General features: G+C 47.1%; 1 protein-coding gene across 2 annotated transcripts; it reads left to right on the forward strand.

The window, feature by feature from the left end:
• Positions 1–125488: 125488 nt before the first annotated feature.
• Positions 125489–959932, forward strand: EZH1 (enhancer of zeste 1 polycomb repressive complex 2 subunit). Of its 2 annotated transcripts, XM_069634417.1 has the most exons (23): positions 125489–125586; positions 244212–244332; positions 335435–335563; positions 336415–336534; positions 337681–337801; positions 370430–370540; positions 468385–468549; positions 591041–591139; positions 595120–595222; positions 648301–648464; positions 650075–650166; positions 777116–777296; positions 779363–779559; positions 784310–784401; positions 795552–795592; positions 810561–810668; positions 822213–822338; positions 836486–836664; positions 907815–907910; positions 930160–930241; positions 931285–931365; positions 936448–936532; positions 948246–959932. In XM_069634417.1, the coding sequence occupies exons 1-23, from the start codon at positions 125528–125530 to the stop codon at positions 948304–948306; spliced, it is 2613 nt and encodes an 870-aa protein (XP_069490518.1). In that variant the 5' UTR covers positions 125489–125527; the 3' UTR covers positions 948307–959932. The 2 variants fall into 2 exon arrangements, with proteins under 2 accessions (XP_069490518.1, XP_069490519.1); XM_069634418.1 differs by lacking the exon at positions 810561–810668.
• The last annotated feature ends 77159 nt before the right edge of the window (positions 959933–1037091 follow it).

Below are 1037091 nucleotides of genomic sequence, written 5' to 3' on the forward strand. Positions count from 1 at the left end.
GACACATTTTCTGGGCCACCAACTTTTTCTGGACTTTAGGGTGTCTAGGCTATTTTTAAACCCCTTTTTTGGGCCTCCAAAGTTTTCTAGATTTTTGGAGGCCTAAGATGTGTTTTAAAGCTCTTTTTGGCCTGGCAACATTTCTGTACCTCAGGGGTGTAGGATGCATTTTTTGGGCCAAAAATGTTTTTGGGAATTTCAGGAGTCTAGGATGCGGATTAAGGCCCTTTACATGCTGCTGATATTTTTGGGACATTCAGAGCTCTGTGACACATTTTTACGGACCACCAACTTGTTCTGGACTTGAGGGGGTCTAGGCTATTTGTAACCCCCTTTTTTGGGCCTCCAAAGTTTTCTCGATTTTTGGAGGCCTAAGTTGTGTTTTAAGGCTCTTTTTGGTCTGTCAACATTTGACCCTGGATCTCAGGGTTCTAGGACGTATTTATTGGGCAAAAATGTTTTTGGGAATTTCAGGGGTCTAGGATATGGATTACGGCCCTTTATAGGCTGATGATATTTTTGGGACATTCGGAGCTCTGTGACACATTTTTTTGGCCTCCAATGTTTTCTAGATTTTTGGAGGCTTAAGGTGTGTTTTAAGGCTCTTTTTGGCCTGCCAAAATTTTCGAGACCTCAGGGGTGTAGGGCATTTTTCAGTCCAAAAATGTTTTGGGGAATTTTAGGGGTGTAGGATGCGGATTAAGGCCCTGTAGAGGGAGCCGATATTTTTGGGACATTCAGAGCTCTGTGACACATTTTTCGTACCACCAACATTTTCTGGACTTTAGGGGGTCTATGCTATCTGTAAACCTCTTTTTCGGGCCTTCAAAATTTCTAGATTTTTGGAGGCCCAAGATGTGTTTTAAGGCTCTTTTTGGCCTGCTAACATTTCCTGGACCTCAGGGGTGTAGGATACATTTTTTGGGCCAAAAATGTTTTTGGGAATTTCAGGAATCTAGGATGTGGATTAAGGCCCTTTACAGGCTGATGATATTTGTGGGACATTCGGAGCTCTGTGACACATTTTCTGGGTCACCAACATTTTCTGGACTTTAGGGTATCTAGGCTGTTTGTAATCCCCTTTATTAGGCCTCCAAAGTTTTCTAGATTTTTCGAGGCCTAGGATGTGTTTTAAGGCTCTTTTTGGCCTGCCAACATTTTCTGGACCTCAGGGTTGTAGGATGCATTTTTTGGGCCAAAAATGTTTTTGGGAATTTCAGGGATCTAGGATGCAGATTAAGGCCCTTTACAGGCTGGCAATATTTTTGGGACATTCAGAGATATTGACACATTTTCTGGGCCACCAACTATTTCTGGACTTTAGGGGGTCTAAGCTATTTGTAAACCCTTTTTTCAGGCCTCCCAAGTTTTCGAGATTTTTGGAGGGCTAAGATGTGTTTTAAGGCTCTTTTTGGCCTGCCACCACTTTCTGGACCTCAGGGGTATACGATGTACTTTTTGGGCAAAAATGTTTTTGGGAATTTCAGGGGTCTAGGATGCGGATCAAGGCTCTTTACAGGCTGATGATATTTTTGGGAAATTCAGAGCTCTGTGACACATTTTCTGGGCCACCAACGTTTTCTAGACTTTAGGGTGTATAGGCTATTTATAAACCCTTTTTCGGTCCTCCAACATTTCTAGATTTTTGGCTCTTTTGGCCTGCCAACATTTTCTGGACCTCAGGGGTGTAGGGCATTTTTCAGTCCAAAATTTTTTGGGGAATTTTAGGGGTGTAGGATGCGGATTAAGGCCCTGTAGAGGGAGCCGATATTTTTGGGACATTCAGAGCTCTGTGACACATTTTTCGTACCACCAACTTTTTCTGGACTTTAGGGGGTCTATGCTATCTGTAAACCTCTTTTTCGGGCCTTCAAAATTTCTACATTTTTGGAGGCCCAAGATGTGTTTTAAGGCTCTTTTTGGCCTGCCAACATTTTCTGGACCTCAGGGGTGTAGGATACATTTTTTGGGACAAAAATGTTTTTAAGAATTTCAGGGGTCTAGGCTGCGGATTAAGGCCCTTTACAGGCTTGCAATATTTTTGGGACATTCGGAGCTCTCAGACACATTTTTCGGACCACCAACCTTTTCTGGACTTTAGGGGGTCTAGGCTATTTTGAAACCCCTTTTTCGGGCCTCCAACATTTCTAGATTTTTGGATGCCTAAGATGTGTTTTAAGGCTCTTTTGGCCTGCAAACATTTTCTAGACCTCAGGGGTGTAGGATGTATTTTTTGGGCAAACATTTTTTGGGGAATTTCAGGAGTCTAGGATTCGGATTAAGGCACTTTTACAGGCTGTGATACTTTTGGGACATTCAGAGCTCTGTGGCACATTTTCTGGGCCACCAACTTTTTCTGGACTTTAGGGTGTATAGGCTATTTGTACCCCCTTTTTCGGTCCTCCAAAGTTGTCTACATTTTTGGAGGCCTATGATGTGTTTTAAGGCTCTTTTTTGCCTGCCAAAATATTCTGGACCTCAGGGGTGTAGGCGTTTTTCAGGCCCAAAATTCTTTGGGGAATTTCAGGGGTCTAGGATGCGGATTAAGGCCCTTTACAGGCTGGTGATATTTTTAGGACATTCAGAGCTCTGTGACACATTTTTTGGACCACCAACCTTTTCTGTACTCTAGGGTGTCTAGGCTATTTCGAAACCCCTTTTTCAGGCCTCCAACAGTTCTAGATTTTTGGAGGCCTAAGATGTGTTTTAAGGCTCTTTTGGCCTGCCAACATTTTCTGGACTGCAGGAGTGTAGGATGCATTTTTTGGGCCAAAAAAGTTTTGGGGAATTTCAGGGGTCTAGGATGGGGATTAAGGCCCTTTACAGGCTGATGATATTTTTGGGACATTCATGGCTCTGTGACACATTTTCTGGGCCACCAACTTTTTCTGGGCTTTAGGGGGTCTAGGCTATTTGTAAACCCCTCTTTTGGGCCTCCAAAGTGTTTGAGATTTTTAGAGGCAAAATAAGTGTTTTAAGGCCCTTTTGGCCTGCCAACATTATAAGGACCTCAGGGGTGTAGGATGCATTTTTTGGGCCAAAAATGTTTTTGGGGAATTTCAGGGTCTAGGATGCGGATTAAGGCGCTTTACATGCTGCTGATATTTTTGGTACATTCAGAGCTCTGTGACACATTTTTTCAGACCACCAAACTTTTCTGGACTTTAGGGGGTCTAGGCTATTTGTAAACCCCTTTTTCGGGCCTCCAACATTTCTATATTTTTCGAGGCCTAAGATGTGTTTTAAGGTTCTTTTGGCCTGCCAACATTTTCTGGACCTCAGGGGTGTAGGGCATTTTTCAGGCCAAAAATGTTATTTGGAATTTCAGGGGTCTGGGATGCGGATTAAGGCCCTTTACACGCTGGCGATATTTTTTGGGACATTCAGAGCTCTATGACACATTTTTCGGACAACCAACCTTTTTTGGAGGGTCTAGGCTGTTTGTAAACCACTTTCTTGGGCCTCCAACATTTCTAGATTTTTGGAGGCCTAAGATGTGTTTTAAGGCTCTTTTGGCCTGCCAACATTTTCTGGACATCAGGGGTCTAGGATGTGGATTAAGCTGCCAATATTTTTGGGACATTTGAAGCTACGTGACACATTCTTTGGACCATCAAATGTTTCTGGACTTTAGGGGGTCTAAGATTTATGTAACCCCTTTTCAGGCCTCCAAAGTTTTCTAGATTTCTGTAGGCCGAACATGTGTTTCAAGGCCCTTTTTGGCCTGCCAACACTATCTGGATCTTCAGGGGTGTAGAATACATTTTTCGGGCCAAAAATACTTTTGAGAATTTTAGGGGTCTAGGATGCGGATTAAGGCTCTTTACAGGCTGCTGATATTTTTGGGACATTTGGAGCTCTGTGACACATTCTTTGGGCCACCAACCTTTTCTGGACTTTAGGGTTTCTGGGATGCATATAATCCCCTTTTCAGGTCTCCAAAGTTTTAAAGATTTTTGAAGTCCTAAAATGTGTCTTAGGGCCCTTTTAGGCGTGCCAACATTTTCTGGATCTTCAGGGGTGTAGGATGCATTTTTACGGGCCAAAAATATTTGTTGTAATTTCAGGGGTCTAGGATGTGGATTAAGGCTCTTTACAGGTTGCTGATATTTTTGGGACACTTGGAGCTCTGTGACACATTTTTCGGTCCCCCAACCTTTTCTGGACTTTATGGGTTCTAGGATTTATGTGAACCCCTTTTTCGGGCCTCCAAAGTTTTCTAGATTTTTTGAGTCCTAGGATGTGTTTTAAGGCCCTTTTTGGTCTGCCAACATTTTCTGGACCTTCAGGGGTGTAGGATGCATTTTTCGGGCCAAAAATACTTTTGAGTATTTCAGGAGTCTAAGATGCGGCGCCCCCCCCGTAAGCGAGGAGGGGGAGGAGGTTGGCTGGGCAATCCCCACTAAGGGGCGGCACCCGCCATGCCTCCTACGTCGGTGCGTTCGTCCGCCATAGCGTGGGCATCCCATTGCCGCGTCTCCCCTCCTCCCTTCCCCCGTCCGGCCTGCCCTGCTCGGGCCGGCCTCCCCCCCTCCCAACCCTGCCACTGCCGGCCTGCATCAGCCAGTGATTCGAAAAACCTGAAATAACACTCCAGACAATTTTGTAAAGGTTGGACGTGTTAATGCCACAGCAGCTTTATTTGTATAAAGTCTTGGAGTTATCTTACAGGCGATCCGTCAATTCACCACACCACAGGTTCTTCTACGCTGTGTGAGGCTACCTAGGTATGCATCCCTTGTCCACCCCCCCCCAACGTTCGCGTCCGGTGGACGCCTCGGGTTGAGCCCGGCCCTTGCTACCAACCTCTCTCTACCCATGGGCATTCGAAATGTTGCCTTGTATCGCATTTCTTGACATTTTCCCCCCTTTGCCCTAAGGTACCTGTTAGTAACCACCCCGACACTCTTCACCATGTCCTATGTCTGGTTCTAGCTAAAACAGGCAGCCACTCGGTGCCTCACTATTACGTAGGTTCCTATACAGACACCACTGTTCAGTGCCCCAAAACATCACTTACCCCACATCACATATTCATTCTATGCTGACACCACCTTTCGGTGCCGACTAACACGTTACTACCTGCCTATACAGTCATCACTTTGCGATGTCCCACTATCCTAGCGCACCTTTCTACTCTGCTCTGGCCTCCCGTCCCCAACAGTGCCGCTTCTACTCTAAACCCCAACCCTAATGTATCAGGCCCCAGGTGTCCCCATTCCGCCTTGCGGTCCCCAGGGCAGGGCTTTGCCGTGTTTCCCACACTCCCTGTGCCCTCTCCCCCAGGCCTTCCTCCGAGATCTTGCCCAGCGCCCCCACCCCGTCAAGTTCCATGGTCCCTAGCCCTAACCATCCCTTTCTCCGGCTTGCTCCTCCCCTCTCCTGGTGCCAGGTTCCTTTGCGTCAGGCCAACCCCCCCGACTTTCTTCCCCTGCAGATCCTTAGGCTCCCTTCTACCCCAAAGACAGACTCCCCAGCCCTGTTCTCTCGTACCCCCATCTCTTACCCCCCAGCCTTGGTCATTGCCCCCCCTTCTTTGCTTCCTTGGACCTTGTGTCCCCCCCCCTGTTCCCTCTTGTCGCCTTCCAGCCCTGTCTTAGGCTCCCCACCTCCCCCTCTGTGTCTCCCTCCTTCCGTAAAGACTTCCCCCTGCTGTTTTGTTTGACAATGTTACCTGAGCCCCCGTACTCTCCTCTTGCTCCCCCCGACTTCCCTTGAAGACCATTGTTGTGAGTTTGTGTTTTATTCTCTTCCCCCCACATCCCACAATTTTGGGTTTGAAATGGCTTCCAAGTGCCCTAAATCCCTCCCCTCTTTCCCCAGGGCCTCCCCTGTGTCTGGTACTCTTGGAGCGCCGTAAGATCTAATCTGTTGGCTGAGCATTCCCCTATGGGCCTGCCAGTGCTTTGCTAAAGGGATGGACCTGTGACTCCTCGAAGACTCTCTGCTGGCTGCCGGTGGTGGAGAGTTCCCCCCAGCCTGCGCAGGTCGCTCCCTTTCCAGCACTTCTATTCGCTGCTTGTCTTCCGGTCCTCCACTCCTGGTGCGTGGGGGAGGATGGGGGGTGGGGTGATGGGGGGGCGGAGTCCCCTCCGGCCCGCAGTACCCCCAGCGGGTCCTTATGTGCAACCTGCATTTTTTAGGGCCTCCCTCCATTCCAAGGACATGAGTGCGGTGCCCACCTTGGACAGGTGCGTTCTGTCCCCCCCGAAATAACCGGGTACCTTTAACGTGATGAGTGGGTGGCGGACCCATACCATTCCTCTGCTTTTCAAGAAACCCCTCATCCTGGAATTGGTCTTTCTCCTTGCCTCCTCTATTGCCCCGTGGTGTAGCGCCCCTCTCCACTCTTGCCTTGGTATTATTTCAGAACACATGACCTCGGAGCCCTGGGAACCCCCCCCAATCCTCGTGAGGAGCGATCTCAGGAGCTCCGTCAAATCCCTTCTGCCTTTTGCTACCAAGTCGTTGCCCCCAATGTGTAGCAGCAAAATGTCGGGTGAAGGGTGTTGCTGCGCTGCTTGTTCCAATGTGGCCCATCGTTGGTTGCTTTGCAGGCCCGCCTTAGCAATCCACCTAATCTGTGTGTTTTGGAGGCCCAGGTTGCCGTCCCTAAATGCCGTCCTTGCTCTTACTGCTGCCTTGGACACGTAGGAATGTCCCACGAGCCATACCTGGGTGGTTTCTGTGGAGACATGAGAGGTCGATTTAGCATTAGGCAAGGTAGTGCCAAGGGTACCGCTGCAACCCACCGTCCCACCCCCGACGAGACCCGCATCGTCCGATTTAACGAACGTAAAGTTAAAATTTGTCCGAGTCCCATCTCCCAATCTTTTTGACCATGTCCTCTCCTAAACCCTCCCTGCTCGCCGTTGTTGCTGCGGCTATACGGAATGAATGAGTGGAATATTGTGCCGGGTTGACGCTTGATCTTGCCAGGGTTGCGGCTAAGACCCTTCTGAATTGGAACTGCGTGAACAGGTAGCCCGGTCCCCCGCCCCTAGCCACTAGGTACGCTGCCATGTTTCACACTGGGCAGAAAGCTTCCTGCCCCAGTTTGGCCAAAGCCAGTTCGCAGCCCTTTGCCCCCTGGTCTGTCTTGGATAGCCTTACTGTGACGTATAGCGTCTCGTCCGTTAATGATACATCAGCAACTAGCAGGGCCCTGTGGTCGTGGTCTCCTTTCGCTTTAGCCACCAGTTCGCTGACCCGTAGTGCCCCGAAGAAGGCCAAAGCAAAGCATGCTTTGAAAATGGTGCTTTCGTGCCATGAGTAGCAGACCCCTGCAATTGCAGTCATGACTTTCTTTAGTAGTTCAAAATCGATGGGTCTCCTCTCTGTCGTTGGTTGTGGTGACCCCCTGTCCCAACCTTTCAGTGCTGCCCTCACCAGGAAACCTTTGGTTGGATGGTGACAACCTGCTAATTGGCTGTGAAATGCCACCGCACTGAGGTGGGCGGCAAGCCATGACCTTGATTTGCCCGCCCCTTTGGCCCAAAGCACAAAACAGTCCACCTTCTTTTCCTCGCTAGCTTCCCCAATGCATTTAGTGTTCTCTAAGAAAGTGTTGAAGTTGGCCCTGTATCAGGCTCTTGTGCTTCCGGCCAGTGACCTTGTGGCTAGCTGTCGCATTCCTACACCCAACTCACTAGCTGCCACAGTTGGTTGTTGAACAGAGTTTTGGTGGGCAGTGCTTGAGGATGTGGTTTCCGGAACCGTGTCATCTGCGAACGAGAAAGTGTGTCGCCCGCTGTGTTAACAACCCCGGGTATGTGGCGTACTTTCACAGCTGCATTCAGGGTGGCGGGGCATCGTGCTGAATTGGTGTTTACCGCCTGTACTACTGCCATGTTGTCTGACCAAACCACCAGGCATTTGTTAGTTAATTTGCACGTCCAAATATGCAGTGCTGCGACCACCGAGAATAATTCGAGCACAGTGATGGTCTTGCTCAAGCCATTCCTGTTCCATGCATTTGGCCAATCACCCCTGCACCACTCCCTACCCAAGATGGCCCCAAAGCCCACCCGGCCTGCAGCGTCGGTGAACAGCTGTAGCTGTGCACACGCCGTCCATGGTGACAGCCATAAGTATACCCCGTTGAACTCCCTCAAAAATGTGCGCCAAACCTTTAGATCCTCCTTCAAGCCTGTCTCCATGCGTATTTTGTGCTAGCCCTTTGCAGCCAGCCGCCTTGCGAAAACTCTCCCTGCCAGGATGACCCTGAGGCAAAGTTGAATTTACCTACCAGGGATTGGATGGTCTTTACGGTGGTTCTGTCGCTTGATAATGCCGTATTGATGTCAGCAATTAATTCCTCTATCTTATTGCTGGGTAAGCGGCATGCCCCCTCCTCCGTATTTATTTCGATCCCTAGGTAAGTTAGTTTTATGCATGGCCCTTGCATCTTATCGCCTGCTAGCGGTACCCCCAGTTCCTCCGCTAGAGTGATAAACATTTTTAACAGTGAGGCGCATGCGTTTGCGTTGCACCTACCCACAAACAAGAAGTCATCTAGATAGTGAGTTTTGCCCCCCGCTCTCCAGTTCGTTTAGTGCCGATTCCAGAAAGGAGCTGAAAGCTTCAAAGTATGCGCAGGAAATATAACACCCCATCGGCATGCATTTGTCTACGTACGCCTGCCCCTGCAATTGGAAACCCAGTAGGAAAAAACTATCCGGATGCACAGGTAGCAGCCTGAAAGCTGCCTCTATGTCCACTTTTGGTAGCAGGGCCCCCTTTTCCCGCTATTCGGGCCTGGCTGACCGATTGGTCAAAAGATGCGTATGACACTGAACAATCCGCCTCGTCCAACGAGTCGTTGACTGACCACCCTTTTGGGTGTGATAGGTTGTGGATGAGGCGGAATTTGCCCCTTTCCTTTTTTCGTACGATCCCTAATGGGGAAATAATAAGATTGTTCAATGGAGCTGCTTGGTAAGGGCCCGCTATCCTGCCCAATTCCAGTTCTTTAGTGATCTTTTCCCTGGCCACATCAGGCCACTCAGTGATTGATTTTAAGTTGTTCTCTGTTCTGGCTCCTATGGGCCCTTTGTGGGAGATGTGAAACCCCATCGTAAAACCCCCAGCCAGGACGTCTCTTCCTTGAGACAAAGGATATAGCCTTTCAACCTTGATATGGGAAAAGCCTTTGCTGTCCAGTCCATTGGCTACCCCCGTGTTCCCGCCCTGCTCACGCCCCCCGGCAGACCTTCATTACCATTGTTTGCTCCAGCCGGTGTGAGTGCCCTTGCCCATTCGCTTCTTGAAGTACCAAATAAATAGTCACCTTGAAGAAATAAATGTTTATTTTAGTGTACAGCATGCTTATTCGGACATTGGCATTAAATGTAAATGACAGCGTTATGGAGCCTGGGGCCTTGTGCCCCCTGCTGAAAAAGTCTTAATGCGCCGGCTACGTTTGTTCATTTGCCACCGCCCGACCCCTGCAAATTCTTGCTGGGTGACCTTGTGCCCCACACAGGGAGCATGAGTGCCTGAACTTGCAGCTTGAGCCCCAATTGCATAGCCCGTAATTGTAGAATCTGCAATAGAGCGGGACCCTCCCACTGGAATGATTCGCCAGCCCGCCGCCCCCCGCCCTTGAAGTCCCTTGTGTAGGTGCCGTCAATGCTGATCCCATGACTGACTGGCCCTGTTGTGGCATGATGTTCCCGTTTCCCCATGAGGCTGGCTCGCCCTTTCCTTCCCTTGATGCTCCTGGTTTGGTGGCTATGGGTACCATGGTAAGTCCAGTCCTCACTAGCGAGAATCCCTCACCTAAGTCTGCGCGCTGGTTGGCGCACCCTCCTGCTAGAATGATTGTGCCATCTGCCTGTTCAGTGGTCCCTCTGGTGGACCCCAGCCAGTCCTCCACGGATTTGTGGTTCCATTTGAGGTCAGGGTCATGTTCCATCCAGAGGCAGAAGCGCTGGTCCCTCAGGAACCATTCATTGCCGCCTAGTTGGTTATGCTCGTGTATGACACACGCCCTGTACCCCATCAGTGCCGGCCCTAGGGTTGGGTCTTTTTGATAGATTGTTTGGGCCAGTATTTTGAATGCGGCCAGCCAGTTTGCCAGAGTTTCTGCTGGTCTCACTCTCTTCCTGGCCTTTACTGTCTCCCTCCCACCTGTTTCTTGCAATGTGTCCTGGCCTTTCATCTCATGCTCGAAGAGGGATAATAAATCTATGAATTTCCCCGCCCATAACTGGTTCTTTACCCATCAGTGAGGAGCCAGGAAGAGTAATCGTCCTCTGTTGTGGCTGGTAGTATGGTGAGGTTCCTCGGGCCTGCCCCCCCTTTTCTTGGTTCACCTGGGTACCTGCCCCGCTCCCTACCGCTGCGCTGGTGGCTGGCCTGCTGTTGCTTGCCCCTTGTTCCTTCCTTCGCCACACATTGCTTGCTCCCGAGGTGACTGGCCCCATGTTGTTGGCAATTGTGGGGGCTGGTAAGGCCTTTGCCTCTTGTAGTGGTAACACTGCCCTTGAAATCTTATGTATTAATTCCGACTCACCATCTCTGTTCGAGGGCACGTTGTTCAAGACAGCCCCCACCTCCCTATCTGGGGGAGTGACCAGTTTGGGCAAAGTCTTGGGCACGAGATTATGCGGTTGTGGCCTGGGCAACAGGGCTTTGGGGGCGCTGGGGGGGCCCGCGGGCGGCGCCCCAAAGCGTGCCTTCAATGCAGCTAACTCCTCCTCCAGATCCCTTTTTGTTTTCTTTTGGTGTGGGCCCCCGCTTGTCTTTGCCGTTCTTTTACGAGAGGGGCAAGCCTCCTGACCGCCACTCGGTGGTCGGCCCCATTGGTGCTTTTATTGCGTGCAAGGTCTTTGGCCTCAATGACAGTTTTATCTGCCTCCGGGTTGGACCCAGGGATTGTGTTCGTATTGGTCAGTGACAGGCCGCCCATCCTGGCGATAGCTGCCTGCCACCCTATGACCTCCGCGGGATTGTGTTCGTATTGGTCAGTGACGGGCCGCCCATCCTGGCGATAGCTGCCTGCCACCCTATGACCTCCACGAGGGCAGCGTATTCTGCCCATGATTGGGCATCCATAAAACGCCTTGCCGACGACGATCCCGCTACTTCCTCCTCAGTATGCCCGTCCTCCAATAACACGAGTTCTACTACGTCGAGCCCCGTGTTAACTGCGTTTCGGTGAACCGACATGCTGACCTATTTGGAAACAAAATGAGTTGTGTCACTATAGTCATGCTGCTGCATTCGTTCGGCATCAGTGGTTGGTAACTACATGTGGGTTGGCTGGTTTACCCAAACTGCCCCCCACCCCCCTGGCATGGATAGGGTGGCAGCGTTGGCGTTTTGGTCTACGCCTCCCCCTGACCCCGGACTGGCATGCAAACGAAAGTTACAGCAGGGGAAGCTAGGCAAAGTTGCTTGGACCTATCCTGCCCCCTAAGTGAATAAATGCTCCACCTGATGACGCCCCCTGATTGTGAAACATGATTCCCACCCCACTTCAAACGTGGTGTGGCGACCCTCCCCATGGGGGCAACATGCTATGCTGTACCACCTGCTGCCATAAGGCCACCCCAAATGCTAATACATGTCCCCCTTGCTTTAGCCATAGCACCCCATATTGATGCAGCTGCTGGTACTGGTACAATTATCATGGCGCTATCATGCACATGCAAACAATCAAGCAGTGCAAATCAACTTCCAAACCTGTCTTTAAAGTTGTAAATCGCTGCAACTACGGGACATTGGGTTGCAAAAGGCCCAACAATATACCTGCGCCTACCCTTTCTCCCCCCTCACACGAGCCAGTGCGCTCCACCTGGGAACCATTGCTGCCAAGTATTGAAATGCACGTGGCGCGCTGCGGCCATTTTGTTGCTAACTAGCTGTTCTACCGTGCTGCGGCCCCCCTATTTGTAAACCTTGCTGCAATCGATCGTGGCGCGGCAGCCACCGTCTATTTCCGTCAACCCACACGACTCACTCACACAGTGCATTCCACTTATGAATGCTGCTGCCCATGTTACAGTAAAAACTTGTTGTGGCGCCTCTTGCCTCGCAGAAACGTGGAGCGACGGACACATGGTGCGTGGCGGGAAAGATCTAAGACCCTTGGGCTACCCGGCTGCTAAAACATGCATTAATAGACTGCTGCTGCGCGGCGGCCACCCCTAACTGCTGATGAATATTCCACGTACTCAGCCTAAATGCACCCAACTTGTGAGAAGATGCTGCCAATAATTCGGTGATGTGGCGCGGTGGCCACCGTTCTACAAAAGCATGCGGTAAATGGACAACCTGTGATGCGGCCGCGCCCCCAACATGCTACTAAATGTCCCACATGCACCACCCATCGCACTCTGACTTGATACATTTGTTGCACAATAGTCAAATACACGTGACGCGCCCAGGCCATCAATTAGAGGAACTTGCTTCAAATTGAACAAAGCTAATGAATGTACCACTTGTTCGAATCATTACACCCCACTTGGTAAATTTGCTGCCATCGGTCGCATAAAAGTAGCGCGGCCTGTCCATCATATAGAGAAATTGCTTCAAATTGAACAAGGCTATAAATGTCCCACATTCTTTTAATCATTGCACCCAACTTGGTGACATGCTGGCAATAGCCCGGTAAACATGGAAATAGTACAATGGACATGGCGCGCCACAGCCATCGTTTTGAGGAATTCGCATTAAGTGTCCATGCATGGCTCTGCGTGCCCCTAATGTAAAACCTTGCAGCTAAAATGTCCCCCTTAGATAACTCCTTGCACCGAAATTGATGATGATGCTAGCAGTCGTGCAGTACAAGGCGCGCCCCGGTCATCATTTTGAGAAGATTCTTGGTGCAGTTCTCTCCAAAGAGAACTGCACCAACGTAGCCAGAGCCATCACCGGCTCTAGGCTAGACTACTGTAACGTACTCTTTCTAGGAACCTCCAATAAAAACTTAGAGAGATTACAAGTAATACAGAACAATGCTCTCCGGGCAGCCCAAGGCATTGCTAAAAGAGAACACATCTCTGAGGCCAGAAAACTAGCCCACTGGCTCCCAATAAAGGAAAGGATCGTATTCAAAGCCCTAACACTGACCCACAAGTGCATTCACCTCACTGCTCCTGCATACCTCTCACAAAGGATCCACCCCGTCACTACCAGGCCAACTAGATCACCGTACACCAACATGCTCTCTGTGCCACTAGTAAAAAGAGTAAAAGCGGGCGGCTCCATCTTCCCTTATCTCGCGCCCACTCACTGGAATGCCCTACCACCCACTATCCGAGGTGAGGCCTCCCTCACCACCTTCCGCAAAACGCTGAAAACTACCCTCTTCACATAAGGCCAGACACATCAGCATGAATACTTTTCATGTATGTTGTATTATATGACCAAATGCAATATCTGTAACAACAGTATGATATCTTGTTGTACTCATAATGTGTCAACAATCGCTACCATGCCTGTACCATGTAACTAAGTTATTGCAAGTAACAATGCCTCAATGACCCTGGGCTGCTTGCGCGCTATATAAATATAAATAAATAAAATAAATAAAATAAATAAAATAAATAAATTACATGGCCGCACGCCATGCTAATGTGAAACCTTGTTGTGAAAGGGCCACCCCAAAGTGCTAATAACTGTCCCACTTGCTCAAACCATTGGGCCCCAACTTGATTGAACTGCTGGCAATCGTTAAATGCACATGGCGCGCCAAGGCCATCATAGGAGAGAATTGCATTAAAGTGACAGGCTGATAAATATCCCACTTGTTTGAAACATTGCACCCAACTTGATAAATGCTGGCGATAGTACGGTAAACATGGCGCGCCACTCCCCACCCATCATACTTCCCACTTCACACACAGCTTGTTCAAACCTAGCATCCAGCCCCCGAAAATTCGCTGCCCCTATACGTTGAACGTGGCGCTGCGGCCACCCCAAAATGCTAAACATTTTCCCCCTTACGCGAGCCATTGCGCCCAACTTGAATTCGATTGCCGCCCAATAGTGCAATGCACATGGCGCACCGCGGCCATCATGTCGAGGGAATATTTCATTAATTTGACATACGCAGCACTGAGGCCCCCAATGTTTAACAAGCAAGCCATTTCCGCAAAAGTAAGGCAAATCAGCTTGAGCTGGCAATTCGACCAGCGACAGGCACCCCCGAACGCCCGCCCCCCCTTGGGCACCGAAGCACCCTCCATGCTTGACCATTCCTCCGATGCGAAGCAACCATTTGTAAACCAACTTGAATCCCCCCATCGCCATTGCCCACAAGGCTTGTAGCCTATTCCCCGCATAACACAATTCTCCCTCTGTTCAAACATATGATCGATCTCGGGTCCGCGCCTATAGACCGTCGGGCATGCAGTGATATCATTTGACTCCCTTACTCGCATCTTCATATTCCTCAGCATATTCTGCTGCCCGCAACCTGTTGTTGTGGTCCCTGTGCCTACCGACTGCGCAATCTACCTCCCTAATCCCGCACACCGGACCCTGACCGCCTCGCATCGCAAAGCATTCATATCTCCGCCATCACAGATCCCACTGTACCATATGCAACTAATTCAAAGCTTGTATCCAGGCCCGGCAAAATTCGTTGCCCATATGACGTTAGATGTGGCGCTGCGGCCATCACGATGAAAAAACCTGCAGTGGGGACACGCGCTGCTCGGCGGCCGCCCCATAAAACTAAACCATGTCCCTCTTTTGCACGAGCCATAGTACCCAATTTGTAAACCCGTGCCGCCGAAAGTACAATGCGTGTTGCTGCCCCCCAATGTTTATAACGCAAAACAGCTCATGCTGGCATCTGACCAGCGAGCCGGCCCCCGCCCAACGCCCGCCCCCCTCGTGCACCAGAGCTTCCTCCACGCTACACAAAACCGAAATAAGGCGCGGTGACCACATGGCACGGCTGGCCAGGATCTGCCCATAATCTCAACTGCAGCCTCCTTGTGCCCTACCACCTCCCCAAGTTTCATTTTTCAACGTAGATAAATGCAAACGTTGCTGGGATTACACCGCACGTATCAAGGCGGCCATCAAATTCGAGAAATACACACTGCGTATACATGAAATAAACAAAACGTAGCACGGCGGCCATCATGAGGAAAACATTCTGTGATTGAATGGAAACAAACCGAAATAGAAAACCAAATCCGTTCTCGGGTGGGGGCAAGTGCCGAGGGAGAGAGGGTGAGTTGCCTGTACGCCAGACCCTTTATAGGGCCTCCCTCTCCCTCGGTTCCCTGCCCCGCCTTTCTTCCGGCGACATTCCCTACCTCTTCCGGGGGCGGGCTTTCCCCCAGTTTATGAACTCCATAACCGAGGAGGGGGAGGAGGTTGGCTGGGCAATCCCCACTAAGGGGCGGCGCCCGCCATGCCTCCTACGTCGGCACGTTCGCCCGATTTATGTAAACCCCACTTTTCAGGCCTCCAAAGTTTTCTAGATTTTTGGAGGCCTACAATGTGTTTTAAGGCACTTTTTGGCCTGCCCACATTTTCTGGACCTTCAGGGGTGTAGCATGCATTTTTCGGCCCAAATATATTTGTGGGAATTTCAGGGGTCTAGAATGTAGATTACAGCTCATTACAGGCTGCCAATATTTTTGGATATTTGGAGCTCTGTGACACATTCTTTGGGCCAACAACTTTTTCTGGACTTTAGAGGGTTTAGGCTATTTGTAAACCCCTTTTTCGGGCCTCCAAAGTTTTCTAGATTTTTGGAGGCCTAAGATGTTTTTTAAGGCTTTTTTGGCCTGCCAACATTTTCTGGACCTCAGGGTTGTAGGATGTATTTTTTGGCCAAAAATGTTATTGGGAATTTCAGGGGTTAATGATGTGGATTAAGGCCCTTTACAGGCTGATGATATTTTTGGGACATTCGGAGCTCTGTGACACATTTTCTGGGCCACCAACCTTCTCTGGACTTTAGGGGTCCATGCTATTTGTAAACCCCTTTTCAGGCCTCCAAAGTTTTGAAGATTTTTGAAGTCCTAAGATGTGTACTAAGGTCCTTTTTGGTCTGCCAACATTTTCTGGACCTTCAGGGGTGTAGGATACATTTGTCGGGCCAAAGATATTTGTGGGAATTTCAGGGGTCTAGGATGCGGTTAAGGCTCTTTACAGGCTGGCAAAATTATTGGGACATTCGGAGCTCTGTGACACATTTTCTGGGCCACCACATTTTCTGGACTTTAGGGCGTATAGGCTATTTGTAAACCCTTTTTTCGGGCCTCCAAAGTTTCCTAGATTTTTGGAGGCCTAAGATGTGTTTTAAAGCTCTTTTTGACCTGCCAACATTTTCTGGACCTCTGGGTTGTAGGATATAATTTTTGGCCAAATTGTTATTGGGAATTTCAGGGGTTAAGGATGTGGATTAAGGCCCTTTACAGGCTGATGATATTTTTGGGACATTCGGAGCTCTGTGACACATTTTCTGGGCCACCAACCTTTTCTGGACTTTAGAGGGTTTAGGCTATGTGTAAACCCCTTTTTCTGGCCTCCAAAGTTTTCTAGATTTTTAGAGGCCAAATATGTGTTTTAAGGCTCGTTTGGCCTGCCAACATTTTCTGGACATCAGGGGTGTAGGATAAATTTTTTGGGCCAAAAATGTTTTTGGGAATGTCAGGGGTCTATGGTGCGGATTAAGGCCCTTTACAGGCTGGCAATATTTTTGGGACATTCGGAGCTCTGTGACACATTTTCTGGGCCACCAACTTTTTCTGGACTTTAGGGGGTCTTGGCTATTTCTAAACCCCTTTCTCTGGCCTCCATAGTTTTCTAGATTTTGGAGGCCTAAGATGTGTTTTAAGGCTCTTTTTCACCTGCCAACATTTTCTGGACCTCATGGGTGTAGGATGCATTTTTTGGGCAAAAATGTTTTTGGTAATTTCAGGGGTCTAGGATGTGGATAAAATGCACTTTACAGGCTGATGATATTTTTGGAAACATCGGAGCTCTGTGACACATTTTCTGGGCCACCAACTTTTTCTGGACTTTAGGGAGTCTAGGCTATTTGAAAACCCCTTTTTTGGGCCTCCAAATTTTTCTAGATTTTTGGAGGGCTAACGTGTTTTAAGGCTCTTTTTGGCCTGACAACATTTTCTGTACCTCAAGGGTGTAGGATGCATTTTACGGGCCAACAATGTTTTCGGGAATTTCAGGGGTCTAGGATGTGAATTAAGGCCCTTTTCAGGCTGACAATATTTTTGGGACATTCTGAGCTCTGTGACACATTTTCTGGGCCACCAACTTTTTCTAGACTTTAGGGGGTCTAGGCTATTTGTAAACCCCTTTATCGGGCCTCCGAAGTTTTCTAGATTTTTGGAGGGCTAAATGTGTTTTAATGATGTTTTTGGCCTGCCAATATTTTCTGGACCTCAAGGGTGTAGGATGCATTTTACGGGCCAAAAATGTTTTCCGGAATTTCAGGGGTCTAGGATGGGGATTAAGGCCCTTTAGAGGCTGACGATATTTTTGGGACATTCGGAGCTCTGTGGCACATTTTCTGGGCCACCAACTTTTTCTGGACTTTAGGGGGTCTAGGCTATATGTAACCCCCTTTTTTGGGCCTCCAAAGTTTTCTAGATTTTTGGAGGACTAAGATGTGTTTTAAGGCTCTTTTTCGGCTGCCAACATTTTCTGGACCTCATGGGTGTAGGATGGATTTTCATGCCAAAAATGTTTTTGGGTATTTCAGGGGTCTAGGATGCGGATTAAGGCCCTTTTCAGGCTGATGATATTTTTCGGACATTCAGAGCTCTATGACACATTTTCTGGGCCACCAACTTTTTCTGGACTTTAGGGGGTCTAGGCTATTTGTAAACAACTTTTTCAGTCCTCCAAAGTTTTCTAGATTTTTGGAGGCCTAAGATTTGTTTTAAGACCCTTTTTGGCCTGCTAACATTTTCTAGACCTTCAGGGGTGTAGGATGCATTTTTCCGGCAAAACATATTTTTGGGGATTTCAGGGGTCTAAGATGCGGATTAAGGCTCTTTACAGGCTGCCGGTATTTTTGGGACATTTGGAGCGCCGTGAAAGACCTTTTGCGGCACCAACTTTTTCTGCACTTTAGGGGGTATAGATGCATATAAACCCCTTTTTCGGGCCTCCAAAGTTTTCAAGATTTTTTGAGTCCTAAGATGTGTTTTAATACCCTTTTTGGCCTGCCAATATTTTCTGGACCTTCAGGGGTATAGGAGGCATTTTTCAGGTCAAAAATAATTTTGGGCATTTCACCAGTCTAGGATGCGGATTAAGGCTCTTTTACGGCTACCTATATTTTTGGGACATTTGGAGCTATGTGACACATTTTTTGGGCCACCAACTTTTTCTGGAATTTAGGGGGTCTAGGATTTATGTAAACCCCTTTTTCAGGCCTCCAAAAAATGTGTCACATAGCTCCAAATGTCCCAAAAATGTTGGCCTAAGGTGTCTTTTAAGGCCCTTTTTGGCCTGCCAACATTTTCTGGATCTTCAGGGGTGTAGGATGCATTTTTCGGGCCAAACATATTTTTGGGAATTTCAGGGGTCTAGGATGTGGATTAAAACCCATCACCGGCTGCCAATATTTTTGGGACATTTGGAGCTCTGTGACACATTTTTTAGGCCACCAAATTTTATTTTTCTGGACTTTAGGGGGTCTCGCATTTATGTAAACCTCTTTTTTGGGCCTGGATTTCAAGATTTTTTCAGTCCTAAAATGTGGTTTAAGACCCTTTTTGGCCTGTCAACATTTTCTGGACCTTCAGGGGTGTAGGATGCATTTTTCAGGCAAAACATATTTTGGGGAATTTCAGGAGTCTAAGATGCAGATTAAGGCTCTTTACAGGCTGCCGGTATTTTTGGGACACTTGGAGCTCTGTGAAAGATTTTTTGCGCCACCAACTTTTTCTGCACTTTAGGGGGTCTAGATACATGTAAACCCCTTATTCGGGCCTCCAAAGTTTTCAAGGTTTTTTGAGTCCTAAAATGTGTTTTAAGACCCTTTTTAGCCAGCCAAGATTTTCTGGATCTTCAGGGGTGTGGGATGCATTTTTCGGGCTATCCATTTTTTTGGGAATTTCAGGGGTCTAGGATGAGGATTAAGGCTCTTTACAGGCTGTCGATATTTTTGGGACATTTGGAGCTCTGTTACACATTTTTTGGGTCACCAATATTTCTGGACTTTAGGAGGTCTAGGATTTATGTAAACCTCTTCTTCGGGCCTCCAAAATTTTCTAGATTTTTTTAGGCCTAAAATGTGTTTAAGGCTCTTTACAAGCTGTCGGTAGTTTTGGGACATTTGGAGCTCTGTGACACATTTTATGGGCCACCAAATTTTAATGTCATCTTGTACCGCAGAACCTCTGCTCCCTGTATCTAACTGGGCCTAGAGGGTTTTCCCTTCCAGTACTGCAGGGACACAATAACTATTCTTTTCTCATGTACAATGCACTATATCAGGTTTTTCAACAGCAATAGCTCTTGTAGACTGTAAAGACATGGTACTTTCGCTAGGATAGGTATACAACATGTTGGCATAAGAAAACGCAGTATTTGATTTTCCTTTTTCTTCGAATTTCTGTTTTGAGGAAAAATTAGAACCTCCCAGTTCATTAGATGGACAACGCTTTGTGGAATGACCCATTTTCCCACAGGAGAAACACTCCTGTTCTGGGAGTTGATATCTAACAGGGAACCCAAATTCCTGCAATGAGGATCAAGTTCTTCTTCACTTTCCTCTTCTGAAAAAGGTGTCTCTCACCACGTCACACACAACTGAGTCCTCCTGTTCCCCTAGGGTCCTTCTCCTCCCAAGTGATCATCCCTTATAATACCACCCCCAGGGTTAGGATCAGGAAGCATCTTCCTTTCCGTGGCCACCTGGGAGGAGACTTTAGGTAGGGACTCTGTAGGATTCATCACACAACACTCCTGTCTATAGTGTGAGGTGGTACATCACCCTGTGTTACCTGTACTGTGGCATTTGCGTACCACCCAATACACCTCTCATAGTAGCATCCATTCTCTGAAAAATACAAATTATTGACACAGTATGAGAACATGTGAGTAACATATGATGGTTTAGGCCACCTCAACTCATCCTGGACAGAAACAGTTTGATCAATTTTGAAAGCTAGTGTTTAGGGTTCATCAGTGGCAGCTAGTTCCTTAGTGTACTTATGAGCCATCTAGGTTGAGTGTGTCAGAGTGTGTCAGTGAGAGATAACCTGACCGACCGCACACTCTTCTGCAGAAGGGATAAACCCCTATATGAAGTTTACCCCACATTGCCAAGACCCATCATAGGTACAGTTTACCCCTTGACAAGCTATGACCTAGAGTTTCTGCCACCAAGGCCAGCGATCTACATCAGCAGTAGTAACCACATTTCTCAAGTTAATCTTGGTGATTCTACAGATTAAGTGTTTCAGTTGTGTTTGTTTCCCATTGTTGCAAATCATTATTCAGAGTCAAAAAATAGAGGTGTCCTACCGGAGAGCTAACAAGGACCAACCTAGATATGCTAAGAGTAGTTAGCATTGCTGAACAAACAGCAATTTAAAATGCAGTACACCATTCATATAAGGATCTGTTTTGATAGTTGGGAAATTCATTTTAGTCAGACAATAGTCAAAGCTTTCTTTAGAGAACAAGCCACCGAAATATCCATCAGAGATGCTGAATATCTTCCTCTGTATTAAAGGCATTGACTAAATCATGCATTGCATTACCAGCATTTAAATACATTCTGAATATGAGTTGGGATATTAACACAAAACATGAATACCATGAATCTTTTTGAAAATGTTTTCGTAGTCTTCTTTATGTCACTTGTAATATAAATGATCCCAAAAATCTTGTAGGCGACCAAACTTTTTCTTTCCACTACATGTACTATGACAATTCCCCAGATGTCGTCACTTCTTGTAACGCTCACCTGATTCCCGTAGAGGCGCCGGTCTTGACTGGGCGTATACCATATCTTCAAAGGTGATGTGTAACCCACGGCTGGCTCTTTGGGCTGGACCTCTGTGCACTGTATGTCTGTCTCGAAAGGTAAGATGTCTTAGGTAAGTGAACGCCGTGCTCTCCATTTGCCTCGAGGCAGGGTGCTGTAACCAGTTTCTTCACTGGATAAGGGGAGCAGGCCTCTTGACTTCAGAGGACTGCTGTCTGTCGTTTACTGCACGAACGGTAAGTTTCGAGTAATTCTAATGTCTTTAAAGTCTTTAGTAATGATGTCTCTTGTTTTGCAGGGTTCCGGCGATGGCGGATGGCGAGTTGAAGATGGAGCCTGTGTGATGAATAGAAGCGCCTGGAAGCACCTAAGTAAGCGCTTGTTGCCTGCTTCACGATGCGCTCTAACTGTCTTTTTATTTTGCAGGTACAAGTTCGGGGCGGCTGCAGGGTGCCGGAATACCCACTGGGTTAGATGTGGAAAGGAGTAATGGCACGTGAGTATTAAAGTTCCCCAATGTCTTTAAACGCACCTTGTTTTGTCCTTCAGATGCGGGATGCAGTGTGAAGACCTCCGGAGCGCACGAAGAGTAGGTAAGCCTTTGTCTTTCAGATGCCGGAATGCAGCGCGAGGCGTTGGTGACAGCCGATGGACCAGGTAAGTGAAGAGCTGTCCCTGAAGACCGTAATGCTAACCTGTTCTTTCTTGTCTTTATAGGTGTTGCTGAAGACTGGATTCAGGATGGTAAGCCTTTTTCCTTAGGCCCAGGATCAGATGCAGAAGACACGATGAGCGTTCTGCTGCTGAGGATGCAGAATAACGCAAAGCAAGATTCATCCATCGGGTGTGGTTTAAATAGCCTCCTGTAGTGCTTAGGTGTCTCCTTCCACAGCCACGCCTAGGTAAGAAAAGAGTTCCTGCTTTCCAGAAGAGTTCCAGTGTTCTGAATCTAGGGAGTGGCTCCTGTCCCACCCAACAGGAAAAGTAGTTCCAAACAGAAGAGGATCAGAGACTCAACTGGCAGGCAAGTAAGCAGCATGGTCTGCTGCAGGTAAGTCCACCCAAGCATTATGAGCCCGGCGCTTCCAGCACTGGGACTGGGCATATTTATGAGCCTGGTGCCACTGGCGCCAGGACTGGGTCCAAAAGGTCCCAATTGGGACTGGTTGGCACTCGGAACCTGGGTTATGGATCTGCTTCCAAGGGAGTTGGGAAAACCCTGACCTTTTGGAAGCAGAGATCATGACAGTACCCCCCCTCAAGGCCCCTCCCAAACCGGGCTTCTCCGGGGGTTTTGGCCTGTCAGAAAATGTTCGGTGAAATCTTTTGATTAGGCGAGGAGCGTGGACATATTCAGCAGGTTCCCAGGATCTCTCTTGGGGGCCGTAGCCTTTCCAGTCAATTAGGTAGAATAGTTTAGATTTGGAGATCTTGGAGTCCAGAATGCTTTTGACTTCAAACTCGAGTTCTCCATCAACTAGGATAGGTTTTGGAGATTTGGTTAGTCGGGTTTGAGGTTGCACGGGTTTTAATAGAGAGACGTGGAAGACCGGATGTATCTTCATGTGCGGGGGCAAGTCCAACTTGACCGCTACTGGGTTTACTATGGTAGTGATGGAATAGGGATCAAGGTATCTTGGGTTGAATGTGCGTGGCCCTTTTAGAGGTAGATATTTGGTGGATAACCAGACTTGATCCCCTACTTGATATTGAGGGGCTTCCTTCCGATGTTGATCTGCTCCTTTCTTGTATTGTTCTTTAGCCCTTTGAAGGTGAGAAACAGCTTCCTTAAAGGCTTGGGTGATTGTAGAATGCAGGTAGTCTACTGCTGGTGTTTCAAGATCTTGGAGGGGATCCAACTCCGAGGTTCGAGGGTGACTGCCGTACAAAAGAAAAAACGGGGTTTTCCCAGTTCCCGAATGGACAGAGTTATTGTAGGCCTATTCGGCTATCCAAAGGATGTCTTTCCAAGTTTTTTCAGTTTGTTGCAGCATGCAGCGTAAATACTGTTCCAGAGTTTGATTAGTCCTCTCGGTTTGTCCGTCGGTCTGAGGGTGGTTACTGGTCGATAGTCTCACATCAATTTGAGCCGACCGACAGCAACTTCGCCAAAAATGAGAAATAAATTGACTACCTCGATCCGAAATTAGAACCGAAGGAAAACCGTGCAGTCGGACGATGTTTTCGAGAAATTCTCGGGCCAGAGTTGCTGCTGTTGGCAAGCCTTTGAGCGGAATGAAATGCGCCATCTTGGAGAATAAGTCCACGATTACAAGAATCGTATTATATCCGGAGCATGGAGGTAGATCGGTGATGAAGTCCATAGAAAGCGTATGCCAAGGGCGAGGTGGGATGTCAATAGGGCGTAAGAGGCCTGCTGGTCTTTCCTTTTGACTCTTGTTTTGGGCGCATACTCCACAGGACATTATAAAGTCTCTGATATCTTTTTTCCAAGACGGCCACCAGAAGTAGCGCTTGATCTTTTCTGAGGTCTTGGCCATACCGGGATGTCCTTCCATTAAAGAATCGTGATAACAAGAGATTACTTTTTTCTGTAAATCTGTGCTGGGTAGGTATAATCGTTCTTGGAAATACAATAAGTTGTCCTTTACTGCAAAGTCCTTTCCCTGCAGATGCCAATTCTGTATGTCTGCTGGAGTTACAAGTTGCCTGGCTTTGTCCTTAACTTCCTCTATGGATTCTGTGGCGATTACACCCAGAATTCTTTGTTCGGGAATGATTGGTACAGGTTTAGGGTTGATCAAGTGTTCTTCCACTCCAATCCGAGAAAGGGCATCAGCTTTACCGTTTTTTGTACCAGGTCGATAGGTAATTATGAAGTCAAACTCGGCAAAGAATAATGCCCAACGGAGTTGTCTAGAGGATTGGGCTTTTGCGGTTTTCAAATATTGCAGGTTTCGGTGATCCGTAATCGCAGTAACGGTGTGTCGGGCCCCCAGCAGATAATGCCGCCAAGCCTTAAAGGCAGACTTGATAGCCAGAAGTTCCTTGTCAGTAATCGTGTAATTGATTTCAGGAGGCGAGAATTTGCGGGACCAAAATGCCACGGGATGCAACTGATTGGTTACCGGGTCCTTTTGTGATAGAACTGCCCCCATGGCAAGGCCTGAAGCATCAGTTTCCACGATGTAGGGGAGTTCGGGGCGAGGGTGTTTTAAGATTGGTGCAGAGATAAATTTAGTCTTCAAATCCTGGAAAGCTTGTTCCGCCTCGGTAGACCATTCAAAACGTTTGTTTTTCTTTAACAAGGCAGTGATGGGCTGGACTATTCGAGAGAATTCGGGGATAAACCTGCGGTAAAAGTTAGCGAAACCTAACATGCTTTGCACACCTTTTACGGAGGATGGTGATGGCCATTTGAGAACTGCATCGACCTTCTTTGAATCCATACGCACTCTGCCAGGTGATAATATGAATCCCAAGAATTCAACTTCAGTCACGTTGAAAACACATTTTTCCAACTTAGCGAAAAGTTTGTGTTGGCGCAATCTTTCGAGGACCATTTTCACGTGTTTCCGATGTTCAGATTCCGATGAAGAATAAACGAGGATGTCGTCAATGTAAACAACAACACACACATCTATGAGCTCTCTGAGGACATCGTTCATAAAATATTGAAAGGCGGCCGGGGCATTACAAAGTCCGAAGGGCATGACCTGATATTCAAATAGCTCATACTTGGTGCGGAAGGCCGTCTTCCATTCATCGCCCTCTTTTACTCGTACCAAGTGGTAAGCTCCTCTAAGATCCAGCTTTGTATATATGCATGCTTTTCTGACTTGGTCCAGGAGTTCAGGGATCAAAGGTAACGGATATCTATTCTTAACGGTGATCTGGTTCAGGGAGCGATAATCTATACAAGTTCTAAGGTCTCCTTCCTTTTTTGGAACGAAGAACAAAGCTGAAGAAGCAGGGGACTTGGAAGGACGAATAAACCCATTTGCCAGGTATTGATCCAGGTATTGTCGAAGGTGAAGGTTCTCAGGCTCGGTGAGGGCATAAATTCTACTACAAGGAGGAGTAGATCCAGGTATCAGGTCGATCTGGCAGTCATAAGACCTATGAGGAGGTAGAGAGTTAGCCTGATCCTTCCGGAAAACATCTTGGTATTCTAGGTATTCGGGAGGTAACTGGGGAGTCTCTGAAGAAATTGCTGCCAGTGCAACACCAGGTGGAGGGTGACAAGTAGAGACACATTCTGGAAACTGGACCGTTCTTGCTCGCCAATCGATCAGAGGATTGTGTTTCTCTAACCAAGGTATTCCTAGAATAATCTGAAACTGAGGGGCCTTGATCACATCGAACACGATCTTCTCATGGTGTCCATCTTGACTTACTAGCATCACTTCTTGAGTGGTATGCGTTACTGGCCCGGAGGCTATCTCCGTACCATCCACCGTAGTAATGACGTCCTTTACAGCCTTGGGACAAAGAGTTAGATTCATCCTCAAAACCATTTCATGATCCACATAATTGCCGATGGCACCGCTGTCGACATAAGCTTCAATTGCATGTAATCGATCCGGATTATCAGGGCTAATGAGGACCATAGGTATCACGAAATGCGAGGTCACGGAACTGGTTTTCACGCTCGGCAAGAGGACCTCTATTCTTGTCGGGCGAGGTCGTTTCCCTGCTCAGAGTTTGTAACTTTGGTAACTGCAGCTCCTACTGCCTTCTTGGCAGGTTTCACCGGACAGTCTCGAAGAAAGTGCCCTGAGTTTCCGCAATAGAGGCATAATTGCAACAGTTTTCTCCTTTCCCGCTCCTTTTGTGTTAGAGGACCTTTCAGACACCCTATTTGCATGGGTTCCACGGAGTCTACTCCTTTGGAAGGAGTTGGCGGTTTGGAAAATACTCGAGCATCAAACTTGGAACGATCGGCCTTCCTGTTCTGCAGTCTGTGATCTATTTGAACGACTAAGTCTATATAGTCCGAACAATCTTGTGGGGGATTCACTACTTGGGCTAACACATCTTTGAGCTCTCCGCGTAGACCTCTATAAAACAGCGTAATCCTTTTGTCCTCAGGCCAGTGAGTTTCCACTATCAGTCTGTTGAAAGACGCAATGTAAGCCAAAAGGTCTTGATTACCTTGTCGCAACGAAAGAAGCTCATTGTCCAAGGCCTGCCCCTGTGAATGTCTTGCGAACAGTTTTTCCATACTGAGCTGAAAAGCTTGAAAATCATGGAGGACCGGATCATCTTGATTTACTAGAGGGATCGACCAGTCTGCCGCATTGCCACTAAGGTACGAAAGCACGAAAGCTACTTTAGCTTGATCAGTTGGAAAGGCTGCTGGCCGGCATAAGAAATGCAACCGGCACTGATTGATAAATACTGCAAACCTCTTTGGGTCACCAGAAAATCGTTCAGGCGGAGCCAGAGGTACATTCCCAGGTAGGTTGATCTGCACTGGATTCATAGAGGATGTAGAAGGAAGATTTCCCCCAGATGCGGGTAACGGGGTCTGTCCGGCTTGTGACTGTAGCAATTGTCTAGCGAGATCATCTGTTCGCTCCTTGGAAATAATCAGTTCCCTTCTTAGAGCGTTCGTTTCCTGACGGGCTGCATGCACTTCTGCCCTTAGTTCCCCAAGTAACTGGGCTAGCTGGTCGGTATCCGAGGTTTCCATAGCGCCTGGACGGGAGTTTTGTGGTAGGCTTTGCGTTCTGTAACGCTCACCTGATTCCCGAAGAGGCGCCGGTCTTGACTGGGCGTATACCGTATCTTCAAAGGTGATGTGTAACCCACGGCTGGCTCTTTGGGCTGGACCTCTGTGCACTGTATGTCTGGCTCGAAGGGTAAGATGTCTTAGGTAAGTGAACGCCGTGCTCTCCATCTGCCTCGAGGCAGGGTGCTGTAACCAGTTTCTTCACTGGATAAGGGGAGCAGGCCTCTTGACTTCAGAGGACTGCTGTCCGTCGTTTACTGCACGAACGGTAAGTTTCGAGTAATTCTAATGTCTTTAAAGTCTTTAGTAATGATGTCTCTTCTTTTGCAGGGTTCCGGCGATGGCGGATGGCGGGCTGAAGTGAGTTGAAGAGGGAGCCCGTGTGATGAATAGAAGCGCCTGGAAGCACGTAAGTAAGCGCTTGTTGCCTGCTTCACGATGCGCTCTAACTGTCTTTTTATTTTGCAGGTACAAGTCGGGGCGGCTGCAGGGTGCCGGAATACCCACTGGGTTAGATGTGGAAAGGAGTAATGGCACGTGAGTATTAAAGTTCCCCAATGTCTTTAAACGCACCTTGTTTTGTCTTTCAGATGCGGGATGCAGCGCCGAAGGCCTCCGGAGCGTGCGAAGAGTTGGTAAGCTTTTGTCTTTCAGATGCCGGAATGCAGTGTGAAGACCTCCGGAGCGCACGAAGAGTAGGTAAGCCTTTGTCTTTCAGATGCCGGAATGCAGCGCGAGGCGTTGGTGACAGCCGATGGACCAGGTAAGTGAAGAGCTGTCACTGAAGACCGTAATGCTAACCTGTTCTTTCTTGTCTTTATAGGTGTTGCTGAAGACTGGATTCAGGATGGTAAGCCTTTTTCCTTAGGCCCAGGATCAGATGCAGAAGACACGATGAGCGTTCTGCTGCTGAGGATGCAGAATAACGCAAAGCAAGATTCATCCATCGGGTGTGGTTTAAATAGCCTCCTGTAGTGCTTAGGTGTCTCCTTCCACAGCCACGCCTAGGTAAGAAAAGAGTTCCTGCTTTCCAGAAGAGTTCCAGTGTTCTGAATCTAGGGAGTGGCTCCTGCCCCACCCAACAGGAAAAGTAGTTCCAAACAGAAGAGGATCAGAGACTCAACTGGCAGGCAAGTAAGCAGCATGGTCTGCTGCAGGTAAGTCCACCCAAGCATTATGAGCCCGGCGCTTCCAGCGCTGGGACTGGGCATATTTATGAGCCTGGTGCCACTGGCGCCAGGACTGGGTCCAAAAGGTCCCAATTGGGACTGGTTGGCACTCGGAACCTGGGTTATGGATCTGCTTCCAAGGGAGTTGGGAAAACCCTGACCTTTTGGAAGCAGAGATCATGACACTTCTCCCCTATGGGAATCCCCTTCCCATGAGGCCAGGGAGGTGAGGCTGCTATGCGATATTCCCCCTAGGAGTGGTACTTATCAGGTGGATCCCATGGGGAGGGAAACCCCCTATGGGATGAGTGACCACCTGCGGATAACATGATATTCCCAACACACACACACACCCCTCTATCCCATCTCCTTCCGTACCATCCTCTAATCAAGTATCCTCTCCTATGTATGTTTGTAAGATCAGTGAAAACCCCATTACTATGAAATATACTGAGATGAGGAGGAGGCACGGAGCCAGCATGAATCATCAGAATTGGATTGAACCTTCTAGCTTTCGAATGCCCAGTAGCTTAAAGATAGAGGAAAGACTGACACAGTTGTCAGACCCTCTTTGCCGGCACCAAGAGTGCAGTACCCATACCAGAAACGAACAAGCTGAAGGTGCTGTCTGGGACGCATGCAGAGGAACTACAGCGTCTCTCTCTGTTCTGCAGTGCATCGGTAGACCGAGAACAGAAGAAGAAAGCCCAGATGTGAGAGCCCGCTGAACTACACAGTAAAAAAGAGACATGCAGCCCGTGTCCAGTGAAGTCCTGCAGGGCCGCAGGACGCAGTGTGAGGACCCCAGAACCAGAGTGGAAGCCGTTGGAAGTCTCGGGGAAGACCGAAACAGATCATAAAGAGGACCAGGAGATCCTGATGAAGGTACCAGGGCTGCCCGGGTCCACAGAGAGAACACAAGAAACCATTTTCAAAGGGTCTGGGAACCAGAACTAAGATATATGACGGTTTGGGTAAAGTATTATACCTGGCAGGATAGTGAACCTGGTACAGTAGACGTCGAACAGAGTGAAAGAGACTGGGTCAGGCGTCAGTAGGTGAATGAGGAATTCCTCAACTGTCTACTGTGAAACCTAAATGAGATCAGGGGAAGGAGGCCATACCCCTTGGTGTTGTGTATCGTAAAGCCAAGAGAGATCATGGGAAGAACGACATACCCCATGGTGTTGTGTACCGTGAAACCAAGAAGAAAGCCTGGAGAAGGGAGTCATTGCCCTGGAATGGCAAAAGTATTGAGAGCAAGATACCTGGACTAGGCAGACATTCTACAGGAAACCAATAGTGAGAAAAACTATGGGCAATAAGGAATGACGTTTGTGTTTTGAACTGAGAACTTTACATCATCTCAAGCTGCAACTTTATTTTATATCCTGGAAAGGAACTGAGACCTGGAGAAAGGAGTCATTCTCTCAAGCACAGTTCCCACCTGCTAATTGGAACTATAATCCAGTGTCCAGAAGAAGGGAGTCATTCTTCTGGACGAAGAAGACCCAGTTTCTCTTTAGTTTTCTTAATAGTGTAATGGATAAAAGTAGGTATTTTGTCCCACGATGGTGGACTCTTTTTCATTTACTTGGACATGCTGACATATTCCTTAGTTCCTTATTTGAAGCAAGGAGACCCCTCTTAGAGTTAGGGAGGGACAGGTTTCTTGTTTATTTTTGAATAAAATAAAAAGGCTGTGTCAAGAATCATGCCCCCTGTGTGTCAGTCTCCTCCTTCTACACTTTTGGTCCAGTTTTGGATGTGTCCCTAGTCCAGAGAAATTGTCAAGGTGTGATAACCACACAGAATACACCTCAAACCCATTACTTGTATGTCCAGCAATTAGCCATGAAGACCTCACAAATGTTTCTAAAGTTCACCTAATGTTCGCTTGTCAAAAGGACTTACCAGCATAATTGTAATCCTCCTTCATTTTGCTAACACAATGTTTGCTTAAAATCATGTCTCCAAATCCTGAAGTTGCATGACTTTCCACATTTATCTAAATGTGTTGTGGTTTGGACTTGTGCCTTTAGTTCCATTGCTGAAAACCTGCGTGCTCTCAACTATGTTCTGCTTGAATAAGAACGACAACAAACTTCTTCCGTGATTTATGATATTAAATGCCATGATTGAATTGTGCGACCATCATGTAGAAGGCCTAAAAACTGGTTAAGACCTCTATATATATCTCTATGGAAGTAAAATGAATTTATAGAATTTACAAAACCATCATTGATGCTGTGACCCTTGTACATCCTAAGTGACTTCAAAAGACAGACTGCTACTGTTTGAACATTGGCACTGAAGCTAGACAGGGATATATGATATTAACAGTTTGTGAACATTAACATCAAACACAAGATTTTCTCCCTATAATCAAGGATCTGCCAATCATAAATGTTTCTATTTCTTTATAGAAAACATCATAAACGCTAGTCGTCGTTCATACTATTAGGGAAAAAGCTTTGTCCTTTATGAATACAGAAAGCTTCTCTTTGTAGGCGAGAATTCTTCCGTTGACCACCTTGTTTTGGTGATCAATTTCAATTATTTGAAATTTAAGTACAGTGACTTGCTCGTTAGCCTCAAAGAAATGTCTTACTACTGACAATTTAGTATTTTTGTTTTCAAAGTACCTTTTGTGTTCACCAATTCTATCCTCTGAGGTTTCCACAACATATGTTTTTCTACAAGAGAATTTTAAACTGTACACAGCATCTTCGGTTAAACATGTAGAATAGCATCTTAATTAAATATATTTTTCAATCAAAGGATGGAATTCTGTGCCACAAATAACTATTGTGATGTGAATGTTTTAAACACGGACATGTACCTATTTTGGGATTTTTCTAAAAATTCTGATCATTTCATGATTTAAGCCTTCACCAAATGATCTCTCAAATGTCTTTGTCTCTTCATGCACGTTTTTCATAAATCCTGTTCCATGTGTCAAATTGGCCAATATGTTTTCATAAGATTGACCACTTTTTTAGATGCTGATCCACATGTAGTACAAAACACCAGGTACTTGTTTAATAAATGTGATGGTAGGGTGCATGGTGGTCATGAATGTAAAAATAAATCTAAATCATTTGCTGTACCAGACATCAGAAAAAAACATGGTCAATGTACCTGAACTAGAGCACTCATCCAGCTTGCCATTCCATCTATGTTTGGTAAACCTCTGTGAGATCTATCAATTGTAGACCATGATTCAAATATGAGTTGGGCATAATTACCTTTTTGAAGAACAGAGTGCAATTGGTCTTCCCTAAAGCATTTGCTAAATCTAGCTATTTCTTTTCATGTTATTAAACCACCTCTGTTGGAGAGGTTTCATATGTTTCTTCTAGGCGAGTTGACGAATCTTCGAAGATCGTATTAATTTTAAGGGTCCATATTTAACTTTAGCCAGGTTTGTGGATTAAATGGTGTCTAGAGATATTGCTCCCTAAATGTATGGGACATTAGTTAACAAACTTATTTCCCAGTTTCGACATTGGTGAATATGTAAATAAGCACCACTTCTAGAGAGCATCGTTAACGTCTCAGATGAAAATACATTGGTTGTTATATGTTAAAGCTATTTTAGGCAACATTTGATTGTGGTGTGTGATTTAATACCACTTCTCTCCTATTATTATCTCCCAACTCGCCTCCCATTTTTACTGTTTCTTGAAAGCAGAAAGTCAAGAGAGCACACTACATGAAAAAAATTGTTAGCTCTATTGAGAGGTATTTGCTCTAGGTGAGCTATCCTGCAGCCAGGAAATGGCTGACATGCTTCAGATTGAATCTTTTACCCATTGAACCCCATTTACCCATGTATAGCAACCATAGGGCTGTTCCAGATGTAAACCACACAGAAATGTAAGGTCATCCTCAACAAAGCTCTGATCTTACTCCATATGAGTTGTAAGTGCAACTTCTTTAAGAAAACATGTTCAAATTTTTCCAGAGCTGTGGCCTTTTCCATTCCCCAGTGGTCACCCCATGTCTTCCAATATCACATCATATTGCTGGTTATAGGCACAGTAGGGAGCCAAATGGTGGTGCCCCCAGTGGATTTGTAAATTGTTTAATGGCACCCTTTGCCTCAGACTGGGTTTACTATGTACAGCTGTTGATTGTTTCTTAATATGTGCAAGCCCATTTAACTTCTGTAGGGGAGGCATGGTATCACAAGTATGACACTGACACAAAAGATACAATTTGTAAAACCTGTATTAACTTTGCAGGGTTTGGAAAAACTCCTACTTTGCCCTATAACTAGGATGGGTGTTGTCTCGAACATCAAATAATAAAGAAAACTGTTTTAGTCGTGTCTGTCAAATCAAAATGGCATATGCTAACAAAACCTAATGCCTGCCCTATCTCTTGTACAAGAAAATGTGTAAAGGAGTTAAGTATATGAAAGGAAAATCAGTGCTTGACAAAGAATAAATGTAGCTCAATCAGCTCTGCTCCCCACATTTAGACAGCACAGAATAAGGCAGTCTCGGTAGGCAGGGTGACACACTCTGCCTTTCACACTGAAACAGTTTGGAACGTGGATCGAGACCTGCCTTGCCTTCCACGTTAAAGGGCTCTTGCTCCAGTTTTTCCCAAACAATAAAACAAAAAGTTCACACCGGTCCCCCTCTGTCAGGCTCATACATTTCACAGTGCAATGCTAGTCCCCCTCTGCTGGCTCAGACCTTTCACAGTTCAACAATTTCTGGGGCACCCTTCCCCAAACCTTTTACACTTTGGGTATCCCTCAGTCGGGCTCAGATCGCTTTTCGGATGTCAAAGACTTTTGAATGTGCGTGGCTTTCTTTACAGACCACCGCTGGACCACTTCGACTCAGAATTGTTCTGCTTTTCCTCTCCCCTTTTCTCAGGGTTAACTTTGTTCACTTCAATTTTACAGTTCATTCACTTTTATCACTACAAACAATGTACCTTTCACAAACACTTTTGAGTGGGCTACTTCCATTCACCGGACCACTCGGTTACTCAGTATGGCTGTTTGCACAGCTGTCCTTACTTCAAAGTTCATTCACAGGTCTGCCTTTCTTCGTCTCGTATACACGTATGCAGCCTTCACTTGCGATATACTGTTAGAAACTTTAATCTTTCTTAGCACACACCAGTCTCTAAGGTCGATTGCCAACTCACCAGCTGTGTGCGGTTCTTTCTTGCTTTTTCGATTTCCAATTCATGAGTCAAGGTTAGTACCACAGGCTTGGCCTCGCCTCCCCAACTCTGTCCTTCACCCGGGAGGGTTGCTGGTGTCCTTGAAACACAATGCAGTCTTCTATATTGGCATCTGGCCTTCTCCATGACCTTTTGGAAGCAATGACCTCTTGTAGAGAACTCTAGGGGTTTTCAACACGCTGCTCCCGTCCCTTGGTCCGTCGCTCTGCTCCAGTAGGTTTGCCTTTGCCCCGTAGGATCTGCTCGTACTCGTGTTCCACCTTGCTCAGAGTGTATCTTTAGGTTCTGCCTTTTATCCGTGTGAGGTGAGCTAATTTGAATCAGGTCTATGCACTTAAAGTCAAGTGCCTGACTTGATTAGCAGGACATGTCCAGTAGGATGTATAAGAGTTAGTCTTGTTACTCTCAGTCGCCCTCTTCCTCAGCCTAGTGTTTGTGCAGAAAGGGGTTGGGGGTAGTTGGAATATCAGATCCTAAAAATAGGAGGGGTTGGTTGTACAATAAATGGGGGAATACCGCGTATCACCATCGGCTGCCACACCCCCACTCCCCGAAGACCCCTCACCCCGGTGATCCTCCTGCACTGGTCCAGCCCCAAGATTTGGATCCAAAGGTGATGGCTGGGCTCTAGCCACCTGAAAGAGACATCCCCGGGGACTAGCGGGTGAGACACCCACTTGTTTCTCACATACCCTTCCCCTATGCAATGTAGCCGCATCTGTTTCACAGGGAAACCGTGAAAGGAAATTGACGTTCCCCTGTTGTTTACCTTTTCAGTTTTCCACAGAAAAACATGAGAGTTGCAGGTTGTTAAGGATTTCAATCGGGCGACACACCTTGGTCTTAACCTAGCATGTAGCGCACAATTGGAATGCTTTCTCTTTATATTCTACGAATTCAATTTGAGATGGTACACAACCCGTCTCACACCCGCTTTTTCAAATACCCCGGGTCACAATGGACCAGGAACCAGGCCGGTTGGTGAAAATGCAATATATATTTATTTTTAAATTTCAAAGAAAATCATACAAATTTTAATATTGGGCTGCACTCACCAATGGGGTGATAATTACAATGAAAACTGAAGCAATACACTGGGTTAACCTTCTATAAGAACATATACAAAGCACAAATTAATATGAGCACTTTTCTCTTTGGGTAGATAGCACCTGAATTAAGATTTCCCCCTGCAATGCTCTCCCAAACCCCTATGAATCGAAATTGGAATGGACAGAAAGAATCAGGAGGGAGTCAGGGATGTTGTGCAGCAACAGAATCAAAATCTGACCTTCCCTCATAAAATAAGAGGCAAAAACAGTTCTCAACAAAAGGCATACAGTTCAAAAACAAGATGAAAGTAAGAACATGATGCAGCCGAAATCACACGTTGGAAAATTGCATTTTTTTTTCTCAATTGCCGTTTTAAATGACACAAGCAGTTTCTATGAAAAACTGGTGAAATACTCAGATTGGGAATGCTGTTTTTGGGCGGGGGATAGATGCACATCACAAGGACAATATAGGAATGAAAGGATGGTTGTAGCTGAAGATAAGGAAGAGATTTACAAGATAAAAAGAGGTTCGATTTTGGTAAAAAGAAGCCGTGAAAGAGAGAAAATCGGCTGAGAAAAAGAACAGATTTTACTTAAACTAGATTATTAAGACTATATTGCTAAAGAAAGACACAGTAGGATCCCAGCTTAATTTGCAATTTAACCCTTTCACCCCGCATTCAGATCTGTATGGGAATTAATTTCAATTATTCCAAATATCGTTAAGGAGTTACAAGATGGGGTGAATGAAAGAATGGCGCTAACACTAGGAAATCACAGACAAGATGCACAAAGAATTCTGACAGTTGGACAAATGACCGAGGCATGGATAGGGTTGCTTAAAGAGTGGAACAAAGACAAAGGGTCAACATGAGGTAAGCTAGGTGTTCTATGGGATAGGGAAAATACTCACAGTCCACGCTTGAATTTGGGATTTTGGAACAGTCAACCGGGTCTGGTCACTGCACAGCTCGGGTCACCAGGTAGCGCACAACTGGGCAATTCTGGTCACTGGATAGCAGTACAGCTGGATGACAGAGGTACAGCGGGCATGCAGCTAGCGGACAGCAAGCCGGTCTGGTCTCAGGATGCCCCCCCCTAAAAAGGGTACCACAGTTTTTCACCTGGTTAATGGGATTTTAGTTGGATTTTCTGAATCTAGGCTTTGCTGGGATAGGGTCAGCTTTGCTTTGGCCTTGCAGTAGAATCTGGAATCTGGCAAGATGGATGTAGAAGATTAGGAACGCAGGTGCTGGAAATTCAGGAGAGAGTCTGTCTAGAGTCCTGTCAGCCACCCTTTATATAAAGCATGGTGACATCAAAGAATGATATGGTAGGGCAGGCTTAGCTGCGTATGCCCCTAAACAACTGAATTGGTCAGGGGTGATTGTTTCTGCCTTCTTGTTAACTGATTGGACTCTTAGAAACATGACATCAGCTTTATGATGTGGGTTTACTATGTACAGAACCTCCCACATTTAATTTTGCCACAACCCAGTTTTGACATAAATGGCACATTTTGACAGTTGTGGCATCTTAACAAATCACATAGGATGGGCAGATTATATATTTTATGTAGAGCATGGCAGTCCAATTCTCACAGTTGTAGGACCTTGTTTCGTCCGTTTAACAATTTATCGTCGTTTTCAGTGAGTACTATTCGGCCTACAATTCTATAACTGTATATAGATTATTATTAGCCATATCAGTATTGAATTTCACAATGACATCATGTACACTTTCCTCAGAATGTCCACTTCTCTGCCATTTCTGTTACCAACTTGGCAGTGAAAGCTACAATGTCTTAAACTAAAACCCACAAAATTACACTGTTAACTTTTTACATTTTTGTGAAGTCCTGTTACAAAGATTAAAGTCCTAACATTTTATTAATAACATAGACTTTGGAAACGAACGGGGCCGGCCTTTGTCCTTCAATTGGCCCATTTTTATCTCAGCTACCACCAACTGTCATTTCAGCCCAGGGTGGGGATGGGGGATGTTTATTGCCACTTCTCCACTTCACAGTTTGCTGTCCCAGAATTTCTATTGTAAGAGACCTCAGCCCAGACAAAAGTCAGCCAAGGTAGTAATTATCACCCATGTGTGCCCTAGAATCTACTGTGAGGGGCCTTCTGTTGCTAGCAATCCCCAAGCAGAAACCTGTTTGGGGCTGATTTCCCCCATGTAGCAAATGCAATTTAAATCCTTTGTTTATTTATTTTTGTTCTCAATCAGAAGAAAGCCTGTTGAATAAAACCTCCCATATATGTTTCACAGCACAAACCCCTTTACATTGCTAGATAGGGGCAGGGACTTATCCAACATACACTTTTAAACAGGTATTTTTCTTATTTGCAAAGTACATTTAAACATGTGGTGACTGCTGGAATTTTCCTTTCAAATTCGGTTTTTCTCTACCATCTGAATTCACACATTGTTCTGTAGACATAGTTAGTTTCTTGTATGCAGCAATTTGTTTGAAACACAGATGCACTGAAATTGACATAGGCCCAGAGAACTGGGGTTTCTTTGAAGCATTGATCTTTTTGTCATTTTGTGACTCAAATGTCAAGTATTTTCTGCCGCTGAAAATTAAGTTTCTTTTGATTTTCTTTTTTTCAGATTTGGCTGGCACAGCCTGTCATGCAGGGATAAAGCTCTCTTCTGCCTGAGCACAAACTGCATATGGATGGGTATGGCAGAGCCTTATGGAGAAAAGCAATGTGATGTGGAATAGATGAAAATAGCATCAAGTGTGGCGCTGTGGAGCAGCCCAAGATGGCTGCCTAGCCTTTCTGCTCCGTGCGGCTCAGGCATCGATCCAACAACATCTGCGGTCTTCCCCGATACATGGCATCATCGCTTTGCTGAGACATTACCTACACCTTGGGGCATGTACTGTGCAAGTTTGGACCCGCTTCGCCCTTCAGGGACCCAGCTACGACTCCCTTGTGCTGCTGGCCGTGTGCGAACCAAGGCGGGCGTTCGCCTGACATCCGGCCTCCCCCTGCCGGGCTCCCCTTCCTGAGGCCGCGCCAAGATAACTGTGGAGGCGGCCCCGGCCCCCTCCCTCCGTGCATCGCCGAGGAGCCCTGAGTGAGCTGCGGGGGCCTGACACCGCTGACTGCGGGGGCTTTGTGAGGGGCGAGCTGTGGCGTGATGGAGCCGCTGGTGGGGTCTGTGCTGGAGCGCGGTCACCCCCTACTCCCCAGCTCTGGGTGCCCACGCTCTTGCTGCCCGCAGCGCTGAACTTGCGGCCACAGACTGTTCCCGCCCGGAACGGGGAGCCCGGGGACCCACACCGCCCGCGCGGAGGTTCAGGTGAGGAGCGGGGGGGTGGTGAGCACAGTGTTTCGCCCCTGCTGTTCCCCATTGCTGCGTGTGCCCGTGTGCACCGCCGGCCCCACGGACCCGGCGGCACCTTCACTTCTGTATGCGGAGCCCCCTTGGGACCTGATCTGCTGACTCCGGTGCCTCCCCATGTGAGCCGCCTGGGATCAGAGCGCAAGTTCACCCAGGCTCGTCTAACCGGCGCTTAATACACTGCCTGTGTGTCTACTGAAGCCTGCTCCCCGCTACGGCCCCCACCTCACCATGTCCTTTCATTATTTGACTTTCACACACTGTATGTGAGTGGCTCCGCTCCCCCCTTCTGTCCCGGATACTTCAAGTGCGGCTGCCTGCAAACCCTGCCTGACCAGACGCAGGCAGTTGGGGCACATGAAGATACCACGCACTCCTGCCATCACAGTCCCGCCGCTCCGACAGTTTCATCTCACAATCCGCAGCGGCCCCGGCTGCCCAGGGGCAACCCGCACGTAAAGCCATATTGCAGCTCTGACTGACTGCCTCTGCTGCGACCTGCACACTTTGCTGATGCTGTGACATTGGTGGGAGGCCCCCGGTCCCATTGAGACTTACACCCCCCCACATCAACATCCCCTCCACCAGTGGGCCCTCACCATACTCGGGCCTACTCTAGCTGCAATGCCTAGCAGATCCAAGGGCGCTGCCCAGGGGGGCACCATGGACAAGTTCACTAAAGTGGTCCCCCGTGCTGAGCTGGCCCGTGCATCATCTTCACAGGACGAACCGGACCTGGACCCTCACCATGGGGTCGTAATGCCTGATCTCACCACGCTAATGGAATCCATGGCAAAAAATGTCACCTCCTTCCGTGAAAAACTAGATGACATCAACGCAAATGTTGCCTTGCTAAAACCTCGAATGGACCCGGCGGGATCTAGGATCACTGAGGCCGAAAATAGAATCTCGGCCAATGAGGATGGAATTCATGCGCTTCAAGACACTGTGGCCTCCCTATCGCGTGACATGAAAATGTGACGATTTGGAGTCTCACTCCCGCAGAAACAACCTGCGCATTATCGGAGTCCCCGAGAATGCCCTCAAGGGGCGGTTGGAAGGAGCAGTGGAAAAACTACTTAAAGTCCTGCTGTTTAATCCTGACCTCTCACCATATTTTACAGTGGAGACAAGCTCACCGGGCCCTATCACCACGCCCTAGACCAGGTGACATCCCCAGGCCCATCATCACTAAGATACTCAATTATACTCAATTATCGTGACAGAGACCTCATGCTCGGCCTGTCGCGGGAGAAGGGAGACCTACGATTTGAGGCCCACACTATAAGAATCTTCCCAGACTTTTCATTGGTGGTGCAGCAGGAGAGGCGTCAATTCCTTGGCGTTAAGAACCTCGTCAGGGAGCGCAACATCCCCTATGCCATTCTGTTCCCGGCGCGACTAAAAATCACTCACAATGGCAAGCTATATTTCTTCACTGTCCCAGACGATGCGGTGAAGTTCATCGAGTTACAAATACCGCTTCATGGGCCGAGAAACGACCACGCCAATGACAACTAATCACAAACAGCACGGCCCATACATCATGCCTACTGATCCTTGACTTATGATGAGTCGACTATGTCCACTCCGCAAATACGGCCTCCTATCACATGCACTTGGTCGCAGGCTGGCTCCTAGATGATATATACTGCTTTCTCCCCCTCTTGGTGCCTGGAGCTAGCCTTGTGTCCCACCCTCTCCAGCAATGTGGACCAGCCAGAATGCGTTCTCTGGCTCCAGAGGCCGTTCGCAAGATCCGTTTTCCGCAGAAACATATCCGGGACAGCACTTGCTGCCTCACATCATGCTTAAAATGCCGGCCGCACGGCACCAGCGCTCTCCACTGCAGTTGCAATGTTTGATTTCATTTGGTTATTTCTAATGTTTGGCCCCTGTTGGGCGGGGAGGTGGGCCTATCCACGTTGGATCCAGCCCTCCGATGGCGGCACTTGTGTTTTGGGGTGGGGGGACTGCACTGCATGTTGGGGTTGGGCTGTGAGGGTGGGGGGAGGCACAGTTGGGGTTGAATTAAAAGTAAAAGACATGGCAGAGAGTTACACAACTTCAACTCAATATATCTTTATAAATGGCAAATGCAATCCGTGGAATGGTAATGAATACTACTGCAGGGATGTCCCATAATGCGCCACTATGGCCCTTAATATTATGACATGAAATATTCGTGGTCTGAGCAACTTCATTAAAGCCCGCAGGATAACTGCCTATGCCCAGAGGCATGGCATTAAAATTCTCTTTCTTCAAGAAAATCATGCCCTGGGGCGCCTAGCGACATACCTCGCCCTGACATGGGGCAACAACAGATACTATACGAAGTACTCAACCCAGTCCAGGGGGGTACTAACTTTAATCCATAAATCAGTCCAATTATCATTGCGCACCAGTCACATCGACCCCGAGGGTTGGTATGTAATACTTCACTGCTCACTCGCCAATATGGAATGCCTCCTTGTGAATACATATGCCCCTAACTTTGATGCTCCAGATTTTTTCCACGCCATCACCACCACGCTTCTGAAGTACATTGGTATTCCTATCATATGGGGCAGAGACCTGAACTTTATTCTGGACAACGAGCTGGACAGATCCGGGACCGCCCGTAGAGCTTCATCATGTGCAGCTCATAGATTACATGCACACATGGACACACTGGGTCTCAAAGATGTATGGAGAGCTCTCAACCAACAGGCTAGAGAGTACACCTTTTACTCATCGGTACATGTTAGCCTTTCCAGGATAGACCTGTTTCTCATTTCAGGCTGCATGGTGGGCAGGGCCACAAAGACTAAGATATTGCCGCACACACTATCGGATCACTCACCGGTAACACTTTGCATAACACTAGGACACGACCACCCTCCCCGCTCCTCCTGGAAATTCAAGTCAGAGGCACTCCAAGATATAGTTTTCAGAGCTGATTTCCTAGCTGACATCAACACCTTCTTTGACTGCAACAACAGGCGGGATACCTCCGATGGGGTGCGCTGGGAGGCATTTAAGGTCTTCATCAGGGGGATGTGCATCTCTAGAGAAGCCGGGGTCCTCAAAGTTATTAAAAATAGCTTACAGCAGTCGGAAGCAAAGCTAAAAGAACTCGAGAGGGAGTATGCCTCTGCCCCATCCCCGACCACACTGGCACAGATCAGAGCGGAATTGGAAACGTTCGAGACCCATGCCCAGAGGGAGGTCCAGTACTATGCCCGCCCCGTATCAGAAAGGAAATATGGTGAGGGGGACAGACCTGGGAGGACACTGTCCAGACTGGTCCGCGCAGAGGGGGGCAGGACTTGCATTGACTGTGTCAAAGACACAGGCAGCGCCCTGTGCTGGTCCGACCAAGACATCCTCGAGACATTCACTGCGTTCTACACAACCCTATACGGCCCCCAGCAAGAACACAGCCCACAAGACACGGACATCCTGCTAGACCAAATCCCCATGACCCTCCTCTCCCACGCGACTAGCGACCAACTTGAGGCTCCATTCACCCTCGACGAGATAACCACAGTCATCTTGAACTGTCCTAAGGGCAAGGGCAAGGCACCAGGCCCGGACGGCCTCACTTCCGGGTTTTATCGGAAACATGTAGCTGTCCTGGCACCCAGACTCCTGGAGGTGTGGAACGAGTCACTCAGGTTGAACACCCTACCCCAATCCATGCACAAAGCGCTTATAACTGTTCTACCCAAGCCGGGCAAACCGCTGGATGAATGCAGCTCTTATAGACCCCTCTCTCTGATCAACACCGACACAAAAATATTTGCTAAGATCATTGCAAATAGATTCCTCCTTATTATGACCCACTTAGTTCACCCGGACCAGAGTGGTTTCGTACCCGGCAGATCCACAGCCCTCAATATCTGCCGCTTATTTAATGTCTTGTCCAGAATCGATCCCAACGCAAACACTGTAGCGGTCACCCTCGATGCCCAGAAGGCATTCGACATGGTGTCGTGGCAATATATGTGGGCAGTACTCCATAAAATGGGAATTGGCCCACACATGATATCGTATATCAAACTGCTCTACACAAGCCCCGTAGCCAGAGTCCTAGTCAACTCCAGGACCTCGGCTCCCTTGGCTCTCCATAGAGGTACCCGCCAAGGCTGTCCGTTCTCATGGATACTTTTTGCGCTTGCTATCGAGCCCATGGCGGACAGCGTCAGAGACAAACACACACATAAAGGTATACGTCTACGCGATACCCCGGAGTTCATCTCACTATACGCAGATGATGTGCTTCTCTATATATGAGACCCGGCTGCCCACCTGGACCGGATCATACGGGACATAACAAAAATTGGCACTTTTTCGGGCTTCTCCATAAATTATACTAAATCTGAAATCTTTCAGCTCACACCTACCACTACACAGCTGACATGTGAATTCCCCCTCCGCTGGTCACCTAGGGGCATCAGATACCTCGGGGTGCAGGTATCCCTCACTAAAGCTTCACTATTGGCCGACAACTACGTGGCTGTGGCGCAGCTTGCAAGGCCCAAATGTTGAAATGGCGCAACCTCCCGCTCTCCTTGCCGGGCAGGCTGTCTCTAATCAAAATGATAACTGTCCCTAAACTGCTCTACGTCTTCGTTAATGTGCCGATCTGGCCCGGAAAGCGATACTTCAGGAATCTGCACTCTGCATGCGCTCAATTTCTGTGGCATTCCGGCGCGGTTCGTAAGAAATGGCAGCATATGACTCTTCCATATAAGAACGGGGGCTTCACCGCCCCCGACTTCGCTAAATACTGGGCAGCCGCACAGGCCCAACACGCCACATACTGGTACACGTTCACTGATCCTCCCCCACATGTGAAGCTCGAGAAGCTAGCAAGTGAAGGAGTTAACACCCTCTCTCTCATACTCCACCACACATGTCATACCAATGCCCCGGCCGACCCCGTAGTGGCTACAACCATGGCTTGGAAACGGATACTACATGCACAACCCAGCCACCACCCGTACTACAAATGGCTGCCCATTTGGCAGTTCCCAGGCCTCAGCCCTACACACGATAAACTCCTAATGAAACACTGGTATGACTTGGGTTATTGGGCCCCGACCGACCTATAACCTGAAGGGAAGTTTATCACCCCGCAGACATGGCGTCCCGGTCATTCCGGCAGCGCACTGGAACTACTACAATACTTCAGGTTGAGAGCAGTGATTCGAGCTTGGTGGCCCTCATACCCCGATGAGCCCCCAGACTCGCTGGAGATTCACTATATAACCAACTCGGCCGGGGCTAGAGGGATAGTGTCCTCGCTGTACAAAATGCTGATGGCCAACCCTACAGATGAGCCACATACGGCACGGGATATATGGAGCGATGAGCTGGATCTCCCCATCACTGACACAATGTGGAAGAAAATGTGCATACACACCCGTACCACCTCTTTAAATGCCAGATATACGTGTATCCAATATAAGCTCCTAAATCGATTATACTACACACCGCACAGATTGGACGAGTTCGCACACACCCAGGTTCACACCTGCCCTAGATGTAAATCTTCAGATGTGGATCATACACACATGTTTTGGTCCTGTGATGCACTGGGCCCATACTGGAAAGCCATAGTAGACGCTCTCTCAGAAATTACAGCGTCCCACATCTCTCCAGAACCATTAGCTTTACTGTTCGGCCTGTGGGATAACCCCGAGTTGAGAAAAGTGTCCAGGTTTCTGAATGTTGCCACCATGGTTGCCAAAAAATGCATATTACAATGTTGGAAGCGCCGCTCCCCCCCTTCATTTGAGATGTGGCTGAAGGCCCTCACCTGGACTCAAATGTGCGAGGAGGACTACATTAGCACCCTCCCGCTGACCTCTCATCCCAAGAATGTATGGACGGAATTCTGTACCTATTTGAACAGCAAGGATGACTTAGCTCTACTGTCTTCCCCTCCTCCTGATGTAGGGAACTAGTCCATTACTGAGCCTCACAGATTTGTAAAACTGTATATCTACCCTTGCTTGTATTTCCCATGTACTGTATAATCACTGATGTACCTGCTACCATATATATCGTGTGCACTGTGTTGATTGTCTGTTCTCTCGCCATGCCAATAAAGAAAAGTAAAAATAAAAAAAAAAGAAAATAGCATCAAGGTAGTATCCTTTTCAGTGTCAAATATTCCCTTTGATGGGAACAATATTCTGCTTTGATTCACTTCTTTTGGGTGCACCCAAGAACACACTGGCACCTTTCTCGGTGTGCCCCCTGTTCCAAGTCGCCCAATAGGGGTTTGGCAAGATGGTGCAGCCATCCTTTTGCCTCTGTAAAACACAGTTTTGATGCAATGGTGCTCCAAGCAGCCAGCGCAGCCATTTTACTGTTGACTGCAAAAGCGCAGCTTGGTCATAAATGGGAATTCTGCTGAGTGGGTCAATGTAGCCCACGAATCCCCCCCACCGACTCTTCTGAGATTCCTTGTTGAGGGAGAGTAGGGCAAAGTGGGGTTCATTAGGTAGGAGTCCTTCTTCCATCAGTGAGCGTTACGCCACGATCCTCCCGCTGTCTCTCATTGAAGCGTGGAACGACACACACAGCTTTCCCTGAGGTCTTCCTTTGTGGTGTTGAGTGACACCCCCAGCTTTTTCTTCAATCCTTCCTTTCCAGGTCCCCGGCAATGTTCTCCTTGGACTATGAAGGGTGCAACCAGCATGAATCTACTGAAATAGATAAGAACCGGTTACTACATTTTCCCACTGACTGCCCTCCAGGAAGGGTGCTAGCAGTGGGACACACATGAATTGCAATAATGACAGTATTCAGACAACAAGACAAATGCACACTCACAAGACACAGATAACTATGGATTTGGCTAGAGGTTTTGGGAATCTCTTTCGTCCTGATAATGAAGAAAAATACTCCCTGTTAAATAATTATACCTATACACCTATCTGATCCCTTCTAGTTCTTCTTTTGCTTGTTCCTATTCTCCAGATGTCTCCTCTATTTGATTTTCTCTGGGCTCCTCATTTTGCTGCAAAGTGTGCCAAGGGTAACAACTGTTTAGCTGATTAATATGGATCCATTTCTCTTCTGTCAGTTCTCCTTAGGGGATGAGGATTCTATAGGCGACAGGTGAAATTTGATCTACAATTTCAAAAGGTCTGCGCCAGCTCGATAAAAATGTCAGCTCATTGGTCTGGTTCCTTTGGAAATTGTACAAGTAGACCCTGTCTCCTACTTGATATTCCTTTTTGGTTGTTTTTAAGTAATATTGAGTCTTCATCCCCCCTGCAGATCTTTCCAGATTCAGCTGAGCGTACGCAAAAGCATGTTGAAGGTGTTTTCTTAGATTCTCAACATACTCATGAGTTGTGGAGTCATTTATCAGTGTCTGATCTTGTGTTCTGTAGAGCAGATGCTGAGGTAGCGCCATCCTTCGTCCAGTCATTAGCTCAAATGGAGACATCTTGTTTCAGAAGAAGGTGTAGATCTGATGGCCATCAGGACAAGCAGTAATCGGATGTCCCAACTTGCCCCAGAATCTGACACAAATGTTTTTAGAATGCTCACAATGGTTTTATTGTACCTCTCAACTCCCCCACTAGAATACACCGGTATGCAATGTGAAGTTTCCTTTTTACCTCAAGTATCTCCCACATCTTTGTCATCACTTCGCTGGTGAAATGACTACCCCGTTCTGACTCAATCCTTTGGGGTAGGCCAAACGCGAGAAGATGTGGTTGATCATCAGGGCAGCTGCTGTTTCTGCCTTACAATTTGGGGCCGGGAGACATTCCACCCATTTGGTAAACAAGCATGTTACTGTTAACATGTACTTGTTCCCCCTAAAGGAGCGAATCATGGGCCCGATGATATCTACTTGTAAATATGACCAAGGCAGTGTCATCCCCCTCTTCTGGAGGGGAGCTCGGTGTGTGACTGATGTTGGGTGAAATTGTGCACACACAAGACACCCATTCAAGTACTGGTTGAGGTCCTGCCCCATGTGTGGCCAGTATGCAGCTCTCCTAAGATTTCTAAAGTAGTGTGAAACCCCCGATAACCGGCTGTGGGCGCATCATGGACGTGACTAAGCATCAGGCTTCGGAATGATGTAGGTATCACCCACTGGTCACAGCCAGCGATGGATCTCCTTACCAACAATTTGTCTTGGATTCAGAACATTTTTTGGACACTTCATCAACACTCTGAGGTCCTCTTTCCCAATGTAATCGGTATCCGTCAGAGGAAAGTTCTCTGCGTCCTCAATGTGTTGATAACATTTCCCAATAATCAGATCCCCTTTTTGTGCCGTGATTAAATCAGCATCTGTGGTCTCCTTATTCCACTGGGCAGTTGAGAGTTCATTGTGAGCATTTGTCTGGGACCTAGTGATAGCAGTGACCTGGATTTCCCCCAACAGGGACTTGATCTCAAGGAGGTCCCCCTGGGTGGCTCTGCTTTTGGCCAACTGGTCAGCTAGGTCATTTCCAGTTTTGCTTGGCTCCTCTATTCTGGAATGACCCTTGATATTCTTCCAATAGATGGTCATCCCACTAGAGGTGACCAGATCATCAATATTTTGGATTAGCTTGCCATGTTTAAGTGGTTTGTTATTAGCACATAGCATGCCTCTGGTTTTCCAATTAACAAGGTGCTCCACAAACCCGTTCCGGGCATAATCTGAATCAGTGATTATGACCAGTTCGTGGAGTTGGTGTTGGACGGCAGTGAGGATGGCCTGGTGAACTGCCATCAACTCCGCCACCTGACTACTGCAGGGACCGATTTTGTACCCAGTGCAGGGTGGCAGGGCATCATTCACCCAGGCATTCGCAACGCCGCCCACCAGTTCCCTTTCCCTGTTATTGTCAACATGGTAGGAACACCCATCCACATAAACTGTGGGCCTTCCCCCGCACTTGTCTTCTTCATAGACTTTGTGCGGGGAATTCAGGTACACCTCCATGTTATCCTGGGTTTTAAAACTTTCGTCATCGAGACAGTTTTCTCTGGCACAATAATGCAAGTCAGCCAGACCTTGCGCGAGGGGACTCTTTTTGTTTTGGCCATATCTGACCTTCACAGGAAAGCCTTGCATTGACAGAATCCAGGAAATACTTCTGGAATTACTCACATTTCCGGCCCGGATTCTGTCACTTTGTAGGTATTGCAAAGGCTGGCGTGGAGTCTCCACTATGATGTGCTCCCCCTGGATTTTTTTATACTCACACCGTTGGCAGGAGTTCCTTCTCACAATTTTTGAATTTCTTCTCCACAGAGGGTAAAGTCTTGCTTGCATAGGAGATTACTTTATTGACCTTGTCATGCTTTTGATATAATACTGCTGTTAAGCATGTATTCGAGAACCGTGTCTCCAAGAAGAACTCCTTGTTTTTGACAGGAGTAAGCTAGACAAGGCGCTTGTGAGAGGCTTCTTTTGAGTTGCTTTACTGCCTCGGCTTGTTCTGGCCCCCACTCCCACTTGCCCCCCCTTCCAACAGATGGATCAGGGGTCTTGTGACCTCTGCGTAATCCTCAATGAACTTCCTACGGTAATCAGTCAGTCCAAGGAGGCTTCTTAGCTCACACAGAGTTGTGGGGTCTTTCAGTTTTAGGAGTACTTCCACTTGCTTTTCTTGGGGACAGAAACCCTCAGTAGTAATCTCATGCCCCAAGAGGTTCACACGGGTCCTGCACCACTGTGCCTTTTGAAAGGATAGTTTTGCTCCGGCAACCCTCAACTGGGTCAGAACATAACGGATTTCCGCTACATGTTCCTCCACATTTGAGCTTTTTATCAGGACATCATCCAGATAGGCCAGGTTACCCCTTTTACCCAAGTCGGGCATGGCCTTATGTAGGAACATGTTGAATTAATTGCCGGAGTTGATGTGTCCGGTGGGAGTCCGGATCCACGTGTACTGCTGCCCCCCCGAAGGTAAAAGCCAGCTTGTATTGGTCCTTCCTACCTTTGACCCCTGGATCTAGGCCAGTCCTTGGTCAATGTACGGGAGAGGCCATCGGGACATGTGGACCCATTTATTTAGCCCCCTAAGGTCTCCACTGGCCGTTTGGTTTTAAAATCCCCAGCACCAGATTATTAAAAGTGCTGTGGACTGGACGAATTATCCCACGTGACTCAAGGTTTTTGATGATTTCCGTCAGGGACTCCATCGATGCGAGAGGCAAGCAATGTTGCTTTACAAACACAGGAGTCATTCCAGATCCATGGGAATTGTTGTAGTATGGATTTCGGTGCGACCACAGTCGTACGAGTCCACCGCAAAGAGATCTTGAAAATCTAAGAACACCTGTTTCAACTTTTGCTTTTGCTTTTGCTCCGGAGTCTCACAGGATGATAGGTTGACTCGCTCTTCAACCATTTGCCTGAATCCTGGAAAGACTTCCAGATTTGCTATCCCAGCGGCCTCCTCAAGCTGGGTGGAGAGGTCTCTGGTTAGAGTGTTGACCTGGACAGAGGGTTTCAGGTAGGAGAGGCAGTCATTGTGGACCTGGAATATCACCTCATCCTGCCTGATGTCACAGGTCACCTCTTCCTCATCGTAATGGCAGGAAGAGTACACCAGGAAATTCCCCCCTTGCCGGGTGAAGATCCTGTCTGGTGGTAAGTCATTGTCACTGTCATTATCAAAACAGTCATTGGGGATTGGTCCTATAAATTCATTTCCTAGATCCATGGAAAAATGCCGATCATCAACCGCCATTCCAATGATGGTGTCTCCGCCCAGAGTGATACTCCTGAGGTCGCGGTTATCCACCACTATTGGAATGTTGTTGCGTTTTACATTGAATAATGGGGTTGGGTTTAACCTCAACCCCTGCTGTTGGAAAAGGGCATTGAAGGTTACATATGCGTCAGGATTTTGCAGTTTCTGTCCTCTTTTAATTTTTAATTCCAGTGGGAATTGTCAGGTCCGTCCTGGGATGGAGACCTCCTCTCCAATTTGAACTTCAACTGCATACAGCATCAATTGGGCTGACCAAAATGCTTTTTCTGAATCATGGAAGTCCATGGGATTGCCCCCTAGTCGGGACCAGGCTTTGTAATTTATCAGGTCCAAATCAATGGCAAATCAATTGAGAATGTCACTGCCTAAATAGAATGCAGCAGGGACATCTCGCACAACCCAACAATTATGTTCTATGCTTTTGTTTCCTATAGACATTTTGAGCATAAACCTGCTAGGCAGGAGATGTTTGGAATTGGGAGTTTCCAGCCCCATTTCGCACTTATCGAACAATTTAAATGTGGAAATGGCTGGATCTTTTGGGAGCTTTTGGAACATGGCTTCGCTGATGAAGCTCTTTCCGTTGTTCACGCACATTCGGGCGAGAACAGACTCCTTCCCCTCATGCAACTGAATAGGGATGAACATTAACAAATATGATTTCTCACAATAGCAGGAATATATAAACACTGGCAATCACAAGGCAAGTTCTCAACAAAAGGCATACAGTTCAAAAACAAGTTGAAAGAAAGAACATGATGCAGCCGAAATCACACGTTGGAAAGTTGCATTTTTTTCTCAATTGCTGTTTTAAATGACACAAACAGTTTCTATGAAAAACGGGTGAAATACTCAGATTTGGAATGCGGTTTTTGGGCTGGGGATAGATGCACATCACAAGGACAAAATAGGAATGAAAGGATGGTTGTAGCTGAAGATTTGGAAGAGATTTGCAAGATAAAAAGAGGTTCGATTTTGGTAAAATGAAGCCATGAAAGAGAGAAAATCAGCTGAGAAAAAGAACAGATTTTACTTAAACTAGATTATTAAGACTATATTGTTAAAGAAAGACACGATAGGATCCTGGGTTAATTTGCAACATAACCCTTTCACCCCGCGTTCAGATCTATATGGGAATTAATTTCAATTATTCCAAATATCGCTAAGAAGTTACAAGATGGGGTGAATGAAAGAATGGCGCTAACACTAGGAAATCACAGACAGGATGCATAAAGAATTCTGACAGTTGGACAAATTACCAAGGCATGGACAGGGTTGCTTAAAGAGTGGAACAAAGACAAAGGGACAAGATGAGGTAGGCTAGGTTTTCTATGGGTTGGGGGAAATACTCACAGTCCAGGCTTGAATTTGGGATTTTGGAACAGTCATCCGGGTTCTGGCCACTGCACAGCTCGGGTCACCAGGTAGCGAACAGCTGGGCAATTCTGGTCATTGGATAGCAGTACAGCTGGATGACAGAGGTACAGCGGGCATGCAGCTAGCGGGCAACAAGCCAGTCTGGTCTCAGGGTACCCCCCAAAAATGGTACCACAGTTTTTCCCCTGGTTAATGGGATTTTAGTGGGATTTTCTGAATCTAGGCCTTGCTGGGATAGGGTCATCTTTGCTTTGGCCTTGCAGTGGAATGTGGAATCTGGCAAGATGTATGTAGAAGATCAGGAATGTAGGCGCTGGAAATTCAGGAGAGAGTCTGTCTAGAGTCATGTCAGCCACCCTTTATATAAAGCATGGTGGCATCACAGAATTATATGGTAGGGCAGGCTTAGCGGAGTATGCCCCTAAACAACTGGATTGGTCAGGGGTGATTGTTACCGCCTTCTTGTTAACTGATTGGACTCTTAGAGACATGACATCAGCTTTATGATGTAGGTTTACTATGTACAGAACCTCCCACAGTTAATTTTGCCACAACCCAGTTTTGAAATAAATGGCACATTTTTACAGATGTGGCATTTTAACAAATCACACGGGCAGATTACATATTTTATGAAGAGCATGGCAGTCCAATTCTCACATTTGTAGGACCTTGTTTCGTCCGTTTAACAATTTTTTGACGTTTTCATTGAGAACTTTTCGGCCTAAAATTCTATAACTCTATACATGTGTATAGATTATTATTAGGCATATCAGTATTGAATTTCACAAAGGCATCATGTACACTTTTCTCAGAATGTCCACTTCTCTGCCATTTGTGTTCCCGACATGGCAGTAAAGCTACCACGTCTTAAACTAAAAACCACAAAATTACATTTACACTGTTAACTTTTTACATTTTTGCAAAGCCCTGTCCCAAAGATAAAAGTCTTAACATTTTATTAATAACATTGTCTTTGGAAACAAATGGGGCAGGCCTTTGCCCTTCACTTGGCACATTTTTTTCTCAGCTACCACCAACTGTCATTTCAGCCCAGGGTGGGGATGGGGGTTTCCCAGTTTGATTGAACGTTTATTGCTGCTCCTCCACTTCACAGGTTGGTGTCCCAGAATTTCTATTGTAAGAGACCTCAGCCCAGACAAAAGTCTGCCAAGGTAGCAATTATCACCCATGTGTGCCCTAGAATCTACTGTGAGGGGCCTTCTGTTGCTAGCAACCCCCAAGCAGAAACCTGTTTGGGGCTGATTTCCCCCATGTAGCCAATGCAATTTAAATCCTTATTTTATTTATGTTTGTTCTGAATCAGAAGAAAGCCTGTTGAATAAAACCTCCCATATATGTTTCACAGCACAAACCCCTTTACATTACAAGATAAGGGCAGGACCTTATCCAACATACACTTTTAAACAGGTATTTTTCTTATTTGCAAATGTACATTTAAACATGTAGTGACTGCTGGCATTTTCCTTTCAAATTCGGTTTTTCTCTACCATCTGAATTCCCACATTGTTCTGTAGCCATAGTTAGTTTCTTGTATGCAACAATTGGTTGAAACACAGATGTACTGAAATTGACATAGGCCCAGAGAACTGGGGTTTCTTTGAAGCATTGATTTTTTTGACATTTTGTGATTCAAATGTCAAGCATTTTCTGTGGCTGAAAATGAAGTTTTTTTTATTTTTTTTTCCAGATTTGGCTGGCACAACCTGTCATGCAGGGATAAAGCTCTCTTCTGCTAGAGCACAATCTGGATATGGATGGGCATGGCAGGACCCTATGGATAAAAGCAATGTGATGTGGAATAGATGAAAATAGCATCAAGGCAACATCCTTTTCAGTGTCAAATATTCCCTTTTCAATGGGAACTTTTTGCAAGCAGCAGTGCAGCGCTCCTTTGATTCGCTTCTTTTGGGTGCACCCAAGAACACACTGGAACCTTTCTCAGTGTGCCCCCTGTTCCAACTCGCCCAATAGGGGTTTGGCAAGATGGTGCAGCCTCCTTTTGTCGCTGTAAAACACAGTTTTTATGCAATGGTGCTCCAAGGAGCTAGCGCAGCCATTTTGCTGTTGACTGCAAAAGCGCAGCTTGGTCCTAAATGGGAGTCTGTCAATGTAGCCCACAAGGTCTAAGAACCATCGCAGGGTTAGAGTCCTTCCGTTGACTTATCCATACTAAAGGTGACTGGTCGGTGACAAGTGTGAACCTTGTCCCTAGAAGGTAGTATCTTAGATGGACGATTGCCCTTTTCATGGCAAGGGCCTCTAATTCCAATACAGAGTAGTTCTTCTCACGTGGGAATATTTTACGACTAGTTAATAGGATGGAGTGTTCTAATCCATCATATATTTGTGATAAAACTGCTCCTAACCCTGTGAGAGAGGCATCAGTTTGTAACACAAATTCTTCTGAAAAGTCTACTACTTTTAGGATTGGGTTCTAACACACGGTTTGTTTTAGGTTGTTGTTACATGCATCGTCCTCATAATTCCGAAGAATCTTCTGAGGTTCAGCATAACTTAGTTTGTCTGTTAATCTGGCTGTTCTATCTGAAGAATTTGGAGTAAACCTACGGTAATAACCAATCAATTCTAAGAATGCCTGAGGTCTCTCTTGGTCTTGGGTGTGGGGGTGTCTTGGACAGCTTTCACTTTTTCTTGCTGGGGCTGGACACTGTCATTCCCTTCAAAAAAGCCTAGGTATTTCACGGCTGATTGAGCCAGCTTACATTTGGATGGATTGGCAGTTAAGCCTACCTCTCTGAGGGTCTCATAATAGTAGAAAGATGAAAAAGATGGTCTTTCTAAGTTTTACTATAAATATCTATGTCATCAATATATGCCCCACAGAAATCAGAGTAAGGCTGTAATATCCTGCCCTTGAGTCGTTGGAAAGTGGCTGGGGTCCCATGCAGGTCAAAATGATAATGATAATGAGGACTTTGAACTGGAATAGTCCCAGGGGTATTGAAAAGCTGTCTTTTCCTTATCAGGTCCATGTACTGGGACCTGCCAATATCCCTTGGTTAAATCTAGGGTTGATAGGAATGTGGCATTTCCAAATGTATCTATTAACTTATCAATGTGTGGCATAGAATATGCATCGAAGGAGGAGATGGCGTTAACCTGCCTGAAGTCTATGCAAAACCTTCAAGAATGATCAGGTTTAGTTACCAACACAATAGGGCACGATAATCTTTACCTTCAGTATTTCTTTCACTTCCTCAATCACTATTTGTTTTCGTGCTTCTGGGAGTCTATATGGTTTCAAATGGACCACTTTTCCCTTTGGTGTTCTGAGATAATGATAAGTATGATGTACTCTCCCTGGTTTCTCGCAGAATACATCAGGGAATGCTATAATAAGGTTGTTCAAATCTTCTTATTTCTGTTTAGGTATTTCTTGGTGAATAAGTCCAGAGTTAGCTATCTCCTAGGGCACCAAACAAGACAATATTGAGGAGGTGGAAGTCTTTTTTTCCACACCTTGACGAGATTTACATGGTAGAGGTGGATATTTTGCTTTCTATCAGGTTGAGCTATTTTATAGATACAGCTTCCTGTTTGCACTAGCACCTCATATGGCCTATGCCACTTTGAAACAAGTTTAATTTCAGAGGTAGGTAAGAGGACTCATAGCTTCTGTCCTACTGAAAATGATCTTAAATTCACTTTCTTGTCATGTGTGGATTTCTGTTGGGTGTGAGCTGTCTCCATGTGAGTGTGGACTAGATTCTGGACGAATTTCATATGCTCTCCCAATTGGGTAGCTGTCTGTGAGAGGGGAATAGGTGCCTCTTCTCTCTCATCCTAGGTCTCCCGGAGCATGTCTAAGACATGTCTTTATTCTCTACCATGAAGTGATTCAAAAGTGGATAATCCAGTGGATGCCTGAGGGGTCTTTCTTACTGCAAATAGGGCCCAGGGGATCATGCGATCCCAGTCCATCCCATCCTCATCTACCAATTTTCTCAAAATCATTTTAAGGGTTTTGTTAAATCTCTCTATCAATCCGTCTGTTTGGGGGTGGTAAACTGAGGTTCCTAAGGTGGTAATGTATAGTAATTCCTTGACTTCACCCATAGAAATTGGATCCCTGATCCATCAGAATTTTCTTGGGAAAACCAACCATAGAAAAGAATGGTAGTAGGTGTTTTAAAATATGCTGGGTTGTGTTGTTCCACATGGGGAAAGCCTCTGGGTACTGGGTGGCATAATCAACGATTACAAGAACATATTTATTACCCAGTCTAGAACTTTCCAATGGTCCAATGATATCATCCCAATTCCGGAGAAAAGGACTTCTATTATCGGTAATGGGTTTAGTGGGGCAGGTAAAGGAATATGTGTGCTGGTTTTCTGGTATATTTCACATGTCTGAATTAATTTCTTTATGTCAGCATGGGTACCTGGCCAGTACATTTTTCCACTGATGTGAGCTTGGGTTTTAGACTGTCCTAAATGTCCCCCTGTAAAATGAGAACATGCAGTCTCTAGCACAATCTTGCGAAGGGTTTTGGGTATTACTAATTGAATTTTACTTAGACCTTCTCTGGAGGTTTCCTTTCTATATAGTAATCACTGTTTCAGGAAGAAAAAGAGGCTCTCCTTTTCTTGCCCTTCTCCCTCAGGAATCACTTGTAAAAAAGCCTCTGCGAGTGCTGTATAATTTCTCTGGGCGAAGGCTAGATGGTAGGTTATTCTTCCCTTTTTGCCTCAGTGATATGTATTTCATCGGCCTCTCCAAAGCCTAAGCTACGGCTCTCAGTTTCCTCTGGTTCAATGTGTTCCTTAAAACAAGGAAATAGAGCCTTCTCAAGAATTCCCTGTGCAATTTTGTCCCCACAGTGTATTTCAAATGGGGTTACACCATGGTTCTGTAGGAGAACCTTTATGACTCCCCAAAAGTCTGGGTCTTTGATGCCTGGAATGACATCTGGGACAAACCTCCAGGCCAGGCCAGATTTTTGGGGCCAATCTTATATAACAACCCACAGGGGGTATTAGGACTAAGTCTGTGGGAATCATTCCTCTTTTCCCTGGAGGGATAGTGGCTTCTCTTCTGCTACACATATCAAAGCCTATGGATTATTTTGTGGTAGTAAAGTGGTCTGAGGCTCTGTGACTAAGTTTCTGGAATTACAGAGTCCCCCAATTTGTACCAATTGAGTCATATCCCACTACTGACACCATATGTAGGAGATGCATTGTATCACAGTTATGACACTGACACAAAAGATACAATTTGTAAAACCTTTATTAACTTTGCTGGTTTGGAAAACTTCTACTTTGCCCAATAGCTAGGGTGGAAGTTGTCTCAACCATCAAATAATAAAGAAAACAGTATAAGACTTGTCTGTCAAATCAAAATGACCTATGCTAACAAACACTAATGCCTGCCGTATCTCTTGTACAAAAAAGTGTGTAAAGGAGGTAAGTATATAAAAGGAAAATCAGTGTTTGACAAAGAATAAATGTAGCCTAACCAGCTCTCCTCCCCACGTTTAGACAGCACGGAATAAGGCAGTCTCAGAAGGCAGGATTACACACTCTGGCTTGGGCTTTCATACTGAAACAGTTCGGAACGTGAATCGAGGCCCGCCTGACCTTCCACGTCAAAGGCCTCTTACTCCAATCTTTCCCAAACAACGAAATAGAAAGTTCACATCGGTCCCCCTGTCGGGCTCAGACCTATTAAAAAAAACTAATGTGCAAGGTTGGTCCATCTCTGTCGGGCTCAGACTTTTCACAGTTCAACAACACTTTCCGGTGTGCCCTTCAGTAAGCGTTTTATACTTTGGGTCTCCCTCAGTCGGGCTCACACTGCTTTTTCGGATGTCAAAGACTTTTGATTGTGCGCGGCTTTCTTTACAGACCACCGCAGGAACACTTCAACTCAGAATTCAATGTTCTGCTTTTCCTCTCCCCTTTTCTCAGGGTTAACTTGGTTCACTTTCATTTTTACAGTTCATTCACTTGTATCGCTACAATGTACAATGTACCTTTCACAGAGACTTTCAAATTGGCTACTTCCTTTCGCCAGACCACTCCATTACTCAGTATCGCTGATTCCACAGCTGTCCTTACTTCAAAGTTCATTCAGAGGACTGCCTTTCTTCACATCTCACCTACACACATGCAGACTTCACTTGTGATATACTGTTGCCAACTTCAATCTTTCTTAGCACACATCGGTCTCTCAGGGCGCTTGCTAACTCACCGGCTGTGTGCGGTTCTTTCTTGCTTTTTTGATTTCTAATTCACAAGTCACGGTTAGAGCCACAGGCTTGGCCTCACCCCCCCCCCCCCAACTCTGCTATTCACCCGGGAGGGTTGCTGGAGTCCTGAAACACAATGCAGTATTCTATATTGGGATCTTGCCTTCTCCAAGTGTCTTTCGCGGCCTTGTGGAGGTAATAATCTCTGGTAGGGAACTCTTGGAGTTTTTGACCTGCTGCTCTTGTGCCTTGGTATCGCTACAATGTACAATGTACCTTTCACAGAGACTTTCAAATTGGCTACTTCCTTTCGCCAGACCACTCCATTACTCAGTATCGCTGATTCCACAGCTGTCCTTACTTCAAAGTTCATTCAGAGGACTGCCTTTCTTCACATCTCACCTACACACATGCAGACTTCACTTGTGATATACTGTTGCCAACTTCAATCTTTCTTAGCACACATCGGTTTCTCAGGGCGCTTGCTAACTCACCGGCTGTGTGCGGTTCTTTCTTGCTTTTTTGATTTCTAATTCACAAGTCACGGTTAGAGCCACAGGCTTGGCCTCGCCCCCCCCCCAACTCTGCTATTCACCCGGGAGGGTTGCTGGAGTCCTGAAACACAATGCAGTATTCTATATTGGGATCTTGCCTTCTCCAAGTGCCTTTCGCGGCCTTGTGGAGGTAATAATCTCTGGTAGGGAACTCTTGGAGTTTTTGACCTGCTGCTCTTGTGCCTTGGTCCGTCACTCTGCTCCAGTAGGTTTGCTTTCGCCCCGGAAAGTTCTGCGCGTACTCGTGTTCCACCTTGCTCAGAGTGTGTCTTTAGGTTCTGGCTTTTATCTGTGTACGGAGAGCTAATTGGAATCAGGTGTATGCACTTAAAAGTCAAGTGCCTGACCCGATTATCGGGACATGTCCAGTATGATGTATAAGAGTTAGTCTTGTTATTCTCAATTGCCCTCTTCCTCTGCCTAGCATTTGTGCAGAAGGGGGGGGGAGTTGGGACAACAGATCCTAAAAAATAGGAGGGGTTGTATGTACAAAAAAGGGAGAATACTGCATCTCACCCTCGGCTGCCTCACCCCCACACTCCAAAGACCGCTCACCCAGGTGATCCTACTGCACTTGTCCACCCCAGTGTCTGGATCCAAAGGCGATGGCCGGGCCCTGGCTATAGGAGAGAGAGATTGCTGGGGACAAGTGGGTGAGACACTGTCTGGTTTCTCATACTTCTTAAAGAAAATAATGCCAAAATATGCAATTTCTCCACTCTCTCAACCTTCTTTCCAGACTGAAAAGGTGATACTTTGCCACCCACAATCAAGATTTTACTTTTTCCAAAATTAACTGACAGCTATATTTCTGATATAAATGTGCATATGTTGGGAAGGAGCCTAGTGCTTTCCTTCATTTCCAAACTTTCCAAGCGCTTTAGAATTAGGCAAGACTTCTGTTAACTATTTTCTAAGCACAAGAATTCTGGGGGGAGGAGGGTCACTAAATAAAGATAGTAAGGATAGAAATATAAAGGTGCAAATAACTATTTAGATGGATATATTTGTAAAACTGTTAAATTGTTGTTAGCTTTGCTCAAAGCACACTGTGAATTCAGCATGTGCTAGAAATAGACTATAGGCAGGCTGGCAGAGAGCACGAGGTAACTCAGCAGCTGTTCCGGTTCATCAATAGCCCATGCATACTAAGAATAGGAGTGTACAGAGTCAATGCACGACATACAGAATTATGAAATTAGGTTTAAAAGAGATTGTAGGACCACATAAAAATATGAGTAAGATGTGTGAAGTATGAATGAAAATTAGTTATAAAAATGTTTATTTTTTACTGGGTGCTAGGCCTCAAAGTTTGTAAAAATCTGCAGGGCTGCAGTGTGTTTCTATGTAAGGTATTCATATGTTAAGTAGCATGGCTGCCAGGAATTGCTGATGATGAAGAAAGGAAGACTTTGTAGAATCCTCGGTATGGCAAGAAGAAAAATTTTGGATGAGCTCTGCCGGTATCCAGTAACCAAGTCAAGAGTATTTAAGCTCCAGGCCCAGTACCATTCTTCAGGACCTGTGAGCCAGCCACGAACGACAGAATGCTTGTCGGAAATAGAAGAGTCCTCTGCCATTCCCCCAATCCTCATGTTCTGTAAAGATTAAAATGTGTTATCTCTTACAAAATAGACTCATGACCTTAATTCCCTAGAGGGGTGCATTTACTCTGGTTTTAGCGTGATCAGGGGTACCCCAATATATTTAAGGGGTGCTCCTGTAAGTTGGGGTTCACTTTCACGTATTTATCGATGAGATTTTGGAGGGCACAAGGAGTCTGAGCTAATCAGACTGTCTCATTCACGTATGTTTATGAAGTAACTGAAACCCCTTTGCATAGTGCACATTAAGTTTCTCAGACAGCATGCCATCTTGTCTTCTTTCAAGGTTCCCAGATTATCTCCTTCTTCCTGCCTCTTCTCTTGATTCCTCCTGTGTACATCTTGTTTGCCTGTCTGTCTGTCCCTAAGTGTCCACTTAATGTACCAAACTCTGATCTTGGCTACGTCCCTCTTAGCTAAACCTGTAATTCTGCTGGATACTTACACAGGTAAAGCAAAGGTCTTTGACACAAGGGTGCCTTGAACTTCACAATTTCAAATCCTTTGGCGGGGCTAATTAGCCTTGCATTCTTCCAAGGTTGACAAATCATGTAGCATTCAGAAAATGGGCTGATAACACCAGTTATTACAGTGCTTTGAGGCTGGAGAATGGTATGAAGCTATATAAGTACACACTATTATTTACTGGTTGGATAGTTTATCCAGAAGTCCAACTTCAGCTTATTCCAAAATCACAAACCAGCCTATCCTGGCTTCTTAATGTTCAGATCACTATCACTGCTGACTGATTCCCAATTGGCCACTTTGTTTGAATCATGGGCTTGCGGGATTTAGTGAATGCACTTTTCATGCATAAATGAGGACAGGCTGTAGAGGCAGAGAAAGGCCCCAGCAGCATGCTGAGAGGGTAAGGAGTGGGTGGGGTTTGGGGAGAGGTCAGCAGTGAGGGAAATAATTGCCAGAGAGAGGAATGAGGCTGTGGGAGGGAGGAGGGGGTGGCAGAGTAAGCAGACCAGGCTGGAGACCAGGAGTTGTGGGGTGTGTCCACTGCATGAGGAGGGATTTCGGTTGGGGAAAGTGGACAGCAAGACTCAGGGGCTGGAGGTGTGGGTCTCACATGAGGGAAAAGAAGGGAGGTTAAGGCACAGTGAGGTTTTCAACACTACGTGGAAGCCTTAATCGGTCTGTATGGAAACCTCATAGACCCTTATTTATAGGGTGTTCATATTTTTTTCTTAAATATTATATAGATTTAGTTTCCTATGCAATGATGTCCCCTGCCACGGTTGCAAGTGTGGGTGTGACTCAGGGGGCCAACCTCTACATTTTGTGAGGCCCAGGGATGGTAGAAGAATGCCCTGGACCCTGGCAACCACTGCAGTGTGGGATGGACCAGCCGGGGATCTTCATATTGATAACACTGCATGTTCTGTAAAAGCTATTTTTCACACTACTGCTTTTGCGCCACATTTCTGTAACAATGTATGTATTGTCAGGCTAGTTTATATGTAATTTGTGTACTTTTCAAGGTAAGCTAAAAAAACAAAGTATCATTAACGCTGATGAAACCCAAGTCTTACCTGATATTTATATGGGCGTAAGGTGGGAGAATAAGTGGTCAAGTGCTTAAATCGTAGGCTGGGCCCAAACGTGCTGCTTCGTTCCTTAACCAAAGCATGTGATCGTAGGTACATTCTTAAATCTATGTGTGTTTTATGTGAGCACCTGGAAGCACCCATTAATGTTTAACTTGACAAAAGAGTTGCTTCATATTAAATCATATTGATCATTCATATATTGCCCACCACAAGATTTGTCTCTTGGTTTACTCGTGACAACTTCTTTTAATGTAATTTGAATGTCATTTTTCATGATGCCCTTGAGTTACAGACTGATGACACTCCTTGTAATGAATGTCCTTTGCTGTGACATAACTTCTCATGACATCAATACATAAGCATATTACGAGGTTTACATGTCTTTTGCTACATATTGCCTCAGATATCCCAGAACCGGTACTGGAGTGAAAGCTGAAAACAGGTTGATGTCGTGTATGCTTAATGGTCCAACAGTTATTAGACTTTTTATATGTTGTGTATGTCATAAAATCCTATTTGCCACTAATATTGCTAAAAATACGGAAACAGGGAATAGAGAAGCTGATGCCGCCTTATGGAACCACATGCACCACTGACAGCCTCTAATGCACTTTGTGACATGGTCAGGGATCTGACACTGCCAAGAGGGGATACGTATGGGGACACCTTTCAACCTAGGGTAGGAGGCCTACTAGGGTTTTTACCAAAGCCAGTCCTGAACCAGAGGTGGGGTGTGATATTTGGGAGAGCCTCAGTCTTAGTCTCTTCTAATTGTACCTGTTTGCATGAAATTAATTCCACTGTTTCTTACCCCATGCCTGTTGTGCACAATGCTGGCCAGTCTCTTTCTTATATGGTTCCCAGGAGTCCTGGCCATGAAGAAGAAAATATACAGCCCCACAGAGAGAGAGCCAGAAAGGAACTACCGGACAGTGGTGTTACACCCAGAGAAAACCGACAGTCCAAACCCTCCATGCGTCACGAACATATGCCAGGGAATTAATGTCACCTTCAGCGAAACAGAGAAGTGGGCCACAGAGCAAACCAGTAATGCCAGCAATATACGCGATACTGACAGAGACATTTCTCTTACTTGCAGCAGGGACGGTGAGTGGTACCCATGTCAAACAGGTATACCAGAAGCACTAGCCATCTCTAATATGACCTGGGGCAATTACTGTAGTTTAAGCGGTCTGCCATTTCCAATTGCCGGGCGACCCACATACAAGAAGGGGGTGGGGATTAAACCCCATCTTGGGAAAGGAAAGCCAGCGGTTAGCCCGGTGGAACCCCCTAAGGGAGAGGACAAATGGACAGAGAATGGGAGGATAAAAAGGGTCACAGTAAACAGGAAGGTGTAGTTTGTTCGAGTGAGGTCAAGGGAGAAGGAGGAGGACCAAAAGACCAACCGGAGGTAGGACGGTGCAGAAGAACGGACAGAAGGATTGCTAAATGAGTCTGCAAGTCGAGGTATTGGTTGATGGGAGAAAGCAGTATTTGGGTGTGAAAGAGGTGTGAGTATAACCGAGTGAGAGAAGGGGGTGAGAGTGACTGGAAAGGTGCATGAGAGAGTGAAAGAAGTTTGAGTGAGGGGTCAGGTGTGGGATGACTATAGTGTACAGTAGTCTCTATAGGGAGGAGAGAGTAGTAGTGCGAAGAGTAGGAGTAAGGTAGTGAGGAGACAGGGAAAATGAAAGTGTGGAGGGGGAGAGTAGTAGCATAAAGCGGAGGAGAGTAGGAGTTAGGAGAACATCAGAGGGAAAGAGTGAGTGAGGGAGAGACAAAGGACAGTGAGACGAATAAAGGGGACAAAGTAGAAGGGAGAGGAAGAATAGAACATCAGGGAGAGGAATGCAAGAACATGCAAAACCAGTACTGAGTGAGACCTGAGGGTTTGTAGGGCACCTCACTGTGTACTAATTGTATTGTGGGACCTACGTTAGGATTCACATAGAGAGAGAAACAGCATGTTCCCTTAGGCCATCATGACTAGGTAGTCAGATATTAGACAATAGGGGTTACCAATCTCTAGAAGCAATCCTCGGGTTGAGGGACACCTAGGCTATAGGGCGGAAGAGGAAAGAGATTGATGGCCCCAAGTGAGCTACCTCTCAATTCCTTTAATAAAAACACTTGAACTGTCTTTGAGAATTGTTGTTTTCTTGAGACAATCTGTGACAACCTCCCAGTCTAAAGTTTGCTGAAAAACCATTTTGTAAAGGTAGCCATCCAACCTTGGAATTCGGTACAAGACATGCATCCTGGGACCTCAGAGATAGATTGTTTTGGGTGATGAATCAACTGAAGGATGCCACCCACTCTCATGCCCATTGGACCCTGCTGTAAGTACCCTGCATTTCAGCTGGAAACCTCCATCAGCTGACTGAAGTGCTGCAGATGGTTGCAGGTCACCCCTTTGTGAACTAACCAAACTACCAAACTCAAGCTTCACCCTGACAACACCAGATCATCTTCTCAGCTGGATTGATTAGGTAGCTGCACATGGCTTAGACATATGTGCTGTCACCCTTTTCTCCATTTCCCTTCAGGGTAGGAAATGGTGTCACTGCATGAATGCCAGGGCTTCCTCTCCACTGACAACACCTTTTTTCGCGTGAAGGCCGCCCTCCGCTTCTAACACGAATTGCAGTTTCAGTGAGTTCATTGGTCAGCCAATAAAAAGGCTGTGATCATTACATTTCCTGACTGGCAGTCCCTAGCTCCCATGTCCACTAGATAAAAAAGGAACTGTGCCCCCACAACCCACTTGATCGTTAACTCAGCTGCTGCTTTTACAAAGGACATGCACTACGAGAAGCTGGAGGGAGGGCACTGACGAGTGCATCAATTGTGATACGGTGATCAATACAACCAACATCTAGACCAGTAAAAAGAAACAAGCCAGGTTCCAAAGGCACCATTGGCGGGCATCTTGGATGTAGTGAAATTGCTACTTTACATGTCAAATAGACAGCAAGGTAGTATAACGTCACCAAGCTCTGTATAAATGGCAGACCCTCCTGGAAACAATCCCAGAAGCATCTCGCCCCACCGCATTTATCCTCAAATGTCACCCAAGGGTTTCTCAACTAGTATCTCATGCCAGATCCTCCTGAGCATAGAACATAGCGTACTAACATTACCAAGACCAGGAGTGAGAAACGTAAGGATAGGGGCCCTTTTGATGAAGCTAAATGGATCCTAACAAACAGAACAGAAACAGAATGGATGAAACCTTTTAAATCCAAACCTAGAGACTCCACATGCAGAGTACCACAAGGATCATCCTTCTCCCCGCTTCTATTCAACATCTACATGTACCTATTAATCAAACTCATCAAAAAACACGGGCTCACATGCTACAACTACGCCGACGATACTCAAATAATCTTCAACATATAAGACACCCGAGAAGAAAACACCACACTAGAGAATTGCCTTTGTGACATATTCAACTGGATGAACCTCAAGCATCTCAAAATCAACCCAGGCAAAACAGAGATAATGATTGTTTCAAAAAAGGGAGGAGACATCAACTACATCCCCTGGCCAAGAGAGCTCGGCACCACACCAGAACCATCATCAACTGTAAAAAACCTAGGGGTCCTGATGGATAACAACCTCACTCTAGAGCCACAAGTAAACTTGGTAATCAAGAAATGTTTCTTCCTCCTGCGAGCAGCAAAAAGGATCCTACCGTTCCTGTCGTTCGTCAACAAAACACTTACCATCATCGCTCTGATCATGTCCAGAGTAGACTATGCCAATAGACTATACCTGGGCATGCCCGAACGACTTCTAAAAAAACTGCAACGCATATAAAATGCAGCAGCGAGACTCCTCCTCAAGCTACCCAGAAGAGAACACTTCACACCCGTGCTAAAAATACTACACTGGCTACCACTAAAACAGCAAATAAAGTTCAAGTCCATGTGCATCACGCACAGAGCAATACACAAACAAGGCGCAGAATTCCTAAGCGATACACTACGCCTACATCAACCGACTAGAACACTAGGATCAAGCACCGACATACGCCTGGAACCAAAACCCTATAACAGAAAAAATCCTCTTTCTCTCACCAGGCACCCAAAACCTGGAATGACCTACCCAAGAATATACGCAACACAAAAAACCACATAGCATTCAGGAAACTCCTCAAATCATGGCTCTTCACAGCGTAACCACAACAGAGACGCACTAGAATGCCCAGACATTAAAACACTGATGAAAATAACTCCAACCTCGGCCACTCTCAAATTGGACAAACACTCAACCCAAAGAACCAACCACTTGACAGAGCATAAGATATCATGGAAAATAGCCACGCATGGAAGGCTCCAGAGACTGATCACATACTTAGACCCAGACGAAAGCCCTCAAGTGACTCATCCACTCGTACATACCGGACGCACCTTATCCAGACCGGCAGACACATTTGGATGGAATTGTGAATGTTGGCATGACCGCACCTAGAAAGAAATGTGAATGTAAGCCTGCGTCACATCCAGATAGGACTTTGAATGTTGGTATGCCCGCACCTGGATGGAATTGTGAATGTTGCCATGTCCTCACTTGGATAGAGTTGTGAGTGTTGGCCTGCGTCGCATCTGGATGGGGTTTTAAGTGTTGGCATGCCCGCACTTGGGTGAAACCTGAATGTCGACATGCCCACACTTAGATGGAGTTGTGAATGTTGGCCTGCGTCGCATCTGGATGGGACTTTGAATGTTGGCATGCCCGCACCTATGCGTAACCTGGAGACTAGCATGTGCCACACTTAGAATTGTGAATATTGGCCTGTGTCGCATCTAGATAGGATTGCCTGAAGGATGGCATGCCCGCGCCTGGATGAAGCTTGAATGTTGGCATGCCCACACCTAGATGGAATGCTAGACATTGGACCGCGCGGCATCTGGATGGGATTGTGAAGGCCAACAAGTGCCACACTTGGACAAACTGTGAATGTTAGCATGCTAAGGGTCAGGTAACCCACTAACCAATATAAGCTCAAACTCTGCATACTTATCGCACTCAAAAAACTCACACAACCATCTCTCGCACAACAAGCCGCACACACTTCACAACACTGCAACAACACATAAGCCGGAGCAACAGCACACGCGGACTGACACCGATCGAATACCCGCACCAAAGCTCAGCACCCGGTGCATACCGAGTTGAAGCTGCCAACAGAACACTACTCCTCTCACTATCCTACTCCCTCTTCACCTTACTAACCCATCCCACCTTATCGTTTACAGATCCGCCAGAGCGCCTGGGGACCAATTCCGTTGGTGACGGTGCGCGGTACAAATACCTTTAACATTTAACATTTAAAGAAGATCTGCAACATTCCAGCTAATACACTTCATACTGGGTGAGGAAGACCCCCATTGAAGTTAACGATTTTTAAAAAATGTGGGTCTAAAAATAGACCCTCTGAGCTCAGCAAAGATACTGGACTCACCAAGACGGTGAAATCATCCTGCTTTAGGTGCAGAGGGAAAAGAGGCTGAAAGGCATGGGCTCTGTTGAGCCTTGACAAAATCAAATCACCCTAGCTCCCAAAGTACTAAAATTACACACAATCTGAATCTCCATTGGCAGAGGGGTCCTTTCAAGCAACTGCAGGAAGGAAGTCCAACTACAAAGAGTGGGTCTGGAAAGTGTTTTCTTTGCTTATCCAGGCACCATGACTTTCAAGAAAGCAAAGAAAAGATTCAAGAAATCTACAATAAAAAGTTTTTTAAAATTCTTAGGCAAACCATTCTGCAGATATGTACTGGAGCCTCGAGACAGGCACAACCACTATGGACCTTATATTTTTCATTCATTGCCCTGCAGCCTGGCAGGCAACATATATAACAAACCTTACCATATCAAACATATTGGAAATTCAAAATGGTTATAAACTAGAGGTACCTCCAAAAACCATTGAAAATGTACAATGTTTATTCCAACTGCACATTTATGGTGCAGAAAAATAAAAGGAACCTCAGGTCATTTGAAGACTTTTTCAGTCAACTCAAAAGAACAAAGGGGACGACCCAAAATCTACTCACCCCCATCCCATCTCTTAGTTCAAGACCATCACACACTGATCCCCAGTGTCCAGCATCCATCTGCAAAGAGGTTGCGACTAGTGCGTGGGTTGCTTGCCCAGAGAGGAAGGTGCCCAGCCAGGGTTGCTGAATGCGCCAAGTACAGCCATATTACATTTCGATAAAGTGTGCAAGTCAGGCACATTTATACCACAATCTATGATGTCCTGATAATAGCATGCTGCCAATGTAAGCAACGAAAGCCCAAAAACGAGATGATTCAGAAGATGACCATGACATTTTCATGATCTCTGCCCTAGGTCACAGACCAAGCAAGAGGAAACAATCTTGATGTTGCATCCTCGTTACGAGAGACACCATGCCCACTCTAATTGACACTGGAGGCTCTGTTAATGTGAGGAGTATTACACAATTTGAACTCCTGAGAACCTGTCATATCCTGAGAAACACAAGTTTGCATTTTTCTGTATGGATGATACACATCCATTACACTGCAGGGAGTCGCACAAGTGACATTTCAACACAACAATGTCACCACAAAAGGGAAAATGCATGTCACAGATGCTGACATAGCAACTCTATTGAGCTGCGACACAGCTATAAAGTTGGAACTGGCCAAGTTTGCATATGGAATCCATGCTGAGGATATTGAGGACATGCTGGTGGAATTCAAGAAGGTTTTCGAAGGCATAGGACGTTTGCATACATGCGAAGTTTGTCTCCACATTGACCAACAAGTTGCCCTCAAGCACAGGCGTATCCAGTTCACCTGTGTCCCAACATCGAAGAATTACACAAATTAGAGGCCGCATGGATTATCAAAAAGCCTTGCGGCCCTACCCCTTGGGTGTCGGAGATAGTCGTGGCAATACAACCAAAGTACCAGCAGGAAGTCTGTATCTACATCGATACGCGACTTTGCAAAAAGGTTGTGAAGAGAGGGTGACACCCCCAACTCCAACCATTGACGACCTGCTGGCGGGCATCCAAGGTTCTAGATTCTTCTCCAAACTTGATCTGAGAGCCGGGTACAACCAAATCCCACTGGAGCTACATGAGGAGTTGAGATACATCACAACTTTTTATTGGCATGTTGCTCTACACTGATAAGTATTTGTGCTTTGGCGTGTCGTCAGCGGCTGAAATTTTTTAGAACACTATAAGAGGGGTAATAGCCGGTGTCCCTTGAGCTGTGAATGTCAGTGATGGTATTCTAATATCTGCTAATTCATATGAAGAACACATCTCTCGCCTAAGATCCGTGCTGAAAAAGATCGAGGACCATGGCCTCATGCTAAATAGGGAAAAGTGAATTTCTGAAACATCGCCTAGTTGTTATGGCAAACTACTGCAGCAGGTTTATTCCACACCATGCGTCCATATAGGAACCTTTAAGGTAACTTAAAAAGGCAGATGAGCCTAGAGATCGGGCCAGCTTCAGCAAGAGGCATTTGAGGATGCTGCGCTGACATATGATGCAATGGTATCGCATCTTTACCCAAGGAAACCAACCGAGCTTGTCGTTGACACAAGTCCTCATGGGCTGGGAGTGGTCCTGATACAATACTCAAGGGATGGTAAGATTCTACCAATCACATTTGCAAGTCGTTATTTGACACCCCAGGAATCTATAAACTTGCAGATTGAGAAGAAGGGGATTGCTGTGTTGTGGGGCTGTCGGCACTTCCATCTACACCTATATGGAAGAGCATTTAAATCACAAGCCTCTCATCTCAATATTCAATTGGTCATCACTGCTGCCACCTCCAAGGATCGAGAAGTGTATTCTTCAAATCCAAGAGTTTGATTTAACAATAGACCATCATCCAGGTGCAGGCAATCTGGCAGACTTCCTCTCACATCAGCCCAGAGCCACAACACCTGGGGAATCTAGTTGTGCTGTCGGGTTACAACAAGTAAACATGGTGACGGAGGACCATGTCACAGATGCGCTCACCCTCTCAGAGATATAAGGGGCTTCCAACCCTTTTTTTTTAAACTTCTTTATTGTTTTTTAAACATTCAACATGAACAGCAAAACTATAAAAAAAAACAATAACATAACATACAGATGGCACTGCTTGCGGGGAGTCTCTCACGATAGGGCTTTCCTCTCTATCTGTCGGTTTTATGACCCCGCTATCCGGCCCATCTGGGTCCTCAATGTATTTATCGTCTCTGGGTCCTAGCATATCCTGTAGGAGTGTGTAACTTGTCGCTATTTTCTACTGACCCTCTCTGTACTGCACTGGTCCATACAACTGTCTCTGCCAATGCCCAACGATTTAAGTCGGCCCACCATGCTTGTATTTTGGGCCCTGTGTTGGTCTTCCACAACATAGCAATCCAGCGTTTCGCCAAGATGCACATCCAGTCCTTCATCTTGGCTATATGTGTCCTTTGTTTGCCACCCCTTGGAATAGTCCCAACAAGTAGCTTTCTGGTGTCCACTGTTGCATTTGCACTCTGCCCCTTGACGCCCTTGCTTTGATGTCTTCCCAAAATGTTTGTATAACTGGGCAGCCCCCAGAACATGTGGATGTCTGCATTTTCCTCGGCAGATCTGGGGCAGGTGTGAGTGTCTTTGTTCCCCATTTTGCATAGCCTTTTTGGGGTGATATACGCTCTGTTGGTGACATAGAGCTGCGTCTGCTTGAATCTTGCATTTCTTTAGACTGTTTTTGTATATCGCAGGAACCTCGACCATTCTTGATCCGTAAAGGGCTTCTGGAGTTCGGACTCCCATTGGCCCCTCACTTGCAACATCTTGCTGTTTTTGCCTTTTGCTAGAAAGTCACATCTTGCTGTTTTTGCTTTTTGCTAGAAAGTCAAATCTTGCTGTTTTTGCTAACAAAGTCAAATCTTGCTGTTTTTCCCTTTTGCTAGAAAGTCACATCTTGCTGCTTTTGCTTTTTACTAGAAAGTCAAATCTTGCTGTTTTTGCCTTTTTACTAGAAAGTCAAAATTTGCTGTTTTTGCATTTTGCTAAGAAAGTCAAATCTTGCTGTTTTTGCTTTTTGAAAGAAAGTTAAATCTTGCTGCCCATTGCTAAATTCTCAGCATTTTGCTTGTATACTGTTGCCTCTCTGTAACTTGCCAGCCCAGTGACCTCACCACTCTCTTTTGTCCCACACCTACCTGCCTTAGCCCCCCCAGTTTCTCCATCCTCTCCTCGCTTCCACCCCATGGAGCTTTATTTTTCTCCTATCTTTTCCAACGGATTCTTCATTGACTATCCTTCCCTTCTCACTAGGTCTGGTAGGAAGAAGTTCAAAAAGGATCTCTTGGCCTCTAACCCTGCTCTTCCTAACGCTGACAGCTACTCCAATACTTCCTCCAGACAGACCCTCACCGACATCCTCTTTGTCGTTCCTTCGCCAGATCTATGGACTCTTCATATGATCTCTGTGCTCTGTCCTATCTCCTCCTCTCCCATTAATGGTGGCACTCGCTGGAACGTTCTTAAGGCTTCCTTCGACTCCTCTAAAGTAATCATTAATGTCTACCTTAATGTCACTGTCATGGTCTAAGGCCCTCAGGCCAATCTCCTCCTCTTTGATAGGTGCTTCCCTCGCCTCATCAATTTCCTCTCATCTTCTGCTATCCCCTACTGTGCCCTCTTGGCTATCTTGCCCTGTCTCTCCTCTGACCCTCCTAGGGCTCTTTCTCCTCCGCAGGGCATACATCTGATCTGTACCCCTCCCTGGAAGGTGTTAAACGCTGGCAACCATCTTCATATTGCCACTCTCAACTCTCGCTCAGCTGTCAAACACTCCTCTGACATCTGCCACCTCCTTGAAGAACTAGACCTTGATGTCCTTGGTCTTACTGAGACATGGTTCATGGCCAGCTCTGTCACAAGCTTTGACACTCTCCTCCATGATGGCTACAAGATCCTCTCCGCAACCAGATCCTCCCGGTCTGGTGGGGGTAGCCCTGATATTTTCTGAGTGGATTCCTGCCTCTATCATTCCGACTCAGACCTACTCCTCTTTGTAATGTCTGGTCTTTAGGCTCTCTCTCTCTCTCTCTCCTACCCATTCTCTTACTGTGGCTTCCATCTACTGTCCTCCTCGTCAAATCAGCTAATTTCTCTCTGAGTGGGAGGTCCTCTCCTCCTCCCTCCTGGCCTCTACCACTCATCTCCTCCTCCTCGATGACCTCAATATCCATTTAGACTCTCCTTGTTACTCCTTTGTACTCTTCCGTGACCTCTGCGATTCCCTCTCCCTGTCCATCCTCCCCTCTGGCCGGACTCTGCATGGCACACACTTGATGTCTTGATCTCATCTAACCTGCCCCTCTCCATCCCTCTGACCACTCCTCTCTCCTTGAGGGATCATTCCCTCCTCCCCTTTCATCTCTCTCTCAATTCCCCCCAAACCAGGCCTACCCTAACACTGCCACCTACCTTCTTGGCCATCCAGCCCATGTCAGTTAAGGCTTTTGCTGCCACCTTCTCTCCCCCCCCCTCCACCTCTGGCTGTCGCACATACTAACACAGCCCTGTCTCTGCTCTACTCTTCAATTTCTCATACTCGTGATGCTCTTGCCCCTGTCCTGAGGATCCGTTTGAAGTCCAAATCCAATTTTAATTCCTGGTATGACTCCGGCCTAGCTACACTTAAACGTAAGTGTAGGGTGTAGGGCGGCTGAGAGGAAATGGAGAGGTTCTTGTTCATCCTCTGACAAACTGGCCTGTCGTCTGCTCCAAAGGCAATACCGACTGTCTGTCCTCATCAAGAAGAGAGTCCACATTCAAGCTTGTGTCTCTGCGGCATCTAACAACTCGGCCAAACTCATTAAAATCTGCAAGGAGCTGGCCAACCCTGCTGCAGTCTCTACCCCTCTTGTTGCCTCCCAGGCTCTTTGCAATGCCCTTGCCTTTCACTTTATCTCAAAAAACCAGGGCATCCTGTCCACCCTCTCCACCCCTCCCCCTCTTCTCCCCTCTCTGTCTGTGCTTGCTGACCCTCCTTCAGCCACCCCCCACCCTCCTTCTCGTCCTTTCCTCTTTTCTCCCCTGATGAGGTCGCTAGACAAGTCCGATCTATGAAAGCCTTGTCAAAATGTAACGCTCACCTGACTCCCACGGAGGCGCTGCCCTGGTTCGCGCTGCTGTGACCTCTTCTAAGGTGATGCGCAGGGTTCGGAAGACGGACTGGACCGGGCCCCCAAATCTGGCTTGTCTGGCTCGCAGAAGTATCCTTCTGTAGGCGAAAATAGGGGATTAACTGTCTGCGGGGTAATGCAATCAGCCTCCCACTTTCCCCTCTCACCCTCCTCGAAACCCTTCTGTGATTCCTCGTAGCGTCTCACCTTAGGGTCTGGAAGGACAAGCTCTCCATCTTGCTTCTGATGCAGGGGCGCGTTGGTATCCAGTTACTTCACTGGATTTTTGGATTGGTGAGAACCAAACTTGCTTGGCTTCCAGGTAAGTTTTTTGATAAGAGGTTCCCCTTGTGTCCATGCATTAATGTACTAATGCTAGTGTCTTTTTCCCCATAGGGGCCGGGGTACGGAATGCCGGGGAACAGGCACCGACCCGAGATGAGAGGTGAAATCCTTGTAGAGGTAAGTCTTTAATGAGCGTTTTTTGGTAATGTCTTTTCATTCGCTCATTAACGCTGATGTCTTTTTTCCCCCTTAGGGGCCGGGGTCTGGAAATGCCAGGATGCGGCGCGGACCCGAAATGAAGAGGGAATGAACTAACAGGTAAGTCTTAACATGGAGATTTAGCTTTCCTTATTCCCTTCTCTCTCTCACCTTTTGTTCTGGTCTTTTTCTCCCTAGGCGCTGGGGCATGAATGCGAATACGGATGATCGCTGCTGAACATGGAGGCTCCCTGTAAAGGTGAGTGGAATGCGGCGCTGCAGCGATCGACGCGATGAGCTTTTAAATAAAAGTCTTCCTTTTCAGGATTGTCGGCAAGATGTCTCCGGGATGCGGATTTAGCAGGTAAGGACTTTTCCTTCTTCTGTTCTCTTCTTCTCTTCCTTTGCAGGTGATCCAGGATGCTGGCAGGCGTGGCAGAAGTCAGGATGCAGGAGCTGACACGGTGAGCGTCCAGCTGCTAGATGCAGAACAACGCGAAGCATGTGTGGCTTTTCGGGTGGGGTTTAAATAGCCTTGGAAGAAGTTCAAGGTATGTATTCTTCCTCCAATCAGGTATGTATCCTTCCCCGACCACACCCCGATGGTAAATTAGTCCCACAGGTAAAGTAGTTCCTTTCAGGCCTCAAGGAGGCCGGGATCCTGCAGCATGGTCTGCATCAGGTAAGTGCACCCAAGCACTTCCATAATGAGCCTGGCGCCTATGGTGCCAGGACTGATGTCTTTTATGAGCCTGGCACCATAGGCGCCAGGACACTGTCCAAAGGGCCCCTATATGGGGTTGCTGGGTCCTTCCTTGGGGACTGGATGTCCGCTTTCGGGGACGCAGGGCTTGAACCGGCTCCCCGGGAGCGGGCATCATGACAGCACTCCCCCCCAAGGCCCCTCCCAAGGTTGTTCCCTCCGGGGGTTTTGGTTTGTCTGGGAAGAGTCGGTGGAATTTCCTGACTAATCAAGGTGCATGCACATGGTCGCTGGGTTCCCACGAACCTCTCCTGAGGTCCGTACCCCTTCCAATCAATTAGGTAGAACAGTTTTGACCTAAACATTTTTGAGTCTAAAATGTTCTTCACTTCGAATTCGGGCTCCCCATCTATTAGAATAGGTTCTGGAGGTTTGAGTAGTCGGGTTCCGGGTACCACTGGTTTCAGAAGTGACACATGAAAAACAGGGTGAATTTGCATACTAGCTGGTAAATCAAGTTTAACAGCCACTGGGTTAATTATTGCCGTAATAGAATAAGGTCCCAGATATTTTGGGTTAAAAGTTCGAGGCACTTTGAGTGGTAAATGTCTGGTAGCTAAACACATTTGATCCCCAATCTGATACGGAGGTGCTTCACTCCGATGTAGATCAGCATTCTCCTTGTACTTTCTCTTGGCTTGTTGTAAATGCGTAGTTGCCTCTTTGAAGGCTTGGGTAATTGTAGAATGCAGATGTTCTACTGCAGGCATTCCGAGGTTCTGAGGTGAGTCAAGGTTTGAGGTTCGAGGATGATGCCCAAACAAAGTATAAAAAGGACTGTGGCCAGTTCCAGAGTGTAACAAATTATTATATGCGTATTAGGCTATCCAAAGAATATCTTTCCAGTTGCTTTCAGATTGCTGTAACATACACCGTAAGTATTGCTCAAGGGTCTGATTTGTCCTCTCGGTCTGACCATCGGTCTGAGGGTGGTGACTGGTCGATAATCTTACGTCGATCTGCGCCATTTGACAACATTTGCGCCAGAAGTGGGAAATGAATTGGCTTCCCCGGTCAGAGATTAGTATAGATGGGAATCCATGTAGCCGAACAATATTTTCGAGGAATTCTTTGGCTAGGACAGAAGCTGATGGTAAACCTTTCAAAGGAATAAAGTGGGCCATTTTGGAAAACAAATCCACAATTACCAGAATAGTATTGTACCCCGAACAAGGAGGCAGGTCCGTAATAAAATCCATTGATAGGGTGTGCCAGGGTGCTGGCGGTATGTCTAGAGGTTGAAGGAGACCGGCTGGTCTTTTCTTTTGACTTTTATTTTGGGCGCAAACACCACAGGACATCACAAAAGATTTAACATCTTTTCGCCAAGAGGGCCACCAAAATTGTCGTTTCACCTTTTCCTCTGTCTTGGCAATACCGGGGTGTCCCTCTATTAATGTATCATGATAACCGGAAATAACTAGTTCGTGTAATTCCTTATGTGGCAGGAATAAGCGTCCTTGGAAACAAGGTAAACTATTATCTATGGTAAAGTCTGATCCCTTTTGTATCCAATCCTGTAAGGTTGTAGGGTCCAGGAGTTGTTTCACTCTGGCTTGAATATCTTCAAGCGTCTTTAATGAAGTCATGCCTAGAATCCTCTGTTCGGGAATTATTGGTACTGGTTCTGAGTTTGTATCAGATTCTCCCATTCCAATTCGGGATAAGGCTTCTGCTTTGCCATTCTTGCAGCCAGGTCGATAGGTAATCACGAAATCAAATTCAGCGAAAAACAAAGCCCATCGGAGCTGCCGTGATGACTGAGCCTTGGCGGTTTTCAAATACTGTAAATTCCGGTGATCAGTGATCACTGTAATGGTATGTCAAGCGCCAAGCAGATAATGCCGCCAGGCTTTAAAAGCGGACTTAATGGCTAACAGTTCTTTGTCCGTGATTGCATAATTAACCTCGGGTGCCGAGAATTTTCTGGACCAAAATGCTACGGGATGCAGTTGGTTGGTTTTGGGATCTCTTTGGGACAGGACAGCTCCCATGGCTAGGCTGGATGCGTCAGTCTCGACGACATAAGGGAGATCTGGACGCGGGTGTTTCAATATAGGTGCAGAGGTAAACTTAGCTTTTAAATCCTGAAAGGCCTGCTCGGGTTCTTCAGACCATTCAAAACGTTTATTTTTCCTCAAGAGTGCAGTAATGGGTTGTACCACACGTGAAAATTCCGGGATAAACCTGCGATAGAAATTGGCAAAGCCGAGCATGCTTTGAACCCCTTTTACAGAGCTAGGTGATGGCCATTTGAGGATGGCATCCACTTTTCTTGAGTCCATTCGGACTCCTTTTGGTGTCAGGATGAAACCTAGAAACTCGACTTCTGTGGTATGGAAAACACATTTCTCCAATTTAGCAAATAGTTTCTGTTGGCGCAGTTTTTCAAGTACTGCCCTGACGTGTTTTCTGTGAACAGATTCCGAAGAGGAGTACACCAGAATGTCATCGATATATACGACAACACAAACATCAATGAGTTCCCGAAGGCCATCATTCATGAAGTATTGGAAGGCAGCCGGCGCGTTACACAATCCGAAAGGCATCACCTGGTACTCGAATAATCTGTATTTAGTACGGAAGGCAGTTTTCCATTCGTCGCCTTCTTTAACTCGTACCAGATGATAAGCCCCCGGGAGATCTAACTTGGTGTATATGCAAGCGTCCTTCACCTTGTCAAGGAGTTCAGGGATCAGAGGATAACGGTTTTTAACCGTTATCTGGTTCAATGCGCGGTAATCGATACAAGTTCTAAGGTCGCCTTCTTTTTTGGGCACGAAGAACAAACCCCAGGATGCCGGGGACTTTGACGGGCGAATAAAACCATTAGCTAGGTATTGATCCAAATGTTGTCTCAAATGCAGATTCTCAGGTTCGGTAAGGGCATAAATCCTGCTACAAGGGGGTTGTGCACCGGGCACCAGATCGATTTGGCAATCGTACGATCTGTGAGGAGGTAACGTGTTGGCCTGTTCCTTTTGGAAGACGTCCTGAAAGTCTTGGTATTCCGGAGGTAGTTGCATGGAGGCAGAGGTTACAGATGCTAGATTAATCTTTAGGTTTTCTGGGTAGCAGGTTTGTGTACAATCCGGGAAGGTTATTCTCTTAGCTCGCCAATCAATTCGAGGATTATGTGTCTCTAACCAAGGGATTCCAAGAATAACCTGAAACTGTGGAGCCTTGATTACATCAAACACAACACCCTCCCGATGGCCGTCGGGACCAATAAGAGTCACCTCAGTAGTGGAATGTGTTACCGTTCCAGAGGCAATTTCAGTTCCATCGACTGTGGTGATGACATCTTTGCTGGTTTTAGGACGGAGAGGGAGGTTAATCCTAGAGACCAATTCACGATCCACATAGTTTCCAATAGCCCCACTATCGATGTATGCCTTTATTGCATGCAACCGCTTAGGCTGTTCTGGATCTACGAGAACCATTGGCACAATGAAATGCGAGGTCTGAGAGTTAGTTTTCAAGCTCGGCAAGCGGACCCCTACACTTGTCGGGCGGAGTCGTTTCCCGAAACAGAGTCTTCATGGTTTTTATCAGCGGCTCCTACCGCCTTTCGGGGCGGTTTTGCCGGGCAATCTCGTAGAAAGTGTCCAGAATTCCCACAATAAAGACATAATTTTAACTGCCGCCTCCTTTCACGTACCTTTTGAGTTAAGGGTCCTTTAACCCCTCCAATTTGCATAGGCTCAGAGACATCAACTCCCTTGGGATTAGCATGGGTCTTGAACAACATCCGGGTCTCAAACCTGGACCGATCTGCTTTTCTGTTTTGAAGTCTGTGATCCAATTGGACCACTAAGTCTATATACTCTGTGCATTCTTGGGGCGGATTTACAACTTGGGCCAAGACATCTTTAAGTTCTCTGCGTAGGCCTCGATAAAACAACGTGACTCTTTTATCCTCTGGCCATCCCGTTTCCACAATTAGTCTATTAAAGGTTGCAATATAGGATAGGAGGTCCTGATTGCCCTGTCGCAGGGATAGAAGTTCGTCATCCAGAGCCTGCCCCTGAGAGTGTCGAGCAAATAACCTTTCCATGCTTACTTGAAACCTTTGAAAATCACGGAGAATCGGGTCATCTTGAGTAACCAGTGGAACTGACCAATCGGCAGCGCAGCCGCTGAGATATGACAATACAAAGGCTACCTTGGTCTGATCATTAGGGAAGGCCCCAGGTCTGCATAGGAAGTGCAAATGACACTGATTCATGAATACGGCGAATCGTTTGGGGTCCCCAGCAAAGCGTTCGGGTGGGGCCAGCAGCATGTTTCCAGGTAGATTAATCTGCACAGGGTTACTGGAAACCAGGAGCGGGGTTCCCTCCGGAACCGGGTAGAGGAGTTTGCCCAGCTTGTCCTTGCAAAAGCTGTCTGGCCAGGTCATCAGTTCTTTCCTTTGATATTATTAATTCCCTCCTGAGGGCATTAGTCTCTTGATGAGCGGCATGTACTTCGGCCCGTAATTCCCCCAGTAATTGGGCCAACTGATCAGTCTCAGAACTTTCCATAGCGCCTGGGTGGGAATTTGTAGGAAGGCTTCGCGTTCTGCAATGCTCACCTGACTCCCACGGAGGCGCTGGCCTGGTTCGCGCTGCTGTGACCTCTTCTAAGGTGATGCGCAGGGTTCGGTAGACGGACTGGACCGGGCCCCCAAATCTGACTTGTCTGGCTCGCAGAAGTATCCTTCTGTAGGCGAAAATAGGGGATTAACTGTCTGCAGGGTAATGCAATCAGCCTCCCACTTTCCCCTCTCACCCTCCTCGAAACCCTTCTGTGATTCCTCGTAGCGTCTCACCTTAGGGTCTGGAAGGACGAGCTCTCCATCCTGCTTCTGATGCAGGGGCGCGTTGGTATCCAGTTACTTCACTGTATTTTCGGATTGGTGAGAACCAAACTTGCTTGGCTTCCAGGTAAGTTTTTTGGTAAGAGGTTCCCCTTGTGACCATGCATTAATGTACTAATGCTAGTGTCTTTTTCCCCATAGGGGCCAGGGTACGGAATGCCGGGGAACAGGCACCGACCGAAGATGAGAGGTGAAATCCTTGTAGAGGTAAGTCTTTAATGAGCGTTTTTTGGTAATGTCTTTTCATTCGCTCATTAACGCTGATGTCTTTTTTTCCCCTTAGGGGCCGGGGTCCGGAAATGCCAGGATGCGGCGCGGACCCGAAATGAAGAGGGAATGAATCAACAGGTAAGTCTTAACATGGAGATTTAGCTTTCCTTATTCCCTTCTCTCTCTCACCTTTTGTTCTGGTCTTTTTCTCCCTAGGCGCTGGGGCGTGACTGCGAATCCGGATGATCGCTGCTGAACATGGAGGCGCCCTGTAAAGGTGAGTGGAATGCGGCGCTGCAGCGATCGACGCGATGAGCTTTTAAATAAAAGTCTTCCTTTTCAGGATTGTCGGCGAGATGTCTCCGGGATGCGGATTTAGCAGGTAAGGACTTTTCCTTCTTCTGTTCTCTTCTTCTCTTCCTTTGCAGGTGATCCCGGATGCTGGCAGGCGTGGCAGAAGTCAGGATGCAGGAGCTGACACGGTGAGCGTCCAGCTGCTAGATGCAGAACAACGCGAAGCACGTGTGACTGTTTGGGTGGGGTTTAAATAGCCTTGGAAGAAGTTCCAGGTATGTATCCTTCCTCCAATCAGGTATGTATCCTTCCCCGACCACGCCCGGATGGTAAATTAGTCCCACAGGTAAAGTAGTTAATTTCAGGCCTCAAGGAGGCCGGGATCCTGCAGCATGGTCTGCATCAGGTAAGTGCACCCAAGCACTTCCATAATGAGCCTGGCGCCTATGGCGCCAGTACTGATGTCTTTTATGAGCCTGGCGCCATAGGCGCCAGGACACTGTCCAAAGGGCCCCTATATGGGGTTGCTGGGTCCTTCCTTGGGGACTGGATGTCCGCTTTCGGGACGCAGGGCTTGAACCGGCTCCCCGGGAGCGGGCATCATGACACAAAACATGTTTATTCCTGTTCCTCTAAACCATCAAGGACCACATTGACACCCTCGCTCCGGCCCATGCCGATTTTTGCAACCACTCCTTTGTCTCATGATCGTTCCCCTGCCCTCTGAAGCACTCCCTTGTACATCCTCTTCTCAATAAACCCACAGCTGAGCCTTCTTGTCCGACTACTTATCGCCCAATTTCCATTACTCCCTTTCTGGGCAAACTCCTGGAAAAGCTGGCCATCTCTCAGCTTAACTGTCATTCCAATTCTGTTGGCTGCCTCCATGACCACCAGTCTGGCTTCAGAGCTGCTAGAAGCACAGAAACTGCTCTCCTGGACATCTGTGAAGATCTGCTCTCCAACCTTGCATTCCCTCTGTTCTCATCCTCCTCGATCTCTCTTCTGCCTTCGACACGGTCAACCATATCATCCTGCTCAACCGTCTCTGTGATAAACTGGGTACCACTGATCAGGCTCTGGCCTGGCTGACCTCTTTCCTCTCTGATAGACCCTCCCAGGTCCAACTTGGGTTCTTCCTATCATCTATCTTCTTCTCTAACTGTGGTGTTCTCCAGGGGTCTAACCTCTCGCTGTGGCTTTTCAACCAATACCTGGCAACTCTCGCCCACTGCATTGCCATTTTCTGCTCAAATTTCCAGTGCTACGCTGATGACACTCAACTCATTTTCAGGCTGCCCTCCGCCACTTCCTCTCCCTCTCTCATCTCTGATTGCCTAACTGCCATTCAAGATTGGTGTGCCGCCAATGATCTTTGTCTGAATGCCAGCACGATGGAGATCCTCCTCCTCGGCACGCCTTCACCATCCTTTCCCCTCACTCTCTAGCCAGCCTCCCTGTGCCCTCCTCCTACCCCCACCTGCGAGGCTAAGAACCTCGGTGTCATCGTGACTCCACATTTTCCTTCTCTGCCCATATCTCTGATGTCTCTAAAAAGTCAAACTTCCTACGGCACCTCCTCAGAGGTACTCTGCCTTTCCTCTTCTTCCCCCAGAAGCTCATGGTCTCTCAAGCTCTATTTCTCTCTGGGTTGGACTATTGTAACAACCTCTTTCTAAATCTGCCTGCCTCTACTCTCTACTCTCCACCCTCTGCAACTAATCCAGAACAGGACTGTAAGACTTGTCCTTGGCCTCAAGCCCTGGGATTGTATCTCTCCAACTCTGGAATCTCTCCATTGTCTCGCAGTGGATGCAAGGATTAAATTCAAAATATTCGACATTGCCCACAACGCTTTCTGGGGCCTGGGTTCAAAATAACTTCAGGTATCCCTCTGCAAACACCTCCCCTTTCGAGCTCTTCGCTCCTCTACCTCTAACTCCCTCAGGGTCAGTTGTTTTTCAAAGACAAGAGCTGGGGTAGATCTCTGTCTTTGGCTGGGGCCACCCTCTGGAACAGCCTCCCTGCCATTCTAAAACTTGAGGAGAACCATCTCTGGTTCCGGAAGCATCTGTTACGCTCACCTGGTATCCACAGGGATGCCACCCAGACCTGGTTGGATGATTTGCACCCTCGAACCCTCTCCCGGTACCTTGGTAAGGCCTCTGGTAAAAGATGGGTCGGCAATATAGGTGAGCTGGATTCAATACCAGATTGTCTTTATGTTTTCCCACCTCCCTTGGCCTCAACTCCTTCCTCCCCCTTGGGCCTTCTCCTCACCTTAATATTGTAAAAGGTGGATTCTCTGTCCTGCTCCTCATGGCAAGGGCGCGTAGATGTGGGGGTGAGCTGCGGCCAAGTTACTTCACTGGTGCAGGCCCCCCTGTGGAAATCCAGGCCTGCTGCGACTCCGTAGGTTTTGCTGCTTTACAGTCTTTATATGCAGTTCTTATGTTCCTCTTAGTTCGAATAATAATGTCTTGTTTCTTTCCTTTTAGGTATGGAAAGGTATTTTGGTGTTGTCATGCAGTTTGAAGATGAGCATGGGCCGGTAGGTGAAAGCGCGGTGTGTGCGATGCTGGCCGGTGATTAATACGCGATGCTCAGCGCTGTTTCGCCTTTTATATTGCTAACCTGTGTCTTTTCTCTCCTTGCAGGTCACAATGTTCCTCGCCGAGCGCTGTAATATTCCAGCGATGATACTGACCAGGAGATGACTACCCAGGTAAGATATATTTTTTTTAAATTCAATTTTTATTGATTTTTAGAAAACAACAGCATAGGTACACAAATCACAAGATTTGGGCAATCGCCCTCAACAAATCAAACTATAGGCCATTATTCCCTGCGTTTATTGTACCCCCCGCCCCCTCCCACCCACCCCATACAGTATCTCAAGCGATGCAGTCTGCTTATAGAAGTGATGCGGCATAGGGCAGCGTCGATCCGGGTTTTCTCCGCCAGTGGTCGACCGGCTTTCCAAGTTCTAGGACCATTCGTTCCATGTCAGGGCTTGTTTTTGGGCCAGGCTAAGGACGCTTGACGGTCTCAGGACGTGGCCTCTGTATTGCCAAACACCTCTTGAAATTGCAGCCAGTCTGTCTCTATTTGGGTGCTTGAACCATGTAAGGCCGCTGTAAGTCTTTCCATAAGGAATATGTCTTTGGCTATCATCACCCATTCTTTCTTCGTGGGGAGGGCGGGCCTCTTCCATGTTCTAGCGCGAGCCGCTCTGGCTGCCAACAGTAGGGAGTGTGAGAGGTCCGGTAATTTTTTCCAGTGGTCATCCCTATGCTGCAGGCCAAACAGTATCAACATCGGATCCAGTAGGAGCACACCTTCTCCCGCCTCTTTCAGCCATCTGAGGACTTCGGTCCAATAAGTTTGGACCTTCCCACATGTCCACCACATGTGCCAATAGTTTGCCCTTTCCCCACACCCGTGCCAGCAAAGGGGGATTACATCTGGGAACATCCTAGAAAGTGTGGTCGGGTCATACTGCCATCTGTGCAAGAGTTTAACAGCATGGGTTTTGTATTGGCAGGAAATCGAGGTCTTAAATGATCTACTACAGAGTCGCCCCCAGAGACCGTCTCCGATCCTACAACCCAAGTCTCTTTCCCCAATTCCCTCTGAGGCTTTTGGTGGTTCCCTCCCGGGGGGTTAAAAGGGCAGAGTAAAGGAGTGAGATGAGGCCTTTCATTACTACATGGGTGTCTAAGATTTTCTCAACTGGGGTGAGTTTTCTTTGTAATTTGGGCTTTAGTTTTGGTTTCATTAGGATTCCCTTAAGTCTCAGGTAGAGGAGTGGGGAGAGCCTGCCTATTCCCAAGGATTCTTCAAGCTCCTGGATACTTATAAAGGACTCCTCCCTGACCAACTGACCCACTCTGCATAGGCCCGCGTCAAACCAGGGCTGATAGTGTTCGTGGCCTGGGATTTCCTCTAGAATTGGTGTGGACCAGATGTGACTCATGGGGGAGGGCCAAGTGGTCACCTTCTCACTGTGTCCCTTACTCTCCAGCGCCTTCCACATTGTTACTAATATTGGGTGTTCCCTAATTCTCCTTGGGAGCTTTTTCATCGGGACCCATAACAACTCACCCACTGTGACAGGGATAAGGAGGGAGTTTTCAAGAAAGACCCATTGTTTGTTGGGGTCCTCTCTGAGGTGGGGGGCCAGGGTTCTGAGCTGGGCTGCTCTATGGTAAGTTTGTAAGTCTGGGAGGCCGACCCCCCCTCTATCCTTGGGGAGGGTGAGTGTTTCATAACCTATTCTGGGTTTCTGGCCTTGCCATACGAATTTCGTTATAAGTTTTTTGGCTTCTTTAAGGAGTGCTTCTGGGGCTTCTAAAGGGAGCATCTGGAAAACGTACAGGACCCTGGGGAGGTTCATCTTTACGGCGTTTATCCTTCCCATCCACAAGATTTGCCCTCTAGCCCATGTCTCCATATCTTTGAATAAGTTGTCGAACAGCGGGGGGTAATTTGCCTGGCTTAGATCTTCGTGGGGCCGGACGATGTTGATCCCCAGGTATTTGATCCCTTCGGTACAAATTTGAAAACCCAAGGGGGACAGTTCCGTCAGGTCCCTGTCTGCATCTGGGGCAAAGGGGAAGATCATAGACTTCCCTATGTTTATCTTGAAGCCTGAGAATTGGCCAAACCGTTCAAAAACCCGGACGGCAGCCGGGACAGAACTAGTAGGTTCCCTCAGGTGGAGCAGTATGTCATCTGCATAGAGGCCGAGCTTGAAGGTCCGACCTCCAACGTCAATACCGCGGACCATCGGGGCACATCTGATGTACTCCGTGAGTATTTCCATGGTCATGGCAAACAGGATTGGGGATTGCCTCGTCCCCCTTTGAAGGCTGAATGTTCGTGACAGGCGACCATTTACCGTGACTCTAGCAGAGGGGTCTGTGTATTGGGCCTTAATGGCTCACCTGATTCCCTCGCCGAAGCCCAGTTTGACAAGGACTCCGTGTAGAAACTCCCAATCCACCCTGTCGAACACCTTTTCGGCGTCGATGGCCACCAGAACGGGGTTGTCTCCCTTCTGAGCCACTTCCCTCATGAGGTGCAGGGTTTTTCAGAGGGTGTCCGCCCCCTGTCTGCCCTGTATGAAGCCCACCTGGGTCGGAATGGATGAGTACCGGCATATGGCTGTCTAGTCTCGTGGCTATGATCCTGGTGAACACTTTAGCGTCCACATTCAGGAGGGAAATTGGTCTATATGACCGGCAGTCTGCTGGATCTTTGCCCTCCTTCGGGATCACTGTTATCAGTGCTTTGCCAAAAGACGGAGGTTTACTCCCGGTCCTCATGATATTTGTGAATAGGCCCGCCAAGAACCCCGCTAGTAGGCCTCCAAAGGCCTTATAGAAGCCTGCGGTGAATCCGTCCTCCCCGGGGGGCCCTGCCCAGCTTAAAACCCGATATTGCCTTGAGTACCTCCTTGCTCGTTATTGTGGCGTCTAAAGCTAATGCCTCTGGGGGTCCATCACAGTTAGTGTTACTCCTCCGAGGTATGCTCCCAGTGCCTCCACCTCCACTTCTCCTTCCCTCCCGTAGAGAGTCTCATAAAACCCTGCAAATTCCTCCACTATTCCCTCGGGATCCGTTTTTGCCCCCTCATCCCTGCTTGGGATCCTTGACACCCATCTATCTCTCCGTTGGCCCCGGAGTTTGGCCGCCAACATGGCGTTGGCCTTATCTCTTTTTTCGTAGTACCTTTGACGCAGGTGTTGGAGGCCCGGTACAATTTTCCCCATCTCCAATGCTCTCAGCTCTTGCCTTTGCTCTCTTGCATCCCCCAAGTCCCTGGTCCTCTCCTCTCCACTCTTCCCTTTAGATCCCTCCAATGCTATTATTTCCGCCCGTAGCCTAAGAGCCAGGAGGGTCCTGGTCCTTTTTTTGGAGGCCCCCTCTCTAATCAGAACACCCCTCCAGGTCGCCTTTGCTGCCTCCCAAACTGTCTCTATGTTGACTTTGCCCGTGTTGTTCAATTCGAAATATTCATTGATCGCCTTCTCCATCTCCTCCTTAAAAACCACATCCCTTAGTAGGAGGTCATTGCATTTCCACAGGGATTCTCTGGGCTTCAGACCCGATACACTAATATCTGCCCAGACCATATCATGGTCCGACCAGCTAACCGGGCGGATGATGCAGGACTCCACTCGGCTCATGTTCTGGTGCCCCATGAAAAGGTAATCTATTCTCGTTCTGGTGCCATGGACCGCTGAGTAAAAGGTGTATCCCTTTCCCTCCAGATGGAATTCCCTCCATGTGTCCACGAGCCCATAGCCCCACATCAGCTCACGGAATTTCCCCTGGGGTCTACCCCCTCGGCTGCCTAGCGGGATGGCCCCTCCACTATGATCTAATTCCCGATTTGCCCACATGTTAAAGTCTCCACCCAGTATAAGGAGCCCCTCTGCCCTGGCCATTATCTCTCCCATTGCCTTTTTGAGAAATTCAACCTGGCCCACATTAGGACAATAGATAGCTGCAAGGGAGACGCTGGAGTTGTGCAAGTCATCCGATGTAATCATGGCTCTACCGTCCTCCCTCCCCCACCTGGTTACCTCTGTGAGTCTCTGGTTTCTGTGCAGGATGATCCCGACTCCACTCCGTTTCGTGGGAGCGGATGCCCGGAAGGTCTGACCCACGTGTGCTCCCGGGATGGCCCTCTCCTCTCCCGTGCCTGTTCTAGTTTCCTGGACGAAGAGGACATCTATTTTGGCATTCTTCATTTCCCTCCCCAAGAGGGAGCGCTTTGCTGGGGAGTTCAGACCCTTTACATTGAGTGAGCCAATTCTCAGTGACTCAGCCCGGCCTCTGTTCTCATTGTCTGCCATTGGGTCCTTGTCTTGTGTGTATCGTCCTCCCGGATCAGTGCTTGCTGCCGCCTTCCAAAGTGGTTTTGAGACTGTGTGGGTCTCGCAAATCCCCAACCGCACCCCCCTCCCTTCCCTCCTCCTCCTCCCCCTCTTTATCACGACGCCTGCCAACGGGCAAGCCACCAGGGTGAATGCAAGTCCATCCACCGCAGTCCCCTTGTTAAGCTCAGCGTCCCCGGCCGGGGCTGTTTAATTCAATCTCTCGGATTCTCTAATAGTGAGCCTCTGACCACTTAGTCCCCTTCAGCTTCAGTTGTGGGGGTGTTTAGTTTCGTGAATTTCCTTCGGCCCTTTATCTTCTTCTTTGTGGACCAGGGGCCTTCTGGCTCCCTCCTGGCGCCCCGAGGCTCCTGCACCTCCATCCCCTTTCCTTCCTCTGGGGTATCCCCTTTGAGTACCTGCAGCACTTGGGATGCCTCCTTGCCGCTGGTCACTCTAAAGTCCACTCCTGAGCGCTCGAAAGACAAGGCGAATGGGAAGGACCACCTGTATCTTTTGTCCTGACTGGTGAACCACTGGGTGAGTGGCCGGCACTCTCCTCTGCGAGTAAGAGTGAAACCCGAGAGGTCCTGGAAAATCCTCACTGTGTCTCCTTCGAACAAGAAACTCTCCAGCCTTCTCGCTTTCTCGAGGACCTCCATTATTTCTCTGTAGCGGGGGAAGCGCACAACTATGGACCTTGTGCCGCCCCTCGCTCCACCTCCTCCTCGGTGGGCTCTTTCCAGCTGGACTTCCTTGCCCCCCTCAAGTGTGAAGAGTTGGTTGATGAGGCCCTGAACCTTTCTCCCCACGTCTGTGGCAGTCTCGCCTCTCTGTTGAGTCACACCCAAAATGCGCAGGTTGTTTCGGCGTTCTCTGTTCTCTAGGTCGTCTATTTTCAGGGCTATGTCCTCCTCTCTGATTTCCAGGTCCGTTAGCCTCGCTTCGTATTTCATGTCTAACAGGTCCATTTGGAGGTGGTTGTTTTCCATTCCCTCCATTTTTTCCTCGAGCGTCTCCACTCTCCCCCTGAGATCAACTATAGAGGCTTGTATGTCCGTTCGAATCACTTTTATCTCCTGGAGGATGTCCTTGAGGTTGTCCTTCGTTAGCACTGCGGGGGGGGGGTCGGCACTCGAAGGCATGGTGACTCTGTGTGGTTCGCCGAGGGGTGCGTTGGACCGGCGGAAGCGCTGGAGGGAGCGGATTGCGCGCGTGGGCTCGGTCGGTTACAGGGCTCCGGTCTCTGGGTGCACTTTGGAGTGTGGGTGAGGGCGGGGGCGCCTCTCACCCTGCCTTAATGCCTTGAAGTTTCCTCTGGTTGTCGTGGGCCCTCCCCACTTCCGCGGTGGCAAGCTCGCATGTGGGGGGGACCCCGGCGATGGCTCAGGTCCTCACGAGGGTGGCTTAGATTGTAATTGGGGCCTGTTTCGCCAGATGCGTCATGGCTGAAATGTTCCAGGGGGACCCCTGTACTCCAGGGGGGAAGGTCCGTGCCCGGAGGGTGCCGGAGGGGGGGCCAAACACAGTCCGCCGAGTCTCAGGTATCAGTTCTCCCCCCTGCGCTCCTCACCTTCTTCGGGCCGTCGGGGGCCGCCACCCGTCCATTGTGGGCTCGGACCCCTTCACTGGAGGCCCCTTTTCGAGTAGGCCTCCGTGCGCGGGGGATGGGTCGGGAAGCTCCCGGAGTCCAGATTTGCTGCTGGTGGTGATTTCCCGGGGAGGCCCCGCACAGGAGCGGTTCTTGGTGGTGGGGGGCTCCCACCAGGATGCTCCACTCGCCCCCGGCCCCGCACAATGTCCACACAACACCGGGGCAGAGCTCCAGGGCCCGCTCGGCGTCCGCGCACGGTGGGGGGCGTGCTCTGGCGTCCTCCTCTCGATGTTATGGGTGCGGGCCGCAGAGGCGACGACCGGCGGCTCCGGGCTCCGCTGCGGGTCCGGCCGAGGCCTGAGGCAACGCGGGATGTGACGCCCCCAGTGGCTCCGCTGCACAGCGTCCGAAAAGGTGTCCTCTCTGTCGCTCAGCGAGCGGGGCCTCAAATCGGGGCCAGGCTGTGTCCACTTTCGGAGGAGCGCTCGATTCGTTGGGCCGCTGCCGTGGGGGCGCACATTCCTGTCGGGGTTACTCCAAACTCCCGGCCGGGGATTGGCTCAGAGTGCTAGGCCCTGCGGTGGTGGAGGAGCGCTGGTCTCACACGTCCAGCATGCTCCGCGCCCCCGGGCGGTCTCCCCAGGTAAGAATTTTGTGGCTTTCTTCGTTCAGGAGGAAACGTGAGTAAACGCTTATTAATGCTGTCTTTCTTTCTCCTCTTTCCGGTTATGGTATTCCAGGATGCATGCGGTGCCGGATGATGGAGTTTGTACCTTCAGGTGAGTGGAACTGAAGTCGCCAATGGATTGTAGACAGGATACTCTTCCAGGTAAGTTTCGTAGTGTTCTTTCTCACTCTGCAGGTCCTTGGTTTCAGGTAAGCTGGCATCAAAGAATTGGACACAGTGAGCGTTACGCAGCCTACAGCAGAATAACGTGAAGCATGTTCTGCTGTTTGGGTGCGGTTTAAATAGTATTAGGTAAAGTAGTCCAGGTAAAATAGTCAGAGGCCTGCCACACCCAAAGTAGTCCAGGTAAAGTAGTCCCAGGCCTGCCACACCCAAAAGACTAGACCGCATAGCTCAGTTCCTTGTAACTGAGCTATGTGTTTGCCTCCATGTTGGCTGAACCCTCCAAGTTAAATAGTCCCAAGTAAATAGTCCCATTGTAATGTTGGTCTTCATGATGGTTATGAGCCTGGCGCCAAAGGCGCCAGGACTGACTCCAAGAGGGTCTTGGATGAGGTTTTAAGGCCTTTGACCTGGCCCTAACTGGAAGGCTGACTTGCCAGTGAGGGCCAGGGGTAAGGGTCATGACAGCACTCCCCCCCCAAGGCCCCTCTCACGGTGGCGCTTCTGCCTGGTCCTGGTTTGGCTGGGTAATTCTGATGGAACCTTTTAATTAAGCGAGGTGCATGGATGTATTCACTAGGTTCCCATGATCTGTCCTGAGGGCCGTATCCCTTCCAATCAACTAAGTAGTATAGTTTGGATCTGGTGTATTTTGAGTCTAGGATATCCTTTACTTCAAACTCTGGTTCTCCGTCAACTAATACTGGTTTTGGTGGTGTTGTAACCCGAGTACCAGGTTGTACTCGTTTCAGGAGTGATACGTGAAACACAGGATGAATCTGCATAGTGGGTGGTAGGGCTAATTTAACTGCCACTGGATTTATTATGGATTCAATAGAATAAGGTCCCAGATATCGGAGACGAAAGGTCCGAGTCCCTTTTATGGGCACATATTTTGATGTTAACCAGACCTTGGGGGTCATTACGAGGTTGGAGGTAAGGGATAAACGATGCCAGTAAAGGATTACCGGCATCGTTTACCGCTCTGGGCCATTGCGACCCACCAACCAGCTATTAGCAGAACCGTAACTAACGGTGCCTCAAATAGCGGCATGGGCGCCGGCACGCAACCCTTCATGCCGGATATACCGGCATGGTGTAAACAGGAGGCCATCACAAGGCAGGCGGACATGCAAATAACGGCCTACTGAAGCCGGAAAAGTACCTTACCGGCATGGAGTAAATACCGGCATCGCGGACCACCCGTAAACGGCCATGTGCAGTGTTCCCAACTGCCACAGGTGCACACAATCAGCACAGGTGAAGGTAATATAGACTGGGCCAGCACAAAAGGAGCACACCCCACCCCTTCTCACACCCAGTCACACACCAAAATGATTCCAATACTACTAGCAATGCTGGGGCTGGAGGACATGATTGCAGTGGAACTGCTGCAACAACAACAACAACAAAAGGCAGCACAGAGGAGACGCAGGAGGAGAAGGAGGGTGAGGCAGGCTCAGCATGCCCCACCAGTGCAGCCAGTGGTACCACTCAGGCATCCCCCAATCCCTCGCAACCGGGTCAGTCCATTCAACCTAACCCCTGAGTAGATCCACACCCTGTACCGTCTGGACCGGGACACCATCACCACCATTGTGGACATGATACATGACGACATCGTCAGCCTGATTGAAATACGCACCGCCATCCCACCTCTACTGAAGGTAGTGTCTGTGCTCCACTTCCTGGCCACAGGCACCTACCAGCACACAGTGGGGCACATGCATGGCATATCACAACCATTATTCTCATGTACGCTCAACCAAGTGCTCGATGCCCTCCTGAAGCACACAGGCAACCACATTTACCTACCACGGACAGCCCAGGAGATCTCCAACACCAAAGTTGGTTTCCATTCACTGGCCGGCATCCCTGGTTGCATTGGTGCCATCGACTGCACCCATGTCGAATTGGTGGTCCCACATGCCATGGAGGTAGTGTACCGCAACCGTAAGTTATACCACTCCATCAACGTGCAAATGGTATGTGACTCAATGAAGATAATCACACATTGTTGTGCCCGATTTCCCGGATCAACCCATGATTCAATGGTCTTGTGGAATTCCACGATACCACGCTACATGGAGCGACATGCAGGGCAGAGATCCTGGCTTCTCGGTGAGTTGAATGTCAGGCTCATGGTAATGCGATGGGGGTAGGTGATTGGGGGGAGGGATGCATACGTCACCTGGCTGAGATGGGGGGGAGATGCATACGTCACCTGGCTGAGAGTACCTGAGAGGATGTACCATGCTCATACCCCAAAGCAGGCCAGACTTTACCGGACACCGGACCACATAATGCAAGATGTAAGCTGCACTACCATGAAAATTATGCAGTGCAACAACCATTACATAGCCATCAACATGTACACTGCACATAATCAGACCGTAGCCCCCACAACACAATGCAGCGACAAACAATTAGGATGGCCAATGCACAGCACCAAATACCATCATCAAAAAGGACAGGACTCCATTACTGCGTACAAAGGAGCCACATGAGGGCAAAATACATGAACACACCCCTACACCAACACAGAGGTCCACCAAAACAGCATGTCACCATTTGTCGTGCATAGTGAGATCATCATGACGCTGCCATCAACGTTGACAGGATGGTAGCATACATATCACTGCACATCACCCAGATCATGGGTACAACCATCGTGGACGACCACAGTGCATGAGCACTCACAAGGAATTGGCCCCCTTGCGCCCACTAGACGATGGCACACACACCTGTCTGTAAGAGGAATACACACATAGCAGTCACATCATGTGTCCCTATTCATGCATGGATCTGTGGGTGCATACAGGAAATGAATGCATGCTATGGTGTCATTGATACAGGTCCCATATGATGTGAGGACTTACACATAATCATTGTTACCCACATGCAGGTGATGCAGGCTATCCATTGAAGAGGTGGCTCCTTACCCCAGTCCGGAACCCACAGAACAGGCACGAGGGGGACTACAATCATGCGCATACACGTACCCATGTGGTGATTGAGCAGACATTTGTCCTCTTGAAGGCACGGTTTCGCTGCCTCAGCAGGTCTGGTGGGGCACTCCTGTACGGCCATGAGAAGGTGGGCAAGATCGTCATGGCATGTGTCATGCTACACGATATGTGCATCAGACGGAATGTGCCTCTGACCCCTGACGCTGAACTGCAAACACCGGACGATGAGGATGAGGAGGGTGGAGATGGGGCTGCACTTCAGGGAGGCAGTGATGCACAGGAGGGACGTGCCATGCGTCAGACTCTGATTGACCAATGTTTCTAGCACACATGGATGGGGAGGGTGACATGGAGGTGGAACTCAGGGCACTGGGTGTGTCAGGGACATGGACACTGTAGACTGTTCACCAATAAAGCACACGTACACAATAAGCAATGTCCGTACATGTGAATTCAGATTTCACAACAGGTGTATTCCGATTATGTAACAAATCAAGTGCACAAGCCCTCCACCACACTCACCCACTCCCCCCTTCCCCCTCAACTTCCCCACACACCCTCTCCCCCCTCCCCCCTCATCTTCCCCACACACTCCATCCCCCTCCCCCCCTCAACTTACCCACACCCCCTCTCCCCCCTCCCCCCTCAACTTCCCCACACACTCTCTCCCCCCTCCCCCTCCTCCCTCAACTTCCCCACACATGTCGTGCACTGGCATGCACCATAAGTCCACATGTGACCAGAATGCCTGGCTGAACCTACAGCCCTTCTCCTCTTCCGGCAGCAGGTGGACCCCTGTCTGACCTGCGCAGGTTCCGCCCAGACCTACACAGGGGGCTGGACTTAGTGGAGCTTGCATTGGAGGATGTCCCAGGTTGTTCTGCCACCTGTCCCGGACGCATGGCCTCCATTGCTGCCATCATTTGGGAGAGGACCTGCTGTACTGCTGCCAATTCACTGCATATGTCTTTTGGGGAGGTCCCAATTGCAGATTTGAGGTATGAAGCACATTCCCTTATCTCATCCCTTGCCTGGCCACATTCCGTGATATGCTGTGTCAACAGCCCTGTCAACTCCTCCTGCCGCTTCTGGATAGCCCTGATCCCCTCTTGGCTGTTTGGGACACTGGTGGATGTATGGGGTGCTACCAACATGGTTGGTTCATCATGCACGGTTGGCGTGAGGCTGAAATTACCGGGCCATGACTCCCCAGGAGACAGCTCATGGCTGTTGCTGTTGTGTATGCTGGATGGGGAGAGGTGTGGTGAATGCGGGGGGCCTGTAACGGTGGTTGTGCCATGTATCAGAACATCTGCCTCGTCATCGGACACAGCTGCTGTGGCAGCTGTCTCCCCCACAGTACTGCTGGCAGCCGATGCAGTGCCTTCTGCCACTAGCTCCAGTGTGTTGGTGGCTGGTGTGGTTGCTGTGGTGGGGGCTGTAGTGCACATTGGTGCTGTGGGTTCTCAGGTTGTCTTGCCCTTCCGCGTTAGTCCAGGTTGCCCTCTTCCCCTTGATCTAGAGGGGCGGTTTTCTCCCTCCATGCCCCTGGCCTTCTTGTGTGGTGTTGCAGCATCCTCCCTGGGGTCCTGGTCATCGCTGTCTGATGGCGTGCCTGTGGGGGACCAAGAGAGGGAGAGGATTAGTGATGGGTCTACATGCATCAGGCATGCATTGGGGTAGCTGCATTGAGATGGAATGGCAGTTGATTGGCATTGGAGTAGTGACATACGGGTTGCTTGGCTTTTGGGAGAGTGATGCAGGGATGCGTCTGGGATGAGACATATATGGGGTGCATCATGCATGTGGACAAGATGGTGCTGTGCACTGCCTGTAGGCAGTCTTGCAAATATGTGTCTGGTGGACCCTGCTTTCCATCATTGCACTGTCAGTTCAGGGGACATCATCGTGTTGGTCTTTGCAGTGTTTCATTTGGGACACCTACCTGCATCGGCCGATGACGGGGCTTCTCGCTCCATGTCCCCCACTCCCTCAATGGCCTCCATCCCAATGGTGCTTGCGCAGATCTCCTCCCAGGGTTGCATCTTAATGGGGGAGTCCGCACCTCCACCTGTTGCCATCGCCTGCTTGCGGTTGGCCGAGAGGATGTTCCGCACGTGTAAGCGCAGGTCGTCCCAGCCGCTTCCGGACATCTTTAGGGGTGCGGGGGGTGGTGCCAACAGCACTCACCTTCTGCGCCACCTCCGCCCATATCTCCTTCTTCCGCCGCACTGCAGGTCGAGACAAGTTGGTGGAGAATACGACATCCGCATGTTCTTGCAGTGTCTCAGCCAGCATATTCAGTTCATCTGGTGAGAAGCGCTCCTTGCGCAAGCGCTCTGCACTTTTTTTGAGTGCTTTGGGCATGGTGAGATGCTGCAGGTAGTGGTAGAGGTGTGGTAGAGGTGTGGTGGTGAGATGACTCCTGGTTACAGAGGATGGCAATGGATTGTGTTTTTAAAGATGGCCGCCGTGCTCTTTCCCGTTCCTGTGCGATGACGCTACTTCCGGTTCCACTTATTAGCCTCCAATTTGATAGTCGGGGGCATTACTACAATGTTGGTCAGCAAATTTCTTTTGTCTGTTCTTGGCTTGGAGTAAATGTTCTGCTGCTTCTTTGAAGGCCTGGGAAATAGTCGTATGTAGGGTTTTAACTGCTGGCATTTCCAAAGTATGTGGATGCCTACCATATATAGTGTAGAAAGGGGTTTGTCCAGTGCTAGTGTGTGATGAATTATTATAGGCATATTCAGCTATCCATAACAAATCCTTCCAATTTCTTTCCACTTGATGTAACATGCAACGTAAGTATTGCTCGAGGGTTTGGTTTGTTCTTTCTGTTTGAGGATGGTGACTTGTGGATAGTCGAATGTCAATTTGGGCCATTGAACAGCATTTCCTCCAGATGTTGGATACGAACTGACTACCTCGATCTGAGATCAATTCCGATGGAAACCCATGTAGCCGTACGATTTCCTCCAGGAATACTTTTGCTAAACTGGATGCACTTGGAAGACCCTTAAAAGGAATAAAGTGTGCCACTTTAGAGAACAAGTCTATAATTACTAAAATGGTGTTGAATCCTTGACTCGGAGGTAGATCTGTAATGAAATCAAGGGACAGTGTGTGCCATGGTGCGGGAGGAATTTCCAATGGTTGGAGAAGACCAGCTGGTTTCTGCTTTTGGGACTTGTTTTGTGCACACACACCGCAAGATTGGATACATTGGATGATGTCTTTACGCCATGTGGGCCACCAATAGTTTTGTTTTACTTTAGCTAGAGTTTTGGCAATTCCAGGATGACCTTCAATCAGGGAGTCGTGATAACCCGAAATAACCTGCTCTTGTAAATCTTTACTTGGCAGGCATAGACGGTTCCTAAAATATGGTAACTGGTCTTTAATGGTGTAATGTTCTCCTTGAGTACACCACTCTTGTGAGAGAGTGGGATCCATTAAGAGTTGGATCTTGTTTTGGAGTTCACCCTGTGTCAATGTTGTCGTAAAACCCAGGAGTTGTCTTCTGGAATGGTGGCTACTGGATCTGGAGTTATGTATACCTTTTCATCAACACCCATGCAGGACAAGGTGTCTGCCTTTCCGTTTCGGACTCCTGGCCGGTAAGTGATCACATAGTCATATTCAGCGACGAAAAGAGCCAACCGCAGTTGACGGGATGATTGAGCCTTTGCTGTTTTTAGGTATTGCAGGTTTCGATAATCAGTTGTGACCGTGACAGTATGTCTAGCACCAAGGAGATAGTGTCGCCATGCCTTGAAAGCTGATTTTATAGCCAAGAGTTCTTTGTCTGTGATAGCATAGTTGAGTTCGGAGATGAGAATTTTCGTGACCAGGAGGCCACAGGGTATAAATGGCCAGTTCCTGGGTCCCTTTGTGAGAGAATAGCTCCCATAGCCATGCTAGAAGCATCTGTTTCAACTATTTAAGGGAGGTCTGGGCGAGGACGCTGTAGAACTGGAACAGAAGTGAATTTTTTCTTAATTTCTTGAAAGGCCTTCTCTGCTTCTTCGGTCCAATTGAACTTTTTATTGTTTTTTCTCAATAGTGATGTAATTTGATGGACTATTTGGGAAAAATCTGGGATGAATCAGCGGTAAAAGTTTGCAAAGACCAACATACTCTGGATTCCTTTAAATGAAGTTGGTGACGGCCAGTTAAGAATGACATCTACCTTGTGTCTATCCTTTCTGATACCTTTTGGTGTGAGGATAAAACCGAGCAACTCCACTTCGGTGACATGAAAAGAGCATTTTTCGAGTTTAGCATACAGTTTATGTTGGCGGAGTTTAGTAAGGACGGAGGGGACATGCCTGACATGGTCTTCTTTTGTAGCAGAATATACTAAGATGTCATCGATGTAAACCAGAGCGCAAACGTCGATTACTCCCGCAAAACATTATTCATAAAGTACTGGAATGCAGCGGGAGCATTGCAAAGTCCAAAAGGCATTACCTGCTATTCATACAAGCCCTATTTGGTACATCTTTGACTTGATCCAATAATTCGGGAATAAGGGGCAGTGGATAACGGTTTTTTACTGTGATCTGGTTTAATGCGCGATAGTCGATGCAAGTCCTCAAATCTCCTTCCTTCTTAGGTACGAAGAATAAGGGACTGACTGCCGATGATTTAGACAGGTGGATAAATCCATTTGCCAGGTACTCATCAAGATAAGATTTCAAATGGAGGTTTTCTGGTTTCTGGTTACAATTTGCGCACCAGGAATGAGGTCGATCTGACAATCGTAGGGCCTGTGCAGTGGTAGAGTATTGCCTTGTTCTGTCACAAGCCTCTCCCCTTCTCACCTGTTTTTTCCTTGCTTACGACCTTCTTGGATGATTTCTTTTGCACCGTCTGGGATTTGTACAGGCCCATGTGCAGGTCTTCGGATTCCAGCGTGAGGATAGCAGTCCTACACCAAGTACCGTTCAGATATCCAGGACCGGGAACCAGGAAGGAAACAATGTCCGAGCTCGGAGGCATGGAACAACATGACCCGAGCACAGGAGAAATATAGGAAGAAGCTTGATAGGGTAAGTTCGAGGAAGGGGATAGAAAAGGAAGTGAATTCAAGGAATCGGAAAACAGGACTCGGAAGGAAGCCCAAAGCAAACTCCGGGGACACACGCCTGACTACACAGTGCGGTAGTGTTGAGACGCTCAGAGCCGCTGGGGCGTGACTGTTTTGTAGGAAGTTCAACGTAGTGCGTAAATGCTGGCAAGCTGTGCTCCGCACCAAATGGCCATGTTGGAAGGATCACGGAATTCAGTGCTCTATGGATCAGGGACCACGATGTCCAGAATGGACGCAATCGGCGGTTCATGACAGCATGCCTCCTCTGAAGCCCGGCTCCTCCGGGTTTGACTGGATCGATGAGGTGATATCTTTGTATCAGTCAGGGGGCATTCATGTTTGAGACGGGTTCCCAAGTGCGCTCACTGGGAGGATACCCTTTCCACTCGACCAAATATTGCAGTTGACCACGTCGGTACCTAGAGTCACAAATTCTGGAGACCTCATATTCGAGTTGGTTATCGACAATCACTGGGGTAGATCTTGGAGCAGTTCGAGAGGGCTGCACATATGGTTTTAACAGAGAAGTGTGGAAGACTGGATGGATCCTTTTCCATGACTCTGGTATTCGGAGTTGAAAGGCCATGGGATTAAAAATGTCTTTTATAAAAAAAAGGTCCGTAATACCTGAGAGCCAATTTATTTGGTCGTAGGTGACGACGAAGGAGTTTTGAGGATAACCAGACTTTATCGCATATTGAATAGGAAGGGCCAGGCCTTCTTTTGGAGTCTGCATATTGTTTAACGTCTCTTTGGACCTTTTCTAGGTGTTTCTTTGTGCACATTGATTAGTGTTTCAATCCAGGAATCAACCGCAGGAACTGGGGTAGGATGTGGGAGAACGAAAGGTAGGACTGAAGGATGAAATCCTTCACTACAGAAGAAAGGACTGGTCTTGATAGCAGAATGATCTGAATTGTTGTATGCGAATTCGGCCACAGGTATCAAGAGTGACCAATCATCCTGGACTTTGCTGGCGAAGCAGCGAAGATACTGTTCCAGGGTTTGGTTTACTTGTTCGGTAGCTCCATTGGTATGTGGATGATAGCCCGAAGACAATGCACGTTGAATTCCCAATATACGACATAGCTGTTTCAAAAACTGGGATATGTACTGGGGTCCTCTGTCGGAAATGATTTTGGAAGGTAGTCCATGAAGCCGGAAAATGTGTTCTAGGAAAATCCCAGCAAGTTCAGATGAGGATGGTATTTTGTATAGAGGCGTAAAATGAGCCATATGTGTGAACAAATCAATGGTAACCATTATAGTTGTGTAGCCTCTGGAAGAAGGTAGTTCCATGATAAAATCCGTGGCAATGATTTCCCAGGGTCTTGTTGGTAGTGCTGGTTGGTGTAGGAGACCTGCTGGTCTTTTATTGTCATGTTTGTTCTGATTGCAGACTGCACAAGTCTGGACATAGGTCTTGATGTCATCCTTCATCCTTTGCCGCCAAAATTGTCTTTGTATAAAACGGAGGGTGTTGGTGATGCCACGGTGTCCTGAATGGAGAGTATCATGGCATAAGTTTGTGATCTTTTGTCTCAACCCAGGAGTGGGAATGACCAGCCGATTATCCTTGAATAGGTATCCGTCTTTTATTTGGAGATCCCACCGATTGTTTCTCTTAAACTCCTTCCAGGGTTTGGAGGACTGAGTTTGGACTTGAATATCCTCCAGGAGAGTAACTGCTTGAGCTACAAATATTGTGTTAGGAAACATCTTGGGAAAGGTTCGGTCCTCAAGGGGTTCATAATCAGGACATCTGGATAAGGCATCGGCTATAATGTTATGTGTTCCAGGACAATGTTGGATTTGAAATTGGTATTGAGCAAAAAATAAGGCCAGACGGGCTTGGCGACTGTTTCTGCACTCCAGGGATTGTAGCGCCGCTGCCGCGGGGGCGCAACTTTCCTGTCGGGGTTACTCCAAACTCCCGGCCGGGGATTGGCTCAGAGTGCTAGGCCCTGCGGTGGTGGAGGAGCGCTGGTCTCACACGTCCAGCATGCTCCGCGCCCCCTGGCGGTCTCCCCAGGTAAGAATTTTGTGGCTTTCTTCGTTCAGGAGGAAACGTGAGTAAACGCTTATTAATGCTGTCTTTCTTTCTCCTCTTTCCGGTTATGGTATTCCAGGATGCATGCGGTGCTGGATGATGGAGTTTGTACCTTCAGGTGAGTGGAACTGAAGTCGCCAATGGATTGTAGACAGGATACTGTTCCAGGTAAGTTTCGTAGTGTTCTTTCTCACTCTGCAGGTCCTTGGTTTCAGGTAAGCTGGCATCAAAGAACTGGACACGGTGAGCGTTACGCAGCCCACAGCAGAATAACGTGAAGCATGTTCTGCTGTTTGGGTGCGGTTTAATTAGTATTAGGTAAAGTAGTCCAGGTAAAATAGTCAGAGGCCTGCCACACCCAAAGTAGTCCAGGTAAAGTAGTCCCAGGCCTGCCACACCCAAAAGACTAGACCGCATAGCTCAGTTCCTTGTAACTGAGCTATGTGTTTGCCTCCATGTTGGCTGAACCCCCCAAGTTAAATAGTCCCAAGTAAATAGTCCCATTGTAATGTTGGTCTTCATGATGGTTATGAGCCTGGCGCCAAAGGCGCCAGGACTGACTCCAAGAGGGTCTTGGATGAGGTTTTAAGGCCTTTGACCTGGCCCTAACTGGAAGGCTGACTTGCCAGTGAGGGCCAGGGGTAAGGGTCATGACAGCACTCCCCCCCCAAGGCCCCTCTCACGGTGGCGCTTCTGCCTGGTCCTGGTTTGGCTGGGTAATTCTGATGGAACCTTTTAATTAAGCGAGGTGCATGGATGTATTCACTAGGTTCCCATGATCTGTCCTGAGGGCCGTATCCCTTCCAATCAACTAAGTAGTATAGTTTGGATCTGGTGTATTTTGAGTCTAGGATATCCTTTACTTCAAACTCTGGTTCTCCGTCAACTAATACTGGTTTTGGTGGTGTTGTAACCCGAGTACCAGGTTGTACCGGTTTCAGGAGTGATACGTGAAACACAGGATGAATCTGCATAGTGGGTGGTAGGGCTAATTTAACTGCCACTGGATTTATTATGGATTCAATAGAATAAGGTCCCAGATATCGGGGACGAAAGGTCTGAGTCCCTTTTATGGGCACATATTTTGATGTTAACCAGACCTTGGGGGTCATTACGAGGTTGGAGGTAAGGGATAAACGATGCCAGTAAAGGATTACCGGCATCGTTTACCGCTCTGGGCCATTGCGACCCACCAACCAGCTATTAGCGGAACCGTAACTAACGGTGCCTCAAATAGCGGCATGGGCGCCGGCACGCAACCCTTCATGCCGGATATACCGGCATGGTGTAAACAGGAGGCCATCACAAGGCAGGCGGACATGTAAATAACGGCCTACTGAAGCCGGAAAAGTACCTTACCGGCATGGAGTAAATACCGGCATCGCGGACCACCCGTAAACGGCCATGTGCAGTGTTCCCAACTGCCACAGGTGCACACAATCAGCACAGGTGAAGGTAATATAGACTGGGCCAGCACAAAAGGAGCACACCCCACCCCTTCTCACACCCAGTCACACACCAAAATGATTCCAATACTACTAGCAATGCTGGGGCTGGAGGACATGATTGCAGTGGAACTGCTGCAACAACAACAACAACAAAAGGCAGCACAGAGGAGACGCAGGAGGAGAAGGAGGGTGAGGCAGGCTCAGCATGCCCCACCAGTGCAGCCAGTGGTACCACTCAGGCATCCCCCAATCCCTCGCAACCGGGTCAGTCCATTCAACCTAACCCCTGAGTAGATCCACACCCTGTACCGTCTGGACCGGGACACCATCACCACCATTGTGGACATGATACATGACGACATCGTCAGCCTGATTGAAATACGCACCGCCATCCCACCTCTACTGAAGGTAGTGTCTGTGCTCCACTTCCTGGCCACAGGCACCTACCAGCACACAGTGGGGCACATGCATGGCATATCACAACCATTATTCTCACGTACGCTCAACCAAGTGCTTGATGCCCTCCTGAAGCACACAGGCAACCACATTTACCTACCACGGACAGCCCAGGAGATCTCCAACACCAAAGTTGGTTTCCATTCACTGGCCAGCATCCTTGGTTGCATTGGTGCCATCGACTGCACCCATGTCGAATTGGTGGTCCCACATGCCATGGAGGTAGTGTACCGCAACCGTAAGTTATACCACTCCATCAACGTGCAAATGGTATGTGACTCAATGAAGATAATCACACATTGTTGTGCCCGATTTCCCAGATCAACCCATGATTCAATGGTCTTGTGGAATTCCACGATACCACGCTACATGGAGCGACATGCAGGGCAGAGATCCTGGCTTCTCGGTGAGTTGAATGTCAGGCTCATGGTAATGCGATGTGGGTAGGTGATTGGGGGGAGGGATGCATACGTCACCTGGCTGAGATGGGGGGGGAGATGCATACGTCACCTGGCTGAGAGTACCTGAGAGGATGTACCATGCTCATACCCCAAAGCAGGCCAGACTTTACCGGACACCGGACCACATAATGCAAGATGTAAGCTGCACTACCATGAAAATTATGCAGTGCAACAACCATTACATAGCCATCAACATGTACACTGCACATAATCAGACCGTAGCCCCCACAACACAATGCAGCGACAAACAATTAGGATGGCCAATGCACAGCACCAAATACCATCATCAAAAAGGACAGGACTCCATTACTGCGTACAAAGGAGCCACATGAGGGCAAAATACATGAACACACCCCTACACCAACACAGAGGTCCACCAAAACAGCATGTCACCATTTGTCGTGCATAGTGAGATTATCATGACGCTGCCATCAACGTTGACAGGATGGTAGCATACATATCACTGCACATCACCCAGATCATGGGTACAACCATCGTGGACGACCACAGTGCATGAGCACTCACAAGGAATTGGCCCCCTTGCGCCCACTAGACGATGGCACACACACCTGTCTGTAAGAGGAATACACACATAGCAGTCACATCATGTATCCCTATTCATGCATGGATCTGTGGGTGCATACAGGAAATGAATGCATGCTATGGTGTCATTGATACAGGTCCCATATGATGTGAGGACTTACACATAATTATTGTTACCCACATGCAGGTGATGCAGGCTATCCATTGAAGAGGTGGCTCCTTACCCCAGTCCGGAACCCACAGAACAGGCACGAGGGGGACTACAATCGTGCGCATACACGTACCCGTGTGGTGATTGAGCAGACATTTGTCCTCTTGAAGGCACGGTTTCGCTGCCTCAGCAGGTCTGGTGGGGCACTCCTGTACGGCCATGAGAAGGTGGGCAAGATCGTCATGGCATGTGTCATGCTACACGATATGTGGATCAGACGGAATGTGCCTCTGACCCCTGACGCTGAACTGCAAACACCGGACGATGAGGATGAGGAGGGTGGAGATGGGGCTGCACTTCAGGGAGGTAGTGATGCACAGGAGGGACGTGCCATGCGTCAGACTCTGATTGACCAATGTTTCTAGCACACATGGATGGGGAGTGTGACATGGAGGTGGAACTCAGGGCACTGGGTGTGTCAGGGACATGGACACTGTAGACTGTTCACCAATAAAGCACACGTACACAATAAGCAATGTCCGCACATGTGAATTCAGATTTCACAACAGGTGTATTCCGATTATGTAACAAATCAAGAGCACAGGCCCTCCACCCAACTCACCCACTCCCCCCTTCCCCCTCAACTTCCCCACACACCCTCTCCCCCCTCCCCCTCCCCCCTCAACTTCCCCACACACTCCATCCCCCCTCCCCCCCTCAACTTACCCACACACCCTCGCCCCCCTCCCCCCTCAACTTCCCCACACACTCTCTCCCCCCTCCCCCTCCTCCCTCAACTTCCCCACACATGTCGTGCACTGGCATGCACCATAAGTCCACATGTGACCAGAATGCCTGGCTGAACCTACAGCCCTTCTCCTCTTCCGGCAGCAGGTGGACCCCTGTCTGACCTGCGCAGGTTCCGCCCAGACCTACACAGGGGGCTGGACTTAGTGGAGCTTGCATTGGAGGATGTCCCAGGTTGTTCTGCCACCTGTGCCGGACGCATGGCCTCCATTGCTGCCATCATTTGGGAGAGGACCTGCTGTACTGCTGCCAATTCACTGCATATGTCTTTTGGGGAGGTCCCAATTGCAGATTTGAGGTATGAAGCACATTCCCTTATCTCATCCCTTGCCTGGCCACATTCCGTGATATGCTGTGTCAACAGCCCTGTCAACTCCTCCTGCCGCTTCTGGATAGCCCTGATCCCCTCTTGGCTGTTTGGGACACTGGTGGATGTATGGGGTGCTACCAACATGGTTGGTTCATCATGCACGGTTGGCGTGAGGCTGAAATTACCGGGCCATGACTCCCCAGGAGACAGCTCATGGCTGTTGCTGTTGTGTATGCTGGATGGGGAGAGGTGTGGTGAATGCGGGGGGCCTGTAACGGTGGTTGTGCCATGTATCAGAACACCTGCCTCGTCATCGGACACAGCTGCTGTGGCAGCTGTCTCCCCCACAGTACTGCTGGCAGCCGATGCAGTGCCTTCTGCCACTAGCTCCAGTGTGTTGGTGGCTGGTGTGGTTGCTGTGGTGGGGGCTGTAGTGCACATTGGTGCTGTGGGTTCTCAGGTTGTCTTGCCCTTCCGCGTTAGTCCAGGTTGCCCTCTTCCCCTTGATCTAGAGGGGCGGTTTTCTCCCTCCATGCCCCTGGCCTTCTTGTGTGGTGTTGCAGCATCCTCCCTGGGGTCCTGGTCATCGCTGTCTGATGGCGTGCCTGTGGGGGACCAAGAGAGGGAGAGGATTAGTGATGGGTCTACATGCATCAGGCATGCATTGGGGTAGCTGCATTGAGATGGAATGGCAGTTGATTGGCATTGGAGTAGTGACATACGGGTTGCTTGGCTTTTGGGAGGGTGATGCAGGGATGCGTCTGGGATGAGACATATATGGGGTGCATCATGCATGTGGACAAGATGGTGCTGTGCACTGCCTGTAGGCAGTCTTGCAAATATGTGTCTGGTGGACCCTGCTTTCCATCATTGCACTGTCAGTTCAGGGGGACATCATCGTGTTGGTCTTTGCAGTGTTTCATTTGGGACACCTACCTGCATCGGCCGATGACGGGGCTTCTCGCTCCATGTCCCCCACTCCCTCAATGGCCTCCATCCCAATGGTGCTTGCGCAGATCTCCTCCCAGGGTTGCATCTTAATGGGGGAGTCCGCACCTCCACCTGTTGCCATCGCCTGCTTGCGGTTGGCCGAGAGGATGTTCCGCACGTGTAAGCGCAGGTCGTCCCAGCCGCTTCCGGACATCTTTAGGGGTGCGGGGGGTGGTGCCAACAGCACTCACCTTCTGCGCCACCTCCGCCCATATCTCCTTCTTCCGCCGCACTGCAGGTCGAGACAAGTTGGTGGAGAATACGACATCCGCATGTTCTTGCAGTGTCTCAGCTAGCATATTCAGCTCCTCTGCTGAGAAGCGATCCTTGCGCAAGCACTCTGCACTTTTTTTGAGTGCTTTGGGCATGGTGAGATGCTGCAGGTAGCGGTAGAGGTGTGGTAGAGGTGTGGTGGTGAGATGGCTCCTGGTTACAGAGGATGGCAATGGATTGTGTTTTTAAAGATGGCCGCCGTGCTCTTTCCCGTTCCTGTGCGATGACGCTACTTCCGGTTCCACTTATTAGCCTCCAATTTGATAGTCGGGGGCTTTACTACAATGTTGGTCAGCAAATTTCTTTTGTCTGTTCTTGGCTTGGAGTAAATGTTCTGCTGCTTCTTTGAAGGCCTGGGAAATAGTCGTATGTAGGGTTTTAACTGCTGGCATTTCCAAAGTATGTGGATGCCTACCATATATAGTGTAGAAAGGGGTTTGTCCAGTGCTGGTGTGTGATGAATTATTATAGGCATATTCAGCTATCCATAACAAATCCTTCCAATTTCTTTCCACTTGATGTAACATGCAACGTAAGTATTGCTCGAGGGTTTGGTTTGTTCTTTCTGTTTGAGGATGGTGACTTGTGGATAGTCGAATGTCAATTTGGGCCATTGAACAGCATTTCCTCCAGAAGTTGGATACGAACTGACTACCTCGATCTGAGATCAAGTCCGATGGAAACCCATGTAGCCGTACGATTTCCTCCAGGAATACTTTTGCTAAACTGGATGCACTTGGAAGACCCTTAAAAGGAATAAAGTGTGCCACTTTAGAGAACAAGTCTATAATTACTAAAATGGTGTTGAATCCTTGACTCGGAGGTAGATCTGTAATGAAATCAAGGGACAGTGTGTGCCATGGTGCGGGAGGAATTTCCAATGGTTGGAGAAGACCAGCTGGTTTCTGCTTTTGGGACTTGTTTTGTGCACACACACCGCAAGATTGGATACATTGGATGATGTCTTTACGCCATGTGGGCCACCAATAGTTTTGTTTTACTTTAGCTAGAGTTTTGGCAATTCCAGGATGACCTTCAATCAGGGAGTCGTGATAACCCGAAATAACCTGCTCTTGTAAATCTTTACTTGGCAGGCATAGACGGTTCCTAAAATATGGTAACTGGTCTTTAATGGTGTAATGTTCTCCTTGAGTACACCACTCTTGTGAGAGAGTGGGATCCATTAAGAGTTGGATCTTGTTTTGGAGTTCACCCTGTGTCAATGTTGTCGTAAAACCCAGGAGTTGTCTTCTGGAATGGTGGCTACTGGATCTGGAGTTATGTATACCTTTTCATCAACACCCATGCAGGACAAGGTGTCTGCCTTTCCGTTTCGGACTCCTGGCCGGTAAGTGATCACATAGTCATATTCAGCGACGAAAAGAGCCAACCGCAGTTGACGGGATGATTGAGCCTTTGCTGTTTTTAGGTATTGCAGGTTTCGATAATCAGTTATGACCGTGACAGTATGTCTAGCACCAAGGAGATAGTGTCGCCATGCCTTGAAAGCTGATTTTATAGCCAAGAGTTCTTTGTCTGTGATAGCATAGTTGAGTTCGGAGATGAGAATTTTCGTGACCAGGAGGCCACAGGGTATAAATGGCCAGTTCCTGGGTCCCTTTGTGAGAGAATAGCTCCCATAGCCATGCTAGAGGCATCTGTTTCAACTATTTAAGGGAGGTCTGGGCGAGGATGCCGTAGAACTGGGGCAGAAGTGAATTTTTTCTTAATTTCTTGAAAGGCCTTCTCTGCTTCTTCGGTCCAATGGAACTTTTTATTGTTTTTTCTCAATAGTGATGTAATTGGATGAACTATTTGGGAAAAATCTGGGATGAATCAGCGGTAAAAGTTTGCAAAGACCAACATACTCTGGATTCCTTTAAATGAAGTTGGTGACGGCCAGTTAAGAATGACATCTACCTTGTGTCTATCCTTTCTGATACCTTTTGGTGTGAGGATAAAACCGAGCAACTCCACTTCGGTGACATGAAAAGAGCATTTTTCGAGTTTAGCATACAGTTTATGTTGGCGGAGTTTAGTAAGGACGGAGCGGACATGCCTGACATGGTCTTCTTTTGTAGCAGAATATACTAAGATGTCATCGATGTAAACCAGAGCGCAAACGTCGATTACTCCCGCAAAACATCATTCATAAAGTACTGGAATGCAGCGGGAGCATTGCAAAGTCCAAAAGGCATTACCTGCTATTCATACAAGCCCTATTTGGTACATCTTTGACTTGATCCAATAATTCGGGAATAAGGGGCAGTGGATAACGGTTTTTTACTGTGATCTGGTTTAATGCGCGATAGTCGATGCAAGTCCTCAAATCTCCTTCCTTCTTAGGTACGAAGAATAAGGGACTGACTGCCGATGATTTAGACAGGTGGATAAATCCATTTGCCAGGTACTCATCAAGATAAGATTTCAAATGGAGGTTTTCTGGTTTCTGGTTACAATTTGCGCACCAGGAATGAGGTTGATCTGACAATCGTAGGGCCTGTGCAGTGGTAGAGTATTGCCTTGTTCTGTCACAAGCCTCTCCCCTTCTCACCTGTTTTTTCCTTGCTTACGACCTTCTTGGATGATTTCTTTTGCACGGTCTGGGATTTGTACAGGCCCATGTGCAGGTCTTCGGATTCCAGCGTGAGGATAGCAGTCCTACACCAAGTACCGTTCAGATATCCAGGACCGGGAACCAGGAAGGAAACAATGTCCGAGCTCGGAGGCACGGAACAACATGACCCGAGCACAGGAGAAATATAGGAAGAAGCTTGATAGGGTAAGTTCGAGGAAGGGGATAGAAAAGGAAGTGAATTCAAGGAATCGGAAAACAGGACTCGGAAGGAAGCCCAAAGCGAACTCCGGGGACACACGCCTGACTACACAGAGCAGTAGTGTTGAGACGCTCAGAGCCGCTGGGGCGTGACTGTTTTGTAGATAGTTCAACGTAGTGCGTAAAGGCTGGCAAGCTGTGCTCCACACCAAATGGCCATGTTGGAAGGATCACGGAATTCAGTGCTCTATGGATCAGGGACCACGATGTCCAGAATGGACGCAATCGGCGGTTCATGACAGCATGCCTCCTCTGAAGCCCGGCTCCTCCGGGTTTGACTGGATCGATGAGGTGATATCTTTGTATCAGTCAGGGGGCATTCATGTTTGAGACGGGTTCCCAAGTGCGCTCACTGGGAGGATACCCTTTCCACTCGACCAAATATTGCAGTTGACCACGTCGGTACCTAGAGTCACAAATTCTGGAGACCTCATATTCGAGTTGGTTATCGACAATCACTGGGGTAGATCTTGGAGCATTTCGAGAGGGCTGCACATATGGTTTTAACAGAGAAGTGTGGAAGACTGGATGGATCCTTTTCCATGACTCTGGTAGTCGGAGTTGAAAGGCCATGGGATTAAAAATGTCTTTTATAAAAAAAGGTCCGTAATACCTGAGAGCCAATTTATTTGGTCGTAGGTGACGACGAAGGAGTTTTGAGGATAACCAGACTTTATCGCATATTGAATAGGAAGGGCCAGGCCTTCTTTTGGAGTCTGCATATTGTTTAACGTCTCTTTGGACCTTTTCTAGGTGTTTCTTTGTGCACATTGATTAGTGTTTCAATCCAGGAATCAACCGCAGGAACTGGGGTAGGATGTGGGAGAACGAATGGTAGGACTGAAGGATGAAATCCTTCACTACAGAAGAAAGGACTGGTCTTGATAGCAGAATGATCTGAATTGTTGTATGCGAATTCGGCCACAGGTATCAAGAGTGACCAATCATCCTGGACTTTGCTGGCGAAGCAGCGAAGATACTGTTCCAGAGTTTGGTTTACTTGTTCGGTAGCTCCATTGGTATGTGGATGATAGCCCGAAGACAATGCACGTTGAATTCCCAATATACGACATAGCTGTTTCAAAAACTGGGATATGTACTGGGGTCCTCTGTCGGAAATGATTTTGGAAGGTAGTCCATGAAGCCGGAAAATGTGTTCTAGGAAAATCCCAGCAAGTTCAGATGAGGATGGTATTTTGTATAGAGGCGTAAAATGAGCCATATGTGTGAACAAATCAATGGTAACCATTATAGTTGTGTAGCCTCTGGAAGAAGGTAGTTCCACGATAAAATCCGTGGCAATGATTTCCCAGGGTCTTGTTGGTAGTGCTGGTTGGTGTAGGAGACCTGCTGGTCTTTTATTGTCATGTTTGTTCTGATTGCAGACTGCACAAGTCTGGACATAGGTCTCGATGTCATCCTTCATCCTTTGCCGCCAAAATTGTCTTTGTATAAAACGGAGGGTGTTGGTGATGCCACGGTGTCCTGAATGGAGAGTATCATGGCATAAGTTTGTGATCTTTTGTCTCAACCCAGGAGTGGGAATGACCAGCCGATTATCCTTGACTAGGTATCCGTCTTTTATTTGGAGATCCCACCGATTGTTTCTCTTAAACTCCTTCCAGGGTTTGGAGGACTGAGTTTGGACTTGAATATCCTCCAGGAGAGTAACTGCTTGAGCTACAAATATTGTGTTAGGAAACATCTTGGGAAAGGTTCGGTCCTCAAGGGGTTCATAATCAAGACATCTGGATAAGGCATCGGCTATAATGTTATGTGTTCCAGGACAATGTTGGATTTGAAATTGGTATTGAGCAAAAAATAAGGCCAGACGGGCTTGGCGACTGTTTCTGCACTCCAGGGATTGTAGGACTTGTAGATTCCGATGGTCCGTACGGACTTGTACCGGGTGTTTGGCTCCCAGAAGGAGATGACGCCAATCAGTGAAAGCTTGACGAATGGCTAGCATTTCCTTCTCCAGGACAGAATAATGAGTTTCACTGGGAGTCAATGTGCGGGAGAGATAGGCGATGGGGTGTTCTAACTTGTCGCCAAGTTCCTGTTTCAGGACTGCCCCAATGGCATAGTTGGAAGCATCAGTCTCAACAAGGAAGGGTCGGTCAGTGTCGGGTTGGGCTAGGATGGGAGCTTGTGTGAACTCCGACTTCAACCGTTGAAATGCCGAGTCTTGGGCTGAGGTCCACTGAAAGGAGGTATCTTTCTGATTAGTGTGACAATGGGATGCACAATCTCATAGAATGCAGGTATACATTTTCTGTAGAAGTTAGCAAGCCCTAGCAAGGATTGAATTTGTTTTACAGTGGTTGGAACAGACCAAGATAGAATGGAGTCAACCTCAGAAGAATCCATTCCGATCCCCTTTGGGCTAAGAACGAATCCGAGATAGTGAACAGTTGATACATGGAAAAGACATTTCTCAGGTTTGGCCAGGAGCTTATGTTCTTGTAAACGTTGTAAAACTGCCCTTACGTGTTCTTCGTGTTTCCGATGGTCCTTGGAGTAAATCAGTATGTCGTCTAGGTATACAATGACGAAGAGGAACAACATTTCAGAAAAGACCCGATCCATGAAACTTTGGAAAATTGCAGGGGCATTAGCAAGTCCAAAGGGCATGACCAAGTATTCAAAATGGCCAAAGGGTGTTCTAAAGGCTGTTTTCCATTCATTACCTTCTTTTATACGAATAAGATGGTAGGCACCCCTGAGATCTAGTTTTGTGAAGATGACTGCACCTCTCACAGCTTCCAGGATGTCCGAGATGAGAGGCAATAAGTAACGGTCCTTGATAGTGCATTGGTTAAGGTCACGGTAATCCAAACATGGCTTACGCTCCTTGGAATCCTTCTTAGGGACGAAGAAAAGGGAAGCTCCCGCTGGGGACTTGGATGGTCGAATAGTTCCATTTTCCAAGTTGGTGTCCAGGTATTCCCGGAGGGCCCTTTTTTCAGGTTCGGATAGAATAAACATTCTTCCAAAGGGAATCACGGCTGAAGGCTCAGTGTCAATGGCACAATCCTCAGGTCTGTGGGGTGGTAGAGTTTGAACAATTGCTTGCTGTTGAGAATACATCTGAGTATGCCTGGTAGGCCTGAGGAATCCGGATAACGTTAGAGACTGTGACCGGAATTTGCTGAGTTTCTTGGGAGTCTTCAAAGGAACTTGGTAAAGTGGTTGGGGACAAACAATGGGACAATGTTCTGAACCAAGAAATAAGGAGGATGCTGTCCAGTTGATGTAGGGGTTGTGCTTCTGTAGCCAGGGCATGCCTAGAACCATAGGATAGTGGGCAGATTTTATGATATCAAATTTAATCCTCTCTTGGTGGTGGTTTATAGAAAGAAGAATCTCTTTGGTTTGAAGGGTTATGGGTCCTGAAGATAAGGGTCTTCCATCAATAGCTTCAACAGGTTGCATAGTCTCTCGTGTTTCGTGGGGGATGTTGTGACTAGTGACCCAATTATGATCTATGAATATGCCCATGGCTCCGCAGTCCACTAATGCCAGGATGGGGTAGGATTCTTTCTTAGAAGGCTATAGGAATGCCTGTAGAATCACAAGATTGTTTTGTCCAGGAGAGTTCAAGGAAGGAATTGATGAGGATCAGATACCTTTCTCCCGAAACTGTGCCCCATCTAGGATCGGGAGCTGGTGTTAACCGAACGCTGTGGTGACGCGATAGGGCACTCTCTCACAAGGTGTTTATCGGAGGCGCAGTACATGCACAGTCCAGTATGAATCCGACGCATCCTTTCTTGTGGGGTAATGGGTCCACGGAAGGCCCCTAGTTGCATGGGTTCTGGGTCCGAGGTTGGAGATACAGCGGGCTCTGGTTTGTATGGGTGGTCTGTGGCAGCCTTTTGGGATGTTGACTTAGACTTTCTTTTCTCTGCCTTTCTTTCCTGGATCTTAAAGTGGATTTGTAGGAAGAGGTCCATGAGGGCTTGGAAGGAGCTTGGGCGAGCTACCCTGGCTAACTCGTCCTTTATTTCTTCATTTAGGCCACTTCGAAAGAGGGTGAAGCTGGCTTCTTGGGACCATTCAGCCTCTTTTACTAGTTGTTTAAAGCGGGTCACATAAGTAAGCATATCCTGGGATCCTTGTTGAAATTCAAGTTGTCTTTTTTGAGCGCTGTAAACAAGCTCTGGGCGATCAAACATGGCTTTTAGGGCTTCCATGAACCCATCATAATCATCCAGGAGTGCGTCGCCCAAATTGACTAGGGGGGTTGTCCAGGTCAGGGCGTTACCAGTGAGGTGTGAGATCATAAACCCCACCTTTGCTTTTGGGGTGGAAAAGTAGTAGGGCTTGAAGGTAAAATGTACCAAACATGAATCAAGGAAGGCACGGAGGGTCTTTGAAGAGCCATCGTATTTGTCCACTACTCCTCCCAACAAGACACTTTCTTTGGCTGCAGAGTCACGAGATAAGACTAGCTGCTTTAAAGCAGCGTTCTCTGCCTTAAGGTTCTGGACTTCAGTGGTTAATTCCTGCATACCTCACATGAGGTCTTGAACCGCGGCTTCCATCTCTGTATTTGTATCGTTTTTTAGGCGTTCCAATCAGTCACAAGTCTCTCCACTTCTCACCTGTTTTTTCCTTGCTTGCGACCTTCTTGGATGATTTCTTTCGCACGGTCCGGGATTTGTACAGGCCTGTGTGCAGGTCATTCGGATTCCAGCATGAGGATAGCAATCCTACACCAAGTAGAGTTTGGATATCCAGGACCGGGAACCAGGAAGGAAACAATGTCCAAGCTCGGAGGCACGGAATGCTGTGACCCGAGCACAGGAGAAATCCAGGAAGAAGCTTGATAGGGTAAGTTCCAGGAAGGGGATAGAAAAGTAAGTGAATTCAAGAAATCGGAAAACAGGACTCGGAAGGAAGCCCCGAGCGAACTCCGGCGACACACGTCTGACTACACAGAGCGGTAGCGTTGAGACACACAGAGCCGCGGGGGCGTGACTGTTTTGTAGGAAGTTGAACGTAGCGCGTAAAGGCCGGCAAGCTGCGTTCTGCACCAAACGCCCATGTTGGAAGGATCACGGAATTCAGTCCTCTATGGGTCAGGGACCACGATGTCCAGAATGGACGCAATCGGTGGTTCATGACATGTTCTTTCTGGAACACGTCTTGAAAATCTTGGTATTCGTTTGGTAGAGTACTAGTCACACCTAGTACAATCGCCGCTGTATTTGGAGTAGCAGATGTACATAAGTCTGTTTTCCCCTTTTCTTGGTAATAACAGGTGCAAGCACAATCATCGGAAAAGGCCAACTTCTTGGCACGCCAATCTATTAGAGGGTTGTGAGCTACCAACCATGAGATCCCTAAGATTAGTCGAAACTGAGGCGCTTTGATGAGATCTAATGCAATAGATTCTCGATGTCCAGCCTGGCACAGTAGGGTTAGTGCTTCTGTACATTGGGTTACTGGTCCGGAAGCTATTTCTGTCCCATCAACAGTAGTAACATTTTCAGTAGTCGACTTAGCGCATAAGGGAAGCCCCATCTCTGCTGCCAGATCTTGGTCTGCATAATTCCCAACTGCTCTGCTGTCTATGTATGCTTCGACAGCATGCATCTGAGGCGGTTGTTGGTGATTGATCAAAATTACTGGTAATGCAAAGTGTGAGGTCTGTGGCTCATCCTTCTCACTCGACAAGCGGACCTCTATGCTTGCCGGGCTTGGTAGTTTTCTGACTCCTTGTTATTATCTTCCTTCTCTGTGACTCCAACAGTTCTCCTTGGAGGTTTCACTGGACATTCTTTGAGGAAGTGGCCTTATTTTCCACAGTATAAGCATAATTGCTGTTGCCTTCTCTTGTCTCTTTCAGTTTTAGTTAAAGGAGGCCATACACCTCTGATTTGCATGGGTTCTACCGTGTTTTCCAATGTACGTGGAACATTATCCTTTGACCGGACATACACAGCTCGAGTGTCTAACCTTATCTGGTCCACTTTTTGGTCTTGTAATCTATGATCTAATTGCACCACAAGGTTGATGAATTCTGCACAGTCTTTAGGTGAGTTAACCACTTGAGCAAGGACATCCTTGAGTTCCCCTCGTAGACCCCGATGAAATAGTGTAGTCCTTTTTTCCTCAGGCCACCCAGCTTCAACGACTAGTCTGTTAAATGTTGCTATATATGTAAGCAAGTCTTGACTTCCTTGACGGAATGACAAAAGTTTGTTGTCTAATGCTTGGCCTTGGGTATGATGAGCAAAGAGTTTTTCCATTTCCATCCGGAAACCCCCAAAGTCATGTAACAACGGGTCATCCTGACTTACCAATGGTACCGACCAATCCGCAGCACTGCTGCTCAGATATGACAAAACAAAAGCAACCCGCGCTTGGTCGTTAGGAAAAGCCCCAAGTCTGCAAAGGAAATGAAGAAGACACTGGTTCATGAACATTGCGTACTTCTTGGGGTCCCCTGTAAATCGTTCAGGTGGATCTAAAGGAACTGCCCCAGGAAGGGTTATTTGTACTGGATTGATAGAAGAAGTTGGTACAGGTGCTGACTGAATGTTACCAGGCAATGGGGTCTGCCCTGCCTGTGATTGGAGCAATTGTCTACTTATTTAGTCGGTACGATCCTTAATAACAATCAAATGCCTCCTAATAGCATTGGTTTCTTGCTTCACTGAATGTAATTCAGCACGTAACTGCCCCAACAACTGAGCTAGCTGGTCAATCTCTGAAGTTTCCATGACGCCCAGGTGGATAATATGATTGAGGCTTTGCGTTCTGTTACGCTCACCTGGTATCCACGGGACGCCACCCAGCCCTGGTTGGATGATTTACACCCTCGAACGGTCTCCCGGTCCCTTGGTAAGGCCTCTAGTTAAAGATGGGTCTTCAATATAGGAGAGCTGGATTCAATACCAGATTGTCTTTATGTTTTCCCACCTCCCTTGGCCACAACTCCTTCCTCCCACTTGGGCCTTCTCCTCACCATAATATTGTAAAAGGTGGATTCTCCGTCCTGCTCCTCGTGGCAGGGGCGCGTAGATGTGGGGGGCGAGCAGCGATCAAGTTACTTCACTGGTGCAAGCCCCCCTGTGGAAATCCAGGCCTGCTGCGACTCGGTAGGTTTTGCTGCTTTACAGGCTTTATATGCAGTTCTTATGTTCCTTTTAGTTCGAATAATAATGTCTTGCTTCTTTCCTTTTAGGTATGGAAAGGTATTTTGGTGTTGTCATGCAGTTTGAAGATGAGCATGGGCAGGTAGGCAAAAACGCAGTGTGCGCGATGCTGTCCGGTGAGTAATGCGCGATGCACATCGCTGTTTCGCCTTTTATATTGCTAACCTGTGTCTTTTCTCTCCTTGCAGGTCATGATGTTCCTCGCCGAGCGCCGTAATGTTCCAGCGATGATACTGACCAGGAGATGACTACCCAGGTAAGAATTGTGTGGCTTTCTTCTTTCAGGAGGAAACGTGAGTAAACGCTTACTAATGCTGTCTTTCTTTCTCCTCTTTCCAGGTTATGGTATTCCAGGATGCATGCGGTGCCGGATGATGGAGTTCGTACCTTCAGGTGAGTGGAACTGAAGTCAGTGATGGATTGAAGACAGGATACCGTTCAAGGTAAGTTTCATAGTGTTCTTTCTCACTCTGCAGGTCCTTGGTTTCAGGTAAGCTGGCATCAAAGAACTGGACACGGTGAGCGTTACGCTGCCCACAGCAGAATAACGCGAAGCATGTTCTGCTGTTTGGGTGCGGTTTAAATAGTCTTAGGTAAAGTAGTCCAGGTAAAAGAGTCCCTGGCCTGCCACACCCAAAGTAGTACAGGTAAAGTAGTCCCAGGCCTGCCACACCCAAAAGACTAGACTGCATAGCTCAGTTCCTTGTAACTGAGCTATGTGTGTGTCTCCATGTTGGCTGAACCCCACAAGTTAAATAGTCCCAAGTAAATAGTCCCATTCTAATGTTGGTCTTCATGATGGTTATGAGCCTGGCGCCAAAGGCGCCAGGACTGACTCCAAGAGACTCTTGGATGAGGTTTTAAGGCCTTTGACCTGGCCCTAACTGGAAGGCTGACTTGCCAGTGAGGGCCAGGGGTAAGGGATATGACAGCACCTCAAAACCTTCCTCTTTGCTTCTGCCTTCGCTCTCCCTCTCCCCTGTTGATCTGTTCTCTCTTGGCACTGTGCACCTGGCCACCCTCTGTCCTGCGGGCCCAGGTACCTGCTCACCCTGCCACCCTCCCGCACTGCATCCGGGCCACCCCTTGCACTGGGGTCTGTATCTGTACTCATCCAGCCCCCCCCTTTTTCTTCCTGCACTTATCAGATCTACCCTGTCTGCTGCCTTAAACCCAGCACTTGCCACTTGCTGGCTCCACTACCACTGTTTGTTGCCTTTATTATTTATTTATTTATTATTATTTATGTTTCTCCTTTGCTCCGCTCTTTCCACCTCTCCCCCCTTCCATGCACTTTTCCCCTCCCCCTCTCCCATGCACTTGCGTGTTCTCAATGTCACTGGGCCTAGTAAGATTGTTTTTTTGTTCTCCCCTGTTCCCCTCCCTTGCCTTGTCACGCTCTGAAACACCTGTGTACAAGCGCGATAGAAGTAAAATATCAATATCAATATCTTGGTGTTATTAATTTTCATGAGCTGTTCGTACAGCCTTGATGTCGTATGTCCTCCTTCTGAGATGTCATACCACGTATCTAGGTCTCCTTGATGTTCCCCTGCCTCGGTAAGGTCCGGCCACCTCCTCTTGATAGTTTGGACCATACTATTGTGTAGCATGAACTGTCCTTTGTGAATATCACTTTCTTCTGCAAACGTGTTAAAATCTACCCATTTCCCTTCCTTCCATAGGTCTCCGACCTGAGCCACTCCCTTAACTTCCAAGTGTGTCCTGTATGCAGTCAGGGCTTCCAGTCTGGTGTCCGCAAGTCCCGCCAGGGGATCTGCAGGGAGCATGAGTCTTGGGTCCCCAGAATCTTCCACCCCCTTTTCCATAGCGCTAGCCCCAATCTGAGCAGGGTTGGGAGGCCCTTGGCCCAAGTTCTGCAATGCCGGCTGGAATAGTAGCAAATCTATGGATTCTTCACCCCCTAGCCATCTGACCACAAATTGCAGCTGCCCTGCTAGATAATCTCTCTCGTAGTACGGCACATTGATTCCCCCGGACAGGTAGTCTCTTTGTAGAGCATGTAGAGCTAGTCTATTCCTCCCTCCACCCAACAGGAATTGTCGCACTATCGTGTTCAATTTCTTAAAAAATATCCCAGGTATGTTGTAGGGTATGTTTGTGAAATAATATAACAGACGAGGTAGGACCATCATTTTTAAGAGGCCGGTCTCCCTATCATCCCCAAAGGCAATGTCCTCCATAACAGCATGGATTTCATTGTTTTTTCCAGTGGCGTTTTTGTATTGGCAGTATGAGTGTGTGCAGGGTCGTGATGTATGTCTATACCCAAATATCAAAAGGCGCGTGGTGCCCACGTGAGACCCAGGTGTGGTAACTGCTCTATGGGAGCCTGTCTTAGTTCCGCGATGGGGTATATGATGGATTTTGCTTTGTTAATGGAAATGCCTGATACTTTGGCGTAGGCATCTATTGCCTCCAGGAGGTCAGGAAGGTTTACGCAAGGGTTAATGACGAACAAAAGCATATCATCAGTGTATAATGACAGGAGGTGTTGACATTGTCTATGAGTATCCCTGTGTTTGCATATGTTGCTGGCAGGAAGACCGCTAATGGTTCTAAAGCTAATTTATAAAGCATTGGGGACAGCGGGCAGCCTTGTTTCGTGCCCTTGTATATCCTCCATGCTTCCGAGAAATGCCTCCCTTCTTGATTCTAGCCTAGGGTCTCTGTACAGTAAGCTGATCCATGTAAGGAAGCTCTCGTCCACACCAAAGTGGGACAGCACCCTGAGCAGTCAATTCCAATTCACAGAATTGAAGGCCTTAACAGCGTCTAAAGACGATATCGCGATTTTGCCCTGTTGATCGTTGGTTTGATCCACCACGTGGTGTAGCCTTTGCAAGTTCCACATGGTGTTACGCCCCGGGACATAGCCCGTTTGGTCCGGGTGCACTAGTGTGTGTATTACCCTTTTGAGCCTGTTGGCTAGAGCCGCCGTTAGGATTTTGCAGTCCTGATTTATCAATGAGATAGGCCTATAAGAGCCTGCATCTAGGGGGGCTTTACCCGGTTTCAAGATGGGTATTATTAGGGTTTCTCGCATGCTGTCTAGCAACTGGCCCAATTCATATGCTTCCTGATACACCTACAGTAATTTGGCAGCTAATGTGGTCTTATATGTCTTGTCGAACTCTCCAGGTAGCCCGTCGGGTCCCGGGGTCTTGATCGTCGGGAGGCTGTCTATCACTGCTTCCAATTCCTCTGCCGTTAAGGGGGCCTCAAGCATCTGTGCATGTTCTACTTCTAACTTTGGGAGGTCAATCTGGTCTAGGGCGACCGCAATATCCGAGTTATCTGCTTCATGAGTGCTGGAGTATAGGGACTCGTAAAATTATGAGAAAACTTGGTTTATTCCCTCCTGGGTCCTCACCTCATCCCCTGCCTTATTTTTGACCACGTTGATCGGGACTTACTTAACCTCTTGTTTGGTTAGCCATGCCAAGAGCCTCCCCGGTTTATCCTGTATAGCGTGTAGTCTTTGCATGTATTTCGCGTAATTTAGATTCCCCAGTTTCTCTCAGATTGCCTTGCACTGTATTGATTGATCGATTGATTGTTTATTTGTATAGCGCCTATACACAATGTGTTTCAAAGCGCTTCAAGGAGGGAGGGAAACAAGGGAAAATACAGTTACATTCTTACAGGTCCTTGAAGCAAATCAGAATGTGAGAAATAACTATCATATCATAACAGATAGTACAAGTGCATGGAACAAATAATGGAGGAGAGGGAGGAAAAAAGGAGACAATACAAGCAGTGGCATTACTATGCCTGCCCGCAATTGTTGCAGTGCAATAATGACAAAAGGAGGGGGAGGAGGGGAGGAAAGTGGGGGAGAGGAGGGAATGGGAGGGGAGAGGAACAAACGGGTGACTATCTTAAGGGTCAATGAACAATCAAGGTAGTGCTAGGGGGAGAGGAGGAGAAGACACGAAGGAGGAGGGGGAAACAGACAGGCTCTTTATCAGAGGTCAAGGATAGTGATAAGAGTAAGTGCTTATAAAATAGAAGGAAAAAAGGGGGGAGGAAGGGAGGATGGAAGCAGAAGGCAGGCACTACAATTACTATGCCTGATGGCAATTGGGGTAGTGCCGGGGAATAGACAGAAGGGGGAAGGAGGGGAAGGAAGGAAGGGTGGGATGAGGGGAGAGGGAGAAGGAGGAAGCAGAGGCAAGGATGAAAGAGCAGGAGGAAGAAAGGGGACTCCTAAGGGATACCAGTTCAGGTGGTTCCACCCCCAGTGAACCCGCCTGTGATTCCATCCTCTCTATTTCCTGTTCGATCTCCCCAATTTCTGTCAGGACCCTCCCCTTGAGTACCGCTGTCTTCCCAATCGCTGCTCCTCTGGCTACTACCTTAAAGGTGTCCCACTCCGTTGCCGAGCTGTCTATGCTACCTGTGTTGAGTTGAAAGTAATCATCTATCGTATCTTGCAGATACCCTTGGACCTCCCCCTCTAGCAGTGTCTCAGCCCTCAATCTCCAAGTCGGTATTGGGGCCTTCCTGTGCGTGTATGCCCATATTGCTGTGACCGGGGTATGGTCTGAGAGTGTTCTCGCTCTGTGATGCACGCTAGTGAATTCTCCCAGTGTCTCACTCCCAGTAATGAGGTAGTCTATGGGCCTCATTATGAGTCAGGCGTTAAGGGGTTAACGGCACCGTAAACGGCGTCGACCCTTAACGCCTGATTACAAGGTCCCTTAGCGCCATGGTGATTTTAACACCTGCTTTTTGCAGGCGTTAAAATCCATGGCGCTAAGGGACCATGGTGCTAATTACGCCACCGTAATTTACGGTGGCGTAATTAGCGCCTTCCCCACTCCCATTATGCCCTATGGGTAAAAATGGGAATGGGGAAGGGTAAAATGGGAAATGGGGATTTACCGCCCCACTCACCTTGGAATGGGGCGGTAAATCCGCCATCCACCATGGTGTAAACATAGTTTACACCATGGTGGTAAGGGTACGACCCAGGCGGTAACTTACCGCCTGGATCGTAATGAGGCCCTATGTGTGTAAACGTACCGTGTGGGGCGCTATAGTAAGAGTATCCCCTCTTGTCTGCATGTAGGTCCCTCCAGATATCCTCCAATTTCTGTTGCTCCAGAATCTTCCAGAGTGCTTTCGCCGGCGGGGGTCGCCCTCTTGTATTTATTGACTGAATAATCTAGGAGCGGGTCCAATGCACAGTTGAAATCCCCTGCCCAAATGAATGCTGCCTCCCTGTATGGGGCCAGTTGTGGTGCCAATTTCTGGAAAAACGCTGCGTCCTGGTTTGGGGCGTGAATTTTGACCAAGCACACCTGCTTGTTTTCCAACATCCCGTGCACCAGCACCCACCTGCCCTCTCTGTCTTCTTCTTGCATTAGCAGCTGGAAAGGGACCCTTGTGGCTATCCATGTTGACACCCCTCTGGCAGAGGTGGAATAGGTCAAGCTAAACATTTGTCCTCCCCACTTGGCCACTATCTTGGACTGCTTATGTCTCGTCAAGTGGGTTTCCTGCAGCATCGCTATGTTAACTTTTGATTTGTTGAGCCAGGTGAGCACTCTCAGCCTTTTTACATAGGCATTCAGTCCCCGGACGTTCCAGGTTGCTATTGTGAGTTCCTCTGAGTTCATATCACTGTGTGTCGACTGGGCCCTTCGATTCCCATGGGCCTGTTCTGTCTCCCGTGTCTGTATCCTGGTCCCTGTTATTTGCGCTTAGAGTCTCTATTGCCGCTAAGGTTGACCTCCATAGTGTCCATATTCTGTAGAATCTGCTCCCCTGGGTGGCACGACGCACAGCCTTCGTCTCCTTACCCTTGTGCTCTTTTTGTTTCTTGCGCCATCATAACGTCTCATCCCCATAACGTGCGCTCCCCTTCTTGTGCCTCTTACAGAACAAAAAACATGAACCACGAACAAACGCCCAGCCACCCTCCCCATTTGGGCCCCCCTTCCAAGGTGGGGCAGGCCCGCCGCAGCGTGATGCCTTAGAACTCGCATCTCAACTTATGGAACTTTGTGGGGTTTCGTGTCCTGCAGTCTTCTGCGGCAGAACCAAAGCTTGTGGCTCCTAAGTTATATATCATCTGACTAGCGCTATATCAATGGTGTTTTGACGTTCTTTTGTGGTGTTAGATCTGCGACTGTTGTCACTGGGGGAGGTTCTCATGATTGTTGCCGTTTCTGGGTCGCTGTTGAGGAGTGCCCTGTTGGTCCATCCATGCATCGGCCTCCTCCGTCGTATCAAAGAAGTGAAATCTACCTTCCCATATCACCTTCAGTTTGGCGGGGTACAGTAGCATGTAGCGTATGTTCGCTACCCTGAGGCGTTCTTTGGTTGGGCCAAAGCACGCCCGTTGTCTCTGGACCAGGGCCGTATAGTCCTGGTAAATCGTTATTCTAGAGGTGTTCCTGGTTATCACCCCCCTTCCCTTGAGAATTGCAGTATTTTCTCGCAGTCTTTGTAGTTCATGATCTTAGTGATCATTGGTCTTGGAGAGGCTCCCGGCTGAGGTTTCGTGGTCAAGGCCCTGTGCGCTCTCTCCACCGCAAAACCTTGGGACAGAGCCCCTGCTCCGATCTCCTGGAATAGTAGACTTTCAACATAGTTTGTGGGGTCTCTGTCTTCCTACCGCTCCGGTAATCCAACAATCCGGACATTATTTCTTCGACCCCTCCCCTCTACATCTTCTGACATGTGCTCGAGGATCTTCACCCGTTGTAATACATCTGCCATTTGGGACTGGGTGGTGACTATGTCAGTGGTATTGTTCTGTACCTGCTGTTCCGCCGTGCTCACTCTATCTGCCAGAGTTCTTACATCCTGCCGAAGGAGGCCCATATCCACCATCACTGTGTCTAGTTTGTTTTCCAGGGATGCCTTCAGGGCGGCTATAGCCTCCAGTATGGGGCCATCGCCTCGGCCTCCTTCTTGCGATTCAAATCTAGTCGCAGCCATTTTTGTGTCCGCGGAGGTGGGTTGGCTTTTGTCGTGCTTCTTGGCAAAAGATTCCTTACTGGTTTGTTTGCCTCTTCCGCTTTTGATTTGTCTGCCATTCTCCTCCCCTTGGCGCTATGCAAGACTCGGTCAGCGCCTGGGGCGCAGTCTGGCACCACAGTTGGTGTTATCACTTGGCCGTCCGAGGGTGTCTCTCCACAGCTATACGGTTTTCTGCAAAGGTCTTTTGCGTGAGTTCTATGCTGCCGGCCCAAACGGGATGACTTCTCCCCCTTTACTTCTTCTCAGACTCAGAGGCCTAGTTCTTGTGCCCTTGTGCAGTTTTCCTGCCCCCACCAAGATCTCCTGGGGGTTCCCCTTGTGTTCTAATTGCTGCGCGTAACTGAGTGACTCACGTCAGAGGTGCACTGCACCGGACAGGGCGGTGTCCCTTCACACGCTTGTCGTGGCCTAGTACCGCCACCTCACAAGGGGTGCACTCTAGCGGGGTACACCTGTTTCGCATCTGCCTGGCCCAGCTGTGCGGGTGGAGTCCGGTCTGCTCTAGGAGACACCATGGGTTGTGCTCTCCCACGTGTCAGCCTAGTGTGTGCACTCTTTCCTGTTGTTTACATCAAGTAAATGTCGGAGGCCTCTAACTTCCCTCTGTGTTTTCCAGGTCCTACAATGGCCTAGTGTCATGCTCCTTAGCCGTTGTATGGGCTGTGTTCTTGGGATCATGTGCACAAAGGATTTCCTTGACCTCAATCTGCTGTGCTGGGCAGTTGATTGGACAATGGATTGCGCCCTCCCACGTATCAAGCGTATTGTTTCCTTACTTGTCTCGGTTGCTTATTTCGGGTGTTATTCAGAGGTGAGCTGCCTCCCTTGTCTTCAGGCAGGATCCCCTGCAGCCTCAGCAGTGAGCGCCTCAACCGTATGGTGGTCTGTGGTGATGTGTGTCGCCCTCTAAGCGGAATTACCTCCACTTTCTCTGCTGCTGTGTCATGGGGGGTCAGGGTGTTTGCCTTATTTCCGGTGTTCTCATCTTCACTTCGGGGTGCCCGTGCTATAATTGCACCTTCTGGTTAGTGGGCTTATCAAGCGCCCTCGTTGCATAAATTCGGCCCCTTGTGCCCGGGTCGGGGAGCGTTGTGCTACTCCAGTGGTCTGACCTGGCCCAATCCGGTGGATCTAAGTTTGTGTTTGGACAGCATCTGCGCCGGTGCAATGAAGCAACAAATTATGCCTCCCTCCCGGTTGCAGAGTGTACCTGAAATCTTCCAGGTAACATGTACAACTTGTGGCAGGCCGAAAGCCTGCGCCGCCCTCCAGTGTCTATATCTTGCTGTACCGCTCACCTTCCCTTCGATCTGGGCGGCTTATTCAGGTCTCTCCGGCTCTTCTTCCTGCTCTTCAGGCGCTGTGTTAGCCCAGGGAAGCGGAGCTGCAGTGCTCCCTCAGGCTGGAGCTGCGGGCGTTTTTGCTGTCACAGTGAAAGCCGCCCTGATCCTGTCGCGGCTTCTGGTGGTCTTCGGGCCCGACCGCTCCTGGTGGGTGATGTGCACGTGGGTGCTATGTTGCCCTTGTGCTGTTGGCCCAGCGGACAGTGTTTTGCTCTCTCCACCGGGGAGGGGGCTGGTGTCGTCTGCCATTGGGGTCGGTCTGGATCTTGTTGGCCCCCATTGGGGGGAGGGACCTCGGGTCTCCGGGTCCCCTCTGTTACACCTCCGCCGCACCTCTGGCCCTGGGACTGCCCCGGCTGGATCCGCTTCGTTGCGTACTTGCTTACTCCTCCTGTGGTCCGAGGTCGCTGCCGAGCTGGCACTCAGCCCCAGGACTTTCTTGCCTGGGGTACCTGTGACCTGTGCGCAGCTCCTCAGCCGGCGGTTCTCTGACGCGTGAAGCTGTTTGCCCTCACTGTCTGCTCGACCTGGGCGGCTCGGGTACCTCCCGGTCTACCGAGGTCCCGTCAGCAGTTCTTTGCCCCTGGCGTGTTTCTCAGAGTCTTCATGTGGCGCGGCTGTCTCACTGGTCTTGCCGCCATGTGTCTCTCGTTCCTGGCAGGTCTGCTGTTGGCTTGCTCACTGCGAGGGTCCTCCTTGGCGAGCCGCGCAGCATGCGCCTGCCATCTTGGATTTGGCAGGGAAAATCTTCAATGTGCTTAATTTGCTTGTTTCTTCCTCTGATTTTCAATGGAAGCTCCCCAGCTGTTACCTGGATATTCTGCCACCAGTTTGTTGAGTTTTGGCTGTATTATGTGGCGAATCTGGCCGGTTTTAGTCCTTTTTCTTTCAGGATAGTCTCAGAAGCTCCTGAGCATCACAGTCTATCACATGGCCGCCAAGCCACGCCCCCCTTCCAACCTTGAAGAATATTTCCAAGTAATCAAAATGACCCTAGCGGCGAGACGATGGAAGAATGTTAGGAATGACCACTGCCGCATGACAGAATCCCCACGATGCCGCCTCATCAGTCTCTTCCACAGAAAGGCAGAGCTTTCAGTAACTCTTAACGGTTGTTTGCTACTAGGATTACGCATCATAAAGCCCCCAGACCTCATCCAATCTTTGCCATGTGGAGGAAAACTCTGGGAGCGAGTGTGGATTTTGGATCCCTGCCCAATGGGTAATACAGTTTGGTGGTGATCGATCAGTTTTCACATTACCCTGCAGTGGAAATTGTTAAATGATGTCTAGTGGCATGAAGCGGCGGTGCTGTGCCAGTGCACGCTGTGTGCACACACGCACACATACATGTGGTGACGCAGAGAAGCATCACAGCGGATATAAAGGACAGGACCCCACTGCTAAGGACTGGATCAAGAAACTTGCTACGATTACTGCAAATCCTTTTGACCGCTACCTGTGGCCCGTCACAGCGCCGACCCTGTGAAACCATCTCTACTGTGACAAGAACACAGATCAAAAAGCGTTTCAAACTGAGACTAAACTCTCAACCAGAGAAATTGGAGTAATGAGGCCCGGGCTCAGTATCCAACATCCCTCACTGACAGATCACAACTGTCAGCAAGATGAAGTTCTCTCCTCCCCCCACCCCTCCAACCCCCACAACCTCATTAGCGGTGGAGCAGCTGGTCCTGATTGAGTGTGAGAGTTTATACCAGAGACCTTTGAAGAAGATATTTCTCTCTTACTCACTACCAACCTGAAACCTAAATCTCAAATCATCATTATGGGCGACTTCAACTTGGGACTTAATGACCCCAATGACAATCAGGCCACCTCCATTAATGACACCATTACTCATCTAGGTCTCACCCAACACATTAATAAACCTACACATACAAAAGGAAGATCCTTGGACTGGCTTGCAGATGCCAACTGCAACCTCTCACTGACCGACATCACTCCTTGTGCTTGGACTGACCACCACCTTATTACCTTCTCTCTACCCAGACCCAAACCATCTACCACACTACCCACTAGGTTACCTCAAATAATCTCCAGAAATAACCGCAACATCACTATAGAGAACCTTAGACCTCTTCTCGTGCCTATCAGTAAAACTAATCTACCTATGCAAAATGACAACCCATCAGCCATTGTAGACCTATACAACAATACCCTAGAACTAGCTCTCAACCAGATAGCTCCTCTTAAACAACGAAAAGCCAAACCCATTGCCCACTCCAACAAATGGTTCTCAGCAGAATTAAAGGCTCTCTGCAATATCAAAAGAACTGCAGAAACTAGCTGGAGAAAAGCCCCTTCTCTTTCCACTAAAGATAAGTTCGCCTCAGCAGCCTCCACCTACAAATCCGCCATCTTAAATGCTAAAAAAGAGATCTATAACATGAGAATACAAACGCTAAATCTGCCACTAAATAACTATTCTCTATACTAAGGGAACTCGAATCACCACTGCCTCCTTCAGAGGACTGCATTAAAGACAAGGCCTGGTGCAATAATATCCAGCTGGCCTTCGCTAATAAAATTGCCCTCCTACAAACTAAGATAGAAGCAAAAAAAGGGAACCTTGCCTTCAAACAGAATCCCATCAGCATAATAAACCACACCTCCCCCAATTGCCCTTCCTTCCACTTCTCACCAGTCACAGAAGAGGTAGTAATCAAGATAATCGCCAGTCTCAAACCATCCAACGGCAAAGGTGACATTTGTCCCGCCTCCATCATCAAAGACGGGGCTAATGAGTTAGCCCCTCTCATCACCTCCTTGATCAATACTTCCTTCAAAAACTCAGTGGTCCCCAATAACCTTAAAGAAGCGTGGGTCCTACCCCTGCTCAAAAAACCCAACCCAGACCCCAACGTCCCCACAAATTACAGGCCCATCACCACCGTCCCATTTCGCCTCAAAATCTTAGACAGGGTAGCCTACCTCCAAATACAACAACATTTGGAAGACAACAACCTCCGAGGCCTGCGACAATCCAGCTTTAGACCAAGGCACAGGACTGAAACTGCCCTCTTGGATCTAAATATCCAAATGGATGATGCCAAAGATACGGGCAAACTGGCCATTTTGCTCTTGTTGGATCTATCTGCTGCCTTCGATCTGGTTGACCACCAGATCCTCACTCAACACCTCTCCTTGGCTGCTGCATTCTCTCAAAATGCTACTAAGTGGATCCAGTCATTTTTGTCTGACAGATCGACTAGGGTCTTCGCCCCCACCTTGGCTGCGGACCCTATCCCAATCACATGCGGAGTGCCCCAAGGCTCCTGCATTTCTCCAACACTTTACAATATCTTCACAAAGCTCCTCTTTGACCGTCTTGACGATCTGGGTGTCAGCTACACTAATTATGCAGACGACACCCAGGTCCTCATCACTCTCACTGGCAGCTATGAAGAGGATGCTGCAAAGCTTAATGAAATCTACTTAGAAATCCAAGCCTGGATGGCCACACACAGTCTTTGCCTCGACGACGATAAGACATAACTGCTTATCGTAGGCTCCCAGGCTCGCCTCAACAAACTAGACCAAAGGTTTCAATCCTTTACCATTGACGGCAACATCATAAAAGTCTCCAAAGCGGTCAAAACACTAGGTGTGTACCTCGACTCCACCTTGTCACTAAAAAAACAAATAAACTCCACCATCTCAGCCAACACCTACACCAATAAATTGATCAATGCCTGTAGGCCTTTTCTCTCCACCTCGAGTTGCCTCACCTTATAACGAGCGTTGATATTGTCTAAATTAGACTATTGCAACACACTTTACCTAGGCACTACCACAAAAAACTTGAACAGGCTCCAGATCCTGCAAAATAATGCACTAAGATGTGCCCTTAACCTCCCGCGCAAGGCTCACATATCCACGGCCAGCAAAGAAGTCCACTGGCTCCCGATCCGCGACAGAATCAAGCTAAGAACCCTGGTCATCACCCATAGGTGCCTGTCACGCACCGCCCCTCGCTACCTCTCAGACAAATTCGCTAGACATTGCTCCACTAGACCCACCAGAACCCCTTACCTGCACCAACTAAAGATCCCCAACTATAACCTAAAAACAGCAGGAGGTTCAAGCTTCCCAGTGCTTGCAGCACAATGCTGGAATACCCTCCCTCTTGCAAGTAGATCGGAAGCCGCATTCTGGCCATTCAGAGCCATGGTGAAATCATGGTTACTAGCCTAAACATCCAATCTCTCAATGACACGTTCAGCCAGCCGCCGTTCACCAGCATGTAGTAATGTTCACCCTGGCTTTATCCGATTCAGGACCACCCTGTAACCCGGTCCTCACTCTCCACTGTAACGTGTACACTGTTCTCTGTATACTTTATTCGTGTATGTAACTACTCAGAGCCTGGACTAATGTATGCTCTGACTGGTGTATTAAGGTGTTTGTGTAACGATATGTAACTCTGCTGTGCACATGATTATGCGCCCAGCTACCTGAGGGTTCGGACGCGCTTTATAAATAAACAAACTAAACTAAACTAAACCATCCTGGGTTCTGCCAGATTATATAAAATTACCCCAGTGGAGGTTTCTGGCAGGCATGATTGCTGGGCTTGATCAGAACATGTAGGATACAACAGGGTTCATCATATCACCACCTGCACCAGGAATTACTGCACTGGGCAAACTCACTGTAGCCTATTGTAGGAGTCACCATGCCCACTGCCACAGGAACGCATACACACGTAGGGGTCAGATGGGCCTACTGCCACATATCAATGAGGTTGTTCTGTAATGATATCCTGTGTGATCCTACCTTGCCCGGTTCCCCAGAGGCATTTCTCTGTATAGCACACCTCGTGCCGAGGCTCGTTTGCTCTCCTGCTGCCTACATCCCGCTGCGCTGCACCGGCCCACCACTGGGGGAGACGCACTACAGCTCCCAGAGTTCAGCGCCACACAGGAAGGCCTCCCCCCACCCCACCCTCCTCGCTCCTCGTGCCCTCTTAAACCTCCTGGAAGTGATGTCAGAGGCTTCAATTGCCAAGGACTTCGATTGGGCGGACATGCTGAGGACAGTGGGGTAAGTGAGGGACTGGGAATGTGTTATGCGCACCCGGAGCTGCCAACGTCGAGCTGCTAGCACTGCTCCCTGTCGGCGCCCGCCGGGGTGGGCACCGTCATGGGAGGGGCGGCCGCCCGCCCGCCCGAGAGGACGTGCCGTGGCGCACATTCCTGCTGCGTATGCTTCCCCTCATCGCTCACTGTTTACATCGAAATGTGCACGCACATGACAGGGCTTGTGCCTGCGCGTCGCCCCTGGCACCAACATCTCTTTAAAGGACCGCAGGGAGCGTGCGTTTTGCGCTCTAGTACCATGGGAAGTGTGTACGTTTTCTTGGCCGAATACACCCAATATTGGGCGTGCGATGTGCAGACGATCACGTGGAATACATAGTTAACGATCTAACAGTAACATTATCAATGGCGTGAGCGTAGGGAGAAACAATCACGTAAATGTGTATTTTCTGCTGCGACACATATGAATATTGTGCTCTAAGTGTCACACGAAGTATGGATTTTTCTGACCTAAACCACCCCTCTCCCCCATTATTATGGGGTGGAATGCGAACGCGTGGTGTGCATGTTACCACCCGAAGTGTATATTTGCTGCGTCAAATGCCCCAGCAAAGGTTGAAGTGTTGCGTAGGCGTCACATCGGCGGATGGATACCTCACGGTCCCTCCCCTGACAGGGTGTGGGGTTAAATACATCGGTGTATTGCTGTCAAGGCACAGGTAGCCCCAGTGAATGAATGCTGGTTTCCAACTGTGAACACACATATAGACTGAGGTGGTTGATATGGGCCTCCAGCTTGTGTTATGTTGTGGTTGTATGCAGTACGAGAACCTTGGAAAAGCACAACCGAGCATAGGTGAATGGGGGAGGGGAATGGGGGCTTCTAGACCCAGAATTAAGGGGTGTGGGCAGGAGGGGTTGGTTGGGTGGGTCAGAGTTTAGGATTTGCGATAATAATTTTGCAATCATTTTTGTTTCCATTCTTCTGAAAATACCGGCGCAGACTTTTCTATGCCCCTAGCCCTCCACACCACCCAACACCTGCACCTCCAGTATATATCGTCGGTGGCCGCCCGATTTCGTCACTGTTATTGCTCAGTACCAGTCGTGCAATGCCAGCCTGGTCATGAAAGGGTGTGCCAGTCAGGAGGAAGCAGCGCTGCGGATAACACGATGCAAGGAATCAGTGTGCGCCGCGGGCAGCAGCACTTGTAAACATCTATCCTGCAAGAAGCGGTGGAGGTGGTGAGAGGGTACCTCAACTGTAACATTCATGTTTTAACCGAATAACGCTTGTGGTGTTGTATGAGGGGTGGTGGTGCCATGCTGTCAGCGCCGCCTTCGGATCAACAGTACTGCCCTGATTTGTGCCTATTAAGCGTACACTAGTAGGACCTCAATTCATTTATCAGCAGATCAAGTGGGTACCAATCACCAAGACTGGCCATAAGAGAAGTTGCGAATGGCCACATCCTATCAGAGGACTCGTGCTGGCCAAACAGTGTGTCTCCCCATCCCTATAGAATGGGGTGCACTGGCCATCTACGGTATTGTCCTGGTATGGGAATCACCGTGCTGGGCACTTTTATAAACCATCGGATGTAAGTAGTGCTGCTAAGCCTGTACCTACCTGTATTTGGAGTCATATGACTGCTCAACTCCTGCACCAGCCTGCCACAGGAATTACAGGGCTGGTTGCATTTTTGGCGAGCCTGCAATAGGAGTCAAAGTGCCGGGCACACAATCTGCTTGGTGTGCACAAACACACTGACCTGTCTGGTACGAGGGTCACTACGCTGGACATATCCGATTTAGGATCCCAGAGCTAGGCAGTAGCTCTACACGTCTCTAGATAGGGATTGCTGCAGAATATACTCTTAAATCCCCAGGTGTACAATGTAACTTGTTGGGTACATGCAATGCCATCTAGCTACCGAGTATTGAGCAAAGCTCGAAGCATGCTAGGAACGCCAGTAATATAATTAATTGGTTCTAGTACCTGTAATCAACTAGCATAGAGATAAGTGTGCTGGGCCCACACTATGCCACCATGCAGGAGTTGCTGACACAAGCTATTCCAGCCTGGTATAAAGGTCATTGTGTCTGGTACACACTGTTCTTATCTGATTTGGAAACCACTATACGGAGTACGTGCTGCGCCCACCTGGTGTAAGAATAACTAAATGAGCTACAGGCTTTTTTCCTCATGTACATTATCAGCCAAGACTCGCCTGCTGTAGCAATTCCTGCTTGGGACACTAAGCCCACCTGGTATAGGAGTCACTTTGTTGTGTGGTTTAGGAGCCACTGTGATGGACACCAACTTTTCTAATCATGCAAGATAAAGTATTACTGTCTGGTGTGGCTTTTTGGCACTGGAGCCCATGGGCTGTGATCTGCTGCCGTGGGAGTCTGTGTCCTCTGATATACACACTAGGAACCTGTTTCTTTGTTGTGATATACTGACGTGGGAGCCTCTGTGCTGTAATGTACTGGTTCAAGAGTCATTGTACTGCGACACAGTGGCACGGAAGCCACTGCTGTGATATACTGGAACAGGAACATCTGTGCTGTAATAAACTGGCACAGGCGCCTTTGTGTTGGGATAAAGCAGCATAGGGTTCTTTGGTCTCTGGTTTACTGACATAGACCCTCTTTGCTATGATATATATTGGCCTAATAGCCTCTACTGTCTGGTGCGCTAAACTGCTCATCCAATTTGGTGTTCAGTGGGCAATAATACCAACAGAGGATCCCTTATGCCGCGATTTACTGGTGTAAGAGGCAGGGTTACTTTTTGGTGTGATATACTGTCATAGGATTCTCTGTGTGGTCAGGTGGGCTACACAGATATAGAAGCAAGGCAATCGGTTCTGGTGTCTTATACTGGCGTGCGGTCACCCAGGAGCCTGTTCGCTATATAGTGTGGTGTACCGGAATAGGCGCCTTTGTGTTTCTGCTCTGACATATTGGCCTATTACCTCTGTGCTTTTCTGTGTGGTGTACGCACAGCCGACTCTGCTGTTTAATGTTGGAGTACCTGTAGTGGGCAACCCCCTGTCCCTTTTGTAGCCATTGACCACATTTTGAGCCCACATCACATATTAGTTACTCTGTTTTTGTAGTGTAATAATAGCAGTCTTGGGCCTTCCCTCTGCCTACTTGCCATACGAGTTACTGCAGGCACAAGTGGGAGCGCCTCGCATAGGATGCACTTTGCGTACACTTGTCTGTCTCATAGATCAGTCATTGGCAGGCTTAGCATATGCACAGTGAATGCCCAGCAGCTTATACTTTTAAAGCAAAGCATCTCTGCACAGTGATGCTTACAATAGACAGGCTTAGCATATACATAGTGTGCATGGAGTGTGTTAGCACAACATGTGCTAATCACTTGGTGACTAATCTATGATGTACTACCCTCTAACATATATATATATATATATATATATATATATATATATATATATATATATATATATATGTGTATTCAAGGAAAAAACGTTTGTTGCAGGGACGTTAAGGTGATAACTTAACGCAACAAAACCCCTGAAATTCGGCTACAGCCACCTTAACTTCGCACCTCCTGTTGCGCAGCCTATGACCACAATGATGACATCACAGATCGCATCACTCATGTCATCACTGGTAACAACACTAATTACATTGTATATAACCGAGTACATCAATAATAGCATTAGACATAACATAATTAATAAGTTAGTGCATAAAAACTTTGATCTTAATGACACGAAAGATAAGCCACTGAATAAACTCGGGGATATCATATCAATTGCACCTTGAAACACTTGTGTATAGGCGGATTACAAATGCCATATCATATCATATCAATGTATATTTTGACCAAACAGAGTCTAGCCATGGGATGGAAAGATACGAGAGAACCGAGTGTGAGCAGATGGTGGAAAGAGCTGGAAAAGGGTGCTTAGAAGGCAAAGTGTAGAGCCTGGAATGGACATACAAAGGTGGATAGCGCTGACGGTAACACTATTAGCAAACAAGGGGGAAGAGGTAAACGAATAGCAATTGGAGGATGTAGATGCAATAAATGTGATTGATTAAAGAGCTAACATGCAGGCTGAGGGGGAGTGGTAGGGGTGGACGTTGGGTAGATGGACGGGTAGATGTGTTGTTGTGAAATTGTGCATTGTGTTAGAGCCTGTTGCTCTGTGGTTGTTATTGTTATATTATGCAAATTTAATAAAAAATCTAAAAATAAAAAATAGCATAATTTAACATTCATAGTTTTGTGGCTACTGTCATCATACCTGAAAGGTAGCCCAATGTACAAGGGTACCCCTTAAGTATATGTGTGCACCTAATCACGCTCACACCAGATTACAGTTCACCCCTCTAGGGAATTAAGGCCAAGAGTCTTTATCTCGCAAGGATAACACGTTTAATCTGTACAGAAATGAGGATGGGGCGGGCAAAGAACTCTGCTCCCCGACCGGCATTCTGCCCCTCTTCCGTGGCTGGCTCCTGCAGACTGGTGCCAAGGAGGAGCCTTATATACTAACTTGGATACTGGATACTGACATGGCTCATCCAAAACTGTCCTTCTACCCTTACCAGGGATGCTGCAGTCTTCCTTCCTGCATGGCCGAGTTTCCATTTAAGACAAACTACTTTATATTTTATCTGATCCAGTAATTCCCCTTAAAAACTTATTTTCACATGCATTGTGTGCATGAGCATGTACACTTCCCTATTCTTAGTCTGCATGGGCATTTGATGGAGAGGAAACAGCGGCACAGGCACTTAGTGTGTTCTGCCAGAGTTAGCCGGGCACCACGGCAATGCCTGTAGTTTATTTTGAGCACAGGCTGCATTCCTTTTGGCACAGAGCCTAATGCTCTTTACCGTGCTTTGAGAAAAACTAAATACAATTTAACATTTTACAAATGTGTTCAGCTAATGGTTATTTGCACGTTATATTTAAATACGATCTTCATTTAGTGGCTGGCCACGTCTGTATGTGATTATTTTTGTATGAAAAAAGCTTTCTCAGTGCTTAGAGAATTGTAAAGCGCTTGGTGGGTGCAGGAAGACATTAGCTCCTCCCCAACATACCCGCAGCTACCATAAAGGCTAAATGCTGCTAAAATAAAAACATAAATGTGTGCTTTTTTTAACACACTTTATTAAAAGGATCAATTAAGGATTATTGATGCATTTATATACATTTGTCTACTTTTATAACTGAAAACTTGGCCCTGAAAGGGGCCATTTTAGGAGAGAGGTGAGGATGAGCATGGAACTGGGAAGGGGATCACATTAGGAATCACACATGTAAGAAAGGGTAAAACAAGGAACATTTATTTTTCTATGTGTTTTAAAATTTTGTGAGTTTTTTTTGGGCTTTTTTAAAAAAAAAAAAGGGGTAAAAAAATATGCTATTCCCAGTGGCGGCAATTGGCCTGGTGTTCTAAAATGGCACTTCTCCAACCACATAGGGTGGCATCTCCCAGCACGATCCAGTTGTGACATCTCAAACATATTACCTGGCTGTCCTGTAGATCAGGTGCAGGCAGGATGGGATGTGGTTGCTGGTGTTGGTGGATGAAACAAAGAAAGGAACAGAAGTGGAAGCCAGTAGCACAGAGGTGCTTTTGGCTGGCTGATGCCAGTGTGTAGATTGTGAACCAGGGCCTCTCACTCTATAGGGTTCCTCCACACTGTCCCAAAGGACACGGACCAGGTGCTGAATCAAAGTAGAGGTTCCCAAACTCTGTGATGGTTTGTTTGAAGGTCCTCTCCACAACACCTTCCCACAGAAAACACACTGAACTTCCTCAACCTCCTTCTTACTGTGTTGCTCCTGTACACAAAAATACTGCCAGCTATCAGTGACTGTTTCCTGGTCACACTGCTTCCGTGTGGCAGTACACACCACATCTTCATCACTGCTGGTCCCAGACATATTAAAAACTTGGGACTGGGTAGGAAAAAACAGAACTGTAAAAAAACACACCACAAAAAGGACTCGGCCACTTAAAATGTAAAAAGTTAAACAAATAAATAAGCTAAAATAAAAAAAACATAAACTGCAAATGACTGGACAAAGGAGAACGGTATAGGAGCAAGAGTGGTGAAAGTGGATACTGGGCTTTACAAGCTCCTGGAGGTTCAAAGGCAAGTTTACCCACCAAGAGAGAAAAAGCAATGAGAAAAAAAGAGGTGTCTTTGGGTGCGATGAATAGCCGCGGCTATACCAACAATCCAATAGGACCGTGACTTTCATGTACGCGGCTTTGACCAGGCGCTTGTTGTAGTCGCACCTAAACCATAACCTAATCCGCAGCCCGCTTATGTGCATTTGCATACTCGTAGCTGCTTCAACGAGAATGACCAACCAGACGGCGTGGTTCGTTAACGCGGCTATGCCCTTCCACGCCGACCAATTTGATTGGGCCCTTTCGTTGATGCAGCTATAGAGGTGTGCAGGCAGGCAGCGAGGTTCCTTCTGGTGGCTACGTGCATTTGCACCTAAACAATCGACCAAATAGATTTTGCACACCGCTTACGCACCTACACATGACCCGTAATGCATCAACGAGAGGGCTCAATCAGGCGGCACAGTTCCTTAACGTGGTTACGCGCATTCGCACCTAGACCATCAACCAATCCGATTTTGCGCTGTGCTTACGCGCCTATATATGACTCGTAGCCCCATCTGAAGTATCAACCAATTATGTGTCGAGTTCCTTAAGAGCAGCTATGACGATAGCCCGTGCATTTGGAATTGACGAATCGGAATGCGCGCTGCAGTGACACGACTCATAGCCGCGCGTGATGAATCAACTCCCTGCGCAACAGTAGTCCAGGGATGAATATCGGTTTCTAAACCTTCAATCCGCCCCACACCTCTAGTACACTAGAAGGGATCTGAACAGATTAGAAACACAAGCAAATTATAAACCTATTTGTCAAATTTTGGTAACATGGACGGAACGGGAGACTTCTCTCCGAAAGGTTGTGGATTGTTGGTTAGTTGCGCACAGCGAAAATATAATTGTTACCCAGTGATAAAAGGGACTGTCCATTCAAGGTTGTATACAAATATCTACTTTGTTATCACAACATACAGTTCTAGCAGACTACAAAATGCAACACACCCTGTAAAGGAATGCAAAGGACAGACAGTTTCAAAGAAGGAAAAGGGTTGCACTCTGGATACTGACAGGAGGGTACTCGGTATAGTAATTAATCGCAATAGTTCAAGGATGCTTGGGAAGCACCAGGGGGACAGAACCACAATGTACCTTGTGCTGTAGGAGTTCTTGGTGCTTGACAGGGTCGAGTCAGTTACAGGGCGCTTTGCAGCTTATGCGATAGAGTTCAAGACGGGAGACAGCTGCAGGTATGATATGATATGGCATTTATAACGCGCTTATACACAAGTGTTTCAAAGTGCGACAAGCAGTTTGGTGAGCGAAGCTGGACGGACGGCAGCAGTTTGGCTTTGACAGTGGCTCAGGGTCAGGAATCATTCTTTGTGCTGGTCGGCAGTTCTGTAGCACTGGTCGTGTCATCTCGGATGGCTTTAGGGACTGCATCGTAAAAACAATCAGCGGTGCAGTCGGTTGCAACTCGAGGAGCTCATCTGCTTCAAAAATGTCCTTTTAAGCCAGATGTCGGTAGATGCTTGTTGGTGCACTCCTAGCTTTTTCACTGGGCTTGTGTCATCCTTTAAGGTGGACGACCCAACGCTGAGGTGTGTTGCAGGCAGTTGCCTTGTCCTTGGTTTGGTTCAGAGACTCTCTGGCACTACCTATTGTAAGGAAGGCTAGTCATCAGAGTAAGACAGTCACAAGTTATCACAGTTCAAGGGTTTTTATGAAACTGTAAAATTGGTGAGATAAATTCCTAAGCTAAACCTAACTCTAAAATGGGAGCAAGCTAGGAGCATCAAATAATAATAATACAGTCCTAGTGGAGTCTAGTCAAATAAAAAGGGCCTATACTAAAAAACAAGTATTGCCAATCCTTACCGCTATGCTACAAAAGAGTGTGGGATAATGTTCACAGGAAAAGAAACAAGTGTTCACAAAGAATGTCAGGATGTTATGGCTGGGGTCTCCCTTCCCGATGTTTTAGCACGGGACAAAGCGGGACACTGTGATAAACCTGAATGTTTCTCCCTAGCTAGTCCCCGGGGATCTGTCATCCAGGTGGCCAGGACATGGCCATCACTATTGGATCCAGTTCCGGGAGGTGGAATGGTGAGGGAGGATCACCTGGATGCGGAGGTCCTCGGGGAGTGGGACACTGACATATAAGACGCGGAATCGCCCTTCCTTCAATACCTCTTCGCCATCCTATCACGTAGGACGTTCGAAAACACTGCCCCCTTTCCTAACATGAACACCCTCTCACAACGGACTAACACCAGAGTCGTTTACCTGATTGTCCCATACAAGGGTCAGGCAAAGTCAGGCAATTGACAAGAACTACGCACACCTGACAGCCCTTTCCCATCCCCACAGGGATAAAAGGTGGAGCAAGAACACACAGTATGAGCAAGGCAGACCGCTATCCAGACCCTGCAGTTCAAGAGGAAGAGAAAGGCGGCAAATAGAGAGGCTGACGAGGAGAGACACAACCTTGCCCTTTTTGAAAAATCCCTACAAACCCTCAGCTGAAAGAAACTTAAGACCAAGGACAATAGCCGAAGTGTGCTGCAACAAATGTCAATGGTACACGCAGCATATTGATGCCGATAAGCCAGAGTGTGGGAGTATCCTGCTTCCGTGATAACGGCCTTGACTCCAGTAAAGAGGAACGCCAAGCGTTTCATCACAGCCAGTGAGTCGAGGGTAGAGCTGATGAGAACTGGGCTGTGGTGAATGAAAGTGGCAAAGTGAGAACTGTAACATTGTAAAGGGGAGACCAGCTGCAGAAGGGGACCGGCACCACATGGGTGCTGCTCCGAGAAACTCTGGTCGATCCCCATCTAAGTCACACTACAGATACCAGAAGGTCGTAGAAGAGCTGCCAAGATAGGTCAAAGTGGTCATACAGGAGGTCGAGCAAAATCCACGTACAGTTGACCTAAGAACTATAAAGAAAGCAAGGGAAGTGAATCCTGTGAACATTGAAAGTATAAATGAATGTGAAGTTGGCAAGTCTAAAGTCCCAAGAAACAGTGTGTTGACAAGAATGAACCCGACAGAGGGATGTCCACTGGAACTGTTTAAAAATACATTAAGGAGGGGGATTGGCTACAGAGCCATGCGATAGGAAGTGATTCTACAGTGCTCCTGCTGATCCTGAATGTTCCGGCCAAGAAGATATGATTTGAATCGGCTATTTTGTGTGATGGTGGAGTTATCAACGCATGAATATCCAAGGAAAAATATGCTCACACATAATCAGTAAAGCGGAGTGCTGATCAAGAGTTACGAGCAAAAGGAAAGTGGCAGTGTCCTATCTGCGAAGCAATAAGATGGCGGCTGGCCTGGGACAAAAGATTGTATCGGCGAGCCAGGGGGAAGAATGAACGTTGCTGAAATACAGAGGAGGCGCCATAAAACCCCAGTCTGCAAACACACAGAATCGGAACAAGAAGAAGCAAGCGGGCTGCTTTTCACTGTGCCGAGGAGTACAGAACCACTGCTGAGATAAGGGTCAGAACGGCAAACTGGACCTAAAGTGGGGAAGCGCAGGCAGACGGCCCGGGGGGTATACCCTGCACCGGAGCTATTGTTACCAAGTGGCCGGCATCAAGCAGCATAAGATAAGAGCCCGGTAATCGCAACGGGCCACTCGGATTGAAAAAGTACGAGGAGGAGTGGATGTATGGCTGCCAGTAAATCAACGCTGAGTACAAATCAGTAACAGAGGACGTTGGGAAGCTGGAAGGTGGTCCACCGTGGAAAGTGGATAAGGGTAGACTGCAAAGGGCTACGTTTCGGAATACTACATGGAAAGGCGGCATGGACACATTGGGCACTCCGAAATGGTAACAGTTGCAAGTACAAGAAGGCGCAGCAGGCCGAAAACTGTGAACTCATTGGAGCGCAGTGAAATCCTGCATGCACTGGAAGCAGGGTAAACCTACAACACCAGACGAGTTCGCTTGAACAAAGGCGATGGTCATGAGAGGCGAAAACATAATACACATATGCTCGTACGATAAACTATTCCTCTGTCCCAGCTGAATGCACGAGCAGTCACCACAAAGGCGAGGAGCTGTAGGAGGAGGTACGGCAGCCTGGCCCAACTACAAACGACTGTGGAACACGTGTAAAGGGCCGTGCACGGGTTCATGATGGGGACCTATACACGACAACTGTAAGGTGCCACTGAGCACTTAGAAAAGAAAATCATAAAAAGGCTCCGCCAAAGGTGGCAGCAAAACAAAATGGTACAGAGGGAAATAGACAACAAGTGCACAGAACCCACCGGTGACATTGCAAATACATACCACTGCGAGGGACTGCCGTACTTAACAGAAAGCCAAGCAGGATATGGAAACACTATTTGGAGGGCAATGTCAGTAGCAGCTGGGAAGCAGTAATACGCCTGCACACAGAGAAGGCACATTGCCTGTCAAGGAGTCCCCCCCCCCTTCTCACCTGAGTCCGTTCTTTACTGGTGTCCTTGGTCGATGCCTTCTTGCGGATGGACTGGGTCTTGAAGAAGGCTGCCTGAGTCTCTTCCGAATCCAGAATGCGTTCAGTTTCCGGGACGCCGAATCCAGGAATCCAGGAGGCAGTGGAAGCACGCTAGCCATTAATCCAGGAGGTAAGTAGAAGGGGGAGGACAAGGAAGGGATAGCAGAATTGGAAAAAGGAGAAGAACCGCGAGCTACGGAGCACACGTCTGGTCGCTACTTCGCAATAGCATTGAGACACGCAGAGCCGCGGAAGGCGTGGTCTATTAGTAGAAAAGGCTATGTCCAGCGCATGGAGTGAGAAGGGATTACGCTGGACGGCCATGTTGGGAGTATTAATGAGTGTAAGCCCGCTGTGACAGGGACCAAGAAGCCCAAAAGGGGCGCACTCTGTGATTCATGACAGCATGCCTCCTCCGAAGTCCTTTCCCTCCAGGTTTGCCCGGGTGAATGAGATTAAATCTTCTGAGCAGCCGAGGGGCCTTGATGTTTGATATAGGCTCCCAGGTTCTTTCACTAGGGGGATCTCCTTTCCATTCAACCAGATATTGAAGCTGGTCCCTTCTATACCTGGAATCACAAATCCGGGACACCTCGTATTCCAATTGGTTGTCGACCAGTATAGGAGGAAGTTTGCAGGGTTTCCGGGAGGATGGATAGTAGGGTTTCAGCAAAGATGTGTGAAAGACTGGGCGTATTTTCTTCCAGGAGTCTGGCATTTTGATCCGATAAGAAACATGATTTATAGCTTCTTTGGTGGGAAAGGGACCATAGTATCGAGGGGCCAATTTACTAGGCCGTAGGTGTCGGGGTAGTAATGTTGAGGACAACTAGACCAGGTCACCGATTGCATAAGAAGGGCCTGGTCTTCTTTTGGAATCTGCATATTTCTTGGTCTGTTTTCTGGCCTTCTCCAAAAATTCCTTGGCTTCCTTATGTATATTGACAAGGGTGTCGATCCAGGAGTCAACTGTAGGTACTGGTGTAGGTTGAGGAAGAACAGAAGGCAGGACCGATGGATGGAAACCTTGACTGCAATAAAAGGGGCTGGTCTTAAGTGCCGAATGGTCGGAATTGTTGTAGGCAAATTCAGCCACGGGTATCAGGAGGGACCAGTCATCCTGAACCTTGGTGGCAAAGCATTGAAGATACTGTTCCAGGGTTTGATTGACACGTTCTGTGGCTCTGTTGGTTTGAGGGTGATATCCTGAAGAAAGGGCACGTTGGATTCCTAAGCATTGACAGAGACATTTCCAGAATTGTGAGATGTATTGAGGTCCACGATCCGATATGATCTTGGAAGGGAATCCATGCAAACGGAATATGTGTTCCAGGAAGATTCCTGCTAGTTCAGAGGAGGATGGCAGTTTATGCAGGGGTGTAAAATGAGCCATATGAGTAAACAAGTCTATGGTAACATAATGGTAGTGTATCCACGGGAAGGTGGTAGTTCCACAATGAAGTCCGTAGCGATAATCTCCCATGGCCTGGTTGGCAGTGTAGGTTCCAGTAGAAGGCCCTGCCGGTCTCTTGTTGTCATGTTTATTTTGACTGCAAACAATACAGGATTGAATGTACTGCCGTACGTCGAATCTCATCCTAGGCCACCAGAATTGCCTTTGTATAAGATGGAGGGTATTGGCGATGCCACGATGTCCAGAGTGTAGGGTATCATGACAGAGATTTATTCTTTTTTTGTAGCCTTTTTGTAGGGATGCCCAATACACTGTCCTTGAACAGATACCCTTCCCGGACCCTTAGATTCCATTGATTTTTCTTGGATATATCCTTCCACAGATCAGAGGATTGGGTCTGAGCTTGGATTTCTTCAAGGAGGTTGACTGCTTGGGCTACAAAGATCTTGGGGGGGGGGGGGAAACATCTGAGGATATGCCTTGTCTTCAATGGGCTCGTAGTCTGGTCGTCGAGATAAGGCGTCAGCAGTTAGGTTTTGTGATCCTGGAACATGAGTGATGTGGAACTGGTACTGGGCAAAGAAGTAGGCCCATCACGCCTGACTATTCCTACACTCCAAAGACTGTAGAATCTGGAGGTTCCGGTGGTCCGTACGGACCTGAACTGGATGTTTAGCTCCCAGAAGTAAATGTCGCCACTCAGTGAAGGTTTGACAATGGCTAACAATTCCTTTTCCAGGACTGAATAGTGTGTTTCACTAGGAGTCAGGGTTCGTGAAAGATAAGCAATTGGGTGTTCCAGTGTATCTCCTAATTCTTGCTTCAGGACCGCACCTATGGCGTAATTAGAGGTGTCCGTTTCTACTAGGAAGGGTCGACTAGTATCGGGTTGGGCCAAGATAGGAGCTTGTGTAAACTGTCTTCAGACGCTGGAACGCCGTTTCTTGTAGTGTAGACCAGAGGAAGGGAGTGTCTTTCTTCAGGAGAGCAACAATTGGTTGTACTATCTCGGAGAAATTAGATATGAACTTGCAGTAGAAATTGGCAAGGCCCAGGAATGATTGAACTTGTTTCACGGAAGTAGGAGCAGGCCAGGTCAGTATGGCCTTTACCTTTGAAGGATCCATACCGATTCCTTCTGGGCTAAGGATAAATCCTAGGTAATGAACGGAGGTTACATGAAACAAACATTTTTCGGGTTTGGCTAAGAGTTTGTGTTCTCTAAGTCGCTGCAAGACTGCCTTCACGTGCTCTTCATGTTGTATAGGGTCCTTGGAGAAGATCAATATGTCATCCAGATATACAATGACGAAGAGAAACAACATGTCAGAAAACACCCTGTCCATAAAGCGTTGGAAAATTGCCGGGGCATTAGCTAGTCCAAAGGGCATGACTAGATATTCATAATGGCCAAAGGGTGTTCTGAAGGCGGTTTTCCATTCGTCCCCTTCCCGGACACGAATCAAATGATAGGCGCCCCTGAGATCCTACTTGGTGAATATTACCGCGCCTCTCACGGCTTCCAGGATGTCCGAAATCAAGGTTAACGGGTACCGGTCCTTGAGGGTGCATTGATTTAGGCCGCGATAATCGAGGCAGGGTCTAAGTTCCTTGGTATCCTTCTTGGGAACAAAGAATAGGGAAGCACCTGCAGGAGATTTTGAAGGTCTTATGGTGCCATTTTCAAGGTTGGTATCCAGGTATTCTCTTAGGGCCTTTTTCTCGGGTTCGGAAAGGATGAACATCCTGCCGAAGGGAATCACTGCCGAGGGTTCTGTATCTATTGCGCAGCCTTCATGTCTGTGTGGGGGTAAGGCCTGGACTATGCCAGTCGAAATCACATCAGCATATCCTTGATAGGCCTCAGGAACGTGTATGACATTAGACACCATGAGTGATGTCTGTTGTTCCCTTGTTGGTTCCTTTGGGTGTGTTAACGGAGGTTCCAGGGATAGGCAGTGAGACATGCAAAACTCTGAGCCTAGGAATAGAGAACCCGCTGTCCAGTTGATATATGGATTGTGTTTCTGTTGCCAGTGCATACCCGAAACCATGGGGTAATGAGCTGACTTAATGATGTCAAACATCAGCTCCTGATGGTGATTTATTGAAAGCTGGATCTCTTTGGTCTGCAGGCTTATGGGCCCTGATGCGAGGGGTTTTCCGTCAATAGCTTCCACAGGTTGCATGGTGCCTCGTGTCTCGTACGGAATTCGATGTTTAGTAACCCATTCTTGATTGATAAATAGCCCCATAGCTCCGCAGTCTACCAGGGCCAAAATGGAATAGGTCTTATTCTTGGAGGGTTATAAGAAGGCCTGTAATATCACCAAATTGTTTCGTCCAGGAGAGTTCAAGGATGGAATTGATGTGGAGCAAACATCTCTCTCCCGAAGCTCTGCTCCATCTAGGATCGGGAGCTGGCTTTTCCCGAATGTCGAGGGGGTGCTAGAGACCATTCCTTAACCAAATGCTTATCTGAGGCACAATACATGCACAAGCCTGTATGAATCCTTCTCATTCTCTCTTGCGGAGATATGGGTCCACGAAAAGCCCCAATCTGTATGGGCTCTGGTTCCGTGACTGGGCTTGGGTTGGTGTCCGTTCTGACGGTACTCTCATATGATACCTTGGGAGGAATTCCCTTGGTTTTTTTTCTTTTCTGTCTTCCTTTCCTGGATGAGGAAGTCAATTTGCATGGCAAGATCCATTAGTGCCTGGAACGAGCTTGGTCGTGCCACTCTGGCCAGCTCATCCTTAATCTCTTCGTTCAATCCTCTCCTGAACAGGGTAAAGCTCGCCTCAGCGGACCAGTCAGCTTCCTTAGCCAATTGTTTAAATCGGGTCACATACGTAAGCATATCCTGGGAACCTTGCTGAAAGTCTAACAGGCGTTCCTGGGCGCTGTAAACCTGCTCAGGGCGGTCAAACATGTTTTTAAGGGCCTGTATAAACCCATCATAGTCGTCCAAGAGGGTATCACTAGTGTTAACGAGGGGAGTAGCCCAAGTTAAGGCATTCCCGGAAAGGTGAGAGATTATAAAACCCACCTTGGCCCTGGGGGTCGAAAAGTAATAGGGCTTGAAGGTAAAGTGGACCAAGCACGAATCCAGGAATGCACAAAGGGTCTTTGCTGAGCCGTCATATTTGTCCACGATGCCACCCTTTAAGACACTTTCTTTTGTAGCAGAATCCCGGGATAGGACCAACTGTTTGAGAGCGGCGTTCTCCGCCTTTAAATTCTGTACCTCGGTTGATAATTCCTGCATACTACGCATCAGGTCCTGCACGGCAGCCTCCATATCAATATCAAGTTCCCCCTTCTCACCTGAGTCCTTTCTTTAATGGTGTCCGTGGTCGATGCCTTCTTGCGGATGGACCGGGTTTTGAAGAAGGCTGCCCGAGTCTCTTCCGAATCCAGAATGCGTTCAGTTTCTGGGACGCCGAATCCAGGAGGCAGTGGAAGCACGCTAGCCACGGTTCCAGGAGGTAAGTAGAAGGGGGAGGACAAGGAAGGGATAGCGGAATCGGAAAAAGGAGAAGAACCGCGAGCTATGGAGCACACTTCTGGTCGCTACTTCGCAATAGCATTGAGACGCGCGGAGCCACGGAAGACGTGGTCTATTAGTAGAAAAGGCTACGTCCAGCACATGGAGCAAGAAGGGATTTCGCTGGACGGCCATGTTGGGAGTATTAATGAGTGCAAGCCCGCTGTGACAGGGACCAAGAAGCCCAAAAGGGGCGCACTCTGTGATTCATGACATTCCCAGGGGAGCAGGAATCAATGTGCACGGTCCTGTATAGAGAATAGCACTGTGGTCATACTCGGCAGTAATCCTGGGGAGACGCATGGCAACCCAGCCCATACAAAGAGAGAAGGCCTAATGGGAGCAGGCCATGGAGCCGCAGCAACACAGCTTGTATATGAAGAGACGAGTGACTAAGAGAGAGAACCGGCAGAGAAGAGGGGCAGGCGGACGCTGGTAGATCAGACTAGCACCAGCCGTAGACCAGAGACCTCAGCTATTGCAAACTGCAGCAGAACAAAAGGCAGTCGGATAAAGGTGATTGAGGACTTCTAGAGGAGACAAGTGGCACAAAGACTCTTAAGAAAAGTACTAGGCCCACGAAGGAAGGTAGGGTACTGAAGGCAAACTGCAAAACGCAGCCCCCCCCAAGCAAGCCAGTCCAGATCCGGGGGGAGCAGATACCAGGCAGTGCTAAGACGCAGAGGGCCAACTTCACACAGTGACAAACACGAAGAGGAAATGTCTGCAGAAACATTGTGCGACTCCTGGCAATTGCAGAACAGTATGGAAGTAGGATAGCCGAGCCACAGGTGCGAGGAGGCGCTACAAAGGCATCGAAAGCGAATAAGAACAAAGGGAAGCAGTCGTCGATAGAGGCATTCGCCAAAACTGCTCGGATGACTGACAGCGCGAAAATGACAACGCAGGATGCACGTGAAGGTGAAGCAGCGGGGCGAATGGACCAGCAAATACTAGAGGCTATAGCCGAGCTGAAGGCAACGTTGGAATTCAAAATCGACGCAATGAGCATCGATATGACCCTCTTGAGACAGGATGTTAAAGCACTGACAGAACGCACAGTGGTGTTGGAGTAGGAAGTGAAGGCTAACACAGGCAGTTGCAACGAAAACTCCCAGGAAGTCTCTTTGCCGAAGCAACAGGTGCAGAATCTTGAAAACAGAGCTGAAGAGGGGGAGGGATGCGCACGGAGGAATAGCGTACAGATAACTGGGCTCCTGGAAGGGGAGCAAGGTCAGAACCCGACCAACTATATAGAAGATCTGCTTTTGCAGGAAATGGGAGCCGGATCACTCACCCAAGGTTTTACAGTGGAAAGGGCGCACAGAGCCCTAACAAGGAGACTGCCGCCTGGAGCCACGGACGATAATTGCCAAGATATTAAACTACAATGACAGCGAGAGAATTCTAGAACACTTCCGCAAAGGAGGAACTATTAGCCGTGCATCGGCATCCATCACAGCATACCCGGATTATACTTTTTTGGTGTAAAAACAAAGGATGAGCTATGGAGCTGTTAAAAAGAGGTTACACGCCACCAATCTCAAGTATATGTTGATGAACCCAGTGAAGATGAAGGTCCTGCAGAAAGATTGTGCTGTGACACCGGAAGATGTGAGCAAATGGATGGACTTGCAAAATATGCCGATGGAGAAAGACCAGATGGGAGAAGGAAGTGATAAGTGAAGCTGCAATGTGTGATAAATGTACTCTTGCGTGACATGTTGGCCAACACCTAATGAGTCGACAGATATTTATGTTGAAAATGTATGCGTTTTTTATTGTTGCTAAATGCAGGAGGCACATGTGCTGCTTAGCCACAAGCTGTGCTGAAAATCACACCATTACCCTCATTAGGTTAGGTTAGTTGGGATACTAATAGTTCAGTATCCTCCTGCTGCACTCCGAGTACCGGCAATCGGCCAGAAAAAGAACGGGAGGCGGGGATGCCTGAGATTCAGTTATGGAGCTGGGGAAATGTTGGTAACAGTTGGTGGGGCGGGAGGGGAGTTGTGGTAGTTAAAGGGAAGTTGGCCTACGGGAATGCACTGGGAAATAATAGAGGCGGTGTAAGGGGAGGGACGAAAGTGGTAGAGACTGGAGAATATGGGTGAACTTAAAATAACAACCTGGAATGTGAGAGGCTTGAACAACTATATCAAAAGGAACCGAGTTACGACATATTTGAGACGCCAGAAAATAGATATAGCACTCCTGCAAGGAACCTACCTGACCAGAGAGAAACAAGACATAATAGCATGAAAGTGGAGCGGAGTGACTATGGGCTCAACATACTCGGCATATGCTAGAGGGGTCCTGATTTGGGTAGCACCAACGGTCCCATTCATGATCCTCCAGACCTTTCTAGATAAAGATGGTAGGATGTTGATAATGCGGGGATTGGTTGAAAGTAAAGAAATATGTGTCATTAATATGTATGCCCCGAACCAGGACACAGCAGCTTACTTTAGAGCTTTATATCCTAAGATTAGTCCTTATAGAGATGGAGCGGTGATATGTGGTGGAGATTTTAATTGCACTTTGGACCCGACAAGGGGTAGATCAGACAACAAGTTTGCTTACCCAACCCCTTTGGCCAAAGCTTAGAACACGCTGTTGCATACATTTAAGTTAGTCGATGTATGGAGAACAATGTATCCACAAGACCGAGTATACTCGCACTATACTGCCCATGATGAACCTATACACAAGGTTAGACTACGTGTTCGTGGGGGAGGAAATGCTGAGTGAGTTCAAACAAGTTGAGAATAAAGCTAGGGGCCTGTTGGATCATGCCCCCCTGGTTGTTACGTGGCAGGTTCTCTCCCCTCCCCCACTTCAGCCCCCCCGTTGCCGAAATTCTGACCTGGAGGCTTAGAATTGAAGCCCTGAAAAACACGAGGTTCCGAGAACACTTGAGAGCTGAGGTGAGAGATTATTTTGAGAACAATACTGGCAGTATAAACTCAGCCGCTATGCTGTGGGAGGCCTTTAAAGTGGTGGTTAGAGGGGCAGCTATAGCCAAGTCGAAAGGGATGCAAGATGTCATAACGTGGGATCTACAAAAGGGGGAGAGGAAATTAGAAACCATATTGCAGGCAGGAAATAGATCCCTGGAAGAACCCAGGGAAGTGTCCAGCCTACAACAGGAGTGTATGGGATAGGCAAACAAAGTTATGAGAGATACATTGAGAGACAACACACAGAGGGGGACAAACTGGGCAGATTATTAGCATGGCTGTATAAGAGTGAGACCACACGGCAAACAATTAGAGCAGTGAAGGGGATGGGCGGGAAGATGCGGGAGACCCAAAGAGAAGTGAATACATGTTTTTAAGACTATTATAGGCACCTCTAGAACGAACCCGCGAGAGATGAGGAGATGAATATACAAAATGCATTGGTTGAGTTCAATCTTCCCAAACTAAATAAGGAGGAGTGCGACAGCCTAGAAGTCCCTATCACGTTAGAAGAGCTAGAGAGTGTGATAAAGGAACTAGTAAGGTCCCAGGAGCAGATGGGCTCCCCGGAGAATTTGATAAAGAATATATAGTCAAAATACTTTCCCCATTATTGGCAATGCTAAACGAGGCACTACACACGGGTAAATCGCCAGGGTGCCTGCGGGAGTTGATGATAATCCCACTCCACAAACCAAATAAGACTGATACAGAATGTGGCTCATACAGGCCCCATTCGCTGCTGAATCAAGATGGGAAGATTCTTACAGCAGTCATGGCAAAGAGGCTTAAACCGCTCATAAGTAAACTCATACACCCAGACTAGACCTGATAGGTCCCACACAGAAATATCACCAACAACTTGCGGAGATTACACCACATAATAGATTATACCCTGAGGGATACACAGGAAGCGGCAGTAGTGGTACTTGATGCAATGAAGGCATTTGACTCAGGTGGCCTTGACTGATGGCGGTCCTGAAAGAATTCGGTTTTGGGCCCACATAGATTGAATGGGTAGGGCTGCTGTACAATGAGCCGATAGCAAGAGTCAAGATGGGCTCTACGGTCTCTGTGCAATGTCAACTAAGTATGGGCACAAGACAAGGATGCCTAGGGTCTCAGATGCTCTTCATTTTAGCGCTGGGACCACTAGCGGTTTATTTACGGCAGGAATACAGAGAGGTGGGTATAAGCACTTCAGGGGAGAGGCACCTGATATCGTTGTATGCAGATGATATGCTCCTATAGCTGCAGTACCCAGAGGAGAATTTACAATATATCCTAGATGTGATGGAACTGTATGCAGCACTGTCAGGCATAAGTATCAACTCCCAGACGTCGAGTCTGTACCCCCTGGGAGTGTATGTGGGGAAGCCTATACACACACTGCCGGTGCTACTGAATAAGTGGGAGATAGTGACGTTTAGATACTTGAGAGTCGATTTATATCATGACCCGCAGCTAGAACATGTACATAACACTGAAGGCGGTGACCAAGATTGAGAACTGCATGGCATTTTGGACTAGGCTACCATTGTCCATGATGGGGCGCGCATCATTATTGAAGATGGTGGTGCTGCCGAGACTCCTGCATTGCTTTGCAAATGTCCCATTTCGAATACCTAAGAAGTTATGCAGGGGCTCCTTATGGCACAATTCTAGGTGTAGAGTGGCACTTTTTGAATGTATTTTATTTATTTGTTACACGTCCAAACACTGGGGTATCACAGAGTGGTTGCAGACAGCTTAGGCATTGGTCATACATTTAAACAGTGTACAGAGGCTATTAACAGACAATAAATCATACAATACGTTCATGAACAGTATATACAGGTTCAGCAGGCGGGTTTATGCTAACATAGCTTCGTGAAACAGAAAGCTAGTATTGGTTAAATAACCATGTTTTTAGCCGTTTGTTAAAGCCGTGGAGAGAGGTCTCTTTTTCGATATTGAGGGGGAGGGTGTTCCAGTGTTTAGGGGCTAGATCAAGAAAGCTGCTGCCCCCTTCTCTGGCAGTTTTGTACCGTGGGGGCACTAACAGCAGGTTATCATTGGATCTCGATGTTCTGGTAGATTCTTTTTTCTGTAGGGAATTATTGAGGTATATTGGGGCTTTTTTGGCAAGACATTTGTGGGCAATGCAGAGTGTTTTAAAGATAATTCTAGCTTTGATTGGTAGCAAGTGGGCATCCTTCCTAGTCTTGTAGATGTGATCAAACTTTTTTATCCCTAATGCTGCCCTTAAGACTTTATTTTGCAAGAGCTGCAGTTTAGTGAGGTTGGAATTAGAGGTCCCTAGCAATAGCACATTGCAGTATAATACCAATGCCCTGGCCAGGGTGAGGCAGTTGGAGGGGGTCAGAAATTGTCGACTTGGTGCAATACGTTTGGGGTATAGGCCGTAGAGGATGAGAGCGTGCTAATGTTTGGCCATAGTGAGATTAGCGTCTAGGTAGACGCCTAATGTTTTCACTTGCTTCGGTACTGGGATCAGAGTACCATCAATATTGATGGCAGAGTAGTCTGCGTGGAGGGCAGATATTTTAGGTGGGGATCCCACAATGAGAATTTCAGTCTTCTCATCGTTGAGACAGAGTATTCAATGCCATCCAGTTATGGATGATGGCATATATTTTATTAATGGTGTCGGTGTCCTTGACGTAGTTGCCTGAGATGGGTATGAGGATCTGGGTGTCATCAGCAAAATTGGTATAGATGACACCCATATTGTCTAATGCCGAAAAGAGGAGCTTTGTGTTGGCATTTTAGAGTGTAGGAGAGAGGCATGATCCTTGGGGTACTCCAATGGGGACTGGGATGGGATAAGATGCTTTTTTTACCTATGGCGACTCTAGAAGTGCGTTCGGCTAGAAAAGATTTCACCCACATAGTGGAATCATTGGAGAAGTTGAAATCCTTGGCAAGTGAAGTGCACAGTTTATCATGGTCTATGAGGTCAAATGCCGCTGGGAGGTCTAATAGCATGAGTATGCATAGCTTACCTGAATCTCTAATAGCGTCCATCTGGATTTTAAGATCCAGGAGGGCTGTTTCCGTGCTATGATTGGGCCTAAAACCTGATTGTCTAGTTCTGAGAAGTTGGTTATGTTCAAGGTGAGCTTGGATTTGACTGTATGCTATTTGGTCTGAGTTTAAGTAGGAATGGGACCGTAGTTATTAGTCTGTAATTAGTTGGTATGGTGGGGTCTAATGTTGGTTTTTCTAGAAGTGGGGTGACCCAGGCTTCTTTGATACTGGCTGGGACAGTGTTAGAGTTGAAGGAGGAATTGACAAATTTGGGAATAGTTGGGGTAAGGGTGGATGCACATGCTTTGACAAGTTTTGCAGGGACGCTGTCCCCTTTGCAGTTGGAGGCTTTTAACTTGGAGATCGTGTCGAGCACTAGTTATTGAGTGACTGGGGTGAAGAAGAATAGGGAGTTAGCATTGTCAGAAGCGGTGGGGAGTGGGTTGGAGGTTAGGGCATTTTTATCTGCTAATACCAATCTTTTGGTAGTTATTTTGTTTTGTAGCAGATCGATTTTGGAGGCAAGAGCATCTTGTATGGTGGTGCACCATTCTTTACTAGAGTTGGCGCAGGCCACTGTAGGTATGGGATTTTCTAATTCTCTGAGAATAGAGAAGAGTTCTTTAGAGTCCGAGACTGCATTGCCGATGCGCGTGCTGTAGGAATTAGCTTTATGTGAGACGATGGCTGTTTTATATATTTTATTGGCGTCCTTGAAGGATTTGGCAGAGACGGGGTGGGGTTTTTGTTGTAGATGTGTTGAAGAGAGCGTTTGTTCCGTCTTAGGGATGCTAGTTCTTCATTGAACCAGAAATTAGACTTTTTTTTGCATGTCGTGTTTTAGTAGTGATGGGTGCTACTTCGTGAATAGTAAGGATAAGGCATTTATGGTAATACTCAGCAACGATCCTAATGTCATCGCCAACGACTACGTTGGTTTCTAGTGTTTTGTTGAGGATAGGGGTAGAAGTCTCTACGGTGAGCTTACGGGGGTTTCTGGCTTCTAATGTTTCAATATCTTTGGCCTTAGGAGGACAGGGTTCATCGCTCAAGAGGGTGAATTCTAAGCAAAAATGGTCCGTCCAGCTGAGGGGGGTAATTGAGTCTATGGAGAGTCTGGTGTTAAGAGAGAGAATCCAATCAAGGGTTCTACCCTTGGTGGGGTCTTTAACCAGTTGGATGAAGTTCATATCTTTAAGCGCTCAGGATACGGTTGTGGCTTTAAGGTCTTGGTCAGCATTGAAGCCTAGGTTCAGGTCTCCGAGGATTATGCATTTGGTGTTGGGTTTAATGATGGGTGCAAGTAATAGTGGGATGTGGGGGTTCTGTAGATCACCACAATGTTAATTGTGGTTTTCTCGTTCATAGCAAGTTTATCTAGCAGTAGTTCATACCATGCAATGTCTTCGAGAGCTTGATCTGATTTGTAGATTGCTCTTAGCTATGATGGCTATGCCACCTCCTGTATAATTTGTTCTGTTAGCTCTGAGGATGGTGTAGTCTGGTGGGATAGTCTGGTGGGATAGCTAGGGCTAGTAGTGGGCCTGAGGCTTGGTGGAGCCAAGATTCTGTAATAACTAATAGATCCAGGTTTTGTTCAATGATTAGGTCATGGATTTCGATAGCATGGGCTCCTAGGGATCGGGCGTTGATGAGGGCGCTTTTGAAGCTAGTCAGTGGCTTGGATTCAGCTATTGGGGCGGGCTTGGGCATCTGAGGAGAAACAGCATTGATGGTCCTTTTGGTGGTCGATGCAGTACATGTGTTATGTTTTTTATTTTGCCAGGAGTCGATGGACTTGGGGAGATTGGGTGTCGCAAAAGTGGGGGTGAGGCTACGGTGGAGAAGTTTAGTGCGAGATCTTAGGCAAAGCGTCCTATAGTTCCCTATGATGGGGTAGGTTTTGAGACTTGATGTGGATTTGGGGGAGGGCGGGTGGTCAGCGGTAGGATCTGTGGGAGACGGCACTCTACCAGAGGTCATCGAGGTGATACTAGGACAATAGGCATAGTTAGTAATAATTGGGAATGGTGAAATGGGAGGTAGGAATGGCGTTGGGCAAGGTATAGGGAAGTGTCTGGGGCAAGCTATTCTAGTGAGGCCATTTCTGAAGCCAAGTAAATGGTTGCCTGTGCATGGTGTGCTATCTTGGACGAGGCAGAATGGGAACATAATGATAAGTAACCAGACTAGCATAGCTATTTTTGAGATGGGGTGTGGCTGGAGGGGAGGGTGTGCAGAGCTATATAAGATAAGCGTAGGGCTCAGTACAATATGTGATGCACCATGTGAGGCAGGTGTAGATACACAATTTGGTGCCAGAGGGCCAGGGTGGGTTGGATGCGACCAGCTACCAAGAGTACAGTATGGCCTGCCGGGTTAACTGCGCCATGCTAGCAAAGGGCACCATGTATCATAATAGTCTAGAAGTGACATGCAGCCAAAGGCACACACATGGTATTATAGCACTATCGCAAGAATAAGCTGGATGCACCATACAAGCAAATCACAATATGGTGTAATCACACTATGGCAAGAATAAGCTGGATGCACCATACAAACAAATCAAAATATGGTGTAGTCACACTATGACAAGAATAAGCTCGATGCACCATACAATCAGAATCACTATATGGTGTGATCACAGGGTAGGCAAATCGGATCGATACACCATATTGATCGTATCCAAATGGGGAGGGGTGGGCTGTCGGCAGTTAGCGACTAGTAAGCAATATGGTAGGGAACAGTGGAGCAGTGACTCGGGGTGGCGGAGTGCTAGATGCACAAGTTTATTACACTCTTTGGTACACAGCAATAATCTACACAGTAAATGGGACAACAATGAGACGTAGTACCATTGCAGGAGACCTGAGTCATAGTGTAATTTCCCTTGGGAGGGGCTGTGGAGGCTCCAGAATTCATACGGGCATGGAGGTATGAAATTGCCTACGTTTGAGGTATATTTTATGGCTAGTCAGCTGCAATTTGTGGCCAAATGGCTGGCAGATGGACAGACACCTGAATCAAGGTTGCTACGAGCAGAGAGCGCTCTGTTCTTTTTCAATGAAGTGATATGGTTACCGAATTCTCGCACGATCAGCGAGAATATACTGTTGCGTTTGGGAAGCACGATATGGTACAGAGCATGTCGATTGATGGGTAATGCAACACTGTATGGCACTGGAAGGGGTAGATGAACAAGTCGGGCTAAATGTGAGGAGGTGGTGGGAACCCATGGAGGTAGCAACAGTGGGAGATATAATTAAAGAAGGGAGGCCCAAGGATTTTGAGGAGCTGATGAGTGACACGGGTGCACCGGGGACAACGCATCACGTATTCCTGACTCCCGAGGAGCCTCATGTGTTGGTGGCCAGAGACCGAGTTGTCCCTATAGACATTCTATGATGTGTCGGAAGGGTGGACATGAAGTCTCAGGTATATATGGACTATTGATGTCTAAGGTTGGGGAAGAAATAGGACACACAAGGCAGAATTTGGAGGCAGAATTAAGGGAGCCAATGTCGGATGAGGTGTGGAGCAGAGCTATGAAGCATCACAAAAAGATGTCGAAGAATGCACGATTGGAACAGATCCAGCTATACGTTACCCATATCTGACCCTGAACAAAATAGCCAATTTTAATCAAGCAAATGTACAGACATACCCGAATTGCGAGGAGGTAAATGTTCTGGGCATGCGCAGAGATCGGCAGATTTTGGTAAGAGGTAGCCCAAACAATGGCAAAAGCAGAGATTACCCTGGATGTGAGATCCCCCATGGCTTGTCTGTTAGGAGGCTTCCCGAGACCTAAAAGGGCTAAGCATGTGAGCAAACTCAGGGACTTATCAAATATACTAGCAAAACGCAGAATAGCGATGGGATGGAAGGCACAAACAAGGCCGGCAGTTGGAGTATGGTGGAGGCATTTGTTAATATGGGCCAATGGAGAGTCTGTGTTGTGGCAGGAAGCGAGAGGTAGGAATATGGAACAAGAGGAGGGAGGATTGGAGGCTTGGAGGCAATTAGCTGAACTGGCTGTCTCGGAACAGGGTGCTCAGGACCTGAAATAGACCCTTAGACATGATGAAACGGTAGCATCTAGAGTCGCTATTGGAAAAGACGATGTAGAAGGGGGGTGAAAACAGGCATATAATCGGATGTGTAATGTTTGTAATGATCCATTATTTGTAAGTTTGTATGGTTATGTGTAAAAAACCAATACAAATGTTTAAAAAAATATAAAAATAAGACATTAAGATTTGTGAAAGAAGGAAAAGCCATAGTGAACCCAGTGGAGGGAGACTTGAAGTTAAGGAGGGTCTGCACCCGGAAGAGGGACACCCAGGGGTGAAGAATCCTCACCCTGTGAAATCAAGAATCGAACTTTCATTTTGTTGAAGGAACTTTTGTTTTGTCATTTGAACACATCAGGCCTTCGAAGGCAAGAGACTTTCTAGGGAAACAAGACTTGGCCATCAAGGCTACTGATAATCTGGAATAGAACTGCAGACTTGTGCCGAGGAAGCTTGAGTGTGTGTTGTGCTCCAAGATCCCACCTTAACCCATGCTCAAAACGTGGTGAAGGGAGACCCAAGCTTCTGCATCATGACATATTGTTTGTGAAGACTTCTTTCTTTTCTAGAAAACTATCCCACACCCCTTTTTGTGTCAGTTGTAAGGTTTGGCTATAGGGTTCTTAGTATAGGCCCTTTTTTATTTGACACAACGCCACTAGGACTGCCTTATTTTCATTTGCTAGTCAACGCTTCCTCCCATCTTAGATTTAAGCTTAGTATAGGCGTTTTTCCATCCTGCAAATATTGTTCAATAAACACCCTTGAACTGTGATCACTTGTGTCTGTCTTTGAAATTGTAGGGTTCCCCAATTAGTTACAATAGAGTCAGATCCCTCTCTGACACCATATGTAAGAAAGGCATGGCATCAAAGTAAGGCAGACACAAGGTTTCATAGTTCAAGGGTCTTTATTAAACTATAAAATGGGTGAGATAAACGCCTAAGCTAAACCTAACTCTAAAATGGGAGCAAGCTGCGACCATCAAATAATAATAATATAGTCCTAGTGGAGTCTAGTCAAATAAAAAGGGACTATACTGAAAAAAAGCTATTGCCAATCCTTACCGCTACGCTACAGAAGTGTGGGATAATGTTCACAAAAAAATAATGAAGTGTTCACAAAATAAGTCAGGATGTTATGGCCAGGGTCTCTTGCTTCAGGGGGTCTGATAAACCAAAACAACAAAAGTTCCTTCTGTTAAACTTTACGTCGGGTGATTACACTTTGCCCTTGGCTCCCCCTCAGCCAGGCTTCGATCCTTCTCCCAGCCTCCCTCAGTCGGGCTCAGACCAACCAGAGCACGTTCCGATTTAAACATAGACTTCCGAAGGGCAATCTTGTCTCGCTGGGTCACTCTGTTCGCCTAAGGCAAGCGCAGGCTTCATACCATCGCAGTTTGCACGGCATTCCCCTCAGCCGGGCAGAAATACCTGTTTTACAATAACAAAACTTCTGCAGTGTGTCAAGGATTTTCGATTATACAAGGGATTTGGCTCGACCCTTGCATGGCCACCTTAACACCTTATACCGGCCTTACCTATGGCCTCTTGGTACTTGTAGTTTCTTTACTTACAATGTTCAACACAGTCTCTTTGTTTAGGAGAGGGGTACCAGCCAGAGACCTTCGACTGAGCACCCACATGGCGCAGGACCACTCTATCTCTGGTACCAAGTTTGTTCACAAAAGACCTCTTGTCTATTTATCTTCATAACATTGCTACTGCAACCTTGAGCCTAACGCAGTCCAGTCGACTATCGGGTCTTTCCAACTCACTGGCTGTGCTGAACTCGTTGCTGGTACCTTTGCTGCTGGAGTCAAGGACGGTACCACAATGGCAACCACATCTCCCTGCCCTGGCTATCAGTAGAGGAGGGTGCCGTGTACCCGTGACATAAACCACCTGCCAGCTGCGATTACCGTTTCTTTCATCAGTAGCTTTTTGCGGATCTGGGTTGAAAAGGGCAAGGGCAAGTCCCTACTTGACGTCCTTTCTGGTCTCGCCACCTTTGTCCTCCGTTTGAACTGCCGTCCTGGAATGGCTGCTTCCTCGTCCGTTCGGTCTTCCTCGGAGTGTGCTCTTGTGCTAAACCTTTTATCACTATGGGGAAGGGAAATGGTAGTCCGGTGTTTATAGTTGTCAGTAATTGCCTGACTCTGCCTGACTCTTGTGTTGGGACATGTCAGGTTAACGGCTCAGGTATTAGTCCATTGTCGTTCACGCTGTCAGAAAGTGTTGGGTTGGAAAAAAGAGGGGTAGAGTTTCTAAGTATCCTACTGGGCAGGATGGGGAAAAGGTGTCCCAAGGAAGGGGATACAAATTCTCACCCTTTGGTGTCCCACTGCCACTTCCTGAGGACCCCCCCATCCATGAGATCCTCCCACAATGGTCTACCCCCAGGAACTGGAACCAATAGCGATGGCCATGTCCTAGCCATGTAGATGACAGATCCCAAAGGACTAGCAGGTGAGACACCTTCAGGTTTCTCACACTACCTAGGAAGCTTGCGGCGTAGCCTAGCAGGACATGCTGTGTGCTTGCTGGGTACCAGTTCTGGAGCTGCTGGAGGGTCCTCTGGATTTGATATCTCCCTCTGTTACACGGGAGATGTTTAGGAGAGGGATCTTGCTTCCCTCTTGGAAGTCCTGGCCTACCTTCACTGGCGAAAGATGTAAGAAAGACTGTACCTTCAGCCAGGGTCAAATGCTGAGTTCTTCCTTCTGCTTCCGGTGAAGCCTTCAGGCGATCTGCCAAAAGAGGGGCTCAGCCCTCTTTTAAAGCCAAATGGACCACAGGAATTGTTGTAGGCTAAGCCTACCTTAATTAGCCAATCCTGGGTCCACACCATCAATCTACTGTATGAGTTAGGTCATAACCAGAGTGCTTTGCAACAGAAAAGGTAAAGGGGTGAAACATGTACTAAGTCCCACCCATCTTCCTGTCTGTTGTGGATTAAAGGGTCTCTCTGTTTAATGTAGCTCTCTGTGGTTCCTGATTAAAGCGGCAGGTCTCCCTTGAAGCTGTGGGAAGACCAGACTTTCTGGCTCCGTCAAACCACATACTCGTACCTTCTGAATGGAGTCCCCTTGCGGGGATGAGTATTGTAAACACGCAGTCCCAGACATGACATTTCACTTTCAATCGATACTGAGGGCGGGAGCTGGCCTCAGGTTGACACAGTTGCTTATGAAAGGTTATTGGGATTTCCTGTCTCCTTTGTTAGCCTCTGCATCCAGGCCGCATGTGGGCCTGTTGGAATTAAACTATGATTAGTGTATGAATGCTGCCAGCAGCTACAGGATTCAACAAAAGGGCACGGCGGATGCATGGAGCCATTGTTAGTTAATTAAGCTGCCCATGGCAGTGGGAAGGTTTCCCCCCTTCTGGAGATGCATTGTGTACTTCACCTGTCAGAACCCAACTAAATATGACAGGGGGGACTGCGCCTGTAGGCTGTGTCCACCCAGAGTACACAGGTTTATACATATGTTGTGCGGTGAGCAAAGGAAATTGTGTGCGGATAAGCCCCATACAAATTCCAGAGGTTGATCTACCATCATTCAATTTCATTTAAAATATTAAAAAAGCCCAGGTGAGCGCACACCCACCATGTGGATGGTCAAATTCCTCACATGCCCCCCAGCCTCAACATGTGAACCAGCACCCTACTGAGGCTCTGGTTCATCATCAATGCGAAGTACCAGCTGAGGTCATCTACTTTTCCATGCTGGGAGCCTGGCTTGTGCTGGATGGCCATGTCTAATCCGTGTAGGGATATGACCCAACACAAAAGCTTAAGGTTCTCCCCTTGAATGGCCATTAACCATTGAAGAGGCCGTTGGTCTGAATCGTAAAGTGTGACCCAAAGATGTAGAGTTTCAGCTTCTTGGTGGCCCACACCACCGCGTAACCCTCTTATGCAGCGATGGCCCATTTCATTTCCCTTTGTCAGTCGCCTGCTAATGTAGGCGACGGGTTGTTCTACCCCTTGAGAGTTTAGCTGAGATAACACTGCTCCAATCCTTTAATCACAGGCGTCTGTCTGGATAAAGAACTCCTGACCATAGTCTGGCACTTTCAGAACTGGCGCCCTGCACAATCCATCCTTTAAATCCTGAAAGGAGTTTTGACAGACGGGGTCCAAGTTACCTTCTTGAGGATTTTCTTAGAAGTTTATTTATTTAATTGTTTTTTTATAAGGTGCCTAATACCGTACCGGAGTGCGGTTTCTAAGCGCAGATCCGGGATTCAAACCTTTGTTGCTCTGCGTGGTCTTGCAATTGTCCCATACACCTTGATGAATGACAAGTAGTACTCGGTGGGACCTAGAAAGGCTTTCACTTGCGTCTGAGTTCTCACTTTGAACAATATGCATATGTGAGCGGTGTGAAAGAACTGACAGATTTCTAACGGATTACATCTTGATGTGTCCCTGTGTGCGCGGGGCCTGGTAGGAGGGGATCACCCGGCCCACAATAGGGTTGAGACTTGGTGTCTGATATCGCACTTGTGCATGGTCAAACTAAATAAGCAGACTTAAGAAGATTTAAGCTATTTATGTAATTTCACTGCTAGATGTCTGCGAGAAGCTAAACCCTAGCCAGACCAGTTGGAAATGCAAACCCACCAGCTCTCAAAGGCCGCAGGTAAATCTGTGGAGACTGCCTTGGAAACAGCAAGTGGGGAAATGACCGCCTCCATCTCGGCAGCACGCAATGGCCTTGTCAGTCTAAATGGGTGTATTGTGGAAATCAAGAGGATTAGCCTGAATCAGGGGGAAAACGGCATGTTAGCGGAGTCGACCTTGGTAGGTTGTGGAAGAGAAGGGAGTGCCAGTCCTAACGTGAGAGAGGCAGCGATTTTGGTCAATGAGATTTTGACCAAGAACATTGTCAATGATAAGGAGTCCGCCCCAGGGTTTAAACTTTTTTTTAGCAGTGGAGAACTCGATCAGGCAAGATGTGGAGCCTGAGCTACTGATAAGGGAGTGCCAGTTGGAGATTCTGGGCCCCTTGAAGCCCCGCAAAAACTCCGATATTGCAGTTCAATTGTCAAGGGATCTCTCTGAGTTAACGGATAGAATCTCTACCCAAAAAGGATGAGTCTGGCGTCTATCCAGAATATGCTTTCAGGTATTGAGGCCAATAGGTCCCATGAGGATTTGAATTTAACGTATGCCCAGCCAGCTGAGTAGTCCGGTGTTGGGAGAGCTAACTGACCTTCTAGAGAGTGGGGATCCAGTATTCCCATCGCTACCCCCAGGCCAACAGATCCGAGACCTACCGCCTCATGCTGCCCATAGAAAATCTTCTGTTAATGACTCAACGGATTCCTCCGACTTGGATGACTTGGTCTGGTGTAGTCCGAGTGCAGTGGGTCAAACTCAGCCAATGAATATTGATCTATTGGAGCTTCAAAGATTAATTTTGGCCTCCCTTTCGATTTCCCTGACACCATTTACTAAACTATATGAGTCTATTAATGACTCTGAGAGATCAGGGAACTTTGATAGCAATGCTCCAGCTAAAACTTTGCGCACTAGAAGGTTTGGCAACAAAACCGGAAGCCCGACAAAGAGGCAGAATTGTCTACCCAATGGCAAAATGGCCTGTGTGCCCTAGCAAGAAGGGAGTCGACTGACAAGTCCACGTTAATGGAGGCCATCCTCGAAGACTGCAAGTGGATGCGCGCTACCTGGAAAACTGAGCAGAGAATGGCTAGTCCTGCAACAGCCAACGGGATTCCCTAAAACTAAGCTATGGTATTAGAACAACTGCCACAGGCCAAATTACTGCCGTCCAAGGAAAATAATCAAATATCTTATCTATTTTCTCAGGAAAAGATACAGCGGGGGAAGAAATCTGGTAAAGAAAAACAGCTAATCAAAGAAAATTTAATTTAAGAACTCCCACCCTCCTCCACCCCCCCCCCCCCCCCCCGACTGTCACGAAGCCAATTTTCTAAAAGATGAAGAAAGGAACTGGCACTGCCCCTTGGGGTGGTAGCAAAAATGAATGAGTTAGCTGTGACATCAAAGACGAACAAAGGTTTGTGGGAGGAGAACAATGAAACTGGGAATGACACATGCCTCAGTGACTTGGTTGAGATAATTGAACAAGATATAGAGGATGAAGGAATAATCTCTCCAACTCAGATGGGACGAAATTGAAGTATTGGCCACCCAGGCTGAGGCTGCCCAAGGGAAACGGTCAAGGGAAAATAACAGAACTGTGCCCAAGAAATCAAACATTGCTCTGTGGGACAAAACGTTCCTTACTATGGAACAGAAACATATGACGTCGAGCCATCCTGGAAGCTCTAGACAGATGAGTACGCAACCAAACTTAGAAAGGAACCTTGTCAAGATTAAAGACTTGAAAATGGAAGTCTTTAAAATTCATCTGGGGCAAATTGTGAGTGGACCCAAAGCCCCTATTCTAAATCGGAGCAATGTTATGAAACTTTTTCAATACATTCCAGGCCTCAGATTTGTGTCTTCAAATGATATCAGAGTGGTGGAATTTGTCGTCAAACAAAAGATGGACTGGGTGCTTCTCCACTTTGTATCGATGGAGATTAAAACTTTAATGCTTGCGCAAAGTAGGAAAATGCTGCCACTTGGTTATGATATTAGAGACTTCCAAGGGTTGAAGTGCCCTTCTTCAGCTGTCCCACAAAGCCATAACATAAGGGAGAAGACAGGGGGAAAACAAACTGATACAGCTGAGGGAAGAGAGGCGGACAGACCAAGGCGAGGGTTGAATTGGGTCTCTAAAGCTGGTAAGATCCCTGACTCCAACAAGGAACCTAACTTCCCAGTGGTAACTTCATGGGAGCTGAACAAACTAAAGTGGATATTGGCTCCAAAGTTTTGAAATCCATCTTTGGAAGAAAGCCAGAAAATTGGTACTGGCTGGCGAATGCACTGGCCAGCAGTAGCAAGAAATAGATTGTTCCCAAGGAGGAAGGCACCCTTACTTGGATCGGTTCATGGAATATGAGAGGGTTTAAATCATTGTTTACAGAAAATCTGAAGGCCCTCTGTAAATATGACATTATTTGCCTGCAGGAGACATGGCTTTGGACAGTCCCCTCGTGTGATGGATATGAGCCTTTTTTTAATCTGGCGGGAAAGGGGGTAATGAGGAGACTCTAACTACTGACTTTGTTGAAAGTAGACTCTGGATAGTGGTGATTAGCCATGAAACCCATAATCCATATGTCCAAGTATTAAAACTGTCTAGGACAGTATTGGGTAAGCAGGACCATTGTCTTTTGAATGTCTATTGGCGGGTAAATTCGTGTAAAGAAGTCAACTTTGTTCAATCAGTCACAAAAGTGGTGGACCAGGTTTTGGCTGAATGGGAGATTGCCACCATGATTTTGTGTGGGGACTTAAATATACACTTGTTGGATGAGAAGGGCTTCCCTCGAAAAGAAAAGTAGTTAGAAGGAAGGGCCTTGGAGTGGTTTCTTGAAGAAGGCTCCAGGGATTTACACATGCTAAATGCGCAGACAGCGGGGGACCTCCCAGGAAGGTGTACATGGGGCAACGGGCAGAAGACTTTCTGCCTAGACTATTGCTTTGTTTCCGGTAATGTGATTGATCGCAGTGGAGTAACTTTACTGAAAATGTTGGGGGGGACATGACATCGGAAAATAAAGTGCCCCAGTTCAATAAATGGGGACACAATGGTGTGCCATGAAAGTTGGGGGGGGGACAAACACCTCTGCCCCCCTAAAATGATGCCCATGATTGATAGAGTGAGAAGATCTGAAATAGTAGAGCAACTCGTGAGTGATCACAACCTGGGAGCTATTGCATTGGAAACCAGGGAAAAATGTAAAACCAGGGAAATAATGAACCAGGTGGAAATAACCTGGGCCAGAAATAAACTAAGGGTGGGAAAGAGGGAGATTATCTCAATCTGTGGGTAATTTGAGGCGGTAGTGGAAGGTGATAATACCTGTGTTGAATATAATTGGGAAGAGAGGCAAAAAGGCAGAGCTACTTCCTATACATGCTTACGATCCACTTGTTAGAAGGGCTAAGAAAGAATTCTGTGCAACCCTGAGGAGAATCAAAGCGGAAAAGGCAACATAATCCGCTGAATTGATCCAGCTTCGTAAGCAGAAGTTAAGGAATTGGCTCATAGCTATTTGAAGTCAGTGCTTGCAGTCTGAGGCTGAGCTGATGTTAAAGGTGGTCTGTAAGAAAAACTCTAGGGACCTATGCGAACCGCTGAACAACAGGGGGTCCTTTAGAGACGGCCTTATTATGCTGGGCCAAGTGAGCCAGTCAAGTTGGTTTTCTCACTACTCCGGATTGTTTTCGATTCCGGATGATCTAGTGAGGATGGAGCTGAGAGAGAGTGGTCCTAAGTGGATGATTTGAAATTGAAAGGGAAGACCTGGAGGTGAGGATAAAGGGGCTCAGATCTTCAAGAGCTGCGGGCCCCCATTGGTATTTCTAACCAGCTCCTCAAAGAAAATCCAGAGAAGTGGTGCTGACTGGTTGTGCTGGTCTTTGATCAGATTCTCGGTACGAAACAGATCCCGGATACCTGGCGAGAGGCGATAATTGTCCCTATTTTCAAGAAGGGCGACCGGGCTGATCCTCGGAATTATCGGCCAATCGCCCTTCTTGATTCTATGGGAAAACTCTTCGCCTCAATTCTATTACGTGACTTGACAGATTGGGCTAGGAAGACTGGAAGGCTGGACCCCCTTGAAACAGTATTTGTAAAATGTGTGGGAACCTCCCTGAATCTCTTTGTAATTGGAACTTTAAAACAGGAGTACCGGAATCGGGGGGCCTGTATCCATATGGCCTTTATGGACCCAGTACAGATCTTCGATTGCATGAATAGGGTAAAGTTGTGGGCAACACAAAAAAACTGGAATTGCCTGGCGGATTTATTGGAGGCTATCCACGCACTTTACTCGAACACATCGGTGCAAGTTAGACTTGCAGCCACAGGGCTTTTCTCTGGTAAGACCATGAGTCATCGGGGCATGAAGCAGGGTTGTTTAGTGTGTATGTCTCAGACCTGGGAGAATCACAGGCTGTAGTGAGAGCCTTTCCACCAAAAATAAATGGAAACGCTATATCTTGGGTCCTCTATGCGGACGATTTAGTGTTCATGGATCTAACCCCAGTTGGTTTGCAGAGGCGAATCAAGAGCTTTGCGCAGTATCTTAGAACAAATGATATGAAAATCAGTGTTTGCAAATCAAAGATCCTGAGCTTGTCGTCCGCATGTAGGAGGCAGAGAACAGACCATGTTTGGTGGGTGGAAAGTGAGAGAATGTAAGTGGTTGATACTATGGTCTATCTGGGGGTGGTCATTAACAAGAACAGCTATGATGGAGCCCCATTACCTCTCACTTCGCACAGAGACTAAAAGACTGGCGGCCCATCTTATGAGAATTCTTTGCATATATGGTCAATTTTCCTTCTCCCCTCTGTCATTCTATCACCAAGAGGTAGTGCCCATTCTTACCTATGGCTCTGAGGGAATGTTGAACATGTCCTGGAAGACTTGGGCTCTATTAGAGGGCCTGTTCTGGAGAATGTCTGTTAAGCTAGCCGGCTCACTGCCGATGCCTATTATAAAACATGAATTTGCGACTGCAGTCCTTGGAGTCAATCGCCCTCTGGAAATCTATTATGTTTTGCCGAAAATGCAGGGTAGCTGAAAGTGGAACACCCTTTGAAATGTTCAACTTAATGGAAAAATCTTCTGATCCATCTCTTTGGAGATGGTGGGAGAAGATTAAGGGAATCCTTGCTGAGAGTGAGATGGAAAGGGGCGAGTTAATTGCTAACACTATGAAAATTATAAAAAAACTGCAAGAGCAAGATTGGGTGTTTGGAAAGGGGAAAAAAGGGTTTGGATCAGCCCCCATAATATCTATTAAAATTCCCTTCCTCACATGATAGGGATTTGTTGTTAGGGTGAGATTGAACATACTGACTACGAGAGAGGTGGAACTGGAAAGGAAACCAATATCACACGAAGCTTCGCATTGTAGATATTGTGGATCCCAGGGGTCGTTGCAACTCTTTGCCATTGGGTGAATTCTTGCTCGGCTCTTATGGATTTGCGTTCAAATTTCTTGCAAGGCCACCAGGGCTTTAGGCTGACAATATTGGATCAACAGTGGTGGGAATGGATACTGATGGGGGAGAGAACAAGCTTATGCCTGGAAGTTTTGCAATTCGTAGAAGCCGTGCTAAAGCCTTCAAAGGCGGTGGTCTGTGGGTAGAGCTTGTTTGAAATGAGTAGGAGGGCGAGGATCCCCTTAGAGCTGTGATGTATCTGGCCATCGACTATTAAGAACTTATATTGTTGCCCTGTGATAGAGATGGCTGGAAATCACAACGGTAAATGATGTCTTAAAAGGGAGTAATGGTATGCAAAAGGGTGTTGATGAAAATACTGGTTGGATTTTAAGTGAAGATGGAAATAGAGGAGGAATGCTGAAACCTTAAACATCTTCTTTTATGTTTTTCTTTCTGCCTGTTATAATGTGGAAGGAGGTGATTTAATGTAAATGGTTAAATGACTTATTGGGCCTCATTCCGAGTATGGTGGTAGTCATGGCGCTATTTACGCCATGACTACCTCCCATACCGGTCCCGACTCCGGTGTGGTGAAAGGGGGACTTACCGGTTCAGTCCGACCTTGGCGGGACCGGTAAGTCCCCATTCACCAAACCATTCCCCATTCCCATTTGAGCACCCATAGGGCTAATGGGAATTGGGAAATAGCTAATAACGGTACCGCAATTTGCGGTTCCGTTATTAGCTCCGTCCCTTAACGGGTCCCGTCCTTAACACCTGGTCAGACCAGGCGTTAAGGAAGGGACCCGGTAAGGGACCTCGGAATAGGGCGCTAAGGGATTACCGGCATCGATGTCCTTAACAGTGCCCAGTATCCCTTTGCGCCCTACTCGGAATGAGGCCCATTGTCTAATAAGTTCAACCAATAAACATTTAATAAAAAAAGAAAAGAATGTCTGTCAGTTGCTGTTCTGAGAGGTCCATTGAAAGGTTGACACCTCCAACTAGCCCATCTGTGGCTTCAGTGTGCATGAGGTTTGGGAGTGGTTTGGTCTCCTCCTCAGTCTCTGTCTGTCATTAATGCCATGAACAAGTCATCCTAGCTATAATAGGGTTTTAGCCGGCTGACATGAAAGACCCTGCACATCTGTTTAGTCCCTTTCACGTCAATGAGTGATTCACCTCACTGACTTTTTTAAGCACACAGTAAGGCCCCGTCCACTTGTCCTGAAGGGCACTAGGTTTGGCAGGCTCCATAATCGAATCTGTCATCACTGCGCCGCCTGTAACTGCGCCGACGAAAATGTCAATGATGGCACAGTGCAGTGATCAGATAGAACCCCCACCACCCCACTCACCTTTACTGCGGCGCAATTCTGTGTGCGCCAACGACTCCCTTGTACCCCTGCAGTGTCAGTTCCTCCAACTTACGTGGGGCGGTGCTGACGCCGCTGGGTCCTTTTTTGAATTTATTTTTTATTTTTCCTGTCCCCTGCTTACCGTAATGGGAAGTGGTGTCACCCCCGGAACCGACAATTCCCCTTATTGTGATCAAGGAGAGCGGGGGACACCCCCGCTCCACTTGGGTGCAGTAATGGGAGTCGGCATTCTCTAAAATGCTGACAGCCTAGTAAAAGCACAGTCAGCATTTTAGAGTCGCAGTTATAGTACGATTCCCCATTATCCACACCCACTGGCTTGTAGAATAAACTGTCAGTGGCTTTCTGGTCGTGCCAGTACTTCATCAGCTCCTGACTGGCCTTTAGGTTTTTCATCGACTGTTCCATGTACTTTGCCATTTTAGACCGAAGGCCAAGTGCATAGTTCACCGCATCTCGTGTAGGGGATGAGGGGTTGCCCTCCCATCCCTCTTTCACTAGACTGAGGGGACCTCGTACAGGATGTCCAAAAAGCAGCTCAGCTGGGCTAAACCCTTCTTCCTTCTGTGGCTTCTCCCTGTAGGCGAACAGAAGGCATGGCAGGAGAATATGCCATTTTCTCCTCTGGTGCTCTTCCAAGGTTTATAGTGACTTTTCGAATTTAATAATTTTGAATGCATTAATTTCGAATCAAAAATGTCAAACAAATGTTGAAATGATTATTTCATTTTTTTTTAATGGGGGGGGGTTCCCCCAACCATCCTTTTTTTTAAATAACCCTTTTTTTTACTAGCCAAACCCCCAAAAAACATATAAAATAAAAAAAAATATTTGGAAAAATAATTCGACTTTTTTATCGAAATGAATGCATTTGAAATTATTCATTCGACATTTTAACTGGGCACCCTATTCCAAGCCACCTATCTTGGTGATCCGCTCAACAAGCCCATTTGTTTGTGGATGGAAGGATGAAGAGAACCGGTAGGTGACTCCACACTCTTTCCACACAGCCTTGTGGATATGAAGATATGAAGTTTGATACCTTGGGGAAGCCAACACAGGAGAATATCCCAATCAGAGCCTTACCAACCACTGCGTCTTTGATGCGCCTCAGATGCACAGCCTCAGGGTACCTCGTGGCATGGTCTACCACCACCAAGACCTATCTGTTCCCTGAGCTGGTTTGAGGATCAAAAGGACCCACAATATCCATGCTTATTCTCTCGAAAGGCTTCCCAACCACAGGTTGTGGAATTAAGGGAGCCTTTGTGGCACCACCTGACTTGCCAGAAGCCTGACAATTCGGGCAGGACTGGACACATTCCTTAACTTCGGCCCCAAACTCCGGCCAGTGAAAGTGCTCAGACAACCTCTCCAATGTCTTAGTCATTCCCAAGTGACCCGCTAAAGGAATTTGGTGAGCCAAATCCAATAGGAACTTTCTGTGGCACTGGGGAATCCCTAACCCTCGGGTGCCCTCACCCTCAGAGTCTTATTGCTCACAGTAGAGGAGTCCATCCTCCCAGTACACTTTGAAAAGTCCAGGGGCCTCACCCTTAGCCTGTTCCTCTGCCTGCTTCTGCAGACCAACCTGAGTGGGACAATATTTTCTGGGCTTTGAAGAAGTCGGTCTGATCTGGGGCTCCCAGCTGATGCAAACCTATCCAGCTTGGGCATACTCTTCAGATCTGCGCTCACCTGGTCCTCCACCTTAGGTGTCTGCACTGCACCAGGCAACTCTGAAATCACTGAGTCCCCTACTACCAAAGTAGAGTCCTCAGTGGCTATTGGCCCCTCTCCCGCAGGAGTAACCGACTCTGCCGTCTGTGGAACTGGACCAGGGACTACCTGCCACGCCGGTCCCTCCAACAAGCCCTCCAGAAGCACTTCCTGCCCTAAGGCTCTGGAGTGTTGAATCTGGCGACTTCTTTGGCCCCCGATCAGGTTGCTGCTGTGACTATCTCAAGATCAGGAAGATCATTACCCAAACAGGCATTGGACATGGATGGAGTCTTTCCCCGCTACATGGCGCTGGGTCGTTTTTCCCTCGCCAGCTGAACTCTTCTATTGCCAAGGGGCACTTACTCTTTCTGTCAAACCGGCTGATGCTACAATCGGGCCCATCGATATACTGGCCTGTGTGTGCCCATTGCCGGGTGACAGCACTGAGTCTAGCCGCAGTGTCTCGGACTTCAAGATTTATTTGTCAGTTGATATACACATTTTCTAAATAGAGTTGAGTATTATTGAGAACTGGGATCTCTTCAGAGGACCCAGTAACATTTCCACTCAGTGTAACCAATTCACATTTGGCCACTCCCTGGCCTAGTGGGAAGCCCTCCTCTAGGAGCCCCACACTAATGATGGCCTCTTCCAAGAGTCCAACATTTACTATGGCTTGCTTGGGTAAGCCCTTGCAAGCAGGATCCCCTTTCCTATGGCCCAGCTCCTTACACACAATACAACCTTTGGGTGGTAGAACGTACCAGTGTTTGGGTTGCCCCGGGTCTTCTTTTCAGTGTGTATGGCTGAACTAATGTTTTGGGATTTCCCTTAATACTTTTGGGGATCTGACTTCGAAGAGGATTGGGTTGGACCTTTGTCTTTTCCATTTTTTTTTTGTCTGAAGATTTCTCTTCCGGTTTGGGTGTGCTCGCCTGATCCTTTTTCTGGACTTGAGTACTCACAAACCTGTCGGCAGCCTTTGCAAGCTCCCTAGGGTCTGTGATAGTCTTGTCCACATGATGCTGGTGTCGGCCAACCTCACAATTCTTCAATACGTGCTCACACGCAATCAAATTGTACATCCCTTTAAATGGGCCAACTTTGTTAACTGCCACCCACCTGCTCAAATATTTCAACGACAAGTGTGTGAATGCTTCAAATATCTGTCCACTTTTCTTTCTGAGCTCTCTGAAGCTCGTGAGATACATTTCAGGTTTTTTTTCAGAACTTCCTGAGGAGGACCGCCTTCATGATCTCATAAACAGGCCTTTCCTCTGGAGTGAACTGAAGAATTACATCAGCCCTAGTGTTGGTAAGCGACTCATCAAGGCTGCACCCCACAGTACCTCTATCTACCTCCTGTAGCTGAAAAGCAAGCTTGAGTGCTTCATACCAGTCAAAAATATCCTTCCCCACTTCTTAAGCCTGCACTAAGTCTTTGGGGATGTGTCACCAGGGCTTATCCCGGGCACCCTGTTTTGAACCACCACTAATGCTGCTTTAGCTAGAGGTAGATCTGTTGGCCTCCTTTTGGTCGAGTGCCAGTCTGCGCAGCTCTATGGCAGCCCTGTCCCACTCAGTTGTGACCTTGTCCCACTGTTTTTGTTCCTCCAGTGCTAGTCTCCTCTCCTCCAACAGGAGCTTCCTAGCCGCTACTTCGTTAACAGCCAGAACAATTACTGGGCCTCTTGGAGACTGTACCAAAGCCTGGGACCTGCAGGATGCCTCACTAGCCCCTGACCTCCGTGACACTCAACAGTATTGAGAAACCACACTTGCCCCCCGGTAGGAGGGTTGGCAAGAAACACTGCTCATGCTGTCAACCAGCCTTAGCAAACCTGGATGTCAATATACTTCTTTTAACATAGACGGCACTAACATCAGTCGCCACAGAGACAAATACGTTAGGTTTCTAGCTGGACTTAACCTTGAATCTAGGGGAAAAGGTTAATGCTATGGCGTCAGCTACAGCATATATGTGCAAGTTGATCCGGGCTTAGCAAGGGCCTTAATCTTGTCTAAACTTGATTACTGCAATGCCCTTCATGCAGGCGCTAATAAACAGGTTCTGAAGAAATTGCAAATCCTGCAAAATAACGCATTAAGAATGGCACTAAGTATCCCGAGGAACCACCACATTTCTGAGGTGAGAAGAAACTTCAAGTGGCTATCTATCAAGGACAAAATCCAGCTCAAAATTGCCTCTATCACACATAAATGTCTGAACAATGCTGACCCAGAATACTTAAGAGAAAATCACACAGAAATCCTCGTCATGACCTACCAGATCAGCAAACTCAAACTGCATCATAGTCCCTAGATTCAATTTGATAAAGGCTGGGGGCACCAGTTTTCCTGTTCAGGCAGCCCAACGTTGAACGCCCTCCCAACACATTTGCGGATGAATCAGACGTTCATTAACTTCAGGACTAACCTCAAGTGTCAAATGACCATTGACTGCCTCCTTTACTGTTGTCTGCTATATGAACACTGTTGATCTTGCCCAAACTGTCGTTATGCTTCCTGACTTATTATGCATTTAGCTGTTGTATTAAGACCGTTTTCTGTTGTCTGTATATGTAACCCAAGACTTGTACCTTCTCACAAATGTGCCCAGATACCTGCGGTTCAGGCACGCAATATAAATAAAACAAACAAACTTCCCCTCCCGGAAAGTCTTCTTTATTTGGGTACAAAGGGTCTAACCTTTCCCCTGGAGTCTTCTCCTCAACCACCCTCGCTTTTACCCAAGCATGTAGGCTGGTCAGCAGTTCAGGTTTATTAACCATAGTGCTGTGGGGATGTACCCTTTCTCGACATGGGTCATGCAGGACATCCTTGGTCATGCCTATCACAGTCTCTATGTCAAGATCCACGATTATTTAACAATACCTAGCAGTGTCTAAATGTTGCCTGCAATAGTACTTTTATTGTTTGGTGACTAAGCTGTCCTTAAGGCTCCAACTCGATCCCATCGTTGCCACCAATGTGACGAATCAACTTCTGGGCCGCCATTGGTCCAGGAAGGAATGAATTCTGGTTTCTAAACCATCAATCGGCTTCACACCTCTAGTACATCAGAAGGGATCACAACAGACAGTTCTAGCACACTACAAAATACAACCCACCCTGTAAAGAAATGTAGAGGATGGACAGTTTCAAAGATCGTGTACTGGAGAGACCCCCATCCGGCCCATAGAGTCAGGGTTTGCTCTGCAGTACTTTAAGACGAGATAGCTGCACCTGGAGATGGATGGGGGTGCAGGTTTTCTTACTCCAACACCAATCAATAAGGACGACTCAATGGTTTGGCAAATGGGAGTCCGTTTAATGACCCGTACAAAAAATGGGGAAACATGGAAATCAACAGTGATGCGGTAGCCCTTCTTGCTTCAACTCCCTTGAACTTCACACAAAACATAATTTTTATACTAAAAACGCGTCATAGGATTCCAAGATGGTAGCGGGGCAAGTGTAGTCGCAGCCGCCGTGCCCTCCGGAACCTCGGGCTAATATAAGCGGTCCACCACCCCACTGTTTGCCTGCAACCCGACAAAAAAGCTTGGGGGAGCCCTCTGCACCTTTTTGGGAGGCTTCGATACCGTGAGGCGAGGGGTAGAGAGAGGATCGCCCCTGCTCGCAGGACCGGCTGGAGGAGTAAGCGGCGAGGCCCGGGTGGAAGAGGAGGAGTTGGCGGGCTAACCACGGCGAGAATCCAACGGTGGGGGCTCCTCAGGCAGCGGTCTCTGCGGCGGCAGCTCTCGCCGGGCTGTTGAGGCGGAGCGAGAGTGCGGCTTGGAGCGGGCCCCCCCCAGAGGCGAAGGCGGAGATCGAAGGAGCAGGTCGGCTCCTGGTGGCAGTATGCGGCTGTCGGAGACCTGTGCAGGGGAGTGAGGCGGCCAGCGCGGCTCACCGCGGGGAGGCGGGAGCCTGGTGAGGCAGTCGGGGGCGAAGCAGCCGTGCAGCTCCATGTGGGCGCCCGCCCCCCCTGAGGGTGAAGACTGGGAGCGGTGCGCTGATGCCGGAGAACTGTGAGGAGAGAGCGGCGGCCAGCGCAGGACACTGCAGGGAGGCGGAGGCCCGTCGAGGCAGCCCGTGGTGGGGCGAGTGTGCCCCTGCCTCTTGGAAGCAGTCAAGCCGGCGGTGAGAGAGGAGCAAACGGGAGGCGGGGGCTGACCCCGTGGAGGCTTGGGCCACAGCAGCTGGAGTGGCAAAGGGGCTGGGTGCCCCTGAAGAAGTCCCGGTGTTAGGGTTGTCCCCCGTGCTTGGGGCCCCCTGCACACCTAACTACGACTAAGGGGCCTTGTCTGCATATGCAACATCTGGCACACACGGGTCGGAGTGGGCCTCCTTATTGATTGGATAGCTGTAGCCTGTGGATGAATACTTCCCACCACCCCCTTTTTTCTTTTTTTTTTTTTTTTTTTTTCGCCTTTTCTTTCCATTCCCCTTTCCAGCGGCTTTACAGGGACACCTCTGGGATATAACGGCCCCGCCGAGCAGCCAGAGTGGTCCTAGAGGCGAAGGTAGACATAGTGGCCCGCGGCGCTGTTCTGGCCGGCGGTAAGCGGTGGGAAAGGGTATTGGCCCCTGCGGAGGGACCAGGCAGAGGAGTACCCTTTACAAGAAGCTAAGGAGCTGAAGGAAACGTGGAACCCGATCCCTAGTGGCTGACAAAAGTCTGAGCTAAGGGCCACGCGAAATAGAGGGAAAAGTGGGAAGCAACCGCAGCAGTCGCGGGACTTTCAAGGCACCCTCCACTCCTTGTGGCCGATACAGACAATGAGCAGGGACATGGAGAGTAGCGCTGAGGGGCCGGAGGAGAGGAGGGCAGCCGAGGGGACGATGGACCCTATCCCCGTCAATGGACAGGACTTTCTGGGCGAGATCCAGGCGCTTCATACTAGCCTGGCCAAGACATTCCAAGAGCAGTTCCAGCTCATGCGGACGGACCTCAACGAGGCGCGGGGGGAGATTAAGCGAGATCTAAGGCAATTGGGCGAAAGGACTGACCTTCTGGAGAGGGGCATCCAGGAAGCGGAAAAAGAGACTACGGCTAATAGTGAGGCCATAGAGCGCTTAGATGTAGCAACTAAGAATCTGGAGATTCAGATGGAGGACATCAAAAACAGATCTCGGAGGATTAATATTAGGGTGAAGCAACTGCCAGAAGCGGTCCTGGACAAGGATCTGAAACAGGAAATTCAGGGCATCTTCGCGGACATCCTAGGGGAGGGGGGTCCGGACAGCATCGAACTGGACCGCGTCCATAGAGTTGGCAAGCTCACTAAGGGGCCCACCTCGAAGCCGAGGGACGTTCTTGGCGCCTTCACCAGATACGCTCAGAAGGAGACGGTCCTCCAGGCTGCGAGGAAAAAGGAACCCATAATGTTCAAAGATCAACAGATAGCCCTATACCAGGACTTGGCTACCACTACACTGGTAAATAGGAGGCAGATGGTGCCGGTTTTGAAGGCTCTGAAGGAGCGCGGAGTACGTTACAAGTGGACATTCCCATTTGGCTTGGTTTTCGACTGGGAAGGCTCACAGAGGAGGATTACGTCAGTCCAAGAAGGTGCCAGTACGCTGTGGATTGACCTGGATGAGGGCCATGCCGGTGGTGCAGAGCGAGCAATGGGCAGCAAGCCGAGGCAGAGACCTTGGGAGTGGTCTACAGTAGTAGACAAAAGGCGAAGAGGCCCGAGAGGAAATGGCAGTGGCTCGCCAAGAGAGCATGGAGGGGCCCGCGATGAGGGAGGGCTTGGTAGCCAGGGGAGCGTCTGATCTGGACCACAGGGTGCAAGGGGTGGTGGACCCTTAAAGGTGACAGAGGAGCTCGGGGGGAGGGAGCGCAACATGTTGGGATCAATGAGGGCGATGGGGCCCGGCGGGGAGGGATGGATGGAGCTTTTGTTCCGAGAGGTTGCTCAGTTGGGTGGGGGGGAATGGGAGTGGTCCCACCCTAAGTTGGGGTTGCAGGTGGGGGGGAGGTTATGGGAAAGGGTCGTAGAGTCTGGTTGGTCAACTCAAGCAAGTTGGGTTGCGGGAAAGGGGGAAGAAGGGGGTAGAAGGTGGTACCCCCCTGTGGGGTGTGGAAAGGAGGCAGGATGAACCAGGTCTAAGGGCCAGGGGCCGGCGGAGAGGAGTTTGTCTATTACCCCAACCTGCAAGTGGCTAACACACAATGTTAGGGGGCTGAACTCCCCTCTAAAGAGGACAAAGCTGGAACAATTTACTAGGTCCCACAAGCCAGATGTCCTAGCTTTACAGAAGACCCATTTGCTGCGGAGGGACATGCACCGTCTACGGCTAAGGGGCTTCTCACAGATACTGTTCGCATCGGGCCCCACTAAGAAGGGGGGAGTGGCTTTGGCGTTTGGAAGGGGGATGGACTTCCGAGTGTCTAATGTCCTCCGGGAAAGGAGCAGGAGATATATTATGGTTCAGGGAGAGCACATGGGTACGCCCTACACTATAGCCTCGGTGTATGGCCCGAATGTGGGCCAGGATCAATTCTTGCGGGAGGTATTGAGAACCCTACAAGATTTCGCGAGGGGGCAAGTGATACTGATGGGGGATTTGAACATAGCATGGGATAAGGGGAGTGACCGCACGCAGCATACGGAGGGGAGGGGGCGCAGTGGCCTCTTTTGAATTGAAGGAACGGTGGGAGGAGGCGGGTTTGCGAGATGTGTGGAGGGCACTGAGGGGAGGAGAGGAAGGGTTCACTTTTCTGTCAGATGTTCATAAAACCCAGTCAAGAATTGACTATATTTGGGCGTCGGCAAGCCTAATTGGAGGGGTGGACTCGGTAGAGGTGGGCCCTATGGGGGTGTGGGGTTGGAAACTTCCCGAGGCTCTCCTGAGAGATCAGGTAGCGCGGGAGGAGATAGGTAGTAAGATTCAAGACTTCTTCGAACGGAATAACAATGTAGACACGAGCCTCGAGGTTAGATGGGATGCGTTTAAAGCCACCATGAGGGGAGAATTGATTGCTCTACAGGTGAAAGCTGCTACGAGAGCTTGAGGCGCAGTTGGAAGGGGAGGAAGGGGAGGTGGAGGCTGCCAGGGTACGATTGGGGGAGAATCCCACTAGAAGAGTGTACAGGGAGTATAGGGCGGCAGAGGGTCAACTGAGGATCCTCAGGACAAAGAAGGCAGAGGGGGCTTTGCTTAGGGTCATGTAAAGGTTTTATGCGAAGGTCAACAATGCTGACTCGCTCCTGGTGCGCCTACTGAGAGGGGACAGGGAGCGCAATACTATTCTGGCTGTGAGGGGAAAGGAGGGCGGAAGACTCGCCCGGACAGACGAGATCAAGGGGAGGTTGGCTGAGTTCTATGAAGAATTGTACACTTCACAAAATCCCTGTCCTGAGCTTCAAAGGGAGTTTCTTGAGGCCCTTCCCCTCTCACGACTGGCTCAGGACGAGAGGAGAGAGTTAGGCCGAGTTATTACGGAGGAGGAGGTCCGGGCGACTATAGCGGCTCTTCCCCGTGGTAAAGCCCCAGGTCCGGATGGCTATCCTGCCTCCTTTTATAAACTATTCTCGCATCTGTTAGTCCCTTACCTAACGCAGTTATTCAATTCATTCAGGCTTAGAGGCAGCATTACCCCCTCGATGGAGGAGACAAAAATAACGCTTATACACAAGGCAGGTAAGGACCCTGAAGAGTGCACATCTTATCGGCCCATTGGCCTCATAAACGCGGAGGCAAAGATTTACACCAAAATATTGGCTTGGCGGCTAGAAAAGTTCTTACCTTCGCTGATTCATCAGGACCAGACAGGATTTGTGGCAGGGAGGCAGACGGCTGATAATGTTCGACGGGTGGCTCATGTGGTCGAGAAAGCGCGGAAGACATCCACTCCAGCGATCCTATTAGCGGTCGACGCTGAAAGAGTTCGATCGGGTGGAGTTGTCTTTCTTGTTCCGAGTCATGGAAAGGATGGGTCTTGGGTCAGAGTTCATTGGCATGGTGGAGGCAAATTATAAGAACCCCAGCGCGCGGATCTTGGTCAATGGATAATTTTCAAACCCAATTAGGCTTCAGCGAGCGTCGAAACAGGGGTGTCCCTTGTCCCCCCTGCTTTATGCCATATACCTGGAACCCCTCTTACTGGCTATAAGGAAGATGGACGAAATCCAGGGTGTTCCGTTCGGGGGGAGTCAGCACAAGGTGGCCGCATTCGCGGACGATATGCTGCTCATGCTGACGCAGCCGAAGGAGTCCATTAGGGCGAGTATGGAAGTGCTGACCAAATTTGGGGAAGTTTCGGGCTTGCGGGTTAACTGGCAGAAATCTGAACTGCTGAATCTATCCCTAGAGGAGAACGAGGTGAGGGAATTGAAAGCTTTCTCCCCGTTTAAATGGAGCCCGGGCGGGATATGTTACTTGGGGATCCGGATAACCCCTTCCCTGGGAGGCTGGTACGGTGCGAATTACCCACCCATGTTAAAGGCAATTAAGAAGGATTTAAGGAGGTGGAATGCTCTTAAGATCTCCTGGTTGGGGAGGGGGAGGTTATCAAAATGGTCATTTTTCCCCACATACTATATCTGTTTCAGGCGATCCCGTTGTCTCTCCCTGGGGGCTTCTTTAAGGAACTGGATTGGGTGGTCAAAGAATTTGTGTGGGGGAGCAGGAAGCCGCGTTTGTCATGGCGCCTTCTTGTGGCGTCCAGGCGGCGAGGGGGTTTGGGTCTTCCTGATTTTGGGCGTTATCATGAAGCTGCACTTCTCCGAGTGATTAGGGAGTGGTTTGCGAAGGATTACGAGAAGCATTGGGTAAAAATGGACAGAGAGGTCGCCCGTCATCACTTGGGGGAGGTCTTGTGGCTTCCGCGGAGATTGAGGCCGCCACATATTTATCTGAGTGACATTACAAAGGGGATGGTGGTCACTTGGGACAGGGCTGTCGAGAAACGAGGGATCTCATCCTTTCCTTCCCCGTTCACACCTTTTTTCGACAATGGGGCTTTTACACCGGGGCTGGTGAGGGGAGCGTTCAGAGCATGGGAGGAAGGGTGATGCAGGGCGTTGAGAGATATGTTCCACGATCGAGAGGTGAAAACCTTCAAGGAATGCAAGCAGGAATTCGGTGTTGGGGAGGGAGAAAGACATAGGTACTTCCAAATTAGGCATTGGGTCTTCTCGGCGGAGGTTAAGAAGGCTGCTACACGCGAGCTGACGCTCTTTGAACGGTTCCTCCTGACCCATGATGGCTCTAGAGGGCTAATTTCAGACTTGTATAAACTCTTAGAGAACTCGGGCCCGAAGGTCACCTGGCCATATATGAGGACATGGGAGCAGCAAGGGGGGATGGCAATGGATAGGGAGGACTGGGAGAGGTTGTGGAGGGCCATTCCAAAAGGGGCTAAGGCGGTCCAACTGCGAGAAGCTTGGTATAAGTATATTTTCAGTTGGCACTAGACCCCGGCCCGGTTGCATACAGTGTATCCGGCAACATCAGGGGACTGGTGGAGGGCACGGCCTCGCATATATGGTGGGATTGCCCGCGTATCAGACCCTTCTGGAGCGACATTGCTCGAGCTCAATCTCAGGCTTTAGAACAAGGGGGAACACCGTCCCCACGGGAGATCTTGCTGGGGAAAGGAGGGGCAGGCGGGGAGGAAGAGGAGGCCCCAAGGCGAAAACGGTCTTTATCTTGGCAGCCATGGGACTTATTGCACAAACATGGAAGAGCCCAATGATCCCCATGGAGCAGGATTGGCTAAGGAAAATGTGGGATATTGTCTCACTGGAATGGGCCACATATGCAGCGGATGGGAAACTGGGGTGTTTTGCAGCGGATTGGGGTGAGACGTTGGACTATTTGAGGGGGGAGTTCAGGGAGCAATGGTGTCCCCAAAGATTAAAACTGTTGGACATTCATGACTGAGAAGCTTCAAGGAGTTACCAGAACTGTGGGCTTTGTGGACACTACGACCGTCTTTGGAGGGGGTGGGGGGAGGGAAAGGCGGTGGAGTTGCTTTGGGAGTTTCTACTCTATTGAAATGGTTCTGTTTCTTTTGTTGAAACTAATAAACCGATGTCACAAAAAAGCGTCATAATCTGACGTGTAACACTCAAAAGTTAACATGCAATTCTATTGGTTAGGAAAAGGTAACTTTAATATAGGTGCTATATCTGTATATGGTAACGGAGCGGGGGGATTGGGTAAACACTGTCAGGTGGGCATCTAAGCCCTTCCTTCAAAAATGACTACTGTAGACATCACTAAAAGTACAATGTCTCATTGGTTCTACTAACTATAGGACCCTAGATTATTTGGTCCATTGTGATTGGGTTGGCATCAACCCCATGCATCAATCTCCACTTTGCTTAGCAGCATGCAGAACGGTCAACCAGGTGCAGGGTGTCCCCCAATTCACCCTGTCTTCCTTCAATCAATCATCACTTTATGGGCAATGCATCAATTAGTTCACTGTGGGTGGCCTCGAAACTGCATCTTCTTGTCTCGAAAAAGTTCTGAAATCTCTGCCTGGGTGGATGCCAAGCGTAGGTGTGAAACTGTGCCTCTTCTCGCTCGGCTGGTCACGTGCTAGCACATCATGGATTTACCTAGTTTCTTTTAATTTGTGCATTTGATTTTTGTTTCACCCGCCACCTGCCTTCCTCTTCTTATCTTGATCCTTCAGTGGCAGGATATTCTGTTCTTAGCTTCAATTAAAAGTAGCTACTGTTCATTACTTCTATTGATATGACTTTGGCTTCCCCGGCACAAGCTGCCTCTGCTGGGTTTCGATTTAGCCCTTTTCCTCGTATTACTCGAATATGAAACTTTTTGCGTTTGGCCTATAATAACCTGGGTTGGTTCTGCTTTTCATGCAAAGTGGATTCGCACATGAATCCACTTTGCTTTGCCAACATGCTTAATTGTGAGGTAGATTGTGTACTATGGCACTTGCCTCTCTATTCTTCTACTTAGTATAGCACGCCGCACTGTTTTCTAAGCTTTTCTTGCGGTTACAAGCATATGTACAGGCGTTAGCTGGTTGAATATCTTCATCCTGCTTACCACTTTAAGCTTCTTTATATTCTAACATCGCTTTCTTCTTATAGGTTCACGATATCCTTATTCATGGTGTTTCGTCTCTTCACATTATCCTTTGGTTGCCATTTCTTCTATCTATGCGTTAGTCCGAACCCTCGTGACGTCACCATTCGTCTTCCATTAAGGATTTTTTGATTTCTTCCTGTACAGTACTTAAGCAATCTTCATTCCTTCTCATTTGCTGGTAGGGTTTTCTTAGTGGATACCTTACTGTCCATGGTTGTCTGGTTATTGGTACTTCAATAGGTATTGTTCTTCTGATAGGTACTGGGCAGAGCCCTACTGCGGCACTCTGCTAGTTTATCTGCTCATCATACGTCACATATTTCGGTGTGAATGTTCCTGGTACTTCAAAATGGGCGGCTGGAGTGCAGGCTATACTTGGGACCTCCTCTACAATGGAAAAGGGATGCACTTGTCATGGGTATCAGGCAGGTAGTTGGGGCAAGCTGGGTGGAGGCTTGGCAGGCCTGGCATAGATACACAAAGAACCCATAACAAATCCCTCCTTTCATTCCTTCCTAGTGTTTGTAGTAACTTCCTGGTTACCACTTCCTGTTTCTAAACAGGAAGTGCATGATAACTCATGAGCTCTCTAGTATTTGGGTGTGGCTGGCTATATAAGCCACACCCAAGATTCTTCCAGTGCTTTGTGTTGCTTACTGTGAGCTGTATCAGCAACACCTGCCGTGCTCTGGATCAGCCAGCATCTGATTACCTGCTCCGGATCATCCTGCTTCTGCTTACCTGCTCCGGATCATCCTGCTTCTGCTTACCTGCTCCGGATCATCCTACTTCTGCTTACCCTCTCTGGATCATTCAGCTTACCTGTTTCTTACTCCACGCCGCAACTATCTCCAGTCAAGAGGGGACTTCTACACCGGCACCTGTAAGAACAAAGAAGAACAGCGTTAACATGTGCACATCAGTTACGCTGCACATACTCACCGAACCTTCCCGCGATGCTGGAATCCAGGTTAGTTGTATGAGCGCACAAACCCCTGTAAAAAGAAAGAAGAGATGTTATTCATTGTGCTCGCTCCAATAAAGCGGACGCTTATTTCACTGCACTCTCTCTACGCGTTGCATACTTACCAAAAGCCTCTGTGCAAACTTACCTAACCACCAAGTCTCCAGTAGCACTGAACCCGGACTCGAGGCGCTAATACCACATAATTTCTCCTGCAAGGGAAAGGGAGAGACATTACCAGGCGCGCTCGAATTGAAGGCGCTGCACAAACCTACCAGTAGCTAGCTTCTACACGCAGCGCTACTCGCCCACAAAAATACCGGCAAACAAAGACAATACGGACAATTCTGAACACTCAACATTCTCCGCACAACGTTCACTTGTGGGAAGGACTTTCTAGTCAGTGAAGAAACTGGCGCCTTGAACTCTCGGCCTCGCTGTGAAGGCATAAAACAGTGTTTGGTGCCAATGTCTGTAGGCTGAGATCAGATGCCATCACATGAGTGAATCGCGCCCCTGCAAATGCAGGATGGAGTGCACACCCTACTAAAGATCAAGGTATTCCTCCGGGTGAAACAGGGGAAGTGAAGACTCGGGGTCAAGGGAGGCTCGTCCATTGCTCCTTCAGAGACACAGGTAAGTGTGACAGCACTCTGGATACTGACAGGAAGGTACTTGGTATAGTAAACAATCGCAATAGTTCAAGGATACTTGGTGTCAACACAAGGGAGGAATGGGTCGTAAAATGTTACTAGGGTCTTCGGAGAAGGACCAGGGGGACAGAACCACAATGTACTTTGTGCTGTAGAAGTTCCTGGTGCATGAGTTGATTTCAGAGCACTTTGCAGCTTCTGCGACAGAGTCCAAGATGGGAGACCGCTGTGGGTATCAGGCGGCAGGCAGTTTGCCGAGTGAAGCTGGACGGACGGCTGCAGGCTGGCCTACACAGCGGCTCGGGGTCAGGAATCGTTGTCTCAGTGCTGATAGGCGGTTCTGAATCACTGGTCAAGGCATCTTGGATAGCCGCAGCGACTGAAGCATAACAGCAGTCACTGGTGCAGTCGGTTGCAGCTCGACTGGCTCTACAACGTCCTTTAAGGCAGACATCGTAGATGCTTGTCGATGCACTCCTCCTAGCTTCTTCACTAGGCTTGTGTTGTCCTTTAAGGCGGATGGTCCAAAGCTGAGGCAAGTGTTGCAGGCAGCTGCTTTGGTTTGGTTCAGAGATTCTCTGGCACGCTGTCTGCTGGCTTGGTACAGGTTTGGAAGCTGCTGGCGAGTCCTCTAGATTCGGTATCCCCGAATGTTGTGAGATGTTTTGGTGTGGGCTAAGCATAATTTAATAAACCAATACTGGGTCCCCACCTACAAACTTCTGTATGCGTGAGGTCATAACTAGAGTGCTTTGCAACAGAAAAGGTAAAGGGGTGAAAACATACTACTAAGTCCCACCCACCTTCCTGTCTGTTGTGGATCAAAGGGTCTCTTGTTAATGTAGCTCTGTGGTTCCTGATTAAAGTGGCAGATCTCCCTTGAGCTGCGGGGAGACCAGACTTTCTGGCTCTGTCAAACCACATACTCATACCTTCTGAGTGGGGTCTCCGTGCAGGGATGACTACTGTGAACACCCAGTCCCATTCATGACAATTCACTGTCATTCGATACTGAGGGCGGGAGCTGGCATCAGGTTGACACAGTTGCAGTTGAACGGTTGCTGTGGTTTCCTATCTCCTTTGTTAGCCTCTGCAGCCAGGCCCCATGTGGGCCTGTTTTGAATTAAACGCTGATGAGTGTGAGAATGCTGCCACCAGCTACATGGCTCAACAAGGACAGGGCAGATCCATGAAGCCTTTGTTAGCTAATTAGGCTGGCCATGACGGGGAAGTTTTGGCCCTCCCCTTTCTGGAGATGCATTGTGTACTTGCCCCACACATTTTCCGTAGGTTGATCTACCATCATTCAATTTCATTTAAAATCTCAAAAAAGCCCAGGCGAGTGCACACTCACTGTGCGGATGGTCGAATTCCTCAAACTGCACATATAAACTGCGCCACCTGATTGGTTGATGGGCGTAGTGTAGCTGCGAATATTCACAACACCCAAAGACAACTCCTTTACTTTTCCTTATTACTTTTTCTTCTGAGCACTGGGAAGCTTGTTCGTGAAGTTCAAGAAGGTTTTGAGCAAACTCCTAATTTTTTTTCCCATCCTTCTTTGCCCTCCTTTATCCATTTTCCTCCTGTCATTTGTCCCGCTTGGCAATTCATTATTTTAGTTATTTTTTATTTTTATGGCATAATCCTTTTTGTTGTGTTCTTTTTTCATTTTGTAAAATTTTTCTACCGGGTCCGACATTGCACAATATGTTTGACCACAGCAGCAGAAGCGATGAGGTTATTTGGGTGCCAAATGTATCCCCCCCCCCCCAGCATAAAATGATGCAGGATAAAAAAAAAAGGTAGACAGCTGGAGAACCTTTATGGTTGAGCAGCACCACTCTTTAGTCGAGACAGAACAGGTACATTGCAGGATCTGCAAGAAAATGCTAGACCGTGGACCTTCTAACATACCGTCACCGAGGTTGGGGACATCCATCCTAATTCAACACTTAGTCCAAGTCCACTGGGACAATGTTGATAAGGACTACTGAAAGGTCCATGAAAACACAAAATACAGGCACGTGGCTGAACTCTGCATCATTGAAGAGCTGCTATGCCATCACCTTCTACAGCAGCAACTCCTACAGCAACCTCTGCACCATCCAACTCCACCACTGTACCTTCACGACCTCCACTGGGCCCAACTTCCCCCACTGCAGTGGGCAGCAAAGTTTTGTGCAGATGATGCCACAATTGGCTTACAATGGATGATGCCACCCTAGATGGCTGGGCACAGGCCATTTCAGAACACCAGGCCCACTGCCACTGGTACTATATATTTGTTTTAAAGTGGTAATCCCCCCTTTTTGTAAAAAGATAAAAACAAAAAAAACTCAAAACAAGAAAATTGTCTATTTTTTCCTCCTTTGTTACACATGTGAATCCTAATGTTCTTCCCTTCCCAGTTGCACCCTCCCCCTTCCCTCTCCGCAACGTTGCAAAAATAGACAAAATAAAACTCAAACTGCACTAAAAGATCATAACATCTTACGTGAAATGTTGTATGCAGTTTCTGTTTATGAAATATATTTTTCACAATGTTTTTATTGTAGCCGTGGGTATGGAGTGCATTGACTTTTATTTATAGAGAAGCTGTCAATAGAGTGGGTGGGGTAGTCTGGGGTAGGTGAAGCATGTGGGTTTCATATTAGGTATGGACAATAGATATGATGAGAAAGGTATGAGTTGCGCTCTTCTGTGCCTGTTGTTAGCATCCTCCCCCTATGGGGGCTCAAATGGGAATGGGGGATGTACCGGGTCCGGGTCCCGGGAAAGGGAATTACTGGGCCCGCCAAGGTCGGAATGGCCCGGTAATTCCCTAATCCTGGAACCCGGACCCGGTACACGGTTTGGGGGTAGCCATGCCGCTAAAAGCGGCATATATGTTTAATCGTTTTGACCCTCATTTGTAGTGCATCCTATGCACTATGTCCGATACAAGATTTTTGCGTACTGCACTGTGGTCTTCACATATAATAATCATTGGGTCATTGGGAAAAAGTCCACAGAGGGTAAAAAAAACGTACACTGTCTAACACATCAATAAGGTCAATGGGTTGGAGTATAGTTCGTGGGATACTCTCAGTGGGTATGGGTACACAGAGTGCAGTAGGGTGGGTGAGTGTACAGAGGCCGAATGTACAGTGGGTGGGGGAACTGAAACTAGGGTAGGGTGGGTGACGTTTGAAAGGAGGGGGTAGGATGGGTTGGATATAAGAAGTGATAGTGTGGTGCACAGTGGTACAGAGGGCCAGGGTACAATGAGTGTGCAAGGATAGGGTGGGGTGACTGAACAAAGCATCCAACCCTCCTCGCAAACAATTATGCAGCATTCAAAAAACTGCCGACAACTGGTGGTTTTTTATGGTGGAGCAGCACCACTCCCTAAAACAGACAGTAAAAGTGCACTGCAGGATCTGAAAAAAAGCTATGCCATGGACCATCTAATGTCCCATCACAGAGCTTGGGGGCATCTGTCCTCATACAACACTTAGTCCAATTCCACTAGGACGACGTTGATGAGGTCTACTGAAGGGTCCATGAGAAACACAAAATACAGGAACATGGGCTGAACTCTGTGCGTTGGCAAACAGCTGCCATGCCATCACCTTCTACAGCAGCATCTACCACGACAACCTCTGCACCATCCAACCTCCCCTACTGTTTCCCAAGCCAGATCTAAAGCAGTGTCAAGTTTTGTGCTGCAAATGTCAGAATTGCATCACTGTGGGAGATGCACTTTTCTTCAAGAGAAAATGTAGGTCATGTTCAAGGAATACACCTTTAAACTCAGAGGAAATTGTCAAATCCTTATTATTTTCTTCATGTCCTTTTGACTTTTTCTTTTTTACATTTTCCTCCCAGGCCAAAACTGCAGGCAGCTGGAGGTATTTCATGATGGAGGTTCAGTGAATGTTTCGGACAAGGACCAGCAAATAAACCTTTGACCTCAGAAACATGCATAGAAAAAGGAAACTATTTGAATATGAATGCTTTTCTATTCAAAATGTATTTATTTAGCAGCATTTTAGTGGAACTTAAAAAAATTCATAGGTTAATTAGGAGCCCCATTTGTACCTTATTTTGCAAACGATTTCTACAATACTGGTAACTGGGACTTGGTGTCAGAGGATGTACTATGTTGGCACTGCATGTAATCTGATAGCAGTGCTTCTAAAATAGTGTAGCTTTATATATAGAGAAGCGTTCTACATTTTCAGGATAGCTATTTTTAATAGCATCAGAATTAAACACGACTAATGCATAGGTGTATGAATAGGGATAGCCGTATTTAAAAGCATCTCAGTAAAACACTGACAATGCATAGGTGTATGAGCAGCACTAACATTTTTCTAATTCTACCAAGTTAAGAATGAATTTTCTAAATACATTTATGCTACAATTAACTGCCAATTGATATGAGCAGGTGGAAAATAGTGGCAATATATGCCATCTGATGGCAGTGGTTAATATAGCTGACACAACACTGCAAATAAACATGTATATATGAAAATACATCAGCCATACACTCAGCATGTGTACAGTGTGAGTTCTGCAATCAGAATGAGAAGTTCAGAATGGTGGCTTTTATACTTTCCAAAATCGATAGCACAAAAACAGGACTATATAGTAAGCAAAGTACTAAAATGGGCGACACCGTTTCACTGGAATATATCACAGACAAGTACACAATTACAACAGTAACACCAACCAATTGCAAACACCGAAACGCATCGAAAATGTTTTTTACCAAACATCTTTTTATTGCTGCAGTAATTCCACCTGTAGCTATAAACACCTTCATGTAACCGTGGCTACACGTACATGTTTTACTAACTCAAAAACAGGCCTTTAGAAGGACATTGGGCCTCATTACGGGTCTGGTTAACCCTGCCGGTGATGCCGGTGGGTTGCCGCCAGACCTGAAAATAATTGCTGGCGCTTGACTTCCCGGTTAGCCCGGCGGCCGGGAATTCAGGCGCCCACTCTTTCATGTATTTTGATGTATGTTTTACTCTTGTGTTCTTTGATTATGGAGTTTTAAGATAACTCCATAGGCATCTTTTCATGTGTGTTACACACCCTCAGTGCAGTGACACAGGGATGTCTTTTAGACTTCCCAAAGGTTTAAATACCTTCTCTGGGGTAAACTAATGTTTCCCAGAGAATGCAGTGTTACATTTTTTTTAAATTCCTAGACCCAGCACACACTATCTTACTATAGAGTGCTGGAGGGGGTTACCTAGGATCCCCTGTGTCTAGAAACTCATTTAGCAGTCAGATGCAACCCTTTTCTATCGAAATGGCTGGTGGCAGTGGTTTTGGAGCAAACTACCATTATTTTTCCAGACCGCGAACACCAGTAGCTAAAAATCGCGGGAGCCATGTTTTTCAGGCGCCTTAAACCCCTTTGTTTAGACGTGTCCCAGTGTTCTTTTTTCGCCATTTCTTTTTGGAAAGGTCCTTCTAGTGTTTGTCTCTGTGCGCCAAACTAGGTTTGGTCCCTTTGTTTCCATGCCTTTGGCAGGCTTCAGGACTGAAGACCGCCTCTGCCGTTTGAGTGTCTGGGGTGGGCAGGAAGTGAGGGAGCTGCCCGAAACTCCCTGTGCTTACTCTCCTAGGAGACCCAAATGCACTTTGGCGTGATTGGCTGGCTGACTGTCCGGCAAGGACAGCCACTCTGCTGGGTGAATGGCATCTAGGCTGGAATGAATGAGAGAAAACTGTTTAAAAGGCGAGTCTCCTGGACTGGTTAGCGGAGTCGACCACTGGAACTAATGAACCGAAGATGAGCTGGAAGAGGATGGCTGCTGCAACTCCAGGACCGTTGGTTTGCCCGGTGAAGCCCTGCTGCAAGTCTGAATTGCCAAGTTCATCTCGAAAGAGAAGCCCCTTCAAGGACGCCTTCTTCCTTTGAGTTGGTGGGACCAATCAACTCGTAAGCCACCTGGATACCATTCTCGAAGCTGGTTAGGATTAACCAGCGGGAACAGCACCAGCTTGTGTGCTTGAAGAACAGCTACTCGAACTGAAGTGACTCCATTTTGTCAGCGTTTTCCGACGGTCCCCTGCGGTGCAGGAGTCCCCCAATGTCCTCTCTCTTGTCCCCACGACTGAGGCTCAAACAGTGAGATTTGCAGGAACTGCCAGGAACCAACGTCTTCAGTTGCATCTTTACTTCATACTAAGGTACTGTACCAACCCGATTGAGAGAACGCTTCTCTCGCGGTGAAAGTTTGTGGCACTTTCCCAACTTACAGGCCTAATCAGCTTGTGACCCAACATATGATTCTTTTTCGTGCAAACTACTTTTGAGAACTTTGGCAAATACTTTACTGTTTACATCAAGAACTGCTCCTTCTTATCCAAGACACTAGTCCATTGACTTTGGCCTATGCCTATTAAACTGAATCGAGTCCTCTAGTGAACTATAACTATTTGCACTGCCTAAGAAAGTATTTGTGATCTATTCTATTAATTTGTGCCTTTGCCTTCCCATTCAAAGTGACTGAAATTCCCTTTGGCACCTATTTCAAGGGAATAGACTGAAATTCCCTTTGGCACCTATTTCAAGGGAGCTTAAATTGTTCAGAAACGTATTGGTTTTGTGTTGAAGTATATTTTTGTATAATATTAAGTTGCCTCCTTTTAGTGAATGTTTTCTAAATGATTGTGTAATACATTTATAAGTGTTTTACCAAGAAAGCTTGAGTATAAGTGTCTACTTGAACCACTGTGATTGTAAGACCTCTGTGTAACTTCTTGTACTGCTCACATTCCCTCTTGAGATAAGCCTGGCTGCTCAGCTCGCTACCACAAAACTGTGTAGTACAGACTTATACCAAAGGTTGGTTTTTGCTTAGACCTGTAATCCTAATTGTATGTTGTGGTCCCAGAGGGTACTGCATGCAATTCTGCCTAACACCTTTTTATATGCTTGTTCAGCAACCATTATTGCACAAGACAAATATTCTCCCAATCATCCAAAAAGCACAAACAGTGAGGAGCAGACCTTGTCACCCTCTAATTGGGATTAAAAGCCGACACCAGCAACTCTTTTCCTGCCCATAGGAACTGGAAACATGCAATACGTCTGACAATTTAGATTCCTGCATCACTACCCACTTGCACTCTGCCGTGAGGCGTTTGCCATCCGCCATCCATCTATGGCCTAGCATTAGAGGAAAAAGAACATTCAAACAGCGATCATCAGAATTTGAGCAATAGATGATATGTATTAAACATTGTAATGTTCTGCAGAAGGCTAGTCTAGCATCCAGGGTAAGAATTTCAGTTGCAAGCTTCTACCAAGGCATACAGGTTTCACACACCTGGCATGAATAGCCAGTGCTCTTCAAGCACACATCACACGATTTCTTACTAGCCAAAAGTAAATGAATCTCTTGCCAGTGGCAAATGCACATGTTGAGGCCTGTTAGTATCATCGTTAATGAAGCCAAAACATATGTTCACATATTCTGTATTCGTTACTCCCGGACCTTGGACTTCTAATAGTGCAAAGTACTTGCTTGTCGACTTCTTGGTCATATAAGCAATGCACAATTGCTCTAATTAAAATCCCACTTTTCTTTTGTTCAATGCCTGTATTTCTGTGTTTGTCAATTTTTAATTGTGATGCTTCAGGTATGACTTTTTTTTACTTCTAATGTCATTATCAAAGACCCGTGCTTACCAAACTAAACTTGATAAAGGCGCATACCATTCTGAGAGAATTCAGTTTAACAATTACTTGACAGCATAACAAAAAATCTTTCTTGAAATAATCTCAAATTGTACCCAGTGTTATGGTTTTTAAACATCATGTGGTCCTCGTGGTTGGTGGTGGCATGGTGGTGGTTTGCACCTGATTCGCTGCTTTTGGGCCTGCAATCGCAGTCCTCTGCTTTGGCTTTGTGAGGGGAACTTGTCTTTATACTGTGGATAGCTGCCTGCATTGGACGCTCAGTGTGGAAGAGCTGTAATAATAGATTGTCTTTACTGTTCTAATATGTCTGCAAGTATTTCTTAACTTTCTTCCTTTCTAGGTATCAGCATTGGGTGGTCGTGTACTTCTTTTCTGTCACTTGACTTGCAGGTAGTGTACAGGATGGGACCACGTGATGAAATTAATACTGCCCTGCAAGAATACAGGAGCATGAATTGGCTTGAGTGCCTACCAACTCAGCCCCACACTATTACTAAAACAGCAGTGATCCCAATAATAAAGGTGAAACAGGCACAGCCCGACAGGTCTACCGCCTTCCCCGCTTATGGTAATGTGGGCCTAAGGCAGGCTATACTCTTCAGGAGGAGTGTGAACTGGTATATAAGCAATCCAAACAACCATAGTACCTTGATACCAAAATAAAAGCATCTCTCATCAAGCTTTTATAGAAAAAATAGGATATTTTATTAAACTAACAAAAATCCACGCAGCAAATTAAAAACAATAATGGACGACCGCTGTAAGGGGAAACACAGAGAAAGGATACTTTAAAATCGAAGGCACTCAGGGTTGGAAGACGCGTGCAATCACAACTCCTAGGCAAGTTCCTTGCAGACGCAGGATGCATCTTTACGAACCACTCTACCTAAGGTACACCAGCCAAACAGGAGTTTAGATACTGTTTGGACTGCTGATCCCTAGTGGGAAAGAGGGTTAACGTGTTGGTTGGATTGGGAGGGAAAGTTAAGGGTAACTGGAAGAATGGTTAGGGAGGTGTTGTGGATAGGTAGTAGGAGATGTAAGGGTAAGCTACTCCAACTTGTTTTTTTGTTTTGGCCATTCCTTGCACGTGTTTCATATTTACTCGTGTGCACCCTTTTTCAAATATGCACTTATTTCGTTTAAGCAAAGGGCGCCCAGTTCTGGTTCCTTCAGCAAACACTGATGTCATAGGATTGCCAGTTACTTCACCATCGCCAGAAGAAAATAAACATATTCAGTACATAGAAACAAACACGCAATCAACATTTGGTTTAACTCACAACGTAGTGTGTGCTCTCTCATATGCATTCGTTTTAAATCAGAACCCAGATCTCCATGTCCGAGTGGTTCAATCTTGTTCAATTTTCCTTCCCCCTAACCCCTGAATTCAAGGCTATGATGCGTGAATACTCAATGATACTCCTGATCTCCCGAACCCCAAGGTGTTCATGCAGGGGATTCTGTGCTGATATTATAAAGAGGCACTTCTCTGTGTCGGAGCAGTGGAATGAAGGGTTGGTGGCATGTCCCGCTGTGCTACTCCACTGGAGGCAGCTCGAGCTCTCACAGAGGGGGAGAGTTGATCCACCATGTATGCTCCTTTCAAGCTCCTGGGACTGCAAGCAGCATGCCTTAGGCATGGCTGTGTTTACCCAACATGGCTGCCCAACAGGCATGCTGGGAAATGTGATTACCAGCATTCCTTTTAATAATGAAGCCCTTAAAAGGTTTCCCATGGGCATTGGGAGATGCACCCTGTCTGCCGTGTGCCTGGTTAGGGTGGAAGTACCCAGGTGTCCCCATATGGACCTTTTAGAGGGTCAAGTGGCTGGGGGTTACTGTTGCAACTTGTCTGCAGCTCTATAACCGGAGCTTTACTTTCAGCAGCAAATGTCAAGTTTATGATGATGTCTTTAAAAAGGTGCAGAAGGGGGTTAAAATCTCTTAAAATACAACTTATATTCTTGTCTTTTAGTCTTTTGGGCTCAGTAGCTTCGAAACAAGGTGTTCAGTGTCAAAATTAAATGTGGGCCCTTTCGGAGCCGGGCAGGGGTCGAGTTGGGAAGAGCAGTGATGGGCTTCAATGATGCAGTTCTGCTCGGCAGCGGTGACTGCTTGTGGGCACAAAGACGCTGGGAACGGCAGGTGGTGTCGGGTCAGCAGCACTGGAAGACTCAGCCGCCTCTGCTGCAGAGAAGCGTGGAGTTGCCTTCAATGGTGAGCGGGTTCGGCTGGCTAAACACAGCAGTCAGTTTCTGCAGCAGCATTGGTTTGGAGCTCGAAGAAATTGTTGATCAGGCAGCAGTGTAAAGGTTGGGATACTAGAACTCTCGATGGTGGCTAAACCGGCGTTTTACAGAGGTTGCTTCCTTTGTTCGGTGGTTGGTAGGAGACTCCGTCCAGCATCTCGGGGCAAGACGAGTCCTTTTGTGTGCCCTTTCCAAACAGTAAGGTTTGTAGGGGTCACTTGGAGGGGGGTTTGTCACTTCCAATGGCAGGATCCTGGGTACCAGTGCCTCAGTTGCAGTAGGCCTTCACCTGACTGCAGTTTCAGCCCAAGTATGCCATTTTAATGGGTAGAAGACGAGCTTTCCTCTTCCTTTTGATATCTGTCTTCAGCTCTGTGGCAGAGGACTTTGGAATATAATATATCAGCAACAAGGTACTAGGTGAATCTTTCTTGCCTTGAAATCCAAAAGTGTATTCACTAAGGGGGAGTCCTCCGCTATTTCATAGGCAAAATACTATAATGGATTGGCCCAGAGCAAACTCGTTGTCAAGGGACTGCTGCAACAAGTTTCCTTTGCATCCCAATGTCATACGCCGAGTGCCTTGGCGGCAGAAAATGGAGGGGGGGGGGGGCAGGAAGTTTAGGAGCCCTAGAAAAACATCCCCTCTGTGACTTGAACCTACCCTCTGTACTAATCGAACACTGCACCCTTCCTTTGTCTACCCTCTTCAAAGTAATCCGCACTCCTGTGTACGAGGGCATTTGTCATGCACAGCTGTCTTTGGAGCACTAGTTGCCAGGGGAGCTCCTGGAGAGGCTTCCTGTTTCGTGGAGGAAGGTGTTGAATCTCCTCAAGGGGATCCAAGAAGAAAGTTCCTCGGCTGGGTCCCACATGATGGTTGGGGGTACATCCATGACTGGCAGCTAAAAAACACCCAGCCCTGTCATGCATGAGTTACTGCTCATCAATCTGACAATAATATGACATCCAAGTGCTTGTAGCTTTATAGATGTGTAATATCAGTAGCCACCGTGTCTAAGTCAGTCATGGCTTATGTTTTAATAACTGCTGCTAGGCTGTCTAGGTTACACAATCATGATTATTTGAACTAGAGGTGCAGACTTTGTGCTCCAGCAGCTGTGTTCAGGAATGTGCATGCGAACTTTGAGCCTGTACTGCTGCCACTGCAGGGCAGCTGCTGGGTAGGTCAGGAGACGGTCCCAGCAAGGCACATGTGTGCATTATGCTTTTTGGCATGGGGCTTTATGAAAGTGGATCCGATTAGCAGATCTCACTTTCAGATACAGAACTACACACCATTTATTTAATAAAAAATAAAAATGTATAGCTCAGGCTACACCGTCACCAGGTGGCATTTGTCACAGGCTCTGCCCTCCACCCCAAGAAATGGGTCTTGCCATTAGAATGCTACTAGTATCTCTGGTCCATTTACACCCACTTACCAGTCAGACAGAATATCTAAACTTTGCTTCCCCCAACCATAACATGTATGGCCTCAAGAACACGCACACAGTCTCAAAGACAGTTCAAGTGTTTTTGTTAGTACCTTTACGGGGACCAACCAGCCCTATAGATAAGTGGTGTATTGGCCACTTTTACTCCCTAAAAATAGGCAAATACTCTCCAAAAATAAAAATAGGAAGTAAAAATAATCCCAACAAAAAATAGGAAACAGATACGTAGAAAGAACCATGTGCACCTGCGCTGACCACACAGCTCCATGAATATGTCTGGACCAGTAGTGCATTTAGTAGCACAGGAGGTTACTACTATTATAGCTGCCAGATCGGAAGAAGTAAATGTATCTTTTAATGTGCACGATAACTAGGTGCAAATAAATAATTATAACGAAAACATTTCCGTTTTCCATTTAAAACATATTTTTACTTGCTTATAAAATATTCTCATTGGGAATTGGACTTACATCTTTGCTCCCTAAAAATCCTCTTACTCCCAACTTTAAAAAATAGGGAGCAAAATATTCCAACTTCCAAATCTTATCTGGACCGTCCAACTAATGGTCATCTCTCTATCCGTCACCTTGCATGGGCGCCCTCCACACTAGCCAAGGCTTCCCTAATCCCCAAAGATGATGGTTACTAGATATCGGCAACCCATATTGTCTATTATCTTCTCTGGTTAGCAGTGAAGGCCTAAATGCAGAACCCCCATCGACCATTCACACTCTAGGACTTCCTAAGGGAACCCTTACCCTTCCCCACTTTTTCCCAATTATGTCAAATTGGTGCCGATTGTAAACACCCTGGTCTGTACGTTCTTGCACTGACACACTTATCTCCTCTCACTGATCATCCACTTCTCTCTTTCCTCATGTCTGCTACTCTCACCCGCACTCACCCTGCTACTCTTACCCCTCCTCCCTGGTCACTCTCACAGGATTATGATGCCCTGCTCACCTTCTGGGTATATGGTGCCATGCTCATCCTCCAGGCATATGGAGCCCTGCTCACCCTTCTCTACAGACCTCGCTCTGTCCCACCTCTCTCCTACACACAATCCCCTATGTAAACCTCTTTACTATACTCTCTTGCTACCTTCACCCCTTCTGCTTCACTGTGCCCACACCTCTACTCGCACTATCACCTTGCACTCTTTCCACCCCAGCTGTAAATTTGTCTCTATCACTCACTTTTTATCTAGTTCCCTCTACTTTCTTTCCCTCTATCTTCACTCTTCTTTCATTCTCACCTTTTACACACACTCCTCACAGTACATTACACACACAACTGGTACCACCCGCTCTAGCTCCCCTGCACCGTCCTCCAAATCTGTCCTCAACTCTTCAGCACTCAGCTCCACCTTTCATCCTCTATCTGGTCTCTTAGTCCACCTTACCAGCTGACCTCACCATTGCAACCCACACTCTGCCCTTCACTCACTCAGCGTATTTACTGTGTGCCTCCTGTCTTTAACACCCCTGCCCCACTCCATTTCCTCGAGTGCTCACCTGACTCTGTTGGCCAATCTATGCATCTCCTTTTCCTCTGGGCTGGCTGGGTTACACAGAGAAAACGCCTTGAAACCCCCTCTAAACCCCTCCTTTTTCCAGCAAGGGGCTGTTTGCACTCTATGGTCGTCTCTTTGATTGCTGTGTGTGTTGGATTTCATTTCCCTTGTGATTGTTCCTCCTATGTTGGTGTGTTTGGTGCCATATTCTGTTTTGGGAGTCTTTCCTATTCACCTGCAGTTTCTTCTCACTTCCACTTCACTTTCTGTTGCCTAATCATTCGTCTGGAAGCCATTTGTGGTTGGCAGGTCTGGTTTTGGGTTTCTCAATTCGGTCTGGCAAGGACATTCCCTGTGCATTCCCTTTCTCTGCTTGCTTCCATTGTCCTTGCTCAGGTTTAGGTTTGCCTGTTTGCTCCTGGGTGCCTTCTGGCGGTTGTTGTCCTGAACCAGAAAAGGGATAAATACTGGCCATAAAGAGTGCTGAGAGGCATTGTGTAACAGAGGGTGGCATCATTGAAGTATGCATGGCATGTGAGAGGGTTCTGAGGACTGGGCTTCCCCAACTCCCTCTTCCCACTTGTGGGTGGTGTCCCTGTTCCCCACTTGCAGGACCATGAACACAGAGTCCACCTAAATATCAAAAGTGCGCTATACAAGACCACTTCACATTACATAAGAATCTCTTGCATCTCCTGATCCAGGAAATGATGTTTAACTACGAAGCGCTATTTTTTTTCATCAAGCCATAACCTCTAAGCTTTTCTTTCCGGCACTCTGGCTTTGTGCTCCAGATCGATGATGTAGCACTCTTTAAATATATAAAGCTGAAAAATAATTATTGCAAATCAATTCATCATGAATGTAAAACAATTAACATGGCATATTTAAAAAAGAAAAAAAAAACCTTTAAACATTTTAGTATGCTCCAAAGTCCTCCTAATTCCTAAATGATGTGCACACCATGTTAAATAGCTTTATCGAATATTGCATTGTGTCCCAAATTACATTTTTTTTCAGCATTGGCTCTATATAATGTGGATATTAACTATCCATATAAGATGAACACGCCTCAAAACTGTTGCTTTCAAATCATTTTAACACTGGTCTTGGAAAACATGCACAGAAGGAAGAACATATTATTTTGAAGTACATCACAGACATAACAGACCTTTGCAAAGACTTCAGCTAACCTTACAGGAATATATGAAATACAGAAGAAGAGGTTGATTGGAAGTCACTCTCCCTATTAGAAAAATAAACCAAGGTAAAAAGGGAAACGCAGAAAACCTGATGCATGAAGTACATAAGGGTTGCCTTAATGCACATGTTTTAAGCTGTTCTGAATTTTAGGTACCATATGTACTCATTTTGTCCCTAGAATTTGTAAATGCACAGTTAGTGCATCATCACATTACCTGTTATTAGGTGTCACACGGAGCATAAGAATATGTTTTGTGTCTTTTCAGTTTAAATGCAAAAGGATGGTTTCTCAAATGGGAGTTATACTCCATAATTTTCAGCAAATTTTGAATTTTCAGTGCAGTGTCTTCGAGGCTCGACCAATCTACTCACTACTTGTGTGGTCGCGATTATAAGAGTGTCGAGTATCATTTGCATGCTACCTGACCTTGCTGGCAACTTTGAGGATGTTTGAAACTTTTATTTGAAATGTGCTGCAAAGGGCAAATAAGTTTCACTGTGCGTGTCTGGCCTCTGGATATCAGCAGTGCGTCAAAAATGAAATGCATTATTTTGTTCAGGAAGCTCTGGTAAATTGTGTTACCTGTCTACGTGGGTTGAGTACATTTCTTTTAGGTCAAGTACGCAAACTAAGTAACTCGAACTGCCAGAATAGTAGGATTTGTAAGAATTTGCAAGGACTGGTACTGGAATTGTGTTAAGTAGAACTTCACTGGGAAAGTTGAGCTTACCGCCACTCTCATGCTATGACAGAACATGACATGGCACATTGGGAAATAAGTGTAATGGTGAGTGTTTTAATCCCTGTGACAGTCGCACTTGGAAACTAACTCATTGATTGCCACCAAACTCCCAGAGTCTGAGATTTTGAAATGTGCTCAATCTCACTGAGTGCGAAGTGAGAGACACTCACTCTCGCACTGAGAGTGAGAGAGAATGTGTGTCCATGTGCGACAATGTGAAAGCAGATATTGTAAGTGGATTTGCTGGACACCTGCAATTATGTGCTGTTTAGACACAATCTAAGGTGGCAAGGATGTGTTGTGAAAGTTCATCTATTCATATATAAATAAAAACTGACAAGCCTATTTATTCATCAGCATTTTGCCATTGCCAAGTTAGTTATAATCATGCAGCTCTGCATTTTTATTGTAAATATTAGAAACTGATGTATAATTTAGGTGTTTCATTTTTATTTGTTGCTTTTAAAAAAAGAACACTTAACTTTACTAAATAATAATGGGGAACAAATTGACATTTTTATTATATTGTATTCTACTTGTCATTTATATTGCGCCTTTTACCATTATTGTAGTATCAATGCGCTGTTAGTGGGAACGCCCTCCGAGGACCGAAGTCCAGAGTATTGGAGGCCATGGAGTAAGATTAGTGTACCTATGCGCATTTGGCCGAATAAGACTTAGCAGGGCCATGCGGTCAGGCATATGGATGGGTGCTGAGGGGAGTCAGTATATGGTGTTAGTGCTATAGACTTGCTATGTGTTCAGCATGCCCGAATTTGTCATAGGTCTTTGCTGCATTCTGATGTCAGAGGTGTTGAGGCTTAGGCTGGTGAGGCTGGTGTAAGTAGGCTCAGAATTATATGAAAAGCACGGCCGAATTTTGTCATAGTCCTTGCTGTTATCTGATGTGTGCAGGTAGCCATGCCGGCGGCCTGTGTCCACCGAGTGGTGCGTTATACCTACCTAGCAGAATTTGGTGGTCGTTTGTGCGCCCGCTCAGGTAATTGGCTTCTTCTGTCGATTCTTGTAGCTGCTATACAAAAGTTAGTGACAGCAACAGTCTATGCTCCAACTATTTGCAACAAGAGGAGCATGGGTGGTACTTCCAGGCGGATAGTGTGGCGAGTCTACCCAGATATCGAGCGCTTACTGAACCTTTTCCGTTGTTACCTTTACCATGGGCAACCCGTTCATACATGCACAATACCTGCCTATCCCCCATTTCTTCCATAGCGTTTCTGGGGCTGGTTCTTGATTGCCCTCCAGGAGTATTGCACGGGGGACCGCCATTTGGCCTACTGGTGCGACACACGACCATGACACACGTCCGACCATGACACACGTCCTCCCATGACAATTCCCTGCAGTGCATCCCAATCTGTACGATTGCAATGTTGGTGATTCTATCACACCACTGTGAATCGACCACTGTGAGTGTACTTTGCCTTTTTTCCCCATACATGCCAGGTGCAGTAACTCACCAATCCTGTGACATTTCATATATGAAGGGCTGTGATTCAGCTAGTGGTGCTTTTGGGAAACCAGGGTCATGATTGGTGTGTGATATTGTGTGTGGTCTGGGCTGCCGTGAAAGCAGCCGGCAGCACAGGTGCTGAGAGGTCGGGGTTAACACGATTGCATCCAGCGCTGCCTGGTGCAGAGTGTTTCTAAGTTTGGATTGGGAATTTGATGTTCATTTAGGGAGGAGTTTCAGTATAATGCGGCAAATAGACCGTTTTTTAGGAGTTTTTTGCTGGGTCTTCCTCAATTGCCGATTCATGATCATTAACATTTTGCATAAACCTGGTGCTCTTTCTATACCTTGGCTGAAGCATATCAAGAGCTCTTTAATCAGAATTAATGCTGCACTCCATTTCTGCACTCCAGATTTAGTAGATCTCCCTACAAAGGTAGCAGTAACCAAACAGCTCAAGACCTCTTATGAGCGGCATGATAGCACAACATTGCATAAACTGGCTAACTGGAATTCTGTATTGCTTGCAACAAACAAAATCCAGAATGATCTTCTGTGGAGCAATATGATAATGATAGATGCCTAGTAACAATGGTTTGTTTTAATTGCTTGGCACTCTGGGCGATAATGGCAAAATGGTCAGGAAATAACCGGGACAAAATGTGCAATATGTGTGCTGCCTTATCAGAATACTTGCTACACTTTATATTCTTCTGCACGGCATATCAACAGGTTAGAGCAAGAACGATAATACCCACTGTACAAGGGGCTGGTATCCAGTCATTGGCTGGGCACCATTATCGTTTCTTAGACAGGCCCCAAGAATAAGGAATAGAAATGCAATAGCATAAATAAATTCATTACTAATTTGCACTTGAATGATTTTTATTACTGTATTTTATTTATTTTGTATGTTAATTGATTGCTTTTAATGCTCTGCGTTCTATGTATTATTTGCTCTCATTTTATGGAATCTTAATCCCAAATAAACGAACAAACAAACCTTCCACTTCCTTGCTAGATCCCTGTTAGAAAGTCACTTCTCTTTTAGCAGACCCTCTTCAATAATATTCCTGTCTCTGGAAAATGGTGTAATCACTTTCACTCTTGGAAGGAAAATTGTGATTTTCCTGGCTGGGATTTAAGTCTTGTGACCAATAGGTCTGCTACGGTACATAGCATTTATTCCTGCACATTGTGACTTTAATTTTGCCTTTCTTATATACATGTGTGTATATATATATATATTAAATGTGACTAATATTGCTATATTCACTGTGATACATAATCCCTAATGTTGTTCTGAGTTTGTTCATATTTTGCAAATGGAACTTGAGGATGGGCAAAAGAGATTGTTCAGTGGACGTCTGAGGTCCCATGGTGCGGAGCAATTTGGCAAGAGGACTAAAAAATGTGAGAATGCAAAATCACTAGCATGTGTAGCAGGGTAAGATGGCTATCCCAGCATTGTCCAACAGGAGCTTTGTGGAAGGTCAGATGATTTATGACCAAGTACATCTGTGTCGACTTTCCGCACATCTTCAAGAACTGGACATCAGAGCAAGGACTCGTCCCTAACGATAATATTGCAGTTTCCATTTCCAGAATGTTCCTGAATTGTTTTGCTTATGTCACAAGGGCATTGCCTATAAAGTCTGAGGTCTGGTTGGTGGGTCAGGTTGTTGCAGGTTTGTTCTGGTATAGTAAACATTGTGTCTTGATAGTTGTATTGCAAGATAATAAAACTGTCTGACCTTGCTGCTATTCGAGAATGATCACAGTAGAGTATGTCTAGTGTCGGGTAGGAAGGCAGACCATTTCCTGTTGTCAATGCATCCAATAGGTCATTGATCGGTCCTGACAGTTTCACTTGCATCCCATCATCCTCTGGAATGGTTAATGCTGTAGGCAACCAATCACTAACCCTGTCTTGGTCACTTCACAGTAGTGGGCCTCTATTGCACTTTCTTTTCCATACAAATACTACCAGATACTAGATATTTGTTTGCCTTTTCCTAATGAGTAATCCAGTAATCCAGTAAAGTGTACTCTCCTCCCAGAGATACACAAGTTTCCGACCCTCTTTTCACAACAACTGAAGAAGGACCTAGACGACATAACATTTCCAGGACGGTCAGTTTTAGTGTGGTGTGAAGATGACCTCCCACCTCCTGAAGCAAGCAAGCTTGATTCACAAGTTTTCTTAACGGTGGCTCACAAAGGGCACAAAACCTCCAGAAAGAAACAGATGTGTAGGGAAAGGGTGCAGTAGCTAGGACATGATATGAGAGGATATTGATTCATAACCGGTTCACATGCAGAAACCATTTTGAATTTACCATGGACCCAGACGATGAAAGCGTTTTTGGGGATAACCAGTTACTGTAGGTGGTGGATCTTAGACTAAGCAGAAATCGTAAAACCACTACAACTGACAAAGATAGATTCCAAGACCCCTTTCAGTGGGCAGACGGGGCAGAACAAGCTTTTATTTATTTGTGTTTATTATATTTTTATATCACTTTTATCCAAAGTGCTGCACAAATTACAAAAAAACGGTTACAATAATTATGAACAAAGTGAGTGAATACATCTGAAGCTATTACCAAACTTCAAAGAAGCAATGCTGAGGAACAGTAGAAAAAGCTAATGACAGACAATTCCCTTTTGAAGCGTCTTTTGAACTGAGGTAATGTAGTAGAAAAACGAATATAAAGAGGTAAAGTATTCCATAATTTGGAAGCTAAATTGGAACGAATGGAAAAGAGACACTGCACAAAGAGTATGCTGAAAATGAATTAGACCTAGAGAATTAGAATTTAACAGATGAGAAAGTTGATATAATGAAATAATCACAGGAAGGTGCACCACTATGTATATATTTAAACAAATACATAGAAAATGAAATTCAAATCTACATGGAATAGGTAGCCAACAAAGACAAGCCAATTAAAATGAGTTACGAGAAGTAGAATTCAGATTAAACAAAATCCTACCTGCATAATGAAGTGGAAGAAGAACATGTTCAGATAGATCAACATGTAAGGAACAACAAAAATTTACCTGTGGCCACCCCCAAAGTCAAAAGTAAAGTTTTGGGGGCAGAACATTTTAAGATGACAATTTTTTCTAATATTAAAATGTTGCAATGAACATAAGTAACTGACAACATTTGGGATTGTACATTAAAAGCTGAGTCCCATGTAAACCTGAGATTAGGTGCAGGTAAAATTATTCTGATTGTAAAGGCAGGAAGGAAATGGAGCTAGGACAAACTAGTTATAGTAGCTGCAAAGAACACATTCTCAATTTGAGGGTTTTTAAACATGAAAAGTGATTAGTCATCCCGGATTGACAGTCAGTAGACACTGGGGCAATTGTTGGTGAAGAGTCTGTGAAGGTAAGAAAGGAAAATAAAAGAAAAAGTGTTTGGTTTCAGCAAAAGTTTGTGTGAAAGCCATGAATGAATAAGAGATGCAAGCGGAATAGTATATAGCGTAAATAAAAGGACCAAGAACTGAGCCTTGTAGTACTCCATAGTATAAAGTCTGTAACTAAGAATGAGAACCTGTCCAAGAGAAATTTTACGATCAGACCGAAAAAAAGGTCAGACTGTACAAAAGGTCTGAAAAATGCTACCACCAAAGGTTCGAACACCAAAAGTTCGAACCTTTGGTGGTAGCATTGTAGGTAAGTATTAAAAAATAAAAAAGACATGGGGGGTCCCCCGCAACACCCCACTCACTATACTGTGTGGTATAGTGAACGAGCGTTGCGGGGGACACCCCGGCAGCTCCGGGGGGAAAAAAAAAAAGGAAAGGACCCTGTGGCGCCGGTTCCCGATCACGGAAGTGAAAGGGAACTGGCGCCGCAGGGAGACAGCGTGAAGGAAAGGCAAGTAGGGTAGGGGTCTGTTAGGGGTGTAGGTGGGGGTGTGTTAAGGATGTGTCATGGGGGTGGTGTGGGTGGGGGTGTGGCTTTGTAGATGCGTGTTCGCATGGGAAATGTGCGTACCTTTTGTGGTTGGCCAATTTCTCATGCAAACTTTTCCGTCGCAGACTTTTCCGCGATGGAAAAATCACACAGATCCGTCCAAGAGACCGAAAAGGAGAAATGCGCCAGATAAGAAGAAAACCAAGAATGAGCAGTACCAGTTATCCCAAGAGAGTGTGAAGAATGTATCTGTGTAGGGATATTTATGGTATCAAAAGCAGCTGATGGATCAAAAAGTACAAGAATAAAATATAGTTTAAGATGACAGGCATGTAAAATTAAATCAGACAATGCTAATAACACATTTTCTGTAGAATAACATGCCTGGAAGCCAGGTTGTAGTGTTGACAATAAATCATTTAGATAATTGAGAATGAACACTTCTTTTTGTAGCAATTTTGATTAACACAGAAGAGGGGATATAGGATGAAAAGTAGCAGGACAAAAATCATCAAGGTTTTATTTGTTCAATACCAAATTGAATGGCAGGTTTCAAAATTGATGGTGCTGGAAGCCATTTAGCTCCTGTTTGAAGACTAGAAGAGCCCGGTTAGGTAGACACCAACAACTACCGGACCGTTATGCTTTCCATGCCAACTGATGCCAAACAAGCACACTAATGTGAATTTAACTCTGCATTTAGGACATACACATTAGGACACACCTATATGACATTTAATGTACAATTATGCATTTGCATCTTATGTGCAAGATAGATTTGCAGAACGTTACTTACAAGCTCCTCATTCCCCAGTGGTAGCTGTCATGACTCTTTCCCCTGGCCCTCACTGGCAAGTCAGCCTTCCAGTTAGGGCCTGGTCAAAGGCCTTAAAACCTCATCCAAGACTCTCTTGGAGTCCGTCCTGGCGCCAAAGGCGCCAGGCTCATAACCATCATGAAGACCAACATTAGAATGGGACTATTTACTTGGGACTATTTAACTTGGGGGAGTTCAGCCAACATGGAGGCACACACATAGCTCAGTTACAAGGAACTGAACTATGCGGTCTAGTCTTTTGGGTGTGGCAGGTCTGGGACTATTTTACCTGGATTACTTTACCTGAGACTATTTAAACCACACCCAAACAGCAGAACATGCTTTGCGTTATTCTGTTGTGGGCAGCGTAACGCTCACTGTGTCCAGTTCTTTGATGCCAGCTTACCTGAAACCAAGGACCTGCAGAGAGAGGAAAAAACACTACGAAACGTACCTGGAACAGTATCCTGTCTTCAATCCATCGCTGACTTCAGTTCCACTCACCTGAAGGTACGAACTCCATCATCCGGCACCGCATGCATCCTGGAATACCATAACCTGGAAAGAGGAGAAAGAAAGACATTAGTAAGTGTTTCCTCCCGAATGAAGAAAGCACACAATTCTTACGTGGGTAGTCATCTCCTGGTCAGTATCATTGATGGAACATTACGGCGCTCAGCAAGGAACATCGCAACCTGCAATGAGAGAAAAGACACAGGTTAGCAATATAAAAGGCGAAACAGCGCCGCGCATCGCGCATTACTCACCAGACAGCATCGCGCACAACACGCTTTTGCCTACCGGCCCATGCTCATCTTCAAACTGCATGACAACACCAAAATACCTTTCATACCTAAAAGGAAAGAAGCAAGACATTATTATTCGAACTAAGAGGAACATAAGAACTGCATATAAAGACTGTAAAGCAGCAAACCAACAGAGTCGCAGCAGGCCTGGATTCCCACAGGGGGAGTGAAGTAACTTGGTCGATGATGGCCCCCCACATCTACGGACCCCTGCCACGAGGAGCAGGACAGAGAATCAACCTTTTACAATATTAAGGTGAGGAGAAGGCCCAAAGGGGAGGAAGGAGTAGTTGAGGCCAAGGGAGATGGGGAAAACATAAAAGACAATCTGGTATTGAATCCAGCTCTCCTATGTTGCAGACCCATCTTTAACCAGAGGCCTTACCAAGGGACCGGGAGAGGGTTCGAGAGTGCAAATCATCCAACCAGGGCTGGGTGGTGTCTCCGTGGATACCAGGTGACCGTAACAGTAGCTCCTGGTCACTAGTTAATGCTCGCTACCCATGAGCTGCTTTTCCCTCATGCTTATCCAATCTTAATTTCGATCCCTGAATGGATATATTAAAAGGCAGGACAAGCTTTCTAAACAACTAGGAGAAAATTAGCAAATGCACCAGCTCTAGGGCTGCCCAATTATAAAAAAGACATTTACACTGTATCTTCACTAAAGAAATTTATTTTCGTTAATAGTAGTTACACAAGCTAGCAGAATAAAACATAGACCAATAGCGAACTACAGCACCTCCTTAGATCCAGTTGCATCATGGATGCCCCTGTCTTAGACATTTAGTAGCCGCTGCAATCGCAGTGCAACTTTGTGAGTGTATAGTATGGCCACCATTAGAAGTAGCTATCCTGCACCCTAGGAGCACTAATGTAGAAATGTACACCACATCAATTTGAATAAGCTCCTAAATGCAATAATTGGCAGTACATACTGGTCATCATGGACACTTCTCAGGCTGGACCACAGCCTATTTATGCCAAGAGTCAACACGCTTATAGTGGCAACATTGCTTATAAAGGACTTTATCCTAAGGGTTGGAGTGCCGATCAGTATAAATAGTGATTGGGGAACTCGCTTTACCAGCCAAGTAGTAAAGGAACTGTGTACAGCACCAACGATTCATCATAAACTCCATTGCCCCACCATCCTCAATCTGCTTGGTTTCGCGAAAAGACAGACAGGCCGATTCATGGAATAATTAGCGCGGCGCAAGTGGCCAAAAACGTGCGATTCGCAGTGGAATAGCGAAAATCGCAGTGCAAGTGCAAAAATCGCACGAAAAGCAGCGCACATCGATTCATGGAAGGCCGTGCGCGAGAAAACCATCGGATGTGCGCTAAAAAAGTGCGCAGCGCACGTTGGCGCACAGGCCATCTAACGGCGTACGCCAGGTCACAGCGAAAATCACACAGGCCACAGCGAAAATCGCACATAGCGCGGCGCACACTACAAAAGTAGACGGAACACGGGGCGTAACACTCGGAATGGGGAACAACTTGCCAAAATGTGGGCGTCACGGGGGAAGTACAGGGTGCAAGTGTGCGGAACGCCCACACGCTCGCCTACAACACGTATACATGGAATCGAATAGGGCAAAAAAGCGCACGGTCAAAGCAGCGCACAGGCACAAACACGACCGCCACAAGAAAGCAGGTGGTAGCGTCTCTGCGCCTGTAATAAATGTGCGCCAAAAGGTGCGCCAACAAATAGCACCTATATACAGCTATGATGAATGTCCTATACTGTGGCCCTCCAGGACAAATGACGTGCAAAGGGGTACCCACAAACACAGACACCCGCTGACTGAAAAATAACGTGTGTGTGTATTCCGGGGTGCGCGGGAAGTTTCACACGCGATTTGGCAGGGTACGTGGATTTCAGGGGTGCGCGGGAAGTCTCACGCAATTTGGCAGGGTACGTGGATTTCAGGGGTGCGCGGGAAGTTCCACACGCGATTTGGCCGGGTACGTGCGCGGGAATTTCCACACGCGACTTGGCTGGGTATGTGGATCTCAGGGGTGCGCAGGAAGTCTCACACGCGATTTGGCAGGGTACGTGGATTTCAGGGGTGCGCGGGAAGTTCCACACGCGATTTGGCTGGGTACGTGCGCGGGAATTTCCACACGCGATTTGGCTGGGTACGTGGATCTCAGGGGTGCGCGGGAAGTCTCACACGCGATTTGGCAGGGTACGTGGATTTCAGGGGTGCGCGGGAAGTTTCACACGCGATTTGGCCGGGTACGTGCGCGGGAATTTCCACACGCGATTTGGCTGGGTACGTGGATCTCAGGGGTGCGCGGGAAGTCTCACATGCGATTTGGCAGGGTACGTGGATTTCAGGGGTGCGCGGGAAGTCCCACACGCGATTTGGCCGGGTACGTGCACGGGAATTTCCACACGCGACTTGGCTGGGTACGTGGATCTCAGGGGTGCGCGGGAAGTTTCACACGCGATTTTGCATGGTACGTGGATTTCAGGGGTGCGCGGGAAGTCCCACACGCGATTTGGCCGGGTACGTGCGTGGGAATTTCCACACGCGATTTGGCCGGGTACGTGCGCGGGAATTTCCACACGCGATTTGGCTGGGTACGTGTATTTCAGGGGTACGCGGGAAACTCTACACGCGATTTGGCTGTGTGCTCCCAGGTATTCCCTGTACACCCTCCACGGCCCCTGCAGGCAGCCGACACCACAGGGGACTACCCTGCACACCTGCTCATGTCACCCAGCACCCCCACCACTGTGGGGCACCCTCCACCAGGCCCCCACTCATGTCCCCTATCACCCCCACCCCCCAGCATCCAGGGGCACCCTCCACCAGGCCCCCACTCATGGCCCCCTGCACCCCACCCCCCAGCATCCAGGGGCACCCTCCACCAGGCCCCCACTCATGTCCCCCTGCACCCCCACCCCCCAGCAGTGCAGGGGCACCCTCCACCAGGCCCCCACTCATGTCTCCCATCACCCCCAACCCCCAGCATTGCAGGGCACCCTCCACCAGGCCCCCACTCATGTCTCCCATCACCCCCACCCCCCAGCAGTGCAGGGGCACCCTCCACCAGGCCCCCACTCATGGCCCCCTGCACCCCCACCCCCCAGCATCCAGGGGCACCCTCCACCAGGCCCCCACTCATGGCCCCCTGCACCCCAGCATCCAGGGGCACCCTCCACCAGGCCCCCACTCATGTCTCCATCACCCCCACCTCCCAGCATCCAGGGGCACCCTCCACCAGGCCCCCACTCATGTCCAACTCATGTCTCCCACCACCCCCACCCCCCAGCAGTGCAGGGGCACCCTCCACCAGGCCCCCACTCATGTCTCCCATCACCCCCACCCCCCAGCAGTGCAGGGCACCCTCCACCAGGCCCCCACTCATGTCCAACTCATGTCTCCCACCACCCCCACCCCCCAGCAGTGCAGGGGCACCCTCCACCAGGCCCCCACTCATGTCCCCCCTGCACCCCCAGCATCCAGGGGCACCCTCCACCAGGCCCCCACTCATGTCTCCCACCACCCCCACCCCCAGCAGTGCAGGGGCACCCTCCACCAGGCCCCCACTCATGTCTCCCACCACTCCCACCCCCCAGCAGTGCAGGGCACCCTCCACCAGGCCCCCCCTCATGTCTCCCATCACCCCCACCCCCCAGCATTGCAGGGCACCCTCCACCAGGCCCCCACTCATGTCTCCCATCACCCCCACCCCCCAGCATTGCAGGGCACCCTCCACCAGGCCCCCACTCATGTCCAACTCATGTCTCCCACCCCCCAGCAGTGCAGGGGCACCCTCCACCAGGCCCCCACTCATGTCCAACTCATGTCTCCCACCACCCCCACCCCCTAGCAGTGCAGGGGCAGCACCACCAGGCCCCCACTCATGTCTCCCATCACCCCCACCCCCCAGCAGTGCAGGGGCACCCTCCACCAGGCCCCCACTCATGTCCCCCTGCACCCCCACCCCCCAGCATCCAGGGGCACCCTCCACCAGGCCCCCACTCATGTCTCCCACCACCCCCACCCCCCCGCAGTGCAGGGCACCCTCCACCAGGCCCCCACTCATGTCTCCCACCACCCCCACCCCCCAGCAGTGCAGGGGCACCCTCCACCAGGCCCCCACTCATGGCCCCCTGCACCCCCACCCCCCAGCATCCAGGGGCACCCTCCACCAGACCCCCACTCATGTCTCCCCCCACCCCCTAGCAGTGCAGGGGCAGCACCACCAGGCCCCCACTCATGTCCAACTCATGTCTCCCATCACCCCCACCCCCCAGCAGTGCAGGGGCACCCTCCACCAGACCCCCACTCATGTCCCCCTGCACCCAGGTCCTCACAATCCCCAATCATGTGCGTTATGGTCAGCCTCCACAGCCAAAAGGCCCTACCAAGTAACCCATTCACCCACATGGAAATGGAAATTACATGTTACACCCCCAATGTTCATAAAGCAAATGAACCCATGTCCGTCACACACAATGGTTGCAATTGAATGGGAAAACACCCAACATGACATGCATGAAACCAATGAGATGATACCACACAGTGAAGTATGAAAACAAAATTGTATTAAAAAAAATTGAATGCAAATGAAATGAAACAAACTACAATGGCAATGAAAAAAAGATAAGCTGCATGTCCGTAAAAAAAAATTAAAACTACAAATCTAAATTCAAAATAATGTTGTCCAAAGTCACATTAAAAATAAAATCAATCCGAGAGAGAAAAAGAAATGCAAAGACCATTGCTCCATGGTGAATAAATAAAAAAAAAAATCAAACAATCCAATGAAGAACTATGTACAAAATATCCAAGGGTCCATGAGCCCAACTGAACAAAGGAAACCTACAAAAAACCCTAACTAAAATGCAACTATATACAAAAAGTGGAGCAGTGTCCGTCGACTCCAAATCATAAGAAGAAACAAAGGAAACCTAAAACTAAAGAACTATATACAAAGGCGGCGGGCAAGTCCAGCGGCTCACTCCGTGGTGTTCCGGGCCAGGGCATCATCAAACTCCTCTTCGATGTCCCGGAGACAGTCCTGTTCCATGGCCCCGAGGGTCCGCAGGGACGACGCCATCTGCTCCTCCAACCCCCTGCGAATTGCCCCGAGGCACTCGGCCCGCCTCAGGGCCCTCCGCATGGAGTTCTCCGCCCTGACCATCGTGAGCCGCGCCTCTTCCGCCCGCCGCCGCTCCGCACCTATCTGCTGGCCCAACCGCAGCCACACGGAAGACACTTCCCGTCCTGGGTCCTCCTGCCCTCCGGCCGATGCCTGCCCCTCCGATGTTGATGGCCCCGAGCCATGATGCCTCCCACGTTGACTCTGCTGCTGCCTCAGACGCAACTGCCTCTGCCAGCACGACGGCATCCAGGCTGATGGAATCCACCGACGCCGTCGTGCACGTGCCCTGCCTGATGATGCCGGCACATCCTCCATCTGCTGGGGTACAGTTGCTGTTGTGTCCACCCCTGCTGGACCTCCGACTCCCGACTGTGGCAGGGATGGGATCCCCACCGAGCTGGCTGCATTGGTCAGGGCAGGTCCACAGGGGGCCCTGGTGGCATCTGGGCCGGAAGACGGCAAGGAGAACGACCGGCGTATAGCCTCCACAGAGGAGGAGAGGGCCGCCAGATTGGCCGACACATGCAGGAAACCCCCGAACATGGAAGATCCCAATTGGGCCACGTCGGCACGGTGCTCTTCGTGATGACGTGCGTGCTCCTCCCGGGAAGCACGCACGTCATCACGAATTGCACCCGCGCGCATCGCGACCCCAATCAGGACCTTCTCCATACGGCCACGGGTCCCCTCGTCCACAGGTGGAGGGGAGTCAGGTGACATGGACATCCCCTCTACCTGCGGACGGGCCTGGGACGGGGCATCCCTGCTGGTGTATGGTAGTGCACTCACAGGGTCAGGGACAGCGACATGCACAGGCCCCTCCACGGTGACCTGTGCTGCCTCCTGCCCCTGGACTGCACCACTTGCACCAGCAGGGATGCCCCCACCAGGCCCCATGTGTGCCTCAGTGGCGGCCTCCTCCTCCTCTGTGGAAACCACCAACCTGGATGGCTCCTCACCGTCTTCCGCCGTAGCAGGCCCTTGTGGGCTCACCCACCCCTTCCGCTGCAGCCGTGGGGGCATCCCCGCCGCCTTGCTCCACAGCGCCGTCTCCGCCCTCTTCTTCACTAGCCGCTGCGTAGAGGGAGAGATAGAACACAAGCATCAGGGTACTGTACAATGGTCCCATAGACAGGAAGCAATAGCAGATGAGTACCACTGTCAAAGTACACTTCCATCATGTCCCTCCACAACACATGGGTCAGTCCAGGCAAAACACACACAGTAACAGGCATGGTGCATGCCATGGACATTTCCATACATGTCCAATGGACTCTTGAAACATACAATGATATGGAACTCACATGCATCATGGGTCATGCCTATCACATGCACACACTTCACCTCAGTCACATCCATCTGGCCTCATACACCCCAAACACAGCGGATACAAGGATAACTAGGCTGCATCAGTGAATCTGTACATTGTCACAGACATGTGTCATGCATCCATGGCACTCACAAGTCACAGACACGCAGGTCAGGCACACAGACATGGCTACCATATATGTACCTGGCATCAGCACCCATCCCTCACCCCCACCCATGTCCAGGAACAGAGACTGGCATGCTCTCATGTGTAAAATCTGCATAGGGCTCCCCATGTCGCATTTGAACACATGCAACGACCATGTGGTTCACACATCACTGGTCGCACATGCATTACCATGATGTCCCTGCACACATACATGCGTACATGGCCTATGTCACACATACAGGCAAGTATCAGACAACCAGGACACCGCAACATGCCCTGTCTCACACAGCAATGCTTGGCCACTTACCGCTCAACTCCAGACGGGTCTCCCTCTCAAGGATCTGGGCGTGGAGCGCTGGGCGTACACGTTCCAGGACCCTCATCAGGATGGAACTCATGCGGCCCCGGCCCCCCTCCACGAGGCACCGGGCCTTCACGAGGGTCCTGGACCTCATGTCCTCCCAGCGCTTCTTGATCTTCTGGACGTCGCGGGTTGCCACCCCCTCCGTGTTGATGGCAACCACACAGTCGGCCCAGATCCTCTCCCGTCCTTCCTTGCTGGCGCAGGACGATCCAAAGAGGGCATCATACTGCCCCAGGACATGCTCCACCAGGACACCAACTTCGGTGGCAGTGAAGCTGGTGCCCCACCATATACCTGCCCAGAACACCTGCAGAAAGGCATGCTGCCGCCCTGGATTTTTACGGTGTGGCACGATTCCCCAAAGTGCTAGGTGCCATTGACTGCACCCATGTGGCTCTAAGTCCCCCCAGGGCATCTGAGCACATCTATAGGAACCGCAAGCACTGGCATTCCATCAATGTGCAGGTAGTATGTAATGCCAAGGGAATCATCACCTCAGTATATGCCAACTATCCCGGGTCCACACACGACAGCATCATTTGCCGAATGTCCACCCTAAGCCGGGACCTAGAAGCTGGGCGGCATGGCGATACATGGCTGCTTGGTGAGTATGAATGCCACTGCACATGCATGCATGTCAGATACTGAGCAAGGTCACAACCCCACCAATGATACCCATCACCACCTCCACAGGGGACAGTGCCTACCCTCTCAGCCCCCACATGATGACGCCAATTCGGAACCCCACCACGCCACCCGAGGTAAGATATAACACAGCCCACATTGCAACCCGGGGCATAGTGGAGCGCACATTCGGAGTGCTTAAGTCACGCTTTCGCTCCCTTGACCGTTCTGGCGGGCAGCTGTTATACGCTCCCCCAGTAGTGTGCAGGATCATAGTGGCAGCATGTGTCCTGCACAACGTTGCAACACGCCGGGGCCTGGCCGTGGACATGGTGGTGCCCCCACATCCCCAACCACATGCACGCCCGCTGCGCATGGGAGGGGAAAGGGCACGGGGGGAGGCAGCCCGTACACAGTTAGTGGCTAATTACTTCACATAGAAATCACACCCCTGTGGAGTGCACACTGCCCTGGCACCATCTGACAATCAATGATGACTCAACCTGACACTGATCCTGAATGTCTGGAGAATCAACCGTCAAAACCATATCAGGCTGAGATTGTTCACCTGGAAGTGTTACAATGTGTGCATCCCTACCTACACAGACACCACCAATGCAGTTTCGTGAAAAAACACATTCATGCAGCTAAAATGCAGCTAACCACCCAGGAGGTCCGAGGACAGGGTGCACACCAAAACCCACCTGTGTGGATCTTGCAGAAAAAAAACACCTCCATGGGCTCATGGCCCACACGACTACCCTATTGTGGGAGTATCACTGCTGTCGCTATTATCACCCTGTGCAGCTGCATCCGGAGGTGGTGGCACTATGGGAGGCAGCCCACGCAAGGCCCTAGTCTGTTCCTCCATGGCTGCAAGCATGCGGGTGTGGTAGGTCTCGTTCTGGAGGATGAGTGTGCGGAGGTCCCCATGCAACAACTCACGGGATGCCCGGACCTCTGCCCTAGTTGCCTGCATCTCAGCTGAGAGCGTACGGGTGAGACGCTCCAGCTGCTGTTCTGTCCTTCGGTTTGTTGAAGCCTCAAGCTCAACAAGAGTCGTCCTGAGGTGAAGGAGTTCCAGCCTCAGGGCTTCCCTGTGGCTCTGGGACTCTATGGAGATGGCTTCCTGCAGAGTCGCCAGTGCCGCCCGCCTGTCCCTGTTGGACGCCAACATGTCCTCCCTGTGTGACTGGCAGATGGAGTCGATTGCCTGCTGTAGTCGCTCCATCAGCCTTTCGGGGGGGTCAATGGAAGTGGCCACCCTATCCATGGCCTGAGCCATCATCTCCGATGATGCTGCCTGTTGGGTTGCCATACTGTAAATGGATTGCTCCCATGCGGTATTGCCAGGTGGCGTACGGCCACCACGTCGGCGGGCACCACACCTGTCTGGGGCAAGGCGAACTGCGCCTTGCTGTGCCGGCACTGCCTGAGGCTGCAGGACTGCATTCCCCCTCTGATCAGCTGGCCCAGGAACAGGATCAGATGTCGCGGAGTGTGACCCTGCATCCGTAACCACCAAAGGCGTAGCTGCCAACACTGACATCCCCATTGAGGGTTCTGACCCTGGTGCAGGTGGGTGGGACAGAACAGAATCCCTCCCAGGAACACTCACCTGCGACGGCACGTAGGTCTCATCATCCGAATCAACACCTGAGTACAGCTCGGGGGAGGTGCAGCCAGAGACACCCCTTGAGAGCACGACCTGCAGCAGTTGTGGGTTCTCACCCACCACCACACCAAGTCCCTCACTGGTGGTCGGTCGGCCCTCAGACTCCTCCTGGGTCTGCACCATCTCCACAACCCCAGCAGTATCAGGTGCGTATTCCCCTGCAAAGACATAAAAGCAAACAAATGGAAACAGGCATTAGCACCATGGCACACAATGAGGGCTGAGAAGCAACAGAACCAGTACTTGATTGACACATCTCCCACATGACTAAAACCCTCCCATACATGCACCCTCACTGCGTACGAAGGGTAGGCAAATGGCACACACTGATGACACCAGGATGGAAGATGAACACTTTTTCTGCATGCTGCCTGGCAGTGGCATCACACATTGGCCTGTGATTGCCAGGTGAAATACACATGCCATCACACAGATGGCATGTACCATTGCTATTGAGTGAAGATGGAGAGGAGTGCAGCACTTATTCATTCAGTCCAGTTCCCTCATGTAATAGCTTTTCTAATTCAAACAGGTCTGATTTTACACCTGGAGCTGCCAGTCCAAAATGGTCCGATTGCACAGGGACATGTCTAAACAAATGATATCCAGGTAACAGTCACTCCACTTTACCATAGCCATGTCAGACATGTGACTAGAGGACTGAGAAATGCCTAGTAAAAGTGGTGGAATGCAAACAATCTGCCTGAATGAACAGAGAAAAATAAGCAACAATGTTGTGGCAAGGTGACACTTCAAGGGCAACTGGCGTGCTGTTGGGCTAGATGTCTACTGTTGGCAGAAGGGATACTGCTATGGCCAAATGCTGCTGCGCAGAATGTATTGCATGAAGCACATGGATGACCCAAACGACTCAGGCGCACACACCCTCACCTGGCACACAAACAGAAGCCCTCACACACACACCCTGCACATGGATGACACACACATGCATGTGCACTCACCGGACAATGCCTCATAATCAGGCAGATCTCCCACGCCTTGGATCTGTTCCTCCGTGACGTAGGTCCCAGCGACTGACTCATGTGGAGTGAATTCCATGTCTTCTACTGGAGACCCACCTCCAGTCACTAGAGTTGCGGCATGACTTGAGGCCAGCTTATTCTTTGCCCTGCGCTTTAGGTCATTCCAGCGCTTATAGCAATCATTGGCTGTGCGCCTCACGATTCCAAGGGCACTTACGATGTCCGCAACGGTCTGCCAGTGTGCCTGACGTTGTGCAGGTGTGGTCTTGGATCCTGCAACAATGACCATTTCGTTATCATGTGCGGACACATACTCGACAAGTGCATTCAGTTCGGCATCCGTGAAGCTGGGCTTCCTCGATGGGCTAGACTGTGTAGCCGTGTCTGGGGCATCAGCCTGTGCCGGACGAGCACTCTTCCTCTTCCGCTTGGAAGGTGGTGGTGATCCTGAGTGTCATACGCCGCTCTGGACACTAGGGGCAGGAGCCCTGGTGGACTCTGTATCAGGAGTGTGGGATTGCACACTCAGCATGGGAGTTGGTGCAGGCATTGGCTCAAGTGTAATGGTGTCAGGGGGAATGTCAGCAGGATGGACTAGGACCGACACTGTCCTGGCTGGGTGTGTGAGAGCTGGGGTGGATGGAGCCGCAGCTGCCCCTGCAGCCTCTCCACCCTGCCTACTTGGGGCAGCAGATGACCTTGCTGCCCCTGATCCACGTGGCCTGATGACATCAACGTGCACCAGCGCACGTGTCATAGGCCTGCTGACCTGGAAGTCCGCCATGGAGTCAGCCAGGTCTGGTGCCACAATGGGCTGGTCCAACAAGGGCTGAGCATGGATGGTGTCAGCCACATCAGCCTCAACCAGGGGGGTCGGGGGGGATTATGGGTGCCCTTGACTGGTCCTCCACACATGGGGGGACAGGGTCACCCTGCAAGTAACGACCATGTCCCCTACCGGATCCACCACAGCCACCACTTGTGGCTCGTCCACCTTTGCCACCCTTACGGATTCCTCGCCTCCCAACCATGGCACTGATGTTAATGTGCGTATGGGAGTGGCTGTAAACTATTGTCCTGGGCAATTGGGGGTGAAAGGGGTTGGGTACCAGATGGTAATTGTACCCTAGTGCTCTAGCAAGGCTGAATGTGACCCCTGGGGAAAGATGACGGGTCACGCAACGCACAGGAAGCCCAAAAAAGGGAGATGACGTGCACGCAACCCCTCCTAGACCACGTGTGCGGAAAAAAAAACCTGCACTACGCTGTGGCACCTAGTAACACAAGAATGAACGTATGCGTGTCACACGCAGCCTAGAATGACCTCTGAAGGGGTAGGCTACACACGGGGCAAGCACAGATGTTAGATACGTGCGTGACTCACCGTCTGCCAGGAAAAAGAGCGTGAAAAATAAGCGCGTGTGCGCGTTGGCAACTCCCCCGCCAAAAGAAGAATTGTACGCTGTCTGAGGAGACAGGACAACAGTAGAAGGGAACGCTGTTTGAGGGAACAGGCCCAGGAAAACCAGAAAAAGAGAAAAAAGAGAAAAAGCTGTCACAGGTAACAGGGAGTACGAACTTGAAACGCCGTGAAGTAAATCGCGTGTGAAACGAGAAGAAGTACAGATTTCACCCACTCGCTCTCCACGAAAAGCACGTACAAGGAAATGGTGTTCTACACGTACCTTTTATGCAGGCCCACACGTCCAGCGTCACTTCCGCGTGTACGCGCTAGGGCCATTTCCACCAATTACACGCTTTGTCACTTCCGCGTGTAGGGCCATTTCCACCAATTACACGCTTTGTCACTTCCGCGTGTACGCGCTACGGCCATGTCCACCAATTACACGCTTTGACACTCGGACGTGTCTTTCATTTTTTTAACACGCAACATTTCAAACGTGTGCCATATTCAACGTGCACCTGACTTCATAGACGCGCATACGCTGGTAGCCTTTGGGCCAATGAATGTACAGACGTGTGCTGACGCGCTTACGCGCTAAAGGCCTTTCCTCGAATTACACGCAGACGTGCTGGATTTTCACGTGCAAAATCACTCCGTATCAAGCTGGCCACGCGTTCACACACGGAAGACCACGCTCCTGCCCAGAAGGCCGAATTACTGCCCCCCAGAGCCCTGAGCACGCTCCCACCTGCCATCTGCTGCTGCCTGACTGCCTGCTGCCCACGTGCCCTGCCATTTGCTGCCTGCACATCAGCCAGGGGTGCTGTTGCTGTGACCACCCCTGCTGGAACCGAAGACTCCCGACTGCTTTTCCATCACCCCACAGCCCAGCCCCAGGACCCAGTTGCCCACCCACTCCTGCCTCTGGGGTTGCCATGTCGGGCACTGCAACATCTGGCACCAGTGGCAACCCCCGGCCAAGGAGGCAGAGGGGCACCAGCTTCACTGCCACCGAAGTTGGTGTCCTGGTGGAGCATGTCCTGGGGCAGTATGATGCCCTCTTCGGAAGGTTGCGCGCCGACAAGGAAGGACGGACTCGGATCTGGATGGACATCGTGACTGCCATCAACGCGGAGGAGGTGGCAGTCCGCGACTTCGAACGTGTTGGAAGCGCTGGGAGGACTTCAGGTCCAGGACCCTCAACAAGGCCCGGCGCCTCCTGAAGGCAGCGGATGCTAAGGGGCGCCGGGGCCACTTGTCGGAAGATCAGATGAGGGTCCTGGAACGCATATCCCCAGCGCTCCACATCCAGGTCCTTGAGAGGCAGACCCGTCTGGAGTCGAGCGGTAAGTGTACATGCATACTGATTGTAAGCTGTGCGTGTGGTGGTGTGCCAGGAGTGTGCAGGTTGAACATGTATTTTTATGTGGGCAAGTAGGGGGGTGTACAGGGCCGTGAGGGTGACACATGCGAGGGGTCTCATGTGTGACACATGGATGGTGCTTGTGTGTGTGGGCTTGCATGGCACAGGATATGGAGGAATGATTGTCAGGTGTGACATGGATGTCGATCAAAACACTGCGACAGTTGGCGGAGGTGTACACATGCATGCAAGTTTGGTGGTATGTGTGCATGTGTAGTGTACTCCCTATGTTGCATGTGATGTGTGGATGACCTTTGGCTGCTCATGCTGTTGTATGTGAATGGATGGTGCTGGCTGTTGCAATATGGCTGTGGTATGGCTCATGTGTGCAAGTTGAAATGACATGTGTGTTGGGGATTGTGATGCCATGTCTGAGGTTTACCAATGCCACTCATGTATAACTGTCATGTGTGTATGAGTCCATTTTACAGTGCCCTGATGCCTGTGTTTTCTTTCTCCCTGTCTGCAGCGTCAACTGATGAAGAGGGCGGAGAAGGTGCTGTGGAGCATAGCGGCAGGGGTCGCACCACCAGCCGGAGATGCAAGACCCGGATCCCCTCCCAGGTTCTGATCTCGTCGGGGAGTGAGGAGTCCGGTGCCGTGTCCCAGGCCGCAGCTGGCGAGGGGAGGTCCAAGAGGCGGAGGTTGGAGTTGGACTCCTCGGCAGCAGAAGGGGCAGCTGGGACCCCACGGGGCCCAACGGAGGAAGATGGCACGGAGTCATCCAGGTTGGTGGGGGGTTTGGTGGAGGAGGAGGCCGTGCAAGCGACAGAGGCGGGGTCTGGAGGTGGGGATTCCACTGGTGCTAGTGGTGCAGTGCAGGATCATGGACAGGAGGCAGCACAGGCCGCCGCAGAGGTGCTCCTGTCACTGCATCATCTTGCACCAGCGGGGATGCCTACCTCCAGACCCGTTCTCAGGGAGGGGATTGGCTTACAACACCTGGCCTTCCTCTCCCTGCGGATGTGGCTATCCTGCACCAGGTTGAGCCTGTCCAGGGTGGGGTGGCGTTGCGTCAACGGGCCATGCGAGCTGACCTGCAGTCTTTTCATGATGAGTCTGCACTTCTCGCATGGCTCGTTGACCGCGTTGACCCACTGGGACAGCTCACCAGGGCTGGATTCCTCCGTTTCCTGGACCTTGTTCCGACACCCTTCTCCACAGAACCCCCTATGCCCCAGTCGTCCTCCATGCCATCTTCCCACCCATGTGTCACCTGGGTGCCCTGTGGAACTGCCTCCGACCGTGCGGCCAGGCTGGTGGACAACAGATCCCTGCCACAGTCGGGAGTCAGACGTCCAGCAGGGGTGGCCACATCAACGACTGCACCCCAGCTGGAGGAGGATGTGCAGGCACCATCGGACAGGGTACATGGACAGCAGCAGGAGGCTGTAGGTGGGAGCCACGATAGCTCGGGGCCTTCAACATCGGAGGGGCAGGCATCGGCCGGAGGGCAGGAGGACCCTGGACGGGCAGTGTCTTCCGTGTGGCAGCGGTTGGGCCACGCCATAGATGCGGAGCGGCGGCGGGCGGAAGAGGCGCGGCTCACGATGGTCAGGGCGGAGAATTCCATGCGGAGGGCCCTGAGGCGGGCCGAGTGCCTCGAGGCAATCCGCAGGGGGTTGGAGGTGAACATGCCGGCGTCCCTGCGGACCCTCGGGGCCATGGAACAGGACCGCCTCCGGGACATAGACGAGGAGTTCGATGATGCCCTGGCCCGGAAAACCACTGAGTGAGCCGCTGGACTGGCCCGCCGCCATTGTATATAGTTATTTAGTGATAGGTTTCCTTTATTGTTTATTTTTATTTGGAGTCAACGGACACTGCTCCACCTTTTGTATAAACTTCCATTTTAGATAGGTTTTTTTGTAGGTTTCATTTCTTCTGTTGGGATGATGGACCCTGAATACTTTGTACATAGTTGGACTTTGCATTTGGATATTTTTTTTACTATGAATATTTTTTTCCATGGAGCAATGGTTTTCTATTTCTTTTTTCCCTTCATTTCCTTTTTATGGACTTGAACTTTGGAAGACATTTTTTTGGATTATCATTTATTGATTTTATTTTGAAAAGGGACAGCCAGCTTAATTTTCTTTATTTTATACTTGTGTATATTGTTTAATTTTGATTGCCATTACTGTTGTTTTTAATACATTATTTTGATTTTTTCATTCTTCAATGTGTGGTTTCATCTCATTGTTTTCATGCATGTCATGATATGGGTTTTCAGGTTCACTTGCAACCATTGTGTGTGTGTGAGACACGTGTTCATTTACATTGTTTCCATTGGAGTAGTATCATGGGCGCATGTAATACTTGGTTGTGTCTTTGGGCTGTGGTGGCTGGCCATGAGGCCCATGCTTGAGGATTGTCAGGGCCTGTGGGCAGGGGGACATGTGTGGGGGCCTGGTGGTGCTGCCCCTGCACTGCTAGGGGGTGGGGGTGATAGGGGACATGAGTGGGGGCCTGGTGGAGGCTGCCCCACAGTCCTGGGGGGTGGGGGTGGTGGGAGACATGAGTGGGGGCCTGGTGGAGGCTGCCCCTGCACTGCTGGGGGGTGGGGGTGGTGGGAGACATGAGTGGGGGCCTGGTGGAGGCTGCCCCTGCACTGGTGGGGGTGGTGGGAGACATGAGTGGGGGCCTGGTGGAGGCTGCCCCTGGTGGCTGGGGGGTGGGGATGGTGGGAGACATGAGTGGGGGCCTGGTGGAGGCTGCCCCTGCACTGCTAGGGGGTGGGGGTGATAGGGGACATGAGTGGGGGCCTGGTGGAGGCTGCCCCTGGTGGCTGGGGGTGGGGGTGGTGGGAGACATGAGTGGGGGCCTGGTGGAGGCTGCCCCTGGTGGCTGGGGGTGGGGGTGGTGGGAGACATGAGTGGGGGCCTGGTGGAGGCTGCCCCTGCACTGCTAGGGGGTGGGGGTGGTGGGAGACATGGGTGGGGGCCTGGTGGAGAGTGCCCGGCACTGCCAGGGGGTCGGGGTGGTGGCAGACATGAGTGGGGGCCTGGTGGTGCTGCCCCTGCACTGCTAGGGGGTGGGGGTGGTGGGAGACATGGGTGGGGGCCTGGTGAAGGGTGCCCCTGCACTGCTGGGGGTGGGGGTGGTGGGAGACATGAGTGGGGGCCTGGTGGAGGCTGCCCCACAGTCCTGGGGGGTGGGGGTGGTGGGAGACATGAGTGGGGGCCTGGTGGAGGTTGCCCCTGGTGGCTGGGGGGTGGGGGTGGTGGGAGACATGAGTGGGGGGCCTGGTGGAGGCTGCCCCTGGTGGCTGGGGGGTGGGGGTGGTGGGAGACATGAGTGGGGGGGCTGGTGGAGGCTGCCCCTGGTGGCTGGGTGGTGGGGATGGTGGGAGACATGAGTGGGGGCCTGGTGGAGGCTGCCCCACAGTCCTGGGGGGTGGGGTGGGTGGGAGACATGAGAGGGGGCCTGGTGGAGGCTGCCCCTGCACTGCTAGGGGGTGGGGGTGGTGTGAGACATGAGTGGGGGCCTGGTGGAGGCTGCCCCTGGTGGCTGGGGGGTGGGGGTGGTGGGAGACATGAGTGGGGGCCTGGTGGAGGCTGCCCCACAGTCCTGGGGGGTGGGGTGGGTGGGAGACATGAGTGGGGGCCTGGTGGAGGCTGCCCCTGCACTGCTAGGTGGTGGGGGTGCAGGGGGACATGAGTGGGGGCCTGGGGGAGGCTGCCCCTGCACTGCTGGGGGATGGGGGTGGTGGGAGACATGAGTTGGACATGAGTGGGGGCCTGGTGGAGGGTGCCCTGCACTGCTAGGGGGTGGGGGTGGTGGGAGACATGAGTGGGGGCCTGGTGGTGCTGCCCCTGCACTGCTAGGGGGTGGGGGTGGTGGGAGACATGAGTGGGGGCCTGGTGGAGGGTGCCCCTGCACTGCTGGGGGGTAGGGGTGGTGGGAGACATGAGTGGGGGCCTGGTGGAGGCTGCCCCACAGTCCTGGGGGGTGGGGGTGGTGGGAGACATGAGTGGGGGCCTGGTGGAGGCTGCCCCTGGTGGCTGGGGGGTGGGGGTGGTGGGAGACATGAGTGGGGGCCTGGTGGAGGCTGCCCCTGGGGGGTGGGGATGGTGGGAGACATGAGTGGGGGCCTGGTGGAGGCTGCCCCTGCACTGCTGTGGGGTGGGGGTGATAGGGGACATGAGTGGGGGCCTGGTGGTGCTGCCCCTCCACTGCTAGGGGGTGGGGGTGATGGGGGACATGAGTGGGGGCCTGGTGGAGGCTACCCCTGCACTGCTGGGGGTGGGGGTGATAGGGGACATGAGTGGGGGCCTGGTGGAGGGTGCCCCACACTGCTGGAGGGGGGTGGGGGGTGGGAGACATGAGCAGGTGTGCCGGGTAGTCCCCTGTTTTGTGGGCTGCCTGCAGGGGCCGTGGAGGGTGTACAGGGAACACCTGTGAGGACCCACCCAGCCTATTCGAGTGTGTAACTTCCCGCGCACCCCTGTAATACACGTACCCAGCCAAATCGCGTGTGTAACTTCCCGCGCACCCCTGTAATACACGTACCCAGCCAAATCGCGTGTGATAATTCCCGCGTACCCCTGTAATACACGTACCCTGGCTAATCGCGTGTAAAACTTCCCGCGTACCCCTGTAATACATGTACCCAGCCAATTCGCGTGTGATAATTCCCGCGTACCCCTGTAATACACGTACCCTGGCTAATCGCGTGTAAAACTTCCCGCGTACCCCTGTAATACACGTACCCAGCCAAATCGCGTGTGATAATTCCCGCATACCCCTGTAATACACGTACCCTGGCTAATCGCGTGTAAAACTTCCCGCGTACCCCTGTAATACACTTACCCTGGCTAATCGCATGTAAAACTTCCCACGTACCCCTGATATGAACGTTACCCGCTTTGCGTTTCTTGTTTGGCAGCCCTGTAAACTGGTCCAGGGTTAGCGCAGCCCTTTGCGATGATTTAGCGATTTTGATGGCTTTTCCTTGCGCGAGGGCGTTCTTGGGGGCGTTACTGGCGCTGCTGCAGGGTCGCTGCGATACTCTGCGCCACGGCTGGTTTGGGAGCCTAAAATCCATGAATACGCTGTGCGCGGAAATCGGTTTTGGCGCAAGCGCCTGGCGCAGACAATCGCACGCGGACACTCTGCGCCAGCCGCTTGCGACACTTTTCTGCGAAATTCTATGAATTACCCTGAGAATGTTGTGATCATGAATAGCTGGGTAAAACTCTGCAGAACCAAGTCTCAAGTAGCATGATGCTTTTCCATTGGTACTGTTTATTATGTATAGCACCGACAACAGAAAAATGCGGTTGAATCACTTGAGCCTCCCTACATAACCACCTGCAAAGACTTCTTATAGCAGCTTATATCTAATAGACATTAGCTTATTGCAAGCAGCTTATGGCTACTGTTAAGTCTCTGCATACACGGGTCCAAGAAGCATTACCTAAGAAGCCTCAAGAACCATGTCACTCCATTCAGCCTGGCTAGTAAGTGATGGTGAAAGAGTCTCAGATGAAAATGACACTAGCGCCTAGATATTGTGGAACCTATCAAGTCCTCTTTACTACAGACACAGCAATTAATATAAGGGAGATTACCATAGGGGTGCACGTCACCTACTGTAAAAGAAGAGTACCACCTGGAAATGGAATGCACGGTGCTAGCAGTTAGCACGGTGGCGGAATGATGACATTTTGCTGTGTTTGTCAATGAAATCAGGTTATGGGTCATCAAATGGGACTGGAATGTTCAGCTAGGATCTTGAGGAAAATACATTTGACTGATGTGGTGAACACATCTGATATCAAAGCATGGCCCTCGCAGGAGATACTTAATGGCATGGCAAGGGGGGGACTTGTGACCTTGGAGGTACCTGGAATTGTGGTGTGGGCATGTTTTTGAGATTAATCCCTTCACCTGCAAAATGTTGGGAAAGACAGGTTATTTAACCTTGACATCGCCTCCCGAACTGGTCTTCGGATGAGAACTATGCTGAAGCGTTGACTACAACCAAATCGCCCATAATAGCAGCCCCAATTCATTATTCTCCTGCCTTTGTGGTCACAAACCGTGAACCAAATGGCCAAAATGAATTGAATTGGCCTAAAAAATCCTATGTTTCTTTTTTTTAAAACCTTTATTTTTGGTTTTTGTATTATTCTATAAAGACATAAGAACAAATACACACCCACATTAGGGTGGACTTAACTCTGCGCCGTGTCCCATCACCCAACCCCCCCCTCCCTCTCACCCTCCCCCCCGCCCCCCGGCTCGGCCCATAGTTCAACTGTTTGTGCCGTCCTGATTCCAGGTCGATGTAGCATGGAAATGGTGCTGCTAGTTCTGTGCCTTCACTGTGACCTTTCTCCTGTGTCAGAGGCATCTGGTTGGCTGGTAGAGTCCTCTTCTGATTCATTCAGCAAGAATGTTATTAGCGGACCCCAGATGTCTGGAGGCCGGGCATGTAGGGGAAGTTGTTTGACAAAGTCTGTTTCTACATCCTGGCAATAAAGGATGTCTTTGCGCCAGGTGATAAACGATGGGGGGGGGCCTCGGCCCCAGGACATGGCCACTCTCCTCCGGGCCAGTGTCAGCAGAAGTCCCGTCAGTTTCCTTGTCGGGGCAGAGAGCAGCCTAGTCATACCCAACAAGGCCGCTGTCCGGCTTGGTTGTATCGCCTCTCCCACTATTGCTGCCGTTGTCTCCAAGACATGATTCCAGAACGGTGTTATTTCGGGGCAGTCCCATGCCAAATGGACGAAGTCTGCTGAATGTTCTCCACATCTTTCACATTTTGCAGCTGTTTCAAGGCGATGCTTGTTTGCTTTCGCAGGTGTGTAATAGGTCTGGTGTAGAAAGTTAAAATGGATTAGTTTAAAGCGTGAGTTGAGAGCGATTTTTTGAGTTTGCCTCAGGATGTAGGTCCAGTCCTCCTCTGATATTGTACTGTGCAGGGACCTTTCCCATCTGATCTTTGCTTGGAATTCTCAAGCTAGGTTTGCGCAAAATCTAGGCAGTAATATGATTGTTGGCATGTGCCACACTTAGACGGAATTCTCAAACTTAGCCCGCGTTGCATCTAGATAGAAATATGATTGTTAGCAAATACCACACCTAGATGGAATTTCAGAAATGTGATTGTTAGCATATGTGACTCTTAGCATGCACCTCACTTAGAATTATAAACCTGGCCTGCGCGGCATCTAGATAGAAATGTGACTGTTAGCATGTACCGGACCTAGATGGAATCCCACAATTGCAAGGACAGCAATGCCAACTAACCAACCAGCTAACAATTCCATCCATCTGCATACACCTCTCAAACTATAACCAAACACAACCACAAGCCTTAAACGCAGCAATCCGCACAAACTTCACAACAGTGCAACAACAAAACAAACCACACATAGACTTGCACAACAGCACACGACGACTACGGACCATAAAACACCCCAAGCCCAGCCGACGGAACCACCGGGCTGAGGCTGCCAACAGCACATCACTGCTCTCTTGCACTTTTCCAGCTTATTCCTACTAACCCACCCCCTCTCCTCCCATTTTCAGAGCCGCCAGAGCGCCAGGGGACCACTTCGGTGGTGATAGTGCGCGGTACAAATGACCTTTAACATTAACATTAACATATAGTTTAGGTGATGTATCAGAAATAATAGCTTTGTAGATTTGTGACACCAGCTTGCCTGCACCTTGTGCTTGAATGGCGTTGTGTAGTAATTGCCAGGTCTGTGGCTGACGTGGGAAGTCTGGCAGGAGCGCTTGAAACGTGTATCGAGTCCTAAAATAGAGGAATACATCGAGTGCGGTGTCGCCGCCTTTCGCTTTTGCTTGTTGCAGCGTTATAAAGCCGTCCTCAGTGAAGAGATCCCCCAGAGTCTCAATTTTCAGTTTTTTGGCCCACTGATGAAATACTTTTTCAGACGTAAGCGGAACTCCTGGAATGAATTTAACGCGCAAAAGGGGAGAGTATCTCGTTTTTACCCCGTACCTTTGGGCCAATCTCAGCCAAACTCTATATGTGGACAGCATAACGTTCATGGTGGAGTTGGGAACGGGAATTTGACTGAAGATGACTGCGGTTAACAGGTTCGGTGTTGCTAGCGCCCATTCCACCTGAACGTGAGGTCTGATTGTGTGGGAGGCATACCAGTGGCTGAGAAATTGCGCTTGCGCTGCCCAAAAGTACTTTTCCAGGTCTGGGAGGGCGAGGCCACCGCTCGCCACTGGAAGTGTTAGTGTTGCATATGCCACTCTGGCCGGTTTGTCTGCCCATAGTAGTTCGAGGACCATACTTTTTAGTCTCTTCAGGTAAGTTTGAGGAAGGAATATTGGAATATTGGTGAACAGGTAGAGCAATTTTGGTAGGATCACCATCTTGACCAGGGAAGCTCTTCCCCAGAGCGTTAGTGGTAGGGTCTTCCATCTTGTCACCTTTTCCTGGAGGGACTTGGTCACCTCTTCGTAATTGTCGCGGAACACCTCGTGGTAGCTCAGGGACATTTGGATTCCCAGGTATCGGGCATTGGACGTTTTCCATGTGAATTGGAAGTCGTCTTCGAAGGGTTTGGTGGCTGGGGTCAGCGGGAATATGATGGACTTTGATTGATTAATTTTCAGGCCGGAGGCTGTCCCGAATTTGATTACTTCCCTCATGACTGGGTTCAGGTTCTCCTCGGGATCGCGAACGAACAGGACCACGTCGTCCGCGTAGAGGGATATGATGAGCTTGTGCGGTCCAATAACGAGTCCTCTTCGTTGTCGATGTTCTCTTAGGCTGGAGGCCAGCGGTTCCATCACCAGGGCGAAGATCAGTGCTGAAAGTGGACAGCCTTGTCTAGTGCCCCGCTGGAGTATCACTGGAGCTGATTTTGCCGTACCTATGATGATGTTGGAGCGCGGCTCGTTGTACAATAATGATACTAGTTTGATAAAGCGGGCTCCCAGACCCATTCTGGTGAGTACAGCGAACATGAACGGCCATTCCACCGAGTCGAATGCCTTTTCGGCGTCGAGGAGGACCGCTATTGCTTGAGTTGAGGGGTCAAGTGCTTCAATGACGCTGAACAGCCTCCTGATGCCGAAGGTCGTGTTGCGGCCTGGGATGAAGCCTGCCTGATCTGCTAAGATGAGGGTGGGCATCAATGGTAGTAGCCTGTTGGTAAGCACCTTTGCGAGTATTTTGTTGTCGAGATTGAGGAGGGAAATGGGCCTGTACGATGCACAGTCCTCTGGTGGCTTGCCTGGTTTATGCAGGAGGATGACGTTGGCTTCACGGGAGGAGTGGGGGAGTGTCGCTTTTTCTAGTGCCTCGGCGTATACTGCCGCCAGGAGGGGGGCGAGGGTGGTGGCGAAGGCTTTGTAAAATTCCCCCGTTAGGCCATCTGGGCCAGGAGCTTTTGAGCTTGGGAGGGTTTTGATAGCTTCTGTGATCTCCTCTTGAGTGATTAGGTCGTTCAGTGGTTCCCGCAGAGAGTGCTCGACCCAGTACAACTCTGCATCTTCGAGGTACTCCAACGCGACTTGTGGGTCGTTGTTGTGACTGCTGCTGTATAGGTCCTGATAGAAGAGCCTGAATTCCTCCGCTATGTCTTCGTCAGTGTGGACGAAGTGTCCTTGCCTGGACCGAATCCTTTCTATTGGCGATTGATTGTTGTGTGCTTTGACCAGGTTTGCCAGGAGGGCGCCCGGTCTTTGTCCTTCGCCGTATTGTCTGACTAGATTGTTGCGATTTAGAAATTTCACTTCCCGATCCGCTGCGTTTCTGAATTTTTGTAGCTCTTCCCTCAGGGCGACTGGTATGTCCGGGTTGGTTGTGTTGGAGCGCTGGAGTTCAAGTTGTTTTAGTTTCTCTTCACAAGTCGTCGGCTCCCGCCGTATGAGTTTCAATATGCCATTTTCTTTGGCGTGGCAGACCCCTCTGACAAAACACTTTAGAGTTTCCCACAGTGTGCTGGGTGAGGCCACAGATCCTGTGTTGACTTCGAGGAACAACGCGATCTCTTCTCTTAGTTCGGCAGCGAATACCTCATCACGCATTGAGCCGGTTTTGAAACGCCACCGTTGTAGGGGGGGTTTGGGGTGTGCTGGGTTTAGAACGAGAGTTACCGGGGAGTGGTCTGAGAGAGTTCTTGGATGGATATCGCATGGGCCGCTGATCCATGGGCCGTTCATGGAGGTGAACAGATAGTCGATCCTGGAACTCGAGTTGTGTACGGCGGAGTGGAAAGTGTATTCACGCAGCTCCCCTTTAGACGTTCTCCAGGCATCTATCAGATTGAATGCCTTGCAGATTTCTTTTATCTGGAGGCTGGCTTTGGATGGAGGTTGTGGGGTTGCTCTTGATCTGTCTCTCACCGGGTCCAGCACTGTATTCATGTCTCCGCCCCAGATTATGGTCGCAGGTTCTTGGGATGATAGACGGGACATTACCCAGCTGAAGTTGTTGGGGCCGTCTATGTTTGGTGCGTATGAGTTAACAAAGGTGATTTTCTGGCCTGCTATAATGCCGCTCACAAGAAGAGTTCTCCCTACGCTGTCTTTTGTGGTGTGGACAAGCCGGAAGCTGATCCTCTTGTGAATTAAGATTGCAACTCCTCTGGAGTAAGATGAGTACGAGGAGAAGTATCTATGGCAACCCCAGCTCTTGGCCCACTGATGATCCTTCCCTGGGAGTAAGTGAGTTTCTTGAAGCATGGCAACGTCGACTTCGTGTCTTCTAAGGTACTGGAGGATTTTCCTGGTTTTAGATGGGATGTTGCCTCCTCTTATGTTCCAGGTTATGATTCTGAATGGAACGGGTCAGGGTCTACAATGATTCGTTTTTTGTTCCCTATGGTCTTGCCAGGAGTTTCGGTGGATGGACGGTGAGGTAGAGGTGGTGGCGAGCGGAGGGGATACAGGGTCGGGGGATGGCGTGGAACTGGTGGCGCACAACTTGGCCGCTCCTCACGGCTAAACGAGGGTGAGGATGCGCACCTCAACTGGAGGTGGTGTGGTAACTGTGACTTCCCTCCCGCGCGCGGGTAACCCCCAACTGACCCGCGAGGTTCCCTCTTCATAACTAAACTGTAAGGGTTGCTGTGCTTGGGGCACTTGTGCCTCCCGAGAGGGGCGGGTGGCTCTCCAACGCACTGGGAGTGAGTCTCTGCGGTATTAGTTTTATGCATTGGTGCCGGGAGTATGAATCCTGTTCCCTTGGGTGCCTGGGTCGAACATTATGGCGGTTCTCTGCGTCTTTGGTGTTCACGCTGCGGTCTGGGGTTATTAGCGGCGGATCTGCAGCCGGCGTGATCAAGGTAGTCGCTGGCTTCCTCAGGTGTGTGGAAGAAGAGGGCTTTCCCTTCGTGTTGAATGCGAAGCTTTGCTGGGTAGAGCATTGAGTAAAGTATCTGGTTGTCTTGCAGCCTTCTCTTGACTGTCGTGAAGGAGCGCCTCAGTGTTTGAACGGTAGGGGAGAAATCTGGGAAGAACTGGATTGGGTCTCCGTCATATTGCAGTTTCCCTTTTTCTCTGGCTGCCTTGAGTATCGCATCTCTATCTTTATAATTTAATAGTTTTGCAATAATCGGCCGTGGATTTGCGCCTGGGATTGGTCTGGTGTTCGGAATTCTGTGGGCTCGTTCTACTACAAACAATTTGGAGAGAAGCTCTTTCCCGAAGAGATCTATGCAGATCTGTTCGACATGGTCCTCCATTTTCGTTCGGAGTTGTTGTTCTCTGATTCCGATGATTCTGATGTTATTCCTTCGTGAGCGACCCTCTAAGTCTTCATTCTTGGCGCAGACTGCTTTCATCTGGGACTCGAGGGCGGTGACTCTGTTGCGCCATCGTCCAGGTCGGATACTCGTTGCTCCACTGTATCTAACCTATCGGCGTGCTTGTCGAGGCGATGTTGGAGCTGGTCTACTTTAGATGATAGGTTGTCGAGTTTACTGCCTAAGTCGCCAATTCCAGCTTTGAGGTCCATCAGAATTTCCCTGATATCGAAAACTTGGTAATTGCTCTTCTGGCTGGGACCTAGTGGGTGTTGGTGACGCTGCTCCGCTCGCCTCGGACTGCGGTTTGCTGGTGGAGCCAGACCCAAAGATCAGTTTCTTTTGGGATTTGTCTAATTTCCCCATTTTAAACTATCTTCTGCTTCTAAGCACTCGAAAATGGAACAGGCGGATAGCTGGTGGTTAAACACTGGTGATCGAGTGACGCCTCCTGCTTTCGTTAAGGTGGCTACGTTAGGGTAGTAGCTGCGTCGGCGTCGGGTTGCTATTTGGGGGAGGTTTGGAGTGAATTCCTGGCGAGGCGGCTTTTTTCCCCCTTGATTTGCAGAGCCGGCTCCCGCAGTCTACTCCTTATACTGCCGAGGCACTTGAGTATGGGGTTAGCTCGGGGGTTAGGAGCGTCTGCCTCAACTAGAGGGTTTGTAGCGCCGGGTTGCGGAGGCGTCCTCTGAGGTTCTCAGACGGGGGTCGTTGTGCTCCTCTGGCTGCAGGTATTCTGGTTGTGAGATGCCGGGCTTTTCCCGGGCCTCGGTGTGAGGAGTTGTGTCGCCGATCGGCGGGACCCGTATGGCCTTGTGACGCAGCCAAACCCCTAGAAGTGATATTGTTAGTCCGGGTCACTTATGCCTGCCGTTCTGCTGTATGCTATGGGGTGCTGAGGGTCTCTGATCTGGGCACTGTTTCTCGGCGGCCGTGGGGTTTGACAGTGTTGGCCTCGACCAAATGGGCTGATCGCCGTGGCTTTCGCTGTGGCTGCGGGGGATGATGGTGATATCCCCCTGTCGCTGCGTGATCCGCTCCGCACTGCCTTGGGATGGGTGCGGCCCTCGTACGGAGTGGAGGCAGCCGGCTGGGCGTTGGGGACGATTGCTGGTGAGGCGTATCCTGCAGTGCCTCCCTCGTTCACCGATGATTTTGACGGAAGCGCAGGTCGTCCGTAGACAGACGGATCGGGGAGGCAACTTGCGCACGCTGGGGGGAGCTCCTACCTGGGTGCTCGGCGGGAGCACCGCTGCTCGTCGCACTTCTCTTGGAGCTTCGGCCGGGCTGTTGCAAGGACGGAGACTGTGTCTCTTGGCGCCACCGGCGCGCACGTCTACCCGCTGCTTGACGCGGTCCAGCTCTTCACTCCCCACGGGTCTCCGCTGGCTCTGGGTGTCGGGTGTACTCCGATGCCGCCGCTCGGGCTTGATGGGGAGCTCTAGCACCTCTCTCCCGATCCCCTCCTCCGCCCGAGGCTCACTGCCGGCGTGAACGGCAGGCCTTGCTGGCCAGGCCGGGACTCGGCCGCTGCTTTGCCGCCAAAGACGATTTTGGGCTTAAAATGTTCGTCGGCACCTCCTGAATGCGCCTGGCTGTAGTTGTGGGAGAAACGGACACCGCAGAGGGAAGGATGTCGCAGGATTAATGGAGAGCCACACAGAGCTCTCTAGGAGGCAGCCATCTTGGATGGCTCTCTAGCGCCCTCTCAAAAAAAAAATCCTATGTTTCTAACTTTTTTGCAGCTAAAGGACAACACATGGGAAAAGTTACAGTTTGGTAAGGGAATTATTCGGTAGAGCTAATGGTGTGGGATATAAAGACTTAAAAGGACCATCCAACTGAAACCTGCCATAAGATAAACCTGTCTGAGGCAGTACAAGGGTATTGTGACAAACAATGAATTTGCTAATAATAATGGTCCCTATTGCGAACTCATCTGACTAACAACAATGATGCACTGACACAGTGGCAGTGGGGTCAGTCTGGCGAGAGGAGCAGCAGTGATACGTTTTGTGCAGCAGCGACAGATATTGATTCCTCAGAAGAGCTAACAGGATGTGGGAGGAGGCAAATGCAGCCTTTGCAGCTTAGAGCATTTATAAAACCCACTCCTATAGTCAGCGTTTGGGTTGGTTAAGGAAGGCAGCTGGACTCGTCACTGGAGCACAACTGGCCAACACTGACAAACATTGTTAAGCTCAGAATAATTATCGGTCTGAGTATAGTAACAAATGAACTGTTGTCAACCCCTGTTTCTAATGTCACTGCAGCAGGAGATGCTCTTGAATGGGACGTTGTCCGTGCAAAGGTTCAGGATCTACTCAATGAACAGATCATGAGAATCTGATACTAGAACTCAGCAAGAAATCAGGGCTACCAGCGGAGCTGTGGCCATGGAGCAAGATGTAGAAATACAGCAGTTGTAGGTGGCGGGCTGGCGGCATACTCTGTATTCGTTTAAAGGGCCTGTGGATCGAGTTTGTGCACCAACAAGCAAAATCTAACTGGGTCCGTGGGCTGGATGCTCATGGGACTGGGTCACCAATCAAGGCATTCAGGAGGTGCAGGGACTTCAGTGCAAAAATACATTTTGTAGGAAAACATGTTTTCCTGTGTGGGTTTTAAGTCATATGACCTATTTGTCTTATAACATATATAACATTTATTTTTGCGCATTGGTGCTTTCATTTGGCCTTTCCTTTTACAGCTAATATGCAAACAAGGGTAGGCTATTACTGGCAGCTTAGAGCTCCACTCTGCACTTTTTGTAAAAATTTGTGATTGCAACAGCATTGTAACAGCCTTTTGTCAGTGCCTGACTGACTTGCTAGATAGATTTGAACTACTCAGGGTAAACGTAGCACTTAGCTCAGAACTTCCTTTCTTTGCATTTACTAGCATTTATTTGTGCTTCTAACTTTGATTTAATTTAAGCAACGAGCAAGCACTCGTATTATCACCTGTTTGATCTGTTTGTGACTGTGTGTGCGAGCGCTCTGTTGTGTGGGAACTACAGCTCCCAGGAGCCCTAGCGGCTATTTCCTGAAACCTCAGGCGCTTCAGAGGCAAGCCGGTCTGCGCCGGTCCTCACCGATCCCGTTGTCCTTGGCCAGAAACTCTACGCCTAACACCTCAGACTGCCCTGTCCTCCGACCGTGGTAAGAATGGGAATAGGAAAGTTCAATGATCTCCTCTCCAAACTACAAGAGTCACAGAAAATAGGAGCCATACATGCACAAGCACAAGGAACTTTAGATAAGGCCCACAGCGCCCAAGTACTAACTGACCATGACTCCCTCACGAATGTCAGCACTATTCCCTCCTGCAGGTTGTCAACAACAGAACTGGCGCCCATCAGTGATCTTTCCAGGACAGAAACCAAACCAATCCATGAGATAGAACCCCCGTCGCAGAAACTGAAAATATGCCTACTGAACACACGCTCCCTTAACCAACATGTCTCATGTGTACATGACTTGATTGTGTCGGAAAATTTAGACATAATGTGTATTACTGAAACGTGGCTAGAGGATCCTATTGGTCCTACTTGCACTCTGGCAGTACCCACGGGTTACACAATCCATTATACTAATAGAGAAAGCGGGAAATGGGGGGGGGGAGTAGCCATAGTTACTCGCGACTCACTACCTGTGTTTCCCTCTATATTATCCTGTACAGGCTGTGAAATTCTACATCTTAAACACTGCCCCACTGACAACAATTGCATCAATTTCATACTCATTTATAGACCGCCCTCTCTGGAATCAGAGTTCAACAATGAACTCGCTATCCTTGCGGATTCACTTACTGGCCCAAATAAATCAACAATCATCCTTGGTGACTTAAATCGGTGGCGTGGTGACCCAAAAGACAAGGAAGCCATTTCCCTTGAAAAAACATTGGAAAAAATGCACTTCAATGTCATGAATCTCGACCCCACTATGGCAAATGGCCACCAATTGGACTGGGTCATTTCCAATAACATAGAGACCAATAACTATGTTACCACCCCTTGTATATGGTCTGACCACTACAAAATTGTTTTTGACTCACACCTACCTATCCCAGTAAAAAAACTGGCAAACAAGGCAAGCAAAGTTTTTTCCAGAAACTTTAAAAATATAGATAGAGCAGACCTACAATTCTGTATCAACAGTATTCTAGCCGACATTAACGAAACAGACTCATGTGACACTATTATCAAAAAATATGATCAGCAGATGCTTATGCTAATCAACCTGAAAGCACCTAATCGAGAAAAAACTGTTAGGCCTAACCTCAACCACCAAAAATGGTACACACCTGAACTTATCTCTCTTAAGAAAGGAAAAAAACGCAGTGAAATAGAATGGCTTAAAAACCAAACCAATGACCACAAAACAAATTGGAAGTCACTAAAAAAATCCTACAAATCTAAGATCAACGACGCTAAAAAGAACTATTTCAATAGCCAAATCGAAGCATCATCCAATTCATCCAGCAAGCTTTTCGACATTTTGAAATCCTTAGATAAGCCCAAGGCGTTGGCCCCTGATTTTACACCATCACAATCTGAATGCGAAAACACCCAGGCAGCCTTTGCGAACAAAATATCTAAAGCCAGAGAACGCATTGCTCTAGCACAAGCTAATAAACCTCAATGCAGCCTCCCTGCAGAGCAACTAACAACAACCGGAAAGGAGAAGTTTCAATTCCACTCCATCTCCCCAGTAACTATGTTAAAAACACTAGCTTCTATGAAACCATCATCTTGCGCCGAAAATATCCTCCCTCCCAAGATCATCCTACAATATCCTGAAATCTTTGCGCCACTTTTTACTAAAATTGTCAACACCTCATTCCGGGACCAAGTAGAGCCCAACAACATAAAAAAGGTTACCATCACACCCCTAGTAAAAAAACCTACTCTTGACCCTCGTGACCCCAACAACCTAAGACCCATTACAAATTGTAATTTTACTCTTAAAGTACTGGACAAAATAGCAACAGCCCAATTCCAAGAATATGTGGAAAGCCATGAGATCGTACATCCACAACAATCTGGCTTTAGAGCCGTGCATAGCACCGAGACCGCTATGCTGGACCTACAGTCCAGAATGTTGGAAATTATGGACAAGGGAAAGGCTGGTCTTTTGGTCCTGTTGGATCTGAGCGCTGCCTTCGACCTGCTTGACCACCAGCTCTTGCAGCAAGCACTTGAGAAGGTTGCTAATTGCTCCAAGGAATCAATAAGTTGGTTATCATCCTTCCTTGAAAACAGAATATCCAGAGTACACTGAGGGGACAAATTGTCATCCGAATTTAACATCGTCTGCGGGGTACCACAGGGAGCTAGTCTATCCCCCCTGCTCTTCAATCTGTACATCCGATTCCTATGTGAGCTACTACAACAACTCCAGATATTTTTCACCAACTATGCTGACGATACTCAGCTGGTCCTGGAACTGAGTGGGGACTACACTAAGGATAGTACGATACTAAATACACTCTACGGAAACATCGAAGATTGGATGGACAATAACTGGATGTGCCTGAACGGCAATAAAACCGAATTAATGATTTTCGGATCCATCCAGGCTCGAGCCAAACTCCCCGCTGAATATCAGGCCTTCCAAATTAAAGAAACTCTTATTCCAGTGTCTGATAAGGTCAAAGCACTGGGCATCACGTTGGAAGCATCCCTCAACTCTGATGCCCAGGCAACGTATGTGAGTAAAAACTGTAATTATTACATCCGGCTACTTAAAGCCATTAGACCACTATTGAGTGAGAAAAACTGTGCCACAATAGCAAGAGCTACCATCATGTCACGTTTGGACTATGGTAATGCCCTCCTAGTAGGAGCTAGTAAGCAAAGTATCCAAAAATTCCAGCTGGTCCAAAACAATGCGATCAGAATGGTCAAAAAGAAAGCAAGAAGTGAACACATCAGTGAAGCTAGGCGGGACCTCCATTGGCTGAGAATAGAGGAACGCATACAATTTAAGTCTATGTGCCTTACTCACAAGTGTTTATATGGCAAGGCACCAGCCTATTTGAAGTCCAAACTCACATTTTACCATCCTTCCAGGGCATTAAGATCAGAAGCTAATGGGCTCATAACGCCTCTGAAACACAAGAAGGAACTTGGTATGGGCAGAGCCTTCCCTAACCAAGCGGCCTCTAACTGGAACAAATTGCCGAAGTACCTTAGATTGGAGTCCGATCATTTGGTCTTCCGCAAAAAACTAAAAACAGAGCTTTTCAAGTAACACATGTTTAGGACCCAATGAATTAGCCAACCTGTAGTTGTATGTATTTGTCCTGTTGCTTCTTCAGGCTCCACCTTGAGCTATGTACATGTCTACATGTAAGCGCCCCGATGCCTGCGGGCGGTTGGCGCTATATAAATAAATAAATAAATAAAATAATTTCTTAAATGAGACTACAACTCATCAGAATCCTTGATGACCTATAGCATGAGGCTTGGCCACAATAATTCAGCGAGAAATCGACGTAGCTGTGGCCATGGAGAAAGATGCGGAAATACTGCAGTTGGAGGTGCTAGCATATGCAGTGTTCGTTTCAGGCCAAATGGCCTGTTGATTAAGTCTGTACACTAATAAGTCAAATTCTACTAGTCCGTGGGCTGGATGCTCACAGGAATGGTTCATCCATCGTAACATTTGGAAGTGGCAAATTCCTGATCAGCCTTCTCGGTTCCTGACTAGTGCCCTGGAGGCAACCCATGCGTCTGGATAGGTTTAGGAACTGATTGGATGTTATGGCCTCTCAAACTTCCATAGCTGCAATATCTGAACAATCTAGTGACAGGCCAAGTGATGCTAATGGGGAACAGAATTTGTAGGGAAGGTTGAGACATTTCTACAGCCATGTAATGCACTTAATTATTCACACTCAATGGATGTCACGGATGGTAGGATGCCATCAGTAGACAAACATTTTCTGCTTAGAATTAGAACTAGAATTCATAACATATTTTGACCAGTGTAGAACCGAGTTAGTGAATTTGCAGTAGGAAGTGTATCTAGATTAGTCCAGTATGATCACACAAAGGTTTGATGACTCACTACAGCCTGTACCTCAGGAAATAACTGATTTGAAAAGACAGAACACAGATTATAAACAGTCCTTGATGAAAAGATGAAAAGAAACGAGCCTTCTAGATCGCCCACCACTATGCCACCTTATGTACGCCCTGAGATGTGATATGTATAGTAACTGAAAATATCAAAGACGCCAATGACCTTCTCCATTGTAGGGCAAATACTTTTTTATGTTCTTTTAGCAGGATTGTTTGCTTTTGCAGGTGCATACGTAAATTGGATAGAGTAAATATATATACATCCAGACCTCCACCGACCACTAATGGGGGATGTGTAAACCTTTTCAGTAAGAAAGGGGATGCAGAACAAATGAGATGATGGCTGGAAGGTTTAGAATTAATCTTAACTGCTGGCATTGCTCTGGGCACCGTTCCAGACCATCGTTCTTCTCCTGCCAAGCCATTTTAAAAAAGGGGAAAGACCATATATATATATATATATATATATATATATATATATATATATAATTTCTGAGGCTTGTGGAATCTGCTTAGATCACATGCTGTGCATAGGCCGACATCTAGTGGAAGCTGCAGAGTATTACAGTTTGTTTTTTGAAACTTGAAAAGGGGCGTCGAACTAGGGCGTGCCAGTAATACTATCCCTAGTGCGATGTTCACTGTATCCATGGGCCCTCACGCGTGTAGGACCCTCAGATTGTTTTTTTCCGACATACTTGTCGGAAGCATAGTTGCAGAGTTCCCTGGCTTTTAGCCATTTATCATAGAATTATCAAAAAATCCCCGTTATCAAACCCCACGTCGAAGTTCGCCGAAGATCGACGTCGGTACTTGAGTCCAAAGAACTGCTGTCGAGACTACACGCTGGACTTTGGGCCTTGGAAGGCCTCTGGCCTCGGCCCTGCAAGTAGGGAGAGTAAGGGGTGGACATACACACACTCGTTTCCTACATATTCCCGCCCACTGCCAGATATTGACACATGGAGAGTACTCCATTTAAATTCTGCCGGAAGTGCAACTGTAAGTTCCCCTGGGTAGATAAACATAACACCTGTAACCTGTGTCTTCCAAGAGAGACCACCCTGAGGCAAATTGTAGAGCTTGTAAGCTGTTCAAGGCCAAGACACTTAAGGACCGCTCCACCCAGCGTTGGGACCACTACGCCAGGCAACTCGAGGCCATGGATGCAGTGGGTTCCTTCAGCGATGGCAGCAACACCGCTATATCGGATGGCGAGGGCACAGGGGTGTCATCGGGCACCCAAGTGCAAGCCCCCAACCTTGGAGGACTGACCGGCGGTTCAATTATCGGGACAACACCCGGCGGCAAGAGCGCTACCCACACCTCTTCCACTAAACACACTACCCCTCCCGAGATTCGACACGCGTGTCGAGTGATCGGAATAAGAAGGCACAGAGAGAGCTGTCCGCTGAATCGGTGTCCTCTGGGCGTTCGAGGTCACGGTCGCCCCATGACACACAGCAACCATCCACGATTGCTAAGAGTGCCACACTACCTAAAGTGACGGAGGTATGGTCGTCAGAAGACGAATCCCCAGGCAGCACATTCGACGGCTACTCCGGTAGTTTGTTCAACGTCTGCTTCCGAGATTCCACGCCCCACTGCCAAGACTCCCGAATCTCGTGATCCCTCCCCCGATTCTCAACGCCAGGCATCGAAAGATTCAGGAAAATCCAAGGGGTCAGGAAAACATTTCTCTACACATGGGAAAGGGGAAAAACAACATAAAGCCCCTGAACACCAGGTTCAGAAGGAGAAACACCCCAAATCTTTATAAAAATCCAAGGCCCCTGACCCTGTCATTAGGCCAAAAATTGTCCCTCCCACTCCCCAGAATATGGGAATAGAGGAGGAACCACAGCAGGATAGGGTCATTCCCAGTTCCAAGGAATGGAACTCGGAAGACATTGACAGGGCAATGAGGAGAATGTCCTTTTTTGTAGATTTTTACAAAAAAGACCCTAATTACTTCCAGAGCTATCACAATACCTCTGCCCCTTCGCGATCCAACGACCCTCAACCTCCTACTAAGAGACTCCATACTTAGACTCCAGTTCAGGGGCTGATTTCAGACCCTTTCAGTGTGGAACCTTACCAGCGGTATGGTGAGGATTCGGAAGTACAAATACTAGACGACCAGATCGGGGTCGATTACTATGGAGATGATGTGGACCAGGAAGAGGAGGAGGAAGACGAGGCAGAGGACTATAGTCTCGACTCCCCTGTTCCCAAGGACCCCCCGGTGAATGACTCACCTGTTGACAATCAGCCTTTGCTTAACGAAGTTTTAGCCAAGGCGGCAGCCCATTTCCAAATTGACACTCAGGGGGCCCAAGAAGAGAGAGATTTTGCAGAGCAAATTCTAGGGGATAAAAGATACATTGCCCAGGCTATCCCCATTCTAAAGTCTATTCAACGCAGAATTGATCCTTCTCTGCTCACCCCTAATCTTACCCGGGCAGTTAACCCACGAATAGAAAAATTATTCAGGGCCGCTCCCTCCGACCCACTTTATATAAGGGGTCAGCTAAAACCCGACTCATTAGTGAGTACAACCACCAGAAAAAGAGCGGGAACACCACTAGCATCTTCGGAAGCTCCCCCAGACAAGGAGAGCAAGAGAATATATGGGCTAGGAAGGAAAGTGGCATCCACGTCGGCATACCAAGCACATATGGCAAATACCACCACTCTGCTGGCAAGCTACAACTGCCACCAATAGGAACAGGTAGCTGCCCTCATTGCCTCCGCACCAGAACCTCTAAAGAGCCAGTTGGCCCAGATTGCGTCGGAAGGAAGATCAGTGTCCGGATGCATTCTCAAGGCTAACTTCGATGCAGCAGACAATGCAGGGAGGCTGATAGAAGAAAGCACAGTAATCAAAAGAAACGCTTGGCTGAGGCAGTCGGGGTTTAAACCCGAGACCCAAGCCACCCTCATTGACATGCCGGTGGAACCGAACGTCCTGTTTGGAAAAGCAGTCGAGGAAGCACTAAAAACGGCTAAGGATGAATATGACACCTTAAAGTCCCTTGGCCAACTAACAAATAAACCTACAAACCAGCAGGGAAATAATAATTTTCGTTGCTTTCGTGGCCAAAACTCCCAGAGACGGTCCAATTACTATCAGAACCAAGGAACCTCGTGGGGCGGCAACCAAAAAGCTACCCAGGGTTTCGCCAGAGGTCAAAAGAGGGGCCGTGGTAGGGGGAGAGGCAGCCCAGTTAGAGTCGCTAACGCCTCCCAAAAAACAGTGACTTTCCGCTCCGGGTCCCTTCCCATGCATCCCCAGTAGGGGGGCGCATTTCCATCTTCACCCATGCAAGGGAAGGGATCACTTCCGTCAGATGGGTGCTGTCCACAGTGTACGCGGGATACTGTATCGAACTATTGGAACGCCCCCACGACCACCCTCCAAGACAGAAGATACACTCCTTGGAGCACCAAAGAATCCTCCTCGAGGAGATCGTCATTCTTCTTGCAAAGGACGCAATAGAACTTGTTCCGGGCAACCAGGTAAACAAGGGTATTTATTGAACTTACTTCCTTGTGCAAAAAAAAGATCTAACAATGCACCCAGTAATAGACTTACGCCCTGCAAACAAGTATGTCAAGCCACAAAAATTTTGCATGACTACACTCCAGGAAGTAATCCCCCTACTAAAAAGAGGGGATTACATGGCAACATTGGATATAAAAGATGCTTATTTTCATATTTCCATGCTCCCAGCGCACAGAAGATTCTTGCGTTTCAAGGTTGACAGCCAGCACTACCAGTTCAAGGTGCTGCCCTTCGGTATAGCCTCGGCTCCAAGGGTATTCACCAAGGTACTGGCGGTGGTGGTGGCGCACCTTCACAGGGAGGCAATCCCAGTGTACCCTTGCCTGGACGACTGGCTCATCACAGGGGAAACCCCCGTAATTTGCAGATCCAACATTCAAAGACAAATCGACCTCCTCTTCTAATTGGGCTTCTCAATCAACGAGAAAAAATCAAGCCTGGTGCCAAGCACCTCCAAACAGTTCCTAGGAGCTTTCCTAGACACCAAAGAGGGGTTGGCCTTTCCATCAGAGGAAAGAATTCGGAATCTATTACTGCAAAATCCTCAATATCAGTCTGGTCGCCAGATAAGGGTGCGCAAAGCAATGTGTTTGCTAGGCATGATGGCATCATGAATTTACCTGTTTCCCCACTTGTGCCTGCGCATGTGACCCATGCAGGAATGGTTGGCAAAACAGTGGTCTCAGGCAAGTGGTCAGTGGGACGATCTAGTGGTTGTTTCGCCAACACTAGTACAGAGTCTTCGATGGTGGACAAGAGAGAATCTTTCAAAGGGGAAACCCTTTTACGACCCAGAAATTCAGGCCGTAGTCACAACAGACGCGTTCCCTGTCAGGGTGGGGAGCACACCTCCTTCACCACACAGCTCAGGGTCTCTGGTCTCACACAGTGGCTCAGAATCACATCAACCTGCTAGAACTTCTTCAGAGCGCTTTGGGCGTTCGAACCCCATCTATCCAACCCCTCAGTGCAGATCCTAACAGACAGCACGACGGCAATGTTTTACATAAACAAACAGGGGGGCACTCGTTCGCAAAATCTGTCCAGGCTTGCCCAGAAAATTTGGATATGGGCACTCAGACGGAACATTTACCTGTCATCTCAACATGTTCCTGCGAATCTCAATTCCCTAGCGGACGCTTTGAGCAGAGATCCCCTCCTAGAAGAGCACGAATGGGGTCTACACAAAGTCGTAGAAGATCTCTTCTCTCAGTGGGGTTCCCCCCACTAAAGACCTATTTGACACAAGGGAAAACGGACAATGCCCGGAATTCACATCCAGGTTCCCCCAGCCAGGCTCCAAGGGGAACGCTCTATGGATGAATTGGTCAGGGATGTTTGCCTATGCTTTTCCACCAACCCCTCTGATGAGGAAGGTGGTCAACAAGATGCACAGGGAATCAATAACGCTCATCCTAGTTGCTCCTATGTCGGCGAGACAACCATGGTTCCCACACCTACGCAGATTGGCGGTGTGTGACCCCATCAGACTCCCGTGCTGGTACAACCTACTCTCCCAGCACGAAGGACAAACAGTGCATCTTCAACTGAACTCGTTGAACTTGGCAGCATGGCTCCTGAAGTCCTAGAGTTCGGCCATCTCAATTTACCCCAGAGATGTATGGATATTTTAAAGGAATCAAGAAAATCTAACACAAGGCACTGTTATTTTGACAAATGGAAAAGATTTGTTATTTGGTGCCAGAATAAACAAATCAACCCAATTGATTGCACTCCTTCCAATATTGTCACCTACATGCTCCACCTTCTGGACGCAGGATTGGTATTTAATTCACTCAAGGTACACCTCGCGGCTCTGTCAGCCTACACCACCTCCCATAACTAAGTGTCATGGTGGAAAGTGCCATTTGTCAAAGCCTTTATGGAAGGGGTGAAGAGACTCCACCCTCCAATTACTAACCCACCACCAGGGTGGGACCTTAATGTGGTGCTTGGTAAACTCATGGGCCCCCCTTTGAACCCATGTATAAACCTAGTCTCAAACACCTGACTTATAAAACTGCCTTCTTAGTAGCCATTACATATATAAGAAGGGTCAGTGCAATGCAAGCTCTATCAGTGCAGGATCCTTTCTTAACTGTCCATAAAGATAAACTGGTTCTACGAACTCGCCCTAAGTTCTCACCTAAGTTTATTTCTAAATTTCATGTTAACCAGTCCATTGAGCTACTGGCCTTTTTCCAAGAACCCAAAAGCTCTGCTGAGGTGAAACTTCACACATTAGATGTGAGAAGAGCGGTCCTCTACTACGTAGACAAGACCAGACCGCTAAGAAAGACAGATCAACTGTTCCTCTCCGTAGCTACAGGCAGAGAAGGAGATCGCGTCTCTAAGGGCGCCATCTCTAAATGGATAGTCAAATGTATCCAGCTGTGTTACTCCCTTTCATAAAAGACACTGCCTTTTACACCTTGGGCCCACTCTACAAGAGGTACTGGGGCCACTCTGGCTTTCATTGCAAATGTACCCCTTGACACCATTTGCAAAGCAGCTACATGGAGCTCTATTCACACTTTTACTCGGCACTACTGCATTGGCACTCATTCCAAGACAGATACTCAAGTGGGACAAGCGGTTCTAAAACATTTGTTCGCTCATGGCCCTTCTCACATCCCACCTCCTTCTTCTAACAATGGTCGCTAATCTATTCGAAGCATGTGATCTAAGGAGGTTCCACAAGCCTAAGAAGGGATACATTACTCACTGTAAACGTATTTCTGATGCTTGTATCTGCTTAGATTCACATGCGCCCGCCCTTCCTCCCCTTTGAGAGAAGGCGCATGGATGCTTGTAGTCTTATTTGCTTGGATACTCTACTCACGCTACTCCTCATGTTAGAAAAAATACAATATGAGGGTCCTACACGCGTGAGGGATCATGGGTACAGTGGACATCACACTAGGGATAGTATTACTGGCACGCCCTAGTTCGACGCCCCTATTCGAGTTTAAAAAAACAAACTGTAATACTCCGCAGCTTCCACTAGATGTTGGCCTATGCACAGCATGTGCATCTAAGCAGATACAAGCATCAGAAATACGATTACAGTGAGAAATGTATCCCATATATATCGGGCTTTACCCCACCCAAAATCCAGCCCTAAATACTTGGTCACATCCCTTCTGCACGAAACCCACAAGCATCGCCCGACATGTTTCAACCTCGTTGGGCCTCATCAGTGAGGAACAGCTTGAGTTTTAAGGCCCAGCAGGCATGAGACCCACTTCTGCTTGGGGTGACTTTAGCAAAGCAAAGGGATTAATATGATGACTTGCATATGGGCTTCCCAAACGAGACAAATATGTCTGAGGATGCTTGTGGTCTTGTTCAGAAGGGATGTGATCAAGCAGTTCAGGCTGGACTGCCCCTTTAGGCGTGGGACCAAGCCTGATTTGCATATTGTCTTTCCCTTTTGTAATCATTGGCAGGTGAAGAATGATGGTCGGGAGGGTTGCCCAGAACAATGGCAGAGGTTAAGGTTAATTCTAAACCTTTCAGCTATCACCCCTTTTGCTTTACTGTAGCCACCACGAGTGGGACGGGTATGCCGACACGTGGGTCCCATGCCCGCTGGGCCTAGAGACCCAAGCTACTCTTCACTGATGAGGCCCAATGAGGCTGAAACATGTCTGGGGATGCTTGCGGTCTTGTGCAGAAGGGATGTGAACAAGCAGTACGACTGGACTACCCCTTTTGGGGTGGGACCAAGCCTGATTTGCATATGGTCTTTTCCTTTTGTATTGGCTTAGTAGGTGAAGGACTATGTTCTGGAGGGTTGCCCAGAGCAATGCCAAAGGTTAAAATTAATTCTAAACCTTCCAGCCATCATTCTTTTTGCTTTGTTGTAGAGAGGATGTAGGCACGCAGGTGGAAGATGAAATGAGCACCCTGGTGTGTTTTGATAGCTAGATTGTAGCCAAGGATTAATATAGGTCTATCCGTGTAGACCAGGTTCCCAAGAAATACATGTTCTATCGAACATGGTGAGGAACAATGTAGAAAGGGTAGTGCTGCACTTCAATGCAAAAGCAGGCATTTTGAGGCAAGAATGGCATTTTGAGGCAAGAATTGTGGTTTTCCTGTATGGGTTTTTAGTCCCTGACAAATTCATCACATAATATATATATCATTCATTCCTGGAAATTCTTCTTTACAGCTACTACACAGGATTTTCCTGAATGAGACTAATATTGTTATATTCATTATGATACATAATGCCTAATGATTTACAAAGTCTGTCCGTATTGTGTGAATGGGTCTTGAGGATCTACAATAGAGACTATACAGTGGCTGTCGAGGCCAAATGGTGCTGAGCAACTTGACAAGGATTCGAGGATTTGATCATAGAAAATCACTAGCATGTTATAGCAAGGAAAGATGGCGATTGTGGCCGTCGTCCGGCGGGAGCCTTCTAGAAAGAATGGGTCAGGTGATTTATCGACAGGTACATATGCGTTGACAACTCACTTTCCTCCCATCTTCATGAACTTAAGGACTCCTCCCTAAGTATTATATTGCAGTTTCCAGAATATTTCTTTTGTTTTGTTCTTATCACAAGGGCAGAGCCTATAAAGATGGAGGTCTGGTGGGTGGGTTAGGTTTGTTCTGGTAGGGTAAACATGTTGTGTTGGTTGTCATGCCGGATAATAAAGCCGTCTCTGACTGTGCTGCTATCCAAGAATTTATTTTTATTTATTTTATTTTTATTTGTACATTTGTACATTTGTAGAGTGCACAACAGCCCACAGGCACCTAGGCGCTAAGTCTTAAGAATGTGGTTACACTTGATGCAGATAAGAATGATTTTGTGGGCCTGGTTTCTCCACCACTCTCCTCTAGCCATTGTTCCATACTCCTTCACATAAAACTGCCACTATGTTATTTATGTGTGCCACACAGTGCCACTTTCAGAGGCATTGCTAAAAGATGGAGGCTTTCTAGTGCAACATTTTTAAACCTGGTACCAATTGCTCATGAAAGTGAGGCACCTTTGAAAAATTAAGATTTTTTTTGGTTTTGCCTGTTTCTAAAACATTAATCCCTGATGTGTAGTCACTATACAGCACAAACTGCTTTCCCTAAATGTGTGGACTTAAATGCTCTACCACCCGGGAACATACGGTTTTCGTTCAATTGCACACTAGTTCTATCAGCCAGTGTGAAAAGACTTCCACTTAAAAAGCGATCACCTCTACCTCTCCTGCCTCCTTGTAACATAGACCGCTATCACACTGTCACATCAAACAACTGGAGATGGGTGCATAATCAAAGTTAATCTTTAGCTGCTAAAAGCCACCTTCTCGTTTTAAAAGTTTGATCCCAATCCTGAGAACTTTCAAACATTCCTTTTTTTGTTAAAAAATCCTACACCAGTTTTGCAAATATTACATGAGCCAGAACTCTTAATTCATCCTTGTCATTTTTCCTTGGTGCCTTCTTCATCCCCTGCACAAGATTATGATTACATTTGATCTCCCCACCCCCATTGAAAGTTTACATCCTTACTCATCTTTCCTTAGTGCCCCATCCAACAAGTATTTCATTGCAGGCTTTGGAACCCTATTATGTTTTTCCTCAAATGTTCAATGTACTATGTTGTCATCCAGGAAAATGACTACATTTGAACATTACTCAAAGATAAAGGGCCTGGTCCTCCTTAATGTAGCTATGTCTTACCCCAGGGAAATCCATACCTTTTGCATTTCCAAGTTACACTCTATTCACAAAGCAGTGTAGAACAGTTCACGTTTTTTAGTAAGTTAAAGAGGCCTGCATAATGTACATGTTCTGTTCAAATTGTTGAGTGCAATGATCACTTTTAAAGAAACATATTGGCACTTATCAATAACTAACCACACAAAAGAAAAGTCCTTATGTACAATAAGCATGTTAGAGACACATGGGTAGCGTTTGGGAAAGTGCAATGTGGGTAGGGTGGATAGTCACTAGGGTGAGAGCAAAGGGTTACATGCGCGTGGAGTTAGTATAAGATTATAGCCGAGGTGACAAAGTTAACAGAAGATGAGTTGGCAGGGGAGTGGGTTGGAGTAAGACAGGTGGAAAGAGACAGACACTAGAACCCATTAAACCTGGTTTAGAATCCACCAAGGAAGAGCTTAAAATATCATTAAAATATCAAAATATCATGTCTGGGATAATATTTTCAGATGCAACAAAGGGAGGAAGAACCCTGCACTATACTTTGTATACAATTGTATTTCTTTTTCACATGACCATGATTTGATGTAAATGTGGAAGACTATACCGGTCCAACACCATTGTCACCTCAATGATCTGCCTTCCTCTTAGGTACACTTTTGCATTCTTCCCATTTCAGATACAAATCAACCAGGCAGAAAGTTCTTCTCACCTCATAATACATATTGTATATGGTACTCTACACGTGGGAGTAAAAACGATAGGTTATCTTTGTTTTTTTGTTTGGGATTTATAAAGCACAGACACTGCACCTGAAGCCATCAAGGCAGTGTCACAATAAGTGAGGAGATCATCACATGAGCATCTATTATGGATGTTGACAATAAATTGACATTTTGCCTAAAACAATGAATACTTTCATTTCTTAATAAATAGCATTTTATCGTTCACCAAATTATTAATATGATCTGTTCTTATGAATTATGTTGATAAATTGAATTTGCCTGACACAATTGCATGGATTGAATCTTTGTTTAAGAAATTAAACATTTCTGAATAAACTAAATTTGAATTTGAGCTTGAATAATCTGTCAGATGATTACACTTTTTTTGCTGCCAGAACTGAAAAAAAAGCCAACGCCCCCCCACCCCCCAACCCTCCGAGGAGTCTTTCACAACTATGGAGATGGAGGACTGTGATCTAAGCTTTCTGTTAGGCCAATAGCACTTATGCTCTGCGTGAGAGAGGTTTCTATGTTGCAGTGTAAAGAAAAATGAAGCTTTAAGATCAACATGGTTTGAAATGGGGAGCTAGTGTAGGAAAGCCAATTGGGTGAAAAAAATGCTTACATTTATTAAGCCCCATCAAGATTCTTGCGTCCATATTCAGGACCCATGTCAACAAATCAGCTTATTAGAAGAAGTCAGATAACATATATGCTGTTGTCGAAATCAAAGCTTGATGGTGTGAGTTAACAGCTGTCTGCTTGTACAGAAAACTAAGCAATGGTGGAAGGTATTGTACAAGATTAAGATGAAATAAGCAATTTGACGTCTCAGGAAACCTAAGCCTCCAAGGTTGGATGTGCATTCATCAGATACCCAGTTGCCAACCACTGGTTCTGGGGTCGGGCAAAGGTCAAATGAGTTGGGACAGACTTTTTGTTCCAGGGACTATGTATAGTGTTAACTGTAGGACCCTCAGTTGTACTGGGGCTAATCTTAAAAATAGTTTTCAATTATGCTTGATTTAATATATAATGGGAGTCCTTCAGTTGACTTGAGATAAAATCTTTTTTATGGGTGAGTGTCACAAAATGTGCATGTTGTCTGTTGTCCGTGGGGGAAAACGCGTTTGTCCTTGATTATATTGACTAGGGAGAGAAAGAACAGATTGGACAAAAGGAGAGACAGATCCAAGCCCTGTATGGCTGTAAAATGGATATGAAAGGGGACTGTGGATCTATTATCCATTCCAACACAGTTGCACCCAACCCCATGGATTCCAGGTGATCGAGAACTGAATATGTAACAGTGTTGAAGGCTGCCGATCGATCCAACATATCAACACACTGACTACCTCCTTCAGCTGATCAAACGTTGTCCTGGTTACTATTTCAGTACTGTGGCCAGCTCCAGATACTAACTGGAGTGACCAATGCACACTTTTAAGGAACTGGTACTATGCCTGCGTAAAAAGATGAAAATAGTTTTTGACTTAGAAGACAGCTGCAATGTCTTTAAAGATGTTTTTGGGGAACAGTGTCTAACTGCGATCCTTGGCTTTTTGGTAAGTTGGGGATCTAGACATGTAGCAATGTTTTGCTGTTGGCGCATTGGAATGGAGGTACGTTTATGTTTCTGGCTCCACAATGTTTGTTTTTCTCTCACTAAACATCCATCCCGACAAATTCTAGGACTGGTATAATTATATTAACAGACTCAAGTCCCAGAATATGTTAGAAAAGTGCTGGATAGTGGGAAAAGCAAACATTGTTCTCCCGACTGTATTTTTTACCACTGATAATATCATTGGATTGTCGAAGCATTGACACTTTGGTGGGTTCAGTGGTGTTGCATGCCAGTTTGCACTAGTGATTGCAGCTAGAATACAGTCTTTGAGCACCATATTGCTGTTGATTACTCGCCTCTGCTTGGGCTACCAAACACTACTGTTCAAAGATACTTTTAACTGAATTTCAAATGTCTCTTACCTTAGTGTTCCCCTGCTGTCCCTTTAGCATATTTTACATTGTATTGTTCCAAGAAATATTGCAATGTCTTTAGCTGTTTATTGGTCATACAATACAACATGTTTAAAAAATAATTTGAATATGGAAGAATCTTGTATTTGCTCTTGATTCTACTCGATTCTGTTAGTTCGAGTCATGTCTTCTTTCTGTTTTCGTATAGTCATTTTTCAGTGAAACTTGATCTGCAAATTAGAGGGTTCTCTTGTGTCGTGCAAAGTGACTACTCTGTGTGATGGGTCCTAGGCCTCATCGCACATCTGCAAATATATCTCTGAAGCATGGGTATATGTGTTGTGTCTTCGTGTTAAGTTGGACAGCAGTATAGTTCCTGCACTTGTTTTATGTGATATTTGTCTGGATATTTTTCAGTTCAATATGCTGAGGTTGTCCAACTGGAAGTATACTGGGGTTGTCAAATGGGGAGAAAACTGAATATTATCATAGAGCTATAAAAAGTAGCATTGGCAACCACTGAATATACTTGGATTGCCAAAGTGGAAGTTTACTGGAATGTTCAAGCGGGGAGTCTACTTAGACAAACTTGCATTATTCAGAGTCAAACTCTGAGTACACCAGGATTTTCCAAGGGGCGGGGAGATATACATAGTTTGTTAAAAAGGAGATTTACTGGTAGTCGCAGACTGGTATTGTACAACTCAAACTGGGAGAGGGCAATCAAGCTTGATGTCCTCCACACTGAAATTGTGCACGCACTATCACGGTCCCCCACCCCTTAATACCCTTTTACCCTGCCATTATTGTGGGTGCACAGTTAACCTGCCTCTGAATATTCCTTTCTGTCCCCTGTCTGCATGTATTATAAGATGTTCATGTTCTACCTCACCACTAAATTAATCTGGTTTCATGTTCATTTAACAAGTTTTGCTTGTCTGGTCAAATGTTGGCCATGCATGTCATGAGTGCATATTGTAATAAGGAATGAGGGGTACAAGTGTTCTGTGTTTGTCAGTTAGGCAGTCAGATCCTGTCCCAGAGTGGTAGAGAATATACCAGTGTTGAAATGGTCCCAATGTATTTACCTATAAATTTAGTAAGTATCATAACTAGTAGCACAGCTTCCGAGTTAGCTTTTCGACCAGGTATCTTGGTCTCACTGTATTAATGTCTTCATCACTTTGTTCTGATTGGCTTTTTTTAAGGAGTCATGCCATGCTGTCCTTTTTTCTGTCCTTCAATTTCTTGTGCAGGATTTCTTTCTTTTCCATGAATGGTGCCGTTGGTGTAACTGTTGCTTTACTTTTTGTTACCCAATTGTAGGACAATGGATACCCAGATGCCCCCATCCTCGATCGACTTGATCTCTTGGAAAAAGAGAGTGAAATCGGAGTACATGAGACTTCGACAGCTCAAGCGATTCCAGTCAAACATGGGAGCTAAGGTAGGCAACTGTGGGCAAAACTCTGATTTTAATGTTAGCATTTTTCTAATCCGCTTCTGGCATTTCACCAAGCTAGGCAGGGGGCAGATCGGCCTCAATCACAAACGAATAAAACCAATATGCATGATGTTAAAATAAATACATGAAATCCTACAATAAGAACAAAACCAATTTTTCCCTTAGCCCTTTTTTGTTAAGAGTGGTCTGATCACCCCAACCCGTTTGTAGAAATAATTGTTGACACTCCTATCATTCTGAAGGCTAACCTACCAATGCCAAATAATCTTGATTCATAAACCACCCTGTCTTCTTTACAACACACGCAATACATACTAGTTGTTCAATTTCTTGTCTTTTCCTGTGATTGATGATGTGCTGCTCTGTTTCAATGTTATCCATGAGCACAGTGCGTGTTGCAAGTGCTGCATTGGCCAGGTGAAGAAATTAAGTCATTGTAGATGTAAGTATGCAATTCATATTGTGTCGCCCTGTACTCCAGGATATTACTGGAAACACGTTCTGCTGTATAGGCAACATACAAATGTTCAATAAATAAAAGTCAACGATTATAATAATTCTAGTGGAGTGAACAAATGTCATAAGATCATCAGTAGCTCAGGGAAACCCCCCGTGTCCCTACTCCCATCTTTATTCAAATGCCCAACGCTTATTGGGCTAATCTGTTTGCTGTTCACTTAATCTTTTGCAAACACTTTTGCAGCTAAACTTAATGACGTAAATCAAAAAGTGGTGAGGTCTGTATAATATGGCGAGGTGGCCTTGTATTCCCATCACAAAGAGAACATATCTTAGGTCCATCCAGGACCCATGAATAGTGGGGCTACCCTTGCATCTTAAGGGCTTCAGGGGTGTCCAATAGGCCCTGTGCTGTGTTGCTCAGTTTGCACTAGGGTACTGAGCACGAGTTTTGATATTGAGTTGACTTGCATTGATCTCCACCCCCAGCTAAACTAGGGCAAAAAAATATTACTTTAGGGGCAACTGGGGTGGTTTAGTCCTATTCATATTTGAGTGTATTTATTTCGTGAACCTTCCACTACCTGTTGACACACTAGAGGGCACATTTGTCTTTTGTTGTTGGGCCTCATACGTAGTCTGTTTTCTCTTTTCATGCTGTTAGTAGGCATCATTTACAATGAGTGTCCTGTAGTATGTGTGGATCAAACTGTGGTAGAAAGATCAGGCAGTGGCCCGGTAGGTCTGTCTAACTCAAAGATTGCATGGACTTCAGTGCTCTGGCCGGGGCTGCTGTTTGGGCAGCAGGCTCTCACTGGCACACCAACACGCAATATTGTACCTGTGCAATGGGTCTTTTTTCTTGGTTAGCCAGAGGTTCTCAATCGGTGGCTGACAGGCTTACCTTGCTGCCCACACATATCGATTAATGGAGCTGGACAGTGGAGCTCTCTTCTGTTGCCTGAAGTGAGAAGCTGGGCTCCCCTCGCCACACAACGCAATTGCTGGCCTGGCTGGATTAACTCCCACTGACCCCCCCCCCATATACATTAAGTAATGGCCCTCGATGGCATGGCTCTGCCTACTACCACAGTACACAATGTATGGCTTCTACATTACAGCTCTCCTTGCTTTCCACCGAAATAAGCTTAGCTCTGCGGTAAACCATGAATTAGCAGATAATGGTCTAGGGTGACTGTGCTCACCTTCATTCCTACTAATCGCACTGCAGTGGATTGGGGGGAGTGTGTGTGTGTGTGTGTAGCTGTACCGTGGCATGAAACCTTACCAGACGTAACCTCTGAGTAGACACTGACTTTTTATAGTTGTAGCTGACCATGAGTCTGATTTTCCCCCAGGTTTCTTCAATTGTATATCATCCTCCTGTGACCCTCCTCTGTTCCTGTTCACTGTGATCCTTCTACTGTACGGATTACCTCTGACACCCCTTTGCCACTTCCCTTCTATGTCTTTCCTCTTTGCACATGCTAACAACGTGTTCTCCTCCTTTTGCAAGTTATACCACCCTTTTTCTCGTTCACCTTCCACGTTTTCCTTCTCCATATGTTTACCTACGCCCTCCCCCTGTACTAATGCTGTTGGCTTTGGAATTGCTTGTTTTACTAAGAAATGATACCAGCAAGATTCAGGCTTTCCAGCACTCAACCATATTTCACTGCACTTATGAAGAAATATATTTAGGTGTGTGTAAGAGCTGGAAACTCTTGCAGTTGGGATAATTCTGCCTCTACAAAGTTAAGCATTGTAATCTGATTTGGAAGCCAAAGTCTGAATATGCAGTGTGATTGTTGATTAAGTTGAATCGTCGCAATTTTAATTTCAGTGACCCAAGATTTTTAAAATGATAATTGCTCACTTTCAATGACCCCCAATCCACATTAACTTGTATTGCAATGTTGAGGACTCCAAAAGGTATTTCAGGGCAATTACCAGGGCTCTGCATGTCAGTTGACTGACTTTGCAATAAATGCTATTTCAAGTGCCGATTGCCTGACATTGTAGTGACAATGATTAACAATTCCTGTGGACCTCTAGAGCGGTGGTCATGTTTGTGAATAACCATTGACTTGCTCCTCAGCAGGAACTAGAGTACAAACCAACGGGATTTTTGTAAGGAAGTTAATTTTGAAACAATGCTTTAAATGGCTGGGTGGTAACGACCAGCAGTGCAAAGTTTAAAAAAACAAAAACTAACAAGATGGCTGACCGGAACATTGAAAAGAGCTTTTGCAAGAGTCCCTTTTTTGTGTGCATGTTAGCTGGCAGGTAATGGCGTGAGGAGGCAGCGGGTAAGCCTAGACTTTTTCTGTTTTTGGGCATGGTGCAGATAGGGAACGGAGGTGCAAGCCACTGGAGCAGCCAAGCTCAGCGCACAGGCCTTTATAGTTGAAGACAGCCTGTGCTTCGAACAGCATAGTTTGTTGCTTACCACCATCTAGATACTAATGACATTCAGGAATTGAATGTTGAAGTCTAGGAATGTACTAACTAGTAGAATGTTTGCTGTGCATGGCCCAGAGAACCTTAAGTAGGGAGACCACATGTGCATTTTGATCTGTATAAACAGTACCATGTACTCTGAAATCACCTGAAGTACCTGGCTCAAAGGGAACTGTGCTTCGACATAGAGACATTGCATTTAGAGAGTTTTTCCCTGACTTAGTTTAATTGAAGGGGCACAACTGAATAGTCTACCATACCGTTCTTTACATGTGGGCAGATAATGGTGGAACCTTGCCATCATGCTACCCGGGGTTTCGGATAAGCAGCATAAAAGTCTATTTCACTCACTAAAATCAGGTCATTAATACCAACAAAAAATAGCTATTGGCAGATATGCGTGTATCTGTCCACTTATGCCACCTACACTGCTCACATAATGTGTTCTGACCATTCGCTTGAGCAGCACCTTCCACAAGGAGGTATTCTGCGATGCAAATATAGCCCATAGAATAAAAATGCTTGTTTTACATGTGTGACTTTCAAGCCCCAAATAAAGTTTGCATCATAAGAACAATGCCTATATTTTAAAATATATTTTTTCTTGCCTAGAAATACAGAAGTTGCGAATGAGGACTACATTGACTGCCTAATCATTTTACTTGGAGTCTACCAAAATATTGAATTGAATACTCGTTCCTAATATACGATTCTGGAGTCCTGCTGCGGTTTTGCTATTGGAAGGCAAGAGCCCATAATAGCCTGCTTGTAAGTGGACAGTTGGCAACCAAGTGAAAGAACGGTGATTAAGAAAGCAACAGCATGCAGACACAAACCTCATTTCCTTGAAGGTGTTAAATGGGGGCAATGTGGGCACACTTGCGGAAGCAATGTTTCCGTGGGTTTTGCCCACTGAAGTAATTTTGCAAGCGATTGTTCACGTGGAGCTGGAACCACTGTGGAAAATCCATTCCTTGCGTTTCCCCACTACATGCAGGGAGGACTTGTGTGTCGCCATCGGTACAGAGTTCTTATGCTGGTGCCGAGGCAGAGATCCCATCAGACTTTGCATGCTTTCTTGCATGTGCAATGGTAAGTAGAGTCCATGGGGATCTGCTGTAATGGAGACTGGCATGTTTGCCAGCAGCCCTTACTGAACTACCGTGACAGTGGAAATCTATGTATTATCCTCGGGGAATGGATTTAGGCACGGAAATCGGGCGTCTCCCCAGAGCACCTTGTTTATTTTGCTGGCCTTCAGCCCATGGACCTAAAGAATTTAGGGAACCTGAGCCTTATTATCACTCTTGGAACTTGGAGCAGCAATGCACCTTGTCTCACAGGCATGCTGTCACATAGAAATTAATTCTTTTGGAGGGGGGGTCGCAGCCAGCCTATTGATTCAATCTTGGGCGCAAACTGTACTGATTTATGGAGAACGGGGTATTCCAAGCTTCAGTTAGCCATACTTTTTCCCGGAACAAAAGGACTTTTCTAAGGCTGCTACAACCTCTTTCGAGAGAGAGTGATATATATATATATATCCGGGACACTGGCGCAGAGATGAGGGAGTATCGGTTGTGTTACATAAACGTTGTGATAAGGAGGATTCTGGTCTTAACGGGATCATGCTCGGCAAAGACTATAATCACTTCGACGAGCACTTTGTAGTGTGAGAGGCGATAGCCCTGCTAAAGGTTTAATCGTGCAATTTGACACCTGCAGTAGTAGAAGACTTTACTGCTCCCCTAGATCCCCACAATCTGCCATAGACCTACATCATTACATTTTACTTTCAACCCAAAGTCATTCCAGCGTTTCAAATGTCTGCTGGAGCCTGAGTTCAATGCAGTGTGGACTAAGAGAAATGCTTTCCTACGTTTTCTTTAGACATTTAAGTCCAGAAAAATCTAAAACTAGCAGCCTGGGTTTAAAGAAACTCATACTGTGTTTACCCTTGGTTCGATCCCTGAGTTCCCCCACACCACTACTTGTGCCAACTCTAATATCCTGTACTCCCAAATGAGAATTGGTGCTGGGATTTAAATGAAGATTTGATGAGCACAGGCTAAAAACGGCTCCCGAGCATTGGTCATTTTGCAATGAGCAGGAGCTACCGCTTTAGAACAAGGCGCTAGTACGTAGTGTGCAGCAAATCTAACTTCACGTAGAGGTTTCTTAATGCACCTTTATGCTAATTCCCAGCCCCATAGGTATTTTTATTTGACCTCAGTTATCCTAGGGAGTCAAAACAACTCCTGGGAGACGTTTGTGTCCAGCAAGGTCGTTCTATAATTACAATTGCTTTTTTATAATGCGCTTAATAATAGCGAGTGGTTTCTAAGCGTGGGATCAGGATTTCAAACCTGTGTTGCGCTGCGCTGTCTTGCTTCCAAGACAAACGTGTTGCCCCTGAGCTATCCTTCCTCCCTTTAGACCTTAGACAGGACAAAATAACCCTCGGCACATTCCAGTCCCTGTTACGTGATTTGAAAGTAGTTTTTTTCCCGAATTGCCAGAAGTGTGGTTGACAGGTGTGAAGTGCACAAGCAAATTTGACTGTCATTTTAGACTTGTTGAAAGAAGGGCTGCATCAAGGAGATAAAGCGCTTGTCTGCCAGTAGACAGTCGGGTAGGTTCAGGGCAATTTTGTTGTTGGACAGGATTTTCTCTTTTCGGGATAGGGCATCAACCACAACGTTCTTAAACTCACGGATGTAATTATTAGAACAATCAAATTGCGAAATAAAGAAGGCTCACCAGGCCTGTCTGCTGTTACTACAATCGATTCTTTGTAGTGTTTGTAGATTCCTATGATCGGTCATGAATTCCACAGGATGCCAGGCTCCTAGCAACAAGTGTAGTCACTCCTGGCATGCCAATGTTCGTGCAAGTAATTATTTTTCCAACACGGAATATCGCCTTTCACTATTACTCAAGGTCTGTGAAAAGTATGCAATGAGGTGTTCCCGCTGGTCATCTTGTCGATGAAGGAGAGCTGCGGCTGTAACTTTGTCTAAATCATCAGCCTCGAGTACAAAGGGTTTAGTAGTGTCTGGTTCACGAAGTATAGGTTCGTGAATGAAGGCTTGTATTAGTTGACAAAAGGCCCAATCTGCCTCCTGTTCAAGATAATTACTGATGTATGTCTTGGTTAGCAATCGTGTTATCGATTGTATCTGTGCTGAGAATTCACAGATGAATTTTCTAAAAAAAAAAAAAATTGTCCAGGCGCAGGGATTGGTGGGCCTGTCGTACAGGGGTATCGGGCAAAAGGTCCATGGAGCAGTCTTCAGGTCGATGTGGAGGTAATTTGGCTTATTGGTGTTCTATGAATACATCACAATATTACAAGTATTCAGTGGGGACATATTAGCCATAGTAAGGTTGTCCTTGACCGCTACTGACTTTTGACCAGGGTTAGGAAGAGCCTGATGGCATCTTTTAGTTCAATATTCCTATCCTAAACATAACATACCAGCCCTCCAATTGATGAAGGGGTCATGTCTCGTTAGCCACGGCTATCCCAAAATTACTGGGAAGTGGGCGGTTCAAATGAAATCAAAGACTACACTTTCGACATGTTGTCCAATCCTCATAATCGTCATCTTGGACTGTTCCGTTACTGGACCAGAACTTAAAGGTTGGCTGTCAACTCCTTCGACGGTTTGAACGTGACTCTTATGTTCTTTGGGGATATGATTCTGGGCTGCTCAATGTAGGTCCATAAACAACTCCACAGCTCCCCAGTCGACTAGCACAGGTAGATCCAAAATGTATTTCTAACAGATCTTTAACACTAACAATGTGGTATCCGCTTTGGTATCTTGTTTGGGTAACATGGGACCTTTCTTGTTCTCCAGGGCAAGTTTGCCATTTAGGAAAAGGAGAGGGGGGATTCCCAACCTCCTTCCAGGGGCTATAGGGCACTCCTTGGCCAGGTGTCATTGTGCTCCACAATAAATGCATAGGCCCTGTGTTCTTTGCCTTCTCCTTGCATCCTCTGAGAGCAGACCTTGGGCTACTCGTATATGCATAGGTTCTGGAGAGTCGCTTCCTACCGGGGACAACGACATAAGGGTTTCTGTAGTACTTCTCAGAGGGTGGTGTCTTCTACCTTCTACCTTTCTTGCTTGAAGCCTGTAGTCCAGTTGTAGGACCATGGTCACACGGTCTGTAAAGCAAGCAGGTCGTGGGACTAATCGTGAAAATCTCCACAGGTAAGGCTTGTCGCTGATAACTTGCCCTTTAAGTCATCCGACAACCCCCTTCTGAATAATGTAAACCATGTCTCCTCAGGCCACCCTGTCTCGTCTGCCAGCTGATGAACTTCATTACATTGGACACAGCGTCAAAATTCCCCTAATGAAAATTCAGAAGGTTCTCCTGGGCAGTATAGGCAGTCTCTGGATGGTCAAACATCACTCTCGGGGCATTGAAAAAGGCCTGGTAACTATTCAGAAATGGATTTCCTGACAAGAAGGGAGATGTCACCCAGGCTAAGGCTTTGCATGACATGTTCGTGAACATGTAACCCACCCTGCTTCAGTCCGAAAGGAACTGGTGAAGTAGGAAAGTAAAGTCTATGGTGCAATTGGCAATGAATTATTTTAACTTCTTAGGAGAACCGTCATACTTTGATCCATTGGAGGCCACTCCCTGAACCTCTTGTGGTAGGTTTCCCTAAGTGTTCCTGCCTGTCGAATGGTGGTGTTTTCCAAACAGAGTTCCTGGACCTCGTTGGATAATTTCTGAACTGTGCCCATCAAGACCTGCATAGGTTCCATGCCTGATTGTGAATGGTGAAGGTGTTGCAAACTGTCACTGTCTGTATAGGTCTCACTGTCTGAAGTACATTCAAGAAAACATTTAGGCACAAACTGCCTTACCCGACTCAGTGTACAGTGTCTTAGTGTGAATAGAAAGGGCCTGTCCCTGTAAGAGGCCAGCCTGATACCTGTTGGGCAACCCAGACACCAGGTCTGCCCCTCCCAGGGTAAGGTCCGGATAAAGGATGAAACCCTCGTCAGGAAGAAAACCTCCTGGTGGTAGGCGGCTGGTGCTGTATCCGGACTGTCCAAGGCAGGTAGTCAGAGGATTCATAGGAAGGAATAAGGTAGGTAACGGAAATTTTGTTTTCCAGATGAAACAGGAGCCAAGGGGAATTGAAGAAGTGTGAGCATCGAGGAACTGGAGTAGCCGAGGTGGAGGAATCAAGGTGGAAGAGGAAGTAGATGAGAAGCAGAGCATGGGCAGGGAAGGCAGTCCGGAGCGGAGACAAGACTCAAAATGGAGCAGGCTGGGGTGGGGAGGAACAGGGAAGAAGACAGGAGCAAGGAGTGAACCGGGGCGAGGAAAAGAAGAAAGATCAGTGTTCCATGCAACAAGAGTTGCAACGCATCTGCCCCGATTCGGAGCAGGAAGAAATGGAGCCTTCTGGAACCTGACATTGCAGAAGATAAACTAGAGCACAACTCTAGTATGCCGGAGGGTGTAACGGGCTCCCGCAAGCCCTTGGTATCGCAGCACCATAACAAGCGGACCCCATAGGGATCGCTAGTATTCGCGCCGGCATGGAAATCCATGATGGTGCAAATGCTAGTGCATTTGTGTGGCCGAGAGGACAGGAGGCGGCAAAAACACAGGTTCCGCCCCTCCTCTCCACCATAAAATGGGGGCTAACGTTAATGAAAGGTGTAAAAGGCTTTAACGCCTTCCATTAACGTTAGGCCTCATAGAGCATGAGCCCCTAGGGGGTCAACATTCGGTAGCACTAACCAGGGTTATGGACTCCTGAGTTAGGGTTAGGAAGCAGGGTCATTGAAATACAATAGAGAGGAATGGACATAGGCCCCACAAAGATCTTAATAAATACCTCAAACTGTTAATGACTTGGATGGCGTTCTGTGCAAAATGTGACACTACACACCCGACTGAATTTTCACATGTCACAGACACTCACTTTCAGACACATGCTTAGATGGAGAGGAAAGATAGCTCAGGGGCATTGCATTTGTCTTGGAAGCAAGACAAGGTGGTGCAACACAGGTTCGAATCCCGATCCTGCGCTTAGAAACCACTGGCTGGTATTAAGCACATTATAAATGAACAATAAAATAGATTGAAACCCTTGCATATACGCCTACATACTTGCACGAATTTAGGAAGATTGCTTTTTTTCTTACCTGCCGCCCCGTACTCCAGTTGCTGCCTCCTGATATGATATGACAGAGCTTTCAGGTTCCTGACATGCGTGGTGGAGCCAGAGCACCACCATGTCGCCACCTCAGGCCTTCTGAATGTGCTTGGAGGCGCAACAGTGACCCCTAAGCACATTCTGCCCTGCAGTACCCCATCCTGCATCCGCAGTGGGCCCTGCAAAGCTGGGGAAGCAAAACACTGCTAGTCTTGCATAGCCCATTGGTCATTCACTTGGATCTATTGTCGAGAGGAAACCAAGTTTCCCTACACACAGTGAAAAGCTAGCTCGGGAGCGTGTTCTCGGCTGTAAAAGCAAATCGGGATGCACTCCTTGTTTTCACTGGGCTGTCTTGGCTCCTCCATAATTGGTGGAGGGTCGTTCCTGTCACCCATTATGGACGTCCCACCCGAAGGATAACGAAATGGGACTACATTTCCTAGCAGCCATGCTGCAAAATGCCAAAGACTGTGGACATTGGCAACAAAGCTCAATAAAACTCTCCCCTCCCACCCAAGAGGAAATGTGCCGTCACGTTTCCTGGAGCACACCAAACCCCTTGGTTACTTTCCTAACGAACATTTGAACGCTTTACTGGTTCATGCTGGAAGGCAGTAGGCGTTTTGAGTGCCACAGGCACGCAGGCAAATACTGTAGAGATTCCAAGGTGGCATTACAGTCCGCAAACACTTTTAAAACATTACCCACCACCAACAAGGGAACCTTGACACATGCAGGCTCCCATTTCATGGGTAACTAATGGGGAGAGACAACCTGTAAAGATCCGTGAATGCTTATTACCTATGGCCCAATCACAAAAGGGGACAGTGAAAGGACCCAGGCTGGACCATTCCGAAGTGGATTTAACAGATAAGCCCAATGTCTCATGGGTATGAAAGAGTTTGCAGGCAGTAGTTTCTTATGGACCCAGAGGAAGAAGATTTATTTACCACTGCTCCCTCCTTGGAAGGCAGATCACTGTCTGGCAAAGGGGAGCCTTAACATATTATAAATTCCAAAAAAAGCTGAAGGCACTTGTGCTGTGGCCATCAGAGAAGAGGGCAATTCCACCTGGAAAAAGGTGGACATTGTATTCGCGCTGGTAAAGCAGGCACTTTGGTATCTGAGAGCTGGGGAAGGATGGCCCAGGAATGGTTACTTTGGGTAACTAAGTCCAGAGCAAAAGGACAAAAAAGCTGTGAAATTGGGCAGAAAGGCAGCTGGAGAACCCTGGGAAGTGCTGAAAGTAAAGAATGGCAGGGGGGGTCCTGAAAACTTTGAGAGTTAAAGGCCGGTGGAAAGGATGCTAGCAAACCTTTGAGAGTGGAGAAAGGGAAGCCTCGCGAGAATGCTGCCAGGAACCTTAGAAAAGAGCTCTTAGGCTATGTAATGAATCGGGAGTAAGACTCGGACAGAAGTGTTGTTCAGGTTGTTGTTATAGACTTTTATTAACGTAAAAGAAGGGTTGGAGAAAGAAATATCTCACTCTATCACTGTGAGGGGTTTCCCTGCCTCAGCGAAACTAAAGGATATCAGTGTCACAATGTCCAAAAATAAAGAGTTCTCCGTCCTGTTCAAAAATCCTATCCTAACCCTTACAAGCTAAACTTAAAGAAATGTGTAAAGGGGCAAAGTCTTTCACTTGGCCATCTGTAGACTTTCCAACTTTGTTCAAACACAAAGTTCAAAAGGTGCGCAATTAAATGAATAATCAAAGTTTCACAACCCCCGGTCGGGGTTTCTCTTCCCCTGAGTCTCTCAGCTTGCTCTCAGTTCAGGATTATAATTTCGTCACAAAGAGCTTTTCCTCGCCTATTAGGATCCTCAGTGATCGATGTATAAACAGTATAGTTAAAGGAGTAGGGTTCTTCCCTTTGTTCCACAATTTTCTATCTTCTCATCCAACTGGTGGGCTTTCCTTTCCCCTTGGATTTTACATATACACAAAGTTGACTCCCATCTGGTTAATTGTTTGACTACGGGTTTCAGTCTTGGGATCAATTCACCTGGGGTATTCTCTTGCCAGGCCTTCTTCTCAATGTCACTATTCACCTTACGTTTCCAGTCCAGAGCTTAGATTCCCTTCCGCTGAATTCCACACAGTCAAGAAGGCTTTCCTTTTCTTACTTTTCTTCAACATCAGAACCATACATATTTATTTACTCCAGGGATTGGGACTTCCTGGACTACACACACTCAAGAGTTCTTCTCCTCCCTTAGATCACTACAGTTCTGTCACTTTTCCATCCCAGGGGTATACTTCCTAGGTTTCACACCTCTCAGTCACAACTCTCTTTCCTAATAATATGCAATTACTCAATCTATGTGTGTATGGCCTCCTTCCCCTAGACGTCACCACACACTCAAGGGTTTGTTTCCTCCCCTTGACTCACTTAGCTTTTTCACAGTTCAATCACATTTTCAGCCCAAGGGGTTATGGTTCCTTCCTCTGGATTTCATACACTTTCAAGGGACTGCCTCTCCTCTTCTGGCACCTCTTGTATAACTCTTATTTGTAATGGGTGCGGGTCCGAGACTTGAAAACCACACTATCTGGTATCCTCTCCTCCCAGGGCTTTCCCAATGTTCTCTTTCCCTTTGACATCCCAGCTCCCTCGCCCAGGTTCGCCCTGTGAACGTCTCTGCCTTTCCTCGGCATGCAGTATACGCCATCGCCCGGTGTCCCAATTCCCCTCGCTGGGCTCACAGATGTTCTCTTGTGTCTTTGGCGATCTTCGTGGCTCTTGACTTCTCCAGCACAGCCCCTCCTTCTGCTGGCATCCCACCTGTCCGGTGTTTGCCGTGCCTGGACCTCCTCATCAGCCTCATTTTTTAAAGGTCCAATAAAGGCTTGGTTGAACTCTTCTCATCGTTATGCCTCACTATGATTGCTGAGCATCACTACATAGAGTGTCAGAAGTGGGATGGTCAGGCCCTCATACAGTGGATCCCAGCCCACGCCTCCCTTTGTACCGGTCGGGAAGTTTATCACACACACACACACTCTGCCCATGCTGCATAGAACACCAGTCTTCAAAGCCATTCTTAGGATAAAAACAAGCTGTGAAATCCCAATTTGTAGCCCTTTAGGGTGTGTGGCTCAAGGTCTGTCCTGTTAAAGTACAATCCCAAGTCTGTAGTTCGGAGACAAGTTTATTCCAGTACCTCACGATGATGCGCTTCCGGACCCTGACCCTGCAGTGGCATTCTATTCCCTGACATTTTTGTGGAAGGTTCGATTTGGGAATGCTAGGGAGATCTACTCATAAGGGAATTCTTACCTCTCATCCCTCCACTGGAATCAACCATTCCTCCTGCCCTTGAAGACCTAGGGCACCTGGGGCTCACTAGAGTAATGAGCCAGCCAGCACTGGAAGGTACCCTGAGTCAACTGGTGGCCTTGCAGACAGCTGCCAAGAGGCAGCATACTGAATCCCCAGGGGCACTGAGGACAACCATCAGTGGGCAATATTAACCCTATGTGCCCCTAGTATTACAACAACAGTATATGGAAGAGGAAGTTATCACTGTCTTCTTTCCCAAATATGAAAGACTAACTGAGAATTACAAGTATTCTTTGCCACAGAAAACCTGCTTCGTGGCAACCCTCGAATCCTCAATCAAGATGGCCAGGCCAATTATGAGGATATCAAGCAAGCCCTACTTGAAAGAATAGAGCATACACAAGAATTCATTTAGAGAAGATAAAGGTAGATACAATAAAACCTATGAGTATCCTGGACAGCTGACTTGCCGGCTAAGGAACATAGTACAGAAGTAGATAGGGACGCTGGATTTAGCAGACACCATCAAACTGTTGGTCCTCAACCAGTTCATAAACCACCTACCCCCTAGTTGCCAGTGCAACAAAGATATCCTTCCTGCCTGGTGCAGACATCCATATGGCTAAAGGCCACCAGCTAGCCAGAGGTCCAAGAAATTCCAGGGAGAGCAAGAAATTGGACCTCTCTGATGGAAAATCTAGGGTATAGAAGGGATCATCAAACCGTGTCAGGAATGATGTCCTACGACCCACGCCCAAAGCAGCCGTAGAGCTAGTAAGAGACATTGGGCCTCATTATAAGTTTGCCGGTCCGGTAGTAACAGCGCTGGTAAGCTACCGGCGACGTTACTACTGGACCCTCAAACTACGAGTTGTGCTCACGGGTGCCTTTATGCCCGCCAGGTCTGACCTGGTGGGCAGAGCGGCACCCACGAGCACAACTCGTCGGATGCACCAGCACCATTCATGAATGGTGTAACGCTCACCTGATTCCCACAGAGGCGCTGACCCGTTCTGGACTGCTACCAATTCTTCTACAGTAAAGCGCAGGGCCCGGAAGATGGACTGGACTGGCCCTCCCCCGAATCTCGTCTGTCTGGCTCGTAGGATAATTTTTCTGTAGGTGGGAAAGACGGAGTTAATATCTGCTGGAAAGAGTATCTGCTCCCCCCTGTCTCCCCCCTCTAAATCCCCCTGTCGCTAGTTCGGTTTTTGTAGGCTCCCACCTTATTTTCTGTAAGGATGAGCCCTCCATCCTGCTTCTGGTGCAGGGGCGCGTTGATTCCAATTACTTCACTGGGGTATTTAGTGGGCGCGATTCCTCTGGCTGTTCGATCCCACTTCGGGATTGCCGTAAGTATGTAGTCTTTAGATTATATTAAATGTCTTTTCCCCTTCGGGGCCGGGTTCTAGAAAAGGCAGAAAGGCCCTTCTGACCCGAATGGCCGATTGAGTTCAACCAAAATCTTGTAAGTTTTTAGGTGAGTATTCCCTCCTGTATCAAGTCCGATGCTCACCTTCTCCCCTTTTGCAGGAGCCGATTTGCTGCCGGCGTCGAAACCGCTGTTGTTCGTGGTAAGGCCTCGTAAAGGTAAGTGGAATAGGTGTGGCACTGGGTGAAGCGGAGCGCTTCTAGCCGTGTCTTTACCCTTTTTGCAGGTGCCGAGGTGCTGCAAGCTTCGTAGCCGTTTCTGCACGTTGCTCGGCCACGATAAGGTAAGAGAAAGCGGCGCTGCGGCGAGCGTTGTGGTGCGCTGCTAACCTTGTGCTTTTCTTTTGCAGGATTGTCGGAAGAAGGTTTCCCGAGTGCAGGATTCCGGTGAGTAAAGCTTTGGATGCTTGTCTTTTCTCTCCTTTTGTCTTTTAGGTGTTCCAGGAGCTGCGGGCGTGTCAGGAGCCAGGATGCAGGAGCCCACTCGGTGAGCGTCCTGCTGCTGATGCAGAATAACGCAAAGCACGTGAATTCCTTCGGGCGTGGTTTAAATAGCAGAGGAGTGCTTCAGGTGAGTATTCTTCCTCCGGCCCCACCCAGGTAAGAAAAAGAGTTCCTGAAGAGGAAAAATAGTTCCTCCCAGCCTAAATGGCTGGAGACCTCAGCCATACTGGATTGCTCTGGGTGAGTAAGCAGCATGGTCTGCCTCAGGTAAGTCCACCCAAGCATTATGACATCTTTTGACCAAATGAGCCTGGCGCCTATGGCGCCAGGACTGAAGCCTTTTATGAGCCTGGCGCCAAAGGCGCCAGGACGTGGTCCAAAGGGCCCCAGTATCGGTCTGCTGGATCCGGTGATGTGGGTGATAGGTCTGCTTCCGGGGACGCTGGGCCTGGCCTGGCTCCCCGGGAGCAGCCATCATGACAGCACCCCCCTGCAAGGCCCCTCCCAAGATTGTCTTCCCAGGGGGTTTTGGTTTATTTGGAAAGGTCTGATGAAATTTCTTAATCAGCCGAGGAGCATGGACGTGGTCACAGGGTTCCCATGATCTCTCCTGAGGACCATAACCTTTCCAGTCAATTAGGTAGAACAGCTTTGACCTATTGACTTTAGAGTCCAAAATGTTCTTTACTTCGAATTCAGGTTCTCCATCCACTTGAATGGGTCCCGGAGGTTTAGTTAGTCTGGTTCCAGGTTTCATAGGTTTTAAAAGTGATACATGAAACACTGGATGTATTCGCATATGAGTTGGTAATTCTAGTTTAACAGCCACCGGATTAATTATAGCAGTAATAGGATATGGCCCCAGATACTTTGGATTAAAAGTGCGAGGTCCTTTGAGTGATAAGTGTTTGGTGGACAACCAGACTTGGTCCCCAACCTGGTATTGAGGTGTCTCGCTCCGGTGTTGATCTGCACCTCTCTTGTATCTTTCCTTGGCTTGCTGTAAGTGTGCCGTTGCTTCCTTGAAGGCTTGGGTAATAGTAGTGTGCAGCTGATCCACGGCGGGTGTTCCGAGATCCTGAGGAGGATCGAGGTTGGAGGTTCGAGGTTGGATTCCATATACTGTGTAGAAGGGACTCTGCCCCGTTCCTGAGTGAACTGAATTGTTGTATGCATATTCAGCTATCCAAAGAATGTCTTTCCAGTTGCTTTCTGACTGTTGTAGCATGCATCGTAAATATTGTTCGAGAGTCTGGTTCGTTCTCTCAGTTTGACCATCGGTTTGGGGGTGGTGGCTGGTTGAGAGTCTTACATCAATTTGGGCCAACTGACAGCAACTACGCCAGAAATGGGAAATAAATTTGACTCCCTCTGTCGGAGATGAGCACCGACGGGAATCCGTGTAAGCGGACAATATTTTCAAGGAATTCTCTGGCTAGTACTGAAGCTGAAGGTAAACCTTTTAACGGAATGAAATGTGCCATTTTGGAAAATAGATCTACAATAACGAGGATGGTGTTGTACCCGGAGCAGGGGGGTAAGTCAGTGATAAAATCCATAGAAAGGGTGTGCCAGGGAGATGGTGGAATGCCTAACGGTTGAAGAAGACCAGCCGGTCTTTTCTTTTGACCCTTGTTTTGTGCGCACACACCACAGGACATCACGAATTCTTTTATATCTTTTCTCCACGAAGGCCACCAGAATTGTCTTTTCACTTTGTCTTCTGTTTTGGCTATGCCAGGATGTCCTTCTATCAATGGGTCATGATAGCAGGTAATAACTTGCTTTTGGAGTTCAGAGTGTGGAAGAAACAGTCGACCTCGGAAATAAGGTATGCCATTGGTTAATGTAAAATCAGTTCCTTTTTGTATCCAGTTCTGCAAATCAGTTGAATTTAAGAGTTGTTTAACTCTGTCCTGAATGTCTTCAAGTGATTGCGAAGAAGTCATGCCTAAGATTCTTTGCTCAGGAATTATTGGTACCGGTTCAGTGTTACCGATAACGTCCCCCATTCCAATTTGAGAAAGGGCATCTGCTTTACCATTCTTACAGCCAGGGCGTAAGTGATTACAAAGTCGAATTCGGCAAAGAACAGGGCCCAACGGAGCCGTCGAGATGATTGTGCCCTGGCGGTTTTCAGATACTGTAAATTCCTATGATCAGTAATCACCATGATGGTGTGTCTTGCTCCAAGGAGATAATGACGCCAGGCCTTAAAGGCAGATTTAATTGCCAGCAGTTCCTTGTCAGTGATGGCGTAGTTTATCTCGGGGGCTGAGAATTTCCGGGACCAGAACGCTACGGGATGTAATTGGTTGGTTTCTGGGTCTCTTTGAGAGGGAACGGTTCCCATAGCGAAGCTGGACGCGTCAGTTTCGATGATGTAAGGGAGGTCCGGACGTGGGTGTTTCAATATAGGTGCAGAAGTAAACTTCTCTTTTAGTTCTTGAAAGGCTTGCTTAGCTTCTTTGGACCATTCAAAACGTTTATTCTTTCTTAAGAGTGCCGTGATGGGTTGCACCACTCGTGAAAACTCCGGAATGAATCGGCGATAAAAATTGGCGAAACCTAACATGCTCTGAACACCTTTTACGGAACCGGGTGATGGCCATTTGAGGATAGCGTCCACTTTTCGTGAGTCCATTTGGACTCCTTTAGGTGTCAGGATAAAACCCAGAAATTCGACTTTGGTGGCATGGAAAACACCTTTTTCAAGTTTTGCAAATAATTTGTGTTGACGTAATTTTTTAAGTACTGCTCTGACATGATTTCGATGATCAGCTTCCGAAGAGGAGTATACGAGAATGTCATCTATGTACACGACAACACAAACGTCAATGAACTCCCTGAGGACATCATTCATAAAATATTGGAAGGCACCCGGTGCATTGCGCAGTCCGAAAGGCATCACTTGGTACTCAAACAACCCATATTTGGTGCGGAACGCCGTCTTCCATTCGTCGCCTTCCTTGACCCGCACCAAATGGTAAGCCCCTCGGAGATCTAACTTGGTGTATATGCAGGCGTCCTTCACCTGGTCAAGAAGCTCTGGGATCAGAGGTAGTGGATATCTGTTTTTGACTGTTATCCGATTCAAGGCACGGTAATCTATGCAGGTTCTGAGGTCACCTTCTTTTTTTGGTACGAAGAATAATGCCGAGGATGCAGGGGACTTTGACGGGCGAATAAAACCATTGGCCAGGTACTGGTCCAGATACTGACGTAAATGAAGATTCTCGGGCTCGGTGAGGGCATAAATCCTGCTGCAGGGAGGAGTTGCTCCGGGTATTAAATCTATCTGACAATCCTATGACCTGTGGGGCGGTAGGGTATTGGCTTGCTCCTTTTGAAAAACGTCCTGAAATTCTCGGTATTCCGGCAGTAATTGCAAGCAGTCAGCCGTTACTGTAGCTAGGCCAGTGCCCGAAGCTAGTAGGTAGCAGGTTTGTGCACACTCTGGAAAAGTTATCGTCTTTGCTCGCCAATCAATTTGAGGATTGTGTGTTTCCAGCCAAGGAATTCCCAGAATTACTTGAAATTGCGGGGCCTTGATCACATCAAACACTGTTGCCTCCCGATGCCCATCTTGACCTAACAATGTCACTTCGGTAGTTGAGTGCGTTACCGGCCCAGAGGCGATCTCGGTTCCATCCACTGTGGTGATGACATCCTTAATGGTTTTTGGGCAAAGAGGCAGATTCATCCTGGAAGCCAACTCGTGATCCACGTAGTTTCCTATAGCCCCACTGTCGATGTACGCCTGAATTGCATGCAATCGTTCTGGCTGCTTCGGATTTACGAGAACCATTGGCATAATGAAGTGCGAGGTCAAAGAATTGGTTTTCAAGCTCGGCAAGCGGACCTCTACGCTTGTCGGGCGAGGTCGTTTCCCGGCTCAGACTATACAGGATTTTTATCAGAGGCACCTACTGTCTTCTTGGGAGGTTTCACCGGACAATCTCGAAGAAAATGCCCCGACGACCCACAGTAGAGACACAGTTGCATTTGCCGTCTTCTGTCACGCTCCTTTTGGGTCAAGGGGCCTTTAACCACCCCAATTTGCATAGTTTCAGTGGCGTCGAGGCCTTTGGAGTTACTCTGGATTTTCGCGAAAACCCGAGTTTCAAACCTGGATTGATCTGCTTTCCTATTTTGAAGCCTGTGATCCAATTGGACCACCAAGTCAATATATTCCGAACAGTCCTGGGGTGGATTTACAACTGGGCAAGGACGTCTTTAAGTTCACCACGAAGACCTCGATGGAATAGCGTGATTCTTTTGTCCTCGGGCCATCTTGTTTCTACAACTAGCCTATTGAAGGTTGCAATGTAGGCCAAAAGGTCCTGATTACCTTGTCGTAGGGATAGGAGTTCATTGTCCTGGGCCTGCCCCTGGGAGTGTCTTGCAAACAGTCTTTCCATACTAGTCTGGAAGGCTTGAAAATTCCGAAGGATTGGATCATCTTGGGTAACCAATGGAATTGACCAGTCAGCTGCACTGCCACTGAGGTACGAAAGTACAAAAGCTACCTTGGTCTGGTCATTCGGGAAGGCCCCAGCCCTGCAGAGAAAGTGCAATCGACATTGATTCATAAATACTGCGAATCGTTTGGGATCTCCTGCAAAACGTTCAGGTGGTGCCAATGGCACATTTCCGGGTAGGTTGATTTGAACTGGATTAGTTGCAGGCACAGGGGTGAAATTCCCCCCTGAATTGGGTAAAGGTGTCTGCCCCGCTTGACTCTGTAACAGCTGTCTGGCAAGATCATCAGTTCGTTCCTTGGACACTATCAATTCCCTCCTGAGGGCGTTTGTCTTCTGGCGGGAAGCATGAACTTCGGCCCGTAGCTCCCCTAATAGCTGAGCCAGTTGGTCTGTCTCAGAATTTTCCATAGCGCCTGGGTAGGAGGTTATTGGTAGGCTTCGCGTTCTGTAACGCTCACCTGATTCCCACAGAGGCGCTGACCCGTTCTGGACTGCTACCAATTCTTCTACAGTAAAGCGCAGGGCCCGGAAGATGGACTGGACTGGCCCTCCCCCCAGATCTCGTCTGTCTGGCTCGTAGGATAATTTTTCTGTAGGTGGGAAAGAGGGAGTTAATATCTGCTGGAAAGAGTATCTGCTCCCCCTATGTCCCCCCTCTAAATCCCCCTGTCGCTAGTTCGGTTTTTGTGGGCTCTCACCTTATTTTCTGTAAGGACGAGCCCACCATCCTGCTTCTGGTGCAGGGGCGCGTTGATTCCAGTTACTTCACTGGGGTATTTAGTGGGCGCGATTCCTCTGGCTGTTCAATTCCACTTCGGGATTGCCGTAAGTATGTAGTCTTTAGATTATATTAAATGTCTTTTCCCCTTCGGGGTCTAGAAAAGGCAGAAAGGCCCTTCTGACCCGAATGGCGGATTGAGTTCAACCAAAATCTGGTAAGTCCTTAGGTGAGTATTCCCTCCTGTATCAAGTCCGATGCTCACCTTCTCCCCTTTTGCAGGAGCCGATTCGCTGCCGGCGTCGAAACCGCTGTTGTTCGTGGTAAGGCCTCGTAAAGATAAGTGGAATAGGTGTGGCACCGGGTGAAGCGGAGCGCTTCTAGTCGTGTCTTTCCCCTTTTTGCAGGTGCCGAGGTGCTGCAAGCTTCGTAGCCGTTTCTGCACGTGGCGCGGCCACGATAACGTAAGAGAAAGCGGCGCTGCGGCAAGCGTTGTGGTGCGCTTCTAACCTTGTGCTTTTCTTTTGCAGGATTGTCGGAAGAAGGTTTCCCGAGTGCAGGATTCCGGTGAGTAAAGCTTTGGATGCTTGTCTTTTCTCTCCTTTTGTCTTTCAGGTGTTCCAGGAGCTGCGGGCGTGTCAGGAGCCAGGATGCAGGAGCCGACTCGGTGAGCGTCTTGCTGCTGATGCAGAATAACGCGAAGCTCGTGAATTCCTTCGGGCGTGGTTTAAATAGCAGAGGAGTGCTTCAGGTGAGTATCCTTCCTCCGGCCCCACCCAGGTAAGAAAAAGAGTTCCTGAAGAGGAAAAATAGTTCCTCCCAGCCTAAATGGCTGGAGACCTCAGCCAGACTGGATTGCTCTGGGTGAGTAAGCAGCATGGTCTGCCTCAGGTAAGTCCACCCAAGCATTATGACATCTTTTGACCAAATGAGCCTGGCGCCAGGACTGAAGCCTTTTATGAGCCTGGCGCCAAAGGCGCCAGGACGTGGTCCAAAGGGCCCCAGTAGCAGTCTGCTGGATCCGGTGATGTGGGTGATAGGTCTGCTTCCGGGGACGCTGGGCCTGGCCTGGCTCTCCGGGAGCAGCCATCATGACAAATGGTGCCGGTGCATCTGACCTCCTCATTCACATTGAGCCCTATGGGGCTCAATGGGAATGGGCAAGAATATTTTCCGGCGCCTGAGAATGGTCAAATACCGGGTCCGGCAAGGCCGTAATGACCCGGTAATTGCCCATTCACGGGCGCTGGAAAAAAAATGATACCGGCGGCAGCCAAGCTGGTTCTACCGGCACGGCTACCGCCAGTATCATAATGAGGCCCATTACCTCCATGCCCCTTCAAAGCTCCCCTCCTTTCCCACCTCAGCCACCCTGGAAACCTCAGGGTAGCCTCCCCAGTAACATGAGTTGTACATCCCGGCAGGTCAGGCACCTATCTCGACAATGTCCATATACTTTGAGATACGTGGTCCTGGAGATTTAGTGGATACAATGATAATTATGTATGTTTTAGATAGGGTTTAAGCCTAAGCGCTTAACATAGAACATATTTACATACATCATTGTCAGCCCAACCGAAGTTGGTACTCATCGACCTCGGAAGGATGAAAGGCTAAGTTGGCCTTGCCGGGATTCTAACCTTTGTCCTGCAGATCACACATAGAATGCTTCAGTGAGCGCTGAACCCACTGAGCTACCTTACCGGCAAGTCCCCACGACTGGGTAGAGCCTCCCACAGAAGACCAGCCAGAAAAGGGAGATCCATGGGAACTCCTGTAAATTGGCCCAAACCAGTTCCCAAGCATACCAAGTACTCTGACGAATTGAGGGATTCAGTCACTTTCCCCAAGGGGGGAGGCCCTTTCTGTGAGGCTAAGGAGGCGAGCCCGCTACGCAATATTCCCCCTAGAAATGGCGTTAAGCTGGACATCACAGGGAGAGACTCCACTCTTGGGGATAAGGACTCCCTTTCTAATTTTGAACTCCCTTTTTATTATCCTCAAATACACAACTCAGTTCTATCAACTGACAGACACCAAGACTCCTCTTACATATGCTATTGTAATGTAACTACTGAATAAAGAGATCACTATGGTCCTGTGAAGAGGAAGAATACAGGAGTGCTGAGGAATGCATGTCTGTCAGTCACTGAGACGAAGAAACCACACAGAGTTATAAAGAATAAGTCCAACACAAAGAAATGACTATGTTGACAGGCTGGGAACGCCCCCATCATTGCGTGATGAAGCGTCAGAATCCAGGAAACCAGGAAAAAGAGCGTTTCTAAGCAGCTGGCTGAGGGAAGCCAGTAACTCTGGGAGAACACTGGTTTGCACGGCAGCAAACTATATGAGACACGCAGTACCCGAGGTGAACTACGCAGGGAGCAGCAGACAAAAGGAGTGCCCAGAAGCTGGTAGTCGCAGGAGGGACTTTTGACAAGGGTTGAGTGCAAGCCCCCACTTTGGTGTACCGAGGAAGAAGCGTGCTGACTGCAGATCACGACAGGTCTGCCAGACTGAAGCACATCCCAGGAGGCAACCAAATGCGAGAGGTGGTGGCCAACAGGGAGAGAGACATAAGAACCCTGACAGACCGATCCCACATTCAGACACCGAAATGTGTTCCTCCTGAGAAAAGCGGAAAAGCAGAGAAGCCATCCTGAAAAACAGCTAAACCGAAGGAAAGAAAAACACTGAATCAGTGATGCAGCTCCATTACATTCAAGGTAAAAGGGAGAGTGGCGGACCCCGGGAAACCGGCATAAAAACAAAAGGGAACAGTAATAACTACGAATAATGCGAAGCCGAACATAAACAGTGGAGTCATTTTACTTGTTCCAGTGAATGGAAGAGTGAGAATCCTAACGGGACTAATCATACTCGTCCCAGTGAGTAGCAAACGTATAAGAAGAGTGAGAACCTGCAAGGACTTGTAAGAAGAGTATGAGTCCAACAAGGGGTAGCGAGAACTCTGAGAAACCAAAAACTTGCATACAAGAGCCTGGAGGAGCCCCCTGAAAGAACTGGTAGACTTGCTACAGGAAGTGGCAAGGGACTATCTGAGGAGGAGTACTGTGAGAATAGTGCTGAAGAAGCATTCCAAGATAAGGAAGTCATTCTCCTGGTTCTTTCTGTTTAGTACTAGTGGTAGGGTCAGGATATGTTAGTTTTGGGACAGAGGACAGACTTGGTTACAGACTTCACTATTGACGATGAGCACCCTAGTTTAGTTGAGTTAGGTAGGGAAACCCTTAGGGTAATGAAAGTCAGGCATTTTCTTTATTATTTTACAATAAATCTTGTTGAACATGGCACCCATTTGTTTGTCTCCTCCTTCTGACCTACCACAGTACCCATCACAGTAAAGTAGGGCATAGAGACCTCCCTGCTTGATTCAGGCAGCTGAAGATGGCTGTCTGAACTAGCCCGATAGAATCCGGAGAACCTGTCCCGATGCAAGCGCATCAAGGTCACCTGCGTTCAAGGTAGCACAACCTCATACCCCAAATTCCAATTACACCTTAAGGCTTTTGGAGAAGAGACTGAGGTATAATCAGCTGTCATGACAGGACTTCCCAAAGATTTCGTCCTCGGCATTGACCTGCCCCAATTTCATAATTCCATCACTGGTTGGAGACCAAACAGAACAACCCTAGAGTTTGGAGAAAAGCCAAAAGGGGCCCTTTCACTGGTATGAAGAATGAGATTCCCCAGGTCTGGCCCCAATATTTTTGTGAGGCTCCATTGCCAATAAGGGACTGCTGGCACTTGAGGGAAGGGGCATGTGGGAAGTCAGTCACTCCCCAACCTTTATTTGGGGAAACTGAGTCACGGGGGACTGAGGGGTTAAGGTCTCTTCCTGATGTGTCCCCCAGATGGGAGAGGAAGTACTGTGATTCCCTGGAATTAACATCCCCTCGGACACAGTACAATCCTGACCAACAAGAAGAGCCCTGTATCCTTGATGGGAAAAGGAGACTATATATCCCAGAAGCCCTGCTGCAGAAATGACAAACACCACACATCCGAGCATCAAAACTCAATAAACGCACCCAAGAAAATGTAAGAGGAGGGGATGATTCCACCTGAAAGAAGGTGGACATTCGGCTAGAGCTGTTAAAGCAGGATCATTGGTTTCTCGGAGCTGGGGAAGTAAAGTCCAGGGGAGTTACCATCTGGGAAATAGAGTCCACAAAAGGACTAAAGAGCAGTGAAACCTGATGAGTAGTATGCCAGACGAATCCTCATAATTGGGAGAGTAGATGGATGGTTAGAAGGACGCTAGTAATAATCATTTGAGAGTGGAGAAAGAAAAGCCTGGTGGGAATGATGCCAGCAACCTGTGAAAAAGCACTTCGACTGGGAACACCCACTAGTATTGTGAATACTCCCAATAGAGAGAGAGAGAGGCTGGGGACCTGTGCTGTTAGGATTATTTTTGTAGTAAATGGCTGAAAATTGTAGCAATAGGTTGTGAATGGTCTTTGCCAGAACTTTGAACATTGCATTTGTTGCATAGACTTTGGGCTAGCAGGACTGCTTAAGAATAGGTCTGATCATTTCCGTTGGCCAGACACCACGTTTAGACTCTCTTTTGGATAAGTGGAGGAGTCCCTGGAAGGACGAGAACTTGTTAAGCACAAGGAAGTAGAATTTATTCATGTTTTTGGGACTCTCTAAGGTTGAGATACCTTGATCCCCTGCCTCTTTGTGTTATCCATACCTTAACGTATTTTGTCAATAGCAATGTAGCCCAGGTCTTTTTTTTCAAAACTTTATTCAGACACAATCACAGTTTACATGGCATTAACGGCGTAGTGGCTTCAGTATGTAACTCATTCTTAATTCAGAGTAGCCGTACTAGTAAAGCTCCACCTAGGGTCGGTGGTTGTGCATTTATATGATTCAGTCCAACTTTAATTATAACATTTTCCAAACCTTTGATGTCCTGCGTCTGCCCCTCCCCTCCCCACCCTATCCCCAGCTGGTATGGTTCAAATTTCTGTTTTACTGAGTGCTGTGTGTCCGCTCTTCAGGCATAGCTCACGATTTTAATTCTCCTCGGTTCCCATTTCGGTGACCCTCATTTCTGTATCGCTCTCATTAATGCTGGTCTATAATATCGGCCTTCCCTTTCCTTAACAAACTCCAGGAATGACAGAAATTTCTGATGCTTGCCCTCTTTTAGGGCTCCCACTTTTTCCATGGCCATTACTCTCCAGATTTTGACACCTCAGCATGCTATTATGGGACCATCCGCATTCTTTTTACTGTGGCCCGGTGATTGGCCGTAGCCACCAGGTCACAGTGGGGGAACACTAGCTAGCCTCCCCCGACCTCAGGCCTGATGAATGTGAGCATTAACCAAAACTCTAAACAACCAGTTGAGAGAGAGAACAGCTGAGGTATCCAGCCATGAAGAAGCATGCTGCCTGCAACCTGTCCACCTGAATTGGGGGTACATGTCGATTAGGACAACATGCCACACCAAGAAGGACATGAGTGGTTCATGGCCCCTAGTCCCTTCTGAGGACACAAAATCCCATGCGCCCTTACACAACTCATTGGGGTGCCTTGGAGAAATAATTTCGTCATTTACGGACAAAGCTCTGGGTAATAATTAAGAAAGATTAGTACATAAAAAAACACGCAACACCATGAAATGATGTTGGTCGCACTCAAGGCATCTGCTGTCATAATTGCTAAGTTTGCGTGTGGGGTTAACAAACACTTTTGCCTTTATAACTGAGGTGGAGGTGCCATGACATTACTCGCTGAACATGCTGAAACACAAAGAAATGAGTTAGGTATCTCTTTTTAAGTTTCCCTCGTGCCCCAACAGATCACGGGGACATGTCCCATGCAGATACTAGTCACTTCATACATTTCTTAACTTCTGGATTACATGTTTATTATTCTTTTAGAGCAGAGTTTAAAAACTAGTACCAGTCGCAAGGAAGCCTATGGTGAACGGCAGTTTAAAACTCCCATGCTCCCTGCCTCACGTCTCTGGACCAATCGGTTTCCAGCACCATTCCCACCATCTTGAGATGGAAGAGGCCCTGTTCCCTGCAGAAAAACCCATTCAAGTAAAGCACCTTACATAATCTCGCACACACTCTCACAACACTTTCTCATGGTATTCTGACACATTCTAACCAGCCCTATTAATCACCCATTACCTGATCTAAACTTGGGTGTACCTGACACCTCCCCAGACGAGACGGTATGGGGTGGGTGGGAGAGAAACTTTCTGCCAGGGCTATTTTCCTAACCGATGGGGAAACTGATCTGAACGCAGTTTTGGTGATCACAGTGGGCAGTGAATGGATTAGAGGAGGCATCCACCATGGCTGCTCCTGCTGTGCCATTCTCGCTCCCCACTTTCAATGTTTTGTATTCTCTGACTCCAGCAGATGCAGCCCCATAAAGTCCATTGACCTAGGCATCAAGGGAAATTCCAATACATTTAATAGATTGTTGAATATTTAATATGGAGCCTTGCCAAAGTTACCATGGTCCATCATTGTTTTAAACACTGCAGGTATCACCATTTTAAAGCAGGACCAACAACGTACTGTATATTTATAGCAATAAAAGGATACTTGTAACAGACCAACAAAGTGCATTTGTTTTTATTATGTATTTATTATGTAATAGGTCATTGATAATCCCTGAAACATTGGGAGCCTTTGCACTAGATCCTATAGGTCCATCCTCATCCTGAGAGCAATCACCAATAAAGTCTTGGTTGAACTCTAGCTTCTTTGTTCCCTGCTTGTATCATTGCTTGGAATCACCACAGAAGCTTTAAAAAAGAATCCTGTTCGGCAAGATTGCATGCCGTACCCTTTGGATGCACTACAATAACCCTGACCTCCTGGCAATGGGAACCCAACCTTTGGTATAAGTCTATACTACACAGGTTGGTAGCGTGTTGAGCAGCCAGGCTTATCTCAAGAGGGGTCAATGTGAGCTGTAGGGGAGTTACACAGAGATTCACAGTGACAAGTATTCAAATAAACCCTTACACACAAGGTTTCTTGATTAAACAATTATTAATTTAACAGTCAGTTTGAGTAAGCCTTCTTCAGAAGGGGCACTATACTCGGAACACACAAATGCACACTCTGAGATTCCCTAAATCAGCAAATACCCATTTGGGATGGCACACAGACACTTCCTACACCCTCAGGTGACTTAAATAGCTAGGACACTGTGGACATTAATATATCACTGTTGCATTTAGGGCAATACTTAGGAGTATGTCAAAGAAAAAGATGATTAGAATAAAACAAGAGATCTCACAGATATTCTGAAGCAGGTAAGTACTTTTGGTAACCCCCAATGCAAAGAAAGGTAGCCCCTTCCTAGAAAGAGGGTTAAAAACAGAGTCAGAGGGAAGAAGAGTTATTCAGGGAGCCAGGCCAGGCCAAAGTCAATTGGACAAAGGTCAAGGTGAGCTGAAGCAATACTTGCAGGTAAGTAAAGGTCTTGCACAATGTTTTCGAAGCCTTTGTAGAAAAGAAGAAATCAAAGTAGGGCCACAAGCTGATTAGGTTTGTCAGGTATAAAAGCTGATAGCAACTCTACAGGAGCAACCAAGACAAGTTTCAACTGAGAACAAGTGAGGTTACACAGCAATAGGTAAGTTCTCTTTGACTTCATCACAGTACATTAGCTTAGAAGAAAAGGGGCTTTGACTGGCTTCTGTTCCTGTGCAGCTCTTCAGATCCTGTGTTACTGGGCCTCAGTCGTGGGGACAAGAGGGAGGACGTCTGGAGGACTCCTGCACTGCAACCGGATTGTCGGTGACCGAAAAGACCAACTTCTATTCAGTGGCAATTCGCGGTTTCAGATCCTCGCGTCTACGCAAATAGCACCACTGCAGACACTTGGCTGTTGAGATGGGCTTTCCTTGAATCTGGGGTTGAGATGGGCTTTCCTTGCATCTGGGGTCCAGCACTCTGTTGAAGTGGCTGAGGCTCGGTCAGTCCTGCTTCCTGGGTGTCCGGGGGATCTTCCTGGAGCTCTTGACCAACTTAAAAGCAATGAACACAATCTGATGTTCCTCTCCCTGGCTCTTCGGTTTCCAGCAGCAACTGCAGTGGAATCACAACCAGCTTCGAGAGGATGTCCAGGTGGCTTACTTTGGAGTTGAGTAGTCCCACCAACTCAAGGGGAGAAGTCGTACTTGCAGGGCTTCTCTAGTCGTAACGAATTCAGAGCTTCAGCACAGCAGCAGGGCTTCACCAGGCAAACCAACGGTCCAGGAGTGGCAGCAGGCTTCCAAGTTCTTTTTCGGATTCCTTCGTCCGGTGGTCGACTCCAAACCAAAAAAAGTCTCGCCTTTTATGCAGGTTTCTCCCATACATTCCAGCCTAGCTGTCAGTCACCCGGCTGTCCTTGCCGGACAGCCAGCCGGACAATCTCCTAAGAGTGTATTCCTGTCTTCTAGGAGACGAAGCACCGAGAGTTTAGGGCATCTTCCTCGCTTCCGACCCCCGCCGACACCCTGGAGCCAGAGGCGGGCTTCACTCGTGAATCCCGCCAAAGACAAAATGAACAAAGGGACCCAACCTGGTTTGGCACGCAGAGTAAATCTCAAGAAGTACCTTTTCACAAAGAAATTGCGAAAAAGGAAGACCGGGCCATTTTGACAAAAATGGCATCCTTGGGTGCTTTACTGCAGCTGCGAACGCAGCCCGCGTTAAAAACACACCACAGTAGTTAAAAATAAACCACTGCCACCAGCCTTTCATCGAGGAATGGGTAACATACAAATGTTACATGAGAAGCTAGACAAAGGGGATACTAAGTAACCCATCCAGCACCCTATTGTAAAATAGTGTGTGCTGTGTCTAGAAAGTTACAAATGTAAGTAAAGTCAATTTCTATTCACTGCTCTTGGAAACAGTAATTAATCCAAGAGAAGGTATTTAAACCTTTGGGAAATCTGAAAGACTTCCCTGTGCCACTGCACTGAAGGTGCTGTGTGACACAATGTAAAAGATGATGCCTATGGAGTATGTCAGACTCCACAACCAAAAGAAACAGTGTTCAAAATCACATTAAAATACATGAGAGAGTGGGAAAAAGGGTCTCACTCACTCCAGGTTAAAAATGAAAAGTCCTAAAATCCAGCAAAGTTGCTGGGGCTAAAATAGAGAGGAATTGGCACATTTTTGAGAATTCTCCCTAACAAATCCGATATCGCAATGTACTTAAATTATCCACCTATCTGGAATTTTACATGTGGGATTCACACACCCTTTGCGCTTGGTCACATTATCCTCTTTGTTCAATTAGTGTGTAGTTGTGGTAACAAATTTCCAATAGCAATTTCCAACAAATGTCATATTTTTCAATTTATTAACATGGTTTCCTTTGTTGGTGAACAGAACATGTGTTGTTTGTTAGGCCCATTATACAGGGATATAAATTAAGATTGGATAAGCAGGAGCTGAAAGCAGCTCCTGGGTATCCAGCATTGAACCAGTGACCAGGAGCTACCACTGGGAAGCAAGGAGCTAGTGCATAGAGTTCTGCAAATCTAATTTCCACAAAAGATTCAAACATATAATTTTATCCATTACTTGTGACCCCTCATTCTTTAAATGTCATATAGATGTATCCTAATGTGTATTTATAGATTGTCCCAAATGCAGAGAGTTAAATTCACATAGTGTGTTTGTTTGGCATCAGTTGTCCCGGGGATCCAAAAGTAGCTCCTGGTAGCTGTTGTTGCCAAGCTAACCAGGCCCTTCTAGGCTATCCACAGGAGCTAAATAGCTCCTAGCTCCCTTCAATTTCGAACCCTGCCCATAAGCTGGCTGCTCACCCCTCAGCTAAATATATCTCTGATTAAAAAGGAGCATATTGCAAAACCTAAGCACCCGCATTTTAGGATTTTCTAAACCGAGCAATACATGAATAGCAGTTAATTTACAATGGACATGCCCAGAGAATGTGGATGACGTGGAGCTGCACTGAGGTCAAGTAATGAAAAAATTAACTTTATCCCCAAACTTAAAACCTCAGTGAACATGAGGGAATAGACCTGTCGAAACAGGGCAGAGTGCAGCAAAGTAGGGAGGAGCACACACAAGATTTGTTAGGCCAGGACTGTGAAAAATAGAAGTGGGGGGACAATGTTGTAAAAGTGGCAATAAGACTGAAGGAGCTGGGAAGTCTGGATGAGAAAAGAGTGAGTGGGGACATGAGTTTGAACAAGCTATCTCTTGCCGTTACTGAAACCAAATTCCTGTTTTATAGTGCTTGGCGATTTCAACTATTGGCTGGGTCACCCTGATGACCAGACTGCATTTGAATTAGCACAATCATTTACAGATCTAGGCTTTTCACAAATAGTTCAAGCAACTACTCATAACCTGGGACACACCCTGGATTGGGTAGCAGTCATTAATAGCCCGCATCATGACGTATTCGTATGTCCCTGCCCATTGCCGGATCACAATGCTGTGCACTTCTCAATCACTCTACCTTTCCTCACAAAAGTCCAGCCAACTAATTCGGAAGCGATCTCATATCGCAATACTAAATCGCTAACTTTGGATAAAATAGAAGCCCTCACTACTCAGACTCTACATATTCTAGAGACAGACGACATTGACATGCTCTCTAAAAAAATTAGCTCTAATCTTAAATTGGTAGCTGACTCTCTCGCACCATCGAAAGCCAAAAAAATATCATCAGAAAGGAAACCAACTACTCCATGGTTTTCCTCTGAACTTCAATCTTTGAAAGCTGTCTCCCTCAAGTTATTTTACATCTGGAAAACTAATCAATCTTCCATAGCATTATCTAACTATAAAGTAACCGCCAACAATTATAAAAGAGCTATCACTGAAGCCAAGAAATCTTACCTGGACTCCAGAATCCTACAGGCTACCTCGAACTTAAAGGAATTATTTAAAATTCTGAAAGAACAAGAGACTGTTTCAGAACCTGTAGCATCGATGATTACAAAAAATGACGATTGGTGCTTGGATATACAGAATGCCATGGTAAATAAATTGAATGGTATCCGAGAATCCATAGCCACCAGAAAAAGTGCATTGGACACACAGGGCACCCATATAGTCAATAATACTTTTACCAGGGATCCAGACATCCCTATCTTTGACTTTGTAGCCATATCAGAGGAGGAGCTAGCCTCCATTATCAATAAACTTAAAGCAACTCATTGCACAGGTGATCCATGTGCCTCTACTATTATTAAAACATGCCCCCCAACTCTAGTACAGGCCATATGTAAATTTGTCAATGCCTCACTTCGGAATTGTACGGTTCCAGATGACATGAAGCAAGCTTGGGTAACCCCACTATTGAAAAAACCCAATTTGGATCAAAACGTACCTACTAATTATAAGCCGATAACTAATACCCCGTTCTTATTAAAGATATTGGACCGGGTTGCCTATATTCAATTGGCCCAACATCTTAATTCCCACCCTATTCTTAATCTCTTCCAGTCAGGATTCCGACAAGGTTTCGGCACCGCAACCTTGTTATTGGATCTTAAGTCACAACTGCTCCAAAGAATTGACAACCATAAGGTCTCTCTCCTTATCTCTTTGGACCAATCGGCAGCGTTCGACCTTGTCGATCATGTCATATTGGCAGAAAGGCTTATGTCAGTGGCCAACTGTTCGCGGGCCGCCACTGACTGGCTTCCTTCCTTTTTATCTAATAGATCCAGTAGAGTATGTGCCCATAATGCTAAAGCCCCGACAATCCAGATACATTTTGGTGTACCTCAAGGAGCCAGCTTGTCACCATGCATATACAACATTTTCATGATCCCCTTCTTTGCCCACCTTGCCCAGAAGGCATTCTATTCTCTAATTACGCAGATGACACACAATGTGTCATCCCTCTTACTGGCCAGCACGACCAAGACGAAAGAGAACTTAACCGCATATTCACCATCAATGAACATTGGATGATGTTGAATAATCTCGCCCTTAACCGTGGAAAGACGGAACTCATGGTCATGGGCTCTGATAGCATCTTGGCTAAATTAGACCCAGCGTATAAACACTTTCAGCTGGGAGATGCTCTAATCCCCACTCTTCCCAAGGTTAAGATTTTGGGGGTGGTACTGGACCAACCGCTCAACATGAAGTCTTATGTGGCCAGTACGGTGTCCTCTGCTACGTATTATATTAAACTGCTTTCCCACCTGCGACCACTTATTTCTCAGCCTAACGCAGAGTCCATCGCTCGTGCCATCATAGGATCAAAATTGGATTACTGCTGTAGCCTACTAGCAGGTGCTAGCAAAAAGACCATTAGCCGCCTTCAGGTGGTTCAGAATGGAGCGGTCAGAGTGATTTCTGGACTTACCTACAGAGCACATACATCTGAAGCATGTCGCGCATTGCACTGGTTGCCTGTGGATGCACGAATCACCTTCAGACTCATGGTCATTACCCTTAAATGCCTTAAGGGCTCCATGCCCACCTACCTACAAAGGTACATAGGAATAAAACCTAACCTCAGAAATCTTCGCTCCAATAATCAATCTGCTTCACCAGCCCAAATTCAAAACCAAAAAAGCGCAATGGGGTGCTTTTGCCTTTGCAGCACCGGATATCTGGAATACCTTACCAGGTCAGCTGAGAAACTCTGCAGCCCTGAGTAACTTCAAGAAGGACCTAAAAACCTTCCTTTTCAAGTAATAGTTTATGATTTCTAGTTCCTCCTTTCTGATCCTGGTGCTCTCCGTTTCTCCAAGTATTTGTCTTGTCTACGCCCTCACACCTATGGCGTTATGGTTGCGCAATATAAATGTAATAAAGTAAAGTAAAAGGAGGGAGGAAACACACATATCTGTATGGCTATATGCGCTGTCAGGCTGGACACGGTTCACCAATTATTGTAACGGATGAAAGTTTAATTGTGTGGGACGATGAGACATAGTATGTTAAAATCGTGAAACTCAATAACAATAAATGAAAACATTTTCTTTTTACTATATGGACATAGACATTTCTGCATACAGGCGTGGGACCTCTGACTGTTTTACCCTTGCATATATCTTGTGTTTCTGTTGTGCCTTTCTGTTTTACATTCTAAATTTACTCCCTCGGCTGGTTTTTAAAAAAGAAAATGTTGGGGACTTTGCGACCCAGTTTGTTATTCAGCGACTCTCTTCCTAGGTGGGCGTGATCCTCTGTGATGCCCACCCCTTTCCTGTCTACTTCCTCAAGCTTTTAGGACTGCTTCAGTCTTACCCATGCTCTAGGGATGAGTGGAACTGACCTGCAGCTAGGCAACAGGATTTCTCAAAAGCATTCCGATGCTCTCCTAGTCGCAGCAATGGCTAAGCAGGTACGGGCAACTGTGGATGGTAGCAGGGTCATTCACGATACAGTATAGCATATAATCTACAATAAGGGACATTCCACACAAAGATTCTATGAAAACAGTAATTACTGTGTAGGTTACAGGTAAGTAAAAACTTTTGCAAGGACCAGATTACATCAGCATCTAATTCCACCAGCAAATTATTAGAAATTTTAAAATCTATCGATAAGCCGAAAGTTCTGTCCCATCCTTTCTCTCCATCGCAGAAAGACTGTTATAATATAGAAAAGGCCTTTGCCAATAAAATCCAGACAGCCAGGGAATCTATTATAGCATCACAAGATGCCCCCAATGTACAGACAGCTACTGCAACACGGGAACACCCTTGGCTGGGTGTAGACATCTTTAAGTTCCTTCCAATAACGGAAGTAGAGCTGATTAAAGTTCTAGCAGCAATGAAGCCAACTTCTTGTGCTGAGAATATCATCCCCCAAGAATAATACTGGACAATAAGGAGATTTTTGCACCAGTATTAACTAAAATAGTAAACGCCTCGTTTAGAGATGGAATCATTCCCAAGAGCATCAAATCAGTCACTATTACACCACTCCCCCAAAAAACAGGGTTAGATTCCAAAGAACCAGAATATGAGCCCAATCACAAATTGCAACTTCTTGCTCAAAGTGCTGGATGAAATCATTTCAACACAACTACAAAAGCATGTTGAAGAAAATCATATATTTCATGACCAAAAATTCGGCTTTGGAACTGCACACCGTACGGAGACAGCAATGTTAGATCTGCAGACCCGCATGCTCAGTCTGCTGGACAGGGGCAAGGCGGGGCTATTAGTGCTCCTGGATCTGAGTGCGGCTTTCGACCTAGTCGACCACCAGTTACTGGCATCCTTCCTTGCGGATAGAGTGGCCTAAATTCACTGGGGGGAGAAATTCTCCAAAATTGCACTCGTCGGGTATGGTGTCCCGCAGGGGGCTAGTTTATCAACTCTCCTCTTTAACCTTTACATGAGATGTCTCTGTGAGGTACTTGAAGGTATCGGAGCATTTCTTACAAACTACACTGACGATACCCAGTTGGTGGTGTAGTTATGTGGTAACTATATTGAGGATAGTGCTGAAATCGCGACGCTATAAAACATCATAGAGAATTGGATGGCGAACAATTGTATGTGCCTCAACGGTGGCAAAACGAAGATGATGGTTTTTGGCACCCATCAGGCTCAGGCCAAACTGGGGCCAGAATACGAGGCCTTCTATATTAAAGACACTTTCATACAGGTGTGTGGGAAGATGAAAACTCTTGGGCTTGTCCTGGAAGCATCAATAGGAGCAGAGACTCGGGTTCAACACCTTCACAAGAGCAATTTATACCACCTTCGCCTACTCAGAGCTATACAACCCTTCCTGAACAAAGAGAACTGTGCCACGATCGCAAGGGCCACTATTCTGTACCGCTTAGACTATGGCAACACGCTTATGCTTGCTGCTAGCAAGAGCTGCATAGCTAAATGCCAGGTTATGGAAAACAATGAGGTCAGACTAATAAAGAGGAAGAGGAAAAGCAAATACATCACCAGAGATAGAAGAGCACTTCACTGGTTGAAGGTTAAGGACAGAATCCACTTCAAATCCTTAACACTGGTTCACAGGTGTCTGCATGGTAACGCACCAGAATATCTTAAGGAAAAAAATCGTCCAATATATACCTAACCGTTCCCTGAGATCGGAGGCACTAGGCAGGATTACAGTACCAGCCCACAAACTAGCAACCAGGTTAGGAAAGGCTTTTATCATGCTGACGGCAAAAAAATGGAATAGCCTTCCTCTATCCATTAGACTATAACCCAGCTATGTGGTTTTCAGACTAAAAACATATCTCTTCAAGTAAGGGGTGGCTCCCCCTTTTAGGAAGGTTATCTATGACAGGGCTTTTTGTCCATACTATTTTATGTTGTAACTTTGTGTTCATGTTTTATGCGCCCCGATGCCTGCGGGCTGTCTGCGCTTTATAAGCTCACAAATAATAAGTAGAGTATTTTCAGTGTTTGAAGGTTTTGCCCCTACCAGTTAGGTTTGCCAGCAATTTCCGTTGTCGAAGATGTCATGCCTGAGGCTCAATAGACAACTCGGGACTCTGAAGTTAAGGACTAAAAGCATCAATTATACAAACAAACAAAACACATTTCTAGAGTGGACAATGTGTAAATGAGGGAAATAATTCCAAAACAAAAGAGGAACATTTCCAGCTTACCTTATTCGCTGAGACTGCCCTTCTTGCTGTCTCCAATTCTCTCCTCTCTGCTTGTTATGCTAAGCTTTCCCCTCTCCTCATTCTCTTGGAACTCTATGTTGCATTTCATGCTGTTGATCATACTATACTCCTATCTTTTCTTTATCATCTTGGCTTCCAGCAATCTGTCCTGGAATGGTTTTGCTCATATCTTTCTACCCACACATTCTCTGTCTCTTGGCTTTGTCACTCCTCTTCTATCTTTGATGGTGTACTTCAAGGTTCCGTTCTAAGACTTTTTTTTACTTTTTTCCCTTTATACTATACACGGCCCTCAATTATCTATTCTTTTGGAGTCTCCCAAATCGTTCTATCCCTCTCTTACTTCCTTCCTGCATTGCAATCTACTGCCTCTCTTGATGTCTTTTTGCTATTCAATCTTGGATGATGGCACATTCTTTTTCTCCTTCCTTCCATTTCCTTCCTCCTTCTATCGTGCCTTTCTGCCACCCTTGATTTGAGCATGACTTTTGACTGTTCCTTATCCTTTCCTTCACAATTCTCGATCCTGAAATTTTCAGCATTACAAAATATGGCATTTGCGTCAACTTCTCACCACCCAAGCAGTTCATTCCTTGCTTTCATCCCTTGTTTTCTGTCGTTTTTTGTATTGTTCTTATATTCTTCTAGAGCTCCCTGCTTACAGAATTTCCCTTCTCCGCTGAATCTACAATTCTTCTGTTCGCCTGCTTCTTCATCTTCCTACCTTAGAATCTATTTCCCCAGCCTTTCTCTCCCTCTGCTGCCTTTCCTTTGACTCTTGCTTACTGTTTAATTTTCTTTGTATTGTTTTCATATATCGTTATGGTCTTGCTCCCCTTTATTTTTCTTTCCTTGTGTCTTATTGTACGTCTCTTTCTCTTTGGTCCCAGTCTCAAATTGTTCCTTGTCTCCCTTGTGCACACTCTCACTTTAGTTCTCTCTGTATTTGCCCCAAAGTACTTGAATTCCCTTTCCTTCTCCCTTCACCCTGTTCCTTCCATTCCTTTTTTCCAAAACTGTCTCAAGGATCACCTTCTTTTCCACCTAATTGATTTGTTTTACTTGTTTGCACCTTATTATACCGCTCTTTGTTTGGTCAGTGCTTTGGCGTAAAGCGCTATAATCATACTACACATTAAAAGACCAGATGGATGGTTGTCTGAAGCCAACCTGCCTGCTTCGCCTATTATTACCGCTAGAGGGAGCTGTTGCCTTATGCGTTCAACAATAAGACTTCAAGTACATCTACCAGGAAAACAAAATGTGTATTTCAACAATGATAACATACATTTAGCTGCAGAAAAGGCCCAAGACAGGGATACCACTTTAACATCGTACTTCAAGTTGCATACACTAAGAAAATATATACATTTTAAAAAAAACATATAAACAGAAATTCATTTGATTAAACACTATCTAACAAAATAAATGTCGGTTTTCAATGTACTTATGTATTATGTAATTATTCATTGTAATATTTCTTGCTATTATATCAATAATATTCTTCATGTACATTTTAAACTTTATTTGCCTTCAATTTACTTTATTTTATGATCTCATGTCTACTTCGAATCATGCTGCATGTGAATTGTATTACTCTGACATCCCTCAACCTTATATATTTGAGCCCAAATCCCATAAGTGGAATCCAAGATAATGAGAGCAGATACAACAACTGGCTGTATGTACTATGTTGAACTTATAATAGATTCTGTGAAATTTTGTTTGAGGTTACTACTCCACGTAAAAGGAGCAAGATCCTTTACAAAACCTGTTTTCTATTAAATATAGATTGCGTTAAAATGCACCACATAATATATTTACACTCTGAAAATGTCTTCCTTTGCGCACATTAGCCCATGTGCACTTTATGTATAGGGTATTTATAATGTACCTATACAGCAAATGGTGTTTCAAGGCGCAACAGGGGTGGGGGTAACAGATGAAGAATAACAAAAACGGTTTGGATGGGCCTTGTGTAATTCGGATCATGCAAGTGCAGTAACAAAAAGTGCAGGGGAGTGGGGAATGAGGGGAAGTGCGATCAGAGCGGAATGCGCTAATGCTAAGAATGGAAAGGAAGTGCAGGTCGGAGTGGAGAGCGTGCAAGTACTGATAGGGAGGCAAGGGGGAAGAGGGCCCCTGGGCTTGGTGAGTGCTAAGGGGAGGCCAGGTGGACAGTGCCAGGGGAATGCGGAGAGTGCAGGGTATAAAGGTCCACATGCTAAGTGCGCAGAAGGGGCCGGATGGGCTCAATAGGGTGCATGCCAATCAGGCTAGTGCAGGGGCAGTGAGTCCGGAAGGTCAAGTGCATGATAGGGGGGTGTCAGGAAAGACCGAGTTGCTGGGGTAGACTGGGTGAGAAGGGGCTGGTGCCCTGCATGAATCAGAAGGAAACAGACGGCCAGTCAAAATGCAGCAGAGGGTGACATTAGCAGAGGAGGTGGAGAGGAAAGGAAGAAGAGAAAAGGATGGTTTTAGGAAGCTTGCAAAACTTAAGGCGATCCTGCGCAATTCTGAGATGGGCAGTGAGGCCATTCCAGATGGAGGATCCTGCGGAAGAGAGAGATCTACCCCCAACTCTTTGCTTGGAAAAGCATCTGATCTGCAGAGAGTTGGAGCTAGAAGACCGAAAGGCTCTAGCAGGTATGTATTTAGGGAGAGACACTGGATGTAGCGTGGGCCCAGGCCCCAGAAAACCTTGTGGATGATGGGGTTTGAACTTGATGCTTGCAGCAACCGGGAGCCAGTGGAGAGATTCTAGGGCTGGAGAGATGCATCCCTGGACTTAAGGCCAATGATAAATCTTGCAATCCTATTCTGGATCAGTTGAAGGGACAAAGGGAGGATTTAGGTAGATTGGGGAAGAGGCTGTTGCAGTAGCCCAGCCTAAACAGGACCAGAGCTCTGGAGACATTAAGTTTCTGGGTGAAGGTGAGGAAAGGGAGAATGCTTCTGAGGAGGTACAGCTGAAAGGGGGCCTTCTTAGCAAGATCTGTGCTGTGAGGAGAGAAGGAGTGACATGAACTGAAGATGACACCAAGGTGTTTTGCCTCACAAGAGGGTGAGGTGAGGGGGCCCATGGAGGACAGCCTGAGAGTAGGAGGGAAGGAAGGAGCTGGCTGGCATCCCAATGAGAAGGATCTCAGTCTTGATGGTATTAAGGCATAGATTGTTGGCAGCACACTATGCCTGAATTGCAGTCAGACAGTCCGGAATGAGAAAGGAAGAAGAGATGGCAGTGAACGGAAGCTTGAAGGAGAGCTGTGTGTTGTCCACATAACACTAGAAGTGAGGAGATAAGGCGGAGATCAAATGGGCTAGAGGGGCAAGGTAGATGTTGAAGAGCCACGGCGGGAGGATAGAGCCCTAAGGGGCGCTGCAGGTGGAGAGTGTGATGGAGGAGAGAAAAGGGCCCAGTTGAACCTGGCATGGTTGGTCAGGAGGTCAACCAGTCCGGTGCCAGGTCTGCGATGCCAAGGGTATCTCAGAGCCGATTTATCAGAGTGGCATGATTGACCGTATAAAAGGTAGAGGGAAGGATAAGTAGGTTGCGAACGGAAGGAGAGTTGGAGTTGAGATTTGAGAGCAAGTCTTCACGGGTGTTCAAGAGTGCAGTTTCTGTGCCTCTGGCTGCTCTGAAGTCAGACCGGTGGTCGTGAAGACAACCAACAGATGCAGTGTGGGGGATCAGCTGGGAGATGACCAGCTTCTCCATGAGTTTGCCCAGGAAGGTGCTAATTTTAGATAGGGCGATAGTTAGCCAGGCAGGGGGGGTCAGCAGAAGGCATTTTGAGGAGAAGGTGCACAAGGGAGTGCTTGAGGAGTACTCCCATGGCTGGCTCTTGCCAGTTGCTCTTGCCAGTGGTAAAGGAGTGATTGCAGAAATCCGCCAAGGCTGGAGCAAGGGAGGCAATTTTGTCCTTGATAGTTCTGGAGGATCAGGGGAGGACTTGTTTGGAAGAGACTTTCATAGAGAGGACTTGTCTAGAGACCTCATCCAGTGATATGGGCGAGAAAGCCGAGAGTAGGAGGGAAAGGGAGAGGAGGGCCAAGTGATGTGTGAGAGCTGGAGAAGGGAGGGGTGTCTTTCATGGGCGAGTGCGGTCCACTTACTTCACTGATGCCAGCCCGTTTGATATTGTTCAGGTAGGTCTTATTGCTGTTCTTTAGTTTTGTTGCTATCCTGCATGCCTTTCTTTGTTTAAAATGTCTCTTTTTTCTCCCTTAGGTATGTGGAGCTTCAGCGCGGCGAACTGGCTTGGTTTAGCCCCGCTGGTAAATGATGGCGCATTAAGAGCGCTATGATGCAGTAAGTAAGCGCTATGCGCAGCGCTGCAAAGTCTTGCCTTTGCTAACCTGTGTTTTCCTTCCTTGTAGGTCGTGGTGTTCTTCAGCGCGAGTGGAATGTCCAGAGTGGTGCCAGCCGAGAGGCAACCAGCCAGGTAAGCCTTTTGAGCAGTTCGTAATTTGTAAATGTCTCTACAGCTTTCTTTAATGTTGCCTCTATCTTCCTCTTTCATGTCGTTCTGTCCGGGAGGCGTGCAGATTCGAGGAAGCTGTTCTCAGTAGCTGCTAGTGTTTAAAGATGAAGACTGCAGGTAAGATGCTGATGCTAATGATGTTCCTTTTGTCTCCTTGCAGGTTCTGCTTCTCCGAGGTTCGTGGGAATAGCTGGCACGGTGAGCGTCACGATGCAAGCTCAAAGTAACACGAAGCATGTTCTGCAGTTAGGGTGTGGTTTATATAGCCCAGGTAAAGTATTACCAGGGAAAGTAGATCCAGGCCTGCCACACCCAAAACACTAGACCGCATAGCTTGGTTCTTAGGGAACCAAGCTTTTTGGATGCCTCCATGTTGGCTGACAATACAATAAAGTAGTTCCCAAGCACATTGTTGTTCATGGCGTATGAGCCTGGCCCCATGAGGGCTTTTGGAGAGGATGCCAGGCTCTAGAGGCCCGGGTCCTGACTCTACCTGGCCAATGGGTTTGCCAGAGGGGGTTTTGGGCGAGGGTTGTGACAGCACTACCCCCTCACCCCCTAAGGCCCCTCCCATGGTGTTCCTTCTGTCTGGCCCAGGTTTGGTTGGGAAGTTCCGATGGAATTTCCTGATTAGACGTGGTGCATGGATATTCTCACTGTGCTCCCAGGATCTATCTTGTGGTCCAAATCCTTTCCAATCGATGAGATAATATAGCTTGGTCCTAGAGTATTTAGCGTCCAAGATATCTTTGACTTCGAATTCTGGTTCTCCGTCAACAAGTATGGGCTTAGGTGGTGTCCCAATCCGTGTGCCGGGTTGCATTGGTTTCAGGAGGGACACATGGAATACCGGGTGGATGTGTAGATTAGGTGGTAAATCCAGTTTCACGGCTGCTGGGTTGATAATTGCCTTAATGGCATAGGGTCCTAAGAATCTGGGATGACAGGCCTGGGTTCCCTTGATGGGTATGAATTTAGCGGCTAACCAAACTTTGTCTCCTACTTGATAATCAGGGGCCTTTTTCCAGTGTTGGTCGGCGAATCTCTTTTGTTTTTCTTTGGCATGAATAAGGTGTTCCTTTGCCCTTTTGAAAGCCTGAGTAATGGTTGTGTGTAAAGTCTTTACCACTGGCATTTCCAAGCTGGCTGGAAGGTCTAGTTCAGCGGTACGTGGATGTCTGCCCTGAAGGGTATAGAAGGGCGTTTGTCCCATGCTTGAATGCAAATAATTGTTATATGCATATTCAGCTATCCATAGTAGGTCTTTCCAATTTCTTTGTTCGTGGTGCAGCATATTGCTCGAGTGTCTGATTGGTTCTTTCGGTTTGGCCGTCCGTTTGGGGACGGTGACTGGTAGATAACCGAACGTCGATCTGCGCCATTGCACAGCATTTTATTCTAGAGGTTTGAAACAAACTGGCTGCCTCGATCAGAGACCAGAACCGAAGGGAAGCCATGTAGCTTAACCAAGCCCTCCAGGAACACTTTTGCTAAAGTGGCTGCGTCTCGGAGGCCTTTGAGAGGAATAAAATGGGCCATCTTCGAGAATAAGTCCACAACTACAAGGATGGTGTTGAACCCTTGGCTTGGAGGTAGATCAGTGATGAAGTCAAGGGAAAGAGTGTGCCTGGAACTGGAGGAATGTCCAATGGTTGTAGGAGACCAGATGGTGTTTGTTTCTGTGATTTATTTTGTGCGCAGACATAGCAGGACTGAATATACTGAATGATATCCTTACGCCAGGTAGGCCACCAAAAGTTCTCTTTCACCTTAGCTAGGGTTTTGGCGATCCCAGGATGCCCTTCGATCAGTGAATCATGATAGTTTGAAATAATATGCTGTTGTAATTCCTTCTTGGGTACATATAGGCGATCCCTAAAAAAGGGTAGGTGGTCCTTGATGGTATATTGTTCTCCTTGAGTTTGCCATGCGAGGTAGGCATCAGGATTCATTGTCCGTTGGATTTCTTTTCGTAGTTCTGCTTGTGTTAAGGCTGTTGTGATACCCAAGAGATTGTCTTCAGGTATAATAGGTACTGGGTCTGGAGTTGTATATAGTATTTCATCTATGCCCATGTGAGATAAGACATCCGCCTTTCCGTTTCTGACTCCTGGTCGAAATGTGATTACATAATCATATTCGGCGAAGAAAAGGGCCCACCGTAAGTGGTGCGAGGACTGGGCCTTGGCTGTTTTGAGATATTGCAGGTTTCGGTGCTCTGTGATGACTGTAATGGCGTGTCTGGCCCCCAGAAGGTAGTGCCTCCAGGCTTTAAAGGCGGATTTGATAGCCAGGAGTTCCTTGTCCGTGATGGCATAATTAATCTCTGGAGGTGAGAACTTTTTCGACCAGAAGGCCACAGGATGTAGCTTTTCCGGTTTCCGGGTCTCTCTGTGAAAGGACAGCACCCATTGCGAGACTGGACGCATCAGTTTCAACGACATAAGGGAGGTCTGGACGAGGGACGAGGATGTCTCAGGATTGGAGCGGAGGTAAACCTTTGTTTAAATTCCTGAAAGGCTTCTTCTGTCCAAGCAAACTTTTTATTGTTTTTTCGGAATAGTACTGTGATTGGGTGCACAACCTGAGAGAAGTCTGGGATGAGCCGGCGGCAGAAGTTCGCAAAGCCCAGCATGCTTTGTACCCCTTTCAGAGACGGCGGTGAAGGCCATTTCAGAATGGCATTACCGTGTGCACGTCCATTCTGATGCCTCCTGGAGTAACGATAAAACCAAGAAATTCTACTTCGGTGATGTGAAAAAAGCATTTTTCAAACTTTGCAAACAAGCGATGTTGACGGAGCTTGGTGAGGACTGAACGATCGTGCCTGACATGATCTGGTTCCAAGGCTGAGTATACTAAGATGTCGTCTATGTACACTAAGGCGCACACATCAGTTAACTCCCTTAATAATTCACGAATTATTGGAATGCCGCAGGAGCGTTGCATAACCCGAAGGGCATGACTTGATATTCAAACAAGCCGTACTTAGTATGGAAGGCGGTTTTCCATTCATCTCCTTTTCTGACTCGGACCAGGTGGTACGCTCCTCGAAGTTCCAATTTGGTATAAATCTGGGCATCTTTAACTTGGTCTAGCATCTCAGGGATAAGTTGCAAGGGGTAGCGGTTCTTCACAGTGATCTGGTTCAATGCGCGGTAGTCAATACAGCTTCTCAAGTCGCCTTCCTTTTTCGGTACGAAGAACCAAAGGACTGGCTGCAGGGGACTTCAAAGGACGGATAAATCCGTTTGCAAGGTACTGGATATAAATAGGATTAAATAGGATTTCAAAAGAAGGTTTTCTGGTTCTGTGAGAGCGTAGATCCTGCCGCAAGGGATTTGTGCACCAGGAACAAGGTCAATCTGACAGTCATAGGGCCTGTGCGGCGGCAATGTATTGGCTTGGTCCGTTCGGAAAACATCCAGGAAATCATGTTATTCACTTGGCTAGGTATTAGTTACTCCCAGGGTTGATACTGTTCTCCGGGAGTCCTGGGGATACAGTCATCGGGTTTCTCCTCTTGGTAATAGCAGGCAGGGGAGCAGTCACCGGGGAAGGTTACTTTTCATGCCCGCAAGTCTATCAAAGGGTTGTGAGCAACCAACCATGGCATCCCTAGTATTAGCCTGAACTGAGGTGCCTTGATGAGATCGAATGAAATAGACTACCGATGTCCGTCCTGGCACAGCAAGGTTACCCTGGCTGTGCACTGGGTTACTGGTCCGGAAGAGATTTCTTTCCCATCCACAGTGGTTACCTTGTCCATAGTTGGCTTAGAACACAAAGGAAGCCCCATCTCTGCTGCCAGTTCTTGATCAATATAATTTCCAACTGCTCCGCTATCGATGTATGCTTCAACGGCATGCATTCTTGACGACTGTTGGTGGTTAATTAAGATCACTGGTATAGCAAAGTGCGAGGTCAGCAACTCTTTCTTCTCACTCGACAAACTGACCTCTACGTTTGTCGAGCTTGGTAGTTTCCCGATTCCTTAGCTTCATCCTTCTCTGTGGCCCCGACTGTTCTTCTTGGGGGGGTTTTACTGGACAGTCCTTCAGGAAATGGTCTGGTTTCCCACAATACAAACAAAGCTGTTGTTGTCTTCTTTTGCCCCGCTCTTGTTTTGTTAACGGAGGCCGTATCCCTCCAATCTGCATGGGTTCTACAGCATTTTCAGGTACACAGGGTGTGTTTTCCCTTGGTCGAACATAAACGGTCCGAGGGTCCGTCTTAGACCGGTCTGCCTTTCGGTCCTGCAACCGGTGGTCTAGCTGCACGACCAGATTTATGAATTCTGCACAGTCGCTGGGTGGATCAACCACCTGGGCTAAGACGTCTTTTAATTCACCTCGTAAGCCTTGATGGAATAATGTGGTTCTTTTGTTTTCTGGCCACCTAGCTTCGGCAACCAGTCTGTTGAAGGTAGCAATGTACGTTAACGAGGTCCTGATTCCCCTGTCGGAGGGACAAGAGTTCATCGACTACTGCTTGTTCCTGGGTATGGCGAGCAAAACGTTTTTCCATTTCTCTCTGGAACCCCCCAAAGTCATGTAATAGAGGATCGTCATGGGTTACCAACGGCACCGACCAATCTGCTGCACTACCACTCGGGTATGATCAGACAAAAGCTACCCGAGCTTGGTCATTTGGAAATGCTCCAGGCCTACAAAGAAAGTGAAGGCGGCACTGGTTGATGAATGCCGCATACTTCCGTGGGTCGCCTGAGAAGCTTTCTGGTGGTGCCAGGGGCACTGTTCCAGGTAACGTGATCTGTATCAGAGTGGGTGGTATGGCAGGGTTTTACATCGTTGGATTGCTTCCAGGTAGAGGCGTCTGTCCTGCCTGTGATTGCAAGCATTGCCTGCTAATCTCTTCAGTGCGTTCTTTGGTCACTATTAGGTCTCCCCGGAGGGAATTAGTCTCTTGTCGGGCAGAATGAACCTCAGCACGAAACTCTTCTAGTAATTGGGCCAATTGGTCCATTTCTGATGTCTCTATGGCGCCCAGGTGGATTTGTTATGGTAGGCTTCGTGTTCTGTTACGCTCACCTGGTATCCACAGGGACGCCACCCAGCGGGTTACTCGCTGGTATGCTTATCAGCTTTGCCCAGATCAGATGTGGTCTGCGGGGAAGGTTCTGCCTTGTGGTAGAATTAGGCGTGCTCTCTGTCCTGCCTTCTTTGCAGGGGCGCGTTGTCTTTCATGGGTGAGTGCGGTCCAGTTACTTCACTGACGTCGGCCTGTTTGATATTGTTCAGGTAGGTCTTATTGCTGTTCTTTAGTTTTGTTGCTATCCTGCATGCCTTTGTTTGTTTAAAATGTCTCTTTTTTCTCCCTTAGGTATGCACAGCTTCAGTGCGGCGAACTTGCTTGGTTGAGCCCCGCTGGTAAATGATGGCGCATTAAGAGCGCTATGATGCGGTAAGTAAGCACTATGCGCAGCGCTGCGAAGTCTTGCCTTTGCTAACCTGTGTTTTCCATCCTTGTAGGTCGCAGTGTTCTTCAGCGTGAGTGGAATGTCCGGAGTGGTGCCAGCCGAGAGGCAACCATCCAGGTAAGCCTTTTGAGCAGTTTGTAATTTGTAAATGTCTCTACAGCTTTCTTTGATGTTGCCTCTATCTTCCTCTTTCAGGTCGTTCTGTCCGGGAGGCGTGCAGATTCGAGGAAGCTGTTCTCAGTAGCTGCAAGTGTTTAAAGATGAAGACTGCAGGTAAGATGATGCTGCTGCTAATGATGTTCCTTTTGTCTCCTTGCAGGTTCTGCTTCTCCAAGGTTCGAGGGAATAGCTGGACGCGGTGAGCGTCACGTTGCAAGCTGCAAAGTAACACGAATGTAACGCTCACCTGATTCCCGTAGAGGCGCCGGTCTTGACTGGGCGTATACCGTATCTTCAAAGGTGATGTGTAACACACAGCTGGCTCTTTGGGCTGGACCTCTGTGCACTGTATGGCTGACTCGAAGGGTAAGATGTCTGCAGATAGAAAATATGGGATTAATGAACTGGGTTATTGAATGTCTCTCTCTTCTTCCCTTTCTCTTCTCCTGTAGAACCCCAAAGGTTAACGCTCTCACCTTACGTAAGTGAACGCCGTGCTCTCCATCTGCCTCGGGGCAGGGTGCTGTAACCAGTTTCTTCACTGGATAAGGGGAGCAGGCCTCTTGACTTCAGAGGACTGCTGTCCGTCGTTTACTGCACGAACGGTAAGTTTCGAGTAATTCTAATGTCTTTAAAAGTCTTTAGTAATGATGTCTCTTGTTTTGCAGGGTTCCGGCGAAGGCGGATGACGGGCTGAAGTGAGTTGAAGATGGAGCCCGTGTGATGAATAGAAGCGCCTGGAAGCACGTAAGTAAGCGCTTGTTGCCTGCTTCACGATGCGCTCTAACTGTCTTTTTATTTTGCAGATACAAGTTCGGAGCGGCTGCAGGGTGCCGGAATACCCACTGGGTTAGATGTGGATAGGAGTAATGGCACGTGAGTATTAAAGTTCCCCAATGTCTTTAAACGCACCTTGTTTTGTCTTTCAGATGCGGGATGCAGCGCCGAAGGCCTCCGGAGCGTGCGAAGAGTTGGTAAGCTTTTGTCTTTCAGATGCCGGAATGCAGTGCGAAGACCTCCGGAGCGCACGAAGAGTAGGTAAGCCTTTGTCTTTCAGATGCCGGAATGCAGCGCGAGGCGTTGGTGACAGCCGATGGACCAGGTAAGTGAAGCGCTGTCACTGAAGACCGTAATGCTAACCAGTTCTTTCTTGTCTTTATAGGTGTTGCTGAAGACTGGATTCAGGATGGTAAGCCTTTTTCCTTAGGCCCAGGATCAGATGCAGAAGACACGATGAGCGTTCTGCTGCAGAGGATGCAGAATAACGCAAAGCAAGATTCATCCATCGGGTGTGGTTTAAATAGCCTCCTGTAGTGCTTAGGTGTCTCCTTCCACAGCCACGCCTAGGTAAGAAAAGAGTTCCTGCTTTCCAGAAGAGTTCCAGTGTTCTGAACCTAGGGAGTGGCTCCTGCCCCACCCAACAGGAAAAGTAGTTCCAAACAGAAGAGGATCAGAGGCTCAACTGGCAGGCAAGTAAGCAGCATGGTCTGCTGCAGGTAAGTCCACCCAAGCATTATGAGCCCGGCGCTTCCAGCGCTGGGACTGGGCATATTTATGAGCCTGGTGCCACTGGCGCCAGGACTGGGTCCAAAAGGTCCCAATTGGGACTGGTTGGCACTCGGAACCTGGGTTATGGATCTGCTTCCAAGGGAGTTGGGAAAACCCTGACCTTTTGGAAGCAGAGATCATGACAACGAAGCATGTTCTGCAGTCAGGGTGTGGTTTATATAGCCCAGGTAAAGTAGTACCAGGGAAAGTAGTTCCAGGCCTGCCACACCCAAAACACTAGACCGCATAGCTTGGTTCTTAGGGAACCAAGCTATGTGGAGGCCTCCATGTTGGCTGACAATAAAGTAGTTTCCAAGCACATTGTTGTTCATGGTTTATGAGCCTGGCGCCATAGGCGCCAGGAATGGCCCCATGAGGGCTTTTGAAGAGGATGCCAGTCTCTAGAGGCCCGAGTCCTGACTCCACCTGGCCAATGGATTTGCCAGAGGGGATTTTGGGCGTGGGTCGTGACAGTTCATTGTAGATTTTGAACAGTTCAGCCATCTTGTTAGTGGCCCCAGAGGTGCAGGCTTGGATATAGGCCTTCTTCGAGCGGATGGAGAGTCTGTATTGCCTTTGGAGCAGGCGGCAGGATGTGCTCGAAACCTGCCACTTACGTTCAGCAGCTCTGCACTTAAGTTTCATAGAGGCTAGCTCTGCACTTGAGTTTCAGAAAGGCTAGGTCGGAATCATACCAGGTGTGGCGCTTGGAGACAGGCTTCATGTGGATCTTCCTGACAGGGGCAAGGATGTCCAGAGTGTTGGAGATGGAGAGTTGAAGGTTGGCAACGGCTGTGTCAGTATGAGTTTGTGGCCGGAGTGGGAGGGGGAATGAAGGAGGTGGAAAAAGCAGCAACTGACACTCGCTTCATCGGTCGAATGACAGAGAAGGAGACTGACAGTGCGGCCAGACGCTTAGCCGAGCGACCCAAGGGATCCAGGTGAGAGGACAGGAGAGCATGATCAGACCAAGAGAGGTGTAGGGAGAGGGTTGGAGATGGGGATGTCTGCTGAGATGAGAGCATCCAAAGTATGTCTGGCTGAGTGCGTCGGACCTGAGGGAAGAATGGTGAGGGAAGGGAGTCGCAGAGGCTGCAGGGTCCACCAGCGAACACTGGCAAACACAATCTGGGGCTGCTACTGCAGGAGCTGCCCTTCGCTTCGTGGCCCTTAGCAGAAGGGGGCTGCACGGGCAGTGGGGCTGCCCTGGGTGGAGGACCTAAAAGGGGCCTCTGGCCCAATCAGATCACATATGGGAGGAAACCATTGGCAGGCACGCGGAAACAGGAAGGATTACTGGCCCTGTAGCAGGCTCAAGGGTGGAAAAGGCGCTGAGGTGCGCAGGTGTTAAATAATCCAAGTTCCAATTTAGTAGCTAAAGCTCCAGGAGCACTTACCCCAAGAAACTAGGCCGCCTTAGGAACATAGTCCATCTTTCTTCTCTGCCTGTGCTCTCTGCCTCCTGGCGGTCAATTGAAAGTCTGTCACGGTCTGTAGGTTTTTCGATGTCCACTGCCTCTTTCTTGCTGTCTAGGCTGAATGTTCACTGTGTTGTTTGCACAGGATGGTGGTCCCTTTCAGCTCCCAGAGCCTGAGGGGCTGAAAGTTCATTGTGCTGCTTTGTGTGGATGCTAACCCTGCTCCTGTTAAAATAGGGTCTGTGCTCACCAGGTTCCCACATATCACATGCGGGGAAACAAATGAACGGAGTAAAAAAGTCAGACCACAATCTCTCAGAGTACAAATAAAAATTCAGAAAATGACTGCATACTCTCCTACCAATGACAGCAGGCATCCCTTCAAGCTTTTGTCGGCCACCCAATGACTCTGGCTGGCTACATTCAATCGTTCCCGTTGTGTTCCTCGTAAGGTGCTCATGAAACTACTATGATGGTGATTCAGCGCAGTGCAAAAGCATGTTAACAAAACATAACCTAAGACCATGTTTATAGTTTTATAAGGTAAAGCGGTTGGTAACTAGAGGGACTTGCATTTGCCTGCAAGGAGGAGGTGGGTATTTGTGTATAGGGAAATATCAGAGGTAATCAAGTAGCATTGAGGAAAAAGAGGGCCCAGAGCGAAGGTAGAAGCACCTGTATCAGCCTAAGGTGGCCAGGTAATTAATGTTCACTAGATTCCATCCTACAGTTTATATGTAATATACCTACTGCTGTAGTGAAAGGCACTCACATGAGGATGAAATATTATGCTTCCCATTTCTTGGAATCCCCTTTTGTACGAAGACGAATGAAGCTGACCAGCATTCGGTAACAAGCCAGGAAAGGTGACCGACCAACATCCCCCATACAGCAGGAAATAGGAGCCAATATGACCCATCACACCAACCTCACCTCAGAGGTAACTGGCAGAAGTATTGTTTTGAGTTCCCACCCCATCAAGTAATCCGACCTGGGCCCATTTTGTCCCCAGAGAAAGTCCAGTTCAAAATGATTGCCTTGTTCTGCAAGGATGTGGTTTAGTTAATTGTCCCCAAGTCACCCCACTGCTTCCTTCCATATTCCTTTCTGGTTCGACAAGCCGGTCTGCAGAATTCCTCTCTCAAGATTGAAAGAAGATTTTTCAGCTTAAGGGTGTGAGAAAGCAGTCTTGAAGCATATACAGCTGTCTTTTCATTTTTACTGCAATGGTATGGAACCATATATTTGTTTGTAAATCCTCGATCTGGCTGATGGGGCTCATACCGTTAAGTGAAACATTTTTGCAGAAAGCCATTGGCATCTCATTCACTGCCTGCAATATGCTTATCCCTGCCAGATATAATGACCCAGCTCATTAACGTACAGATTCTGCCAACACCATAGCACATGGTGCTTCCATTGCTCCCTTCAATTTTAAAGTCCATTCACAGTATCAGTAATTTTTATGTATTTCTGGTATGACTAGCCTCCGCATCTAAAGCCCCAATTAATAAGAGGCATTTTGTTTTAAAGGAATGGTTCCCCAAAAATGTTTTATTTCAAAAATAGATAGGCAATATAAAAAAAAAACGATTATTTTTCGAAGTCCCTATGTAAAATTCTGAGAAATTCAAGCTCAAAAATGTGAAAAGCAAGCACATGGGCGCATCCATTTTGTGAAATGGATGCCCACCTGTGCTGGCTTTTGCTTTTGCGGCACTAATGAAGGAAAAGCCAGCCAGCTGTTGTAAACAAAGGCTACCACTGGGTGGCTTTTCCTTCATTGGTGCCGGGACTCGGAGGACGTGGACCGGAGACTACAGGTAGAAAAGCTGCAGCTGCATCTCGGTAAGTGCTATTTATTTATTTTTTAAAATAAACACTAGCTGCGTTTTTTTTCCTAAGTTTTCCGGGCTGGAGGAGCCCGGAAAACTTAGAAATAAAGCCACAGCTTTAAAAACGTTGTATTTATGTTTGCGGTAGCTTTTGAAGCGACCACAAACATAAATACAACGTTATTGTGTTTGAAAACGCTGCAGTTTTTCTTTCTAAGTTTCTCAGGCTCCTCAGAGCCACGGGGAGCCCTAGAGCCCCAAATGGGAAAGCAGATTTAGGGAGAAACACTGCAGCATTTAGCATTTCCCATTTGGGGCTCTCGGGCCTCCCGTGGGGAGCCCGAGAGCCCCAAATGGGAAATCAGCTGTAGGCAGAAACACTGCGGCATGTAAACACAACCGTGTTGTGTTTCTGCCTGCCTTTGCTTTCACTTTGGGTCTCCGGTGCTGCCCTGGGGGAGCACCGGAGACCCAAAGTGATAGGCACGGCAGGCAGAAACACAACGCGGTTGTGTTTGAAAACGCTGCAGTTTTTCTTTCTGCGTTTCTCAGGCTCCTCCGAGCCGGAGGAGCCTGAGAAACTTAGAAAGAAAAACCACAGGGTTTTCAAACACAATAACGTTGTATTTATCTTTGCTGTCTCTTCAAAAGCTACCGCAAACATAAATACAACGTTTTTAAAGCTGCGGTTTTATTTCTAAGTTTTCCGGGCTCCTCCAGCTAGTGTTTATTTTTATTAAAAAATAGCACTTACCGAGATGCAGCTGCAGCTTTTCTGCTTGTAGTCTCCGGTCCCCGTCCTCCGCGTACAGCACCAATGAAGGAAAAGCCACCCAGTGGTAGCTTTTGTTTACTACATCTGGCTGGCTTTTCCTTCATTAGTGCCGCAAAAGCCAAAGCGAGCACAGCGGCGGGCATCCATTTCACAAAATTGATGCCCCCATGTGCTATCTTTTAACTTGAATTGCTCAAAATTTTACATAGGGACTTCGAAAAAATAAATGCCATTATCTATTTTAGAAATAAAAAATGTTGGGCGAACCATTCCTTTAAGTTAAAGCCCATCTGCTTTTCAAGACAGGATGCTCATTATATATGCCTGATTCCCATGGTGGTGATGTTTGATCTAGTTCCACTGTATTCCTACACTGCTATAGGGTAATTATTTATCATCACTGAGTTCTGGCCACCAAAGATTCTTGCGCTATTCAGATTGAGAATCCCAGCAGATTCCTGTTATATTCCCTTCTTTTATATCAAATGGGGACTGCACTCTCAATGTCAGGATATTTTAGAACTATAGCCTACTTACTAGTACCAAATATAGTCAAATGTATAACAATTCAAATTGAGGTGCTGGTAGGAAAGGGGGTTGCTCCCAAACCCCTAGCTACTAAACGCAACACAAATGTCTGGGTTTACACTGCCCAGAGCCCTACGTGTACACTCACATCTAGTGTGAACCGATGGTGCTACTGGTTCTTAATAATTTTCAAAGCAACAATATTTCAAAATCCACAATATCGTTTCAATTCCAATAATCACCATGCACATTCTTTGTGTTCTATTTTACATGAGATCAATCAAAAAATATTCAAAAATACTTTAAAAGTCACCACAAATTTCTTTTATTGTCAATTCACCATATATTGTATCACCATCCAGGATATATACATGCAGCCTTGTGACACTCATAAACCTCAGAAATTATACAAAGCTAATCTACAAGCATCTTACTTAAGTATTTCTGTACATAAATTAGGGCTGTGTTGTCAAGAATCATAAGTGTTTCAGGACATTGCGTCGCATCATCAGGGAAACCCCGTCATATGCCTAAAAAAAGAGTAATCGAGAATGCACAATTCTTCCTTATATATATTTTTACCGCACTCCAATTATCTCCAAAGACATATAAAGGTTAGGTACAGATACCCTAGAACTTTACATCAAAAGCCAGTTAGGTTGACATCATAACAAGGTGTCACTGACAACACTGAGATTCTATGACAAGACCGCAGTCGAGCATTATGCTTATTCTTCTTTATTACTGCTCAACAACAGCACTTTAAAACTTCAATTAATTTCCTTTTTTCCCCTTCTTTTTAAACAGTTGAATGTGCCCAACTGGCCTAAAAAACTAAGTTAAACAAAAAAAAACATGATGGAACCAGAGCAGTCCCAAACTACAGCTCCCATGTGTCCCTGCAGGCCAGTAGTCCCTAGCCTCCGTCCTGTCCTCCAATGAGGGTTCCTCAGCTGGTATAAGTCCCTGTTGCCCTAGGTGCTTTCCTCTTCTTTTTTGCTGCTTACGACATCTAAGTACCCATTTGTCTTTCTATCACATATGCTTTGTGAAATCTTATATATTCTATGTTCTAGTGGGCATAGACATTCAAAAGTTATTTATGGGTTCAGTATGGAGAATGCCATAACATTGTAGACGTGCAGTGTTTTATAGCAGTGCCGTGTAATAGTGTTTACTTTTCGAGCGTTCGTTTGTTTGCGCGTTGGAATCCTCTTTGAGTTATATTTCCGATTAATTAAGGAATATGGAAATGACCGGCCCGCGAGCGACCTCTCTCGCATTAGGGCCGGTCATATTTCGAGCACCGTAGCCTGTTCTACTGCGTTTTGCTCCGGCGCCGCATGCGCCTGACAGGAACAGTGATGCGTCATTCAGAGTGTCTGCGCAAGCGCGGTACACTATTTCTTCCTTCAACGTTCCGTATTCAAACGAGAAGGTTCCGAGCAGCGCTGCAGAGATCGTAAGCCCCCATTCATCACAGCAACTCAGCGTTTCAATACACAGAGGCATATTTTATACTACTGAATAAGAAAAGAAAAAAAGGATACTGATTACTGAAACGCTCTGCCAGCTTACTAGTGGCAACTACGTCAGCTTTCAGACCTTGAGAGTTTATGGTCACACTACCACAAACAGCTTATCATAATAATGGCCTGTGACAGAGGGGAGGAGTACTGGGAAGAATTCAGTGATCAGGAGCCTGAGCTGCAGGAGGAGGAAACTGGACCTCTCCCAAAGCTATAAAAGAGTTTTGGGAGACTCCCTGGTGAGAGATGTGGCACAGGGAGTACAGCCAATACAGCACAGGTTACAGGTCCTGGAGAACATTTTGGGCACTAGAGCTGGCCTGCAGGATGATCCAGGTGAGGGGACCTCCACCATTAAGCCTCTGGAGGAATCATATAGGGGGACTAAGGTCGCCCCAAAAAGGAAGCGCTCTTCTACCCCCTCCCTCCCAGGCTCAGATATGGGGAGGAGAAAGAAGCCCCATGAGGCAGCTGATGCCTTTAACAGGTTTATGGACTCTTTCTTAGCGAAATCAGCAGTGCCCAGCCTCGTACCCCCTACCCCAGGGGCGAAAAGCATAGGGGAAGCGCTCTCATCCTCCGAGGAGTACGACCAGGAAGAGGAGCAGGACGAGGATGGCGTAATTCTGTCTAAAGAGAGCTCAAGAGCGCGAAAGAAAGAAATAATCTGTGACAAGAAAGCCGGCTTGGTGGAGAGTACCCCAGAAGATGACATTTCTGATATGTTTGAGCCGGATGCTATAAGGCACCCCAGGTCCACAGAGTGTACCCCGTCCCTGAGAGTAGCTCTCTACATGGCTCAAAAAATTTGGAAGCCTTTGGAGAAAGAGACCAGGTTTCGGCTCAGAGCTGAATGCCCCAGACCAGAGCTTACTGGTAAAGTGACGGATACCCCGGAACTAGACCCTAAAATGCTCACGTTTGTCACTAAGGCCGGTAAGGATGCCAGTAAGGGTATGGAACGCACATGGAGGTCTTGCCAGGTCAAGATCCTGGACCTCACAGGCCCCATAGCAAAAATCATGGACCTGTCAGAGAGATCTAAGGACACGTGAGAGCCAGTTGATCCTTTCATTTTAGCAGGCTGGGACCAGAGATCCGTGTGCCTGCTTGGGAACGCGAACACTGCAATTTCGGCTGAGAGACGAAGGTCAATGTTTTTGAAGATAGATAATAAACTAGGTGACCTGGCCTCCTACAAAGCTAGGGAGGGGGCCCAGGGCCTGCTTTTCGGAAACACGTTAGTCAAAGAAATGAATAAGTTTGTGGGGATTTATACAGCGCTTGAGAAGGCTCAAGCGTCAATTAGGAAGGTTTTCCCTAGTCGTGTTTTTGCAGGGGCTGGTCGATACAGGGGCAGCTCGACTGGCTGCTTCAATTCAAACAGGAGACCCCAGAGGCCCAGAGCCCAATACTGGGAATCGCGCCAGCAGGACTCATTCTTCCCGAACCGAAGTAGAGGCTTCAGGAGCTGCAAAAGCTAGGGATACTTCAGGCACCAGAACAACACCACAGCTGAGAGTGCGCAGCATTGTGCCCCCCAGTAAGAGGGAGAACCTTTCTTTTTATGAACAGCTGGCGCAAGCTATTAGCAGACGCATGGGTGTTACAGACAGCGCAGGGTTTTCATCTAGATTTTTTACAGACTCCAGTTCAGCTGAGCTCCCCACCGCGCATGCACACCTCGCAAGTGGAGATTGTTTCTAGACGCGGAGCTAGAGGCGCTAGCATGCAAACAAGCCATAGAGAGGGCGCAACCTTGCATAGAATGATTCTTGAGCAACATGTTTCTGGTCCATCACAGGGGCAAGGTACGACCAGTCATCAATCTAAAGGAGCTAAACGGCTGGTTAGTTTACAGACACTTCAAGATGGAGGGAATCCATCTACTACAGACATTCTCATAAAGGTCGATTGGCTAGCGCGGTTAGATCTAAAGGACGCATATCTGACGGTACCCATAGCACCACACTACCGTTGTTTCCTACGATTTGCATGGAAGGGAGAGATATGGCAGTTCAAGACACTACCTTTCGGCCTACCTTCAGCGCCATGGGCCTTTACCAAGCTTATGAGGCCCCTGGCGACTGCGATGCGGGAGCAGGGAATCCGGATGCTCATCTATCTATCTAGACGACATCCTGCTTATGTCGGAAGACAAGGAGAGGTTGCAGAAGCAAGTGCAATGGGCATTGTCCTTGATCTCAGGACTAGGTTTTCTGATCAGCACAGAGAAATCGGCGTTGACTCCATGCAGGAGGCTGGAGTTCCTAGGCTTCACCATAGATACGAAGAAAGCCACGCTCGAGCTCCCTTCCACCAAGATAAGATCCATCAAGAAAGATCTGAGGACAGCCCTGGGGAAACCGGTTATATCGCTTTGGAATCTAGCCAGGATAGTTGGTCTGCCGGCAGCCTCTATCCAGGCGATTTTATTTCCCGGGTCTTTACATTATCGAGCCCTTCAGAGGCTCAACATCAGATACCTACAGAAGGGGTGGAGATACCATCACCAGGTACCTCTGGACGAAGACAGCAAGACCGAGCTTCACTGATGGCTTCACAACATGGAAGCATGGAACGGCCGAGCCATCTTTGGAGACCCACCGGAACTCATTGTAGAATCAGACGCCAGCAGATCAGGCTGGGGAGCCAGATGCGGGCACACAGAGACGGGGCGAAAATGGTCTCAAAAGGAGCTAGAGTTGCACATCAACTGTCTGGAGCTCCTAGCGGGTTCATTCGCAGTCAAAGCCTTTTCCAAGGACAGAGCGTAATGTTGCATCCTCCTGCGGATGGACAATATCTCCGCCGTGAGATATATCAACAAACTGGGAGGCACAAGATCCAAGATGCTAGCAGAGATAGCCAAGGACTTCTGGCACTTCTGTCTAGACAGGAACATTTCGGTCAAGGCGGAATATCTTCCGGGGGTAAAGAATACAGTGGCAGACTGGAACTCCCGCTATCTTATAGACTGGATTCGACAAATTACAGCGCAGGTGGGGTCCTTTACATACAGATCTCTTCGCCTCGAGACTAAATACCCACCTGCCGAATTACTTCAGCTGGAGGCTGGATCCAGGAGCGATAGGGACAGATGCGTTCCTACACGACTGGAAGGACCACCTCCATTATGGCTTTCCCCTCTTTGCGATGCTGGCCAGGGCACTAGCGAAAGTGCGCAGAGACAGGGTGGAACTGGTCATGGTGACTCCGGAATGGAGGTCACAAGCCTGGTTTCCGATTCTGATGGAACTTTCCACGGATTTCCCTCAGAGGATTTCTCACAGAGCGGATCTCCTCACAGATCCAGCGGGAGCCCCTCATCCTCTAGTGCAGGATTGGACCCTAACCCTCTTGGCCTGCAGAATTTCAGGCGCAGGTGGTGCCTGCCGGGACTTTCAGAGGAGGCTACAGAGCTCATCAGAGTATCGTGGGCGCCATCCACAATTCAGAGCTATAATTCCGCTTGGCAGGCTTTGGAGCTATGGTGCAGTGGTAGGGGTTTTTCTTCCATTTCAGCTCCTATAACACAGGTTATACATTTTCTAGCGTCTCTTACCACAGGGGGGAAAGCTTTCAGAATGGTGGGGGTGTACAGATCATCCATCTCTGCAGGCCACAATATGGTTGACGGTGTGCCAGTAGGAGAGCACCACGCAGTGGCTCGACTTCTGAAAGGAATTAAGGTGAGCAAGCCACCGTTACCTAAATACTCAGTCTTTTGGGATGTTAATAAGTTCCTGCGTGTGATCGAACAGTGGCCAGGAAACAACCTTCTATCAGGGAAACAGCTATCTGGGAAGTTAGCCACTTTGCTCTGTTTGGTATCTTGCAGAAGAGTCTTGGACGTCAAAGCTCTAGAGATAGACCGAAAGATTTTTTTATCCTGAGGCAGTGGCGTTCAACATCGCGCAGCCTACTAAGACCAACTCTAGAGTCATTATGTACCCCTATTTTCCTAATAACAATAACCTCTGCGTAGCACAGTGCATAAAGCGATACGAGGTAGCGATCGCAGCGATAAGGCCACAGGGCATGACTCTGTTACTGATGGCACGCAGGAAGCCACATAAAGCAGTAGTGCCGGCTACCATAGCGAGATGGGTGAAGGAGGTAATGGAGCTAGCAGGAATAGACATTTCTGTCTTTGGAGCCCACTCGGCCAGGGGAGCTATGGCTTCCGGAGCTTTTGCAGCAGGAGTTCCTCTGCAGGAGATCATGAAGGCAGCAGACTGGTCTAGTGACTCGGTTTTCAGAACCTTCTATGTCAAGCCTGTCTCTAACATTGCTTCAGCAGTAGGACAAAGCTTTGAACAAGCATAATGCTCGCCTCCAGTCTTGTCATAGAATGAAGATTGCCCATGCGCTCAGCGCAGGAAGTCTTGATTCTATTGAAGACACGGAGGCGAGCATTATCCCTCCCTCTGGGAATTCTGTTTGAATACAATGTTCTGCAGTCATGTTGTAATAAAGAGGATTGCAACAAATTCCCTGCCCCAACAATCTCGGTTTCTCTTTTTGCGTAGGAGAGGAACAAAAGAGCTCTTGAGAGTGTTTTCTAGCAGCTCAGCGGAGAAGTTTCATGACCGCACAGAGTAGTGGAGCTAGACCAAGTTGCTAGAAGGCCGATCATTGAGGCTGTTGCAGGAGTTAAAGCAGCTTGAGGAAAAAGAAGAGGAAGGCACCTAGGGCAACAGGGACTTATACCAGCTGAGGAGCCCTCGTTGTAGGACAGGACTGAGGCTAGGGACTACTGGCCTGCAGGGACGCATGGGAGCTGTAGTTTGGGACTGCTCTGGTTCCATCATGTTTTTTTGTTTAACTTTTTTTTTTAGGCCAGTTGGGTACGTTCAACTGTTAAAAAATTCACTTTATTTCCTTTTTTTTTAAAGTGCTGTTGTTGAGCAGTAATAAAGAAGAATAAGCATAATGCTTGCCTCTGTGTCTTTAATAGAATCAAGACTTCCTGCGCTGAGCGCATGGGCAATCTTCATTGTCACACAATAATCTTGTAATGACAAACCCTGGAGAGCTCCTCTATGGGAAAGCAGACCAAAGAAAGAAAAAGAAAAAATAAAGAGAAAAAATCAATTAATGAAAAAAATCAACCATTCGCAAGCAGCTCTCTTCATTAAACGCCTTAACCATATCACCCATGCAGTGTTGTAAGTATTCTGACGTTAGTTCAAAATTGCCAAGATTTACACAGCCATGCAATATACAGAGAAAGCCGAAAAAAATAATATTTCTTTCAATGTACTCTTATCACTGTACAATATTCTGTTAGTTCCACCACTGTCATGATCTCTGCTTCCAAAAGGTCAGGGTTTTCCCAACTCCCTTGGAAGCAGATCCATAACCCAGGTTCCGAGTGCCAACCAGTCCCAATTGGGACCTTTTGGACCCAGTCCTGGCGCCAGTGGCACCAGGCTCATAAATATGCCCAGTCCCAGCGCTGGAAGCGCCGGGCTCATAATGCTTGGGTGGACTTACCTGCGCAGACCATGCTGCTTACTTGCCTGCCAGTTGAGCCTCTGATCCCCTTCTGTTTGGAACTACTTTTCCTGTTGGGTGGGGCTGGAGCCACTCCCTAGATTCAGAACACTGGAACTCTTCTGGAAAGCAGGAACTCTTTTCTTACCTAGGCGTGGCTGTGGAAGGAGACACCGAAGCACTACAGGAGGCTATTTAAACCACACCCGGTGGATGAATCTTGCTTTGCGTTATTCTGCAACCTCTGCAGCAGAACGCTCATCGTGTCTTCTGCATCCGGTCCTGGGCCTAAGGAAAAAGGCTTACCATCCTGAATCCAGTCTTCAGCAACACCTATAAAGACAAGAAAGAACAGGTTAGCATTCCGGCATCTGGAAGGCAAAGGCTTACCATCCTGAAATCCAGTCTTCAGCAACACCTATAAAGACAAGGAAGAACAGGTTAGCATTCCGGCATCTGAAAGGCAAAGGCTTACCTACTCTTTGTGCGCTCTGGAGGTCTTCACACTGCATTCCGGCATCTGAAAGACAAAAGCTTACCAACTCTTCGCACGCTCCGGAGGCCTTCGGCGCTGCATCCCGCATCTGAAAGACAAAACAAGGTGCGTTTAAGACATTGGGGAACTTTAATACTCACGTGCCATTACTCCTTTCCACATGTAATCCAGTGGGTATTCCGGCACCCTGCAGCCGCTCCGAACTCGTACCTGCAAAATAAAAAGACAGTTAGAGCGCATCGTGAAGCAGGCAACAAGCGCTTACTTACGTGCTTCCAGGCGCTTCTATTCATCACACGGGCTCCATCTTCAACTCACTTCAGCCCGTCATCCGCCATCGCCGGAACCCTGCAAAACAAGAGACATCATTACTAAAGACTTTACAGACATTTGAATGACTCGAAACTTACCGTTCGTGCAGTAAACGACGGACAGCAGTCCTCTGAAGTCAAGAGGCCTGCGCTACCTATCCAGTGAAGAAACTGGTTACAGCACCCTGCCCCGAGGCAGATGGAGAGCTCGGCATTCACTTACCTAAGACATCTTACTCTACACGTCAGGCATACAGTGCACAGAGGTCCAGCCCAAAGAGCCACCCGGCTGCTACACATCACCTTTGAAGATACGGTAGTCGCCCAGTCAAGACCGGCGCCTCTGCGAGAATCGGGTGAGCGTTACAGAACGCAAAGCCTACCGCAAAACTCTCGCCCAGGCGCTATGGAAACCTCGGATACTGACCCCCTAGCCCGGTTACTTGGGGAACTAAGGGCAGAAGTGCATGCAGCTCGTCAGGAAACGAATGCTCTAAGAAGGGAACTAATTATTTCCAAGGAGAGAACAGACAATCTTGCTAGACAAGTGCTACAGTCACAAGCCGGACAGACCCCGTTACCCGCATCAGGGGCAAATCTTCCTTCAACCTCCTCTATGAATCCAGTGCAGATCAACCTACCTGGGAATGTACCTCTGGCTCCGCCCGAACGATTTTCTGGTGACCCAAAGAGGTTTGCAGTATTTATCAATCAGTGCCGGTTGCACTTCTTATGCCGGCCAGCAGCCTTTCCAACTGATCAAGCAAAAGTAGCTTTTGTACTTTCGTACCTTAGTGGCAATGCGGCAGACTGGTCGATCCCTCTAGTTAATCAAGATGATCCGGTTCTCCATGATTTTCAAGCCTTTCAGCTTAGTATGGAAAAACTGTTCGCAAGACATTCACAGGGGCAGGCCTTGGACAATGAGCTTCTTTCGTTGCGACAGGGTAATCAAGACCTTTTGGCTTATATTGCATCTTTCAATAGACTAATAGTGGAAACTCAATGGCCTGAGGACAAAAGGATTACGCTGTTTTATAGAGGTCTACGTGGAGAGCTCAAAGACGTTTTAGCCCAAGTAGTGAATCCCCCACAAGACTGTGCGGATTATATAGACTTGGTCGTTCAAATAGATCACAGGCTGCAGAACAGGAAGGCCGATCGTTCCAAGTTTGATGCTCGAGTATTTTCCAAACCGCCAACTCCTTCCAAAGGAGTAGACTCCGGGGAACCCATGCAAATAGGGGGTCTGAGAGGTCCTCTTGCCGAGCGTGAAAACCAGTTCCGTGACCTCGCATTTCGTGATACCGATGGTCCTCATTAGCCCTGATAATCCGAATCGATTACATGCAATTGAAGCTTACGTCGACAGCGGTGCCATCGGCAATTATGTGGATCATGAAATGGTTTTGAGGATGAATCTAACTCTTTGTCCCAAGGCTGTAAAGGATGTCATTACTACGGTGGATGGTACTGAGATAGCCTCCGGGCCAGTAACGCATACCACTCAAGAGGTGACGCTAGTAAGTCAAGATGGACACCATGAGAAGATCGTGTTCGATGTGATCAAGGCCCCTCAGTTTCAGATTATTCTAGGAATACCTTGGTTAGAGAAACACAATCCTCTGATCGATTGGCGAGCAAGAACGGTCCAGTTTCCAGAATGTGTCTCTACTTGTCACCCTCCACCTGGTGTTGCACTGGCCGCAATTTCTTCAGAGACTCCCCAGTTACCTCCCGAATACCTAGAATACCAAGATGTTTTCCGGAAGGATCAGGCTAACTCTCTACCTCCTCATAGGTCTTATGACTGCCAGATAGACCTGATACCTGGATCTACTCCTCCTTGTAGTAGAATTTATGCCCTCACCGAGCCTGAGAACCTTCACCTTCGACAATACCTGGATCAATACCTGGCAAATGGGTTTATTCGTCCTTCCAAGTCCCCTGCTTCTTCAGCTTTGTTCTTCGTTCCAAAAAAGGAAGGAGACCTTAGAACTTGTATCGATTATCGCTCCCTGAACCAGATCACTGTTAAGAATAGATATCCGTTACCTTTGATCCCTGAACTCCTGGACCAAGTCAGAAAAGCATGCATATATACAAAGCTGGATCTTAGAGGAGCTTACCACTTGGTACGAGTAAAAGAGGGCGATGAATGGAAAACGGCCTTCCGCACCAAGTATGGGCTATTTGAATATCAGGTCATGCCCTTCGGACTTTGCAATGCCCCGGCCGCCTTTCAATATTTTATGAACGATGTCCTCAGAGAGCTCATAGATGTATGTGTTGTTGTTTACATTGACGACATCCTCGTTTATTCTTCATCGGAATCTGAACATCGGAAACACGTGAAAATGGTCCTCGAAAGATTGCGTCAACACAAACTTTTTGCTAAGTTGGAAAAATGTGTTTTCAACGTGACTGAAGTTGAATTCTTGGGATTCATATTATCACCTGGCGGAGTGCGTATGGATTCAAAGAAGGTCGATGCAGTTCTCAAATGGCCATCACCATCCTCCGTAAAAGGTGTGCAAAGCATGTTAGGCTTCGCTAACTTTTACCGCAGGTTTATCCCCGAATTCTCTCGAATAGTCCAGCCCATCACTGCCTTGTTAAAGAAAAACAAACGTTTTGAATGGTCTACCGAGGCGGAACAAGCTTTCCAGGATTTGAAGACTAAATTTATCTCTGCACCAATCTTAAAACACCCTCGCCCCGAACTCCCCTACATCGTGGAAACTGATGCTTCAAGCCTTGCCATGGGGGCAGTTCTATCACAAAAGGACCCGGTAACCAATCAGTTGCATCCCGTGGCATTTTGGTCCCGCAAATTCTCGCCTCCTGAAATCAATTACACGATTACTGACAAGGAACTTCTGGCTATCAAGTCTGCCTTTAAGGCTTGGCGGCATTATCTGCTGGGGGCCCGACACACCGTTACTGTGATTACGGATCACCGAAACCTGCAATATTTGAAAACCGCAAAAGCCCAATCCTCTAGACAACTCCGTTGGGCATTATTCTTTGCCGAGTTTGACTTCATAATTACCTATCGACCTGGTACAAAGAACGGTAAAGCTGATGCCCTTTCTCGGATGGGAGTGGAAGAACACTTGATCAACCCTAAACCTGTACCAATCATTCCCGAACAAAGAATTCTGGGTGTAATCGCCACCGAATCCATAGAGGAAGTTAAGGATAAAGCCAGGCAACTTGTAACTCCAGCAGACATACAGAATTGGCATCTGCAGGGAAAGGACTTTGCAGTAAAGGACAACTTATTGTATTTCCAAGAACGATTATACCTACCCAGCACAGATTTACAGAAAAAAGTAATCTCTTGTTATCACGACTCTTTAATGGAAGGTCATCCCGGCCCAAGACCTCAGAAAAGATCAAGCGCTACTTCTGGTGGCCGTCTTGGAAGAAAGATATCAGAGACTTTATAATGTCCTGTGGAGTATGCGCCCAAAACAAGAGTCAAAAGGAAAGACCAGCAGGCCTCTTACGCCCTATTGACATCCCACCTCGCCCTTGGCATACGCTTTCTATGGACTTCATCACCGATCTACCTCCATGCTCCGGATACAATACGATTCTAGTAATCGTGGACTTATTCTCCAAGATGGCGCATTTCATTCCGCTCAAAGGCTTGCCAACAGCAGCAACTCTGGCCCGAGAATTTCTCGAAAACATCGTCCGACTGCACGGTTTTCCTTCGGTTCTAATTTCGGATCGAGGTAGTCAATTTATTTCTCATTTTTGGCGAAGTTGCTGTCGGTCGGCTCAAATTGATGTGAGACTATCGACCAGTCACCACCCTCAGACCGACGGACAAACCGAGAGGACCAATCAAACTCTGGAACAGTATTTACGCTGCATGCTGCAACAAACTGAAAAAACTTGGAAAGATATCCTTTGGATAGCCGAATATGCCTACAATAACTCTGTCCATTCGGGAACTGGGAAAACCCCGTTTTTTCTTTTGTACGGCAGTCACCCTCGAACCTCGGAGTTGGATCCCCTCCAAGATCTTGAAACACCAGCAGTAGACTACCTGCATTCTACAATCACCCAAGCCTTTAAGGAAGCTGTTTCTCACCTTCAAAGGGCTAAAGAACAATATAAGAAAGGAGCAGATCAACATCGGAAGGAAGCCCCTCACTATCAAGTAGGGGATCAAGTCTGGTTATCCACCAAATATCTATCTCTAAAAGGGCCACGCACATTCAACCCAAGATACCTTGGTCCCTATTCCATCACTACCATAGTAAACCCAGTAGCGGTAAAGTTGGACTTGCCCCCGCACATGAAGATACATCCGGTCTTCCACGTCTCTCTATTAAAACCCGTGCAACCTCAAACCCGACTAACCAAATCTCCAAAACCTATCCTAGTTGATGGAGAACTCGAGTTTGAAGTCAAAAGCATTCTGGACTCCAAGATCTCCAAATCTAAACTATTCTACCTAATTGACTGGAAAGGCTACGGCCCCCAAGAGAGATCCTGGGAACCTGCTGAATATGTCCACGCTCCTCGCCTAATCAAAAGATTTCACCGAACATTTCCTGACAAGCCAAAACCCCCGGAGAAGCCCGGTTTGGGAGGGGCCTTGAGGGGGGGTACTGTCATGATCTCTGCTTCCAAAAGGTCAGGGTTTTCCCAACTCCCTTGGAAGCAGATCCATAACCCAGGTTCCGAGTGCCAACCAGTCCCAATTGGGACCTTTTGGACCCAGTCCTGGCGCCAGTGGCACCAGGCTCATAAATATGCCCAGTCCCAGCGCTGGAAGCGCCGGGCTCATAATACTTGGGTGGGCTTACCTGCAGCAGACCATGCTGCTTACTTGCCTGCCAGTTGAGCCTCTGATCCCCTTCTGTTTGGAACTACTTTTCCTGTTGGGTGGGGCTGGAGCCACTCCCTAGATTCAGAACACTGGAACTCTTCTGGAAAGCAGGAACTCTTTTCTTACCTAGGCGTGGCTGTGGAAGGAGACACCGAAGCACTACAGGAGGCTATTTAAACCACACCCGGTGGATGAATCTTGCTTTGCGTTATTCTGCAACCTCTGCAGCAGAACGCTCATCGTGTCTTCTGCATCCGGTCCTGGGCCTAAGGAAAAAGGCTTACCATCCTGAATCCAGTCTTCAGCAACACCTATAAAGACAAGAAAGAACAGGTTAGCATTCCGGCATCTGAAAGGCAAAGGCTTACCATCCTGAATCCAGTCTTCAGCAACACCTATAAAGACAAGGAAGAACAGGTTAGCATTCCGGCATCTGAAAGGCAAAGGCTTACCTACTCTTTGTGCGCTCCGGAGGTCTTCACACTGCATTCCGGCATCTGAAAGACAAAAGCTTACCAACTCTTCGCACGCTCCGGAGGCCTTCGGCGCTGCATCCCGCATCTGAAAGACAAAACAAGGTGCGTTTAAGACATTGGGGAACTTTAATACTCACGTGCCATTACTCCTTTCCACATCTAATCAAGTGGGTATTCCGGCACCCTGCAGCCGCTCCGAACTCGTACCTGCAAAATAAAAAGACAGTTAGAGCGCATCGTGAAGCAGGCAACAAGCGCTTACTTACGTGCTTCCGGGCGCTTCTATTCATCACACGGGCTCCATCTTCAACTCACTTCAGTCCGCCATCGGCGGAACCCTGCAAATAAGAGACATCATTACTAAAGACTTTACAGACATTTGAATGACTCGAAACTTACCGTTCGTGCAGTAAACGACGGACAGCAGTCCTCTGAAGTCAAGAGGCCTTCGCTACCTATCCAGTGAAGAAACTGGTTACAGCACCCTGCCCCGAGGCAGATGGAGAGCTCGGCATTCACTTACCTAAGACATCTTACTCTACACGTCAGGCATACAGTGCACAGAGGTCCAGCCCAAAGAGCCACCCGGCTGCTACACATCACCTTTGAAGATACGGTAGTCGCCCAGTCAAGACCGGCGCCTCTGCGAGAATCAGGTGAGCGTTACAACCACTGTGCACAATCCCTAAAGAAAAGTAGGACCTTGCTACAGATTAGGACCCTCAGATTCTCCTTTATCGAAAACCTACAGAAATATTCACAACAGTGTCAACCGATGTTCATAGCCCACCACGGGCAAGCAGCATGTATCACGCAATATTAACTAATTTCTCATTATTTACCTTGTAATTTTGTTCCACTTTAAATCCTTTGTTCATGCCGTGTTCCTGACTGCTGCCTAGTATACCCCGAAAGGGGAACTGTGGCTTCATTTAAGCTACTGACGTATTGCACATGCGTAAACTGTTACGCTCACCTGGGTTCTACAGGGGCGCCGAGCGAAGCTGGACTGCAACGGTCTCCACCAATGTGACTCGGTAGTGTAGTGATGAGTGATTGCGCTTGCTCACTGAGTTTTGTCTGTCTGGCACGTAGGAGGATTTTCCTAGAGTGGTAAAAATGGCAAATTCTGCTTCCGTAACCACCTGGTGTTCCCCCTTATATCTCTCACCTTATTGTTAAGAAGGATGGGCTCTCCATCCTGTGTCGGAATGCAGGGGTGTGTTGAACTTGGGGATCCAGTTAACTTCACTGATCCCGTAATCTTATGGCAGAGTTCCGGACCACAATGACTCAAAGGTAAGTCTTATGCTTGTAATGCTTTAGACTTCAAGTTGTCTTATTGTTCACTCTTGTGCCTTTTCTTTATGTTTCTTCCTATTGTAGATTGCCCAAGACAGGTATCTCTTCTTCGAAAGAAACGAGGTAGCGCCAAGGTAAGATTTGGTATGTTCAATAAACAGTCTTAGTAATGTGATTAATCAATTGTCCTCTCTTTATTCTGCAGGTGCGGCGTTCCCTTGGAGCGAAGAACGTATGGTGGAAACTCGCCGGACCTTGAGTGAGTATTACCACGGTAAGTATCTGGTGATGCGAGGTCTAAATGTCTTTTAGTGAGGAGCAGCTCACCTGTTAACTTTTCTTATCTTTTTGCAGATGCGGATATCCCGGATGGCGATCCCATCAGAGTGCCTCGCTGGATCGCATGGATGAAACGAGCATCGGTGAGTATCCCGCGGCGCTGATGCTGGCTATACAGCGCGGTAACTGGTATTCCTTTTCTTGCAGGTGCGGCGACTCCCGGATGCTTGCGATGACAAATGGAAGGCTCCTGTTCTAATCTGCTTTCTTTTTCCCCTTTGCAGGTTCAGATCGTGAAGAACAAGACAGGCGTGGCTGAGGACTGGAGCTGCAGGCACGGTGAGCGTTACGCTGCAGGAGTGCAGAATAACGTGAAGCGTGTTCTGTTCTCCGGGCGTGGTTTAAATAGCCACTCAAAAGTAGTTCCCAGATAAAGTAGTCCCAGTACCACACCCAAAGAAATAGTCCCTTGAATAAAGTAATCCCTTCAAAAAGGCCTCAAGGTGGCCTGTATATGTTCTCTCCACAAGATGACCTGGTTTACCTGAATGAGGCAATATGAGCCTGGCGCCAACGGCGCCAGCACTGTGTCCAAGAAGCCCTTAAACAATCCCTTGGGGCCTTACAGGTCCCCATGGTGCTAATACTCTGGGCAGACTGGTCCGCTCCTGATGTCTGGGGGCAGGCATCGTGACATAAACACCCTGGAAAAAGGAATGTCTAATCGCACACCATCTTGGAGTGACCGACTCCATAAACGTAGACTGAACTGTTATTAATGGCGTGAGAATTGTGGTAATCAAGGGTGCCCGGGAACACCCAGGAAGGATAATCCAGGCAGCTGATGCACCCCAGACCGGCAATGTCAACGGCTCGTTGGTAGCGCTAATATTCATTGGGTTTACCCTGCTCGACTATATTAAAAAGTTATAGTTAAATAATGAACTGAGAGGGGGGCGCTGTTGCACGCACACAAGATGGCTGCTTGAATGTAGAGCTCCTCTCCGGCATAACTCCTGCGCCACTTAAGATCATGATTGGGGCCACCCGAAAAGACCACACGACGTGCACATGTATCTGAACACTGTGCAGTCCTCCAAGAAAAACCCGGAAGAAAATCGGAACAGATTTGGCCAAGATATTTGGTTTGCCAGTAACGGCGTCCTGAGCCGTGTCTAGGAACCGAGCGCGAGTGGCTTTATCCGCCTCTCTTTACCAGCGACAATTTTCCACTGTGGCGGTGTGAGGGCAATAGCCGGCATCGGCGGCTGGCTGTATGTTGGCTGTAGCCTGTGGAACTGGCCATTGAGATTCGTGGCGGCGGTGATCTGGGTGGAAGAACGACCGTGGTCTACACCCCAGATATGATATATTTTATTTGTATCACGCTCGTACGCAAGTGTTTCAGAGCGTGAAAAGGCAAGGAAGGGGAAACAGTGGAGAACAAAACGATCTTACTAGGCCCAGTGACATTGAGAACGTGCATGGGAAAGGGAAAGGGGAAAAGTGCATGGAAGGGGGAGAGTGGAAAGTGCAGAGCAGAGGAGAACAGATAAATAATAATAAACACAAATAAATAGATAATGAAGCAATAAACCGGGGTAGTGCGGTCAGCAATTGGCAAGAGCTGTGTTTACAGCAGCAGAACTGGGTAAGTGTGATAAGTGCATAAAAGAAGAAAATGGGGTGTGGGGGACTGCAGGGGTTACAGATACAGTCCCCAGTGCGAGGGGTGGCCGGGAAGCAGTGCAGAAGGGTGGCAGGGTGAGCGGGTACCTGGGCCCGGGGGACAGAGGGTGGCCAGGTGCACAGTGCCAAGAGAGCAGATCAGCAGGGAAGTGGGGAGCAAAGGCAGATGCAAAGAGGAAGGTCTTGAGGTGCTTACGGAACCGGAGATGGTTCTCCTCAAGTTTTAGAGTGGCAGGGAGGCTATTCCAGAGCGAGGCCCCAGCCGAAGACAGATCTCCCGCCAGCTTGTTTCTTTGAAAAACGACTGACACTGATGGAGTTAGAGGTAGAGGAGCGTAGGGCTCGAGAGCGGAGGTATTTGCGGAGGGATAGCTGAAGGTATTGTGGGCCCAGGCCCCAGAAAGCCTTGTGTACAATGCATAGGGTTTTAAATGTAACCCACTGGGAGCCAATGGAGAGATTTCAGAGCTGGAGAGATATGATCCGAGGGCTTGAGGCCAAGGACAAGTCTCGCAGTCCTGTTCTGGATTAATTGCAGAGGGCGTAGAGTATAGGCAGGTACATTTAGAAAGAGGCTGTTACAATAGTCTAACCTAGAGAGAAACCGAGCTTGGGAGATAGTGAGCTTCTGGGGGAAGGAGAGGATAGGAAGAGTACCTCTGAGGAGGTGCAGTAGGAAGTTTGACTTTTTAGAGACCTCCAAGATGTGGGAGGAGAAGGAAAGTGTGGAGTCAAAGATGAGCTGAGGTTCTTAGCCTCGCAGGTGGGGATGGGAGGAGGGCCAAGCGAGGCAGGTCAGAGAGAGAGAGAGAGAGAGAGAGAGAGAGAGAGAGGGGAAAGGATGGAGAAGGTGTGCCGATGAAGAGGATCTCAGTCTTGCTGGCATTCAGGCAAAGATAATTGGCGGCACACCAATCTTGAATGGCGGGTTAGGCAATCCTCACCCTAATCCACCCGTCCTTAGGCTTTAAATACCTTAATAGTAAGGTAGATGTCCATGGCAGGTACGTCCTGGTTTGGGGAGAGGTTAAGGGTCATCTAATGGTGACAGTGAATACCTATCGCCCCAATATTGATGATCCGGAATTCTATCGAACAATTCTGGGATTGCTTGACACACCAGACCAGCCACTAATACTATGGATGGGAGACTTTAACACAATATTTAATTTAACTCCTGACAGATCCTCTTTCAGCCCCCGAAATGTCAGGAAAGCAGCGGCCACCCTAAAGCAAATTATGACACAGTTACCCTTCATAGACACATGGCGCACTCTTCATCCACTGGACAGGCGCTACACATATTACTCATATGTTCACGACATGGTATCCCGCATAGACTACTGGCTCCTTAGCACCTCCCTCTCTGATGCTGTTTCTGGCAGTGAAATCTACCCCTGAACTATGTCAGAACACTCACTGATACTCTTGTTTTAACGTTACTAGACAGCCCGCCACGTGCTAAACGTTGGAGAATGCCTGCTACCCTCCTTAGGGATTGTGATGCTGGAAATGCATCGGAGGGACCGGGTCCCCGTATCCTTGTCCTTTACTGCTTTTTATCGTGTGTTCTGTCGTGTTTTCCGCACAGGAGTTAATGTGGGGCTCCTGGCGGTGCAGCGCTCTCTTATGGTTTGGTGTACAGCCCCATGGGATATCCTTATGGCTCCCATGGGTGGGGGGGACAACCCTGTGCCCCTAGTGTATGTCTTTGGGCACCTGTGTGTGGCCCACAGAGCAGGGTACGGGCTGGTGGCAGCCCAGTGCTTAATTGACTGCTGCCCTGAGCCTCCTCCATTTTGGGATGCCCAGGCCCTGTCATTGGAATCGGTAGAATCCTGATGGAGACAAGATAGCTCCCGTGGCCTCTTGCTTTCCATCGCCTGTTACCTTGATCTTCCCGAAGTGCCGGGAATCCCTGACTCTGTCCCTTCCCCCTGACTGGCTTTTGGGTGGAAGTTCCATATATGGTAGTGTGGAGAAGTGCCAACCAGACTGGCTGGAGCCTTCCCAAGGACGCGTGGATACACCTGTGGGTGGATCCTGGGTGAAGTGTGTGACGAATCTACACTTCTTGTTGTGGATGTTTGGTATCTGGTGTTTGACACAATGACTGAGATAACCCTGCCCGAAACTGGAATGAATGCAGTGTGTAGTGTTGAATGGCATGGTACTTGTCTGAATCCACATTCTGTGTTATGAGTGTCTGGATGGAGAATAATGGCCTGAATGCACTGTGTGCCTGATTGGCTGACTGACTGCTGAATGCCCTTCAAAGTGATTGGCTGCCTGAGTGTGACCCAGCAGAATGAATGGGAGATCAACAGTATATCTGGGGACCTCTCAATGCTAGGAATCGTGTTCAGAAGCTGAAGTCCAAATTACGAAGAGTAACTGGGATGAAACTGAAGCTTCACCTTGAAGCCCTGCTGGAAGAGAAGAATTGCTGTTGCTCTTCTTCAACAATCTGAAAGCCGCTTTGTATCCAAGGAATGACCCAGAGAGGACCTGGTAAGGCGCCCTCTTCCCGAGCTACGAGGGACCACCGTGCACCAGCTGATCTTTGCCATAGCTCCCTGGTAGACAGTCCTACGAAACGCTGTCGACCGGAGACGGGGACTGCCGCGGAATCCCAAAGAGAAGCGCCCGGACTGTTGTCCGCCACCGTTGACGACCACCGTTGCCGACCGGAGCCGCCGTGCTCTCGTTGCCTAAGAACTTTCGATTCACGGACACTCTCGTCCGCACTGCCGCCTGCCTTATCCCGTCGGAGAAGGCCAGGCCATCGATGCGCCGAGGAGCATCCGCCAGTGGGTTTTCCGCCACCCAAAGACCACAGAGACGCCGACGACTTGACGCTCTTGCTGGGCCACAGTTCTTCAAACTGTTTGCGGTCCAGAACTATCGACATCGAGGTGCCCTGCACGCCTCTTCCTTGCAGGACGTTTACGCTTCCCCGTCGACGAGCACCGCTAGGAAAGAAGCTGCCACTTCACCGCCATAGTTCACCCTGTTCTTCGCGGACGTTCGACGACCCGTGACTCCTACCTTAAAGGGAGGGCACCCAAGAAGGGCTGTCGATTCCCCGACGAGGAACGCTACAACGCCAGGTACTCTGGGGTTGTTGAACTATTGGAAAGACTCTTGTGAACAATATATGGACTGGGCTTGTGATATATCTTTATTTTACAGGTTGCCCAGGTGGGGGGATCTCCACACAGAACTGTGTCTAGGTAAACGGGTCAGTATTCTGCCAATTGTTCTAAACAACTGCTTTCCTCCTCTATCTATTGTTGGTTTCCCTTACAAACTGATTTGTGTGACATGTAACCGTACAGTTGATGCACTTTAAAGAGATCGAATAGTAAGTGTGGTACCACGTAGAACTGTAAAGATTTGCCATTATAGATAACCGAGTACAAAGTGAGTTATCGTGATATTGTACATAACCTTGAATATGTATTATATAAAGACTGTATTTTAATTTATACAGTGTGCAGACATTCTTTTGTGGGTGCTTGGGGACTACACTGTACTTAAGAACCAGCCCGCATCACCTCCTGAGAAGCTAGGCCTTGATTGCTCGTTCATTGCTACCGTAATAGAGAATCTTGGCTGGGGTCCTCTGTGCCTCTCCTCTACCATATAGAGAGCAGAAGTACAGATAGCCCGCTCCAGTCTTTACAGGGATCCACATGTATGCGAAGCACTCCAAGTTGAAATTGCTGAGTTCTTCAAAATAAATGAGGGCTCGGTTGACACACTGTACATTATGGGAAAACTTTAAGGTATGGGTGAGAGATGTCCTGTTAGCTAAAACCACTGGGCTGCTGAAGTCGGTGAGGAAGGAGTTTGGGCACCAGAGGCTAAATTAGCAATCCTTGAGATGAACTATAGCACTTCACATAATAAATCTATCCTTGCAGACATACAACACACTTTTTGTGAGTTCAATAAATTGGTGGATAGAGAAGTTCTATATATGGCTACCCCCACTCGTGCCCGCAGATACGGCGAAAGTAATAAAGCTGGTAGATTCCGAGCCAACATGATTAGAACAGATAATTACCACACTCCAATAGCTAGTATATGCACAGCACAGGGAAAGTTTATGAACCAAGAGGAGGACATCAACGCAACATGCACTGAATTTTATAAAACCCTCTACTCCATTCGGGATGTTAAGTCCAGGGAGGAAATAGTCGAATATCTACAAGAGCTTGATCTCCCCTCCCTTGATCTTGAAGCCCGAGAAGCGCTAGATATACCTATCACGGTCGAGGAGGTCATTACAGCTATTAAGGCACTAACTTCGAGCAAAGTGCCCGGACCAGATGGTCTTGATGCCGAACTGTATAAAGAATTAAGCCCAGACGCCCTGCACATGACATGTCATCTTATAGACCTCTCTCCCTGATTAATACGGATGCCAAATCTTCGCCAAGATTCTTGCGACCAGGCTTTTACCACACATGCCCACCTTGGTACACCCTGATCAATCCGGTTTCATACCCACCCGATCCACTGCCCTAAATCTGCGACGGTTTTTCGGTGTCATGGCACAAATCAACCCTGGTTCCAATGCAGCAGTCACAGCTCTTGATGCCGACAAGGCTTTTGACTCAGTGTCATGGACATACCTTTTTACTGTTTTGAAACGCTTTGGCATAGGACAATATTTTCTTAGGTGCGTTAAGCTACTTTAAACAGACCCGGTCACTAGAGTCCTCACCAATCACACTTTGTCCTCTCTCTTCTCCTTGTGTAGAGGCACTAGACAGGGCTGCCCGTTATCTCCCATATTATTCGCCCTCACGATCGAACCCATGGCGAACTTGTCCGGAAAACACACTCACACAGGGGAATCAGGTTGACTGGTCCTCCGCAACTATCGTCCCTCTACGCAGATAACACCTTGTTGTACGTCCGGGATCCGGAGGTAATTCTAGGGCTGATCCTGACAGACATCCATAGGTTTGCTGAATATTCTAGATATAAGATTAACGTGTCCAAATCGGAACTGCTCCCGCTGACACCGGCAACACCTGACATGTCCAACATTGGCAAATTTAAATGGTCCCCCACACGAATCCGGTACCTGGGTATCATGATCTTGAGGAACAAGAACACATTATACACTAATAACTATGATGAGCTACTACACTCCCTAACAACCAAACTACATTTATGGACCAAACTTCCAATTTCACTATATGGCAGGGTAGCCCTCTTGAAAATGATCGTACTCCCCAAATTACTGTATTACTTCGGCAACATTCCCATGCGTCCTGGTAAACCCTTCCTTACTAAGCTCCAATCATTAGTTACGTCATTCGTATGGAGTGGTAAAACAGCCAGAATGAAATGGGCCAAGATGGTGGAGCCATACTCGAGTGGTGGTATTGCAGCCCCTGACTTTGAGCTATATTTTCTAGCATCCCAAGCACAGTTTGCTACGCACTGGTTTGACCCCAACAATAGATCCGCACACATCCCATTTGAAAAAATGCTGCCTCTCCCTCTGATTTACAGTCTGGTATTTTTGACCCAGGCCACAGGGACCCCTGCGAGTTTGACCCGGTGAGCGCCACAGTATATGCATGGTCCAAAATTTACAAAAGAATTGGACTTGATATACCATACGACCCGGATGTCCCAATCTGGAACTATCCAAACATTACGCCCACTTTCGATAAAACCCTTCAGCGGGCATGGGATCTAAAACAACAGATTAAACTGCGAGATATGTTCCCAGGGGGGCACATTAGTTGAATTGGGAGATTTCATGGACACAGTTGGAGGGGGTCTACTTAAACGTTTTCAGTACCATCACGTAAAAGCTGCGTTCGCGACTAAATGGCCCACATTTCCAACTGAACCCCCAAACCACGAATCTGCAAGAGCTATGACAGCGAAAGGGCGTCCAAACACACTCACCCTCCTGCAATACCATACGGGAAACCTGGGAGTGGGTTCTGGAAACACCCATTGACAAAGGTAAATGGGTGAAATATTGTCAGCTCACTAAATCTGTATCCCTAAACTCAGGGTTTCAACTGATACAATTCAAAATACTGAATCAAATGCACTACACCCCGGCTAGGCTGGCCAAATTTGTGGAGGGATGCACAGGCAAATGCCTGAAATGTGACGCACCCATTGCAGATGCCCATCATATGTATTGGTCATGCCCCCCCTGTGGCGACATTCTGGGGCGAGGTCGCAGTTACCCTTGAGATCACAGCAATACAGGCTTCATTGTCCCCTTTGAAATATTTATTCAGAGATATTGGGACAACATCTGAGGCCACCGGGCGCTTGTTTAATAGGTACGACGTCCTTTCATTGCCTGCTTTTACAACGCTAGGCTTTTAAACGTGCACATTCCATCGAATGTGCTCATCGTTTTTTTTTTTAGGCGGTGGGGTGGGAAAGGGCAAATAAGTGTTTGGGCGGGTGGGTAATAGTAAAAAATAAGTGAAGGTGGGGGTTTGGGAGGGAACCCCCACCCCCAAAAAAAAACAAAAAAAACCATGTGCACATTTGATGCAATGTGCATGTTTAAAAGCCTGGCGATGTAAAAGCAGGTGATGAAATGACATGGAACCGTTTAATATTAGTTGTGTGATTGCTAAATTTTGTATACTCAAGAACTGGAAATCTACCCATGTACCCTGCCTCGAAGACTTCCTGAAGGAACTGGCAATGGTAAACGAGTGTGAAGAACAATATGTGTTAACGATCCCTACCTGCTGTCGCCCTAAAGATCTCTGGGCCCCATACAGGGACTACCTCTGTAGCCTGCCGCTTGACAATGACCCCTCACCCTTGTCCACCCCCTAATTCTGTACCCAATATTATGTGATATGATGTTGATGTTTCAAAGTATTGTGTGTTGAGATAACATGTTGAATCTGTACCGGTCCTGTGACTCTCTTTAAAATAAAGTTTATAAAAAAAAAAGAATGGATTGAGCTGCAAATAGTCTACATAAATAAAGCCAACTGTAAAAATAAAGGAACTAACATATTATGCAAAAACGTGGAGATAACAGTAACCAGAAAGGATACTGTAAATCTCTACTCACTCCTCTAATTTTATTGTGCCCAACACGGTGAATGAATCGGAATACATAACTCTAATCTCAACAACCTTCTGAAAATAAAATAAAAATGCAAGACGCAGGCTCACGTGAAAAGAAATACAGATGCAGACTGTAAAGTGACCATAGATCTTCCATAACCTTCCTAGTTCAGTTATGTAAATTACCAAAAATGGAGAGGCCACCAGGGGGCACAGGCAAGATGGCTGCCTGATCTACAAGCTCCCCACATGGCTCCAGGGTGAACGCGGAGAAATGTAATAAAAATGAATGTTGCCCCCTCCAAACAGCGAGAATCAGATGTCGGAGCTGATGGTGAACCCAAGGATGCCTGAATGAACGCTGGAGGTGCCCCTGGCCCGGAGAAGCATGACATAGGTGTCTGGCGCTTCCCCCTCCCCCATCCAGCCCGGTGACCCTCTTGGGCCGAGGAGCGCAAAGCGGCCTCCCACCCTGCAGGGGAGGAGCACATCGCTTCACCGAGTCTACCAGCCCGGCCGACTGGCACCCTGACGAGACACTCGGCGTTGGAGCTGTGCATTCCTGAGTCCCCCGAACCAGAGCCGCTGCGCAAGGAGAGCTCCCACTCTCCACCTTTGGGGACTCTGAGGTAGCCTACGGGGCACAGTGAAAGGGGGGTGAGCCTGGATGCCTTTTGGCTCGAGATGCCTCTGGACCCCTGCAGCTCACGAACCGCTGCGGTGCCGCTGCATCCCCCTCAACCGGGCTGTTGCGGGAGCGCGCCTGGGCCCCTCCAGCCCTCCCCGACCAGGCCCCACACTGCAAAACCTGGTGGGGTCATGGGCGGACCCCCAGCATAGCAGAGGCGGTAATTGCTTGGGTGACCAACTTCCCCCCCCCAGGAGGCCTCCTTGCAGGCCTGGGCCTACACGGGAGCGCGCCTGGGCCCTCTTCCACCTGCCTGCAACTTGGACTGCTTGGGGCAACCACCCAGGTGTACAAAGGACATGGGATCCTGGCCCCCTACTGAGGGGCCACACAGGAAACCCCTGTGAGGAGATTCCCCATTCGACCACCCCACCCCGCTCTAAATAAGCGACCCTGGTCACCACCGTAGTCCGCTGATCTCGGGCAGGCGTCCGGAAGATTACCTGCCTGGCAGACCTCCACCCGGCCCTGCACGCTAAGGATGGCCCAACCGTGAGTAATAATAAACTGCAGGCAAGGAGACCCAGACCACCTCTCCGGGACACCGCCCCTCCACACTACACACAGGAGGCACGTTGGAGGTAGGTGCGAGATGCCACAATAAAGAGAGACGCCTGACCCCAAACAGCAGGAGGAGTGATGCAGACCATCTCCCAGGGTCATTTCCCCTCCTTACCACACTTGGGGGGGGGGGGGGGGTGTTGCGAGTTGGGAACCACCCGAGACCCCAAATAGACTGACATAGAAGGCACCAGAGCACCTCTTGGGCGCAGACTCGAACTCCAGGCATCGCTGGTGACCGAGCCCGGAGGATTGAAGGAGCGAAGTGCAGGGGCAATCGTAAAGTTGGATCCTGTGATCTGTGGGAATCCTGAGCATGTGAAATAAACCATAAGGACCTGCCTACCATGTACCACATCACATCGGCTGGGGCGGAGGCGACAGGGCAGACACTGGTCTCGGGGAGATACCACTGGGAGCACCAAGAGGCCACGAGATCCAGGAGGAGAAGCAGCCCAATATCAATTTACACCTGAAGACCTAGCGATGGAGACCAGAGCCTCCTCCACCCCGGCTCCTGGCATGAAAACCATGCAGAACAACATTCAGACGATCCTCGACGAAATTAGGGGGATGAGAACAGACATGGGAGCCAAGTTGGCCGACCTCACAGCCAAAGTCTCCACGCTCGAGGACCGAATGGAAGGGGTGGAGAATAACCAAGTGGCCACCGACCTCCTGGAAACACAGATGGAGGCGAGGTTTAGAGAGATGCAGCGCCGAGAGGGAGAACTCCGTCTCAAGGTCGATGATATGGAAAACCGCGAACGGGGAAGCAACCTGCGGATCTTCGGCTTGGCAGAGGTGGAGGGGGAGACCCAGGCGGGCCTAGAGGGCAAGGTACAAGATGTCATCAGGATTGTCCTAGGAGCTGACTCTGGGGAGACAGTCCTGGTTGACAGGGTCCATCGGGCAGGTGGAGGCAGAAGGGGTCCGTGCTCAGTGCTGGCGTGATTCCACTACTACAGAGATAAAGCAAGGATATTGGAGAGTGTGAGGACCCTGAGGGACATACAATACGACAACACAAGGGTGGCAATCTTCCAAGATCTGTCCGCCCTCACACTGCAGATGAGGAAAAAATGTGTGGCAATCACCAGATGGCTACGGGAGAAAGCGGTCCGATAACGCTGGGGACACCCATTCCATCTAGCTTTTGAATGGCAAGGCGAGAGGCACCAGCTTGTGACGGAAGAAGATATCCATAGAGCCATTGATGAGCTGGTTAGGGATCCCCCAGGAACATCCAGGGATCAAAGTGGGACCGACAGGGACCCCAGCCAAGCCCCACAGGGCCCTGATCTAACTCGGGGGAAACATAAGGTGAAAGGCACTCAGAAGTTCCAGAAAACTAGGCACCCTCCAGCAGGCCGCGGTGGACCCCCATGATCTTACTGGAAACGCCATGAGGTTATTCTCTATAAATAAGCTGCTACACGATCCCCAGATGGTTCTACAAGTTGGGTGAATTACATGTTGCTTTTAGGTGTTGCCACAGTCGGCAGGGTTTTTGCTTAATAGGCACGATATGAAGTTTGGGGCCCACCCGATGAGAGGCTGGAGAGGTGCTATATCTTGGTGGGTTTTAGCACTCAGTTTCCAAGACTGGAGAGATCTTCTCCAACTCACACCGAAAGTTAATGTATGGAGGAGCCCACAGTTGGGGAGGCACATCGCATGTTGTGGGTGTGTGGAGGGGAACATCGCCGGGGGACCATCACTGGGACTCCGATGTTAACCGAATTCGGGAAATGTTCTTGAATGAAGGGTGGGAGGGAACGTTTCACACCATCAATTCTCCCGGGGCCAGGGTAGTAACCCGGATGGTTCGTTGACTAATCCTGACGTGAGTTGGGTGACGGAGACGAACGCCTTACAAAATGGGTAAGGGCGACAGGAAACAAGGGAGGGGGAGTGGGAGGGATAAGGGGAACAGGGATACCACGCCATGGAGCTGCGGAAAGGAGATGGGAAGGAACTTTTGGGCCTCACATAAATCCTCTAAGAAGGAGGGAGTGGGTATTCTCCTCGGAAAATCAATGCATCTAACTGAGGTTGAGACAAAAAGGGGCTTTGGAGGTAGATTTCTTGGGATCAAGGGGGTATCTCAGGGTGTACGTGTACCATTGGCCACTCTGTATGCACCCAACGTTGGCCAAATCAGGTTTATCCATAAAGTTCTTGAGGTCATGGACGAATGGGCGGAGGGTACGATGATCCTGGGCAGAGATTTTAACCTCATCACGGACCCCCGACTAGACTGGTGGTCTGGTAAAGGTGTACGGCCAAAGGCACCCACTAAGGATAACCTCGCCATGAGGGACCTCTTACAAGAATACTATTGGGTAGATGTATGGCAAAAATGCTGGCAAACCCCCGGGGGATATACATTCTTCTCCCCCCCACACCAAACATATACTAGAATTGACTTACTATTGGTATCAGAGGAAGGAGGAGGGGAGATTGGAAGCCCTACGGTTGAATCTTTGACCTGGTCGGACCATGAGCTTCTAGTTATGGACTGGCGACTGCAGGGCGCCCCGAAGTCATATAGATGGTGCTGTAATGACACTCTCATGAGAGACCAGGGGTTCAAAGAATCCTTATGGAAAGAAATGGAAGCCTTCTTCGTAACAAACGACACAGGGGAGATGCCAATGGCCACAGTTTGGGAAGCGGCAAAGGCTACCTTCCGGGGTCTCCTTATTGCAGAGGGCTCGAGGAGGAAACGGGAAAAAGCCCTGATAGAATCCAAACTGCGAGAGGACTTACGGGTAATGAGGGCACAGCTCACTAAGGGTGATGTGGACCGTGAAGGCCTCCTGGGTAAAATGAGAGAAAAAAGACAGGCCCTACACACAGTCTTAATTGGAGAGGTGGTCAAAAAAATGATACACGAAGCAGAGATACTACGAGAAGGGAGACAAGGTTGGGACCCTCCTGGCACACAGGCTGAGGGGTAATGGAGCTGGCAGACGGGTCGAGGGTATCGGGGATAGGGCGGGCTACATCAAGAACAATGTCCGAGCACATAGCCGAGTCATTTGCGGGGTTCTATAAGGAACTATATACTAAACAGGAAGGTGAGTCCCCGGAAGAGATCCGAAGATATCTCGAGGATCACCCCCTACCCAAGCTCACAGAACCAGAGAGGGAGGCATTGGAAAGGGAAATATCAGAGGAAGAGGTGGAGGGGGCTATTAAACGGCTGAAGGTGGGTAAAACCCTGGGGGGGTGGATGTACAGCTGTCTTCTTTAAACAATACCAATTGGTATTGATACAACCACTAACCAAACCGTTTAACCAAATTAAGACCTCGGAAACCATCCCACCGACATTCCTACAGGCCATGATCACGGTAATACCAAAGCCTGGCAAGGACCTGGCGGAATGCGGCTCTTATAGGCCCGCCTCACTCTTGAACACAGACGCAAACATTTTTACTAGGATCCAGGCGACAGGCCTAGAAAAGTGTCTCCCCCGACCTGTCCACCCAGACCAAGTCGGTTTTGTGTTGAACAGACGGGGGCCGACAGCATGCGCAAAACCATACACATACTAAGCTCAAAGCCAGTCAGAACAGAGGGTGCTCTTCTCCTATCCCTGGACGCGGAAAAAGTTGGGCCTTTATGGAGGGAGTTTTGTCGTCCCTGGGGGTGGGGCCTAAATGGCAAGGGTGGATAACTGCCCTTTATTCTAACCCTTCAGCAAGGGTGGTAGTAAATGGTGGTGAATCCCTAACCTTCCCATTGGAAAGGGGCATGAGGCAGGGGTGCCCGTTATCTCCTGATAGTCAGCTCGATGAGGTAGAGAGGCAATACATCGGTAACCTCCCGTTCCGTAAACAAGCTGAGGGACTCTGTCACCTAGGGATTCAGATACCGCCAGACCTGGCTGATCTTTTCAATGCAAACTACCCCCGTCTGTGGTCGATGATTAAGCAAGACCTGGAACGATGGGCGAAGTCTGGCCTCTCATGGATGGCACGCCTCAATTCAATTAAAATGGTAACCCTCCCTAAATTCTTGTACTTATTTCAAATGCTGCCGACCCAGATACCAAAGCAGTTCCTTCTAGAGATTAAGTGGGCCCTTCTCGGCGGGAAGTCCCATAGAATCGCCTATGATACATTGACAAGACCCAAAGATGAGGGTGGAGTGAACTTCCCAGACCTAGACACATATTATAAGGCAGCACAACTGCGAATTCTGGTTGATCACCTGGTGATGGGCCCAAATAAAAAGTGGGTAGCATTGGACAATGTGCTTTTCTCCCCGGTCACATTGGACGAATGGTTGTGGGTCCCCAAGGCACGCATCCCAAGGAGAATTTAGAATCGCCCAGTCTTCGGGGTGCTGTGGTCCATATGGAAGGAGGGGGGTTATCTTAGATGGCTCACGACGTGGCCCTCGCCTTTAACTGCATCTGGGCTCCCCCACTCTGGGATGGAATCAACAAACCCTTAGCCTTCCAACAATGGTATGAAGCGGGTCTCAGCAGTGCAGGGCAGCTTTGGGTGGATGGAGCATTCATACCCCTGGGAGATCTGAAGGAGGCGCTAGGTCTCCCCAACCTCTCCCCTTTCCGATATTTGCAATTGAAGGGGGCCCTTACCGAAAACAGATAGGGAAACACCCTTAGGAGAGACTTAACAGACTTCGAGAAATTTCTAATCACATATAAAGGGACTAAAGGTGTGATATCGAGGCTTTACAGTCTACTGCTGTTCTCCGCCCCATGGGATCCCCCACCCGCCCAGGTACAATGGGAAAAAGACCTTGATACCCCCATCACTGGTGGGAGATGGACCAAGATCTGCAGACAGGCCAATCGCTCCACAGCTGCGCCCCAATACCGCCACCAGACCCTGAAACTGATCCATAGATGGCATTACCCCCCACAGAGGATAGCCAGGATGAGAAAGGGCTACGACCCCCACTGCTGGAAATGTCATTCTGAAAGGGGGAACTACGTGCATATGTGGTGGAAATGTCACGTGGTGCAAACCTATTGGAGTGAGGTCCTGTCCTGGATAAAGGAGGTTGATGGAATTGAAAGAACCCTATCCCCCTGGCTGATCTTGTTTGGCATTGAAGTAGAGGGAGGCCCAAAGGTGACACATGATCACATGTTACAGGTCATGCTAGTAGCTGCCGGATGTTATTGGGCCCAAAAATGGAAGACCCCCCGGGGAAAGGGAATGGGTTACTAAATTACGCGCCATATATGACATGGAATTCTTGACCCACCTGATTGATGAATCTAAGACTAATATTAAGGGTCTATGGCTCCCCTTCTTTGACAAATACGGGAGAGCAGCCTAAGGGGCATGGAACACTTTAGATGGACCGCTGAACCTGAACACTGGCCTCAAAGCACCTTTCCCGGGGTCGGGGGCGGGGGTCCCGGTGGGGCCGAGGACTCAATTTCCGAACGTAGGGCTCTACGTTGTGAGCGCTTATATGTGGACTACCCTTTATTTGCAATGTGTTATAATATATCGTGTTGGACCCTACTGTTATTATCATCCCAAGATCCATGACGCGGAAGAGGGAGGGGGGTAGAGGGAGGGAGCGGCAGGGGGGAAAGGTTGTGATTGAATCAGTATTCACTTTTATGGTTGTATTGTTTTATTTACGTCATAACCTCAAAAAACTTCAATAAAACTGAATTTTCAAAAAAATTACCAAAAATGTTAAATGAAAGCACATGACTCTCATTTCATTGCCATCACAATGCCAGAACCAAACCAATACATCTAGTGTATCTGTCACCTTCCTCCTTCCTCGCATGAATGGCCTTATTTTCCAATCAGGGTAATACAAATAATAATAAACATACAGGAACTAAAAGTAAAAAGTGACAACAGGACACAGTGCTCCCAATATAAAAAGCAAGTCAAATTCACCATAGTGTTCTCTCTCCAGGGGTCTTGCACTCCCCCCAAAAAAACCTGAAGTCACATTTTATTAAATATAACAGTTCAAGTTGAATTCCTTGTTCATTCCTCTCGGATTAGGGAGAAGAGAGTCTTGATCCACCAAATCTCACTGTGGTGTTTATGCTTCAATGTATCTCCACCTCTTTTCCCACTCTTGACTTGCTCTAAAATGACAAATTGCAGTTGTGCAATGGTATGCTTATTTTCCATGAAGTGCATAGCTACTGGGGGCCGCTGGTTCTGTGTTCGCATTTGCGACATGCGCTGCAGGCCGTGGCGCCTATGGGATCAACGGACTCTCCGCCATTGATTTGCACATCACGTTCATTCCAAACATGATGCAACAGTCTAGCAGTTTTCCAACATGGCCTGCACCGGCTCCCAGCCAGCTCGCTGCTCCTGCGGTCTCGCCCCCTCTCCTGGCTCTCTCTTCCTGGGTTTGCCAGCTTTTCTTGGGTCCTGTTCTATTAGGCGCTCTGCCTACCATCTGTGTCTATAGGCTCTCAGTTCCCTGCTCATTCTCTTTGCTCGATACAAAGGCTATACTCTATATACCATCTCTACCAAGAACTTGTCACAGGGAAATCCAGTCACCTCCTGTCTTCCCAGAGATCTCCAATTGGATTCGCCCAGCGGTTTTTCCGCCTACTTTGGCTTTTCCCCTGACTGGCTGCCTCAGAGAAGGAGCGTCCTCCAGTTGCTCTGGCAGACATAGTGGCTTCCCTTTGAGACAGGCCGTACGTCTTCAAGAAGAGAACGTCCATAAAGAAGGAAAGGAATAAGGAATCCTCATCGAGTTAGGACGAATCAGGTGAGGAACAGGGATTCCTATCTGATTTAAGTGACGATCCTGACAGTTTGCAACACCCAGAAGGGGATATGGCAACCGCAGAGCATGTGCAGGAGTTGGTTGCTGCAGTCTAGGGACTCACATTGGAGGTCCAGAATCTCAAGACAGAATACACGACAGTTAGTTACCACCCGAGAACATCATTCAACTGATCTTCCTGCAATGGGGTTGGCCTCATGGATGTTTGACAGCTCGCCTATGAAAAAAGAGTTTACTGAAGCATGCGTAGTACACTTTACCTTCCGGGCGGGTACCTACACCTCTGACCATGCCGGGTTGGATTCATGATATTGAATATGGTGGGGAACACTCTAGCTTGGGCAACACCCCTGGATACTTCAGCTAATCCTGTCTTACAAGACTACGGTTCCTTCCTGAACCTAATGAAACAAACCTTTGAAAGACCCGAAATTGTCTATTCCACTTGCTAGGAATTACTGGACATCAATCAGGGATCCGTATATCTCCTATCATACATCACCACGTTCAAGCCCATCGCTGCTGAAGCGGGTTGGCCTGAATCGGCACAGTACACCATCTTCCGGAGGGGTCTGAGAGAGGAATTCAAGGATGAGCTGGCCCGTAATCCTCGACCCAACTCATTTGCTGACCAACTGTCGGCTGTACTACAAACAGACTACCGTCTGGCTGAGAGAAGAACAAAAAGAAGGATGGGAAGAAGTCCTTTTCCACAAGATGCAGAATCCACATGATTTTCACCTCCTCCTGCCAGAGCACCCAAGGACAAACTGATGCAGATCGGCACAGCACGTCCCCCTCTCACACCTGAAGAAAAAAAGCAAAGAAGAAACAAAGGGCTATGTATGTATTGCGGATCAGGTTCCCACCTATTACGGGATTGCCTTAACATTCCACCTCGCTGGTCGGGAAACGACCAACCTCGGTCCTAGGATGGACGGGTTACAAAGGTTCTCCATCAAGTCCCTTTACCATCCTTTTGGTAGCCTCATCTACCGATGACACCTGACTGATGAGTGTCTCCATCGAGTTAACGGTCAACCAGAGAAAGTTAGACACCCTGGCGCTCAATGACTGCAGAGCCGCAGGAAACTTCATCAACACCATCTGGGCCAAAAAGGAAGGGATTCCCAGAATTGAGAGAAGAGAGTACCAAAAGGTCAAAGGAGTGGATGGCAAGCCTCTCAGTTCAGGCCTTCTTACCCATTCCACCGAAGAGCTCCAAGTATCTTATTTTCCAACATCATGAGAGCCTTCAATTCGATATTATTCAAGCAGCACAATTCCCGATTATATTGGGAATCTCCTGGCTAAGGAAGCATAATCCATCCACAGACTGGGCCCAGAACCTCCTGGAATTTATTTCTGCCTACTGTCGCAAACAATGCTTACCGAATGCCACCTATGAGTCGGTGAGGGCTACGACATTGCAGGTGGATACTGTCAGTATTCAATGCTTGCCACCGGATCTATTTGGCAATGTATTCCTTCACCAGGTTCCCCAGGATCTCCCGCCTCACCGGCCAGAGGATTGTGCCATATAACTCACTCTGGGGGCACTGGTTCCATTCGGACGCATGTAGTCTCTCTCTCTCTCTCGCTCTCTCTCCCTCTATCTCTCTGTCTCTGTGTCTCTCTCTCTCTCTCTCAGAAAAGAAGGCTCTCAAGGAATACCTGGACTCTAACTTGCACAATGGGCTAATCCAACCATCCCATTCGCCAACAGGAGCTTTGTTGTTCTTCATACCCAAAAGGGACATGAAGGAACTCAGACCGTGCATCAATTACCGGGAACTCAGCATTGTCACTATTCGTGACCGCAACCCAATGCCCCTCATTGAAGACAACCTTGAGGCCATACAGGGAGCTGTAATGTTTTCTAAATTGGACTTATGCCAAGCTTATCATCTCCTTCACATCAAGTCCGGAGATGAATGGAAGAGGGCCTTCCAGACCCCGTTCGGCCACTTTGAGTAGCGAGTGATGCCTTTTAGACTAGTCAACGCATAAGCTGTCTTTCAACGATTTATGGATCGGCTTTTCCGGATTTATTGTTCCATTCAGTAACTGTTTACCTCAATGACATCCTCGTATTCTCTTCCTCCCAGTAGGAACACCAGAAACATCTCTGAAAAGTGCTGTTGCGGCTCTGAAACAATCAACTTCTGGTCAAACCAAAAAGGTGCCTCTTCCAAGTTACCACAGTGTCTTACCTGGGTTATCTGCTGTCAGGTGAACGTATCGAGATGGACCATAACAAGGTCACCACTATACTCAGTTGGCCTACCCCAACTTTGGTCAAAGACATTCAGCGGTTTCTCAGACTCGCTAACGTTTACCATAAGTTTATTCCCGAATTCTCAAGGGTTGTTGTCCCTATCACCTGTCTCCTTAAAAAAGATACCACCTTTTGGTGGAAGGATTCTGCAGACGTTGCCTTTAACCACCACAAATCACTGTTTCGTTCAGCTTCAGTGCTACACCAAACGGATCAAACACTCCCCTTTACCTCCAGGGAGCCAGGTCCGACCAAGCAACCCCAGAGGCAGGCATCATTCCCCCCAGGGAAGTGCCAGCGGGCCCAAGCTGGGGCCCTTTGTACACAGTCCTGGCGCCTTAGGCGCCAGGCTCATGTTGGATCCCTGTCCTGGCGCCTTAGGCGCCAGGCTCATAAAGCTAGACATGTGTTCAAGTGTTTTAATGTGCACTTACCTGATGCAGACCATGCTGCTACATCCAGGCCCTCTTGAGGCCTGAATGGAACTACTTTACCTGTGGGACTACTTTCACCTGGGTGTGGTCGGGGAAGGATACATACCTGATCGGTGGAAGGATACATACCTGGAACTTCTTCCAAAGCTATTTAAACCACGCCCGATCAGCAACTCACGCTTCGCGTTGTTCTGCTCCTCGCAGCTGGACGCTCACCGTGTCAGCTCCTGCATCTGGACTTCAGCCACGCCTGTCAGCATCCTGGGTCACCTGCAAAGGGAGATAAGAGAGAATTGGTCAGAGAAAGAAGCCCTTACCTGCTAAAGCTGTATCACGGAGACATCACACCGACGATCCTGAAAGGGAAGACATAATTTTTTAAAAGCATTTTGCTTCGATCGCTGCAGCGCTGCATTTCACTCACCTTTCCTGGCACCTCCATCTTCAGCAGCGATCATCCGGATCCGCAGCCACTTCCCAGAGCCTGGAGAGAGAAAGACAAGAACACAAGGTGAGAGAAGGAAGGGAATAGGAAAAGCTCAGTTTCCTTCTAAGACTTACCTGTTGGGTCATTCCCATTTCATTTCGGGTCCTGCCGCTTCCTGGCATTCCGGACCCCGGCCCCTATGGGGAAAAAGACATAAGCGTTAGCGCTTGCTGCAATAAGACAATGAACATTATTATTAAGCTTGAACTTTTGAACTTGCAACAGAACTCTTACAGCGCCTTACCTGAATAGTCAAGCTTATTTGAACTTCCATCAAACCTCAATCCAGTGAAGTAACTGGGTTTCAACGCGCCCCTGCATCAGAAGCAGGATGGAGAACTCATCCTTCCAGACCCTAAGGTGAGACTTCACGGGGAATCATGGAAGGGTATCGTGGAGGGTTGGAAGGGAGTGGAAGGCTTGAGCATTATTCCGTCAGTAGGTAATACTCCCTTTTCGCGCACAGGGGAATATTCCTGCGAGCCAGAGAAGCCAGAGTAGAGGGGCCCTACCTGTCCATCTTCAGGGTCCTGCGCTTCACCATTGAAGAAGCATCAGCACTCAAAGCCAGACCTGCGCCTCCGTGGGAATCAGATGAGCGTGACAATCTGATGCTTCAGCAGTAGGAGTAGCACTTCTACAAGATATCGAAGGTATCCAACATCCTGTGGGCTATTTATCCAAGACCCTAACCCCAATTTAGACAAATTATTCTGTTATCGAGAAGGAACACATGGCAATTAAACTGGCCTGTGAGTAATGGCGCCACCTACTACAAGGAGGGTCACATCCATTTGTCATCCGCACCGACCACAGGAAACTGAAGGTCTTTCAGCAGATCGCATGTTTCAATTCTCGCCAAGCTAGATGGGCACACTTCTTCGCCCAGTACGACTTTACCGTTTCCTACATTCCAGGGAGCCAGAACATTCTCGCGGATTCCTTGTCTCGATATCACACCAGAGACCTTTCCCCAGGTCGCCCACAGGATTATATGTTTCCAAGAAACCAATTTGTCAACTTGGTGTCCTCTTTTCTGCAAGAGGTTAAGGAAGTGTCCATCACGTTGCCTCCCGAGCTCAACCACATCGAAAGTACAAGGTTGAAAGGAAGGAAGGCTTGGTCTTTGTTCAACAACCGTCTGTATTTTCCCGAGGAGTCAACGCGCCGGCTGGTTTTGTCGTGATGCCCTGACAGCAAACTGGCAGGTTACAGGGGTTTCTCCAACACCGTGGATCTCATCCGATGAAGCTTCTGGTGGCAGGGCCTTCACGCCAATGTAAGGGCTTACACTCAAGCTTGCTCTATTTGTGCCCAAGGCAAATGCAACACACAAAAACCTATCTAACTGTTGGAACAGAGCCTAGTACTCTCCAGGCCATGGAGTCCCGTCTCCACAGATTTCGTGGTTGATCTGCCCCTCTTCCGGGGATGTGCAACTATCATGGTAACTGTCGAATCCTTTTTCGAAGTTGGCTCACTTCACCCCGGTCTCAGGATTACAGACAGCCTCCCAGATGGCCAAGGTGTTTCTTAAGGAGTTTTTCCACCTGCACGATCTGCCTGAGTGTATCGTGCCAGATCGCGGTACTCAGTACACTTCCAGGTTTTGGAGTGCCTTAGGCAAGATCTTAGATAGCCAAAGAGCCTTGTCATCCAGTTATCATCCACAAACTAACGGGCAGACAGAACGATTGAACAGCACCATGAAACAATATTTACGGTGTTTTATCAACTCTCAACAGGATAACTGGGTGGACTTAATGCCTACAGCCAAGTTCTCGTACAACAACACCATTCACACAGCTGCAAGACTTAGCCCCTTCTATTGCACCTAGAGCCTTCATCCCCACAGTCTGCCTGCCTCAGTGTCTCCCTCTTCTAAAATGCCTTACATAGACTCTGTTCTATCTGAGATTGCTGAAGCCCACAAGATCGCACACCAGAGCCTCGAAGAAAGTAAGAAGAGAAACCAGATTCAGGCCAACCATCATAGAAGAGAGGTACCTGATTGGGAGATAGGGTCCACGGTCTGGTTGTCTACCAGATTTCTAACAAAAAATGGGTTCGCCCGTCTAAGCTTTCACCCTGCTACATAGGACCATATGAGATCTCAGCTAAGATACTTCCTGTAGCCTTCAAAATCAAGTTACCAAGAGCTCTCAGTCGCTTACACCCCGTGTTTCATGTCTCCCTTCTGCGCCCATGGGTATCTGATATGTTTGGATGTCGACAGACTAAACATCGAGTTCCGGATACATCTCAACCCAAGGAATATGAGGTATCACAAATTTGTGATTCAAGATACCGAAGAGGAAGACTTGAATATCTGGTGCGATGGCAGAGCTACCCACTCTCTGATAATTCATGGGAACCTAGCTCTTATAAACGTGCCCCCCAACTACTGCAGAGATTTCACTGACTACACCCAGGGAAACCAGGTACCACCAGGGCTCGAAGGGGGCATACTGTCATGCACGGCAAGCCGTCACGCCTATGGGATCAATGGACTCTCCTCCATTGGTTTGCACATCACGTTCATTCTGAACGTGATGCAAAGGTCTAGCAGTTTTCCAAATGGCCGCCGCGTGTTGGATAAGTTTTATCTGCACCCAGGCCCCGGCGCGTTGCAACCCTTCAGGACTCCTTACGGGTGAGATGCTCAGTTTAGGTCCTGCTTACTTCCCCTTTTGCTCTTCTGAGCTTTCCTGCCTTTATTTGCTTGCCACCGCTTGCATTCTCCTTTCTTTCCATACCAGTCGGGGGGCGGAGCTCTCTCTTGCTCTCCTCTTCCTGCACCAGCTGCTGGCCGGCTCACTGCTCCTGTGGACTCGCCCCCTCTCCTGGTTCTCTCTTCCTGGGTTCACCAGCTTCTCTGGGGTCCCGCTTTATTAGGCGCTCTGCCTACCATCTGTGTCTATTTGCTCTCAGTTCCCTGCTCATTCTCTTTGCTCCATTCCAAGGCTTTACTGTGTATACCATCTCTACTGAGGACTTGTCACAGGGAAATCCAGTCACCTCCTCTCTTCCCAGAGATCTCCAATCGGATTCTCCCAACGCCACGTACTCCTAGGAGTTTTTCCATCTACTTAGGCTTTTCCCCTGACTTGCTGCTTCGGAGAAGGAGCCATTAGTCTGCCAGTTGCTCAGGCAGACATAGTGGCTTCCCTTCGAGACAGGCCCTACCTTTTCAAGAAGAGAAGGTCCACAAAGAAGAAGGGCAGGAATAAGGACTCCTCATTGTGTCCGGAAGAATTAGGTGAGGGACTGGGATTCCTATCCGATTTAAGTGACGATCCTGACAATTTGTGACTTCTGCACGGTCCACCTCTGTTTTGCTTTTCTTGTGGTTAGCTCCACATAGAACACCCCACAAGGACATTTCAACCCATAGAAGAGATATGCCCATTGAGGGATTTCTACTTGTTGAGACTCAACCCAGTTACTAACATTGGAGGAGAGCAAGATTCTGGCTGTGGGGCAACCTCTATCCGTTAGGAGGAAGAATGGCTCACTGGAGTGGAGACAACCTCCTGCTACATTCTTCCACAGAACAGAAATGTTTTCTCTTCTGCTTACTCATTCCAGCTGCCAGCTACTTTGGGTGCCTCCCTGTTCTGAGATTGTCTGTCAATTCGCCCAGATTCATGCTGCGGCTTTCTTAATGTTTGCAGTTGATTACAACCATTTTAGAAACAAATCTAGACATGACTTATCCTCCCTAAGCAAAAATCTTTGAGATCAAGGAAATCATCACAGCGTAAACCCATGAAACGGCTCATGTTTGCAGGTTTCAGAGTTGGTGCTTTCATGTATTTGTACATGCCACATACTAAACCAGGTAAAGGCTTTGTGAAATTTTGATTAAGAAATTACTTTCCTTGTAGCTTTTATCCCTATTACATTAGTTTATTATCCTCAATCTTTCTGTTTCACAACCTTATAACTTCCCTGCAGCACCTTCATTCTTTCTGCCCCCATTGATAGCGTACAGGTTAATCACTGACCTTTCCCACAGGGTTTGCTGCGCTTTGCAAGTTCAAATTCCACAGCAGACCACCATCCTTTCCCAGGTCAATACATTGAGTATCACTAAATTCAGTAACAATACCTCCTATTATTATAGTGCCTATAAGTGGGAAGAATCCAGCATAAAGCTCTGTATAAGAGTGCATGTTAATGCATGTGTATGTGCTTAAAAGCAGAGTGCATGTTAATACTTAAAAGCAGAGATAATTTCAGGTTTCCATATCAAACAGGAGATGGTTCTGACAGTATTCTTTCATAAATTCAGTTCACGTAGGATCAATTAAACCAATGTCTGTGGACCCCTGTTCTCAGATTCTGCATTGTACTCACTCAGAAGTTGAGTCTATTACACAACCTTTTTGCCTTCTTTGAAAGAAATGCCATTAGATGGGATTACTAGTTAAGAACATTTGGTGACGTAAATCGTGGTTGCCTATCAATTGCATTGATTTTGGGAAAAGTAACTTGTAAAATTCCTTGAGGGGATGATGTTTTTTCTCTGCTAACGCTTTCACATTCCATATTATTTCGTAGTGATTTCCTTCACACTACACTTATGTATCTATGGTCTTTACAAATGTATTTGGAACCGTTCCCAATGCAAGTTTCTTGTTACATCAACATGTTTTGCTTTTTGTTCATTTCAGTTTTAACCTTTTGGAAATTAATATGTTCTGTACAATTATTTCCCTAGCCTGGAGGTCACATGAGCTGTTGTTTGAGCATTCTGTAAACATTGCCTTTTGTATGCCAATATGTTCTTAACAGCTTTTTTGCTTAAAGCTTTGTATTGCTGTGTGCGGCCACTCCCTCTCACTACACTGCGGTTGGTAGTCTTCCCCAGGAGCTCAGATGGCAGTGCATACAGACTATCTATTTACCATAGATACCCAGGTGCTCACAGTCCAACATCTTCACCAAATCATGTCCTCCATTACCGGTTGAGCTGTAGAACTATCCAATCCCAGTTTTGCATGTGCAAGTGAACTGGGGAAGGTCATCACAAGATCCTTTCTCTTCTTCACTTTAGAGTCTCTTCATGGCCAACTTGGCAAAGGCTCAAGAGAGAGCAAAGGTGTTGAACGAAGACTGGAAGAAGCTTAGACTGCAGCCAGTGCAGAAGATGAAGCCCATATATGGGCACTCCTTCATCAAAAAGGTAGAAACCAACTTCACTGCATGCTCATTCCGTGCCTATATGAATTAATTGCTTGCGGCACTATTTCAGGCTTGGGGCCAGTAGAAGAAAGTGAGAACTGATGATAGTAAATACCAGGATATGTCCTAATTTGGGCATTTGCAACCTGTCTGTCATCCTATGTGGGAGCCAGTGTTCTATTGAAGGGCCCAGTATTCCATGGAAACGCTAATGCAATACTGCCAGGATTCCTGGGCACTCAATTAGGACCTCTAGGTAGGGAGGGAGGTGGCTTCTGAATGTTTGGAGAATTTGTGGGGAGTAAGGGACTTGCCGTACATGGCGGGATAAGGGATCAGCAGCTGAAGGTGGTGAATAGTCAGAGGTAAAGTCTAATGGAAAGACAGTGGTCAATGTAGATGAAAGTATAAGAATTGGGGGTCTACAGAGAGGTTGGCATACAAGGGAGTTCTTTCAAGGTGGTTATTATCCCAGACTCTTCCAGTTCTAAGGGTTGTTTAACAGTTGATGCTATTACCCATTTTGAATGGTACTGGAATGGTTGAGAAGGTGTTGGGTTTAACTGTGGCAGATATATTAACGGGCCATGGGTTGGTGAGGTAGAAGCCTAGCAGGCGAGTTGTAATGCTGGCAATGGCACATGGCACATGGTTATGAAATTCTACTGTCCGGACTTTGTCCTCTAGTTGTGATCTGAGAACCATTGCTCTGTCAGAGTGTCTTAGTTTCACTCAGTTGAGTGTTCTGAAATGAGGCCACTTTATCTGGAAGTTTCATCTAACTTTCCTTTTGTATTGTTGAGTGAGTGATCGTCACACTGCTAATTTCACCATTTTCTTTTATTCCGACAGTGCACGATTGAGAGCATTTTCCCGGGATTCACAAGCCAGACTATGTTCTCGAGGTCTCTGAGCAAAGTGGCACTGGTGCCCATCATGTACTCCTGGTCTCCTCTGCAGCAGAACTTCATGGTATGCAAACGAGAAAAGAAAAAACACATGATGCTGCTTTAGATAATATGTTGTAAAATGAGGCATTGATGGGTGACCTGAAGAGGCAACTGAGGTGAGGTGTCAGTCGTCGAAATGTGGTTGACAGTCATCAAGAAAGTGGTCAGAAGATTGTGACGGTGCATATTTGAGGGTCACTGTATAACTGTCAGTGGAATTATGTAGGGGGTGAGGCAGAGGCTTGCTGAGGCTAGGTTTACAGGGTCTTTGATGCTGAGTTTTGCAGGTCATTGAAGCTGTGACAGAGAGCCATGGGGGGATTGGAGGGTGTCCCTGGTCAAAGTGTCATTGAGACTCGAGTGAGCTGACCAATGAGGCAGTGCCCCAAATGTTAGACAGGGGTTACATGGTCACTAAGTTATGGTCAGAAGGAGACTGAGACCAATGTCTAGGGATTTTCAAGTTTGAAGTTGGATTGTCTCTGCGGTGGGAGAAAAAGAATCTCCCATAGAGGTTTCTGAGGAAGTGGTTAGTTCCCTCAAACAAGCCTTATGGAGTGAAGGCTCAAACAAATGCCCTTTGTTGACTAGGGAGGTTCCCAAGGCAGAGGGGTACAGTCGGTAAAAAAAAGATGGATTGGACAATTGGTGAAGAGTAGTTCTGAGTATCCAGGCGGGGATTGAGACAATCCAAGAAACCGAGGTTAAACCCTTCATTAACATTATACAGATGCTTTGAAATCTTGGAGTTAACATTCCACGTTAGCATTTGTATCATGTAGGTATTGTGCTAATCTCAATTTTTGTAACTACACCCAATTCCTAGTCATCCTGCCTTCATACTCTATTTGATGTAAAGAGGATGGGCTTGTCCAGCCTATTACTGAATTCAGGGAATTTCTAACTCTGATAATGTTGGCTCTTTGGAACAAAAGTGGAAGATACTCATGGTAGTTCCTGCAAGGTGGAATTCTTATTATTTCTTTATTGAAAACTGTAGATTTGGAGTCCCCGCTTTCAGTTTCTCCAAGTTAGCTAGTTATTTGTTTTCATTTCTTGAGTGCCGAAATATTCTGCTTGCAGGGTCTGCCTCTTATTGATCGAGCTTTGTGGGATTCCCTGTGAGGCTTCATGATGTATAATCTGAGTTTTTCTGCATGAATTGCAGGTGGAAGATGAGACAGTGCTTTGCAACATCCCCTACATGGGGGATGAGGTGAAGGAGGAGGACGAGACCTTCATCGAAGAGCTGATCAGCAACTATGATGGAAAAGTTCATGGAGAGGAAGGTAACCCTGTGCTTTGTAGCATGGGCTTAGGGTCACTGCTGTTCTTGCTCTTTCACAGTGGTGAGGTTCAGGCTGCTTTCCTTCGGTGGGTTGCAATTTTATGCATGATTGCAAGACCCAACTTTGTAAATATACAGAGCCAATGCACACCATATGTGGCAGTAGTTGTACAAGTTGACCTAAGGACTGTGTATTTCCCATTATTGCCACCAGTCTCAACTGCTAGTCACAGTGGAATTGGCCAGAGATCCTGAGTTCTCTCAGTATTTGCAGTCAAGTAGGATGCTCGTGGAGAACCATCTCCGGTTCCGGAAGCACCTCAAGATCTTCCTCTTTGCTTCTGCCTTCGCTCTTCCTCTCCCCTGCTGATCTGTCTGCTTTGGCACTGTGCATCTGGTTACCCTCTGATTTCGGGCCCAGGCCCTTGCCCACCCAGCCATGCACCGCACTGTCTCCTAGCAACCTTTGCACTTGGGTCTGTAACTCTAAAGTCCCCTTACATGCATTTATCAGATACCCCTTGTCTGCGCTTTAAACCTTGCACTTGCCACCCTGCTGGCTGCACTACCAGTTGTTGTTTTTATCCCTTGCTCAGCACTTTCCACCTCTCCCCTCTCCCCTGCACTTCCCCCTCCTCCTTCCCCTGCAATTGCACATTCTCAATATCACTGGGCCTAGTAAGACTGTTGTTTTTGTCCTCCCCTGTTCCCCTCCCTTGCCTCGTCACGCTCTGAAACACTTATGTATGAGCGCAATACAAATAAAATATCATATCATGTCTTAGCCAGAAAAGCTGCTTTTGTTCTGCATTTTGTGTGTAGTTTACAATTATTTTGCTTTTTATAGTTAACAATTTTGAATAGGCCTTGCATAGAATGAGTAACTATACATACCTCTCTCAGGATGACATACGTTGTGGTGAGATTCTCAGTGTAGACATTGATGCGCTTTGCCCAGCAGTCACAACTGGGCAAGTAAAGCCTTTCCTCAACATTGATAGTGACAATGGGCCTCATTACGAGTCCGGCGGTAGCCATGCTGGTAAAACCGGCAAGCTGCCACCAGACTCGTGGGGATTTACCAGCTCTGGACTTGCCGGAATCACTGGGGCATTACAGCCCTGGTGGTCTGGTAATTTTCAGAGCCGGCATTCCGTTACTCCCCATTCCCGTGGAGTCCCACATGACTCCACGGGAATGGGGAGTAACGGAATAAATAATAATAATAAAATAAGAAATAATAGGACGTGGAGTCCCATAGGACTACACGGGAATGGGGGCAGTGGAAACACCGGCACCATGCGGTAATGGTGCCAGTGTTTCCACACCCGTGTGCGGCCGGTGGCGTTACGCCCGCCAGGTCAGACCTGGCAGGTGTAACACCACACGGCCACATAATTCGGAGTTAGCCGGTCCAGAAAACAGTACTGGTACGGTTTTACCAGCACCGTTAAATCCGGACCGGCTAACTCGTAATGAGGCCCAATGTCATCTAAAAAGCTATAGTAACTCAATATTTTCAACGTGGGTCACCCATGATGGAAAACCTTTTTTACTCAGTCAGGGACACCACTTATGAGGCAAGTGAATAAAGGGTTAAGAACTTATTTAAACACTGAGCATGATATTCCCTGAGCAGATGACCATGATTGGAGTTTAGACAGTTAATGGCATTCCTCTGGTTAAAGTCCAGAGTTCTGCTACCGTTGGCTTTCCAGGTGATTTGGACTACAACCCGCATCAGCCATAGGCAGCATAGAGAATGATATGGTATCCTGGGAGTCTTAGTCCAAAACATCTGGAGAGCCCCATGTTACAGACCCCTGTTTAGTAAATGATGGAAAAAAAATAATAGGACTTGGTTCAAGATGTGTTTCTTAATTCTGCACCAGTGACCTGTAAGTAGTTGTAAGGTGCCCTTGAATATAATTTGTTTTATAACTGGGTTCTCCAATCTTTATTGCGATCTACTTCCAATCAATGAAAAGTGTCCCATGCTACAAACTAAAATTGAAAACCATCTACTGATCTCTCACTAGCTCATAAAGGTGCCAGTTGATATATATATATATATATATATATATATATATATTGTTTTAAAACTTTGATTTTTTATTGGCATTTAAACAGACAATGACAACCATGAAAGGCATTTGAACACACACCTCGTAACTGAACAATCCCCCCCCCACTTAGCAGAATCCCCTTATCAGTGTGTTCGGACAACGTTCAATTTATAAACGGCACAGTCTCTGAGGTGGCGAAACAAGACAATACTAATCGAAAACAATCGTCTTATAGAGGAGGTCCCAGACATGGCCTGCACCCCATCTCCTCATTTCGAAGTACCAGGAGCGTACTCGTCAAGGTATATGATGTATGAGGAGCACATTAATCATCAAAGAGCTGCACTGGGACTTTGCCCAGTATACATCAGAAGATCCATACCTGTTGCAGCGCCCATAACCAGACAACCCTGGGCAGCACGGTACCCTATCAGACAGCCGTACCAGCCGCTGAGACGAAAGGAAGAGTACCTACAGACAGTCCATGAACAGACCTAAAGAGCCCTAATGGAAGGCCAGTGGAAACGACACAAGGGCCTGAACGGACTCGTGAATGAACAAAATGGCTATCGAAGATAGCACACCAGTGCGAGCAGTTGTGAAAATATATGTAATGGACGCAGGAAAGAGACGTGGTTAAAACGTGAGGAAATGTTGGTACGAGACAAGATGGAAGCAACCAACCAGTTAAACGTGTGTAAAAAGGCTTGGAACGCAAGAAGCTAAAGATATCAATACTGCTTGCAATGCTTAGTAGAAGATTAGAGCGGCAAGCGCCAACCATATATCTACCTCAATTAGGCACATTATACAAGTGCAATTCCATTTTGTAAAAACAGAAATGTACGCAGGGTGCCAGGAGCCTGACGGGCCGAGTTTCAGATCCCAGCCAAAGTCAAGAGAAGGAGGGGAATCGAAACTCAACAAAAGCGGCTCATGCCGGGGAAATCGAGGTCAACCAGAGAAGGGCAGGAGAGCATCAGCTAACAAGACTCAAACTTCAGAGCATACTAGCCTGCCCCATGAAGGTCAAGATAAGGGGGGCCCATGCAGGTGGCGAGGCCGAAACAGAATTAAATACACTAAAAGCTGGAAACTGAAGCAGATTCATGGTGAACAGACACGTGACCAGCCAGGCGTGAAGAGGTACCACCGCCTGATGTCATCCAGGACCCGAGGATGCCATAACCTTTCCTGATAAGAGGCTACAGTTTCGAGGCCATGCCCAGCCAACTAATTGACACATAGCCCTAAGATACTGATTGATGGAAGGGAGGCGGGGTGAAACTTGGGACACCAGGCACATGGGTGTGCATGCTGCTAATTAAAATGGGGATTTATGTCTAGGGGTGTAACCTGCCCAATCACAATGGACCAAGTTATCTGGAGTCCTATAGATAGTAGAACCAATAGGACGTCGTATTTGTAGTGACGGCAATCACGTGTGATGTAGTGGGATGGGCATAGACGCCCACCCGATAAGAATTATCCAATCCACATGCTTTATTATCATTTACAGATAAAGCTCGTATACTTCAGTTACCTTTCCTAACCAATTATATTGCATGTCAAGTTTTGTAGAATTAGACGTCAATGATGATGAATATTGCCTATGAATTGCTGTTCAGCTGAAGTTCGGGGAAGTTGGAGCGAGACAGGTTATCGCAATGCTGCTGATTTCCATTTGTTTCTCTGTTTGATATTCTTGTCATTAAACGGACTTCCCTTTGCCAAACTACTGAGTCCGCATTATTGCGTCGTGTTGGAGTAAGTGAATCCTGCACCCCCTGTCCTCACATGGTGCAGCTATCTTGCCTTACAAGTACTAGAGGGAGCGCACTGATCTATGGGCCCGTCAGTGAAACCCTGCTCCTCTGTACACTTGGTAGCGTGAGGATGGTTTCGGCCATTGATTATTGATTATATAATACTAAGACACCTTTAGACTGACGGCACAAAGTAACTCTGGGCCTTCACAATATCACGAGTCCTTTCGTCATTCCGGCTGAGTAGACTGAGAAGCTTCCCGTGGACAATGATAGAGTAAAACTTCAAAAACTGCAGTGGGTCTGAAGGAATCTGCCTTCCAAGCATAACCCTTCTCATTCCCACGGGCAGCCAATCGGACGAAAACCATTAAAAGGCTGGAAGAGGAAGGGGCGGTGATCCCGAGGCTCCAGAGAGGAAAAGATGCGATCAGTGAGTGAAATAACAAACTCGTTACTTTGGCAAATGTCTTGTAGGCATTAGAGCAAGTAAGGGAAAGGTAACGGTGGGTGGCGGAGAAGAAAAAAAATATTAAAATAGTCAGAAGTAGAGAAGACTGTATATATATAGGGGGTAATGACTCTAGCATAAGAGATAATGAGTGGATACCGGGGGGACACCTGAGTGAAAAACAAGAGGTACAAGGGGGACACCTGAGATAAAAACGAAGGATTACCAGGGGGCACCTGAGATAAAAACGTAAGGATTCGCCTTGTTCCTGTGCTTTAATACAGCGGTCAGAAGAAACGTGAACTCATAGCCCATATAATAGGGATATTTAGACTACAGTGACGTTTAAAGACGCATCAAAGCAGTTCGTTTAAACTCCATGACAGGGTATTGATTAGAAGGCAGGTGTATGTATGACCAGCTGGCGTCCGTCTAGTCTGTCAAGTGTCTGTCATATGTGTTCTGTTGTACGTCAAATGTAAAATAATTGTATTATTGATTGAAATGTAATCTGGCTTTACACGATTCTGTAACTAAGAGGGAATTGCCAACAAATTGATAGTTTTCTGAGCAAATTGATAGTATAAAATGTTGGCGGGAAAAGATTGGATTGGAGCTTGCGTATTTGGTGCTTGCTCATAATATTGGAAGGATAAAAAAGGGTATAAATATTGTTGGTGATGAAATCAAGAATGGAGGAAGTTACTCCACTTGCACATTTGTGCAAGCAGCTACCCAAGCATGCACCAAAACTCAAGAAGTATAGCACAGAGTGGGTTAAGGGTACTGCCCACAAAATGTTTATGCCTTGGCCACAGAATGGGTCCCTTTCTAAGGCTGTTTTACAGCATATGACGACCTTCCTACACACCACATATACAGGCAAGAAGCTAGAGAAATGTCTTGCTGTTCTAGAATTGTGGAAGATGTTTGAAGAAACGAAGGTAGAAGAGCCACCCACAGACTGGATATTAAATGTATGTACGGAGGGGGGTGAGAAGCCTACCGCGCCACCAGCCCCGCCTGAGCCAGTCATTGAAGGGAGTAAACCAGAGGGGCTTTACCCGCTAAGAGAACTTAAGGCAGCCACGGGGTATAGCAACCCCACATATGAGTCGCCTACGTACAGTACAGACGACAATAAGGGAAAGGAACAGGAAAACAATATTGCCTCCGCGGTCTCGAGGGACAAGGAGAGATGAGATGCGAAGATGAAGGAAAAGATCGGGCACGGAGTTGTGCACCTCCTGATAAGGAGAAAGAGGGAAATAAACGAAAGGGAAATGAAGGTAGAGTTGATGAGATAACATTCGCGAAAAACGAATGGATGGGAGGTCAGATATTACTGAGGTTGGATGGAAAAGGAAGTGATGATATAAGGCCAAGAGAGATGTCTGATGAGACGCAAAGGAGAGAGAGAGAGAAAAAGAGATGGAAGTAAGGGATGAAAGGACAAGAAGGAAGGATAGGCTAAAGCGAGAACAACTATATCACGAAGAGCAAGAGAAACAGCTCGATCGCAAACAAGAGGCAGCCTACGACCAGTACAGACAGACTAAGCAAAGGACGGAAGATGAGCAAAGGGTACGTGAGAAGAGAGCGAAGAGACGAGAAGAGGAAGAAATTAGAAGGGCAAAGGAAAGTAGAAACGAAAGGATGAGGGAAGTAGACGAGGCTAGAGAAGAAGCGAGGAAGCGCAAGGAAGTAAATGCTGAAACAGAACGAAAGTGCAGACAGAGGGCACAGTATCTTGAATATCTGGAGCGGGAAGTTAAAAAACCCAATCCTGTTGTAGAATGGGAAGACATAGAAGAATTATTTCCTGCGAGCACTCGGTGCAAGTTATAAGTAGGACAAATATTGAAGATGACTTCGACACCAGAAGCATCGGGGAAACGATTGATAAAATATACAATGAGATGGGGCTAGAACAGATATCTGATGGGGGAAGGGAAGATGAGCGCTTGGAGAGCACTCAACTATATGAGGATGCTACTCGAAGTAGTGGGAACACGGGACTGTCCCTCGACAGGCTGGAAATTGGGCAGAACGAAGGAGATGCAAGGAGTTGTGTAAATTGGGAGTATTCAGAGTCTTACTCAGGTGGAGAAAAGGAGGATATGGCACAAGAGGAGAGGAGACAGTGCGAAAGACGGTTCCCAGGGGACCGAGGGGTACGATGGTCAGACGCTAGCGGGTCCACAAGTAGGACACCAAAGTCTGCCGCGCAGTCAGGCCAACATGAAGGAACACCCCACGGTCAAAGGGGGTCATCAGCACCTGTCTATGCAGATAGATTAAGGGCATTACCAGGGAGACCGCAAGACGGAAATGCCACCACAGCGATAGACCAGAGAGCTATGGGGAAAGAAAAGGAATACTGCGTATTCCAATTCCCGCTACTAGAAAAGGGGGGACCAAGACCACAATATATTCCATTGCCACACATGGACCGAGAGAACTTAAAAAATAAGGTTCCAATGCTGACATCGGGAGCCGGGAAGTGGATACATGAGTTAGAGAAAATGACGGGGGGTGTCACCTTAGCTATAGGGGACATTAAGGGTCTCCTAATTGCCATACTTGGTGAAAGAGCAGCTGATGTATGGAAATGGGCAGGCTACCCTGGGGTAACCCTAACTAATACCTCCCATGACGGAGCACCATTTAATAACTGTAGAGCAGCAGTGTGGAAAGCGCTGCGAACGTTATATCCAGACACGTCTGATATGAGGGCTATAATGACTTGGAAAATGAAAGAGTCAGGGGATCCGTTGATTTATATCCAGAATTTTCAAGACGCGTGGCTGCTCGAAACAAATCTGGATGCAATCTATCCCTGTATTCTACCACATATTATGCCAAGGGTTGCCTGAGCCAGTGCAAAAACAGCTCAAGAAATTGGTAGGAATAGAAGCTAAACCATGGGCTGAAATACATTTGACAATTGCACATTACTGTAGATTGCTGCAAGAAAAGGAGGCAAACTTGGTGTAAAAGAAACTCTCAAAGTATGCTCTCAAGGGAGCCATGCTGACAAGCCCAGCTGAACCACGCGCACAGGAGGCGACTAACCCAGGTAGCGCAGGATTTTACCTGAGGGGAAGGGGTTTTGGAGGAAGAGGATGGCAGAGTAATCAGGGCGGGTTTCGAGGTAACCAGGGAGGCTTTCAGAATAATCAAAGTGGCTTTCAGAACGCGCAGATGGGCAGTCCAGCTATGCCAGATGGACAGATAGCCCGACCACCGCCAGTGTGTTGGCTGTGTGGAATGACGGGACATGTGGCACGCGTGTGCAGAAGCCAAGTCAAGTGGCAAAATAGCCAAGGGATGGGGACAGGCATGGTGAATCAGCCTGCCGTCCCTCAGCAGGGCAGTGCACAAACTCACACAGTGCAGAAGCAGGTGCCAGGCTTGCAGCAAGGTGCACAGCCTATGGGTCAACCCCGCACATGGGGAACGTACCGTAGGGACAATCCCAGCAAGCACCACTGCAAATGTCACAGGACACTAGCTCCGGAGGGGGTGGTCAACCCTGGGGCTGGGGGAATTCAGCAAGTTTACAATGGGCCGAACTTCTATATGAAATAGGACAGCTCACGGGAGACTCTGATGTGTTCTATCCTATCAGTGACACCAGACCCTAATAGGGAACGTAGGGTGAATGTCGTCATAGGGGGTAAAGAATATTCCTTCTTAGTTGAAACAGGTGCGACGCGCTCGTGCATAGGAGAAGGCAAGTTTCCTTGTCCGGCGAGGCCATAGATACTCAGAGTTTCACAGGAGCTCACAGTAGAGTTCCCTTTACAGACTCACTCCCAGTCTCTGTGGGAGAGCGCGAAATGAATGTACCTTTATTATATTCACGTCAGACCCCAGTAAACATCCTGGGTCGGGTCTTAATGACTAAGTTGAATATGACAATCTTGTTTACCGAGAATGGTATAGTATGCTCCACTCCTGGAATGCATTATTCGAACATATGCGAAATGATCAGAGCATACTCAAGACGCATAACCATGAGGGCTATACTGTTAGAGCCAGAAGTCTTCACATATGGAGTGTGGATGCTCATGGCGGGATTGCCAGGCCTCGCAGATAGAACCGAGACACCTGATGAGTTTCTATTCAGACCCAGAATACCTATGCACGAAGAGGAGGGACAAGTGTTTCCCTTAATGATGCAATCTGATGCAGTGCGAGGGAAAGTGGTATTGGTCGAAGGATACGATGACGAAGGCAGACACTGGTGTGCGATTATCGCCATCGAAGAAGGGTATCGAGTGACTGACGTCACTGATGACGATCTGTTCGAAGAACACCTTGACCTAGAAGAGACGATGGTGGAAGTAAGTCTCACATTTTGGGTCAAAATGATTAAACGGGAGGTGCCACAGAGAATGATGATAGCGCTGATACGTCCAGAATACTTTGATGACGACATGGCCCAAGTGCCTGCCGCGGTATGAACTACAGGGCCCTATGACTAGACCTCCTGGGGGGGGGGGCAGGTCAAGTGAAAATTAAACTGAAACCAGGAGCAATTTTACCACGAGCATGACAATATCCTATGTCCAGAGAGGCAGATGAAGGAATCGCAAAGACAATTTCCACCATGATGGAGCAGGGAATTCTAGTGACGTCAGAATCACCCTGCAACATATTGATTTACCCTGTCAAGAAATCAAAGGGAGGGTCTTGGCGTTTAATTCAAGATTTAAGAGCACTAACCATATAGTTGAAGCCGAATTCCCTCCAGTTCCTAATCATCCACAATTCTGTGCAACATACCCACTGAGGCAAAATATTTCATGGTGATTGACTTGAAAAATGCATTTTTCTCAATCCCGTTGCACCGTGACTCTCAAGACCTGATGTCATTTACTTTCAGACAAATGCGCCTGAAAAGCACGAGGTTACCACAGGGGTACTGTGAGTCTCCATCCATTTTCAACAGAGTCCTTCAAATGGACCTAAACAATATTGCAGTAGACAGTGTTGTTTTGTAGTATGTGGATGACATTCTGATCTGCAGCATCACTGAGGAACAATGCAGGTGCGACTCTGTCCAGCTACTGACAATCCTGGCTGAGAAAGGATATAAAGTTGATAAGGAAAAGTTACAATACTGTCAGCAAGAGGTGCTGTACATAGGCCAGCTAATCTCACACAAAGGGGAAAAAGGTAACCCCAGAAAGGGCTGAAGCTATCATGAACACAGCTAAACCACTCACGATAAAACAAATGCAAAGCTTCTTAGGCCTGTGCAACTATGTCAGAGCATGGGTCTTCGACTACAGCTCGTATACCAAGCCCTTGCTTCAGGCCCTAAGGAAGGCCCAGGCGACAAGGGAACAAATCGAATTGACTGAGGCAATGGAGAAGGGGTTTGCAGAACTTGGGGGCAATTTGTAAGACCCCAGTTCTCGGGATTCCTAATTATGCAAGGAATTCTACCTGTTCTCATACACCGATGGTATTTTCATGACGGCAGTGCTTACGCAGCGAACCTCGCTGGGGTACAAGCCCCTAGCAAATTACAGCGGGAGTCTGGACCCGGTCATTAAGGGCCACTTCCCATGTGAACAAAATCTAGCTGCTGCCGCGTTCGCCATTGAAAAGGCATCATCTATTGTGATGAGGTGCTCCATGACATTGTACGTCGAGCACTCGTTATTCGCCATACTAGAGAAGCCAAAGGGCACGCTGACGTCACAGAGAGCATCTGCCTATGAGGTGATTATCTCCAACCCATCGATCAAAATAGTTCGATGTAAAACTGTAAACCCTGCTACGTTCATAGCTGAGCCAGTCACAGAAGGAGAACCTATACACGATTGTGCGAATTATGAGGATTTCTATGATGAAATCCCCAGGGTAAAGGAAAACGCCCTGGCGGGTGGTGAAATCGTGTTCATTGACGGTTCATCAAGAATCGACCAAGAGGACGGAGAAAGATACACGGGCGTGGCCGTAATGAGACACCTGGCGAATGGGGAGTTTCAGGTACTCATCAGTCTGCGAATACCATCTCACTATTCAGCTCAAGCTGCAGAACTAGTGGCGCTAATACTCGCCATTGAGAATCATGCAGACCAGGAAGTAACGGTGTACAGTGACTGCCTATGTGACATCTACCGTGCACGCAGGCTTAGCACGCTGGAAAAGGAGGGGATACCTCTGAGCGGATGGCATGCCAGTGCAACACTCAGCCTTATTGGACAGGTTGATAAAAGCACTACAGCTCCCAGGGGGCATAGCGGTCATGAAATGCGCCGCCCACACCAAGGGGACAGATTTCATGTCACGTGGAAACCATGAAGTGGACACGGAAGCCAAGCGATGGCGTCCAAAAATGAAACAATCATGGACGTGGAGGTGGCACGTACCCATGAGAGGATGATGGTAGCACGAGCCACACCTGAGGCCTATAGTAACATGGGGCAGACTCAGCTGATGGAACTCCAAGGGGAGGCACCTCAGGAGGAGAAACATTTGTGGAAACGTAGAGGGTGTTCTTTAAACCCCTCTGACGGGTTGTGGAGGCAAGACAGCACTGGTAAACCAGTAATGCCTGTCAGCCTGCTAAAAGTAGCATTGGAACAACTACACTACCCTATACACATGTCTAAAGAAAATATCGCTGCAACGCTTGCAGAAGACTGGTTCACACCGAATTTAGCAGAGCACATTGCGTTCTTTATGGTGAACTGCATAATCTGCCAGTAATTCACCGCTGGGCACACATTTAAAGTAATGAGAGGAGTTATCCCCTAGCCAAATTGCCCATTCCAGCACTTGCATATCGACTACATCGACATGATTCAAGTGTGCAATGGGTACAGGTATTTAATTGTGGTGGTGTGTCCCTTCTCTAGATGGATAGAATCAGGTCCCTGCACACACCCGGACACTACCTGTGCTGCCAAATTTCTAATAAGGGAAGTGTTCCCTAGATGGGGGGTGTGCGAGGTAATGAGATCAGACAACCGGGCTCACTTTGTGAATGCAGTTTTCGAACAGATCAGCTTATTTCTTGGTATAAAGCACAAGTTCTCGTCGGCGTATCACCCGGAGGGGAATGGGATATGTGAGCGACTCAACAGCCTGTTAAAGGAGAAGATAGCCAAGTTGAAGCTCACATTAAGAAAGGGATGGTTGCACCGTCTACCACTGGCATTGTATGCACTTCGGAACCAACCCGGCTCCGACCATCATCTTACGCCGCACGAGATAGTTACAGGCAGAAGGATGAGGACCCCTCTCACCCCCCGAGATGTGATGCCCAGCCAAATAGAGGGGTTCTGGGAACAGAGATGCAGGAGTACCTTAACTGTATGACATCCAGCGCCTCTGTCATTTCAGGCCAGCTCCAGCAACGGCAAAAAGGGGACAGTGCAGCACAAAACACATCAGGAAGTGCTGAAGCAGACACCACGCAAAGTCTTCATGCGCCCCTCGTCTTCCCTGGTGACAATGTGCTTGTGAGGAACTTTACCAGGAAAAGGTGGGATGAGCCACGATTCAATGGCCCTTTAATCGTAGAGTCTGCACCCCTTCCGCCGTCAAGCTCCAGGGCAGAAGGGCATGGATTTTCATAAATGACATTAAACCTTATATAGGGGAGAGCCCTCCTGCTGCATCCAACTGTGGAGAAACCTCAGGCAAGGGGGAAGAACCTCAGCACGTGCAGACAAGTTTCATGGCGAGGAAGGACGCATGAGCAGCAATATGAAGGCAAAAGGAACACTGATTTAAATTGTGGCTTATAAAAAAGACATTTTCTCAAACCAGTGAAAGATAATAAAGGACATTAAACGAACACTCGGTGCAACCTAGTTGCATGGTAAAGAAAAGCACATCCAAAGCCACAACAACATTGATATAACAAACCTTTGAAAGCACGTCATGCCCAAGTAGTACAAAGAATCAAGACTCTGGCAGACTACAAACAAAATATTTTCTGAGAGTGAACCACAGTATCCTGAAGCAACCAGTATCGAGACTTTGTTCACAGAATTTATGGTACATTCCAGTCTCAAGTGGGATGTACTCACCTATTTTCAACTCGTGGTGTTATCTTATCCGTCACTCATAGGGAGAGAAGCCAACATCACAGACTGTATTCAAGATCCAGCTAACAAAAAAGTTATCATGCGACTGCTGACTGTCATGTCGAAAGCCTTCGCTGAGCTACCCGAGCACAGCGAAGAGGACCTAAATGCTTCCACCGCCATTAGACATTGATGAACTCCCATTTAATTTGTTCTTTCAAGTAATCAAGAAATGCCCAGGACTTGTCGGGAGAACAACTGACACACGCACTTTCATCAGAGACCCAAGAAATCTAGCCCAGTTGAACCGGCTGTGGACTAAACTAAATCGCCTCGTGGTAGTCCACGCAGCAGGAAGGTGCAGAGACTGTGCGAATCAAAAGAAAAGCCCATGACCAGGACATAGCAAAACAGGACAAATGTCCTTATCTCCCGAGGACTCCCGGCTGGCACGAAATGTCCTGCTTAGACTAGTAACAGACTACCCGGAAATGGTGGGGAGGCCTGCAGATGTTGACGTCATCACCTTCCTTAGAGATCCGGCCAACACACCCCACACATGGGCACACTCCTCCACGGCATAATACTCGAGGCGGAGATATGGAATTTCCAGCAGGAATACCTTGGGAGATTCCAGTAAGACTTTCCGCCGTGGAACAAACCGAGGACAGAGACACAGTGCTTCCATTTTCAGCCGCAGGATAGATCGATGAGAACGAAGACAAGAACTACCCCATCCTATTTTATTGTTGTATTTTCCCTCTACTTTTCCGTATTTTTTATTTTTTGTTTTTATTTTTATTTTTCATGTTCACTTTCATTTTTATTTGTATTTTATTTTTACAACATTTTATTTTTGTGTGATTTTTAGCAGTTCCATCTTTTCATTCCTTCGCATTGAACAGGTTCCAGCATGTCCTCAGGACCAAAGCAAATTCCAGAAGTGCACTGGGACCTCTCCTACTATAGATATGCATTATGAATGTGATGTACCAAAGTTGCTACCCTAACCCTTTTCCATAGTCTAGCACAGGAACTGTACTGCATACCCAGAGACTACTGTCATCACCCACAAGAGGGGGACATTTGGAAAGCACTCGTCACTTTAACAGTAATGAACTCTCGAACTACGAGATCAGAGCAAGAGAAGTAATAAATAACTGTCTATGAACTCATTCAAAATGGGGGCCCAGAACAGTAACTTAGTTTTACCCCCAGCAGAAGGGCGCCCCCACTTTCATGGAAGAAAATGCTGCAAAATGTCTTTCCGAGCGATAATATGCATATGTATAGTTATTATTGTTTTTCTGTCATTAACAATCAGAACTGCTTTCTTAATTGGTGCACGAAGCGTCCCAATTTCAGTGCACCAACTGGATAATGTGCATATGAATCCCACAAAGAAGCCTAGACCCTATATAGTTATCCCAGTTCCAAGAAAACCTGATGGTAAAGATAACAAACTAAAATGAACTGTAATTGGCAGTGACTCACACACAGTTGAAGTAACGAATGAAGAGAAAAGCTGGAGACCGGGTCAGCACAGAATGAATAACAATATAGCACTGACCACTGCACGCACACACACATAGGATGTACACGGACAAGGGCAAGTGTCAATGGCTATAGGGCCTCCAACGAAGGCAGCAGAGAATGGGAGACAGCCTGTCGAACAATCAGTTCCAGAACATAGTGGAAGTAACCAAGAGAAGTCAAGTGAGAAACCCAAGAGAGAGGGCATAGCAAAATCCCTCGAAAGAACAGAAGTAGCCACAAAGGAACTCACAGAGAAAACACAAACGCTGATAGATTATTTGTTCCCATTCATAGTCAGAGCTAAGAAACTGCACGAGGAGCTGAAACATAGAACTGCAGAGACTATGACGACAAGCATGTCAGCTTGAACACTAATAACAAGCACCAGATCTACGACACAGCCACACGTTGAGGAGTTGGTGAGCCAATGGCGGCCAGAGAACCTCGATGAAAAACTACAAGAGGAGAGGAAGAGAAACGAAAAACCTTTTCCTACCACAACAATGCAGCCAAAGGACCCTGCTCCACTAAGACGCACAGAGTGGAAAAGCAGCACAGATGCATTTAGAGACAGTCATAACAAACTATAGGAAAATGCTGAGACTCAAGGGAAGCCCTCATGAAGATAACAATGAACTTAACGATTACCTGGACAGGACAGCCCATTTCGGAAACAACATATGGTACCAGCACATGAAGGAAGTGGGACAAAGGCAGTCAGAAGGAGAATGCTTTGTATGTGCTCTCCTGTTGTACAGCATGGGCAAGTCCAAGATCTTCGTGGTTGTAGAAATTGATGTACCCACAGCACACTGTATGTCGCATGTAGCAATGTGCAACACCAGAGGACAATTTATTGGAAGAGACGCCTTGTTGATATGGGCCAATGAAAAGGACTACCCGGACGAAGACGGCTACGTCCAGGACATTAAAACAAGAAACAGGGCGCACACGAGGAATCACGTGATCAGATACGAGAACCCTGGCGTCAAAGGATCCGGGATAAGATGGGAAGTAAACCCAAGACTGAATGTTCAAGGAAAAGCTGCTGACGAAGCTCCAATCTGGAAGAACAGAGGCCAAATGCAGATTTGGGGAACTGTGGTTTCCCCAGATGGATGGGAAGGAGGAGTAGTAATCTGCCGAGTTTGGATGGTCTTTGGATCCTGCCGAGAAGCAATAGAGAATTCGCAGAAATTATGCAAATCTCTAAGCTGCTAACATGGGTCGAAGACAGAGGAGGACCCCTGCAGATAGTACCACTGGAAAGCCCAAAGCTATGCTTCAGAAGTAATGGCACAAGGAAGATGGGAGAGAATGTAAACTGCGGACGAATCTTTGAAGCCCCAGGAATGACACAAGGAACCACAGTCATTATGGACCATTACTGGGCATGTGGGTCCAAGGCATACACAAGGCTGCCGAAAAACTGGGGAGGCATATGCACACTGGTTGAACATCCACGTTCCCGCGCTAGTGATCCCTAAGAATGACCTGAAGTTGGACAGTTTCCCGAAAGCAGATGCTCATCTAAGAAGGAGAGCTGTGGAATCGGTATCCAGAATGAAGAGAGAAAATTACTTTTCTACCAAATCAGAAGAGGCATTCCATGTAATCCCATACGAACACAGGCTGTTCAGCCTCACCTCAACAGTATTCACCACGATGCTCTTGCCACACATCCAAATTGGAGTGAATGCTAAATGGTTGCAGATAACCAGATGGGAGTTGTTGCAGACCATCAATACCACTATAAAAGGATTCAACGTGATCAAAGAAGAGCTGAGAGCCACAGACTGTTGACCCTCCAAAACAGATATGAGCTTGACATGATCACAGCAATGGATGAAGGTGTTTGTGCAAAAATCGGAGAATCATGTTGCACATTTGTACCATCACACGATGAAGAAAACAGAACCATAACAGAAGCCATAAGTATGTTGACAAACTTGAAAAAACAGATGATCGATGAAAGTGATGAAGTGGACAATGACAGCTGGTTTGGAGACCTATTCTCGTGGGTCCCGCAATGGATGGCAGATATTTTCAAGGTTCTGGGAGCCCTACTAGCACTGGTGTTGCTAGGATCCTGTGTTATCAAGATAATCATTGCACAGTGCCAGAAAACTGCGAAGAAAGCCATACGGATGAAAATAATGGTTGATGTCAAACCAGGGTGGAAGCCCAGAGACCTGACTGATGAAGAAATAAGAGACTTTGTGAAAGCCAGCAAATTTGCACCAGAAGGAACAAAGTTCACATATCCTAAGAATCGAAGACGATATGAAGGGAAATGGATCTACTGCAGTCCAAATGGACAATGGCCCTCATTACGACCCTGGCGGAAAGTAACTGACCTGACCGCCATAGCGTAAATAGCGTTTCCGCCATTGCACGACGGAGTAAAGTGCGGCTAATTCTGACCCATCGGGCACGAGCACTACGCCATGGCGGAAGTGCAAAGTCCGCGATGGCGGAAATGTCCCCAAAACGCCCCTCACCGCCGTCGTACGGCGCCCTAGGTGCAATTCCGCCACCCATCATAGCGGTCACCGTAATGAGCGGCAATCGGAAAATACGGTGACCGTAAATATACGGAAACGGAAGTAAAAACATGGTCCCGGAACGGGAAACAGCACGCCGTACACCTATAAAATCAGAATCCCAACACAACCATAAAAAATCCTACCCTGAGACACATCCCAACCCAAAATCCACCCTAGTGAAAACAACAAAAATGGGAAAAGTAGCGAAAAAAGCGTGCGACCGCAAGCGGCAGGTCCACTTCTCCCATGAGGAACTCACCGTGCTCACAGAGACCCTCCAGGAGAATGCTGCCGTCGTCTTCTCGACGCAAATGACCAGGACGGCACTTGCGAACAAGAAGGCCATATGGGCCCTGGTGGCACAGCGGGTAAGTGCGGTGGGGACCGCACCCCGCAACCCACAGCAATGCAGAAAGCGATGGGACGACTTGCGGATACGCGTACGGAGCATACTATCCGCCAACCGTAACATTGCCACAGCTACCGGGGGAGGATCGGAATCACCCATCAAGTTGACCCCCTGGGAAGAAATCTGTGCCTCCACCATTGGAATGGAGAGTATAGAGGGAGTCGGAGGGATGGAGAAAGGAGTGCAGACATCCGAAGAATCAGGTAGGTGGGCCAAATAAAACAATGCTAAATCCACAATGTCCAATCATGTGAAGTACCATGTGTCCACATAGTGCAACAGAAACACATGGCCAGGAGAACGTCCACATACATTGGCCTGATAGCGCACTTTAAAAGTCACAATAAATACATAAATAATTAAAAATCCTAAAAACACCCTCTACACGTGCAGCATGCACACCCTAACTGCAGGCTGCAAAACAACTGCATCCTCAATCCACACAAAAATGAAACCACCTCCAAGGCCCTGACCCAAATCACCCTCAGGTACCACCCCAATGCATGTGATACATTGCCATTCCAATTTCCACAGACCCATTAATAACGCTCGCCCTCCTTTACTCCACCACAGGGTCCGATTCAAACGACGAACTCCAGGACACCCCTACCAGCTCACCTGCAAAGAGGGCCAAGACCAACGGCCAAAGACCCTCCACCTCAGCTGCACGGATCAAGACACGGCAGCAGCACAAATCAAGTGGCAGCACACAGGAGGGGACTTCAACAGGCACCCCAGCAGCCAGCATGCCCACAACAGCAGCACCACAGGTCCCCCCAATGGATGCCACAGAAGGCACTGCTTCTGGTGGCAGCAGCACCATAGGTGACACTGCATTAATGGCAGCATGCTCCGACACAGAAAACGGTGCTGTCGATGTAGGATCCATCCATGACCTGTCTCAATCCCCCTGTTTGTTTCATCCCGTACACCATGAGGATACCACGCAGGTGCACCCACAAGACGACGACTGGCCATCTCCCACAAGCCCTGTGGCAAGGCAACATGAGGTGATCAGCCCCTCTGTGACACCACCGCAAATGGGCATGGCCCAGCAGAGGCAACAGTCCCTCGACCAGGTGATCGTGCAACAGCAGCAACTGGCCACGCTCCTCAAGCAGCATGCTGATGAATGTGGGGGTACTAAGGCAGCCATAGAAACATCTACTGAGACACTTAGGGCAGAAATGGAGAGAAGTACAGAGACACTAAGGGCACAAATGGAGAGAAGCACCGAGAGCCTGAGGGTACAAATGGAGAGAAGCACCGAGAGCCTGAGGGTACAAATGGAGAGAAGCACCGAGAGCCTGAGGGGGGAACTGCATGCGACGTCCAAAGACGTATGTGCTGAACTTGCCGCTGTGCGCCGTGTGCTCACTGAGCTCTCACAAACCCTTAGGGACATGCATGGACGTGAGCAGGCAGAGACATCATCCGTTGCAAGTTCCGTCCAGGGCAGCCCCCAACGTAGATCTGGGAGGAACCTGCGCTCCACAGGCAGGGGTGCCCCTGATACCCGGAGAGGGGGCTTGCAATAGCGTCTGCCCACTGACAATGAGCATCTTTGGACACTGGTGTTCGGGGGGGAGGTAGGAGGGTGGAGGGGGTGTGTTGGGCTTACTTGGGTGGCGGGTCGATGGGGTGTGTAACATAATTTCACATATGCTATAAACATTTCACATTCATCCAATGAGATGTGTGGACATTGATCTTTGTGTACGAGGCCTTTATAGGCGTACAGTCCATATTGTGCATGTTCCAGACACACACAGTGCCACAAGTCCCGTGTCCATGTATCAGCCACCAGGCGTGAGTGCTAGAAGCATGAATCTATGATAATCTGACGAATTTCACGGCCCTCCTGTGCCTCGCGGACTCCTTGAGGTGCTGCCACATCCCCACCCTCATCATGACCATCTTCAGGTGCTTGCAGTTCTGCGTCAGGGGGCATGGGCACATTTCTACGTACGCACATGTTGTGTAGCATGACACATGCCATGACCATCTTTGCAACCTTCTCATGGCGGTACAGGAGTGCCCCGCCAGACCTGCTGAGGCAGCGGAAACGACCCTTCAGTAGGCCGAATGCCTGTTCTATGACTACACGGGTACGTGAGTGGGCATGGTTGTAGTCCTCCTCATGCTGGTTCTGTGGGTTCCGGAGTGGTGTAAGGAGCCATCTCTTCAGTGGATACCCGGCATCACCTGTATGTGGACAATAAAGGATGTTTGTGGAATGACATTGCTACGTACGCATCCCCCCCCTTCCTGCCAGGTCATTGCCGCATCACATACCCCACATTATCATGCATGAAATGAGACTCACCGAGTAGCCAGGATCTGTTCCCTGCGTGTCGCTCCATGTAGCGTGGTATTGTAGAGTTCCTCAAGACCATAGAATCATGGGTTGATCCAGGAAATCGGGCACAACAATGTGTAATGATCCTGTTGGAGTCACACACCATTTGTACATTAAGAGAATGATATTGTTTTCGGTTGCGGTACTGGGCCTCCATGGCATGTGGGACAACCAATTCCACATGGGTGCAGTCGATGGCACCAATGCAACCCGGTATGCCGGCAAGTGCATGGAATCCCACTTTTGTGTTCGTAATTTCCTGCTCCGAGCGTGGTAGAGAGATGTAGTCGTCTGCGTGCTTCAGGAGGGCATCGAGCACTTGCAATAGTGTCCGTGACAACAGTGGCTGTGAAATGCCATGCAACTGTCCGACTGTATTCTGGTAGGTGCCTGTGGCCAGGAAGTGGAGTACAGACACCACCTTCAGTAGGGGTGGGATGGCGGTTGGGCTATCTATCATGCTGACAAGGTCAGCGTGTGTCATGTCCACAATGGCGGTTATGGTGTCCCGGTCCAAACGGTAGAGGGTGTGGATCTGCTCATCAGTGAGGTTGAACGGATGAGCTCGGAGGCGTGGGATTGCGGGCTGCCTGCGTAGTGGTAGTGGCTGTGCTGGTGGGCCTTGCTGGCCCTGCCTTGCCCTCCTCCTCCTGCGTCTCCTCTGTGCGGCCGGTTGTTGTAGTAGTTGGTGTTCGTCTTCTTCTTGAAGTTGGAGTACTTGCAGTGCTATCAGGTCCCCCAGGGCCAACATCCCTAGTCCTGCCGGTAGCATTTTGGAGTGGGTGTGGTTGTGGGAGGGGGTTGGGTGTGCAATTTATGTGTTTTCAGGCAGTATAGCCTCCACCTGTGGTGATTCATTCCACCTGTGCAAGCTGCAATCCCCTTTGGGCGAGCACGTCCCTCACACAACGCTGCAATTTGACGCATGGCATCTTGCTATTACAATCATGTATTTAATCCCGATGGCAGTAAAATATTGCTTCATATGTTCATTCTGCTATGGTCCCATTGTTTCACATACTATCTTTACAGTCGCGAACAAACTTGTGAAGGGTCAGTGGAATGTAGTGCTCGATTAACGGTGGACCCTCATGCAGCACTGTACCGAGGTTCACCGACGGGCGGGGCGTCCCATTTCTGAGTGAAGCCAGTTGCCATTTTCACACACTGCCGCACTACATGGATGAATTTGTGATTTCGAGCGGTCACAGATGCCTTTTCGACGTGATGTTGCAAATGAGGAATTCGAAGGACAGCGCTTTCGGTTTTCAGCTAGCGGCGAGGAGACGCCCACAGGTCTGACTGCAGATATAAAGTTCTATTGTTTAATGTCCTTCGGACAGGGGCCATGGCGAGAATGCAATGATTGATATGAATAGTATGGGATGCGCAATAGCGTAGTGGACGATAAGGCCGGACGTTCCCAAATACATGTTACTTCACAACACTGGAATTCCGGGCTGGAGCACAGTGGATTTTGCAGACTGCATTACGCACAGACTCAATGGAAATTTCACATGTTATGTGAGTAAATAATCAGGCGTTTTCATACCGGGATGAGGGGATGATGTATGGATGCATGGACAGATGATTTAATAGAGAGTTTGCCATGTACATGGCTTTTTGGAATCTATCCACTTCCCCTGCGCTATGTGATGCAGGGCTGCCATAGTGGGACCATCGTCTATCTGCCCTTGTTGAACCCTCCCTGTCTTGACGTGCCTTCAAACACTTGTGTCTATGCACGTTACTTATCCCATCTAATGGATTCTGTTTTAACAGAGGCATGCACACAAACACTCGTTTGTAATAGGTTTTCACCTAGATTTATATAGTTATGATTCGCAAGTGATTTTTGGGTGGGAATAATCCTTTTGAGTGGGCTAGCATGCATATGGCTGTGGATTTAGTGTGATCATTGAAGTGAGTAATTCAAATGAAGTTCTGATGCCCATACTATTCTTTTTCATTTCATTTGGATGACAGGTATCTCCTCCCCTTTTGCCGCTGCCATCTGTATGCCACTCCTGCAGATGGCTTTTACTCCCGACACCTGCTGCTTCGTGTTAATCAGTGGAGCACCATTACGATCTTATGGGACGATCGCCAATGGGCCACATGCCCTTACGCAGTACTAGTGGCTAGGAGCAACATATCGACCTTTCAGCTGGACTAGTGCCTACCTAATGGGACGGCCCTGCGGTTCTAGGCGCTTCCATGTTGCCTTTTTGAACGTGAATGTAGCCCCTGTGTACCATGAAGGTACAGGGCGTCACACAAGAAGAAGCTGGTCATTTATTGCGGATGCAGCCCACAATAATGAAATATATTTTGGAGTTCATGACCTAATAGCTGTATCGGCTTGGTGATTTTGTTGTGCATTCAATTTCTATTCTGAAATTAACCGTGTACCGTTCTTCTTTGCAAGTAATGTAGCATATTCCTATTTGTGGAGCGATGTATTGTGAGAAGATCTGCATTGGGTTCCGGCTTCTGAGTATAGTTGCGTGGTACTGTACTGGGCGCGTTTGCCTACGAAGCCCAGTGAGGTCAGGGATAGGGGCTGCCATTATGACTGTTTTAATGATGTCATGCTCAGGGGTGGGGGATTAGCTTTTGTGTAACAGATGCCGGTCAGCCAGGTGGATTGGTGGAATGATGTGATTATCAGAATATGGCTGGTCACAGGTGCCTGTGTTTGCGTGCGTTTCTTGGAGGGAGACTGAGGTCATGTCCATTGGAATAGCTTCTGTATTCGTGCCATCTGTGCCCTGCAGCTCCCATTGGCCCCTCTTGAGATGAGCCTGGCTGCTCAGTCACTCTGCCAACTTGTGTGGTACATGCTTATGCTGATGGTTGGTTTGTTTACTGGCAGGAGTACAGGGCTGGTGCAGTCTCACTCAGGATACTGCTTTGAATGTTGCCTTACACTGGTGTCAAGCGATGGGGGGCCTGTTGTTGTTTTGTCTCATATTTCAGTTCATGTTGCTGTACTTGAACCTTCACATGCCTGTGCTGCATCAGTACGGCAATGGTGACATGGCAAATATGGATGGCCACTCACAAGGCACTTGGAGCTCCTACATTCATTTGTTCGTTGGCATGCATGGGTGACTTGTACATTTCACTGGTTGCATTGTGTGACTTCATTGCACCTACAAGGAGTTGTGCAATGTGGCCAGGGAGTGGTGTACAGGCACTCAGTAGGGCCATTTACGGTTGGTTTGCGATGCCGTACTTCTCACCATGGCGGAATGGTACTTTCCGCCATGCTTGATGGCGTTAGGTAAATGTCTGCTAGGGTCAGAATTCGCGTACCGTTGCGCCATGGTGGTAATTACGGTTTCGCATGGCGCGCGTGCGCGTACTTGGTGCAGTTAGCGTTGGCGTTCACTACGGTGTCGCTAATGGCATCGTACTTTACGGTGACGGGTCATAATCGCACCGAGCGCTATTCGATGGCGGTATTGCATTTCCGCCATCGTTTTTCGATTTCCGCCAGGGTCGTAATGAGGGCCAATGTCAGCTAATGACATGGAACAAAGACGAACATGTGAAAACAGCAGGGAGTTTGAAAGGAGTGATAAAAATATGGACTCCAAAGACATACACATTTACACCATCATGTACAAACCCTGAAGACGATGAGCATGACACCGAAGAATCAAAAGAAATAAATACAAAAAAGGTTGCAGAAGTGGTCGCTGAACCGACCAGAGGGTGGAGTGTAGAGTAGGTCTCAGACATGGCCTCCACCCCATCTCCTCATTTCGAGGTACCAGGAGTGTACTCGCCAAGGTATGTGATGTATGAGGAGCAAATGAATCAAAGAGCTGCACTGGGACTTTGCCTAGTATACATCAGAAGATCCATACCTGTTGAAGCGCCCATAACCAGACAACCCTGGGCAGCACGTTACCCTCTCAGACAGCCGTACCAGCCGCTGAGACGAAATGAAGAGTAACTACAGACAGTCCATGAAGAGACCTAAAGAGCCCTAATGGAAGGCCGGTGGAAACGACACAAGGGCCTGAACGGACCCGTGAATGAACAAAATGGCTATCGAAGATGGCGCGCCAGTGCGAGCAGTTGTGAAAATATATGTAATGGACGCAGGAAAGAGACGATGTTAAAACGTGAGGAAACGTTGCTACGAGAAAAGATGGAAGCAACCAACCAGTTAAACGTGTGTAAATAGGCTTGGAACGAATGAAGCTAAAGATATCGATACTGCTTGCAATGCTTAGTAGAAGATTAGAGCGGCAAGCGCCAACCATATATCTACCTCAATTAGGCACATTATACAAGTACAACTACATTTTGTAAAAACAGAAATGTACCCAGGAAGGAGTGGAATCGAAACTCAACAAAAGCGGCTCATGCTGGGGGAATCAAGGTCAACCAGAGAAGGGGAGGAGAGCATCGGCTAACAAGACTCAAACTTCAGAGCATACCAGCCTGCCCCATGAAGGTCAAGATAAGGGGGGCCCATGCAGGTGGCGAGGCCGAAACAGAATTAAATACACTTAAAGCTGGAAACTGAAGCAGATTCATGGTGAACACGTGACAAGCCAGACGCGAATAGGTACCACCGCCTGATGGCATCCTCGGGTCCTGGATGACATAACTTTTCCTGATAAGAGGCTACAGTTTCGAGGCCATGCCCAGCCAACTAATTGACACATAGCCCTAAAATACTGATTGATGAGGCAGGGTGAAACTTGGGATACCAGGCACATGGGTGTTCATGCTGCATGCTGCTAATTAAAATGGGGATTTATGTCTAGGGGTGTAACCTGCCCGATCACAATGGACCAAGTTATCTGGAGTCCTATAGATAGTAGAACCAATAGGATGTCGTACTTGTAGTGACGTCAATCACGTGTGATGTAGTGGGATGTGCCTAGACGCCAACCAGATGAGAATTATCCAATCCACATGCTTTATTATCATATACAGATATAGCACCTATACTTAAGTTACCTTTCCTAACCAATTATATTGCATGTCAAGTTTTGTAGAATTAGACGTCAATGATGACGAATATTGCCTATAAGAATTGCTGTTCAAATGAAGTTCGGGGAAGTTGGAGCGAGACAGGTCATCACAATGCTGCTGATTTCCATTTGTTTTTCTGTTTGATGTACTTGTCATTAAACAGACTTCCCTTTGCCAAACTACTGAGTCCTCATTATTGCGTCATGTTGGAGTAAGTGAATCCTGCACCCCCAGTCCTTACATGGTGCAGCTATCTTGCCTTACAAGTACTAGAGGGTTGGGCCCGTCAGTGAAACCCCGCTTCTCTGTACACTCTGACTTCGCATAGCGTTAGGTTTGGATTGGCTCCCTTGTCCTGGCAGGGTGCGCCGATGGACCTTGGCCTTTTCCTACCCCACTGGTTAGGCCTCGCCCCCCTCTATCGCCAGATCAAAAGGGGGACTCCAAATCGACACCACGGGCGAGGACCAAGGGCGAGGGCCATGACTAGAAAGCTCTATCGTCCAAAAGTTCCACAGCGCACCCAACGTGGGTTGATCCCTAACCGTGACCAGGATTCTTCCGGGGGGCCCACAGGTAGTCCCTCACCTTCAGCTGGTGCTCCACTAGGTCTTCCAGGTAGGTGCAGTATGTTCTCAGGTCCTCCCACGAGCGTTCCAACAACACCCTTAACTGGGCTGCTTTATAAAATAAGTAGGGGTCTGGGAAGCCAAAGCCTCCCTGGTCACGTAGGAGCGTGAGGGTGGCCCATTTCACTTGCTGCCCCTTGTCTTGACGTAACATTTCTAAAGCATGCCCTTCGACTCGTTGAAGAAGGATGTTGGGAGCCTCGTTGGGAAGGCAGTAAATAGATCAACAGGCGGAGGAGGATGTTTATTTTTACCGATGTCATTCGTCCGTACCAGGACCGGGTGAGGGGCTGCCAACTCCTAAGGTCCTCTTTGATCTTTGGCAGGATTCGGTCGTAGTTGGTCTGGACCAGCCCCGCGAGGTTCCTCGGGCATGGGCGGTCAGGGCGGAGCACTTCAGGCCGATGGGCATAGTGCTGGATTTGTCTACATTTATTTTCAGACCCAAAAGTCGGCCGTGGCTCTCAATCTGTTCCAGGAGCCTGGGGAGAGAGGAGCCTACCTCTGTCAGATATCCCAGGATGTCATACGCAAAGAGGGATAGCTTGAAATCCACCTCACCACTTGGATTCCCTTGATCTCCTGGTTTTCTCTAATTGCGATGGCAAGCGGCTCCTTCGTGACGGCATACAATAGTGGCCACCGTGGGCACCCTTGTCATGTGCCACCCGTCAGATGAACAGGGTCTGACAGGACGTTATTGAACTGTACTCGTGCTTTTGGCAGCATATAGAGGGCATCTACACTTCTCAAGAACCCTTTCCCTAGGCCCATCCTCCCCAGCACCATCTTCATAAAATGCCATTCCACCCTGATGAAGGCCTTCTCCGAGTCAACCTGGTGCATCAAAGCGATGGTCTTTCGAATATTGTCAGAGCCCTGCCTCCCCCGAATTAAGCTGACCTGATCCCCCATGCACCAGGGACGAGAGCAGGCCTTCCGATCGGGAGCCCAGGATTTTGGCCAGGAATTTGACATCGCTATTTAGCAACGAGATCAAGCGGTAGGCGGCACTTCTCGCCGGGTCCCTGCCCTCTTTGTGTATTGTCAGCATCGTACTTGGCAGGGGGCCCCAATGCCAACACATCGTTGAAGATTCTGGCCAGATACCGGGCTAGAGTGGCCCTGAACCTTTTATAGAATAGGGCTGAGAACCCATTGTTCCCAAGCGCGGTCCCGGTCTTCATCCCCTTGATTGTCCGTACAATCTCCTCCTCCGAGCTAGGTGCCCCCAGCCGTTCTGCTTCCCCCCCACAGTATGCCCGGAATCGACAGGGGGTCTAGGAAGGCGGCTATCTGGTCATCCTTACCAGTGAATTCAGATGTATAGAGATTTTCATCGAACTTGGTAAATTCCCACTGTAATTCCTTCTTTGCCTATTCCCACTGGATTGTGCACCTCCCTGCCCCCTCACCCCTAATGACCTCTATTGCCTTTTTTTGCTCTCTTTCCATAGCTTCCAAGCCAGGATTTAGGCCGCCTTCTCCCCTTGCTCATGGTATTTCTGTTTTAGGACTAGTAACTGTTTCTCCATGTCCTGAACTAAATAGCATTAAGCTTTGGCTTATAAAGCCGCAGTTCGGCCGCCCTACACGTTGTAAGGTAAGTGCCCCACGAAGCCCCATCTGTAATTTCCTGATCTTTGCCCGTAGCTCCTCCTCTTGTGCCCTGCGTTCTTTCTTTTTCTGGGACCCTATCCTTATAAGCCCCCCCACCCCCCGCAGAGTGGCCTAAAAGCCTTCCCATAGAGTGTGCACCGCCACCTCCCCATTATCGTTGAAGGCAAAGTAGTCTGTGATCTCTGTCAATATTGAATGGAAGAGCTCCCCATCCCTGAAAAGAAAATCGTTGCAGTGCCACCGTCCCGATGGCCTTCGACTAAAGTCTTTCCCCACCACTTCATGTGACCATATCGTGGTCTGACCATGGGACCGGTATGACGCCGGAGACTCTGACCTGGGCCTTCACCTTTGTATCCACCAGTATTAATCCAATCCAGGAGTTGTGGACCAAAGAGAAGAAGGTAAAGGGTCTGCCCCACCCCCTGGCAACAAGGTCATCTGTAAGACCCATTTCCTGGTTATTTTTCATAAACCTTCTCTAGGTTGCTTTGCCCAGTGTCGTGGCTATCAGGCAGGTAGTTGGGGCAAGCTGGGTGGAGGCTTGGCAGGCCTGGCATAGGCACACAAAGAACCCATAACAAATCCCTCCTTTCATTCCTTCCTAGTGTTTGTAGTAACTTCCTGGCTACCACTTCCTGTTGCCAAACGGGAAGTGCATGATAACTCATGAGCTCTCTAGTGTTTGGGTGTGGCTGGCTATATAAGCCACACCCAAGATTCTTCCAGTGCTTCGTGTTGCTTACTGTGAGCTGCATCAGCAACAAACTTGCCGTGCTCTGGATCAGCCATCATCTGCTTACCTGCTCCGGATCATCCTGTTTCTGCTTACCTGCTCCGGATCATCATGCTTCTGCTTACTTGCTTTGGATCATGCTGCTTCTGCTTACCCGCTCCGGATCATTCAGCTTCAGCTTACCTGGTTCTTACTCTACGCTGCAGCTATCTCCAGTCAAGAGGGGACTTCTACACCAGCACCTGTAAGAACAAAGAACAACAGCGTTAACACGCGCACATCAGTAACGCTGCGCATACTCACAATCTTCCCGCGACGCTGGAATCCAGGTTAGTTGCACGAGCGCACAAACCCCTGTAAGAAAGAAGAGACATTATTCATTGCGCTCGCTCCAATAACGCGGACACTTATTTCACTGTGCTCTCTCTCTACGCGGTGCATACTTGCCAAAAGCCTCCGTGCAAACTTACCTAACCACCAAGTCTCCAGTAGCGCTGAACCGGGACTCGAGGTGCTAACACCACATAATTTCTCCTGCAAGGGAAAGGGAGAGACATTACCAGGCGCGCTCGAATTGAAGGCGCTGCGCAAACCTACCAGCAGCTAGCTTCTACACGCAGCGCTACTCACCTACAAAAATACTGGCAGACAATACGGACAATTTTGGACACTCGACATTCTCTGCACAACGTTCACTTGTGGGAAGGACTTTCTAGCCAGTGAAGAAACTGGCGCCTTGAACTCTCGGCCTCGCTGTGAAGGCATAAAACAGCGTTTGGCATCTGAACTCATCCTACAGACATTGGCACCAATCACATGAGTGAATCGCGCCCCTGCGAATGCAGGATGGAGTGCACGCCCTACTAAAGATCAAGGTAAACCCCTAGGGGGGACATCACAGCACACAGTAAAGCGAAGGGAAGGGCCCAGAGGAATCGGGTGAATTCAGGTCAGAGTGTACACCTTGTATTTGACAGGTATTCCTCTGGGTGAAACAGGGGAAGTGAAGACTCAGTGTCTACGGAGGCTCGTCCATCGCTCCTGCAGAGACACAGGTGAGTGTGACACCCAGGTTGTCACCACTCCCCTCACCCATCCTCTTACGATCTCTAACCGGGTGGAGGACCATGTTGAAATTCCCCCCACCACTAGCCGGTCCTCCACAAAGAGTATTAGTTTGTTCTTAACACCCTCCCAAAATTTCCCCTACCCCACATTGGGAGCATAGAACGAATGCACTGTGATCCGTTCGCCATGTAGGGATCCCTTAATGAACAGGAATCGCTCCCCCTGTGTCCATCTGTGTTCCATCCACCACCAGACACAGCACGACCCGAGAGAACTATTGCCACCCCTCCCTTCTTCTCTTTGCCCGAGGCCACAATGTCCTCTCCTCCCCATCCCGGACCCAGGCACGGCTCCCTGCAGGAGAATTCAGCCCTCTAACATTAAGGGAACCAATCACTAAGTCACCTCCCAAGGTCATGACCTGTTCTATTACCCTCCTTGCCACCACCCTTCACTGAGACAGTCCAAACCAAACCGCTAAACATGTGGAGCCCCATGCAGGGCTATTCCCCAAAACCCTGAACAATGAACAAACACACTTGCCCTCCCCCTCTGTGCTGGCATGCACCAACGCGCCCTGCCCCTCCCTCCCCCCAGCATCTGATCCCCACACCATCTCCACTGCCTTCCAGGATACAATCACCAAGAAAGTTCTGAGTCAACAGGACTCACTTCAAACAAAACTCATCACTCCTCTTGAGCAGCCCCCCCCCCTTGCAAAACATCTAAAAAAAAATCTGTTCTTTGACTCCCGCTCTCCACAGGGATGCTTACTTGCTCCCCTCCTGATAAGACCAGGTCATGGGCCAGAGGGTCCTCTAGGGGGGTATTAAGCATTTTGTATTTGCGGGCCCCCCGTCATCTTGCGGCTATTTCTGGCGCCAGCGGGCTGGGCCCTTGATCCAGCGGTCTCTCCCGAAGTTAATGCCTGGAGCCGTGAGTCACCCGTGAGTTCGTCCGAGACTCTACTTATGTCGCCCTCCATCGCCAACCTGTAGTCTTGGCCGTCATATTCAAAGTTCAGGGAGAACGGGAATGCCCAGCGGTATTGCACTACTTTGTCCGTCAGCCAATTGGTGAGTGGGCCGCACATTCTTCTCCTCGTGAGGGTAAGCGCAGAGAGATCCTGGAAGATGGAGACCTGGGCTTCACCGTAGTTGATTGGGCCCGCCTTCCTGGCCTGCTCAAGGATCCTTGTGCTTTGTTCATAATAATGAAAGCGCGCTAGCACCGAGCGCAGCCCCTGTCCGCCTCCCCCAGCTCTGAGCCCGGTCAATAGTCTGTTCATCCATGGCATTGTCTCTAAAGAGCATGCAGAGCACCTCCCTCATGTCTTTTCTGGTGTTTCCCTCCGTCTCCCCCTCCTTTTCTGGGAAGCCAAAGATGCGCAAGTTGTTATGGTGTTCCCTGTTCTCTATGTCGTCCAGCTTGAACGTGGTCTCTGCCTCCCTCCTCTCAAGATCCGCCAGCCTCACTCCTGTCTGGAGCTCCAAGTTGTCCACCGAGGTCTGATTGGCTTCCTGTCCTTGTATATTATCTTCCACTCAGAGGAGTATCTGGTCCATTTTGTCTAACCTCTGGTCAAGGGCTGATCTATGCCCCTGATCTCCATAACGGCCACCACGTCGGACTTTGTCCATGTTAGCCCCCTTGGGGGCGAGGGCTTACTCCTGCCCGCTCCCCTCCTGCAAATTGAAACCTCTACAGGGAGACTCGCCAGCTCATGGGCCGGGGGGATGACTCAGAGGCCAATGCTTTGTGTGGCCTCACCGGCCTGCCTCTAGGCTGGTGTTTGTACGCCTCTGGTCGGGGTTCCCCCTGTTCCCAGGGGACTCTGCCTGAGGTCAATCTCTCTCCCCTTTAGCTTGTTCACCGTCGTCGCGGTGGGAACTTCCACCCCTGCTTGGGGCCAAACTCTTGTGGCCCCCACCAAACTCCTTGCGTGGGACCCACTCCCCAGGAGCACCGGGAGGGACTCCCCTGCCTCCTCTTCCTCCGTGGTGTGATTTTCAGAGTTGGGCCACCTGGGTCCCTCCTTCCTCTATTCAATGGGCCCCTGTGTCCCTTTGTGGCCAGCACTCCAGACGCTGTCCAGGGGAATGGGTAGGTACAGAGGACCACTTGGGCTTCTGCTGCCGTCCTGCCGTGCCCCTCGCTACTCCTCTGAGGCGCCCTTCTGATGGGGTGATGACTGCCCTACCCCGGGGGGGCCAGCTGCCCGGCGGTTGTAGTGGGCTCCAGCCTCACAGCATCCCTTTCGACATCCAGTGGCGGGTCTCTGTCTGCCCACCTGGGTACCCCCGCTTGGGGAGCTCCCGGTGCCCTTGCTTGGGGTTCAGTTGGACATGGGGTCCCCGAGAACACTCACCCCCAGTCCGGCGCTCCTCGTCATGCAAGGCCTCCCCTGGCCCCCACAAGAGGGAGGACCCAACCTGCGTCTCCCTTCGTTCCTCTGGATTCGCTCTGGGGGCTGAGTTGTGGTATCCCTCTTGTGCACAGAACGTAGCGTGGCTCGATACCTCGCTGTGCCTCCCTGTTTCCCACCTGCTGTGGCCTGTCTGTCACTGGGGACGCCGTTTCGCAGGGGGGGTGGGCTGTGCAACCACCAAGGATCTCTGTGGGCCCCCTCCTGCTTGGGAGGTCTGCTCAAGACCAGACCTCACGTATCTTTGCTCTGTTCACGACCGCGGGCCGGGACTCTGTCTCTCCCGCCTTGGCTTTCCACACAGCCAGCTCTGCCGCCTGTGAATGGATCAGTTTCACCACTGACCCTTCTTGTGTGGGGGCTAACAGACCTTCAGCTTTCTAGGGGGATAAAGAGGGGCTCAGAGTCCGCCCTCTGCCTCGGAGCGCATGGAAAGCTTAGCTTTCCTTCTTGCGCCCCCTGGTGGCCTTTCAATATTTTTTTCATTATTGGCTCAACTCATATCTAAGAGTTTGAAATGTTTGATTTTCATAAGGTCAGTATTTTGGGGTGTATAGTGGTGGACAAATGTCCTATATTAACATTTTGATAAAACACTTTTGTGGGGTTTGCCTTCGGTCACATTTGACCCCAATTAACACTACATATTTATTACATAACATGACTGGAAAAGGGTGTTAAAAGGCAGAAATGGTCTATTTTTGTGGTAGTTAGTAATGTTCAAAACGTTGATTATACCAGCATAAACACAATAAGGAATGATATAATTGATATGTTACTGTTTCTTAAATTTCAGTACCTTGTCACTCTCCCTACTAGTCAAGGAAACCACAAACTTAATGGGATTATAAAAATACATTTCTTTTAATATAGCACCTGTTTTCTTAGTAAAGTGCTTTCAAAGTTCTGTAAGTATCAGCTTTTTTCAACTGTTTTAAGATTGGACTTTGTTTCAATCTCAAGTAAACATGCATCTCATCTCTGCTCTGGGGTCACCAGGCCACTACTCAACAATTGCTTGCATGCCCCCGATTTGATGCTTAACCAAGTTCTTTGCTTTCCTTCCCTTCCATGTCCACAGCAATAAGTAGCTTAGGTTGTGCTCCTCCAATCTATATGTACTGTTTCCATCCCTTTTGTTAATGTTAGTCCTTTTCTTTGTCCATCCTCTGGCCACTTGTAGGGGCTTTCGTCCCCATAACCCCTCTGCTATTACTATCCCGCTTACCTTTCCATAGTGCCCCCCCTTTCATCTACTCAAGAAAAGCACTTTTCAGTTTCAGGGAGTTTTTGCTCTTTTTTCTGATATTTATTTTCCAATGAACTGGGTAAATCTGCGCTTGCACTCCCTTTTCCCTCTTGCTGAGTCTGTAAACATGATGAGAGGACTCTTGGACCAAAAGTATTCCCTGCATTGCATTAAACAAGAGTACTCTGTGTGCAGGTGACTAAATCCTGTGCCTGTCTTGTTTTCACATTTCAACTTGCTCTGGCATTTGAAGAGTTGGGGGTGGGGAGGTGGCAGGCTCGAACGGCTCGAAATCTTCTGGCAGCCAGTGAGCTACTGGTAGCTCGCAATGTACATGATGGAGATAGCAGCTCTACAGGGACATGTTTATTTTGCCGTCTTCATCTTGGTTTTAAGTCTTTCAGCGAATGGCCTGAATCCAGTGCTCTGTACGTAACAAGAATGGAAGATAAATCAATAGGTAAATATGATGCTTTAGAATAGATCAGGTGTCTGTAACCTCTGGCTCTCAAGATATTTTAGATTACAACTTGTCAAACACAGGCAACAGAGTGAATGGTGATGGGTCATGGGAGTTGCAGTTCAAAACATCTGAAGAGCCACAGGCTTTATGGAATAGGTGATATACCAGTTCATTCAATCTAGTGCCTTCCATCATAAACCCTTGCATATGGTTCTGACATCTTAGACACACTGACTTTGGATTTTCCTTCATAGATTCAGAAGCCCCTCCAGTTGTGCCTTCAGACGCCCGTGTGCATGACCGTGAACGCCTGTTCAAGTTCGGCCAATCCTTCTCTGCTTCGCGCAGCAGTGCCCTCGGAACAGGTACTTGCCTTTTATGAGCTTTTGTATTCAGATTTTGCTTGGGAAACCTATTTTATAAAGCACAGACATTCATTTGGGTATTGAAGCATTTGATATTGTAATACATATGTGGAAAATAGTTATTTAATCGTCAACAATAGTATATAATTAAAGGTGACATATTATTCATAATTACTATTCTGATGCTTTTTAATCTGCTTAGAATCACATGCTGTGCATATAGTCCGACATCCAGTAGGATCAAAAGGGCGTGACTGTAACACTAACCCTAACGTGACATGTAGTGTACCCAAAGTCCCTCAGATTGTTTTTTTCCACCCCAACTATTTGGTCGCCTTATCTGGAGCTTGCAAGAGTTGATATTTTTCAAATAGTTACTTCGTTGTCCCACGACCGATGGTCGTCTAGCCTTCGACTACTTCTCTTTGACGACTGCTTCGTGGACTCCTACGCCGAAGACATCCACTGCAGTTCAGCGACTGGTACATCGATCGACATCTGTCGACCGCGTGGCCTCGGCCTTCTGGCCAGGCGCTTGTAGTAGGGAGAGAGGGGGTCCCTGGGTTGATTCTTTCCGGGAATGCATTTCCTTTTCCCCTCTCTTCCCCTTTGTGGGCTGGCTGCCTTTCATCTCTGCTATAGAGAGGACTACATTTAAATTGTGTCAGTTGTGTAACGGAAAATACCCCTGGAAAGACACCCATCGCAAATTCAACAGGTGCTTACCTTGTGACCACAAAAAGCGTTACTGTAAGTCCTGCAAACTCTTTCGTCCCAAGACGTTAAAAGATAGGCAAAGCGGTGGATATGCAAGCCGAGAGTTCTTCCCACTTTGGCGCCATCGCCTCGGATGACGAGGACTCTAGCGGCAGCCATGGCTCTGATCTGGAGGCCATAGACCTTTTGGCAGAACCCTTCGGTTCCCAGATGCCCGTCCTGGCCCCGACAGACAGACCACTGGTTCTGTTATGGGGAGTTCACACCCCGGTGACAAGGGCACAAATGCACCACCCAAGGAAAAACACACAACCCCCAAAGCCTCCTCGACGGACATGTCGAAGAAGCGCCAAATGCCAACAGGCCCGCCCAAGACTTCGACTGTGCCTGCCGAACTTCCCGGCCCCTTGCCCTCCCCGCAATCATCTTCTTGGCATGCGACTGGGCTTGCCTCTCATAAGGGCGTTCCCATAAAAAAGCACACAGTTGTTGACACGTCGTCCGAGGGCGCGCTCGCTCCTAAGGCTTCGCCGGAGTCGGCAACCGCAGGAATGCCTTCAGGCGGGTCGAAACACAGTATTCAGCCACAGAAGATACGCAAGAGTCTCGCGGCTATAATTTCGGTGGCGGAACAGCCCAGAAGCACTCGTCGAGAGGAGTACTCTGATTGCCCTCGGACCCTCTCTAGGGCTTTATCAGGAACATCTCCCCTTTCTGAGCAGCCTTTGCCTCCTCCAGACCCCTCTGCTTCATCCCTGTGGACTAGACAGAGGTTTGAGAATGATATGTATAAGACGTCCCAATTCATAGACTTCTCAGAGAAATATATTACCCCCAAGAGACCAAGGGAGGAGGAGGACTCCTGTCCCATTCCTCCAAAGCTGCAGAAGCTTCCTCGTAAATCAAAAACCCATCAGGAGGAGGGTTTTGAGTATTCAGTACCAGAACCAGAGGAAATATATATATGAGGTAAATCCTTTTGATCAGGACACAACTGACCAGTTCCCATACTGGGAACAAAATCAGCCAGCAGATAAAGGGGTTTGGCTCTCTCCCACTCATATCCCAGACCCAGACATTATCTGCCTGGACCCGCCTTCTTCCCCTCAGTAATGGCAGTCATCCCCAATAGATCAGATGGTATTTAATGCCATCAGCAGATCACTTTCAAATTGCTACGCAGGAGACTGTCCAGGTCTCTGACTTCGTTGAGGACATTCTCAAAGAAAAGCCTCCGACTAGTCAGGCTATTCCTCTGCTCAACTCCACAAAGAAACGCATCGCTCCTTCTTTATTGTCTCCTTCTCGCTAGTTACAGTGACGTGCAATGGGGCCGGCTCCAAGAAGGCCTCCAAGTGGTCTCTGAACCCATGTGATCACGCCTGCTGGCGATCGTCTCTGAGGGTAGACGAGTGACCCATAATATTCTCAAGAACACACTAGACGCTGCTGAAACTGCGGGACGCACTCTGGCACAAGGAACTCTCCTCAGGAGACACGCCTGGCTAAAGAATTCAGGTTTCAAACCAGAGACCCAGGCCTCCCTGATAAATAAGCCTGTAGAAGAGTCAAACTTGTTTGGTAAGGCTGTAGATGACACCTTGGAAACGGCTAAGAAAGAACATGAGATTCTGAAATGGCTCAATCAGATTACAGACAAGCCTTTCCAACAGCAGAGAGGTTCAAACTCTCATTGTTCCTTTCGAGGTCAGTCCTTCTCCCGATCTCCCCACGGGCAATATGGTGCCGGAAATACCCCATGGTTCTCCGGACAAGATTCAGTTGGCAACAGCTAATATCAGCAAAAAGGACAGCGCAGAGGCAAGGGTAGAGGCAGAAACTCCACCCCAAAAGGCTCCCTGGCCTCCGCATCAAAATGACTCACCAGTCCGGGTCCCCTCCCATGCCTACCCGGTCGGAAGACGGTTATCATCATTCATTAATTTGCTCAAGATCGTCACCCACGGTTATTGCATCGAGTTCCACCAGCCACCTCAATACGATCCACCAAAGAGCAGACGCCTATTACCAGTAAACATGCAAATCTTGCTGCAACAGGTGCAGATCCTTCAGGAAAAGGGCGCCATAGAAGTCGTCCCCATTCACCAGGTAAACAAGGGTATTTGTTCAGTGTACTTTCTTGTTCCCAAAAAGGATCTCACCATGCGCTCTGTGTTAGACTTGCGCCAATGAAACAAATATGTCAAACCACAAAAGTTCAGAATTACAACATTGCAGGAAGTAATCCCACTGCTGGTGCAGGGGGATTACATGGCAACATTGGATATGAAAGATTCATACTTTAATATTTTAATGTTGCCAGTGCACAGAAAGTACCTAAGGTTCATGATAGAGGACATGCACTATCAGTTCAAGATTCTTCTCTTTGGCATTGCCTCAGGGTGTTCACGAAGGTACTGGCGGTAGTAGCTGCTCACCTGCTCAGGCAGTCCGTCCCAGTCTACCCTTACCTCGATGACTGGCTAATAACAGGATTCTTACGGAACATGCCTAACAAATGCCAAAAAGACGGTAGATGATCTCTACAGTCTAGGGTTCTCGATCAATGAGAAAAGGACCAGCTTAGACCCCAGCCAAGTCAAGCAGTTTCTGGGGGCTCTAATTCGGACCAAAGACGGCCTCGTCTTTCCCTCCAACGAGAGGTTTCAAAACATGCTGTTCCAGATCCCTCACTATGTAGCCAGTCACAAGGTGACCCTACGCAAAGCCATGTGACTGTTAGGGGTGATGGCCTCCTGCATTTACATAGTTCTGCACGCATGTCTGTGCATGCACCCCATGCAAGAGTGGCTCTCGAGCCAATGGTGTCAGTCCAGTGAACAATGGGACGATCTAGTGGTTGTCTCGGCAGCCCTTGTTCAGTCTCTGCAGTGGTGGTCAAAGGAAAACCTTCTGCAGGGGAAAACCTATACCACCCCCACACTAGAAGCCACTCTCACCACAGACGCATCTCTGACTGGGTGGGGGCCCACCTCCTTCATCAGACAGTACACAGCCTGTGGTCCCCAGCGGTAGCAACCAACCACATAGACCTGTTGGAACTGGCCCTGAAGGCATTCCAAACACACCTCCAGGGAAAGACCTGTAGAGGAGGTCCCAAATAAAGCCTGCTCTCCAGTCGCCCATTTTGAAGTACCGGGAACGTTCACACCGAGATATGACGTATGATGAGCAAATAAACCAACAGAGAGCCGCAGGAGGGCTCTGCCCAGTGCCTATTAGAAGAACAGCACCTATTGAAGTACCGATACCAAGAGAACCATGGACAGTAAGATACCCATTGAGAAAAAACATCAACAAATGAAACAAAATGAAGATCATCTGTGGACAGTCCCCGAAGAAACCAAGAAGGCCTTAATAGAAGATGAATGGTGACGTCACGAGGGCCCAGACTGACTCACAGATAGAAGAAATGACAACCAGAGAATGATGCAAAGAGACGAAACGCCATGAATAAGGATATTGTGAACTTAAAGTAAAAGAATGATGTAAAAATGTAAGAAGTTTAAGCTGTTAGCAAGATGAGGATACTCAACCAGTTCACACCTATAAATATGCTTGGAACCGCAAGAAACCTAAGAAAACAGTGCGGCTTGCTATGCTTAGTAGAAGAACAGTGCGGCAAGCGCCATTATACATAATCTACCTCAGACGAAGCACCTTATTATAAGTATATTTACACTTTGCACAAGAAGCAGAATCAACCCAGGTTACTAAAGGCCATACGAGAAAAGCTTCACATTTAGCAAAAACGAGAAGAGATGGCTGAAACCAAACTCAGCAGAGGCAACTCGTGCCAGAAGAGCCAAGGTCAAACCAATAGAAGAGATGAACAGTGGCTACATCTAATTGAAACTAAGTACAGAATATCCTGCCTCTGAAAGGTCGAGATAAGAAAGGGAAGGCAGGTGGCAGGTGAAACAAAAATCGCATACACAAATTGATGGAAAAGAGGCAAATTCACAGTGTTTTAATCACGTGACCAGCCGAGCGAGGAGAGACGAGAGTTCACACCTACGCATGGCTCCAGGCCAGATGAAGATATCAGAACCTTTTCCAGACAGAAGATGCAGTCTCGAGGCCAACCGCAGTGAAATAATTGACACATGCCTACTAAAGTTATGATTGATTGTAGCAAGGACTGGAGGACGGCCAGGTAACTAAGGGGCACCTCGCACGTGGCCGACCATTTTGCGTGCTGCTAAGCAAAGAGGAAAAGTATGCATGGGGTTGGTGCCAACCCAATCACAATGGACCAAATAATCTAGGGTCCTATAGTTAGTAGAACCAATGGGACGTCGTACTTTTAGTGACGTCTGCAGTAGTCATTTTTGAAGGAAGGGCTTGGATGCCCACCTAACAGTGTTTACCCAATCCCCTCACTCTGTTACTATATACAGATATAGTACCTATAGTAAAGTTACCTTTTCCTAACCAATAGACTTGCATGTTAACTTTTGAGTGTTACATGCCAATGATGACGAGGTTTTAGTATAAATGTTACAATTTGTATGAAGTTCGTTGGAGTTGAAGTGAGAAGGAAGATCGCATCATTGCTGATATCCATAACTCCCCGTTTTCTGTACTGTTCATTAAACGGACTCCCTTTGCCAAACTGTTTGAGTTGTCCTTATTGATTGGTGTTGAAGTATAAAATCTGCACCCCCATCTATCTCACGGGTGCTGCTATCTTGTCTTAAAGTGCTTCTGAGCAAAATCCGACTCTATGGGCCGGTCGGGGGTCTCGGGGTACAGACCGTCCTAGTACTCATGGACAGTACTACGGCCATGTATTACCTAAACAAACAAGGGGGCACTCACTCTCCAGGGCTATCCAAACTTTCACAGAACATATGGAAATGGGCTCTCAAACATGGGATGTTCCTCCAGTCACAACACGCTCCAGGGGAAATCAATCTTCTGGTGGACGTACTCAGCAGATACTTCCCACTACACGTAGAGTATGAGTGCTGATTACACAAAGACATTGTTCAGAATGTCTTCGCAGACTGGGGCTTCCCAGAAATCGACTTGTTCGCAACTCTGGAGAACGTGCAATGCCCAGATTATGCCTCCAGGTACCCACAGAACCGCTCCAAGGGGAACGGTCTCTGGATAACATAGTCGGGGAAATATGTCTACGCTTTCCCCCCCGACTCCTCTACTCAACAGGATAGTGCACAAGATGCACCAGCAATCAGTCAGGATGATTCTGGTGGCCCCAATGTGGGCCCTCCAACCTTGCTTCTCCCATTTCATGGCAATTTCATTCTCCCCTCCCAGGAAGCTGCCATGCCCTTACAACATGCAGTCACAAGACAAGGGAGTGACACTACAGCCATGCCCTCAAACTCTCAATTTAGCAGCCTGGCTCCTGCGGTCATAGAGCTTGGTCATAGAGTGTGGTCCCTCAAAGTTGTATGGACATACTTAGGAAAGCGTGAAAACCTAACACCAGACATTGTTACTCCAGCAATTGGAAGCACTTTGTCATCTGGTGTAATGGGAAGGGCAGCAATCCCATTGAATGCACACCAACACATATTATCCTGTACCTAACTCACCTGCTAGATTCAGGCCTGGTTTTCAATTCCCTGAAAGTCCACTTAGCAGTGCAGTGCTTTCAGCATTCACCACGTCCCAGAAAAAGGTATGTGGTGGAAAATTCCAGTAATTAAAGCATTTATGGAAGGGGTAAAAAGACTTAATCCTCCTATACAATACGTATGAAGTTCGTTGGAGTTGAAGCGAGAATGAAGATCGCATCATTGCTAATATCCATAACGCGCCGTTTTCTGTACTTGTCATTAAACGGACTCCCTTTGCCAAACCGTTTGAGTTGTCCTTATTGATTGGTGTTGAAGTATAAAATCTGCACCCCCATCCATCTCACGGGTGCTGCTATCTTGTCTTAAAGTGCTTCTGAGCAAACTCCGACTCTATGGGCCGGTCGGGGCTCTAGGAGTACACTTGGTAGCAGAGGATGGTTTGGTTATCGATTAGAATAAGACACCCATTGATGTTATGTTATCTACAATTTTATAGAGCGCACGGTCGCCCGAAGGCGTCATGGCACTGACGAGGAGGACTACTCAGGTAGGGGAGGAAAACCACAGGATAGAGAACTAAAAGAGGATTGTCTTAAGTGCTCTTATAAAACCAAGATGGTTGAGCATTTTCCTCATGACAGGAGGAAGGCTGTTCCACAGGTTAGCTGCTGCTATGGAAAAAGCCCTGCCACCAACCCTCATACGATGGAATCTTGGAACAGCAAGAAAATTCGCGGTAGAAGAATGTAAATCCCGTTCGGGGAGATGGCGGGAGAATTTAGCCTGCAGGAACTCGGCCCCTTGACCATGAATAGCCCGATGAACTATACAAAGGGCCTTGAAATGGACATGCTGGCCGACCGGAAGCCAGTGAAGTTGGCGCAGCACCGGGGAGATGTGAGCTCCATATGGGGTGCCCGTGGCCAGCCTAGCGGCCAGATTCTGTATGCACTGTATTTAGCCAATAGGCTGCAACGGGTGCATTGAATTCCAGTGATCCAAGCGGGAAACAACTAGTGCTGCGACTACAGGAGGGCGCGTGGGTTCAGGTATCATGGGCAGAACCTTCTTCAAGACCCTGATTTGATAGTGGCAACAGTGGGTTTGAGGTATGCCAGGTATCGGTAGCTGTAGGGCAAAAAGACTTTTTAGGGAAATGCTTTACAGAAACTGAACTAGCTGCTGCATCGTAGTGGAACTAGTAGGTACCTCAGGCCTACTCACACATAATGTCAGGGAAAAAAGTAGTTCCACAAATTCAATGCGCTGCTTGTGTAGAAATTGGAACATACACTGTTTTGTTACAGTATTGATACCAACAATGCACTAGCTGAGACAATGTTAGTTTTCATAAATCCTTGTATTGTATTCCTCTGCATGAGACTAGAACAAGTCTGCCGACACCTGTTTCGACTGCAATAGATGCCGGGACTTCAATCATGAAACAGTGACCATCCAACATGGAAGTGATACCACAATACTTGCTATTTTTCGCAGCCTTGATTTATGCAGTTTGAGCAGACTCTCAAGAGAAAAAGTAACAGGATCTTTGACTGCAATCACGTACCTACCTCATTAAGCACCAGCACTCGAAACCTTGGGCACTAGACGCCAATAATACATGCCTGTCTTGCCTTGAGACAGACCTTATGTGGTCGAAACACTTGTTCTAGTCTCATGCAGAGAAATACAATACAAGAATTTATGAAAACTATCATTGTCTTCCCCTAGTGCATTATTGGTATCAATACTGTAACAAAACTGTGTGTATATTCCAATTTCTACACAAGCAGCGCATTGAATTTGTGGAACTACTTTTTCCCCCTGATTTGATAGTTAGCGGCTTGGCACACAGCCGTCACTTGGTTAGACATGGAGAGGGAAGCAGAGAGAATGACACCCAGATTTTTTACTTTACTTAATGGGCTGGGAAGAGGACCCAAGGAAGTGGGCCAGAAAGCGGTGGTCCAGAGTGAGGGGTCGGGGGGGACAGCCCACCACCAATACCTCAGTCTTGTCACCATTGAGCTTCAGCCAATTCTGGTCCAAACAATCGCCGACGGCGCTCAGTCACGAAGGCACGACAACACATCTACTCGATCCTGATCTAACCGGATCAAGATTTGAGTGTCGTCGGCATAAGTGTAACAGTTGAGGCCGTGGGCACGGATGAGGCAGACTAGTGCCCAGATGTAGATGTTAAACAGGATCAGGGAAAGTGAAGAGCCCTGCAGGACACCACAAGTGAGAGAACCAGACGAAGATAGGAAAGGGGGCATAGTAAGAGTTTCTGTACGGTCAGATAGGAAAGAGGTGAACCAGGCAAGGACTTGGCCGGATATTCCGATCTGTGCCAGGCGAGACAGCAGGGTGGGGTGGTCGAACGCGGCCAACAGATCTAACAGAATCAGAGTGCCAAACCCACCTGAGTCACCTAGCCTGGACATATCGTCCTGCACGGAAACCAGCACTCTTTCAGTTCCTCTTCCTGGTCTGAAACCTGCCTGTGCAGGATTGAAGATCTTCGAGGATTCCAGAAAGGAGGATAGAAGAGGGGTGATGAGAGATTCCAATAGTTTGGAAAGGAAAGAGAGCAAAGAAATGGGGCGAAAATTAGCCAGAACCATGGGGTCGAGTGAAGGCTTCTTAAAAAGGGGGACAACCCTCGCAGATTTCAACTCCAAGGGGACAAGTCCTGACTGACACAAATTATTTATTGCTGATGTGAGTTCGCTTCCGATCTACTGGAGGATCTTCTTCATGGTTTTAATAGGGATGGCGTCCTCAGGAGACGATGATTTGATTCTTTGAACAGCGGCTAGAACTTCCGTCTCATTAAAGAGAGGGAAGGTCGACCAATTAGCAAGGGGTTCAGTGTGGCGAACATAAAGTTATGACCGTTATATACATTATGACCGTCGACATAAAGTAACTCTAGGTCCTCGGCAATATCACCAGTCCTTTGCCATTCGGCTGAGTAGACCGTGAAGCTCCCCGTAGACAGTGCTAGATTAAAGATAACAAATTTGCAGAACGAGGTCTGAAGGCACCCGTGTTACCCACCTAACCCCTTCCCACTCCTATGGGCAGCTGACCGGTAGAAAAGCCGAAGAAGGCGGTGACGAAGGCAGTGATCCCGAGGGTCCAGAGAGGAAACATGCAAACGGTGAGTGAAAAAGACTAATGCTTTGGCAAAAGTGCATGCCTTAGAAACAGGTAAGGGAAAAGGTAACGGAGGGAGGCGGGAAAACAAAATATAGTTAGAAGTAGAGAAGAATGTGTGTGTGTGTGTGTGTATATATATATTTCTGATGTTTGTTAATCTGCTTAGAATCACATGCTGTGCATAGGTCCGACATCCAGTGGTCACTGCGGAGTATTGCATTTTGTTTTTCGTAGTCGAAAAGGGGACGTCGACAAGGCGTGTCTGTAACACTATCCCTATAGTGACGTGCGTTGTACCCACAATCCCTCACGCGTCGAGGTCCCTCAGATTGTTTTTTTCCGCCCAGCTTCTGGTCGCCTTACGCGGAGCTCCTAGAGAGACATTGCAAAATACTTACTACGAACCTCGGTCCTTAATTATACTTTTATATTGTTAAAGATCCCTCCACTCGACGTTAGCTGTGAAGCTGTTTCTCCGCCGAGCAAGTTTTCGACGGAAGGGAAGAGACGGAGGGGATCCTTCGGCGCTGCCGAACACGTGGCCTGGCCTCGCCGGCCAACATACAGTAGGGAGAGTGGGGGTTCGAACTTTTATCTTCTCTTTGAGAAGGTCTTTCTTTCTCCCCTATCTTTCCCTTGGGGTTGTTATCACCAGTTATTATTGCCTCAGCTATGGAGAGGACACCTTTTAAGTTTTGCCCACGCTGTAGGGGCAAATACACTTGGAAGGATAAACACAAGCTCTGTAATCGTTGCTTGCCCCTCGATCATAAGGAGGACAGCTGCGCGGCCTGTAAGCTCTTGAAACCAAGAACTCTTAAAGAACAGAAAGTTAAGAGGTGGGCAGACTACGCTATGTCGAAGTCAGTTTCCTCACCCGCCGCCGCTGTTACAGAAAGTGACGAGGAGGGTGATAACTCGACGTCCGTTTCGGAAGTCATTAACCCGCAGAAGGAGCGCTCGCGCTCCTCGACGTCCGTCCCCGGCCCCGACGGGCTCGGTTCACGCCCTGCTTATGGGGATGAACACCCCGGCGACAAGGACGCACATAGACCCCATAGGCCTAAGCACACAACCCACGGCTCTTCTTCGTCGAAGACGAAGGATCCATCAGCGCCGAAGGGGACGCAGGGCACTCCGGCGTCTACCTCAGACCGTAAGGGTCTCAAGCCCCACCCGCAAATGCAGCCGCGACCAGCGATTGGGCTTTCATCAAACACTGGCGCTACCTCAAAAACATCTGACGTAACGCTCCATAGAGCGGCCGTCGAGAAACAACGCGTAACGCAGGCAACGTCGACACCAGAGCCCTCTACTGACGAACTCGTTGTCGAGACCCTGGCGAGAGTTGTTTCCGAAGACAAACGTAAGCGGACGACGAAACAGACGTCGAATACCGCACCAAAAGCTATAGAAACGCCGAAAAAGCACAAGAGTAGCCAGGAACTGCCCCCTTCATCTAAGGGCACTTCTGAACTACCGGAGGGCTGTTCTGAGGGCGACGGAAACCTTTCTTCGACGTTGTGGGAGCGTTCTAAGCGTTTGGAAGGTGAAAACACTGATTTCCCACCTCTAGACTATTCAGGGGTCCCCCATGAGACCCTTGAAAGACTCCATTCTTGTATGGAGAAAATGGAAAGGTTTTTGGGAAGCCAAAACCCACCCACACACAAAAGACCAAGAGAATGGCCCCAGGATGACCCTAGGGTCAAGATCCCTAGGCTGTTTCCCCTTTCTAAAGACGTATATGACCTCACTGAAGAGGACCAATACCTCCAGGAGGATGAGGAGGGTTTGGGTGGAGAGGAAGAACATGAGGAAGAGGGGTTTGAAGAAGATCCTTACACTAGTGCAGGAGTTTTTGAAGAAGATACAGCTACCTCGCAGCCTTGGCAATCCCCATCAGTGCAGCCTTGGCAATCCCCATCTGTGCACTCAGACCCTGATGCCTTTCACCCTTCTCCTCCCAAGGATTCACCTATTGGAAACACCTCTCCCATAGATGACCAACCTTCACTTAATGCACTATTGCGCAAGGCAGCAGCGCATTTTGAAATAGACACAGGGGAGACTCTTCCTGACATAGACTTTGTAGAAAAAGTTATTAAAGAAAAAGCCCCTGTTAGTCAGTCTATTCCGCTCCTGGCTTCTATAAAGAGAAGAATAACTCCTTCCCTTTCCAATCCTGCATTAGTCAGAGGGGTCAACCCTCGGATAGAAAAGCTCTTCAGCCCTTCGTCCTCTGACCCATGTACATCAGAGGACATTCTATTCCGGACTCCCTTGTAGTTACTAATACAAGAAAAAGAGCGGGGGTACCACTATCCACTAGTGAGGCACCACCTGACAAAGAGGGCAAGAAGCTCTATGCACTTGGGAAGAGAATCACGACCTCCGCAGCCTTCTCAACTAGGATTGCAAATAACAATTCCCTACTAGCTAGCTACGCAGATGCACAGTGGAGCAAGCTGCGCAGCGAAGCAGAGGACGCACCAGAACCCCTGCGTTCACGCCTGTTAGCCATCATCTCAGAGGGAACTCTTGTAAACCAGGGCATCGTAAAGAACTCCTTAGATGCCGCAGAGACGGCTGGCCGTTCCCTGGTTCAGGGAATACTTCTCAAACGCCATGTCTGGCTGCGCAATTCGGGATTTAAGCCGGAAACCCAGGCTTCCCTGATAAATAAGCCCATAGAACAAACACATCTGTTTGGGAAAGCAGTTGATGAGGCCCTAGAACATGCGAAGAAGGAGTTTGATACCATCAAGACTCTTGACCAAATTTCTAGGCCCCCTAACAGACGCGGCTATGGCAATAGACGCTCCTTTCGTGGCCAACGCCAGCAAAACCAACAGCAATTTTACTCTGCTACCAACTGGCCCTCTAACCAGGGTAACAACCAGTTCAGTCAAAGAGGCCAACGCCGTGGCAAAGGAAGAGGTCGCGGCTCCAGCCCCAAAGGTTCCACGCCCAATACCAACAAATGACCCGAAGATTCGGGTCCCCTCCCATGCATCACCGGTCGGGGGCCGGCTAACATCGTTCCTATCAGCATGGGAGGGAATATCGTCAGACCGCTGGGTTTTATCCACCATAGCCCACGGATAATGCATCGAATTCAACGGTTCCCCGAAGTACAGACCCCCACGGAACCGACGCATGACACCAGAACACCTCACCATTCTTCTTCAAGAAGTAGAAGAGCTACTGAAAAAAGAAGCTATAGAGGCTGTCCCCCTATCTCAGGTAACAGAAGGTATTTATTCAATGTACTTCCTTGTACCCAAAAAGGACTTAACCATGCGCCCTGTATTAGATCTGCGCCCAGCGAACAAGTTTGTCAAACCCCAAAAGTTTCGTATGGTGACCTTGCAGGAAGTAATCCCACTGTTATCACAAGGGGATTACATGACAACACTAGACATGAAAAATGCATACTTTCATATTTTAATGTTGCCAGCGCACAGAAAATACCTCAGGTTCAAGATAGAGAACAAGCACTACCAGTTCAGAGTACTACCCTTCGGGATAGCATCTGCACCAAGGGTATTCACGAAAGTACTGGCAGTGGCAGCGGCCCACCTACGCAGGTTATCCATCCCGGTATACCCTTACCTCGATGACTGCCTCATAACAGGGGATTCTTACGAAACATGCTTCTCAAATACCCAAAAGACTGTAGACCTTTTGTTCCAACTGGGCTTCCCCATCAACGAGAAGAAGTCCAGCCTAGACCCCAGCCAAGTCAAACAATTCCTAGGGGCTCTAATTCGAACAAAGGACGGTCTTGTCTTCCCCTCCAACGAGAGGGCCCAAAACATGCTGTTTCAGATCCCTCAATATGTGGCAGGTCGAGAAGTGACGGTACGCAAAGCAATGCGCTTGCTAGGGATGATGGCGTCATGTATTTATTTGGTACCCCACGCGTGCCTGCGCATGCGCCCAATGCAAGAGTGGCTCAACAGCCAGTGGTGTCAGGCCAGCGGACAATGGGATGATCTAGTGGTGGTCTCGCAGGCCTTGGTTCTCTTGCTACGGTGGTGGCGAAGGAAAACCTGGTAATAGGAAAACCATTCGCCACCCCCGCAGTGGAAGCAACTGTAACCACAGACGCATCCCTCACAGGACGGGGGGCTCACCTATCCCATCACACTGCTCACGGAGTTTGGACTCCAAGCGTAGCATCCAAGCACATAAAACTTAATAGAGCTACTGGCTGTGTTCAAGGCACTAAAAGCCTTCCAGGCATACCTACAAGGGAAGACAGTGATGGTCCTCACGGACAGCACCACAGCCATGTACTTCCTCAACAAACAAGGGGGCACTCACTCTCCAGGACTGTCCAAGCTGTCCCAGAACATCTGGAAGTGGGCTCTCAGACACAACATGTTCCTACTGTCACAACATGTACCAGGGGAACTCAATCTGCTAGCAGACGAACTCAGCAGAGACTTCCCTCTGCCCTCAGAGTACGAATGGCGTTTATACGAAGACATCGTCTTCGACGTTTTCACACAATGGGGATTCCCAGAAATAGACCTGTTTGCAACTCTGGAGAACTCACAATGCCAAGATTACGCCTCCAGGTACCCCCAGAACCAATCCAAGGGGAACGATCTATCGATTTCATGGTCAGGGAAATTTGTTTACGCTTTTCCCCGGACTCCACTTCTCAACAAGATTGTGCACAAGATGCACCAGGAACAAGTTACCATGATACTAGTGGCCCCTATGTGGGGCGGCCACCATTGTTCGCTCACCTGATGGAGATGTCTCTATCTCCTCCAGTGAAACTTCCCTGCCCATACAACATGCTGTCACAGGACAAGGGCAAGTCACTGCATCCATGCCCTCAGACCATGAACTTAGCAACCTGGCTCCTGAGATCATAGAATTTGGACATTTACAACTCCCGCAGAGATACATGGACATCCTCAGGGAGGCTAGAAAGCCTAACACTCGTCACTGTTATTCTAGCAAATGGAAGAGATCTGTCATCTGGTGTAGAGGAAGAAACATCAACCCTGTTGACTGCTCTCCCACACACATTGTTCTGTACCTGACCCATTTACTGGACTCAGGTCTAGTATTCAATTCTATTAAAGTCCACCTAGCAGCACTTTCTGCATACACCACTTCCCAACTTAAAGTGTCATGGTGGAAAGTCCCAGTTATTAAAGCCTTTATGGAGGGGGTAAAGAGAATACACCCTCCGATAGCAAACCCAGCCCCTGGCTGGGACCTAAATGTGGTACTTACCAGGCTCATGGGCTCACCCTTTGAACCCATGCACAAGGCAACTCTTAAAGTCCTCACTCTTAAGACTGCCTTCCTAATAGCTATCAACTCCATTAGGAGAGTAAGTGAACTACAGGCTCTTTCTGTTCTAGACCCCTTTGCAATGGTTCACAAAGATAAGGTGGTTCTACGCACACACCCGAGGTTTGCACCGAAATTCATCTCAAAATTCCATGTCAACCAGTCAATAGAACTACCAACGTTCTTTTAAAACCCTTCAAATTTGGGAGAAAAAAGCCTGCATACACTTGATGTGCGCAGAGCTGTCATGTTTTATATGGAAAGAACTAGACCACTGAGAAAGACTAATCAGTTCTGTGTCTCGGTGGCAGCAGGAAGAGAAGGAGATGCAGTCTCAAAGTCCACTATATCTAGATGGATTGTTCAATGCATCACTCTCTGTTACACTCTTGCTAAGAGAGAACTACCCTTCAAGCCAAGAGCACACTCTACTCGAGGCACTGGGGGATCCATAGCATTCATTGCAACTGTTCCCCTTGAGTCCATTTGCAAAGCGGCAACCTGGAGTTCTTTACACACCTTTACAAAACACTACTGTCTAGATGCCCACTCTAGATCTGATTCCCAGGTGGGACAAGCAGTATTAAGACATCTTTTCTCTACTGTTCCTTCTCACAGCCCACCTCCAGCTCCGGGTACTGCTCACTAGTCTATGCACAGCATGTGATTCTAAGCAGATTAATAAACATCAGAAGAAAATGCATTACTTACCATAAAAGCATTTCTGATGGTTGTATCTGCTTAGATTCACATGCGCCCACCCTTCCTCCCCGCTCGGATGGAAGGAACATAGACATCTTTTTATATCTCTCTTTTCTGTACTCACTCACGTCTAGAAGGCTCCCTCAGGGCAGAAAAAATACAAACAGAGGGACCTCAACGCGTGAGGGATTGTGGGTACACCGCACGTCACTATAGGGATAGTGTTACAGACACGCCTTGTCGACGTCCCCTTTTCGACTACGAAAAACAAAATGCAATACTCCGCAGTGACCACTGGGTGTCGGACTATGCACAGCATGTGAATCTAAGCAGATACAACCATCAGAAATGCTTTTACGGTAAGTAATGTATTGTCATATATATATATTTCTGATGTTTGTTAATCTGCTTAGAATCACATGCTGTGCATAGGTCCGACATCCAGTGGTCACTGCGGAGTATTGCATTTTGTTTTTCGTAATCGAAAAGGGGACGTCGACAAGGCGTGTCTGTAACACTATCCCTATAGTGACGTGCGTTGTACCCACAATCCCTCACGCGTCGAGGTCCCTCAGATTGTTTTTTTCCGCCCAGTTTATGGTCGCCTTACGCGGAGCTCCTAGAGAGACATTGCAAATACTTACTACGGACCTCGGTCCTTTATTATACTTATTATATTGTTAAAGATCCCTCCCCTCGACGTTAGCTGTGAAGCTGTTTCTCCGCCGAGCAAGTTTTCGACGGAGGGGAAGAGACGGAGGAGATCCTTCGGCGCTGCCGAACACGTGGCCAGGCCTCGCCGGCCAACATACAGTAGGGAGAGTGGGGGTTCGAACTTTTATCTTCTCTTTGAGAATGTCTTTCTTTCTCCCCTATCTTTCCCTTGGGGTTGTTATCACCAGTTATTATTGCCTCAGCTATGGAGAGGACACCTTTTAAGTTTTGCCCACGCTGTAGGGGCAAATACACTTGGAAGGACAAACACAAGCTCTGTAATCGTTGCTTGCCCCTCGATCATAAAGAGGACAGCTGCGCGGCCTGTAAGCTCTTGAAACCAAGAACTCTTAAAGAACGGAAAGTTAAGAGGTGGGCGGACTACGCTATGTCGAAGTCAGTTTCCTCACCCGCCGCCGCTGTTACAGAAAGTGACGAGGAGGGTGATAACTCGACGTCTGTTACGGAAGTCATTAACCCCCAGAAGGAGCGCTCGCGCTCCTCGACGTCCGTCCCCGGCCCCGACGGGCTCGGCTCACGCCCTGCTTATGGGGATGAACACCCCGGCGACAGGGACGCACATAGACCCCATAGGCCTAAGCACACAACCCACGGCTCTTCTTCGTCGAAGACGAAGGATCCATCAGCGCCGAAGGGCACGCAGGGCACTCCGGCGTCTACCTTAGACCGTAAGGGTCTCAAGCCCCACCCGCAAACGCAGGCGTGACCAGCGATTGGGCTTTCATCAAACACAGGCGCTACCCCAAAATCATCCGACGTAACGCTCCATAGAGCGGCCGTCGAGGAACAACGCGTAACGCAGGCAACGTCGACACCAGAGCCCTCTACTGACGAACTCGTTGTCGAGAGCCTGGCGAGAATTGTTTCTGAAGACAAACGTAAGCGGACGACGAAACAAATGTCGAATACCGCACAAAAAGCTATGGAAACGCCGAAAAAGCGCAAGAGTAGCCAGGAACTGCCCCCTTCATCTAAGGGCACTTCTGAACTACTGGAGGGCTTTTCAGAGGGCGACGGAAACATTCCTTTGACGTTGTGGGAGCGTTCCAAGCGTTTTGAAGGTGAAGACACTGATTTCCCCCCTCTAGACTATTCAGGGGACCCCCATGAGACCCTTGAAAGACTCCATTCTTGTATGGAGAAAATGGAAAGGTTTTTGGGAAGCCAAAACCCACCCACACCCAAAAGACCAAGAGAATGGCCCCAGGATGACCCTAGGGTCAAGATTCCTAGGCTGTTTTCCCCCTTCTACAGACGCATATGACCTCACTGAAGAGGAGCAATACCTCCAGGAAGATGAGGAGTGTTTGGGTGGAGAGGAAGAACATGAGGAAGAGGGGTTTGAAGAAGATCCTTACACTAGTGCAGGAGCTTTTGAAGAAGATATAGCTACCTCGCCGCCCTGGCAATCCCCATCAGTACAGCCTTGGCAATCCCCATCAGTGCATTCAGACCCTGATGTCTTTCACCCTTCTCCTCCCAAGGATTCACCTATTGGAAACACCTCTCCCATAGATGATCAACCTTCATTTAATGCACTATTGCGCAAGGCAGCAGCGCATTTTGAAATAGACACAGGGGAGACTCTTCCTGACATAGACTTGGTAGAGAAAGTTATTAAAGAAAAAGCCCCTGTTAGTCAGTCTATTCCGCTCCTGGCTTCTATAAAGAGAAGAATAACTCCTTCCCTTTCCAATCCGGCCTTAGTCAGAGGGGTCAACCCTCGGATAGAAAAGCTCTTCAGCCCTTCGTCCTCTGACCCTTTGTACATCAGAGGACATTCTATTCCGGACTCCCTCGTAGTTACTAATACAAGAAAGAGAGCGGGGGTACCACTATCCACTAGTGAGGCACCACCTGACAAAGAGGGCAAGAAGCTCTACGCACTTGGGAAGAGAATCACGACCTCCGCCGCCTTCTCAAATAGGATTGCAAATAACAATTCCCTACTAGCTAGCTACGCAGATGCACAGTGGAGCAAGCTGCGCAGCGAAGCAGAGGACGCACCAGAACCCCTGCGTTCACGCCTGTTAGCTATAGTCTCAGAGGGAACTCTTGTAAACCAGGGCATCGTAAAGAACTCCTTAGATGCAGCAGAGACGGCTGGCCGTTCCCTGGTTCAGGGAATACTTCTCAAACGCCATGTCTGGCTGCGCAATTCGGGATTTAAGCCGCAAACCCAGGCTTCCCTGATAAATAAGCCCATAGAACAAACACATCTGTTTGGGAAAGCAGTTGATGAGGCCCTAGAACATGCAAAGAAAGAGTTTGATACCATCAAGACTCTTGACCAAATTTCTAGGCCCCCTAACAGACGCAGCTATGGCAATAGACGCTCCTTTCGTGGCCAACGCCAGCAGCAAAACCAACAGCAATTTTACTCTGCTACCAACTGGCCCTCTAACCAGGGTAGCAACACCCAGTTCAGTCAAAGAGGCCAACGGCGTGGCAAAGGAAGAGGTCGCGGCTACAGCCCCAAAGGTTCCACGCCCAATACCAACAAATGACCCGAAGATTTGGGTCCCCTCCCATGCATCACCGGTCGGGGGCCGGCTAACATCGTTCCTTTCAGCATGGGAGGGAATATCGTCAGACCGCTGGGTATTATCCACCATAGCCCACGGATACTGCATCGAATTCAACCGTTCCCCGAAGTACAGACCCCCACGGAACCGACGCATGTCACCGGAACACCTCACTATTCTTCTGCAAGAAGTAGAAGAGCTACTGAAAAAAGAAGCTATAGAGCCTGTCCCCCTATCTCAGGTAACAGAAGGTATTTATTCAGTGTACTTCCTTGTACCCAAAAAGGACTTAACCATGCGCCCTGTATTAGATCTGCGCCCAGCGAACAAGTTTGTCAAATCCCAAAAGTTTCGTATGGTGACCTTGCAGGAAGTAATCCCACTGTTATCACAGGGGGATTACATGACAACACTGGAAATGAAAGATGCATACTTTCATATTTTAATGTTGCCAGCGCACAGAAAATACCTCAGGTTCAAGATAGAGAACAAACACTACCAGTTCAGAGTACTACCCTTCGGGATAGCATCTGCACCAAGGGTATTCACGAAAGTACTGGCAGTGGCAGCGGCCCACCTGCGCAGGTTATCCATCCCGGTATACCCTTAGCTCGACGACTGGCTCATAACAGGGGATTCTTACGAAACATGCTTCTCCAATACCCAAAAGACCGTAGACCTTTTGTCCCAACTGGGCTTCTCCATCAACGAAAAGAAGTCCAGCTTAGACCCCAGCCAAATCAAACAATTCCTAGGGGCTCTAATTCAAACAAAGGACGGCCTCGTCTTCCCCTCCAACGAGAGGGTCCAAAACATGCTGTTTCAGATCCCCCAGTATGTGGCAGGTCGAGAGGTGACGGTACGCAAAGCAATGCGCTTGCTAGGGATGATGGCGTCCTGTATTTATTTGGTACCTCACGCGCGCCTGCGCATGCGCCCAATGCAAGAGTGGCTCTACAGCCAGTGGTGTCAGGCCAGCGGACAATGGGACTGTCATGCATAGACCACTGCGCGCTGGTTCACGCGTTTTTAGTCCATCTAATGCAGTAAGAAAACATTCGAATCAGAGCGCTACTCGCTACAGTGAATGGAGGTTGCCATGGAAACTACGTGATACGTTGCTAAGGAAGCGCAACGTTCGTTTGGGATGACGGCATTGAACAGGTGACCTGGACTATTTAAACCACGCCTCCACGTTTGTTCAGTGCTTCTAATCGAGCATTCTTTGGCGTTCGGTTTTTGGCCTTTTTCTTGTTCTGATTAAATACACGTTCTTGACCCGGCTTTTGACTCGACTACTCTTTTGGATCATCCTTGCCTGCTTTGAAAACTTTTGTCTTCTTGGTAACGAACTCTTGCTTTTGTCCCTCGATTACGTCTGGCCTTTTTTTCCTCCTGTTCCTGTTCTTGCCCGCTTGGATTTACGACCCGGTTTGTACTTGGCAACTCTCTGGTTTTCCTTCTGTTGTTTGCACTCGGTAAAGACATTATCTCACCTCTGCGTTTTAGAGACTAACCTAACCCTTGGACACCGTGGGACAGCCGCCGCTGCATCGTGGGACAGCCTCCGCTGCACCGTGGGAGAGCTGTTGTTGCACCGTGGGAGAGCCTCCGTTGCACCGTGGGACAGCCTCCGCTGCACCGTGGGACAGCCTCCGCTGCACCGTGGGAGAGCCGCCGCTGCACCGTGGGAGAGCCGCTGCAGTACCGTGGAACAGCCTCCGCTGTGCCTAGGAAGAAGGTCTCACCTGGTAAACTTTCTCCATTGTTATAAGGACGTACCATCGATTTTGCCTTACAGAGAAAGGTCTGGGTAAGCAAGATTTTGTTCTTGTTGCTTATTGTCACTATTCATTTGATCCCAGGGTTATAGGCTCACAGTGTTTTTTCCTTCTTTCAGAACATCTATTGGGTTTCCTTTTATCCGTTGTGAAGTCTCTAAACATTAATCAGGTTAGTTTGGAGTAACTCTAGAGAAATTAATTTCTGTACCCATTGTCAGTTGTTCTAATCACATCATTATTGTTTATTTTCTACAGCCACGGGGTCTCGATGGGAATCCAATCTTCCAGTCAATAGATTGCTTTGTATGTTTATTTGTACATTCAAAGTGATATATTAGCAGGAAGAATTCTTCTTCTACACTACAGGGCCAAGTCCAAGAGGAAGAATTCTAACAGGGACGATCTAGTGGTGGTCTTGCAGGCCCTGTTTCTCTCGCTACGGTGGTGGACAAAAGAAAACCTGTTATTAGGGAAAACTTTTCCCACACCCGCAGTGGAAGCCACTCTAACCACAGACGCATCCCTTACAGGATGGGGGGCTCATCTATCCCATCAGACTGCTCACGGAGTGTGGACTCCGAGCTTAGCATCCAAGCATATAAACCTGCTGGAACTACTAGCGGTGTTCAAAGCACTGAAAGCCTTTCAGGAACACTTACAAGGAAAGACAGTGATGGTCCTCACAGACAGCACCACAACCATGTACTACCTCAACAAGCAAGGGGGCACTCCCTCTCCAGGACTGTCCAAGCTGTCCCAGAATATATGGAAGTGGGCTCTCAAACACAACATGTTCCTACTATCACAACATGTACCAGGGGAACTCAATCTGCTAGCAGACAAACTCAGTAGAGACTTCCCCCTGCCCGAAGAGTACGAATGGCAATTGCACGAAGACATCGTCTTAGACGTCTTCACGCAATGGGGATTCCCGGAAATAGACCTGTTCGCAACCCTGGAGAACTCACAATGCCAAAGTTACGCCTCCAGGTACCCCCAGAACCAGTCCAAGGGGAACGGTCTGTCGATTCAATGGTCAGGGAAATTTGTTTACGCCTTTCCCCCGACTCCCCTTCTCAACAAAGTGGTGCACAAGATGCACCAGGAGCAGGTTACCATGATACTAGTGGCCCCAATGTGGGCCCGGCAGCCATGGTTCGCTCACTTGATGGAGATGTCCCTATCTCCCCCAATGAAACTTCCCTGCCCGTACAACATGCTGTCACAGGACAAGGGCAGGACACTGCATCCATGCCCTCAGACCATGAACTTAGCAGCCTGGCTCCTGAGATCATAGAATGTGGACATTTACAACTCCCGCAGAGATGTATGGACATCCTCAGGGAAGCCAGAAAACCTAATACTCGCCACTGCTATTCTAGCAAGTGGAAAAGATTTGTCATCTGGTGTAGAGGTGAGAACATCAACCCAGTTGACTGCTCTCCCACTAACATTGTTCTGTACTTGACCCATTTACTGGATTCAGGTCTAGTGTTCAATTCCATTAAAGTCCACCTAGCGGAACTTTCTGCATACACCACTTCCCAACTTAAAGTGTCGTGGTGGAAGATACCAGTTATCAAGGCCTTCATGGAGGGGGTAAAGAGAATACACCCTCTGATAGCTAACCCAGCTCCCGGATGGGACTTAAACGTGGTACTTTCTAGACTCATGGGCGCTCCTTTCGAACCCATGCACAAGGCAACTCTTAAATACCTCACTCTTAAGACTGCTTTCCTAATAGCTATCACCTCCATTAGGAGAGTAAGTGAACTACAGGCTCTTTCTGTACTAGACCCCTTCGTAACAGTTCACAAGGATAAGGTGGTTCTACGCACACACCCAAGGTTTGCACCAAAATTCATCTCGAAATTTCATGTAAACCAATCAATAGAACTACCAACGTTCTTTCAAAACCCTTCCAGCTTGGGAGAAAAAAGTCTGCATACACTAGATGTACGCATAGCTGTCATGTTCTACATGGAAAGAACCAGAACACTGAGAAAGACTAATCAGTTCTTTGTCTCTGTGGCAGCAGGAAGAGAAGGAGATGCAGTTTCAAAGTCCACTATATCTAGATGGATTGTGCAAAGCATCACTCTCTGTTACACTCTTGCTAAGAGAGAACTACCCTTCAAGCCAAGAGCACATTCCACTCGAGGCACTGGGGCTTCCATAGCGTTCATTGCAAATGTTCCCCTTGAGTCCATCTAAAAAGCGGCTACCTGGAGTTCTGTGCACACCTTTACACACCTGGAGTTCTGTGCACACCTGTCTAGATGCACACTCTAGATCTGACTCCCAGGTGGGACAGGCAGTATTAAGACATCTTTTCTCTACTGTTCCTTCTCATAACCCACCGCCAACTCCGGGTACTGCTCGCTAGTCTATGCACAGCATGTGATCTAAGCAGATTAACAAACATCAGAAGACAATGCATTACTTACCGTAAAAGCATTTCTGATGGTTGTATCTGCTTAGATTCACATGCGCCCACCCTTCCTCCCCGCTCGGATGGAAGGAACATAGACATCCTTTTCTATATTTCTCTCTTTTCTGTACTCACTCACGTCTAAAAGGCTCCCTCAGGGCAGAAAAATACAAACAGAGGGACCTCGACGCGTGAGGGATTGTGGGTACAACGCACGTCACTATAGGGATAGTGTTACAGACACGACTTGTCGACGTCCCCTTTTCGACTACGAAAAACAAAATGCAATACTCCGCAGTGACCACTGGATGTCGGACCTATGCACAGCATGTGAATCTAAGCAGATACAACCATCAGAAATGCTTTTACGTTAAGTAATGCATTGTCATATATATATATATATATATATATATATATACACAACAAACTGTACTTGTACTAACAAACTCAGTATATTGTCAGAGATACAATGGCGGCAAGCACTAAGCGTTAACATTATATAAACTTTATATTCATGGGTGACAACACACTGTTGTTGTCGTCGATACACGCCATCATCACTAATCTGTTGATTGGGATACCATTGATAACTGACATATTACACTATGCGGAAGCACAGGTCTGATATACTGACCAAGTACACAAACCCGTTCCATAATGGCCGACACCATTTCTGACATAGACACATAAAATAGTCCTCTTTCTGTTGTTGCTTTTGTTAGCGAGTCACATGGGGCATTTTAACCCACAGTAATGTTTGGGTCACTTGTTGTGAACAAGCGGACGGAAGCCCGCGAAACACGTTAACTTCATCTATGATGCACCAGTCACCTTGGGAGAACCACCGTGTGTGTGGTTCTTGATACTTTGTTGCTATGAAAATGTGCGAGGATTTTATGGAACCGAAAATAAAATGGAAGATTATGTAAACTTGGCTTCTTGATTGTTGCTTGGATCGAGGAGTGCTCCTCCAACAACTGTTGAATTAACAGTTAAAAGGACATATTTCAACGTTGCAACGTGGCAACGTAGAGGAAGCACCGGTGCAATTTGAGTGCGCGGCTTATTCACGTTGGAACAGACAAAGGTCCCGCTGCAGCTCGGATTATATATTCATTGGCTGTTTATATCGGGCTGGAGGACGGGACCGCGGCGGCACGCAAAACGGCAAGCTGAGACGCCTGTTTACAGACGGAGACACGGAGCCGGGTGAGTGTGACGGCCGCAGTCGAACCTGCAATGTTAAGCCCAGCATATGCGCATTAGCATAATATAATCCTGTTAACTCACCGCAAGCGCAGTACACTGATTGATGCGCACAATTGCCTCATTTCCAAAAGTAGTGGACTGCATGTCTTGACATTGTGAGACATATTGTGAAACCAAGTTTTCCATCGCACAACAATGGCTAGCTCCCAGGCGAACAAAGAAGCGATGAGAAAGGCACAGGCTGTCTCATTGTTTAATGAAACTTTGAAAACGGGGAAAACGGCCCCTAGCAGTGTAAAGGTTACAGAAGACAACACTGAGATAGGACTATTGAAAGAATTGGAGAAACTACAAAAGAAGGAAGTAAGTAAATGGTGGGAGGAACACTCCCTGAAAAACTACATTGAAGTAGGAAGGATCCTAAGAGGACTGAGGATCCTAACCATTCCCTCCTTTGAAGAACAAGATCCTGCAATGCTCAATGAGTGGAGTGAGGCAACAAATATCTGTTCAAAGACTTTTCTCCAACTCTTAATAAAATATGCCGGGGCCGATTGATCAAAATTACTGGAAAAGATTGAGGAGGTGGAAGCCAAACTGACTATGATACCTGAGAGTGAAGATGGCAAAAAACTAAAAATAAATATGGAAAAAAAGTCTCAAAGGTTATGAAGAAGAGATCAAACTGCGGAAACAGCAAAAATTCTTGTGCGACAAAGAAGATTACGAAAGAGGGAGCGTCTACACGTTTGCTCGAAGGTTTGATCAATTAAGACAAATATCACAATCAGGGGCACCTACTGCCACCAATGCAACAGAGATAAATATTGAATCCTCTACATCTGAATCAGATGCCACAATAAGCGAGAGTGAAGAACCATCAATACGTTTACATTTTTTAGACGAAAACAAACAGGTTATCAAAAACGAGGAAGAAGCAGAGGCGGCCGAGCAAAATGAGGAGGGGGCAGAGGGGACCCAAGCAACGGGCAGTATTCCAGACAGTTTGCTGCGCTCTGGGAAAGAGACAGCATAAAGAAGGTGCAGAGCCTAAAAATTATTAATCTGTCTAACCACGTTTTGACTGCAAACCAAGAAAAGGTACTAAGCTTGGGGTTGAACTTCTGTCCGACCGCTCATTTTAATTATGTGCAAACTCGAATTGACTTTGATCATTTTGTGCGGAAATTACGCCTAAGGAAATTCTTTGCGACCAACCAAGGAACAACGAAAAGGCCAAAGAAAGAAGGTGGAAGAACTGAAATTTCCATTAATGACTTGGAGGCACTAGCAGATCTGATTGATCCTGAAAAGGAGACAGAACTTGATCTCACTTCAGAGGAAGATACGATTAATCTAGAAAGATTGAATATAAGAACTGACTGGACAATGAAGAGTAAGCTGAAACAGAAGTCCAAATTCAATCCCAATTAATAACTTGGGTAACAACATCGAAGCATTTCAAACATTAGTAATTGAAGATCTCAAACATTTTAGGAGAAAGAAAAGATTAAGATCCAAAGAAAACTTGTCAACTGCAGACAGGACAGCTCTGAATGAACTTCAGGAGTTGAAGACCTGCATTATCAAGCCCTCGGATAAAGGTCGAAACATCGTCCTTATGAACAAAGATGATTATATCAAGGGGGCATATAAGCAGCTCAATGATAAAAAATGTTATGAGAGAATCATAAGCAACCCAAGTCATATATTGGAAAACAAAGTGAGTGACTTCCTTACGGAGTGGGAAAAGAAGGGTATCTTAACGGAAGACGACTGTAAGTTCCTCTCTACTCCTAATTCAGTTATCCCTACAATATACTTCCTCCCGAAGATACATAAGGATATCAAGAAACACCCAGGCAGACCCATAGTCTCCTCTATAGGCTCGACACTAGAAAACATGTCAAGATACATAGACGAGGTACTCTTTCCTTTCGTATCAGCTCTTCCATCTTACCTGAAAGACACAACAAACTTTTTAACACGCATTGAAAACATACCTTGGGATCCGAATTTCTTGTTGGCTACGATGGATGTTGTTTCCCTGTACACCTCAATAGGACACAGATATGGCTTAAATGCATGTGAAAGTTTTTTAAACACCAGGTCTCTAAACTACTTAAAACATACACAGATGGTTCTAGAGATGATCAATCTGTGCCTCACGAACAATGTCTTCATATTTAACAATGAGTACTTTAGGCAGGTGCAAGGCACAGCGATGGGCACGACATTCGCCCCATCCTATGCCAATCTTACAATGGGGGCATGGGAAGCAACAGATGTATGGTCCGATCAGAATCAAATATTCACGGAAGATGTCGTATTATGGTTGAGATATATTGATGATCTCTTCGTAATCTGGAAAGGATCTGAAAAAGCATGGGTAGACTTTGTGAAATGCCTCAATGACAACGAGAACAATCTAAAATTCACAGAAACACACAGTCGAAACTTTGTAACTTTCCTAGATGTCAACCTAAGAATAGTGGACCAGACACTAACAACCGAATTGCACAGGAAACCAACCGTTACAAACACCCCTCTACATGCAACGAGTGGGCACTCCAAAAATCTGATTTGGAGTATCCCATACGGGGAGTTTATAAGAATTAGGCGTAACAGCTCCACACTAACAGCATACGACCGGGACAGTAAAACAGCAGCAATTGGCTTCCTAGAACAATGCTACCCCAAGAAAGTCATAGAGAAGGCATTTGTTAAAGCGAGACAGAAAGAAAGATCCGAGCTTCTTACAGGATCCCAAACATCGATCAAACCTATTGATGACAAAACAACTACAAGAATGATCCTGACGTTTGACAAAGAAGCACCGGAAATAAGACGCATACTCCGTAGACATTGGAGAATCCTATTGGCAGATAAAGATCTGTCAAAAAGCCTAAAAATGAATCCAGAGATAAGTTTCAGACGAAATCGATCCCTGAGAGACAATCTGGTTCAAAGTTTTATGGCATGGGATGGCCTGCCTGATAAAGCGATGTGGCTTACAACACAGAAGCCCGGTTTTCGCAAATGCACCAGGTGCAACATTTGTAAGTTTGCAAAAAACTGCATCTTATAAGCACGCGGTTTTGGGTAATTCCATCACCATACAGGAGAAAATCACATGCGAAACCGAATTTGTTATCTATGTACTGGTATGCGCATGTCAAAAATGGTACATCGGCAGCACTAAGTGCAAACTAAAGATCCACATCCAGCAACATGTGAGGGCAATCCAACATCAAGATGTAAACTATCCCATGGCCAAACATTTCAAGGGCCATCATGAAGGCAAAATGGATAGTTTTTCCTTCTTTGGCATCCATAGGATTGATAAGGACCCGAGAGGCGGCGACAGAGAGAAAAGACTCCGACAGAAAGAAACCTGCTGTATTTTAGACTTTGAGAGCAAATCACCTAGCGGACATAATATAGATGAAGAACTATATACATTCTTGGGCTAAAATACTGATAAGAAAAAATGTCACCAGTGTCACAATATCACCTGACATATCTGGTTGGACCGTTACCAAATTTACACATGTAAAGGTTTATGCATTGCACATAGTCTATCTCTGTCATACTACACTAATCCTCGGGCCAGACCACTAATTAAGAAACCGTCTTCTATTGATATATGCCTATGACAAGCAGGGTGTCGTGTCTTTATGGTTTTATCTCCTCTCTATCCAGTATTTGAAAGACAGTACAAGCTGTGCACCTCTGTTTTAATTCACATTTTGGGATATGATGGGTTTGTTTGACTTTATACACATCTATTTTAGGAATTGTTCTGTATTTTATAGACATGTGACTTACAACAGTAAGTTTTAACATCTTTTTATGGGTAGCCTGCACTGATATTGGTATTTGCTGTTCTTGAGAAATATAAGCATTTGCACTTTACGAATCTGGAACAGTATTGGTACCTTAGATATCGCTGCTAGCACTTTGCACTTTAAGATCAAGAATCTAGTACAATTTAAATGTCAATTGAAAGTCAATGGTGTTTGCTACACATGACCAATTGCTTAATCCAATTGCAATTGATGATCTTTAATTTGATGTATGTTGTTAAAAGTTAAACCATAGGTGCATTATACATATAAATGTGGCGGCTTTATATATGCACTCTAGCTCTATTAGACAGTATTGTTTTATTGCTAATGGCAATACTATGCGCACTATGCACTTTATTAATAGGCTGCCTATAATTACGCACTTTAGATCTGAACAATATCATCACAGTATGATTAGTACGATGCACTTTAATATCAGATATGACTTCAATCTGTGTTTTACAAACGATACTTGTACTAACAAACTCAGTATATTAGATTGTCAGAGATACAATGGCGGCGAGCACTAAGCGTTAACATTATATAAACTTTATATTTATGGGTGACAACACACTGTTGTTGTCGTCGATACACGCCATCATCACTAATCTGTTGATTGGGATACCATTGATTACTGACATATTACACTATGCGGAAGCACACGTCTGATATACTGACCAAGTACACAAACCCGTTCCATAATGGCCGACACCATTTCTGACATAGACACATAAAATAGTCCTCTTTCTGTTGTTGCTTTTGTTAGCGAGTCACATGGGGTATTTTAACCCACAGTAATGTTTGGGTCACTTGTTATGAACAAGCGGACGGAAGCCCGCGAAACGTGTTAACTCCATCTATGATGCACCAGTCACCTTGGGAGAACCACAGTGTGTGTGGTTTTTGATACTTTGTTGCCATGAAAATGTGCGAGGATTTTTTGCAACCGAAATAAAATGGAAGATTTTGTAAACTTGGCTTCCTGTTTGTTGCTTGGATCGAGGAGTGCTCTTCCAACAACTGTTGCATTAACAGATTAACAGTTAAAAGGAGATATATATAATATATAGGGAAGGGAATAATGACTCAAGAAAATTAAGTAGATGGAGGGAAGATACCAGGGAGGACACCTGAGAAGAGAGAGGATTCGCCTTATTCGTACGCTTAAATATAGCGGCTAGAAGAAACTTGCATCCAGAGCCCTAAATAAAGGGGAACGAATAGGCTACCACAGCGATTAAAGGCGCCGCGAAAGGGATAAGTTTAAACTCCATGTCGGGGTAATTTTAGAGGCAGAGATCCATGTGACCAGCTGGAGTTCGTCTAGTCTGTTAACGTCTGTCTTATGTGTTGATTGTTGTGACGTCATAGGACAGAACATTTTCCTTCAAGGAACTAGCATAAAAACTGTGCGATTGGATGTTTGGCATATTGTAGAAGACAACCTGATGTTTTTTGAGTAAAATAGAAGATATCAAATTTTGTGAAAAAATTGGAATTGGAGCTTGCAGTGATTGGTGCTTGCCCATATTGTTGAAATTGTTTAAATCACGTGAAGCTTTGACAAAGTGTTATTTAAAAGGAAAGGGAACAGATTTATGCATGGAGGACATAACTCCATTATCACACCTGTGCAAACAGTTGCCGAAACATGCACCTAAGCTGTAAAAATACAGTGTAGAATGGGTTAAAGTAACCGCCCACAAAATGTTTATGCCGTGGCCACAGGGCGGGTCCTTATCTAAAGCTGTTTTGCAACAAATGACGACATACTTGCACGCCACATACACGGGCAAAAAGTTGGACTAACGCCTAGCTATTTTAGAGCTTTGGAAAATGTATGAACAGGGAAAGGAATGTATGCACAGAGGGGGACGAGACGCCTACCGCGCCACCCGCCCCATCTGAAACGAAGATTGAAGACAATAAAGACGAGGGGTTATACCCACTGAGAGAACTTAAAGCAGCCATCGGATATAGTAACCCAGCATATGAGTAACCTACACAAAGTAGTGACGAAAATCAAGGTAAACATAAAGATAAGGATATCACCTCCACAGTCCCAAGGGACAAGGAGAGACGCGATGATGAAAGAAGGGACCAGACACAGACAAGTGCATCTCTCGACAAGGAGAGAGAAGGTAAAAGATGGAAAGGAAGCAAAGATAGAACTGATGAGATAGCATTCGCAAATAACGAACGGATGGGAGGGCAGATTTTATTGAAACTCGATGGCAAAGGCATTGATGATACAAAACAAAAGGAGAGATTAGACGATGTACATAGAAAGGAGAAGGAGAATGAAAAAGGATTGAGAGACAAAAGAATAAGGAAAAAAGATAGATAAAGACGAGAATAGTTATATCGTGAAGAGCAATAAAGGCAGCACGATTGAAAACAGAGAGCAGCCAATGATCAAGACACAGGAGCAGCGTAGGTTAGAGGAAGAGCAAAGAATACGAGAGAAAAGAATAAAGACGAAGGGATGAGTAAATTCGAAGGGTAGATGAACGTAGAAACAAAAAGAAAGAGGAAGAAGATGGGGTCAGAGAAGAGGCGAGGAAACGCAGAGAGTTCAATGACTATGTAGAACGTAAGCGAGGACAGAGAGCATGCAATCTTGAATATCTGGAGAGAGAGGTTAAAAAATCTGAACCAGTAGTAGACTGGGAAGACATTGAAGAATTCTTCCCTGAGTACGATTCAGTACCAGACACGTCTAGGGCAAATATTGAAGATGACTTCGACACCAGAAGCATCGGAGAAACGATCGATAGAATATATGACGAAATGGGGCTAGAACAAATACCCCCAGGGGAGGGGAGAAGACAAGTGCCTAGGGAGAACTCAGCTTTACGACACTGAAGATGTCTCCCGAAGTAGTGGGAATAGAGAACTATCCCTGGATAGATTAGAAATAAGTAGGAACAAAGAAGACGCAAGATGTTGCACGATATGGGAGCTATAATGACACGGAAAATGAAGGAGTCGGAGGATCCATGGATTTACATACAGAATTTTCAAGACGCATGGGTACTCGAGACTCATGAATCTTGGGGGAAATCTATAACTGTGTTTTACCATATATTGTGCCAAGAGCTGCCAGAGCCGGTACAGAAACAGCTCCAGAAACTGGTAGGAAGCCATGGTCAGAATACAGCTGACCATCGTGCACTATTGCAGGCTACTGCAGGAAAAGAATCACAAAAAGGAAGCTGCACGAAAGGGTGAAGAGGCAAAACTAGGCAGAAGAAATTGTCAAAATATGCTCTTGAGGGAGCAATGATAACTAGCACAGACGGGTCGAGCATGCAGCAGTTAAATACTCCAAAACAGAGTAATCAAGGCAATGATGGGTTTTACCCCAGAGGGAGAGGATTCAGAGGAAGAGGATGGCAGAGTGATCAGGGAGGTTTCCAAACGAATCAAGGAGGTTTTCAAAACATGCAAAATGGCAATCAAGATATGTAAAACGGGCAAGTGATCTGACCACCACCAGTGTGTTGGTTGTGTGGGATAACGGGGCATTTAGCGCGCACATGCAGAAATCAAGGCATGGTGCAAAACGGCCAAGGAATGGGAGCAGGCATGGTGAATCCACCTGCGGTTTTACAACAGGGAGTTGCACAGAATCACACAGTGCAACAGCAAACACCAGACGCACCATAAAATCCACAACCTCAAAGTTTAGTAAGTTTTCCACAAGGACAGTCTCAACAGTCACCGATGCAACTGTCACAAACGATGAGCACCGGGCAGACCGTGAGCCCTGGAATGGGAAGTAACACAGGAATGGGGGAAATCCATCAGCACAAGGTGGGCCAAAACTATGTATGGATTAGGACAGCTCACTGGGAGCCCTGATGCGTTCTATCCTACTAGTTACACCAGACCCTCACCGGGAACCTAGGGTGGATGTTGTTATAGGGGATAAAGAATATTCCTTCTTAGTTGACACATGCGCAACACGTTCGTGCATACGTGAAGGCAAGTTCTCCTTGTCTGGAGATGCCATGAATACTCAGTTTCACAGGAGCTACAAGTAGTGTTCCCTTCACAAACGCACTTCCAGTTTCTATAGGAGAATGTAAAATGAATGTGCCTTTATTATATTCACGGCAGAACCCAGTAAACATTTTGGGTCGAGATCTAATGACTAAATATGACAATCTCATTCACGGAGGAGGGCATAATATGTTCAACTCCAGGAATGCACTATTCAAACGTATGCAAAATGATTAGAGCATACGCAGGACACACAGCTATGGGGACTACACCAGAATACCTATGCACGAAGAAAAGGGACAAGTATTTCCCTTGGTGATACACACAGCTGCAGTACGAGGGGAAATGGCTTTGATCGATAGTCATGACGATGAAGGCCGGCAATGGTGCGCAGTAATCGCCATTGAAGAAGGATACCGATTGACTGACGTCACTGATGACGATCTGTTTGAAGAGCAAGCAGATATGCGAGAGACAACAGTGGAGATGAGTCTCACCTTTTGGGTGAGAATGATCAAAAGACAAGTGCCTCAGAGAATGATTTTGGCACAGAACCGTCCTGAATAGTTTGATGACGACATGGCCCAAGTGCCTGTCTCAGTACGTAGGCTTACTGGAAGGAGTTGGAGAGGTGAGAATCAAACTGAAGCCAGGAGCAATTCTTCCAAAAGCACAACAATACCCCATCTCCAGGGAGGCAGATGAAGGAATTTTTAAGACAATTTCAGCTATGATGAAACAGGGCATCTTAGTGACGTCAGAATCGTCATGCAATACTGAGGTTTATCCAATCAAGAAATCAAAGGGAGGGTCTTGGAGGCTAATTCAGGATTTACGCCCAATAAATGATATTGTTGAGGCCGCGTTCCCTTTAGTCCCGAGCCCGGCTACAATTTTCTGTAATATACCTGTTGAGACAAAATAATTAACGGTGATTGACTTGAAAAATGCATTTTTCTGATGCTTGTTAATATGCTTAGAATCACATGTGCATATGGTCCGACATCCAGTGGTAACCGCAGAGTATTGCATCTTGTCTTTCGGGGGACCGAAAGGGGACGTCGGCATAGGCGTGTCTGAAACACTATCCCTATCGTGCCGTGTGTAGTACCCAAAATCGCTCACGCGCCGAGGTCCCTCAGATTGTTTTTTTCCGCCCAGATAACTGGTCGCCCTATAGCGGAGCTCTTCATGAGACATTGTTCATCTTACCGAATTGTCGGTTATTCCCCGTTAAGTCACTTCGCCCGTCAAGAACATCTTTGACGAAGACTACGGGGGAATCGTCTACGGCTGTGGGTTTCTGCGCCTAAGATCCGGCGTTCGGACTTTCACATGGTCGGGCCTTCTGGCCGGCCTACACAGTAGGGAGAGTGGGCTTGGGGTTTGTTGTACTGTTATTATGTCTTTCCTCTTTTCCACTGCTTTCCTTTTTGGTCTGGTCACCCTTCCCTTCTGCTATGGAAAGGACTTCATTTAGATTCTGCCCTGTGTGTAGGGTCAGATATCCGTGGAAAGACGAGCACACGTCGTGTAACGCTTGTCTCCCCCTAGAGCATGACGAGAAGTGGTGTTCGGCGTGTAAACTCCTTAAACCTAAAACCCTTAAGGAGCGCCGGTTGAAGCGGTGGGCCGCTTACGGAATGTCACACGTGGAGCCTCCCTCCCCTGCCGCGACACCAGCCGAAAGTGACAGGGGTACATCTGATGACCAAACGTCCAACGCGGACGTTATAGACCTTGAGGCGGACTATTCTTGCTACAGGGACCACACCCGATGACAGGGGCGTACAATCGCACCGCACAAAGCACACAACCCAAGTGCCCTCCTCAACGACTTCGTCGAAGAAGGCGAAAGCGCCAACGGGTCCACCAGAAACTTCAGCAGCGCCCACGGATCGGTCTGATCCGAAGCCTTCCCCGCATCCGCAGCAGCGCATGACGACTGGGCATAAGAAACATAACAAGGGCGCTACTCCCCAAACTACACACGCCGAAGTTTCAGAACAAGAAGCTTCGACGGATTCCAAGGTTTCCAAGGCCCGTACAGGCCTGAAAACTACAAGTAGGCCTCTACCCGAGAAGCCATCCGCTGGCCCTTCTGGAGCCGCGGAAGACATTTTCACTGCCGACACATCATCAGAGGCGTTGGCTCCCGAAGATTCGGTGACTATCCGTAAGAGCATCAATAGGATTGCTACAGCGGTTTTCCACTGATTGGGAAGACGATCCCGAAGACTCTTAAGAAGAAAGCCAGGTACCCCTCTCAAGCACCCTGAGGAGATCCTCTCAACGCCTTAGGACGGAGAACACGGTTCCTACTCAGCTAGGTCCATTTGGGTCATCCAAGTGGACCACAGAGCAATTCTAGGGGTGTATGGATCGGCTGGAGCAGTTTTTCAGGGCTTCTGATCAACCTCTGACCGAAAAAAGCTCGGGTACACCCTAACCCTCAAACACAAGATGTCCAACACCAAGTTGACTATCAAGAAGATGTCCAGATGGACACGTATAGAGACATCTATACAGAAGAAGAGGAGTCTTCTTTTCTGGACAACTATGGGGAAGATCAAGGGGCAACGGACAACTGGGAGGACTCCCAGCAGAACGATCACAACTCTAATATCGTTTGCCTCGACTCTCCCCCATCCACCCCGATTCGACAAGCTTCCCCGGTGGATGATCAAATGGCTTTCAACAACCTGTTGAAAAAAGCAGCAGAATTCTTTAAAATTGCCACGCTGGAAGCCTTGCCCGAACAAGATTTCACAGAGGACATTATTAATGAAAAGCCTCCTGCAAGCCAGTCTATCCCTCTCTTGAGCTCTGTAAAGAGACGGCTGGCCCCTTCCTTACTCACACCCGCTCAGACTAGGGCTGTGAACCCAAGGGTGGAAAAAAGTTTCTGACCCTCCCCCACTGACCCACTTTATATCAAAGGACACGCAATCCCAGACTCGCTGGTGGTGACCACCACTCGCAAGAGAGCAGGGGTTCCCCTGGCCACGGGAGAGTCACCCCCGGACAAGGAGTCCAAAAGGTTGTACGCCTTAGGCAAACGGGTTACGTCGGCGGCGGCCTATCCCGTCCGGATTGCCAATAACACGACGTTACTGTCAAGCTACGTCGACGCCCAATGGAACCTACTCCAGGAAGGCCTTCAAGAGGTTCCGGAACCAACCAGAGCCAAGCTTCTCGCCATTGTCTCGGAGGGCAAACTTGCCAATCAGAATGTTGTAAAAAAATACCCTGGACACCGCAGAGACAGCAGGCAGGTCTCTCGCACAGGGTATTCTCCTAAAGAGGCACGCGTGGCTGCGCACGTCGGGCTTCAGGCCTGAGACCCAGGCATCCATTATCAACAAACCCATCGAAGAGGCCAACCTCTTCGGGAAGGCGGTGGACGATGCGTTGGAGACAGCCAAGAAAGAGCACAAGACTATTAAATCGCTGCACCAAATTTCCCAGAAACCCTCTTCACAGAGGGGCAGTAATTCTCGGCGGTCCTTTCAAGGACAAGCCCGCGCCACTCAAAACTATTTTGGCACGGGCAACTTCAACTAAAGTCAACCTGCTGCAAGCCCCACTTACTACCCCCAGAGAGGTCAGAAGCGCGGTAAGAATAGGGGCAGAGGCTCCAATTCCAGAGGAGCGTCAACTTCGGGTCAGAAATGGCCACGAAGTCCAGGTCCCCTCCCATGTCTCCCCGGTTGAGGGGCGATTAACATCTTTCCTCAAGGCATGGGAGGGGATAACTTCAGACCAGTGGGTCTTAAAGACGGTCGCCCACGGTTACTGTGTGGAATTCGCCCGATCTCCACAGTTCAGACCGCCGAAACACCGACGCCTTTCACCGGAACATCTGCAGATCCTGATCCAAGAGGTGGAAGCGCTGCTGGGAAAGGACGTCATAGAAGCCGTCCCGATTCTTCAGGCAAACAAGGGTATCTATTCAGTGTACTTCCTTGTACCCAAAAAGGATCTCACCATGTGTCCTGTTCTAGACCTGCGCCCAGCGAACAAGTTCATAAAGCCCCAGAAGTTTTGCATGGTAACACTGCAAGAGGTGATCCCATTGCTAAAACAGGGGGACTTCATGACAACATTGGATATGAAAGATGCATACTTTCATATTTCAATGCTGCCAGCGCACAGAAAATTCCTAAGGTTTCTGATTCAGGACAAACACTACCAGTTCAAGGTACTCCCCTTCGGCATAGCCTCGGCGCCAAGGGTGTTTACCAAGGTCCTGGCAGTGGCAGCGGCACACCTGTGCAGACTTTCAGTTCCATTTTACCCTTACCTCGACGATTGGCTCATCACGGGGGACTTGTTCGACGTTTGTTTTTCGAACACCCAAAAAACAGTAGACCTACTGTTCAGCCTGGGATTTTCTATCAACAAAAAGAAATCCAGCTTAGTCCCCAGCCAAGTAAAACAGTTCCTGGGGGCTCTAATTCGTACGGAAGACGGTCCAGTCTTCCCTTCCAGCGAGAGGGTTCAGAACATGCTCTCTCAGGTTCCTCATTATGTAGCCAGTTGAGCGGTGACGGTACGCAAAGCTATGCGTTTGCTAGGGATGATGGCGTCATGCATATACTTGGTTCCCCACGCGCGGCTGCGCATGCGTCCCATGCAAGAGTGGCTCAACAGCCAGTGGTGTCAGGCCAGCGGACAATGGGAAGATCTGTTAGTTGTCTCGCCAGCCCTCGTTCTCTCTGCAGTGGTGGTTGAGGGAGAACCTCTTGAAGGGGAAAACCTTCACCACCCCTGCAGTGGAAGACACTCTCACGACAGACACATCTCTCACTGGGTGGAGGGCTCACCTGCTTCAACAGACAGCTCACGGAGTGTGGTCCTCTCAGGTAGCATCCAACCATATAAACCTACTGGAGCTACTAGCAGTGTTCAAAGCATTGAAAGCCTTTCAGGAGCAACTGCAAGGGAAGACAGTGCTGGTCCTAACCGACAGCACAACAGCAATGTATTACCTGAACAAACCGGGGGGCACTCGCTCTCCAGGGCTATCCAAGCTGTCCCAAAACATCTGGATATGGGCTCTCAAACACAAGATGTTCCTGATATCCCAACATGTTCCAGGGGAACTCAAATCTTCTGGCAGATGTACTCAGCAGAGATTTTCCTCTGCCAGAAGAGTACGAATGGCGACTGCACGAAGACGTTGTATCCAACGTCTTCGCAGAATGGGGGTTTCCAGAGTTCGACCTGTTCGCTACTCAGGAGAACGCCCAATGCCAAGATTACGCCTCCAGGTACCCCCAGAACCGATCCAAAGGGAACGGTCTCTGGATAACTTGGTCGGGGAAGTTTGTCTACGCTTTTCCCCCGACTCCCGTTCTGAACAAGATAGTACACAAGATGCACCAGGAACCAGTCACCATGATTCTGGTGGCTCCCATGTGGGCCCGCCAACCTTGGTTCGCGCACCTGATGGAAATGTCCCTCTCCCCACCAGTCAAGCTGCCCTGCCCGTACAACATGTTGTCTCAGGACAGGGGGGAGACTCTGCACCCATGCCCACAAACTCTGAACTTAGCAGCCTGGCTCCTGAGGTCATATAGAGTTTGGACATCTGCAACTCCCTCAAAGATGCATGGACATACTGAGGGAGGCAAGAAAGCCTAACACACGCTATTGCTATGCCAGCAAATGGAAACGTTTTGTCATCTGGTGCAGTTCGAAAGGCGTCAATCCCACCGATTGCTCGCCTTCACACATTGTGTTATATCTAACCCATCTGTTGGACTCTGGGTTAGTCTTCAATTCCTTAAAGGTTCACCTAGCAGCGTTGTCAGCCTACACCACGTCACAGCAGAAGGTGTTGTGGTGGAAAATACCTGTGATTAAAGCCTTTATGGAAGGGGTTAAAAGAATTTATCCCCCCATCACTCACCCAGCCCCTGGGTGGGACCTAAATGTGGTTTTAACTAGGCTCATGGGACCCCCTTTTGAGCCTATGCATAAAGCTAGTCTTTAAGACCTGACCAACAACACAGCCTTTCTGGTAGCTATCACTTCTATCAGAAGAGTTAATGAACTACAGGCCCTCTCGGTTTTGGACCCCTTTGTTACAGTCCACAAAGATAAGGTAGTTCTGCGCACTCATCCCAGATTTGCGCCGAAATTTATTTCGAAGTTCCATGTGAACCAATCAATCGAACTACCCACGTTCTTCCAGAGACCTACTAACATGGCTGAAAGAAGCCTTCACACACTAGATGTGCGCAGGGCAGTCATGTTCTACATGGATAGAACTAAACCACTGAGGAAAACTAAACAATTCTTTGTTTCAGTGGTAGCTGGTAGAGAAGGGGACCCTGTCTCTAAATCAGCAATATCAAGGTGGATTGTCAAATGCATCACACTATGTTACACTCTTGCAAAGAGAGAACTGCCCTTCAAGCCTATAGCACTTTGTACTCGAGGCACTGGGGCATCCATAGCATTCATTGCAAATGTTCCCCTAGAGTCCACTTGCAAAGCGGCAACCTGAAGTTCTATACACACCTTTACAAAACACTATTGCCTAGACACTCATTTTAGGTCTGATTCTCGGGTGGGACGAGCAGTACTAAGACATCTTTTTTCTACTGTTTCTTCTCACAACCCACCTCCAACTTGGGGTACTGCTCGCTAGTCTATGCACAGCATGTGATTCTAAGCAGATTAACAAGCATCAGAAGACATGCATTACTTACCGTAAAAGCATTTCTGATGATTGCATCTGCTTAGATTCACATGCGCCCTCCCTGCCTCCCCGCTCGGGGTGGAAGGAACATAGACTTCTTACTACTTTCTCTCTTCATGTACTCACTCACTATAGCCTTGGGCTCCCTCATGGCAGAAAAAATACAATCGGAGGGACCTCGGCACGTGAGGGATTTTGGGTACTACACACGTCACGATAAGGGTAGTGTTTCAGACACGCCTATGCCGACGTCCCCTTTCGGTCCCCCGAAAGACAAGATGCAATACTCCGCGGTTACCACTGGATGTCGGACCATATGCACAGCATCTGAATCTAAGCAGATACAATCATCAGAAATGCTTTTACGGTAAGTAATGCATGTCTTCTCAATCCCATTGCACCGTGACTCACAAGATCTAACATCATTCACATTCAGACAGATGCGTCTCAAAAGCACAACGCTACCCCAGGGGTACTGTGAGTCTCCTATCTTTAACAGAGTCTTGCAGATGGACCTAAGCAATATTGCATTAGAAAGTGTTGTCCTGCAATATGTGGATGAAATCTTAATTTGCAGCACGACAGAGGAGCAATGCAGACATGATTCTATTCAGCTATTGGCTATCCTGGCTGAGAAAGGATATAAGGTTGACAAAGAAAAGCTACCATATTGTCAAAAAGAAGTGCTGTACATAGGCCAGCTGATCTTGCATAAGGGGAAAAGAGTGACCCCAGAAAGGCCTGAAGCCGTACTGAACATGGCTAAGCTACACACGATAAAACAGATTCAGAGCTTCTTAGGCCTGTGCAATTATGTCAGGGCATGGGTCTTCGACTACAGCTCTTACACCAAGCCTTTGCTTCAGGCCTTAAAGAAGGCCCAAGTGACAAAAGAAAAAATTGAATGGTCTGAGACCTTGGAGGAAGGATTTGCTGAACTCAAAAAAGCTATTTGCACGGCACCAGTTTTAGGGATTCCCAATTATGCAGAGGAATTTTACCTGTTTTCACACACGAATGGCAGCCTTATGACGACAGTGCTCACACAGAGAACCACATTGAGGTACAAGCCCCTGGCATACTATAGTGGAAATGTGGATCCTGTAATGAGGGGCCATTTCCCGTGCAAACAAAATTTGGCTGCCGCAGCGTTCGCCATTGAAAAAGCTACTACCATTGTAATGGGATGCTCCATGGCGTTGTACGTCGAGCACTCGCTATTTGCTAGCCTAGAAAAACCAAAGGGCATGCTAACATCTCAGAAAGCTTCTCCTTATGAAGTGATCATATCGAATCCATCGATTAAAATAGTCTGATGCAAGATAGTGAACGCAGCTATGTTTATAGCTGAGCCAGTCACTGAAGGAGAGCCAATACACGACTGTGCAAATTATGAAGAATTCTATGATGAAATCTCCAAAGTAAAAAAAAATGGTTTGGCAGAAGGAGAAAGTGTCTTTATTGACGGTTCTTCGAGAATCGATCAAAACGATGGGCAAAGATATTCAGGCGTCGCTGTAATGAAACGCACCGCAAATGGAGAATTTCGAGTACTCCTAAGTGCACGAATACCATCTCATTATTCAGCACAGGCTGCAGAATTATTGGCGTTGATACTCGCCATTGAGAATCATGCAAACCAGGAAGTAACAGTGTACAGTGACGCCGCCTATGTGACGTCGACAGTGCACGCAGGCCTAACGCGCTGGAAAAGGAGGGGCTTCCTCCGAGCAGGCGGCACGCCAGTGCAGCACGCAGCCTTATTGGACAGGCTGATCACGGCACTACAGCTCACAGTGGGCATAGCAGTCGTGAAATGCGCTGCCCACACAAAAGGGACAGATTTTATCTCACGCGGAAATCAAGCAGCAGACACGGAAGCCAAACGTATGGCATCCAAGAGTGAGACGATCATGAAAGTTGAAGTCTCCCACACAAATGAGAGAATGATGGTTGCACGGATTGCACCTGAAAGTTATAGTAATTCGGGGCAAACAAAGTTGATGGAACTCCAAGGGGAGGCACCACAGGAAGAGAAACATCTTTGGAAACGGCTAGGGTGTTCTTTAAACCCTTCTGACAGTTTGTGGCGACAAGACAGCACTGGTAAACCAGTAATGCCTATAGCCCTGTTAAAATTAGTGCTGGAGCAGCTACATTATCCGGCACACATGACAAAAGAGAATCTAGCGGCAACGCTCGCAGAAGACTGGTTCATAACGAACTTAACCGAGCATGTTGCATTTTTCATAGTGAACTGTATAATCTGCCAACAATTCACAGCTGGGCACACATTAAAATGAATGAGAGGAGTCATCCCAAGGCAAAATGGGCCTTTTCAGCATTTAGATGTCGATTACGTCGACATGATTCAAGTATGTAATGGGTACAGATATCTAATTGTTGTGGTGTGTCCATTCTCTAGATGGATAGAAGCAGGTCCATGTACACACCCAGACTCTATCTGTGCGGCCACATTTTTAGTGAGAGAGGTATTCCCCAGGTGGGGGGTATGTGAAGTCATGAGATCAGATAATGGGGCTCACTTCGTAAATGAGATTTTCGAACAGATTAGCTTGCTGCTTGGTATAAAGCACAAGTTCTCATCGGCGTATCATCTGCAAGGTAACGGGATCTGTGAGAAGCTCAGCGGCTTATTAAAGGAAAGGATAGCCAAGTTGAAGCTTACTCTAAGGAAGGGATGGTTGCACTGCCTTCCTTTGGCACTGTTGCACTTACAAACCAACCTGGTTCTGACCATCATCTCACGCCGCACGAAATAGCCACGGGAAGAATGCACACTTCCCTGACATCCCGAGACAGAGCTAGATGTGATGCCAAGTCAACAGGAGAAATCTTAGTGTCTGAAATGCAAAATTACCTGAATTGCATGATATCTTGTCTTACTGTAATTTCAGACCAGCTGCAGTGATGACGAAAAGGGTGCAGGGCAGCACAGAACACAGAAGGAGATGCTACTACAGGCACAGCTCAAGGACTTTGTGTACCATCCGTTTTCCCTGGAGATACCGTCCTGGTAAAGAACCATACGAGGAAAAGGTGGGACGAGCCAAGGTTTAACGGTCTCTTTACAGTGGAAGACTGCACTCCTTCCACAGTGAAACTACAAGGCAGAAGAGCTTGGATCTTCATGGGTGATATCAAACCCTACATCGGCGAAGGCCCCCTGCCTGCACCACAGCGCAACAAGACTACGAGCGACGGGGAAGAACCACAGCACGTGCAGACGAGATCCATGGCAAAGAAGAATGCATGAGCAACAGCAAAGTAAAGACGAACGAACTTGTGTGAGATAGTTGTGGTTTCATTTTGGACATATAAAATGGACAATCTGTGCATCCTAGTGGCAGGGAGAAGAAGAAATGTGCAGTTATAAACCACAACATAGTCTGTTGATTTTGAACTTTGGACTGAGGCACACTAAAACCGTGACGAGAAAATAACATGCCAAATTTTGATCGAGTACACATAAATTGGAAGAAAATACAGTACCCCGATTCCTTCCACACAGAGACTTTGTTCGGAGTTATCTATGGTATCCCACAGTAGCAGCATCACCAAAGACGTGGTGGCATACTTCGATCTAGTGCTAAGATCGTACCCGTCACTGGTGGGGAGGCTCACAATTATCACTGACTTTCTTCAAGATCCTGAAAAGAAAAAGACCATAAAGAGACTGCTTACTGGGCTCACCGAGCAATTCCTCCTACTTTCTGAATACAGCAAGGAAAAGCCAAATGTCCCAAGCAAAGAAGGAAGTAAGTGAGCTTGTCAATCCATTGTTCTTTCTCCTAATTGAAGACTGTCCAAATCTTGTCGGGAGAATGACAGACGTACTCCCGTTTCTTCGAGGTCCAGCAAATATAGAATGTCTGAGCATACTCCTAAATAACATTGTGATCTTAGTTGCACTCCACGCAAACGGGACGTGCAGACATTGTTCATAGTGAAGTGAAAACATACAAATCTGAACCTCAGCAAGACAGGACAAATGTCCCTGTCACCAGTAGACATCTGGTTGGCCGGCAACGTTTTCTTTTGTTTAATCACTGATTTTCCAGAGCTAGTGGGGAAATCTGTAGATGTTGACGTTCTCACCTTCATCAGAAACCCAGCTAATGCTACGCAGATGGGCATGCTCTTCCATGGAATAGTAATGCAAGTGGAACTCTCCAACCATCAGCAGAACTATTTGAGAAGATTTTAGACTTTACGCCGAGGGACAGATCGAGAGAACATTTCCTTTCTTATTTTCTATTGACAAAGACCTAATATGTCTTTGGGAATGAAGCAGATAAGAGGCATAGACTAGGAGCTGACATACTTTGAACATGCACAGTAAAGAGACTTGCTGAATTATTGCTTGATTTTGACACTTCCCATAGCCTAGTAAAAGAATTTTATCCCGAGATAACAGACAATTCATTACTCACAAGAGGGGGGACAATTGTGGAACACCTGCAACTCTTAACACAGAATCCGAAAGACAATATTGTTTAAAGGAGTATAGTAGAAGTTTTGGCGAATGATCGAGATGGGGATCCAGAGCAGCAACCTCGTCCTCCCGCAGGAAAGATGTCCATATTTTTCTGGAAGTAAATGCTTTCGCCTGACCTATAGAGGCATAATGTATCTATGTATTATATTCATCATTGTCTTACTGTCATTAACGATTAGCCTGCTTTTTTTATTGGTGCACAGAGCGTTCCTATTCCAGTGCACCCACCTAATGATGTGCGCATGAAACCTACGAAAGTACCCAGACCTTACATAGTAATTCCAGTCCCTAGAAGATCTGATGGTGGAATTAATGAACTTGAGATGGATGTGATTAGCAATGACACACACAAACTTGTGGTAACAGACTTATGGAAAAGCCGGAGACAGGTTCGGCAAAGTATGAATGTGAAAAGGTTACTGACAACCACACACATGCAAACATTGAATGCACATACGCCAGGCCTCGTGTCAATGACTGCAGAACCACAATCCCAAGCAGTAGAGAGGAAAAGACTGCCTACTCTGGGAAATCCTACTACAAGTAAAGCAAAGAGCCAAATGAAGGAAGCAGACGTCGTGGAAAGACAAGAGGAGTTGGAAAGGAAGCCAAGAGAAACATATGTGTCAGAAACTCTTGAGCCAACAACCGGAAAGGCAAGAGCAAACCCGGAGAAAATCTCTGTACGAGCACAACTGATAACGGACAAGGTATGGCCATTCATAGCCAATGAAAGAAAGAGACTAGAGGAGCTGAGGAATGAACCCACAAAGACAACATTGCTGAGAATATATGTTCCAGTGAAGGGGACAAGTACAAGCTCCACAATACAACCATACACAGGACCAATGCCAGCGCAGATATCAGCACTCTTAACCAGATAGAAAAAGATATACAAGGACAAGGAAAAAGCTGCCAGACTTTTGTCTACACAAATGGCACAGATGAGAAGGCCTGCACCGTGGAACCAGGATACCTGAGGATCCTCCAGTAAGAAAGAGCCATATAGATGCATTCAGGGATGTAGTTATAGCAAACTACATGAAAACATTAAGAATCAAGAGAAGCATGCATGGAGATGACAGTGAACTAAACGATTACTTGGACAGCACAGCACATTTGGGGAAACAACATGTGGTTCCAACACATTAAAGAAGTTGGAAGACGAAATTCAGAGGAAGAATGCTTTGTTTGTGCATTCCTACCTTACAGCATGGGGAAGTCCAAGATCTTCGCAGCTGTAGAAATTGATGTCCAGACAGCACACTGTCTTTGACACGTAGCCATGTGCAAAACTAGAGGCCAGTTCATGGGTAGTGATGCCTCACTAAAATGGGCAACTGAAACAGCTTATCCCGATGAAGATGATTATGTTCAAGACATTAAGACAAGAAATAGAGCTCAAACTAGAAATCACGTGATCGGGTACGTGAAACCTGGAGTAAAAGGCGCTGAAATTAGATGGAAATAAATCAGAAGTTAAATGTCCAAGGAAAAACTCCAGGAGAGGCTCGAAGTTGGAAGAACGGAGGCCAAATGCAGATTTGGGGAACAGTGCTTTCACCAGATGGATGGGAAAAAGGAGTAGTGATTTGCAGGGCATGGATGGTCCTCGGAGCCTGCAAAGAAGCAATTGAAAATTCACAAAGGCTATGCCAACCATTGTGGCCAAAGCTTGCAAAACTACTGACATGGGTCGAAGACAGAGGAGAACCCTTGCAGATAACACCACTGGAAAGCTCAAAATTGTTCTTCAGGAACAATGGCACAAGAAAGATGGGAGAAAATCAGAATTGTGAACGAATCTTTGACGCCCCAGGCATGGAGCACGGAACTGCAGTAATTATGGATCACTATTGGGTATGTGGACCCAAAGCATACATCAGACTGCCGAGAAACTGGGGAGGTATATGCACAATAGTGAATGTCCACGTTCCAGCGTTGGTGATCCCGAAAAGCGATTTGAATATTGAGCTTCCCGAAAGCAGATGCTCACCTGCCGAAGAAGAGATCTGTGGAAATGATGACTCGACTGAAGAGGGAAAATTACTTCTCTGCCAAATCTGAAGAAGCCTTTCATGCAATCCCATATGAACATAGGCTGTTTAGCCTTACTTCATCAGTATTCTCATGCCAACAATCCTCATGCCAACATTCCAAGTTGGAGCAAATACTAAATGGTTACAGATAAGTAGATGGGAGTGACTGCAGACCATCAACACCACCATAAAGGGATTCAATGCAATCTAAGAAGAGTTAAGAGCCATCAGACTAATGACTCTCCAGAACAGATATGTACTTGACATGATCACAGCTATGAATGGAGGTGTTTGTGCAAAAATCAGAGAATCATGTTGCACATTTATACCTTCTCACGATGAGGAAAATGGAACTCTAACAGAAGCCATAGGTATGCTGACAAAACTGCAGAACCAGATGATTGACGAGACAGACGAAGTTGATGATGACAGTTGGTTTGGTTCACTATTCTCTTGGGTTCCACAATGGATGGCAGATGCATTCAAGTTCCTGCGAGCCCTGCTAGTGATGATATTACTAGGATTTTGTGTTATCAAAATAATGATCTGTCAGTGCCAGAAAACTGCGAAGAAAGCCATAGGGATGAAGATCATGATTGACTTCAAGCTAGGATGGAAGCCCAAAGACCTGACTGATGAAGAAATAAGAGTCTTTGTGAAATCTAGCATTCTTGCAACTGAGGGAACAAAATTTCTCTATCCCAGTAAACATAGAAACTATGTGGGGAGATGGGTTTACTGCAGCCGAAACAGACAATATAAACTGATGACATGGAGTAAAGATGAACATGTAAGGACAGCAGGAAGTCTGAAAGGAGTCATAAAGATATGGACTCCAAAGTGACACTTCTTCAGACCATCATGTATGGACCCAGAAGATGAAGAAGGAATGAACCCAGGCGATGAAGTGAAGGTGAATATAGAAGAACCGAGTAAAATGGATTCAAAGATGGAAGGGAAAGTGGTTGATGAATCGCCCAGACGGGGGAGTGTAGAGTAGGTCCCAAATAAAGCCTGCACTCCAGTCGCCCATTTTGAAGTACCAGGAACATTCACACCGAGATATGTGACGTATGATGAGCAAATAAACCAACAGAGAGCCGCAGTAGGGCTCTGCCCAGTGCCTATTAGAAGAACAGCACCTATTGAAGTACCGATACCAAGGAACCCATGGACAGTAAGGTACCCAGTGAGAAAACCATATCAACAAATGAAACGAAATGAAGATTGTCTGTGTACAGTCCCCAAAGAAACCAAGAAAGCCTTAATAGTAGACTAATGGTGACGTCACGAGGGCCCGGACTGATTCACAGATAGAGGAAATGACAACCAGAGAATGATGCAGATAGACGAAACGCTGTGAATAAGGATATCGTGAACTTAAAGTTAAAGAATGATGTCAAAATGTACGAAGTTTAAGCTGTAAGCAAGATGAGGATACTCGACCAGTTCACACCTGTAAATATGCTTGGAACCGCAAGAAAGCTAAGAAAACAGTGCGGCTTGCTATGCTTAATAGAAGAACAGTGCGGCAAGTGCCATTATACATAATCTACCTCAAACGAAGCACCTTATTATAAGTATATTTCCAATTTGCACAAGAAGCAGAATCAACCCAGGTTACTAAAGGCCATACGAGAAAAGCTTCACATTTAGCAAAAACGAGAAGAGACAGCTGAAACGAAACTTAGCAGAGGCAACTCGTGCCAGAAGAGCCAAGGTAATACCAATAGAAGAGACGAACAGTAGCTACATCTAATTGAAACTAAGAACAGAATATACTGCCTCTGAAAGGTCGAGATAAGAAAGCGAAGGCAGGTGGCGGGTGAAACGAAAATCAAATGCACAAATTGATGGAAAAGAGGCGAATTCAGTGTCTTAATCACGTGACCAGCCGAGAGAGGAGAGACGAGAGTTCACACGTACGCATGTCACTAGGCCAGATGAAGATATCGGAACCTTTTCCAGGCAGAAGATGCAGTCTCGAGGCCAACCGCAGTGAAATAATTGACACATGCCTACTAAAGTTATGATTGATTGTAGCAAGGAATGGAGGACGGCCGGGTAACTAAGGGGCACCTCGCACCTGGCCGACCATTCTGCATGCTGCTAAGCAAAGAGGAAAAGTATGCATGGGGTTGGTGCCAACCCAATCACATTGGACCAAATGATTTAGGGTCCTATAGTTAGTAGAACCAATGGGACGTCGTACTTGACGTCTGCAGTAGTCATTCTTGAAGAAAGGGCTTAAATTCCCACCTGACAGCGTTTACCCAATCACCTCACTCCGTTACCATATACAGATATAGTACCTATAGTAAAGTTATCTTTTCCTAACCAATAGAATTGCATGTTAACTTTTGAGTGTTACATGTCAATGATGACGAGTTTTGAGTATAAATGTTACAATTTGTATGAAGTTCGTTGGAGTTGAAGTGAGAAGGAAGATCGCATCATTGCTGATATCCATAACTCCCCGTTTTCTGTATTGTTCATTAAACGGACTCCCTTTGCCAAACTGTTTGAGTTGTCCTTATTGATTGGTGTTGAAGTATAAAATCTGCACCCCCATCTATCTCACGGGTGCTGCTATCTTGTCTTAAAGTGCTTCTGAGCAAAATCCGACTCTATGGGCCGGTCGGGGGTCTCGGAGTACAGACCGTCCTAGTACTCGTGGACAGTACTACGGCCATGTATTACCTAAACAAACAAGGGGCACTCACTCTCCAGGGCTATCCAAACTTTCACAGAACATATGGAAATTGGCTCTCAAACATGGGATGTTCCTCCAGTCACAACACGCTCCAGGGGAAATCAATCTTCTCGTGGATGTACTCAGCAGATACTTCCCACTACACGTAGAGTATGAGTGCAGACATTGTTCAGAACGTCTTCGCAGACTGGGGCTTCCCAGAAATCGACTTGTTCGCAACTCTGGAGAACGTGCAATGCCCAGATTATGCCTCCAGGTACCCACCAAACCTCTCCAAGGGGAACGGTCTCTGGATAACATAGTCAGGGAAATTTGTCTACGCTTTCCCCCCGACTCCTCTACTCAACAGGATAGTGCACAAGATGCACCAGCAATCAGTCAGGATGATTCTGGTGGCCCCAATGTGGGCCCTTCAACCTTGCTTCTCCCATTTCATGGCAATGTCATTCTCCCCTCCCAGGAAGCTGCCATGCCCTTACAACATGCTGTCACAAGACAAGGGAGTGACACTACAGCCATGCCCTCAAATTCTCAATTTAGCAGCCTGGCTCCTGCGGTCATAGAGTTTGGTCATAGAGTGTGGTCCCTCAAAGTTGTATGGACATACTTAGGAAAGCGTGAAAACCTAACACCAGACATTGTTACTCCAGCAAATGGAAGCACTTTGTCATCTGGTGTAATGGGAAGGGCAGCAATCCCATTGAATGCACACCAACACATATTATCCTGTACCTAACTCACCTGCTAGATTCAGGCCTGGTTTTCAATTCCCTGAAAGTCCACTTAGCGGTGCTTTCAGCATTCACCACGTCCCAGAAAAAGGTATGTGGTGGAAAATTCCAGTAATTAAAGCATTTATGGAAGGGGTAAAAAGACTTAATCCTCCTATATCCAACCCTGCTCCCGGGTTGGACATGAATGTTGTAATGACCAGACTAATGTGGCCTCCCTTTGAACCAATGCACAAGGCTAGCCTTATAGCTCTCACCTAAAAGACCACCTTCTTGATGGCGATCACATCAATAAGGAGCGTTAGTGAACTGCAAGCCCTTTCAGTTCAAGACCTATTTGTCATGATTTACAAGGACAAGGTGGTCCTGCGCACTTACCCACGATTTGCGCCTACATTTTTTTCAAAGTTCCATGTGAAACAGTCCATAGAACTACCCATCTTTTTCCAGAACCCCACTAACGTGGCAGAAATAAGCCTCAACAAAATGGATGTGAGGAGAGCGGTGATCTATTATCTGAAAAGACAAAACCACTAAGAAAAACAAACCAGTTTTTCGTTTAAGTGGCAGCTGGTAGAGAAGGGGACCCTGTGTCTAAATCAGCTATTTCAAAGTGTATTGTAAACTGAATCACACTATGCTACACTCTGGCCAAGAGAGAACTGCCCTTCACGCCTAGAGCACACTGTACCCGGGGCACAGGGGCTACCATAGCATTCATTGCAAATGTTCCTCTTGAGTCCATTTGTAAGGCAGCAACCTGGAGTTCTGTACACACCTTTACACAACACTACTGCCTAGATACACACTCTAGGTTTGATTTCTCAGGTGGGTTAAGCTGTGCTAAGACATCTCTTTGCTACTGTTCCTTCTCACATCCCACCACCATCTCTCGGTACTGCTCGCTAGTCTATGCACAGCATGTGATTCCTAGCAGATTAACAAGCATCAGAAGACATGCATTACTCACCGTAGTAGCATTTCTGATGATTATTTCTGCTTAGATTCACATGCACCCACCCTTCCTCCCTTCATGGAGTAGAAGGAACATAGCCATCTTACACCTTCTCTCTTCTGTACTCACTCAAGCTGACTAAATGGCTCCATCACGGCAGAAAAAACTCAATTGGAGGGTCCTCGATGTGTGAGGGATTTTGGGTACCCTACATGTCACGTTAGGGATAGTGTTACAGTTGCGGCCATGTCAACGTCCCATTTTGATCCTCCAAAGAAAGATGCAATACTCTGCGATTACCACTAGATGTCGGACTAAATGAACAGCATGTCAATCTAAGCAGATACAATCATCAGAAATGCTATTACGGTGAGTAATGCATGTCTTATTTTAACTTCTCCCAGATTTCTCAATCAAAATCCCATGTGCTCATTTTAAAAGTATTTTCCTTACTTAGGCTGTCTTTCATTTTTTCAATTGGCTTCAACCTCTGATCAGGAAGTGACTTCAGAGTAGTACAAGCAAAGCAGTCTGCAAATTAAACATTTGCCTTTTCTTTTGCTTTTGACCAACGAGTTTGCATACATGCCAACATTGCCCCACCCAATAGGCTTCTGGCCATGGTGACCGTCATTCCCTGTATGCATTACTACAGCTCTCCCGAGACATATGTACTTGCCAAATCTAATCTTTTGCCACATTTTTATTATAACTATACCAGATTAAATGTGTGTATAATTGCACAATTCATCAGAAGTTAAAATCATACTACTAAGGAACAAAATTCTTAGGCTTGTGGATCTGCTTAGAATCGCATGCTTTGCATAGGCTGACATCTAGTGGTAGGCGCAGAGTATTACAGATGTTGTTTTCGAAGTTTGCAAAAAAGGAATGTTGACTGGGCATGTTTGCAATATTATCCCATGTGTGACTTCAACTGTACCCATGATCCCTCGTGCCTCGAGGTCCATCCGATTATGTCTTTACGCCATTGTGATCAGTAGCTAAGCTGCTTTTGAGAGTTATTAACTTAAATTAACCTCTTTCGATGGTCATCGTTTGACAGACATTTTGACGGACAACCTGAATATCAAACTATTTTGATTGCTGAATCTGATAGGTGGTCCAGCGGCAGTCTTAGGCCTACACAAGGCTTCTCCCTAACAGTAGGGAGAGTGGGGGAATGATTACATTACCTTATCAGAGAATGCATACTCCCACTACTTACATATACTGCATTTGTCTAGCTGTCTTTATAATTCGCATTCACAATGGAGAGAACTCCCTTTAAATTCTGTCCAAGCTGCAACAGAAAATATCCATGGAAGGACACTCATCAAGTGTATAACCATTGCTTTCCCCAAGAACCCCCAGAGGGGTGGTGTGTGTCTTATAAGTTATTTTGGCCAGAAACCCTAAATGAATGGGGCACCAAACAGTGAACAGCTCATGCGATGATGGGCGAATGATTTGTTGACAGGTGCTGCTACGCATTTTAATGTTTATACTGAAGAGACAGTGAACAACACTGATTGCATGGAGGATATTTTAAATGAGAAAAAAGCCATCAGACAGACCATTCCCCTTTTACAGTCAATAATAAAGAGGATTGCTCCTTCACTTACTACACCCTCACTTGCTTGGGCAGTTAACCCCAGAGTGGAAAAGATTTTTAAACCATCGTCTTCTGACCCTCTATCTATTCAGAGATATGCTAAGCCCTATTCCCTGGTGGTCACCTCTACTAGAAAAGGGGCAGGTGTTCCACCTTCTAGTTCTGAGGCACCTCCCAAAAAGGAATGCAAGATATTGTATGCCTTAGGGAAAATAACAACCTCTGGTGCATATATTACATGCATTGCAAACCACACCACTCTGCTTGCAAGCTATAACACACAGTGGGACGAAACACTAAAACATCTTTAGTCGGTGCTCAGACCTGTTAAGTCACCCCTTTTAAAAATATACACAGATGGAAAACGGGTAGCACAAAACATTTTTAGACTCAGCAGACTCTTCGGGAGAGTAACTGCTGAAGGGACCCTTCTTAAAAACCATTCATGTCTCTGATATTCAGGTTTTAAACCCGAGACACGCATCTAATATGCCTATCGAAGATTCATTCCTCTTTGGAAAGGCATTTGACGACCAACTGGAAACTACAAAGAAGGAGCATGAGACATTAAAGACAGTGGGTCAAATCTCAAATAAACTCTTTATTCAATTAGGCACCTTTAACACACGGCGGACCTTTTGGAGCCAAGGTTTTACAAGATCCAATCAGTCAGGATTTGGAGCATCTGCCTCTAACTACTAAAGCACCTAAAGATAAACATCCTCTTATCAGCCAAACCACCAAAGTGAGTTTCGTAGAGGCAAAGGGCGAGGCAGAGTTGCACCCTCTAGAGGCTCCACTGCCCCCCACCAAAAAATAACGGTCCAGTTCATGTACCCTCCCATGCTTCCCAAGTAGAAGGCCTTATATCATTGTTCACCCACACATGGGAGGGGATAACATTGATCTCTGGGGCCTCAAAACCGTGGCAAAAGGTTATTCAATCGAATTTCTGGAAAAACCTTGCCACCATCCTCAAACAAGTAAAATGTGTTCAGAACATTACTTAATTCTAGAGGAGAACATTTTAACGTTAATTCAAAAAGGAGCGATAGAGATGGTACCACTTCAGGAAGAAAACCAGGATATTTATTCAGTGCACATCCTTGTTCCAAAGAAAGATCTAACAATGCGCCCAGTCTTCGACCTGCATCCTTCAAACACTTAACGTTTAGCCACAAAAATTCAGGATAACTACACTGCAGGAGGTAATTCCTCTGCAAAAACAGGGGGATTACATCGCAACATTAGACATGAAAGATGCATACTTTCATATTTAAGTTTGCCAGGTCACAGGAAATACCTAAGATTCAAAGTGGGAAACAAGCACTACCAGTCCAAAGTGCTACCATTCGGCATAGCCTCAGCTCTACAAGTGTTTACAAAAGTCCTTGAGATAGTGGCCGCATACTTACGGAGGCAGTACATTCCAGTGCATCCTTACCTAGATGACTGGCTAATAACAGGCCACACACCTCCGTTGTACCAACAAAATACTCAACAATCAACCTACTGTTTCATTTAAGCTTCTTCGTCAATGAGAAAAAGTCAAGTCTAGTGCCCAGTCAAATAAAAGCATTTTTAGGGCAACTCATTTGAATAGAAGACGGCCTAGTCTTCCCCTCCAATGAGAGGGTTATAAACATGCTATTTCAGATCTCTCAATACATAGCTGGTCGTCAGGTAACTGTGCGAAAGGCCATGCGCCTTCGAGGAATGATGGCTTCTTGCATTTACCTAGTGCCACATGCACGATTTCACATATGTCCTATGTTATGTTATGTTACAACATTTATAAAGCGCTAAAGCCCTCAGGCATCTAAGCGCTCCTACACAAGCAGAAAAGGTTCAGTGAGGTTGATCCAAGAGTTAAACAAAGAGTATTGTTTTCAGAAGTTTTCGGAAAGATAGGAGGTTACTTTCCTCTCTAAGTCCCGGCGGTAAGTTGTTCCATGCCTTGGACGCAAGCACTGGGAAGGAGCGTCCATTTCCACGGGCACTCTTATTCCTTGCCACCTGTAAAAGCCAGGTGGAGGTAGAGCGAAGATTTTTTGTGGGCTGGTGTATAGTAATCTTGTTCCTTAGGTAAGTTGGGGCTGTCCCATGGATGCATTTATGACACATGGTCAGTACTTTAAAGGAAATTTTGGCCGATATCGGTAATCAGTGTAGTTCCCTTCTGGCAAAAGAGGTGGGTTCATGCCTTTGCATGCCATAGATTATACGCACATAAGTATTTTGGATTTTCTGCAATCTAAGGACATCTTCTCTGCTGGCACCCCCCAATAGGGCATTGCAGTAGTCCAGGCGTGGCAAAATAACTGCCCTTACTAACTTAGCTCGATTTTCTTTGGAGATTAAAGGGGCAACTTGTCTCAGTACTCGCAGATGGTATCGGGTGTTTTTTTCATCTACCTGGGCTCCTGCATCCAAGGAGGCTTCCAGAGATGCACCCAGGGTTTTCACCCTATCGACCACTTTATTAGAGCTATCCTCGACCATGAAACTCCTAAAAGCAGGAACTAGTGCCTCTCTAGATTTTTTGGACCCATAAATCATGAGTTCCATTTTGCCTGCGTTTAGACATGACCAGTTTGTAGTCATCCAGTTCTTTATCACTTTATAGACTTCTTAAGTTTATACTGATCCTCCTGATTATCTCCTTACAGCTCCATAGACCGCTGGAAATCATCTGCATAATTAGTAAAGAAAAAGCCCAGCTTTTCCAATTCTCTGCAGAGGGGAACAATGTAAATATTAAAGAGCAGGGGCAACAAGCATGCTCCCTTAGGGACGCCGCACAAGATAGTTTCTACCTCAGAGAAAGAGTTTCTACCTCAGAGAAAGCATCTCCCCAATGTATCCTGGATCTTCTGCCCTCCAGAAAGGATCTAACCCAGTTTATAGTCTCGGTGGCCAGACCACCCGTATCTAGCAGCCTATTTAGTAGAATCTTATGATCCAAGAGATTGAAGGCTGCACTAAGATCTAATAGTATGACAGTCCTGGTTTGCTCCTTTCCACTAAAGTTAGCATGTGGGTTTGGAGGTCCACCAGGGCACTTTCTGTGCCATGAAAACGACAAAAACCTGATTGTCTTACGTGTAGCCTACCTGTATTTACCAAATGAAGTTGAAGGTGGATTGTGGCTACCCTATCGACCAATTTCAGGAGAAATAATGTGTTTGTAATTGGCCGGAAATTGGTGGCATCTTTAGGATCTAGGCCTGCCATTTTTAAGAGAGGTGTGACTGCCACTGTTTTAATGGCTTGCGGGACCATGCAGTGTCTAAAAGAGGCATTCACAAATCTGCATAAGAATGGCGCAAAAATGCCCAAATGGTCCAAAATTCTTTTAGAGGGTAGGAGATCCCCCGGGCAACTAGTCGGGTTCATGGTTCTCATAATGTCTTCAATCTCCGCAATTGAGATATCGGGGAATTTAAATCCTAATGAGTAGATCTCAGTTCCTCATTTATAGTTGGTGTCTGATCAATCGGGTGTTTGATTCCTACATTCTGTAAATTGGGGGAAATGTTACTTGAGGTTTGATTCTGTAACTCTCCCCTAATTTTGTCTTGGGCACACAACAGTTTATTTGCGAAAGCTTTCTGTGTTCTAACACAGTCCTCCTCAGTGGGTGTAATGGTGTGATTAAGAACTTCTGGCTTCTCCCAAGATCTGAAGAGGCGAAAGACTTCCTTAGTGTCATTATCTGCTGATTCATTTTGATCCTATGCAAGAGTGTCTGATGAAACACGATATAGTGGTAGTTTCACAACCTCTGGTTCTATCGCTGCAGTTGTGGTCCAAGGAAAACCTTTTAAAGGGAAAACCTTTCAACACACCAGCTATCAAGGCCACTCTCAACACAGACGCATCTGTAACGGGGTGGGGAGCTCATTTTCCCCATCACACCACGCACAGAGTGTGGACACGGGTATTATCCAAGAAGCACATCAACCTTCTAGAACTGCTAGCAGTCTTTAAAGCTTTACAAGCTTTCACGCTTCAGTTAGTACACATTACAGTCCTCATTCTAACAGACAGCACTACAGCCATGTTCTACATAAACAAACAGGGAGGGACAAATTCACCAGGGCTGTCCAGACTAGCCCAGAACATATAGCTGTGGGCACTAAAACACATGTTTCTCCTACTACGTGTTCCAGGGGAACACAATTCTCTAGCAGACGTACTAAGCAGGAGTACAGTGCTGCACTCAGAACATGAATGGCAATTAAATACAGACGTGCTACACAACGTCATCTCAAACAGGGGTTTCCCAGACAAAGAGCTCTTTGCTACACGAGAAAATGCACAATGCCAAGACTAGGCATCAAGGTTTCCCCTGAAACGCTCTGTTAATGAACTGATCAGGGAAATTTGCATACGCTTTTCCTCCAATACCTCTTCTCAACAGAATAGTCCACAAGCTACAACAGGAACAAGTGACCTTGATCCTAATAGCTCCAATGTGGGCACAACAAACATGGTTTTCACACCTACAAATGATATCTCTGTGTCCTCCAATAAAACTACTATGCACATACAACACGTTGTTACAGAACCAGGGATCAACACTTTACCCATACCCTGAGACATTGAACTTAGCATCTTGGCTCATGACGTCATAGAATGTGGTCTTTTTAACTTAGACCAAAGGTGCATGGAATTCCTAAAGGAAGCACCTAATACAAATACAAGAAATTGTTATTTCTCCAGCATGGGGTCTGGCATGGATTCACATGCTCATGAGTATTCCCCGTCGTCAGGCTGGGAATCCTTGGTAAAGAAAAAAAAATCAGTTTCAGTTTTGTTTCTGAACTGTCTTTCTCCTAACAGTCAATCAATGGTCTCTGGGTCATACGGCCCCCAACCAATGACTGCCCTCTACCTAAGCCCCTCCTCTGGCATCCATCTTCAGATTTTTACCGCACGTTAAAGTGTTGGAGTCGTGCTATAGCTCTCAAGCTTTTACTGCGTTTTGCGATTTTTCTAAGAGTGTTGCTCTATTTCTCAGTCAATCGAGCCTCAAGCTCTGTCGATCCATCATCCGACTAATGGGTGCTCGTTTTTCGGAACTTTCTATGCCCCTCAAGGGCGATTTTTGGTCGAGTTCACTTTTTGGAGGATTCCAGAAGATTCTTGGAGGCCTACCCCACGTGGACATGGCTGAGGATAAAGGAGACTCCACGCTTCTGTACAGGATCTACCCAGGATGCGGGCTGCGGAACATCTTCCTGGACGATGGGCACTCCCTGTGCCTTTATTGCCTACATTCGGACTGCTCGCACGTGGAGGAGGCCTGTGCATTTTGCAAGGACTTGGTGCCACGCAGCATGAAGGACTGTTGCAAGCGGCTCGCCGAGTGGCTGCAGACGAAGACCCAGGCGGCAGGTGAGTCCCTGCAGCATGCTTCTCCCAAGAGGAAGTCTGAGCGGTCTTCTAAGACCTTTGAGGGCGCTCCGGCGACTGGGGCCCAACATAAGGCAAAGCACTTCGAGTCCGCGGGCAACGGGAGCGCCATTGGTACGGGCTCCGTGGCAGCCAGGCGCAGCATCGCTGACGCCGTCAACCACGAGCCAACACTCCGGCACGGCGAAGAAAAGGAAGTCAGACCACCCAGGTAAGCTTCTGGGGAAAGCCCGGTTGACTCTGATGGAGAAAGCCAAGGGGGAGCAGGGCATTGACTCTCCCCCCACGGTGAAGGCCTCAGATGTGCCCAAGGTTGTGAAGGCCCAGGTTCACCAGGCAAAGGCATCTATTGAGGGAGTGGTGGCGTTCCTGGCAAAGGCCGCGGATGCGGTCCCATTGGACATGACCCTCAAGATGAGAGTTTCCCTGCCTGCTCGGAGGGAATCATCTTTCCTGCCCATTGAGAAGACTCCTGTGAAGACGATGCTAATCATCTCCTCGAGGCTGTCGCCCCTGGCCGAGAAGGGCGGGGCATGGTAGTCCAGCTGGACTCGGATATCTCTTCCGAGGAGGAGCTCTCTGGCCTGAAGACAGTGCTTGACAAGAAGTTCATCGAGGCCAGGTCCTACGGGAAGGACCCCGACGAGGCGGACGTGGAAAGCGACGAGGGAACCGATGAAGGGCGGCAGGGCGGTGAGGAACCAGAGGACACCATGCCACTGCCAACGCTCCCGTCGCAACCACCGCCACCACCGAAGGACATGTCGGCAGACATCCTACAAGCTCTGCACACCCTGTGCTCAGCGATAAGGACAAGGATGCCCGTGCCTCCGATGGGCAATCCCGTGGTGCCTGGACCATCAGGGGACCCACCGCCGAAGAGAAGAGTCCATCTGCCTCCACCCTACCATCCTTCACCTCCATCCCCTTCGCCGAGGGATAAGACGGATATGGAGACGACGGGTACAGGCGACGATGACGGAACGGACCTCCCATCGCCGATACCCAGGGCTTCTCCACCCGACAATATCGGTTTGTTCCATGCCATGATCTCTAGGGCCTCGGAGCTATTTCAACTGAACCCAGAGGAAGAGAAGAAGGAGGGATTCTTTTATCAGTGCCGGGAGGCCAACAGGAAGACCGTGCTCTCGATCCCACTGTTGGACGACATTTGGGACGAAGGACTGTCCCCCCTAAAGAACCCGTACTCTGCCACGGCAAAGAGAGACCGGTACGAGTAGAAATACAGGGTGCCAGACTCTGCAACAAAGTGTCTCAGATCTCAGCCGCCCCCGGTCTCGGCGGCAGCCAGGAAGAAATCTACAGGGTCGCGGCATCGACTTCCATTTCCCCACCGGACAGCGAGGGGATGACCGGTCATCTCGTCGGCGGCAACGACCATTAAGGCGGCCAACGCTCTCGCCATCGTGGCCCACTATGACCGGGAGCTTTGGTTTAAGATCGCCCCTCTCCTGGACTTCTTCCCAGACGACAAGAGGGCTGAGGCCCATGAAATCCTACAAGAAGGCGAGGTGGCATCGGACCATGCCATCACGGTGGCCACGGATATTGCCGACACCGGCTTCTGCCAGATGGGCAACAGTGTTTGCCTTAGTCGGCGAAGTTGGCTGAAGGCCACCAATTTCCATCAGGACGTCCAGACAAGGATATTGGACATGCCCTTCAACAGGAACAACTTGTTCGGCAAGACGGTGGACGAATCTCTGCAGGCCGTCAAGGCAGATACTGAGACGGTTCGTGCCTTGGGCACACTCCAACAGCGAAGGCTGTCCTTTCGGGCCTCCGGAGGCAAGTCCCATGGTGCCGCCAAAGGATTCGGTGGCAACTTCTCTTCGTACCATCAACCACCCCGTTCCTCGGTCCAGGAAGCCTATAGGGGCTGCAGCAAAGCCGGAGGAAATCGTCGTCGTCGCCAAGGCCCCCAAGGTGGGTCATCCACGACGAAGCAGGACTGAACAGGCCGTGACATCGGGCCCCCACGCGAGCACCCCAGTGGGAGCTGGCTGGCGAACTTTGTTAGTGTGTGGAAGTCCATCTCCACCGACTGTTGGGTGCTGGACGCCCTGGCCCATGGACACACCATGGAAGTCCAAAGGAAGTGTCCCTGTGTCCTTCCAGTGGCCAGGCAAGAAAACCACGTCTGACAACTGCTTATAGAGGTATGAGCGATGCTGGAAAAGGTTGTGATAGAACTTGTCCCGAAGAGTCTCTGGGGCTCCGGAGTGTACTTGCGGTACTTCCTCGTCAGGAAGAAGACCGGCGGTTGACGGCCCATCCTGGATCATCGCTGCCTCAACAAATACATCAAGTCCCAGATGTTTCGGATGGTCACCCTTCAGCACGTGCTCGGACTACAAGAGGAAGGGGATTTCCTGTCGTTGCTGGACCTGGAGGATGCTTATTTTCACATCCCCATCCACAAGGGGCATCAAAGGTTTCTAGTCTTTGTGGTCCAGGGGCAACACTATCAATTCAAGGCCCTTGCCTTCGGTTTGAAGTCGGCGCTAAGGGTCTTCAACTGCCTGGTGCCGGTGGCAGCATGGCTGCGCCTGCAGGGGGTCCACATCTACCCCTACCTGGACGATTGGCTCATCCGAGCGAAGTCAAGGGAACTTGCCGGCGAACACACAGGGAGGACCGTCCGCCTACTAATGGAACTGGGGTTCTCGATAAACTATGCGTAGTCCTGCTTGGTGCCTTCGCAGGACGCTCAGTTTCTGAGGTCCAGGCTCCACACAGTGTCGCGCCTGGCTTCGCTGTCGGAGGACAGGATAAAGGCCATCCTGGGCAAAGTACAACGGCTGTTGACCATGGAAATTGCCAGGGTGAAGTCCATCTAGTCCCTGCTCGGCATGATGTCGTCATGCATCTACCTAATTCGTCTGTGCAGGCTGTGGATGCGGCTGCTGCAGGAGTTCCTTGACGCCCGTTGGATCCAAGTATCGGGAAGCTTCGAGGACAAGATCGTCTTCAACGAGACATTCCGTCGAGTGATTCGGTGGTGGGGCATCCGCGCGCACGGACGCCCCCCTGGAGGGATGGGGCACGCACACTTGAGATCTCCACGCAAGAGGCCTTTGGCTACTGGAGGAGAAGTCATTGCACATCAACGTCCTGGAGCTCTGGGCAGTGTTTTGGGCCCTCAAATCTTTCCTTCTGTCCCTCAAGGGCAAGGTGGTGCGGGTCTTCACCGACAACACCACCACAATGTTCTACATCTGGAAGCAGGGGGGCACCAGATCCCTGGCCCGCTCCAAGGAAGCGCAGGATCAATGGCACTGGCCCGTCGCCCAGAGGATGTTCCTGGTACCCTTTCATCTGGCAGGAGTGGAGAACACTGTCACCGACTCACTCAGCAGGGAGCTGCGCTCTTGCCACGAGTGGGAGCTGTGGCAGGATCAGGTGGACCTACTGTTTTGGCGATGGGGCAATCCCCAGATCGATCTGTTTGCGACGGCGACGAACACCAAGTTCCAGAGGTTCGCCAGCAGGTTTCCCCAGCCGGGGAGCATGGGGGATGCATTCTCCTTCCCATGGGACGGCCTGTTCCTCTATGCGTTTCCCCCATTGCTTCTGCGACTCATAAGTCAACTCAGACGGTCCCGGTGTAGGATGATCCTCGTCGCACCGGCGTGGCTGAGACAGATATGGTACCTGGACCTTCTGGACATGTCAGCGTCCCCTCCAGTCAAGCTTCCGGCAGACGCAGATCTTCTTGCTAGAGAAGGAGGCGCGATTCTGCACAACGACCCAGGGTCGCTGAGCTTGCAGGCCTGGCTCCTGCAGCGCTAGAGTTTAGTGGATACGATCTCCCGGCGGACTGCAAGGAGGTGCTTGCCAAGGCCAGAGCTTAGTCTACGCTGAAATGCTACAGCCATAAGTGGAAGAGGTTCGTCGTCTGGTGCCATGCACAGAAACTTGACCCTCTATGGATTACGGCCCCGAAGGTGCTGCCGTATTTGCTGTCGCTGGCCAAGGCAGGGTTGGCCCATGCTTCCATCAAGGTTCATCTGGTGGCTATCTCCGCGACACCAGGACTCTGGGACAGTCGTCGTTGTGGTCACACCGCCTGGTCAAGGAATTCCTTAAAGGACTTTTCTGTTTGCTTCCGACGGTGAAGACTCCGGCCCCGGCATGGGAGCTCAATGCGGTGCTGACTAGGCTCATGGGCCCCCCGTTCGAGCCTATGCATTCGGCACCTCTGAAGTTTTTGTCGTGGAAGACAACGTTTCTTGTGGCCATCACCTCCGCACGACGAGTGGGAGAGATTCAGGCTCTCTCTTGTAAACCACCTTACTTGACATTCCACAAGACAAGGGTGGTGCTGTGGATGCACCCCTCTTTCATGCCCAAGGTGCCGTCGGACTTCCATCTCAACGAGCCCTTGGTGTTGCCGGTTTTCTTCCAGTCGCTTTTGTCGCCGGCTGAGAGGACTTTGCACTCTCTGGATGTGGCTAGAGCGCTGAAGTTGCACGTGGACCGCACGAAGTGTTTTCGGAAGACATCACAGCTGTTTGTCAACTTTGGCCCTGTGAACCAAGGGAAGGCCCTCTCCAAGGCTTCCATTTTTCCATTTCCAGGTGGCTCTCCGGCTGCATCACACATTGTCACCGTTGGCAAACCGACCGTTGTCTGGCTGTCCGAGAGCCCATTCAACCAGAGCAATCGCTGCAACTACTGCGTTCCTGTCTGGTGTGCCCCTGCTGGACATCTGCAGACAGATGCTCAATGTTGAGATGCTTAATGTTGAGCCTTGCCACCTCCCGTGGTTGTGCATGTGTGTACTGCTATGTATTCTTTATTCATGAGCTTGTGAATCCATGCCAGACCCCATGCTGGAGAAGGAACAAGTTACTTACCAGTAACTTTTGTTCCCCAGCATGGGTCTGGCATGGATTCACATGAGAACCCTCCCACCTACCCCTCTCCGGCTCTTCTGTTGGTCCTACTGCCACATTACGTGCTACCAAATCTGAAGATGGCTGCCAGAGGAGGGGCTTAAGTAGAGGGCAGATATTGGCTGGGGGCAGTATGACCCAGATACCAGTGATTGGTTGTAAGAAGAAAGACAGTTCAGAAATGAAACTTTCTTTTTCTTTACCGAGGATTCCCAGCCTGACGACGGGGAGTATTCATGAGCATCTGAATCCATGCGACTCCGGTTTAGTCTTCACTCTCTCAGCTTACACCACATCACACAATAACGTTTTATGGTGGAAGGTGCCTGTGGTTAAGGCATTCATAGAAGGTGTTCAATTATGCTCTCCTGTTTCTAACCCAACTCCTGGCTGGGACTTGAATATTGTACTTACAAGGCTCATGGGAGCCCCCTTCGAGCCAAAGCACAAAGTCAGTTTTAAACATCTAACTTATAAAACTGCTTTCCTTGTTTCTGTCACATTCTATAAGAAGGGTTAGTGAACTACAAGCTCTTTCAGTGCAAGATCCTTTTGTCATTATTTACAAAGATAAGGTTGTGCTACATACTCGTAATCGTTTTTCTCCTAAAGTGTTCATGAGTGTCTGGATTTGGCCAGATGTGCATGCACAATTAACTTAACTTTCCCGAACGGTAAATAAAAGTTGGAAGAGAGCTTATTTTTTGCCTTTTCAAATGTAAAGTTCTAGATAACCTTAAATATACTGCCTTTATTTATTTAATTGTTTATACGGGTTTCGAACCTCTGTTGCTCTGGGTGGTCTTGCTTGCAAGACCAGCGCGTTGCCCCTGTGCCATCCTTCGTTCACAATTTTGGCTGTATTACATATGCACGCCGTCGTTAAAGGTCTCAAGGCATGTTGCACCAAATGTGCCATAAGTCAGGCAGATTTAGGCACGGGTCATAAAGTGAGTTGTTTTTAGGGCACGTCTTGCGATTGTTTGTGTATTTTCATAATACCCATATTTTGATTTATTGCATAACTTAAGTTTCCTGCTTTTTTTTGTGCCCTCACAACAGAGAGAATGGTGGCCAGACTGAGACACCGACATGCTTGGAGGGCAATCCGTCTTAGGGCCCCCCCAGTTCATCTCTTTATATGCAGATGATACTATGCTTTACATAATAGACCCCGATGAGAATCTACCACCAGTCATGAAGGAGATAGCAGAATTTGCGAGGTACTCAGGCTATACAATTAATCCAAATCCAAAATAATCCCCTTAACTCCATCTACACTACAATCACAAGCTACAACACACTTTCGCTGGTCACCTAACAGTGCATGGACGCTACTTAGGCATCATTATGGCAACAGATAGACAAACCCTATATGCCAAAAATTACAAACCGTACCTATTGACTCTCGAACACCAGTTTAAAATGTGGGACAAGCTCCCGATATCTCTATATGGGCGAGTAGCACTCCTTAAAATGGTGGTAGTACCGAAATTATTATACCTTTTTTAGCAACATACCTATATGGCATGGGGGACAATTCTTTAAAACTTTACAGAAATTAGCATCAACCTTCGTATGGGGGGGCAAGGCGGTTAGGCTCCAATGGCCCAAAATGTGTGAGAGATATGTAACTGGTGGCATGGGGGCCCCGGACTTCCAATTATATTTCTATGCAGCTCAAGCCCATTTTGCAAAATATTGGTCAAATACTGCGGAGCATTATGCACACATACAAGCGGAAAAGTTTGCAGCCTCCCCAATAAATCTACAGGCAATGACATTTGCCAAGGCCAGGAAAGACGCAGGCGAGGTGGACCCACTGAACTCTACTGTGCGGGCCTGGGCGGAACTATTACGCAGGCTGGGATGCGGAGATCCATACTGGCCTCATAACCCCCTGTGGCATTATCCAGACTTTGAACCAACTATGGATACGACGATGCAACGCAAATGGGATTCTGAAAAAGAAATGCGCCTGGGCGACCTCTACCCAGAAGGTAAATTTGCAACACTGCCAGTTGTCCAGGAAAAGCTGGAAGCAGGCTTAGTCACCGCTATGCAGTATCACCGTATTAAGGCAGCATGTGGTAAGAAATGGCCATCATTTCCAGACGAACCGCCCACACACCAGTTCTTGCTGGCAGTAATGTCACGTGATGGGTTTGTGGGCAATATATCAGGACTCTATAAAGCGGTGCAATCACACATCCCTTCGATTAACAAAATGAAGGAGAAATGGGAACAAGACTTTGGGCCTCATTACGAGGTGGCCGGTAAGGGGTTAACGGCGCAGCTAAAGGTGCCAGAGCCGTTAACCCCTTACCACCCTTTTACGAGGTCTGCTCGCGGGACCCGCTCTGGACGCCTGGTTTTACCAGACGCCCTTAGTGGGTCCCGCGAGTGGCCCAGCATGCTAACAACGGGCCCGTCATTAACGGGCCCGTTGTTGGTATGCTCCCCATTTCCATTGAGCCCTGTTAGGAAAGATTTCGTAATTGTAGGGAATTTTCCTTCCATGTGGCAACCCCTAAACTTTTTGCTATTGTTTTTAACCTTGTTCTTGACTTTGCCAGAGAAGTACAGCCTTCTGCCGCACTTCTCTGGGCTTTCGCTCCTTTCTTACGGGGAAACTGACATGCCCTTAAGACAGTCAGTACCGGGTAACGTGGTTTCCCGTAGTTTCTTTTATCGTGTCGCAGCTTTAGTGCAACACGACACAAGAGGGCACTGTAAGCTAAGTTACAGCTCTCTTGGGTCTCTAGCCTTCTACGGGCCCTAGATACTCTTTTAGGATGGTATTTGATCGGTGCAAGTCATTCAGGGACTGGAATGGTGGCAGCGATCGTTTTGTTTATTTTGAGCTCCTTTTGGCGTTCTGAGCACGTTTTTTGCACTGAACCCAAAATGGTGGCCTGGCTCCCAAAATGGCCAGGCCGCGAGGCTCCTTTGTCCTGTCCACTGTCCGTCTTGCTCCCTTCACCTTCCCCAGGTCCGGCGACCCGGGGCCTTCCTTATTTGGGCATGTACTTTCCCGCGAAACGTGGTTGCTTTCGCGGGCTTCTACATGTCGTTTGCGTGCCTCCAGGGTGTGGGCTGAGATGTCTGGTCCCAATACACATCCTGGGTGCCAGAGAGTCTAGGGTGGTGTGAATGCCTGGGACCACCGTGGTCCGTGATTGGTCCACGTATGGTATGTGTTTTGATGAGCGGATCTCCCATTGGCTCCCCTCCGTTTTGGCGCGAAGGGAACCGTGGATAAGAGGGGGCTGGAAACACCACTACCATGTCGATCTCCTGAGTTCTCACGAACGAAGGAATACAGGAGCCAAGTATCCTGCAACTACGAGGCTGGACCGAGGAATCGCTGGTGACCCGCTGAAGGAATCCTCCTTTGCACTGCTGTCGTCCGGAGAGCCCCTGTCCTCCTTTGATCGAACCAGAAGGCCTGTACTGGTGCTTCGACCTTTGGAATAGCAGGAACAGCTATTCCCGGCATCTTCAACCATCTCCTGCCAAGTAAGCCTTCGGAAGCGTCTCTGGGCCATCCAGTTGACTGACCAGCTTATAAAGGAGTTTGGCTCTGCAACCGCCGCCAGGTTGGGTTGTATTGCGAGTCCTTGTCCCTCTCCCACGCTTCGTACGCTTGGCGTCCCCAGGTCTGAAGGGAGGAGGGTTCATTTGGCTCGAGTACACCCGGCAGCTCCGTTGTCCTGTGCGGCAACAAAACTGTGCCGGTTTCGTCGATTGGGACGTCTTTTTGCTCTACACGACTACAAAGCGTTCCCTGCTCTTCTGAACCTGCCAGCTGCTGAAACTATCGTGGAGAAGCCTGGGTCTGCTTGCTTCGGGGACCGGTGAGTAGTATATCTAGGATCTGGTCGCCCTCCTGCAGTATCCCATTGCTTTTTCCTGCTGTGTAAAAACAGCACCCTTTTGCCGCGCTCGCGCTCTGCTTCTGCCCGCTGTGGAGGCTGCGCTTGAGTGGCGGAACCTGTTCTTCTTCTGCTGTGCACTAACGTGAACCGCCTGACTTCCTCCGAAGAGCTTCCCCTTGTGCCCGTCGGCACCAGCGTGGCAGGTACTTTGAGCACAAGGCTCCACTCTTCGCAGGGCTCGGACTTCCATCTAGTTAGGTGCCTATGAAGGCGAACTGAGTCGAAAGCATTATCGCACTGCCTGTTTTCCTTCCCTGGCAGGTGGACTACATATTTCGTGCTTTAAACGCTTGCGACTGTGTATTTGTATATATATTGTGTTGATATGGTATGTGTTGGTTTAATATTGTGATATTGTGATTTTCTCGCTACGGTCGTTGTTTTAAAGGCCTTAAAAATAAATGTGTTTATATTTTTGATATAACACCTGTTTGGAGTAGTTTGTAAGCGCTCTTGCTTTGTGTGCTCACTGCGGGCCTTCAGTCACCCTCACCCCTCTTGAGACCTAGTCTTGACCGCCGCGATCGCTACCTTGATTGGTCTGGCTTGTCCAGAGGTTACCCTGTTCCAAGTAATTAGGTTGGCCTTCTGAACTTCTGCGCCACCAGGACAGAGTTCAGAAATCCGTCTTAACAAATTGGTGTACAGCGGTGGGATACGACTGAAGGTATCCAGTGTTGCGCTCGAACTAAGGCATTTCAGGTTATTCCAAACAGTACACGTAGTGAATTGTTGTAATATAACTTTTAAAAGGCCATAGTCCTATCAAACAGTATGGAAACAAATACGTTGTTAACTTTAAATGCTTCCAAATCAGAAACGCTGAAAAAGATGTGTGCGGAGAGAGGTGTTTCCTCTCAAGGCACAAAATTGGAAATGATCCAGAGAATCGTGGCGTGGCAAGAAGCGCAGCTTGACGCTATAACTTCCGAGGACAGTGCAGAAGGTGGTGGGGCTGCTCTCACTGGCAGAACCGACGGTTCTGCCGCTGCACTGATCCATCGCGACCACGAGGACAGGGAGGATGTAATGTCTAATGTTTCCTCTGCCAGTGCTGATGGGGAGGCTATGCTTGAATTCAAGAAGCAAGAGCTGCGGTTTAGGCAGCAGGAGCTTGAATTCAGCATAGCCAAACTAAAAATCGAACAGGCAGAAAAACAAAAAGACAGGGATCACCAGTTGGAACTGGCCAAGCTTCAGGTTGCAAATGGTCCAAGGGTCCTGGACATGGGTCTGGGGCCTCCTCTCATCCACGGTTTCCAAAAGATCTGCTCAGTGTGTATGAAGAGAGGAATGACATTATGGACTGGCTGAATGCGTTTGAGTATGCATGCGAGGTCCAGGAAGTTGACAATGCTGATAAGATTGCGTGGTTGCTCAGTAGACTGCCCCATTCTGGCTGTAGTGCCATTATGGAAATGTCGAAGGCTGAGCGGGCTGATTTCGCAATGTTAAAGCAGACTCTCATTTTAAAGTTTGGGAAGACTCCGGCCCAATATTTAAAGCGTTTTCGAGAGTATAAGAAAAAGGAAGGTGGTACTTGGGTATCTTATGTCGCTGAATCCTTGAAAAACTTAACTGGCTGGGTCGAAGGTTATAAGGTTTCTACCTTCGAAGGCATGATAAATCTTGTCATGCTGGAACATATTTTTGCTTCTTCTTCCCCGGAGCTTAAGCAGCATTTGGCCGATTCGAAGGAGATAGATCCTAAGAAGCTGGCCATTGCAGCAGACTTATGGGTGTCACATTGAGTGTCCCATAAGGACAAAACTCATCCTGGTAAGCAGGAGGAAGGGAAAAAGTCCAAAGATATGGAGGGTGGGGAATCGGCTAAATCTTCTTCCCATAAGGGCCACAAAAAGAAAAACAAGGGTAAGACACAAGAGAACTCACAGGGTAGTGGAGGTCAGCCTCCAAAACAGAACTCTGGTTACAATAAGCCTCCCTACGTAAACAGACCCACTGGGGCTTGTTTTTCTTGTGGAGCAACTGACCATGTGAAGGGGGATCCCCGTTGTAAGGTTAGACCTTTGGGGGTCCACTCCGCTAATCTGGCCTTCTCCTCCTACGAGGAAGAAGAGATTACAGGAGCATCCTTCTCCTCAGACTCATTTCCCAGCGGAATAGAGGCTGAGGTAGTTTTAGTGTCCCTGGGTTCCTGGGAGCCTAAAGTCGCAGAGGCGTATGCTAGGATTCCGGATAATACCAAGCACTACTTTAAAGACAGTGTGCTGATCTATGGAGTGGATACTCCAGCTCTTAGGGATAGTGGGTGCAGTCGAACTGTAGTGGATTCTACCTTGGTAGACTCAGAGGAAGTTGCCAGAGCTACTCTGATGCCCACTAAGTTGGCTGACGGCCCCCTCCGTATGTTTCCCGTGATCCCTGTAAATCTTACTTTAAATGGTACAGCAGTCAGGATTCCAGTGAGCATTCAGAGAAACGTCGCGGGAAAGGTCTTGTTGGGTAATGATCTCAGAGCTTTAGGGCTCATAGGAGACACTGCCGAAAGACCCTACACACGGTCTCAAGCACGGGCAGCATTGGCCAAGTCCAATACGCCGCCCCAGCCGAAGGGGAAACCCAAGGCGAAAGGAGTCTACAAGTCAAGAAGAGGGAAAGAGAATATTCCCCCTAGCTCGCCTACCACTGCGGTGGAGGAAGTTGGTCAATCGCCCGGGCCTGACGAGGAGGTGGCGATGCCTGAAGTATTCGACCCCAACGATCATCCTGAACTAAAAGACTTGTTAGTTGAAGGAGGTCCTGATAGGGACGAATTCAGTAAAGGCCAACGTGAGTGCCCATCTCTGGAAGGCCTAAGGAGACAGGCCTGCTCCCAGCTTGAGGGTGAACCTCCTGGGATGCATAGGATTTACCAGGAAGGTGGACTCCTGTATAGTGAGCCCACAGAGTCTACAGAAGGAGACCATAGGAGGTTGGTGGTTCCCCTTGCTGTTAGGCCCTTCCTCCTGCAGTTGGCGCATGAAGTTCCCCTTGCTGGTCACCTCGGTATGAGGAAGACCAAGCAAAGGTTATCCATGCACTTCTACTGGCCCAAGATGGGGGAGCAAGTAGAAAGTCACTGCAGGAGTTGTGCCGCCTGCCAGTTGTCTGGTAAGGTTGGCGTGACAATCCAAGCTCCGTTGGTACCGCTCCCAGTTGTGGGGGTACCATTTGAAAGGGTAGGGATCGACATGGTTGGTCCCCTTGACCCGCAAACATCCTCAGGCAATAGGTTTATCCTGGTGCTGGTCGACCATGCAACCCGGTATCCTGAGGCCGTCCCATTTACAACTGTAACTGCCAAGCCAGTTGCAGAAGCTTTACTCGGCATGTTTACTAGGGTTGGCTTCCCTAAAGAAGTTGTGCCGGATGATGGCAGCAACTTTATGTCGAAGTATAGGCAGGCTATGTGGATAGAATGTAGGGTCACCTACAGGTTCTCTTCTGCATACCACCCCCAGACCAATGGTGGGGGGCGTTTTAACAGGACGTTAAAGAGCATGATTGGGGCTCTGGAGGAGCCTCAGAGAAGAAAATGGGATCTTCTTGTTTCATGCTTACTGTTTGCCTACCGAGAGGTACCACAGGAGGGTGTTGGCTTCAGCCCCTTCGAACTTCTGTTCGGTCATCCCGTACGGGGACCCTTAGCCATCGTCAAAGAGGGATGGGAGATGCCCACTCCCCCTGTTACTACCAATGTAGTTGATTATGTGCTAGGGCTCAGAAAACGGATGGTACTTCTGGTGGGCTTGGCTAGTGATAAATTGAAGGCAGGGCAAGCGCTGGTGAAACATTGGTACGACCAGAAAGCTTCCCTCATCAACTTTACACTTGGTCAGCAAGTCCTGATCATGAATCTCATAAGGCCTCGAGCTTTACAGGACAAATGGTCAGGCCCTTACCCAGTGGTGGAGCCCCTGGGTGAGGTTAACTATTCGGTGGACCTTGGAAGGCCTGGACAGGCTCCCAAAGTGTTTCACATGAATAGGCTGAAGGCTTTCGGCCCAAGCGTCGAAATCGCAGCACTGCTACTGGCTTCAGATGTTGAGGAAGAGGAGTCTGAACCTCTCCCCGACCTGTTCCCAAGCAGTCCTTCAGTTAGCTCTTTTGAGGGTGTCCGAGTGGCCCCTCACCAAAATGGACAAGGCTCAGTGGTTTACCTTGGACATGAAGTAGGTGGAGGGAGGAGACAGCCTCTACTCAGTCAGGTACAAGCAGTACAAGACTGGCCTACCCCCACTACGCAAACCCCAGTGAGAGCCTTCTTAGGACTCACGGGGTATTACCGCAATTTTGTGGCAGACTATGGCACCATAGCTGCTCCTCTGACTGCCCTCACAACTCCGAAGAAACCCAAGAAGGTAACTTCGACCGACGAGTGTGAGAAGGCCTTCAATGGCTTAAAAGACTCCTTGTGCTTGGCCCCTGTGCTCAGGGCCCCTGATTATCAAAGACCTTTTATCGTGCAGACGGATGCCTCTGACACTGGGATAGGAGCTGTACTATCACAAGTTGATGAGAAGGGTAAGGAACACCCTATCGGTTTTATTAGTCGCCAGCTTAAGGACAGAGAGCTCAGATGGTCCACGGTAGAGAAAGAATGTTTCTCTGTTGTGTGGGCCCTAAGGAAGCTGAGGCCCTACCTCTATGGGACCCACTTCACTGTGCAGACTGACCATAAGCCGTTAAAGTGGCTAATGAACATGAAGGGGGAGAATCCAAAGTTGCTTAGGTGGTCCATAAGTCTACAAGGCTTCGACTTCACTATTGAGCATAGGCCAGGTGTCCAACATAGCAATGCTGATGGGTTGTCCAGAATGTTTAACCGACCTGAACAAGAGACTCATCCAGGGGTGGATTAGTTCCCCCTGTCCATAGTCTGGGAGGGGCGAGTGTTAGGAAAGATTTCGTAATTGTAGGGAATTTTCCTTCCATGTGGCAACCCCTAAACTTTTTGCTATTGTTTTTAACCTTGTTCTTGACTTTGCCAGAGAAGTACAGCCTTCTGCCGCACTTCTCTGGGCTTTCGCTCCTTTCTTACGGGGAAACTGACATGCCCTTAAGACAGTCAGTACCGGGGAACGTGGTTTCCCGTAGTTTCTTTTATCGTGTCGCAGCTTTAGTGCAACACGACACAAGAGGGCACTGTAAGCTAAGTTACAGCTCTCTTGGGTCTCTAGCCTTCTACGGGCCCTAGATACTCTTTTAGGATGGTATTTGATCGGTGCAAGTCATTCAGGGACTGGAATCGTGGCAGCGATCGTTTTGTTTATTTTGAGCTCCTTTTGGCGTTCTGAGCACGTTTTTTGCACTGAACCCAAAATGGTGGCCTGGCTCCCAAAATGGCCAGGCCGCGAGGCTCCTTTGTCCTGTCCACTGTCCGTCTTGCTCCCTTCACCTTCCCCAGGTCCGGCGACCCGGGGCCTTCCTTATTTGGGCATGTACTTTCCCGCGAAACGTGGTTGCTTTCGCGGGCTTCTACATGTCGTTTGCGTGCCTCCAGGGTGTGGGCTGGGATGTCTGGTCCCAATACACATCCTGGGTGCCAGAGAGTCTAGGGTGGTGTGAATGCCTGGGACCACCGTGGTCCGTGATTGGTCCACGTATGGTATGTGTTTTGATGAGCGGATCTCCCATTGGCTCCCCTCCGTTTTGGCGCGAAGGGAACCGTGGATAAGAGGGGGCTGGAAACACCACTACCATGTCGATCTCCTGAGTTCTCACGAACGAAGGAATACAGGAGCCAAGTATCCTGCAACTACGAGGCTGGACCGAGGAATCGCTGGTGACCCGCGGAAGGAATCCTCCTTTGCACTGCTGTCGTCCGGAGAGCCCCTGTCCTCCTTTGATCGAACCAGAAGGCCTGTACTGGTGCTTCGACCTTTGGAATAGCAGGAACAGCTATTCCCGGCATCTTCAACCATCTCCTGCCAAGTAAGCCTTCGGAAGCGTCTCTGGGCCATCCAGTTGACTGACCAGCTTATAAAGGAGTTTGGCTCTGCAACCGCCGCCAGGTTGGGTTGTATTGCGAGTCCTTGTCCCTCTCCCACGCTTCGTACGCTTGGCGTCCCCAGGTCTGAAGGGAGGAGGGTTCATTTGGCTCGAGTACACCCGGCCGCTCCGTTGTCCTGTGCGGCAACAAAACTGTGCCGTTTCGTCGATTGGGACGTCTTTTTGCTCTACACGACTACAAAGCGTTCCCTGCTCTTCTGAACCTGCCAGCTGCTGAAACTATCGTGGAGAAGCCTGGGTCTGCTTGCTTCGGGGACCGGTGAGTAGTATATCTAGGATCTGGTCGCCCTCCTGCAGTATCCCATTGCTTTTTCCTGCTGTGTAAAAACAGCACCCTTTTGCCGCGCTCGCGCTCTGCTTCTGCCCGCTGTGGAGGCTGCGCTTGAGTGGCGGAACCTGTTCTTCTTCTGCTGTGCACTAACGTGAACCGCCTGACTTCCTCCGAAGAGCTTCCCCTTGTGCCCGTCGGCACCAGCGTGGCAGGTACTTTGAGCACAAGGCTCCACTCTTCGCAGGGCTCGGACTTCCATCTAGTTAGGTGCCTATGAAGGCGAACTGAGTCGAAAGCATTATCGCACTGCCTGTTTTCCTTCCCTGGCAGGTGGACTACATATTTCGTGCTTTAAACGCTTGCGACTGTGTATTTGTATATATATTGTGTTGATATGGTATGTGTTGGTTTAATATTGTGATATTGTGATTTTCTCGCTACGGTCGTTGTTTTAAAGGCCTTAAAAATAAATGTGTTTATATTTTTGATATAACACCTGTTTGGAGTAGTTTGTAAGCGCTCTTGCTTTGTGTGCTCACTGCGGGCCTTTAGCCACACTCACCCCTCTTGAGACCTAGTCTTGACCGCTTCCATCGCTACCTTGATTGGTCTGGCTTGTCCAGAGGTTACCCTGTTCCAAGTAATTAGGTTGGCCTTCTGAACTTCTGCGCCACCAGGACAGAGTTCAGAAATCCGTCTTAACAAGCCCTATGGGGGCTCAAATGGGGATGGTCCGGGTTCCCTGAATGGGGAAATACCGGGCCCTCCAAGGTCAGAATGGCCTGGTATTTCCCCATTCAGGGAACCCGGACCTGAGTTTGGAGGCAGCCTTATTAAGGGCATGGGTACCTCCTATCTGGTAATGTGGCTCTTATTGGTGACTATAGTGGAAAACCGCTGGGAAAATCACGGACAATACACCAGGACCATCTCCATGAGCTCTAATCTTCGGCTGATACAATTTTAAATATTAAACCAGCTACATATTACACCACTTAAAATAGCCAAATGTGATCCTTCGAAACAAGCAAAATGCCCCAAATGTCCGCTCCTGAGGCGGACTCAATACATATGTACTGGTACTGTCCCCCTATAAAACGATTTTGGGAAGAGGTGGCTACAATGATAAGTGAGATACTGAACAAGCGGATACCCACCACCCTGCTGAAATACTTACTCAGAGATATAGGGAAGGCATCAATCAGAACTCGCCGGCTGTTCGCGGTAGCTGGGGCAGTTGCCAAAAGAAATATACTAAGAGCCTGGAAAGCAAAATTAGCTCCAACCCGACAGGCATGGCTGAATGACCTGACCAATGTACAGAAAAGAACAAACATATGCCAGTGGGGTATGGCAGTATGGAGGCCAAAATACATCTGGAACCCCTGAGGACAAACCTAAGAGCAGATCGTGCAACATCGGATTCGGACTCTGACGAACCAAGAACGAGACATTGGCTCCCTAGAAACTGTGCCAATCATATACTACTGATGTTGGTGTACAATGTATAGCATTCCTGAGAATATTGTTTTTGTATGTAAATGTACCTGTCAGACAAAGTTTTTTAAAAAAAAGTTTCTTGATTTTTTTATTCTTTGAAAGTTCAGTTACACTGTTTAATGGTCGCTGCCATGTTCGTGAATGGTTCTGTTGCTTGGCATTCCATCTTTGGCGTAATGTGACAGTAGAATGCACAGCAACCAGATTCACCCCCTGTTCTTTTTTAGAAGTGATAGACAGACTTATATCTCCCCCGTGTTGCTACCTTGCTACTTTTATGTGTTCAGACCCAAGCATCAGCCACGCATGCCACATAGAGGAGCTGTATTTTTTGTCATCAGACCTGAAATAGTTCTTATATGATTAACAAAATATTCTTTTTTAAGGCACTTCATATACATGAAGAAAGGATGTGTTACAACAAAAATGCTTTTTTTTTTAATTAAAATATATTTTTAATTGCCTAAAAATATCTCCTGTCAACTAGTAGAAGCAGTTTTTTGTTTCCCCAAAATTCCAAGGGTAGTGCGTAAAATGCTGTCATTTCAGAAACTAATCAGGAGCCTTCAAGCAACACTAATAAACGGACTCCCATCTACGAAACCATCCTTCATAAACATCCCAAAAAAGCACGCTTTTGTCCCTTTTGACTACTCATATATTTGTCATTATTTCTGCTAATGTGAAATTTTTGTATTTGTTGTTTTTCCTCCAGCTGCACCCCCAGGGATGCATCCTCCTCGCTGTCTCTTATTTTTTCGATTATGTCTACCTTGTTGCTCTGCCTCTGTAAGCCTGCATTAGGTAAGCATTCTGTAACAGCGCCACGATGCCCCAAGGTCGATGTGCGCTATATAAATTTAAATAAATAAAAATTATGGGGTGGAATCTGGGGTATCTAATTATCTATATTAGGCAGCTTTTTAACTGGTCTGTGTAACTGGTCTGTGAACCTGATTTTTCTTATTGGAATGTACTATTTTACCCAATTGTTCAGGAGGATTTATTATTCTAAACGTTCAGCTTTACCAATCGTAGACAGCGTGTGGGAGGCTACCGCTGGAGCTGAATGAAGGGAAGAAACATCCCTGTCCCTCTATGCTCTGCTGCTATTGAACATGATGCATTATGAATTTTAAGCACAAGAAAAATAAATTCTCAAACCCCAATCAAGTCTATACATGTTAAAGAAAAATAGCAATTTAAAAAATATGGCAAAGGACTTTATAAGATTCAGAGGTATGGGGAAGCATAAGAGGCAGTAACAAACACGTCACCTCCACTTTTAGCAGTAATAAGCAAAGTGGCAATGCCACTATAAGGTGCAAAATAGTTTGATAAATACATTTCATTCTTTCAATATTTTGATGTGTGCATATGTATACACAAACCTTGCCAACCCGTCATTTCCATCTTCATGCATACTATATAATTACGAGTTACATAATTTTCAAATTGCCTCATGCCCACTTAGCAGATGATTGCCAATTTCTATAATGAACAGTTGGCACATCTTGGCAGATGTCCAGTATGCCCATTCAGAACTTCAGGGCCAGCTTAAGCCCATATCATGCTTCCGTGGGTAAGGCCCCGAGAAGCCAAGGTCCGATCTGGTTGAATTCTTGAATGGTGTCTTGGATTTCTGAGTGCAATTTATTGCTTAAGTTCTTACCTACGAAATTTTAATATTGTAACTATCAGTGATAAATCAGTGACTATCAGTATTAACGGCTGCCAAATATTTGGATGGATGCACTCTGCTGTTTGGAATTGGAGTTTGCACTCTGCTCCCAAAGGTGCTATTTAACCAATGACTTGATCCATTACTCTGTCTAAACTTGGAAAGGGTTTTGGAACACAAGAAGACCAAGGCCCATCTGCTCTGCTGGTTTCTTTGGTTGCCACCTTCTCAAGAGATCAGAGGGAACAAGTGGCTTTGTGCACCCTTCCCCTAGCTCGATGGACATAATTGGGTTGATTCCCGAGAAGGCTTGCTGCTTATCCTTGCATGGATCAGTCATGAAAATGGTGGGAGCACCGGAATCCCTTAGCATTGATAACTGCTAGAATTCAGGGCTTATTGTTACAGAACTAAGAGTTATAAAAACAACTGTACATGTTCCTTTGGGATGCAGTAGTCCCCTTCATTTGAACTGTGATGGCTCGACAGGGACTGCATCTGCCCAGTACCAGAACTGTACCATCTGAGAAAAGCACACCTCCACTATATCCACAACCTTTCACTTTTCTGCTGGCTCCTCACCTTTTCCAGTGCGCCTTCACTCATCTCACTTGCCTGCAGTCCCTTGTTGTTGCCACCAGAACTGTTACTGTCCCATGTGAACTCACAAGTTTGGGCAGCAAATGTACTCCTATTGCGAATAATGGCCTACATGATTGAGCCCTAACTCTGACATGAGGCCTATGTTTTGACATTGGGGAGTAGTATAGCATCAGGAATACATTCTGCTCAGTCAACCAGAGCCTGTTCCGTCTCCCCAATCATTTCAATGAGACAGATATGCGGCAGAGTGGATTAGAATCTGAAGGTACCCAGGATACTATGTAGCATATTCAGAATCCAGAGTGATCATTTGCACTTAAGGTTATTGTTGTGACCTAAACTAAACACTATTATAACTACCTATAATTCTTGCAACAAATAGTCAACTTAACAGAAGATAGTCTTAATTGCATAAAATCTTTGGACTATTTATCATTGAATGGTATGTGTATTATACTGCACCTTAAACGGAACAGTGCTGTCTTTTCGACACTGTGCTTCCTGATACCATTCATCCCATTGCACAGAACACTGATCACACTTTCTCTATGGTGGATCGTAACACTGCCACAGAGTTTATTTTACAGCTCAGTACTCCGACTGTGGCACAATTTCCAGTTTCCCTGGCCATTGTTTTTGCTGAATGCCTTGTCTTCATCCCTCCTTCACTAGACCCTTCTCCCTTGTCACGCACCCGAGTAGGAGGAATATAGTTAAAACGTGGTTTGCGGTGGATAGTTACAGTAATCTGTTTATTCAGCCGCAATCCTTTTGTTTTGAAGTGTCCCAGGCACTTCTTTATTGTCTCCTGATTCTGTGGTCTCTGGCTATTTACTTCTGATCTTCCATGCAAAGGGAGATTCCTCCTAGGGATCTTTGGGCCCACGTGTCCCTGCAATCAAGAACTTGCCAGTGGTAGAAGCCAGGGATCCGTAAATGCTGCCAGCTATCACCAGGAGACTGGTTGCGTGGGCTTATCTACTTTATTTTGCTAGATACCTCCCTGTCTCAGGATCCCGGCTATGTCCCCCAAGCTCCACACTGCATGTTCCTCTTCGACCATTCACCAAGATGTCAATCCTAAAAGGATTAATCCTCTCCTTTCCACTCTGTCTTCCTAGATACCACCTCCAACCCCTACTCTATCTCTCCCTGATTATACTCTTCAGCTTTATCCTTAAGATTTCCTCCAATCTCCTTCTGAGTACTCCTTCCCACCTCCTTTATGATATTTCCTCCAACCTCTTCTCTGGCGTTCTTTCCCGCGGAGTCCTTACAATTTCTCTAAATCTCCTTTCCAATATTCTTTTCACCTCCTTCCTAACACCTTACAGCCCTTTCCTGTAACTCTCGACCTCCTCTCCAATGTTACTCCGGACCTTCCTCCCAATAATCTCTCCTTCTCCCTCCCTCTTTATTCCTGCAGCTTTCTCTTCGACATTATTCCACCCTGTCTCCACTCTTATACAACCCTTGCAATACATCTCCTTCTTTGCAAGCCTCCTCCAAGAGTCTCTATCACCAACTCCCAACAGTGTTCGAAATTAAGATTCGGTTCTTGCTGCAGAGGAAGCAGGAGCGAGTACCCAGTGCACCGCAAATCCAACTTCCACACATTAATTTTCTGCCCATTTTGTATGATTCATAATGTTTAAAAGTATACTAGATTCTGAAATACTCAAGGTTAATGTCACATATGCATGTTTGGGGGAGCCAAAAGTAGCTCCTGGTAGCGGTTGGTTTTAAGCTAACCAGGCTCTCCTAGGCTAGAAGCAGGAGCTCCCCTCAATTCAATTTCGAACCCTGTCCCAATGCTCTCAATACAGCTGAGAAACCTGTGCCTTTTTTATTCTTTTCTAGGTCCTACCTCTGATCTGTGCTACATGAGTGATTGCACTGAGAGGTAAGGTTATACAGTTGGTATTAGTGCACTCTTTAGCGCACATATCGGCAAGGAAGGGCCACAGGGCTGTGCTGCAGACTGCTTACTTGTTGCTTGACTGCCATCTTGGGAATGCGCACTCCTAGTCTCAACAATACTGAGCAGACATCCCTCACACTGTTTGCACCATTGTGTGATCACAGGGTTTTCCGCTGTGAAACTGTACTCAAAAGTACTTAGTTACACTTTGCTATTATGAAGTCATCTAGACTTCATTTCCCGACTTTTCGGCCAGTCGCCCCCAGCTGCATCACTTTTACGCGCCACAGGCTCAAAAGACTTGCGTCAGCGCAAGACTGTTTGATTGCACCATTGGGTGATCACAGGGTTTTACGCTGTGAAACAGTACTCGAAAGCTAGTTACACTTCGCTACATTTGAATTTCATTTTTGCATTATTAACTTACTTTTAACTTTTGATATGGAGTTATATGGATTTTAACTTGTTTTAAATCTTATTTATTTTCCTTGTAAACTGCTGCTCAGTCCATATTGAGAGCAGTTTGAAGCCATCTAGACTTCATTTCCTGACTTGTTGGGACAGTCGTCCACGGCCGCGTCACTCTTTTGTGCCGCAGGGTCAAAAGACTTATGTCAGTGCGAAGTGCTGGCGCAAAGCCTGTTTGTGCCTGTCCAGGGAAGCTCACGGGTCGGCAAGGAACTCTTCTGGCCTGACACTGCCCTTGACGGTGGCACACTGCGCATATCGCTGGTAAGACGTGATACTTTTCACTATCCATTTCAACTGAACTGCTGAGCCATCCTTTAGCTATTGTTGTGCAGCTATATTTGTGCTGTGAGGGAGCAACAATGTTGCAGTATTCCCCAGGGATCTGCAGGGCTTGCAGTTAAATAATGATAGGACTATTACCCTGAGGGTCCTTAATAAATGTAGGCACTTGGGCATTTTAAATACTGATTATGCTCCGATTGTGCGTTCTATTGCTTCACTACAGGTTGCCATGATCAATGCTAGATTGGCAATAAAAAATGCTACTACATTAAATGTTCTTAACATCTCACTGAACCTGGATATTCTTTTTATAATTGAATCCTGGTTCGAAGACTCTGCCACTGCACATTTTCATTTATTGGTGCCAGAGAACTTTCAAATTAAATGGGCAGAAAGAGAGCTCACCGGGGGGAGAGGGAAGAGGGGGCGGGGGGTGGGCGTCGCTATGATTGCTAGATCCCCTTTGGAACTACTTAATTTTCCAGCACCAACTTGGGATACACATTCCCAACTTCTTAGTTGCACATTACTTGCATCCCATAATTGCTCATATCATTTAGTTCTGTGTTATAGTCCCCCAGGTCAAGCTGGCCCCTTCCTACGAAGGCTTTATAGTTATCTTGGAGCAGGAGCTCTACATTACTTAACATAATTATCCTGGGCGACTTTAACATTTGGTGCAATATACCAGACAATTTGGAATATGCACAGCTCAAGCATATTATGTACTCTCACGATCTTTGCTTACTTACTGAAATGGCATCCCATTTAGGTGTCCACTGTCTAGACATAGTAATGTTTAGAGGGAAGACAGTGTATCACCACGAGAACACACTGCTTACATGGCTGATCATTTTGTGGTAAAGTTTGCTATCCCGATGGGACAAAAGCAACACGGAAAAACTACAGATCGCAGCGTTCATCTGATACGCAGTAAAAAGAAAATGGACACCATTACTGGTGCTAATCTACTTAAAGGTTTAACTGCCTGTTCAGCTTATTCAAACTGTTCAGAACTATATGTGAATCTTACATCCTGTCTTTAAAGTAACTGTGATATTTTTGCTCCCATAACTAGCACCAATAAATCTAGAAGCAGGAATAATCAGTGGTACAAGGAGTACCGTCGCAAGGAAAAGCAATGGCTAAAGACTAGATGTCCTGTAGACCTTCTAGATGCACAAACAGCACTAAAAGTGTATAATGAAGGTATTATTTTAGCCAAAGCTGCATGCCTCCAAAAACATAGACCTCGCTCAAGAGACCAAAAGCCATATTTGCAACTGTGAAGAAATTCACCTGTCCGCCATGCACAATTCCGCACCTCACCGCTTCCCTTTCTTTGGCTAAGGAGTTTCATATGTTTTTACAGACAAAATTGATCAGATTAGGAAAAATATTGACCTTGAGCTCTCATCAGTATCAGGCATTGAACCCAATATTAAGACGAAGGCTAAGGAAGACCAGATTTGTCCTAGGTTTGAGCTTAAGCCTGTAGATTTGGAGACAGTCTCGAACCTCATGTCTAAGCTAAAACCCACCAACCATAACTATGCCCCTATTCCTGCTTATCTAGTCACAAGACATGTGGCAGTCCTAAGTGCGCCTGTGCTACCTGTTAAAAATGCCTCTTTAACTCAGGGGTTCTTCCCAATGGAGTTGAAAGTCCTATTTTACACCTCTACTAAAGAAAAATAAACTGGATCACAAGGTATTTGCCAATTACCGCCCCATTGCAGGTCTATCCTGGCAAACCAAAATCCTGGATAAAATCGTTACAATGCAATTACAAGAATTCCTGGAAGATCGGGGGATATTGGATTTGCACCAATCCTGATTTAGGTCAGGACATGGGACAGAGATGGCACTTCGTCAGTCTGGGATGACATTTTGAAGACTGCCGATGAGGCAGTATGTATCAAAGGCTGAAGAGAGGTCCAGCATGCTAGTTATGCTGGACCTCTCTTCAGCCTTCGATGCAGTTGATTTGCAGATACTTATCTCAAGACTCTCTGCAGTGGCTCAGGTTTCCAATGAGTCACTGCAATGGTTTACTTCCTTTTTTAAAAACTGAACCCAGCAAGTCCATTTGGGGACTTTTATCTCCAATTTTTTAACAGTTAAATGTGGAGTGCCCCAGGGTCCCTCCTTGTCACCATTGTTATTTAACATTTATATTAGTCCTTTGCTGGACATTTTCTCTGAATTTGGATTACATTATCATTCCTCCGCCGATGATGCACTGATCTATGTTCAGTTAAAAGAACCCATGGAAGCAACTAAAAGAGTGTTAGCATGTGCTAGTAAAATAAAGAGCTGGATGGTGGCTAACAAGCTCCAGTTAAATCCAAGTGAAACAGAGAATGTTTTGTTCAGACCTAAGACAAAATTGGCTAACACTTTACAACATCTGCCCTACCCATAACTCTTTGAGGTCCCCACATCATTTGCCACAAAGGTAAAGAATCTTGGATGCACTTGGAAGACACATTTAAGTTGCAACCTGCAGGTAAACGATATGGTAAAATCTGTTTCTGATGCTTTCTAATCTGCTTAGAATCACATGCTGTGGATATGGTCTGACATCCAGTGGTAACGGCAGAGTATTGCATCTGGTCTTTTGAGGATCGAAAGGGGACGTCGGCATAGGCATATCTGTAACACTATCCCTATCGTGACGTGTAGTGTACCCAAAATCCTTCACGCGCCGACGTACCTCAGATTGTTTTTTTCCGCCCAGATAACTGGTCGCCCTTTGCAGAGCTCTTTCATAAGAGTTATTGTTATTACCTTATTCATCGACTTTGTCGATTATCCCCTTAAAAAGTCCTTTCGACGGTGCTTCCTGTACTACGCCGAAGACTGCGGTGGACTTTCGAGGCCTGCGATCCGACGGCAGAGCCGTCCACGTGGCCGGGCCCTCTGGCCGGCCTACACAGTAGGGAAAGTGTGGTCGGGGTGGCTATTTTCTTTCAGTTATGTCTCATCTCTTTCCCCCTATTTGCTCCTCGCTATGGAAAGGACGCCATTTAGGTTTTGCCCCTCTTGCAGTGCCAGATACCCTTGGAAGGACAAGCACTCTAAGTGCAACAACTGTCTGCCCCTTGACCACAACAAAGCACAGTGCGCGGCCTGTAAACTCCTGTGCCCTAAGACGCTTAAGGAGTGCCGCGTTAAGCGGTGGGCAGCCTACAGCATGTCGCAGGCTGGATCCTCTTCCCCCACCGCTGTACCCATTGAAAGTGACGGGGGGGACCAGTAATGACCAGGCATCCGTGTCAGATGCCATTGACCTTACGGTGGACCTTTCAGGGTCCGCTATGCCCATCCCCAACCCTGATAGGCCTGACACGAGTCATGCTATGGGAAAACACCCGGCGACGGGGGCGTACAAGATTGCAACACTAAACACACAACCCCGGTCCCGGTTTTGACGGTGCCATCAAAACGGGCAAAAGCGCCAAAGTAAACCACCAAAACTTTTGACGGGATCCTCTGGTCCTCAGGATCAGCAGCCTTCCTCGCAAACGCAGCAGCGTCTTGCGACTGGGCCTCCTAAAAACAAAAGGGCGCTACCCCCAAAACCCATTCGGCCGTCAAAGTGCCTTTAGCTGATGCTTTGGCGCCCCCTAAGGCCCCGTTAGGAGATAGATCTACCGCTAGGCCTCAAAGTCAACAGGCACATCGCCCCGATTCGCCGAACATCTCCGAAAGCATCACTAGGATTGCTTTGGCAGTGGGGTTGAAAGAGAGGTCTAAGGAGACGACGAAGCACAAAGAGCGGCCTGCGGACACGCCACAGTGTCCCAATGCTCATGGGGACTACGTAGAGAGTCGTGTGCCGTTGTCAAGCTCTATTGGAAACAAATTTCAGCGCCATAGGGAGGAAAATGAAAATGTTCCACCCTTAGAGCCCTCTGGCTCATCTAGATGGACCAGAGAAAAATTTGAAGGGTGTATGGATAGATTGGAGAAATTTGTCTCGTTTTCAGAAAACCCTACCCCCAAGAGACCTCGGGAGGACCCTCCTTCTGTGCCAGCTTCTAAGTTTCAAAGAACTTTAGAACCCACTCAGGAAGATTACACTTGTGTCCTCTCTGAGGACGAGATCCACATGGACACGTATCAGGACATTTATGACCAAGAGGAGGATACCACCTTCCTAGAAGACTACACTGTAGATGAACAGGCGGATCCTACAGACAACTTGGAGGATAGCCGCCAGGTGGAGGCAGAATCCTGGGCGCTCCATACTCACGACCAGGACCATGATGTCCTATGTTTGGATTCACCTCCCTCCACTCCGGCCCGCCAGGCTTCCCCAGTGGATTACCAGATGGCATTTAACGCCATCTTGAAAAAGGCAGCTGACCATTTTCAAATTGCCACCCAGGAGGCCTTGCCTGAACAGGATTTTGTGGAGAATATCCTCAAAGAAACCCCCCCCCCTCCAGCGAAGCCATTCCTCTTTTAAATTCCATTAAGAGGAGATTGGCTCCTTCATTGGTCACACCAGCCCAGACTAGGGCAGTCAATGGGAGGGTGGAAAAGCTATTTTGCCCGTCGCCTACTGACCCTACCTACATTAAGGGCCATGCCACCCCCGATTCCCTAGTGGTTACCACCACCAGGAAACGTGCGGGGGTACCCCTTTCCACGGGAGAGGCACCTCCCGATAAGGAGTCGAAAAGGCTGTATGCTTTGGGAAAGCTTATCACCACAGCAGCTGCTTTTTCCAATCGCATAGCGCACAGCACGTTGCTTGCGAGTTACGCCGATGTACAATGGAACCTACTGCAGGAAGGCCTCCAGGAGGTGCCTGAACCCGCAAAAAGGAAATTACTTGCCATGGCGGCCGAGGGCAGACAAGTCAATCAGAACGTGCTGAAGAATACCCTGGGTGCTGCGGAGATGACGGGAAGATCCCTGGCACCGGGCACCCTGCTCAAACGGCATGCTTGGCTCAGGAACTCGGGCTTCAAGCCAGAGACCCAAGCAGCTCTTACTAATAAACCTGTCGAGGATACAAACCTCTTTGGTAAGGCAGTTGATGCCCTCGAGACTGCCAAGAAGGAGCATGAGACTCTGAAGTCCCTTCAGCAAATCACACAAAAACCTTCCCCCCCATAGGGGGGGGGGGGTGGACTCCTGCTGGTCCTTTCAGGGCCAATCCCGTTCCACACAAAATCAGTATAATACTGGAAATACCTGAAACTCAGGATAGGCATCCAGCACCCCTGCCAACTATCCACCCAGAGAACAGCGGTGCGGGAAAGGTAGAGGCAGAGGCCCCAACTCCAGGGGAGCCGCAGTCTCGGTCAGAAATGACCTACGGATCCAGGTTCCCTCCCATGTCACCCCGGTCGTGGGGGCGCTTAACATAGTTCCTGACGGCATGGGAGGGGATAACGTCAGACCAGTGGGTTCTCAGACCATCGCCCACGGGTACTGTGTGGAATTCGCCCGACTGCCACAATTCAGACCGCGCAAAGCAAGACACCTGATGGCAGACCACCTGCGGATCCTGATAGAGGTGGAAGCACTTCTGGAAAAGGACGCCATAGAAGACGTCCCTATTTTTCAGGTAAACAAGGGTATTTATTCAGTGTACTTCCTTGTACCCAAAAAGGACCTCACCATGCGCCCTGAACTGGACTTGCGCCCAGCGAACAAATTTGTCAAACTTCAAAAGTTTTATATGGTACCTCTACAGGAGGTTATCCCACTGTTGAAAGAGGGAGATTACATGACAACACTGGACATGAAAGATGCATACTTTCATATTTCAATGTTGTCAGCGCACAGAAAATACCTAAGGTTCATGATAAAGGACAAGCACTACCAGTTCAAGGTACTCACCTTTGGCATTGCCTCGGCGCTAAGGGTGTTTACAAATGTCCTGGCAGTAGTGGCAGCACACATGCTGTAGACTATCCATCCCGGTTTACCCTTACCTCGACGACTGGATCATAACAGAGGACTCTTACGAAACATGCCTATTGAACACTCAGAAGACAATAGACCTCTTGTTCAGTCTGAGATTCTCCATCAACGAGAAGAAATCCAGCTTAGACCCCAGTCAGGTCAAACAGTTGTTGGGGGCTCTAAATCGGACCAAAGACGGCCTCGTCTTCCCCTCCAACGAGCAGGTTCAGAACATGCTTTCTCAGATCGCTCAATATGTAGCCAGTCGGGAAGTGACGGCACGCAAGGCCATGCGACTGCTAGGAATGATGGTGTCATGCATTTATTTAGTTCCTCACGCACGGCTGCGCATGCGTCCCATGCAAGAATGGCCCAACAATGGGAAGATCTGGTAGTTGTCTCGCCAGCCCTCGTTCTCTCTCTGCAGTGGTGGTCGAGGGGAAAAACCTCTTGAAGGGGAACACCTTCACCACCCCTGCAGTAGAAGCCACTCTCATGATAGACTCATCTCTAACGGGGTGGGGGGCTCATCTGCTACAGCAAACAGCGCATGGAGTGTGGTCCCCACAAGTAGTATCCAACCACATAAACCTGTTAGAGCTATTAGCAGTATTCAAAGCACTGAAGGCCTTTCAGACACAGCTACAGGGGAAGCCAGTTCTGGTCTTGACAGACAGTACCACAGCCATGTATTACTTAAACAAACAGGGGGGCACACACTCTCCAGGGCTATCCAAGCTGTCCCAGAACATTTGGATGGGGACTCTAAAACACAAGATGTTCCTGCTGTCCCAACACGTTCCCGGCAAACTCAACCTTCTAGCGGACGTGCGCAGCAGAGATTTCCCACTGCCCATAGAGTACAAATGGCATCTACACAAAGACATCATCTCCAACGTCTTTGCAGAATGGGACTTCCCAGAGCTCGACTTGTTTGCCACTCAGGAGAACGCCCAATGCCAAGTCTACGCCCCCAGATATCCCCAGAACCGCTCCAAGGGGAACAGACTCTGGATAGCATGGTCAGGGAAATTTGTTTACGCTTTTCCCCATGACTCCCCTACTCAACAAGGTTGTGCACAAGATGCACCAGGAACCAGTCACCATGATATTGGTGGCCAACCCTGGTTCTTATTTAAATGTCCCTCTCTCCTCCTATGAAGTTGCCCTGCCCATACAACATGTTGTCTCAGGACAGAGGGGAAACCCTACACCCATGCCCACAAACTCTGAATTTAGTGGCCTGGCTCCTGAGGTCATAGAATTTGGACACCTTCAACTTCCTCAGAGATGCATGGACATACTTAGGGAAGCTAGGAAATCTAACACCCGGTATTGCTATTCCAGTAAGTGGAAACGCTTTGTCATCTGGTGCAATACCAAAAGCATCAACCTGATTGACTGCTCTCATACCCACGTTGTGTTGTACATGACTCACTTGTTGGACTCGGGACTGGTTTTTAATTCCCTAAAGGTTCACCTAGCTGCTCTCTCAGCCTACACTATGTCACAACAAAAGGTGTTGTGGTGGAAAATACCTATAATTAAGGCTTTCATCGAAGGGGTTAAAAGAATTCATCCCCCCAATTCAAACCCAGGTCCAGACTTAAGGGGTCTCCCTTTGAACCTATGCATAAGGCAAGTCTCAAAGACCTTACTTATAAGACGGCTTTTCTAGTGACTATCACTTCTATCAGAAGGGTTAGTGAACTACAGGCCCTCTCGGTTCTAGACCCTTTCGTTACAATCCACAGGGATAAGGTGGTTCTGCGCACTCATTCCCGATTTGCGCCTAAATTCACTTCAAAGTTCCATGTGAACCAATCAATTGAACTACATACTTTCTTCCAGAATCCCACTAACATGGCCGAAAGAAGCCTACACACACTAGATGTGCGCAGTCATGTTTTACGTGGAAAGAACTAGACCACTGAGGAAGACAAACCAGTTATTCGTCTCGGTGGCAGCTTATAGAGAAGGGGATCCTGTCTCTAAATCTGCAATCTCTAGGTGGATTGTCAAATGCATTACACTATGCTACACTCTTGCTAAGAGAGAACTGCCCTTCAAGAATAGAACACACTCTACTCCGAGGGCACTGGGATTTTGGGTACACTACACGTCACGATAGGCATAGTGTTACAGATACGCCTATGCCAACGTCCCGTTTCGATCCTCGAAAGACAAGATGCAGTACTCTGCGGTTACCACTGGATGTCAGACCATATGCACAGCATGTGAATCTAGGCAGATAAAATCATCAGAAATGCTATTACGGTGAGTAATGCATGTCATACTGGCCATCTTAAAACTGTTAAAACCTTTGTTATGGCTGATTTCACCCAAAGATCGTTCCCTGGTTGTTGGTGCACTGGTTAATTCCAGGTAGATTATTGCAATGCCCTTTTAATGGGAGTTCCAAAAACGCAAATTCAGCTTCTGCATGTTGCGCAAAATTGAGCCATTAGGCTGTTTTTATTTCACTGTCTCGATGCTCACATATCTCCCGGTTTCAGAGGAACCTTCATTGTTTACATATACAGCAAAAGGTGTTGTTTAAGACCCTTTGTCTGACTATTAAATTCCTCCATGGGACTGCTCCAAGATATCTTTTGTCAAAGATGTCTGCCTATCACCCAGATAGGTGTCTTCAATCATCAGGACAATACCTATTGGTGATTCCTACCCTCAAAATGTGTGACCTGGGGTGATAGATGTTTCTCCTGTTCAAGGCCAAGAGCATGCAATGCCCTACCTTATGACCTTCGGAAAATTGATTCCCTTCTTGAATTTAGGAAAAAGCTGAAACCTTATCTATTTGATTAAATGTGCGGATAATGCTGGCTTTCTGGTTTCCCCTGTTATTCCATCTGCGCCCCGGGTGCAATTCTTTGCTTGGTTCCAAGTTGGATATTTGCATTACCAATACGAAAATACATTCATTCATTCACACTGTGTCTAACCATAAGGCTGATGCAGCCTGTGACTAGCGCTGCAACGTGAGTAGCGGCACACAGCCCTGTTTATGCCTAAAGTGGATACTCCATTTTCTCTGTGTTCGCTGGTTCAGTATAGTGGCACAATATGACCGACCTCCACGCCACAACAATAATATAGTTAAAACTTGAGTCTACCATTAAAGCGTCAGGCATATCACGAATCTACTATAAAAACTGGCATATGGTGGTGGTCTAGGCCATCCCGCCTCCAGGCCCAGCAAAACGCAGTGGGTGGTGGCACCCAGCCTCCACGACCAATCCCCCCAGCACCTCCAAAGAAATGCATGGGCTTCATCACAATTTTCAATATAACTTAGTATTTCTGTGGGCCTTATTCCAGCTTTCATAATGCAACTCTGCTTTGTTACAATGACCTATTGATGGCTTTACCACTCGCTTCTTTGCGTGTCACATTTGCTGATGTGCACATGATCTGGGTTCCACTCTCCCCCCTGTCTTGTCTCTTCCATGCCTTCACTGCATTCCCTACTAATTTCCCACACGTCCTCCAACTGGCTGTTAGGGAGAATTCTCTCTTTAGGCCTAATGTCCTAACCTAGTGAGTCCCCCAGCAGCTTTGCTGGATTTCTGGAGTTTGTTTTTTTCTCCTGCCAAGAGTGAGACTCTTTTTCTCCCACTCTTGGACATGATTTATGGTGTTCCTTTGACTGTTATTTTGTTTTATGGGCTATGGGGTCCTTTACTCCATAGGGTCTCATGTGTTTTTACTATGTGTGTTACACAGCACCCTCCGTGCAGTAACACAGGGGTGTCATAGTGACCCCCCACCATAGACTCCATACCCTGGAACTGACTACTGTCTCCCAGGGCATGTAAAGTCACCATTGGCTTTACTAGTCCCAAATTATTAACAGACACCAGTACAAACCATCATATTGTGGACGTACTGGTCGGGGCAATTAGATTGCCCTGGGGTCTGTTAGTCGAGGGGGCACATCTCCGTCCCCCCTGATCGAGTTTTGGCTGGTGGCAGTGGATACTACTTTTTATATTCGACCGCAAATATATTCCTATGGGATTTTCCCATTGTTCGAGGCTACCAACTTTAATTATTTAATTCTCATAGCCTCGAACATACCGCCGGTTTATTTAATTAATATTAATTCGCTGGTTGGTATTTTTTGCCAGGACTCGATTCTAAAATGGCGTTTGTGTTCTTTTCTGTGACTCCAACCAAAGTCGAGCCCTTTGTTCCACTTTTTGGCGGGCTTCTCCCCAGAAGCCTCCAAAAGTGGTGCCACTCTGTCTGGGTACCACAGGGGGTGTAGGAGGGGGTTTAGGCACCCTGGACTGAGTTACCCTGGTAACTCAAGTCGCACTCTTGTGTGATTGGCCCAAGTGGTGAGCTGGCCGGCTCACCACTTAGCATGTTTGATTGACAGCTAGGCTGAGTGAATGGGGGTATGCTGCATAAAAGCAGGGCTTTGGGGACTGGAACTTCAGAAGTCACCACAGGACCTGAGAATCCGACGAGGGAAAAGCTAAGCCGACCTACCACGACAACACCACCGGTGGAGCCCTGCGGAACCGACTCACCACTTCCCGACGACAGAGAAGATCTCCCGGCTGGAGAGGCTTCTTCCCCTGACTGGTGGGCACAACCAGTTTACCTTCTTCTCTTCGCACCTCAGACCAGTCTGTGGTCGAATTGCCCGTGCCAAGCACCCTGGCAGCCGGATAGCCACTTGCCACTGGACCGCGAACCAACGGACCGCTCCTTGTACCTGAGAAACTCCATGGCTGGTTTCTTCCCTGGCAGTGCAACGGACTCCTGTCTTCCTCCCCGACGAGATCCTCTCTTCCCCGGACGAAGCACCGACTTGCATCCGCTGCCAGGAACAACTGCCCCCGCTGGAGTATTCTCACCACTTTAAGATACCGTGTCCGCCAGGCCTCCCTTTCTAAAGATTGCTACAAGGTAATAATAACCCCTTAACCTTCTGGACTGGGCTGGCCGCCTTGACCCTTTAACTGGTCCCTTTCTTTGGTCCAACTCCTTTTTGAACCGTTACAAGACTTTTGTGCACTGCAACCGTGTGACCTTGGACACATTTAGTTTTGATCCTCGTAAAGCCGGTCCGGCCTTCTGACTCTGAATTCACGGTGTTACTTTGCCTTCCTCTCTTGTTGTGTTCGTGAAAAAGTGTTGGGATCTGTTTCATTTGATTCTCTGCTTTTCTCTCCCTTTTTAAAACGAATTATTAGAGTGCCATCTACGTTAAGCGCTCACCGCTGTCTGAAAATAAGTGGGGCTTTACTTAAGACTTGTCTAAATATTCTTTTAAGGGAGTGTATATCTTTTAGTGACCGTGTTTTTGAATTGCTTACTATTCGTGCCTGTGTGTTTTTCTAGATGTGGTTTTAAATAAATAATTATATCTCTTTTACACCAAGCTCTGGTCAGTGTTTACTTGTTCTACTGTGTTCTTGTGACCTATTGTGAATACTCAGTATACTGCCTAACTCTTCTTGAGGGAAGTCTGACTGCTCAGCCACAGCTACCAAGTGAATCTGTGTGGTACAGACTGCTACCAAGTGGGTTTACTGCCAAACACCTGTAGTCCTAAATTTTTTGCAGTGGTCCCAGAGGGAACTGCACATGTTTCTGCCGAACACTGGCAACCTCGCCTTTACTGACAGTCTTTACCCGTCCCCTGTTCTCATACCTTTCCAACCACCCCTGGGGCTGCAGCACATTCTTATTCATTCTATCACTGTCTAGTTAGGGTCATGGTCCAGTTACACAAGCCACCCAACCTCCCTCCCATCCACGCTTCTCACCTACCACACCTGGAACTTCCATGTGTGATGGGGGTAAATTACAGTTCTGTGAGGGGGTGGAAAAGCTACTTTGCCTGGAAATGATTTCCCTTCATTTTGGGATTCTGCGTGCGGCTGAATATGCAGGATCCCATCTGGATCACCCCATTTGCCATCCAAAGAGTTGCATTTACAGGGAGAAACAGTCTTAACAAGAGCTTAATGTTAAAAAGGCAGCAAGAAGGGTTGAGCATTGTGGGATCCCCAGGTTACGTGGGTGTATCTGAAGTAAGATCTGCTAGTTCCTTTCTAGGGAAACCTTTTGACCTGCTCTAAGGCTATACCTTTTAAACGGTGGATGATTCAAACCTGTGTGTTGGGTTTCATGTTTTACACAGCCGAGAGGTCTAGTTAAATGAGTGCAGCTGATTTGTTGACCAAAGATGATAAAACTTCTGAGCAGTTGTCCACGAGCACTGGCTCTGTGGCTCTACTTGGTCCGAAGCCAGAGTAGCTTTGGTGTGTGCTCGGAGGTGGAGTAGGGCAAAACTTTCTAGAATTTCTGTTCTAAAGGCAAGTTCTGAATTGGCCTGTAGCTGGCAATAACTGTTGGATCAGTGTTTACCCCCAACGCAATCCTATTTAGAATACCAATTGAGATTGAGGGGGACAGTCCTGAGCTTGGGCTTTTGTTTCGAGCCATGTTAATGTTGATGATGTATTTTATAAGGCAAGCACAGTAAGGGGTTTTGATTCCTCGGAATGCTTTCGATATGCTTAACAATGTTTGTGATTTCTGGTACTGACACCGGCTGAAAGGAAGAGAATTGAACAGATTTCTTCAGAGCATCTGTTAAAGGGTTTTGGAAGTTTTTGATGGGAGCATGTTATTTCTGAGGGCATTACTTGCTCTTTAAAAAAATGTACTTTGTCATTTGTTAGATGTTGGCAAGTATTTGAGAGGCAGAAGGTTTGTCGGGTTTCTTCCTCTCCTTGTAGATTCTGAATCAGAACGACTTTATGGTAGGCTCTAAGATTATTGCATGGATCAAGCCCTTTTTTTGCACAAGATTCTTTCTGCTAGCTCCTGGCAGGGACTCTGCAAGCAACTTTTGCAGATTCCAATTTTTATTCCTGCTATAATATTTAACGTTGTTTTCCCTGAATTATTTATTTTATTTTTATGTGCTTGGCCTGTGTCCACCTATTTATTTTTGCTTTACTAGTACGTTTACTTCTCATCAACGAGGGTGGTGCTAGGTGGTCTAGGGTACAGGTGATACCTGCATGGAGAGCAGAAGTTATTATTTGTCATGAAGTGTGGTGCTGCCATTGCAAACAGTATCTTGGAAGGAATTCCCAAAACCTTTGGGGAGACCTTCCTCTCTGGTCCAACCAGGAGGGAGACGGATTTCCACCAGAAGGTGGTCGGACCAGAACACTTCTGTAGAGTCTGTGTATTTCAACTGTGTGTTCAGTGTTAGTTCAGTGTGAAAAGAATAACCAGACTGCTGCCATGTTTATGGGTCGGACCTCTTAGGAGTTGCTTAAATCCCAATTTGGTCATTTATATAGAAAAATGATTGGCCTTAATTGTTTGTGATGTCTTCAACTCCGAAGTGATGGTCACCTATGCTGATGACTTTGCTGGTTACCATCAGGTTCATCCATTCGTCTGTGAAATTTGAACAAATGGGTTAAGTAACATTCGGTTGGGTAATGATGGCATGTTTTACTGCAATGCATAGAAGATGAAGGGGGGAGTTTGGAATCTGACATGAAGCTCTGTTTAAATACCTGATGTTGTTATATATTGATTTTCAGATGACATTTGATTTTAAAGTGTTTTGGATTTTTGATGTTAAGGATCATTTCACTGGGCAGTCATTCAGAGTACAACAAGGTGACTCTGTAACTTGACTTAACGAACGTACATCATTTTATAGTGTGGGGCCATTAGCGTATTGAGGCTGGCAATGCAATTATTGTTTTTTTTTTTTAACATTTCTGATCTGGCAATTAAAATATGCCACAGTACTTGTCATCTGTGCTTTGAGGTTCAGGACCAGGTGCCAGTTAGGAGGTTAATAATCCTTCGAGGGTCCTGAGGTTGGTGGAGATGTATCCTGCTTCACCTTGTCCCCACAGCCGGCTTCTCTTAGCTGAAGATTTTGTTCCTAATGTTGAAGTGTCTGGTTATGGTATTGATCCATGAGGCCCCTCTTGCTAGTATTACAGTGAGTGAAGAAAGATAGATGGTTTTGAGTGGTGTGAGGATAGTCGACCACTTCTGCTGGAGTCTTGTAGGGTTGAAAAGGAAACAAAGATGTCATCCAGTTAGCTTTGACTGTTTTGAGGTGACTAAAGTAAGCTGCAATATTAGTCCATGCTTTAGAACTATACTGGATTATAAAACCGTTTGTGTCAATAGTAATGGTATCCAGGTTTACAAAGCTTCCCCTTTTTGTATGGGGAATTTACTGGCAAAGAGATGGAGCATGAGGAGGACTTTCCTCCAGTTGTTTAGTTCTAAGGTATGTAGCAACAAAGTAGTTGTGCTCCAGATTTTGAGTTTGTTTATTTGCCATGAACTTTCAATTTACTGACTCAAGGCTATGACTGTGCATACCACCTGCACCTTCTGCCTAGAGAAGTAGTGCAGGACTGCAGCAGAGAGTGCCATGATGGGGGCATAGTGACCGCTTCCATCCCCAGACCATCCGCCTGTCAGATTGAGAGGAGTGGAGTACGCCATGTAGCAGTTTCCAGATTAAGTGAGTGTCCAACGCTCTCTTGTTTTCCTTTGAAGCCGAGACTCAGTTTTGTCAGCTCGTCCACCTTCCACTTTGTGCTGCTTGGCAAAATAAAGTTATTCCTCCTTTCACATGAGTGTGGAGAGCGGACTGCTCCTCTTGTAAGGATACTGCAATAATTGCATTTTTGTGGGCCCTGACCATCTCCATTTCTGCAACAGTGCTTACAGCACCTGAATAGGCCTGCCATCCTTTTTCCCCTTCCCTCCCACCAAGGCCCTGATTGGTCAGTGCCTAAGAGCACATCACCGGAACATCTCTACTTCTGAGATCCTGCCAGGGCAGTCTTGCCCGGGGCTGCCCAATGGCCACAGGCAAAGGGCAGCTCCCTTGGGCAGCTCCCACCCCGTTTGCCCTGTTCACCCGTGAGAGCCAAAGCCAGGAATTACAAGCTACCTGCAACAACATCAAGGTGAGTGCCGCTCACCCACTCCAGAGCCAACTGCATAGTCCTTAACTCCTGCATTTAGTCTGTCCACTACTGTGTTTTAAATATCCTGTGATAATAGGATCCATACTGCTTTTCTTCTCCATTACTGCATTTCACAGTGACTAGGTCTGTTCCCCCACCATATGTTACGATAATACAAGCCTCTACTGAACTTAACTCTAATTTAAACTGTATCCCTGAGGTGGACCCAACTGAAACTAAACCCTGCATTGTTCTAGCAACTCACTGACCTTTTAACTATTCAATCTGACCCTCCCAGTGTGTAGCCTCTCACTATAAAATTTCCTTTTTTTTTTTAATATATACCTGTTTCACATCCAGCTGAATATCCGCCTACATCCCTGCATTTCTTTTAGCTCAATAGTTAAGTGTAGCCCGCCCTGTTGAATATCGGAATATTCCCTCTGGATGAACGCACCCCACCAAACCACTCCCTTACAGCCGCCCACCCCTCTTCAACAGCCCCACACTGCCCTGTGGGGGAATACGCCCACCAGACCCCTTTGCTCCAACTGCCCCACGCCCCTCAACCCCTCCTGTCATCCCTCACATCAATGCCATCCAGAACCCCCTCTGCCTCAGCTTTCCCATTCCTAAGTGTCACCAGAGCATCCCTCGCCATCACCCCATCGGCAGACCCACCAACCCTTCACACACACACCACAGACACCCAAGAATCCTTTCAAACACAATCTGCAACACCCATACCATCTCAACTCTGCATGCCTCCCTTTACCTGCTCCCTTCATCCCTACCGACACACCTTACTCACACAATTCCCTCGCCCCCCCATATCCTCCAACCCAGTAAAATCCCTCTTCAATAAATCATTTAATGCATACCCCCACCCCAGCAACCTCAACTTCACCAGGGAAATCAGCAACCCAACGTCATCTCAAACCTCACTCCACCCGCCTTGCTCCAACCCCACTCTCTGAAAAAGTCCCACATGTCATGAACACTCTTTCCCCTGACACCCCTCCACTTTTAGACTACTCCGCCTACCCTCCCAGCACAACCCCCCTCGCCGGGATCCACAAGGGCCAACCACCATCACCCTTCTTGGCCATTCTCATGCATTCTCAACGCCAAATCTGTTGGCAAAAACAGACACCAAATTTTCGATTTCATCACCTCTGAACACCCAGACATCCTGTTCATAACAGAAACCTGGTTCTCTGAGATGATTTCGGACAAATCGAACACAAGGCATTCCCCCTGATTACACACTCATCACTCACAACAGAGCTAGCATAGCAGGCAGAATTGCCATTATCTACAAACCTCACCCATCTATATCCCAATCCAAGGCACTGGCATGCAGAGCAGACTATGAATCGCTCCTAGTGAAATTCATCATCAACCTCTCACTCACCCACAGAGTCCCGCTCATCTACAGACCTCTCTGCTACAATAGACACTTCACTGATGCCCTAAACGACTCCCAAGCGGCCATCCTGGTCTCCCACCCCTAATAGGAGACCTCAACATATGGTTCGATGCCCCTGACAACCCCATGACACAACCATTCCTGATCAACCTGGAAGCCCTCAACATGATTTAGCAGGTAACAGGTGCCACCCACACAGCAGGACAAATTCTTGATGCGATCTTCAGCTCCACTGACTTCATCTCCACACTTCCCCCACGGCCGCTCATGTGGACGGGCCACGCAGCCATATTTTTCTTGCTCCTGTCACCCACCCCTCTTCTACGAATCACTATCACCAGACCATCAACCATTGTCCCGCTATGGAACAACGTCATAATTACCCCAGACCTGACTGACTCCCTGCTCTCCTCCATCCTCAACCTACCATTCAAAGGGGGAGTTCCTTCCATCAGCGACTATGACTCATGGCTCTCCATCGCTCTACTACCTCAAGATCTGCCCCCTCCTGACAAGGCCCCTTGCCCAGATGGTTCACCTCCCACCCTCAAATCTATCAAAACATGCATCCACTCTGTGGAACGTAGATGGTCATAGTTAAAAAGCCGAATTCCGTAAGGCAAAAACATCTTTTTACAAAAACTGAATTTCTAATGCCCGTAACAGTAGCAAGGTACTTCACAAGATTATCACATAATTCATGACCCCCCTGCAGTTCTCCTCCTCGCAAGTCTCCCAATTTCTTTGCGATGCCCTCTCAGAATATTTCGACAACATGGGGCTAGAAAGAAACCGGACCCGCTCCCCAACATGAACCCGCCAACCAGCCCCACCCCACATTTTCTCCTCTTTCCCTCTCATCTCTAGACCCAAATTCTTTAAATTATTGGCTGACAGCCCTTCATCCGGTTCCCCAAATCTTCACCTCAACCTGTGCAGGCAGCATTGCATGATCCATCCTGATTTCTTCCCTCACCTCAGGCATTTTCCCTGCCACTTTCAAAACATCTCGCGTCAAACTCCTGAAAAAAACATCACTTGACCCCCTCCTGTGTGCAAACTACAGACCAAGTTCTAACACCTGCTTCTTAGCCAAACCCACCGACTGTACGGCCTACTCCCAACTCAGTACCTTCACGGAAGCCAACCACCTTCTTGACCCCACCCTGTCCGACTTCAGACTCCTCCATGGAATCATCCCTAGTCTCCATATGGGATGGCCTCAAAAACACTGCAGACACAGAGGTCTGTGCTGCACTCATACTCCTCGACCTCTCCACGGCTTTCAACACCATCAACCTCAGCATTCCCATTAACCGACTCCACTCCCTTGGCATTGGGGACACAGCACTAAGTTGGATCTCGTAATTCCCAGCCAACAGACACCAAATCATCTACCTCCCTCTACCTCCCTCCTTTCAATTTGACCGCCGGCCCCGTCAATAACTGAGTCCCTCAAGGCACCTGCCTATCCTCTCTTCTCTACATGAGTACTTTCCCCGCATGTATCCGCTCACACAACCTCTCCTGCTGCAATTACGCTGACGACCCACTAATCATCTTTAAAATCCCCAACTACGTCTCTACCTCCACCCTGACCTTGCATCCTGCCTCACTGACATTGGTCGGTGGATGACGGTCAACCACCTCCTGCTCAATCCTGGAAGATCAGAAATTATGCTCTGCCTCTTTCCTGAACCCACCCCCTGGCATCACTCCCTAGGCACCCCCATCTCCCACTGTAACCACCATAGTAAAAAAACTGGATTGTACGAGTGACACCAACCTGACTCTATCACACCACGTGAACACTGTGTCAAACTCCTGTTACCTTCACCTCTTCATAGATGCATCTTCCCTTACCTCTCCTTCCTCCACAGCGTGACTGTAGTCATGTGCATTATCCTCTCTCAAATAGACTACATCAATTCTCTCTACCTGGGTGCCCCTGGATATCAATTCTGAAAGCTCCAAAGGGTCCAGAAGTCCACAGGTAGCCTCCTCCTCACCTTCGGTCCCAGAGAACGCATCACCCCCGAACTCTGTGTCCTCCACTAGCTCCCAGTCGGACGACGAATCGCTTACAAAGCCATGTGCATGACTCATTGAGCCCTACACAAGACAGGCCCAAAATACCTTCAACAGAAAATAACCCACTACCATCCCATTATAAACTTCCGTTCAGGGACTTTCCCTCTTTCAAATCAACCAGAATTGGAGGCTCCACCTTCTCCATCCAGGCCCCCACTATCTGGATGGAATTCTATGCTGCTTATTATCTGACGCATAGAGGACGCCCTGGCCTTCCAGGAGGCCCTCAAGACATGGCTATTCCCCCTGGCACCCTGACTATCCCTGTCCTCTTGAGATCGCTAGTCAACACAGGACGACCAGGGCAGGAATTAACTCGTATACATTCATCCAAAGGACAATAAGAATCTTTTAAAGAATTAACCTGATTTTCAAGTATCTAGTAGAAAACGGGAGGGAGCCCATGCCACAGATATGAATCCAAAAAGCCAGCAAAAGTAGACGGGTATGTATCTCACTCCATACCTATGGAAGTTAGCCAAACACAAGGCTACTCACCCGCACACATATGCAACCGCACGCCTCTCCCAACAACCTATTGCACAACACCTCTGCCATTGGAACGCAGCTATCGCCCAAGACAAAACTTTGGTTGAGCTGGACACATTATGTACTTCCACTATTCTCACACGTGTCCTTATCTTTTTCAAAGCACCTATCCACGTGCCTGCTTGACATGGGTAGCAAGTAGGGACCTGGCCAACCCTACCCAACTTCGCTTCAACTAAAATGCACACACACATTCTAAATTCCTCTGACAAACTTTCCCATACCTGAACTCCGGTCCCCAGAGGGGCATTCAGCCTATAGCGCGTTGGATGATGATGATGATGATGATAGTGGATGAGAAGTATTTCCCACTGGGATATTGGGACCTCTACATATTATTCCAATGCAGTGACGTTTCACTTCAGATGTAATGTTCTTTCCCAAAGGTGCACTCTCTGTTATCAGTCACTTGCCGTCTATTCATTACTTGGATGAATTGCTTTCTTTTTTTGTCGGAATACATGGCCCCAACCCATTCTCTTTCTGTCCCACAGCCTTGCATCATGCACACACCTGCTTTCCTTTTTCATTGCAGGATATGGTCTACTGGATGATGCTGTCTTCTTGGAACTTGTGGACGCTCTAATGCAGTACTCTGATGACGAGGAGGACATGCGCACTGATTCAGCAGACCATAAGGAGGAGGAAGTGAAGGATGAAGGGCCAGTCACCCGTAAAAGGAAGCGCATCGCCATTGAAGGTGTGTAGCTTAAATCACCACCAGTGGCTTGCCGCTCAGATGCATGTAACTGAATACAGATATTACTATCCAGGGTGTAACATTTCAAATTGCAAGCTACTAGCCAGCCATAAAAAGTCAATCGCCACCTAAACTCTACACATACACACAGCACACCATTTTTTATTTGCCTAGAGTGAATTGGTACTAGCCAATGGGTAGTTGCAAGTGCACATTTTGAGCCCTGAATTCTGTTAATAAAACTCTTTTTTTATTTTAAAAATGCAAAAGCTGTCCATCCCTGGTGGCTTTCTTCTGCCTTTAATTTTCCTGGCCTTGATCATTTGGAAGATTGAACATTTGCTGATTTTGCAATTTTCACACCCTGTTATTTCTTCCATGCCATGCTCAAGAAACTCCAGACGTCCTGTCTTCACCCTAACTTAACTATCGCTGCAGGGGTAAGGAAGCCTTCAGCACCTCGGCCCATGGAAGTGGATTTGCTTTACCTCTGCATAGAGCTCTGTCGAGAGGTTTCTAAACCACACACTACACCCCTTTCTCTTAGAGAGCCCTCCTTTTTTCACTTCTATATTAGGTATTGTCACCTGAAAGACTTGCCCTTCTCATCTCAAATGTTGACCCCTTTAGCAGTCAGGCTCTTCCGTGCAACAATTTGTGTTTGTTGCAGCCACCTCTTATGTTGGTCTCCCGAACCACCTTTAAGGCAATTCAAACAAATCTTGCCCATATTAACAGAGTCACTGAGGTTTGCAAGAACTATACACGTTTCTCCAGCATGATGTCTGGCATGGATTCACATGCTCATGAATATTCCCTGTCGTCAGGCTGGGAATCTTCGGTAAAAGAAAAAACAGTTTCAGTTTCATTTCCTAACTGTCTTTCTCCTTTAAACCAATCACTGAGCTCTGGGTCATACTGCCTCCAGCCAATGACTGCCCTTAACCTAAGCCCCTCCTCTCGCAGCCATCTTCAGATTTGGTAGCACATTAAGTGGCAGTAGGACCAAGAGAAGAGCCGGAGAGGGGCAGGCGTGAGGGTTCGCATGTGAATCCGTGCCAGACACATGCTGGAGAACAACAGTTACAGGTAAGTAACTTGTTCCTTCTCCAGCATGGGATCTGGCATGGATTCACATGCTCATGGATAAGGAATACATAGCAGTACACACATGCACAACCACGGGAGGTGGCAAGGCTCAACAGAAGCAATCTCTTACCTCCTCACCAGCGAACAGTTTGCGCAGCACTGTTTGGCTGACTCTGAACTCCTCCCTGGAATCCCTGTCGACGCAGTAGAATTTCGTGACGTGTTCTTCGACTTCCATGTAGCAGCCCTGCAGATCTCCAGCAGCATGGGTCAAAAGTATTGCATATTTTTTTCGAACATCGTAAAGGGACATCGACATAGGAGTGACTGTAACACTATCCCTAACATGATGTGTAATGTACCCAAAATCCTTCACGCGTCAACATCCCAACAGTTTTATTTTCCACCGAACTAGTCCGTCACACATAATGCAGAGCTCATAGGAGTTTATATTGCTGATCCATTCTTGCCTTTCGATTACTACTTTGTCGGCTCTTCGACACCCGATCCTGCCTGCCCAATCTCCTTCCTTGTCTGCTCGGAAACTGATTTGTATGCAGCGTTGACCCTGCGGCCCGGCCTGACAGTAGGGAGAGTGGGGCCCTGTTCTTACTGACTTCTCTTGGGAAGTCCTTTTCTTTACCCCTTCTCTTTCCCTTTCTTTGGTCTGGCTGCCATTTCCCTCTGCTATGGAGAGGACGCCTTTTAGATTCTGCCCGCCTTGCAACAGGAAATGTCCTTGGAAAGACCACCATTGCGGATGCAATTGGTGTCTCCCTCGTGATCACAACGAGCTTCAATGTTAAGCCTGCAAAGCTTTTCATCATAAGACCTTGAAAGACAGGCGTACGAAATGAGTCACTCCCCACTGGCGCTGTCGCTTCATATGAGGAGTCTGACAGCCACAGCTCCGATTCGGAGGCTGTTGACCTAACGCTGGAATCATCGCATTCCCACGTGTCCATCCCCGGCACGACGAGCATGCCGCTGGGAGTACGATGGGGAAGTCACACACCCGCACCACCTGCTCATAAGCACACAACCCCTAAACTTTCCTCGGCAGATCGGCCGAGAACAGTTTCTATGCCCACAGGGCCGTCCAAGTCTTCGGCAGGGCCTTCTGAACCTTGTGGGTCGGCACCCCACCACCGGAGCCTACGCACAACGATAAATCTGCTACTCCAGCAGGCGCTCCCTCTAAACCCAGGGCCTCCAAAGCGGTAGTGTTGAAAGAAGCGCCAAAGCGGGTCCATTCGTCGCACACGCTCTTGAAGCTTCAGGAGGAGCTTTCGAAGGCCTGTTTGCACATTTTGGACCCCAGGAAGGCCTCCCCTTTGCCTGAGGTCTATTCTCCAGCCACTCCTCCTCTTTCCAGGGACCTGTAGCCAAAGAGCTGGTGACTCTTGTCCTGCCCCTCTCAAGTCACAGAGGCTTGTCTCCCCAGGGTCTCAATTTGCATCCCTGGTGGAATCCCATCTTCAGCACACCCAGGTGGATGTCTTTCTGGATAACCCAAATGACCCCGACCAAGATGTATACTATGTCCAGGACACTAGCCAGGCCGGCCAGGACACTGTCTATCAGGACCCAGACTGTGGAACCCTGCTGATGATCAGGGCATGTGGCACTCCACACACCCTCATGACCCTGACCCTGTGAAAAATTTTTGGGATTCCCCCTCCTGTCACTCAACCCAGGGACTCGTGTCCTATAGACACCAAATGCTTTTTAATAACCTTCTTAAGAAGTCGGCTGATCATTTTAAGATCAATACTCAAGAAGCCGTCCCTGACTCCGACTTTGTGGAGAACATCCTTAAGGAAAAGGTCCCGGTCAGCCAGGCTATCCCTTTGCTAAACTCAATGAAAAGCACCTTGCCCCCTCTTTATTAACACCATTGCTCACTCGTGCAGTCAATCCCTGAGTGGAGGAAATGTTCCGTCCAGCACTTTCAGACCCACTCTACATCAGGAGCCACGCCATTCCAGACTCCCTTGTCATCAACACCACTCGAAAAAAGGGGGGGAATGCCGATATCCACGTCTGAGTCGCCTCCTGACGGGGACTGCAAAATATTGTATGCCCTTGGCAAATGTGTCACCACCTCTGCCGCCTTTTGCACCCGGATTGCAAACAACACCATGCTCCTGGCGAGCAAAAGTGGCGTTCATTGGGGACTTGTTCAAGATGGCTTACAGGATTTTCCAGAACACACTCGCACCTGCCTTCTAGCCGTAGTTGCTGAGGGTTGACAAGTCGCGCAGAATATTCTTAAGAATACTTTAGACGCTGCCGAAACTGTGGGATGCGTCCTTGCCCAGGGGACTCTTCTGAAGTTCCACACCTGGCTGAAGAATTCAGGCTTTAAGCCGGAATACCCAGGCTTCCCTCTTAATAAACCGGTGGAGGATGCCGCCCTTTTCGGTAATGCAGTCGATGAGGTTTTAGAAACCACAAAAATGGAGCATGAGACATTAAAATCGCTCAATCAGATCTCGGCCAGCCCTTGGTCCAGTGATGAGTTTACAAAACCCGCCGGCCCTTTCTCGAGCTTTCTTTCTCCTGCTCTCCACAAGGAAAGTACGGCTCAGGGGGGAATCCAATTGGCTTCCGTTCAGGGATCCTCTGGTTTCCAGTGTCTCCAGCAAAGAGGTTTTCGATGAGGGAAAGGACTGTATCCCTCAGGGGGAACCCAATTGGCTTCAGGGCAGGGCTTCTCTGGCGGTTTCCAGTTTCTATAACAAAAAGGTTTTCGATGAGGGAAAGGCAGAGGTAGAAACTCTGCTTCCAGATGCTCTCCAGCCTCCACCTCCAAATTACTTGGCGGTACGGGTCCCCTCCCGCACTTCCCCAGTTTGGGGATGTCTAACATCTTTGACCCACGCGTGGGAGGGGATCACATCAGATCATTGGGTACTCAAGACCATTGCCCATGGGTATTGCATTGAATTCCTCCAGCCACCCCGCTACCATCCATCTAGAAGCAGGCGACTGTCATCAGACGATCTGCGTATCCTGTTGGACGAGGTCCAGGTCCTGCTGGAAATGGGATCCATCGAAGTCGTCCCTCATCTCCTGGTAAACAAAGGTATTTATTCAGTATACTTCCTTGTACCCCAAAATGATCTAACCATGCTCCCTGTTTTAGATCTACGTCCTGCAAACAAATATGTCAAACCACAAAAGTTCAGGATGACTACTCTTCAGGATGTAATCCCCCTGCTGCGTGAGAGGGATTACATGATATGGGTATCCATTGATTTAAACGAAAACATTTCAGAGAATGATTTTATAACGAAACAATTATAGCGAATGCATTTAGAATCTTTTTAAAAATATATGTGTGGGTGGGGTAAGGGGTTAAAATGGGTAGTGAGGGGGTTGGGGTGAGGTTAGAAGCACAGGGAAACCATGGGTTAGGGGGGTGGGACACCCCGCCACAACCCCTTGTACCCCCAGATCTACCCCCCACTCTCTCTTTGGAGAAGTGTCTGACCCGCAGAGAGTTTGAGGTAGCTGAGTGGATGGCTCTAGAAGGAAGGTATTTAGGAAGAGATTGGTGGTTATAGAGAGGACCACTGCACCAGTAAGCCTTGTGGGTGATGCAGAGGGTCTTTAACTTGATCCTTGTGGCCACGGAGAGCCAGTGGAAAGATTTCAGAACTGAAGAGATGCGCTCCCTGGGCTCGAGGTCAAGGATAAGTCTTGCAGTCCTGTTCTGGATTACTTGAAGAGGGCAAAGAGTAGAGTTTGGAAGATTGAGAAAGTAGTAGTCCAGCCTGGAGACAACCAGAGCTCTGGAGACAGTGAGCTTCTGGGAGAAGGTGAGAAAAGGTAGGATACCTCTGAGGAGGTGCAGCTGGAAGTGGGCCTTATTGGCAAGGTCATGATGTGTGGAGAGAAGGAGAGAGTGGAGTTGAAGATGATGCCAAGGTTTTTTGCTTCACAGAAGGGTGAGGGGAGGGACCCAAGGAGGGCGACCAGAGGGCAAGTGGGAGCAGGGGTCCCAATGAGAAGAATCTCTGTTTTACTGGCAGTAAGGCAGAGGTCGTTAGAGGTGCACCATCCCTGAATAGTGGATAGACCGTCAGGAATGAGCGAGGAGCAAGAGGAGGCTGAGGGAAGCCTGAAAGAGAGCTGAGTGTCATCCGCATAACACTGAATGTTAGAGGAGAAAATGGAGATCAGGTGGGTCAAATAGACATTGAAGAGCCAGTGTGAGATGAAAGAACCCTGGGGAACACCAAATGTGGAAAGAGAGGTGGTGGGGAGAAAGGACCCAAGTTGGACGTAGGCGGGTCGGTCCAAGAGGAAGGAGGTCAGCCACGCCAAAGCCAGGTTCACGCTGAGATGGTTGATCAGTGTGGCATTATTGACTATGTCAAAGGCAGAGGAGAGGTCAAGGAGGATGAGGATAGAGTGAGAGCTGGAGTCAAAGTTGGAGAACAGATCTTCACAGGAGTTCAGGAGAGCAGTTTCCATGCCTCTGGCCGATCTAAAGCCAGACTGATGGTCATGGAGCTAACCAGCTGATTCAGTGTGGAGGTTTTGGTGAGAGATGGCCAGTTTCTCAAGGAGTTTGCCCAGGAAAGGAGTGATAGAGATCGGGTCGATAGTTGGCCGGCCAGGAAGGATCAGCAGAAGGATTTTTCAGGAGGGGTGCACAAGGAAGTGCTTGAGAAGAGAGGGGAAAGATCCAGTGGCAAAGAAATGATTGCAGAAATTGTCCAAGGCTGGAGCGAGGAAGACGATGTTGTCCTTAATGGTTCTGGAGGAGCAGGGGAGCACCTGTTTGAATGTACGTTTCATAGACCGGACTTGTCTAGAAACATCATGAGGGAGAGAGGGACAGAGAGGGACAGAGAGGGACAGAGAGGGACAGAGAGGGACAGAGAGGGACAGAGAGGGACAGAGAGGGACAGAGGGAGAGAGGAACAGAGGGAGAGAGAAAGAGAGGGAAGAGAAAGAGAGGGAGAGAGAGAGATGAGGATAGCGTGGAGAGAGAGTTTGTATTGCCTTTGGAGCAGACAGCAGGCCAGTTTGTCAGAGGATGAGCCCGAAACCCTCCACTTCCGCTCGGCCGCTCTGTACTTACATGGCCACATTGGACATGAAAGATGCATACTTTCATATTTCAATGTGGCCAGCAGTACCTCAGGTTCAATAGAGGACACACACTATCAGTTCAAGGTCCTCCCCTTTTGCATTGCCTCAGCCCTGAGGGTGTTTACAAAGGCAGTGGCGGCGGTTCACCTGCGCAGTCAGTCCAGTCCAGTGTATCCTTACTCCGATGACTTGCTCATAACCAGAGACCAGAGACTTGTACGGAACAGGTCTGGGAAATACCAGTAGATGTCCCGTTCAATCTAGGATTCTCTATGAATGAGAAGAAATCCAGTCTGGTCACCAGCCAAGTCAAACGATTTCTGGTGGCCCTGATTTGGACAGAATACAGGCTTGTCTTCCCCTCCAACTAGAGGTTCTAAAACAAGCTGTTCCAGATAACTCACTATGTAGCCAGTCACTGGGTAACCGTATGCAAGGCCATGCAGTTGTTGGGGGTGATGGCATTCTGCGTCTTTCTAGTTGCACACGCTCACATGCGCCCCATGCAGGAGTGACTCTCGGGCCAATAGTGTCAGGTCAGCAGCCACTGGGACGATCTAGTGGTTGTCTCGAAAGCCCTTGTTCAGTCTCTGCAGTGGTGGTCAAGGGAAAATCTTATGCAGGGGAAAACCTTTACCTCCCCTGCAGTAGAGGCCACTCTCACCACGGACACATCTCTGCCAGGGTGGGGAGCTCACCTCCTTCAACATACAGCGCATGGCGTGTGGTCTCTATCAGTAGCATCCAATCACATCAATCTGTTGGAACGGCTTGCAGTGTTCAAAGCCCTAAAAGCCTTCCAATCACATCTTCAGGGGAAGACCGTTCTTGTCCTTACTGATAGTATCACGGCTATGTACTACCTAAACAAACAGGAAGTGGGCACTCAAACACGACATGTTCCTTCTCTCACAACATGTTCCAGGGGAAGGCAGACACGCTCAGTAGAGGCTTGCACCTACCCAAAGAGCACAAGTGGTGTATTCAAGAGCACATTCTCCCATCTCATGAGGATGTCGGTCCCCCCTCCCAGGAAACTGCCATGCCATACAACATACTGTCGCAAGACTGGGGGGGAAACACTGCATCTGTGCCTCCAAACACTCAATTTAGCAGCTTGCCCAAACTCTATGACTTGAGGAGCCATCTCCAACTCCCTCAAAGATGTATGAACATACTTAGAGAGGAACGGAAACCCAACACCAGACATTGTTACTGCAATAACGTTTTGTCATCTGGTGAATTATTAACAACGTCAAACCTATTGACTGTTCTCCTAAAGATATAGTCCTTTATCTAACACACCTTTTAGACTCCGGACTTGTTTTCAATTCGCTAAAGGTCCACCTTGCCACTCTCTGCGTATATGTCAGGAACTAGATTACCTCCCCGTTCCCTCTCCTCACCTGAGTCCTCCAAAGTCTCGTTGGAATCCTCGGACACCTTCTTTCTCCTTGCCTTCTTGGTTTCCTTAGGCTTCCTTTCTTTCTTAACGTGCAAATAAGGGCGAGCTCCCTCGGTGGCCACTGTGACCTGCGAGAACTCAGGCTCACGGGGAACCCCGAGGAGCAAGCTCCCTAAAATGTTTCAGGGAAAAAGCCAGTTGTGACATAAAAAACCATGGTAGGAGGTGAAGACTCTAATGCTGTTGGAGTAGTGAAGAACTTGTAGGAAGATCTTCCGCTTTGCGTGTGGAAGAGAGTTTGTTAAGTGGACACTTGTCTGTATTAATGGACTTCCTTGGGGTTGGTCTCCGGTGATCCACAGAAGGCACCCACTGAAGGCTGCACAGGAAGGCAATCCAAATACAGTCTGAATCAAGTTCGCAAGATTGGGAGACGAGCGAATAAGGAAAAAAGGCTTAACAGAAGGTAAACTAGAGACAGAAGAGGCAGCGGACAAGACAACATCGAAGGTAAGAACGTATGTCAGAGTCAGTGGTAAGAACACTTAGGATGTACACCGATGATCACCCACAAGTGTGTCTCCTTGAAAACCGGAGTTGATATGAGAGAGAGAGAGAAACCTGAGTGCAGAGTGTAACAGAGGCAGAAAAACAAATACACAAAAGGGAGAGAGAGAAAGGGAAAGAGTGAAAGCAATAGCGTAAGAAACTAATGCTAAAAGTAAATAGCCAGGGAAACAACCCAGAGACCCGCAGGGAGGCGCGTACGAGGACGCGAGAGAAAAAAAGACAGACCGGTATCGGATCCTAAAGAAAAGGAAAGGACCGATGCCGACACAATTTCAAAGAGAGGTAGCAACAGAGCAAAAATTGCTAGCACTAGCAAGACCAATACGAGCAGCGTAGAATCAGAGACTGATACAACGCATCAAGTACCCGGAAGTGATCGGCTATATTACACAGGTGGCCATCTTGGAAGTAGACTAGACCGTTGAATACGGTTCAAGCGTACCTTATCACCCAACCTCCACCGAGACCAGTGTTTCCAGGAACGGTGCATGACAGTATGCCTCCCTTTCATCGCCTCCCCTCCTGGTTTCACCGGGTATAATCGATGGAATCGTTGGATAAGCCGAGGGGCATGAATATGCCGAACTGGTTCCCAGGTTCTTTCAGAGACTGAGTAACCCTTCCAGTGAACAAGATATTGTAGCTCAACCCGCCTATAGCGTGAATCCACCAGTCTGTCCACCTCATACTCTTCAGGCTCATGTGCTGTGATTGACCCGAGTCCAGGGAGTCGTCTTTTATATGGGTCATCCACATAGTCCTTTAGCAGAGAGGTGTGAAACACCGGAGGAACCCTCTTAAGGGCTGGAGGCAGTTTAAGTTTAAAGGCAACTGGATTGATCCGAGAGATGAAGGGAAAGGGCCTCAATGAAACGGGGTGAAAACTTCCCATGATGTACCCAACAAGGCAGATACTTTGTGGATAACCACACCAGAGTGTCCTCCTTCTAATCAGGGTTAGGTCTCAGATTGCGATCAGCCTGAGTCTTATACGAACTCCGGCTCTCTTCGAGAGCCCGTAGGGCAACCTTGTGGTCCTGTTTGAGATGGGAGAGTAAACTATCCACGGTAGGGGAGTTAGTGGATGAAAAACCACTCCATGGAAGGTGATGTGGATCAAACCCATAGGTACAAGAGAAAGGGCTCATGTTAATGGTTGAATGTCTGGTGTTATTATATGAAAACTCAGCCATCGAGAGATATTCAGCCCAATCATCCTGCTCCACATTGCAAAAGCAACAGAGATATTGCTCGAGGGTAGCATTTAGTCTTTCCGTCTGTCCATTAGTCTGGGTGGTGATACCCCGATGAAAGTGCCCTATGCACCCTCATCTGATCACAGAGAGAAGACCAGAATTTAGAGGTGAATTGCGTTCCTCTATCGGAAATGATGGTCCGTGGGATTCCGTGCAGTCTTACAATGTCCTTGAGAAACACCTTGGCTGTTTCCGGGGCAGATGGAGCATTGGGTAGTGCGGAGAAATGTGCCAATTTACTATGAGTATCCACCGTTACCATGATTGCAGAGCAGTGGTTTGAGATAGGTAAATCGACTAAAAAGTCCATTGAAATCTGTTCCCAAGGTCGTGATGGCAAATCACTCCGTTGAAGGAGTCCAATGGGCTTCTGTCTGGACACCTTAGTGGATGCACAGACCGGACAGATTTCTACATATCGCATGACATCATTTTGCATCGATGGCCACCAGAACTGTCTGGAAAGTAAATCCAGTGTGGCCTTTTGACCCTTGTGACCCGACATGGGAGAGTCATGGCACCAGTGTAGTGCTTGTGTATGTAGTTGTGAAGAAGGTAGAAAGAGAGCTTGTTTGTGTAGTAACACCCCGTCTTTTAACCGTTGCAAGTCCCTAGGAAGTGATTCTTTCTTACACCGTCTGGTGCTATTCCGTATTTCCTGAAGGAAAGGGACCACTGCGTCCAAGAACAGTTGATTCGGTGATAAGAGTTCACTATTCAAATATGCACCAGACAAGTCTCCCAAACTTCGAGATAAAGCGTCCGCCACAATATTCTTTGACCCTGGCACATAGGTGATGTTGAAGTCAAAATGTGAAAAATAGTATGCCCATCGGGCATGGCAAGAGTTTTTGCACTCCATCTGCTGCAGTACCCTCAAGTTGCGATGGTCCATTCTGACCAAAAAAGGGTGAGTGGCCCCCTGAAGGAGATGACGCCATTCCTTTTATGCTTGTCGAATGGCCAATAATTATTTTTCCAGAACGGAATAGTACCTTTCGCTGGTGGTTAATGTGCAAGAGTAATAAGCAATGGGATGTTCGGTTCCGTCCTTCTCTTATAAGAGAATCGCACCTCCAGAAGCATCTGCCTCCAACACAAAGGGCTGGGATTGGTCTGGCTGTATCAATATTGGAGCAGAAGTAAATAGATGTGTTACCGTCTTAAAGGCCTCTTGTGCAGCTGTTGAAAAAGAAAAAACAACACCTTTTTTCAGTAAGGAAGTAATGGGTAGTATCACTTCTGAAAAGTTGGGGATAAAACGCTGATAAAAATTGGCTAGTGTTAGGCAGAATCCTGTGCAGTTCCCTTGGGGACCACTGCAAGAAGATTAAGACTACAGGAGTAAGCAGTAAACCCAATTGGTAGCAGTCTGTACCACCCAGATTTACCTGGTAGCTGTGGCTGAGCAGTCAGACTTCTCTCAAGAAGAGTAGGGCAGTATACAGAGTATACACAATAGGGCTAAAAACACATTAGAGCAAGCAAACACTGACCAGAGCTTGGTATCAAAAGTATATAATTATTTATTTAACACACACTTAAGGAAATACACTAGCACTATAAATCAAAGCAAGTTCAAACACCATCAGAAAAGTATACACATCTCCCTTAAGAATTATTAGACAAGCCTAAGTCAAAACACCACTATTTGTAAAAACAGATGCGAGCGTGTAACTTAGATGGCACTCCAATAATTGAGTTAAAGTCAGAGAAAAAGGCAGGTCATGAAAATAAAACAGTTCCCAACACTTTTCTAAGACCAAAACAAGTTAGTGAAGGCAGTCTCTACTGTAGAGCCAAAGTTCATAGGCCAGGCCCACTTTAAATGGATCATGGTGAAATGTGCCCAAGATCACACAGTTTAGAAATGCATTCAAGTCTTTGTACAAAATGTTCAAAAGAGGTTGGGTTGATTGAGAAGGTAAAGTTAGAAGGTCTGGGGGCCAACCCATTTGGAAAGCCAAGGATTTAAGTGTCACCTTTAGCAAACCGTAGAAAGGGAGGCCAGGTGGAACACAGTACCTTTTAAAATTGAGGAAGCCACAGCGGTGGCAGTTGTTCCTGGCAGCGGGTGCAGTTCGTGATTTCGGCCGGTGGAAGTGAGGGGAAAATGGTGAGGTCGTTGCTGCAGGGCTCCACCGGTGGTGTCGTCGTTGCAGATGGCTCAGCTTCTCCCCTCTTCGGATTTCTTAGGTTCTGTGGCGACTTCTGAAGTTCCAGTCCCAAAAGCCCTGCTTTTATGCAGAAAAACCCCCATTCAACAGCCTAGCTGTCACTCGTACATGCTAAGTGGTGAGCCGGGTGGCTCACCACTGGGCCAATCAGAACAGAGTGCGACTTGGGTTGCGAAGGCAACTCAGTTCAGGGTGCCAGTTCCCACACCCACACATCCTGTGGAACCCAGACAGAGTGGCACCAGTTGGAGGGCTTCTGTGGAAAAGCCAGCCAAAAATGGAACAAAGGGCCCGACCTTGGTTGGAGTTACAGAGACGGACACAAACGCCATTTTAGAAAAGAGTTCTGGCGAAAAGACCCAACCGGTGATTTTATATTAAATAAATAAATCGGCGGTATCTTTAACATTGCACCAAAAAGTGGTGCGTTTAAAATCCATGGGAAAATCCCATTGGAAATATTCTGGGGAAATATTTTGCGTGGTAACCACTGCCACCAGCCAGAAACTCGACAAGGGGGGGACTGGACAGTGCCCCCTTGGAAACAGACCCAGGGGCAATCTGATTAACCCCTTCCAGTACTTCCACAATATGATGGTTTGTACTGGTTCTGTTCACAATGTTGGACTAGTAAAGCCAATGGTGACTTTACATGCCCTGGGAGACAGTAGTCAGTCCCAGGGTATGGAGTCTATGTTTGGGGGTCACTATGACACCCCTGTGTTACTGCACTGAGGGTGCTGTGTAACACGTACACTAAAACAGATGATACCCTATGGAGTAAAAAGATCCCATAGCCCATAAGCACACAATAAGTCAAAGACATACCTCAAATCATGCCTAAGAGTGGGAGAAAGAGTCTAACTCTTAGCAGGAGAAAAAAACAAACCCCAAAAATCCAGCAAAGCTGCTGGGGGACTCACTAGGTTTGGGAAATTAACCTTATAAGAGAATTCTCCCTCACACTCGCCCCCCCCCCCCCAGACTAAGGCACAGGAGGATTGAACGCCAACAAACAATGAGGGACTCCAAGCCAAAAGGATACACTTGGTCGTGCTTGGAAAGAACATGTATTTCTGATGTTTGTTAATCTGCTTAGAATCACATGCTGTGCATAGGTCCGACATCCAGTGGTCACTGCGGAGTATTGCATTTTGTTTTTCGTAGTCGAAAAGGGGACGTCGACAAGGCGTGTCTGTAACACTATCCCTATAGTGACGTGCGTTGTACCCACAATCCCTCACGCGTCGAGGTCCCTCAGATTGTTTTTTTCCGCCCAGTTTCTGGTCGCCTTTCGCGGAGCTCCTAGAGAGACATTGCTATGCTTACCACGGACCTCGGTCCTTTTGTCATAACTTAATATACTGGTAACGATCCCTCCCCCTCGACGTTAGCTGTGAAGCTGTTTCTCCGCCGAACTATTTTCGACGGAGAGGAAGAGCGGAGGAGATCCTTCGGCGCTGCCGAACACGTGGCCTGGCCTCGACGGCCAACTTACAGTAGGGAGAGTGGGGGTTAGAACTTTGTCTCTTCTCTTTGAGAATGTCTTTCTTTCTCCCTTTTCTTTCCCTTGGGGTTGTTATCGCCAGCTATTATTGCCTCAGCTATGGAGAGGACACCATTTAAGTTTTGCCCACGCTGCAGGGGCAAATATACTTGGAAAGATAAGCACAAGCTCTGTAATCGTTGCTTACCCCTCGATCACATAGAGAACAGCTGCGCAGCCTGCAAGCTCTTAAAACCCAGGACTCTTAAAGAACGTAGGGTTAAGAGGTGGGCAGACTACGCGATGTCGAAGTCAGTTTCCTCACCCGCTGCCGCTGTTACTGAAAGTGACGAGGAGTGCGCTAACTCGACGTCCGTTACGGAAGTCATGAACCCCCAGAAGGAGCGCTCACGCTCCTCGTCGTCCGTCCCCGGCCCCGACGGGCTCGGCTCACGCCCTGCTTATGGGGATGAACACCCCGGCGACAAGGACGCACACAGACCCCATAAGGCTAAACACACTACCCACGGCTCTTCTTCGTCGAGAACGAAGGATCCATCAGCGCCGAAGGGGACGCAGGGCACTCCGGCGTCTACCGCAGACCGTAAAGGTCACAAGCCCCACCCGCAAACGCAGCCGCGACCAGCGATTGGGCTTCCATCTAACACGGGCGCTACCCCAAAAACATCCGACGCAACGCTCCATAGAGCGACCGTCGAGGTACAACGCGCAACGCACACAACGTCGACACCAAAGCCCTCGACGGACAAAATCGTGGCCGAGAGCCTAGCGAGAATTGTCGCCGAAGACGAACGTACGCGGACGACGAAACAAACGTCGAATACCGCGTCGAAAAAACACAAAAGTAGCCAGGAACTGCCCCTTTCTCCAAAGGACGCTTCCGAACTACCTGAAGGCTTTTCAGAAGGAGACGGGAACCTCTCGTCGACGCTGTGGGAGCGTTCGAAACGATTCGAAGGCGAAAACACTAATTTTCCCCCTCTAGACTATTCAGGGGTACCCCATGAGACCCTTGAAAGACTCCATTCTTGCATGGAGAAAATGGAAAGGTTTCTAGGAAACCAAGACCCACCCACTCACAAAAGACAAAGAGAATGGCCACAGGATGACCCTAGAGTCAAGATTCCTAGGCTGGTTGACCTCACTGAGGAGGAGCAATACCTCCAAGAAGATGAGGAGTGTTTGGGTGGAGAAGAAGAGGTAGAACTTGAGCAAGAGGGGTTCGAAGAAGATCCTTACACCACTCCTACAGGGTTTGAAGAGGATACAGCTACCTCGCAGCCCTGGCATTCACCGTCAGTGCAGCCTTGGCAATCCCCATCAGTACATTCAGACCCTGATGCCTTTCTCCCTTCTCCTCTCAAGGATTCACATGGGAACTCCTCTCCCATAGATGACCAACCTTCCCTCAATGCACTATTGCGCAAGGCAGCAGCGCATTTTGAGATTGATACAGGGGAAACTCTTCCAGACATCGACTTTGTAGAAAAAGTCATCAAAGAAAAAGCCCCTGTTAGCCAATCTATTCCTCTCCTGGCTTCTATTAAAAGAAGAATTTCTCCTTCCCTTACTAACCCAGCTCTAGTAAGAGGGGTCAACCCTAGAATAGAAAAGCTCTTCAGCCCTTCATCCTCTGACCCTTTATACATCAGAGGACACTCTATTCCGGACTCCCTTGTGGTTACCAACACAAGAAAAAGAGCAGGGGTGCCACTATCCACTAGTGAAGCACCTCCAGACAAAGAAGGCAAAAAACTCTACGCACTGGGGAAGAGAATCACGACCTCCGCCGCCTTCTCCACTAGAATTGCTAATAACAACTCACTTTTAGCTAGCTACGCAGATGCACAGTGGAACAAGCTGCGCAGCGAAGCAGAGGAAGCACCTGAACCTCTGCGTTCTCGCCTGCTAGCTATAATATCAGAGGGCACACTGGTAAACCAGGGCATCGTTAAAAACTCCCTAGATGCCGCTGAGACGGCTGGCCGCTCCCTAGTGCAGGGAATACTTCTCAAGCGCCACGTTTGGCTACGCAATTCAGGTTTTAAGCCCGAAACCCAAGCCTCCCTCATAAATAAACCCATTGAACAGACGCATCTGTTTGGGAAAGCAGTAGATGAGGCCCTAGAACATGCTAAAAAAGAGTTTGATACCATCAAAACTCTTGATCAAATTTCTAGGCCCCCTAACAGGCGAGGCTATGGTAATAAACGCTCCTTTCGTGGCCAAAGACAGCAGCAGAACCAACAACAACAATATTGCTCTGGCTCCAACTGGTCCACCAACCAGGGTAACACCCAGTTCAGTCAAAGAGGCCAACGCCGTGGCAAAGGAAGAGGTCGTGGCTCCAGCCCCAGAGGTTCCACGCCCAATACCAGCAAATGACCCGAAAATTCGGGTCCCCTCCCATGCATCACCGGTCGGGGGCCGGCTAACATCGTTCCTTTCAGCATGGGAGGGAATCACGTCAGACCGTTGGGTATTATCCACCATAGCCCACGGATACTGCATCGAGTTCAACGGTTCCCCGAAGTACAAACCCCCACGGAACCGGCGCATGACACCGCAACACCTCTCCATTCTTCTTCAAGAGGTGGAAGAACTACTGAAGAAAGAAGCTATAGAGCCCGTCCCCCTATCACAGGTAACAGAAGGTATTTATTCAGTGTACTTCCTTGTACCCAAAAAGGACTTAACCATGCGCCCTGTATTAGATCTGCGCCCAACGAACATATTTGTCAAACCCCAAAAGTTTCGTATGGTGACCTTACAGGAGGTAATCCCACTGTTATCACAAGGGGATTACATGACAACACTGGACATGAAAGATGCATACTTTCATATTTTAATGTTGACATCGCACAGAAAATACCTCAGGTTCAAAATAGAGGACAAACACTACCAGTTCAGAGTACTACCCTTCGGGATAGCATCTGCACCAAGGGTATTCACGAAAGTACTGGCAGTGGCAGCGGCCCACCTGCGCAGATTATCCATCCCGGTATACCCTTACCTCGACGACTGGCTCATAACAGGGGATTCTTACGAAACATGCTTCTCCAATACCCAAAAGACCGTAGACCTTTTGTCCCAACTGGGCTTCTCCATCAACGAAAAGAAGTCCAGCTTAGACCCCAGCCAAACCAAACAATTCCTAGGGGCTCTAATTCGAACAAGGGACGGCCTCGTATTCCCCTCCAACGAGAGGGTCCAAAACATGCTGTTTCAAATTCCCCATTATGTAGCAGGCCGAGAGGTGACGGTACGCAAAGCAATGCGCTTGCTAGGGATGATGGCGTCATGTATTTATTTGGTACCTCACGCGCGCCTGCGCATGCGCCCAATGCAAGAGTGGCTCTACAGCCAGTGGTGTCAGGCCAGCGGACAATGGGACGATCTAGTGGTGGTCTCGCAGGCCTTGGTTCTCTCGCTACGGTGGTGGACAAAAGAAAACCTGTTATTAGGGAAAACTTTTGCCACACCCGCAGTGGAAGCCACTCTAACCACAGACGCATCCCTTACAGGATGGGGGGGCTCACCTATCCCATCAAACGGCACACGGAGTGTGGACTCCGAGTTTAGCATCCAAGCATATAAACCTGCTGGAACTACTAGCGGTGTTCAAAGCACTGAAAGCCTTTCAGGAACACTTACAAGGAAAGACAGTGATGGTCCTCACAGACAGCACCACAGCCATGTACTACCTCAACAAGCAAGGGGGCACTCACTCTCCAGGACTGTCCAAGCTGTCCCAGAATATATGGAAGTGGGCTCTCAAACACAACATGTTCCTACTAGCACAACATGTACCAGGGGAACTCAATCTGCTAGCAGACAAACTCAGCAGAGACTTCCCCCTGCCCGAAGAGTACGAATGGCAATTGCACGAAGACATCGTCTTAGACATCTTCACGCAATGGGGATTCCCAGAAATAGACCTGTTCGCAACCCTGGAGAACTCACAATGCCAAAGTTACGCCTCCAGGTACCCCCAGAACCAGTCCAAGGGGAACGGTCTGTTGATTCAATGGTCAGGGAAATTTGTTTACGCCTTTCCCCCGACTCCCCTTCTCAACAAAGTGGTGCACAAGATGCACCAGGAGCAGGTTACCATGATACTAGTGGCCCCAATGTGGGCACGGCAACCTTGGTTCGCTCACTTGATGGAGATGTCCCTATCTCCCCCAGTGAAACTTCCCTGCCCGTACAACATGCTGTCACAAGACAAGGGCAGGACACTGCATCCATGCCCTCAGACCATGAACTTAGCAGCCTGGCTCCTGAGATCATAGAATTTGGACATTTACAACTCCCACAGAGATGTATGGACATCCTCAGGGAAGCCAGAAAACCTAATACTCGACACTGCTATTCTAGCAAATGGAAAAGATTCGTTATCTGGTGTAGAGGTACTAGCATCAACCCAGTTGACTGCTCTCCTACTGACATTATTCTATACTTGACCCATTTACTGGATTCAGGTTTAGTATTCAATTCCATTAAAGTCCACCTAGCGGCACTTTCTGCATACACCACTTCCCAACTTAAAGTGTCGTGGTGGAAGATACCAGTTATCAAAGCCTTCATGGAGGGGGTAAAAAGGATACACCCTCCGATAGCTAACCCAGCTCCCGGATGGGACTTAAATGTGGTACTTTCCAGACTCATGGGCCCTCCCTTCGAACCCATGCACAAGGCAACTCTTAAAAATATCACCCTTAAGACTGCTTTCCTAATAGCTATCACCTCCATTAGGAGAGTAAGTGAACTACAGGCTCTTTCTGTACTAGACCCCTTTGTAACAGTTCACAAAAATAAAGTGGTTCTACGCACACACCCAAGGTTTGCACCTAAATTCATCTCGAAATTTCATGTAAACCAAACTATAGAACTACCAACGTTCTTTCAAAACCCTTCCAGCTCGGGAGAAAAAAGTCTGCATACACTAGATGTACGCAGAGCTGTCATGTTCTATATGGAAAGAACCAGACCACTGAGAAAGACTAATCAGTTCTTTGTCTCGGTGGCAGCAGGAAGAGAAGGAGATGCGGTCTCAAAATCCACTATATCTAGATGGATTGTTCAATGCATCACTCTCTGTTACACTCTTGCTAAGAGAGAACTACCCTTCAAGCCAAGAGCACATTCCACTCGAGGCACTGGGGCTTCCATAGCATTCATTGCAAATGTTCCCCTTGAGTCCATCTGCAAAGCGGCTACCTGGAGTTCTGTGCACACCTTTACAAAACACTACTGTCTAGATGCACACTCTAGATCTGACTCCCAGGTGGGACAGGCAGTATTAAGACATCTTTTCTCTACTGTTCCTTCTCATAACCCACCGCCAACTCCGGGTACTGCTCGCTAGTCTATGCACAGCATGTGATTCTAAGCAGATTAACAAACATCAGAAGACAATGCATTACTTACCGTAAAAGCATTTCTGATGGTTGTATCTGCTTAGATTCACATGCGCCCACCCTTCCTCCCCGCTCGGATGGAAGGAACATAGACTTCCTTTATATCTCTCTTTTCTGTACTCACTCACGTCTATAAGGCTCCCTCAGGGCAGAAAAATACAAACAGAGGGACCTCGACGCGTGAGGGATTGTGGGTACAACGCACGTCACTATAGGGATAGTGTTACAGACACGCCTTGTCGACGTCCCCTTTTCGACTACGAAAAACAAAATGCAATACTCCGCAGTGACCACTGGATGTCGGACCTATGCACAGCATGTGAATCTAAGCAGATACAACCATCAGAAATGCTTTTACGGTAAGTAATGCATTGTCATATAGAGTTAACTAGGGGACTGAGGTAAAACATCTTGTTTAGGTGAACAGGCAGAAACTAAACCAATAGACAGTGCAACTAACCAAATCGTACCTCTAAAGAAGTACAAACCACATCACAAGGCAGGAGATGAAAGAATTCAATTCACATCCAGATTGTTGTAGAAAATTATTCATTCAATTTAATAAAGTATATCTTAAGAATTCTAAAAACTCCTAATGTGTCATAAAACATTGAAGTCATAAAATACAATTCATAAAAAAATTAATACATAGTTAATACAGCAAATGATTGGAACAATGAACAACACAACCAGACCCATACAATTCTCCAATCACTCCATTCATACAAAACTCATACATATCCATAATTCATACCACAAAAATGAAAGTGGAGAACACGGACTATACAAAAACACCAATGAACTTATTGCACATACTGTTATAGCACCATGTTCAAGATCTAGTAAGTGACGAGCACTATATTGCTAGAATATTGTTAGAATGTCCTTTCCAATTTGGACCTTCCAAAAGTCATATTAATAGACAATTTTTAGCCACATGAAAGCTGGACCATATAGAAAACAGACATGTTTCTTTCCATCTTCATATTTAAATTCATTATGTGGAAATTCTTCAGGGTGATTTAGAAACTAAAGTCATCAATGATCGGAGCTGGGATGCTGCAAAGTTCCATGGGTCAATCCTGTCCTGACACCTAAACAAGAAAAGGGAGGAGCAGAGATTACTGGTCTCAAATCAATTAATTTAAAGAGATCAGTATACATCTGTGGCACGCTCTATAGATGGGCGTGGTTACAAGGTTTCAAGACCTATTGGGAAACGTACTGGTGGTCACAATCAACTATTTGGAGGACCAACAGGGTTTAGAAGCTAAATATATTTGGTTCAAACCCTATGTGCAGAGCAAAAGAATGAATGCAAGAAAAGAAACCGTTCTGTGAAGGCTCTACAGATCATCTGGTGACCAATGCACAATACCAAATTTGATGTAAAATGGGTGCTTGGCACGGGGTTCGAAACATCTAACTTACACTAAAAGAAAGAGTATATCCCAACTGTGTATCAATGAAATAGAAGCATTGGCGGTCTAGTGAGACACTAGCAATCGATAAAACAGTTGGATTAGGTCAGATGGTTAACCCAGAATGCCCTAGAGTAGCCGTACCTGGTCCCACCCAGGTGCTTAGACAGAAGGCATCTGAAATCATGTATCGCATCTTAATTGCTTAAATCAGTAACGTTAGTACTAAGGTCAAAATCACACTTACTCTGCTATATATCGAGTAGCGGCATGCGCCCACTAGTTGGATCGAGTAGTTCGAACAAAGCGCGATGTAACCAAGCCAGGATGCTTGAAAAATATATATCAGTCCTATAAAAAGGATAAAACATAAGACCTACTGTAACAAATCACAGATCAAGATACATATGGATATGCGCAAAGAAATGTCAAGTCATATGGAGGTTGGTAAAAGTAAATGGAAAGAGCTGAAACCAAACATCATAAGAACTTACTTGAATAAATCAGTATCTGCTGCAACTTGTATTGCAGTCTAGATTATAACGTACACCATCTGTTTGTTAAAACCGCATCCATAGGTACAGCGGTGATCATGTCAAATGTGTCCCGACAAGGGCGATTCAGAGTATCTATCCAATGGAATGGAAAGACAAAATGCTGTTAACAGATAGAATCGTCTATCAGTGTCTAAGCTATATACGTGTACTTATTCAGAACACGCGTGTGACTGTGCACCATATAACAAGAAAGAAGTTTGTTCCATCGACACGTCATGCTGAAACGAAAAAGCAACATGCACCCGGACGATAGTAATGATACAATGTGAATCGGTGTCCAAGTCTGCATAAAGCCCCGTGAGTGACACCATTCCTTAGTGTGTTTAAATCAGGATCGTGCCGGAAGTAGCGGGCAAGCAAACTTCTCCCGTTTAGACAAATATATCGGATCGGTAAAATACCGAAAAAGAAGAATGGAAGCCCAACATGCTGCACCGTGATATAAAGGCGAGTGCACATATACGGGGCGAAAATAGACACAAATGCTTACCGCATACGGGAGCATTCATCTGAAATCCATGATACAAATGAGCGCAGTCTCTCGAAAAAAATTGAAGAAGGACTACAAGAGGAAGTTGCTGGCTCCATATATACACAAAGTGTCACGGTACTGGTTGCGTGCAATGGTACGTCCAATGTGAATTGAGGCGGCCATATTGGAAGGGGGTGACTGTTCAAATGGCACTAATATACGCAGTATAGGGGTATATCCAATGGACCAATTGGGTAAAATGGTGCAGACAAAAAGCAAAGAAACGGAGGACTCTACGGAGAGATGCGGATACCAACAAATCCATTCCAAATTACATCCTCAAAGGAGGAAATTAGAACGAGAGGTCAAGTTGTTCATTAAGGCCAATTAAATGGCTTTTAGTAAGAAATATTAGCCTCATCTCTTCCTTGATTAAGATATTTCTGCTTGTATTGTCGCCATTAGCAGTGTGTACTTTTTTCAAAACAGTCAATTTCAAGTCTTCACAGTTGTGATTTAGTCAAAAAATGTCCAACCATGGGGGCTGGGATGTTTTTATTCCTAATGCAGCTCTTATGTTCGGTAACTCTAATCTTTATTTTACGTTCGGTTTGTCCAATATAAAGTTTTGGACAAGGGCACCAAATGGCGTATATCACTCCACTTGTATTGCAGTTGGAAAAGTATGCTGTTGCCAGGGTTTTGCCAAACCTATGTCAACCATTGTAGTGTGTTTGGTTGATGAACAACATTTACAACTACCACAAGGTGCATGGCCACTAGGTCTTGCTAGGCCCCATTGTTCTGTTATGGTGAGCTGGGAGGTAGGGTGGTCACTGATGTCATTCCTAGTGACTAGCTCTTTTAGATTACGTCCGTGTTTGAACGCGCATCTAGGTATCGAGACCGGATTGTTACTTTTAGATAACAAATGCCAGTTTTTTCTGATTATGCTGACAATTTTGTGTGACAATGGATTGTAAGTGCTGACAAAGGTCAAGCCGTCAGGATCAGTTGTAGAAGATTTTCGCTTGTGTTCAAGAAGGGCTTGTTGATGGTTATTGGATGCCCTTTTAAATGTCCGTTTTACAATTTGTCGAGGATAGCCTCTTTGTATAAGATTGTTGCTCAAAATGCCAGCCTCCTCCTTAAAGACAAGGATGTTGGTACTAATGCTTCAACCTAAGAAATTGGCCGAAGGGAAGAGGATTGAATCCACTCCTGGATGAATCTCATACCTCTAGTCGGTTACAAACATCCTAGAGAGACCATCAGCATTTTGGTGGTGACACCCTGACCTGTGCTCAATGGGGAAATCAAACTCCTGGAGGCGGATTGACCATCTCAATAGTTTTGGGTTTTCCCCTTGCATTTGCATCAACCATCTCAGGGGTTGGTGGTCAGTCTGAATAACAACAGTAGAACCATACAAGTATGGCCTAAACTTCTTCAGAGCCCACACAATAGCAAAACACTCTTTCAATGGTTGCCCACCTTGTCTCAGGTTCCTTCAGTTTTCTATTGATGAAGCAAATGGGGTGCTCCCTACCTTTCCCATCCAGTTGACTAAAGACTGCACCTATACCTGCATTTGAAGCATCTGTCTGTACAATGAAAGTTTGGTGGTAGTCAGGAGCTCTTAGTACTGGAGCTTGACAAAGGGTTTTTTTCAGGTTTTCATAGGCCTGATTGCACTCCTCATTCCATCTGACCTTTTTAGGGTACTTGGGAGAGTAGATCACATTCAGTGTTCCCATAGTTCTCTATGAAATTCCTGTAGTACCCAGTGAGACCTAAGAAGGCACTCACCTGGGTCTGAGTAGTAGGTGTTGTCCAATTTTGCACAGCTTCAATCTTACTGGGCAAAGGCCTTATTTCTCCACCTCCTACCTCATGTCCAAGGTAGACCACTTTACTCTGTCCAATCTGGCATTTACTTGCCTTTATGGTCGGATTGGCCTTATGAAGAGCCTGCAAAACATGTCCTAGGTGGTCAACATGCTCTTCCCAGGATTGGCTGAACACTGCAATGTCATCCAAGTATGCCATGCAGAAATCCTCCATCCCAGTCAGAACCCGATTTACCATCCTTTGGAATGTAGCAGGTGCATTCTCAGTCCAAAGGGCATAACCTTAAATTGGTATAAGCCAACGGGGGTAGAAAATACATTTTTCTCCTTGGCATGGTCTGTCAGGGCTATTTGCCAATAGCCTGATGTCAGATTAAATGTGCTGAGGTACTTGGCTGAACCAAGTCTATCCACCAACTCATCTGTCCTTGGCAAAGGATGGACATCAGTCTTGGTGACTGCATTAATAGCTCTATAGTCCACACCGAATCTCAACTCTTTGGATCCTGCTTTTGGTACTAACACAACTGGGCTAGACCATGGACTAGTAGAGGGCTCTATTACCCCGAGGTCAAGCATCATGCTGACCTCTCCTTTGATATGGGTTCTTACATTCTCTGACATTCTGTACCCTCTGCTTTTTACAGGCAGACAGTCACCAGTGAGTATATCATGCTGGCCCCAAGGGGTCAAGCCTGGTGAAAGTGAGAACAGGGAGGCAAACTGATTTAACATAGATTTGCACTCCTCTTGTTGCTCAGGTGTCAGATTTGAAGAGAGATTAACTCCTTCAATCTTTTCATCCAAAGGTAAGCCTCTGAGGAGATCAGGGAGAGGTTCACTCTCTTCTTCATCTTCTGCTGAAGCTAGAAGCAAAGCTCCTACTTCAGGCCTAGAGACCTAAGCCTTCAGTCTGTTGGTGTGGAAGACTCTGGGAGCCTCCTTGGGATTGCCCAAGTCCACCAGATAGTTCACCTCTCCAAGTTTTCCCACAACCTTGAAGGGTCCCATCCATTGGTCTTGCAAGGCCCTCTGCCTTGTTGGTATCATAACGAGAACTAGCTGGTCTTGAGTGAACTCAACCATGTTAGCCTTTTGATCATGCCAATGCTTGACCAAAGCTTGACCAGCCTTCAGGTTATCACTAGCTTGGGCCATCATCTGTGACATTCTCCTCCGGAGTCCTATCACGTAGTCAGTCACTCTGACTGTCTTGGGGGAAGGAGTACTCTCCAACCCTACCCTCTCAAATGGGACTCCCACTACTGGGAGAGGCACTAAAGGTGCCACATTCTTGGAACCACTCTTACCAGAAGTTTGGCAGGTGTGCCAGCTCTTGCAGAACTTATCTACCTCAGCCCCCATTTTTGGCCAATAAAAGTAGAGAGAGAGCCTTTCCTTGGTCTTCTTGAAGCTCAAGTGACCAGCCAAAGGAATCTCATGGGCTAGTTGCAAGAGCTGGAGTCTGTTTTCTTGAGGCACTACAAGTCTCTTGTAGTCTCCAGGTGCAGACTCAGTCGGTTCACTGTAGAAAGGGCCATCTTCCCAGTGTAACCTATACTTCCCAGGCTCTTGCCCATCAGCCTGAGAAGCTGCCTGGTGGCGAAGACCTTCTAGAGTTGGACATTCTCTTTGTCCCTTACTGAAGTCTGCCCTGTTGGGCCCACCTTCTGCCAGGAAAGACTGCAGCTCAGGATGGTCAACAGGATCCAGATCTCCAATACGTTCTTGGCCTTAAACTAGCTCTGTCTCTTCAGAGTCTAGTTCAACCACACAGGGTTGTACCTCCCTCTCAGCCTCAGCTGGAGGTGGAGTTATAGGTGTAACTTTGGACAACCTAGGGGTAGTCCTAGTTGGAAGCACTGGAGTGCTTGCTGCTGGTTTCCTTCTAGAAGTCTTGGGTTTCCCCTTTGCTTCTTGTTGCTCAGATGTAGCAGTAAGTATCTCCAGTGGAGTAGGAGTGATTTCAGGATTACAGGAGGTCTGGTTAGCTCCTGTAACCTTTTACTAGGAGGTCTGGGGGTATGTGACACTACTGCAAGAGTTTTAAGTCATTTCCCAACAGAACCCTTCCTGGTACCTCACATTGTACACCGACCGATATCTTCACAGTCATATCATTGCACTGGATGAGAACTGGTAACTGGGAAAGCAGCTGCACAGGCTCTCCAGCTAACTTGGTGAGGCGTTTGGGTGCCTTAGCACCATCCTCTGCCTTGAAAAAAGATTCATCCACCACAGTTATCCTGGCCCCAGTGTCCCTAATGGCAGGAGTCTCCTGACCATTCACTTGGACACTGTCCTTATAATACTATTTAGTATCTGGGATAAAATTATATATATCTAAATTCTGTTGTTCCCACAACCCCAGGGACACTAAAGAAACACTAGCTGAGACTCCTATGGGATCATCAGCCAGTAGTAGAAAGTTTCCACTTGCCATTTGTACACCCTCCTCTGGAGCGAAGGCTAAGGAGACAGTGTGGACCCCTAAAGGTTTACCCTTACATCTGGGATCCCCTTTCACATGGTCAGTTGCCTTACAGACATAGCATGTTCCAAATGCCTTCACGAATGGTGGGTTGTTCTGACCTCCTTCTGGTTGTGGACCAGAAGGTACACTAGCCTGATTTGGTTTCCCATGTGGCTTACCCTTAAGGTTCTGTTTGGGGCCCTCTTTGGAATCGGAATTATTGGAATTCTCTTTGGAGTCCTTTTTGGGCTGTTTCCCCTCATCCTTTTTCGGAGTTACCCCAGAATCCTTGTGAGTAGCCCTGTTGGCAACCCACAAGTCAGCAGCCTTAGCTAGCTTCTTGGAATCTATTTCCTTTGAATCAGCCAAGTGCTGTCTGAGCTCAGGAGAGCAGACATCATAAATTGACTCCAACATAACAAGATTTTTAATTTCTTCATAAGTGTTCACTCTGTAACTCTTAATCCATCCCTCTAAGTTCTTCAAACTTTCACTCACCCAGGTAGCCCAAGGGTACCATCATACTTTTTGAGGGTCCTAAACCTCTTAAGGTACTGGGAAGGGGTCTTCCCAAATCTAGCTATTAAAGCTAGCTTCACACATTCATAGTCCATCCTATCCACCTACCCCAACTCCATTACCATATCAGATACTACAGGGGGGAGCCTACAGAACAACCAAGGAAGCAACTGATTCCATGTGATGTCCTGGAGCCCATGATTATACTCAAACATAGCCAACCAATCTAACACATCCAACTTAGGTTCATACATACCCACAATCTCTTTAGGCATCCGGGGTCTTTTGGGACTGGAACTCCTAGAGGATCCGGGGAGAGAAGCATTTTCCACAGACAATTTCTTCATCTCTAGCTCATGTTTGAGCTCCATTTCTCTGAGCCTTAGTTCTTGGTGCTTTTGTTCAGATTGGGCACTAATTCTTTTGAACTCTAATTCAAGCCTCATTTTTTCTAGTTCAATGAATGCAGGACTTAATGTGGGACCTGAGAAAGGTCCAGTAGACACAGCTTGAGGTGCTAGAGCAGGCAGAGGGCCAGTGGAGACAGTTACATTAGTCTCACCTTCCTCTTCTGAATCTACAACAATATTATTAACACTTTGATCCATATTAACTTCATTACTGTCAATTCTATTTTCTTGCCTTTTACAGGGAGATTCTTTTGTCTATAAAGGGCTCTTAAACAATCAGCTCTATTTGCAGTAAGAAACTCCTGGCTGTAACTTTCCATAGTTGACTTGTTAGAAAATAAGCTTTTTTTAGTGCGAAGCTTTGTGGTTAGTTGCACCAAAGTATCAGAAGCACTCTATAATGTATACTCAATACAAATCCCACCGCTGTACACCAGTGTTAGGCAGAATCCTGTGCAGTTCCCTTGGGGACCACTGCAAGAAGATTAAGACTGCAGGAGTAAGCAGTAAACCCAATTGGTAGCAGTCTGTACCACCCAGATTAACCTGGTAGCTGTGGCTGAGCAGTCAGACTTCTCTCAAGGAGGGTAGGGCAGTATACAGAGTCTACACAATAGGGCTGAAAACACATTAGAGCAAGCAAACACTGACCAGAGCTTGGTATCAAAAGTATATCATTATTTATTTAACACACACTTTAGGAAATACACTAGCACTATAAATCAAAGCAAGTTCAAACACCATTAGAAAAGTATACACATCTCCCTTAAGAATTATTAGACAAGTCTAAGTCAAAACACCACTATTTGTAAAAACAGATGCGAGCGTGTAACTTAGATGGCACTCCAATAATTAAGTTAAAGGGAGAGAAAAGGCCAGGTCATGAAAATAAAACGGTTCCCATCACTTTTCTAAGACCAAAACAAGTTAGTGAAGGTAGAGTCTACTGTAGAGCCAAAGTTCATAGGCCAGGTCCACTTTAAATGGAAGAAGGTGATATGTGCCCAAGATCACACAGTTTAAAAAATGCATTCAAGTCTTTGTAAAAATGTTCAAAAGAGGTTGGGTTGATTGAGAAGGTAAAGTTAGAAGGTCTGGTGGCCAACCATGTTGGAAAGCCATGGATTTAAGGGTCACCTTTAGCAAACCGTAGAAAGGGAGGCCAGGTGGAACACAGTACCTTTAAAGTTGAGGAAGCTCCAGAGGTGGCAGTTGTTCCTGGCAGCGGGTGCAGTTCGTGGTTTCGACCAGGGGAAGAGAAGATCTCATCGAGGAGGATACTTGGAGTTGTTGCACTGCCCAGGGAAGAGGCCAGCCGCGGAGTTCGCTCGGTTAAAAGGTGTGTTCCTTTTATTCGCGGTCACAGTGGTGAAGCTTGGCTATCCGGCCGCCGGGGTGCTTGGCACTGGCGATTCGACCAAGAGACGTCCTGGAAGGCGAATGGCGAACTGGTTGATCCCACCAGCTCAGAGGAAGAAGACTCTTTCAGCAGAAGATCTTCTCTTGTCGTCGGGAAAGTGGTGAGGTTGTTGCAGCAGGGCTCCACCGGTGGTGTCGTTGTTGCAGATGGCTCAGCTTCTCCCCTCTTCGGATTCCTTAGGTCCTGTGGCGGCTTCTGAAGTTCCAGTCCCAAAAGCCCTGCTTTTATGCAGAAAAACCCCCATTCAACAGCCTAGCTGTCACTCATACATGCTAAGTGGTGAGTCGGGCGGCTCACCACTGGGCCAATCAGAACAGAGTGCGACTTGGGTTGCTAGGGCAATGCAGTCCAGGGTGCCAATCCCCCACCCACACATCCTGTGGAACCCAGAGTTGCACCAGTTGGAGGGCTTCTGTGGGGAAGCCCGCCAAAAAAGTTGAACAAAGGGCCCGACCTTGGTTGGAGTTACAGAGACGGACACAAACGCCATTTTAGAAAAGCGTTCTGGCGAAAAGACCCAACCGGTGATTTTATATTAAATAAATAAACCGGCGGTATCTTTAACATTGCACCAAAAAGTGGTGCGTTTAAAATCAATGGGAAAATCCCATAGGAAATATTCTGGGGGAATATTTTGCGTGGTAACCACTGCCACCAGCCAGAAACTCAACAAGGGGGGACTGGACAGTGCCCCCTTGGAAACAGACCCAGGGGCAATCTAATTAACCTCTTCCAGTACTTCCACAATATGATGGTTTGTACTGGTTCTGTTCACAATTTTGGACTAGTATAGCCAATGGTGACTTTACATACCCTGGGATACAGTAGTCAGTCCCCGGGTATGGAGTCTATGTTTGGGGGTCACTATGACACCCCTGTGTTACTGCACTGAGGGTGCTGTGTAACACATACACTAAAACAGATGATACCCTATGGAGTAAAAAGATCCCATAGCCCATAAGCACACAATAAGTCAAAGACATACCTCAAATCATGCCTAAGAGTGGGAGAAAAAGAGTCTCACTCTTAGCAGGAGAAAAAAACAAACCCCCAAAAATCCAGCAAAGCTGCTGGGGGACTCACTAGGTTTGGGAAATCCAGCAAAGCTGCTGGGGGACTCACTAGGTTTGGGAAATTGGCCTTATAAGAGAATTCTCCCTAACAGCTAGGACCAAAAATCTTTGCACCTCTTTCACAGAGGTAGGTTGTTTCCAGACCAAGATGGCCTTCACCTTCTCTGGATCTATCTGAATGAACCCCAAATATGACACAGTTGATGCTTCGAAGATGCATTTCTCAGGTTTGAAATACAGGTTATGCTTCTGTAGTCTTCGTAGTACCTCCTTCACCTGCTTGCGGTGGTCCTCCAATGTGTTGGAAAATATGAGGATATCATCCAAGTATACTACCATCGACAGAAACAAGAGATCTGCAAATATTTTATCAATGAATCTCTGAAAGATGGCTGGCGCATTAACCAAACCGAAGAGCATAGCCCGATACTCGTAGAGTCCTAAGGGTGTCCTGAATGCGGTCTTCCATTCGTCCCCTCTCTTAATTCGCAGCAAATGATATGCCCCATGGAGGTCTAATTTGGTAAAGTATTGCGCCCCCGAACCACCTCCAGAATATCTCTGATGAGAGGCATTGGATAACTATCTCGTATTGTAAGGTGATTAAGACCCCTGTAATCAATACAGGGTCGCAATTCTGAAGAGCCCTTCTTAGAAATGAAGAACAAAGAAGCTCCTCCCGAGGACTTGGATTCCTGAATAAGTCCGTTATGGATGTTAGCCTCCAGATATTCTTTGAGTGCTTTCTTTTCTGGAATAGAAAGCGGAAACATTCGACCAAACGGTATTTGTGTGCCCTCTTGGAGTTCAATGCCACAGTCTTCTGGTCTGTGTGGAGGCAATAAACGTGGAAGATGGTCTTCGAATACCTTGGTGAATTCCTGGTACTGCCTGGGTACCATAGATATCGACCTTCTGGGATGAGTAACGGGTTCACATGTTTGTGAAACAATCTCACAATTAATGAGACAATGCTGGGGACAAAAAGTTGAAGCAAAACGAAGAGTATTCGCCTTCCAGTCTATCTTGGGATTATGACGCCTCAACCATGGAATCCCCAAGATGACTGGAAAATGAGCCGCTCTGATGATGTCGAACACCATCTGTTCGGTGTGACTGCCCAAGGCCAAATCTATGGGAGAGGTCTCCAAAACTATGGGTCCAGAAGACGGTGGTGTTCCGTCGACTCCCTCCATCGGAATAGGCTTTGTCTTTTCCAGTAATGGTATCCGATTGTTCTTGGCCCATGTTATATCGATGAAATTGCCAGCGGCGCCACAATCTAGCATGGCAAGAGTCTCTAGAGTCCTGGTAGGAGAAATCTCCAGCTGTACAGAGAACACCATGAGACGGCTATCTTCCTCCACCTCTATTGGTCGAGTATTGTTACAGGGAGTTGTGCGATCACCCCCGTTACCTCCCCTGCATAGGTATGGGGATGAGCGTTTCCCTGTCGCTTGAGAAGGACTTCTGGGCAGGTATTCAGTTGGTGTTTAGCAGGACCACAATAGGCATATAGCCACTTTTCTCTTCTTCTTCTTTCCTCAGGAGAGACCGGCCCTCTAGTGGTTCCTATCTGCATAGGTTCTTCTGATGGTCCTCTGTCTCCATATAACAAGAAAGAAGTTTGTTCCATCGACACGTCATGCTGAAACGAAAAAGCAACATGCACCCGGACGATAGTAATGATACAATGTGAATCGGTGTCCAAGCCTGCATAAAGCCCCGTGAGTGACACCATTCCTTAGTGTGTTTAAATCAGGATCGTGCCGGAAGTAGCGGGCAAGCAAACTTCTCCCGTTTAGACAAATATATCGGATCGGTAAAATACCGAAAAAGAAGAATGGAAGCCCAACATGCTGCACCGTGATATAAAGGCGAGTGCACATATACGGGGCGAAAATAGACACAAATGCTTACCGCATACGGGAGCATTCATCTGAAATCCATGATACAAATGAGCGCAGTCTCTCGAAAAAAATTGAAGAAGGACTACAAGAGGAAGTTGCTGGCTCCATATATACACAAAGTGTCACGGTACTGGTTGCGTGCAATGGTACGTCCAATGTGAATTGAGGCGGCCATATTGGAAGGGGGTGACTGTTCAAATGGCACTAATATACGCAGTATAGGGGTATATCCAATGGACCAATTGGGTAAAATGGTGCAGACAAAAAGCAAAGAAACGGAGGACTCTACGGAGAGATGCGGATACCAACAAATCCATTCCAAATTACATCCTCAAAGGAGGAAATTAGAACGAGAGGTCAAGTTGTTCATTAAGGCCAATTAAATGGCTTTTAGTAAGAAATATTAGCCTCATCTCTTCCTTGATTAAGATATTTCTGCTTGTATTGTCGCCATTAGCAGTGTGTACTTTTTTCAAAACAGTCAATTTCAAGTCTTCACAGTTGTGATTTAGTCAAAAAATGTCCAACCATGGGGGCTGGGATGTTTTTATTCCTAATGCAGCTCTTATGTTCGGTAACTCTAATCTTTATTTTACGTTCGGTTTGTCCAATATAAAGTTTTGGACAAGGGCACCAAATGGCGTATATCACTCCACTTGTATTGCAGTTGGAAAAGTATGCTGTTGCCAGGGTTTTGCCAAACCTATGTCAACCATTGTAGTGTGTTTGGTTGATGAACAACATTTACAACTACCACAAGGTGCATGGCCACTAGGTCTTGCTAGGCCCCATTGTTCTGTTATGGTGAGCTGGGAGGTAGGGTGGTCACTGATGTCATTCCTAGTGACTAGCTCTTTTAGATTACGTCCGTGTTTGAACGCGCATCTAGGTATCGAGACCGGATTGTTACTTTTAGATAACAAATGCCAGTTTTTTCTGATTATGCTGACAATTTTGTGTGACAATGGATTGTAAGTGCTGACAAAGGTCAAGCCGTCAGGATCAGTTGTAGAAGATTTTCGCTTGTGTTCAAGAAGGGCTTGTTGATGGTTATTGGATGCCCTTTTAAATGTCCGTTTTACAATTTGTCGAGGATAGCCTCTTTGTATAAGATTGTTGCTCAAAATGCCAGCCTCCTCCTTAAAGACAAGGATGTTGGTACTAATGCTTCAACCTAAGAAATTGGCCGAAGGGAAGAGGATTGAATCCACTCCTGGATGAATCTCATACCTCTAGTCGGTTACAAACATCCTAGAGAGACCATCAGCATTTTGGTGGTGACACCCTGACCTGTGCTCAATGGGGAAATCAAACTCCTGGAGGCGGATTGACCATCTCAATAGTTTTGGGTTTTCCCCTTGCATTTGCATCAACCATCTCAGGGGTTGGTGGTCAGTCTGAATAACAACAGTAGAACCATACAAGTATGGCCTAAACTTCTTCAGAGCCCACACAATAGCAAAACACTCTTTCAATGGTTGCCCACCTTGTCTCAGGTTCCTTCAGTTTTCTATTGATGAAGCAAATGGGGTGCTCCCTACCTTTCCCATCCAGTTGACTAAAGACTGCACCTATACCTGCATTTGAAGCATCTGTCTGTACAATGAAAGTTTGGTGGTAGTCAGGAGCTCTTAGTACTGGAGCTTGACAAAGGGTTTTTTTCAGGTTTTCATAGGCCTGATTGCACTCCTCATTCCATCTGACCTTTTTAGGGTACTTGGGAGAGTAGATCACATTCAGTGTTCCCATAGTTCTCTATGAAATTCCTGTAGTACCCAGTGAGACCTAAGAAGGCACTCACCTGGGTCTGAGTAGTAGGTGTTGTCCAATTTTGCACAGCTTCAATCTTACTGGGCAAAGGCCTTATTTCTCCACCTCCTACCTCATGTCCAAGGTAGACCACTTTACTCTGTCCAATCTGGCATTTACTTGCCTTTATGGTCGGATTGGCCTTATGAAGAGCCTGCAAAACATGTCCTAGGTGGTCAACATGCTCTTCCCAGGATTGGCTGAACACTGCAATGTCATCCAAGTATGCCATGCAGAAATCCTCCATCCCAGTCAGAACCCGATTTACCATCCTTTGGAATGTAGCAGGTGCATTCTTAGTCCAAAGGGCATAACCTTAAATTGGTATAAGCCAACGGGGGTAGAAAATACATTTTTCTCCTTGGCATGGTCTGTCAGGGCTATTTGCCAATAGCCTGATGTCAGATTAAATGTGCTGAGGTACTTGGCTGAACCAAGTCTATCCACCAACTCATCTGTCCTTGGCAAAGGATGGACATCAGTCTTGGTGACTGCATTAATAGCTCTATAGTCCACACCGAATCTCAACTCTTTGGATCCTGCTTTTGGTACTAACACAACTGGGCTAGACCATGGACTAGTAGAGGGCTCTATTACCCCGAGGTCAAGCATCATGCTGACCTCTCCTTTGATATGGGTTCTTACATTCTCTGACATTCTGTACCCTCTGCTTTTTACAGGCAGACAGTCACCAGTGAGTATATCATGCTGGCCCCAAGGGGTCAAGCCTGGTGAAAGTGAGAACAGGGAGGCAAACTGATTTAACATAGATTTGCACTCCTCTTGTTGCTCAGGTGTCAGATTTGAAGAGAGATTAACTCCTTCAATCTTTTCATCCAAAGGTAAGCCTCTGAGGAGATCAGGGAGAGGTTCACTCTCTTCTTCATCTTCTGCTGAAGCTAGAAGCAAAGCTCCTACTTCAGGCCTAGAGACCTAAGCCTTCAGTCTGTTGGTGTGGAAGACTCTAGGAGCCTCCTTGGGATTGCCCAAGTCCACCAGATAGTTCACCTCTCCAAGTTTTCCCACAACCTTGAAGGGTCCCATCCATTGGTCTTGCAAGGCCCTCTGCCTTGTTGGTATCATAACGAGAACTAGCTGGTCTTGAGTGAACTCAACCATGTTAGCCTTTTGATCATGCCAATGCTTGACCAAAGCTTGACCAGCCTTCAGGTTATCACTAGCTTGGGCCATCATCTGTGACATTCTCCTCCGGAGTCCTATCACGTAGTCAGTCACTCTGACTGTCTTGGGGGAAGGAGTACTCTCCAACCCTACCCTCTCAAATGGGACTCCCACTACTGGGAGAGGCACTAAAGGTGCCACATTCTTGGAACCACTCTTACCAGAAGTTTGGCAGGTGTGGCAGCTCTTGCAGAACTTATCTACCTCAGCCCCCATTTTTGGCCAATAAAAGTAGAGAGAGAGCCTTTCCTTGGTCTTCTTGAAGCTCAAGTGACCAGCCAAAGGAATCTCATGGGCTAGTTGCAAGAGCTGGAGTCTGTTTTCTTGAGGCACTACAAGTCTCTTGTAGTCTCCAGGTGCAGACTCAGTCGGTTCACTGTAGAAAGGGCCATCTTCCCAGTGTAACCTATACTTCCCAGGCTCTTGCCCATCAGCCTGAGAAGCTGCCTGGTGGCGAAGACCTTCTAGAGTTGGACATTCTCTTTGTCCCTTACTGAAGTCTGCCCTGTTGGGCCCACCTTCTGCCAGGAAAGACTGCAGCTCAGGATGGTCAACAGGATCCAGATCTCCAATAAGTTCTTGGCCTTAAACTAGCTCTGTCTCTTCAGAGTCTAGTTCAACCACACAGGGTTGTACCTCCCTCTCAGCCTCAGCTGGAGGTGGAGTTATAGGTGTAACTTTGGACAACCTAGGGGTAGTCCTAGTTGGAAGCACTGGAGTGCTTGCTGCTGGTTTCCTTCTAGAAGTCTTGGGTTTCCCCTTTGCTTCTTGTTGCTCAGATGTAGCAGTAAGTATCTCCAGTGGAGTAGGAGTGATTTCAGGATTACAGGAGGTCTGGTTAGCTCCTGTAACCTTTTACTAGGAGGTCTGGGGGTATGTGACACTACTGCAAGAGTTTTAAGTCATTTCCCAACAGAACCCTTCCTGGTACCTCACATTGTACACCGACCGATATCTTCACAGTCATATCATTGCACTGGATGAGAACTGGTAACTGGGAAAGCAGCTGCACAGGCTCTCCAGCTAACTTGGTGAGGCGTTTGGGTGCCTTAGCACCATCCTCTGCCTTGAAAAAAGATTCATCCACCACAGTTATCCTGGCCCCAGTGTCCCTAATGGCAGGAGTCTCCTGACCATTCACTTGGACACTGTCCTTATAATACTATTTAGTATCTGGGATAAAATTATATATATCTAAATTCTGTTGTTCCCACAACCCCAGGGACACTAAAGAAACACTAGCTGAGACTCCTATGGGATCATCAGCCAGTAGTAGAAAGTTTCCACTTGCCATTTGTACACCCTCCTCTGGAGCGAAGGCTAAGGAGACAGTGTGGACCCCTAAAGGTTTACCCTTACATCTGGGATCCCCTTTCACATGGTCAGTTGCCTTACAGACATAGCATGTTCCAAATGCCTTCACGAATGGTGGGTTGTTCTGACCTCCTTCTGGTTGTGGACCAGAAGGTACACTAGCCTGATTTGGTTTCCCATGTGGCTTACCCTTAAGGTTCTGTTTGGGGCCCTCTTTGGAATCGGAATTATTGGAATTCTCTTTGGAGTCCTTTTTGGGCTGTTTCCCCTCATCCTTTTTCGGAGTTACCCCAGAATCCTTGTGAGTAGCCCTGTTGGCAACCCACAAGTCAGCAGCCTTAGCTAGCTTCTTGGAATCTATTTCCTTTGAATCAGCCAAGTGCTGTCTGAGCTCAGGAGAGCAGACATCATAAATTGACTCCAACATAACAAGATTTTTAATTTCTTCATAAGTGTTCACTCTGTAACTCTTAATCCATCCCTCTAAGTTCTTCAAACTTTCACTCACCCAGGTAGCCCAAGGGTACCATCATACTTTTTGAGGGTCCTAAACCTCTTAAGGTACTGGGAAGGGGTCTTCCCAAATCTAGCTATTAAAGCTAGCTTCACACATTCATAGTCCATCCTATCCACCTACCCCAACTCCATTACCATATCAGATACTACAGGGGGGAGCCTACAGAACAACCAAGGAAGCAACTGATTCCATGTGATGTCCTGGAGCCCATGATTATACTCAAACATAGCCAACCAATCTAACACATCCAACTTAGGTTCATACATACCCACAATCTCTTTAGGCATCCGGGGTCTTTTGGGACTGGAACTCCTAGAGGATCCGGGGAGAGAAGCATTTTCCACAGACAATTTCTTCATCTCTAGCTCATGTTTGAGCTCCATTTCTCTGAGCCTTAGTTCTTGGTGCTTTTGTTCAGATTGGGCACTAATTCTTTTGAACTCTAATTCAAGCCTCATTTTTTCTAGTTCAATGAATGCAGGACTTAATGTGGGACCTGAGAAAGGTCCAGTAGACACAGCTTGAGGTGCTAGAGCAGGCAGAGGGCCAGTGGAGACAGTTACATTAGTCTCACCTTCCTCTTCTGAATCTACAACAATATTATTAACACTTTGATCCATATTAACTTCATTACTGTCAATTCTATTTTCTTGCCTTTTACAGGGAGATTCTTTTGTCTATAAAGGGCTCTTAAACAATCAGCTCTATTTGCAGTAAGAAACTCCTGGCTGTAACTTTCCATAGTTGACTTGTTAGAAAATAAGCTTTTTTTAGTGCGAAGCTTTGTGGTTAGTTGCACCAAAGTATCAGAAGCACTCTATAATGTATACTCAATACAAATCCCACCGCTGTACACCAGTGTTAGGCAGAATCCTGTGCAGTTCCCTTGGGGACCACTGCAAGAAGATTAAGACTGCAGGAGTAAGCAGTAAACCCAATTGGTAGCAGTCTGTACCACCCAGATTAACCTGGTAGCTGTGGCTGAGCAGTCAGACTTCTCTCAAGGAGGGTAGGGCAGTATACAGAGTCTACACAATAGGGCTGAAAACACATTAGAGCAAGCAAACACTGACCAGAGCTTGGTATCAAAAGTATATCATTATTTATTTAACACACACTTTAGGAAATACACTAGCACTATAAATCAAAGCAAGTTCAAACACCATTAGAAAAGTATACACATCTCCCTTAAGAATTATTAGACAAGTCTAAGTCAAAACACCACTATTTGTAAAAACAGATGCGAGCGTGTAACTTAGATGGCACTCCAATAATTAAGTTAAAGGGAGAGAAAAGGCCAGGTCATGAAAATAAAACGGTTCCCATCACTTTTCTAAGACCAAAACAAGTTAGTGAAGGTAGAGTCTACTGTAGAGCCAAAGTTCATAGGCCAGGTCCACTTTAAATGGAAGAAGGTGATATGTGCCCAAGATCACACAGTTTAAAAAATGCATTCAAGTCTTTGTAAAAATGTTCAAAAGAGGTTGGGTTGATTGAGAAGGTAAAGTTAGAAGGTCTGGTGGCCAACCATGTTGGAAAGCCATGGATTTAAGGGTCACCTTTAGCAAACCGTAGAAAGGGAGGCCAGGTGGAACACAGTACCTTTAAAGTTGAGGAAGCTCCAGAGGTGGCAGTTGTTCCTGGCAGCGGGTGCAGTTCGTGGTTTCGACCAGGGGAAGAGAAGATCTCATCGAGGAGGATACTTGGAGTTGTTGCACTGCCCAGGGAAGAGGCCAGCCGCGGAGTTCGCTCGGTTAAAAGGTGTGTTCCTTTTATTCGCGGTCACAGTGGTGAAGCTTGGCTATCCGGCCGCCGGGGTGCTTGGCACTGGCGATTCGACCAAGAGACGTCCTGGAAGGCGAATGGCGAACTGGTTGATCCCACCAGCTCAGAGGAAGAAGACTCTTTCAGCAGAAGATCTTCTCTTGTCGTCGGGAAAGTGGTGAGGTTGTTGCAGCAGGGCTCCACCGGTGGTGTCGTTGTTGCAGATGGCTCAGCTTCTCCCCTCTTCGGATTCCTTAGGTCCTGTGGCGGCTTCTGAAGTTCCAGTCCCAAAAGCCCTGCTTTTATGCAGAAAAACCCCCATTCAACAGCCTAGCTGTCACTCATACATGCTAAGTGGTGAGTCGGGCGGCTCACCACTGGGCCAATCAGAACAGAGTGCGACTTGGGTTGCTAGGGCAATGCAGTCCAGGGTGCCAATCCCCCACCCACACATCCTGTGGAACCCAGACAGAGTTGCACCAGTTGGAGGGCTTCTGTGGGGAAGCCCGCCAAAAAAGTTGAACAAAGGGCCCGACCTTGGTTGGAGTTACAGAGACGGACACAAACGCCATTTTAGAAAAGCGTTCTGGCGAAAAGACCCAACCGGTGATTTTATATTAAATAAATAAACCGGCGGTATCTTTAACATTGCACCAAAAAGTGGTGCGTTTAAAATCAATGGGAAAATCCCATAGGAAATATTCTGGGGGAATATTTTGCGTGGTAACCACTGCCACCAGCCAGAAACTCAACAAGGGGGGACTGGACAGTGCCCCCTTGGAAACAGACCCAGGGGCAATCTAATTAACCTCTTCCAGTACTTCCACAATATGATGGTTTGTACTGGTTCTGTTCACAATTTTGGACTAGTATAGCCAATGGTGACTTTACATACCCTGGGATACAGTAGTCAGTCCCCGGGTATGGAGTCTATGTTTGGGGGTCACTATGACACCCCTGTGTTACTGCACTGAGGGTGCTGTGTAACACATACACTAAAACAGATGATACCCTATGGAGTAAAAAGATCCCATAGCCCATAAGCACACAATAAGTCAAAGACATACCTCAAATCATGCCTAAGAGTGGGAGAAAAAGAGTCTCACTCTTAGCAGGAGAAAAAAACAAACCCCCAAAAATCCAGCAAAGCTGCTGGGGGACTCACTAGGTTTGGGAAATCCAGCAAAGCTGCTGGGGGACTCACTAGGTTTGGGAAATTGGCCTTATAAGAGAATTCTCCCTAACAGCTAGGACCAAAAATCTTTGCACCTCTTTCACAGAGGTAGGTTGTTTCCAGACCAAGATGGCCTTCACCTTCTCTGGATCTATCTGAATGAACCCCAAATATGACACAGTTGATGCTTCGAAGATGCATTTCTCAGGTTTGAAATACAGGTTATGCTTCTGTAGTCTTCGTAGTACCTCCTTCACCTGCTTGCGGTGGTCCTCCAATGTGTTGGAAAATATGAGGATATCATCCAAGTATACTACCATCGACAGAAACAAGAGATCTGCAAATATTTTATCAATGAATCTCTGAAAGATGGCTGGCGCATTAACCAAACCGAAGAGCATAGCCCGATACTCGTAGAGTCCTAAGGGTGTCCTGAATGCGGTCTTCCATTCGTCCCCTCTCTTAATTCGCAGCAAATGATATGCCCCATGGAGGTCTAATTTGGTAAAGTATTGCGCCCCCGAACCACCTCCAGAATATCTCTGATGAGAGGCATTGGATAACTATCTCGTATTGTAAGGTGATTAAGACCCCTGTAATCAATACAGGGTCGCAATTCTGAAGAGCCCTTCTTAGAAATGAAGAACAAAGAAGCTCCTCCCGAGGACTTGGATTCCTGAATAAGTCCGTTATGGATGTTAGCCTCCAGATATTCTTTGAGTGCTTTCTTTTCTGGAATAGAAAGCGGAAACATTCGACCAAACGGTATTTGTGTGCCCTCTTGGAGTTCAATGCCACAGTCTTCTGGTCTGTGTGGAGGCAATAAACGTGGAAGATGGTCTTCGAATACCTTGGTGAATTCCTGGTACTGCCTGGGTACCATAGATATCGACCTTCTGGGATGAGTAACGGGTTCACATGTTTGTGAAACAATCTCACAATTAATGAGACAATGCTGGGGACAAAAAGTTGAAGCAAAACGAAGAATATTCACCTTCCAGTCTATCTTGGGATTATGACGCCTCAACCATGGAATCCCCAAGATGACTGGAAAATGAGCCGCTCTGATGATGTCGAACACCATCTGTTCGGTGTGACTGCCCAAGGCCAAATCTATGGGAGAGGTCTCCAAAACTATGGGTCCAGAAGACGGTGGTGTTCCGTCGACTCCCTCCATCGGAATAGGCTTTGTCTTTTCCAGTAATGGTATCCGATTGTTCTTGGCCCATGTTATATCGATGAAATTGCCAGCGGCGCCACAATCTAGCATGGCAAGAGTCTCTAGAGTCCTGGTAGGAGAAATCTCCAGCTGTACAGAGAACACCATGAGACGGCTATCTTCCTCCACCTCTATTGGTCGAGTATTGTTACAGGGAGTTGTGCGATCACCCCCGTTACCTCCCCTGCATAGGTATGGGGATGAGCGTTTCCCTGTCGCTTGAGAAGGACTTCTGGGCAGGTATTCAGTTGGTGTTTAGCAGGACCACAATAGGCATATAGCCACTTTTCTCTTCTTCTTCTTTCCTCAGGAGAGACCGGCCCTCTAGTGGTTCCTATCTGCATAGGTTCTTCTGATGGTCCTCTGTCTCTAGAGGGAGATGGTGAGGAAGGCGTGGGGAGGTAATATTGTTTTCTTCTTTTCTCCATTCTTCTCTCCTGACACCTGAATTCTATCTGCAGTGTGGCGGTGGCTAACTCCTGAAAGGAGTTAGGTCTGGGCATACGAGCCAGCTCATCCTTAATCTCCTCATGTAGCCCTCGTCGAAACAGTCTGTTGAGCAGAATCCGGCCATCCTGATAACGAGGATAGTCTTTGAAACTGAGAAATATAAGTCTGTACATCTTGCGAGCCTTGTCTTATCTCCACCATAGCTTCAAAAGAAGAAAACTGTACCTCCGGACGATTAAATCGACTCTTTAAATTGTGCACAAATTGGAGATAATTAGTCATTGATGGGTCAGTATTTGTGACCAGAGCAGTTGCCCAGGCTAGGGCATTTCCTACCAGGTTGGCAACCAAGAACCCCACCTTGGAATGGTCTGTCTCATAGGTCTTTGGGCGAAATGAAAAATATACCTGACATGCATCCAAAAATTCTTTCAGTTGCTTAGGGTTGCCATCAAATTTCTCACATGGAAAAGGAAGTGGAGGAAGATCCCCGTGGGTGTCTTCTAGTAGAGCTAACTGTTGACTCAGAAGACTATTCTGATCCTTGAATGTCTGTAACTCCACTCTGAGTCCCTGGATAGCATTCACCAACTCCTGATATTGTTCCAGGGAAGCTATCGGTCTTATTGGGCGTTGTATACTGTCAGGAACTAGATTACCTCCCCGTTCCCTCTCCTCACCTGAGTCCTCCAAAGTCTTGTTGGAATCCTCGTACACCTTCTTTCTCTTTGCCTTCTTGGTTTCCTTAGACTTCCTTTCTTTCTTAACGTGCAAATAAGGGCGAGCTTCCTCGGAGGCCACTGTGACCTGCGAGGACTCAGGCTCACAGGGAACCCCGAGGAGCAAGCTCCCAAAAATGTCTCAGGGAAAAAGCCAGTTGTGGCGTAATAAACCCTGGTAAGAGGTGAAGACTCTGATGCTGTTGGAGTAGTGAAGTACTTGTAGGAAGATCTTCTGCTTTGCGTGTGGAAGAGAGTTTAAGTGGACACTTGTCTGTATTAATGGACTTCCTTGGGGTTGATCTCCGGTGATCCACAGAAGGCACCCACTGAAGGCTGCACAGGAAGGCAATCCAAATACAGTCTGAATCAAGTTCCCAAGATTGGGAGACCAGCGATACGGATAAGGAAAAAAGGCTGAACAGAAGGTAAACTAGAGACGGTAGAGGCAGCGGACAGGACAACAGAGAAGGTAAGGAAGGATCTCAGCGTCAGCGGTAAGAATACTTAGCCTGTACACCGATGATCACCCACAAGTGTGTCTCCTTGAAAACCGGAGTTGATATGAGAGAAACCCGAGTACAGAGTGTACCAGAGGTAGGAAAACAAATACACAAAAGGGAGAGAGACAAAGGGAAAGAGTGAAAGCAATAGCGTAAGAAACAAACTCTAAAAGTAAATAGTCAGGGAAACAGTCCAGAGACCCGCAGGGAGGCGCGTACGAGGACGCGAGAGAAAAAAGACAGAACGGTATCGGATCCTAAAGAAAAGGAAAGGACAGATACCGACACAATTTCGAAGAGAGGTAGCAACAGAGCAAAAATCGCTAGCACTATCAAGATCAGTACGAGCAGCGTAGAATCAGAGACGGATACAACGCATCGAGTACCCGGAAGTGATTGCCTGTATTACACAGGCGGCCATCTTGGAAGTAGACTAGACCGTTGAATACGGCTCAAGCGTACCTTATCACCCAACCTCCACCGAGACCAGTGTTTCTAGGAACGGCGCATGACAGTATACCACATCTCAGAGCAAGGTTTCATGGTGGAAGGTTCCTATGATTAAAGCCTTCATAGGAGTGCTACAGAGACTTGTGGACGATGCAGAGGGTCTTGAACTTGATCCTTGCTGCCACTGGGAGCCAATGAAGGGTTTTCAGAGCTGGAGAGATACGATCCCTGGGCTTGAGGCCAAGGACAAGTCTCACAGTCCTGTTCTGGATAAGTTGTAGAGGTCGGAGAGTAGAGACAGGAAGATTTAGAAAGAGGCTGTTGAAGTAGTCCAGCCTAGAGAGGACCAGAGGTCTGGAGACAGTGAGCTTCTGGGGAAATCGAGGAAAGGAAGAATACCTCTGAGGAGGTGCAGCTGTGGTTTGACTTCTTAGAAACGTCAGAGATGTGAGGAGAGAAGGAGCGGGTGGAGTATTAGATGACCCCAGGTAGAGGGCCCAGTGTGGACGGCCAGAGAGAGAGAGGAAAGGAGGGAGCTGGTGTTCCGATGAGGAGGATCTCAGTCGTACTGGCATTAAGGCAAAGATCATTGGTGGCACACCATTGCTGAATTGTGATCAGACAATCTGGAATGAGAGAAGGAGAGGCTGAGGGGAGCCTGAAGGAGAGCTGGGTGTCATTCGCATAACACTGAAGGTTGGAGCAGAAGGAAGCGATGCAGTGGGCGAGAGGTGCCAGGTAATGGTTAAACAGTCAGGGAGAGAGGTTAGTCCCCTGGGGTACACCACAAGTAGAGAGAGAGGAGAGGAAATACCGCAGTTGGACCTGAGAGGGTTGGTCAGTGAGAAAGGCGGTCAGCCAGGCCAGGGCCTGATCAGCGATACCCAGGTTATAACAGAGGCGATACAGCAGGATGGCATGGATGACCCTATCAAAGGCAGAAGAAAGATCGAGGAGAATGAGGACAGAAGGAAGGTTAGAATCAAGGTTAGAAAGTAGGTCTTCACAGGTGTCCAGGAGAGCAGTTTCTGTGCTTCTGGCAGCTCTGAAGCCAGACTGGTGGTCATTTAGACAACCAACAGTTTCAGTGTGCAGATTAAGCTAGGAGATGGCCAGTTTTTCCAAGAGTTTGCCCAGGAAAGGAGTGATGAGATCGGGCGATAGTTAGCCAGAGAGGAAGGATCAGCAGAGGGCTTCTTTAGCAGGGGGTGCACAAGGGAGTGCTTAAGGGGGAGGGGAAAGTTCCAGTGGCAAAGGAGTGATTACAGAAATCGGCCATGGCTGGAGCAAGGGTGTCAATGTGGTCATTGATGGTTCTGGATGAACAGGGGAGTAACTGTTTTGACGAGACTTTCATCGATCAAACTTGTCTAGAAATTCCGTATGGGGTGAAGAAGGGAAAGGAGAAGAAAGGAGGAGGAGAGACGGCCACAGGCGGGTCAGGAGTGGAAGAAGAGATGGTGGACAGGATGTCCTGAGTTTAAGTGATGAAATGAGAGGCCAAGGCTGTATATAGGGGCTGGGAGGGAACAGGAGAGGTAGAGACTGGAGCAGGATTGTCCAGCTCCTTACACATTTTGGAAGTTCGGCCGAGGTGTTAGATGCCGCAGAGACGCAGGCTTGGATGTGTGCTTTCTTCTTGGCGAGGACAGAGACTCTTTATTGCCTTTGGAGCAGGCACCAGCCCAGTTTGTCAGAGGGTGCACTTGATGCCCGACACTTCATCTCTGCCACCCTGCACTTGCGTTTGAGGGTGGCGACGTCAGAGTCATACCAAGAGTTGCAATTGGATTTGGGCTTCAAGCGGATCCTCATGACAGGGGCAAGTACATAAGAGTGTTCAAGATAGAACGATGAAGGTTAGATAGGGCTGTTTCAGGGTTTGAGTCTGCAAAACGTGCAGAAAGGAGCAGAGAAAGTAGCGTCGAAAGCCTCAGCTGACACACGCTTCATGGGTCGGATGACCGAGAAGGTAGCTGGCAGTGATGGAGTCGGCTTGGCCTGAGGGCGGGGGGAGTAGAGAGAGAGAGAGAGAGAGAGAGAGAGAGAGAGAGAGAGAGAGAGAGAGAGAGAGAGAGAGAGAAGAGAGAGAGAGAAAGAGAGAGAAAGAGAGAGAAAGAGAGAGAAAGAGAGAGAAAGAGAGAGAAAGAGAGAGAAAGAGAGAGAAAGAGAGAGAAAGAGAGAGAGTGAGAGAGAAAAATAGGGGAGGTCTGAGGAGATCAGAACATCAAGGTAAGTATCACTACAACTCACTGCCCGTACTCTGATTCTTCACAGGACTTGGCAGGTTGGTTGAAGAGGGTTCAAGGTCGCTTTTCCTGCTGTCAGCCTCATCCCTTAATCCTCAGGGGTTGCAGGTTCGAGTAGTATCTAGTCGGTGTCTAATGCTGGTACAAGGTCTTCCAGTTGAGGAATGCAGAATAACTTGATTCAGGGCCCCTCTCAGGACAGGACTGGACGAAGGTAAGCAGTTTTGGACGATATGCACGGTGACGCATCACTTGCTGCGGTCAGAATTCGCCTTCTATCTCCAGTCTCCTTGATGCTAGGACTTTGAATCTTTGCAGAGCTAATTTTTGTTGCAAACGTGGAAGATCACCCAAGTTCTAGGCCTCACTGCAGACATTGAGAATGTTTGTTCCCTCCTCTCCAAGGGTCGCAGTTCCTTTACAGGACGGCTGAAAATCACCTACAAGAAAGGGCTCTCCCAGGGCAGCAGCAGATGTTGGTTGCCAGGCCTTCTTCCAACGGGTCCCCGGTCTCCTCACAGCTCTTGCAGCTGGATAGAAGTCGTGGCTCCTTCCGTTTCTGCCAGGACGTCTCTAGAGTGGGTGCAGGTGTCCTCTTCTTATCCTAAAAGCCAGGTCACAGCAAAGACTCACACTGGCCAATGATGGATCTGGCCCACACACACACCCCATCAGTGGCCCATTCCGGACCACTGGTGGCAAAACTCATGCATACCACTAAGACATACTGGCACCAGTTTGTTGATTGGGACCAGACAGTCCCAGCCCACTTCCTGGCAGCAAACGCACACAGCCCACCAGTAGCCAGCCGAAAGCCTCTGCTTTCCCGGGCACTGGAAGTCCATATAAGGATGTTCCTGGGCTCACAGGCCAGGAAGAAGGCTAAAAGACAAGATGGCCAAAGGACAAGCGAAAAACCTTGTGGCATGGCCATGTTTGACCACTAGCCACATTTGGTAGCCAAACGCGGTAAACGCAGTAAGGCTAAAACAAAATCTACCAAAAAATAGCAAAAAGTAACTGCTGCCACCAGCTTGTCCATTTAGCACACCTAGAGTTACCAACAATCCTCTAAGTGTTAGTCTAGGGCAAAACAAAATGTGTACCCCATTATACTGCATTGTAAGATGCGTTTATGTATTTATTTATTTGTTCATTTTTTAAGCGCGCCACACCCTGAGGTATCTGGGCGCTTTGCATGTTTACATTTCAAGAAGTTGACGTTACATTTTCATATCATTACATTTTCATATCATTACATTTGGTAGCGATGCACATGGATGAAGTTGTTGCAAAATACAATATACAGTGACATTAATATGCATAGCATTACTTAGCAAAGGAATTAAAACTGTTACAAATGACAGTATGCCGTGACAGTAATATGCATTACTTTCCGGATAGAGCGTAGTACTTAGCAAACGATTAATGAAATTAAACCTCTATTGTGAAAAGCCTAGTTTTTACTTTTTTTCCTGAAGGTCCAGAATGAAGGTTCAGTTCTGATAGCGAGGGGCATGGAGTTGCACATTTTGGCAGGTAGAACTGGGAACATTTTCCTCCTGCTTTCTGGAGCTTAAATTTGGGGATCTTTAGCAGATGTGCTTGTGCAGCATGCATAGGTCTGTTTGGTTGTTTTTTGGTGAATTGCAGTGTTCGATATACATTTATGTGTCATGGCTAAGGTACATCATTGTACAATGATAAGAAATTAACAAGTTACTAAAAGTAGTAACAAAGTAACAAGACTAAGGGAAACAATGTTTCCCACTACTGACAACCTGAAGGGTGTGTCAGTTTCCCCAACGCAGAGGAGCAAATCCAGTGTAGTGGAGCTTAAGGCTTCACTGCACTGTATAAAGAGCAGGTCAGATACAAAAATAAAAGCAACTTTGGGGGTCCATAGAAATGGAAGGAAAGGTGCAGTAAAGAGGAATCTTTTCTAACTCTAGGTATATCAAAATTAGATGTATCATTTAGCCTAGATCTTACTTTTTAACCAGAAATCCAGAATTGCTGTGCAGCTCCAAAGTACATGTAGTAGTGTGTCCTTCTGGTTACACCCGCTCCAACGCATTTTAGAGTTATTTGGGTGGTTGTGGTGGAGACGGGAAGGAGTTTTGTACCATGTGGTCAGAATCGTTGCCTGGTTTTCAGCTATGCGGGGAAAGATAATTCCCCCCATTCCCTTGTAAATGTTGTCCCATTCCTCCTCTGCAATGGAAGTCACCAGTTCCCACTCCAACCCCTCACATTAGGACCTGTGTCATACCTAATGTATTGATTGATTTGTTAAGGCTGGAGATTAAACCCGTAGAGTTTTCCTCTGCCTGAAACACTAGTTCCAGCGGGGTCAGTTGCCTAGTTGCTGGGGTCGGGTTGAGCAGGTGGAGGACCCAGTGTCTGGCCTATAGGTATCGGAACCGATCAGGATCCTCAAGCCACAAAGACTCTTAGCAATCCTTGAATGCTCAGATCTGGCCATTTAGGAAGAGATTCCCCATCTTGCTCACCCCCTTGTCTAGCCACTGGGTGAAACCCCTGTCTGTCAACCCAGGTGTAAAGTCCTTGTTGTGTATCAGTGGGGTGAATGGAGACGGAAATGTGAAAGATCCTTGCAGCCTGCCCACGCTGTCCCAAGCGGCAAGGGTAGCTTGTATTATAGGGTTGATATACAAACTTTACACTCTCATATGTCGAGGTACCCATGGCTGAGTCCATAAGTGTTGCCCCGCCACCACCTGGTCCATTTTCACCCAAATCATATTGGAATCCCTTTGCACCCAATCAATCATTGGTCTCATCCGTGAAGCTCTGTAGTACTTCAGAGGTTTTTCAGGAACGATAGACCCCCTTGAGTCTTGGACGCATATAACATGTGTTTGTTGACTCTGGCCGACCCCCTTTCCACAAAATTGTAGCAGCAGCGAGTCCCATTGGCCAATAGTGCCAATGAAGTCAGGTATGGGGATTGATTGAAAAAGATACAGAAATCTTGGGAGTGTGTCCATTTTGATAATAGCCATATTTCCAAACCACAAGAGTGGAAGGGTCCCCCATCGATCAAGGTCTTTTTTAAATTTCCCTTACTAGCAATGGTTAGTTAGTCCTAAGCAGGTCCCCTAGTTTTCCTGGTATATTTACTCTGAGACATCGACTGTTTTGGATGTCCACGAGTAGGAGATTCTTTGCACAAGTTCCTCCCTCAGTGGGGGAGGGATGTTGAGACCCAGTATTTCTGATTTAGTTATATTGACTTTAAAGCCTGAGACAGAGCCGTACCACATCATTTGAAGGGAGGGGTTGGGGTCTGTGATGGAGAGAATCCATTGTCATCAAAGAGATTGATTTTATGCTGAGTTCCTCCGAATGATACGCCCCTAATTTTATTGTTTGCTTTTATGTATGCTGCAAAGGGCTCCATAACGATTGCGAAAAGCGAAGGCGCCAAGGGACACCCTTGCCACATGCCTCTGCTTAGGTTAATGGGGTATGTTGGTGCCCTGTTAATTAACAGCCGTGCCGTTGGTTTGCATAGTTGGAGAGTACCATATGGCACATTCTAGGTCCAATGTAGAACTTGACCAATACCTCCCTCGAGAACCCCCCACTCCACCCTGCCAAAGGCCTTTTGTGGCATCTGAATCCAGGAGGAGGCAGTGTGATTTGTTCCTGCCAGATTTGTCTAAGGTGTAGAACCCTCCTTATGTTATCCGTTGTACTTCTTCCCTAGATAAAGCCTAATTTATCAGGGTCAATAAGGGTAGGTGTGACCTTCTGAAGCCGATTGGTGAGGATCTTGGTAAAGATCTTGGAATTTAAGTTCAATAGGTCTATAGGATGAGCATTGGTTGGGTCTTTGCTAGCTTTAGGTATTAATACCACCTGTGCTTCTTTCATTGAGTCAGACATTTTGGCCCTGTTCTTTATGCAGTTAAAAACCTCAGCCATGGGTTTCGCTAGCACCTGATTGAATGACCTATAGAATGTGGCCGTGAAACTGTCTGCGCCTGGATTTATTTGTCTTCAAAGTTTTTATAGCTTGGAGAACCTCCTGGGGCTCAATTGGGGAGTTCAAAGGGTCCCTCTCCCCTGGAGAAATTTGTTTTGGCTGCATCCTTTTAGGTAGGAGAGTATATGCTCAGGTGCTAAGCCATAAAGACTGCATATGGAAACTAAGGCACAATAACCATATACCCCAGTGACACGTCAGACACAAGGTTCATTTTCCAAACAAGTCTGGTTTATTCCAAAGTATTCTCAGTAGGTCGACTGGGTCTCAACGCCTCACGACGTGTGTTCCCAAACGCAGTGAGATGCGAGAGAAAGCGAACAGCGTTCAAGCAACAATATATATACATTAAACATAATCTTTATGAAGGCAATTCGATCTGCCCACATGTCATACAGGCTAGGGTTCAGTGATTGACAATTATGACACGTTATGACAAGTCTTCATTCAGCCTAAACATAGTTATTCTAACAAAGGTAGCAGAGACAATTTTCTGTTATGGGGAACAAGGAGCTTCTGGCTCAGCAAGGATATTGTGTTCTCAGCAGGGAAAACATTCCTTATTACGTTATCTGTATGACTTGGGTCATGAGCTAAAGGTCAGATAGTTCTGAAGCAGAAAATACCATTCTCCGCGAAGGAGCACTGCAAAAAGAATATAATTCATGTTTTAACTGCCTTTTACTACAGCGTTTGCAAGACAATCCGGCACCTGGCCTGCTGTTTAGATGAGGCTTCTGCTCGACTTCAAGGACTTAGTGAGAGAAAAAAACAATGTATTTCTCCAGCATGGTGTCTGGCATGGATTCACATGCTCATGAATATTCCCCATCAGGCCGGGAATCCTCGGTAAAGAAAAAATCAGTATCAGTTTCGTTTCTGATCTGTCTTTTTATTTTTTTATTATTTTTTTATTTGTTTATAGTTCAAAGAACCTTTACAAAATAGCACACAAAAAAAAACACAGAGAGAAAAGAAAAGAATGTTCACAAGACCAAACAGAATACAGAACATCTCATTAAAATTATAAAAATAGCACAAAGCATTAGCACAATTTCTATATGAGAACAACCCAATAAAAACATGATTTTAACACTGAAATAACGAAATCTGTTTCTCAATTACTTTCAAAAACTCAACCAAGGCAAAGATTAATGCTCTCTCATTTCCTTGCATCAATCGAGTCCAAAGAGATATCATACAGTCTTCGTAATTTATATTTATGAAACGTAGAAAATGCTTTGTACGTATATCTCTAAAATGTGGGCATTCTAAAATTAAATGTTTTAGAGTTTCCTTCTGTTCGGTACACCTCGAAAAGCGACACTTAGTGACGCCTAAATTAGTTCCTACAGTTCGCCAGAATTTTGTTCGTTCAAGGGTATGAAATTGATTTAATCTAAATCTCATGTAATACATTCTAATTTTATTACACGGAAACATTGCTATATAATCACAACAATCATCTCTTTTGTGAAGGAATTTTGCATATTCCTTATAGGTACTCAGAGTTGATATTTCATCTAGAGTTTTACACCAGTCGTTCGCAAACAATTTATGTTTAACATAGTTAGGACGTATAAGCAAATCATCATTATCGGTGCCCAAGTTATTTAAAGTTTTGGCCATGGTTTCAAGGTAGCTGGTGAATGAACTAGATGAGCAACCCTTTGTAAATTCAAAAAGATCCTGATATAAAGAATTATCAGGATAGTTAAGAATTTTGGAATAGTTTGAGAGAGCCCGCCAGGTAAACCTAGTGGACAAGGAAATCAGTCCCAACTCATGTCTAATAACACAGTTCGGGATTGATATAGATAAACATAAGGCTCTCTTCACTAAAGTACCCTGTATGGAATCAAGTTGCCTATGCAAATTACTGACACAAATATCCATGGCATATAGAAGAATAGGCTCAACCTTCAATGTAAGAAACTCTAATAGCGGAGTCATTGAAAACTTACACAGCTTATGAAAGATAAATTTCATCTGGCTTAATAGTGGTCTGGCTTTCATCTTTATATATTCCACCCATAAGTTTATGCTATTCGCACTGCTCAGGCGATATCCTAAATAAGTAGAATCTTGTAGTTCACACAGACGAGTCTCCCCGATATTCCAGTTGAACTTCTTGAGTTTCTTATTTGATTTAAAAATCATTATACATGACTTGGATGGGTTAGGTCGAAGATTATGTTTGTACGCAAAATCTATGAATATATTTAACTTAGCCTGAAGACCAGCAGGAGTTAAATCGAAAAAGATGAGGTCATCTGCAAAGGCTAACCAGTGTATTCTTAATGAGCAAAGTCTTGCTGGTATCGTGAGTGTAGATTCCCAAATTTTATCTATATCAGAAAGATAAAGATTGAACAGCAGGGCTGCAAAATTGCAGCCCTGTTTCAAACCAAGATGAAGTTGCACTGGTTCAGTTAAAGAACCACCCTGAGTTAGACGAATTCTACAAGATGTATTGGTGTGGAATTTCTTGATCCAATAATTCAGATATTCAGGAATTCCAAACTTACGCATTTTGGTCCATAAAACATTGCGCACAACAGTGTTGAACGCAGAAGACATATCAATGGATGCAATGTAAATTGTGCTCAGTTCATTCTTATTCACTCCGGCAATCAGATGTTTCATTATAGTTGCATTTAGTGTTGTTCCCATTTGTCGTCTAAATCCCACTTGGCATTTCGAATATATCTTATAAGTTACTAGATGTTTATCAAGCTCATAGATAACTAGTATAGCGAACACTTTTGCCGCCGCATTTGTTAGCGATATCGGTCTATAATTCTCGGGCAATCGAGGGTCGCCCTTTTTATACAATGGAATAAGAATGGAAGTAACCCATGAAGACGGGATAGTGCCACTCACTAAGATACCATCAAACTTAATTTTTAGGATCATACTCCAAAAAGTTGGATCGGACCTATATACGCAAGATGGAATCCCATCGGGACCAGGGGCACGAGAATTAGATAGTTTTTTGATGGCCCACATAATATCAAAAGTAGTCCATACAAATTGTATATCAGTAAATAATAACTCTACTTCATCTTGGTTTATTGCAAAGCATTCTGGTAATTCATATTTTTGTTTAACATAAGCTATCCAAGTTTCAGCGTTGATTAAAGATTCATTGCATAAATCCGCCTTATCCCCTTTTTTTAGGGCAGCCCAGATATCTCGGGAATTTCTACTACAAATAGCTTTAATCATCTCACAATTTTCTTTGTTATATTGCTCTATATGTGCTCCCTTTACATTAAATTTGTATTCTTGGATTATATTCTTCTTTTTTAGTATGTAGAGTTTGACAGGTAGTTTCGCTAATTCTAGATTTCGTATATCATGATTTTTATTTCTTTTCAGAATTTTAATCTTATAATTAAATCTGTGTTTGTGATTAGTCACAATAGAAGCTTGTTTTATTCCAAGTTTTATAAGAGTTTCTCTGTTACACTCATTTATCATCTGATTTAAACATTCTATAGAGTATAATTCCGGCATTAAAGGATTGACCACATGTTTTAGATGGTTTGAAACATTCTCCACCAATCTCTTACATAAGGTAGGATTCCATCTAAGTGATATATTTTCTCTTTTCGTCTCTAAGGCTTGCAAGCCCTGATTAGCATGCCATTGATTCGTAACCATAGAAGTGTTAAGAGTAATGGGGGCATGATCACTATAAATAATGTCCCCAATTATAACAGATTCAATGCATGGTAACAACAAATCAGAGACGCAGAAGAAATCAATCATTGATGTAGTATCGCCCCTTTTCCAAGTATAATTGTTAGAATCCATAGCGAACTTCACAAACGACATACCCCAGTCATCAAAATAATTCCGATATGTATTTCCTCTCTTAAAGCTATTTGAATTTGCCTGTTTGTGGTCTTTATAAAACACTGGTGTTCCAATACAATGTGAATTAAAATCACCACCCATAATAATGTCGTATTCGGGGTAAAGTGTTGACGCTTGGTCAAAACAACAATCTATATCATCAAGTATGTCCAACAAATTATACTTCAAATGATTACAATATACATTCACAACTAAAATAATCCTTTTGTCCTGTTTGTTTAGATTCAAGAAGACCGCTATAACATGTATGGATGAGTATACCAGAGTTATAGTGCAGGCGATGGAATTACTGACAGCAATTGTTAACCCACCAAAAGGTCTTTCTTCAACCCCTTTACTAGCTGGAGAACAATATGAACAATAATCAGGGATAGCAAGTGGTTCAATTTTCATTGTTTCTTGAAACAAGAAAATTGATGGCAATTTAACAAGAGTGGGCAGCCAAGTCTCAATGTTTTTAAATCCACATGAGTTCCATGACAGTACTGTAAGTACTGTCTTATCCTTTACTTATGAAGTAAATAAGTTAGGACTTGCCGCAAATAACGTTTTCAATAGTGGTTCCATCCACGCCATTTCCCTATTTGTTCGAGCAGTCGTTAATAACTGGGAAATACACATTTTTTGATTTCCTGTGCTAGATGATAATTCTCCATTTGTATTTTGCTCAGAAAGTACGGATTTTTGATTATCAAACAAGAATTCTCCTGCCAATTTTTCATCATTAAATGTGAATAGCAAGAAACCCATTTCATGTAGTTCCCTTCTAAAAGACCAAATAAGTTTCAGCACATGTTCAGAAAATAAATGACATGTCATACGGTAATTATTAGTTGGAGCCAAAGAAATACAGTCAATATCACTAGACGCAATTATCCTTAATGATGGAATTGTATATAGAAGATCCAAGAAATATCTTCTATTAATACGTGCATCGCCTAGAATTTCTTGCTTACCTTCCAGGCCCAACATATTAATGCATTTCTTGCTATTTACCATAGTGTGGCAGGGCAAATGTCCAGTAATCTTACCCTCATTAGCATTTTCTGAACCATTTAACTTTACCGTATGATCATCTAGATTCAACACACTTTTCAAATTGATGTGGGTTTCATTATAATGCCTATCTGCAAGTTCAGATGAGTTAAGTTCTCTGCATAAAGGGATACTTACAAATGATTGACAAAACGAATTGGGCTGGGCAATATTTTCATCAACGCATTCTTGGGACTTCAAAGACTGGTTAGTTATTTCAAATGATGGGATACTAGCTTTTAAGGCATTAAGCACAAAATCATGCGCATTCTTTACATCCTTATTTATACAAGGCAAAATTTGCTTAGTTTTTTCATTAATATCACCAGTCATCGCACATGATGGGGTTCCAGATTTTTGTATATTCATCGTAGACTCATAAACATTGATTACATCGTTATTTATGCATGGTATTAGTTGAATATTTTTTTCATGCGTATCATAAATGTCACTATTACCTTCTCCCAAATACTGATGAGGTAAACTCTCAATATGCAACTGTTTATGAATAGTGGTAAGCTTTCCTCCGCCGTTTTGGATAACTGGTGCGTTACCCATTGTCATAGTTGTCTCAAAGGCCCTCATTACGACCCTTGCGGAAATTGACTGACCGGACCGCAACAGCGTAAATAGCGTTTCCGCCATTGCACGAAGGAGCAAAGTGCGGCTAATTACGACCCATCGGGCACGAGCATTACGCCATGGCGGAATCCGAAAGGCTGCGATGGCGGAAATGACCCCAAAACGGCCCTTACCGCCGCCGTACGCTGCACCAGGTGCAATACCGCCACCCATCTTAGCGGTCACCGTAATGAGCGGGCACCGTAATGAGCGGGCACCGCAAATTACGGGCACCGTAAATATACGGAAACGGAAGTAAAAGCATGTGGCCGGAACGGGAAACAGCACGCCGCACAACTATAAAATCCGAATCCCAACACAACCATTAAAAATCCGACCCTGACACACATCCCAACCCGTTAGCAACCCCAGTTAAAAAAATAAATATGGGAAAGGTAGCCAAGAAAGCGTGTGATCGCAAGCGGCAGGTCCACTTCTCCCGAGAGGAACTGACCGTGCTGACCGAGACCCTGCAGGAAAATGCCGCCGTCGTCTTCTCCAGTCAAATGACCAGGACGGCCCTTGCCAACAAGAAGGCCATATGGGCCCTTGTGGCACAGCGCGTAAGTGCGGTGGGGACAACACCCCGCACGCCACAGCAATGTCGCAAGCGGTGGGACGACCTGCGGATCCGCGTACGCAGCATACTTTCTGCGAACAGGAACATCGCCACAGCTACCGGGGGGGGATCAGAGTCGCCCATCAAGTTGACCCCCTGGGAGGAGATCTGCGCCTCCACCATAGGAATGGAGAGCATAGAGGGAGTCGGAGGGATGGAGAAAGGAGTGCCGACATCCGGAGAATCAGGTAGGTTTGCCAAGAGAAACAATGCGAAATCCACAAACCACGAACATGTGCAGTACCATGTGACCCCATAGTGCAATACATACTTTGCCCTGACAGCGCCCTCTAAAAGTCAGAATGAATAAACAAATGAATCAAGATGCCATAAACAACCCCTACATGTGCAGCATGCACCCCCTAACTGCAGGCAGCCAAATGAATGCATCCTCAATCCACACGAAAATGAGACCACCTCCAAGGCCCAGTCCCATATCAGCCTCATGTACCACCCCAATGCATTTGATACGTTGCCATTCCAAATCCGACAGACCCATAACTAACGCTCGCCCCTCTTTACTCCACCACAGGGTCCGATACCAACGACGAGCTGCAGGACACCCCTACCAGCACGCCTGCAAAGAGGGCCAGGACCAACGTCCCAAGAGCCTCCACCTCAGGTGCAAGGATCAAGACACGGCAGCAGCAGGAATCAAGTGCCAGCACACTGGAGGGGACTGCAACAGGCACCCCAGCAGCCAGCAAGTCCACAACCCCAGCACCACAGGTCCCCCCAAAGAACGTATCTGATGGCACTGCCTCTGGTGGTAGCAGCACCATAGGTGACACAGCTGTCATGCCAGCATGCTCCGACACGGAAAACAGTGCTGGCGACGTAGGTACCATCCATGACCTTTCCCAATCCCCCTGCATGTTCCATCCCCTACACCATGACGAAACCACGCAGGGGCACCCTGAAGACGACGACTGGCCAACCCCCACAAGTCCTGTGCCAAGGCAACATGTGTTGAGCAGCCCCCCTGTCACACCACCGCAAATGTCCATGGCCCAGCAGAGGCAACAGTCCCTCGACCTGCTGATCGAGCAACAGCAGGAAGCGTCCACGCTACTCAAGGACCATGCAAATGAATGCGGGGGTTCAAGGGCAGCCATGGAAACATCCACCGAGACACTCAGGGCACAAATAGAGAAAAGTAGTGAGAGCCTCAGGGGAGAAATGGAGAGAAGCACCGAGAGCCTGAGAGCACAAATGGAGAAAAGCACCGAGAGCCTGAGGGGGGAACTGCATGCGACGTCCAAAGACGTTTGTGCTGAACTTGCTGCTGTGCGCCGTGTGCTCTCGGAGCTCTCACAAACCCTCAGAGACATGCATGGACGCGAGCAGGCAGAGACGTCATCCGTGGCAAGTTCCGTCCAGGGCAGCCCCCAACGCAGATCTGGCAGGAACCTGCGCTCCACGGGCAGGGGTGCCCCTGATACCCGTAGAGGGGGCTTGCAATAGCGTCTACCCACGGGCAGCATGCATATCTGGACACTGGTGTTGGGGGGGGAGGAAGTAGGGTGGAGGGGGTGTGTTGGGCTTCACTGGGTGGCGGGTCCATAGGGTGTATGAATCAAATCACATTAACAATACAGCACTTCATTATCATCCAATGACATGTGTGGACATTGATATTTGCGTACGAGGCCTTCATAGGCGTACAGTCCACTATGTGCCTGTACTACACACACACAGTGCCACAGGTCCCCTTTCCGTGTAATAGGCACCATGCGTGGTTGCTAGAAGCATGCATCTATGATGCTCTGTCGGATTGCACGTGCATCCTGTGCCTCATGGACTCCCTGGGGTGCCTCCACATCCCCACCCTCATCATCATCATCTTCAGGTGCATGCAGTACAGCGTCAGGGGGCATGGGCACATTCCTACGTATGCACATGTTGTGCAGCATGACACATGCCATGACCATCTTAGAAACCCTCTCATGGCTGTACATGAGTGCCCCGCCAGACCTGCTGAGGCTGCGGAAACGAGCCTTCAGTAGGCCGAATGCCTGTTCAATGACCACACGGCTACGTGAGTGGGCATGGTTGTAGTCCTCCTCATGCTGGTTCTGTGGGTTCCGGATTGGTGTAAGGAGCCATCTCTTCAGTGGATACCCGGCATCACCTGTATGGGACGAATAAAGGGTGTCAGTGGAATGATAGTGCTAAGTAGCCCCCCCCCCCCTCCTGCAAGGTCATTGACGCATCAAATGGGCCACGATGTCATGCATGGAATGAGACTCACCGAGTAGCCAGGATCTGTGCCCTGCGTGTCGCTCCATGTAGCGTGGTATTCTTGTGTTCCTCAGGACCATAGAATCATGGGTAGATCCTGGAAATCTGGCACAACAATGCGTAAAGATCTTGTTGGAGTCACACACCATTTGCACATTGATTGAATGAAATTGTTTCCGGTTGCGGTACTGGACCTCCATGGCATGTGGGACAACCAATTCAACATGGGTGCAGTCGATGGCACCAATGCAACCCGGGATGCCGCCAAGTGCATGGAATCCCACCTTTGCGTTGGTAATCTCCTGGTACGTGCGTGGTAGTGTGATGTGGTCGTCGGCGTGCTTCAGGAGGGCATCGTGCACTTGGGAGAGTGTCCGTGAGAACAGTGGCTGTGAAATGCCATGCAACTGTCCCACTGTGTGCTGGTAGGTGCCTGTGGCCAGGAAGTGGAGTACAGACACCACCTTCAGTAGGGGTGGGATGGCGGTTGGGCTATCTATCATGCTCACGAGGTCAGCATGTGTCATGTCCACAATGGCGATTATGGTGTCCCGGTCCAAACGGTAGAGGGTGTGGATCTGCTCAGCAGTGAGGTTGAACGGATCAGCTCGGAGGCGTGGGATTGCGGGCCGCCTGCGTGGTGGTAGTGGCAGTGCTTGTGGGCCTTGCTGACCCTGCCTTGCCCTCCTCCTCCTCCTTCTCCTCCGTCTCCCCTGTGCGCCCGGTTGTTGTACCTGTTGTTGTTCGTCGTCTTCTTGTAGTTGTAGCACTTGCAGTGCTATCTGGTGCCCCAGGCCCAACATCGCTAGTCCTGCCGGTAGCATTTTGGAGTGGGAGTGGTTGTGGGAGGGGTTTGGGTCTGCTATATATGTGCTGTCGGCCTGTATGGCCTCCACCTGTGCTGATTGAATGAATCTGTGGCAGATGCAATCCCTTCTGGCCGAGCACGTCCCGCACGTAAGGCTGCATTTGGCCGCATGGCATCTTGGGATTGGAATCATGTATCAAATCCCGATGGCAGTGTGATGTACTTTGACTGATTTTCATGCTATGCTCCCATTGTTACACATGCTATGATTGCAGCCGCTTACATACCTGTAAAGAGTCAGTGGTATGTAGGGCTCGATCGATGGCCGACCCTCATGCAGCACAGTATCGTACTTCACCGACGGGCGTGGCGTCCCATTTGTGATTGCAGCCAGTTAGCATTATGACACACAGCCGCACTACATTGATGTAATTGTGAATGCAAGCGTTCACAGAAGCCTTTTCGACGTAATGTTGCAAGTGAGGAATTCGAAGGCCAGGATTTTTGGTTGCGAAGTAGCGGTGAGGAGACGCCCACAGGTCTGCCTGGAAATGTAACGTTCTATTGTTGAATGTCCTTGGGACAGGGCCCATAACGAGCAAGCAATGAATGACATGAATTGAATGGGATGCGCAATAGCGTAGTGGACGATAAGGCAGGACGTTCCCAAGTCCATCTAGCTTCACGACACTACAGATCCGGCCAGGAGCACAGTGGTTTTTGCAGACTGCATTACGCACAGACGCGATGGAAGTTTCACATATTATGTGAGTGAATGTTCATGCGTTTTCATTGCGGGATGAGGGAATGATGAATGGATGCATGGACAGATGATTCCATTTAGGGTCTGCCATGTACATGTGTTTTTTGATTCAATCCCCTTCCCCTGCGCTATGTGATGCAAGGCTGCCATAGTGGGACTTACGTCTATCTGCCCTTGTCGGATCCTCCCTGTCTCGACGCGCCTTCATACACTTGTGTCTAGGCACGTTACTAATCCCATGTCATGGGTTCTATCTTGACGGACGCATGCACAGTAACCGACGTTGCCAATGGTGTATTAACCTCGATTGGTTTCGTTATGTATCGATACTGATTTAGGGGTGTGTATATTCATTTGGAGTGGGCTAGCATGCATATGGGTGTGGATTTGGTGTGTTGAATGAAGATAGTGATGCATCATGTGTCATGTAGTGCAATCGGTTAATTTGTGTTTCATTTTGGTGACAGGTATCTCCTGCCCTATTGCAGATGCCATCTGTACGCCACTCCTCCAGATGGTTTTTACTCTCGACACCTGCTGCTTCGGGTGAATCAGTGGAGCAGCATTACGATCTTATGGGACGATCGCCAATGGGCCACATGCCCTTACGCTGTTCTGGTGGCTAGGTGCAACATTTCGGCCTTTCAGCTGGACTAGTGCCTGCCTCATGGGACGGACCTGCGGTTCTTGCCGCTTCCATGTTGCCTTTTGGAACGTTGATGTTGGCCCTGTGTGCCATGATGGTACAGGGCGTCACACAAGTGGAAGCTGGTCAATTATTGCAGATGCAGCCCTCGGTGATGATGGATGTTTTGGTGTTATTTTACAAATTGCTGTGAGGCCTTTGTCATTTGGATGTGCATTTAAATTGTATTCCGATATTTGGCGTGTTGCGTTATTCTTTGCAGGTGATGTGGCGATTTTCGATTTGTGGCGGTATGTATTGCGAGATGATCTGCATTGTGTTCCGCCTTCTGAGTTGAGTTGTGTGGTACAGTACTGGCCGCTTTTGCCTACGTAGCACAGTGTGGTCACGGATAGGGGCTGCCATTGTGACTGTTTACATGATGTGCTGTTCAGGGGCGGGGGATTGGCTTTTGGCCGACTGGTGCCTGTCAGCCAGGTCGATTGATGGTATGATGGGATGTTCAGAATGTGGCTGGTCACAGGTGCCTGTGTTTGCGTGCGTTTGTTGGAGGGGGACTGGGGTCATGTCCATTGGAATAGCTTCTGTATTCATGCCATCTGTGCCCTGCAGCTCCCATCGGCCCCTCTTGGGATGTGCCTGGCTGCTCAGTCACTCTGCCAACTTGTGTGGTACATGCTTCTGCTGATGGTTGGTTTGTTTACTGGCAAGAGTACAGGTCTGGTGCAATCCCCCTCAGGATGCTGTTTTGGATGTTGCCTTGCGCTGGTGGCAAGCGATGGGGGACTACTGTTGTTTTGTGTCATGTGTTCTTGATTTCCATTTTGATGTCTTGTACCTTCACATGCCTGTGCTGCATCAGTACGGCTATGGTGAAATGCCGTACATGGATGCCCACTCACGGGGCGCTTCGAACACCTGCATGCATTTCTACGTTGGCATGCATGGGTGAATTGTAGATTTCACTGGTTGCATGGTGTGAGTACATTGCGCCTGCCAGGAGTTGTGCAATGTGGCCAGGGAGTGGAGTACAGGCACTCAGTGGGCCATTTACGGTTGGTTCACGATGCCGTATTTCTCGCCATGGCGGAATGGTCCATTCCGCCATGCCTGATGGCGTTAGGTACATGTCCGCTAGGGTCGGAATTGGCGTACCGTTGCACCATGGTGGTGTTTGCGGTTTGGCATGGTGCGCGCGCGCGTGCTTAGTGCAGTTAGCGTTGGCGTTCACTACGGTGTCGCTAATGGCTTCGTACTTTGCGGTGACGGGTCATAGTCGCACCGAGCGCTTTTCGATGGCGGTATTGCATTTCCGCCATCGTTTTCCCCTTTCCGCCAGGGTCGTAATGAGGGCCAAAGACAGGTTTTTTCAAGGTTTCAGAGTACAAAGACGGTGCCATTTTCGGCAATACAACAAAAGAAGATTTAATACCTTTGTTCAATACAATAGGTGAATTATGAGATTGACCATTTCTCTTTGATGTCTGTTTTCTACATACACTTTTAAAGTAGGTCGGCAGTATTTTTTGAGTTGTCTGTACTTCTATTTCATCTACTGTTGTTTTAACGGGATCAGTTGGAGCATCAGGTATAATTAATGAGTTTACACAAGTTGAATGTACTTCAACATTAACCATTTTAACATGATTGTTTGAAGTAGAAGGCTGTATTGTATCTATTGTCTTTATCGCCTCCATATTCTTTGCCCCAAGGTGTGATTGGCATTCTACAGAAAGCTGTTCCACATCAATCACATCTTCCCCCCCGCTTTCTAATAACGCAGAGATTTCTTTTTTTGATTTTTTTCATTTTTTCATTGGCAGATCTCCGTTTTTTTTCAGCACGTTTAACACACCGTTTTTGATTTTTGCGAAATCTTCTAGAAGAGTAGCCTTTATAGTCAATGTCACTATCGACAATACCATCAGTGTCTTGTCCTTCTTCTATGAGTTTAATTAGGACTGAAGGGCTATCAGCAGTATTCCCACTTATCTCTGGTAATATATTAGGGGTTGGAGGTTCAATTTTATTTTTAAGTTCAATTATTGTAGAGCTGATAGATCCTAGTTCACCTAGGAGCAAGTCAAATCCTTTAAAGGGTTGATTGGCAAAACCTTGAAGAAAAGAGTCATTGATTTCAGTTTGTGTGCTTTGTTCATGACAAATGATATCTTTGGCCTCATTGGGATTTTTTACCCCTACATTAAGCCCTTCCAAAGCAAGAATAAATCCTTCCATCCTTATCACTTTGGACATAATCTCATTCATAGAATATTTTATATCCCTTAATTCTAGGTGAGTGACATCATGTCCTTTGTCCAACAGATCCAATATCCGAATTATCACTGGGAAAGTGAATGGTTCTTGGTCCTTGGAAATAGGGGATGAATTAAGTTCACTCCCAATATTTTGTGGGTATGGAACATGGAGATCAGGGCTTATAGGAGGTTCCGAGTGAGAGGCATTATCTAAAGCTATATCATTTGCAGGTAACAATGGCAGATGTAAGTTTGATGGTAAATATACATCAGAATTATCTGCATTAATATGCGAGTCACGATTTTTTGTTATTAGTGGAGTCAATAAACCGATAGCCTAATACGGGAGTCCAAATCAGCCAGAGTTTCGAGATCTAGATTACTATTACAAGGCTGCGATTCATTAGTAGTGCCTGGAGACAAGTCATCAGGCTTTTCTGATTCTATATTCAGATCAGCCAGATGTCTTGTAATATCCATATCGGCAGTACTCAAGGAAAATGCCCCATTATTAGTTTGGTCGGTAAGATTAGAGGGGATCGCCATTTCTGAGCATTTTCTGCTCCTCAGACCACTGGCCATCATATATGATGACAAAATAAGTGCCCGATAGAATAACTCACTTTTTTATTTTTTATTTTTTTTTATTTTTATAATGATCACAGAATAGCTATGGATTTTAAATAGCAAGATCCTACCTAGAATACAATAGAGGACTCTACAGGTGTACTAACATAAAAAAAGAACCTATATTTAGTCCAAGATCAATCCACGGACGCCCTCCCGCTCACCCAAACAGCCTTGGCACTTCCCATGCACTTCCGGATGCGCGTGCGAGATGCGCGGGCACCGGAGATGATGTAGGGAAGACGCGATCTGCAAGTGGGCGGGTCGGAGGGCGGAGCTAGGGGGAGAGAGAAAAAAAAAAAAAAAGGTTGGCGCGTATCTACAGAGAAATAAATGCAGAAGTTGCACACAAGTCCAGCACAAGTCCAGCAGATCTTACTAAAGATCTAAACAATGTTGGTTAAGGTGTTTCCACACACCTCGCGCTTCCTCTTGCCGACGGCTTCACTCGCGGCATCAGACGAGGAACGAAAAGCGAGGAAAAGCAATCGGATGCCGTAGAGCAGCGGTCCCAGCCAAACAGCCTTGGCACTTCCCATGCACTTCCGGATGCGCGCGCGAGATGCGCGGGCACCGGAGATGATGTAGGGAAGACGCGATCTGCAAGTGGGCGGGTCGGAGGGCGGAGCTCGCGCTTCCTCTTGCCGACGGCTTCACTCGCGGCATCAGACGAGGAACGAAAAGCGAGGAAAAGCAATCAGATGCCGTAGAGCAGCGGTCCCAGCTAAACAGCCTTGGCACTTCCCATGCACTTCCGGATCTGTCTTTCTCAGTAGTAACCAATCACTGGTCTCTGGGTCATATTGCCCCCAGCCAATGACTGCCCTCTCCCTAAGCCCCGCCTCTGGCAGCCATCTTCAGAATTTTACCACTCGCTCAAGTGTTGGGAGTCCTCGTATTTAGCTCTCGAGCTTTTGCTGCGTTTTCGCGCTTTTTCAAAGAGAATTTTTAATTTTTCGGTCAAATAGAGCCTCAAGCTCCACCGTCTCTACATCCAATTAACGGGTATCCATGTCGGATTTTTTTCTACGCCCCTCAAGGGTGAAGATTTCGTCGAGTTACGCTTCTTGGGGGATTCCAGAGGTTTCTGCGGCCTACCCGAACATTGCCCAGGAGAAAGGAAGCTCGACGCCCGGAAAGCTGTTGAGGGTTTGCCCTGGATGCCAGCTACAGAATGTGTTCAAGGAGGACGAGCATTCGAAATGTCTCTACTGCCTTCATGGGGACAAAACGAACGTGGAGAAGGACTGTGCGTTTTGCAGGAACATGTTGGAACGGACCATCAGGGACCGACACCTTCGTCTCTCCAACTGGCTGGAAGGAAGGAGTCCGTCAGGTGAGAAGAAGAAGAAGCCCAAGCGGTCTTCTAAGTCCTGTGAGGGCGCCCTGGCGACGGGGGCCCAACAGAAGGCAAAGCACCGCGAGTCTGCAGGCACCGAGAGCGCCGAACGGTCGGGCTCTTCGGCTGCCAGGCAGGGCCTGCCTTCCACGGCACCATCAACCACGAGCCAACGCTGTGGTTCGGGGAAGAGGAAATCCGAGAACCCGGGTAAGCTTCTGGAGAGGACCCGGTCGATCTCGAAGGATTCGGCCGAGGGGGAGTGAGGCGGTGACCCTCCCCCCAAGGTGAAGGCCTCAAGCACGCCTAAGGCGGTGAAGGCCTTGATTCACCCGGCCAAGGCCTCTATCGAGGGAGTCGCGGCGGCCCTGGCGCAGCCTGTGGAGGCTACACCAGTGGAGGCGACCTCGGGGCCCAGAGTCTCCCTGCCTCTGCGGAGGGAAGTATCTTTCAGACCCATTGAGAAGACCCCCGTGAAGACCCCGGCGGAAAAAGAGGGGGGGCCGGTGGCCATTGTGGACACGGACACAGCATCCGAGGAGGAGCTGGTAGAAGTCTTAGAGGGCTTCGATGAGGGCGTCGAAGAGGCCCGTCCCCATGGGAGGGATCCCGACGAGGGTGACGACGAGAGCGACGGCGGCACCAGCGAGGGTCCTAGTCGCCTATCGCTTCCGGAGCTGCAGGATAACTCGGTGGCCATTTTGTTGGCAATACAATCTTTATGTTTGCAGATAAGGACGAGATTGCCCTTACCACCGACGGAGGAGCCGGAACCAGGCTCGACGGAGGAACCAGAGCCGGGCCCGGCGGGAAGTCCCCCGAACAAGAGAATATGGATCCATCCAGCCCCGCCTTCTCAGCCCTCGCGGCCTGCTCGGCCCTTACCCACGTCCCCCGTCCCTGGGGATGACACAGGAACGGACACGGCCACGAAGGGTACCGACGACGACGGCGGTGAGGATGGGACGGAGCTCCCATCGCCAGCCCGGGCCTCCCCGTCCGACGAGATCGGATGTTTCCATGCAATGATCGCCAGGGCATCTGAGCTTTTTCAGCTCTGCCCCGAGGAGAAGAAGGAGGAAGGTTTCCTTTACCAACGGCGCGAGGCCAAGAGGAAGGCAGTCCTCGCCGTGCCTCTGCTGGATGACATCTGGGACGAGGGTCTCACCCTTCTAAAGAACCCGTCTACGACGCCTGCCAAGAGGGATCAGTACGAGAAGAAGTACCGGGTCCCCGACACGGCCCCTTTTTGCCTTAGGGCATAACCGACCCCTGACTCGGTCATCTCAGCGGCGGCCAAAAAGAAAACGGGGGGGGGGGCATCGGCCTCAACGTCAACTTCACCGCCTGACGGCGAAGCAAGAAGCTGGACGCAATGGGACGACGAGTTATCTCGTCGGCGGCAACAGCGATTAAGGCGGCCCGCTACGACAGGGAGTTATGGTACAAGATCACCCCCCTGTTAAACTTCGTACCGGATGACAAGAGGACCGAGGCCCTGGAGATCTTGCGAGAAGGCGAAGTCGCGTCGGACCACGCCATTACGGTGGCAACGGACATTGCCGACACCGGTTTCCGCCAGCTAGGCAACGGCGTTTGCCTTAGACGACGAGGTTGGCTCAAGGCGACGGATTTCCGCCAGGATGTTCAAGCCAAGGTGTTGGACATGCCGTTCAACGGGAACAACCTGTTTGGGAAAAACGGTGGATGAGTCCCTCCAAGCCATCAAGGCGAACACGGAGACAGCTAGGGCCCTAGGCGTTCTCCGGCAACGAAGGCCGTCTTTTCGGAGCACCGGAGGCATGCAGGGTGCCTCCAAGGGATTCGGCGGTGGCTCCTCTACATACCGCCAAGCGGCCCGCTCCCCGTAACACGAAGCCTATAGAGGACGAGGCAAGTCGGGTGGGCCCTGCTGTCGTCGCCAGGGCGACCAAGGCGGCAAGGCGTCCTCCAAGCAAGATCGAACCGACAGCGGCGTCGGGCCCCCAGCGAAGCACCCCGGTGGGAGGCCGGCTGGCGAAGTTCGTCAGTGTGTGGGAGTCCATCTCCACCGACCGTTGGGTGCTGGACGCCCTGGCCCAGGGGCACGCCCATGAATTATAAAAAAAAAGTACCCCCGCATTCCACCCATGGTCAGGAAGGAAAATCGCATCCCTCAACTGCTAGTGGAGGTAAGGGCGTTGCTCAAAAAAGGTGCCATCGAGCTCGTCCCGAAGAGGCTCCGGGGCTCCGGAGTATACTCAAGGTACTTCCTAGTGAAAAAGAAGACAGGAGGATGGCGCCCCATCCTGGACCTGCGACGACTGAACAAGTACATCAAGGCATCAAGGCACAGAAGTTCCGGATGGTCATCCTCCAGCACGTGCTGGGACAGCTGGAGGAGGTCGATTTTCTGTCGTTGGATTTGGAGGATGCGTACTTCCACATCCCCATTCTGAAAGGACAACGAAAGTTCCTCAGGTTTGTGGTCCAAGGACGGCACTACCAGTTCAAGGCCCTCCAGTTCGGATTGAAGTCGGCACCCAGGGTGTTCACCAAGTGCCTCGCACCGGTGGCGGCGCGGCTGCGCCTGCAGGGGATCCACGCCTACCCCTACCTGGACGACTGGCTCATCCGAGCAAGGACAAGGGAGCTTGCCGTGGATCTCACAGCAATGACCGTCCAGCTGCTCACGGACCTGGGATTCTCCATCAACTTTCCCAAATCCCACCTGGTCCTGTCGCAAGTCGCACTGTTTCTGGGAGCCAAGCTCGACACAGTGGCGCGTTTGGCCTCACCGTCGGAGGAAAGGACGAAGGCCATCCTGGGCAAGGTGCAGCGTCTGCTGGCCACGGACGTGGCCAGGCTGAGGTCCATCAAGTCCCTCCTCGGGATGATGACCTCCTGCATATATCTTGTGCGCCTGTGCAGGCTTCGGATGCGCCCTCTGCAAGAGTTCCTCGACTCCCGCTGGATCCAAGCGACAGGCAGCTTCGAGGACAGGATCCCGCTCGACAAGACCTTCCGACGAGCGATCCGGTGGTGGGGCATCCGCGCTCATCTGACGGCGGGCACATACTTTCAGACCCCATCCCACCAGATAACGGTGACGACGGATGCCTCCCTGGAAGGGTGGGGAGCACACACTGGAGAACTTCACGCGAGAGGCCTTTGGCTCCCGGAGGAGAAGACGCTCCACATCAACATACTGGAGCTCCGTGCAGTGTTCTGGGCCCACAGGTCCTTTCTCCCGTCCCTCAAGGGCAAGGTGGTGAGAATCTTCACCGACAACACCACCACGATGTTCTACATCCGGAAGCAGGGAGGAACCAGATCCCCAGCCCTCTCCAAGGAAGCCCAGGATCTGTGGCATTGGGCCATCGCCCAAGGGATGTTTCTGGTGCCCTTTCATCTGGCAGGGATAAAGAACACCATCGCTGAGTCACTCAGCAGGGAGCTGCGCTCGTGCCACGAGTGTGAACTACGTCAGGATCAAGTGGATCGACTCTTCCGACGATGGGGAAAACCGCAGGGAAAACCGCAGAGCGGCCTGTTCGCGACGGAGACGAACTGCAAGTGCCAGAGGTTCGCCAGCAGGTTTCCCCAGCTGAGGATCATGGGCGATGATTTCTCGTTCCTCTGGGACGGCCTGTTCCTATATGCGTTCCCTCCGTTGCCGTTGCTGCTCCGACTCGTCAACCAGCTCAAGAGGTCCCGGTGCAGGATGATCCTAGTCGCACCAGCGTGGCCGAGACAGATCTGGTTCCCGGACCTTCTGGACTTGTCAGTGTCCCCACCAGTCAAGCTGCCGACGGACGTGGATCTTCTCTCCAGAGAAGGAGGCGCCATACTTCATCACGACCCAGAGTCGCAGCACTAGAGTTTGGAGGGTACGATATCCCAGCTGACTGCAGAGAGGTCCTTGCAAAAGCCAGGGCGTCCTCAACTCTCAAGTGCTATGGACATAAGTGGAAGAGGTTCTCTGTCTGGTGCCGTGCACCAAAGATTAACCCTGTACGGATTCCGGCCCCTCAAGTGCTGCCGTACCTACTGTCGCTGTCCAAGGCTGGACTGGCTCACGCCTCCATCAAGATACATCTGACTCCCGATACACCAGAACCACAGGACGGGCGTCCTTGTGGTCCCATCGCCTGGTGAAGGAATTTATGAAGGGACTGTTCCGATCGTTCCCGCCGGTGAAGACCAGGCTCATCGGGGCACCATTCGAGCCCCTGCATTCGGTACCGTTGAAATTCCTGTCGTGGAAGACTGTGTTTCTTGTGGCCATCACCTCCGCACGGCGAGTGGGAGAGATCCAGGCCCTATCCTGCAAGCCTCCATACTTGACTTTTCACGACACGAGGGTGGTGCTGAGGAGGCACCCCTCTTTTATGCCCAAGGTGCCGTCGGACTTCCACCTCAACGAGCCCTTGGTGTTACCTGTTTTCTTCCCGTCACCTTTGTCACCGGCCGAGAGGACTTTGCACTCGCTGGATGTGGCTAGAGCGCTGAAGTTCTACGTGGACCGCACTAAGTTTTCGGAAGACATCACAGCTTTTTGTGAAGTTTGGACCTGTGAACCAAGGGAAGGCTCTCTCGAAGGCTTCCATTTCCAGATGGCTCTCCGGCTCCATCACGCACTGTCATCGGTTGGCTAACCGACCGTTGCCTGGCCGTCCGAGAGCCCATTCGACCAGAGCTATCGCTGCTACCACGGCGTTCTTGTCTGGTGTGCCCCTGCTGGACATCTGCAGGGCTGCTACGTGGAGGTCAACACTGTCAGGTACTGTCAGGTTGGAGTGTCATATTCTTTTACATACAGTAACATATACTCATTTACATTGGGTCAGGGGAGACATTGGGTAAGGGGAGACACATATTTAGTATAGAAAGGTTTTGGGAAGTTATTATGGGTTATATTTTTAAACAGCCAATTTTGCCCTTAACCTTCATTGCAGTCTATGGAAAATGCCCCAAGCCAAGATGGAGGTTCTCAGTCTAAATTCTAATTGGCTGGAGATTGTTTATAGGGAGGACAGTGAACATTCTAAACTGCCTTTCATCGTCTTTGCCCAGCTGAGAGGTCGTGTGCTATGCTGCTCCTGCTTAACTTGTTCAGGGGTGTCAAGTTTCAAGCAGTCGAGCGGCATCTTTGAAAATATAACAGGAGTCGTTTATGGAGTTTCGTGGAGACACAGGACAGGAGTGAGAAATTTCCAATTTTCTGAGAAAAGAGGTTTCCAATACTCTATCACGAGATAAGTGACTTTCCATGTTTTGATGAACTTGTAAAAAGGTTATATTAATTTAAAAGGATTGAAATCGCAAACTCTTATCTAAAAACTGTAGCGCGTACGTTTGTTTTCTTTCCTACGTATCATTTCAAACTAGCGCGTGATTTTTCCGTTACCTTGAGCCTGCGCGAGTGACTCTGCGCGTGAGAGTGTAGCACGAGCGTGAACTTTTGACTTGCATTTTCTGTTCATATACGCGAGGGTTTTGCTACGTGAGTTCGCGTGTGTATTTTATTACGCGTTTCGAATCTGCGCGTGCGCAAGAACAAATCTATGTGGAGCTTCTGTGCGAGCTCTCAGAAGTGTCACGTGATAAAATAAAAGTGCGTGTGCTTTTTTCCCACGATTTGGTTTCTGCGCATGTGTGTATTTTTTCGTGGGTTGGACTTTAGCGCAAGTGTGTTTAACTCGCGTCTTGGACTTTAGCGCGTGTGCGTTTTACCCGCTATTTGGATTTTCAGCGCGTGTGCGTATTTCCCGCGACTTGGAGTAAAGCGCGTGTTTTTTCCCGCGGTTTGGATTTTCAGCGCGTGTGCGTTTTACCCGCGGTTTGCATTTTTAGCACGTGTGCAGGATTTTTCCACGTGAAGATTTCATCGCAAGTTTAAAACCGTTCAAGAGTAAAAGACACTCTAAAAAAAAATATAAAAAGAAATACAAGAACTTAAAAGAACTTCCTTAAACTTATTTAAAGAACTTAAGACTTTGTTCAAGAATCTTGAGGTTAAAAAGACGAACTACAAAGTTAAATATTACATTCATGGACCTACTGAGAAGGCTGAATGATCTTTAAGATTCTGGTCAACAAGTAAGGAAGTCTTGTCTGCTTATCACTTCTCTGGGCATTCTGAAGAGCAGTACCAGGTATGGTTTTTTTGACTATTTTGGTAAAGGATGTAGAGTTTTAAGGTTAGTATAGTAACCCTTTGAGTAATGAGGTGTATTATGTTTATGTTTTTAACTACAGGTGAAGAACCAGTTAGTCGATAGCTTCCAGCCTGGTGTTTGTTAATTTGTCCCTTCCCCCTTTCCCCTGGAAGTGAGGTAAACTGAGCGGTTATATATATTATCAGCTCAGAGTGCCACATTTTGGGTGGATTGTCGGGTGTTCAGCAGCTTCCGCAGACACCAGGATCTCAGCCTGACAGACACACACCTTCACGAGATTCTACTGTGTCGACCGGGATTCCTGTGAGGAGTCCAGGGTCGGCCAAGCGGTGCTGCACAACCTGTTCGCCTAAGGTGAGCCTAATGAGGAGGTAAGAACTGCTTAATGTTGAGTTTTGATGTAATGCTTAATGTTGAGCCTTTTTTCCACCTCCCGTTGGTTGTGCATGTGTGTACTGCTATGTATTCTGTATTCATGAGCATGTGAATCCATGCCAGACCCCATGCTGGAGAAGGAACAAGTTACTTACCTGTAACTGTTGTTCTCCAGCATGGGTCTAGCATGGATTCACATGCGAACCCTCCCTCCTACCCCTCTACGGCTCTTCACTTGGTCATACTGCCACTTTGCATGCTACCAAATCTGAAGATGGCTGCCAGAGGCGGGGCTTAGGGAGAGGGCAGTCATTGGCTGGGGACAGTATGACCCAGAGACCGGTGATTGGTTACTACTGAGAAAGACAGATCAGAAACGAAACTGATACTGATTTTTTCTTTACCGAGGATTCCCGGCCTGACGATGGGGAATATTCATGAGCATGTGAATCCATGCCAGACCCATGCTGGAGAACAACAGTTACAGGTAAGTAACTTGTTCCTTTTGCACAGTTTGACATTCCTGTCTGTGTTAGTGTTTCAGCGTTCAAGCCGTGGCCTCGCACTGTGTGCGAGTTCAAAGCATAGAATACATTTGCAAATCGTTTTGACAGAAAGGAAAAAAGCAAATGGCCGACATTTCACAAAATGGACGCCCTCTGGTTACATTGACGAATCAGGGATTGCGATGTTTGGCACATGATGCTGTTGGGTTCTGGCCAACATGCTATACATAATATAGGGTCTGCTCTGGTTTAACGAACCCTCCTTTTGGCCGTAAGCCAATAGCATCATAACCGCGTCTTCAGCGGACCACGTGTGCGATTCCGAACTACCCATGCTGCTGTAATCGTCATCAGAAATATTAATTGCCATAAATTATTTAATTTCATTTTCGTGTTGTGCACCTTCACTTAATCTGCGAGAAGTTTTCGTTCTAATTGCATGTACACATTCACTTGTAATATGGGAGCAGAGGACTGGCAGGCACAGTATGCAGCAACAACAGAACATGAGGATTCCAAATATTATAACCAAAATTGCAATTAGTTTCCATCCCATGATCGTAGCAGTTCCCAGAACCAAGTGCTTATATTCAGATTCCAGCCACCTGTAGGAACATGAATTTCAGAACTTAGGACATGCAATTTTTTAATTGCTTCGAATATTGTGGGGGAGGAGTCACTTACGAATACACAGCACACTGACCCCACCAATTTGCATACCCCTCCACGATCAGCCAACATTATATCAAGGACCATTCTATTTTGAAGTGCAATTAATCTGATTGCTTTTTGTATAGAGTATATCTGTAGTTCCATTTATTGTTTTTTCTAACACCCTGGACAGTTTCCTTATATTCCGCGAATGTATTGCTTTTCCCCAAAATGGTATAAATGATTTCGCTATATCCCCTACAATTTGCCCTGCGGTATCATCTCGACGTGGCCGAGATCTAGATAGTTTTGCTATCTCAGAAGTTTTGGAAAGAAATACACCAGGCAGAAGTATACCTAATGACAGGTCCCTTCCCAGGTTCTAGGTAACCATGGGTAGGCCTGATCTCCCCATATAAAACGGACAGAACCTCCTATCTGTAAGGGTTTCTCTTCTTGTTCAAGCAGAGCAATGTTCATGCATCTAGTGAATGTTCCCACCGGGTGGGAACCCTTTTTCCGTAAGCAAAATGGGACAGAACGTGGACTATGATTAATAGTATAAGAGTGAGGCACAGCATCGTTATTTCGTACCGTAGCCATTTTAAAAGTGATTAGGGATTTTTAAGGCCTAGAGAGCCTATCTACTGGACTTGTTGTTACAGTGTTTATTTTGCTTCTGCTTGTAAAATCGGAACAACCCAACGGTTCTAACACCAATCTCTCAAATTCATTTATATTTGTTCCATCAAACTGACAAGTGACACTATCATTTCATTTTCTGAAAAATAGTGCTCTTAATGATGCGTAACAGGCGGTATTAAGTGGCAAAGGATGTACATACCAACCCATTCCTCTTTCCCCATGCTGGGGTAAATGGGAACAAACCCAACAATTGGACCTATTCAAGATAGCATGGGTCACATTCATAATCAATAGCAATGTATTATTATCATACTCTTTTCTATGTCCCACTTCTTGTGAGGGGAGAGGATAAGAGAGCACATGTACTGGGCTGCTCATAGTAGGAGCAGTGGTAGCAGTCAAAGAGTTCAAAGGATGCACAGTTTCTAGATCCCAGAATATTGGGACTAATGTAATGAAAATGCAAAGCAGTATCATAATCATTGACATATTATTCTTTCCGAACCAAGTCTTTCTAGGAACAGGCTTAGTCTCTATTTCTATATCATCAACAGCATTGGTGCAGGAGGGAGCAGGAGCGAATATAGGCATTGGGGGTCATTCCGAGGTTGGAGGTAAGTAACGGTCCTTACTGGTATGGCGCAAATAGTGTGTCCGTGTAGTCAGTATCCCGCTAATAGAGGGCTATTACGACTTCGCAGGCACAAGCTTTGCGCCATGCCGTTAAAGGCACGAAAAATGCCCTTAGCGGCATCATGCATAGCGCAGATAGCACTACCGGCATGAACCAATGCGGCATTAGCGGTGACCCCTAATAACGGTCACCGTAAATAAGCGGAACCGGAAGTAGCATCATCGCACAGGAACGGGAAAGAGCACGGCGGCCATCTTTAAAAACACAATCCATTGCCATCCTCAGCACACAGGACCTGTGGGACTCTGCTGTTTGTTTGTTTGTTAGAAAACCTTCATCAAACACACCACAATCCCCAAGGCCCTTAAAAAGGGAACGACCCGCCAGTGCAAGGAGCGCTTCAACGAGGACGGGTTGGAGATGCTAGCAGGGACACTGCAGGAACATGCTGGGATTGTGTTTGCCAATTGCATGAAGAGGGAGGCCATCTTAAAGAAAAAAGAGATCTGGGCACTTGTGGCACAGAAAGTTAGTGCAGTTGGAAACACTCCACGCACCACAAAAGACTCCCGTAAGCGCTGGGATGACTTGCGGCTCAGAGTAAGGAGCCTACTCTCCGTCAACAGGAGCCAGTCAATGGCAACAGGAGGAGGTGCCAGCTCACCCATCAAGCTGACCCCATGGGAGGACACGTGCGCCAGCATGATTGGAATGGAGGGGATAGAAGGTGTCGGCGACATGGAGTGTGGCGCAACAACATCGGCCGATGGAGGTGAGTGTCCCAAGAAAACACTGTAATGCAGAGTCTGATGAAAGTCAAACAATATGTCAGTCCAAAGAGGCAAGCCATGGCCCAACACACAAACACACTCCCAGCAAAGTAACCGGACGCATCACAGACACATGCAGATGCCTGCAGCAAGGCAGTGCCGTACCTGACACATACCACACAAAGATGTAAATGCCATAAGTCACACAGCATGCAGGCCCCAACAAATATGCATGTCATATAGCATGGGTCTTGGCCAACATGAGTGACTCCATATGCCTGCATAACCCACCCATGTATCAAACAACGTGATCATCCAAACTCAAATGCCTATTACCCTCGATTGTGTGGATGATCAATTGTCCAAATATATGTATGATGCCTATCAAAACATCACTCATGCCGTCCCTCTCTTCGACCCCCACAGGCTCTGACCATGACAGCGATGGCCAGGACTCAACCCCCGCGAAGACCACACCCCGGAAGAGGTCCTGGGATGATGCCAAACGCCCTTCCACCTCCCAAGGGCCAACCCAGGGGCTGCCGTTCACCACCAGTCAAGACACCCCAGGTTGCCAGTGCACCGGTGCTGCCAAGGGCCGTAGAGGCGGAAGCGCCAACACCCATTGCCCAGCCTGAGGAATCAGCCGAGGCACCACACTCGGAGGAGTCAAGTGTGGCTGGGGAGGTGGCAGCCAACGCACCCCAGGCTGTGGAGGAGCCACAGGATGAGGTATGGGTGCCCGTTGAGGACGATTCCTCAGAACTGCCCTGCACGCCCAGTCCACTGGCATCCCCCCCAAATCTCATCCCTTGACACAGACCACGCCACCACCCCAGAGCAGTCTGGGCAGGAGCAAATTGAAGGGCACTTTAGTCCGATAGTGGGGGGTATTGAGGCTGAGCAAGATACCCAGGAACCATCCACCTCCACAGGTGCACCCGCAGGGCCGCAGCGTGCAGAGCAGCTGACTGCCCTTGTGCGGCAGTTCATTGAGGACAACACACAGGCTAGGCAGGAGTGGTGGGAGAACATCGCCTCTCTAGGCAGGACCATCTCAGAGAACACCGCCTTCATGGGCAAAATATTTGCCGAGAACACTAGCCACCTCTGCGAAGAGGTATCCGCCCTGCGCCAGGTACTAAGCCGCATAGCCGATGCCATGGAGTCAGGGCGCCCGGCAACCCGATTCGAGCAGGCGGCCACACCGTCATAGTCTAGCTCGACCCAGACGAGCCCGCTCTGCAGTTCATCACGCGCCATGCTCCGGCCAGACATGCCGCCACCTGGTCCAGGGAGTGCAAATTAATAGTCTGGGCAGCCTGATGTAGGCATTAGAGACTTGATGAGACATGTGTGGGGGAGGTGTGGGGGGAGGGTGTGTGGGGGAGTCGTGGGGGGAGTGGGAAGGGGGTGAGGGTGGTGGAGGGTTATTGCATTTGTTTCCATTGTTAAATTTAATGCACCCGTTGTGTCAAAAGCAAGACCTGAGTGGACATTCATCATTGTGCATGTGTCATTTATTCATATACAGTGCATGGTGTGCTGTATATGAATAACCCATACACCCAGTGGCCTCTGTCAGAATATCATGTCATCCTCTGCAGCCATGTGTGTCAGTAATATTTTGCAATCACTGACTGACGCACAGCACGTCCCTCCTGTGCATCGGCACCGCAATGATGTGCAGCCACTTCTTCTTCATCCCCTTCATCACCAGGTGGTAGCAGTTCAATGTCAGGGGCATGTTGCGTCGGATACACATGTTGTGCAGCATAACACATGGCATGATGGTATTGGCCACCTTCTCATGCCTGTAGAGGAGTGCCCCACCTGACGGGCTAAGGCTGCAAAACCATGCCTTCAACAGGCCAAAGGTCTGGTCAATGACCACACGGGTAAGGGTATGGGATCAATTGTAGTCCTCCTCATGCCTGTTCTGTGTGTTTCGGACAGGGGTGATGAGCCACGGCATCAAGGGATAGCCACTGTCACCTGCATGGGAGGCATGAAAAGCTATATGTCTGTCGATTTATGATGGACAGCTGTACTAGTCACACATGTCGGCAGATTATTGTTGGTCACATGCACATGTCCCTGGTTGTATGCACGCCATTTTTAGGCCCTCGATGTGTCCTCTGCCATGGAATAATGGTGTGGGTTGCATCTCCAAGATGATACACGGTGTGCTCTGCCGTCTTGTAGCTCATGCATTGTGTACGCATACAGCTGTGTTTGTGTCAATTTAGTGATGTGTTGTGTTCTGTAGGATTTTCTGATGGGGAGCGTTGGCAGTAGGCTCTGCAATGTTAGGCATTCTGAGCTGATTTTTCCCATGGTGACATGCAGCATTCTTGTGGTTGATCCGGGATATCGGGCACAACAATGTGCGATGATCTTGCTTGCGTCGCCTTCCATCTGCACCTGTTTGTGGTGGTATTGCTTGTGACTGCGGTAAACCACCTCCATGGCATGGAGGCCACCTTTTGTTTCAAGAATCTCCTGGGGAGTCCGTGGTAGGGATGTATTCCGTTGTGTGCTTGAGGAGGGCATCCAGCACTTGCTTCAGGATGCGAGTGAATAAGGGTGGTGATATGCCATGCATGTACCCCACTGTGTGCTGGTAGATGGCTGTGGAAACGAAGTGGAGCACCGACACTTCCTTCAGTAGAGGGGGGGTGGCGGTGCGTATTTTCAATGAGGCTGACAATCGTGTATCATGTCCACAATGGTGTTGATGGTGTCCCGGTATACACGGTACAGGGTGTGGTTGTGCTCCGGGGTTGGGTTGGAGGGACTAGCTATGATGTTTGGGATTGGGGGCTGCATGTGTGGTTACGCTGGCTGCACTGGTGGGGCATGCTGGGCCTGTCTCACCCTCCTTCTCCTGCTGCGTCTCCTCTGTGGTGCCTGCTGTTGGTATTGTTGCTGGTGTTGCAATGCATGCATGTCCTCCTGCTGAAGTGTTGATGCTACTATTGGATTGATCTTGGTGTGGATAGGGGTGTGGTGTGTGGGTGTGCTCCTTTTGGTCAGGCCCAGACTCCATTGCCTCTACTTGTGCTGATGGTGTGCACCTATGGCATTGGGGAACACTGCACATGGCATTTAACGGTTGGTCAGAGATGCCGGTATTTACGGAATGCCGGAATCCACTTTTAACGCCTTCATGATGCCGGTATTTGCCTGTCCGCTTCACTTGTGATCTCCTCCAGTTTACGGCATGCTGCTATTGCCGGTATGATTTCCCGCATGCCCATGCCGCTATTAGAAGCACCGTTATTTACGGTGCCGCTAATAGCGGTTTGGCTGGTCGGAATAGCCTGGAGCGGTAAGCAATGCCGGTAATCCTTTATCGGCATCGTTTATCCCTTACCTCCAACCTCGGAATGACCCCCACTGTCTGTAATGTTAATTTCAGGAAAGGTTTTTCAATGTCCGTCGAGGAAAGTTCTCTACAGCAACGCACGTTAGCAGCAAAGTGTTCGGGCCAGTTCAGGCCAGCTTGCTTAACAGATGACAGCAAGCTGATGTGAATTTGTACAGAGCTCCAAAAAGGCAGGATGAGTGACAATGAGGCAGCAGTCGGACAAGGTTGAGGCACCTTTGGCCTTTCGATCTTTGTTGCAATCTCCCCAGGCCCTTTCGCTGGCTTAGGAAACACTTCTGACAGAGGACTGGCGATGATATCTTTGTGATCAAGTGCAGCTGTCTTTCCTTCGATGTCAGGATCATCAAGCTCTTTCTCATGTGGAAAAGGAAACAGAACTCTTTTCTGCGTAGCCAGCAGCACCTGGAAGGGTCCCACCCAGCGCGGTGCAAGTGAAGATTTTCTTTCAAAATTATTGATCAACGTCCAGTCCCCAGGCTGCAGACAATGTCCTGCGCCGGTGTATCTGACAGGAAGAGCCTCCTGCACCTGCTGATGAATCAAATGCAAGTTTTGAGTCAACTGTCTACAGTAATCAATAAGTAATGGGTACAATATATCCCTCAGTCTTTTCAGCTGAGGGGTATTCCAAACATTTGCTGGTCTCCCCATCACGATTTCGTAAGGGGGTGGACCAGTCCTCGCCTGTACAGTTGTGCGCATGCACAATAAAGCTAGCGGTAGTGCATCGGGCCATTTCAAATTGCTCCCTGCACATACTTTACTGATTTTATTTTTTAAGATACCGTTCTACCAAACCGGCTCTCATCGGGTGTCTGGCTGAATGGAATTGTTTATCAATTTGGAGACCTGCGCAAATTTGCAACATCACGGCCGCAATAAAGTGCGGGCTGTTATCTGACCATATGACACGGGACAGGCCGAAACGGGGAAAGTATTCCTTTAGCATGGCTTTAGCTGTGGACATAGCTGTACAATCTTTTAGGGGATAGGCCTCTACCCATTTGCTGAATGCACAGACCACCACTTGAACATATTTATAGTTTTGGCACCTTTCCATTTCTATGAAATCAAAATGGATGACTTTAAATGGCATGGATGGCGGGCCAAAACTGCCTACTGGTGTCACTGTCCCCTTTCCAATGTTATGTTGTAAACAAGTCATGCAGTTCTGAACCAATCTTTCAGCAGTTTTTCTAATGTGTGGATTCTGCCATACAGAATCCAGGTGTTGTATCATTTTTCTAGCACATATTTGTGTTGGACTGTGGGCCATAGTGACCATTGCCAGCACTTAGGCATTTGATAACATGAATCTGTTATATTTCTTGTCCACCCAACAAACTTCAGAATCTAATTCTGCTGGGCCCTCAGACCAGTTTTTCATCTACAGTAGCTTCTGATTGCTCTTCTTTAACTGTTACAATTCCATTTTCTATCATGCAGGGTACCTCTTCTAACCTTTCGACATACATTTTTGTGGGTAAATCAGTGGCAGTTTGTTTCGCAATTTTGTCTGCAAATGTGTTTCCCTTTACAACATTAAATGTTACTTTTTTATGTGCTTCACATTTCATTATTGCTAATCGCTTGGGAAGGGCAAGTGCTGATAATAGTTTCACTATCAAAGTGCCATATTGGATTTTGGTTCCGTGTGATGTCAGGAAACTCCTTTCAGCCCATAATGCACCAAAATTGTCTACCACCCCAAAGGCATACTGACTGTCAGTATATATGTTTACATTGAGATTTGCAGAGATTTCACATGCTCTTGTCAACGCTATTATTTCTGCAGCTTGTGCCGAGTTATATGGGATTCTTTTGCTTTCTATAATACTTTTCAGTGTTGTGATGCATAAGCAGCAGTTGATGTGCCATCTGGTCATTTAAAACAAGAGCCGTCTGTCTTGATATGGGCAAAATCTTCCTCGGGGCCAGCCCTTTGAGAGCAAAAATACCCAATTCAGCCCAAAATACAGGTTCTATTGTGCTGAGCAGTGATCTCATGCTAGTGACAAATGACACCCTCAAAGTTTTAGCATATTTATTCTAAGCAGTGAATTTCATATACATTTGGGATTCAAGTTAAAGAATATTACAAAGCATAAACTTAGAACAATGCAAAATATAGTGAAACATGGAACTTAGATAAACATAGAGAAACATAGAGAAAAATAGAGAAACATAGAGAAACACAGTCTTACGTCCCTTTAATCAGCACTGGGAGACCTGGGCTTTTCATAGAAAAACAATGCTGGAGGACACCGTGAGAGCCAATTCCGGGCACTTGACTGTACACGAATCAAGTCCACAGGACGATCTCCCCCCGAGTCATGTGTGCATGGATATTTTATAATCTCTTGCTGTCAGTCACCATGACGCACAGTTCCAGAACTTTCCCTGTGCAACTGGCTCATGGAAAAAACCCAACTCTCTCTGAGAGGCACCCTGCTCGCTCCTACCCCTCCCTGGTTCCCATCTGCGCTGGCTGAGGAATGTCTTATCAGTACCTTCCCAGAGAAAAGGAAGATTAGCTTGGAGCCAGGGCTACCGTTAGTGAGGCTGAATATTCTAAGGGAAGCAGGGATGTATTAACCCCATCTGCAAGCTCTAAAAGGCATGCACTCATAGCTTAGTGTTTATAGCGCTTAAGACTGGCTATCTAAGCGCTATATAGGTGCCATGATGTTCCAAACACTCCAAAAATACCTATTAGCTACATAGCTAGGGACCCTCTCCCTGCCGGTCTATCAACAATGCATAATGTGACCTATTTCATACTAGGCCTGCATATCCCTTGTAGCTCACTACTGCATAATGGAAGTGCTACAACAGACTACTGTCAGCATTTTTAGCACATACCTTGAATACACTATTGGCTTTCAGCGGCTAATGCTGTCATCTAAAGCCCTGATTGGCAAGGTTGCAATTTTGTGTATCACTACATTCCACCCCTATTCAACGTTTGTGCGACAAATGCTGACTAATACCTATCAATATAGTATTTAGTGCAGTGATAAAGACCTTGGGGCTTTGCAAGAGGTTTAAGCAAACTATCTTCTAGCGGTTAGTTAGCGTGGCATGCAAGGTAAAACACTACCTAAACAAAAATGTACACAAAGTGAACAGTGACATATACCCTTGCCAAAACCTGGCCTACACAAAAATATCTACACAAAGTGAACATGGGCATTTACTCTAGCCAAAACCTGGCCTACACAAAAATACCTAAATCAATTTTGTATAACTGATTGTCAGTTAAAAAGCAGCATGCAGTTAAAATGTCAAGGCAATCCGGTGTAGTCTAATCTACAATGCACTATTGCATTTATGTATGGTTACCAATTCTAAAACCTGGCAGCCTTTCACTCTAAGGGCCTACCCTCCCCCTGATCCCAGGGCATTCAAGCGTGACTGTGGGCGGTGTGACTAGACACTTCCCCCAGGTAGGTGGAACCCAACCAGAAACCATCTAATTTCGTGAACAAGGTGAACCCATGGGCACCAGGTTATCTAAATAAAAACAATTCTACTAATTTACATCAAAGCATGGCATGTGTTATTCATGCAATCAAAAGCAAGCAATTCAATTCATATGTATGCTGGTAACTGTAGCTCTGCGTGCCAGTGTGTGGAGGATGGTCGCCCCCACCCAGTAAAAAAGCCAACACCTGCTGATCAAACAATGTTTGCCATACAATGCATTGTGTGTATATAGCAGTCTTGTTGACCTGCCCTATGGCAGACAAAAATGTCTTCATGTCTAAAATTCTGTCATCTTCAATTGGCTGTCAATACTTGTAGCAGTGCTGGGCATATCAATGGGCCCCACTAGGCCAGAAGTTCTATAGCAGAGCTGGCATCAGAACCCATAGTGGCTAGCTTATAGTGCACAGTTTCTATGTCACAAGCATATAAAGCTCCTGCAATTAATGAATCTAGCTCCCTAGCTACGCGCACTCTAGTGATGGGCCATAGAAATGGACTCCATTTGTAGCAGCTTGGTAGTACTAAGGAAACATTGCCTCATGGTAAATCTATGTCTAAGTGTATCACTGTAATTATGGATGTGTGCATTACCAGCCTGCAATTTACATGTTGTCTTACTACTGGAAAATCTAACAGGTTCACAGTGTCTACCTTCTGTGACTTGGAGAATACCCTTCTTCAAGTGGGATATCTACCATATACAATAATAACTTTAGCCACAAACACCATACTACTATCCGGCAGTGGCTGTTTCATCACACCATGGAAAAATGCATTTAGTCAAGTTATAGTCCATAAAATCTTGGCGAGAACACTCGCTGCAGTTCTTGGTCAGAAAAACATCACATTAGACAAATTAAACAAATCGTATCCATTCAGTGACAAAAGATGCCTGACAATGTGCCTGGCCAGTACACTAGCAATTCCATGTGGATACTCATTTGTAGCGCTTTTCCAAAGAATTATTCCAAATGTCTACAATCAAAAGGTGACTCTTTGCATTAGTGTGCTGGAGACAGCTGTCCCCACAAAAACATGAAACTGGTTGGTTTAACAAAAACCGTGTCGCACTCTGTGTCATAAAATCAAACATCAAGTCAGTCATGGTTTCATTTACCTGCCTTAAGCTGGCTGTAAAAGTATCCAGTGTTTCAAAGATTACCATTTCAAATTATAGCTCACACACTTGGCAGCATTACTTCAATTAAGAATCTTAACCTACGCACAGGTGACTTTGATGTGCGCACTCATCTTATCTCAAAATAAATTACGCTCCTGCTTGCATAATTCTGCTGCCCCAACAGTTCATAAATCATTCTCCTGCCTACGTGTAATGTAGAATATTTTTTTTTTTCAAAAAACAAAACATCTCTGGTTAAAGCAATTCAGTTGGAAGAGTAAAACCATTTCGTTTTTTCAGATTCATCTCAACAGTGCATTTAAAAACCATTTTTCAATGTGTTAGCATTCTTGTGGTGCCTGATGTTACAGTCCACAACTCATTGTCCATAGTCCTTTAAACAAGAAAGGGCAAGCCATGTCAATTAAGTTATTTCCAGCAACTGAGTCATTTGAATGTGTAGCATCAAATACTTGATAATTAGCCAAGTCTGCATCGTGCCAGTTCAGCAAGAGTTATTACTCTGTTGGACACTTCTCACAGGTTGCAGCATTGAGTGCGGTGCAGGGCACGTTTAAGTTGAAATAGCATGTCGCAGTGGCTCGCTTTCTCTGAGAATGCGTCTGTTTCCTTGATCAGTGTCACCCGGCATTTGCACACGTCTACCCCCCAATCTATTTCTTGGTTATTTGCCTAGGCAAAATACAAACAGAAATGTTAGGATTTCATCAAAACTTCAATATCAGCGTTATCCACCCCTTCCCATAATACCACCCCCATCTTCAAAAAGTCTCATCAGGTAACTACACACTTTATCATTGCTACTGCAATTATTTATCACCCTGCTGCATGTTTCTGGGGGCTTATTTACACTCAACCATACGGGGTGTAACTGCCTAATCACAAACTCATTTGTGCAATGCAATCATAGCTGGTCAATGGTACCTCAGACTGATCTGTGCTTTTACAAAGCCATATAGTAAGTACCCAGGTCGCACAATGCTTTTCTTTTTCACCAAAGCGATTACAAATGCCAGGCGCCAACTTGCTTCCAGTGTCTCATGATCTTGATTTAGTTTGCCCTGCTGGCATCACTCCATTTTTCAAAGGTAAAGTCTTTCAGTCCAATACCGCTTACAGTTGCACAAGCAGCTGTTTATTTTTCTTTTCCATACAGGCAGTGTCTTTCAAGCCTCTGGTTTTTTCACTTGTCATTTTTTCAAAGGGTGTTTGCTGTTTCTTGGACCACCCCTTTGAGTGCGATAGTCTAAGTCAGTTTCTTTTGTTGCTTCAACAAATCATTCATTCTTGCACTAAGCCGTGTGGCTTCTGGATCATGGCTAATGTGCAGTGTTCATGTTATACTTCAAAGCCCCGCTCTGCATGTTGTCTCTTGCAAAACGGCTAAGCACTTTTGTCAGTTTTGCTTCCATCTGGAATGCCATAATGTCTTTGTCAGTTACTCCATCCCTGGCAATGTAGCTTGCAGTTTGCCAGATGTGTATTTTCTCTTCTCAAAGTGCCTAGAGGTCTCTTCTCCAGTGCACAGCGCTTTACTTCAGTTCACATCACATGGAGCATTGGAATGCAGCTTGCACAGCAATAGCGTTTCACTTCACATCACATCACATCACATTGAAATGCGGTTTGCACAGTAATGTCTGTTGGAATGGGCAGCTGTCTTTTCTTGGCCCATTCACAGATGCATAGGTAAATGTTCAGATGTGATGTGCCCGTCTGCCATCCTGCATGAAGCCTTTGTTTCCCTACCACAGTGTTCATGGGCAAATTCTTTACTTCTGAACAGCTCTCTGTCTTTGCTCCCCCTTCCTCAGGAATGCAGGCATGTTTATCTTTCGTGTGCACCTGGCAGCGCCATGAGCACGCAGCTTATCTCCTTTGCCTATAACTCTTATACTGTGGCGGCTTCAATGGAAAGCACTCGTTTCAGACAGTTCACCCAGATTAACTCTTTCTTGTACTGTTTCTGCTTTTGTTTGCCTTCCTTTCGCACACCTCGCCCAAGACAGCTTCAAGGCACAAGCTCTGCACACACAGCAAGACTCTTGTTTTCAAAAGCGGCACTTTTCTTGTCATCAGATTCTACTCCATGTAATTTTGCAAAATGTTAAAGCGTCTTTTTGCCTGTTTTAACCTGGTTAATGTCCCATTTAAAAGCATACGTTTTCTTTTCTTGTAATGTGCGATCTTTCAAGAGAACTCACAACCCACTAAATCTTTGTGCTATCTTATCACACACAGATATTTCATTCTGTTGTACCATTGCCAAACTATAACCACTCATTTCAGTGCATTTAAAAAATAAAAATGCCATATTTAGTTTGCAGCTCCCTGCACGTTTTCCTGCAAGAGCAACCCACACTCTATTACTTGTGGGCTGTTTAATGTGTCAACAACATTTTTTCACCATGTATCACAGTCAACAGGACACTATTTCCAAATCATGCATCACTTATAAGGCAACAGCACAAATCCATGGCATAGCATGGGAACAAAAATACTCCAGGGGCAATTTAGAAAAATTTAAATTGTTTTCCCCCCAAACCATTGCAAACTGATTCTGCAAATTCAAATCAATACACAAAAATCGAAAATCCAAATAACATTCACTCACTTTCCTTTTAAGTGAGTCTCTCACCCATTAAAAGCATGGCACAGCTTAAAATGCAATATAACCATTTTAGTGTGTTTCCTTTAAACAGAATTTGCCACCACCAGCACATGGAATTTTACAGTTGCCAAAAGAAAAACAAACCCTTTAGGCTCTCAGCACAGATGTTACTCATTCTCCTAAGCATGGCTCATTCGCCTCATTATTCAGGAATGCCAACACTCAAAAGCATACATCAAAAAAGCGAACCTTCGCCTCCGAACATTACAGCCCCCACTCGCTAGCACACTGGGGCTGAGTCAATGGTTAAATCACTATTCACAATTTGCATGTCAAATCCCTGCAATTATTTTTCTCTTTTCCCTCATGACAGAATAGAGATGAGAACTCCGTCTCACTATGCATTCCAAATTACAACTTTAAACTGGGGAAACCGCATGATAAAATTATTTTTCTAATTGAGCATACATCTTTCTTGACCATTCATTGGAGTGCTTTAAACAAAGCCATTTCCCGCTCGTTTATCGCCTTGTACTCCCTGGCACCAGTCCCATGCAATAAGTCAGTCACGACTGATTTACTGAAGGGAGTCTTAACCACACAAGCTATCGGCCACGGCAAGCCGACACAACATTGCTGCCTTTTGAAGTCTCAGAGCTGCAGTGAGACCACCAAGGAAATGCGACAGCCTGCTCCCCACTCTACACTGTGTTCTCTCACACATTTTGTCATGTCATAGCATGGCACTGCTCTTCACAAATCCCACAAAGCTGCCACCAAATGTCTTGATATGGGCAAAATCTTCCTCGGGGCCAGCCCTTTGAGAGCAAAAATACCCAATTCAGCCCAAAATACAGGTTCTATTGTGCTGAGCAGTGATCTCATGCTAGTGACAAATGACACCCTCAAAGTTTTAGCATATTTATTCTAAGCAGTGAATTTCATATACATTTGGGATTCAAGTTAAAGAATATTACAAAGCATAAACTTAGAACAATGCAAAATATAGTGAAACATGGAACTTAGATAAACATAGAGAAACATAGAGAAATATAGAGAAACATAGAGAAACACAGTCTTACGTCCCTTTAATCAGCACTGGGAGACCTGGGCTTTTCATAGAAAAACAATGCTGGAGGACACCGTGAGAGCCAATTCCGGGCACTTGACTGTACACAAATCAAGTCCACAGGACGATCTCCCCCCGAGTCATGTGTGCATGGATATTTTATAATCTCTTGCTGTCAGTCACCATGACGCACAGTTCCAGAACTTTCCCTGTGCAACTGGCTCATGGAAAAAACCCAACTCTCTCTGAGAGGCACCCTGCTCGCTCCTACCCCTCCCTGGTTCCCATCTGCGCTGGCTGAGGAATGTCTTATCAGTACCTTCCCAGAGAAAAGGAAGATTAGCTTGGAGCCAGGGCTACCGTTAGTGAGGCTGAATATTCTAAGGGAAGCAGGGATGTATTAACCCCATCTGCAAGCTCTAAAAGGCATGCACTCATAGCTTAGTGTTTATAGCGCTTAAGACTGGCTATCTAAGCGCTATATAGGTGCCATGATGTTCCAAACACTCCAAAAATACCTATTAGCTACATAGCTAGGGACCCTCTCCCTGCCGGTCTATCAACAATGCATAATGTGACCTATTTCATACTAGGCCTGCATATCCCTTGTAGCTCACTACTGCATAATGGAAGTGCTACAACAGACTACTGTCAGCATTTTTAGCACATACCTTGAATACACTATTGGCTTTCAGCGGCTAATGCTGTCATCTAAAGCCCTGATTGGCAAGGTTGCAATTTCGTGTATCACTACACCGTCACAAAACAGTTCTCCATCTGGCTCTTTTTGTGGGGTGGCAGTTATGTCAATTCTTCCTTTTGTCTCTTGTTCAGTAACCATTAAAGGGATGGTCTAGTAAAACATTTTATTTAAAAAATAGATGGGCAACATAAAAAAAAATACTAGCATTCTCTTTTTTAAAAGTTCCTATGTAAAATTTTGAGCTATTCAAGCTCAAAATTCGCAAAAGCAAGCACAAGGGTGCATCCATTTTGTGAAATGGAGGCCCTCCTGTGCTGGCTTTTGCTTTTGCGGCACTAATGAAGGAAAAGCCAGCCAGCTGTAGTAAACAAAAGCTACCGCTGGGTGGCTTTCCCTTCATTAGTGCTGTAGGTGGAGTACGGGGACCGGAGACCAGAGCAGGAAAGCTGCAGCTGAATCTCGTTAAGTGCTATTTATTTTTTTTTAAAAAAATAAGCACTAAAACCGCAGCTTTAAAAACGTATTTATGTTTGCGGTCGCTTTTGAAGCGACCGCAAACATAAATACAACGTTATTGTGTTTGAAAATGCTGCGGTTTTTCTTTCCAAGTTTCTCAGGCTGCTCCGGCTCGGAGGAGCCTGAGAAACTTGGAAAGAAAAACCACAGCGTTTTCCAACACAATAACGTTATATTTATGTTTGCGGTCGCTTCAAAAGCTTTTTAAAAGTTTTTAAAGCTTCGGTTTTATTTCTAAGTTTTCCGGGCTCCTCCAGCCCGGAAAACTTAGAAAAAAAAACGCAGCTAGTGCTTATGAGATTCAGCTGCAGCTTTCCTGCTCTGGTCTCCGGTCCCCGTCCTCCCCGTACAGCACTAATGAAGGGAAAGCCACCCAGCGGTAGCTTTTGTTTACTACAGCTGGCTGGCTTTTCCTTCATTAGTGCCGCAAAAGCCAGCACAGGAGGGTCTCCATTTCACAAAATGGATGCGCCCATGTGCTTGCTTTTGCGAATTTTGAGCTTGAATAGCTCAAAATTTTACATAGGAACTTTTAAAAAAGAGAATGCTAGTATTTTTTTTTTATGTTGCCTATCTATTTTTAAATAAAAAATTTTACTAGACCATGCCTTTAATCAATCATGGGGGAAGTGTTTTTCACTCCCTTTGTCATTTGGAGGGGGCATTAAAGGAGAGTTCCGGGACTTTTTTTTTATTGTCCCTGCGGTTCGGCCATGTGTTTTTAAGCATAACTCGGTAGATCGTAGAAAACTTTCCTATGGATCTTACCCGACTTTTCTTCCATTAACGCACTCGAAATCAGCCGCCATTTTCTGATAATCCTATCATTTCCCCCCATCGCCCTGGCTCACCTGCTTTTGCGGCACTAAATCAAATCCCCCGCCCCTGAAACAGACTTTATCAAAACATTCATATTCCCCGCCTCTATCCGTGACGTGACTGTGCTGCGTAGGCAAACGCGCCCAGGCGTCTTCTACGCGACTCCACACAGAACCCGGAAACCAACACAGATCAGCTCACAACACAGCGCGCCACAATTCGCAATATGAAACTGTACTTTTAAATCAAACCGCAAGATTGTAAATTTGGTAAAGTACATTTATTTGACATCAAATGTTTAGAGAATATTCAGCGATTTTCATTTTTATTTGCTCACGTTCCAAAAAGTTCGTTTTGAGGCACGCGATGTTCCTTTGCTGTACACAGGGTCTTAGATCATCTCACAATACAGCGCCACAATTCGGAATATGAAACTGTGGTTTAAAAGCAAACTGCAAGATTGTACATTTGGCAAAGTACATTTATTGGACATCAAATGTTTAGAGAATATTCAGCGATTTTCATTTTTCTTTGCTCTCGATCCAAAATAGTTCGTCTTGAGGCAAGCGATGTTCGTGTGCAGTACACAGGGTGTTGGTTTACGATAAAATAAGCTCTTCGGTCGCACTGATAATCGCATGGCTTTTCCAACAACGAGGCACTAGGCCACCACAACGGTCTGTATGTTGCATCTAGCCGTTAGTACCGCGTAAGGGCATACTTGTACTTGGCGATCGTCCCATAAAATGGTCAGGGTGGTAACGTTGTTCACGCGGAGAAGCAACTGGCGGTTATAAAAGCCATCCGCCGGTGTCTGGTACTCGTGACACAGACAATAATGGGTGAAGTACCTGTTTGAAAAACATAAAAAATGAAATTAGTCTCACCATCAGATCTTTATTAAAATTATTCATTTTATATATTCGGTCGGTAAATTATTTCATAGCTAGGAAAGTGCAACTGGGTATTATACGTCAAGGGGGGGCTGTAGGATACTGAGACAGTCCCCCAGTGCAGGGGTTGACAGGGAGTGCAGGTGGAGAGTGGAAGGGCCCAGGACCGAGATCGCAGACAGTGGACCAGTTGTAGCAGGGGAGAGGGAGAGAGAAAGCAGAAGCAAAGAGGAAGGTTTTGAGGTGCTTCCGTAAAAGGAGACGGTTCTCCCCAAGATAGTGCGCGGTACAAAACAATATGCCACATAGAACGAACAAGTCCAACTTAACCCGTCTTTAAAGCTACTGTATAGTAATTAAATTGCGGTATAAACTCATCTAAAGAGTTACTTACATTATATTTGCATTTTCCATTGTGTCTGTGCGTAGGGCAGCCCCGAAATACCACTCCTACGATGCAGACGTTATTTCTTCTAATGAACGAACATGAAATGGCTTTCGTTTCTGAAATTATATTCATTATCGTTTCTTACGTGGTCCCGGCCTGTCAAGGTCAAATAACAATAGAACCTTATACTGAGTCGTGGGCCATTCTGGCACCCTAGAAAAAATCAAAGCAGCTGACCTTCACTTTGAACAAGCACACATTCCTAGTTAGCTACATTCAGTGTAAGGCCGTCTCACAGGACTTGAAATTTACACTCCATCTTTGCATTTTGTCTGCGTGCTTTGCAGCCCCACAGAACCATAAATACGGAGACATTCTATATTTTTTGAAAAATGATTTATATTACTGTTTGGTTTAATTTAATGCGCAAATGAACAAGGGTGGAGAGACACATTGCATGTACACTGAGCAATCACTTTTATTTACACAATACATAGCTACACATATTCAATGGGCCTGCGACATGAGGAGACTCCAGAGCAAAGTCACAGGTGACACCCGGGTGGTTCGCACTACTGCACGGTGAAGGGAGGGGCAAGGGTGGAGAGACGCATTGCATGTACACTGAGCAATCACTTTTATTTACACAATACATAGCTACACATATTCAATGGGCCTGCGACATGAGGAGACTCGAGAGAACAGACAATCAAATTACAATCATTTAAACCGTGATGTGTATTTCTCAATGAGTTCTTCTTTAGGTGGACATGGAACAGAGGCAATGTTGGGTGGCAATGCAGTTGTCCCCTGCACAGGTTCGTTCACAACTCCATTTATGTGCCTATCTAGGACGTCAACAATAAGTTTCTCAATAAACTCATATTGCATATCCTCAAACACTGGTTTGATCACCCATTGTTTACTTCTTTTAGTGAAGGCCTTATTGTAGCGAAGCGTCCCTAAAGTTCCGGTCGTCCTACTTTGTTGACGGCCAACATTATGGTTATGTGCCAAGACCGCTAGAAGAGTCCGATTTATCATGCCCTCCATGCCGAAATGCAATCGTTTTGGCCTGTACTTTAGGCACATATTGTGGAACACCTCCAAATCTCCTGTGTGGCAGAATTCCGCGAGTCCCCTCAAAGCTTTTGTTATAGTTTTATCAAATACAATCTTTTCAATGGCTTTGTGAGTGGGTGATGAAGGAATCAACCACTTCTTCTTCCGTGCCTCCTCTGTGGACAAATGGCCATGTTCACAATTGTGGAAATGTTGGTTCGTGTTCCATCGGTGAACGTTTGTACAGTGTGGCATTACTGACCGCCATTTTTCCAGTAGAATTTCCAACGACCCTCCACATGTTTTTGAGCTCCACCAAAGATGGTTGCTGATTGACTTGGACCACTGTGAAATACCTTGCAATTCTTTTTTTTTACCTGCAGCCGACAATTTTTTATTGATTGATTTTGCAAGATGCCAAACGTCAAATTGGTGATTTATATTTTTGTACTGTTCTCTCATTGTCTTGGCAATTGAAACGTGTCTGTCCGTAGCTATCAGGTCGATCACCATTCCCCGCGATTGTAGTTCTTGCAATGATGCTACAAAGCCAACTTTCTCCATGGCCACTGAGGATGTACTTTGTGACACCTGCACGACCACCGAACTCACAATTTTCTTACTTTCCATGTCCTGAAAGTGGTAGGTGCAGTACTTGGCTGAAAATCCTGGGCTGTCGCACTGTCCATCACCGGCTAGCCTGAACCGTTTGCCCGCGAATGTACTATCAATAGACATTTTTTCCATTCTCCAAGCTTCGCTAATGGCTGGAAATAGATAATCGGTTTGGTATTTGTAGAACTGAGTTTTCGCAATGAAATGGATTCCCACAAACTGAAAGAAAGACTCTAATTTTTTAAAACTTGAACCACTAAAAAGTGCAGCCGCTGCACAAAGTAGATTGCCTGCTGGCAGTTGTCCCAGCATAGGTTGTGCAGACCATGTGAAAGGATGATATTTTGTACAGGTGGCATGTATTTTAAGGTTAGTGCCACGAATTGCATGAGTCACATTAATCAATGGCTCTCCACATACTTCCCCACCAACCGAATGCCCACATTTCATCCGAATAATAAGATCAATCAAACAACTATCGAATACAATGAATTTGGCCTCTTTCCTTATACTGTCACTCTGCATCCCAGCTGGTTCGGCCTGTAACGTTGAGGACATGTCACTCACATGAAAGGTAGAATCTCTGATATCGTCTTCCGCTATGTTCAGTGATATTGATGGTGTTTCATTGTCGTCCACTTCATTCTCTTCCATTGCAACATCTGTTCCTTCTCCGGCGATGGGTGAATAAAACAATTTCTTCAACTTTCTTGCGGTCTTAGTTTTTGCGGGTGTGGATTCTGTGAATTGATCTCCGACTGCATCCGAACTACCAGGAGGACATTCACTATCAATGGCTGGTGGTGGTATAGCTCCGTTGTCAATCACTTCATATTCTTCCCATTGGCACGATGCATCTCCAGTCTCAAGTCCCTGCCAAAAGGTTTGACAAGCAACATCTCTCGTTCGCTTCACTGTCTGTGTAGATCTAGTTCGTACACCCACTCGCAACTAGAGGACAGATTGGAAAAGGGATGTTCAGTTTAAACACAACTTACAGTATTGAACTATTAACAGTGAAAAACAACATAATATAGTGACCAGGACACTAACCTTCTTTTGCTTTCTTTTCTTTGAAACTTTCTTGCCTCGAACTTCAACATCAGGACGCTGTTGCTCCGACTCGTGTGTGCATGTCTCCACTTCCTCTTGCGCTGCAACGACTATGTTTTCCTGATAAGCACATCCATCACGCACTGACGCTCCATCGACTCCCTGAAACATAGAACTTTCATTAGTATGTATAATAATATCGAAAACACAAAATGTACTTGGGGACCAATACCCACGTACATCTCAATAGCAAAACACGAATGAACGCTTTGTGTAGAACATTCAAACGACAATTATTCACGCATTGTTGATCTAGTTAGATGGAACTGTCAAGATCCATACCTCGGGCTCCTCATAGACTTCCATTGATGATATTATTGAAGATGATGCTTCAGTGACTCCCTGAAACACAGTAATTGCATTAGTATGGTTTTCTATTTTGATAAAAAGAACAGAAACTTTGTGCAGGCGTGAACGGCTCATCTAAATAGACCTGCACAAATGATCAGTTGTCTAAAATAAATAATGGATATGTAAATATGATTCGATTTGCTCGATCGTTGGAAGTGTCACCACCCAGAGATCTGCATCAACTACTAGGGGTGATGTTCTTGTAGAAGAAGCTCCGTCATCTCCCTGAAACATAGTACTTGCGTTGATAAAGAAGGAAGTATAGCGGATGTAATCACGTCATATGATCTCGCTTGATTGAACTGTCAGTATCCATACCTCGAAATGCATAAGAACATCAAGGGACGATGTAACTGCGGTGCACACTTCTGCAAGCTGTTGCGCCGACCCGTAACTGCACGCTCCCCCTTCTTCTTGGACTAATGCTCCATCGACTCCCTGAAACATAGGACTTTCATTAGTAATGAACACAATATTGAAAAAAGAAGACACATAGGAGGGCGACGACAGAAGGACATATCAATGGCTAAAAACGAAAGAAACATTGTGTGTAACAATCACGCTACAAGAATGCAAGATCTGATGATCTCCATCGATGGAACTGTCCTGAAACGTACCTCGAGCATCTGAGTGACATCAACGGTAGTCGTCAATACGTTGGACTCCTCAGCATCTCCCTGAAAGACAGTACTTGAATTATTTTGGATAACAATAATTATAACTGAAAACAAAGACTAGAGGACGAGTACAAGGGTGTACCATTAGGTAAAATAATTACACGATAAATTAAAACTATTGATTTACATGCCTAAAACAAGTCAGTGGCAGAATAGCCAAGTAAGATTACCCGATAGGCGCTTGAAGTGGCTGATGACTGCAATAACGACACGGATGGAGAATCTTCCGACTTCATATTGAGTGGATACATAAATGGGGAAATTATTGTTAGCTAATGCTACACACTACCGCAAGGCCGAGAGATAAATACGTAAACTTGACTCACCAGTGGAGGGATGTGGACGAATAGAGTGGGAATAGCGGCTGAGAGCAATTTTCGCCTCGCTCGCGGTGTGTTCTTCTTTATTAGCAATGATGTGGAGTACATGTCAGAGGTAAAGTGCCTGCTGCAGATGCGGTATCGATCACCCCTCTTGTCCGCAAAGACTTCTAGGACTCTACTTTCAAGCTCAGAGGGTGGATATCCGCAATATCGGACCCATTCTCTTATCTGATCTATTGTCTTAGGGAAAACATGCATTATAGTACCTTCAGATTTATTATGGGTCTTCGAAGGGCAACCGCCAATGGAACAGGCAGGCATTGTGGAAAGCTCTGAAGAGTAAAGATCAACAATTCTCTATGAATATCAATGTGTTAAAAAATTAAATGACACATAAAAGGTTCAATGCAAGCTATGTTTTGGTTCTTGGAACTATACACGTTATTCACATGCGGATAAGTATTTGAATAACTTTAAAAAAATAGAAAAATAATTTGACTAAACTCAGAACATGTGACTAGTTCCTTGCATGTACTGTCTTGAACGAAAAGAAATTGGACGCAAAATGAGTATGGTACATGGCCTTACCTTGACGAGCAAACAGTTAGATGCAGGGATCAGAGTAGTTTCTTGTCGTAGAACAGGGAGCAGTTCACAGGTTGCAAACTGACGAGTTTCCTCGAAGTGGTCACGGAAGTTCACAGAGACGAAGAGCAGATAACCAGCACCTTCACGGGTTGACTAGCAAAGTGCAAAGAAGTTCTCATTAGAAATATGAAGTGGGTTATAAAGAATTCGAAACAGGGGTGTGTTTGTGAATGAATGACGTGTATATGTTGTGGCATTATGCGGTTTGCAGGGGGCCGTCCAGCGTGAGGGGGGATGCTTGGCAGGAGACACGGGGTCTGGCGGTAGACATGGGAACAACAACCCATGCTCTATAGACCACTTTGAAGTGTACATGGTCTTTGGCACCTCTTGGCCTTTATCGCTCCCTGACAGCTCCACTTGCCAGCACAAGTACCCCGGTGCGAACTGCCTTTGATAGGGCGGGGGGTGGATTGGGGCGGTGGTCGTGCAGACAAGACACAGGAAGACTCGTGAATGGAGACACACTTATGTGGATTGCAGGGGGACGTCCAGCGTGAGGGGGGATGCTTGGCAGGAGACACGGGGTCTGGCGGTAGACATGGGAACAACAACCCATGCTCTATAGACCACTTTGAAGTGTACATGGTCTTTGGCACCTCCTGGCCTTTATCGCTCCCTGACAGCTCCACTTGCCAGCACAAGTACCCCGGTGCGAACTGCCTTTGATAGGGCGGGGGGTGGATTGGGGCGTTGGTCGTGCAGACAAGACACAGGAAGACTCGTGAATGGAGACACACTTATGTGGATTGCAGGGGGACGTCCAGCGTGAGGGGGGATGCTTGGCAGGAGACACGGGGTCTGGCAGTAGACATGGGAACAACAACCCATGCTCTATAGACCACTTTGAAGTGTACATGGTCTTTGGCACCTCTTGGCCTTTATCGCTCCCTGACAGCTCCACTTGCCAGCACAAGTACCCCGGTGCGAACTGCCTTTACACATTGTAAAGTTGCGGTTGCAGCACATCCAGGGAAAATCCGCGGTATTGTCCACTGTCGCTGGGGAAATGTTGTCTAATGGCAAGTACCGCACAGGCAGGTATTACTCTCCGAACGCGGTGTCCGAGCCTCCCGTGAAGCCACCAAGTGAAGCAACGATAGGCCAACAGCCTGTACCACCTGTGAAAATGAAAGATGCAAACTGTATTAAAATGACAACTTTCTTATCACTGTCGATTCATGTAAAAAATGTCATTCTGCTTTGAAAAAAATTCTATCTAGAAAATGCACAACATGGAACCAATTTACATGCATTCGAATGATGAGACGACCATGAAATAGTAGTGGCATCACTGACATCACAACCAGAGTATACTTACTCGTTACTCGGATTACGCGGACGAACAGTGCCGCAAAGTTCGTGCATAAGCACCATCATCATCCTCAACACGGTCCGTGAGATGCAGGCTTCCCTGAACTCTGGCAGCTCGGTGATGCATTGCGGACTTGGCTCGCCTTCCGAAATGTAGGCCAAGCACCCGGAATTTTCACGGCAGCAGCAGTTCTCCTCCTCAGTTGGCATTAGCTCGCACCGATTGCACGTGCACCAGGTGGAGACGCCGTCCATGCGACATGGTCCAGGCTCTTCATCCGTTGACTGGTCCTCCCAACTGCCGTCCGAATCCCCATCGTTTTCGCGTGCTTGCCTTTCCAGTAGTTCTTCCTCGGTGTACTCGGGCTCGTACATATACAGCATTATTGTAGCCATTGTGTGGTAAAGAAAGTAAAATAATTTATAGCGGTGGTACTGGTATCTGTTCACACGGGCTACAATCAATGAAGGTAGCTGACCAGAGCACAGAAACGAGTCACAGAATACTCAAAGTAACACAGAGAGAGTAATGGAATCGAAAATCTGCTGCTGTGTGTTGTGAAACGGTGTGTTTATACTTATTGAGGAAAGAGGCGTCCTGCCATTTCCATGGCGACACGTCATTAGCTGAGGTAGCAGCGATTGTTGACACGAAACGTGCTTTGGCGTTGGGAAATGGGCGGTACGCGTCTGCTGATGTCAGGCTCAGGGGCGGGGGATTTGATTTAGTGCCGCAAAAGCAGGTGAGCCAGGGCGATGGGGGGAAATGATAGGATTATCAGAAAATGGCGGCTGATTTCGAGTGCGTTAATGGACGAAAAGTCGGGTAAGGTCCATAGGAAAGTTTTCTACGATCTACCGAGTTATGCTTAAAAACACATGGCCGAACCGCAGGGACAATAAAAAAAAAGTCCCGGAACTCTCCTTTAACTCGGCCGGATTTAAAGCGCAACACATTCTAATGTGGATATGCGGTGCAAATAGAACTATTTCATACCTTGTTAATCTGGCTGATGTAAGGTGTTGCGTCTGCGTTATATTTAAAAGAATGTCCACTGAGTGAGGTGCCATTACGGTTAAAGCGTGACCTAAAACCATTCCCTCGCTTTGTTTTACTGCCGCACCGGCTGCAGCAACAGATCGCAAGTAACGCGGCAAAGCACATGCAACAGGATCCAATGTGGAAGAGAAATAACCGCATGGTCTATCTTTTCCCCCTTGTTCCTGGTCAAAACAGCCAAAGCACATCCATTATTTTCATGCACAAATAACTTGAAACTCTCATCGTAATTTGGCGTGCCCAAAACCGGAGCCTAACATAATGCAGCTTTAAGCAGGTCAAATGCTTCTTGACATTCCATGTTCCATGGCAAAGGTAAGGTAACATCTTTCCTTGTCAATGCCACTATTGGTTTCACGATCATAGAAACATTAGCGATCCACTGCCTACAGAATGAAGGCATGCCAATTAAAGCCCTGACTTCTTTCTGCGTATTTGGAATAGGCATATCAGAGATGCTTCCTATTCTTTCTGGTGTCAGTCTCCTTCCCTCCTTCGAAAGGAGGTAGCCCAAGTAGGCCACTTCCTTTTGACAATACTGGAATTTTTTAAGCAAAGCTTTGTGTCCATGTGCTGCTAAATGGGTCATTAATGCAACTGTACTTTCTTTACAAATTTCTTCTGTGTCTGCTGTTATTAACAAATCGTCTATGTATTTTAATAATACGTAGCCTGCCGGTAGTTCAAGCATATCTAATTGTTCCTTCAAAGCTCTACTGTAAATACTTGGACTCTCAGTGTAGCACTGTGGAATTTGTGTGAATGTAAATGAACATTCTCCTAAAGTAAAAGCAAACAAATATCTGCTATCTGAATGTACTGAGATACTAAAAAAAACATTCTTCAGGTCAATAACACTAAAATAGGAAGCAGAGGCTGGAATTATAGTCAAAATTGTAGTCACATCCGGGACTAATGGAAATTGCGGATCAACAACTTTATTTACTCCGCGTAAATCAATTATAAAACGGTAAGGTATCTCATTACTTCCTTTGTTGTAAACCAGAAGAATCAGACTATTGCAAGTACTACCAGAAGTTTCTTCAATTACGTTTCTTTTAATCAAATCTGATACAATGCATTTCAATGCTTTTTCTCCCTCCGCTGAAATTTTATATTACGGAATATGCAGCAATGTAATTCCTTCTTTCAAAACTATTTTTACTGGCTCTACTTTCAAACAACCCACATCATTGTCGTTTACTGCCCATACAAGCCAGTACTTTACTCAATTCAGTCGGTAGTGGCTTTGATACAAATTGCGATACAGGAGTTTTTTGTGGCGAGTTTGTCAAATACACTCCATCCGGAGAACAGTAAATGACTGCATTAAATTTCTTCAACAAATTTAATCCCAACAAATTATTGCCACAATTTTTGGTCAAAAGAAATGGGCAAGACTCAGTGAATGGACCTAATGTTATAGGTACTGGTTGTGACACTGGACTAATTACTGGTGTACCTGAGAACCCTACTGAGACATTCTTATGCCCTGACAGTGGTATTTCTGGAACCCGCTGGTGGTCAATTGAACATTTTTGTGCACCTGTGTCCACTAAAAAAATGTGTTCCCTATTCCCAACCTTCATTTCTACGTAAGGCCCTTTCTGGTCTACGAGAATAGATACTGGTTCCAACCCCTGTCTCGGGCTGTCCTTGTAAAACAATACATCGTCAGATGCAAAGTCGCCAGAGTAATATGTAATGTTCTGATTGTCAAAAACATTCCCACCATTTGTATTGTTTCGTTGCTGGTTCTGGTTCTGTTCCCCTGATTTTCTTGAAATTGTGGCGCTCGTTGGTTTCTATTGTATCCCCGGAAGACCTCTATTCTGTCTTCTCAGAAAAGTCCCATTTCTATTCTGTATATGCGGGAACTCTGCTCGCCAATGGCCTTCTTGTCTACAATAGGCACATTGATTAATCCCTATTGGACCACCCTGCATGTTGGACGTTAATACAAATTGGACTCTGGACGGTGCGTTCCCACCGCCTCTATTATTGTTCGCTACTTGTTGTAACAATACTCTTGTCTTCAAATTCTCTTTTTCCCTTAGTTCCTTATCCTTTTCCGAATTTACTCTGTTCTCATAGTACTGGGCCATATGTAGTACTTCACTCTGTGTTTTTGCTTGCCATGCACTTTCAGATGTCATTATTAAACTTTGAATTTTTGGCAATAACCCTCGCACAAACTTATCAACAATCTCTTCCTGGGTTCAGTACTTAGATCTTGACCACTAAAATCTGCAAATACTTCTTCAAATCTGTTAAAATAATCCATCGCTCTTTCCTCTTTGCCCTGCAAACAAGCAGTCAATTTATCCCAAACTGTTTTCAATTTCTCTACTATTCGCGATGGTAAAGCCAACATTACCTGCGGTGGCTTCTCTCCAGCCTTTCTCTCACTGTCAATTCTAGTCAAATTCTCCCATGTATCATCTAACATCGGCGCGTCATTTATATATTTCTAACCTGTTTCCATATGTCTACGGGAAGAATCACAGTAAACCATAAATCAATGTCACTCAATGTAAAAACAGATGAATTCAAACCAGATTCAATTTCCTTATAGAATCCTGATGGGTTCTTCCTAATATCAGGGATCGTCTGCTTTATAGTATTTACCTCTTGTCTAGAAAAAGGGACATGGACAAACTGTGCGATATAATGAGCTTCTATCTTTCGTGCTGGAGTTCCTCCAGAGGCAGCAACTTTTACTTTCGGGACAAACGTGGGAGGCACCTCCCTCATGGGTAATTGCAAACTAGGCGATTCTTCTTTCGTTTGTCTATTAAGCAACAAAGCTAAGTCAAGTGAAAAAACAGCCGTTCCAGTTTCAGGTGAAAATGCTCTTTTGTTAATAGTCATTAAATCAACGGGACAACCTATTTTATTCTTCATACATTAATCGTGTAGGTACTCCACCATAACCTGTAATACCTTTCTCTGCATTTCTTGTGTATACTGACTAAACGTATCATGCACTTCAATTGGGAAAATGGCAGCATCCGTAGTCCATCTAAGCGCATCTCGCGTACAAATCCGCATCTCTTCACTAACAGGTTTCAACGGTGGCAAAAACCATTACTGGACATACGACATATGCGGTTTATCTTTTTTCAATAGCTCTTCATGCAATCGATCATGTTTTCGCTTAAACTCAAATATCCGACTTACGTGGTCTCGTACTTTTGTTGCATTATCTCGCAAATTCAAAAGAACTATCAAATCGTGCAACTCTTGCGGTACCACTGTATCGGTCAAATCACCCCATATTTTCACAAGATAATTCCCCATGCATTCTAACAATACCTGTTTTTCACCAAGGCCTCTATGATCAGATATGGAACTCTGCACCGCCACTTCATTGTCATCATTCATATACGTTTCGGCCCACTCTTTCAATTCTTCTTTCCTTCCTTTGCTAATCGTACTACGAGTCAGTCTAATGCTTCCTTGTGCAGGCCCAATCTCTGTAGAACTGCCCGCTAAAGCGGCTAACTCATGCTCTGGCGGTGGTGCAGGAAATGATGTCAAACACACAGGGGGAGAGGAACTGCTTACTGCAGGTGCAGATGGAATAACAGGAATGGGGGGTACATAAGGAGAAGGTGCAACTGCGTCAGTATTTTGATCATTTCTTAGCTCATTTAATATTTTGTTTATTAGTTCATCTGATGTAAGCAAATCTTGCAGAGGATATATTTTCTGTACATCTAATTGGAAGGCCCTGTCCATGTTCCTAATGGCTTCTGTCTGCTGATGTTGGTCATGCTCTAGCGCTTTCTATACATTTGTTTTATGTCTACGCGCGTGTTTCTCCCTACTTCTTAATCGGAGATTAGCTTCCTTCCTCCAGTCTCTTACAAAGTCGAACGCTGCTGGTCGGGCCTTCTTGCGTAGCACTGATTCTAGGTGTTCTATATGTGCTAATTCAAAGCTCCCATTATTAGGCCACTGAAGGTCTGATACACTTCTGGTCTGCCTATGCCAAATCGCATTAAACACTATTGCCCCAATACCATATTTTATGTACATTTCATGTACCGGCGACCCTTCGGGTGGCGCGACCTGGCCAGTTTCCAAAGATTGTCTACCGCAGTGAAAAAAACTCACTAAACAGGAAGACAATTTCCCCGGCATGGTTAATTCTTACCCTTGTCTTACCGTGGGCGTTTGATCTTGCAAGAGCAACACTCAATCAATATCAGGACTTTTAAGAATCTGGGCACGACTCACCTGATCAACCAATTCGTCACTCAGAATGCAATTCGCCCCTATACAGACGCAACCAAGAATCGTTGTGACTGCGTGTCTGGATCAATCTGCCTCATTCCAGGACCCTCGCCTTGATGCTCTCTGGGCGCTGCTCGTCGATCAGGGATTGGCTGTGTACAGATCTGCGGAGGAGTCTCATTACTTCTACAGGGGAGCACCGAACACCTTCCAATCCAGGCTAGACAGCGTCCTCCTCGACTCGTTTTTGCCTTCTTCAACTTCAACGTATACAATGGAGCATTAGTGGGAGGGTCCCTGTTCGGGCGCCATCTTTGCTAGGCCATAAAGACTGCATATGCAAACAGGCACAAAAACCATATACCCCAGTGATACATCAGACACGAGGTTTGTTTTCCAAACAAGTCTGGTTTATTTCAAACTATTCTCAGTCGGCCGACTGGGTCTCAACGCCTCACAACGTGTGTTCCCAAACATCGTGAGATGCGAGAGAGGGGGTGAACAGCGCTCAAGCAACATATATATATATACACCTGCTGTATTGCGGATGACGAGTTCGGCGCGTCGGAGGACACGTGGAGCCCGCATCAGTTGCAGCAGGTCTGTTAACGTTCCATTCTTTTCTGTTCCTTCTATCTATTTTAGTCTCGTATGGTCCGTGGACAGTCCGTCAAAGTAATTACAGCATTTCCACACTGTGGCTTGCTGTTGGCCTGAGAGCGAACATTTGTTCAAGCTATAAAGTGGTCAAACACCTCAACAACAATACATTGTATTGATTATGGCAACACAACAGGAAAGAGAAAACATTCGAAAAATACAAGCTGCGTCACTTTTCTGTGAAAAGCAACCCATACCCAATAAAGATGCACCCAAGGAGCAGATGTCAGAGACACAGTCTAGTAATGAGGTGAAACTTCTAAGAGAACTGGAGAAGCTACGTAAAAGAGAGATCAGTAAATGGTGGGAAGAATTCTCTCTACAAAATTATATTGATGTAGGACGTATTCCAAGAGGCTTACGTATCCTTACCACACCCTCGTTCGAAGATCAAGATCCTGCTATGTTACAAGAATGGGGAGAGTCCAGCAATGCTTGCTCAGTCAACTTCCTTAATATCTTGATTAAATATGCCAGAATGGACAGACACAAAATACTGGATAAAATAAAAGAAGTCACAGAACAATTGCAGAGTCAAGAGGAAAGTGAAGAGGGGAAAAATCTACGCATCAACATGGAAAAAGGATACAAAATGTTTGAGGACGATATCAAATTACGTAAGCAAAGGAAATTCATACGTGATAGAAATGATTATGAACAAGGAAGAGTATTGACCTTTGCCAAACGCTTTGACACACTAAGGAAAAAACTTCCTCTACAAGCCCCAATGTCTACAAACACCAGTTCGATAGAACCATCATCCTCAGATATCGATACTACTGAGAGTGAGAGTGAACAACCTCTGAGAAAATTAAATTTTTTAGAGGAAATGAAGCTGTTGGGTATGGATGGCAGACTAAACAGTGGCAAAAAAACAAGAGGCAGAGGCAGAGGCAAGACTTCGAATCAAAGAGGAAGAAAAAGACAAGGAGGGGAAGACGCGGGATCTTTAACAAACATGGAAAAACCGGAGCGCTTAACACGCTCTGGAACAAAGAAATGAACTCATCCATGACAGAACTACCCGATATGTCCATAATTAACCTCTCCTCCCATGAGCTGACCGCGGCTGAAAATCAAGTCTTAAGACTGGGACTAAACTTTTGTCCTACCTCTGTCTACGATTATGCTGAAACCCGCATAGATTTTGATAAATTTATGCGGAAAATCAGACTTAAAAAATTCTTTGCCATGTTTCCGCCAAAACCTAAGACCAAAGTCTGTCACCCAGGACGTACTGATGTTTCCATACAGGACACTCTTACCCTGCGCATCCTTGAAGATTTGGAATTTGAAAACACAGATTTGATGACTAACACAGATTCAGAACTTACTAATGCAGACACAAGTTGGCCAGGCAAAACAGCGCTCAAAATAAAATCTAAATTTAACCCCATGTTCAATCCGGGAGGCCATGTTGAGGCATTTCAGGACCTGGTCATTAATGACCTTAAAAAAATTCGGAAGTCACGGCAACCTGTGAGAACAAACTTGACCCCAGCCCAACAACGCACACTTAAACAACTTGGGGCAATGAAAGAGTATATCATCAAACCATCAGATAAGGGGACTAATATAGTCATGATGAACCGGACTGATTACATCAAGGAAGCTCATAGGCAACTAACAGACAAAAACTGTTACTCAAAATTACAAGCTGACCCTTCTGAAACCATGAGAGTGTTACTATCAGACCTTTTACAGACTTGGAAGGAGAGAGACCTGCTAGACGAAGATATGTGTACATATTTACAACCGAAATTTCCCACCATTCCAACGATTTATTTTCTGCCCAAAGTACACAAAAGCTTGACAAGACCTCCAGGCAGACCTATTGTCACACTATGCGGGGCACTGTTGGAAAACCTATCGCGGTTTGTGGATGAAACACTGATTACTTTTGTTACCACCTTGCCCTCCTACTTAAGGGACACTAAGGATTTTCTGAGCAGAATAGAGGGTATCCCGTGGGAAACTTCCTACCTGTTAACAACTCTAGATGTGGTCTCTCTCTACACTTCAATTCGACACGAAGATGGCCTCAAAGCTTGCGAGCATTTTTTGTACACCAGGTCTATGAACTATATGCAACATGGCACCATGATACTGGAGATGATCAGATTTTGCTTAACCAATAATTGTTTTCTGTTTAACAAGGAGTATTTTATCCAACTTCAAGGCACTGCCATGGGCACCACGTTTGCTCCCTCATATGCTAATCTAACCATGGGGTGGTGGGAGAAGTTTGTTGTCTGGCATCCAGGCAACACTTTATACACAGACAAAATAATCTTATGGCTGCGATATATTGATGATCTGTTTGTGATCTGGGATGGCAATGATCAAGAATGGCTAGACTTTGTGAGGATGCTAAACATTAATAATTTAAACCTCCAATTTACTGAGAACCATAGCAAGACGGAGGTAGTTTTTTTGGACATTGCAATTAAAGTAGTTAATGGAGAACTCACTAGCAGCCTACACAGAAAACCAACCAGCTCAAACATACCACTACACGCAAAGAGCAGCCATCCCACAGCCCTAAAATGGAGCATTCCGTATGGCGAATTTATACGTATACGTAGAAATTGCTCAAACATCAATACCTTTGACAGTGAATGCGCCTGGATGGCCCAGAGATTTAAAAATCGTGGCTACCCTATCAAAATATTGGAAAGAGCATTTTTAAAAGCTAGAGACATGGATCGCTCCCTCCTACTGACTTCTAATTCTGTGCAAACGAAAAATACAGAGAACACAGATACACGTTTAATTTTGACCTTTGGTAACGGGGCGCGTAAAATTCGCCAAGTATTACAAAAGCACTGGCATGTTCTAATATTAGATGAACACTTGGGCGAGATTCTGACACCCAAAGTCAACATTACATTTCGTAGATCACCCTCAATGAAAGATACCCTGGTGCCCAGTTTTATGAGTCCTCTGGTTAATCAAACAGGAGCCAGTTGGATGAACATCAAGAGACCGGGCTTCCAAAAATGTTCCAAATGTAAAGCATGCACCTACGCAGTCAATACTAGCTGTTACTTACATCCTATTCTAGGGAAGAACATTAAGATTGTGTCCAGAATAACTTGTGAAACCGAATACGTGGTATATGTGTTGAATTGCCCATGTAACAAATGGTATGTTGGTAGCACCAAAGGACAACTCAAACTAAGGGTACTACAACATATCAGGGCAATAAAGCATGCCGATCCAACTTACCCTATGGCTCTACATTTTAAGCATCAACATGGGGGCCAACTAGAGGGTTTTACTTTTTTCGGCATACACACAATCACTAAACCACTCAGGGGAGGTAATCGCGAGTTAGCATTACGACAGCTGGAAACCAGGTGCATTTTGGACCTAGAGACTAAGAAACCCAGGGGTCACAATTTAGATGAGGAATTGTATACCTTCCTGGGAACATGAATCTTAAGTTTATAATGTCTCTAACCTGCTCTTATCATTCGGTACATGTCCCATAGTGGACTCCTGATGCTACTACTATCATATGTTTATTTACGAAATATTGGGTTGGTACTTTGCTTTCATAGCTGTGATGCAGTTTTTAAACATTGGTTTTTAATAGGTAACCACATAGGTTTTTATCTTTAGAGGTTGCTATAACACAGAGATTTTTTAACTTGACTGTACCTGCTTTGTGGCGTCATATCGATGATAATCCTATGCGGACTCTATAACAGAAGGGTTTTATCTATACTCTATTGCCGATACATTCTTACCTCTATAAAATCTTTGGTGCAAATATATAGATTTATATGAAAGAGACACATTTTTTACCTTTTATACGACCAATATGGTTCTCTTTTTAGTATTATGAATTTGGATGTTTTATGCACTATGCACTTTATGATCTAGCAATTGTTTGCACGCACTTTGCACTTTATAAAAAGGACATTTTTGCGGAATGATGAACAGAGCAGACGTCCATGCACATACCTCAGAATGTGAAAAAATCTAAACTTATAGAGATTCGCTTTATTTGACATATATTGGATAATGTATCCATTTAGTAAAGCATAAAGCCGAGAGACTTATATGAATAAGAGAGGTATGTGCATGGACGGAGAGCACTACGCACTTTATTTTATTGCTGCTATGCATGTAATTTCGCTGCTGGAATGCTACTTTTGCACAGACATCCAAATGTTTCATACTCGGCAATTTTGCACATATCATATACCGTCTGTATGCACCTAGTCCGAGGTTCATTTGAGTACGCTAGATTCTACTTTGCATAGGTTACCATTGCTAATTTATGATCATGTAGCTAGGAGTCACATCTGACTAATTCCGCCTTTTTTGATGCATTGACAAACGCATTCTTAGACACATAAATTATGTCCAAAAACTATGGCATATTGCTGAAATTGAAAAATACATGATTGGTTTGAGAAAACAATGCATTTTTTTATATCACATATTGTGTGTCTATTATGCGCTTACAAATTATGAAAGTAATTCATGTGGCACATATTAGAGGACAAAGTTAGAACTCCTCCATGAGTAATTACATACTGTCGAATCGTTCCAATATGGCTGCCTCACAAAACATGATGAACGAACAGTCCATAGCAGGAGGACACTCTCTATGTGAAATCAGAGAGTCAGCCTGGGGATAAATTGCAGTCCATTCTCTGTGTTGTTGGTAAACCCACGTGATCAAGCGGTCTGTGCACCGCGAAACGCGTCGTTCTTTGTTTTCCTTCCTGATGTACTCACACCAATAAAGAAAATGTGTTGCCAGGAGTGCTGAGGAGTTTCTTTCCACCTTTTTTTTGCTGCAAGGATACTGGTTCTCGATTGCAGCTACTCTCTGGAGTGCATTCCACCTGCTGTCTTTTTTTAAAGGCATTCTTCTCATATATATATATATATTTCTGAGGCTTGTGGAATCTGCTTAGATCACATGCTGTGCATAGGCCGACATCTAGTGGAAGCTGCGGAGTATTACAGTTTGTTTTTCGAAAGTCGAAAATGGGCGTCGACACAGGCGTGCCAGTAATACTATCCCTAGTGTGACGTCCACTGTACCCAAGATCCCTCACGCGTGTAGGATCCTCAGATTGTTTTTTTCCGCCATACTGGTCGGAAGCATCTTGCGGAGTTCCCTGGCCTTAGCCATACTTTTGCTGTTATTATAATTTTAATTCTTATTCATTCCCTTCCCCACCCCAACGTCGACCCTCAACCTCGACGACGGCTGGAGAAGTCATCGACCGTCGACTGCTGCACGACGGATCTGGGCCTCGGTAGGCCGCTGGCCTCGGCCCGGGCCTAGTAGGCCGCTGGCCTCGGCCCTTACAAGTAGGGAGAGTGGGGGGTGGTACATACTCTTCACTCTTGATATATAGTTACATTTATATATATTCCTACACTTAGCAGCCCGCTGCCTTAAGGTGCGTATGGAGGGTACCCCTTTTCAATTCTGCCCCAAGTGCAATCGCAAATACCCTTGGGTCGACAGGCACGCCACGTGCAATCTCTGCTTGCCGAGGGATCACCCCGAAGCGAACTGCAGAGCGTGTAGTAGGTTTAAACCTAAGACACTTAAGGACCGTTCGACAAAGCGTTGGGCCCACCACGCCAGGCAGGAGGCCATGGCAGCGGAGGGCGCCTTCAGCGATGGCAGCGACGCCGTACTTTCGGACGGCGAGGGCATTACGGCGTCGAAAGACAGCCGACGAGCGCAGGTCCCCGACCTCGGAAGGTCGTCCGGCAAGGCGGCTATGGGGAAGACCCCCGGCGACGCAAGCGCTACACACCTAACACACACTAAACACACTAAGACCAACCGGACCTCGACGACGTCGACTTCCCGGAAAGAGGCACAAAAAGAACGGTCCGACTCGGTGTCCTCTGGGCGCTCTCGATCGAGATCGCCTCACGACGCAAGGCAATCATCCACTCTTGCCAAGAGTGCCTCGCTACACACACTAACGGAAGTTCGATCGTCGGGAGACGAAGACGACTTCCACCCCCAGGCCGCGCTCCAAGATACCGAGACCGCGGTTAACACCAGTGAGGCCCCACGCCCGAAGCACACAGATACCTTTCCAGACCCTCGACGCCAGGCGTCGAAAGTCTCTGGGGCCCCCAAGGGACAGGGAAAACATTTTTCCACGCACGGAGAAGGGGGGAAACAGCGGAAAGCACAGCCTTCCACCCCTGTAAAGCCTAAGCAGACAAGCAAACACAAGTCTACCCTTGAAAATAAATCACCTGCTAAAGTAATACCCTGTTCCAGGGAATGGTCCAGTGAAGACATAGACAGGGTTATGTCTAGGATGTCTTCCTTGGCTGATTTTTATGATAAGAACCCAGAACACTTTCTTTCATATAACCCTCAAGGGGCCACACCCTCAGGCTCCTCCGATCCTATCCCGCTAAGTAAAAAGCCCCGGGTCGAAAGACCTGAACCCTTCGAGGTTCAGCCTTACTCCACTCCATATTCTACTCCACTCCCCAGTTATCAGGGACAAGTTTTCCCTGAAGAGGACCAGGAGTTTGCAATTATGGAAGAACAAACCGGGACAGATTACTATGCAGAGGATGAGGACCTGGAGGAGGGAGAAGATGAGCAGGAAATTTACAGAGTAGATTCCCCAGTACAAAGCGAAGCCCCAGTTACTGACTCTCCAGTTGATAACCAGCCCCTCCTTAACGAGGTTCTCGCTCGAGCAGCGGAACACTTCCACATCGACACCCACGGTGTACAGGAGGAAAGGGACTTCGCGGAGGAGTTTGTAGGAGAGAGAAGACCGGTCGCTCAGACCATCCCTATCCTCAAATCCATCCAACGAAGAATAGATCCTTCCCTGGTGAATCCTAACCTCACCAGAGCTGTCAACCCCAGAATTGAAAAGATTTTCCGGGCAGCCCAGTCTGACCCTCTGTATATAAAGGGACATCTTAAACCAGATTCCCTAGTGGTGACCAACACTAGAAAGAGGGCTGGCACGCCCTTATCTTCATCAGAAGCTCCTCCCGACAAGGAGAGCAAAAAACTTTACGGGTTTGGCAGAAAGGTAGCCTCAACGTCCGCCTACCAAGCAAGGATTGCGAATTCCACCACCCTGTTGGCTAGTTACAATTGCCATCAATGGGAAGAAGTCGCGGCGCTCATTGCCTCTGCTCCAGAACCGTTTAAGGGCCAGCTGGCTCGGATCTCGGCAGAGGGGAGAGCCGTGTCTGGTTGCATTTTAAAAGCAACTTTCGACGCCGCTGACAACGCAGGGAGATTGATAGCAGAAGGTACTGTTATCAAGAGACATGCGTGGTTACGGCAGTCGGGATTCAAGACAGAAACCCAGGCTTCTTTAATAGACAAGCCAGTGGAACCCGACCTATTGTTTGGGAAAGCGGTCGAAGACGCACTTAAAAATGCCAAAGATGAATATGAGACTCTCAAATCCCTTGGCCAGCTTACCAACAAACCCCCTAACCAGAGGGGGAACAATAATTTTCGTCGCCCACGCGGCCAAAATTCACAAAGAGGCAACTATGCCCAGGGACAAGGTACACAATGGAATAACAACCAGCAGTCTACCCAGAGTTACGGCAGGGGTAACAAGAGAGGTCGTGGAAGAGGCAGAGGCAGCCCCAACAAGGGCGGTGGCACGCCTCCACCAAAACAGTGACGCTCAGTTCAGGGTCCCTTGCCACGCAACCCCAGTAGGGGGACGCATTTCCACCTTCACCCAGGCTTGGGAAGGGATCACCTCAGACAGATGGGTGCTGTCAACAGTATCCGCAGGATATTGTATAGAACTACTGCAGCGTCCCCGGAATCATCCTCCACGACAAAGAGTGCACTCCCTAGAGCATCAAAGGATCCTTCTCGAGGAGATCGCCATTCTGCTAGAAAAGGACGCGATAGAACTCGTCCCAGGACACCAGGTAAACAAGGGTATCTATTCAACTTACTTCCTTGTGCCAAAGAAAGATTTGACAATGCGCCCAGTATTGGACTTACGGCCTGCCAACAAATATGTCAAGCCCCAAAAATTCCGTATGACCACGCTACAAGAGGTAATCCCCCTCCTAAAAAAGGGGGATTACATGGCAACCTTGGATATGAAAGATGCTTATTTTCATATTTCCATGCTCCCAGCGCACAAAAAGTACTTGCGCTTCAAGGTGGACAGTCGCCACTACCAATTCAAGGTACTGCCCTTCGGGATAGCTTCAGCACCAAGGGTATTCACCAAGGTACTGGCGGTGGCGGCTGCACACCTACGCAGGGAAGCAATCCCGGTGTACCCTTATCTGGACGACTGGCTCATAACGGGGGAAACCCCAGGAATTTGCAGGTCAAACATTCAGAGGACTATCGACCTCCTCCACGAATTAGGCTTCTCCATCAACGAGAAAAAGTCAAGTCTGGTGCCAAGCACCTCAAAACAGTTTCTAGGAGCTATCCTAGATACTCAGAAAGGATTGACCTTCCCTTCGGAAGAGAGAATTCGGAATATACTTCTGCAAATTCCGCATTATCAGTCAGGTCAACAGATAACAGTACGCAAAGCTATGCGGTTACTGGGCATGATGGCGTCATGCATTTACCTGGTCCCCCACGCGCGTCTGCGCATGCGTCCCATGCAGGAATGGTTGGCGAAACAGTGGTCTCAGGCAAGTGGTCATTGGGACGATCTAGTGGTCGTTTCGCCAACACTCGTACAGAGCCTACACTGGTGGACAAGAGAGAATCTCGCAAAGGGGAAACCCTTTTACGATCCCGAAGTACAAGCCGTGGTGACTACAGATGCATGCCTGACTGGGTGGGGAGCTCACCATCTCCACCACACAGCTCAGGGTCTCTGGTCTCACTCAGTAGCCAAGAACCACATCAATCTGCTAGAGCTTCTGGCAGTATTCCGAGCGCTAAGGGCGTTCGAGCCCCATCTACTGAACTTGTCGGTGCAGATCAGGACGGACAGCACGACAGCCATGTTCTATCTGAACAAGCAAGGGGGGACTCGTTCGCCAAATCTGTCCAAGCTTGCCCAGAAAATATGGATATGGGCACTCAGACGGAACATCTTCCTGTCATCGCAACATGTTCCAGGGGAGCTCAATTCCCTAGCGGATGCTCTAAGCAGAAACTCCCTCCCAGAAGAACACGAATGGGTCCTTCACAGAGACGTAGTAGAAGATCTCTTCTCTCAGTGGGGTTTCCCCACTATAGACCTATTCGCCACAAGCGAAAACAAACAATGCCCAGGATTTGCATCCAGGTTCCCCCAGCCGGACTCCCAAGGGAATGCCCTGTGGATGAACTGGTCAGGGATGTTTGCGTACGCTTTTCCACCAACTCCTCTCATCAGGAAGGTGGTGTACAAGATGAACAAGGAATCTATGACGCTCATCCTAGTTGCTCCCATGTGGGCGAGACAACCATGGTTTCCACACCTACGCAGGATGGCGGTGTGCGAACCCATCAGACTCCCAGCCTGGTACAACCTACTGTCCCAGCAACAGGGTCAAACAGTGCATCAGGAACCCAACTCTATGAACCTAGCAGCATGGCTCCTGAAGTCATAGAGTTTGGACATCTCAAATTACCACAGAGGTGTATGGACATTCTAAAGGAGTCCAGGAAACCAAATACAAGGCACTGTTACTTTGATAAGTGGAAAAGATTCGTTATCTGGTGCCAGAATAAACAAATCAACCCGGTTGATTGCACTCCTTCCAACGTTGTGACATACATGCTCCACCTGCTGGATGCAGGGTTGGTTTTTAACTCGCTGAAAGTACACCTGGCAGCCCTCTCGGCTTACACCACATCCCATAACAAGGTCTCGTGGTGGAAAGTACCAGTGGTTAAAGCCTTCATGGAAGGAGTAAAGAGACTTCACCCTCCTATTTCGAACCCACCGCCAGGATGGGACCTCAACGTGGTGCTAGCTAAGCTCATGGGACCCCCATTCGAACCCATGCATAAAAGTAGTCTCAAACACCTGACTTATAAAACGGCCTTCTTAGTAGCCATTACCTCCATAAGAAGGGTCAGTGAAATTCAGGCTCTGTCAGTGCAGGATCCTTTCTTTACTATCCACAAGGACAAACTGGTTTTACGCACACACCCTAGGTTCTCACCTAAATTCATATCCAAGTTCCATGTAAACCAGTCCATCGAGCTTCCGGCTTTCTTCCAGAACCCGCAAAGCTCGGCTGAGGTGAAACTACACACCCTAGATGTGCGTAGGGCGGTCCTATACTATGTAAATAAAACCAGACCGCTAAGGAAAACAGATCAACTGTTTGTCTCCGTAGCTACAGGCAGAGAGGGGGATCGCGTCTCTAAGGGCGCTATCTCGAAGTGGATTATCAACTGTATACAGCTGTGTTACTCTCTTTCTGACAAGACTCTGCCTTTTACGCCAAGGGCCCACTCTACTAGAGGCATTGGTGCCACTCTGGCTTTCATTGCAAATGTTCCCCTCGACACCATTTGCAAAGCGGCTACTTGGAGCTCTATTCACACTTTTACTCAGCATTACTGCATTGACACTCATTCCAAGACAGATACACAAGTGGGACAAGCGGTTCTAAGACACCTGTTTGCTCATGACCCTTCTCACATCCCACCTCCTTCTTCTGGTACTGCTCGCTAATCTATGCACAGCATGTGATCTAAGCAGATTCCACAAGCCTCAGAAGGGATACATTACTCACCGTAATCGTATTTCTGATGCTTGTATCTGCTTAGATTCACATGCGACCCACCCTTCCTCCCCTCCGAGAGAAGGCGCATGATTGCTTGTAGTCTTACCTTTTCTGTCTATCTGCTTGGATTATCTGTACTCACGCTACTCCTCATGCTTCCTCATGTCAGAAAAAATACAATCTGAGGATCCTACACGCGTGAGGGATCTTGGGTACAGTGGACGTCACACTAGGGATAGTATTACTGGCACGCCTGTGTCGACGCCCATTTTCGACTTTCGAAAAACAAACTGTAATACTCCGCAGCTTCCACTAGATGTCGGCCTATGCACAGCATGTGAATCTAAGCAGATACAAGCATCAGAAATACGATTACGGTGAGTAATGTATCCCATACATTACACATAATCTTTATGAAGGCAATTCGATCCGCCCACAACATGTCTTACAGGCTAGGGTTCAGTGATTGACAATTATGACAATTATGACACGTTAAGACAAGTCTTCATTCAGCCTAAACATAGTTATTCTAGCAAAAGAAGCAGAGACAACTTTCTGTTATGGGGAACATGGAGCGTCTGGCTCAGCAAGGATATTGTGTTCTCAGCAGGGAAAACATTCCTTATTATGTTATCTTTATGACTTGGGTCATGAGCTAAAGGTCAGATAGTTCTGAAGCAGAAAATACCATTCTGCGAAGGAGAACTGCGAAAAGAATATAGTCATGTTTTAACTGCCTTTTACTACAGCATTTGCAAGACAACCCAGCACCTGGCCTGCTGATTGGATGCGGCTTCTGTTCGACTTCAAGGACTTAGTGAGAGAGAAAAACAATGTATTTCTGCACAGGTTGACATTCCTGTCTGTGTTAGTTTTTCAGCGTTCAAGCCGTGGCCTCGCACTGTGTGCGAGTTCGAAGCATAGAATACATTTGCAAAGCGTTTTGACAGAAAGGAAAAAAGTAAATGGCCGACATTTCACAAAATGGACGCCCTCTGGTTACATGCCGGTCAAGTGGCACAGCGAGTAGAGCGCTCGCTTTGACATCGGTGCAGAGTCCGCTAACGCAGGTTCGAATCCCGGCGGGGCCAAACTCAGCCTTTCATCCTTCCGAGGTCGATAAATGAGCACCACACACCGTGGGTAATAATAAGCAGCGCTCAGATACCTGAGGGTTCGTAGCGCTATATAAATGCCAAATTATTATTATTAATTATTATTGACGATTCTGGGATTGCGATGTTTGTCACATGATGCGATTGGTTTCTGGCCAACATACTAAACATATGATAGGGTCGTTTCTGGTTTAACACAGGAGCGCTCAATGTATAGAGTGTGGTGTAGTATTCATGGATTATATTTATTTTTTTGTCCTCATTACCCCATTTCCGCCCTTAAGTGTCTTGCACTGAGTGCATAAACGAGCGGCTCGCCTGTTGTCTCAGGAGGTGTACCAGCAGCTTTCTCTGTATATTCCCCTGTTCAAAATATCTTTGATGCAGCCCCAACATGTTGCACTCTGTTCTCTGAGTTCTGATGAGTCTGAGTTGATTTTTAGCCACACTAAAAGTTGCCTCAAGTGCCTCCTAGTTGGAGCTGCAGTATCGGTCTTGTCAGCCTGCTTAATTTCCTCAAGTAGTTGCGTTTCAGCCAGGCCCCTTACTTGTTTAATCGTTACTGAGTTGGCGATGATATTTTCTCTTGCTACCGCTTTAAGAGCATCCCACCGAATGGCTACTGATATATCATCAGGATGATTGTTGGCTAGGCAGTCCCGGACCACTCTTTTTTGAATTCTTGAGGCACACCTGGTCCCTTAGCAATCCCAGGGGAAGCCTCCAGTGTGGATGTTTCTGTTGCCCTGACCAATCCCTTAATTTTACCAAAACCATATTATGGTCATTCATAGTCATAAGCTCTATTTCTGAGGTCAATACCAGTTGAGCCAGGCCTAACGTGATGAGGATGTAACCAATGAAGTTACAAGTGGGAAGTGAAGGTATATGCAGTATCGTTGGGGTGCTGGATGCGCCAGGTGTCTACTGGATTCAGGTCTAGCAGTTGTTGTCTCAGTTTTTGCGAGGCCGCCCCCATTGAAGAGTAAATTGTCTGAACCGACCTATCCATGGCCCCATCCAAAACTAAATTCATGTCTATTAAATCAATTCGGTCCCCCTGACACCCAGAGACCATTTGAGATATTAGCTGAAGCATGAAGGTGTCTTGCCCTGTGTTTGTTGCGTAGAATGGAAGAATTGACACGTTTCCTGCGATTGTCACCCTTATCATTATGTACCTGCCCTCTGTGTCTCTCTTTGTGTTCCTGTGTGTGAATCCCAGGTCCTTATGTATAAGAATCACCACTTAGGCCTGCTTACTTTCCAAAAATGAAAATAATTGGTATAGTTAGGTTCTATTTCTAAGCTTACGTTGATCTTTGGTTAACAGATAGGTTTCTTGTAGCGCCACTGCATGTATTTGAAGATGTTTTGGCTCCTCAAATAATCGTGTGCACTTGCTCAGGTTATTTAGGCCCCGAGGATTCAAGGTGGTCATGTTAACTGCCATTATGATTTGGATCGCAGATTGCCTCTCACTATACCGTGGCTGTCAAACGATTCCCCTCCCCCATCCGCGACAAAGGATTTAAACATGCCCCACTGTCAATTGAATAGTACCCTATACTGTCGGTCATTTTGTATACATCATTCCCTAGCCTTAACGTTCACTAGAACTCCCAGTATATCCCTTTCATGTATTCCATTTGGTATAACTTCAGTTTTGGAAGGTTCCTCCACACCTCCACCCGCCCCCCGACTATATATCTCTTAAAAACTTAACGGTAAACTGACATTTCTAACTTTTAAACATGTCTCAGTTAACTTGACATGTAACCAACAAAGTCAGAGTGGCACCTCAGGTAGAGCTCGGACACTCAATCGGCCCTTGCACCGTGGTTGCTAAATGAATCAGTTCAGTTCAAAACAGCTCTTCTTCCGTTTAAAACCTTTAAGCAATGCACAATTTAAATACATCCGTGTTTGGACTACAAAAATCTAAAAACAGACACCATAAAATACAGTTAAAAAACTTTTCAAAAGTAAAACTGTATAAAACAGATACTAATTATGATTTTTAAAATCATGTCAAGTACGATGTTCCCAATTAATCGCTAAAATCATACAGCAACTAATGCTAAATGAAGAGTTCAAGGGTCCTCGATTGCAGTAGCCATCAACGGCCGACTCTATTTTTCCCTGTTTGCACCGTTCCCCAGGATCCTGCTTCCCGAATGCCAAAGCTGGCTGTTGTTGATCGGTAGACATCTCCAGACTGGAGTTGAATATTTAAAATCTAGGCTCCTTCTTCCTGGGTGAAAACCGTATGTATCTTGTCCTTCAGCTTGAATTGTAGGCTGAAAGGGTATGTTCACTTATGTCAGATGTTTTGGCGGTGCAGTTCTTCTGTGGCCGCTTCATCGCTCTTCTCTTCCCCGAGGTTGATGGAGAGACACCCTGATAAATTTGGATTGTGGAGTCCCGAAATTGGACTCGGATTAGCTTTCCACGCCTCTGCTAGGATTGACTTTTTAACCTTGTAATCTTGGAACTTCACCACTATGTCCCTGGAGGGGAACGCGTGATGTCATCACTTTTGGGGCCAACCCTGTGGGCCCTATTGATTTTAATCGCTTCCATGGGGATGTTGGTCATGATATGAAGGAAGAGTTGTCGGATGCAGTCCTGTCGTCTCCCTCGACTCCCTCCCGAGGTTGACCCAGCATGCTCTATTCTCCAGGACGTCACATTTTGTTCTTAGTAGTTCCATATTTTCCTGTGCGGCGGCCACCTCGTCCTGGACCTTCCTTAATTCCGTCTCAAGAACTGTCAGGGATCACTCATTCTGGCCGACCCTGTCTCCAAGGGGCCCTACCTGCTTTCTAATCTCCAGGCTGAGTCCAACTTCCCTTTGCGCAACCCTGCTACCTCGTTGTGCGGGGTGTCTTTAATGTCCTTCCCAAGCCCATCTAAAGGAAATCCAGGGTTACTGTTGCTCCAGGCTGAGGCTTTGGTTCTTGCCTTATGTCCTTCTCCATGTTGTCAGGCATTGGTGAAGGCTTAGATGATGGTGCCAAAAGCGCTTGTTGTTTTTTGCTGATTTGGCGGGCGAACGCGCCAGCGAAGGTGGCATGGCGGGCGCCGCCCCTTAGTGGGGGCTGCCCAGCCGGCCTCCTCCCCCCTCTACTCAAGCAGGGCAGGGGTGGGGGAGGAACACGTAGCCCGCGGACGGGAGCGCGCGAAATGTAAGGGGCGGGGCAGGGAGCCTAGGGAGAAGCCGGCCTCATAAAGGCACGGGTTTTTCCAAACACATTCTCCCTCGGTTTCCTGCCCCCACCGGATCGTGGATTTTGTTTTATCTCTTTGTCGGCTCCTCGCCAACGTTGCCGATGTGTTCGTGTGCCAGTGCGAAGAAGGAAGCGGTCCAGGGCGTGTCGTTCCTGCGGTTCCAGGGAAGGAGTTGACCAGTTCCGGGAAGAAGGGGAAGGTGTCCCGGGTCGGTGTTCACTGTGGGCCGAGTTCCAGTCGATGCAAGTGGTGGCTGAAGGAGTCCTGTGAGTGCTTCGGATCGGAGCATTAACGAAGAAAAGGTAAGTTACTGCTAGTAAACAATTGTAACAGAATTAAAAAAAAAAAAAAAAAAATTTATATAAAGAAATAATGCCGATAATAAATAATATGTTGAGCAATATGCAAGTAGGCGGGGGGGGGTTACCGCATGATGCGCGCTATCTCAGATAGGCAGCACGTATAGGGCTATGAGTAGGGTTGAGGAAGGTTCAAGGGGATTACTGCATTGGGCACCGCGTGGGCAATGGCGGGTGGCGTGGTAGGTCAAGGGTCCCTCTGCTGCTCCTGCATCTCTCGCAGTATTCTTTGCTGCATTAAAGCGCAACAATAGCATTGTTACCCAAACGTATGAGGGGAGGCTACGTGGTTATAGCGCCTTGCTTTTACAAAATGACGTTACCTGAAAGAAATAAAGTTGTAGGAAGTCTTCGTGGTGGGGGGGTCCATAAGATCAGAGTCAAATTCTAGGAAGAACGGAAATTTTGTGTGAGCAGTGAATATTGCCAGGGTGTTGAGAGAAAGAAGGGGCGCTTAATGTGATGAATATGTGGCCCCACGAGCTCAGAACTAGTCGGATAGCTCAGTGGGTCATGCGCGCGCTGCGGCGTTCGAGGTGATCCACAGGCTAGAACAGCATGAGGGTAAGCCTAGTCCACGCTACCTTTACACTTAGACTTACACAAACGCAACTTACCCGCGAGGCAAACGGGTGTGCGCATGGTGTGACCTTGGACAAGCCGCACAGGGCCATAGTTCTGGTCATCATTCGGCTCTGTGATTTCATGGCGGGCGGGAAATTAAAGGGTCACCCAGTGACTTCAGTTTGGGGCCCGAGCGCAGGGGATAGCAAGTTTGAGATAAAACTGGTGCTGGCAAGGCTATTTGTCGCTTCCGGAGTTTTGCATGGAGTTTCAAAGGTAGTGGGGGGGTGGCGGAACCGCGTAAGTAATGGCGGCAAGCGCGAGGGTCAAACAAGAGATTTGAGTGACCAAGAGTTGTGTGTTAGGGCGCCAAAGCGAGCAGTATTCGCCGTGGGAAATAAGGGCACAACGGGCATATACAAAATCGGGGCTTGTATGTATGATGCCAGCAAACATGCACTAACATGGCGGGTACGGTTTAGCGAAAGAAAATGCAAACAGATATGGTTGGATACGTTCTGCAGCGTGGGGAATTGCGGGGGTTGTAGTTGGGATCAGATTTGTGCAGAGAAATCGCAGGGGGATGGGGTGGGTGGGGGTGGTGAGTTAGATGGGGGAAGGGCAATGCAGGTGAGAATTCCGACCAACCCAGGTGCCAGATGCTGTGCTGGCGCCAGAGATAAGGAAATGGGGGAGGAGGGGAACCACCGAGCTGGCTGCAGGGTTTTCGCCAGGGACTGTTTACTTTAATGCGTGTTGGTGGCGGGGCACGGCAAAGTGAGGTAGCCTGGCAGGAACGGGTTAGGGAGAGGGTGTCATTTCCAATGGGGCACCGGCACCATACAGTGTGGAAGAAAGCATGATATGATACGGCATTTATAACGCGCCTATACACAAGTGTATGTTAGATGCACACAGTTAAACTGGCACAGAAAGCGCACACAGCACAGCTGGTCCAAACGTGAGGTTCGAGGTGGGTGAAGGAGATGGCAGTTCACCTGAAGGCTCGCCCCAGTGAGAGGGATAGCCTTTAGGTTAACATGGTGAATATTAATGTCAAGTGCACCATGAAGGACGGGGCCTCGGTTGAAAGCGCGCTCAGTCGGGCACTGACTTCCAAAGACATAAAAAAAAAAAAAAAAAAATAGGCCAACGCACAGTGGGGCGCTCTGCGGAGAGCCCAATCATTGTATGGGCACCTGCGTTTCAGGCGGGCTCTCATTGTCAAGGTATGCCTCATTGTTGTGCTACTCTGGACGTCGTTTTAAAGAGATGAATGAGTGCAGCTGTATTTGGATTACGTACAGGCATTAGTCGATGGGAACTTGTTGCAAAGGGGGGCTGGTTTCCATGGGCTGAGGTGCACGGGGTTGGCAGTGAATGTGGGGGGGGAGGAAATGGCATCATAGCAAGATATGGAGCGCAATGAGTGAAATGCACAAATGGTATATATACATGAACGGGTAACAGAGAGGCCCGCGGCGTGCGGAGGTCGGAGGCCCGGTTGTGTAACCTATGGGCCAATGGCGGCTAGTTTGGGAGAAGGTGGATGGGGGTGGGGGGTGGGCAGTGCAGACAGTAGACCAATGCGAGCAAAGTTCAGCGTATGAAGAGAGGCCGCAGAGTGGAGGAACCGGGAGAACATGGCCTTTGTCGGGGACCCCCGGCCAGAGGCATGATGGCGGGTAGTTGGGAGCTACCACACTCCAGTTGGCAGGGGCACATGGTCCAAGCGACGGTGGGCTGCATGGGTAGTCTGCGTGGCAGGGACCGAGGTGCAAAGGGTTGGCGGGGTTTCCAAAAGGTTGGAAAGTGTGTATTACATACGGATTAGCCACGGATAGGATTACTGTATGAGATTATATGTACCAAGGATCAAACAAGTCATCACAAATGCAGGGTATTGCTAGCAAACGATTGTGCAAAGGAAGAAGAGGTCACATGGTAATGTTTTGTTAACTGTTCGGCTGGACGGGGGCTTTTCAGTCCGGGTTTTCAGTCGGAGTTCAGTGTACAGTGAGGAAAGGAGGTAGCACTAGTTTGCAGAGGGTGGCCATTATGAGGGTGAAGTAAATTAATGTCTCATGACCTATACTAACTTTGTCTTTTGTTTTCAAGGTGGCCACGTGTGGGAACAACATAAGGTAAAGGTGGGCCCACAGTTACAAGACGACGGTCCTGGGTACAGAAGGGCAAATGCACTTGCGTTTAGTGAGTTAATAATAGGTTTAGGCAATAGGACGCATATAGGTCGGAAGACGAAGAGACACAACAGCCCGAAAACAGGTAAAACAGGAAAATGCCTGCAGTCACCCAAACGGAGCTGTTAGATATTACAATGGTGCGGAGTACTCAAACAGCTAGGGCAATGGCGGGGCAAAAAGGAGTAAGGTAGGGCGCGCATTTTGGATCCTTTTCTCCCTAAGGCAAAAAATTGCGGGGGATAGCAGCGCCCCGACCAATGTTCCGTGGGCGGAAAATGCTATAACAAATATATTCAAGCGCGGCGCAGGGCTTGTGGTGAATTACCTGGCATGGAGCTCATTCAGGGGGCGCGTGGCGTTGTAGGGTAAGAAAATGTTATGTCGGGGGGGGATGAGAGTAAGAGCTGGGGGGACAAAGAGCTCGCAATGCCTTGTGGTGGGTAAGTGTTAAGACTGAACTAAGTTGACCTCCAACCAAAGGAAAGGTACAAAATAATATTTTAAAACAGCGCAATTTCTTTATATATGAATTCAACCTTAAACCACTTCCATGGCACTGCTGACGAGTTACTTCACTATGCGGCCAATAGTTTTGACCAATGTTGGGAGCAAGACCACACGGAGCACCACACATTCGCTTCGAGCCCCCGCATCCTGTGCAGAGAATGGCTGGGGATTGAGGTGCTCGTTCCGGCGAAAGAGGGAGTAAGGGGGCACAGTATTAAGGGGTACGGAACCAGACACCGGGAATTGGGGGGGGGGGCAAGGGAGAGAGCACAAATACCACATTCAAGCATGATCTGTAGGGCAAGACAGTTCTATTAAACCAACCAGTTAAGCATCACAAGGTAACGTGCCGCAAGAGCTCAGTGCGGATTAACGGAGAGGCATCTCCTGAAGGGGGCAGTAGAGAATCCACTCGAATTCACTGGAACTAATTGCAAACCCACTCAAACAAACTACACATAAGGGCATCGCGTATTTAAGGTAGGGTTCGAAATTAGGTATTTGCCTACTCCATCACAGTTACGAACCAACCTGACCTAGGCCTAGGTCCTCAACCCGGCAATGGCAACAAATGGAATATCCTCAGCCCAACTCGTACACCCCCCCCCACCAGACCCCCCCTCTCCCCAGTGCGTTTACTTCACTGCTGCCTGGGTGTAGGGTGCGCGGGCTGGCAGGGGAGGCAAGGCCTTGGAAGGACGGGGGTGGGTGTGGCTGTGGGACAAGGAGGCAGGGGCGGCAAGGCCTTGGAAGGACGGGGGGTGGGGGGGACAAGGAGGCCATACACCAGCCAAGGAACAACAGAGCAAGCGGAAGGGTCAGCTATGGAGCGACCTGTGCAGGCTAGGGGGAACTCTCTGCCGCCGGCAACCAGCAGAGAGTCTTGGAGGAGTCACAGGTCGATCCCTGTAGCGAAGTACTGGCAGGCCCATAGGGGAACGCTCAGCCAACAGCTTAGATCTTTCGGCGCCCCAAGAGTACTAGGCTCAGGGGAGGCCCCGGGAAAAAGGGGAGGGACGTAGGGGACTTGGGAGCCAATTCCAAGCCCAAAATTGCGGGGGGGGGGGGGAGGAATCAACATAAACTCACAATCAAGGCCATCAAGGGAAGTCGGACGGGGGGGAGCAAGTGGAGACTACGGGGGGCTCAGGTAACAGTGACAAAATCAGCAAGGGGAAGTCTTCACGGAAGGAGGGGGGCATGAGGGGGAGGGAGGTGGAGGATCCAAGATAGTGGGGCTAGGCGAATAGAGGGAACAGGGGGGAGGAAGCCAGCCCCAAGGAATAAGGGGGGGGGGGGCAAGGTCCAAAAGCTGGGGGACAGGAGACGGGGTACGGAAGAAAAGGGCTGGGAAGTCTGCCTCTGGGGGGAAATGGAGCTAGGAGATGGAGGGGCAGAAACGGCAGGGAGGGGGGAGTTTGGCGGGACCCAAAAAACTGGGGACCTGGTGAGTGGAGGAGCAAGCGAGGGAAAGGATGGAAGGAGATGGGATAGGGTACACCTAAGAGATATTATGCTGGCAGGGGGGGCACTGGGCCAGACTCCACAGGGAGGCCTGGGGGAGAGGGAACTGGGAGGATTTAGGGGCACGGAATGACGGAAGGGAGACATGGGGGGCAGCATAGATAGGATAGGGCTTCCGGTACAAGCGGCACCTGGGGGACGGAGGGGGGGGACAGAGTAGAGTAGAAAGGCCAAAAAATAGACGGGCATCGCAAAGCGATGACCATATAGGCAGGCAGAAAGTTGTGGGCCGGCACCGGAGGGCGGTGTCGGCTTTAACGTACGGATGTGGGATATGTGTAACGTTGGGGCACTTGTGGTGATGCCGGTATAGGAACCTGATCACTAGCGAGGCACCGCGTGGCTGCCGGTTTTACCTAGACCCAAACACAGGACACGGTGAAGTGTCGGGGGAGGGGCAGGGGATTCCCAACAAAGACCTAGAGAAAAAGGGGGGGCCTATGTCAAAAGTCGCTCATGGGAAATCTACAAACGGCCAGGGGTAGAGAGAGGTTAATAGCAAGGGCCGGGCTCAACCTGAGGCGTCCACCGGACGAGGAGGGTAAGGGAGAGGGGGGGAGGGCAAGGGATGCCTAGGTAGCCGCACACAGTAGTATACCTGTGGTGGTGAATTACGGATCGCCTGTAAGATAACTCCAAGACTTTATGCAAAATAAAGCTGCTGAGGCATTTTACTCTTCCAACTTTATAAGGTGTCTGAGTTGTTTTTTCAACATGTGATGTATGACATATGCCGGGTGGTATGAGGGAAAGGGGGGGGGGGAGTGAGGGGCCAGGACATGGAGGAGGGGGGGAGGTCAAGGCACTGGGGTGCCCACGCTATGGGCATGCTGCCCCTAGTCCCGGGGTTGCATGAACAAGCGGCTGCCTGCTAAATGGTGATCAAGGTCTCTCCTCTGTGCCAGGCTGTTGGGGTCTGAGACAACAGGGTCTCCCTCTTGCCCTGTGTCTCACCGCCTGCGCTCGGGTCCCAGGCACATATGCTGTAGCAAAACACAAACACCAGCTGGTCCAATGTACGTTTAACCTAGGTTAATCACTCATTGGCTCATATGCAAGTAAAACGGCAGAAGAAACGCCCCAAGGACTAGAACCCCACTTCACTTCATGGCCAATCTCAGTATAATGACTATATTCCTGCACATCAAGTTTCCTTGTTCCAAATGTGCAGCGCGTGCGCCCAGATACAGCTTGCATTAAATGCTCATATTAGTGCGCATTGGGTTTCCTTTATCAAATGGCACAGCCCATGCGCCCAGGCATGGCTACAATGCTCGCCAAAGTAAAGTGTGTTCCTAAAGCTCAGCAGCCGGATGCTGACTGCACATGCCGTTGCCTCAGAGATCTATCTGCCTGGGGGCGGCTCTATTGAGCCTCTGTGCCGCGAGCCGGAGGCCCCGCCGACCGCAGGGGGCTCTCGCTCTTGGTCTTTGGCCCACAGTAGGAGCTGCGCTCTTCAAACTGGCTGCCCAAACCTCCTCCCCTGCGGCATCAACAGGCAGTACACATTGGGTCGATCCTCTGCCCCCGGCCTCACTTTTGCTTGCCGAGCTCCGGCTTACCTCCTCTCTGCCTCCTTGATTCCTACGGGAGCAGGTCCCTTCTCAGGTGCTCCCCAGAGGCACTCCGAGCTTTGCTCTCGATGCAGCGTCGTCAGATGGCACGGTAGGCACTCCGGCCATCCTCCAGTCTACCCCAGGCATGCTCCCGCCATGGCTGCCATCTTTTGGATACGAGGAACCGGGTCCAACCTAGTTCCGCCGCCTACAGTCACTCCCTCAGAAGTAACCATGCCCTCCAGGGCAGTCTCGATGGTGCAGGACACCGCGCGGCTGTCCCGATTTCAAAAAGACAGTGCAGAACACTTTTAAAGTAGCTGGTCAGGCCGATGGTCCGAGCGAGTCAGAGAGAAGCGTCTCACCAGTCTGCCATGTTGGCCAAAGCCCCAGTTTTTTCTTATTTTTTCTTTTTTGGAGATGAATTGGCACACCAGTAATCTATGTATTACGCAAGATAAGAAAAACGTTTTTACATCTACCTGCAGAAATGGTATGCTGGAAGGCCTGTTATTGTTTTAAACTAGTCATATCATTCAGTGACTCTGTGTCAAAATGCAGTATGTTGAAAAGCAATAAGTCTCACAGTAAGAGGCTCAAATCCCAAGAGAGACCTAAAGGTTAACGGAGGATAGCACAGGGGCAACGTGCTGGTCTTGGGAACAAGACCATGCAGAGCAACAGAGGTTTGAATCCCGGATCCGCGCTTAGAAACCGAACTCAGGTACTGTATTAGGTGCGTTTTAAAAAACCCAATAAAATGAATAAAAATAAAAATAAATCCCATCATTACACGCCATCATGTGATTAAGTAAGTCCATACGTAATCACAATCAACACAGACCTGGAAGTAATTTTTTCCAAAGGGAAGCAGGAGTTATGGAATTCTGTTTTGAAAGCCCTCTGTGTCATATGATAGAAATGTATGACTTGTGTGAAATAGTTTCAGTTTGATTTAGTTGAAGAACTTTAAAAACTGCTGTAGGGAACTCGAGTATGAAATTAAAATGTATTTAATTAAATTGATTTGATTAAAATAATCTAGATAGCAAATTATTCATCCTTTTTAGGGGGGCTGCTCACAAACCCAGCAACTGACCTTCCGGCCCCAGTACACGTGGATGCAAGTGAGGAAGTAGAGAAGATGTCACTTCGGAGCAGTAGCAAAGGTGAGCATATAAGCACCATCCTCATATTTTTATGAAGTGATGCTCGTAAAGGCCTCTTGTGGTCCCAAAATGCAGGGGGCCCCCCTTTTCACAAGAGCTCGTATCACTCTGTTTTCCAGGTCCCTGTATTGGGTTCCAATGCTACAACAACAAATTGAATTTAAAACTCTACTCATAGTCCACCAAATACATTTCTAAAATCCAGAATCACTTCATACACACTAACACCTGAAGCCTACCAGTGGTTCCTTCATTTTAGATAAGGTGGGTGTGGTGGGAAATCTCTTCCAAACCAGCCCCGAAAACCTGGAACTGTATCCCTCTTTAGTTGCACAATACCCACTCATGATGTTTTATGTAGGTTTTCATAACTACTAATAGTGTAGGTTTCTGGGAAGCTCTACCTTAGTGGACCTTCGAGGTTCACATAATATCTAACCAAACTCACACTGTTAGAGTGACTGGGCTTAGACTAAGGAGATCAAGTCATTGATGTAAGATACAGTTACCAATCTAAAGTGGGGTGGGCGAGATGCTAGAATATATGAGCAGTCTTATAAAATGATAAGGCACACCAACACTTGGAAATAAGCTTCAGTAGTCCAACCTTGTCCCAGGAGACAATGTTCACAAGAGTTCTAGATATGTTCCCTGTTTTGGATACTTACGTGGACATTAGAGCAGTAACCAAAGCTCTCCAAAAGGATTCAATGGGGCTCTGTGCAACAGAGAAGTGTAGTTATATAGTGACCATTTGTAAGCAGGGTTTCAAAATTGAGGGGAGCTGAGAGCTATTTAGCTCCTGCTTCTAGCGTAGTAGAGCCTGGTTAGCTTGAAACCAACAGCGACCAGGAGCTAATTTTGACTCCTATGGCCAACTGATGCCTTCTAAACATATAAATCCGATATTAGCTTTCAGTACTTGAGTGTTAATAAAGAAGAATTAGAACACATCTAATACACATTTAAACACAATAGTTCATTCAAAATGGACAAAATGTAAAAGGATCTTCTCTGGTAGGTCCTGGTTCCCCTGCGGTAGCTCCTCCCTACTGGGTAATGCCTGACACCCAGGAGCTGGTTTTAGCTCTTGCTCATTGAATCTCAATTCCGAACCTGTGTAAGGCATTGCTTACATGTTTCTTGTGGAGAACGAAGGCAGTTACCAATCCCATGAATTTACAGGATTCCTGTACTCTGGTTTCACCATGAAATGTAAGGCCAGGGTAGTAACAGGGTCGGGCTTCACACACTGTTCAATAGCAACGTGGGTGAGAGGTACACACAAAAAGGGTATGCAGCTTTGTGCTTTGAACCCCAATCAAGAATGCCCAACGAATACAGTAAATCATGGACATTGGGGGCGACTGTTCTCACTTTTGGTTTCTGTGTTGGTGATCCAATGGTTGCGGGTGCACACATAGCTCTTTTTGACAGCTTGGTTCTTGAGGTCTGGTCCCTGATCACATTCTCACAGATCATGGACCTCTAGGTGGACTGGCTGATGAAGATGCAGAACCTCTATTTCAGCATCCATGACAAAGGAGGATCTTGATAATACAGCAGGTGAACAAAGTAGTCTTTGATACCCAGCAAGGGTCAGTGGGCAATGAGGGAGGACGGAGGACTTCAGCTCCAGCAAGGCGCCTCTACATGGTGGAGAGCATCAGCAACAGAGCAATGAAGTTTGAGTCCCTTGAAAAGATTGCTCATCACGTTGTGCAGCTCTAGGAGTTAAACAATGTCCAGGCAAACAAGAGACCCTCTCCATTGATTGCAGGCCAGCTACAGATCAACTGCTTCCAGGAGATGTCCACCGAAATACAGAACAATGAAGTAGTTGTTCCCATTGCCTCAAGGGATGGAGACACTGCGCAAGATTCCCCTTGTCAATAAAGAGCAGAGCTTTGCTGTTAGCTTTGGGAGCACGTGTTGCAGCAACAGCTTCCAGATTCCCCTCTGTTGTGCTTCTGATCCTCAGTGTCAGTGGTCGACCTCGTACATGGCTCCAGATTCCTTGCTGATATTATAGAAACTTGAGCTGTGAAACGTAGGCTGTGGGTGACCCCCAGCCCACATATCAGAGGGCCTTCAACATTGAAACTCTGTATGGCTATTCAAATCAAGAGGGAAGAAGCAGCTCTTAGAGAGTTGGCTGTCCAGAGGGAGGAGAGGGCTCCTCAATTAGGGCTTAATAAAACTGGAGGTGAAAGGGACTGCAACATCCAATTACAATGGGTCAGCATGCAGTGATATGAATGGCTCTGTTGAAGATCAGGTTGCATGGCTGATTAGTAAACATCCCCAGAGTGGTTGTACTGCCGTACAGATACTATATTAGCATTGTTTTTCATCACAAGCATCGGGAAAGAGCAGGTTCTCATATCAGACAGGGGCCTTGAGGAAGATTTTGGGGCAGGTGCATTTCAAGGGCTGATCGGGCTGGGTTGGGTTGACTCTTGCAAATATCCATTCCCTTAGAGAGCCTGGTGGGACTGGTGAATTATCAGATGCCAGTGAAGGCCTTTGGAGAATTGATCATTCGTGAATGTTTATGACCAAGGCCCATGAAGGCCCCGTCCCATGTCAGACCCTGCCCTTTGAAATATGATATCTGACACAAACTTACCACCCCCAACTTCATTAGTCAAAGGCCCAACACATGACTGGTTTTGTCTCCTTTATACTGGACCTCTAGAGGCAGAAACCGGATATGTGGATGATTGTGCCACCAAAGATCTTGCAAAGGGACCAGCCTGGCACATACTGAACTACAACAGGACAGCACCTACCTTGACTGATACTATCCCATCCCTCCCTACCTTCCTCAGAGCACTGAAACAGGGTGGGATTTTTTAAAATTTTCTTTATTTCCCCTGCCCCCATTAAACACAGTGCTTCATTCAAACCTTGAAGACTGCTATGTGTAGGGTAGTTTAACATCTGATATATATGTCTCTCTGAAATAGCCACAAATCGGGTATTTAGACTGGCACAGATAAGAACTTCCTAAAGGGGGTAGTTCAGCTGTAGTGATTTTCAAACCCTTCATTTCATCTCTACACAATCAGGTGGTCTCAAGATCACATAAGCTTGCAAGTATGACTTTCTTTGACTAATTAACCTATTGACTTGTTGATTTCTTTTGGATCAACACTCTAAATATAGTTTTATTTACCATAATTAATGCATCTGTGTTTTTTATAAATACGTATATTTCTTTCTTTTTTTTGTTTTTAAATATTTATTAGGTTTTCATCAAAACATATATGTATCACAGGCTTCAGTAAAATAGAACAATTATGAATAATTGTAACTAACAATATCCAATGTCCATACATCTACAAAATCATTTATCTAAATCTACAATCATACTAGGCCTTACAATTTAAAACGACGACATATTACAATTCCCATGTGAAAAACAGCACATACAAAATATAATGTTCCACATATAAAAACACTAAACAAAACATGAACAATAAGAAAGGAAAGGAGAAGAAAGAGGAGAAGAAAAAAATATGTATATTTCTGATACCTGTGTGAACAATCTATTGCTTGATAATCATTGTGTATGTTAATTGTACTTAAGACTAATCCCCTGATCATTTTGGTATAAACTCTACTGCTCAGCCACTCTATCAAGTGACCGTTTGCTTAGACTGTGTGTACATTGTACTTCCCAGAGCCCTACACCAACAGTGGATCTTAAAAGTCTCGTAACAGAAGTCAAGACTGCAATGTTCTCAGAGCAATAGCCCTGCCTCCTAACTATAGCCTCGCCTTTTCACTTGCATGGTTCTGAAACAGTGGTAGGGTAGGGTATGTACATGCTGAGGACATTCTCAAAAAGGCTCCCTTTTTGAGGGTGGTAGAGTTTGTGTGGCAGCAGTACGCATGACGAGTGCTCAGTGAGGCAACCAGTGTTTGCAAATAATCTCCACAGAGGTTGGGATACTAATGCTATGCTAATTTTGTAGCCCTCAAGAGATGCGTCAAGGGGCAGTTCCCAGTTGACATGATCTTCAATGCCATTTCGTCCATGTTCCCAGAGAACGGATTTCCAGAGGAAATTAAAGAGCGGTAAGTAAAAACACCCTGCTTAACATTATTAAGAGTCGTTCTAATGTCTTTTTTTTTCTGTGAGAATTGATGGAGCAGGTTTGTTCTGAACCATCAATATACATTAAAGCATATTGAACGGGCCTCTATATTTGATGGCAGAATCAATTCTAAGTTTTCAATGCAGGATGTATGTGGTACAAGATGGGGTTGCAGCTGGTAGGCCCTGTCATCCGTCCAAGAGTGCCTCTAAGACCCACCGTTTGAGATATTTGCTGTAGTCCTCTTCACTGGTTGATATCACCTATTAGCAAGCTTGTTTACAAAGCCCCTTTACACAATAACTGTGGAATACAGGGTTTTACAAAATTAAAATAAGAACTCACTCCATCAACCTAAGACATTTAATAAGGTTGAGTAGGCTTTTTGGGTCTCTATACAATCTGAGCTACCTTGCACTTAGTCTTGACTACACAGGCCATTTCATAATTTATGCCAAACTATCAAATGGGAAACCGAACTACTTCATTTCCTCGCAGACCAGTTTGCTCAAGGTGGTTGAGGCCTGTTGGGTTGTACGTTTTATGGCACATTTGATCGCAAAATGTAGATGTTGGGGTTGGGTTTAGGTGTTTAAAAGGTGGGAGGATTTGGGGTGGATGGGGTTGGGGGCTGCAGGAGTCTCCCCCTGCATTTTATTGCTGTACAAATTGGTAAATATAATTCTAGCAAATTGCAAGGAAACATCATAGATCTGGAAACAATTCTATTAGTTATTGATTCTGACTAACATAACTAAATACTGCTCTATTCATTTAATTAATTAATATTCTCCAGCATGGGGTCTGGCATGGATTCACATGCTCATGACTATTCACCGTCGTCAGGCTGGGAATCCTCGGTAAAAAGAAAAAGCAGTTTGTTTCGTTTCTAAACTGTCTTTCTCCTATAAACCAATCACTGAGCTCTGGTTCATACTGTCCCCAGCCAATGACTGCTCTCTACCTAAGCCCCTCCTCTGGCAGCCATCTTTAGATTTTTACTGCACGTTCAAGTGTTTGGAGTCCTCGCGTTTCGCTCTTTCTGTGTTTTTGGTAGGAAAACTGTCTTCGATTCAATTGAGCCTGTGTGCTCCATTGCTTATCCTTCCGATTAACTGGGACCCGTTTTTCAGCATCTTTCATCGCTCCAAAAGGGCAGTAATCATAGAGTGTTTCTTCCTGGAAGCTTCCAGATGTCTTCAGGCCTACACCGCGCTGGATCATGTCGGAGGAGGAGGACAGAGCTTCCCTAATCAAACTGTGCACCAGCTGCGGTTTGCAGATTTGTTTTTCAGATGACAAGCATTCCCAATGCCTGTATTGTCTACACCCTACACATAAAGAAGAAGATTGTGAGATCTGCTGTGGCTTCACCAAGCGCACAATGAAGGATCGACACGTCCGGTTGGTGGCCTGGCTCAAGACCAGGGCCTCTACCCCGGGTGATTCTTGGGGGAATGCCTCTTCTGGATCCAGCCAACCTGAGCGGGCTTCTAAGTCCATTGACGGCGCTCCATCCTTGGGGGCCCAACATATGGCCAAGCTGGGCGAGTCCGCTTCCGTCAGGGTCGCCGCACAAGCGGTCAGGGTGCGTTCATCGTCTCCGTCGGCCTCGATCTCGAGCCACCGCTCCAGATCTTCGTCCAAGAGGAAGCCAGCTACACTGGGGAAGCTGCAGGAGACACCAGAGAAGGCCAAGCAGAAGGAGAAGGCTAAGCAGAACGAGGCGTCCAAGCTGCTTGTGAAGGAGAAGTCCAAGCAGGACATGATGGCCGACCTGCCTGTGAAGGCCCAGGTGATCCATGCCAAATCGTCTTCCTCAATTGAGATGCTGGTGGCCTCCCGAAGGCAAAAGGGGCTGACCCGGTGGCAGCCAGTGTCTCTCCCTGCCAGGCTAGAGTCTTCGTTCAAGCCAATAGAAAAGACTCCGGAGAAGAAGTTGCCGGAGCTTAGCCCAGGACCGACCCCTCCAGACCCAAAGAAGGGGGGGGGGCAGAGAAGAACTCCAGGGCACGCACATTTCTTAATCTGACGAGGAGAAGATCATTTCCGTCCGCACCATTCACGGTGGTGACAACGACGATGGGGACGTCATAGAGATAACCCGCAGAGGCGGCGGAGACTACGACTTCGACACCACCGACTGGGATGACGACATGGGCGCTGGGCCCAGCGACCCTGTCCCCCAGGTGCCTCCTCGAGACATATCACAGGACATCCTCTCGACCCTCCACACGCTGGTGTCTGAGATTCAGAGGGGGTTGCTGACAGTGCCACCAGCACCAGCGGCACAACCGCTTACCCCGTGACACCGGGGCAACCACCCGCGTAGAGGAGGAGAAGACTTCCTACTCCTCCCCCTAGGGGGCTGCTCCCCACCCCCTAGAGGGACAGGGACGGAACTGGCAACGACGGATATGGACGATGACGTAGGACTGGGAGACCCTGCATCAGTGGCACCGAGAGCTTCTCTAGCAGACGAAGTGAGATCTTTTCATTCCATGATTGCCCGGGTGGCAGAGCTTTCCAGCTCACCCCATACGAGAAGGAGGGCTTCCTGTACCAATGCCTGGAGCGAAGAGGGAGACTATCATGTCGGTACCGCTCCTGGACGACGTCTGGGATGAGGGACTGATGCTGCTGAAGAACCCTACCTCAGCCCCAGTGAAGAAAGACAAGTTTGAGAAAAAGTACCAGGTGCCAGAGTCTGCGCCCAAGTGTCTGAGGTGTCAACCGTCGACGGACTCAGTGGTCTCGTGGGCCGCCGGGAAGAAGTTGTCGCGTTCATCGTCTTCTTCATCTGCACCCCCGGACAACGAGGAGAAGAAATTGGATTCCATGGGTAGAAAGGTAATCTACTCTGTGGCGACGACGGTCAAAGCAGCCAACGCCTTAGCGATCGTTGCCAGATGCGACAGGGAGCTTTGGTTCAAGATGGCTCCGTTCCTGGATTTCCTCCCCGATGACAAACGGGTTGAGGATTTGGAGATCCTCCAGGAAGGCGAGGTGGTGTCGGACCACGCCATCACGATGGCCCTGGACATTGCGGACACCGTTTTCCGCCACATGGGCAGCTGGGTTTGCCTTCACCGTCGTGGCTGGCTCAAGGCCACCAACTTTTGACAGGAGGTCTAGATGAGGGTCCTGGACATAACGTTCGACAGAGACAACCTGTTCGGGAAGGCCGTCGTTGCATTCCTCCAGGCCATCAAGACTGACACAGAGACAGCCCGTGCCTTGGGCACACTGCAACAACACCGGCCATCCTTTTGTTCCTCAGGAGGGAAGTCTAGCAGGTCTTCATAGGGTTTCGTCGGGGGCTCTTCCTCTTACCGCCAACCCTTCCATTCTTTGACCCAGGAGGCCAACAGGGGTCGCTCCAAGGCCTTCGGCGGAGGCCGCCGTTGTCGGCAAGGACCCCAAGGTGGCACGCCGACCTCCAAGCAGGATTGAACCGACAGGACATCTGGCCCCCACCCATGCACCCCAGTGGGAGCCCGGCTGGTGAACTTCGGAAGCGTGTGGGAGACCATCTCCACCGATCGATGGGTGCTGGACACTCTTGCCCACGGACACACTTTGGCGTTTCAGCGGAAGTGTCAGCGAATAGCACCGGTGGCCCGACAGGAACAACACATCCCTCAGCCGCTGCTGCAGGTTCGGGCCATGTTAAGAAAAGGGGCGATAGAGCTTGTTCCACGGCAACTCCGGGGTTCTGGAGTTTACTCAAGATACTTTCTCGTAAGAAAGAAGACTGGGGGCTGGAGGCCCATTCTCGACCTACAATGAGACAAGTACATTAAGTCCCAGAAGTTCAGGATGGTCACACTGCAGCACATGCTCGGCCAGCAGGAGGAGGTAGACTTTCTGTCGTCGTTGGATCTAGAGGACGTTTTCTTCCACATCCGCGCTTTGTCGTCCAAGGGAAGCATTACCAGTTCAAACCTCTTCCCTTCGGACTGAAGTCGGCGGCCAAAGTCTTCCCCAAGTGCCTGGCGCCAGTGGCGGCCCATCTGCGACTACAGGGGATTCATGTGTATCCTTACATGGACGACTGGCTCATCCGGGCCGAGTCAAAGGACATCGCCGTCGATCAAACGGCGAAGACCATCCGGCTGCTGACGGACCTGGGGTTCTCAGTGAATTACGCAGGATGCACTGTTCCTGGGATCCAGGCTCAACACTGTGTCCTGCCTGGCATCTCTGTTGGAGGAGAGGATAGCGGCCATCTTGGACAAAGTGCAACGGCTGTTCGCACTGGTGATTGCCACAGTGAGGACCATAAAGTCGCTGCACGGCATAATGTCATCATGCATATACCTGATTCGCCTCTGCAGATTGCGGATGCGTCCACTCCAGGAGTTCCTCAACGCCCGTTGGGTTCAGGTGTCGGGAGGCTTCCAGGACAGGATCGCACTCGACAAGGAGTTCCATCGGGCGATACGGTGGTGGGGTGTGCGCTCCCAACATCGCCAGAGACGCGAATGTCCAGAGCCCCTGGTACCAGGAGACGGTCACGACAGACACTTCTCTGGAAGGATAGGGAGCCCACACCGGACAGTGTCATGCCAGAGGCATGTTGCTGCCGGAGGAGAAGACACTGCACATTAACGTACTGGAACTACGGGTGGTGTTTTGGGCCCTCAGGTCGTTTGTCGTCCCTCAAGGGCAAAGTGGTGACGGTCTTCACGGACAATACCACCACAATGTTTTACATCCGGAAGCAGGGAGGCACCAGATCCCCAGCGCTCTCCAAGGAGGCTCAGGACTTGTGGCACTGGGCCGTCGCCCCAGGGATGTTCGTCATTCCGTTTCACCTGGCAGGGGCAAAGAACACCATTGCAGACTCTTTTAGCAGGGAGCTGCGCTCTTGCCACGAGTGGGAGCTTCGGCAGGATCAAGTGGAAAACATTTTCCTCAAATGGGGCAGTCCCCAGATCGATCTGTTTGCGACAGCGAAGTTTTGCCAGCAGGTTCCCCCAGCCAGGGAGCATGGGGTACGCATTCTCCTTCCCTTGGGAAGGCCTGTTTCTGTACACATTCCCACTGTTGCCGCTGCTACTTCGAGTCATCAGTCAACTCAGAATGTACCGGTGCAGCATGATCCTCGTTGCACCAGTGTGACTGAGGCAGATCTGGTTCCTGGACCTTCTCAGCATGTCAGTGTTCCCCCCAGTCAAGCTGCCCGTGGTCGTGGATCTCCTCACCAGGGAAGGAGGCACAATACTGCACCACGACCCAGGATCGCTGAACGTGAAGGCCTGGCTCCTGCAGCATTAGAGTTCGGTGGTTACGACCTTCCGGCAGACTGTAGGGAGGTGCACACAAAGGCCAGGGTATTGTCAACGTTGAAATGCTACGGACACAAATGGAAGTGTTTTGCGACCTGGTGCCGGTTGCAGAAAATCAACCCTCTGACGGTCACGGCCCCTCAAGTACTTCCGTACTTATTGTCATTGGCTAAATCGGGGTTGGCGCACGCCTTCATCAAGGTACATCTGGTGGCTATCTCCCGCTATATCAGGTCTCCGGGACGATCTGCACTGTGGTCTAGTGAAAGAATTCATCAAGGGACTGTTCAGCTCGTTCCCGCCGGTGAAGGCCCTGGCGTGGGAGCTCAACATGGTGCTGACCAGGCTCATGGGGGCCCCATTCGAGCCTATGCATTCAGCTCCGCTCAAGTTACTGTCGTGGAAGACCGCTTTCTTTGTGGCCATCACCTCTGCAGGACGAGTAGGTGAGATCCAGGCCCTGTCCTGTAAGCAGCCTTACTTGACATTCCACAAAACGAGGGTAGTGCTGCTGACACACCCCTCCTTCATGCCCACGTTCCGTCGGAATTTCATCTCAACGAGCCCTTGGTGTTATCTGTGTTTTCCGACGACTTAGTCGCCGGCTGAGACGACTTTGCACTCACTGGATGTGGCTTGAGCGCCGAAGTTTTATGTGGCCCACATGAAGAGTTTCCAGAAAACTTCTCAGTTTTTTGTGAACTTTGGTCCTGTGAACCATGGGAAGGCCCTGTCCAAAGCTTTGATTTCCAGGTGGCTCTCCGGCTGCATCACTCACTGTCCGACCGCTGCCTGGCGGTCCGAGAGCCCATTCCACCAGAGCGATCACTGTGAAAATGGCGTTTGTGTCTGGTGTGCCCCTGCTGGACATTTGCAGGGCTACTACGTGGATGTTGACGCACACCTTCACTAAATTCTACTGCGTCGACAGGGATTCCAGGGAGGAGTCCAGAGTCAGACAAGCAGTGCTGCGCAACCTGTTTGCTTGAAGGTGAGCCTGGTGAGGAGGTAAGAGATTGCTTCTGTTGAGCCTTGCCACCTCACGTGGTTGTGTAATTATGTACTGCTGTGTATTCTTTATTCATGAGCATGTGAATCCATGCCAGACCCCATACTGGAGATGGATCAAGTTACTTAGCTGTAACCTGTGGTTCTCCAGCATGGCTATGGCATGGATTCACATGAAAACCCTCCAGCCTGCCCTTCCGCGCCTCTTCTCTTGGTCCTACTGCCACTTTACGTGCTACCAAATCTGAAGATGGCTGCCAGAGGAGGGGCTTCGGTAGCGGGCAGTCACTGGCTGGGGGCAGTATGACCCAGAGCTCAGTTATTGGTTTATGGGAGAAAGACAGTTTAGAAACGAAACTGAAACTTTTTCTTTTACGAGGATTCCCAGCCTGACGATGAGGAATATTCATGAGCATGTGAATCCATGCCAGACCCATGCTGGAGAACAACAGTTACAGATAAGTACCTTGTTCCTTATCCAAACTCAAAAAAGGTGCACACATAGCAGTCGCAGTCTTTCATATAAAACATGTGCATTTATTTCGTCATTCACACATCATAAGAGACAAAAAACTAATGGTTGTTACATTAGCTCAGGGTTTGAAATTGAGATTCGATTAGCAGGATCTAAAAACAGCTCCTGGGTGTCGGGCATCAACCTGCAGGCAGGAGCTACTACAGGGAACCATGAGCTACCGGAGAAGCTCCTTTTAACTTTTTGACCATTTTGTATGAACCATTGTGTTTTTAAATGTTTATTAGCTGTGTTCTAATTCGTCTTTATTAACATTCTCAAATACTCAGTTAATGTCACATTTACATGTTGGGAAGGCACCAGTTGGCCTTAGGATTCAAAAGTAGTTCCTGGTAGCTGTTGATTTCAAGCTGACCAGGCTCTACTATGCTAACCCTGTAGCTAGATACCTGTATAATCCTATCTGCTGCACGTTATCTGGTGTAGTAAATTGAGACACTCTATACAATCGATTTATTGTACAAATGTTTCACTAGAAAGCCACGAATTTTAGAAGCAATATAATGTCGACACAGTGTATTTCTGTCTTTTCAGAGCTAAACTTCCTTTCGCTCCGCAAGTAATAATCACTTAGTGACAATTTACATTTTTCAATGCTTCAACCACTTGAAGATGTTTGGGACTGGTTGCATTAAAAGAATGTGTGTAAATAGTAGTATTTATGTGCACAAAGACATGCAAATGCATGGGTGGGGGAGGACTTGTGCATCTTCATTAACACTCATTATGCATATGCAGAATGATTTTTGTCTGTGGGAGTGTCAATGGTGCCTGTGCAATTGGGAGACAAACCTACATACATAGATGGAGGCTCTTGATTAACAAAGAAGGAGGAAGTCATTTGCTCCTCTAGCAACTTGCCTCTGTCCCAACTTGGTGTCAGATTATGACCAGGGCAAATTATAAATTGAAAATGTAACTTTTTTTGTAACCTTTTTCACTGAAATATTCTCACATCCGCCAAAGGTTCACTGTCTGGTAAACACTTTACACAAACAATCTCTTTACTTTGCACTGGCCCGTGGTAAAATGTACCTGGAGGGACATGCACCGGCCTATAGGCTTGTTCTTTGTGAATTCATTCCCTTTGAGCATCGAAAGTGAAGCAGTTTGCATGCTGATACAAGCACAATATGTGTCTACAACACGTTCTTTTAAAAAGAATTGTATTTGTATAACGGTCATAATACGCCTACAACACTTAATTTGTGAATCATGCATAGAATAACTGAATAGACATTAAGATAGACAGCTGCGTTACCATTGATCACCAACTTTACAACCACATCAGTTGTAGAGGCCATGAGGTATTTTCATGATGTATATTTTCGGTAGCGGTGCTGTGGGTGTTGGAGGCTAGCTGTTTGTGTTTTGGTGTAAGAAATTAAATGTATTGAAACATGTGAAATGTGGACATGTAAACTTATAGCAGGGTTTGGGGACTGATGTGAAAGCATGCAAATTAACCACGAGCTGGACGGGGGCTCCCTCTCATAATGAATATTTTAGTTCCACCAAGCAGTGATTATACTCTGGTGCCTAGGCTGGAACCTGCTGCAAGCAGGTCACAGCCGAAGGGGAGCCTAATCTAAAAAGTGAAGTGTGGTTGTTTTATATTACCTAGAGAACTTCCATGCACTTAGAATGAGCTTTACAGCAAGACCCAGCCCAGCCCTAGCCTCAGTTGATGATGTGGGTGTAAACTAAAGGCTAGGGCATTCTACACTTTTCTAAACATAAACAATTCATTATCTTTTAACCTAATTTGTTTTTCGTCGAGAGCATCATTCCTGGACATCGTGAAAGGGATGTTTTTGTTCTTTGCCCACCCCCCAAAAGGAGTCCAACCTGTGCCCTGTAGGTAATGTAAATGTGCTGCTGGCACAGCTGTGCATGGGTATGTCCCTTAAGAGGTGCAAATGATGGGTGATGTCAGATGGCACATAATCACTGAGTGTTTGAGATAGTTCAATGGCTTTTATTGGTATATTTGTGGGGCCTAGGGTTTGTCTCTTGTCTGCCCATGACCTCCCATTCTAACCCAGGTGTCCCTCCTCCCTGGTTAGTGCTATGGAATGTAACCCTTACTGTCTAATAGCTGGCTTCAACTAACAATTGATCCCGAAGTGCAGACTCTCTAAACTCCCTCCCGGACATCCTAGGTTTCCCTACTCTTAACTAAAGGTTAATGTTCTAATGTGAAAGTGTAATAGTGCCTTGCGCTTGCTCTGTTAGACTCAGATGTTTGCCGTCATGTAACCTCACCTCGGACTACTCTGGCTACTATTCCCCACCACATTGCTCCTCCCTCCACAATACAACATTTCTGGTGTTTTACTCCGTCTTCTTACTTCCACCTGTAGATATTATTTCTCCTCCCACTCCATTTCACTATTCCCCTTCTTCACTAATACTCCTCTCCTCACTCTGCTACTCTCCTCCTTCCACTACCACTCTCCTCCTCCCACTACCACTCTCCTCCCACTACAATTCTCCTCCCACTACTAATCTCTTCCCACAAACCTCAACTCTTCTCCTCCCACTACTACTCTCCTCCCACCTCCTACTCTCCTCCCACCTCCTACTCTCCTCCCACCTACTACTACTCTCTTCCCACCATCTACTACTCTCCTCCTACCTACTACAGAACACTTCTTTCACTCTGTACCATTCATTTCACAGTCGCTTCTTACCCTAACCGTCCTTCCTCACTCGTCTCACAAGCACGCGCACTCATACTGTAGAACCACTATAACTCCTTAGCCAATACGTCACCTTTAAAAGTCTCATCCGTGTGTCGCAGCTTCATCGTTCTTCCTGCTGGTCTCTTGGTCATCCTCTACTTTCACCTCTGACCTAACCTGAAATTCCCACTCTTCCTGCTTTATGTTCTCTGCTTAAATCTCCCACATCCTTTGAGGATTGGTCTGCCTTCCCTGGCCACTCTGGCCTGGTCTTTCTAACCTGGGATATGTATGTGCAAGGGAAAGTTTTGAAGAGGCATCTTTACTTCACCCACTGCCTCTGTATGTGCTTGTCGTGTCTTAGAGATGGAAACCCTGGATGGTCCATGTTTGTGCTCTAGGACCATGGTTTTTTGGGTCTCCTGGTAAGCCTTTTGATGGACAAGGGGTCCCCCTCTTCTTTTCTCTTTCCTAAGTGTTCTAGGTGGTGGTCTGGGTGTTTCGCATACCTGCTGGTTCTCTCTGGCAGCTCTGCCAGGTACTCGGCTCTCCCACACCAGTGCACAAAGCCCTCCCCCTTCTGTTCTTGGAGCGCCAGTGCGTGCTGGTGCTTCTGTTACCTCTCTCTCTGCAGCGTATCTTTCTTGAAACAGCTCATCGTTGCATTGGTCCGCCGACGTTACTTCTTTCATTGGGGGTACTGTAGCTTGATGGACTCTGCAACAGATGGAAAAAGGTTGGCAAACATCTGTTTTCAGAGGTACGGCAGGAGATACATTTCGAATGGATTGTGTCCTCCCACGTATTCCTCATCTTAGATATATCCTAACCTTCAGCTTTGCTGCTCCGGAAATTTTTTCTCTCCACCTGAGGGCGCTCCACTCGAGCCAACAGCGTCGATGTCCCTCGGCGGCATACGTCGAGTGTCGACGTCATCCGTAGTATAAATGCCTCGAGCGCACCCGTTGGCCTCAGTTCTGTTTTTCCGTTAGCTTCGCTTCGGATCGAAATAAAACGGCGCTTCAGTCTTAAGCGATTATGTCGTCTTCCTCGAACCCATCTACTCCGAAAACGGGGTTTAAGAAGTGTCTAAGGTGCGGCACAAAAATGTCGCTGACCGACCGTCACCGTAACTGCCTCTGGTGTCTTGGGTCCGAACATCGGATCGATGACTGCGGTTCGTGCCAATCCATGACCCACAAGGCCTTGAAAGAAAGACGAGGTAAACTGGCGGTGGGGGAGGAATCCTCGAAGTTTTCTTCGAGAGGGCAGAAAGACTCGGCGGAGTTTTCTGCAAAACACCATAAAAAATCATGATCGAGGAGTAGATCAAGGAAGTCCTCTTCTTCTTTGTCCAAAAAGGCGAAAAAGAGATGACACCGATCTCCCTCTTCTTCTTCTTCGTCGACTTCGGAGGAAGTTATTACTTGTCCAACAAAACATGACTCCCCTAGAAAGTGGGAAGCATTTAGAGAGTCCATGATGAAAATTTTTGAGAACGCGGCCCAGACCCCCTCAAAAATGTCTGTTTAAGGTCATGCCTCTAGTCACAAAAGTGACAGCGGAAGGTCTTCAAACTAAGAAGTCTGACAAGAAATTGTCGAGGGTGTCTTCTAGGGACTCTTCCCAGACACCTAAAAAGAGAGACTCGACGAAAACATCTTCGAAGCCTCTGTCGAAGGCTGTCGAGTATAAAGGGTCAATGACCCAACAGAAAAAAGGCACATCGAATATTTTATCGACGACCTCGAAGATTTCTTCGACGGCGTCTAGTGTTTCGAAGACTACTTCGACAACATCGACTGCCTCGACGATTCCTTCGACGCCATTTGTAGTGCCTTCGAAAACATCGAAGAATACCTCGACAACATCGAAGATAACGGCCACGATTTCGACGCCATCGACGCTTCTGTCGATGTCGACACCAATTACAGGGTTGAAGCCTATTCCTGAGAAAGTATTTCAACCAGAAAGCAGACTTGATTTTTTCCAAACTATGTCAGCTGTAAATGGAGAAATGTCCTCAGAAAATGAGGAGGATGAAGAAGATGAACCTGAAGTTTCATCAGCAGGAGTAAAATATGGTACAAGAGAAGTTCCTGAGGAATTAATCAATCCTCAATCAAAAATGCAGGACTTGTATGAATGTTTACAGTCTGCAAGTGGACTAGATACGTCCCCTGAATACGAATTTGAAAGACCAGATCCAGCAGAACATGCTGATTTAGGTTACAGAAAACTTATGAATAAAGTAACAGAGTTTATGCGATGGGGTAGGAATTCACCTGTATATCAGGATGATGATATGACAGATATTTTGTCAGGAGGTCCTCAACCAGATCCCATACCTCCCTTTCATATTGCCCTGCAAAGGAGAGTAAATGCTGCTTGGGAAAGACCGGAATCTATTCCAGCAGTGAATAAAAAATATGTGGCAAAATACAGACCTTGTAACTCTGACCCAGAGTATTTGAGTAAACATCCTTCTCCTGAGAGACTGGTAGTTCAGGCAGCCACATCAACAAAAATTGCTGCATACCCCACTATACCCCCTGATAGGGATGACAAGAAAATAGATACTTGGTCGAAAAAGATCTTTACATCAGGGAGCATGGCTCTGAAGTCTACCAATGTATCTTGTACATTGGCTAGATTTAATTATACTCTGTGGGACTGCATGTCAGCGGCAGCTCAACACATCCTGGAAGGAGAGGAACGTGATGGTTTCCTATCCATAATTAAGGATGGTAAGGAGGCTTCGGGAGAATGCCTTCAAGCAGGTTTGGACACTGCTGACAGTATCAGCAGGTCCATGGCGTCTAGCGCAGTGCTACGCAGATTTGCGTGGCTAAGGAAGGCAGGTTTTGCACCAGATGTTCAATCTGGACTCCTTAACATGCCATTTGATGGCTCGAGGTTGTTTGGCAGCAAGGCGGATGAAAGTTTGGAGAAGCTGCAGACCTCCAAGGCAGCGGCAAAGTCACTTAGTGCCGCTATACGACAACCTCAGCAACGCCCCTACACAGGCTCATCTTCCTGGAGGGGTTGTCCCTTTCGTTTTTACTCCTCATTTGGGAGAGGAAGGGGACAGGCCAATCAAAGGGGGCAAAGAAAATGTCCCCGGGGGCGAGGAAGAGGCGCTAGATCTGCCCCAGCAGCAGCATCTGTCCCTTCAGCCGCTGCTGGAGCTGCCGCAAAACCACTCTGAGGTTTTGACTCACAAGACCCCAGTGGGAGGCAGGATCTCACATCATCTGAAAGAATGGTTGGGCATTACTTCAGATGATTGGGCACTGGAAACAGTATTCCAAGGTTACTGCCTTCCTTTTCTAAAGAAACCTCAATCACCCACCGGAATACAACTCTACCAAAAATCCAGACCCGCTCCTGTTGCAGGAAGTTTTAACCCTGCTACAGAAAGGTGCAATAGAACATGTACCTCCATTGGAGAGGAACAAGGGTTGGTATTCCCCATATTTCCTCATTCCAAAGAAGGACGGAGGACTGAGACCCATCTTGGACTTGAGAAACTTGAACAAGTTCCTCAGAAAGGACAAGTTCAAGATGGTCACTCTTTCTCAGATCCTTCAGGCTCTCCAACTTCAAGACTGGTTGGTATCATTGGACCTTCAGGATGCTTACTTTCATGTGCCAATCCATCTCAAGCACAGAAAGTACCTGAGGTTCGCGATTGGCAACTCTCACTATCAGTTTCGAGTTCTGCCTTTTGGGTTGACCTCCGCCCCAAGAGTTTTGACCAAGTTGATGGCGGTAGTGGCAGCGAGTCTCAGAAGAGGGGGGATTCATGTCTACCCCTATTTGGATGATCAGGGCACGTTCTCCAGAACAAGTCCAGGATCATCTATCCAAGACTTGCCACTTCCTTCACAAACTAGGGTTTTCTCAGAATTTAAAAAAAGTCAAACATGATACCATCACAGAAGCTCCAGTTTATAGGAGCAGTCTTGGATACTCGTTCGGGCAAAGCCTCGCCTCCCGAAGAGAGAGCTCATCACATTCTGCAGATGGTGACACAATTCCAGAATGCCCAGTATCTACCGGCCTTCGATTTTCTCAGGTTGCTCGGCCTCATGGCATCCTGCATTTTTCTGGTGCCAGAGGCCAGATTGAGAATGAGATCCCTTCAATGGGCCCTCAGTACTCAATGGTCCCAATTTTCAGGGGAAATGACAGATCTCTTACAAGTTCCAACCAGAGTAGCTCAGGACCTACAATGGTGGGTTTTCAAAGAACACATCCTCAAGGGACAATCTTTTTGGCAGCCATGGCCGGAGATCACTGTAGTGACGGACGCCTCACTCACGGGGTGGGGAGCCCACACCAACGATCTGACAATCAGCGGTCGTTGGTCTCCATCGGAGACCAGACTACACATCAACCTTTTGGAGCTGAGGGCGATCAGACTAGCGCTGAAGGCCTTTCTGCCCTCTGTACGGGGAAAGAATGTCCTGATCATGACGGACAACACAGTGGCCATGTACTACTTCAGCAAGAGAGGAGGAGTAGGGTCACTGCCACTGTGCAGAGAGGCAATGCAGCTCTGGTTCTGGGCAATACAAGAAGGGATCTATCTATCTGCCATTCACCTAGCAGGAGAGCAAAACACAGCGGCGGACGCTCTGAGCAGGCAGACCACAGTCTCTCACGAGTGGGAGATAGCTCAGGAAGTCCTTTTGGAGATCTTCGCCCTTTGGGGAACCCCTCAAGTGGATCTGTTCGCGACCATTGTCAACAGGAAGTGCGAACTGTACTGCTCAAGGGAATTTCCCCCGAGAGGAGCTCTAGGAGACGCATTTGTAGTAGAGTGGGAATTTCCTCTTCTATATGCGTTCCCTCCAGTCCCTGTGATCCCTCAGGTAATCAGAAGGTTGAGAAAGTTCAGGAAAACCATGATCCTAATTGCCCTGGATTGGGCCAGGAGAACGTGGTACCCGGACCTTCTCGACATGTCCATCTGCCCTCCAATACGTCTTCCAAAAAGAGAGGATCTTCTCTCGCAAGAGGGAGGTCACGTTCTCCATCCAGAGGTCAACATACTCAACCTTCACGCATGGCTTCTGAGAGGTTGAGATACAAGGATTGGGACCTTCCGGATGATGTTATGGAGGTGTTGCTTTTGGCCAGAAGGCCAGCAACAAAATCTTTGTACCAATGTCGTTAGAATAAATTCAGTAACTGGTGCAGGGATAAGAATGTGGATCCTTTTGAATGTGACATTCCAATGCTATTATCTTTTCTATTACATTTAGCTAATCAGGGGCTCCAGGTTAAGACAATAAAAGGATATGTAGCAGCGCTATCTATCTTCAAGCGCTCATCAGAAGAAAGATCTTATTTTAAGATACCCTTAATAATACAATTTCTAAAAGGTTTAAACAATGTTTTTCCACCAGTACCTTTTCAAGTTCCTGTGTGGGATTTAAATTTGGTACTTAAATTTCTGGCATGTGCACCCTTTGAGCCTTTACATTCTTGTCCGTTAAGGCTTCTTACATTAAAAACTATACTTTTAATTGCATTGACATCAGCCCGCAGAGTAAGTGAGTTGCAGGCACTTTCGAGTGGCCCTCCTCACACCATCTTTCATAAAGATAAAGTTGTCCTTCGAGTTAAACCATCTTTTCTGCCGAAAATAGTTTCAGACTTTCATCTGTCACAGAAAATAATTCTACCTGCGTTCTACCCTCCTCCTCACACACGTAAGGAAGAGGAAAGACTGCATAGGCTAGATCACAGAAGGGCTCTAAGCTTTTACATTTCAAGATTGTCAAAGATACGTCAGTGTGATCAACTTTTTGTGGGATACACTGGCGGTAAATTGGGACTAGCCGTAACCAAACAAACATTATCAAGATGGATAATTTTAGCTATAACAGAGTGTTATAGGCTAGCCGGAAAAGATCCCCCTGAGGGCTTAAGAGTCCATTCAACTAGGGGCATAGCAACTTCAACAGCACTTAAGAGGGGTGTCCCTGTGCAAGATATTTGTGCAGCAGCCACATGGTCATCCATGCATACTTTCATCAAACATTATGCTTTGGATTCAACTACATCTCAAGGAGGTTTGTTTGCCAAATCTGTACTACATTCGTTACATGACTAAAAGGCATCTGTACTCCCGCCTCCAATACAAAACTGCTTGAGTTTTGAGGATGAAAGATGAGGAATACGTGGGAGGACACAATCCATTCGAAGAACAAGTTACTTACCAACTGTAACGTTCTTTCGATTGGATGTTCCTCCCACGTATTCCTCATCGACCCTCCCATCCTACCCCACAGTACAGTTTACGTGGTTTACACTCTACATTCTTTCAAGGCTTGGGTCAATAAGAGGCACGCCTTTGTTTATAATACATGGGCTCTGATACGAAAAAACAGAATTGATGCCAACGGGCGCGCTCGAGGCATTTATACTACGGATGACGTCGACACTCGATGGATGCCGCCGAGGGACATCGTCGCCTCGAGTGGAGCGCCCTCTGGTGGAGAGAGAACATTTTTTCGAAGCAGCAAAGCTGAAGGCAAGGATATAGCTAAGATGAGGAAAACGTGGGAGGAACATCCAATCGAAAGAACGTTACAGTTGGTAAGTAACTTGTTCTTCTGCGCACAAGCATAGTGGCACAAGGGGCAAAAACAGGAATTGGGGTCTCCTCTACTGAACCAAACCTCATGGCAGGGCTGACTCTAGATTCCTCTCTCATTTGCTATTCCACCTTAAGGAAACAGGAACCCCTCTTCCTTTGACAAGGCCAGGTTACAGCAGGCCTTATCACAGTGATCAGAAAGGAAAGGGTGCATAAAACTGAATGCTCTGGGAAACCATGACTAAAAGTGATGTGGTCATATCACATGCTGCATTTTCTTTTGTGTTTTTTTCAGTCTTGATAGTGCAATCTTAAAACTATGTTGTGGTATGCAGTGGAGGATAGCCAGGATGTCAGATAGGGTGTTTGTTTTGGGCAAGGCAGGGAGGGCGGAGGCGTGGAGGAGCAAAGGAGAGCATAGTTCACCACTAGTTTTTTCTTTTCAGTTTGACCTTTGCCTGTCCCAGTGTCACAAGTGACACATTCCTGTTTTCCATCTAGGGCTCAGGCAAAGAACTGCTTTGGTAGCACTTTACTCATGGAAGAAAATTACTGTCATTATTTGGGCTCTCTGTTTTGATGTCTCATTTCCTTTTCCTTGAAGGGACAACGACAGTGCTGTTTTTTTTTTTAAAAAAGGAAAATAAAAGAAATTGGTATAGTAAATGCTGCTTCTTTTTTGTCTTTCCTGGGTATGTTGTGTACTCAATCATTGATAAGGCTTCAAACCCCAGCATTTCTTTTCCCCTTGCTTGAGTCCTATTGAGCCTCCCATAGCGATCTTGGGAAACTACCTGTGCAGGCTTGCTTCCCACTCTGTGATGGAATCTCTGAGCTTCTGAATAATACACACTTTTGTACTGGCCATATGGCAATAAGTCGTACTACGACAGACAAAGTACTTGGTATCCGGTCGATGAAACGTGGTACTGGGCATGTTACCGTTGTCCAAAAAGCCTGTCTATATTGATGTGTACATTCCTCCTGCCTCTTCATTGCCTATTAGCCACCCGTTTACTGTGGCAGTCGCCCGATCTACACACATGCAAGTGATTTTGGGAGGCAAAATGGCAAACCCCAAGTTTGAGAATTTCACAGTATAGAAGCAGAGTCTTGTGATTGTTCTGGCTTCTGCCAACCCCCTTCATTCATACTTCAAACCTTTATCCCTTAGGCGCCAATCCTCTGGTTCCCTGAGATAGTTTCAGCAAACTCAATTTTGAAGGGTAAAGTTTTTCACATTTAATTGAATTTTGATGCATTCAACCAACTAGTTTTTCCAAATGCCAATTTCAGTTCCGTTGTTTGTTTCCATTTTTGATGCATTTATCATTCTGGAAATGGTGGAATCCCCTTTACCTGTCTTGCTTACTCATCACTAGGACTCTGTTCTTCCTCTACTGTCCCCATATTTGCTCCCCTAACCTCTTTCACTCTCTCTACCCAAAGCTCCCACTTGTCTCCTAAAATGTGCTTGGCATCTGTAAATGAAAGATGTTAGGGAAAATTATACTTTACCCTTGAGAAGGTATGTAAAATATTGTGCAGGTGATAGGTTAGTAAAGTGTATTCAGTGGTCATGACCCTACTACTTAGTCACCAGCAATGTCCAATATCAAATAGACACTCCGGGTGACAGGTTTGGCTGTCGGTACCCCAGGTGCCCCTCAGAATACATATCTGCTAAACTGGGAATTTGTATCTCATAGGAATCAATAGTAGAGGTGGACTGGCCTATGATTGAATACATGGGGTGCTGCTCTGACCAAAATGTTAAGGATAGGCCCAGCGCTATAGAGCCCAGTCCTGTAGGCATCTACTCGTGGTTATGTAAATTCAGTTGATCCTGACTGCTGGTTGTGAAACTTTGAAAAAGTAAAAGGTGACAGTCAATCTCCGGTTGGGAAGTGCTGGTTATGGTGTTGAGTATCAGGCTCCACAATGAAGCAGGAGGACTGAAGACCTACTGGAGGAGATGCATATCTGAAACAATGATGAACTGCTGAAGTTGGGACACCATGCAGCTGTACTGTTTGTCATTGGTTTGTTTCTTGAAAGGGGGGGTGAAGGGGAAGACAGTGTCCAGCAGTTGCAGTTGAGGTAAGAGTGACAAATCATGCTAGTTGCAAGAGTTCCTTCAAGATCCTTGGTTGTTGCTTGACCTTTGTAATAAGAGGCCTCAGGCTCTGTCTGTTATCTGTGCTACGTGTGTCTGATGCCCTTGTTCTTCATGTCTGCTCCATGCAGAAACAAGTAGAAATGCTTTCTCTTGTAGCAGAGATTCTTGGAACTTGAAACCCAACTGTGCCTGATGGGTGACTGTAAGAGAGGGCCAGTTGCTCAATCCCCTCTGGTAGCTGTGAAGCCTATTTCCTTCCAACGCTGACAGAGCTACCCCATCAGATGTGCCTGGTAAAACACAGTGCAGCAGATCTTCTGCACTGTCCTCTACAGTTGGGCTTCTTCCTTGTCTCATGACAGGCTTGCTTAGTGCCCACTGCATCTTCTCCACTTCTGCTTTGTCAGGACAAGGTTGCATACTCCCAGGTTAGAGGTGGAGTGCTGATGCTGTGTCCATTCATAAAGGTACATCCTTTGAACTTTGCGGCCACCCAGTCACTGAGGACTATCATATTCACACTTTCTCAGAATCCCATTCTTTCAGGGATTCGCTGAAGATGTGGATTCGTCCTATGAATCCAGACACCATTCAGATATCGGGCCAGGCATGCTCCTGCCTCTGCAGCCATCGCCATTGTGAGGCAGGCAGAGGTCATGACCATAGATGGCAAGCTGCATCTCATTAATTTACAGGCAACAAAGTTTAGCTGTTGTGATGAATCTGGCAATGTCATCACTGCTTCCATTGGGGGGAACCTTCCCTAATGTGGCCAGGGTGAGGCAGACGCCCTCTGATCCGAACCCTGGGGGTGGATATTTGAGGGAGGAACACCAGGGGTCGGGGGGGGGTGATTGCTTTCATGGAAGTAAAGGTGACTTGCCAGATGAGACATGGTATTCCCCTTACCAAACCCAGGTTAATAACCAAGCCCCAACTCCCCGAGCATCTATGCTCTATTGTAAGGTGGGAGAAAACCACCCCTTATTACTTTTAGCAGATATCTAAAATCTTTCACATAAAATCCCTACAATTCAGCTTCCCCCGTAAGGAATAATAAAAACAACCCAGAACCAACATCGCTCCCCTCTAGATTCTGTGTTAATTTTAGGAGAACGGCCCTCATTACGGGGTTGCCGGTAGGTCACCGGTCCTAGTAGCGGCCCACCGGTAACCTCTGCTAACCGTTTCTGCTACCTGATATTGCGGTAGTACCGGGATATTACTAGCAGCAGCGGAACCATAAGTTCCCATTTATTTGGAGTCCCATAGGACTCCATGGGAATGGAAACACTGAAGCATCAGCACCATTGTTAATGGTGCCAGTGCTTCAGTGATTTGTCTGCCTGTAGGGGCCTTAGCTACCGGCTAGTCAGGCTTGCTGGTTGTTCACTGCCCCTACCGGCAGACTCAGAGAGAGCCAGCCTGGGAAAGGTGCCCGTAGAGTGGCGTACAGAGTGAGGGAGTAACAGCTCAAATGGCGACTGGCAAGAGAGAGCTACACCTCTCTACGATGAGCGGAGAACCGAAGAGCTGGGACCAACGTGGTGGAGCCAGGCGGTTCACCGAAGTGCAAGAAAGAAGCTGCAGAGACGAGAGAATCTGCAGGATCTTTAGGAGTTGGTGAGGGACCCCTGGGCATTTGCAGAAGAAGGAAAGCAGTGATCCACTTTCCGAAGCCAAGAGGAAAGCAGGCGTGTCCATTGGAAGCCGCGGAGGACCGGCGAGCAATGGAAAGGTGGCCACGAGAAGGAGGCCGACAGGAATCCTCCATCTGCATCCTGCAAGAGAACTAACCAACGACAAGGAAAACCGGTAAGTCTGCCCAGAAGCAGCAGGGATACCAGGGCATATCAGTGAGCTTGCCGAGTGCGAACATTTGAGAACCACTTCATTGGAAAAGAGATAAAGAATGGACATATTGAACAAGGGGAGCTTAAATCACAAACCACCCATATTCTTATGTGTGAATGTAGACAGTGCACATACTTAAGAAGCAGAGAAAGGATAACATAGAGGGACACATTATCCAACATTATATTTCTGATGCTTGTGAATCTGCTTAGAATCACATGCTGTGCATATAGTCCGACATCTAGTGGTAATCGCAGAGTATTGTTTCTTTCTTTCAAAGATCGAAAAGGGACGTCGACATAGACGTGACTTTAACACTATCCCTAACGTGACATGTAGTGTACCCAAAATCCTTCACGCATCGAGGTCTGACAGATTGTTTTTGTTCCACCTATTTAGTTGTTTGCTTCATGCGGAGCTCGTTACCAAGTTCATATGTCTTTGTCTTTACTTGGCTTGTTATCGTCAGGTTTCCTTGATGACTACACGACGAATGATCTTGCCTCGCCGACAACTCCGGCGATTCGACAGCTGATTTCTTCTCGGCCTTGGCCCTCATGCCCAGCCTCACAGTAGGGAGAGTGGGGGACAGGTTTACTCACTTTACCTTGAGAATGCCTCTTCTCTACCCCTCCTCTTCCCTTTTCTTAAATCTGCTGCCTTTTCTCTCATTTATGGAGCGAACATCTTTTTGCCCGTCTTGTCTTGTAACAGCAAATTCCCCTTGAAGGACACTCATAAAGAGTGCAATCGGTGCATCCCTCGTGACCACGATGAGCAGCGTTACAAGGCCTGTAAACATTTTTCGGCCTGCAATCCTAAAAGACAGGAGTACCAAGCGGTGGGCGGCCTATGACATGTAGGCCGAGAGTCACTCTGCCTCTGGCGCCATCGCCTCGGATGAGGAATCTATTGGCAGACACGGCTCTGATTCGGATGCCCTGAATTCACTTTTGGAGTCTGTTGATTCCTGTGTGTCGGTCCCTGGCCCCAATAAGCATGCCACCAGCAGTGCGATGGGGTCTCCACACCCCGGTGACAAGGACACACACCACATCGAAACCTAAATACACAACCCCTAGGCCTCACTGGACAGATTAGTCGAGGAAGCAATTGATGCCCGTAGGCCCATTGAAACTTTGACGAAGCCTACCGAACCTCAAAGTTCAGAGCCCGCTGCGCTCCTGCCATTGCGGCTTGCGTAAGGCCTTAATTCTTCTACTTAACTGAGTGCTTCACATAAATCCTCGGTAGCGTCGAAAGATGCTCTGAAACGGGCCCCCTGTCTAAACACTGGAAAAATGTTCTAAGGCCCATGCTCATGGTTCCGGGCCTAAAAAGGTATCCACTTCGCCAGAAGGCTATTCACCAGCCTCTTCTCTCTCTCAGGCCCTGCAACATGATCCTGCTCCAACTGCTTCTCCCCCCCCCCCAACCCCCCCCCCCCCCACCTGATTCCTCTTCCTCTGTGTGGACTAAGGAGCGAAATGAGGCCTGTATGGATAGGATCTGTGAGCTTTTTTACCTTATCAGACACGTTTGATGATGTTGTTAAAAGGCAAAAGCATATGGACACTTGTACTATACCTTCAAAGTCCCACAGGATCTTTTCTCCAGGTGCAGTTTGCATCCTCCGTCTGTACAACACCCAATCGAATCTCCTGTGGATGTCTTCCATGAGGACCAGCATTACCCTGATTATGACCTTCTACTATGTCCCTGATCCAGATTAGGCCTCACAGGACCCCGTCGTATAAGACCCAGATAACTGAGTCCCTACTGATGACCAGGGTGCTTGGCACACTACCCCGGCTGTACCCTGACCCACACAACATTTTCTTGGCGACTCCTCCCATAGTTGAGGCCTGGGGCTCTTCGCTTATTGACGAACAGATGTTATTCAGCAACCTCCTCAAGAAGGCTGCTAACCACTTCAAATTCTTCACGCAGTAGGCTGTACCCGACACAGATTTTGTGGAGGATATCCTTAAGGAGAAAGTCCCAGTTTGTCCGGCAATTTCTCACCTGAACTCAGTAAAGAAACGTCTTGCTTTCTCCTTACTTACACCCTTGCTCACTCGAGCTGACAACCCTAGAGTGGAAAAGGTATTCGGTCCAGCACCCTCAGATACTTTGTATATTGGAGGCCATTCTGTTCTGGACTCCCTGGTTGTAACAACCACCAGAAAACAGGCAGGGGTACCACTATCCTCGTCAGTGTCTCCTCCAGACGAGTATTGTAAAAAGATGTATGCTCTGGGCAAACAGATCACCACTTCGGCCCATACTGTCCTCGAATCGATAATAATACCACGCTCCTGGCAAGCTGTAGCGATGCCCAATGGGGACTTGTGCAGGAAGGCCGTCAAAAAATCCCACAGCCTATTGCCCACAACTGTTAACAGTGGTGGCTGAAGGGTGTCAGGTGACACAGAACATCCTTAAGAATACTCTGGATTCGACGGAGATGGCAGAGCATGTTCTCGCACAGGGGACCCTGTTAAAACACCATGCATGGCTCAAAAATCCGGGATTTAAGCCGGAGATTCAGACTTCTCTCATAAACAAGTCTGTAGAAAACTGCTCTCTTCGGTAAGGTGGTCAATGAGGCCATTGAGACTGCTAAAAAAAGAGCACTAGACGCTGAAGTCATTGAACCAGATCTCGGCCAATCCCTTTGTTCTAGGAGGAGACTTTAACACCCTCCAGTCCTTTCACAGGCATTACTTTTCCCAATACCTCACCAGGGAACTACAGAACAGGAGAGGCTTGTTGGTTTTCCAGACAAGATACTTCCAGCATATTCCAGTCCCCTCAACAATGGGGATTTTGGCACAGAAAGGTTAGAGGGAGAAACCATGCAGCCCGAAGCTCCCCAACCCCAGCTAACAAATGACTCATCAGTGCAGATCCCCTCCCATGTCTCCCCAGTAGGGGGGTGATTAACTTCTTTTACCCACGCATGGGAGGGCATCACTTCCCATCAGTGGGTACTCAAAAACCATCAGCGACAGTTACTGCATAGAATTCTTGCAACCACCCTGCTACCATTCAACCAAAAGCAGACTGCTGTCACCAGAACATCTACAGATCCTGCTAGATGTCCAGATCCTACTGCAGAAGGGAGCGATCGAGGTTGTCCCTCATTTTCAGGTAAATAAGGGTATTTATTCAATATACTTCCTGGTACCCAAAAAGGATCTAACCATGCGCCCTATTGCAGATCTGCGGCCTGCAAAGTATGTCAAACCTAAAAAGTTCAGGATTACGACTGTACAGGAGGTGATCCCACTGCTGCAACAGGGGGATTATATGGCCACATTGGATATGAAAGATGTATACTTTCATATTTCAATGTTGCCAGCGCACAAAGTTCCCCAGGTTTAAGATAGAGAAACTTCACTATCTGTTGAAGGTACTCCCTTTTGGCATTGCCTCCCCTCCAAGGGTATTTAAAAAGGTAGGAGCATTATCAGCTGCTCACATGCGCAGGCAGTCCATTCCAGTGTTCCCTTATCTCGATGACTGGCTCATAACTGGACACTCGTACGGAACGTGTCTGGAGAACACTCAAAAGACAGTAGATCTCCTTTTCAAACGGGGATTCTCAATCAACGAGAAAAAATCAAGTCTCGTCCCCAGTCAAGTCAAATAGTTTCTAGGGGCACTCATTCGGGCAGAAGACTGCCTCGTCTTCCTCTCAATCAAAAGGTTTTTTCAAAACATGTTGTTCCAGATCACTCAGTCACCAGATAACTGTACACAAAGCCATGAGGCTACCGGGGATGATGGCATCCTGCATCTTCCTGGTTCCACACGCACTTGTCTGCGCATGCGCCCCATGCAGGAGTGGCTCTCGAGCCAATTGTGTCAGGCAAGCGGTCAGTGGGATCATTTAGTTCTTGTCTCGACAGCCCTCGTTCAGTCTCTGCAGTCATGGTCCAAGGAAAACCTTCTGAAGGGGAAGTCCTTCACCACCCCTGCAGTAGAAGCCACTCTCACCACAGGTGCATCTCTTGTCAGGGTGGGGAGCACACCTCCTACAACAGACAGCGCACGACATGCGGTCTCCATCGGTAGCATCCAAACATATCAATCTGTTGGAACTACTGGCAGTGTTCAAAGCTCTGAAAGCCTTCCAAACACACTTACAGGGGAAGACAGTTCTTGTCCACACAGACAGCACCATGGGCATGTCCTATTTTGACAAACAGGGAGGCACTCAGGGCTATCCAAACTGTCACAGAACATTTGGAAGTGGACACTCAAACACAACATGTTCCAGGGGAACACAATCTTCTGGAAGACGTGCCCAGCAGAGACTTGCACCTACCCGCAGATTGGTGCTTGCAAGGAGATATTTTACTCAATGTCTTTGCAGAATGGGGTCATCCCGATATCAATTTGCTTGTGACTCTAAAGAACACCCAATGCCCAGATTATGCCTCCAGGTACCCTCAAACGGTCCAAAGAGAATGCTCTCTGGATAACATGGTCCATGAAATTTGCCTACGCTTTTCTTTCGATTCCCCTTCTCAACAGGATATTGTAGAAGATGCACCAGGCACAAGTCACATGGATCCTGGTGGCACCAGTATGGGCTCAACAGTCATGGTTCTCTAAGCCTGGTTTCCCCTGCACTTGCACGATCTCATTGTCACCTGGCCTACTGACATTGTTGTCTGTCCTCCCTCTGTTCCTCCTCCCTTGCCTCATCGCGCCTTGAAACACTTTTGTATAGGCGCGTTATAAATGCCATATCATATCATATCTCATGAGAATGTCAGCCTCCCCTCCCAGGAAACTGTTCTGCCCATGCAACATTCTGTCACAAGACCTAGGGAAAACACTGCACCTGTGCCCCCAAACACTCAACGTTACAGCTTGGCTCTTGAAGTCGTAGAGTTTGAGCACCTCCAACTATCTCAGAGATGTATGGGCATACTTAAAGAGGCATGGAAACCGGCATTGTTACTTCAATAAGTGGAAACGTTTTGTCATTTGGTGCAACACTAAAAACATCAACCCTATTGATTGTTCACCTAAAGATGTAGTCCTTTATCTAACACACCTCTTAGATTAAGGACTTGTTTTCAACTCTCTAAAGGTCTACCTCGCTGCCCTCTGCGTACACCACATCTCAGAGAAAGGTTTCCTGGTTGAACATTCCTGTAATTAAGGCATTCATGGAAGCTGTAAAGAGACTTCACCCTCCTATTTCTAACTGTACTCCAGTATGGGACTTGAATGTTTTTCTCATAAGCCTAATGGGACCTCCTTTTGAGCCAATGCATAAGGCCAGTGTTAAGGCCCTCACCTATAAGACTGCCTTCCTAGTGGGAAATACCTCTATAAAGAGAGTTAGTGAACTGCAGGCTCTCTCATTTCAAGACACATTTTGACGATTCATAAAGACAATGTGGGACTGCGCACACACCCACGCTTTGTGCCTAAATTAATTTCTACGTTCCATGTGAATAAATCCATTGAACTTCCAACTTTCTTTCAGAATCCCACCAGCTCAGTTTAAAGAAGCCTCCATCTGCTAGATGTTTGGAGAGCAGTGTTATATTACCTTGGAAAAATGAAATCACTAAGAAGGACAAACCAAGTCTTGGTCTCTGTTGCCGCTGGTAGAGAAGGTGAACCTGTCTTTAAGTCAGCTATTTCTAAATGGATTGTTAAATGCATCACACTGTGTTACTCTCTCGCCAAGAGAGATTTACCCTTTACACCTAGAGCTCACTCTATTTGAGGCACAGGAGTTACTATAGCCTTTACTGCAAATGTTCCTCTTGATTCTATTTGCAAGGCAGCTACCTGGAGTTCTGTTCACACTTTCACTCAACATTACTGCTTAGACACACACTCTAAGTCTGATTCTCAGGTGGGACAAGTGGTGCTAAGTCATCTTTTTGCTACTGTTCCTTCACACATCCCACCACCATCTCCTGGTACTGCTCGCTAGTCTATGCACAGCGTGTGATTCTAAGCAGATCCACAAGCATCAGAAGACATAGGGGGTCTTTACGACTTTGGAGGCAGCCATAGTGCTATTGGCACCATGGCTGCCTCCAAAGTCGTGTCCGGGTCCGGGTAGTTGGAATGGGGACTTACCGGTCATTCCGACCTTGGAGGACCCGTTAAGTCCCCATTCTGAATACCATTCCCCATTCCCATTGAGCCCCTATAGGGCTCAATGGGAATGGGGAAGGAGCTAATAACGGGCCCGCAAATAGCGGGCTCGTTATTAGCTCCATGGTCCCTTAACGGCTCCCGCTAAGGGCGGCTGGTAAAACCAGCCGGCCTTAGTGGGACCCGCTAAGGGACCTCGGAATGCGGCAGTAGGGGGTTAACGGCACCAGCATTTTTACCGGTGTCGTTAACCCCCTACCACTGTACTCATAATGACCCCCATACATTACTCAACATAATCATATTTCTGATGATTGTATCTGCTTAGATTCACATGCAGCCACCTCCCTCCCCCTTCTTGAAGTAGAAGGAACATGGACATCTTAGACCTTCTTTTCTTCTGTAAGGCTCCCTCACTGCAGTCCAAAAATAACCAATGGGACCTTGATGTGTGAATGATTTTGGGTACGCTACACGTCACGTTAGGCTTAGTGTTACAGTTACGCCCATGTCGATGTTCCTTTTTGATCTTCGAAAGAAAGATGTAATACTCTGCGATTACCACTAGATGTCGTACTATATGCACAGCATGTGAATCTAAGTAGATTCAATCATGAGAAATACGATTACGGTGAGTAATGTATGTCATACGCAGCTTTCAGAGCAGGTAAACAACCTGAATGAAGAGAAGTCCGGGCAGGAGAGTAAACCAGGCAGTCACAAGTATTTGAAAACAAGAAGCCCTGGCAGGAGAGTACTTTGCAACTTCAAGTAGGTGAAACCGAAGTCCTGACAGGGGAGTATACCAGGCAATTGCAAAGGATTGTGTTAAACAAGAAAAAAGAAAACCACATCAACTGAGAGAAATGCCAGGTGTCCTGAAAGAAACCAAAATTGTGTAGCTAGATAGTTTTTGTGTGCAAGTGTGGTAGTTGGCTAAGAGAGGAACAGATAACTGTTGGGTATAAAATCCTCAAGGAGTAAAGAACAATCCAGGGGCAGGGAACTACCTTCTGGAGCCAAGACTTTCTTTGTTGAAGATCCTTTTGTTTGAACCATTTATTCTTCCTTTATGAACACTTTTCTGATCCTTCCAAGGTTAAAGACAGTTCCCCTTTTCACGTTAAAGTTTAGTTTATAGTCTCAGGGTCAGAATAGAACTTTGGACACAGGACAGTTTTGTTTTTGAAATCCTGACACAGACAGCTCCTTAGTTTTGTTTTAGGTAGGGACATTTCTCTTAGAGCAGGGTCAGAGCGGCCTTTTCCCAACCCCTTTTATTTTCAATGAAAGTCTTCAACCAAAAACATGGAAAACTTGTGTCTGAGTTTCATTCCTGACTCTTCACACTGTGTAAATCCATATTACATTTTTACACATTGGCTCTCTCTTCAGTACTCCCAGGGTATTGCTTTTAGATACCCCACTAGAATATCAAAATGGTCAAATAGGCCATCTACCTGTGCTGCCCACACAACTAACAATGTCAAGCGACTGCTAGAGGGACCTGCATTTCTTTGTGCCCAGAAGAGGCACTAAATCTCTCCTGGTTAGATCCCAGATAGTGCCATGGATATCGGAAAAATCAGTAAACCAGTCAAGTAAACATCAAAATGTTTTGGGGCAGTACTCCATAGGTACGTTTAGTCCTTTAGCAGGAGGCAAATCTGCCAAAAGATTGTCTCCATATTCTGGTCAGAAAAATGTTCTATAAAGTCCATCCGCATATACATGACTAGTCGCAGCCCTTTGCACATTAGACCACATGAGCGCTCTGGTATGTTCTCTCTTCATGGCTCTATGTAACTTAAGGTTGTGTTGGAAGACCCTGTCGGGTAGGGCTCGAAATGCCTTACATCCCAATCGTTTGCATAATACTTTTATAGCAGTGGCCTACTTCCTCACTTTTGAGCTGGTGACTAATGAAGACTACTGGATGTTCTTCACTGACTTTTTTTATTGAGTTGAGCCAGGACTGCTCTTATTTCAACCTTGGACAAATCAGTCTAGGCAATGAAGGATTTCCTGTAATCGGATTCTCTCAACATTGGGACTTGGCACAGGGCATCCTTCAGCCTATGGAATGCCTTTGTACATTCTTGTCGAAACAAGTTTAAAACATGAGTGATGGTGAGGGTTCTGCTATGTCAGCAACAATGTTGCTATAATTCCCAGTCAGGACAAAGACATCTTTTACTTGACACTTGGGTCGGGGGACCTACCTCCTCTAGGGATGTCTTAGCCATTGCCAGTGGCACAAAGGGACCTTTGCCATGGCCCTTAAACTTGCCAGTCAATGACCAATTCAGGCATCATTTGGGGTCGCGTTCCACGTGACCCCTCCACAGTCTAGTAGTGCTGATGAGCCACCACTGACGTCTTTCCCAGCCCAACCAGGGTCATCTTAGTCATGCTTGGTGGCACAAAGCTCTAGAGACGGGCGAACCAGATCAAAACAGATTGAAGTCTGTCTTAAGAATAGGGCCTTGACTCGCCGTGAAAGATTGGAGCAATTTGGAGCAGAGGCCCGAAATGGCTCAAAACCTTTTAACTGGAATTTGTGCTACTCCTATTAAAGACATTACACTCTGTCCATCATATTTTCCAGGCAATGGATACGTTTTAGTATATGCAAACTCAACTCCCAAAAGTAAATGCAAGTGGCCCACCCTGCATCTTCCCTACTGTTTCCAACTTAAACACAGTCCTGCGCCCTTTCTTGCGGATAGCCCAGGCATGGGTTGGTCAAGTTAGGCAGCACACAATCTACTCTATTCGGCTCCCCATTTAAAATCGGTTTTAATGTCAAACTAGCTTTAAATTCTCTGAACATCAAACGTCACTGTGTGCACTATTTGCCGCATAAAGGATCTCAGATTGAGGGACACAACCAGCTTCTGCTATGGACCATGCCCAGAGTGTCCAGGCTTACTGGTCGGTGCTTGTCTTGCCAGTCAGTACTGTGTTTCTCAGGGGCTTGCCTTTAAACAGGGACAGGGTCTGCATTGACAGCTCAGGCAGGTCCTTTAGGCCAGATATCCCAGCTGGTTATATGTGATTTTACTGAAGTAAAATTCAGAGTGGTAAGTTTTACTGAGGTAAAAAATAATGAAAACATATCAAATTTACTTTTTTTTTTAAGTTGTGGGGGTCCCCCCTAAGTCCCCTGTTTTTGTACCCTTTCAACCCCACCCATTTTAACGAATATGCTTAGATCACATGCTATGCATAGGCTGACATCTAGTGGAAGCTACAGAGTATTACAGTTGTTGTTTTCGAAACTCGAAAAAAGGACGTCGACAGGGTGTGCCAGTAAAACTATCCGTAGTGTGACATCCACTGTACCAATGGTCCTTCACGCGTCAACGTCCCTCAGATTGTTTTTTTCCTCCATCATCGTCAGACGCTATAATGCAGAGTTTAGTTTCGGGTAACGCCATTGATTAATAACGTAATTAGAGCTAGTTACTCTTTCTGTCCGTTATGTTGCCGGTCTTTGGCGATCATCTTCAGGACAAGCATCGTCAGACAAATAACTTTCCTCAACGACACCCCTTTGGCCTTGGAAGGCCGTACAGGGCCTCGGCCCAGACAATAGGCAGAGTGGTGGGTGGTCATATTTTAGGCTACTAAGAGAATGCATATCTCCCCTTTCCCTCTCTATTTTCACCAGGCTGCATTTCGAACCAATTATGGAAAACACACCCTTTCAATTTTGCCCCAATTGCAACAAAACATTTCCCTGGAAAGACAAGCTCCGGGTGTGCAACCTCTGTCTTCCGAGGGACCATGACAAGCTTTTCAAATCCAAGACCCTAAAGGACCAAAAAACCAAATGTTAGGCCCACCATGCCATGCAGGCCAAGGCCGCCATGAACGTGGAGGGTGCATCCAGCGACAGACGCATCATCATCTTTTCAGACGACAAAGGCGATAGGGAACCTTTGGATTCCCATGTGCTAGCCCCCGACCCCATCAGACAGCCGGCAGCACTGTTACGGGGATGACACCCAGTGGCATTAGCACACACAAGTCATCCCACACAAAACACATACCCCATGGCCAGAAGTCAACGAAAACACTGTCTACACAGCGCACACAGCATTGAGGGATAGGTCCACCAGCTCCCTGTCCTCTGGGCACTTGAGATCACGCTCGCCCCACGTCGGGCCCCCAAAGTCGCGAGATAAAGGCGACTCAGATGCCTTGTCCAATACAGCAGCCAAAGATCGAACGTCAAAAGAAGCAGCTCCGCCTCTCCCTTCCGCCGAAATTCGACATTCCTCATTAACGCTGAAATCGTCAAAAAACCTGCAGACTTCGAAAATGTCCCATCTGGTGCAAAAACATGTCCCGGAGACTCTCCTTAAAGGGAGAACTTCAAAACAACACACTTTGAAGCGTCACCATAGGGAGAAAGAGAGTGCATCACATAAAGAAAAAGAGAGTATTTCCCAAGGGGAGGGTACTATGGCTGCAGCTATGAAACACAAAGGACAGCCTGCCCCAGGATTACCTCACACTCCTGCTGTAACTATACCAAGTTCCTCACAATGGTCTCCTGAGAACATTGATAGTGATGAGACGCATGTCTTTCATGGCACATTTCTTTTAGAGAAATCCCCAGGCAATAGAAAGCATACAAAACATGCCACTTACTAGCGGCGCCACATCTTCTCAACCCCCAGCAAAAAGGGCATGTCCAGACACCCTTCCAGCCACCCCTCAACAAAACTCATAACAATTTGATCTCTATGATCCCAATACAGACTCTGAGGAGCAAGATACCGTAGGGGAGGTAGATCATTACTATGACGAAGATGAAGTCGACGTTTACATCTTACCCTCTCCAGATCACATAGACCCGCCAGTGGCAGACTCACCGGTGGACAACCAACTAGAATTTAATGACATGCTCATGAAAGCAGCAGAGCATTTCCAAATTCAAACTCTTGAAAACACAACTGGACAAGGATTTTGTAGTGGACTTATTGTGGGAGAAAAGGGCTGTAATCAAATTTATAACCAGTCAACAGTCAATACAGAGAAGAATTAAACTGGCACATTGAGAACATGTTCTGCCCTGTGCCCACAGACCCCCTTTACATCAGGGACCAGTTGAAACCAGATTCACTTGTAGTTACCACAACAAGAAAGAGGGTGGGAACACCTCTAGCTTCATCAAAAGCATCCCCCGATAAAGAGAGCAAGAAGATTTACACTCTCGGGAGGAAAGTGGCCACCTCAGTGGCTTTTCAGACAAGAATCGCCAACAATACCACTTTGCTTGCAAGTTACAACTGCCACAAGTGGGAGGAAATTGCAACTCTGATGGCCTCAGCCCCAGAACCTCTAAAGTCCTAACTGTCCGTCGCAGTAGCAGAAGGAAAAAACGTGTCTAACTGCATCTTAAAAAACAACTTAGATGCAGCAGATAATGCTGGTAGAATCATCACTGAAGGCACTCTCACAAAACACCATGCATGGCTACGTCAATCAGGTTTTAAGTTAGGGAAGCAGGCAACGCTCCTCAATATGTATATCAAACCTAACATCCTGTTCGGCAAAGTGGTTGAGGATGCGTTAAAGAGTGCCAACGAAGAGTATGAGTTATTTCGTCCCTTCAGGGGACAAAATTCCCAGAGGGTTATCGGTTACAGCCAAAATCAGGGGTCATCCTGGGGTTCCAATCGAGATTTCCAAAGGGGCAACCGTAGATCCCGGGGGAGGTCCTCCACTGCCAGAGGTGGGGCAACATCTCCAAAGCAATGACCACCCTCTACAGGTTCCCTACCATGCCTCTCCAGTACGAGGGCATATAACACACTTCACCCACGCATGGGAGGGAATCGCCTCAGACAAGCGGGTGCTATCATCCGTAGCGGGCGGTTATTGCGTAGAGTTACTGCAGCAACCCTCCAACCATCCCCCGCGTCAGAAATCCACCACAAAAGAGCAGCAGCGCATCCTTCTAGAAGAGGTTGCAATGCTGCTGCTAAAGGATGCCATCAAAATCATCCCAGCGAACCAGCTAAACAAGGGTATCTATTCAACCTACTTCCTTGTGCCAAAGAAAGATCTAACAATGCGCCCAGTATTAGATCTGCGCCCTGCAAACACCTATGTGAAGCCACAAAAATTCTGCGTGACAACGCTACAGGAAGTAATACCACTGCTAAACTGGGGGGACTACATGGCAATCTCGGATATGAAACATGCATATTTTCATATTTCAATGTTCCCAGCGCACAGAAAATTGTTGCGTTTCAAGATAGCAAACCAGCACTACCAATTACGCGTGATACCCTTCGGAATAGCGTCTGCTCCAAGGGTATTCACCAAGGTACTGGCAGTGGTGGCAGCGCACCTGCGCAGGGAGGCAATCCCAGTGTACCCCTACCTGGACGACTGGCTGATCACAGACACCCCAAAATTGCAGGCAAAATACTCAAAGAAAAATAAACCTTCTTTTCTAATTGGGTTTCTCAATAAACGAGAAAAAATCCAGCCTTGTACCAAACAAGACCAAACCGTTCCTAGGAGCTGTCATAAAAACGGAAGAAGGGCTAGTCTTTCCATCAAACGAAAGAATGCAAATACCTCAGTATCAAGCCGGTCATTAGATAAGCGTACGCAAAGCTATGTGTTTGCTCGGCATGATGGCCTCTTGCATTTACCTGGTCCCACACGCACGACTGCGCATGCGTCCAATGCAGGAGTGGTTGGCGAAACAGTGGTCTCAGTGTTAGGCAGAAACCTGTGCAGTTCCCTTAGGGACCACTGCAAAAGATTTAAGACTACAGGTGTTGGCAGTAAACCCACTTGGTAGCAGTCTGTACCACCCAGATTTACCTGGTAGATGTGGCTGAGCAGTCAGACTTCCCTCAAGAAGAGTTAGGCAGTATGCAAAGTATACACAATAGGCACTCAGATACAACAATACAAGCAAGCACTGACCAGAGCTTTGGTATCAAAGTATATAATTATTTATTTAAAAACACAGATTGAAACACTTCAGCACTCTTATTGTAAAAATATTCTAAACACAGTTACTATTGTAATATATACACCCCTTTTCCCTTATCGGATAAATCACAGTAAAACACCACTTATTTTCATACAGAGGTGAGCGCTTAACTAGATTGCACTCCAATAAGTTTATGAAAAAGGGAGGGAAAAAGACAGAATATGGAAAGGTACACCACTCTAAGATTCAGGAAGACTGTTAGCAAGGCAGAAGAGCAAAAAGTCACTGGTGAGCCAAAGTCAAAGGCTGGGCCCACTCTTAGAGAGAGCAGAGCACAAATGCGCCCAAGATCACACAGTTACACTATGCTTAGAAAGTCTTGCAGAGGGTTCAAAAAGGGTTTAGAGAGGCTTTAAGAAAGTTTAGCCAGGGTGTCCCAGACTAACCCAGGTTCGAAAGCCGGGGGCTAAATCTACCCCGTACAGTCGGTAGCAAGGGAAGCCAGGCGGGACATGGTACCTTAAGTGGGAAGGATCCTCCAGCGGTGGCAGTTGTTCCTGGTAGTGGGTGCAAGTTGCGTCGTCGTCCAGGGGAAGAGAAGATCTCGACTTGGAGGAAAGATGAAGGCTGTTGCACTACCAGGGAAGAAACCAGCCGCGGAGTCTTCTGGTTAAAGGTGGTACTTTGTTTCGCGGTCGTGGTAAAACGTGGTATCCCGGTTGCCGGGGTGCTTGGCACAGGCAAGGCGGCCACGAGGTACGTCGGGAAGGCGAAAAGACGGTAAAACTGGTTATCCCCACCAGTCAAAGGAAGAAGACTCTCCGGCGGGAGATCTCCTCTGTCGTTGGGAAAAGTGGTGAGGCAGTCCAGCAGGGCTCCACCGGTGGTGGTGTCGTGGCAGGTCGGCTCAGCTTCTCCCTCGTCGGATTCTTAGGTCCTGTGGCGACTTCTGAAGTTCCAGTCCCCAAAGCCCTGCTTTTATGCAACAAACCCCCATTCACTCAGCCTAGCTGTCACTCAAACATGCTAAGTGGTGAGCCGGCCGGCTCACCACTTGGGCCAATCATAATGGAGTCCAGGGTGCCTAAATTCCCCTCCTCCCCTCCTAAGTGCCCCAGACCGAGTGGCACCACTTTGGAGGGCTTCTGTGGAGAAGCCTGCCAAAAAAGAGGAACAAAGGGCTCGACTTGGGTTGGAGTCACAGAAGAGAACACAAACGCCATTTTAGAATCAAGTTTTGTCAAAAAATACCAACCAGAGAATTAATATTAATTAAATAAACCGGCAGTATGTTCGGGGCTACCGTAAATAATTAAATAAAGATAGTAGCCTAAAACAATGGGAAATCCCATAGGAAAATATTCGCGGTTGAATATAAAAAGTAGTATCCACTGCCACCAGCCAAAACTCGATCAGGGGGGACGGAGACGTGCCCCCTCAACTAACAGACCCCGGGGCCATTGAATTGCCCCAGCCAGTACGTCCACAATATGATGGTTTGTACTGGTTCTGTTCAGAATTTAAGACTAGTAAAGTCAATGGTGACTTTACATGCCCTGGGAGACAGTAGTCAGTCCCAGGGTATGGAGTCTATACTGGGGGGTCACTATGACACCCCTGTGTCACTGCACTGAGGGTGCTGTGTAACACACATCACAAAAACACATGAAGCCCTATGGAGTAAAAGACCGCATAGCCCAATAAACACATCTAGATTCACAGAAACACACACAGATCATGCCCAAGAGTGAGGGTAAAAGAGTTTCTCCAGCATGGGGTCTGGCATGGATTCACATGCTCATGCTCATGAATATTCCCCGTCGTCAGGCTGGGAATCCTCGGTAAAGAAAAAACCAGTATCAGTTTCGTTTCTGATCTGTCTTTCGTAGTAATAACCAATCACTGGTCTCTGCTGGGGGACTCACTAGGTTAGGAAATTCAGCCTAAACAGAGAATTCTCCCTAACACTCAGGCAAGCGGTCAGTGGGACGATCTAGTGGTTGTTTCACCAACGTTAGTACAAGCCCTTCGCTGGTGGACAAAGGAGAATCTGTTAAAAGGAAAACCCTTGCATGATAGTCACAACAGACGCATCACTTTCCGGGTCGGGGGCACATCACCTTCATCTCACAGCTCATGGTCTGTGGACTCACATCACTACACAAACCATATAAACCTGCTGGAACATCTAGCAGTATTCAAAGCGCTTCAATCCTTCGAGGGACAGCTGACAAATCAATCGGTACAGATCCTTACAGGCAGCTCAACTGCAATGTTCTATATCAACAAGCATGGGGGCACACATTCTCCAGATCTGTCCAAACTAGCACAGAAAATATGGAAATGGGCACTCAAACGGGGGATGTTCCCAACTTCCCAACATGTTGCAGGGGAACTCAACACCTTAGCGGACTCGCTAAGCAGGGATCCTTTACCAGAAGATCACGAGTGGCGACTCGACACAAGCGCTGTAGATCACATTTTCTCAGAGCGGGGTTATCCCAGCCTCGACTTGTTTGCTACAAGAGAAAACAGACAATGCTCAGACTTCGTGTACAGGTTTCCCCTACCAGACTCCAAGGGGAACGCCCTATGAATGAGTTGGTCAGGGAAATTTGCATACACTTTTCCCCCAACTCCACTGACGAACAGGGTGGTGAACAAGATTCACAGAGAACAGATGACGCTAATCCTAGTTGCTCCCTTGTAGACGAGACAACCATGGTATCCCCATCTGCGCAAACTTACGATGTGCGATCCAATCAAGCTCCCGTGCCAGACCATTTTGCTATCGCAGCACGGGGGAACAACATTACACCCTCAACCTCACTCAATGAACTTGGCAGCTTGGCTCCTGAGGTCATAGAGTTTGAATATCTTAATTTACCACAAAGGTGTATGGATATCCTCAAGGAGGCACCGAAACCAAACACCAGGTGCTGTTACTTCGACAAGTGGAGGAGATTTGTAATTTGGTGCCAGTCTTAACAAATAAACCCCATAGAATGTACTCCATCCCACATTCTTCAGTACTTGCTCCACTTCCTAGACACAGGGTGAGTTTTTAACTCTATAAAGTTTCACTTGGCGGCTTTATCAGCATACACCACCTCTCACAATAAAGTATCATGGTGGAAAGTTTCCGTCATTAAGGCATTCATGGAGGGAGTGAAGAGACTCCACCCTCCTATTCCAAACCCATTGCCAGGCTGGGATCTCAATATAGTACTTGCAAAGCTCATGGGACTCCCATTTGAGCCTATGCATAAGTCAAGTCTTAAACACCTCACATGCAAGACTACTTTCTTGGTGGATATAACCTCCATAAGAAGAGTCAGTGAACTTCAAACATTCTTTGTCATCCACAGGGACAAATTGGTATTAAGAACACACCCTAGATTTTCACCTAAGTTTATTTCCAAATGTCATGTGAATCAATCTATTGAGCTACCAACCTTCTTTCAGAACCCAACAAGCTGAGCTGAGAAAAAAACTCCATACACTAGATGTAAGGAGGCGGTCCTTTACTATTTAAACAAGTACAGACCGCTCAGGAAAACAGACCAACTGTTTGTCTCCGTAGCACCAGGCAGAGAAGGAGACTGCATTTCCAAAAATGCCAACTCCAGATGTATAATCAGATGCATACAGCTCTGTTACTCTTTATCAAGCGAGACACTGCCTTTCACACCAAGAGCTCACTCCACAAGGGGTACAGGAGCTACTTTGGCCTTTATTGCAAACGTCCCGCTGGACACCATTTGCAAAGCGGCTACATGGAGCTCAGCACACACTTTCACTCAGCATTACTGCATTGACACTCGTTCTAAAGCAGATACACAGGTGGGACAAGCAGTTCTAAAACATCTATTTGCCGCTGGACCTTCTCACAACCCACCTCCTTCTCCTAACACTGCTGGCTAATCTATGCATAGCATGCAAACTAAGCAGATTCCACAAGCCTCAGAAGGGATACATTACTCAACGTAATCGTATTTCTGGTGCTTGTTTTTGCTTAGATTCACATGCGCCCACCCTTCCTCCCCATGGAGTAGAAGGTGCATGCATGTTTTATCTGGTCTTTAGCTGATACATATCTGCTTTAATACACCTGGACTCACGCTACACTTCATGCAACCTCATGTCAGAAACAAAACAATCTGAGGGACCTCGATGCGTGAAGGACCATGGGTACAGTGGACGTCACACTAGGGATAGTATTACTGGCACGCCCTGTCGACGTCCCTTTTATGAGTTTTGAAAAAACAACAACTGTATTACTCTGCAGCTTCCACTAGATGTCAACCTATGCATAGCATGTGAATCTAAGCAGATACAAACATCAGAAATACGATTACGGTGAGTAATGTATCCCTTATTTAAAATCTTCTGTATTTTTTTGGTATTTTTTACTCTGATAAAACTTACCACTCTGAATTATTTTCAGTAAAATGACTGGATATCATCCCAGCCCCATTCAGAGACCTCTAAGCCCTCTCACAAGTGCAGTTTGGTCATTATGGTATGACTCAGGCTGCTGGGGTCCAGTGCTCTGATCAGTTGTCCCAGCCGTTCCCCTTTGCACTAGCATATGGTCTACTGGAACAGACCCTCGAAATTGGAACACTCGCCAATCTTGACATATGGTTTCCCTGTCAGGGGCTCCTTAAGCCAGCAACTCTTACAGCTGTAGATGTGCAGGGTTGAGCCCGGTCCTCATCCCAGGCTTGTGACAGGTGTTCAGAGCCCCTGACAGGTCAGCGTCACCCACGACCAGCGGTTGTATACGTTTTGGCCGTGGCACAATAGGCCGTGGCCGAATTGACCATGGTCAATTCGGCCGCAAAGCCAATTTTGCCACGGCCAAATCCGCAAAAATGAAAACCCCCACTCACCCCAAAACACTCTCCCACATACCCTCTACGTAACTTATGCACGGCCGCTTTCTCCCTGACCCTGCAGCGTCGGATCCGTCCTTCTTACGTGGGTCGGACCCGACACCGCAGGGACGCTTGTCCTGTTTTTCTTTTTTTTCTTGCCTCCAAACCTCTGGACGTGGGGGACAACTGTGGTACCCCCAAAATCACTACCAAACATGGGGAGCGGGGACACCCCCGCAACCCCCGCTCCCCATGTTTGGTAGTGATTACCCAAACTTGAAAGTCTACAAACGATCATATGGTACTAGCCAAATTTGGCCAAATTTACCATACGATTGTTTGCAAATGATCTCTTTATGTAATTCCCTATCAGCAACTAACGTATTCACTGACCTCATTTGGTAGGTTCTCACCAATCTGGGTGGTCACTATGGCAGTAGAGATTTTTTTCCGGGGACCATTAGCTGGTGGGCACGGAGATACCCTTTACCAGGCCCTCTGAACTGATCTGTGTTTGGTCTAGTATCATGATAATAGTGCTGGTGTCTCTCACAGCAAAGACCTTTGCATCAAAGACATTTCAGACCTCATATTTGCATTAGCAAGCTCTTTTCCATCTCTCACCGCAGAATAATGTGGTTTGCTCACCTTCCTGCTTTGAATGTGCCTTTTATTTGTATGGGTTTGTTTCTCAACGCCAGGTTACTCGGCTGCTGTGAGATGCCTCATTTTTGCCCACTGTCATGGTGTACAAGTTGACAGCTTCCTTTGGGTCATTCTCCACGTGGTGTTGTTTTCTGATGCCTCATCACGATCTATGTATTACTTCACTTTACAGTTCCTTCTTTTGCCATCAACCATCCGAGTAACAGGTTTTGCAAATGCTAAATGTGCTGTTGCTGGCCAGCCCCCTCACGATAGGTGGATAAATACTTTTCCTTTCTGTTTTGATGCACATTTTGAAGCAGTCACTGCCCTGCTGGTGGTCGCCATAGAACAAAGCCTTCTCCAAACTCACTGCTTGCTCAGTTTGTAATGGGAAACTATAGAATCCAATTCCCACTTTCGCCTTTCCCGCTCGTAGGCTTGATTTTGTTGATCCATCTGGGCTTGTTGGCTCTTTAGCTCCAACTCACTTAGGCAAATGGCTTCTTTCTCTGCTGAGCTGACTGCTTAGACACAAGAGTCGGGGAACGAGCTTGTGATGTCTGTAGCTTGCCCCGTATCAGCAACTTCCTATTCAGGTCTGAGCAAAGCTCCCTCCTGGAATCTTTAACTTGCTGCTAGCAATTCGAACACTTGTATCACTTTATCATTCTTTTAATGCCAAAAGAGAAGAGATATGGCCTGTCACTGCCTGACCCTACCCTGCCTTCAGGACAGGCCAAGAAGCCATGTCACCCGTTATGAGGAAACCCTAAAGGGAAAAAGACCTCTTAGAGATGTGTCAACTGGAGCAGCCTAGACATGATCTAAAGTTGGATGTATTTAACTCTGCAGTCCAGATCCAGCTCAAGCTTCAGTTCTTCACTGAGGCAGATTCACGAGAAGGATACAGGATCTTTTCTTAGTGTGCCCAGGATCATGTGATGCAGCATGGACCCTGTGGCAGAATTGGTGAGCAGGGAGCAAATCGTGACTAACCTGCTTAGCGAGAAAAGCCAGAGAGGTAATCCATTTGGAAAGTCGAGCAGAGCCGAGAACACTGGCTGAAGTCTGGCAGTGAAGCATGGGAAAGCAGTAAGAATGAAAACAGGAGTACACCCAAATACCAGCAGGAGGTAGCACTGTGACACTGAGGACCGGCATCTCTAGGAAGCACTGCTAAAGCCCCGTGAACGGGAGTTGAGGGAGTAACACTGGCTGATGGAACCGTGAGGGGACATTCTGATTGTTGGAACATGAAGGAAGAGTTCCTTGAGCCAGTGTGGAAGGGAACACTATGAGAAATGATTGCTGCAACAGAGACATTTTTTCTAGGCATAGTGGATTAGTGTGTACTGGAAATAGAAGTCCAAGTTCCCAGATATATTTGATAGAAAGATTGAACGAAGAATCATTCTATGTGGATAATTGAAGTCCAAAATTGTCAGAATCGGAAGCTACCACCCTCGAATGCTCCTCACCTGACTCCTTAGAGGAATCCTCCTGGGTTGATGTCTTTGGTCTTCTTCTCCCTTCCTTCTTGATCTCCTGCGGTTCTTCGTCCGCCTTAGTACTCTTCCTTTCTTTCGTTTCCTTCTTGCGCTCGTAGAGATAGGGACAAGCTCCGCTTGAGGCCACCCTGACAGTGGTAGGAACAAGCTGTCGGGTGGACCCAGGGGAGCCAGTCCCTTAATACCAGGGAAAAAGCCAGTGACGGCAGAAAAAACCCTGTAGATGGCGAGCCCTTGCTGGCAGGGAGTGTGTCAGAAGTGGAAGAGGCTGGTGACTTGTATACGGTAACTGTACTTGAATCCAAGTATTTCCAGATGAGGTAGACTGGTGTCGAGCAGGATAGGGCGAGAGTCCACTGCGATCCAAGGAGGGCAAAGCGGAGGCAGCACAAGAGCGGTCAGCAAGGAAGGTAAGTCTATACTGCAGGTAAGAGTGAGAGAGTGGAGAATGAGAGAGCGAACAGAAGCGGGATCGGGCAAGGAAGGGAGAGAGCGTGTGGGAGCAAAGGCGGGCGAACGAGCGCCAGAGAGAGAGAGAGAGAGACAACACCGGAGAGCGAGAGAGAGAGAGAGAGGAGAATGAGAGAGCGAACAGAAGCGGGATCGGGCAAGGAAGGGAGAGAGCGTGCGGGAGCAAAGGCGGGCAAACCAGCACCAGAGAGAGAGAGAGAGAGACAACACCGGAGAGCGAGAGAGAGGGAGGAGAAGGAGAGAGCGAACAGAAGCGGGATCGGGCAAGGAAGGGAGAGAGCGTGCGGGAACAAAGGCGGGCGAACCAGCACCAGAGAGAGAGAGAGAGAGACAACACCGGAGAGAGAGAGAGAGGAGAATGAGAGAGCGAACAGAAGCGGGATCGGCAAGGAAGGGAGAGGGCGAGCGGGAGCAAAGGACAGCCTTATGTACGGGAACCCGTACAGAAGGAAAGAGCCTAGAAACAGGGAAAGCCTAAGCGGGCTGAGTACTAGAAAGGAAGTATCAAAGGACCAAGCTCAAGGAGCGGCACTGCAGGCGAAGTTAGCGAAAGGCTGACAATGCGAGTTGCAACGCACAGCGTTGTGGGCGTGGCTGCCTTTTAAAGGAAAAGGACCAAAAAAGACTAGAACGGTAAGGACCGCAAGGAGCCTAAACTAGCCTCCATCTTTTCCACAGTGTCCAGGGTCGCGTTGTGACAGTATGCCCCCTTCCCAGCTGGGATCCCCCGGGCTTACCCGGATGACAGCGGTGAAAAAGACGTAACAAGCGAGGGGCATGGATGTGGCTACTAGGTTCCCAGGTTCGCTCTGCAGAGGAATACCCCTTCCAATGTACCAGGTACTGAATAGTACCATGTCTGTAGCGAGAATCCACCAGCCTCTCCACCTCGTATTCCTCAGGTTCTGGGTTATCTGGAATTGATGAGCGTGGCACTGTCCGACCATGTGGGTCCGATAGATAGGCCTTGAGAAGGGACGTGTGGAACACTGGATGGATGCGCTTCATACTGTGAGGAAGTTTCAAGCGAAAGGCCACCGGATTGATATGTGAGGAAATGGGGAAAGGCCCAATGAATCTGGCAGAAAACTTCCCTGGGTGTAACCAGCGTGGCAAGAATTTAGTGGACAACCACACTTTGGTGCCGACCGTCCATTTGGGGTTCTGAGATCTCTTCCTGTCGGCGTACTTCTTTTGGAGCTCCCTGCTAGTCTCCAAGTTCTTCTTAGCCTCCCCTTGTATACGTCTTAGTTCACTAAGCCTTTGGTCAACCGCTGGGACAGCAGTCGATGGTATTCCGACCAAGGGGATATGCATGGGATGAAAGCCATAGGAGAAAAAGAATGGACTGGTTCCTAAGGAAGAGTGTACTGTGTTATTGTAGGCGAATTCCGCTGTGGAGAGAAAAGACCTCCAACTCTCCTGTTCTTGACCACAGAAACAACGAAAGCACTGCTCTAAAGTGGAGTTCAGACGCTCAGTTTGTCCGTTACTCTGGGGGTGATATCCAGAAGAGAGAGCTCTACTGATCCCCAGAGTCTTGCACAGTGTAGACCAGAAACGAGAAGTGAATTGAGAGCCTCTGTCGGAAACAATAGTTTGGGGTAGACCGTGAAGCCTAACTACATCTCTCAGAAAAACCTCTGCCAATTCCGGAGCCGATGGTAGGCCAGGTAGAGGAGAAAAGTGTGCCATCTTACTTAGGGAATCTACGTTAACCATGATGGCGGTAGAGCCCCTAGAGAGAGGAAGATCCACGATAAAATCAGTAGAAATGTGTTCCCAAGGACGTGTTGGCAACTGTCCTTGTTGAAGGAGACCCAAAGGGCGATGCGTAGAGGGCTTACTGGAGGCGCAAATAGGACAGGCAGCTACATAAGCCTTTACATCCTTGGCCAAAGTGGGCCACCAGAAATACCTTGATACCAAATTGGTCGTGGCTCCTTGCCCCTTGTGGCCAGCAGAAGGTAGATCGTGACACCAAGACAATGCTTGAATTTGAAGCTCTTTAGACGGAAGGAACAGGGTGTCCTTGTAAAAGTACACTGTTCCTCTCTTCACCAATGAAGACAGATGGTCGTTGGGTATCGGGGTAGAACCAGTTGTACGTTCAACCTCTTGTAAAAATGAATTGACCGCTCCTAATATCTTCTTTCCCGACAGAATCTCCTCAGACTTGATTCCGTCTACTGGGCATTCCTCTCCTAGGCTCCGGGATAAGGCATCAGCCAACACATTCTCCTTCCCTGGAAGATACGTGATGTCGAAGTCAAACTGGGAGAAGAAATAGGCCCACCGGGCATGTCTGGAATTGCGACACTCCATATGTTGGAGTACCTTAAGGTTCCGATGATCCGTTCTCACCAGAAACGGATGGGCAGCCCCCTGTAACAGGTGCCTCCACTCAACACAAGCCTGGCGGATGGCCAACAATTCCCGTTCCAACACCGAGTAGTTTCTTTCACTCGGGGTGAGAGTCCGGGAGTAGTACGCCACCGGGTGTTCGATACCATCCTTACCGGACTGTAATAAGGCTGCCCCTATGGCACCTCCAGAGGCGTCCGTTTCGACCACAAAGGGAAGGGACTGATTGGGTTGAACGAGGATGGGCGCAGTGGTGAAGGCTTCTTTAAGTACTTGAAAGGCTCGTTCTGCCTTCGAATCCCATACAAATTCTTGACCCTTCTTTAGTAAATTAGTAATAGGTAGCACGATCTCCGAGAAATTTGGGATAAAGCGTCTGTAGAAATTCGAGAGACCCAAGAACCTCTGTACATCCTTAGGGCTGCTGGGAGTGGGCCAAAGAAGTACCGCTTTCACCTTCTCGGGATCCATCTGAACTCCCTCTTTGGAGAGAATAAAGCCTAGGTAGGGAACGGACGAGGATTCGAAGATGCACTTTTCTGGCTTTAACAATAGATGATTCTCTTGAAGTCTTCTTAACACCTGCTCCACGTGTCTATGATGTTCGGCCGGAGAGGAAGAGAAGACAAGAATGTCGTCAAGATAGACTACTACAAAAGAATAAAGCAGGTCTGAGAAAATCTTGTCCACAAACCGTTGGAAAACCGCCGGAGCGTTTACCAGTCCGAAGGGCATCACTCAATATTCGAAGTGTCCCAGAGGAGTTCTGAAGGCGGTTTTCCACTCATCTCCCTCCTTGATTCTCAACAGATGGTAGGCACCTCGAAGGTCGAGTTTGGTAAAATGTTTGCCCCCTCAACAGCTTCCAGCACTTCCTTTATAAGAGGCATGGGATATCTGTCTCTTATTGTCAAACAGTTCAAACCACGGTAATCAATACACGTCTCAATTCGGAGGTCCCTTTCTTGGGTATGAAGAACATAGATGCTCCGGCAGGGGAGCGTGACTCTCTGATGAGACCGTTCTGAAGGTTCGCGTCCAGATATTCCTTAAGGGCCCTTCTTTCCGGGAGAGACATGGGATACATTCGGCCGAAAGGAACGGAAGCACCTGGTTTTAATTCAATGGAGCAGTCTTCAGGCCGATGAGGAGGTAAAGAGCGTGGTAATTCGTCTTCAAAAAGTTCAGCGTATCGTTGGTAGCAGAGCGGCACCATCTGCACCACTGAGGCGGACTTGGGAGTGGGGATTCCCTTACCAGGAACCGGATTGGTCTGGAGAAGGCAGGAAGAAGTGCAGAATAATGATGAAAAGCTGATAGTGTTGGCTGACCAATCTATAGTAGGATTATGCTTACGTAGCCATGATATACCCAGTATTACTGGGAAGTGTGCAGCTCTTATCACATCGAAAACAATCTGTTCTTGGTGTTGAAAAAGAAGCATAGTAGCGGGTATGGTTTCTTGTACAATAGGCCCGGAGGAGAGTGGAGTTCCATCCACTCCTTCTACGGGTAAGGAACTGCTCTTCTGCAAAAAAGGCACCCCCTGATCTTGAGCCCATTGGACATCGATGAAATTACCCGCAGCACCGCAGTCCAACATAGCCAAGACCTCTACGGTGGGATTGGGCTCGAAAGTGAGATGAATGGTGAATACCAGCAATCTATTGTCATCTTCGATAGCCTTCTGACAAGTAATGTTGCAGGGATTGGTCGTCTCTGCCCGGTTCTTATCCCTGCTCAAGACCGAGGAGAAGCGTTTCCCGAACGTCTTGGAGGTACTTCAGGGCAATTCCGGAGCAAATGCTTAGAAGATCCACAGTACATGCACAGACCCAGATCTCTACGTCTCTTTCTCTCCTCTGGAGTCAGAGGGCCTCTAGTAGTTCCGATCTGCATTGGTTCTTCAGTCTGGTTCCGATTTGGAAGAGGAACCGGAGTAGTGCTGGCAGAAGGAAGGTTTCGGAACCTCCTCCTTTCTTGTCTTCGCTCTTGAAGTCGGTATTCCAGCTGAAGAGTCAGGGTCACTAGTTCTTGGAAGGAGGATGGACGAGCCACTCTGGCTAGTTCGTCTTTGAGATCGTCATGGAGTCACCGGCGAAAGAGGGTTTGTTGAGCCGAATCAGGCCATCCTGCATCCTTTGCCAGTCTGATGAAAGCAGAAGCAAAAGTTTGAACATCTTGATTCCCTTGACGAATGTCCAAGAGGGCTTCATAAGAGGAAAACAGAACCTCAGGTCTGTCGAATCTGACTCTATTCTGCTGGGTAAACAGAGAATAATCGTTGACTGCTGGATCGGATTGGGATATCAACGGGGTGGCCCAAGCCAAGGCGTTTCCGACGAGATTAGCATCGAGGAAACCAACCTTGGACCTGTCTAGTTCGTAGGCCTTTGGTCTAAAAGTGAAATAGACCATGCAAGCATCCAGGAATTCCTTCAAATGCTTCGGATTGCCATCATATTTTCCAAAAGAGAATGACTGTGGAGGCAAGTCGCCCCGAGTATCATCTCGTACTGCGATCTGTTGTCGTAGACTGACATTTTCGGTTCGGAGATTCTGTACTTCAGTCTGAAGGCCTTGGATTGCAGCTACCATCTCCTGGATCTGTTCTAGGGAGGCCATGTTGACTTGTTGGCGTTGCAAACTGTCAGAATCGGAAGCTACCACCCTCGAATGCTCCTCACCTGACTCCTTAGAGGAATCCTCCTGGGTTGATGTCTTTGGTCTTCTCCCTTCCTTCTTGATCTCCTGCGGTTCTTCGTCCGCCTTAGTGCTCTTCCTTTCCTTCTTTTCCTTCTTGTGCTCGTAGAGATAGGGACGAGCTCCGCTTGAGGCCACCCTGACAGTGGTAGGAACAAGCTGTCGGGTGGACCCAGGGGAGCCAGTCCCGTAATACCAGGGAAAAAGCCAGTGACGGCAGAAAAAACCCTGTAGATGGCGAGCCCTTGCTGGCAGGGAGTGTGTCAGAAGTGGAAGAGGCTGGTGACTTGTATACGGTAACCGTACTTGAATCCAAGTATTTCCAGACGAGGTAGACTGGTGTCGAGCAGGATAGGGCGAGAGTCCACTGCGATCCAAGGAGGGCAAAGCGGAGGCAGCACAAGAGCTGTCAGCAAGGAAGGTAAGTCTATACTGCAGGTAAGAGTGAGAGAGTGGAGAATGAGAGAGCGAACAGAAGCGGGATCGGGCAAGGAAGGGAGAGAGCGTGTGGGAGCAAAGGCGGGCGAACAAGTGCCAGAGAGAGAGAGAGAGAGAGAGAGAGAGAGAGAGAGACAACACCGGAGAGCGAGAGAGAGAGAGAGAGGAGAATGAGAGAGCGAACAGAAGCGGGATCGGGCAAGGAAGGGAGAGAGCGTGCGGGAGCAAAGGCGGGCGAACCAGCGCCAGAGAAAGAGAGAGACAACACCGGAGAGAGAGAGGAGAAAGAGAGAGCGAACAGAAGCAGGATTGGGCAAGGAAGGGAGAGAGCGTGCGGGAGCAAAGGCGGGCGAACCAGAGAGAGAGAGAGAGACAACACCGGAGAGCGAGAGAGAGAGAGAGGAGAATGAGAGAGCGAACAGAAGCGGGATCGGCAAGGAAGGGAGAGGGCGAGCGGGAGCAAAGGACAGCCTTATGTACAGGAATCCGTACAGAAGGAAAGAGCCTAGAAACAGGGAAAGCCTAAGCGGGCTGAGTACTAGAAAGGAAGTATCAAAGGACCAAGCTCAAGGAGCGGCACTGCAGGCGAAGTTAGCGAAAGGCTGACAATGCGAGTTGCAACGCACAGCGTTGTGGGCGTGGCTGCCTTTTAAAGGAAAAGGACCAAAAAAGACTAGAACGGTAAGGACCGCAAGGAGCCTAAACTAGCCTCCATCTTTTCCACAGTGTCCAGGGTCGCGTTGTGACAAAAATCCATGAACAGCATGATAAAAAGAGAGAACCAGAAGAAGCAAGAAAAGTGGTAAAACAGAAGAGAAAGCATAGTGTTCCAGACCTCCTAACAATCAAATTATTGAACGCTATGTTAATCTTATATCATTTTCGACAAATCACTGCAACAGTGAACATTTTCGTCTTATATCTTAAGGAATAATTCTGTTTATACACTGACCGATTTTTAACTTAAACAGTATCTTTGCTATTCCACTATGGGTCTCATTATGACCCTGGCAGTATGGGGTAAACGGCGCCGTAAAAGGTGCCGGCGCCGTTTACCCCATACCGCCTCATTACGAGGTCCCCTCGCGGGACCCAGGAAGCATTGCCTGGTCAAACCGGGCGTGCTTACCGGGTCCCGCAAGGGGAAGAGGGAGCAAACAACGGGCCAACTTGTAATGGGCCGTTGTTTGCTCCCTCTCCCATTCCCATTCAGCCCTATGGGGGCTGAAATGGGAATGGGGAAGGACCGGGTCCGGGTCGTTGGAGGGAGGAATTACCGGGCCTTCTGAACTCGGAATGGCCCGGTTATTCCTCATTCTGAGGACCCAGACCCGGATGCGGTTTCGGCGGCAGCCATGCCGCCAATAGCGGCATGGCTACCGCCGAACTCGTAATGAGGGCCTATGTAGTCAAATTTTCATCTTAATTAAGACGTATAGCAGTTTTTCCACATATGCCCGATTCTTCTTCATATTTGGCCTTACATAATCTTGACATGTTGAGAACTCCTAGTAAATTTAATTTTGAAAATGCTCAATACTTTATGAGCTTTGATTACATTTGTGTGACTTTTGTTAGTCTCACCAGTGGCAACAACGTCACCAAATCAATTACTGCTAAATGGATTGTTTCTTGCATTTCCAAGTGTGTGGCTATTTTCTCTTTGAAAGAGTTTGTGACTATTCCAGCGCAACCGGGACTGGATTACTGGCTTTCCAGAGGCATGCACCTTTGGAAATGTGCAGGACAGCCATGTTGGCCTTCTGCTGACATTGCTTACTTTACCTTTCATGCAGAAATGAGTCTTTCTTTCAAAGAGGATAGTTTCCACAATTTGTGTATTTAGTGCACATGTAGTCACCTAACCCAAGTGACACCTTGGAAAGGCAGGACATTTCTTCACGTTGATTCAAGCACCTATAGACCATGCTCCTATTCTCCCACACCCAAACTCGTCCAATAGCATATGCTATATCACCTCAATGTTATGGCAGAGCACCTTAGCATAACTAGGGTGTAACAGGTGGTGGTGTACATTGGCAGACAGAGGCTGCGTCTTTTTTCACCCAGACGGACACTACAGCATGCAAGGATTCTAAATGATTAAAAACAACACTCTTAGAGCAGACTTCACTTGTGGCCTGCTTTTACAAGGTTCACAACCATTGCCCCAGAATCTCCAACCTGGTCGTATCACCTGGCTACTTCGAAGTGGCAGTTCTATCTCATCAGAGATTTAAAATTCCATAGGGTGCAGCCAATTGTAATAAACTTAAATCTGCCATTTATTCTTGAGGTAGGTTTTCATTCTCCAGCATGGGGTCTGGCATGAATTCACATGCTCATGAATGTTCCCTCTCCCTAAGCCCCACCTCTGGCAGCCATCTACAGATTTTTACCGCACGTTCAAGTGTTGGGAGTCCTTGTGGTTTGCTTTCTGAGCTGATCTACATTTTTCATGCTTTTTCGTGTGCTCTTCCTCTACATTGGCCAACAAGCAGGGATCCATTTGTTGGTGAATTATAACGCCCCTCAAGGGCAGAATCGTTGAAGTTTCATCGAAGATTCCTGAAGGCCATTGAGCCTACTCCACACTCCAGATGATGTCGGAGGAGAAGGATGGAAGCTCCCCTTTCAAACTCTGCTCCAGCTGGGGACTGCGGAACGTGTTTGCTGAGGACAAACACCTTCAATGTCTCTATTGTCTCCATCCAGATCACAAGGAAGCGGATTGAGAAATCTGCCTCGGGTTCTCCAAGCGAACAGTGAAAGATCGTCACAGCAGACTGGCGGCTTAGATCAGCACCAAGGCCTCAACCCCCTGGGAAGCAGGGGCATGCCTCACCCAGGACCGGCCGGTCCCAAGAGCAGGCTTCTAAGTCCTTTGAGGGCGCTCCATCAGTGGGAGCCCAAGACAAGGCCATGCACTGCGATTCTGTTTCCATGGGGGGGGTGCGGCACAATCGGGCCCCGCGACGGGCAGGGCGCGCTAATCTTCACCATCTCCAGCCATCGGCTAAACCAGCAAATTTGCGGGAAAAGCCAGAGAAGACGAAGGCACAGGAAAAGACTGACCTGCCCCAGAAGGCCCAGACGGAGTCATCATCGACGATAGAGTTGGTGGCGGCCGCCCTCTCGAAGGAAGACGTCTCAACTTTCTGTCCTCCATGAGGGAAGGTGGCATCGGACCATGCTGACAGATGGGGAACAGTGATACTGACAGATGGGGAACAGTGTCTGCCTCTGTCGTCGTGGCAGGTTGAAAGCCACCAACCTTCGTCTGGAGGTCCGGAAGAGGGTTTCTGGACATGCCCTTCGAATGGGACAACCTTTTTGGGAAGGTCCTCGACAAGTCGTTGCAGGCCATTAAGACCGACACTGAGACGGCCCGTGTCTTCGGCACTCTTCAACACCACCCATCCTTTCGTGCCTCCGGCGGAAAATCTGGCAGATCGTCAAAGGGTTTCGATGGAATGGTCCTCGTCATACTGTCAACCCTCCTGATCAACGACCCAGGAGGCCTACAGAGGCCGTTCCAAGGCTTTTGGTTGAGGTGGCTGATGCCTTTGTCGTTCCCAAGGAGGAACGCAGGCCCCGAAGCAAGACTGAACCGGCCATGACGTCGGGCCCCCACCCATGCACCCCGGTGAAAGACCGGCTGGCAGGCTTTGTCAGCGAGTGGAAGAAGATCTCCACCAACCGATGGGTGCTGGACGCTCTCACCCTCAGACACACTCTAGAGTTCCAGCAGAAGTGTCTGCGGGTACCTCTGGTGGGCCGGCAGGAGCAGCACATCCCTCAGCTCCTGCAGGAAGTACGGGCAATGATAGGAAAAGGGGCGATAGAGCTAGTTCCAAAGTGACTCCGAGGTGCCCGAGTCTACTCGAGACACTTTTTGGTAAAGAAGAAGACTGGGGGCTGGAGGCCCATTCTAGACCTACGGCGTCTCAACAAATACCTGAAGTCCCAAAAATTCAGGATGCTCACTTTGCAGCATGTGCTCGGCCACCTGGAGGAAGGAGACTTCTTGACTTTGCTGAATCTGGAGGACGCATACTTCCACGTCCCCATTCACGAGAAGCATCAGAAGTTCCTGCGCTTCGTAGTACAGGGAAGGCACTACCAATTCAAGGTCCTCCCCTTCGGACTGAAGTCGGCACCCAGGGTTTTTACGAAGTGCCTGGCGCCAGTGGCAGCCCATGTCCGTCTACAAGGGATACATTTGTACCCGTACCGCAACAACTTACTCATCCGGGCCAAGTCAAGAGAAGTAGCCGTTGAACACACGGAGAGGACCGTCCGGCTACTGATGGATCTGGGGTTCTCTGTCAACTATCCAAAGTCCTGCTTGATATAATCGCAGAACGCGCTGTTCCTGGGGGAGCTGCTGACAATGTTTTGGGCCCTCAAGTCATTCTTTCCGTCCCTCAAGGGCAAGGTGGTGAGTGTAAGTGGTGAGGGTCTTCATAGACTATACCACCATGATGTTGTACATCAGGAAGCAGGGAGGCACCAGATCCCCAGCACTCTCCAGAGAGGCGCAGCACTTGCGGCACTAGGCTGTTGCCCAAAAGATGTTCCTAATCTCTTTTCACCTGGAGGGAGTCAAGAACACTATTGCCGACTCCCTCAGCAGGGAGCTGCGCTCTTCCCACGATCAAGTTGACAGCCTCTTCCTCAAATGGGGCAGACCACAGATCGAAGATTCACCAGCAGGTTCCACCTGTCGAGGAGCATGGGGGACATGTTTTCCTTCCCGTGGGAAGGCCTCTTCCTGTACGCGTTCCCTCAGTTGCCTCTCCTGCTGCGTGTCATCAATCAACTCAAACGGTGCCGATGCAGGATGATCCTCGTCGCCCCGACATTGGCCGAGGCAGATTTGGTACCCGGATCTTCTCAGCCTTTCAACGTCGCGCCCGGTCAAGCTGCCAGTGGTCGCGGGTCTGCTTGCCAGAGAAGGAGGCGCAATCCTACATCACAATCCAGGATCGCTGAACCTGAAAGCTTGGCTCCTGCAGCCTTAGAGTTCGAAGGGTATTAGCTACAGGCGGACTGCCGGGAGGTCGTTGCCAGGGCCAGAGCATCGTTGACTATGAAGTGCTAACGGCACAAGTGAAAAAGTTTTGCAACATGGTGCCGTACGCAGAAGATCAATATAGGCCTCTATCAAGGTGCATCTGGCGGCTATCTCCAGCTACACCAGGTCTCCAGGACGGTCTTCTCTTTGGTCCCATCGTCTCGTCAAGGAGTTCCTCAAGGACTGTTTTGATCGTTTCCTGCTTGTTAAGGCGCCGGCCCAAGCGTGGGAACTGAACGTGGTACTGACGAGGTTGATGGGGGGGCCTCCTTCATGTCTATGCATCAGGCCTCTCTCGTTCCTTTCGTTGAACGTGGCTTTCCTCGTGCCCATCACCTCTGCCAGGATGGTAGGTGAGATGCATGCCCTATCCTGCAAACAGCCTTAATTGAGGTTTCACGACACAATTGTGGTGCTGTGGATGCACCCTTCTTTTATGCCAAAGGTTCAGTCTTAATTCCACCTCAACGAGCCTGGTGTTGCCTGTATTCTTTCCGAAACCTTCCTCGCCAGCTGAGAGGGCTTTACACTCGCTGGATGTGGCTCGTGCTCTGAGGCTCGATGTCGCACGCAGAAAGAGTTTCCGGAAGACGTCTCAACTATTCGTGAACTTTGGTCCTCTCAACCATCGGAAGGCCTAATACAAGGCTTCCATCTCCAGGTGGCTCTCTGGCTGTATCACACACTGTCACTGGTTGGCAAAGTGACCGCGGCCCGGCCATTCAAGAGCCATTCCACCAGAGCGATCGCATGCAACGACGACGTTCCTGTCTGGTGTGCCCCTGCTGGACATCTGCAGGGCTGCTATGTGGAGGTCCATACACAACTTCACAAGATTCTACATCGACAGGGATTCCAGAGAGGAATCCAGCCTGTTCTGGAGGTAAGAGTGACTGCTTCTGTTGAGCCTTGCCACCTCCCGTGGTTGTGTAATGCTGTACTGCTATGTATTCTTTATTCATGAACATGTGAATCCATGCCAGACCCCATGCTGAAAAAGGAACAAGTTACTTACCTGTAACTATTGTTTTCCAGCATGGGTCTGGCATGGATTCACATGCAAACCCTTCCACCATCCCCTCTGCGGCTCTTCTTGGTCATACTGCCACTTTACGTACTTACCAAATCTGAAGATGGCTGCCAGAGAAGGGGCCTAGGGAGAGGGCAGTTATTGGCTGTGGGCAGTATGGCCCAGAGCTCAGTGTTTGGTTTAGAGGAGAAATACAGTTTGAAAGTGAAACTGTTTTTCTTTTACCTAGGATTCCCGTCCTGACGACGGGGAGTATTCCGGAGCATGTGAAACCATGCCAGATCCATGCTGGAGAAATATAGTTACAGGTAAGTAACTTGTTCCATCCTAGTCCTTCTGTTCATGCCCCATTCATGACATTTATTATCTGTAGCAGTGCAAACTAAATGTACAAGTTTAGGCTAGCACTCATTCTTCCCTGTTAGTCTCTTGCTCATGATCTGTGTAAAAGTAGCTGCTGGATAGACATGTCCACTTCCAATCTGGGATATTTCCTTAGGTTATATGATGTTTGTCAAATGACCAAAACAATGTTTTAAAGAGGATTCGAAAAAATGTAAAATCCATAGTGGTGCTTCACTGTAACATCCGTACATGTATTAATTGGTCCACAATGTTTTGTTTATGTGGGCTATTTTAATTCTTATCTTGGTGAGAATGAAAAGTATATTTTTAAGTTTCTCATTAATGCAAGATACCTTTCAATGTGCTGCATGCTTTTTCCCCGTGTTAACAGGTACAGAGACCTCACTGTGGTGTCTGATCCAAATGCATTGCCACCGCAGTGCACTCCGAATATAGACGGGCCGTGCGCGAAGTCTGTCCAGCGGGAGCAGTCCCTGCACTCCTTCCACACGCTCTTCTGCAGGCGCTGCTTTAAATATGATTGTTTCCTACATCGTAAGTTTACACACCGAAGCTTGGCGTACCTCTGACACCAAAATCAAAGTAAACAATTTCTGATACCCTGCACATACATTTGAACGTACTAGCGTCCCTGTAATAATCAACTTGCTGTGATTGCTCAGTTGTGGTGGTGGTTCAAGTGACATGGCTTTCCACTTCCCGAGAACCACTTGTAGCTCCCAACCTTGTTTAACTGAATAGGAGATGCTGAGGGTCCTGCTAGAGGGCAATGTAAGCTGACCATTACTACCTGTGCATGTTTCAAAGTATAGTAGAAGCTTTCCTTTCTGTCACACAGTTAACTTGAATGCTGTACTAGCTGACACCTGTCATTGCCAGTATAAGTACTGTTCCAGTTACTAAAAGGCCTAATAGCAAAGGTTTGAGGCGTGATAACCAACATTACGGATAGCAGAGGGACAATAAACCGACCAGATGGTTAGGGTATCGTGGATTCCAGCCTTTCTGGTTTGTTTGGTGCCTCGCTGACATCCGGAATACCTAGCATATTTGATTGCCCACAACCATATGGTCTCCATTGACTTTAGAGAACAGAGATTTCACTCCACTAACATAATTATGAAGTGTTGTGAATCTCTATGCTAAATAGTTATGCAGTCCTTCTTGGGGGCCAGGGCGAAGATATTTTCTGCCCTAGCGAAAGTAACATTTTGCAACACAGTGCCCTTTGCCAGCCCTTTGGATAGAGCCTGTGTACTTGCCTGTTTTACTCACTAAGAGTAAATCCTCCGATCCAAAAAATCAGGGAGTAATAGATAGGCAGTAGTCTGCCCCATGTTGCTGCTGGCACTGGTTTGCTGTGATCAGACCAGAGGCATCAAAGAGGATTGTTACGAAGAGGATATCTATTGTATTATCTTATCTTATCTTATCTTAAAAGGGCCTACACGATATTTTTTTAAATTATCTTGTCATGTATGGTAATTGCTGGGCACACAAAATATGTGCTACAATGAAAAATACCCATGTTTGAAATAAAAATGTCGTTTTAGTTGGCCAAGAATACCCCGGTCCACTGTTAAAAATATGTTTGTACTTTTTCAATAATCCTTTTATTCCCAACTTCCATAAGAAGGGAGATTAATATCCCATATCCCATTCTTATCTGTATCCCTGCTCCTGGCTAGGGACACATATTTGATGTGTTTAGGGCAAGTCTGATGCCCCCTCTTGGTGACCACTCAAGCAGCTGCATTGTGCATTGCCTTGCAAAAGGGGGCTGCCACCTTTTGTTCTTCAGATGTTTTGGACTTCAGTGTTATCAGCCCTAACCAGCATAGTCAGTGGTGAAGGATCATTTGAGGCCTAGTCAAAACATCTGGTGATCCGTAGATTGCAGACCCCTGCAGTATAATCATATTGAGTTGTGGCATTTTCATTCTGATGCCACCCAGACTAAATCTACACCATAACATTGGCATGCTTATCTAGATGTGAGCTCAGTTCCCAGTGAAGCATACACCATGCTTGCTTTGGTGGTTGCTGATTCACTGAAACATTGATTAAATCTCAATGCCTTGACTATGACACCAGCACAGTCCGGTTCTGTGTAAGCATCATATATGTTGTTTCATATATTCCAGCCTTCCACGCCAGCCCCAATGTGTACAGACGCAGGAACAGAGAGATCAAGATCGATACGGAGCCCTGTGGTGGGCACTGTTTCTTGTGGCTGGTACGTCTCTATGCATCACTGTTGGCCCTGTCCAACACAATCAACGAATTAGCTGGCAAATGTCGATAACATAGGTGTAATGTGCCCACCCTAAAACCAAAGTTGGTTGAAAATGCACTCCCTGCTGAGATCTGTTTTCATTCTGGTGTTTGTTTTCTACATTCTGCTTGGGTTTTTTTTCTTAATCTATAGTGACCCTGCAGACCAGTCATGAAATCCAGCAACTGCAACTCAGCTTGTCTTCTTTCTAAAGTAGATCCTCTGAGTACTGTAAAATTGGACAAAAGTAGCACCCTGTTATTTACAGTTCTGCAAAACCTGCAATAGTTTGTGCTACATAGAAATCAAGTAAATATTATTTTGTTATTTTTCTTCAAGATCCTTTTATTGGAGAATAACATCAATAAAACCCCTTACTAAAAGCATACAATTTAAGTGATATGTTCATACTTTACACACGAGAATATTATTAAAAGTCAACTCAAAGCGCCAAAAATCAACATGTAGACTTTGACAAATCTATTAGTACATCAGAGGGTTTAGCGTTGTGTTTCTCTGCTATGCCTATCCCCCACTCACACTGAGATTAAGGGGCGAGGGATGGAGGGATCTTGAAATGGAGCTGGGAAATATATTAGTGACAAGGTTCATCAATATGGTGAAGTAAAGGTAAAAGAATTAGGATAGTTGAAAATCAAAGGCAAAATGGAAGACTAAAATTATTTTTATTGGGCCTCATTAGTATGGCGGTGCAGCAAAAGTGACGATAACAGATTTACAACACTTTACTGCCTGCCATATTCTGCGTTTGGGGGTCAAGACGGGGGAAAACATCTGGGATTTGGTTGGAGATTTTCCTCCACGTTACCTGCGAAACCAAAGAATTTACGTGCATGGAATTACCGCACATAAATGCTTCCTTACTCGCTGTTTTATTTTAGGTGTATTTGTGATTTCTTTAAAAAAATATCACATCACTCTTAGTTTTATATGCAATATGTTCTACCAGTGATGTTATCAATGGTGTTGTCAGTAATCTCTCAAACTTCTCATTGGCTGCACAATGGAGGCTGTGAGTTAAGGTGGCAAAGCTTCCAACACCTGCTGAATTTCAGAGGTTTTGTTAGGGACGAGTTTCTTTTTGCACCTTTTCCTCCATAGGTTTCTATGGTACATCCTTTATTCTTGCTCGTTTTGAACCCTTTGCTGACTTTTTGGAGGTAAGTAAATCCTTCTACTTTACTTATATTGCCTGGTTTGCTCATTTGTATGGGTAAACGGACTACTTCCTAACACTGTGAGTACTGAGAGACTCTGGGCCTTATTATAAGTATGGCAGTAAGGCCACAACGGCGCCGGTAGCGGTACCGGCGCCGTTGCTACCGTACCGCCATACTACGAGTTGTGCTTGCGGGTCTCGCTCTGCCCGCCAGGTCCGACGCATCCAAGCTCCCCATTCCCATTTAGCCCTATGGGGGCGAATGGGGATGGGGAGTCCCTTATTGCCGGCACCCGGGAATGGGCAATTACCGGGTCCGCCGAACTCGGCATGACCCGGTAATTGCCCATTCGCAGGTGCCGGTAAAATCACAGGTTTGGCGGCAGCCGTGTCTTTGATACAGGCACGGCTACCGCCAAACCCGCAATGAGCCCCTCTGTCACTCTATGAATTCTTATATTGTTAAAATTACACACATCATCTTAATGTAAAGGGCAGTTAGGATACTTTGTATTCTTCTATCTTTTTTATATGTTTTCTTGGTTACTTTTCATGTGTCCCTCAAACCAGCTGGTGGCAGTTGTGATATTTTTACCTTTTTTGTGTTATTTTACTTGTGCTCTTATGCAATTACTACTAATGGCTACTAAAGGTGGACGTGCTACAAGGTTTTGTGCTTATTCTTTGGATTGTTGTTCTTTGGCCTACTTCCTGCCTTCTCAGGTCAGGAAATGCCTTATACGGAAATCCCTTTCCCGGGGAAAACGGTGGCTTTCGCGGACTAGGGGGTGTTTTGTCTGTGAGCCAGAGAAGGGGGTTGGACTGTCTAGTCCAAATCCACATCTTTGATGCCAGATAGTCTTCTGCTTGGCAGATGTGATATCCATGGTTGGCTCACCTGGATGGCAACATTTACAATTAAACACTGCCTGCCTTGTGAGCATGGTGGACAGCGTTTACTTATTTGCACGACGGAGTACAAATGTGCAGGGCAAAAGGTGGAGTACACACGTGTACGCCACCTTTTGCCCTGCACATTTGCACTCCGCCATGCAAATTACCAGAATTTGGTGGCTAGGAGCCACCTATATGTATGTCTGCATGTAACAGCTCTCCATCGCCAAATTACGAGTTCATTTAAAATGAGCTGCTCAGTGCCTTCCCTGTTCACTATACTAGTGTGGCCTCCCAAAATCCTCCAACCAGGGCTCATTTTGTAAATCTAGCTTAATTACTTTCAATGGTTTTGTTATGTTAGATCTCCCACCAGATATACTACTAGTTTTGTTTTATTTTGCTATCCTTACTTCCCTATGCAATGTTATCAGTGTCTTCTTAAGCTGTGCACCAAGGGTTACAATTCTGTGGCCTCTTGCCACGATAGTGGTCATGCTCAGCTGGCACTTTGCCTGGTTCATGGCCTTTGCCCATGCTCTACTTTGCTCCCAGTGAGCAAGAAGGACTGGGAGGAGTAAGAGAAAGAGAGCATGGGATAAGAAATACCATGAGGCACTGGGACGAGGATGAGCATGAGGGTCTGAGTAAAGGGAGAAGACTGTGATGAGGAAGAAGAAATACTTAGGCATTGAAGAGGAAAGACTGGGATGAACTATAGGGACTGGGCCAGGAAGGGGGATGAGAGACTTGGAAGAGGATGAGGGACTGGGACACAGAAGAGCATGTGGGACGCAGAAGAGGAAAGAGGACTGAGGGAACAGAGAGGATTAGGGACTGGGGCAAAGAGGAGCTTGTGTGGCTAGGACATAGAAGAGTCACTGGGACAAGGACAATTGATTGGGATGAGGAGGACAAGGGACCGGGATGAAAAAGGGGGATTCACAAGGACTGAGATGAGGAAATGAATGAGGAATGGGATGTGGAATAAGAAGGAGGACTGGGATGCAGAAGAGGATGCATGACTGGAAGATCATGAGAGACTGCTATGACAGAGCATAAGAAATTGGGATGAAGGAGGTTGTAGAGGAAGATCCAAATGCCTCTACCGGAAGTCCCGCCCCTACTTTGCTTATATGTTGGAAGCCAGAAATTGCAAAATGCACAACGCTGATAATGGTACCTATCCCACGAAGAATCCTCAAAACAAGGTATCCATTAAGAAAGCCCTACATGATGTACCCGCTGAGAAATGACAGTCTCTTAAAGGAGGTCCCTGAAGAAGTGTGAAGTGACAAAGGCAAGAGACTGGTGACGTCACATGAAGCAGAGGTAACGCACCAAGAAGAAATGCCAAGGAAGAAAGTATGTAGACATTATAGAATCTGTTGACGAAGTAAAGAATTGAGTAATATTTCATGTGTGGGAATGAAGATTGTATGTGCGAAGAGCACTGTAGAAAATGCAAATCATGAATGCTGGCTATACAAAGTGAATATACTGCAGGCGGTGCCGCCAATATATATATATAAGGGACGTTATGGATAAGTTGTGCTGTGAAAAACCTATGAAATTCAGTGAAAAAACTTTGTTAAAGGGACGTTATGGTTCAAAGTAAAACCGAAAAACCCCTGAAATTCGGCAGTTATGGTAAGATAAGCAACCATAACTCGCGCCACCGTGCACTGCTAACACTAACACCCAGGACATCAAAGATGACATCATAAATGTCATTGATGACATCACTGATGACATCACATGGCTGGCTCTCCCTTTTTTTCCTTTACTGACATATCTAAGCCACATAGTTTTCTTCAGTAACAGTCAGGAAGTAAAAATTGAAAAGGTACTATATTTGTAGACTTAGGGTCAAGTCAAATCATATGAAACATATACATAGCGGAAGACACAGGCTTGAAAGAGAGCAATCCTTTCTGTGCATGAAGATAATCATTAGGGTTATCAGCACTTTCTCATAGTTTTATTTTTATTACTCTACCTTCCCTATATATGCTCATGTTTGTATACATTATACTCGCTCTCCTTTCCTTTGGGTGCAGTCACATCACATGATACACATACATATGGTAAGTAGCAGCTTTGAAACAGCAATAGTTTCTCTGCATAAAGACAATCAGTTAGGTTATGAACTCTTTCTGCTACTACTTCTGCTTTTTTGTTTACTTCACTGTCCCTGTATATACTCATATTTGTATGTGTTGTTGTCTCTTTGTGTTTTGTCTGTAATAATTATGTATTAAGTGGGTTTTATTATCTACTTATTACATGTTTCACAGTACGCAAAACTCTAATAAGAAAGCAGTTATCATTTCACTATTCAACATGGCAAGATTATGAATATGTCACCTTCATCATGTATGCTGCACACACTGCCTGTTTCTGCATGAGTAGCTTAGTATACTGGATAGAACTTCATAATAGAATGCTATTTATATCAATGCATTGCTTAATGCACTAATTAGCTCATGATATTTATCCCAATGATCCTTGACAGTTTTTGGTCAGCATTATAAGAATCCCTTGTACAGAGTTTTTATGAAAAGTAAATGCACATGTGATGTCATCAGTGATGTCATCAATGACATTTGTGATGTCATCTTTGATATCCTGGGTGTTAGTGTTAGCAGTGCACGGTGGCGCGAGTTATGGTTGCTTATCTTACCATAACTGCCGAATTTCAGGGGTTTTTTGGTTTTACTTTGAACCATAACGTCCCTTTAACAAAGTTTTTTTCACTGAATTTTATAGGTTTTTCGTAGCGCAACTTAACCATAACGTCACTTTAACAAAGTTTTTTCACTGAATTTCATAGGTTTTTCGTAGCGCAACTTAACCATAACGTCCCTTTAACAAATATTTTTCACTGAATTTCATAGGTTTTTAGTAGCACAACTTAACCATAATATCCCTGACTTCATATACATGTAACATAGAACATACTGAACCCCCACGTAGTGATTTTGATGTCCGCGGACTACCGCCATATCCGCGGACATATCGAGAATCTAAGCGTGGTGAATGTAAATTTAAATAGTGTGCCCCATTTCCCCTTTGAAGTTGGCTCTGAAAAGAGCTGTTTTTTTTGTTTTTTTTACAGATGCTTGACAGACGCCTGTTATTTTGTATTTTTTTTCTTGTTTTTTTTTCTTACTTTACTCCTAAAATCTTCACATAACCTTATCCAAAGCAACCCTTACATTCCAAAATAGAAAGGCATTTCCCGTAAAAGATAAAGAGATGCCATCTTTAAAATTAACAGTATTACTGGCATCAATATTCTCATTATTACAGAAGAACATACCAGCTCTAAGCATGAAGGCACACATGCCTCGGTTGATGACACACCTAGCAATGTTTTGCTGAGGACAAAAAACTGAACTATTGTCCCATATTGCCCTAAGTAGTAATCCAGAAAAAATTACTTTCACATTTGGAAGGATCTTCATTACGGCTTGAACCAAGCGTTCCAAATCAGCCAACAAAATAGGGGCACTGGCGTTGCCCAAATGGAAAGCACCATAGTGCAAAACTACCACATGCGGACTGTTCATCGTGGCCATATCCTGACAAACTTGCACAATTCCCTGTACATTGCAATCAGGCACAGTGCTCCACACCACCTCCACTCCTTTCACATCAAAGTTCTTTTCAACATGCCTGCATCGAGCGTACTGTTGTAAACCATGCACACACATATCTCCAAGTACCAACACCCTGACCTTCTCTACTTCTGCCATCTTCACCACACACAGTCTCTTTCAACACAAATCCACAACCTCGACATCTGATTGGCTAATCCGTACAGTCTTCTTTCCATGTTGGATTTGCTGGAAAACCCCGGATGTAGCACGCCCTGTCCACGGACAGCCGAGGTGTCAGCGGACCGCGTAACTCTTCGACACCCCTTCTACCATTTCCACTTTACTCTGTGCCATTCCCTCATTGCATATAGCTAAGCAGTCACACAATACGAAGAACGTCCTCAGAACACCCCCATTTTGTTTATTTTCAAACATTTCAGGACAATTATCATTATTCAAAATTACAAATATTATACTTTCATCTTGTACGCTGCACACAATGCTATGTTTCTCCATTAGTAGCTCAGTATACTAGATAGAACCCCATAATACAATGCTATTTATATCAATGCATCGTTCAAAGCACTAATTACGGTATATTTATTGCAATGATCCTTGACACTTTTTTCGCAACATTATAATAAAAATCCCTAGTACACAAATTTCATGAAAAGTAAATGCACATGTGATGTCATCAGTGGTGCCATCAATGACATTTGCGATGTCATCTTTGATGTCGTGGGTGTTAGTCTTAGCAGTGCACGGTGGTGGCGCGAGTTATGGTTGCTTAGCTTACCATAACTGGCGAATTTCAGGGTTTTTTCGGCTTTACTTGGAACCATAACGTCCCTTAAACAAACTTTTTTTATTAGCACGCAAACAATATACAAAGATGTAGTGTAAACAGCAAGTTCTCACAGATGGCTTTACACAGAATGTTGCAAAGTAAGCATTTATGCTCGTTCACAGTGAAGGTCAGCTGCTTCCATTTTTTTCTCACGGCCCGGAGAGGCCCATGACTCCCAGTATAAGGTTCTATTTTTTTTTTTACCTTGACGGACAGAGATTGTGCTGAAAGACTTCTTTTGAAGAAGTGTAGCAAAAACGTAAGACACGATAAAGATGAAATTTCTGAAACGAAACCACTTTTGTATATTATATCACGTTGAGAAAGATCGTTGGCACACGCGGAGTCGTATTTTGGGACTGCACTACACTTGGACAATGGAAAATGCAATTATAATGTAACCCTGTAGATTATTTTATACCAGGATATAATAACAATAGTGTGGCATTAAAGCCCGGGCAAGTTGTACTTGTTCGTTCAATGTGACATATTGTTTTCTACCGCGCACTTTCAATGCCGAATTGATCCCCTGTTGTTTAGAGGGCTCTGAAAAAGGCAGACGACACAGGGTGGGTTAATAGAAATAATTTAACCGGTTTGTAGCCGGTCAAGCGCTCTACTCGCTGTGCCACTTCACTGTAGCCGGTCAAGTGGCACAGCGAGTAGAGCGCTCGCTTTGACATCCGTGCACAGCTTGCTAACGCAGGTTCGAATCCCGGCACGGCCAAACTCAGCCTTTCATCCTTCCGTGGTCGATAAATGAGCACCACACACCGTGGGTAATAATAAGCAGCGCTGAGATACCTGACGGTTCTTAGCGCTATATAAATGCGAAAATATTATTATTTTATTATTAACATACTCCGTTGCACTATCTTCGCTAGCAAATAGTTTCACACCCTAATAAATAAAATGAATATTTTTAATAAAGATCGGCTGGTGAGACTAATTTATGTTTTTTAAAACAGGTACGTTGCCCTATTTTGCCAATGTCACGATTTTCAGACTCCAGCGGATGGATTTTTCAACTGCCAGGTGCAGCTCCATGTAAGCAACTTCATGACCCTCACCATTTTATGGGACAATCGCCAAGGACCAGTATGCCCTTACACAGTACTAGCGGCTAGAAGCAACATACCAACCATTATGGTGGTCTAATGCCTCGTCGTTGGACCAACCTTCCGATTATCAGTGCGACCATTTACTGCTTTTATCATAAACCAACAGCCTATCTACCGCAAAGGAACAGCACGTGGCTCAAAATAAACTTTTGCTGATCGACAGCAGAGACAATTGCAAATCGCTGAATATTCACTAAACATTTCATGTGAAATAAATGTACTTTACCAAATGTACAATCCTGCTGTTTACTTTTAAACCACAGTTTCATATTCCGAATTGTGGCGCAATGTGTTCTAAGCTGATCTAACACCCTCTGTACCGCAAAGGAACATCGCGTGGCTCAACATGAACTTTTGCGGATCGACAACAAATACAAATGCAAATCGCTGAATATTCTCTAAACATTTGATGTCAAATAAATGTACTTTACAAAATTTACAATCTTGCTGTTTGCTTTTAAATCACAGTTTCATATTCCGAATTGTGGTGCGCTGTGTTGTGACATAATGTGTGTTGTCTTCCGGGTTCTGTGTAAAGTCGCGTAGGACTGGAGACGACTGGGCGCGTTTGATGACGCACCCTGTAACGTCACGGAGAGAAGCGGGGAATATGAATGCTTTCATAATGTCAGGCTTAGGGACGGGAGATATGATTTAGTGTCGCAAAAGCAAGTCAGCCAGGTCAATAGCGCCAGTCATAGGATTATCACATAATGTTGGCGCACACCAGCCTGATTTATCGTTTCTTTAGTGGACAAAAAGTCGAGTGAGGCCCATAGGAAATTGTACTATCAGCGGACAAAAGGAGGGTTCGTAGAACACTTTCAACCTGACAACGAACAATACAAACAACGTTCTCAGAACACCCCCATTTTGTGTAATTGCAACCATTTTGGGACACCGCGAGTGTTCTTGGAACACATTCAACTTGACAGATTACAATACGGACAGCGTCCTCAGGACACCCCCAGTTTGTGTATTTACGAACATTTAAATACACCGCGAGTGTTTTTAGCTCAATTTTACCTTCCTTGCGAACAAAAAGGACACATACTCCATCCTCTGAACACCCCACTATTTAGTTTATTTACAAAATGTCAGAACAGCCGTGTTCTCCGCTGACAAATCGAACACAACAAAAGCATATAGCACATAAAAAAACAAAACATTGAGCCTATCTCATACTCCCCCACCCTCCCCAAACACTCTTACACACCAACACACTCCACTAAATACAATTTTTAATCTGTACGCGGTCGACGGCGAATACAAGATGGCGGGCGCCACAGAAAATCTGACGCGCCCCACACCGTCCAATCAGCGAACACGTCGTATGTCCGCGGACATGATGCAAGCCCATGGGCCAATCGGGGTGCTGTCCGCGGAGCGAACAGGGAAGTCCGTCCGCGAAGCGAACACAGATATCACAAATTTTTTTGCCTTACATTTTGGTCATTTTTTTTAAAAACTACTGGACGGATGTACACCAAATTTGCAAAAGCACGCTTTCGGGACCAAGCCGCCGCTCCTGCCGCAAATTTGGTGTAAATCCGTCCAGCGGTTCGTGCTGTAGCCGTGCGCAAAGTTTTTTCCCATTATGTCTATAGGAAAAAACAAAAGTTTAGGGACCCCCCCCCCGTATAACTTTGCCCCCCCCGGACCAAACCTCTCCTCCAAACCTTGCAAAAAATTTCAGAGTGGGCCATATACTTTTTTTGCAAAGTTTGGTAAGGATTCGTCCAGAATGAGTGAAGTTATAAGCCACCCAAAAAGTGCTCTTCCTATGGAAACACCAATTTAACCATAACTACATGGACGCTACTGCGTCCATGTAATATATATATGTATAGAATCTGGATGTTCCACGTCGTATTTTAGCAAACTAGGACCCCGTGAGCAAAAAGGGCTGAAAGTGTGGCGCATCAAAGAAAGACGGCTGAAGATGGAGGATGAATCGAGAAGGCTTGTCTGGCCCAATGTCAGGGATTGAGGCAGCCAAGAAACGGGTTATCTATTCGAGGAGATACAATAAACGTGAGAAGCGAGGCGAGCTCCTGTTGAGGTGCAATGGAAAAACACTATGAGTGCCAGGTTTTATTCATTTAATAGTATTAAATATGAAAAAAGAGCTATATTTTGTCACATGGTGAAGATGAAAATAGACTTTGGGCAAGCTGCATCGAGACTTGAAGAGAAGAACATGCTCACACTCCCTTCTATTCTCAGACACAGTGATACTTTGCAAGTCCGAGTTCAAAGAAAATTTGAATGGCAGACAGCAGGAGTGATGATTGATGATGGGCTAATTGGGTGGGAAGGCATGGTCAAGTCCACCCACAAGCACCTGGGGTACCCGCTTGTATACTGCTAGCAAGTGGAATATTCCATAAGGGTACAAGCGGGCAAACCAATTGTAGATGGCCACGTAGCAAAGAGCCCTATAGTTTGAAATACAATGAAACGTGTATTTGATGACAATGACGATGACTTGCAGTAGGGGTGGGCATAGTTGTCCACCTGACTCTAGGGATCCAATCAAAATCCTATCTCCCATAGAAAGTATATCTAGATGTTCCCCGTAAATCAACCACAATCCCAGTTAAGCTTGTCTTACTTTGCCACGTAGTATGACATCATTGATGACGTGTTTTTGCTATAAATGGGTATTTTTTTTTAATGTAAAACATTGAGAGACTTGAGTGAATGTCCGTTGTACTGGCTGTTTTAGGCAATTGCAAATAAAACAGCTAAGTTTTGCCAACTTCCTTAGTCGGTCTTTTTATTGATGTAAGAGTAAATTCTGCATCCCCATTCATCCAATAAATTGTTACCTCGCTTAAAGGGCCTACGGGTTCACGGTTTTGGAGAAAGGACTATGAAGAGGAAGGAGCAGGCGAGGACAAGGGAGAAGGATTGGGATGAGGAAGAGGACAAGGGACTCAGAAGATGGATCCAGAAGGTGGACTGGGAAGCGGAAGAGGAAGGAGGACTGGGATACTGAAGAGGAAGGACTGGGATGCAGAAGATAATTAGCACTGAAGTAGTCTGGGGGACTGGCACAAGGAAGAATGATGTCTTGGAGAAGGAAAAAGGACTGGAAAGAGGAAAGACTGATGAGGAAGTAGGGCTTGCATTAGGAAGAGGATGAGAGACTGGGACAAGGAACATCATGAAGGTCTGTGATGAGGAAGATCATGAGGAAGTGATATGAGGAAGGAGAAGGACAGAGATGAAGAAAGAATGGAGTGCTGGGATGCGGAAGAGGAAGGGGGGCTCAGCTGCATAAGAGAATGCTAGACTGGAAGAGCATGGGCGTCTGTTATGAGGGAACATAAGGGACTGGGACGAGGAATAAAGAGGTTTTGGAGAAAGGGATGTGAAGAGGAAGGAGGACAAGGAAGTGGGAATTAGAAGATGGATCTGGAAAGAGAACTGGGATGCGGAAGAGGAAGGAGGACTGGGATATGGAAGAGGAAGGAAGACTGGGATGCAGAAGAGGATTCAGGACTGAAAGAGTCTGGGACCAGCACAAAGAAGGATGTCTTGGAGAAGGGAAAACGACCGTGAAGAAGGAGGGTGGGAAGAGGACGGACCAGGATGAGGATCAGGGACAGAGATGATGAAGCGTATAGGGTACTGGGACGAGGACACGGATGTCATACTGGGTTGAGGAATAGGATAGTGTACTGGGATGAGAAAAAAGGATATGGAACTGGGAAAGGGTATTTGACGAGGAGGAGAATGAGGGACTGGGGAAGAAGAGCATGTTGTATTGGGATAGGTAAGGAGGACTGGCAAGAGTAAGAAGAAGCACTCATAATAAAGAGGTTCAGGGCAACAATGAGGATGAGGGTTTGAGACAAGGAAGAGAGTAAGGGACACGGTTGATGAAGAGGATGGGTTACTGAGATTAGTAAGGGGATGCGGTACTGGGGGAAAGAATATGATATAGTACTGTGGTGAGGAAAAACAAGGTATTGGGACACGGATAAGGTATTTGACAAGGCAGAGGATGAGTGACTAGAGCGGGAAGAACTTAAATGGATGGAGCAAGTAAGAAGGGCTTAAAACCACTGACAATCAAAATAAGTATGAGGGGTTGTTGAAGAAGATAGACTGGGATGAGGGACAAGAACTAGGACAAGGATGATGAACTAGCAAGCATATCATGGACTGGGACAGGGAAGAGTATAATGGACTGGGACAAGGAAGAGGATGAGGTACTGGGTTGAGGAAGAGCATGAGGGAATAGAACTTGGAAAGAGGGGTAAGACTAGGAGGGAAACTTAGTATTGGGACGAAGGACTGAACAAAGAAAAGGACCGGTATGAGAACAAGGACTGCATTGAGGAAGAGGGACTTGGAAGAGGAAGAAGGACTGGGATGAGGAAGAGGACAGAGGACTGGGATGTAGAAGAGAATGAGGAAGGTTTGATTCAATGTTATGTATTGCTTGTTGTAATTGCTTGTTCCTCATGTAAAGCGCTTTGGCTTAAAGCGCTATATAAATATAAATAAATACAAGAAGATGGACTGGTTCAAGGAAGAGCATGACGGACTGTGATGAATAAGAGTGTTATTATTATTATTATTATTCTTTAATGTGATACAGTTTTAAACAAATGTAAAAAACTTTACACATAAATTAACATCAAATATCTAAAATGCAAATGCAAAAATATAATACAATACAATAAAATACAATACAATTCCAGATCTTAATAAAATCCTTGATACGATTTCTAGATAGTTAATTTATATATGGATTCGAAACAGGATCTAAAAGAAGTGAGAAAACATCCTATTCTAATTCATAATTAAGATAAAACATTTCATACTTGCACAGCAAAAAATGTCATTACTTATTGGGGAAAGACCCCCTTGAGTTTAGTTTCATGAGAGCAACTGCCACTCGCCAAACCTGAAAAAGTGCTAAATGCAATTTAGGGTTATATGTGTTGACACACTGCTTCCAAAAATCTGCCTGGCCCATATAGTTTGTATTATGGACAAAGAGTGTTACAAAGGGGGGTACTGGCAAGAGGAGGTGGGTGAGGGACTGGAGCAAGGAACTGGAATGCAGAAGTGGGGACTCGGATGAGAAAGAGGATGGATTAGCATGAGGAAGGAGGACTGATGAGGAAGAGGGGATGACTAGGATGAGAAATCTGGGGAGAGTTAGTACAAATGTTCTTTGTGCAGCTTTCCCCCATCGACATCAATGGATCCCCCATTTTTTTGCTATTTGATTCCTGTCTTTCAGAGAAAAGTAAAGCGCTTTTGCTTTACTTCGCTTCCTTAGTTCATCTGTTTTGAGGGAACCTGTCAGTTCCTTAGGGTACTGTGAAGGCATCATGATGCAATACACAGACAACAGATTCAAAGTCCAAAATAAATTTGTTTATTAAATCAAATGTCATAATGGTAGAAGGCCTAACTTGCCCTATGCTAAGGTGGAATTTCGCTACTTGAACGAAACTGAGGAAAGTCTGAGTCAGAGTTTAACTTAAACGTCTGTCTGTGTCCAAAACCTATCCCTGCCCTTACAACTAAAGCTAAACAATGTGTAGGAATGTCAATAATGAAAGAAATGGTGATCAACAGAAAGTTCAGATCTTCTTCCAGCTCTTAGCTTTCTTTTCAGCTCCCCTTCCCCAAGTTCAAGAAAGTTCTGCAAAAGTCTCAATATTACCTTTTCCAAGTTCAAAGCAATATAGTTCCATGCAATTCTCTGGGTTCCCTTCCCCACGTTCAATGCAACACAGTTCAAGTGAAAAAGGGGTCTTGAGGCTCCGTCCCCAAGTCAGTATTTGCAGCTCCTCGAATCTCAGGGTTCTCTTCCCCAGGATTTCTGCGTTGCAACTTTTACTGGCATCAATCTTTCCAAAAGTTCAACACACATCAGGTCCACATGACCCTCCTTCTGGCTCGTCTTACCAGTTGACTCACAATGCTCCTTCTTGATTTATTTCACAATGTCTTTGACTTTCACAGTTTGGGGCTCACTGGTCTAGGCGCAGTTGCCAGACCACAAGGTGCACCCATCACAGGTCACTCAATCATGAACCGAAGGTTCTCCAGCCCACACAGGTTCTTCTGTAGTTGCCCCTGTGCACAGATTCACATTTACTTAGTTTCTCATTGTCGGCTTCTTGGCTCAATGTGCAACCTTACACTCTTCTGGCTAGCCTCTTGGCTTTGATATAATGTGCCACATACTACTTGCCAGTTTTAGGTCTAGATGCACTGTGTCCATTCATAAAGTTTACTTGGTGGTGTTCTTGTTCATGCCCCACTTTTATGTTGCGCTCTGTCACACTTGCCCTCTTTTTCATAGCTTTTTTTCAAATGGGCACTTTCCCTTTTGCCTTTCATCAGCTATTAGCTTTGCCCATAAAGTTTCCGTCAATTCAACATTCAACATGTGTAATTTTGCTTTGTTTCAAGTTTTCATTCAGTTCGGGATTCAATATTCGCAATCTAACTTAACTTCAAGTTTTTATTCAGTTAGGGATTTAATAGGCTTCATTACAACTTTGGCAGTCTGGAAATAAGGGTGCCGGTTGCAACGTACCAGCACCCTTTCTAGACCGCGAAACTGAGAGCCTGCCGGTAGGGGCATGGAACACCTGGCAGGCTTGATCTGCCCGGAGCTCAGGCCCCTACCGGCAGGCTTTTCACTGAAGCACCAGCAGGGTTGCCGGTGCTTCAGGTTTCCCATTTCCATCGAGTCCTACAGACTCCGTGAGAATGGGAAATAACCATTCCACCGCCGCCTATGATATCCTGGTGGCACCAGGCTGTCTGGCGGCAGAAACAGGGTTATGGGGTTGGCAGCAGCCTACCGGCAGGTTTTACTCCTGCCTCTGTAATGAGGCCCAATATATGCGTAATTTAACTTAACTTCAGGTTTGTCATTCAGTTCAGGATTCAATATGCATCATTCAGCACTTCAGTATTCATGTGTAGCCCCTATCGGCGCCCCCGCTTTGCGTGACATCTTCTTCCACTCACCGATACTCAGCATTCCTTCTCCAGTGGCGATGAGGCTTCTATTGTGCTTCACAGGCGAGCGGGTCGGTCCCTGAGAGCCCTGCTCGCACTCCGGGTGCCTCCTAGCACACGCCAGCAGCTATGTTCTCCTGCACAGACATGGACAGCGTTCTCTCATCCTTGTCCCTTGCTCGCAGGTGTATCTGCTTTCTCTGGACAACAGAGGCTCCCTCACCTGTGGCAGCCTAAGGCTCTGGCTCGGCTTAGGCTCCACAGGTCTTCTAGGACATCGGCCAGCGTCCTGGCTTCCTCTGAGGTCCCACCACGGCTGCCTCCTCACGATGCGGGTTCCCTGCTGGTCTCTTCCACACTCTGGCCTCCCTGTTGCTCTGTTATTTTCTTTTTGGCTCTGTTTTTATACACCTGCAACCACTTGACAGGTTGCAGGTATGGATTCGCAATTGGGCTTGCCTGACTATAGTTAAAGGAACATGCCTGACCTTTAAAGCACTCTATAGGCATCTTCTTTGTCCCAGGGTGAAATAAGGTTTTAGTGTTCATCATTCTTAATCGCCTCTTCCTCGTCCCAGTACTGTCAGGGGTTAAATGTGGGTAAATGAGGGGAAAGGTTTTACAGTAGCCTATAAAGGCCGGGTGAGGGTCAGGTTGGTCTTCAACAGGGAATAGAGAATATCATGTCTTGCTTGCGGGTACCTCACTCCCAATCCCCAAGGACCCTCCACCCAGGTGATCCTCCCTCGTCCCCCCCCCCCCCAGGGTCTGGATCTAAGAGCAAAGGCATTTCCCAGGCCACCTGAGAAGAGGATCCACGGGGAGCAGGAGTGAGAATACCCTCTGGATTCTCACAGTACCCTTGCTGGGGGACCCTTTGCAAGGTTGCTTGTTATTTTTAAGCTGCACACTTCACCTTACGGTAACATGGGCAGTGATGTTTGGGAACCCTTTTCCTTTTTCTTTTAGTAACATATATACATTTTATGATGTGTCCAAAAGTGTCTGGTAGCAGATATTTTTCAACCGTGTCTTGCTTTTCTCACGTGTTCTTTTGTATTTGAGCACATAATAACATTTTAAGTACTATATAGTCTAAATGGCCATGCCACCTATTTTTCACACAGTCCTTTGGCCATCTTGTCCTTTGGCATTCTTCCTGTCCTCTCAGGTCAGGAAATGCCATACATGGAAAGTCCTTTTCTGGGGTGAAGTGGCTGTGTGAGCATCTGGCCGAATGTGGGGGCCAAGACCCTCTAGTTCCAGTCCACACTAGGCAGGTGGGGGGGGGTCTGTTGCTAGGCAGATATGGGGCAAGAAGCTGTCCAACCCCTGCCAGTTTGAATTGTGCAGATCCTTACATTGGTAGGATGGAGACGAGCCTGGCTCGAATTTGGGATAAAAGGAGTCCTGGCCTTCAGATCAAGGTTTGGAGCCATGACCCCAACAAAGAGGTACATCCTGATGAAGACCTGAGAATTACCATTGAAGATACCTGAGAATTACCATTGAAGATATCCAGCATTGCCTCCAGATAACTTCTGGTGAAGCCGTCTCTATCAATCTCCAGGAGACCCTTGTCAGGGCTTCCACCCTTGTGCTGATGGTATCATCAGTCCAGACACATATACGACTGCCACTTTCAGCCTTCAGGAGTGTCCCCGAACCATACTGCAGACCGACCAGCACCAGCCAGGTCATCTGTGCATCAGTCCCTGTTCTGATTTTCTGCTTGGAACTTCACAGGTTACCAGTGTGAGGGGTCAGCAATGAGAGGCAGACAAAATGTTGCAATGTACTCAATATTCACCATATTTATTGAAAGAAAAATGAGTTTGGAAAAAGGCCTATCTTGCCCTAATCAAAAAAGAATGTTACTGCCTATGAAAATAGGTTGACCCTGTGTCAAAAATGCATCTGACCCTCACACTAACATACAAAATCAAAAGGTACAATATCATTTCTATCGTCACTTCAACCAAGTTGTGCAAATATATATATATATATATATTTTCAAAAAAACAACCCTTGTCTCCAGGATTTCGTTTCCCTTCCCCTGAACAGTTTCAGGAAAAAGGGCATTTGAAATACTCTGTTTCACCAAAGTTCCAATAAGGGCAATGAAGATGACTCTGCTTCACGAAAGTTCCATTAAGGCTAATGAAAATGACCCTTTCCTGGATATTTTCCTTAAGATGAAGGCAAATGATTTTTTGACAGTACGGGTTGAAATATATTGAAAGACAGTCAGTTTTTCAGATGGCCAAAGCAAAATTGTTCAGTTTTAACAAATTCTTGGGGAGAGATAAACTGATAGACTGCCTGCTTCTATGATTCTGTGAGCATGGAGAGAGAAGGCACAGAAATACTGAAGCCAAAGAACCGAGGCCTAATGACTATTATGTCTCCCGGGGTTTAACACTATCTGTTATGGACAGAGTTCCATGCGGATCGTGTCCTAGTTTCTAAGGCGAAGTTTAACTGTATCCCCCTAAGATCTGTGGTGGCAGGATAGTCCGGGAGGGATGCAGATCGATCTTGCCCTGTGTGCAAAGCACCATACGAGGACCTGGCCCATTGTTTTTTTTTTGTCCTGCTTATGCACAAGCTAGAGGTAGGCTCATACAACCTCTATTGCAGGACTAGCACTAATATATTTATTGTCGGTGGACTTACCCTGTGTGGGTTGGTCCTTACTTACATATTTGAAAATATCACTCCACCTTCAGAAACAACTACAAAGCATACATGCTTAAAATGAGCTTAGGCTTTCTTTCTATATATGACTTAGACTCTGTGATTCCCCAGCAGTTATTCTTCTGAGGCTCTATGAAATGTGTGCCTCAATGAGTCATGATTGATATGCATGTTTTGTATTTTTGTACTATTTTTATGGATTGTTTTATATGTATACTCATTAATGACCTGTGGATGGAATTCCTTTTTAGTTGGTATTTTTTTTAGGCTTTTTAAGAGCATGAGTTTTACAGTGTTTTAGTGGCATGTGTTTGTTTTATTCTGTATTGATGTTATGGACTGTATTTTAACTGATGTTTTTTTTGCATTGTGTACTGTTTTTATGGATTGTTTTTCACATATCCGAAATAAACATGATGATGAACAAAGTCTTGATAAAATAAAGTTATTTTGCAACAAAACCTTGGATTTCCTGGTGTACCCACCTTCTGGGAACTCCTCAATTGAAATATCCAATTTCTACAAAGTCTTAATAGGATAAAAACTCCTTTTCAACAAAACATTGAATTTCCTGGTATTCACTCCTACCAGGCATATCCTCCTTTCGGCTCACATAGATCTCCTGGTGTACTCTCCTGCCAGGTATCTTTTTCCAAAGAAGGTTCAACTGAAAACTCTTGATATCCTTGTTTTCTCTGCTGCCAGGAATATCCCCCTTTTCACTCACAGATCCACTGGTGAACTCCCTGACAGGCATCACTTTCAAAAAGGTTTCACTACCTGGTGATCTTATCAGGTCTCTCTGCAACATTCATCTGTCTCTTAAACATCCCACAATTGCATTTCTTCTGTGGCAAAACCCTGTTGACTTCAGTTAGCACTTGCACCAATTTCCCCCATACTGACATCCACTATATGCGGGCTTGTTCAAGCTCTTTCTGTCAACCTCTTTTACGATGGTCCTCCTTGCAAGTTTGCTGGTCCGGAAACAACAGTGCCGGTAAAATCTTACCAGCACTGTTGTTTCCGGACCGGCAAACGAGTCTGTGGGCGGGTGCCGTTCCGCCCGCCAGCGTCAGTCCTGGCGGGCAGAACAGCACCCGCCCACAGACCATCACGGAAGCACCGGCAACCATTATTAACGGTGCTGGTGCTTCCATGGTCCCCATTCCTATGCAGTCCTATGGGGCTCCATGGGAATGGGGACTTATAATTTACTGGCACCTGACTTTCCGGAATGCCAGGGTTGTAATACCCCAGTGTTTTCGGCAAGTCTGGTGCCGGTAAATCATTACGGGTCTGGCGGCAACCTGCCGGTAGTACTGGCACGGTTACCGCCTGACTCGTAATGAGCCCTAATGTCTCTTGGCGCTTGACAATGCTTGTTCAAGGTTTCTCCCATTTGACATCTCATGTCTGGAGAATTGTACAAGTTCTGCCTCTTTATTTCTCTTACTATGTATTTTGACTTATGGCAATGCTGGTTCCAAGTTTTCCCCAACTGATCTCATGTCAGGAGATTTGCACTATGTTTGCCCTCTTGTACTCTCTGTAATGTCTTTGTAGTTTATGGCAATGCTGGTTCCTGATTTCCCCCAACTGACATCTCTAATCAGGAGAATTGCACCATGTCTGCCTTCTTGTTCTCTCTGTAACTCTATTTGGTCGTTATTCAAAACTTGTACTTAATTGTCCATGTACTTGTCGGAACGCCCCAGGTTTACCACGATCAAAGGGTCAACTCACCGGTATCTCTTGGCGTCTGACTCATCGTTTCGCTGTAGAGCGTTTAGCTTTAGGTATGACTTCCACAGTTTATCAAACCCCTTTTTCAGGTTCTCTGCCGGCTTTGTGGTCCCTCGCCAATACAGGCGCTGTTTTCCGGTCTGACAGCATCATGGACAACCTTTCTGCGGTTGCCGGTTCCCTTGCTGCACTTCCCTAGAGCCTGTCGGACTCAGTTGGGGCTCCCACCACTCCGGTACATTGGATTGACAAGTGGTAGCTCAGGAGCACCTCTCCTCGTCAGCCGGGTTCGCTCCGGCACGTCTGCCTTTCTCTGCGACACCGCTTCCTGCTCTGCATACTCTTCAGCCTGATCTGGCTTCTACTTCACCTTCGCTTTCTTCTGTCCACAGGTGTTTCTCTGATTTAAATGTCCCATGCAGTTGATTGAATGGACAACAACTAGACTACACATTACTATTGGCACTACTGTTGATCCTCCTTAACTCTTTCATCCTCTTTTTTGTCCCAGTACTTCAAGCTTTCTGGGATTTGAAGTCCAAAGGATTACCATAGTGTTTTAAGTTCTTTTGTTGCACACTTTTATCTACATAGCAATCATCATCAGCATTGGATGTTAAAGGAGTTTTAAAGGAGTTATGTACATGTGAAGGATGAATAAGGTTCTGCTCACGGTGTTCAACAGAAATAGGTTTTAAGACCCCACAATTAAAGGGTTCTGAATAATGACAGCAAGCCATTATAAGCTCTAGGATTAGGGTTTCCTCTACACAGTCAAGGGAAGAATACGGCATCTTTCCTGTCATCACCCTCCCACCCCTCTCCCCGACAGCCATCCCCTCCCATGTGATCCAACCTCAGAAAACCATCTGCAGGGTCAGGATCACGTAGCGACTGCCTTTCCCAGGCCATATGGGAGGAGACTTTAGGCTGGGGATCAGTGATTACTCAGCAGGATTCATCACACCAGCTTGTGGCCTTAGAGCAGTCCCCTGTCAGCGGTTACTCCGCATCTTGAAGAGGCGTCTTTTTGGAGCAGTTTCTTTGTCTTTGCCACATGTGTCACATGCTGCTTCCTGACGGAAGTGTTCATCACTGCTGACCACTTCTATCATGTCCTGGGGTTTCATGTCATTGTGGGACCTGTGGTGTTCTGCACTACTTGGTTCCTGGGTGGTCAAGCTGAAAAGCATCAGGAGCTGTTTCATCGGAGCTTGGAACTGCCACTTAGCCAAAACCAAACCTGAACGTTACCACTGTACCTGTGGCCCCTGGACACTCGAGCTGTTTGCACCCCGCCTGCCCTCACCATAGGGTTGTATGGATGCAATGTCCCCACCCAACCTCTCCCTTGCCTGGTCGTGATTGGTGGAGCTTTGGCCACAGAGCACTCCTGGGCTTCTCCTAGAGTGGTGAGATTGCGAGAGGAACCCTAATCTTTCAAACAAACCTTTTGTTCTTTCATATTTAACTGTTGACTTTGCCACTACTTGTTTCTTTGCTTTAATGCCGCTGGACCCCATACAAAAGGTATCGTCTTGGGACTCTTACTGACTATTAAGGGCACTGGGCCTACTTGCCTTTGCAGGGAAGGACTTTTTAAGTGTTAGGAGCCTTATTTCATATTGCTCGTTAAGACTATTTCTGTTGCTTTTACATTGTTTTTCCTTGAATTTCAATTGCTTTGCATTGCTTAACTATTTTTGATTTGTTTTACTGCAGACGTTTTTCCATGTTTCATATTTGAATCATTTGCAACTGTCTTAAAAGTATAGTGTGGGTGATTATTAGTGGGATCACCAACAGTGAATGAATATATGTTTATACAGTTGAATAATCATATTTATCTGTGATTTTCATTGCTTAGAGCGTGTTGAGGCCTTATACATTTGTGTATTCCTATAATTACTGTGTAACTGGATTTGAGTTCTCTGTGTGTCTCACTGTACCATTACCACAAAATAGGGATGGACAATTTCCATCCTTGGATGAGCTCGCTCTCACTTCCCTTGTTGGGTTCCAATTTACTCTCAAAATAATTTCAGACACTTGGTTCAATGGTTGTGTTCCAAATTATCAATCCACAGTTATTTATACAGTTTTTTCAAGTATTCTTATTTATTCCTGACCAGTCAGTGCCGCAATATCTTTGCCAATGCATTTTGGACCTTCGTCCATCATCAAGGCTATTAACACTACTATTTGTAAATCAGTGACATATCCACCATTATAATCCATTCCCAATTATTCACCATGAAGTGAAATCCGTGAAAGAATTTGTAAAGAAAATTACACATACCAGGTTATGATTATGATCCGCAGCGGGGTTCAACCATTACAAAAATGCAAAAACACAGAGAAATTCATTGTAGACCATTTTAAGACACTACTTTCTTATATTCATTCGAAATATGCACTTGAAGCTCTCTACCTGTTTGGCTTTTTATCCCCCATAGTGTATGTTCATCTCTGTTGAAAGTATTTTTATGCAGCACGTGTTCTGTAAGTAAATGTTTGTATTCATTACTACCATCAGTTGGAATTACAGCCGTCCTGTAACCCTGCGCATTATTCTACTGCCCTCACTCTTACCTCTTAATTGCTTCGCTGTCTTGACGCGCTGGCTTCCCAAAGGAGCTGCCGTCGTCTGTGGTAGCGTTTATGAGCGCAACTCATTTACGCGCATGCGCGCAGTGTCCTATTCTGTACTGCTAATCACTCTCGCACATGCACGCGTGATTCTGCCACCTACTCTCGATCTTCTTATTCCAAAGGCGGATTGTGATGGGTGCATTTGTGCACTCTGTCACTCCTGCCTTGGTTATTTATAACATTGGGAGATTAAAGTAACTATTGATGATACTACGTGCATATCTTTACTAATACCCATGTCGGTCAAAAGCGCGTGCGCGCGCTTCGTCCACTATACTGTTGGGGGGCCCACGCATGTGCTTGGATCCCATATATCGTGTCTTTCCTTAGTCCACATCTGGGCAAATCTCTATAACCATTACCTGTATTTCTGTCAATATTGCAATGCCCCTTCTCCAAATTACTGTGTTTACAGTTACCAGGGAAAAAAATCCATTTGAGGACCGATTACCAACTTGTTACCCTTGCTAAAGGATGACTTTCACACAGGTAATCATAGGTAATCATAACTGTCATTCAATCGAGAGAATCCTCTTTTAGGCAGTAAATCACTGCCTTACGTCCCACAGGGGGTTGATTCCCTGCGGGACATATCGTGGATTCTCTATCATAGTAATCATAGGTAATCATAACTGTCATTCAGTCGAGAGAATCCCCTTCTAGGCAGTAAATCACTGCCTTACATCCCACAGGGGGTTGATTCCCTGCGGGACATATCGTGGATTCTCTAGCAGTATTTTATGAAACACACTATTTCGCCAATTTGATTGCAATTACATCCTGCAAATGTTCATATTGTCTGAAAGTTCACAAAAAGCACATGAGGTTCATCTCCTCATTTATGTCCCCTGGTCTCAGGGAGTCAAGTAGGTCTATCCAGATTGACTCTCGTTGGTTCAATCTCCTTCCCAAATCTTCATGTGATTTTGTTGTCTGATGACTGGAACATCTGGGAACATCTGGGAAGAGGAAGCAGAAGGAGACCTGGGATGAGGAAGGGGGGGTCCGGAACAAGAAAAGGGGACCTAGGAAGAAGAACAGGGACTTGTATGAGAAAGGGGATGAGGGATTTCCAAGAGGTAGAGTGTGAGGGACTGATACAAGAAAGCAGATTGACTTAGGTGAGGGCCTGCGACAGTGACAAATAACTTGGACAAGGAAGAATTAGGGGATGAGGTAAAAGGAAAGGGACTGGCATGCGGGTCGTGCAAGGGGATGAATATCTGGGTGAAGAGAGTATGAGGGTCTGGCACAAAGAAGAACACAAGGGACTGGGACGATGGAGTGATTTGGATGAGAAAGCCCCTTTCATGTATCATTTTAATGACTTTCATGCTCCTACCCATATTTCTGCAACTTTGCACTAATGCTGGCAAAGATTTGTAGTCCATGCATAAAAGATTTTTAGTTCAGTCCATTCAAAACATCCAAATTAATCATGCAGTGAGAGCTTGTTGCACAGCTCATATTACTAGTGAATATCGCTTCAAATATTTGAGAATACCCAACAAGATCTTATTTCTCATTGTTGCAAATATTTTTATATTGCCACAAATTAACCATGGCTGTTTTTCATTTCACAAAAGCCTAAACTGCGGCAATACACAATTGATTTTTGTGCTTGTGACACCAAGCTCTCAGTTTATTTAAAAAAAAAAACGCTTAGATGGATGCCCGCCAATGAAAGCTAGGAAAATATTCCTGCAGTCTGTTGCACAAATTTGGCAAATATATGTGCATGTTCTCTGTGGAAAACCAATACAAAATTAAAAAAATGAACCATAGGATGAATTTGCATGTATATATGCTGCCTTTTGCACTGCACATTTGAACTCGGTTGTGCAAATGGGTAAACTCTGACTACCTTACTCGCTTGGAAGGCGGCGCTTATAATTAGAATTAATTGTAATTGTAAGCGCTGTATGCCATGCAAGCATGTTAGGCACCGTTTAATTGTACACTCTGCCTGCCATGCGAGCAGAGTGTAGAGAAAAAGTAAACAAGGCAGCAGCAGGCAGTGAGAAACAGCTGTGAGGGCCAGTTCAGAACACGCTACGGAGGAAGAAAGATCTGGAGGGCAGCAGTAGTGAAACTCAGAGTAGAGGGGAACCTAGAAAACAGGAGAAAAGCCTACTGCACAAAGCATACCATGTAAAGCACACCCAGGAACACTTGCCTAGAGGTGAAAAAATGAAGAAGTATGCAAAAATGGAGACAGAAGCCGGTACAATCACCTTGAGGGAAAAAATGCAGTAATTGCAGGGGACATGTAGAGCCAGTGAAGGGGGGCAAAACGTTCACTTAGAGGGGGAAAATGCATAAAAATGCAAAGAAAACAGTTCAGAGATGCGGAAAGCAGAGTATGGCGACATGGCAGAGGGAGAGCCTGATGGATGCTTGGAGACAGTACAGGCTAAGAATCGCATTGAAAAAGAAAGTATGCGCGAGGTAGGACAGTTTAGTAAGACGGAGGAATGGCTGCGCCCCCGCTCGCACCTTTCTTACCTTGCAGTAGCTGCTGGTTGACGGCTGCGCTGCATGCTCGCACTCTTCCTTCTGAACCGGTTCCAACCATCGACACTGCAGCCTTGTCCTGCGAGGACTTTGCTGCAGAGTGTCCAATCCTCGGTTCTTAAAGGCTCGGTAGCAATGACATAGCAATGCGTGCTACGTATTGTCCGGCAGCGTCTCCTATGCACCTGCGTCTCTCAACACCACGGCCTTGTCCTGCGAGGGCTAATGAGGATATATGAACATGACGACAACTGCTGTGTCCCAACCGGGAGCTGAGAAAGCTTCACGCACAGAGCCCTGGGATCCATCAAGTGATGACACTTTACCCATAGCTGTTTGTCAATTTTCAATACTCTGGTTTCTGGGGTTCCCATGCCCCTCACTGGTACTTATTTCTTCTTCTTCTTTGGGCTATTATACATGTTTTGTGTATTTAAGGAGATTCTTCCTTCTGCTTTCCTTCCCTTGTCTGTCCACCTCCCTCCACTATGAGCAACCCAGGTACCTTATACAACATCCAGACTGCTCCAGCGAGTTGGCGTCTGTTCAACAATGGTGGCGTTCTCCCCACTTTTCAGCTCTTCATCCCTGAACACGAGCGTAGACCACTCGTCGCACTCTTTTTCTGCTGTTCGTTCTCTTCGTTGTGAACGGAAGACTTGTTCCTCACTTGAATTCTGAATCCTGGGCCCACCACCGCTTTCCTGCGTTTACGCCACCAGAAAAGGCCGTCTCTGATGGCGGTAATTCTGCAAGACGGAATTACTGTGGTGTCCAGCAGAATTAACACTGCATTACAAGGTGACGGGAGTGTGCGCACATCATCAACAGTAACTGTAATTTTGTCTGGTGGAATGACCGCCTTAAATCAACTCTGGACAGTAATTCTGTTCAGCATCAGTGGAATTACTGTTACAGCCGCCTAACTTGGTGCTATTTCCACCTGCAGATTTACCACCAGTGGAAATAGCATCATTGCAGGAACGGAAAGCCTGGCGGTGACCATCTTTAACAAATCCAATCCACCCTGAATTTGCCATTTATTTCCTGGTGCCATCCGAAGACAACAGTCGTGTGAAACATTTCACAGGAAAAGGGGAAAGGCAAGGTAGCGGAGATGAGGCTGCAAAAGCAGAAATTCAGTGAGGGGGTACTTCAGGTCCTGACGGATGAGTTGGTTGCTCGTGCAGAGTCAGTTGCTCATGCAGGCGAGCTGTATGTCTCCAGACATCAGAGGATCTCTGGCCAAACGAGGGCAGCCCTCTGGGCCTACATCCAGGGCAAGGTTGTAGCTAGGTTGCAGCTTCCACTGTACTCTTTTGTGACCTTTGCGACTCCCTCTCACTCTCTATTCTCCCCTCTGGCCCGACTCTCTCTGCAGGGCACACTCTGGATGTTCTGATCTCTTCAGACCTTCCCCTATCATCCCCTCTGACCACTCCTCTCTCCTGGAGTGATCACTTTCTCCTTTCTTCCCAGCTCACCCTCTCTAACCCCCAGGCCAAGCCAACTCCAGCACTGCCACCTACCTTCTCGGTTATCCGACCCATGAAGCGTGTGCCAGTTGAGGCTTTTTCCGCCACTTTCTCACCCCCTCTTCCCCCCCCCTTGGCTGTCTCACACCCTGACACAGCCCTTTCCATGCTCCACTCTGCTATATCTGATACTCTTGATGTTGTTGCCCCTGTCATGAGAATCCGCTTGAAGCCCAAAGCCAAGTGCAACTCTAGGTACGACTTCCACTTCGTCACCCTTAAACGCAAGTGCAGGGTGGCTGAGGGGAAATGGCATGCTTCCGGTACATCCTCTGATAAACTGGCCTGCCGCCTGCTCCAAAGTCAATACTGGCTCTCTGTCCGCACCAAGAACAGAGCCCACATCCAAGCCCGTGTCTCGGCGGCATCTAACAACTCGGCCGAACTCTTTAAAATCTGCAAGGAGCTGGCCAATCCTGCTGCAGTATCTACCTCTCATATCCCCTCCATGGCCCTATGTACTGCCCTGGCTTCTCATTTCATCTCTAAAACCCAGGACATCCTGTCTTCTCTCCCTTCCTCTCCTCCTCCTCTGTACACTCCCTGTTCTTCCTCTGGCCCTTCTTCGGCCACCTCTCCTCCATGTTTCTCTGCCTTTCCCTGTTCTCTTAAGAGGTTTCTAGACAAGTCCGATCTATGAAAGTTTCATCAAAACAGGTTCAACCCTGTTCCTCCAAAACCATCGAAGACCACATTGATACCCTGGCTCCTGCTCTGACTGATTTGTGCAACCATTCCTTCGCCACTGAAGTCTTCCCCTCCCCCCTGAACTACTCCCTTGTGCACCCACCTCTTAAGAAACCCTCTGCCAACCCCTACTGCCCGGATAACTATTGTCCCATCTCCATCACTCCTTTCCTGGGCAAACTCCTGGAAAAGCTGGCCATCTCCCAGCTTAATGTTCACTCTGAATCTGTTGGCTGTTTCCATGACCATCAGTCTTGCTTCAGAGCTGCCAGAAGCACAGAAACTGCTCTCCTGAACATCCGTGAAGACCTGCTCTCCAACCCTGATTCCAACACACCCTGTCTCCTCATCTTACTTGATCTCTCTTCTGCCTTCGACATGGTCAACCATGCCATCCTGCTCAAGCGTCTCTGTGATAACTTTGGTATCACCGATCAGGCCCTGGCCTGGCTGACCGCCTTCCTCTCTGATCGACCCTCCCAGGTCCAACTCGGGTCCTTCCTGTCCTCCATCTCTCTCTCTACCTGTGGTATTCCCCAGGGGTATAACCTCTCTCCCCGGCTGTTCAATACCTGGCACTTCTTGCCCACCGCATAGCCACTCTGCCCCACCTTTCAGTGCTATGTGGATGACAGTCCGCTCATTTTCAGGCTCCCCTCAGCCACCTCTTCTCTTTCTCTCATCTCTGACTGCCTGTCCGCCATCCAGGAGAGGTGTGCCGCCAATGATCTCTGCCTTAACGCCAACAAGACAGATTCTCCTCATCGGCACTCCTGCTCCCTCCCTCCCTGTCTCTCTCTGGCCCGCCGCTCTTGGCCCTCTTCCTGCTCCCACCTGTGAGGCCAAAAACCTTGGGGTCATCTTCGTCTCCACACTTTCCTTCTCTCCTCACATCTCTGATGTCTCTAAGAAGTCACACTACCAGCTGCACCTCCTCAGAGGTATTCTTCCTTTCCTCTCCTTCCCCGAGAAGCTCACTGTCTCCAGAGCTCTGGTTCTCTCTAAGCTGGACTGCTGCAACAGCCTCTTTCTAAATCTGCCTGCCTCTACTCTCCGCCCTCTACAACTCATCCAAAACAGGATTGCGAGACTTGTCCTTGGCCTCAAGCCCAGGGACCGCATCTCTTCAGGACTGAAATCTCTGCACTGGCTCCCAGTGGCGGCGAGGATTAATTTCAAAACCCTCTGCATTGTCCACAAGGCCTTCTGGGGCCTGGGACCGAAATACCTTCAACTCTCTCTCCCTAAATATCTTCCTTCTCGAGCTCTTCGCTCATCCGCCTCCAGCTCCCTCAGGGTTAGTCGCTTCTCCAAGCAGCGAGCTGGTGGTAGATTTCTTTCGTATGCTGGGGCCTCCCTCTGGAACAGCCTCCCTGCCTCTTTGAAACTTGAGGAGAACCCTCACCAGGTTCCGGAAGCACCTCAAGACCTTCCTCTTTGCTTCTGCTTTCCCTCCCCCTCTCCTTTGCTGATCCCCTGGACGAATCTGAAACTGCACTGGTTTACCTGGCTACCCTCTGATCTCGGACCCAGCCCCCCCCCCTGCCAGTTGCACACCTGCACTGCCCCCATGGCAACTCTTGCACTCGGGGACAGTTTCTGTATCCCTACAGCCCCTACTAGCACTTGACACCTGATGTCTGCACTTACTCTTGCACTTGCCACCAGCTGGCTGCACTTCTTATCCTATTTATTCGATTTATTATCCTCATTAATTCACTGTTCATCCCATGTTCTGCACTTCCCCCCTTGCACTCCCCCCCCCTCCACCGCACTTGTGCGATCGCAATGTCACCTGGCCTAGTAGGATCACTGTCTGTCTTCCCTCTGTTATCCCTCCTTTGCCTCGTTGTCCCTTGAAACACTTGTGTATAGGCGCGTTATAAATGCCTTATCATATCATTTATCATATCATGGGCATTGTTCCAAAAGATAGAACAACATCAAGGCCAAGATGTGTAGCCTCATTGCCAACCACAAGCGTAAGACTTCAGCCACATGAGGTTGCACTGTCGAATCACTCGTCCTTAGCCCATGGGTGGAAAACGTCAGCAGCATCCTCCACATGGAAGGGATAGAGGGGGCGTTACCAGTGCTGAAGTGTGAGCAAGCAGCTAAGGAGGTGCTGGTGAGTCTTATAGTTCCCCCTCTCATGAGAATACACTGTGCAAAAGCATGTGTCCCCCAGCATAGATGGGCCCAATGGTCAGGGGAATGGGTAACCACATGGCAATGTGTACAAAGGCACTGTGACTACATGCATGTGCAAGGGAAGCACGGGTTACGGTTTAAATACACATGCACCATAGGGGAAGTGTGCATGTGAAGCCATGGAACCATGAAAATCATCCATGTGCGCTGTGAAAGTCCAAGTTGCAAAGTGACCCCCCCCTGCACCACCACATCAACAAGCCATATTGGCATGCCTACAGGCAAAGAGCCCATGCGTGTGTCAAGTACACCCTCAGCAGACACAACTCCCACGTTGCATGAGCTGTACTCATTGGCCTGCAAACGACACTGCCCACCAGACAAAATGTGTGTAGCGTGACCATTCATCATGTTGCATGAGTGTCTCGCTAGCTCACATACTCGTAAGCACGATGACTGCCAGCATGTCATTATCCACGCAACAGTTTCATAGTCAACTCTGGCTAAAGAGCAAGGGCTCTCCACTTACAGAAGTCCTCTTCTGGTGGCAGCGCACCAACCTCCACCCCTGCACAGGTCAGCCATGAGGAATGCAGCAAGAAGAGCAGGAGTGAGGCACCAGGGCTGGAGCACAGCAGCAGCATGTCAGCCATGCCAAGTGGTGAGACAGCCACCGTCCCCACAAGTGGCCACAATAGCCCCTCCACCTGCACTCCAAATGCAGCTGCCGCACCTCCAGAACCTGCGACTGCCACACCACTGCCGGCCCTTTGGTGATCCCAGAGGTCAGTGTTACACATGGCACATCAGATGCACCCACCCATCAGCCTCCTTTCTCCCCCTCGTCACCTGAGGCAGACTACCTTTTGCATGGCCAGGGTGAGCTGGATACAGGGAGTGATGCTAGTGGTACACCTGATGGAGAAGAAACTGGCGTTAGGCCCCCCTGCTTCAGCCTTGGCCCTCTCCATAGTCCACAGGTTGTGCACCAGCATTCACTGGATGCAATCTGGATGAAGCAGCACCAGGCCTCCATTGAAAACCTGGCTGATATGCAGGTGCAATATCTGCAGGGAATATGGGACAGCATGCAGGGGTCCTCATGGAGAATAGCTGGCAGTTGTGCACGGTGACTGCTGCAATCAAAGCTGTGGGCCAGAGGATGAGTGAGCACACAGAGGGCATGTCGACTTTTGCTGAATCTGTGCACACTAGCATTCTCCACACCCTGCAACACATAGGGCCATGTTTCCGAAACCTTCCACCTCCATCACCCCCAAAGAAGGGTCATTGCCTGCAAGCCCACTACACCACTCTCACCGTAATGTGGCACCTACACTTCTCCAGCATGGGGTCTGGCATGGATTCACATGCTCATGAATATTCCCCGTCGTCAGGCTGGGAATCCTCGGTAAAGAAAAAACCAGTATCAGTTTCGTTTCTGATCTGTCTTTCGTAGTAATAACCAATCATTGGTCTCTGCGTCATACTGACCACAGCCAATGACTGCCCTCTACCTAAGCACCGCCTCTGGCAGCCATCTTCAGATTTTTACCGCACGTTCATGTGTTGGGATCCTCGTGCTATTGCTCTCGAGCGTTAGTGCTTTTTTTCGCGCTTTTTCACAAAAAACTTCAATTCTTTCGGTCAAAAGAGCCTCAAGCTCCACCGATCCTACATCCGATCAACGGGGACCCGTGTCGGATTCGTCTGTGCCCCTCAAGGGTGAAGATTTCGTCGAGCTACACTTCGGAGGACTCCAGAAGCTTCTCAGGCCCGGTCTCGGAGATGGCCCAGGAGAAGGGAAGCTCGACGCCCGGAAAGCTGTTCAGGGTCTGCCCTGGATGCCAGCTGCAGAACGTCTTTAAGGAAGACGAACACTCTTTCCGCCTTTACTGCCTTCATGAGGACAAAACGCACGTGGAGAAGGACTGTGCGTTTTGCGGCAACATGTCGGAACGGACCATGAAGGACCGTCATCAACGTCTCGCCAACTGGCTGGAGGGTAAGAGCCCGTCTGGCGAGAAGAAGAAGAAATCCGAGCGGTCTTCTAAGACCTTTGAGGGCGCCCCGGCGACGGGGGCCCAACATAAAGCCAAGCACCGCGAGTCCGCTGGCACCGGGAGCGCCGAACGGTCGGGCTCTACGGGCGCCAGGCAGGGCGCACCCTCCCCGGCACCATCAACCACGAGCCAACGCTCTGGGTCGGGTAAGAGGAAGGCCGAGCACCCGGCGAAGCTCCTGGAGAGGCCCCGGTCGAGCTCTAAGGCAGAGGAGGAGCGTGGCAGTGCCCCCTCCCTCAAGGATAAGGCGGTGAGCGCACCTAAGGTGGTGAAGGCCTTGATCCATCCGACCAAGCCCTCTATCGAAACGGTCGCGGCGGCCCTGGCTCAGCCTGTGGAGGCTGCGCCAGTGGTGGCGACCTCAGGGCCCAGAGTCTCCCTGCCTCCTAGGAGGGAGTCTTCTTTTGTGCCCATCGATAGGACCCCCGTGAAACCCTCCGTGGGGAAGAAGAAGGGGGGGCAGGGCGTCGTCGTAGATTCGGCCTCAACCTCAGAAGAGGAGCTGATCGAGGTCTTAAGCCACGGCCTAGGCGTGGAACAAGGCCAGCCCGTCGGAATGGACCCCGACGCGGGTGACGACGACGACATCGTCGAGGATACCGACGGGGCCCCTGCTCGCCCGTCGGATTCCCCTCTGCCAGCGCCGCGAGACAACTCGGCGGCCATTTTGTTGGCCATACAGTCCTTATGCACCGAGATAAGGACGAGGCTACCGTTACCGACGGAGGAACCTCTCCCGTCGGGGGATCCAGAACCGGGACCTTCTGGTGTTCCCCCTACCAAGAAAAGAAGGATCCATCCTCCACCTCCTTTTCAACCGTCGCGCCCCGTCCAGCCCTCCTCCCCGTCCACCCGAGGGGATGATACGGGGACTGACACGGCAGCGACGGGTACGGACGACGAGGCATACGACGAGGATTTTCCGTCGTCGCCTCCCACCAGGGCTTCTCCGCCCGACGAGATCGGATCTTTCCACTCCATGATCTCCAGGGCTTCCGAGCTTTTCCAACTCTGCCCTGAGGAGAAGAAAAAGGAAGGCTTCCTTTATCAGCGGCGCGAGGCCAAGAGGAAGACGGTCCTCGCAGTGCCTCTGTTGGACAACATTTGGGATGAGGGCCTTTCCCTCCTCAAGAACCCTTCCACTACGCCAGCTAGAAGAGACCGGTACGAGAAAAAGTACCGGGTCCCGGACACAGCCCCCCTATGCCTCCGGGCGCAGCCTACCCCGGACTCCGTCGTCTCCGCGGCAGCCAGGAAGAAAGCGGGGGGGGTGCGGCCTCCACATCGACTTCCCCGCCGGACGGCGAGGGAAAGAAATTGGATGCTATGGGACGTAGAGTCATCTCGTCGGCAGCGACGACGATTAAAGCGGCCAACGCCTTGGCTATCGTGGCCCGCTACGACAGGGAGCTCTGGTACAAGATAGCTCCCCTGCTGGATTTTCTGCCGGACGACAAGAGAGCGGAGGCCCTTGAGATCCTCCAGGAAGGTGAAGTGGCTTCGGACCACGCCATCACCGTGGCGACGGACATCGCCGACACTGGGTTCCGCCAGCTGGGCAACGGCGTTTGCCTTCGACGTCGTGGATGGCTCAAAGCTACGGACTTTCGGCAGGACGTCCAGACCAGAGTCCTGGACATGCCCTTCGACGGGAACAACCTGTTTGGGAAGACAGTGGACGATTCCCTTCAGGCCATCAAGGCGGATACTGAGACGGCCCGGGCCCTTGGAGTCCTGCAGCAACGACGGACGCCCTTTCGGAGCGGCGGAGGCAAGGGCGCCTCCAAAGGTTCCGGCGGCGGTTTCGCTTCCTACCGTCAAGCGGCCCGCTCGTCGTCGCAAGAGGCCTACAGAGGACGAGGCAAGTCTAGCGGACCCCGCCGTCGTCGCCAAGGAGGTCAAGTCGGCAAGGCCGCGTCCAAGCAGGATTGAACCGGCCGTGGGGTCGGGCCCCCACCGAAGCACCCCGGTGGGAGGCCGGCTGGCGGGCTTCGTCAGCGTGTGGGAGTCCATCTCCACCGACCGTTGGGTGCTGGACGCCCTGGCCCGGGGCCACGCGCTCGAGTTTCAAAGAAGGTGCCCGCGCGTCCCCCCCGTGGCCAGGAAAGAACTTCACGTCCCTCAACTTCTCCTGGAGGTAAAGGCGATGCTCAGAAAGGGCGCCATCGAACTCGTCCCAAAGAGGCTTCGGGGCTCCGGAGTCTACTCGCGATACTTCCTCGTGAAGAAGAAGACGGGAGGATGGCGCCCCATCCTGGACCTGCGACGGCTGAACAAGTTCATCAAGGCGCAGAAGTTCCGGATGGTCACCCTCCAGCACGTCCTGGGTGAACTGGAGGAAGGAGACTTCCTATCGTCGTTGGATTTGGAGGATGCCTACTTCCACATTCCCATCCTAAAGGGGCACCGAAAATTCCTCAGGTTCGTGGTCCAAGGGCGTCATTACCAGTTCAAAGCCCTTCCCTTCGGACTACGGTCGGCACCCAGGGTATTCACCAAGTGCCTCGCACCGGTGGCGGCGCAGCTGCGACGCGAGGGGATTCACGTCTACCCCTACCTGGACGACTGGCTCATCCGCGCCAAGACGAAGGAGCTCGCCGTGGTCCACACGGCAAGGACCGTCCAACTCCTCACGGACCTGGGATTCTCCGTGAACTACGCCAAATCCCACCTGGTGCCCGCGCAAGTCGCACTGTTTCTGGGAGCGAGGCTCGACACAGTGTCCCTTCTGGCCTCCCCGTCGGAGGAGAGGACCAGGACCATCTTGGGCAAGGTGCAAAGGATGTTGGTGGCCGACGCGGCCAAAGTGAGATCCATCAAGTCCCTCCTCGGGATGATGTCTTCCTGCATCTACCTCATTCCCATGTGCAGGCTCCGGATGCGCCCGTTGCAAGAATTCCTGGATGCACGCTGGATCCAGACGACGGGCAGCTTCGAGGAAAGGATCAAGCTCGACGAGAGTTTCCGACGAGCGATACGGTGGTGGGGCACCCACGCGCATCTGACGGCGGGCATGGACTTCCAGACCCCAGCCCACCAGGAGACTGTGACCACGGATGCCTCCCTGGAAGGGTGGGGAGCGCACACCGAAAATCTGCACGCGAGGGGACTCTGGCTCCCGACGGAGAAGTCCCTGCATATCAACGTCCTGGAGCTCCGTGCAGTGTTTTGGGCCCTCAGGTCCTTCCTTCCGTCCCTCAAGGGCAAGGTGGTGAGGATCTTCACCGACAACACCACCACCATGTTTTACATCAGGAAACAGGGCGGAACCAGGTCCCCAGCGCTGTCCAAGGAGGCGCAGGACCTGTGGCATTGGGCCGTCGCCCAAGGGATTTTTCTGGTGCCGTTTCATCTGGCAGGGATAAAAAACACCATCGCCGACTCACTCAGCAGGGAGCTGCGCTCGTGCCACGAGTGGGAACTACGGCAGGATCTGGTGGATCGCCTCTTCCGACGGTGGGGCACACCCCAGATCGACCTGTTCGCGACGGCGACGAACACCAAGTGCCGGAGGTTCGCCAGCAGGTTTCCCCAGACGAGGAGCATGGGCGATGCTTTCTCGTTCCCCTGGGAGGGCCTGTTCCTCTACGCGTTCCCTCCCTTGCCTCTGCTAATCCGGCTCGTCAACCAGCTCAAGAGGTCACGGTGCAGGATGATCCTCGTCGCACCTGCGTGGCCGAGGCAGATATGGTTCCCGGACCTTCTGGACTTGTCAGCGTCCCCGCCGATCAAGCTGCCGGCGGACGCGGATCTACTCTCCAGGGAAGGAGGCGCCATCCTCCACCACGACCCGAAGTCGCTGAACTTGCAGGCCTGGCTCCTGCAGCGCTAGAGTTTGGAGGATACGACATACCGGCCGATTGCAGAGAGGTTCTTGCAAAGGCCAGGGCGTCCTCGACTCTTAAATGCTACGGACACAAATGGAAGAGGTTCTCTGTCTGGTGCCACGCACAGAAGATTAACCCTCTACGGATTACGGCTCCCCAAGTACTGCCGTACCTGCTGACGCTGGCCAAAGCTGGTTTGGCACACGCGTCCATCAAGATTCATCTTGCTGCGATCTCCCGATACACCAGAACCACGGGGCGGACGTCCTTGTGGTCTCATCGTCTGGTGAAAGAGTTCATGAAGGGACTGTTCAGATCGTTCCCGCCGGTGAAGGCTCCGGCCCCGGCGTGGGAGCTCAACGTGGTGCTGACCAAGCTCATGGGACCTCCGTTCGAGCCTCTGCACTCGGCCCCGTTGAAGTTTCTATCGTGGAAAACAGCTTTTCTTGTGGCCATCACCTCCGCACGACGAGTGGGAGAGATCCAGGCCCTTTCCTGCAAGGCCCCGTACTTGACTTTCCACGACACGAGGGTAGTGCTCAGGACGCACCCCTCCTTCATGCCCAAGGTACCGTCGGACTTCCATCTCAACGAACCCTTGGTGTTACCTGTGTTCTTCCCGTCGCCTTCGTCGCCGGCTGAGAGGACTTTGCACTCGCTGGATGTAGCTAGAGCGCTGAAGTTCTACGTGGACCGCACGAAGGGTTTTCGGAAGACGTCACAACTCTTTGTGAACTTTGGACCTGTCAATCAGGGGAAGGCTCTCTCGAAGGCTTCCATCTCCAGATGGCTCTCCGGCTGTATCATGTACTGTCACCGGTTGGCAAACCGACCGCTGCCTGGCCGTCCGAGAGCCCATTCCACCAGAGCGATCGCAGCTACCACGGCGTTCCTATCTGGTGTGCCCCTGCTGGACATATGCAGGGCTGCTACGTGGAGGTCGACGCACACCTTCACGAAATTCTACTGCGTCGACCGGGATTCCAGGGAGGAGTCCAGGGTCGGCCAAGCAGTGCTGCGCAACCTGTTCGCCTGAGGTGAGCCTGGTGAGGAGGTAAGATGCTTAATGTTGAGTTGATGTGATGCTTAATGTTGAGCCTTTGCCACCTCCCGTGGTTGTGCATGTGTGTACTGCTATGTATTCTTTATTCATGAGCATGTGAATCCATGCCAGACCCCATGCTGGAGAAGGAACAAGTTACTTACCTGTAACTGTTGTTCTCCAGCATGGGTCTGGCATGGATTCACATGCGAACCCTCCCGCCTACCCCTCTGCGGCTCTTCACTTGGTCATACTGCCACTTCACGTGCTTCCAAATCTGAAGATGGCTGCCAGAGGCGGTGCTTAGGTAGAGGGCAGTCATTGGCTGTGGTCAGTATGACGCAGAGACCAGTGATTGGTTATTACTACGAAAGACAGATCAGAAACGAAACTGATACTGGTTTTTTCTTTACCGAGGATTCCCAGCCTGACGACGGGGAATATTCATGAGCATGTGAATCCATGCCAGACCCATGCTGGAGAACAACAGTTACAGGTAAGTAACTTGTTCCTACCCGAGCAGGCTTGCAAGAACAAGATGCCATGATAATGACTTATAGATACATGACACTATTTCACTGGGCACAAGGGAGGTGGATGGTAAGGGCTGCTGGCGATTTAGGAAGTGAGTGGGAAGGGCTGTTGGGGATGGATGCTCACCACAGTTGTAAATAAAAAATAAGTTCACTAGGAGAATACTTTTTGTGTGAAGGTGATGTATTCAATATGTGCATACAAACAAAAGTGTGATGCATGTGAAAAAGTAATGTGCCGCACCAGATGTCCGCCCCTGACTTCCTCACGCTCCATGTGCGGCAGCACTGCATCTGTGGACAGTGCATTGTTGTCTACTGGGGGAGGCATGTCCACATAAGGGTGCAGAGGGACATTTCGGCTGAGGCAAATGTTGTTCAGCATGGCACAAGCAACAAATATCTGCCCACCCATCTCCAGCATTGGATCTTTCATGGATTCACATGCTTTAAATATTCCCCACCGACAGGCTTCGCATCCTCAGTAACATTTGATTATTGCTTATAAAATAGCTGTAAGCCCATCCATGTCCTTTTGGGTGTATTCTGCCTCAGAAAATGGGACGTCGAGTGACAAGCCTCACCAGGAGGGCATCTTCAGGCACATCGTGCTGAGGATTCCTCAGGGCTTTCTCTCCTGGAGAAAAAAGGCCAGAGACCAGCATATTTCTTCAAAACTTTGAAATATTTCTTCAGTACTTCGTAAAACCAACATCTATGCAGATAAGTGCTTTCTTTCATAATATGGAAGAAAAAAGAAAAGCTCTTTTCAATGTATGTCAGTGATGTGGAATAAAGAATGTGTATGAGGGATACGAGCATTGGGAATGTATATACTGCCTCTATCCAAATCACATTCAAGAGGATTGGGAAATGGGTGCTACCTTTAGCACAAAAACCCTCAAGGATAGAAAAATGAGACAAGTCCTTTGGCTGAATGAGGGCAGAGACCCCCCCTTCAGAGACTGAATCCTCTAGAAGTGTGGTGGAAGACAGAACAGACAGGCCAAAAACCCATAAGAGGGCCTGGTCAGAGGAGAGGATGTCTTCTTCTTCTTCTACTACATTCAAGACGAAAAAGGAAGGAAAAACAGAAAAATCTGTCCGTCCGTCGAAGACCTCGCTGATGAGGGACCTGCTGAGGACGAAAACTATGGTGGAATCTGCTGTAAGCGCTCCGTTGACGTGGGCAACAATCCCTGCCGTTGCCCAAAAACCACCATCGACAGCACCACAATCGTTCGTGAGACAATCCTTGCCTACGGCCATTAAACCATCGTGATTGGACACGTCATCATAGACCATCAAACCATCGTCGTTGACCTCGTTGGCGGGCAAAATCTTCATCGACGACAACATCGTCCACACACCAGTCAATGACAACCATGCCCGTGAAGACCTCGTTTTCGACAGTGTCGGCTGCTTCCCCATCGGCCTCGCGGTACCTTCCACAGAAAGCCATACAACGTCAACAGCAGCATTGACGGTACACAGAATGTCACCTTCACCTTTCCTGTCTGCACTGTAAACAGGCGGGGGCCCAAAAAAGGAGGGTAGAGCGTCCTCATCCACGGTCACACAGAAAATATAAAAAATCTGGAAAACTGTAGGAAAATTGGAAAAATTAAACCACACACAAGTCTGGAGACAAACATATGCCAGATAGAAAGGAACAAGAGCCAATAGAGCACTCATAGAGCTGTACAACAAGGCCCAATAGTTAGTAAACTACATCTTGGGCCCCTGCACTCACCCAACGTCATGGAAGTCCAAGCCATAATAGCAGGAAATGGAGAACTATCTCCACCTCAGTCACCCGATGGATACGCTGATCACCCTATAACATCCAAAGGTCCAGCTCTCTCTCCGGTCTCATCGATTCTTCCTGACCAGATACTGGAGCACCATATTGATTCGGAATTTGAACAGCGATTCTCACCCCAGTCCTCTGAGGGAGAACAATATTCGCCATGGGAAGCACCTGTGGAAGCAAGGTTACAGGAATTACCGGAGGCAACGTTGGCAGCGACGGCTGCCGCTCCACAGCCAACAGAACCTTTACTCAGCCCACAGTCCCTGTTATCATTACATGTTTCTCTAATCTCCAGTCTCTACTTCAACAACTGGATACTAGGCTACCAGTAAACCAGCCCCACCCACAGGCACTCAATGAGGCGCCAGGCCCTTTGGGGGAACCATGCATGCCTGACAGAACAGCTCCAAGGAACCAGGTGGATGAACCAAGAGACAATGCACCCACCAGGCGTACTACCTTGCAGCAAAGAGAACCGCCTATCAACCGATGAGGCACACATGACTGAACATGACCAGCAGTCCCACTAGAACACAAGGGCTTCCCCAAGGCCACGATATTCCCCATACAGTCAGGAAGAGGGAGAACTTCAGTCCTCTTTAACAGATGATGAGGGAGGTAATAGGGACACCGACACCCACCTCAAAATCACTGCAGCCAGATAACTCGGAGGACACAGACTCGGGTCTAAACCAAGACTCAGAAGAACTGTTGCGTCAGTCTCCACCTCATGACATAACAGTATTTCACAATGCGATCCAAAAGGCATGTGAGGAATTTGGCCTAATACCATCTGAGCAGAAAAAGGATTTTTTCCTTTTTGATTTAATGCACAAGCTCAGAAAGGGGGTAGTATCAACTGCGATTCTAGACCTTGTTTTGAAAGAAGGGCTGTTACTCATGAGAAAACAGTTCTCAGAACCAGCAATAAAAGGCTGCTTGGAGAAGAAATGTAAGGCACCGGAGGTATCCCAGAAATGCCTTACATCCCAACCAACCCCTGACTCAGTAGTATCAGCAGCAGCATGCAGAAAATCAAATGTGCAAGGTCAGAAATGCGCAGTACCACCTGGCAACGACATCATGGAACAAGGCGCATTTTACAAGAAAATTCTGGCCACAGGGGCCGCAACAGTAAAAGCAGCAAATCCACTGGCAATAATCTCGAGATATAACCGCGAGATGTGGCACTGGATGGCTTCACTATTAGAGTACTTGTCAGAAGATAAAAGAAAGCAGGCCGTGGACATCCTACGAGAAGGGGAAGCCACCTCCAATCATGAGATCAACATTGCAGTCGACATAGCGGAAATAGGTTTTGAACAAATCAATGACAGCGTCATACTACAGAGACAGACATGGTTAAAATACACAGATTTCAGGGCAGATGTTCAATCAAATGTGCTAGACAGGCCTTTCGAGGGAGACCAACTTTTTGGTCCCAAAATTGACGACGCCTTGAAATCAATAAAAACTGACACAGATATGGTGAGATTGCTTGCCACACTGACAGTGCGATGCACTTTTTGCTCCTTCCGTGGAGTCTCGGGTCGCTCCAGAGCGAGCATTAGAGGCGGAAAGGTATACCAGAGGGGAGCCTCATATTCACAGACGTACTACCAGGGGTATCGCCGGGAGTACCCATACAAATAAAAAGACTACAAGCAAGCTCCAAGAAGGGCGACGGACAACATGCGCCTTTAGGGGCAGGCAGCAAAAACAAACCTGACTTTAATCGGTTAGGGACACCCAGGGCCCAGCTGCAGCATTTGGGGGGCAACTTGCAGTACCATCTACAGCAGTGGCAACATTTAACCACAGACAAATCAGTGTTAGACATCATACACATCAGCACACATCATAGAATTACAAGGACCCCCCCCTCCGATGTCCCCAATATTTTAACACCAACCACGCTGAAACATCTTGACGGGCAAAGTGGAAAAACTTCTCATAAATAATGCAATAGAAAAAGTCCCAAAACATCAGAGGGGCAAGGGCACCTACTCCAGATTCTTTGTGATCAAATAAACGACTCATGGTGACCCATTCTGGACTTAAGAAGTCTGAACAAATATGTCAAGAAAGAAATTCAAAATGGTCAGCTTGGCAGATGTCATAAGGTTGGTAAGGGAGGGCGACTTCCTAGCATCACTGGATCTCAAAGACGCATACTTTTGCATTCCCATTCACAAAAGCCACAGAAGGTTCTTAAGATTTGTTGGGGGACAAATCACTATCAATTAAAAGTCCTCCTGTTTGGTCTTCGCTCAGCTCCAATAGCATTCACAAAATGCCTAGCCCTGATAGCCTCATCGTTCAGGAAAAGAGGATTACATGTGTATCCATATCTCAACGATTGGCTAATACGAGCACCTTCACACTAGGCGGCGGAAATGGCATTACAGCAGGTGTCCAACACCCTCTTACTCCTCGACTTCACAATAAATTCAAGCGAATCCTGCTTCAAGCCATCGAACACGCTAGTGTTCATAGGGGCACAGTTCAACACCATGAGGGCCGGGTACGTCCCTCGGTAGAGAAGGCAGCGTCAATACCATGTCTAATCATGAAATGTTACCCGGGCATCAGGATCACATTCAGAACCGTCATGCAACTACTGGGCACCATGTCGTCCTGCATTCCCATAATACAACATTGCAGGTTACAAATGAGACCACTACAAGAATTTTTAACGGATCGGTGGTCCCAGCTAACCGGATCATGGAACGACTAGTTAACAGTAACAAAGTCACTCACAAACAGCTTGCAGTGGTTGCTCACGCCAACTCACATCACAAAGTGAGTACCGTTCAGGGATCCACCGTTTCAAGAAACCTGATCATTGATGCCTCACTAACAGGATGGAGCGCGCACGCAAACCAACTATCAGTGAAGGGTCGTTGGTCCATAGCCGAGACACAACTTCACATCAACATCCTGGAGCTGAGGCAGTAGCACATGCCCTTCACTCATTCCAACCAGTGCTCAAGAACAAAGTGGTTTGAGTGTTCACAGACAGACAACACAACCACAATATATTATGTGCAAAAACAGGGGGGCACAGGGTCAACAGCGCTCTCCAGAGAAGCACAATGGCTGTGGCACTGGGCCATAAAAAACAACATGCTACTACAAGTATTCCACCTTCCGGGGAAAGAAGACGAAACTGTAGATCAACTGAACAAAGCCAACGACCAGTAACACGAATGGCAACTGGTGGACAGGAAGCTCCTAAATCTTCAGCAAGTGGGGAACACTGACCATCAAATTATTTGCCAAATAGGAGAACAAGAAATGCCCTCTGTTCGAAAGCAGATATCTGCACCATCGATCTCTAGGCGACGTGTTCCCAATGTCATGCAAAGGAATCTTAGCCTATGCGTTCCCCCAAACACCAGTGATACGCAAGGTCCTACAAATGATTGCGACATACAGGTGCACAGTTATTCTAATAGCGCCAACATGGGCGAGGCAACAGTGGTTCTCAGAGCTTGTTCACCTATCCCAGGACCATCCAATTCCTCTGGGTCAGGACCCCGACCTGCTGTCTATGTGCAACCAGCAGGTACAACATTACAACCCAAGAGTGCTCAACTTAAAGGCCTGGCTCCTGACTTCAACATGTTCGGACAAGTCCCAGTCATGCAGGAATGCAGAAATATCCTAAAGCCCGCCAGGGCAGATTCCACAGACCGATCATATGTGTACAAGTGGAATCGTTTTTGTACTTGGTGTTCTCAACAACATTTGGATCCATTAAGTGTAGAACCTCCCTAGATCCTACCATAGTTATTAAAATTAGCGAAAGATGGTTTGACACACTCATCCATCAAAGTACATTTAGCAGTAATTTCTAGACTCACCAGGAAGCAAGGTAAAGCTCCCATGTTCGAAGCCCAAATCATTAAACACTTCATGAGAGGCCTATTCCACACCTATCCCCCTCAAAAGAAAGTGCCACCTCAGTGGAGCATAAGCACTGTGCGTTCTGCCCTAATGAAACCTAGGTTCGAACATATGGTGACTACAGACATAAGGTTTGTGTCCTGGAAGACTGCCTTTCTAGTAGCAATCGCGTCTTTCAGACGGGTGTTGGAAATACATGCACTATCTGTTAAACCTCCATATCTACGGTTTGAAAAGAACAAAGTCGACTTAAAAATTAATCCTACTTTCGTCCCCAAAGTGTTGTCCAACTTCCACCTGCAAAATGAAGTAACCCTACCGGTTTTCTTGTCAAACCCATCCACACCAGCTAAACAATCTCTGCACTTGATAGACCTTCGAAGAGTCCTAAAGTTCTACATAGACCGAACCAAGAATTTTTGACAACCTTCGTAACTATTTGTGGCTTTCGGCGCCCCTAAGAAAGGTCAACCGATTTCAAAGCAAGGTATTGCCAGATGGGTTTCCACCGCAATTGCAGCGGCGAACACTCAAGCCAATGGACCGCTACAAAGACATGTCTGTGCTCATTCCATTAGGGCAGAGGGGTCTTTGGCAGAGCTATGGGCAGGGGTTTCCCTGTCAGACATATGCCACGCAGAATACTGGGCAGTGTCGCACCACTTTGTCAAGCATTACTGCATGTAGGAGCAAGGAGAAGCTGAAGCAAGCCGCCCTAAAACACTTGCTTCACTAAGGTATGCCTTCTCCCGTTACACCTCATATTACAAGATTTTAACTGGTGTGGCAATCTATTCAAAGCATGTGAATCCATGAACGATCCAATGCTGGAGAAGGAGTATGTTGCTTACCTGTAACTCCTGTTCTCCAGCATTGGTATCTTTATGGATTCACATGCGCCCACCTACCACCCTTAAGGGAGCAAGGCTACATGTTGCCAACTCTCATCCCTCTGGGGTTAGAATCTGAAGATGGCCTCCTCGGTGGGGCTTGTCAATCGGCGTCCCATTGGCTGAGGCAGAATACACCCAAAGGGACATGGATGGACTACTAAAGTAAGCTTAAAAGTGAGCTCTATTATGTTAATGTTCAAGGTATTTGTACCGCGCACTGTCACCAACGGAATTGGGCCACCTCTATTATAAGCTATAATAAAATGTTAGAGGATTCCCAGCCTGTCGGTGGGGAATATTCTAAGCATGTTAATCCATGAAGGATAACAATGTAATGCGAAGTCCTCTGGTACGGTATAGGCACTGGAAACGTGCATTTATCGTGCCAAAGTTCCTCTCAAGGCAGATTCTGGTCCTGACGTGTGCCTCAATGTAAGCCACCTCCTGTGTGCAATCCATGTACACCACAGGTGTCATCAGACATGGGAGCAGGGTGTAATCAGAGTCGCCTGCAAGAGCATAGGACACAGATGTCAGTCAAAGTGCATTGAGGATGCGTGGCATGTTACATGTTCTGTTGATGGACACTCTCTTGATGCAGTTATGGTGTATTTGTACAACATAGTTTTCATTCCCAGTAGTTCAATGAAGTGTGATTTATTACGTGGGTAAATGTGCATTGGTACTTAGAGATACACTGTGCTCACAGCTCACACACAAGTTGTGCCAGACATGGCTTGTGATAGGATTTTAAATGTGCATGTTATCTTTGTTGGGCCTGTACTGTGCTGTCAAGTAGTACCCTGCTGGGTGATTGGTTGTTCTTGTTCACGTTTGTGGTTTCTGTATTCCTGCCACAATGGATTCACATACATGGTTTGCAGTGTACATGCCATCATCTCTGGCAGTTTGGATTGTCTTTGTGCAGTGTTAAACTGTTGCATTGGTGTAGGTATGTATGCCCTATGCATTGTGGTTCCTGTAGTCCCATGTGCATGAGTTACTTTTTGGGGCACTATGCATTGCTGTCATATTACTGCATAGTCCTGCTGGGCCTAGTCCTGTTGGTTGGTCGGTGTCGTGTGCAGCATGAGAGGGCAGGTTCTGCATGTACGGGGCCTTCACCGGGCATTCGTTGATCAGTAGTAGTCATGTTCCTCCCTCCCCCTTCACATGGCATACAACTTGTGCTGCGAGATTGAATTGTGTGATGGCACTTGTGCTCACTCAGCATCCATGTCAGTTGCCCTCTGTGGCTCTCCATGTAGGCAGGCAGGGTGCTATTACACAGGACCATGGCGTCGTCGGTGGATCCAGGAAAGCGGGTGCAGCAGTGTGTTGTCAGGTCAGCATTCCACGTAACTTGCACATTCATGGAGTGCAATAGTTTCCTGTTGCAGTATGTCTCTTTGGATGGCTGGGGGCCAACCAATGCCACATGGGTGCAGAAAAGCGCAACAATTACATTTAGCATGTGGGCTGCTGCGTAGAAATGTGCATTTGTGGCATTCAGCTCTGCCAGGGTAGGGGGCAGGGAAATGTGCCGGGATGCATGGCACAGGCATGCCTCCAGCATCTGCCTGAACACAACTGAGAAAGTGGGCTGGGATATGCCATGCATCATGTCCACAGTGTGCTGGAAGGTGCTGTGCCACTGGCAATAAATGTAGCACTGTCCCAAGCTTTAGCAGCGGAGGTAGGGCAGTCCTGATATTGATCCTGCTCTGGATGCAGTCGTGGATCGTATCTGTCTCCTGCCCAGCCCATATCATGAAGCTCTGTGCTCCTACACTCACTGCCATCATCACTGAGTTTGCCAATGCATCCTTCTCAGCGAGCATAGTACCCTCCACGATCAAATCTGCCTGGGTCACCCCACTATTAAAAAAAAATCCCTTGACCCCTCCATCCCAACCAACTACTGCCTCATTACTACTGTCCCATTCCTAGAAAATATTCTGGACCGCCTAGCATATGCCTAGCCTAGTCTATGCTCCAATCCAGCAATTCCTAGAAAGCAACCACTTGCTTGGCAAAAGGCAATCTGGCTTTTTCCCTAAGCACAGTACAGAAACTGCCCTCCTGGACTTCAAAATAAAAATTGACCTGTTCCGGCAAACCATTAATGCAGCTATCCTTCTCCTACTTGACCTCTCTGCGGCCTTTGACTTGGTCAATCACAACATCCTCTGCCAACACCTCAACCAGCGCTGGAAGCCACTTTGTGGATCAAATCTTTTCTCAGTATAGTGTTTATAGGGGAATCAGCTGCTGATGCCATGCCAGCCCCTATTGGCGTGCCACAAGGATCCTGTCTTTCGCCCACCCTCAATAACGCCTATACAAAACCCCTTTTTGAACTCCTTGACTTCAGACGGATCATCACCAATTTTGCTGACGATACACACATTATCGTCCCTCTTACTGTTTGTTTGTTTCTTGTATTGATTTATAGAGCGCACCACACCCTAGGGTATCTGGGCGCATTACAAGACAGCTTAGATGCAAAAACGATACATACAAAGATAATCATAGCAAAGCAAGAATAAGTACATATTAAATATACATAAAAAGTAAATGAAGGCTATAAATAAAGGCAGGTCGAGCGAGGTAGCAATAGAGCATGTACAGCAAGGAATTTACAGAGGTCAAAGGACAAGTGCATTTTCAAGAGAAGTAGAGATAGATATCTATGGGTACTCTAAACGCTCTGGTGAGGAGTGTCGTTCATAGAAAGCCACTTTTTAGTGTTGGACCTAAAGCTTTGGAAGGTCTGGTCAGTGCGCAGATGAAGGGGGAGGGCATTCCTGGCTTGGGCTGCTTGAACAGGGAAGCTAATGCCGCCAGCTCTTTTCAGGTTGAACTGTGGAACTGAGATGCAAAGGGAGTTGATGGACCTCGTTGGTCGACATGACGTTTTTTTGATGATTTTCTCTCTTAAGTACTGTGGAGCAGCATTATTGAGGCCTGTGTAATGGAGACTGTTTTGAAGTAAATCCTGTCCTTGATGGAGAGCCATTTGTGATTCCTTCTAGTTGCAGAGATATGATCTGTCCTTGGGATACTCAAGGCAGTTCTAAGAGCTTTATTTTGTAGAATTTGGAGTTTGTTTAATATGTGTTTGTTTGCTCCTGCATGAAGTGTGTTGCAGTAATCAAGTTTTGACAAGATGAGTGCTCTCGCTGGTATAATGCAGCTATTTGTAAATGGTTTGCAGGCATGTATAAGCTTACATGTGTAGTCGGTCGCTGAGGCCGTCACATTAACTTGTTTGCTAAGGTTCAGAGTGGCGTCTAGGTAAAAACCAAGAGTTTTACTTTCCTTAGCAGTTTTTATGATGTTGCTGTCTATGTTTAAAGAAGAGTACTGGGAATCAAGTTTGTTAATAGTGGTAGAGGCACCTAAGATTAGAATCTGTCTTCTCATCATTAAGGCAGAGGCTATGGGCTGCCAATCATGCCTGGATGATGAGATGGATTTTGTTTAGTAAGGCAAGGTCCAAGTCATAGTTCTCTGAGAGAGGTATGAGTATCTGGGTGTCATCTGCGTAGTTAGTGTAGATGACACCCAAGTGATCCAATTTGTCAAATAGAGACTTAGTAAATACATTATACATAGTTGGAGAGACGCATGAGCCTTGTAGCACTCTGCATGTAATGGGGGCTGGGTCCGCGGCAGCAGAAGGAGAGAAGACTCATCGGTCTGTTACTTAGGAAGGATTTAATCCAGTCTGCAGCTTCTTGTGAGAAGTTTGCTGCTGATGAAAGGTGTTCACAGAGTATATTATGGTCCACTAAATCAAAAGCAGCTGAGAGGTCTAGTAGGAGGAGTAGTGCATATTGTCTATTGTCTTTCAATGAATCTGTTTGTATTTTCAGATAGATCAATGCGGTTTCAATTCCGTGGAGAGGCCTAAAGCCCGATTGTCTAAGCCCTAGGAGATTATTAGCCTCTAGGTATTGCTGGATATGAAGGTATGACGCTTTATCAATTATTTTGAGTAAGAAGGGGACGGTCGTTATGGGCCTGTAATTAGTTGGGATGGTTGGGTCAAGTGTGGCTTTCTTTAGTACGGGTAGATCCCACGCGTCTTTAAGGTTTGTAGGTACCTGACAGGTCCTAAATGAGGCGTTGATTAATTTGGTGATGAATGGGGCAAGGTCTTTAGCTGCTTCTTTAATTATTTGTTCCTGGCATTTGTCTCCTTGGCATCTCGATGGTTTCAAGGAAGCAATGATTTTTTTCTGGTGATCATGACACTGATACCATTAAAATTAATGCATTTATAGCACCATCCAAAACTGGATGGCCACTCACAACTTATGCCTGAATGACAAAAAAAGGGAGCTCCACGTCGTTGGCTCCCCCGACCGGATTAGACACCTTCACGCCATCTTTTCCATCTTCTATATTGACGGCACATCCATCCCGGTTTCTATGCAAATAAAAACTCTGGGGGTTTACCTTGAAGCTGACCTAACTATGACCAGACAGATTAATGCCCTAGCATCATCCACTGCCTACACTGCCAGACAGTTCCTCTCACTGAGTAACTGCATCACACTTGCACAAGCGTTGATCCTCTGGAAACTCGACTGCTGCAATGTCCTACATATGGGCACCTCGAAATGCCAACATGTCCAAACTACAACTACTCCAAAATAAAGCACTTTGCTCTGCCCTTGGCCTTAAACGATCGGACCACATTTCAGCTACCAGACGCAAATCCCATTAGCTCCCCATCAAAGGTTATGGGAAATTCAAAACACTATCCAAGCCCCTCCTGCTGTACACCACATAGCAGGAGGAGGCAGATGCCATGTCTGTTACTATATTTTCCACGAAGTGCCAGCTCCCTTTGAAGATGGCTGCCTTCCCTGGCATCTACCATTGAGCCAGAAGCTAGCTGCGTCCCTCGCGACGCTCTACAACAACATACTGCTTCAATGGCAGCCTGGGACCCTCCTGATTGGAAGAATCTGAAAATTAAAACATGGACTGTAAACAGGCCGGCAGGCTGGGCTGGCGTTCCCCCGAGAAAGGCTGCCATAAAATGCCCATGCCTATCTGGGCCTGTCCGGGCACATCCCCATCTACACAGCGTCTCCTTCTGCAGCCGCTGTCTTCAACTTTTCATTAACACACAAAGGGGGTCCCCTAAATGAACCACTTAGATTAAAGATTCAAAGGCCTGGTCCACACTGAGACCTGGCCACAGTAAATAGACTTCCAATTAGTTTACAAATTGCACACAATGGCACACAAATGAATGTAAAAAACTCAGTTATTTATTCAGTAGGCCCATGGGTCTTACAACATAGCCCATAAAACATATTTCTGATGTTTGTTAATCTGCTTAGAATCACATGCTGTGCACATGGTCTGACATCCAGTGGTAACCGCAGAGTATTGCATCCTGTCTTTCGGGGACCGAAAGGGGACGTCGGCATAGGTGTGTCTGTAACACAATCCCTATCGTGACGTGTAGTGTACCCAAAATTCCTCACGCGCCGAGGTCCCTCAGATTGTTTTTTTCCACCCAAATAACTAGTCTCCCTATAGCGGAGCTCTTACAGAAGAGACATTGTTTATTTTATACCGACTTGACGGTTATTCCCCGTTAAGTCACTTCGGTCACAAGAACATCTTCGATGAAAACTGCGAGGGATTAGTCTACGGCTGTGGTATTCGGCGCCTTAGATCCGACGGCCGGAATTTTCACATGGTCGGGCCCTCTGGCCGACCTTTACAGTAGGAAGAGTGTGGTCGGGATGGCCATATTTTCGGTGTCTTTCCTTCTTTCCCCTCTTTACCCTTTTGGTCTGGTCATCTTCCCCTTTGGCAATGGAAAGGACTCCTTTTAGGTTCTGTCCTAAGTGTAGGTCAGATATCCTTGGAAGGACGAACACAGGACGTGCAACGCCTGTCTCCCCGTAGATCACGACGAAAAGCGGTGTGCGACCTGCAAACTCCTTCGGCCTAAGACCCTTAAGGAGCGCCGTGTAAAGCGGTGGGCCGCGTACGGTATGTCGTGGGTGGAACCCCCTTCCCCCACCGCCACACCCGCTGAGAGTGACAGAGGCACCTCTGATGACCAAACATCCGTCGTGGATGTGATAGACCTCGAGGCGGACACTTCTAGGTCCACCACGCCCGTCCCCGACCCTTTAAGGCCTGACTCTGGTCTCGCTTCAGGGACAACACCCGGCGACAGGGGCGTACAAACGCATCTCACTAAGCATACAACCCCTACACAGGTTTCGACGTCCTCGTCGAAAAAGGTGAGAGCACCAACAGGTTTCCTCGGATCCCGCAGATCCAAAGCCTTCCCCGCATCCGCAGCAGTGTCTTGTGACTGGGCAATCAAAAATAAGTAAGGGCGCTACTCCAAAAACTTCACACGTCGAAGCGTGGAAATCCGACGCTGCGACGGTCCCGAAGGCTCCGTTAGGCCCAAAAGCTACGACAAGGCCTGTAGTCGGAAAACCGACTGCTAGGCCCTCTAATGCCGTGGAAGGTAAATCACCTGCCGATAGACCTACCAATAGACCATCGGAGCAATTATCTCATGCTGATTTGGCAGTTATCGAAGACAACATCGAGAGGATTACGGCGGCGGTGGGGCTTATCCCGGTTCCGCCTAAAATCATTGGGCAAGCCGCAGGAAAATCTTCAGATGCGGTTTGGGGCCCTGATTCTCACGATACATATGAAGATAGCCTAGAGCCTCTTTCTGACACCCTAAGAGACTCTTTTCGACACCATAGGGCGGAAGACGAAGTTTTTCCTCCCATAGGCCCGTCTGGGTCTTCCAAATGGACTAGAGAGAAATTCGAAGGGTGTATGGATCGGCTGGAGAGAATTATCAGTTTTTCTGATCATCCATCCCCGAAAAGGTCTTGTGGAGAGCCTAACCCTCAAATTGCTTCACACTGTCAAGAAGATCAGCCTACTGTCTCATTCCAGCATGAAGACATTGTCCCCATGGACACCTATAGGGACATATACAATGAAGAAGAGGATTCATTTCTACATAATGATGAAGAGGAACAGCAGGGTGTCAGACAATTGGGAAGAAACCCAGCAAGAGGGAACAGACCCATGGACACTGCCACATCAGGATCACAACACTGATGTTTTGTGTCTGGATTCCCCTCCGTCCACCCCGGCTCGTCAGGCCTCACCTGTAGATGACCAGATGGCCTTCAACTCTATGTTGAAGAAGGCAGCTGAACATTTTCAGATCTCTACTCATGAGGCTGTGCAGGAGCAGGATTTTGTAGAGGACATCCTTAAGGAAAAACCTCCATCTAGCCAAGCCATTCCACTCCTTAATTCCATCAAGAGAACCCTGGCTCCTTCCTTGGTGTCAAACCCAGGCAGTGAACCCAAGAGTGAAAAAATTGTTTCGGCCGTCTCCTTCCGACCCTCTATACATTAGACGGCACGCCATCCCCGACTCTCTGGTAGTGACTACCACCCGGAAAAGGGCAGGGGTACCCCTTGCCACGGGGGAGGCACCTCTGGACAAGGAATCCAAGAGGCTGTATGCTCTAGGCAAACGAGTTACCTCGGCTGCCTCATACACTACGCGGATAGCAAATAATACCACGCTATTGGCAAGTTATGCTGACTCTCAGTGGAACCCGCTCCAGGAAGGCTTCCAAGAGGTTCAAGAACCTGTCAAATCCAAACTTCTCTCTATTGTAGTTGAGGGAAGACAAGTGAACCAGAATGTGATTAAAAACACCCTGGACATGGCTGAAACAGCAGGCAGATCTCTGGCCCAAGGGACCCTACTAAAAAGACAGGCTTGGCTGCGTACTTCAGGGTTTAAACCCAAAACGCAAGCCTCTCTCATCAATAAGCCTATTGAGGAAGCTAACCTCTTCGGGAAAGCGGTTGATGAGGCCTTGGAAACAGCCAAGAAAGAGCATTAGACTATGAAGTCTCTGCAACAGATCACACAAAAACCTTACCCCCAGAGAGGTAATAACTCTCGGCGGTCCTTTCGAGGGCAGTCCTGTGCAGGTCAAAACAACTATGGCCCGGGAAATTTTAACACAGGACAAACTTCAGGAAGCCCCGCATACCACCCTTCAAGGGGTTAGCGACACGGCAGAGGTAGAGGCCCCAATCCTAGAGGAGCCACAGCCTCTGGTCAGAAATGACCACCAGATCCAGGTCCCCTCCCATGTCACCCCGGTCGGGGAGCGATTAACATCTTTCCTTACGGCATGGGAGGGGATAACTTCAGACCAGTGGGTCATAAAGACGGTCACCCACGGGTACTGCGTGGAATTCACCCGACCTCCACAATTCAGACCACCGCGCTCATGGTGCCTTTCACCGGACCATCTGGAGATCCTGAATAAAGAGGTGGAAGCGCTGCTGGGAAAGGACGCCATAGAAGCCGTCCCTATTCATCAGGTAAACAAGGGTATTTATTCAGTGTACTTCCTTGTACCCAAAAAGGACCTCACCATGCGCCCTGTTCTAGACCTGTACCCAGCGGTCAAGTTCATAAAACCCCAGAAGTTTTGCATGGTAACACTACAAGAAGTGATCCCACTGCTGAATCAGGGGGACTACATAGCAACATTGGAGATGAAAGATGCATTCTTTCATATTTCAATGTTGCCAGCGCACAGGAAATATCTAAAGTTCATGATAGAGGACAGGCATTACCAAATCAAGGTACTCCCCTTCGGCATCGCCTTGGCGCCAAGGGTGTTTACCAAGGTCCTGGCAGTGGCTGCAGCACACCTGCGCAGACTATCCATCCCAGTTTACCCTTACCTCGACGACTAGCTCATCACATGGGACTCATACAACACATGTTTTTCGAACACCCAAAAAACAGTAGATCTTCTCTTCAGCCTGGGTTTCTCAATCAACGAGAAGAAATCCAGTCTAGTCCCCAGTCAAACAAAACAATTTCTGGGAGCTCTAATTCGGACGAAAGACGAAGTCTTCCCCTCCAACGAGAGGGTTGAGAACATGCTTTTTCAGATTCCTCAATATGTAGCCAGTCGGGAGGTGACGGTGCGCAAGGCCATGCGCTCACTAGGAATGATGGCATCGTGCATATACTTGGTTACCCATGCGTGGCTGCGCATGCGTCCCATGCAAGAGTGGCTCAACAGCCAGTGGTGTCAGGCCAGCGGACAATGGGAAGATCTGGTAGTTGTCTCGCCAGCCCTCGTTCTCTCTCTGCAGTGGTGGTCAAGAGAAAACCTCTTGAAAGGGAAAACCTTCACTACCCCTCCAGTGGCAGCCACTCTCACGACAGACGCATCTGTCACGGGGTGGGGGACTCATCTGCTTCAGCAGACAGCGCACGGAGTGTGGTCCCGTCAAGTAGCATCCAACCATATAAACTTACTGGAGCTATTAGTGTTGTTCAAAGCATTGAAGGCCTTTCAGATGCAACTGCAAGGGAAGACAGTTCTGATTCTAACAGACCGCACTACAGCCATGTATTACCTGAACAAACAGGGGGGCACTCACTTTCCAGGGCTATCCAAGCTGTCCCGAAACATTTGGATATAGGCTCTCAAACACAAGATGTTTGTTATCCCAACATGTTCCAGGGGAACTCAATCTTTGGCAGACATGCTCAGCAGAGATTTTCCTCTGCCCATAGTATACGAATGGTGTCTGGACAAAGGCATTGTGTCCAACATCTTCGCAGAATGGGGCTTCCCAGAGATTGACCTGTTCGCAACTCAGGAGAACACCCAATGCCAAGACTACACCTCCAGGTATCCCCAGAACCGCTCCAAGGGGAACGGTTTCTGGATAACATGGTCAGGGAAATTTGTCTACGCTTTTCCCTCCGACTCACCTTGTCAACAAGATAGTGCACAAGATGCACCAGGAACCAGTTACCATGATACTGGTGGCCCCAATGTGGGCCCGCCAACCCTGGTTCGCTCATCTGATGGAAATGTTCCTCTCCCCACCAGTGAAACAACCCTGCCCGTACAACATGTCTTAGGACAGAGGGTAAGACCCTACACCCATGCCCACAAACTCTGCACGTAGCAGCCTGGCTCCTGAGGTCATAGAGTTTGGACATCTACAGCTCCCTCAGAGGTGCATGGACATACTCAGGGAAGCTAGGAAACCAAACATGCGTTATTGCTATGCCAGCAAATGGTTTTGTCATTTGGTGTAATTCCAAGGGTGTCAATCCCATCGATTGCTCGCCCACACACATTGTACTGTACCTAACCCATCTATTGAACACGGGGTTAGTCTTCAATTCCCTAAAGGTTCATCTAGCCGCATTGTCAGCCTACACCACATCACAACAAAAGGTGTTGTGGTGGAAGGGGTTAAGAGGATTTATCCTCCCATTTCTCACCCAGCTCCTGGGTGGGACCTAAATGTGGTTTTGACCAGGCTCATGGGAGCTCCCTTTGAGCTTATGCATAAAGCAAGTCTAAAAGACCTGACTTATAAAACGGCCTTCCTAGTGGCTATCACTTCTATCAGAAGGGTTAGCGAACTACAGGCACTTTCTGTTTTAGACCCCTTTGTTACAGTCCACAGGGATAAGGTAGTTCTGCCCATGCACCCCAGATTTGTGCCTAAATTGATCTCGAAGTTCCATGTGAACCAGTCAATTGAACTACCTACTTTTTTCCAGAATCCTACTAGCATGGCCGAAAGAAGCCTACACACACTAGATGTGCGCAGGGCAGTCATGTTTTACCTGGAAAGAACTAAACCAATGCGGAAAACAAACCAATTTTTCCTTTCAGTGGCAGCTGGTAGAAAAGGGGATCCTGTCTCTAAATCAGCTATCTCAAGGTGGATTGTCAAATGCATCACACTATGTTGCACTCTTGCTAAGAGAGAACTGCCCTTCAAGCCCAGAGCACATTCTACTCGAGGCACTGGGGCATCCATAGCATTCATTGCAAATGTTCCCCTTGAGTCCATTTGCAAAGCGACAACCTGGAGTTCTGTACACACCTTTACAAAACACTATTGCCTAGACATTCTTTCTAGGTCTGATTCCTCAGGTGGGACAAGCAGTACGAAGACGTCTTTTCTCTACTGTTCCTTCTCACAACCCACCTCCAACTCCGGGTACTGCTCGCTAGTCTATGCACAGCATGTGATTCTAAGCAGATTAACAAACATGCTTACCGTAATAGCATTTCTGATGAATGTATCTGCTTAGATTCACATGCGCCCACCCTTCCTCCGCGCTCGGGGTGGAAGGAACATAGACATCTTACTACTTTCGCTCTTTATGTACTCACTCAATATAGCCTTGGGCTCCCTCTAGAAGAAAAAATACAATTGAAGGGACTTCGGTGCGTTGGGGATTTTGGGTACACTACACGTCAAGATAGGGATAGTGTTAGACACGCCTATGCCGACATCCCCTTTCTGTCCCCGAAAGACAAGATGCAATACGCCGCGGTTGCCACTGGATGTCAGACCATATGCACAGCATGTGAATCTAAGCAGTAATGCATGTCATTTAATATGTTTTAATTATACAGATAAAATAAACACTAATATAGGCAAGAAAGTTATCAAAAACCATGAATTCACACTTGTGACCTATAACCAAAAATTGTACGTTAACAGAAAGAAATTGGGCCTCATTACGACCCAGGCGGTAAGTTACCGCCTGGGCCGTGACTTTACCACCATGGCGTAAACTACGTTTACGCCATGGTGGTTGGCGGACTTACCGCCCCATTCCGACCTTGGCGGGGCGGTAAGTCCCCAATCCCCATTTACCCTTCCCCATTCCCATTTTTGCCCCATAGGGCATAATGGGAGTGGGGAAGGCGTTAATTACGCCACCGTAAATTACGGTGGCGTAATTAACTCCATGGTCCCTTAGCGCCATGGATTTTAACACCTGCTAAAAGCAGGTGTTAAGTCCGCCATGGCGCTAAGGGACCTCGTACTCAGGTGGTAAGGGTCGGCGCTGTTTACGCCGCCGTAAAACCCTTACCGCCTGGGTCGTAATGAGGCCCATTGCAATCATAAACATTTATGCATATTTGTTAACAAAATGTCAGAAAACAGGAAATCAAATCCCCTCTGTTATGTGTAGCTGACAGTGAGATATTACAAACATGCGGGAGGCTGAAGATCTGGGTCAATCCAATTTGTAAATGCCCAGTCCTAGTCCTGCACTGCCTCCGGGCCACCCCTTGCACTTGTACCCATACAGTTCCCCACCCACTTTCCTTCTGCACTTATCTGATACACCCTATCTGACTAACCTAGCCCCTTTGCCTCTTACAGGTTGCACTACCACCGCTAACACCCTATTTAATTATTTATTTACTTCTATTTATTTTGTTCTCTCCTATGCTCTGCACTTTCCCCCTTTTTCCCTTCCCATGCACTTGCGCGTTCTCAGTGTCACTGGGCCTAGTAAGATCGTTGTTTTTGCTTCTCCCTGGTCGTGCTCTGAAACACCTGTGTACGAGCGCGATATAAATAAAATATATATCATAACAAACTCTACATATCCCAATGTCGCGTGGATCATACATAAAAAGGACATTTTTATGAACAAAATGCACATCCCAGGTCTACGTCCCTGGTGTAGAAACCTGACTATGTTGATGTATTTAATACCATGGCACTGTAAACAATACTGTAAACGTTATGCTGCCTTCTTCAGGACCCCAAGGGAAGAGGGAGCTCTGTGGATGTGATATAATAGATATTACTGTTGTGTTAAAATAAAAATCATTAAGATCAATAGTAAAAAGAATTTAAAAAGCGGAAGATGTAGAGAAGTCAAGAATTAAGCTAAAACAAAGTACATCACCCGCTGAGTGTGCCATCACCAAGATTTACAGAGGCCTCCAATGCGTGAAAAAGAATTGTACTTCGAAGGGATTGTGTCCTCCGACGGATTCCTTATCTTTGATAATACGTTTCCAGCTTGCTGGCCTCGGAAATCTTTTCTGTAGAGGGCGCTGCTCGTCTACGTCCGCCGAGTCGATGTCCTTCGACGGCCACCGTATCGGCGCCAACGTCACCATGCCCATAAATAGCCACGCGCTGCGTCCATTGCTCAGTTCCGTTTTTCCGCGCTTCGTGGGGCCTCGGAACGTCGTTGCTCAGTTCAGTCAGGTTAACTATCTATTTCTACTCGAATATTCCTTATCGTTCTTGATGGCTTCTTCATCAGAACCGACGACGCCGCGATCCGGCTTCAAGAAATGTCGAGACTGCGGTAAAAAAAGTCAATAACGGATCCACACAGGGTCTGCTTATGGTGCTTGGGATCCGAGCACCATTGTTCGGAGTGTGAGGACTGCATGTCCATGACGGCGAAAGCCTTGAAGGAGCGCAAGGGGAAGCTCGAGAGAGGTAAGTCAACCAAAACCTCCTCGAAAGTTTCGTCGGCTGAGTCGAGGCATTTGTCTCCTCGCCGTTGAAAACATTCCCATTCTAGATCTCGAAGCAGCTCCCACCATTCGTCGAGATCAAGACACTCAAAAAAGAGACGTCGAAGGTCCCATTCCTCGTCGTCTTCTGTGTCCCCATAAAAAGTCTCCTGTCCCACCAAACACAGTTCTCAAGCTGAGTGGGAGGAATTCAGAAAGAAAATGTTAAGCGTCTTCGAGAACGCGGCCTCGACCCCCTCGAAGACAGCTGAGGGTGATACCCCGGGTGAAAAACCCAAAAAATCAAAACGCCGCGAGTCGCAGCACTCGGCGAAACATTCCACCCGAGAGCGCCATGAGCCATCGGGTAAGAAGGCACCGTCTTCCACGCCGTCGTCGAGGATTCCTTCGACGCCGTCGTCAAAGATTCTTCGATGCACGGATCGGCGCCGTCGACGCCGATGAAAGAGGGGACCAAGGCCACCCCACAGCCAACAGTGATTTCAAGGGCCTCCGGCACGACGCCGAGACCGTCGTCGATGCCCTCGAGTAGGATCCCGATCCTCCCGAGTTCTTTGAGACCCCTTCCAGTTTTTTCGATGCCGTTTTCGGCGCCTTCGAAGCCTGTTACATCAGCGTCGACGACATCGACGTTTTCTCATCCCATAACGACGAGTTTGGCTCCTTCTGCCTTAGAAATGGGTTTTACTCCATTTCAGAGGTCAGAATACCCTGGACTTTCTTCAATTTATGAAGAAGGGGAAGATTCTGACCAGGAAACATTCGGATTACAGAGGACCACACTGCCTACTGCAGAGGATTTCCCCTCTGAGGAAAGAAGGCTGAAGGAACTACAGGAGTCACTACATGAGGCAAGTGGGCTGGACACTTCCGCAGAAGTGGAATTTGTTAAGCCAGACCCAGGGGAACATGGCGAAACACCATATAGAACCCTGATGGCAAGAATAATTGAGTTTATGGGTTGGTCTGCGCCTTCACCTGTTTTCCAACAGGATGACCTAACAGATATATTGGACAAAGGCCCACAGGAGGACCCGGTGGTCCCCTTCCATGCAGCAATACAAAGAAAAATTGCATCTAATTGGGAAACTCCGTGCAGTCAATAAAAGATTGTCAACCAAGTATAGGGTAGCGGCTGCTGACCCTGAATACGTGTCAAAACACCCGACCCCAGAGAGCCTGGTGGTTCAAGCGGCAACTTCATCTAGCTGTAGGACCGCTTACCCTACTGTCCCACAGGATAGAGATGACAAGAGGTATGACTCTATGGCAAAGAAAGTCTTCTCTGCCTGTAGTATGGCGTTGAAGTCCATCAACGCCACCTGTACGCTCGCCAGGTTCAGTCACACACTATGGGAGTGTGCTTCATCAGCGGCTGACTGCATACCCGATGGAGAGGAAAAGGAAGCCTTCCTTAACATTATTAAAGATGGTAAAGATGCCATGTGCGAATCACTTCAAACTGGCATCGATTCCGCTGACAGTATCAGCAGGGCCATGGCGGCAAGTACAACAATCCGCAGGCTTGCGTGGTTGCGAAAGTCGGGCTTTGCCCCTGATGTACAGGCCAGACTTTTGAATATGCCCTTTGACGGCTCTTAATTATTCGGGAAAAAGGCTGATGACAGTCTGGAAAAGTTGCAGACTTCTAAAGCAGCAGCAAAATCCTTTGGAGCTGCTATCAGCCAAACTCCTTTTCGCCCCTCAGGAACCTCTGGGAGAGGAAAGTCCTTTCGCTATTATTCCGCATTCGGGAAAGGCAGAGTCCTTTCGCTATTATTCCGCATTCGGGAAAGGCAGAGGACAGCTGGCTCAAAGAGGCCAAAGGAGATCCACCCGAGGTGGACGGGTCAAAAGTACTAAGACCGCAGCAGCAGCAGGTGCCTCTTTACCCTCGGCATCTGCATCAGCCGCCCCCAAACCACTCTGAGGCCTTCCCACACAATACACCTGTAGGGGGCAGGTTAACTCACCATCTGACGGAATGGCAGGCTATAACGTCAGATGCTTGGGCATTGGAGACAGTTGCCCAAGGTTACTGCCTACCCTTTCTACACATCCCTCAGAGTCATCCACCGGGGAACAGCTCTCTAAAAGTTCCAGATACGCTCCTCTTGCAGGAAATTATAGACCTGCTAGAGAAAGGTGCCATAGAACCGGTACCTGCAGTGGACAGGAACAAGGGCTGGTACTCCCCCTACTTTCTCATACCAAAGAAAGACGGAGGACTGAGACCCATCCTGGACTTACGAGAATTGAACTCAGAAGGACAAGTTCAAGATGGTAACTCTCTCTCAGATCCTTCAGGCCCTCCAGCTCCAGGACTGGCTGGTATCTCTGGACCTTCAGGATGCTTATTTCCATGTGCCAATCCATCTCAAACACAGGAAATACCCGAGATTCGCAATTGGCGACTCTCATTATCAATTTCGAGTTCTGCCATTTGGGCTGACCTCCGCCCGAGGGTCTTCACCAAGCTGATGTCGGTAGTGGCGGCGAGTCTAAGGAGGGAAGGGATCCACGTCTACCCCTACCTGGACGATTGGCTGATCAGGGCCGTATCTTCGGAACAGACCCAGGCCCAGCTAGATTATGTCTGCCTCTTCCTTCACAGACTGGGCTTCTCCCTCAATTTAAAGAAGTCACAGATGATACCATCACAGAGACTCCAGTTCATTGGAGCGGTCCTGGACACTTCCCTGGGAAAAGCCTCGCCACCAGAGTGAGGGCTCAAGATATTCTACAGATGGTCACCAAGTTTCAAAATGCCCAACGTCTCCCAGCCTTCGACTTTTTGAGGTTGCTAGGCCTCATGGCATCCTGCATCTTCCTTGTGCCAGAGGCTCGCCTGAGAATGAGATCTCTTCACTGGGCACTGAAAACTCAGTGGTCGCAATTCTCAGGGAGAATGACAGATCTCCTCCGGATTCCAGACAAGGTAGCCCACAACCTTCAATGGTGGGCCTATCCAGAGAACATCTTGAAAGGAGAACTGTTTTGGCAACCATGGCCGGAGATAACAGTAGTCAGACGCCTCACTCACGGGGTGGGGAGCCCATGCCAACGACTTGACCATCAGCGGTCGTTGGTCTCCATGGGAGTCCAGACTACACATCAACCTATTAGAGCTGAGAGCAATCAGACTAGCGCTGAAAGCTTTCCTGCCATCAGTACAGGGGAGAAATGTCCTGATAATGACGGACAACACGGTGGCCATGCACTACCTCAACAAAAGAGGAGGCGTAGGATCACTGCCACTGTGCAGAGAGGTGATGCAGCTCTGGTTTTGGGCAATCCAAGAAGGAATCTCTCTATCGGCTGTCCACCTAGCCGGAGAGAAGAACTTGACAGCGGACGCTCTGAGCAGGCAGAGCAGTCTCCCACGAGTGGGAGCTAGCTCAGGAAGTCCTTCAAGAGATCTTCACCCTTTGGGGAACCCCTCAGGTGGATCTGTTCGCCACAAGCAACAACAAGAAGTGCGATCTGTTCTGTTCAAGGGAATTTCCCCCGAGAGGAGCTCTAGGAGATGCGTTCGTAGTGGACTGGGAGTTTCCACTACTTTACGCATTCCCTCCAGTCCCTGTTATTCCTCAAATGATCAGGAGGTTGAGAAGATTCCGGAAAACCATGATCCTAATTGCCCCGGATTGGGCCAGGAGAACGTGGTACCCAGACCTTCTAGATATGTCAATCTGTCCTCCAATCTGTCTTCCACTCAAAGAGAATTTTCTCTCGCAGAAGGGAGGTCAGGTTCTCCATCCAGACACCAAAACCCTCAACCTTCACGCTTGGCTTCTGAAAGGTTGAGGTACAAGGATTGGGATCTCCCTGATGACGTCGTGGAGGTGTTGCTTTCGGCCAGAAGACCGGCAAAGTCTTTATACCGCTGCCGTTGGCACAAATTTTGCAGCTGGTGTAGGGAAGAGAATATCGACCCTTTTTCATGTGGTACACCAACGGTGTTATCGTTTCTGCTCTACTTGGCAAACTCAGGCCTTCAAGTGGGCACTGTAAAAGGCTATGTTGCAGCGCTTTCTATCTTCAAGCGCACTGCGGAGGAACCATCGTATTTCAAAATTCCGCTAGTGGTACAATTTCTCAAGGGACTAACTAATGTTTACCCTCCAAAGCCATTCCAGGTTCCCTTATGGGACTTAAATTTAGTCTTAAACTTCTTAATGGGCACTCCATTCGAACCACTTCACTCTTGCGCGCTGAGATTTCTCACGCTTAAAACTGTCCTATTGGTAGCACTAACATCTGCTAGGAGGGTGAGCTAACTACAAGCTCTCTCCTGTAAACCCCCACATACAATCTTCCACAAGGACAAGGTTGTCCTACAGGTGAAGCCTAATTTCCTCCCAAAGGTGGTTTCTGAATTTCATATTACTCAGAAAATTACTTTGCCTTCGTTCTACCCTCCTCCCCATCCGGGGAAAGAGGAGGAAAGGCTACATAGGCTGGACCCTAGGCGAGCTCTCCGCTTTTACATCAGCAGAATGGCTAGGATCAGGCAAGCAGACCAACTGTTTGTAGGATACTCGGGTCACGAGTTGGGACTACCCATAACAAAACAAACCATCTCCAGGTGGATTATTTTGGCCATCCTGGAATGTTATAGACTAGCAGGGAAGGAGCCACCCCAAAATCTCAGGGCTCATTCAACCAGGGGTATCGCAGCCTCTTCCGCTCTCCAAAGAGGGGTACCGGTCCGGGACATATGTGCGGCTGCCAAATGGTCATACATTCACAAAATTTTACAATCTGGATTCCTCCACTGCTCAAGAGACCAGATTTGGCAAGGCCGTATTACATTCGGTCCATCCCTAGAGGGATACATAACACTCTCACTCCCGCCTCCAATTACATTCCACTGCTATGGGAGTCTATCAAAGATAAGGAATACGTCGGAGGACACAATCCCTTCGAAGAACAAGTTACTTCTTACCTGGTAACGTTCTTTCGACGGGATGTTCCTCCGACGTATTCCTTAACGCCCCTCCCAACCATCCCTGCAGTGATAACTTCCCTTGTGGTTGCAGTTTACGCTCCTTCAAGGTCACTAACCAATTCAGGCATGACTTTTCTTATGCTACAAAACGGAACTGAGCAACGAACGCAGCGCGTGGCTATTTATGGGCATGGTGACGTCGGTGCCGATACGGTGGCCGTCGAAGGACATCGACTCGACGGATGTAGACGCGCAGCGCCCTCTACAGAAAAGAATTCCGAGGCCAGCAAGCTGGAAACGTATAATCAAAGATAAGGAATACGTCGGAGGAACATCCCGTCGAAAGAACGTTACCAGGTAAGAAGTAACTTGTTCATCTAAAGGAAACCAAACCAAGAAAATGGAGCTAAATAAAACCAAACAGTTTCGTGTGATGTGGGATAGATCCCAATGACATCATGCACAACCCCCATAGGACCAGTATCCATCTCTCCAAAAACCACAAGAACATTATTGTTACTCTTGCTGGTGCAAAACAACACCAACATTTTTGTTGTCACCATAGCGGGTCAATAACTGCATGGGATTCCCTACCGAAAGGACAAAATCCTACTTACCCCAAATTAAGACAAGAGAGTGGTATAGCCACAATGGGCTTGTCCATTAGTATGGACAAAATCTGAGTCAGTGTTATCACATACATCTTCACTCAGTTCCGAGCCATTTTCCCAGAACTGTAATCAAACAGGAAAAGAAGGACAAAAGGGAAAGTTGAAATCTCCAAAATTAAACTGCACATAGCTCTGCTAGAGTGTGACTACAGTGATCTACTGGTTAATGCTTAATTCTATAACAGTGAACGGTAACTATGCTCACCCGTGTAGTGTTTTCTTGAAGCTCGAAAATGGGGGACGTTTAATTCTTCTATGCCTCCACTTCAATCTACAGGTCAATCAATGATCTCTAACGCTTGTTACACTAGAAAATAAAAACATATTGTCAAAGCCACATATACCTGGAGATAGTACACCTGATTGGGGTTCTATATTAATGCTCTGTGGCAGAAGTGGGCTCTATTAGTCATGCCCAAGTCATAGCTGCCTTTCAATATAACAAAACGCATGCAACGCGTCAACATTTATCAGCCATTAATTTATATTGCACTATTGCACTCCCACACGGGGCGGCTAGTAACCCCCTGTATATATCTGTTACTGGGTCTAGGAAAACGCATACAATGCACCAAGCTTAGTCCGCGTTGTCTATTGCAATTCCCCACAGGCCAATTAGTGACCCACAGAATGCTAAGCACATCGCGGGAGCCCAAAAGCAATGCATCCCGCATTTGCACTTCATCATTCTCTGCATGTCCAAATAAATGCCAAATGCCATCAGCATATAGCAGTAATAACACTCAAATAACAGTCTATCGCACCCGCACCTGCAAGGTGTACTCAAACAGGCTGCCTCTTACCTAGTGAAAGCCACATATGCTGTTCTCAGACTCTTTTCCAAAGCGTGCAAGAAAATCCTTGTACCTATTCAGCCTGTTTTTAAAGAAGACGAAGCAGTCATGTGTGCACGTGTCAAGGAAATTGTAAACCAAAAAATAGGACTGAGCCCTAACGAACGGATCAGATCTTACCAGGTAGGATTACTCGCTTAGTTTAATTACATTGAGTCAAAAGGTTTCTTTTCTTAGCAACCCTTGATGACAAACTGCTGTTACAACGCACCTACATCACGGACCATTAAATATTGTCATTGCCATCAATCTGCAATATATGCATCGTTAGATCCCAGGAAATTGTTGCTGTATAGGAAAAGGACAAAAGTCATAATACTGTGTCCATATCAACAAAAAATAGAGTGACCCATACTAGTCACATCGAAATGGCAACGTGAGCAACGCCCGATCCTGACCATTGGATACTATTGTCACTTCTATGACTCATAATGAGGCCACCATATATAGTGCCAATTGCATTGTTGCAGAACAACCATCACAGTTGCCTACAGAGAATGGGGGCATGCTCCAACTGTGGAGGAGCCATCGGGCACCAACACAAGCCCTTCAGTACCATACCCAACCAACCAGCTCAGAATGAGCACCATGTGTATGCTGGTACATGGGTGTGGAAAATGTACATTCCATCCAATGCTGGATTGATTTTTAGCCAATTTCACCAAAGCTGTGGGTTAGCTACATTTAAGCCCTTTTCTATGGTATCAAGGTGGTGCATCCATCTGGCTTCTGATGTGTTCAAATGTCGAGGTGTGTATGCATTCTTAGGTAGAGCTTCCAGAACCCACCAAGACAAATCGTCAGTTGAATGATCGTACTCCATGTAATGGGATACCAAAGGTGCATTGATGCTCCTGCACCTAATGTGAGACCTATGTTCAACAATTCTTGTATGAAGAGATCTAGAAGTATTTAAGACCACACATGCAATTGGTATGTGCACGTAAAGTCCATTTCCTACCTCTCACTTCAAACTCTTTAATTTTTCTTTTACTGTATCTACAGACCGAACATCTACCACACGGAAAATGTCCTGTAAGTGGGCGTAAATCTATGCCTGTGGTTTTGAGTGTACGAAAAAATCCCTGAGATTTTTCTGTCTTCTCAATGCGAACAGGGGCAGGGGTTTGTCTGTCAACTCCAATTTGACAAGTGGCCAAAATGTCTTAATTAACTTCTTAACCGCATAGGTGCATGAAGTATATGGCAGTACACATACCAACTTGTCTTCTTTGCAGGATTATTTAGGAATTAAGAGGGTTTCCCCGGGTGTATACCTAGCTCTTTTAACTGCTTTTGTAACCAGTTTTGTTGGGTATCCTGTTGCCACCAAGCATTCTTTCAAATTATCAGCATGAATAACATAATCGGAGATGGATGTACAATTTCTCCTAAGTCTTAGAAATTGGCCATACGGAAGGTTATCCTTGACAATCCTAGGATGAAAGCTGGAGAAATGAAGCAAGGTACTCCTATCTGTAGGCTTTCTAAACAAAGAACACTCTGTCTCATTCCTTACGCAAATGCTGAGATCCAAAAAATTGATCTTGCTGATGCTGGTGTTACAGTAAACTTTATTTGCGTATGGCGTACATTGAGCCATAGAAAAAATTCCTGAAGTGTATCTACCGAACCTTGCCAAATCATAACATTTCGTCAATATAACGACGCAACAGCTGGATGTGGACCAGGAAAAGGTTGGCATTTGTAAGGACAAAGTGGTGTTCCCACATCCCCATATACAAAATGGCAAGGCTTGCCGCAAAAGCAGCGCCCATCGCCGTACCTTGGGTCTGTAGAAAGAATTGATCTTTTATATTTTAAGTAATTCTTTTTTGGACAATGGTAAGTAGTTCCAAGATAAATTCAGCTGAGATGTCCCGAGGTGGTAATTCGGTGACAAATATCCTGTGAATACATTGAACTGCCTCCTCCTGCGGGATACTCGTATAGAGTGCCCGTACGGCAAGGGTGACCAAAATCTCTTCACTTTGAAGGGTCTACCTTCAACTAGTTGGATCACTGACATACTTTCACGTAGACAGGTATTAGTTTTCTGACTGAGGGGCTGTAAGAACTTATCACTGTATTTACAAACTGGCTCCAGAACTGAACCACAGCCTGCAACAATAGGAAGCCCTGGTGGATTATTGGTGTCCTTATGGATCTTTGGTATTGCATAAAATGCTGGAGTTCGTCCATCTGATGTATTCAAAAAATCAAACTCCTTAGTAAGCCACCCTCGTTCTTTAGCTAGAAATGTTACTGTTTGTATCTCATTCCTGAGATCATTACGGGGGTCTTTCCTCAATTTATTATAGCTCGCACCATCATCAAGAAGATTCATTACCATGTCACGGTACTGCAGGCATAAAAGTTGAAGGACATCTTGAACCAGTATCTGTACTCGTTCCTGGTGGGCCAGAGTCCCTAAAGAAGGACCTCAATCTGATCTTTCTTAGGAATTTTTGTATGTCCGTCTGGACTGAAAACCAATCCGTACTTGCCATTGGGACGAAAGATAGCCCCTTAGGCAGAACGCTGTTCTGTGCCAGCGATAATGTTTTGCCAGATAGATTGAATAATGGCAATGTCAATTGTTGTGCCATTAGTAATTCGTCCTCCGTTGTCGAGAGTGCCGTGGAGGGGGGTACCAATTGGGTACCGGATATTGTGGGCCCCATCCCTGTCCTTGAATAGGTCCTCTGCCTAAAAAAGGTCTATAACCTTGAGGTTGCGGCGGTGGAGGATAATGTGGTGGCGGATAGCGGTAAGGCAGAAAAATTATAACCTTGGTTAGAACCCTGTAAGGAGTTACTGCTGGTATCAGAAAATGTAACCCTCTGTCCTTTTCCACGCTGTTGGCCTCCTGTTTGGTTTCTGTTGCTATTTTTGACTTGTAAATAATTTTCTGCCAGATAAGGGTTAATAGTTTCTAACTTGAATTCCTGTGTGTCCCTGGCTAGTTTCTTCGTCTTTTTAATCAAAGTGGTATTTTTAAAATCATCAAATCTTTTTGGGGCCTCATTCAATTTTTCTTCAGTGTTAGTAATGATGGTGCTGCTACGGAATATAGCCTCTGCCGGATCCAATTCAAGTTGTATATGTCCTGCCAAACGTTGGGCCGTAGAGATGGTTAAAGCCATCAGATCCCAGCTACATTTAGTAGCAATGTAGCTAAAGTTGGTCACATTTGATCACATGTACCCGCATCATCATCTAGTATGAAGGTAAACACCCTCCCTCTTTTACCTTCTCTCACACTCCCCACCTCCTACTGTACTTTACTCGTGTCTCCCCACGTACTGTTCCCCAGCTAATTTTACATCACCACCACTGTAGTTATTATGCTGCCACCTTTGTTGCTACAACCACCGGACCTGATGACCGTTCCTGTGTGCGGCACAGGCTGCCCAGTTACCTAGCAATTTGTGACTTGGGCTGCGCCAGTTGCACACTGTTGTTGTGTTACTCTATTTAAATGTAGTTTCTCGTCTCACATTGTATGCATAGGCTGCTTGGCACCTATCAGCATACATCCCTCTCCTATAGTCCGACATTTTTGTCTGCCCTGCACCCTACCTGCTCTATTGCCCAATGCTGATCTCTTATCCTGCCTGACCACAATTTAGCCCGTCCTGGCTTAGCTGCACAACTGTGTAGCCTCTTACCATGAGGCTCGGGTTGCCAGACCTGCACCAACCATAATTGTCTATACCCATTGGTTACCCGATACACCACCACTGCGCTGTGTTTTACACTTAACCCACCTGTTACCACTGGATTGACATTTTGCAGCACTGCACTGCTTTTTGCATTTAACCTATATGTTACCACTGGTTTGACATTTTGCTGCACTGCGTTTTGCATTTAACCTTCCTGTAACTACTGGATTGTCATCTTGCAGTGCTGTGCTTTGCATTTAACCTACCTGTAACTGCTGGATTGTCATTTTGCAGCACTGCGCTGTGCTTTGCATTTAACTTACCTATCTGACACTTGTGCTGCCTGATGTAGCCCCTTGTAACATGAGGTGAAAGTTAAATATACTGATCCAATGTGCTTAGCAACACAAATTAAAGTTTATTCAGTTTTTCATAATAGTCTGGTGCCCATGTTATGCTGTTGCAGCCAACAAGTGTTTCAACAAAGTGGTCTTTTTCAAGACTGCCCCATGATCAAATATTTACATGCCAATTATACAAAGTAATCAAATCATAGCAACATATGTCAATAATCATTGAGCAATCGAATATATAATATTCAATGAGTTAAATCCCAAGATCATAACATATGATAATAAAATAGTTTTACATACCAGGGTGGAGTTGGGTATGTAGTAGAAATACCAAACGTTGCATGGAAACAAATATGATAATGACATATGAATATCTACAGGGTTAACCAATTACTAAGCGAAATCTCTTATTACTGTGCTTGTCACCACAGATCACCTTATAAGTGTTGGTCCGTTGTGGCTCTCATAGTACATGACATAATATGTAAGTGATTTCAACCCGGTGCTCCACCTAAGTCAATGCCTAGCGTGTGATGCACAGCTGGAACCCTTAATTATATATTTGTGTCTATGTTCTTTTATTTCTGAATGATGTACCCTCATATCAACCCCCTCTCTTTGAATCCCCCCCCCCGGTCTCACTGAACCAAGGAGCAGGTTGTTTTGCAAAGTTAAGATTTATTTTATGAATTTGAACAAGATATATGTCACAGTTTTATGAATTTGAACAGTATCTAGATATCACACTATTAATATTTCTACAATGATCACCAGGGGTGATGTCACAAAAATCAACAATCTCTTTAATCAGTATGAGTATGGATAAGAAAATAATGCAGCATAGAAGAATACTTGATAAGGATAAGAAAACAATGCAATGTCACTTTTTCCCCCTGTACACTACTCAAACCCCCCTAATATGCAATATAGAGATGGAAGGAGAGAAAACAGGTTTCAGGAATATACAATCTCAACCAATATAGTTTCAATCCCAGTTCCCCCCAGCAAGCAGAGAGAAACGGGAATGATTTCATAACAGGTCAAATGCTTTTGAATGTGGCTTGTAATGAATGGGAAAAACACTGAAAATTACTTTAATTCTCTAAATTGGATTCAGAACTAGTGGGAGCCACTCTGGATAGCTTCAGGTAAACACTAGCAATGCTGGTTGAATGACTAGCAGATTGGAAACTGAATTTTGAGGTCGGATGCAAGAAATAGCTATTTTACATGTGATGAAATTGAGCCAAATGCAGATTCGCGGCAAACTTTTCAGCGCGCGAGACATGCGATTGCGGCAAAACGTTTGAAAGCTGAGGATGTTAGCTTCAATCTGACACTAAAATTTTGTTTCTAGCATGTATGGTTTAGAAGTTATGAAGGTTTTAGTAGAGGTCGATTTTTCTCAAAAAGAGTCAAGATTTTCAAATGAGAGATGCGCTTTTGAATTACAAACAAGAATTTTCCTTACACTGGGGGGCTATGAAGATGCAAGATACCCAACGGACAGCCACCAGAACAGCGGTGCCTCTGCTCTGACTTTTGCCCGCCAAGACACTTGCCTTTCTTCAGCAAAAATATTAGCTCAAAGATATTATCACTTACAATTAACAAAGGACTATATGGGTAAGGGAAAGATTCAGACAAGACAAAAGAGATTCTACAATGCAGTTTTGGATATGATAGAATTGGTTGGATAGGATTACTTAAGGATAAGAGACTGGCTAGGGACAATTCTGTGCTATAGATACTCACAACTATGGTTTTGAATAGGCCCGTCAGGATCTGGTCAAAGGGTTCTGGACTGGACTGCTAGCCCACAGGACAGGATTCAGGCACCCGGTTCTGCACTCAGCACGGCACTCTGGTCTCTGCACGGCCTCTGGACTGGATCTGACGGGTTGGTACTGGGTTACAGCTATCTGGTTACAGCTCTGCTCTACTGGTTTGGATCTCTGGGTTCTAGCAAGAGTTCTTGGCGAGAAGCAGAAAATAGCACAGCCAGGCTGTTCAATTTTTGGTGTGCTCCTTGGAGGTCTGGGGTAAAATCAGGTTGGAAGATTTTAAAGGCCAAGCTGAGAAGGGTTCAGCTTTGGAATTGGGCCTTCTGCTTTCAGAGTTCTGGAGTCTTGGATCTGGGTTCTTCCTGCAGAGCGCTTCGCCAGTAAATCAGTTGATGGGTGAATGTGTGTCTCACTGTAGGTCCTAAACTGTCCCTATTTATGTATTTCCCAAAGGGTTGGGTATGCCAAATTATACTAAGCACACCCTCTAAGAATCCTATTGGTTAAGGCCTTTCTCCTCTCCTGATTTGAGATGGAAATCTAGTGTCATAATGATGCTGTTTTACAACCCATGAAGTACCTCCCCTTTGTTTCAGTACAGTAAATCTATTTTTCACATAAATCATATTTACAATATCACCAATTTGCTAATAATACATATTCATATCACAGATTTAATAGAGCATGTATCCGTCCGAGTCCCATCTTCTTGAGAGTTTCGGTTCAAAATTGACAGTTTTTTGCGCTTTTGGTTGGTTACCCAGTGTCAGATCTGTACACATTTTTCTACATACATGCGCATGACAGCTGGACATAATCCAGTGAAATTTGATATTCCTAGCATTATCACAATTACTACAACATCAACATTTTTGTAGTCCTGTCTCTGGACACCGCACAGAGTCCAGAATAGTTTCAAACTGTGAGCAGCATTTTCATATTAACAACTTATAAATTACAGATTTTTCCAAGTTTTACACATTTTTCTATGAGTCTTTTTCCAAAAAGATATTTCCTTGAAGTTTAAGATGCACATATCTGTCTGGTCCCGCCTCCAAGGTTTGGCTGGGCCAGAACACTCCTGGGCCTCTTCCTGCCGGCAGTTGGTTTCTGTTGATGCCGAATTTGCATTTCCTTTCAGTCCAGGAAGCCTATTGTCTCTTTTCAGAGCAACAGGCCAAAATCTCCTCCCACCTCCATTAACAACTCAATGCCAGTTCCTAAGCAGAGAGCAGGAGGAAGAATGCCTTTGTTTGGGAGAAACTGTGGAATGTCTTTGAAGTCCAGTGTGGCTGACATTAATTCACTTTTAAAACACTGCTTTAAATTGTCTTTTCTAAGTAAACTTTACATTTTCAATAAATATACACACAGATCTCTTAATTTCAGTCTTTTTAAAACATAGATATTGAATTGTAACAACTTATATTGCTTTTGATGGCAAGTCTCTTCTTTTCCACGATTTGATTTTAAGACACAAGTTTAAACTGCCAGTATAAGTAAATGACAGCTTTGACACAGGCGAGCGGCGGTACTGCGCCCTTATCTGACATTTTTTTTCCATGCAAGCTCCTTTTGAATGTGGATTTTTTTATGATGGAAGTGTAACGCTCACCTGATTCCCACGGGGGCGTCGATCGGAACTGGACTGCTAAGGTCTCCACCAGCGTTATTCGTAGTGCAGAGACGGCTGGCTGACTGGACCGGCCTTCCTAGCTTCGTCTGCTTGATTCGTAAAAGTAGTTTCCTAAAAGCAGGAGGAGGGGAATTAGCCACCCAGTGAATGCAAGGAAACACTTGTTTAATTCGTTCCCTCTAAGCACCCCAATAATCCCCTTTTGCTGTCTCACCTTATTGTTTGTAATGATGAGCTCTCCATCCTGCACCGAGCGCAGGGGCGCGTAGAATCCCAGTTGCTTTGCTGGTTTGAAGAGTTTGGGCGAGTTCCAGACGTGTTGACTCCGTGGTAAATGGCAAGGAGCCGTAAGTATAATGTCTATAGAGTTCAATTGTCTGCTATTTACTCGTTTTTATCCCTTTTGTATTGCAGCTTAATCCGAGAAGAGTTCACCTGAAGTGCTGCAGGTTGCGCGTGGGTAAGAGTCTGTATTACCTAGCGTTGTCCGGTAAAAGCGAAATAAATGTCTTTAACAAGTGTTCTTTCCTCCCACAGGTGCGGCGTTAAAGAGGTGGAACGTGTCATGATGCCTACCCCCGGAGCACCAGGCCAGGCCCAGCACCCCCGGAAGCAGGCATCATGCCCTCGGGTAAAAGCCCAGCGGCCCCTTATAGGGGCTCTTTGGACTCAGTCCTGGCGCCTTTGGCGCCAGGCTCATGTTGGACAGCAGGCTCATAAAGGGAGGTGTTTTGTGCACTTACCTGATGCAGACCATGCTGCACGCTTCAGGCCTCCCTGAGACCTGAAAGGGACTATTTTTTCATAGGGACTATTTTTTCACTCGGGCGTGGCCAGGGAAGGATACATACCTAGTTGGGGAAGGATACATACCTGGCACTTCTTTGGAGGCTATTTAAGCCACGCCCAGACGGCAGCTCATGCTTCGCGTTGTTCTGCTTCCTGCAGCTTAACGCTCACCGTGTCTGCTTCTGCTCCTGGACTCCAGCCACGCCCACCTCGAACCTGGAAGACCTGCAAGGAAGGAAGAGAAGAGAAAGGTGAAAACCAAGGACTATTTCAAACTTCTTACCTGCATCCGGAATCTTCTCGCCAGCATCCCTGAAGAAAGACTTCCATTTAAAAGCATCGCGTTGCTCGCTGCAACGCCACGCTTCACTCACCTGTCCTCGAGGCATCTCCCGGCTCCATCGCGGCTGTCAGCATCGGACGCCACATCTCTGCACCTAGGGGAGAGAGGAAGAAACAAAAGGTGAGCAGAAGGAACACAGAAGGAAAGCCTGATTAACAGCCATAATACTTACCGGCTTTTCTTCCACATTTCGAGTCGGCGCCGCCCCGTTGGCAGGTACCGTACCCCGGGCCCTATGGGGAAAGGACAATAGACATTTCTGGGGAATGATAAGGACATTTAGAGGGATCGCCCTCATCACTACTCACCTCGGCAGTTTAACCCCTCGACGCATCGCCTTCATTCTGCACCTGAAATAAAGGACAGATCACAGGTTAGAAAGACAACGTAAAGGGGGGGCATCACTTGAACTTTGAACTCTTTCATACTTATGGCGCATCGCTCAGGGAAGTCAAGTGGATTTTGCCAGCGCCATTCTGAAAACCAGTGAAGTAACTGGACGAACACGCGCCCCTGCACCAGAAGTAGGATGGAGAGTTCATCCTTCCAAACCATAAGGTGAGTTTAAACCGGGGTTTGGAGGAAGTTAGAGAGGAAAGAAGGGGGAAGGGGGAAAGGGGGGAGCTAGCACACTATTCTGCAGACTGTTAATCCCCTTTCTCATCTGCAGAAGGATATTCCTACGGGCCAGGCAAGCACGATTTGGAGGTCCTGTCCAATCGGTGTTCCGGGTCCTGCGCATCACGCTAGAAGAGGCCACAGCAATCCAGACTAGACCAGCGCCCCCGTGGGAACCAGGTGAGCGTTACAGAACGCAAAGCCTTCCTACAAATTCCCACCCAGGCGCTATGGAAACTTGCGAAACTGACCAGTTGGCCCAATTACTGGGGGAATTACGGGCCGAAGTACACGCCGCTCATCAAGAGACTAGTGCCCTTAGGAGGGAAGTGATTGTAATAAAGGATAGAGCTGATGACCTGGCTAGACAGCTTTTGCAAGGTCAAACTGGACAAACTCCTTTACCCGGTTCCGGGGAGGAACCCCGCTCCTGTGGTTTCCAGTAACCCGGTGCAGATTAATCTACCTGGAAACATGCCGCTGGCCCCACCTGAACGCTTTGCTGGGGACCCCAAACGATTCGCCGTATTCATGAATCAGTGTCGTTTGCACTTCCTATGCAGACCTGGGGCCTTCCCTAATGATCAGACCAAGGTAGCCTTTGTGTTGTCATATCTCAGCGACTGTGCTGCCGATTGGGCAGTCCCACTGGTAACTCAAGATGACCAGATTCTTTGTGATTTTCAAGGATTTCAAACAAGCATGGAAAGGTTATTTGCTCAACACTCCCAGGGACAGGCTCTGGATGACGAACTTCTATCTCTGCGACAGGGCAATCAAGACCTTCTATCCTACATTGCAACCTTCAATAGACTAATTGTGGAAACTGGTTGGCCAGAGGATAAAAGAATCACGTTATTCTATCGAGGTCTACGCGGAGAACTTAAAGATGTCCTGGCACAAGTTGTAAATCCGCCCCAAGAAGGCACTGAATATATAGACTTAGTGGTCCAATTGGATCACAGGCTGCAAAACAGAAAAGCAGATCGGTCCAAGTTTGAAACCCGGGTGTTGGCCAAGACCCACGCTAACCCCAAGAGGGCTGATGCCTCGGAGCCTATGCAAATCGGAGGTGTTAAAGGACCCCTATCTCAAAAAGAACGGGAAAGAAGACGACAGATGCAATTATGCCTTTATTGTGGGTCCTCTGGACACTTTCTACGAGATTGCCCGGTTAAGCCGCCCAAGAAGGTGGTAGGAGCCGCTGATAAAATCCATGGAAACTCTGTATCGGGAAACGACCACGCCCGGCAAGCGTAGGGGTCCGCTTGCCGAGCTTGAAAACTAACTCTCAGACCTCGCATTTCATTGTGCCAATGGTCCTCGTAGATCCGGAACAGCCTAAACGGTTGCATGCTATAAAGGCATACATCGATAGCGGGGCTATAGGAAACTATGTGGATCGAGAATTGGTCTCTAGGATAAACCTCCCTCTGCGTCCTAAAACCAACAAAGATGTCATCACCACAGTAGATGGAACCGAAATTGCCTCTGGACCGGTAACACATTCCACAGCTGAGGTGACACTTGTAGGTCCGGATGGCCATCGGGAGGCAGTTGTGTTTGATGTAATCAAGGCTCCACAGTTTCAGCTTATTCTCGGAATCCCTTGGTTAGAGACACATAATCCTCGAATTGATTGGCGAGCGAAGAGAATAACCTTCCCGGATTGTGCACAAACCTGCTACCCAGAAAATCCAAAGATTAATCTAGCATTAGTAACCTCTGTCCCCGTGCAACTACCTCCAGAGTACCAAGACTTTCAGGACGTCTTCCAAAAGGAACAGGCCAACAAGTTACCTCCCCACAGATCGTACAATTGCCAAATCGATCTGGTGCCCGGTGCACAACCCCCTTGTAGCAGGATTTACGCCCTTACTGAACCAGAGAATCTGCATTTGAGATAATATTTAGATCAATAGCTCGCCAATGGTTTCATTCGCCCGTCAAAGTCCCCGGCATCCTCAGCTTTGTTCTTCGTGCCTAAAAAAGAAGGCGACCTTAGAACTTGTATCGATTACCGCGCATTGAACCAGATAACTGTTAGAAATCGTTACCCTCTGCCTCTGATCCCTGAACTCCTTGACCAGGTGAAGGACGCTTGCGTATACACCAAGTTAGATCTCCGGGGGGCTTATCATCTGGTACGAGTAAAAGAAGGCGACGAATGGAAAACGGCCTTCCGTACAAAATATGGACTATTCAAATACCAGGTGATGCCTTTCGGGTTGTGCAACGCGCCTGCAGCCTTCCAATTCTTCATGAACGATGTCCTTCGGGAACTCATCGATGTCTGTGTTGTCGTGTATATCGATGACATTGAAAGCATGTCAGGGCCGTCCTAGAGAAACTGCGCCAGTACAAACTGTTTGCCAAGCTGGAAAAATGTGTTTTCCATACCACCGAGGTTGAGTTTCTCGGATTCATCCTGACACCTAAAGGGGTCCGAATGGATTCACGGAAAGTGGATGCCATCCTCAAATGGCCATCACCTAGTTCGGTGAAAGGTGTCCAAAGCATGCTTGGTTTTGCCAACTTTTATCGCAGGTTTATCCCGGAGTTTTCACGTGTGGTGCAACCCATCACTGCACTCTTGCGAAAAAATAAACGTTTTGAATGGACCGAGGAAGCCGAACAGGCCTTTCAGGTGTTGAAAGCTAAGTTCACGTCCGCACCTATTTTGAAGCACCCTCGTCCCGATCTCCCATATATAGTCGAAACCGACGCGTCCAGCTTAGCCATGGGAGCTGTCCTGTCTCAGAGAGACCCTGAAACCAACCAACTGCACCCCATAGTATTTTAGTCCAGAAAGTTCTAGCCGCCGGAGATAAATTATGCGATCACCGATAAGGAACTATTATCCATTAAGTCCGCCTTCAAGGCTTGGCGACATTATCTCCTCGGCGCCCGGCATACCATCACCGTGATCACTGATCACCGAAATGTACAATATTTAAAAACTGCCAAGGCTCAATCGTCTCGACAGCTCCGATGGGCTTTGTTCTTTGCTGAGTTTGATTTTATAATCACCTACCGCCCCAGCTATAAGAATGGTAAGGCGGACGCTCTATCCCGAATTGGAATGGAAGAAATAGACACAAACTCAGAACCTGTGCCGATAATTCCCGAACAAAGAATTTTGGGGATAACCACTTTACAAACCCTTGAACACATTCAAGCACGAGTGAAACAATTCCTGGACTCTTCAGCCTTGCAGGATTGGATCAAAAGGGGGTCTAACTTTTCAGTCAAGGATGGCTTACCTTACTTCCAAGGACGCTTATTTTTGCCAGAAAAGGAAGTGCAAGAACTGGTTATTTCCCGTCATCATGATACCCTGATGGAAGGACATCCTGGCATTGCCAAAACAGAGGAAAAGGTTAAACGGCAATTCTGGTGGCCTTCCTGGCGAAAGGATATTAAATCTTTCGTGATGTCCTGTGGAGTTTGTGCCCAAAACAAAGGTCAAAAGACAAGACCCGCCGGTCTTCTTCAGCCCTTAGACATTCCACCAGCACCTTGGCACCCCCTGTCACTAGATTTTATCACGCACCTGCCCTCTTGAAATGGTTACAATACTATTCTGGTCGTGGTGGATTTATTTTCCAAAATGGCCCACTTTATTCCGTTGAAAGGATTACCTTCAGCCTTTGTTCTTGCCAAAGAATTCCTCGAAAATATCATCCGTTTGCATGGATTCCTGTCCATACTAGTCTCCGATCGGGGAAGCCAGTTTATTTCTCATTTTTGGAAAAAGTGTTGTCAACTGGCACAAATCGACGTAAGACTCTCGACCAGCCACCACCCACAGACCGATGGTCAGACGGAGAGAACGAACCAGACCCTTGAACAATATCTACGATGTATGTTGCACCAATCGGAGGGTAATTGGAAGGACATTTTATGGGTGGCAGAATATGCATACAATAACTCGATACACACTGGAACTGGTCAGAGCCCCTTTTATACCCTATATGGACATCACCCTCGTACTTCAGACTTGGACTCACCTCTGAGCCTTGAAATGCCCGCAGTGGACCATTTGCATTCTACGATTACTCAAGCCTTCAAGGATGCAACTGCACATTTGCAACATGCGAAAGGGAAATACAAAATGAATGCGGATCTGCATCGAAGAGAGGCGCCTCCATACCAAATAGGGGATCAAGTATGGTTGGCTACCAAACACCTATCACTCAAGGGGCCTCGAACTTTTAATCCAAGGTATTTAGGCCCTTACTCGATCAAAGCTATAATCAACCCAGTGGCAGTCAAGCTCGATCTACCAGCTAACATGCGGATTCACCCCGTTTTTCATGTGTCACTTTTGAAACCAGTGCACCCAGGAACCAGATTAACAAAGCCACCAGAACCGATTCAGATAGATGGGGAGCCTGAATTCGAGGTGAAGAATGTTTTGGATTCTAAGATCTCAAAATCAAAACTTTTCTATCTAATTGATTGGAAAGGGTACGGGCCTCAGGAAAGGTCTTGGGAACCCAGTGATCACGTACATGCACCTCGGCTGGTAAAAAGGTTCCATCGGAATTTCCCAAACAAACCGAAACCTCCAGAAGGAACGACCTTGGGAGGGGCCTTGGGGGGGGAGTGCTGTCATGATGCCTACCCCCGGAGCACCAGGCCAGGCCCAGCACCCCCGGAAGCAGGCATCATGCCCTCGGGTAAAAGCCCAGCGGCCCCTTATAGGGGCTCTTTGGACTCAGTCCTGGCGCCTTTGGCGCCAGGCTCATGCTGGACATCAGTCCTGGCGCCATAGGCGCCAGGCTCATAAAGGGAGGTGTTTTGTGCACTTACCTGATGCAGACCATGCTGCACGCTTCAGGCCTCCCTGAGACCTGAAAGGGACTATTTTTTCATAGGGACTATTTTTTCACTCGGGCGTGGCCAGGCAAGGATACATACCTAGTTGGGGAAGGATACATACCTGGGACTTCTTTGGAGGCTATTTAAGCCACGCCCAGACAGCTCATGCTTTGCGTTGTTCTGCTTCCTGCAGCTTAACGCTCACCGTGTCTGCTTCTGCTCCTGGACTCCAGCCACGCCCGCCTCGAACCTGGAAGACCTGCAAGGAAGGAAGGAAGAGAAGAGAAAGGTGAAAACCAAGGACTATTTCAAACTTCTTACCTGCATCCGGAATCTTCTCGCCAGCATCCCTGAAGAAAGACTTCCATTTAAAAGCATCGCGTTGCTCGCTGCAACGCCACGCTTCACTCACCTGTCCTCGAGACATCTCCCGGCTCCATCGCGGCTGTCAGCATCGGACGCCACATCTCTGCACCTAGGGGAGAGAGGAAGAAACAAAAGGTGAGCAGAAGGAACACAGAAGGAAAGCCTGATTAACAGCCATAATACTTACCGGCTTTTCTTCCACATTTCGGGTCGGCGCCGCCCCGTTGGCAGGTACCGTACCCCGGCCCCTATGGGGAAAGGACAAGAGACATTTCTGGGGAATGATAAGGACATTTAGAGGGATCGCCCTCATCACTACTCACCTCGGCAGTTTAACCCCTCGACGCATCGCCTTCATTCTGCACCTGAAATAAAGGACAGATCACAGGTTAGAAGACAACATAAAGGGGGCCTCACTTGAACTTTGAACTTTCATACTTATGGCGCATCGCTCAGGGAAGTCAAGTGGATTTTGCCAGCGCCATTCTGAAAACCAGTGAAGTAACTGGACGAACACGCGCCCCTGCACCAGAAGCAGGATGGAGAGTTCATCCTTCCAAACCATAAGGTGAGCTTAAACCGGGGTTTGGAGGAAGTTAGAGAGGAACGAAGGGGGAAGGGGGAAAGGGGGGAGCTAGCACACTATTCTGCAGACTGTTAATCCCCTTTCTCATCTGCAGAAGGATATTCCTACGGGCCAGGCAAGCACGATTTGGAGGTCCTGTCCAATCGGTGTTCCGGGTCCTGCGCATCACGCTAGAAGAGGCCACAGCAATCCAGACTAGACCAGCGCCCCCGTGGGAACCAGGTGAGCGTTACAGAACGCGAAGCCTTCCTACAAATTCCCACCCAGGCGCTATGGAAACTTGCGAAACTGACCAGTTGGCCCAATTACTGGGGGAATTACGGGCCGAAGTACACGCCGCTCATCAAGAGACTAGTGCCCTTAGGAGGGAAGTGATTGTAATAAAGGATAGAGCTGATGACCTGGCTAGACAGCTTTTGCAAGGTCAAACTGGACAAACTCCTTTACCCGGTTCCGGGGGGGAACCCCGCTCCTGTGGTTTCCAGTAACCCGGTGCAGATTAATCTACCTGGAAACATGCCGCTGGCCCCACCTGAACGCTTTGCTGGGGACCCCAAACGATTCGCCGTATTCATGAATCAGTGTCGTTTGCACTTCCTATGCAGACCTGGGGCCTTCCCTAATGATCAGACCAAGGTAGCCTTTGTGTTGTCATATCTCAGCGACTGTGCTGCCGATTGGGCAGTCCCACTGGTAACTCAAGATGACCAGATTCTTTGTGATTTTCAAGGATTTCAAACAAGCATGGAAAGGTTATTTGCTCAACACTCCCAGGGACAGGCTCTGGATGACGAACTTCTATCTCTGCGACAGGGCAATCAAGACCTTCTATCCTACATTGCAACCTTCAATAGACTAATTGTGGAAACTGGTTGGCCAGAGGATAAAAGAATCACATTATTCTATCGAGGTCTACGCGGAGAACTTAAAGATGTCCTGGCACAAGTTGTAAATCCGCCCCAAGAAGGCACTGAATATATAGACTTAGTGGTCCAATTGGATCACAGGCTGCAAAACAGAAAAGCAGATCGGTCCAAGTTTGAAACCCGGGTGTTGGCCAAGACCCACGCTAACCCCAAGAGGGCTGATGCCTCGGAGCCTATGCAAATCGGAGGTGTTAAAGGACCCCTATCTCAAAAAGAACGGGAAAGAAGACGACAGATGCAATTATGCCTTTATTGTGGGTCCTCTGGACACTTTCTACGAGATTGCCCGGTTAAGCCGCCCAAGAAGGTGGTAGGAGCCGCTGATAAAATCCATGGAAACTCTGTATCGGGAAACGACCACGCCCGGCAAGCGTAGGGGTCCGCTTGCCGAGCTTGAAAACTAACTCTCAGACCTCGCATTTCATTGTGCCAATGGTCCTCGTAGATCCGGAACAGCCTAAACGGTTGCATGCTATAAAGGCATACATCGATAGCGGGGCTATAGGAAACTATGTGGATCGAGAATTGGTCTCTAGGATAAACCTCCCTCTGCGTCCTAAAACCAACAAAGATGTCATCACCACAGTAGATGGAACCGAAATTGCCTCTGGACCGGTAACACATTCCACAGCTGAGGTGACACTTGTAGGTCCGGATGGCCATCGGGAGGCAGTTGTGTTTGATGTAATCAAGGCTCCACAGTTTCAGCTTATTCTCGGAATCCCTTGGTTAGAGACACATAATCCTCGAATTGATTGGCGAGCGAAGAGAATAACCTTCCCGGATTGTGCACAAACCTGCTACCCAGAAAATCCAAAGATTAATCTAGCATCAGTAACCTCTGTCCCCGTGCAACTACCTCCAGAGTACCAAGACTTTCAGGACGTCTTCCAAAAGGAACAGGCCAACAAGTTACCTCCCCACAGATCGTACAATTGCCAAATCGATCTGGTGCCCGGTGCACAACCCCCTTGTAGCAGGATTTACGCCCTTACTGAACCAGAGAATCTGCATTTGAGATAATATTTAGATCAATAGCTCGCCAATGGTTTCATTCGCCCGTCAAAGTCCCCGGCATCCTCAGCTTTGTTCTTCGTGCCTAAAAAAGAAGGCGACCTTAGAACTTGTATCGATTACCGCGCATTGAACCAGATAACTGTTAGAAATCGTTACCCTCTGCCTCTGATCCCTGAACTCCTTGACCAGGTGAAGGACGCTTGCGTATACACCAAGTTAGATCTCCGGGGGGCTTATCATCTGGTACGAGTAAAAGAAGGCGACGAATGGAAAACGGCCTTCCGTACAAAATATGGACTATTCAAATACCAGGTGATGCCTTTCGGGTTGTGCAACGCGCCTGCAGCCTTCCAATTCTTCATGAACGATGTCCTTCGGGAACTCATCGATGTCTGTGTTGTCGTGTATATCGATGACATTGAAAGCATGTCAGGGCCGTCCTAGAGAAACTGCGCCAGTACAAACTGTTTGCCAAGCTGGAAAAATGTGTTTTCCATACCACCGAGGTTGAGTTTCTCGGATTCATCCTGACACCTAAAGGGGTCCGAATGGATTCACGGAAAGTGGATGCCATCCTCAAATGGCCATCACCTAGTTCGGTGAAAGGTGTCCAAAGCATGCTTGGTTTTGCCAACTTTTATCGCAGGTTTATCCCGGAGTTTTCACGTGTGGTGCAACCCATCACTGCACTCTTGCGAAAAAATAAACGTTTTGAATGGACCGAGGAAGCCGAACAGGCCTTTCAGGTGTTGAAAGCTAAGTTCACGTCCGCACCTATTTTGAAGCACCCTCGTCCCGATCTCCCATATATAGTCGAAACCGACGCGTCCAGCTTAGCCATGGGAGCTGTCCTGTCTCAGAGAGACCCTGAAACCAACCAACTGCACCCCATAGTATTTTAGTCCAGAAAGTTCTAGCCGCCGGAGATAAATTATGCGATCACCGATAAGGAACTATTATCCATTAAGTCCGCCTTCAAGGCTTGGCGACATTATCTCCTCGGCGCCCGGCATACCATCACCGTGATCACTGATCACCGAAATGTACAATATTTAAAAACTGCCAAGGCTCAATCGTCTCGACAGCTCCGATGGGCTTTGTTCTTTGCTGAGTTTGATTTTATAATCACCTACCGCCCCAGCTATAAGAATGGTAAGGCGGACGCTCTATCCCGAATTGGAATGGAAGAAATAGACACAAACTCAGAACCTGTGCCGATAATTCCCGAACAAAGAATTTTGGGGATAACCACTTTACAAACCCTTGAACACATTCAAGCACGAGTGAAACAATTCCTGGACTCTTCAGCCTTGCAGGATTGGATCAAAAGGGGGTCTAACTTTTCAGTCAAGGATGGCTTACCTTACTTCCAAGGACGCTTATTTTTGCCAGAAAAGGAAGTGCAAGAACTGGTTATTTCCCGTCATCATGATACCCTGATGGAAGGACATCCTGGCATTGCCAAAACAGAGGAAAAGGTTAAACGGCAATTCTGGTGGCCTTCCTGGCGAAAGGATATTAAATCTTTCGTGATGTCCTGTGGAGTTTGTGCCCAAAACAAAGGTCAAAAGACAAGACCCGCCGGTCTTCTTCAGCCCTTAGACATTCCACCAGCACCTTGGCACCCCCTGTCACTAGATTTTATCACGCACCTGCCCTCTTGAAATGGTTACAATACTATTCTGGTCGTGGTGGATTTATTTTCCAAAATGGCCCACTTTATTCCGTTGAAAGGATTACCTTCAGCCTTTGTTCTTGCCAAAGAATTCCTCGAAAATATCATCCGTTTGCATGGATTCCTGTCCATACTAGTCTCCGATCGGGGAAGCCAGTTTATTTCTCATTTTTGGAAAAAGTGTTGTCAACTGGCACAAATCGACGTAAGACTCTCGACCAGCCACCACCCACAGACCGATGGTCAGACGGAGAGAACGAACCAGACCCTTGAACAATATCTACGATGTATGTTGCACCAATCGGAGGGTAATTGGAAGGACATTTTATGGGTGGCAGAATATGCATACAATAACTCGATACACACTGGAACTGGTCAGAGCCCCTTTTATACCCTATATGGACATCACCCTCGTACTTCAGACTTGGACTCACCTCTGAGCCTTGAAATGCCCGCAGTGGACCATTTGCATTCTACGATTACTCAAGCCTTCAAGGATGCAACTGCACATTTGCAACATGCGAAAGGGAAATACAAAATGAATGCGGATCTGCATCGAAGAGAGGCGCCTCCATACCAAATAGGGGATCAAGTATGGTTGGCTACCAAACACCTATCACTCAAGGGGCCTCGAACTTTTAATCCAAGGTATTTAGGCCCTTACTCGATCAAAGCTATAATCAACCCAGTGGCAGTCAAGCTCGATCTACCAGCTAACATGCGGATTCACCCCGTTTTTCATGTGTCACTTTTGAAACCAGTGCACCCAGGAACCAGATTAACAAAGCCACCAGAACCGATTCAGATAGATGGGGAGCCTGAATTCGAGGTGAAGAATGTTTTGGATTCTAAGATCTCAAAATCAAAACTTTTCTATCTAATTGATTGGAAAGGGTACGGGCCTCAGGAAAGGTCTTGGGAACCCAGTGATCACGTACATGCACCTCGGCTGGTAAAAAGGTTCCATCGGAATTTCCCAAACAAACCGAAACCTCCAGAAGGAACGACCTTGGGAGGGGCCTTGGGGGGGGAGTGCTGTCATGATGCCTACCCCCGGAGCACCAGGCCAGGCCCAGCACCCCCGGAAGCAGGCATCATGCCCTCGGGTAAAAGCCCAGCGGCCCCTTATAGGGGCTCTTTGGACTCAGTCCTGGCGCCTTTGGCGCCAGGCTCATGCTGGACATCAGTCCTGGCGCCATAGGCGCCAGGCTCATAAAGGGAGGTGTTTTGTGCACTTACCTGATGCAGACCATGCTGCACGCTTCAGGCCTCCCTGAGACCTGAAAGGGACTATTTTTTCATAGGGACTATTTTTTCACTCGGGCGTGGCCAGGCAAGGATACATACCTAGTTGGGGAAGGATACATACCTGGGACTTCTTTGGAGGCTATTTAAGCCACGCCCAGACAGCTCATGCTTTGCGTTGTTCTGCTTCCTGCAGCTTAACGCTCACCGTGTCTGCTTCTGCTCCTGGACTCCAGCCACGCCCGCCTCGAACCTGGAAGACCTGCAAGGAAGGAAGGAAGAGAAGAGAAAGGTGAAAACCAAGGACTATTTCAAACTTCTTACCTGCATCCGGAATCTTCTCGCCAGCATCCCTGAAGAAAGACTTCCATTTAAAAGCATCGCGTTGCTCGCTGCAACGCCACGCTTCACTCACCTGTCCTCGAGACATCTCCCGGCTCCATCGCGGCTGTCAGCATCGGACGCCACATCTCTGCACCTAGGGGAGAGAGGAAGAAACAAAAGGTGAGCAGAAGGAACACAGAAGGAAAGCCTGATTAACAGCCATAATACTTACCGGCTTTTCTTCCACATTTCGGGTCGGCGCCGCCCCGTTGGCAGGTACCGTACCCCGGCCCCTATGGGGAAAGGACAAGAGACATTTCTGGGGAATGATAAGGACATTTAGAGGGATCGCCCTCATCACTACTCACCTCGGCAGTTTAACCCCTCGACGCATCGCCTTCATTCTGCACCTGAAATAAAGGACAGATCACAGGTTAGAAAGACAACATAAAGGGGGCCTCACTTGAACTTTGAACTTTCATACTTATGGCGCATCGCTCAGGGAAGTCAAGTGGATTTTGCCAGCGCCATTCTGAAAACCAGTGAAGTAACTGGACGAACACGCGCCCCTGCACCAGAAGCAGGATGGAGAGTTCATCCTTCCAAACCATAAGGTGAGCTTAAACCGGGGTTTGGAGGAAGTTAGAGAGGAACGAAGGGGGAAGGGGGAAAGGGGGGAGCTAGCACACTATTCTGCAGACTGTTAATCCCCTTTCTCATCTGCAGAAGGATATTCCTACGGGCCAGGCAAGCACGATTTGGAGGTCCTGTCCAATCGGTGTTCCGGGTCCTGCGCATCACGCTAGAAGAGGCCACAGCAATCCAGACTAGACCAGCGCCCCCGTGGGAACCAGGTGAGCGTTACAGAACGCGAAGCCTTCCTACAAATTCCCACCCAGGCGCTATGGAAACTTGCGAAACTGACCAGTTGGCCCAATTACTGGGGGAATTACGGGCCGAAGTACACGCCGCTCATCAAGAGACTAGTGCCCTTAGGAGGGAAGTGATTGTAATAAAGGATAGAGCTGATGACCTGGCTAGACAGCTTTTGCAAGGTCAAACTGGACAAACTCCTTTACCCGGTTCCGGGGGGGAACCCCGCTCCTGTGGTTTCCAGTAACCCGGTGCAGATTAATCTACCTGGAAACATGCCGCTGGCCCCACCTGAACGCTTTGCTGGGGACCCCAAACGATTCGCCGTATTCATGAATCAGTGTCGTTTGCACTTCCTATGCAGACCTGGGGCCTTCCCTAATGATCAGACCAAGGTAGCCTTTGTGTTGTCATATCTCAGCGACTGTGCTGCCGATTGGGCAGTCCCACTGGTAACTCAAGATGACCAGATTCTTTGTGATTTTCAAGGATTTCAAACAAGCATGGAAAGGTTATTTGCTCAACACTCCCAGGGACAGGCTCTGGATGACGAACTTCTATCTCTGCGACAGGGCAATCAAGACCTTCTATCCTACATTGCAACCTTCAATAGACTAATTGTGGAAACTGGTTGGCCAGAGGATAAAAGAATCACATTATTCTATCGAGGTCTACGCGGAGAACTTAAAGATGTCCTGGCACAAGTTGTAAATCCGCCCCAAGAAGGCACTGAATATATAGACTTAGTGGTCCAATTGGATCACAGGCTGCAAAACAGAAAAGCAGATCGGTCCAAGTTTGAAACCCGGGTGTTGGCCAAGACCCACGCTAACCCCAAGAGGGCTGATGCCTCGGAGCCTATGCAAATCGGAGGTGTTAAAGGACCCCTATCTCAAAAAGAACGGGAAAGAAGACGACAGATGCAATTATGCCTTTATTGTGGGTCCTCTGGACACTTTCTACGAGATTGCCCGGTTAAGCCGCCCAAGAAGGTGGTAGGAGCCGCTGATAAAATCCATGGAAACTCTGTATCGGGAAACGACCACGCCCGGCAAGCGTAGGGGTCCGCTTGCCGAGCTTGAAAACTAACTCTCAGACCTCGCATTTCATTGTGCCAATGGTCCTCGTAGATCCGGAACAGCCTAAACGGTTGCATGCTATAAAGGCATACATCGATAGCGGGGCTATAGGAAACTATGTGGATCGAGAATTGGTCTCTAGGATAAACCTCCCTCTGCGTCCTAAAACCAACAAAGATGTCATCACCACAGTAGATGGAACCGAAATTGCCTCTGGACCGGTAACACATTCCACAGCTGAGGTGACACTTGTAGGTCCGGATGGCCATCGGGAGGCAGTTGTGTTTGATGTAATCAAGGCTCCACAGTTTCAGCTTATTCTCGGAATCCCTTGGTTAGAGACACATAATCCTCGAATTGATTGGCGAGCGAAGAGAATAACCTTCCCGGATTGTGCACAAACCTGCTACCCAGAAAATCCAAAGATTAATCTAGCATCAGTAACCTCTGTCCCCGTGCAACTACCTCCAGAGTACCAAGACTTTCAGGACGTCTTCCAAAAGGAACAGGCCAACAAGTTACCTCCCCACAGATCGTACAATTGCCAAATCGATCTGGTGCCCGGTGCACAACCCCCTTGTAGCAGGATTTACGCCCTTACTGAACCAGAGAATCTGCATTTGAGATAATATTTAGATCAATAGCTCGCCAATGGTTTCATTCGCCCGTCAAAGTCCCCGGCATCCTCAGCTTTGTTCTTCGTGCCTAAAAAAGAAGGCGACCTTAGAACTTGTATCGATTACCGCGCATTGAACCAGATAACTGTTAGAAATCGTTACCCTCTGCCTCTGATCCCTGAACTCCTTGACCAGGTGAAGGACGCTTGCGTATACACCAAGTTAGATCTCCGGGGGGCTTATCATCTGGTACGAGTAAAAGAAGGCGACGAATGGAAAACGGCCTTCCGTACAAAATATGGACTATTCAAATACCAGGTGATGCCTTTCGGGTTGTGCAACGCGCCTGCAGCCTTCCAATTCTTCATGAACGATGTCCTTCGGGAACTCATCGATGTCTGTGTTGTCGTGTATATCGATGACATTGAAAGCATGTCAGGGCCGTCCTAGAGAAACTGCGCCAGTACAAACTGTTTGCCAAGCTGGAAAAATGTGTTTTCCATACCACCGAGGTTGAGTTTCTCGGATTCATCCTGACACCTAAAGGGGTCCGAATGGATTCACGGAAAGTGGATGCCATCCTCAAATGGCCATCACCTAGTTCGGTGAAAGGTGTCCAAAGCATGCTTGGTTTTGCCAACTTTTATCGCAGGTTTATCCCGGAGTTTTCACGTGTGGTGCAACCCATCACTGCACTCTTGCGAAAAAATAAACGTTTTGAATGGACCGAGGAAGCCGAACAGGCCTTTCAGGTGTTGAAAGCTAAGTTCACGTCCGCACCTATTTTGAAGCACCCTCGTCCCGATCTCCCATATATAGTCGAAACCGACGCGTCCAGCTTAGCCATGGGAGCTGTCCTGTCTCAGAGAGACCCTGAAACCAACCAACTGCACCCCATAGTATTTTAGTCCAGAAAGTTCTAGCCGCCGGAGATAAATTATGCGATCACCGATAAGGAACTATTATCCATTAAGTCCGCCTTCAAGGCTTGGCGACATTATCTCCTCGGCGCCCGGCATACCATCACCGTGATCACTGATCACCGAAATGTACAATATTTAAAAACTGCCAAGGCTCAATCGTCTCGACAGCTCCGATGGGCTTTGTTCTTTGCTGAGTTTGATTTTATAATCACCTACCGCCCCAGCTATAAGAATGGTAAGGCGGACGCTCTATCCCGAATTGGAATGGAAGAAATAGACACAAACTCAGAACCTGTGCCGATAATTCCCGAACAAAGAATTTTGGGGATAACCACTTTACAAACCCTTGAACACATTCAAGCACGAGTGAAACAATTCCTGGACTCTTCAGCCTTGCAGGATTGGATCAAAAGGGGGTCTAACTTTTCAGTCAAGGATGGCTTACCTTACTTCCAAGGACGCTTATTTTTGCCAGAAAAGGAAGTGCAAGAACTGGTTATTTCCCGTCATCATGATACCCTGATGGAAGGACATCCTGGCATTGCCAAAACAGAGGAAAAGGTTAAACGGCAATTCTGGTGGCCTTCCTGGCGAAAGGATATTAAATCTTTCGTGATGTCCTGTGGAGTTTGTGCCCAAAACAAAGGTCAAAAGACAAGACCCGCCGGTCTTCTTCAGCCCTTAGACATTCCACCAGCACCTTGGCACCCCCTGTCACTAGATTTTATCACGCACCTGCCCTCTTGAAATGGTTACAATACTATTCTGGTCGTGGTGGATTTATTTTCCAAAATGGCCCACTTTATTCCGTTGAAAGGATTACCTTCAGCCTTTGTTCTTGCCAAAGAATTCCTCGAAAATATCATCCGTTTGCATGGATTCCTGTCCATACTAGTCTCCGATCGGGGAAGCCAGTTTATTTCTCATTTTTGGAAAAAGTGTTGTCAACTGGCACAAATCGACGTAAGACTCTCGACCAGCCACCACCCACAGACCGATGGTCAGACGGAGAGAACGAACCAGACCCTTGAACAATATCTACGATGTATGTTGCACCAATCGGAGGGTAATTGGAAGGACATTTTATGGGTGGCAGAATATGCATACAATAACTCGATACACACTGGAACTGGTCAGAGCCCCTTTTATACCCTATATGGACATCACCCTCGTACTTCAGACTTGGACTCACCTCTGAGCCTTGAAATGCCCGCAGTGGACCATTTGCATTCTACGATTACTCAAGCCTTCAAGGATGCAACTGCACATTTGCAACATGCGAAAGGGAAATACAAAATGAATGCGGATCTGCATCGAAGAGAGGCGCCTCCATACCAAATAGGGGATCAAGTATGGTTGGCTACCAAACACCTATCACTCAAGGGGCCTCGAACTTTTAATCCAAGGTATTTAGGCCCTTACTCGATCAAAGCTATAATCAACCCAGTGGCAGTCAAGCTCGATCTACCAGCTAACATGCGGATTCACCCCGTTTTTCATGTGTCACTTTTGAAACCAGTGCACCCAGGAACCAGATTAACAAAGCCACCAGAACCGATTCAGATAGATGGGGAGCCTGAATTCGAGGTGAAGAATGTTTTGGATTCTAAGATCTCAAAATCAAAACTTTTCTATCTAATTGATTGGAAAGGGTACGGGCCTCAGGAAAGGTCTTGGGAACCCAGTGATCACGTACATGCACCTCGGCTGGTAAAAAGGTTCCATCGGAATTTCCCAAACAAACCGAAACCTCCAGAAGGAACGACCTTGGGAGGGGCCTTGGGGGGGGAGTGCTGTCATGATGCCTACCCCCGGAGCACCAGGCCAGGCCCAGCACCCCCGGAAGCAGGCATCATGCCCTCGGGTAAAAGCCCAGCGGCCCCTTATAGGGGCTCTTTGGACTCAGTCCTGGCGCCTTTGGCGCCAGGCTCATGCTGGACATCAGTCCTGGCGCCATAGGCGCCAGGCTCATAAAGGGAGGTGTTTTGTGCACTTACCTGATGCAGACCATGCTGCACGCTTCAGGCCTCCCTGAGACCTGAAAGGGACTATTTTTTCATAGGGACTATTTTTTCACTCGGGCGTGGCCAGGCAAGGATACATACCTAGTTGGGGAAGGATACATACCTGGGACTTCTTTGGAGGCTATTTAAGCCACGCCCAGACAGCTCATGCTTTGCGTTGTTCTGCTTCCTGCAGCTTAACGCTCACCGTGTCTGCTTCTGCTCCTGGACTCCAGCCACGCCCGCCTCGAACCTGGAAGACCTGCAAGGAAGGAAGGAAGAGAAGAGAAAGGTGAAAACCAAGGACTATTTCAAACTTCTTACCTGCATCCGGAATCTTCTCGCCAGCATCCCTGAAGAAAGACTTCCATTTAAAAGCATCGCGTTGCTCGCTGCAACGCCACGCTTCACTCACCTGTCCTCGAGACATCTCCCGGCTCCATCGCGGCTGTCAGCATCGGACGCCACATCTCTGCACCTAGGGGAGAGAGGAAGAAACAAAAGGTGAGCAGAAGGAACACAGAAGGAAAGCCTGATTAACAGCCATAATACTTACCGGCTTTTCTTCCACATTTCGGGTCGGCGCCGCCCCGTTGGCAGGTACCGTACCCCGGCCCCTATGGGGAAAGGACAAGAGACATTTCTGGGGAATGATAAGGACATTTAGAGGGATCGCCCTCATCACTACTCACCTCGGCAGTTTAACCCCTCGACGCATCGCCTTCATTCTGCACCTGAAATAAAGGACAGATCACAGGTTAGAAAGACAACATAAAGGGGGCCTCACTTGAACTTTGAACTTTCATACTTATGGCGCATCGCTCAGGGAAGTCAAGTGGATTTTGCCAGCGCCATTCTGAAAACCAGTGAAGTAACTGGACGAACACGCGCCCCTGCACCAGAAGCAGGATGGAGAGTTCATCCTTCCAAACCATAAGGTGAGCTTAAACCGGGGTTTGGAGGAAGTTAGAGAGGAACGAAGGGGGAAGGGGGAAAGGGGGGAGCTAGCACACTATTCTGCAGACTGTTAATCCCCTTTCTCATCTGCAGAAGGATATTCCTACGGGCCAGGCAAGCACGATTTGGAGGTCCTGTCCAATCGGTGTTCCGGGTCCTGCGCATCACGCTAGAAGAGGCCACAGCAATCCAGACTAGACCAGCGCCCCCGTGGGAACCAGGTGAGCGTTACAGAACGCGAAGCCTTCCTACAAATTCCCACCCAGGCGCTATGGAAACTTGCGAAACTGACCAGTTGGCCCAATTACTGGGGGAATTACGGGCCGAAGTACACGCCGCTCATCAAGAGACTAGTGCCCTTAGGAGGGAAGTGATTGTAATAAAGGATAGAGCTGATGACCTGGCTAGACAGCTTTTGCAAGGTCAAACTGGACAAACTCCTTTACCCGGTTCCGGGGGGGAACCCCGCTCCTGTGGTTTCCAGTAACCCGGTGCAGATTAATCTACCTGGAAACATGCCGCTGGCCCCACCTGAACGCTTTGCTGGGGACCCCAAACGATTCGCCGTATTCATGAATCAGTGTCGTTTGCACTTCCTATGCAGACCTGGGGCCTTCCCTAATGATCAGACCAAGGTAGCCTTTGTGTTGTCATATCTCAGCGACTGTGCTGCCGATTGGGCAGTCCCACTGGTAACTCAAGATGACCAGATTCTTTGTGATTTTCAAGGATTTCAAACAAGCATGGAAAGGTTATTTGCTCAACACTCCCAGGGACAGGCTCTGGATGACGAACTTCTATCTCTGCGACAGGGCAATCAAGACCTTCTATCCTACATTGCAACCTTCAATAGACTAATTGTGGAAACTGGTTGGCCAGAGGATAAAAGAATCACATTATTCTATCGAGGTCTACGCGGAGAACTTAAAGATGTCCTGGCACAAGTTGTAAATCCGCCCCAAGAAGGCACTGAATATATAGACTTAGTGGTCCAATTGGATCACAGGCTGCAAAACAGAAAAGCAGATCGGTCCAAGTTTGAAACCCGGGTGTTGGCCAAGACCCACGCTAACCCCAAGAGGGCTGATGCCTCGGAGCCTATGCAAATCGGAGGTGTTAAAGGACCCCTATCTCAAAAAGAACGGGAAAGAAGACGACAGATGCAATTATGCCTTTATTGTGGGTCCTCTGGACACTTTCTACGAGATTGCCCGGTTAAGCCGCCCAAGAAGGTGGTAGGAGCCGCTGATAAAATCCATGGAAACTCTGTATCGGGAAACGACCACGCCCGGCAAGCGTAGGGGTCCGCTTGCCGAGCTTGAAAACTAACTCTCAGACCTCGCATTTCATTGTGCCAATGGTCCTCGTAGATCCGGAACAGCCTAAACGGTTGCATGCTATAAAGGCATACATCGATAGCGGGGCTATAGGAAACTATGTGGATCGAGAATTGGTCTCTAGGATAAACCTCCCTCTGCGTCCTAAAACCAACAAAGATGTCATCACCACAGTAGATGGAACCGAAATTGCCTCTGGACCGGTAACACATTCCACAGCTGAGGTGACACTTGTAGGTCCGGATGGCCATCGGGAGGCAGTTGTGTTTGATGTAATCAAGGCTCCACAGTTTCAGCTTATTCTCGGAATCCCTTGGTTAGAGACACATAATCCTCGAATTGATTGGCGAGCGAAGAGAATAACCTTCCCGGATTGTGCACAAACCTGCTACCCAGAAAATCCAAAGATTAATCTAGCATCAGTAACCTCTGTCCCCGTGCAACTACCTCCAGAGTACCAAGACTTTCAGGACGTCTTCCAAAAGGAACAGGCCAACAAGTTACCTCCCCACAGATCGTACAATTGCCAAATCGATCTGGTGCCCGGTGCACAACCCCCTTGTAGCAGGATTTACGCCCTTACTGAACCAGAGAATCTGCATTTGAGATAATATTTAGATCAATAGCTCGCCAATGGTTTCATTCGCCCGTCAAAGTCCCCGGCATCCTCAGCTTTGTTCTTCGTGCCTAAAAAAGAAGGCGACCTTAGAACTTGTATCGATTACCGCGCATTGAACCAGATAACTGTTAGAAATCGTTACCCTCTGCCTCTGATCCCTGAACTCCTTGACCAGGTGAAGGACGCTTGCGTATACACCAAGTTAGATCTCCGGGGGGCTTATCATCTGGTACGAGTAAAAGAAGGCGACGAATGGAAAACGGCCTTCCGTACAAAATATGGACTATTCAAATACCAGGTGATGCCTTTCGGGTTGTGCAACGCGCCTGCAGCCTTCCAATTCTTCATGAACGATGTCCTTCGGGAACTCATCGATGTCTGTGTTGTCGTGTATATCGATGACATTGAAAGCATGTCAGGGCCGTCCTAGAGAAACTGCGCCAGTACAAACTGTTTGCCAAGCTGGAAAAATGTGTTTTCCATACCACCGAGGTTGAGTTTCTCGGATTCATCCTGACACCTAAAGGGGTCCGAATGGATTCACGGAAAGTGGATGCCATCCTCAAATGGCCATCACCTAGTTCGGTGAAAGGTGTCCAAAGCATGCTTGGTTTTGCCAACTTTTATCGCAGGTTTATCCCGGAGTTTTCACGTGTGGTGCAACCCATCACTGCACTCTTGCGAAAAAATAAACGTTTTGAATGGACCGAGGAAGCCGAACAGGCCTTTCAGGTGTTGAAAGCTAAGTTCACGTCCGCACCTATTTTGAAGCACCCTCGTCCCGATCTCCCATATATAGTCGAAACCGACGCGTCCAGCTTAGCCATGGGAGCTGTCCTGTCTCAGAGAGACCCTGAAACCAACCAACTGCACCCCATAGTATTTTAGTCCAGAAAGTTCTAGCCGCCGGAGATAAATTATGCGATCACCGATAAGGAACTATTATCCATTAAGTCCGCCTTCAAGGCTTGGCGACATTATCTCCTCGGCGCCCGGCATACCATCACCGTGATCACTGATCACCGAAATGTACAATATTTAAAAACTGCCAAGGCTCAATCGTCTCGACAGCTCCGATGGGCTTTGTTCTTTGCTGAGTTTGATTTTATAATCACCTACCGCCCCAGCTATAAGAATGGTAAGGCGGACGCTCTATCCCGAATTGGAATGGAAGAAATAGACACAAACTCAGAACCTGTGCCGATAATTCCCGAACAAAGAATTTTGGGGATAACCACTTTACAAACCCTTGAACACATTCAAGCACGAGTGAAACAATTCCTGGACTCTTCAGCCTTGCAGGATTGGATCAAAAGGGGGTCTAACTTTTCAGTCAAGGATGGCTTACCTTACTTCCAAGGACGCTTATTTTTGCCAGAAAAGGAAGTGCAAGAACTGGTTATTTCCCGTCATCATGATACCCTGATGGAAGGACATCCTGGCATTGCCAAAACAGAGGAAAAGGTTAAACGGCAATTCTGGTGGCCTTCCTGGCGAAAGGATATTAAATCTTTCGTGATGTCCTGTGGAGTTTGTGCCCAAAACAAAGGTCAAAAGACAAGACCCGCCGGTCTTCTTCAGCCCTTAGACATTCCACCAGCACCTTGGCACCCCCTGTCACTAGATTTTATCACGCACCTGCCCTCTTGAAATGGTTACAATACTATTCTGGTCGTGGTGGATTTATTTTCCAAAATGGCCCACTTTATTCCGTTGAAAGGATTACCTTCAGCCTTTGTTCTTGCCAAAGAATTCCTCGAAAATATCATCCGTTTGCATGGATTCCTGTCCATACTAGTCTCCGATCGGGGAAGCCAGTTTATTTCTCATTTTTGGAAAAAGTGTTGTCAACTGGCACAAATCGACGTAAGACTCTCGACCAGCCACCACCCACAGACCGATGGTCAGACGGAGAGAACGAACCAGACCCTTGAACAATATCTACGATGTATGTTGCACCAATCGGAGGGTAATTGGAAGGACATTTTATGGGTGGCAGAATATGCATACAATAACTCGATACACACTGGAACTGGTCAGAGCCCCTTTTATACCCTATATGGACATCACCCTCGTACTTCAGACTTGGACTCACCTCTGAGCCTTGAAATGCCCGCAGTGGACCATTTGCATTCTACGATTACTCAAGCCTTCAAGGATGCAACTGCACATTTGCAACATGCGAAAGGGAAATACAAAATGAATGCGGATCTGCATCGAAGAGAGGCGCCTCCATACCAAATAGGGGATCAAGTATGGTTGGCTACCAAACACCTATCACTCAAGGGGCCTCGAACTTTTAATCCAAGGTATTTAGGCCCTTACTCGATCAAAGCTATAATCAACCCAGTGGCAGTCAAGCTCGATCTACCAGCTAACATGCGGATTCACCCCGTTTTTCATGTGTCACTTTTGAAACCAGTGCACCCAGGAACCAGATTAACAAAGCCACCAGAACCGATTCAGATAGATGGGGAGCCTGAATTCGAGGTGAAGAATGTTTTGGATTCTAAGATCTCAAAATCAAAACTTTTCTATCTAATTGATTGGAAAGGGTACGGGCCTCAGGAAAGGTCTTGGGAACCCAGTGATCACGTACATGCACCTCGGCTGGTAAAAAGGTTCCATCGGAATTTCCCAAACAAACCGAAACCTCCAGAAGGAACGACCTTGGGAGGGGCCTTGGGGGGGGAGTGCTGTCATGATGCCTACCCCCGGAGCACCAGGCCAGGCCCAGCACCCCCGGAAGCAGGCATCATGCCCTCGGGTAAAAGCCCAGCGGCCCCTTATAGGGGCTCTTTGGACTCAGTCCTGGCGCCTTTGGCGCCAGGCTCATGCTGGACATCAGTCCTGGCGCCATAGGCGCCAGGCTCATAAAGGGAGGTGTTTTGTGCACTTACCTGATGCAGACCATGCTGCACGCTTCAGGCCTCCCTGAGACCTGAAAGGGACTATTTTTTCATAGGGACTATTTTTTCACTCGGGCGTGGCCAGGCAAGGATACATACCTAGTTGGGGAAGGATACATACCTGGGACTTCTTTGGAGGCTATTTAAGCCACGCCCAGACAGCTCATGCTTTGCGTTGTTCTGCTTCCTGCAGCTTAACGCTCACCGTGTCTGCTTCTGCTCCTGGACTCCAGCCACGCCCGCCTCGAACCTGGAAGACCTGCAAGGAAGGAAGGAAGAGAAGAGAAAGGTGAAAACCAAGGACTATTTCAAACTTCTTACCTGCATCCGGAATCTTCTCGCCAGCATCCCTGAAGAAAGACTTCCATTTAAAAGCATCGCGTTGCTCGCTGCAACGCCACGCTTCACTCACCTGTCCTCGAGACATCTCCCGGCTCCATCGCGGCTGTCAGCATCGGACGCCACATCTCTGCACCTAGGGGAGAGAGGAAGAAACAAAAGGTGAGCAGAAGGAACACAGAAGGAAAGCCTGATTAACAGCCATAATACTTACCGGCTTTTCTTCCACATTTCGGGTCGGCGCCGCCCCGTTGGCAGGTACCGTACCCCGGCCCCTATGGGGAAAGGACAAGAGACATTTCTGGGGAATGATAAGGACATTTAGAGGGATCGCCCTCATCACTACTCACCTCGGCAGTTTAACCCCTCGACGCATCGCCTTCATTCTGCACCTGAAATAAAGGACAGATCACAGGTTAGAAAGACAACATAAAGGGGGCCTCACTTGAACTTTGAACTTTCATACTTATGGCGCATCGCTCAGGGAAGTCAAGTGGATTTTGCCAGCGCCATTCTGAAAACCAGTGAAGTAACTGGACGAACACGCGCCCCTGCACCAGAAGCAGGATGGAGAGTTCATCCTTCCAAACCATAAGGTGAGCTTAAACCGGGGTTTGGAGGAAGTTAGAGAGGAACGAAGGGGGAAGGGGGAAAGGGGGGAGCTAGCACACTATTCTGCAGACTGTTAATCCCCTTTCTCATCTGCAGAAGGATATTCCTACGGGCCAGGCAAGCACGATTTGGAGGTCCTGTCCAATCGGTGTTCCGGGTCCTGCGCATCATGCTAGAAGAGGCCACAGCAATCCAGACTAGACCAGCGCCCCCGTGGGAACCCGGTGAGCGTTACAGAACGCGAAGCCTTCCTACAAATTCCCACCCAGGCGCTATGGAAACTTGCGAAACTGACCAGTTGGCCCAATTACTGGGGGAATTACGGGCCGAAGTACACGCCGCTCATCAAGAGACTAGTGCCCTTAGGAGGGAAGTGATTGTAATAAAGGATAGAGCTGATGACCTGGCTAGACAGCTTTTGCAAGGTCAAACTGGACAAACTCCTTTACCCGGTTCCGGGGGGGAACCCCGCTCCTGTGGTTTCCAGTAACCCGGTGCAGATTAATCTACCTGGAAACATGCCGCTGGCCCCACCTGAACGCTTTGCTGGGGACCCCAAACGATTCGCCGTATTCATGAATCAGTGTCGTTTGCACTTCCTATGCAGACCTGGGGCCTTCCCTAATGATCAGACCAAGGTAGCCTTTGTGTTGTCATATCTCAGCGACTGTGCTGCCGATTGGGCAGTCCCACTGGTAACTCAAGATGACCAGATTCTTTGTGATTTTCAAGGATTTCAAACAAGCATGGAAAGGTTATTTGCTCAACACTCCCAGGGACAGGCTCTGGATGACGAACTTCTATCTCTGCGACAGGGCAATCAAGACCTTCTATCCTACATTGCAACCTTCAATAGACTAATTGTGGAAACTGGTTGGCCAGAGGATAAAAGAATCACGTTATTCTATCGAGGTCTACGCGGAGAACTTAAAGATGTCCTGGCACAAGTTGTAAATCCGCCCCAAGAAGGCACTGAATATATAGACTTAGTGGTCCAATTGGATCACAGGCTGCAAAACAGAAAAGCAGATCGGTCCAAGTTTGAAACCCGGGTGTTGGCCAAGACCCACGCTAACCCCAAGAGGGCTGATGCCTCGGAGCCTATGCAAATCGGAGGTGTTAAAGGACCCCTATCTCAAAAAGAACGGGAAAGAAGACGACAGATGCAATTATGCCTTTATTGTGGGTCCTCTGGACACTTTCTACGAGATTGCCCGGTTAAGCCGCCCAAGAAGGTGGTAGGAGCCGCTGATAAAATCCATGGAAACTCTGTATCGGGAAACGACCACGCCCGGCAAGCGTAGGGGTCCGCTTGCCGAGCTTGAAAACTAACTCTCAGACCTCGCATTTCATTGTGCCAATGGTCCTCGTAGATCCGGAACAGCCTAAACGGTTGCATGCTATAAAGGCATACATCGATAGCGGGGCTATAGGAAACTATGTGGATCGAGAATTGGTCTCTAGGATAAACCTCCCTCTGCGTCCTAAAACCAACAAAGATGTCATCACCACAGTAGATGGAACCGAAATTGCCTCTGGACCGGTAACACATTCCACAGCTGAGGTGACACTTGTAGGTCCGGATGGCCATCGGGAGGCAGTTGTGTTTGATGTAATCAAGGCTCCACAGTTTCAGCTTATTCTCGGAATCCCTTGGTTAGAGACACATAATCCTCGAATTGATTGGCGAGCGAAGAGAATAACCTTCCCGGATTGTGCACAAACCTGCTACCCAGAAAATCCAAAGATTAATCTAGCATCAGTAACCTCTGTCCCCGTGCAACTACCTCCAGAGTACCAAGACTTTCAGGACGTCTTCCAAAAGGAACAGGCCAACAAGTTACCTCCCCACAGATCGTACAATTGCCAAATCGATCTGGTGCCCGGTGCACAACCCCCTTGTAGCAGGATTTACGCCCTTACTGAACCAGAGAATCTGCATTTGAGATAATATTTAGATCAATACCTCGCCAATGGTTTCATTCGCCCGTCAAAGACCCGGCATCCTCAGCTTTGTTCTTCGTGCCTAAAAAAGAAGGCGACCTTAGAACTTGTATCGATTACCGCGCATTGAACCAGATAACTGTTAGAAATCGTTACCCTCTGCCTCTGATCCCTGAACTCCTTGACCAGGTGAAGGACGCTTGCGTATACACCAAGTTAGATCTCCGGGGGGCTTATCATCTGGTACGAGTAAAAGAAGGCGACGAATGGAAAACGGCCTTCCGTACAATATATGGACTATTCAAATACCAGGTGATGCCTTTCGGGTTGTGCAACGCGCCTGCAGCCTTCCAATTCTTCATGAACGATGTCCTTCGGGAACTCATCGATGTCTGTGTTGTCGTGTATATCGATGACATTGAAAGCATGTCAGGGCCGTCCTAGAGAAACTGCGCCAGTACAAACTGTTTGCCAAGCTGGAAAAATGTGTTTTCCATACCACCGAGGTTGAGTTTCTCGGATTCATCCTGACACCTAAAGGGGTCCGAATGGATTCACGGAAAGTGGATGCCATCCTCAAATGGCCATCACCTAGTTCGGTGAAAGGTGTCCAAAGCATGCTTGGTTTTGCCAACTTTTATCGCAGGTTTATCCCGGAGTTTTCACGTGTGGTGCAACCCATCACTGCACTCTTGCGAAAAAATAAACGTTTTGAATGGACCGAGGAAGCCGAACAGGCCTTTCAGGTGTTGAAAGCTAAGTTCACGTCCGCACCTATTTTGAAGCACCCTCGTCCCGATCTCCCATATATAGTCGAAACCGACGCGTCCAGCTTAGCCATGGGAGCTGTCCTGTCTCAGAGAGACCCTGAAACCAACCAACTGCACCCCATAGTATTTTAGTCCAGAAAGTTCTAGCCGCCGGAGATAAATTATGCGATCACCGATAAGGAACTATTATCCATTAAGTCCGCCTTCAAGGCTTGGCGACATTATCTCCTCGGCGCCCGGCATACCATCACCGTGATCACTGATCACCGAAATGTACAATATTTAAAAACTGCCAAGGCTCAATCGTCTCGACAGCTCCGATGGGCTTTGTTCTTTGCTGAGTTTGATTTTATAATCACCTACCGCCCCAGCTATAAGAATGGTAAGGCGGACGCTCTATCCCGAATTGGAATGGAAGAAATAGACACAAACTCAGAACCTGTGCCGATAATTCCCGAACAAAGAATTTTGGGGATAACCACTTTACAAACCCTTGAACACATTCAAGCACGAGTGAAACAATTCCTGGACTCTTCAGCCTTGCAGGATTGGATCAAAAGGGGGTCTAACTTTTCAGTCAAGGATGGCTTACCTTACTTCCAAGGACGCTTATTTTTGCCAGAAAAGGAAGTGCAAGAACTGGTTATTTCCCGTCATCATGATACCCTGATGGAAGGACATCCTGGCATTGCCAAAACAGAGGAAAAGGTTAAACGGCAATTCTGGTGGCCTTCCTGGCGAAAGGATATTAAATCTTTCGTGATGTCCTGTGGAGTTTGTGCCCAAAACAAAGGTCAAAAGACAAGACCCGCCGGTCTTCTTCAGCCCTTAGACATTCCACCAGCACCTTGGCACCCCCTGTCACTAGATTTTATCACGCACCTGCCCTCTTGAAATGGTTACAATACTATTCTGGTCGTGGTGGATTTATTTTCCAAAATGGCCCACTTTATTCCGTTGAAAGGATTACCTTCAGCCTTTGTTCTTGCCAAAGAATTCCTCGAAAATATCATCCGTTTGCATGGATTCCTGTCCATACTAGTCTCCGATCGGGGAAGCCAGTTTATTTCTCATTTTTGGAAAAAGTGTTGTCAACTGGCACAAATCGACGTAAGACTCTCGACCAGCCACCACCCACAGACCGATGGTCAGACGGAGAGAACGAACCAGACCCTTGAACAATATCTACGATGTATGTTGCACCAATCGGAGGGTAATTGGAAGGACATTTTATGGGTGGCAGAATATGCATACAATAACTCGATACACACTGGAACTGGTCAGAGCCCCTTTTATACCCTATATGGACATCACCCTCGTACTTCAGACTTGGACTCACCTCTGAGCCTTGAAATGCCCGCAGTGGACCATTTGCATTCTACGATTACTCAAGCCTTCAAGGATGCAACTGCACATTTGCAACATGCGAAAGGGAAATACAAAATGAATGCGGATCTGCATCGAAGAGAGGCGCCTCCATACCAAATAGGGGATCAAGTATGGTTGGCTACCAAACACCTATCACTCAAGGGGCCTCGAACTTTTAATCCAAGGTATTTAGGCCCTTACTCGATCAAAGCTATAATCAACCCAGTGGCAGTCAAGCTCGATCTACCAGCTAACATGCGGATTCACCCCGTTTTTCATGTGTCACTTTTGAAACCAGTGCACCCAGGAACCAGATTAACAAAGCCACCAGAACCGATTCAGATAGATGGGGAGCCTGAATTCGAGGTGAAGAATGTTTTGGATTCTAAGATCTCAAAATCAAAACTTTTCTATCTAATTGATTGGAAAGGGTACGGGCCTCAGGAAAGGTCTTGGGAACCCAGTGATCACGTACATGCACCTCGGCTGGTAAAAAGGTTCCATCGGAATTTCCCAAACAAACCGAAACCTCCAGAAGGAACGACCTTGGGAGGGGCCTTGGGGGGGGAGTGCTGTCATGATGCCTACCCCCGGAGCACCAGGCCAGGCCCAGCACCCCCGGAAGCAGGCATCATGCCCTCGGGTAAAAGCCCAGCGGCCCCTTATAGGGGCTCTTTGGACTCAGTCCTGGCGCCTTTGGCGCCAGGCTCATGCTGGACATCAGTCCTGGCGCCATAGGCGCCAGGCTCATAAAGGGAGGTGTTTTGTGCACTTACCTGATGCAGACCATGCTGCACGCTTCAGGCCTCCCTGAGACCTGAAAGGGACTATTTTTTCATAGGGACTATTTTTTCACTCGGGCGTGGCCAGGCAAGGATACATACCTAGTTGGGGAAGGATACATACCTGGGACTTCTTTGGAGGCTATTTAAGCCACGCCCAGACAGCTCATGCTTTGCGTTGTTCTGCTTCCTGCAGCTTAACGCTCACCGTGTCTGCTTCTGCTCCTGGACTCCAGCCACGCCCGCCTCGAACCTGGAAGACCTGCAAGGAAGGAAGAGAAGAGAAAGGTGAAAACCAAGGACTATTTCAAACTTCTTACCTGCATCCGGAATCTTCTCGCCAGCATCCCTGAAGAAAGACTTCCATTTAAAAGCATCGCGTTGCTCGCTGCAACGCCACGCTTCACTCACCTGTCCTCGAGACATCTCCCGGCTCCATCGCGGCTGTCAGCATCGGACGCCACATCTCTGCACCTAGGGGAGAGAGGAAGAAACAAAAGGTGAGCAGAAGGAACACAGAAGGAAAGCCTGATTAACAGCCATAATACTTACCGGCTTTTCTTCCACATTTCGGGTCGGCGCCGCCCCGTTGGCAGGTACCGTACCCCGGCCCCTATGGGGAAAGGACAAGAGACATTTCTGGGGAATGATAAGGACATTTAGAGGGATCGCCCTCATCACTACTCACCTCGGCAGTTTAACCCCTCGACGCATCGCCTTCATTCTGCACCTGAAATAAAGGACAGATCACAGGTTAGAAAGACAACATAAAGGGGGCCTCACTTGAACTTTGAACTTTCATACTTATGGCGCATCGCTCAGGGAAGTCAAGTGGATTTTGCCAGCGCCATTCTGAAAACCAGTGAAGTAACTGGACGAACATGCGCCCCTGCACCAGAAGCAGGATGGAGAGTTCATCCTTCCAAACCATAAGGTGAGCTTAAACCGGGGTTTGGAGGAAGTTAGAGAGGAACGAAGGGGGAAGGGGGAAAGGGGGGAGCTAGCACACTATTCTGCAGACTGTTAATCCCCTTTCTCATCTGCAGAAGGATATTCCTACGGGCCAGGCAAGCACGATTTGGAGGTCCTGTCCAATTGGTGTTCAGGGTCCTGCGCATCACGCTAGAAGAGGCCACAGCAATCCAGACTAGACCAGCGCCCCCGTGGGAACCAGGTGAGCGTTACAGAACGCTGATGAAAGATGCCTAGGGGAGCAGTAACTCTGTTGAGTATAATATGGTTGCTTTGATTGTCTTTGTTGGCACCCGGCTCACCTTGTTCTCTTTGTCCCTTCCAGGTTCCACGGATGCCGTGATGAAGTGATGGCTGCAGCGCTGACCCGGGGAGATGCAGCCTGGTAAGTATGGCACGACGCGCCTGCTAGCGATGCAATACTTTTATTTCCGACGTGTCTTTCCAATTCTCAAGTGTGGCAAATTCGAGAACAGGTGAAGATTAAAAGGTAAGTTCTTCTTATTTCTCTTTCTTCTAGGTTGGTGTCCAGGTTCGAGGCAGGCGTGGCTGAGGACTGGATGCTGCAGGCACGGTGAGCGTCACGCTGCTGAAGTGCAGAATAACGCGAAGCATGGGCTGCTGTTCGGGCATGGTTTAAATAGCCTGCAAAGTAGTCCCAGGTAAGAAGTTCCCCAGAACCACACCCGAGTTAAAAATAGTCCCTGTAATAAAATAGTCCCATCCAGGCCTCACGTGGGCTTTGATTCATTTGCAGTATGGTCTGCAGGAGGTAAGTAATGTCAATGAGCCTGGCGCCTGTGGCGCCAGGACTGATGTCTATTATGAGCCTGGTGCCTAAGGCGCCAGGACTGAACCCAGATAGCACCCAGCCGGGGCTGCTGGGGTCTCAATAAATTTCTGGATGCCTGCTCCCGAGGCTGCTGGGCTGGGTCCGGATGCCTGGGGGTAGGCATCATGACAGGAAGGTGCTTCTCCTGACATTGTGCTTATGGGGATTCCTTAAATAAGGTGATGGTGAACACCCCACAAGGATGTTGGATCTTCTCTGCTGTTTGGGAACCATGATTTTGCACTTTCAACAGCCAAGGAAAAACGTATTTTAAAGCACTTCTGGGTTTTCCTGGCATGTAGCGCTGCTTTTTCAAGTAGTTTAATTTCACTCTGCGGGCAGCCCAATGACAGGTTTTGGCAGTGTGGTCTCCTGTTTTACCACTGACATAGGCAAAATAGATTTGGCAGCCTATTTTCCGGTTTTCCTTGCGCACTTCTCAGATGTTTAGCACGCATAGGGCTTTTTGGCAGCCATGCTGTTGTTTTTGATAAAGCAGCACACAGTGATGTTGCAGGGCAGAGCCTAGTGGGTCAGAACATCCCACGAATATAATGGCTAAAGTCCTTGTCTGAGCAGCCAAATTCCAGTATAAAATGCAAGGATTCACATTCAACCAAAATGGTGTCTCGATGACCTGATTAACATATTCACTTCCCCCTTCTTGTGGTAGCATGCATGTGAAAACCCTTCATGTCTCATAATAGTGTCAGCTGGATTTATAGACAGTAATGCAACCTGAGATTATGTGTGAGCGGTTCCCAATTTCTAGATTGAAAAACTCACCCCACGAACTGTGTAATTCTGTGAAAAAATGATATCAGCATAAGTAATCAGAAACCTGAAACCAAGTTAAGTTTCCCAAAGAAATATAAACCTTAAGATAGCTGCGTGTCAATGGTAAAATCAGTCTCTTACCCCATGTTCTTTAGGTAGATTAATCTGCAGTTACCACAATAATAATGTTGTTGCTGTTAGCCATGTACTAGTATTCTACAATGCTGCTGTTTCAAAATAAACAATGATATGAGGGTGATACCCCAGTCCTGATTAATTTGAGTATGCCTTATTTGCCTATCTGGCTAATATTTTCACACAGCCACTTACCGGTTTTACCGGATGCACATTTATAATAGAAATTCTGCCTTCCCTGTGAAATTTTAGTCTCTGTTCCACTCCCTCTAGTTAACGGATAGGAGCATCCTGAAAGTAATACGGAGTGTACTTTGTACAAATGCTATGCTGTTCGCCGTGATGTACCTCCCATAGTCTGCATTAACAAAAAGACTTACTTCATGGTTAGCTGCAGATGTCCTCTTCAGATTCATCTGTTCTGGTGTCCGCGCTTACAGCGAGCACGTACGCTCCTTCTCTATAAACAGAATGTTTCCATGTGCATGCAGAAGGTTCTGAGAAAGGATGACGCATGGTCTTCAACCCCTCTTGCCAGACATGGTCCAAAATGGGGATAGCAAACATCGATTTTCTTCTCTTGCCCATATGATCGAAAAGAAAGCAATCTTTCTTCACTTCTTCCGGCGCCAGGCCAAATTCCGCACACGCTTTTCCCATCATTGCATGGAAGGCCTTGATGTCATCCGGCGGTGATGGTTGCGCCGGGCTCTTTGGAGTTTCCATCTCCGCATCCGACTCCCATGTGGGGTCCCTTAAGGGGGATAATGAGATGTCTGAAAGGGACCCTTCACGCTCTGACTCCGACTCCGGCAGTTCTCCCTCCTCCGAGTGTGGGCGAGAACAATCCTCCTCCACCGGGCAAGTTGTAGGTATTCTGGTCGTCGAGCAAGGAGCTGGGCCTGGTTCCGAGACGACCGGCGTAGCCTGCAGTACCGTCGGGACATCAGTGTGGGGCAACTGCGTGTCCAGACGCTGTAACACCTTATGTAACGTGTTCAACAACTCCAGGTACAATTGAGACTGGGGATTCAGCAAGGACGAGGCGGTTGGGAACTGATTGCACGTAACCCCAGATCAGTCGGCTGTACGATCGGACCATGGTCATCCTCCGCTGACGAGATGGAAAGGGGCGCTTCTGGCTGCAACAAGGCCTCAGGCAAGATCGGGTCGAAAACTTCCGGCAGCCAACCCACCGAAGGTGCCACCGTCGACGACATCTTCTCCATAACCGCTGTTTGACCCGCCGAAGTGATTGCGGGAAGAGCAGGCACAGATGGCAAAGAAGATGTTGACGATCTGACCGTCGACGAAGTTTTTGGCGCAGAGCCTTTTGGCGCACTCGCCGGTTTTGAACTCGGCTTGTGGGTCGACGACACTCGACTCGAGGTAGAGCCATGGCGGTCTCTCAAGGAGGATTTCAATTTCTTCTCCTTTTTTGATGAGGAGGAAGAAGAGGACGACGTTTCTTTGACGAAGAGTCCCTCGCAGGATGTTTATCAGAGGGGTGTTTTTCCGATGAACGTGGTTTCTTCGTCGGGGGCTCTGCCGACGCAGACCAACGAGGGGGCACCAGAGATTTAGATCTCGAGGCAGTAGAGCCTACCTCTGATGCAGGGTACGCACCCGCCCCGTCATTGAGCCAAGTCACCAGGCGTCTGTTTCGGTCCTCACAGATCTCACACGTGTCGGCCGAATGATGAGGGTGAAGACAGTAAATACAGTCCATATACCCATCACCTTCATACACTTTCTTAAGACCGCATGTAGCACACGGACAAAACAACGCCTTTCCAGACATTTCGAAGGAAGTCGAAGAAAAAGAATGCACAACATAGCAAAATTAGCAGATACTCGAGGTAATCCCACTACTTTAGAAGACTGTTGAAATGTGAGGGAGCCGCGGGGGCGGGGCTACTTATACCTCTACGTCCTAGTGGCGCAGGCGTACGCGGCCCAAAACGACGTAGATAGGACACAAAAGTGTCGAAATTTTTCCTATGGAAAAGGTCTATATAATTTACCGAGGAGCCTGACGACGGGGAATATTCTAAGCATGTGAATCCATGAAAGATACCAATGCTGGAGAAATGGAGTTACAGGTAAGAAACTATTCCCTTGCATCTCACAATGCAACTTGTTACACATGGCCGTGAGGGCGAAATATGCGCCGTCTCTGGCAAATATTTCATGGCTGAATATTACCAGCGCCTGACTTCCTGGAGCCACCAGACTTTTCCAAGTTCGTTGGCTGGGAAGTCAGGTGCCGCCAATTTCTTTAATCGTTAATCCCCATTCCCATAGAGTCCGATAGTTGTTAACAGTGCCGGTATACCGTTGCGGCTACAGCAGGCAAACCCGTAGTTTGCCGGTCAGGAAACAATGGTGCCGATAAGCTTACTGTTACTGTTGTTTCCAGACCAGCAAACTTAAAATGAGGCCCAACAATTGGACTTCTATTCCCAGAGTTCATAGTACTGAGACAAAGAAGAGGAGAGATCGAGCAATGTGGAATAGGAAAGACTGCATACCAAGTGAGCAATCCAGTGTTCCCGTACGCACACCTGTGCCAGAGAAATGTAAGCAGTCTAAGTTGAGAATGGATGGCAGCTGATGTGCCGACTGGCCAGAAAGCATTGCACCTCCCAGCATGGAGCAGAGAGACGAGAATCCAGAACCAGTGCGGTGGAGCTAGACGGTGCACCACCGGAGGAAGAAGGAACAGCTGAGCCGTGGTACGCTGCGAGAATGCCATGAGCCAGTGAAGAACGGTAAAAAGCAGTCTTTCGCTGACCGGAGCTGAGAGAACAGCAGGCGTATTGAGTGGAATCTGCGAGGACCGCCAAGTGAAGGAAAGCATACCGTGTGGGAGAGAATCCTTTACCGGCTGACCGTGGGAGAATAAACAAATACCTACAGAATCTGGTGAGTCTTCCTGAGAGCAACAGGGACAATGGAGTGTATCAGCGAACACACACAACAAAGTCAAACAAGTGAAAGTTACTTACCCGAGAGAAAGCAGAATTTGGGGCATATGGAAAAAAGGGCATCTAAGACAAAAATAAGCCCTTTGCTGAGGTGTAAATGTACACAGTGCCAAAATGAAAGAAACAGAACGAAGATAATATATTAGGAAGATACATTATCTAATATAATTTATAAGCAGCTTTTGGAACGGGCAGAAGACCTGAATGTGCAGAAGTCCGGCAGTCACAAGTGTGTGAACATTGGAAGTCCTGGCAGGAGAGTTTACCAGACAATCTCAAGTGTGTAAAACAAAAGTCCAGGCAGGGGAGTATCCCAAGTGACAAAGATTGTGTTAAAATAAATAACTTCTGAAAGAAACCAACATTGTGAAGTCAACACATTTTGGTATGCAAATGTTGTACTTGTCCAAGAGAGGCCCAAAGAACAGTTCTGGAAGATGCCAACATTGTGAAGCTCAATGAAAGTTCGGTGTGTGAGTGTTACCCTTTACCAAGAGAGACCCAAAGAATTGTTCTAGAGAAAAATGTAAGGAAGGCATGGTATCAACAGTAAAACAGACACAAGTGACCATAGTTCAAGGGTTTTTATTAAACTTCAAAAAGGGTTTGAAAAAAGCCTATCTAATCCTAAATCTACAGATGGGAGCAAGTTAAGACCATCAAATAATAATACACAGTCCTAGTAGTGTCTTGTCAAAATAAAAGGCCTTTTACTAATGAACCTATTGCCAATCCTTAACTCTAAATACAAATAGTGTGGGAAACAGTGTTCCGAAAAAGAAAGAAGTGTTCACAAAATGATGTCCGGATATTCAGGCCGTTGGCCTCCCTTCCCCATGTTTTCAGCACGCTTTGCCTCTCAAAGTCCCTTCTTTCAGAGGGCCTGATGTGACAAACAAACAATAAGTTATTTTCCTCATAGGATTTTACAAGTGTTCAATTTCTCAGGCGGTTCACTATTCACCTCGGCTCCCCCTCAGCCGTGCTCAGATCCTGTTATTTTCCTCTTAGGATTTCACAAGTTCTCAATTTCCCAGGTGATTCACTATTCAACTCGGATCCCCTCAGATCCCCCTCAGCGTGCCTCAGATTCTGTTCTTACCACAATGTTGTTAGGATATTCTTGTCTCCAATTTCTCAGGTGATTCACGGCTCACCCCGAATCCCCCTCAACCGGGCTCAGATCCTCTTTACACAATGTTCAATTAGTCTCCCTCCGCCGGGCTCCGACCAATTAACTTTTTAAAACAAACTTGCTTTAACCAAAAGCTCTCGGCTGATCTCCCTCTGCCAGGCGCGGACGAACTTCATCTACTTTGTCATCAACTTTCTTTACGCTATTAACGTCAAAGACTTTCAATTGTGCAGAGGATTTTGCTTGACACGTTGCAGGACCACTACGATTCACAATTCTTTGTTCACAATTCTTTCTCACTCTTTCAGTTGGATACCTTACAGAGACTTTCGTATGAGCACACATGCAGTGCCGGACCACTCTGTGTAATGTATTCTATTTTGGCTTCAAAGTTCTCTCCCTCATCTGTTGTTCAATTTTACTCGTGTTGATTATCACATATACTTCATACAATGTTCGCTTCAGCGTTGACTATACAATGTTGCCGCTTGCAACCTTGAATTCAACACAGACTGGTCTGGTATCAGTCTCCCAACTCACCGGCTGTGCTGACTTCACTGGTGCTGCTTTGTTGTAGGTGCCAAGGACAATACCACGGCGGCAAGCGATTCTCCCCACATTGACCATCGACACATAAGAGCGCTGGGTACCTCTGACACACACTGCAGGATTCTTCAGCCTGGTTTCCTGCTCATACGTTTTCTATTCTCGAAAGTTCATGAAAGTAAGGGTTCCTCGTCGAAAAGGTCACGGGCACTTTCCTCCTTGCGATCCCCTTCAGTTTAGCCATCTTTCGCCTTGTATTAAACTGCCATCTTGGAACTGCTGCTTCCTTGTGTGCTTTGCCTCGCTCAGAGTGTGCTCTCGTGCTCCGCCTTTTATTCATGTGGAGACGTGTAATGGAAGTCAGGTGTGTGTAATGGTCAGTATTTGCCTTACCATTGTATTGGGATATGTCAGGTATACGGCTCAGGTGTTAGTCCGTTTTCTCTCATAACAAGCTGTCTGTGAGAAAGTGTTCGGGTTGGGAAAGTGGGGGGGGTTGTGTTCCTAAATATCCCACCTAGTAGGATGTTGTAAATGTGGTACAGGGAAGGGGATACCGCGTCTCGCAATTCCAGTGTTCCACTCCCACTCCCCGAAGACCCCTCACCCAGGTGATCATCGTGCACTGCTCCACCCCCAGGAACTGGATCCAAAAGCAATGGCTGTGTCGTGGCCACCTGGATGACATATCCCCGGGGACTAGCGGGTGAGACACATTCAGGTTTCTCGCAGAAATTACAGCTGCTGTTCAAGTGTTGTGCTTGGCCAAGCGAGGCCCAAAGAACTGTTTTTTAAAGAAACCAAGATTGTGAAATCAAGCTGTTTTTGTGCATGTGTTATACTTGGCCAAGAGAGGCCCAAAGAACAGTTGTGAAAACCCCTCAAGGAGTAAAGAAGAATCCAGGGGAAGGGAACTACTCCCTGGAGTCAAGAGCTTTATCCTTGAAGAAACCTTTGTTTAAATAATGTTCCTGTATGAACACTTTTTCAAACCACTTAAGGTTAAATACAGTTTCTTTTTTCACCTTAGAGTTTAGTTTTAGTGTGAGGGTTGGAATAGAATTTTGGACAATGACAGTTTTGTTTTGACATCCTGACACATACAGATCCTTCGTTTTTGGTTTTAGGTAGGGAAATTCCTGTTAGTGCACGATCGGAGAGGCCTTTTCCCAACCCTTTTATTTTCAATAAAAGTCTTTAACCCAAAATATGGTTGCCTTGTGTCCAACTCTAATTTCTGACTCCTCACAGTCACATTGTATTGTTTTGCTGTGTTTGATCCATTTGATTTGTGGGTGGCACAGATTTGCTGATTAGTGCTTGCTGCTGCTCCCTGGGTGTTTTAAAACCTGCTCCAGCATTAAAATACATTACTGAGTCATGCAGCAAAACTTTCTTTCTATGAGGTAAGGAGGGTAATGAGGGACAGATGTCGCCATATATGGTCATTACCTCTTCCCGCCTCAAAGGAATACAAGAGCCAAGACCAGATCTGGCCGGATTCCTGAATTATGTGATTCTTGTGCTGAATCCACATTTTCAGTTAAAGAGTGGGAACATGTGAATAAGGCAGCCATCAGTGAATGAGTGGGTGCCAAAAGTTTGAAAGGTCATACCCTTGTGATTGGGTATGCCCACAATTGTCCTAGTCAACCTTGGAGGTACCTGGTATAACCCTCTGTTGTGTCCCAAACTGCAAGAAGACTACGCCAATCCAGAAGCTATTACCAAGATGGGGCACTTTGCAGCACATCGAAAATCAATCACATTCATCGGGGGGGCTTTGCAAAAAAGCAACTGTTTTGACGAAAATAAGTCTGGAACACCAAAAAGTCAGCAAGAAGATTAGGGATTGCCAAAGAAAGCTATACAAGATTGTCTGACACAATAATTAAATACTATGAGCTTCATTACGAGTTTGGCAGTAAATCAGCAGTAATTCCGCTGTGGCGGATTTAGCATTACCGCTGTGGGTCTCTGCGGAATTACCTCTGAATTACAACCTGGCGGGTGCGCGCACACACCAATGGCGATAATGGTAAATCCGCCCTGCGGAGTTACTTCTGTACAACCCGTGGTACAACAAAATTTCGTCAAAAAATGGCAGAATTACTGTTAGCGCCATATTGGTCAGAGGAAATTCTGCTGGTGGAAATTCGCGATCGCTATAAAAGGAAGCTCCATGGTGGCCATTTTGAAAATCACAATCCATCGAATATCTTGAGATAGGAGTGCCACCCAGACACCCAGTGAAGGCCAAACATGTCCTCATGAAAGGGCAAGGGCGGGGTGGCCGATATGAGGCAGCGTAAGCCCAAATTCAGTGAGCAGGAGCTACACTGGCATCTCACAAGAAGACAGGGCAACAGTGCAAAAAACACTGATGTGCTGAAATCAGGGTCAAGGCGGTGGCCGTAGGGCACTTCCAACGTGATGTTGAGGACACGAAGAAGACGTGAAATGACCTCAAGGCCAGGGTCAGGAGCATCATCTCCATTCACTGCCGGGAGACAGCTGCCACTGGAGGTGGTACAGTGGAACCCATGCAACTGACACTGTTGGAGGAGATGGTCAATGGGATACTGCACATGGTTGGGATCAAGGGCGTGGGCATGGCAGAGCTAGGAGCCAGCAGCTAAGCTGAATCTGCTGAGTACCACAGTGACCCATCCAATGATGAATGGGCAACCCTGCAGGCATGCTCTAACACCCCCACTGCCAGGCATGCACGCAAGCGACGTGACCCCCAGCAAGCAATCAACAACCATGTGAGGCACCAGGCCCCAATGACAGCAACCAGTGGCTACAGGACACCCCCTGGCATGACACCCATGCACAGTCAACATCGCCACCATGCAACTTGTCTCTGTCCATGGATGCACAACTGTTGATAGTTGCCTCGCAGCCCTCAGCTACTATGGCCCATGTATAGACACATTGAGGAGTACACACACATCCGACAACATGTGGGCCTGACCCACACACAACCAAATGCACTCCATCCACCTGACAGCACCACCAGATACCTGCCACCAACAGTCCAGATGCACCACTGTACATGACAACCCATAGCCCAAATAATCTCTTGGACGCACCTCCAAATGAAGCTGGCAAACCCACAAATGGCCGTCCAGACGCAATTTCGTCCATGTACACAGTGGCCGACACATGATGCCATCCCCCCAGGAGGCCCAACACACAGTAACGACACAGTACAAGTGACAGTGAATGTTGTTATGCAAAGCACCTCAGCACTAATGTGGTAACGCACATGTCAATTTGTCCCAACAGGAATTCAAGACACCCATGAAGAGTCCCAGGAGGCTGGCCTCTCCATGATGCCAGCACGAAGCACTTCAGCAAGCATTCAAGGCAGTTCATGGAGTGGTAGTGTGCCACCCAAGAAGAGGCACCAGTCCATCAGGCCCCCGACAGACAATCCGGCTGTCCAGACGGACAAGCCCACAGGGCCAACACAGAGCAGACCCCAAGTGTGCAATCGGTGCCGCAACAAAGATGCTAGAACAGTGCCACAAGCGGGTCTGAATGTGGATGCACAGGTGGGTCAGGGTGCGGATGAGAGCCAGCAATCACAGCAGGCCACTGCGGGCATGGATGTAGACCAGTATGAGGATACCTGCCCTGCATCCAGCTACCTACATTCCCCCGTCTGCCATTTTCCCCCTGAATCATCCCCCCTGCGCAGCCTCTCCCCACCGCACACACCAACAACCCAGCATGATTTTCGCTGTGCCCTGCGCTATGCGTAGGTCTCATCTGACTAGCAGGCCAGGGATGCTCAGCATCATGCCTAGCACGAGGTACATGACCAAATGCAAACACCACCACCAGTGCATTTGGGACCGTCTGGACCGGATGGAATAGAGGCAGGCAGCCATGCGCGCTATTGCACAGGAACACTTGGGGCATGCTGATGCCATGCGTGACTGCATCCTGGGGACCTTGAGACGGTTGTGAGCACAGTTACATGCAATACAAGCCTCTGTCTCACCAGCCAGAGGGTCAGAGAACTGGCTGAACAAATTTCATCATCAAATGAGACCATGGCCAGAGCCATACATCTCAGCATGGAACATCTACAGGGAAGCGTGCAGGGAGCTCACAGTCCGCTACCCCTACTGAGGGATCATTGCAGAGCGGTATCGGGTAATATTATCCCCACCAATAATATCGCCATATATATGGTCGTCGGGAACGGCCATAGGCGATATTATTACTGGGGATATTTTTGGGGGTAAATGTCCCCCGCTCCCTTTAAAATAATATGGGGGTTGCAGCGGTGTCCCCCGCAGGTTTAATGGGTTAATATTGCTGCAAAAATATGGCACCATTCTTGTATGGCAATATCTTTGCGGGGATATTAACACATAGAAACTGCAGAGCCCCCAGCCCAGGTGCTCACAACAAAGTGCCTCCAATGCTGCCAGGCCTGCGGACAAGGGGGATAAGTGCAAGCGCTAATGGGAGTAGTACTTGGTGTCGGGGTGGGGGTGGTAGTTGGTGTTGGGGATGGGGTGGTGGGTGGCAGTTAGTGATGGGGTGGTAGTTGTTGTGGGGGATGGTGTAACCTTGTTGCCAATATTAAACACACTTGAATCTTCTTCATATTGATAGGCCCTCATTACAACCCTGGCGTTAAGGGGTTAACGGCGCCGCAAAAGGTGGCGGCGCCATTAACCCCTTAACGCCTGATTACGAGGCCCCTTTGCGGGTTGGCGATTTTAACGCCTGCTTTTTGCAGGCGTTAAAATCCAACCCGCAAAGGGACCTTGGTGCTAAGTACGGTGCCGCAATTTGCGGCACCATACTTGGCGCCTTCCCCATTCCCATTGAGCCCTATGGGGCAAAAATGGGAATGGGGAAGGGCCCATGGTGAATGGGGAATTACCGCCCCGCCAACCTTGGAATGGGGCGGTAATTCCGCCATTCACCATGGCGGACCCCGGCATGGACCATGGTGCTAATAGCACCATGGTTTAGCGCTGGGGTCGTAATGAGGCCCATTGTATTCATTTAATGCATTTAGACAGTTGCATTCATTGCATGTTTGGGTGTCATGTGTCTGGAGAAATTAAAAATGTCAATGAGCTCCCATCGGACCATCCAACTTTCCCTTGCTTCCCCACGTATGGCCTGCGGTGCCATGTTCCCTCCTCTTGCCTCTTCCTCATCAGAACTAGGGGGGTCATTGTCCTCATCTGTAGGCATTGCTACATTCCTGCATATGCACATGTTGTGCAGCATGGCGCAGACCACTATGATTTTCCAAACCTTTTCACACTTTTCACTCTGCCTGTATGATGTAGGCACCTGAACCTGAATTTCAGGAAGCCAAATGTCCTCTCAATGCATGAACTTGTTCTCCTCTGTGCCTCATTATAGGCCATCTCCTGTGGTGTAGCAGGGTTTTTATAGGGGTCATGACCCATGGCACCTGCGTGTAACCAGCGTCACCTGCAAGACATGAATAGACAGTGTGAGACATGGGGGTGTGTGGTCCGGGGAACAAGTGCATGGTGTTGACGTGCATACCGTATGTGCATGTCTCAGTGGATGGGCACAGGACACCTTGTGTGCATGGGGGTTGTTGGGACATGGGCAACATGTCTACCTTGCTTGTCATACGCATTATGGGAGTCGGCAATCACGTGTAGTCTGTCACTGATGTGACATTGGCAATACACTGGTCAGCTATGGTGTGGCAGTACGCCATGTATTGTACATGGATACGCTTACATGGGTTGTACGTCGACCTGATTGCATGGTGCTGCCTTGCATGGCTGGATGCCTTGTGCCATCACGTGTCGGGTGTGTGTCCTGGGTGTGTGTCCTGGGGTGGTTCGGTCAGGGTGCCTGGACTATTCTGGGTATTATTGTTGTTGCATCATGGGAATTGTGGTTCATTCCCTTTACTACTGCTTACGAGCCCCAGGTGTATGTCGGTGCTTTTGGCAGTCAGGTTTGAGTGCTACTTACCCACGAGCCAGGTGTGCTGTCCTGTGTGCCTCTTCATGTACGCAGGCAGGGTGCTGTTAGGCAGAATCAGTGCATCATGTGTGGCCCCAGGATATCGGGCACAGCAGTGACTGGTGGTGAAATCAGCATCTCGGGTTATCTGCACATTCATCTAGTGATATTGTTTCCGGTTGCGGTATGCCTGGTCTGTTGCCTGGGGTTGTACCAATGCCACATGTGTGCAGTCCAATGCCGCAATGGTGTTGGGGAAATGTGCTATACTGTAGAACCTTGCCTTGGCAGCATGCACCTGTGCCTGGGTGATGAGCATGGATATGGATATGATGTGCGTGCATCATTAGGGCATCCAGGACTTGGTCCAGTACCTTTGAAAATGTGGGCTGAGACATGCCATGCAGTGCACCTACTGTGTGTTGGAAGGCACCTGTGCCACAGAAATGTAGGACAGCCACAAGCTTCAGCATGGGTGGGCGTGGCTGTTCTAATGGAAATGGCACTCTGCAGTTGTGCCTGTGTCACGGTGAGCAGGTCGGCGATGTTTGGACGGTCCAGTCACTATAAGGTGACTACTTGGCTGTCTGTGAATGTCCATGGGGATGGTCGGACAAGTGGTATTGGTGCCCTCAACTGTAAGCGTCTCCTACGCCTTGGTTGCGCCTGTTTCTTTCCCTGCTGTGGTCCAGTATGCTGCTGTAGCTCAATGTAGAGTACCAGGTTGTGGAGCCCGTAATCTACGTCTGCTTGTGGCTCCATGTTACTTCGATGTGTGTTGGCCGGTGGGTGTGGGCCTTTTATACTCCACCTGAGTAGATCAGGTGCACCTGGACCTTGATTTATGACACCTGTATGCATTTACCTCCACCTTTTTTGTGGAGGTAGTTCCGATGTTTTTAAACGTGCAATCTTGTGATAATGGGTTTTTGATATTTGGAGATAATTCAGTCTGAGGAATTAACACAGGTGCTGTTTTTGCTGATTCTTGGTGGATTTAGCGTGGGAGGTTTTGACTGTACAGTTATTTCCTTATATAATGTAATATGTGTGTGTTGTGCTGTACCTTGAAAGCCATCTGGCACCCACCTAAGAGTTGCCTTTGAATGCTCAGCTGTTGCTATCAATAGGTGAGCAGGGAAGGTTTGGGGGAATCCCTATTGCTTAGCTTTAGGTCAGTTCCTCTCATGTCCTGAACGCATTATGGAGAGAAACCATGCTGACATATCTGCTGAAAACACCCTAAATACCTTGACAGCAAACTACCTTGCTATACCCTAGATGCTCTCTATGTGGAGCAGACAAAAACCTTCTCTGGAAACTTGCTGCATCTCAAAAGAATGCTGGAGACAGTCACTTTGCATTTTAAGTGTCTCACCTATACAACAATGTCCCTATAACAATGAGGAATTAAGCCATATCTCTTGTTTTCAGAATAAAGCTAAAACATCATATTTTCCTCACCTTCCATCACATCACCTCTTATATAAGCAAGCACCTTAAGGGAGCTTGGACTGTATAACTATGCTATACAAATCCATGTGTTCATTTAACACCTCAATCCAATGTAGCAACACTGATAGAATGACCGCTCAAGTAGATGTGTCCCAGGTATTGCGCAGATTACCTTTTACTCGTAAACCAGTGTGAAGCGTCCTGTGACAGGACACAGCAATGGAAAGTGGACAGTACGGGCTGGGTTAGCAGAGTAGTGGTTAGGGTTCAGTCAGGAAGGGGGCAAGTGGACTGTTTCATGTCCCATATGCCCATGCATACAAGGACAGCCGGATGCTTCAGATGCATTACAAGGGCTGCTTTATTTCCGGAGACACGTACAGCTCCTCACCTTTGTCACTTCCTTCCATCGTCATCCTGTCTTAAAACATTAAGACACTGACAGACATGCAAATAGAATATTACATTCCCCCCCTCAATTAGCAGTCTACTAGTGCTACTAGCCAATCTCTTCAATGCATCGTGCGGGTCATTTTATCAGTCGTCAAGGTTGTGTGTTATCCAGATATTGATGTTCACATTTTTCGTTGTCATGTTCTACAATCTCTTCGTTGTGTGGCCAATATTCAACTCCAGCATACCTGGACTCCTCATGCGTATCTGCAGGTGTCATGTCGTCATCATATTTGTCTTGGTGCGAATGGTGTGATACCCTTTTGAAGAAGGATATGCTGCGAGTGACTCGTCAATCACATCGTTCTGCTGTTACCATTGGGCCCTTTCTATGTATTACTGTTTCTGGCTTTGGGTCATAAGGCAGTGTTCCTTTATGCAGTATGTGTTGGCTATTAAGACTTGGATAGCCAATGGACGAGCTTTCCTTCTTCTGTCAGCATAGGCTTTCATCTTTTCCTTTGATGCTGCGTCATGTCTCCTTAGATTGAGTTAGTACTTCCTGTGTTGCATCTTCACGTTGGCTATCATGTGGGAGTCTTGTGCGTACTTGTCTGCCAAACATTAGTTCTACTGCGCATTTGTCTATGACGCTGTGAGTTCTATTCCTGTAGTCTCGTAGTAGCTCATAGATGTTTTGTTCCAACAGCTTACTGGTCATGTTTGATATTCGTACCGTTCTCTTGAGGTTAGACATAAAAAGTTCAATGGCCCCACTGACTAGAAGCCATAATGCAGTTATCCTCCTTTGATGGAACTCCATATATGCAGCAAATGACTTGAATTCACTGCCGTTGAATGGGTGTCCATTGTCCGACTTTACAGTCTTGGGTATCACATATGTGCAAAATATCCTGTCCAGTGCTGGTATGACAGCAGCTGCAGCCGTGGACTGTATTATTTAGATTTCGGGGTAACGTGAGTGTTCATCTAAGATTTCCAACTGCAATGGGTCAAAGTCCACTGCTATCTCCTCCCAGGCATTTTCAGGCAACAGGGTCAGGTGCATGGACTCGGGATGTGTCTCTGGTTGCAGGCTTTGACATATGTTGCACTGCTTCGAGGTTGATTCTAGCAGGTGGACCATACCTTTTGACGCAGTAGTTGTTTTGTTGCGAGCACAAATCTGTGCCCCTCATGCACAAAGTTGAGCACTCATTTGCTTTAGGAAGAAGGGATCACAATCTTATTTCCTTTTAGTAGTAGGTGGGAGTTTGAAATAGAAAGCTTGTCCTTCACAAGTGCAAATGTTTGTGTATATTGTGAATGTCCACGGAGGCATTTGCCTGCGCTAACTGCTGAGCGTGTTTCTACTTACCCGACTTGAGGCTAGTAATGACTATGTTGATCATGGATTTGTATTTATTTTGTATCATGGATCTTATGTTGTGTGTCGTTTCAGTTCTTCGGCTGACAGTCTGATAAAGCATGCGTCGTATGCGACATAGTTGAAGTATTGATCACAATCTGGCTTTGAGATCACTTGATTTTGCACAAGAATGTGAGCTACTAGCAAAAAGACTTTACGATAGAGGATACAAACTGCGTTATGTAAAGAAAGCATAAGATAAGGCAAAGTGTACGGACAGAGGAACAATATTGATACCTAGGAACAAAGAGGCAAGGAAACATCCATATGGAACAAAAGTGATTACCAGATAAGTGATTACCAGATACAGAAAATATAGTAACACTCTATACAGCATATTCCGTAAACAGTGGTATTTGCTTTTAATGGATGGACCTCAGAGACATTGTAGACTAGAAACCTGGAATTATCTTTACTAAAGCACCCACTTTGAGAAACACATTGAGTCCATCAGGTTTTTAATAATATCAAGCTCAGGACCCCAAGTGAAATTGAATGGCTCAAACCAGTAGATAAGGGGTTTGCAAATGTGGGAACTGCAATATCTGCAGATTTGCACATAAGAATACAAATGTTTCTGTTAATCAACTAGGCATGGAAGAACATGTTAAAAATGGTATCAACGGTCAAACTAAATTTGTTGTATATGCTATTGTATGTGTGTAAGAAGATATATGTCGGCAGCACAATTCAGGAATTGCAAACTAGAATTCAAAAGCACCTTGCAACCAACCCTGTGAAGTCGGGACCCCAAACTACCTCTTGTGATTCATTGTCAAAGAGACCATCAAATGGATGACCAGAAATATGTGAGATTTATTGGACTTCAGATAGCAGCATTTGGCAAAAGAGGTGGTGACCTTGAGTTGGAGCTAAGACAGTTGGAATCCAGGTTTATTTGTAAAATGCAGGCAGTACAAAAAGAGCATGAGATGAATGTGTTTCTCCAACTATGGGATTGCTTGACAAGCCCTCATTCTTGTGGATGCCAATAGAATGGAAGCAACAATGGACTAGCCACATATATACTACCTCTCCTATATTTCTAACTGTGCTTAAATGCATGACACAGGATCTCATATATGGTTATTCTCCTGCATGGGGTCTGGCATGGATTCACATGCTCATGAATATTCCCTGTCATCAGGCTGGGAATCCTCGGTAAAAGAAAAACCAGTTTCAGTTTCTGTCTTTCTCCTGTAAAGCAATCACTGAGCTCTGGGTCATACTGTCCCCAGCCAATGACTGCCCACTACCCAAGCCCCTCCTCTGGCAGCCATCTTCAGATTTTTACTGCATGTTCAAATGTTGGGAGTCCTCGCGTTTTGCTCTTCGAGCTTCTCTGCGTTTTTTTTCTCACTTTTTGATAGCAAAGAAATGTCTATTTTTTTCGGTCAATCGAGTCTGTGTGCTCCCATCGCTATTCTTCCAATTAACAGGGATCTGTTTTTCGGCATCTTTCATCGCCCCTCAAGGGCAGAAATCGTCGAGTGTTCTTCCAGAACTTCTTCAGGCCTACACCGCCCGGATCATGTCGGAGGAGAAGGACAGAGCTTGCCTCTTCAAGCTGTGCACCAGCTGCGGTTTGCAGAATGTTTATTCGCATGACAAGCATTCCCAGTGCCTGTATTGTCTACACCTGGCACATAAAGAAGATTGTGAGATCTGCCGTGGTTTCTCCAAACGCACCATGAAGGATTGACATGCCTGGTTGGTGGCGTGGCTCCAAGCCAGGGCCTCTACCCCAGGTGCTTCTCAGGGGCATGCATCTTCCGGATCCAGCCAACCTGAGCGGGCTTCTAAGTCCTTTGTGGGCAGTCCATCTGTGGGGGCCCAACACAAGGCCGCTCCCACGGGTCCTGAGACGTTTAGGGTACGTTCATCTTCTCCATCTGCCTCGATCTCCAACCACCGCTCCAGCTCATTGTCCAAGAGGAAGTCAGCTACTCCTGGAAAGCTGCGGGAAAAGGGTAGGGTATCTGAGCCACCCGTGAATGAGAAGGCCAAGCAGGACAAGGTGTCGGAGCTTCCGTGAAGGAGAAGGCCAAGATGGCTGACCTGCCTGTGAAGGCCCAGGTGGTCCAAGCCAAAGCATCCTCCTCGATCCAGATGGTGGTGGCCTCCCTTTCAAAGGCAAAAGGGGCAGATCCCAACCAGGGTGCCCTGGCGACGGCCAAAATATCTCTACTTGCCAGGAGAGAGTCTTCATTAAGCTGATAGTGAAACCCAGGAGAAGAGCTTCGCCCGACGAGGAGAGACTTTTCATCCACGATGGGGACAGCGATGACGATGGGAATTTCGAGGAGACGGCTGCCAAAGGCGACGACAATGACGATATTGTCAATACCGACGGGGAGGACGACATGGGCACTGGACCAGTGACCCGACCCCCAGGTGCCACCCAGAGATTTGTCACAGGATATCCTCTCGACGCTCCACACGTTGGTATCGGAGATTCAGAGGAGGTTGCTGACGACTCCACCAGCAGCAACGCCAGTGACCCCATTGAAACCAAGGCCACCTGCGGTGAAGAAGAGGAGGCGACACCCGACGCCTCCATTCCAACCGTCGCTGGCCCCCCTAACCACCAAGGGGCACGGGGAAGGGAAGGCGATGACGGATGATGACGCAGGACTGGGAGACCCTGCATCACCGGCACCGAGAGCCTCTCCACCGGACAAGGTGGGATCTTTTCATTTCATGATTGCCCGGGCGTCGGAGCTCTTCCAGTTCACACCGGAGGAAAAGGAGGGCTTCCTGTATCAACGCCGGGAGGCGAAGAGGAAGACTTTCCTGTCGGTGCCTCTCCTGGACGACGTCTGGGATGAGGGGCTAGCGTTACTGAAGGATCCTGCTTCAGCTAAGAGAGACTGGCTCGAGAAAAAGTACCGGGTGCCGGAGGCTGCGCCCAAGTGTCTTCGGTCTCAGCCGTTGCCGGACTCGGTGGTCTCAGCGGTCGCCAGGAAAAAGTCATCGAATTCATCATCCTCTTCATCCTTACCCCCGAACAACCAGCGGAAGAAATTAGATGCCATGGGTAGGAAGGTAATCTACTCAGCAGCGACGACGGTGAATGCGGCCAACGCCTTGGCGATCGTGGCCAGATACGACCGGGAGCTTTGGTTCAAGATGGCTCCACTCCTGGATTTCATCCCTGATGACAAGCGGGTCGAGGCTTTAGAGATCCTCCAGGAAGGGTAGGTGGCGTCGGACCACGCCATCGCAGTGGCACTGGACATTACGGACACAGGTTTGCGCCAGATGGGCAACAGGGTGTGCCTTCGCTGTCGTGTCGCGGTCAAAGCCCACCAACTTCAGGCAGGAGGGCCAGGAAAGGGTCCTAGACCTGCTGTCCAATGGAGACAGCCTGTTTGGGAACCCCATCAATTAATCCCTCCAGGCCATCAAGGCCAACACAGACGGCCCATGCCTTAGGCACCCTACAACAACACAGGCCGTCCTTTCGTTCCTCAGGAAGAAAGTCTAGCAGGTCTTCAAAGGGTTTTGGTGGGGGCTCATCCTCTTGCTGCCAATCCTCCCTATCCTTGACCCAGGAAGCCATCAGGGGTCGCTCCAAGGCCTTCTGAGGTGACCGCCGTCGTCATCAAGGCTCCCATGGCGGTGCCCCTACGGCCAAGCAGGACTGAACCGACCAAGACATCAGGCCCCCACCGTTGCCCCCCGGTGGGAGGCCGGCTGGCGAACTTAGTCAGCGTATGGGAGACCATCTCCACTGACCGATGGGTGCTGGACGCTCTTGCCCACGTACACACTTTGGAATTTCAACGAAGGTGTCCCTGAATACCACTGGTGGCCCGACAGGAACTACACATCCCTCAGCTGCTGCTGGAGGTTTGGGCCATGTTAAAGAAAGGGGCGATAGAGCTGGTTCCAAAGCGACTCCGGGGCTCCAGAGTTTACTCAAGGTACTTTCTGGTAAGAAGGAAGACCAGGGGATGGAGGCCCATTCTCGACCTACGATAACTAAACAAGTACATAAAGTCCCAGAAGTTCAGGATGATCATGCTGCAGCATGTGTGCAGCCAGCTGGAGGAGGGAGACGTTCTGTTGTTGTTGGATCTAGAGGACGCGTACTTCCACGTACCCATACACAAAGGACACTGCAGGTGCGCCATTTGTCGTTCAAGGCAAGCATGACCAGTTCAAGGCTCTTCCTTTCGGACTGAAGTCAGCACCCAGCGCTCGGGTGGCGGCCCATCTACGACTACAATGGATCCACGTGTATCCTTACCTGGACGACTGGCTCATCCGGGCCAGATCAAGGGACATTGCCGTCCACCACACAGCGAGGACCGTCCGCCTGCTGACGGAACTGGGGTTATCGGTGAATTATGCAAAGTCCTGCTTGACTCCATCAAAGGATGCACTGTTCCTGGGATCCAGGCTCGACACGGTGTCCTGCCTGGCATCCCCGTCGGAGGAGAGGATATCGGCCATCCTAGGCAAAGTGCAATGGCTGTTAGCAATAAGGGTTGCGACAGTGAGGACCATCAAGTCTCAAGTATATACCTGGCTCGGCTCTGCAGGTTGCGGATGCGCCCTCTACAGGAGTTCCTCGACACCCGTTGGGTCCAGGTGTCCGTAGGCTTCCAGGACAGGATCGCGCTCGACGAGGAGTTCTGTAGAGCGATAAGGGATTGCGCTTCAATATCGCCAGAGGCATGGACTTCCAGAGCCCCACGTACCAGAAGACGGTCACAGCGGACGCTTCCCTGGTAGGATGTGGAGCCCACACCAAACGTCTTCACGCCAGAGGCCTATGGCTGCAAGAGGAGAAGGCGCTACACATCAACGTTCTGAAACTACGGGCAGTGTTATGGGCACTCAAGTTGTTTCTGCCGTCCCTCAAGGGCAAAGTGGTGAGGGTCTTCACGGACATAACCACCACAATGTTTTACATCTGGAAACAGGGGGGCACCAGATCCCCAGCGCTCTCCAAAGAGGCGCAGGACTTATGGCACTGGGCCATCGCCCAGGGGTTGTTCCTCATTCCGTTTCACCGGGAGGGAGTAAAGAACACTGTCACTGACTCTCTCAGCAGGGAGCTGCGCTCTTGCCATGAGTGGGAGCTTCGGCAGGACGAAGTGGACAACCTTTTCATCAAAAGGGGCAGTCCCCAGATTGATCTGTTTGCGACGGCGACGAACACCAAGTGCCGGAGGTTCGCCAGCACGTTCCCCCAGCCGGGGAGCATGGGGGACGCATTCTCATTCCTTTGGGAAGGCCTGTTTCTGTATGTGTTTCCTCTGTTGCTGTTGCTTCTTTGAGTCATCAATCAACTTAGACAGTACCAGTGCAGTATGATCCTTGTCGCACCAGCTTGGCCGAGGCAGATCTGGTACCCAGACCTTCTCAGCATGTCAGCGTCCCCTCCAGTCAAGCTGCCAATGCTTGTGGGTCTTCTCACCAGGGAAGGAGGTGCAATTCTGCACCAGGTCCCGGGCTCAATTCCAACCTATGCATTCAGCTCCGCTCAAGTTTCTGTCGTGGAAGACATTCCTCGTGGCCATCACTTCTGCACAACGAGTAGGTGAGATCCAGGCCCTGTCGTGCAAGCAGCCTTACTTGACTTTTCATGAGACGAAGGTGGTGCTGTGGATGCACCCCTCCTTCATGCCTAAGGTTCCGTTGGAATTTTATCTCAACGAGCCCTTGGTAACCTGTGTTTGTCCGACGCATCCGTCACCGGCTGAAAGGACTTTGCACTCACTGGATGTGGCTAGAGTGCTGAAGTTGTATGTCGCCCGCACGAAGAGTTTACGGAGACTTCTCCGCTTTTTGTGAACTTTGGCCCTTTGAACGATGGGAAGGCCCTGTCCAAGGCTTCCATTTCCAGGTGGCTCTCTGGCTGTATCAATCACTGTCACTGGTTGGCAAACCAACCATGCCTGGCCATCCGAGAGCCCATTCTATTGGAGCGGTCGCTGGTACAATGGTACAATGGCGTTCCTGTCTGGTGTGCCCCTGTTGGACATCTGCAGGGCTGCTACGTGGAAGTCGCTGCACACCTTCACAAAATTCTAATGCATCGACAGGGATTCCAGGGAGTTGGCCAAGCAGTGCTGCGCAACCTGTTCACTTGAAGGTGAGCCTGGTGAGGAGGTAAGAGATTGCTTCTGTTGCGCCTTGCCACCTCCCGTGGTTGTGCATGTGTGTACTGCTATGTATTCTTTATTCATGAGCATGTGAATCCATGCCAGACCCATGCTGGGGAAGGAACAAGTTACTTACCTGTAACTGTTGTTCTCCATCATGGGTCTGGCATGGATTCACATTTGAACCCTCCCTCCTGCCCCTCTCCGGCTCTTCTCTTAGTCCTACTACCACTTTATGTGCTAAAAAATATGAAGATGGATGCCAGAGGAGGGGCTTGGGTAGAAGCAGTCATTGGCTGGGGGCAGTATGACCCAGAGCTCAGTGGTAGGTTTCTAGGAGGAAGACAATTTAGAAACGAAACTGAAACAGTTTTTTCTTTTACTGAGGATTCCCAGCATGACGACAGGGAATATTCATGTGCATGCGAATCCATGCCAGACCCATGCTGGAGAACAACAGGTACACAGGTAAATATGTATTTAACTGTATAATAAAGAACTCATGTATGGTTGCAAATCTAGAGTGAACAGCACTAGCGTATTCATGCACAGAATGTGGATAGGGTCTTAGAACTTTTTGTGTGAACAATAATGCTATATGAACATGTGATGGTGTGGGATGGGTTAGACTTGTGAGATGGTCACATGCCATGAGACAGACTCTACACAATTTGGTTCAATTCGGACAGTCCTGCATATACCACTATACCACTGTATACCGTCAATGACTTCACTATGCCTTTGTATAGGAATACATAGATAAGATAACAAGCAAGGACACACTTGAGTGTATGTAAGCACTACACTAATTGCAAGTGACATTTCATCAGGTTCACCATCAACTGACAAGACTACTGTAAAGAAGTATAATGTAGTGAAGATTGAGTGGATATGATCTACTACTGTTTCCAATTGATGGATCATAAGGATAGATAAAAGTATAAATATAGTACATTTGAGTCTTGCCCAAGATGAACTTTAACAGCATCAATTTAAACAAAAAAAATAAATATTTTTCCAATGAAGTAAATTCAAGGAAACAAGACACGTATTCAGGAGGGCCGAGTGCGAATGCCCATTGCACCTTTGTATTATACGTCGGATTACGATTTTGGCATTTGTAAATTAAGATGCCACAAACTCTCCCACGTTACATCAGCAGTACTATATAAATAAAAAACAAATATAGTGACTGCTGGGACACCACACCGAATTCGGCAAGAGGAGTCCCTAACCGGTCACAATAGTGAACAGTTACTATGAGGTAAGCAGCTTAATTTCTATGGACTAGAATACATCAAACACATACAAATAGGATAACAATGTTAAGATCTAAAACTATTATGTCACCTATTACAGAAAAACATGATGAAAGGCCAGTGAGCTGGAGTGAATATATACTTGATTTCAAATGTTATTAGGTAGATGAGTGGATCGAGAATAGAAAACATCCTGCTTTTTTGTAAACCACAATAGTTGGTTTCTTTTAGATAGACTCTCTCCCAAGGCAGCGATTTTACACTTAGATCAAGTTACGTGAGAAACAATAAATGATACGTGTTCTCAGACTTTCACGAGATGTAAAGGTGAGCTGTCTCACGAGTACTCCTCTGGGAATTCACTGCCACACGTCTCTAGGTATTATTTGACATGATTTTGAGATAGTAACGCATGGTACCTTCAGACGTTCAAACAATTTATAGGTCACTAATGGACAAATTGCCAGTTTAAATTTAGAATGTTTCAATCTGCATGTATTCGAATTTCAAAATATGTTAATATTAAGATCATATGATATATAAACGGTGTGCCCAAGACTTTGGGGGTTATAGCAACACCTTCCCACCCCACTGCCTGGGACATAGAAACCATTAAAGTATGTAAAAGGAAGGTCGCATCTCTAGTTTCTGGACCCACCGGAAAGATCTCTGATAAAAGATCCCACATATTTCAACCATGGATCATTACACTCTCTGGTATTACAAAGTTTACTTTAATAATTTAATAAAAAAACATATTTGGTAAAATCATAAGATCACAGGCACTTATGTGAAAAAAGAAATAACAGTCATCCCTTGTCCAAGACAAAATACTAATCAAAACAGATATTCTTGAAACGTCATACACATTTTAAATCAAACTAATTTGTATCAATCTGTGTACAAAATATAGCCCAACATGTTTCTGTCCTTATGATGTAACTTAATACAGGACATTCCTCAGGGGCTGAGCAAAAGTATGAAGGTTACTACATGTTTATCTATCTATTTGCTTTCTGTAATGTTGAATGCTGTACGTTCTTTCGAAAGCATACACCTGTATGGTGGTGTTGTGGAGAAGCTCACATGCACATACATTATTTGAAGCCTGAGGGTTCAAATTATCCAACTCTTTCTCAAATCTTTGGAAACAAAGTATTGTGTTTTAATTCTTGCACTGTGATCATGGATGGGTACATGGAATCCATTTTCTTATACCTTTGAAAACCCTTCCCCATTTTTTTTATTACAAAGAAAAAATCATCCAACCCATTTTATTACATACGGAACGATGAGCAAGCTTTGATCTATAGTGTTTATAGTGATTTTCTCCAATTGGCGGAAAGTTATGTTATGCTATTGGACATTTGGATAGCGCCTTTCACCATTGGTATAATCTCAACACCCTGTGGGTTGAATGCCCTCTGGGACGTAGTCCAGGTCAGTGGAGGAAGTAGGGTAGTAAGTAGTGCGTGTGTGCACTCGGTATGTGTGCAACTAGGACAAATTATTCGTGGTGGGTTGCTGCATTCTAATGCTAGGAGTAGTCTGAAGGTTGTGTGAGACCAGTACTATGTGTGCAGCTAGGTCGAATTGTCTTGGGGGGTAGCTGCAGTCTAGCAGAGGTGGTGCTTGTATATGAGATTATGTATCCAACTAGGCCGAATTTATTATGGGGCATAGCTGCGTTCTAAAGATCATTGAGGTGTGCAAGGTTGTGAATAAATTATGTGTGCAGCTAGGCCGAATTAATCGTGGGGGACAGCTGCATGCAATTGTTTTATGGTGCAGATGCGAGAGTCAGAATACTGTTAGGTATGTGCGAGTATCCGTGCAGTTGGAAGAGGGCCCCCTGTGCCTGATTACCATCCTGTGCCTACCAAATTAATTTTGCTCCCTATTCTAGAGGTTTGGTGCTTGGCCAGACCCCGATTTTGGTTAATACTGTAGGCAGTGCAGATGGAAACCAAGCCCAATCTTTTGGAATTCCGTTTACCAGTCTGGAAAAGCACCACTGAAAAGGCTTTTATGTGCAACTACCCAATTTAAGGGCTAAGGAAGAACAGCCACGCTCCCTAAGCTTGTTTTAAGATAGTAAGCATACATTGTTATATACCGATAGCAGAGTGCAAGATTTGCATTACCTAGTGATATGTGACTCTTGGTGAATAAGAAATAGTGTGCTGTGTGTATGTATAGAATTGAGGTGGGAAGTGATTTTTCTTATGGCTGGCTAGTAACTTCCAACTTGAATTTGTGCGCCCTGCTGATAGCTTGTATTTCTACATGTCTTATTGTCTTGGGAGTGTTGGGAAATATTGCGTGTTACTATAGCGTCTAGTAGTCCACTCTGTACAACCAAGTGCAAAGAATTCAGTAGTCTAGAAAGTGAAGGAGTAAGTTGTCCCAAGGATTGACTACCACCTGCAAATATTTGGGTATTCAGGTGATGCTTCGCAACAAGCCCATGGTGACTATTCATAATCACCACTGGCAATCATTCTGCTACACGCTCTTCCACATGCTGTTCACTGCTTTTTGTCTTATGAATGAAGTAACGCAAATTGGCACAGAAACAAAAAATAGTTGAAGTGGGTGAAGGTTCATTGCATGTTCAATTAATCTTGCAATTAAAGTCCAATTTAACGTGGAAAGTCGCAAACTTCCACACGAGTCCAACTCGGCCTTCCATTTTGGCAGATGTTTGGCGGGTGTTTTTGGCAAAACTAAGGTTTATGTGGGGAATAAGCAAATGTGTCTGTCTTTATGAAGGCGTGCAACATTCACAGAAAAAAACAACATATTTTACAACATTAACCAATTGCTATTAAATGTCCCCTACAGAGATCCAACCTCCTTTTCTGCATCAGATGTTATGCTTAATTTCTTATTTGTTTAGCAATCACGATATGCGATTTGTATTAGTTAGCTACATTCAAGTTGGGATGCCATAACACATTATCAGCCTGTTTTGTTTATACCGTTTTGTGATGAAAGAATGTTTGACTTGCAGGAAGGGGCTAAAGAATATGTTATGCTGAACAATCCAAGGTCCAAGTGTTCTGGCAGGCGCCGTAAGCGGAATCCTGGGGTCACAGCTTCCTCCTCCAGTACCTCAATCAATACCGTCACTGAGACCAAAGAAGGCGACAGTGACCGGGACACAGGCAACGAATGGGCTTCCAGCTCATCTGGTAAACTGAATGCCGATGGCATTTTCAGTACCATTGTACCACTCGCAACTGGGTAATGTGAACATGTGGCTTGTTTGTGAATTCTTGACAATCCCCTACCCAAGATGGAAGGCTCTAGTGCCACTGTTTTATTGCTAACTTCTTAGAACCTGAGTCCCAACCGTGCAGAGAATGGATCCCAATTGGTGCTATAGTAGGTCGGCTGCACCAGTGGTGAAAGGAGAAGATGTGGAGGTAGGCACCAGCAGGTCCAATGCTTTTTTTCTAGCATTAACAATAAAACAAATGCTTGTGGATCAAGATCTTGATGTGGACCGGCTTACGTTTTGAAACTGTTCTAAACCTCCACCTCCTTCTGAAGTATTACAAGTACATGACCATTAACAAGGCTTCCTAACCTGTTTGTCCCCAATGTGCCAGACCAAACTTTTTTGTGTGTGAAATCTCTGGAAATATGCTCTTCGTTTCTTTCTTCTTTTTTTTTTTGGATGGTATGTGCTTTCGAAATTGTAAAACTCGCCCTACTCTCCAACCGAGGAAATTCAAGCTGCATATTTTTTTTTGCTCTTTTTTTATCCTTCACATCATAAGTTACCTTATGCTTCAAAATCAGCCAAGCGTTTAAACACCAGAAATTGCAGCTCGCAGCACCATTGAGAACAGGAATTGATACATTTCTGTTAGACGTCCGTTTGTTTTTTGTTTTTTAAAATGTATTATTGATATAGAGCTTCTGATGGTCTGAGATTCATATACAGCAACCCCTTCCTGCTAGTTGCTGTTATCCCTCTGTAGCAAATGAAAGTGACCTCAAATCTCAATTGGATGTGGACCTTATTTGTCAATAAAGTTGGGGCAATAATGTGAATGAAGCGTGGTGATGGTAGCCGATTTTGAAGTATGCTGGTTCGGTATCCACAAAAGTGGACTTTCTGCAAAACTATAGAAATAGAAGTGATTATATTTTCAACTTAGAAATCCTGAGGCAAGGTAATTGTAAGAGTGTACTCCCCCGATACTTGCGCGGTCTTAAGCCAAGCTTGTCACTTGCCCATTTCAGACCATCAGCAGCGTTGCAGTTAGAGTGGGTCTGGCTTTCCCCTTTGCTTAGAGTATGTATAAAACAGGGGTCTGCATCCTTTGGCTCGCCTGATGTTTGGGACGTCAACTCCCAGCAGCCTTAGATAGTGCAGACCATGGTAAGTGATCATCGAAGTCATAGTACAAAACATCTGGATGGCCACAGGTTGCGGACCCTGGTATATAACATGCACTAACTTTGAAAAGCAACATAGCACAGCAGAGGGAGGCGATATTGTGCAGATATGTAGACACACCTCAGTATGGATTTGAGGATCTTTACAGTGTTTATTGAGTGGACAAAGGATGGGGAATATAGTTCCTAGCCACATGGGATTGGGAATATAGCTCCTTGGCCTTTACAATGTGATAGGATGGGGTAGAGCAGTATTTGTCGAGGGTGATTGGCCGGCCACCAAGATGATAAAGATGATCAGGAACAGGGAAGTAAGGTCTTGGATGTGATTTACAAGGAATTATTTTGAAAATAGTTAATCTCACATCTGATTTGAAGGCGGGCAGAGGTGATTCTGATTTGAAGAGGAATATTGGTCCAGACACTGAATTCCCAGATAAAGAAGGCTGATTTGAGTCTTTGCTTTGTTTATAGTTCAGGATGTCCTGCCTGGCTATGGCTTGCTTCTTATGTGGGTGGGATTGGTGGAGATGGATAGCTGGCTGGAGACTTGGGAGAGATTCTGGAGACCTGTGGATTATGACATTAAAGAGTCCCTGTTAATTGGGAACCGGCTGGTTCAATCTGGATAGTAATGCATTTGGGCTTCTATTTTGGAGACTGTGGTTAACACATAGAGTTGTAGCACAATAATTCTTTACACCATGGTTGCACCCATCTGGATTGATTCCACTATTGAATTGGTGAGTGTGTCCATGGCGTTATAGAGTGGGTGAATACTTGCCATGAGGGTGTTTTCATTCTAACATTGGTATTTCTTTTTTTCTTTTGGCTGCCTTGCTGATTTTAGAAGCCAACTCGCGCTGTCAGACTCCTACCAAGCAGAGGCATGGCAGCATGAGCTCGGAGGCGCCTGACCCGGATGAACCCCAAGAGCCTGTCGAGTGGTCTGGGGCAGAGGAGTCCCTCTTCCGGGTATTTCACAGCACCTACTTCAACAACTTCTGCTCAATAGCCCGGCTCATGGGATCCAAAACGTGCAAGCAGGTAGGAAAGCTTGCTAAAAGTCACAATATTCTCTTACAGAACAACTGCAAGGTGAAATGTCGCTTTCATCATGGTATCCTTTGGTGCAACATCTGCAGCACAAAGTTTGTCAACACATTCTGTTGTGTATATCTTTGATAGGAATTTGGTGCACATTTAAGTGATGACAGGTTTGTATGTCTTTAAAAGTATGCCTCCTACATGTGTTCCCATGAGTTGATGGATCTTTTGATTCTCTATGGCCATGGTCTGTCTCTCCTTTATATATTTATTTGATTTAATTGAGTGGTATCTTGGAGTTTTAAATCAAGCTAGTGAAAGAAATATGAGCCTGGCTTTGCTAGAAATCCGTGTGTGCCAGTATGTCAAAATCAAATGGTTATAGAGTGACCCTGGTTTAGGATGTGGCCCATTCCCCTGGGAGCTTTTTCTCGCTGGCTGGCTGAGCCCCACTGCTCCACTGGACTGACCTGTGGCCCTTGCTAAATCCCGCAGAGTACTCTATCTGGCGCTGTTACGGCTTCTGCATTCTACTCCTTGTGGGTCATGTTCTCAGATGCTTCATTCATCAAGATTCCCTCAACTGGGTCAAGGCTGGGTCAAGGTTTTTAGGCCTTTATTTCGGAGTCCCCAACTGCCTCTAGCCAAACCTAATCATGACAGGAAAATGTAGCTGTGCACCTGTTCTTTTTTGCCCATTTGCACAGCAGCCAGCATTCGGAGTATCTGTCCCCGGGTCCTTAGACCCTGCTCCCGTAGTGTGTTGCGTTCTTTAGGGTTTCTTTGGGTCGGGTGGCAGTGGGGTTTTGCAGTTTCCCCAACACTGATCGCCATAGGTTAGTGTGAGCCTTGAGCTCACACTGCAAACAGCTCTCCCTGGCCTGCTGATTCTCAAGCCTCGGGCTGGATCTCTTCTGAGGGGATCCCTTTGACTCCTCAACGTGTTGTTTGCGCTCCTGCTGCATCTGTGAGTAACGAGAAGTGCTTACCTAACTTTTCCACTTAACCACACCCGGCCTGTTGGGTTTGTCCTGTTGATTCCAATTGGAGAATCTGTTGGAAATTCTGAAAGCTCTTGGAAAGTGGCAAAGAAGGAAGAAAAAAAAGAAAGCGAAGGAAAGTCTTTTTTTTCTTCTTTTTTTAAATAAGAGGTTCTTTTAGCATCCTTTAGCATACCCTTTCAATAACATATATTAATCCAGAAAAACACAAATCCCTCTTGCAGTCGTCAAATCCATATAATAATATAATAATTTCCAAAAATACTTCTCTCTTGCAGTTCTCAAATCAATCCCCCCTCTAAGACATATTCAAGTCCAAAAAAGGCCCCCAGATCTTCTGGAACTTTAAAACCTTCTTCTGTAGCTTGTAATTTACCCGCTCAATATTGCACATTTTGTACAATCCGTCCAACCATTTGCGCCAATCATGAAATCAGCTAACTTCCATGCACTTACTATAATTCTCTTTGCCACTGATGCTCCTCTCATAATCCAGCTGATTTGGCTATCATTCAAGTCTTCCAACAGAACATCTTCACCTAGGATCAATGTTTCAAAGTTGTATTCCATTTCTTCACCCACGACAGCATTCATTACCTTCACTATTCCATTCCAGATATCCTTCAATTTAACAATCCAACAACATATGCTCCAAAGTGTCTTGCCCCAGTGCACAACGTCAGCAAATGTCAGAGTTCAATAAACCATGTTTGAAAAGATGAACAGGAGTCCATAAAATTCTGTGCAGTATCTTAATCTGACGATCTTGATCCCCAATGTTCAGGGACACTCTTTTGGTATTTGCACATATACTTGTCCGTCTCTGAGAAGTCATTTCCTCTTCTAGAATATCTACAGTTCACTCTTTTACATTGAAAATAGTGTTTTTCCGTAGCAAATTTTGGTTGCATGTGTTCTACTGGTTTTGTGAGGTGAACTGGGCCACCGCTGGGCACAATACTGAATTTCTTCATTTTATTGCTATGCGTGAGTCATACTTCTCTTTTACAGTTTGTTCTCTGTCAGGCTTGTGGAATGAGTAGGAATCAATGACAACCCATTACTGTTTTTTCATATATACTTGTGACTGTGGTATAATATTTTCATCAAGCAGGTATTTTACAGTGTTTTTATCCTTATTTTGAGATAAATTGTATATAATGTTTCAGTATGTTGTCTGTGGAGTACTTTATTGTGTGCATGTCTGGGTCTGATTATATTTTGATGCAAGCCTATCCCCCCTCCTAACAGTGAAGACTTATTGCTCTGCCACACTAGCAATTTAGATGGTTTGGTGGTCTCACAGTTTTGACACCACTGGGTTGGCCTTCTGAAATACCTCACCGGAGGCTTTCTAAAAAATCTCCCTGACGTACATCAAAGACGCAGAGATTACAGACTTGAAGGTGACTGAGGGCATCTCTGAGAGGAATATCAAACGATGGGCAATAGCTGCTGATATTTCCCAGGAGTCTGCCAGTATGAGGTTTAGGTGCTGTCATTTGGGATTTCAGCTATTGATTTCAGTGCCTGCAAGGCATGGGTAACCGAAGGATAGTTGCAGCTGAGTCTTGAGTTTGCTGTCATTGCCGCTACATTGAAAATGCTCTCTATGTAGTATGTGCTTTGGTAGAGAGAGGGTCCACCATGTGAATGGATGACAGAAAAAGACAGACCTGTACACATAATGCTAAAACATTAAAGCATGTACATTGTGGACATTAATGTTATGCTAGTTGCTGTTATTATGATCACTGTTAAGTTTAATCAGTTGTGGTATGTTGTTAAGTGCTACTGCTTTGCAGCTATCTCAGAGCATGTGTCCGCTAAGCTGTGAGTGAAAATGGGAAAGGTGCAAAGTAGAATCTCTATTCTGCAAATAAATACTGTCACGATTAATGGTGACTTGATTAATTCTGTGGGGTTAAGCAATATCGTAAAGTACTGGTCAGGCAAGAGTCATCAGATTGGAGAAAATGAAAAACCATGGTAGAGTGGAAAACCTAAGTATGTTTGGATTGGCATTAAGGGGGAACACTTCCCACTATGTATTTCAGGCTAGCTTATGGTGTGAATGAATTTGTAAAAAGGTGAACCTTCACAGAAGACTTGGGTGCTAATGAGTTAAAATGAGTAAAGGTCTGAGAGCAAGAGAAGGTAACAGGCCCAATAAATGCGGGCCAGAGGGACAAGAAAGGAAGTGTATTGCAGCCTGGAAGATGAGCAAATCATGAGGTGGGATCGCACAGGCATTTTTGTTGTCTCATGTACATCAGAGAACAGATCATAACTGAGAATTGAAAACCTAGGAGCAGTTTGAAACTGTTTTCAAACATCATTCACCAAAGGTGAAACTAATATTTCCTACAAGGCTAAATATACGATGAGGTGTATATTTACTGGGTATCCAAGACTTCGAGCGCACCCCTGATTCATAGCAGAAGGGAAAAGGAATCAATCAGCCAAGGTGGGAGCCGCAGATCTGGATGTGAAAGGGTGAGATGAAGAGGCAGACATGATGTGAGAAGATATATCTCTTGCATGCTACCAGGAATGACTTAATCTGCCTGTTTAAACTACAGAGTTGCTTTCTAAATCTAAAGGTGAATCTATCCAATGTAGGTTTTATTATGGGGTGTTCCAAATAATTCGAAATTAGTTTTGGATCAATTGGAGTGACTTGTGGAAAAGATTTGAGAATCGACAAGTTGGACATTTCTCCATTGTATAGCCAACCCACAGAACAGAACATTAGTAAATGTGTGTGAGTGGTGGGAGAAAGGGCTGTGATGATTTAAAATCAATAAAGTGATACTAAAAAGTAAGATGCCACTTGCAAGAGGAGAGCAGAATTATCCATGGCCAAATTGAAGCCACTGTTGGGGTCAGGCCAGTTAGATGTGAAACCTTTTCCCTGAGATGGTATGATTGATATTTGAGCAATTCTAAACCCTCTTTAGAAAATAGCCCATGGTGATCTGGGGGAAAATTGGTTTATCCGCTGGTAACTGGGCTTAATGAATCTCTTGATTCAATACACCTCTCTGTGTTTCCGCTGACAAAAGTACTAACATTCCACTAAGTGTTGGAAAGTTTTCTATGGTAGCTCACCCTACTGTTTTGATGGATAGATGGCATACTACAATCTCAATTTGAAATCTCAGGCAACCTATACTCTTGCCGTTTGTTTGAAATGTAGTTTTGCTCAAGGAAGCATGCCTTTGCATAAGTGTTCCACCTGTTGCGTTTATACTGCAAGTACGGGCCCATTGTGTTTTGGATCCATTGCCAAACTGATATATTTGAACTGGGATAAAGGGTGTGGTGTAGATCTAATTTAGCCAGTTTCTAATCAGTCTTTACCCTTCAAAGTCCCAAGTGATATAAGTGTGGCATCCACATATGTTTCATGGAAAGGTATTTTGAGTTAGTTGCCCAGTCCAAATGGGCAGGCAACGTTTAGGACATTGATAAAGCTTAGGGGGTGCGATGGAGCACAGGAAAAAGGTTTCATATGGCGATCGTCTATACATAGCAGCCCTTAGATTACTGACAGATGTGTGATAGTTGCAATGGTCCCCTCCCCTTTTAACTGAGGTCATGTTGACACTCCAGTGTTCTGGGTAGATTTCAATTAAAAGCCTATAGCTATATTTGTAGTGTATGGGAACTACGTCTGTCACTTGAACCAGCTGTAACATTATAACAACTTTGTCATTGAGTGAAGGAGACCTCTTCTGCATTCTCAGGTCTTTCAGTTTGCTGTGAAAGATTCGCTGATATTGAAAATGCCGACAAAAGAATTAATGACCACAGCACAAAAGAAGAAGCGAAAACACAGGCAAGTCTTTAGAATGCATACTTTACTTGCATGGGAAGAGGTATGTGAAGCAGAGAATGATTTTGATGGTGTGCTTATGGTTCTAAAACTGAGCTCCCTTCCACTTGCCTTAAGAATTTCCCTGAAAATATGCAACTTTGCGTATTGGCCTCACTTATGGTTGACCAGAAGGCTTGCTGTTACATTCTCCCATTGTCCTCTCTTCCAACCACACCTTGGAGTTGCACATCTAGTGTAGACATTACACACTGTAGGCTTGGGAACACTAAGGGATTTGCCCATTGGTGTGGGGTGGCATCTAGTGGTATGTGAACAAGGTGGTTGCTTAGGGTTGTGTAGCAGTTCCCAGTCTTGGAGACCTGTATCAAACTTAGATATTGGTAGAGCCAAGTTAGAAAATGGTTTCTGGTGCTTGTTAATCTGCTTGGAATCACATGCTGTGCATATAGGCCGACATCCAGTGGTAACCGCATAGTATTGCATCTTGTCTTTCGGAGACCGAAAGGGGACGTTGGCATAGGCTTGTCTGTAACACTATCCCTATCGTGACGTGTAGTGTACCCAAAATCCCTCACGCGCCGAAGTCCCTCAGATAGTTTTTTCCCACCCAGATAACTGGTTGCCCTATAGCGGATGAAGACTGCGGGGGATTAGTCTACGGCATTGGATTTCGGCACCTAAGATCCCGCGGCCGGACTTTCCACGTGATCGGGCCCTCTGGCCGACCTTTACAGTAGGGAGAGTGGGGTCGGGGTGGCCATATTTTCGGTATGTCTTTCCTCCTTTCCCCTCTTTACCCTTTTGGTCTGGTCATCTTCCCCTTTGGCTGTGGAAAGGACTCCTTTTAGATTCTGCCCTAAGTGTAGGGTCAGATATCCTTGGAAGGACGAACACAGGACGTGCAACGCCTGTCTCCCCTTAGATCACGACGAAAAGCGGTGTGCGGCCTGCAAACTCCTTCGGCCTAAGACCCTTAAGGAGCTACGTGTAAAGCGGTGGGCCGCGTATCGTATGTCGCGGGTGGAACCCCCTTCCCCCACGCCACACCCGCTGAGAGTGACGGGGGCACCTCAAATGACCAAATATCCGTTGCGGATGTGATAGACCTCGAGGCGGACACTTCTAGGTCCGCCACGCCTGTCCCCTTTAAGGCCTGACTCTGGTCTCGCTTCAGGGACAACACCCGGTGACTGGGGCGTACAAACGCATCTCACTAAGCATACAACCCCTACATCGGTTTCGACGTCCTCGTCGAAAAAGGTGAGAACGCCAACAGGGCCATCGAAAATTTCAACGGCCTCTTCGGATCGCGCAGATCCAAAGCCTTCCCTGCATCCTCAGCAGCGTCTTGCAACTGGGCAATCAAAAACAAGTAAGGGTGCTACTCCTAAAACTTCACACGTCGAAGCGCGGAAATCCGACGCTACGACAGTCCCGAATGCCGCAATAGGCCCGAAAGCTACGACTAGGCCTCTAGTCAAAAAACCGACCACTAGGCCCTCTAACGCCACGGAAGGTAATACACCTACCGATAGACCATTGGAGCAATTATCTCACGCCGATTCTGCGATTATCGAAGACGGCATCGAGAGGATTACGGCGGTGGTGGGACTTATCCCGGTTCCGCCTAAAATTATGGGGCAAGCCGCGGAAAAATCTTAGGATGCGGTTTGGGGCCCCGATTCTCACGATACTTATGAAGATAGCCAAGAGCCTCTTTCTGACACCCTAAGAGACTCTTTTCGGCGCCGTAGGGCGGAAGACAATGTTTTTCCACCCATAGGCCCGCTTGGGTCCTCCAAATGGACTAGAGAGAAATTCGAAGGGTGTATGGATCGGCTGGAGAGAATTATCAGTTTTTCTGATCATCCATCCCCGAAAAGGTCTCGTGGAGAGCCTAACCCTCAATTTTCTTCTCATTTTCAATAATATCGGCCTTATGTCCCGTCCAGCAGGAAGACATTGTCCATATGACACCTATAGGGACATTTACAATGAAGAGGAAGAAGCTTCATTTCTACTGAATGTTGAAGAGGAACAGCAGGGGTGCCACAGACAATTTGGAAGAAACTCAGCAGGAGGGAATGGACCCATGGTCATTGCCACATCAAGATCAGGACACTGATGTTTTGTGTTTGGATTCCCCTCCGTCCACCCCGGCTCGTCAGGCCTCACCTGTAGATGACCAGATGGCCTTCATCTCTATGTTGAAAAAGGCAGCTGAACACTTTCAGATCTCTACTCAAGAGGCTGTGCCTGAGCAGGATGATTTTGTAGAGGATATCCTTAAGGAGAAGCTGTTACGCTCACCTGGCATCCACAGGGACGCCACCCAGCCCTGGTTGGATGATTTGCACTCTCGAACCCTCTCCCGGTCCCTTGGTAAGGCCCCTGGTTAAAAATGGGTCTGCAATATAGGAGAGCTGGATTCAATACCAGATTGTCTTTGTTTTCTCACCTCCATTGGCCTCAGCTCCTTCCTCCCACTTGGGCCCTCTCCTCACCTTAATATTGTAAAAGGTGGATTCTCTGTCCTGCTCCTTGTGGCAGGGGCACGTAGATGTGGGGGGCGAGCAGCGACCAAGTTACTTCACTGGTGCAAGCCCCCCCTTTGGGAATCCAGGTCTGCTGCGACTCCGTAGGTTTGCTGCTTTACAGTCTTTATATGCAGTTCTTATGTTCCTCTTAGTTGGAATAACAATTTCTTGCTTCTTTCCTATGGAAAGGTATTTTGGTGTTGTCATGCAGTTTGAAGATAAGCATGGGCCGGTAGGCGAATGCGCGGTGTGCGCAATGTTGCCCGGTGAGTAATGCGCGGCGCTGTTTTGCCTTTTATATTGCTAACCTGTGTCTTTTCTCTCCTTGCAGCTTGCGATGTTCCTCTCTGACTGCCGTAATGTTCCAGCAATGATACTGACCGGGAGATGACTACCCAGGTAAGAATTGTGTGGCTTTCTTCATTCAGGAGGAAACGTGAGTAAACGCTTACTAATGCTGTCTTTCTTTCTCCTCTTTCCAGGTTATGGTATTCCAGGATGCATGCGGTGCCGGATGATGGAGTTCGTACCTTCAGGTGAGTGGAAATGAAGTCAGCGATGGATTGAAGACAGGATACTGTTCCAGGTAAGTTTCGTAGTGTTCTTTCTCTCTCTGCAGGTCCTTGGTTTCAGGTAAGCTGGCATCAAAGAACTGGACACGGTGAGCGTTACGCTGCCCACAGCAGAATAACGTAAAGCATGTTCTGCTGTTTGGGTGCGGTTTAAATAGTCCCAGGTAAAGTAGTACAGGTAAAATAGTCCCAGGCCTGCCACACCCAAAGTAGTCCAGGTAAAGTAGTCCCAGGCCTGCCACACCCAAAAGACTAGACCGCATAGCTCAGTTCCTTGTAACTGAGCTATGTGTGTGCCTCCATGTTGGCTGAACCCCCCCCCCAAGTTAAATAGTCCCAAGTAAATCGTCCCATTCTAAAGTTGGTCTTCATGATGGTTATGAGCCTGGCGCCAAAGGCGCCAGGACTGACTCCAAGAGAGTCTTGGATGAGCTTTTAAGGCCTTTGACCTAGCCCTAACTGGAAGGCTGACTTGCCAGTGAGGGCCACGGGCAAGGGTCACGACAGAAGCCTCCATCTAGCCAAGCCATTCCCCTCCTTAATTCCATCAAGAGAAGGTTGGCTCCCTCCTTGGTATCACCAGCTCAAACCCGGGAAGTGAACCCAAGAGTGGAAAAATTGTTTCGGCTGTCTCCTTCCGACCCTCTTGACATTAGAGGGCGCGCCATCCCCGACTCTCTGGTAGTGACTACCACCCGAAAAAGGACAGGGGTACCCCTTGCCACTGGGAAGGCCCCTCTGGACAAGGAATCCAAGAGGCTGTATGCTCTAGGCCAGGGTTGCACAACTGATTTTGACATAGGGGCGAAAGTACTTTACATGATGGCTATAGTGGGCGGAAAAGTAAATGTGGGCGGGGCGGTAGGCGCAGCAGGCGAGGCGTGGCGGAAGGCTTTTTCAACCCCCAATTTTTATTAAACACATGGAAAACGAATACGTTTTTGAGGTGTAACAATTTTTATTTGTATTTCAAACTTTTATTTTGTACTACACATTTTCCATTGTTATCATTTATTTTTATTTAGCTATTGCATATTGTCTCTTTAATTAAATTATATATATTTTATTGACCCTTGATTGGACATTCCGTTATTTTGGTCTGCTATACTTTGCTGTTTGGGATGCCAAGAGGAGTATGGCCTTTGTTGAGTCAGGTTTCCACAAAAAGTGTGCCTGTTTTAGCTTTATTATTGGGTTCACTCTTGGAGTGCGACACTATGCCCCATGGCCCCCACCCCTCAACCAAACACTATGCCTCATGGCTCCCACCCCCAACCAAACACTATGCCTCATGGCTCCCACCCCCAACCAAACACTATGCCCCATGGCTCCCACCCCAACCAAACAATATGCCCCATGCCCCCCTGACCCACAACCAAACACTATGCCCCATGGCCCCCTTACCCCCAACCAAACAATATGCCCCATGGTGCCCACCCCCCAACCAAACAATATGCCCCATGATGCCCACCCCCCAACCAAACACTATGCCCCATGGCCCCCACACCTCAACCAAACCCTATGCCCCATGGCCCCCAACCAAACACTATGCCTCATGGCTCCCACCCCTCACCCTTCACTCTTGGAGTGCGACACTATGCCCCATGGCTCCCACCCCTCAACCAAACACTATGCCCCATGGTACCCACCCCTCAAACACTATGCCTCATGGCTCCCACCCCCAACCAAACACTATGCCCCATGGCTCCCACCCCCAACCAAACACTATGCCCCATGGCCCCCTCACCCCCAACCAAACAATATGCGCCATGCCCCCCTGACCCCCAACCAAACACTATGCCCCATGGCCCCCTTACCCCCAACCAAACACTATGCCCCATGGTGCCCACCCCCCAACCAAACAATATGCCCCATGATGCCCACCCCCCAACCAAACACTATGCCCCATGGCCCCCACACCTCAACCAAACCCTATGCCCCATGGCCCCCAACCCCCAACCAAACACTATGCCTCATGGCTCCCACCCCTCAACCAAACACTATGCCCCATGACACCCACCCCTCAACCAAACACCATGGCCCCCAACCAAACACTATGCCCCATGCAACCAAGCATGCACCATGCACCCATACAGACCCAAACTCCCACCCCCCAATGCAGCACTCAAACTCACAAGCATACACCAATACACCCATACAGACCCGAACCCCCAACCCCAACTCAGCACACAAACTCACAAGCATACACCATGCACCCATACAGACCCGAATCCCCCACCCCCAACTCAGCACACAAACCCACAAGCATACACCAATACACTATGCACCCATACAGACCCGAACTCCCACCCCCCAACTCAGCACACAAACTCACAAGCATACACCATGCAACCATACAGACCCGAATCCCCCACCCCAACTCAGCACACAAACCCACAAGTATACACGAATACACTATGTACCCATACAGACCCGAACTCCCACCCCCCAACTCAGCACACAAACTCACAAGCATACACCATGCATCCATACAGACCTGATCCCCCTCACCCCCCAACTCACCAAATAAACTCACAAGTATGCACCCATACAGACCCGGACCCCCCACACCTGCTTCTCAACATACACTGAACGTGCACACAACAACAACAAACATTCAGGCAGACCCGACCCTCTCCATCCCGCCCAGCATATCAACACACACTGCACTTGCACACAAACACATTCAGGCAGACCCAACGCACCCCAACCCCGCATCTCAACACACACTGCGTTTGCACACAAGCACATTCTGGCAGACCCGACACAACCCACCCCCGCATCTCAACACACAGTGCACTTTCACACAAACACATTCAGGCAGACCCGACACACCCCACCCCCGCATCTCAAAACACACTGCACTTGCACACAAAAACAAACATTCAGGCAGACCCGACACACACCCCACCCCTGTATCTCAACACACACTTCACTTGCACAAAAACACATTCAGGCAGACCCGACGCAGACCCGACACACACCCTACCCCCGCATCTCAACACACACTGCACTTGCACACAAACACATTCAGGCAGACCCGACACACACCCCCCCCCCTCCGCATCTCAACACACACTGCACTTGCACAAAAACACATTCAGGCAGACCCGACACACACCCCACCCCCGCATCTTAACACACACTGCGCTTGCACACAAAAACAAACTTTCAGGCAGACCCGACACACACCCTACCCCTGCATCTCAACACACACTGCACTTGCACACAAACACATATATTCAGGCAGACCCGACACACACCCCACCCCCGCATCTCAACACACACTGCACTTGCACACAAACACATTCAGGCAGACCCGACAAACACCCCACACTCGCATCTCAACATACCAGCAACACAAAGATCAGAGACACACACACACACATCCCCCCTCCCAAAAAAAATCTGTACTTACCGGACGACGTGCTGGAAGGCAGGCTAGCTGGAACGCTGGCGAAGGTCCAGTACTACGGCTGCCGTGGCCGGGGCAAGGCTGAAATGCCTTCCGGCATCAAGCCTTACTGGCCACGCCAGCGGTAGTGCTGGCCCTCCATTGGTGCAGCACACATGCACTACGTGGCTTGTAGGAGCTGCGTGGTGCGTGTGCCCTGAGCCAATGAGGGCCAGTGTTTTGTCCGGCCCGGACGACAACAAAGACTTTTCCTAATGGAGGGTGGCTGATGCTGCTTGCGGGCCGCCCTCCATTAGGAAAGTCTTTGTTGCTGGCGGGCTGGACAAAATGGCATGGTGGGCCGCAACTGTCCCGCGGGCTGTATGTTGTGCACCCATGCTCTAGGCAAACAAGTGACCTCGGCTGCCGCATACACTACACGGATATCAAATAATACCACGCTATTGGCAAGTTATGCTGACGCTCAGTGGAACCTGCTCCAGGAAGGCCTCCAAGAGGTTCCAGAACCCGTCCAATCCAAGCTTCTCTCCATTATAGTCAAGGGAAGACAAGTGAACCAGAATGTGATTAAAAACACCCCGGACATGGCTGAAACAGCAGGCAGGTCTCTGGCCCAAGGGACCCTACTCAAAAGACACGCTTGGCTGCGTACTTCAGGGTTTAAACCCAAAACGCAGGCCTCTCTCATCAGTAAGCCTATTGAGGAAGCTAACCACTTCAGGAAAGCAGTTGATGAGGCCTTAAAAACAGCCAAGAAAGAGCACGAGACTCTTAAATCCCTGCAACAGATCACACAAAAACCTTCCCCCCCAGAGAGGTAATAACTCTCGGCGGTCCTTTCAAGGGCAGTCCCGTGCAGGCCAAAACAACTATGGCATGGGGAATTCAGCACAGGACAAACTTCAGGAAGCACCGCATACTACCCTTCAAGGGGACAGCGACGCAGCAACGGCAGAGGTAGAGGCCCCAATCCTAGAGGAGCCGCAGCCTCTGGTCAGAAATGACCACCAGATCCAACTTCAGACCAGTGGGTCATAAAGACGGTCGCCCACGTGTACTGCTTGGAATTTGCCCGACCTCCACAATTCAGACCACCGCGCTCACAGCGCCTTTCACCGGACCATCTGGAGATCATGAATAAAGAGGTGGAAGCCCTGCTGGGAAAGGACGCCATAGAAGCCATCCCTATTCTTCAGGTAAACAAAGGTATTTATTCAGGGTACTTCCTTGTACCCAAAAAGGACCTCACCATGCACCCTGTTCTAGACCTGCGTCCAGCACCATAAAGCCCCAGAGGTTTTGCATGGTAACACTACAGGAGGTGATCCCACTGCTGAAACAGGGGGACTACATGGCAACATTTGACATGAAAGATGCATACTTTCACATTTCAATGTTGCCAGCGCACAGGAAATATCTAAGGTTCATCATAGAGGACGGGCATTACCAGTTCAAGGTACTTCCCTTCGGCATCGCCTCAGCGCCAAGGGTGTTTACCAAGGTCCTGGCAGTAGCTGCAGCACACCTGCGCAGACTATACGTCCCAGTTTTCCCTTACCTCGACGACTGGCTCATCACAGGGGACTCCTACAACACATGTTTTTCGAACACCCAAAAAACAGTAGATCTTCTGTTCAGTCTGGGTTTCTCAATCAACGAGAAGAAATCCAGTCTAGTCCCCAGTCAAAAAAAAACAATTTCTGGGAGCTCTAATTCGGACAGAAGACAGTCTCGTCTTTCCCACCAACGAGAGGGTTCAGAACATGCTTTTTCAGATTCCTCAATATGTAGCCAGTCGGGAGGTGACGGTGCGCATGGCCATGCGCTTGCTAGGAATGATGGGGTCGTGCATATACTTGGTTCCCCACGTGTGGCTGCGCATGCGTCCCATGCAAGAGTGGCTCAACAGCCAGTGGTGTGAGGCCAGCGGACAATGGGAAGATCTGGTAGTTGTCTCGCCAGCCCTCGTTCTCTCTCTGCAGTGGTGGTCAAGAGAAAACCTCTTGAAGTGGAAAACCTTCACCACCCCTGCAGTGGAAGCCACTCTAACGACAGACGCATCTCTCACAGGGTGGGGGGCTCACCTGCATCAGCAGACAGCACATGGAGTGTGGTCCCGTCAAGTAGCATCCAACCATATAAATTTACTGGAGCTATTAGCAGTGTTCAAAGCACTAAAGGCCTTTCAGAAGCAGCTGTAAGGGAAGACAGTGCTGATTCTAACGGAAAGCACTACAGCTATGTATTACCTGAACAAACAGGGGGGCACTCACTCTACAGGGATATCCAAGCTGTCCCAAAACATTTGGCTATGGGCTCTCAAACACAAGATGTTTCTGTTGCCCCAACATGTTCCAGGGGAACTCAATCTTCTGGCAGACGTGCTCAGCAGAGATTTTCCTCTTCCCGAAGAATGCGAATGGCGTCTGCACGAAGACATTGTGTCAAACGTCTTTGCAGAATGGGGCTTCCCAGAGATCGACTTGTTTGCAACTCAGGATAACGCCCAATGCCAAGACTACGCCTCCAGGTACCTCCAGAACCGCTCCAAGGGGAACGGTCTCTGGATTACATGGTCAGGGAAATTTGTGGGCCCGCCAACCCTTGTTCGCTCACCTAATGGAAATGTTGCTCTCCCCACCAGTGAAACTACCCTGCCCATACAACATGTTGTCTGAGGACAGGGGGGAGACCCTACACTCATGCCCACACACTCTGAATTTAGCAGCTTGGCTCCTGAGGTCATAGATTTTGGACACCTCAGAGGTGCATGGACATACTCAGGGAGGCTAGGAAACCGAACACACGTTATTGCTAGGCCAGCAAATGGAAACGTTTTGTCATTTGGTGTAATTCCAAGGGTGTCAATCCCATCGATTGCTCACCCACCCACATTGTGATGTACCTAACCCATCTGCTGGACATTGGGTTAGTCTTCAATTCCCTAAAGGTTCATCAGCCTACACCACATTACAACAAAAAGTGTTGTGGTGGAAGATACCGGTGATTAAGGCCTTTATGGAAAGGGTTAAGAGGATTTATCCTCCCATTTCTCACCCAGCTCCTGGCTGGGACCTAAATGTGGTTTTGACCAGGCTCATGGGAGCTCCCTTTGAGCCTATGCATAAAGCAAGTCTAAAAGACCTGACTTGTAAAACGTCCTTCCTAGTGGCTATCACTTCTATCAGAAGGGTTAGCGAACTACAGGCACTTTCTGTTCTAGACCCCTTTGTTACAGTCCACAGGGATAAGGTAGTTCTGCGCACGCACCCCAGATTTGCGCCTAAATTCATATCGAAGTTCCATGTCAACCAGTCGATTGAACGACCTACCTTTTTACAGAATCCCACTAGCATGGCTGAAAGAAGCCTACACACACTAGATGTGCGCAGAGCAGTCATGTTCTACCTGGAATGAACTAAACCACTGAGGAAAACAAACCAATTTTTAGTTTCAGTGGCAGCTGGTAGAGAAGGGGATCAGCTATCTCAAGGTGGATTGTCAAGTGCATCACACTGTTATGCTCTTGCTAAGAGAGAACTACCCTTCAAGCCTAGAGCACACTCTACTCGGGGCACTGGGGCTTCCATAGCATTCATTGCAAATGTTCCCCTAGGGTCCATTTGCAAGGCGGCAACCTGGAGTTCTGTACACAACTTTACAAAACACTATTGCATAGATACTCATTGTAGGTCTGATTCTCAGGTGGGACAAGCGGTACTAAGACATCTTTTCTCTACTGTTCCTTCTCACAACCCACTTCCAACTCCGGGTACTGCTTGCTTGTCTATGCACAGCATGTGATTCTAAGCAGATTAACAAGCATCCGAAGACATGCATTACTTACCTTAATAGCATAGCTGATGATTGTATCTGCTTAGATTCACATGCACCCTCCCTACCTCCCCGCTCGGGGTGGAAGGAACATAGACGTCTTACTACTTTCTCTCTTTATCTACTCACTCACTATAGCCTTGGGCTCCCTCATGGCAGATAAAATACAATCGGAGGGACCTCGGCACGTGAGGGATTTTGGGTGCACTACACGTCACGATAGGGATAGTGTTACAAACACGCCTATGCCGACGTCCCCTTTCGGTCCCCGAAAGACAAGATGCAATACTCTGCGGTTTCCAATGGATGTCGGACTATATGCACAGCCTGTGAATCTAAGCAGATACAACAATCAGAAATGCTATTACGGTAAGTAATGCATGTCATCCACCCTATGCGCTGTCATGTGGGCCTTTATTCCCACAGATGCCTGGGCAGCACAGAGACATCATCTCTACGTTATATTGAGATCAGTAATAAAGTGCAGTCATCTAGGCTCCCGGAACTCAGTCTCCCCAATTGCTGATCCTGAGATTTATACAGAAATCTCAGATATCCTTAAAATGTATGCAAATATCACAATATCGTGAAAGTGATTAGAGGTGTTAAAACTAATTTGCAGGATGCATTTCCGTGTTATCTGTGCCAGTTCTAAACTGGGCCCGTGGATCCCCAACAGTTAGGGTTCCTCTCTTGGCCAATAGCAAAGCGCTGTGTTGGAGTGCTGCTCATTTGTCTACTTCAAACCTGTCTTTGGATGTTTCTTACGGCCTGCCACTCGTTTTCTTTTAGGTTATGGGCTGCCCACTGCAGAAAGATTCAGCTGAAGAAAGGTATGGTATTTCTTTGTAGTTTTCTTAGTCATTAATATAACTGGGATTTGTTTTTTTTATCTGTACATTTCCGTGTTTGTTAATCTCGTATTTTGATGATGTGTAACAACATATCAGAATGCTATTTTTCATTGCCCGGAGATTAGTTATCTACTTTAAATAATGCATATTTATTTTGTCACTTTAAGAAATAGATATACAATTTGCAATGGTTATGCTATGTACATATTCAATAGAATGAATTGATGAATTGTGTAACTGTAAAATCTTTGTCATGCAATACTTAACACTACTGTGCAGTAGTGTAGAAACACGCTCCCTTTTCTGATCAGCTGGGAATAAAAATTAACCCTAATTTAGTCTGACCTTGGGGAGACTACAAGGCTCCTCTGTTAAATTGGACCATCAACTTCAATCTCACTGAAGCAAACAATAGTATGCACTATGGAATGTCCTCTTCCAAGCAATATTTCAAGAAATGTATGTATGTCCAGATAGATAAGCATAGGCTGGCATACACACCTAACTCCCTCTAAACAGTTGTCAGAACAAGGGTTGAATTGAGGTTCCAACAGAAGTGTCCAGACTTGGAAGTTCATCTGAGATTATAGACAAAATGCTTGTTTGATTTTACATAGTGAATACTCTACAAACGAATTCTGCTCAATTCTTTCTTTGAAACACTTTATTTCAGCGTTAGCCATGAAAGCTTAAGACACATATAAAGCATGTAACTTTGCATGATTCAAAACTAAAAACTTGTAAAATTTCCATATGACATATCAAAATGACCAAACACCAAAAACGTTTTGAATGTTAGTCTAGGTTCCTATAACTATACTTGTGCAAAATACAAAAGCAGCAGCAATGTGAATACAGCAATTCATCTCCTAAACTCTGTTTAGATCATAAACTTACAGTCTTTAGTATAACATTATTCTATCCATGAAATCATTGCAACACTTTTACAAGTAACATGTTTTCAGTAATAAGCCATTGGCGGTGCATACAGTAATAAAGGATATTGGCCCACAATACGTAGGCACATACTAGTAAACTAATTCTAATTTTCTAGATCAATAGTACTTCACCGGCTGTTCTGTACATTTGTAACAACCAATTCTAGTGGTTGCAGCGCAAAGGATGCTTAACAATATTTCCACTAATCTGAAATAGATAAATATCAGACCAGACACTGGAGAATAGTCAATGTTTTAATGAATTGTATTTTCAAACAGCCATTGACATGGCGGTCAGTAAATGAGTGCAATTTGCAGCAAAATATGGAGATTATTTACAAAAAATCTAAACGTTCACACCAAAGGAACAGGAAGTTTAGCTCTGATGAAAGAGAGAGTGCGTTGACGAGAAGAGTCGTCCCCTTAAATGGGAATGTTCTTAAAGAGAAGGTTTGAGGACAGCCAAACATTGATTTCCCCCTCCTGTGAGGATTATTAATAAAGAAATAGTTCTGAAGCCAATAGTCTGTTCGGGCATCTCTGGACATTGTCTGGTTGTGATTATGTACCGTAAAATGTGGCAGGTGAGCTCTCTGGCCAACATACTGCTGCTCTCTTTTCTTCTGTATTTTGTTCCTGGAATGTTCAATTGCTGACAAGCACATGAGAAGAACCCTTCTATTTTATTTTTTAAGAAAACCTACTTCATGTATAGCTCCTTCTGAGAAAAGAAACATTAACACTGAACTAATTTGAACATTATCAAACTATTTGTAGTAAAATACACAGGTTTTGGAGGGGTTAGGTGTTGGCGACTCCTGTAACACTTTGTGGTCACTATTTGAGATTACTGGTGTTTTGCAACAAGGCCCACTGCCTGGCTCTCGGGACCACCAAGGAGATGGCTCACGCCAAGTGTCTCTCCCAGCCAGTCAGTGAATCTTCAGACCAGGGGGGAGGTGTGCGGTGGTGCCCCTGGACACCCACTGACCCATTCTTAGACCCCATCGAGGCTGGGGATATCCAATAACCCCCTCCTGTGGTCTCACTCCCTAACTGGGAGAGTCTGAAGCCCCTTTAGCCAGACCTAAATTCCAAGAGAGAAAACAAATGCTTTCGTTCAGAAGTTGTCTGTTTCACCCATGCAATACTTTTTTTAATTTTATTTTTATTAGATATTTAAACAAACAATACAAACCAAACTTGCAGTGTATACAGTAACATATCCATTATACATTGTTCAGTCACGCTCACTGCTTCCCTTTTACCTCCCCCCCATTACGAGCCTACTTCTACTAGTGTTCTATTCTGCATCTTGTGATGGGGGCGTTTCTGTCCGTGGGGTCCATTGAGTCCGGCACAGACCCAAATAGTTCTGCTATCAGCAGTTTCCAGGCCATGAGAGTCTGTTTCCTCCGCCCCCCCCACCCCAGCGTTGCTGGCTTCTTGCCATACCATGGTTTCCGCCTCCGCCCATTTCTGCAGATCATTCCACCATATCACTAATCAGGGTTTGTGGCATGTCTTCCACCCCATATCAATTCTCCTCTTCGCAAGCGCATATGCCAGATCCTTCAGTTTACTCACGTGCTTGAGTTTCTTTGGCCTAGGGTACCCCCCCAGCAGAAAGGCCCACGCATTATCCACCACAATCTTAATACCTTTTCCTGCTAATTTATGTGCGACCTCACCCCAGAAGCGCCCAATGACCGGGCAGGACCAAAACATATGCACCATGCCCGCATTCTCTTCATCACATCTAGGGCATGCCTGCCGTCCTGCATTTTTAAACTTGGCTATCCTCTGAGGTGTCAGGTACGCCCTATGCGTAATATACAATTGCATCTGTTTAAGTCTTGCGTTCCTTGACACCTTTTTATGATACCCTTGGACTCGTTCCCACATCCATCCTCCATCGGGGTACCCACTTCCTCTTCCCAGTCTAGTCTCAATTGTACTACCTCCTTTCCTACTTTGGACATCATCATCTCGTATATCCGAGATATCTCGTATCCTCCCTCTGCTATGTCATATATTATGTCTACAGTGGCGTCTGGTTCTTCCTCAAGCACCAATTCTGACCACGTTCTCTTGATCTTTCGCACCAATCTATGGTACGTGATATACTGGCCGGTGTGTAGCCCAGTTTCCACCCCATACTCCCCAAAATCTGTTATAGTACCCTCCCGCCAGATATCTCCCATTGTCACTACGCCAGCCGGTTCCCAGTGTTTCCTGATTATCATCCTCAGCTGCTCTTCCCCAGCCGCCAGTGCAACTAGCGGTACCTGAGGGGAGCACGGGCATGGGTTCCCCATCAGTTGACATGCCCTTCGCCACATCCTCCATCCTAGTATCAACATCTTGGGGCGCCCATCTAGCGCAGCCTTGGGTAACCACATTATCTCTTTCAGATAGAATGGGACACAGTCCTGTCTGAACAGCACGGTTTCCGGGGTCACATCCTCTGAAAGCCATTTGGCCACATACTGTAGCTGACTAGCAAAATAGTCAACTTCATAATTAGACAATTTTATACCCCCTTTCTCGTAGGTGTTCTGTAGCTTCCAGAGAGCCACTCTGTTCCGTGTCCCGTGCCACAGAAAGTCTCTACATATGCCAGCCAATTTACTAAAGAATTTCTTTGGTATCATAAATGGGATATTCCCGAAGTAGTGTAGGAGCCGAGGCAAGACCACCATCTTTAACATTGCACCGCGACTGTTACGCTCACCTGGCTCCCACAGGGGCGTCGGTCGGAACCGGACTGCTACGGTCTCCACCCACGTGATGCGTAGTGCAGCGATGACTGACTGGATCTGCCCTCCTAATCTTGTCTGCTTAACCCGTAGAAATATTCGCCTGCAAGTGGAGAGATGGATTTAGCCACTTGTGGATTCAAGTGATGGCACCCCCACAGTCCTCCCCAACTAATGACCTCCGAAAAGCCCTCACAGCAATCTCACCTTATATTCTTGAAAGATGAGCTCTCCATCCTGCGTGGATTTGTAGGGGTGCGTCGATTCCAGTTACTTCACTGGTTTGAAGGCTCGGGAGAGTTCCGGAGAGTATTGACTCTGAGGTTCCTGGTGAGGCCCAGTAAGTATTAAGTTCATAGAGTTCAATATGTCCGATGTTCACTCTTGTTCCCCCCTTCCTTTCTTGTTTGGCAGCTGGCTTGTGAAAAGATGCTCTTGTGGCAGCTGGTGGCGCTCAGGTAAGAGTCTGTATTACCCAGCGCTGTCCGGTAAACGTTGCACGAGGAAAACGTGTTGTTTTGTCTCTCTTTACAGATGCGGCACGTGAAAATATGGAGAGTCACAAAAGGATGCCTCCGGTGGTAAATCAGGTAAGTCTATGGTGGTAAGAATTATATTTGTTGGTTCCCTCGGCTCACCTTGTGGTTTTCTTTTGTCTCCTAGGTGCCGAAGTTCGGCGAAGAAATGATGGAGGCAGTGCCGACCTGAAGGATGCTGTGGAGACTGGTGAGTATGGCGCGGCGCTGCAGCTGGAGGTGCGGCGCGTGCAGAAATGATGTTCTTTACAGGTCCGGAGACAAGATGGATCCAGAATCAGGTGTGGAATAGAAATAAGTTTGTTTTCTAACCTTGTCCCTTTCTTTCCTCTTTGTTTTAGGAGCTCCGGATTCGAGGCGGGCGTGGCAGAAGACTGGATGCAGGCTGCAGGCACGGTGTGTGTTACGCTGCTGGATGCAGAATAATGCGAAGCGTGTGTTGCTGGTCGGGTGTGGTTTAAATAGCCTCAAAATTAGTCCCAGGTAAGAAGTCCCTAGAACCACACCCGAGTAAAAAATAGTCCCTGTAGAAAAATAGTCCCTTTCAGGCTTCATGTTGGATTGGAGTCATTTGCAGCATGGTCTGCCTGAGGTAAGTAATGACTATGAGCCTGGCGCCTTAGGCGCCAGGACTGATTCCTACTATGAGCCTGGCGCCTAAGGCGCCAGGACTGAACCCAGATAGTCCCTAGCCGGGGCAGCTGAGGTTTTGCCTGCTCCCGGGGCTGATGGGCTTGGTCCGGATGCCTGGGGGTAGGCATCATGACAGCACTCCCCCCCGCCCCAAGGCCCTTCCTAAAGTTGTTCTTCCCCTGGGCCCTGGTTTGTCTGGGAAGTTCCGATGGAATCTTTTCACCAACCGAGGTGCATGGACGTGGTCACTAGGTTCCCATGACCTTTCTTGTGGTCCGTAGCCCTCCCAATCGATTAAATAAAAAAGTTTTGATTTAACCATCTTGGAGTCCAGGATATTTTTTACCTCAAATTCAGGTTCTCCATCTATCAAGATGGGGTCGGGTGGTTTGGTTAATCTTGTTCCTGGTTGAACTGGTTTTAAAAGTGAAACCTGAAAGACAGGATGAATGCGCATATTAGAGGGTAATTCCAATTTGACGGCTACCGGGTTGATAATGGCCTTAATAGTGTAAGGTCCCAAATATCTAGGGTTAAAAGTCAGAGTTCCCTTCAGAGGTATGTGTTTTGTAGCCAGCCAAACTTTTTTTTTTTTTTAAATAATTTTATTAATTTTTCAACACAACCAAAAATACCAACCAAACACGCAGTGCATTTTCAACCATTACATTAACATCGATTAGTCTTTGCCCACTGCCCGCCTAATCCCACCCCCCTTCACAAGCCTGTTTGTCCTTCACATTCAGTATCTGCTATACGTGGCAGGGTGTCACTTTCCTCGGATTCCTCTGGATCCGATATTGTTCCGAATAATCCAGCTATTAATGATTTCCATGCCATCAGGGTACCCACTTCTTCTTCCACAATCATGCTACTTGCCTCCTGCCATACCACTGTTTCAGCCTCTGCCCATTTCTGTAACTCCCTCCACCACACCTCCACACGTGGCCTGTGACACTTCTTCCATCCCATAGCAATCCTCCGCTTTGCAAGTACATATGCTAAGTCTTTCAGTTTCCCAACATGCTTTAGTTTTCGTGGTCTGGGAAACCCTCCCAGCAGGCAGGCCCAGGCCGTGTCTATGATTAGCGTAACCCCTTTCTCTGCTAGTTTTTGTGCCACTTCTCTCCAGAAACACTCAATTACTGGGCATGACCAAAACATGTGCGGCATATCAGCGTTTTCTTCATCGCACTTAGGGCACGCCTGTCGCCCAGCATTTCTAAACTTAGATATCCTCAGAGGGGTCATATACGCTCTATGCATTACATACAGCTGTATTTGCTTCAATCTGACATTCCTAGATACCTTCTTGTGGTATCCCAGGGCACGCTCCCACATCCCATCCTCCATCTGGGCTCCCACCTCTGCTTCCCAATCCAATCTCAAATGTGTCAATTCTTTCCCAACCTTGATCATTACCATCTCATACAATCGAGAGATCTCATGCCCCCCCTCAGCTATGTCATATATCATCCCCATAATGGCATCTGGTTCCTCCGCCAACACTGTCTCAGGCCACGTTTTCCGAATTTCCCGCACCAACCTGTGATACGTAACATATTGACCCCTGGGCAATCCTGTCTCTTGCCCCAATCCTTCAAAATCTCTAATGGCACCCTCCTGCCAATTGTCTCCCAACGTTATCAGCCCGACCGACTCCCAGTAGGTTCTGATAATCACCATCTGCTGCTTATCTCCTTCTGCCAAAGCAACCAGCGGTGCCTGCGGGGAACACGGGAGCGGGTCTCCCATCATCCAACATGCCCGGCGCCACATTTTCCAACCCAGCACCATCATCCCCGGGCGCTCCTTAATTTCTGACTCTGGCACCCAGATAATTTCCTTCAGGTAAAACGGTGTACAGTCCAGCCCAAACAATCTAGATTCGGGGGTCTCTTCATCGGAGAGCCATTTGGCCACATATTGCAGTTGTCCCGCTATATAATACACCTCAAAATTAGGTAGTTTAATACCCCCTTTCTCATGAAAATTCTGCAACTTCCATAGCGCCACTCTATTCTGGGTACCATGCCACAGGAAGTCTCTACACATACTATTCAGTTGAACAAAAAACCTCTTGGGAATCATATGTGGTATATTACTAAAATAATGTAGGAGCCTGGGCAGGACCACCATCTTAAGCATCGCCCGTCGTCCCATCATTGCTAAGGGCAATTTCTCCCAAAACCGCATACATTTACGGATTTTTCCAATGGCCATCTCGGTATTATGCCTGTGTTCCTCTTCCGCCGTATGATACACATCTATGCCAAGGTAGCGGAAGGAACCAACAGTCCATGGCACTGGTAACACCGGCAACCTTTCTACAGGGGCTCCCTTATAACTACCCAACAGGAAGATGCTGGACTTTTGGGGATTCACAGCTATGCCGGACAGCTTCGCATACCTTTCCATCACCTCCAGAATATACTGAAGATTTTCTTCAGGGTACCTCAAATACAGTAACAAATCGTCCGCATATAGGGATATCAGGTGTCTTTCCCCTCCTACTTCAATACCTATCGTGTCATATTGTTGCCTGAGGTATATTGCCAGGGGCTCCAGAGCTAGAATGTACAGCATCGGGGACCAGGGGCACCCCTGTCTAGTGCCCCTGCTAAGTTGCCATCTCTGAGATATCACTGCTCCTGTCCGAACCCTGGCCAGCGGCTCACTATACAGCATCTTTGCCCACCTGATGTACCCTGGCCCCACCCCATACTCTTCCAGGGCCGCTAGCAGCCACGGCCATCTAACCGAGTCGAAAGCTTTTACTGCGTCTAAAGACACAACTGCCATTTCTCCTTCATTATCACTACCCCACTCGACCACTCGATGGAGTCGCCTATGATTGTGAGTTATGTTCCTGTCCGGGACATAGCCCGTTTGGTCTGAATGTACTAATTTACTAATTACTTTCCGCAATCTGTTCGCCAGGACCGCCGTCAGTATCTTGCCGTCCTGGTTCAGCATCGACAAAGGCCTGTAAGAGCCACAGCTATGCCCTGGTTTATTAGGTTTGGGGAGTGGTATTATGATAGCTTCTCTGAGTGACTCCGGCAACCGTCCCACTTCAAAAGCTTCATTAAGCATTTCTAGCATTGGGGGGAGTACTTCTTCCCTATATGCCTTATAAAATTCACTAGGGAACCCATCTGCTCCTGGGGTCTTACTGGTAGGTAGTTGCCTAACAACCTCCTCCAACTCCTCCAAGGTAATTGGTGCGTCAAGTTCTTCTCTTTCTTCTGCACTGATCTTGGGCAATCCTATATCCTCCAAAGTTTCAAGTATCTCATCCTGGCTGCCCCCCCTCTGTCTGCGTATAGTTCCCTGTAATAATCCGCAAATTCCCTATTGACTCCCTCTTGGGTGTCTGCTATCTCCCCATCTTCTCTGTTTATTGTTCTAATCGGGGGCCTAGGGGTTTCACTCTTGTATAGCCACGCCAAGAGGCGGCCCGTTTTATCCCCACCCGCATGTTGTTGCTCCAAGTACTTTTTGTAATTAAGGTTGCAGAGCCTTTCCCAGTGTTCCGCACACTTCTGCTGTACCTTAAGTGCTAGCTCTGTGTCTACACTTCCATGTTTTAGTTCTCTTTCTAAATCATCTTCCGTTCTCTGTAAGTCTGCCAGGACCCCGCCCTGCAGACCTTTCGATTTGGCGATGGCTATACCCCGCATCACCACCTTGAAGGCCTCCAATAGTGTACCTGCCGAGTCAACATTGCCTGTGTTCACCTCGAAATAGTTGATGATTTCATCTCTGATATCCTCTCTAAAAACCGGATCTTTGAGCGCCTCTGCACGGAGGCGCCATGTCGGAATCTGCGCCCTAGGGTGGCAATATTGCCACCCCAGGACCAGGGCGAGTGATCCGACAGGACCCTCGCCTTATATTCTATGTGAACGATCTCTATCATTATATCTGGCGTGGCAAAAACATAATCAAGCCTTGTGTGCAGCTGCTGCGGGGCTGAGTAATGCGAATATTGCCTCTCATTAGGATACTTTGTCCTCCACACATCTACCAATCCGAAATCATCTAGCAACGTCTGCAATACCCTAGGCGCTGGGGCGTGCCGGTTGATCTTGTTATCCGACCTGTCTACTTTGGGGTTCAGTACACAATTGAAATGCCCCCCCCCCCAGATCACCGCGCTACCCACGCATAAACCCAGGTTGGTGCACATAGTCCTGAAGTATGCCGCTGTGTTTTGATTAGGGGCAAACATGTTTACAATGCACACCTCTCTATTCTCCACCAACCCTCTCACGATGACCAAACGCCCCTCAGTTTCCACTATTTCTTGTATTAGCTGGAACGGGACGTGTGGCGCCACCCAAACCAGTACTCCCCTGGCATATGCCGAATACGAGGACCCCACTACAGTACCGTTCCACTTTTTCCCAAACAGCTCCAGCTTTTCCTGTGTCAGATGCGTCTCTTGTAACAATGCAATATCTATCTTTTGCCTTTTCAAATACAGAATTACCTTGTTCCTCTTTAAATAACTGTTAAATCCCCTGACATTCCATGTCACTATCTTAAGATCTCCCATAGCTCGTTAATACCCATCTCACCTCCTCCCGGCCACTCCCCCCCACTCACGCAATACTGATACCATTCTCGGGCTATTCCATGTAGGCTCATGTTTGAACTCAAACTCCCCAAAACTATATACACATCAAACTCCCCGCCTCTCTCCCCTCCCCCCCTGTCCTTTCCCCAACAACACCCTCCCTAACTGTTGCCCAGCTCCATCCCTGGATCTCAGGCACCCCCACATCTAGCCCCGTCTAGCACAAGCTTATGCTCAGGGCTCAGTAGGATGAAGTCGCCCTAGTGGCCACTTAACTATTGATTTGTAGCCAGCCAAACTAGATCCCCAATCTGGTATTGTGGAGTTTCATTTCTATGTTGATCAGCATTTTTCTTATATTTCTCTTTTGCTTGTTTCAAATGTTCTGTTGCCTCTTTAAAGGCTTGTGTAACAGAATGCAAATGACTAACTGCAGGCATTTCTAAATGTTGAGGCGAATCTAGTTCTGAGGTTCGAGGGTGATGTCCATATATGGTATAAAAGGGGCATTGTGCGGTTCCTGAATGTACAGAGTTATTGAATGCATACTCAGAAATCCATAAAATATCTTTCCTATTACTTTCGGTCTGGTGTAGCATGCAACGTAGGTACTGTTCAAGGGTCTGGTTGGTCCTCTCCGTCTGACCATCGGTCTGGGGATGGTGACTGGTTGATAACCTCACGTCGATTTGCGCCAGTTGACAACATTTCTTCCAAAAATGTGAAATTAATTGACTACCTCGGTCAGAGACCAATACGGAAGGAAATCCGTGTATTCGAACAATGTTTTCGAGGAACTCCTTGGCCAGAATTGAAGCAGAAGGTAATCCCTTTAGAGGAATAAAGTGGGCCATCTTGGAAAAAAAGATCCACAATAACTAGAATGGTGTTAAATCCATTACATGGAGGTAGATCTGTAATAAAGTCTAACGATAAGGTGTGCCATGGTGTAGGTGGAATATCCAAAGGTTGTAAGAGGCCAGCTGGTTTTTTCTTCTGACTTTTGTTTTGGGTGCAAATGCCACAAGAGATTACAAATGACTTTACGTCTTTTCGCCGGATGGGCCACCAGGATTGTCTCTTAATTTTAGCTTCAGTTTTTGCAATACCTGAGTGTCCTTCCATCAGGGTGTCATGATAATTGGAGATGACTAGTTCTTGTAGTTCCTTGTGTGGTAGAAATAGTCGCCCTTGATAATAAGGTAGGTCATTGATGACTGAGTAGTCCGGGCCTTTCTTCACCCAGGTAGGTATAACAGTGGGTTCTCCCAAATTTTTTGTTTTCGGGGGGTCAGGTCAAATAATCGTTTTGTGTCAAGAAGTGAGAGAATGGACATTGAAAATTTAGTGTCATTCTCCGATGAGTATTTTAAAAAACTCATCAACCAACCTACATTGTTAGGACATACCCCTAATGAAGTAGTAACCGCTCCGCAGTCAAACGACGCAGAACTTTTAACTCAAAAAAAGAAAAAATTGATCCGAACCGAATCCCATGGCAAACTCATGCTGGCATACCTAAAAGCTGGAACAATTCCAGAGGGTTTACAAATCAAAAATGTCCCCCGAGTGTTCACCAACAACACTAAATTCAAGGGCAGATTTAGTGGCGTCAGTAATAAATGTTCAATAGATCTATTAATTCAGATTATAGAAACGTCAGAAGAAGAAGCAGCAATACAGAAAACAGAAATAGACACTTTAGAGGCTAAAATCAAACAAGAGAATACCATGAAAGATCTGAAAGAAACTTTAGCAAAAATCGAAGAAGAGATGGCTAATTTCAAGAAAACAACCCTTGACAAAAAAATCTGGAAACTAAGAAAAGATGTGGAACAATATAAGGAGACCAAAACTTATCCATATCTTATAGAGTCCTATTATGATGACATTCAGAAAGCAAGCCAAGCGAGACCCTATAACAGGGGCAATAGAAGAAGACCATTTGTGAATTTTTCCAACTCATCAAATGCATCCACAAGTAGTGGATCAGATTCCGGCCAACAAGGTTCCTTAGGACCTCCCCCACAGCAATTTTTTCGGGGAAAAGGGCAACGCGCCCGCAACAAACAACAAGGCCCCTCCCGGATGAACACCAGGAACTGGCCGGGACCAGTACAAACTTGGTAATTCCCATCTATAATTTATCTTCACATGTCCTCTCCTCTACCGAAATAAGCGTTTTATCAAAAGGATTGTCGTTTGTTCCAACAACACAAGCCAAACCCTTCGATACAGAAGTCGAATTGCAGAAATTTTACAGACTTATACGTCTGAAATACTTCTTCAGAAACAAAAATCTGACCCCTAAAGAACCCACCATTACGGGACTTAGAACACCTTCGAAATTTGTACCCACTAATGCTATGGTCAGACCAGCAATAGTAGCCTTCGAACAAAAGATCTCCTGGGAAATTCAAAAAGCGATAAAAAATAAAAATAACTCAAAAAACAATCTATCAAAGGCAGAAAGAGAAGCATTAAGAGCCCTACAAACCAACGATAACCTAATAATTAAACCAGCGGACAAAGGCGGGGGCATAGTGCTGTGGACCAAAGAACTCTATGAGACTGAAATAATGAAACATCTTAATGATACAGCTTCATATAGAGAACTTCTAGCTGACCCAACCCCTCGGTTACAAGAAGAAATCAACAGTCTCATGAAGTATGCTCTCGAAGAAAACTGGATAGATCCTGAAGAACAAGAATTTTTGGTGAATCAACATCCTACCATTCCGGCCTTCTATTTAATCCCAAAAATTCATAAGGATGAGAAACAACCCCCTGGCAGACCAATTGTAGCAGCCATAAATTCCATCCTAGAACCTTTGTCAATGTACTCCGACTGGTTTTTGAGACCGTTCGTCCCCAAAACGAAATCATATGTGAAAGATACGACTAGTATGATCAAAATGCTAGAAAATATCCACTTAGACTCAACAGATATTCTAGTGACCTTAGATGTGGTGAGCTTATACACCAGCATCCCACAAGATGACTGTCTCAAGGTGATGGCTGAATACTTAGAGAGACGCACCGAGACCCTTGATCAAGTTCCAACAGCATTCATTTTAGAATGCATCAGGCTAGCTCTGACAGAGAATTTTTTTCTATATAAAGATCGTTTTTACAATGAACTCAAAGGGACAAGTATGGGAGCTACTTTTGCCCCAGACCTGGCAAACCTGTATATGGATAACTTAGAACAACAATCCATATACAGTCCTCACAACCCTTTTCAAACTTATATTAAGAATTGGCTACGATATATCGACAATATTTGTCTGATATGGAGCGGCACCTCAGAGCAACTAGCCTCTTTTCATCAGTGGTTGAATCTTCAGAATTCTCACATCCAATTCACAATTCACACTGATCTGAATAAAATACCGTTTTTAGATTTGGAAATCCAAAAAACCACAGAAGGCTCTATTAAAACGGTCCTTTGCAGAAAACCTACTGACAGAAATACTCTGCTGAACTACACAAGTTTTCACCCCCTCAGTCTCAAAGAGGGTTTACCATATGGCCAGTTCCTGCGCATCCGCAGAAACTGTACAGATTTAGAACAGTATAAAGCACACGCCAAAAATCTGAAGCTAAGACTCAAAGAGAGAGGATACCCCCAAAAAACGATACACAGAGCATACAAACGAGTGTTGCATACGAATCGCACTAGTACGCTAGAACCAGTACAAAAACACCAAGAGGACAAGATAACCTGTGTAAGCACGTATAGTCCGATTAGCAATATCTATAGAAAGATTATACGCAAACACTGGAAGATGATTTATACAGAAGATTTCAATCCCCCGGTTCCAAGGTTTGCGTTCAAAAGACAATCAAATATAAAAGACAATCTGGTACATTCCTATCAGCCTTCCGAATCCAAGAAATTCGTACAAACATCGCTTTGGGGCCTACCGCCTGTAATTGGTCACCATCGCTGTGGACATTGTTCAGTGTGTGCACAAACAACCACCTTCAAAAAAATCACTTTGTGTCACCAAACTATCCAACTGAAAGAGTTCACTAATTGTTTAACACCGTGGGTAGTATATGCCATCATATGCCCATGCGACCTGGTATATATAGGCAAAACAAAACGGCCTGTCCGTCAACGGATAAACGAGCACAAATCTTGTATTCGTAATGCAGTAGAAAATAAACCATTAGTGGCTCATTTCTCTAAAAAACAACATAAGTGCACAGACTTTCTATGGTGTGTCATTCAGGTGATCAAAATCTCCCGTCGCGATGGGGACAAAGATAAAATCCTAACTCAAGCGGAACAAAAATGGATTTACAACCTGAGAACAGTCCAAAATGGGTTAAACATAGCTGTCGAATGGAGTGCCTTTCTTTAAACAACAAAGAAAAAGACTGTGACCATTTTGCACCTGTAAGTCACCCACGTCTAATTTAATCATCTGTCATTGAACAAGTGGTTCCCGTTCCCATTAAACACCTTATGCGCGGGCAATAGATACAATCAATAGTCCCACAGCCAAGATGCATGCTCAACCTTTTTTCGCAAACCTTTTTTCGCATACATTTTGCAAATTGCAGAACTCTGTGACACTAAAGTACAGAATATATTTACATCAAAGTGTTCACAATATACAATGTAACGTGTAACTCTCAAGATACTTGGTCTGATGGGTTAAATAAAGCAGAACCTTTTTCCCTGACTTACACCAATGTACAGTTGAGAAGCTAAGACTAATCAGTTTCTGAAAAATTGATCCCACAGCAAGGTTTATTTATAACTGAAACTATGATACACTGTATAGCTTGCGCTATCCGAATAGAAGTTACATCTTTGCTCGTAAGTGTCCCTGGTGCTTTCCAGGTCCCTTGGTAATCATAGCGAGCTAGCACTGTGCTGCACGTTTACATATGGCCTCACTATTACGGCTGAGTTCCACGTTAACACGTTTTTCGGCAACAAGTGATCTTTGAAAAGACACAGCCCCTCCCTTCTGCTAAAGCGATTCATTTACACGCCAGAAGACGCCGTTCGAGCAACATTGCCGCATCCTTCAAATAAATAACACAAGTAAGTAGTAGTGTTCTCTTCGCGCAGTAGCGAGTGAAAGGCTTTGTATAATCTCGCGGCCAGGGGTAAATATACTCTGTTCGGCGCGTGCTCAATTAACAAGTTAAAAATGTTATCTCTCAGTTATCCCTATATCAGCGATATCAAGACATGCTCGTGCACCGTGTTCCGGTGTGCCAGAGGGTTCTGTGCTCGCGCACGGGCCGTTCGGGCACACTGAGGCATGCTGTAGGAAGGCCGCAATACAAATACCTCTTTCATGCAGTTGATTTGACAACACTGCATCCCCATCAAAAGTAATTACAACCTTGACTCACCTTTGGTGGGGGCCTCTGGTTACAATAACCGCAAACAAGCGGTATCTCCATTTTTAGAATTGGAGTTTTCATGATATGATCATAGAAGGTTAGTTCATTGAACATCCTTTTCTTTTTCAGGCACAACTTTTTTAGGTGCCGATGCAAACAGCTCCAACTTGGAGATAACTCACCATGTGACATTGAAGTACAGAAACCTGAAGATCCATCCACATCCAGGTGTTAACTGTAAGTTGCCTCTGAGTTGTCAAAACAAAAAATTCTTTTAGTTGTGTGCTGATAGAACAAACACGCAAGGCAGTATATTCCCTCTTTGTGTCCCCTTTCGACAGGGCCCTAGAAAAGGGTAATGCAGAAGATACCCTACAAACTTATCGCCGTGGTCTACAATAATTTTTCGGCCACAGGTTGGTGCAGTCTTTTTGGCATAGTAATCAAGCCATCACCTTGATAATAACTAGCAGAGATCAGACCGTTACATAATGTAATATATGTTTAATTTATGTTTTTAGATTTGGCTTTTCATACGAAAAAGGGTGAAGACTGTAAGCTTTCACAAAATCATCACTGTCCTGAAGATGGCCCAATAATGACTATTTAGACCACCGTAGACAACGATGGGACTATTGAAAGGGGCCGAAACATATGTCGACCTACAGAAAATCCAATTGTGTTTTTTCTAATGTCATGCATATTACCAACAATCAATATGCTTAAAGAAAATGTAAATTGCCGAACCCTTATGTTACAGAATGAATGAATTGGTATGAAAGGTATGAGTGATGTATGAAAAAGCCTATTAATGTATAGTTTTTTTAAAAAAATGTAGTTTTACAACCAACTATTAAAGTGATTTATATCTTTATATTTACAACGGTTTCTGTTCAATAATTTTTTCTTCTATAAGGTAACCGCTGTAGATTTATATAACAGCACCTTAGCACCTGTATCTGTAGTGTCGAAAGACCTTAGAGAGAGGGGTAGTCAGTCTGTTTCGTCTTTTCTTCTTTCTTCACCCAGTCCTGCAGGGCTGTTGGATCGAAGAGTTGTTGGATCTTTACTTGAATATCCTCTAGTGTCTGTAGAGTGGTTATGCCAAGAATTCTTTGTTCTGAAATTATAGGCACCGGTTCCGGGTTCGCATATGCTTCTCCCATCCCTATTCGGGATAAGGCATCTGCCTTGCCATTTTTTACAACCTGGTCGATAAGTGATCACGAAATCGAACTCGGCAAAGAACAATGCCCATCGAAGTTGACGCGACGATTGGGCCTTGGCTGTTTTTAAATACTGCAAGTTCCGGTGATCAGTGATTACCGTAATGGTATGCCTGGCACCGAGAAGATAATGCCGCCAAGCCTTGAAGGCGGATTTGATGGCTAATAATTCTTTATCGGTAACCGCATAGTTTAACTCGGGTGCCAAGAACTTTCTGGACCAAAATGCTACTGGGTGAAGTTGACCGGTTTCAGGATCCTTCTGGGACAGGACAGCTCCCATGGCTGAACTGGATGCATCAGTTTCAACTATGTATGGAAGTTCGGGCGTGGATGCTTTAAGACAGGTGCAGACGTGAATTTTGCTTTCAGCTCTTGGAAGGCCTTTTCAGCTTCTTCGGTCCACAAGAAGCGTTTGTTTTTTCGCAAAAGTGCTGTGATAGGGTGTACAACATGTGAGAAATCCGGAATGAATCTGCGGTAGAAATTGGCAAATCCGAGCATGCTTTGTACCCCTTTAACTGAACTGGGTGATGGCCACTTGAGGATTGCGTCCACCTTTCGAGAGTCCATTCGGACTTTTTTTGGAGTCAGGATAAATCCAAGGAATTCAACTTCCGTAGCATGAAAAACGCATTTTTCCAATTTTGCATATAACTTGTGCTGGCGTAGTTTCTCAAGGACTGCACGAACGTGCTTCACATGGTCTGATTCTGAAGAGGAGTACACTAGAATATCGTCTATGTATACAACAACACAGACGTCAATGAGTTCACGAAGGACATCGTTCATAAAATACTGGAAGGCTGCTGGTGCATTGCACAACCCGAAGGGCATCACCTGGTATTTGAATAACCCGTACTTGGTGCGAAAAGCAGTCTTCCATTCGTCACCTTTCTTTACACGTACCAGATGATATGCCCCTCGGAGATCTAATTTAGTGTAGATGCAAGCGTCCTTTATTTGGTCTAGTAATTCGGGGATCAGAGGCAATGGGTATCGGTTCTTAACCGTGATCTGATTTAATGTGCGGTAGTCTATGCACGTTCTGAGGTCACCTTCCTTTTTAGGCACGAAGAACAAAGCTGAAGATGCAGGGGACTTGGATGGACAAATGAAGCCATTAGCAAGGTATTGGTCCAAGTATTGTCGTAGGTGAAGGTTTTCGGGTTCCGTAAGGGCGTAGATCCTACTACATGGAGGTTGTGCACCGGGTATGAGATCGATTTGACAATCGTATGATCTGTGAGGTGGTAGGGTGTTTGCCTGTTCCTTTTGGAAAACATCCTGGAATTCTTGATATTCCTGAGGTAACTGCACGACTGGAGTAGCGACTGTGACCAGGCCTTGGTTCAAGGTTTTTTTTTGGGTAACAAGTATGTGCATAATCCGGGAAGGTTATTCTCTTCTCTCGCCAATCAATATAAGGATTATGTGTTTCCAACCAAGGCATCCCCAGTATTATTTGGAACTGCAGGGCTTTGATTAAATCAAACACAATAGTCTCTTGATGCCCATCCTGACCCAATAGTGTCATCTCTGCGGTGGAATGAGTTACAGGCCCAGAGGCAATTTCAGTTCCATCGACTGTGGTGATGACATCCAAAGTGGTCTTTTTGCAGAGAGATAGATTCATCCTAGAAGCCAACTCGTGGTCCACATAGTTTCCTATGGCCCCGCTATCAATGTATGCCCTCACTGCGTGCCTACGTGATGGCTGCCTTGGATCTATAAGGACCATTGGTATGATGAAGTGCGAGGTCTGAGTATCCTTCTTCAAGCTCGGCAAGCAGACCTCTATGCTTGTCGGGCGTGGTTGTTTCCCGAATCAGACTCTGTTTGATTTTTATCAGCAACTCCGACTACTTTTTTAGATGTTTTTATAGAGCAATCCCGTAGAAAATGTCCTGAGGCCCCACAGTACAGACACAATTGCATCTGCCGTCTTCTTTCTCTTTCCTTTTGAGTTAAAGGTCCCTTGACCCCCCCGATCTGCATCGGTTCTGATACATCTTTTCCTTTGAGGGTAACATTGGGTTTAACCAATACCCGATTCTCGAACTTAGCTCGATCAGCCTTTCTATTCTGAAGTCGGTGGTCTAACTGGACCACTAAGTCTATGTATTCTGCACAATCCTGAGGTGGGTTCACAACTTGGGCCAAAACGTCTGAGTTCACCCCGAAGTCCACAATGAAATAATGTAATTCGTTTTACCTCTGGCCATCCGGTTTCCACCACTAACCTATTGAAAGTGGCGATATAGGTTAGTAGATCCTGGTTACCTTGTCGTAATGATAAAAGTTCGTTATCCAGGGCCTGTCCCTGTGAATGTCTGGCAAATAGTGTTTCCATGCTCAATTGAAAACCTTGAAAATCCCGAAGAAGAGGGTCATCCTGGTTAACTAATGGAATTGACCAATCCGCTGTGCTGCCACTAAGATATGATAGTACAAAGGCTACTTTGGTTTGATCGTTCGGAAAAGCTCCGGGTCTGCATAAAAAGTGCAAGCGGCATTGGTTCATAAACACGGCAAACGTTTTTTGGGTCCCCAGCAAAACGTTTGAGTGGAGCTAAAGGAATGCTCCCTGGTAGAACCACTTGCACAGGATTGCTCGATGAAACAGGAGTTGGATTCCCCCTGAGTCCAGGTAATGGTGTTTGCCCAGCTTGGTTTTGCAGTAATTGTCTAGCAAGATCATCAGTGCGCTCCTTTGACACAATCAGTTCTCTCCTGAGGGCATTAGTCTCTTGGCGCGCGGAGTGCACTTCTGCCCTAAGTTCCCCTAACAATAGGGCTAGTTGGTCGGTTTCTGAGGTTCCATTACGCCCGGGTGGGGATTTGTAGATGGGCTTCGCGTTCTGTTACGCTCACCTGGCTCCCACAGGGGTGTCGGTCGGACCCGGACAGCTGCGGTCTCCACCCACGTGATGCGTAGTGCAGCGATGACTGACTGGATCTGCCCTCCTAATCTTGTCTGCTTAACCCGTAGAAATATTCTCCTGCAAGTGGAGAGATGGATTTAGCCACTTGTGGATTCAAGTGATGGCACCGCCACAGTCCTCCCCAACTAATCACCTCCGAAATGCCCTAACAGCAATCTCACCTTATATTCTTGAAAGATGAGCTCTCCATCCTGCGTGGATTTGCAGGGGCGCGTCGATTCCAGTTACTTCACTTGTTTGAAGGCTCGGGAGAGTTCCGGAGAGTATTGACTCTGAGGTTCCTGTTGAGGACCAGTAAGTATTAAGTTCATAGAGTTCAATATGTCCGATGTTCACTCTTGTTCCCCCCCTTCCTTTGTCTTGCAGCTGGCTTGTGAAAAGATGCTCTTGTGGCAGCTGGTGGCGCTCAGGTAAGAGTCTGTATTACCCAGCGCTGTCCGGTAAACGTTGCACGAGGAAAACGTGTTGTTTTGTCTCTCTTTACAGATGCAGCATGTGAAAATATGGAGAGTCACAAAAGGATGCCTCCGGTGGTAAATCAGGTAAGTCTATGGTGGTAAGAATTATATTTGTTGGTTCCCTCGCCTCACCTTGTGGTTTTCTTTTGTCTCCTAGGTGCCGAAGTTCGGCGAAGAAATTATGGAGGCAGCGCCGACCTGAAGGATGCTGTGAAGACTGGTGAGTATGGCGCGGCGCTGCAGCTGGAGGTGCGGCGCGTGCAGAAATGATATTCTTTACGGGTGCGGAGAAAAGATGGATCCAGAATCAGGTGTGGAATAGAAATAAGTATGTTTTCTAACCTTGTCCCTTTCTTTCCTCTTTGTTTTAGGAGCTCCTGATTCGAGGCGGGCGTGGCAGAAGACTGGATGCAGGCTGCAGGCACGGTGAGTGTTACGCTGCTGGATGCAGAATAACGTGAAGCGTGTGTTGCTGGTCGGGTGTGGTTTAAATAGCCTGAAAAGTAGTCCCAGGTAAGAAGTCCCTAGAACCACACCCGAGTAAAAAATAGTCCCTGTAGAAAAATAGTCCCTTTCAGGCTTCATGTTGGATTGGAGTCATTTGCAGCATGGTCTGCCTGAGGTAAGTAATGACTATGAGCCTGGCGCCTTAGGCGCCAGGACTGATTCCTACTATGAGCCTGGCGCCTAAGGCGCCAGGACTGAACCCAGATAGCCCCTAGCCGGGACTGCTGAGGTTTTACTAAATGTCTAGATGCCTGCTCCCGGGGCTGATGGGCTTGGTCCGGATGCCTGAGGGTAGGCATCATGACAGCGACTCATCATTGCTAAGGGCAGTTTTACCCAGAACCGCATGCAATTCTCTATCTTGGTAATGGCTACTTCTGTGTTGCGCTTATGCTCTTCCTCCACCGTGTGGTATACATATATTCCCAGGTAGCGAAATGTGCTGGTTGCCCATGACACTTGTAACATCGGTAATTGTTTCAGGGGGATTCCTTTGTATCCACCCAATGGGAACATGCTGGACTTCTGAGGGTTGACCACTATTCCGGACATTTAGGTATATCTACCCATCACCTCCAAAACATATTGGAGGTTTTGTTCTGGGTATCGCAAATACAGTAGTATATAATCTGCGTATAATGATATCAGGTGTCGTGCTCCACCCACTGGGATGCCTATCATGTCATATTGCTGTCTTAAGTAGATCTCCAGAGCTAATATGTAGAGCATAGGGGACCATGGGCAGCCTTGCCTGGTTCCCCTACGCAACTTCCATCTTTCCGATACCACTGACCCTGTTTTAACCCTGGCCAGCGGCTCACTGTACAACATCTTAGCCCACTGTAGATACCCCGGACCTATCCCATAGCCATCCAGGGACGCCAACAGCCATGGCCATTTGACCGAGTCGAAGGCCTTTATTGCATCCAGCGACACAACTGCCAGTTCATCCTCACTTCCGTTTCCGTATTCGATGACTCTGTGGAGCCTTCTGAGATTATTGGAGATGTTCCTATTAGGGACATAGCCTGTCTGGTCCGGGTGTATCAGTTTACTTATGACTCTCCGCAATCTAATGGCCACGACAGCAGTCAAAATTTTGCTGTCTTGATTCAACATCGACAGGGGTCTATAAGAGCTGCAGCTATGTTCTGGCTTGTTCGGTTTGGGGAGTGGTATTATATTCGCTTCTCTGAGCGACTCCGGTAGTCCGCCTAGCTCATACGCCTCATTCAACATATCTAACAAAGGGGGGCGCACTTCATCTTTAAATGTTTTATAAAACTCACTTGGGAGTCTGTCAGCCCCCGGGGTCTTACTAGTTGGCAACTGTCTCACCACCTCTACTAACTCCTCCAAAGTAATCGGTGCGTCCATCTCCTCTCTTTCCTCTGCGCTAATCTGTGACAATCCTATGTCTTCCAGCGTTTCCGCTATTATCGTGCGATTATCCTCCCCTTCATCCCCATATAGCAGGTCATAATAGTTTGCAAACTCCTGATTAATTCCCTCTTGGGTATCGATCACCCTACTGTCTTCCCTCATTATCGATCTAATCGGGGGCCTAGAGGTCTCACTTTTGTACAGCCATGCCAAAATCCTCCCCGGTTTATCTCCTCCAGCATATTGCCTCACTATATACTTTTTATAGTTGAGGTTGCACAATCTTTCCCAGTGTTCTGCGCACTTTTGCTGTAATCTTAGTATCAGTTCACTGTCTGGGTTGGTACCATTTTCTCCTCTGAGTGCCTTTTCCAGTTCTCCTTCGGCTTCCTGTAAGTCCGCCAAAATCCCTCCATGCAATCCTTTGGATTTCGCTATAGCCACTCCCCTTATCACATCTTTAAAGGCCTCCCACAATGTGCCCGCTGAATCCACACTGCCCGTGTTCGTCTCAAAGTAGTTAACTATCTCATCTCTCATGTCTTCGCTAAAAAGGGGGTCTCTGAGCGCCTCTGCTCTGAGGCGCCACGTCGGCATTCTCGCTCTCGTGGGAAAATATTGCCATCCAAGAATCAAAGGCGAGTGGTCCGAGAGGACCCTCGCTCTATATTCAACTTGCGTGATCTCTGTCAATATTTCTGGGGGTGACAAAGACATAGGGCCTCATTAAATGGAAGGCGGTAAGGGTTAACGGTCACCGGTACTGGTGACCGTTAACCCTTACCGCCTTACTACGAGGTCCCTTTGCGGGACCCGACATTAACGGCTGGTGTAGACCAGCCGTTAAAGTAGGGACCCGCAAAGGGACCAGGGTGCTAATTACGGTACCGCAATTTGCGGTACCGTAATTAGCACCTTCCCTATTCCCATTATGCCCTATGGGGCAAAAATGGGAATGGGGAAGGGCAATGGAGGAAGGGGAAATTACCGCCCTGCCAACCTTGGAATAGGGCAGTAATTCCCCTTTCCCCCAAGGCGGTGCCGGTAATGCTGACAGCACCTTGGTCCACCGCCTACCGTGTAATGAGGCCCATAGTCCAGCCTTGTACATAGTTGCTGCGGGGCAGGATAATGCAAGTACTGCCTATCGTGAGGATGACACGTCCTCCATGCATCTTCTAACCCAAAATCATTCAGCAGCGTCTGTAACGCTTTGGCAGGCCTATCTGATTTCCCATCCGATCTGTCCACTCTAGGGTTTAGAACACAATTAAAGTCCCCCTCCAAATCATCACTCTCCCCACACACATGCTAAGATTGTTACACAGCATTTTAAAATATGTCGTCGTATTTTGGTTCAAGGCATACGTGTTTATAATACTTATTTCTCTATTTTCCACCAATCCCCTCACCATGACCATCTTCCAGTCCACCTCTACCAACGTCTGTAACCGCTGAAACGGAACATGTGGCGCTACCCAAATGATCACTCCTATGGCATAGGCCGAATATGGCGAACCCACCACCGTTCCCTTCCATTTTCTCCTGACTATCTCCATCTTGTCCCGCGTCAGGTGTGTTTCTTGCAGCACGGCAAGATCTATCTTTTGTCTCCGTAGGTATTGCATAACCTTATTTCTCTTTAGGTAACTATTGAGCCCCCTGACATTCCAGGTGACTATTTTAAGGTCCCCCATGGTACGTCTGTGTCCCTCTTCCCTCCCCCTCCCATGCAGTCCAACTTCAGTTGCTTAATTCTTCCATGTAGGCTCGTACCCCAATTCAAACACCCTATAACTATATACACAACAACCCCGCCCGCCTCTCCCCCTCCCATCTCCCTGCTTTTCCCCAACAACACCCTCCCCAACTGTTGCCCAGCTCCATCCCTGGATCTCAGGCACTCCCGCATCTAGCCCTTTCTGGCAAAAGCCTGTACTCGCGGCTCAGGAGGGTGAAGTCGCCCTATTGGCCGCCTTACTACTAATTCTCGGGGGTTGGTAGCTGCCACCCTGCCGCTCCTGTTTGTTCTAAGTTTGCTACGCCTAGTGTTCCCATGCTCACTTGCGCTTTTAGTCACTATATTCCAGTTCAACAGGGTCATAGAGTCCAAAGGCTACACATTATCAATCAAATGTCTCAAGGCGTCATACTAGGACTCCCCTCCTGCTTATCCTCTCAGTGTACATGATACAGCATCTTCACTTATCGTGCTCCTGGCGATCTTGTTCCTCATCTCGCTCCGGACAGCCCTTCAAGTCCAGCCATGACACTGCTTCCTCTGGGGTATCAAAGAACAGCGCTCTGCTTTTGTGCAAGACTTTTAACTTCGCAGGGTACAATAGCATGTACTTGATATCCGCTGTACGCAGTCTCCTCTTAACCGCCACGTAGCTATATCGTTGTCTTTGTACCAACATAGTATAATCAGGGTATGCTGTGATCTTGGGGGAAGCTCTTGCTATTGTTCCGCCCTTACGAAAATACTCCAGAATCTTCTCTCTGTCTTTATAGTTCAAAATGCTCACAATTATCGGCCACGGTGGAGCCCCAGGCCGTGGTTTCCTCATCAGGTCTCGATGTGCCCGCTCAACCGTGAACCCCTGTGAGAGCTTGTCTGCTCCTATTTCTTGCAGGATCATGTTCTCCACATAGTCCGTGGGGTCTTGGCCCTCTTCTCCCTCCGGCAGGCCGACCACCCGGATGTTGTTCCGTCTCGCCCTTCTTTCTGCTTCCTCCACTCGATTTTCAAGATTGGCAACCTGTTGTTTTAGCATGTGGACTTCTTTCGCATTATTCGTGCTTACGTCTGTGTTGGTCTTCACAGCGCTCTCCAGGCCACTGTTCCTTTCTGCCAGTGCTCTGACTTGTCGCAGCAGAGTGACTTCGATTCCTACAGCATCTATTTTGTTCTCCAGGGCCGTCCGTAGTTCTGCCATTGCTATGCCCCACTTAGCGCTTAGACCCGTTATGGCTGCTAGGATCTGTTGGTTGTCTCCTTCAGGGGCGCCATCTCCGGAGGCCGCCCCCGCACTTTGTGCCGGGGTCGAGGGGGTCCACTGTGCCTTTGCAAAGGTGTCCATTGTAGGTTGCTTGCTCCTGGCCTTCGCCCCGTTCACTGACATCATGCAATCTTACTTCGCGTCTGATATTAGCTCTCCAATGTTAATGTGTCTTCACAAGTTCAGTTCAGTGCTGGGGCATCTTCCCCAGTGGACTGCGCTGCGAGGCGGCACATAAGGTTGCGCTTAGAGTGGGCTGTGTCCTCCCACGTCTCTTCTTCGGACACTACAGTCAGTATCTCAATAGCTTACTTTTCGGGCCAGTGAACACTCCCCACTTCTCTTACCACAGTGCCTTCACACCTGATGCCAGGATGCCAGATTGCACAAGTGTCTATGTCCCCTGGCAGCGCTTCGGCATGGAATCTGTGTCCTCTTTGCAGGTCCTAGCCACTTTCAAGGCCCACAAGGCTGTATCAGTTCCTGGGTCCTTATCACAAGAGGGCAAGCTCTCCAGTGCGCCTCATGCGCTTAATTATCCTGCATGTCTTGTGGCACTTCTTCCTAGCAGTGTCCCAAGGGGACAGCTTACCGGTCCGTATTTACTGTGCATTACGGTAATCGGAGGAATCCGTTCTTGGGCCTTTATTGTGAAAGGGCAGGCTTTCCGGTGCGCCTCATTCGCTTGTTTCACTGCGTTTCGTGTGCACTTCTTCCCAGCAGCACTCCAACTGAGTAGCATGCCACTCCATGTTTGCCGTGCACTACAGTGATGCAAGGAAATGTTCTGTCAGCTCGAGCGGCAACCTCGCCCTGTGCAATTTCGACAACAGCACTCCGTTTCCGTGTGCTCTGCACTTATGTGAACGTTCTCTGTCACTGGCTTCCGGGGCCTCGCTGCCGTTATTTATATATCGCTCGCGGTCAGTGTCTTCCCTGCTGATCTCACCGCCGCCCGCTATTCATGCTTTCAATTGTAACGTTCATTATTCGCAGCCTCCTTTGTGAGCGGCTGGGAGCCGCGCAAGCATCAGGCGTTTGTCCTCCGTGACACAGACACTGTTGCAATTTTCAATCGTTCCGTTCGCTCATGCCCGGGAGCGCCACCACGATATTGCTTTGTGTAAAGGCAAGGTTTGAAAGCATTTCTCCCGGCAGCTAGCTTCTTTTGCGATCCCTGCCGTTCAGCTTCATTCGATTTTTGCAAGTACGCTTCCTTTGTTGTCCGCCATCTTGGCAACAATTTATCCGCACAGCCACCTCTTCGAAGTTCTTTTATCTCCTGATTACCAGACGCAATGCACTTGCTTTCAAGGATAGTTGCAGAGCATGTATTCAGACGTCCATGTCTTCAGTTACAGAGCGCGTGTAGCATTTTCCAGCGTAATTTCCAGGATAAATGACGGATCAACAGGAGCTGCACATGAAGGCACGTCCTATTCCATGGCTAGTTAGCCACGCCCCCAGCCATGCAATACTTGTGGCATTTGTTCTGCTCCTGTTACTAGTGACTTTGCGGTAGCAGGGAGTTTAGGTCAAAACTGAAGGGAGACTCCCCTTAAGCTCCTGAAAGATATTCTCCAGCAGCAGTTACCCTGCTGGGGAGGAAAGCATTTCTGTATTTTCTATGTAGGGTTCAAAATAAGCTTATCTATTTAGTCACAACCACATCTCATATCGGGCCTCAACCGTGTGATGATTCATAATGAAATTATGGACATTTTTTATCCTGATGAAATGTTCACCATTTTGCTGACATTACTGATTCTGTATTATCTTGAGGCAAATATTCTTATTGCAATTAAACATTTGGGTAGTGAATAGATGTATGTGCCAATGACATTCCCTGGTCAAATCCACAAGAAAGTATATATGCTTGAAAGAACTATATTCTCAGATTCAAACTCCTTAGGATCTCTCCCTGGTGGGAAAGCAGACATTCCACGACTCTACGCTGAACCCCTGGGGCCTGCATGTTACACATACTTGGTTTCTATGTTTAGTGTATTGTGTCCATTCCTTTTGTGTTTTGCAGTTGGAGTGACCCCCTTTTGTATTGCCAGCTTTCATACCATATTGGTGTCTTACCCAGGCAGTGAACTATGTGGTCTTGAAAACTAACAACTAGAAATCTATGCATCACCCTGCAGAAAGTTGATTCCTCATGCGATCATATGCCATTTTAAGGATTTTGTTGTCTTAGAAAACTATCATTTTCCCCTGACTAACACTGTTTTATCCTTCACTTTATGTTCTTTAGATAATTCTGCCAACCAAGTGTACAACTATCAACCCTGCTATCATCCCGACCACCCATGTGACAGCACCTGCCCGTGCATCATGACGCAGAATTTCTGTGAGAAGTTTTGTCAGTGCAATCCAGATTGTAAGTGAAACTTTATAAAGCATCCTGTCTTCAAATCCCCATTGTAAATGTGTTACTACATGAAAGACCATGATAATGCAGCCTGTGCCTGTACCTCTGGCAACCATTGAACCAACCACAGAGCTTTCCAAATTGATCTTTTCACAGCAAACTGTCGACCTTGAATGTGCAACCTGGTATTCCTCTTTGGTGGCACACAAGAGGTCTTCACAGCCAACCCAACCAGGGCATCATACTGATCTCAGCTAAAAGCAGTTTCTTGTGATTGCTGTGCACTTGATAGCACAAAGAATGTTCAACTTGCACTCCCATAGGCCATTCAAGTGGTATTAAAACTCAGGTGGTGATGGTGCAGCATACATGTGGTGGCAATATGTACAGCTAGCCTGTCTGCCAACAGCAGGTGATCTACAATGTGAGACTCAGGCAAGAAGTCATCCTTCTGTTTTCTAGAAAAGGGGGACTTCTATTTAGAGAAGATGTATTGGTCTCTAAATAAGAGGATCATGGATTTTGAGGTATGCAGTCATTACTACAACTCCCATGATCACCCACCATTGACTATGCTGGCTAAGGCTGATGGGAGTTGCAGTCCAAAACACTTGGAGGACCAAAGGTTACAGACGTATGATCTAGCAGAAGGAGGCTTGGGGAGTGGTTTAAAACCTTTATAGCCAATTTGTCCACAGGTGGTGGGGGGGGGGTGTTCAACAAGTTTCAAATGCCTGTTGATAATGCAAAGTAAGCAAGTCGGGTCCCCCATAACAATTACTCAAGATGCATATACATCATCAATGCCCTCCAAAACAGAAGTGGCTTCTCTTAGTTGTGCGCTGTATGTTTGGAATCGATTAGGAGTGTGAAGCGGTACATGGTAAGGCTCTTGTTTTTGAATCCTTCAGGGGTCGGAGGATGAGTGTCATGGAAAAGGTTCTTGTACTTGCCTCGGTTACACATGCGGAACACCACTCCATTCTAATTAATCATCAGCTATGAGAAATTGGGCATATGGCCAGCAAGCTGTGTTATAACAGTTTTGATAAAGTCCACCGAAAAGAATGTATAAGACTATCCTTGGGCAAAAAAGAAGCTCCAACTCTTAGTATATGGCTGTACTACTCAAGGTAGAGGTAGTTATGACAAAGCAGCCAGGCATATCTTAGGAGAGAGAGAGAGGGCTATAGGAAGTTACAAAGAACTTGTAGCATATATATGGTCCAAAGAAACACTTGTACACTGGTATATTGTATAAATAATGGTTTATTGTATATATACACTGGCAAAGGGAATTCTTTAGAAAGGTAAGTACTATTATAAGCAGTCCTACAGATAAGGGATGTATCAGCCACTTTTACTCCCTAAACATAGCCAAATACTCCCAATAAATAAAAATTTGAAGTAGAAATACTGCCAACAAAAAATAGGAAAACGACATGTAGGACCTTCTGCCCCAGCTTTCACACACACAGCTCTATGGATATGTTTGGACCAGTAGTGCACTTAGTACCACAGAAATAAACTACTATTATTACTGCTTGAGGTAAACCTGTAACTTTTAATGTGCGTGAATAAATAAATGCAAAGACATAATTTTACAAAACATTTCCATTTTCCAGGTAAAAGATGTTCCCTCACTTGGAAAATACTCCCATTGGGAAAGGAAGCTACTTTATTACTCCCTAAAAAATTATTTTACTCCCAACTTTAAAAAAATAGGCAGTAAAATACTCCCACTTCAAAATCTTATCTGGAGCACTGATTATAAGTCATAAACACAATATAAAAACGAACACAATACTTCTGGTGAGTAAACCAAAGTATATAACCCATTTAAAATAGCAGTATGCAATTCAAGGTGAGTAAAACCACATTAGCACCCGGGGTGGGAGGCGCAGCCAATCGGGTTCCTTGGTTTGCTGGCTGATACTCCTGCGCTTAGCCCGCATTCCATGGAACCCGTTGGCTGCCTCCCGCTCTCTGCCATGACACCCACCCTTTTCCCTTTTAAAAAACATTGATCCCTTCCCCAACCCCACTTACCTGATTGTATCAGCAGCGCCACGGCCACAGCAGCTTCCCTAGATCTTGGTTTTCCAGACGCCATGGAGCCCTGCAATCTACAACCATGGCAGCCATCTTGGCAAAGTACTTGAACGGGGCGCGCACGTGTCCCGATCAATGAATGAAAATACTTTTTTTTAGTGCCCCGGGATATCGCTTTGTTAACCTGGGGTGCTAATGGCATTAGTAACCCATTCCATGGGCTACATCGGGGGTAACATCCCAGAGCCCTTGTTAACCACCCTCTCTTCACTCGGCTCATTAACTCGGGCTTCTGGGCCATTACCACCCGGTGTAGCCCGTGGAACGGGTTACTAATGCCACATTATTAGACTTTTAGAATGGCAGTATGCAATTCAAGGGAAGCAGACTCTATTGGTAGTAAACTGTTACTTATTCAGTTTCAGGAATAATATAGTTATACTAGCAATGTTACTTTCTAGAATAGTGGAACACAATTCAAAGGTAAGCAATGCGTTTGTAATACTTTTCAGAATGGCAGTATGCCCTTCAAAGGTAGGTAATAACTATGTAACACTTGTAACCTATTCTATCACAGGAGTGTACAGTTACAGCACTAACACATAGCAAGTAAGTACTTTGCAACACTTGTTATATTTTCTTCACAGAGGCCTTATACTTTAGCAGTCCTTCCCTAATCTAGGGCATGAGTGTTCACAGAGGCAGAAGTGGGACTTTGGAGGTCCAGGGGCCAGCTGTAGACCGAACAGGATAAGGCATAAACTGTAGGAAAGTCAGAGTCAGAGGATTTATCATCCAACAAGTAAGTAACCGACTTTAGAGTTGGTAGACGACTTCAGGGACTTCGTAGAAGGCTCCCTACATGCGTTCCAGCTTTAGGCCTGGCCGAACGGTATGGGCAAATTCCCAACTACACTAATCACCATCGTAGCCACAAAGGAGCGACACAAAGACTTTAAGTATGTTTTACCTCAAGCCACATCGTACCTCCGCAGTGAAGCTTGCAGACAAATGCTTTCAACGTTTCAGCAGCACAAGACCCGGTCTCTGGATTCTTGGTGGTTGTGACAAAAGAAAGGACCCTGGATGGGAAATTGCTGCAGCAGCCAAGAGGAAAGGCTCCCAGCAAAGGATTCTTTGGTTCTTCTCGTGGCCCTGTGGATTGGGCGCCCTTTTCAAGGTACCAGATGAAGAACTGTTGTCGTATGATCGATTCGCTCGCTATCTCTGTGCAGAACTCTTGTGAGTAAACTTCACGGAGTGGAATCTTCCTTCTGGAGGTCCAGCAGAAGTCCACTGAAGTTTCAGCGAGATTTGTTCACGGAAAGACAACGCACAGCATTGAGCCTCCAGGTCCCAGTGTGTTGGCGGTTTGCAGTCCAGGAAGGTCACAGCTCGTCATCGGGTGGCTCGAAATGCAGGTCTTCTTAAGACTGATTGGTCCCACCAGTCCAAGGGTCAGAGTCATCATCTTTGGGACTCCTTTGTCGCAAGGAAGAAGGGGTCAGCACAGCAGCAGTTACACAGCAGGCAGCTCCAGGTCGCTGGAATCATCTACAGGCGTCTTCTCTTCTTCCTCATTGGATTCAGCTCCAGTGGTTGGCTTGTCTTCAGCTTCCAGATCCAGGCCATTTATCCAGGAACACAGCCAATCAGCACATATGCTACATTCAAACTGTGTTAGGACTGGTTCCAGGCAGGCATGCCAGAAGACAAAGGGCTGCAGAGTGTCAGACTCCTCCCTCATTTTCTGTCTTCAGACACTATGGAGCCTTGGTGGGCTTCACAAAAGATTCCAGCTGAAGACAAAAATCAAGCAGGACCACCCCAAACCAGGATGGCAGAAGAAGGATCAAGAAAGGACAAGCACAGAAGAAATGGAGAAAAAAGAATACAATCACTATTTTGGGTAAATGGTGACCCTTCTGTGTATTACCGCAGCAGGGTTGATAGCCTGTGAGTAAAAATCACACAAAGGTCGGTAGAAAACGTCCACTGCCACCAGCCATAAGGGTATGCGTGTCTCCGTAGCAGAAATGTTACAGAAGCATTGATGAAAGGGGATAAAGTGGATCACCACAGCACTCCATATAAGGTGAGGTGTGCTGATCTCACAATATAAAATGTAGACAGGATAAAAACTATGCTCTCTACCCTTGGGAACATGTATTCTGCAAGGTAAGTAAAGGATTGTAACAGAAATGTTTCAGAACCAGTAAGAAAGGGGATACTATATAACCCCTCAGCACTCTGCATAAGATGGGGTGTGCTGATCTCACAATGGGAATTGTAGAAAGGATTAAAAGTGTCCTTCTACCCATGGGAACATTAGTTCACACAAACATTAGTTCACACAAACATTAGTTCACCCAAGGAACCCGAGAAAATATAAAAAGGGAAGCCCAAGGGGCTCCCCAGCAACACTGCACACAGTGCTGTGTGCTGGGATAATATAATGCAGATGCCCAAAAAGTTATAGGAAAGTATGATTCCAAAAATAAAGTATAGAGAGTCACAAAAATGACTTACATTGAAAGAGTAAAAGAAAAAGGTTGAGTAGGGAAAAAGGTTCCCACTCACTCAGGAACATAGACAAATAATCCACAAGTCCAGCAAAAAGTGTTGGGGGTCTCACAGGTGAGGGAGATTTAGCACAAATATGAACATCTAACCTAACAAGCATTATGGCAACAAAGGTTACAAAGCACACCTGTCACAAGTGCCCGAGAACAACAGGAATCGTGTACACCACCTCATTCTTCCGGGTGTTCTGCGAGTCAGTCCCTCATCAGAATTGGGAGGCTTCCGCTGATCATAAATGAGGGAGCAAGCACACCGAGGAGTTCCACAGAAACATACCTCAGCAGCGCCGTCCTGGTGTGGGGCGACCATGACAGAAGGACTATCTGACTCCAGAATGGGGGACAGCCATTCCATATCCGCAAGATGCATAACCATGCAGTGATTTGTGGCACAATTGGGCACTCATGGCAAAATTGTATTCCTATAAGGTCTTCACCAACCCACAGCCCCACTCCTGATTAAGGCACAGCTAGATCTTGCCAGCCCAATTACGCCTGCAGTTTGAGAATAAAAGAAGGGCCAGCCAAGTCGGAAGTGCAGGTGTTAGGGGTTGTTGGAGAGCATGGTGAGAGGCAAGCAGAGAGAGAGGCCGAGGGGGGAGAGGCAGAGAAGGGAGAGGTTGGAGCTGAGCAAGGAAAAAAAAGCAGAGAAGGAGGTGAACCAGCTTAGGAAAGAGAAGAGGGAGGTGAAACACCAAAGGAATGAGGACGATGTGGAGATGGGCCCTCATTACGACCCTGGCGGAAAGTGACTGACCTGACCGCCACAGCGTAAATAGCGTTTCCGCCATCGCACGACGGAGCAAAGTGCGGCCAATTCCGACCCATCGGGCACGAGCACTACGCCATGGCGGAAGTGCAAAGTCCGCGATGGCGGAAATGTCCCCAAAACGCCCCTCACCGCTGTCGTACGGCGCCCTAGGTGCAATTCCGCCACCCATCTTAGCGGTCACCGTAATGAGCGGCAACCGGAAAGTACGGTGACCGTAAACATACGGAAACGGAAGTAAAAACATGGGCCCGGAACGGGAAACAGCACGCCGTACACCTATAAAATCAGAATTCCCACACAACCATTAAAAATACTACCCTGAGACACATCCCAACCCGTCATCCACCCCAGTGAAAGCAATAGAAATGGGAAAAGTAGCGAAAAAAGCGTGCGACCGCAAGCGGCAGGTCCACTTCTCCCGTGAGGAACTCACTGTGCTTACAGAGACCCTCCAGGAGAATGCTGCCGTCGTCTTCTCCACGCAAATGACCAGGACGGCACTTGCGAACAAGAAGGCCATATGGGCCCTGGTGGCACAGCGGGTAAGTGCGGTGGGGACCGCACCCCGCAACCCACAGCAATGCAGAAAGCGATGGGACGACCTGCGGATACGCGTACGGAGCATACTATCCGCCAATCGCAACATTGCCACAGCTACCGGGGGAGGATCGGAATCACCCATCAAGTTGACCCCCTGGGAAGAAATCTGTGCCTCCACCATTGGAATGGAGAGTATAGAGGGAGTCGGAGGGATGGAGAAAGGAGTGCAGACATCCGAAGAATCCGGTAGGTGGGCCAACTAAGACAATGCCAAATCCACAATGTCCAATCATGTGAAGTACCATGTGTCCACATAGTGCAACAGTAACACATGTCCAGGAGAACGTCCACATACATTGGCCTGACAGCGCACTTTAAAACTCACATTAAATACATAAATAATTAAAAACCCTAAAAACACCCTCTACACGTGCAGCAGGCACACCCTAACTGCAGGCTGCAAAACAACTGCATCCTCAATCCACACAAAAATGGAACCACCTCCAAGGCCCCGACCCAAATCACCCTCAGGTACCACCCCAATGCATGTGATACATTGCCATTCCAATTTCAACAGACCCATTAATAACGCTCGCCCTCCTTTACTCCACCACAGGGTCCGATTCAAACGACGAGCTCCAGGACACCCCTACCAGCACACCTGCAAAGAGGGCCAAGACCAACGGCCAAAGACCCTCCACCTCAGCTGCACGCATCAAGACACGGCAGCAGCACAAATCAAGTGGCAGCACACAGGAGGGAACATCAACAGGCACCCCAGCAGCCAGCATGCCCACAACAGCACCACCACAGGTCCCCCCAATGGATGCCACAGAAGGCACTGCCTCTGGTGGCAGCAGCACCATAGGTGACACTCCATTAATGGCAGCATGCTCCGACACAGAAGACTGGGATGTCGAAGTAAGATCCATCCATGACCTGTCTCAATCCCCCTGTTTGTTTCATCCCGTACACCATGAGGATACCACGCAGGGGCACCCACAAGACGACGACTGGCCATCCCCCACAAGCCCTGTGGCAAGGCAACATGAGGTGACCAGCCCCTCTGTGACACCACCGCAAATGGCCATGGCACAGCAGAGGCAACAGTCCCTCGACCAGGTCATCGTGCAACAGCAGCAACTGGCCACGCTCCTCAAGGACCATGCTGATGAATGTGGTGGTACTAAGGCAGCCATAGAAACAGCAACTGAGACGCTTAGGGCAGAAATGGAGAGAAGCACCGAGAGCCTGAGAGTACAAATGGAGAGAAGCACCGAGAGCCTGAGGGGGGAACTGCATGCGACGTCCAAAGACGTATGTGCTGAACTTGCCGCTGTGCGCCGTGTGCTCACTGAGCTCTCACAAACCCTTAGGGACATGCATGGACGTGAGCAGGCAGAGACATCATCCGTTGCAAGTTCCGTCCAGGGCAGCCCCCAACGTAGATCTGGGAGGAACCTGCGCTCCACAGGCAGGGGTGCCCCTGATACCCGGAGAGGGGGCTTGCAATAGCGTCTGCCCACTGACAATGAGCATCTTTGGACACTGGTGTTCGGGGGGGAGGTAGGAGGGTGGAGGGGGGGTGTTGGGCTCACTTGGGTGGCGGGTCGATGGGGTGTGTAACATAATTTCACATATGCTATAAACATTGCACAATCATCCAATGAGATGTGTGGACATTGATCTTTGTGTACGAGGCCTTTATAGGCGTACAGTCCATATTGTGCATGTTCCAGACACACACAGTGCCACAAGTCCCGTGTCCATGTAACAGCCACCAGGCGTGAGTGCTAGAAGCATGCATCTATGAGATTCTGACGAATTTCACGGCCCTCCTGTGCCTCGCGGACTCCTTGAGGTGCTGCCACATCCCCACCCTCATCATGACCATCTTCAGGTGCTTGCAGTTCTGCGTCAGGGGGCATGGGCACATTTCTCCGTAGGCACATGTTGTGTAGCATGACACATGCCATGACCATCTTTGCCACCTTCACATGGCGGTACAGGAGTGCCCCGCCAGACCTGCTGAGGCAGCGGAAACGAGTCTTCAGTAGGCCGAATGCCTGTTCTATGACTACACTGGTACGTGAGTGGGCATGGTTGTAGTCCTCCTCATGCTGGTTCTGTGGGTTCCGGAGTGGTGTAAGGAGCCATCTCTTCAGTGGATACCCGGCATCACCTGTATGTGGACAATAAAGGATGTTTGTGGAATGACATTGCTACGTACGCACCCCCCCCCCTTCCTGCCAGGTCATTGCCGCATCACATACCCCACATTATCATGCATGAAATGAGACTCACCGAGTAGCCAGGATCTGTTCCCTGCGTGTCGCTCCATGTAGCGTGGTATTGTAGAGTTCCCCAAGACCATAGAATCATGGGTTGATCCAGGAAATCGGGCACAACAATGTGTAATGATCCTGTTGGAGTCACACACCATTTGTACATTAAGAGAATGATATTGTTTTCGGTTGCGGTACTGGGCCTCCATGGCATGTGGGACGACCAATTCCACATGGGTGCAGTCGATGGCACCAATGCAACCCGGTATGCCGCCAAGTGCATGGAATCCCACTTTTGTGTTCGTAATTTCCTGCTCCGAGCGTGGTAGAGAGATGTAGTCGTCTGCGTGCTTCAGGAGGGCATCGAGCACTTGCAATAGTGTCCGTGAGAACAGTGGCTGTGAAATGCCATGCAACTGTCCGAATGTGTGCTGGTAGGTGCCTGTGGCCAGGAAGTGGAGTACAGAGACCACCTTCAGTAGGGGTGGGATGGCGGTTGGGCTATCTATCATGCTGACAAGGTCAGCCTGTGTCATGTCCACAGTGGCGGTTATGGTGTCCCGGTCCAAACGGTAGAGGGTGTGGATCTGCTCATCAGTGAGGTTGAACGGATGAGCTCGGAGGCGTGGGATTGCGGGCTGCCTGCGTGGTGGTAGTGGCTGTGCTGGTGGGCCTTGCTGGCCCTGCCTTGCCCTCCTCCTCCTCCTGCGTCTCCTCTGTGCGGCCGGTTGTTGTAGTAGTTGGTGTTCGTCTTCTTCTTGAAGTTGGAGTACTTGCAGTGCTATCAGGTCCCCCAGGGCCAACATCGCTAGTCCTGCCGGTAGCATTTTGGAGTGGGTGTGGTTGTGGGAGGGGGTTGGGTGTGCAATTTATGTGTTTTCAGGCTGTATAGCCTCCACCTGTGGTGATTCATTCCACCTGTGCCAGCTGCAATCCCCTTTGGGCGAGCACCGTACCGAGGTTCACCGACGGGCGGGGCGTCCCATTTGTGAGTGAAGCCAGTTGCCATTTTCACACACTGCCGCACTACATGGATGATTTTGTGATTTCAAGCGGTCACAGATGCCTTTTCGACGTGATGTTGCAAATGTGGAATTCGAAGGACAGCGCTTTCGGTTTTCAGCTAGCGGCGAGGAGACGCCCACAGGTCTGACTGCAAATATAACGTTCTATTGTTTAATGTCCTTGGGACAGGGGCCATGGCGAGAATGCTATGATTGATATGAATAGTATGGGATGCGCAATAGCGTAGTGGACAAAAAGGCAGGACGTTCCCAAATACATGTTACTTCACAACACTAGAATTCCGGGCTGGAGAACAGTGGATTTTGCAGACTGCATTACGCACAGACTCCATGGAATTTTCGAATGTGATGTGAGTAAATAATCAGGCGTTTTCATACCGGGATGAGGGAATGATGTATGGATGCATGGATGCATGGACAGATGATTTGATGGAGAGTTTGCCATGTACAGGGCTTTTTGGAATCTATCCACCTCCCCTGCGCTATGTCATGCAGAGCTGCCATAGTGGGACCATCGTCTTTCTGCCCTTGTTGAACCCTCCCTGTCTCGACGCCCCTTCAGGCACTTGTGTCTATGCACGTTACTAATCCCATCTAATGGATTCTGTCTTCACAGACGCATGCACACAAACACTCATTTGTAATGGTGTTTTCACCTCGATTTTTATGGTTGTGATTCGCAAGTGATTTTTGGGTGGGTATAATCCTTTTGAGTGGGCTAGCATGCATATGGCTGTGGATTTAGTGTGATCATTGAAGTGAGTTATACAAATGTAGTTCTGATGGCCATACTATTCTTTTTCATTTCATTTGGGTGACGGGTATCTCCTCCCCTTTTGCCGCTGCCATCTGTACGCCACTCCTGCAGATGGCTTTTACTCCCGACACCTGCTGCTTCGTGTCAATCAGTGGAGCACCATTACGATCTTATGGGACGATCGCCAATGGGCCACATGCCCTTACGCAGTGCTAGTGGCTAGGAGCAACATATCGTCCTTTCTGCTGGACTAGTGCCTACCTAATGGGACGGCCCTGCGGTTCTAGGCGCTTCCGTGTTGCCTTTTTGGACGTGAATGTAGCCCCTGTGTACCATGAAGGAACAGGGCGTCACACAAGAAGAAGCTGGTCATTTATTGCGGATGCAGCCCACAATACTGGAATGTATTTTGGAGTCATGACCTAATGGCTGTATGGCCCTTGGTGGTTTTGTGGTGCAGTAAATTTCTATTCTGTTTTTGTTTGTCTCATTTTTCTGCTCATGTTGCTGTACTTGGACCTTCACATGCCTGTGCTGCATCAGTGCGGCAATGGTGCCATGGCAGATATGGATGCCCACTCACAAGGCACTTGGAGCCCCTGGATTCATTTGTTCGTTGGCATGCATGGGTGACTTGTACATTTCACTGGTTGCATTGTGTGACTTCATTGCACCTACGAGGAGTTGTGCAATGTGGCCAGGGAGTGGTGTACAGGCACTCAGTAGGGCCGTTTACGGTTGATTTGCGATGCCGTACTTCTCACCATGGCGGAATGGTACTTTCCGCCATGCTTGATGGCGTTAGGTACATGTCCGCTAGGGCCGGAATTCGCGTACCGTTGCGCCATGGTGGTAATTACGGTTTGGCATGGCGCGCGTGCGCGTACTTGGTGCAGTTAGCGTTGGCGTTCACTACGGTGTCGCTAATGGCATCGTACTTTACGGTGACGGGTCATAATCGCACCGAGCGCTATTCGATGGCGGTATTGCATTTCCGCCATCGTTTTTCGATTTCCGCCAGGGTCGTAATGAGGGCCATGGTGATATACCTAGAGCTAAATGACAAAGAAGGAGGGCATGTGGAAAATAAGTATATAGAGGTAGAGAAAGGAAAAGACATGAATGAGGAAGATCGAGAGAAAAGGGGGGAGACGAAATGCTAACATAAAAAGAAGCACAAGACACATCAAGATCAGAAGAGCAGAGAACAAAGGGGGAAACCAAAAGTAGGAGGCAGAAAGATAACCAGTGGAGGGAGGAAAAGACTAGCTGGAGGAGAGAAGGGAGACCAGCATTAGGTGGGAGGGGCAGTTATTAGTGCTCTTGATTAGAGACTTGAACCAGGTGGTGATCCTATGCTGATCGGATGTCGTTTAGACTCAGGTCCTGATCTAAGCTTTCTGAAAAAAGAAACTAGGTGATATAGAAGATGGTCTAACTGTAGGTTCAATGTCTGACCCCATTTGGGCAATTTAAGGGTATTGGGTGGTGGTACCTGGTGTTTGAAGCAATCAAGGAGGACCAAAGCGAGAACTATATGACCTCAGCAGGAGCTAAGAAAGTAATTGAGCCAAGAAAGATGTGTTTGTGACACTAAAAAGTACTAGAGACTGTGAACGACTGTTCAGCTCATCTCTAGTAGGGGGTCATGCACTAAGGAAGAGATGGAATGACTGAGAATCAGGGTCCAAAGGGGTGTGGTGGTCTGCTGGGAAGCCAGATTGCTTGTTGTATAGTTTCCCACAGCACAGCTGTTGTTGTGGTCATCCCTATTCCCTTTCATAGCATGAATACAGCGTACAGTGAACCTCCCTTTGGTGTGAGTCATGTGTTGTTACCTTTGGATGTCACAGAGGGTACCATCCTTAGGTTTGTTACAGACACTTGGGTGGAGAGGAGGTTCTCGGGGGGAAGGAGGGTTTGTTTGAATCATACACTAGGAATGTCCCAGCGGTGCAGAGGATCTCCTTTATGATTAATGAGGATAATGTGTGTATGTTTTGGGGACAGGGTAGGGAATCAAGGGAATCCAGCTTTTCTAGGAAAACACCTCCTGTAAGAGCTTCCATATGTCCAATATAGATTTGTTGGGTTCTACCTTTTCTCTGGTCGGAACCAATAAACCAATGGGTTTATGTATTTTGGTCGACCCCCAACCGTTCGTTTTTTTTCCTCTCCAATTTTATTACCATGTTTTATCATCAGAATGTAGATGGTGATTTGGGATCATCCATTATTGGGTGGGGGAGTGAGGGGAGAGTGTGGAGGAGGGTCACACATTCTGTGGTTCTTTTTTCTATTTTGTATTCCAGTTAAAATTTGATTTTTTGATGCCACTTTACATGGAGACTATGGTAGCTGTGAAAATTAATGAAAAATGGGTGAACTTACGCAAGATATCCCAACTAACATAGGCCTAAAACAGGGTTGTGTTTCCTTCCCCCGAATTTATATAATCTATATGTTTGTGATATGGGCCTCCCCATTGAACTTACACATAATTTCCCCTCCTCTATCGGCTAGAGCCATGTGGCTTGGATCGGCTAGGCCGATGACACTATTTTGATTGAACAAACTCCCATTGGCCTACAGAATTCACTAGTGGCATTGTCAACATATGCAAATGCAAACTTTCTGAAAATCAATGTACAAAAAACTAAAGTATTGATTATCCCGGAAAACCAGAAAAGCCTAAGATTCTCCTGTATAATCAACAATCGTCGGCTAGAAATTGTCAACAGATATACTTATTTGGGCTTCCTAATCAGTTGCTCTCCATCACAAGATCGCTATGGTAGCTTTATTTGATCCAAAATATTTAAAAAGTGGTTATTATTAAAAAGATTTATCTGCAGTAAGGGAGGATACAATATTGAAGGTTTTGTGGCTATCTGTCGTAAAAGTATCATACCAGCTATACTATATGCCCTTGAGGCATTGCCCGAATCGATGAGGCAGTGGGCTGAAAAACTTCAGGGGAAACTTCTGCGTTCCATCTTGGGAGTACCTAGAGACAAACCAGTTGAAGCGCTAGGTTGCGAGCTGGGTGTGCCATCTATACGTATACTGTGGTTTATTCGATGCTGCATTCTGTATTGCATGATAAACTTATTTTACCACATTACAAATACTATATATAATCAATTTGCATGAAATATGACATTAACAGTACATTTTTTGGAGCGCAGAGTACCTCAGCTCTTAACATTTTGAAATGATATATGCACCAAATGCTGAACTTATTTTGAAAAAGAAATCTAAGGACCTTGACATCATTATCAATATTGGCAATTTGGTAAAAAAGAAGTTATACACTCTCTACAGTACACAATCCTTCTCACGAAATATCCCGTGCTCCTGTGTAACAAAACCATGTTTGCTGCATGTACATAGGTTCATTATATATTTACGTCTAAATATTCTACCCACCTTTGAACATACGGGTCGTTGGAGTAATATACCTCGCGATAGAAAGCTCATCTGTCATCTGTGTAATCTCTCAATTGAATCAGCACAACATCTTCTTACTCAGTGCCCTAAGCTATCATCTCTATATGCAAAGAGTTATAGGTCCGAATTTATTGACTCAGATCAGGTTTGGAGTACAATGTATGGAGCTCAGTCGATTGTGATCTCTGCTGCTGCATGTTATTTATGGAAAGAGATCCTCAAAGAATTAACAGTCTCCACCGCTCTGTCCAAGGTGATCTAAATTTTATACTCTCTCTTTGTTCTTCTTTTAATGAGATTTTTATACCATCTTAATGCTTATATGGATATTAAATAACTGTTTTAAATTTTAGTGTATTCTTGAAAACTATGAAATGTACTTTGTAATATGCTCTTATGTGTTCTTATCTATCTCTGTATATTATATCTTGTATTTTAGTTGTGCAAAAGGTTTGTTGTTTATAACTATATGCACTAATAAAAAAGATTTAAAGAATTCAATTTAAACACATGGAACCAAACCAACATTGGATTAATTGGTCTTTGAAGGCCTTCTCCAGTCACTTGTCTTTCTGGATGTTTCTGTGACACGATCTGTGTCTAGTTCAGACATTTACTAGGTACTGCAACAGTATCATTTGTAATTCATTGGTTCAGCTGTTGATTGATTTAGTGTGTTGTCATTCTTAATAGGTCAGAATCGATTTCCAGGGTGTCGGTGTAAAACCCAGTGCAATACAAAGCAGTGTCCGTGTTACCTGGCCGTGCGTGAGTGTGATCCCGACCTGTGCCTCACCTGTGGGGCATCCGAGCATTGGGAGTCGAAGCTGGTTTCCTGTAAGAACTTCAGCATCCAGCGTGGCCTGAAAAAGGTATCTCTCAACCCTAAACCAAGACAGTGCTTTCCCACTACTTATACCTTGGTTGTCTGATTCGCCTTCAGTTCATATGTTGCACTTTTTGGTAAATAACATGTGGTTTGTTATAGTAACCCCAACATTGCTTTACAAAAGGCACTTTTGTTAGAGGAGTTTGCTCATAAGTTAGTTTTGGCAGTTGTCCATGTTGGTATAATTGTTGATCTGTGAAACTAAAATCGTTGTTCAAACATTGAGGCCCCAATTTTGGCAGAAACTGCTGCTGGTGTTTTGCATTCTGTGCACGTTTGGTTCATTATATCTCATTCTTCTTGAGTTTTAATGAACTCCAAAGAGCAGACCATTGAATGAGGGATAATGGGTGTCTGTGTTACTATTCATACACAGCGACTGCTATTCCTATGCTCCAGAAAATGTATGCCCCTGTACCACCTCCCACTTGCATCGTATACTCACGAGGGCAAATCATTACACTGATTTCTTAGGCTACGGGGTAGGAGGAGAAGTAACTTAAGGTATGGAGCTGCTGAACTTCAAGCGTACATTTGTTGGGTAGTGCCATCAGCCAACACCAGCAATACGCATTCTCACTGGGTATGCCCCTCATTCTCAAACACACTTGGTCCTCTGGGCAGGGTCACCCAGCTGCAGCATGCATTCTCCACCTTCCACAGGAGCAGATTTGCAGTGAAATTACACCGTTATTTAGAATGAAAATGCCACATTGCTGTTTTCATGAGTAATAGTTGTATGTTGGTTGCTAACATTATGCAGTCTGTTGCTAAAGCAGGAAATTGCACAACAGTCTGTGAGATGCTCTGCAGGGTTGCCACCACATTTAATTGACGCCACTTTTTCAAATAACTGAAATAATTACCACTTGAAAAAGTGGCGCAAAAGAAAGCATTGCCACATTTGAGACACAAGTCCCTCATGGTCATGGTATGACCAATAATTGGGAGAGTAAATGCTAACAGTCCTATTGCCAGACTACCTATTGAACTGCTGCCAGAGAGCACAACCTCGACAGCGAGACTCCTGCAGAAACTGAAAAAATGGGAACCCTTCACTCCAGGCACTTCACTGGCTTCCAGTGATAGGTCGGTTCTACTTCATTTAGCCTGTCACGGCATAGGCCCCGAAGGAACCTTGAAGAGCTTCATCCTTCCTATCCCAGGCAAGCTGCTCAGATCCACTGATGGTTCCACAGTGCAGCAGCAAACAGTAGCATTCTTTGCTCATATGTCAACCAACCTCTGGAACTCAATGCCCAGGCGTTTTCATACACAGTCAGGACCACCTGACCATCTATAAACGCCTGAAAACATGGGTCTCCCTACGCGGCAAGGAAAAAAAGCAGACAAATACTTACACCTCAAGTTAGACTGGACATAATGCAGAGATCGGGCTGTTTATAGCCTGAAAACAACTGTGCTGGCGACAGTAAACATCAACAGGTGCCCACAATATCATCCATCAACAAGGTTACTTCAGCAATAATACACGCACAAGATCTACCTTTCCAATCCATGGGCAAATACGTATTAAAAAAAAATCAACAGGAAACTAAATAAATTGAGAGAAATACCAAGTAAAAGCAAGCATTAGGAGGGATCACCTCGTCTTCACAACATGCACAAAGATACGCATCCCTGGTACTGCTAACTCGAAACTGATCAAGGCAATCCCTGACTATCTCTTAAAAAGACGGTCTCGTCAGCACAAGTGAGCACAGATTACCACAAAAACAAAGATAACGACTTTATTTTACTACTTATCCGGTTAAATAGACGTGAGCATGGAAGAACCAACATCGTATATCTCCACATCCCCAACTAGACCACTCATTCTCCACATTTTCAACTTCTGCTACACACACCAACTAGCAAATACCAGAACTGCAGTGGCTCAAAAAAAGCACTCGCACCTCCTAGCTCAAACCCACGACTCTTCACAGTTCTCTGACCACCGCATCACAGTTCAACCCCACACTACATCCCTGCTGCACCACATGTCGCTCCTCTTTTGCAGCACAAGCCCCTCATGCGGTAAACCAGCTTACAGGGAACCTTACAGATGCACAGAATAGGTGCTGCTGATCTGCACACAAACCTCTCATGTTTTACATCTCCAGCCCCATCTCCTCCCCCTAACTCTAATCTCCCATCTCTCCTACAGGGGTTAGGCGAGGAAGCCACCAACATGGCTTGATCACTGCTCTATGCAAGACTATTTTACATTGAAATTCCTTATGTCCTTAATGAAAATTGGGCCGAAGTCTTAGAGGCCCTGCCTTGTGCCATGCAAGGGAATATATCTCTGATGCCGTCCCAAGGTCTTAAGAGGGCAGTCAGAAAGGTCAGACTTTTGGGAACTCATCAAAATATACCTTTAACACAAGCACATGTGTTAATTATGTTTGTAAGGGCTTCCTTTTGAGATTCAAGTTCCAGAAAACAAAGTACAAATTCCTAAAGTTATTTTCAACATTTGTCCTGTGGAGGCCTGGATTTAAATACAGTTAGTGCTTCTTTGGATTTATCTCAGAGATATCTAACTAAAATATGTGCAAAATCAGAGCAGGTCTCTATAATTTGAAGTGCGGTACCCTAGACAAAAAACTGGGAAATCATTTCAGTGTTGCTTTCATAAAGCCATTAAACATTGGCATTAAAAAAATGCATGAAAAAGCGGGTAGAATTGCCTAATGATTTGATGCCTTTGGGGTCCTTCTGTGAGAAGTAAAAGGTAATCACTTTGCTTCTTCTCTTGTCGCAGAAACAGGAAAGGGTGGGAACCACTGATGCAGACTCCAGCTCTCCTTAGCAGCGTCCTGACCTCCGCCCCGGCTCCAGTGAAAGCCTTCCTGCACCCTGCAGCCCACATCATCACAGGATTCAAGAAATATGACCACATGACCACAACCCTTAGAGAGAGCTCCACTGGTTACCCCTCCAACCTCACATCACCTTCAAAACCACCTGCATCACATACATGGTTATGACAAACAAAGTTCCTTCCACCTGTCTGGAAAAAAGCACCATCTCTGGAGGCTTACAGAGCACCCAAAGGCACAGCATCCCCAGAAAAGGGACCAGAAAGCATGGCTTCTCCTGCTATTTTTACTTTTTTTTTTTTACTTTTATTCAATTTGTAGTGTGCAAACCATTAACCTGTAGGCGTGATGGCGCAGACAAAGACAGACACGCACAAATAATACAGGCAGTCCAAGTAAAACGAAAGAGCAATCGGCCTGCAGCGAAATACTTGAATTGAGCTGATTATCGAAACAGCCAGGTCTTGAGCTCTTTCTTAAACAAAGTCAGAGAGGGGTAACCTCTTAATGAAGAGGGTAGAGAGTTCCATAATATGGGAGCAGCACAGAAGAATGCTCCTCCCGGGACCTTCTTGGTTTTACATTTTGGTAAAAAGAGGTCGTTTTGGTTGCTGGACCTCAGATTTCCGTAGTTATTTTTGTCCCTAATAAGATCTTGGAGATAGGACGGTATAGTACCCACTCGATACTTGAATGTAATGACTAATAGCCTGAAGCTAATACGCGCTTCCACAGGAAGCCAGTGGAGTGAGCGTCTCTCCTCCGTTACATGAGTGCATGTGGCCAGACAGGTGACAACTCTAACTGCGCCATTTTGGACCACTTGGAGTCTATTGGTGGTAACTTTGCTGACACCTGCCAGGAGACTACAACAGTAGTCAATTTTGGCCCCTATCATTGCCCGTGCAATGGCTTCCGCATTGTCTTGGGAGATGTATGGTCTGAGATGGACTAAGTTTAATAAGTTTAATATAATAAATTGCTATTGAAACCGTACTTCCCACATAGGATTTCATGTTCAACTCCTGGCCAAGGATAACTCCCAGAATTTTGACCTTGGGAAGTGGAGAGATATACATATCCCCTAGCTGAAAATGCTTGTAAGCTGGGACCAGCTTGGCAAGTGTCCCTAAAGATCCCACAATCATAAGTTCAGTTTTTCCTCGGTTGAGCGCTAGGTTATTCTGCATCATCCAAAGTTCAATGATAGAAAATATTCTATTCAGTTCAATTTCATCTTGGAGATGAGACCCTGTGATCGGAATGACGCATTGAGTATCATCCCCGTAATTAGAGAATAGGACCCCTTCCTGTTCCAAATGGGCAAAGAAGGGGGCCATGAAGATGTTATAAATACACTGCGACATGCAAGCGCCCTGTGGCACTCCAACTGCACAGATATAGGCGGTGCCATAGCATCATCTGCACTAACCCTACTTACTCTATTTGAGAGGAAGGATAGCATCCATTGTACTGCTGCTGATGAAAAGTTGCCCACTTCCTTCAAACATTCTGCCAAGATAGTTTGATCGACAAGGTCGAAAGCGGCAGCGTGATCTAACAAAATAAGAAGGGAGGAGAGACCCTTGTCCATTCGACTCAATAGCTTGGATTTTAAGTCTAGAAGAGACGTTTCAGTCCCAAAGCCCTGTCTGAAACCCGCCGATTGAAGCGGGTTTAGGATAGGGAAAAGATTAAGATGTTGAGCAATCTGTGAGTAGGCGACTCGATCCAAGATTTTGAGGAGGAAAGGGGTATTGGTTATGGTCCTATAGTTTGCGGGGATATCCTGTGCCAGGCCAGGTTTTTTTAGGAGTGGCGTGACCCAGGCAAGTTTCAAATCTTTGGGTACCGTACCGGTTAGAAGGGAGGAGTTAATGAATTAACATATCGCCTCAACAAGAGTAAGTGAACAGGTCTTAATAATGATGGAAGGACAGGAATCACCCTTGCATTTAGTAGCCTTAAACTGGGAAATCATAATAGCGAGATCCTCAGTAGTGATCGGGCTAAAGTAAAAAATTGGGATAGCCTCATCTCTAACAAAGGCTTTACACTCCTTAAAGTCCGTGTTACAGGCGGTGCGAGCTTTTTTAGTTGTAATGCCTTCTCGAATACCCTCAAGTTTCAGAACCACTGCATTCTGAATTTCAAGACCCCATTTGGCATCTTTGACAATTATGGATGCCTGCGGTTGGGGTGTGGTTTCCTGCGCTTTAAGAATCTTAAACAATTCCTTTGAATCCGAGGTTGCCGAGGAAATTCTTAGGTTATGGTTCTCCTTTTTGGCTGCCACTATGGCCGCCTTATAGCTCTTAGACGCATGTTTAAAGTCCTTCCGAGCTGACAGTGTTGGGTTAGCTTTCCAGATATAAAATAACTTAAAGGAGGAAGCTTTCATAATTTGCAGCTCTGGAGTAAACCACGGTTTACTGCTTTTTCCCTTAGAAGACTTTTTTTTAGATTTCGGTAGAGCAAGAGTATTAGCTACATGTTCCAAAGTGGTCTTAAGATTAATGGCCATAGCATCAGTTGCATCTGCGTTTGAAAAGACTGGCCGATACAACAAGATAGGTTCAATTTTTTCATGAGTTGGGTGCTTGACATTTCGAACCAGCACAGAGTGAACGTAGTTAGACTTAACTTTGGTGGGAAAAGGGACTGTAAAAAAGAAGTGCACAAAGGCATGATCTGACCAGGGGCAAGGAGAAACCAGAATATCATGGCACAGTACATTAGATACCTATATCCAATCCAATTTATGACCCATTATATGGGTTGGAACATGAATGGATTGCATTAGCTCCAGGTCTGTGAGTGATTGTGACAACACTGTGGCAATTGGATCATCTGCGTGGCCTAGCCAATAATTAAAATCCCCAAGGACTATAAAGCGAGCATTGTGCTTTAAAAGCGGAAGCAGGTAGCTAGATAGGGCTAAAGTAAAATCTTCTGTTAGGGATGGTGGGCGGTAAACTAATATAATGTTTACCTTGGCCTCGGCATTCATACCCAGACATGCATAGACTCAACCCCTTCCATAAAATGGTCTTTCACTTCCCTTACAGAGAGAGTGTCTTTCAAAATAAGGGCAACCCATCCTCCTCTAGCCACCGTTCTATCCTGTCTCAGCATGTTATAACCTGCTGGAATATCTAAATGCAGAGCAGGACCGGCGCAGCTAGATCCCCACGTTTCATTTAGAGTGCATATATCTAGATGGTGGTGTTCTATATAATCTGCAACCTCATGTGCATGTTTGACCAGAGATCTGGTATTCAGTAGCATGAATCGCATGGTATCTACAGGAGAGAGAGGAAGTCACTGGTGCTCTGATCTCTCATTAGGTGTCTCGGGCGGATGGGCAATCACAGTAGCAGCTAGGTGGCTTACAGTGGAAGAATCAGTTCGCTCCTCTTCACAAATAGGGCAGTTTTCGGGATTAGTGCAGATATCCTGCATTGATGATACAGTGGTAGAAGCTGGGGACACAGACAAAGGGGTACTTACCCTCAAAGGCATGGCTGAGGCTCGTAATGGGCTAGTAAAAATATTTCTAGCTGGGACGATTGCGGCTAAGACCTCCTGCAGACCCATGGTTTTTTGTAGCTCAGAGCAATCAACCGACACTTCGGCACGTCCGGCCACCCAGACTGTTGAAAAACATATTTTTATTTCCTTTTATTTCATTGCTTATAGGACGTACCTAGCGCAATAACAGCAGAGCACTTTACAATGGGAGGGTGCCAGCTTTGGGCTTGGCATTTAGTACTATTGATGGAGGGAGGGAATAATGTTTATTTGTCCAGACAGGTGTTGTCAAAGAGCTACATTTGTTAGTGTTTTGTGGATCTGGAGGATTGTAGAGTCATTTCGAGCCTCTGCTGGGATTGAGCTCCATGTGGCCGGAGCATTGTAGGAGAAGGGCTGCTTGCGAGTCTTCTCTGTATGCGGTAGCTTAGATTCCAACCTTTTGATAGTTTTGCTACATGACGTGGGAGAACCTCCAGAGGTAGTTTACCCTCCACATATGTTGGTGTTTTGTTCGATACTGCTTTGTCGGTGATCTGTACGGTTTTGAATGTAATACTGGTGGGGAGGGGGAGCCAGTGAAGCTTGAACAGTGTAGAAGGGATATGGTGGAATTTGTGTGCTCCTGTAAGGAGGCAGGTTGCAATATGGTTGGCTGTTTGGTGGGGGTGGGGGAGGGCAGGTGGAGGTAGCAGGTGTATTGCTGGAAGCCCAGTAAGAAAGGCATTCTCCCCATCAATGTGTGAGATAACGAGGGCTTGACCACCATGCAGAAGTCGTGCAGGGGATGAAGGATTTCATTTTATGAGTGTGACGATCTATAGCCACGTGATTTTCACCTATTTGGGTGTGTGCTTTTAAAAGGAAAGGCTTCTGTTAACATTAAAGCCTAGGGATTTGGCTGAGTTTGACTGCTGCAGGATGAACCCTTCCAGGCGCATGTGTCCAGCCATTGTTGCACAAGTTGTTGTTTGGTGGGGGGACCAATGAGGATGAAATCAGTCTTGGTGGGGCTCAGTGTTAGGAATGCATTTGTCATCCATGTTTGGATGGTAGCCAGGCATTCGCGGAGGCAAGAAATGTTCTGCTGGCCACGGACCTTCAGTTATAACTGAGTGCTATCAGTTGTACAGATGGGTGGCTATGTTGGGGTCATTTAGGAATCTTTCATAGGTTTCCATGTCTTGATTAAATGCGATATGAGAGCAGATGAACTCTGGAGGCCCTACATGTGACTGGTAGTTGGTTAGATCTGAATGTGCCCATCTGTACAGCCTGGTATTTGCCAGATAGGACACAAACCATTTTACAACGCTTCCAGTGAAGCCCATCCTATTGGCGAGAAGAGAGAGAAATGTTAGTTGGTCGACTGTGTCAAAGGCAGTCAAGAGGTCTAGGGATAAGGAAGCAAAGTCCCCTGTGTCAGTGATTCGCAAAGTATCATACACCACTGGTGCTGCATTTGTAGTGGAAGCCAGACTGTTAATTTTGGAAGTAGTTGGGTCGCAACTACTTTCTTGATAAGTTTCCCGATGAACAGGAGGCTTCAAATGGGTCTGTACTTGGCTTAGTCCACTGAGTCAAGCAAATTTATTTTAGAAGGGGTCATATGAGACCTGTCTTCAACGCATCTGGGAATGCACCTTCGCTGAGGATGGCATTCACAGAGTGCACCGAGTGCTTGACCAATGAGTTGTTTAATGGGGGAGGCTGGGAAGAAGTCACCAGTGTAAGCAGTACGTTTAAGGAAAGCAAGTGTGTCTTGAAAGAGCTTTAAGAGAGAGGACGGTGAAGTCCACCAGAAGGCCAAGGCCTGGGGAGAATGGATAGCTGGGCTCTGTCTCGTTTTGAGGCATCAGTTAAACCTCTGATCTATCAGTCTTGCTAATGGAGAAGGTATTGATTGTGTTGCTTCTCTCTTGTGAAACTGGCAGGTGTGAGCTTGGTGCAATGTTTGACTACTCCAAATAGGGCCTTGCTCCCGTTAGGGGCTGCCTTAAAGGGATAGTCCAGTAACAAATTTTATTTAAAAAATAGATAGGCAACATTAAAAAAAAAAATACTAGCACTTTTTTTTTTTTTAAACCTCCTATGTAAAATTTTGAGCTATTCAAGCTCAGAATTCGCAAAAGCAAGCACATGGGCGCATCCATTTTGTGAAATGGATGCCCGCCTGTGCTGGCTTTTGCTTTTGCGGCACTAATGAAGGAAAAGCCAGCCAGCTGTAGTAAACAAAAGCTACCGCTGGGTGGCTTTTCCTTCATTGGTGCCGGGACTCGGAGGACGCGGACCAGAGACCAGAGCAGGAAAGCTGCAGCTGAATCTCGGTAAGTGCTATTTATTTTTTTTAAAAAATAAGCACTAGCTGCGGTTTTCTTTCTAAGTTTTCCAGGCTGGAGGAGCCCGGAAAACGTAGAAATAAAACTGCAGCTTTAAAAACGTTGCATTTATGTTTTTTAAGCGACCGCAAACATAAATACAACGTTGTGTTTGAAAACGCTGCGGTTTTTCTTTCCAAGTTTCTCAGGCTCCTGCGGCTCGGAGGAGCCTGAGAAACTCGGGAAGAAAAACTGCAGCGTTTTCAAACACAACCGCGTTGTGTTTCTGCCTGCTGTGGCTATCACTTTGGGTCTCCGGTGCCCCCCCAAATGGGAAGGCAGATTTAGGCAGAAACACTGCAGCATTTAGCATTTCCAATTTGGGGCTCTCGGGGCCCCCTGTGGGGAGCCCGAGAGCCCCAAATGGGAAATCAGCTGTAGGCAGAAACACCGCGGCATGTAAACACAGGGAGCACCGGAGACCCAAAGTGAAAGCCATGGCAGGCAGAAACACAACGCGGTTGTGTTTGAAAACGCTGCGGTTTTTCTTTCCGAGTTTCTCAGGCTCCTCCGAGCCGGAGGAGCCTGAGAAACTTGGAAAGAAAAACCGCAGCGTTTTCAAACACAACGTTGTATTTATGTTTGCGGTCGCTTCAAAAGCGACCGCAAACATAAATACAACGTTTTTAAAGCTGCGGTTTTATTTCTAAGTTTTCCAGGCTCCTCCAGCCCGGAAAACTTAGGAAAAAAAACACAGCTAGTACTTATTTTTTAAAAAAAATAAATAGCACTTACCGAGATTCAGCTGCAGCTTTCCTGCTCTTGTCTCCGGTCCCCGTCCTCCGTGTACAGCACCAATGAAGGAAAAGCCACCCAGCGGTAGCTTTTGTTTACTACAGCTGGCTGGCTTTTCCTTCATTAGTGCCGCAAAAGCAAAAGCCAGCACAGGCGGGCATCCATTTCACAAAATGGATGCGCCCATGTGCTTGCTTTTGCGAATTTTGAGCTTGAATAGCTCAAAATTTTACATAGGAAGTTTAAAAAAAAAGTGCTAGTTTTTTTTTTTTAATGTTGCCTATCTATTTTTTAAATAAAATTTCTTACTGGACTATCCCTTTAATGTTGGAGGTGTAGTAAAATGATTTGGCCTCAGAGATGATGTGTCTGCATTGGGTACACGCATATTTCAGAGAGAGAGATGCTATGGCATGTGTCCTTGCGCCACTGCTTTTCAAAGCCTTTGACCAAGCGTTTATTAGCAGCCAGTTCAGGTGTGAACCAGAGTGCAGACTGTTAGACTTTGGCGTAACCAGACTTTAGGGGCACGTGGACATCCACTAGTTTGTTAGGGAAGTGGTTGAATGTATTGTGACACATCATTGAATTTTGTCAATTCACCCAGAGGGGGAGCCCCTTTCCATGAGGCCAGGGAGGTGAGGCCATTAAACGTTGATCCCTCTGGGGGTGGTATAATGCAGGAGTATCTCGTAGGGAGGGACCCCCCACTCATAGGGAGAAGCACAACCACCTTGGGTATAACCCTTATGAGAACATCAGACCCTTACACACTCTACCCTCTCCTTCTTCTACTAACCTCTTTGTAGGCAGTAGACCGATGTACTGTTATAAATCAGACTACAAAGAATTGGGACGAAGTGGGACACAGGAACAATTAAGAGCAATACCAAGAAGAAACTGCGGTGATATAGACTCCCACGGAGGCATTGTTCCTTATATGCCATAAAAATCAAAGAAGGGCTACCTATCAGAGAGACACAGCCAACCAGGACAAGAGACCGTGAAGCCCGGGAAGCACGAAGGAGACACAGGGAAGGCCAGGATGCAACAGAGAGCAGTCCTCTGCCAGAGTTAAAAGGACAACGGACTCCTTTACCCAGCAGCGTCCAGACGGTAACGGGAGGCTTGCAGACAATGATGCGAACACAAGAAGCAGCGTCCATACCGTCGGTCCAAGTACCGGAGAGGAGATCCGGGAGGTTAAGGCACCGAGACATAGAGATGCCCGTGCAGCATACAGAGTGGGAGAGAAACTCCAGGAAGAACCAACCGCACATCCCTGGAACAGACAACGTAACTGGAGAGGCGCTGGGACCGGTAGGGGCTTGAAGGTACAGGAGGCAAATGCCCTGTGCAGATTTAACGAGCAGGTCCATCCCCCTCATGTCAGTACTTGGCAGGCAAGGCATTCAAGGGGGATATAAAGAAAAGGGGAGAAGAATCAAGGTTGAAGGCTCAAATCAAGAGAGAGTGATACAAGTCATCTTCCTCGTGGCTGTACTTGGCAGGGAAGTGAACCAAGTGGGCTAAACCAAAGAAGAGGAGAAACCAGGGTCGAGGGCCCAAATCAAGAGAGAGTGATACAAGTCATCTTCCTCGTGGCTGTACTTGGCAGGGAAGAGAACCAAGTGGGCCAAGCCAAAGAATAAGAGCAACCAGGGAGTAAAGGACCAAAACCAAGAGTGATACCAATCATCATCTTTGTGGCAATACTTGGGAGGGAAAGGAACCAATTGGGCCAAACCAAAGAAGAGAAACCAATGTTGAGGATCCAGACTAAGAGAGTGATGCAAGTCATCTTCGTCATGGCAGCACTTGGCAGAGAAGTAACCCAAGTGGGCCCAATCAAAGAAGCCAGGGTCGCAGAGTTGGGTGTTGTAGGTGTGAAACCTAATGAAGAGCAGACCAGGGGAAGGGAGTTAGTACCCCTGGTTGTATAAGATTGTTTCAGGATTACAAGGAGAAGCAAGTCATTCTCCTGGTAACTCGGACCAGGAGGAAGGTCCAACAGGCCTTGGGAAGGGAGTCATTCCCCCGGGCTATTTGAGACTGAATCTGAGGAGAAGGAAAGCATTGATATGATATGATAGTTTATTTATATAGTGTCTATACACAATGGGCCTCATTACAAGTATGGAGGTAGCCATGCTGCTATTAGCGGCACGGCTACCCCCATACCGGGTACCGGGTCCGGGTTCCCGGAATGGGGAAGTACCAGGCCATTCCAACCTTGAAGGGCCCGGTAATTCCCCTTCCCGGGAACCCGGACACGGTACATCCCCATTCCCATTCGAGCCCCCATAGGGCTCAATGGGAATGGGGAGGATGCAAACAACGGGCCCGTTACTGACGGGCCCGTTGTTTGCATCCTGGTCTGCTTGCTAAAACCAGGCGTCCTTAGCGGGTCCTGTGAGGAGACCTCGTAATGGGGCGGTAGAGGGATAACGGGGCCGCCATCTCTACCGGCCCTGTTATCCCTCTGCTGCATACCTCGTAATGAGGCCCAATGTGTTTAAAAGCGCTTCTTCTGGCCTACAAAGTGAGTTTTGTTTGGAACCTTGTGGCCTGGGGAAGGGGAGCCATTCCCCCAGGCTATGTGAGACTGAAGGTCAGGATAAGGAAGGCATTATCCTGGCCCACCAATGAAGCATTGTGTGGAACTTTGACCATAATCAAGGAGAAGGGAGACATTCTCCTGGGATCAGAAGAGTACTGCTTTATTCTTTACTTTCTAGTGTAAGGGACAGAAGTAAGGTTTTCTTTAAACAGGACGGTGAACACCTTTTCGTTAACAGACATCCTGAAAGTCAACTTAGATCTTTAGTTGAGGCAGGGAAACCTTCTTAGGAATGGGGAAATATAGGTTTCCTCATGCTTTATTATTTAATAAAAGTCTTTAGCCCCAGACAGGCCACCTTTGTGTCAGAGTCCTTCTTCTGCTCCCTTACAGCAACCAGAATGGCTGAAACATTCCTTGTGGTAGGGATCATTGGGTAGGTAGCCTCTATTGTGTTTAGCAGGACATTCTTCAAAAGGCAGCGTTCAGTCACAGGGAGTTTCACTGGCCTTTGTGCGGCACTTTGTGTTTGATACGACAAGGGGAATTTTGGCATGGTTAGTTCAGTCAAGGGGCAGACGGTGTGAGAACCAGTGCAGTGGGGAAGTGGTGAACACACAGTCAAGTGAGTGGCCTTTGACATGTGTGAGGAAGAGTATGATCTATTTAAGGTACATGGGGTCTGATGTGTGGGGAAGAGTATGATGTGTTTAAGATACATGGGGTCTGTCGGAATAAGACTTCTAAGTGCGATAATTCAAACAAAGTAGAGTATCTGTGAAAGAGTTTCAAATTTAATATACACATACAATGACTCCAGCAGACTTCAGATTCTTCCGCGACCAGTATTTCATGGAGAGTGGAGACGTGAAGTGCCTGAGTGTACACAGCTTCTTTTATACAGGAAATGAAGCCTGCATCAGTATAGGTCAGTGGCTATTCATTTACAAGAGATAACACCACAAATATGTTCAGACTACATACATAATAATCCCCTAATCCCCAGAAGGCTTAACAAATTACATGTTTAACAGTTTTTATTGTTATTGCGATTTTCTACTTTACTCTAATGACAAAATCTTTTGGCCAGTTCACAACAGTGAGTTATGTTTGAGGCATTAAACACAAATTCCACTTGCCCTCCAGTCCAACAATGGTCACCCTATTTGTACACTCTTAAAAAGATATCTTTTGTGTGTTTAACAAAGTGGAAAGGCTGAATACTATGACGCAATGTATAACCTCTGCTTGGTGCAGTTAGCGTTTACATAGCATTTAAGGAAAATAATAGAGCCATATTGGAACAGCTTTGTAGAACAGATGAACCTATTATTTAACCTAAGTTTGTCAGTGTAGGCAGGAGACCGATACGTGCCCTCTCTATGGACGCAACCTTTTCTTGTAATGACTGACAGAGGACGCCACGAACACATTTCTATTTTGTTTCTACTCAATGACTAACAAATGTGACTCGATTTTGAATATTAAAGAACGGGATTTCGATCGTGAAAAAGGAATTAGCTTAGAGCGAAGAACAATGCATGGTATTATATTCTAACAAGAATAGAGAGTCACTTAGATGTTTTTCCGTTTGAGACTTGGGATGTTGAAGTCTCTGTGGAGGATTTTATTGAAAGGTAGGAGACAACAGAGCAATGCAAGTTGAAGAGATCGGTGACATTGCCACTTCTCTGGAATGGCTGGTAAATAAGTTGGAATGTAACATAGTTGTTGTTTGAGATGGGGAACCAGCAAGAAAGTGACTCGAAGGAGCTGTGTACGATGTTCAGGATTAGCACGCAGAGCCAGTCTATTTTATGGATGACTGCCACCCCACCTCCGGTTTTTCCTGTGTGGTCAGAATGTTGGAAACTGTAGTTGTGGGTTTGAGTACATCGAGGATGGAGGGGAGGAGGTTGTAAACCACATTTCGTTAAGGACATGCGTGTCGAGGTCATTGGTGCTTATGAAATTGGTGATGGTGACATTACATTGTTTGCGACAGCTGAGCAGGTAATAACCATTGTAACTTGACAGATCCGAATGGTAGGCATGTGTTGCAGATGTCAACAGAGATATCGGGGTTACTTTGGGCGTTTGACTGTGCAATCCCTGGAGTGGATCAGAATAGGCTGTGGCCAGAGGAGACATGGCGGTAGCTAGCTGCTGTTCAACGGGCAGAGTAACTAGCCTTTGGCCCTTTCAAACCCTTACAGGACCAAACAGGTATGTCCCTTTTCTTCATCTGCCCTTCACTTTAGAAGCCCGGCCGAGTGACGTCTTGTGGTTTAACAGTTAAGATGGAAAGGAAGGAACAGGGCTAAGCAGATGGGTGGGGCAGAAGTCACATAACCTAGATCCACATGCACCATCTGACCAACTGCAAAACAAAATAGGCTGCTTAAGTATTGATCAGATTGTCCCTATCTTTCTTGCTGTTAAAGAAAGACCCTGGTGCCTGCCCATTGACCCTCTCTTCATCTCTTCCCCACTCCTGCTGATTCTCTCTCTCTCTCTCTCTCTCTCTCTCTCTCTCTCTCTGTACTTTTTTTTAATACAGTCACTTTCTTTCTCTGTGATTTTGTGCTATGTAAATCACTTGCATAGATTTTTAATGTGACAATTAAGGTGATTCCTTGTTATCTTTCATGTCACTGATGTCTGTAAATCAGCCCTTACCTGGCAGGATGTGTACATATATTCTCCAGCATGGGGCCTGGCATGGATTCACATACTTATGAATATTCCCCGTCGTCAGGCTGGGAATCCTCAGTAAAAAGAAAAGCGGTTTTGCTTTAGCCTGAAAACTGAATTTCTCCTCTAAACCAATCACTGTCCTTATTCTTGTGCATGTGAATCCATGCCAGACCCATGCTGGAGAACAGGAGTTACAGGTAAGTAACTAGTTCGCCATCTAGTGGTTTGTCCTGACTATTAGATATTTTTTCAAATTTGCAAAACAGGCTGTCGACAAGGGGGTAGATTCACAAGCCTCAGAACACAAATATTATTTACCCGGTAATCATCATTCTGTGGCTTATATCTGCCGGCTTAGAATCGCATGTGCCCACCTTGCCTGCCCAAAAGGAAGTATTGGGACAGTCTAGACCATTGCCTATACCCTGAGTTGCATTCACAACATACAAAGACGCCATGTCAGAAAAACACAACCTGTGGATGTTGACATGTGAAAGATAATAGGTCCCTGAACACGTAGGGTAGGGATAGTGTGACAGGAACGCCCCTGTTGATGCCCTTGTTTTTTATAAATTAAAATAAAATGTCATTGTCTGAGCCAACGCCTAGATGGCGGACTAGGCAAACCATGTGATTCTAAGCAGATACAAGCCACAGAAAGATGATTACTGAATAAGTAATATTTGTCATTCTTTTTAATAAATCGTCTCCTTTGAGCGTGGTCCTGTTTTTTCATCTTTTCTTTCATTTTTTCAGGGTTCAGCTGTTAGTGAATTACACTTTCATCTGTATTGGTATAGACTCAACATGCACATACAGCCCCCTCAGCTTGCTTTTTTACTTGCATGGGTGCTGTGCATGCTACAGCAACCTGGTGGTTCTTTTATCTACCCTGTATCTCCAATCCCATCACCTCTAGGATTTGCATCAAAATGTACTATATTTCTCCTGCATGGGGTCTTGCATGGATTCACATGCTATGAATATGCCCAGTCGTCAGGCTGGGAATCCTCTGTAAAATAAAGCAGTTTAGCTTTAACCTCTTTAGTGCCAAGGACGAGATAGCTCGTCCTTTCAGGCACTCTGTTTTGTGCGATCCACAAAACTGCAATCCAACCCCCGGGCTATTTGAGGGGGGAGGTCCCCCTTCACTGCCCAGGGGTTGGATTACCTTCAATTTCACGTCGGCGTGCGTGACGCACGCTGACATGAAATTGAAAGTAAATTCACCGCAGCAGCCATTTTCGGCTGCCGCGGTGAAGAGAGAAGGTAAGAGCCCCTCTACCTCGAACTCCGGCTGTATTTCAAGCCGGAGATCGAGGCAGGTATTGTTGGAAAGGGGAGATTCTCCCCTTTCCAACGATACCTTGTGTGACAGCATTGCTGCCCGCGGATCGGGCGCAGAGCTTGATCCGCGGGCAGCAATGCACACTAGACCACCAGGGATATGTTTTGGGAGCTGGGGGAGGGGGGCTGCTTACTAGGTAAGTGGCCCCCTTTCCCCCAAGCTCCCAAAGCATGGCGCCACGGCTGTGGAGACCCCTGGGGGCAGAGATCATCTGCCCCCAGGGGTGAAAATAAAAAAATAAATTTTCAAAGGGAGGTGGGAGGGGTTTGGGGCCCTGGGGCCCACTAGACCACCATGGATTGTACAACAAATGGTGTCTTTGGAAAGACACCATTTTAGAAGCATTGCTGGTCACGGATCGGCGCAGAGCGCTCGATCCGTGACGAGCAATGGCCACTAGACACCAGGGATTAGTTTGTGACGTTGGGGGGGGGGGCTGCTTACAGTAAGCAGCCCTCTCTCCCCCCTGACCCCCAAAGCATGGGGGCACATATCTAATCAACCCTGGGGGCAGATGGCTGATCATCTGCCCCCAGGGAAGGGGAAATAAAAATAAAAAAATTCGTAGGGAGGTGGGAGGGGGTTTAGGGCCCTGGGACCCACTAGACCACCACGGATTTTAGAAAAAAAGGGTGTCGTTGGAAAGGGGAGATATCGCACTGCGCCCGATCCACGGGCAGCAATGCTGTCACACAGGGTGTCTTTGGAAAGGGGAGATTCTCCCCTTTCCAAAGACACCATTTTTGAAGCATTGCTGGTCACGGATCAGCGCAGAGCGCTCGATCCGTGACCAGAAATGCCCACTGGACCACCACGGATACGTTTGTGAGGTGGGGGAGTGGGGGGGCTGCTTACAGTAAGCAGCCCTAGCCCCCAAAGCATGGGGGCACATATGTGTACAACCCTGGGGGCAGATGACTGATCAGCTGCCCCCAGGGAAGGGGGCAAAAAAATAATAATAAAAAATGAAGAAAAAAAAACGTGATGGGAAAGGGGGAGGGGGTTTGGGGGCCCTAGCCACCAGGGATGTTTTCGGAAATGGTGTCCTTGGAAAGGGGAGATTCTCCCCTTTCCAAGGACACCCTGTGTGACAGCATTGCTGCCCGCGGATCGGGCGCAGGGCGCTCGATGCCCGGGGAGCAATGCACACTAGACACAGGGATGTCTTTGAATGGGAGGGTGGGGGCTGCTTACAGTAAGCAGCCCTCACCCCCCCCCCAACCCTCAAAGCATGGGGGCACTGTTACGCTCACCAGGCTCCCACAGGGGTGTCGAGCGGAACTGGACAGCCACGGTCTCCACCAACGTGATGCGTAGTGCAGAGATGACTGACTGGACTGACCCACCTAGCTTCGTCTGCTTGACCCGCAGAAGTAGTCTCCTAAAGACAGGGAAAGGGAATTAGCCACCCGTGGATTTGAGTATTAACACCTCACTGCGTCCCCACTTATCACTTCTGACATTCCCTTTCACAAAGCTCACCTTATAGTTTTGTATGATGAGCTCTCCATCCTGCGAAGAATGCAGGGGCGCGTTGATGGCCAGTTACTTCACTGGCTTGAGGATATTGGAAGAGTTCTGGACAAATCTTGGCTCCAAACCTCCGGGTGAAAGGCCATAAGTATATAGTTCTAATGAGTTCAAAATGTCTGATTAATCACTCTTGTCCAAGTCCTTGTTCCTTTTGCAGCTTAGACCCAAAAGATGATCGTTTTGTGGCAGCTGAAAGCGTTCAGGTAAGAGTCTGTGTTTTGTAACACTGTCTGGTAAATGATGCCAAGGTTTAACTCGCTGCTTTCTCTTTTCTTGCAGGTGCAGCGTAGGAAGATTTGGTGTGCTGGTGTATAATACCTCCTGCGGTAAATCAGGTAAGCATATGGTGGCAAGAGATTGTCCTTGTTTGTTCCCTTGGCTCACCTTGTTGTTTTCTTGTCCCCCTTAGGCGCTAGAATGCAGCAACCAGGTGATGGAGACAGCACCGGATCGTAGCGATGCTGCGAGGAACGGGGAGTATGGCGCAGCGCTGCTGCTGGCGATGCGATGCGTTTAAAATGAAGTCTGTTTCTGGTTCGAAGATGGCATGAATCTGAAATTCGGTAAGAAATCCAGTAAATTTCTTGTTCTAACCTTTCTTCTTCTTTCCCTTCTTTCTAGGCGCTCTGGACTCGAGGCGGGTGTGGCAGGATGCTGGATGCTGACTGCAGACACGGTGAGCGTTACGCTGCTGGATGCAGAATAACGCGAAGCATGTTCTGCTCTTCGGGCGTGGTTTAAATAGCCTTCAAAGTAGTCCCAGGTAAGTATTCCTCCACAGCCACAACCGAGTAACAAAATAGTCCCTAAGATAAAATAGTCTCTTCAAGCCTCACATGGGATTGGATGCTTGGATCCCTTGCAGCATGGTCTGCATCAGGTAAGTTTTAACATATGAGCCTGGCGCAATAGGCGCCAGGACTGATGTCCCATATGAGCCTGGCGCCATAGGTGCCAGGACTGTGCCCAGATAGCCCCAAACAGGGGTTGCTGGGTTTGCTCCAGGTAACATGATGCCTGCTTCCGGGGTTGATGGACTTGGTCTGGATGCCCGGGGGTAGGCATCATGACAGGCACATATGTGTACAACCCTGCAGATTGCTGATCATCTGCCCCCAGGGAAGGGGGCAAAAAAATAATAATAAAAAATTAAAAGAAAAAACGTGATGGGAAAGGGGGAGGGGGTTTGGGGGCCCTAGCCACCAGGGATTTTTTTCGGAAATGGTGTCCTTGGAAAGGGGAGATTCTCCCCTTTCCAAGGAACCCTGTGTGACAGCATTGCTGCCCGCGGATCGGGCGCCGGGCGCTCGATTCGAGGGCAGCAATGCACACTAGACACAGGGATGTCTTTGAATGGGGAGGGGGTGGGGGCTGCTTACAGTAAGCAGCCCTCGCCCCCCCTGGCACCCAAAGCATGGGGGCACATATGTGTACAACCCTGGGGGCAGATGGCTGTTCATCTTCCCCCAGGGAAGGGGGCAAAATAAAAAACGAAAAGCACAAAAACAAAAAGGGAATTTTGGGTGGGAGTGGGGGGCCACTAGCCACCAGGGATATATTTTACAGAAAAGGGGGGTGGCCCTCTCTTCCTCACCCCAAGGGGAAATGGGGGCACCCCTTGTAGCCCTCCCTGGGGGCAGATATCTGCTCCTAGGAAGGGGCATCTGACCCGAGGGAGGGCTGCATGAGATGGCCCCCTCTTATCTGCCCCCAGGGAGGGCTGAATGAGATGCCCCCCCCTGTATTTGGTGTGGGGGGGTAGAGGGTCACCCCCCATTACATTAGAAAATTACCTGGCAGTTTAGGGTGCCCCTCAGCCCGCCCTAAAGTGTAGTGTACCATTTTTCATGTTTTTCTTTGTTTACAAAACTTGCCTTGGCACAGAGGGGCACATTGGTGTGCCAATCAGGCGCCGGGGTGCCCAAACCTTACTGCCCCACCCACTGGGGGGGCCTGTCCCACCATTTCTGGTGGCCCTCTCCCCCACCCCAAATGGAGGGGGGGTTTTACTTCACGCAGCTGTTTGTAGGAGGCCCAGGGAGGCCTGCATGAGGTGCCCCTGCCACCCATTTGGGGTTAGGGGGGAGAGGGCCCCCAAAAAATGGTGGTACAGGCCCCCCAGTGGGTGGGGCAGTAAGGTTTGGGCACCCCGGGGCCAGATTGGCACACCAATGTGCCCCTCTGCGCCAAGGCAAGTTTTGTAAACAAAGAAAAAAATGGAAAATGGTGGAAAACTTTTTAGGGGGGGCTGTGGGGCACCCCAAAGGGACGGGGAATTTTCTAATGGTACGGGGTGGTGATCCCGTCTCCCCCACCCACAATGGGGTTCCTTGTTTCCCTTGCTGGCTTCGACACCCTAGGCCCAAATCTGTAGGTTGCCCACATTAACAAAATGGGCAGCGCCGAAAGACTTGGGGTTACAAGTGGGTTACCCTTTTCCTTTTGCGCCCCCGGTAGGTGCACCCACACATGTGAGGTACTGTCTTCATCGGGACACCTGTGGGAACGCAGGACGGTAGGCCATGTGTTGTTGGGGGCGTGTTTCGAAGGGTGAGGCGAGCGAAATGGGCGGAAAATGCGTTTTTTTCCCCACATTTCGGACTTTGCAGGGGTGTCTGTGAAAGGGGCCCTAGGGGTCCCTTACGTCTATGGAAACAAGGCAAGTCACCACACACGATAGATACGCCAGACACGAGGTTGTATTCCCAAAGCTAGGGTTTATTGCAAAGCAAATGGTCTCAGTTGGCCAACTCGGTCTCACGCCCCGCGACGTGTATCTCTAGACCTCGAGGGACGCAAGAGAGTGAATTACGTACATCAGTTACATATATACAAAATGCATATCATACAATCAGCTATGACATGTTTAACACCCCCCTTTATTGGATTTCTTTGAACTCGGTGTGATGATGGACACTTTCAACAATTATGACACCTTCAAATATCTATTCTAGTAACAATATGCAATTTTGCAAGTGCGGAGGCATCTTTTAGTTGTTGAACAGAACACAGTGCTTCTGTTCTTGGAAGCGAGCTACATACGGGGAAGAGTCACATTCCAGACCTTGCTATCTATGAGGTGCTATTCGTGTCGTGGGAGCCGATACGCCCTAGAGGGCTTGGTAAAGGAGGGGCTGTACGAAGAGCATAATTCAAGCCTTTAGCTGCTTTATTCTAACATATTCTACCATATAACGAGACTGGCAGGCAGCTGTGAAATGATTAAATTCTCTGCCGCTCTGCTTCAAGGCTACATTCGGGAGGGAGCTGGGCATTCCTTCCCGGCGCTGCCTACGTTGTGTTTCAACGAACTCTTATTAGCCTCGCAGCCCGACGGCCTTGTCCTTTCACGTTCAGACAACAATATTAACAGTCGAGCAGTGTAAGCAGAAAATGTGCTGCGAAGCAATAAGAACAGAAAGCAATGAGCAATTGTTAGAAAACAAAATGGCGATCCTTGTTGCATCAAAATGGCCGTTCATTGGTAAACGCAGAAACCTGTTTTTCTATCGTATCGTGCATGAGACGGTTGGCCCACGGCCACCAAATACGTTTTGCCATCAATCATGAGCGGTATCCATTTTTCTAGACTGACATCTGGGTAATAAATTCTGGGCCGATTTGCGCAAATCATACCTCTGCGGATTCCCACGGGTGTCCTCTTTTCGGAAATGCATGGGGTACCCTGTTTTCCTTGGTGGCTTGGACACCCGAGGCCCATATCTGTATGGTGTGCCGGTCGGCAGAGAGTCTTAAATTCTGGTCTGAAAACGGACTTGGGGTTACTTGTGTTTTAGGCTTTCCCCTTGGCGCCCAGGTAGGTGCACCCACACATGTGAGGTACTGTTTTCATCGGGACACCTGTGGGAACGCGGGATGGTAGGCCATCTGTTGTTGGGGGCGTGTTTCGATGGGTGAGCCGAGCGAAATGTGCAAAAATGTGTTTTTTCCCCACATTTCGGACTTTGTGGGGGTGTCTGGGTAATAACTTCTGGGCCGATTTGCGCAAATCATACCTCTGCGGATTCCCACGGGTGTCCTCTTTTCGGAAATGCATTTGGTTCCCTGTTTTCCTTGGTGGCTTGGTCACCCGAGGCCCATATCTGTATGGTGTGCCGTTCGGCAGAGAGTCTGAAATTCTGGTCTGAAAACAGACTTGGGGTTACTTGTGTTTTAGGCTTTCCCCTTGGCGCCCAGGTAGGTGCCCCCACACATGTGAGGTACCGTTTTCATCGGGACACCTGTGGGAACGCGGGACGGTAGGCCATGTGTTGTTGGCAGCGTGTTTCGATGGGTGAGCCGAGTGAAATGTGTGGAAAATGCGTTTTTTTCCCCACATTTCAGACTTTGCGGGGGTGTCTGGGTAATAAATTCTGGGCCGATTTGCGCACATCATACCTCTGCGGATTCCCACGGGTATCCTCTTTTCGGAAATGCATGGGGTTCCCTGTTTTCTTTGGTGGCTTAGACACCCAAGGCCCATATCTGTATGATGTTAGTGTGCAATTCAGGTTTAAAAACAGACTTGTGGTTACTTGTGTTTTAGGCTTTCCCCTTGGCGCCCAGGTAGGTGCACCCACACATGTGAGGTACCGTTTTCATCGGGACACCTGTGGGAACGCGGGACGGTAGGCCATGTGTTGTTGGGGGCGTGTTTCGTTGGGTGAGCCGAGCGAAATGTGCAAAAATTCGTTTTTTCCCCCCACATTTCAGACTTTGCGGGGGTGTCTGGGTAATAAATTCTGGGCCGATTTGCGCAAATCATACCTCTGCGGATTCCCACGGGTGTCCTCTTTTCAGAAATGCATGGGGTTCCCTGTTTTCCTTGGTGGCTTGGACACCCGAGGCCCATATCTGTATGGTGTGCCGTTCGGCAGAGAGTCTGAAATTCTGGTCTGAAAACAGACTTGGGGTTACTTGTGTTTTAGGCTTTCCCCTTGGCGCCCAGGTAGGTGCACCCACACATGTGAGGTACCGTTTTCATCGGGACACCTGTGGGAAAGCGGGACGGTAGGCCATGTGTTGTTGGGGGCGTTTTTCGATGGGTGAGCCGAGCGAAATGTGCGGAAAATGTGTTTTTTTTCCCCACATTTCTGACTTTGTGGGGGTGTCTGGGTAATACATTCTGGTCCGATTTGCGCACATCATACCTCTGCGGATTCCCACAGGTGTCCTCTTTTCAGAAATGCATGGGGTTCCATGTTTTCCTTGGTGGCTTGGACACCCGAGGCCCATATCTGTATGATGTGAGAGTGTGCAATTCAGGTGTGAAAACAGACTTGGGGTTACTTGTGTTTGAGGCTTTCCCCTTGGCGCCCAGGTAGGTGCACCCACACATGTGAGGTACCGTTTTCATCTGGACACCTGTGGGAACGCGGGACGGTAGGCCATGTGTTGTTGGCGGCGTGTTTTGATGGGTGTGCGGAGTTAAATGTGCGAAAAATGCATTTTTTTCCCCCCACATTTCGGAATTTGCGGGGGTGTCTGGGTAATACATTCTATGCCGATTTGCCCTAATCATACCTCTGCCGATTCCCACGGGTGTCCTCTTTTCGGAAATGCATGGGGTTCCCTGTTTTCCTTGGTGGCTTAGACACCCGAGGCCCATATCTGTATGATGTGAGAGTGTGCAATTCAGGTGTGAAAACAGACTTGGGGTTACTTGTGTTTTAGGCTTTCCCCTTGGCACCCAGGTAGGTGCACCCACACATGTGAGGTACCGTTTTCATGGAGACACCTGTGGGAACGCGGGACGTTAGGCCATGTGTTGTTAGCGGCGTGTTTCGATGGGTGAGCCGAGCGAAATGTGCAAAAATTCGTTTTTTCCCCCCACATTTCGGACTTTGCGGGGGTGTCTGGGTAATACATTCTGGGCCAATGTGCGCAAATCATACCTCTGCGGATTCCCACGGGTGTCCTCTTTTCGGAAATGCATGGGGTTCCCTGTTTTCCTTGGTGGCTTGGACACCCGAGGCCCATATCTGTATGTTGCGCTTGACTGGAGAAAGTGTCAAATTCAGGTGTGGAAACAGACTTGGGGTTACCTGTGTTTTAGGCTTCCCGCTTGGCACCCAGGTAGGTGCACCCACACATGTGAGGTACCGTTTTCATCGGGACACCTGTGGGAACGCACAAAGGTATAACATTTGTTGTGTTTGTGTGGTTTTCATAACATTTTGACCCACTTGCTGGTCACACAACCCTTTCATTTCCCAAATGTGACTTACATTTATTTGCTGCTTTAAGCACCATACAATTGTGTAACCTTCACAAGTCACCTACCCTTGAAAAGGTCTGCCTGTGCTTTTCTCAAAATTCATAGAAGCCATTGCCGTACCAAGCCAACCATGTCCAACACATACCTTTTTTTCGGTAATTTTCCTGCTTTTTCCCCAATCTTTGGCATTTTCCCCTACCTAGTTGTTGCCTGACCTATGCAAATCACCCCTTCCTAAACTTGGAATTTTGTCTACTTTTCAGAAATATATGCCTTTCCGTCCTCCAATTCGGCTTTCCTACCCTTTTCTCCCATTCCGTCCATGCATGTCCAATTGGCAAAAATGGCCAAAATAGCCTACCTCTCACAAAACGGTTGATAACCACATCAAAATATTTGTTTTTCGTTTCCACTCAACCTGTTCTTGAAAGCCAGGAAATTGGGGAACTCAGCACAGCAAACCATTTGTTCCTAGCTCTTACAAGGAAAAAAACACAGGCTTCTTTGTACATCATTTTATTAGCATTTTTTTGAAAAAACCCAACATTATCGCCCTTTTTGCTTATTTTATCCCACCCCCCTACAGCAACCTAGGATTCCTGGGTGGTGTTACGACCGCCTACATGTGGGAAAAAAAGGAGCTAAACTTGGCCGAGATATCTCATGTAACAAAAAAGTTACAAGCCATTGAATGGCCACATACCGAAATCACCAAAAAAGGCCCTGGCACTGGGGGGGAAATACCCATGGCAGTTAAAGGGTTAAGCTAAAAACTGCATTCTCGCTTGTATAGCCTATTGCTGTCCCTTTGGTTCATTCTGCCCCAAGCAATGACACTCCGCATCCTTAGCTCCGCCCCTGGTGGCCATCTTCAGATTTTTATTGCACGTTTTGCGTGCTATGAGTCGTTGAGTTTTGATCTTCAACTTTCTCTAGTATTTTACCTATTTTTGATTGTTTTTTCTTCAAAATGTCTTCAATCCGTCACCGTTGTGACTTTTCGGCAGCGGTCATCCATTGCCGGTCTCGATCCCACTGTCCATCAGATTGTGACGTTGTGTGAGGCTGCATACTGAGTTTTGGGTCTAGTTCACATGCCATGTCGGAGGTCGAGAAGAAGAGCCTTCAAGGCCTTTTCCAGGATCGGTCAGAAGAACGTCTTCATTGAGGGCCGCAACCAGAAGTGTATTTACTGCCTGCACCCGGACCATGATGTGGAATGATCTGCCAGTTTTTCTCCTCTAAAACGAGGAAAGATCCCCATCAGAAATTGGTCTCATGGCTGAGGGAAGCAAAGGCCTCTGAATAGGCATCTAAGCACAGTCATGTTTCTGCCAGGGCTAGCAGTCCCAAGGCTCGTTTTCCCTCTGGCAAGAGGTCGAGATCCTTTGAGGACACATCCAAGGGGAATGTAGCTAAAAAGGCGTAGTCGTTGAATGCTCTGACTTCCTCGTCAACGGGCACCGTGGCCATGGCGTCTGTCATCATCGGCGACGGGCACAAAGGGAACGCCGTCTTCAGATGGCCAGAGGTCGTCGACAGTGCCAAAGACCTCGTCATCGTCAACGACACCGCCAGCCAGGCCGGCGGTACCAGTTTTTGTCACGTCAACGGGCTCGTCGACGACTGCAGGCACCATCTCAACAGTCAACACGGCTAACTCAAAGGTAGCATTGCCTCCAGGGCCTTTGTCAGTCCATGCTGGGTCTGTTCCGCCCTCACTACCTTCTCCAGGTGCTCCTGTGCTAGGCACCTTTCCAAGAGGTTCCAGCAGAGAGAGGGAACCCCCTCCAGATCTTTCTTTTCTACCAAAATCCACAAGGGCCCCTCAGCTACCTGCCACCCCTGTGGGGCATCCCAGGGTCGTGGCTCCAGCCCCTGTCTCCGATTCTGCCACCCTGTCAGAGGAGAAAGAGAAGTCGGCTCACAGGCATGTTGACCTGCTTCCATAGACGACTCCGGGGCCTCCATATTGCTGACTCCAGTTTCTGGCAGATAGGTAATTGGGTCTCCCTATGCTGTCAAGGTTGGCTCAAGGCAACAAACTTAAGACAGGACATCCAAACCCAGGTGGTCGACATACCTTTCGACGGAGTTAGCCTTTTCGGCAAAGCAATGGACGAATCTCTTCTTGCCATCAAGACTGACACGGAAACGGCACACTCTGTGGGCACGCTGCAGCGGAGGCAGAACTTTCGCTCCCATAAAGGCAAAATCTCCCACACTTCTAAGATGCTCAGTCCTTCCTACCGTCCACTACTAAGGAAACGTATATAGGCCGCCCCCAGACCTATAAATGTCCTCATCCTACTCAATCTCTCCTCTGCCTTTGACACAGTCAACCATACCATCCTGCTCAACCGTCTCCTCTTGCCCCCTACTTGCCAATTTCTGCTCCAATTTCCAGTGCAATGCGTATGAAACTCTACTCATTTTCAGGCTTCCCTCTGCCACCTCTTCTCCTTCTCTTATTTCCGACTGCCCATCTGCCATTCAGGATTGGTGTGCCGCCAATGATCTCTGCCTGAATGCCAGCAAGACGGAGATCCTCCTCATCGGCACACATCCACCCTCTTTTCCTGTCACTCTTTAGCCGGCCTCCCTCAGCCCTCCTCCTACTCCCACCTGTGAGGCTAAGAACCTCTGGGTCATCTTCGACTCCACGCTTTCCTTCTCTGCCCACATCTCTGATGTCTCAAAAAAATCAAACTTCCTACTGCACTGCCGCAGAGGTATTCTACCTTTCCTCTCCTCCCCCCAGAATCTCACTGTCTCTCGGGCCCTGGGTCTCTCTAGGTTGGACTATTGCAACAGCCTCTTTCTAAATCTACCTGCTTCTACTCTCTGCCCTTTGCAACTTATCCAGAACAGGAGTGCAAGACTTGTCCTTGGCCTCAAGCCCTGGGATTGTGTCTCTCCAGCCCTGAAATCTCTCCATTGCATCCCAGTGGCTGCAAGGATTAACTTCAAGACCCTTTGCATTGTCCACAAGGCTTTCTGGGGCCTGGGTCCAAAATACCTTCAGCTCTCCCTCCATACATAAATACTTTCCCTCCCGAACTCTTCACTCCTCCACCTCTAACTCCCTCAGTGTCAGTCGTTCTTCTAAGAAACGAGCTGGGGGTAGATCTGTCTTCGGCTGGGGCCTGCCTCTGAAACAGCCTCCCTGCCACTCTTAAACTTGAGGAGAACCATCTTCGGTTCCGGAAGCACCTGAAGACCTTCCTCTTTGCTTCTGCCTTCTCTCCTCGTCTCCCCTGCTGATCTGTTCTGTCTGGGCCTCGTGCACCTGGTCACCCTCTGACTTTCGGGCCCAGGTACCTGCTCACCCTGCCGGTTACCAGACATTTGGTCGAAAAAAATTGGTCGACCAGACAAATGGTCGAACCAATTTGGTCGAAAACCAAATGGTCAAATTTTTTTTTTTTATTATTTTAACCCTTTTTTTTAATTTTTTTGGGGGTGTCCCCCCCCAACCCCCTTTTTTTCTCTAAAAACCCCTTTTTTTACAAAACGAAAACCCGAAAAATAAATATATAAATAAAAATTCGACCATTTGGTTTTCGACCAAATAGCGTCGACCAAATTGCAGTCGACCAGTTTTTTTTCGACCAATTGACTGGACACCCACCCTGCCACCCGCTCAAACTGCCTATGGCAATCCCTTGCACTGGGGTCTGTAACTATATCCCTTCAGTACCCCCCTGTTTTTCTGCACTTATCGGGCACCCCCTGTTGGCTGCGTTATACCTAACACGTGCCACTTGCTGGCTGCACTACCACGTTTTTGTTGCTCTTATTATTTATTTATGTTTTATTTATTTTCTCCTTGCTCAGCGCTTTCCTCCCCTCCCATGCACTTTCCCCTTCTTCCTCTCCCATGCACTTGCGCGTTCTCAATGTCATTGGGCCTAGTAAGATCATTGTTTTTGTTGTCCCTTGTTCCCCTCCCCTCCCTTGCCTTGTCACGCTCTGAAACACTTGTGTACGAACGCAATACAAATAAAATATCAATATAGGGGAGGCACAAAGATGCAGAAGGAAGCCTGACCAGGCCCAGCCCCCAATTCCCCACTTCAGCACCCCAGTGGGAGGCCGGCTGTCTCAGTATGTCGACATGTTGCGCAACATCTCCATAGACAAATGGGTGCTAGATGTCATTGAGCAGAGATACTCCCTAGAGTTTCAGTACATGTGCCCCCATATTCCTCCAATACTAAGGCAAGGAGAGAACAGAGAACAACTTGTCAAAGAGGTTCAGGCCATGCTTCTAAAAGGGGCCATAGAACCTGTCCCTCTGTGTCTCCCGAGCTTCCGGATGCGTACTTCCACATCCCCATTCACTCGAAACATCGGAATTTCCTGCAGTTCATCATTCAAGGAAGACATTGCCAGGACAAGGTGTTACTCTTCGTCCTCAAATCAGCCCAGAGGGTGTTCGCCAAATGCCTAGCCCCCATGGCAGCGTTCCTTTGGCATAAGGGAGTGTCTGTCTATCCCTACCTGGACGATTGGCTGCTCCAGTCTCGTTCTCACACCCAGGCGGCACAACATACAGCAGAGACTGTCCAGACACTAACCTCTTTGGGATTCTCCATAAACTATCCCAAATCGTGCATGGTGCCATACCAGGAGGCCATTTTCTTGGGGGCCTGACTCAACACAGTTTTGTGTCTGACGACCCCATTGGAGGAAAGAATGAAGACCATCCTAGGGAAGGTCCAACGGCTGTCGTTGAACAGTGTTGCTACTGTCTGGTTCATCAAGTCCCTGTTGGGGATGATGACCTTGTGCATCCATCTGGTCCCTCATTTCAGGTTGCAAATGAGGCCACTTCAGGAGTTCCGGACTTCAGGTGGAAGCAGCTCTCCAGCTCATGAAATGACATGATAGCTCTCAATCAAGCTTTCCGGCAAGCCCTGCACTTGTAGTGCATTCCCCCTTACATCTTGCAAGGAGCTCTATTCAGGACTCCTACACATCACGAGATGGGCACGACCGATGCCTCACTGGAAGGTTGGGGCACCCACACGGGGTGACTATATACTAGAGGCCTATGTCTCCTGGATGAGAAGGCATTGCATATCAACATCCTGGAATTGTGAGCAGTTTTCTGGACTCTCAAGTCTTTCAAGCCTAAGCTCTTGGAGAAGCTGCTCAGGGTCTTCACTGATAACTCCACCACTATGTATTACATCAAGAAGAAGGGCGGAAAGAGGTCTCCCGTCCTCTCTGTGGAGGCACAGAACCTGTGGCGCTGGGCCATTGCTCACCGGATGTTCCTGGTCCTGTTCCACCTGGCAGGCGTTCAAAACACCATTGCAGAGTCTCTGAGCAGGGAGCTCCGGTCCTGCCACGAGTGGGAGTTCTAGCCTCTCGGATCTTTAGCGTGTGGGCCCATCCTCAGACCGACCTGTTTGCGACAACAGCCAATACCAAGTGCCCGCGGTTTGCCAGCAGGTATCCTCAGATAAGGAGTCTGAGGGATGCCGTCTGATTTCTGTGGGAAGGCCTATTCCTTTACGCGTTCCTGCCAATTTCACTGCTCCTACTTGTGACCAACACACTCAGACTATCCTGCTGCAAGATGATCCTCATTGCACCTCCGTGGCCCAGGCAGATCTGGTACTCGGACCTTCTTCACCTGTCGGTGGTTCCGGCCATGAAGTTGACTCTTCTTCCGGAGTTGCTATCCAGAGAAGGAGGGGCAATCCTGCACCATGATCCAGCGGCCCTGAACCTGTCGGCCTGGCTTCTACAGCCTTAGAATTTGGACATTTCTCGCTGCTGTTGGAATGCAAGAAGATTCTAGCTAAGGCCAGGGCTCTTTCTATGCTTGCATGCTACAAGCACAAGTGAAAGTGCTTTACAGTGTCGAGCCAGTAACAGAAGTTCTGATGCTTGTTAATCTGCTTAGAATCACATGCTGTGCATCTAGTCCGACATCCAGTGGTAACCGCAGAGTATTGCATCTTGTCTTTGGAGGATCGAAAGGAGACATTGATATGGGCGTGCCTGTAACACTATCCCTAGCGTGACGTGTAGTGTACCCAAAATTCCTCACGCGTCGAGGTCCCTCAGATTGTTTTTTTCCACCCAGTTATCTGGTCGCCTTAATGCAGAGCTCTTCATAAGACATTGGGCCTCATTACGAGGTAGGCGGTAAGGGTTTACCGGCACCGGTAAGGGTGCTGGTGCCGGTAAACCCTTACCGCCCCATTCCGTGGTCCCTTAGCGGGTCCCGCTATGGGCGCCTGGTTTTTGCAGGCACCCTTAGCGGGAGCCGCGAAGGGACCAGGGAGCTAATAACGGGCCCGCCAATAGCGGGCCCGTTATTAGCTCCATCCCCATTCACATTGAGCCCTATGGGGGCTCAAATGGGAATGGGGAATGGTTCTCGGAATGGGCACTTACCGGGTCCTCCAAGGTCGGAATGACCCGGTAAATCCCTATTCTGAGACCACGGACCCGGAATGCGGTAAGGGGGTAGCCATGGCGCTAAAAGCACCATGCCTACCTCCTACCTCGTAATGAGGCCCATTGTGTAATTGTTATATTTCTCAACCTTCGGTCGTTTGTTCTTATTGTCACTCTTCTCGACTGTTGATTCCTGTTCCACCGCCGAAGACTGCTGTCTATGGAACTTCGACAGCTGTTGATCCGGACCACATGGCCGGGCCTTCTGGCCGGCCTGTACAGTAGGGAGAGTGGGGTCGGGGTGGTCATATTCTTTTACAGAATGTCTTTCCTTTTCCCCTCTCTTCGTTCCCTTGGGTTTGTCGACGCTATCACAATCCTGCACTATGGACAGGACTCCATTTAGATGTCCTTCCTGTAAGGCAAAATATCCGTGGAAAGACCAGCACCGTCGGTGCAATAGGTGTCTTCCCCTCGATCACAACAAGGCGTCCTCTGCAGCCTGTTATCTCCTATTCTCCAAAACTGTCAAAGAGCGCCGTTTGAAGCGGTGGGCGGCCTAGGGTATGTTGCAGGCCGAGAGGAATCCCCCCGCCGCCACAGCCGCCGAGTGTGACGAAGAGATCAGCGATGACCAAGGCTCCATTTCGGAGGCCATTGACCTTACGGTGGAGAGTTCTCGCTCCGCAGCATCCGTCCACGGCCCTGATAGGCACGACGAGAGTCGTGTTATGGGGACTGTACATCCCGGTGACAGGGACGCACCTGATAACCACACAAAGCACACAACCCACGGTTCTGCTTCGGCGGTCCAGTGGAAGCTCTCCAAAGCACCAACGGGCACGTCAGATTCTTCGGCAGCGGCATGCGTCCGGGCAGTCTAAGAGTAAGGGTGCTAGCACCAGAGCACACGCGGCTGTCGAGATGCCTCAGAAGAATGTGCCGACACGACGTAAAGCCCCGGTTGCACCGAAATCCGCAGCACAGCCACCGGCTCAACCTACACACCTCCCTATAACCCCGAGCATCGGCGATAGTGTTGCGAGGATCGCTTCGGCGGCGAAACTTAAAGAACAGTCGAAAGATACGTCAAAACAGAAGGAACCGTCTAAAGACACGTTGCAACTTCCAGAGCCTCGAAAGGATTACTCTGAGAGCCCTTTGTCTTTATCTAAGATGTTAGGGGAAAAATCTCGACGTTCTAGAGAGGAAAATCATCAGGCAGACCCCTTTCCTTCCCTGGACTCCTCTGGTTCGTCATCATGGACCAGAGAGAAGTTTGAGTGGTGCATGAACAGATTGGAGAAGTTTGTTGAATTCTCAGAGAGGTTTGCTCCAAAGAGGCCTTGTGAGGATTTCCCTTATACGCCTATGGCCAAGTTTCAGAGGACCTTTGATGCTCTTCATGAAGAGAATGTTTATGACCTTACTGATGAGGCGGTTCCTATGGATCCCTATGTACAGGATGATGATCCTTGTGGGGACCCTGCTGATCACATAGAGGGTTGGGAAGACAAATATCCAGTTGTTAATCCCCTACCCCGGACCGTGACACCCTATGTATGGACTCCCCTCCTACCACCCCAGCTCGTCAGGCCTCACCTGTGGATGATCAGATAGCGTTTAACGCTATCTTAAAGAAGGCAGCTGAACATTTTCAAATTGCCACACAGGATGCTGTGCTGGATTCGGATTTTGTTGAAGACATACTAAAGCCTCCTGCCAGTCAGGCCATCCCATTACTGAACTCTATTAAGAGACATCTGGATCCTTCATTGTTAACACCAGCTGAAAGCAGGGCTGTTAATCCCAAAGTAGAGAAGTTGTTTTGCCCTTCTCCCACTGACCCCCTCTACATTAAGGGGCATGCCACTCCAGATTCCCTGGTAGTTACAACAACGAGGAAGAGGGTGGATGTTCCCCTGTCTACAGGTGAGGCACCACCTGATAAAGAATCAAAAAAATTGCACGCACTTGAAAAGAGAGTTACGACTGCTGCAGCGTTCTCCACCCGCATAGCCAACAACACCACACTGTTGGCTAGCTATTCAGAAGTTCAGTGGAACCTGCTGCAAGATGGCCTTCAAGAGGTCCCGGAACCGGTCCAGGCTCATCTGCTTGCACATGTTTCATAGGCAAGCAGGTGAACCACAACATTCTTAAAAATACTTTGGACGTTGCTGAAACAGCGGGCAGGACTTTAGCCCAAGGTACCCTACTAAAGCGGCACGCCTGGTTGAGGAATTCCGGGTTTAAGCCTGAAACCCAGGCATCCTTAATAAATAAGACGATTGAGGAGACCAACTTGTTCTGCAAGGCCGTTGACGAGGCACTTGCGACAGCTAAAAAGGAACATGAGACTCTCAAGACCTTGATCCAGATTACCCAAAGACCTTCCCAACAGAGAGGGGGCGGCAATTGTTCTTTTCATGGGAAATCTCGCTCCCTTCACAACCAGTATGGTTCAGGAAACAACTAGACACAATGGCGTGGGAAAGGTAGGGGACCTAATTCCACCCCCAGTGACTCCCCGGCCTTGGGTCAGAAATGACCCTAAGATCCAGGTCCCCTCCCATGCCGCCCCGGTCGGGGGACGCCTAACATCATTCCTTCATGCATAGGAGGGGACAACAACAGACCAGTGGGTACTTGCGAACGTCGCCCATTGGTGCTGCATAGAATTTTGCCGACCACCTCAAGTCAGACTGCCGAAATCAAGACGGCTGACGCCGGAACACCGAAGCATCCTGCTGCAAGAGGTCGAGATCCTGCAGGAAAACGGCGCCATAGAAGTCATCCCTCTTCTACAGGTAAACAAGGGTATTTATTCAGTAGATTTCCTTGTACCCAAAAAGGATCTCACCATTGGCCCTGTGCTAGACTTGCGCCCAGTGAACAAATTTGTCAAACCTCAAATGTTTTGTATGATCACGTTGCAGGAGGTAATTCCTCTGCTAACGCAGAGAGATTACATGGCAACATTGGATATGAAAGATGCATACTTTCATATTTCAATATTGCCGGTGCACAGAAAATACCTAAGGTTTATGATAGAAGACAAGCACTATCAGTTCAAAGTACTCCCCTATGGCATTGCCTCAGCACCAAGGGAGTTTACGAAGGTACTGGCAGTGGCAGCAGCGCACCTGCGAAGAGAAGCCGTTCCGGTTTACCCTTACCTCGACGACTGGCTCATAACAGGGGATTCCTACGGAACATGCCTGTCGAACACTCAAAAGACGATAGACCTCTTATTCAGCCTGGGATTCTCCATCAACGAGAAGAAATCCAGCCTAGACCCCAGTCAAGTCAAGCAGTTTCTAGGGGCTCTAATTCGGACAGAAGACGGCCTCATCTTCCCCTCCAAAGAGAGGGTTCAAAACATGCTGTTTCAGATCCCTCAGTATGTAGCCGGTCGGGTAGTGACGGTACACAAAGCCATGCGTCTGTTGGGAATGATGGCGTCCTGCATTTACTTAGTTCTGCACGTGTGTCTGCACATGCGTCTCATGCAAGAGTGGCTCAACAGCCAGTGGTGTCAGGCCAGCGGACAATGGGACGATCTAGTTGTTTCGCCAGCCCTCGTTCTCTCTCTGCAGTGGTGGTTGAGGGAAAACCTCTTGAAAGGAAAGGCCTTAACCACCCCCGCAGTAGAAGCCACTCTCACGACGGATGCATCCCTCACGGGGTGGGAGGCTCACCTGCTTCAGTAGACGGCGCACGGCGTGTGGTACCCTGAAGTAGCATCCAACCACATAAATCTGTTGGAACTGTTAGCCGTATTCAAAGCACTGAAAGCCTTTCAGACATAGCTGCAGGGGAAGACAGTCCTGATCCTCACAGACAGCACCACTGCCATTTACTACCTGAACAAGCAAGAGGTCACACACTCTCCAGGGCTATCCAAGCTGGCCCAGAACATTTGGAAATGGGCTCTCGAACACAGGATGTTCCTGTTGTCCCAACACGTTCCAGGGGAACTCAATCTTCTGGCGGGCATGCTCAGCAGAGACTTCCCACTGCCCGTAGAGTACGAATGCGACTATACGAAGACGTCGTCTCCAACGTTTTCGCACAATGGGGCTTCCCAGAGATCGACTTGTTTGCAATTCTGGAGAACACTCATTGCCAAGATTACGCCTCCAGTACCCCCTGAACCGGTCCAAAGGGAACGGCCTCTGGATAACATGGTGAGGGAAATTTGTTTACGCTTTTTCCCCCCCGACTCCCCTACTCAACAAGATTGTGCACAAGATGCACCAGTAACCAGTCACCATGATATTGGTGGCCGCCATGTGGGCCCGCCAACCCTGGTTCTCTCATCTGATGGAGATGTCCCTATCTCCTCCATTGAAACTGCCTTGCCCATACAACATGTTATCTCAGAACAAGGGGGAAACACTTCACCCATACCCGCAAACCCTAAACTTAGTGGCCTGGCTCCTTAGGTCATCGAGTTCGGACACCTACAACTTCCTCAGAGATGCATGGACATACTTAGGGAGGCGAGGAAACCTAACCCCCGATATTGCTACTCTAGTAAATGGAAGCACTTTGTTATCTGGTGCAATTCCAAGGGTGTCAATCCCGTTGTCTGCTCTCCTACGCACATTGTATTATACCTGACTCACTTACTAGACTCAGGTCTGGTCTTTAATTCTCTGAAGGTTCACTTAGCTGCTCTCTCAGCCTACACTACTTCTCCACAGAAAGTTTTGTGGTGGAAGATACCAGTTATCAAGGCTTTCATGGAAGGGGTTAAAAGGATTCAGGCTGGGGACCTAAATGTGGTATTGACTAGACTTATGGGGTCCCTTTGAGCCTATGCATAAAGCAAGTCTCAAGGATCTTACCTATAAGACAGCCTTCCTAGTGGCTATCACTTCTATAAGAAGAGTTAGTGAACTACAGGCACTTTCAGTTCTAGACCCTTTCGTTACAGTTCATAGAGATAGGGTGGTTCTACGCACTCGCACTCGATTTGCACCTAAATTGTTTTCCAAGTTCCATGTGAACCAATCAACTCCCTACTTTCTTCCAGATCCCCACTAACGTGGCCGAAAGAAGCCTACACACATTAGATGTGTGCAGGGCAGTCATGTTTTACCTGGAAATAACTAAACCACTAAGAAAGACAAATCATTTTTTTGTTTCAGTAGCAGCTAGTAGAGAAGGGGATAATGGGCCTCATTACGACCCTGGCGGAAGACCATGGTGCTATTAGCACCATGGTCCATGCCGGTAAGTTACGGACTCCTCCATGGCCCTTCCCCATTCCCATTTTTGCCCCATAGGGCTCAATGGGAATGGGGAAGGCGCTAAGTACGGTGCCGCAAATTGCGGGTCCCTACTTTAACGGCTGGTCTACACCAATTTACAATGTCCACATTTTTTAGTTCCTTTTATGAGTGATTGAAAAAATATTTTCCTTGTGTCCAGTAATGTTTTCAGGAAGCTGGGACTGATGAGGTTTCTTATGGTTGGAGCTTTCCGAAAACATATACTTGCTGTTTCATCCAAATGTGTTCTCAAACTTGGGTCTGTGAGGAGGATGTTCCAGTTTTCAGATAATATCTTTTTCATTTTCTTTGATTCTGTGCTGTATGTTGTGATAAATTGGGTCCTTCGTCTCGTATTTGTGTTCTTTGGTTTATCAATCACTAAGGCTTCTCTAGAAATATTTTCAGCCTTTTTTATGGCTGTTTGTCTGAATTTTGAAAAGGTTAATTTCAAATTTTCTTGGAAAGTGGAAGTTGTACTGCAGTTTCTAAGAATCTCCCCATATGGTATATTTTGAATTGTGTGTCTCGGATGATGTGATGTTGCATAAAGGAGACTGTTTCCTGCTGTCGGTTTTGTGAAAAGTTTGGTTTGAATTCTATCTTTGTTGCACTAACCGATTTTGTGAAGGAAAGATTATAGTTGTTGTTAAGATAAGTTACATAGTTATCCAGATCTGTAGTGTTACTTTCCCAGATGAGTAGAATATCATCTATGAAACGTCCCCAAAATTTGACATTATTGTTGAAAAGTGGATGTTTCCAAGCATGCTGAATTTCAAAAAACCCATAAGAGGTTTGCATACGAGGGTGCAAATTTTGATCCCATCGCTGTACCTTGTTGTTTGTATAAGGTATTGTTGAAGATGAAAATGTTGTTGTGAAGACAAAAATGAAGCATTTCTAGTATAATTTGATTATGTTGCTGATAGGAGATAGATCTGGTTTTTAGAAAGTATGATGTGCGTTCCATTCCTCTGTTGTGTTTACTTGTGTTTACTTGTTTATCTATACTTGTGTAGAGTTGGACTACATCCAAGGTGACAAATATAGATAGTATAGATAGTTCTTCCCATGGGATCTGATTTACCTGTTGGATGATGTGTTTTGAATTCTGCGATTAAAAAATCCTTGCAGGGAAAACAAACCTATATAATTAAAAACAAACATAATTGTCAAGGTTAAAATATGGAAACAAGGGATATTTGGCATCTATTAATGTATAATCATAACTTGTGTAAACATTTAAATATCACAAAACTGAATTGGGAGAAACTCACACGAAATTAGATCATTTTACGTTAGAAAACCAAACAAAATGGCCACCAAAATGTGAGGAATGGGATGACGTCATTGCGTAGCGCATAATAACATTGCACGCGGCGTGATGACGTCATCGCGACTCGCGTTCACAGTATAAAACAGCGTCTGGACACAGGATTGCAGCGAAAGCATCCTGCAGCCCTCTGCCAGACACCAGGACCAGGAGGGACATCTTTATAGGAGGAAGGAATCAGAAAACGAAGGTGAGAAAACTTAGCTCCCTAGTATGAGGATATTTAATGGTGGAAGTCTAAATATACTCCCAAGCCTTTTTCTAAAAGCATAGTAGCTAGTAACAACTTGCATCAACTGAGTAATCCTTCTCTGTCCCTACAGAACTAGCAAATAATAATCAGCAGAGAGCTGAAACTACAGAATACCATTCAAAAGTGGACAGTTAATTGAAAGATAAACCAATTTGTAAAAATTGAAGGCACCTTTTAAAGTGTTAATGAAGGAATCACATACGGTGAGTTAATTAAACATTACATATTTTTCTATAATTAAGAAATTAACGTGTAAAACAAAATAGTGATAATGGTCCCTTTTGGTTTTTTTTTCCTTTTTTTTTCTCTTTTTCCGCCTTTCCATAATAATGACTAGGATTTGCCCTCCTGAAGAACCATTGTAAAAAGCAATGGGGAAACACGAGTCGAGAGTGACTGGTAATTGAAACCATTCAACCTAGAAAAACAGATACTATAATTTGAGAACCTTTTGCCTACTTGAACTGTGAAGTGTGGAGTGAACACTTGGATAATGGAATTTTACATGTGATGTTAACATGTGGAACCTAAAATAAAAAGCACCACAACACGAGAGTGAGTGGGAATTGAAACCAATCAACCTAGAAAAACAGAAACTATAATTTGAGAACCTTTTGCCTATTTGAGCTGTGAAGTGTGGAGTGAACACTTGGATAATGGAATTTTACATGTGATGTTAAAATGTGGAACCCAAAATAAAAAGCACCATAACACAACAGCAATGTATTGAAGATCGTATCCTTTTTCAGAAAATTGATATTAGAATTTGAATTTGAATACTCACCGCAACAAATTTAACCTTGAAGGTTGGCGCATTTGAGTAAAACTTTCTATCTCACATCAATTCATTTTCTAACCATTTCTGTGCAGCAACCACACATGGATTTGAGATTTACTCATGCAGACAACGTGCAAAAAAACAAGTAAACAATTAACTTTACAGTAAGCTGTCGCCAGGCATTACCTTTTGTCTGATTGCAAACTTTTTTTCAATCCATGCGTCTACTGAAGGAGTCAATGTAGGTGGAGGCAGGAGTGTTGGTATCACTGAAGGGTGAAACCCTTGAGTACACAGAAACAAACTGATCCTTGTCGAGGAATGGTCTGAATTATTGTAGGCAAATTCGGCTACGGGAATAAGGAGCGACCAGTCATCTTGTACCTTAGATGCAAAACAATGTAGATACTGTTCGAGGGTTTGATTTACTCTCTCAGTAATCCCATTTGTTTGTGGGTGATATCCTGAGGTCAATGCCCGTTGAATACCCAATTACTTTCAAAGATGCTTCCAGAACCTGGAAACATATTGGGGTCCGCGATCAGAGATGATTTTGGAGGGTAGACCATGCAACCGGAATATGTGAGACAAAGACCTCTGCCATCTCGGGCGCTGAAGGAAGTTTGGTTAAAGGGGTAAAATGGGCCATGTGGGAGAAGAGGTCTATGGTGACCATTATGGTGGTAAATCCTCTGGAGGGAGGAAGGTCCACGATAAAGTCTGTGGCAATGAATTCACAGGGTCAAGACAGTAATTCTGGTTGTTGAAGCAAACCTACTGGTTTCCTGTTGTCGATCGTATTCTGGTTGCAGACTGAACATGCTTATATATATATAAGCGCGTACGTCCGAGCATAATTGAGGCCACCAAAAGTTTCTTCTGATTGTCTGATAAGTGGCTGTTATACCACGATGCCCGGAATGAAACGTGTCATGGCAAAGACACATGATTTTGGAATGAGTTTTTGGGGTAGGAACAACCAAACATTTGTCCTTAAAGAGGTATCCATCCGTGATTGAGTCCAAGGATTATCTGTATCGTACTCCTTCCAAATGTCTGAAGTTGCAGTCTCTTCACTTATCATTTCTAAGAGAGAGGTATCCTGTGCAATGAACACTTTGCCGGGAAACATCCTGGGAAGGAGTGGAACATCCTCTCTTAAAGAGCATCCGCTACCACATTGGATGGACCTGGAATGGGTTGAATGTTGAATTGATATTAGGCAAAAAAGTAGGCTCATCTTGCCTGGCGACTGTTTCGGCATTCCATGGCCTGTAGAACCTGGAGATTCCAATGGTCGGTCCTTACCACGACCGGATACATTGCGCCCAAAAAGAGGTGACGCCAATCTGTAAAGGCTTGTCTGATGGCGAGGAATTCTTTCTCCAGGACTGAGTAATGCGTTTCACTAGGTTGTAATGTGCGTAATAAATAAGCAATTGGGTGTTCCAATCCGTCTTCAGTAGCCTGCTTGAGGACGTCCCGATTGCATGTTCGGAAGCATCAGTTTCCACCAGGAAGGGTCTAGTAGTGTCTGGTTGAGCCAGGATGGGTTCGCTAGTAAACAGATGTGTGAGTTTCTGAAAGGCCGTTTCTTGACTGACAGTCCATTGGAAGGGAGTATCTTTCCTTAACAGACGGACGATGGGTTGAACAATAGCTGAAAATGAAGGAATGAATTTCCAATAAAAATGTGCAAGTCCTAGGAACGACTGCACCTGTTTCACGGAGTATTTGACTGAGGACACATGAAAAATACACTTCTCGGGTTTGGCCAACAGATGGTGTTGGCGTAATCTTTGTAGGACCATAGAGACGTGTTTCTGATGCAAGGCCAAGTCTTGAGAATAGATCAAAATATCATCTAGGTAGACGATGACAAAGAGAAACAACATGACAGAAAAGACCCGGTCCATGAAGCGCTGGAACACGACAGGAGCATTTGGTAGGCCGAATGGCATCACCAGATATTCATAGTGACCGAAGGGGGTCCGAAAGGCTGTCTTCCATTCGTTGCCCTCCTTTATGCGAATCAGATGGTAAGCCCCTCTTAATTCCAAATTGGTGAAAATCACGGCTCCACGTAGGGCCTCCAGGATGTCCGAGATAAGAGGCAAGGGTTATCTGTCTTTCAGGATACATTTATTCAAACCACAGTAGTCCAAGCATGGACGGAGTTCCTTAGTATCCTTTTTGGGTACTAAAAACAGAGACGCTCCGGCTGGGGACTTGGATGGACGAATGGTTCCATCGGAAAGGTTGGTGTCTAAATACTCTTGCAAAGCAACTTTCTAAGGTTCTGATAGAATGAACATCCTTCCAAATGGAATAACTGCATTCTCTTCTGTGTCAATTGCACAATCTTCAGGACGATGAGGAGGGAGTGATTGAACAATGGCAGAAGAAATTACAACTGAGAATTGACGGTACACCTCGGGTACCTGGGTAATGGCAGAGACTGTGATGTGTTGTGGTTGAGGAAGCTTCACTCCGGCGGACTGTATGGGTTTCCCAGATAGACAATGAGTGATACAGAACTCGGAACCCAGGAACAAGGATCCAGCTGCCCAGTTGATATACGGATTGTGTTTCCGCAACCATGGCATGCCAAGCACTATGGGATAGTGAGCTGCTCTGATAATGTCAAAACGCAACATTTCTTGGTGATTGTGAATAGAAAGCACAAGCTCAGCTGTTTGTTGAGTTATGGGACCGGAGGACAAAGGTTTTCCGTCGATTCCTTCCACTGCCTGGAAAACCTCCTTGATTTCTCGGGGAATGTGGTGTCTCTGTGCCCATTCGTCATCCAAAAAGAGGCCCATGGCACCGCAATCCACCAGGGCTAGTATAGAATGAATTTCTTGGTTGTGTGTTGAAAGGTTTACCTGGAGTAGCAAGGTGAAATGTCGGAGCAAGATTCCTTTTCCCGAAACTGGGCTCCGTTCAGGATCAGTAGCTGGCGTTTCCCGAGCGATGAGGAGGGGCAATCGGGCAATTACGCACTTAGTGTTTATCCGATGCACAGTACATGCAGAGACCGCTATTGGTCCTTCGAGTTCTTTCCTGGGTAGAAATGGGGCCTCTCAGAGACCCAAGCTGCATGGGTTCAGGTTCGGATTGAGCTTGGAGTGAGGGTTCCTGTTCCCCAGGACTATTGCATTCAGGCAGAGGCTTGGATGGCAGGTTCCGCGTCTTTTTCTTTTATGCTTTTCTCTCTTGTATCCTGAAATCTATCTGTAAGGATAGAGCTAAGGGGGCCTGATTGGAGGCTAGGCGGGCTGCTCTGGCTAATTCATCCTTGACTTCTTTGCTTAATCCGCGCCTGAACAAGGTAAAACAGGCTTCAGGTGTCCAGTTAGCGTCCTTTGCCAATTGTTTGAAGCGAGTAACATATGTCAACATATCCTGATTTCCCTGCCGGAACTCTAGGAATTTTTCCTGGGCGGAGTACACCTGATCTGGGCAGTCAAACATGGTCTTGAGGGCAGAAACAAATTCATTGTAATTATCAAGTACCGAATCCCCTGCGGAGACCAAAGGAGTAGCCCAGGCCAGTGCGTTGCCGGATAGATGGTAGATCATGAACCCCACCTTAGCTCTGGGGGTAGAGAGGTAGTATGGTTTAAAGGTGAAATGAACCAAACAAGAGTCCAGGAAGGAGCGCAAGGTTTTTGGATTCCCATCATACTTGTCCACAATGCCACCTACCGATGCACTTTCCTGATATGCTGAGTCTCTGGATAAAACAAGCTGTTTTAGGGCGGCATTTTCAGCCTTAAGATTCTGCACTTCAGTAGTGAGTTCCTGCATGCCTCTCATTAGGTCTTGAACGGTAGCCTCCATGACGGAAACAGTTGTAGTTTGTTGGCGTCTCAATCTGTCGGAATCCGAGTCCTCGGATTCGTGACTCACCTGTTGCTTCTTGTGGATTTCTTCTTTGAGTGCGCAGGTTTTTTTCCTGGATGAGCGTGCCTTGTAAAGGTAAGGTCTGGAGTCTTCTGAATCCAGTCTGCTGGGCTTCGGAGAGCGTGTAAGTCTGAGGCTCCCGGTCGCGGAGACGTCGAAGCACGTGTACGTTCAGTTGTTCCAGGGAGAATCCAGGACGAGTCCAGGACGGAACCAGGATAAGGGTACAAGGTAAAAGGGTTCTGAATGAGCACTAGGAAAGAGGGGGAAACCAGGATGGATGGAAGATGGAACCAGGGCTTAGGAGGGAGAAAGAAGGGCTAAACATGAGAACACAACTTGCCGGGCAAAGGCAGGCAAGCAGAGCATTGAGACGCGCGGAAGCGCGGGGGCGTGTCTGTTTTCAAGGGAACATGAGGACCACACTGACTAGACCGCACTGGAACATAATGACGGCCATGTTGAAAGTGAACAGTGTAAGTCTATTGACTGAGGGACCAAGCAGACCAGAAGGGTCAATATCGTCGATACATGACACAAGCAGTACTAAGAAATCTTTTCACTACTGTTCCTTCTCGCAACCCACCTCCAACACCGGGTACTGCTTGCTAGTCTATGCACAGCATGTGATTGTAAGCAGATTAACAAGCATCAGAAGACATGCATTACTTACCGTAATAGCATTTTTGATATTTGTATCTGCTTAGATTCACTTGTGCCCACCCTTCCTCCCCGCTAGGGTGGAAGGAACATAGACGTCTTACTACTTTCATGTACTCACTCACAATAGTCATTAGGGTCCATCATGGCGGAAAAAATGCAGTCGGAGGGACCTCGACGCGGGAGGGATTTCGGGTACACTACACGTCACGTTAGGGATACTGTTACAGACACGCCCAGGTCAACGTCCCCTTTCGAGGTATATTCAGGACATTCCCTCTGGTGAAGGCTCCTGCCCCGGCGTGGGAGTTGAATGCGGTCCTATCCAAACTGATGGGTGCGCCTTTTGAACCCATGCATCAGACATCTTTGAAGTTCCTCTTGAGGTAGACCTCCTTCCTAGTGGCGATCAACTCGGCGAGGGGTATTTGAAAAATCCAGGCTCTATCCTGTAAGCCTCTGTATTTGTCTTTCGACCAATCCAAAGTGGTTCTACAAACTCATATGTCCTTTTTGCCAATGATCCCGACTGACTTTCATCTAAACAAACCTGCTGTAAGATCCTTGCGGTCACTGGATTTGCTGCGTGCTTTGAAATTCTATGTGGCACGCATTAAAGATTTTCAAAAGACTTCTCAGCTTTTCATCAACTGTGGGCCTGTGGGTCATGGGAAGGCCCTATCGAAGGCTTCCATCTCCTGGTGTCTCTCCAGCTGTATCGTGCATTGCCATCAATTGGCCAACAGACCATTGCCAGGCCGACAGAGTCCATTCCATCAGAGCCATCGCTTCAACTACTGCGTTCCTCTCTGGTGTTCCTCTAGTGGATATCTGCATAGCTGCTACGTGGAGCAATGCTCACAACTTCAGAGGATTTTACTGTGTTGACACGAATTCCAGGGAGGAGTCTTGTGTCGGGCAAGCGGTGCTTCGCAACCTGTTTTCTTGTGGTGAGTGTGTTCCAGGGGTATGTTTTATTGCTTCTGGTGAGCCTCACCACATTCCGTGGTTGTGTATATGTACTGCTGTGTAATTGCATTCATAGCATGTGAATTCTTGCAAGACCCCATACTGGAGAAGGATCAAGTTACTTACCTGTAACTCAAGTTCAGCAGCATGGGTCTTGCACAGATTCATATGCAAACCCTCCCTCCTTCCCCTCTGCAGCTCTTCTTGGGTCCTTACTGCCCCTTTACGCGCGACCAAATCTGAAGATGGCCACCAGGGGTGAAGCTAAGGAAGGCGAGTGCCAATGGTTGGGGCAGTATGACCCAAAGTGACAGCAATAGGCTATGCAAGCGACAAAGCAGTTTTTAGCTTAAAGCTAAACTGCTTTACTTTACTGAGGAGTCCCAGCCTGACGACAGGGAATATTCATAGCATGTGAATCCATGCAAGACCCATGCTGGAGAACAAGAGTTACAGGTAAGTAACGTGTTCCTTATTTATGGAATGAGTCCACATACGCTTGATTTAATCACGTGAACCAGCTTAGGGAACAAACCTAAGTTTAATACAAATAATTTGACAGACTGCTTTTCCCATACACAGCTAGTAAGCATTGATGGTTTTCCCTTATAAAATTCAAATGGATGAAGCTGTAAACTTATTTCTGTGGCTTGTGAATATTGAAATTACTCATATACGCAATCTAACGCTTGGGCCAGAGAATAACAAGTAATTTTCCCCAAAGTAAATGTATGTGCCGACAGCGGCGTTTCTGTCATACTATGTCTGTACTACTTCTGCAGGGACCTATAATGCACTTCATTGCATATGCCATCAGATTGTGTTATTATTTTTTTTTTGCCAATGGATAGTCCCAGGAGGCAGAAACTGAAAACGTATTAAAAAAACGTAATGCTGACCGAAAACAAAAGGGCATAACCTCGCAAACTGAGCTCCTAACCGACAAATTTCATACAGCGACACCCAGAAAAAGCATTTTTAGGGACAGGTCATACATGAAAATGGCTGATAGCAATATATGTAAATATGTAAAGTACTTTCGATTAAAGCGCTATATAAAAAGAAAATTATTGTTAATTTGTTTTACACCAATGTACATAGAGAACACTGTTTAAATTCTATCCAGAGTAGTTCCCTGGAGTGGACAGAAACGGAGTCTGTAATCACTGCCTTCAAAGGGACCTTAAGGGGACGACTGTAAGGGGTGCAAAAAGTTTAAGACAAATCTTTAAGAAGTTAAAAACAGCAATGCTGGGCAGCATACGATATGGTGGCAGCAAAGCTGCTTGCATCAGGAGGGTCGCAAATGGGACCCCTACCAGATTGAGTCATCCCAGACTCAAAAATCTGAGGAAACTCGAAAAGTTTAAAAACAGCCACACTCCATCTCTAGAAAGGAGCCACACCATGGTGGCAATTGGCTTTGAGGGACAAAACACCCCAGAAAACAAGAGTGATGTTGGCCAACGTGCAACTCCGATAGATGGCGCTGAAGCCACTAAGGCGGATAAGAACGGGGGTAGGACCCCTACTTAAGAGTGCACAAGCCAGTGGTACTCTTAAAACCATAAACCCTCCATGGACCTCACACCCTTGCTTCTGAAAAAATCGGCGCTAGAAGTTTTGAGGCCAGAAAAGAAAGCATTGCACCAAACATGCGCTTAAAGGAATGGATGGGCACACTCGGAATTGGGGCACAACATACATTGACACCAAAGACTCAAAAAGCACCTTCATTTGTGTCTGTTTTCAAAACCCCATTAGAAACAAGACCATGCACACAGAGTACACGCCAGAGCCATAATCCCTTACAATCCTTTACAATCCCTTACAAACACCTTGCAAAAGTAGGGCCGAGGCAGAATCAGATTTTATTCATAGCCAATTTTCAGAAGAAAAGTTTGAAGCAGAAAAGGAAAAAGGTGAAGATACCCTTCAGTATAATGCCCAAACAGGTTTGTAACAATACAGAGCTTCAGGGTGATTACTCTTCAGGAAATCTTTCCATTTCCCAACAAGGGCGACTGCATGGTATCTCTATGCATGAAAGATGTATACTTGCAGATTTCCATATTCAAGCTATTCAATGTTCGCTATCAATTCAAAATACTTCACTTTGGGATAACCTCGGCACATTTTGTGTTGACAAAAGTAATCGGTGGTAGCTGCACAACTGCGCACACTGCGGCAACATCTTTCCAGAGTTAGATGAATGCCTCATAACAGGGGGTAGTGCTGAGCAATGATTCTGCATAAACAAGAAACAGAAGTACAGTTGGACCATTTAGGTTTTTCAGTAAATATACAAAAATCAAGCTTGGTCTCTTCACAACTGAAAAGGTTATTGGAAGCAAACATGAATACGGAACACAATGTAGCTTATCCGTTGAACGAAAAATTCCAAGCACTTCAAGCCATGATCCCCCTTCGTCAGCAATGCGGGCCAGTGCAAAATTTGATAAAATTATTCGGCATTGTTAAGGCCGTTTTTGTCCAACCTTCTGTTTAGGGTTGGACAACCACTAATCCTTTGGTGAGGCAAAGACAACCCAACAAAAAAGAAAGACAAACCACTCTTAAAGGTAGGTAGAGTGGCAACGAAATCAGCCTGAACTCTCAGGAAGGAGTAGCAGGCTTACACACTGGTGAAATTAGTCCACACACTTACCCATAGAAAATACACCACTATTAAATACTGAAAAATATATGCATTTATTTGGTCAAATTAGTATTTCAGCAAGTAACACACATAGGCCCTCATTAGTAGTTTGGCGGTAAAGCCACTGAATTGACACCAAAATCGTCTATCATTACTGCCACTCAGTTCTGTGGGCTTACCACACAGGGTTACGAGTGGCAGTAAGACAGTGTAAGTCCACAGCACTCCATGGGATTTTGGTCGAATTACCGCAAGTGGTAATTTTTAGGATTTTTGCAGGTAAAAAGCTGGCAGTGAATCCTCCACTTTACCTCCAAACTCGGAATTCATCAGTGTGGTAAAAACAGAGGTAGTTCCGTTATGGACCAAAAAAGTAGCAGTAACAGAATGAGTGCCACTTTTCTACTGCGCCATAGAAATCATAATAAATCCCATGGTATAAAAACGTGTAGTATATTCTAAAATCATCAATAAATGTCACTCTGCTCAGCCCTACACCTCAATGTGGGGCCACTAGCTAAAGATAAGCACACAACATATAGTGACAATGTGGGGGGGCTACAAAAAGGGAACCATAAATTCTAGCTAAGAGTTGGAAGTACCTAGTGCCCACACAAAAACAGTGCATTGCCCCTACAAGAGACAACCTACTACTATATTATGTTGTACGTCGGACGACGAGGAGACCCATGAGGAGCAGCAGGGTGTTGAGGGCTTGGAGGACCAGCCTAAGCCGCAAACGCCTTCTCCTCCATCGCCAGAGTGACCTCATCAACCACCTGGAGATATCTCAGTGGACGTTCTCACTGCTCTCCATACCCTATGTTCGTAGATCCGGACGAGGATGCCTCTTGCGCCAACGGCCCCTCCCGCGGTGCCGGTAACATCAGGGGAACCACCATCCAAGAAGAGGAGAGTTCACCCTCTGCCTCCTTGCCACCCTTTGCCTCCCTCTCCCCCCCGGAGAGATGAGACAGACCCTGACACGTCGACGATGGGCACGGAAGACAACGGCGGATTGGGGGATCTCCCGTCTCCACCCCCCAGATCTTCACCGCTCAACGAGATAGGCTTGTTCCACGCCATGCTCTCCAGGGCCTCGGAGCTATTTCAGCTTGTCCCTGAGGAGAAGAAGAAAGGGGGTTTCCTATACCAGCGCCGCAAGGCGAAGAGGAAGACCATACTTTCGATCCCGCTCTTGGATAACATTTGGGAAGAGTGGTTGTCCCTCATGAAGAACCCTTTCTCAGCCCTGGCGACGAGGGACCGTTATGAGAAGAAATACAGGGTGCCAGACTCTAATCCCAAGTGCTTGCGGCCCCAACCGTCTCCAGACTCTGTGGTTTCAGTGGCAGCCAAGTAGAAATTTTCGGGCTCATCCTCTTCGGTGGCCTCCTCCCCCCGGACAGTGAGGGGAAGAAGTTGGATGCCATGGGGCAGCGACTTCCATCAAGGCCGCCAACGCCCTTGCCATTGTGGCACGTTACGACAGGGTGTTTTGGTTCAAGATCGCTCCCATTCTGCACTTCCTTCCCAACGACAAGATGGCAGAACCTTTGGAGATACTACAGGGAGGCGAGGTGGCATCGGACCGTGCCATTACAGTGGCCATGGACATCGCCGACACAAGGTTCCGCCAAATGAGCAACAGCGTTTGCCTTCGTCGGCGGGGCTGGCTGAGGGCCACAAATTTTCGCCAGGATGTTCAGTCGAAGGTGTTGGATATGCACTTCAACACGGACAATTTGTTCGAGAATACCGTGGATGAGTCTCTTCAGGCCATCAAGGCAGACACTGAGACGGCTCGTGCCTTGGGCACGCTTCAACAGCGACAGCCTTCCTTTCTGACTTCTGGCAGAAAATCCCTATGTCCTTCCAAAGTATTTGGTGGAGCTACTTCATCCTACCATCAACCCTCTCGTTCGTCTGCCCAGGGGACATACAGGGGCCGTGCCAAATCTGGAGGAGGACGTCGTAATCGCCAAGACCCCTGAGGTGGCGCTTCAACGTCAAAACAGGATTGAACCAGACGTGGTGACGGGCCCCCACCCATGCAGCCCGGTGGGATGCCAGCTGGCAAACTTCATCAGCGTGTGGAAGACCATCTCCACCGACGGTTGGGATCTGGACGCTCTCCCCCAAGGACACACCCTGGAGTTTCAACAGAAGTGTCCCAATATACCAACAGTGGCCCGGCATGAAAACCACGTCACTCAGCTTCTGCTGAAGGTGTGGGCCATGCTAAAAAAAGGGTGCGATAGAGCTCGTCCCAAAGAGGCTTTGGGGCTCCGGAGTGTTCTCTTGTTACTTCATCGTCAAAAAGAAGACCAGCGGTTGGAGGTCCATCCTAGACCTCTGCCGTCTGAACAAGAATATCAAGTCACAAAAGTTTCCGTATGGTGACTTTTCAGCACGTGCTAGGACAGCTAGAAGAGGGGGATTTTCTATCGTCGCTGGACTTGGAAGATGCCTATTTTCACATCCCCATACACAAGGGCCACCGCAAGTTCCTGCGCTTCGTGGTTCAGTGGCAACATTACCAGTTCAAAGCCCTCCCCTTCAGATTGAAGTTGGCGCCAAGAGTTTTCACCAAGTGCCTGGCACCGGTGGCGGCGCAGCTTCGTCTACTAGGGATCCACGTGTACCATCACCTGGACGACTGGCTCATCCGGGCAAGTATAAAGGACATTGCTGTCGAACACATGGCGAGGACTGTCCAACTCCTGATGGATCTGGGGTTCTTGGTGAACTATGCAAAGTCCTGCTTGATTCCATTGCAGGACGCGCTGTTTCTGGGAACCCGACACAACACAGTGTCGTGCCTGGCATCTCTGTCGGAGGAAAGGATAGCAGCCCTTTTGGGCAAGGTGCAACGGCTGTTGGCCCTAAAGGTCGCCACAGTGAGATCCATCAAGTCTCTGCTCAGCATGATGTCGCCATGCATTTACCTCATCCGACTATGCAGGCTGAGGATGCGTCCACTACAGGAGTTCGTCGACGGACGTCAGATACAAGTGGCGGGAAGCTCCCAGGACAAGATCAAGCTCGGCAAGAGCTTCCGTCCAGCGATACGATGGTGGGGAGTCCGCTCACATCTGTCTGGAAGTGCAGATTTCCAGACCCCACCATACCAGGAGACGGTCACAACGGATGCCTCACTGGAAGGTTGGGGTGCTCATACCGGAAGTCTTCACGCAAGAGGCCTGTGGCTGCCGGAGGAGAAGACGTTGAACATCAACGTGCTGGAGCTGCAAGCAGTGTTTTGGGCCCTCAAGTCCTTCCTGCCTTCCCTCAAGGGCCAGGTGGTGCGCGTCTTCACAAACAATACTACCACAATGTTTTACATCAGGAAGCAGGGGGGCACCAGAACCCCAGCGCTCTCCAAAGAGGCGCAGGACCTATGGCACTGGGCCATAACCCAGAGGATGTTTCTCATCCCGTTTCATCTGGCAGGAGTGAAGAACACCATCGCCAACTCTCTCAGCAGCGAGCTGCGCTCTTGCCACGAGTGAGAACTTTGGTAGCACCAAGTGGATCACCTGTTTCGCAGATGGGCAATCCCCAGATCAATCTGTTTGCGACAGTGACGAACACCAACTGCCAGAGGTTCGCCAGCAGGTTTCCCAAACCGGGGAGCATGGCGGATGCATTCTCTTTCCCCTGGGACTGCCTGTTTCTGTATGTGTTCCCTCTGTTGCCGTTGCTTCTTCGATTAGTCAATCAACTCAGGCGGTCCCGGTGCATGATGACACTCGTTGCACTGGCGTGGTCGAGACAGATATGGTACCCGGACGTTCTGGACATGTCAGCTGCCCCTCCAGTCAAGTTTCCGGCAGTCGCAGATCTTCTCGACAGGGAAGGAGGCACAATTCTGCACCACGACCCAGTATCGCTGAACTTGAAGGCCTGGCTCCTTCAGCACTAGAGTTTGGGGGCTGCGATCTCCCAGCGGATTGTAAGGAGGTGCTTGCCAAGGCCAGAGCTTCATCTACTCTTAAATGCTACGGGCACAAGTGGAAGAGGTTCGCCGTTTGGTGCCGTACTCAGAAGATCGACTCTCTACGAGTAACCGCTCCGAGGACTGGTCCATGCTTCCATTAAGGAGCATCTGGCGGCTATCTCCCGCTATACCAGATCTCCAAGACGATCATCCTTATCGTTGCATCGATTGGTCAAGGAGTCGATGGAAGGACTAGCCTATGCATTCGGCACTACTGACATTTTTGTCGTGGAAAACAGCTTTTCTTGTGGCCATCACCTCCACACGACGAGTGGGAGAGATCCAGGCCCTCTCTTGTAAACCACCTTGTTTGACATTCCACGAGAGGGTACTGCTACAGACGCACTCCTCCTTCATGTCCACGGTGTCATCGGACTTTCATCTAAACGAGCCGTTGTTGTTACCTGTTTTCTTCCCAACGCCTTCGCCGGCGGCTGAGAGGACTTTGCACTCGCTGGATGTGGCTAGTGCGCTGAAGTTCTATGTACCGCACAAAGAGTTTCCGGAAGAAGTCGCAACTTTTTGTGAAATTTGGCCCTGTGAACTATGGGAAGGCCCTCTCCAAGGCTTCCATTTCCAGGTGGCTCTCCGGCTGCATCACCCATTGTGATTGGTTGGCAAACCGACTGTTGCCTGGCCGTCCGAGAGCCCATTCGACAAGAGCAATCGCTGCAACGACGGCATTCCTGTCTGGTGTGCCCCTGTTTGACATCTGTAGGGCTGCTACGTGGAGGTCAACGCACACCTTCACGAAGTTCTACTGCATCGACAGGGATTCCAGGGAGGAGTCCAGTGTCAGCCAGGCAGTGCTGCGCAACCTGTTCGCTTGAAGTTGAGCCTGGTGTGGAGGTAAGATATGCTTAATGTTGGGATGCTTAATGTTGAGCCTTGCCACCTCCCGTGGTTGTGCATGTGTGTACTGCTATGTTTTCTTTATTCATGAGCCTGTGAATCCATGCCAGATACCATGCCGGAGAAGGAACAAGTTACTTACCTGTAACTGTTGTTCTCCAGCATAGGTATGGCGTGGATTTACATGTGAACCCTCCCGCCTACCCCTCTGCAGCTCTTCTCTTGGTCCTACTGCCACTTTACTTGCTACCAAATCTGAAGATGGCTGCCAGAGGAGTGGCTTAGGTAGAGGGCAGTCATTGGCTGGAGGTAGTATGACCCAGAGACCAGTGATTGGTTGTTAGGAGAAAGACAGTTCAGAAGTGAAACTGAAACAGAATTTTTCTTTACCGAGGATTCCCTGCCTGATGACGGGGAACATTCATGAGCATGTGAATCCATGCCAGACCCATGCTGGAGAACAACAGTTACAGGTAAGTAACTTGTTCCTTTTTGGAACCAAGCACAGTACCATGGCGGCTGGCGCTTCTCCCCACCTTGATTATTAACGTGGGAGGGGCCCGGGTATCTCCGACACACAATGCAGGATTCTTCAGCCTGGTTTACTGGTTTGCGCCTTCTATTCTCGAGGTCTCTGGAAGGTAACGGTTTCTTGTTGAAAAGGTCAAGCAAACTTACCTCCTTGCGATCCCCTTCTGTGTTGCCGTCTTTCCTCTCGTTCAGCTGCCATCTCAAAACTGCTGTTTTGAGGGGATTGGGTCCTCTGACGTATTCCATATCTATGACATGTAATCACCAGAGCTGTGCTGCTTCAGAAAATCTTCGGCGTCTACGTCCTGCGTCAATGGCGTCGATACGCCGCCCTCAAGGACCTCCTCCAACGGCCGACGTCACTGGATGTTACAAGTAGGATGCACGACACCTGTAGCCTCAGTTCCGTTTTTTTCCGCGAACGTGTTCGCTTCGGAGATCTCTGCGCTCCTCGACTCTTTGGAGTTTCTGTTCTTTCTCGGTTCTTTCGAACCTGATCGTATTGTGAAGTATATTCTTCGTGAAGATGTCTACCTCGTCTTCCACCCCGCGTCCGGGCTTTAAGAAGTGTGGGGACTGTGGGTCCAAGATGTTGGTGACGGACTCGCACAACGTCTGCCTCTGGTGCCTCGGGAAGGCCCATGACACGGATGACTGTCGACTGCCAGTCGCTCACGTCAATGCCTTGTAGGAGTGCAAGAAGAAGTTGTCGGTAGGTAAGGTGTCCAAGCCACGGAAGTCGAGGTCTGCAGGGCTTTCGACAGACGATTCGAGGGGCGACTCTCCGCATTGTCGTCGGAAGTCCAGTGGGTCTCGGTCCTGGAGTCGGTTCCGCCACTCCTCTGCCTCTTTGAGGCACTCCCGGAAGCGCCGTCATCGGTCGCCTTCCCCGTCCTCATCCGAGGACTCCGCCCGTCGGCGGGTGGCTTATCCCACCAAGCATGCGACACCGGAGAAATGGGCTTCCTTTGGGAAGAAAATGTTAGCGATTCTCGAATCGCAGGGCACTGGTCCGTCCGCGCCTCTGAGTGGGGTCGGTCGTGATCGGTCGAGAGACACTGCTCGCACGCCTTCGGGCTCGGGTGGTCAGCACGATTCACGGGAGAGGTCCCGCTCGGACAAGGGGAATCGTTCTCGTCATGCCCGGTCCAGGTCATGGTCCTCGACGCGCTCGAGACCGTGTGCACCTGTGGTGTGTTCGAGGAAGATGTCGACGCCAGTGGCGCTGAGGTCGTCGACGGACTCTTTGGAGGCCCTGCCTCCGAAGAATTTGTCGACGCCATCGGCGCCCAGGCTGTCGAGGGACACGCTTGGGGCTCCGGCCTCGAGGCCTGTGTCGACGCCATCTATGCTGTCGGCGCCGCATTCTGCGTCGACGCCGATTCACTCAATGCCTTTCGAGGCTGTTTCGACAGGGGTACCCTGAGGCTCGGTGGAACCCCCTAGAAAGGCTCTGGCCAAGGTCAAGCATGGCTTTGTTCCACATTCTGTGCCTTCTTACCGCCATCTTGAGTTTATTACGGAGGTGGATGAGGGCTCTGATGATGGCATGGTTCCTGATATGGTGCCAGACGAGATTCTCTTGGGCCATAGCCAGATTGAGGACCTGCGGCAGTCCCCGCACGATGCCAGTGGGCTGGACACTTCTCCGAAGGTGGAGTTTTGTAGGGCTGAGCCTGGCACTCATGCTGACTCCTCGTACCGGCGCCTTATGTCTAGGATCACCGAGTACTTGGGATGGTCTGCTCCCCCAGGGGATTTTCTTCAGGAACCTTACGGATATCCTCGACCAAGGTCCACCAACTGACCCGGTACTGCCGTTCCATATGGCTTTACAGAGGATGGTGCCGGCGGCTTGGACTTCTCCGGAGAGTCTCCCGGCAGTGGGCAATTCTTTGCCGCGAAAATACCGCCCAGCCAGTAGCGACCCCTGCTACTTGACCAAGCACCCCACTCCGGAGAGTTTGGTGGTGCAGGCGGCTACGGCCCCGGCAAAGCAGGCGTCGTATCCTACCATCCCTCCTGATAGGGACGACAAGCGTTTTGACGGCTGGACGAAGAAAGTGTTTTCTTTAGGGGGTATGGCGCTTCAGACGGCCAACTCTGTATGTGCCTTGTCACGTTTCACGCACACTCTGTGGAACTGTGTTTCCCTAGCGGCTGAACATATTCCCGAAGGGGACGAACGGGATGGTTTCCTTGCCATGGTTCAGGATGGCAAAGATGCCGTGTGTGAGGCCGTTCAGTCGGGTTTGAACATGGCAGATTGCGTCAGCCGGTCCATGGCGGCGAGCAGCGTGATACGGAGGTTTGCGTGGTTGAGGAAGTCGGGGTTTGCTCCTGATGTGCAGGCCCGGCTCCTCAACATGCCCATTGACAGGAAACATCTTTTTGGCAGCAAGGCTGACGAGAGCCTTGAGAGGTTGCAGACCTCCAAAGCTGCAGCGAAGTCGTTGGGCGCTGCAGTTCGCCAACCTCTGCCTTTTCGTCCTAGGGGACAGCAATGGAGGAGAGGTTCCTTTCGTTATTACTCATACTTTGGTAAAGAGAGAGGAGCTGCCAGTCAAAGGGGCCACCGTAGAAGTGCCAGAGGTGGAAAACAAGGTACTCGAGGTGCCAAGGTTGCTCGGGCTGTTGCCTCTTTGCCCTCAGGCAACGCCGCAGCCGCTTCAGCTCAGTCATGAGGTCATGTCCCATGGTTCGCCGGTTGGGGAAAGGCTGGCGCAGCATCTTGCAGAGTGGCGCGCCATTACTTCAGATGTGTGGGTTCTGGAGATCATAACCCACGGCTACTGTCTTCCTTTCCGGCAGAGGCCTCAAGACAATCCACCGGGGAATCTCTCTTTGAAGAGTCCGGATCCACTCCTTGCGCAGGAAATTCAATCCCTGCTGGAGAAAGGCGCCATAGAACTGGTGCCTGTAGCGGAGAGGAACAAGGGAAGGTATTTGTTTTATTTTTTGATTTCCAAGAAAGACGGGGGTTTGAGACCCATCATGGACTTGCGCGGTTTGAACAAACTCCTCAGGAAGGACAAGTTCAAGATGGTTACTCTCTCTCAAGTCCTCCAGGCCCTTCAACTTCAGGGCAGGTTGGTGTCTCTCGACCTCAAGGACGCTTATTTTCATATGCCGATACATCCAAAGCACAAGAAGTACCTGAGGTTCGCGGTTGGCGACTCGCACTTTCAGTTTCGGGTCCTGCCGTTCGGATTGACCTCCGCCCGAGGGTCTTCCCCAAGCTCATGGTAGTGGTGGCAGCGCACCTCAGGAAAGGGGGGATTCACGTCTACCCCTACCTGGACGATTGGTTGATCAGGGCGCGCTCTCCCGAGCAAGTCCTGAATCATCTGTCCGTCACCTGCCACTCCCTCCACAAGCTGGGCTTCTCCCTCAACTTAAAGAAGTCCCATTTGACATCAACTCAGAGGCTCCAGTACATCGGAGCTGTGCTCGACACGTCCCTGGGGCAGTGTTTTCCTCCCCAGGTGAGGGCTCATCACATTCAGCAGATGGTGCACAAGTTTCAGCTTGCCCAGAGTCTCCCAGCTCGAGTTCTTGAGATTGCTCGGCCTCATGGCATCCTGCATTCTTCTGGTTCCAGAGGCCAGGTTGCGGATGAGATCTTTGCAATGGGCACTCAAGCTCCAGTGGTCTCAGTCCTCCGGCAGGTTCTCGGACCCTGTTCAGGTGCTGCCCTCGGTCGCCCAGGACCTTCTGTGGTGGGCTGTCGAAGACAATCCGATGAAGGGGGCTCCATTTTGGCTACCCTGGCCAGAGGCGACGATCGTGACGGTCCAGACTCCATATCAATCTGTTGGAGCTGAGGGCCGTCAGGCTAGCCCTGAAGGCCTTTCTGCCGACTGTGCGAGGGAAGAATGTCCTGATCCTGACGGACAACATGGTGGCCATGCACTACCTCAACAAAAAGGGGGGGGGCAGGGTCACTTCCTCTGTGCAGGGAGGCGATGCAGCTCTGGTTCTGGGCAATCCAGCAGGAAGTTTCGATCTCGGCAGTTCATCTGGCCGGAGACAAAAACGAGAAGGCGGACACTTTGAGCAGGCAGAGCGCGATCTCTCACGAGTTTCTCCTGGAGATCTTTGCCTTTTGGGGGACCCCTCAAGTGGATCTCTTCGCCTCCAGTGTCAACCGGAAGTGTGAGAGGTTCTGCTCGTGGGAATTTCCTCCAAAAGGAGCCTTAGGAGACGCGTTTGTGGTGGAGTGGTCATGCCCCCTGCTGTACGCGTTTCCTCCAGTCCCCGTCATCCCGCAAGTACTGAGGAGGTTACGGAGGTTCGGTTCCCGGATGATCCTCATTGCTCCGGCATGGACCCAGAGGACGTGGTACTCGGACCTTGGATTGGGACCTCCCTGAAGACGTGATGGAGGTGTTGCTCTCGGCCAGACGGTCTGCAACAAAGTCCCTGTACCATTGCCATAAGTTCTGCGACTGGTGCAAGGTTAAGAATGTGGATCCTTTTGCATATGACATTCCCATGGTTCTGTCTTTTTTGCTTTCTTTGGCCCACGGGCTTGCAAGAGGGTACCGTTAAAGGTTACCTGGCGGCGCTGTCCATATTACAGCGCTCGTCTGAAGAGTGTTCCTATTTTAAAATTCCTTTAATTGCTCAGTTTCTGAAGGGGCTCACTAATGTGTTCCCTCCGTCACCTTTCCAGGTGCCCGGTTGGGATTTGAACCTTGTTCTCAAGTTTCTGATGGGTGCTCCGTTTGAGCCTTTGCATTCATGCCCTTTGAGACTGTTAACTCTTAAAACAGTATTTTTGGTTGCTGTCACTTCCGCTCGCAGAGTGAGTGAGTTACAGGCACTTTCAGTTAAGCCACCCTTCACTGTGTTTCATAAGGACAGGGTTGTCCTTAGAGTTCGTCCTTCCTTTCTTCCGAAGGTGGTGTCGGAATTTCATTTAGGCCAGAAGGTTGTTCTTCCGGCGTTTTATCCTCCTCCACATCCTGGTAAGGAAGAGGAGAGGCTCCATAGGCTTGATCCTAGGAGAGCGTTAAGCTTTTATATTTCACGCATGTCCCGGGTCAGAGTGGACGATCAACTCTTCATTGGTTACGCTGGAAAGCTTTTGGGACAAGCTCTGGCGAAAACAGACTTTGTCTTGCTGGATTATTTTGGCTATCTCTGAGAGTTACCGCTTGGCGGGTAGGGACACACCGGTCGGCTTGCAGGCCCATTCTACCAGGGGTATGGCTGCCTCTACTGCCCTACAGAGGGGTGTTCCTATTCATAACATCTGTGATGCAGCTGCCGAGGCTTCGGTACATACTTTTGTACGTCACTAATCCCTCGATTCCACCCGTGGGCAGGATCTGGCCTTTGGCAAGGCGGTCCTTTACTCCGCTATTTGATTGGGCATTCTAAATTTCTGTTTCATAAATTACTGTTTCATAAATTCTTTTCCCACCTCCTTGCATTGGTACTGCTTTGGGAGTCTGTCAGTCTGTCATAGATATGGAATACGTCGGAGGACCCAATCCCCTCGAAGAACAAGTTACTCTCTTACCTGTTAACGTTCTTTCGATGGGATGGTCCGACGACGTATTCCATATCGCTCCCTCCCTGACTTCCCCGCTACAGAATTTCTTATGCGATTGCAGCTTACGTTTCCGCAAGGCTTTGTGTATCAGACTGGCAGAAGACTGGTGCCACACGTTCTGGGAAAAAACTACAACTGAGGCTACAGGCGTCGTGCGTCCTACTTATAACATCCAGTGATGTCGGCCGTCGGAGGAGGTCCTCGAGGGCAGCGTATCGACGTCATCGACGCAGGACGCAGACGCCGAAGATTTTCCGAAGCAGCACAGCTGTGGTGATTACATGTCATAGATATGGAATACGTTGTCGGACCATCCCATCGAAAGAACGTTACCAGGTAAGAGTAAATTGTTCTTCCTTGTGTGCTTTGCCTCGCTCAGTTTGCTCTCATGCTCTGCCTTTTTTCCGTGGGGGAAGCTTAATGGAGGTCAGGTGTGAGTGATGGTCAGTAATTGCATGACCTCGTTTGACCATTGTATTGGGACATGTTAGGTATACTGCTTGCGTGTTAGTCTGTTTTCTCTCATATCAGGCTGTCCATGAGAAAGTGTTTGTGTTGTAAAAGGGGGCTGGGGTGGAGTTCCTAAATATCCTACCTGGTAGGATGGGGTAAACATGTTACAGGGAAGGGGATACTGCGTCTCACTATCCAGTTTCCCCCTCACCAAAGACCCCTCACCCAGGTGATCTTCCCGCACTGGTCTACTCACAGGAACTGGATTCAAAAGCGATGGCTGTGTCCTGGCCCCCTGGATGACAGTTCCCCAGGGACTAGTGGGTGAGACACCTTATGGTTTCTCACATGCCCTTCCCCTATGTGATGTAGCCGCATCTGTTTCACAGGGAAACCGAGAAAGGAAATCAACGTTCCCCTGGTCTTTACCTCTTCTGCTCCACAGTGAAACAGTAAGGTTTCAGGTCTAGGAACCATCGCATTTCTCGAGGGTTAGAGTCCTTTTGTTGGCTTATCCACACTAATGGAGAATGATCTGTGACGAGTGTGAACTTACTTCCTAGGAGATAGTATCTTAGATGGATAATGGCTCATTTGATGGCAAGGGCCTCTAATTCTAACGCTAAGTAATTTTTTTCATGTGGGAAGAGTTTTTTCGACTAGTGAATAGGATAGGGTGTTCGAATCCATCGCAAAGTTGGGACAAAACTGCTCCTAACCCTGTAAGAGAGGTGTCAGTTTGTAACACAAACTCTTCCGAAAAATCTACTACCATTAGGATCCGGTTCTGGCACAGGGTTTGTTTTAAGCTGTTGTAACATACATCATCCTCGTCAGCCCAATGATTCTTCTGGGATTCAGCGTTCTTTAATTTGTCTGTCAACCTAGCTGTTCTGTCCCTGAAATTAGGGACAAACCGAATAACCCTAAGACTGCTCTGAGGTCTCTCTTGGTCTCAGGCGTGGGGTTATCTAGGACGGCTTTAACTTTTTTTTCGTTGAGACTGGACACAGCAATTTCCTTCAAAGAAGCCAAGGTATTTTACGACTGATTGAGCCACCTTACATTTGGATGGACTGGCAGTTAAGGCGGCTTCTCTTAGGGCTCTCAGAGATGGAAAAGATGGTCTTCCGAGTCTTACTATAAATGACTGTCATCAAATAGGCCCCACAGAAATCAGAGTTGGGCTATAATACTCTTCCATAAGCCACTGTAAAGTGGCAGGGGCACAGTGTAGGCTAAACGGGAGGACTTTGAAATGGAATAGTCTGATGGGCGTCGAGAAATCTGTCTTTTCCTTATCAGGTCCATGTACTGGGACCTGCCAGTACCCTTTGGTTAAGTCTAGGGTTGATAGGAAGGTGGCTCATCCAGCATGGGGTCTGGCATGGATTCACATGCTCATGAATATTCCCCGTCGTCAGGCCGGCAATACTCGGTAAAAGAAAAAACAGTTTAATTTACAAACTGTACTTCTCCTCTAAAACAATCACTGAGCTCTGGGTCATTCTGCCCCCAGCCAATGACTGCCCTCTCGCTAAGCCCCTCCACTGGCATCCATCTTCAGATTTTTTGCGCACATTCCAATGTTTAGTAAAAAGTTAGATTTTTGTCAAACAGAGTCTGTGTGTTCTTTCTCTATATCAGCCGACAATCAGGAATCTGTTTGTCAGTGAATTTTAATGCCCCTCAAGTGCAAGAATTGTTGAAATTTCATCGAAGATTCCAGAAGGCCATCAGGCCTGCTCCACACTCCAAACCATGTCGGAGGAGAAGAAGAAAGGAAGCTCCCTTTTCAAGCCCTGTTCCAGCTGCGGGCTGCGGAATCTGTTTGTAGAGGACAAACACCTCCATTGCCTCTTCTGTCTCTATCCGGATCACAGGGAAGTGGATTGCGGAGATCTGCCTTGGGTTCTCTAAGCAAACCGTGAAGGATTGTCACATTAGGCTGGCGCTGTGGCTCAGCGCTAAGGCCTCTGCAGGAGAATGCCTCACCCAGGATCGGCTGGTCCATAGAGCGGACTTCTAAGTCCTTTGAGGGCACTCCATCCGTGGGGGCCCAAGACAAGGCCAGGCACCGCAAGTCCATTTCCGTCGGTGCACTGCGCAAGCGGGTCCCGTGACGGGCATATCACGCTCCTCTTCACCATCTGCTTCCATCTCCAGCCATCGCTCCAGCTCCTCCTCAAAGAGGAAATCGGCTAACCCGCAAAGCTGCAGGAAAAGCCAGAGAAGAGGAAGGCGCAGGAAAAGACGACCGACCTGCCTCAGAAGGCCCAGGCGGCTCTGGTCAAGTCGTTGTCGACATTAGAGTTGGTGGCAGCCACCCTCTCTGCAGTGCCCAGAGTATCCCTGCCCCCGACACGAGAGGCATCGGCCAAGCTGGTGGAGAGGACACCAGAGAAGAGGATGCCATCTCTGAGCCTGAACCCGATTCTCCTTGATGCAAAAAAAGGGGGGGGAGAGGACCAGGCGTCATTACACATGATCAAGAAGAACGTGGGGGACAATAACGCCAATGGCGAAAATCCCGATGGGGACGACGACGGAGGTGACAACGGCATACCTGCCAGCTTCGACGGCTTGGGGCCCAGTAAGCCTACTGCCCAACCCCTCCGAGGGATGTATTGCTGGACATCCTTTCGACACTGCACACCCTGGCGTCGGAGATTCAGAAACCGATGCTGGCGACACCGCCGGCTCCGATTGCCCACGGACCAACCTCTGGTGAAAAAGAGGAAGCAGCACTCTATGCCGCCGCATCAACCGCCACATGTGTCTCCCCACCCCCGAGACAGAGGGACGGACACAGCGACTACAGACACAGATGTCCAAATGGCCACGGGGGGCCATTCACCGCAGCCAATGCCTTTTCCCCGGATGAGGTGGGGTTGTTCCATGCCAGAGCATCGGAACTATTCCAATTGACTTCAGAGGAGACCATGAAGGAAGGTTTCCTATATCAACGACGCAAGGCCAAGAGGAAGGCCATCTTGGCGGTGCCTCTCCTGGACGATGTTTGGGAGGAAGGCCTGGCTTTGATGAGAAGCCCAGACACGGCCCGGCCAAAAGAGATCAGCTGGAGAAACCATACTGGGTGCCAAGTGCCTACGTTCACAGCCTTCCCTGGATTCAGTGGTCTCAGCGGCAGCAAGGAAGAAGTCTTCTAACCCCTTGTCTTCATCCTCTGTCCCTCCGGATAGCGAGGGGATGAAGTTGGATGCCATGGGAAGGAAAGTAATCTACTCGGCCCTGTCAACAGTCAAGGCGGCCAAAGCCCTTGCAATCCTGGCCAGATAAGACAGGTAGCTGTAGTATAAGATGTCCCCACTGCTGGAGTTCCTATCTGATGACAAGCGGGTCGAGGCACTTTGCATCCTCCAGGAGGGGGAGGTGGCATCGTATCATGCCATCACGGTGGCCCTAGACGTCGCGGACACAGGGTTCTGACAGATGGGGAATGGTGTCTGCCTCTGTCGTCGTGGCTGGCTGAAAGCCACCAATGTTCGTCAGGAAGTCCAGCCGAGGGTTCTGGACAAGCCCCTCAACAGAGATAACCTCTTTGGGAAAGCCACTGACGAGTCGTTGCATGCCAGTAAGACTGACACTGAGAGGACTCGTGTCTTGGGCACTTTTCAACACTGCCCGTCCTTTCGTGCCTCCGGTGGGAAGTCTGGCAGATCATCGAAGGGTTTCAGCAGAGGGTCCTCTTCCTACCGTCAACCCACCCGGTCCATGACCCAGGAGGCCTAAAGAGGCAGTTCCAAGGCTTTCAGTGGAGGTGGCTGACGCTGTTGCTCGCAAGACGGCACACAGGCCCCAAAGCAAGATTGAACCGGGCAGGACGTCGGGCCCCCACCCATGCATGGCCAGGCCGGCTGGCGGGCTTCGTTGGCGAGTGGAAGAAGATCTCCACTGAGCGATGGGTACTTGACGCTCCCGCCCACAGACATACTCTAAAGTTCCAGCAGAAGTGTCCGCGGATACCTCCGGTGGCCCGGCAGGATCAGCACATCCCTCAGCTCCTGCAGGAAGTACCGGCCATGATAAGAAAAGGGGTGATAGAGCTGGTTCCAAAGCGACTCCGGGGCTCCGGAGTGTACTCCAGATAATTCTTGGTAAAGAAGAAGACTGGGGGCTTGAGGCCCATTCTAGACCTTGTTAGGCAGAAACCTGTGCAGTTCCCTTAGGGACCACTGCAAAAAGTTTAAGACCACAGGTGTTGGCAGTAAACCCAATTGGTAGCAGTCCGCACCACCCAGATTTACCCGGTAGCTGTGGCTGAGCAGTCAGACTTCCCTCAAGAAGAGTTAGGCAGTATATAGAGTATACACATTAGGTACAAAAATACAGTAGCACAAGCAAACACTGACCAGAGCTTGGGTATAAAAGTATATAATTATTTATTTAAAAACACACTTGTAAAAATACACTGGCACAAATATTTCAAGCAAGTTCAAACAGTCACTAGAAATATATACACCTCCCTGATTAATTATTCGACAAGTCTTAGGAAAAGAACACTTATTATCAATACAGAGGTGAGCGCTTAACCAAGATGGCACTCCAGTCATTATTTAAAAAGGGAGGGAAAAGGCCGAATTAGGAAAGCACACATTACCAACACTTTTAAAAGAACCATAGCCAGTCAAGAAAGGCAGAGTCTACTGTAGAGAAAGAAAGTTCATAGGCCAGGCCCACTCTTGGAGAGAGCAAGGCGGAATGTGCCCAATATCACACAGCTGAAGTACACTTTAAAAGTCTTTGCAGATAGTTCTAAAAGGAGTTGGATCAGTTCCGGAAAGTTAGTTAATAGGTCCCAGGTCACCCCAGGATAGAGAGTCAAGGATTTACGGGACACCTTCAACAGTCTGTTGCAAGGGAGACCAGGCGGGACACAGTACCTGAAATGGTGAGAAAGCTCCAGCGGGGGCAGTTGTTCCTGGTAGCGGGTGCAAGTCGGTGCTTCGTCCAGGGGAAGAGAAGATCTCGACGTGGAGGAAAGCTCGAGGTCGTTGCACTGCCAGGGAAGAAACCAGCCGCGGAGTTTCCCGGTTAAAGGTACTACCCTTTTATTCCCGGTAGTGGTGAAGCGTGGCTATTCGGCCGCCGGGGTGCTTGGCACAGGCGATTCGACCACGAGACGATCCAGGAAGGCGAAAAAGAGGGCGAACTGGTTAACCCCACCAGTTCAAAGGAAGAAGACTCTCCAGGAAGAAGATCTTATCTCTGTCGTTGGGAAGTGGTGAGTCTGTTCAGCAGGGCTCCACCGGTGGTGTCGTCGTTGCAGGTTGGCTCAGCTTCTCCCTCTTCGGATTCTTTAGGTCCTGTGGCGACTTCTGAAGTTCCAGTCCCCAAAGCCCTGCTTTTATGCAGAAACCCCCCATTCATCAGTCCTAGCTGTCACTCAAACATGCAAAGTGGTGAGCCAGGCGGCTCACCACTGGGCCAATCACACAAGAGTGCGACTTGAGTTGCCGAGTAACTCAGTCCAGGGTGCCTATTCCCCCCTCCCACACATCCTGTAGACCCCGACAGAGTGGCACCACTTTTGGAGGCTTCTGTGCAGAAGCCCGCCAAAAAGTGGAACAAAGGGCTCGACTTGGGTTGTAGTTACAGAGGCGAACACAAATGCCATTTTAAAACCGAGTCCTAAGACCCAACCGGCGAATAAATATTAAATAAATAACCCAGCGGTATCTTTAACATTGCACCAAAAAAGTGGTGTGTTTAAAATGAATGGGAAAATCCCATAGGAAATATTCCGGTGGAATATTTCGCGTGGTAACCGCCACCAGTCAGAAACTCGACGAGGGGGGACTGCACAGTGCCCCCTCGAAAAACAGACCCAGGGGCAATCTAATTACCCCTACCAGTACTTCCACAATATGATGGTTTGTACTGGTTCTGTTCACAATTTAAGACTAGTAAAGTCAATGGTGACTTTACATGCCCTGGGAGACAGTAGTCAGTCCCAGGGTATGGAGTCTATGTTTGGGGGTCACTATGACACCCCTGTGTTACTGCACTGAGGGTGCTGTGTAACACATCCCAAAAACACATGAAGCCCTATGGAGTAAAAGACCCCATAGCCCATAAAACACATTACAAAGTCAAAGGACATTCTCAAATAATGCCCAAGAGTGGGAGAAAAAGAGTCTCACTCTTGGCAGGAGAAAAAAATAAACCCCAAAAATCCAGCAAAGCTGCTGGGGGACTCACTAGGTTTGGGAAATTAGCCTATACAGAGAATTCTCCTTAACAGACCTCCAGCGTCTCAACAAATAGCTGAAGTCCCAAAAATTCAGGATGATCACGTTGCAGCACGTGCTCTGCCAATTGGATGAAGGAGACTTCTTGACGTTGCTGGATCTCGAGGATGCATACTTCCCCATACACGAGAAGCATCGGAAGTTCCTGCACTTCGTAGTACAGGGAAGGCACTACCAGTTCAAGGCCCTCCCCTTCGGACTGAAGTCGGCGGCCAGGGTGTTTACAAAGTGCCTGGCACCAGTGGTGGCCCATCTGTGTCTACTGGGGATACATGTGTACCCGTACCTTGACGACTGGGTCATCTGGGCCGAGTCAAGGGAAGAAGCCATCGAACACACAGAGAGGACCGTCTGGCTACTGACTGATCTGGGGTTCTCCATCAACTATCTAAAGTCCTGCTTGATACCATCACAGAACTTGTGGGGGCCAGGCTCAACACGGTCTGCTGCCTGACAGCCCCCTCAGAAGAGAGGATAACAGCCATGCTGGGCAAGGTGCAACGGATGTTGGCTCTGAAGACCGCCATAGTGCGGACCATCAAGTCGCTGCTCAGCATGATGCCATTGTGCTTTTATCTGATCTGGCTGTGCAGGTTGCGGATGGGACCCCTTCAGGAATTTCTGGACGCTCGGTGGATCCAGGTGTCCATAAGCTTCGTAGACAAGATTTCTCTCGGCGAGGAGTTCCGTCAAGCGATAAGGTGGTGCGGCGTGTGCTCCAACATCACCGGGGGCACTGGTTTCCAGAGCCCCCTTTAGCAGGAGACGGTCACCACAGACGATTCCCTGGAGGGCTGGGTAGCCCACACCGGATGTCTCCAAGCCAGAGGCCTGTGGCTGCCGGAGGAGAGGGATCTCCACATCAATGTCCTGGAGCTGCGGGCAATGTTCTGGCCCTCAAGTCGTTCCTTCCGTCCCTCTAAAGCAAAGTGGTGAGGGTCTTCACGGACAATACCACCACAATGTTCTACATCAGGAAGCAGGGAGGCACCAGGTCCCCCGCGCTTTCCAGAAAGGTGCAGAACATGTGGCACTGGGCCTTTGCCAAAGAGTTGTTCCCCATCCCTTTTCACCTGGCGGGAGTCAAGAACACCATTGCCGACTCCCTCAGCAGGGAGCGGCACTCCTGCCACAAGTGGGAACGTCGACAGGATCAAGTGAACCGCCTCTTCCTCAAATGGGGCAGACCCCAGATTGATCTGTTTGCGACACTGTTTGTGACATTGGCAAATTCCACCAGATGACATATCATTTCTTGAACACTTTTCTTGAGGATAACATTGTTTCCCACACTCTTTGTACTTAGAAGTACGGATTGTCAATATGTTTATAAGTATAGGCCCTTTTATTTTGACACTCGACTAGAACTGCGTTATTATTATTTGATGGTCTTACCTTGCTCCCAACTTTTAGATTTAGGATTAGATAGGTGTTTTTCAAACCCAATTGAAGTTTAATAAACACCCTTGAACTGTGATCACATGTATCTGTCTTACTGTTTGATACCATGTCTTCCTTACATATGGTGTCAGAAGTGGGAGGCGACTCAATTGAGACAAATTGGGGAACCCTAAAATTCCAGAAGTTTATTCATAGAGCCTGCGATGCCTCTATCGCCACAAAAGAACCCATAGGCTTGGATATCTGTACCAGCAGAGAGGTTACTATCCCTCCAGGTAAAAGAGGGATGATTCCCACAGACTAAGTCCTAATACCTCCTCCTGGGTGGTATATAAGATTGGGTCCCAAATATGGCCTGGCATGGAAGTTCGGTCTGGATGTCCTAGCAGGCGTCATAGATAACGACTTCCAGGTAGACAAAGATGAAACTCCATTTGAAGTACATCGTGGGGACAAAATTGCACAGGGAATTCTTGAAAGGGTTCTATTTCCCCGTTTTGTAGAAAGTGAACCAGAAGAAACTGAAAGTTATCTTAGGCTTTGGGGAAACTGGTGAACCATCTACCACTGAGGCAAAAAGGGAAGAAGAACCTACCATCCTTCCTGACCTAGCCATCGCCCTGCGAAATGATCCAGCACTTACAAAGGATTTCTTGCAGGTGATTCCTGAAGGAGAAGGATTAGAGAAAGGAAGTCCCTTTTTCTTCCTAAGTCAAGGATACTGCATAGAAAGGAAACCCCCAGAGAAAGCCTAAGAAAAAACTGAGTGAGTAATCCCCAAAACCCATCAGAAGATTGTGCTAGAGATTGCACATTCTTATTTGACAGGGGGACATTTAGGACTATCTGGCCAGGTATCCCTGCCAATATAAAGAACCTCATTTAGACATGGGAAATATGTCAGAAAACCAGTAAGCATATTCCCTTGCCTGCCCCTCTGAACCCTTTAACAATAATAGAAATGCAGCTAACCTAAAGAACAGTAAAATGATGTGGGATATCATTAATGAGAAAAAAGATAGGAGCATCCCGATTAATTGTGTATCTGAAAACAAGTGGCTCACTTATGTCACTAATACAATTGGTAGACTAGCACAAGATGAAACTGACTATAAATCTGTAAAAACTGAATGGAAAGGCAACTTTACTGCGAATCGCTAACCAAAAAAACAAAATAATTAAAAAATTACCCAAATCCAGAGCAGCCGGCCCAGATAACACCTGTAATGCTTTACTACAGAAATCACCTGAAAAATGGGCAAAGGTCCTATACATTGTTTATCAATGGATAGGAGTACATGGGATGATCCCCAATTCATGGAAGAAAAGCATTATACTTACTATACACAAAAAAGGTGATCGTAAAGAACCTAGTAATTACAGGATGCTAGCGATGCTAGACATTCCTGGTAAAATCTTTGGTAAAGTCTTATTAGAAGAATTAAACCAGTGGATAACCAGGTGCAAAATCTTGCCTGAATACCAATCTGGATTCAGATGTGGGTCCTCCACAGCTCACAATATAGCCATCCTAGTAAACGCAGTAGAATATTCTTGGAAAAATCGAAAGCTGCCTGTGTATGTTGCATACATAGATTTCTCTGCTGCCTTCGATACCATAGCACGTAGAGCAAACTATGGGCCAAATTAGAACAATGGAAGATACCAAGAGGCCTTCTTTATATGATCCAACAACTATATAAAGATACTACGGTCAGAATACGGCTAGACGCGGAAGGACAACTCTCAGAAAATATACAGACTTTACGTGGCGTAAAGCAAGGGTGTACTCTAGCAGCCACTCTGTTTAATTTATATCTTGCCGATTTCCTCCAAAATATGATTAGCACTAACATGAATGACATCAAGTTAGGTAAACTCATGCTAAGATGGCTGGGTTATGCTGACGATCTGATTTTGCTCGACTACACACCCAAAGGACTACAAGCAAAACTTAACGAACTCGAAAAATACGCAAATATTAATAATCTTGCTGTGAATATTAGCAAGACTAAAATCATGAAGTTCGAAACACAACCAGCCAAGAAGAAAATCTATACAGGAGGTTGGAAATTAAATAAACAACAGATCGAAGTAGTACACGCATACAAATACTTAGGAGTGGTCATAGACGACAAGCTTACATGGAAGACACATTGGATAGAAACTAAAAGGAAATGTATGACTGCAATTATGGCATTGAGCAAATTTATAGGTAACCAGGGTACTTATTCTATTGCAACACTCATGAAACTATATTCAGCTAAAATTGTTTCATGTCTGACTTATAGTGCTGAAATCTGGAGCAGTAAATATGGCAATAACATTGATAAATTTGAAGCCAAGATGTTAAGAATATTACTGTGAATGCCGAAAACATTCCCATACGAATACATGTTACTCAAATGTGATATACTGAGTATAAGAAGCAAAATACAACTGTCCTCAGCGATTTTGTATGTGAAACTCACAAGACTTACAAATGATACTTTCATGGTACGAATGATGGAGCAATATAAGGGACTAGATCGTAAAATGGATTTCATAACAATAGATAGATGGAGACTAAACTACCTTAAACTGATTAAAAATGAGACTCACTGTTGGTTGCTATATTCTGTAGCACAGATAAAAAATAAATTGAAAAAACTGATCTGTGAAATAGACAGAGAACAAAAAATAGTAAATCTGGCAACTAAATCGAACAGTGGAATTTTCATAGAATCTATCAGAATGAGGATGGTCAAACCAAAATACCAGATATCCTACCCTAATTGCTCCACCATTCGATGGTATTTGTTGTTTAAATTAAATTCATGTGAGGTTTTAGAAATCCTTGGGGCGCGACTGGGAATACCGCGCAATCTTAGATTCTGCCGTTTTTGTGGTGTTAACGTTATCGAATCAGCATACCATATTATATGTGAGTGTGAAAGTTTACAAACAATACGTATCCAATTTTTAATGAAATACGATAACTCGATGTTCATGTGCAATATGAATAACATATGGGTGAAGCTAATGGAAGGTCATGACGTAAATCTGATGTTCTACTTAATGAAATTTTATGTGATGATTTTAGTAATTTTAAAAGAACTGTCTCAGGACATTTTATATTATTAATCGCGTATAGAATTTGTGATATGTATTTTAAAAAGATACACCTAAGAGATGTATAGATTTTATTAATGTGATTTTATGTGATGTTTTGACGCAAAATATGTAAAACTAAACTGTTATATACATGTATTATCAATAAATAAATAAATAAATAATAGAAATACCTTTCTCCATAATCGGGATGGATATCATTGAACAGTTGGAAACGTCTAGACTGGGTAACAAATCTGTCCTCGTAATCGTTGATTACGCTACCCGATACCCAGAGGCATTCTCCATGCGGAACAACAAAACCCTGCAGATTTTAAAACATCTATTGCCATATATTTCCAGGGTTGGTTTTCCCCCAGGAAATTCTAACCGATCAGGGATCCAATTTTATGAGCAAACTCATAGGTGAAGTCAAGGAATTGCTCCATATTTCCACCTTAAGAACCCAGGCTTACCACCCCCAAACGGACAGATTGGTAGAAAGATTTACCAAAACACTTAAGATGATCCTAAGAAAGTTGGTAGACAAGGACCGGAAGGATTGGGATTGCATGATTCCCTGGGTCCTATTTGCAGTAAGAAAAACCCCTCAGGCATCCACCCGATCTCTCCTTTCGAACTACTTTATGGTAGAGAACCAAGAGATGTCCTAGACATGCTCCGGGAGACCTGGGAAGAAAGAGAAGAGGCACCTATTCCTCTCTCACAAACAGCTATCCGATTGCCCCCACCCTCTGCCACTTCTCTCGCACACTATTCCTCCTTGGCTACTCTGCCCTCTCCTCTTTCCTCCTCTGCCCTCCCTCGGGCTCCTCCTACAACTCCACAGGGAGTACCTCTGATTTGTACCCCTCCCCGGAAGTCTTTAAGGATGGCAACCTTCTCCACCTCGCCTCTCACTAACTCCCGCTCAGCTGTCAATCCATGCCAGACCCATGCTGGAGAACAACAGTTACAGGAAAGTAACTTGTTCCTTCCTCAAAATCAAAGACCTTTGACTGCACAGAATTTAGCTTGAGCCATCGCAGAACCACTTCGATTCACAATTACTCGTTCTCTTCTTGATATAACCCTTTTCTCTGTTCACTTTTGCCACTTCTTACTTGGATACCTTACAGAGCCCTTCGATTGAGCACCCACACGGTGCCGGACCACTCTGTTAAAGGTATTGTATCTTGCTTTTAAAGTTCAATCACTCATATGCAGTTCAACTTTACTTGCTTTTCTTATCACACACGTTTTAACAATGTTCGTTCCACCGCTCGCCTTACAATGTTGCTGATTGCAACCTTGGTTTCAACACAGACCGGTCTTGTATCAGTCTCCCCAACTCACTGGCTGTGTTGATTCACTGACACTGCTTTGTTCTTAGAGCCAAGGATGGTACCACGGCAGTTGGTGCTTCTCCCTGCCTTGATTATTGATGCAGGAGGTCCCTATGGTATCTCCACACACAATACAGGATTCTTCAGCCTAGTTTCCTGGTCTTACATCTTCTGTTATCGAGGTCTCTGGAAAGTAACAGTTCCTTTTCGAAAAGGTCAAGGGAACGTCCCTCCTTCTGATCCCCTTCTGTGTTGCCGTCTTTCCTCTCGTTCAGCTGCCGTCTCGAAACTGCTCTTTCCTCGTGTGCTTTGCCTCGCTCAAGAGTGTGCCCTCGTGCTCCACCTTTTATCCGTGTGGGGAAGCTTAATGGAAGTCAGGTGTTTGTGATGGTCTGTAATTGCCTGACCTCGTCTGACCACTGCATTGGGACACATCAGGCATACTGCTCCTGTGTTAGTCTGTTTTCTCTCAAAGCGGGCTGTCCGTGAGAAAGTGTTTGTGTTGTAAAGGTGGGGGGCTAGAGTTCCTAAATATCCTACCTGGTAGGATGGGGTAAAGGTGTTACAGGGAAGGGGATACTGTGTCTCACCATACAGTTTCCCACTCCCCGTCCCCATAGACTCCTCACCCAGGTGATCCTCCTGCACTGGTCCACACCCAGGACCTGGATCCAAAAGCGATGACTGTGGAGCGGCCACCTGGATGCCAGATACCCGGGGACTAGTGGGTAAGACGCCTTCTGGTTTCTCACACTCATCACACTCTTTGAGAGAATGCCACCCCTCCCCTCACCCACATGATGGTTCTAAGGATTTCAACATGAAACTTGGGCGTGGTCTTGGCTGAACCGAGCTGTTCAGTCGAGATTGTGTCATCAGGGAATACATGCCAGGTAGTGTGAATACAGGCATGACCAGGCACCTGATACTTTGCACATAGTAGAGGTCAGGATTATCAGAAAAATACATTGGCCCCTTAACGTTTCTGAATTTTCTGTTGTTTTGAGGTTTTATATGTAACAAATCCATGCTTGATGCCAGTGCCATGTACGCCAAGTAAGAGGCTGACTTTAAAACTGAAGTTTTATTCATTGAGGATAAGTAACATATAAAGGCCCCATGAAAGCACACAATTAATAAGACCTCACTCATCAATGCCTCAAACTCAGCTGCCAACCCTGAGGAACCAACATTACACAATGAAATTCTGATCTTTTGGGTATTAGAAGCAGCTTGAGGCATGGCACAAATACAGAAAAACGTGGAGTCAACGTAATATAAAAAGAATAACCCTGAACCTATATATATAAACCTAATGATGAAGAGCTGTAAGAGAATGATGAACATAGACAAATGTGTTAACATTATGCTCACAGATTGAACAACTGGTAAAATGGGGGATCAGCAAGTTATCCCCCCAACCAATGGACACACTGAAAAAAATCTCACATTATACGCAAGAAAGCGTTAATATTGTATAACTTGATATTTACGTTGATGTGGACCTCTGTGGTTGTGTTTGTACTAAATTCTATTTTCCAATTCAGCACCTGTTGCTGGCTCCTTCAGACGTGGCAGGCTGGGGAACATTCATCAAGGACTCGGTCCAGAAGAATGAATTCATCTCTGAGTATTGTGGGGAGGTAAGTAGTCTAATTGGGCTTCCAAGCAGTACTGGCATGAACAGTTGCTTGTGGTTTGACTACATGCACCGCCAATTTGACCACTACACCATATTACAAGGTCGGGCCTAGATTGGAGGATTTACCTCTAGGAAAATCCTGGAAGTAAATTCTGCCACTCACCGCTGACAAATCGGCAGAATCGGCGGAATTACTGCAGCGGTAGTTCTGCTGAAAAAAAGCACCATTGTATCCAATGGACTCAAAAATAATGGGGAATTCCACTGCCACTTGTAAACCAGCGGTAATTCCGTCAGACCAAGTGCCGGTAACGGTAATTCAGTTGGGTGGTATTCCGGTGGATTTACTGCCGGGGTACCGCCCAACTCGTAATGAGGCCCAAAGACCTTACATTGCTGAATAGCACTTTGTACGAAGATGGTTGTGGGTGGGTGATGGTGTGGCGGGATAAGAGTGTTTAAGAAAAGCGTCAGTGGTAGCTGGGGCAGTCACAGGCTGTCCCTTTGTGCAACCTCTTGATAGGATAACTTGAGCGCCAATGAAGTGCCAGTACGAGCAAGAAAAGATGTGGATACAGGATTGGAGCAATAAAGATGTTGATGCTACATCAGTGGCAGGCAGAAATTAACGTTTTTAACCACTAAGCCACTAGTTCCATAAAACACTACAAATTCTATCTGGGATCTGTAGAATGTCTATATCACATGCCGGTAATCCTTATAACGCTCATCATACTCTTCCTCACCACATTCCTTGAAAATGCAGGTGGGTCACTCCTCAAGATAGGAACCTCTGTTGCTTTACTTAGTTTTCAACCATTTTATTTTATTGATTGATTTATTTATTTTCTTTTTTATTTATTGTGAATTTGTAAGGCTCTTATACATCAAGTAAATTGTGTTGCAAAGCGCCCACAGGGCAACAGGGAGGGGATATGGGGGATGAAGAACAAATACAACAGTGAAAGAAAGAGGCAGCCCTACTAGGACTTGTGAGCATTCAGAAACGTGCAAGTGCAGGGAAAGAGAAGCATGACAGAGTGGGGGGGGGGTGGTAAGTGCTCAGTGTATCAAGAGCTAGGGAGTGAGCAGCTGTAAGTGCCTAGGTGGAGTGGTCAGCTGCAAATAAATAAGTGCAGGCCTGTGGTGACATAAGCCAGTGGGTGCCAAGGCAAAGTGCTGGCGGGGTTAGGGGGTGGAGGCTGTGGGCGATTGGGTGTGGGGGGCCAGGACCCGGGAGGACACATAAGGGCCCTGGTCACCAATCTCATCAACTGTCTGATTTCAGGGTTCTTCCCACGACCACACCACTAGGTGAGATCTAAAGGGACTGCATTACCCTGAGATTTGTAACGCTCACCTTGTTGGTCTACGGGGGCGCCTCTCGAATAGCTGGAATGCTCCCTGGAACCCTTCGCCTGTCCTGGGACCTGGATAATCGAGGGACGACTCTGGAAGACAGGAGGGGGAGATAAGGTTCGGTCCTTTCCTTGCAACCCACCTCCCGGGATCCCCTCGCAATTCCCCAGGGAATGTCTCACCTGGTTCTCTATAAAAGTTCTGCCGAGTTTCTTCACTGGCGAGGGCCGGAGTTCAGACCGGCTGCAACTCCTTCTTTCAGGTAAGTCTTTCTGGTGAAAGCAATGTCTTTTAGATGCAAGCAAGTCCTTAGTTGAATTTGCAATATTGTCTTTTTCGCTTCTTGTTGCAGGTGGCAAGCGCTGCGGTGGAAGTCGAAGTCCAGTTAGGACAGGTAAGAAGAACGCCAAGCGGCACTGGAAGCGTCCTAGCAAGTGGCTAACCTGTGATTTTGGCAAGCGAGGGGCATGAATATACTCACTAGGTTCCCACGTCCTTTCCTGAGGTCCATATCCCTTCCAATCTACTAGGTAGTAGAGCCTCGATCTCACCCACTTGGAGTCCAGAATGTCCTTTACCTCGTACTCCGGTTCCCCCTGAATGACAACTGGTTTAGGGGGAGCAGTTACACGGATCCCCGTCCTAAATGGTTTCAGGAGAGATACATGGAACACTGGGTGTATCCTCATATGGTCCGGTAGAGTCAGTTTCACGGCTGCTGGATTAATGATGGCCTCCACCGGGTATGGTCCTAAGAAACGGGGATGAAATGTTCGTGTTCCTTTGATTGGTACATGCTTGGAAGCAAGCCACACTAAATCTCCCACATGGTAAGTGGAAGCTTCGGAGCGACGCTGATCCGCGCATCTTTTCTGGCGTGCCTTAGCATGTCGTAGGTGCTCCTGAGCTTTCGCAAAGGCTTGAGTGATGGTGGTGTGTAGAGTCTCGACTGCGGGCATTTCCAGGGTTGTAGGGATGTCGAGTTCTGAAGTGCGCGGATGTCGTCCATAGATCGTGAAAAATGGCGTTTGCCCTGTGCTGCTATGTAGAGAATTATTATACGCGTACTCGGCGATCCATAGAAGTTCCTTCCAGTCCCCTTCACCCTGGTGCAGCATGCAGTGTAAGTATTGTTCGAGAGTTTGATTTGTCCTCTCTGTTTGGCCGTCGGTCTGGGGGTGATGGCTAGTGGACAGGCGGATGTCTATCTGGGCCAAAGAGCAGCATTTCCTCCAGAAGCTAGACACAAACTGGGACCCCCCGATCTGATATTAGGACTGACGGGAATCCGTGTAGGCGTACTATGTGTTCCAGGAAGACTTTGGCGAGGCCAGAAGCAGTCGGAAGACCCTTGAAGGGGAAGAAATGGGTTATTTTAGAAAATAAGTCCACAATCACCAGGATGGTATTGAAGCCCTGACACGGAGGGAGGTCGGTGATGAAATCGAGTGACAACGTGTGCCATGGGGCTGGGGGAATGTCCAACGGCTGGAGGAGCCCGGCAGGGCTCTGCTTGCTAGACTTGTTTTGGACACAGACACCACATGAAGACACAAACTCTGTTACATCCTTGCGCCAAGTTGGCCACCAGTAGTTCCGTTGTATCTTTGCTAAGGTTTTGGCGATTCCTGGATGGCCCTCCATGAGGGAGTCATGGTGCTTGGAGATGACCTGTCCTTGTAGTTCCTTCACGGGAACGAATAGACCGATTTCGGTAGTACGGCAGTTGATTCTTGACACTATAGTGCTCTCCCCTAGAGGCCCACTCTTGTAGCTGCTCTTGGGTGAAGACCTGTTGAATTTCGTATAATAGTTCACTCTGGGTCATGGTGGTAGTAATACCTAGTACTCTATTCTCCGGTATGATGGCCACCGGGTCCGGTGGCGTGTGTGCCATGTCATCTGTACCCATGCGGGAAAGAGTGTCAGCCTTGCCGTGTTTGGCCCCGCGTCGGTACGTGATCACAAAGTCATATTCTGCAAAGAAAAGGGCCCAGCGTAGCTGCCGAGATGATTGAGTCTTCGCTCCTTTCAGGTACTGGAGGTTCCTGTGGTCAGTTATTACAGTGAAGGTGTGCCTGGCCCCCAGCAGATGGTGTCGCCAGGCTTTAAAGGCTGCCTTAATGGCCAATAACTCCTTATCGGTGATGGCGTAGTTGAGCTCTGCAGGCCTGAACTTCGGTGACCAAAAGGCCACCGGGTGCAATTGGCCTGTGAAAGGGTCTTTTTGGGACAAAACCGCTCCCTTGGCCATGCTGGATGCATCGGTTTCAACAATGTAGGGAAGGTCTGGATACGGATGTCGCAAAATGGGGGCGGAGGTGAACCTGGTCTTGAGTTCTTGAAAGGCTTTTTCCGCTTCTTCAGACCAGTTAAAGGTCTTGTCGCATTTTCTGAGCAACAAAATAATTGGGTGCACAATTTGGGAGAAGCTCGGGATGAAGCGGCGGTAGAAATTTGCAAACCCCAGCATGCTTTGGACTCCTCGAAGTGGGAGCTGGCCAATTGAGGACTGCGTCCACCTTGTGAGCTTCCATTCGTATGCCTTGGGGGGGGGGGGGGGTAGAGAACAAAACCCAAGAATTCCACCTCAGTAACATGGAACAAGCATTTGTCGAGTTTCGTGTACAGATGGTGTTTGCAAAGTTTAGCCAGGACCACCCGCACATGCTTAATGTGTTCTTGTTCAGACGTAGAGTACACCAGAATGTCGTCAATGTATACAAGAGCACAAACATCGATAAGTTCTCGGAGGACGTCGTTCATAAAGTACTGGAACGCAACGCAGCAGGGGCGTTGCATAGGCCGAACAGCATTACTTGATACTGAAACAGGCCGTATTTGGTACGGAAGGCCGTCTTCCACTCGTCCCCTTCTTTGATGCGCACCAGGTGGTACGCCCCTCTCAGGTCCAGTTTGGTGTAGATTTTGGCCTCCTTGACCTGGTCCAGTAACTCCGGAATCAAGGGTAGTGGATAGCGGTTTTTGATGGTCACCTGGATTAAAGCACAATAGTCTATGCACGTTCTTAAGTCGCCTTCTTTTTTCGGAATGAAGAATAACGGCGCCGAGGACTTGGACGGATGGATGAACCCTTTGGCCAGGTACTGCTTCAGGTACGCCTTCAGGTACAGATTTTTGGGATCTGTGAGCGCGTAGATGCGTCCACATGGAATCTGGGCTACAGGCAGCAGGTCGATTTGACAGTCGGAAGGTCTGTGGGGAGGCAACGTGTTTGCCCGCTCCTTCTGGAAAACGTCTTGGAAATCTTGGTAGTGGACTGGCAGGGTTGCTACCCCTCCGAGGGCATGGGCCAATCCCTCCCGCACCGGGGAACTTGCAAGCTTTGTTTTCCACCCTTTCGGGTAACAAGTATGCGTACAGGTGTGGGCAAAAACCAGCTCGCACGTTCGCCAGTTGATTCAAGGGTTATGGGCAACCAGCCATGGCATTCCCAGGATCAGCCAGAACTGGGGAGCTTTGATCAGGTCAAACACTATAGTTTCGCGATGCCCATCTTCGCACAGGAGGGTAAGTTCAGTGGTGCACTCTGACACAGGACCCGAAGCGATTTCGGTACCATCAACTGTGGTTACGGTTTCTGCGGTTGGCTTGGAGCACAGGACTAGGCCCATCTTTGCTGCAAGGTCTCGATCGATAAAGTTCCCCACCGCTCCGCTGTCGAGGTAGGCTTCCAACGAATGCATATTCGACGACTGTTGGTGTGGAATTAAAATCACCGTTATCGCAAAATGGGAGGTCTGAAGCTGGATTTCTTCGCTCGACGATTGGACCCCTACAATTGCCGGGCTCGGTCGTTTCCCGATTCCTCTTCGGGGTTTTCCTTATCCGTGGCACCGACGGTTCGTCTGGGGGGCTTGACCGGACATTCCTTTAAGAAATGGCCTGCTTTCCCACAATACAGGCACAATTGCATCTCCCTCCTTTTGTCCCGTTCGGCTTTGGTTAACGGGGGCCTGACCCCTCCTATCTGCATGGGTTCACTGGTTCTGTCGGAGCCCCGTGGAGCGTGATCCTTGGGGCGTACGAATAGGGGGCGCGAGTCCGATTTTCCCCGGTCACTCTTCCTATCTTGCAGTCGACGATCCAACAGGACTACTAAACCAATGAACTCGGCACAATCCCGGGGTGGGTCCACCACTTGGGCTAAGACGTCCTTTAACTCCCCACAAAGACCCCGGTGGAATAATGTAGTCCGTTTATCCTCAGGCCAATCTGCCTCAACCACCAGTCAATTGAACGTCGCTATGTAGGTCAGTAGATCCTGGTTCCCTTAACGGAAGAGACAAGAGTTCGTTATCTAGGGCCTGCCCATGGTGGCGTCGGGCAAAAAGGTTTTCCAGTTCCCGCTGAAATCCATCAAAGTCTTGAAGCAGAGGGTCATTCCGGCTAATGAATGGAACTGACCAGTCAGCTGCACTCCCGCTAAGGTAGGATAACACAAAAGCCACACGTGCCTGATCCGTAGGGAAGGCCCCCGGCCTGCACAGAAAGTGGAGGCGACATTGGTTCATAAAGGTGGCGTATCGCCGGGGATCTCCCGCAAACCGTTCCGGAGGAGCCAGTGGCACAGCCCTTGGGAGGTTAATCTGAACCGGATTGCTTGCGGTAGCCGGGGTGGACTGGCCAACTCCAGGCAACGGGGCTTGTCCTGCTTGTGACTGAAGAAGTTGCCTCCCGAGATCCTCCATCCTCTCCTTGGCAACAATCAACTCCCTTCGTAACGTGTTGGTTTCCTGCCGCGCAGAATGAACCTCTGCGCGCAACTGCCCCAGCAACTGGGCTAACTGGTCTGTTTCCGAAGTTTCCATGGTAGACGCCCAGGTGGATAATTTAGTTAGGGCTTCGTGTTCTGTAACGCTCAACTTGTTGGTCCACGGGGGTGCCTCTCGAATAGCTGGAATGCTTTCGGGAACCCTTTGCCTGTCCTGGGACCTGGATAATCAAAGGATGACTCTGGAAGACAAGAGGGGGAGATAAGCTTCGGTCCTTTCCTTGCAACCAACCTCCCGGGATCCCCTCACAATTCCCCAGGGAATGTCTCTCACCTGGTTCTCTATAAAGGTGCGCTCTCCGTCCTGCCGCACTGGGCAGGGGCACGTCGATAGGTGGCACCGTTCTGCCGAGTTTCTTCACTGGCGAGGGCCGGAGTTCAGACCGGCTGCAACTCCTTCTTTCAGGTAAGCCTTTCTGGCGAAAACAATGTCTTTTAGATGCAAGCAAGTCCTTAGTTGAATTTGCAATATTGTCTTTTTCGCTTCTTGTTGCAGGTGGCAAGTGCTGCAGTGGAAGTCGAAGTCCGGTTAGGACAGGTAAGAACAACGCCAAGCGGCACTGGAAGTGTCCTAGCAAGTGGCTAACCTGTGATTTTGGTTTTGTTCTGTAGGTCGCGAGGACCTGGAGGAGGATGTTCCCCAAGAGTCCAAAAAGAAGAAGATGTCTTGAAGATGTTGGCCTTCCAGGCGACCATTTGAGCTGGTAAGGATGGCGATGAATCTTACCTCGGATGATATTGAACCCGATGAGTGCTGCTAAGCAGGCAAGGATGGCGATGGCTCTGCCTTGGAAGAGTTCGAAACCGATGGATGCTGCAGAGCAGGTAAGGATGGTGATGGTTCTTGTCTTGGATAGGTTCTGAGCCGATGGAAGCTGCAGAGCAGGTAAGGATGGTGATAGTTCTTGCCTTGGAAGAGTTCGACACCGATGGATGCTGCAGAGCAGGTAAGGGCAGGATCAGATGAGCGTCACGCTGCTAGGCAGAATAACGCGAAGCGTGTGCCCTTGATTGGGCGTGGGTTAAATATCAAGGCAGTATCCCAGGTGTCTTTGGGGCAGGCCCCACCCTGAAGGCTAGACCGCAGAATGCAGTTCTCCAGTATTCCACATGGGGGCGGCCATGCTTGTCCTCTGTTCATAGAAACTCCGACCCAGCAAGCGTCTCCTATGCCAACCGCGCCAGGACTGGCTCCAAGGCATCCGAGGGGATCCGAATAAGGTCATTAGGGCCTCTTGAGCGCTTGGTGGGGATAAGGTTGTGACAGATTTCCCCTTCCCCATGCCTTCCAGTTTTGGGCCAAAGCCAGAGAGACTCTTTTATTTCAGCCTTAACCCCACTTCCATTTTCCTCATTAGAGTCCTTACAAAATAAAGAGGGGCAGTTTCACACCAGCTAAACCAAAACAGAGCCGTAGGACTGCAGGTTCAGTAGCTTAATATTGAGTAACCAGAGCACATTTATAAACTACTGAAAGGACCTTGAACTGAAACATGATCGTTACAGAATTTTCAATTTGCAGATGGCCTTAGAACAGAGCTACAGCAAACATGGCTGCCCCTTCACAAGTTGCTCTGCCCGCCAATCAAAGATCCTGTTCCCTCAGGCACATGCATGAGATAAGGTTGCCTGAATCTTTGCGAATAAACAGCAGCCAAAGTGAATGACCCAGGTCAACCAAAGACGACAAACCACATACTAAATTCACGTGAAATAATTTCAGTTAATACTGAGGTGTTCTCCAGGCCTCAAGCATAGTAACCGCCTTTCCTGCTATGAAGATGGAGAGAAACCAAAGTCTTGGAAAACATGCCTGGGACTACAAAATGCTTTTTATATATATTAAAAAGGCAATTTCTCTTTGTCTCCTAGGAAGTCATGTCTTGTTGAGCTAGTACTTTAAAATAAGAGTCTAAATTGACGAGCCAAACAACTCGGAAGGAGGCAAATGAAAGAAACGGAAAACCAAATACCCACTTCGAATGGATTGTGTCCTCCCACGTATTCCTCATTTTATGATATTCGTATGCTGCCAGCTTCGCTGCTTCGGGAAAAAAATTCTCGGCAGAGGGCGCTGTGCATGAGGTCGTGGCGTTGATGGGCTCCGTACCGTGTCAATGTCACCATTCGTATAAATAGCCTGTGCCGCGCCCGTAAGCTTCAGTTCCGTTTTTCTGATTGGTTCTATCTCGAAAACGGCGTGCTTCGAAATTTTCTTCAGAAAATGTCATCTTCTTCAACCCCTTCTACTCCCAAGACGGAGTTAAAAAAATGTATCGACTGCGGATCGAAGATGTCGATTACAGATCCTCACTGCGTTTGTCTTTGGTGCCTAGGTTCAGACCATCGAACCGGCGACTGTGGCTCCTGTCAGTCGATGACGGAGAAGGCCCTTCGTGAGAGGAAAGGTAAACTGGCGGTGGGGCGGGAAGCTTCCAAGGCCTCCTCGAAGGCCTCGTTAAAAAGACATAGGAAATCGAGTGATTCGAAAGAATCGGATCGTCGTAAACATTCTAAGAAGTCTCGATCACACAGTAGGTTGAGACGCTCTTCGTCTTCAAAAAAGGTTAAGAGGAGACATAGATTGGTACGATGCCCGACTGATTCCCCAAGAAAATGGGATGAATTTAGAAGGAAGATGATGAAGGTCTTTGAGAATGCAGCCTCGACCCCCTCAAAGAAGCCTCAAAAGAGCCAGACCCCGGTCGCTCTGTCGGACGGCACAGGGAAATCAGGAACTACTGTGGAAAAATCCAGAAGTAAAGGTGAACCTCGAAAGACTTGAGTCAACGTCAAATCGTCGAAGATTCCTCGAGAATGGAGTGTTTCCAAGACACCGTCTAAAAAACATAAGTCGCTGAAGCCCTCGACGACTTAGTCGATGCCATCGGCGCCGACGGCTTCAACATCGAAGCCAAAAGCGTTTTTGACGCCTTTGTCGAAGACATCATCGGTGTCTTTGAAGACTCCTTCGATACCATCAAAGGTTCCTACGATTCCTTTGACCCAAACTCATGGACAGGAAAGGAGATTTACTCCTTTACCTAAGTCAGACTTCTTTAAGTCTATGTCTTCTATAGTTGAAGAAAGTGAATCTGAATAAGAAGTTTCTCCTTTTGGAGTACAATATGGTACTACAGAGGTCCTAGAAGAATTAATCCAGAATCGAAAATTAGAGACATCTATGATACCCTTCACTCTGCTAGTGGCATTGATAAGTCACCTGAGCTGGAGTTTGCAAAACCTGACCCTGCAGAACATGCAGATTCAGGGTACAGGAGTCTAATGAATAGAGTGTTTGAATACATGGGCTGGGGTAGAGCCTCACCCACTTTTGATCAGGATGATATGACTGATATACTTGATCAGGGCCCCCAGAAGGATCCAGTTCTCCCCTTCATTAGGGCACTTCAAAGAATGGTAGAAAAAAACTGGGAAGTTCCTGATACAATTGCTGCAGACAACAATCATTTTCCAAAGAAGTATAGAACTTCTAGTTCTGATCCTGATTATTTAAGTAGGCATCCCACTCCAGAAAGTCTGGTTATTCAGGCTGCAACTTCCTCAAGACAAACAGCATATCCATCTATCCCCGCGGATAGAGAGGATAAGAAGGTAGATGCTTGGGCCCGTAAGGTCTTTACCTCGGGTAGCATGGCTCTCAAGTCAACTAATGTCACCTGTACCCTGGCAAGGTTTACCCATACCCTGTGGGACTGCATTTCGGCAGTGGCTGAACATATTCCGGAAGGCGAGGAAAGGGAAGTTTTTCTGAATATTGTCAAAGACGGAAAAGGTGGGAATGGGGGAATGTCCCAGTCTGGACTGGATACTGCTGATAGTATCAGCAGATCAATGGCTTCAAGCACAGTGCTACGCAGGTTTGCGTGGTTGAGGAAGTCGGAGGTTGCACCAGATATGTGCAGGCCAGGCTACTCAACATGCCTTTTGATGGCTTGAGGCTGTTTGGTAGTAAAGCTGATGAAAGCTTAGAAAAACTACAGACCTCAAAAGCGGCGGCTAAATCTCTTAGCGCCTCCATCCGACAGCCTCAGAAACCTTATTCAGGCTCATCTTCATGGAGAGGTTGTTCTTTTCGGTACTACTCCTCTTTTGGTAGAGGAAGAGGACAGGCCATTCAAAGAGGCAATAGAAATGTCGCTCGTGGTGGACGAGGAAAAAGTGCAAAACCAGCCTCAGGAACGGCATCTTTGCCCTCAGCCGCTCCTGCAGCCGCCTTCAAATCACTCTGAGGCCTTATCACACAAAACCCCGGTGGGAGGCAGAATCTCTCACCATCTGTAAGAATGGCGGGCATTATTTCAGATGGTTGGGCACTGGAGACAGTAGCTCAGGGTTACTGCCTTGCCTTCTTAAAAAGGCCTTAGGGCCATCCACCGGGAACCAACTCTGTCAAAATTCCAGATCCGCTTCTGTTGCAGGACATTTTAACCCTGCTAGAGAAAGGTGCAATAGAACAGGTACCTGTAGCGGAGAGGAACAAGGGTTGGTACTCCCCTTACTTTCTCATTCCCAAGAAGGACAGAGGATTGAGACCCATCTTGGACTTAAGAAACTTGAACAAGTTCCTCAGGTAGGACAAGTTCAAGATGGTAACCCTTTCTCAGATCCTTCTGGCTTTCCAAGTCCAAGACTGGTTGGCATCATTGGACCTTCAGGATGCTTACTTTCATGTGCCAATCCATCCCAAGCACAGAAAGTACCTGAGGCTCGCGGTTGGCGGTTCGCACTTTCAGTTTCAAGTTCTGCCATTCGGGCTGACCTCTGCCCGAGGGTTTTCACCAAACTGATGGCGTTTGTGGCAGTGAGTCTCTGGAGAAGGGAGATTGACGTCTATCCCTACTTGTACGATTTGTTGATCAGAGCGTGTTCTCCCGAACGAGCTCAGGACCATCTGTCGATCACCTGTCACTTCCTTCACAAACTGGGCTTCTACCTCAATTTCAAGAAGTCTCATATGATACCATCCCAAGAGCAGTTTTGGATACTTCCTCGGGCAAAGCCTCGCCTCCCGAAGTGAGAGCTCTCCACATTCTGCAGATGGTAACAAAGTTCGAGAATGCCCAGCATCTGCCAGCCTTCGATTTTCTGAGGTTGCTCGGCCTCATGGCATCCTGCATTTTCCTGGTGCCACAGGCTCAACTGAGGATGAGATCTCTCCAATGGGCCCTCAGAACTCAGTGGTCCCAATTCTCGGGGAGTGTGTCGGATCTTCTGCAAGTCCCGGGCGCAGTTGCTCAGGATCTACTATAGTGGGCTTGCAACAACAACATCCTCAAGGGAGAATCGTTTTGGCAACCATGGCCGGAGATAACAGTAGTAACGGACACCTCACTCACTGAGTCCAAATTACACATCAACCTATTGGAGCTGAGGGCAATCAAACTAGCGCTGAATGACGGACAACACGGTGGCCATGTACTACCTCAACAAGAGAGGAGGTGTAGGATCACTACCACTGTGCAGAGAGGCAATGCAGCTCTGGTTCTGGGCAATAAGAGAAGGAATCTCTCTATCGACAGTTCACCTAGCCGGAGAGCAGAACACAGCGGCGGATGCTCTGAGCAGGCAGAGCACAGTCTCCCATGAGTGGGAGCTAGCTCAGGAAGTCCTTCTGGAGATCTTCGCCCTTTGGGGAACCCCTCAAGTGGATTTATTCGCGACCATGGTCAACCGGAAGTGCAAACAGTACTGCTCAAGGGAATTTCCTCCGAGAGGAGCTCCAGGAGACGCGTTCGTGTTGGACTGGAAGTTTCCACGTCTGTACGCGTTTTCTCCAGTCCCTGTGATTCCTCAAGTAATCAAGAGGTTGAGAAAGTTCAGGAAATCCATTATCCTAATTGCCCCAGATTGGGCCAGGAGGACGTGGTACCCGGACTTTCTAGACATGTCCATCTGCCCTGCAATACTTCTTCTCCAAAGAGAGGATCTTCTCTCGCAAGAGGAAAGTCGGGTTCTCCCTCTAGAGGTGTAAACACTCAACCTTCACGCATGGTTTCTGAGAGGTTGAGATACAAGGATTGGGATCTTCCGGTTGACGCAATGGAGATTTTGCTTTCGGCCAGAAGGCCAGCAACAAAATCTTTGTACCGGTGTTGTTGGAACAAGTTTAGTAACTGGTGCAAAGATAAGGATGTGGACCCTTTTCAATGTGGCACCCAAATGGTGCTCTCTTTCCTATTGCATCTAGCCAATCTGGGGCTCCAGATTGGGACAATTAAAGGATATCTAGCTGCGCTGTCCATTTTCAAGCTCCTCGGAAGAGGTTTCTTACTTCAAAATTCCATTAATAATTCAATTCTTGAAAGGGCTTGAAATGTGTACCCTCCAGTCCCCTTTCATGTCCCAACTTGGGAGTTAAATCTAGTACTTAAGTTTCTAACTTGTATACCTTTTGAGCCTCGGCACTCCTGTCCCTTGAGGCTTCTTACATTAAAGACTGTCCTTCTTGTGGCCTTAACATCAGCCTGCAGGGTTAGTGAACTACAGGCTCTCTCATGTAAACCTCCATATACTACTTTTTACAAGGACAAAGTGGTTCTTAAGGTTAAACCCTCTTTTTTACCAAAAGTAGTTTCTGACTTCCACTTGTCACAAAAGATTATATTACCAACATTCTATATTCCTCCTCATTCGGGCAAAGAAGAGGAGAGACTGCATAGAGTGGACCCTAAAAGGGCTCTCAGTTTTTACATTTCAAGAATGTCAAAATTGCGTCAAGATGACCAACTTTTTGTAGGTTATACAGGTCATAAATTGAGATTAGCGGTGACAAAACAGACTATATCCCGCTGGATCATTCTAGCTATAATTGAATGCTACAGATTGGTGGAAAAGATCCACCGGATGGGCTTCGGGCCCATTCTACTAGAGGGATGGGTACTTCTGCAGCTCTGAAGAGGGGAGCCCCTGCAGCAGATATTTGTTCAGCTGCAACATTGGCATCAATGCATACCTTCATCAAGCATTATTGCTTAGATGCCTCTTCTTCCAATGAAGGTTTATTTGCCAAGACAGTACTTATTCGTCCATGAGAAGAATAACTAGTACTCCCACCTCCAAAATTACCACTGCTGACCCGAAAGAAAGTAAATTTGCTGGATAACTGTACTCATCTCGGGAAGGGGGCAGAGTCCGCAAGTATGAGCGGAAAATCAATTGGTCTAACTGCAGAGGTGGTACCTGAAAATACAAATAACGTAGTTGTCTCTGTGGACTCGGCGCAAAAGCCTCTTGAAAGACTCCAGAGCGTAGCTTCAAAGATGTCATATGGCTTATTCAGCGGGGCAGCAAAAAACCTTATAAATGACGAGACAAAAGTGAAAACACTGGCTGTTAAGCAATGTCATGTTAAAGAAACTGAAAAAAAGAAAAATGTAAATCCATCCAAAAAACAGACTAGTAACTCAAAGTTCATACAAAATGTACCTACTCCCTGTAAACCAAGCCTATTTTCAAGAAAGAAAGTTGAGCAATTTAGAAATTCGGCCAAAGAAAAATGCCTGGAAAAAGTGGACAGAGAAATTATAAAATCTAGCTCAACAAATCCAAAAAAAGAATGAGACTCGATTCCGAGGTCAAGACAACTCATTCAGTGACATCGTCTGAAGATCTGTGTAATTTATCAACTTACTCAGAAACTTATAGAGAGGACAGCGATTGTGAGTGCCAAGAGGAGGTTAAGATGAACTTACCCAACTTAGTGCCCCAAACCACTACTGAGGAGGAGCAATTTGTCACTCCATCAACGTCCGATGTAACTAATGAAAAACTGAAAGGGCGACCAAATGAACTTGGGAGCAGGCTTGGGAACTCATTTGATAATCAAGTAAAGACTGATCGCAGCAACCTTCAAACGTCTCAGGCAAAACTAAATCCAAAGCAAACAGCGGCACAATTGCAGAAAAATGTTCAGCAATTGGAGCGACAAAAGAGGTCTGAAGTTGATTTATATCCTGGGAAAATTCGGATTGAGAATATATTTAATGACGACAAAGATGTTAATCTAAACAGAAGAAACGTAATGCGGCTTTTGCACTCAGTGTCTGAGTTAAGGACGGTGACCACCCAAGTTATCAGCATCGTAGAATACATCTCTGAAGAGCGAGCTGACCAGGTTCTCCTGCATATACAATCTAAGGCAGTACGCAAGACATTAATGGCTGCAAAGGATGAATTATTGTTCATGGGCTTTGAGATTTTCGGAAGATGATCAATTGACATTATCAAGTCACTCACGGCATAATAATATGACAAAGGTAAAGGAACCAACGAACAGCGACGTGATGAATTAAGAAAAAATCTTCAGTCAGTGACACTCGCTCAATTGGCCCAGTCTCAATCTGATGGATCCAAAACAGGAATGAGAAAGCATTAGCTAGGCATAACTGACCAGGAAAGCACTGTTACCTTACTATCCTGGAACACGCGAGGATTCAGACATTTATTCAATCACTTCCCTATAGATCTGACAGCCAATTTTGCCATATGCCTACAAGAAACATGGTTACGAACTGCACCAGTAAAAGATGGTTACATAACAATGTTAAATCTGGCACAGAAAAATGCCCAAGGTTGCCCTTTTTCAGGCTTAATAACAATGTTAAAAACTGGAACAAATTGGGAAGTAGCTGAAAAAGAAAATCCAAATAGCTTTGTTCAAGCAACCTTGCTACAACACAAGAAGACACTAGAATAGAAAGTCAACATCTGCTCTTGATAAATGTCTATTGGAATCCTCTTAAGATCAATACTGAACGTTTTATATCCTCAATAACGTCGATAATAGGCAAATAAAATATGAAGATATATCTATTGTCGTGTGTGGGGATTTAAATAGTACATGGTTTAATGCGAACATAGAGCCAATTCAAGACAACGCTAAAGAAGATCTGAAAGCAAAATCGAGGCGAGTTAGATGGGAGAAAGAATTAGAAACAAGCGATTGCGAGATGATTAATGGCCAGGTCAATGGAGACATACTGCCAAATTTCACCTGGCATAATATGATATGAAAAGACCTTGGATTACATCTGGATCGCCAAAAACCTGTGGAATAAGATTGATAAATTAAGAATTGTGACAACTAAGAACAGCGATCACGATATGCTCGAACTGTCATGGCGGTTGAGACAAAAATTGGATCATCCGAATTCAAATCAAGCTTTAGAATTAAATCGTGGGCGAAATCGGCTCAGATTAAAAGAGAAACAAATAATTCATCCGATGGACGACTTTCAATCACTTGATAATACAACAAGTGATCTGACAAATTATGTTCCGCTATTACCCTATCAAAGCTTAGGGAGTATGCAGAATACACAAAGAACAAGTCCACACATTCATGCATGGAGCAAGATAGTGAAGAACGAGAAGAACCAATTTAACAAGGATATACACGTTCTAAAGAAGAATCTGGGAGTATATGCGTATAGAGCGATTAAAAAACGGAAACAAAAACATTGAAACTGGTTAAAAGCCTTTTCGTTAGCCTTAGCGTGATCAAGAACGTGGTGAGGCGATGTTGTCATTAATTAATTAGAATAAGTCAAGAGAGATCTGGCGCATCTTGAACAAAGGGTACGCAAATCAGACAGATACGCTGGCAAATGGAGTCTCAGAAGGTGACTGGCTAAAGCACTACAAAGGAGTATTCTCGAAGACGGCATCTAACAGCCCGATTGAAAATACGGCGGAAGCATCAAATTGGGAGATAATAGAGCAAAACGACTTAAGTAATGCCATTAGCAAACTGAAAAACTCAAGAGCTGCCGGACCTGACGGCATATCGAATGTAATTCTAAAAGAGCACAAACAGGAGTGGACCATGTTTATAACAATGCTATTTGCCAGGATTGCAGAACAAAGAGTATTACCACCATCATGGACTGAAGCTATCATTGTGCCGGTATTTAAGAAGAGGGATCGGGCGGACCCGGCAAATTATCGCCCGATTGCCCTTCTAGATACAATTGGAAAGCTACTCGCCACTTTTCTGCAACAAAAATTAATAACTTGGGCAAATAAACATGGAATATCAGACTTTGTCAGACAGGATTTACAAAGGGCTTTGGGACCAAAATCAATCTGACAATGATAAACCTGTTGAAATTAGAAGCACTAGAGAAAAGGTCAAATATATTCTTTGCTATGGCTAAAACTTACAAATTGGGAATGCCCAGAAAATATATTACAACCAATAGAAGCCTTTCACTCAAAGACATCAATTCGAATCAAACTAAACGAAAAAGGAGATCTATCAGAGGCAGTTGGGACGTTTAAAGGGGTAAAACAAGGCTGTCCCTTGGTGGCTACCTTATTTAAGCTGTATATTGCGGATATCCCATTGGAATTAGCCAACGTGAAATGTTTTCCTCCAAAAATTAATAGTCATCAAATCAGCAGTGCAATATATGCTGATGACCTAGTACTATTTGACAGCACCAAACAGGGTTACAACGACTTCTCACAAAATTGCAATGGTATATGGATAAAAATGAACTAAGAATAAATGTGGAAAAAAAATTATGAAGTTTGGTCCGTCGAAAGGAAGAAGAAACAAAAACTTCACTTGGGAAATCTACAAAGAAGCAATTGAAGAAGTCGATGAAATTCGATATTTGGGAATATTGGTAAATAGGTCAATACGAGAATGGAATTGGGTACAAGACCTATTTAAGCAGATGAAAACATTTTTGCTACAAGGCGCCAGAATTCATACCTTATTCAGAAAATTTACCTTGAATCCGGTCCGACTATTCTACATGCAGAAAGTAACCCCTGCTATTACTTTCGGCGCAGAAACAGGATGGAATATAGAACACAAAATCTGGACACAGCTAGAAGGTCTCTTTTGGAGACGAGTGCTGAGGTTACCAAATTACATATCGATGACTACCATCAGACTAAATGAGCTATATGAAACTGTACTCTGGAAATCATTGGTGCTACTGTGAAAGATGGTAATCGTCAGCCCAGAACCAGCATATAAAATATTTGCACCGTCATGCAATCGACCTCACGTGGGCTTATTGTTGAGGTGGAGGCAAAGCGTGATGAACATTATGCAAGCAGCCGATATCCAAATAGACATTTTGCTGGCCCAACCACAAATTGCGAGAAGAAAAAATTAAAACAATGGTCATGGATACAAAATCTTTCAAAATATGAATGCTTAAAAATTGCAATGGAGCTAGGGCCAACAATAATTCAATTAGAAAAACTGCCAAAATATCTGCAACAGTTTCCTTCTCGTCATTGAGATAGCTTCTTGCGATTGCGACTGAATGCGCATAAAACAAAGCAAATGATGATGCTGCGACATATCGATGAAGTAACAGATGATGTCTGTCGACATTGTGGAGACATGACCGAATCTATTAAACATCTAATAACTGAATGCCCTGCACTAAAAGATCAAAGGTCACTTCATCTGAGTGAATTTGCACCTATGACTGACAATATGGACAATTGGTGTTATCGTATCCTGAGTGTAAGTTCGGTGCACTTAACTTGTTCAGTAATAAACTTAGACAAAATATTGAATTGATCTACAAGGATGGAGTCTTACTCTTTCTTGTTTTATGGCACAAAACACAGGATTTTGGCTAAGTGAAAAAAGAAAAAAAAATGAATAATGCTATTAGAAGGACTATTTGACTTATTTCTTTTCTGTCTGTCCCTTGTTTTGTAAGGAAATGAAAAGTAAAGATAAGAAATGTTGTAACAAGAGTTTTGAAATAAACTATATGTTATAAAAATCAACAATCATAACATGGTAATACTGGTAAGTAAAATAATGTTGTACACTTTGTAATTGTAGAATAGTTGGAAGCAATTTTGGGTAAGTAAAATCACTTGACAATTTATACTTGGAATCTCTATTGCAGGAAGAATGAATGAATCAAAACCAACACATGGCAGGTAAGACTTGCATGAAATACACACAGTCCATCCCTATCTAGGTTTGAGAGTCTCTGAGTCATATTGGGGGGCAATAATAAGTAAGGTACAGGCTGTATAAAGTCAAGAGTTCCAGAAGAAGACTTGTAGCAAGTAAGTACGATTTCTTTGTTGGGAATAAGGGTCATGAGCTTCGGAGAAGACTCCCTGTAGGCGCACAGTCATTAGGCCTGGGTGAACGTGTATGGTCAAACTCCCAAACACTCGGATCAGCACTCCAGCAACACAGGAGCACCAAAGCAACTCTAGGTAAGTTTTATCAAAAGTCTCACAGTACCTTAAGCATGAAGAAGCATAATGCTTCCATGATGCAGCAGCAGCAGACCCGGCCACCGGAATCTTGGTAAGGCAGACTGAAGAAGCTACACTGGATGGATGTTCGCAGCAGCAGTCGAGTGGAGAGGCTCTCAGCAAAGGATTCTTTGTGGTTCTTTGGTTTTGGTGCCCTTTTCAAAGCACCAGTGAAGAACGGTTACTGGCCGGTTGACCCAGCTTGTTCTCTCGGCCAAGCCTTCGGATGAGGGGCCTGAAGGAGCAGAATCTTGCCTCTGGAGGTCCAGAAGGAGTCCATCAAAGTTTCGTGAAGATTCGATCTTCGGAAGGCGATGCACTGCACACTAGCCACAGGTCCCAGGGTATGTGCAGTTTTCAGCCCGTGAAGATCACAGCTCGTCTTGGGATGGCTCGAAATGCAGGTCACCTTCAGACTGGTTGGTCTCACCAGTCTAAGGGATGAAGTAGTCTGTCACGGAGCTTTCCTGTCGCTTGGAAAAGAGGGCTTGAGCAGCCGCGGTCACTCAGATGGCTCTGGCGGTCTCTGGAGGTAGCTGCAGACATCCTTCTTCTCCTCTTCAGAATGGATCTTCCAGTTATGGACTCTCGCTTCAACATCAAGACCCTCATATTTTATGCAGGAACCCAGCCATTCGTCATGCATGCTGTCAATCAAACTTGGGGAGCGGGCTGTCCTTTTAGGACAGCCAGCCTCCCAATTAGAACTGGATCTAAGCAGGCACGGTGGAGGACAAAGACCTGTGGAGTTTCAGAGTCCTCCTAGCTTCCTGTCCTCCCAGACACACTGGCGCCTTTGAGCCGGCTTCACAAAGGGATCCCGGTGAAGACAAAAGAGGATCTCCCCACCCAGCACGGCAGAGGAAGGACCAAGAAAGGACAAACCATCATGAGTTGGTGAAAAAAGAAGACTGGAACCATTTTGGATCAATGGTATCCCATGTGAGCCTTACGGCTGCTGCTAATGCAGCCTGCGTTGTAACCTTTACAAAATTGGTAGAAAGAGTATCTACGGCCCCCAGCCACTCCGATGGATTTGTTACTGTAACTAATAAGTTGCAGGAGAGATGAAAAAGAGACGCAAAGTGTCCCCTCAGCACTCCACATAAGGTGGGGGTGCTGGTCTCACTAGAAAAGTGTAGGTAGGATGACAAGTGCCCTCCTATAGCTGGGAACAGTAGTTCTTGCAAGAAATTAAAATAAAACCGAAGAGGGAAGCTCAAGGAGCTTCCAGTAACATTGCACATAAGGTGCTGCCTGCTACAATAGGAAATTACAGATGCCTTAGAAAAAGATGGAGAAAAGTGACTCCATCAAAATAAACCCATAAAGGGGTGCCCTGAGTACAAAACAAGTAAGGGTTGAGTGAGGAAAAAGATTCCCAATCACACACAAGAGTCAGAAAAAAACAAATATTCCAGCAATAAGTGCTAGGGGACTCACCAGATGAGGAGAATATCAGACAAGATGGAAATTCTACCTAACACATGCTACCGCTGGCTCTGGTCTAGCGTGGCACCGCTCGTCCAGGACATCTGTCCATCCTAGGCTCGCCTCTGCGTAGGATTCTTCCTTCTCTCTGATTTCTATTGGTTTTATGTACATCAAAAGGGGCGCGCTGATGTTCCTTGACTGTGGAGTTCAAAGAACCAGGCCAGATCCAGCATTATGTGAAGCCAAAGAATTGGAAGAAATGTCACTATTCAGCGAATCCAAAATATCACCAAGAAAAGGGGTGTGTTGCTGTTCTTTGATTGTGGAATTTAGGCAAGATCCAGCATTACCCGAAACCAAAGGGTTTAAAGGAATGCCTGTATTTGGTGAATTTAAAACAGAAGTATTCAAAACCGAAGTACCACCAGTTTTTCCAATTCCCATGTAGGTAGAACGTGTGTTCTGGGCAGCAAGTTCCTTATTGGAATGGGAGTCCTTGTCCCTGAGAAGGGAGTTACTCCCAGTGTGGCCCCACTTGCCCGATCATAATGTGGTTAGGCGTGAGTGACCCTTGTTTTCTGTGCATGTGTGTGTTTTCAGTTATGATGTGTGAATGTGTGCATTGTTTATGCAATATATTGGATGTTTTATTGTATAGTTTATGAGTGGCACATGAGTGTTTGGTATGTGCCTTTCTAGCGTATCGGTGAGTGGTGTGTGAATGTATGTCATGTGAGTGTATGTCAGATGAGTATATGCCATATGGGTGCATGGCCTAAGAGTGCATGGAATAAGTGCCAAATGGTTGTGTTGCATTAGAGTGTATGTTGTATGGGTGCATGGCATTAGAGTGTGTGGTGTAAGTTGGTATATTGTATGGGTATGTGGCATAAGCGTGTATGTCATATGGGTGTGTGGTGTAAGAGTGTGTGGCATAAAAGATGTATATCGTATGGATGCATGGAATGTGTTGTATGGGTGCATGGCACGAGATTGTTACATAAGAGTGTGTGCCGTGTAGGTTTCGAGCATGTGAGCGTATGGTGCATGAGTGTATGGAATACCAGTGTTTAGTGTATTAGTAGAGTATGGGTGGTTGGTACTGACTGACTGACTTTATACGTAAAGGAGGCATATAGGATAATAACAGTTCACACACGTACAAAATGTACATTCCCTTTACATCTCCTATTCAATATGAAAATTCACATCATTCAGTCCATAAATGTACATTTAAACGTACATGTACCTTTCTTATAGAAAATGTACATTTATTCTGTGTATTTATTCTGGATTGATTTCCGAAATTGTTTTTTAGGACACCAGATCCTGATGAGAGCTAAACAGACAATTTATAGATATTGGGCTGAAAACATGTTTTTTCCCCCATGGGAAAACCCAATGTTAAAAAATGTCGAAATGCAATTAAAACAACAGTTTTTTTTAAATATGAAACGGTCTGTGAAAAACTCTGAAACATTCCATGGAGGGGCAGATGCCTCCGAATTTTACTGTGCCAATGTGTCAGAATTTTCAATGGAAGGGTTGAAAAGGTATTGGGAAATGTTATTTTCAGAAACCCCATAGACTGTTTGTCTTAACTATATCCATGCGTTGGCACTAGCACAGTAGCATGCTATATACTTTTTTGGACTATACTTTTTTATTTGATTATTGGTAACATTTTATCTTCTCATTTGAACAGCACACCCTCTTTGTCTTTCTTTTGTAAATTATATAAAAACTAAAATTACTTGTGTCAAGATCGAGGTGATCAGAGCGAGAGTAGCAGTGCTGGAATCATCTCAATTTGACCTCTGAAAATGTGCGGTTCACTCTTGGGGGATGAGGTGGGGGGGCAAACCAGTACAACATCCCTTTCCATCAGAACACTCTCCCTTTGCAGGGTCGACCTCTGATCCTTTCCAAATTAGTATTTTTTTCTTGCCTCTGGGGAACTGTGGCCACCCTGATAGATAGACTCACTCACTATAGTAAATTCAAGTAAATTCGCCCATGCTGGAAAATAATCAGGACGAGGTGCACTGGAGTTTCTGAAAACATGCTGGGGGCCTGAGGAGGGCAGTGAGACATTGGTGCACTGCAGCGGATGGCAGCCTGGTGTCCTCAGCAGTGCCCTTATCTTCTATAACCCTCTAACGTTTTCAGATAAATTCCCGAAAAAGATAGAAAGTTTGAGGCACTAAGAACCACCCAAAATGTGGGTAGTGTCAGTGTTCCTCTAAGTGTTAAGAGCATGACCAATCTAGAGCCATGGCTTCCTCAGTTTAAATGTTTTGAGTATGACCAATATACGTTCAGTATTTCCATGTGGCATGTAATCTGACTTTTTTGTACTGGTTATAGCTAAAATATGTCACTTTTGCAGCTCATTTCACAGGATGAAGCTGATCGGCGTGGAAAGGTTTATGACAAGTACATGTCCAGCTTCCTCTTCAATCTCAACAATGGTATGTGTATGTCTCATCTTTGTTTGCTTCCATAGAAAGGGATTTTCGCAACTGGAGAAATTGTTGGCTCTTCCCATATATTTGGGAAATTCGTCCTTGTTTGTTTGGCTGGGGGACTTAGTCAATTAAACATAAATGCAAAAGAGGCCAAACATTTGTAAAAACCTTCTGATTCTCTCTGCAGTCAACTACCCACTCTTGTGTGAGGAAGGGACAAGGAGGGGTGCATTCGCCAACAGAAACATTCTATAGTAGTAGAGTGTTTAAATGTATTCTTCTATGGCTTATAGTTCATAGGTTTGCTTCTAGAGCTGGGATAATCTTGCAGTATCTGGACAGTCTTGAAGAACCTGGGTGAAAACATAGAAATAGCAGGTTAGTGCAGATACGAAGTAATCGAGAAAGATTGGTAATAAAACACGTGCCTAATGCCTGCGCAAGGCAGGATCAGTACTAGCATAATAGTATGTTTACATGAGATAATATTCACATTTACACAACCTTCACCACACACTCATAGCACTCAATACCCAACACATCATCAAGCCAACACCAAATCACATGCAACTCAAAATGTCCTCCTCATCAAGCCAATGTCAAATCTCATACAGACAAAGGGCTCCAGCCTGCAGTTCTCCGCACCCAGTCACACTGTGAATACAGACCAAACATAGGTCCTATATTCACACAGGCAACAGGCTCGAGATTACTGATACCAACACCCAGCAAAAGCTTGGACACACAATACACGGACGGTCTATGCTCGTCCGCACACCGGCAATAGTGACTTTGACTTTGGCCTGTCTGATACAACAAACCCTGTAGCAACTTTTCCCACATACTTTCAGAGACCCTTCAAAAATCATCAATCTCTGAAACTGAGACTGGCAAAAGGCATGGGTATTCTGAATCTGTTGTCCAGCGCAACCGTGCCATTGTGCAGAACAGTCCATTTACACCGTTGGCAGCACTTTCATCCCAGTTTGGTATTGGAGACGAAGCCTAGCTTTGATAATGGAACATTGTATTTCTCTTCCAAACAGATTTTGTAGTTGATGCAACTCGTAAAGGAAACAAAATCCGCTTTGCAAACCACTCTGTGAACCCAAACTGCTATGCCAAAGGTAAGAAGGAGCTTTGTGTTTTTAGAACTTTATTGTTCATTTTAATTTATGAAATAAGTTATGCACCTCATTGTAGAAATAGTCCCAAAAAGCATTCAGGGAACTCATAAAAAATCCTGTTACAGTAATACAAAGGGTGTGAGGGGCACTATTTTGCTGGGATTAGGAAATACAGGTCCTGGTTGATTGATATAACAAAATGACACACTGATAAATGTATAACTGCAATAAATACCCACTAGGGCTTACTGTGTTTTCGATTATTTGTATCCTATATCTCGTAATGAACACACTTAGCTGGCATTGATTAGGAGCTTATTAGATGGACACCAAATAGGAAGGCTTGTGAGGGATTGTATTTACGGGGCATACTGAACAACGCTGCTCAATGAAGTATCTAGCATGTAATGTGACAGTTGTACTGTGTACTCAAATTTATTGCTATAAAAGTGAGTCTGTGTTCCTGGTAGAGCCATGCAACTTGTTTCTGGTAGTGACACTCTCTAATGTGGTTTCTGCTACCCTATCAACCACAGGTGACTCCTGAGATGCTGATTAACTACTAACTTGTTTAAAGCACACCAATCTGTTGGGTCTCAAGTACTGGTGTCTGAATTAAGGGTCTTTGTATGGGATCTTAACAAGGGGCGGGACTATCTTCCAGATCTGGCGGGTAAGGCATTCCAGAGTTTAGAAGCCATTGTATTTGTATTTTAGTATTTATAACGCGAATGGACAAAATAAACCAATATCGGCCTAGGCGACAACAACAGTTGATAGAGGATATAGCTGAATCCATACCGGAGCCCCAGAATAGGGAGGGTTCTCTTTCTAAACAAGAAGGTCTTTAGTGCTTGGTGAAACTGAAGAAGTGAGCTCATTGTCCTTGGCTCTAGTGGCAAGGAGTTCCACAGCTTTGGACCAAAGACAGAGAATCTTCTGTCACCCCGAGATTTGTATACTGAGTAGGGGATAGCCAGAAGATGACCATCACTGGAACGTAGCTTTCTCACAGGGTGGTACGGCTGAATTAGCTCTCTCAGATACAAGGGAGCGGTACCATTTACACATTTAAAAACAATACAAGCTGCCTTGAACCTGATACGATCTTCAATTGAGAGCCAATGTAGCTGGCGGCGGAATGAGGACACGTGAGCAGTTTTACTCAACTTGAATATCATTCTAACCGCTGCATTTTGTGCTTTCTGAAGTTGCTGGAGTTGTTTAGAAGGGACACCCAACAATTGACTGTTACAATAGTCCATATTGCACTGGTTAGGGCACCCACCACAGCTGCATGATCTTCTTTAGGTATGTAGGAAAGCATTTGGCGTAGCAATCTCAAGGCAAAGTGCACCACTTGAATCTTAGCTCTCACCTGGGCTTCACTACTGAGGTCCTCTTGCCATACACAGCCCAGATTTTTTTATCTTAGGTACACATTTTAGGCTTTTGCCTAAAAACATGGGGATGGGCAATTTCTTAGCTGTATTCAGCAGGTGCTTGGGTCCGAACAAAATAAATTTGGTCTTGGCTGCATTAAGCTGCAAGTAGTTTTTTGACATCCAGCCTCTTACTTCTTCCAGACACTGTTCCAGTCTGCTGAATGCTTCCTCAAAGTTAACACCTCGGATAAAAATCTGGGTATCGTCCTCGTACGAGTCGAAGTTCAACCCATAGTGCCTCAAGATTTCCAAAAGGGGCCGAATATACAAATTAGACAGTGGGGATAGGGAGGATCCCTGCCGAACTCCACAGTTTAACTTAATGAGGTCCGACAGGAACTCCCCCAGTCTCACTCGCTGTTGACGATTGGTCAGGAAAGACCTAAACCTGCCTAGTGTCAAATCAGAAACTCTTCAACCTGTAGTCGTTCCAAAAGGATGCCATGATTCACTGTGTCAAAGGCCGGGGACAAATCCAACATTACCAAGAGTGAAAGTTCCCATTGGTACGCAGCCTTTAGCAGTTCATCCTGTACAACTAGGAGAGCACTCTCGGTTCCGTATTTTGGTTGGAATATAGATTGGAATTTGTCCAATAATAATTCATGTTTCACAAATTCCTGCAACTGATTGGTGATAAACTTTTTGAGAATTTTCGCTGCCACTGGTAGGCCTGCAATGGGTCAATAATGTTGAAGAATCTCCACATCTAGTGATGGCTTTTTCAATAGAGGAAAAACAATTGAAAGCTTTAGACTCTCTGGAACAGTTCCACTTGTCAATGACTTATTAACAAAACTAGTAATAAATGGGGTGAGTTCCTGCACAAGTCTCTTAGCTGCGTAAACCGGCATGGTAGATGGAGAATCACTGGTGGGTTTGAGAGTCCTAATAAGTTGGAATATATCATCTTCAACAACCAGATGAAAATGAAAAATGGGTGCTAACACCTGATTTTGTAAATCATCCAACTAGCCTACTGGTTGATTGTGCAGGGGCACAGATGGATTTATGTTGGCCGCCTGCTAAATATCGCCCCTTATCCGTTCGATCTTATCCACAAAGAAGGAGTTAAAAAGATTAGCCTGCACCGCAGAAGAATCAGGCAGTGCTGCTTTGCAGTTTGGATTGCAGAATTTAGATATAATGAAAAACAGTTCCCTTGGTTGATTACTGGAGGAAGTTTTCAGTTTCTTACCCAAGAAATCTTTCTTGGCCAGAAAAATAGCTAATTTATATTCCACTAATCCATTCTTTGCATTGAATTTTGTTCTCCAAGTGGGCTGCTTTTGCCAACTATGATTGGTCCTGCTAACTAGTTTGCGCAAACATTGCAGGTTCTGTGAAAACCAAGGTTGAGAAACTTTTTTGTTCTTCGGTTTTAACAGGGTCATTATGTTACAAATTGAGGCTCCAGCTGTGAAAAATAAATTGCATGGAAGTGCGGGATCAATGGAAGCAAGAGCCCCAGTGATTTCATCGCCAGTTATTTTATCCAGATCCTTGCCTTTCCGAGAATGTAATGCCAGTCTATCCTTGGTATTGGTTTTAACCCAGTTGGGAAGGCTCAGTGAGAAGAACTTCACAAAGTGATCCGACCAATAGACTGGCACAATATCCTTCAAAGTACCTCTTGCTATACTGACATCCAAGCAATGGCCCTTTATATGCGAGGGTTGTACTCCGAGTGAGTGAAGACTATGGATATTCAATAAATCCCTTAGTTCTTTCGAATCTCATTTTTTCTGGTCATCTAACCAGATATTCCAGACACCAACTGTGAGCATTTCCTTGTGGTTACTCCCCTGGCTACTGAGAAAGGTATCAAGGTTCTCCAAAAAATGTTTACATGGGCCAGGAGGTCTATAGCCCAACACTAAATGAATGGCAGCTTTAGGGGAAATCTGAAAGGTAATTTTTCCCACTTGCGCATCATCACTCCAATCCAGGGCATGAAGATGTGAAATGGGTAATGCAGCCTTGTGAATGACTGCAATACCTCCACCTTTTTTGGATGTTCTATTTAATATGTTTAATTAAGTTATCATCTTAGACTAACTCATGAAATGAGTTAGGGGAGGATTCTGAAAACCACGTTTCCGTAATCAATAATAGGTCTAAATCATGAGAATTAATGAGCTCAGCAATCTCAGTGGGATAGCATTCACCAGGGCTGCTTTACAACGTTCAATAGTTCCAGCAACCACTGGGGGGGCCCTTTATGGGCTTGATAATTTAGTTTCTTCATATCAATGACATTATAAAATAAATAATTCATCATACACATCAATCATATCTTAAAAAGTAGAAATTAGTCACCTGGAATGCAATTCTTACTAAGCCCAGGTCTCAACCGGCAGCATATCCTGCCGAATGGCAACCCAGGCAGAAACAAGCTAAAACCAGCTTCGCAGCAGCACCGACGCAGTCCTGTTATAGCCTGTGTCGCGCCCTGGTGATGTAGAACAGGTGTGCGACACAAAACGTTTTGGGAGTTGTAGTTCTATGCAACAGCACCCTTCGTTGGCTGTTCGTAATGTAAATATAACCACAGTGTGGATTCAATGATGTTAAGTAAGATAAGCAGCACCCAAGTAACACCAATATCTTAATGCTTTTCCCACAAGTTCACGTAATACAAGTCAATGACCGTCAATAGGAATAAAGTAATTTGAAGCCTGAAATGCAAAATTGCCTCCCACCCCCATAATGGAGAGTTTGAATATGGCTGCACAAGAAGTGTCTGTGGGCGCATCATAGAGTCCATGCTGGAACGTAGGAGAAGACATTGTTTGAAAAAATAGGACCGGGCTTTAAAGTTAAGAAATTCATAGGCCAAAAAAGCCAGATTGAATTGAACGCAACTTTATACACTCAGCCTTTGAAAGGATTTTCTGTGTTAGAAATTCGATCTCTGTTACTAGGCCATAACTCAGGCGAACCAATGCATTCTGGATCCACTGAAATCTAAGAATGAGGTAAGAAGACGGGGCCTGCATGCAGGGCATTAGCTTAGCTGTGCTGACCCCAGCCCTCACAACTAAGGACCTCTTTTTGGTTGAACGCAGGGGATTTACATTTTTAAGGAGTCATAGTTGGAAGAGAACAATTCTCGGCACTAGGTTGACTTATAGGACTAGGGGCATTTGAGTACCAGACCCCTATATTTTACTTTGGAATGTTAGTATGGCTTCTCCACCTTTCGTGGCAGAACCCATAGGTGAGGAACGCTAGTGCCACCGATTTGCTCCAGTGGATAAAGACCCTTGACCTCTGTGCTCTCCGTCACCCTGTAGCTTTCCTACCCGCCTGATGTGGGGCAGAAAGTGACTTGTGGGTTGTAAATATCCTGTTACTGTCACTTCGTACCATGTGCCTGGTATCTCCATTGAGGACGGGGTGTATGGTCGGTGTGTTCCCAGAAAGGTTTTGTTTGCCCGTCATATAACACTAACAGTGCTCTTTACAATTGGAGTAGAAAGGTATGCCATTGGAGGGCCTTAGTTCCCCAAACATTAAAATGCTCATGTTGGCAGTAATAGCCTCGTTCTGTCTGTCTCAGACATGCTTTAGATTTGAGTGTTATTAACCATTCATCTTGATATGATGAAACCATGTGATGTGTTTTTGGTTTCAGTGGTGATGGTAAATGGGGATCACCGAATAGGAATCTTTGCCAAAAGAGGCATTCAGGCTGGTGAAGAGCTGTTCTTTGACTACAGGTAAGAAAGTAGCATCTCTCTAAGCTAGCAGCAGCTCTCAATTTCTACAGGGGTTTGTGGGCTTAAGGAGAGTGTCACTTGCGTATGGGCATATTAGAAACGTGTTGTGCCCATGTTTGTCCTTTCTTTTCCCTCAATAATAAAAACTCTAGAACATTTCTAAATTAATAAATGGCAAAAAATGTATTTATTGATTACAGAGAAAACAATTACAGAGAGGGAATTTATAACGAAAACAAAACAGCAAAAAAAACACCAAAATGTTGTGGAAACTTAGATGGGGTCAGGTAAGGGGATACAACTGGTGGGGAGGGGTTGGAGTGGGCTTAAACCCATAAAGAAACGGGAGGTTTGGGGGAGCCCCCAAATAGAAAAAAAATTGATGTTTTTTTCACTGATTTGTTTTAGGTGAAACATCCCTCTCTATAATGTATTCGTTACAATTATATAGAACCGGCAAAAATGATATAAATAATATAAACAGTGGGGACCTGTCATTTTGAAGCTAGATTTCTTGTTTGCATTTTCATTCTGCCATAAATGTTTTGAGTCTTGTATAAATATGAATTGCCTCAGATTACATGGAATGAGTACCTGCATCTTCATTTCTGCTCCAGACCCCAGAGCATTGCTCTGCTGTTTAGTGGTGCTGTTCGGGGTGAATTTCAATGGCTGAAATCATGCATTGTACAAGAAAGCTTTTTACACTGACATAGTTTGCATAAGTAATTTAAAAAAAGCCTTGTGCTGAATGTTTACAAATTCAGATGGCTTACCTCATCACTGCAATTAGTTCCCCTTATTTGACTTCAAACAGTACCGGCCTGCTTGGTCCCCTTGGCCTGTCATCTTTCCATTCACATTAAAAAAAAAACAATGCAATATCCCTTTCAATTAGCTTCCTTTTGTTAACTCCACATTCCGCCCATCCAGCTTTCAGCTGTCAAGCTGCCTGCTTTCGGAAGCATGAACAAACTGGATAAATATCTTGAACCACATGGCGTTCCAGCATAATAACAAAGACACCCCAGAAGCAATGGAGAAGGGGAACCCTCTGTTTGAGTAATCTTAATGTGGGGGGGGGGGCTGTATTCTATGATTACCGCCCAAGGTGTAGTCCATGGTCAGGATTAAATTGGGGACAGGGTAGTTAAGTGGTGTTTGACGTTTTGAAAATCTATTGTCCCATCTTCCCAATCATGCTACTAAACATAAGTAACAGACACATGTTTATGGTTTGATAGAAAGTACACCACCACTCATCCCATCCAAGAATGGTGCATTGTTTAAAAAATCCCCAGCAGGATCAACCGCCTTCCATTTCCCCAATACTAGCTACTACCTTCCCAAAATGTCATATTGCACAGGCGCACAGGCAGATTTCCAGAATTGTTTTCGCAAACGCTGGATCAGTTTTTCACACTATCTTGCAATTGTTAGTAGACAACTCAGTCATTTTCGAACCTTTGTTGGCTAATGTCCCACATTTCTAATTCGCTAGAAAAGACTTGTCTCCTGAGCAAATGCCATTAATGCATCTCACCTTAGTCACAAATATTGCTTGAAATTATAAATGTATTTGTGAAGCTCTGGGTGAAAGAGGGGCTTCAACGGGACCTTTGTGTGCATTTCAACTGTGCCTGCATCAGAGGTTAAAGACTCAAAGTGTAAAGAAGCAAGAACAGCCCCTCCTTGTGACCTCTTTAACACTGTCAGGTGAAGGATGGGAAAGCTAGAATCTATCATAAACTCTGTGAATTCTTCTATGGCGGCTCCCATTTAATTTTGTTCCCATGTGTGCGGTTTATGATGGAGCTAACAATTCTTGGTATGACTCTGACCTAGCTACACTTAAACGGAAGTGTAGGGCGGCGGAAAGGAAATGGAGGGCTTCTTGCTCATCCTCTGACAAACTGGCCTGCCGCCTGCTCCAAAGGCAATACCGACTTGCTGTCCACACTAAGAAGAGAGTCCACATACAAGCCCTCGTCTCTGTGGCATCTAACAACTCGGCCGAACTTTTCAAAATCTGCAAGGAGCTGGCCAACCCTGCTGCAGTCTCCACTCCTCTCTCCTCCCAGGATCTTTGCAATGCCCTTGCCTCTCACTTTATCTCTAAAACCCAGGACATCCTGTCCACCCTCTCCTCCGCCCCCCCTCCTCCTCCCTCTCCTTCTCAGCCTGCTGACCCTCCCTCAGCTAACCCTCATCTCCCCTTTCTCCTTCTTTCCTCTTTTCTCCCCTGATGAGATATCTAGACAAGTCTGATCTATGAAAACCTCATCAAAACAGGTCCATCCCTGTTCCTCAAAAACCATTAAGGACCACATTGACACCCTTGCGCCGGCCCTTGCTGATTTCTGCAACCTCTCCTTTGCCTCTGGCTCTTTCCCGACCCCTCTTAAACACTCCCTTGTGCATCCTCTCCTCAAGAAATCCACTGCTGATCTGTCATGCCCGGCAAACTACCGCCCAATTTCCATTACTCCCTTTTTGGCCAAGTTCCTGGAAAAGCTGGCCATCTCTCAGCTTAATCTCCATTCTGACTCTGTTGGCTCCCTCCATGACCACCAATCTGGCCTCAGAGCTGCCAGAAGTACGGAAACTGCTCTCCTGAACATCCGTGAAAACCTGCTCTCCAACCTCGATTCTAACATTTGAAGGGATTGTGTCCTCCGACGTATTCCTTATCTTGATAGATTACCTCCCAGCTTGCTGGCCTCGGAATTTTTTTCAGTAGAGGGCGCTCCGCATCGACGTCCCTCGAGCTGGTGTCCCTCGACAGCCACCATCTCGGGGCGCCGACGTCACCGTGCGTATAAATAGACTTGCGCAGCGTCCGTTGCTCAGTTCCGTTTTTCCACGCTTCGTGGGCCTCGGAATCGTGTTGCTCAGTTCTTTCTTCAAGTAGTTTCTACTTATTCCTCGAATGTATCATCTTTTATCGCTGGCTTCCTCATCCGAACCGTCAACCCCACTGTCCGGCTTCAGAAAGTGTTGTGATTGTGGGAAGAAAATTTCATTGATGGATCCTCACAGAATCCATTTGTGGTGCCTGGGATCGGAGCATCACTGTTCAGAATGCGAGGACTGCATGTTCATGACGGCAACAGCCTTGAAGGAGCATAAGGGGGAGCTAGAAAGAGGTAAGACTCTTAAAACTTCTACTCCTTCGAAAGTTTCCTCGGCAGAGTCGAGACATTCGTCTCCTCGCCGTCACAGGAAAATTCCCGTTCAAGGTCTCGAAGCGGTTCCCATCAGTCTTCGAGATCTAAACACTCGAAAAAGAGGCGTCGTAGATCTCCCTCTTTTTCATCTTCTTCCACTTCCCCGGAAATGGTCACCTGCCCCACGAAACACAGCTCTCCAGCTAAGTGGGAGGAATTCTGTAAAAAAATGCTTAGCATCTTCGAGAAAGCGGCCTCGACCCCCTCAGAGACGGCTAGATGTGATACCCTGCGTGAAAGACCCGAAAAATCAAAACGCTGCAAGTCGTTGCACCCGGCGAAAGAAACTGCCCGAGAGCGTCATGAACCCTTGAGCAAAGGCAGTAAATCTGCGTCATCGACGCCTCTATCGAAGGGCCCGTTGACACCGATAAAGGACAGACCTACTGCTGTTACCACATCTCAGTCAGTAGAAGTACCGAGGGCTTCAACCATGACCTCGAGAATGTCGTCGATAACCTCGACGACTCCGAGTAGGATCCTGATCCTCTCGGGTTCTTCGAGGCCCCTTCATACTTTTTCAATGCCTTTTTCGTTTTTATCGAAGCCTTTTACTTCTGCGTCGACAACTTCGACGTTTTCTCAACCTGTGACTACAAGCTTGGCCCCCTCTGCTCTAGAAATGGGTTTTAAACCACACCCTAGATCTGATTATTTTAGAGCTTTGTCCTCTATATATGAGGAAGGGGAGGATTCTGATCATGAGACCTTTTGGGTTGCAAAGGACCATAACACCCATTCCTGAGGAATTTATCTCAGAAGAGAACAGATTAAAGGATCTTCAAGACTCCTTACATGAGGCAAGTGGTTTAGATACTTCTCCTGAAGTAGAATTTGCTAAACCAGACCCTGGGGAACATGCTGAGACCCCTTATAGGGTTCTGATGGCCAGAATAATAGAGTTCATGGGGTGGTCTACACCTTCACCTTCTTTTCAGCAGGATGACCTTACTGACATCCTATTTAAGGGTCCACAGGAAGATCCTGTTGTTCCCTTTCATTCTGCACTACAGAGAAACATTTCTGCTAATTGGGAAACTCTGGAAGTAATCCCGGCAGTTAACAAAAACGATCTGCCAAATACAGAGTATCTGTCTCAGACCCTGAATATTTAAGCAAGCATCCAACTCCAGAGAGTTTGGTTGTACAAGCAGGAACTTCATCGAACAGTAGATCTGCATACCCTACTATTCCACAGGACAGGGATGATAAAAGGTTTGACGCATTGTCAAAAAAAGTCTTTTCGGCATGTAGCATGGCACTTAAATCTATTAACGCCACTTGCACGCTAGCAAGATTCAGCCATACAGTGTGCTTCATCTGCGGCTGACTGTCTCCCGGAAGGAGAGGAAAGGGAAGCATTTTTAAACATCATTAAGGATGGGAAAGATGCAATGTGCGAGTCCCTTCAAACTGGCATTGATTCTGCTGACAGTATCAGCAGGGCCATGGCGGCTAGTACCAAAATCCGCAGATATGCGTGGTTGCGAAAGTCTGGATTTGCCCCAGATGTACAGGCCAGACTTTTGAATATGCCCTTTGACGGCACGTCTTTGTTTGGTAAAAAAGCTGATGACAGCCTGGAGAAGTTACAAACATCTAAGGCAGCAGCGAAATCTCTTGGAGCTGCAATCTGTCAGACCCCGAATCGCCCCTCAGGAACCTCATGGAGGGGTAGGCCCTTTTGCTTTTACTCCGCATTCGGGGCCAAAAACGATTCACCCGTGATGGACGGGTTAAAGGTACAAAAGCCGCAACCGTAGGTGCCTCTTTACCCTCGGCATCTGCGTCAGCCGCCTCTAAACCCCTCTGAGGTCTCTCCCCACAAGGCACCAGTAGGGGGCAGGTTAACTCAACATTTGGCGGAATGGCAGGCTATTACGTCAGATGCTTTGGCATTGGAGACAATTGCCCAAGGTTACTGCCTGCCTTTCCTACACACCCCTCAGAGTCATCCACCGGGGAACAACTCTTTGAAGTTTCCAGATCCGCTCCTTCTGCAGGAGATTCTAGAGCTACTAGAGAAAGGTGCTATAGAATCGGTACCTGTAGCGGAGAGGAACAAGGGTTGGTACTCCCCCTACTTCCTAGTACCGAAGAAGGACAGAGGACTGAGACCCATCTTGGACTTGCGAGAATTGAACAAATTCCTCAGGAAAGACAAGTTCAAGATGGTAACTCTTTCTCAGATCTTTCAGGCTCTCCAGCTTCAGGACTGGTTGGTATCTCTAGATCTTCAGGATGATTATTTCCATGTGCCAATCCATCTCAAACACAGGAAATACTTGAGGTTTGCAATTGGCAACTCTCACTATCAATTTCGAGTTCTGCCATTTGGGCTGACCTCTGCCCGAGGGTCTTCACCAAGCTAATGTCTGTAGTGGCTGCAAGTCTAAGGAGGGAAGGGTTCCACGTCCACCCTTACCTGGACGATTGGTTGATCAGCGCAGTATCCTCGGAACAAGCTTGGATCCAACTAGATCATGTCTACCACTTCTTTCACAAACTGGGCTTCTCCCTCAATTTAAAGAAGTCACAGATGATACCGTCACAGAGACTCCAGTTCATTGGATCAGTCCTGGACACTTCCCTGGGAAAAGCCCCACCACCAGAGGTGAGGGCTCAAGATATTCTACAGATGTGTCATGATTCCTTCCCCTCATGTCCCCAGCCCTCCAAGATGTCAGGCTGGAGCCAGGCCACAATCACCTACCTGGCCCTCAAGGGGCCTCTACATCCCTCCAAAGACCCACCTGGAGTCAGACTTGGCACTTGTGGCACCAAACTCACTCACTCCCATAGGATAACATTGGGGATTGTACTTGTAGTGCTTTGATGGGGACAAGATGGATGGCCCCACATATTTCGGTTCCCAGAACTGCATGTGCAGTCTATTCTTTTGGGTGTGGTTCAGCCCAGAGACACCTGGGATACCCAGAGACTATTTAAGCCACGCCCAGGCTGAGAAACATGCTTTGTGTTTTCTGCACCTGCAGCGTGACACTCACCGTGTTCGGATCGGTCTCCAGTAGGCCTGCATCTTTCTTCTGCGCTCAGCTCCTGCAAGAACAAGAACACCGTTAGGAACAGCCTTACCTTGCGGTGCTTCTGCCCATCATTCATCGCTTCTTCTGTTCTGCGGGCATCTTCGGCGGTGTCATTCCCATCCCGGCACGCCGCTTCCTAAGGAAAAGGGAAAAAAAACAGAAAAAAGGCATTACTAAGCATTCAGAAAATCTTTGCTTATTTCTAAAGACTGTACGAGCTTCAAACGCTTACCTGAATCCCATCCGCTCTGGGGGAACTCTGTCTCCGGAACTTCTCATCCATCTGCAAGAGGGAAAAGAGACTCCAGGTTAGCGTGGAAACATCTAGAGGCGCCGCATACCGCGCTTACTCACCGCATTTCTTCTTCATAACCAACATCCACGCTGAAAACGTCGCGGCACCTAAAAGACACAGAAAAGGAACTCAGTTCAATACAAATACGAAAGGGTTGCATCGCGCTCTCCCTCACCTTCAGCGCTACTCATCTCAGCAGCACGTCGCCATCCCTGGACGCCGGCCATCATCTAAGGAAGGAAAAGAACGAAGTTAGAGAACTGTTCAAAAAACTCATTATACTTACCTGTCAGACTCTTGCCTGTGAAGTAACTAGGCAGCAACGAGCCCGCATCAATCAACGCGCCCCTGCGTTGAAAGCAGGACGGAGAGCACACTTTCCAAGAAAACCAGGTGAGCTGTGGATCAAAGGGAAGGTTTGGACCCCAGGGAAGAAGGGGTTCAAGCACACAGAGACAATAGGGAGTTAAACTCTACCAATCCTTTGTTTCAGGCCCAGTCTCCAGTCGAGTAGACTCCAGGGAAGGGTTCGAGGTCGTAAGAGGTCAAAACAGGCTGAGTGACGTCCCCGTGGATACCAGGTGAGCGTTACAGATGGTCACCAAGTTTCAAAATGCCCAATGTCTACCAGCCTTCGACTTTTTGAGGTTGCTCGGTCTCATGGCATCCTGCATGTTCCTTGTGCCAGAGGCTCGCCTGAGAATGAGATCCCTCCAGTGGGCTCTAAGAACCCAATGGTCGCAGTTCTCAGGGAGAATGTCAGATCTCCTTCAAATCCCAGACAGAATAGCTCAAGACTTTCAGTGGTGGGCCTGTCGGGAGAACATCTTGAAAGGGGAACAGTTTTGGCAACCTTGGCCGGAGATAACAGTAGTCACGGATGCCTCACTCACGGGGTGGGGAGCCGATACCAACGACTTGACCATCAGCGGTCGGTGGTCTCCATCGGAGTCCAGACTACACATCAACCTATTGGAGCTGAGAGCAATCAGACTAGCGCTGAAAGCTTTTCTGCCATCAGTACAGGGAAAGAATGTCCTGATAATGACAGAAAATACTGTGGCCATGCACTACCTCAACAAAAGAGGAGGCGTAGGGTCACTGCCAATGTGCAGAGAGGCAATTCAGCTTTGGTATTGGGCAATTCAGGAAGGAATCTCTCTATCGGCAGTTTACCTAGCCGGAGAGAATAACTTGACAGCGGACGTTCTGAGCAGGCAGGGCACAGTCTCCCACGAGTGGGAGCTAGCTCAGGAAGTCATTCAGGAGATCTTCACCCTTTGGGGAACCCCTCAAGTGGATCTGTTTGCCACCAGCATCAACAGGAAGTTCAATCGGTTTTGTTCAAGGGAATTTCCCCCGAGAGGAGCTCTAGGGGACACGTTTGTAGTGGACTGGGAGTTTCCACTTCTGTATGCGTTTCCTCCACTCCTTGTCATTCCTCAAATGATCAGGAGGTTGAGAAGATTCCGGAAATCCATGATCCTAATGGCCCCAGATTGGTCCAGGAGAACGTGGTACCCGGACCTTCTGGACATGTCCATCTGTCCTCCGATCCGTCTTCCACAAAGAGAAGACTTTCTCTCGCAGAAGGGAGGTCAGGTTCTCCATCCAAACATCAGAACGCTCAACCTTCACGCTTGGTTTCTGAAAGGTTGAGATACAAGGATTGGGACCTTCCAGATGATGTCATGGAGGTGTTGCTTTTGGCTAGGAGGCCAGCAACAAAGACTTTATACCGCTGCCATTGGAACAGATTTTGCAGCTGGTCTAGAGAAGAGAATATCGATCCCTTTTCATGCGGTACACCAATGGTGTTATCTTTTTTGCTCTATTTGGCGAATTCAGGTCTCCAAGTTGGTACAATCAAAGGCTACCTCGCAGCGTTGTCAATCTTCAAGCACACTGCGGAGGAGCCATCATATTTCAAACTACCCCTAGTGATTCAATTCCTGAAGGGATTAACTAATGTTTATCCCCCAAAGCCTTTCCAAGTTCCCTTATGGGATTTAAATCTAGTCTTAAACTTCCTAATGGGTACTCCTTTTGAACCACTCCATTCTTGTTCATTAAGATTTCTCACCCTTAAAACTGTCCTACTAGTGGCTTTAACATCTACCAGAAGAGTGAGTGAATTACAAGCTCTATCTTGCAAACCTCCTCCTTATCGCCCCTCCCATCCATCCCCGCAGTAAAACTTCCCTTGTAGTTGCAGCTTACGCTCCTTCAAGGTCCATAACCATTTCATGCACAGCTAAATTTTCAAGCTACAGAACGGAACTGAGCAACGGATGCTGTGCGAGTCTATTGATACGCACGGTGACATCAGCGCAGAGACGGTGGCTGTCGAGGGACACCAGCTCGAGGGACGTCGACGCACAGGGCCCTCTACTGAAAAAATTTCTGAGGCCAGCAAGCTGGGAGGTAATCTATCAAGATAAGGAATACGTCGGAGGAACATCCCATCGAAAGAACGTTACAAGTTAAGAAGTAACTTGTTCGTCCCTCTGTCCTCATCCTACTTGACCTCTCCTCTGCATTCGACATGGTCAACCATACCACCCTGCTCAATCGTCTTTGTGACAACCTCGGTATCACTGATCAGGCTATGGCCTGGCTGACCTCTTTTCTCCTTCATCGACCCTCCCAGGTACAACTTGGGTCCTTCCTATCTTCTATCTCCCTCCCCACATGTGGTGTCCCCCAGGGGTCTATCCTCTCGCCCTAGCTTTTCAACCAATACCTGGCAACTCTCGTTTACTGCATCTCCATGTTCTGCTCAACTTTCCAGTGCTATGCTGACGACACCCAACTCATTTTCAGGCTTCCTTCAGCCTCCTCCTCCCCTTCTCTCATCTCCGACTGTCTAATCGCCATTCAAAATTGGTGTGCCGCCAATGATCTATGTCTAAATGCCAACAAGACTGAGATTCTCCTTATTGGTACACCATCTCCATCCTTTCCTCTCACTCTCTGGCCGGCCTCCCTTGACCCTCCTCCCACCCCCACTTGTGCAGCTAAGAACCTTGGGGTTATCTTTGGCTCTACACTTTTTACTTCACCTCCTTAGAGGTACTCTACCTTTCTTCTCCTTCCCTCAAAAGCTCACTGCCTTCCAAGCTCTTGTTCTTTCCAGACTGGATTACTGTAACAGCCTCTTCCTAAATCTACCTGCCTCCACTCTCCGCCCTCTACAACTAATATAGAACAGGACTGCAAGACTTGTCCTTGGTCTCAAGCCCTGGGATTGTATCTCTCCAGCCTTGAAATCCCTTGATTCGCTCTCAGTGGATGCAAGGATTAAATTTAAAACCCTATGCATTGTCCACAAGGCTTTCTGGGGGCTGGGTCCAAAATACCTTCAACTATCCCTCTGTAAATACCTCCCCTCTCGAGCTCTTCGCTCCTCTACTTCTAATTCCCTTAGGGTTAGTCGTTTTGCAAAAAAACTAGCTGGGGGTAGATCCCTGTCTTCAGCTGGTGCCTCCCTTTGGAACAGCCTCCCGGCCACCTTGAAACTTGAGGAAAAACATCTTTGGTTCTGGAAACTTCTCAAGACCTTCCTCTCTGCCTCTGCCTTTGCCCCCTTTCTCCCCTGTTGATCCGTTTCTTCTCATGGCATTGTGCACCTGGCCACCCTCTGTTCTTTAGGGCCCATGTACCTGCTCACCCTGCCACCCTCCTGCACTGCCTCCAGGCCACCATCTGCACTAGGGTTATGTATCTGTACCCATACAGTCCCCCTCTCACGTTTCTTCTGCAATTATCAGATATACCTTTCTGACTAACTTTCACCTGCCACTTGCTGGCTGCACTACAATGGTTTAAAGCCCTTATTTATTATTTATTCTATTCAATATTTATTTGTTTTCCCTCCTCTGCTTTGCACTTTCCAATCACCCCCCACTCCTTGCACTTTCCCCCCATTTTCCCTTCCCATGCACTTGCGCTTTCTTAAATGTCACTGGGCCTAGTAAGATCGCTGTTTTTTCTGGGGGTTTTTCTCTCCCTTATTCCCCTCCCTTTTTGCCTGGTCGCGCTCTGAAACACTTGTGTACGAGCGCGTTATAAATAAAATATTTCATTTCATTTAATTTCAATATGCAAATCAATCTCAGCCTTGTTTGAGAGAGAGCCGGCCAGGCTAAATTGCTAGATCACACAAGAACCCAAACAACCCAGACCTGTTCTGTCCTTGGACATCATCCCTCCAGTGCAGCTTGATTTCAGACGCAGAGAAAGCAGGGGATTAATGTGTTGGCAAGGCTCCCTCCGATTTATGGAAACTTGCATAATGATAGATCGAAAGCTTTGAATCAGTGTTAACCTCTGTAAATTCCTCTGCTGCTGCATTCCATTCCATCATTTATTTGTCACCCATGTGTTCCATTACAAAAGGAGACACCCATATGCAGATCTGCCAAGGCCTTGCACTGATCGGGAGGAGTCAAACCAGAACTGCTAGGTCATGCCCTCTTTGCAAGGGAACCCAAACTACGTGTTAAAATATCATGGAATAGAAGCAGCCCAGAGGAATCGCTGCTGATGACGATTTATTTAACAGTTTTCCACAGTCCCATGTTGGGGCTTATAGGGAACCGACCTGTACCTCCACTCCAGCCCAACCTTATTGGGTTTCCTATTTTGTGTCCTGGGTCGTGCAGATGAGAACCTCCTCTTTTAAGGTGCCCAACTCACCTGCACAGCGCCTGAAACAGATAAAGGGAAAACCTTTGCAAGCATTTTGAAACAATTATTAATTGTAGAACGTGTGGTCGTGGTATGGGAACATGGTGGAGGCGATATAGGAAATATACTAAAAAAAAACGCACTCGGCAGCGACTAGATTGGTATAGTAAAGAGATAGCAAGAGCAAGTCTGGAGATCAAACTGTATTTACAATCTGAACACTGCAAAGGGGAATGAATACTCATACTGAATCTGGCAGGCAGTCGTGTTTTTGTATTGTGTGGTTGTGGTTTCTTCAGGGGGCTTTCATTTTGTTCTTAGAATAACTAAGGGTCTGAAACATTTTTCTGAAATACATCTTCATTTAACTCGGCCCCCCCACCCCTGGAAACTCGTGCAGTCAATCTGTTATTTTGTTTAATTTCATGCAAATTCTTTCTTTGTTCATTTTACAGGTATAGTCAAGCGGATGCCCTGAAATATGTTGGGATAGAAAGAGAGACAGAAAATATGTAGCCACCCTTGGCATTATGGGGCCCTCTTCGACCCTCTTTGCTGCTGGTCCGCATCACAGTGGCTATGTTTGCTTTTCCGGCTTTCTTTATTGATGTGAACAGGTCCTTCACGGCTCCTGCGTGCCCGTGCATGTGTGCTGGCTGTGTGCATGTTGGCATTGATGGTCCTGCATTGTGCCCTAAGCATATATGTGCTGCAGTGAAGTTCTGTAAAGCTGACCATAATGGTTCTCCACGAGGAAAGCCAGCATTCGTTCTCCTTCAGCAGCTAATTCAAGTAAAAACCGATTTCTTTTGAGAAAGTCACTTTGAGTCTACGACAGAAGAAAATCCAAGAAAAAAGTTCTTCACAGAAGAAAAAATGGAGATCTATTAATTCTTCAATTGAAATATCAGCAGAAATTGCAGTTTCCAAAAGGAGCACTAATTATCATGCCCAGTGCACTCAAAACAGTAAAGCGAACACAGTGAAAAATAAACTAGATTTTTAAGCACCAACCTCTAGAGTGGACACCGGGTGCATTGCTTATTGCGATAGTGGGCTTGGAATTATTGGACCCAGAAGCATGTGTAGATGGAAAAAAGTGAATTCTAAGCTACAAACATGAGGTCTGCCCTCCACCACATCCATCAAGAGCTGGAGTTCCCAAATTGGAAGTCCCATAGTGTGAGGCGGCATAACATCTCCTATCCAAAGTCTGCGAAAGGGGTCTTCAATTTGGATGGTCCATATGCACTTTTTCTTTGGACTAAAAGCTAAGGTAGTCATGCAACACGGGGTTAACATAGTGCTTTTCAATGAGCTAGGAACTGTTGTGTGTTCAATTCCGAAGTTATTCACTTCCCAGGTCAAGGCTGTTGTGCATGTCTCGATTTCCAGTCTTTTCTTTTGTTTAACTTTCTTTTGTCTCCCGGCTGAAGCACGATTGACAAATTAAGAAGAATTACAGCAATGGGCCGATCTCGCACAAATCTCTAAACCAACTCTATAACCCATCTTTCTCTCTTCTTCATTTCTCAACCTAAATGCCCAGAACCTTTTACTTCTTTTTTCACTACAAATTGCACCAGAGTTATTGAGGTCAGCATTGATTGTAAGCACTTGCCCCACTTGTTTATCAGGCTGCCCCATAGTAGGGAGAGCCAACATCTGGTTTCCTGTATGTGTGTAATTAATAACCTTGCATTTTTTAAGCCCATCGTATGTGCTTAGACATCTGCAATCAAGTTTCCCTGTTTTGGGCTCAAGTTCTATATTTTCTTTGTTTTATTAGAAAATCAGCAAGATTTGACATTAGCGCTGAGTTGAGAAGGGGTCATTTTGTGACCAATCAGTGGTGATTTATGAGATCTCTCTCCGTAGATACAGCATCTAGGGATTGCAGCACTGCTCCATTGGGATTCACGTGAAATATAACGCGCAACATGTTTAATCATCAGCCTGTGAAAGATGGTGCTTTAGGTTTTGTTTTCTGAACCAAAACCTTACTGAAGTGTTTTCTTTCACCATGGCTGTGTACATAGGATGACTCTATTGGCAACTCATTTTCCCAAAGTGCACCCTTTCTTCCTCTTAATGTCAGTCCAGTGCACTAAGGATGCTGCAAATGTCTCTAGGTATTGTATGGAGGGTAAGCAGTCAATAATTGGGGGTTCATATGATCATTCAACTGAACACATTATGCCATTCAAATAAGTCTGTGTTTTAAATTATGAACTGACGTGAAGAATTCTCCAGGTAATTTAAGTTGAGGTCATCTTGTCTCTTTATTAATGCATGATTCAGTAATTTGAAGATGTATCAGTTTCTGCAGTTCCAAAAATGTCTTTTACGACATGTTTCATTTACAAATAGCCTACTAAGCACAGGTTTCCAAAGCTTAAGGTGGTACTTCATCAGGACTGGTAAATACCTATAAAAGCTATATCTAATGGGATCTTCTTCAATCTGTGACCATTGTTTTGGGTGCCAGCCATGAGGTAAATAGTGGTACGGTGACCTCATACTTTACTAGTCATTTCAACATTTGTCATGTCAACATGTAGTACACAGGTAACTGTCTACTCATTTATTTATCATGTGAGGTCACTGAGGTCGTGTATGGGAGCTACCTGGCCGGATATTTGTTACACAATTCTAAAAAGCTTGCGTGGGTTATCTCAAAAGTTACCGGTACTGCCCCAATCTCGGCTTTGAATAATCAATTAAAAAACTGTTATTCTCCTGAATCCAGAACAGTTAATAGGATCCCCCACTTATACACTACTCTTTAAAACATCTTGGGTAATACCTTCTCTCGGATGCACTATTCTCAATGCATGGTAACTACATGATGCACAGGAAACCCCAACAGGACAATGTATGATTGTTCAACAATCATCAAAAGAACTATAAATAAGTTTATCCAACCTAGAAATAGGACCCTTGGTTCACCTTCTGCTCAAAGCTGATCAACCAAGTAGACGTTTCTTGTTTTTTTATTTTCTTTATTGTTGTGGCTGAATAAATGTCAGCCTTTCAATACAAATAAAATTGTTCACTTTAACAATTTACAAAATACAATTCTCAAGTTAAAAGGAAAGCTACCACAAACAAGAGAGGAGGGACATAAATACATTTTCCAATTTGCCCTCACTCAAAGTTCCGGTAGTTCACGCATCTAAAACACATTGCAATAACGCTGCTCTTAATTCATAGATCAGATGATAAAATCTTTATAGATAGTACAAATCTAACTGTTCCTAAAATGTATGCGATGCGCTGTCCACTAAAAATCGTCACCCATAATTTATCCTCTGTTAAAAATCTGTAACCCATAAAATATTGTTGTAAAAACAATTTCCTCTGACCTGAAAGCTTTGGGCAAGATACAAATATGCGCCTCAATGTTTGTTTTGTTTTGTTTCAGACAAAAACAGAATACTCTCTGATCTATTAGCAACTTTAACCTTATACCTAAAATCTCCCTGGTCCGCCACAAGTAAAAAGAAATTCTTAAAAACCAGGCATGATATTTAGGACATGGACATTTCATTAGATATCAAGGCTTCATTTCAAATAGACATTTTCTAAACAAGTTCTAAGAATTACATTCCTCCCACGTTAGCCTCCATTCATAAACTCACAATTTATTTTTTGCAGGCCCAGGGTCTGCCAACAATAGATCTAATGTAATATATGCTACAGACATTGTTTCTAAACAATCTGTTTTACAAGAATGTAGTGACTGATTGATCTGATCTGGGAGCAACCATGCAATCAAAGGGATTATTGAATTCATGGTATGCTGTCTTAAAATACATTTTCTGAACAATGTCAACTCTCGCTACTTACTCATAGTAACCCCAACTCAAATCATATGATTTGAATCGGCAAGCTTTCTGGGAGGGGCAAACCCCTCTTCTTAAACAAGCCTTCAAGTATGTTCCAGTCCAGTGTAGTGTACCATTTTCGTCTCTGTCCCATAGATGAACATAAGTACCACCTTTTACTTGTAAAAGTTGACAATTGTCCATACTTCCTGTGGATAATAGAGGCCTGAGAGGCCGCAATCTCAGTTTGCATCTGTCAGCTCTATATATGGTTTATTGATTGTTACTTTTCGTGTTAACTCCCAAATATCTGTATTCTTTAAGTACAGTTAGTGGTAGTTCGTATAGAAACCAAGTTAAAATCACAACATTTGACTTGTCCACATTGATCTTTAGTTGATTCTTATTTGCCTACTGCTCCAAGGCCAATAGTTGTCTGTGCAGGCCTATGGGCATCTGGTCTAGGAGGACAAGATCATCTGCATAAAGGAGCAACAATGTATGGGAGTCTGCCCTCATTTCGGTGGATAATAATTAACCTTGATCAATTGTTCCCCAATGTCAGCGATGAACAAGTTAAAAAAAGGCAGGGGCAAGAATACATCCCTGCTCCAAACCTCTGTGTAAAGAGTGGTTCCGATAGGAGCCCCAGACGGTTCAATCTGACTTGAATGGATGTTTGCGAGTACAACTGATACATTTTCACCCCCTTCTTTCATTTTTTGAAATAATCTATCTCTAGGTACAGAATCGAACGCAAGCTTGAAATCAATAAAACCCTATAGTGTGGCTGGCCTGACTGAATTACCCTTTTTCACCAGACTTAATGCTAACATATTTATCGCTGTCCCTGTCCCCGGGACAAAGCCTGATTGATGAATGCCTAAAACGTGCTGTCTCCTTAACTCAGGCCATTAAGTCTCTCAGAATTAGATGAGCAAATATGTTGCCTGGCACGTCTAGAAGGGATATTGGCTGATAAATCTGTGGGGCTTCCCTATCGCCCTTCTTAAATATCGGTATCACAACTGATTGTTTTTCCACGTTTGTTTGTCCTCAAGAACTTGTTTAAAAATAGTCAACAGGATCTTGGACCATGCCTCGGGATAGGTTTTTAGCATCAAATCTGTGAGGCCATCTGGACCTGGTTCTTCAGAGGTGCTAGCATTTTTTATTTGCATTAAGATTTCCTCCTGGTTAAAGACAATGCTCACATTGCTATCCCAGTCTTGCCTCACTGGAGGGTCTATCAATCTCGAAGATGCATACAAATTTGTAAAATAGCATACCCATACTTGCTCTTGTATCAGATTTATCTGCAAAGGCAGCTGTAAATCCCCATTCAATATAACTTCATTGGGTGCAGGGGTTTGTCCCTGATGGTCAAAGAGCTGCACCACACCATCTTGGACACTTGGGCCTTTCAGGTCATCTCTCAAGGTAAGGGTACTGCCTCCTTTTGACTAAACCGTCCCGACTACCCTTCTTCTGGCTCTTCACTGACTCTGGACTCTCCTTGGTGAGGTCTGCTAACTTCTGCAGTAGGGAGCCATAACGTTGATTCCCCGTTCAAAGCGAGGAAAGGGCTGGAACTCCCTTCAATTTCTGGTCCCAAATAAAGACAGGGGACTACGTCACATCATGGATCTGAGACTCTGGAACTTTGGCCTGTGCAACACCCAGTTCAAGATAGTCACCTTGGCATAAATGTTTCAGGATTTTGAGCTGCAGGACTGCTTGATGTCCCTGAACCTCCAGGATATCTACTGCTTTGTGCCGATTCATCACAATCCCCGACGTACCTGCGGTCCGTGTTAGAAAACACCTACTAGCAGGTCAGAGGCCTTCTGCTTGGCACCCATGGGCTTTACCAAACTGCTGCTGGTGGCTTGTCTCCTGAGGGAGAAGATTCATATCATCCCCTTCTCTGGAGGATTGACTCATTCGACTCTTCAGCATGGACCAGGTGTCTGCACATTTGTATCACCCATTCAGCCTGTTGCACAGGTGTGTCTTCTCTCTGGACTTCAAAGTCCCACTTTTCACTACCCGAGTCCCTCCTGAGGCTCGGGTGGTGAACATTTTTCAGATGGTCCATGTCTTTCAGTCCCAGGGAGACACCAAGTATTCTGGTTGTGTTGGAGGCCTGGTTATGCATGGGGTCACTTCAGTGTCTACTTTGTTGTTGTCAGTGATTTTACCTCCAGGGTGACAAGTCAGACCTGTTAGAGGAAGCAGACTCTGTGAGCCTGATCACGATCTCGGCGCTAACGCTATTAGCGCGGGGGCTATTAGCGCGACCGCCATAGCCCCCGGCGCTAATAGCGCGGGATCACGAGTTGGGCTGACTTGGAAGTCCCCATTGAGCCCATTCGGGAATGCCCCATTCCCCATTGGGCTCAATGGGGAAAATTCGCGCTCTTACCGCCGGCGGATTTCCCGCCGGCGGTAATAGCGCAAATTTTCGGCGGATTTCCCCCCAGCCAAGAGCTGGGGCGAAATCCGCCGAAGCCCTGATTCGGCGGACCCTTAAATCCGGCGGTAATAGCGCTACCGCCGGATTTAAGGGTTACTGCCGAGGTCGTGATCAGGCCCTGTGTCTCTGGATTTCCTGTGGCAGGCCCTGCAAAACAACATGCTGAGAGTGGCATTGCTTCAGCGTTCCTGGCCCCATCTGATGGTGGTCACAAACACATTGGAAGGGTAGGTTGCTCACTGCAGGTTTTTATTCTGAGACGCCTCTGGTCTGCATCAGACCCTTGGGAATGATTCAACCTGCTACAGCTTCAGGCTATAAACCCTGATTGTCTTCCTCCGCTTTGTGTCTGGCACCCTGACCGACAACATAGTGGCCATGCACTTTCTCAACAAATGTGCTGGTGTAGCGTCTCTGTGCAGGGAAGCAATGTGACTTGACTTGTCTGATGGTGGCCCATGTTGCCGGGACAGAGAACCTCATTGTGGATGGTCTGAGCAGACAGATTTTGACATCCCACGGGTGGGTGCTCTGGCAGAAGGTTCTGGGGATCTTCACCTTCTGGGGAACTCTGCAAGTGGACCTCTTCACTCTACTGTGAACCGGAAGTGCAAATTGTTCTACTCCAGAGAATTTCCTCCACAAAGAGTTTGAGGGGTTAATGAATGGAACTTCTAAGTCCTTTGTGTTGAAGCTGATACCTGTCATTTCCGTTAGTGCTCAAGAGACTGAAGAGGTTTGGGTTCATGTTGATTCTGATCGCTCCAGCAGGGCCGGGAGGATGTGGTACCTAGAGTTTCTGGAACGGCCCGTCTGCCCTCCTTGGCACGTCCGGGTGAGGGAGGTCCAGCTCCTCCATTAGAAGGACCAGGTCTTCCGTCTGAATCTTCATGCTTTGCTGCTGAAATGCAAAAATATAAAGGGGTGAGACTTGTCGGACAACATCCTGCTCTGAGGCCTACCACTGCATGTGGCGTAAGTTATCAACATGGTGTTAGGAGCAAGGTTTGGACCCTTTGGTCTGTCCAACTTCCGCTGTACTGGATTTTCTGCTTTCTTTGGCCCAGTGGTCTGGCCTGCAGATTGTCACTGTGAAGGGGTACCTGACCACCATTTCGATCTTTAAAGGCTGGGCCTGCAGATTGGCACTGTGAAGGGCTACCTGGACACCATTTCAATCTTTAAAGGGCTCTTTTTTCACAATCCTCAGCTATGCAATTTAAGCAGGGTTTGTGTAACCAATTTCCCCCACACTAGTTTGCTGTTCCTTCATGGAATATTTATTTATCTTTGCCTTTTCTTTTGATCTTTTGCATTTGTATTCTGTAAGTCGGTAAGACTTCTCGCCCTTAAGGTGATTTCCCGGATCTTTGATAAAAAGGTGTGTGAGCTCCAGACTGTTAAACCTACAAAGTTGTTCTCCGAGAAGAAGGTGACTTTAAGAGTGAGACAATTCTTCCAGCCTAGTGTTTCCTTAGAATTCCATCTCTCTCAAAAGAGTGACTTTCCAGTGTTTTCCCCTCTGCCTCATTCCTCTAGGATGGAGGAAAGGTTCCAGTGTGCAGGCCCTTAGCTCTTATGTCTCTCGGACGAGGGACGTCAGGAAAGATGGGCAGCTCTTTGTGGGTGCTGGTAGGGCTATTGCTAAACAGATACTGTCCAGATCGATCATTCGCTCCATCGCTGAATATTACATTCTGGCTGGGAAGGATGTGCCTAATGGTCTCAGGGCTGATTCCATCAGATGCCTGGCTGGCACCTCCCCCCTCAAGGTCCCTGTCTAAGGTCTGTCAAGCGACTATGTGGGCTTTGCTGCACACATTTTCCAAGCATTGCTGTCTGGAGTTCCCTTTAGGATGGATGCTGGCTTTGACCGAGCAGTCCTCCAGAGTTTTCTGGTGTAGGTGGTGGTTTTCTCACTCTCCACTCTGCCCCAGATTTCTATAGTGCTATGGGTCTATTTAAGATGATGAATCTGTTAGAGTCAGGAATCCATGTGAATAACAAATTTACCTGGTAGTAATATTCTTTCTGATGGATTAGTCCTTCCTCCCACAGATTCCTCATTGCCTTTGGTGCATAGTGTATACACCTTATCTGTTCTGCGGTACCTCATCCAGCGACTGGTAGGGGAAAGGGCAGAACTGAATTCTTGGGGCACTTCAACTCCATATTAACTAGTGTCTACATCATGTTCAGTGTCTGAGCATGCAACTACGCCGGGTGGAGTCGACCCAGAGCTGCACTGCGCACCAGGGTAGCTAAAGAAATTTCTGTCGTCGACTAGTGCTGGAGAGAGAATATCTATTATATGATATGATATGATAGGTTATTTATAACACGCTTAATACCCAGAGATATCTAAGCGTGGACCCGGGGATCGAACCTGTGTTACTTGTGTCGTCTTGCTTCCAAGGCGAGCACATTGACGCTGAGCTATCCTCATCTAAGATGAAGAGCGTGTGGAAGGAAGCACTAATCAACCGGAAGGAACGTTACTAAGAGCCAAGTAATTTGTTCATTAAGTTTATATCAGAAGCTTGCGTGTTTCTTCCTTTAGAGAAGTCATGATTTATAAATGTTGCATCACTGGTTATGCTAATTACCTAACGCAATGAGAATTGGGGTGAGCCTGAAAAATGGAACTATAACTACAGAATATATATATATATATATATATATATATATATATATATATATATATATATCAACACAAAAGTATCTTCATGCAAAAATATGATGTACTAGTTATTGGCTTTTAACGTGAAACTAACTTAGCGGTATGTTTGTTGAACATGTATTTGCCCCCAAGGAGATATATAGGCTTGATAGATCAATAACAGGTTATTATTTATTTTGTCGAGACTTACTATGATACATTAGGCCTCATTACGAGGTTGACAATAACCTGCCGGTGCTACCAGCGGATTGCCGCCAACCCCGTAACAATGTTTCCGCCACCTGAAATCCCGGTGCTACCGGGATATCATAGGCGGTGTCAGAACGGTTATTTCCCCTTCCCGTGGAGTCCGTTAAGACTCCATGGGAATGAGAAACCTGAAGCACCAGCACTGTTATTAACGGTACCAGTGCTTCAGGGGGAAGCATGCCGGTAGGGGCCTGAACTCCCGGCAGGTTTGTGCCCCTACCAGCAACCTTACAGTTTGGCGGTCTAGAAAGGGTGCTGGTACGTTGCTACCGGCACTGTAATTTCCAGACTGCCAAACTTGTAATGAGACCCATTGGCCCTTAAGCAACTACTCTTATTTCTTTTTTTTAAACGCTGGCTTGGATTGAGGGGATACTGCCAAGGATTTCCCATTGAAAACACAGCAAGTGACAATTGGCAGGAGCTGTTGTAGAAGTCATTCAGAATAGTGAGCTGCTGATGTAGGTGGCTACAAGTGCCTCCTGGGTTCCAATTAATATACCTAAAACTAGCCCACAGCCATGCAGTTATTGTAGCGATAACCCCCTATATACACATGTCATGGATCACTCTTTCATAGCCCATCTCCGTGCGTCAAAGCTACTTGAAGAAAGTGCCACTGAAATGCACGAAGACCACTTGCCTGTCAACTAAATTTCTGCAAATGCCAGAAGAAGAAAAACATACCTTACCTTTCAATTCCCACCTGATCTGCAAGGGTGGAATTGTCAAGTAGAATGAGGTTTTGTTCCCATGGGGTGTTTCTCTGTTGCGTGCGTTGAAGTTGACTAGTGTGCTTCAGACCCCCAAGGCATTGTGGTATTTGATGTTCAGCCTAATGACTGGTTTGATGGTATGAACTGTGACCTATTATAACTAAAGTCTATTAAAATAAACTTTGCCCAGTATAAATGACAACCCATGCAATTCACAACATAAGAAACAAACTACTTGTTTTGCCAAACGTGGTGTAGTTAAGAAAGAGGTCCCCTAAATAACAGCTGTTTTGTGCCTAATTCTTAAATTAAATTAAACCTTCTGCATTAGTTCCTCTTTGGAAGGCACCATTTCATTTGAAGTTGTATGGTGCACTGGGGACCTGGGAGAAATAAGAAAGTAAGCACGCACATTTTCAAAGACATAATAAAATATTCCCTTTGTAGCGCTCAGGTATACAGTTTGTACTTTGTTTTAGTGCTTCATGTGCGGTGCCGCAGTATTGGGTTGAAAGGGACACTTTATGTCAACATTGTAATCCTTCCAGTTAGAAAAAGAAAATGCAGAAGAGTTGGGAAATAATTTCAACCCTGTTTGTAAATTAATATGGTCTCAAAGTTTATATTAAAAAATCTTCATATTTGTAAAAAAAAAGTGTACAGTATCATAAATAATATAAGCCAATGCATAACAGCAACGTAAATATAAAATATTTATCTACAGTGAATGGAGGTTCATTCAAAAAAAGGATTATGTCCTTGGTTCTGAATCGGAACGAGGCACTCTGGCTTAGGAAAGAGATAGGGCAGCGCAATGAAGAAACTATTTGTGTTTACGTTTGCATTTAGGGATGGAGGTGATGTTTGCTGTGATCCCATGGCCACTATTGCACTCAAGATTGTCCAGTTTATCTGCTATATTGTATTAGATATAGACACCTAAAATGATGTTATAATGAGTGCAGCATTTATTGTGAGCAAGTTAAGATGCAGTTTGTCAGGGGAATCCTCCCCTATTGGTGTCAAGATGATATCACTTGTATCCACTGCTCACAGTTTGGGGTGCCATAAGAAACAAAATTTATGTCGACCCATTGGTTTATTTCTTAACCAATGTTCCGTCTGTTCTGGCACTAGGATATCGATGTAAGAAACATTTCCTAGAGAACTGCCAACAAACCATCCAGACTCTGTTTGAAAATCCTCAGCAAGACCTTGCATTCAAAGGCACATAAGGCACTGTTTACTGTTTTACTACACAAAGATTCTATAATTTCTACTGTCTGAAGGACAGTTCAAAATCTATTGCATTCCAAAAGTGTTGCAAGTTTCTTATTGTGCAGCAATAATGTCATGTTAAGCTGTCAAGCCTGCAGATTGGTTGGTTTGTGCATCGTATATACCTTCATACTTGTCAACCCCACCTCCCATTGATAAAAAATGTAAGCGACAACACGCCACCGTTCTTTGTACAATACTTGTTTCTGATTTATGTGTTGGCAGACAGGACTGTTGTGCAATATGCTATGAAGTGCATTTATTGGAGTTCTGTGTTTACTGTGTGGGTGAAAAGATAATATGTGTGTGCCAGATCTGCTAAGGACGGGTATATGAGTGGCGGTCATAAGATGACCATCCAGCTAAGAGCTACATATAGTCCCTTACTCGTAAGTGCCAGATTTCCATTTGTTCTATTATACATTTTGGGGTGAACTACTTTTAGAACTGCACGTTCTTGAAATTCGCCCGTGCTTGATGTAATCGAGAAGTCCTCACAATCAGTTCAAGTATCCCTGAATATTGAGTGGTTTCATCGATCATTTCTCTATCAAAATATTGCATTGCTATAAAATCATCTTAGAATGTAGTCCGATGTTTGTTTGTTTAATCATTTATAATGCGCACCAGACCCGAGGGTCTTGCGAGCAAGAGATGTTTCTTGGTTTGCTGCAATGTTTATCTCTTATCAGCTCTCCAGATGTCTGCAAGACATCCCTTTCCCAAATCTTTCCACCCAAACTACAAAAAAAAAACGATTGCTTGTGATACATGGTCTGCCGTTTGTTGCGTATCATGTGTCGGAGCCTTTGGTGTTCATGTGGTGTAATGACAGTGAGTAAAATGCACTTTATCTATGTTATGGCTTGTAACCTCTTATGTCGGAATAAATCAGTTATAAATGTCTTCAAAGAGATACACCTTGTCTCCGAGTGCTCCTTGAAATATAACATCTTGATGTAGCCCAACTCGTGCATGTATGGTTTGACCATATTCAGCCCTGACTTAAATTGGGCAAGTTAGAAGCAGATTCTGCAAGCTATGCTGGCAGATGCCTTGCCTATCTCCTCTCCAAAGTTCGCTGTAAACTGGGTGTCAAGAACCGGCACTCGATTTAGCGGTGGCCAGAAGGAGATAGCAATTGAGCCCTCTCCAACCCCCTGAAATCTGCAAAGCCTAATGGGTCTAATGAGATCATATGAGGTCGTCCAACTTTCTTGGCTAAAACGAGATGAATCACTGCCTCTCTATTTTTATGAACGCCTCACAACACCATTTTATCTGCAATTGGTTAATTTGTGTGATAAGAAGCTGGTCCACATACACGAACTGCATACTACACACCAAGCACTCTTTGTAAGAAAATCAAGGCCAGGCCTTACTGTTTCTCTTTTGACGAATCGTAGTCACAAAATATCAATCCTTCTCAACACTTCCTGCACCTTCATCATGGTAACTCAGAAATGTTGTTCGGGAGGATAAAACCAGTAAAATAGTTATTTCATCTTTCAGTGCAATGTATTACATGCAAACACAGAAATGGAAACACGCAAAAATACAATGAAGTGCACATTACAGATCAATTCAATTAGCTGCCACTCAAGTGTTTACCACTGTGGGAAGTTAAAGGCATCTGTCATCAGTAATCGAACACAATCCTTTTTGTGTTCTATGACGTTTAATATTTGATCCTTGGAGTTGACCATGGTCTAAATCAATAACTCGGGGCAAATGTGAAGCAGACTCACATCTTTGATGGCTAATTTTAATGGTCTGACCTTCTGGTACAGTTGAGACCCAAAGGAGCATCTTTACCATCCTCTTCTTAAGATTCTACCACAGCTCAACCCCCGGTCTGAGTGGCCTCGAACAAAGTGTTTTTCCGTATCAGAATATACAGGCTTGCACTCAGCTCGCTATTTAAAGGAATTCACCACCAGCTAGGCCCAGGGCAGCTTTTAAGGCAAACAGGCAGCAATACAAAAATCTAATTTTTGTAGGTTCGGAGGAAAAAATGTATTTACTTGGGAGCCAAACACCCCATTTCTTGTGGGCAGTGCCGTGATCTGACACTTTAAATGCCTCTCCTAGCCTCCCACAATTCAGAGGCTTTCCAAGAACTTAAAACGTGCATTAACTCAGGGCAAATGGTATTGCAGAGAAGAGACTACAAGCCAGTGAATACAAGTCGCCTCGATTTCCCCCCCCCCCCCCAGTTTTTTTTTTTTAAGTAATCATTTCTTTCCCAAAACTATCCACCCATTCTATGGCAGATTTCAATACATCACCTGACATCCAGGCTCATGCCCTTCCACGTAACCAGTCTAACGCCGTTATAAATGAAGTACATTTTCTCAGTGATCAATCCTAAAAGAACACTCATTTGCTATAGTTTCCTTCCTCCCAAAATCAGATTACCTCCACTGCGACATACAGCATTTTTCATTTAAAAGGTATTTCACAATGGACTTTTCCAACAAAGCCCCTTTCCTTCCCATCATTTTATTTACCTTTACAGGAATCCAGCTTCAGCAACATATTGCATTCTAGGCACTAACCATTCTTAATTTGTACACGCCATTGTTTAACGTTGCTTTTGCACCACCTCAAGAACCTCATGTTTTACTATTGCATGCCACTTGCTATGTCACCACAGAAAACCTCAATAAACTGAGTATTGTTCATGCACTGCATTTCCAGAGCCGAGGAGCTTATTGCCTTTGTGAGTATATTCTGATCCATCAAGCCATCGAGTTAAAGGACAAAAGATATCTGGAGTGAATCGTAAGTAACGCCACTATGGTATTTGAGGTGCAGAAGCCAAGAGGGCCCAAAAGCAATCACAAAACAAAAAAGCACCTCAAACATATATAAATATTGCAAAAGTCAAAATTCAGACCTCGGACTAGAAGCAGAGAACACTAAACATGTTCTTATGTGGCCAAAGTCCTGCTAGACGGAGAAAATCCCCACCTTGCAAACAGGCTAAGATATACCAATACAAACCCACCCCCAAAACAATCCTAATACTGACCCTCCACCCCCAAAAACAATCCTAATACTGACTTTTGTGTAAGTCACAGGTACAGAGGAAATAGGTCAGTACCAGGATACATACCAAAGAAGAGACAACTCTATACATTCTGATAACGAGAAACTCCAAGCTATGGGCCCAGTCAAAGATTCTCCTCCCTTGGGATCCAATAGATAGGAGTCCAAATTCACAGCCCCAAAGCCAAAAGAACCAGATAAAGTGCAAACAGTCACTGAGGGGTTTCCAAAATTACCCAATTTCTCCTTCAAGGGAAGGGACTTGTATTCCCTCGGAAATGACGCAAGTATCCTCCAAGGGACTACATAAATGAAGATCAGGTACCAGTCCTTAAAAGATCAGTGAGACAAATATCTGAGAGTTTTGAACAAATTATGCGATTCCAAGGTAGCAGTAACTCTAGTGCTGAGCCAATGAGAGATGACTCTCGGAATGATTCCTTATCCCGGAATATTCACCAATGGTGTGCATGCACTTTAACACAAGCACTGCCAATGCCAACAGTTTGGGCTTTTGCATAGGCATGGGAAAGGCACTTTCCAGGAACTGCCATTGTGGTATTAACTGGCCATTGGTGTTGGCACATGCAAAATGGTGCGAGAACCTGCGGATCTAATAGCAATGCCTGGCAAATGCCTAATACTTATACACAAGCCAAAACTGTTGGCTTTGCCAAGCCTTGTTTTCAACAGGACTTCAGGGCAGAACACGCATAGTGCTTGTAAATTCGAGTGGCTGAAGGCAGACCTGGTTGAGATATTTGTATGACACCAGTTGAGTGTTTACATCTCGAATTAAGTCATTAACTCTCAGAAGACTGCATCGGAAAAACACTGGCTGGCACTCGAGTGCAACGTTTGATGGTAAGGCTTGCATAAAGCAAGGTCAAATAGTTCAGATGACGAGGTGTTTTGGCCAGGAACTGTGTGGGAATAGCCATTGGAATAAGCATATACCTACAAGCTGCATGTCCCTCCTCATATGCCATTTCTCCCTATGTACTCTAGAGGAATAGTTTCAGCATATAGATGGCACAAGCACGACCGAATAGACCAAACAAAAAATGAAACCAGGCAGGCTGGAGATTCACTGCAGGACCCCCCTCGAGAGAGGGGTAATTCCATGTTGGACGAGATATTTTACCAACGGCTTCACACTCCCACTGCAACACAAAAACATAAAGAAAATGCATTAGAAGTGATTATCTTCCCTCCTAGGATAAACACAAATGAAAAAGGGGCCAACCAAACAATAGAGCTCGACAAAATAAAATAAAAAAATCCTAAAATGAAAATAGATCAGAAAAGAAAAGATTGCTTACTGTAGTGACTACCATACTCCTTGTCTACAGTACCTTTTGCACTAGATCAATGGAGCGACCATACAGGGCTGGTGAACAGAGTCATTTACACTGCAAAGTTATATATTTCCCTTTAAATTTGTTTTGCAATAGGACATGGCTAGCCCTGTTGACTACATCCTCCAGCAACACCCGTCACAACTTTCCAGACACCTGTCAGGTGTCACAAGCTGGAATATATAAAGAGAACAGAATGAATTAAACATTCAACCAAATAGCACATGGCAGTGGGATAAACATGATGTTGCCAGCTCAAAAACACCAATTATATAAGAAACATTCATCACAAAAATTCATTTTTATTATTGTTGTAAACATATAATACTAAAAAAGTGTAAACAAAATTTAGACACACCTTAAAACCAGGTAAAACAGGACAAAATATGAAAAGACATACAAATATAGAATAAAAAAAGCAATTACATATAAAACTAATCAAGTTGTTTGAATTGCAACAAATCCATCTGTGTTTGATTTTTTATGTAATAATTGTTGTTTTTTTGTTACTTAGTTTTAAAAGTAATTGGTTTTTGAATTCTATATTTGTATGTTAAAGAAGTTAGAAGGAAGGCGTACAGCCTTCTGTGGCCCCACAGTATGCAGTACCCCCTTTTTTAAAGAAATTAAATGGTTGTAATTTTTTACCACATGTTTTACTGCATTTCCCCCCACAAATATGTGATGGGTTTGGCGTAAGTATATAGTAAGGGTAAGGAGGGTGTGGGAGCAGGTAGGGGGGCGTGCGTGGGGACTCCCCCTGTATTTTGCAGTAAAACATTTGGTCAAAATAATTCAACCTTATTACTTGTAGTCAAGGGCCTTATTACGAGTATGGCAGTACTTGGTAACATTGGCAGTAACTCAGTTCCTGCCAATTTTACCACTACACCAAATTATGAGCTCAGGCCTGGATTAGAGGATTTACCTACAGGAAAGTTCTGGAGGTAAATTCTACCACTCAATGCTGAAAAATCAGCAGAATCGGCAGAACCACTGTGGCGGAAATTCCACTGCGGTAATTCTGCCATACAAGCACCATTGAGTCCAATGAACTCAAAAGTGGGAAATTATACTGCCACTTGTAATCCGGCAGTAATCCCGCCGAACCAAGTGGTGGTAACAGTAATTCAGTTGGGCGGTATTCTGGCGAATTTACCGCCACAATACGGCCCAACTGATAATGAGGCCCCTAGAACTGAATCTGCAGGTTGTCTCTTAGGGGTATATTCCGCCGACCCAACCACGATGTACATAGTTACCATTTCAATACTGGCTCGTCGCTAATAAGTCTAACTCTGGTGGCGAAAGATCGCCTGGGAAATCAACATCCCGTGTTGAAATGGAAGAGATGGCTGAGCCTGTCAGCAGACGCAATAAGCTTCCCCACCAAAAGGACAGCTTGAATAGAAATCAGTTGAAGAGCCCATTCCCATAAAGGGGCACACAGAGGGAGACTTGATTCCTCTCTGCTGGTTGACGTAGAACATCAACATCATGTTGACTTTCTTATCCGTCTTTATTCTGCATTAGAAAGGCTTTTTAGAGCTTTGAAGATGGCAAGCAGTTCCAGAAAGTTGATGTGAGCTGCACTCTCCTATCAAGTCCGCAAGGCATGTACTTTGAAGTTTCAGGCAATACAGTATGAAAGGACTCCGAAGTTAGTAAGTGCTAGAAGGGGGATCTGTCATGGGACCTCTGGAAGAAGATTATATTATTATTGCTGTACAATCACTCAGGGGTCAAGTCCTAAAAATTAAAGTGGGGGGACTTATCAACAAACGCAATGGGATGTGACATCGGCAGAAATTAGCATATCAAGGTGAAATATGCACATTTCATTAAATCGGGGCGAATGGCATTTGCATTTCATGAAATCAACACACACACAATACCAAGAGAGGATATTTTCTTCTAATAGTGTTTTTGAAAACGTTAAAAGGTGTGCATGTTTTAAAGTCCAAGAACCAATACAAATATTTCCCTTGGACTTGCAGTACCAAAATAGGACATTTCAGCTTTAGTTTTTTGTTATTTTTCATCAAGTTATATTGTTTAGTGGTTGTGTGTCCGGCCTACAAATCTGCCGACTGCAGTTTGATCCCCGAGATCAGCTTTCATTCAGAAATTCAAAGAGGACATTCAATGTTTCTCATTTTAGCTGGGGGGACTGAGTCCCCCCTCTGAATAAAGTGGGTGGACTCCGTCCCCCGCGTGTACCCTCGACTTGAGCCCTGTAATCACTTGAGATTTGATATGATCTTGGATGGAATAGAGATTTTGTCTGATTGACAGCCCGTCTCTCCTAGGAAGAAGAGTGGTGGAACTGGAGTCACCTCTTCTTCTGGAGAGCATGAAGCACTGTTAGTATGCAGGTAGACATAAGACTCAGTAGATGTTGAAACCACCAGACTGAACTCTATTGATGAAACAGGAAGTGCTTTATTGTTGCCATGAGTTACAGCACTTTTTCCAGAGTGGAAAAAACTCTTCCCAACTCGGAGTTCCAATGGAAGTCATTGAACCTGATGTCTTGTGTTAGTAGCAGGCAAAGCTTTTCATGATTGACTGAAAGCCAAAAGTTGAACAGATGGTCTAAAAGCTGTTTGAGGACTGTTTTGGTTATGAGTGTACGATTCTGCCCAAATCAGCCATTCTTCTAAATACAGATAAATGGGCTCTCCTTTCAGGCACAGATGTGCAGATAATGGGCCCATCAATTTGGTGAATACTTGCGGGGGCCTGTATTGCACATGAAGCGAAGTACTTGATATTGAAAGTGTCTCGTTCCAAGGAGAATCTGAGGAATTGTCTATGGGATTTCCAGATGCAGATTTGTATCTATCAGATAAACTGTGGACATAATCTCCATCTTATTAGACCGCCTAAATATAAGCAGGAGTGACCATCATGAGTTTCTCTAAGGGACGGCAAAGGTTCAGGAAAGAAAAGTCCAAAGCTGTCCTCAGGCCAGACTGGGGCTTCTTGGGAACAGTCAGAAAGTGGGAAGAAAAAACCTGCCTCCTTTCCCACAAAGGGGAACTGTCTCTATTGCTCTGCTTTGGGGAAGGTTGCAGATTTGCTGCAAGAGGGAGACGCATAATTTCAATCATAGGAGGCTGGGAGGCAGGAAAAGAAGATTAGGACAGGCTATAGCCTGTCAAATGAATTGACGGGACCCTGGAATCCTCTGAGATGGACACCATTTGGTCAGAAAATCAAAGATCTGGCCTCCTACCGCAGATCTATGGATATGGATGTGACACTCATGTTTTTAGGGGACTGAGGAATTGTGGGGTGGGTAGGTAAAAAAAACCTTATTGGTTGTACGAGACTGTTTTAATATTTAAACACTCAAGGATCAAGTTGCCAATTTTGCGTTCATGGTAGCCTTGAAGCCCCTCAGAGATTATGAATCGGAATTCTGAGTGAGGTTGTGGGGGGGACTGTATTTTGGGCAGGTTAAGTCAAAAGAACTGAAGATATAGACGTCTGCGCTGCAGTGTTCTTTTTCAGTAATGCATCTTCATTGGCGGAATTTCATTGATTTGTGCCCTAGAAGTGCAAATCCAAGACCTTATCCTGAATGTCCTTGTTAAAATATGTCCTTCATCTATGTAGAGCTGCGCATATCCATACCCAAGCAAACAGTTCCGAAGTAGATATCGGTATGATCAGTATGATGCTTTGCCTCCATATTGTCGCAGCAATTTTCTTGCATAGGATTTTATTGCCAGCTGCCAGAATCAAATACACATTGGCCTGATGAAGGTGTAGCGCCCCATTAACATAGATCTTCCTGCGCAAGCCTCTAAGAGTTTGTTATCTTTCAAAATATGATCAGACGAACATTGCCCAGGAGAGATTGCCATAGTTTTAGAGAAGTAAGTAGCTGCAGCAACCACAGGCGAATGTGGCTGAGGCTGGGAAGACAGGCACATTTTTTCTGAGGGTATTTAACAGTACAATGCTCTTGTCCACTGCTTGAACTGATTGAAGGTTCCACCAGAATGTACATTCCGCCACGTAGATGCCCTTCTGAACGACAATTGTTGATTTTTCTGCACTTTAAGGGAAAGGCCCCCCAGAAGGATGTCAGGTGTCAAAGAAGCCTCCTCTGTGATGTAGAGACCTAAACATTCTGCGATGCCCATTCCTTTTATCATGAAATGTTTTAGTCAATGGTGTCATCACTGGTGGCAGTCAGGGCCTGGTTGCCACAGACAGGTTGGCCTATCCCTGCAGCATCAGTAATGGGAGGACCTTAAGTGCCAGAGGACAGAGGCCCTTGCCCAGTGGCTGTCCCAGATAAGGGAGAAGGCATAGCAGGCTTGAGGGATGCCTGAGGTTGAACAGTGTTTGGTACTGTGGATGGCTGATATGGTACAAGAGGCGAGGTTGGCTATAGTGGAACTGACTGAGGAGAAGCAGGCTTGGCCACTTGAATTGGGGCTAGCTGAGGAGAAGTTGAAATAGCTATGGATACCACCTTCTTAATAAGGTTATTAAAATATAGAAACATGGCATCTGAATTCATCAGCGATAGAATCAGTAAACCAATGGTCTTTGGATGAGACCTCGCTCTGAATACAAGTTGAGGCTGTGGACGATGTCCAGTCGAAGTACCAGTCAACACCCAATAGGATGTTGGTGTGGCACAAACCATGGGCCCAATAGCTCTGCAATAAAGACTGAGGGTGGGAGATGGGCCATGAAGCAGGAATATGGGGGTTTTACTTTGGGAAAGTGCTTTGGAAGAGCATCCTCACAGATGTCCAACACTGGATAAAAAAAATTGTAAAAGTTTCAGACTCCATTAAAGGAATAGTGCGCTCAAAAATATTATTGTCCTGAGGGTTCGGGCATGTGTTTTTAAGCATACGTTGATCGATCGTACAAACATTTCCTATGCACCTTACTGTAGTTTTCCTCTTTTTTTCACATGCAAAATCAGGCAGCAGGGTTTGGCCATCTTGTGATAATCTTATCCGTTGCCTCATCGCCCAAGGTGGACTGCCCTGGCAGCACTAAATCATATCCCCCACCCCTGAGGCTGACATCACTAGACGCGCACCGCACATTTCACAACGCCAATGCATGTCTCATGTCAACATTCTCTGCGCTTCAGCTAATGACGTGTCTCCATGGAAATGGCAGGACGCCTCTTTCCTCAATAAGTAGAAACAGACCACTTCTCATCAGACAACATCAGATTTGCTTTTCCAATCGTTTCACTGTCTTTTTTCTTTTTATTCTCTGACTTGTTTCTGTGCTCTGGTCAGCTACCTTCGTTGCTCGTAGCCCGTGCGAACTACTAGTACCATTACTATCCATTTTTATTTTGCCCCATAATGGCAACAATACAGCCATACCAGTACGAGCCGGAGTATTCCGAGGCGGAATTACTCGAAAGGCTTCGGACGACAGTTGGTGGGACGATTCAAAAGATCAAGAGCCTGAGCCTAGTCGCATGGACAGCGTTTCCACCTGGTGTACCTGCAATCAGTGCACGTTAATGCCAAGTGAGGAGGAGAACTGCTGCTGCCGAGAAAACTCTGGATGCTTATCCTACATTTCGGAAGGCGAGACATGGCCGCAATGCGTTTCCGAGCTGCCAGACTTCAGGGCAGCCTGCCTCACAGGTCAGTGTTGAAGATTATGATGGTGCTTATGCACAAACTTCGAGCAACAGTTCGCCCTCGCAATCCAAGTAACGAGTAAGTGTACTCTTGTTGTGACGTCACTTAGGCCACTACCATTTCATGGTTGTCTCCTATATTGTCGTAACTTTGATCTATCAATGCCAAACGAATGTAGTCTTGCGATTCTATACATCACTTTCAATTTGGGGAAATCATAGTGGTCTCCTTATGTTTATTTCATGTACAACCATGAATCAATATTTCTTTGTGTCCCAACTGTAATGGAATGCATAGTCGTTCAATATTGTACAGTGTCTAAGTAACATTTGTACTGGCAACAATGCCATTGGATACAAGATTTGTCATTGTCAACTAAGGTTTAAAACACTAATCTTCATTTAAAAACAGTTTGTATCTTTCTCTTTCACAGGTGGTACAGGCTGGTGGCCTATCGTTCGATTACATGGTGGCTTCATGGGAGGCTTGGACACTGCGTTTGACGAGTAATACCCGCCTGTGTCGTTGATGCCATTAGAGAAACTTTCCTCAGTGACAGCAGTCAGTACAGGGGATTTCCCCACACTGTGCTGCAACCAGAAGTTTATTTTATTTATTTATTTTTGGATTTGTAGAGCGCTTTACAGCCCGTAGGCATTGAGGCGCTATATCAGAGCTTAAGATGGCTTGATTAAGGGTTACAAAGAAGCTGCCCAATGAAAGACTTGTTAACAGTGCAGAGTCAATGGTTGTATAGTATCGCAGAATACAGGTTTATACAATCAAAGAGGTTTATTTTGTTGGCCTTGCGGAAGGCGGAGTGGGATTCAATAAGCCTGATGTGAGGTGGTGGGGAGTTCCAGAGTGTGGGGGCCACTGTTGGGAAACTGGAGCCACCTGCACGGGCTTTACATGTTCTGGGGAGGATAACAAGTTGGAATAGGGAGATCTGGAGGGTCTATGAGTGGTGGATTTGGTGATCCTTTGTGCCAGATAAGGGGAGGGCAAGTCATGGAGGCACTTGTGAGTGAGGACGAGAGCTTTAAAGATGATCCTTTCCTTAACTGGAAGCCAGTAGACCTGTTTTCTGAGCTCAGAGATGTGTTCTCTATGCGAAAGACCAGTGGTGGCTCTGAGCGCGTTGTTTTTTACAATTTGCGGCTTGGCAACATTCTTGGCTGATGTGCCTACGAAGAGAGCGTTACAGTAATCGAGCCTGGAGCCGATTATGGCCCTAGTGAGGGTGAAGCAGTTTTGCTGGGACAGGAAAGGTCTTACTGAGTTGATGAGTTTAGAGTGGTGGTGGAGGTGGATGCTATGGCGTTAACCTGCCTGTTCATGGTCAGGTCAGGTTCCAGGTAGACTCCTAAGGTTTTGATGGATGGTGACACAGTGATGGGGATACTGTCAATGGTGAAAGAGAAGTATTGGTTGTCCAGCTTGCTCAAGGTGGAGCCAACCAGCAGGAGCTGGGTTTTCTCACTGTTGAGGCATAACCAGTTTTCTGCCATCCAAGATTGGATTGTTGTGTAAATTGAATCCAGAGTATTCTGGTCAGACAAGTAGTCTCCCGAGTGGGGGGTGAGTACCTGGGTGTCATCAGCATAGTTCATATATGAGATGCCCAGGGAGTCCATTATTTTAAACGGTGGCCTTGTGGAGAGGTTGTAAAGGGTGGGGGCAGTGCATGAGCCTTGCGGGACACCACATTTGACGGTGCTGGGGTCGGCGCACGAGGAGTCGGAGAAGACTTTCGTTGCTCAGTCTTTTAGAAAGGAGTCTAGCCATTTGCAAGCAGTGTCAGAGAAGTTGGCTACTGAAGAGAGGTGCTGGCATAAGGTAATATGTAGTACATTTGTGCCATCAAAATCAGCAACAAAATAAAACACAACTGAACTTTTATCAATGGTTGTTTCCGTTTTTCAGTGAATCAAGTGTGTCTCCAGCAGTGTTCCGGCCCTTTCCTACACGCCTCAGGCCCCTCCATCCACCCCTCCTGAATCAATGACTATTAGCACATGTGGCTGTGCCCTCCCAATGGGGGCTGGCAGGGGTGGGAACGGCCAAGGTGCCAAACACCATGTACACTTCAAAGGTATATTACGCGCAGGGGTCATTGTTCACATGCCCTCCTCAGACCCTGTGTCTCCAGCCAGGCTCCCCTGAAGCAGGTCATGCCCCTGCAATCCACATAAGTGTGTCTCCATTCAGCAGAGTTCCGGCCCTTTCCTGCACGCCTCAGGCCCCTCCATCGCCCCTCCATTATCAAAGGCAGTTGGCACCAGTGGATGTGCGCTGCCAAAGGAGGCTGGCGGGGGTTGGAACAGCCAAGGTGCAAAAACCCAGTGACCCCTTCAAAGGTATCTTAGGGGCAGTGCTCATTGTTCACATGCCCTCCTTAGACCCAGTGTCTCCAGGCAGGCTCCCCTTGAAGCAGGCCACGCCCCTGCAATCCACATAAGTGTGTCTCCATTCAGCAGTGTTCCAGCCCTTTCCTGCATGCCTCGGGTCCCTCCATCCACCGCTCCAGAATCAATGACTGTTGGCTGTGCCCTCCCAATGGGGGCTGGCAGGGGTGGGAACGGCCAAGGTGCCAAACACCATGTACACTTCAAAGTTATCTTATGCGCAGTGGCCATTGTACACATGGCCTAGCCAGACCCTGTGTCTCCATGCAGGCTCCCCTTGAAGCAGGCTGTCCCCCTGCTATCCACATAAAACCACGCCATATACACGTCATTCATTCACATACACACCCACTTTTCTAATTCTTTATAAACCACTTGATATTTATCATGAGAACATCTTTGAGCACAGCAAGTCAACTCATGAACGTGCTACCTGAGAACTTCTGTGACCACTGCGAGTCAACTCGTCATCGTGCTACCTGTGAACATCTCCCTGTTCTCCTGCTACTAACTACCCTGCTTGCTGAATATATCTGTTTGTTGGTCAAGGTAAGGGCAGGTCACCTAATCATATCTCCTTGATCTTTAAATTTCTATCTATTTCGACTGAACGTACCCAGTAGTGTAATGTTCATTCATCTCATTGGCCCTCATTACAACACCGGCGCTAAACCATGGCGCTATTAGCACTATGGTTGGTGCCGGTGTTGTAACGGGTCCGCCATGGTTCAATGGGAATTACCACCCCATTCCAAGGTTGGTGGGGCAGTAATTCCCCATTGAACCATGGCCCTTCCCCATTCCCATTTTCGCCCCATAGGGCTCTATGGGAATGGGGAATGCGCTAAGTACGGTACCGCAAATTCGGGTACCGTACTTAGCACCAAGGTCCCTTTGCGGGTCCCTACTTTAACGGCTGGTCTAGACCAGCCGTTCAGGTCGGGTCCCGCAAAGGGACCTCGTAGTAAGGCGCTAAGTGTTTAACGGCGCCGCAGCCTTTTACGGCACCGTTAAACATTTAGCGCCAGGGTCCTAATGAGGGCCATTGCCATTGACTTGATTTTAATTTGTTATGTTATCGATATATAGAAATTGTTATCAATGTCATTTGGGATCGGATTGGATCCTTCGCGGACCGTGTCTATAAGCATGTTTCCTTTTGTTGCACGATAGTACATTCAAGGGACGAGTACAATGTTACGAATTACATCACATAAATGAATTGTGTATGAAAGTTATACTATAATACAGATGGCTACGCTACACAGGTTTTGCTTCGGTGACCAAAACAGATTGCATAGAAAAAATGTATGATATAATTCCATCTTTCTCACACTTTTATGCAAAGTAATTTTCTAATAATGTTGACCTTTTATTTTTTTACAGAATTTCCAACAATGCCTGCATGTATGGTTTACGGTTGCCGCTCTAAGACCCGTAACAAACCTAAAGGCACTACAATTCATGTATTCCCGAGGAATATAGATCTAATAAGAGAATGGATCAGATATTGCGGATTTGCACCGGAAGAGCTTGAAAGTAGAGCCCATGAAGTCTTGGGGGACTCGAGGGGTGATCGATTCCACATCTGCAGCCTGCACTTTGCCACTAATATGTACAACCAATCGCAGTACACAAAGAAGCATCGACGCAGAACGTCTTGTACATTTCTTCCAAATGCAATTCCAACTCCATTCATGCACACCCTGCCACAGGTGAGTAACGGTTCCTGATTTAGCTGTAGGCCTTGGGGGTACTGAACAAGTAACTACATGGACGGATTGGTGTTTTAGGTGTAAATGTCCATTATAATACTTTTCAAATTTACAAGATTGTATTGCTTTATAACTGAACCCCATTTTGCTAAACATCTGTCCTAGGTTTTAGGAGCATCATAGAAAACGATTAATGGGCACAGATAACTATGCTATAATGCCCTTGGAAATAAGCATAATCGTTTCGTAATCGGTCACTTTACATGTCAACTTCTTAGGTTATCATTTCTAAATCAAATCTTAATTTCCCTTTACAACTCCATGGCAATGCACTGAATGTGAAGGAGCAAGATTCTGCATCCATGTCTTCCCTGGAGTCAACAACAACTTCGAGTGCGCATCAGGTAGTTTTATTTAGGTATTCAGTTCCGGAACTGTTTTATGCATGGAATTTGATTTGAGATAATAATGATCAAATTTACGTATCCTGTTTGTTTACATAATGTGTCATTTATGGGTTTTTATTGATTTGTACCATTGTCTGCATCACAGTGTGTGTTTTCGATTTCACTTGTTTCATCCATTCTAAAACAAGTACTGTGTTACAGGGTAATGCTGGTACTTCAACTACAATTACATCATCCTTCAGAGCTGATACAGAGCCAGAGGTATGCGTACTGACAGTTCCCTCGAATGAAAAAAAGTAGGTCCTGGATCTGATACCATTGATATTATTATAAACAAGCATCTTTTGCAAATTGCTTCAGTGCAACATTTCAATCAGTGGGCTTCGCACAGTCATCTTTGATCGAGTAAACTAGCCATCAATCAGGTGAAATTTGAAATGTATATTTTGACTAAGTGACGTACACCGTGTACGAGGGTATCTGTGTAAGCCATGTGTGCGATGGAATAATTTGATTTCAAATACGAATGACTTATTTTTAATGAATGCTCTTTTCTAGGGATGTATACAAGATCGGGATATAGAAGAGGAGGCACGTGGATCCGAGTTGGCGGGCTATCTTGCTGGTGCAGTCGTTACAGTAAAGAAGAAGGTTTCACAGAAAACCAAGAAAGCAAAGGTAACTAACAAACTATTTCATTTCCAAACAGTGTTTTGTGCTGTTACCTTCATAACATGTTTTAAAAAAAATCTAAAGTGCCATATAATGTATGTTGAATTTACATTGAACATGTTTTTCCAACCCATATTCTAGTTGCCCGATGGTGTACGAACTATGCAGACACAGACAGCTACAGAAATCTAAGATGCTGCTTGCCAAACTGATTTCACCATGGAGCAACTATTATTTGAGGCGCAGCGTGTTCAAATCAATAAGCAGACTTGAGATGCTTTTGCCCAATGGCCAGAAAATGAATTGAATGTGCCCGGCGAAGCCAGCAAAGTGTTGTTGGACCATTGCTACAATGCGAGAGCTCCACCAGATGAAGATGAAACTGAATGTAATGAAGATGCTTTTGAATTAGTCTCAGACCACTTGACACAATCGACACCCGCCAAAAAAGGGCCACCCAAAAAACAATCGACATTGATGTTTTCTCTGATTCATGTTCAAGTAACTGAAATAACAGAGACTGAAGCATCAACACAATTGACCGGGGAACTAGCCAAAGATCTCGACTACAGTTTGTCCAGTTGAGCTGATATATCAACCACAGTTGAGTCAGAAACAACATTCATGCTGGATGATAGTCTAATAAAGGAGCCCAAATACATTGTATTCAACAGCTGCTTGATGGAGATTATAATGATGCTGAAATGTGTGCATCAGTGAGAGGGGAAGTATGCGGGGAGCCATTGGTGAATGTGACTTGTGTATCACAAGCCAGTAACCTCAAAATACAAGCCACCTGTGAAATGCTCTGTGCTAAATTTTCATGGTATGCTCAACCGATGCTGGGGAAACTGCCAGCTGGAAATCTACTGTGTGAAGCTGCTTTACTTTTCAGTGGCTCTAGTTTCAGTAAGTTGTCCAATTTCTGTCAATTTGTGGGACTCCAGTTCCTTTCTAAAACACAGTACTACAAATATCAACGTCAATATCTATTCCCTGCTATTAGTGAAGCTTGAAAAATTTAACAAATGTCTATTCAAAGTACATACTTCGAAAAACGGTTCAGGCTAGCTGCCGATGGACAGTGTGACAGCCCCGGATTTTCAGCAATGTACTGCACATACCACTTTCAGGACATGGAAACTAACAAAATTGTGAGTTTGGTGGTCGTGCAGGTGTCCGAATGTAAATCCTCAGTGGCCATGGAGAAACTTGGTTTTATAAAATCCCTGGAAGATCTGCAATTGAGGGGAATGCAAATCGACCTCATAGCCACGGACAGACATGTTTCAATAGCCAAGACAATGAGAGAGCAGTTTCCAAATATTCGCCATCAGTTTGATGTATGGCATGTTGCAAAATCAATCAATAAAAAAATCTCAGCTGTAGTAGAAAAAAAAGGTTCTGAAAATATTTTACAGTGGCCCAGTCTTTCAGCAACCATCTTTGGTGGAGCTCCAAAACTTGATAGGTCTGTGGAAATTCTACTAGAGAAATGGCGGTCACTAATGCACCACTGTTCCAACATTCACTCTTGGACAGAAAACCAAGAGTTTCCACCAATGTGCACATGGCCCTTTGTCGCCAGAGCAGGAATGGAAGAAGAAGTGGTTGATTCCATCTTCACCTCCACACAAAGCTCTTGAGAAGATTGTGTTTGATAAAACTCTATCAAGAGATCTGAAGGGACTCACAGAATTCTGTCACACTCGAGATTTGGAGGTGTTTCACAATATGTGCCTAAAGTACAGGCCAAAGTGATTGCATTTCGGCATAGACAGTATGCAATATAGGACATTACTAGCGGTATTAGCGCATAACAAGAATGGGGGGCGTGAACAATCGAGGACTGTGGGAAACTTTGGGATGCTTCGCTACACAATGGCCTTTACGAAAAGAAGAAAAAAATGGGTGGTCAAGCCAATATACAAGGAAATGGAATTCGATTTTGTAAAAGATCTTATTATGACTGTCTTGGACATACATACTCACAAAATCGCGCACGGTTTTGTTCCGAGGACACGAACATTGCCACTAAACATTGCAAACGTGCCCTGTCCACCTAAAGCAGAGCTCGTGGAACAGTTCACTTCCAGGTGCAAATGATTACCATCTGTTTTTTTGATCAACAATGTTTATATAAATTGTCCTCTTTGTCAATTTCTTTTTTAACAAGTACCATTTTTACGAATGCTATACAATGTAACGCTGTGCTTTCACACTTCCCAGTTTTGTCAAGCTACTCTGGGACCTTCACTGATCGTGGGAGGGCCTGATGGATAACAGCATGAAAGCTACTTTGGGGTTCTGCAGTTGCCTTACCAAACAGTTGCCCAAATAGCTGAATAACTACTCGCCCCCAAAATGGATGAGACCTAGGCTAGATAAGATACTCGGCACGCAAGAACTACTGACTTTGAGCAAAACAGCGCATCAATGTAGGTTGTTGGTGAGAAATATCTGCACTCTGACCAATATATTCATGGGGGCATGTGTTGGGGGTCGTTGCTAATGTAAGGAAGCAGTGGGTCAGTTGAGCCCCCGGCCCCCATATATTATACATGAAAGTGACACCCTGCTCTTGCACTCGTGGGGGACGCTGTCATGACCCTCGCCCAAAACCCCCTCTGGCAAACCCATTGGCCAAGTGGAGTCAGGACTCGGGCCAGTAGAGCCTGGCATCCTCTTCAAAAGCCCTCATGGGGCCAGTCCTCATACACCATGAAAAACAATGTGCTTGGGAACTACTTTATTGTATTGTCAGCCAACATGGAGGCATCCACATAGCTTGGTTCCTAAGAACCAAGCTATGCGGTCTAGTGTTTTGGGTGTGGTAGCCTAGGGACTACTTTACCTGGACTATTTTGTTGGGGCTATTTAAACCACAACCGAGCAAGACAACACGCTTTGCATTACTTTGCAGCTTGCAACGTGACGCTCACCGTGTCCAGCTATTCCCTCGAACCTCGGAGAAACAGAACCTGCAAGGAGACAAAAGGAACATCATTAGCAGCAGCATTTTACCTGCAGTCTTCATCTTTAAACACTCGCAGCTACTGAGAACAGCTTCCTCGAATCTGCACGCCTCAAGGACAGAACGACCTGAAAGAGGAAGATAGAGGCAACATTAAAGAAAGCAGTAGAGACATTTACAAATTACAAACTGCTCAAAAGGCTTACCTGGCTGGTCGCCTCTTGGCTGGCACCACTCCGGACATTCCACTCACGCTGAAGAACACTGCAACCTACAAGGAAGGAAAACACAGGTTAGCAAAGTCAAGACTTTGCAGCGCTGCGCATAGTGCTTACTTACCACATCATAGAGCTCTTAATGCGCCATCATTTACCAGCGGGGCTCAACCAAGCCAGTTCGCCGCGCTGAAGCTCCGCATACCTAAGGGAGAAAAAAGAGACTTTTTAAACAAAGAAAGGCATGCAGGATAGCAACAAAACTAAAGAACAGCAATAAGACCTACCTGAACAATATCAAATGGGCAGGCGTCAGTGAAGTAACTGGACCGCACTCGCCCATGAAAGACAACGCGCCCCTGCAAAGAAGGCAGAATGGAGAGCATGCCTAATTCTACCACAAGGTGAGGAGAGGGCGCCAGAGGGACTGAAATCATACGGGGGTGGAGTGAGGATACTTACCCCTGTCGGTCAGTCTTGAACACAGCCCTCCTGTATTTTCAGGCAGAACCTTCCCGCAGACCACATCAGGGCAAAGCTGAGAAGCATACCAGCGAGTAACCCGGCTGGGTGGCGTCCCTGTGGATACCAGGTGAGCATAACAGAACGCGAAGCCTACCATAACAAATCCACCTGGGCGACATGGAGACAATAAAAATGGACCAATTGGCCAATTACTAGGAGAGCTTCGTGCTGAGGTTCATTCTGCCCGACAAGAGACTAATGCCCTCCGGAGAGACCTAATAGTGACCAAAGAACGCACTGAAGAGATTAGCAGGCCATTATTGCAATCACAGGCAGGACAGATGCCTTTACCTGGAAGCAATCCAACAATGCAAAACCCCCCCATACCACCCACTCCGGTACATATCACATTACCTGGAACAGTGCCCCTGGCACCACCAGAAAGGTTCTCAGGCGACCCACGGAAGTATGCGGCATTCATCAATCAGTGCGGCCTTCATTTTCTTTGTAGGCCTGGAGCATTTCCAAATGACCAAGCTCGGGTAGCTTTTGTCTTATTATACCTGAATGGTAGTGCAGCAGATTGGTTGGTGACGTTGGTAACCCATGACGATCCTCTATTACATGACTTTGGGGGGTTCCATAGAGAAATGGAAAAACGTTTTGCTCGCCATACCCAGGAACAAGCAGTAGACAATGAACTCTTGTCCGTCCGACAGGGGAATCGGGACTTGTTAACGTACATTGCTACCTTCAACAGACTGGTTGCCGAAGCTAGGTGGCCAGAAAACAAAAGAACCACATTATTCCATCAAGGCTTACGAGGTGAATTAAAGGGCGTCTTAGCCCAGGTGGTTGATCCACCCAGAGACTGTGCAGAATTCATAAATCTGGTCGTGCAGCTAGACCACCGGTTGCAGGACCGAAAGGCAGACCAGTCTAAAACGGACCCTCGAACCGTGTATGTTCGACCAAGGGAAAACACACCCCGTGTCCCTGAAAATGCTGTAGAACCCATGCAGATTGGAGGGATACGGCCTCCATTAACAAAACAAGAGCGGGAAAAAAGAAGACAACAACAGCTTTGTTTGTATTGTGGGAAACCAGGACATTTCCTGAAGGACTGTCCAGTAAAACCCCCAAGAAGGACAGTCGGGGCCACAGAGAAGGATGAAGCTAAGGAATCGGAAAACTACCAAGCTCGACAAACGTAGAGGTCAGTTTGTCGAGTGAGAAGAAAGAGTTGCTGACCTCGCACTTTGCAATATCAGTGATCTTAATTAACCACCAACAGTCGTCAAGAATGCATGCCGTTGAAGCATACATCGATAGCGGAGCAGTTGGAAATTATATTGATCAAGAACTGGCAGCAGAGATGGGGCTTCCTTTGTGTTCTAAGCCAACTATGGACAAGGTAACCACCGTGGATGGGACAGAAATCGCTTCTGGACCAGTAACCCAGTGCACAGCCAGGGTAACCTTGCTGTGCCAGGACGGACATCAGGAGTCTATTTCATTCGATTTCATCAAGGCACCTCAGTTCAGGCTAATACTAGGGATGCCATGGCCGGTTGCTCACAACCCTTTGATAGACTGGCGGGCACGAAAATCAACCTTCCCCAGTGACTGCTCCCCTGCCTGCTATTACATATTATGCATAGAGGGGTGAGTGCATAGAAGGGGTGATTGCGTAATGCGGATGAGTGCATACATTTCAGAGAAGCGAGTAGAATGCAAGAATGCGCAAACTGGATGAATGCAGAACGGATGAGCGAAAACAGGTTGAGTGTGTAGAACAGATGAGAATGTGGAGCGGATGAGTAACTAGAGCCAACGAGTCTGGATAGCTGATGAATGCGGAAGTGCGGAGAGTGTGTTTTTCGCCTGAGCGGATGATTGTACAGACCTGACGAATGTATGGAGTGAATGAGGGTATGGACCGGATGAGTGTAGGGAGTGGATGAGTGTAGGGAGTGGATGAGTGTAGGGAGTGGATGAGTGTAGTGAAGGGATGACTGTAGGGAGTGGTTGGGTATAGGGAGTGGATGAGTGTAGGGAATGGATCAGTGTATAGAACGGATGAGTGTATGCAGCAGATGAGTGTATGGAGCGGACAAATGTTTGGAACGGATGGTGGAATGGAACGCATGGATGTATAGAACGCATGGGTGTATAGAGCGGATCGGTGTATAGAGCGAATGAGTGTATGGAGCGGATAACTGTATGGAGCGGATGAGTGCATGGAAACGGATGAATGCATGGAGAAAATGAATGCATGAGCGGATGAGTACATGGAGCGGCGGGTATATGGAACGGATGGGTGTATGGTACCGATGGGTGTATGGAACGGATGGGTGCATGGAGCGGTTGGGCGTATACAGCGGATGGGTGTATGGAGCGGATGGATATATGGAGCGGATGGGTGTATGGAATGGATGGGTGCATAGAGCGGTTGGGCGTATACAGCGGATGGGTGTATAGAGCGGATGGATATATGGAGCAGATGGGTGCATGGAACGGATGGTGTATGGAGCGGATGGATGTATGGAGCGGATGGGTGCATAGAACGGATGGGTGTATGGAGCGGTTAGGTGTATGCAGCCAGCAGATCGGTGTATGGAGAGGTTAGATGTATGCAGTCACCAGATCGGTGTATGGGGAGCTTAGGTGTATGAAGCCAAAGGGAGTATGGAGCGGTTAGGCGTATGGAACGGATGAATATATGAAGTGGATGTATATTCAGAGTAAATGAAGGTATAAGACAGGTGAGTGTAGAGATGAATATATAGAACAAGAGACTACTGCTGGATGCATGAAAATCACGAGTGATTAAAACAGATGAGTGCAGAGAGGATGAGTGCGTGGAACGGTTAAGTGCGCGGAGTGGATGAATGCATAGAGAGGATGAGTCCGTAGAGGAGGTGAGTTCGTAGAGGGGATGAGTGCGTAGAGGGGGTGAGTGCGTAGAGGGGTGAGTGCATAGAGGGATGAGTGCGTAGAGGGGGTAAGTGCGTAAAACAGGTAAACGCATAGCACGCGTGAGAGCATAAAGCGGATTAGTACCTGGAGCGAACGAGTGCCCAGAGTGAACTGATGCATCGCGTAGAGCCGACGAGTACATAGAACGAACGAGCACGGACGCATCCAGTACTGATGAGTGCGTAGAATGGATGAGTACGTTGAGCTACTGAATGCGTAGAGCATGAAGTAGTCAGGAGTGCATGCCTGAGGCAGTCAAAATGCATGCATGAGGCGGACAAGAGGGCATGCGTGGTGCGGACAAGTGGACAGTCGTGTGGCAGACAAGAGTGCATGCGCGGAGCAGACTAGACTACGCAGGGCGGACCAGAGTGCATAGAATGGATAGGTGTCCACGGTACGGACTGGAACGCATAAAATTGCGTGACGTATATAGTATGGTTTAGAATGCAAAGAACATTTGAAAGAGCATATAACTCATCATAGCACACCACTATGCTTACTCTCTCCTTTACATCACCACTCAACTAGAACACAGAGATACTATGACACCATTCGGTATATCTGTTCTCATACCAACATCCGCCGCTCACTACACATCATTCTAAGTTGACACTGCTGGTCTCACACCCCCCCAGCCAAGTGTTCTCCTCAGGCATAACACAGCCGCAGCCGTTCTGGATAAAACCTGCCTGAACGAACACATTCTCCTGACCTCTCAACCACCACACCTACGGCTAAGAAGCAGCTTCTACACAGATATCGCACAAGCTGCACACATACCCCGGTGCACACATGCACCTTTGACTCTCTCTACTGATCTGAACTTCGGTTCCCAAGGGCTTTCAACCTACCAGCGCCTTCAGACCATACCAATGGTATATAAGGCGCTATATAAATGCAAAATAACATAACATAACATTACCAAGAGGAGAAACCTGACGTCTGTATCCCCATGACTCCTGCAGCGACAGTATCAACCCTGGGAGCAACTAATACCTTGCCAAGTGAATACCATGATTTCCAGGATGTTTTCCGAAAGGACCAAGCCAATACATTGCCATCGCACAGGCCCTATGACTGTCAGATCGACCTTGTTCCTGGTGCACAAATCCCTTGCAGCAGAATCTACGCTCTCACAGAACCAGAAACCTTCATTTGAAATCCTATTTAGACCAGTACCTTGCAAACAGATTTATCCGTCCTTCGAAGTCCCCCCGCAGCCAGTCCTTTGTTCTTCGTACCGAAAAAGGAAGGAGACTTGAGAACCTGTATTGACTACGCGCATTGAACCAGATCACCGTGAAGAACCGCTACCCCTTGCCACTTATCCCTGAGATGCTAGACCAAGTTAAAGATGCCCAGATTTATACCAAATTGGACCTTCGAGGAGCATACCACCTGGTCCGAGTCAGAAAAGGAGATGAATGGAAAACCGCCTTCCGTACTAAGTACGGCTTGTTTGAATATCAAGTCATGCCCTTCGGGTTATGCAACGCTCTTGCGGCATTCCAATATTTCATGAATGACGTCTTAAGGGAGTTAATTAATGTGTGCACCTTAGTGTACATAGACGACATCTTAGTGTACTCAGCCTCGGAACAAGATCATGTCAGGCACGTTCGTTCAGTCCTCACCAAGCTCCGTCAACATCTCATGTTTGCAAAGCTTGAAAAATGCTTTTTTCACGTCACCGAAGTAGAATTTCTTGGTTTTATCATTACTCCAGGAGGCATCAGAATGGACGTGCACAAGGTAGATGCTATTCTGAAATGGCCTTCACTGACGTCTCTGAAAGGGGTACAAAGCATGCTGGGCTTTGCGAACTTCTACCGCCGATTTATCCCAGACTTCTCTCAGGTTGTGCATCCAATCACAGTACTATTACGAAAAAACAATAAAAAGTTTGCTTGGACCGAAGAAGCAGAAGAAGCCTTTCAGGAACTTAAACAGAGGTTTACCTCCGCTCCAATCCTGCGACATCCTCGTCCAGACCTCCCTTATGTCATTGAAACTGATGCGTCCAGTCTTGCAATGGGGCTGTCATTTCACAGAGAGACCCGGAAACCGGCCAGCTACATCCTGTGGCATTCTGGTCGAAAAAGTTCTCACCTCCAGGGATTAATTATGCCATCACAGACAAGGAACTCCTGGCTATCAAATCCGCCTTTAAAGCCTGGAGGCACTACCTTCTTGGGGCCAGACACACCATTACAGTCATCACAGACCACTGAAACCTGCAATATCTCAAAACGGCCAAGGCCCAGTCCTCGCGCCAATTACGGTGGGCCCTTTTCTTCGCCGAATATGATTATGTAATCACATTTCGACCAGGAGTCAGAAACGGAAAGGCGGATGCCTTATCTCGCATGGGCATAGATGAAATAGTATATACAACTCCAGACCCAGTACCTATTATACCTGAAGACAAACTCTTGGGCATCACGACAGCCTTAACACAAGCAGAACTACGAAAAAGAAATCCAACGGACAATGAATCCTGATGCCCACCTCGCATGGCAAACTCAAGGAGAACAATATACCATCAAGGACCATCTACCCTTTTTTAGGGATCGCCTATATGTACCCAAGAAGGAATTACAACAGCATATTATTTCAAACTATCACGATTCACTGATCGAAGGGCATCCTGGGATCACCAAAACCCTAGCTAAGGTGAAAGAACTTTTGGTGGCCTACCTGGCGTAAGGACATCATTCAGTATATTCAGTCCTGCGGTTTCTGCGCACAAAATAAATCACAGAAACAAAAACCATCTGGTCTCCTACAACCATTGGACATTCCTCCAGTTCCATGGCACACTCTTTCCCTTGACTTCATCACTGATTTACCTCCAAGCCAAGGGTTCAACACCATCCTTGTAGTTGTGGACTTATTCTCGAAGATGGCCCATTGTATTCCTCTCAAAGGCCTCCCAGACGCAGCCACTTTAGCAAAAGTGTTCCTGGAGGGCGTGGTTAAGCTACATGGCTTCCCTTCGGTTCTGATCGAGGCAGCCAGTTTGTTTCAAACTTCTGGAAAAAATGTTGTGCAATGGCGCAGATCGACGTTCGGCTATCTACCAGTCACCATCCCCAAACGGACGGCCAAACCGAGAGAACCAATCAGACACTCGAGCAATATTTACGGTGCATGCTGCACACGAACAAAGGAATTGGAAAGACCTACTATGGATAGCCGAATATGCATATAACCATTCTTTGCATTCAAGCACGGGACAAACGCCCTTCTATACCCTTTATGGCAGACATCCACGTACCTCTGACCTAGACCTTCCAGCCAGCTTGGAAAAGCCAGTGGTAAAGACTCTACACACAACCATTACTCAGGCTTTCAAAAGGGCAAAGGAACACCTTATTCATGCCAAAGAAAGACAAAAGAGATTTGCCGACCAACACCGGAAAAAGGCCCCTGATTATCAAGTAGGAGACAAAGTTTAGTTAGCCCCTAAATTCGTACCCATCAAGGGAACCCGGACCTTTCATCCCAGATTCTTAGGGCCCTATACCATTAAGGCAATTATCAATCCAGCAGCCGTGAAACTGGATTTACCACCTAATCTACACATCATGGTATTCCATGTGTCCCTCCTGAAACCAATGCAACCCGGCACACGGATTGGGACACCACCTAAGCCCATACTTGTTGACGGAGAACCAGAGTTCGAAGTCAAAGATATCTTGGACTCTAAATACTCTAGGACCAAGCTATATTATCTTGTCGATTGGAAAGGATTTGGAACACAAGATAGATCCTGGGAGCCCAGTGAGAATATCCACGCACCACGTCTAATCAGGAAATTCCATCAGACCCTCCCAACCAAACCTGGGCCAGACAGGAGGAACACCATGGGAGGGGCCTTAGGGGGGGGGTGCTATCACGACCCTCGCCCAAAACCCCTACGGCAAACCCACTAGCCAGGTGGAGTCAGGACTCGGTCCTCTAGAGCCTGGCATCCTCTTCAAAAGCCCTCATGGGGCCAGTCCTGCGCCAATTGCATCAGGCTCATACACCATGAAAAACAATGTGCTTGGGAACTACTTTATTGTATTGTCAGCCAACATGGAGGCATCCACATAGCTTGGTTCTTAAGAACCAAGCTATGCAGTCTAGTGTTTTGGGTGTGGTAGCCTAGGGACTACTTTACCTGGACTATTTTGTTGGGGCTATTTAAACCACACCCGAGCAAGACAACACCTTTCGCGTTACTTTGCAGCTTGCAACGTGACGCTCACCGTGTCCAGCTATTCCCTCGAACCTCGCAGAAGCAGAACCTGCAAGGAGACAAAAGGAACATCATTAGCAGCAGCATCTTACCTGCAGTCTTCATCTTTAAACACTTGCAGCTACTGAAAACAGCTTCCTCGAATCTGCACGCCTCGCGGACAGAACGGCCTGAAAGAGGAAGATAGAGGCAACATTAAAGAAAGCAGTAGAGACATTTACAAATTACGAACTGCTCAAAAGGCTTACCTGGGTGGTCGCCTCTCGGCTGGCACCACTCCGGACATTCCACTCGCGCTGAAGAACACTGCGACCTACAAGGAAGGAAAACACAGGTTAGCAAAGGCAAGACTTCGCGGCGCTGCGCCTAGCGCTTACTTACCGCATCATAGAGCTCTTAATATGCCATCATTTACCAGCGGGGCTCAACCAAGCCAGTTCGCCGTGCTGAAGCTCTGCATACCTAAGGGAGAAAAAAGAAATTTTAAACAAAGAAAGGCATGCAGGATAGCAACAAAACTAAAGAACAGCAATAAGACCTACCTGAACAATATCAAATGGGCAGGCGTCAGTGAAGTAACTGGACCGCACTCTCCCATGAAAGACAACGTGCCCCTGCAAAGAAGGCAGGACGGAGAGCATGCCTAATTCTACCACAAGGTGAGGAGAGGGCAACAGAGGGACTGAAATATACGGGGGTGGGCAGAACCTTCCCCACAGACCACATTAGGGCAAAGCTGAGAAGCATACCAGCGAGTAACCCGGCTGGGTGGCGTCCCTGTGGATACCAGGTGAGCATAACAGACGCCTCCTTTGCCCTTCTGCAGCCATGGGGAAGAAGGCCCTGACATAAGCAGAGGTGGGGCTATTGCTAGACACACTTGGACTCTATTTTGTGTACCCTCGACTCAACTTTGGACTAGGCCGCATTCTGTCATTGCAAAGTTTCCCCTCCCCCTGAGCAGCACCGCGAACATCGAGCACTGACAGCCCCCATCTTTTTCCTCCTGTGCCTCACCAAGTCCCTTTCTCATGGATGCACCGAGACAAGATGTTGCAAACTAAGAATGTATTAATTAAAATCTTCATCTGAGATCACTGTCCTGTGTGTGTCAGGGCCAAACCATGACTTGTAGTTGTTCATCCATCTCAACAAATGTTCTCCTGCACCTCTCACCTCCGCTGCTGGAAAATTACTGCTTGTTCAACCTTGTGCCCCTCCAAAGCTATTCTTTTCATGTACCAGAAGTGTGACCCTTCCTTGCCAACCACCCCAGAGTGCCTCCCGATAAAACAAGACCCCAGTCACAGTATATTCTGTCCTAAACTAACATGTGTCACTCCACCCCCTTTCTGATGTGCCAGACCTGTCAGCTATCAATCCCGACCCCCGCTGGTTGCCTCAGGGGCAAGACCCCCACACCCTTCACCTCGCTAGTGACCCAAAGTTGGATAGTACAAACACACAAGATACACACCCTCATTCAGGCATGGATGGCCTCACATGGCCTCTGCTTGAATGACGATAAAACGGAGATACAAATCCTAGGCTCTGAAGCCAATATCCAAAAACTCACCCCAAACTACACATCCTTCAGCATTGATAACCCTATCGAGGTGATGCCTGTGGTTAAAACCCTTGGAGTCTATCTGGACTCCTCCCTCACCCTCAAGAAGCAGGTCAATTCCCTTGCCTCCTCCACCACCTACACCTGCAAACTTATCCGCGCATCCAGGCCGTACCTCTCCAGTGCCAGCTGCATCACTCTAGCTAATGCTCTCGTCATGTCTAGGTTAGACTACTGCAATGCCCTGTACTCAGGTGCCAACAAATACATCACAGATAAAATTCAAAGACTGCAGAACAATGCCTTGAGAGCAGCCCTAAATATCCCTCACAAAGGGCACGTCACCAAATTCAGGAAAGGGGTTAATTGGCTAAAAATAACAGACAGAATCCTACTCAAAACAGCTTCCCTCACCTCTAAATGTCTGAACAACTTAGCCCCCCCGTATCTAATGGAAAAAATTACGAGGAGAACTTCCATGCGACCCATAAGATCTGCCAACTCCTTTAAACTTGAGACTCCTAGGTTTAAACGCTCAACAGCGGGAGGTTCTAGTTTCCCCGTGAAAGCTGCCTACTGTTGGAACAAGCTGCCACTCGACCTCAGAACTGAACAGCCGTACCCTAAATTCAGACACAAGCTTATTAATTGGTTGCGGGCCAATGACACATAACTTGACTAACACCCTACTCACCCCCACCTTGACCCTTACCATATTTCTGGCTTATGTATCTCTCCACACCAAGATAGCTGAGTATGCATTCCCACCTACCTAGCGCATATGTGATACTTAGACTTATAGCCTTACCTATAAACCTGAGTATATACACCCACCTGTTAGGCAGCCTTGCTAGAGTGTTCCGGACTTTTCAAAGTTATGCCATGTGCCTATACATATGTTTTGTACATATTCTTGCATATATATATTTCTTCCTTCCTTCTTTTTATTATTTGTTTTGCCTATGTGTTCTATATACTCATGCCAATTATTGTAATAAGCTTAAGATCTCTTGTATACTGCTGCGCCCGGCTACCCAAGGGTTTGGTGCGCATTACCAAATAAACAAACAAACACGTTTGCAATTTATATTGATTGATTGATATTTTATTTCCATCGCGCTCGTACACAAGTGTTTCAGAGCGCGACAAGGCAAGGGAGGGGAACAAGGGAGAACAAAACAGCCATCTTACTAGGCCCAGTGACATTGAGAACGTGCAAGAGCATGGGAGAGGGGGAGGGGGAAAGTACATGGAAGGGGGGAGAAGTGGAAAGTGCGAAGCAGAGGAGAAACAGATAAATTACAATAAATAAATAATAAAGTCAACAAACAGTGGTAGTGCAGCCAGCAATTTGGAAGTGCTAGGTTTAAGGCAGCAGACAGGGTAGGTCTGATAAAGTGCAGGAAGAAAAAAAGAGGGGGCTGTATGGGTACAGAGACAGACCCCAGTGCAAGGGGTTGCCCGGGGGCAGTGTGGGAGGGTGGCGGTGTGAGCAGGTACCTGGGTCCGGAGGACAGAGCGTGGCCAGGTGCACAGTGCCAAGAGACAACAGATCAGTAGAGGAGAGGGGGGGCAAAGGCAGAAGAAAAGAGGAAGGTCTTGAGGTGCTTCCGGAACCGGAGATGTTTCTCCTCAAGTTTTAGAGTGGCAGGGAGGCTGTTCTAGAGGGAGGCCCCAGCCGAAGACAGAGATCTACCCCAAGCTCGTTTCTTTGAAAAACAACTGAAACTGGGGAAGTTGGAGGTAGAGGAGCAAAGAGCTTGAGAGGGGAGGTATTTGCAGAGGGATAGATGAAGGTATTTTGGTATTATAGGCCTCTAATATATAACACGAGATGGGCTGAGCTGACAGGTGGTGTGGGCTGGCTGTGGGAGTTGCTGGGAGAGTGCGAAGTTCTCCAGAGGAACCAAGTAAAACACTAGAAATTTTGCACGCCATTGGTGGATGGCAGCAAACAATTCATATGTTTTTCAAAAATATTTCTAATGCCACTATGGTCTGAAGGGCTATTGGCTCCCATTCTGAGTGAAGGTCAGCGGCTTTGAATTTTTGCTTGAGAGCTGAGCAAACCCACGCACCGTACACAGTATAAGGTTCAATTGTTTTTCGACCTTGAAAGAAAGGGAGGATTCCGAAAGGAATGAATGAAGGGAGGGGTGTAATACCATCAAATATAATAAGTTTCACCATTCCAAAACTGGACAAAGGAACATGTAATTTCATTTTATGAAAATTTGTTGATCTGAATGGAGTCTCTGCGTTACGCTGAGAGAATGGAAATGCCGAATATTATGTAAGTTTTACTTTTGACGATTTTATAGACCAACGAGTCAATTTATCATTAGCCGACCGTTACTACTGGCTTACAATGTACTGGGTTGTTCTTTGTGGCATATTGCACTGACACGCAAATACAACCTGTGTGTGTACTTGTCTTTGTCCCGGGCACATGGGCAGTCCAGCATCAAGATGCATGTAGTCCACCACTGGGCCCCCCCAGGTTCCACAAACGCCTAATTCAACGCTAATATTTAATTAAAATGCCATCTATTTGTTCTTCGATTTGTAGCGTCAGCTTCCGCATCCCATTTCGAGCTGAACATACTCCATAGCACGAACCTCTGAAGCAAATTGTAGACTACTTTCCATGTTGTTTTCTCTGTGTTCCCATTGTTTCATGTCTGTATTCATCATTAGTTTTAACACGGGTCGAATTAATGGGTAAAATGATAAATTGTAATAAAGATCGGCTACTGAGACACATTTCTGTTATGTTTTTCAAACAGCTACATCCTGCCTTTCTGCGATTGTCATCGATTCCAGATACCAACTGACAGGTTTTTTAACTGGCAGCTGCAGATACACTTGAATGGCTGGATCACAATGATGCTTTTTTGGGACGATCACCACAGGCCGATATGCCCTTATGCGGTACCAGCGTTAAGGAGCAACCTGACATTGTTTACGGTGGTCTAGCGCCAAGCTGATGCCCAAGCCTTGCGATTCAAGGTGCATCCAATGCGCTTCTTATACCCAAAAGGAACACGCGTGACTCACGATAAACATTTGTGGAGCGAGATCAAAGGAAAAAATTACCCATTTGCTTGAATATGGTAATCTCTGGATGTTCTCGGAGCATTTATTTTGAAATAAAAGTACTTCACAAATTGTACAGTTTTGCTATTTCCTTTAAAAGTATAGTTTTATATTCAAAATTGGGACGCGCTGTGTTGTGAGATGATGTGTGTTGATATTCTGGGTTCTGCGTAAACTAATGTTAACACCTAGGTGATGACTGGGCGCGTTTGGCTACGCTGCCCAGTAACATCATATAGATAGGTGGAGAATATCACTAGGTTTGGTGATGTCAACATCAGGGGCGGGGGAAATGATTTAGTGCTGCCACGGCAGTCCACCTTGGGCGATGTGGCAACGGATAAGATTACCAAAAGATGGCCACACCCTGCTGCCTGATTTCGCATGTGTAAAAAAGAGGAAACCTATGGTAAGGTGCATAGGAAATGTTTGTACGACCAATCAACGTATGCTTAAAAACACATACTCGAACCCTTGGGACAATAATATTTTTGAGCACACTATTCCTTTAACGCCAGAAAGGGGCTTGTAGAATTTTGTTTGGGTTGGAATGAAAAAGGTATACTGCCAGCCATTAAGAAGCCTTTAAAACATGGTCTAGTAATGCAGGGTATGGAGTATCTGGTTGAATCCAATGAACTTACTGTTCACTGGAGTAAAATAAAAGTGTTTCTAAAAAATAACAGATAAGGAAGAAAATGACAAAAGCAGACTTTTTGGAAAATCAGGTTGCATTCCTTGAGCAACTTCTTGATATGGATGTTCTCCTTAGAGAGTGCTAGACTTCTGGAGTAACCCCATTGCAAAGTCTGAAGGGTAACAAATTACCCACAGTAAAATGGGGTCAAGATGTGCAAGTTCCAATCTCATAATGGAATGAGAAGGTGATCCAATTGTACTTATATTTCATTGACAACATTCCAACCCCTAACAAAACATGATTGTGTGGGCAAGGAGAATTTAAAGATACTCCTCAAATACAAGTAATATTTGCAAATTCAGCATATTTTGTCAATTCAGAAGCCTCATTCTGGACTAGTCCAATGTGTGGCTTCCATTTCATTCCAAGGAATCATGCTTCAACACGTCCATTCTGCTATAACTTAGTTCCAAAAAAAGACATTTTAAATCTTGAGGGAGATTACTTCCTGACCCTGCACGATGCAGGACAGTAATATTTTTATTGTTTTACGGCATTGTAGAATGCACTCTAACCGAAAGGCGCTATGGCATTTTACAATATTATGCATTCATAAAAATGCGCAATCTAATATGTACCCATTTTCAAACAATTTCTCCAATGCACTGCACATCACTACAAAAGAGGGCAATCCATTTTCCGTGGTCAATATTATTGGACCAGTTACTTGATCCACCAGAGGAAATACAAATATGCTCACTGTAACGTGTCTCTTTACTAAATGGATCAAAGGCATCCCTGCCCCAAATTGCGAAACTGACACAGCAGCTAGCCTAATGATGTCTCTCTATATATCTGGTGGTTTGTTCCTTGTGCAATTCCACACCGTTCCACCAATCTGCACCAAATGTTGCATGGTTACCTGTTAGGACCCTCTGGACATTACTGGTTACATGACATTTGGATACCCCAACCCTTTCCCTAGATTTCATCCCCTTCACACATGAGACGGTTGCCTGAAATCAGCAAACCATCGATGTGGTAGAAGGACCTGACAAAGCTCATTTTAAGCGTCTCAATGAAAAACCACATGTGAAGGCCCTAGGAGACACCATTTCCGAGGAATTTGGACCACACAGCACTGCACCATGCCAGGGTGACGTGACAAGTATGGAGAGTGCACAGAAGGTCCCAGTATGCTGCAGCATGCCAACTCTCTCCTCCCCTTCACGTCTGCTCCATGTTTTGTCAGCCAGCCACACGCACACATTCTCACTGCAGTTTACTTCAGAGTATAATTCAAATCAACCGATAAGCCAGCGACCTACAGGATCATTGATTTTCAACAATTGATGAGAGTATTACCATACACTAATGAGAGATCGGAAGGTGATGCTCTCTACACCATTACAATGATGTACAACAGTAGTGTAATTATGTTTAATTGAGTCATGAACAGCCGACACGTGTTTCGACACACAGGTCGTCTTCAAGGCGCGCACAAGAGTAGTCAAGGAAAATCTGAAAAAATCCTAATGGATGGCCGTGAAAATTGCACAGCAATAGGGACCAAGATCGTCATACAAATTACATTTCAAAGCGAAAGTAAATGCCGTACTGGCCGAATCATATATATAGCTCGGTGAATCGAGCACTCTAGCAAAGAACAGGGTGAATCCCAGTAAAACCTTTTACTGGATTCTTTTACTACCAACCAGGGTGGATTGGTTGGCGGGTCTAGAGTGATTGCTGCTTACACCTATTTCATTCTCATTATTGTTAATTCTTTCTAACCAGAATTTAATTAGTGATCACTAGCGCATGGATTTCCAGTTTCTAATCCACTTTCTAATCCGAGAGTATTATCATGTCTGTCTACAGAACCTGTGCGGAGTACATGTACGTTTGGCTAGTAATATATATTTTCTAGCCAGAATTACATTGTCAGTATAACAATCACGGTTATATGACGGGATACTGTAAAGATTTTGAGGTCTAAGATCAAGACGACGTTCCTCCCCAAAACAGAAGTACCTCAACCCCAACAAAAATATGGTAGAAATAATTGTGGGTTCTATCACTCTAACAGTTACTGGAGTGCCGGATAGATCCACTGTTTTGACTGCCAACTGTGTATCATTAAAACATGGAATGGGATATGAAGAGAGCACAATGGATTTTTCAGAAAGACAAGATCACTCGGAAGAACATGCAGGAAGAACTAGTGACCATGATTATTGATGCCATTGTGACAACCAATTTAATATCTCACTCCATAGCCCTGCATGTAAAAGAACTTCAATCAGAATTGTGGACCCCTTAAAACCCATATTGCATTTGGAAGAGATACAGGTGGGTATAAACAAACTAATACATGTAGAAGTATTTTGTTCCAAACGTTGTGAAAAATGTAAGAACAAGAATGGATGCATCATGAATTCAAGTTTCTTTTGCGATGGACAGCGTTCTTCTGTTGTCTATCAATGTTGAAAGAATGGTGATCAGATTTTTGTTAAATATTGCTTTTGTGTCAAAAGACAGAACTTACCACACAAAAGAGGTACACAATGTGTGAAGATAGAAGAGGGATATATATGTTATGATAAAGAGTCTTTCATCAGTTATGTATCAACCGTGTTCTTAAGATCTGAATGTAGGTATTGCTAATGCCCAGGACATCCTTATGTTTATAATGCTGCACATGCGTTACATCTGATGCACATCTGGAACATGGCTCTTAAGTGTGCAAAGTAATAGTTGGTCATCCAGAACCTGATACTTCAACCACTGCCTAAACTTTGGCCAAGAACTCTGACAGGTTTGCTATTGAGAAAAGTTTACCCTTTAATAATCTAATACATGACATTTCTCTAAGGACTATCGATCAAACTGATTTTAGGCCTCAAAAAGAAAATCATAAATATGTGCAATTGTGCAAACATGTTTTCCCCCTAAAACATGCTTTCCCCTAATTAAATTGTTGTAAATGTGAAATACACAGAAAATTAGCAATAATATGTGGACAGAAGTGGAAGACCAATGCTTTAATCATGATAAAGCTGAAATTATACTACGTTTAGGGTAGAAATAACCAAAATCACGTTGTTAGTTTCAATTTTGAAAAGCAAGATATTCAAACCTAAGCTGTTGTTGTTTTGAAAACATGGTGTGAGTTGTTCAAATGGAAAAGAGTGAGCTTATGAATTACTGTGGTAAACGGGCTGTCTTCGAGCTCAGAGTGTTTAAGCAAAAACCCAGATTTTGCAAATTCCACACACATGCTTGGTTTTTAAATTTAGAACAGCAAGGTTTTATACATTCTATGGACGTATTATGTCTGTGCTATGAAGTGAGTGTCAGTAGTTGCATATGAAGCGAGTGCCAGTAGCTGCCTTTTCTTCCTCTTTCATCCCTCGTCCTATTCCTGCTCTTGACACTCCTTCTGACTCAGCCCTTCCTAACCTTCACCTTTCCATCTCCAGCTCCCTTGACATCCTTGCCCCTGTCATGAGGATCCGCATGAAGCCTGTCTCCAAATGCAACAGCTGGTACGATTCTGACCCACTCTTGCTGAAAAAGCAAGTGTAGAGTTGCTGAACGGAAATGGTTGGCCTCTCACATACACTCTGACAAACTGGCCTGGCGGCTGATCCAAAGGCATTACAGACTCCATCTGGTCCCAGAAGTGGGTCCATATCCAAGTCCGCCTCCTAGGGGCCACCAACAACACGGCTGACCTTTTCAAAATCTGCAAGGAACTCATCAATCCTACTGCAGTCTCTACTTCCCACTTCTCAACCAAAACTCAGGACATCCTGTCCTCACTCTCCTCTTCACCCCCTTGTCCACCTGCTCTCTGGCCTCTCTTGGCCGCTCTGGCCACTTTCCCCCTTCTCTCCTCCTTCTCACCTATTGCACAAGGTGAGGTTACCAAGACGGTTTGCTCTATGAAAGTCTTTTCCAAACAAGTGCTTCCCTGTTCCTCTTGAACAATCAAGGACAACATTGCTGCCCTCGCTCCCTCTTTGGCTGAGTTCTGCAACCACTCTTTTGCCACTCGCCCCTTCCCACTACCTCACATCACTCTCTTGTGCACCCCCTCTTAAAAAAGCCATCCGCAGACCATTTTTGCCTATCTAACTACTGCCCTATTTCCACTATAACATTCTTGGGCAAACCTTTGGAGAGGTTGGCCGTCTCTCAACTTATCCATCACACTGAAGCTGTTGGTTGCCTCCATGACCACCAGTCTGGCTCCAGAGCAGCCAGAGGCACGGAAACTGCTCTCCTGAACACCCTTGACAACTTGCTCTCTAATTCTGACTCCTGCTCTCCCTCTGTTCTCATCCTTCTGGATCTCTCCCCTGCCTTCGACACTGCCAATCATGTCACCCTCTTAAATTGCCTCTGTGGCACCCTGGGTATCAAGGACCAGGCTTTGGCTTGGTTGACCTCATTCCTGTCAAACAGGCCCTCCCAGGTTCAAATGGGCCCTTTTCTCTCCTCTACCTGCAGCGTTCCACAGGGCTCTTTCCTCTTGCTGTGGCTTTTCAACATATACCTTGCCCCTTTTGCCCACTTAATCTCCACCTTCTCCCCTCATTTCCAGTGTTATGTGATGACACACAGCTTTTCTTTCTCTACCTCCTCCCCTTCTTCTCTCATTCCCGATTGCCTGACTGCTATTCAGGCATGATGTTCTGGTAATGACATTTGTCTTAATGCCAATAAGACTAAGATCCTTCTCATTGGAACTCCTGCCCCTTCATTCCCTCCTAATCTCTGGCTGCCCTCCTTGGGCCCTCTCCCTTCACCCTCTTGTGAGGCAAAGAACTGGGGAGTCATCTTTGATCCTTCTTTCTCATTCTCACATCACAGGCCTTGCCAGGAAGGCCCACTTCCAGCTCTATCTCCTCAAAGGCATTCTCCCTTTCCTCACCTTCCCCCAGAAACTCAGTGTCTCAAGAGCTCTGCTTCTCTCCGGGCTGGACTTTTGCAACAGCCTCTTCTTCAATCTGCCTCTTTCTTCCCTCCACACTCTCCAACTAATTCAAAATAGGCCTGCACGACCTATCCTTGGCCTCAAGCCAAGATTGCTTCTCTTCAGCCCTAACATCTCTCTACTGGCTGCTGGTGGCTTCCAGGATCAAATTCAAGACCCTCTGCATCATCCACAAGGCTTTCTGGGGCCTTGGACCATGCTACATCCAACTTTCCCTTCCTAAATACCTCCCTGCTAGAGTCCTTTGATCCGCTAGCTCAAACTTTCTGCAGGTCAAACGATTCTCCAAGCAGAGAGTCGGGGGGGGGACTAGGTCTCTTTCCTCAGCAGGAGCTTCCCCCTGGAATGTCCTCCCTTCCCCTCTCAGACTCGAGCTGGATCTCCTAAAGTTCCAGAAACTCCTCAAAACCTTCCTCTTATCCTCCTCCTTCCTTCTTCCCCACTAATGTCCCTGTGTTGCAATGACTGGCTGCCTGGTCCCTTCTGAGTCCTATTGAGCCAGGCCATCCTCCCTGCAAGTCTTCCGCAGTACCCCACCAGTAGCATTTGCCTTCGGGCAACCCTCACCGACTAGCCTGCCGAGTCTTGTCCACCCCTTCTCTTCGCACTTTACCTGTACCCCTGCTTCTCTCTGCACTGCCCTCCATGGACCCCTTCAGTATGTCTGCTGCCTCAACCATGGGGCTTTTAATTAGTGCACTTGCACAATCCGAATGTCGCAAGGCCTAGTAGGACCGGTTCTTGTTGTTGTATCCTCCCCTGTTCCCCCTACCCCTTTTGTCTTGTGGCGCCTGGAAACAATTTCTGATATATAGGCGCCATACAAATGTCCAATAAATAAACACAAATAAAATATTCCCAAGCAAACTAGCAAGCCTTGTGAAGCCAGGATCAACAACTTCCAATGAAAGAATGGGTGTTTAGCTAAGGCTCAGTGACTTCACCAAACACATCTGTGGGGATGACACCATTCCCAACTATTCGTATTAGGAGACTTAAACTGTTGGTTAGAAACCTCTACAGGACTTGTTGAATCCATGATTGATTTATTTGATAATATATGCCTTGACCAAAAAAGCAAAACTTCCTACACATTCATCTGGTCACTTACTTGGCTGTGTTTTAACAAATATGACATCTGTAGTAGCTGACAGAACAATAGTCTTCTCTTGGTCAGATCATGACTCGATACCTTTTGGGATTCCCACTGCCCAACCTTTATCCTCACCTTCGGGCTGTTCAGCTCCAAAATATATTTGCAAATTGAGCAATATCTTGGAGGATGCTTTTGCTAGGAGTTTTTCTAGTCTATCTACAGACAACCCAGAAGTGGGTATTTGGTCCGATTCCTGTTCCATGTTATCCTGTTTCTATGATAAAATTCAAAAGATAGTAGACTCCCTTGTGCCACGTAAAGTGAAACATTGTAAGACATCAATACCCAAATACCAAACCGTTGTCATAACGCAGAAATAAGAAAGTCTAAACAGACAGCTCATCGTTTTGAACGTCATTGGGAGGATAGCTCAGGGGCAACGTTCTCGCCTTGGAAGCAAGACATCACGAAGCACCACAAGTTTGATCCCCAGGTCTGCACTTAGAAACCTCTTGGTATTAAGCGCATTGTAAATAACCTATCATATCATTTGCGGAAATATAGAGATTCCTCCTCAAGGACTTATTACCTAAAACAAGTCAGAGGATACAAAAACATGTATTAATCGGCTCCTTAGCAGTACTAATAGTAGTAAGGAAATGTTTAAAAGTCTTCATTAATTACGTACAGCCCAGGCATTCACCCTATAGGTTATATCATCTCAATTTCTTTGAGATGAAGTGGCCAATTTTTGAGTCCACGATTTTGACTATCAGATAAAAACTGGTGAAGGCATCCCCAACCTGGTTCCTGGTGCTTTTACCATGTTTAAAATCCCAGTAATCTGGTTCAGAAAAAAATCTTTGATACATTTACGGAGCTATCAGAGAAATCTGTACTCCATTTTGTGACTGAACGATGACCAACAGGGTCTTCTCTGGACCCCTGCCCTGCATACCTTTTGAACAATGCTTGTACATGCATTTCCATGGATATTTGCACCATTAATACCCAAGCTTTGATCTCTGGTTATATACCTACCTCTTTGGAAGGCAGTAGTGGTTCCATTAATCAAAATTAATCAAAAACTTCTTTGGATGCTGCTGTCCTGAAAATGATCATCCTACCTCTCAATTGCCTTACGTTGCTAAGCTGTTGGAGGCTGAAGTGACTAGTCACATTCTAATCTTCGCAGAGCAATATAAATGGTTTAATTATGTTCAAGCAGGCTTTTGTCCATCATAATACAGGATAAGTAGTGACAGTTAATCTCGATAACTTAAAAAGATGGATTGACTCCAGTGGTACCGGAATATGGATTCTATTGGATCTGTCGCAGCATTTGACACTGTGGAGCAAACATTCTTTTGGGTCGCCTATATAATATGGGCCTGAGGGGAATTCCTTGGAAGTGGATGACATCCTTCTTGACCAAGAGAACTCATTTGATCTCGCTGACTCCCTTTCAACATCCTCTAAAATCCATCACCTGTGGCGTTCTGCAGGGCTTATTCTTTAGCCTGCTTCTTTTCAGTCGTGATATGAAACCTTTGGCAGATCTTATCTCCTCTGCTGGGCTGCAATTTAATATGCATGCTGATGATACTTAACTTGTTCACTGTCTATATGGTATCAAACCAGACCCAATGGAAGGTATTACAGCCTGTATTGAACAAATTGGATCCTCGATGTCACTAAACAGACTGTTACTTAACTCACACACATCTGCTAATATGTGCGCTGATAAAGACAGGAATGAAGTACTGCACAACATTGAACCCCTGCACATGCAGCACTTTTGGAAAAATACTGTAACTACCTGAGACAACATGTTACCCCCAACCTGCTATTCAGTTGAGACCATACTTGGTCGACTATCGCACCCTTCCAATTAGCCCTTCAACCATACGACCAAGTCTATCGATGGACCCCACAGGCCACCCCTTTTGCCTTGATGAGGACCCTGCCTTTGGTTGAATTACGTGTTGCCTGTTTTGTTCACAAATGCTTCTAATTCCTTTCAATAGTTGTCAACTGCATCTTCTCAGAAGTACGGGCCTTATTAGCCTACCAGTAAAATACAATTGAAAATGGAGCATGTTCCAGCATCAACTGGGCAATAAAACACTGGCACAGTTTATCAAAATCGCCACATGCACAAAGTTGCCTTTGATTACTGTAACGTGCATTGGTGAGGTTGAGCATTAGACCTTGTGATATTGTACATCAGAGTAAAAAAAAATCGAAGTAAAATTATTTAATTAAATTATGTGTTGTCCCAGGCAGGGTTGAGAATTTGATTCATGAGCCAAAACATATGACTCTTGCCCCTTCAGAATCCAACAAATGCAAATGCAGATCATATGAGTTCACATCAATTACAACTGCTCCTAGAATGGACAACTACTATGAAAGATACCCTCTCAGCAGGCCCTACAACCCTGCAGCAGTACGAACTCTACCAGAGTGGACGAAGACACACACGAAGGAGCTTGAAACTGCTACATGGACAGAATCGACTAAAGCACAGAGAATCCATGCCTCAAGTCGTTAGAGACATCACAACGACATAGCTACGTCGGACATGAAGCACACGTTCCATCCACACAGGCGGCACACTCACACACCCAACTACACAAAGAATACAGGTATACAGTTCTATGAGTTAGAGGACAGTAACATATACATATTTTCTGCACGTTTATTATTTTGCCATTAGGCTTGCCACAGCAACGGAAGAAGCAAAGAAGAGCTTGTGTAAATGCTTGCAGATGCTTACATGCAAATAACCCCATGGTATGGCAGGAGCACTTGAGGGACCTGACAGCCATGATGCACTAACCTATGGACACAATGGAAGACGGATATAGTAGAAGCGAGACTATGGCGTAGGAAAATCTAGTAGGCCACGATCGTCTTACAGAAACCTGAAGCCTCACCGACTGCTGTGCAAGCAGAACCACCGTGGTGGGAACAAAGACACTAAAAGGGCGCAATGTTGCAAATGACATTCCTTGCCCTAAACCAATGTGACACTGGCTGCAGGAGAGGCGTGCTCTCTCCGACAAAAACCAGAATAATTCAGAGCTCCTGTGCTCACAAACATGGTCTCCAAGCATGTGATCCGGCCGAGCTGATGAACCAAGAATTGGTGGCTGGGAAGAGCCAACCGTCTCATGGATCAGACAATGGTCGCAACAAGATCGTTACACTCAAGCTACAGTTCAGCGTTGGGAAACAGAGCGCTCTCATGGCAGTTATGGTTTACACCCAGTTATGACGCAAACACATAGTTGCACATCACCAACACATAGTTGCACATGCACCATGAACAGGTGTCTAGCAGGCTGTGGACTAAGGTTGTCCCAGGGTTGGGGGCCCGCAGCTCGCCCAATCAGAAATCATGGCCCTAGGGGGGGTAGCAGGGGTCACTGACCAATCACAGGGTCTGCATACTGTAAACAAATATATAGGCTGTATATAGGCTCCTATATGAGAACTACCACTCAGCAACCTATCCGGAGTGGAGTTTGGTTTTGGAGAAGGGTCTAGAATGTGGCGCAAATGATGATGTCACATGTCATCAAAACATGGTCTGCGAGCCTGAGTACGGTGAGATGTGCCTGGACTTCTCTCCACGCATGTAATCTCTGTGGTTTGTTGGCTGTAATAAACCTCAGCTGCACCTTGCTACTTGTGTGGACATTGCATTCTTTTGGGCAGAGGAAGGAGTTAGGCCTTCTGTGAGTTCGACATCCATGGACTCTTGGCATGGCTCAACCTGCCTGGGTGTCCACCCCTAACAAGTTGGAGGCACTGCTGAGATCGTTTGTGAAGTCAGCCTGGCCAGAATCTGCCTCCTTAGCCGTCGGACCCGGAAGGCTGCAGGACCCTCGCAGCAATTGCGAGACAACCGGACAGTGCAAATCGGAGATAGGCTGTCTTGAGAATATATCCCGCCCGCAGTCGGTGAGGAGTCCATGCAGTCCCGAAGGGTAAGACGAGTAGTTGACGGTGAGCCATCAGCCGAGCAGCATCGATGAACGCAGACTGTAAATAGTGGTCCACATAAAAAGCAACGTGTCATGTGGGTGGGTTCCATGTATGCGGGAGCAGGGAGCTATAAACTGTGATCAATATTGGTAGTGAAGTTGTGGCAGCACATGCATGGTGGTAGGGACCTGACTGGAGGTAGAAGTCCCTTTTCTAAGTTTAGGAAGCGTTCGGGTTGCAAGGCAAAGCATTTCAGTGATTAGCAGGGATGAAAGACTCGATATGCTTGGATTGTGAATATATATATCGTAGTTTTTTTGGGGGGTTTGCTCTGGGTACAGCTTCTTATGCCGGCGACCCCAATGTACCACCTATTAGTATGGTGTCACATTGGTGTGGTAGTTCTAGGAGGGACCAGTCCCACCCTCCTTGGTTTCTATGCAAAGTCTATGAACCACACTGTAACTGCGCCAGCAAAATCTAGTTTACTCAAGAAATTATTTCCCTTTGTCACTGTGATTGCAGTCAGAAGAAATGTATTATTTCATTGCCCCCTTGATTTACACGTCTTGCGGCCTCTCCAGGGCCTTTGTCAAAACAGAAAGTTGTCTGGGCAAGTTAAATCATATTCATGCTCTAAAGATGGTTTTACAAATGAGAGTGAAGTATAAATTATATTTATAATGAAATAAAAATAAATATGAGCATGTGTGAAAAGGGGAGGAAAAATCAGGTTTTGTAGTCACCATTGTTAACTGTTTTGTAAAGACAACAAAATTGTTCCGAAATACACTGGGAAGAAACAAAAAACCACCTACCTGGGGATTTATATAGTGAACAGATGTCTGAAGAAACCCTGGTGGATCTTCGAAGAATAGGAGAAATCCCCCTGAGAACTCCTCAAAGGACCTGCAAAAGCTTGTCCCTCGTGAAACTCTGAGGGAAACCCTCGTGGGGGATAAAACCCTGGAAGAGCTGCTGGTGGGCGTTGTCTTCCTGTGGAGACCCGGTGAGAACTGGTCTGGGTATTCCTTCTGGCTGTTTTAGACGAGATCCCTTTGAAACTGAGCTAAATATAGTGGGTAAAAATGAACACAGTTATTCCTGAAAGTAAGGAAAGGAGAAGTTCCTATAGAGGGTTCTAAGAGCTTACCATGTGCTAAACATGAAGAGAGCGGAGAGGTAAGGAATCTCTGTCGTGTTGCAAAAGTAAGAGGGCACTATGATGAGGGAAAGAAAAGACCCGTAAGATTTAGGGTGGATGTATCTAGTTCTATAGGAGTAGGAAGAACTAGGAGAAAGCCTACCCTTTTACTTCCAAGTCCTTTTGAGCCAGCCTGAAAGGATGAGGAAAATCTGGAGGTTCCCAACAAGGTATTGCTATAAAGGAAGGGTGAGGAGTTAGAAACAGAAGTCCGATAGCCGGGAGTGATTGAAGAAGTACGATGAAAAGTAGATTAGTACCTAGAGACTCCCTGGAGGGAGGTATGGAGGATATTCCGGGTCTAAGCGTGCTTAGAAGTAGAATCGATCCCGGAAATGCCGGAAATGAAAATGAAAGGTTCCGTAAAGCCTTCTGAAATAAAAGGGAGGAATGGAGAACAAGAAGGTGAGTAAAGTAGACAAAAAATGGTTGAGAGGAAATGTCTTCGTAATCCTAGTGAGGCGAACTTACGAAGCGTGTGCCGGCTCCTGAGAGAGTAGCAACGCATCTTCCTTCTGGTGTTGCTGGATTATAAAGGAGTGAACAGGAAGTGATGGTGAAAGGTTGCAAGGCTTCCTGGGAATTAACAACTAGCCTGCATTGTACGCTAGCGATGGTAACCGCTGTGGCGGCCATCTTGGAATCAGTCTCAACTAGACTGTGGAGTAGACGATTTCCTAGTGCAGAAGTGGCGGCCATGTTGGAAATAGGTCGGAAGGCGAAATGCACATTAGAAACCATCACAACCATTGATTATCAAACCTGCACATACACCATAACAATGAACAATACATGAGACAAAATGAAACAACAAGAAAAAGAAAAGAGAAAAGAGAAAAAGTTATAAGTATATGCATGTGTAGTCACACCTTAATTCTCTTCAACATACTCATTTTTTCATTTAGTTTGAATTTTGCATTATTCAAAACACATATACTCCTATTTGTAATGTAACCTCAGTCCTGTATAATGAGATCAAAAGAGTTGTACCTCGAGTATCAACACAGTTAAGTTGGTAATCATACTATTCATGAAAAATAGCCCCTTAGCACGCATCATCTGGTACAATTTAATTATGCCATAGTTATGAATAGTAAAACCTGCTTACCTATTTGAGTTCTGTTAATTCACGGGTTAATCCCTGTAAAAGTGAAAGCAACGTACTAAAAAATCCGTAGTCTGAAGTGCTTACAGATTTGCATATTGTATGAATGTCGAAAATTCTGATTCCAGCCTGTCCTCTAAAACATATATATATATATGTCCATTCAGGTAATGTAGAAATACTTGTTGGCATCGGCGAGTATTGTAGTTAAATTTGTGTTTAGTGATTAAGACAAGCGTGTCCGTACCGATGCTTAATCTGATATAGAGACGTGGATATATAAAAACGAGAGTCAGGGAAGACCCGCGCAAGCCTTTGCACAACTCTTAACATTGATTCTTGTGCGCGTTATCACAAACTGGTTGCGGGCATAAATAAACCTCCCCCGGCCCCCTTTTACCTGTTCTTGGCTGCGGACATGTTTACTCGCGTCGGCACCGCTGCTACTGAAAGGTACTGAGTGTGCGCCCTGCAATGTATATTTGTTTCCATGACAACAAAGGTTGTCCTTCGTTCCTGTCTACATTGGCTTAAGTTGACCGCCATGTTGGAGCGGAGTCAAATGACAATAAAGCTTTATATATTACCATTTGACATAACACGTATTCCTGCTGCTAAAAGTAGCTTAGGACTTAATAAGTGAAACATTACGGCTGTTGATTTTGATATGCTCGTACTTCGAGTATTAATCAATGTACTCGATTGTACAGTATACTCCACCCCGGAGAGGTGGGAAGACAGCTGTGGGGTTGAACCAACGGGTCATTGTTCTGTGCGCACTTACATGTTCTATTCATCTGTTTGAACTTTAGCTTGGTGACATCCCCCATAGGTTGGTACATAGGGCGGTGTGTTATGACAGAGATGAACTAGCATTGCGGAATTGGGATTGGTAGAGAGGTGAACTAGTGGTGGTGCGTGGGAGGTGCATGCTCACGATTGAGGTGGTATGACCATGAATAGTGGGGCAGTAACACCCATACAACACCTTAGTAAGACTCTGCCCCTGTGTAAAGATAAAATGGAGAAATATAGTATACAGTGGTCCTAAGGCACGGAAAGGGAAAATAGCAAGGCCATGGCCGCCTAACGGCAGTTTCTCCAGGGATGAGCTGCAATCACTATTAACCCACTTACAGAGCACATACAAGGGAAAGAAATTAACTAACCGCTTGAAAATATTTGTACTGTGGCGTATGTTCCAGGAGGACCGGCCATGGATGATGAGCCAGCAGGAGGTAAAGGAGCAGGGAGCAGATCCTTCCGCTCCGCCTCCCGCACCGCACAGCGTAATATCCGATGACGCAGAGGAGGAGCAGGGCATATACCCATTAAGAGAACTAAAAGCAGCAGAGGGATACTCAAACCCTACATATAAACCACCCCCATACACCAAAAGCGAACAACAGCAAGGCATAGGGCAGGCGGCCAGCTGCTCCGAACTCGATGAGGAGGGGCGGCGGCACACAAAACCAGAGTTCGCAGGAATAGGACCAGAAGAATGGATAGCTGCACAGATACTACTGAAATTAAAGGGGGCCACACCGAGGGCAGCAGAAAGTACAACAAAGGCAATAGAAGGCTTGGAGTTGGGACAAGGATGTCGTGGGAGGAGCAACCTCAAGGGGATGAGGAAGCGAGACTGGAACGGGAGGGCCTGGAATGAAAGTGAGAATTAGCAAAAGAACTAGAGCTACAGGAGCAGGGACGCAGAGAGCACCTGGCCATGTTAGAGAGGGACCGAAGGGACATGGTGGCAAGGGACACGAGGGAGGAAAGGCAAAGGGAAGAGATGGAGACCTAGGAACACACATGCTCCCTATAAAACAAATTGTTCAGGCATATTGTGGAACCACGGTACAGAGCAGGGAGCCAACTGACCTGAGCTGTCCCAGTACGGGACAGACATGGCCCTTGCATGGTTGCCAGGAATTGCAGGGAAGGTATGGAGGAGACCAGGTGAGTACCTATTCTGGCCAGAGACACCATCAGATGAGGCAGAAGGAACAGTTGTATCTATAGACATCGAAGGGGTTGTGGCAAGGGAGGATTGGGTTGCAGTCCATGTAGTTGATGACCAGGGAGAAGGCTTGGAGGCCAGTAATTGCAGTTGCAGAAGGATGTAGACTGCACGTGACAGATGAGCTCTTTTCAGAAGACAGAGGGGAGGCAGAAATGATGTTGGAAATGAGTGTGCGCTTCTGGTTACACATCACATACAGAGAGGTTGCACAGAAAAGGGCACTGGCACTAGAAGCGCCACTGCCATTTTGGGAGGAGGATCTGGCCAAGGTACCCAACAACTTATGGACCACAAGTCCCTATGATGTGGGGTGCATTAAAAGCATAGGGGGAGTGAAGAAAAAACTGAAACCTGGTGCAATACTACCACGGGTAAAACAATGCCACCTGATGAAAGAGGCAGATGAGGGCATCTATGAAACAATCAACGCCCTCATTTAAAAATGGAATTGTGGTACCATCAGAATCTCCATGCAAAACTGCAGTGTACCCTGCCCTCCGAGCTGCAAAATTTCTTGTCTGGGATGTATTCCCAAGATGGGGTGTTTGTGAGGTCCTGCGGTCTGACAATGGCCCTCACTTCGCCAATGAAATGTTCCAACACACCACTGCCCTGCTAGGCAAAAACACAAATTTGCATGTGCGTACATCCGCAAGCAAACGGGATGTGAGAATTCCTCAATGGCCTCCTGAAAGAGTGCATAGCAAAAACACAGCAACGCGCCAAGAAGAATTGGCTCCACTACCTACCCTCAGCCTTGTTTGAACTGCTCAATAAACCAGGGTCCGACCACCATTTAACACCCCATGAGGTGGTGACAGGACGGCACATGCACCTCCCGTTGGCTCCACAAAGAAGGGCACTGAGGGACTGTGAGAATGTAGCCTAAGTACTTGGACAAGAAATGTTTGACTTTGCTTGTTTCTAGCACCTCTTTTATCTCTCACTGGATACAGCAGACACAGGGGAGGCCGGAAGACGACACACAAGAAGGCAGCAAAAACCAGTAGGTACACAAGGAACAACCTGTACAAATTGGGGACTTCGTCCCCCTGAAAATGTTACCCGGTGCTGGAATGCGCCCTGCTTCACAAGACAGTCTGAAATCACCTGCATGACGTCAAGCCCTACAAAGCATTGGCCTCACCCCAACGGAAAACTGCAGAAATCGACAGGGCCAATGCTGCATGAACAAACGATCAACGAGAAAGCACAAATGTCCCAGACACAAACAAGCTAGAGACTACTGGCCACCCTATGGTCAGACTCTCCCAAGCCCCTGAAATTCCCACAGCAACATTTGTGCAAATTGACCAATGAAGAACATTGCCCCTGTCCTCAAGACATTTAGTAATTGAAATTTGAATATTGCCCTGCCCAAACTCGCTCCCATGAACTGGAACAATTCTGACAACTTATTTTTGTTTTATTGAAATATTGCTTCAGTTGAATTAACAACTTTTTCAATATACATGTTACGTTTCACTTGTCATTCTTTAACATTTCTTAGGATACCCAATTTTCCATCATTTTTAAAACCAGTTCTTATAACATGAGACTTAGGCAATGCAATATCAAAATGAGTTATGTAGCTCAGCAACTGTACGTAAAACAGCAATGTTTCCAATTAATGTAGGCTTCAAGGTCTCTCGAGTTACAGTCGTTGTTATTATTCATGCAGTTAGATATTATCACATAAACAATTAGCAATATGTAAAACGAATCAAACATTTTTTAGAAAGTTTCAGTGAACTAGTGTTAGGATGGAAAAAGGTTTAGTTCTCTTAGAAATTGGACAATGTCAATAATTATTGAGTAATTTGACGCAGTGAACATAGATGACCACAATTCGTCTTCAGAAAGTAAGAGACTATGACATAAATGTTTATACAAATATCTTGTTCTCATATCTACAAGTTGTTGGCAGTGGATCATCACATGTTTAGCAGTCTCAACTGTGTTAGGTAATTCACAATACTGGCATATCTTTTCTGAATCTGGTAAATTATTACAAGTAGCAAGCTTACTTTTGGTAGGGAGTAAGTCAAAGAGAAATCTTAAAACTTAATCAGCATAAGCACAATCAGGAAATTTGGTTAAATATTGTGGTAATGTATTGAGTGACTTCAGTTGAAATGATCCCAATTTGACCGTCTGATATGAATTGATTTTATCCAGAGTAACTATCCAATCATGTCTCCATAGTTTAATTTTAGCTTTATCTGGAAATTCTACAAGTAATGTTTCAGATATGTCGGCTGCCTCTAATATATTCTATTAAGTGTCACCTTACACTCTTCCCACACGAAGTGGAATTAATTATCACAAATCTTTATTAGAAAACAATCAATACATTTCATAAGGCAATCATAAAAATGATCATAGTACATAAAACACATTCAATATGTTTTCTGAAATATACTAACAGGAAATAGGCTGAAAGTAGTGAAGCATAGGAATCCGAGTGCTATTGTCACACACATTTGTGACCCTTGAGAAATTATTGCAACATTACTCATTCATGGTGTTTCTACTTGTGTTGTTTTAACATATTGTATGTGTTTTATGTACTATGATAATTTTTATGATTGCCTTATGAAATTTATTGATTGTTGTCTAATAAAAATGTGTGATATTTAATTCCACTTGGTGTGGGAAGAGTGCAAGGTGACACTTAATAGAATATAGGACTTTTCTTCTGGTATATAGAAACTATATACGATCAAAGAGCAAGAAGTCCACTGATCCCTAACTGTGATTTGTAACCGTTTTGAGAATAGGGCTGCCTCTAATATGTCACTGCATATTTGTTTCCATTGAAGCATTGGTTTAGATGCCGAATGTTGAAAACCTTCTTTCAGCACTAGAAAGAGATTTTTTGAATTATCTTGTGATATCAGACATTTTCTGTAGGTTGCTAACATTAACCATGATACAGACGCTTGAAGAGATACCAGTCCTAGTTCATATCGGATCAATGCAATGGGGACACTTGGAGGAACTGGTATCAGATGTTTCCAATAAATGCCCTCCAAAATGTCCCATCGAACAGAATTAGGATTTGATTTGGATTGGCTCCCATAAGTAATAATAGGTACTACTTTTTGAATATAATTGATACGTGCTGGTAAGAGGGAAAATTTACCATTAGCTGCTTGAATTGCCTTTCCTTGAAGGGCTAGTAATCTCATTCTTGAAGTCAGTTCTCCTTTATATGGTTGTTCAGAGGGGTGGGAGTTTAAATGAACTCCTAAATATTTGATTTCATGAATCTGTTGTAACGTTGAACTTGACTTGTTTGTTATTACGAGTATGATGGAACGCCAACATGTTTGATTTGTTTGTATTGATTATTAGTTCATTTTTTACAGCATGTTCTGATAGTGTTCAATTCTCTCTGTAACCCAATTGGAGTTCTGTCTAAAAGAATGAGATAATCCGCATATAATAAATAAGGTATCTCATGTTTTCCAAGTTTTGGTGGAAACGAACTGGGGTAAAAACCAATTTAAGATCATTGATATAAAAGTTTAAAAGTATTGAGGCGAATGGGCAGCCTTGTTTCAAGGCCGTATTTGTCTCAATTGAATTGGTTAAAAGCCCATCTATCGTCATCTTCACTCTGATGTGAGTGTCCGAGTAAAATTGATTAATTAAAAAAATAATGTACAACGGACAGTTTGTTTTGAGAAGTTTTGACCATAAAATTTGTCTAGAGACAGAGTCGAACGCTTGTTTAAAATCAACCAGTGCTAAAAAAAAATCGGGTACTTTACTTGAATTGATTCAAAGTTGTTCCTACGCCTATTGCAAATCCTGATTGATTTTTGTCGATGTAGTTGTTTTCTAATTGCCATTTTAAAAAGTCACAAAGTATAATTCTAGCAAAAAATGTACCAGGCACATCGAGCAAAGCTATTGGCCTGTAATTATCAGGATTAGCACGGCTACCTTTTTTGAATATAGGTATCACTATGGCTTGTTGCCAAAATGGTGGGATTTTAGCCGTGCGCAGTACTTTTAAAAAAATGTTTTCTTGAACTAAAGCCCAGGATTCGGGATTAGATTTCAAGATTGCATTAGTCAACTTGTCAGGCCCAGGTGCTCTAGAAGAACTTAGTTTCTTTATTATCAGCTGAATATCTAAGATATCAAACTTGAGTTGATTTAATGCTGAAACAGTCTCAAACAACTCTTTCATAAGTATGTTGGATCTTAACAAAAGAGATTGAAAGTGAGATGTCCAAGATTCTTCAGATATCATATTGAGCATGACAGATTGGTGAGCATTGATAGGTAACTTGTTAATTAGTTTCCATATTTCACCAGAAGATTTCGGCATGATAGCTCTTAACATTTGCTCAGCTCGTTGTTGTTTTTGAATTACTAGTAGATTTTTTATCTTATTTCTGTAACTTGGTTTGAGCTTGGTCCTTTGAGTTTTACAATATCTAATATATGGAGCTCTTAGGTTAGCCTTGAGCTCTTGCTTCAAGTTGTATATAGCTAGCTTTTTTGTATATTTATGAATAATTTTCTGAGGATTTACAATAGAAGCTTCTTGTATGAGTATCATGATACAGTCATTATAAAATGTTTGTGAAAGAGGAGATGATTGCAAGTCGTTCTTTTTGAGCCTTGTATGTAGTTTATTAATTTGACTTGGAAACCATCTAATGTGATTTTTAGCGTTATTGATTTCAAGGTTGAAAGAGAACTCAGATTGTTTAACAAGTGTATGGGGAATCCAATACACTTGTAAAATATTATGATCGCTCAAGGTAGTCACTTGTGTATAGGCGCGTTACAAATACCATATCATATCATATCATATCATAGTCGGTATGACTTAAAAAGAGGCTATTAGCTTGTTTGAGTCAAAATTTATATATACATAGTCAAGAATTGATTGACTCATATTTCTAGACCATGTTGGCTTTGGAGGTGAGTCTTCTGGGGTCAAGCCATTGAGCATGGAAAATGTTCTTAAGCTCATGAGTCGAGTCCATCTGGCAGCTCTCGAATCAGGACATATTTTGGAAGATAGAAGAGTATTCAAATTAAGATCACCTGCTATTATAGTCGTTTTGACTTCCTCTAAAGTTAATATTTTGTCTAGCACGTTTTCTATTTTATCCAGAAATTGTAATTCGCAGGAGGAAGCAGGATTCCAATAAATATTTTAAATTATACTTAATGGAAATAAAGGGTGACTAGGATTGTTGGTGGATACTTTGACCACTTGTATACCTGGGTCTGGAGATAGCCACGATTGCAGAGTCAATTGTGCGTCATTACGAACGGCTATCAAAAGACCAGCTGCCGTACGGCCGCTAGAATGTTTTGAAGCTAGGATAGATTCAACTTGGTGATTAGCCCATGTTGGAACAGATAGCATCCAGGTCTCTTGTAATAAAACTATATCAAGTTTGTTTAATTGTGAAGAATCTGAAAATATAAGGTGAGAAAATCCTCTCGTATTCCACGATGTTAGCGAGCAGGCATGGATGCTATCTGTGATGGTTTCCTAATGAGTTGATTGACTTTCATTTTTTTTCATTGCACTTTTGACCCAATCCCATTTTCAAAGGATGGGGTTTGTGACAGTGGCTGGATCATTCATACATCTACAAGTTGTTTTCCCATTAGTGTTTACACTCTGATCGTTTGATTTCTCAGCAGAGGCCTCTAAATTGTGGTCATGTACACGGTCATTAGAAGGAGGAGGTGATATTGCTTCTAGACGCATTCCTCTGGTGAATAGATGATGTCTCTCAGCCCATACCAAGATTTTTATAAGTAGTGAAGGTATGGTAATGGTTGTTATGTCTTGTTGAGCAGGTATAGGGTACTTAACTGATTCAATATCACTGGATTTTATTTGTTCCAGAGCAGGAATGGAATTTAGAATGGTTAATATTGTCATCCGATTTGGAAATGGGTCTGAGTGCAATCTATCCAACAATGTGCGACGTAAATTTTCATTTTTCAAAGTAGAGGGGCCAGGCTGATAGAAAGCTGGTCTTATCTGTCCATGAATTATGTCATGCATGATAGACATTTGAGGATTGGGATTATGAATTACATTCAATGATGGCACCTCCAATTGAGTAGGATTTGAGCAAGACCTGGAAGACATGTCATTACTACTCCCACACGAAAGTATAATAGACTTAATAGAGGGCTCAGATAAAGGTGGTATCAACAAAGGAGGAGCAAAGCTTTCTTGGGTACCAGAGCCCACCATATTAGAGTTGCGCTTTTGAGCCATAGTTCTAAATACCTGTGGTTGGGTGTGAAAGTTTACATGAAAATTATGTCTTGAATGAAGTTTCAATTCGGGGATATGGCTTTGAGTGTAATGTAAGCCATAATGAACGTCCTCAGTAATTGATTTATTACTATGTGGATAGACAGATAGATTCATGAGTTGCTCCTGAGTAGAGTCTAAATTTATCGGACAGACTGATTCCGAAACAGTTTGAGGAAGCTTATCATTTGATTCACAATTTGACTGAATAACATTTCAGACAGAATTTGACTTAACAGAAGACTTACCCTTGAAAAGGCCAGCAATCGGAACCACGGGTTCGAGAGCAATGCCACTTTCATGCTGGCCAGCAGCGGATGCCGAGTCCTGATCAATGTCAATAATGAGTGGCCTTCTTTTATTTTGCAAGGGTTTTGAGAAAAGCTCATATATCGGCTTTTCAATAGCTACGGGGTAAGTGCTCTCAAGATTGATTATTTCAACTTCAGGCGAATCATCAGTTGGAGGTATAATTGGAGATGGAACAAGTTCTGGTTCAGGATGTGGCATTTCCAAGGGTATTACATTTGGTAATACTGTAGATTCAACTTCAATATGAGAATTGGCTTCTTCAATGATCAAAGGTGTCATTTTATTAGTCGCTAACCAATCAAGTTTGTTGTGAAGAAGAGCCAAGGATGTATTTTGAGTAGCAGCTAGAAGGTCGAGGACCTCATATAGCTTGGTAAGAGAAAAGATGCTCCCGTTCAGGGCTGTTAAAGCCAATTCCAGAATAGGATTAGAAGTGGCAGGAAACCCAAACGAAGGTCTCGGGGTAGGTTTGGCAAAGGAATACAGATACAGATTCATCAGAACGAATTATGTCTTGCGGAGCATCAGTCGGGTAAAGCTCAGGCGAATTTGATAGTGCAGAATGCTCTGAGTAGGTCTTAGATGGGATGATGTCCCTCATGTCCCCTGGGACAAGAGGGCTAGCGGAGGATTGAGTAGATTGAAAGGAAGGTGTTGGAAACAGTGAAGTTAGTCTCTTTAGAGTTGACGGAGCATGTGATGAGTGCATGGTTGATATCATGAGAAGGTCCTAAAATTTCAGAGTATAAAGGAATTTGAGTGAACTGGGGGGCTATTTGAGGCTGTTTGGACATTTGAGAATCCATGAAAAATTGGGGTAAATAAGACGGGGTGTGAAACGTGTCTAAGGCCGTTTCACTGTCCCCACTATCGATACAACCCTGCATAGTAGCATCCGATAGATTATTCGGTAACAAAGCTACGTTGGTATGAGAAAGGGGTGAAAAGTGAAGGAGCGCTATCGATGCTCCTTTGTTGTTATCCTTTACAACCTTCGTAGGGAGGGGTGCTCACAAGTTCATTCTCAATTATTGATGATCGAATGTCAGAAGCCAATGCAATGTTTTTCGAAGTGTGAACTCCGGAGCTCTTAGGGGATTTTTTTAAAAAATTGACGTTGCAGGGCGGGGTTTAAGGGACGTGGCATGCCAGCGGTTAATCTATTCATTTTGAAAGTTCCTTATTAGCTATGCACAAGGGATTGCAGACACTGTTAGAATAAATTTCCGTAAACACTAAGACACAATAAAGCACGCACTTATTTAAGTAGCGAGGAGAATAGATGGCTTAAAAACCAAGCGCAAGCCAAGTTGGCCACGTTTATAATCAGTTTAAGTAAACAATAGCCAGAGAATGAAGCCTGCACTTACTTTTAGAGTCTATCAAATGCTATGGTCAAGTGCTGAATCACAGAACTAGAGCATGTGATTTCTTGCAAATAAAACCAAATGGCTGACACGCTGACACGCTGCACCGCGGCTCAGTAGTCAGCAGTCAGTACTCGTTTCGTACTTGAGCAGGCGCACGCAGGGTCAGGCAGAAATAGGCAACCAAATGAGGGGGCGTGGCTTGGCTAAATTAAACAAAGAAAAGAGAATATATTAGTGATATATACACATTTTAGTATTAAAGTCCAAGTAAGTCCAAAGGAGATGTGAGGTGAGGGTATATTGAGATATATACCAGATTGATCTGTAAATCCAAAGTCTTTGCAGATCCAAAGTTGAGCGCGAAGGAACAGCGTGGTTGCAGACCTGCAGTCAGTACTCGTTTGGTACTTGAGCGGGTGCACGCGCGCTGGTGCGTGCGGGGTCGGGCAGAAATAGGCAACCACATGAGGGGGTGTGGCTTGGCAGATTGATCCGTAAATCCAAAGTCTTTGCAGATTCAAAGTTGAGCACGAAGGAACAGCGTGGGCTTCAGCGGGTTCTGACAACTACATTGCAGTAATGCAAGTTAACTTGCCCAGTGCGCACACATGCTTCGTACTACCGAATACAACACTAACACTGTCTTAACAGTTCTCCTTCCTCACACATGCAGGGTTCTGCGACTGTTGATGTACGGTGTTAGGAAAGTGTTAGAAACATTCCTTGATGTTGCCTCCTGTTGACCGCCCGAAGCTTTCTCAAACCAATTTGTCCATGCTATAAGAAGACCCAAACATTTTAGAGCATGATCACCCGATATTTACTTCCTAGTATTTATAGAATACTTGGCCCAAGCACACTCCAAAACTCATCCATACAGAAGATTTGGGAAGAACTATTTGCATGGGCACTTAGTGATTATTTAGTTTGCAGAGCTTGAACATACTCACAAATACTAACATAATAACGCTTTTTATCGCGATTTTCAGGCGGGCAACTTTATCATCTCATCAGCTGCTCAATAGCAGAGTAAGTAATTATGGCAAATGTAATAAAAATTGTTATGTCTGTTGTGCGGTTACTGCTATCTACTGGACTCTCAGCTCAGCCAGGGCCCTCTGACAGCTATATCTTGCTTTGCATGTTTCCGCTGTATCCCACACTAACACTTCCCCAACCCAAGCTGCACGGACTACTGTGTCAGGTGGTACAGAAGACACTGCTGATAAGGTAAGGAGAGGTAAGCGCAGCGTTAGCACAGACATGAAGGGAGTTGACACGTATCTCACAGACACTGCACATGTAACAATCATCATGTGGTATAAGCACATGTCCAAAATTGGTAGGGACACAACCGGGGAGAGCTGCTATGTCTGCTCATTGATCCCCTATGCCATGAGTGCTTCCAGAACCTTTGTAGCAACAGAAATACCTGCAGCAACAGCACAATGTCTGATGTATTTAGCAATGTTCCAAACATGAGGAAGATACCAAGGGAGAACAGCCACCTTGAGATGGATGTCCAAGGCAACCTTCCCATATAAGGACCACTACATTAAGACATTTTTGTATTTCCTAAATTTAATACACCTTCATCGGTGTGCAATAGATGGGTCGCCTGGAGAAAGACCACGTCTCCCTCCAATAGCTCAAGCTTGTGTTCCACAGACCTACGCTTCGCTGGGTATTTAAGGCCTCAGACGTTCCAAGTAAGGATTCTAATTTCTCTCTCGTCACTCGACCCCATTAGGTTCGATAGTGGGTTCAACTATGGATGTGGCCCCGAGGGGGATCATGCATGCTCCTACATGGAAGGTACTCTGACAGTGTGTTTCTAGGATGGCATTCGGTGTCAATGTCTTGCGTTTCTTAGTTAAATGCAGGTGGAGAGATAAACCAAAGCCAATACTCTCCATTCTAACCCTTGCTCGCCCCCTGTCCCTTCCTCCAACCACCCCTCAACCCAGCCAACCAGTAGGATTGAAAGCATCCTACTTAATAGGGCAACTGGTGGTGCTCTGGTACCGAGCAACTAAGGCCAACGGGCCCAGCGTGGAGCAGTGTAGAGCAGAAAAACTCTGGTGCAATGGGAGGGGATGCAGAGAGACATGGGTACTTCCCGAATCAGTCAGCCAACCTCAGTCGGACCTCCAGCTCCATTCCGCTCCATGCTTTGCCTCCGCCACGGGGCACCCACCATCGCTGGATCTTCTGGAATGTCGGCATTGGTAAAATGAGTAAGTGAAACCCTAAAGTCTCCCATGGTGCATTCTTCAACCTCAGGAGCGCAGACAGTGGCTGAGGCGCTCAGTCCAATTTGGATCCTGCGTCTCCTGCTGACCCTAGTCTATGAAGTTCCAGCCTGTTTCTTGAGGGGATCCTGTGAGGTATCCTTGGCGTCAGAGGCTCCACTTCCTCCTCTGGTGCCCACACATTTTTCAGCTTCTCTCAGCGAGTGGATCGACTGCTGGGCGCCCTCCCAAGTAAATTTTACTGATGTTGGGAATCCCCAGTGGTGTGGGATGCGTTTTTCCCGCAACCATTCCGTCAGGACCTTGAGCGCCTTCCGCTTCTGAAGGGTGGAGTTCGCAAGATCCTTGTAGACCATGATGGTAGTCTCTAAAGTTGATTTGTTGCATCGATCTTGCTTCTCTCATGATCTCCTCCTTTACTTTGTAAAAGTGAATCCTTGCCAGGACATCTGGCGGAGATGCTGTCGACTGCCTTGGGACTGTTCTGTGGACACGGTCAAGCTCAAGGGAGGCCCCATTTGGGAGTGTTATTATGAATCTGAATAGATCTGACACATACCCCTCAAGGTCTGGGTTCAGGAGCGTAATTGGAATGCCTCTGAGGCGAATTTTGTTGCACCTTGACCTATTTTCCATGTCCTCCTGTTTCGCCTCCAGCAGTTCGCACCTAGCCTCCAGGGTGGCCATTCTGTCCTGCCCTTGCTCTCATTCGAATTTCTGGTCACACCACTCATTCTCCAACTCTGCCGTATGAGTTTCTATACCCGTGACCCTTTTGTCGAGAAGGTTGATCTTCTTTGAGACTTCTTCAGTGCCCTTTTGGATCTCCTTGGTCTGGGCCACGAGCAGGTCTTTTAAGTCTGACTTTGTGGTGGATTGTTCAGTGTCTGTGGTGCTCTGGGTCGGGCAGATTCCTGAGGATGGCTCACCCTGCATGTCGCCCTTCCTCGCCTTCTCCAGGGTGGTCCCGCTCATGAGCACCGCAATGTCCACCTGCTTGGAGGTTTTGCCACTTTTTGCCATCTCTGACTGATGAGTGAGGATGGATAAAGTTACAAGAAGTCCGCCTGTGCTGTGCCCACTCCTACGCCTCTGCCCAGGACTCAGAGGAAAGCCTGGGTGAGTCTTCTGATGGGTGATTGGGATTGCTTAGGGTGAGAGGTGTCAAGATCCACTTCCAGTTTTAGTGTAGAGCCCTCCTCGCTGCAGCCGTAGGAAACCTCACTCCCTGTCAGACCTCTTTCAGGCCCACCAGGCCAGGCTGGGAATGCAATATTGTGTGGTGGTTGTTGGAGGGTCTGGAGTTCCCTCAGGAGGGGGGCACAGACCCGCGCTGCAGGATAGTTTTCTGAACACCAGGGTGTCGCGGGGAGCACCCGAGAAGAGTCTTTCTACAAGGGATCCTGATGTCTAGGTCCGCCGGGAGGCTTCTTGAACAGGCGCTCCTCCAATGCCACCCAGACTGCTCAGTTGGCCCCCCAGAATTGGGGCGGTGTGGTTTGTCTTTTGTGTCAGGGGCACCTCAGGATCTATCCCCTCTCTGTAAGCCTGTAGATTTCTTAAAGCTGACCTTCATTAAACGGGTGCAGGGTAAACTGGGGAGTGCAGGGGTTGTGCTGCGGCGCACCTCAGAGACGCCCCAAAGCAGGCTTCCCAGGTGGAAGGTGATATGCTTGCCATGCCTATAGCTTGTAATCCCCGGGCCATCAGCTGCACCACCGGGTGCTGGCTCTGCTTCTCCTCCTGCCCGCTAAATATGGGGTAGCGGTTGCTGACCTCCAAGGGGAAGAAGATGGAGGGCGTCCCACGAAGAAGGAGGTCCCGCGGCGACCAAGACGTGCAGGGGTCCCGACCAGGCGAGCCGGATCGATATAAGGATAAGGTGGGAGGGCCAAGCCACAACAGGATGTGCGCTGTTCCAGGAAGAGCCGCTCAGCGAGAGGCCGCAGCTTTGTCCCCAGCAGTGAAGGTGGGAGGGGACACTAAACTGCTCCAGCTCGCTGAAGCAGGCGTCGGGCAGACCTTTGCTGGAGAGATGGAGTAACTGGGGTCATATCCTCATGGGCGGCCCCCGCTGTCCAGGCCCGCTCGGCGTTGCCGCGCCAGTGTACCGGTGCTGGGTATGGGGGCCAAAGGCTACACAGCGAGGGGCAATGGCCGTGCTCGCAGAGAGGACGCCAGGCAACCCCGGCGAGAAGAGACAGGAGACGGACAACGCTTCTTAGGGGCATCGGAGTGCATGCAGCTGGGATGTTACGGCTGCTCCCCAGTAAGTCAGGCCAGGCTGTGGGTGTTGCTTTGCTTGGAGGGCTCCTCCTCCGTTGCGGTAATGGAAATCCAGCAAAGAACTGCCATGGGCGCCATTTTCTGTGCGGATCCCGCCCCGGGTCGGCAGCTCCTGCTGCGAAAACTGCCAAAGATATGGCAAATTTTCACTGGATTTTGCTGGCGAGACCTGCCCCGATCCTTAGGCATGCCATGGCTTCAATATTATACAGAATCGGATGTGGGACCCGCTGTTATTTTGCTTGGGAACCAGAGCACACCAGGAGCTTACAGGGCCATGCTTCTCACAGCGGCTCCAAGCCACGCCCCCACTGGGGTGACATTTTAAGATATGCCTCCGGTACACAAATCACGATGATCATGAGTACCTCATGCTGGTGGCAGGGCAATCGCCAAGAATAAGCGATTTATTTAGGTATAGTGCCTGGGTTTAGGTATAGTGCATGGCGATACATATGGTCATGGCCACCACATCCAAGTTGATATTGCACATGTGTCAGCTCCTCTGAGCCAGCCCTACTGCGGGAGGGATTGTGCATTCGGGTCAGATGAGCCAATACTGCCACATCGCAGGGCAGAAACCCTGAGGACTCAGCCTCTCTTTGATTCCCTTGTGAGGGGCGGTAAACCCTCCCCTGGAGACAGCTGCACAGAAGGCAGCTGTCCCAGGCCCAGGTATCAAAGGGGCACACCCATTCAGGAGTAGCCCCACATCATGGTGCTGCACATTCAAGGGTCTTTGTTGTTCAGTCGGAGGGAATAGGGCAAGGGTAGGATAGTGCTCTGTGCAGTGTAAGAAGCCTTCCACCATTGTGTTTCTCGCTGTCTCTTTTCCTTTTCTGTCTCCCCCACTTCCCTTGAGCAAAGCACTCTGGGTGCAAGATCAAGAGGGCAAAGTCCACTCCAGCCAGGAGCAGGGATTGGTCCCCTAAAGCAGGCTAGCTTTAGACCAATCACCTGGAGACTTGGGCCCTTAAAAGATGGGGTATCGCACCCCTTTGACAGAACACTTTCAGTTTCTTGAGGATCCTTTATGGCCGAAGAGACATTCTGATGACTCTAACATGGACATCTTTTTGGACATTTGCAGTGGCCAAAGTCCTCCACCGGCGGTGGAGAAAGAACCGTCTAAGACAGAAGAAAGCTCTGTCCCCAAACTGCTCCCAGGGAACATAGGGAGGGGCCAGTGCTGTTAAGGACCAACAATGTACAATGGATCTTCTGTGCCAGAAAAGCAGAACCTGAACTGGAGTATCCTGTCCAAGAGTGCTTTGCAAAGGCCTCCCAGCAACCCGAGGGACAGATCAGCCGCAGCCCCCTGTCCCCCCGCACCAAACCGGTCGCTCCACATTTACTGCATCCTGAGCAAGAGAGAAGGCGCTGGTGCTGGTATCTGTGTTATTCTAACCAGTCAAACTATTGCACTGTATTAACATAAGCTCCAAACAGCATTGTGTCCTTGCCAAGCACGTCACTTTCCAGGCCTGAAGCTGCCTGCTCATTGCCACAGAACCACAGTCTCATTTTTTGCATATTGACACCCCTGCGAGCGCCACTTCACGTCTGACGCCTGCCGGTCCGCCACGGCCAATGTTGAAGTGTTCTTGGGACCACCCTGACCTGCTTCACTTGAAGCACCTCCGTTCGACCGCACAGAGCATTGACGCCCACTTGTTGACAATGACTCCGTGATCCTACGTGTCTGACTGAGCCTGATCAGCTCGCATGGTTGTTCGAACCTGTATCTGATGCGTCCGCCCACCAAGAAACGAAATCAGGAACTGTGACACTGAACTGTACCCATGGTCGACTTGGGCCCTAGAGACTGGTTAGCTCCCGATCGTCCCTGTCTTCACCAAGATATTCTTTTTGGTAGTACCTTCTCTGCTGACGGGGTTTCCAGACAAGTCCGATCTATGAAAGTCTCATCGAAACAGGTTCACCCCTGTTCCTCCAAAACTATCAAGGACCACATTGACTCCCTGGCTCCTGCCCTGGCTGACTTCTGCAATCACTCCTTCGCCACTGGAGTCTTCCCTTCCCCCCCTTAAGCACTCCCTTGTGCACCCTCTTCTTAAGAAACCCTCTTCCGACCCCTCCTGCCTGGCTAACTATCGCCCAATCTCCATCACTCCCTTCCTGGGCAAGCTCCTGGAGAAACTGGCCATCTACCAGCTTAATCTCCATGCTGAATCTGTGGGTTGTCTTCATGACCATCAGTCTGGCTTATGAGCTGCCAGAAGCACGGGTCAGGCTCTGGCGTGGCTGACTTCTTTCCTCTCCAATCGACCCTCCTAGGTCCAACTTGGGTCCTTCCTCTCTGACATCTTTTTCTCTACCTGTGGTGTCCCCCAGGGATCTATCTCTCTCCCTGGCTGTTCAACCAATATCTGGCACTCCTTGCCCACTGCATCGCCGCTCTCTGCCCCAACTTTCAGTGCTATGCGGATGATACCCAGCTCATCTCTGACTGTCTGCTATCCAGGAGTGGTGTGCCGCCAATGACCTCTGCTTTAATGCCAGTAAGACTGAGATTCTACTCATCGGCACACCCACTCCCTCCTTCTCTGCAGCTCTCTGGCCGGCCTCTCTTGGCCCTCTTTATGCTCCTACCTGCAAGGCAAAAAACCTTGGGGTCATCTTCGACTCCACACTCTCCTTCTCTCCTCACATTTCTGATGTCTCAAAGAAGTCACACTACCAGCTGCACCTCCTCAGAGGTATTCTTCCTTTCCTCTCCTTCCCCCAGATGTTCACTGTCTCCAGAGCCCTGGTTCTCTCTAAGCTGGACTACTGTAACAGCCTCTATCTAAATCTGCCTGCCTCTACTCTCCGCCCTCTGCAACTCATCCAGAACAGGACTGCGAGACTTGTCCTTGGCCTCAATCCCAGGGACCGTATCTCTCCAGGACTAAATTCTCTGCACTGGCTCCCAGTGGCTGCAAGGATTAAGTTCAAAACCCTCTGCATTGTCCACAAGGCCTTCTGGGGGCTGGGGCCGAAATACCTTCAACTCTCTCTTCCTAAATATCTTCCTTCTCGAGCTCTTCGCTCATCCGCCTTCAATTCCCTCAGGGTCAGCCGCTTCTCCAAGCAACGAGTTGGGGGTAGATCTCTCTCCGCAGCAGGGGCCTCCTTCCAGAACAGCCTTCCTGCCTCCCTGAAACTTGAGGAGAACCATCTCCGGTTCCGGAAGCACCTCAAAACCTTCCTCTTTGCTTCTGCTTTCTCTCCCCCTCTCCCCTGCTAAATTCCTGATTGAAACTGCACTGAATCTGCACTGGGCCACTCTCACTGATCTCGGTCCCTGGCCCAGCCACTTGCCCCCTGAACTGCCTCCCTGGCAACCCCTGCACTGCGGGACTGTCTCTGTATCCCTGCAGCCCCCCTCCCAGCACTTGTCTGCACTTACCTTGCACTTGCCACCAGCTGGCCCTTTATTATTTATCTTGTTATTCTACTACCCCTGTACTGCACTTTCCCCTCTCCCTTTCCCCTTGCACTTTCCCTTCCCCTCTTCCCAATGCCTTGCGCGATCTGAATGATACCTGTCCTAGTAAGATCGTTGTTTGTCTTCCCTTTGTCCCCTCCCTGCCTCGTCGCGCCTTGAACCACTTGTGTATAGGCGCGTTATAAATGCTGTATCATATCATATCATATCATCATGCTACCCATGGAACTATACTCAGAGTGCTGCTTTCTCCAGTCTGTTGAGTCTCTTCTGTTCTTTCCTTTGTGGTGGGTTTTTGTTAGTCATCTTTTTCGTTCCTTTTGCAGATGGTGTGTATTATTAAAATGTTTATATTTTTATAGAACCTTGATTGGACTGTGATACTGTACTGTTTGGGTCACTACTGGTTCACTTTTTACACCCCTTTTAGGAGTATAGCCTGCCCTCAGCCCGCGTTACCACAAAAGGCGAAGGAGGTATATCTCTTAACTGTCCCTGTTTTACTTTTATGATTGCGTTGTGTTTTGGTTTGTAGAAATGTGAGGGCTGACCGAGCCATTTTGTCCCTGCTCACCCTTGTACTCCTGTGAGGCAGAAACCAATTTGTCACAATTACTCCATCTGAAGTGGGTACAGAAGTCTTGATCCTCAATGCTTGACAGAAGTTGCCACGGAATGGTATCTGGACCTAAACAGTCTATCTATCATCCAGGCCACAAGCCCGGAGTGGACTTTCAAAATCAGTGATTCAGCAACGCTTGCAAAGAACAACCTAAGGACTCGGCTTCTTTATTGCAAGAAAACAGTGACAAATCAATTTCTTAGAGAAGTTTAATGCCTCGTCGGCAGTGCTTATTGGCTCATGTTCTAAAATAATCAAATTCTACAAATAATGTTTCTTAAGTTATTCAATACACTGGGCCTCATTACGACCGTGGTGGTAAGGCAACAACGGCGCCGGTAGTGCTACTGGCGCCGTGGTTGCCTCACCGCCTCATTACGAGTTCTGCTCGCTGGGCCGTCCTTGACGCCTGGTCAGACCAGACGTGCAGAGTGGCACCCGCTAGCAGAACAGGATGCTAACAACGGTCCCGTCATTAACGGGATCGTTGTTAGCATCCTCCCCATTCCCATTGAGCCCTATGGGGGCTCAAATGGGAATGGAGACGTACCGTGTCTGGGTCCCGCGAATGGGAATTACCGGGCCCGCAAAGGTCCGAATGGCCTGGTCATTCCCATTTTTCGGGACCCAGACCTGAGTTTGGGGGTAGCCATGACGCTAAAAACGTCATGTCTAACTCCAAACTCGTAATGAGGCCCACTGTTTTCTAATTCATCCATTTCTCGCCCTGAAGGCCACAGCACTACAATTGCATCAGACAAGCCTAGAGAGATGGCGAGCCCAGTTTTTTGCAGATTTCAAACATCACGGCCGAAAACGGCAAGCTGTAAAATACATTTGCCTCATTGTGGCCGTAATGTATTCATTATCACACACAAACTCAAAACAGGTGCCATTAACTGGACTAAAGTAGAATTGGACGTTTTGAGACAGAGGCGGTTTACATACATTTAGGAATGCGTGTGTGGAAGTGAACTGGCGATTTCTGTACCAGCACTGGAGCACCCATCACAATCGTAAGGTTGGAGGCCACTTTTAATGCATGATGGGTGTCTCTATATCCTGAGATTTCTTTCTGATTTCATCCTTTCCTTTCTCCGGGTGTCCAAAGTAACATGTGCTTCAAATGTATTCTGCTATAAATATTTCAATTTAGGCAATGTTGTTTGAACATTCTCATATTTATATTTGCATGTAATTTTATGCACTTTGCAATGTGGGTGGCAATATGCCCACATTAGCTCTCTTATAGGTGTATTCTAAATTGGTATCAGTAAGTTAGTTCTTCATGTCATCCTTCTCTATTGTCAGTGTGTCAATTAACATTACTTTACTGAGTGTTCTTGGGAAAACACAGTGCTCACATTGATTGCATTGCATTGGAGCAGTCTTTTTTCTATTCCTGTTGCTGAAAGGGGATGCCTTACCTTTAAGAACTCATTCCACCAGCGGAGCATGGCGGAGTGCAGCGTGAGTGTTCTGTTGTTCCTGGGCTTCAGGGTGCAAAGAGGGGTGAGTCCAGCCAGGTTTTAAAAAATTAACCTAAATGTTGGCGGTTGAGGTCATGGGCAAGGTGAGGTGAAGTGAGGCGGTACTGTTGGTTTCGCGTGACAGGCTTGCCCAATCGCATTCAACGTTGGGAAAATCCTGGGCTGTTGTTGGAGAAGCCTGATGGGTTGCCGATGCTTTGATGAAGATGTTTAAAGTAAATGTACAGGAGGAGCACATATTTACATTTTAGACTTTAACTCCACCGCCTAATTGATTCAACGTGCAGCACTGCTTCGTTAGCTATGTGTACAAACACATAATAGCTGATAAAGCTGTATACTATTTCAAAGCACTTTGGAAACCTACGTGCAGTGGATTGGTGTTTCACTGCCCTAGCCTGCCGTACAAATCTCCCCTTTTTAACACCCTACGGTTCATAGCTCTCAACTCACCCACTTTTGGCAGGCGTCACCCGCCTTGCAAGCAGCTGAATCACCGGCCAAGTCCCTCATACGCCCATTTACTTCTATGGGCTCTCACCGGCCAAAAAGAAAATCGGGAGTTTTCACCTGCCTTGGTGACACAAAAACGTGGGAGCTATGAAATATACTCTGTTTGTGCAGCTTGGTGAAAGCAATAGATCCTTCCAGAGACTGTTCAATCGATTTGCTTTAACTGTTATTACTGGCGATAACTGCATGCTAACACATCTATTGTAATACATTATCTGAGCATAGCAAGTGGTCTCAACCGCCCAAGGTATAGTCTTCTGGACTTCTGGACCATGATCTGGACCATGACGGATTGAGGCGTTCTTGCTTGGTCTATAGCTAGTGTTAGGGGTTTACACTAAGTGCCTGGGGTTATTGTTTTATTGGTTTACATTTTTAGGTCAAGTTTTTAGATTGTGCATTTATTTTAGGCTGTAGAATTTTTGATTTATTTTGTGATGGCCCAATTCGATTTATCTTGTATATGTTACCCTAATATACTGAGGAGCTCACACATGGTATATGGTCTTAGGAGTGGCGTTATACTAAGGGAGCGTATAATGCCATCATCAAGGAGAAAGGCCTTAAAAAAAGACCGGACAGACCACTCTCTGTCCACTGGTTCTGTGGAAATGTCACTGAGTGTACAAGAGGTTTCGACCACGCAATCAAAAAGCTATATTGTACAGACAGATACTGGAAAGGTAACAACAGCCATAATTCATCAACATATGGGATCATTATATCGTAATGTGGAAGACGCTTTGGTAAGAACACCTGTAGGCGCTATCCCTGTTTTGACAACCATCTGGGGCAGGCAGGTGTAGTAGAGAGTGACTGCCAAGCAAAGATGGAGGCCTCTAGTGTGCCTGTTCCTTGGAACATATTGATGTTGAGGATCTTGTGTACTGCCAAAACATACATTTAATTTCTGATGTATCTATACTTGCTCCTGCTGTTTCTCAAGAACTAGCAAAACGTGTATGTTTTTCTATTGGGACAGGGGTCACCTGTAGTCCCATATGGGACAGAAGAGAAGAAATTGCTTTATTTATAGCCTCCGCTAAAACAGTGGCACATACCTCTCCTATTGCACTCGATAATTTATAGAAATCTGTAGCACCACTCGCCATGGAGGAGTCATCATTTACTCATGTGCAAATAGAGGGCTGTGATGATGTTGTACCAGAGTCTCATGTTAAAAGCTTGTGAGACTCAGTACAGGGGGGACAGATCATTGATGCATTCTCTTTTCCAGTTATATCTAGGATTTTGAACACAATGGACAAAGGCCACAATTAATGCATTATGAATTGAGGGAAATAAGAGCAGCACTACGTGACCTGTGTGCAAACATGAATTTTAAAGAAGGGTATGTCATGGCTAGTGGTTCCTTAATGACTAAGGTAGCTACGGAACAACACGCTGTTTCTACGAGGTTGCTAGTTAGTGATTCACTAACGGTAAAGACAATGGGGGTTGACAAGAGTACTCAATCTGTTTTTAATTCTGATCCCATGTCTACCCCATTGGAAGTACTAAATACTATTCCTCCCACCAGAGGTTGCCATACAATTCAAGAGGCAATGGGGGAGCTATGTAATGAGGGGCCCACATTGATGGCTAATGGGGAAATAGATTCTGTTAGAAGGGTGCCTTCTGATCAGGAAGATTTCCTTGTAATCTTATCCTGTCTACGATGCCACAACAAGGGGTAAAGGGCTCTAGGAAGATTTTATCCTCTCTGAAATGTGCCATGCACTCACCTCTGGAGAAAGAGGAGGTGGTTCCTCCGGGGATGAGTCCACCAAAACTATCAGTAGTAAAGGCTCCTTTAGCAAAAACTCCTTCTGTAGTACAATTTCAGCCGTTGGGTCCTGAGCAAAAGTCGCAATTAAGTTATCCAAATAAAAATAACTAAAAGGTGGTCAGTGGTTTGATTACAAACGTTTTTAAAACCTGTTAAAGATGTCGGGCCAGCAGCTATAACCAACCCACTCCTAATATCTCCCAGTTCGAATATAGAAGAAGAGGAGATTGATTTTCTATTGAGGCATATAGAATGGGACCAAATGGTAACTGCAGCAAAAAAAAATGCCGATGAAGCAGGGGGGAGAGCAATGACCGTGCCCTCTATATCCCTGACATCTGATGCTGTACCGCTTAGATCAGGCCTTCAACAGTCTTCTGCCGTTGTCAATGACTTTCTGATCTTCCTTTCTTCGGAAGATAGGAGAAAAAAACTGACGGCTAAGCTGGTGAAGACACCAATTGACGTGCCGAAGGAGTTGGTTCGACAAGAACTGAAAGGGAATATTACATTTTCTCTTCCAAAAATTGGAGATGTGCCTTCAAGGGATGGGATTCCACGTTTTGAATGTTCTAAGGGTGAAAAGGAGGATGTGTTATCATACATTGATCTGGAACGTAGGTTTGCTGTTAGAAGCCCCTTTCCATTGAATAGATTATGTACTGATCTTATTTGGGAAATTACAAAGCCTAAAATGTATAACATCTAAGGATTTAGCTTGAATAGAATTCACCGACAATGTCAGAGTTGATCATGTTAGGTTGGGTTTCTATTCAGACTTGGTAAAGAGCCTGGTTATGAGAGAATAATTAAGTCTGGAACAGTGTGGCTATTCAATAACTGACAACGTAGTATCCCCTAATTTGGCTCCAGACATGGAATTACCATCGACAAACCATCCTTTTAATGTGTGCGATCCTCTGGTGGTGACTGTAAATTCAGCAATAGTAAATGGTCAGGAAGGAACTACTTGTATATCGGAGAATCGAACAGTGTCTTATGTCTTGGCTCAGACTTTGAGTGTATTGCACACAAAAGGTTACACAGTGCAAGGAAATGGGTGAAATGAATAAATAACCCTGGAAACATGAGATGCACAGGGCTATAAGCACTAAGCATCATGTTATGATATTTGGTCAATGATGCATATAATCTATTTACAAGAAACATGTCTCACTGATATTCCAATTTTGGATGAGTTTTTGATTTGTGCCAAGCCAGCATGTAGGGTGGCAAAAGGGCACCCTTATGGGGGATTGCTATGTACCATGCGTCTTTCAAGTGGTTTTTCTTATCATAAACTTAGACTTAGGATCTAGTAATATTTTGGGGGTTAGACTCAAATGGTGTGAACCAAATGGGAAAATGTTTAAAGAGTGTAAATGCCTATTTTAATCCTGCAATGAGCACCCTGGGATGCTTTCTAAAGAACATGTCTGACACTTTGGAGAAATATGTCCCAGGGTTGGGAGTGGGTGTTATGTTGCTGGGGGATCTCAATAGTGAGTGCCTTGAGGAACATCACTATGAAATGAAACTGGGAAGAAAGGCTGGAGTGGCTGCACAAAATAGAAGGCACAGTATTAGAACCACTCTTGAGGAGTGGGATTTGAGAATCCTAAATGGGAATCAAACAGGTGACACAATGGTATAATTCACATGGTGTTATTCTGTTGAAACGTCAACTCTCAATTACATATTTCTGTCACGTGACCTATTCTCAAGGAGCATAGATTTTAAGGTCCTATTTCAAGACGGTAGTGATGACAGCCAGATTGTTTTAACTGTGGCTATGACACCTGCAGTGATACTAGAAAGCTTGAAAATCTGTGTCTGGAAGTTAGGCCAAAAGACCATGTTATAATATGGAGGCCAGCTATATCTTCAAAATGTAATTGCAGGGTTGATAAGCAATATGATGATGGAAAGTTTGTTAATATGAGGCCTTCTGAATTTGTGTTTTATTTTCAAAATCTGCTAAAGGGTCTGGTGTCAACAAGAAAATTCACCAAGGGGACGATAACATCGACACACTAACAAAAATGTGACCTTAGGGTGCAGTATGAAAAGAGAGAATTGAGAGCTAAGATACGTACCCTTAAGAAGTATTGTCAGGTCAATACTTGTATGGTTAAAAAAACAGAGGCAAGCATACAGGAATTGGGTAAAAAGTTATCGGCACATAATGTACCTAAAATGATGCTGAGTCAATGCTTAAGACTCTCCAAACTAACGATGGCTCACGCTTTTGGTCTATATTAAAATCAGTTGAACAACTGAGTACTATGCAAGCCCAACCAATAGGAGCCTCTATGCAGAATAACATTTCAGGACCCTTTATCAGAGCCCTAAATATTGTAATGTAATGATGCAGGGTTAACTATAGGGATTCATAGTGAGCCATGTTCTTGGTATAGTCTTGAAATTGATTTATTAGATATCCAGTATGCAATATGAAAAACAATAATTTATAACGCTCCTGGCCCGGATGGCCTTTCGAATATGACATTTAAATTAGACCCATCAATCTAGTCAAAGGTTCTGTTCGATCTCTACAATAATGTTATGATCCATTGTATTTTCCTGAGTTGGATGCAACTGTGGTGGTTATGTTTAAATCAGGAGATCGGATGAATCATTTAATTATCGTCCGATATCTCTCCTGTATGCGTTGTACAACATCTTTTTGATATTTATCTTGCAAGCCTTAATATCTGGGCTAAGCAAGCTAAATGTTTAGATAATAATCTGGTTTAAAAAAAGGCTCTAATACTTCTCTAAATTGTCTTGTACTATTGTCTTGTGCTTCAGCTCTTGACCAGGGAGACACATCGACATCTATATTTTGCTTTTCTGGACATAAGCAAGGCATTCAATTATGTTCTCAGAGCTAAACTTTGGGAAATTCTACAATCACAAGGCTGCCCCCCCCCCTTTTTGTTGTCCATGTTACATGACCTTCATTCAGGTACGAGGCTTCAGATCAAGTTGGACCAGCAGGGTAATCTATCCAAGTGAGGTTTGTGCCAAGGTTGTGTGTTGGCCCCCTTTCTTTTTAATGCATATATTTTGAAGCTGTGGGATAGTTTAAAGAATGTGTGGGCTAATCCTCCCAGACTGGGAAAGCACAAGGTTGATTATCTTCTCTACGCAGATGATTTGGTGTCAGTGAATTATACTCATATTGGACTCCAATGTTCTTTGGAGGCTGTTAATCTCTTTTTCAAAGGACTAGATCTGGAAGTCAATATCCCCAAGTCTAAATTCCTAGTCATGAATCCTCTAAAAAATAATCTTAGGAGAAAATGGTTTCATTGGTTATTGTGTAATCAGAAATTGGACGTTGTGCAGCATTTTAATTATTTAGGTGATACATTTGGCAATATGGAATCTCAACAAATATGTTTAGCCCACAACAAAGTTATTACATTAAGTGCTGCAGCCCAATTGCGGTTACTTGATAAACGCTATGGGCGTTTCTCACTGGCCCCTTTGGTGACCATGTATAACCAGAAGATAATACCAAAGTTTGACACATGGCGCAGAGACAATGGAGGAATGTTGGGATTGGGTAAAATCTGAATCTAGGATCTGGAAGAGTTTTGGGCTTCCCTTTGAGTACACTATTGGTGGCGATTCGCCATGAATTGGGCCTAATCTCTATAGAAGCACGCATTGACGGGCAAAGATTACAGCTATTAAGAGCAATTTTGCAACCTCCAGAGAATACTTTTTTTTGTTATTATTAATGTACTTTGGGGCAATAGCACTTGTAAAGTGTTGGTTAACTGGCTGAAACCATGTCTTAATATACTGACCAAAATTGGTTCCAATGAGGCAGAGTTGCTATGCAATCCCTGTATGGTAAAGTAAAAATTCCTAGAAAACGATTGAATAGCAAATAGAAACTTGTTGGCAAGCTACAAAGTTTATGACCATTTTTATGGAGATGTAAAACCTTTTTAGATGCTACAACCGTAATTGCAAAAACACATTTCTAGAACAGGCAGAGAGTTAAATTGAATATCCGACTAATGATGTTCTGGGGGCAAGAGCGGGACTCGCAAGAAAGGACCGAGTATGTCGCTTCTGTCTTTTGGATATCGAGACACTGAAACATCTGATGATCTTGTGTAGCGCTCAGATGTTAACTCGTGTTGAAGCATTTGGTAGCTATATGACAACATTTGGAATCTGGTCCTGGGAGTATATGTTTGTTATGAAATCCAGGGTCTATTGATTCCCCACTAGTTGAGCAAAAGTGGGTGAAAATCTACAGAAAAAAGACATTTTTCAATTTTAGCACAGTAATCCTCATGTGCTAGATAGGTAGTCTACTACCAAACATGCCCATTCTGAGATTACTTGGGATGCTGAACCCAAAAAAGAAGAACTAAATAAGCGCAAGCAGTTCGTTTTTACCGATTATAATAGGTGAGATGGGATCCACTTGTCCCCTCAGGTGTACCACTGATCTGCAATACAAATTGGAGGTCAAAATGGCGGCCTATTATTTACTGACACATCAGCATCATCACGCTACTTTACGCGATTACGTCATTGCGTCCAATGTACAGTGGCCATCTTGAATGGCCGTCTTTTTAATGCTATTTATTCTCTCTCACACTGCCCTAGCGTGTCCAAATAAGCTACGGAGAAAGGATTTTTATGTTTATCACTACTTTTGTGAGTTATTGCATTTGTGTGTTTTTCGTTTATATTAACATATATTAGAAAGAGGATAATTTATTCCTCAGAGTAAATATCAGCAGATTTAGTTGATATTAATTATATATAAAGTCCAACACATTTTCTTCTACCTAGTTTAACATATCATATTTTTTTTATTTTATTGTTGTGGTTGAGTTCATCAACCTTTCAATAGTTTTCCATTTTACATTAAGCAGTAATTTCATTAAAACCAAATACAATGTAATATAAATTTGCTTTGTTACAAATAAAAAACACAAAAAAAAGAACAAAAGGGAAAAAGGAGAAAAATAAATGATCTTAATTTCATGTGAAGAATTGTCTCTTTAGACTTCAGAAGTTACCATCACGCAGCCAATCAGGCTACAGGAAAAGAAAAAGAAGAGTTGTTAATGTCAGTGAGGATCTAGGTGTTTTGCATATTCAGGCTTTTCTAGTTTAGTAGTCAACCTCCCATTGACTCCTCAATTTTCCCAAGATTAAGGGCCAGTATGAAGCTTTCAACTGCAATCTGAACCTTCAATGATTGTGTGTTGAAAGTTTTCTGCCACAGAGAAGCTGGAGTCAGTAGTCTATCATTTTTGAAAAGCAGATGTATTTATGTCTTCCGATATTCAGTCAGACTTGGGTACTCAGTCAGAAGATGTTATAATTTCTCTTTTACGGCCACATTACATTCAAAGCAACATCTGAGCTTCACTGATTAGATGCCATCTTGCTTGAATTTCTCTAGTGCTACATATATTAAGTCGGAAACGTAGAAAAATATTCCGATGTGCTGGACTGGGGAATTTTAGCAAGTAGGATTCAGTTTGATGTAATTTCTTTGGAATAAATGGATTCCCCTGGAACGATTTGTAGGTGTTGCATATTTCTGTAGTTCGAATCCAGTCTTGTTGATATAATTTCTGTTTTGCTTTAGTCGGGTTGCTCAATAATATTATCATTATATTATCATATTGCTAATAGTAGATTTGAACACCTTTTCTTTTCATTAATGGTGGGGCCAGCATGTTTAACTTCTTAAAGTTTGAAAATTTAAACAAAACAAGATATTCCTGTTTCCAAATTACAACCAATATGCCATCGCATTATCACAATTTAAACCTGCCACACATGTGTCCATTAAACAAATCCATTTTGTCTCTTTTTGATCTGAGGAGTAACTCTCTGTTGCCTCCTCTCGGTGGCACCTTCACTTTTTCAAGTCCCACAAATTTAATTCTGTTCACTTCTGTTTCCAAATGATCTGTACAAAAGTGTATTGCCATTGGGTATCTCAAGTCTTTATTATTTATGGCTCTCATGTGTTCCAAAATCTGCATTTTGAGCGCTCGAATTGTGCTCCCAATGTAGTATGTTTTATGTGTTACACGGATATCCAGGTGTACCACCCTCCGTAATTAAGGATGTACTGTGGGGTAAGATCTGGCTTCAATAAGTAATTACCTGTTGCACTTGTCACTCTATATCTTAAAAGTATTTGCTGCTTAATTTTCCATTATGACAAGAAGCCTAGCAATTCTAAGCTGATAGATGAAAAGAAAAGGGGAATCAATAAGCACTTACCACTTCACAGTTCTCCAGGTTGGTGTTTGAGATTGAGTTAATTATGAACATTAATATTAACTTGTATTATGCACTTTGTACTAAATGCTGCTATATTTGTGATGTGTTCATATGTGTCTGCAGAAAGTTTGACATGTGTTTATGACATGATTGCTTAACTGTGTTTTTAGAATGAAATCTGTTTGATTGGTTATATATGTGTGGATAATAATGGAAATGCTCTTACTATTTGTATAGGGTTTTATCAAGGTATTAATGTAAATTGTTTATGCATACTCAATTGTGAGAGGTTTCTTTGATAAACCATGAAACAAAAAATAAATAAAAAAATAAAAGAAAATACTTGACTGTGAAATCTCTTTATTAACAGTTATTAAGAATAATTCTGATGCAAGATTTTCAATATGTTTCTTAGATGTGAAATTGTCTTAACTGATGTGAACATTATTTTATTATTTAGAGCACTGTGGGTCATCGTGTCAGCTACAACTAATTGCATGTCCTTTTTGATATTGTCTGCCCATTCTGGGAAAACATTAGATTTTCAGCTCTTTCATGGAAGCCATTTTTAGCAAGAAGAAAGGTATGCAATTGGTATTGCACCTTGATAAGGTGTAGCCTAACTAAGCACTTGGGCCTTTTCAAAAGGTTGTGCTGCATAGTAAAAAAACAAAACCCTTGATCAAGTGCCCTGCCTGGCAATGGGGATGGACAGCAGTGTGACAAAGGGGGGGACCGGTGCCTCCACTCGCACTGTGATGAAGTGCTGTTACATCGTCCCCTGCCCTACCATGCTGCTTGATGGCAACAGCGCCATGGGGCCAGATTCCATCACAAGCCAGGTGATGGTAGCCAGCCATGGGGTCCCTCAAGACTCTGCCCGGGGACCACTCCTTTTCTCTCTGTACACTGCCCCTCTTGATTACATTATTACATTCTTTGGTCTTTCTCATCACTTCTATGCACATGGCACCCATATATTTCTCTCTTTCTCAACCTTTTCTGAAGTTATTCATAGTCGCATATATGCCTCTCTACTTTCAGATCAATCTTGGAGGCATTCACGGTTCCTACACCTTAATCCATCTAAAACGGAAATTCTGTTCTTTCCACCCTCCTCTATCTCTTCTTCTGTCTCTCCTTTTGTCTCCTTTCCCCCATCTTTTATTTCTCTCTCTACTTTGGCTCGTAACCTAGCAGTTTTATTTGATTCCGATCTTTCTTTTGCTTTCCATATTTCTGCCACTGCCCATTCATGTCACTTTCAGCTTGTTAATATGCATAACATTCGTTCTCTTCTAACTTTACATGCTACCAAACCTCTTATCTCCTCTCTAATTCTTTCCAGACTTGATGATTGCTCTGCTCCTCTCATTGGTCTTCCTGCATATCGTCTTGCTCCTTTATGCTCAATCTTTAATTTTGCTATTCACACTCTTTTGTGTCTTTCAGGCACATCTTTTGCCTATGCTCACCCTATATTTAAAAATACTACCTTTCTTTGTTACTCACTAGCCTTGGCCCTCGCCCATGACACTGGCCCTGTCCTTTGCCCGTGGCCTCTTTATATGTTAGCCCAATAGCTTTCTTGCGGTCCCACTAGCCATGGCATTCGGCCATGGCAAGTGCCCATGGCCATAAGCCATGGCCACTTAGAAACCTCTGGGTATTAAGCATGTTATAGATAACCAATTACACTTAGCACTTAAATCAACACTTAGCTCCAATAGGTTTCCTAAACTGGCCCACTAGCCATGGCCTTTGGCCTTGGCCACACCACTAGGTTTTGTTTGGGCACACTAGCCATGACCATTGGCTGTGTCCACTTTCCAGATTGCAACCCTTGACATGTTGCCCCAATAGGCTTTGTTGGGGCCCACTCGCCATGGCCTTCGTCAAACTTTGTGTTTGCAAAATATCAGCCAAATCCGCCATGCAAGTCAAATGTTATTAGCAATTCAATTTTTGGGTTTCCATATATATACATAATATAATCTATATCTGGCCTATCTATAGTTAAGGTGAGTCGGGGCCCTTTTAACGAACCTCTTACATTTCTATTGTTAATAACTTTTGATTCTACTAACGGATTTCAGTGAAACTTCGATGTGATTAGGGACTCGCCACCCTCTACCCCCCGGAACCCTAAGACTGCCTGCAAAGTTTTGTAAAGATACGTTCAAAAATAAGAACGTCATTAAGAAGACAGAAAATCAATTCCAAATGTGCGGCCTACTTCCCATAAATTTTTCTATAGACAGATAAGGTCAATTTCTGCGGAAGAGCACAGCCCAAACCTCTGGACGGATTCAGACCAGGTCTGAAACAACTTGGGCACGAATCGTTGACTCGCAAACCCTGCATGGTTTTGGGTTATTCCGTGCAGTAGTTATTTAAATATTTGATGGAGAAGCGGGTGCCCAAAACTTGGTGTTTTTAGAAATGAAACAACCACCATCTTATTTTTCTCTCTATGCGAGAGATATTCGAGGATATGGGAAAATTAAATGTAGGAAAAAAGATGTTTGCAGGTCAAAAAACATGCAAATGCCATCAGGTTAGAGGTGGTGGGGGGTGGCTACAGGGCGCGAAGTGAAATTCAGTAGTTGGAGGGGGTCTACAGATTGAGTTTGCAAAATAAAGCTTTCTGTAGCCTTGGCTATAGTTGCAAATAGCCAACATCTCAAAGAAAACTGCATCACAGAAACAGCGTGTGTTGTGGGGGAAAGGGAGAGGGCAGGGCAGGTGAGGAGGCCATTTGGGGAGTGGCAGGAGCTGGCACAGATGACGGGGTGAGGGTCTGGGGGGGCAGGGAAGCATTTTCTTTTCCTATTTTTCCAATATTCGGGGCTAAATTCGAGATTACAAGGGACTTCGGATAGCTGCGAGTAGTTGCGTGGGAAGTCTGTGTTTTTGTTCTTTTTAAAAGATATTTTTGAAGGTAAAGTGACGCTGGGGTGTAAAATTATTGCCAAAGGCCATGGTCAATGGCACAGTAGGTATTTGGTAGTTTTATCTATTTTGGCAGTGTGTTTTCAGACTTTATTACATGTAAGAAAAAAAGAAGATCATTGTTTAAAAAAATCACTCCAAAAAGGAGCCACCCTACTCTAGTTTTAGATGCCCCATCCACTGTATTTTAGCCTGTGTATACTCACCCATGCTATAATATCTTGTGTAATTGTACCCATTAAATGAATCCCCACCTAGTTTACTGTCATGTATACTCTGCTTTCTTTATCATCACCTACCTTACATAACTACATGACCAGTTATTAACTGTATTGATCTTTTTCATTGTATTACAAATGTCTCTTTCATCATTCATATTCCATACTCAAGACTTTTTTTTTTTAAATGTTATAGCCGCGGCTATACAAAAAGGGGAGTGATTGGTGTTTTGAGGGGCGCGCCTAACAACAGCAATGACTGGGGTGTTTACCTGTGGCGATCCCAAACCCGTCCCACACCATGGGTTGTTATCCGCGGGTATACTATGCAGCCACCGGCGCATCCTATGCCTAGGAAGCAGCCACCAGCGCATCCTGCAGTGTGTAGCTGCAGCTATACAAATTTATCTACAAGAATATATACATGTGTGTGGGTAGTCGTCTTGGAACGTTTTTTTAAGATACATTGAGTGTAGTATTTGTAAACAGTTATTGTAACATTTTTGATACTTTGTATTCATACATATAAGTGTACATACTTTCAAAAGGTAAATAAATATGTACACAAAGTTTGTTAAAAACAGGTTTATTTAGGGGGATGTGGTTGTGGGTTTTCTTTTAGTTTGAACACGTGATACATCTTGTTCCTTAGCCCAACTATCTGGATTCTTACTGTCCACGATTTGTTTTCAATTTTCAATTTCCTTTTTCATTGATTGTACTACTTTTCAAACATTAACAGTTGTTTTAATTCTTTTAATTAATGCATGATAGTCTTGTGGGTAGTTCTTGTGGTGCTTCTTGTTTAATTCTTTGTGATACTTGAATGACTTCTTTATCTGTTTGAAAATATTTGAAACATTTTTTAACAATTGGAGATATAATGAACTTTAAGAATATTTGCGTTGGTTAAATAGACACTCAAAAGTAGTTAGATAAATGACATCTGTTTGGCAACTGATATTTGTTCCTTAATATATGATTGTTAGTCTCATTTTACAAACATTTAAATAATGGCATAATTCTGAATGTCATGTTTTTTCTGGTTCCTTTTCTTGAGCATTTTCTTCTGTAGGATAATTCTCCTCCAGCCATTCCATGTAGTTTTCCATTGTACTGTGATAGAAAGAAATACTGCTTGTCACCTTAGATATTAAAATTAGAAATGGAAGAAGATTAAAGGAGGAGAGAAGTGGCATTTCTTGTATTTACTTTCTGATTGGTTGTTTGTGTGGTGGGTAGCTGCCAAGTACCTCAGATGCTCTTCAACTGTTGAACCTATCAGGGAATTTACTTTTTTTGAGTGATGTTTAAATGTGCCAATACAACTGTAGATTATCTTGTATCATTATATTAAGGATTTTTATCTATCTATCTATCTATCTATCTATCTATCTATCTATCTATCTATCTATCTATCTATCTATATTGGTAAAAGAACCCACAGGCTCTTTTAATAAACACCCATAGAATTTTGTATATTGGAAAAGGAAATTAACTTGCCTTTTCTTTTTAAATAGCCGCGGTTATGATGGCAACCAATGAAACATTGCACCGTCTCAGAGGGGGTTATAGCCATGGGTTCCACTAAACTAAGGGGACGTTGTGTATTTTTGGCAGGTGCAGCCTCGGCTGATAACAATTCTTGTGCATTGATCATGATATTTCATCGATTTTACACGTGTTTCTGATTCTATGCCACGGTTATATTAAAACATTTTGGGGGGTATTTATATGTGATAAGTAGTCCTTAAAAGGACTGGTTTGGGGTGCACTGAGTGTAGTATTTTAGCACATTTGGAGTGCTGTTTTGATGTTAAGAAGGAACACTGCATTTCCTTCATCAGTTAGGTGTACCTCATCATGTATATAGAAATTAGCTATATAGAATTTATGTCGTTGTTTGAAATCCATAATTAGTTGTCGTCTCTCATGAGTGCTGATTGGCCATGTATACTGTTATTACATGTGTGACTGTTTTGTTTCCCATGTTCTCCAAGTTTGCTTAACCTAGCCCATTCACTCTATTGTAATTCTGTAGCATAATGTCCCTGATTTATAGTAACAGTTTTATACTTTTATTGTAACAATATTGTGTTAGTGAATTAGTGATGGCAATGTACATTATGTTTGGACTGAGTCGTTTCTCAATGGGCTAGTGTGGCATACTCAGCACATTATTCTCATAACTGAATCATTGGGAAACATTTTTTTCAAAAGTACTGGTGTTTCTTCCTGTGTGATTGATTTTTATCCCTTGTTCTCCAAATTTACTTATTGTACCCTATTCTCTCTTGTTCTAATTCAAAACAAACTTTGGTACCCAAAATTGGGATGAAGACATCTGGCAGATGCATTGGCGTTAGAAAGAAAAGA

The sequence above is a fragment of the Ambystoma mexicanum genome, chromosome 13 (assembly GCF_040938575.1).
Source record: "Ambystoma mexicanum isolate Mex_15411 chromosome 13, UKY_AmexF1_1, whole genome shotgun sequence".
In the NCBI taxonomy this organism is placed as follows: domain Eukaryota; kingdom Metazoa; phylum Chordata; class Amphibia; order Caudata; family Ambystomatidae; genus Ambystoma; species Ambystoma mexicanum.

Excerpts from the sequence above, each read along its gene's own strand:
- EZH1 (XM_069634417.1), top strand. The coding sequence starts at position 125,528 with ATGTCAGAGGCTTCAATTGCCAAGGACTTCGATTGGGCGGACATGCTG. Across the intron at positions 595,223-648,300 it reads CCAGAGGAAATTAAAGAGCG|GTACAGAGACCTCACTGTGG; the intron begins GTAAGTAAAAAC and ends CCGTGTTAACAG. Across the intron at positions 779,560-784,309 it reads GATCCAAAACGTGCAAGCAG|GTCTTTCAGTTTGCTGTGAA; the intron begins GTAGGAAAGCTT and ends CTGCATTCTCAG.